The 957230-nt window shown below is 43.1% G+C and overlaps 4 protein-coding genes across 7 annotated transcripts; all 4 read right to left on the bottom strand.

The window, feature by feature from the left end:
• Positions 1 to 42739: 42739 nt before the first annotated feature.
• Positions 42740 to 751910, bottom strand: SMYD3 (SET and MYND domain containing 3). Of its 3 annotated transcripts, XM_044291900.1 has the most exons (13): positions 751715 to 751788; positions 625302 to 625366; positions 602437 to 602544; positions 590528 to 590585; positions 586797 to 586933; positions 443552 to 443701; positions 297736 to 297803; positions 293695 to 293797; positions 268599 to 268709; positions 184806 to 184893; positions 178875 to 179043; positions 76953 to 77061; positions 42740 to 42984 (listed from the first exon to the last, which is right to left on the bottom strand). In XM_044291900.1, exons 5-13 carry the CDS (start codon positions 586908 to 586910, stop codon positions 42883 to 42885), a joined length of 1014 nt encoding a protein of 337 aa, XP_044147835.1. In that variant the 5' UTR covers positions 586911 to 586933; positions 590528 to 590585; positions 602437 to 602544; positions 625302 to 625366; positions 751715 to 751788; the 3' UTR covers positions 42740 to 42882. The 3 variants fall into 3 exon arrangements, with proteins under 3 accessions (XP_044147835.1, XP_044147833.1, XP_044147836.1); XM_044291898.1 differs by lacking the exons at positions 443552 to 443701; positions 625302 to 625366 and having other exon boundaries at positions 751715 to 751910; XM_044291901.1 differs by lacking the exons at positions 443552 to 443701; positions 586797 to 586933; positions 590528 to 590585; ... (1 more) ...; positions 625302 to 625366; positions 751715 to 751788 and adding an exon at positions 437858 to 437939.
• Positions 751911 to 770585: 18675 nt separating this feature from the next.
• Positions 770586 to 786977, bottom strand: TFB2M (transcription factor B2, mitochondrial). Its single transcript, XM_044289454.1, has 9 exons — positions 786837 to 786977; positions 786282 to 786666; positions 784133 to 784221; positions 781193 to 781346; positions 778437 to 778585; positions 777503 to 777592; positions 777043 to 777099; positions 774121 to 774275; positions 770586 to 770920 (listed from the first exon to the last, which is right to left on the bottom strand). Exons 2-9 carry the CDS (start codon positions 786625 to 786627, stop codon positions 770734 to 770736), a joined length of 1227 nt encoding a protein of 408 aa, XP_044145389.1. The 5' UTR covers positions 786628 to 786666; positions 786837 to 786977; the 3' UTR covers positions 770586 to 770733.
• A 45266-nt stretch (positions 786978 to 832243) lies between these two features.
• On the bottom strand, positions 832244 to 851315 carry LOC122935833 (protein Mis18-alpha-like). The gene is made up of 5 exons (XM_044291740.1): positions 850913 to 851315; positions 850570 to 850636; positions 842653 to 842775; positions 840668 to 840758; positions 832244 to 833144 (listed from the first exon to the last, which is right to left on the bottom strand). The coding sequence occupies exons 1-5, from the start codon at positions 851064 to 851066 to the stop codon at positions 833070 to 833072; spliced, it is 510 nt and encodes a 169-aa protein (XP_044147675.1). The 5' UTR covers positions 851067 to 851315; the 3' UTR covers positions 832244 to 833069.
• Positions 851316 to 854997: 3682 nt separating this feature from the next.
• On the bottom strand, positions 854998 to 864968 carry LOC122936051 (protein Mis18-alpha-like). 2 transcript variants are annotated; one of them, XM_044292050.1, is made up of 5 exons: positions 864786 to 864968; positions 859376 to 859439; positions 858770 to 858892; positions 858600 to 858696; positions 854998 to 855263 (listed from the first exon to the last, which is right to left on the bottom strand). In XM_044292050.1, exons 1-5 carry the CDS (start codon positions 864940 to 864942, stop codon positions 855183 to 855185), a joined length of 522 nt encoding a protein of 173 aa, XP_044147985.1. In that variant the 5' UTR covers positions 864943 to 864968; the 3' UTR covers positions 854998 to 855182. The 2 variants fall into 2 exon arrangements, with proteins under 2 accessions (XP_044147985.1, XP_044147986.1); XM_044292051.1 differs by having other exon boundaries at positions 854998 to 855582.
• Between the last annotated feature and the right edge of the window lie 92262 nt (positions 864969 to 957230).

The raw sequence follows: 957230 nt of genomic DNA on the forward strand, positions 1-957230 counted from the left end.
ACTGTGAAATTTGAACAAAAAGGTAAATGCTGCAGATATAATGCTGCAAATGAGCTTTAATAACGGGGTAGCCCGGAGAGTCCCTAAAGCTTATCAGACGCAGAAGACAAAGCTGAAGGTCAGAAGCAAGAGTAACAGTATTATCACAGGGAAGGTGACGGTATACATATAAAATGGATAATCATAATTATTACTAATTCTCTAAAGTGACAGATTTATGAGATGTTATGTCTGTAATCAGTTCTTTGCTAGCTGTAAATGTAATGTCAGCAGTACATCAAGGCTTATCTACTAACCACTTAGGGCTAAAATTCACACTGTATATTAAAATTATGCCTTCTGCCAGGTAAAAATACTAGATATGTGCATTTGCGTGGGTTTCTGGGGTATGCGTATTGAAGCCAGGTATACCTGCATAAGCCTCATCAGCACATTAAGAATCTCTGTCACTCCGTCTTGCAGCACCTAGGACACCACAGTGCAGAGATGAAGCGACAAGTACACCCTCCCTCCCATGTCATAGAAAGAACCTTATTTCTGATATTTAAGGACTTTTTATTGGTAGGGAGTATTCCACAGGATTGGCGCTTAGCAAATGTGGTGCCAACATTCAAAAAGGGTCAAAAACAGAGCCCGGAAACTATAGGTCTGTAAGTCTAACATCTGTCGTGGGTAAAGAAGTTTGAAGATTTTCTAAGAGATGCTATCATAGAGTACCTTAATGAAAGGAAGCGAATAACGCCGTAACAGCATGGATTCATGAGGGATCGGTCATGCCAAACAAATTTAATCAGTTTCTATGAGGAGGTAAGTTCTAGGCTTGACTGCTTCCTTGTTGTCTTACATTTAGACCATTTTCTACACCTGAACCAGGCGTAGAGAATGATGAATGACACAGGCCTGGCCGGCCCACTCCACCTGCCATGAGCGTGGAAGAAGTCGCAGATTCTGCCGCACCATGAATTCTGCTGCACCATGGCACTTTTTTGGCATATATCTAGTTTTAAATAACTCCCATAGGCCATGTTAGAGGTGGGCGATATGGCCTAAAATCTATATTGCAATATAATTTTAAGCATGTGCGATATGCGATATATTGTTTTCTAACTATTAGCCCCCTTAAGGGCTAGAACCCTTATCCTATTCACCCTAATATACTTTATACTCTCCCTGCTGCCCTGTGCTTTGTGCACACAACAGCAGGGAGCTGACCATGGCAGCCAGACTCTCATGTGCCCCCCAGCCTCTGATCAGCCTCATGTGCCCCCCAGCCTCTGATCCGCCCTCCAGCCTCTGATGTGCCCCCCAGTCTCTGATCAGCCCCCCAGCCTCTCCCTCTTTTCAGCCCCCTCTGGTAACTCAAACCCACCCCCCCTCCCTCCCCAGTATTAATCATTGGTGGCAGTGGCCACAGGGTCCTGCTCCCCCCCATCATTGGTGGCAGTGGGCAGGGCGCCCCCCCCCTCCCACCCCAGTATTGATCATTGGTGGCAGGCGCCCCCTTCCCCCCCACATCATTGGTGGCAGCAGCAGTTCCGATCGGAGTCCCAGCAGTGTAATGCTGGGGCTCCGATCACTTACCATGGCAGCCAGGATGCTATGGTATGTCAGTGAGCAGCATTATACTCACGTGCGCCGTGGCCGCCGGGCGCTCCTTCTTCTGTCTGTGCGGCGCATTGCTAATGATTATATGAATACCTAGGACTGTGAGCGTGCAGAGGGGACATTCTCGGCGTCTGGAGGAAAGAAGGCTGTGAGACAGTCACTCACCGCTCCAGATGTGGAAAGTTGCCAGAATAAGGATGCAGTCCTGTAGTAATCAGTGCCAGGTAGGTCTGCTGTGTGACCGCTGCTTCTCGCTCTGACAGTAGTGTGTACGGCTTGCAGTGACAGAGTAACTCACACCCACAATTTGCTATGCATTTTCTCCTGAACACAGTAAGGTCCCACATATGGTTGTAAACTGTTATTTGGTGGGCTCAGAAGGGAAGGAGCGGCATCTGATTTTCTAACATGGTATATTCTGTCTTGGTTTTTAAGAGCGATAACTTTGTGCAGGAAAAGCTGTAGTTTTTATTGGCACCATTTTGGGGTACATTTGGCTTTCTAGTTGCTTTTTATCTAATTTTTGGGGAGGTGAAGTCACAAAAAAAAGCAGTTTGGTGTCATTTTACTATTTTTTTTTTACACCATTCACTTGATGGGGTAGATCATGTGATAATTTTTTTTTATAGTTCCGGTCATTACGGACGCAACAATACCAAATATGTTATTTATTACAAAAAAATATAAAAAATCATGTTATTGTGTTGCCATTTTCTTTGAGCCATATTTTTTTATTATTCTGGCTACGTGCATATGACTTTTTGATTGATTGACATTCAGTTTTTTGTGAGGTGAGTAGACTAAAAAAAAAGCTGTTTTGGCATAATTTTTATTAGTTTTTGTTTTTTACACTGTTCACTTGATGGGGTAGGTCATGTTATATTTTTGTAGAGCCAATTGTTATGGACGTGTGTCATGCCCCACTCTGACGATGTGCGGAGGTCGGCCAGGATAGCAGCACGAGTTTAGTGTTTGTTTTGGAGCCGTGCTGGATCCGCCTCTCATCAGGTGCACTGGGTGGGGTCATTAGTTTAAATAGCACACCAGCCCAGTGCTCTGAGCGGATTATACAAATCATTGTGGTCTTGGAAGCTAGGAAGTTGGAAGTTGTCTGTCTGTTCCAGCTCAGAAAGATAAGTGTGATTTTCAAGTTTGGTTGTTTTGTATCATCTCTCCCATCCAGGTTCTGTGCGAGCAGGCTGCTCCTATTTCTCCTCTTCACCATCTCAGGGAATTTAGGGTTTTTTCAGCCCAGGCACGGGGACACATCATACCTACTTTAAGGTCTGCATGTGGGCTGAGCAGTGCAGGGAAAGAGGTCAGGGATTAGCTAGGAGGTGACCCTTCCCCTGTCTCTCGCCCAGAGCCTGGTTGGTGGGTTATCTGTGAGTCTTGAGTGCACGCCCGCCGTGACAACGTGGCGATACCAAATATTTTATTTTTTATTTTATTTTTTTACATTTTACACAATAAGATCATGTTTTTGTGTTGCAACTTTCTTAGAGCCATATTTTTTTTTCTGGCTATGATCTTGGCTTGGGGCTCATTTTGGGCAGGATGAGGTGATGTTTTTATTGCTACTATTTTGGGGTACATACAACTTTTTGATTGATTAACAATTTTTGGGAAGTGAACTATCTAAAAAAAAATCTTTTTGGGCGCGATGTTTATTATTATTTTTTTACGGTAGTAGATCATGTGATCTTATTATAGATCCAGTCGTTGGGGATGCGGCGATACCAAATATGTCTATTTTTCTTCTATTTTTTACATTATTTTAATGACAGCTTTGGGGGGACATTTAACTTCATATTTTTTTTTTCACTATTGATTTCTCCTGTAACTGGGGCTGACATAGTAGCCCCAGAGAGGCTGTACAACTTACTGTACAGCCTCAGTGTAGGGCTGATCAAGGTCTATGGAAGACCAAACAGCTCCTGTACTCCGGCGGTCACATGACCACTGGGCCGGGACAGGATGCGGAAGATCGCTTCCTCAGCTGTATACACAGCACTCATTGAGAGTCACTGACAGCGGGTCCCCTGCTCAGCAGCTTCACTATTAGCGTGCAGCTGCCATCTCTGAAAGGACGTTCAGAAACCTCTGATCACAGATAAACCTGACAACCCAGGATGGTTTATGGTCAATGGACGGTCAGGAAGTGGTTAAATAACTGAAAGGAAAAAGTTATGGCTTTCAATGAAGCATTAGGAAAGGGCTGGGCTGGTTTTGGTCTGGCTAAAGTTAAAATAAGTTATTTTACTAAGGGGTTACCTGAATTGTGTGTCAACTATATTTATTTGAGACGTTTCTAAATGTACATTTCAGGAGGGTTTTTCCAATTTTAATGTGACTTAGGAGCTTAAGAGTAGAAATGGGCCGTTTAATACTACCAGCAATGTAAACAGCACGATTTGACGTAAATATTCCCTTGAACATAAAGTAGTATTAGAAAGCAATGTCATACGAGGCTCTATATTGAACAGCATGGAATTGTTGCAAAAATGTCACTTTGATTATTATATACATACATGCACACACTCCTCAACATTGAAATTATGGAAATCACAGGATAAAATAGACCTGTTAATTTATATACAAATGATAAAAAATGGAAAAAGTTCTGAAATAATTTATCTTTTTTACATCACAGAAACCAGACATTTTAACAGGGGTGTGTAGACTTTTTATAATAATTTTATAATGTAAATGCAGCAGGCTCCTTCAATGACGAGCAGGCGATTGTCAGGAAGGAACGCTTCCTTCCCGACAATCGTCTGCTAAATCTATAGGTGTGATACAGCCCTAACAGGGAATATGTTGCTGTACTGCAGCAATACAGTTGAGTTGTCATCAGTCATTAGATCTTTCCCACTATTCTGAACCTGTCCGAGTCTGCGGAAGAGCTGGAGAAAACGTCAGCATACTGTGTGTGCTCTAATGATGAATCGTTAGTCAGGTAAAAATAAAATCACCAAAAATTAAATATATATATATATATATATATATTTATCAAAGTCTGACTAAAATAATATGTCATTTCCCACTGATACAATGAACCAGAACTCTTGATACTGTCATACATCCCATAGCACGACTCACCTATTATTAGCATTGATACCTATTGCTAGGATTGTTAACCTGAGCTGTATGATATCTGACAATGTTTATTACACATTTTTGTAAATGCTACAGTACATCTTAAGTAAAATTACAGAATTCCAGTTGCTTTCTCAATATAGGTAAAGCACAGGAGTATAACTAGAATTCATAGGGCCCCAAAGCAATATAAGTTCGGGCCCCCACCACTTAGTGTAAGAAAATTATAACAGCAACATAGGTAGAAAAATGTATAGGTCTGTATAATAGGACAATATATCAGAAACCTAACATTATAGCAAAAAGACACCTTATTGTTATTCCTAACGAAAAGGTACAATATTTTTGCACCTGATTGGGCCTCCTCCCAGCCTCTGGGCAACATACCAAATGCTAGGGCTATAGTTACGCCCATGTTAAAGCGGTAAGGATCTGTAACCTCTTGCTCTATTCAGTAAAATGTATTATTGGTAATATCAGGAAATATACAATATACAGCTTGTGGCTCATGATTTACGTCCATAACTGGCTTCAGATGTTTGAACATAATGTAGGAAATGATGTGTTTATTAGGTTTATGTAACAGTGCTTTCCTTTCAAGAGGAATTGAAACTGCAGAGTGCTTATAAACGTATCAATCAGACATCACAAGATCATCTTTACTAAATCAATGACACTGGTAATAATATTTATTTATACTGTATATGTATTTGTATTATTTTTATGTTTTTAGAACAATATCTTACAAGCTGTAATAATAGATTGAAGAGTAAAGTGGAAGCAGAAAAAATGGTTAATTTCACTTTTGCATGTTAATGAAAAATTAATTATTAAATTAGGATGTCACTCCAGTCTTGCTATAATTGTATAGTTATACTATTCAGATACACTATAATACATATTGAGGAGATGTGGTCATATAACTCTGGATTTCCCATATAGCCACAGATGGCTGGCCACAACTTTCCTGGCAATATCAGCTCTGTGCCTGTTGTTGTTTTTTTTTTTAATCAGATCATTTTTATTGTAATAAAATACAACAATGTAACATTGTTATAAATATAAGCGTATCATGTCCCATATTTTGACATACAAATTAATACCACTGATGATTATGATACAGCAGGCAACCATACAATGACAGTGTAACCGCAACATACCCTTCCCAACCAACCCACCCCCCAACTCCTACTTCAGCACTCAATGGACTTCACCTATTTTATTCAGTTCTAGACCTCCAACGACCCCACAATTTTTCAAATTTTTGCGGACATCCTCTCTTCTTAAACACCATTTTCTCATACGCTAACATCGTGTTTACTTTCCTTCTAAATTCCTCAATAACTGGAGGGCTTGACTGAATCCAATGTAAGGCAATCAACTTTCTTGCCACATACAATAGTCTACTCGCTACAATTCTGTTGGTCCCCTCTTTCCCAATATCTGCCACATATCCCAACACTTTTGGTTCCCTAGGTATCCGCAGTGAGAAGATATCCTGAATCATTGCCAACACGTCTGACCAGAAGCCATCCAGTCGTGAACATTGCCACAGCATATGCAGTAAATCCGCCGATTCTGCCTGACATCGTGGACACTTTGCATCTGCTCTGATGCCAATGCAGTGTAAAAAGACTGGTGTTTTATAGACTCTGTGAATAATGAAAAGTTGAGACAACTTCCCACCTTCACTCAATGATATTGTCGGTATGGCTTCCAATATATCTTCCCTACTGCTCCTGAGATATTTCCCCTATATCTTTTTCCCATCCCTTCATTCTAGAAAGAGGAAACGCTTCTAGATATTTATTCAGTAACATTTGGTATATCAATGAAATAATCCCTTTTTTATACCCTTTCCCCACTATTAAACCTAAAGTTGCGTCTTTATGTATCCTGGTATTGTCAGTAAATGCGTGCCTTATCTGTAAAAACTGGTAAAAGCAATGCTTGGGTATACCGTACTCCTCCTGTAATTTATCAAACGTTTTTAATCCCTCTTTCTCCATTATATCCCCAAATTTGGTCACACCCCTATCCCGCCATTGTTTGGTAAATCCTCTGAGATGTAAAAATTCAGGTACATTGCGATTATTCCATAAAGGTGTAAGTACTGTAGTTCCAACTGCACCCCTCAACTGCTTAACCTTTTCCCAAACCTTCCTCATCAAACTCACCAAATGTGTCCGAGTATCTACAAAGGGTATTCCTGTCCCTTCCAATATCCACAGTAGCTCCTTACCCCCCAATGCATGCTTCAATTTTTGTCCTGTCATGTCACCATTTATCCATCCCCTAAAGTGCTGACTTTGTGCCGCCAAGTAATATAACCATGGATTAGGCACCGCCAGACCCTCTGCCTCTTCCGAATACTGCAAGGTCTCTAATTTGCTGTGCCTGTGGTTTTATTAAGCAGACCCACATTAGTTATCTGATAAATGGGGCAGCTTGATTTAAGTTTAGACAACTTTTTTATCCTTCCAAAAACCTGCTTTAAGTTAGTCTTCCTAATTTTAAGTAACTTCAAGTCTGAATGCACTCCTATTATCCCACCTATTCCACTGGCTGCTTTTGATTAGGTGATACAACTCATATATCAAAGTTGGGTCCTTCTCTCACTGGTTGCGTAATTGCATGCAGAGGTACCAAGTGGCAGAGGTAGGTTCCACTCTCCTGAGTGTAAATGCCCAACTGCATACGGATGGGTATTAAATAGAGTAGGGTCCTGCCTGGACTGAGGTCCCCTTGCCTGGGTAGGTAGGCTCAGACATGTTATGATCAAAGTATATCTGCTAAGAACCTCCGAGTTATTTATCCAAATTAAGGTCCATATATAACCTTTGCATTTAGTGCTATGTGAGTGCTGTTTTGATCTGTTTTCCCCCCTATACAATCCTATGCACTGCTTGAGACTGCTACATGCAAAGTAAATTTTAATATTTAGCATTAAGACTGTATGAACAGAAGGAAGGGAAGAGTATGGCATTATGAAGAAAAGTATTACAGACATGAAACTCCTGTAAAGGTATAAGATGAATCGTTGCAGAACATTGGAGCACTTTAAATTATTTTACAGGGACAATCTGCAACGGAGCGCAATGCTCTGTTTTTCCCCGCAGGGTACACGAACTGGGGGAGATTAGTCGCTATTATGTTTAGGTGTTCAAAGTCCATAGAGAAAAATATCCAGCTCACCTCATAATCCACAGCCCTGTGCAGGGAACGAGCCAAGCAAATCTCTCAGATATGGATAGGAAAAAACAGTTCCAGGACTAGTGATAAAACTTTGTTGCACTTTATTTCTTCTTGTAGCAAATAACACACATAGACACAATCCTCCACCCCAGCATAGTTGATGCGTTTCAAACACAGGTGTGTCCTTAGTCGTAACCTATGGATTAAGACTAAGAACAAACCTGTGTTCTAAACGAGTCAACTATGCTGGGGTGGAGGATTGTGTCTATGTGTGTTATTTGCTACAAGAAGAAATTAAGTGCAACAAAGTTTCATCACTAGAGCTGGAACAGTTTTTTTCTATGTTTAGGTGTGTCTGGTTCAGCTTCAGGCCGAGTTACAGCTTAGCCATCTTATATCTGTGCAACTTGTGTTCTGATTCAATGGGGAGCCAAGTCCATGGAGCTTTCAGGTACTGATCCAGGGACTAGGCTCCCTGTTTAAGTCCCCTGCTGGCAATACGCCTTTGCCAGTGATAGTTTCAGACTCCCTAGCTGTGCTCTTGGTTCTGTGTGCATATGGATTGCTATTATTGTTATTGACCTGGGATTGCCTTTGACCATTCTCTGTCTTGTGTTTTGGTACTATGTTTCCCGTCTGGTCCTGACTTTGTCTTGGATTCGTGACTACTCTCTGTCTTGTGATCTTGTACTGATTTGTCACCCTGGTTCTGACCCATTCTTGTACATCTTCTCTGTGTTGTGTGAGACAGTGACAGGTCTCACACAGGTTAGAGGCAAGGAAGGGGTGGATAGTTCGGTCCACACCCCTATTCCACCACAGGTGAGACCAGCTGGAAGTAATCAGGCTGGCACAAAGCACCTCCCAGGGTGTCAGCAAGGGGGGAGTGTGTTGCCTGTGGACAGAGGCCTGGAGGCTCTGTGTGGTCCAAGCCAGGAGGGCTGACAGACCACTATTCCCCATGTGTGCTGAGACACTGGACTGGAGGCAGTGGGCGTACTGTGCTCTGTACAGCCAGGAGGCTGTGGGACATTGGCTGAGAAAGCCGCATGTGTTCACAGGGTGTGAACAAGGACTTAGGTGAGTCAGGAAACTCTGTGTTAGTTAGAGCCTAGCCGGGCAAGTGTTTATTATTTTATGTGGATGTCACATGTGTTAGGTGAAGCTGCGACTTCATGATAACCTGAATTGGTTGGAATGTGCACAATAAATGCACGGTTTGGACCTGAAACCTGGTGTCCTAAAGTCGTATCTGTGAGAATGACCCCCAAATAAGAGGCGATCCCTTACAATTGGTGTCGGATGCGGGCAAGTTGTCCATGAGAGAAGGGCAACGGTCGGTTGCTAGGGGCAACGCTGAGACTGCAGGTGCTGCTAAAAGCTGTTTTTTGCCGTGTGTGGCGTTAAAGGAACGGAAGTTTTTTTTTGTCCAGTGGAGCAGGTGCTGCTCATAAGAGTGTGAACTATTTTGCTGTGGTGCAAGTAAAACTGCAGTGAATTAAAGGGCCAGTAGCCCAGCAAAAGTGGACTTGTGGCTGAAAGCTTTTCCTGCTACCATGGGTCTCGGGGAAGAGTACGTCCGGCAGCGCTGGCGCATACAGCAGGCAGAAGAAATGGCCATAGCAATTAGCTACACTAAAAATGAATTGGCGAAATTTGATACGGAGCGAGAGGCTTTGGAGGCACAGTTGCAGCTGGCCTTGAGAAATGGGTTCTCAACACTGTATGGACCCTGTACAAAGTTCCAAGAGGATGGTGATGTCAGAAGATCCGATACAGAAAGATCCTGCGAGTTGGTGATTGGGGGAATCCCGCTGGGGGTCACTCTAGATGCCCGCCAGCAGGTGTCTCGCGTCAGGCCTGAAGTGCTGGACTTTCTGGAGAGAGGGCCAGAGACAGATGTCACCGTGTCTCTGACCTTTATAACAGACTATGGCCCTGTGCAATGGGAGCTCTTAAAATGTGAGACCCTGGAAGTGGAGTTTGTGCTTGGCAAAGACTTCCCATTATTTTGGCAGCTGTGGAGCGGAGAAAATGCTACAAATTGTGTACCTGGAGAATCCGATGAACAGCAGATATATGCCGTTGCCAAGTGCAACCGTCGGGAAGAAAAGGAGGTGAAGAGCGGTGCGGTTCTCAGGAGTGCATATCTTCCCTGCGACTGTGCCCGGAGTCCTAGAGAGGAAGTGCGGAGGTGCGGTAAAGCTGTTGCTAGGAGCAACCACAACCTTGATGAGTCCGCGGGAGAGGATGTCACTGCTTTACCGGAATGGTTGATTACAAAGGGTAAGACTGTTCCTGTTATTAACTATGTGGCAGAGCCAGTGACAGTGAGCCGGCGGCAGGGGATATCTGCTGGGCCGGTAGGTGATAAGTCACACAGACAAAAAACAGTGTCTGAACAGGCGGATAAGCCTGCTGTGATTGCTCCCTCGCAGAAACCTGCAGGGGAGAAGGTTTCTGTGTTTCCTCAGTTGCCCATGACCAAAGCTAGTTTTGGGATGACAAGGATCCGGGATCCCATGCTAGCCCGGGTAAGAGGTAGCACAATATTGAAACCTGGGACTGGTATAATAATAAAGGTGCTGGACAGTCGTGCGGAGAAGGACTATCCACTGATTTTCACTGAGCGTGAGACTCCAATGAGAACAGAGACTGATGAACTTGATGTTACAGATAAGCTTATGCATGAGGGAGTGTTGGGGTGTACTTTTCCCTTATGCTGGGAGTTGTGGAGTAATGGAGACACTTCTGCAGAGAGTGCAGAAACTCCTGCAGAACCTGTACCTGTCCCTTTAAGGGAGCTGCACTTTGACCTGCATGGGGAAAGAATATTGACCATTGGAAACAATGGTGCTGGTCAAATGCAAAGTGATGGTGACAAAAGTGCGGAAATGCATAAGGAAAATGTGATGTCATATGAAATATGTGATAATGACATGCCTTTTCCTTTGCAGGCTGTGATTGGGGAAAAAGCTCCCCCTGTTGGTAAACATGTGTCTGATATAAAAGTGTTGATAAATGTTGAAGAAACACCGCTAGGAGACCCCATTGTAGACAATGTGGCGGGGCTAGAGGGTGTACCACACGGACCAGAGGTGGATGTGCAGTCTCCACAGGTTTCTATGATTAATAGAATGTCCCAGGTGGGGATTGACTCAGGGGTGCCCCTAGAGGCCAGGGTTAATAATGACTTGAGCAGTATAAGTGGCCTATGTGCCGTGACAGTTAGCAACTCCGAGAGTGAGACTACCATGTCAAGACCCAGCAAAACTAAAGTGGTTACTAGTAGCGAGTCTAGCGACCAGATGACAGTTATATCTGACGAGACGAGAGTTCAGTCGGGTGACAGCCTAGTGTCTGAAGCTCATATCCTGACAGTTGTAGATGATCTGATAGGACAGTACAGCTACAAACTTGAAGATGTTTTCGCTCGCTCTGCACAGTCCCTAGATACACTAGAGATAGGGCTAGCGGTTCTCGCAGAGCAACTGCAGGAATCTCCAGAGGAGTCACAGAAAGAGATGAATGAGCTGAAGGAACTAGAGTCACTAATAGAAGCGGAAATTCTCCAACTTCAAGAGGAACTTGCAGCTTCTGAGCGATCCAGACTTCATGCAGAGCAGGAAAGAGATGAGCTGGCTGATGAGGTTCTAAACAGCGCCTCAGAAAAATCTGCTCTTTTGGAGGAGAAAAGACATTTGGAAGCCAGGATGGCTCAACTTGATCAAGAGTTATGTGATCGCAAGGTGGACCTGGACCACCAGAGACAAACTGTATCTAGATTGGAGAAGAAACAAAAGAAGTTTGACCAGCTCTTGGTTGAGGAGAAATACATATCGGCTCGATATGCCGAAGAACGTGACCGAGCGGAGGCTGATGCTCGGGAGAAAGAGCCCAAGGCCCTCTCCTTGGCTAGAGCCCTTGAAGAAGTGCTTGAGGAGCGAAATGAATTAGAGAGGCTGAACAAGCAACTCGGAGCAGAGATGGAAGCTCTCATGAGCTCTAAAGATGCCATCTATGAAGTGGAGAAGCCTAAGCGTGCTCCTGCACAGCAGGTGGAAAAAATTGAGAAACCAGAAGAGGAAGATCCTCTGGAAGGTGCCAAGAAGTCAGAGCCTGGTAAGAGTGGGTCTGGAAATGGTGGTGCCAGGGTGCTGGCCAAGGCAGAGAAGGTGGAAAAGGTATTGGCTGAACCAGTTGATGGGGCTGATGTCGATGCAGAGGCCAAGAGTCTCATGACAGTGTGTAACCAGGACCAGGTCGCAAAAGACGTCCCCTCCGCCTACAAGGCCTTCCAAGTAGCCAGCTGCCTGCTGGGGAAGAAATATGAGGAGATGGACGACCAGTATGCAGATCCGGGCTATTACGATGGGCTGTCTCTCCTGACTCCTCCCCAAAAGGAGAAAAGTGTCCTGGGTGAGCCTCTGGAGAAAATGACAGAAGACGAGGAGTCTGCTGAAGACCCTGGTGCCTCCTGCCTCGATGAGAAAGAGGGGGAGGGGTTAACAGGGCAAGTGTATGGTGCCATGTCCGAGAAGGATGAGAAGGCGGTCAAAGAGACTGGAGACTTCAAGAAGACAAAGACTGAAAAAGTTAAGGCCGATGTTGAAGTCCCCAGGTGCTACAGAGACCAAAGTTAAGCCAAAGGGAGCCGCGGCCGAAGTGGCAAAAGCCGCTAAAGAAGCAGAGGTCTCTAAAACTGCCATAGTAGCTGGGTAACTACTGCTGGAAAAAAGGAAGAAGTGACCCAGATGCACGTAAAAGAAACAAGTAGGGGCAAGCATGCTCTGCTGAAGGAGCCCTGCAAAGCAAAGGAGAAAGTGTCGGGATATGACCATGACTGGGAACAGTTCAGGCAAGAGCTGCAGCAGTCCAAGAAAGGACGTAAGGCGCATGTACAGGAGCCAGAGAATCTAAAAAGAGAAAGAGATCAAAATATACGACAGCGCATCATTATCACTCAGGAAAAAGTAGGAAAAGAGTATCTGGTCATGAGATGGGCACATGAGGCCTTTAGGCAGTTTCGGTTAGGCAAGATGTTGGTTTTGCGTGGGTCTGGCAGAACAAAGGGAAGGTACGTGTCACCGAGGTTCCTGGCCTTGGTGAAATAAGAACCAGTAATTTTCTGTGTCAGCGGCAGCTAGTGCTCGCTGACACTGTGTTACTTAGTGTGGCTGTAAAGCCAATCTGGGCCGGTTCCTATTGGGAGCAGCCAAAGAGCAGGGTGGGTGGCTGTTCCCCACGTCCAGGCCAGAGGGATGCCCTCTCACCAGCCTCCCGTGGTTATGCAGGTGTTCACCATCACGGGCTTGAACAAAGGGGGGGGGGGGGTATGTGAGACAGTGACAGGTCTCACACAGGTTAGAGGCAAGGAAGGGGTGGATAGTTCGGTCCATTCCCCTATTCCACCACAGGTGAGACCAGCTGAAAGTAATCAGGCTGGCACAAAGCACCTCCCAGGGTGTCAGCAAGGGGGGAGTGTGTTGCCTGTGGACAGAGGCCTGGAAGCTCTGTGTGGTCCAAGCCAGGAGGGCTGACAGACCACTATTCCCCATGTGTGCTGAGACACTGGTCTGGAGGCAGTGGGCGTACTGTGCTCTGTACAGCCAGGAGGCTGTGGGACATTGGCTGAGAAAGCCGCTTGTGTTCACAGGGTGTGAACAAGGACTTAGGTGAGTCAGGAAACTCTGTGTTAGTTAGAGCCTAGCCGGGCAAGTGTTTATTATTTTATGTGGATGTCACATGTGTTAGGTGAAGCTGCGACTTCATGATGAACCTGTATTGGTTGGAGTGTGCACAATAAATGCACGGTTTGGACCTGAAACCTGGTGTCCTAAAGTCGTATCTGTGAGAATGACCCCCAAATAAGAAGCGATCCCTTACAGTTGTTATGTCTCTGTGTGTGTCTGTCTTTCACTGTTGCAGAGTGTGGAATGTCAACCAGTTGTGGACTTGCTGCCTAGGGCTTGCACTTCAAGTAGGCAGGGAATGTGGGAGGGTTCCAGTTAGGGCTCACTGTCTGTGTCTTCCTACTGTGGTTGCATTATCAATGGCCTTACATTTTTCCCTGGTGACTTTAGTGTTATGGATGCCATGGCAGCACTAGCCTCCCAGTTCAGGACTTGGCGGAGAGAGTACAGCAGCAAGAGTCCCATCTCCCTGTTGTTTCTGCTCCCTCACCAGTAAAAACCAAAGTAAAGCTCCCTGACCAATTATCTGATGACCATAAATGTTTTGTTACCTTTCGGGAAAGCTGTAAGTTGTTTTTCCAACTTTGGCCTCACTCATCTGGGATGGAAGCCCAGAGGGTGGACATCATTATGACACTTCTTCAGGGAGACCCACAGGAGTGGGCATTTTCCCGGCTGCCCAACATCCCTGAATTATTTTATGTGGATCTTTTTTTCTCCTCATTAGCCCTCCTATATGATGAGCCAGACAGGACGGCTTATATGGAGAGCCAGCTTCTGTCTTTGTGTCAGGACTATTTGACTTGACAGACATCTTAGGGAACGTAAGCAAGAGAGATCTATGTCCATCTCTTTTCTCTTTTCTCAATCCCTAAATCCTCTGTAGCAAGTCTGTGCCATGTCCTCCCAGCAGCAGAAGGAAAATTAGCTGAAGGTCTGTCTCTGGCCTGGCTTTTGTCGACTCGGGGACCACTGCAAATTTTGTTAAATCTAATTTTGTATCGCTTTGGGTATGGTGGTCTGTAAATTACCTAAACCCATTCCGGTGTCTTGGGTGGATACCATTCTGTTATCCAGGGCATTTATTATCAAACTCTGCATTTGGTTATGTCAGTTGGGTCTATCCATTCCGAAAAATGTTTGTTATATATTATGAACAATCTGTCTGCTGATGTTATTTTGGGTTTGTATTCTGTTCCGTTCTCTGGTCTGGATCTGGAAGAAGGTTCTTTCCCTGGCTTCATCAGGGACTTCCAGGACATATTCTCCAAGGGGCTTCTGAAGCTTTCCCTCCTCATTGTGAATATGATTGTGCCATTCAGCTGGTCCCTGGTGCTAAACTCCCCAAGGGTTGGATTTTCAACCTTTCTGGGTCTGAAAGACTGGCCATAAAAGACCAATTGTGGACTTGCTGCCTAGGACTTGCACTGAAAGTAGGCAGGGAAAGTGGGTGGGGTTCAATTAGGGTTCATTGTCCATGTCTTCCTGCCTACTGTGGTGACAGCTGCACATAGGATGGAAACAAACCAGAGTGATTTGTTACACTAACATTCAGATGACTAGGGATGGCTTCATGGGAGTTTATTTGAACTTAACATATTTTCAATTTGAAAAGAAATTTGAATACCAAGATATCTGAAGAACATATGATCTCCATGTAGATAATTGCCTGTTAGACATACACCCAGTTCTCCTAGACAACAGCGCTAACCACTTGTCATGTAATGACTTGTAAATCATTGACACCTGGAGTTTACTTGTGACTTGCTAGTTTGTAACTTGAAGATGACTATAGATATAACAGCAGTATCAATCAGAATAACTAATCTATTTAATCCCTCTAACATGATGCTGTAAATTTGATGCCATGACATTCCCGTTTCTGCTTTGGAGTTATGCCACTAAATCACACTGTATAAACCAAAATACCCGTAATGCCTCCGCTTGTAATTAATGTGATAAGTGCATTGAAATGCTGATCACTTACATTATTGGATACAGTCAGACAATGAATAAATTAAGAACAGCTACTCTATCGGAATAAATATGTTATTTGAGAAAATGGATCAAAATCTCGTTTCAAGAACCCTCATATGCAAGATCTTTATCAACAGAGGATATACGCAAATGTTGCAATTTCTAACCCACCATTTCTAGCTTCTTATTTTCTTTTATGTTTTCGTATTAAACAAAATAATTGTATTTCGTCTGCCTTGGATGTGACGTTACTATGGTAACTTCCCAGACTGCATATAGACTCTAGGGAAATATCCATATTGCATCTTGAATGCTTAATTGTTCAACTTTTCACCTCTGCAATGAAGTATCTAATTAAAAAAGACACAATGGTTACATTATTATAATTTTTATTATCATTTCTATTATTTTAATCATTTATTCCATGTCATTATTGAGACACAGTAAATACTAATGAATCCTGGTAAGGGGTTAACCGGAAATGTTTACTGGTCTGAAATTGGTTTTACAAAACCCATTCAGTTCATCTTGATATTTTTTCACAAAGTTTTCTATTCTGTTTTCCTTGTTAGTTTCCAAGATACAGTGAAAATCACACGGGGAAATGGGTATGATACTATTTTCCGGTGGATACAGTCACAATCTCTAAATGTAGCATTCAAGTTCACAGCCCCTGGAAACCTGGAGTCTCTCTCTCGATTCAGTCCACCTGCTGATTTCCTATTTATTGTTGTCATCTGTGTGATGGCAAAGATGTTGTCTGCCACTAATTCTAAATTATATGAAGATATTCTGTCTCATTGTAAAGATAAGATACACAAAACTAATGAAAATGAAAAGAAAAGTAAAATCCTACAGTGAAAACAAAATCAGTCCTACATTGCAGTGCTGTGTATTGTTGTGCACAAGCATGAAGTAATTAGATTCTCATCATCATTGTAATTCTAAGCTTTGTACACAAGTTCCAGTACTTGACACCAAATCACAATTCCATTATTTGCTGAGGAGGAATAATACAAAAGCTGTCTGGTGCTCAGTATAACCATATTAAAAAAAGGACGGACGCCACTTGTAAATAATAATAATATATGTGTATATATAATTTTGGCAATCACTAGATAAGTAAGCTTTTACATTTAAGTGCCCATACACAGTAAGGCTGAGTTGATGTAAGTGTGGGTGCATCATTGCTAATTGCCATGCTTGCAGCAAAACCACAAAACCATTGCAAATAATGATAATCCATATGTGGTTACAATGCACTGTGATGTCTGTGATTAGACCAGAAAACGAGGGGAAATTTTCCTGAATGTGTCAAAGTGTGCAGTTCCCACCTTTCTCACCCACTTTTTAGAAAAGTTTCGAGTATGGCATAAAAGTACACAAAGTCACAAGGTCTTCCTTAACCCCTTAAGGACTCAGCCCTATTTCACCTTAAGGACTTGGCCATTTTTTGCAAATCTGATCAGTGTCACTTTAAGTGCTGATAACTTTAAAACACTGACTTATCCAGGCCATTCTGAGATTGTTTTTTCGTCACATATTGTAATTCATGACACTGGTAAAATGAAGTAAAAAATAAATTTATTTTTTTGCATACAAAAATACCTAATTTACCAAATATTTTGAAAAATTTGCAAATTTCAAAGTTTCAGTTTCTCTACTTCTGTAATACATAGTAATACCCCCCAAAATTGTGATTACTTTACATTCCCCATATGTCTTTAGAAGCAAATCTTGAAATTTTTCAGAAATTTACAAAAACCCAATTTTTAGGGACCACTACAGGTCTGAAGTCACTTTGCGAGGCTTACATAATAGAAACCGCCCAAAAATGACCCCATTCTATAAACGACACCCCTCAAGGTATTCAAGACTGATTTTACAACCCTTTAACCCTTTAAGTGTTGCACAAGAGTTATTGGCAAATGGGGATGAAATTTGAGAATTACCTAATTTTCCATTTTAACCTACTGTACGGGCACACAGTAGGGCGTAGAGGGAAAGGTGCGCCGTATGGTTTTTGGAAGCCAAATTTTGCTGGACTGGTTTTTTGACACCATGTCCCATTTGAAGCCCCCCTGATGCACCCCTAGAGTAGAAACTCCATAAAAGTGACCCCATCTAAGAAACTACACCCCTCAAGGTATTCAAAACTGATTTTACAAACTTTGTTAACCCTTTAGGTGTTGAACAAGATTTAATGGAAAATAGAGATACAATTTCAAAATTTCACTTTTTTGGCAGATTTTCCATTTTAATATTTTTTTTCCAGTTACAAAGCAAGGGTTAACAGCCAAACAAAACTCAATATTTATGACCCTAATTCTGTAGTTTACAGAAACACCACATATGTGGTCGTAAACCGCTGTACGGGCACACGGCAGGGCGCAGAAGGAAAGGAATGCCATATGTTTTTTGGAAGGCAGATTTTGCTGGACTGTTATTTTTTACACCATGTCCCATTTGAAGCCCCCCTGATGCACCCCTAGAGTAGAAACTCCCAAAAAGTTACCCCATTTTAGAAACTACGGGATAGAGTGGCAGTTTTGTTGGTACTAGTTTAGGGTACATATGATTTTCGGTTGCTCTATATCACACTTATTAGTGCGGCAAGGTAACAAGAAATAGCTTTTGGCACGTTTTTTGTTTTTTGTTATTTACAACATTCATCTGACAGGTTAGATCATGTGGTAATTTTATAGAGCAGGTTGTCACGGACGCGGTGATACCTAATATGTATACAATTTTTTTTATTTATGTAAGTTTTATACAATGACTTAATTTTTAAAACCCCAAAAATGTATTAGTGTCTCCATGGTCTAAGAGCCATAGTTTTTTCAGTTTTTGGGTGATTATCTTAAGTAGGGTCTCATTTTTTGTGGGATGAGATGACGGTTTGATTGGCACTATTTTGGGGTGTATATGACTTTTTTATCGCTTGCTAATACACTTTTTGTGATGTAAGATGACAAAAAATGGCTTTTATTACACCGTTTTTATTTTTATTTTTTTACGGTGGTCATCTGAGGGGTTAGGTTATGTGATATTTTTATAGAGCCGGTCGATACGGAGGGGGCGATACCTAATATGCATACTTTATTTTTATTTATGTAAGTTTTACACAATGATTTCATTTTTGAAACAAAAATAAAAATCATGTTTTAGTGTTTCCATAGTCTAAGAGCCATATTTTTTTCAGTTTTTCGGCGATTATCTTGGGTAGGGTATGATTTTTGCGGGATGAGATGACGGTTTGATTGGTACTATTTTGGCGTACATGCGACTTTTTTGATCACTTTTATTACCTTTTTTGGGAAGTAAGGTGGGCAAAATTTCAATTTTCTCCTATTTTTTATGGCGTTCACCGTGCGGGGAAAGTAACATGACCGTTTTATAGATCAGGTCGTTACGGACGCGGCGATACCTAATATGTGTAGTGTATTTTATTTTTGTAATTTTTATTCAGTGATAAATGTGTTTTTTTTTCTTAACTTTTTTTTTACATTTTTTTGACCCAGACCCACTTGGTTCTTGAAGATCTAGTGGGTCTGATGTCTGTATAATACAGTACAGTACAGTACACCATATAGGGTTCTGTACTGTATTTTACTTACACTGAACACTTTTAGCATAGATCTGTTCAGCACCATGGACAGCAGGACGCCTGAGAAGGGTTAAACGGCTGACATCTGCACAGATGTCAGCCGTTTATACCAGGGTGTCAGCAAATCGTCATTTTGGGCATTTTAAAGTTTCTGATCCCTGATCATAAACTGCAGAAATCGCAGCAAACCGCAGGTCTGAATTGACCTGTGGTTTGCAGCGTTTGCCGATACGGAGGGGTCACATGACCCCCCCTGGCGTTGTGACAGGATGCTGGCTGAATGATTTCAGCCGGCATTCCGTTGTGATTAACCCCCGCGGCGCCGGAATATCCATTTAAAGTTAGGACGTACCGGTACGCCCTACGTCCTTAAGGGGTTAAAATGGTGCTAGCCCAAAATTTTGCAACTTTTACACACCATTATTCTTCCACAGGGGGCTTAATAAATCTCACCCGAAGTGTATGAATATACCATTAGAAAGAGGTTGCACATATCAGAATTACATGGAAGAGGTGCCAGGAGGAAGACTCACTTCAGCAAATGGCATTTATCATATAGAGAAAGTTAATACAAGACACTTACTGATGTATTGTGATTGTCTATATTGTCTCCTTCGCTGGCTTGATTCATTTTTTCATCACATTATACACTGCTCGTTTCCATGGTTACGACCACCCTGTAATCCAGCAGTGGTGGCCATGCTTGCATACTATGGGAGAAAGTGCTTGCCTTTCTGGTGGCCAAAACCACAGGAGCATTCGTAGGCACACATGTGCCATTTGTTGAAGTCAGACAATGCCTTTAAGGCCCCTTTACATGAGATGATACAGGGTTCGCAGCTACAATCGCTTGTCCCAATTGAGAATCATTGTTTCTGAGCAGCAGGTCACTATTTAGACAGTACAATCTGTTTGCCCAGAAATGATGACTAAGGGCTCTTTCACATCTGCGTTATTGTCTTCCGGCATAGAGTTCCGTCGTCGGGGCTCTATGCCGGAAGAATCCTGATCAGGATAATCCTAATGCATTCTGTATGGAGTGAAATCCGTTCAGGATGCATCAGGATGTCTTCAGTTGCGGAACGGAACGTTTTGTGGCCGGAGAAAATACCGCAGCATGCTGCGCTTTTTGCTCCGGCCAAAAAAACTGAAGACTTGCCGCAAGGCCGGATCCGGAATTAATGCCCATTGAAAGGCATTGATCTGGATCCGGCCTTAAGCTAAACGTTGTTTCGGCGCATTGCCGGATCCAACGTTTAGCTTTTTTAGAGTGGTTACCATGGCTGCCGGGACGCTAAAGTCCTGGCAGCCATGGTAAAGTGTAGCGGGGAGCGGGGGGGAGCAGCATACTTACCATCCGTGCGGCTCCCGGGGCGCTCCAGAGTGACGTCAGGGCGCCCCAGGCGCATGGATGACGTGATCGCATGGCACGTCATCCATGCGCATGGGGCGCTCTGACGTCACTCTGGAGCACCCCGGGAGCCGCACGGATGGTAAGTATACCGCTCCCCCGCTCCCACTATGGCAACCAGGACTTTAAAGGCGTCCTGGCTGCCATAGTAACACTGAAAGCATTTTGAAGACGGATCCGTCTTCAAATGCTTTCAGTACACTTGCGTTTTTCCAGATCCGGCGTGTAATTCCGGCAAGTGGAGTACACGCCGGATCCGGACAACGCAAGTGTGAAAGAGCCCTTAAGGCCCCTTTGCACTGCCCAAACATTGGGCAGATCACAGATAACAGGCGCTCATTAGTGTTGATATGCCCGTGTAAAGGTGCTGCCAATTACCCAATGAATGAGAAAAACGCTTGTTCATCGGGTAATTGGATCTTTTATGCGGTCACCTAAATCAGTTTGCCAGCAGCAGATCATGATATCTAAACAGGCTCTGATGCCGGCAAACAATGATTCTGTATGGGGATGAGCGATGGCATTAGGAATCGCTCCTCTCCATACTGTGGAGGAGATCACTGCGTGTAAATGTCTCCCTGTGAATTGTGTGTTCCCTGTGTCTGTTTAGGGTTAATGCTTCCCTCAGCTTATTTGAATATCAGGTGGTCAGGTGCTATTGAGACCTGTGGCATATGCCTGGGAGTTCATATGCTGATTGCAGGGTGCTTGCTCTCTTGACCAGTGTTTTTACTACTCTACCCTGATTCGTGTGGTCAGCCTGGTTATTCATTAATGTCTTCATGTCCTGTTCTGTCTCTGAATACCATGCTCCCTGTATTTCAGTTCCGCTTCGGTTCGAAGCTTACTTGCATGTCTGTCTGCAAACACCATGCCCCCTGTACCCTAATATGCATGGGTTCCTGATTATGTAACCATGTTTCTATATTGTAAGGTCTTTATGTCTTGATCTGTCGGTGAACGCCATGCCCTGTTTATCCCGGTTATGCATGGGTTCCAGGCATGTTTGCATGTCTGCCTGTAAACGCCATGCCCCCTGTACCCCAATTTGCAGGGGTTCAGGTTATGTAACCATGTTTCTATGTTGTAATGTCTTTATGTCCTGATCTGTCGGTGAACGCCATGCACCCTTTATTCCGGTTCTGCATGGGTTCCAGGCATGTTTGCATGTCTGCCTGCAAACCCCATACCTCCTGTACCCCAATTCACAGGAGTTCCAGGTTATGTAACCATGTATTTATGTTGTATGTCTTCATGTCCTGTCAGTGAATGCCATGCTTCTGGTTCCGCATGGGTTCTAGGTATATTTGTATGTCTGTCTGAGAAACGCATGCTCCCTGCTCTGCATGGGTTCGAGGCATGTTTGTACGTTTGTCTGTGAATGCCATGATATCTGTTTTGCATGGGTTCTAGGCATGTGTGTATGTCTGTCTGAGAACACCATGCTTCTTGTTCTCCATGGGTTCTAGGCATGCTCATATTTCGCTGATTATGTTCTGATCCGTCTAGGTTCGCCATGCTCCGTGTATCCTGATTTGCTGGGTTTCTGGCTATGTGCCTCTGTCTGTGATCCTGGTCTTGTGCCAGAACAGTGTTCTATATTGTATGCCTGGATTGCTGGCGCCTTGCACCAGCATCTCTGTTTCCTTGCAGATCAGCTGCCAAGTGTACCGGGACCATCCCGGGAGGTAACAGTCCGTTCACCCCCCTGAGGCAAAGACCTAAAGACCAGATCCCTGTATAGGAATTAAAGGGTGAAAATCAGGGGAGCACCGGAATAATACCCTTAGGATTTGGCCAAAAGTCAAACCGGTCACTTGGCACAGTGGTTACACTTCTGCCACTGATCCGTTCAGCTTGCTCAGCTATGAAACCCGCAGTCCATCTTAGTTGCGGTTCCTTCATGGCCTGGTTTATTCTGATTGTGTCTGGTACTTTTGTTTAATAAAACATTAGCTTTGGCTTTCTCTGGATCTTGTTATCTGTTCCGTTTGTAATATGTTCAGGGGTTTTACAAACCCCCCAAAATGATACTTCCCTAATGAAAAAGCACTGGTATTGTGATGTTAGTGGCTCTTTAAATAACTGGAAGAGAACTAATTGAGCTTTGTCACGGAAACAACAGGCCCCCTCATTTGTCTGTTGCTGTATAATCTGATAAATATTCCATTATTTGAAAGTCAAGAGTTTCAATCATTTTCATTTTATCTGCTAGCGTTCAAGGTCATACGATAGCAATCAAAGTCAGATGCTCATCTCCAGTTAATTTCAATGAGTGCAAATGATAATCGTGTAATCACAGCTGCCGTGTGTATGTATTGGAACGGAATTTGACTTATAGAATACTAATATCACCCTGATCTGCAGTCATTGATTAATATGTTACACAAAAGTTAACTATGAGAAGACAATTCATGGGATTATGGTATGATTACAATAGCAATTAACCTCAGTCAGCAGTCATTAGTGAGCAGTGGCAGTTGTGAAATATTGAGTATACGGCCACACATGCAAGGTTTTTTGTTGCAGTTTTTTAACTCAAAATGAGGAGTGGATCATTAAAGGGGTTGTGTCAAGAATCATATTCTACATTTTTCAATCTAGCACCTGGATCTGAACATTGCATGCAACTTAAAATTTTGTATATCCAGTGAGCTATTCAATAAAATGTTTCTGTATAGCGCCACCTGAACTGGTTGAATGTGGTCAGGTTAAAGAAACTGCAACCATCCGTATGTTCTGTTAGAAGCTGTGGCAGTTACAGGAAAAGAGCGGCAGCAGAAAGGACATGCCCCGTGAGCTGTCAGGCTGAAGATATTCTAGCAGAACCATTGAAGCAGTGAATGGGGAGATTTCTGTATTGAACGGTCAGTGTCTTACAATGTAGGACGCTGATAGTTGCCTAGGAGACCCAGCCTTGGGACTGGATCTCCTGGGCTTCCGTAGCTGCCGCGCCCCAAGGCCTTTAAAAGGCTTGGCGCTGCAATGGCAACCGTCAGGTCCCCGTCACTGCATCGCAGGAACCTGATGGATGAGCACTGACTGCGGAATATGAGGGGTTAATCCACCGGGATCTGTGTTATCACCAATGCTGGTGGATGCAGCAGGGGTACAGCTGTCAGTAACAGCTGATCACGGCACGGCAGGACGAGAATGCTCATCCTAGGGCGCAAAGTAACGGCCGTTTAGGACAAGCATTCTCGTCCTGGGTCCTTAAGCAGTTAAGGTGTTGTAATAGAATACAGAAAATAGTAGGGAATAGAGATTAGCAAATAACAAAAAATTCGATTTGGGTTCATTTTAACCAAATCTTTCAACCAAATCGATTCTACTGAAATCAAAAGATCTTCAACTAGCCTGAAAATGACACTCTGAGGTCCTTGAGCATTTTTTTTATTTTGTATTCATTTTCCTTTTTCCCCCCTCTTGCGTTTCCCCCAAAAGTCATCAGAATCAAACCAAAAATTCATATTCAGATCCACCTCAAAGTTTGACAAAATTCGGATGAAATCCAATTAGCTTAGAATCAACTATAAACGTGGAGTTGTTGTCTTCTATACAACATTACCACTGGCTTTAAAGGCAATTATTTTATTATTGCATTGTACTCATTTTAAGCTAAAAATCTTTTTTTTTCATTGGTATTTATTAAACGTTTGTAGATCTTTCATCTGTACAGGGCTGAGATGCTTTAGTAGCAGGATCCGAATTTTCTCTCTGTTCCATCAGCCAGCTCAACTGACGGGCTACCTATCTGACTCATTATAGCTCAATCCTGATCTTACTGATAAGATTATTGCTTAAATAAGTGTTTATAACCTGTTAGTAATTTACAGATAAGGGTTATTAGATGACAGGCACGAAGTTAAGGTGAAAGTAGGATTCACACATCTAGAAAAACAGTTAACCCTTTGCAACAGAAAGGTTAAATATTTTTAATAAAGACCAATTGAAAAAATGATTTTTAGCCCAAAATGAGTCAAATGTAATGTTCCCGAAGGTGTACATTGCCTTTAAGATAATTTGATTGTCATTGTGCAGATGCAAATGACATTCTAGAGATAGACTTATATACTAGATACTGATTACAAAGCTTATTGAATATCATGATGTTTTTTGGGGGCACTGTTGAGTATAACTCTTTAAATCAACTTATGGTCATATACCAGCCACATTATTAGACCCCTTGGCAAAATAGGTGCTTATTGTCTCTGCAAACTGTTCATGCATGACACTAATCTCCATAGCGGACAGTCCCCTTAACTGTGACCTCCACCGTTCCCTGCCCCCTTAACAGAGAACTCCACAGCGCCCGCCCCCTTAACATTGATCTCCACAGCATCCTGTCCCCTTAACGGTGACCTCCACCTCACTCTCAGACAGCAGTACTGTGATGTCTAAGCGTGAGCTGCAGGGAGAAAGTCACCCTCCCTCACACCCCTGCAGCTGACAGAAGTTGATTTTTACCTTCAATTTTTCAATCCCCGTCCTGCGTAGTCAGGGGTCGGGGGGTGTGGCTTAGCGAGACCTGAGGGCAGGGTTTTTAAGACTGCCCCCTTAACTGTGACCTCCACAGCACTCCGCTCTCTTAACAGTGTCATCCACAGCACCCTGTCCCTTTAAAGCTGACTACAGCAGTGAAGAAAAATGGCTCGGTTGTTATGGAAACCTGGTGTAAAACTGTGTGTATGTGGAGACGACTGGCCTGCGAGTTTCTATTGGCTGATAAGGGTCATATGACCAGGCTTGTATTGGCTAATGCATTTTTGGGGGAATATCTCAGTAACGGTACGTGCTAGAGAGCTGAGACCCGGTCTGGAACCTTTCCGGACACCTGATGTACATACACACATACATACACTCAACTGTATATATTAGATAATTTATGATAGAAAACTGGTGTTAATTATAACTGAAATCTGCACCAGCTAGTTCTGGCACATAGAAGGCCTGAGATACACCATAATTATTAAGAGGCATTGTGGTGCATCTGACACCAGAGGGCATATCACAAGCAATAATATCATAACTGTTGTGGTTGATATAGGTCTATGACCTCGCTGTAAGGATATAGCCTAGTTTGGTACTCAAAGTGGCTGTCCAGCGATCAGCTGTTTGAAGAGAATGCAGTGCTTGTACAACCACTGCCTTCTCTTCATTGTTTACTTGCTCGCCATCTCAATTGCAGCGGTCAACAATGTAATTACAACTCCGCTGTCCCCATTCTCTTCAATTGGATGAATCCACCCTATTCACTTGAATAGAAAAGAGTCATCTTATTCAAGTGAATGGGACACCTGAGTTTGAATTACACCTGCTCACCGCTGCAATTGAGATGGTGAGCAGGTAAACAGTGAAGCTAAGGCAGCACTTGTACGGGCACTGCGTTCTCCTCAAATAGCTGATCGGCAGCGGTGCCAGGAGTTGGGCCCCCGCCGATCTGATATGGATAACCTATCCTGAGGATAGGTCATCAATATAAAAATAGCAGACAACCTTTTTTGTGTTTTCATTTCTGCATTTCAAAAGCCATAGCCATAGCCAAAGCCTTTTTATTTTTCTGTCAACATAGCCTATGAGGAACTAACCAAGACTTAATATGACGGTATACGTCCCTTATTTAAATAGTACGATTATTAAAGCCTGATAGGAACGTTAAAATGCAAAATAATACATGTTTATTAATTGTAATTATTTAAAAATAGGGTGTGCAACCCAAACTCATTTGCACAACAGCCTTAAAGAGGTGTTCACACTATATGGTTAGCAGTATCATATCAAGCACCATATAGCGAAAAACAATGGATCAGTGGTGTGCTAGTGTAGAAAATGCACCCCCCACTTTATTGTTAATGATTCAATTATACCTCTACTGACAAAAAGAATGTCTGCTGGTCGGCTTATACAGGCCTATTGTATACAAGCAGACAGACTGTGACAGGGCTAATTAGCGTGTGTGCTGCCTGTGACCAATAATGGCAGTCCCCTAGATACCCTCACTTATGGCTACTGCCGCCATTGGTAGTATCTATCCCTAATATATGGGAGACATTCTCATGCGCGTAACTCTGGCTCAACGCGTTTCTGTGCCTGGGCATCACCGGCAGGTCATCAGGAGCCTACAACAAAGAGATGCTGCTAGATATTCACTGCCTGGTGCGATCAGTGACACTCCGGTGAGAGTATTGGTGCTAGGATGGCCGCGCACGGCCACAGGAACACCGAGATTTAAAGGGCTAAACACCCCACCCCCATAGGCGCGGCTAGGAGCGGCCTGCCAACCAGATGGGAGATAGACTCCATACTAATCCACTAGCAGGAACACCCGGAGACAAAGTCCAGGCCTCAGGAGGAGTGCCAATAACATTTAACCCCTTCAAGACCAGGCCTATTTTCATTTTTACATTTTTGATTTTTCCTCCTCATGTTTCAAAAGCCATAACGTTTTTATTTTTCTGTTAACATAGCTATATGAGGGCTTATTTTTTGCGGGACAAGACACATTTTTTAATGCCACCGTTTAATTTACCATGTCTTGTATTAGAAAAAAAGAAAAAAAATTATTTGTGTGGCAAAATTGAAAAAAAAAAAACGGAATTCCACCGAGGTTTTTGGGGTTTTGAAACCACAGCATTTACTATGCACTATAAATACGGTATTCCTATGTATCAAATTGCTATTTACGTTTACCAGGATGCATAACAACCAATCTCCATGCTATACAAGTATAATTTACTCCATACATGATTGCCTTCCCCCTTACTTCACAAACACACATGACATGATAGCACCAATATTTGGAACGCAGGTGGAACGCACATGGTCACTTCCGGTCATGTGATTTCCGGATCACGTGCCCGGCACTAGCCACCGGACAGGAAACCACACAGTTGGAACACATGTTGTTATTTCCGGACACGTGATTTCCGGATCACGTGACCGGCATTAGCCACATACCGGGACACTTTATATGGCCACACACACAGGCAGCGGCCTGTGATCCAACGCTCATCACCCCAACTATCTTCAGGTAAGATTCCTGCTCCCCAAATCGCCAACCCCTGATATCGGCCATACATTGATGTCTCCATTACCATCTTTCTGCTCTCACAATGCTCCCCTATAGCGCTCCAGGAATGGCACATTATCCCTATGAACCTATATGGTGCCTTCTGATTACCAGGCCTCCATTTATGGACTCTTATAGCCCTGCATTATTTGATCACCTGCCCTCTCCTCTGCTCTCCTCCTCACCTTTCTTGTCCCTCAGTTTCCCTGTTTACACTTCCTCAGCCAACCTAATTTCTTTGTCTCTTAGATAGTAGTATGTGATATGGGGTACAGCATACATGCGATCTGATAAGTGTATCTTCTGACTCCTCTAATCATATACAGTTTGTAATTCTCTCTGTACATAAGAAAACCCCTTTGCTTTTAACTTCATTTTATCTCAGTCACTATATGTAATCAAGCTGCTCACTAATTTCATTACTTCCATTGTAGATTTTGTGACCGCTGAAGAAGGCCACCCTGACCGAAACGTACGGTCTTTGTATTCACCAATTGTGACTACCATTGTGATGTGGGATTATAACTGGATCATGTTGATGATGTGAAATGAAACCATTAAAAACTTGATTAATTGAAAATCTAAAAAAAGCTGTGTGCCGCAATTTTCTACTATTGTGCTACGACTGCAAAGTCCTTGTGGGCACCAGCTAACACGGAGTGCGGTACTTCATTTAGTGAATATGAACTATAAATGACCTGAAATTATTATTCTGTGGCTCAATATGAATGCGGCGATACCAAACTAGAATTTTTGTTTTGTTTTACAACTTTAAAAAAAAATTCAAACCTTTAGAAAAATCCAAATTTTCTTTGTATCACTATATTCTGACAGCCATAACTTTTTTATATTGTGGTCTATAGAGCTTTAAAGGGCTTGTTTTTTGCGTAACAAACTGTAGTTTTCATTGATGCCATTTTTGTAGTATATACAACGTTTTGATCACCGTTATTCAATTTTGGGGGGGGGGACAAAATGACAAACAAATGGCAAATCGCGTGTTTTTCATTTTTTTTTTCTGTTACTGCGTTCACCGCACAAGAATTTTTTTTTAAATATTTTAATAGTTCAGACATTTTCGGACCCGGCGATACCCAATATGCTTATTTTTTATTTATTGTTTATGTATTTTTACATGTAAAATTGGGAAAGAGGGGGTGATTCAAACTTTTAATATATTGGTGTATTTTAATTTATTACGAGGGGCCATGTACGAGGGGTCTTTTGATCCCCTCTTCTATTCACCATAATAGAGATCTATTATGGTGAATAGGATTTTTACACACCATTCTGCGCTATGCCTAGTGCATAGCTTAGTATGGAGAAAGACATGGCAGGCCTGGATCGCTTCAGCAACGTCCAGGCTGCCATGGCAACCGATTTCACTGCGGGCTCCGATCGGAAGGAAGATGGAGGCGCATCACTTCACAGGTGCCACGATCAGCCTTGATCGCGGCACCTGAGGGATTAAATGGCAGGGGCGGCACGATCGCCGCTTCCCGTCGGTGCGGCTGGATGCTGGCTGTATCATACAGCTGGCAGATCGCGCGTATGGAGCAGGTTCACTGCAGAGGCCCGCTCCATACATCCCCTGGCACGCAATGACGTACCTGTACATGAAAATGCGTGAAGGTTTAAGATATAATGGGGGAACATTTGCGGCGGCTACAGTAAGGAAATTCTTTATATAGGTGATAGCAAGGTAATACCAGGAAAAGACCACTACAATGACAACTCTATATGCACCTCCACAATAAAGGTGCCATATAGCCTACTGCACACTACACAGAGCGAATGACATGTCAAACATGACATATTAGCAAGTCCAGCATGTGTCACTACCTAAAGACTCGTGACACATCTTGCTAATTTGGTATTGACAGAGCACCATTTATTTGATGGCGATAAGGGCAGATCTGCTTAACAAAAGCGATACGTGAAAAACAAGGGAGATAAATCAGATAAATGATGCAAACGAGATAGCATCATTGAGGGACATTCAGAAAAAAAGATGGAAACGAAATAGCATCATTGAGGCAAGTGGGCATGGTTGTATTAAGTCTGAGTATCCACTGGGCCTCCTATTGAAGTAACCGAAGGTCCCAATTGCCACCCCTTGGTGATATTACAATCTGCTCAATACCCTGGAAGGTCACAGATTCTGCCCTTCCATCATGGCACTCTCCCACATGGCATGCTACAGGTGTGTCATTCAATTTGGCTATATCTGAGATGTGCTAACCAATACGCCGTCTTAGTTTACACTTAGTTTTGCCAACATATTTAGCGCCACAGATGCATGACATAAGGTAAATCACCCCCACCGATTTACAGTTAATAAAGGATCTAATGTAATAAGATCTGTTCGTGGTGCTGCCAGTAAAGGACCTTTCCCTTTTAATGTATCTGCTAAATTTACACGATCCACATGGAAAGGTCCCTACTAGGGTGTTCTGTAACCACGTCTGTTGGCTGCTTTTAGCGTCTTGATAAAAACTGTGAACGAGACAGTCACGTAAATTCTGACTACTGCGATAGGTGATTGCGTGCCGCATCAGAATAATGCTGCCGATATCCGGATCGGTTAGCAGGATATCCCAGTTTGCAGACAAAATTTGTCTTACTTCTTTATGGGCTTTTCTTAAGTCCCAATAATCCTGAGCGTGGCGTGTTGTTCTTCCCTAACTTTGCGACAAAGTAACTGTTCCCTATTAGCACTCAGAGAATGTGGGAACGCCTCCTTCAGAACACCTTGCGGATAACCACTATTGGTAAATCTCTGCTGTAGTTCCCTAGCAGCGGACCTAAAATCAGATAACCGAGAACAATTCCTCCGGACCCTCAGCTACTGCCCTGTTGGTATTCCCTTCTTTAAAGTGAAGGGTTGACCACTCTCCAATCTTAGGAGGTTAATGGTGGCAGTAAGCTTGTACCTTGTACGTGATCCACAATGGGATCAGCGATATAAATTGCTCACAAGTCTCACTGAACACATACTCTCTCTCCCACCAACCCAGGTAGAGATTGTCAAAAGTTGGGGCACATGGACTTCTAATTGCCACTCCCCTGAGCTGGTGGAAGATCTGAGAATGAAAGAAAATATAAATAAACATAATACATCAAGACAAATTCCATCAATTCCATAAGGAACAGATTGTGTAGATCAAGATGTTGACCCCTTTGCTGTAAGAAGGTGAATACTGCTTTGAGGCCTAGCTCGTGTGGGATTGAGCTATAAAGGGCCTTGACATCTAGACTTGCCAAATATGTGCACTCCTCACAGTGGATGTCATTTAACTGGGGGGTCAACCCCCTTATGCAATTTAGGAAGGCTATAAAACGCGGCTAGTATGGGAAACTTTAGGAAGAAGGTAAAACAATTTTGATTTCTTAATCAGATTTGTATCCATGGCCTTCTGCAGGATCAGCGCCAATTCTTTTCTAAAAATCAATGTAGAATCAGATAGTAGTTTCCTATATGTTTGCTTATCACTAAGAATCCTATAACACATCCTTTGATATTGGTCATGTCCCAAGATCACAATATTACAACCTTTATCTGATGGTTTTATTACAATGCCGCTGTCCTCCTGAAGTCTCATCAATGCCTCTCTTTCAGACGCTTTTAGATTGTCTGACCCACTCAAACGCATATCTAGTGTGTGGAGCTTATTGGTGACTATTGACACAAACGCATCCACTAGGAGGGAGTTTTCTGGAAGGGAGTCTAATATTAACACATATGTTGACAATATCTTGAGGCCCTTTGTTATCAGCTTGCCTTCATATGCAAGGGACACAATGGATATCCTCCGCCAGTTGAATGACATCCACTGTGAGGAGGGCACATATCTGGCAAGTCTAGATGTCGAGGCCCTTTATAGCTCAATCCCACATAAGCTAGGCCTCAGAGCGGTATTCACCTTCTTACAGCAAAGGGTTCAACATCTAGAACAACACAATCTGTTCCTTATGGAATAGTTGGAATTTGTCTTGATGCATAATGTGTTTAGTTTTGATCCTCAGATCTTCCACCAGCTCAGGGGAGTGGCAATGGGGAGACCATGTGCCCCAACTTTTGCCAATCTCTACCTGGGCTGGTGGGAGAGAGAGAGTATGTGTTCATTGAGACTTGTGAGCAATTTATATTGCTGATCCCATTGTGGATCAGGTACATCAATGATGTGCTGATCCTGTGGCGAGGGACCAAAGTGCAGTTCCAGGAATTTGTTGCAGTTCTTAATGTGAACCAGCTGGGCCTCTTTTTTACATCAGAAATTCATGAGACATATTTTGTTTCTGGACCTGTCAATATCCATCAAGGACTCCGGGCAGATTGTCATCAGTATCTTACGGAAGCCTACTGCCACCAATAACCTCCTAAAATGGTAGAGTGGGCATCCCTTCACTTTAAAGAACAGAATACCAAAAGGGCAGTAGCTGAGGGTCCAGAGGAATTGTTCTCAGTTATCTGATTTTAGGTCCGCTGCTAGGGAACTACAGCAGAGATTTACCAATCGTGGTTATCTGGAAGGTGTTCTGAAGGAGGGGTTCCAACATTCTCTGAGTGCTAATGGGGAACAGTTACTCTGTCCCAAAGTTAGGGAAGAACAAGAAGCCATGCTCAGGATTATTGGGACTTACGAAAAAGCCCATAAAGAAGTAAGACAAATTCTGTCTGAAAACTGGGATATCCTGCTAAACGATCCGGATATCGGCAGCATTATTCCGATGCGGCATGCAATCACCTATTGCAGTAGTCAGAATTTACGTGACTGTCTCGTTCACAGTTTTTATCAAGGCGCTAAAAACAGCCAACAGACGTGATTACAGAACACCCTAGTAGGGACCTTTCCATGTGGATGGTGTAAATTTAGCAGATACATTAAATGGGGAAGGTCCTTTACTGGCAGCACCACGAACAGATCTTATTACATTAGATCTGTGGAGCTAAATATGTTGGCAAAACTAAGCGTAAACTAAGACGGCGTATTGGTTAGCACATCTCAGATATAGCCAAATTGAATTACACACCTGTAGCATGCCATGTGGGAGAGTGCCATGATGGAAGGGCAGAATCTGTGACCTTCCAGGGTATTGAGCAGATTGTAAGATCACCAAGGGACGGCAATTGGGACCTTCGGTTACTTCAATAGGAGACCCAGTGGATATTCAGACTTAATACAACCAAGCCCACTGGCCTCAATGATGCTATTTCGTTTGCACCTTTTATCTGAATGTCCCTCAATGATGCTATCTCGTTTGCATAATTTATCTGAATGTTACTTGTTTTTCATGCACCGCTTTTGTTAAGCAGATCTGCCCTTATCTCCATCAAATAAATTGTCCTCTGTCAATACCAAATTAGCGAGATGTGCAGTAGGCTGTATGGCACCTTTATTGTGGAGGTGCATATAGGGTTGTCAATGTAGTGGTCTTCTCCTGGTATTACCTTGCTATCACCTATATAAAGGATTTCCTTACTGTGGCTGCCGCAAATGTTCCCCCATTATATTTTTAAGTGCCATTGCGTACTGTTGGTAGAATTCTGTTGCACCTGGTAGCCTGTGTCACATGGCCTGTTATAGGTAGGGCTTACAGCCATATCATCTCTCCCACTACCTGAGTGATATCACTATGGAAGTATGTGGGAGCTTGGCTGTAAGTTGTATCTTAGCACCTCTCAGACCGTGTTCACACTCTGTAGGTAGTCTAGTGGTAGGAACCCATGAGATACCTTGACGGTGGTGCAAAAGGGCTCCGATGTGTTCCTGACAGGAATACATTGGCTAAAGTCTCATTTCTTAACATCATCTTGAGGGATTAGCCAGTGTTGTCAGTTGCATATCTTTGTGGTGCACCTTTCGCTCTGATTTATGTATTTGTATATTCGCATCAACACATTATCCCATCTTGTGTAGGATGCTTTTGTGGTAAATGTGGTCCACTGCCGATATCCTCCATTGTATGCATTTCTGATGGGGATTGCCGTTAGCAACGGATCACATGCGGAGGAATTGCTCCCCCGGTTATAAACACGCCACAGTGTTTGGGGTTTTTGAGCATTTCCTCCCATTTAGGCCACTTTATTTCAGTTATAAAACCAGGTACAGGCAAAAACACAGAACAGGAGCAAATCTTTCCATTAGACCTTCTCTCTGTATAGGCTCCACTATTGGTTTTGACTACTAATTACTGATGGAAATCACTGACCAAACACTGACATGTGAATAATACCTAACTTAAAGGTGTTCTCTGGGCATTTTAGTATTGATGACCTATCCTCAGGATAGGTCATCAATATCAGATCGGTGGGCTAAAGGCTCACGGGCCCTGGTGAAAGAGTTCAGCTTGGGCCCCCCTTCCCTCAGTGTTTTTTGGCCAGGGGCAGGGAAGCACTGCCTGAGGCAAAAATTGTAACGGCACCCCCCCCCCCCATGCCAAATTCTTGATTTAACCCCTTCCCCTCCAACCAGAGGTGTAACTTGACCAGCATGCACTTTCTATAATACCGGTGTCTTCTTATGAGGCCCAAGGGCCTTTGGGCCCCCTTTAAGACCACCTAAGTGAACAGCTCTCAGTACACAGCAGTATTATTAGTGACTGACAGCTATCTATATATATACACTTATACAGAGAATGCTATCAATCACTGTTAACACCTCCCCATGTACTGAGAGCTGTTCACTGGGGTGGTCTGAAGTTAAAAAATAATAAATTACTATATATTATATATTGTGGTAATGTGAACAGTGCTGGAAGGTGTGTATGTCCCACTCAGGTACCTCAGATGGGTGAGACAACTAAAATCCAGAGAGTGGCAGTGGTCTCAGCAAAGCATAGTTTGCTGAGACAGTTTTGTTTATTAATTCTGGGCTGGATTTTAATTGGATTGGCGGGTAGGCTTGGCAGTGGGATCTGCCAATCCACACCATTTCGGCACGGGTATTCCCTTCGACCTGAGGTGATCGCAGGTGAGGTCTGCTGTAATCAGGCCAGCATAAAGTGCCTCCCAGTATGTCAGTCTGGGGGAAGTATGTGTAATCCTGGAGCAGAGGCTCTGTGAGTGTGGTCGGGAGATAGCCTGGAATTTGGGGGACCCGTATTTTCTACAGCCTGGAGGCTGCTGGACTATTGGGCTGAGAAAGCTGCACCTGAAACAGTGTGTGAACTGTGATGTATAGGTGAGTCAGAGAGACACGTCATATTTGTTTAGTTAATGCCTAAACGGGCAGGTGTTTCTTTTGCTTTGTTTGTGCTGGTGTGTGAAGACTGCCAAATAAATGCACTGTTTGGACCTTAAACCTGGTGTCCATGAAGAAGTCTGTGAGTAAGAGCGATTCCTGACAATATCTCTCTCTATCTGCTCTGCTTCCCATGCTCTATAACATGCTGCCTGCAGATTGCATTGCACTTTGTGGGACAGGTTAACTTTAGCCCTTATACAGAGATCTGGACTTCACCTCTTAATGCAGTACTGAGACAAAAAAAAATACTCACTTCTCTTCACCTCCCGCAGGCACCTCCACTCTTCATGCAGTACTGTGCACTACACTATTACCTGACGTTGCACAGCATCAGCTCATAGTGCATTCCTATGCACACTACGCCCTGTCCTGAAACTGTGCGCTGCCAGGACTTAGTGCAGTACAGGCACCCGTAGAATAAGACCAAGGAGCTCTGAGTAAAACTAGGAGTATTAGGAGCACCATACTCGCAGCTTCCTGGGCCCTGAAAATAAATCCATTTGTCCTCCTCCAGGGACCCTTCCTGGTTTCGGGCCCCGTAGCAGTCGCTTCCCCTGCTTCCATGGTAGCTACATCCCTGTCAGAGTTGATTTGCCTACAGGAGCCGTCTCCATTTGCAAAAGCTGATGACACTAGGTCATAGTTTCAAATCAGAGGGTGGAAGACTAAGTTAGGCAAGTACAGGTCAGGCTGACAGGGTACAATCACAATCGGTTATAGTAAGGGCAGGTGAAGTTCATCTAAAATGGTAGAGGCAGTACTAAAGCTCCTAGTAATAGGGAGCAGGATACTGTGTAAGGATGCTAGAAGGAACATGGCTGCAGTAAATGGGAGGATAACAGCACCAGTGGCCTGGAGTACAGCAGTAGCAGCTATGAGGAAGTTTCCAATTAGAGACTTTGGTCATACATGTGTCATACATATGTCAATCTTGTAAAAGCTCCTCTACACAACATAATGCTGTTAATACATATTTTGTCTTCATATAGCACGCATTTCTTTTTTATTCTACAAACCGGATTCCAAAAAAGTTGGGACACTATACAAATCGTGAATAAAAACTGAATGCAATGATGTGGAGGGGCCAACTTCTAATATTTTATTCAGACTAGAACATAAATCACGGAACAAAAGTTTAAACTGAGAAAATGGACCATTTTAAGGGAAAAATATGTTGAATCAGAATTTCATGGTGTCAACAAATCCCCAAAAAGTTGGGACAAGGCCATTTTCACCACTGTGTGGCATCTCCCCTTCTTCTTACAACACTCAACAGACGTCTGGGGACCGAGGAGACCAGTTTCTCAAGTTTAGAAATAGGAATGCTCTCCCATTCTTGTCTAATACAGGCCTCTAACTGTTCAATCGTCTTGGGCCTTCTTTGTTGCACCTTCCTCTTTATGATGCGCCAAATGTTCTCTATAGGTGAAAGATCTGGACTGCAGACTGGCCATTTCAGTACCCGGATCCTTCTCCTACGCAGCCATGATGTTGTGATTGATGCAGAATGTGGTCTGGCATTATCTTTTTGAAAAATGCAGGGTCTTCCCTGAAAGAGATGACGTCTGGATGGGAGCATATTTTGTTCTAGAACCTGAATATATTTTTCTGCATTGATGGTGCCTTTCCAGACATGCAAGCTGCCCATGCCACACGCACTCATGCAACCCCATACCATCAGAGATGCAGGCTTCTGAACTGAGCGTTGATAACAACTTGGGTTGTCCTTGTCCTCTTTGGTCCGGATGACATGGCGTCCCAGATTTCCAAAAAGAACTTTGAATCGTGACTCGTCTGACCACAGAACAGTCTTCCATTTTGCCACACTCCATTTTAAATGATCCCTGGCCCAGTGAAAACGCCTGAGCTTGTGGATCTTGCTTAGCAATGGATTCTTCTTTGCACTGTAGAGTTTCAGCTGGCAACGGCGGATGGCACGGTGGATTATGTTCACTGACAATGGTTTCTGGAAGTATTCCTGAGCCCATTCTGTGATTTCCTTTACAGTAGCATTCCTGTTTGTTGTGCAGTGTCGTTTAAGGGCCCGGAGATCACGGGCATCCAGTATGGTTTTACGGCCTTGACCCTTACGCACAGAGATTGTTCCAGATTCTCTGAATCTTCGGATGATGTTATGCACAGTTGATGATGATAGATGCAAGGTCTTTGCAATATTTCGCTGGGTAACACCTTTCTGATATTGCTCCACTATCTTTCTGCGCAACATTGTGGAAATTGGTGATCCTCTACCCATCTTGGCTTCTGAGAGACACGGCCACTCTGAGAAGCTCTTTTTATACCCAATCATGTTGCCAATTGACCTAATTAGTGTTAATTGGTCTTCCAGCTCTTCGTTATGCTCAAATTTACTTTTTCCAGCCTCTTATTGCTACTTGTCCCAACTTTTTGGGGATTTGTTGACACCGTGAAAATTTGAATCAATGTATTTTTCCTTTAAAATGATACATTTACTTGGATTAAACGTTTTATCTGTCATCTACGTTCTATTACAAATAAAATATTGACATTTGCCATCTCCACATCATTGCATTCAGTTTTTATTCACAATTTGTTTAGTGATTCCAACTTTTTTGGAATCCGGTTTGTATATAAATTACAGTGACTCAGTTTCCTTGCAGTGCTGAGGTTTGAATCTAACCAAGGGCAATATCTATTGAGATTGTATGTTCTCCACATGTTTACGTGGGCTTAATTCACAATATGTGTACAGCACCAAGAAATGTGTTGGCACTATATAAATTAAAGGGGTTATCCCATGACTAATGTAAAAAATGAAAATCGGGCATCATATAGTACATGGCAATCTCTTTCTAACAAAGCTACCAGCCCTGTACCTCACATGGATCCAGAAATCTCCCCATTCATTGCTCTGCTAGATTTATATCAAGCTGACAGCTCAAGGGGAGACGGGAGTGTCTTTTCTGCTGCAGCTCAGAGGGCGTGTTCATACTTTCCCTATCACAGCTCAGGAAGTACTTGAGGGATGAAAATGAGCATGTGAAGCCATCTAAGGCTACTTTCACACTTGCGGCAGAGTCATCCGGCAAGCAGTTCCGTCGATCCGGCAAAACGTATGCCAACTGATGGCATTTGAAAGACTGATCAGGATCCTGATCAGTCAGAAAAATGCATTGAAATGCTGGATCCGTCTTTCTGGTGTCATCTGGAAAAACGGATCCGGCATTAATTTTTTTCACCTTTTTTTCGATCTGCGCATGCGCAGACCGGAAGCACAGATCCAGCACTCCGGTATTTTGAATGCTGGATCCGGCACTATTACATTCCTATGGAAAAAAAGGCCAGATATGGCATTCAGGCAAGTCTTCAGTTTTTTTGGCCGGAGATAAAACCCTAGCATGCTGCGGTTTTATCTTTGTCCTGATCAGTCGGAATGCTCACCATTCAGAATGCATGGGGATCAAACTGATCAGTTCTTTTCCGGTATTGAGCGCCTAGGACGGAACTCTATGCCGGAAAAAGAAAAACGCAAGTGTGAAAGTACCCTATGTAAGCAGGACAAAGAAATAAGAAAATATCAAACAGCAGGTGGCGCTATACAGATACATTCTATTGAATAACTCAGGGGCTATGCAAATTTTTTTATTACAGTGGATATAAAAAGTCTACACACCCCTGTTAAAATGTCAGGTTTCTGTGATGTAAAAAAATGAGACAAAGATAAATCATTTCAGAACTTTTTCCACCTTTAATGTGACCTATAACATGTACCACATCAATAGAAAAACTAATTTACATTTTTTAGGTAGAGGGAAGAAAAAAAATAAAAATATGGTTGCATAAGTGTGCACACCCTTAAACTAATACTTTGTTGAAGCACCTTTTGATTTTATTACAGCACTCAGTCTTTTTGGGTATGAGTCTATCAGCATGGCACATTTTGACTTGGCAAGATTTGCCCACTCTTCTTTGCAAAAACACTCCAAATCTGTCCGATTGCGAGGGCATCTCCTGTGCACAGTCCTCTTCAGATCACCCCACAGATTTTCAATCGGATTCAGGTCTGGGCTCTGGCTGGGCCATTCCAAAACTTGAATCTTCTTCTGGTGAAGCCATTCCTTTGTTGATTTGGATGTATGCTTTGGGTCATTGTCATGCTGCAAGATGAAGTTCGTCTTCATGTTCAACTTTCTAGCAGAAGCCTGAAGGTTTTGTGCCAATATTGACTGGTATTTGGAACTGTTCATAATTCCCTCCAGCTTAACTAAGGCCCCAGTTCCAGCTGAAGAAAAACAGCCCCAAAGCATGATGCTGTCACCACCATGCTTCACTGTGGGTATGGTGTTCTTTTGTTGATGTTTTGGGGCCTAACATATCTTTTGGAATTATGGGCAAAAAGTTCAACCTTAGTTTCATCAGACCATAACACCTTTTCCCACATGCTTTTGGGAGACTTCAGATGTGTTTTTGCAAAATATAGCCTGGCTTGGATGTTTTTCTTCGTAAGAAAAGGCTTTCGTCTTGCCACTCTACCCCACAGCCCAGACATATGAAGAATATGGGAGATTGTTGTCACATGTACCACACAGCAAGTACTTGCCAGATATTCCTGCAGCTCCTTTAATGTTGCTGTAGGCCCATTGGTAGCCTCCCAGACCAGTTTTCTTCTTGTCTTTTCATTAATTTTGGAGGGACGTCCAATTCATGGTAATGTCACTGTTGTGCCATATTTTTTCCACTTGATGATGATTGTCTTCACTGTGTTCCATGGAATATCTAATGCCTTGGAAATTCTTTTGTACTCTTCTCCTAACTGATACCTTTTAACAATGAGATCCCTCTGATGTTTTGGAAGCTCTCTGTCGACCATGGCTTTTGCTGTGGGATGCGACTAAGAAAATTTCAGGAAAGACCAACTAGAGCAGCTGAACTTTATTTGGGGTTAATCAGAGGCACTTTAAATAATGGCAGGTGTATGCTGACTCCTATTTAACATGATTTTGAATGTGATTGCTTAATTCTGAACACAGCTACATCCCCAGTTATAAGAGGGTGTGCACACTTATGCAACCACATTATTTTAGTTTTTTATGTTTTCTTCCCTCCACCTAAAAGATTTCAGTTTTTTATCAATTGAATGGTACAGTTTATAGGTCACATTAAAGGTGGAAAAAGTTCTGAAATAATTTATCTTTGTCTCATTTGTTTACATCACAGAAACCTGACATTTTAACAGGGGTGACTAGACTTTTTATATCCAATGTACATGCAATTACAAAAGTATTCAGATGAAGGTGCTGGTTTTAAAACTGTAGAATATTTTTCATGGGACAACCCCAGTTCAGTGCCTAGGACACCACCTTCTGAGGAGGCAGTACCAGCTGAAGGTTGTAATAATTATATTAATATATTTTTTTAAACGCCCTGCCCAGCTGCCTGCTGAATTTAATACTAAATCTGAGTTATGCGCAGTTCTTTCCTGTGTTTGCTACTGCATGGATTAATGCACCCCTCATGAAAAACTTAAAGGCATCCCATTCTAGCAGAGGGCTCAGGGACCCTTCGTTCTCTGCCCAATAATGTTCCATAGCCTCATAGCAACTGCTCGCCACTGGGAGAACATCTAGCCACATCGGATTTAAACGCCACTATCTAATGAAGAGGGGGGGGGGGGGGGGGTCAGTGCCTGCGATAAAATAAAGAGGAGGGGTGCATGATCTGAAATGCCCCCAGGTAAATAGTCACTGGTTCTAATATAAGGTAACAAATCCCTACATACAAAGGCTGAATCTATACGAGACATAGAGCCCATGGAGGCCGAGTAACATAAGAATTGTGAAAAGTTGGGGTGAAGATGGCGCCAGATCTCTATTAGCCCATGCGCTTCCCAATGTAGGAAAGACCTATTATGCGATGCCTGAGGATGCAATCTGTCTTCAAGGGGTCTAAAGTCGCATTGTAATCACCCATAATGATGAAGGGAGTTGCTGAGAACATTGCGACTTTGCTCATAATAGTATTGAGTATGTCCCTACTAAAAGGGGGTGGCATGTAAAGACCTAAGATTAAATACTGCAACCCCCTAATGCTGGCGTGTAGTAACACAAACCTCCCCAAGTTATCTATTTGAACAGATATGAGCTGGAAAGGAAGGCTTTTGGCAATTAAGATAGAGACTCCCCATGCATAATTAGAGTATACAGCATGATAAGTGGGACCCACCCAGGGGCGTCTAAGAGCCAGAACCTTCTGACCCTGCAGATGTGTTTCCTGTAACAGCAGACGGTCTCACCATTTTGCACTCTGTGCCGAGAGGGGTACATCATTGCATATTTCATATTCCGTTCCCGGAGCTTTGCACGGACATCATTAAACTGCCTCCTCCTCTTTTGGACCTCCGTTGTGAAGTCTATAATTCAGGACCTTCATAATAAACGGCCTGTCAGGGGCTCCTGCAGGCAGAGGCTTGGTTGGGACCCTATGAGCTCTCTCAATAACAAAGCAATTGGACAGGGCAAAATGTTGGAGAACGTCTCTGATCAGTTGTTCCACAAAGATTTCTGGTGTGGATCCCTCAGCTCATTCTGGTAGGGCCAAAATGTGGATATTATTTTATCTGTTACGGTTCTCAGTGTCTTCCGCTCTAGCTTGCAGCAGCTTAACTTGTTGCAGTTGTCTAGTATCAGTCTCACCAGCTCGGGTCAAATTGGCTTCTACATCACTTAATCTGCGCTCCACCTCGATGGTTCTTTCACGTATTTTATCAAAATCATGCCGCAGACAGATAAGGTCAGATTGCACATGGTCAATTTTTGCTATGAGAGCTGCTTGGCACGTGGCAATCGCCTTCATGATTTGGGAGGCCTCTTCTGAGGTTTCCTGAGGATGGACCTCTCTGTCTCCCTGCTCTGTTTGACTCATGGCATCCATGTAGATTTTTGCAGGGGGGGAAGGAACAAGTGTAGTGGTTTTACGGCCACTATATAAAATAAAAACACTTAGCTGCTGGCCCAATGAAGTAGAGACAGCACATGTAGCACAGCAAATGACTTTTATGAGACAGCTTCCAGGGTGTTGTCAATAGGGGAACGGGCAGTCAGACTGTAGTAGATAATAAGAAGAGCTGGACTGACAAGGAAATACAACAATAGTCTTAGCTTTACCAGTCCTTGGGTTCCAATCAGGGGGATGGTAGGTCCCACAGGTGTAGGCAGATCAGGGGGTTCTGTGCCCTGCAGGTATGAGAGTGAGCCCTCTCTAGGGTATAGGGCAGCCTAGGCAGAGCTCGTTTCAGGGACTCTCCTCACCTTTCCTTCACTTCTTAGCCCTTCCCCCCTTCTGGTATGGAGCTGCAGTGCTGGCTCGCGGCTTCCTGCAATTAAGATGGCGCCCGCCACGCGCTCCCATAACCGCCTCTGACTCCTTCCTCTCTGCCTCGCTGCCGACTTCACCGGTCACTGACAGAATTCCCGGCGGTACCGCCCATCAGATGGCCCAGCAGGTACCTGTATGAGCTCCTTGTTGGCCGTTGTAGGTCTCTCCAAGTAGCGCTGCTCCTCACTACAGTGCAGCTCCACTCCGTCAGAGCATCTAAAAAATTGCTGGGTGATAGCAGGATTTTGGTGAGGATTCTGGAGGAGCGCTACACATTTGCTGCTTCATGCCATATAAGCTAGGCCACGCCAAATAAATTATTATTATAGTTGACCAAAAATGAGCAAATTATGATGATAATTGGCAAGTGTAAACAAGACTTTAGGCCGTATGCACACTATGCATATTACACACATATTTTCATGTAGCATTAACTGTCCTAGTAATAAGTATAAAGTAAGTTGTAAAGTATAGTGGTGCTTTTATTTATAACACAATATTGAAGGCCATGGATCATATTTTGGTAAATTTACGTAACCTAAAAGTACATATGTAATGCAATCTAATAAGGTAGGTAGCAATAGAGAGAATACTATTTTGTACAAGATGAAATATCAATTTTTTCTCTATGTTGCTTTCATTCTCATCTCACATTCTCCTAATAGCTCCATCAAATCCTGCGTCAAACCATGGTCTCTTCCATGTGTTACTTTCATGATCTCAAATGCCTGAAAGAAATAAAGAATGAGAAAAGTAGGTAAGTGTGAGGAGATTTCAATGTTGAAATAATCTAAAGGGCATCTGTCAGCAAGAAACTGGCTGACCTGTGTGCTTGGCAACTGAAGGCACATATAAACATGGGACCAACACAGATGTCTTCAGCTGCCAAGTATATATATATATATATGTGTGTATATATATATATATATATATATGTATACACACAAAATACATTCAGAAAAACTTAAAGGGGTTGTGTCACTTCAGCAAATAGCATTTATTATGTAGAGAAAGTTTAATACAAGGCATATGTTATTGTCCATATTGCTTCGTTTGCTGGCTGGATTGATTTTCCATTACATTATTCACTGCTCGCTTCCGTGGTTACAACCACCTTGCAATCCAGCAGTGGTGGTCGTGCTTGTAAACTATAGGAAAAATCACCAGCCTATGTAGGCTCTTTTTTTCTGGACAACTTATTCCAAAATCACGGACAGCCAACATTTTTTATGCACAAATTGGAAAACCATAATGGGTGATAAAAATTATAGGTAATACATAGCTATAGCTAAATGTACTGATAAGAACTCATTATCAGCATTTACTGTGAGCTCTAAAAATAATCTAGTCAAGTACCACCAGCCTCAAAAAAATCACAGATGCATCTATTTTTATTTTTTACGGACACAGGAAAAAACTCTATATAATATAGAAAACCGCGCTGCTTCAACTTAAGTGAAGTTCATACTGAGGGAGACAAAAAGGTATCTATAGAGGTAGTTCCTCAGTTTTGGTTCCCACTAAAGTTGATTCTCAGATCTCCTAAAAGTCAAAGAAGAGACGGCCCAACGTGCCCCTGAGGAGGCGGAGGCGAAACCTGGGTCGGGCGTTTCATGAGAGGACGTGCACATTTTATATGCGTGTTGTTTTATGGATCTTGTAAGTACAATAAATCACGTTATTTAAACTCAGTTGGCGGTATTTCACTATGTTGGGCCGTCTCTTTGACTTTTAGGAGATTTGAGTTTCGACTTTAGTGGGAACCAAAACTGAGGAACTACATCGCTAGATACCTTTTTGTCTCCCTCAGTGTGAACTGCACTCAAGTTGAAGCAGCACGGTTTTCTATATTATATACACTGGTTATTTGTGAAGGGTATCCACCTCAAAAGAAAAACCACAGCGCAAAAGGACAATACTGATCTGGGGACTGTAACTTTTGTTCCAGAATATTGTTTGTGTTTTGTGTTTGTAAGTTTTTAAATGTGACCGTTTTTTGTTTTTTTGTTTTTTTTTATTTATACTTTGACAGGAAAAAGTCACCTATTTTTATGGACTGTCCAGGAATTTCTGGACAGTTGGCAACCCTGCCAGAGAGGCCACCGCTTTTTCCTATAGTGTGCAAGCATGGCCACTGCTAATAGATTGCAGGGTGGTCGTAACCCCTGGAAATGAGCAGTTAACAATGTGATGTAAAAATGAATCAAGCCAGCAAAGGAAGCAATATAGATAATAACAATACATTAGTAAGTGCTTGTATTAACTTTCTCTACATGATAAATGCCACTTCCTGAAGTGAGACAGCCCCTTTAAGACCCTTTAATTTTTTTCACATTTTGCTATGTTGTGACCTTGTGCTAAAATAAAAAGAACTAAAGGAGTCATTTAAAAACATATATAAACGGCACTTTTTGGCATATATCTCTTGCGACTTTTACCCTCTCACTTCAGGTCTAAAAAATGGGGCATGACATGGGTGTAGAAGGGGGCTAGTCAGCAGGCTCATCTGAATTATCATTTTCTACACCTGTTTGAGGTGGAGAAAATGGTCTAAATCTACACCAACAAGGGAGCTGGCGTAGATTTAGACAAGTAAAAGACAAACAATGCAACAGCACTCTGCAAACACAAACAATAAAATAAGTACATACAATAATGCCATACTCACTAATAGTTTGTCTTTTACTCAGGGCCGGTGCAAGGATTTTTGTCAACACAAGCGAATCTACATTTAGGCGCCCCCCCCCCCCATCATTTCACATTTCTGCCCCTCATGATTCATGTCCATTTCTTGCCCCCCCCCCCATCATTTCACATTTATGCCCCTCATGATTCATATCCATTTCTTGCCCCCCCTCCCATCATTTCACATTTCTGCCCCTCATGATTAATATCCATTTCTTGCCCCCCCCCCATCATTTCACATTTCTGGCCCTCATGATTAATATCCATTTTTTGCCCCCCCCCATGTGCCAATATCATAGTGCCATCCTCTCCCCCTGCCCCCTAATGTGCCAGTATCAAGTGCCTCTCTCCTCCCCCCTCCATGTGCCAGTATCATGGCGCCAATAGCCCCCCCCCCCCACCCCATGGCAGTAAAGTAACTGTCCGGTATTTAAAAAACAAACAAAAAACACTTTTATACTTACCTCTATGTCAGCGATGCGATGCATCCTCTTCCTGTGTTCCCAGCAGCCTCTAGTGTTGAAGATTTGGTGCTCGTGTTCTTATTTAGCCTGTCTTTCAGAACAGTTTGTGATGGGATTCGAACCCATGACCTTCTGTATCAAAGGCAAAGCACTTACCCACACTTACGGCACACAGGCTCAGCGAGTAATAGTAAATGTAAATGAGCAAGTTAATTGTTTTCCGCCGCGGCGCGGCCCCCCCTTCTCTCCGCCCTCAAGCAGCCGCTTGGGCTGCCTTATGATAGAGTCGGCCCTGCTTTTACTTTTGTGCTACCAGCCATGGCGACATGCACCTACGCATTGGGATGTGCTGACTGACCCCCAATTTTGGTTTTCTTGCAGTTTGCTTTGGAGGTGTGGCTGACTCCGTTGCATTGGTCGTGTAATCCTGATTAACATGTCCATCCTTTAAGCAGTGCAAGTATAAAGCTGTGTCCTGCTCTCTCTCTATTCATTGGAGGCCATTTGGCACCAGGAGAGGTGGAATACAGAGTGGACTCAGCGCAGTCATGTGGAACCTGCATTCTCTGAATATAATGGAGGCTGGTGTGGCACCAAGGAGGTATCATATAGGGTGGACTAAGCATGCATGTGGAACCTGCATTCCCAGAATTTAATGGAGGCCATTATGGCACCACAAGAGGTACAATATAGTGTGGGCTCAGCATGCATGTGAAACCTGCATTTCCTGAATATAATGGAGGCTGGTATGGCACTTTTCATTTAGTGTTCGGTTCCTATCCTAAAGAGATAGTCTTGATGCTGGTAGACAGGCACAAATAATTTTGTACAAAATGTATTTTCAAAGAATCTCACATTTATAGTAAGTATGGCATTATTATATGTACTTATTTTATTGTTTGTGTTTGAAGAGTGCTGTTGCATTGTTTGTCTTTTACTTTGTTCTTCCAGCCATGGTGACATGTACCTGCGGATGTGCTGACTGGTCCCCAATTTAGTTTTTCTTGTAGATATAGACAGGTGGTGGATACAACAAAGTTATGTTGAAGCCGGTGCCTCTACATAAATTTGGCGCTTCAATCACATTCACAGCGTTCTCCCTAGGCCTGGATCACTGTCTTTTTGGAAGGTGAACCTTCAGCCCAATCTGAGGTCCAGACCACTCTGGACTAGGTTTTCATTAAGTATACCTCTGTACTTTGTCCTATTTAGCTGTCCCTCAACTCTGACCAGTCTTCCTGTCCCAGCTGCTGAAAAACACTCCCACAACATGATGCTGCCACCACCATGCTTCCCTATGGGGATGGTATTGGGCAGGTAATGGGTAGTGCCTGGTTTCCTCCTAGCATGCCACTTTGAGGCCAACAAGTTCAATCTTTTTTTAAGACCCTAGAATCTTGTTTCTCACAGTCTGAGAGTCCTCCAGACTTAATACTTAGAATTGAGGCAAAAAAAAAAAAATCTATCTTTGTTTTTTCAGACTAGAGATTCTAGTTTCTCACATTCTGAGAGTCCTTGAGTTGCTTTTTTTTTTTTTTTTTTTGCAACTCCAGGTGGGCTTTAATGAGTCTTTTACTAAGGAGAGGATTTTTTTTCCTCTCTGCCATAAAATGCAGATTGGTGGAGTATTGCGGTGATAGTTGACCTTCTGGAAACGTCTCCCATCTGCACACAGGATCTTTGGAGCTCAGCCAGAGTGACCATTGGGTTCTAGGTCACCTCTCTTTCCAAGGCTCTTCTCCCCAGATTACTTAGTTTGGTAGGACAGCCAACCATAAAAAGAGTTCTGGTTGTTCCAAACTTCCTCCATTTGAGAATTATGGAGGCAAATGTTCACTTGGAATTTTCAAGTGCCATAGCAAAGGGTCTGAATAGATATGTCCATGCCAAATTTTAGTTTTTCCTCTTTAATAAATTTACCAAAATTTACAGTGCAGATTGATGGGAAACTTTAAAAAAAAAATATTTTAGCAGAAGGCCGTAACATAACAAGGAAAGATCTTTCCGATTACATTGTATATTTTATGTATCATTGTTCATGGTTTTTAAAATCTCCACCTGCTGACATTCAATAGAAACCTTCATTGTTTACCTCCAGTGTATAAAAGTCTGTTCTGGCAATGTGATGGACACATAGGCACAGAACTTTGATCTGAGCAACTGTGTGTCCATTAGAGAAGAGGGAATCACTCAAAATTCTATTTGGGTCTGATTCGTAACTGAAATAAAGTGGCCTAAATGGGAGGAAATGCTCAAAAAACCCAAACACTGTGGCGTGTTTATAACCGGGGGAGCAATTCTTCCGCATGTGATCCGATGGAGGATGTCGGCAGCGGACCACATGCACCACAAAAGCATCCTACACAAGATGGGATAATGTGTGGATGCAAATATAAAAATACATAAATCACTGCGAAAGGTGCACCACAATGACATGCAAATGACAATACTGGCTAATCCTTCAAGCTGATGTTAAGAAGTGAGACTTTAGCCAATGTATTGCTGTCAGGAACACATCGGAGCCCTTTTGCACCACTGTCAAGGTATCTCAGTGTGGCATGGGTTGCTACCACTAGACTACCTCCGTAGGTAGTCTAGTGGTAGGAACCCATGCCACACTGAGACACCTTGACGGTGGTGCAAAAGGGCTCCTATGTGTTCCTGACAGGAATACATTGGCTAAAGTCTCAGTTCTTAACATCAGCTTGAGGGATTAGCCAGTGTTGTCAATTGTGGTGCACCTTTCGCAGTGATTTGGGTCTGATTCGAATCGGTCAATTAATTCTATTTCGGTCCAAAATTGATTCTACCTGAAATGCAACTGGCCTGAAAGTTTGTTTATGATACGGGGGAGTCTCCTAGGACTTTTTCTCTCATCTCTCTTTTTTTATTGTTCTCATAGACATAGGTATTCAGAACCTTTGCTATGACAAATTTATTTTGATCATTTTTGAAGTGTTTTTATACCTTGATTGGAATCCACCTGTGGTAAAAAAAAACTCAGTTGATTGGACATGATTTGGAAAGACACCTCCCTGTCTATGTAAAGCATGGATGTCAAACTCATGGCCCTCCAGATGTTGCAAAACTACAACTCCCATCATTCCCTGATATCTGTAGTATGCCCAGGCATGATGGGAGTTGTAGTTTTGCAACAGCTGGAGGGCCACGAGTTTGTCATCCCTGATGTAAAGTCTGACAGCTGACAAAACATATCAGAGCAAAAACTAAGCCACGAAGAGGAAAAAACTGTCAGTAAATCCTAGACACATGATCCTGTGGAGGCCCAAAAGGGTACAAAAAATCCTGCTGCACTGAAAGTTCCCAAGAGCATAGTATCCTCCATAATTCTTAAATTGAAGAAGTTTGGAACAACCAGGACTCTTCTTTGAACTGGCCACCACTTCAAAGTAAGTAACTGGCAGAAAATTGCCTTGGTATGAGAGATGAACAAGAATCAAATGGTCACACTGGCTCAGCTCCAAAGATCCTGCAGATGGGATAAAAATTTCAGAAGGCCAACTATCACTGCAGCATTCCTCCAATCTGGGCTGTATGGCAGAGTAGCCAGAGAGAAGCCTATCCTCTGTAAAGATACAATAAAATTTGCAAAAAAAAGCACCTCAGACTGTGATAAACAAGATTCTCTAGTCTGGTGAAACCAAGTTCAAGCTATGTGTCCTCAATTCTAAGAATCATGTCTGAAGCAAACCAGACACTGTTCATCACTTGCCCAATACCATCCCTACAGTGAAGCATGTGGTTGCAGCATCAAGCTGTGGGAGTGTTACAGTAGGTGGGACAGGGAGATTGGTCAGAGCTGAGGAAAAGCAGAAATGAGCAAAGTACAGAGATATTATTAATGAAAACCAGATCTAGAGTGGTCTGACCTCAGGCTGGGCTTTCAACAAGACAATGACCCATAGCACACAGCCAAGACACCATAGGAGCAGCTTAGGGACAACTCTGTGAATGTCCTTGAGTGGTCCAGCCACTGACAGAGAATGACAGGATCTGCAGAGAAGAATGGCCAAATTCTGGTGTGTCATCATTGCCAAGAAGATTGGAGGCTATAACCAATGCTAAAGGTGCTTTAACTAAGTACCGAGTAAAGGGTCTGAATACTTATGTCAATGCAAGATTTCAAATATTCTGTTTTCACTTTCTTATAATGGGGTATTTTATTTTCGCACAAGGCTGCAACATAACAAAATGTTAAAAAGTAAAAAGGGTCAGGAAGACTTTCTGAATGCACTGTATACTTCCAGATTAAAGAAAATGAAAGAAGAGATCGAAAATAAGTGATCCTTTGTGAATACAATTGAAAGCAAAGAGAAAGAAAAACATCTTTCCACATGAAAATGGGAATCTGGCTGCCTAAAACCACAAAAGCACATAAAAGTATGCAGAGTGATTACCACAATGTTGGATCGTGATAACGAAAAACGATTAGCTATAACTGCACTATACACATATGGTAGAAAGCAGAAGATGGCTCTTTTGGTACTTTGTATTTCATCCCAGACTGATTAAAATGAATGAGTTCTGATGTGACTCACACAGCAAATGACTTTGCGCAGTTTTCTGCATAATGAGAACATGCAGCAGAATGGGCACAAGGTCTGTTACAGGAAAATGGAATTCTGAACTAAATGAGACATTTGTGCTCCTATACGCAATTTTAATGAGTGCTCAGTTTTGCTATTTCTCTATTTTTCAGAGACATTAAATATAAAAATGTAGTTTAGAACATCAAATAGGCGTGTTCTAATTTGTTAGCACACTTGACAGATATTGTTTTCAGATGAGACGGTAAGGGTACATTCATACAACAGTGAAAAAAAATGGATACACTTTTTAAGGAAACCTTTTTAATTGCTTTTTGTATCCATTTTTTGAGTATCATTCTTTATATTTTAACCCTTGAAAGACACTTTTTTACATTGTACCTGTTTTTAATAGCTCATAGACGGATGTACTCAATGAGGTCAGTCTGGCCATGAAAATGGACAAGAATAGGACTTGTCCTATTTTTTTTATGGCTGCTATCCGAGGCCGGAAAAAAAAAAATGGCAATGTGAATAACCCCATAGACTTTAACTGGCTTAAAAAAATGGCCATCACATACAGTACAGACCAAAAGTTCGGACACACCTTCTCATTCAAAGAGTTTTCTTCATTTTCATGACTGTGAAAATTGTAGATTCACACTGAAGGCATCAAAACTATGAATTAACACATGTGGAATTATATACATAACAAAAAAAGTGTGAAACAACTGAAAATATGTCATATTCTAGGTTCTTCAAAGTAGCCACCTTTTGCTTTAATTACTGCTTTGCACACTCTTGGCATTCTCTTGATGAGCTTCAAGAGGTAGTCACCTGAAATGGTCTTCCAACAGTCTTGAAGGAGTTCCCAGAGATGCTTAGCACTTGTTGACCCTTTTGCCTTCACTCTGCGGTCCAGCTCACCCCAAACTATCTCGATTGGGTTCAGGTCCCGTGACTGTGGAGGCCAGGTCATCTGGCGCAGCACCCCATCACTCTCCTTCATGGTCAAATAGCCCTTACACAGCCTGGAGGTGTGTTTGGGGTCATTGTCCTGTTGAAAAATAAATGATGGTCCAACTAAACGCAAACCGGATGGAATAGCAAGATGCTGTGGTAGCCATGATGGTTCAGTATGCCTTCAATTTTGAATAAATCCCCAACAGTGTCACCAGAAAAGCACCCCCACACTATCACACCTCCTCCTCCATGCTTCACGGTGGGAACCAGGCATGTAGAGTCCATCCGTTCACCTTTTCTGCATCGCACAAAGACACGGTGGTTGGAACCAAAGATCTCAAATTTGGACTCATCAGACCAAAGCACAGATTTCCACTGGTCTACTGTCCATTCCTGGTGTTCTTTAGCCCAAACAAGTATCTTCTGCTTGTTGCCTGTCCTTAGCAGTGGTTTCCTAGCAGATATTCTACCATGAAGGCCTGATTCACACAGTCTCCTCTTAACAGTTGTTCTAGAGATGTGTCTGCTGCTAGAACTCTGTGTGGCATTGACCTGGTCTCTAATCTGAGCTGCTGTTAACCTGCGATTTCTGAGGATGGTGACTCGGATGAACTTATCCTCCGCAGCAGAGGTGACTCTTGGTCTTCCTTTCCTGGGGCGGTCCGCATGTGAGGCAGTTTCTTTGTAGCGCTTGATGGTTTTTGTGACTGCACTTCGGAACACTTTCAAAGTTTTCCCAATTTTTCGTTTCTGAAAGTCATGATGGCCACTTGTTTTTCTTTACTTAGCTGTTTTTTTCTTGCCATAATACAAATTCTAACAGTCTATTCAGTAGGACTATCAGCTGTGTATCCACCTGACTTCTCCACAAGGCAACTGATGGTCCCAACCCCATTTATAAGGCAAGAAATCCCACTTATTAAACCTGACAGGGCACACCTGTGAAGTGAAAAACCATTTCAGGTGACTACCTCTTGAAGCTCAACAAGAGAATGCCAAGGGTGTGCAAAGCAGTAATCAAAGCAAAAGGTGGCTACTTTGAAGAACCTAGAATATGACATATTTTCAGTTGTTTCACACTTTTTTGTTATGTATATAATTCCACATGTGTTAATTCATAGTTTTGATGCCTTCAGTGTGAATCTACAATTTTCATAGTCATGAAAATAAAGAAAACTCTTTGAATGAGAAGGTGTGTCCAAACTTTTGGTCTGTACTGTAGCTGTTTTTCAGTGTTATGTGAATGAGGCCTAAGAAACATAGATACTGTAGTTGATATGATAGGTTCTAATAACACTTAATTAGAATTTGCTGGATACCTTGCTTGTGTTTTGCATCTATACATTTATGACACAGTTACACTATAGAGCTATGGAACATTTATAAACCATGCATCTGTGTCAGTTGAACAGGATTAGGAAAAGCTAAGCCTCGGGATGTAAATAAGAACAGCTCAATTCACTTACAGCAAGCAGAGGTCTTAAGCGGAATTGGAAAAAATTGTATAATAGATGTCTGCACAACTACGCATTACACAATAATTAACGAGGTTCTCTACAACAATAACATTGATGGCCTATCATTAGGATGGGAAATCATTGCTTAACCTTCACTAATCACCACAATGAAAAAGCCCCTTCATGGTTTACCTAGGGTCAAGTGCACATCCACACAAATGACTATGTCTGGTTCTATTGCTCAAGCACAAGAGCTCTGCAGCCTCTTTGTTTTGCTTATTCTAGGAGGCCATTGAGGTTGTATGCTCCCACTCCCCATCAAACATTTAGGGCCTATCCTAAGGACAGATTATCAATGTTAAAGTCCTGGAAAAACACTTTAGGACATATCACAAATTATGGTCTGTTTTAGGGTGAATAACATAAAAATCATCAAAGTTATTTAATAATCAAAGTGATCTTTGAGAAGAAGTTTGAAAAGTTAGTGCGCATTTAAGCTGTAATCACAAACTGTTTGCTTTGTAAATATATCATATACCTCATTATGTGTGAAGGTGTGAAGCACCAAGGAAAGAATTGGGCAATACTGGCAGTCAGTAAACAGACAGAGGTCAAGGAAAGCAGGGTTTTTGCTATTCTGTGAAACTAATCTGAGGTGAGGGCAGGCAGCAAAAGATCAGTATGATAGACAACCTAAAGTCAGCCTAAAGTCAGGGCAGGCAGTAAAGTATCAGAATTGGTTAATAGCCAAAGTTTTTGTAGGTGGGCAGACAATCAGAATACCACCCCTTAAAGAAAACCTGTCACCTCTACAATGATGCCCTTGCTGAGGGCAGTATAATACAGTCATATACTTTCTGATTGCAGCAATCTCACACCTGGGTTAGAATTCAGTAATTTTACAGTACTGACAAGGTGAACCTCGCAATGATTATGCGTTCTGAGGAAGGGGAGAAGTCTGATGAGTCTTCCCTTACCCAGTGAGGTGACAGGTTCCCTTTAACCTAGCAAGGAACCTAAACTTAAGCATCCTCCCCCAGGAGAGGATGCCTTAAATACCTAAAAATGACCAGTGATAGGACAGGGAAGACTAAGGATCAGTGCACCTACCCTTTAAGAGCCGGGGAGTGAACACCCTAAAGTAGAAAGAACTGCAGGAGAGCACAGGTCGGGCTGCAACAAAAGGAGGCTACATCGGGTGCTGGCGACTAGCCCCAATTAGAGGTGGGCAGAGGAGGACATACGGGTCCAGACTGCCTGCCCAGCCCCATGAAGAGCAGAGCAAGTGATGCGGCGCCCATACAAGCTCAGAGAAGCGGTACCCCTTACGCCCTCTATTCTTAACTTCAGACCGTGCTAGTAACTTTTTTTTAGGAGAACAAGAGCATTAATGTTCTCCGCAGGCTCCCAAGAACTTTCCTCTGATCCAAAACCTTTCCAATCCAAGATACAGAATGTCTTGCCCCTAATCTTCTTCATATCCAGTATAGATGGTTTAGAGTAACTGTGAAGTACCAGAGGTCTGAGGAGGGAGACATGGAGGGAGTTGGGAATGCGGAGACAGGACTGCACAGAGCTTGTAACAGACAGGGTTAACTTGGCCAATGACTTAAAAAGGCAGCAAGGACTGAGGAGTGAATTTGAACGTTGGTACCTTCAAATAGATATTTCTTCAGGTAACGAAACCCTATTTCCAGGAGAAAATTGAGGAAATCTCTTTTTTTAAATCTCTTAATGGCTGCAAAAGCCAGAGACAGGGTAGCTATAGTATCTTGACAGATCTATAAAACATTATTGGCCAATGCACCTGCAATCATTTCATCAGTGGATGAATCATTAGGTACAGAAAGATGAAGATGCTGTCCATAAACAATAAAAAAAAGGGGGACAGCTATGGGGGCAACTTGTGCACCCTCATGCTAATTTCTTCCTGGAACTGTGGGAGAGGGAAGTCAGGATGAACATGGAAGGACATGACGACGTGGACTTGTAGACTAGGTACAATTACGGTGTACTGTTTATTTGGTAGGGCTTGGCATCACATTTGGAGCAGTTCTTGACAGAATTCAACATTAATGAGCTTAACATCAAGCTTCCTTGGCAGTATAGTGCAGAAAAAGTAGAATTTCTTGACCTTGTGAGGTGTTTTGGGAACTGACGTGTTCAAGAATCACACCTTTCCAAACCCTATGTTACATTCCACCTCCTCTCACCATCCACAGGTTGTTAGAGCCATACTCACTGGCCAGTTTTATAGAATGAGGTAGATCTGCTCAAGTGATACTCAATATGAAAAGCAAGCTACAGATCTTTCCAGACACTTTGAGGAAACAGGATACAGCAAGAGACTCATTAAAAATTCCATGAGACAATCACTTTTCGTAAGTGGAAAAAGCGATAAGATTGTGATAAGTATCTTAGGTTTATTACAAATTTCAATAACCAGTGGAGACAGTTATGCTCTATATTGGGTAGACATTGGCAGGTTTTATTGACAGACAGAGATCTGAGGGGACAAATTTCCAGGAGTCCAGTAATTACTTGGAAGCAGTCTAAGAATCTGAGAGACCTGCTGACAAGAAGGCACTAAAGCCCCCAAAAATTTGTACACAAGGTGGGGCTCTTTCCAGTGTGGACATTGTTCAGCCTGTAGTTTTATGGTCCAATCGGATACTTTAATTGATTCCAGAAGAAGGAAAGAATATAAAATGATGCACCACATTTCCTGTAATAGTGAGGCAGTGATTCATCATGATCAAGCGCAGGGACAGGGAGAAGTGCACACAGCCCAGGCACTGTTATCAGCTTCTGGGGAGGACCTGGCTTTAATAATTTACTTACAGTCCCTGGCTGTCTGTAATCTGACCTTGCACGCAGCCTGCTTCCGTGCTCCGTCCTTCAACAGATAGACGGACCATGCATAGCAACCTTATTTTAAGCACAGGTAAAAGTAAGCAGTACAGGGAACAAAAATGTGGAATTAAGGGGTAATTGAATGCACAGTTAAAAGTTGAAATAGGGCCACGAAAGTGATATTAATCACCACAATCCAATACTCCCCAGAAAAATATACGACAGTTATACTTTAAGAATTTTGACATTGTGGACTTTTACACATTTCAGTATATTTACTTTATCACACACATTTGCACTGCGCACTTTATATATTCATTGTGGTGTATGCGCTAATCATGTGCTTATATCTAGCACTCTCACTTTACACTGTTCTGTTCCTGCTTTTGTTTGTTACTTTTTGTTGTTCAAATTCTTTTATTAGAGAGAGCCAAGAAAAGAACAATACATCAAAGAATATAAAAAAACAGCCCAATTACAAGTTGTGGCTGTGTACAAATAAATGTATACCATCAGATGATCACGAATATAATGGATAAGTAAAATGACGAAGAAATGCAAAGAGGAGCATAACCAGTGATCACTCCTACCATTTAAATGACATATCAAAATCTCATTTGCAGGTGCATAGAAGTAAGAGACCCTGATGTATACTACACACCAAGGGACAAATTACAAAGACAAGGACAAGAAAGGAAGAGAGGGGAAGGGAAGGGGGTTACCTGACAAAAGAAGTAGCTGAATAATAATAAGATAGAATAAATTTCAGATTGTTTAAGCCGACATAGAAATACCTCTTAGTTCAAATGGAACTATCAGCGAGGTATGAGAGAGTGAAAATCTGTTAGGGGGGGTGCTATCTCCATAGGGACTGGCGACATCTCTGCTCAACCAATCGATGTTTGTTACTTTTTGTACTGTCATTTTATGTGTTTTTTGCACATTGGTATTGGTGCTATTCACTTTAGTCCATATATGGTCAGTTCCTGTATCTGAGATATACACACCAAGTCCATAAATATTGGGACATCGACACAATTCTAACATTTTTGGCTCTATACACCACCACAATGGATTTGAAATGAAACAAACAAGATGTGCTTTAACTGCAGACTGTCAGCTTTAATTTGAGGGTATTTACATCCAAATCAGGTGAACGGTGTAGGAATTACAACAGTTTGCATATGTGCCTCCCACTTGTTAAGAAACCAGAAGTAATGGGACAATTGGCTTCTCAGCTGTTCCATGGCCAGGTGTGTGTTATTCTCTTATTATCCCAATTACAATGAGCAGTGTGCTATTTGGAATCTGTTGCTGTCAAGGTGCGATCCAAAGAGCTGTCACTATCTGTGGAGCAAGCCATCAGTCTTAAAAAGAAGGAACGCAGCGGTGAGCTCAGCAACACCAAAAGACCCGGAAGACCACGGAAAACAACTGTGGTGGATGACCGAAGAATTCTTTCCCCGGTGAAGAAAACACCCTTCACAACAGTTAGCCAGATCAAAAACACTCTCCAGGAGGTAGGTGTATGTGTGTCAAAGTCAACAATCAAGAGAAGACTTCCCTAGAGTGAATACAGAGGGTTCACCACAAGATGTAAACCATTGGTGAGCCTCAAAAACAGGAAGGCCAGATTATAGTTTGCCAAGCGACATCTAAAAAAGCCTTCACAGTTCTGGAACAACATCCTATGGACAGATGAGACCAGAGTGATGGGAAGAGAAGAGTATGGAGAAGGAAAGGAACTGCTCAAGATCCTAAGCATACCACCTCATCAGTGAAGCATGGTGGTGGTTGTGTCATGGCGTGGGCATGTATGGCTGTCAATGGAACTGGTTCTCTTGTATTTATTGATGATGTGACTGCTGACAAAAGCAACAGGATTAATTCTGAAGTGTTTCGGGCAATATTATCTGCTCATATTCAGCCAAATGCTTCAGAACTCATTGGACGGCGCTTCACAGTGCAGATGGACAATGACCCAAAGCATACTGCAAAAGCAACCAAAGAGTTTTTTTAAGGGAAAGAAGTGGAATGTTATGCAATGGCCAAACTCAATCACCTGACCTGAATCCGATTGAGCATGCATTTCATTTGCTGAAGACAAAACTGAAGGGAAAATGCCCCAAGAACAACAGGAACTGAAGATAGTTGCAGTAGAGGCCTGGCAGAGCATCACCAGGGATGAAACCCAGCGTCTGGTGATGTCTATGCGTTCCAGACTTTAGGCTATAATTGACTGCAACCAAGCATTAAAAAGTGAAAGTTTAATTAATGATTATTATTATGTTCCATTACTTTTGGTCCCGTAACAAGTAGGAGGCACATATGCAAACTGTTGTAATTCATACACCGTTTACCCGATTTGGATGTAAATACCCTCAAATTAAATCTGACAGTTTGCAGTTAAAGCACATCTTGTTAGTTTCTTTTCAAATCCATTGTGGTGGTGTATGGAGCCAAAAATGTTAGAATTGTGTCGATTTCCCAATATTTATGGACCTGACTGTATAAAGTGTGAACTGAGCCTAGCACATTACACAATATTTAACTGTATATTATAGAATAACTGTATGGTGATAATGATATTGTTAGGGGATATTATCTTGTATTATGTATTGTCTTCTTCAAATTGCTATAACCATTATATAGGGTGGATTTAGCTATTTATATATCAAGATTGGTGCTTGTAGTCACTATGGCAATGGCATGCAGGTTGCTTATCAGGGTTGTTGTGCACATCACTGACGCGTGCTGCAGCGCGGCATCATGTGGGAGCGTCGACTGACACGTTGGGGTGTGGGTCTGACATGGCTGTCGTATCTTATGGCGCGGTATGCATTACTCATAGGACGCCCCTTTTATACAACATCTAAGGGTGTTTGCCTTTGACGCCTTTTCTCCTTTATTATGTGGTGCCTGTCTGACCCTTACTGACCTGACGATGGTGGTGTGAGCGAAATGGGTGTTGACGTATTTGCTGGCCCCTCTGGACACATATCCCCTGATCATGGCTTTAGGTGGGTTTTGTTTGTAGGACGTGCTGTTACTATTGTACATTGTTTATTATGGAGCCTGGTCAGTTACTTTTAGAGTGTGGTTCTGGGACGTCCCCCTCAGATAGTACATGGTTATGACCATAGGGGCGCTCTTGAATACTTTCTTACTTTTCCTACCCCATCTGTGGTTATAGGACATGTGTTACATCTTATTGGATGGTATGTGACCTGAGGGCCTGGTTTTCAGTATTGCTATCATGGTCACTTTTACTATTCTCTGATGCCTCTTTGGCTCAATCATGTTTTTTCTAATGTATGTTTGATCTCATTGTTAATAAACTTCATATTTCAGTATATGCTGTTTCTGGGAATTATTTCGTTTTTCAGAATGTTTTTGTAGGTGTTACTGGTATATAAATCCAAAAACGAGGCAGCACTCCAGCATCAGGTGAAATGGTGATGACCCAATTTATTTCCCAGGCAACGTTTCGGCCCACTCAATGAGGCCTTTGTCAAGCCATCTTAGTAGATCTGCAAACCTAATACCAGATTCATCACCCTGTGTGTTTCTCTTATATGTTGAATGAATCTAGGGGAACTTTTGCCATTTTCCAGAGAGTAGAAATGTTCCCTGATGCGTTTAAACAAGGGACACACCTTTTTACCTATGTAAAAATAATTGCACGTACATAACATAAATGATAAAATCTGACCAACAAGTAATAAACTGAAATGCAATAAATTGAATATTACCTATTCGTTGTACCTTATCCATACAAAGATATTTACAATAGGAGCAATGACCACATCTCTAGTTCCCTTTTGGTATGGACTCTTGTAACCAATTGGAGCGCTTTTGCTGGAATCTCCCGTGTACTAATTGATCTCGTAATTTTTTCCCTTTCTAATTTATATTAGCGGGGCCTCCATGGTGTGATTTTTTTTAGATCTGGGTAAGATTCCAGCAAATGCCTAATGACATCTGCCGTTTACCTTCCTTTTTCTGTTCCCTTTGATTGCTGTGTAACAAAACATCTCTGTCTCTAGAAAATGCTTATCCTATGATAGATTCATTGTAACCCCTCTGGCCCATCCGATCCATCAATTCATCTGACTGCTCGAGGAAACTTCCATATTGATTATTAATACTGCTTATTTGCATAAATTCACTGTATAGCATTGCTTTCTTAACATGTGGCAGGTGAAAACTTCCATAGTACAATAGAGAATGTATTGCTGTTGGCTTCCCATATCCCTTAGTTATTACACTCTCGCTCTTTAACTCAATATGAATATCAAGAAATTCAATATGCTTAACACAAAAACTTGCATATTCAAATCATTCTCATTCAAATAGGCCACAAATTCCCCAAACAGTTCTTCTGTACCCGAACACACCACCAATATGTCATGTGGCAATGTGAACATTCAGGTGTGCAGTAAAATCACAGGGAAGCAGGATAAAAGGGGTGTTGTGTACATCGGGAGCGTGTCACCAAGGGGCCCGGCCTTGGTGGAGTAAAAGCCCTAGTTCAGGTGTCCACTAAAGTAGTTGGGGGACACTGTATAGATAGTGTTGCTGGTTCAGCTATTTCAGGGCGGGCTTTTACTGGGAACAGGCAATGTGTTGGGTGGGTGCCTGTTTCCCATGCTCCAGTCCGGGACTTAGGGAAGGCTCATGTCCAGGGATCCTATTTAATCCTGCTACTGAATCTTGGGTGTGGCTCACTCTGTAGTGTTTGGTGAAGCAGAGTCCTGGTGAGGCTCTGTGTGAGTGGTCTCAGCCGTGTGGGCTGAGGGGCCATGAGGCTAGTCGCTAGCCTGAACTTTGGGGGAGTGTGTTGCCTGTGGACAGAGGCCTGGAGGCTCTGTGTGGTCCAAGCCAGGAGGGCTGACAGACCACTATTCCCCAAGAGACACTGGACTGGAGACAGTGGGCGTACTGTGCTCTGTACAGCCAGGAGGCTGTGGGACATTGGCTGAGAAAGCCACATGTGTCCACAGGGACTTAGGTGAGTCAGGAATATTATGTTTAGTTAGAGCCTGGACGGGTGAGTGTTTATTATTTTTGTCATTTTGCTTGTGCTGGTGTATCACAATAAATGCACTGTTTGGACCTGAAACCTGGTGTCCTGAAGTCGTATCGGTGTGAATGACCCCGGAGAAGAGCAAACCCCTCACAATCATCAATAAAATGACCCCAATATTTAATATTGGATTACTGATGTTATGTACATATGACTCCTCCCACTTGGCCAAAAGTTAATTTAAAAATGTTGGGGCTACTGGTGTCCCCCTCGCCATTCCAATACATTGTGTGTACCACTTATTATCAAAACTAAAAGAATTGCTTGTCACAACAAATTGTAGGGCTTCACTTATGATGCGTATACTGTACATGATTCACTCTTTCCTACCCTTTCCAAAACATATTTGTGGCTGCTATGACTTTGTCATGGTGTATCCTGCTATCGAAAATTCTCAGCACAGTTCCAGTGTCTTGCACATAGGATGGTACAGCTCTTAAAGGTCTAAGAAACCAGTCAAAGTAGCAAGAGAGGAGATCACTTACTGAGCCCCTCCCTGCTACTATCAGTCTCCCTGGACTGGTCTTATGGACCTTGGGTAAAAAATACTAGTTAGGTTTTGATGATCTTTTTGGTAATAGTTTTTCAGCCAGTCTTATTAATAGTATGCCTACATCTACGCCCTTCTTCAATATAGATTGTAAACGTGTTAGATGTACTCTCGTGGGATCACTGGCCAACATTTTATTTGTCACAGGATCAGGCAACTGACGTATAGCCTCTTTACATAGGTCTTCATCTCAATTACTACTATATATCCCCTCTTGTCAGCAGGATTAAACACAATCTCACCATTAGATTTTAATTCACGCAGAGCTCTTTTTTCACCATCCGTGAGGTTATCACATTCTGTGGGATAAAATAAAGCTCTCATACACTCACTAACAGCTCTCTCAAAATTAGTCAAAGAACCACCCGCTGTGAAGGCAATAAAGGATAGTGAATTAGTCCTGAGGCAAGTGCCATGCTGTTTCTTTTACACTTATAGGAGAAATCCTAGTCTACTGCTACCAACAACCTGCAAAGTGATCTCCAGAACTTAGAGGTGAACTGTATGCATCTATTTGAAATAATACATTGAGGAAAATTCAAATGAAAGACGTTCTTGACAAGCAAATGGGCCAGTTGTACAGCAGAAGGTAGTCCAGGCAAAGGAAAAAAGTGTGTCATTTTTGAGAAACAGTCCACAACAACCCAAATCATCTGAAGGAGGGAGGAAGCTCAGTTATGAAATTCATCTCAATGCTTTGCCATGCAGTATCAACTATTGGCAAAAGGAGAAGGCTATGGAAGGCTTATTGTGAGTGCAATTGAGATCCAGAAAGTCCTGGACATCCTGACAAAGAGTCAGCCACCAATAATACCTCGAGATGAGTTCAATGGTTTTATAGTAGACTTATGTGCCCCGGTGAAGGCATGTTTTCTTTGGGCCATAAAAACATATGTTTTCCCTGGAGGGATGTCATTAATCTGAACTTGAGCAATGGGGACAATAGAGGCTGGATCTATGATATGCTTTATCTCTCGATCAGTAGGGTCAAAGTAATGAGATAAGGCATCCGCTTTAATGGTCTTATCTGCTGGACGAAAACACAACAGAAAATGAAAACAGACAAAAAAATAGAGACCATCGGGCCTTGTGAGGGTTGAGTCAGTATTCTATACTGATCACAAAAATTGGACAAACAGATGATACCACCCTCAGTGCCAATTTAATAGCCAATAGCTCCCAGTACCTGATGGAGTAATTCTGTTTTGCGGAAGAGAAGGCCTTATAGAAACAAACATAGGTGTACATCTTCTTAGAATCACCTTTTTGCAAGAGTATGGCTCAAGCATTTACAGAGAATGCATCCACCCCTAGGAAGAACAGTTTGTTAGAATCTGGGCAACAAATAATGGATACTGCTTAAGGGACTTGAAGACAAATCGAAATAGCATACCTTCGCTGGTTTAACTAGCAAGCTAGGAACCTAAGCTCAGACACCTTTCCCTAGGGAAAGATACTTTAAATACCCAGAAGTGAGCAGTGATAGGACAGAGAAGACTAAGAATGCATGCATGCTAGCATGAGCGCCCTAAAGTAGGAAGAGCTACAAGACAGCATAGGTCGTGGGGTGCAACAGAGGAGGCTAAATGTGACACCGGCTGTCAGTCCCGCTGCAGGTGGGCAGAGGAGGGCATGCAGGTCTGGAATGCTGGCACAGCAGCATGGAGTGTGGGGTAAATAAATTATAAAGTAAAGTCTCATGTCCTTAATGGCTCAAATAAACTGTATAGAGTTGCACCGGAGAAGTAAAAGAGAGTAAACATTATATTACACTGGCTGATGATATATCGGAATTATACGCAGATGAGCCATAACATCAGGGGTAGACTGTCCATAAACCATATCTGGAGACTTCCAGAAATACTGATGCCCAGAGGGTTGCCAAAGCCGCTGGCATCCTCTTCCTCCTTACTTGAATGTAACAGACCTTCATGACTGCCGGCTGCCTACATAAGGTCCTGACGCTCCCAATGTTAATGCTGAGAGCACCAGGTCCTTATATACTCAGAAAATATCCAGAAATGTCTATTACAGTCAGTGCTTCTCAAACTGCTTCTGTATTCAACTGTATTGCTATCCTCAGAACATTTATACAGTTGAATACTGCTGCAGGGCAAGGAGCCATGATTCATTCTCATGGGCAACAAGCCGCTAGGCCTTAAGTTGTGGCACAATGTATCAACGGAGCAAGCAGCTGTCATTATCACTGTCTGTGCCAGGACACAGGTGAGGTGATGATATAATTGCTATTGCTTGAGTAAGGACACAAGTAGGTCAAGACACAGGCCAGAAGAGGCACTGCACACTGTGGCACAAAACAGGAGGAAGGTATCCTTTTTTTCCCCTAGTCTTTATTGGGGCACTATATTGTAGGAACAATAATTTCTGAGATCACTGTGTAGCAGTAATTATTGAAGGGGGGGGGGGGGGTTGCTATCTGTATGGCTCTATTTCTATACAACAGTATAGTATTTAGAGATATTGGGGAACACATGAGGTACAGCATTAGGGAAAGCAGCAGGGTGATAGCCTTGGGGCTCCAGGATGGGGGGTTTGTGTTGAGAAAGTGGAGAAGATGATGAAAACTGAGGAGCCAAATACTTTTTTGGTAAAAAAAATAATAATAATATTTAGAGACATGGCTGAAAGAGGTCATCGTGGTTGTATGTGTAGTGCCTTGGAGCAGGGGGTACTTTGACGTTTGGACATTTGTGAACATTTGCCTATTTCCCCTATGCAAAGTTAAAACTTCTTACTTTATTTCTCTTGACAGAGTTAACTTATACTGTTTATTACTGTGTAACTGCATTTTATATGTATGTTGTGATATATATATCCTGTTCATTATCACAGTATTTGAAAGTCTCTGTGGAAAGGGTTACTGAATACTGAGAGACTGTTAGGGCTTTTAATGAGAAGCTGGTAATTTTCCACAGCTACTAGAGAGTTTAAAGAAGAGCATGCTTTGGAGGGAAAAAGCTAAATGTTGTTCTTGTGGCTGTCTAGTTTAGCTCTGTTGTTCTGTCTGGAAACTTGCTTTTGTCTGGAAAAACTGCTGTGTTATTGCCATTGAGCATCATTGAAGCTCTAATGTAAGTCTATGAGACGAAAAGTGTTACAATGTATCTATTTGTGCTGAGCTTCTCCACTCCACCCCTCCCACTAGAAGGTTCCAGTCTAGCTAGAAACTGTATATAAGGAGTGCAGTCAGAGCCCCTAGTGTGCTGCAGTTAGGGAACAGTGCTTGAATATAGAGACTCTGCCAGACTACTGAGTGACCAGAAGAAGACGCTGAGACAGAGATACTTTGCCACAGGCCCTGGATCACCAGCCTTGGGCCAAGGAACCAGCCTTCTGAAAAGAGAAAGAGGGAAAGCTATCTCAGGCCTTTCCTCATCATCAAACCCTTCTTCTGCCAGGGGGGAGACTGGAGAAGACAGCCCTACACCTTGCATGTATTGTTTTGCATCTGAATCCCTCCAGTAAAGAAGCAACCTTGTTTTACCGCAGACCCTGACTCTCTAGACTTACCGTATTTTTTTCCCTATAAGACACACCTGCCCAGAGGAGGAAAATAAGAAAAAAAATTTGGGGAACCAATGGTGTATTAAAATAATATTGACACATTATGGGGGGGGGATCTGCTGCTGACAGAATATTATGGGGGAATCTGCTGATGACACCCTGTTATTAGGAGTGAGGTCACTTTATTAGGCGTGAGGTCACATTATTAGGAGTGTTGTCACTTTATTAGGAGTGTTGTCACTTTATTAGGAGGGGGTCACTTTATTAGGAGGGGGACACTTTATTAGGGGGGGTCACTTTGCCCTGATTGGGGTGCAGACAGACAGAAGGCTATGGTCAAAGTTTTCAGGCTCTGAAAGTCAATTCACTGACAAGCATTGTTTTAGTTATTGGCATAACTAAAACAGAAAACCATACCTAAAACACTATAGGTGCAGGCAGTGTGAAGGAGACGAGAGGCGGAGCAGGTTTGTGTGACACGGAAGTCTGCTCCGTCCCTCTTTCTGCCTGCTCCTGTGCTGAGCGCTCCCACTTTCCTCCTCTTCCTCCCTCCTCCATAGCAGCGCTTCGTGGTGGGGACCGGCCAGCCTCAGCATGTCCTGGGTGTGGAGACTGGCTGGTCCCCACCCTGGTGAGCCCGCAGAGTCGACCAGCCCCTACATCACTATATGCAGCCCGGCTGGTCCAAGCCTAGGAAAACCTACCAAGCACCACAAGCGTGGCCGGATCGCATCGTAGCACAGCAGGTAGAGTGACTTCACAAGCGCTGGACATGCTTTTTCCCCTATAGTCCCCATAAGATACACTAACCCCCCTTCCCATTTTTTTTTTTTGGGGGGAAGTGCGTCTTATATGGTGAAAAATATGGAATTTCCGATTAGGGTGCACCATGCCTTACCATCCCTTCTGGAGAGCAGCAACACGTGGTGACACCTCAACGGTGTCTGGGGGACCCAGCGTAATGTTGGGGCCACTGCATATGGGCTCAATGAAGAAGATGAGGAAATACAGTACAATCAGGGGAGAGTTCACTGGATGTAATAGATGTGTAGTGCTGTATTCTCCTGTGTGTTTGGTAGAACTGAAAGACCTGCCAGCATGGTGAAGGTATGAAGGCATAGTGGTGTGAGAAGAGGAGAAGGAAGACAGAATGTGACAGCTGGCACTAGACACCACAGAGGGTCACCTTCTGGGTAGGTATTTTTCACTGTATTAGGGTGTTTGCATGGAGCTGTTGGGAAGACATATTGAGCTGCATTGTGGTGTTTGGCACTGTAGGGGAGGTATGCTGTGTTGCACTCAGAAGTGTAGCTAGAGGGGGGCAGGGGGTGACTGCCCCAGCCCTACTGATGAGGGGGTGGGACCCACCAATAGCACAGAATTGTGCCAGGGCTTTAAAAAATGTTGTAATTTAACTAAGGAGCGTTTCCACTTTTGAATCACTCATTAGTACAGGAGGCCCAGCTTACTGCTCACTGGTCCTCTTTTCTTGGCACCATGGCACCATGCTTTGCTAGGTCTTGACAACATACAGCTTCAGAACTTAGTGCATGTAGGAGTGCACTATGGCTGGAATTCATCATAAGGGTAATATCTGAAGTCCGTTTTGCTCGAGTCTGTGTTGGTGTAGGTTATACCACATTTATCAAATCTCACAGGTTGTTTGATAAATTTGTCTCATCCTTAAACCTAACACTTTTGGCTAGAAAAGCTACTCAAATTGTTCTCCTCCTGCCTCCTACTGGAGTGAATTTGAGTCAGATCTGAATGAATTTGGGTCACATCTGGGGTATGAATGAGCTTGGGCCAGATTTGGGTATTGACTGAACTTGGGGTTGGATCTGGAGTATAAATGAACATGGAGTCAGATTTGGGGTCTGAATAAACGTGAGGTTGGATCTGGAGTCTGTAGGAATTTGAGGTCAGATCTGGGGGTCTGAATACATTTGGGGCCTGATCTGGGGTCTGTAAGACTTTGGGGACTAATCAGGTCAGTTAATTATGCAGACCTCTACCGCAAACGTCACCATTTGCAATTAATATAAATTCAATTTAAATCTGCCTCCCAGGGCCATTGCTTATTGTAGCTTATTTTCATCTCGGCCATGAAAGACCAAGATGGGACAACATCTTTAAGACCGATTGGTGCATAATGCATAAAGTAACTGAAGACTTTAAGGTTCTGTATGTTTGAAGAAGAAAGTAATAGTAAGCAAATATTTATTTGCTTCTTAATGAAGTTTTATGTTTTGTATATAAAGATCTGCTTCAGGGGACTCTCCTGGTATAATTCGTACAAATGTACTAATTGGCAAAGTAGACTCTTTTTACTGGTCACTATAATTACTGCCATCTTTTCAATGCTATTAAAACACCTTATTGAAATTGAAATAGTTTTTGCTGCTTATTAAATTTCTATGAGAAACAATTACAATAACAATTACCCAGAATCCACCACTACAGTATGGCGATTGCTATAATAAGCAAATATGATGTGTGAGATATTTCTTTCTCCTTTCCTTCTCTAATTAAATGTACATTGGTGTACTGGTAAATAAACACCTTCTTTTCAATACTACAGATGTTACCCAGAATCCACCACTACAGTATGGCGATTGCTATAATAAGCAAATATGATGTGTGAGATATTTCTTTCTCCTTTCCTTCTCTAATTAAATGTACATTGGTGTACTGGTAAATAAACACCTTCTTTTCAATACTACAGATGTTACTACAGATGTTATGACTGTCATCAGAGACGCCACAGTAATATCATCTGGGAGATTTTAAGGATGCTGATCCTGCAAAGTTTTAAATCTCAAAAGTGCTGAAGGGCAAGGTTGTTCTGTGTATTGTGTGCAATTATATGTGAAACAGTGACCACCAGCTCTTCCGCTCTCCAGAAAGACTATTGTTTGGTAATTTACTGTTAAATAAAGTAAAAAATAAGAATTCCTTTGTGTTTGCATAAGAAATGATCTGTTATATTCAGCAGCTACTGTGTTCTGATTTCCAAGACTTGTTTATAACATATTTTCTTGTATACTTGTCTGTTTTTCTTTAACCCCTTTAACCTACTCCGGGCCAGTTTTCAGCCTTCTGCTCAAGCCATTTTTTGCAAATCTGACATGTCACTTTGGAACACTTTTAATTATCCAAGCCATTCTGAGACTGTTTTCTCGTGACACATTGTTTTTCATGACAGGAAGAAAAGGAACATCCCTCGGCGCAAGGAACCAACCAGAGGTAGACGGTGAATCTTCAAGAGTTTTATTGCAATCACACAACGCGTTTCGGGGAAAGGGTCCCCTTCATCAGGTGAAGAATATTGCATTGCTATGCAATATTCTTCACCTGATGAAGGGGACCCTTTCCCCGAAATGCGTTGTGTGATTTCAGTAAAACTCTTGAAGATTCACCGTCTACCTCTGGTTGGTTCCTTGCACCGAGGGATGTTCCTTTTCTTCCTGTCATTTTAATCCTCCGTGTGGGCCTAGGCACGCTTATCCGAGGACATCTACATCCGTGGCTGCATACCAACCTTCATATTGGGGATTAAATCATTGCGCAACTCTGCAAGGTGAGCCTCCCAAATTGGGATTTAATCCGAATTTCCAAACGTTTTTACCCTATGGTGCACCCTCTCTCTTTTGTTTACACAGTAAACAACTTGCCTTTATACGTACATTGTTTTTCATGACAGTCATAAATTTGAGTCAATATATTTCACCTTTATTTATGAAAACATCCCAAATTTACCAAAAATTTAGAAAAATTAGCAATTTTCAAAATTTCTATTTCTCTGCTTTTAAAACAGAAAGTGATACCTCATAAAATATTTATTACCTAACATTCCCCATATGTCTACTTTATGTTGGCATCATTTTATAAATTTAATTTTATTTTTTTAGGACGTTAGAAGGCTTTGAATTTTAGAAGCAATTCGTAACATTTTTAAGAAAATTTCCAAAACTCACTTTTTAAGGACCAGTTCAGGTCTGAAGTCAGTTTGTAGGGCTTACATAGTAAAAAGAACCTTATAAATGACCCCACTGTAGGAACTACACCCCTCAAGTTATTCAAAACTGATTTTACAAACGTTGTTAACCCTTTAGGTATTCCATAAGAATTAAAGGAAAATGGAGATGACCTTTCTAAATTTCACTTTTTTGACAGATTTTCCATTTTAATCCATATTTTCTTTAACACATCAAGAGTTAACAGCCAAACAAACTCAAGCCAAACTCAATGTTTATTACCCTGCTGCTGCAGTTTACAGAAACACCCCATATGTTGTCAAACTGATGTAAGGGCAGATTTTGCTGGAAACTCCCAAAAAGTGACCCCTTTTTGGAAACTATGGGATAAGGTGACAGTTTTTTTGGTACTATTTTGGTGTACATATGATTTTTAATTGCCAAACAGACCTGGCTCTCTCCCTAACTGCTCAGCCTATGCAAAAATCTCAATGGTAGATGATCGCATATCCTCGTTCCTCGACTGTATAACACCTGAACACCCTATAATAGTGAGGGGACACGACCACCGGCTCCCTACACTTGATACGGAGGGAGTCAGGGTCACCTGGGATCCAGCAAACAGGAAAATACAAATGAATGAACAAAACTTATCTGTAGAAGACTCAGTAGTAGCATCCAACATGCACACACTCCAGGAAGTTGTATAAACCGCAAAGTGATGCAGTATGGGAAGGGATTTAAAGGGATGCAATCAGTGCACCTACATGACAGCTGAGAGAGGCTAACGAGATGAGAAAACGAAAGCAAAACAAAAAGGAACCTCAAGGAGGAGGTTCTGAAGAATGTCTGTCAGAGCTTCTCAGATGTCTGGTGGTGACAGTATCCCTCCTTCTACGAGTGGACTCCGGAGACTCAGAGCCTACCTTCTCAGGATGGGACCTATGGAAAGCCCTGATGAGACGAGTGGCCTTAATGTCCGTCACTGGGACCCACAACCTCTCCTCAGGACCATAACCCTCCCAATACTGGAGAGAACCGCGGACAACACGAAAATCCACAATCCTAGAGACCTGAAATTCAAGATTACCATGAACCACAATCGGAGGAGGAGGCAAAGAGGAGGGTACAATGGGTTGGACATAAGGTTTTAATAAGGACTTATGAAAAACATTATGGATCTTCCAAGTCTGAGGAAGATTAAGACGGTAGGCAACAGGATTGATGACGGACAAGATCTTGTAAGGCCCAATAAACTTAGGACCCAACTTCCAGGAGGGAACCTTCAATTTGATATTCTTAGTAGACAAGCACACCAGATCACGAACATTCAGGTCCGGACCAAGCACACGTCTCTTATCCGCCACACGCTTATATCTCTCACTCATGCTCTTTAGATTATCCTGAATCTTTTGCCAAATAGATGACAAAGACGAGGAGAATCTGTCCTCATCAGGTAAACCAGAAGACCCCTCTCCAGAGAATGTCCCAAACTGCGGATGAAACCCATATGCACCAAAAAATGGTGACTTATCAGAGGACTCCTGACGACGGTTATTTAAAGCAAACTGAGCAAGGGACAAAAAAGAACACCAATCCTCCTGATTCTCTGCCACAAAACAGCACAGATATGTCTCCAGATTCTGATTGACGCGCTCTGTCTGGCCATTCGACTGCGGGTGGAAAGCAGAAGAGAATGACAACCGAACCCCCAAGCGAGAACAGAAAGCCTTCCAGAATCTGGAAACAAACTGTGTGCCCCTATCAGAGACTATGTCTGAAGGAATACCATGCAATTTGACAATGTGATCAATAAATGCCTTCGCTAGCGTCTTAGCATTGGGCAAGCCAGGAAAAGGAATGAAATGCACCATTTTGCTAAAACGGTCCACCACCACCAGAATCACAGTCTTCCCCGAGGAACGAGGCAGGTCCGTAATTAAGTCCATAGACAGATGTGTCCAAGGACGGGAAGGAATGGGTAACGGAAGGAGAGGACCTGATGGCCGTGAATGAGGGACTTTGGCACGAGCGCAGGTCTCGCAGGCTGCCACAAAACCCTCAACCGACTTATGAAGCGCCGGCCACCAGAATCTCCGAGCGATGAGATCCACTGTGGCTCTTGTCCCCGGGTGCCTAGCAAGGACAGTATCGTGGTGCTCCTTAAAAATCTTGTGTCTTAAAGCGAGAGGCACAAACAACCTCCCAGGAGGACAAAGATAAGGAGCCTCTGACTGGGCTACCTGCACCTCTGCCTCAAATTCAGGATAAAGAGCAGAGACCACCACACCTTCAGCCAAAATGGGACCCGGGTCTTCAAAATTCCCACCTCCCGGAAAACAACGTGACAGGGCATCCGCCTTCACATTCTTAACCCCAGGGCGGAACGTGACAACAAAATTAAACCTTGAAAAGAACAAAGACCATCTGGCCTGTCTCGCGTTCAGACGCTTGGCTGACTCCAAGTAGGCCAGATTCTTATGGTCAGTAAACACGGTAATTGGGTGTCTGGCTCCCTCTAGCCAATGGCGCCAATCCTCAAAAGCTATCTTGATGGCCAACAACTCCCTATCTCCCACATCGTAATTTCTCTCTGCGGAGGAGAGTTTCTTCAAGAAAAAGGCACACGGTCGCCATTTGGCAGGAGTGGGACCCTGAGACAAGACCGCACCCACACCCACCTCAGAAGCATCAACCTCAACTATGAAGGGTAGAGAAATATCAGGTTGTACCAAGACGGGAGCGGAAGCAAAACTCTCCTTGATATTAGAAAAGGCCTTACGCGCCTCTACCGACCAGGAGGAAAAAAGTGAGTGGTTTAACAACAGAGGAATAATTCAAAATAAACTTCCTGTAATAATTGGCAAAACCCAAAAAACGCATCAGCGCCTTCTGATTCTTAGGAAGCTCCCACTCAAGCACAGCGCGGACCTCCTCGAGGTCCATGCGAAAACCAGAAGCGGAGAGAAGAAACCCCAGAAATTGAATTTCTGGAACCGCAAACACACATTTTTCCAGTTTAGCATACAATTTATTCTCCCGCAGGATGAGCAAGACCTGACGGAAGTGTTCCTTATGAGTTTTGAAATCAGGAGAAAAAAATCAAAATGTCATCTAGATACACTAATACAAATTTCCCCATTAAATGATAAAAAATGCTGTTCACAAATGCTGAAAGACGGCTGGAGCATTCATCAAACCAAAAAGCCTAACCAAATTCTCAAAATGGCCCTCAGGGGTATTGAAGGCCGTCTTCCATTTGTCTCCTTCTCTGACCAGGTTGTATGCCCCTCTTAGATCCAACTTGGAAAAAACTTTAGCCCCAACAATCTGGTTAAACAGGTCCGGGATCAGAGGAAGCGGATAAGGGTCACAAATTGTGATATTGTTCAGCTCCCTGAAATCCAGACATGGTCTTAAAGAACCATCTTTTTTCTTAACAAAGAAAAAAACAGTGGCAACAGGTGACTTTGAGGGTTGTATGTGTCCCTTTCTCAGACTCTCAGAGATATAAGCACGCATACCCTATAATAGTGAGGGGACACGACCACCGGCTCCCTACACTTCATACGGAGGGAGTCAGGGTCACCTGGGATCCAGCAAACAGGAAAATACAAATGAATGAACAAAACGTATCTGTAGAAGACTCAGTAGTAGCATCCAATATGCACACACTCCAGGAAGTTGTATAAACCGCAAAGTGATGCAGTATGGGAAGGGATTTAAAAGGGGTGCAATCAGTGCACCTACATGACAGCTGAGAGAGGCTAACAAGATGAAAAAACAAAAGCAAAACAAAAGGAACCTCAAGGAGGAGGTTCTGAAGAATGTCTGTCAGAGCTTCTCAGATGTCTGGTGGTGACATTAGGTCATGTGATATTTTTATATAGCAGGTCATTACGGACATGGCAATACCTAATATGTATACTTTTTCTTATGTTTTTTAAGTTGTACACAATAATAGCAGTTTTGAAAAAAAAAAAGATGTTTTAGTGCCACCATTGTCTGAGAGCCGTAGTTCTTTTTTTTTTGGCTGATTGTCTTAGTTGGGGTCTCATTTTTTGCAGGAAGAGGCGACAGTTTGATTGGTACTATTTTGAGGGGCATACACCTTTTTGATCGCTTGGTGTTGCACTTTTTGTGATGTTAGGTGACAAAAATTGCATTTTTGGCACTGTTTTGATTTTTTTTTACTTTTTACGGTGTTCCCCTGAGGTGTTAGGTCATGTGAAATTTTTATAGAGCTGGTTGTTACAGATGTGGCGATACCTAATATGTCTACTTTTTAAAATTTATTTCACTTTAACACAATAATAGCATTTTTGAAACAAAAAATATATATTTATTGTCCAAAGTCTGAGAGTCATATTTTTTTAAAATTTTTTGGGCGATTGTCTTAGGTAGGATCTTATTTTGTGTGGGATGAGGTGACAGTTTCATTGGTACCATTTTGGGGGGCATAGGCCTTTTTGATTGCTTGGTGTTGCAATATTTTTATGTAAGGTGACAAAAATAGCATTTTTTTTTACACAGTTTTTATTTTTTTATGGTGTTAATTGGACGGGGTGGATCATGTGATCCGGTCATTACGGACACAGCGATACCCAATATGTGTGTTTTTTCAATTTTTTTATTATAAAATCGGGGAAAGGGGCTTTTTTTCCATGAAACTTGATTTTATTTATTAAAAACACTTTTTTGGACTTTTTTTAAAAACTTCATTTCAACTTTTAGGGGTCTGGTCCCCTCTGCAATGCATTACAATACATCTGTATTATAATGCATTGCCTGTTAGTGTATTACACAGAGTAATACACTAACAGGTTGTCTAGGAGACGCAGCCTGGGGATGGATCTCCTCAGCCCCCGTAGAAGGCAGGTCCCGGGCCCTGATGGGCTCCCTCACCCGCCGCAAATACTCTCTATGCCACGGTCAGCGCTGACAATGGCATAGAAGGGGTTAATCCGCCGGCGTAGGCTTTTACAGTGATGCCGTATACAGCAGGGGCCTGGCTATCTGGGACTGCCGAGCCCCTGCAGTGTGCGGGCGCGCACTACTCAGGTGCCTGCCCGATCACCACGACGTAATAGTACGTAAAAATGCGGCAAGTCACCTGCCGCCATGACGTACTATTACGTGATGTGTCGAGAAGGAGTTAAAAACATGCTGGATATGATTGCAATGTTTTAAAAAATATATACTTGAGGAAAACTAAAAGAATTCAGATGTTATAATATATATATATATATATATATATATATATATATATATATAGAAGATAAACTAAGTATTATGTTTTATCATTAACAGGTATTGGAAAAGTAAAATATCATATAAACAACTCCTGAAACAGGAATGGTGGCCCATCTTGACAATTGCAATTTGGCATAAAAGGGATATTATTGCTTGATTGAAGAAGTAATATTGTACAAATCATTGTTTAAAGTGAACCTGACCACACAAAATTGGCTTTCAAAACTGCCTGGAGTACCTGAACAGTTAATTAATGTTGTCACAGACAATTTTCTTTTCAGGTCCTATTGTCTTCCAAATGCAGCGTTGATCATTTTTATTTACCGCTTCTACTGTATGGTAATCAGCAGTTGGTTGTGAAGGAGGCTGGCACCTTCTTGCCTCAAGTTAAGGTTGCCACAACCAAATGCTGCCCCTTCTCCACTGGTTGACCTTTCCTAGCGCAGTCAATGTCTGTCATGAGCAGTGGGTGTGGATCCACTACGGCAACCATCCAGTGTGACTTAGGGCATTATCCTGGCAGTACTCTGGTGTTCGCAATTTAATTTAACCTCTGTACAGGGATCTGGATTATGCTGAAGGGGAGCCACCAGGCCGCTACCTCTTGCAGTAGTCCTTGTGTGGTTGACAGCTGACCTATGGGGGTCAGAGAACCTGTGGAAGGCACTGAAGAGTCAGGCTATACTTGGAGTCAGTAACGGAAAAATCATGGCAACCGGAGTTTGTGTGAAGCTGAGAAACAAGTCTGAGGTCAGAGCAGGCAGAAAAGGCTCAAAATGGTAAACAGGTACAGGTTGGTTAGGCAGCGGAGGGTAAGAGTCAGTAAATAAGCAGAGGTTGGTATACAGGCAGACAAACAGCACACCTTTGCAGGAAACTAGTATAGTAAAGTATAGTAACTATTGCTCAGGCACCCCAGTTGAGTTATATAGCCCCGATTAGCCAGTCATTGGCTAGTAATGATTAGTGTGTGTGTGCTGACCCTTTAAGGGCTAGGAAAAACATGCCCTATGGGTCAGAAGAACAGACCTGACAGACAAGCACAGGCAGCAGCATGCAGTGGGGAGCAAGCTGGGGGATTCTGGTGGCCAGACCTGCTGCAGGTAAGCAGAGGATGGCAAGCATTTCCAAGATGCTAGGATGACAGGAGCAGAGGCCAGGTGAGTGGTGCAGTGCCCATATCTGCTCCATATAGCAGTATTGCGGTGGGCATGCAGAGCCGCTGTAACAACATCATTGTTACATCGGAAATACTATAGCAGCCTTAACCACTCCAAGTGGTAGACATCTAATGTTACCTCTAGGTTCCACACCAGAGCCTGCAATGACACCAGATGGACTTGGCTGGTAGGGACACAGGTTACATCTGTGGAGTAAGGGAGCAGAAAACTGGTGCAAATTCACCAGAAGCAAAGCAACAGGAATGACCAGAGTACAACGAATAGTAGCATCAGAACTAGATTACTATTATTATTTATTATTAATTCATTCCAAAGCGCTGTACATATGAAAAGGGGTATACATACATAATACAGACAATTGTACTATGTAACAAGAATAGTTACAAACTGGTACAGAAGGAGAGAGGGCCCTGCCCGTGACGGCTTACAATCTACAAGGTATGGGAGAAGGAGTAGGAGAGGGTAAAGCTGGTCATGGCAGTATAGAGGCAACAGGGTCACTGGTTGTAGGCTTGTCTGAAGAGGTTGGTTTTCAGGTTTCTTTTGAAGGACTCCACTGTAGGTGAGAGTCTGACATGTTGGGGTGGCGAGTTCCAGAGTGTGGGGGATGCACGGGAGAAATCTTGGAGGCGATTGTAGGAAGAGATGATAAGATGAGAGAAGAGAAGGAGGTCTTGTGAGGATCGAACATTGCGTGTGGGAAAATTAGCTCAGAGTTGTAGGGAGGGGACAGGCTGTGGACAGCTTGTACATATTTGTTAGTATTTTGAACTGAATTTGCTTGGCAATGGGAAGCCAGTGAAGGGATTAGCAGAGGGGAGAGGCAGAGGAATAACAGGGTCAGAGGTGGATTAGTCGGGCAGCAGAGTAGAGGATAGATTGGAGGGGTGCGAGACTGCTAGATGGAAGGCCAAAGAGGAGGATGTTGCAGTAGTCTAGGTAGGAGATGATGAGGACATGTACAAGTATTTTTGCAGGCTCAAAGTTGAGGAAACTGTGGATGCGGGAGATATTTTTGAGCTTGGAGGCAGTAGGTGGTGGAAAAGGTTTGGATGTGCGGTCGGAAGGAGAGGGCAGAAGCCAAGGTCGCTCCAAGGCAGCAGACTTGGGTGAGAGGGGAGAGTGTGCAGCCATTTATTGTGATAGATAGGTCTGTTGGGGAAGTTGAGAAAGATGGGGGAAAAATGATCAATTCTGTTTTATCCATGTTAAGTTTTAGAAAGCGAGAAGAGCAGAAGTAGAACACAATTAATTGCAATGTTGTTGCCCAAAGTGCTTCACAGTTACATTAAAACATACATTTATAAAAACATTAGCAGACGATTTGTGTAGGTGGGCTTGAAAAAAGGGGAAGTGGTGGCAGTTTAGAAATCATGTCCTGATTTTTCAGCTCACACTCTAGCTTTTGTCACTCTGCTGGCTGCTCACACACCTGGGTTCCTATGGCAACTCACTCTACAGCAAGGGCAGAGAAGAGCGGTTAAAAACAAACTGCTCCAACTTGCTCACTTCACTGGTGGTTGCCATCTTTAATTGTAGTTTAAAAATTATAAATCCTACAGCGAAGAGCTTTATATTGTGAGAATCACAAGACCCAGACCTACATTTTGATGCATAGTATGTCTCTGAAATATTAAAAATAAACGCACAGTCGCAGTTTAGCTAGAGTGGAGTTTCAATGAATGTCAATGGGCAACGTGAGTTGCAAACAAATGGTCATATTGTGAAAACTATCAGGACTATGGCTTAGCCGTGGACATTTTTAGTGGCAGCAGGAATAGCTGAACGTTTTGATATAAGATTTTTGTAGGAGGGCTTGAAAATGAGGAAGTGGTGGCAGTATAGTAATCATGTGCTGATTTTTCAGCTCCCACTCTAGCTTTTGTCAGCTCCCACTCTAGTTTTGAACATTCTGGCATTCATTCCTAAGGGACCAATTTTGCCACAAAAACGCAGATATTTCATGAACCATTCGGCGAAATGTTCCACCAATCGGGAACAATATTACTGTCTATGTAGTGTAAAAACTGTGGGAGGAAATAGGGTGGTAAATTTGGCGATCATAATAAGAATATATATTTAAGATAACAGTAAGTGGTCTTGCCAAGAACACTTAACTATGAACAGTTTAACAGAAGTCAAACGTTATACTGACCTGCTTAAGTGTTGTCATAGCTTCAGGAAACATGCCAAGATGAAGCTGAAGCTTGCCCACTTTCATTAGTTGAACAGCCCGTACCGGATGGTAATTTAAGTAGTAGAAGCTGAAAACAAAAATAAAGAATTTTTCCAAGATACTTTACTTATGTATAGAGCAAATAAAATGATATACAAAACACATTTAGAAATGAGGACTTAGGATACATAAATACATTTATATAAATGATATAGCATGATTTTACACCGAATGGCCAACATTTACGAGGTATTGCCCAGTACGGTAGGTACTTATTGTCCCAGGAAGTTCCAACAACTATTTGCAGCCATTATAGTTCCCTACAGTTTTTTTTACCTATAAAGTGCAGCCTGTTTAATGCATTAAATCACTTAAGGCGTTCCTGCCAGCCTTACATTCTCTGGGTCTCCTGTTTTTGCCAGTGATTGGCTTTATTAGGGTACATTCACACAACTGTATGTATTTTACAGTCCACAAAACTCAGATCTACAAAATACAGGTGATGTCAATGTGACATCCGTGTTGCTTCCTTTTTTTTTTCGGACCCGTTGATTTCAATAGGTCCCTGGTCTACATTTTCAGCCAGGAATAGGACATGTTTTATCTTTTGCAGAACGGACATACAGATGTGAAAAGTTAACGGAAGACATCTATGTACTTTCCACATCCATATTTCCATTCTGCAAAGACAGAACATGTTCTATTCTTTGCCACAAAAGTGGACCACGGACCCATTAAATCAATCGGTCCCTGAAAATATAGACATCACATGGACAGTATCCATAGTTTGAAGACTGTAAAATACGTAAGATTATATGACTATACCCTTAGTCTGCTGTGTCTACTCAGCTGAGATGTATTCAGACACTTAAAGAGAGATTTCATTTGTCACCTATATTTTTTCTGCCAGTTAAAACCAGAAAGTGACACACATATTTTCTAATCAGTTTTTATGACTATAGATTTTATAATTTATTTCCTGAACATGATTATGGGGGCAGCCATTTTCCTAGAACTGGTCGCTCCACCAAACTAAGTAAGGGGAGAAGGCCCTTGGTAAGAGAGGTGACCAAGAACCCAATGGTCATTCTGGATGAGCTGAAAAAATCCTGTGTACAGATGGGAGAAACTTCCAGAATGTTAACCATAACTGCAGCACTCCACAAATCCGAACTTTATGGCAGAGTGACCACAAAAAAGCCTCTCCTCAGTAAAAGACACGTTAAAGGGCTTCTGTCACCCCCCCAACCCCCAATTTAAAGTTTTTGACTTATTATATTTGTTAATGTAAGCAGATTCCATATATGCCCCAGTAATTACAGTAAAAACCATACTTTTATTATATGTACATTTCTTCACTACCAGCAAGTTGGGCGGACTTGCAGGTAGCCGCCACATCCTCTGTTTGAAAAAACGCCCCCCTCCTCCACTTGATTGACAGGGCCAGCGAGCGCTCTCCTCCTCTCGCTGGCCCTGCCTGCAGCCTCAAATCCCATGCCGCTCCGTACCGGTCGTCATTCAGCGCAGGCGCTCTGAGAGAAGGGCGGCCGCTCCTTCCTCAATGCGCCTGCGCTGATGACGTCAGCCCTACTTCCGGAAGAGAAGACTTCTCTTCCGGGTGTAGGGCTGACATCATCGGCGCAGGCGTACTCAGGAAGGAGTGGCCAAGCGGCCGTTCTTCTCTCAGAGCGCCTGCGCTGAATGACGACCGGTACGGCGCAGGCGTGGGATTTGAGGCTGCAGGCAGCGCCAGCGAGAGGAGGACAGCGCTCGCTGGCCCTGTCAAGCAAGTGGAGGAGGGGACGTTTTTTCAAACAGAGGATGCGGCGGCTACCAGCAAGTCCGCCCAACTTGCTGGTAGTGAAGAAATTTACATATAATAAAAGTACATTTTTTACTGTAATTACTGCACAGCCCGAGGTAAGAGGGGCATATATGGAATCTGCTTACATTAACAAATATAATAAGTAAAAAACTGAAAATTGGGGGTTGGGGGTTGACAGAAGCCCTTTAAAGCAGTGAAAAGACTTGTAAAGTGTGAGAAACAAGATTCTCTGGTCTGAAGAATGGCCGTCCAGGAGACCTGTGGCCAGATGATAAATGTTAAGAGTGTTGAAAATTTTCATTTTTTTGTACCTTTTACAGAAACTAAAATATGAAAAATAAGCAAATCACATAGTCAGTAGTAGATGGGATATATGTGTATATGCAATGATAACATATTATAATGGAAACAGTGTTAATATGTTTATTTCAGTTTGGATATTGTATGTTAATTCACTGACATATCATGTAATATGAATAGGAATATTTCACACTAGTCTCAAGCATCAACAGTTTTCATTTTAGATGAAGAAAGTGTATATGAATGTTATGCTGTGTAAATTGTTTTTATATGCAGTTAGTCAGAGATTTCTGAATACCAGTTTGCTAGAAACTTGCAATCTCTTCTGTATACATTATGGTACCATGTGGTCTTAGCTGAAAAATGTGTTATTGCTCTCAATAAGAGAGATAAATTCTCCTCTTGCAGACAGGATAATAGTGCAGGGGTCCGGCAGTCACTGATAGCCAGACCCCTGCTGTATGCATCGGCATCGGTGAAAACACAGATGCCGGCGCATTAATCCTCGCACTGTCGCGGTCAGCTCTGACCACTGCACGCACGGGATCCTGCACTTACAGCCAATGCATTACAATACAGAAGTATTGTGATGCATTGTAAAGGGGATCCCCAAAAGTTGAAGTCCCAGATTGGGAAAAAAAAATAAAGAGAAAAATAAAAATAAAAAAGTTTAACAAAAAAATTAAGTTTGAAGTAAAAAAAAAGGGCCCTTTCCCCAAAATAAAGTATAAAAAAATTGTAAAAAATTGGGAAAGAAAGAAAAGTAGACATATTAGGCATCGCCGCGTCCCTCCGTAGGCTCTATAAAAATATCTATCACATGACTTAACTGATCAGGTGAAAACTGTCAAAAAAAATAAAATAAAAACTGTGCAAAAAAATCATTTTTTGTCACCTTACATCACTTAAAGTGCAATATCAAGCGATCAAAAAGGCATATGCCCCCCAAAATACTACCAATCTAATGGTCACCTCATCCCGCAAAAAACACTGTAAAAAAAATAAAACGTGTCAAAAAAGCCATTTTTGTCAACTTACATTACAAAAAGTGTAACAGCAAGCGATCAAAAAGTCATACGCACCGCAAAATAGTACCAATCAAACAGTCATCTCATACTGAAAAAATAAGCCCCTACATGAGACAGTCGCCGAAAAAATAAATAAAACTATGGTTTTCAGAATATGGAGACACAAAAAAATTTTTTTTTTTTCCAAAATGCTTTATTATGTAAAACTGAAACAAACCTAAAAAAGTAGTCACATTTGGTATTGTTGCGTCCATAACAACCTGCTCTATAAAAATACCACATGATCTAACCTGTCAGATGAACATTGTAAATAACAAAAAATAAAAACGGTTCCAAAACCGCAATTTTTTGTTACCTTGCAATCAACAGCAACCAAAAATCATATGTACCCTAAATAGTACAAACAAAACTGCCACTTTATCCCATAGTTTCCAAAATGGGGCCATTTTTGGGGAGTTTCTAGTATAGGGGTGCATCAGGGGGTCTTCAAATGTGACATGGCAACTTAAAATTATCCCAGTGAAATCTGCCCTCCAAACAGTTTTGTTTGGCTGTTACCCCTTCCTTTGTTACTGGAAAAAATGGATTCAAATGGAAAATCTGCCCCAAAAGTGAAATTCTGAAAATTCATCTACATTTTCCTTTAATTTTTGTGGAACACCTAAAAGCTTACCAAAGTTTGTAATATCAGTTTTGATAACCTTGAGGGGTGTAACTTCCAAAATGGGGTCACTTTTTGGAGTTTCTACTATAGGGGTGCATCAGGGGGTCTTCAAATGTGACATGGCAACTTAAAATTATCCCAGTGAAATCTGCCCTCCAAAAACCATATGACGTTCCTTTCCTTTTGCGTCCTGCCCTGTGCCGTACAGCAGTTTACGACCACATATGGGTTGTTTCTGTAAACGACAGAATCAGGGCAATAATTATTGAGTTTTGTTTGGCTGTTAACCCTTAAATCTGCCAAAACAGTGAAATTCTGAAATTTCATCTACATTTTCCTTTTATTCTTGTGGTAGACCTAAAGGGTTAATAAAGTTTGTAAAATCAGTTTTGAATACTTTAAGGGGTGTTATTTCTAAAATGGGGCCATTTATGGGTGGTTTCTATTATGTAAGCCTCACAAAGTGACTTCAGACCTGAACTGGTCCTTAAAAAGTGGGTTTTGGAAATTTTCTGAAAAACTTAAAGATTTGCTTCTAAGCCTTCTAATGTCCCAAAAAAAGAAAATGTAATTTACAAAATGATCCAAACATGAAGTAGATATATGGGAAATGTAATGTAAAAACTATTTTAGGAGGTATCACTATCTGTTTTAAAAGCAGAGAAATTGAAATTTTGAAAATGGCTAATTTTTTAATTTTGGGGGTAATTTTTTTTGTATAAATATAAATGAAATATTTTGACTCAAATTTACCACTGTCATAAAGTACAATATATGACGAGAAAACAATCTCGGAATGGCTTGGATAAGTAAAAACATTTTAAAGTTATCACCACAAAAATTGACACGTAAGATTAGCAAAAAATGGCCTGGTCCTTAAGGTGAAAAATGGCAGGGTCCTGAAGGGGTTAAAGGTATCGTAACTCTAAACCTATAATCATTTTTGTGATTTGTCTTTCATGAATTGTTCAAAATGGCAACCACCATTTTACAGCTCTGAAGACAGAGAAGGCATCTGCCACCAAAAAGGGATCATTTTGGACAACTTTAACAGGTTATTAACACCAACCACCATACGTTAACCCAAAGCCATATGTATCGCTGTCACTTTGACATTACCAATGCTTTCTTAGCATTAAAGAGCTTGAAATGGATTGGGTACAGTCCTAGGATACCTCTGTGTGTTAAACATGACTTTTTGATTTGATTTAAATTTATTTGGACCGAATTGAATATGATGGTCTATTTGACCAAATTGGACCCAAAAGGACATGTGCTCATCTCTAGGGCAGCTTGTTTAAAATGGCAACTCTTTTTGATTTTACACTGCTTTCAATACTTTTGAAAAGTGCGTCTTAAAGTCAGCATGGTTAGCTAGGCATGTATGTTTACACCAGATTTATAAAATGTGACTGTTAAAAAGGTCACAATAAATTACACAAACACACTCCATTAGGATGGTGTGAAAGAACTGGAGGCACATTTCTAAACAAAAGTGTCATTCTTAAGGATGCACAAAATTTATCAAACAATGTTTTTGTTAAATTCGCCACAAATTACTTCAATGCAGACTGAAAAAAAAAAAGACAAAAAAATTCCCCTTATGATAAATCTCTTCCTTAGTTTTTGTTGGCCTAGTATGTAGACCAAATAGTAACTAATGGTGGTCGATCAGCAACTGTAAGGTCATAATGCCGTACATATACAGATGTAGCAAATCTTATCTTGACATTCAAAAAGTTAAATAAATAGTTGCTTTCAAAGGCTTCTGTGACAAGATATAAGTCATGATGGATACTGCTCCACATGTATATAAACATTATTAGTTAGCAACCGAATTCCACTATCCAGTGTGTACCTGAGCACTATTACAGTATATAAATTCAAAACTACCAGTATGGTTTATTAAATAGAAGTCCCTATAATACATGCATACGTCAGTTAAAAGTTATATACACCTTTGGAGGCAATTTGGGGATATGAATGCATTTACTCATTGTTTGCTAAAAATCATATGTTCAATTGTCCTTTATTAAAAATATTGAGCTATTCTGTCACAAAGGGTTAACTGTTTTTCCAACTGTGTGACTGGTACTTTCATTTTCAGGGTCCAGTCATCTTTTAAACCTTATCACTAAACTACTGAGAGGTCATTAACACTTATTTAAGCCACATTCTTATCAGTAAGATAATAACTGAGCTATAATGAGTGTTTATAATGTCAGAGGGCAGAGATAAGGAGTCAGTCTGCTCCCCAAATTACGGAAAAGACAGAAAATCCACAGGCTACTACTACAGCATCTCAGCAATGTACACAAAAAAGGATTCCATATTTTTTGTAAGGACCAATTGAAAAAAATATTTTTTAGCTCAGAATAAGTACAATGAAATAATAAACAAAAATTGCCCCCAAAGGTGTACATAGCCTTTAAGTCCCGATCTGGTTACAATCCTCTATACTATTTATGGGTAACTTTGGGTCCCCAAGCAAAGAAACCCAAAATCCAACAAAACAAACATCCATTCTTATCTTATGATTTCTATCCGTGTGCAGCTTTCTGTAAATAAGAGCAGGTGTAGATCTCATCTAAAGACTTTAATGAACATTCCTGTCTACAGCTGTAGGCAGCCACACTAATCTGCTTTACAATTTTGCCTCATTACCATTGTTTTTTTGTTGGGATAAATACACATTCCCTTCCGAATGTAGACATTTTAGTCTAGCATTTAAAACCCATCTGTCCATGTGTTTTCCAAGGAAATTGGCTCGTCTTTCTTACCTGCTAAATTATGATTGCTGTTTGGGTAATTTGAGCAATACATGTCCATTCAGTCATTAGGTAAACAGCTTTGACAATTATTTCCATTACGGTTAAAACCTCACCTGTTTAAGGGTCATTTGATTTCGCTCCGTTGTCAGCTTTCAGTGCCTGCTTGCCGGATACTGATTTCTCACAATGGGAATCTAAAGGAATCCTTTCAGTGTCCCGAATTTTAACCAATGAGGCCCTTATATCATTCACTGACTTAAGAGAGCGGTATCAAGTCCAGTGGTCAGATTTTTATAAGTACCTTCAATTACGCCACCTCCTAGCATCCAAGAACATTACACACTCTACACACTCCTCTATGTATGCTGCATATTTCCAGAACCCCAAAATACGGAAGGGAGGTATTTCTGAGGCCTATAGGGGGTTGCAGCTCTCAGTTGCTATATCAAAATTCCCGTTCCAGATTAAATGGGAGACAGATTTAAATAAATCTTTTGTGCCAGCACGTTGGGCCTTTGTTTTCTCCCTGAGCTCTAGAACCTCAAAGTGTGTCGACCACCTGGAGGCCTCAAGAAAACTCCTTTATAGGTGGTATTATACCCCTTATCGCCTATCCATTATATATCCAACCACCTCAAATGTTTGCTGGCGATGCCTATCAGCAGTTGGCAACTTAATGCATATCTGGTGGACTTGCCCTGCTGTCCACCGTTTCTGGTCCACAATATTGTTACTTATAAGTGCTGTAATAGGGAAGGCGCTCCCCATGTCCCCGGAACTAGCATTGCTCTCCTTTGAGCTGGAATGTTTAGAGTTAGCGGACCTCACTATTGCTTTTCATATACTAACAGCAACGAGAGTTGCAATAGCTAAAAGGTGGAAGAGTAGGGACATCCCAACCATACCAGAAATCATTGCTAAAGTCCACTATAATTATGGCATGGAGCTACTGATTGCAAAACAGCTTTGCCGATTATCATGTGTCAGTGCAAGGTGGCGAAAATGGGCGTCTTATATATCCAAACACTATCCATCTTTGCCAGATCTACAAGTGTAGAAGATACATACCTCAATTTTACTGCTTGATTTTAAATGTGGCGCAGTGTTTATTATTGTTTGTTTGTTGGTCGTTCTCTTACGGCCTTGTTTTTTTTTGTTTTTTTCTTTAATATAAATGAAAACTTTACATCCAGTGTCTTTTATCCTGCAATGTGATGAGCAAATTATACTGTACTGTACGGTAATTTGACATTGTGGAAGATGATGTATGCTATGATTTTCTAATAAAAAATTTGTGAAATAAGGGTCATTTGATTTCAAGCAGCAGAAAAATGGAAACTTCAGTAGAACATTGGAATGAAGCTGCTATTAAAATACAAGCAGCAAGAATAGAAGTACAGTATATACCAGAGATCAGCAACTTCTGTCGCTCCAGCTGTTCGGACACTACAACTCCCAGAATCCTTCTTGCCCTTCTATTGGAGTTACAAGAACAGACAAGTAAATGTGCATGCTGGGAGTTGTTGTTTCACAACAGTTGGAGTGACAGAGGTCGCTGATCCCTGGTATATACAATATATTCTCGTCTATAAATAGTGATTTCATACTAATATCAAATGGTTGCCCCAACACAGTGACAAAGTGAGAGAGTTTGTTATCAGAAAGGGAGGGACATGATTTTCAGAAGTGACTAGTGGCAGCCTTTAGTATGATGGGCATGATGTCTGATGTTTAGACCACAGGGTACAGAGTGGACTACATATATATATATATATATATATAGTTCCAGTGCTGCACTTTATTTTTTATTTTTACATTGGTTGCTCGATGTATATACATTTATGACTTTTACTTTCTGTAGTGAACAATGAGTAGGACTTGTCCTAATTAAAATGTCAAAACTATTAAGATCGAAAATGAAAAACTCAGTTTTGGACTATTATATCATTAATCTCAGAATCTGTAAGGCAATCTGCACAGAAAAACTGGTTTAGTTGCCCATAGCAACCAATCAAATTGATTCCTTGTTCCATGATCCCATGTTCAAAATGAGCGCTGAAAAATAAAAGGCGGAATCTGATTAGTTGCTATGGGCAACTAGGACAGTTTTTCTGTGCAGATTGCCTTACAGATTCTGAGATTAATCAACTCTTCTAGATCCAGGAAAATCTAGCACTGGGGCATTTATTTTAACAGAGGAACATATCATGCCCTGAGGAAGCAAGCTACAAGAAGCATTTAATTGTAGCATCAGAGAAATCAGATAAATATATTACAGAATCTGAACACTTCCATGGATTTTGTATGCTTACGGCAGGTTTTTGTGGGTTTTCTCCAGGTTCTTAGGTTTCCTCATACACGCCAAAAACACTTATAGTAAATTATTTTTCTGTGAAATTGGTCCTAGTGTGGGTGTGTTTGAGATCAGATTGTGAGGCCCATTGGGCACAGAGACTATTAATGGTCTGTAGAGTATATACAGAAAAGGTCCTTTTACAAAAGCCTACTCAGCAGGCGATTATCAGGAAGAAAGGGTTCCTTTCCAGTAAGCGCCTGCTCGTTAGTGAAGTACATCACTACATTTACTGTATGGAGAGGAGCGTTTGCTAATGCCATCGCTTGTCCCCATACTGACTCGGATGCTGTTTACACAGCACAATCTGTTGGGGGCAAATGACAATTGACTGTAGGTGCCTACACAACTCCCTACTGTGCAAGTACAGATGGCAGGTGTAGTGTATTTGAACAGAGGAAACATCACAAGGAGGTGATTTGCCTGGTCACATGACCCTCCATCAGCCGCCATTTTATGGACAGGACCTCGCTGTGGACGGCACAAAAGACTTGGCAAACAAAGGGGCATAGCTTATGAAATACAGAAAATGGTGCAGAATTTTAACAACGGCTATATCAGTAAGTGCCATATAATCATCTCACAAACACATTGGTCAACAAGTGGCCATCCCCTTTAAGTAATATCTATTTATAAATCACAGTAATGATTTAGAAATAAATATGTTGTAGGAACAAATTAAACTGTATCACTGATTAGTTATCCTACTTTAAAACTTAGCTTTTATCAGATATTATATATAAAATATATGTCCCACAGTAATAATGATGACTGTATGAAACGGAAAACATTCATAACTATACTCAGACATCAATTATTAGGTACTGCGTATGTGCATGTAACACATAATTTTATGCACACACACACGTAGTCCTATCATATAGATATAATACAATGGTATGACCAATTATTATGATCCCCACTCACGGTTTGTTGCATGGGCCAGGTGTCGTCAGGATATTCCGACCGTATGCGTGATCAGGGGGTCTGGGGTGGTTACCGTTGTATACTGAAAAAAATGGTTCCAGATAAAGTTCAATTCCTGAGTAGTTTGAAGTAGTTGGTCAGGCAGGTGGGAGAATGTCCCTGATAGACTGTTGTTCTCCTGCCTAAAAGCGGAGAGGTCTCCCGCCTAAATGCGGGAGAATCACCCCCTGCGGAGCGACCCCACTTCTCGGTGGCTTTCCCTGTTATTCTGACCCTATTGTTGTCTTCCAATGCTGTCCTGTTACGATGTTTCTTTAGATGGTATTTCCCTTCTTTCAAAGGTGTTTCCCGACGCGTTTCCTCTGCCAGGTGATGCTAGCAGATTCATCAGGGGTGAAGTAGGTAATTTGGATGGTATAATAACCATTAGCACAATCGCTTTTGTGGTGGTATCCCAGCTAGATTGCAGTCCAGAGTGAATGTCTGTAACTGCCCCCTTAAATATACCGTTATATCACGTCTAATTGTTGTGTTAATTGCTCACATACCTTTTGCCATTGCTCTTTCGGCGTGCGTTCCATTTGAGTTCAGGGCGTGCGTTCCATTTGAGTTCAGGGCGGATACGGAACTACGTCACTCTGCGCATGCGCATTGTTTTACTTAGCCCCGTGGAACGCATCGCGTGCACGTTGTGCGTCCAGTCGGCTAATCCTATTGCCTGTGACGCCACGCGTATAGCGTGGAACGCATCGGCGTCACTGGATACTGGTCCGCATCCCTGTGGAGCGCATTGACGTCATATTGTGGCGTCAAGGTGATTGGAACGGAGAGCTATATACCTTACTCCTTCCATCGAACGTGTACGGTTGTGGACAAAACACATTTATTAGTATCAATATGTCTATATGTGGTGTTTAGGGTGGGTCCGGATCTAAATAATATGGTCTATAATACTGGTTGAATATTAAACATTTATTCGTATCCCGGTCCAACTCCATTTCATTGTTTTGTCCACTTTATTGATATCTAAGCAATATGATCCATAATATTAGTTAATTATTGGACATTTCAATCCACTTAGTTGCTATACATGTATACATCTATATACACACATATTGATGTCTGTATATATACATATACATACCGTAGCGACATACATACTAGACCTGCGGGTATATATAGGTTGTGGGGTGTACTGGTGCTTGAATGGGGGACATTTATGGGAGTGGGAGGGAGATCGGTCCAGGGCTTGAGCCATTATACACATAATTCTTGATATGTCCTGGGCCTTTATTAGTTCCCAACCCTCCTATTTATAAATGGTTGTGACTATTACCTATCTCGGTAGATGTAGTGTGGTTCCTATTCCGTATATTATTGTTATTATCTTTACACTTGTCAGTGGATCTGAGTATTTTACGCCCGGGGCCTAAATAAAACAGCCAAAAGACAGGATCTCGTTTAGGCCGAACGGACTAACTGTCTTTAGCCTATGAGTCCACTCAGTCTCTTTCTGTAATATCTTTCTATTGAGGTCACCGCCTCTGGGAGATGGACGTATCACCTCTATAACACAAAACTTTAAAACCCTGGAGTCTCCATCATGACAGATCTGAATATGCCTAGCAATTGGGGTGTCCCGTTGGTGTCTGATGTCTCCCAGATGGTCTCCAATCCTCCTCCTGAGTTCTCTCTTGGTTTTGCCAACGTACTGGAGATTGCAAATACATGTGCATAGGTATACCACCCCTGTGGTTTTGCAATTTGCAAAGTCCCTGATGGTATATGTTTTATTCGTGACACTGCTGGAGAAGGATTTTGTCTTGATAATGTGTGGACAGGCTATACAGTCCCACATTTGTACATGCCTAGGGGTTTCCTGTCTAGCCAAGTTCCAGATTTTTTAATCGGTAAGTAATGGCTATGTACGAATCTGTCCCCCAGTGATCTTCCTCTACGATAGGTAATTGCCGGGTAAGGGGGAAGGGTCTCCTCAATGTCAGGGTCAGTGAGTAGCAGATCCCAGTATTTTTCAAGGATCTCCTTGACTTGTCTATTATAGTTATCGTAGGTGCCTATAATACGGAACTTGTGGTCTGCTGTGGGTTTTTGTTTAGGAGACAATAGTTCCGTTCTTTCTACATTTAATGCCGTGTTGAAGGCTTTTTGTAGTGGTTGGAGCGGGTATCCCCTTTGGCTAAATCTAACTCTCAGGTCATTGGCTTGATTGTAGAAGTCTGCCTTCCGGGTACAATTTCTTCGGATCCGAAGATATTGGCCCTTGGGAATACCACATTTTAGGCTTGTGGGATGATGACTCTCCCATCTTAGTAAATTGTTTGTGGCTGTGGGTTTCCTGTATGTTTTAGTGGAGATAATTCCATTATTTAGGGAGATGTATAAATCCAGGAAAGCCAGACTTTGCTCATTGACCTCTGAGGTGAAGTGCATACCTATTTTGTTGTTATTTAGGTATGCTACAAATTCCGAGAATTGCCCCCTGGAGCCGCTCCAGAATATCAAAATATCGTCGATATAGCGGCCCCAGAAGACAATCCTCGGCGTCCAGATACTATCCTCCGTGAATACCAGGGTATCCTCCCACCAGCCCAGGAACAGGTTGGCATAAGTGGGGGCACAGGGGCTCCCCATTGCCGTGCCCCTGAGCTGGTGGAAGAACCTGGAGTTAAAAAGAAAAAAATTGTGTCTAAGGACAAACTCTGTCAACTTATAGGTAAACTCATTATGCGCTATGAATTGAGTGCCCCTAGTTTTAAGATAATATTCGACTGCATATAGTCCCAGGTCGTGGGGGATGTTGCTATAAAGCGCCTCAACATCTATTGAGGCCAGTAGTATCCCATCCTCTAGTTGTAACCCATCAATTTTAGTTAGTAAATCTGGGGTATCCCTGATGTACGATGGGAGTGCTGTCACGAAAGGTCTCAGTATCTTATCAACATAGACACCAATGTTTTGGGTAATCGAGTTTATCCCAGATACTATGGGGCGTCCCTTGAGCGGTGTGAGTCCTTTGTGAATTTTGGGGATGGTGTAAAACGTGGCAGTCTGAGGATAGGGGATGAGCATAAATTTGAGTTCATCATTTGATATTAGTTTGTTATCAAGAGCCTGTATAAGTAAAGACTCCAAATCAGTATTGAATTCCAAAGTGGGGTCCCTTTCGAGGATATTGTAGCAGTTTTTGTCATTTAAAATCGAATTGCACATCTGTTGATACATGGCATGATCCATGACGACCAGATTTCCCCCTTTGTCTGAGGGTTTTAGTATTAAATCATGGTCATCCTGTATTTTGATCATGGCCTCTGTTTCAAGTTTATTTAGATTCGTTTTGCTCTGAATTCTTTTTTGATCCAATTTTTCCAATTCTTTCGTGACTATATGTTGGAAAAGATCAATTGTATTTGATTCAAATGGAGGTGGAGATTTGGTACTCTTGGGTTTCAAATTTGTAAAGGGGCCTTCCCCAGTATTCTTATTTCCTTCTCCAAGGAGTTCCGCCATCATTCTGGCCAGAGGAAGGTCCTCCAATGGAATGCCTAGTTTAGCGCTTTCCTCAAGATCATTATGCCTGTAAAACTTATGCCATTTGAGCTTACGACAAAATAGATGGAGATCTTTGATCCAGAGGAAAGAGCTAAATCTGGTTGTTGGTATAAATGATATACCCCTAGTGAGTACTTTCATTTCAACCTCGGAGAAGACTTTTGTAGTTAGGTTAATTATCTGCCCTTCCTCTATACAGTCTATTTTTCTTGTCTGAGACGGTCCCTGAAGTGATAGGGTGCTCCCCCCTGCTCTAAAAAATTGGAGGATGAGGTAGAGGGTCCAGAGGACGAGGGTCCTTCTGGTTGATTGTTCCTCGATTGATTTCCCCATTTTTGATTTCTGGTTCTGGGGCCTCTTTGTCTCCCGTTACCTCTATATCTTGGTTTCCCACGATATGAGTGATCAGTCGATCTTTCTGTGTCTGAAGATTCAATTTCAGATGATGAAATTTCTTTTGGGGGTAAACTTGTTTGGGCGTTTAAGTGTAAGTATGCTCGTTTTTCTTTGAATTCAAGAAAGTCTTTTTTATACTGATTGTGCTTTCTTTCTTTAATTGAAATATGGTATTTTTCCACAGAGGATTGTAAATTGTTTTCTTTTTTGGAGAACTCCGGATCGTCCTTATATTTTAGAGTCTGTTCGATTAGTATCTTAAGTTTTATGGATGTTTTTTCTAAGGTGATACGTTCTTCAGAGAGCAAAAGTCTCATGAGGTTAAGGGAGCTTTCTGTCAATGTTTTTTCCCACTTGGTCAGTAAGTCAGGTGATTGTGATCTAAGTGCTGGAGTAATGGGAATGCGCAACCCTTTAGGAACAATCTCAGCCTTTATATAATTTTCAAGAGACTGAGTCTCCCACCATGATTTGATGTTGTCTCTGTAGGATGTATATAATTCTTTGAATAAGGATTTTAGATTACCCGGGGCGTCCTTTGTCTCTATATTTTTATCTGAGAATACCTGTGAGGCCTCAGCTAACCACTGATCAGTGTTAATAGGGCCGGATAGGAAACTTGCCATTATCAAAATACAAATCACAGTAATGATTTAGAAATAAATATGTTGTAGGAACAAATTAAACTGTATCACTGATTAGTTATCCTACTTTAAAACTTAGCTTTTATCAGATATTATATATAAAATATATGTCCCACAGTAATAATGATGACTGCATGAAACGGAAAACATTCATAACTATACTCAGACATCAATTATTAGGTACTGCGTATGTGCATGTAACACATAATTTTATGCACACACATACGTAGTCCTATCATATAGATATAATACAATGGTATGACCAATTATTATGATCCCCACTCACGGTTTGTTGCATGGGCCAGGTGTCGTCAGGATATTCCGACCGTATGCGTGATCAGGGGGTCTGGGGTGGTTACCGTTGTATACTGAAAAAAATGGTTCCAGATAAAGTTCAATTCCTGAGTAGTTTGAAGTAGTTGGTCAGGCAGGTGGGAGAATGTCCCTGATAGACTGTTGTTCTCCTGCCTAAAAGCGGAGAGGTCTCCCGCCTAAATGCGGGAGAATCACCCCCTGCGGAGCGACCCCACTTCTCGGTGGCTTTCCCTGTTATTCTGACCCTATTGTTGTCTTCCAATGCTGTCCTGTTACGATGTTTCTTTAGATGGTATTTCCCTTCTTTCAAAGGTGTTTCCCGACGCGTTTCCTCTGCCAGGTGATGCTAGCAGATTCATCAGGGGTGAAGTAGGTAATTTGGATGGTATAATAACCATTAGCACAATCGCTTTTGTGGTGGTATCCCAGCTAGATTGCAGTCCAGAGTGAATGTCTGTAACTGCCCCCTTAAATATACCGTTATATCACGTCTAATTGTTGTGTTAATTGCTCACATACCTTTTGCCATTGCTCTTTCGGCGTGCGTTCCATTTGAGTTCAGGGCGTGCGTTCCATTTGAGTTCAGGGCGGATACGGAACTACGTCACTCTGCGCATGCGCATTGTTTTACTTAGCCCCGTGGAACGCATCGCGTGCACGTTGTGCGTCCAGTCGGCTAATCCTATTGCCTGTGACGCCACGCGTATAGCGTGGAACGCATCGGCGTCACTGGATACTGGTCCGCATCCCTGTGGAGCGCATTGACGTCATATTGTGGCGTCAAGGTGATTGGAACGGAGAGCTATATACCTTACTCCTTCCATCGAACGTGTACGGTTGTGGACAAAACACATTTATTAGTATCAATATGTCTATATGTGGTGTTTAGGGTGGGTCCGGATCTAAATAATATGGTCTATAATACTGGTTGAATATTAAACATTTATTCGTATCCCGGTCCAACTCCATTTCATTGTTTTGTCCACTTTATTGATATCTAAGCAATATGATCCATAATATTAGTTAATTATTGGACATTCAATCCACTTAGTTGCTATACATGTATACATCTATATACACACATATTGATGTCTGTATATATACATATACATACCGTAGCGACATACATACTAGACCTGCGGGTATATATAGGTTGTGGGGTGTACTGGTGCTTGAATGGGGGACATTTATGGGAGTGGGAGGGAGATCGGTCCAGGGCTTCCTCTGGCCAGAATGATGGCGGAACTCCTTGGAGAAGGAAATAAGAATACTGGGGAAGGCCCCTTTACAAATTTGAAACCCAAGAGTACCAAATCTCCACCTCCATTTGAATCAAATACAATTGATCTTTTCCAACATATAGTCACGAAAGAATTGGAAAAATTGGATCAAAAAAGAATTCAGAGCAAAACGAATCTAAATAAACTTGAAACAGAGGCCATGATCAAAATACAGGATGACCATGATTTAATACTAAAACCCTCAGACAAAGGGGGAAATCTGGTCGTCATGGATCATGCCATGTATCAACAGATGTGCAATTCGATTTTAAATGACAAAAACTGCTACAATATCCTCGAAAGGGACCCCACTTTGGAATTCAATACTGATTTGGAGTCTTTACTTATACAGGCTCTTGATAACAAACTAATATCAAATGATGAACTCAAATTTATGCTCATCCCCTATCCTCAGACTGCCACGTTTTACACCATCCCCAAAATTCACAAAGGACTCACACCGCTCAAGGGACGCCCCATAGTATCTGGGATAAACTCGATTACCCAAAACATCGGTGTCTATGTTGATAAGATACTGAGACCTTTCGTGACAGCACTCCCATCGTACATCAGGGATACCCCAGATTTACTAACTAAAATTGATGGGTTACAACTAGAGGATGGGATACTACTGGCCTCAATAGATGTTGAGGCGCTTTATAGCAACATCCCCCACGACCTGGGACTATATGCAGTCGAATATTATCTTAAAACTAGGGGCACTCAATTCATAGCGCATAATGAGTTTACCTATAAGTTGACAGAGTTTGTCCTTAGACACAATTTTTTTCTTTTTAACTCCAGGTTCTTCCACCAGCTCAGGGGCACGGCAATGGGGAGCCCCTGTGCCCCCACTTATGCCAACCTGTTCCTGGGCTGGTGGGAGGATACCCTGGTATTCACGGAGGATAGTATCTGGACGCCGAGGATTGTCTTCTGGGGCCGCTATATCGACGATATTTTGATATTCTGGAGCGGCTCCAGGGGGCAATTCTCGGAATTTGTAGCATACCTAAATAACAACAAAATAGGTATGCACTTCACCTCAGAGGTCAATGAGCAAAGTCTGGCTTTCCTGGATTTATACATCTCCCTAAATAATGGAATTATCTCCACTAAAACATACAGGAAACCCACAGCCACAAACAATTTACTAAGATGGGAGAGTCATCATCCCACAAGCCTAAAATGTGGTATTCCCAAGGGCCAATATCTTCGGATCCGAAGAAATTGTACCCGGAAGGCAGACTTCTACAATCAAGCCAATGACCTGAGAGTTAGATTTAGCCAAAGGGGATACCCGCTCCAACCACTACAAAAAGCCTTCATACACGGCATTAAATGTAGAAAGAACGGAACTATTGTCTCCTAAACAAAAACCCACAGCAGACCACAAGTTCCGTATTATAGGCACCTACGATAACTATAATAGACAAGTCAAGGAGATCCTTGAAAAATACTGGGATCTGCTACTCACTGACCCTGACATTAGAGGAGACCCTTCCCCCTTACCCGGCAATTACCTATCGTAGAGGAAGATCACTGGGGGACAGATTCGTACATAGCCATTACTTACCGATTAAAAAATCTGGAACTTGGCTAGACAGGAAACCCCTAGGCATGTACAAATGTGGGACTTGTATAGCCTGTCCACACATTATCAAGACAAAATCCTTCTCCAGCAGTGTCACGAATAAAACATATACCATCAGGGACTTTGCAAATTGCAAAACCACAGGGGTGGTATACCTATGCACATGTATTTGCAATCTCCAGTACGTTGGCAAAACCAAGAGAGAACTCAGGAGGAGGATTGGAGACCATCTGGGAGACATCAGACACCAACGGGACACCCCAATTGCTAGGCATATTCAGATCTGTCATGATGGAGACTCCAGGGTTTTAAAGTTTTGTGTTATAGAGGTGATACGTCCATCTCCCAGAGGCGGTGACCTCAATAGAAAGATATTACAGAAAGAGACTGAGTGGACTCATAGGCTAAAGACAGTTAGTCCGTTCGGCCTAAACGAGATTCCTGTCCTTTTGGCTGTTTTATTTAGGCCCTGGGCGTAAAATACTCAGATCCACTTGACAAGTGTAAAGATAATAACAATAATATACGGAATAGGAACCACACTACATCTACCGAGATAGGTAATAGTCACAACCATTTATAAATAGGAGGGTTGGGAACTAATAAAGGCCCAGGACATATCAAGAATTATGTGTATAATGGCTCAAGCCCTGGACCGATCTCCCTCCCACTCCCATAAATGTCCCCCATTCAAGCACCAGTACACCCCACAACCTATATATACCCGCAGGTCTAGTATGTATGTCGCTACGGTATGTATATGTATATATACAGACATCAATATGTGTGTATATAGATGTATACATGTATAGCAACTAAGTGGATTGAATGTCCAATAATTAACTAATATTATGGATCATATTGCTTAGATATCAATAAAGTGGACAAAACAATGAAATGGAGTTGGACCGGGATACGAATAAATGTTTAATATTCAACCAGTATTATAGACCATATTATTTAGATCCGGACCCACCCTAAACACCACATATAGACATATTGATACTAATAAATGTGTTTTGTCCACAACCGTACACGTTCGATGGAAGGAGTAAGGTATATAGCTCTCCGTTCCAATCACCTTGACGCCACAATATGACGTCAATGCGCTCCACAGGGATGCGGACCAGTATCCAGTGACGCCGATGCGTTCCACGCTATACGCGTGGCGTCACAGACAATAGGATTAGCCGACTGGACGCACAACGTGCACGCGATGCGTTCCACGGGGCTAAGTAAAACAATGCGCATGCGCAGAGTGACGTAGTTCCGTATCCGCCCTGAACTCAAATGGAACGCACGCCCTGAACTCAAATGGAACGCACGCCGAAAGAGCAATGGCAAAAGGTATGTGAGCAATTAACACAACAATTAGACGTGATATAACGGTATATTTAAGGGGGCAGTTACAGACATTCACTCTGGACTGCAATCTAGCTGGGATACCACCACAAAAGCGATTGTGCTAATGGTTATTATACCATCCAAATTACCTACTTCACCCCTGATGAATCTGCTAGCATCACCTGGCAGAGGAAACGCGTCGGGAAACACCTTTGAAAGAAGGGAAATACCATTCTAAAGAAACATCAGTAACAGGACAGCATTGGAAGACTAGCAATAGGGTCAGAATAACAGGGAAAGCCACCGAGAAGTGGGGTCGCTCCGCAGGGAGTGATTCTCCCGCATTTAGGCGGGAGACCTCTCCGCTTTTAGGCAGGAGAATAACAGTCTATCAGGGACATTCTCCCACCTGCCTGACCTAACTACTTCAAGCTACTCAGCTATTGAACTTTATCTGGAACCATTTTTTTCAGTATACAACGGTAAACCACCACAGACCCCCTGATCACGCATACGGTCGGAATATCCTGACGACACCTGGCCCATGCAACAAACCGTGAGTGGGGATCATAATAATTGGTCATACCATTGTATTATATCTATATGATAGGACTACGTGTGTGTGTGCATAAAATTATGTGTTACATGCACATACGCAGTACCTAATAATTGATGTCTGAGTATAGTTATGAATGTTTTCCGTTTCATACAGTCATCATTATTACTGTGGGACATATATTTTATATATAATATCTGATAAAAGCTAATATCTATTTATCTATCCATCTATCACTGTCTATCTTCCCTTTGCATATGCTGAGATATCTAATACACTCTTAATGAAAGCATCAAGCTTCAGTGCTTCTCTTTGTATGCAGTTTTTGTGCTGATGCTCATGCATTGTGAATTGTAGAAATGATGAAATGGCAAAATGATAAGTTGTTATGAAACAATGAAGTGGAAGAACAAGCAGATTGTGATAAATATGAATCAACTTGTTTAAAAATTAAAATAAAAAATTGCTTCATGTGAAAACATGCATGATGGAGAGATATATTACTGCATGGGCCTGGAAAATATTACATTAGGCATAAAAGTGAAATAAATTGATTAACCCCTTCATCTATCCATCTTGCATCTAATGTATGTGTCAAGATGAGATTCACAACTAGCTATAAATTACTTATATGTCTTATGTTAGGTTCACATCTGTGTCGGAGCTTCCATTCATAGCCTCTGTCACTGATCCATCACATTTCCTGGGAAATAGTGAAGCATGCATAATATTTTCCAAGTTAAAACAACAGACACCTCGGAAGAACCAGATGGAACCTGATATGTCATTGGGATGCGTCAGAAACCAGTGGTGTCCATTATGGAGTGAATGCAGCTCTGTGTCATGACTTCTGCTTATAATGCTGTCACCAAATAGAGTGGGCCCACTAGCTGGTACAGTGGTCATAATGGGAGAATTAAACTTCCCAGACATAGACTGGGGACATGATTCTGCCTCAACCACAAAGGGGAGAAGATTCCTCAACTTGCTGCAGGACCACTTTATGGCCCAGTTTGTAGAAGCTCCCACTAGGGGCGATGCTCTGATGGATTTGGTCATCTCTAATAATGCAGAGCTTGTTGGAAATGTTACTGTTTGAGAAACACTAGGTAATAGTGACCACAATATAATCATAAACTAGACTATAAGAAGCAAACTCTGTCAGGATGAGCAAAGACACTAAATTTCAAAAAGGCTAATTTCCCTGGGTTGAGGGCAGGATTTCAGGGCATAGACTGGGAGCAGCTACTGTCACATAATACTACTGAGGATTAGACGTCTTGGACATTGGGGTATTTGGCAACGAATCGCTGCAAGACTAAATTCAGGACGTGTGCCATGCACCACATGTGTGTCATTTTGCCCTGTTTCAGCACGCTCAGCAGATCATCACAGTTGTCGCACAGCACTTTACCAACTGTCAAATTGAGTGGGGTTAGCCACTGATCGGCCTGTGACCACAGAGCTGAAAGCAGTGCAGGACCGGTGTGTCTCTTGACTTCCAGGCACAACAGCCGCAGCACAGCATGGCAATGTCTGGCCTGGGACGTTGAATAGGTTCTGGGGAGCACGGGTGGCACAGCAGAAGAGGCAGTAGCAATGGTAAAGGAGGAGTCAGCCGATAAGGAGACGGAGGATGGAATAGGAGGAGGAGAATAAGAGGCAGGCCTGCATGCAATCCTTGGCTGTAACAGCAAATCCACACGGGAACCACGGCTTACATGCTTGACGGCCATCAGAAGGTTCACCCAGTGGGCAGTAAAAGTTATGTACCCTCCCTGCCCGTGTTTGCTAGACCACGTGTCTGTGGTCAGATGTATCTTGGCACCGACACTGTGTGCCAGAGATATATTCACTTGCGGCTCCGTGTCCACCAGTTTATATGGCAGTAGTTGGCGTGGTATCAGTTCCGACAAGCCAGGGTTATCCGACACCATCAATTTTTTACGCTCGAACATATGGGCCACGGAAGCCTGCCTTCTGCTAGATGAACGTGTAGATGGTATGGTGGAAGGTGGAGTGGAGGACAAATAATAGGGGAGGGGAGAAGGATTAGTAGCAGGACGAGGAGCGCCGGGAGTGTGGCTTTGTGGTTTCTGATGTTGTTGCTCCCACTGGGCTCGGTGATGGGAGCAAGGTGGTCATCCCTAGTTGAGTGTTGGGCTTACCGCGACTTATGCGCTGACAGCACAGGCTGCAGATGGCAACACTATTGTCAGCAGCTAACACGTTAAAAAAAGCCCACAGTGTGCCCTGTGAGCTCTGCCTGCTGCTCCTCCTTCTCTCCCTCTGAACTCCCATCCTCTTCCTCTTTTGTGGGAACCCACGTGACGTCCATCGACACGTCATCTTCACCTTGACCACCACTGACATTTGAGATCTCGGAGTAGGCAGCAACAGCGGGGACCTCCCTCCTTGGGTTGACCTGGGTACTGTCGTCAGACCGCTAGGTGGCAGCCGTTGCAACCTCCTCTTCCTCATCCGATGTCAAGAATGGCTGCACGTCGGTAAGGTCTGGGAATAGATGGGAAAATAATTCCTCTAAATCGAGTGGAGGGGCTATGGTGGTGGTGTATTTGGGGGTGCACTCAGCAGAGAGTCATTAGGGTGCAGATACAAAGGATGAGGAGGGTGCAGAAGAGGAAGGGTGAGTGAGCCACTCAACCAACTCTGGTGCGCCCTTTGAAGTAATCGCAGGCGCCTTCTCCAACTTCCCATATAGGCTCCGGCCTGGTGCACCTGTACGACCACTACAGAATGGCCTGTCATTTTCAAAATTAACCTGTGCCTAAGTCCCTAGAGAAGAGCAGTATTGTGTGGAAGTAGGTATCTCGCAGGCCTCAATCAATATTTGGTGGAAACAGGTATATCAAACCCCTAATCAGTAGTGTGTGTGGAAGTAGGTATCTCGCAGGCCTCAATTAATATTTGGTGGAAACAGGTACAGTACAGACCAAAAGTTTGGACACACCTTCTCATTCAAAGATTTATGAAAATTGTAGATTCACACTGAAGGCATCAAAACTATGAATTAACACATGTGGAATTATATACATAACAAAAAAGTGTGAAACAACCAAAAATATGTCATATTCTAGGTTCTTCAAAGTAGCCACCTTTTGCTTTGATTACTGCTTTGCACACTCTTGGCATTCTCTTGATGAGCTTCAAGAGGTAGTCACCTGAAATGGTTTTCACTTCACAGGTGTGCCCTGTCAGGTTTAATAAGTGGGATTTCTTGCCTTATAAATGGGGTTGGGACCATCAGTTGCGTTGTGGAGAAGTCAGGTGGATAGACAGCTGATAGTCCTACTGAATAGACTGTTAGTATTTGTATTATGGCAAGAAAAAAGCAGCTAAGGAAAGAAAAACGAGTGGCCATCATTACTTTAAGAAATGAAGGTCAGTCAGTCCGAAAAATTGGGAAAACTTTGAAAGTGTCCCCAAGTGCAGTCACAAAAACCATCAAGCACTACAAAGAAACTGGCTCACATGCGGACCACCCCAGGAAAAGAAGACCAAGAGTCCCCTCTGCTGCGGAGGATAAGTTCATCCGAGTCACCAGCCTCAGAAATTGCAGGTTAACAGCAGCTCAGATTAGAGACCAGGTCAATGCCACACAGAGTTCCAGCAGCAGACACATCTCTAGAACAACTGTTAAGAGGAAACTGTGTGAATCAGGCCTTCATGGTAGAATATCTGCTAGGAAACCACTGCTAAGGACAGGCAACAAGCAGAAGAGACTTGTTTGGGCTAAAGAACACAAGGAATGGACATTTGACCAGTGGAAATCTGTGCTTTGGTCTGATGAGTGCAATTTGAGATCTTTGGTTCCAACCACCGTGTCTTTGTGAGACGCAGAAAAGGTGAATGGATGGACTCTACATGCCTGGTTCCCACTGTGAAGCATGGAGGAGGAGGTGTGATGGTTTGGGGGTGCTTTGCTGGTGACACTGTTGGGGATTTATTCAAAATTGAAGGCATACTGAACCAGCATGGCTACCACAGCATCTTGCAGCGGCATGCTATTCTACCCGGTTTGCATTTAGTTGGACCATCATTTATTTTTCAACAGGACAATGACCCCAAACACACCTCCAGGCTGTGTAAGGGCTATTTGACCATGAAGGAGAGTCATGGGGTGCTGCGCCAGATGACCTGGCCTCCACAGTCACCGGACCTGAACCCAATCGAGATGGTTTGGGGTGAGCTGGACCGCAGAGTGAAGGCAAAAGGGCCAACAAGTGCTAAGCATCTCTGGGAACTCCTTCAAGACTGTTGGAAGACCATTTCAGGTGACTACCTCTTGAAGCTCATCAAGAGAATGCCAAGAGTGTGCAAAGCAGTAATCAAAGCAAAAGGTGGCTACTTTGAAGAACCTAGAATATGACATATTTTCAGTTGTTTCACACTTTTTTGTTATGTATATAATTCCACATGTGTTAATTCATAGTTTTGATGCCTTCAGTGTGAATCTACAATTTTCATAGTCACGAAAATAAAGAAAACTCTTTGAATGAGAAGGTGTGTCCAAACTTTTGGTCTGTACTGTATATCGAACCCTATAATCAGTATTTTGTGGAAGCAGGTATATCGCAGCCCTCAATCAGTATTTTGTGGAAGCAGGTATATCACACCCTTCAATTATTATTTTTTGCGCAACAGTTATATCACACCACGCTGCTTCTTTGGGGCAACAGGTATATCGCAGCCCTCAATCAGCATTTTGTGGAAGAAGGTATATTTCACCCCTGGGGGGCAACAGGTATATCAAACCGTTGCAATTAGTTGTTCCAATAGCGCTTGTCCCTCTATATATCTGTGGTATTGCAGCAGAACCGCACACAACTGCTGCACAATACAAATGCACTATAATATACTTTCTATGTAAGAAAGTATATTATAAGTATATCACACCCCTCAGTATATTACACCTATCGATAGCACACCTATACCAGTCCTTAAAAATACTTTTTTGGCCCTATTAGTTAGCGTTTGGTGTCCCTAACAGCTTGTCCTTACTCCACAAAGCAACCTCTTCCTACACTGGCAAAACACAGAATGCAAAATGGCTGCCAGATCGGGTTCTTTGATAGGGTGGGGGTGTGTCCATGTGCTGAAATGTCTCAATTGGCTGTCCTGTCCCACCTGATGGATGTGCCATGGGTAGAATTTTGGCACAATGCAAAAGAATATGGCGCCTGCGGACATCACCATATGTTCACATTTTTGGCGAACCGCAAACTCGGAAAGTTCGCCGCAAAACGACTGCCGGGCGAACCGCAAGGCCATCTCTACTGATGGCATATAAAGTCTATTGTTTCCAAAAACTGGACAATGTTCAGTAGAAAAACAATGATTGAAAACAATGGGATCAGATGAGGCATAGGCTTTCCATCAAGTTTTAATAAAAAAAAAAAATGGGCTGAACTGATCTCTAGACTTCAAATTCAGAGTTCAATAAAAATTTGAGATGAGCAAATTTCATATTTTCACACTTCGTTTGGTGGTAAAATGTGAATTGCGTTATGGATTTCGTTACCACGGACCATAACGCAATTCTATCATGGAATGCATAACGAAATGCCTTTAGAGGCATTCCGTTATTCATTCCGGAATAATAGAAGTCTATGGGGTGCAAAACGGATCCGTCTCGTTTCCGTTATGCAGGGGAGGAAATATCAGTGACACTAAATATATGTCGGTACAGTAGTACTTTATAAAGTAGGAATCTATCATTAACTATTGTTTAAAAATGCAGAGATGAATAGATGTCATTTAGCTCACTGACTTCTTCAGTGTCATTTTCGGAGTTACGCCCCAATGCCATTTCAATTACTCACTGCCATGTATACATTTACAGACAGGTGGCTACACAGATTACAGAACAGATTTGGACTCTGTTGAGCTGAGGTAGGAAATCTAACATCTAAAGTCTGCTTTTTAAGGAGTACCGGCCCTACATATTTAATAATAAATATAGCTGAATAATTGGTATAACAACATATTGGTAAGATGTCTGAGCAAATCATGCTCATAAAACCTTGCTTATAAAATCCAATTCCTTTCTAACTTCTTGCCGGAGAATGTCTGCTCCTTAGTATAAAAAAACATGAGATCCGTATTAGAGTAATGCATATTTTATCACTTATATTATATAGTGGCAAACATTTCACAATGAAAGGAAATGCCACCTTGTTCACCAAGTTTCATTGCTAATAGAAACAGGAATTTTGCAGCATATGAACTGGATATTAAATCACTATTTTATTTTGTAACAATCTACAATACAATTGCATAAACTAGCAATATAACCCATGTGAGGAGTATGAGTGCTGGAACCCAGGTGGTGCCGTAACAATGAATCCATGCATCAAAGCAGCTACCCTACTTATTATGACGGCACATCAAATTATACAAGTACATTCATATAAAAATACCTTTTAAAAAATAATAAGATTAGTGGTTATGTACAAAGCTATACATACGCATTGTAAAGTCCCATTTTATGTAACCTCAACATAGTGTGCAAATCAACTTTATACAATACTAGTAGAAGGACCCGGCTTCGCTCGGGTATATTTCATCTATTTAATTAAATGTTTGTGTGTCGTTAAAAGATATCGACAGTATCCACTAACAGTGACATCTACAGTACCCCGCCCCCTTAACAGTGACCTCCACAGCCCCCCACCCTTTAACACTGACCCCCCTACAGTGCCAAGTCTCTTTAAAATGGGACCTCCACAGCAGCCAACCCCCTTAACTATGACCTTCACAGCAGCCTGCCCCTTTAACAGAGTTCCACAGCACCCCACCCCTTTGACGGTGACCTCTACAGCACCCGCCCCTTAACACTGACTGTAGGTTACAGCCCCTTTAACTGTGACCTCCACCATTTTTGGCCCCCTTAAAAGAGACCTCCACAGTGATTGCCCCTTTAACAGTGACTGCCACAGTGCCCCAGGTCCTTAACAGTGACCTCCACTGTACCCCACTCCCTTAACAGTGACCTCACAGTCAGTGATGGGCAGTTTGCAGTGTTCGCCAGTGAACACATGCGGGCTGCCATCTTGACTCACAAGTCCAGTGATGCACAGGTAAGCCCTTACCTGTGCCTCGAGCCGGTCTGAAATCAAATGCGGTCACCGGAGCAGGCAGTTCCGAGAACAGCCGCCATCGGGCTGTTCTCGGAACTGCCTGTTCCCGGTGACCGCATTTGTTTCAGACTGGCTCGTGGCACAGGGACAGGTAAGGGGTAACCTGTGCATCGCCGGACTTGTGAGTCAAGATGGCAGCCCGCATGTGTTCGCTGGCGAACACTGCGAACTGGCCATCACTGCTCACAGTACCCTGCTGTCCCTTTAATAGTGGCCTACACAGTCCCTTCCTCCCTTAACAGTTACCTCCACAGTGCCCACACCTCTAACAGTGACCTCCACAGCAGCCTGCCCCCTTAACAGTAACATCCACAGTGCCCTCCCTTTTAACAGTGACCTCCACATTGCCCCCCCTTTATGTGACTTCCACAGACCCCGTCTCCTTAACAGTGATTTCCACAATAATCTGCCCCCTTAACCTTAACAGTGACCTCCACAGAGCTCCATTCCTTTAAAATGTTACCTCCACAACACCCCGTCCCCTTAACAGTGACCTCTACAGCACCCCACCCCCTTAACACTGACCTCCATAGCGGACCTTCCCCTTAACTGTGACCACCATCGTTCCCTGCCCCCTTAACAGAGACCCCCCACAGCACCCGCCCCTTTAACAGTGACGTCCATAGCATCTCGCCCCCCCACAGCACCCGCCCCTTTAACAGTAAATAGATGTGTGCACAGATCTATCCAATGGCTTTAGCGAGAGGTGTGTGAAAATACTCAAGGATCCATGTCTCATTCATTTTCACAGCAGTGATGTTTTGTATTGGTGAAAAACAAGTTGGTTTGTTTGGGGGGTGATGATGCCACCTGCCTAATTGAAAACACTTTCTGAGATGACACTGGGGGCAGGGCAAGACAGTACACAGAGAACACACCTCCACATTGGACCCCCCTTTATGTGACCTCCACAGTACCCCGTCTCCTTAACAGTGATTTCCACAATAATCTGCCCCCTTAACAGTGACCTCCACAGAGCTCCATTCCTTTAAAATGTTGCCTCCACAACACCCCATCCCCTTAACAGTGACCTCTACAGCACCCCGCCCCCTTAACACTGACCTCCATAGCGGACCTTCCCCTTAACTGTGACCACCATCGTTCCCTGCCCCCTTAACAGAGACCCCCACAGCAACCGCCCCTTTAACAGTGACCTCCATAGCATCTCGCCCCCTTAACAGTGACCTCCACAGTAGTCCACCCCTTTAACATTGATCTCCACAGTACCCTCTCTCCTTAACAGTGATTTCCACAACACCCCGGCCCCTTAACAGTGGCCTCTACAGCAATCTGCCCCTTAACACTGACCTTCATAGCGGACCGTCCCCTTAACTGTGACAGCAGCCTTCCCATAAGGTAGGCAGAGGTCCGGTTTTAGGCCAGACAGTCCAGCTTTCAGACTCACTGTCCTCATCCGGTGCAAGGCCTGGATGGACGCAGGGATGTCCTTTTGAACAGCTCACTCTCAGACAGCAGCACTGTGCTGTCTGAGCGTGAGCTGCAGGGAGAAAGTCACGACCCATCCACACCTGCAGCTGACAGAAGATTTTTACCTTCATTTTTTCAATGAAAAAATGCGGAGTGGGAGGGTGTGTGGCCTAATTGGATCAGGGGTGTGGCTTAGTGGGACCTAGGGGTGGAGTTTTCAAGTCTGTCTTTTGAGGGTGACTACCCTGAATGGCCACCCTACCTGCCCCCTGAACTGTGACCTCACAGCACTCAGCTCCCTTAACAGTGTCATCCACAGCGCCCTGCCCCTTTAAAGCTGACATACAGAAGTGAAGAAAAATGGCTGGGTTGTTATGGAAACCTGGTTTAAAACTGTGTTTATGTGGCGACTAAGAACCTGCGAGCTTCTATTGGCTGATACGGGATATGTGACCATGTGTATGGCAGTTGAGATATGAAGAGAAAGACCTGCAGGCTTCTATTGGCTAATGTAGGTTATGTGATGTGCCATATTTGCATTTTTGGGGAATATCTCAGGAACGGTAGGCCCTAGCGAGCTCAGTACCTGTGTGCCAAATTTCGTGATTGTAAATGCGACGGTGCGGATTCCTTTAGCGGACATACACACATACGCTCAGCTTTATATATTAGATATACCATAGGGCTAACAATGTATTCAAAATGTTGATAACATTTTCTAATCCTAAGAATTGTACTCATTTATTAATATAATTGGTACACACATTGTGTACAAGATCGTACAGAAAATGTCTCTGTCTCTGTATACAGGTTTATTGAACACAGCAGTCACTAGCTTTGGATATAGTTTTGGCTGTAGGATCCAGAAGTAACCAAGACTCTTTTTGTAAGCAATTGCCAATTAAAATATATGAGATATTCCCATATGCACTGGCAGTATATTTAAAGCGTGAATTTGGCCTGAAAGAGAGTCTGTCATTTAAATGTCATAATATTACTACCAGCAGTAGCCATAGGCATGTTGTAAAAGCAGCTGGGTGGGCTTTCCTTTTCAAAGCGCCCAACCTCACCACCCTTTCCCGCTGTTTGCTCCTTCTCTAACCCCCAAGGCTTCCGCCCCTCTCCCCTGAGCCTTGGGAGGTTTGGGGAGGAGCTGAAAGCAGGAAAGGGTGGTGGGGTTGGGCACTTTGAAAAGGAAAGCCCACCCAGCTGCTTTTACAACATGCCTATGGCTACTGCTGGTAGTAATATTTGTGAAATTTACCTGACAGACTCTCTTTCAGGCCAAATTCACACTCTAAATATACTGTCAGTGCATATGGGAAAATCTCATAGATTTTAATTGGCAATTGCCCAGCTGGGCACATGAGAGCCATTTTACACAGGAATAAAAGTGCTTTACTTGGACATGCAATAAACACTAAGATGACATAAAGGTATGGTTAGAATGCTTTTCCAACAATCTGATGGCCATTGCTGGTAGTTATTTTACCTGACAGACTCCATTTAAAGGGATTCTGTCACCTCCCCTAAGGCAAAAAACGATTTAAAACCAGCCATGCAGCACAGCTTACCTGGATTAGGCTGTGCTGTTCAATCTTGAAATCCGTCCAGCAGTTAGTTCAAAAAACGAGTTTGATCAATGAGGAAATGCGTCCTGAAGGTGCCCAGAGGGGCGTTTTTTTCTTCTGAGAGAGCCCAGTCCCGCCCCTTTTTCAGTGCCCAGCCCGCCTTCCTTTTACTTCCTAACTGCCGCCTCCAGCCTGCCACAGCCTCCCCTTCCTCTCCTCCCCCTCCCTCTTGCCGAACGAAGTCTCGCACAGGCGCAGTACCCACTGAGGGCTGCGCCTGTGCGATCATCAGGAGACTGAGGGCGGCAGCTTCATCTTCGTCACTGGGCATGCGCCGAGCCCAGTGACGTCCGATGCTCGCTCTTCCCTGCTGAGGGAAGAGCGAGCATCGGACGTCACTGGGCTCGGCGCATGCCCAGTGACGAAGATGAAGCTGCCGCCCTCAGTCTCCTGATGATCGCACAGGCGCAGCCCTCAGTGGGTACTGCGCCTGTGCGAGACTTCGTTCGGCAAGAGGGAGGGGGAGGAGAGGAAGGGGAGGCTGTGGCAGGCTGGAGGCGGCAGTTAGGAAGTAAAAGGAAGGCGGGCTGGGCACTGAAAAAGGGGCGGGACTGGGCTCTCTCAGAAGAAAAAAACGCCCCTCTGGGCACCTTCAGGACGCATTTCCTCATTGATCAAACTCGTTTTTTGAACTAACTGCTGGACGGATTTCAAGATTGAACAGCACAGCCTAATCCAGGTAAGCTGTGCTGCATGGCTGGTTTTAAATCGTTTTTTGCCTTAGGGGAGGTGACAGAATCCCTTTAAAAGTCACCTTCCAAATACCGACTTCGACAACCTAAGACTGATCTGGAAAGGATTTATGGTAAACAGTTTTGCATAGACTGCCTATAAACAGACCTAAACTCCTGCAGTTTTTAGTGACTACATTTTAAAGGGAACCTGTCACATTGCACAAGCATCCAAAAATGATGCATTAATGGGGGCAGAATTCCTGCCCTATTTTTACACACACAATTGTTAATTGTCAGAAGAAACAGTAGCTTGTTCTGAAGTTGAACGAGCCTGGAAAAGTGCTCTGTTTATTTGGGGAGCAGCAGCAGTACAGTGTAGATGTAGAAAGGGTAAGGTGAGTAGGGGTAATAGTAGTGCCAGCAGTAGCATCAGCATGGACAGGCAGTAAATAGATGTGTGCACAGATCTATCCAATGGCTTCAGCCAGATGTATGTGAAAATACTCACGGATCCATGTCTCATTCATTCTCACAGAAGTGATGTTTTGTATTGGTGGTCTGTTTGGGGGTGATGATGCCACCTGCCTAATTGAAAACCCTTTCTGAGATGAGACTGGGGGCTGGGCAAGACAGTACACAGAGAACACACCAGGCCACTGTCCCAATCTGCAATATATTATTGTGGGCTTTCTGGCCCCCTTCCCAATTCCATGCTCCATATTTGCCCCTGTTGTGTACATGCAACTGTTGCTTCCACTGCCCCCACTGCAAACACCGTAGCTACAAGTGCCATTGCTACCACCACCAACACAGGGGCCCCCCTCCTCCTCCTCCTGAACCTCTCTTCATGCCAGTTCAAATGCTGGCACTACTCACACAAATGATCAACAGGAAGACTCCCTTCAGTATCTTTCATAGTACATGGGGTTTTATTGACTCTTTTTAGGGAAAAAGAAGGTACCCCACTAAGAGGGGGCAGTGAAGACAAGGATGGTACAAGTGAAAAGCTTTTCTGGGGAATGCTGTTGCCCCTGATTCCAAGACACAGTGTCAGACTCCGAGGTTACCTTCACATCATCCTGTTGTCATTGAGAGGAGGAGTGAACCATCCAGTCCACAATCTCATCCTCTTTGTCCACAATAATAATGTGTAATCAGAAGCCAGGAATGACTGTGGCCTAATACTACTACTGGCTGGATGGCTGGTGCTGCTACCATCCACATTCTGACTCTTTGATTACAAGGCAAGGGTTTTTCATCTTCCCTCTTCCATTTTCCAGACAATTTATTATGAGGCCTACAAATGAAAATTCACAGGTTTCCTATAAATGACAAGTCATGGGTTTGGTATATAGGTTATTAAACACTATCAGCAAAATTGCAAGTATTTTTTCTGGAATTAAAAGACAAAAGTGCAATTAAATGTCCCTCCCCTTCTACAAACACTCCGCACACTGGAATTGAGAATTTACTTTGGTAAAATGTGTTTGAACTACACAGTATACTGCAGTAATAGAATGTCTTCACCAAGGCCAGTTTCACACCTCTGGTGTGAATTTCGTCAGACACAAACTGCAGCGTGCATCTAGGATTCCATTTGTATCCGGCAGTGCCAGATCTGACGAATTCTGTCAGGCTGTACTTTGCTGGAACAGCCTGCCAGAATTCATACCACAGGTGTGAAACTAGCCTAACACAGGTATAAAAAGGCAGTTTTTACAGTAAAATGTGTTTGAACTACATGGTATATTGCAGTAATAGAATGTGTTAACTAAGATGGGCATAACAATAAAAATTTTGTAGTAAAACGTGTATGAACTACACAGTATATTGCAGTAATAGAATGTGTTTAATAACCCAGAAGCCAGTTTTGCTGTAAAATGTGTTTAAACTACACACTATTGGGGTCATTTATCAAACTGGTGTAAAGTAGAACTGGCTTAGTTACCCATGGCAGCCAATCAGATTCCACCTTTCACTTCTGATTGGTTGCTATGGGCAATTAACCCAGCTCTACTTTACAACAGTTTGATAAATGACCCCATATATTGCAGTAATAGAATGGTTCACTAACACTGGTATAAGAAAGCAGTTGTTGCAGCAAAATGTGTTTGAACTACATGGTATATTGCAGTAATAGAATGCGTTCACTAAGACGGGTATAAGAGGGTAGTTTTCGCAGTAAAATGTATTTGAACGGAAATAAATCGTCAAAACTTTTTGTATTGATCAACGCAGCATTGTATTTATCAAACTAAAATTCTTTTTATAGGCTTTTGAAAAATATCCTCATACTTGCATCCTCCAGGCTACAAGAAATGGCCAAACCTTGGTTTCCAGATGCAGTGTAGCTAGAGAAGATTGCTTCTGCAGCCCCCAGTAAGGAAGACTCAATAGATGCCTACACTTATGGAACATCAAAGAAATGCAAAAAAATTATAATACACTGGGCATCATATGGAATGACGAAGATAATTAGGAATCAGGATGGTGAAACAGGATAAGGTTTTTATTGACAACACCTTTTGAGAGTGCGCCGCTTTTTTCGGAATGCCTATTAGCCATATGGGGATGTCCAAGAGCAGAGTATTTCAAAAAGCCTGAATAAAGATTTTGTATCATCATCCTGCCTTCATAAACACCTGAGGCACTCATAGGATCATGTATTCATTTGTATGCACTACACTGAAGTTCCATACACATTGAGCAGGACAAATATTCACTCAGTCTGGATAAGGACCTACCATAGTGTTGTGCCTATCATAGCACAACTGAACAAGGTGAGCTCCTTTTCTACTGCTGTAGGGGGACAATCTACAGTATATTCTCCAACTAGTCAGCAACCTACTACGTTAGTGGAGCTCCACTTCTTTCTCCTTTTTTGATTTCATAGATTATACCCATATAGCAATATTTTAATTATCTCTCTATTATTACCACATTTATTGATTAAATAACATTTGTTCTTCATTATGACAGATACTGTCCCTTCAGCCATTTCTGTACCTTTCCTCTCTTAAGCACAATACACTATTTATGTGACTAGATAATTTGTCTTGTATTTGTGCTGGGAAAACAACCTACAATATGTAAAGCAATGCCCTTTGTGGTGTTTTTCATTAAGCATACTTGAGATACATCTGATTCACTAACTACATTCTATCTCTCCAATTACTGGTGACAACCACTGCACAGTTCATGTAGGTTATCACAGCCTTTCCTCCATTACTAGCATCTCCAAGCTACCTAAGGTTCTAGCTTGTATGGTGATGTGTATAATTATAGGAGAAATCCACCCAAAATCTTTCTCTAATCCGTACTTGCATTTCAAGGTCACTTAAAATAAAGGTCATAGAGTCTGAATGAGCTGGAGTGATGTTTTATAATTCTATTATTTATGCTCAACATTGCACAAACTTTCATTTTCATCCTTTAATGTCTAAACACATGCATCTGCTGTCATTTAAATGACTATTCTGAATCTCGAAAATGCAGTTTGCTGTTCTGCTCATTAGTTCTGACATTGAAAATGTAAAAACATGTAGAGCCTGAACATTAATAATGTATAAAATGTGCAGTGTGGATTCAGATAGCAGCAATCTTCTAAATGTGTGTCTTGCTATTATACCAATATCAGCAGCTAGAGTTGGTTTTGCTAGCATACACTTTCAATGCTGACTTACCCTTGGGCATGGAGTGAAAATTATACAGGAATATTAGACCATGAGCAAGTTCTTTAGGGTTTATATTATCTATGAGCTCCTGACACTGTCTGGTCTCAAAGGAGACAGCTACAGATGTGAGGTATACAAATTAGTTACATTGCCATTCCATGAAATACCTGGAGATCCTCAGGGTCTGTAATGCATTGTGGGAATGACGATTTGTGGAAATACCAGAGGGTCTCTACCATATGTAGTTTGTTTAAAAAAAAAATATATATATATATTGAACGCTAAATTAATAGTATATCCGTTAACTGATTCCTCTTACTGCAGGATCCATGAAATCACATATAGCATGGCGCAACACTGACCTGCTTGGATGTGACACAAAAGCACTTGGAGGAAGACCTTAGAGAGAGGAAGCACACTGGTGTCTTTGCTGCTAGGTGGCAAAAAACCTGCTTCCTCTCAGAGGGAAAACAAACAACAGTCTCTTTATTTCTTGGCAGCAACAGCATGGGACCATAGTGGGGCCCTAGTTTGACCTTTGCTATGGGTCCCATGGCAATTATTTGCATATTACATACAAATATGTAATGTATCTAGTTTTATTGCCTGTCTTACAGTATGTACAGTGCACACAGATTGATAAAAGCAAAACATACTGCCAGTAGTGTAACTAGAACTGACTGGACCCACAGCAAATTTTTCAATGCCCCCCCCCCCCCCCCCCACCTCCAGCAATTTCTTTGCTCCTCCTGAGCAACCCCCACTTCTGTGGCTACTCAAGATCGCTCTCTCACACCAGGCCTGGAAGCTGCTCTATCCGTTTTCCTACAGTGTTTCCATATATATATATATATATATATATATATATATTTTTTTTTTATATGTATATATATTTATATTTATATATATATATATATATATATATCTATCATTGTATAATACACATAATGTAATTGTATAATACTGTTGAGGGGGCCCTAACAATAAAATCTTTCAGTCCTCCTCTGGGGTGGGCCTCTTCTGAGTTCAGGCCCCAAAGCAGCCACTTCCCCTATATGCTTACTGCAAATAAATGAATGGCCTCACCCGAAAAAGGGAAAAGGCTACAGATCGCCATGGATATTGAAAAGTGTATCTCTATTTTACCCCTTTTTCTCTGTGTTGCCTGCGGACACGTGTAGGTATTCGGCACATGACCACTGCAGCCAATGACTGTCCTCAGAAGTATACTGCATACAATTATGCAAGTACAAAGTCCACATTGCATCTTGTCAGTCCACCCAAGTAGAGTTTTGCTCAGTTTATGGCTTCTTCCGGGGGCCTACCCACATTGCCACAGGATAACTTTTTATAGCCTCACCCCAAATTTGGTGGAATAAAGCTCAGAAAATTGAGAACTAAGCTTGATAAACTTTAAACATTTTCCAACTGAGCAATATTTTCCATATCATAACATTTAGCCCCTTCCTGCTCACCTCATGTAAATGAATGAGCTAAAGTCATAGTCTCTATTTCAGTAGACCATTAATCTGGGCCTGATGGCATGCGAACAAGATTGGGCTGTCAAACTGATGATTTCAGTTTCCTGTCACACAGAGCTCATGTTGAGTGTCGTGTTTGCAGGTGAAGAAGGTGCATTCAGGCTGTTTGCAGGGAACGTTGTGACCCCACTATCTGACTCTTGTCTAGGCATACAAATCACTGGAAAGAATGATTCAGTTATTAGTGCTCTATGTGTGGGAGACAATGGGAAGCACATACGAAATGTTCCCTGCTAACCTATGCAACAGATTAGTTCACTAAGGCTTCATGCACATTACAGTGAATAATGGCCGAGTGACAGACGTTTAATTAACGGCCGTCACATGGCCATTTTTAGCACCAATGAAAGTCTATTGGGCTATTCACATGGCCGGTCAGTGAATAGCGTCCATCCAAAAATAGGATATGTCTTATTTTTGGCCATTTCCATGTCCACACGGACCCCATTGAAATAAATGGGACCGTTTTTTAACGGCTGATTGACAGGAGTGCACCCGTCAAACCGCCGTTAAAAATGGGTACACTTTATCTATATGGCCATTTAGGGGTTAAAAAAACCTCACCACATCCACTCGCTTCTCTCTTCATTGAGCAGAACCTGCCGAAGGACCTGCGATATGCGTGGTGACGTAACCACGTGGGAACACTCAGTGACATCATCGAGCACATCGCACGTCCTTCGGCAGGTCCTGTTCAATGAAGAGACTGCTGTAGTGCGAGCAAGTGGATAAGGTGAGTTTTTTTTTTTGTTAAATAAAAAAACTGCGGTGGGCCACTATGGGGACATTATTTAAACCATGGGGGAAATTATTTAAAATGAAGCCCTACATTGGGGGCATTATTAGAGTTGGGGGCAGTAAAAAAAGAAATCCTACACTATGGGGGAAATTATTTAGCTGGGGGCAATATTAAAGCTAGGGGCAGCAAAAAATAATAATTCTGACACTATGGGGGACATTATTTTAGCTGGGGGCCTACCATCATGTGAGTGTTCTCAGAAGGGTGGGTCTAGAAATAACTGCCAATCAAATTCATAAATTTTTGAAAAACGGATGCAAAAGACATTAAAAACAGACATGCGGTCAGAAAATGGATGCACACACTGATGTAAAATGGCCATGAAAAACTGACAATGTATCAGTTTTTAACTGACTTTTTTTTCACTGTCATGTGCATGTAGCCTAAGAGAAAATAAGACAGCAATAAAATGGGAAAAAGGAACAGAGGGAAAAATGTAAAAATAATAATCTCCCTCATCCCAAAAACCACAATCCCTCCAAAACCACATGCACTACTTTTACAAAAGTCAGATGCTCAGACGTTAACATGCAGAATGTACATTATCCAAACATAAAATAATTACTCTCTGCTTTTGCATCTTCACTAAAAGATTTCTGTACTTTGATATTTATTGTCCATTTACAAATGCTGTGTCTAAAGCCAAGAGAGGGAGATACAATTAAAACTATAACAATGTCATATACTAAACAATGTACAGGTCCTTCTCAAAAAATTAGCATACTGTGATAAAGTTCATTATTTTCTGTAATGTACTGATAAACATTAGACTTTCATATATTTTTGATTCATTGCACACCAACTGAAGTAGTTCAAGCCTTTTATTGTTTTAATATTGATGATTTTGGCATACAGCTCATGAAAACCCAAAATTCCTATCTAAAAAAATTAGCATATCATCTAAATGTTCTCTAAACAAGCTATTAACCTAATCATCTGAATCAACTAATTAACTCTAAACACCTGCAAAAGATTCCTGAGGCTTTTAAAAACTCCCAGCCTGGTTCATTACTCAAAACCGCAATCATGGGTAAGACTGCCGACCTGACTGCTGTCCAGAAGGCCATCATTGACACCCTCAAGCAAGAGGGTAAGACACAGAAAGAAATTTCTGAACGAATAGGCTGTTCCCAGAGTGCTGTATCAAGGCACCTCAGTGGGAAGTCTGTGGGAAGGAAAAAGTGTGGCAGAAAACGCTGCACAACGAGAAGAGGTGACCGGACCCTGAGGAAGATTGTGGAGAAGGACCGATTCGAGACCTTCGGGGACCTGCGGAAGCAGTGGACTGAGTCTGGAGTAGAAACATCCAGAGCCACCGTGTACAGGCGTGTGCAGGAAATGGGCTACAGGTGCCGCATTACGAAGGTCAAGCCACTTTTGAACCAGAAACAGCGGCAGAAGCGCCTGACCTGGGCTACAGAGAAGCAGCACTGGACTGTTGCATGTCATTCGGAAATCAAGGTGCCAGAGTCTGGAGGAAGTCTGGGGAGAGGGAAATGCCAAAATGCCTGAAGTCCAGTGTCAAGTACCCACAGTCAGTGATGGTCTGGGGTGCCATGTTAGCTGCTGGTGTTGGTCCACTGTGTTTTATCAAGGGCAGGGTCAATGCAGCTAGCTATCAGGAGATTTTGGAGCACTCCATGCTTCCATCTGCTGAAAAGCTTTATGGAGATGAAGATTTCATTTTTCAACACGACCTGGCACCTGCTCACAGTGCCAAAACCACTGGTAAATGGTTTACTGACCATGGTATTACTGTGCTCAATTGGCCTGCCAACTCTCCTGACCTGAACCCCATAGAGAATCTGTGGGATATTGGGAAGAGAAAGTTGAGAGACGCAAGACCCAACACTCTGGATGAGCTTAAGGCCGCTATCGAAGCTTCCTGGGCCTCCATAACACCTCAGCAGTGCCACAGGCTGATTGCCTCCATGCCACGCCGCATTGAAGCAGTCATTTCTGCAAAAGGATTCCCGACCAAGTATTGAGTGCATAACTGAACATAATTATTTGAAGGTTGACTTTTTTTGTATTAAAAACACTTTTCTTTTATTGGTCGGATGAAATATGCTAATTTTTTGAGATAGGAAATTTGTGTTTTCATGAGCTGTATGCCAAAATCATCAATATTAAAACAATAAAAGGCTTGAACTACTTCAGTTGGTGTGTAATGAATCTAAAATATATGAAAGTCTAATGTTTATCAGTACATTACAGAAAATAATGAACTTTATCACAATATGCTAATTTTTTGAGAAGGACCTGTACATTCATTTGGCATCCCTATGAGGAATCATTTTGGGGTAAATATTATTTATTTAACAAACAACTGTAACTAAAATGGAACATTGGCAATTTTGTAAAAATGTATTTCTCCCTATTTCTGAAGTTTTTTCCCATATTAGTCTGCAGAATTAACTGCTATCAATCTCAGACTACTCCTACTTAAATTTGTTATGTTCTTATTCTGCAACTAACCGACAGTACAAAGATAACCATGGAAAGACTAATTAATGCCATGTTTATTGAGAGGCTCACTTACATAGAAATACAAAAAACAGAATTGAATGGAGATGGACTGCACTAAATATTCTACTGTGATTCTGTGGGAAGAGTGAAGCCCCTGATAATAATAAAAATATGTGTCTACAGCTGAACTCATAAAGTTGGCATTAGATGAAAAGTATCTTTCTAATACCCAAGTTTAATTATCACTACACAATGTGTCGCTGCAATTCCAGGACCATTTCTATAAATCCAAGCTCTTTCTACTTATGAATCACTTCAGTAAAAGCAAGTGTAATGTAAGATTTTTCTGAAAAGTTAGGGCATTATGGTAGCTTGCTGAAACATGTTTGAAATGTAATGTCAGAACAAAATGGAAAAATATAAAAGTTCAATTTTCATGACTTATATACAGTATGTAAAAAGACACATTAACAAATGATTGGTAGGATTAGGGGAGTTGCTAGGTTAAAACATTCGGGGCCTGGGCCCTGGATTCTTTTCCCAGTCCCCGAATGTACTGCTTGTGTGAGGTTTTATTTCTCTCTCTCTATATATATCTATATATCTATATCGATCTATCTATATATATATATATATATATATATATGTGTAAAGTACAGACCAAAAGTTTGGACACACCTTCTCATTCAAAGAGTTTTCTTTATTTTCATGACTATGAAAATTGTAGATTCACACTGAAGGCATCAAAACTATGAATTAACACATGTGGAATTATATACATAGCAAAAAAGTGTGAAACAACTGAAAATATGTCATATTCTAGGTTCTTCAAAGTAGCCACCTTTTGCTTTGATTACTGCTTTGCACACTCTTGGCATTCTCTTGATGAGCTTCAAGAGGTAGTCACCTGAAATGGTTTGCACTTCACAGGTGTGCCATGTCAGGTTTAATAAGTGGGATTTCTTGACTGGGGTTGCGTTGTGGAGAAGTCAGGTGGATACACAGCTGATAATCCTACTGAATAGACTGTTAGAATTTGTATTTTGGCAAGAAAAAAGCAGCTACGTAAAGAAAAACGAGTGGCCATTATTACTATAAGAAATGAAGGTCAGTCAGTCCGAAAAATTGGGAAAACTTTGAAAGTGTCCCCAAGTGAAGTCACAAAAACCATCAAGCGCTACAAAGAAACTGGCTCACATGCGGACCGCCCCAGGAAAGGAAGACCAAGAGTCACCTCTGCTGCGGAGGATAAGTTCATCCGAGTCACCAGCCTCAGAAATCTCAGGTTAACAGCAGCTCAGATTAGAGACCAGGTCAATGCCACACAGAGTTCTAGCAGCAGACACATCTCTAGAACAACTGTTTAGAGGAGACTGTGTGAATCAGGCCTTCATGGTAGAATATCTGCTAGGAAACCACTGCTAAGGACAGGCAACAAGCAGAAGAGACTTGTTTGGGCTAAAGAACACAAGGAATGGACATTATCTTTGCTGATGAGTCCCTTGCTTTGGTCTGATGAGTCCAAATTTGAGATCTTTGGTTCCAACCACCGTGTCTTTGTGCGACGCAGAAAAGGTGAACAGATAGACTCTACATGCCTGGTTCCCACCGTGAAGCATGGAGGAGGAGGTGTGATGGTGTGGGGGTGCTTTGCTGGTGACACTGTTGGGGATTTATTCAAAATTGAAGGCATACTGAACCAGCATGGCTACCACAGCATCTTGCAGCGGCATGCTATTCCATCAGGTTTGCATTTAGTTAGACCATCATTTATTTTTCAACAGGACAATGACCCCAAACACACCTCCAGGCTGTGTAAGGGCTATTTGACCATGAAGGAGAGCAATGGGGTGCTGCGCCAGATGACCTGGCCTCCACAGTCACCGGACCTGATCCTAATCAAGATGGTTTGGGGTGAGCTGGACCGCAGAGTGAAGGCAAAAGGGCTAACAAGTGCTAAGCATCTCTGGGAACTCCTTCAAGACTGTTGGAAGACCATTTCAGGTGACTACCTCTTGAAGCTCATCAAGAGAATGCCAAGAGTGTGCAAAGCAGTAAGCAAAGCAAAAGGTGGCTACTTTAAAGAACCTAGAATATGACATATTTTCAGTTGTTTCACACTTTTTTTTGTTATGTATATAATTCCACATGTGTTAATTCATAGTTTTGATGCCTTCAGTGTGAATCTACAATTTTCATAGTCATGAAAATAAAGAAAAGTCTTTGGATGAGAAGGTGTGTCCAAACTTTTTGTCTGTACTGTATATATATATACATATATATATATATATATAAATATAATGTGAACATCCTGCAGTACACATTTTCATCCACTAGATGGCTGCAAACCAGATGTGTGAGCCTCGTGTGCATTTCTTGCAAGTGAATGTAACTTGAATAAAGTTCTCTCTTGTTCTGGCTCAGGGGGATGAGAAGATGCTTTCATGAAACCAACTTGTGTGTCTGGTCTCATGGCACGTGCATACTTATACTTCTAAATTATTTGGCACCACACAAAGAAGATGGGAATCGCATGAATTGCGATAACACCGGCCAGATAGATACAACTGTTTTGCTGTCCTCAGGAAGGCAATACTATTAAAACAAATGCACTGGAAGAGCTGTAGGACCTGTGATGACATAAAGGACCTGCGATTATGTCATCATCATGTGACCAGTGCAGGATGGTCCTCAGCAGTGAAGAGAAATCCTGGGGAAGAAGCTGTGGTGAGGCCTGCTACATGAGGAGAGGTAAGTGAAGGGATAGATTCTCAGTGTGAGAGGCAGAGTAATGCTGGGATTTGTGGTTATTTAACTGGAACTGTATGTTAGGGCTGAAGGCAGGGATGCTATTTACATGGGACTGTGTGTTGAAGGTGGCTGTGAGTGGGGGTGATGCTATTTACATGGGACTGTATGTTGTAGTGGGGTAGAGTGATATTATTTAAATGGGACTGAATGTTGAGGGGGTGATGTTATTTACATGGGACTGTATGTTGGAGGTGTCTGGGGCCGGGTGATGTTATTTACATGGGACTATGTGTAGGTTGGGCTGAAGGGAGGGAAGTGATGTTATTTACATGGGACTGTATTTTGGAGGGGGCTGTAGATAGAGAGGGATGTTATTTACATGGGACTGTATATTGGAGAGGACAGGAGAGATGGTGTGATGTTATTTACAAGGGACTGTATTTTAGAGGGGGTTGTGGATAGAGAGGGATGTTATTTACTGTATATGGGACTGTATATTGGAGGGGTAGGAGAGATGTTATTTTATTTACATGGCAATGTATTTTGGAAGGGGTTGTAGATAGAGAGGGATGTTATTTACATGGGACTATACACTCACCTAAAGAATTATTAGGAACACCATACTAATACGGTGTTGGACCCCCTTTTGCCTTCAGAACTGCTCAGGTAGCCCGTGGCATTTAAACGATGGCCAATTGGCACTAAGGGGCCTAAAGTGTGCCCAGAAAACATTCCCCACACCATTACACCACCAGCCTGCACAGTGGTAACAAGGCATGATGGACACATGTTCTCATTCTGTTTACGCCAAATTTGGCCTCTACCATTTAAATGTCTCAACAGAAATCGAGACTCATCAGACCAAGCAACATTTTTCCAGTCTTCAACAGTCCAATTTTAGTGAGCGTGTGCAAATTGTAGCCTCTTTTTCCTATTTGTAGTGGAGATGAGTGGTACCCGGTGGGGTCTTCTGCTGTTGTAGCCCATCCGCCTCAAGGTTGTGCGTGTTGTGGCTTCACAAATGCTTTGCTGCGTACCTCGGTTGTAACGAGTGGTTATTTCAGTCAACGTTGCTCTTCTATCAGCTTGAATCAGTCGGCCCATTCTCCTCTGACCTCTAGCATCAACAAGGCATTTTCGCCCACAGGACTGCCACATACTGGATGTTTTTCCCTTTTCACACCATTCTTTGTAAACCCTAGAAATGATTGTGCGTGAAAATCCCAGTAACTGAGCAGATTGTGACCGGCCCGTCTGGCACCAACAACCATGCTACGCTCAAAATTGTTTAAATCACCTTTCTTTCCCATTCTGACATTCAGTTTGGAGTTCAGGAGATTGTCTTGACCAGGACCACAACCCTACATGCATTGAAGCAACTGCCATGTGATTGGTTGACTAGATAATCGCATTAATGAGAAATAGAACAGGTGTTCCTAATAATTCTCTAGGTGAGTGTATATTGGAGGGGGCAGGAGAGATGGTGTGAGGTTATTTACGAGGGACTCTACAGCGCAGGGAGGGAGGGAAATAGTGTTATTTACATGGAACTGTATGGTGGAGGGGTGAGGAATTATAATTTCTGAGGACACTAAAGGGAGGAAAATAACTACAGGGGCATTATAAATACTAGGGGCACTTCAGGGCGAGCATTATAACAGTAGGGGGCAATATAAATACTGGGGGCACTTCAGGGAGAGTATTATAACAGTTAGGGACAATATAAATACTGGGGGCACTGTAGGGGCATTTTAAGTAGAGTGGAAATTCTTAGGCGTTCTGATTACTACTGGGGGCTCTATAGGAGTGACTTATAGATCTGCCTTATTTCTACTAAGAGCACTATAGGGGGCCTTATTACTACTGAGGGGTCTGTAGAGAGCTTTATTACCACTGGGGGAACAATAGGGGGGGGGGGTCTTATTTCTACTGGGGGCTCTCTGAGGGCATTATTAATACTAATTGGCTCTTCAACTAATGTAGGCACTCTTGGAGAGCGCTATCACTGTTGGGGGCACTGTAGGGGAAAGTATTACTAATGAGGGCATTCTAGAAGGGAATTACTATTACTATAAGGGGACTATCTGTTTGGCACTTATGTTTCTTCAGGATAGTATTTAGTGGTATTGGGGAGCACAGCGAGCAGCAGGACGACACTCTGGGGACTCCAGGTTGGGGGATGATGATAGAAATGTGAGGAAGCTAAGATGTCCATGTATCACACTCTGCAGAGACGAGGCGCAGCTGAAAGAAGTTGTCTGGAACGAATGGAGAAGATGATGACAGAGAATATGTACATCGGAGGAGACGTCACCTGGGAGGCCCTGGATGTAAGAGGTATGTGCTGCTGTATAGCAAATACAGTAAAATTAGGTGTGCGGGGGCAGGGTCGACTTAGAGAATTGGGCTATATCATTGGGGCTTGGGCCCCAGATCTTTTGAGACCAAACAATCCGATTAGTTGCTTTCATGTCATTAGTGAGGAGCTGTCACCTCTGCTGACATGTCTCTTTTAGTAACTTGCATCTCCCTCTTAACAACAATTCTGGAGCACCTATTATCATAACTCTGTGCTGTGCCATTCATTTATTATTCCTTCTAGAAGTTATGAATGAATTGCAAACAGTCTGTAATAAAGGTCCAGCTGGGTGTTACCAGTTGGGGGGGTTTTCCTGACACCATACAATCAGTGCTGTCAGTGTCAGACCCAACTGATAGCACCCAGCTGGCCCTTCATTGCAGACTGTTGGCAATGTACGTTTATGAAATATGAATGAAACACAATTACACAAAAGGTGAGAAAATGTTATCGAAAAAACATCTTTTAAATGCTCTTGAAGTTTAACATAACAGAGCTATCCCTTAATGTAATGTTCTTCGGTGGCAATCAGTGAAGGAGACGGCAGCATTTACACGAAGCTATCTCCTCCACAGTATTGGGAGGAGTTATCGCTAAAGCCATTGCTCGTCCCCATACAGACTCGTAGCTTGCTGCCAGCAAAGGCTGTTTACACAGCACGATTTGCTGCCGGCAAACAACGATTTTGGTATCCGCATAAACAATCATATTACCCGATGAATTTATTATTTATTTATTTATTTTACTCACTTATATAGCGCTGCTATATTCTGCAGCGGTTTACAGACATTAGCATCAAGCTGTCCCCAGTGGGGCTCACAATCTAAGTTCCCTATCAGTATGTCTTTGGACTGTGGGAGGAAACCAGGGTACCCAGAGGAAACCCACACAAACATGAGGAGAACATACAAACTCCATGCAGATGTTGTCCTTGGTCAAAATTGATGCCATGACCTTAATCCAGCAAAAAAATCTTTCTAGAGTATTACAAATGTTAATTCTAGAAATGTGATACTTGTTCATGGGATTCATGAGGATGCTACTTCCTATATTAGGTTTTTAGCTGTTTCTGTCCACTGAAGCAGGGGCGGACTGACAACGCATGGGGCCCCTAGGCAATAGGAGATTATGGGGCCCTGTGCCCCGCCCACCATCAAGTCACACCTACACACTGCCCCACCCACATATTGCACCGCCCACATCACCTACACTTGGTACAGAATTTCTCTTTACCATCCCGCCCTACCTCCTCCAATCACCCAGCACCCTTACTCACATAAAACAAGTAATATATATAACATAGTTTATAGTGAATTACTGTAAATACTTACAGTTCTGAAGACCAGCAGGCTCAGGATCAGGTGCCCCTCACAGTAGATATGCCCAGATATGTGCCCCCTAACAGACGTTAAGCCAGATTATGTGCCTCCTCACAGTAGTTATGCCAGATTATGTGCCCCTCACAGTAGATATGACAAGATATGTGCCCCCTAACGGAAGTTATGCCAGATTATGTGCCTCCTCACAGTAGTTATGCCAGATTATGTGCCCATCACAGTAGTTATGCCCAGATATGTGCCTCCTTCAAAGTAGTTATGACCAGATATGTACCCCTCACAGTAGATATGCCCAGATATGTGCCCCCTCACAGTAGTTGTGTCAGATTATGTGCCCCTCACAGTAGTTAAGCCCAAAAATGTGCCCTCTCACAGTAGTTATGCCAGATTATGTGCCCATTCACAGTAGTTCTGCCAAATTATGTGCCTCTTCACAGTAGTTATACTAGATTATGTGCCTCGCGCAGTAGATATGCCCAGATATGTGTCCCCTCACAGTGGTTATGCAGGTTATGTGCCCCCTCACAGTAGTTATGCCAAGATATGTGCCCCCTCACAGTAGATATGCCCAGATATGTGCCCCTCACAGTAGATATGCCCCTCACAGTAGATATGCCCAGATATGTGCTCCCTCACAGTAGATATGCCCAGATATGTGCTCCCTCACAGTAGATATGCCCACATATGTGCCACCTCACAGTAGATATGCCCAGATATGTGCCCCTCAAAGTAGATATGCCCAGATATGTGCCCCCTCACAGTAGATATGCCCAGATATGTGCCCCCTCACAGTAGATATGCCCACATATATGCCACCTCACAGCAGATATGCCAGATTATGTGCCTCCTCACAGTAGTTATGCCAGATTATGTGCCCCTCACAGTAGATATGCCCAGATATGTGCCCCCTCACAGTGGTTATGCAGGTTATGTGCCCCCTCACAGTAGTTATGCCCAGATATGTGTCCCCTCACAGTGGTTATGCAGGTTATGTGCCCCCTCACAGTAGTTATGCCCAGATATGTGCCCCTTCACAGTAGATATGCCCAGATATGTGCCCCTCACAGTAGATATGCCCAGATATGTGCTCCCTCACAGTAGATATGCCCACATATGTGCTCCCTCACAGTATATATGTCCACATATGTGCTCCCTCACAGTAGATATGCCCAGATATGTGCCCCCTCACAGTTATGCCCGATTATGTGCCCCCTCACAGTAGATATGCCCAGATATGTGCCCCTCACAGTAGATATGCCCAGATATGTGCCCCCTCACAGTAGATATGCCCACATATATGCCCCCTCACAGTAGATATGCCAGATTATGTGCCTCCTCACAGTAGTTATGCCAGATTATGTGCCCCTCACAGTAGATATGCCCAGATATGTGCCCCCTCACAGTGGTTATGCAGGTTATGTGCCCCCTCACAGTAGTTATGCCCAGATATGTGTCCCCTCACAGTGGTTATGCAGGTTATGTGCCCCCTCACAGTAGTTATGCCCAGATATGTGCCCCTTCACAGTAGATATGCCCAGATATGTGCCCCTCACAGTAGATATGCCCAGATATGTGCTCCCTCACAGTAGATATGCCCACATATGTGCTCCCTCACAGTATATATGCCCACATATGTGCTCCCTCACAGTAGATATGCCCAGATATGTGCCCCCTCACAGTTATGCCCGATTATGTGCCCCCTCACAGTAGATATGCCCAGATATGTGCCCCTCACAGTAGATATGCCCAGATATGTGCCCCCTCACAGTAGATATGCCCACATATATGCCCCCTCACAGTAGATATGCCAGATTATGTGCCTCCTCACAGTAGTTATGACAGATTATGTGCCCACTCACAGTAGTTCTGCCAAATTATGTACCTCTTCACAGTAGTTATGCTAGATTATGTGCCTCTCGCAGTAGATATGACCAGATATGTGCCCCTCACAGTGCTTATGCCAGATTATGTGCCCCCTCACAGTGGTTATGGCCAGATATGTGCCCCCTCACAGTAGTTATGCCAGATTTGTTCCCCCTCATAGTAGTTATGCCAGATTTGTGCCCCCTCATAGTAGTTATGCCAGATATGTGCCCCCTCAAATTAGTTATGCCCACAGACCCCTCACAGTAGTTGTTGCCCCCAGTCTATAGCTTTATAAAAAACAAAACAAAAAAAAAACACAAATACTTACCTTTTTCCTGATGATGTGCTACCACACTCACATCGCACTGCTGGCTGTGCTGGAAGCCAATTCCTGGCCAGTCAGCACTCCTCCCACAGTCAGCAGTGTGATTTGTGGCCAGCAGGGGGAGCGCTCAGAAGAACAGTGAAGCTTCGCTACGGAAACAACAGCCCCGCAGTGACAATAACTGCCGGGTGTGTGAGTGCGCACCGTGCCCCCCCCCTCCCCTTGCCTCTGCGCCAATACCCTTTCCCCCCTTCCTTGCCTCATATTATACTTGTTTGAAGAGCGCTCTGATGGGGCCCGGCATGGTCACTGTACTTCATGCCGGGCCCCGTCAGAGCGCTCCAATACATGTGAGTGCAGAAGATGGTCCTGACGGGGCCCCCTAGTGTCCGCCCCTGCACTGAAGGCTGAAATAAAACACAAATGCTTAAAAGAAATCTACTAAGGTTAATCAATCAAGAAAACTTAAAATACCAGCCATTAAACTCTTCAGAAGTGAGAACAAATAGAAGCTTTTGCATATTCACTTGTGAGAGACTTGAGAACAATCCCATTGGGCTTAAACATGTCCCATCGCCTTCTTTCTAACGTACCATGAATGTCAGTCTCCTTCCTTTCATCTGTTGGTTATGCCAGAGGGTATGTAAACAAGTAATCTCAGCGGAGATTTACAATCCTAGAAAAGAGACGATCAGAAAGTTTCACCTACTCAACGCTTTCAAAGCTTAAAGAGACAAACGATATGACATTTTACCCTGTTTTACACACACACACACACACCGTGAAGATGGACAAGACCTGAACATAATTGTTGTAAAGAAGGTGACTGCAGCGTACTCCAGTATACATGGCATACCAGTAAACCTGCATGCTAAATAGATGCTCCAGACCCATAAAATGTTATCTGTACAAGCAGGACAGGACAGTAAAATAACTGTTTATTTCGTAATTGCCCCTCTTGCCCTTGGCTGGTCGTATTTCCACACCTGCAACTAATTATTGTTCTCTATAATTACCAGAACACAACAACAATTACTGTTCATAGAAAACACCAAGTTTTATTGCTGGGCAGCTGTTCTTTCCTATTGCATTCACCTTTTCAAATACCAAGAAAGTCATTTTTACAAGCGCCTTACACCATACCATCATTGTATTGGATCGACAAGGTTGCTCCTGCCTAAACACGTGCAGGGGGCATTCTGCCGGAACAGTTGCGTTTTTGAGTGACACATATAAAATGTCACAGCAAGTCTATAAATGTGTTGAAAAGTAGATTGATCAACAGGGTATGCATCCTGTTGATAAATCGGTTATATGCTGTAGAGCACACCAGTATTAATAGAGCATATAAATATGTAAAAAATTACAGTCATCAATTCAATAACTTCAAAATTCTCACTGGGCGCCATTTTAGGTCTTGCTGAAATCTGTTCATACCCCTTCACTGTGTTATGCACTTAGTATGGAGAATGTTGTATTATTTTAATACAACTATAAATTGCCATTTTACTACAGCTGAATAAATTGCTAAAATACTAAACAAACAAGCTATAATCTAAGTTTGCAGTATTCAGTCAAATCTCCTACTTCTTGTCATTTCAACTGTTTATTACCTCCACTGACCTTCCCCTTCCCTTACAAAATACAGTGTGCTTAAATACTCGAGCCTTTGTTAAACAAAACACCTACCAAGATTTATGACTTGACTAAAAAAAATAAAAATTTCAAGATTGTTACCAAATATTTGTCGCTGTTACAGGAATGTTTTCAGGTCTAAATTATGAGCTGAGAAAAACCGCACAAAAAACAACACAAGAAAATAATTTGAATTGACATAGCGATTGCATATTAAATGTATTTCCACTCAATATACACACTTTGGTTCTACAAAGAAAATGTATCCTGTGATAATAGTGAATAGAGATGATTAAAGTTTTGAAAAATATGATTCGCCGAAGTTGGTAAGTAATTCGGTTTGTTATGAATTAATTTGTCACAAATCACTATAAATCAGGTATACCCAGGCCACTCTGCCTTAGGTTATGGCCACACGGAGAGGCCATGTTTCGGGTAGGTTACAGCGATGCTGCGGTGAAGAATTTTTATTCAATAATGAAGGCCGCATTCTATAGTCAGTCTTCATTGTTAATGGCCGCGCAGCACCTTTTATGCACCTTTAAACAGGGGCTGTACCCACTTCTTAGCGTCCGGCCACTGTTAGCGCATCGCACACCCCACCGCTGATCAACTTCGGACGGTTGATCAGCTATTTAGAATTTTTAATTTATTTTTTTCACATTTTTTGCCCTTTTTTTAGTTATCCTTTTTTTTGTCTGTTAGGTTTAGGCTAAGTTAGCGAACACCCGTGCCCCCACACACACTGAATAAAGATTTACATGCACGCGCACAAACACACTCCCCTATGGCCCGCCGGATGTTCTCGGCCGAGGAGGCATACGCCCAGCTTGCCTCTGACTCCGAGAGTCCCAGTGAGGACGAGGATGACCCCACTTTCCTCTTGTCACCCGGATCCTCCTCATCATCTAGCGTTTTGAGCCCGAGATTCCTGATTTTGAAGGCCATCCAGGAATCCAGATTTCCACAGTGGGTTTCACTGAATATGACTACTTTAGTCTTTTTTTCAGTGACCACTTTGTAAATCTAATGGTGGAGCAAACAAACCTGTACGTCCAACAGTTTGTTGCTCAATACCCGGGCTCCTTTTTGGCTAGGCCCGGTGGCTAGACTCCGGTCAGTGCAGCCAAGATGAGGATGTTTTGGGGCCTCGTGATGCACATGGGCCAGGTCAAGAAACCTAGTGTCAGGCATTACTGGAGTGGGGACGTCCTCTACCAGACCCCACTTTACAGTGCGGCCATGACACGTACCAGGTTTGAGGCCATCCGGAAATGCCTGCATTATGCAGATAATGCAGCATGTCCCCACCAAGGTGATCCTGCCTATGACCACCTGTCCAAAATCAGGCCGGTCATCAATCACTTTGGGGCCAAATTTGTACAGGCCTATGTACCTGGAAGGGAGGTCGTGGTTGATGAGTATCTCATTGCTTTCAAGCGGAGACTCCTTTTCCGCCAGTATGTTCCCTCTAAGCGGGCGAGGTATGGCGTGAAGCTGTACAAACTTTGTGAAAGTACCTCAGGGTACACTTACAAGTTTCGTTTGTACGAGGGGCGAGATTCCCATATTGAACCCACAGAATGTCCCCCCACTCTGGGTGTTAGCGGGAAATTTGTGTGCGACATTATGCACCCACTGCTAGATAAGGGTGCAGATCCACGTCCGCTTGTGGGACGGTGCAGAAAAATCTACGCGGCCTCCCTACTCACCCCCTCCAGGTACTTATCACCGGGGGTGTGACCGGTGCCCTTACTAGTGGAAACCTGTTGCTGGTCAGATATAAGGACAAGAGGGATGTCCTTGTACTGTCCACAATTCACAGTAACGGCATCACCCCTGTCCCTGTGCGAGGTACCATGGCAATGGTCCTTAAGCCCGATTGTATCGTTGACTACAATCGGTACATGGGAGGAGTTGAGCTCTCTGATCAAGTCCTCAAGCCATATAATGCCATGCGCATGGTACAAAAAATTTGCGGTCTACTTGGTGCAGGTTGCCTTGTACAACTCTTTTGTGCTGTCCCAGAGCGCTGGCAACACAGGGAAATTCCTTCAGGTCTATGCGGCAGTCCTCAAGGCCCTGATCTATTCTTTACGGGAAAGAGCAGGCTGGAGTACCTCGGGAACTGGAGGCGCCGGGATCGTCCCTGGCCAACACTTTCCAAATGTGGTGCCCCATACTGGAAAGAAGGGACGGACCCCAAAAAAATGCAGAGTGTGTCACAGGAGGGGGATACGGAAGGACACCACTACTCAGTGTGACACGTGCCCCGATCATCCGGGGCTCTTAATGATGGTTGCTTCAGGGAGTACCACACTTCCATGGAGTACTAAATTTATATCCGAATTTAGCCACTGACAATCGGATAAAAAAATGGTTCTCAGACTTGAGAAACTAAAACTAAAATTATTTTTTTCAAAAATATTATTTTGCAAAACTAAAATAAATAAAAAAGTAGACATATTAGGTATCGCCAAGTCTGTAAGAATCTGCTCTATAAAAATACCCAATGACTTAACCCCTCAGATGAACACGGTCAAAAAAATAAAATAAAAACAGTGCAAAAATGATTTTTTTTGTCACCTTACATCACAAAAATTGTAATCGCAAGCGATCAAAAAGTCATATGCCCCCCAAAATAGTGCCAATAAAACCGTCCTCTCATCCCGCAAAAGATGAGCCTCTACCTAAGATAATCGGCTAAAAACTATGACTCAGACTATGGAGATACTAAAATTATTATTTTATAAAAGAATAATAGTGTAAAACATAAATAAATTAAAAATATCTAGACATATTAGGTATCTGCGCATCTGTAAGAATTTGCTCTATAAAAATACCCCACCCAACCCCTCAGATTAACACGGTAAAAAAAATAAAAATTGGTGCCAAAAAAAGCAATTTTTGGGAAAATGTGCCATTTTTTCCCAATAACAAAGTAAGGGTTAAGAGCCAAACAAAACTTAATATTTATTACCCTCATTCTGCAGTTTACAGAAACACCCCATATGTGGTCATAAACTGCTGTATGACCAAACGGCAGGGCGCATAAGGAAAGGAACGCTGTATGGTTTCCGGAAGGCAGATTTTGATGGCCTTTTTTTTGGCACCATGTCCCATTTGAAGCCCCCCTGATGCACCCCTAGAGTAAAAACTCCATAAAAGCGACCTCATCTAAGAAACTACACTCCTCAAGGTATTCAAAACTGATTTTACAAACGTTGTTAACCCTTTAGGTGTTCCACAAGAGTTATTGGCAAATGGAGATGACATTTCAGAATTTCTATTTCTGGTAACCTTGCCTCACAAAAATGTAATATAGATAAACCAAAAATTATATGTACCCTAAAAATAGTCCCAACAAAACTGCCACCTTATCCCGTAGTTTCCAAAATGGGGTCATTTTTATGGAGTTTCTACTCTAGGAGTGCATCGGGGGGCTTCAAATGGGACATAGTGCAAATAAACCAGTCCAGCAAAATCTGGCAGACCTTTCCCTCTACACCCTACTGTGTGCCCGTACAGTAGTTTACGGCCACATATGGGGTGTTTCTGCAAACCACAGAATCGGGGCAATAAATATAGCATTTTGTTTGGCTGTTAACCCTTGCTTTGTTACTGGAAAAAATGGATTAATATTGAAAATTTGCCGAACAATCTAAATTCTGAAAGTTTATCTCCATTTGCCATTAACTCTTGTGGGAAACCTAAAGGATTAACGACTTTGTAAAATCAGTTTTGAATACCTTGAGGGGTGTAGTTTCTAGAATGGGGTCATTTTTGGGTGGTTTCTATTATGTAAGCTTAACAAAGTGCCTTCAGACCTGAACTGGTCCCTAAAAATTGGGTTTTTGAAAATTTCTGAAAAATTTTAAGATTTGCTTCTAAACTTCTAAGCTATGTAATGTCCCCAAAAACTAAAATGTCATTCCCAAAATGATCCAAACATGAAGTAGACATATGGGGAATGTAAAGTAATAACTATTTTGGGAGGTATTACTATGTATTATGGAAGTAGAGAAATTGAAACTTAGAAATTCGCAATTTTTTCAAAGTTTTTGGTAAATTTGGCTTTTTTTTTTTAATAAAAATGTTTTGTTTTTTTACTTCATTTTACCACTGTCATGAAGAACAATATGTGACGAAAAAACTATCTCATAATGGCCTGGATAAGTAAAAGCGTTTTAAAGTTATTACTACTTAAAGAGACACTGGTCAGATTTGCAAAAAATGGCCTGGTCCTTAAGGTGAAATAAGGCTGGGTCCTTAAGGGGTTAATTAATTGTCAGTAATTATCTCCAGTGTTCATATGTCTCAGTGTCGATACATCATTGCTATACCAGGAAGTAAGAGCATCATGGAACCGGGCAACATCTGAACAGGAGTGGCAGGGGCACCATGGAGTGAGTATGGCTTTTTTCCTCAGGATTATTATTAGTTTTAAATATATTTGGTTTCAGCTGGAAAACCCTTAACGATAACATAGAGAAGTCTACCCCCACCCCTTCCAGTGATGATGATTAGAGATGCTCATCTACCTTGAATTCAACATCTATTTCTCTAAACTCTCCCATACAAATATACACTCTGTTCAATTAGGTGACAATTTGGCCAAAATACTATTAGTGGTTTTATAAGCACAATAAAGATGGCCATACACTTTAGACAGAAGTTGGTTGAAGTTGAACAGCAATTGAAACAACGTTTCACAGACACAGCCATACACATCTTAGTCCATACTGGCAGTTATATTTGGCTGGTCATTACAGTAACTATCCAAACACGTTCAGTGAAACCTGGCAATGGCTGAAATATCTTTCTGGGAACGTTCTCTCAAAGACAGATCTTCCATTAATGAAAGATCTTTCGTCTGACTATCAAACAAAAATATTAAACACGGCTGACATAATGGTCTATCATTGGTTTGCAAAAAATTTTTTTGTTAAATTTCAACTGATGAATGTTCGTTTTGGTTGAAATCATCCGTTTTGATCCACTTTAGACAGATATGTATGGGCGTCTTAAGAATATTCATCTATTTCACTAGATGAACTGTCAGCTGTATTTGATTGTCTAGTTTGTCAAAGGGCTGCATTACCTTGCAGAAAGACCAATTCTGATAAAGGGAGGATATTATTGTACTGCACAAAACTAAATTCATCAAGTATATATCGAAACTTAAAGGGATGTGTCATCTCAGACTTTGATGGCCTATCAAAAGGATATGCCATCAAAGTCAGATAGGTGCGAGTCCCATCTCTGAGACAGCACCTATCTCCAGAACGGGCCCCCAAAAGTGAAGGAGAGAGCACAGCACATGCACAGCATGCTCTCCATTAGGGTCCATTCACACGTCCGCAAAAAGGGTTTTTGCTAAAGGGGTGCGGAACCATTCATTTTCAGAAAGGGCCTCAAAAGATGCTGTTCGCATCCATACTTACGTTTTTGTGGCCCCGCAAAAAAATAGAACATGTCCTATTCAGAGGCGTAGCTAAAGGCTCATGGGCCCTGGTGCAAGAGTTCAGCTTGGGCCCCCCTTCCCTCAGTACTTTGTGGCTAGGTGCAGGAAGGCACATAGCCTTCATGCTGCCTGAGGCAAAAATTGAGACGCCCCACCCCTAGCCAAATTGTTGACCTAACCCCTTTCCTCCATCTAGTGGTGTAACTTGACCTGCATGCACTTTCTATAATACTGGTGTCTTCTTATGTGGCACAAATGTCTTTGGGCCCCCTCAGGTTCCTGGGCCCGGTAGCGACTGCTACCTCTGCACCCCCTATAGCTACACCCCTGGCCCTATTCTTGTCCACAGACACGGACAAGAAAAGGCATTTCTATTATAGTGCCGGTCATATGCGGTCCGCAAAATACGGAACACACATGGCCAGTGTCCGTGTTTTGCGGACCACAAAACAGTTGCAGACGTGTGAATGGACCCTAAATGGGAGTTCCAAAAATAGCTGAGTAACCGCACCCAGTTGTTTTTCAGAAATCCCATAGAAATAAATGGACAGCACATTGCACAAGTCCACCTTTCACTTCCATAAGACTGCCGGATATAGTCAAACCATTGCTCATCTATTTTCGGCAGTTCCATAGAAATGAATGGCTTTCCTTCCCTGGAGGTATATCGGTCTTTCGCTGTGTTAAAGACCCAAAACTGGGGCTCCATGATTATTTTGTATATTACGGTTTCCCAGGAAGCTTTACACTTTGGATTGCTGTGTTGAGACTCTTAAATGAGGCTTCACAGAGATGTTTGTAGTTGTTCTCCCTTAGATCAGCTATTGTTTTGTTTGAGTAGTCTCCAAGGCATTGCTTCTGGTTAGCCAGAGTCCTACTGATGAGGGGCAAAAACCCAAAACAGCTGTCTGTGGATGGATAACTGGCGTAGGTCTTCACTTGTCACATCCTTAAAGGGAACCTGTCACCAGTTTTATGGCGACCTAACTAAGGGCAACATAAATAAGTGACTGATTCTCTTAGAAAAATGCTGGGTCACTTTCTTTAATTGACCCCGTCAATCTGCCAAAATCTTGTATTGAAAAGCTCCAGCTGATAAAGATGAGTCATGAATATTCATGAGCTTCTGACTCTCCCTGCCCAACTGCTGCTGAATGACCATTTTTTTCCATATGAATCAGCAGCAGGTGGGCAGGGGAGTGACTATAGCTCTGAATTAAATATACGCTGGACTCAAATCGGCTCATTAGCATGTGGCATCTTTGTGTGTATATTATGAGGTAACCATCTGTCACACCAGTAAGTGGATACATCGAAGGTACTGTCACCGCCAGGTCTCTGAGAAATTCTGACAGACGTTCTTCAGTACCTACTGCATGATGTTCTTTTGCTTTGGTTTTGCTTTGACATCTCTTCTCCCTCTTCCAGCTGTCATCTATTAGCAGTGATTGCCTCCCTTTATATCCCCTCCCATACTGCCTCACTTTGCGGTTTATACTACTTCCTGGATTGTGCTCTCTGCTAGAAGTTTGCTACTGCTGGTTTCTCAGATAAGTCTATCCTTTTATTTGGGTTTTCCTGTTGGCTTGATTCTAGGTGACCCTGACTCCCTCTGTATTAAGTGCAGGGAGGCGGTGGTCGTGTCCCCTCACTATTATAGGGTTTTCAGGTGTCACTCAGTCTAGGTACATGGACATGCAACCTTCTATCACAGAGATCTTTGCATGGGCTGAGCAGTCAGGGAGAGCTATAGGGCTTTAATAGGGCTCACCCTTTTCTTCCTTAGTTTGGGATCAAGTCAGTCGGATCTTTGTTCGTTTTTGAGAGGCTTGCAAACTCCATTTTCGCCTACTTCCCCATTCCTCTGGTGATGAGGAGCGGAGGGTGGGGATCATCATCTTGCTACTCAGGGATAACGTTCAGTCCTAGGCCTTTTCGCTGCCGGTGGGGGAACGGCCCCTCCGTTCAGTGGATGGGTCAGATATATGATGATCCGGATCGTATTGCTCTGGCTGAATCGAAACTGCGTCTTTTATGCCAGGGTAAACAGTCCGCAGAGATATACTGTTCAGAATTTCGGAGATGGGCAGCTGATACTGGTTGGAATGATGCTGCACTCCGAAGAAAATTTTGTCATGGTCTTTCAGAGGGATTGAAAGATGCATTTGCCTTTCATGAGAGACCTACCTCTTTGGAGTCTGCCATGTCTCGAGCTGTTCGTATTGACAGGCGTCATAGAGAGAGAGGAGAGATCACTCCTTCCTGTCATACTCAGTCCAAGGACAGTGGGGTGGTCTCATTCAGGGCACAGGAGCATCAGTCTCTCTCAATCCTCTCTGAGCAGGAGCACATGAAGCTGGGTTTGCTTGCCTCTAATAATAGAGGATTCAGCTCTCAGCGGAGGGTTTGTTTCTGTTGTGGAGGTATAAATCATTTGGCAAATGTTTGTCCCTCTAGGAGATTCAGGGAGTTTTTTTTAGGGTAATAAACAAACAAAAAGAAAAAAATCCTCTAAAAATGTTCCATCTGTTACTATTGGCAAGGTTGATGCGGAAATTGAAGGTTTTCCATTTGCTTGTAGTTCCAGTTTTGTCCTACCTGCAAGGGTGGCGCTAGAGAGCAAGAATATTGTTTGTGAGATTTTTGTAGATAGCGGAGCAGCTGTCAATCTCATTGATAATCAATTTGCTAAAACACATGGTTTCCAGGTATGCACTTTGGGAAAGGACATACCTGTTTTTGCTATTGATTCCGCTCCACTTTCTCAAAAATCATTAAAGGGCATAGTTCACAATATCCGTTTGACTGTGGGTGATGCTCATGTTGAGGATGTGTCATGTTTCGTCCTAAGCGGATTACCTACTCCTCTGGTGTTGGGGCTACCCTGGCTCACTAAACATAACCCCACCATTGATTGGCAAGCGAGGCAAATAAATGGTTGGAGTGACTTTTGCAGAGAGAATTGCCTCTCGATGTCTCTTTCTGAGGTTTCTACTAAGACTGTACCATCTTTTCTCTCTGAATTTTCGGATGTGTTTTCTGAGAGTGGTGTTCAGGAGCTGCCCCCTCAACGGGAGTATGATTGCCCTATTAATCCCATCCCAGGCGCCAAGCTGCCTAAATCTCGTTTATACAATCTCTCCCAACCTGAAAGGGTCGCTATGCGTACTTTTTTTGTCAAGAAAAAAGATGGTTACTTAAGACCATGTCTGGATTTCAGGGAGCTGAACAGCATCACAATTCATGACCCTTATCCGCTTCCTCTGATCCCGGATCTCTTTAACCAGATTGTTGGGGCTAAAGTGTTTTCCAAGTTGGATTTGAGAGGGGCATACAACCTGGTCAGGGTCAGAGAAGGGGACGAATGGAAGATGGCCTTCAATACCCCCGAGGACCATTTTGAGAATTTGGTTATGCCTTTTGGTTTGATGAATGCTCCAGCTGTCTTCCAACATTTTGTAAACAGTATTTTTTATCATTTAATGGGGACATTTGTACTAGTGTACCTAGATGACATTTTGATTTTTTCCTCCTGATTTCAAGACTCATAGGGACCACAGGTCCCTATGTCAGGTTTTGCTCATTCTGCGGGAGAATAAATTGTACGCTAAACTGGAAAAATGTGTGTTTGCGGTTCCAGAAATTCAATTTCTGGGGTTTCTTCTCTCAGCTTCTGGTTTTCGCATGGACCCCGAGAAGGTCCGCGCTGTGCTTGATTGGGAGCTTCCTGAAAATCAGAAGGCACTGATGCGTTTTTTGGGTTTTGCCAATTATTACAGGAAGTTCATTTTGAATTATTCCTCTGTTGTTAAGCCACTTACTGATATGACTAAAAAGGGGGTAGATTTTTCCTCCTGGTTGGTAGAAGCGCGTAAGGCCTTTTCTAGTATCAAAGAGAGTTTTGCTTCCGCTCCCATCTTGATACAACCTGATGTCTCTCTGCCTTTCATTGTTGAGGTGGACGCCTCTGTGGTGGGTGTGGGTGCGGTCTTGTCTCAGGGTCCCTTTCCTGCCAAATGGCGACTGTGTGCCTTTTTCTCGAAGAAACTCTCCTCCGCAGAGAGAAATTACGATGTGGGAGATTACATGTTAGCTTTTGAGGAATGGCGCCATTGGCTAGAGGGAGCCAGACACCCTATTACCGTGTTTACTGACCATAAAAATCTGGCCTACTTGGAGTCAGCCAAGCGTTTGAACCCAAGACAGGCCAGATTGTCTTTGTTCTTTTCAAGGTTTAATTTTGTTGTCACGTTCCGCCCTGGGGTTAAGAATGTGAAGGCGGATGCCCTGTCACGCTGTTTTCCTGGAGGGGGGAACTCTGAAGACCCAGGTCCCATTTTGGCTGAAGGGGTGGTTGTCTCTGCTCTTTATCCTGAATTGGAGGCAGAGGTTCAGGCAGCCCAGGCAGAGGCTCCTGATCTTTGTCCTCCTGGGAGGTTGTTTGTGCCTCTCGGTTTACGACATAAGGTTTTTAAGGAGCACCACGATACTGTCCTTGCTGGGCACCTGGGGGGTAGAGCCACAATGGATCTCATTGCTCGGAGATTCTGGTGGCCGGCTCTTCGTAAGTCGGTTGAGGGTTTTGTGGCAGCCTGCGAGACCTGCTCTTGTGCCAAAGTCCCTCATTCACGGCCATCAGGTCCTCTCCTCCCATTACCCATTCCTTCCCGTCCTTGGACACATCTGTGCATGGACTTCATTACGGACCTTCCTCGTTCCTTGGGGAAGACTGTGATTCTGGTGGTGGCGCATTTTATTCCTTTTCCTGGGTTTCCCAATGCTAAAACGCTGGCACAGCCATTTGTTGATCACATTGTCAAATTGCATGGCATTTCTTCAGACATAGTCTCTGCTAGGGGCACGCAGTTTGTTTCCAGATTCTGGAAGGCTTTCTGTTCTCACTTTGGGGTTCGGTTGTCATTCTCTTCTGCTTTCCACCCGCAGTCGAATGGCCAGACAGAGCGTGTCAATCAGAATCTGGAGACATATCTGTGCTGTTTTGTGGCGGAGAATCAGGAGGATTGGTGTTTTTTTTTGTCCCTTGATGAGTTTGCTTTAAATAACCGTCGTTGGGAGTCCTCTCATAAGTCGCCATTTTTTGGTGCATATGGGTTTCATCCGCAGTTTGGGACATTCTCTGGAGAGGGGTCTTCTGGTTTACCTGATGAGGAGAGATTCTCCTCGTCTTTGTCATCTATTTGGCAAAAGATTCAGGATAATCTAAAGAGCATGAGTGAGAGATATAAGCGTGTGGCGGATAAGAGACGTGTGCCTGGTCCGGACCTGAATGTTGGTGATCTGGTGTGGTTGTCTACTAAGAATATCAAGTTGAAGGTTCCCTCCTGGAAGTTGGGTCCTAAGTTTATTGGACCTTACAAAATCTTGTCCGTCATCAATCCCGTTGCCTTCCGTCTTGATCTTCCTCAGACTTGGAAGATCCATAATGTTTTTCACAAGTCCCTATTAAAACCTTATGTCCAACCCACTGTATCCTCCTCTTTGCCTCCTCCTCAGATTGTGGTTGATGGTAATCTTGAGTTTCAGGTCTCTAGGATTGTGGATTCTCGTGTTATCCGCGGTTCTCTCCAGTATCTTGTTCATTGAGAGGGTTATGGTCCTGAGGAGAGGATGTGGGTCACAGTGGCGGACATTAAGGCTACTTGTCTTATCAGGGTGTTCCATAGGTCCCATCCTCGTAGAGGAAGGGGTACTGTCACTGCCAGGTCTCTGAGAAGTTCTGACAGACGTTCTTCAGTACCTCCTGCATGATGTTCTTTTGCTTTGGTTTCGCTTTGACATCTCTTCTCCCTCTTCCAGCTGTCATCTATTAGCAGTGATTGCTTCCCTTTATAACCCTTCCCATACTGCCTCACTTTGCGGTTTATACTACTTCCTGGATTGTGCTCTCTGCTAGAAGTTTGCTACTGCTGGTTTCTCCGATAAGTATATCCTTTTATTTGTGTTTTCCTGTTGACTTGATTGTAGGTGACCCTGACTCCCTCCGTATTAAGTGCCGGGAGGCGGTTCTCGTGTCCCCTCACTATTATAGGGTTTTCAGGTGTCACTCAGTCTAGGTACGTGGACATGCAACCTTCTATCACAGAGATCTTTGCATGGGCTGAGCAGTCAGGGAGAGCTATAGGGCTTTAATAGGGCTCACCCTTTTGTTCCTTAGTTTGGGATCAAGTCAGTCAGATCTTTATTTGTTACTTCTTGTTTTCTGCAACACCATCCGTGACAGGTACTTTTTAGTAGTTAATGATTGTATATAATTAGTTAGATTATAATCAAATATCCACATGACAGGTTCCCTTTAAGGCTTGTAAAAGAGCTGGATCTTGACGTAGGGGCCACTTAATCTGGTGGATCTGGTGATCTCTATAATGGGGACATCCCTTTGCTTGGTTTTCCTTCACTGGAGGAATATCTGGCTTTCACAGTGTTGAAGACCCATAACTTGGGTTCGATGGTTATTTTGCATATTACAGTTTCCCAGGGAGCTTTGCACTTTAGATTGCTGTGTTGAGACTCTTAAATGAGGCTCCGCTGTGCTTTTTGTAGTTTGTCTTTCTAAGATCAGCTATTGCTTTGTTTGAATAGAAATTAATGGAGGATGGCCGCGCATGCGCTGCTGCTCTACACTCACTTCAGGGGTCCAGTTCTGGAGATACGCGCAGGTCCCAGAGAGAAGACTTGCTGCTATCTGACATTAATGAGAAAACCCCTTTAAAACAATATTGGATATGGCACAGTCAATAAAATATTTATTACAAAAGAGTATTAATTTAGAAAAATAAATCAGGATAAAAATATTTGTAATTGCCAAAACATGATCACTAATATTCACTACCCATTAAATGACATCGGTATATGTATGCAACTATGTATAGTCATGAGAATCCCCACTAGCAGAGCCACAGGAGGCATTGGATGCCTGACTGGCTGTCTTGTACACTTCCAACTGACAATCTTACATTAAAGACTTGTAAATAATTTATGATACAGTTTGTTAAACATTTAAAAACTGGCTAGCTGTCAAAGAATATCAGGAATAAGTGGACACTGTAATGTTGTCTGACAAGTTCTGTTATCTTGAGTATGCATTTTCTGATAGTGTAACAGGGTTTACAAATACCAATGAATGTGTAGCTTAGCTTCATTCTGAATAAGGATGCATTCACATGACAGTATTTGTTTTGTGGTTCCCAAGTTGCAGTTCCGCAAAATACAGATACTGGCCGTGTGTGTTCTGCATTTTGCGGAATGGAACGGCCAGCCCTATAATAGAAATTCCAATTCTTGTCCACAATTGTGGACAAGAGTAGGACATGCTCTATATTTTTAGCAGGGCCGCGGAACAGAGGTATGCTCTGCTGTATGCATCTTTTGCGGCCCCATTAACATGAATGGGTCCACATCCGTTCCGGAAAATGCACTCTAACTGTAATGAACCAAATGTTTCAAATTCACAATCTTATATTTGCCGTAAAACGTTTTACTATGGTGTCTATTCATTTGAATTAGATTTTAAAGCTTAGTTTTGACTTTGAACATTATTCTAAGTAGTAAAGAGACGTACACAGATGAGTACAGCAGTTTTCACTTCTGGAACATTATCCAATACGTGGCTACTGACTGCCATTTTACTGTCACTAATATGAAATGCTGTTCTAACAAATGGATTAAGTATTTGTAGACTTCTTGCTCTAGGCAATGAGCATGTTCTCCCCACGTTTGCATTGGTTTCGTCTGGGTACTGTAGTGTCCTCCCAGACCCCCAAAACTTTATGACATCTAACAAATGGATTAAGTATTTGTAGACTTCTTGCTCTAGGCAATGAGCATGAATTTGGTATGTTCTCCCCACGTTTGCATTGGTTTTGTCTGGGTACTGTAGTGTCCTCCCAGACCCCCAAAACTTCCTGACATGTTCTATTGGAATTTAGATTGTAAGTCCCAATGGGGAAGTGATTGATGGCGATCTCTGTGCAGTACTGTGGAATAAATTGGCGCTAAGAACAATAAAATAGTTACACAACCACAGTGTCCTCACAATTCCCCCATTCACAGACAGAGAGCTACCTCACATGACAATGCTGTTGCCACATGAATTTAAAAAAGAATACACCAAAAACAGACTCATCAGCTCTACACTTTACTGCTGTTCACTTCATCTGCTGCCATGAAATAAGGTGTGAAGCCATACATTCTTCAGCAGCATTCTATGACTGAGCATTCATTCTAAACAGTCTGGTGTTCACTACCCTACCAGTTATCTAGACTCGCTGACTTTGTCTTTAAACTTTGCTGAGACCCAAATATGTTCTGGCTTTTGAACATCCTTTTCTTGCTAGTGGTAGGTGGGACAGGTACTTGTGCAGAGTCATTGTCAGGAGCTGCATGGGTGATGCCACGCCACCATTACTTCTTACTCTAGGCATCAAAACTTATAGATGGAGGGCAGGACTGCATCACTGTCTGGTTAATTAAAAAAATTGTGGGAATGAATCTAAGATACATTTCCCCCCCCCCCCCCAGACACTATGGACAACAGAAAAAAACCCACTGTTTTTGGGGGAGTTGGCAACCCAGAGCTCTGTGCCTGAAAAATAGTTTTCTCTGGTTATTTGCAAAGTATGCTCTTTACACTATGCAATTAATTATGATACCAGATGGAATTGTAACAACACCAAAAAAATACAACCAATCTAGAAGGCCTGTAAACTCTCAGTAGGACGATTATCAATAAAACGTAACTTTTAGTACATCCTAGTAAAACATGTAATCAGCATAGGTCATACCAACTGCTTACATGAAACTGCATCCAAATAATAATTGATAGCTCAACGGTGCTCATATATAAAAATGGAGCATTCTTACCACGTCTTGAAGATATAAGACAATGTGTGGGAGTCCAGAATGGATAGGAGGGGTCACAGAGTGGGTCTCCTGTCTCCAAATAGCAGCAGGATGAGGTATATGTCCCTCTACTCACCCTAATTGGCCTAGCCTGAACTAGTTAGTCCAAATAAACAGAGCACCCACCCTCTGGACAATCCCTTACTATTCTAGGAGCCCTATGTACAGCCCTGACCCAGATGGTACCAGTCCTGCTGTCCAGGGATTAGTCCGTTTCCAGAAATAGAGTAACCAAGGTCCCTATGCATTTCCAAAGGGCTATGTCTCCCAGTTTTATCAGGGGACTCCCCATCAGGTGTGCTGCTAGGTCTCTGCATATGGCAGCGAAACCTACTGAAGTCCATGTGCCAAGCTTGGATGCATCACCATACCCCCAGTGATGATGTGTCCTTTTCCCACCTCAACCTGCTCTTGGAGCGAACAGGCTGAAAGTGATGGTGGCTTCACGCCCCAGTGATGATGTGCGGTAGGTCTTGTGTCTCACGTGGTGGGTATGGTTGGGGTGAACAAGGAGCAAGTAGTGGTGGCATTGCTCCTTGTTGTTGATGTATATGGCGTCTCGCATCATCCCAGGACTGAAACAAGGAGCAGGTAGTAGTGGCTCCATCCCTCACTAATGACACATGTTGAATCTTGCATCATACCAGGACCGAGACACCACGTAGCAGATGAACACGCCCCCAGTCGATGATGCAATCGGCAATGCTGAGGGACATGCTCAGGGCCATGTGGGAGGAATGGTTTGTACCTCCAACATGTCCATATGCCCCGTCCCCAATCAGTGTCCACCCATTGAAGTGAGGGGTGGGGCAGTTGGTATGACCTATGCTGATTACATGTTTTACTAAGATGTAATAAGAGTTAAAGGGATCATCTGATGACTAATGTAAAAAATGAAAAGCAGGCATCATATAGTACATGTCAGTCTCTTTTAAACAAACCTAAAACAAGCCCTGTACCTCACATGAATCCAGAGATCTCCCCGTGCATTACTCTGCTAGATTTATATTAAGCTGGCAGCTCAAAGGGAGTGTCTTTTCTGCTGCAGCTAAGAGGGCGTGTGCATGCTCTCCCTATCACAGCTAAGGGGGCGTGTGCATGCTCTCCCTATCACAGCTCAGGGGGCGTGTGCATGCTCTCCCTATCACAGCTCAGGGGGCAGTTGAAGGATTAAAGTGAGCACGTGTCGCCATCTTAGTAAGTCAGACAAAGAAATAAGAAAAAGAACACACTGCAGTTGGCGCTACACAGATACATTTTATTGAATAACTCAGCAGCTATGCTAAATGTTTAATTGCATGCATTTACAAAAGTATTCAGATCCAGCTGTTGGTTTGAAAACTGGAAAATATTTTTCATGGGACAACCCCTTTAAGTTTAATCACCCTACTGAGGGTTTGCAGTCCTACTAGAAAGGTTGATATGCTCTTTACACCAAGCAAAGTACATTAATCTGTGTGTATGTAGAAAAAAAGCATTCTACAGTTATAGAAATGCAGGAACTCTACTGTAACTGCTCTAAGAGCTCAGTCTAGTAAAAAAAAAATCAGATTACAATCTTTGGATGAGGGCTATTATCCAAGAACAGCAGAAGATCCAATTGTCAAAGCTACTAGAATACCAAGGTGTGAACCCCTAAAATACATTATATCAGGAATAAGGAAACCATGAAATCAGGAAACCATTATGTACAGCTAGTAGTTACTTAAATCTTGAGATAATGAGGAGAGCCATGAAGATATGAACATATCACACAAAGACATTTGTTCAAATTGGCTTTCCAAGCTTATAATACCTACAGAAAAGTACCTACATGTGTCAGAATATTTACCAGATACCATTATAATTGTCATTATACTGCCCAGCTCTGGGCAGATCAGCTGAATTAATGCTGCCAGGGCTTGCAATGGTTTGGATCACCAAATTAAAGGAATACATTTCACTAGGTTCCTCTCCCCATCACATAAGTTGTAGTCGATTTACTAATAATATCTTAGTGCAAACCTAGAATAGACAGTGTAAAAATGTGCCAGATTTATCACAGCAGATGATGTTAGATGTGGCATATCTTTAAAGCACCTAGTCTTACCACCTGCTTCATCCTATTATTCTTTGTGTCAGAATCATGTGCCTGTGTAGGGTAGTGATTCCACACCCACTGATTCTAACAATGACCATGGACAAAATAATGAGAGAGAGATTAGTATGCCAACCTGGATTTCTGAGCAATATATAAGCATTGTCTGGGAAGGGGAAGGTACACTTTCTCATTATGGAGAGCGCCTAATATATGTAATTTGTGTGCAGTATTCTAAGCCAGGCAATGTCCCCCTGGGTAGAACCAAACAATACCTCAGACCATATAAAATAGTTTCCTAGGGGTCTAGTCCATAATTCACCCTCATCTACTGTGTCCTTCTCCCATACCATGTAGATTGCAATCCCTCACGGGCAGGGCCCTCTCTCCTGTACCAGTTTGTAACTCGTCTTGTTTATGCTTAGTGCAATTGTCTGTATTATGTATGTGCACCCCTTATCATATGTACAGCGCTATGGAATGAATGGCGCTTTAATAATAAATAATAATAATAGAAGAACACCAATACTCGAATCAACCAATAACCCCATAGAAATACACATAATACATGATCTATAAAATATAGTACCAAAATGTATTAAACATATATTAGAGATATATTAATCCATATTTGGGTGAAAACGAACAATGGGGGAAGATGACAAACCCACCCAAACCCCTGTAGGCAAAGACAGGCCGGAGGCTCCCAGAAAAACAAGTACCCACCAAATGTAAATCACAGTATACTGATGTACACCATGACGAAGCCAGAGGGTTGGCAAAACGTGCATCGAGGTAGCAGCAGTGCCTGGGCCTCATTCTTTGTATCCACCATAGGTAATTGATTATTATTATTTGTTTCTTACTACTGCTACCGATTTGTGTGCTATTTGTTATCAGCCTTGGCAATTGGCTTTATTTTATGCCAGTTCTGCATTTATGTTTCCTTGAAACTTTCAAGGTTTGGGTGCACACAAGTGGCTAGCGGTTAGACACCATTGTGTCTTCTCATTCTTTACAGGTTTGATTTTGGCATTTGGTCTACATCAGTATACTGTGATTTACATTTGGTGGGTACTTGTTTTTCTAGGAGCCTCCGTCCCGTCTTTGCATACAGGGGCTTGGGTGGGTTTGTCTCTTTCCTCATTGTTTGTTTTCACCCAAATATGGATTAATATATGTTTAATAAATGTTGGTACTATATTTTATAGATCATGTCTCATGTGTATTTGTATGGGGCTATTGATTTATTCGAGTATTGGTGTTAATGTCCCCCCTGGGTGCCAGCAAGTAAGATTTACTAATTTTCATATATTTTAACCATAAACCCAGAGGTACATTGACTGGCTTATGCATACTTGGCACCCTCAATAATAGAAATAGTATCCCAACTAAGGCCTCTCAGACAGCCAAGCAACTTTTCTTTGCCCGTAGTATGGGACACACAGTATCCCTTCCTTTTTGGAAAGGAGATGCAGGTCTCTTTTCCAGAGAAGCATTATGTGGGGATGCCAGCACAGCAATGGACAAAAATCTTATTATGAAAAAGCACTCATTGAACAGTTTGAGGCTACCATAAGGAGGAAATCTTATGAAAAAAGCTCTGATTAAACAAGAGACTACCACCCAAAAATTTGTGGAAAATAATATAAGGAAAAAAATTGATCTATGAAAGGCACAGAGATACTGCATGTATAAATATACATATTACAGATGAGCAGATCAATTCTATTAATTTGAAATTCATTCTGAGTTTTCCCAAAAATGTGGATTTTAATCTAGATCTAGAGATGTTTTGGGTCTGATATGTCAATCTTTCTGAAAACTTCAATTTAGAAAAGCCTAAACCAATTCTGGACTAATTAAATGATGCTCGAATAAACCTGAAAATTGGTACTTTCTAGTCTCCTAAGAGCTCATGCACATGACCGGGTCCTGTTTTTAGGTCCGACCAAAGCCTATTCTTGTCTGCAAAATGGACGAAAATAGGACATGTTCTATTTTTTTTTGTGGGCCCCACAGAACGGAGCAATTGAAGTGAATGGGTCGGCATCTGAGCCGCAAGAAATGCAGCTCGGATGTGGACCCAAACAACGGTCGTGTGCATGAGGCCTAAGGCCGTTGTGTGTCTTGCGGTCCGCAAATTGTGGATCCGCAAAACACGGATGGCGTCCGTGTGCGTTTCGCAATTTGCAGAACGGTGTGGACAGCCATTAATATAACTGCCTATTCTTGTCCACAAAATGGACAAGAATAGTACAGGTTATATTTTTTTGCGGACCATGGAACTGAGCAAAGGATGCGGCAAGCACACGGAGTGCTGTCCGCATCTTTTGCGGCCCCACTGAAGTGAATGGGTCCGCATCCAATACTGCGGCTCAGATGCGGACTAAAACAACGGTCATGTGCATGAGGCCTTAGTCTGAAAGAGGAGACATGAGTCTAGAAGAGGAGAGGGAACCCCTCACACACAGATAATATTCAACTGAAAGTGTTATGTGCAATCCAATTTTCCATCCAAAACAACTAGAATATTCCACTCAAGATTATACTTATCTCAATGAGACATGCAAACTAGCTCTCCTTCCATAACCAGAATGTCTCTAGAGAAAATTGCCTTGCTTATCTGACAGACCTTGCGGAGCACTCTTTGCAGTGCTCCTTATAATTAGGCAGCATGGAGACCAAAAAAATAATCATGAGTATGCTATGCCAGGCAACATTACTCTTGCTTTTTGATAGCAATAAATTCAAATTCACATATCTAAGGGTACTTTCACATTTGCGTTAAACTTTTCCGGTATTGAGTTCCATCCTAGGGGCTGAATACCCGAAAAAAACTGATCAGTTTTATCCTAATGCATTCTGAATGGAGAGCAATCCGTTCAGTATGCATCAGGATGTCTTCATTTCAGTCACTGTACGGTTTTTGGATGGAGAAAATACTGCAGCATTATTTTATATTGTTTATGTTTATTAATGCCGGCCCTAAGTGTTCTGGAAAAACTGACCTGGTTTTGCAGTTTGCACATGCGCAGACCTTTAAAAATGTGAAAAAGATAAATACCGGATCAGTTTTTCCGGATGACAACCGGAGAGACGGATCCGGTATTGCAATGCATTTGTGAGATGGATCCGGATCTGCCCACAAATGGTATCCGTTTGCATACAGATTTCCGGCGATGAAACTGCCTGCCGGGGTCCAGCAACGCAAGTGTGAAAGTACCCTTAATTATGCTGGTATTACACAATATATCCGCCTATTTTCCATTTTGTCAGGCAAGCTAATTTGCATACATTTGAGTTTGTGGGAAAGATATTCAAATTACCTTTTCATCCAAAAAAAAAAGAAGAGAACACTAATCCTATCTGATGCCAGTCGAATTAAATTATGTGAATTTGAATATATATTCTTCCTAGAAACCAAGAATAGTATCACCTGGCATTGAATACTCATCATGCATATTTACATAATGATAAAGCACACCGCGAGAAGGCCAGTCAGCTAAAGCTACCTTCACATCTGAGTATTTCACTTCAACAGGCTGTTCAATCAGAGAACACTTCTTCACTAGAAAAGAGACATGAAAGCTAGTCTCCTTTCCAAAAAGAAAATGAAAACTGTCTCATACCAGGAATCCAGCTCTTTCTGCATAACTACCCTTTAACAGAGCTGAGCAACTTTGCTTGGGTGCCTGAGAGGCCTTGGTTGGGACATTATTTCTTCAAATGGAGGGGCCAAGTATGCATGAGGAGCATTGTAAGCCAGTCAACGTTTCTCTGGGTTTTTGGTTAAAATATATGAAAATTATCACATCTTACATATGCATAAGATAGGTTTAGGAAATCTCATTTGAATATCTTTCCCAGAAACCCAGAGGGGCGTTGCCTGGCCTACAATACTCTGCATACGTACTACGCACACTGGGCACTCTATATTATTAGAAAGAGTACTCTCCCAAACAACACATATATATTGCTGAGAAACCCAGAGCAGCATACTAGTCTCTAGTGTCTGTCTCTCCCTCTTGCCTGAAACAAATACCCCAAAAATCCAGGTGAGATTTTTGGGAAATCTAATACAAATTTGAATCAGTAGAATCAATTTGCTCATCCTAAATATATATAATGCATTCGGAAAGTCCTAGGACTCTTTTACTTTTTTCACATTTTGTTATACTGAGGCCTTGTGCTAAAATAAAATAAAAAAAAAATCAGGTTTCCCCCCATCAATCTGTACTTAGTACCCCATAAAGAGAAAGAGAAAACAGAATTTAAAGGGAGTCTGTCACCAGTTTTTTTTACCAATATAACTAAGAGCACTGCCCCATAGAATACTGCAGACACATTCCAAGCATACCTGTGTGCACTTTGTGTCTGTATTCCATGTCCAGGAAAAGCACTTTTATTCTGCTGGAAAACAGCTCCCAAGTGCCCAAACCAACCACAGACTGAAGAGGGGAGGGCTGCTTTAATTGCTCATGTCTTGGGATTGGTAGCCAGTGCCACAAACCTTGTTTGAAAGCTGGCATTCCAACCTTTCAAACAATACCAAAATCATTGCATTATATCCTGTTCTGTTTTCATACACGTTCACAGAGTGTGCAGTCTGACATTCAGCATAAACCATTCCTGTCTTCCAAATATGAGGACTCTTCTTTGTAGTCTAACTTGTTTATTGGTCAACAGGTTGTACTCTCTGCGCAATGTGTGTGAGTGAGAGATTGTACAAGTGTGCGGTAAAACTACAAGAATACAAATAACATGTATAAGTATAACGTATAGAAAAGCATGCACTAACATTTGCATAACACTGAAGCACATGGTAAAATGGCTGCTTTACATAGGACTACATGTCTAACAGTAGTAACAACTCCCATAGTAACAACTACAACAAGCTGAACAGCTCTGCATGACACAATATCCCTGAAACAAAGGTAGATCTCTCACCAGATATGCCTTTACAAGGATGGTGGAGTTTGAGAAGGAAATATGCAGAAGGACAGCTCTGCTAATGTGTCCTGGTAACTAGAGACTTCTCTTTCCCAGAATGCTTTGCACTACCACAATGCTTTGCACCACCCACAATGCAGCAGTCTTTGAAAAACAAAGTGTAATACAACTTAACGCCGCTAGATGGTGCTATAATCACACTAATCACTACAGAAATACCAAAACTGAGGCAGACGTGATTGGGAATGATTCTCAAACTCTGATGGGCAGAACATATCCACTATATCAGAATATATGGCTGTTAGAAATCAAGTCAGGAGTAAAAAGCTGTTTTTACTTTCACTTTCAGCTGGGCACTTGGGAGTTTTCCAGCAGAATAAAAGTGATTTTTTTTCCTGGACATGGAACATAGGCACATAGTGCACACATGTATGTTTGGAATGTGTCTGCATTGTTCTATGGGGCAGTGCTCCCTTTAACCACTTAAGGACCACAGGTTTATACCCCCCTAGTGACCAGGCCCTTTTTTTTACAAATCGGCACTTCACAACTTTAACGGTTTATTGCTCAGTCATGCAACTTGGAACCCAAATTAATTTTACCTCCTTTTCTTCTCACAAATACAGCTTTCTTTTGGTGGTATTTGATTGCTGCTGAGATTTTTCATTTTTCTGATATTAATCAAAAAACAGCGCAATTTTCAAAAAAAATGTGTATTTTTAACTTTTTCTGGTAAAATTGTTCAAATATAATTACATTTCTATACAAGTTTGTGTCAGAATTTATTGTGCTACATGTCTTTGATAAAAAAAAATCCAATAAGTGTATATTTATTGGTTTGCGCAAAAGTTATAGCGTTTACAAACTATGGTACAAAAATGTGAATTACCGCATTTTGAAGTAGCTCTGACTTTCTGAGCACCTGTCATGTTTCTTGAGGTGCTAGAATGCTAGGACAGTATAAATACCCCCAAAATGACCCCATTTTATAAAGAAGACACCCCAAAGTATTCGCGGAGGGGCATGGTGAGTTCATGTATGATTTAATTTTTTTTCACAAGTTAGCAGAAAATAACACTTTTTGAGGAAAAATAATAATAAAGTTTCCATTTCTGCTAACTTCTGGCAAAAAAAAAAAAAAATAAATCTCCCACGGACTCACTATGCCCCTCAGTGAATACTTTGGGGTGTCTACTTTCCGAAATGGGGCCATTTGTGGGGTGTGTTTACTGTTATGGCATTTTGGCCGGGGCTAACTTGTAAGCAACCCTGTAAAGCTAAAAGGTACTAGTTGGACTTTCGGCCCCTTTACGCACCTAGACTGCAAAAAAGTGTCAAACATGTGGTATCGCCGTACTCAGAAGAAGTAGGGCAATGTGTTTTGGGGTGTATTTTTACATATAACCATGCTGGGTGAGAGAAATATCTCTGTAAATTGACAACTGTGTATACTTTTTTTTTTTTTAAGTTGTCATTTATAGAGATATTTCTCACACACAGTATGTGTATATGTAAAAATACACCCCAAAACACATTGCCCTACTTCTTCTGAGTACGGCGATACCACATGTGTGACACTTTTTTGCAGCCTAGGTGCACAAAAGGGCCCACATTCCAATGAGTACCTTTAGGATTTCACAGGGCATTTGTACGCATTTGGATTCCAAACTACTTCTCATGCTTTAGTAAGATTTTATATTTTTTGTCACAAGTTAGTGGAATATGAGACTTTGTAAGAAAAAACAAAAAATAAAAAAATCTATTTCCGCTAACTTGTGCCCAAAAAAAAAAAATCTTCTATGAACTCACCATGCCCCTCAAAAGTGATCTTTATAGTGCCGCAGCGATTTTACGGTGTTACAGAAGTATTGGAATGCATTGTAAAGGGGATCAGACCCCAAAAGTTGAAGTCCCAAAGTGGGACAAAAAAAGTGAAAAAAATGAAGTTTCCCCTCGCAATAAATTAAAACGTCATTTTCCCCGAATAAAGTATAAAAAAAATTGGTAACATATAGGGGAAAAAAAAAGTTGACATATTAGGTATCGCCGAGTCCGTATCGACCAGTTCTATAAAACATATCACATGACCTTACCCCTCAGATGAACACCGTAAATAATAAAAAATAAAAACTGTGCTGAATAAACCTTTTTTTGTCACCTTACATCACAAAAAGTACAACAGTAAGCGATAAAAAAGGCGTATGCCCACCAAAATAGTACCAATCTAACCGTCCCCTCATCTCTTGCAAAAAATGAGCCCCTACCTAAGACAATCGCCCAAAAAATAAAAAAACTGTGGCTCAGAATATGGAGACACTAAAACATCATTTTTTTTTTTGTTTTAACCCCTTAGGGACACAGCCTTATTTCACCTTAAGGACCAGGCCATTTTTTGCAAATCTGACCAGTGTCACTTTAAGTGCTGATAACTTTAAAACACTTTGACTTATCCAGGCCATTCTGAGATTGTTTTTTCGTCACATATTGTACTTCATGACACTGGTAAAATGAAGTAAAAAATTATTAATTTTTTTGCATAATAAAATACCTAATTTACCAAAAATTTGGAAAAATTTGCAAATTTCAAAGTTTCAGTTTCTCCACTTCTGTAATACATAGTAATACCCCAAAAAATTGTGATGACTTAACATTCCCCATATGTCTACTTCATGTTTGAATTATTTTGGGAATGATATTTTATTTTTTGGGGATGTTACAAGGCTTAGAAATTTAGAAGCAAATCTTGAAATTTTTCAGAAATTTACAAAAACCCAATTTTTAGGGACCACTACAGCTCTGAAGTCACTTTGCGAGGCTTACATAATAGAAACCATCCCAAAATGACCCCATTCTATAAACTACACCCCTCAAGGTATTCAAAAGATTTTACTAACTTTGTTAACCCTTTAGGTGTTGCACAAGAGTTATTGGCAAATGGGGATGAAATTTGAGAATTTCATTTTTTTTGCCTAATTTTCCATTTTAACCCATTTTTTCCACTAACAAAGCAAGGGTTAACAGCCAAACAAGACTGTATCTTTATTGCCCTGACTCTTCCGTTTACAGAAACAGCCCATATGTGGCCGTAAACTACTGAACGGCCACACAGCGGGGCATAGAATGAAAGGTGCGCCGTATGGTTTTTGGAAGCCAGATTTTGCAGGACAGTTTTTTTGACACCATGTCCCATTTGAAGCCCCCTGAAGCACCCCTAGAGTAGAAACTCCATAAAAGTGACCCCATCTAAGAAACTACACCCCTCAAGGTATTCAAAACTGATTTTACAAACTTTGTTAACCCTTTAGGTGTTGTATAAGATTTAATGGAAAATAGAGATACAATTTCAAAATTTCACTTTTTTGGCAGATTTTCCATTTTAATATTTTTTTTCCAGTTACAAAGCAAGGGTTAACAGCCAAACAAAACTCATTATTTATGGCCCTGATTCTGTAGTTTACAGAAACACCCCATATGTGGTCGTAAACTGCTGTACGGGCACACGGCAGGGCGCAGAAAGAAAGGAATGCCATACGGTTTTTGGAAGGCAGATTTTGCTGGACTGTTTTTTTGACACCATGTCCCATTTGAAGCCCCCCTGATGCACCCCTAGAGTAGAAACTCCCAAAAAGTTACCCCATTTTAGAAAGTACGGAAAAGGGTGGCAGTATTGTTGGTACTAGTTTAGGGTACATATGATTTTTGGTTGCTCTATATTACACTTTTTGTGCGGCAAGGTAACAAGAAATAGCTTTTTTGGCACGTTTTTTTTTAGCATAGATCTGTTCAGCACCATGGACAGCAGGATGCCTGAGCAGGCGTCCTGTTGCCATGGGAACCTTCCCCGTCTGCCACAACTTCGCAGACGGAGAAGGGTGAGGACGGGGCTTCGGGGGGCTGCCTGGGGGCTCTCTCCCTCTCCATCGGGGGGCTGCAAAGGCACAGCAGCCGCCCGATGGGAGAGGGAGGGAGCTCCCTGACCGATTACAGTTAACCTTTTCCATACAGCGGTCTGTACGGACCGCGGTATAGAAAGGGTTAAACGGCTGACATCTGCACAGATGTCGGCCGTTTATACCAGGGTGTCAGCAATGTGCTGACACCCTGGTATACCCACTAGAAGCCAACCAATTTTCAAGGGGAGGCGGGCGGGGGATCGCGATCCCGCCTGCCGCACCGCCCGCCTCCCGCAACGCCCCCACCGCCTGCGACACCTCCCCTGCACCACCCGCCGGCATCAAATTGTGCAGAGTGCAGGGGGGGTGCAAAATCTTGATTTTAGGCACTCTAAAGTTTATGATGGACCGCGGGGATCAGAAACTGAAAAAAGCACAGCAAACCGCAGGTCTGAATTGACCTGCGGTTTCCTGCGATCGCCGACACGGGGGGGGGGGGGGGGGGGGCGATCGCAGGAAAAGTTAGGACATACTGGTACATCCTGTGTCCTTAAGGACTCGGGAAATAGGGCGTACCGGTACGTCCTGTGTCCTTAAGGGGTTAAAAAAGCTGTTAATGTGTAAAACTCAAGTAAATTAAAAAAAGTATACCTATTAGGTATCTTCGCGTCCGTAATAACCGGCTATATAAAAATATCACATGACCTAACCCTTCAGGTGAACATTGTAAAAAAATTAAAGCGGTGTAAAACAAATACATTTTTTGTCACCTTACATCACAAAAAGTGTAAAAGCAAGCGATCAAAAAGTCATATGCACCCCAAAATAGTGCCAATCAGACCGTCATCTCCTCCCGCAAAACATGAGACCCTACCTAAGATAATCGCCCAAAAACCGAAAAAAACTATTGCTCTCAGACTATGGAGACAATAAAACATGATTTTTTTTTGTTTCAAAAATGATATTATTGTGTAAAACTTACATAAATTTAAAAAAGTATACATATTAGGTATCGCTGCATCCATAATAACTTGCTCTATAAAAATATCACATGACCTAACCCCTCAGCGGGTTTTTGAAAATTTCTGAAAACTGTCAAGATTTGCTTCTAAACTTCTTAGCCTTGTAACATTCCCAAAAAATAAAATATCATTCCCAAAATGATCCAAACCTGAAGTAGACATATGGGGAATGTAAAGTAATAACTATTTTTTGAGGTATTACTATGTATTATAGAAGTAGACATTAAAACTTATTTGGTAAAAAAATTTTACACCATTTTACCAGTGTCATGAAGTACAATATGGGATATACGGGAAAAAAAAAACTCTCAATGGTCTGGATAAGTCAAAGCGTTTTAAAGTAATAAAATGGCCTGATCCTTAAGGTGAAAATGAGCCCAGTCCCTAAGGGGTTAAAGGTGGAAAAAGTTCTGGAAATTATTCATCTTTGTCTCTTTTTTTACATCTCAGAAACCTGATATTTTAACAGGGGTGTGTAGACTTTATATCCACTGTATGCATGTTCACAAAAACTCAACCATCCATTTCAACGAAACTTGGTATACACAACCCTTGCTACCTGAAAAGAAATCCTGCAGAGGTCTCAGCTCTCTAGGACTTACCGTTCCCGAGATACTCCCCAAAAATTACCTGCATTATCCAATACAAGCCTGCAAGCCTTTCACTTAAATCCTAACTGCCATACACACGGTCACATGTCCCTTATTAGCCAATAGAAGCTTGCAGCTCCTACTCCAGGTTGCCATAACAGCTGATCACAGGTTTTAGCAGTTCGCAGGTCCTGAAATATTCAGTCATATGACGTATTACGGCACAACTACACTGCTACATGCATGGGGGGCAGTGGCCACTATTAAACGGACGGGCGCTGTGGAGTTCACTGTTAAAGGGGCGGCCACTGTGGAGTTCACTGTTAAAGGGGCGGTCACTGTTAAAGGGGCAGCCACTGTGAAAGTTACTGTTAAAGGGGAGATCACTGTGAAAGTCACTGTTAAAGGGGTTGTCACTGTGAAAGTCACTGTTAAAAGGGCGGTCACTGTGAAAGTCACTGTTAAAGGGGGGGGTCACTGTTAAAGGGGCGGCTACTGTGAAAGTCACTAATAAAGGGGCGATCATTGTGAAAGTCACTGTTAAAAGGGGCAGCCATTGTGAAAGTAACTGTTCAACAGGCGGTCACTGTTAAAGGGGCGGCCATTGTGAAAGTCACTGTTATTTAATAGAAAATTATAAATACCCGAGCAACGCCGGGTCATCAGCTAGTTAGTTCCATAAAAATGAATGAATTGTCCAAGATGCCTCCAGAACATTAACCAGTAAGCCTTAAGAAGAAAATTCACGTAATCAGCTGTGGACAATGTCTCAGTACCTCACAACCATTTCATTTTTTCTTTTACAAGACCCTGAACACACTTGAAGTGCTGACAGATTAATGCTTTGTTCATTTGTGGCACACATTCTTGCGTCCTCACACATGTTCTTATAAGGAAATGGGCTTCAATAACCTCTTAATCACAACCTGTGGGTTATTGTGTATAATGCAATGTTCTAATACTGTTTCAGGCAAAGCACTTTAAGATCACTTATATAAACAATACCTGTCAGCATCAGTGCCAGCAGCAGTGGAAAACAACTACCTTGGCTGAACAAAGGACAGTCAAACCGAAACCACAAGATATCTACAAAAGCCAGGTGATTTAAGAAATTGTTTTCAGAAATCTCTGTATTATCTTACCCTTCTGTTCATGGAGGGATTATTCCTTTTGGCACAAAGGTCCTCTCTGTCTCTCTCATGTTTATCTGAGCGAGTCAGCAAGATATTGCACCTCGGTGGCTGGGAAAGGTTTTGTTAAGTAAAGGATAAACAACAGGCACATATCATGGTGCCAAAAAAGAAATATAAACAGTCATGACTCAAAGTTATCAGGAAAGATGAGAACTAGGCTACAGTATTCTTTATAGACATTGACATAAATGGAAGAATTTCTAAGCAAAAGTATGATGTCATTCTTAGTCTTAGATCATCTCTTCAGTCAATCTGTTTCAGAGCCTACTGTTAACAAGGTGCTACTGTATAGCAGAAACTTGGCCTTCCATCATATCACTTCCATCTGATCATCAATCATACTCAAGACTTATTTATTCATATTGAACTTACTGCTCTGGAATACAGAATCCTGTCTATTTTAGGATAGGACACCATCTTGAATTTTAAATTCCACCCTGCTTTTTACTTACATATTATACATGAGTAAAGTAAATAAATAAATAAAATATACTGTATGCTACCAATTCCATGAGGTCCATGGGCAGGTTGATGAGGTGTCCATGTCTATCTGTGTACAGGGAGGAAACTGGGATTAGCCCATCAAAATAATAAGATAAGGAATTATAAGTATAGGGCCAGGGAGGTTGAAATGTGTGACAGCCATTAGTTCCTATAGCCATAAAAAGGTATTTTTCCCCATCAACTCAAGTAGAGATAGAGTCTCACTGAAGTCATATTTAGACAGTTGGTATGCTACAGTAGATAACCCACACAGGGCATACCTTAAAGAGGTTGTGTAGCCAGTACATATTGATGACCTATCTTCAGGATAGGTCATCAAAATCTGATCAGTGGGGGCCCAACCACCGGCACCCCTGGTAGTCGGAAGAGGTGGCGGCACTCGTAATTTGCCATTATTTCAAATTTGTATTTTGTAAATCTTTATCTGTTTTGTACATCCACAAAAAGCATCATTATTCATTTGTAATCCATTTTGGCTAACAACCGTTAATGGGTTTCAATGAACTGGAAGATCCCATATGGAAATAAACATCCAATCTATTTCTGGACCTTTAGTTTCAGAAGACATAGGGAAACTCACTCCCAGAACAAGGCAGTTACGAGCCAAGGTCAGACCCCAAAAAATACTGGCATTTCACTAGAAGGTTAAAAAACAAATTAATGGGGTTTTCCCATTTTAGTCATTTATGCCATCCAAAAATGTCTGGGAGCCATACCTATCACCAAAGAGGGAGTCCCCTGAACCCTATCCTGTGGCAACTGTTAAAGAAATGGTGGCAACGTATGCATAATTCTCTCCTTTTACATCTTTGGGAATTTCTAAAATAGCCAAACATGCTTGCTCAGCTCCCAGAGGTGGTACATTCATCTATCAGACATTTACAGTGGGTCAATAATAGACCATCGGGCAGTCGGCCGTAGAATAATATTTACTAATGTTTGAGAAAATCTTGGAACCTGAGTCCACCTTGACGGCAAGCCTTGCTTCCATAGTCCGTACAGTAAATATATGGATACATGCATGTTACACAAAATCAATCACAGTTCCACATGTATGTAATAACAGGAGATATTGTATATGTAAGGGGCAATGTGCACATTAGCTATGAGAATACAAGGGTTTTATACTGCAGCCAGTTCTTGTCATCCATGTACTGGATCATAGTTATCGCCACATGACAATATTTTTCTTAAATGCTTGTCACGGCTGGTGGTGGGGGAAACCCCCAGCCGTGCGGTGCCTGGAGATGGTAGGGTTACCCCTTGGCCGGGACCACAGAGTTAGGGAGCAGGTCACCTCCTATTGCGTCCCTAACGCTGACCCTGTCTCCTGTCAGTATGAGCCGACCTTGGTGGTAGGAGGGCTCATACGCCGGAACCTAAAAGTCCCTGCAAGCCCTCAAGTCGGCCCTGAACTAGGGGACAGAGTAAGACGGCCAAGCAACACAGGGGATACAAAAACAGCTATGGCAGTGGCAGTCAAATGGGACCAACTCATCACTCACCTGCCACAGACAACACAACCAGGAACCCATGTGCAGGTGCTGTAAGTACAAGACAACAACGGACACAGCACACACCAGACATCACACAGGAACCCTGGACCATAAGCTGCAATAACACAAAACCCCACACACACCTAGATAACACCGTGTAACAAAGGTTTTAAACTTATGACCGGAAGGGTGGCCCTTACAAGAAGGCTGGAATCCACAGGAGGCTGCCTCAGCCAAGCATGACTGAAAGCAACCTACTGAGCTGTGCTCCAGACACAGGCTTTATAGGGCAAAGTGGCCACACCCACCGGTCAACCACACCCAGTGACACAACACACACACTGGGAAGGAAGTTAACCCTTCCAGCACACAGAAGGGAAAACACACATACAGGGGAAGTGACCAACCTGATCACCCTGTGGCTGTTGCCGCTGGTAACGACATGGGTGGCAGCCGTCCTGGGAGACAGCCCGAAGGCCGAGACACTGCCACAACATGTACATAATACCAAACGTTGCCACGGGCAGCCACAGTGAAAGGACGATGTCCGTGCGCACCAAACAACAACAAGTGCACACCAGACATACAAACAAAGTGCATCCACACACGCACACAACTCCCCGGGAACCGCACACATAGCTGTTGTCCGCGGCAACCGCACTGAGGCCAACTACAATATGCCTCAGCTGCGGTTGAAACAACAACCACAGCCGCGGGCAACTGTATGCGGCTCCCAAGGAGTCACGACCATAACCGTGGCCGTGACAATGCTATGTACACCTTTGGGGGCAATTTTTTTTTATGATTGCATGTTACTCATTTTCGGCTAAAAACCTTTTTTCAATTTGCCTTTATTAAAAATATTGATCTGTTTTGTTACAAAGGGTTAAGTGTTTTTCTAGCTGTGTGAATGGTCAGTATGTGGTCATCTAATAAACCTTATCTAGTGCTACTCACAAACACTTATTTAAGCCACATTCTTATCAGTAAGATAAGAACTGAGCTATAATAAGTTTGTATAAGGGCAGAGAGCACAGATAAGGAGTCCGTCTGCTCCTGGTCTGACGGAAAAGACAGAAAATACAAAGGGTGCTACTAGAGCATGTCAGCTCTGTACAGAAAAAAGATGCTCTATTTTTAAAAAAGACCCGTTTAAAAAATGATTTTTAGCTCAAAATGAGTACAATGCAATGATAAAAAACTGCCCTAAAGGTGTACATAGCCTTTAATCAAGGGGACGTTCATTGCAGTGAATATCATATAAAATGCAGTGCCTAGACTAATTTTCTCCATTATTAAGCAAGGTTTTGGCACCAGGTTTTCACACAGGAATTATTTTTGGACACCAACACATTTTTTTTTTTTTACAGATTTCTCACTTTGAACAGGACATAAATCGTCAAACAGCCAACGGACAGCAGCATTTCCTCTGGCTTCAGTTCATATTAAGCTAACTTGAAAGCTCCTGTAAGCCATCTGCTATGTGACTTGCAGTATTTGAATGAGATATTATGACAGATCCCTTTTGAGTTTGGGGAATAAAGTTGGATCACTGTGTCTATTAAAAACCAGTATCAGCAAAAAGATATAGTGATGGGGCTGCAGGATGTTGTAATGCTATATTATTAGTATAATTACAGTACTTGCACATATGCTATGTTCTACTCATGTTCTACTCAGAGGCATAGCTAATGCTGGGGGGAGGGGTGTCAAACACATTGCCTCCCCCCCCCCAACCCAAGTTATGCATATTGTTTTGACTCATGTCTACATGCCAGATCACTTGCCAAGGAAGGATCTGTGATCTGTGGCTTCCACATGTCAACAAAGTGGGCAGCGACCGTAGTGGGGCCAGTGGGTCTTCACACCACGAATGAGTGAGGACTGGAGGTTAAAAAGGCTACTGCTGGGCTACCTCCTTCTAAGAACCTGAATTGTACCCCTCAGTTGCCAAATGATGTATTGACGCACCTCGCCAGCAGCAGAGTATGAAAGCTGCTATGGCAGGGCCAATTGTGTGTTGAGGCAAATGCATGGACATCTCAGTGTACTGCGGCGCTCAACATATTAAAAAATATATATTTTAAATTCTTTGCAATGTTAGGATCACTTGCACCGTCATACAACAAATAAGATTCATGATGTATGGGCAATCAGCTCACAGGAGTAGTGTGGATGCACACCATGGTTTCACTGAGCCACTGAGATTCAGAGTGACATGACCTCCATGCCAAGTTTGTAGTAATGTGACTATAGATAACTATCCTAAATGGCATATCAGTGTCCACAGCCCTTTACAGGCAATGGACTCTAACGGAACAGTTTCAAAAAGTTTTGTAAAAAAAATAAATGCAAGAAGCCTAGGCCTCGCTACACCCCTGGTTCATATCACAGTGGGTGGGTCCCACCATATAATAAAGGGACATGGGTCTGCCACCTCCTCTGCATAGGCATTGCCATGCTCAGATTATTCCTATGAACGCACTACACTAGCATTACTTCAAGGTGAATGCACAAAACTGATCTTTGATATACTGTACTAGTGTAGTTAATGTGGATCTAATACTGCTACATCATGAATGCATGACGGTGAGTTTGTTTGAAAGAGGCTTAGCTTTGGATGTCTTGCTATTTCTGTCTCCAGTCACGTTTTCAATGAGATAACACTGACATCCCATCTTCTTTGCAAGCACACAATGGTCCTTGCAGACTGGCATACAGACAGGCAGAGTGAATGAAGTAGTTAAATTCATTGGTGCCAAATTTAGTAAAGGCCCATTTTGACCAGTTATACAAAAGAACAAATCTATGTTTGCAATAGGAAGGTGTAAATTTCCGCTACAAATTTTTGACTTTTTAATTGCATTCCCATTAGGGTGCTGCCATACTACGCTCTTTGGGGGTGTTTTTTGGTTTATAAAGAATATCATGGCGTTTAATAAGTCATGCAAGTGGGCCCATTTTTCTCATCACTTTTCAAATTTGATAAGGGTAGCTTTTTTATGTACAGCATATTTATGACTGTCCACATGAACATATATGGCAACAAATGGAGACAAAATGGATAACACTCTAAAGAATTAAAATGCAGGTAGATTAAAAAAAAAGCATTCAAATATTTTTGCTTGTATGAAATCACATATTACCCTTTGCAGATTTCTTAAAACTCTTCACTTTCTCAAATGGTCCTCAAATTTTTTTTTTATTTAAAACCTAGGGGATGTTCACATTTGAATACTAAACTACACAATCCAGTCTAATTTGGACTAAAGCTCCAACTTCAAGCTTATACTACTAATACTTGGACGATTTTGCATATCTAGGAAATAATGCATTCTATGACCACTGCACTAGGGACACATGGTAGGGGTGTATGATTTTTTATCTCCTAGTATAGAGCGACTATCATAACTCTTCAGTAAATACCTTTCATAATCCTGGTATCAACATTTTTTGAAGAGGATCATTCCTTTTAAGTTGAACCTGTGGTGATGTATCATCGAATACTCTTGCTGGATTGACTAATAAAATTCTACGCCAATTGCTTGCCCCAATGCTTACAAGTTAAGCTCCCTAAATTCATGCTGTTTTTGTAACATATGGTTTGATTCACCTTGACCTTTAAAATATTTGCTCTTTTTCTATACAAACACAGTAATCTCTACAACAAAATGGCTCTACATACACATGCCAGTATATTACGCTTTCAGAATGTGTTGAAAATATGACTAATAGTTTTAGAAAAAAAAATTGAAACTTAAGAAATGCATGATTAAATTCCATGGGAATGAATGAGACTCAGAGGTTTCACTGTAACAACCACTATGACTAGCCACTGCCATCACACACCCATAACCGGTTATCTGGTGAGATCAGGTGGCCCATGTAAACTGCTGCTGTGACTTAATAGAAATTCAAAGAAGCAGTCAAACCAACCTATTGGTGGTCCTATAACTGTTAGGGCTCATACATGCAAACATATTTTTTGTCTGCATACGATCTGTATTTTTGGCAAGTTGGAAGCAGACCGATTCACTCCAGTGGGACCCCAAAAGATGCCAACAGTACACCATCTGCTGTCTGCATCCGTATGTCAATTCTGTGGCATCTACAAAAATACAGTTTCCATGATTTAAACATCCGCAATTTCCGGACCGCAAAACAGGCAATGGTCGTGTGCATGAGCCTTTAGGGTGACCTCACCTCTGAAATAATCATATGCAAGGAAGTAAATGCAACATACTCATTGGCATTTTCCAATTGTTACACAACCAAATTTTCATTTATTTTTCTTAAACACATCCAAGTGGTTACAAATTCTGCAGACCCTGCAACTTTGTGGAAGGGGAATATTAAAATATGACAGTAATCGTCTAATGATCCCTGGACCTTTGTAACTAAACAGCTATTACCAGTAAATGACTCGCAGAAGTTCATTACATAAATGACTCCGACTTAAATAAGGCCAAAGCTATCAGATGCTAATTTCAGCATAATATACACAAAATTAATAATGATGGAAAAAGGTGAATTCTTCTATGCTCGTTATGCCATTTTAAAGCATTTTAATCCTTGACCATTGTGCTGTATTTAAGAACCTTGTAAATATAGATGCATACTAATTATTATAGATTATTATAGTGGCTATTATCCCTTATCTTGTTCCAAAATATCACTCGAGGTTGTACAGTTCATAATGAGAAAAGAAAAAAATTAGAACAGAGAGAGATGGCTGCGCTTAAAAATTCTTACAAAGTATTTGTTGGGGGATCATTACATAAAACAGACGTGTTAGAAGCAGTATCTGGAATATGTGTCGAACACGTAGGATTGAGAAAAAGATTGATAGGCCATTTGTAGAGGTGAATATTATGGTGGTAATTTAACACAGACCAGCGTTTTATGTTCATACCTCATCATGTTAGGCATAGCTCCGGCAGTCCGTACCCTTAGCTGGCGTAGGTTTCAGTCTTCTTTTATGCCAGAAAACTGGTGTAAAAAAGGATAAATATGCAAGGAGAGCAGGACCAGCCCACTCCCTTGACACATAAACTTTTCTGGAAAGTGGTGAGGGCAGCAGAGAAAGCCGTTTTAACTAACATTTGTGCATAAGTGGCATTAAAAAAAGTTGCAAACACTGTGTTTCTGGCTTTTTTTACACAAGAAATTGGAATGAAGGGTGGGGGGGGGGGGTAATAAATTCCCCTATTATGTGTAAATTACCTATCTAATGCTGATTAAAATGATACCTTTCTTTTGTCTGTTTGCTAAACAGCTTCAGAGATATCTGCATCTTTATTCACAAGCAAAAGAGCAATGGGTGCACCAAGAGGTGTGGCTGAATCCTTGGTGCACTGCTTTTGTAACACACTGTGCTCTGCACACTCGCCTTCCCTTGATTGACAGGGATAGACATCAACATGCTGAGGGCAGAGCTCTTTCCGAGAATGTATATATCATATACATTACCTACTGTAGCCTTACCATGCTGAAAACAGATTTCTATCCTTAGAAAGCTAACACACATAACTGCTTTATTCACAGGCACAATATATGATTATAATGAAACAGTAATATGTGTTAGCTTTCTAAGCATTCCTTAATATGATAATGATGTAGCCTGGAAGTAAGTGGTCAGCCTTGCATGTAGAGATCCCAGTTTTGCATCTTGGAAGAGACCTTCTGATTTTTTTTCTTCAGATATTTTGTTTATCTCTTATTTAACCATAATACGAGTATGTATCCTTATCCTATGAAGAATAATTATTTTTAGACTTCAAAAGCTAATAAATAATATGTTTTATATTTCTAAACATTAAAAACACTATTCTCAATATAGTAAAGCTATATCCTTTTATTATGGGTTAAATGAGAGAGAGGAAAAATTTACAGAAAAAACATATATAAAAGTCTCTCCTGGGACTTGAACTTAAGATATCTATGCAAGGCTAACCACTTATCACTAAGCTACAGCCATACCACATAGAGAATAATGGTTTTTCTATGCTTAGAAAGCTAACATATTATTGTTGTATTTATATTAGCATAATATGTATATTAGCTTTCTAAGCAATGAAATCAACTCTTCTCAACATGGTAAGGCTACAGTGAGTAGAGTATATGATATGCACATGCTAGGACACATCTCTAGGAAACAGCTCTGCCCTTATCATGATGATGTCTAGCACTGTCAATCAAGGAAAAGGGAAAGTGTGCAGAGCACAGGAGGTGTTACAAAAGTAGTGCTCCAAGGATACAGTCCGACTCACTGGTGCTTGTTAATTTGCATAGCAAGGCGCAGGCCTCTTTATAACTTCGGCGCATCCAAAATGATTCTCTAAGGTAGGTAATATGTCTGTGTAGGTACTATGTATATGGGTTAGGCTAGTTGTCTTAGGAAGGAGAGTGCAGTACGAGAAGAGGTATGTAAGACCCTGGGAGGTAATTAAATGTCACTCATGGAGAGAGCAATAGAGTGTAGGGAGAGCAATCAAATATAGGAGAGAGCAGAGCAATATCATACATAAGAGCGCACATTGCTCTGCTCTCTCCTATATTTGATTATATTTCATAAGGGTACAAATGCTTATAGAAATGCTTATGGAAAGTCATTTTGTTACGTATATGACTATATGTGTATGGCGACATTATATTTCTCTTTTTAAGAAAAGGGTTTCTATAAAGACTCAAAGGATAAATACATCGAGATTTGCCTTTCTGAGAATTAACCCATTGAGTGCAAATAGGTGTCTTACTTTTATGGTTTACTATGTCATACTTACTCATGGTTGGACTATGTCTATTTGAAATCTGCAGGGATCTGCAACAACCTTGCCCTGAGATTGTCTCCTGTCCACAACCCTGGGACATCCTAATAGATTTGCTATTACCACTGTATTACCTCTCTGCAACGTTTTTCTCTATATACGATTATGCTACTCTCTGTGCTATGGCATCATGTAACATTATATATTATCTATTGCTAGATCTATAGAGCTTTCTCACTGCGCCTGCGCCGAATACTGAATGGGACGCCGCAGACGCGAGATTTACTCAGCAGACGGGGCCAGCAGGAGAACCAACGCTGGCCTGATGTCACGGCTGAGGATGGGGAAAACACTCAGCCGTGCGATGCCAGATGTTAATGGCTGCTCGACCAGGACGACAGAATTAGGGAGCAGGTCACCTCCTATCGCGTCCCTAACCTGACCCTGACTCCTAACCATATGAGCCAACCCTGAAGGTGGGAGGGCTCATACACCGTATGCCTTGGGGTCCCTGCTAGCCCTCAGGATTGCCCTGGAACAAGGAGCAGGGTAAGACGACCTGTTCTTCCTAGGAACGGAGGAACAGGAGTCTCACTAGCCAAGCTGCAAAGGGAAAAGAACATAAACAGCCTATGGATATGGCAGGAGGATGAAAAGCACTTCCACACCTACCTGCCACAGACACACAGACTGGATCCCGTGCAATACAAGCAAGTGTCCACACCCAAACACCAATGGACACAGCACACACACAAACACACAGGAACCCAGATCCATAGGTGCATAATATAACAAAGGAAAACATCAACTGAACATCACATAATCTTAAGAGTCACAATTTGTTTATGACCACAAGGGTGGCCCCCACTGGCAGATGGAAATACCAGGAGGGTGTCTCCAGCAAAGCATGGCTGAAGCACCCCTCAGCTTCTGATCTCCAACAAGGCTTTATAGCCCAGAGTGGCCACACCCACGCGGACACACCCATTGCTCACAGCCTAGGAAGGGAATTAACCCTTCACACACCAGACAAGGGAAGACAGCAACTTAAAGGGGAAGTGAACACACAAACAACCCCGTGCACACCAAACATGGGAAGTGCACACCAATCACACAAGTTGCCAAGTGCAACCTCACGCACAACACAGCAAGCTGCCACGACACAGCTCAGGCTGCCATGCTGCCACATAAATACTGTTGCCAGCGGCAACCACAGGTGAGGCAAATACCACAGCCCTCACCTGTGATTGACAACCAGACCAAACCGCTGACAACCGCATGCGGTTCAGGAGTCACGACCATAACCATGGCCGTGACACCTGACCCTGTCAATCAAGACAGAAGCGTGTGGAAATGAGGTGGGCAAACTGAGCCCCTGTTCCTAGAGGCTCATTTGCATATAATAAAAGTTTAAAAAACATGAAAACGGGGGCATACTTAAAATAAAGGAATGTATAGTTAAATTCAGGTGACATTTTCAGATCTATAATGTCAGCCTCTTTAATAGCAAAAATTGGGGTGACAGAAACCCTTTAAGTGGTTTATCAACTTCTAATGCATGGTTTTCTTTCTACTGTTAAACTATAGAAATAATGCAACTGTTTGCATATGTGTTATACTCCTGCATAGTGCATTTAAATATAATATATACTTTCTTCCTAACTCCCACAGATTACAGAGCAAGTGTAGAGCCTTCTAACTCTATCACTACAAAAGCAATTGTAAAGGCGCATAATAAGATCATATGCAATGTATAAAAAAAAAGGGCCTTCAGGATGAGAAGTTAGCATATCAAGTGCCAAGATATATGTCGTACATCTGAGATGTGAAAAAAGCATGTTTTTTATCATAATTGTTTATATTTCATGAATTATCCTTTTAATACTAATGAACCATGACAATCATAACTGAGGTTAAAACCACATTAAAGACAGAGCGTGAATCTCTGCATTTAGAAGCCATATTTTTATAGCTACCTGCACTATGCAATCAAGTATTCTCCAAGAGCAAAGGCTTTGTAGTTTTAGACTTGAAGAAACGCTTTGGTGATATTCCCTCAGACTGCAATTTATACCGTGTGAGAAAATGCAGACACCAATAATTAACACCTCTTTATAGCACCAGCTCCCTATTTATTTTACTTTTAGTTATCTCATATTTTATTTTAAATGAAACCCTTACTATTATTGATCTTGCTATTCCATAATCCTTCATTTTTGCATCACTAATGCTCCACCGCCAAAGCTGCGCTAACGACCTTGGATTGCTTTTGCCTAATAAAGGATTGCACAGCAATGTCTACAGATACCTTATTAACCTATTCCAGTGTCATTTACTACATGCATTATTAATGCCTATAAGTCTTATATTACAATAATCAAATATATTTCCTGAAAGAAAACATCAAGATGTGCAGTATGAACTAGAAGGCCTCTTTCACACAACAGTGAATTGGGAGATGACGATAATGTGTATATTCACACATCAGTGGTTTTCTACAGACCATGGGTCCATGTGGACATCATGAAAGCTTGCCCTTTTTGTCTCTCACACACAATATGGTCTATTGGTCTATGAAAACATGGACACAACACGGATACCATCCATCTATGGTCTGTGGTTTTCACAGATCCATTGTTAGGAGATGCTCTGGAAATTAATTTTTAGCTTAGCTGTGTCCGTGGAGACTTAAAGTACCTGGTATACCAGCTACTTGTAGGGACCTGGACCTAAATGTATTAAGATACAAAGAAGAATATAACAGGACATTACTATCCCTGACATTTAACACTGGTGCAATAATATGCAGACATATAGCTATAAGAGACTATGCATTGGGGAAACAATTTCGCACTATAACTTAAAGGACCTGATCATCTCTGTAATTGGTATATATAGGGGTTTCCAGCATGTTTACATGATGTTTATATCATCAGTCTTATCTATCACTAATAAATTCACATTAGAAATACATACAGATGTAGTACAGTTAACACAACCTATGAACACGAACTTCTTAACTCATCGTGATACCCTGTAACAAAAGCCACTGAAAAACAATTGAAGGTGTTGGCTTAACACAACTAGTTTAGTTAATGCATGTATGTTAACTCTACTACATATGTAGGGTCTGTGCCTTGAGGGATTATCTGACATACTATAGTGGACTATTTTCAATTTTGTGAAGCTCTATAGGGCACATAGAGCAGTGTCATATTACTTGACACAAAGGATGATCGATCATATTTTTTATATTTTAGTTCATCGTTATTTTAATTTTATCTACCATGTACACAATACCAAACAGCTGGCATACCTTATTATACAATATTGATTTATACTTGGATGCTTGTCACATACAAGATTCGGGCGACACCATACATTCTCTTAAGGAGAGTGCCTAATCAGTGTAAGGAGTCTTATACGCAGGGCATTGCTCCTCTGGAATTCTGGAAAGAGGGTATGTAAATTGGCCCTTAGCAAGTTCTGCCTCTAATGGCATCAGATGTAATGTACTTATCAGTCAGTGATGGCGAACCTATGGCACAGGTGCCAGAGGTGGCACCAACACCCTGGAAAAAGTCTACGGTGTACCAATATGCCTTAGACTTTCTCTGATATTTATCAGTGAAGGGCTTGCTATAAACAGCACAGGCAGCACACTACATGTAGGCAGGCTATTATAGCTAAATGATAAAGTACATGGAAAATGGCCTGTAGTATTCAGGTTAAATTGCCGTGTTGGCACTTTACGATAAATATTTGGGTTACAGTTTGGGCACTCAGTCTGTAAAAGATTCACCATCGCTGTTTGAACTTGAGACATGACTTGGATAATTAATTAAGAAAGCACCTCACCTGTAGACAGCTGTTTCAGGGTGATTGCCCCTCATTACTGTAAAGCAGAAATTGCTGGCTTAACTGGGTGAGATGACTAGGTCAGGATGTCAGATACTACATCTTCATATGGACAGCACCTAATCGGCATGAAGAGTCTTATAGACCAGGCATTTGAATTCTGGGAAGAGGGTATGCAAATTGGCTGTTGCCTCAAATGCCACCAGATGTAAGGTGGCAATGTTCCAAATGTCAGATGAAATGCAGAGTGTCAAAGCAAACTCCCCATTAACTGTCTGACCCAGGAAGAAGTGCAGTGGTGTCTTAAAAAGATTAAGAAAAACAAATCCCCGGGTCCACATGGCATAGACCTCCGGATTCTAAGAGAATTAAGTAATGTAAAAGACAGACCCTTATTTCTGATATTTAAGAACTCTATATTGACAGGGTCTGTTCCTGCACTGATGAGGGGCAATCACCCCAAAACACCTGTCTGTAGATGAGGCGCTGGCTACTATCCAAGTCACATCTCAAGGCCTGTTTAAAAGGTGGCACATTGACTTATAGGGTAGATGCTTTACATCTGGTGGCATTAAAGGGAGGGCTTGTTAAGAGATGATTTGCATACCGCACATACAAAACTTAAGACCAGCATGACTGATTACTACAGCGTCTACTTCCTCTCATTAACTTTCATTTACAGGATTTTATAGCCATCATTAAACCAAATAATTGATTATATTATAATTATATTATAATGGGTGTTAATAGTGTAAATCTTTTGAGCTTTAGGCCCCTTTCACACGGACGAGTTTTCCATGCGGGTGCATTGCGCGAGGTGAACACATTGCACCCGCACTGATTCCGGACCCATTTATTTCTATGGGGCTGTGCACATGAGCAGTGATTTTCACGCATCACTTGTGTGTTGTGTGAAAATCGCAGCATGCTCTATATTGTGCATTTTTCATGCAACGCAGGCCCAATAGAAGTGAATGGGGCTGCGTGAAAATTGCAAGCATCCGCAAGCAAGTGAGGATGCGGTGCGGTTTTCACGCATGGTTGCTAGGAGACGATCGGGAATTTACTTAGCATTCTGTATTAAGAATGCTATTATTTTACCTTATAACCATGTTATAAGGGAAAATAATACAATTTACACTGATCCCAAACCCGAACTTCTGTGAAAAAGTCTGGGTTCGGGTTTGGGTACCAAACATGCCGATTTTTCTCACGCGCGTGCAAAATGCATTAAAACACTTTGCACCTGTGCATTTTCCCGCGACGCACCCGTGAAAGAGGCATTAGTGAATTGGCCTAAAATCTATATTGCGATATCATTTTAAGCATGTGCGATATATATCGCAATATATTGTTTTCTATATTTGGGGGGGGGGGGGCGTTTTTAAACTTTTTTTTTTTTTTTTTTACTTTTTATTTAATAACTATTAGCCTCCTTAAGGGCTAGAACCCTTGTCATATTCACCCTAATAGAGCTCTATTAGGGTGAATAGGACTTTACACTCTCCCTGCTGCCCTGTGCATAGTACACACAACAGCAGGGAGCTGAGTCCCCTCCCCTAAACAGTGCCATCCACAGATCCCCCTCCCCTAAACTGTGTCATCCAAAGATCCCCCTCTCCTAAACAGTGCCATCCACAGATCCCCCCTCCCCTAAACGGTGCCATCCACAGATCCTCCCTCCCCTAAATGGTGCCATCCACAGATCCTCCCTCCCCTAAATGGTGCCATCCACAGATCCTCCCTCCCCTAAACGGTGCCATCCACAGATCCCCCCCCTCCCCTAAACGGTGCCATCCACAGATTCCCCCCCCCCCCCCCAACGCTCACAGGAATACATTTATAAACTAATCAGTAACTTTAACTTTATTCATTGGTGATCTCTTTACTTGTATACCTTACTATGTCTTAGGTCCGGTAACAGCAGGCAGTGCGGGCAGGCGGCGCTTATTCACTGACGTCACGAGCCTGTGCCGCCTAGTCGGAGGAGCAGGCGTGTGACGTCAGTGAGTGAGAGCCCCCCGCCCGCACTGCCTGCTGTTACCGGAGCTAAGACAGAGTAAGGTATACAAGTAAAGAGATCACCAATGAATACATTTAGGTTACTGATTAGTTTTTAAATGTTCTACTGTGAGCGGCGTGGCCCTGTATATTCTAACCCCCAGGCAAGCGTCCCTGTCACCATGGGAACGCCTGGAGGTTAGAATATACCATCGGATTTGAGATTTCACAAGCTCACTGAGATTGTGAAAACTCAATGATTTACTGTCAGTCCCTCCCCTCCTCCTCTTTTGTCATTGGTGGTCAGCGGCAGCCACGCACAGTGGGGAGGGAGGGACTCCCTCCTTCTCCACTGTGCCCAGTGTGCCGGCTCAGGAGAACATAGTGCGCACAGAGAGCGCGATCATATCGCGGTCCGGCGATATAGGCGATATGCACAAAATCCATATCGTGGCACAAATTTATATTGCATATCGCCTAAATCGTCTATATCGCCCACCCCTAGCACAGGGGTGAGCCCAATTAAGGACAGCAAGTGATGATAATGTCTGTGCAGTGCTGCGGAATATGTCAACCCGTTATAAGTAAAATAAATACAGGTTTTAATCTGATGTGCAAAATTTTTGAAGTCAGTTTTGCTTTGCCATACAAGTCCTGTATGTCAGCTCTTAGCTTAGCGAAGCAGGCACAGGCAGAAGCCCACTCTGCTCAGCTAATCCTGGCATAGCACATGGTTATATGGGCATTACCCATGTGCAATGCCTTCAATTAGTAAACCTCACTTGCTGAAGTCAGACACCCCCTTTAAAGGAAAATGTTAGTAGAAAGTACAATACCGGATATCATTTAACCTGTGCACTGCAAATTTAGTTCTAGAAACGCCATCTTTTCACCACCATCATAACTTCCTCTACATAATAAATAATATTTGCTGAAGTGAGACAACCCCTTTAAGGTTTACTTTCCTGTGCCAAATAATATAATTATACAGTGCTCAATAATATTGCCATAAGGTGCCCAAATAACACTGCAGGGTAATTCCTACACAGGATTTTCCAATAGCTTTCTATAGCTTCATCCACAGTGTGTAGAATCAGGGGTGCAATGTTTGGGTGCTATAGCCACTGCGGCAAGTGTACCTGTTCAGTAATGAAAATTGCCACAATGCATCACAAGCCTGCCGAAATGTTTTCAAAGCTCTGTTTACACTCTGTTAGCCCAAACAATAGGGGCAAAAGTATAAAGAAAACCACAATATTTCTCTAATTTGGAGAGAAATTACTAAAAATGTCTACAAAACTGCGCTAACCTAACACAATCTAAACCAACACAATTAAGTATTAATATAAAATAATGCAATAATTTCAATTTCAGTAATGCAATAATTTCATTAATTTTCAATTTCAATAATGAAAGAAAGAGAATTGAGGAATTTACATTCACTTCTCAACAAGTTGACTTATACTGTATGTAAAACATACGGAATAAATGTAAAACAGACTGCACATGTCCCCAGGACATAAGGAAATGAAAAGTGATGAGTGAGGTGAATGACTTCATGCACTTGTCAGTTCCTATACAGTGCCGATGTCATAACAGTTCCTTCACATTTTAAGCCTACATGCACACAAACATATTTTGTTTCCATGTCCGTCACTTTTTTTGCGGATAGGATGTGGACCCATTCATTTCAATGGATCCGCTAAAATGTGTGCTGTCCGCATCCGTTGCTCCGTTCTGTAGCCCCGCAATAAAAATAGAACATGTCCTATTCTTGTCCGTTTTGCTGACAAGGATAGGCATTGTTACCATGGATCTGCAAAAAAAAAAGGATGCCATACGGACGTCATCCTTTTTGTTTGCGGATCCACAATTTGCGGACTGCAAAACACAAACCTTTGTCTGCATGTAGGCCAATTGTGTTAATAATTTATTTTTTTAAAGTATCAGAGAAGTGAAAACATTTAACATAAGACAGAATAATATAGTTGCACAGATGATAGAGCACCTTATAGCAACCAGATGGCAGCTGACACTGACCAAGTTACTGTGTAACAGTGATGTCTTGAAGCATTTCTTTGGGTGCACCTTAAAGGGAACCTGTCATCAACGTTATGCTGCCCATACTAACGGCAGAATAAAGTACAGACGGGTGAGTTGATTTCAGCAATCTGTCATTTAAAAGTTAAAATTAAGTGGTTGCCGGGAACCAACATCACAATCATTGCAGACGGGGCCTGGAAAAGAGTCCCGGCCACCTGAGAAGAGTCCTGGTTATTCATGAATTCCTGCTCTCCTGCCCACCTGCTGATGTCTGACAGTCTTCTACCGAGTTTTCTCTCTTTCTCTCTAGGAGAGAACTGCCAATCATCAGCAGATGGGTGAGAGAGCAGGAGATTAGGAATAACCAGGACTCTTCTCAGGTAGAGTTGACTCTTTTCAAGGCCTGGGCTGCAATGATTATGATGCTGGTTCTCAGCAACCACTTACTTTTAGCTCATTAATGACACACCACTGAGATCAGCATTTCTGTCACAAATGTATGCTGCCCTCAGTGAGGTCAGCATAAAGTTGATAACAGGTTCCATTTAAGGGTAAGTTTACTCAATGAATTCACCAATGAGTGATTACTTCAATACAAAACTGCATTTCAGCTGGCAGTTTTTGGCACAGATCAAAAATGGGCCTAAAATTCACATAAAAACATGCAGACACATATGGAATGTTTTTTTTTATGCCATTCATTTCAATGGGAGATTTAGCATAGATTATACCCATATAATAGGGCATGCTGTTTTTTTCCATTCCATGTGAAAAAAGAGCAAGTGCTGCTTCCCACTTTAATGAATGGGAGGCTGTTATGAGGTTAAGGTGAAAACTTGCCAAATTCAGTGCCAAAAAACTCAGTGTGAACTGGCCCTAACACTGCTGCAACCATTCACAGGCACATAAAGTAATTATTGCTATTAGCAGACAATTAAATAAGTGTTTTATCCTTGATTAATTCATTCAGTGTTCACCAAAGCAGAGGATGCAATAGCAGAATGAGTAAGCCGTTATGATCTTTTTATGTGTTATATAAAACCAACAAACAATGAATAAATTAACTGTTATAATTATTGTTTTTGAGTAATTAATACAGAAGCATTATAATTACTAACACGTTTATACTTCTGCATACAAGATCATAATCAGGAGAGGATGGGCAAGAAGCAGCAGAGGCCCTTGTCCTGACTATAAAGGTATATGAAAATGATCAGTATTATGAGGCTGAACATCGTGGCTAGATTGCTATATCAAGTGAAATCCTTTATACTCTGATAAATACACTGTGTGCAAATTTAATAGGCAAGTTGTATTTTTGAGGATTAATTTTATTATTGGACAACTACAGTGCTGTCGGTAAATTCATACTGTTACTAAACCACAAACCTGAATATTTGAGAAAGTAAGTGAGGTTTTGGATTTCTTAGGAGAATATTTATGTGTGCACAATCATTGGGCAACTATTAGTGTGCAGAAATATTATGTAACTAAATGAAAAAAGAAAATTTTCCCACCTCATTTGTTTATTTTCATCTGTTAAAGTGAGAATAATAACTTAAAATTGACAAACATTTCTGACATTTAAAAAAATAAAATAAAATAAAATAAAAAAATCAGCAAAAAATATAGCCCCCCTTCTTTTCAATAACAGTCATAAGCTTTCCATCCATGTAGGTTCTTAATCTGTTGAAAATCAACTTTTTGTGCAGCAGCAACCACAGCCTCACAGATACTGTTCAGAGAGGTGTACTGTTTTCCTTCACTGCAAATATCTTATTTAAGAAGGGCCAATAAGTTCTTAATAGGGTTTAGGTCAGCTGAGGAAGGGGCCATCTCATTCTTTCTTCTTTAAGGCCTTTACTGGCTAGCCATGCAGCTGAGTACTTCGATACATCAAGGTTTTCTTGAAAGATGCAGACTTTTTCCTGTACCAGTGCATTTAGAAAGTGCCTTCTAAAAACTAGCAGTAGGTTTGGGAGTTGATTTTTCGTCCATCTTCCAACACAAAAAGGTCCAACTAGCCCATCTTTAATAATATAGAAACATAGAATGTGTCGGCAGATAAGAACCATTTGGCCCATCTAGTCTACCCAATATACTGGATACTATGAATAGCCCTTGGCCCTATCTTATATGAAGGATGGCCTTATGCCTATCCCATGCATGCTCAAACTCCTTCACTGTATTTGCAGCTACCACTCTGCAGGAAGGCTATTCCATGCATCCACTACTCTCTCAGTAAAGTAATACTTCCTGATATTACTTTTAAACCTTTGCCCCTCTAATTTAAAACTATGTCCTCTTGTAGCAGTTTTTCTTCTTTTAAATATTCTCTCCTCTTTTACCTTGTTGATTCCCTTTATGCATTTAAAAGTTTCTATCATATCCCCTCTGATTCGTCTTTCTTCCAAGCTATACATGTTAAGGTCCTTTAACACGTTAAGGACCTATGACATGTATACTCGCCATGGAGCAATGCTACTTAGCGCTCCATGATGAGCATACTAGTCATGGCATTAAACTGTCACCATGTCTGCAGACCTGCGGTTTGCAGCGTTTTCTGCAGTTTCTGAACCCTGCGGTCCTTGACCGCGGGGATCAGAAACTTTAAAATGCCCAGAATAAAAGATTTTTCACCCCCCCCCTGCACCCCTGAATGATTTTATGCGGCGGGTGGTGCAGGGGGTTGCGGGCGGTGCAGCAGGCGGGATTGTGATCCCCAGCCCGCCTCCTCATGAATATTCATTGGTGTCCAGTGGGTATACCAGAGTGTCAGCACATTGCTGACACTCTGGTATAAAAGGCTGACATCTGTGCTGCAATGTCAGTCGTTTAACTCTTTCCATACCGCAGTCGGTACGGACCGCGGTATGGAAAAGGTTAACAGTCAGGGAGCTCCCTCCCTCTCCCATCGGGGGGCTGCTGTGCCTTTGCAGCCCCCAGACAGGATGGGGTTACAGAGGGAGGGAGCTCCACTCCTTCCCCTTTCCCGTCTGCTCAGTTGTAAAAAATCATACCCTACCCAAGATAATCGCCCAAAAGCTGAAAAAACTTTTGCCCACCTTACTTCCCCCAAAAAGTAATAAAAGTGATAAAAAAATTTGCATGTACGCCGAAATAGTACCAATCAAACCGTCACCTCATCCCGCAAAAAATGAGCAATGGCCCCAAAAATAGAAAAACTATGGGTCTCAGACTATGGAGACACTAAAACATGATTTTTTTTTTGTTTCAAAAATGAAATCATTGTATATAACTTACATAAATAAAAAAAAAATGTTATTAGGTATCACCGCGTCCGTGACAACCTGCTCTATAAAAATATCACATGATGTAACCTGTCAGATGAATGTTGTAAATAACAAAAAAAAACGGTGCCAAAAAAGCAATTTCTTGTTACCTTGCCTCTCTAAAAGTGTAATATAGAGCAACCAAAAATCATATGTACCCTAAACTAGTACCAACGAAACTTCCAACCTATCCCGTAGTTTCTAAAATGGGGTCACTTTTGGGGAGTTTCTACTCTAGGGGTGCATCAGGGTGGATTCAAATGGGACATGGTGTCAAAAAAACAGTCCAGCTAAATTTGCCTCCAAAAACAGTATGGCATTCCTTTCCTTCTGCGTCCTACCGTGTGCCCGTACAGCGGTTTACGACCACATATGGGGTGTTTCTGTAAACTACAGAATCAGAGCCATAAATATTGAGTTTTGTTTGGCTGTTAAACCTTGCTTTGTAACTGGAAAAAAGTGAAATTTTGAAATTGTATCTTTTTTCCATTAATTCTTGTAGAACACCTAAAGGGTTAACAAAGTTTGTAAAATCAGTTTTGTATACCTTGAGGGGTGTAGTTTCTAGAATGGGGTCATTTTTGGGTGGTTTCTATTATGTAAGCCTCACAAAGTGACTTCAGACCTGAACTGGTCCTGGAAAAGTGGGTTTTTGAACATTTCTTAAACATTTCTAGATTTGCTTCTAAACTTCTAAGCCTTGTAACATCCCCACAAAATAAAATGTAATTCCCAAAATGATCCAAACATAAAGTAGACATATTGGGAATGTAAAGTAATAACAATTTTTGTAGGTATTACTATGTATTATAGAAGTAGAGAAATTGATACTTGGAAATTTGCAATTTTTTTACAAATTTGGGGTCAATTTGGTATAGTTATATAAATAAAAATTTATTTTGTTAACTTCATTTTACCAGTGTCATGAAGTACAATATGTGCCGAAAAAACTATCTCAGAATGTCCTGGATAAGACAAAGCGTTTTAAAGTTATCACCACATAAAGTGACACTGGTGAGATTTGCAAAAAATGGCCTGGTCCTGGAGGTGAAAATGAACCCTGTCCTTAAGGGGTTAATCTTTCCTGGTAAGTTTTATCATGCAATCCATGTACTAGTTTAGTAGCTTTTCTCTGAACTCTCTCCAAAGTATCAATATCCTTCTGGAGGTATGGTCTCCAGTACTGCGCACAATACTCCAAATGAGGTCTCACTAGTGCTCTGTAGAGCAGCATGAGCACCTCCCTCTTTCTACTGGTAATGCCTCTCCCTATACACCCAAGCATTCTGCTAGCATTTCCTGCTGCTCTATGACATTGTCTGCCTACCTTTAAGTCTTCTGAAATAATGACCCCTAAATTCCTTTCCTCAGATACTGAGGTTAGGACTGTATCACTGATTTTATATTCTGCTCTTGGGTTTTTACGCCCCAAGTGCATTATCTTGCACTTTTCAACATTAAATTTTGGTTGCCAAATTTTTGACCATTCCTCTAGTTTTCCTAAATCCTTTTCCATTTGGTGTATCCCTCCAGGAACATCAACCCTGTTACAAAAAGACACACCTTACCATCGAGGCCTTCTGCAATTTCGCTGATAAAGATATTAAAAAATATGGGTCCCAGAACAGATCACTGAGGTACCCCACTGGTAACAAGACCATGGTCTGAATATACTCCATTGACTACAACCCTCTGTTGTCTGTCCCTCAGCCACTGCCTAATCCATTCAACAATATGGGAGTCTACGCACAAAGACTGCAATTTATTGATAAGCATTCTATGTGGGACAGTATCAAAAGCCTTCCTAAAGTCCAGATAAGCAATGTCTACTGCACCTCCGCCATCTATAATTTTAGTCACCCAATCAAAAAAAATCAATAAGATTAGTTTGACATGATCTCCTGGAAGTAAACCCATGCTGTTTTTCATCTTTCAATCCATGGGATTTTAGATGCTTCATAAACCTCTCCTTAAGTATGGTTTCCATTAATTTCCCCAATATTGATGTCAGGCTTACTGGCCTACAGTTGCCCGATTCCTCCCTACTACCTTTCTTGTGAATAGGCACAACATTTGCCAATTTCCAATCTTCTGGGACGACTCCTGTTGCCAGTGATTGGTTAAATAAATCTGTTAATGGTTTTGCTAGTTCGCCGCTGAGTTCTTTTAATAGCTTTGGGTGTATCCCATCAAGCTCCTGTGACTTATTTGTATTAATTTTAGACAGCTGACTTAGAACCTCTTCCTCTGTAAAGACACATGCATCAAAAGATTTATTAGTCTTCTTTCCTGACAAGCCTAATGCAATTTTCTGTTGCCTTCAATAGTGCCACTTTTAAGTAGTCCCATTTCTCCTGGACTCCATTGAAACTGTTCCAATCTGATAGGGACCCCTATACCACTAATCTAATTTTAGAAAAGTCAGTTTTTCTAAAATCTAAAACTTTTGTTTTTGTGTGGTGTGTACACTGTACTTATAGTAAACCACACTGACTTGTGATCACTAGATCCCAAGCTTTCCTCTACAGTAATATCAGATACCAAATTCCCATTTGTGAATACTAAATCTAAAATGGCCTCCTTCCAGGTTGGCTCCTCAACTACTTGCTGTAGAGATAATCCCAGTAGGGAATTTAGAATATCTGTACTCCTGGCAGAACTAGCTATTTTGGTTTTACAGTTTACATCAGGAAGGCTAAAGTCTCCCATAATGATAACTTCCCCCTTCAATGTCATTTTAGCTATTTCCTCAACTAGTAGATCATCTGATTCTTTGACTTGGCTAGGTATATCACACCTACACAAACTGACTCTAAATTGGTCTCGCTAACTTGTATAAAATTAGATTTCATGCTATCTTTTACATACAGGGCCACCTCTCCCCCTTCGTGCCTTCTCTGTCTTTCCTTTATAGAGAGAACCCTGGTATTGTTATATCCCAGTCATTACTCCCATTGAACCACGTCTCAGTAGCAGCCACTAAATCTATATTCTCAATGCCATTATAGCGTGAAGTTCATTGATATTATTCCCTAAACTGCGAGCATTTGTAGACAAGAATCTGAGCTTGTCATTTCTTAACCTTTGTGCTACTCGCATCTTCTGGTATTGTTCTGGGGGCAGTCGGACTGCAGGATAATCACTGTTTTTCCCCCGTTTCCTAGTTTAAATGCTCCTTAGCAAATACTTGGAACTGTTCACTGATGACATTCGCTCCCTTGAGAGAAAGATGCAAACATCTTTCTTGTACAGTTCCTTTCCATTCCAACGAGAGCTAACATGAGACACAAAGCCAAACCCTTGGTTCAGACACCAGTCACCAAGCCATACATTGAATTCCTTAATGCGCATCTTCCTGTCATGCTGAAGGTTATGCACAGGCAAAAAGAGACTGAAACAGTTGATGCAACCTCCTGGATATCATTTCCAAGTGTGTGAAAAGCTTCCTTCACCTTTGAAACCTCATTGAAAGCTAGATCATTTGTCCCAAGATGGACAATAACATCCACCTCCCTTTCCTGCTTTGCTTGCCTAACAATATTATCAACTCATAGCAGTACCCCACCTCCACCTTGAAGTGTAGCTCTGTGCCTGTTACTGATCCAGCCACGGTCCCATCCATCTGGTCTATCAAGAGTCACTCTCATCTCATTAGTCCATAAAACCTTTGAAAAATCTGTCTTCAGATATTTCTTGGCTCAGTCTTGATGTTTTAACTTGTAAGTCTTGTTTAGTAGTGGTCAGGATTCTGGCTTCCTTACCTTGGCCATGTCTCTGAGCACTGAACAGTTTGTACTTCTGGGCACTCCAGGGAGGTTGCCGCTCTGGAATGTGACAGCACTCGAAGATAATGGGTTCCTGGTCGCTTTAAGTTTGATTCTTCTCAAATCTTTGGCAGCTAATTTGCATTATTTTTTTTCTCAACACATTTCTTGCGACCCTGTTGACTATTTGCAATAAAACGTTTGATGGTTCTGTGAACACACCCCAATATCTTGGCAATTTCAATAGTGCTGTATCTCTCTGAAAGACTTTTAACAATATTTGTCTTTCAGTCAGTTAAATCTCTTTTTTGTCCCATTTTGCCAGAGGAAATAATAATAATAATAATAATAAATTATATTTTTTTCTAAATAATAATAAATTAAAATAATAATTATGCACACCTTGATATAAGGACTTGATCTCTTTAGGTCCCACCCTACCTCATTACACAAAAACACATCACCTGATATGCTTCACTCCAATAAGCATTCAAGTTTACAGCTTGGAGAAAATATGCACAAAAATGATGATATGGTCAAAATACTCCCTTGCCTAATAATTGTGCACACAATGTATGTTTTCTTTTCGCTTCTTCTGTCTTCTCCATATGCAATGTATGTGTCTGCGTAGACTACATGGTCGAAGATTTTAATACAGTGTACAGTATACAGATTATTATACCAATCAGATTCCTCCTTTCATTTTTCAGAATGGAAAATGAAAAGTGGAATATGAATGCTTTGGGCAACTAAGCCAGTGTTCCTTTACACCAGGTTTGATAAATGTCCCCCACAGTGTTCACTATGGAGCACCACACTTTCTTCTTTTTATTGTATCCGTTACTTACCTGTATGGCTCTAAAGTTCGTAAGGCAAATTGCAAGGCCTCTTCCCACATTTCAAGATTAATGCAGAGATCCATAGCAAAGTCAAGAGCCTTAAGCTGATGGATATTCTTATTTGGCAATTGGCTGCAGTTGATCAGCTTCTTACATAGGGTTAACGCTTCCATTAAATCTTTTTTACTCATTAAGGAAATGATGCATTTAAAATGTTCTTATCTTTGTTATTTTTCATTTCATATTACATTACATATTATATTATTATATATTTCATTGTATATTATAAGATTGTTTAGTACGTAGGTGCAAGCAGTGGATTGATATGATTTACCATTGATAACACAGGCTACATTTACCTACATCCAAAGGCAGGCTCAATATACAATACTTAAATGCTCATGTTGTAGTCAAAAGGTTTCTTTCAAACACCTTACCACTTTTTATGTCATCGAGCAAGGTCAAGCGTTACCTGTTGGATCTGAGAAGAGTATTTGTGAGATTTGAGATTTTTACCAACAGGATTTCTCTCATTGTATAGTGATGCTACAGCTACCTCACCCTGGGCTAGCGGATTATCAGGTTCCCGCCAGCTATAGGAGTGAACACATTTGTTGATGGAGACAGTGCAGCAGGTGTTAAGATGCTGTCAGTTAACTCTAGCTGCAGATGTTAAATGACAAAGAAGATAAAGCTGAATACCCCGGGGTCCCCTGAGGCTGGATTTTTGTTTTATAATCCAAGCTTATATAAATAACTTTGACAGCTGTAATCTACAATTTCAGGGGTAGGAAACTGAGAGATTTAAAACCATTGGCATTAAAATTCATAAAAAAAACATAATTTGATTGGTTAAAAAACATACTTATAATACTTATTTACAGTGGCATGCACAAGTTTGGGCACCCCTGGTTAAAATTACTGTTATTGTATGCATACAGTTAAGTATGGGAGCCCAAGGAGATATGAACACTAAGATAACTTTGACTGAGATCTCAGACCTTAAATAGCCTGCTAGGGTTACAGCTTCTTCACAATTATAATTAGGAAAGGCCAGTTATGCAAATTTCATACATTTATAAATACTCAGACTACTCTAAACTTGTCCTAAAAAAACAGCAGCTGTGGGTCCTTCTAAGCAGCTGCTTAACAATCTGAATATGAACATTATTTAGGTCCACAAAGCTTGAGAGGACTATAAGAAGATAGCAAGGTGTTTTCAGGTTGCATTTCCTTGAACGTTGTAATGTAATTAAGAAATGGCAGTTAACAGGAACACTGGAGGTATTGGCTTGGTATTGGAGCTCCGGCCCATTCACTTAAGCTGCACATAGATCATGTGACTGATGTACAGTAACTTCACCACCCTAGCAAGAGGCCACGGCACTTGGTTAGCACAGCAATCTCTTCAAACAGCTTATCAATGGCAGTGCCAGGATTATAACCCCCACTAATCACACATTAATAACCTATCCAGAGAATACGCCATCAATATACAAATGGATCCTAAACACATCTCAAAATCCACAACTACCTCAAGAGGCACAAGTTGAAGGTTTTACCATGGCTCTCACAGTCCCCTGATCTGAACATCATTGCAAATCTGTAAATTGACCTAAAAAAAAATGCTATGCACGCAAGACAGCCCAGGATTCTCACAGAACTCTTTTGCAAAGATGATTGGATGAAAATAACTCAAACAAGAATTGAAAGACTCTTGGCTGGCTACAAAAATTGTTTACAAGCTGTAATACTTGACACAGGGGTGCTACTAGGTACTAACAATGCAGGGTACCCACAGTCTTGCTGCAGGCTCTTTTCCTTTTTTGTTATTTAGAAAATGCAAAAGATACAAATAAAAACCTGTTTTGGCTTAAAGTACAAAGGGAATGCATCATCTGTGACTTTATGCCTGTTTGTGATCATTTCATCTTCAACTTATTTAACTGTTCACAGTAATTTTGACCAGGGGTGCCCAAACTTTTTCATGCCACTGTATTAAAATCTGGCTGTGCCATACATATTTGAGAGCCAGCAGCCAACTGTTCAGATGTTCATATTAATATGCTCGTTCAACTCTGTAAAATGTGCAGATCTTGTCTGGAAACACAGCCAATTGTGGCCCGGTAATGGGCAGCAGGTTGGAGCTGCCATGAGCTCTGCATACTTGATTGTCCATGTATTCTAATTAAATATTTTTTTCATCTTGCATTTGAAATAATGATTTAAATAAAAATAAAAAAATTGCAATTTGTTAACGCGATGTGCCAATGTTCTTGGCATCTAACTTGGCGCCTAACTCTATTTTTAAACTTGTTATTTAGAATGTTCTGGCATATTTTAATACTGTATGCTATTACTGTACATTAAGTAGATTATATATCAGGCAATTTTAGGGCAGACTAAGTTTTAACCTAAGGACAAACAATATAAAACACAGGTCTGTTTGCCTATACTATTATTGTGGTTCCCTACCTTTCAGATATTCATGACCTATTCTCCCGATAGGTCATCAATATCTGATTGATGGGAGTCTGGCAACAGACACCCCCACTGATCAGCTAATTATGGCTGCCGTCAACAACAGAAAAAAAATGGTGGATGCACCTGAAGCAGAAGGCTCCATCTACTGTCTGGTAGTCATGCTCATCTATTGCAGCTCTGATACTATTTGCTAGGGCTGCTGCAAACAGCTGATTTATGGGGTTGCCGAGTGTCAGACCTTCAATTTTTTTGTTACCTTACATCACAAGTAGTGTAATACCAAGCGATCAAAAAGTCATACGCACACAAAAATCATACCAATCAGTCACCTCATCCTGCAAAACATTAGACCCAACCAAAGACAATCGCCCAAAAACTTGAATAAATAAAAAAAAATTATACATATTAGTTATCGCCACGTCTGTATTAACCTGCTGTATAAAAATATCACATGACCTAACCCCTCGGGAAACACAGTAAAAAATAAAATAAAAACGGTGTAAAAAAAGCAATTATTTGTAGTAAAACGTTAATAAATAAAAAAGTATACATATTAAGTATCACCGCGTCCGTAATCACCTGCTGTATAACAATATCACATGACCTAACCCCTCAGGTGAACACCGTAAAAAAAAAAGGTAAAAAAAGCCATTTTTTGTCACCTTACATCACAAAACGTGTAATACCAAGCGATGAAAAAGTCATACACACTTCAAAATTGTACCAATAAAACATCTGATCCCGCAAAAAATGAGACCCTACATAAGACAGTCATCCAAAAATAAATAAAAACTATGGCTTTGAGAATATGGATACACTATAAAAAATATTTTTTTTCAAAAATGCTTTATTATGCAAAACTGAAACAAACAACCAATAAAATTTGGTATTGTCGCATCCGTAACAACCTGCTTTAAAAATAGCTTGTGATCTAACCTGTCAGGTGAACATTGTAAATAACAAAAAATAAAAATGGTGCCAAAACAGCTATTTTTTGTTACCTTGCCTCACAAAAAGCGTTATATAGAGCAACCAAAAATCATACCCTAAAATATAACCAACAAAACTGCCACCTTATTCCGTAGTTTCCAAAATGGGGTTATTTTTTTGGAGTTTCATCTCCATTTTCCTTTAATTCTTGTGGAACACCTAAAGGGTTAACAAAGTTTGTAAAATCAATTTTAAATACCTTGAGGGGTGTAGTTTCTAAAATGGGGTCATTTTTGGGTGGTTTCTATTATGTAGGCCTTACAAAGTGACTTTAGACCTGAACTGGTCCTTAATTATCATTGTAACGGATTGTGGTAATTTAATGCTGGACTTTTGATTATGACAATTTACATTTATGTCTCAATGTGGCAATTCAATTTCACTTGCAAGAAAGGATTAAGATATTAAATGCCATTTTTTGTGATGGAAGGACGAGTTCAAGGAAATTTGATTATTTGTCAACTATTGCAGACTCCAATGGTGCAGTGCTAACTGAATTTAAACATCATTTTAGTTGATTTGAAACTAATCAGTCTCTCTATGTGTAAATATAAAAATGCTTCTTTAAGATGGCCACCCAAAACCGTGGTGAAAACGGTCTTCTAGTGGAGTGATCCTACCAAATGAAATTTTGTTACTGAAAAATCTAGTCCAGACAAGGTGGTCTTCTTTTCTGAAGAGGTGTCACTGTATATGTTTGTTGTTTAAAAAAAGGGGAAAAAATTTAAAACACACACACACAAAAGAATTTACCCCCCTTGACTTTTTTTGTATTTTGTTACATTACAGCCTTAAGTTCAATGTTCTCTTAATCTAAAACAGGGGTGCACAACCTGCGGCCCGGGGGCCACATGCGGCCCTTGATACCATTCTGTGCGGCCCCCAACCATCTGGTAACAGACATGTATGCCTATGTCTTGTGGCTGCTCTCATGTATTTTTCATGTATTTCTCCCATTAGATGGGAGTCCTGGAAGTGTAACTAGACATTACTGGTATAGAATGTGTGTTCAATATGCCATAAGTACAATATTTCAGTTGTTAATACACCTTTAAATTTTAATTTCGGCCCTCGTCATTGGTTCATTCTGGCAATGTGGCCCCCAACCAGGAAACGTTGTGCACCCCTGATCTAAAATGTATGTGATGGTTCAGAACACAATAGTCTAAGTTGGTAAAGTGAAATGAGAAAATAAAACTAGTGTTTAGAAATAGAAAACAGAAAATTGTCATGTGCATATGTATTCACCCCCTTTGTTAGGAAGCCCATAAAAAGCTCTGGTGCAACCAATTACCTTCAGAAGTCACATAATTAGTGAAATGATGTCCACCTATGTGCAATCTAAGTGTCACATGATCTGTCATTACATATACACACCTTTTTTGAAAGGCCCCAGAGGCTGCAACACCTAAGCAAGAAGCATCACTAACCAAACACTGCCATGAAGACCAAGGAACTCTCCAAACAAGTAAGGGACAATGTTGTTGAGAAGTATAAGTCAGGGTTAGGTTATAAAAAAATATCTAAATTTTTGATGATCCCCAGGAGCACCATCACATCTATCATAACCAAATGGAAAGAAAATAGAACAGCAGCAAACCTGCCAAGAGACGGCTGCCCACCAAAACTCACGGACCGGGCAAGGAGGGCATTAATCAAAGAAGCAGCCGGGCAAACAGGAATTATTGGGAAAGGACCATTCCTTCCGGATAGTTGACTGTTCCTCAATGGAGCTGAAGAGCTGCATTTGCACGCAACAATCTCCTCCACTGTATTGGGACGATGGTTACTGTTATTGTTCAACCTCATATAGATTTGTCTGCCTTAAAATTAAACAGCTGTTTTCCAGTGGCATGCAACCGGATGTAAAAGCAGCTATTCATATGAAATAAATAAGTATGTAAGGGTCCATTCACACGTCCGTAATTTGGGTCCGCATTTGTTCCGCAATTTGCGGACCCATTCACTTTCAATGGGGCTGGAACAGATGCAAATCCACATTTCCTGGATCCGCATCCGTTTTGTTCAGGGTCCGTTTTTTCGGGATCAGTTTCTTCGGGATCCGCAATTTCGTTCCTGAAAAAAATAGAACATGTCCTATTCTTGTCCGCAATTGCGGACCAGAAAAGGCATTTTCTATTATAGTGTCTGTGATGTGCGGTCCGCAAATTGCAATTTGCGGATCCGCAAAACACTTACGGACGTGTGAATGGACCCTTACAACGACACATGACTTTTTAATTCCATCAAGCTGTTATGGAGATCTAGGGGGCTGTCTAGCTTTTTTTTTGTGATGGCCTATCCTCAGAGCTACACAAAAAGCTGATCCCTGAGGATAGGCCAGCATTTAAAAAGGCTGGAAAACCCCACTTAATATAACATTTTTTATCATGCTCAGTAGGATGGAGTGACACAAGTGCAAAAATCCTTAAATAATGAACATGAAAGTTTCCATTAAAAGGATACTGTTCTGGGAACGCATCTCTTCCAGTGTTGTAAGTGAACGTTCCATTTCTCTTGATGCCTCCTCACCTCCTGCCAACATGTCTTCATCCTGCTCCAGCACAAACATACAAAAGAAGTAGTAGTACAGTAACTGGCAATAGCTGAAAGGAGTTCCAAACATGCCTTTAGTCTTTGCATTAGTCCATTGGGAATGTGGAGATAATATACAATATGTTATCTTAGGTTTCAACAACATGAAAAGACTTTATGAATTGAGCACTACATCCAAAAAATTGGATAATTAACTACAGCAATACTAAACATGCAAAATTGGATAATGTAAAATGTAAAATTGAACAAGTAGTTATTCAACATCTTTCATCACTCTTCGAAGAGCACCCAATGCCAATTGATGTCTGAGGGAAATCTGTTTCTATAAGTTCTCTAATGCTGCCACCTGATGCCCCATAATGCAGTGATGTAGAACACTAAGGTTAAGTCCAGTAGAACCTCAGGAAGTTCATACATTCTGGTTATTATACAGACACTAAAATATGCCAGTATTACAGTTGTTTAAATGGCCTAAAGCTATTAATAGTGATGGACGAACATCGACCAGGACGATTCGCGAACGCGCGTTTGCGATCAAATGTTTGCAAACTGCGCTTTCGCAGCGGGCACCATTCACTTTAATGGCAGACGAACCTGAAAAACCATCAGGTCATATTTGCAGCCAGCAAACACTTACTAGAAGTACACAAATAGTCCCACAACATGGACAGTGAAATACCAGAGGGGGATCATTGGAAATTAAATTACATGTGGTTGTCACAGGTGTTAAATTCCTATGAGATCCATGCCTCATTAATTTTTAGAAATGTGAGGTAGTCCACACTGTTGTGAGCTAGGCGAGTGCGCTTATCCGTCACAATCCCCCCTGCTGCGCTGAACGTCCTTTCGGACAGGGCACTCGACGAGGGGCAAGAGTTCCATGCACACCAAGTATTCCAGGGGTTCCTCGTTTCTCACAGCATCCACATCGGCCGTTAACCTTATGTAGTCGGATACCTGTCGGTCTAGGCGTTCTCTGAGGCTGGATCCAGAGGGCAGCTGTCGATGTGTTGGCTGCAGGAATGATCTCATATCCATAGTGACCAAAACATCTTAAAACCGCCCTCTTCTTGAAGGCGTGGTAGGATTGGTACCCGCACCTGTTTCGCTGGAAATTCCTCTGCCAGCGCCCGCAACAGCAGAATGCAGCATCTCTCGCAGCAAGGCCTGGAAATTCTGCAGTCTACCGCGACTTATGCATTGACAGCACAGGCTGCAGATGGCAACAGTATTGTCAGCAGCTGACACATTAAAAAAAGCCCACACTGCGGAGCCATGTGCCAGCATCCTGGAAGTGCCAGAAGTAACCGCGCATGGTGGATGGCTAGCTCCAGATACATTTGCAGTCTTCTTTTTGCCTCCTGTGCCCTACGACCTGTGCCTGCTTCTCCTTTTCCTCCCTCTCTGCTGCTCCGTCTCTCCATCTGAACTCCCCTTCTCTTTCTCTCTTGTGGGCACCCACGTGATGTCCATCGACATGTCATCATCCTCACCTTCACCACCACTGACATTTGAGATCTCAGAGTAGGCAGCAACAGCGGGGACCTCCCTTCTTGGGCTGATCTGTGTACTGTTGTCATACTGCTGGATGGAAGCCGTTGCTACCTCCTCTTCCTCATCCAATGTCAAGAATGGCTGCGCATCAGTAAGGTCTGGGAATGGATGGGAAAATAATTTATCTGACTCATGTGGAGGGGCTATGGTGGTGGTGGTGGATTTGGGGGTGCACACAGCTAAGAGTGAGGAGGGTGCAGATACATAGGATGAGGAGGGTGCAGAAGCGGAAGGTGAGTGAGCCACTCATCCAACTCTGGTGCGTCCTTTGAAGTAATCGCACGCGCCTTCTCCAACTTTCCACTTGGGCTTTGCCCTGGTGCACCTGCCCGAACCCTACCACCCATACGGAATGACCTACCTCTTCCTCTGCCTGTCATTTTCAAAATGACCCTGTGCCTAAGTCCATAGAGAAGAGCAGTATTTGTGGAAGCAGGTATATTATATTGCAGGCCTCAATCAATATTTGGTGGAAGCAGGTATATCTAACCTCTTAATCAGTCTTTTGTGAAAGCAGGTATAACACACCCCTCAATCATTTTGGGGGGGGGGGGGGGGCAACTGGTACATCACACCCGTTGCAATTAGTTCTTCCAATAGCGTTTGACGCTCTATATAGCCGCGGTATCTCAGCAGAACCGCTGCACACTTCAAATGCACTATATAGAAAGTATATTATAGGTATATCACACCCTTGCCTCAAACAGTTTTTTTGGGGGGAAACTGGTATATCACACCAGTTGCAATTAGTTGTTCTAATAGCGTTTGTCCCTCTATATAGCTGTGGTATCGCAGCAGAACCTGCACACAACTGCTGCACAATACAAATGCACTATAATATACTTTCTATGTTAGAAAGTATATTATAGCATATCACACCCCTCTGTATATCACACCTATCGATAGCACACCTATACCAGTCCTTAAAAGGACATTTTGTGGGCCTATTAGCTAGCGTTTGGTGTCCCTAACAGCCTGTACGCTGCTCCACAAAGCAACCTCTCCCTACATAGACAAAATACAGAATGTAAAATAGCAGCCAGATCGGGTTCTGTTATAGGATTGGGGTATGTCCATGTGCTGAAAAGTCTCAATTGGCTGTCCTGTCCCACTTGATGGATGTGTCATGGATCAAAGGTAAGCGCAATGCAAAAGAATATGGAGCGCGCAAACATCGCCATATGTTCGCATGTTCGGCGGATCGCAAACGCTCAAAGTTCGCCACGAACCGCAAGGCCATCATTAGCTATTAACTCATATCATATACATTTATTACCATCCTAGTAAAGAATATAAAATATGTAGGTGAAAAACTGCCCAGAATGCATTAAAACAACATCTAACCATAGAACAGTCATGAGGGAATTTCCACCGACATATAGTTCAGTTGTTTTATTATATTTAAACTTTTTTCTTTATTTGTGACTAAAAGTGTCTTGTTTAAGCATGAGAGGAAGCATGAGAGGAAGATGTGCGAGTACAAGCGCACGCTGGCACGCTGGTACACGTGCTGCTGATGGTATTCACACCTGACAGAGGGGCTCAGTGGAAGCACAAGGCGAAGGCAGAGGAGGAAGTCGCCAACGCAGCTGGGGCACTGCCAGCACCTCATAAGGGAGGGCTAGCATGGCCGAAATGTGGAAAAGATTTGTCAGCACGCCACAACAACCAGAACCACCAACTGATACGGAACGTCTTAGCAGGAGGCAGCATTTCACCAACATGATGGAACAGTACGTGTGCACATGCCTACACGTACTGACTGATGGGTCTGCCCCATTCAACTTCTGGGTCTCCAAATTGGGCACATGAGCTTGCCCTTTATGCCTTGGAGGTGCTGGCCTGCCCTGCAGCAAGTGTATTGTCCGAACATGTGTTTAGCACGACGGGGGGGGGGGGGGGGGGGGATGGTTATCACAGACAAGCGAAGCCGCCTGTCCACAGCCAACATGGACAAGCTCACGTTCATTAAAATGAACCAGGAATGCATCCCACAGGATTTGTCCATACCTTGTGCTGAGCAGACAAGTATACTGGCCGCACCCAGCGATTGTTATACTCCAGCGCACTTTCTCTTTTCATTCTCTTTTCTATTTCCCAATGTTTTGGTGGGATCTTTCCAAATGTATAAAAAAATATGAAGGAAAAAAATTAAAACTAAAAAAAACAAAGTGTTGGCTACCTCCTCCACTGCCGCTTCCACCTACACCGCCACGTCCACCACATCCTCAACCTCCTACTCTACTTTGACCTCCACCTTGTAGTTCAAGATTATTATTATTATTTTTTTTTTTATTCTATGTTATTTTAAGGCATTTGCCTATCCACATTTGTTTGCAGGGCAACTGTCCTGCTCTAACCCCCTTTTTGCTTCCTTTTGCAGCCCTCTAGCCCTTACTAAGACTATTTTACAGCCATTTTAGTGCACCAAAGTTCAAGTCCCATTGACTTCAATGGGGTTCGGGTTCGAGTCCCGGACCCGAACTTTGACCTGAAGTTCGGCCGAACCTGACGAACCCGAACATCCACGGGTCAGCTCATCCGTACTTATGTCTTATTGCACCACGTCATGGTATTACAATTCCTTACAAACTTGATGTGTAGACCTCACGTTTATTAAATTTTGTAACAGAACTTAGTAAATCACAGAAATTACATTAAAAGCTTAAAAGGTCTTAATTTTGGTTTCCAGTACATAATTGGCATGAATAAGACAGGATGTAATGCTTTAGCAACAGTATTTTTCTGTCAATTTAAATGAACCATTCCCAAATGAATTAATTAAACTAGATTATACTGTCTAGTGATCATATGATATATCTCACTGATTACATAATTTTATGTTTTATCCATTCAACGACATCTGTCAAAAATGATCAGATATTTGCAAAGCTGAGAGATAATCTGGATTATTCTGGTTAAAAGTGGCTTTATGCTAGAAATTAATTAATATACGGCTCATCAATTGGGAGAATGTTTATGCCTGGTAACTTTTTGTGGTCTGCTGTTTTTGTCCAGGAAGAAAATCCATGCAAAGGCCACAGGGGAAATGTAGTATTAGATTGTAAACATTCAAATAAATGAGCAACCATACAATAGATTGCCATTAGGGGCATAGCGATAGGGCTACAGAGGTAGCAGTCGCACCTATGCATTGGTGTCTGGGGGTCAATCAGTCGGTTTCAAGAAAAGGAGGATGAAAATACATCAATAAATCGATATATAAATTATTATGTATACCAGCTCAATTACAAATGTATAGACAAGAACTGAATTCAGAAAGCACTTCTTGAAGCCCAGAAGATTCAAGCTATAGTCCTGACAAGTCCATCACCGCAAGATAATTATTTTTTTCATCAGATCTCCACTCTTGCTCATAGAAACTGTACAGAGAATAGGCAGAACAGAAGTGACAGCAAGTAAAAGGTGCACCATAGAGAGAAATGTTTAGGAGTACACTTGGCTGCAGTATTTTAAATCTTTTTTTTTTTAAAGAGGTTGTCGCATCTCGGTTCTACTAAGGCCCCTTTCACACGGGCGAGTTTTCCGTGCGGGTGCGATGCGTGCGGTGAACGCACTGCACCCGCACTGAATCCTGACCCATTCATTTCTATGGGGCTGTGCACAAGAGTGGTGATTTTCACGCATCACTTGTGCGTTGCGTGAAAATCGCAGCATGCTCCTCTTTGTGCGTTTTTCACGTAACGCAGGCCCTATAGAAATGAATGGGGTTGCGTGAAAATCGCATGCATCCGCAAGCAGGTGCGGATGCGGTGCGATTTTTACGCATGGGTTCTAGGTGACAGTCTATTCACTGTATTATTTTCCCTTATAACATGGTTATAAGGGAAAATAATAGCATTCTGAATACAGAATGCATAGTATAATAGTGCTGGAGGGGTTAAAAATAATAAAAAAGTTAACTCACCTTCTCCTCTTGTTCGCGTAGATGGCGGTCTGTTCTTTAGCTGTGGGCTGAAGGACCTGTGGTGATGTCAGATCACATGCTCCATCACCATGGTGATGGACCATGTGATTGGAGCATGTGATCTGACATCACCTCAGGTCATTCAGCCCACAGCTAAAGAACAGACCGGCATCTATGCGAACAAGAGGAGAAGGTGAGTTAACTTTTTTTTATTATTTTTAACCCCTCCAGCAGTATTATACTAAGCATTCTGTATTCAGAATGCTATTATTTTCCCTTATAACCATGATATAAGGGAAAATAATACAATCTTCAGAACATCAATCCCAAGCCCGAACTTCTGTGAAGAAGTTCGGGTCTGGGTACCAAACATGCGCGATTTTTCTCACGCGAGTGCAAAACGCATGACAATGTTTTGCACTCGCGCGGAAAAATCGCGCATTTTCCCGCAACGCACCCGCCTCTTATCCGGGCAAAAAACATGACGCTCGTGTGAAAGAGGCCTAAGACAAGTTGGGACTAAGCACAGATGACAAGGTGGCTGATAAATAGCGGTGTGGGCTGGAACTCCGCTGTTCCAGTAGCACCCATTCCAGTACATGGGAGCTACCTAAACAGCACAGCAAGCTATGATGTTTCTGGATGAAGTCTATAAGCATTGGTCTTTTGAAATTGCTACCAAAAATATATATGTAATTTTTTTTTGTTTACCAACTAAACATATCTTGCCGTAGTGAATTAAAAATAATATAATGCCTAACATTTTATGCTACTTTCACACTAGCGTTTTGGCTTTCTGTTTGTGAGATCCGTTCAGGGCTCTCAAAAGCGGTCCAAAACAGTTCAGTTTTGCCCTAATGCATTCCGAATGGAAGAGGATCCGCTCAGAATGCATCACTTTGCCTCCGTTCAGTCACCATTCCACTCTGGAGGCAGACATCAAAACGATGCCTGCAGCGTTTTGCTGTCCGCCTGACGAAGTTGAGCCTAACAAGTCTGTCCTCACACACAATGTAAGTCAATGGGGACAGATCAGTTTTCTCTGATACAATCGAAAACTGATCCGTCCCCCATTGACTTTCAATGGTGTTCGAGCCGGATCCGTCATGGCTATAGAAGACATAATACAACCGGATCCGTTCATGACGAATGCATGTGGTTGTAGTATTGTAACAGAAGCATTTTTGCAGATCCATGACAGAGCCGCAAAAAAACACTAGTGTGAAAGTGGCCTTACACTTAGAGGGTCATTTATTACGTCTAAGCAACAATGGGTGCAGTTAATTAATGCGGATCTTGGTTTGTATAAGTTCGTATATGAGAAAAGAGGGACCCCTGATCGCTTCATGAAGATATGGGACCCCTGGATTGGTGCACAGACTCTGGTATCATAGGTGACGGAATAGCTGTTTCGACCAGTGAGGGTGGTGTGAATGTGTGCGTGTATGTGCAGTACTTCTAAGTATCCTCAGGTGGAGTTAGATGGGTATTTTTTATTCTGAACTTGATACTGCTTCTGACCTACACTTGGGTCGTGAGAAGAAGATATGATTAATCCCATGTATTTGATTTGTACTGGAATCGAAGGATGATTGTCTGTAGAGTAATGTTGTTATGCTTTGTACGACTTGCATAAAATAAAATAAAAAGTTACTATTAAAAAAAAATTTTATTACGTCTAAAATGCTGGTCTTAATAACCCCGTGCGCTGCGTTCGTCGAAGTTATGAAGAGGCACAGGCCTCTACATAACTTTGGCGAATCCACTGCTGGTCTAATTCTATGCCAGCTTCCTTGTTGGCTAAAATGTAGGCCATTTTCTATGCCTAAAACAAGCGTAGACAATAATACATAAGACGGCCCACCCCCTTTCCCGCCCACATCATGCCTCCTTTTTAAGACCTGGTGTGAGCAAGGAAAATTCGCAGATTGAAGTGCAGATAACCTTTGCGCCAAAAATAGGCAAATTTCTGTATAGTAAATAACCGCCTTAGTTTCTATAAAAAGTGCATAAAATAAAAGGCCAGTATTAGCAGGCAGTTGACCGAGCCTGGGTAGAGGAATAGATCAAAATATTTTAAGTGCTTTCCCCTATGAGAACTAAGGGTAAGGGTATACTTTTAATTTCATATACAACTTTATTGTACAAGTGAGACAAAGGTATACTACCATATAAAGGTCAAACATATGCCAAAAAGTCACTCTGCGCCTGGCTAATATTATTGGGCACGTAAGATGTCAGTACAAATACAGTGGAAACATTTTGTTTTCCCGTTTTGCCTTCTCAAAAAAGGCATGAAATTACATGGTGAAAAAATATATTCTTTTTTTAAGCTAAGTACTTTTTTTCCATTTAACCCCATCTTTCTAATATTTTAGGGCCTATTCCATTATTTTATATTCCATTTTATTAGCAATTTTTATACAGCTTCATAAGTAATTTCAGGACATAACAATTTCTTTGACCAGAGTGGCACAGAATTAGCAATCAATGTTTTATACTTTTCATTTCAATTACGGTAAACTTCAAAAATCAGACTGATTGTACAGCTTGAAAATGCCCTAAAATATTATAGCATTTGTATCAAGTTCACGCCATGCTTTGTATCCAGATGAAAGATATTTTTATTTTATGGATTAAAAAAATATATCTGTAAAACTGGGTGCAACAGGATGTCTATGTCCCCAGCTCAACGATGATGACTAGAGATGAGCGAATCAAAGTTGATGGAAGTGGAATTCAATTTGAACTTTAAGGAAAAATTTGATTCGCACCAAAGTCGAATTTACACGCGCTTTGTGGTAAGAAATCATTTTTTCTAAAACGGCTGCTCCCTATGTTAGAACAAGGAACTAAGAACTCTGGGAACAAGGGATCACCCACAATGCAGCCAATTTTTCCAGGTCATTTCATGCCTTTTTTGAGAAGGCAAAATGGGAAACAAAATGTTTCCACTGTATTTGTACTGACATCTTACGTGCCCTTAAGCTAATATTAGCCAGGCGAAGAGTGACCTTTTGATATATGTTTGACCTTTATATGGAAGTATACCTTTGTCTTCATTGTACAATACAGTTGTATGCAAAACACATACTGCCCTTACCCTTGGTTGTTATAGGGGAAAGCATTTAAAATATTTGGAATTATTCTCTACTCATGGAGAAAAAATTATTAATATCTTGAGGATTTTATATAGACTGTGTAATCTACACAACTAAATGATCAACTTTTTTACAGAAAGGTAGAAACTATAGCATGCAGCTAATCAGCAGCACTAGGGACAGTGCTAGGAAAGACTTTATTCAGCAAAAAAAAAACAAAAAAAACGATTTAGCAGTTCAGGGAAAGATCATTCATAGCAGGGGCGTCGCTAGGTTAAAACATTCGGGGCCTGGGCCCCGGATGTTTTGTCCCAGGCCCCGAATGTCCTGCCTGCCTGCTAGATACAACTGTATTGCCGTACACAGAACGGCAATACAATTGAATCTTACACTGAGAAGAGGCGAAGGACCTGTGGTGACATCACAGGTCATGTGATCAGCAAAACAGGCTGTGATAGGATGACCTGGATGATCTCCCCCTCATGTGACCAGTGCAGGATTGGACCGGAATGAAGAGGAGAAGGAGCCTAATGGTGATATCTGTACATGAGGAGAGGTAAGTTAAGGGAGAGGCAGATGCTGGGAGTTGTAGTTGTTTATCTGGGATGTATGTTAGGGCTGAAGGGAGGGATGTTATTGACATGGAACTGTGTGCTTGAGGTGGCTGGGGAAGGGAGTGATGTTATTTACATGGGACTGTTTGTTGAAAGTGGATGGTGGGGGGGAATGATGTTTATGTACATGGGAATTATTGTTTAGGCTACGTTCACACTTGCGTTTGGGGATCCGCTTGTGAGATCCGTTTCAGGTCTCTCACAAGCAGCCCCAAATGCATCAGTTTAAACCCCAATGCATTCTGAATGGATGCGGATCCATTCAGAATGCATCCGTTCAGGACCGATTAGTTTGTATTAGATTTGAATTTCTAAGTCTCAATACGGATCCGTCCTGACTTACATTAAAAGTCAATGGGGGACGGATCTGTTTACAATTGCACCATTTTGTGTCAATGCAAAGGGATCCGTCCCCATTGACTTACATTGTAAGTCAGGACGGATACGTTTGGCCCTGCAAGGCCATGCGGACACAAAAACGCTGCGTGCAGCATTTTGGGGTCTGCCTCCAAAACGGCTGCACGCAGCGTTTTTGTGTCCGCATGGCCTTGCAGGGCCAAACGTATCCATCCTGACTTACAATGTAAGTCAATGGGGACGGATCCCTTTGCATTGACACAAAATGGTGCAATTGTAAACGGTTCCGTCCCCTATTGACTTTCAATGTAAGTCAGGACGGATCCGTATTGAGACTTAGAAATTCAAATCTAATACAAACAAATCGGTCCTGAACGGATGCATTCGTTTGTATTATCGGTGCGGATCCATCCTGTACAAGTACAGGACAGATCCGCACGAACGCAAGTGTGAAAGTAGCTTTAGGGGGTGTTGTTTGCATTGGATTATGCGTTGGAGGCGGCTGGGGAGGAGGTGATGTTATTTACATGGGACTGTATGATGGAGGGAGGAGTATAACTGCAGGGGGCACTGCAGATCCAGGGGACATTATAGGCGGTCTTATTACTACTGGGGGCTCTATAGGAGGGTCCTATAGATCCGCCTTATTTCTAGCAACCGCACTATGGTGGCCTTATTACTACTGAGGGGTCTGTAGGGAGCTTTATTAACACTGGGGGAACAATAGGGGGCCTTATTTCTACTGGGGACTCTGTGAGGGTATTATTAATATGGGAGAACTCTTCAAATAATGGGGGCATTGTTGAGGAGCATTATCACGGTTGGGGCAGTGTTACTAATGAGGGCATTCTAGAAGGGAATTACTATTGGTAGGACTATGAGGAGCACTATTACTATGGGGGGCAGTAATGTTTCTTCAGGATAGTATTTGGAGGTATTGGGGGGGCAGGGGCGTAACTAAAGGCTCATGGGCCCCAGTGCAAGAGTTCAGCTTGGGCTCCCCTTCCCTCAGTGCTTTGTGTGTCTTCTTATGCGGCACAAGTGTGTTTGGGCCCCTTCAGGCTCCTGGGCCCGGTGGCGACTGCTAGCTCTGCACCCCCTATAGCTACACCCCTGGGGGGGGCACAGCAAGCAGCAAGATAAGACTGTGGGGACTCCAGTTGGGGGTATAATGATAGAATGTGAGGAAGCTAAGATGTCTGTGTGTCACACTCTGCAGAGACGAGGCGGCTGAGAGAAGTGTCCGGACCGAGTGGAGAATATCTACAGAGAAGATGATGACAGAGAGGAGACGTCACCAGGAGGCCCTGGATGTGACAGGTAAGTGCTGCTGTATAGTAAGTACAGCAAAGTGTGGGGGGGCAACATATTTATTGGGGCTTGTGCCCCCGATCTTTTGAGACCCTAACAACGCCCCTGATTCATAGTATAGAGAAAGGATAGGGAGGCATTATCCACACTATAGGGAGAGAGCAGGGTCTAATAGGAGAGTGTAAAGCCTGGGTAATAGGAGCGATTACTATTACACCTTGCTGCACTAATTGGGGGTCCAAATTGCAGTTATAATGCTGCTTTTAGGTTTTTTGCACTATATGATACATCAGTAATTCCAGTAATCCTTGCTTGTCATTGGGGTGAAAGTGCTGTCTGATACCACCCGTTTTGGGGTGTATTTAGGTTAAAAATAACCATTTCCATTCACCCATGCTTCTTTAAAGGGAACCTGTCACCTCCAGCAAACAACCCAAGCCAGCAGCAGTAGCTTAGGCCTCTTTCACACGGGCGTTGCGGGAAAATGTGCGGGTGCGTTGCGGGAAAATCTGCTGGTGCGTTGCGGGAACACGCACAATTTTTCTGAGCAAATGCAAAACATTGTAATGCGTTTTGCACGCACGTGAGAAAAATCACGCATGTTTGGTACCCAAACCCGAACTTCTTCACAGAAGTTCGGGCTTGGGATCGGTGTTCTGTAGATTGTATTATTTTCCCTTATAACATGGTTATAAAGGAAAATAATAGCATTCTGAATACAGAATCCATAGTAAAATAGCACTGGAGGGGTTAAAAAATAAATAAAATAATTTAACTCACCTTAGTCCACTTGATCGCGAAGCCGGCATCTCCTTCTGTCTTCATCTTAGCTGTGTGGAGGAACAGGACCTGTTGTGACGTCACTGCGGTCATCACATGATCTTTTACCATGGTGATGGATCATGTGATGACTGGAGTGACGTCACCACAGGTTCTGTTCCTCCACACAGCACAGAAGACAGACAGAAGAGATGCCGGGCTGCGCGATCAAGTGGATTAAGGCGAGTAAAATTTTTATTTTATTTTTTTAACCCCTCCAGCGCTATTGTACTATGCATTCTGTATTCAGAATGCTATTATTTTCCCTTATAACCATGTTATAAGGGAAAATAATAATGATCGGGTTTCCATCCAGATCGTCTCCTAGCAACCGTGCGTGAAAATCGCACCGCATCCGCACTTCCTTGCGGATGCTTGTGATTTTCACGCAACCCCATTCATTTCTATGGAGCCTGCGTTACGTGAAAAACGCACAAAATAGAGCATGCTGCGATTTTCACGCAACGCACAAGTGATGCGTGAAAATCACCGCTCATGTGAACAGCCCCATAGAAATGAATGGGTCTGGATTCAGTGCGTTCAACTCACGCATCACATCCGAGCGGAATACTCGGCCGTGTGAAAGGGGCCTTAGAGCAGTCGGCAGCATGTTTGTAACGATTCCTGCAGGCAGATGAAGCAAAAGCTTTAGAAACGTTCTTTAATCCCCTGCCGGCGCGCTTCTCTAGTCAGGCTTGAAGTCATGGAGGCAGCGGCCTCCTTGCTTCAAATCACGGTAACCACGCCCCCTTCCCTGCCCCTTCGCTGTGACTAACAGCCGTCAGTTTAGCAAAGCCAGCCGAACTGTCGTGCATAAGCGCTGTCAATCACAGCGAAGGGGCATGGAAGGGGGCGTGGTTACCATGACTTGAAGAAAGGAGGCCACTGCCTCAGTGATTTCAAGTCTGGCTAGAGAAGTGCGCCGCCAGGGTATTAAAGAACGCTTTTACAGCTTCTGATTCATCTGCCTGCAGGAAGAAAATGATCATTACAAACATGCGGCTGGCTACTCTAAGGTACTGGGTTTGGGATGTTTGTTGGAGGTGACAGGTTCCCTTTAACCCCTTAAGGACACGGCCCTATTTCACCTTAAGGACCAGGCCATTTTTTACAAATCTGACCAGTGTCACTTTAAGTGCTGATAACTTTAAAACACTTTGACTTATCCAGGCCATTCTGAGACTGTTTTTTCATCACATATTGTACTTCATGACACTGGTAAAATAAAGTAAAAAAAAATATTTTTTTTGCATAATGAATTACCTAATTTACCAAAAATTTGGAAAAATTAGCAAATTTCAAATTTTCTGTTTCTCTACTTCTGTAATACAATGTAATACCCCCAAAAATTGTGATGACTTTACATTCCTCATATGTCTACTTCATGTTTGAATTATTTTGGGAATGATATTTTATTTTTTTGGGGATGTTACAAGGCTTAGAAGTTTAGAAGCAAATCTTGAAATTTTTCAGAAATGTACAAAAACCCAATTTTTAGGGACCACTACAGCTCTGAAGTCACTTTGCGAGGCTTACATAATAGAAACCGCCCAAAAATGACCCCATTCTATAAACTACACCCCTCAAGGTATTCAAAACTGATTTTACAAACTTAGTTAACCCTTTAGGTGTTGCACTAGAGTTATTGGCAAATGGGGATGAAATTTGAGAATTTAATTTTTTTGCCAAATTTTCCATTTTAACCCATTTTTTTCCACTAGCAAAGCAAGGGTTAACAGCCAAACAAGACTGTATCTTTATTGCCCTGACTCTGATGTTTACAGAAACACCCCATATGTGGCCGTAAACTACTGTACGGCCACACAGCGGGGCGTAGAGTGAAAGGTGCGCCATATAGTTTTTGGAAGCCAGATTTTGCAGAACAGTTTTTTGACACCATGTCCCATTTGAAGCCCCCTGATGCACCCCTAGAGTAGAAACTCCATAAAAGTGACCCCATCTCAGAAACTACACCCCTCAAGGTATTCAAAACTGATTTTACAAACTTCGTTAACCCTTTAGGTGTTGCACAAGAGTTATTGGCAAATGGGGATGAAATTTGAGAATTTCATTTGTTTGCCTAATTTTCAATTTTAACCCATATTTTTCCACTAACAAAGCAAGGGTTAACAGCCAAACAAGACTGTATCTTTATTGCCCTGACTCTGTTGTTTACAGAAACACCCCATATGTGGCCGTAAACTACTGTACGGCCACACAGCGGGGCGTAGAGTGAAAGGTGCGCCGTATGGTTTTTGGAAGCCAGATTTTGCAGGACAGTTTTTTTTTACACCATGTCCCATTTGAAGCCCCCTGATGCACCCCTAGAGTAGAAACTCCATAAAAGTGACCCCATCTAAGAAACTACACCCCTCAAGGTATTCAAAACTGATTTTACAAACTTTGATAACCCTTTAGGTGTTGCACAAGATTTAATGGAAAATAGAGATACAATTTCAAAATTTAACTTTTTTTGCAGATTTTCCAGTTTAATATTTTTTTTCCAGTTACAAAGCAAGGGTTAACAGCCAAACAAAACTCATTATTTATGGCCCTGATTCTGTAGTTTACAGAAACACCCCATATATGGTCGTAAACTGCTGTACGGGCACACGGCAGGGCGCAGAAGGAAAGGAATGCCATACGGTTTTTGGAAGGCAGATTTTGCTGGACAGTTTTTTTGACACCATGTCCCATTTGAAGCCCCCCTGATGCACCCCTAGAGTAGAAACTCCAAAATAGTGACCCCATTTTAGAAAGTACTGAATAGGGTGGCAGTATTGTTGGTACTAGTTTAGGGTACATATGATTTTTGGTTGCTCTATATTACACTTTTTGTGCGGCAAGGTAACAAGAAATAGCTTTTTTGGCACGTTTTTTTTGTTATTTACAACATTCATCTGACAGGTTAGATCATGTGGTAATTTTATAGAGCAGGTTATCACGGACGCGGCGATACCTAATATGTACACAATTTTTTTTATTTATGTAAGTTTTATACAATAATTTTTTAATACATTTTTAAAACCAAAACATTGTTTAGTGTCTCCATAGTCTAAGAGCCGTAGTTTTTTCAGTTTTTGGGCGATTATCTTGATTAGGGTCTAATTTTTTGCGGGATGAGATGACGGTTTGATTGGCACTATTTTGGGGTGCATATGACTTTTTGATCGCTTGCTATTACACTTTTTGTGACGTAAGATGGCTTTTTTTACGCGTTTTATTTTTTTATTTTTTACGGTGGTCACCTGAGGGGTTAGGTCATGTGATATTTTTATAGAGCCTGTCGATACAGACGCGGCGATACCTAATATGTATACTTTATTTTTATTTATGTAAGTTTTACACAATGATTTTATTTTTGAAACAAAAAAAATCATGTTTTAGTGTTTCCATAGTCTAAGAGCCATAGTTTTTTCCGTTTTTGGGCGATTATCTTGAGTAGGATCTCATTTTTTGCGGGATGAGTTGCCGGTCTGATTGGTACTATTTTGGCGTACATTCGACTTTTTTGATCACTTTTATTACCTTTTTTGTGAAGTAAGGTGTGCAAAATTTCAATTTTCTCATAGTTTTTATTTTTTTATTTTTATGGCGTTCACCGTGCGGGGAAAGTAACATGACCGTTTTATAGATCAGGTCATTACGGACGCGGCGATACCTAATATGTGTAGTGTATTTTATTTTTTTAATTTTTATTCAGTGATAAATGTTTTTTTTTATCTTAACTTTTTTCACTTTTTTTAAAAAAAATTTGACCCAGACCCACTTGGTTCTTGGAGATCCAGTGGGTCTGATGTCTGCATAATACAGTACAGAACCCTGTATAGGTTTCTGTACTGTATTTTACTTACACTGAACAGATCTATGCTTTCAGCATTGATCTGTTCAGCACCATGGACAGCAGGACACCTGAGCAGGGAACCTTCCCTGTCTGCCACAACTTCGCAGACGGGGAAGGGTGAGGACGGGGCTTCGGGGGGCTGCCTGGGGGCTCTCTCCCTCTCCATCGGGGGGCTGCAAAGGCACAGCAGCCTCCCGATCGGAGCGGGAGGGAGCTCCCTGACCGATGCCAGTTAACCTTTTCCATACAGCGGTCCGTACGGACCGCGGTATGGAAAGGGTTAAACGGCTGACATCTGCACAGATGTCAGCCGTTTATACCAGGGTGCCAGCAATGTGCTGGCACCCTGGTATACCCACTAGACGCCAACGATTATTCAAGGGGAGGCGGGCGGGGGATCGCGATCCCGCCTGCCGCACCGCCCGCCTTCCGCAACGCCCCCACCGCCTGCGACACCCCCCTGCACCACCCACCGCCATCAAATCGTGCAGGGGTGCAGGAGGGGGGGTGAAGATCTAATTTAGGCACTCTAAAGTTTCTGATCCCCGTGGTCAGAAACTGCAGAAAGCGCAGCAAACCGCAGGTCTGAATTGACCTGCGGTTTGCTGCGATCGCCGACACGGGGGGTCAAATGCCCCCCCCCAGCGTTGTTACAGGATGCCGGCTGAATGATTTCAGCCGGCGTCCCGTTTCGATTAACCCCCGTGGCGCCGGAATCCCGATTTTAAGTCAGGACGTACCGGTACGTCCAGTGTCCTTAAGGACTCGGGAAATAGGGCGTACCGGTACGTCCTATGTCCTTAAGGGGTTAAGGAAAGCGCGGTTTGATACAGCCAGTTTTGGGGTGTATTAATAGCAAATATAAGTGCAGACAATCGCCCTTCTGTGGTGAAATTACAATGTGATAGTATTGCTTTTACCCTTGCAGTTTCTTTGAATTTACATTATGTCAGACAGACATGTGACAGGCCCTTCAAAGGAAACGAGAAGTGGCCAAAATGTTTCTGGAGCAGGCAGAAGTAGCAGCAGAAGAAGGGGGTGGCAGCAGCAGTGGCAGCAACAGGCCTGAGCTCCCAGTGTCATCTAGTGGTCGTGTCTTGACCAGCAACCCAGCGGTTCTTGAATGGTTGACTCTGTCTTCTACTCCGTCGCAAGTGACATCAGACACCCCCAGCCAGGAGTCGGTGGGTTCCTCTGACACAACCCTTAGTTGGCATGGCCCAGGAACAATCTCTGTGCACCCATCTGTCCTCAACCTGCACCTGTCATTTTCTGTTCCCTCAGCTGAAGAAGTATTATATGCCGTAGGCTCGGCTCCACTTTTCAGCAAGGACGACATTCTAGAGGACAGTCAGCAGCTACTACGCAGCCAAGATCTGGAGGAAAGATCCGCTGCTTCTTCCAGTAGGTGGGCAAGTAGTGATGAGGATAGTCGCGCGGGAGCTGGTGTTGCGAGCGGTGAGGCACCTGGCCCTCTCTGTGACTTGGCTACTGTGTTGACAGCTAATGCGATTCCTCATGTAATTCCTGTAACGGATCTCCTGGCACCCCGACCGGGTACCTCCATCGATGGATGCTCCTGGTGCTTCCCGAGGACTCCAAGCACTCCACTCGACACCATAACCGCCACAGACCCCACGTTCTGCCGAAGCTTGGTTGAGGTCTCACCGTCTCCTACCCACCCTGGACCTACGACAAGGCTCCAGGCTCCAGTGGGTGAACCTCTCCTAAATCCAGAGAGCAGGAACAGCTCTTACAAGAGCTAGTAGTTATAGCCAGGGGAGTATACAGCGCATAGCAATCCCCATACACATGAGATAAGGCTCTATGTTGAATGTAAAACAGCAACTCTTTAATGGGTTATTTTTCAGCCTTTTATGCAGGTCTCCTAGCAAGGGACACTCCCCCTGGGGCCCTTGTAGAAGACTGTGACAGTTTATATTTTAGCCAATCACATGCATTTACAGTATTGAAACCTTCCCAGCAATTATACACAAAACCCCCTTCCCTCTGTCTGTAACGCAATCAACAAAATACAATGAGCATTGTCTTTGACGCAATTAACTAACACACTGGCATTGTCTGAGACGCAATTAACTAACACACTGGCATTGTCTGAGACGCAATCAACAAAATACAATTACCAAGCATAATGGGCTAACTTAATCACTACCAGACAGAACACACACATTTTTCCCAACACACAGAAAACACCTCAAAATCCCACACAGGGATTCTCCTTCAAAGTTAGTATGGGCCATAATCCTGGGGCAAGAGGCTGGCAACCAGGCCCCTCCAAAACCCAGTGGCGAGGTTGGTTTTGCCACACATCTCCCCCTCCCAGGGAAGACTAACCAGATACCTGACCTCACGCCGGTCAGTACCTGAGTTAGTTTGGCAGTCCACCCACAACCAAATACTGGTCTTGTAGAATTTTGGGGCCTGACTCTGTTCTGTACGTCCCCAGCTGTTGAGTGGGCATCTGCTACTCCTTGCTTCATTGGTGTTCTCTAGCTTGGAGCTGTAGGTAATTGGTGGGCAGAGGCCGACTGCACTCTCCCCAGATGCCAGCTCTTCCACTGGGGTAGCCAGTGGGGATTCAGCCTCTGGACAAGAGGATAGGGGAGGGCAGAGGCCGACTGCACTCTGCCCAGATGCCAGCTCTTCCACTGGGGTAGCCTGTGGGAAGTCCGGCTCTGGAGAAGAGGATAGGGGAGGGCAGAGGCCAACTGCGTTCTGCCCAGATCCCAGCTCTTCCGCTGGGATGGGGTCAGGGAATCCTGCCAAGACCTTATGGCGGATCAGCTGTGGAGAGGAGGGATCGCTTACCTCCTCCTCCTGGCATTCCTGCGGAGTTAGTGGGGGATCCGTACCGGCCGTCCCGCATCCCGGTAGGCCTGGTGCAGAGACTCCGGTCCCATCTGCCCCATCGGAATTAGGGGTGCTGTCCCCCCATGGCCGGGGAGATAGACCGATTGCCTCCTCTGCCTTCAAGGTACACTGCCGTTGGGAAATGGAGACAATGCTCTCCTCTCCCAGCAAAACATACTGCCGCTGGGGAGCAGGACCAACTGTCCCTACTCCCTGAGCATTGTATTTGACACAATTAACTAACACACTGGCATTGTCTGAGATGCAATCAACAAAATACAATTACCAAGCATAATCGACTAACTTAATCACTATCAGACAGAACACACACATTTTTCCGAACACACAGAAAACACCTCAAAATCCCACACATCCCCATAATGTATACATCCATGGATAGCTCTGATCTGGGTGAACAACATATCAAAAAATCACCCAGATATGAGCAGGGGTTCCCGAATTCCATGGAAGTCAAATTGGCCGAACGCAAGCATGCCTTTCCTGCCCAAATCAGTTCCAGAGATTTCAGCTGTGCGGCCGGTCTGTCTTCTCCTTCAAAGTTAGTATGGGCCATAATCCTAGGGCAAGAGGCTGGCAACCAGGCCCCTCCAAAACCCAGTGGCGAGGTTGGTTTTGCCACAATTCCCACCCTCACCACTCTGTGACTGGGCCATTGTGTTGGTGACTCATGCGTTTCCTCATGCGATTCCCACCCTCGCCACTCTTTGACTTATGCTGTTGCCACCTCACCACTCGGTTATGGGGGCACTGTGTGAAGTGATTCTAACAGTAATGCCTATAATCTGCGTGTCATACTGACTCACAGTTCTGTTTCACTAGCACAGCAGACTCCCTATGCATGTTTCTGCAATGCACAGTGTTCTACACCACTATACATGCTCTGAGCAGTTAGGAAATAGCATTTTTTTTATGTGATTCGTCATGAATAAATTCGAATTGAATCAAATCTTTTTGGGAAATTATCCGAACCGTCCGAATCTAATTTTTAACGCGGACCTTTCACCAGGATTTCACATAATAAACTATTACCAGTACCTTATAGATATCCTCATTGTGTTTCAATGCATTATTGTGCCGCTTTCCTGGGATGGATATTCATGAAAAAAACTAGTTATAAAGTCCTGTCTCCAGCTCCTGAAGTCAAGGGGGTAGCCCTTCCCTCACTCCGGGCTGTACCTCCCCTGCCCTAACCCCGCTTTTATGTAGTGTAACTGACACCCGGCTCAGTCGCCGGGACCGCGCTTGTACAGGCGGCGCATGCGCCGTCGGACTCGAACGCGATCCTGTAACTGAATTGCGCGTGAGGTCAAGCGCGATTCAGTTACAGGATCGCGCTCGAGTACGACGGGTCATGCGGCTCCTGTACAAGCGCGGTCCCGGCGACTGAGCCAGGTGTCAGTTACACTACATAGAGGCGGGGTTAGGGCAGGGGTGGTACAGCCAGGAGTGAGGGAAGGGCTACCCCCTTGACTTCAGGAGCGTGACTTCAGGAGCTGGAGACAGAACTTTATAACTCGTTTTTTTCATGAATATCCATCCCAGGAAAGCGGCACAATAATGCATTGAAACACAATGAGGATATCTATAATGTACTGGTAATCGTTTATTATGTGAAATCCTGGTGAAAGGTTCGCTTTAAGAAATTCGCTCATCTCTAATAATGACCATAAATGTCTTCTATGGCTGGTCCTCCCAAATGTCCAGCATTGTTGAATTTATATATGTATACTGTGTAGGCATGTTATGAATTAAGTTTTTGAAAAACTTTTTGGGTTTGTTTGAGGTTAGAAAAAATATTTTTACAAGAAACAGGAATCTTTTCCTTGTGCTAGTCTTGTATTGCAACTCATCCCTATTGTACATCTGGCTGCCATACTATACACTGGGGCACTGTTTTTGAATAAAAGACAGGTCTTTTTATTTTGTTTAAATCCCATTCAACTTTCCAGAGAGTTTAATGCAGTCTATCAGCTTTTTTTTGTGGGGTGTTCTACATTGCAAGGCATCTTGGAGCACTGATAATTTATTTGAACTGTAAGTGTTATGGCAATTTATTCATTGTGGTCTGCTTCCAGCCACCATCTGACTGACTTTCTACTTCTTCTCAATGGTACTGTGGTACTACAAGTCCCAGAATGCCTAATTATTTGAGATCACATTATGGGTGGAGCTCACAAACGCTGGAATGCAGCAGTCACATGAGATTGTGTGAATAGGCAGCGAGGGGCAGAATAAACCAGGAGGAGGAAGACTGAAGATGTTTATGTCACTGCATAGTTTTGAGGAAGTCAGTGACGCACAATGATCCTAACCTGTGGTCTCTCTGTGCTGCTGCTCTGGAAAGGTGGTCAGGCCCTGGTCGTATGCTACTACTGATGTCTGAAGGTAGAAAAATGGCGTAAAGAATATGAACATTACATTACATAATGGTGGAGAGTTATGGGCAGAGTGTTTCTTTATACGTTCAGCATATAAAAGTAAAATTTGGTCTTTTCTTTTTTCAATAAATAATTCACTACAATAAAATAGATCCTAAAAGGGCTGAGCCACGCTCATTTATCAGCTATCCACAGGATCCATGATAATTGTATGATTATTAGGGTTCTATGCCTCATGTTTGAACAGAACAGCAGTCACGTATGCACATCAATCCCACCACCACTCCATTTAAACAGGGCACACTGACCCTGTACTAGGTGGGTGTCCCAGCCACTTAACCCTCAGCAATCATACATTTATTACCTATCCTGTGATAGGAGATAAATGTTGTTCATGTGCCAACACCTAATCACTAGAAATAAGTAACTTACTGTACTTATTTACAAGGATGCATTCCTCAATAGGGTTGGATAACTTATAAGTAGTTTAAAATAAAAGTACTTGGTATAAATGCGAGTCATCTACAAGTTTCACATGGCCTTCACTACTTATCACAGTTACTCTATGGAAAATAGCACAGGTTGCAATATTATGTGACTGTAAATATAATTTCTTCACGGAAATCACAACAGCAAAAATCAGAACCATATGGCGATTATTTTGAAAAGTAGGTATATAATTGCCCTGCCAAGAAAAAAAGTTCAGTTTTGGGACAAAAGTTCATCAGACTACAGACTATGTGAGTAGCACTGAAAGAAAAGTTTATCATTGCAAGACATTAGCCTTCAAGTGAACTTGCTGTACAGGAGCCTTTTGTAAGTATGTAACGCAGCAAATGGGATTGGAAGGGTCGATAAAACCCGAATGAAAACAAAGTACTCTATTTCTGGAAAACGGATTAGAAAAGAAATATAGCAGAGACCCAATAAAGTAGTGCCAAAGATAACGATAACGTGCTATAGCAATGCAACCTTTCACACATATGATAACGCCAATCTGATCCAGATAAAAAACACTAAATACTCAGACTAAAAAAATAATACCCATTCATGTAAGCAACAGTTCTTACATTTTGCATGTTGTGCCCTTGACTATAAAGGCATACATGTCCAGTTTATAACTGCCAATTATACTTCTTATACTTGCGATTTATTCCCCAGATCTGACAATGTTGGATGCTGATGCAATGCCCGTTGGTCCCATTAAGTATAATGTGGTCCGGCAGAGATCCGTACGTTTTTCATTAAACAATGCTGAGGATCGGCCAGGCACAAACTGCTGCACACTATGGTTTGTGTCCAGGCGATTCCCGGCATTGTCTGCTGCAACAGCCCAATGGAATTCACACCAGAGTTGTGAAACTAGCCTAAACCATCACTATCTGATCAGAAGAGGTCAACACCTGATTCAACACCCCACATTCCTACCGATCAGCTGTTCTGCAGTACCTTCAGTGCTGAATTCCAGTTCTATCCGTTATGCAGTGGACATAGCTGATTACTGTAGAAGTGCTTCCATTGAAGTGAATGGAAGCAGTGATGTGGTAACCAGCTCTGACGCCACACAAAAATGCCAGAGGTACTACAGAACAGCTGACCGGAGGGGCTGCAGGGTGTCTGATCCCCATCAATCAGATAGAGATGACCTAACCTGAGAAACTCAAACACTTTAACCGATTTTTATTTAAATAACAGCACAAAAGAGAATTATGTACCCATATATCAGAATGCAAAATGAAGTTTAGGTGTAGTTTGACGCTTTCTGGTCCTCCTGTACAGCATTAGACTGAAGTCCCTTGGGCCCACCCTCTGTATATACAGGACCTTAAGGGCCCTGTTTTAGCAGGGGTTCATTATTGCCAGAGCTTGGACCCACTGGAGGATCCTCTAGTACTCTAGTGGGCCAGTCTAACCCTGCTCATTTATTAGTGTCAAATAGTAATATTGTGTGGGAGAGAGGTGCCAGTCACTTTAGGCCACATGTATCTGCCCCATGAATTCTGTGTCTATGCCACCTGATATAAATGTTTCCATAACAAGTTTATGGGTTAAAAAAAACACAACTAAATACCATATTAAAAGTTCCCTGACTATTAGCAGAAAAGCACAGTAAGCAACCCAGTCCATCAGTTGCTAAGAATCTAGGCAGCGGTCTGTCATTTATACATTAAAAAGAAAGTGGTTGCCGAGAACAAACATCACAATCATTGCAGACTGGGCCTGTAAAAGAGTCCCGGCCACCTGAGAAGAGTCCTGGTTAGTCATGAATTCCTGCTCTCCTGCCCACCTGCTGATGTCTGACAGTCTTCTACCGAGTTTTCTCCCTTTCTCTCTAGGAGAGAACTGTTAAAGGGCTTCTGTCACCCCACTAAACAGTTTTTTTTTTTGTTTACTTATAATCCCTATACTGCGATTTATGCCTACATAATCTAATTAATCATTTTGGTCCAGTAGATTTTGTTTAAAACGTGCTTTTAAAATATGCACATTACCTTGCTACCAGCAAGTAGGGCGGCTACTTGCTGGTAGCAGCCGCATCCTTCGATCCTAAAGACGCCCCCTCCGCATGTTGATTGATTGGGCCAGGGAACGGGATCGTTCTCTGCTGGCCCTGTTTGAATTCAAAATCTCGCGCCTGCGCCGTACCTGTCTTAAATCGGCGCAGGCGCACTGAGAGGCGGCCGCTCGCTCGGCCGCTCCATCCTCAATGCGCCTGTGCCGATGACGTCACATCTACACCCGGCACAGGCGCATTGAGGATGGAGCGGCCGAGCGAGCGGCCGCCTCTCAGTGCACCTGCGCCGATTGAAGACAGGTACGGCCGTAGAGCAGGCGCCAGATTTTGAATGCAAACAGGCAGGGCCAGCAGAGAACGATCCCGTTCCCTGGCCCTGTCAATCAACATGAGGAGGGGGCGTCTTTAGGATCGGAGGATGCAGCTGCTACCAGCAAGTATGGTAATTTTCCACTGGACTGGGAAGGTCAAGTGGAGGGGTGGACCATAGGCGCAAAGACGCAACCAGAGATATTCAAACCAGTAGGTTTTTTATTATGACACCATGTTTCAGGGTTCTGCGGATCTCTTTTTCAAGTCTAAAAGATACAGTATACATACAGTCATATAAAATCAGACCACAATGACTGGTGCAAAGAAATTGAAAAAAATGAAAAATACAAGAATTTAAACTTCCAAAAAGAGTAATAAAAGGAATAATAATAATAATATGACCATCACGTGGAAAGTCATTCAAGCTTAAACTTGTGTATATATATATAAATGGATATATAAATAAATAAGTAGATAAAAGGATAAAACAGCTCCAATTTAGGATGACAGATAAAAGCTGGCGTTTATAAGAGGATGGTGATTAATAGCTGTTCTAAAGTACATATACATATAAAATTCATATGCAGAAAAAATTATTCACCGATGGGATATTAACAATAAAGTTGCGTGTAACTATAACAATGGATCAATCTGAAAAGCACAAAGATACGGTGGTTGGAACCAAAGATCTCAAATTTGGACTCACCAGACCAAAGCACAGATTTTCACTGGTCTAATGTCCATTCCTTGTGTTCTTTAGCCCAAACAACTCTTCTGCTTGTTGCCTGTCCTTAGCAGTGGTTTCCTAGCAGATGTTCTACCATGAAGGCCTGATTCACACAGTCTTCTCTTAACAGTTGTTCTAGAGATGTGTCTGCTGCTAGAACTCTGTGTGGCATTGACCTGGTCTCTAATCTGAGTTGCTGTTAACCTGCGATTTCTGAGGCTGGTGACTCGGATGAACTTATCCTCCGCAGCAGAGGTGACTCTTGGTCTTCCTTTCCTGGGGCGGTCCGCATGTGAGCCAGTTTCTTTGTAGCGCTTGATGGTTTTTGTGACTGCACTTGGGGACACTTTCAAAGTTTTCCCAATTTTTCGGACTGACTGACCTTCATTTCTTAAAGTAATGATGGCCACTCGTTTTTCTTTACTTAGCTGCTTTTTTCTTGCCATAATACAAATTCTAACAGTCTATTCAGTAGGACTATCAGCTGTGTATCCACCTGACTTCTCCACAACGCAACTGATGTCCCAACCCCATTTATAAGGCAAGAAATCACACTTATTAAACCTGACAGGGCACACCTGTGAAGTGAAAACCATTTCAGGTGACTACCTCTTAAAGCTCATCAAGAGAATGCCAAGAGTGTGCAAAGCAGTAATCAAAGCAAAAGGTGGCTACTTTGAAGAACCTAGAATATGACATATTTTCAGTTGTTTCACAATTTTATGTATATAATTCCACATGTGTTAATTCATAGTTTTGATGCCTTCAGTGTGAATCTACAATTTTCATAGTCATGAAAATAAAGAAAACTCTTTGAATGAGAAGGTGTGTCCAAACTTTTGGTCTGTACTATATATATCCAAGTTTAAGCTTGAATGACTTTCCACGTGACGGTCATATTATTATTATTCCTTTATTTACTCTTTTTGGCAGTTTCAATTCTTGTATTTTTCATTTTTTTCCAATTTCTTTGCACCCGTCATTGTGGTCTGATTTCATATGACTGTATGTATATCTTTCAGACTTGAAAAAGGGGTCCGCAGAACCCCGAAACGCGTTGTCATAATAAAAAACCTACTAGTTTGAATATCTTTGGTTGCGTCTTTGCGCCTATGGTCCACCCCTCCACTCGACCTTCCCAGTCCAGTGGAAAATTACCATATTTGCTGACCCAGACGGTGGCCTGGCCCCGACCAAAGGTGAATACAGACGAAATTGGCAGCACCAACCAGCTAGACCTAATTACTTCCTATTCGCCTTCATTGTGGTTGCACCCAATATTAGGTGCAACAAAAACAGGTGAGCAGAACTATACTTCCTGTGTTTGGAGGCTTTTTTTAACATACTCACCCTATGAGCGCCTTTTTTCCTCCTGTGGCCACGTTCAGCAGATGGGCAGGGAGAGCAGGAGATTATGAATAACCATGTCTCTTCTCAAGTAGATTTGACTCTTTTCATGGCCTGGGCTGAAATGATTATGATGCTGGTTCTCAGCAACCACTGACTTTTAGCTCATAGATGACACACCACTGAAATCAGCATTTCTGTCACTATTTTATGCTGCCAACGGTGAGGTCAGCATAAAGTTGATGACAGGTTCCCTTTAAAGAGTATCTGAACCTGAAATTTTGTATTTGTTAGCAAGTTGCCTAATTTGTTAGCGGTCAATCAGCAGCAGATAGGCGGGAAGAGTCAGGAGCTCATGAATATTCAGGACTCACCATTATGAGCTGGAGCTTTTCAATACAAGATGTTGGCAGATTGACTGGGTCAATTAAAGAAAGTGGGAGAAAGAATGGCTTGTGCCCATTCACTTGTTCTAGCACTTAAAGGGAACCTGTCACCAGTTTTATGGTGTCCTAACTAAGGGCAACATAAATAAGTGACTGATTTTCTTAGCAAAATGCTGGATCACTTTCTTTAATTGACCCAGTCAATCTGCCAACATCTTGTATTGAAAAGCTCCAGCTCATAATGATGAGTCCTGAATATTCATGAGCTCCTGACTCTTCCCGCCTACCTGCTGCTGATTGACAGTTATTTTCCATAGGAATCAGCAGCAGGTGGGCAGGGGAGTGGCTATAGCTCTGAATGAAATAAACGCTGGACTCACTGACATCACGCTGGACTCAAATCAGCTCATTAGCATGCGGCATATGGCATCTTTGTGTGTATATTATGAGGTAACCATCTGTTACACCAGTAAGTGAATACATCTAAGGCTACTTTCACACTAGCGTTCGATCGGATCCGTTCTGAACGGATCCGATCATAATAATGCAGACGGAGGCTCCGTTCAGAACGGATCCGTCTGCATTATATTGGCAAAAAAAAAGCTAAGTGTGAAATTAGCCTGAGCGGATCCGTCCAGACTTTTACATTGAAAGTCAATGGGGGACGGATCCGCTTGAAGATTGAGCCATATTGTGGCATCTTCAAACGGATCCGTCCCCATTGACTTACATTGTAAGTCTGGACGGATCCGCACGCCTCCGCACGGCTGCAAGCAGCGTTCAGCTGTCCGCCTGTCCGTGCGGAGGCGAGCGGAGCGGAGGCTGAACGCTGCCAGACTGATGCAGTCTGAGCGGATCCGCATCCATTCAGACTGCATCAGCGCTGGACGGAGGCGTTCGGGTCCGCTCGTGAGCCCCTTCAAACGGAGCTCACGAGCGGACAGCCGAACGCTAGTGTGAAACTAGCCTAAGGCACTATTTAGTAGTTAATGATTGTATATAATTAGTTAGATTATAATCAAATATCCACATGACAGGATCCCTTTAAAAGTCTTTTATGTAATCGTTCTGTAGTTTCCCTTTCCCTGGACAAGTTGTGTTTTATAATGGCACCATTCATATGCATATTATTGATTAGTATTTATTAGCTATTACATCACAGGAGAAAGAATGGAGTGACAGTGGGAGTCCTACCCCTATCTGGCAACTTCTATGCTGTGGTCAGATAGGGGTAGGACTCTTTTCAGAGCTTTTCTTTTGTTGATTGGAGATTCCTTTCCAGAGTTATGATACTTTTTCATAATATGAAAATTAAGCATTTGGTGCACCTTTGCATTTGTTGCTCCCAAGCTCCATTTTTTTTCTGTGGCCAGCCCGTCCCTGGCTGTTAGCCACTGTCTGGCCCTGTCAATAAAAGTTGCCAGGGAGGGGTTGACCACAGAAAGAAGTGGAGCTTGAGAGCAACAAATGCAAAGGTGACACACTCATTGCACCAAAGGCCTAAGTTGTATGTTAAGGAAAAGCATCATCATTTTGGAACGCAGCTTCAGATCAACAAAAGAAAAACTGTTTTAATCAGGTGAACTACAGCTATGTGTCTAGGCAAACCGTTTGATAGGGAGGTCGCTGGTAACAGATTCCCTTTAAAAATGTTCACTGTATCGAAACAGAAAACTTTCCTAAAAGAAACAAAATTACCAAATTGTGGGTTAAAGTTTCCAAAACTAAAAGAAGCATGAATGGCATTTTTTTTTATAGTGAAACTGCTAATAGAGTGAAGTTATTAGTGTGTACTGACGTTTGTAGGCACATTTGGGAATAGCTAGACCAGTGCTGAGCTAAGCATGAAAACATTGTGAAACATTGGGATGTATGTACAGTATGTGATAAATAAATTAGGTGTCAATAAAGAAGAAAAAATCCTGAAACTGAAGCTGGCAACCAGCTAAAAGTAGGAGGCCATACACCTATAACAGCACCACTTAATACATATAAATGGCCATCTTTTAAATATGATATATTTAGTTTCTGTGAGCTGAGAAAGCCTTTTTTACTGCCTAATAAAGAGCTAGGTCTGGTTCTGTCAAAGATGATGGATTACACTGCGAGTCCTCTGCACTGGGCCAGTCACAGTGATCCAGCAGCTTCTAAACCTCTGTATTCTAAAGGGAAAGCAACAAAAAATTATTATAGTTTTTAGTCATTGCTGTTAATTTATTTAGTACATGTAAAACACAATTAGGGAATACAAATGTATATTTCTACAATGTCGTGTTAATTGCCCACATTCTTCACCAGTCCTATGGATGCAGGCATCAAAGTCATCAGCATTCTAGCCGCCTACACAGAACAGTTGTTTGGATATATGTAGTTGCTGAATTGCAGAATACGTTATCACTGCAATCAGTCACATTACATTTATAATTTGTATTTCCCGAGCCTGCTGTAAACATATTTACAAGTAACATGAAAGTGAGCCATTTCATCCAGTCTCCTATGACCCCATTTAAGCAGTTCCTATTTGTATCTACTGGCTAGAAAATGTATGCCTACAGTACATAGAACAGATAAAGAGGTATAGTTAAAAAGAGTCATAGAAGATACTAAAGATGTCCGTCATTTTGTTCAAGCTAAATATTGTTGCAAATGAAAACCAATCTGCCTGCATTTGCATTGGTCGCCATGATGAGACATAAGGAAGTGTCTAATATTAGCCTTTTCCCACCATTCATGCACCCTACAATACGTTAGGTAAATCCTCCTCACTGTGTTAATATAATTTTGACTGCATAGTTGATAGGCCCACTATTAAAAGCAGCATTAAAGGGCTTTTCCGAGACTTAAATAATGATGACTTTTTCTCAGGACTAGAGATGGCGTTGCGGTTTGCCCGGCGGTCGTTTTGCGGCGAACTATGCGTGTTCACGATTTGCCGAACATGCAAACATATGGAGAAATTTGCGCCCGCCATATTCTTTTACATTATGAAGAACTTTGACCCATGACACATCTATCAGGTGGTACAGGACAGCCAATTGAGACATTTCAGCACATGGACATACCCCCTACTTTATAAATAAACCTGATTTGGACCACCGCCGATCAGCTGTTTGAAAAGGCATCAGTGCTCTCAGTAGTGCTGTGGCTTTCTCTCAGCTTTTTCTAGGCCAGTGACGACATGTTCATCGGTGATGTGGCCCAGGCGCAGCCCAGTCCCATATAAGTGAATGGGACTGAATACAATACCAAACACAGCCGCTATACAATGTACGGTGCTGTACTTGGTAATTATGGAGAAGGCTGAGGCACTAACAGAAGCACCTGTGTCTTCTCAAACAGATGATTGGGGGGGGGGGGGGGGGGTCGCAGGTTCCCCCTTTCCCCCACTGATCACATACTGGTGACATATCCAGAGAATAGTTCATCAGTATTAAAGTCCGGGAAAACCATTTTAAGTATTATCATTAACAGCTCATTCTCTGCTCAATCCCTTGTTTCCTAATCCAATGGCTTGAGTCTTTCACCAACATTATTTTATAGGTGCACACCTAGAAGTACAACCGCTTTCATTAAAAAGGTGGGAAGGGGGTGTGAAACAAAGTGCCAAAAACTGTCTCACCAACAACCAGTTTTCTAAGACGGATTAGGACATTCCTAAAGGTTACCACCTGCCTGCACTCGCCCCTTAGGAGTGGTGGAGAAGATTCTGGTTTAAACTGGGTATCCTCTTGATAAATAGCACTTTAAAGCACACCATAAAACTGAAGTATGGTGACTCCAATCACCAGGTAGGGGTATAGGAGTGAAACAATCTACCACTAACTTCTTCTATCTAGAAAAGCCATTCACAACAGTCTTCCAAATACAGTCATCTCCAACCAGTTAGCAATAACACAATTTCGATATTACATACTGGAATAAAACAAAATACTCCCTGCCATCAATCAAAGCTCCATCATAATGTTTCATATCAAGGTTATCTGAGAAGGTCATGCAAAAACGTCCGTCCTTCAAGTTCTACACACGGTTGTAGACTTTTTAAAGTATCAACTCACTTCTAGAGGGGATATTAAATGCATTGTATGTTGCTTTGAAACGCATAGCAAAACCCTCCAGCTCGGAAGTTGTAAATGTAATGTTCCCCCTTGCATAATAATATGCAATTAAAACCTGAACTACATGACTGATGAATTATTGCCTCTCGCACTCACATAGAACAATTTAATTGCATTTTGATTTGTTCCAGTCTCTCTGTTACAGCCTTTCATTATATGGCATTTTGGTACTGGCGTTTATGGCAAAGTGTATTCATACTTCTATTTAAAGGGTCCTTACATGGGGTGGTGAGATGAGATGATATCATTAAATGCTTACTGCCATCTTAGAACAATGCACAAATACCTCCCGGTGGCCTGCAGATATTAACATGTTACATCATTTAACTTATATTCGAAGTCTTACACACTCCACTTGGTTTTAGAATGGTTTGTAATGGAGGCTGAGCTGTGCATTTGTCCTGCCTCACAGCGCTATCTATTCATCTTGAACTTGTCAATGGCCCTGAAGTGAAACAGAGCTGTTTTGATTTATTGCCTTTATTGCCAGAAGAGAGTATAGCAAATAGTTATGCTAATCAGCTAAGCATTTTCACTTATGAAGCATGGCTTCAGTATTTTGGTAATTAGCACAGATCTGTTACCACCCAGCATAGGTCAGAGATCTCAAGTTCAAAGAAATGCTTTACATACATTATACGGAAAATAAGCTATATAATTTTACTCCATTTTACACCAGCATGACCTGCCCATGAACTGCATAGCATACCAAAGGCTGTTGCAAGCTTCCAAAAAAAAAAAAAAGTATCTGTCATGATGGTCAGTTCCAAGGATGAAAATAATTCTTAAAGGGTCACTGAGTTTGGGTAAAATTTCTTATATGTCACAGAGACATGGGAGTCTAAATGCTGGGATCCCCATCAATTGCTAGCATGTGTATCGTTCTCTCTATACTTGCTGAAGGAGGCTCAGTAGACGTCTATGGGCCCGTCTCTATTCTGTCTTCTGCAGTGATGAGTGGGAGAGTAATACACTTAGGTCCATATATATTTGGACACCGACACAAATTTTGTTTTTATTACCTGTTTACTAAAACATATTCAAGTTATAGTTATATAATGGACATGGACATAAAGTCCAGACTTTTAGATTTCATTTGAGGGTATTTACATTAAAATTGGATAAAGGGTTTAGGATCTTCAGCTCCTTTATATGTGGCGCCCTGTTTTTAAAGGAATAAATAGTAATTGGACAATTGACTCAAAGGCTGTTTCATTGGCAGGTGTGGGCAATTACTTAATTCTCAATTAACCACATAAAAGGCCTGGAGTTGATTTGAGGTGTGGTGCTTGCATTTTGAATATTTTGCTGAGAAGTAAACATGAGGTCAAAGGAGCTCTCCATGCAGGTGAAACAAGCCATCCTTCATCTGCGAAAACAGAAAAAAAAACTTGCTGCACTATTAGGAGTGGAAAAATCTACAGTTTGGTACATCCTAAGAAAGAAAGAAAGCACTGGTGACCTCAACAATGCAAAAAGGTGCCCACGGAAGGCAACAGTGGTGGATGAGAAATCAGAATAATTACAATGGTGAAGAGAAACCCCTTCACAACAGCCAACCAAGTGAAAAACACTCTCCAGGATATAGGTGTATCAACATGCAATCAATATGCAAATCTACCATAAAGAGAACACTGCATGAAAGTAAATACAGAGGGTTCACTGCACGGTGCAAGCCACTCATAAGCCTCAAGAATAAGAAGGCTAGATTGGACTTTGCTAAAAACAAAAAAAATATATAAAAAAAACAGCACACTTCTGGAAGAACATTCTTTGGACAGATGAAACCAAGATCAACCTCTACCGGAATGATGCAAAGAAAAAATATGGCGAAGGCATGGTACAGCTCATGATCCAAAGCATACCACATCATCTGTAAAACACGACGGAGGCAGTGTGATGGCTTGGGCATGCATTGCTGCCAGTGGCACTGGGTCCCTAGTGTTTATTAGCAATATTTCGCAAATATTTGGTAGAATATTCGTCATATATTCACAAAATCAAGATTATTGTCTTGATCGTGAAAAATCAGCAAATTAATATTCACGAAATGCATGCAAAATACAGGCGTGGGTCACTGTAGCTACATTTTTCAAGCTGCTAGAAGTTTCCTGAGACTGTAGAAAATGGTTGGCACGCCAGAACATCACAATAGCTTTATATGCAGATAAAGTGCTCCAATATATTTGCGATTATGAAATCAGCACTAATGATGCAAATATTTTGGCACAATACATGCAACTTCACATTTTAACAGGTCTGACTACTTATTAGTGATTGGTGCACTAAGTATTGTTGTGAACTTGTGACATCACAACACTATGTATGTATGTACGTAGCATACATACATACAGCACTATGTATATAGCATGTATGTATGTATGGGCAGCTACACTATATTACTATCTAACTTACACTGACTATCTCCCACTAACTATCTGTATCTTCCAATATATAAAGTTAAGTGTATGTGTGTGTGTGAGTGTATGTTCGCTAAAGGAATCCGTACTGTTGCAATTACAATCACGAAATTTGGCACACAGGTACATCAGGTGTCCGGAAAGGTTTTAGACCAGGTCTCAGCTCTCTAGGATGTACCATTCCTGAGATATTTCCAAAAAGTGCATTAGCCAAAAGAAGCTTGGTCACATGACCATTATCAGCCAATAGAAGCTCGCAGGTCCTCCAGTCTCAACATACACAGTTTTACTCCAGGTTTCCATAACAAACCAGCCATTTTTCTTCACTGCTGTAGGAGAGCTTTAAAGGAAATCTGTCACAAGGATAATTGCTATTGAAGTAAAGCCATGGCCTAATAGCACTTAGTACCTTAGTTCCAGATGTGTCTTTGTTCCAGCAATAGATGTTTTCATCCTCTGAAAATCCAGCTTATTTGGTATGCAAATGAGCCAGAGGGGTATCACTCTTGCAGGAAGGAGCCCAGACACACCCCCTGCCACAATGTGTCCACCTACTTTTATAATAGTAACACCTTCAAAAATAGTTATTACTTTACATTTATCATATGTCTATTACATGTTTGGATCAATTTGTGAATGCCATTTTATTTTTGGGGGACGTTTAGAAGTTTAGAAGCAAACCCACTTTTTAAGGACCAGTTCAGGTCTGAAGTCACTTTGTGAGGCTTACATAATAGAAACTACACCCCTCAAGGTATTCAAAACTGATTTTACAAACTTTGTTAATCCTTTTGGATGCTCGACAAGAATTAATGGAAAATAGAGATGACATTTTAGAATTTCACTTTTTGGGCAGATTTTCCATTTTAATATTTTTTTCTTTGCTAACAAACCAAGGGTTAACAGCCAAACAAAACTCAATATTTATGGCTCTGATTCTGTAGCTTACAGAAACACCCCATAGTTGGTCGTAAACTGCTGTATGGGCACACGGCATTGCGCAGAAGGAAAGAAACGCCATACGGTTTTTGGAAGGCAGATTTTGCTGGACTGTTTTTTTGATACCATGTCCCATTTGAAGCCCCCTGATGCACCCCTAGAGTAGAAACTCCAAAAAAGTGACCCCATTTTGGAAACTACAGGATATGGTAGCAGTTTTGTTGATACTATTTTAGGGTACATATGATTTTTGGTTGCTCTATATTACACTTTTTGTGAGGCAAGGTAACAAGAAATAACGGTTTTGGCACAGTTACGGATGCAACAATACCAAATATGGAAAAAAAAAAGATTTTTTTGTGTCTCCACATTCTGAAAGCTGTAGTTTTATAATTTTTTTGGGCGACTGTCTTGTGTAGTAACTCATTTTTTTTCAGGATGAGATGACTGTTTGATTGGTACTATTATAGGGTGCATATGACTTTTTGATCACTTGCTATTATTTAGCACAGTTTTTATTTTATTTTTTTGACGGTGTTCACCTGAGGGGTTAGGTTATGTGATAATTTTATAGAACCGGTCGATACGGACGAGGCAATGTCTAATATGTGTACTTTTTTCCCCTATTTATTTTAAAACGTAAATTTTTTTATTTTTGTCAAAAGGCCGCAACATGCCGAATAGTCAAAAAAGTGAACGGGTCTGAAGATTTTCTGAATGCACTGTAGATCTTGATATATAATAAGGCACTTAGTGGAGTCAGGAAAGTTTATCCCAAGCTTTCTGAAGAGAAATCCTGACTTCTTTATGGTTTTGTCAAGTGTTTCAATAACATGGAAGCACTGGTGGATACCTATTTTTTTTTTTTTACTAGCCTGTACTAAAAGTGTCAGTTTTTTGGATTTAGTCCAAGGAAATCCTCTTGTTTGCTACTACAGCAGTATTTATAAACAGAAGTACAATAATTCTCAGTAAAATGATCCCTCAAGATACAATGGCCTCAGAATACAATATTTTCAACATACAATGGTCTTTTCTGGGCGATCGTAAGTTGAAACTAAACTCAACATACAATGCCTCAGACTCAGATCCAATTAATCAGGGCCACTTCTCTGGTAAAATAGCTTTGTTAGTTGGTAGTTAACAGCTATTCATGACTGTATGTAAAGATTTGTTTTATCTGTCTTAGTTATCTGCTTATTTTTTAAAAATCTTAATTTTCTCTTATCTTGGATGACATTTTGGGGCTTTAGAACCAATAACTCAACTTACAATGGCTTCAACAAACAATGGTCATCCTGAAACCAATTAATATTGTAACTTGAGGGACCAATGTACTGTATGTCAGTACAGTAGTGATCATCTCTGTGACTGCTAATTTTAAAGGTAGGCTAGGCTTATATCTGGCACATAATAAATGAAACAATGTGCATCATTAGTTGTCACTTGTGAGCAATAAAGAATCCAGACATGTGGCATCAAGAAGACAATATAATGAATTATAGTCTGTTAGACCCCTAATTAATCATTTATGGGAGAAAGCAGACCTTCAATTCCTTAATAAATAAAATAAGATAACCCATGAATACTTCCAATTCTTTCAAAAACAAAGGGAACTATTACACTGAAAGCAAACTAGAGGCATACACTTTTCTTTTACCGTCTGAGAGCTGTTGTTAGAAAATTCATACAAACCCATCTTCAATCAATCTCTTGTGGATTCCCATAAAAATACTTTTAACTGATATTTTTTAAAATAAATTCCTATATTTTGACCACATAAAAATACAATGTAGCCTATTTAAAATCAGTATAGAAATATTATTTCATTGATGGTGTCATAAATTATTATCCACCCCCTCAAAAGCTCAATTTCCCAATACTTATGAAATGTTTGTGAAAATCATTTAAGTTTTCTCCAGTCTGATAACATTGTTGGAATATTGAATCCAAAAAGTTTTAGTTGGGTGTCACTGGACATAAATTTAATCGTAAAAACCTTTATGGCACAGAAACATATCTTAACAAAAGCTTTTTTCATTCTTTTCTAAATGATTATAAAGCATCAACACTACATAATAAACAGATTGCTGCCACACATAGCTTTTGCCATTGCATAATTTTTTCCCAAGAAAACACACCCCAAATCACCTGACTTTTGCACCATTTTTGTAGCTTTTTTGAAGGTGTTCTTTAGCCAAATAATGCTTTTTTATTACCTTGTTTTTTTATATAGGAAAATATTTACCTGATGTAATGCCACGTTCTCTGCAGAGCAGCATAGGAAAAATGCTTTCGTAAAAAAAAAAAACATACAAAACGAATGTCTAAAAGACAAAGATTAGGGGAAAATTGTACATCCTGAGTATGCTCTAACAGTTTTCTAACTGTAGAAAGTTGAGAAAACAACAATGCAAAATGTCGCAAACGGTGTCGCTAAAAAGGGGCAGTTTGGCAAAAATAGACATAGTGTGATCTAAGATACCTGATCAACAACATCTTTCCAGAAGCACCTTTTATTTGGTAACTGAAGAGAAATGAGACTCCATCTTGTCTTCTCTAAATATGTAAAGAATTGTTATAACATCTCACCCACGCACTGTTTCCAGTCCCCCCCGCTGTGAGTTAGGTTCGCTTATCTGTCCCAGGACAGATTCTGGGAATCTCCCAGAACTAGTACAAACGTTCTTGCCTTGGGATCAGTATTTTGGCTGGCTCACTAACTGGAAACAGGCACTTGTACAGTTGGGAATTATTATCTTGATAATTATTATAGTAATAGTAATAGTTGCAACATGTATCATACCATGTGTACGGAAAATGATAATGAAAGGAGTATGAAATATGTCATTTTATGAGACTCTGCTGCCTAATCCTGAAGACAACTCACATGAAGTATATAGAAAATATCTGGCTGTATACAGGGAAAAGGGCAAGGGTAAGAACCATATTATCTAAGAAATTTGGTTCTAAGAGGGGATTGAAGAGAAATGTGACTCCATCTCGTCTTCTCTAAATATGTAAAGAATTGTTATAACAGCTCATCCACGCACTGTTTCCAGTTCCCCCGCTGTGAGTTAGGTTCGCTTATCTGTCCCAGGACAGATTCTGGGAATCTCCCAGAACTAGTACAAACATTCTTGCCTTATTCAGGGTAAATCGGCACAACTGCGTTCATTCTTATATGTGACTGATTAAAACCTATTCTTTCTGCTTACTGCATGTACACATACCATATAAGGATGTTCCGGAAGTATGTGTAGGAGCACCAATGTTTATCTTTTATGACTGGTTTAACGCTGTTGTTATGCAAGCTTTTCTACTGCCTATATAAAGCCAGTCTATAGCATAATAAAGTTAGAGTATTTCTCAGTGATAAATGTGTGTGTGTTATGTTATTGCTAGCTGAGAAATATCTCTCCTGATGTCAGTGACATCAAACCAAGGTGGTCGTAGAGGTCCAGAAAGGTCCAAATCCTTTCAGTTTGGGGGCCCTGTCCGGGATAGAGAAGGCCATCCTCGTGTCTGGTAAGAGAGACATCCCTTTTGTCCACTGCCCGGTCTGAGGGTACTGGCCACATCTCTACCCGTGAGTTTTTTTAATTATGTATCCAGGATACATTGTTAAGCCTTAAAGATAGACTCAGGGAGTTTATAATAAGTACTTGGAGTACTTTCATGAATGAGGAGTGCCACGCACGGTTTAGAATCTCAGGGAGATCTATCCATAAGTTGTTTTGTGTCAGGGACACACCATAGGATCTCAGGGAGATCTATTTACTTTATCTAACTGTCGACAGAGATTTTTTAGTACCAGGGGTACATGTAAGGTCCCTTTCACACGAGCGAGTTTTCCGCGCGGGTGCAATGCGGGAGGTGAAAGCATATCACCAGCACTGAATCCTGACCCATTAATTTCTATGGGTCTGTGTACATGAGCGTTGTTTTTCACGCATCAGTTCTGCATGGCGTGAAAATCGCAGCATGTTCTATATTCTGTGTTTTTCACACAGCCCTGGCCACATAGAAGTGCGGGTGCGATGCGTTTTTCACTGATGGCTGCTAAGAGATGTTGTTTGTAAACATTCAGTTTTTTAACACGCGCGTGAAAAACGCATCAAAACGCATTGCACCCGCGCTGAAAAAACTGACTGAACTTGCTTGCAAAATAGTGCGAGTTTCACTGAACGCACTCTGAACGCATCCGGACCCAATCCGCAACGCCCGTGTGAAACCAGCCTAAGAGAACAGTCTCGGGGTGACCTGACATACCTATATTTAGAGCATAAGAAACATAGAGTGTTAAGATTCATCTGTTTGTGTGAGAGCTATTGTTCTGGTGGTAAGTGTAAGAACATATCTCACTGTAATATTATCATGTCATCTCTGTAATTTGGTGAATGCATATAGTGACAGCTTAGTTCTCCTTCTCAATCTCACGTTGACTGTAAAGCAGAGTGTTTCCTCATGAACCTCAGACAAAATACAAGACTTTGAGAAACACTTATATGAGAAGGAGGCAGCGGGATGCTTTGAGATCAGGAAGATACAGACCCCCACACATAGTTACAAAAGTTCAGTAGCCAACACCGTGAGCAAACAGAGAGAGCCAAGACATTTCTCAGTTGCTCTCAACCATCCCTGCAGATGCTGTCTGTTTCAGCGTGATAGACTTGAAAAATGCTTTCTTCTCTATCCTGGTTGACAAGCAGACCAGACTCCTTTTTGCTTTTTCCTTTGAGGGTCGTCAACTCACCTGGTGCAGGATGCCCCAGGGATATCCTGATTCACCTGTAGGGTACAGCATTGTCCTCCAGGCCAGATTAAAACCATGGCACCCCCCCCCTCCCCCAGGGTTCTGTACTCTTGCAATGCGTGGATGATTTGTTATTGTGCAGTGTGTCAGTAGCTCCTACTATGACAATGTAATGAGACAAGACACTCTGGCAGACATGCCAGATCTCATCAGGTGGTCTGAGGAAATGTTTAATGCATATGATTATTTGAAATGCTCTTTAATGACAATTCCGGGTTTGGGCCTCCCTGACTACAAACTCACATTCCACGTATATGCTCGACAAAATTGTAAAACCACGGCAGGTGTGCTGACACAATATCACAGAGGCAAGTTACGTCCTTGTTCCTTTTTCTCAAAGGTGGTTCCGGCATCCGTCCAAGGAATGCCGGCCTGTCTGAGATCTCTTGCAGCCTGTGCTATGATGGTTGAGCTTGCAACGCCACTCACAATGGGACATGAGACTATCCCGTACACCACACATGATGTAGTAGGCCTTCTCAAAGGCATACACACACAGCACATGTCCGCACAAAGACTATCTGGATATGAGATTCTACTCCTCAGCAATCCCTCCCTCCAAATCAAATACGCAACACACACCTCAGGTCCAGCACCTATCTTGAATGCTCTATTAGGACTTAAAGGACCCGAAGATCACTTGACAGAGGCACATGATTTTATACACGCCATACAACATGAGACATCACCCCGCGCTGATTTACAAAGGGGCTCCTGATGCTTTTGTTGATGGATCCTGCAGCAGACCAAATGACAATACTTATCATGCAGGATATGCTATTGTTATGCTACTCGATGTTGTCCTGGAAGCCAGACCCATCACATACCAATCTGCACAAGCAGCAGAATTAATTGCACGCACAAGAGCATGCATACTACATGAAGGCAAGCCAATCACCATTTACACTGACAGTAGGTACACACATGGAGTGGTCTGGGACCATGGGGTCATTTGGCAAAGGAGAGGATTCATTGCAGCTGATGGTAAGCACATCTCACATTCAAAACTTGTCATACAACTTTAGAAGCCATAAGATTGCCCTCACAGATTGCAATTGTCCACTGTAGGGTGCATACTGGTGGTAAAGATCATGTGTCCCAAAGCAAAGCCCTGGCAGATGCGGAGGCCAAGAAGGCTGCACTGATGGCCCCGGCCACATTGCAAATGGTGAATTTAGTACCTTCTTCACTTGAGTTAACTCAGATGATTGTGGATCTCCAGTCCTCAGATACTGATGATGAAATGGCGGATTGGTGTTATCCAATCTTGCAGAAGAATCCTAGGACAGGATTAATCTGCAATGAGGGGAACAATGCATACCACAGCACAGCTCCCCTCTATTCATTGCACATTTTCATGGAGTAGGACACAACAGCATTCAAACAACACACATGCTGCTAGCACAGAATTTCTATATTACAGGCATTAAACAGTTATCAGATTATGTGAGAAGGTGTATCACATGTTTGAGGAACAACCCAAACACCAATGTACCAGATTGATTAAAGCCCTAAATGAAATTGAGGAAAAAGTTGCTTCTAAGTCTCCTTGTCTCCCACAGGAATCGTGCTGATAAAAAAATTAAAAAAAGGAAAATTCGCAGGAGACTTCACCTACGGACCACCAACTACAGTGGTAGCCGTGACCTGCACAGCTGTACTTACAGAAGAAGCACCTACCTGGGTCCATGCCACCAGAGTAAAACTGGTAAAGGAGGCACCCCAAAAGTAGGTAATAACGGGGACAGACAGTCCTGACCTCGAAAAAGGACAAAGTGAGGTACTAACGGGAGCAGACAGCTCTGACCTCCACCAGGATGCACTCCCTCAATTCTGGAGGATGGCACAGACGTGGGATTACTGACGATCCTAATGACTCTGCCGGAGGATAACAAAGCTGAAGTTGCTATAACTCAGAAAGGTGGAATCACTACCTTCTGGTACAATTCCTCCAGTACTCACGTTGCAACTTACTCCTTCTGTTTATGCAGCATAATGAAGTGCAATCCTTCCACGAGATGCGGAAACCACTATAAGAATGGACAGGCTTATATCTGTACAGGGAGTGCAGAATTATTAGGCAAGTTGTATTTTTGAGGATTAATTTTTATTATTGAACAACAACCATGTTCTCAATGAACCCAAAAAACTCATTAATATCAAAGCTGAATATTTTTGGAAGTAGTTTTTAGTTTGTTTTTAGTTTTAGCTATTTTAGGGGGATATCTGTGTGTGCAGGTGACGATTACTGTGCATAATTAGTAGGCAACTTAACAAAAAACAAATATATACCCATTTCAATTATTTATTTTTACCAGTGAAACCAATATAACATCTCAACATTCACAAATATACATTTCTGACATTCAAAAACAAAACAAAAACAAATCAGTGGCCAATATAGCCACCTTTCTTTGCAAGGACACTCAAAAGCCTGCCATCCATGGATTCTGTCAGTGTTTTGATCTGTTCACCATCAACATTGCGTGCAGCAGCAACCACAGCCTCCCAGACACTGTTCAGAGAGGTGTACTGTTTTCCCTCCTTGCAAATCTCACATTTGATGATGGACCACAGGTTCTCAATGGGGTTCAGATCAGGTGAACAAGGAGGCCATGTCATTAGATTTTCTTCTTTTATACCCTTTCTTGCCAGCCACGCTGTGGAGTACTTGGACGCGTGTGATGGAGCATTGTCCTGCATGAAAATCATGTTTTTCTTGAAGGATGCAGACTTCTTCCTGTACCACTGCTTGAAGAAGGTGTCTTCCAGAAACTGGCAGTAGGACTGGGAGTTGAGCTTGACTCCATCCTCAACCCGAAAAGGCCCCACAAGCTCATCTTTGATGATACCAGCCCAAACCAGTACTCCACCTCCACCTTGCTGGCGTCTGAGTCGGACTGGAGCTCTCTGCCCTTTACCAATCCAGCCACGGGCCCATCAAGACTCACTCTCATTTCATCAGTCCATAAAACCTTAGAAAAATCAGTCTTGAGATATTTCTTGGCCCAGTCTTGACGTTTCAGCTTGTGTGTCTTGTTCAGTGGTGGTCGTCTTTCAGCCTTTCTTACCTTGGCCATGTCTCTGAGTATTGCACAACTTGTGCTTTTGGGCACTCCAGTGATGTTGCAGCTCTACGCTTGACTTTTCTCAGTTCATGGGCAGTTATTTTGCGCCTTGGTTTTTCCACACGCTTCTTGCGACCTTGTTGACTATTTTGAATGAAACACTTGATTGTTCGATGATCACGCTTCAGAAGCTTTGCAATTTTAAGAGTGCTGCATCCCTCTGCAAGATATCTCACTATTTTTGCCTTTTCTGAGCCTGTCAAGTCCTTCTTTTGACCCATTTTGCCAAAGGAAAGGAAGTTGCCTAATAATTATGCACACCTGATATAGGGTGTTGATGTCATTAGACCACACCCCTTCTCATTACAGAGATGCACATCACCTAATATGCTTAATTGGTAGTAGGCTTTCGAGCCTATACAGCTTGGAGTAAGACAACATGCATAAAGAGGATGATGTGGTCAAAATACTCATTTGCCTAATAATTCTGCACTCCCTGTATTACTGACCCTTATTGGGGTAATAGATGCGCATGCTGGGGTTCAGTAGGATTAAATACAGGAGAAGACTGGGGGGTATAAACCACAGAATGCCCTTAATCGAAAGGATAAGAATGGTAAATCCTTGATTAGTAGAATTATCAATGGAGGGGACTGTCACATAGATGTTAGCCTATATCCTACAGGGTGGGCATGCCCTAAGATGGTGTCTGAGATTACAATAATTATAAACATAGAAAACCCCAACAAAGGTGATGAAGGAGATTACGTGCTGGGATGTTACTTTCACAACATGGGGGGGGGGGGGGGAGCAGAGATCCCAATGGTCACCAAACACTTTGAAATAAGAGATATGTGTCAATCCTCAGAATGGACATACCCTCAGAAACAAACATACCCTTTAAAAACCCATATACAGTCTCTAGGAAACATACTGGCTATTTCTGACCCTACCTATGAGGATACCCTGGCAGCAGAAACTGGGTTCTCTGATGCCAACCTATGGTTAGAATGGATGAAGTACAGTGCAGCTTCAGTAAATAAAAGTAATTGTTATATATGTGGGACCGCTAAGCCTAGTTATATATGTGGGACCGCTAAGCCTCACCTAGGTACTATGCCCTTAATATTACCCTCTACACTACGTGCAGAATTATTAGGCAAATGAGTATTTTGACCACATCATCCTCTTTATGCATGTTGTCTTACTCCAAGCTGTATAGGCTCGAAAGCCTACTACCAATTAAGCATATTAGGTGATGTGCATCTCTGTAATGAGAAGAGGTGTGGTCTAATGACATCAACACCCTATATCAGGTGTGCATAATTAGTAGGCAACTTCCTTTCCTTTGGCAAAATGGGTCAAAAGAAGGACTTGACAGGCTCAGAAAAGTCAAAAATAGTGAGATATCTTGCAGAGGGATGCAGCACTCTTAAAATTGCAAAGCTTCTGAAGCGTGATCATCGAACAATCAAGCGTTTCATTCAAAATAGTCAACAGGGTCGCAAGAAGCGTGTGGAAAAACCAAGGCGCAAAATAACTGCCCATGAACTGAGAAAAGTCAAGCGTGCAGCTGCCAAGATGCCACTTGCCACCAGTTTGGCCATATTTCAGAGCTGCAACATCACTGGAATGCCCAAAAGCACAAGGTGTGCAATACTCAGAGACATGGCCAAGGTAAGAAAGGCTGAAAGACGACCACCACTGAACAAGACACACAAGCTGAAACGTCAAGACTGGGCCAAGAAATATCTCAAGACTGATTTTTCTAAGGTTTTATGGACTGATGAAATGAGAGTGAGTCTTGATGGGCCAGATGGCTGGATTGGTAAAGGGCAGAGAGCTCCAGTCCGACTCAGACGCCAGCAAGGTGGAGGTGGAGTACTGGTTTGGGCTGGTATCATCAAAGATGAGCTTGTGGGGCCTTTTCGGGTTGAGGATGGAGTCAAGCTCAACTCCCAGTCCTACTGCCAGTTTCTGGAAGACACCTTCTTCAAGTAGTGGTACAGGAAGAAGTCTGCAAGGTAAGAAAAACATGATTTTCATGCAGGACAATGCTCCATCACACGCGTCCAAGTACTCCACAACGTGGCTGGCAAGAAAGGGTATAAAAGAAGAAAATCTAATGACATGGCCTCCTTGTTCACCTGATCTGAACCCCATTGAGAACCTGTGGTCCATCATCAAATGTGAGATTTACAAGGAGGGAAAACAGTACACCTCTCTGAACAGTGTCTGGGAGGCTGTGGTTGCTGCTGCACGCAATGTTGATGGTGGACAGATCAAAACACTGACAGAATCCATGGATGGCAGGCTTTTGAGTGTCCTTGCAAAGAAAGGTGGCTATATTGGTCACTGATTTGTTTTTGTTTTGTTTTTGAATGTCAGAAATGTATATTTGTGAATGTTGAGATGTTATATTGGTTTCACTGGTAAAAATAAATAATTGAAATGGGTATATATTTGTTTTTTGTTAAGTTGCCTAATAATTATGTACAGTAATAGTCACCTGCACACACAGATATCCCCCTAAAATAGCTAAAACTAAAAACAAACTAAAAACTACTTCCAAAAATATTCAGCTTTGATATTAATGAGTTTTTTGGGTTCATTGAGAACATGGTTGTTGTTCAATAATAAAAATTAATCCTCAAAAATACAACTTGCCTAATAATTCTGCACTCCCTGTAGTGTTGAGGAATGTTTTTTGCAATTATTCTCAAATTCATCTAGTAACCAATCTGCATGTGAAGAATGGAAGCAAAAATACCCACTCCTCATAAAAACTCCCCGCCCCAGTGCAGGTATACATATCTATCCTGGTAACTATACCTGCCACAGAGGGGGAGATCAAGGAAGATCCCTGGATAATTTCACTGAAGAATACTGTGCAACTTACAGTGAAACAGATACCTCCCTCACAAAGAATCAAGTATAATCGATTGGAGATGTATATTGGAACTGTGGGGATGGAAAGATAAGATCTAGACTAGAGGGTTCCTGGAAAGGTGAATGTGCTCTTGCTAAAGCCATAATGAATATACACATATTTAGTGAACAAAAGACCCCTAGTGTAGGAAGAGTGACAAGGACCAAAAGATCACTCCCCATGGGTAGTTTTGATCCTCATGTGTATATAGACGCAATAGGCGTCCCAAGAGGGGTCCCTGATGAATTCAAGGCCAGAGGTCAGGTGGCAGCAGGATTTGAATCCATAATTCCCCACATAACAATCAACAAAAATATAGACTGGATCAACTACAGTATATTTACTATAATCAACAAAGGTTTGTAAACTACACCAGGGATGCGTTACAGGGTGTATAAGAACAGTTACAGGCAGATTCCATTATGACATTTCAAAACCGCATGATACTCGATATGATACTTGCAGAAAGAGGTGGTGTCTGTAAGGTATTGACGGACCCCTCATCCTGCTCCACGTTCATACCCAACAACACCGGCCCTAATGGTAAGTTCATACTGGCAATAAAGAAACTCGAGGATTTATCAATCGAGCTCAAAAGAAACTCAGGGGTACTAGGGACCCATCTAGCTCAGGGGTCCACTGGAGGATCCATCTGTTCCCCTGTGGGCCAGTCCGAGCCTGCGGTAAATGCAAAAACATTAAAAAAAAAATCTAAATTCTTAAAACACAGTTACTGTAAAATGGCATATATAGGGACATACCTACAAAGACACAGTGATATTGAGGCCTATTGTTTTAAAAAAAAAAAGTACAGTATGTACATATACTGTCGGTCAGTACTAAATATATTGATAGAACAAATGTGACCAGCAAACAAGTTACACAATATAGTATAAGCAATTATCAAGTCGATCTTTCGCACCTAGGTTTTAAAGGAGAACAATAAGAAAAAAATATTTTTCATTAGATCTCAGATCAGGCCAGCAATCAGACCTCATCTGACAGCCCCAATCAGACCCCCAATGTTAATAAGCCCCTTAATCAGACTTCAGATCAGACCCCCACTGTTAACAAGACCCCAGTAAGACCTCAGACGAGCCCCCCATGCCATTTATGAGCCCCCATGGCAGTTATGAGCCCCCATTATTAGCCTCCATGGCAGTTATGAGCCCCAGTGCCATTTATGAGCACCCATTATGAGCCCCCAGTGCCATTTATTATGCCACAGTGCCATTTATTATGAGCCCTAGTGCCACAGAGCAAATAAAATAAAAAACCCACTTACCTCTCCTGCTCCTGGACGCCGCCGCTCCTCACCTCCAGCATGCTCTGTCTTCTTCCTGCTGTGGGCTGTGACCCGTCATGCACAGCGTGAGGTCACAGCGCGCCCACACACTGTGCGCAGCCTTCACAGCCGACAGCGGAGGACCAGGAAGCGGTGATTACAGAGCCTTCACCACTTCCTCCGGTACTAATGAGCGCTTCTAAAATGGAAGCGCTTCATTCGTTTTCCCCCCATAAGACACAGGGGCATTTTCAAAAAAATGTGTCTTATGGGGTGCAAAATATGGTAACTAGTCATACAACACACATTTCACTTCCAGGCTTCCTCTGGGGGTAACAGTCGGTTTGCATATTCCTTTTAATATTGAAATCAAACAATCTTTAGATTAATACACACCTAACCATAATCATTAACAAGTTACAATAAAGCCAATTGTCTATTTTACTTATCAATCGGATACAAATTACCAATACAAAAGAGCAATACAAAGGAAGGCAAAATAAAAGGGACTGCATAAACAGAACTAAACTCACACACCTAAAAGATGTGTTACGGATGTTCCTGGCAGCAGTAGAGTTTGTCCATTCTTGGTGAACTGTATATGGAGTTATCAATCGAAACTAAAACATTTATAGACCAAATATTTAAAATCCATTCACCATATAGCTGAAATAGTGTTTGGACAGATTTACAGATGAGATTGATTTAAAAATATGCATGTACTTGCTCAAAAAGCAAATAGACTTAAGAGAGGTTTTCTCAGTAAAAGCCACTGTTATACAATATAAAGGAGCTCATATAATTCACCTTTAAAGGGGTTATTTGGGATTTAAATATAAATGGCCTATCCTTGGTATACGTTATCAATATCAGATCAGAGGGGCTCCGACTCCAGGCTTCCCCGCCGATCAGCTGGAGCTCTGCTGAGTGCTACGGTCTCCTAACAGCTTACAAAGCACAGTGCCATACATTGTATAGTGGCTATTTATGGTATTTCAGCTCAGTCCCATTCACTTGCCATCTAATATACAGTGGATATAAAAAGTCTACACACCTGTTAAAATGTCAGGTTTCTGTGATTTAAAAAAATGAGACAAAGATAAATCATTTCAGAACTTTTTCCAACTTTAATGTGACCTATAAACTGTACAACTCAATTGAAAAACAAACTGAAATCTTAGTAGAGGGAAGAAAAAATATAAAAATAAAATAATATGGTTGCATAAGTGGGCACACCCTTAAACTAATACTTTGTTGAAGCACCTTTTGAGCATGGCACATTTTGACTTGAAAGATTTGCCCACTCTTCTTTGCAAAAACACTCCAAATCTGTCCGATTGCGAGGGCATCTCCTGTGCACAGCGCTCTTCAGATCACCCCACAGATTTTCTATCGGATTCAGGTCTGGGCTCTGGCTCGGCCATTCCAAAACTCTAATCTTCTTCTGGTAAAGCCATTCCTTTGTTGATTTGGATGTATGCTTTGGGTCATTGTCATGCTGAAAGATGAAGTTCCTCTTCATGTTCAGCTTTCTAGCAGAAGCCTGAAGGTTTTGTGCCAATATTAACTGGTATTTGGAGCTGTTCATAATTCCCTCTAGCTTAACTAAGGCCCCAGTTCCAGCTGAAGAAAAACAGCCCCAAGGCATGATGCTGCCACCACCATGCTTCACTGTGGGTATGGTGTTCTTTTGGTGCTGTGCAGTGTTGTTTTTGGGCCAAACATATCTTTTGGAATTATGGCCAAAAAGTTCAACCTTGGTTTCATCAGACCATAACACCTTTTCCCACATGCTTTTGGGAGACTTCAGATGTGTTATTGCAAAATGTAGCCTGGCTTGGATGTTTTTCTTAAAAAAAGGCTCCCGTCTTGCCACTCTACCCCATAGCCCAGACATATGAAGAATACAGGAGATTGTTGTCACATGTACCACACAGCCAGTACTTGCCAGTTTTTTTAACTTTTGCTGAGGGACCAACTAGAGCAGCTGAACTTTATTTGGGGAACTTTATTTGGCAGGTGTATGCTGACTCCTATTTAACACGATTTTAAATGTGATTGCTTAATTCTGAACACAGCTACATCCCCAGTTATAAGAGGATATGCACACTTATGCAATAACATTATTTTAGTGTTTTTTGTTTTCTTCCCTCCACCTAAAAGATTTCAGTTTGTTTTTCAATTGAGTTTATAGGTCACATTAAATGTGGAAAAAGTTCTGAAATGATTTATCTTTGTCTCATTTTTTTTTTTACGGCACATAAACCTGACATTTTAACAGGGGTTAGCCTGTGTTGACTTTTTATATCCACTGTATGCATAATAGGGTATGACCATAGGAAGCCCCGTAGCAAGAAATAAAGGGCTGGTGCACAGACAGGACCACTTTGCCATTCACTCCTGCCAAGTACAGCACCTAATTCCATCAGTCCTATGGAAGTAAAATAAGTTTTCCTGACTTCTAGAATGGGTGCTTCAGAAACAAGGCACTCTTCCTGAACACTATATTGTTCCCCAACTGGAATAATTACCCATATAAATCACCTACCCGATAATTGCCTTCATATATTATTAAACTGGCTACTTGCAGCCATCACTAGGGGGAGGTCATTGCATATGAATTCATACAGTTACAATTGAACTTAATGGATGCTGTAAAAACCTCTATGCATTGCCCTAGCGGCAGGCAACTGGCAAATGCTGGATATTTGAAGAAGTTCAGTGCCAGGCCCCAATCCCTCTGGGCCCTATAGTCACATATGATATGGGAGCAGGCTCACCAACTCTTCCAAAGAAAAAGATACAGTAAACTTAATGGATTGCAGACAAAGGGGCTTTAACCCCTCAAAGGACCCTGCCATATTTCAAATTAAGGACCAAGCAATTTTTTGCAAATCTGACATGTATCACTTTATGTGGTGACAACTTTAAAACGCTTTTACTTATCCAGGCCATTCTGAGATTGTTTTCTTGTCACATATTGTACTTCATGGCAGTGGTAAAACTGAGTAAAAAAATAATTCATTTTTATTTATAAAAAAATAGCAAATTTAGAAAACATTTTAAAAAATTAGCAAATTTCAAAATTTCAATTTCTCTACTTTTATAATAGATAGTAATACCTCCAAAAGTTGTTATTATTTTACATTCCCCATATGTCTACTTCATGTTTGGATCATTTTGCGAATGCCATTTTATTTTTTGGGGATGTTAGAAGGCTTAGAAATTTTGAAGCAAATCTTGAAACTTCTCAGAAAATTTCCAAAACATACTTTTTAAGGACCAGTTCATGTCTGAAGTCACTTTGGGAGGCTTACATAATAGAAACCACCCAAAATAAAGGTATTCAAAACTGATTTTACAACCTTTGTTAATCCTTTAGGTGTTCCACAAGAATTAATGGAAAATGGTGATGAAATTTCAGAATTTCACTTTTTGGGTAGATTTCCATTTTAATAATTTTTTTCCAGTAACAAAGCAAGGTTTAACAGCCAAACAAAACTCAATATTTATTGCCCTGATTCTGTAGTTTACAGAAACACCCGAAATTTGGTGGTTAACTGCTGTATGGGCACACGGCAGGGCGCAGAGGAAAGGAACGCCATATGGTTTTTGGAAGGCAGATTTCACTGGGATAATTTTAAGCTGCCATGTCCTAATTGAAGACCCCCTGATGGACCCCTACAGTAGAAACTCCTAAAAAGTGACCCCATTATAGAAACTACACCCCTCAAGGTATTCAAAACTGATTTCACAAACTTCATTAACCCTGTGTTCTACAAGAATTAATGGAAAATGGAGATGAAATTTCAGAATTTCCCTTTTTTGGCAGATTTTCCATTTTAATCAATTTTTTTCCAGTAACAAAGCAAGGGTTAACAGCCAAACAAAACTCAATATTTATTGCCCTGATTCTGTAGTTTACAGAAACACCCCATTTGTGAACTGGTTTTTGGAAGGCAGATTTTGCTGGATGGTTTTTTTGACACCATGTTCCATTTGAAGCCCCCCTGATGCACCCCTAGAGTAGAAACTCTAAAAATGTGCCCCATTTTGGAAACTACGGGATAAGGTAGCAGTTTTGTTGGTACTATTTTAGGGTACATATGATTTTTGGTCGCTCTATATTATACTTTATGTGAGGCAAGGTAACAAACAATAGCTGTTTTGGCTCCATTTTTATTTTTTGTTATTTACAACGTTCATCTGACAGGTTAGATCATGTGGTATTTTTAGAGAGAAGGTTGTTACGGACGGGACAATACCAAGGTTGTTACGGACGGTTGTTTGTTTCAATTTTACATAATAAAGCATTTTGGAAAAAATATATTTTTAGTGTCTCCACATTCTGAAAGCCATAGTTGTTTTCTTTTGGGGCAACTGTCTTATGTAGGGGCTCATTTTTTTCAGTATGAGATGACAGTTTGATTAGTAATATTTTGGTGTGCGTATGACTTTTTGATCGCTTGGTATTACACTTTTTGTGATGTAAAGTGACAAAAAATTGCTTTTTTGACACTTTTTATTTAATTTCTATTACAGTGTTCACCTACGGGGTTAGATTGTGTCATATTTTTATACAGCAGGTTCTTACGGATGTGGCGATACCTAATATGTCTACTTTTATTTATTTAAGTTTTACACAATAATAGTATTTTTGAAACAAAAAAAAAAATCATAATATACTTACAGCCTGATTTCCTGTGAGATCCAGGGGGCTGGATCTCACAGGTTTTCCCGGAAGGCAGTCACGATGCCTAAGGAAGGCATCGGGCTGCCTTCCCTGCCATCGGGTCCCCGCCACAGCACCGCGGGGAACCGATAACTGCTCTCTCCCTTCACACATTGCACGTGCCGCGGTCAGCGCTGACCGCGGCACATCAAGTGTTAATGCGCTAGTATCGGGGATTTCATTTTGCATGTAGCAGGATTACGGCTATTAGTGACTACTGGACCCCTGCCGCGGATCGGGCGGGCACAGCTCCTGCACCTGCCCGATCCCAGCGCCGTACAAGTATGGCGCTTGTCCTTAACTCACGGACATCTGCGCCGTACATGTACAGCGCAGGTCCCTAAGGGGTTAATATTACTTTACTGTAGCACGTCTTAATTAACATACACAGCAGTTTTCTTAAAACATCTGTTCCGTGTATCATTTAGGAGCGATGATAAATTACAGCATAAAGGAAAAAAGACAGGAAAATATAGAACAGCAGTGTTCATCAAGGGAATACTTTATATGACTAGAATGTGATATACATAATTAAAATGTACTAGGAGCAACATTCCCGCATATGATCTTCTAACTAGCACACATTGTACTTTAGCTTTTAACATGCGTGACTATAAAAGACTGTTAATTAAAATGTTAAATACATAAAAAAAGTTAAAATGTATCCACACCAAAAGTCAAGTGAATATAATAAAAAAATTCTGAGTAATTTTGTTTCATGGCCGCTTGAAAACGAATCAGCAAATAGTGTATGCTTATTTAGATGAGTTGCAGAGCAAAAAAACAAAAGACAAGCATCAGCCCAAGGGTAAAATCCAACGTATATTTTTCATAGAATAGGGCCTTATGCACATGACCGTTGTTTGGGTCGCATCCGAGCCGCCAAAACGTTCAATGGGGCCGCAAAAGATGCAGACAGCACTCTGTGTGCTGTCCACATTCGTGGCTCCGTTCCGCGGGCCCGCTAAAAAAATTATAACATGTCCTATTCTTGTCCGCGCTTTGCCAGCGCCCGTCCTATTCCGCAAATTACTGAAGGCAACACGGGCGGCTTCCGTTTTTTTGCGGATCCACGGTTTGTGGACCGCAAAAAACGGCACGGTCTTGTGCATGAGACCTAAGGGTCTCCCCAACTGACGGCGGTTCCTCTGCCATGATGCAGAGTTCCTATCTGACCATTGGTCTATTGTACTGTACTCGTACCATCCTGTACAATAGACCTGGGGTCAAATAGGAACTCAATGCATTGTAAATTACCATGATGCAGTAATTTTATGTCAGAGGAGCCACTGTCAGTTCAGGAGATGCAACGACACACTGTCCCAACTAATGGTGTGATGATCTGCGAGCTATTGCATACGACAGTCGGTCCTTCCTGGTAGTGATACGAGCGACATTAACAGCTCAGTGATATGTGCAGAACATCCCGCACTAAAATTTGTTGCTTCTTATGGCAGGAATTCCAACTGTCATTTTCAGCAGGATTGTCATGGGTGAAGTTGCAGATAGCTGGAACTTATAAATAAACGACCGACTAGCTTGATCCCAAACTAAGGAGCATATAGGTGAGCCCTATAAAACCCTAAGAGCTCTCCCTGACTGCTATGCACATGCAAGGGTCTCAATGGTAGACGATTGCATGCCCACATACCTAAGACTGTGTGACACCTAAATACCCTATAATAGTGAGGGGACACGACCACCAGCTCCCTGCACTTAATACAGACTGAGTCTGGGTCACCTAGAATCAAGCCAGCAAGGAAACACAATAAAGGAAAAGACTTATCTGAGCAAACAGCAGCAGCAGCCTCCAGCAGTGAACACTTCATCCAGGAAGTAGTATAAACCGCAAAGTGAAGCAGTATGGGTGGGAATATAAAGGAAGACGATTAGTCTAAATAAGTGACACCTGGCAGAAGGAAAGGAGATGACAAAGTGAAACCAAAACAAAGAACGTCATACCAGAGGTAGAGAAGAACGTCTGTCAGACCTTCGTACAGAACTGGCGGTGACAAGAATAATGTTCTCCCACACACAGCAAAGGTTTCCCAAGAACCTCTCCCCCAAATATAAACACTTCCTTGGTCGGGCTGGTCACCAGATTTATCAGAAATTGAGAATTTAGGGGACTACAAGTGTGCACAATCTACAGGCCTAGGTACAACATCTGTGGGCCAATGTGCTGCAGTAGACCATACAGAACCTGTATGCCTCAAAGCCCAACCATATTCCATCTAGCATCCAGGCTAGAGGGGATCCAACAGCGTGCTACAGCCTCCTTTTAATTGTACAGTTTTCCCCATAAATGTATTGTAATCACTTACATATACCATTATTACAGTCACACACAAAGTTTAATTTAATTCCAACAAACTCCTTGGTGCATCAATTTCCATTCCAGTTATCTATGTCATTGCTATGTGCAAAAACATCTAACAATACAGTGGGCCAGATTTACTACATAGAATAGAAAAATCCAGTATCCAAACAATGTCCATACAACTTCAAGCTTTAATACAAATATTAATCTACATGTAGAAAGAAAATTAACTCTCACGCAGATTGCTCACATATATCAGAATGAATGTCTAGCTGTTTAATCTAAAACATTGTGGCCATCCACATGGGAGCAAGACTTGATTTTTCTTTCTATACGTACTGTAATATTCCTATTAAAATTTAACATTGTATGGATGTCGCTTGGATTCTAAATTCTTCTGTTGTACATGGATATTCAGCTTCATCTCAAGTTTCTGTGCACCAAGTGTGTTTGATGATGGCAAAGTGAGCAGATTTTGTCATATTGCTTGCTTTGATCAGATTTATCAGAGTGGCTGATGTTGGATGATACATCTGGTGGACCTTTAGACTGTATAGTCTAATTTTATAGCTCCTTTTAGTTGGCTTACTTTGCAACAGAATTTTGAGTAAAAAATGTGGCACAAAATACACTGAAGAAGAGGCAAAGTGAAATATATATATTTTTTTTGCTTCATAAATTAGACGAAAATAAGATGTACCAAATTTTGGCGCGAATTAGGCCAGAATTCTGTAGTAGAAACAATAGTAAATGTAGACTAGTATGTTTGAACTGCACTATATCAAGCCAAAAATGCTATGAATCCCCCCCCCCCCTTACCCCTACCTACCTCAACTTCTCTATAAAGAAGCATGCATACTGATGATGCATGTTTTCTCCACAAAAAGCCGATACGTGGTGGTTAGACACTTCTGGTAGTGTTCTCTCCAGGGAAAACAAATGATGGCATGTTGAAATCTGTTATATCTAAGTCTCGTTTCCAGAAAATAGAGAGAAAGGACTAGGGATGACATTGCATGTCAGTGCACCAGTCGACCAAGCATCCCTAGGCCGATGTGGAAAGTTAAACTTACAGGCACGGGCAAGGTCAAATTTATGTATAAATATTAATTGTCAAAATAATTAGAGAAAGCTCCCTATTTCTTATATTGACGTGTGTAATTATAGAATCTTTAGTAGTTGAGATCCTGTTTAATCCTTAAAGCACCTGGGCTTTGATTTTATGTGTGGGACCCAATGACTGGTATGTGCCCAGAGCACTGAGGAGAATGACAAAGTATTGCTGGAATGTGTCTTGACAGGTTAACACATTGTTTGATGGTGATGTCTATATTGTATGAACTTACAACTATCTCTCAATACTTCACAGATAATGAAAATGTTTGAGAAGGAAGCAGGGATGCACTTTGTTTGTGCTGCCTTTTTTATTCAAGGCAATTAAACTTTATAGGTCTACATGGTTCCTTAGGGGATGTATTAAATCCTTTAAAAAATGTCAAATATCACCTGTGTAATGAAAAATATTCTCAAATGTGTTATTATGGTGTAGTACAGTAAAATAACATTCACTCTGTGCATCTCCCTAATTGCAAATCATAACTGATACAATGTCTGCTAAGCCCATGGCTTCATATTACCAGGCAATTGATATTATATCAGATAAAGAATTACATTTATGTGTGAATTCATTGGAAACATTTTCTAGTACTTTCTGTAGTTTTCAATTTACAGTAAATCAGTAGAAGAAAACAACAGAAACCACAAGTAAAAAGCGTCTAGTAATAATTAGAGATGTTGCGAACATAACATTTTCCGTTCGTAAACGGCGAACGCCAAATTCCGCAAATGTTCGTGAATGTGCAAACCGCAATAGACTTCAATAGGAAGGTGAACTTGAAAACCCACAGGGACTCTTTGTGGCCACAATAGTGATGGAAAAGTTGTTTCAAGGGGACTAACACCTGGACTGTGGCATGCCGGAGGGGGATCCATGGCAAAACTCCCATGGAAAATTACATGGTTGACGCAGTGTGGTAAGTTGAAATCGCAATGCGATTTATAGAACTTGAATTAATCGCATTGCGATTTCAACTTTCTCAAATCCGACAGTACATTCTAGCATGAAGTCGTTCCCATGGTGATGGGGACGCTCCATGAGCACGGAAGTCGCCAGAAGTTCTAAGTTGAAATCGCAATGCGATTTATAGAACTTGAATTAATCGCATTGCAATTTCAACTTAGCACTGCTATATTCCATATTCGTTAACTTCGTTAATACAACTTTAAGTTTCATTCGCACGTGAATTCAAGTTAGAGCTGGGTTCCTAATGGTTGTATTGCTAGAATATAACGAAGATTGAGAATATAGTGCTATATTCGTTATATTCGTCAATTTTAGCAATACAACCATTAGGAACTAAATTGAATTCGCAATGCGATTAATATAACCTGCATTATTCGCATTGCGATTACAACTTAGATCTGAGTTCCTAATGGTTGTATTGCTAGAATTGACAACGAATACAGCACTATATTCTCAATCTTCGTTATATTCTATCAATATAACCATTAGGAACCCAACTCTAAGTTGTAATCGCAATGCGATTAATATAACCTGTATTACAGTGCAGCTTCAGAATTAATCTAAGATGGATGCTGTCCTTGCTTTTTGATAGGTGGTGGGAGGGTCTGGGAGGGAGGGTCTGCTGCGGATTGGCTGGAATGTGTCTGCTGACTGTGAGGTACAGGGTCAAAGTTTGCTCAATGATGACGTATAGGAGGCGGACCGAACATCGCATATGTTCGCCCGCTGCGGCGAACGCGAACATGCGATATTCGCCGGGAACGGTTCGCCGGCGAATAGTTCGGGACATCTCTAGTAATAATATTCAATTTGTCCACCATCCCTTATTTTTCTGAAATGCTGGTTGAGTTTTCACTATATTTCTGGGGTTGAGACCTCCCCTCATAGTTATCTGTCAGCCCACCTTAAAAGAGTCAATGAGACTAGAAAAAAACTGAACAGAGAGATCAGGGGATACCCCAGAGACACAAAGTTAGGCTTCATGCACACAACCGTTTTGTGTTTTGCGGTTCGCAAATTGCAGATCCGCAAAACACGGATGGCGTCCGTGTTCGTTCCGCAAACACAGACAGCCATTGATATAACTGCCTATTCTCGCCCGCAAAATGGACAAAAATAGGGCAGGTTATTTTTTGGGGGCGGACCACGGAATGGAGCATTGGATGCGGACAGCACACGGAGTGCTGTCCGCATCTTTTGCGGCCCCATTGAAGCAAAAACTGCGGCTCGGATGCGGACCAAAACAACGGTCGTGTGCATGAGGCCTTAGAATACAGTGAATAACTGCACACCTATTCATGTTGTGAATAGTCTCAACAGCTTGATTGCATATTACACCCATTAACATGGGATACGAGGTTTGCCAAATGGATACTGGTGATCCCCACTGGAACGGAGCTTTAACCAGAAGCTGGAAAGATGTGCAGAAATCCAGAAAAAAGACGGATATCCAGCATTTACACCAAAATTCGTGTATAAATGATTCAAATAAAAGATACATGTATGGAAGCATAAAAGGATAAAAATAATAATAAAGTCCCAATAACGCTTTTCTGGACACTGCCCCTTCTTCAGAAAAAGGGTGTGCAGGTGTTTTCAGATACAATGTTGCCCACATTGTTTAATTTTTTTTATCGTTTATTTTTTTTATCCTAGGGAAAGGGATATGTGGGAATTTTTTTATTTTTTTATTTTTTTTTATATTTTTTAAAACTTTATAACAACTTATTTTTTAGTCACCCTAGGTTACTATAAGATGCAGTCATTCGACTGCATTTTGTATTTTATAATTACTATCTATGCATCACAGAATACAATATTCTGTATATTCCAATGCAGTGCTGCCACCTGCAGCCCTGCATTGGAATATACTAGTAATCGGCCTGTAAGCCTTGTACAAGCCTATCACTAAAACGGGCTTGCCTTCACCAATCCCAGCACACAGCTCCCATTTCTAGCGTTCCCAAAAGCAGTGGTTATATTTGACCAAGGCCTCTGAGGGGCTAAATGTCTGCGATCAGCATTACTGACGATCGCAGACATTTGCCCAGGCCCTCTGGTGTGTAAAACAGCAGAAATCTGATGGTTATGGCGGCCGCTGCACTCACAAGCTGGTGCCATATTTAAAGACCAAATGTACAGAGGAGGTCCAGAAAGGGTTAAGGGGAGTGGCTTCCCACAGCCCACAAGAGTTACGATCAGTTATGTCAGAAATTGGCATTAATGAATGGTGAAGATTTTAAAGTCTGGTACATGGACTGCATGGAAATGCACCAAATTTATTAAGAGGCATGTTCCCCCTTTAATTTGGGTCATTCTGTGCCGACAGACTTTATACTAAGTCTTAGTATATCTCGGCCAATGTTTTTATTACTAAACATACTTTCATACTTAGCGGCTCTTGAGAGAAATGGTAGAATCAGCTTATTCTGTCCAGGGATGTGTCATAAATTCAACATATATTGAGTAAACAAAAAGACAGTGTTCACAATTGAATGCCACATTGCAATTACAAAGATAATAACACTTGCCAAAATGCTAATTTTTTGTGAGAATAAGCTCTGTGCAGGCATTCAGAGAGTATGTAGATTTCACCAAGCAATACAATATATTTACAAGGCTACTTGTTCTTATTCAAAGTCACAGTAACATAGTATGGTTGAAGCAAGACACATGTTCATGAAGTTCAACCAAAGGATGAGTGGGGATATGAATTTAGGAAAGTGGACCAGACTTCAACACCGGCATAAGCATTAATGTTACTTAAAGGGGTAATCCAGTTATAGAAAGTTATACTCCATCCACAGGATAGGGGATAACTATCAGATCAGTGGTGATGGAATTATGATAACAGGAGCTTCATACCCCATGGAGCCTGCAGCAATGGACAGAGTGGCTGGTTGGTTGGAAAAGCATGCTGAGGGGGGCACCAGAGATAGTTGAATACATCCCTCTGCTATCTGCTGAAATGAATGGAATGGTAACTCACTTTTCTGACCAGTTGCTTCATCCATTTCATGTGGACACAGGGTACAAGGTCCCCATTCTCACGATCTGAAAGCATTGCCTATCCCAGACATTATCTCCAGGTGTCTGCTATTTAAAACAGAAACTTGACAACTTTGGCACCTGCTCAGCTTCTGCGTGGGTGCCATGTTTAAGTGGTGGGCTTCATGTACTACCTGTACTACATGTACAGTGGAGGCCCAGAAGAGGTTAAAAGAGTCAACTGTTCCTGCTATGACCACGTTCTAAAGTAGACTATTCCACAGATTTATTGTGAACAAGGCTTGTTGCTTCTGGAGACTGAACTTTTTCTTCTCCAAACGAAGGCAGTGCCACTTTGTCTTTTAAGGGGATTTTACATTAAACATCTTTTCACAATATTTTTTGTATGGGCCATTTACATAGGTTAATTATGTCATCTCTTAGATGCATCTTTTCAAAACTAAAATTAATTATTTTACATCTTTCCTCATAACTATGACCCTCAATGCCCCTTATCAGTTTAGTCCCTCTTCTTTGTACTTTTTCCAGCTCCAAGGCATGCAGTCATCTAGCGGTCGTGTTTTGATCAACAATCTAGCTACATTAGAATGGTTGACTTGCTCTTCAACACCATGTCAGGTGACAACAGATACACACAGCCAGGAATCAGTGGGTTCCTCTGACACCAGACTTAGTTGGCATGGCCTAGGAAAAACCTCTGTACTCTTATCTGTCCTGCAACTGCCTCTTTCTTTTGCTGCTCCTTCTGTTCGGGAAGTAATGTATGCTCTGCTTTTCAGCGAGGAACAGCTTAGTGAGGTCAGTCAGCAGCTAGAGGCCAGCACAGACTTGGATGAGAGGTTCACTGCGTCCTCCCTTAGGCGTGCAACTAGTGATGATGACAGACGGGTGAGAGTATGTGTTGTGAGTGGTCAGGGATGTGACCATGAGACTGGTGAGGGTGACATAAGTGACAGACAGCAGTGGATGATGATGTAGCTGATCACACATGGAAGCCGGGTCACAAGGGGGCATCATCATTATTAAGAGGTGAGAGTGGCAGCAGGCCTGTGAGATAGCAGCAAGGTGGCAGTGAGCGAACAGGGTGGAAGCAGTGAGTGTTCTGGAGCCAAACACACCCAGGGTAGACCGTCAGGAGCCTAACTGTCAGGAAGCAACTAGCGGTGCATGGGTTCATAAGTCAGCATGGAGGCAGTCAGCACAGAGTAGTGGGGGTAAAATGCCATACTCAGAGTATGGGAATTTTTAAGCAAGGTCCTGTAGGACGTTAGCGTGGCAGTATCCAGGATATGTGGGCAGAAGCTGAAGAGTGGTCAGGGTGCTAATGTTGACACCATGGCCCTACGTCAACACATAGAGCGTCACCATAAAGTTGCCTGGGAAAACTGTGGCACTAATGTAGTGGTACAGCGGGACGCAGCAACCGCTGCATCTCCCAGTGGCCCGCACGCTTCTCCGGCAGTCAGGGCTCCTCAACCTCAGCAGAAGGAAGATGTCTTTCCTTCCCTTCGTTTATTGCTCCTGATGCTCCTCTTTGTCACGTGTTTCGCCAGCAATCGATCACAGAGGTGATTGCAAAGAGACAACAGTATGCGTGCACTCATTCAAGCTGAATGTGCACCTGGCCAAGTTTCTGGTACCACAGTCCCTCCCTTTACATATTGTGGAAAGAGGTGGAGAGTCCCAAGCTGTCTTTATTTCTCTGAAAAAGCTGTTTCAGCCCTGTACACGTATGTTGAGCAGAAAGTGGGCCAGTCCTTGAGCCTCCGACGTCTGTTTCAGTTCATGCAAGCGCTGACATGTGGAGCTGTAACTATGGTCAAGGACAATATATGCTCTTTAAAGCCTACTGGGTAAAGGCATACCAGAAACTTTCCCAGGTGATGACAATGCCGCCTCTGCATTGTTATCAAGGGAGTTCTGTGCCAATGGTGTCCTTTTGCCTCCTCATCCTCAGCCTCCACTGTAGGCACAGTTCAGAGTGGTCCTGCAGCATACCACCTATGCAAAGCACGGCATTGTCAAGTGGTTCTGTACCTGGTCAGCCTGACTGAACGGAGTCACACCGGAGAGGAATTGTTCTGCGTCATTAACCAAGAAATTTAATCCTGGCTTACTCCTCGCCTCCTGGAGATAGGAACCATGGTCACCCATAATGGGATGAACATCCTTTCTGTGCTGTGTCAGGGAGCGCTGTCCTATGCACCCTGCATGGCGCATGTTTTCAATCTCATTGTCATTGAGTTACTCAAGTCTTCCACCCAACTGCAAGATGTCTTGAAATTATCATGGAAACTTCAGCCACTTTTACTGTGCAAAACATGCCCTCCTTGAGCGGCAAAAGCAGAATGGTGCTCCCATATATAGCCTCCTATATGACGTTTCCACCAGTTGGAACTCCATCCTCCACATGTTGGACCAGAAGAAACCAGTAACCAATTTCTTGATTATGCAGACGGACTGGACAACTCCCCTAGTGTAATTTTGACGTTAGACAGTGGCAGCTCATGGGTGACACCTGCCCTTTGCTCAGGCCCTTTGAGGAGGCTACTTTATTTGTCAGTCACCAGGACTACAGAATTAATGATATCATTCCACTTCTTCAACCCCTAGAGGGGATGCTGATAAATCTGACTGGTAAGGGGACAGAAGATGTGGCGACTACATCGCACAGCAACCTGAGCCCTGTGGAGGAGGCTGAATTGGCACAGCAGGAGTATGAGGACGAGGAGGAGGACATAAACGCCCAGGGATTCTATACAGAACTAGGTGGTTTATCTGCCAAAGCGAGAGGGGCAGGAGGAGCTAAAGGACAGATGACCCCGACAGACTGTGGCAGTATGCAGTGGTGACAGAGGCAGAGAGTCCCTCTGAGTCCCTTGCGCAAATGGCCAGATGCATGTTGAGTTGCTTGTGTAGTGACAGCCGCACTATCACTATGCAGCAGAGGGATGAGTAATGGCTCTCCACAATGTTAAACCCTTGCTATTGGGCCAAAATGGGGGCCTTATTCAGGGGGCCTTATGGGGGCTCATCAGCATCAATTTAAGTCTCGAGTCTCTGATGAGCAGATTGCTTCAGTCGCCTACTCGATGTAATCACGCTCACAGGCGTCTGCTGAGTGACCTCCCCCCTCTGTGCGATCCGTCCGTTCGCACATGCGCGTGCGCATCGCACTGTCCATCACGGGTGGGAGTGTCCTGACCAAGCCTCTTTCTGAGGCTCGGTCTTGGTTTAAAAGGTGGCGGATTTGAGCGCTTCCCCAGGCTACATCAGCCCATGCGCCAGTAGTGTTTAGCAGTGGTTAGGACAAGTATCAGTTTGCCCTTCTCACTGTTTATTAGGTTTGGCCACACTCTCTCTACATCTGGACTGTGGTCTTAACTTTGCCTCTGTGCAGTGCCCGCTTTTGACATTTGTCAGCGTTCCCTGCACAGTCTCAGCCCAGGCTCCGTGTTTCCCCTGATGAGCCATTCACTCATCTATGTTTGCGAAACATGCGTGTAGGGACTAGGCAGCTGAGGGCTTATTAGGGCGCACCAATTCCAGGGGTAGGTTCCTGCATTGGCTGATCGCGGGGATCCGTGGTCACGCCATTTAGGTCATTGTAGGGCCCTAGGGTAACATTAGGGTCAGCAATCCTAGCATCCCTACACCCTGATGCACACGTCTGCCGTCACTAAACGGTGTGCATATCTATCAGCACTGGACGGGCAGTCGTGATCCCAAGGAGCTCCTCATCTAAGCGGTAGGACCACCGGGTTTAATTTGAGTGCCGCCGAGCACCGTTTTTTTTGCTTTCGGGTTCTGGTTGTTTGCACCTGTTCTCCGTGGGTGTACCACCGCGTTGCTCCTTTAAGTTTCTATAATTGTATCCAATCATCATGGGACCAAATATTCTATATTTTGTGTATTAAATGTTAAGTTTTAAATTGATCACTTACTCTATACTTCAAAAGCAGGAGTGAGTCTAAAACACAGAACAGATGCATATATTTCCATCACATTTCATCTCTGTTTTGAACCCACTCCTGTTTTTGCCTTACAAATACTGATGAAATGTTGACCAAATACTGAGGGTTTAAGGGCAGATGCTCAAAATACAGGATCCGCTTTTTAGGCTGTTCTTCTGACGGATCAGAAGAACAGAAAAATAAACAGTTATGTGAACACAGCTTTAATGCTGACACCCTCCCCACTGTCTTAGGCCACAGCATGGTTATGTCCACGATGATAAATTAGACCAGATGCCAACACTGACCTGTAAGGCTGAGTTCCCACTTCTGTTATTTGGTCAGTCATTTCCATCACTTATTGTGAGCCAAATTCAGGAGCCAAGCCTATTCTCAGATTAGGTATCATGAATAGATCTGCACCTAATAGTGCAACCTAATAGTGATACACAGTCATTCTACAGCTAACAGAAGGGATTCCAATGCATGTGTTTGCACTAACACAACATGAATTTAAAAAACCTTTGTTTTTCTCTACTACTTTATTGGTGCTGCCTTCATGTCCTTATTCTGTTTCACTGGGGTTCCAAGAGTCATTGGGACACAGCTCATGCAGGGGAGAGCAGTTTTTATTTTTTTTACTGAAGGCTGCTGTATGCTTTTCTTTTGGGTAACCAAGACTGTTGGTGGCCTGCACGATGATGCACACATCCATATATGTGACCTGCCTGTCATTCTGACGCACAGTAAGGCCTCTTTCACACGGGCGTCATGTTTTTTGCCCGGATAAGATGCTGGTGCGTTGCGGGAAAATGCGTGATTTTTTTGCGAGAGTGCAAAACATTGTAATGCGTTTTGCACGCAGGTGAGAAAAATCTGCATGTTTGGTACCCAAACCCGAACTTCTTCACAGAAGTTCAGGTTTGGGTTAGGTGTTCTGTAGATTGTATTATTTTCCCTTATAACATGGTTATAAGGGAAAATAATAGCATTCTTAATACAGAATGCATAGTACAATAGGGCTGGAGGGGTTAAAAATAAAATAAAAAATAATTTTACTCACCTTAATCCACTTGATCACGCAGCCCGGCTTCTCTTCTGTCTTCTTCTTTGCTGTGCACAGGAATAAGACCTTTGATGACGTCACTGTGCTCATCACCATGGTGAGGGACCATGTGATTGGATCATGTGATGTGACGTCACCACAGGTCCTTAGCTGGCAGCTCAACATTACAGAAGAAGACAGAGATCCGCAACTACGCGATCAAGTGGACTCGGTGAGTTAATTATATATTTTTTTAACCCCTCCATCACTATTTTACTTTGCATGCTGTATTCAGAATGCTATTATTTTCCCTTATAACCATGTTATAAGGGAAAATAATACAGATCGGGTCCCCAGCCCGATGATCACCTAGCAACCATGCGTGAAAATCGCACCACATCCGCACTTGCTTGTGGATACTTGCGATTTTCATGCGGCACCATGTTGCGTGGAAAACGCTGAATATAGAGCATGCTGCGATTTTCACGCATCACATAGAAATGAATGGGTCAGGATTCATTCGCTGAATATTTGCCCGTGTGAAAGGGGCTTAACTGTTTCACTATTAGAGGGGACTAGCCATGCATGTTGCTGCAATGCACAGTGATGAACACTGAGATACATTCTCCCTAAAGTTTAACTGTAGGCCAGGATAGACCTGATTTAATGTGATTCATGATTCATTAATTCGTAACAGAGCAATTTTCTTGGAGAAATTCATGCAAAGCGATCAAATAAAAAATTTTACAACTTTGTTCCTCTCTAGTAATATTATTACAGGGTTATAGTTATTAGATTTCTGGAGAAGGGTCATTGATCCAGGGAGTTATTCTGACTGCCTGATTGGATTTGGGGAGGATTTTTCCCCCTAAATGAGGAAAATTGGCTTCTACTTTTTGCCTTTACTCTGGATCAACTTGCAGGATAACAGGCTGAACTGTATGGACAGATGTCTTTTTTCAACCTTCCAAACTATGTTACTATGTAACTATGTAAAACTGTACAGTGGTGCTTGAAAGTTTGTGAACCCTTCAGGCTCACATACTTTTGCCACTCACAGACATGTGATGTTAGATCATTTTCCTAAAAAAATAAATGGTCAAGTCTAATATTTGACAAATTTGTTTGATTTGGTTATCTTTATTTTATCGACTTGTGTGAAAATCTGATGTAATTTCATGCAGAAATATAAACATATCTTTTATAAGTTGTGATTAAATGTTGTCTCACTTCAGCTAATGTCATTTATCATGTCGACAAAATTAATACAAGGCACTTACTAATGTATTGTGATTGTCCATATTGCCTCTTTTGCTGGCTTGGTTCATCTTCCCATCAAATTATACATGGCTCGTTTCTAGGGGGCAGCGCAGATACGAGGTGGCCTGGAAGGGAGCTGCAGTACATGTGTGCCTATGTACGTTCCCATAGTCACAGCCACCAGAGAGCCCAGCAATTTTTTCTATAGTATGCAAGCACAGCCACTGCTGCTGGATTGCAAGGTGGTCATAATCAGTGATGGCCAGTTCGCAGTGTTCGCCCGTGAACACATGCAGGCTTCTATCTTGACTCACAAGTCTGGCGATGCACAGGTAAGCCCTTACCTGTGCCTGTGCCGGTCTGAAACAAATGTGGTCACCGGGAGCAGGCAGTTCCGAGAACAGCCTGATGAAGGTCCCCGGCGGCTGTTCTCGGAACTGCCTGCTCTCGGTGACCGCATTTGATTTCAGACCGGCTCGCGGGACAGGCACAGGCATAAGCTTACCTGTGCATTGCCGGACGGGTGAGTCAAGATTGCAGCCAGCATGTGTTCGCGGGCGAACACTGCGAACTGGCCATCACTGGTCATAACCCCTGGATACGAGCAGTTTATAATGTGATATAAAAATGAATCAAGTCGGCAAAGGAGGCAATATGGACAATCACAATACATTAGTAAGTGACTTCTATTGACTTTGTCAACATGATAAATGACATTTGTTGAAGTGAAACAGCCCCTTTAAATGATATAGCTTGACAAAAATAAAATAATTATAATTTCAAATATCACATAACAGACACTCATATGTATAACAGCCTGTAAACAGAAAATATAATGGATACAAAATTCTATCTTCTTCTCTCACCAACGCCAGTAGCTCTATAATGGCAAATTAAGCAACACCTTTAAGGCACAGGCCTATGCCAGCTGACATTTCCAGTTGTGATTTCTGTAAGGTGTAGTTCTGTCTTGGAAACCTTGTGTGGATTCAATGACTATGTAGTTAACTATAGATGGTGATTTTAATGCAGAAGAGATCTCAACGACTGATAAAAAGGAAATGGAACTAAAACCGGGTTTGAAGCGCTCATATCTAAGTATTTACTTATCCTCTCCTAGGTGTCATTTATATTTAAATTTAACGACAGACTTTGACTAGTAAGAGGTTACTGCAATAAAATGTGTATGCATCGAAAAACGTCAAATAGAAATTTCCGCATGATATTGTTGGCAAGAAAAGTATCACAGATTTTGGAGAGCTAGCAAATTAAAACCATCAATAGGTATGTGGGTAGCTGAGGTTCTCTTCCTTCCCAAGTCTAAATAAATCCACGTCCTAACAAAATCCCCGTCAGTGGCTGCACTTTATTGCCTGAGTGTAAAGTCTAATCTATCAAACGTGTCCTCTTTCGAATAGCTAAGTTTTCTTTGGCCCAACTTCCATTAAACTTTTACACTACCTTGCCGAATGGATATATCTGAAGACACATCAAACATAGTGCCTCTTTTTATACCGATATATAGAAAATTACAATGCCAGGACTTCGGGCTCTTATCTTATATTCCAAAGCTCACCTAGTTCTCAGAAACAGACATTTAATCATAGCAAGTTCAGAAAAAGTTCATTGATGTGAAGAAAGAACGCTATAAACTCCACTTTATATTTTGGTTGAAAAATAGTTTGAACAGCTTGTTTCTACCCTGAGAGAGAACTAGAATCGGCTCTAAATATGTGAGCTAAAATTATCTCCCCAAAGTCACATTATCTCTCCCGTAGATGGATCATTTTAACTAAAAATAATGATTTTTTTTTTTTACTAAAAAGATAAAAGAACCACTGAATCTCAGATTCATAAGTTTTTCTATATGTTAACCCGTTAAGGACCCTGGGATTTTCCATTTTGGTGTTTTCGTTTTTCACTCCCTGCCTTCCTATAGTCCTAACTTTTTTATTTTTCCATTGGAGCTATGTGTATAAGGCTGTTTGAGGGCTTATTATTTGCGGGACAATCTGTTCTTTTCAGTGATACCAATTTTAAGTGTGTGCGACTTTTTTTTACTCACTTTTTATAAAAAAAATTATTGGGTAGTTGAAGTGACAAAAAATGGCAAAGTTAAAAAAAAAAATTCCCGCTACGTCATTTGCCGTATTCCATTAATATTGTTATATTTTAATAGTATGGGTATTTTCGCACGCGGCGATGACCATGATGTTAATTTTTTTATTAATTAAGTATTTTTATTTTAAGGAAAGGGGGGTTATTTGAACTTTTAAGTTTTGTTTTTTGTTTTTATATTTGTAAAAACTTTTTTTAAAGTCAGCTTGGGTGACAATAACTGGCAATCATTCGATTGCCCATGGTATTCAGTGATGGCTAAATAGCCATCAATCATTGAATACTTTATTTGCACTATTATCAATACAAGTCTGCCACCTAGTGGCCTGTATTGATATATACATCTAATTGACTCTGAAGCCTGCTTGAGGCTTCGGTCAGTTAGTGCAAGGAAACAGGTTCCCCGATCTCAGCCGGGGAAAGCTGTTACCAGACTGGAAGAGCGTGATTTCTGGTTCGGGTCTGCGCAGATGCCGTGGTCACATTTGAAACCCCCGCGGCTAAGGCGCCCGCTAAACGTGAGAGCGGGCGCCATGTTTAGGGATCGGACCTATGATGTACAGCTATGTTATGGGTCCTTAAAGGGTTAATGTATATTTACCGATGTAACTGTAATGATATTATTTTGTTTTATTACAAAGCATATATTTTCATCTACACATTAATGCCAATGAATAGAACTACATTTTCCCTCTGACGACTGGATGAATGAGCAGTTTTACTTAAAGGGGTTGTCAGGATTCAGAGCTGAACCCAGACATACTTCCATTTTCACCCGGCAGCCCCACTGACTTGAGCATCTCTCCTTTGCCCTGCGCTAAATCGCGCAGGGCAAAGGCATTTTTTGGAGATCCGGTGACGCATCGGGTCTCTCCATGGGGCTGCCAGGAAGCAGGCACTGATGGGAGGAATTTAGCGCTGTCCTAGCTAGTATAACTACTTTGATCAGGTTATGGGACATGGGTCTGGGAAAAAAATCAAAAAATAAATCTCTGAATTATACCAGGGCATTAGAGATCAAAAACAGAAACACATAGCTGACAAAATCTTCCGTCATTGGAGAAAGGATTTTCCTTCCTTGGATACTGAACATGTGATCCTAACGGGATGGAATACCATTAAAAAAGTTATTATTAACCAATGTTGGAGAGAAACACATTTTAGAATCATTCACAGAACTATTTATGGATTCCAATTTTCTGAAAATCCCCAATCCCCAGATAGGTTGAGTGGCTGTCCCAAATGCAACCTAGAAGGATCAAATTTGAGCCACGGATCGTGGTCTTGCCCGGCCTCAACAGCTTTCTGGGAAGTAGTTAGATCTCACAACAAAAAATACTTAAATTTCTCTTTGCCTTTGACTCCTGACTCTTTTCCACTTCATGCCGGAAGGAAAGATATTTTCACCAGTGATCCATATTATAGTACTGGCAGCAAAACGCTGTCACCTTCGGCACTGACTCCATCCCCAAACGCCCTCGATGACTGAGGTCTTTGTACACACAAAGTTCTGTTTTGAAATGGAGAGAATCGAAGCGGAGCAGTTTAAAGGGAAATATACAGAGATATTTTTTAGGAGATTGGAGTCCTTTATTAGAACAGTTTTTTCGGGTGCTGAGTTAATCAGTCTGATGAGGCCGTTTACATCCACAGAATGGTACTTAAAGAGTAAAACTGCAAACTCATTAGGTAAACTGCGGATAGACTAAAAGATGTGACGACATGAAGTTAGCAAGGATTAGAGAGACATAGGGGATAGGGGGATAAGGGAGGGAGGGTTGGGGAGTGGAAGAGTTTTCATGGGGTTCTGGGTTCCAGTTACACTGTGTTGTACTTTGCACAAAAATGTATTGTACTGTGTTCCTGAACTTGATTGTAAAATCTTTAATAAACATTACAAAAAATAAATACAAAATTAGATTATGCAGTTTTACCCCTTAAGGACCCATGATGTACATGTACCTTATTTCTTTGCGGGACTTAAAGACCAATGACGTACATGCACTTCATGGGGATTGGGCGGGTGCAGGAGCTGAGCCTGCCTGATCCGCGGCAGGGGTCTGGCAGTCACTGATAGCCGGACCCCTGATGCATGTGCCAGCACTGGTGAAATCACAGATATCGGCGCATTAACACTTCATGTGCTGCGTTCAGCGCTGACCGCTGCACGTGCAATGTCGGATGGGGATCGGAGCTGCCATCGGGTCCCCGTGCTGCTGTGACAGGGACCCAATGCCTTTCTTAGGCATGGGGGCTGCCTGTGAGATCCAGCCCCCTGGATCTCACAGGCAGGAAGCTGTATGAGTAATACACACTGTATTGCAAATACAGCCAATGCATTCTAATACAGAAGTATTGGAATGCATTGTAAAGGGGATCAGACACCTAAAAGTTGAAGTCTCAAAGTGGGACAAAAAAAAAAGTGGAAAAAATAAAGCCCCCCTCCCAAAAAAAAATTATTAAAATTTTAAGTAAAAAAAATTTAATTTTCCCCAAATAAAGTAAAACAAAATTTGTAAAAAAATTGGCAAAAAAAGAAAAGTTGACATATTAGGTATCGCTGCGTCCATATAGACCGGCTCTATAAACATATCACATGACCTAAGCCCTCAGATGAACACCATTAAAAAAAAAACTGTGCTAAATAAACCATTTTTTTGTTACCTTAAATCACTAAAAGTACAACACCAAGCGATCAAAAAGGCGTATGCTCGCCAAAATAGTACCAATCTAACCGTCACCTCATCCCGCAAAAAATGAGCCCCTACCTAAGCCCAAAAAAAAAAACTATTGCTCATAATATGAAGATACTAAAACATTGTTTTTTTTGTTTAAAAAAATTGTGTTATTGTTTAAAACTTAAAGCGGTTGTCCGGGTTCATAGCTGAACCCGGACATACCTCCATTTTCACCCCGGCAGCCCCCCTGACTTGCTAAATTGCGCAGGGCAAAGGCATTTTTTGGAGAGCCGGGGCTCTCCATGGGGCTGCCAGGAAGCCTGGTGATGTTAACGGCACTGAAGGGCGGAATTTAGCGCTGCCCTAGCCAGTAAAACAGCTAGGGCAGCGCTACAGCCCGCCCATCAGAGCCGGTAACATCACCGAACACACTGCTGGGCAGAAGTTTCCGCCCGACAGTGTGTTGTTGAAAACAAAAGAGACCTTGCCCCGCGCGATTTAGCACAGGGCAAAAGAGCGCATTGGAGCATGAGATGCTCCAATGCTAGCCTCAGGGGAGCTGCCTGGGTGAAATAAGGGTATGTCCGGGTTCAGCTCTGAACCCGGACAACCCCATTTAGTAAATAAAAAAAGTATACATATTAGGTATCGCCGCGTCCGTAAGAAACTGCTCTATAAAAATATCACATGACCTAACCCCTCAGGTTAACACCGTAAATTTTTTTAAATAAAAACAGTGTAATAAAAGCCATTTTTTGTCACCTTACATCACAAAAAGTGTAATAGCAAGCGATCAAAAAGTCATATGCACCGCAAAATAGTGCCAATCAAACCGTCATCTCACCCCGCAAAAATGGTACCCTACCTAAGATAATCGCCCAAAAACTGAAAAAACTATGGCTCTCAGAATATGGAGACACTAAAACATGATTTTTCTTTTGTTTCAAAAATGAAATCATTGTGTAAAACATACATAAATAAAAAAAGTAGACATATTAGGTATCGCCGCGTCCATAATAACCTGCTCTATAGAAATATCACATGACCTAACCCCTCAGGTGACTACCGTAAAAAAAAATTAACATAAAAATGCTGTAAAAAAGCAATTTTCTGTCACCTTACATCACAAAAAGTGTAATAGCAAGTGATCAAAAAGTCATATGTACCCTATAATAGTACCAATCAAACCGTCAGTTCATCCCCCAAAAAATTAGCCCCTACACAAGACAATCGCCCAAAAAATAAATAAAACTACAGCTTTCAGAATGTGGAGACACCCAAAAATTTTTTTTACAAAAATACTTTGTTATGTAAAACTGAAACAACAACAAAGTGTTGTCATATTTGGTATTGTCGCATCCGTAACAACCTGCTCTATAAAAATACCACATGATCTAACCTGTCAGGTGAATGTTCTAAATAACAAAAAATAATAAACAGTGCCAAAACAGCTATTTCTTGTTACCTTGCCTCACAAAAAGTGTAATATAGAGAAACCAAAAATCATATGTACCCTAAAATAGTACCAAAAAAACTGCCACCTTATCCCGTAGTTTCCACAATGGGGTCCTTTTTTGGAGTTTCTAATCTAGGGGTGCATCAGGGGGGCTTCAAATGGGACATAGTGTCCAAAAAACTGTCCAGCAAAATCTGCCTTCCAAAAACCGTATGGCGTTCCTTTCCTTCTGCACAATGTTGTGTGCCCATACAGCAGTTTACAACCACATATGGGGTGTTTCTGTAAACTACAGAATCAGAGCCATAAATATTGATTTTTCTTTCACAAAGTGACATCAGACCTGAACTAGTCCTGAAAAAGTGGGTTTTAGAAGTTTTCTGAAAAATTTCAAGATTTGCTTTTAAACTTCTAAGCCTTCTAACAGCCCCAAACAATAAAATGGCATTCACAAAAGGATCCAAACATGAAGTAGACATATGGGGAATGTAAAGTAATAACTATTATTGGCGGTATTACTATTTATTATAAAAGTAGAGAAATAGAAATTTGGAAAGTTGCTAATTTTTCAAAATTTTGGGTAAATTTACATTTTTTTAATGAATATTTTATTTATTTATTTCTCAATTTTACCACTGTCATAAAGTACAATACGTGACGAGAAAACTATCTCAGAATGGCCTGGATAAGTAAAAGCATTTTAAAGTTATCACCTCATAAAGTGACACATGCCAGATTTGAAAAAAATGGCCTGGTCCTTAAGGTGAACAATGGGTTCTGAAGGGGTTAAGGCCATATTGATTATATAACTGTATCTTGAATATGTTTTGATAAACAACTAAAATGCCCAAACTTGTGTCACTGTCCAAATATTTCTGAACCTAACTTTAATAGTATTTTTCCCCATTCTGCTGTCCTCTTGAACATCATTGCAAAATACTTACACAAATTTCTAAATTGAGTGTCTAAAGTTTATTTTCAACTCAAAAAACAGTAACTTGCATGACAATACAGCATGACACTATAAGACCTCATTCACATGACCGTATTTTTGCTCTGCATCCGATCTGTACTTTTTGCATTTCGGAAGCAGACCCATTCATTACAATGAGGCCATAAAGAATGCGGACAGCACACCATGTGTTGTCCGCTTCCGTATGTCCATTCCGCAGTCCGGCAAAAAAATAAAAATGTATATATTATATAGAACATGTCTTATTCTTGTCCATTTTGCGGACAGGAATAGGCCTTGTTATAATGTGTCAGCAAAAAAACGGACAACCATCTCCTGTATGTTTTGCAGGTCCACGTTTTGTGGACTGCTAAATACTGTACATACGGTCATGTGAATGCACCCTTAGGCCCCTTTATCACGAGCGAGTTTTCCGCACGGGTGCAATGCGTGACCTGAACACATAGCAATCGCACTGAATCCTGACCCATTAATTTCAATGGGTCTGTGTACATGAGCATATTTTCTTTTTCATGCATCAGTTCTGCGTTGCGTGAAAAACACAGAATGTTCTATATTCTTTGTTTTTCATGCAGCCCTGGCCCCATAGAAGTGAATAGGGGTTCAGTGAAAAACGCAATCATTGCATCCGCAAGCAAGCGCGAATGCAATGCATTTTTCACTGATGGTTGCTAAGAGATGTTGTTTATAGACCTTCAGTTTTTGATCACGCGCGTGAAAAACGCATTGCACCCGCGCAGAAACAAAAAGAACTTAACGCAATCGCAGACAAAACTGACTGAACTTGCTTGAAAAATGGTGCAAGTTTCACTGAACTCACCCTGAACGCATCCAGAGCCAATCCATCACACTCGTGTGAAAGAGGCCTTAGGCTGCTACTACAGAATTCATGAAGCGATGTCCCATTAACTATCCTCACTAATTCCTCGCCTTTCTGACATTGCTCCAGTCCCTGCTGCTCTCCACTTCCTGGTCTTAGGTTTGACACACAGGAAATGCCATTAACAGCCCTCTCAACCAGTCACTGGCTACAGTGGTGAACCGCTTCAGCCAATGATTGGCTTAGCGGGCAATCCAAGCCATTTCTGTGTATCGAGCAGCGGGACCAGAAAGTGGGAAGCAGCGGGACCCAAACAGTGTGAGAACAGCATCGGTGGATTGGTGAAGTAAGGATTGTTTATTATTTTAACCCATTCTAATTTCTAAGAATATGTATTTTCTAGAAAATCTCTTTAGAAATGCATGTGTCCTATAATTATAGAGATGTAAAAAATGTAAGAACCGAAATGTCCCTGTTTTTAGATTTGTTTGGGCAGCATGTAATTACATGTTAGAAAGGGGAAGCAAATGCGTTCTTAGCCTCACCATGGGTATTAGATGTTGCAATAATTATACTGCAGAGATTGCTAATTGCAAGAGGGTTAATACATGCTAAGTGAAATCTGATGCATCTATTTGCAAACATGTCAAGCTATACAAATTCTACATTTTAATTATCAAATGTTTGGAACAAATAAACCCACTTTAACATTCTAAAAATGGCTAGCACCGATCGTCTTTTCAATGTGAGTTCTCTGTGCTTTGGTCAAAGCAGTATTTTTTTCAATCAATTTGGTATTTTATTAGGTTTGGCTAATGCAGTAGTTTAGACAGCATACATGTCAGCACAGAGATAGCTTGTGTCACTTCTGTAGAATGAAGTAGATTGCTAAGGTTAAGGGGCACACAAAATCCGATCAGTTTTTCTGGCTGTCTAATTGTATATGCTACATGCGACCTAGCCAGTGACCGCCTTTACAAAATGAAAGCTGACAAGAAGTAAGGATGTTATACATATTAATAATGACAACTGTGTATTGGTAAGCAATGGCAGTACACAATAGGAGTGTCTCAGTGTGGTTTCATTTTATTTGTTGGAACATGAAGTTACTATAAAATATATTAAGCTGCCGATAGACACATGTTTGCAATGCATGATGAATCAGGAGCACAATCGCACTATATAAGAATACAGAACATAAATACAAAATCTGAATATTTACTAAACATACAGTTACTAAGTATTTATTCAGAGTCATATATTTCTCATTTTAAGATTTTACGTCTTAGTGCAAATTAAGATAGTTTACCTACCTAAGTTATAAAAGGCACTTTAGTGTACATGAACAAAAAAGTGAAAAAAAGATTTAACTCTTCTGTGCTGTGCTATCAAATATCATAAAGTTTTTCTCTTACATATGAAATATCATGACTGGTGGATCAATAGTTTTGTTTATTTATCTGCAGCTTCTACCCTCCCCCAGTCAAGTGGTCCCGAAGAATCTAACATTTATCAACTATTCCCTGGATAGGGCACATATCACTATTGTGGGGGAACCCTTTTAAAGGGGTATTCCAGCGGAATAAAAAAGCTTTGCAAATGTTTAAAAAAATAATGCTTATAATCGTTTTACTTATGAACTACTGCTGCTATTTCAGTAGTGCCGTTGGACCCCACTCCAATTCCCCATCCTCTCCTGAAATGGCAGAAAGTGACTGTCAGTACATCTCTGGCTGAGGCAGGTCATCTCTGGTCACCTGGTGTGGCAAGTATACAATGTTATTGTATTTTTTTTAAGCATTTGGAGCCCATGGTCAAGCAATAGCATTTAATTCCACTTGAATACCCCTTTAAAGGATATCTGTCAGCAGTTTTATTCTGCCCTCACTTTAAAATCCTAACAGCTGGGGGGCATGGTCTGGCAGCTGAGCTGAATAGCAGCCTGAGGTGCTAGCCCTGGCACACAGCGACAGATTTAAGCATATTTAAGCTACTTGCACCCTTCCACAGACGGGGAAGAAATACGAGGAGACAGACGACCAGCATGCAGATGTCTACTACTGTGAGATCGCTCTCCTAGAGCCTACATGAATGGGGAACAATAACCTGGGTGACCCTCTGGAGGGAATGCCAGAAGTCGAAGAGTCTGATGAGGACCCCAGTGTCCCCAGTACCTCCAACCTTGATGAGAAAGAGGAGGAGGGGTTAAGAACAGAAGTATATGATGCCGTGTCTGAGAAGGCTAACAAAGGGAATGAGGACTCCAAAGGAGACTCAAAGGCTGAAGAAGCTAAGGCCAGTGAGTTTGAGCGGGAGAAAACCTCGGATGTTGCAGAGACCAAAGATAAGGCTGGAGAAGAGTCTATTGAAGTGGGAAAAGACACTGAAGTAGAAGAGGACTCTGAAACAGAAGCAGAACCTGAGGAAACCCATGCAGTAAAGAAGGACAAAATATCTTGTGAAAGAAGTTCCAGAAGCCAAGATCGAAACGCTGAGAGTAAAGTAAAAAGAAAAAGGCAATATGTTGATGAAATAAAGAAACAAAAAGAGAGAGATCAGAGAGGGCGAGAGGATGTGATCAAAGCTTGTGATAGAGAGTATCTGGCCATTAGATGGGCACTAGAGTCCGTTAGATATCTTCTACTAGGTAGAAAATCTGTGTTTATGAAAGACCAAGCTTTGCTAGCCTGGGGGTGGCAGAATAGAGGGAAAAAGGCGACACTGACCACATCTTCCAGAGGGCAAGGTACAACGTGGAAGAATGTTCAGATCTCTGGCCTGAAGAAGAAGGGGGGGGGGGATATGTGGCAAGGCGTACAGTGCAGGAGGGCATGTGTATTTCACCCAGGTACCTCAGCTGGGTGAGATAACTAAAATCCAGAAGTGTGCAGTGGTCTCAGCAAAGGATAGTTTGCTGAGACAGTTTTGGTTACGTTGTATTCTCGGCTGGATTTTAATTGGACTGGCAGTTAGGTTTGGTAGTGGGAGCTGCCAGTCCACACCCTTCCAGCACGGGTATTCCCTTATGCCTGAGGTGAGTGCAGGTGAAGCATACCCTAATCAGTCTGGCATAAAGCGCCACCCAGTGTGTCAGTCTGGGGAGGGAGAGCGAGACTGTTTTGTGAAGCAGAGGCTCTGTGTGTGGTCTCAGTCAGTAGGACTGAGGGGCCACAAGGCTTTGAATAGCCTGAAGTTTGGGGGACCTAGTGACGCCTAGAGAACGAGGGTTGCACGGCCAGAGTCGGGAGGACTACTGGGCCACACTCCCCCAAAAGGTACTGGAATTGCCACAGCTTGGAGGCTGCTATATTGATGTTGGCTGAGGAAAGCCGCATATGATGTCCATGTGTGAACTGTGCTCTATGAGTGAGGTAGGGACTGATTTTGTTTAGGTAGTGCCTAGACGGGCAGGAGTTTATTTATGTTTTAAGTGTTGGTGGTGCGGGAACCTCACCCCACCCCGTGATTTATAACTGGACTGTCCTTTATGAGAAGAGTGTCAAAATAAATGCACACTTTGGACATGAAAATCCATTGTTTGGTGAGATGTCTGTGAGTGTGACCCACTGAAAAGAGACGATCCCTTACACAGTATACTGTCCTCTTCCGTGTCAATTACACAGTTTAGTGTTATCTGCAAAAATTTATATTTTACTGTGCAAGCCTTCCACAAGAATATTAATAAATATATTGAAGAGTATAGGGCCCAATACTGACCCCTGAGGTACCCCACTAGTGACAGTGATCCAATCTGAGTGTGTACCACTAATAACCACCCTCTGTTTTCTATCCCTCAGCCAGTTACTTACCCACTTACAGACGTTTTCTCCCAGTCCGAGCATTCTCATTTTATATACTAACCTTTTATGCGGTACTTTTATTTTTTACCCCATTTTTCTTTTCATTTTTAGACTACTGTTGTCTTCCTACCCCTGTTTCTAATTCCCTATGTTGAACACTTCAGGTTCACTTTATCATTTTAATTAATCAAGATTACCCATTGTCATTTACCTATTGTGATACTCTGGTCTAGATCAAATTTTGACTTTGCTTAATATTACTCACATCAGACTGGATAATATGTCCTACCTAATTGATGACACATGTATGTTTTATTGTTGAACAACACAAAAAAAATGTTTGTTTGTGTTTACTTTCTTGAAAACAAATTAAAAAAGATTGAAACAGAAAATCCTAATAGCTCCAGGGCATGCCAAAGGGTCCCCATATTCATAAGCTCACGGATCTCCTCGCCCACCAAACTCTAATCGACATGGTTTTTTTCCACCTTAATCAGCAGCCTGTGGGTGGGGAAAACCAAAAGCTCATGAATTGTCAGGACTCATCAATATGTAATGGAGCTGCTCAATAATGATCTGCTTAAAATGTTGTCAGCTTAAAAATGTTAGCAAGTCATTTGTCAATGGGATTCACATAGGAAAAATATAATACTTACACTGAGTATGCATGTGTTAATAAATACAGGCCATATTATAGGGAAAAGGCAATTCCCCTAAAGCTGCCACATCCCGTATTCCATTACTATACAAAGTCAGGCATGATCCCTGAATCCCATGCAACATTCCAGTCTAGCAGAGATAAGCAAAAAACTTCATCTGTTCTGCTGGTCCTTAGAATGGAACAGGAGAGTCAATGTCTATTATTGAGATCAATCTGACAGAAGTGAATCTCAAACATGATGCAAAAATGTTTCAATGTATCCTATTGGCCAGCGGAAAAATACAGTATGAATCAAGTTAAAAAATTTTCAAAATATTTGGTATAAATATTTACTAAATTGGTTATGTTATGCGATCCCCAAATAAATATAAGGGGTTCTCTTGTACCGCTGAAATAGCCCTCTTCAGGGGCATAGCGGGGGGGGGGGGGGCAACTGGGGCATGTGATGGAAATATAGGCGGGTGCCAACAAACTAATTTTGCCTTGGCCATATTTTTTAGACAGTTAGGACAGCAAACTAAGCCTTTGTCTCAGGTGAAAGAAAGTCTATAGCTACATCTCCTCTGACTTCTGTCCTTATACAGTTTGTCATGCAAATGATCCTGACAGTGCCCTCTTGGACAATTAGATGAGACAAAGGAGCTTGTAAAGTGCTCTAGGTAGCAAATGGTCCTCTAATTAGTCCCAGGTTTGACATAGTATAGTCAGAAGTATTCATGTATTTTTCACATGGAACAACTCCAAGGAAAATTAGTGTGTACTAGAAATGAGCAAATCAATTGTAAACTAATCAGATTCTTTACAAATTTCACAAAAAATGAGTCGCCAAATGAATCTGAACTTTTTGGATGAATAGCCTAAAAACACGCCTAGCACTATTTTACTGTAAATATTGGCGGGTAAAACCATGCGGGAGGAAGAAGATGGAGGATCACATGACACTGGGAGGAAGTGGTAGGGAGTGCTCAGCCAGGTCCTTCTGCAGAGAAAGAGTAATCGCTATTCTGTGTTCAACTTGCAACCTAAAAGGATGTCTTGTGGCAGTGTCTGACAAAAAGCTATTACAAATAAAAGCCACTAATCTACCTTGATAGGGACGCTATAAGCACAGTATAGGGAGAGAACTGGGAGATATAATTGAGTACATTTTAGGGACTTTGTTCAGGCAAAGCATATAGAGAGCAGGGGCGGTTTCTAGGACCGGGTGAGGGGTACGACCGCACGGGGTGCCACCTTGCTACCTCAAGGGACCGTAGAAGCACTCATCTCTTGATTCTCAGCTGTATCACTAATTTTCTTTGCCAGCATGTTTTAGGCAGAATGCTAGTATGGGCACCATGGGGGCATTATTACTTCTGGGACACAAAGGGGACATTATTACTATTGGAGGCACTGTAGGGTCACTGCTACCACAAAGTGCACTCATGGAGAGAGAATTACTATTGGTGGGACTTTTGGAAGCACTATTACTGTGGGAGGCACCCTGGCACAGTATCACCTTAGTACAATTATTTAGGGGACACTATGTTTAAAGCAATATTACTGTTAGATTTGAGGAGCCTAGTTATTTTTTAGGGCACTGTGTGTCAATTATTAAAAGAGGCACTATCTGTGTGGTACAAGTATTTTCTGTGAGGTTTGTTTCTGCAGTATAGTACAGTGGGCGATGTATTGAGGGTGGCAGGATGGAGTGTTCAGAAGGCGGGGAGGATGATATAAAAGTAGAAAACAAATACAGTCATGTGAAAAAATTAGGACACCCTTTGAAAGCATGTGGTTTTTTTGTAACATTTTTAATAAAAGGTTATTTCATCTCCGTTTCAACAATACAGAGAGATTAAAGTAATCCAACTAAACAAAGAAAACTGAAGAAAAGTCTTTTCAAGATCTTCTGTAAATGTCATTCTACAAAAATGCCTATTCTAACTGAGGAAAAAGATAGGACACCCTTGCCCCTAATAGCGAGTGTTACCTCCTTTGGCTGAAATAACTGCAGTGAGACGGTTCTTGTAGCCATCTACCAGTCTTCGACATCGGTCTGAGGAAATTTTACCCCACTCCTCAATGCAGAACTTTTTCAGCTGTGAGATGTTTGAGGGGTTTCTTGCACGTACAGCCCTTTTCAAGTCACCCCACAGCATCTCAATGGGATTCAAATCTGGACTTTGACTTGGCCATTCCAGGACTCTCCATTTCTTCTTTTTCAGCCAATCTTTGGTTGATTTACTAGTATGTTTTGGGTCATTGTCATGTTGCATGGTCCAGTTCCGCTTCAGCTTTAATTTTCTAACTGATGGTCTCACATGTTCTTCAAGCACCTTCTGATACACAGTAGAATTCATCGTGGATTCTATGATGGTGAGCTGACCAGGTCCTGCTGCAGCAAAGCAGCCCCAAACCATGACACTTCCACCTCCATGCTTCACAGTTGGTATGAGGTTCTTTTCTTGGAATGCTGTGTTTGGTTTACGCCAAACATGTCCTCTGCTGTTGTGTCCAAATAATTCAATTTTGGACTCATCTGTCCAAAGAACATTATTCCAGAAGTCCTGGTCTTTGTCAACTTTATCTCTGGCAAATGTCAGTCTGGCCTCGATGTTTCTCTTGGAAAGCAAAGGTTTCCTCCTTGCACACCTCCCATGCAAGTTAAACTTGTACAGTCTCTTTCTGATTGTAGAGGCATGTACTTCTACATCAACAGTAGCCAGAGCCTGCTGTAGTTCTCGAGATGACACTTTAGGGTTTTTGGAGACCTCTTTTAGCATCTTGCGGTCTGCTCTTGGGGTGAACTTGCTGGGGCGACCAGTCCTGGGCATGTTGGCAGTTGTTTTGAAAGCCCTCCACTTGTAGACTATCTTCCGGACAGTGGAATGGCTGATTTCAAAATCTTTTGAGATCTTTTTAAATCCCTTCCCAGACTCATAGGCTGCTACAATCTTTTTTCTGAAGTCCTCTGACAGCTCTTTTGCTCTCACCATGGTGCTCACTCTCACTTCAACAGTCAGGAGCACACCAAACTAAATGTCTGAGGTTTAAATAGGGCAAGCCTCATTCAACATGCAGAGTAACGATCTACTAATTATGTGCACCTGGTGTGATATACCTGTGTGAGATCTGAGCCAATTTAAGAGGGAATACATGTGAGGGTGTCCTATCTTTTTCCTCAGTTAGAATAGGCATTTTTGTAGAATGACATTTACAGAAGATCTTGAAAAGACTTTTCTTCAGTTTTCTTTGTTTAGTTGGATTACTTTAATCTCTCTGTATTGTTGAAACGGAGATGAAATAACCTTTTATTAAAAATGTTACAAAAAACCACATGCTTTCAAAGGGTGTCCTAATTTTTTCACATGACTGTATGTCTGTGTGTCAAATTCTGCAGAAACAATACATGGCTGAAAGGAGTCATTATGGCGGTCTGGTCCAAATGGAGTAGACAAGGAAAGAGAATGTCTACATCAGAGGAGACATCGCTGGATGTAATAGGTATGTGGTGCTGAACGCTCCTGTATGTTTGATAGGGCACAATGTGTAATTTAAATAATAATGACAGCATTCGACCGTATAAGACGCAATCCCATTTTCCCCCTACTTTTTGTGGGGGGGGTGCGTCTTATGGGGCGAAAAATACGGTAATTGGTTTCTTGGGCATATTAAACTTGCATTAATAATGTGTATTTTCATTTGACAAATGACAAAATAAGAAATCTAATATATGTCTAATTTGAAGTTTTGCAAGAAACACTATTATGCAGTAAATGGTAATGTTCTCGATAATATATAAAGCTTTAATATTTAATGCATGGAGTTTTTGAGGCAAGGAAAAAATCAGCTTAATAGGGAGGAAGCAGCAGCTGTATAATTAATAGTTTTTCTTCTTTGAAAAACTGCATCTATGATTATGTTATTGCCTCAAATATGACATTGTAATTACTTGCTGTATTCTCCCAGTTTTGCAATCCCTAAGAGAAGGGAAGTGTCAATTTGTTTTAAAAGTAAACACAATATTTTATTAAAATCAATTGTGGAATCACCACAATATGTATTTTCCAATGTACCATTACTTTCTTAAAGGCACATTCCTTTTAATAAATATGGAGCATTTTTTATTAACAGTCTGAACAACATTCCAAGGATAGATTTGCACTAAAATTTACCCATTTTTCTTAACCACTTCCAGACCTAGCCATCTTTCACCTTCCTGACCAGGCCTAATTTTGCAAGTCTGACGCTTTATGTGGTACCTTTGGAAACCTTTCATTTATCTAACATTTCTAGAATTCTTTTTCAGGACTTCCTGTTCATAGTAAATTTAGGTTGACGTGCTTTAGTTATTAATATTCACTATATGTCTACAGATATGTTGGCATCATTTTGTAAATGTCATTTTATTTTTTAGGACGTTAGAAAGCTTAACATTTTAGAAGCAATTTTTTAAATTTTAAAGAATTGCCAAAACTGGCTTTTTAAAGGAACAATTCCGTTCTGAAGTGACTTCCACCTTACAAGTGGGTTTAAGGGGATTTCTACCACAAATAAATTACCACAGTTTAGAAACTACACTACATCAAATTATTCAAAACTGATTCTAGAAATGTGTTAACCCTTTAGGTGTTCCATAGGGATTTAAGCAAAACGGTGGGCACACCACAGCACAGATTTTTCTGAAATGGTTTTCGGATACCCATCATTACCGATGTTCTTTCATCAGGGCTGATAGCAGCGTTCGGGTGTCCGCCTGCTGAGCGGAGGAGAAACGGTGCCAGACAGATGCATTCTGAGCGGATCCGCATCTACTCAGAATGCATTAGGGCAGTACAGATGCGTACTTGTGAGAGCCTTCAAACGGAACTCACAAGCGGAGCCCCGAACGCTAATGTGAAAGTAGCCTTATTTAATTAGAAATGTCCTATTTCATGTTTACTGCTCCTATACAATCCTATATATTTCCATCAATCCTTTAAAGGGACCTTCCATGTATGCTTAATCCTCTCAGTGAACGTCTGGCAGTTACCTGATCATCTTTTCCTCACTGGTTTATACTATACTTTATAATCATTGCTGTAATGGAAGGTCTCAGCACTCTACTCTTTCTATTGTGCCTAGAATAAATTTGTGTTTAGACACAGCAGCCAATCTGAGGAGGCAGTACTGCAGGGGGAGTGAGAGAGCAGCAGCCTGAACCAATCATGAGACAGGAGGTGTGTCACAGACTACCTCAGACTTCCTGTAGGCACTGTATCAAAGCTGGAGTGACAGATCACAGCACTGACCTAATGAACATGAGCTAAAAAAGCACTAACGCTGGGTTCAGACCTGAGCGTTCTGAAAGGAGCACTCTGTATGCGCGATTGTACCGGCGTTTGCAATCGCGCATACAGAGACAAGCGAACGCCCATTGTCGCGCGTTCCCGAAAGTCTATGTACGGGAACACGCGACAAGACGCCCCAAAGAAGCTCATGTACTTCTTGGGGCGTCGGGCGTTTTACAGCGCGATTGTACGCGCTGTAAAACGCCCAGGTGAGAACCATTCCCATAGGGAATCATTGGTTTTTCCTTGTTGAACGTTTTACAGCGCATAGGAACGCGCTGTAAAACGCTCAGGTGTGAACCCAGCCTAAAGCACCAAGATCTGAGGAAAATAAATAGCAGGTGTTCCTGTAATTATTGACTTGACTGCCAATCCTGATCCAATCAGGTGGAGCAATTTACCCCCTGCCAAGTCCATGTTACACTGTCCAATTTTTCTGGAGGTGCTTTTAAGACATTTTAAACAGCTGTGTAATTAATAAAGTTTATGTATATTTTGATAATTTTTATCCTCTTTGTGGGTCACTGCTATTTCTATTGGTATATACTGTACACAATTTGTAGGAATATATAGATTGATACACAGGGCTTGTTATATACTATTGATTACCTGATTGGAGTCAGGAAGGAATCTGTCCCCCAGAAAATGAGAAAAATTGAATTCAACCTGATAGGTTTTTTTTCTTTCTCTGGATCAACTTTGCAGGTTAACAGACTGAAGTAGATGGACATATGTCATTTTCACCCTTACAAACTATGTTAATATTTTAAAAATTGCTTCACTTTTAATTTTAGATCTAATTTTTATAAATCGCATATATGGAAGCAAACTTAATATAATTTTATTATTGTTGCTAGTATGTCAGGAACACAAAGATTCTCAGTCTCCTCGCCTTACAGACGAAGGCTGTCACAGTGGTTTGATGGAATCCCTAAGCCTTAGAAATAGTTTTCTAACCTTTTACAAAATGATATAATTGAACAATCCGCTCATAATCACTTCTGGAATTTCCTTTGATCATACCAAAGTATTTTGTGTAGAAACTTCACGGCGATTTCTTCATTTTCAGTAGTAAAGGTCGACATAGATGGTTATAGTTGAGTAACTGAGAAGTCATTTTTTTTCATGAGTGATATGCAGTAATAATTTAATAACTTTGTGGTTCATGTGCACCAATAAGTCCACCAATAAAATAGCTATTCTATAGATCATATATAGTGTTTTGTGAAGTCTGCTTTGACAAACTTTAGAAAACAATTCAAATTACTTTGTCATGAAACGCATTTCTTTGTAAGTAGCGGGCACAATGACGGGGAACGGCAATTGAGCTTCCCCCGTCATTGAACCCTGCAGATCATTGATCGCGGCATCTGAGAATAATAGTGAGGGCTTTCAGGGGTTCATCCGGTAAAAATAAAATAAAAAATCCTTATCCATTTGAGCGCAAAGAAGATGCTGCAGGCATCTGGACTGGCCATCTTGCTTAGGATCTTCAATCAAGATGGCCACGGAAGCCTTTTCGCACTGAGGTGAGTATGGATGAGGTGAGTATGTATTTTTTTTTTACCACCATGTCAGGTGTATTCCCATTATATACTGTAATATTATGGCAGATTGCTAGGATACACCATAATATTAAGATCAGTGTGTCTCTGACCTATAGGACCTCTGCTGAAAAGAGTAGAGGCCCTTTGGCGTTTTCCATGTTTCTTCACCCCCACTAATCAATAAGTGACAGTATATCCTAGCAACAATCCATCCTTTGCAATAGTGAAGAAAACCCTTCAATAACACAATTTAACACGTATGACAAAGTTCTACTCTACCTTATCTTTTGACACGCAGCGATCGCAATCACAGGTAAAGCAGTATTGGCGCTGGCACTGCAGCTGACGCATGTGTGATGGCATCTTCACATCAATGTAACTTATGGTGAGCTGGAGAAAACATGATACACATTTGTCAATATTTATTCAAAGAAAAATTATCCCAAAAAATAATAATTCATAAAGTCTATAATCCAGACTGGTAGGCACTATGTATGCTGCCATTATAAGGCTCTGTTTTCTGCTACAGATGCAATGACTATATAGAGAAATATCTCTAATACAGCATGTGCAAAGTTGGAGCCACACAGTACAACATATTTATACTATATGGATCCAGAAATGTCTGCCTGCATAAGGTCTTTGATGAAAGAAGTATTCTGGTTGGTTAAAGTTATCAGATCGGTGGGGGTCCTACCACTGGGACCCCCACCTATCACAAGCACAGAGGCCCTGTACCCCCTGCAGCCCCCCTGAAATTACTGGAGCCGCCGATTGCACAGCATCATTTTTTATGGCACCAGCAGGCCATCACGGGTGATGTCAGCCATGACGCTAGGGAGGTTCATCACCGTCGCGGCCTGCTATAGGCCACACTCCCTCGTCGTCGTATGTTTTGATCCGCATGATGGAGAGATGCAGTGGCGGCCGTGCAGGAGGGGCCCGGGCATTGTGGGGTGCATTTTTAAAATTGGATAACACCTTTAAGCTGAAAAGTAAACTTTAATGGGTTAGTGACTATATTAATAGCTGGACATGTACACACACGTAAACAGCATTTACTTGCCGCTAGTAATGGGAGTCTAGCACCAAGAAGCTGGTAAGCGGACCTACAAGTAAATATATGTTTGGCATATTAAACCATCAGACATCTGGGTCTGTGCATCTAGTAATATATAGCTTTCAACCTATTTGTCCTCTCACTTCAGCAAGTGGTATGTATCATGTACAGAAAGTTAATGCAAGACACTTACTAATGTATTATGATTGTCCATATTGCCTCCATTGATGGTGGGATTCATTTTTCCATCAAATTACAAAATGCTCATATCCAGGGGTTATGGCCACCTTACAATCCAGCAGAAGTGATTGTGCTTGCACACTATAGGAAAAGGCACCAGCCTTTCGTGTGGCCGCGACCGTGGCACTGAACCTAGGCACGCATCCGCAGAATCTGCTCTCCCAGCCACTTCCTATCTGTGCTGCAGCGGTGGTCGGGACCCCAGGAAACAAGCAGTGTATAATGAGATGATACATGATACATGAAAAATGACATTTGCTGAAGTGAGACAACCTCTTTAAATCAAAAGGAATGTCACCTTTATGAATGTAGAGGGCAGCAGAGGAACTACAGACTGAGCTATCCGAGTGTCTCTAACAGATTTAAGACTAAACAGGACTCAGCAGCCTGCAACATATGAGAGTACACGCAGGCTGCAGAAGACAAACAGAGCAAAATGTTTAATTTAAAAAAACAAAAACATTTTTTAATCTCATTATAAAGCCAATGCAATTAAAAAAACAGTGTTTCTTTTTCTTTAGATATGTTGAATCGTTGGATAAGGAAAGGTTCTCATACCATAACTAAGCTTTCTCTCACCTGTGGCAACAATTCTCTGCTGTGAATATAAATACGCTGGCCAAGTCAGAGTGGTTATTGATGTCCTGGGGCTCCTGACTCTTTAATTATTGCTCACTATTTTGAAGAGTTCCGATTGCTGCAAGTTAATTTTTATTTCTTCTTTACATTGAGAAGCTTAAAACCCTCCCGGACCCAGTGCTGATAACACAGGAGCAGTTAGTGATAATGTATCAGCTATTAGTTTTGGTTCCATGACAAGAGAGAGTTGCATTTAGATCCCCATGTACGGTCTATGCCAGGGCTGGCCAACCTGCAGTTGTAAAACTACAACTCCCACCATGCCCTGCTGTAGGCAGGATGGGCATACTGGGAGTTGTAGTTTTGCAAAAGCTGGAGCGCCGCAGGTTGGCCATCCCTGGTCTATGCTCATTTCAGTCCTGGACAGCAGTCACCATGAGTCACCCGGGAATAGCACAGCCACCTATACAGATTTCTCTTGTTTGAAATTATAGCTTGGATACCACAGACGCACAGGTAATTCATATAACCAATTGCATCAGCACAATTATCTTCATCCACAACTATCTTTTACAGTTTTGCAGAATACGTTTGAGTCAGAACGCAGCAGGTCACAAAAAATGAATAGTTCTCTGGTTGTTTCCTCTTCACAAGCTCTAAGCCTGATCTGGAAGTTTTTATTTGAAGTGCATTTCTATCACAAATAGCGGCATTTGTGTTTTCTCAATATTCAGCTGTATAACCTCCCGCTGTTAGCCTGTTAACACGCACATTTGCTTTTCTTTTGATGTCTACATGCACGCTGCTAACACTGCAATGTCGTCTCACAATACATTTCTAAACAAAAATTAACATAGAACAAACTGTATTTTACATACATAATAATATTAAAGGGTATGGCTGAAATGTATTTAAAGAAACTTTTCCACCGTCATCTTTTTTTTATATACATGCATTGCATAATTATTACAAACTAAACCACTGGATGTTTGATATGGTGTATGCAATGTCGACGGCGATCATGTAAACAATGAAGGGAAGGCTGTTCAACCAGCTGATCGGTAGGGGTGCCGGGTATCAGACCACCACTGATCTGATACTAATGACCAGTGATGGCCAGTTCGCCCGCGTGCACCTGTGCATTGAGAGGTGCTGACTCACCCCTTTTTCTTTGATGATCCTCAGGATAGGTCATTAGCAGTGATGGCCAGTTCGCCGTGTTTGCCCGTGAACACTTGCGGGCTGCCATCTTAACTCACAAGTCCGGCGATGCACAGGTAAGTCCTTACCTGTGCCTGTGCGCGAGCCCTTCTGAAACAAATGCGGTCACCGGGAGCAGGCATTTCCTAGAACAGCCGCCGGGGGCCTTCATCGCCGGACTTGTGAGTTAAGATGGCAGCCCGCAAGTGTTCACGGGCAAACACAGCGAACTGGCCATCACTGCTAATGACCTATCCTGAGGATCAGCAAAGAAAAGGGGTTAGTCAGCACCTCCCAATGCACAGGTGCACGCTGCCATGGCTGAAAACATAGAGAAAAAAAAAGACAATGCAACAGCACATCTCTCAAAGACGGGAACCTAACACTAAATACTACCTGTTATGCGCCATAATGGCCGCCATAAAATTCAGGAAGTGTTGGTTCCACATGCATGCTGGATCCACTCTGCCTTTTACCATTTTTGGTGCCAAAATGGCCTCCATTACTTCCAAGGTATACAGGTACCAACATGCATGCCGAAACCACTCAATATTCCAATGAATGTAGTGAGAGCAGGCTACAGCTTTATACTGAAACTAATTCAAATCAGCCTATGGGGCAGACAGGCTAATCAGGAGTGCAGGACTCGCCGGAGTGCCACATCTCCAGCATTGTAAATCTGCAAAGGGGGTTAGTCAGCACCTCCCAGTGCGCAGGTGCACGCTGCCATGGCTGAAAACATAGAAAAAAAAAAGACAATATTGGCCATTTTGGCACCAAAAATGTTAAAAGGCAGAGTGGATCCAGCATGCATGTGGAACCAACACTTCCTGAATTTTATGGAGACCATTATGGCGCATAACAGGTAGTATTTAGTGTTAGGACCTGTCTTACAAGTTCGCCTTGAAGTACGGCAGACGGGCTGAGATGGTTTTGTACAAAATGCATTTGCTAAGCATCTCACTTTATAAATAAGCGTAGCATTAGCACTATAACATATTTTTATTGCACTTTATCTGGTTTGCAGAGTGCTGTTGCATTGTCTTTTTCTCTATCCTGAGGATCAGTCATCAATATTAAAATCCTGGAAAACCCCTTTAAGAGAAAGATCTACAGAGAGGTGCATGTGCAACATCTGTCTTCTACCACTGCTAGAGAAGAGAAGATTGCGGCACACAGGATCTACTTGTGCAATTTTATACCATTTATTAGTTTGACATCATCATATATAAATCATGATCCAGTTACATCGTGCAATATCATAGCCAGTTTTGATAATTGTGCTGGATATGTGGCGCGCTGGATCACATACCCCAGCCATTAGAGTCAGATAACCAAGACCGCTGAAGGTGGTCCATTTAGGACCGAAACGTCCGGTCAGCACAATTATCAAAAGTGGCTATGATATTGCACGATGTAACTGGATCATGATTTATATATGATGATGTCAAACTAATAAATGGTATAAAATTGCACAAGTAGATCCTGTGTGCCACAATCTTCTCTTCTCAAATTACGACTACCAAGTCCTTGCTTGCACCAGCTAACTAAGTGTGCGGAGCTCCATCACTATAATATGCTACCACTGCTAGACATTTGGAACGGCAAATTCTAGATAAAAGAAAATTGCACTGCAGGCTGAAGAACGCAGTACTATTATCATCCGTCATCCCAAGCCTCTATCAATCTAAAAACATATCTGATCAGACTTACGTAACAAAAGTCATCTTAATTAGTTTTGAGGTCCATTAATTTGATACAGCTAGTCTGCCAAATGTTATGATTGATAAACTTAAGCATTCTTCCAATTCAAGTCCAATTAGGCATCTGATTAATGATGACTGCTAATTGTGTTAAAAAATGTGTTATACAAAGATGAAGCAAAACCCCTTTATGCAACACTATGGGGGAGATTTGTCAAAGACCAGTGTTTTCTACTGGATTTTTAAATCTTCTGCGCTGCTGGAGGATGCACCTATATAAGGATGAGGCGAAGGCCACATCATAAATTAGGTGCATCCTCCAGTAGTTCATGACCTAGAATGAAATCTAAGTCAGCTCTGAGCTGCTGTAGATTTTTTAGTTCATCTGCATCTGAAAAGTGGCGCAAATAAAGTTAAATGTGGCCGAACCGCTGGTCCTGCCCACTTCTTGCCCTTGCGATGTCCTTTTTTCTGAAAGTTGTGGTTCAGAAATGCCACTTTCGAGAAAATGTATCGCAAGTGAAGTTAAAGTTATGTACCTGCTGCTTATATTTTATTACAAAATAGGTGGAACACTCATTTAACAAATGTTCCTTTAATCCCTTGACGCTAAATGACAAAATATTCTTCACGAAGCACTGCTACTTAGAACTCCATGACAAATATACTTATCATGGCACTAAACTGTGACCATGTATATACACATGGTGACAGTGCTGAGATCGCAGCTGTTACACACAGCCAGCAATCTCAGCTAACCAGTCTGGGACCAATGAGTGTGGTCTTGAGCCAGCAATCACTCTGATTGGCTAGTCTGTACAGTTTTTCACCGTATTTTTTGTATTGCCCATTTATATATTTGTATAGGTTAACCATGTCCCCCCCCCTTAGACGTCTCTTCTCAAGACTAAATACATTTTATTATTTTAATCTTTCCTCATAACTAATACCCTCCATGCCCCTTATCATTTTAGTCGCTCTCCTCTGTACTTTATCCAGCTGCAGCGCATCCTTTCTATGGACTGGTGGCCAAAACTGAACTGCATATTCCAGATGAGGCCACACCAACGCTTTGTAAAGTGGTAATATTACATCCCTGCCCCGCGAGTCCATGTCTCGTTTAATGCATGACAATATCCTGATGGCCTTAGAAGCAGCTGATTGACATTGTATGCTGTTATTTAATCTACCATCTACAAGGACACCCAAATCCTTCTCTATAAGTGACTCTCCCAGTGTTACATCCCATAAGACATATGAGGCACAGAGATTATTACTACCAAGATCCATAACTTTACATTTATCCACATTGAGCCTTATTTGCCAAGTTGATGCCCAATCATTCAATCAGCTTGTATTTTATGGACATCTTCCATAGACTGCACAGCTTAGTGTCATCTGCAAAAATAGAAATGGTGCTATTAATCCTGTCCTTGATATCATTAATAAATAAATTAAATAAAAAAGGGACCTAGCTCTAAACCTTGGGTACACCAACTATAACCCGGGACCATTCTGAATAGGAATCATTGACCACAACCCTCTGGACACAGTCCTTTTAATAGTTTTCAATCCAATTACAAACTATACTTTCCAAGCCTATAGACCGTACTTTACCTAATTAACATCTATGAGGGACAGTATCAAAATATAGGGGTCAGCCTCTAGAATACTGTTCTTTGCACAGATATCTGCAATATTATGTTCATAGACTGTGATGACTTATTCCAGCCACTACAGGCCACCGTGGCTCCGAATAAGAAGAAGCTGAAGTTTTGTGGTACACACAGGAGATAGGAGGGGCTAGAAGTTCCAGGGGTTGGAGTTCTGGCTGTGTGTGTGTGAGCCCTGGAAGCTGTGAGGCTGGTTTCCATGTCAGGAGCCAAGCTGAGAGACTAATGATGGGACATGGGCCCTTACTGATGGAGTCCTGAGAAACTGGCTATGTATAGGACAGATCAAGATAGGCTCTGAAGTGAAGTGCTGCAGCTGTAATCAAGAGAGAGAGAAGCAGGCCACGTGTTGAGACAAGCAAGTGATCTATTCAGGAGCCAGAGGACACGTGCCACCACGTTCCGGACAAGACAAGCATCCACCTCATGGGAAAAATGACTACATCACAGACCTCTACTCAGATAACTCCAGAACTGTGAGTGTGCACCGGTGTTAGTAGAGGTAGGGCATAGAGAAGGTTTCATTAGTCAGAGCATTGTAGAAATGCGCCCTGGTTAGCGGGGATCAGATAGGATTATAGAAGAGGAGAGTAGACTATATTTCTATCTTCATGCTTTTGAGAACGCATTTGTTATATGACACTTCAAATATCCTTTCTGTAACGTTGTGTAAATTTGTTAATACTGTTCTTGCCATTTACCGATTGCGCCCCTGGCGTATCAGTACAGTATTGTTAATCTGAAGTGCCAGCCGTCATATTTTGTTGTTCAATAAAAAACAGCATTTGTTCAGTCTGACAACTCCTGTCCTTGGTAAACCCATGTTGGTTATCACTTATAATATTATTTACAGTCACATACCCCTGTATATAGTCCCTTAAGAGTCCTTCAAACATTTCCTCATAAGAGAAGTTAAACTAACTGGTCTATAATTACCTGTGGAGGACCTAGATCCTTTTTTGAATATGGGCACCACATTTACTTTGCGCCAATCACTTGGCTCTGTACCAGTTCCTAGAGAATCTTAAAAATTTATAAACAGGGGCACATCAATGATTGAATTGATCTCTTTAAGAACTCTTGGGTGTAATCCACCTGGACCCGGAGCCTTGTTCACATTTACCTTATTTAACTTAACTTGGACCATATCTACAGTTTGCCAATTGAGTATATTACTGGATGTACTACCAGCCCCAGCACCACAGATATCAGCTATTTTGTCTTTCTCCTATTCTTTTGTATATACAGAGCTAAAATTTTTTTAGTACCTATGCCTTTTCCTTATCTTCCATGACTAAGCCCCCTTTACCATTATTTAGGGTACCTACCTGCTCAGATCTTGTTTTTTTTAGCATTTATATATTTAAAGAAGGTTTTGGGATTTGCTTTAATCTCTTTTGCCACATGCTGTTCGTTTTGTATTTTTGCAACTTTTATGTCCATTTTACAGATTTTGTTAAGCCATTTGTAGACTTCAAAGGCTACATCTAATCCCACAGATTGGTATTTTTTTAATGCCCTTTTTTGTCATTTATTGCCCTTTTTACAGTAGCTGTAAGCCATGGGGGCTTTAATTGTAACTGTTTATACTTGTTATCTAAAGGATTAAATGTTTAGTGCAATTACTGCTATGTGGATTTAAAGCTCTCCCATTTATTATGTGACAGTAGCTGCTCCCAGTCTATGCCCTGAAATGCTGCCCTCAACCCAGGGAAATGAGCCTTTTTAAAATTCAGCGTTTTTGCTCTGCCTGACAGAGTTTGCTTCTTATAGTGTAGGGGGAATATGATTACCGTATTTTTCGCCGTATAAGACGCACTTTTTCCCCCCCAAAAGTGGGGGGGAAATAGCAGTGCGTCTTATACGGCGAATGTAGCCGATTTTGCTTAGTTTTCAATGATACACCCGCCGCGATGCCGTGCGGCGGGTATATCAGCTGTGAGGGAGGAGGGGCTGGGGGCCGGCGTCTGCATTTATAATGACAGCGGGGCCCGTGCAGTGACTGTATTCTACTACACGGGCCCCGCTTACTGTACAATCATATCCCTAATACCGTAGTTAATTCTTGTGTGCACTGCATGTAAAAGCATAATGAGCGATGATGAGCGCTATTACTTACAATTAGAAGCGCTTGCCGTTCGGAGCAGGGAGGAGGGAGGAGGCAGGAGGCAGGCCGGGAGGACGGGCGCTGGCAGTGTGAGTCATACGTCACGCGCCTGCGCCGCCTGCTTCATGAATGAAGCAGGCGGCGTGGGCGCATGACGGATGACTCACACTGCCAGCGCCCGTCCTCCCGGCCTGCCTCCTGCCTCCTCCCTCCTCCCTGCTCCGAACGGCAAGCGCTTCTAATTGTAAGTAATAGCGCTCATCATCGCTCATTATGCTTTTACATGCAGTGCACACAACAATTAACTACGGTATTAGGGATATGATTGTACAGTAAGCGGGGCCCGTGTAGTAGAATACAGTCACTGCACGGGCCCCGCTGTCATTATAAATGCAGATGCGACCCCCACCCCCATTATAAAAGCAAATGCGACCCCCACACTTATGGAGGGGATCTGTGGATGACACATAGCATAAGATGCTATATATGTGTCATCCACAGATCCCCACCATAACTGTCATACACAGATCCTCATAACAGCGCCATCCAGAGAGGATCCCCTATAAGTGTCACCCACAGATCCCCCATAACAGTGCGTCATCCACAGATCCCCATAACAGTGCATCACCCACAGACCACAATTAGTTCAAAATATTTTTTTTCTTATTTTCCTCCCCAAAAACCTAGGTGCGTCTTATACGCCGGTGCGTCTTATACGGCGAAAAATACGGTATATTGTGGTCACTATTACCTAGTGTTTCTCGAACAGTAACATTTCCAACTAGCTCTGCATCATTAGGAATGACCAGATCCAACAGAGCATTGCCCCTAGTGAGAGATTCTATAAACTGGCCCATAAAGTTGTCCTGCGGCAAGTTAAAGAATTTTCTCCCCTTTGTGGTTGAGGCAGAACCATGACCCCAGACAATGTCTGGGAAGTTAAAATCTCCCATTATGACCACTGTAACAGTCTGTGCAGCCCGCTCTATTTGGTTATACAGTTGCATTTCTATCTCCTCTGTGATGTTAGGGGGTCTATATATTACAGCAAGTATTATTATTTCAGTGTTTATATCCCTTTGAACTTCCACCCATAAGGTTTCCACATCCTCACCCACAATTGCCTCTTTCACACCTGTCTTCAGATCACTCCTCACATACAGGCACACGCCACAACCTTTTCTATTGACCCAGTCTTTCCTAAACAGTGTAAAACCCTCAATATTAACAGCCCAGTCATGCAAAGAGTCCAACCATGTCTCAGCCACACCAACTACATCTATGTGTTCCTCTAGTACCATAGCCTCCAGCTCCCCCATTTTGCTAGCTAGACTTCTGGCATTTGTGAAAACACATTTTAAATTACTAGTACCTGTAAAGTGAATATCCAGGATTTTTTGGTTATCTTGGTTGATGTTTGTATGTAACAGGTTCTTGTTACCAGTAGCTCTATTTTCCATTGGTGCACAGTTCTGCCCAGTCTACTCCCTACTTTCCTCACTAACCCCAGCCCCCACTAAATCCCCACTGTCCCCTCCTATATCCCACTCTCTATCTACACTATCTACCCCCTTATTAGTATGACCCCCCCACCCTCCACCAGATCCTAGTGTAAAAAGCTCCTCTAGCCGTCTAATGATTTTTTTCCCCCAAGGCAGTTGCACCCTCCACATTAAGGTGCAGCCCGTCCCTACTGTAGAGACTGTAACCAACAGAGAAGTCAGCCCAGTTCTCCATGAACCTAAAGCCTTTCTTCCTGCACCAGCTTCTGAGCCACTTATTTAACTCCCTAAGCTCTCGTTGTCTGTCTGGTGACGCTCGTGGCACTGGTAGTATTTCTGAAAACACTTCCTTGGAGGTCCTGGACTTGAGCTTCTCTCCTAATTCCCTAAAATCATTTTTAAGGACCTTCCATCTCCCCTGACTTTGTCATTGGGGTCAATGTGTACCATGACCGCCGGGTCTTTCCCAGCCCCACCTAGCAATCTGTCAATCCGATCCGCAATATGCAGAACCCGAGCACCCTGGAGAAAAAACATTGTTCGGCATTCACGGTCTTGGTGACAGATGACCCTGTCTGTTATCCAAATAATAGAGTCCCCTACCACCAGCATCTATCTGATCTTTGCTGCACTCCTTTTCCCATCCTTCCTGCAGCGGTCATCTTCCTGGTTGCTAGGAGAAACGCCATGCTGCAGTGTTGCTGGCCCTAATATAAGCCAAATAGGTATATTTACTAGGGTGTTCCAGCTCAGGACTAGCCTCCCTGGCACTTTTCCCTCTACCTCTTCTTCCTATATTAACCCAACTGCTGACCCAATAGTCCTGTTCTTGCCCTCCTCCTCCCACCTCCATTTCACTGACCCCAGTCAGTGCCTGCACTATGAGGTCTAAGCCTCTCTCCATGTTTGCAATGTCCCTAAGTATTTCAAGATGCCTATTTAGATCCAAGAGCTGGGCTTCCTAATATGCCGGTCCATCTATTCCTGCAGACACCACCACCCTGGGTCTTACTTGTGTTTGGGTCCACAGCTATATGCTGACCGCAGCCACTAAATAGCTCAGCCACACACTGACTGTAGCAACTGTCTAGGTTATTCCCTAGCTGTCGGGCCATGTGACAGCTGGAATAACCATCATTTACGCCCAGTGTCCCCTGAAGACTCTTGGGGCCTTTATCGAGGAAACGCGTCGGGACACTTGAGTATCCCTCATCTAATTCTTTTTTGGTTTTGGTTGGGGTATATCTATTGGACGCATGGTCTTTTTGGTCACTGGTTAGGGCCTCATTAGGGCTTCCAGTGCAGGACTAGAGCTCCAGTCTGGGCCACCCCTTGCGGGGCTTTTTGGACCCCGTCCCTTGGATACACTAATAGGGTGGACTAGGTCAAGTAGGGAGTCACTAGGGCTAGTGGGTATTTTGTACTAACAATACCCCCCTCTGACCTTCTACGTTCAGTCTCTGCCTAGACCCCCATGAATATTAACGTTGTTGTTTTAGCCTTCATCACCTCTGCTTCGTATTAGGCAGAGGGTGTGTAAATATTATTTGTTTGTCTGTCTGTAGGGGTCTTTTTATCTCCTTTATAATTAAAAGTGAAATTTTACTTCAGTACACTGCCCTTTATAGTTTTCGTTTTTGCATTGTTTTGGGCAGTACTCAGGTGGGCCTCATTGCCTTTTCTGCTTGACCCTCTTTTCGTGCTTCCTAATATGCAACATGCTTGCATCTAGTGCAAATGTATTCACCCTTGAATGGTTCTTCAAGGCACGCATACATTGCACAGGACACACACTTAGTAGCATTGTCCATAGAGCACATATTTAAATGGGGATGTACAGTACAGAAGGAAAACAGTAAATATGAGTTAGATTTAGGCTCCATTCAGACGTCTGTAGTGCATTGCGGGTCTGCAATACACCCGGCCGGCACCCCCATAGAAATGTCTATTCTTGTCCGCAATTGCGGACAAGAATAGGACATGCTCTATTTTTTTTCCAGAGCAGCGGGAACGGATGCGGACCCGTTCTACGAACGTCTGAATGGAGCCTTAGACTCTGCTGTAACTTGAAAACTTGCTAGAATTAAGCAAACAACACACAAGGAAAACCTATCAAACCTTTGTTTATTGCTCCTCGTCTTAGACTCCGGTTCTTTAAACTCCACTTATTCAGAAGCCCACTCAGTGCAGCAAGCCCAGTAGAGGTTTGGTTGTTAAACCTTGCTGTTTTACAGAAAAATTGTTTCCTTAAATTTGTGTGGGACACCTAAGGGGTTAACAAAGTTTCTAAAATAGTTTTGAAACATTTGAGGGATGTAGCTCCTAACATGGGGTGGGTGGTTTCTATTATGTAATCCCTACAAAAAGACTTCAAATGTGAACTGGTTTTAAAATGTGCTTCTAAACTTCTAAGCCTTCTAACGACTTAAAAAAATAAAATTACATTTACAAACTGATGGCAACATAAAGTAAACATATGGGGAATGTTAAGTAATAATTATTTTATGAGGTATCACTATCCATCTTAAAAATAGAGAATTTAGAATTTTTCTAACTTATTGGTAGATTTGTGATTTTTTTTTTATAAATACAGGTAAAAATTACTAAAATTTAACATGTAGAATGACGTGTCATAAGAAGACAGTCTCAGAATTGATTGGATAGGTAAAAGCATTCCAAAGTTATTACCAAACAAAGTGACATGTCAGATTTCCAAAATTTAGCCTAATCTATTAGGTGAAAAATGGCTCGGTCCTGAAGGATTTAAAGGGGTTGCCCCATTACAAGAACCACAGCATGGGGTATGTGTCTGACCCGTGAGGGTCCAACCCCTGGGGCCCTACAGATCACAAGAAATGGGCCAGTGTTCCTCAGTATGAATGTAGCATATCTGCAGCATGCTGGCTGGCAGAAGGAGACGCAAGGGAGGTGGAGAGTGGGAAGGTGGAGAGAGGTGGTGATGAGAATGGTTGTAGTTCTCATGGTGGCAAATTCTGCTCCAGCGCTCTCTCAGGAGGCAAATGCAGTGAGTGTAGGGGTGCAGCCCTTCTTCCACTCAGGGCACACCCTAAACCTTGAGGTCACCTGCCTGTTGGTGGTTGGGTGCCCTTGGATAGTGTATGTAACGATAGTGGGGTTCAAGGCAGGACAGCAAAGGACCGGATCAGACGTGGAGCCCAATGACCATGCCATCTTGGTAATAGCAAAATAAAGTCGCTCTTTTATTGATTAAATGATGGGTGTCCCAAAGCAAGCCCAAGCAGCAGGCACCGTTCTCAAGTATTTCACAGAGTAGGCTTTTCTCAAAGCCTGTGTATAGAGGACAGCTATGACGGTGGTCCTCCCTGAGTATCTTTCTAAAGATACATGCAATTTTCACAAATGACCATAAGAGCGCAATTTCTCACAATACTACTCTGCAATGACTAACTGTGGAGTGCAGTCCTAAATCAGATGGTAAGTCCGTCTCAGTAGTGTGGCAGGCTTCAGAGGCAATATAACCCAAACCACATGCAGTGAAGTCTACAGCCATATGTGTGCATCTTTTATGATCCTCAACCTTCTGGAATAATTCAATCCTTCTTTCCCTTGTCTTGGCCTACTTGGCCGCAGCACAAAACAAGTCTTCACTCTGGCTTTCTACAAGACTCATTAACCAGGGGTTCAGCCTACTACTTGTCAACCAACACTAAGAACTGCCAATAAACTATTTCCTAGACATAGCCTTTTGGAACACATAGGCGGAGATTTACAGGTAGAAAACTGGCTTTGTTGCCCATAACAACCTGATTCCACCTTTCATTTTTCAAAGGAGCTCTAAAAAATGAAAGGTGGAATCTGATTGGTTGCTATGGGCAACTAAGCCACTTTTCTTTTACACCAGTTTTGATAAATCTACACCATAGAGTAAACATGTTAACAGGGGGGTCACTGCATGTAGGCTATTTCAATCAACTCTACGGGACTAACAAAGATGGTCTTTCAGGCCAAAAGATAATTACAAAAATGTAGCTTCAGCTAAGATGGGTCTTTTGGCTACTAGATTCTAAATTTCTAATGGGTTTTGGTCTTACAAAAATTAAATATTTTATGATAATCTGCTACTTTTGGCAGCTATGAAGTATGGTAGTTAAATACATGCAAAAGACAAAGGCCACATTGTAAGCAGAACCAGGCTTCACATGCATACTGGCTGGTTACATAACCATAGCTGGCCTTTTTGATGTGGTTACATTCCTGAACATATGTTGGTGTTTACAACAAACTAAACACATGTAATACCAATAAAACATCTGCTCATAATAAGGAAAATGTGCAACCTTACTGCGAATTTCCTCATTTTTGCAAAGCATATTGATGATTTATTTGTATGACTTTGTTCATCTGACAACAGTATTTGGGACACATAGTTCTGGGTGTGCAAGCTGGTAGCTCAAACATTCCTGTATGGTTCTGCTGACATTTAGATTTTCTTGTACCTTATGCACATCGTAGGAGTAATAGAAAGGGGAGGTTTTCTTTAAATTTAGTTTAGGGAGTGCAGAGGGGGACAGCGGGCAGGCTGGTGGTGGGGTAAATGGGAATTACATCTCAGTGGGGCTTGGAGCCTAAATGGGGAATGGATTATAACTGTTGGGCATAAATGGGGCATGATTCTATAAAAAGGGGCATGTCCACAGGTTAGGCGGCACAATATTTGGCTTGCCCCAGGCGCTGGCAACCCACAATACGTGACTGGTGGCAGTGACTATTCAACATATCTTAAGCTAATAGAAGTTTATAATGCATATATATGACATATACACCATAAGCATTTGCAGTCACCAGACAGAGTAAAAAAAGACGTGAAGATAATAAAAAAAAAAAAATCTTAGAGCTCACAGAGAACTTTGAAAACACCATTTCTATTTTTCCTTCCACAAGCCTATGTCTATGCAGCACGGTTGCTTAGTGGTTAGCATTGGTGTCGTGCAGTCCTGGGGTTCTGGGTTTGAATCTGACCAAGGATAATACTTGTGTTTGCTTGGGTTTCCTCTGGGTTCTCCGGTTTCCTCCCACACTCCGAAGACATACTGATAGATAGCAGGTGAAGATGCAAAGTGCTGCATAATATGTCAGTGCCATACGGGTCAATATCAAAGCAGGCCAGCAACGTCACATCCATCAGTTACTGTACATGGCCTTTCCTCACACAGTTTCCTAAAGTGATAAACATTCTTTTCCTGAATATACCTACATAAGATGTATGTGTAATTCTCCCCTTTACTGCATTAGATGATAATTGTCTGGAATAAAATGTAATCATCAAACCTGAAGGCAACACAACATGCCATGTTTATTAAGAGTTGTAATCCCCTGTATGTGAACTATGATACATTATTTTTATGGAAATAAAAGAGTTGTGGATATGCCCTATTGTGCCACTCAATGCATTCCTATACGTATAAGACCCCATCGATGTCCCCATGAGCAGCAGCTACATTTCCCCATCAGAACCCCTACAAGTACCTGTCACATTGACTGTGCCAGCCACAGTATCCTCAATTAGTATTAAACATAGCAATCACTTACCTGCTCCCTGCAATCAGCTACCTCTCCAGTGTATGATGCTGTCTCATCATAGACAATGGGGGCATATCGCTAGGATATGCTCCCATTGTCTTATAGGTGCGGGTCCCACCACTGGAACCTGCATCAATATCGAGAACTGAGCCCCGCAAGGTGGTGGCTGAAGGACTCCGGTCTGGCCAGCTCCAAGCCGGCTACCCATAGAAGTGAACGGGAGTGCACCGTGCATGACCGGCCACCACTCCCAATCACTTCTATGGGCTCGACTATTTTCGCAGGCTTCATAGAAAATGAATGAAGGACGGCTGCGCATGCACAGTGTGCCCTCCTTCACTTTCGAGGCTCTGTTCTCGATATAGGTGCGGCTCACAGCGATGGGACCCAACCTATAAGAAAATGGGGGCATATCCTCGCGATATGCCCCCATTGTCTGTCATGGGACAACCCCTTTAATTTCAACCACATTTCTTAAAGGTCATTTGTCACCACATAGCTCTCTAATCTTAAAGGCCAAATGGGAGCTTGTGATTACATTCTGGTGGTGTTGGTCATATTTCCATTCGTGGCCCCATTGTGAAGAAATTAGGCTTTTTATTTTATGTTAATTGGTGCCTTGCTTCAACAAGGGCAGTACCATTACACCTTACAGCACCCAAGGCTCCACTCCTTTTCTTCCCCGGCCACGCCACCAATACTTTGACTGACAGGGCTTGGCAGAAAAGACATACACACACCTGGCCCTGAGGTCTCCCGAAGTCTCATGATTGCTTGTAAGCTTCACTGTTTGGTGCAGATGCAGCAAACTTCTGCGCGGTACCGCATGTGTGCCGAACAGTGAAGCAAATAAGCAATTGTGAGACTTCAAGGCCAGGGTTAAATATGTCTTCAATGCCCTGTCAGTAAAAGTGGACCAACACCATTAAAATGTATTGACAATCCCACATCTGCATCTAAGGCTACTTTCACACTCCCGTTTGGTGCGGATCCGTCATGGATCTGCACAGACGGATCCGTTCAGATAATACAACCGTCTGCATCCGTTTGGATCCGTTTGTATTATCTGTAACATAGCCAAAACAGATCCGTCTTGAACACCATTGAAAGTCATTGGAGGACAGATCCTTTTTCTATTGTGACAGATTGTGTCATAGAAAACGGATCCGTCCCCATTGACTTACATTGTGTGCCAGAACGGATCAGTTTGGCAAGCAGCATTTTGGTGTCCACCTCCAAAGCGGAATGGTGACTGATCGGAGGCAAACTGATGCATTCTGAGCGGATCCTTTTCCATTCAGAATGCATTAGGGCAAAACTGATCCGTTTTGGATCGCTTGAGAGAGCCCTGAACGCATCTCACACATGGAAAGCCAAAACGCCAGTGTGAAAGTAGTCTAAGATGGTTTCATAGTGAGCTACTGTATGTGGTGACAGATCCCCTAGCTCTTAAAAACTTCTCTAGTTTTGTTTCTAATCTGTCTGATTCATATAAAGTATGCACATCCTGGACAAACAATCCATTTCACTATCCATACTTATTCCCTGCCTCGCATCATTCCTTATACACATTGCGAGATTTATTTGGGATATCCTTTGCTGGAGTTGTTACCTCTCAACTTTCATAAAGCCCAAGGAGGGACATTATCAGTGGTGTGGTAAATTGTTTTACCTCTAAGCCACGCCTCTAACTCCACTTAATGCCTATCTATACATGCCCCAATCCCCCCACCCTTAATGCCCCCTTACAGTAGAATGTTTCCTTTAGTGTCCCCATAAAGTAGAATGCCCCCTTTAGTGGTCCCTGAATTGTCAACAAATAATACTTACCCTGCCCTGTTCCCCCGGAGAATAGAGCACACCTGCTCTCCCCAGCAGCAGGGGCAATGAAGTGACATCCTCGTGCCTGCTGCGCTGAGCACAAGAGTACAGGGATTGTGGAATCATCATCATTCTCAACCTCCGCCCTCTGTTATTCAGTCCTGCAGGCATGATGAGAGTGCCAGCAGTTGACTGCTGAAGCAGGGAGCGGCTCCCTTGCACTTTACTGTCTCTGGGTACTAAGATTGCAGAAACAATTGAGAGCGCAGCATGCATCTACTGTCTCTGGGTACTAAGACTACAGAAACAATTGAGAGCGCAGCATGCATCTACTGTCTCTGGGTCCTAAGACTGCAGAAACAATTGAGAGCGCAGCATGCATCTACTGTCTCTGGGTCCGAAGACTGCAGAAACAATTGAGAGCGCAGCATGCATCTACTGTCTCTGGGTCCTAAGACTGCAGAAACAATTGAGAGCGCAGCATGCATCTACTGTCTCTGGGTCCAAAGACTGCAGAAACAATTGAGAGCGCAGCATGCATCTACTGTCTTTGGGTCCTAAGACTGCAGAAACAATTGAGAGTGCAGCATGCATCTACTGTCTTTGGGTCCTAAGACTGCAGAAACAATTGAGAGCGCAGCATGCATCTACTGTCTGGGTCCTAAGACTGCAGAAACAATTGAGAGCGCAGCATGCATCTACTGTCTCTGGGTCCTAAGACTGCAGAAACAATTGAGAGCGCAGCATGCATCTACTGTCTGGGTCCTAACAATGCAGAAACAATTGAGAGCGCAGCATGCATCTACTGTCTTTGGGTCCTAAGACTGCAGAAACAATTGAGAGCGCAGCATGCATCTACTGTCTGGGTCCTAAGACTGCAGAAACAATTGAGAGCGCAGCATGCATCTACTGTCTGGGTCCTAAGAATGCAGAAACAATTGAGAGCGCAGCATGCATCTACTGTCTTTGGGTCCTAAGACTGCAGAAACAATTGAGAGCGCAGCATGCATCTACTGTCTCTGGGTTCTAAGACTGCAGAAACAATTGAGAGCGCAGCATGCATCTACTGTCTCTGGGTCCTAAGACTGCTGAAACAATTGAGAGCGCAGCATGCATCTACTGTCTGGGTCCTAAGACTGCAGAAACAATTGAGAGCACAGCATGCATCTACTGTCTTTGGGTCCTAAGACTGCAGAAACAATTGAGAGCGCAGCATGCATCTACTGTCTCTGGGTACTAAGACTGCAGAAACAATTGAGAGCGCAGCATGCATCTACTGTCTCTGGGTCCTAAGACTGCAGAAACAATTGAGAGCGCAGCATGCATCTACTGTCTTTGGGTCCGAAGACTGCAGAAACAATTGAGAGCGCAGCATGCATCTATTGTCTCTGGGTCCTAAGACTGCAGAAACAATTGAGAGCGCAGCATGCATCTACTGTCTCTGGGTCCAAAGACTGCAGAAACAATTGGGAGCGCAGCATGCATCTACTGTCTTTGGGTCCTAAGACTGCAGAAACAATTGAGAGTGCAGCATGCATCTACTGTCTTTGGGTCCTAAGACTGCAGAAACAATTGAGAGCGCAGCATGCATCTACTGTCTCTGGGTCCTAAGACTGCAGAAACAATTGAGAGCGCAGCATGCATCTACTGTCTGGGTCCTAAGACTGCAGAAACAATTGAGAGCGCAGCATGCATCTACTGTCTGGGTCCTAAGAATGCAGAAACAATTGAGAGCGCAGCATGCATCTACTGTCTCTGGGTTCTAAGACTGCAGAAACAATTGAGAGCGCAGCATGCATCTACTGTCTCTGGGTCCTAAGACTGCTGAAACAATTGAGAGCGCAGCATGCATCTACTGTCTGGGTCCTAAGACTGCAGAAACAATTGAGAGCACAGCATGCATCTACTGTCTTTGGGTCCTAAGACTGCAGAAACAATTGAGAGTGCAGCATGCATCTACTGTCTCTGGGTACTAAGACTGCAGAAACAATTGAGAGCGCAGCATGCATCTACTGTCTCTGGGTACTAAGATTGCAGAAACAATTGAGAGCGCAGCATGCATCTACTGTCTCTGGGTACTAAGATTGCAGAAACAATTGAGAGCGCAGCATGCATCTACTGTCTCTGGGTCCTAAGACTGCAGAAACAATTGAGAGCGCAGCATGCATCTACTGTCTCTGGGTCCTAAGACTGCAGAAACAATTAAGAGCGCAGCATGCATCTACTGTCTGGGTCCTAACAATGCAGAAACAATTGAGAGCGCAGCATGCATCTACTGTCTTTGGGTCCTAAGACTGCAGAAACAATTGAGAGCGCAGCATGCATCTACTGTCTCTGGGTCCTAAGACTGCTGAAACAATTAAGAGCGCAGCATGCATCTACTGTCTGGGTCCTAAGACTGCAGAAACAATTGAGAGCACAGCATGCGAAGACTGCAGAAACAATTGAGAGCGCAGCATGCATCTACTGTCTTTGGGTCCTAAGACTGCAGAAACAATTGAGAGTGCAGCATGCATCTACTGTCTTTGGGTCCTAAGACTGCAGAAACAATTGAGAGCGCAGCATGCATCTACTGTCTGGGTACTAAGACTGCAGAAACAATTGAGAGCGCAGCATGCATCTACTGTCTCTGGGTCCTAAGACTGCAGAAACAATTGAGAGCGCAGCATGCATCTACTGTCTGGGTCCTAACAATGCAGAAACAATTGAGAGCGCAGCATGCATCTACTGTCTTTGGGTCCTAAGACTGCAGAAACAATTGAGAGCGCAGCATGCATCTACTGTCTGGGTCCTAAGACTGCAGAAACAATTGAGAGCGCAGCATGCATCTACTGTCTGGGTCCTAAGAATGCAGAAACAATTGAGAGCGCAGCATGCATCTACTGTCTTTGGGTCCTAAGACTGCAGAAACAATTGAGAGCGCAGCATGCATCTACTGTCTCTGGGTTCTAAGACTGCAGAAACAATTGAGAGCGCAGCATGCATCTACTGTCTCTGGGTCCTAAGACTGCTGAAACAATTGAGAGCGCAGCATGCATCTACTGTCTGGGTCCTAAGACTGCAGAAACAATTGAGAGCGCAGCATGCATCTACTGTCTCTGGGTCCTAAGACTGCAGAAACAATTGAGAGCGCAGCATGCATCTACTGTCTGGGTCCTAACAATGCAGAAACAATTGAGAGCGCAGCATGCATCTACTGTCTTTGGGTCCTAAGACTGCAGAAACAATTGAGAGCGCAGCATGCATCTACTGTCTGGGTCCTAAGACTGCAGAAACAATTGAGAGCGCAGCATGCATCTACTGTCTGGGTCCTAAGAATGCAGAAACAATTGAGAGCGCAGCATGCATCTACTGTCTTTGGGTCCTAAGACTGCAGAAACAATTGAGAGCGCAGCATGCATCTACTGTCTCTGGGTTCTAAGACTGCAGAAACAATTGAGAGCGCAGCATGCATCTACTGTCTCTGGGTCCTAAGACTGCAGAAACAATTGAGAGCGCAGCATGCATCTACTGTCTCTGGGTCCTAAGACTGCTGAAACAATTGAGAGCGCAGCATGCATCTACTGTCTGGGTCCTAAGACTGCAGAAACAATTGAGAGCACAGCATGCATCTACTGTCTTTGGGTCCTAAGACTGCAGAAACAATTGAGAGCGCAGCATGCATCTACTGTCTCTGGGTACTAAGACTGCAGAAACAATTGAGAGCGCAGCATGCATCTACTGTCTCTGGGTACTAAGATTGCAGAAACAATTGAGAGCACAGCATGCATCTACTGTCTCTGGGTACTAAGATTGCAGAAACAATTGAGAGTGCAGCATGCATCTACTGTCTCTGGGTACTAAGACTGCAGAAACAATTGAGAGCGCAGCATGCATCTACTGTCTCTGGGTTCTAAGACTGCAGAAACAATTGAGAGCGCAGCATGCATCTACTGTCTTTGGGTCCGAAGACTGCAGAAACAATTGAGAGCGCAGCATGCATCTATTGTCTCTGGGTCCTAAGACTGCAGAAACAATTGAGAGCGCAGCATGCATCTACTGTCTCTGGGTCCAAAGACTGCAGAAACAATTGAGAGCGCAGCATGCATCTACTGTCTTTGGGTCCTAAGACTGCAGAAACAATTGAGAGTGCAGCATGCATCTACTGTCTTTGGGTCCTAAGACTGCAGAAACAATTGAGAGCGCAGCATGCATCTACTGTCTGGGTCCTAAGACTGCAGAAACAATTGAGAGCGCAGCATGCATCTACTGTCTGGGTCCTAAGAATGCAGAAACAATTGAGAGCGCAGCATGCATCTACTGTCTCTGGGTTCTAAGACTGCAGAAACAATTGAGAGCGCAGCATGCATCTACTGTCTCTGGGTCCTAAGACTGCTGAAACAATTGAGAGCGCAGCATGCATCTACTGTCTGGGTCCTAAGACTGCAGAAACAATTGAGAGCACAGCATGCATCTACTGTCTTTGGGTCCTAAGACTGCAGAAACAATTGAGAGTGCAGCATGCATCTACTGTCTCTGGGTACTAAGACTGCAGAAACAATTGAGAGCGCAGCATGCATCTACTGTCTCTGGGTACTAAGATTGCAGAAACAATTGAGAGCGCAGCATGCATCTACTGTCTCTGGGTACTAAGATTGCAGAAACAATTGAGAGCGCAGCATGCATCTACTGTCTCTGGGTCCTAAGACTGCAGAAACAATTGAGAGCGCAGCATGCATCTACTGTCTCTGGGTCCTAAGACTGCAGAAACAATTAAGAGCGCAGCATGCATCTACTGTCTGGGTCCTAACAATGCAGAAACAATTGAGAGCGCAGCATGCATCTACTGTCTTTGGGTCCTAAGACTGCAGAAACAATTGAGAGCGCAGCATGCATCTACTGTCTCTGGGTCCTAAGACTGCTGAAACAATTAAGAGCGCAGCATGCATCTACTGTCTGGGTCCTAAGACTGCAGAAACAATTGAGAGCACAGCATGCGAAGACTGCAGAAACAATTGAGAGCGCAGCATGCATCTACTGTCTTTGGGTCCTAAGACTGCAGAAACAATTGAGAGCGCAGCATGCATCTACTGTCTCTGGGTCCTAAGACTGCAGAAACAATTGAGAGCGCAGCATGCATCTACTGTCTTTGGGTCCTAAGACTGCAGAAACAATTGAGAGCGCAGCATGCATCTACTGTCTTTGGGTCCTAAGACTGCAGAAACAATTGAGAGCGCAGCATGCATCTACTGTCTTTGGGTCCTAAGACTGCAGAAACAATTGAGAGCGCAGCATGCATCTACTGTCTTTGGGTCCTAAGACTGCAGAAACAATTGAGAGCGCAGCATGCATCTACTGTCTCTGGGTCCTAAGACTGCAGAAACAATTGAGAGCGCAGCATGCATCTACTGTCTCTGGGTCCTAAGACTGCAGAAACAATTGAGAGCGCAGCATGCATCTACTGTCTGGGTCCTAAGAATGCAGAAACAATTGAGAGCGCAGCATGCATCTACTGTCTGGGTCCTAACAATGCAGAAACAATTGAGAGCGCAGCATGCATCTACTGTCTTTGGGTCCTAAGACTGCAGAAACAATTGAGAGCGCAGCATGCATCTACTGTCTCTGGGTCCTAAGACTGCTGAAACAATTAAGAGCGCAGCATGCATCTACTGTCTGGGTCCTAAGACTGCAGAAACAATTGAGAGCACAGCATGCGAAGACTGCAGAAACAATTGAGAGCGCAGCATGCATCTACTGTCTTTGGGTCCTAAGACTGCAGAAACAATTGAGAGCGCAGCATGCATCTACTGTCTCTGGGTCCTAAGACTGCAGAAACAATTGAGAGCGCAGCATGCATCTACTGTCTTTGGGTCCTAAGACTGCAGAAACAATTGAGAGCGCAGCATGCATCTACTGTCTTTGGGTCCTAAGACTGCAGAAACAATTGAGAGCGCAGCATGCATCTACTGTCTTTGGGTCCTAAGACTGCAGAAACAATTGAGAGCGCAGCATGCATCTACTGTCTTTGGGTCCTAAGACTGCAGAAACAATTGAGAGCGCAGCATGCATCTACTGTCTCTGGGTCCTAAGACTGCAGAAACAATTGAGAGCGCAGCATGCATCTACTGTCTCTGGGTCCTAAGACTGCAGAAACAATTGAGAGCGCAGCATGCATCTACTGTCTGGGTCCTAAGAATGCAGAAACAATTGAGAGCGCAGCATGCATCTACTGTCTGGGTCCTAAGAATGCAGAAACAATTGAGAGCGCAGTATGCCACAGCTGTCCTGGTATCACAAGACAATCACCGAACTCCAAGACTGTCCCGCTGGATCATAGGAGTTTTGGATGGTCCCAGGAGTCCTATGTAACACCACAGATAAGACAGTGATAGCTCTCTGACTGTAGACAATGTAGTAAATAATACCTGCAGTCCACGCAAGATAAAAAAAGAGGCACATCTGTGGCAGTCCGTGTGCCTGGAATACAAAACCCTGTCTGATGTAGTTTTTAGCTAACATTTGCGCCTGTTTCCATTTGTTGGGGATAGAGTCCCAGCCCCAGCATGGCCTCCAACACAGCCCTGGTAATACCCAACTGGTGAAAAGGGCAAAAAAAACTGCCGTGCACCAAAACTGTATAGCACGGCCGGACAGAAAAAGGGACTTGCAACATTTTTTACATCTAAAAGTGGTGCAAGTCCATTAGAAAATGTGCCCCATAGACTTCTCCACTGTGCTCTCACACAGATCTCCTTCCTGTCTTGCTTCTATTCTTCTAGAAGACCAGCACTGAGGAAATAGTTTGTTATATGGTCAAACACCAGTTCTGCTTGCCGAAAGCAGAAGAATGATACATTTATGCCCAAATGACAAAACCCTTACAATATTGAAGGGAACCTGTCAGCCCCAAAATGGACAATAAACCGCCAGCAGTACCTTACAGCTGATGACATCAGGTTTCTAATGATGTTCTTGTGTAAGCTGTCTGAGCTCACCCGTAGGTCATATGCAAATGAGGTCCTTGAACTCAAGGGGGCAGCAGCTTTCATGCTTAATGTCAAGCTCATTGCACCCCCATCCCACCCCTTGGCTTTTGATTGGTAGCCTTCTTTCAGGTGGATTCTTTCAGATGTGATTCCATCCTAAAATTTTGTGCATGCACCATATGATCTCCTTTCTGGAGCCTGCGCATCGATTCCCACTGTAGTGTACTTGGCTTCAGCGTGTTAATGTGCAGGCGCTCCTGATCCTTTGACTGACACTGAGGTGGGATAATGTTCTCTGAAGCGCTTGCCCATGGGAGTCTGCACCTGGGCATTGGCTGGCTGAAGTTGACTTCTACACTTTTACCAGATTAGATCAACGCTCAAAGAAAGGCAACTTATTTTGTATATGTGTCTTAAGTTTACTGTGCACTAGTCTAATAAATAAAAACTCCCAAATACCTGACGTCTTCCAAAGATAATATACGGTAGTCTACTTTCTAAATGAGAAACAGCATTTTTTTCTGCAGTACTATGGAACACTTGTTATACTCCAGAAACAATTGCATGACAACACAAATGAGAAAAACAGACAAACGCAATTCATAAGGCAATATTAAGGTTCTGCGTTCCAACAGTTTGGCAGATTTACTGCAGAAGAAGCTACACAGACTATTACTGAATGATGAGTAGACACTGCGGTCTCTTTCATAATGTGTACATGTCTGGATTCCAAAATACATATATCACAAATACAGGTGATTTAGGACTTGGGATGACACAAATTTCCTAATGGCATGTAAAGACAGTTTAATTCATTGACTATCCTATGAAAGATATGAGCAGTGACTGATGGTCTATACAGTCTATGCTCTGCGGAATGAGACAGCACAGGAATGTAAATGGGTGGAAGACGGCAGTTCCAGGTGTCTATGACAGAAGGAATGGACAACTTAATTATCGTACCTCTTGCCCCTGTGGTATTTCCTTCACTGTGCGGAGGTGCAGGCGTGTTCCTTCAAAGACGATCACACAGTTTGGGTCACAACTGTGATTTAACAGGGACATGCTAAAATAAGAAAATATTGAAAAATAGGATATATTAAAACAAAGTTAATTGAACATATTTGAAGAGTTTATCTGCCAAAAATCTTATTATTGCTGGTGGAAACGGGGAATGGAAAGCAGTCAATGCTATTAAGCTGATTTCCCTTTCAACTTTCTCTTTCAAAGTGCAGGAAGAAAAAAGCAATCACTTCATTGATACGGTGAGCAAATCATCACTACTCATGATCCTTCTGTACAAACAGTGCATATATGGCATAACATTTTCTTACAACTTCTCATGGAGAACGCTGAGTTTTTCACACTTCCACATCACACACAATGTTTCAGGGGTCACATCCCTTTACTCATGGGAGTGGATTATAGGTATATATAGCAATCAAGCAATCAATCTGCCTGACAATACACCGACCTCCCCTTTATGTCCTCAGATGTAGATGTATTGTGGCTTCATTTTGGATGAAAATGTAACCGGCACTTATAATACTTATCGCATTTCCATATACAGTGGATATAAAAAGTCTACACACCCCTGTGTGAGGTCAGGTTTCTGTGCTGTAAAAAAAAATTGACAAAGATAAATAATTTCAGAACTTTTTCCACCTTTAATGTGACTTATTAACTGTAAACAAAAAAAAATACTAATAATGGCTGCATAACTGGGGAGGTAGCGGTGTTCAGAATCAAGCAATCACATTCCAAATTATGTTAAATAGGAGTCGGCATACACCTGCCATTATTTAAAGTGCCTCTGATTAACCACAAATAAAGTTCAGCTGCTCTAGTTGGTCTTTCCTGACATATTCTTAGTTGCATCCCACAGCAAAAGCCATGGTTCACAGAGAGCTTCCAAAGCATCAGAGGGATCTCATTGTTAAAAGGTATTAGTCAGGAGAAGGGTACAAAAGAATTTCAAAGGCATTAGATTTACCATGGAACACAGTGAAGACAGTCATCATCAAGAGGAGAAAATATGGCACAACAGTGGCATTACCAAGAACTGGACGTCCATCCAAAATTGATGAAAGACAAGAAGAAAACTGGTCTGGGAGGCTACACCAAGAGGCCTACAGCAACATTAAAGGATCTGCAGGAATATCTGGAAAGCAGTGGTGTAGCTAAAGGCTCGTGGGCCCTGGTGCAAGAGTTAGGCTTGGGCCCCCTTCCCTCAGTGCTTTGTGTGTCTTATTATGCAGCACAATGGTCTTTGGGCCCCCTCAGGCTCCTGGGCCCGGTAGCAACTGCTACCTCTGCACCCCTTATACCTACGCCCCTGCTGGCAAGTACTGGCTGTATGGTACATGTGACAACAATCTTCTGTATTCTTCATATGTCTGGGCTATAGGGTAGAATGGCAAGACAAAAGCCTTTTCTTACGAAGAAAAACATCCAAGCCAGGCTACATTTGGCAAAAACACATCTGAAGTCTCACAAAAGCATGTGGGAAAAGGTGTTATGGTCTGATGAAACCAAGGTTGAACTTTTTGGCCCTAATTCCAAAAGATATGTTTGGCGCAAAAACAACACTGCACATCACCAAAAGAACACCATACCCACAGTGAAGCATGGTGGTGGCAGCATCATACTTTGGGGCTGTTTATCTTCAGCTGGAACTGGGGCCTTAGTTAAGCTAGAGCAGGGGTGCACAACGTTTCCTGGTTGGGGGCCACATTGCCAGATTGAACCAATGACGAGGGCCGAAATTAAAATTTAAAGGTGTATTAACAACTGAAATATTGTACTTATGGCATATTGAACACACATTATATACCATTAATGTCTAGTTATACTTCCAGGACTCCCATCTAATGGGTGAAATACATGAAAAATATATGTGAGCAACCACAAGACATAGGCATACATGTCTGTTACCAGATGGTTGGGGGCCGCACAGAATGGTATCAAGGGCCGCATGTGGCCCCCGGGCCGCAGGTTGTGCACCCCTGAGCTAGAGGGAATTATGAACAGTTCCAAATACCCAGCTAGAGCCCAGACCTGGATCTTGCCAAGTCAAAATGTGCCATGCTGATAGACTCATACCCCAAAAGACTGAGTGCTGTAATAAAATTAAAAGGTGCTTTAACAAAGTATTAGTTTAAGGGTGTTCACAAATTTTTTCTTCCCTCCACCTAAAAGATTTCACTTTGTTTTTCAATTAAGTTGTACAGTTAATAGGTCACATTAAAGGTGGAAAAAGATCTGAAATTATTTATCTTTGTCTCATTTTTTTACATCACAGAAACCTGACATTTTAACAGGGGTGTGTAGACTTTGTATATCCACTGTATCTCCAATTTCATAATGCTCTATCGCATAGAGGTATTCTCCCCTAGAATATCTTCCAAACACAGCATTGAATTGAACATGGTATAGTGGCACTCCATGTAAAGCTGTACAGCTCCTGGATTTGGCTCTTCCTAGGGCATGAGAAGAAAGGCATAATGGACCCTTAATTGATTGCACTGAAGGGTCCCAAAAACTTTGCAGTACTCAAGTCACATTTAAGTCTTTCTGTCTTAAAGCAGCTCCGTCACCAGGTAGAGCTCATCATGCTAATTAAAATAATACCTTTCTTTTGTCTATATGCTAAATAGCTGCAAAGAGATCTGCATTTTTATGTATATGCAAATGAGAAGTCCAAGCACCAGAAGGAGGGGCTGAATCCTTGGAGCACTGCTTTGTAACATCCCCTGTGCTCTGCACACTCCCCCTCCCATTGATTGACAGGACTAGACATGCTAGGAGCAGAGCTGTGTCCTAGCTTCTACATATCATATACTCTATGTACTATAGCTTCACCACACTGAGATCTGCTGAGAAAGCTAATATACATATTACTGCTGCTGCTAGCCACAAGCATAATATATTATTATAGTCCCAGGATTCAAACCTATGATCTCTACATGCACTTCTATACACTAACCACCAAGCTATAGCATGACCACATAGAGATACATGCGTTTTCTATGCCTATAAGCTAACACATATTACTGGGGTCTTTCTAATAAAATAAAGCAGTAATATGTATATTAGTCAATGAGCAGTCGGCAAGAGGATAATGTCCATTTTCTGATGATCCATTCCTATTAAGAGGAATCTGTCACTAAAATGTCACTGATATAACTACCAGCAATGGCCATCTTATAAATGCATAATATCTATACCTTTATGTAATCTGGGTGTTTATTCCATGGAAATTGCAGTGAACGTGGGCACTTTGAAAAGGAATGCCCACCCAGCTGGGCACGCAGGAGCTGTTTTTCAGTGATAAAAGTGCTTTTCCGGGACATGGAATAAACACTAAGATGACATAAAGGTATGGTTATAATGCTTTTACAATGTTCTGATGGCTATTGCTGGGAGTTATATTAGTGAAATTTACCTGACAGACTCTCTTTAAACGTAAAAATAACTATTTCTCTTCTCTACGCCCAAATTAAATTCACAAAAAATCTTTTTACTAAATTCACTGTGTGGTAGACCAGAATATTTAGAAAGTTTTGACACTTGGCAATGCTGGCTAAAGATAATGTAAGTGAATTGTGGTAACAACTGAATCAGAATTCCTGCTGTGGGAAAGTTTAGAATTTAGTTCTAATGAAAATGCCTCTTTCCGTTGAACTGCTTATATTACTGTAGGTCCATGTGGCATGAAATATAAACTAGGGCCCCCAGTTTTACCTTTCAACTTATTTCTGTCCTTAGTGAAATCCACATGCTAAACTTAAACAAAAAGCCATCAGTTTAAGACTACATAAATAATTTCTGCAGCTGGTAATGAGGCATTCTGAAAACAAATTTTAAATCATTTTTTTTTTCTCGTTTCCTTGTAATTTAACAGTGGAAGTCGTTTTCTTCTAATAAACCCCACCGGCTACCTAAGAGCTAAAAAAAATAAAACTAATAATTGAGTCACTGTGAATAAGGCAGTCTATGCATTACCTGGGATACAGGCCAACACCAACGTCCTGCATCTCTCCATCGCTGATGGTGAAGCTGTTACAGGTCAGCTGTAAAAACAAGCAAAGCAAATCTGGGATTAGTGGGTTTTGACCTGAAGGAATAGAAACATTCAATAAATAAAGTCTATAGCGTTCAGCAAATTGCTGTGGAAGATCATAAAACACCCAGTGCCAGCACCGGAAAAAGAGCCAGGTATCACACGTGGCTCCGGTCTCCTGCAATGTTTCAAGCAGCTCTCAAAGCGTATACTAGCTCCATTCAGCAAGGAAAGGACTGAAATAAGGTGTTCTTAATTAGAGGAGAGAAAGGGGACCTGTTCAATGGGGCAGCCAAGCTCTTCTGGTTTTACAGACTGGAGCTTGTTAAGAAGATGCAGTAAAACTGTGTGGCTTGGGCAAATTTAGAGCAATACATTTATTAATTGGCACATTTAGTGACTAGCTCCATTACCAACAGCTAATGATTTTTAACGCTTAGAAAGAAATTATATCCACACAAAATAAATGCTACTGTACAGGTTACACATAGCAACTTAGCTGCAAATGAAACATTGTTCCCTGTTAATGGAAGATGTTGCCACCTAGGTAGATGAACTTCTGACCAAATCTTTTGCAATAAACTGGCATTCCACTTGTAGCAATGTTATTATTCTGGTCACAGGGGATTCATAGGGGCCCGGTAGAGAAAGGGGCATGCCGATGGCCAGTGCTGCTTCCAGCTGTTGTCGCGGCCTTAGGATGCAAATCCAGTTGAGAACTATGGAAAAGCAGAGAACCACTGTATGTACCCACCCATGGACTTTTACACTGCACCTGATTGGGAAAGTTACACATATGAGCTCATGGTTGTTATCACCACTTTGTCATGAGTAAGGATCACTTCTGTAAAATCCGAAACGCGCAGACAAGGTATCTGAATTGGATTTTATTTAGCACATTATTAATAAAGGCTGTTACATTTTTTGGAAGCTGGACTTTTTCTTTTCTTTGGTATTTATTCTGTGCTCTGTACCTAGCAGTCTGTGCCTCCCGTCAAGATTCATCACAGGTGAGCGCAGCGATCTCTTTTTGTATTTAGCTTAAATGGAATCTGTCAGCAGTTTTCTGCTGCTCTCACTTTTAAATCCTAACAGCTCCAGCTCATGCCAGTGAGTCCCCATATTCATGAGCTTATGGCTATCCCTGCCCACCTGCCTCTGATTGACAGGTTTTCCCAAGTGAATCAGCAGCAGGTGGGTGGGGAAAGCCAGGAGCTCATGAATATTTAGGACTCATAATTATGCACTTTCCATTTTGGCAAAATGGAAGGCTCAGTTAAAGAAAGTGACCCAGCATTTTGCTTAGGGGATTCCCCCCCCCCCCCCCTATTTTATGTTAGCCTTAGTTAGGACACCATAAAACGGGTGACAGATTCCCTATTCAATGGTCTTTGTTGGCGTGGCCATTTTTTTCTTTTTTTCTACATCAGTCATTAGCCGGACTGATCTGGCACTAAGATTCATCAGCTATTAGGTTAGCGGCTTATGTCCGTCGTTGTCCTGCTATTCTAAATAAGCGCAGACATCACTCCATTGTGTGTGCTGGGACTAGTGCTCAGTGAACTCCTTTCAGCATTAGGAGAGTTAATCCCTTTCTCCTGCCCCTGTCCAGGTGATGGTTAAGTTTCTGATCAGCCTCCTATTTAGCTGCGCTCTGGATCCACTTCCTCGCCTGCGCTTTAAGGTTCCTACCCAGGGAAGGAGATCCCATGTACTGAACCCTGTCTGTCTTTTGATTCTGCTCCTTGCTGCCTGCCCCAACCTTGGAACTGTGACCTGGATTATGCACAAACCCTGCCTGCCCTGACCTTGGAATCGCTTTTTGGAATACGCAAGTACTTGGCCTGCCCTGACTCTTGGACTGCAATCATACTACAATTTAGCTAGTGTCTTTGGTGCTTTGCACCAATGTCTCTGACTCCTGTGGGTTAGAGGCCAACTACACCAGGACTAGTCCAGGAGGTAGAGGCCTGGTTGGTTCCTTGTGGTGAAGTCCAGATTCCTGTATAGGGGTAAAAGGGTGAATAGCAGGGAACTACCAGTATAAAGCCCTTAGGTTTAGCCCAAAGCCAAACTGGTTAATTGGCACAGTGGGTCCACACCCACTGTCCATAACACAAGCCCTGCTGTTCCTAAAGACACCCGCCAATGACAGATCTGATAGAGTGAGCAAAACAATAGCAGTTCTGGCATTGTTGGTAACATGTCAGTACAATACTCATGATACCATAGTTACATTTTTTTCAACTTTTTTTTTACTTTGCACAAATTTTGCTTCACCGCATTCATAACATTTAAATTTTTCCATCAATAGAATTGTGTGGGCCTTGTTTTTTTTTTTGGGAGACTAATTGTAGTTTTTATTGGATACATACAACTTTTTTATCACTTTTCTTTCTTTATATATTTTGTACTGTTTAAAAACGTATGGGGTCATTTATCAAGCTGGTGTAAAGTAGAACTGGCTTAGCTGCCAATCAAACAGATTCTACCTTTCAATTTTGACAGCTCCTTTGGAAAATCAAAGGTTGAATCTGATTGGTTGCTATGGGCAACTAAGCCAGTTCTACCGTACACCAGTTTGATAAATCTCACCCATTAGTTTATATTTTAGTCCCACTAGGGAACGCAAACTTCTCATACTTTGCTTCTGTCAAACACTGCAATATTTTTGTATTGCAATGTTATCCCTGTCAGCTTTACACTGACACGCTATTAAACCCCATTTCTTGCAGGGCTTTATAGGTTTACTCACATGGCAGGTCTGGAAGCTATTGCTCTGCCTCTGGTCTCCAGAAACCATTGACATCCCATGACTGCATTGTGGTGGTGGGCGATGGCATGACTTTTTCCATAAACCACTTGGATGTTGCAGTAAGCATTAAGTGGTTAACTGGATATCTCTGATCCTTGCTGTTAGAGCAGGAATCCAGCTCTCATTCATAAACAGACTCTTCCTATGGTAGTGTGGGCACAGCTCCTGTGCCCCTGCAATCACCTCGCACAGACATGTATGTCTCGCTCACTATGTACATGAATGACAAATGGTGGGAAGGGGTGAAATGTTTCCCACTAGAATATTATGGCTTGAGCCACACTTGTTTGAAGTAAGGGAGCAGGATGGATCATTTTACTTTTTAATTCTATGTCTTTGTTAGAGAGGGACATCAGAGTTTGTTATTATCGTCAATTCTTCCCTACAGATTTTAAACCTTTTTATACTAAACTAGTGACAGGTTAAAGAGGACCTTTCATAGGTCCAATCATTATAAACTAAGCATCAGGATACGTAGGGGATAGTGCAGGGATCTAACTACACTTACTATTTTTTCTGGGCGCCGCTCTGTTCGCCCGCTGCGGCCTCCGTTGTATTCTCCCGCCTGGTATGCTAATTTTAGCATCGGAGCAATGAGGAGGAGACTGAGTCTTTCTCCATGGGCGTCTCCTTCTTTCTGGCTGTATCGCTGTCTAATCTCAGCGGAGAGCGTCACAGCCAGGGAGAAGGTGAGTTTTTTTTTTTCTCTGTTGCGATTGGACAGTGCTACAGCTAGGGAGAAGGAGACGCCCACGGAGAAAGAGAAAATGTCTCCAGAAAAAACTAAGTGCAGTTAGATCCCAGGATTATTCCCCTATGTATCCTGATACTTAGTTTATAATGTTTGGAGGTCACAGAGGGCGAACGGAGCGGCGCCCAGAAAAAATTGTAAGTGCAGTTAAAATCCCTGCACTATGCCCTACGTATCCTGATACTTAGTTTATAATGTTTGGACCCATGAATGGTCCTCTTTACGCAGTTGTATATCTTATCACCCCTGAGCCTACTCAGGGCATTTGTTGACTCCATGATTGAAATGTTTACAGGTTCTGGTGAATATGAAGATACGTGCATGTAGACATAAGAACATGTTAAATTCTGAGGGGCTAGAGCAAGCTTCCAAACCAGATCTACATGTAGTAAAAAAGGGGGCAGAGTTAAGGGGCATTCACACAACTGTATTTTCAGTCCATGTCTGATCTGCATTTTTTACGGATTGTATGTGGACTCATTCAATTCTATGGGGCCACAAAGATGCTGATGTTATCCATGTGCTGGGTGCATCTGTGCAACCGAGCCACAAATTGTAGAACACGTCCTATTCTTGTCTGTTTTTCAGACAAGAATAGGCATTTTTTCAATGGCGCCTGCAAAAAGTGCGGGATGCACACTGACCACACCCGTATTTTGCGGATCTGGCATGTATGAGCGTTCCATATCTTGTACTTTTCTTTTTAGTAAGTTAGGCGTGTTTACGGCTCTAGTTATGTCAGACATGGAGACTGACAATTTTGATGCAAAATTGCATTAATGTGCCCATGGCTGTCAGAATCCATAATCTGTCAGAGAGCTACTTAAAAAAAATATGGGTATAGGGTATGAGTTGCTTTAATTGTGTAAATTATCCAGAAGACATCAGGTGGAGCAATGACATTACCGAATTACACAGCCTAGAGTGGGCCATAAACAGTGTGTGGGATGAAGAGGGTTACTCGTTTTTAAAACAGGACTATATGCCTTTTTTTTGTGTAAAGGGGGTTCAAAAGGGGACATTGTACTAGATGGCACTAATGAGGGCATTATTGTTCTATGGAGCCACCAAGGAGGACATATCTATTTTCATGGGCACCGAGGAACATATTCATGCTATAAAGGTGCACATTCATAATGCAAGAAGCACTAAAGGGAACTTTACTATTCCATGAAGGCACAAACTGGGGGATTTCTAAGTATGGGGGCACAAACGGGGGCATTCCTATTGTACAGGGGAACAAAGGTGCATATTATTATTGTATGGGGCATAAAACCAAACATTGCAATTTCATGGAGGCTTAAACAGGAACATAATTACTGAGGGTGATTGAAAAGTGATGAGAAAATGTGCTAGTGTTACACTCTACAGACATAGGTTGCAGCTGGAGAAAGTCTTTATGGCACTCTGGCTGGATGGAGAGGGAAAAGGAATGTGACCGATTCCAATCATAGAGGATATCACCTGTAAGTCACTGGATAGAACTGTAATGTAATCACATATCTGGTCAACAGAGCATCTGCGTACAACTGGTATCTATCACTATATGGTCATTGTATGGTGGTTTCTATTTAATATAAGTATAGGGGTATTCAGTCACTGTGTGGTTGTAATTTGTGCTTATGGTGTTGCTGTATTATTTAGCCAGTTTAATTATTGGTAATATTGGTCCTGGTTTACTGGGATTTGTTCAGTAACAGTCAGGGGCAGACTGGGAACTTAAAGTGGTCATAGAAAAATACTAAAAGTGGCCCTATTTTGTAGTTGGGTCCAAATCGATGGGAGGCAGGGCAAAAAATCCCATATTGTAGCACATTATACCACCCCACCAGAGCCAAATACCACAGTCCATCACAAAATACTGCCAGCAGCACAAAATACATCCCCCAAAACTTCCACTGGCTGGCCGTGAAGGGGGCTTAGGCAGCCCGCTGGGCATCGGCCCACTGGGAAATTTCCCTGTAAGGTCTATGGCCAATCAGCCCCTGGTAATAGTCTGATGATATTTTTCGCTTGTATAATAGTGTTAATTGTTAACTGTATGACTATTATTAATGGTGTAATACATAGCAAAATGTATTATTATTTTTGTGGGGGGCAAATATCTTTATAGACCAGGGGTAGGCAACCTCTGGCACTCCAGCTGTTGTGAAACTACAACTCCAAGCATGCATACTTCCTCTGCTCTTCTTAGAACTCACAGAAATTAATAGAGCATGCTGGGGATTATAGTTTCACAACAGCTTGAGTGCTGAAGGTTGCTGATCCTATAGGCCAGTAAGCCTGACATCAATAGTGGGGAAATTAATGGAAACCATACTTAAGGATAGGATTGTGGAACATCTAAAATCCCATGGATTGAAAGATGAAAAACAGCATGGGTTTACTTCAGGGAGATCATGTCAAACTAATCTTATAGATTTTTTTGATTGGGTGACTAAAACAATAGATGGCGGAGGTGCAGTAGACATCGCTTATCTAGACTTTAGTAAGGCTTTTGATACTGTCCCACACAGAAGGCTTATCAATAAATTGGAGTCTTTGGGCTTGGACTCCCATATTGTTGAATGGATTAGGCAGTGGCTGAGGGACAGGCAACAGAGGGTTGTAGTCAATGGAGTATATTCAGACCAAGGTCTTGTTACCAGTGGGGTACCTCAGGGATCTGTTCTGGGACCCATATTGTTTAATATCTTTATCAGCGAAATTGCAGAAGGCCTCGATGGTAAGGTGTGTCTTTTTGCTGATGACACAAAGATTTGTAACAGGGTTGATGTTCCTGGAGGGATACACCAAATGGAAAAGGATTTAGGAAAACTAGAGGAATGGTCAAAAATCTGGCAACTAAAATTGAATGTGGATAAGTGCAAAATAATGCACCTGGGGTGTAAAAACCCAAGAGAAGAATATAAAATCAGTGATACAGTCCTAACCTCAGTATCTGAGGAAAGGGATTTAGGGGTCATTATTTCAGAAGACTTAAAGGTAGGCAGACAATGTCATAGAGCAGCAGGAAATGCTAGCAGAATGCTTGGGTGTATAGGGAGAGGCATTACCAGTAGAAAGAGGGAGGTGCTCATGCCGTTCTAGTGAGACCTCATTTGGAATATTGTGCGCAGTACTGGAGACCATATCTACAGAAGAATATTGATACTTTGGAGAGAGTTCAGAGAAGAGCTACTAAACTAGTACATAGATTTCAGGATAAAACTTACCAGGAAAGATTAAAGGACCTTAACATGTATAGCTTGGAAGAAAGACGAGACAGAGGGGATATGATAGAAACTTTTAAATACATAAAGGGAAGGTAAAAGAGGAGAGAATATTTAAAAGAAGAAAAACTGCTACAAGAGGACATAGTTTTAAATTAGCGGGGCAAAGGTTTAAAAGTAATATCAGGAAGTATTAGTTTACTAAGATAGTAGTGGATACATGGAATAGCCTTCCTACAGAAGTGGTAGCTGCAAATACAGTGACGGAGTTTAAGCATGCATGGGATAGGCATAAGGCTATCCTTCATATAAGATAGGGCCAGGGGCTATTCATAGTATTTAGTATATTGGGCAGACTAGATGGGCCAAATGGTTCTTATCTGCCGACACATTCTATATTTCTATGTTTCTATCCTTGTAATAGACTCTAGCAATGCCAATGGGTCTCACAGGGAAGGGAACCCAGGACCAAAATTTGTCATTTGACACAGAGGACACTAGTTATGCTCCTTCTTAAAAGCAAAGGGAATAAGAACAAACAGGGCTGGACCCATAGAACACGTGCTCAACTGTTGAAACAGTTAACAAATAGCTATGATTTCCTAAAGTAAGATATTTACAAAACTAGTGAGGAAGTGGGGCTATTCAAGCTAGTCTTAGATGGTTTTGTGACCATATTAAAATGATACTGACAAACAGCTATGTAATCCTAACCACATAAATATGAAAATCTAGCTTAATAGCATCCAATAAAAAGTGTAGAACAGGAAATGTGTCATCAGGAAATAATATTATTTAAAATGTTTGTGGTGCACATTTAGAGATGGGCGAATTTTCATTGTAATTCCATTTGGGTACAGATAAATCTGACCCAAATCAAAACTGCTCTGACACTCTGAGGTGTCCTAGGAATTTCTCTGCCATGTCTTTGTCTCTTTTTTATTTTTAATATTTTTTCTCTCTCCACCCTATGAAGCTCTGTAATACAAAGACAGTGACATGTATAGCTATGAGCAAATGCATGGTTGATGGTGTTAACAAAATGCTTAATTAAAACACACTGCACTGTAGTATTTGTTATCCTTTCTAAAACTAAAAAAATATCCAAAAACTGTAACTAATTGGGGAGCAGATGCCAGCTGGTAGTAACACAGTAGCAACAGAAGAAGCAGTGACATGTTGTGAACAAGCCTCCAGAATTCTCCCCTTTTTTGGGGAACAGCAGTAGTACAGTATGGAACCTGATGTACAGGAGATGTCTAGCTATGAGGGGTAGTCATATTAGAAGCAGTCACAGTACAGTATAGAACCTTACAGACATGGCAGGATATGTGCAGCTGTGTAGGGGTAGCAGTAAAGGAAATACTGTGAAGTGTAGGGGCATTAATAGTAACACTACAGAAAGCAGCAGGTGTGGCAGCAATACAGTATAGAACATGATGGAAAGGCAACCACTGGCAGTGTCATGATTATGCTGCCGATACATTGTCAGCAATAGCAGACCTCTAGAAGTAACAGGGGCATCGACCTTACACCTAGAGGCTCTGCTTTCCCTGCAACTGTAGCACCCTCTGCACTTTGAGTAACAGGGCCAGCCTCTGTAACTGTGCAGCTATTAGACAGCTGTGGTCACAGTGAAGATCCCAGAGACCACTTTATTTGCATATGATCGCTGTGACACAGTCACAGCCCATCAGAAGGGATGATACCGACATGTGAAAATGGCACTATATAAGATCCCAAGCAGATGATTCACGTGTATTCTGATATTGTACATTGATGTGACAAGACTTCTTGCAGAAAAAGAACAATGAAAGGTTATCTTTAGACATACAATAAAGGATGTTTAGGGTCAGACAGGGAAGGTAAGGTATAGCAACTAGTTAGCTTTAACTGATAGAAAGAGATGTAGAGAGATGTTAGGGTAAGGTGGCCATACACATAAGATTTAATTCGGCCAGAATGACAGATTTCGGCCATTCCGGCCAACTGTCTTTTGAAAGTGTTGAGAACGCTGATGGCAGACTCTTGTCTTCCAAAAATGTAATCCGTCGTGCTGGAAAACTTTGGTCGTTCACCAGCCAAAACTACATGTTGATGGCATGATTGGCTGAATTCAGCTGATCATTTGCCATTGTGCTCAAGCACCAGGGAGTCAGTTTAGTTGTTGGGATTGTTTGTACGAACAATCCCATGGACAACTGATCGACCACAATGTGGCCAATCATTATCTCAAATGTATGGCCAGCTTTACCTAGGAACAGAGTCAGACTCACTGTATTGTAATACAGACAATTGCCTCCCAAAAAATAATGACCAGGGTACCTCAATATACATACACAAAACCTACAAAAAGAGTCCCTACAAGGAACCAAAGCGAAACCCAGTATATATGAAAGTATATAGTTAATTTTATTGAAAGCATTAAAATAGTATAATGTCACAATAATGTGCATCAGCCAGATATCAGCCCAATTTCCACAAAAAATACACAATTACAGACAGAAATCTCCTACGATATTAATCCGAGTGCTGGCCGACATAGTGCTGCTTCATAGTTCCACTGGACTCTGTACAACTTTATTTAAAAAAATTAAACTAATCACAGACTAGTGTACCTGACATGTTGTTCTCTGTCACTTGCTTTTATATTGTAGTGGACTAACCATTTAGCCATGTCTTTTATAGCTTCCAGTGTACTGAGAGAGGATTCACTATGGAAGTTGGTATTGTTACAGCCAAGCAGACAAAACTGCACTTTACATGTGTAGAAAACATTACATTTGTGAAAATGAATCAGACATTGATCTATGAGGATTTTCACACACCTCTGGCTGATGCCAATAAATAGATCTGCTATTGCTGACACTGGCTATTTATCACTAGCCCAATGATACCACTGCCATTGTCTCCCTGCCCATGAGGTCCCATACAGCCCTGCTGCCACTAGTACTACCCCTACACAACTGCACATCTCTTGCCTTGTCCGTCAGGTTCCATACTGCAATTCTGTTGCTGCTCCCAAAAAAGGAGAATTTTTCACTGCTTTTGTAAAAACGAAAGCCACGGCTTCTTCACTTTCCCAGAACTCCGGTGTATGTGTATTTGTGGGCGTGGGGCTGGTGGAGATAGAATATATATGCATATTTTATATAACATAACACCATATCTGTTGCTTTTCTCCCAAAATAGAAAACGATTTTTCCAATATCACTGTGGGGGTAATGTATTATTAGGGTATGCAGGAGTCTGCATTGGCATTCTTCGTGCCAAATTAATCAAAAATTGCACATTGTTTATTAAATTTGATGCATCTTTAAACATAACACTATGGTCTAGAAATGCTACTTGTTTCACAAAATTTTACAAACATTTTTCTATAATATTTGTGCATAAGAAGATGGAATGTACAGCAAACTGCATGTAACATACTGTAACTTTCATTTTCTTTCATTATTAATGAGAACTTGTAAAATAGATGATGAACACTCGAACTTGACAGGTCACTAACTATATTTTCATATGTTTCAGCATAATTTATTCATGTGACATTTACATAATAGAAAAGGGCACATAAAGGCTAAGAACATCTCTATTGATTTTCTGATTGCCCATCCAAAATCATTATTGAATTTGTCTTTATTTCAATCTGGATAAAAAAATATGTCTGCCTGGTTTGGTGGGGTACATTCTTGCTGATTTCAGTTATTTTAGGACTATCGTATACTCTATTCTACTTCATATACCTTGCCAAAAGGCTATCCAATAAAGTATCAAAGTGAAGGTATCACAAAAGTGAGATTTACCATAGAGTATGGAGCAAACCAACCAGGTGGGCGATCCTATGATATTTTACTTATATTTCCTTTGAGTTGGAAAACAAGGGGCTTTATGAATTCATCTCCAGCAATAAGACACATTTACTCTCAATAAGAGCTTTATGGTACTTTCATTGCATTTTAAACAAAATTTTGAATCTGTCATGGAAGTTTATTAAGATTTATCTCCTGTTAATTGAATTGTTGACCTTGTTACGTTGGAAAATAAACTTAATGAATGTGAAACTGACACACAAGCTTTCCTATTTGTAAAGAAATGACCTGAAAATATTCATACATAGCGTAAAATGGACCAGAGATAGTATGCGTCTGATGACATATTAGAATATTAAAATATTCTAACAAGATAAACCATAGGCTGCTGGGTATATTCAAATAATATTGTAATGGAGGATTATGAAAATCATGCCGTAAACATCACATGCTCATGAAAATGTTTGATATGCCAAAATACTATGATGTATCACTGAATAAATGAACCAGATGTCTGCTGGGATTCAATAAACTGCTCAGCTCTCACCACTGCCATCAGCAATGATCTCAAACTGGTAAGGTAAATTATTATTTTTACTCAAAACCCCTCAGATGATAAGACCTAAATGCTAAAAAGGTAAAGATTGGTACAGCTATAGCAAACAAGTAGGTAGGTGATCAAATGCAAACTCACTTCAAGGGGTACTTGACCCCCCAATACGGAGACTGAGCATACAGTATGTGTGACACTGTTGGTTTAGATGCCTTATTATCTAACCTTGCTGGGCTTCTATCAAGTGTTGAACAGTGGGCTTGTGCTTATATACAGCAGCCAAACTGAACAAGTGTGGACATCATTGGTGTTGAACACATAGAGAAAAAAACAGCATTAAATTCTAACAATAGAAAAAAATTACGGTACATGGTAAGGGATCTGTCACTTCAGAAGGCTACATTGAGCACTGTAGCTGAATGGGCCAACCGGCATACCAGATATACTGGTCAGCCCAGTAAAATGTGTTAAAGTGCAACCTATTAGATTTAATTAATGGTATGTTCTTTTTGTGCAGTGATAAAATGTCCGAACAATAAACCCTTTTACTGCCAGTGGTACTTGGAAATTTTTCACTTCTGGTACCCAGGACACTTGGCTGGATGATTATGGCTTATAGCTAATGAAAATCGAAAAGTCGGTATCTCATTAAATTAAAATACTTGGAAAAGTATTCATAACCCTTAAACTTTTCCACATTTCTTTACGTTACAACCAAAAACTTAAATGTATTATATTGGCATTTTATGTGATAGACCAACACAATGTAGCATGTATGTGTGAAAAGAAAATTATACATGATTTTCTACATTTTTTATCAAGAATCTGAAAAGTGTGGCGTGCATTTGTATTCAACCCCCTGTACTCTGATATCTCTACTGTGTGTGTGTGGAGATTTATTAGAGAACATTAGGGATCAAACAGCATCATGAAACCCAAGGAACACACAAGACACATCAGGGATAAGGGATGGAGGCCCATGGTCACTCTGGGGGAGCTGCAGAGATCCACAGTTCAGGTGGGAGAATCTGTCCACAGGACAGGTCATTAGTCTTTAGTCATGTACTCCACAAATCTGGCCTTTATGGAACAGTGGCAAGAAGAAAGCCATTTTTGAAAGCAAACCATAAAGAAGTCCCATTTGCAGTTTGCCACAAGCCATGCAGGGGACACAGCAAACATGTGGAAGAAGGTAATCTGGTCAGATGAGACCAAAGTAGAACTTTTTGATTAAATGCAAAACGCTATGAGTGGTGAAAAACTAACACTGCACATCACAGTGAACACACCATCCCCAATGTGAAACGTGGTGGTGACAGCATGTGGTGGGGATGCTTTTCTTCAGCAGGGACAGGGAAGCTGGTCAGAGTTGATATAAAGATGGATTTAGCCAAATATAGGTCAATCAGGGAGGAAAACATGGTAGATGCTGCAAAAGACAGCAGGATGACCAGAAACATACAGCCAGATTTACAATGGAATGGTTTAGATCAAAGCATATTCATGTGTTAGAATGGATCAGTCACACACCTAAATACCATTGAGAACCTGTGGCAACACTTGAAATTTTCTGTACACAGATGCTCTCCATTCAATCTGACTGAGCTTGAGCTATTTTGCTAAGAAGAATGGGCATAAATTTCAGCCTCTTAATGTGCAAAGCTGGTAGAGACATACCCCAAAAGACTTGCAGCTGGAATTGAGGCGCAGCACATTTTAGATTTTTATTTATGAATTTTTTTTAAAACCATGTATAATTTTATTTTCATACATACGTACTTGCTACTTTGTGTTGGTCTATGACATAAAATGCCAATAAAAGACATATAAGTTGTTGGATGTAACGTGATTTATTTTTGAAAATTTCAAGGCTTGTGAATACTTTTTCAAGGCACTGTATATAAGACCAATTAAAAGATGATTTTTAATACAGAAATGTTGGTCTACTGAAAATTATGTAAAGTGTGCAGTATGCACTCAATACTTGGTTGTGCCTCCTTTTGCATCAATTTACTGCATCAATGCAGGGTGGCATGGAGGTGATCAGCCTGTGGCACTGATGAGTGTTATGGAAGCCCAGATTGCTTTGATAGCGGCCTTTAGCTTGTGGGCACTGTTGGGTCTGGTTGCTTTCATCTTACTCTTGAGGACACCTCATAGACTCTCTATGGGGTTTAGGTCAGACAAGTTTGCTGGCCAATCAAGGACAGTGATACCGTGGTTATTAAACAAGGTATTGGTACTTTTGAAAGTTAAGTCCTGCTGGAAAATTGAATCAGCATCTCCATAAAGCTCCATACAATGCTAAATTGACTTTAATCTGAAAACAGATTTTTGGACCCAGGTAAGACACTTCTGACATTGTCTTTGGGTCATGAGTGGCTTGAGACAAGGAATGAGACAGTTGTAGCCCATGTCCTGGATATGTCTGTGTGTGGTGGCACTTGAAGAACTGACTCCAGACATAGTTCACTCCTTGTGAATCTCTCCCAAATTCTTGAATTGCCTTTTCTTGACAATAGTTTCAAGGCTCTGGTTATCCCTGTTGCTTGTGCACCTTTTTCTACCACACTTTTTCCTACCACTCACCTTTCCATTTATATGCTTGACTACAGCACTCTGTGAACAGCCAGCTTCTTTAGGAATAACTAAGGATGAGCGAACTTCAAGTTTTGAAGTTCAAGTTCGGGTTCAGGTATAAACTGAATTGCATGGAATTCCATGACGTAATGCATAATGGAATGCCTTTAGCATTCTGTTATGCATTATTCCCCATGATTTTGCAGCGAACCAGAATGAGGGACCATTTAAAGGTATAGGAAACCTTTGCAGGTGTTTTGTGTTGAACAGAGTGTGACACCATCCTGAAATTTTTCAAAATATTCTCATTTTCTAGATATTGACTTTTGGGATTTCCTTAGCTGTAAGCCGTAATCATCAACATTAAAAGAAATAAATGCTTGAAATACATCACTCTGTATGTGATGAATCTATTGTCAGGATTACGACTAGAGTTGAGCGGACACCTGGATGTTTGGGTTCGACAGGTTCGGCCGAACTTGAAAAAAATAGTTTGGGTTCGGGACTGACCCCGAACCCCATCGAAGTCAATAGGGACCCAAACTTTTGGGCACTAAAATGGCTCTAAAATAGTCCTGGAAAGGGCTGCAAAAGGCATCAAAATGTGCTTAAGAGCATGGCAAATGTGGATAGGGAAATGACTTAAAATAACATAAAATACAGAAAATTTATAATAACAATCTGGATCTAGCAGTAGGAGGTTGAGGAGGCGGTGGATGTGGCGGTGTAGGTTGACATGGCGGTGTAGGTGGAAGTGGCGGTGAAGGAGGAATAGGTAGCCAACACTGATTTGTGTTATTTTTTATTTTTAAATTGGGGTATCCCTCAAAATATCGGGGCATATAACAAAATAAAACAAAGAATAAGTGCACTTGAGTACAAGAATGGATGGTTGAGGCTGGTATAAATGTCTATTCTGCACAAGGTACGGACTAATCCTGTGGAATCCGTGCCTGGTTCATTTTAATAAACATAAGCTTGTCCACATTGGCTGCGGCCTGTAATAATGCTCTCTGCTGTGCTAAACACACATTCACACTATACACTGGCTGCAGGGCAGGTCAGCACCTCCAAGGCTGACAAAGCTTTTCCACATTTGGGCCATGCTAACCCTGCCTTCTTAGGTGCTACAGGTGCCCCAGCGGCATTGGCGACCTCTTCCTCCTCCTCTGCCTTCGCCTTGTGCTTCCATTGTGCCCCCGCTGTCAGGTGGGAATGCCATCAGCAGCGTGCACTTGTAGTCGCGCATCTTCCGATCAGTAACAGATGTTTTCATAAAATATTGTTCCCTGTCAGCAATGCAGAGCAGGGGTTCATTCACTGAAAAGGGGGATTCATGTTACCCAGCAATAGAACAGAGGATTTTGAGAGATTTAGGCCCTTGTCACCCAGGCACAGCAGGGGTTCATTCACGGCAGAAGGGGGTTCATGTCACCCAGCAATAGAACAGAGGATTTTGAGAGATTTAGGCCCATGTCACCCAGGCACAGCAGGGGTTCATTCACGGCAAAAGGGGGTTTATGTCACCCAGCAATAGAACAGAGGATTTTGAGAGATTTAGGCCCCTGTTACCCAGGCACAGCAGGGGTTCAATCACGGCAAAAGGGGGTTCATGTCACCCAGCAATAGAACAGAGGATTTTGAGAGATTTAGGCCCCTGTCACCCAGGCACAGAAGGGGTTCATTCACTGAAAAAGGGGATTCATGTCACCCAGCAATAGAACAGAGGATTTTGAGAGATTTAGGCCCCTGTCACCCAGGCACAGCAGGGGTTCACTCACGGCAGAAGGGGGTTCATGTCACCCAGCAATAGAACAGAGGATTTTGAGAGATTTAGGCCCCTGTCACCCAGGCACAGCAGGGGTTCACTCACGGCAGAAGGGGGTTCATGTCACCCAGCAATAGAACAGAGGATTTTGAGAGATTTAGGACCCTGTCACCCAGGCACAGCAGGGGTTCATTCACGGCAAAAGGGGGTTCATGTCACCCAGCAATAGAACAGAGGATTTTGAGAGATTTAGGCCCCTGTCACCCAGGCACAGCAGGGGTTCATTCACGGCAAAAGGGGGTTCATGTCACCCAGCAATAGAACAGAGGATTTTGAGAGATTTAGGCCCATGTCCCCCAAGCACAGCAGGGGTTCATTCACGGCAAAAGGGGGTTCATGTCACCCAGCAATAGAACAGAGGATTTTGAGAGATTTAGGTCCCTGTCACCCAGGCACAGCAGGGGTTAATTCACGGCAAAAGGGGGTTCATGTCACCCAGCAATAGAACAGAGGATTTTTAGAGATTTAGGCCCCTGTCACCCAGGCACAGCAGGGGTTCATTCACAGCAAAAGTGGGTTCTTGTCACCCAGCAATAGAACAGAGGATTTTGAGAGATTTAGGCCCCTGTCACCCAGGCACAGCAGGGGTTCATTCACGGCAAAAGGGGGTTCATGTCACCCAGCAATAGAACAGAGGATTTTGAGAGATTTAGGCCTCATGCACATGACCGTTGTTTGGGTCCACATCCAAGCCGCCGTTTTGGCAGCTCAGATTCAGACCCATTCAATTCAATAGAGCCGCAAAAGATGCAGACAGCACTCCGTGGCTCCGTTCCGCAGCCCCGCAAAAAAAAAAATATAACATGTCCTATTCTTGTCCGCGATTTGCGGATAAGAATAGGCATTTATATTGCCGGCGCCCATTCAGTTCCGCAAATTGCAGAAGGCAACAAGGGCGCCTTCCGTTTTTTGCGGATACGCAGTTTGTGGACCGCAAAAAAACGGCACGGTCGTGTGCATGAGGCCTTAGGCCCCTGTCACCCAGGCACAGCAGGGGTTTGTATACGCCAAAAATGGTAAAATGTCACCCGACAATTGAAAATAAGATTTTTTTCAATTTACGGCACTAAAATTGGCACTTTTTTGCATTAAAATGTCTCTAAAATAGTCATTGAAAAGACTAGAGGGATGTAAAAGGCAGTAAAATGTGCTTAAGAGCATGGCAACTGCTCTGCAAACAAATGTGGATAGGGAAATAACTTAAAATGAAATAAAATAAAAATTACAAATTATTAACCCGCAACTCAGCAACTCAGAGAAGGAGGTGGATATGGAGTCGGAGGTTGAGGAGGCGGTGAATGTGGTGTTGTAGGTGGAGGCAGCAATGGAGGAGGAGGAGGTAGCCAACAATGTTTATTTTTTATTGGGGTAGGTAGCCCCCAAAATATTGAGACAAATAAAAAATATAAAAATAAAACAAAGAATCATTGCACTTGACTTGAGTACAAGAATGTATGTTTGATGGTGGTATAAATGTCTATTCTGCACAAGGTACAGACAAGTCTTGTGGGATCCAAGCCTGGTCCATTTTAATGAATGTGAGCTTGTCCACGTTGGCTGTGGACAGGCAGCTGCGTCTGTCTGTAATGACGCCTCCTGCTGTGCTAAATACACGTTCAGAGAGTGCAGGGCAGGCCAGCACCTCCAAGGCGTAAAGGGCAAGCTCAGGCCATGTGGACAATTTGGAGACCTAGAAGTTGAATGGGGCAGAACCATCAATCAGTACGTGTAGGCGTGTGCACAGGTACTGTTACAGCATGTTGTTCAAATGCTGCCTCCTAACACGCTTGATATCAGCAGTTGGGGCTGGTTGTTGCGGCGAGGTGACAAAGCTTTTCCACATGTCGGCCATGCTAACCCTGCCCTCTGAGGTGCTGGCGCTGACACAGCTGAGTTGGCGACCTCTTCCTCCTCCCCTGCCTTCGCCTTGTGCTTCCACTTGTCCCCTGGCATCAGTCGGGAATGCTCTCAGAAGTGCGTCTACCAGCATGCGCCTGTAGTCGCGTATCTTCCAATCACGCTCCAGTGTGAGAATTAAGGATGGCACATTGTCTTTGTAACGGGATCCAGCAGGGTGGCCACCCAGTAGTCAGCACACGTTAAAATGTGGGCAACTCTGCAGTCGTTGCGCAGGCGCTGCAGCATGTAGTCGCTTATGTGTGCCAGGCTGCCCAGAGGTAAGGACAAGCTGTCCTCTGTGTGAGGCGTATCGTCTGCGTCCTCCGTATCCCCCTAGCCATGCACCAGTGATGGGCCCGAGCTGCGTTGGATGCAACCCCACTGTTAACATGCTTCATCCTCGTCCTCCTCCTCCTTCAGTAGTGAGCCCTGGCTGGTCAAATTTGTACCTGGCCTTTGCTGTTGCAAAAATCCTCTTTCTGAGCCATTTCTAAAAGACTGGCCTGAAAGTGTTAGAGATGATCCCTCTTCCTCCTCCTCGTCCTGGGCCACATCCTCTTCCATCATCGCCCTAAGTATTTTCTCAAGGAGACATAGAAGTGGTATTGTAACGCTGATAACGGCGTCATCGCCACTGGCCATGTTGGTGGAGTACTCGAAACAGCGCAACAGGGTACACAGGTCTCGCATGGAGGCCCAGTCATTGGTGGTGAAGTGGTGCTGTTTCGCAGTGCGACTCACCCGTGCGTGCTGCAGCTGAAACTCCACTATGTCCTGCTGCTGCTCGCACAGTCTCTCCAACATGTGCAAGGTGTTGTTCCACCTGGTGGGCACGTCGCATATGAGGCGGTGAGCGGGAAGGCCGAAGTTACGCTGTAGAGCAGACAGCCGAGCGGGGCAGGATGAGAACGCCGGAAGCGTGCACAGACGGTCCGCACTTTATGCAGCAGCTCCGACATGTCGGGGTAGTTGTGAATGAATTTCTGCACCACCAAATTCAGCACATGCGCCAGGCAAGGGATGTGCGTCAAACCGGCTAGTCCCAGAGCTGCAACGAGATATAGCCCATTATCGCACACCACCAGGCTGGGCTTGAGGCACACTGGCAGCAACCACTCGTCGGTCTGTTGTTCTATACCCCGCCACAACTCCTGCGCGGTGTGGGGCCTGTCCCCCAAACACATCAGTTTCAGAACGGCCTGCTGACGTTTACCTCTGGCTGTGCTGAAGTTGGTGGTAAAGGTCTGTCGCTGACCGGATGAGGAGGTGGTAGAAGAGGAGGAGGAAGTGTAATGTGTAATCCCAGATGTGCAGTATATGAGAGGCTTTTTCACCCCAGTATGCCAAAGCCGTATTTCTGGCCTAAATGTGACAATCACTTATGCACGTGTAATCCCAGATGTGCAGTATATCAGAGGGTTTTTTCACCCCAGTATGCCAAAGCCGTATTTCTGGCCTAAATGTGACACTCACTTATGCATGTCTATTCCCAGATGTGCACTATATGAAACAGATGTATTTTTTTTCACCCCAGAACAGTAAGCAAAAAGCTTTATTTCTGTACTTGCAGACATGCAGATAGCCTGTGCTGGTGCACTATCGTTGCATAAAATGGCTGTCGATTATGTATTGATATTGACTAACTGAAGAAAAAAAAGTTCGTTTTCAGTAGTAGTTGGCTCAGGGCAGGCTTAAAAAAAGAAGCAGTTCTGAATCTTCATAAAATTTCTCCCTGATCTCTCCCTCACAGCAGCTGCAGCCTCTCCCTACACTAATCCGAGCAGAGTGACGGGCAGCGCTACGTGACTCCAGCTTAAATAGAGGCTGGGTCACATGCTGCAGTTGGCCAATCACAGTCATGCCAATAGTAGGCATGGTTGTGATGGCCTTTTGGGGCAAGTAGTATGACGCTTGTTGATTGGCTGCTTTGCAGCCTTTCAAAAAGCGCCATAAAAATCGCCGAACACCGAACCCGGACTTTTACGTAAATGTTCGGGTTCGGTGCCAACGAACATTTACTGTCACACTCAAACAGGGATAATGCAGCCCTAAAACTGCCCGGACCCACTTTCCCTACCTACTTGCACGGTCAACTTAGGCAGCCCTAAAATTGTCCATACTCACTATCCATTGCATGGTCACCCTAGGCAGTGACCCCACAACTAGAAGACAGTCCCTATACTGCAATACGTGAACATGGACAAACAGAAAAACACTAAAGGCCCGTCATAGGGAAAAATGGTCAAATGCCAGTTGAACAATGCAATATATGTTAAGCCAGAGGCAAACAAAGCTAAAAATGTAGTCACAATACCAAATCCAGTAATCCAAGCCAGTGAAGTTTTCAATAAATGCAAGGACCAGTAGGGGCAGCAGCATCCAGGGAAACCGTGACCTCTAGATAATATGAGTTTCCCTTTTTGAATTGAAATACTGAAATACATTAACTTTTCTATTATATTCTGTATATTAACCCATTAAGTACCAGGCCCAATATCTGCTATGTTGGCAGAACCTGTATTGATGTACTCAGACCCGGCATTGTCCCAATTTTTGGCTACTTTTAAATGTATGTTATAAAGGAAAAAAATTGAATAAATAAATAAAAAAGTACCAGGCCCACTTTTGGTTTTGCATTTTGCCCCCCACCCCCACATTCCAATAGCCATAACTTTTAAAATTTTCTGCTCATATACCCATATGAGGGCTTATTTATTGCGGGATAAGTATTTTCTAAGGGCACCATTTAATTTACCATGTAAAAAACTATTCTTTGTGGGGTGAAATCGAAAAAAAATATTTAAAATTCTGCTAATGTATTTAGGGTTTTGACATCATGGTGTTCACTGTGTGCAGAAATTAACATGAAGTCCTTATTCCGTGGCTCAGTATGTATATATAGCGATACCAAATTTGTATTTTTCTGCCATAACTTTTCTATATTTCCATCCACAGAGCTGTATAAGGGCTTGTTTTTTATTGGTACCATTTTTGCGGTACATATAACTTTGTGATCACTGTTATAAAAAAGATTTGGGTGGAGAGGTGACAAAAAAAAATGGCGAATGGTGCGTTTCTCTTTTTTGTTTTGTTACAGTGTTTTAACTGCACAGGAATTGTTAATATATTTTTATATGTAACATTGGTAAAAGGGGGTGATTTAAACTTTTTGCTTTTTTCACTTTTTGTTTAATAACTAATAGCCCCAGGGCCGTCTTTAATATTGATTGGACCCTGGGCAAAAATTTACTTGGGCCCCCTGGATCCCGCCTTCCCACACCTTAACATGCAACCACGCCCTCCACCACAACACACACACAAAAAATCCACACATCTGGTAGAGTACAGTGAATGACTGTAAATACTTCCAGTTCTGAAGACTCCAGCGGCTCAGGTGCTCTGGGAAGCTGGGCTCAGGCTGGAAGTGGGCACCGCTCTGCAGGAAGGAGACCAGGGCTCAGTTCACCCTAGTGTTACAGTGCACCCCAGCACCCCACAGTATGCAGTATAGCACCCAATAGTATACAGCACCACACAGTATGCAGTATAGCACCCCACACTGTACAGTACCCCACAGTATATAGTAGAGCAGTATAGCAGCCCACAGTATACAGCACCCCACAGTATACAACACCTCCCAGTATAGCACCTCACCGTATACAGCACCCCAAACTATACACGATACAGCCCCCACTCTATACAGTACAGCAGTATAGCACTCCACACTATACAGCACCCACAGTATACAGACCGCCACAGTATACAGTACAGCAGTATAGCACTCCACAATATACAGCCCCCCACACTTTACAGGCCCCGCACAGTATACAGGTCCCCCCACACACTATACAGGTCCCCCACACTATACAGGCCCCCACACAGTATACAGCCCCCCACACAGTATACAGGCCCCAACACAGTATACAGCCCCCCACAGTATACACAGCCCCCCCCCCCACAGTATACAGGCCCCCACACAGTATACAGCCCCCACAGTATACACAGCCCCCCACACAGTATACAGGCCCCCACACAGTATACAGCCCCCCACACAGTATACAGCCCCCAACACAGTATACAGGGCCCCACACAGTATACAGGGCCACACAGTATACAGGCCCCCCACACAGTATACACCACCCCACTATACAGTAGTTTACAGTATATTAACATAACAGCCCCTGTCACCTTTTTCTGATGTAATCTTCACACAAAAAAGCTCCACAGTTAACTTCTCCTGCAACACTCCTGGTAGGACCTGTGATGACCTCATAGCCATGTGACCAGTAATATTGCTAGGTTACTAGTCACATGGTGATGATGTAATCTAAGGTCCTAGATCACAGCTCTAACACAGTACGATGCCTGGACTCAGTGCTGGCAGGCATGGCAGCACCCCCTGTGTAGCTGACAGTCTGACACCCGGGGCAGTGGCTAGCAGGGCTCAAAAGGCAGCTGCCTTGGGCCCCCCATGAGCAACTGGGCCCAGGGCAGCTGCCCCTTTTGCCTCTTGGTAAAGATGGCCCTGAATAGCCCCCTTAGAGGGTAGGAACATGGGATCTTTTGATCCCTTATTCTATTCACCCTAAGGCCCCTTTCACACGAGCGAGTTTTCCGCACGGGTGCAATGCGTGACGTGAACGCACAGCACCTGCACTGAATCCTGACCCATTCATTTCAATGGGTCTGTGTACATGAGCGTTGTCTTTCACGCATCAGTTCTGTGTTGCGTGAAAATCGCAGCATGTTCTATATTCAGCGTTTTTCACGCAGCCCTGGCTCCATAGAAGTGAATGGGGCTGCGTGAAAAACGCATTGCATCCATAAGCAAGTGCGGGTGCAATGCATTTTTCACTGATGGTTGCTAGGAGATGTTGTTTGTAAGGCCCCTTTCACACGGGCGAGTTTTCCGTGCGGGTGCGATGCGTGCGGTGAACGCATTGCACCCGCACTGAATCCTGACCCATTCATTTCTATGGGGCTGTGCACACGAGCGGTGATTTTCACGCATCACTTATGCGTTGCGTGAAAATCGCAGCATGCTCCTCTTTGTGCGTTTTTCACGTAACGCAGGCCCTATAGAAATGAATGGGGTTGCGTGAAAATCGCATGCATCTGCAAGCAAGTGCGGATGCGGTGCGATTTTCACGCATGGGTTCTAGGTGACAGTCTATTCACTGTATTATTTTCCCTTATAACATGGTTATAAGGGAAAATAATAGCATTCTGACTACAGAATGCTTAGTATAATAGTGCTGGAAGGGTTAAAAATAATAAAAAAGTTAACTCACCTTCTCCTCTTGTTCGCGTAGAGGCCGGTCTGTTCTTTAGCTGTGGCTGAAGGACCTTTGATGACGTCAGATCACATGCTCCATCACCATGGTGATGGACCATGTGATTGGAGCATGTGATCTGACATCACCTCAGGTCATTCAGTCCACAGCTAAAGAACAGACCGGGATCTACGCTAACAAGAGGAGAAGGTGAGTTAACTTTTTTATTATTTTTAACCCCTCCAGCACTATTATACTATGCATTCTGTAGTCAGAATGCTATTATTTTCCCTTATAACCATGTTATAAGGGAAAATAATACAATCTTCAGAACATCAATCCCAACCAAACATGCGTGATTTTTCTCACGCGAGTGCAAAACGCATGACAATGTTTTGCACTCGCGCGGAAAAATCGCGCATTTTCCCGCAACGCACCCGCCTCTTATCCGGGCAAAAAACATGACGCCCGTGTGAAAGAGGCCTAAACCTTCAGTTTTTTATCACGCGCGTGAAAAACGCATCAAAACACATTGCACCCGCGCGATAAAAAATGAACAACTGAATGCAATCGCAGACAAAACTGACTGAACTTGCTTGCAAAATGGTGCGAGTTTCACTTAACGCACTCTGAACGCACCCTGAACGCATCCGGACCTAATCCGTCACGCTCGTGTGAAAGAGGCCTAAGGTCCCTTTCACACGAGCGTGATTTCCGCGCGGGTGCAATGCGTGACGTGAACGCATAGCACCCGCACTGAATCCTGACCCATTCATTTTAATGGGGCTGTGTACATGAGCGTTGTTTTTCACGCATCAGTTCTGCGTTGCGTGAAAATCGCAGCATGTTCTATATTCTGCGTTTTTCACGCAGCCCTGGCTCCATAGAAGTGAATGGGGCTGCGTGAAAAACGCATTGCATCCATAAGCAAGTGCGGGTGCAATGCATTTTTCACTGATGGTTGCTAGGAGATGTTGTTTGTAAGGCCCCTTTCACACGGGCGAGTTTTCCGTGCGGGTGCGATGCGTGCGGTGAACGCATTGCACCCGCACTGAATCCTGACCCATTCATTTCTATGGGGCTGTGCACACGAGCGGTGATTTTCACGCATCACTTATGCGTTGCGTGAAAATCGCAGCATGCTCCTCTTTGTGCGTTTTTCACGTAACGCAGGCCCTATAGAAATGAATGGGGTTGCGTGAAAATCGCATACATCCACAAGCAAGTGCGGATGCGGTGCGATTTTCACGCATGGGTTCTAGGTGACAGTCTATTCACTGTATTTTTTTCCCTTATAACATGGTTATAAGGGAAAATAATAGCATTCTGAATACAGAATGCTTAGTATAATAGTGCTGGAAGGGTTAAAAATAATAAAAAAGTTAACTCACCTTCTCCTCTTGTTCGCGTAGATCCCGGTCTGTTCTTTAGCTGTGGCTGAAGGACCTTTGATGACGTCAGATCACATGCTCTATCACCATGGTGATGGACCATGTGATTGGAGCATGTGATCTGACGTCACCTCAGGTCATTCAGTCCACAGCTAAAGAACAGACCGGGATCTACGCTAACAAGAGGAGAAGGTGAGTTAACTTTTTTATTATTTTTAACCCTTCCAGCACTATTATACTAAGCATTCTGTATTCAGAATGCTATTATTTTCCCTTATAACCATGTTATAAGGGAAAATAATACAATCTTCAGAACATCAATCCCAGACCCGAACTTCTGTGAAGAAGTTCGGGTCTGGGTACCAAACATGCGTGATTTTTCTCACGCGAGTGCAAAACGCATGACAATGTTTTGCACTCGCGCGGAAAAATCGCGCATTTTCCCGCAACGCACCCGCCTCTTATCCGGGCAAAAAACATGACGCCCGTGTGAAAGAGGCCTTAGGGCCAGGGCTATGTCAAAAACGATGAATATAAAACATGCAGAGTTTTTCACGCAACGCAGAACTGATGCGTGAAAAAAATGCTCATGTTCACAGACCCATGGAAATAAATGGGTCAGGATTTAATGCGGGTGCTATGTGTTCACGTCACGCATTGCACCCTTGCTGAAAACTCACCCGTGTGAAAGGGGCTTAAGGCCCGTGGGCACACAAAAGTTTTTTTTCCCCATTTATGTTCTGTTTTTGCTTTCCGTATACGGAAACATTAATTTCAATGGATCTGCAATAAAACCGGAAGGTACTCCGTATGCCTTCCGTTTCCATATTTCTGTTTTGTTCAAAAATAGAACATGTCCTATTATTGTCCGCATAACGGACAAGGATAGTACTGTTCTATCAGGGGCCAGCTGTTTTGTTCCACAAAAAATGGAATGCACACGGACGCCATCCGTATTTTTTTGCGGATCCGTTTTTTGCGGACTGCAAAATATGGAAAAAGCCATACGGTCGTGTCCAAGAGACCTAATAGAGATTTCTTAAGGTGAATAGGATTTCTACACTGTTTCTGCTGAGTTGTGCTTCGTGCACAGAGCAGCAGGGAACTTACCATGGCGGGCCTGGAAGGTTGCCATGGTAACTGATCGGATCCCAGCAGTTTCACTGCAGGGGCTCCGATCGGAACGGCAGGGGCTTCCTCACTTCAGAGGTAGTGCAATCAGTGTTGATCGCCACACCTGAGGGGTTAAATGACGGGGTTTAGGTATGCAAATCTCACAAATACCATCAACAAGAGTGTGTGCTCTTAAAAACACAGGAACAGAAGCCATGTAATATATGGTCACTAGCCACATGTAAGAAAAATGTATACACAGCAAACGGCTTCGTTTTTTTTTTAGCGCAAGACATACCGTGTTTAGAAATATAACCTAAAAATAAGTACACACATCCACCTTCATACAACTTTGCAGCAGTGATTATTAGCAAAACTTGGACAAAAATTATAATTTATGATTAAAATGTGTACTCTAGCAGAGTATTAATGCAAATAAAATATAGTCTGCAAAAAAACTGTAACATGTGTGGAGTTCATACATACCACTGATATCTACATTTGATGCTGCTTGCATATAAAAAAAATGCAAAAACCGAAGGAATGCACCAGCCAAGTATTGTATAGTACATAATTTTCGATCCCCCTATACAAACTGTAATCCTATTTAATAATAGATTTCTAAACCTAATATAAGGCTGCTTTCAGAAGTACAATATGGCTGCTTTATTGCTCCTGTATTATGGACCGAACATCTGAACATCCTGCAGATCATCAGAAAATTAGTTGAAGCAGGGACCTGCTCAACCTGCGGCCCTCCAGCGGTTATAAAACTACAACTCCCACCATACCCTGCTGTAGGCTGTTCAGGCATGCTGGGAGTTGTAGTTTTGCAACAGCTGGAGGGCCACAGGTTGAGCATGCCTGAGTTAGAGCGCTGGTTCTGATGAACTGTGGGAGGTCTGGGTATTACATCCATAATAAGGGCACAAAAATCCAGTAGAAAAGCAGCAGATACTGTTGTATTTTTTAAAGGAGACAACAGAAATGGAAAACTAATGTTTATGGTGACAGTCACTATGCCATCGCTCGTCCTCACTTTCTAGTGGTTTGCTGGCGGCAGATAGTTATTATACAGCATGATCTGCCACCGGCAAGTACTGATTTTTAAGTATGCTTAAAAATGAGAATTGCCCGATGAACGAGCGTTTATATTACACTGCAAGAAGATGGCTAACAAGCCTTCATGTGATCATCACAGGGCTTGTTTCAAGCAAACCCTTCACTAATGTGGCAATTTCTCTGCAGATTATTGACAGACTCTTACAGTACGTTCAATCTAGTAGACAGTACACCATCCCTGTTAATAGCAGTGCCTCAGTCCCACCCAAATTCAAGTCTGTACATTGTAGCTATTACAAACAAAAAACGCAGTGTCCAGTATATAGCAAGCATATTTAAAGGGGTATTAGTAGCATATGTCCCCAATATCTGATAGGTGCAGGTCATAGCTCTGGGACCTGCACCTATACTTAGAGCGGAGCCCACAAAGTGCCGGAGGACGCACCGTGCATGCACAGCCGCCCTCCATTAATTTCTATGGGAGTGCCGAAAATAGCCAAGTGGCGTGCTCAACTATTTTCAGACGACAAAAAAAATACTAGTGCTTCTGAATAAATTATTATGCTGCCGGAGTCAAAACCATAATCACAAATTCCCCAAGGGGGGTAAGAAGGGAGCTAAAACATAACCTTTACTTGCATTAATAAAAAATGAACATAGCACCACAGTCAGTAATCATTATACATATATATATATTGTTCAAAAATGAAAATCGGAACGACCCTACCAAATCAGATGTATCCCGAAACAGTAGGTCCAACGTGGGTTAGGGATCAGAATGTCAGGTCAGGTACCTTGGTATAGTCGCTGGGTAGTTCAGTGTACAGACAGAGTAGGGAATCAATTTCCCTAGTTATCCCTATGCAAGGGGAGGGGGACCTTGCCGATATAACCCTATCTATACAGAGTACTTGCCCCACAAGGGGCGACCCCGTCCGGATACCTGACCCTAGGATTGGACGGTATCCGTATTGTGCCCTAAAGGATAGTTCCTAAAGTGTCACGTTTCAAATTATTTCTCATCAGGGGAGGTAATCCAACAAGGTAAAAAAAAACATCCTTTAGGTTAGTGGACTAAAAGGACAAGTCAGCGGGACATCAGTGGTGCCTTTGGAATGGAGCACCCCACTAAGTGACCGGGGAGCACCGGTGAAGAAGCTGTATACACCCCGGCAGCTGCATTGAAATGAATGGAAAGTTTACAGGACAAATGCGGCCACCACTCAATTCCCTTCTATGCGGCTTACGGAAATAGCCGAGTCAGCTATTTTTGGCAGTCCCATAGAAATGAATGGAGCATGTGCAGTGCGTCCTCCAGCACTTTGTGGGCTCCGGTCTAAGTATAGATGCTGGTCTCAGAGGTGGCAATTTGCCCCCAGTGTCCAGGATGGGTATAAATGCTTTGCCCACCTCAGATGTTCGGCTAAAGGCCAGTGGGAGGCAGAGGGGCCACCCATATGCCATTCGACAAATGGAATCCATGCTTAGGGATGGGTCGTTTCAGAGCCAGCTCCCACCCTGCTGGTGGGGATTACGTTTATGTCAAGGTGCTGGACATTTCTATGATTTATTTTTACTATACTGTAATATGGTTAAGCACAATGATATCCGATCTGCATGCTCGGAAATAACTGTATTACAACCCAGAAACAATCATTTTAATGAATGGGAAATAGACTGTGTCAACAATGTTTCTAATGTTGCATATTCACTAAACACCCAGTCAATACATTAGCAGTATAGTTGTTTGATTAGTGAGGACGGCTTGGGATTACGAGTGTACGCAATGGCAGACTGTTTACTTGGGAGCAGATTGTTTATCTTGAGACAAATCCTTCAACAGACTGTTTCATTTTTCCTAACTGTGTTCTGGGTCCTTCACAAACACAACAAACCTGTGTTCTGTCTTATTTAAAGTCAACTTTAGCAGCCAATGGATTGGATCGGCCATCTGATTCACTGCACTTCCCCCGATAGCTTTGTACACATATTTAAAAGTCATTCTCAGAAGAACGCTCCCTCTTGTCAAGCAACAGCAGTATATGTGTCTCTGGATGTGTTTCTGCAGAGTATTTATGTTTACAGTCATATAGAAAAGATTACGCTCTTTTTATGTAGGCCAAATACAAACTTTTATGTGCGTAATAGTGCTCATAAAAATGTCTGGTGAAAAAATGGAACATATGGGCTCCTGGGATTAACAGAATAACTTAAAGGTATTTTTTATGTTCATTATTATTTTTTATTAGATGAAAAAAAAATATGGCGATATATTTCTAATTACAAAAATGAAAAAAAGTTGGCTATGGAAATGTCTGATAATTCCACAAAGAAACCTCAGTGAGCTAGAACATTGTATTAAGGGTTAACAGCATGACTTTGTCAGCGCTTAGCTTATTTAAAGGGAAGCTTTAGTCTGAAAATGGAATTTTAATATTTTACACATGAATGTATATAAACCTAAAAGTTGTAAATACTTTGCCTAATACAGTTTTCAATTTACATGGCATCTTCTCTATCCAACTCTAAAGCTGCTGAATTCTGTCTCTCTAAAGGCTGTATTAGACCGTCAGATTAGGCGGGCGATTGTCGGGAGGGAAGAGTTCCTTTCCCGGCAATCTGCCTGTCTAACACAGCCTTAAGGGTGCAGGAGATTACATGACAAATACAGTGCTAAGGCTGAGTTCACATCAGCTTTCAGCCTTTCCGTTCTCCTTCTCCGTTATAGGAGCAGGAGAACAGAAAGGACGGATTCGGCACATACCTGAGCCTAACGGAGCCTATGGACCCCATAGACTATAATGGGGTCTGTTAGTTTTACGCTCAGAAGATGGTTTTGGAGTGGAGACAAAAGTCCTGCGAGCACAACTTTTGTCTCCGCTACAAAATCATCTTTTGAGCGTAAACCTAACGGACCCCATTATAGTCTATGGGGTCCGTAGGCTCCGCTCGCCTCAGTTATGTGCCGAATCCGTCCTTTCTGTTCTCCTGCTCCTACAACGGAACAGGAGAACGGAAAGGTTAAACGCTGATGTGAACTCAGCCTAAGTTGTTTGGCCAAACTATGGCCTCCCCCAACTTATCTATAAATATACTACTTGGCTCAGTATGTAAGTAACCTTATTAAGAATGAGAAGAAACGCTTCAACACTGGCTCCTCAACACTGCACAGGACATGATAAAGATATGTGGAAATCCAATATGGCCATCCTCTCTTGCTCCCCCACACATCTGCCATTGGGCGACAGTCAGGAGGCCACCAATGTATATTCGATACTCTAATGGATCTAATGAGTACAGTATGATTAAAGAGGTTGTCCGAGATTTGGACCTATCCTCAGCATAAGATATCAGTATCAGAATAGCAGGGATCAGACTCCTGCCACCCTGCGATCAACTGTTTGAAGTGGTCAGGGTGCTTTGGTGAGCCCTCTTCTTAGGCCAGCGACGTCACATTCATTTATTAAGTGGCCTAGGCGCAGCTCAGTCTCATTCAAGAAAAAGGGGCTGAGCTGCAATACCAGGCACAACCACTATCCAATGGATGGTGCTGTGTTTGGTGAGCTGTGAGGATACCACAATGCACACTGGAGAGCCACAGCCTCCTCAAATAACTAGTCTGTAGGGTTCCTGGGTGTTGGACCCCGCCAATCTGACATTGATGACCTATCCTGAGGATAGGTCATCAACAACAGAATCTCGGAAAACCCTTTTAAAAGTGTGGTATAACATTATAAAAACATGGGTGCATTTTTTTCCAAAAAAAGTGCCAAAGGTCCAGGGACTTCGTGCGGAAGTGCAGCTCAGCTTAAACATGCTGAAAGGTACTAAAATGCCACAAACAGGTGTGGTGCTGTTTTTGTTTTTCTAACCTTGTCCAACAATGGAGTGGAGGTTAAACTGTGTGAAAATATGAAAATACATGGAACATGATGCTATAGTCCACCAAAAGGAACATATTGGTGTAGAAGAATGAAACAGTTGCTGCCAGGTCCCCCCAGATGATCCCAGAAGATGCCCTGTGATCAGTTTGTTAGGAGCCTCTTCTAACAAAAAATGTATTGTCCCAAGCAGACAACCCCTATAAGATAATAGCTGCTGTCCTATTGTTGTGCCGATCTGAATGAGATTTATGTTTATACATAGCAGCCAAGGAAAGAGCAATCATTGTAATAAATGATGCTTTTTAGGTTATTTTCATGTTAGCTTGTTGCTTGTAAACTATAAATCCCCATGAAAATAATAGTTGCAGTGGCATGAGCAATAATCTCCTAAGGGAAGCAAACCAGTTGTTAACAACTAGTAATGACAGATTTCAAAGGATTCTTTGCCTAATTAGATTATGAGACATGCTCAGTAATGATAAGATAGCATCTCTGTAATTAAGCAGCATGCTTCCGTGGAAAATAATATTCAGTGTGCTTACATAAGCAGTTTCATAAAGTTTTAACTGCAGCTCATTACTGAAAACCATAAACATGTTTTCGCTACTAGAGTTTACCTGGAAACCTGGAATAAAGCTGATGATTATTAGGATGGGCTTACTAATTATCCCTTAACAAAGGTTTTCCATTAACAACATTTATCACCTATCCACACCATAGGTGATGAGTGTATAATAACAGGGGGTCCAAACGCTGATCAAAGCATGGGGTCCCTAAGTCCTGTGTGAACGGAGCGGTGGTGCACATGCCCCATTCATTTTTATGGGGCTAACAGAGGTAGCCGAACGCTGTACTCAGCAGTCCCATAGAAGGGATTGCTCATGCATAAGTAATAAATGATGTTAATGAGAAAGCGCCTTTTAGTCTTAACTTCTGTCATTCTGTAATAATTTATTAATGTGTGGAAAGGCTATGAAAACCCTTATGGTTACTATAAACTGTAGATCAGTGATACTTACCTGGTGGACTATGGTCCAGATACAGACTGTGGTTGCCCACTGTCTGTATCTCTGCATGTCCTGACTTCAACTATCTCTGTGTCTTCAGGATGCTGATACAGTTGAATACAATGGAGAATTAAGGAAATTTCTGTTTTACCACTCTGCTACCATTGGTGGTTCAGAGCAGACAGGCAAGACATTGTGCAAAAAGTAACAAATTCCTGCGCTGTGCGACACTTCACTGGTGTTGTCTGTCCTTATTTTTTTCCACTTGGACCTTCACCCAATGGCAGACCCAGGTTTACAATGGTCTGTAGCATGGCTGTCCAACACAAAATTTTTCCCTACTCTCAAAAATGTATCTCCCAGCTGCAAAGTCAAGTCTCCTCCTCAGAGAAGGGTCTTTCTAGCAGATGCACACCTCCTAGATGAATATTCATTTGGTTGTCATCTCTGCTAATTTAAGCAATGGAAAATGAAATGACCTCAGGATAGTGGAGGAAGTGTGAGGATTTTTTATAAGGCTCTGTTCACACTTTTGTCATGGTTTCCATGACTGGCATGACACATTTTTACACAGATCATGGCTTATCGCACTGACTTATCAGGAGTATGTTAGGTTTCCATTGTGGTTCCAGTATTGTTGATGTCAAGACAAGTGCTGCAGACTATGCTAACGATGCTATGATTGCCATAATAAACATAAACCTCACAGAACAGAAAAAAAAGCCTATGTGAACAGTGCCTTGGATGTCATGAGAAACTGTAACTGCTACAATCATGGTGCTTATGGCTGACTGTCATGAGGAGCTATGCTTCAATTCAAGATTATAGTGATTATTTCCTTATATGCCGCTTTCTTTAAAAACTAAATAAAAACAGAATTTTAGAAATCTTTGCTAATTTATTGAAAAGCGAAAACTAAATTATTGCACTGACATTAGTATCTAGACCCTTTTCTCAGCACTTGGCTAAAGCACCTTTGGCACCAATTACAGTCGACAGTCTTCTTAGATATATCATAAGGTTTGCATACCTGGATTTGGGGATCTTCTGTCATGCTTCTCTGCAGATCCACTCAAGCTCTGTCAGTTTGGATGGGGACGATAGATGGACAGCCATTTTCAGGCTGGGTTCAAGTTAGGGTACTGGCTGGGCCACAAAAGGACATTCACAGAGTTGTCCCTAAGCAGCTCATGTTGTCCTGGCTGCATGCTTATGGTCTCTGTCTTGCTGGGACAGTCTGAGGTCCAGAGTACACTGGATGTGCTTTGCTCCTTTCAGTGTTCCGTCAACTCTGACCAGTCTCCCTGTCCCAGCCACTAAAAAATACCCCTAGAGCATGATGCTGCCACCACCAAGCTTCACTTTAGGGATACTATTGGGCAGGTGATGAGCAGTGTCCAGGTTTCTTCAGATATGACACTTAGAATTGAGACTAAAAAGGTCAATCTTGGTTTCATCAGACCAGAGAATCTAGTTTCTCACAGTCTAATAGTCCTGTAAGTAATTGTTAGCAAACTCCATGCGGGCTTTCATGTGTCTTTAACTGGGGAGAGGCTTCTTTCTAGCCAGTCTGACATAAAGCCCAGATTGTCAAAGTGCTTCAGTGATGGTTGACCTTCTGGAACTTTCTCCCATCTGCACACAGGATCTTTGGAGTGACCACCTCTCTAACCTGGGCCCTTCTCCCCAGATTGCTGTATTTTTGTGACTATAAGACACACTTTCCCCCAAAAAATAGGGAAAAGTGGCAGCGCGTCTTATATGCTGATGACTGCTTCCATAATGTAAGCGGTCATTAGAATGTGGGAGGCACAGGGAGGTGAGGGCAGCACTATGGTGGCTGTACTCACCTCCCCTAGTCTTCTTCTGGGTCCCGTTGTGGTGTCCTGACCATGCTCAGCAGCAGGACGTAGTGCACCTAGTGCATGTCAGGTCACAGTAAACAGCGGGACCTGGAAGAAGCGTTGTGTTGAGTCCTGGATATGTGGCACTGTCCAGAACAAGAGAGGTAAGTTTATTTTTTTTAAATGTCTCATCTGAGGATTGATGGGGGCAGGGGGCTGTGATCTGAGTCAGAGAGGGGCTTTGGGGTTCCAACCAGAGGTTGATGGGATCTGATTGGGGTCTGATCTGAGTCTGATGGGGGCTGGGGAGTCTAATAGGGACTGAGGGGTCCGATCTGAGGCTGAGTGGGACTGGGAGCTTAGGATGGGGGCTGAAGTGTCTGATATGAGACTGATAGGGTCTGATCTGAGTCGGATGAGGGCTAATCTGAGGCTGATGGGGGCTGTGGGGTCCCATCTGAGGGTGATTGAGGCTGATGCGGCTGCCGGGAGGCTGATCTGAGGTAATGGAGGCTGGGGGTCTGATGGGAGGCTAGGGAGGGTCTGATCTGAGACGGATGGTGATTGAGAGGTCGAACTGAGGCTGATGGAGCCCGGGGGTCTGATCTGAGGTATGATGGAAAATATTTTTTTTCTTATTTTCCTCCTCCAAATCCTAGTTGTGTCTTATAATCCGGTGCGCCTTATAGTCTGAATGTGGTGGCCCACTAAGTTTCAACTAAATTTACCAGAGGTGAACTCCAATCAAGTTGTAGAAACAGCTCAAAGATGATCTGTTGAAATGGGCAGTCCCAGAGCTAGCTTTCAATTGTGATAAAGGGTCTGAATACTTACATTCATGTGAAATTTTTGTTTTTTTGTTTTTAATAAAATTGCAAATATTTCTAAATTTCAGTTTTCACTCTCTCGCCCTAATAGAATGACAGCTGAAATATTAGTACATGAGGCAATAATTTATGTCTAGAGCCAACCTTGTGATCAAGCTGAAACAGGCAGCATTAAGAAAATATACACTTTCAGCATGAAATGTGTCAAATTCTTACATTTTACTTTTCAATAAAAGCATCATTTTAATACTTGAATACACATAACCTTATGATGTTCCTTGCCTGGAGCTTTACCTTCTTGAAATGCAGACCTGTGCTCCACTTCCCTCACTTTTAAGTCTCTAATGACTGAAGTTATCCTTTGAAAATATACAAAGTCTAAAGCAAAGCCTACTGTATAATACCAAGGGGATATTCAGGCACATGGTATCATAGCTGCCACCCTCTCTACAGCCTCCAGTTGACAATGTACCTATATTCAGCCTTAACTATTTACTTAAGTTAAAAGTACAGAGCTCCAAAGAATGTGTGTCTATACTCCATTAATGTAAGCTCTGAGACTAATGATATTAAGGTCAAGTTCACATGCCGCAGAATTTTGTGAAGATGAGATCTGCATCCAATCCACAATGCATAATCCACACGTAAATCTGCAATTAAATGTTACCCAAATTTTAAGGTGGAATTGTGGATTTTGATGCAGATTTCATTGTGAATCTGTAACATTATCTGCAAGTAAACCATTATGTCTTGCGGATTTAGATGCAGATTTCAGAACTTCATTGAGTTCAATGGAAAAATCTAAGAGGGTCATTTATCAATCTGAAATACGCCTAAATTAGGTGTAGGTCAGGTGCAGATTGCGGAAAAATGGTTAGTTGTGCCACAATCTGCGACTTGTCCCAGCTCACGGCAGGTCTAAAAAAGGGGGTGTGATGTGGGCAGGGAAGGGGGACGGGCTGGTAGGCCTGTCTCATTTACCATTTTCTAAGCGGTCTTACATTTAGAACTGGCGGAGGATCCACTGAAGTTATTAAGAGGTCGGCACCTCTTCGTAACTTCGGCGGAACCACGACCAGCTTAGGGCTTTATTACGACTGGAGTTTTAAACCTAAAAATCTGGTCTTAATAAATGTGCCCCTTAGTTTCTTCACTAATTTTAAGGATCGCATTATTTATTAGTTCTTGGTCTTCCACATTTCTTCACAGCTTTTTGACTACAGATCTGTTTGTCACTTTTTTTATGATATTATTTTGGATGCTCTTTAGTTTACACTCTAATTTGCCTAGACTTACTATTGTTTTTGGTACTCAACTGTGTTTACTATTGTGATACTATTGTGGTTGGGACTCAAGAACTCAAAGTGCTGTGCAATTTGTCACAATTTGCTGCAAAAAGTTGAATCTACTTTTTAGTAGACTCGCTGGCGGACTAGGTGGAAAAGGGATGTGGTCTAAGATGTTATATTTTACACAAAAATTTACAATATTGAGGGTCTGAGGGTTATGATTAAGAACGTTGGAGTTTGAAACATGTTAACCTGTTGTGGTGGTGGGACGTGATTTCCACAAGATGTAATCTGCAACCAGTAATGAAATAAAGACGAAGCAATAACCAGAATATGAAGTGCTGGAACCTTTCCTTTATTTTGAATATTTATGTCTAGCCTAATAGTAAATCTGGGCCATTACAATTTTCCCCACATATTCTGCTAGGTTAGCATGAGGGAGTTACAGAGAGGTGAAGTGTCAGTTTTAGGGACAAATGTAGGATCAAATTCAGGGATAGTGATAGTGTATCTGTATATATTTTATTTATATATTGTTTTTATTGAATATTTTTTTCTTTTAATATCACTTCAAAATGAATTCTCTATTATCGCATTTATTCATGTTTCTATTTATTATTGCTGTTCTGACCACTGGTGGCTCAAATATGCAACCGTGTTGTTTTTTATTCACTACAGTTTGTATTTTCATATGGCACTATATGTGATTATTGGAATATTTCTTGATTGGATGCATTTTAACATAAGGGGTTGTGCAGTTTTTTTTTACTGACCTATCCTCAGGAGTGTAATGAACTACTTCCTGTTCATTTCACTGTCCGTCGTCTCAGAAGTGAGTGTAATTACAGGTACTGTACTCTTTCCATCCACTTGAATGGATAGGGTACTTGTAATTACACTATGCTGCCGCTGCAAGGGAGACGTCGCTTAGTGTAATCAAGAAGCAGCAGCGCTCACATGGAGCACTGCCTCATCTTCAAACAGCTGAACGGGGAGGGTGCCGGGTGTCGGACTCCTGCCGATCAGATATTGATTACCTATCCTGAGGATACGGTCATCAATATCTGAGCATGAACCGATATATGTCGGCCAGGGAACAAATCACGTATGTTTGAGAAAGGGAAAGGAGCCCCAAACGTTACACCAGTGTGCCAAGACAACTCATTTTCCTCCACATGAATTCTCCATTGGCACTAATATCCTATGTAGCTTAAATATGGATACTATGTGGGTGACTATGTCTTGTACTGAACGTGTTTGTACTGCCACATGCTGAACATTTATTAACACTGCAAAAGAACATTTTACTGTGATTTTTGCTACATGTGACAATACATCTCAATGGGCATGCTTTCTCTGTATGCCGAACCAACAGCGTGGTAAGTAGCAGGCAGAAGTGCTGGAGAGAGTCTTCCTCAATAAATAATCTTGCTTCCTCACATACTGTAAAAAGTGGGTTATCTTAAAAAGGGGTTGTTTTCATGATGCAATCCCTGTAATAAAGATTCCTAAAATAAGCTGTGCCTTTTTGACTGTCTGCCTGACAGAAATTGGAAGGATCAGGAAAAAAAGATTAAAGGGAACCAGTCATCAAGTTTATGCTGATCTCACTGAGGGCAGCATAAATTTGTGACAGAATGCTGATTTCATCGGTGTGTCACTCATGAGCTTAAAGTAAGTGGTTGCTGAGAACCAGCATCATAATCATTGCAGGCCAGGCCTTGAAAAGAGTCAAATCTACCTGAAAAGAGTCCTGATTATTGAAGGAAGGCGCAATGGGCTGTCATTGATGGAAGGTATGTCTCGCCGAAATTCCTGGCTTTGGTGAGGTAAGAGACGGTAGTTTACAGTGTCAGCGGCAGCTAGTGCTGGTTGACACTGTTTGTTGTTAGTGTGGCTGTAAATCCGATCCGGACCGGCTCTTACTGGGAGTAGCCAAAGTGCTGGGTGGGTGGCTGCTCCCCACGCTCCAGGTTGGGTCTTTATTGGCCTATATAAAACCCAGCCAGCAGTCTAAGCTGGGTGTGGATTATCCTCCATCTGACAGTGGAGCACTGTCAGTCTCTGTGTGTTTTTGGAACTGAGAACTTGTGCCGTGCTAAAGGGCTGAGAGACGCCTGCTAGGAAACAGGCCCTAAAACCTGTTGTGGACTGCGGGTGGAAAAACTGCTGACCAGGTGAAGGCTTTTGTTCTGTGGACTTATTATGGTGTGAACAAACACCAAGACTGCAAACCATTACTTTTTGTTTTTCCCTTTGTGTGAATAAAACACTGAACTGTTTAAGTTAAAGACTTTGTGGTTGGCTGTGTACTGCGTCCACTAGTCTGTCTACCAGAGCAAATCCCCACATTATTCATAATCTCCTGCTCTCCCTGCCCATCTGCAGAAGTTAGAAAACTAGGTAGAAGCCTGTCATCAGCAGTTGGGCAGGGAGAGCAGGAATTTATGAATAACCATGACTCTTCTCAGGTGGCCATGACTCTTTTCCAGGCCTGGTCTGCAAAGTTTTTGATGCTGGTTCTCGGCAACCACTTACTTTTAATTTTTAAATGGCAGATCGCTGAAATCAACACTCCTGTCTCTACTTTATGCTGCTGTTAGTATGGGCAGCATAAAGTTGATGACAGGTTCCCTTTAACAGCTGTTTACATTTCTTGTTCCTTAACCAGCTCAAGATCAAACTTAGACACTTTATTTTTCAGTTACTTTTTCTTTTGTTCAGTTATTCAAATATTTTTTTTGCAGCTTGTTTTCGGTAATTCATGTAGCTTTAGTTTTAGTTAATTTTTATTTTAGCATTTTTTTAGACCCAGAATAATGTGAAAAAATAAAAAGCAAAATAGGCGGTTTTTAACATTTTGTAATAGCACAAAGTATAACTAAAATACTTTATACAGGAGTTGCATTGTTTGAGCTAGAAGCTGTGGTATGTGTTAGTAGTAGCACTCTTTTTAAATTTTGTTTTTGCCTTGTTTATTTTATTCTACATTTTGTACCCCACATAAGAACATATAAGACCTTTAGTGGCATTTTGATATTACATTATTTATTTTTTGCGTATTTCTCATATAAATGTGGCTGATATATTAGCCCCAATTAAAGGAAAATACCAACTCTTGACCATTTACTGTAGAGCTGATCTGGGTCTGGTATGACCCAATAGCGCCCAGTAATCTGGAAGCCTCATGGACACTTTCTAAACTGTATACAGCGATTAGGAAGAAAGGGACAATAACAAACCATCTCTGTCTGCTCTACGAGGAGTAAGGCTGTCCTTGCAAACTTACATAGAGATCAACCGGATGTTTTAAACTGTCTGCAAGTAGTTAAAATTGTGTGCTGTAGTATAATCTAAACCTTCAGCTTCAAATGAAGTGTATATTTAAGTCATAAAACTGTCCATGGATTACCTTCAATGCTTTTCTGATTTCACATCATACAGGACCATCAACACGATATTTACATTATTTCATTATATGAGCAGATGTTTATGTTCCATAAAATAACATACCGCCAGCAAATTACATGGCCTTGTAGAGTCAGTATGCTGCTTATAAATGTAAACTGGCTTTAATGATTGAGGAGATGGTAGCCCTGATGAATGGAAAGACATAGAATCACAAGTTTATGGGGAATGTTATTTTAACCTCCTGGAGGCATTTCATGTAGTCATCAAGGAAAATCAGAAATGGTAAAAAAACAAAACAAAACAAAAGAAAAACACACATTTAGATTTTTACATAGAACAATATTCCCAAAGGGAAAAGAATCATAACAGTGTCGACCATTTTGAGACAGTTTCAATAAATAATATTCCTTTCCCAGTCTTGCAGGAAAGAAAAATGTAAGATGCTGTGCCGCCTTCATCCACTGGAGCAAGCTCCACAACAGTCAAGTTTTGGTTATGACAATTGAAATAAATGTTATTGTTACAAGACAAATGATAGTTTTTAGTGTTCACAAAATGAGGAATTTGTATCCCACCACTGTAATCTAGCAGGGGAATCTGATAACTTCATTTGAATGAAATTATTAAATAACATAAAAGCTTCCCTTCTTGAATGAGTTTGTCATATCCACTAACGCTGGCATTGTTTTAGGTCCCAAATTCTAAAATTTCAATCTCAATTACTAATGACTCCATTTATTTATTTAGTTTATCCTTAGTTGCTGATGTAATCTAAAATGTAAATTTAAATTATATCTTTGTAAGAGAAATACTTAATTGATTTTTCCTTGGATTTATTTTCACTCCAGATTATCTATTGGAAAGCCACTGTGGGGGGCATTTATCAAGACCTGCGTTCCCATGTGCCAGTCTTAATCCCCTGTCTGCTGGAGTAATATGCAGACTATTTATTAAGGAGATACCTCCTAAAAATGAGGTTCACCTTTGGCACTCCATGCACGAGAAACTTAAATATATGCCAGTCCTTAAAGCCGGTGGGCCACAATGCCCTCCACAGCCTCTGTTAAGCTCCTAGCCTTTTCTCGACACCTTATAAAAGTGAAGAGAAGATCAAAAAGTCACAAATTAGGATAATTTGTGACTTGTTAACAATGAAATAGTGGTGTAAACACATTAATAAATCCCCCTCTGTGTGTTTATTTTCTTCAAATATTGGCCAATACCAATAAGAGCAATCCGTCAGTCCCATAAAACTGAACAGAGTGATGGACCAACATGCAGACTATTGCTTTATTCAGAGAGGGAGCTCGGATACCATTCACTCTAGGAGTCGCTGGGTGTCTCAGTGGTTGAACACCTCACTATCCGATATTTATCACTTATGTTGACTTCATGGGATATACCCTTTCATCATCAGAACAAATTAAACAAATTACATTTTCTTACCTAGACTCTGCCAAACTCTTAATACAGGATATTCAACTTCTGCCTGTATATATATATATATATATATATATATATATATATGGAAGGGTTAGACACTAGATATATAGCATAATGAGAAGTGACCATCTGTGCTGGAATGCTGAGCTAGGGCTACATATCAACTCTAGCCACACACTGCGTCTTGCAGATAAACATTGAAGTATCATGATGCTAACTGCAACATAATGAAAGTAAAGATGGTTATATTGTGACCCCAAGTTGCAACAACACGCAAGTTGTCAGAAACCCTCAGGTTTGTATGTCTGACAACTTGCGTCTCACCATAAATTGCGTGTTGTAAACTGCCATCTTCGGTTGTGCGACATATTGAATGGCCAAAGTTGATGTGTAGCCCTAGAATTGCAGTCATTGAAGCTTTTTAGAGATTTTTATCTAAATAACTTTTACTATATCTTTAACAAAATCCTTAGGATTTCAAATCTACCTCTAATAGCAGTTAGTAAATGGAATCACTCTTATTTGCATCCAAAGATCCAAAGCCTGTACAGATCATGTTCTGCTTACTCAGATACATGGTGCTTCACTTAAAGGAAGAGTGTCATCAGAAAAGCACTGCCTGAAATGCAGCAGGCTCGGGGACTGTAGCCCTGTACTTAACACTCCCTGGTCTTCCTCCAGACACTGCACTATACTGACTGCGTACAGGGGCCTGAAGAAGACTAGAGAGTGGTGAGTGCAGGAGAGACTGCAGTGGAGAGTGGCAGTGGAGCAGGAGATGTAAGTTCATTTATTTAATCTCTGATGGGGGTCTGATCTGAGGTCTGACACTGGAGTCTGATCTGAGGTTTGATTTGAGTTGGGCGTCTGATCTGATATGGGGATCTGATCTAAGGTCTGACATGGGTGTCGATCTAATATGGGGGTCTGATCTGAGGTCTGGCATGGGTGTCTGAAGTGATATAGGAGACTAATCTGAGATGTGACCTGGAGGTCTAATGTGATAAAGGGGTTTAATCTGGGGTCTGACACAGGGTCTGATCTGATATGGGGGTCTTATCTGAGGTCTGACATGGGGGTCTGATCTGATATGGAGTCTGATCTAAGGTCTGACATGTGGGTCTGATCTGAGGTCTGATCTAAAGTTTGATATGAGGATCTGAAGTCTGATATGGGGGTCTAATCTGAAGTCTGATGAAGATTGGGGGTCTGTGGAAAAATATTTTTTTCTCATTTTCCTTCTCCAAAACCTAGGTGCATCTTATAAAGTGAAAAAAAAGACAGTATTATTGGACCTAGTGGCCAGTGTGAAAACTGTAAGATTATCTACATTTTTTAAATACATATAGGGACATGGAAAATAAATAAACTCACCCAAAATTCTAAAAAGTATGTTTAACCCCTTCAAAATTTTGGAAATCTGACGTGTCAGTTTATGTGGTAAGAACTTTGGAACACTTTTACTTATCCAAGTCATTCTGAGACTGTGTTTTCGTGAGACAATGCACTTCATGACATTGGTAAATTTGAGTCGATATATTTCACATAAAAAAATTTGGAACAATTCCCAATTTTCTAAATTTCAAATTTTCTGCTTTTAAGACAGATAGTGATACCTCATAAAATTGTTATTTTACATTTCCCATATGTCTACTTTATGTTGGCATTCTTTTGTAAATGTCTTTTTGCTTTATTTTAATTTTGTTGGGATGTTTGATGGATTAGAATTTTAGATGCAAAACCCGTTATTTAAAGGACCAATTCGGTTATGAAGTCACTTTGTGGGGCTTACATAATAGAAACCACCCATAAATGACCCCTCAAGGCATTCAAATTTTATTTTACAAACTTTGTTAACCTATTAGGTGTTCCACAAGAATTAAAGGAAAATAGAGGAGAAATTTCAAAATGTAACTTTTTTTTTGCAGATTTTCCATTTCAATAAATTTTCCTGCAAGGCAGCAAGGGTTAACAGCAAAACAAAAAACAATATTTATTACCCTGATTCTGCAGTTTACAGAAACTTCCCATACGTGGTCGTAAACTGCTGGGCAGTCTTCACTGGGATAATTTTAATTTGCCATGTCGAATTTGAAGACCCCCTGATGCACCCCTAGTAGAAACTCCTAAAAAGTTATCTCATTTTTGAAACTACAGGATAAGGTGGCCATTTTATTGGTACTACTTTGGTGTACATATTCTAAAAATATTATGGTGTGGTTGTATTAAGCTCATGTAACTTGTACCTTAAAAAAGCCATAGATGGGCTTATTTTTTTTGCAGTTTGAGATGTAATTTTTAATGATACCCTTTTCGGGTACATATAACACAGCAATTACACCTTTTTTTGTGGAACTGACTGGGGCGTATAACTGACATGTTATCTTTATTCGGCAGGTCGCTGCAATTACTGCAAAACAAAATTTATAGTTTATATGTTTTATTACATTGGCACGATAGAAAAAAGTTTTGTGTCTCAATCTTCTGAGAGTTACAACATGTATTTTTTGTTAATGGAGCAGAGTAAGGGCTTGTTTTTGCAGGATGAGTTGACAATTTTACGGTTACCATTTTAAGGTATATATACAGTACATTTGTAATGTTATTTCATTCAATTTTTGGGTGGTGCAAAGAACAAAATAGCAATTCTGACAGTTATGATTTATTTGTTTTACATTACTCACTGTGTTACTATATTGTGTTACATTGTGGGTTAAGTTTCAGATGCATCAATACTATACATAATGAGGTGTATTCATTCATTTTAGATTTCATATAAAAACATTTAGAACAAAGGAAAGTGTTCAGTGTTGTTTAATATTTTTAGGCTGGGTTTACATATTTTTTTGCTGTGCTTCTGCTGACTTTTATGTGTTTTTGCCACTTAAAAAAAATAAATTTGGTGCCTTTTTTATGGCACAAAATGCCACCTCCAAATGTTAGCTGTAAACCTATGTGAACAAAATGTATGTGTGTAGGACACCATAAGCATCTTTTACAAGCTTCATTTTACTTTTTTAGTCTTATGTGGGAACCTTGTAAGACTGATCACTGTCACACATAATTCTGCATTACTGTGTATAACACTGACAGGCATCCTATTAGAGCCTACCCAATCTGTATACTCAGATGGAAGACTTTTGGGACATTGTTAGGTCCCAAGTTGCCATAGCAACCCATCAGCAGCCTGCAATCATGTTGGAGCGGGCTGATGGGATGACAATGGCATACTAAAGCACCCATAAAAGCATATGGACCCTTAGGGGCCTTTCACACAGTGGAATTTTGGCATTGTTATTACATTATGCATAATTCATGCAGAAAATGATATTGCATTTAGTATAATTTTTGTAATCCCAAATGTTCTTTCATTATTTGCAGTGTTATACTGTAAAAACAAGAACACAAATATTAACACATGGAACGATGGGTCAAAGTGCTGGATTACAAAAATAATTTGAGAGAAAAAAAACATGTACAACTTTATATAATTAAAACATAACACAAGTATCAACTTCCTCATGACATTTCTTTTTGACCTGCTCTGATCTACTGAGAATACTAACAGTGTCTCTAGTCGCAAGCACATCACATCCATTGATGTTTCTGCCAAGATCTCAAATCCCATGAAGCAATGAACCTTAAGACCCAGACCTGATAACAATGAAAGCCATTTATTAACAGACACAGCATCGAAGTGTAGATCTTCCTAGGTTATGGTTTGTTATTATGAAACTGTGAAAACATTTTTTGCTTTCTGAAGGTCCTCATATTGCTAAGAAAGGTTGCAATGAAGGCAGATTTCAGAACTTCGATGTGAAGTTCAGGATAAATTTAAAGTATTAAAAATAATACTTACCTGATCCATTTTCTTGCGACGGGCTGGCCACCACCATCTTGCTTGAAGATCTCGGAAGAAATCCCGTGCACGGTGAGATTTGTGCAACATCTTCAAGCAAGATGGTGGCGGCTGGCCTGTCGAGAGCAAATGGATCAGGTAAGTTCTTTTCATTTTACACTATTAATATCAGATGTCACAATCATGTATGAGCGCGGAATCTGAGGGGTACAATGACGGGTGATGGCACCATCGAAATGTACTTCGTCACAAAGCGGATTCGGTGAAGCCAAATCGAATTTTTTAATACTTCACTTTAACTTATTAATAGTTAGCATCATTAACCCCTTTCAGGGCCTACACCAGGATATATTTACTATCGTCTTTCCACAAGATAAGTCATAAGCACCTGACCACGGCACGAGCAGTCACCAAAACAAAAGTGTTTTTTGCATCAGACAGTCTAGATTTGATTTCTTGAGAATTCTTTGTGGGGGAATGTGAATGGCACAGTAAGCATAAACCAATTCTCGATGGTAGAGTTGGCGCTAAGGTTATAGGACACTTGGCTGCGGAAGAAATACCCAGCGCACACTTGGAGAAGTTGTTCAAGGAGCTTTTTTCTCAGCTGTACTACTGAAGACACATATGGATATGTTTACAAAGGTCTCCCATAATGGTTTAGCGGGAGGGTCAAAATCGCTGAGAGTTTCCTTTTAATTATAGGAAAGACAGGGTGCAATAATTATTTTAAACACACACTTAAATTAGATTGCCTCACATAGAAAAAGGGAAACATTTATGAAACGAAAATTTATTTGAAGCTGCACTAGAATTGATTGCTATAGGCAAAAGAGATTTTTATTTTAGACAATTTTCATCAATCTGCATCTTCTTTGCTTAATATAAATGTATTAAATGTAAATATTTGTCCGACCTTACTTTTATGAGATTTCACATAAGTGATGCAAGTTGACCAGCTATAAAAAAATTTTTTTTCAAAGCTATTCATCTTGCACTCATTTATCTCAAGCCAAGATGAAAGGCAAGGATGGACAGATCTGTATATCTAAAGACCAGCAGCCCACAATGTCGAGATCCACACAAAAAAATTTGAATGGGAAGTGCCCTTCAATAGAGCATCCCTTTGACCACTACTTGCAAACAAACACATCCTGAAGTCAAATAACTAAATTGTCAGCATAAGTATTATTTCAATTAACGGAAAAAAGATTTTCAGGAAAAAAATTCAAACAAAACTAAGATCTAAATAGTGTTAAGCAGCTTACACAATATGTAGCTTATTAATATGTAATGTATAAATAAATTATTCAAAAGCATAAAAAAGACAGATCTGTAGATTTTATATACTAGAAATATTTTTTTTGCCAGCACTGAATAAATGTAAATATGGCATGCCAATAATACACACAACCAAATAGACAAAACTATTCCCGGGTTCTCCTGATTGGTGTGTTAGATCTTTTAATCAGATGTTTGTTTCTATCCCCATTTATTTCCTTTCCAATCAGTTATTCTGTTTGATCTTAAATGAAAGCCCTTTTTAAATAAGGAGTAAATTTACGTAACTCTTTCAATCGTGTGGCAGAGCTATGTAAAAACATGAGATTAGATGTACAAGGACTCTCAGATAATGAGGATTTACTCAGCACGATTTCATTTATCTTTTTCGTGCTTTCTTTAAAAATTTTAAAGACTATGTAAATTTTCTTTTAACAGCAAGGAACTTTTTTTTATATATAATTACTATATGCTATAGATAGAGTGGGGATGTCAAATCATGACTGCCTCGGTAATTAGAGAAACAATTTACAAACATTATTTAGATAGTAATTCTTGTTTCCATTTTTTACTGGAAACTTTTTTTGCTAATTAAAATAATACAAACTCTGACAATTTTGTCAATACATAAATATGGTATTAAGGTACATGTTGGTTCCTCACTAAATTTAGATGGAACAATCTGGCAACTTGCAGGAAGGTCAAAAGTGGAAGGTCTGAGGGGAATTCTACAATCCTCCATGTAAAAATAATTCAAACAAGTGAACCTTTTTATGGAATAATTTTGTTTGAATGACTAATCATTTTAACCATTCTCGTTGTCTACTTGGTTCATAGTGCTACCCACACCAGCACCACCATGACAAACATTAATTTTCTTCTACACTGTATGAAAGTGAAGGATTACTCTACTTATCAATAGGTTAGAAGCCCCACCACCGTTGAAGCAATCCTGTCATCTAATGAGAAGCAATGTGTTTTCTTCTTTTCTCTATGAGTAGAACTGTCAAGTAGACTCCACATACCACTTTAGCAGACATCAATCCTAAAGGCCTCATTACACTGCCTGATATTCAGGATGGTAACACATCAATCTGCACTTGTTTGCACTGGCCTGATTACATAACTGAATGTGGGAGCAATGATTGCTGCTGCAATGCTCTATTAATTATCGGCAGCATATCTCTTATACAGACAGATATGCTGCCGATCCTGATGAAGTTGCCCACCAGATGGCAAACAAGAATTTGCTCATTCATCAACTGATCGGCTGCTTGAAAATAGTGCAATCTAATAGGGTCCTTAGTCATGTTAATCTTATACAAAATTCCCATCTCTTGTTACAGACGTCCTCCCTAGACATTTTGGATTGCGTGTGCTCCATGTCTTAACCAACATATTTGTTTACATGAATGATATCAACCTGGTATGCTAACACGTTCTGATATAGAATCAGGGGACGTGGAAAAAGTATCCAGCTCACCACTGCTCGCTGGGACTCACATCGGTACACAGAAAGACTTGGGAGAACGTCAAAATGTCAAAGGAATATCCAGAAACCAGATGGAGTCTGCCTAACCTTTAGTCCAATAAATAAAAAACATAATTCAGTGCAAAAGATGCTTACATGTTTCAGACCATCCGGTCCTTACTTATAGCAGAATTAGGTACGCAACCACCACTATAGCAGTCATGTTAGGGAGTGGAAGATGTGCAGCATTACTTGCAATGTATACAGCACAGTCTACACAGGTCTCTTCTTCTTAAGCCCCCTGGAACTGTCAGGTCAGGCAGTGCTACTTGTTAGAACTCTTAACAGGTTTCGGCCTCATACACACAATAATGTGCATTGTGGTATGTAATGTTAACTCCCAATAAAGGGGGATTATTCAAAAGTTTGCTATGGGACCAAGCCTCTCCTAGATACACCCTTGTATAGAATGGAATATTTGTTCACATAGGCACAGCTCTATAGAGTGAACTGGGCTGGGCTGCTTTATGAGGCACAACAATATAGATGGATGAGCTGCGGTGCCTATGTAACCAGTGAACGGGTTAATTTGATCGATCCCTGAAATTCCCTTTATTATACACCAATCATGCATGGTCAAGAAAAGAATATGTCACTATGAACAATGATCTGAAAGTAACAAAGCTATGGGAGATACTGGTGGATCCATTTCTTCATAGTACTGTTAAAATTATTTGTGAAATATTTAATGGCTCCACAAAAGCCGGTTTAACCAGGACTGTAAAGGTTAGAAAACCCTTCATGTATGCAAAATCAAGGAAAATATCCATCCCTACTTTCTTGCTCTACAATGGTGTCAACTAATCAAACAAAAACACACTTAGGCCTCATGCACACAGCCGTTTCCCGGCTGTGGCCGTATTGTGGGCCACATACGGCGGGTCCGCAATATACAGGCACCTGCCATGTGCACCCGGCATCACAGATGTGGACCCATTCACTTGAATGTGTCCGCAATCCAGGAGATGTGGTGTGGTGTGCAACGGAAGCACGGATTGGAAGCACTACAGAGTGCTTCCGTGGTGTTTCTGTCCGTGCCTCCGCACCGCAAAACAATAGAACATGTTCTATTTTTTTACTGTGCGGATGGATAACGGACCCATTCTAGTTGACTGGGTCTCGATCCTTCCAGGCGGCCGCACGGATGTTGCCCGTGCATTGGGGACAGCAAATTGCGGTCCCTATTGCACGAAATGGCTGCACACCGGCCGTGTGCATGAGCCCTTACACTTTTGGTGGGAACAGGCTGCAAATAACATGATATAAAACGCATCAACAAAAGGAATAAATACTATTATAATATTAGGGCTGAGGCACATGGCCAAAATAAATAATACGGGACATACAGAGATTTTTTGGGCTATACTTTACCACATGTCACAAATAAGCCTCAAATCAATTCTTAAAATCACAATGAATTTTAATGTGCAGTTTAATGATGCAGTTTTTTTAAGCCAAAATCAGGTGTGAATCATGAAAGGAGAGTATTAGGGGCAGATACATCTACACTTTTTTAAATCCACTCCTGGTTTTGGCTTCAAAAATTGCATAAAAAAATCTGAACGTGGGGCAGCACCCTAACCCCTTTCCGACCCTCACTGTATAAGGCCTCATGCACACAAATGTATTTTCTTTCCGTGTCCGTTCAGTCTTTTTTGCAAACCGTATACGGAACCATTCATTTCAATGGGTTTGCAAAAAAAACTGCAAGTTACTCCGTGTGCATTCTGTTTCGGTATGTCCGTATTTCTGTTCTGCAAAAAAATAGAACATGTCCTATTATTGTCCGCATTATGGACAAGAATAGTACTGTTCTATTATGGGCCAGCTGTTCCGTTCCACAAAATATGGAATGCACACGGACGTAATCCATATTTTTTGTGGATCTGTTTTTTGCGGACTGCTAAATACATAGAGTCGTGTGTATGAGGCCTAAGTAAGGCACAGCGAGAAAGCAGTTCCCCATCTGCAAAATACAATTATGGAACAATGATTAGATGGGCACAGGAGCTCTGCTCGCTCAATGAGGACAGGGGTTTGGCTGTTACCAACAGCCAGGCCCCTGCTGTAACTACCAGAATCAATGAAAACTACGCTGCTGGCAGATTTAAACCTTAGAAGTGGTGGTCAATGGTGACCACCACATCGAAGTGGTTTGCAGAGGGAGGGGGCTCACTCTCTAACCCCACTGGCTCCCTGCACTGCGATGACAGGAGGCCAATGGTTGTTATTTGAGATGAGCGAATCAAAGTAGATGAAGATGAATTCTATCCGCACCGAATATCCTCACGCTTCAAGGTAACAAATCACATTTTTTTCCTAAAATGGCTGCTGCACGTGTTAGGACATGGAGCAAGGAACTCTGGGAAGGGATCACCCACAATGCCATGCATGCAACCAATCAGCAGCCATCCAGCCCTGTGATGTCACAGCCCTATAAAAAGCCTCAGCCTTTTTGTATTCAGCCATTTTCCAGTGTACTTAGGGTACTTTCACACTAGCGTTTTTCTTTTCCGGCATAGAGTTCCGTCACAGGGGCTCTATACCGGAAAACAACTGATCAGTTTTATCCCCATGCATTCTGAATGGAGAGTAATCCGTTCAGTTTGCATCGGGATGTCTTCAGTTCAGTCGTTTTGACTGATCAGGCAAAAGAGAAAACCGCAGCATGCTACGGTTTTCTCTCCGGTGAAAAAAACTGAAGACATGCCTGAACGCCGGATCCGGCATTTTTTCCCATAGGAATGTATTAGCGCCGGATCCGGCATTCAGAATACCGGAATGCCGGATCCGTCGTTCCGGCATGCGCAGATCGGTAAAAATGAGAAAAATGTACAAGACGGATCCGTCGGTCCGCATGACAAGCGGAGAGACGGATCCGTCCTTGCAATGCATTTGTGAGACGGATCTGCATCCGGATCCATCTCACAAATGCTTTCAGTCAGCAGCAGATCGGCGGATCCGGCGGCCAGTTCCGACGACGGAACTGCCCACCGGATCACACTGCCGCAAGTGTGAAAGTAGCCTAAGTACAGGGAGAGACATCAGCAGGACAGTGGTAGAAAATACTTTAAAGGGAACCTGTCACCTGGATTTTGGGTATAGAGCTTAGGACATGGGTTGCTAGATGGCCGCTAGCACATCTGCAATATTCAGTCGCCATAGCTCTGTGTGCTTTTATTGTGTATAAAACTCGATTTGATACATATGCAAATTAACCTGAGATGAGTCAGAGCTTGAAAATATGACTTCTCTGGTCACACAAGTAAGATATGACTCTTTTATGTTAATTTGCATATATATCAAATCGTTTTTTTTTTACACAATAAAAGCACAGAGAGCTATGGGGACTGGATATTGCGGATGTGCTAGCGGCCATCTAGCAACCCATGTCCTCAGCTCTATACCCAAAATCCCGGTGACAAGTTCCCTTTAAAACATTTTATTTTGCTGTATAGTTCAAGGAAAGGATAGGGAGGAATCATTCCACAGTATTGAAGCAGAACAGGGTAATAGTAGTAACAATTCTATTACACCTGGCTGCACTGACTGGGGATCCAAATTGCCATTATACAGCTCTGTAATTCCAGCAAACTTTTCTTGTTATTGGGGTGCAAGTGCTGCTTGATACAGCCATTAACAGGATTTATTTTTATTAAAAAACAACAATACAATGCCCTGACAGCATTTTATAACAGTTTTAAAACAGGAGGTGCCAGCAGTTCTGCCCATCAATTGTACGAACGTGTGGGCAGGGTCGAGGAGGTGTCAGCAAGGTTTATGACCCAGCTAAGGGCAGCCCACAATGTCCTTATTCTGGTTGAGCCCACAGTTCTGTGGAACCACTAAATACCGCTATGACATTCATGTATTAATGACCCTTATGATTGTACGAGTCTAACAAGACCAAAATTGACTCTGCTGGGGCTTGTGGTTCTCCAGGACGGCTTAAAGCTGGCTTTTCAGCCTTCCAAGGGAACAAAAATATACTGTTTGAAATCTCTGTGATCGCACTTGTCCACGGAGGTTGAATCCGGCCTTAGCCAGTGCAGAATATGCCTACGATCAGATACATGAAAAATTACTATGTTGGAGTCCCTCAAAGGCTCAATAGGTCGCCTTCCCATCTCTCTCTGGTCCCCTGCTGGGACTGTAGTCAGAATGTCTGGCTAATGTTATCCCAGGATCCAGTATTTTACGATGAGCCTCGGCAGGGGTGCTTTTGAAGCTCCCATCCTTATCTTTATGACGGGGAAGTGTCATTTTCAATTACTAGGACACAGCTCCAAGCAAGGGAATATTTCTCTTTTAAAGCCGAATAAGGGGGGCCTCTAGGCCTGTGAGTGTGTATTTAAAAAGGGGACTCTACTCTACCCTCGTCAGGAGTAGGCACCTCAAAAACCAAGAAAGGTCTCTGGCTCCTCCTGCTTCCGTCTCGGCCTCTTCATCCCCTCTGGAGTGACAGTGGCACCTGCCACCCCGCAAACAGAGGATTTGGCAACACCACCACCTCGGTCACCAAGCATCTCCACAATGTCCCATGGAAGTGTTCAGCTGTCTATCTCCCAAACACTGGAGCTAAAGAGGAAGTACCCCCCCCCATCCACCCGTGATCCCTGGCCCTGAATGCCAGCATTTCAAAATTCCTGGCCTTTAAAATGCTGTCATTCCGTATGGTGCACATGGACAGTTTTAAGAATCTTATAGCGGTGGCTGTCCCACAGTACATTGTGTCCAGCCGCCACTACTTTTCCAGGCTAGCCATCCCTTCCTTGCACAACCAAATGGGGGAAAAAATCAGATGAGCACTGCGCAACGCCATCTGTGGCAAAGTCCACATAACTAGGGATACGTGGACTAGTAAGCATGGTCAGGGACATTATATCTCCCGAACAGAACACTGAGTAAATGCAGTGGCGGCTGGGCCTGAGGCGGATAGCAGTTTGGAGCATGTCCTTCCACCAAAGAGGATTGTAGGGCGTTTCTCAAGCCCGGCCTGGTAGTGTGCGATAATGGGCGAAATCTAGTAGCAGCTCTGGGCCTAGCCGGTTTGACGCACATCCCTTGTCTGGCGCATGTGCTGAATTTAATTTAATAACTTGTCCCACATTTCCGCCCGATCACATTTCAGCCATTGACCTCCCTTGGATGTGGTATCTCTTTCTCAGGCTCCCTCTCTGGCATAGAACCCAGATTTCCTGTTACCCGTGATCACCATGGTAGGCTCATAAAAGAACATCGAAAGTTGATAGCAAAGATATCCAATTGGATTGTGGACGTCACAGGGACATGCGATATGGTGGAGCAGTATGTGTGCACACTCCTACACGTACTGACTGATGGGTCTGTCCCCTTCAACTTCTGGGTCTCCAAATTGGGCACTTGGCCTGAGCTTGCCCTTTACACCTTTGAGGTGCTGGCCTTACCTGCAGCCAGTGTATTGTCTGAATGTTTGTTTAGCACGGCAGGAGTGGGTTATCACAGACAAGCGTAGCTGCCTGTCCACAGCCAATGTGGACAAGCTCACGTTCATTAAAATGAACTAGGCAGGGATCCCACAGGACTTGTCCGTACCTTGTGCAGAATAGACATGCATACCGGCCTCACCCAGCCATTGTTGTACTCCAGAGCACTTTCTCTTTGTTTTATTTTTTATATTTCCCAATGTTTTGGGGTCTACCCAAATTTGAACAAAATAAAAAATAAAATAAAAACCAAAGCAACAAAACTGTGTTGGCTACCTCCTCCTCCACCGCCGCATCCACCGCCTCCTCAATCTCCTACTCCATATGGACCTCCTTCTCCTAGATCAAGAATATAATTTTTTATGTATTTTATGTTATTTGAAGTCATTTCCCTATCCACATTTGTTTGCAGAGCACTTGGCATGCTCTTAACCACATTTTGCTGCCTTTTGCAGCCATCTAGCCCTTTCCATTACTTTTTTGGAGCCATTTTAGTGCTCCAAAGTTCAGGTCTCCATTGACTTCAATGGGATTCGGCGTCCAGTTCGGGTCCCGAACTCGAACTTTTTTGCGAAGTTCGGCCGAACCCGGCGTACCCCAACATCCAGGTGTCCACTCAACTATAATGACTATCTTAAAGGCAGAGAAATGAAAATTTAGAAAATTACTAATTTCTTCCCAAATCTTCAGTAAATTTGGGATTTTGTTTTAAATAAAAGGTAAAACATATCGACTCAAATTTAGCACAACCACTAATAACCATGTGTCATTAAAAAAACAAATCTCAGAATGGCTTGGATAAGTAAAAGCACTCCAAAGATATTACCACATAAAGTGACACATGTCAAATTAGCTAAATTACTCTGGGTCCTGAAGGGTTTAAGCCTCACGTGGCCCTGAAACAACAAAAGAGTCTTACAAATCCCCACCCAAGGCCATCTTTGACTTTTTAAATTGGAAGTCTCGTTAGAGGACCATCCAGTAAAAGACAAACATAATTTACACTTAGTGAACAATTTTTCTTTCTATTTTCCATTGCCAATATAGATCCAAAATGTTCTGAAGCATGGGAATGAGAATGTCATCACCCCCACTCAAATCACTCTAACACAAGTAACAATTTCATAGAAAGCCATCTAGCCATCAGTATTTTAGATACTGGGAAATACTGTAACTAATCAACCTATAAAAATCCCACTTCATACAAAGAGTATCCACTGAAAACCAAGACCTGAACACCTCAGAACAAAAATGTTAGCCTGTGTTTACACTTGCGCCATTATAATGGAAGCCATGGTGCTCTGCCAGATCTTTCCGATGACATGCTGATAACTTTGCATTCAGTTATATTCTTCCAGACAAATCTGACATACAGGTCCTTCTCAAAAAATTAGCATATTGTGATAAAGTTCCTTATTTTCTGTAATGTACTGATAAACATTAGACTTTCATATATTTTAGATTCATTACACACCAACTGAAGTAGTTCAAGCCTTTTATTGTTTTAATATTGATGATTTTGGCATACAGCTCATGAAAACCCTAAATTCCTATCTCAAAAAATTAGCATATCATGAAAAGGTTCTCTAAACGAGCTATTAACCTAATCATCTGAATCAACTAATTAACTCTAAACACCTGCAAAAGATTCCTGAGGCTTTTAAAAACTCCCAGCCTGGTTCATTACTCCAAACCGCAATCATGGGTAAGACTGCCGACCTGACTGCTGTCCAGAAGGCCATCATTGACACCCTCAAGCAAGAGGGTAAGACACAGAAAGAAATTTCTGAACGAATAGGCTGTTCCCAGAGTGCTGTATCAAGGCACCTCAGTGGGAAGTCTGTGGGAAGGAAAAAGTGTGGCAGAAAACGCTGCACAACGAGAAGAGGTGACCGGACCCTGAGGAAGATTGTGGAGAAGGACCGATTCCAGACCTTGGGGGACCTGCGGAAGCAGTGGACTGAGTCTGGAGTAGAAACATCCAGAGCCCCCGTGTACAGGCGTGTGCAGGAAATGGGCTACAGGTGCCGCATTCCCCAGAAACAGCGGCAGAAGCGCCTGACCTGGGCTACAGAGAAGCAGCACTGGACTGTTGCTCAGTGGTCCAAAGTACTTTTTTCGAATGAAAGCAAATTTTGCATGTCATTCGGAAATCAAGGTGCCAGAGTCTGGAGGAAGACTGGGGAGAGGGAAATGCCAAAATGCCTGAAGTCCAGTGTCAAGTACCCACAGTCAGTGATGGTCTGGGGTGCCATGTCAGCTGCTGGTGTTGGTCCACTGTGTTTTATCAAGGGCAGGGTCAATGCAGCTAGCTATCAGGACATTTTGGAGCACTTCATGCTTCCATCTGCTGAAAAACTTTATGGAGATGAAGATTTCATTTTTCAGCACAATCTGGCACCTGCTCACAGTGCCAAAACCACTGGTAAATGGTTTACTGACCATGGTATTACTGTGCTCAATTGGCCTGCCAACTCTCCTGACCTGAACCCCATAGAGAATCTGTGGGATATTGGGAAGAGAAAGTTGAGAGACGCAAGACCCAACACTCTGGATGAGCTTAAGGCCGCTATGGAAGCATCCTGGGCCTCCATAACACCTCAGCAGTGCCACAGGCTGATGGCCTCCATGCCACGCCGCATTGAAGCAGTCATTTCTGCAAAAGGATTCCCGACCAAGTATTGAGTGCAGAACTGAACATCATTATTTGAAGGTTGACTTTTTTTGTATTAAAAACACTTTTCTTTTATTGGTCGGATGAAATATGCTAATTTTTTGAGATAGGAAATTTGGGTTTTCATGAGCTGTATGCCAAAATCATCAATATTAAAACAATAAAAGGCTTGAACTACTTCAGTTGGTGTGTAATGAATCTAAAATATATGAAAGTCTAATGTTTATCAGTACATTACAGAAAATAATGAACTTTATCACAATATGCTAATTTTTTGAGAAGGACCTGTACATTCGAAAAAGGACTGAATCAAGCCTCTCACGCAATGTGTGAAGAACCTGTGGACCAATGTCATCATTGAGGTACTGGGCTATGACTCCCGCCAATATGATACTAATGGCCTATCCTGAAGATAGGTCATCAGAATCTCAGAAAACCCCTTTCATCACTAAAACTTTAGAGACAGGTTATATTCAAGGAATAATTTAAAGATAGTCTGTACAATATAATCTGATAATTTGTAGCTAATCTCCCTGCTGGCCAAGAATGAGGATTCTCCCCCATGAGGAAACCCTCCGCCTTTTAGGGGCTCTTTCACACAAGCGAGTTTTCCGTCCGGAGCCATACATGTAGCAAATGCATAGCATTTAGAATGAATCCAGACCCATTCATTTCAATAGGTCTGTGGACATGAGTGTCATTTTTTACACATCATCTTTGCATTCATGTGTGCTTTGGTTTCATAGAAGTGAATGGGGGTTGCGTAAAAACGCAATGCATTTGGTTGCAATGCGTTTTTAACTGATAGTTGCTTGGAGAAGTAGATGTGTGAAAGAGGCCTATCTCGGTATTCCATAATAGGGTTAATGAATATGGGTTATCTAAAGCAGACAACATATTTAACCCCAACCTTTGATGCCATATACCTCCTTGCTAACATGGCAAATCAAGGTAATTTCAGCATAAACCTGTGGACCCAGTGAGATATATTAACAGTGGGATAACATTTTTATACAATTAGAAGGAGATTTACCATGAAGGGAATTTTTTCACTCAGTTTTTCAGTGCTCTGTAATTTGGGTCAACAAGTATTAAATGTTGCACAATGTTTGATAAATGTGGTGCGTTGTGTCTTGAAATGATACTCCACTCTTTACGACACACTTTTACTGGAATCCTAGTGTGACAATTTTTGTGACCTTCTTACAAGATCACAGTAGATAATTCTGTCTTAAATCAGCTCTCCAAGGTAATCACGCTCCGTTTCAGGCCATTTTTCAAAATCGGAGTGATGCAAAAAAGCAAAAGGCCATAAAATATTTGTGCAAACCCAAAATGTCTTCAAGCCCTGTTTTTTTAACTTTCGGAAGCCAGAATTCTGGAGTGCTGGACTTGATAAATTTCCTCCTGAGATGTCAACAATTTGAATAATTGAGTTCAAAGCACAACATGGGGGGCGATTCATGAAATGGCATAAAAGTAAAACTGTCTGTTGTCCAAAGCAACCAAACACAGCACAGCTATTGTTTCGTAGTCTACGCTTGACAAATTAAAGAGGTTGTCCGGATTCCGAACTGAACCCGGACATATCCCCATTTTCACCTAGGCAGTCCCTCTGATATGAGCATCAGAGCTTTTCATGCCCCAATGGTCTCCCTTGCCTTGTCTATATTTTTCACACTGCTAGAAGGAGGCTTCTGCCTAGCAGGGTTACCGGTGACGTCACTGGCACTAATGGACGGGCTTTAGCGCTGAAATAGCCGCTTTACAGGCAGCGCTAGAGCCCTCACATTAGTGCAGATGACATCACCGGGCTAACTGCTAGACGGAGGTCTTCGCCTAGATTTACCCATGGAGAGCCCGGTACGTCACCGGATCTCAAAATAAAAAAAGCCTTTGTCCTGCGCAGGGAAAAGGAGAGCATCGCAGCATGAAATGCTCCAATGCTCATGTCAGGGGGGGCCAGAGGGGTGAAAATGGGGATATGTCCAGGTTCAGCTCTGTAAAGCTGTGCTGTGATTGGTTGCTATGGTTAAAAGACAGTTTTACCTTCAGTTTTAATTTTCCCTGTTATTTTAATTGAGAAATATTACATTCACACTGTACAGAACTCTTGACACTATACAGACTTCTGAAAAGACTTTGACGCTATAATGTACTGATTGCAGCACAGGTCACAGAGGCTGAATCATAGGTAAATACTTGTTTTCATCTTCCTATTTTATGTGGCACTGAATAAATACTGCCGGATGCTGGAGGATCCCCAGTGTGCCGTCATCTGCCAGTTTATAGACACTCTGCTTCCCTACCATGCACACTCTGGCAGCCAGCAGAGATTTGAGGTTCTGCCGGCAGCAAAGACATGAAACAGTTCTCAGCAGGAGGCCTGATCCATCTTTTATATATTCACCATATACCTCTGCACATATCCTGTAATGCTCACACTGGACTCATGGACTGACAACTGACGGCTACCTTTGTTTCATAATTTATATCTACCACATTCTAATTATCAGCATGAATATATTTGCATTTAACACACTGGACTGAGCAACATATGGACTGTTGGGTTACACATGCTCCTTACAAGATTTGTGAATCCATGACAGTGGCTTTATCACTAAAATAAAGATATAAATTAATACAGGAACATGACGAGGAACATGGGTTTAGATGTCTTCACTTACTAAGCCAGGATGGTGACCATAAATGTTGTCAAGCAGCTTATCCAATGCACCAAATGTAACCGTGTTTTAAGAAGGCATTAAGGGGTTAAACCCAGGTGACATTTGATTTAGGTAGAATATTAATAAGTCACATAGTATCACCACTAGTACCATGCTGTGGCATGATTGTACTGCCTGGATCAATTCCATCAAGCTGCGGCTGGCACAGCAGGTGCATAATAAGCAGAAAATATCCCAGTGACAGTCATCTTGAAGCACACGGTGCAAAGACAATGCACAGATGTTCTCCTGTGAAGTTATGTACCATCTGTACACCTGTGCCTGGTTTTACATAGAAGCCCAGACGGGTGGCGTTTGGTACAATGGCCTGCTCTTTTTGTGTTTTGGCCAAAAAAAAACAAGCCCTTGAGAGAGTAGGATATAAGTTTCATATGTTGGAATTATCCTGGCATAAAGGTTTCAGGCTGTGTTTCCTCTAAGCTGTGCATTCTGGAAGGGAGAGGGTTAAAACAACATACTAATGAGCACTAACGAGCTCAACAACAGCTTTATCTGCTGCAGAGTTTGGAATTATTAACTCGTTCGATTCCAGATGAATAGTGGTTTCAGGCTGGGAGTGATGCAAGTCAATGCATTCCTTCAGATGCTTCAGTCATCGCACCTTAAAGGGTTTTTTCTGGAATTATGTTTTTAACAGATATTACCTCATGTACATGCTTTTTCTTTACTAATTTGGTTTTCTCAACTTGCTTTCACCATGTAAACAAATCTCTCTGTTTGTTTCTATCCTGTATGTGGCATTTCCTGTTCCTGTATCCAACCAAACCCATGATGCACTTCTCCTTCCTCTGCCACAGCTCTAGCCCCGCCCCTAACATCCAGCTGGATTATAGCTCCTCCCACTCAGCTAATTACATAGGCACTGCTCTACCATACCACGCCTAAGAAATAAGGCAAATCAGCTGTTTTGGGAAAACCTCTGGCACTAGAAGCAGGTCTTGGATCTACACAGCACTGTCCATTGTGTAGTGGATGGAGTTGGGTACTGTAATGCTGCTTCCGGCTGATAAGCATAAGATATTGATGGCCTATGCCAGTGATGGCTAACCTCCAGCACTCCCGCTGTGGTGAAACTATGACTCCCAGCATGTTCTGAGAACAGCCAAGCAAGTGTGCATCTTGGGAGTTGCAGTTTTACCACAGCTGGAGTGCCAGAGGTTAGCCATCACAGGCCGATGCTGTGGGTAGTCTATCAATATAAAAAGAGTTCACAATCACTTTAAGAAGCATGGCCATAGTTTTTGCTAAAGCCAAAGTGTTGCAATTAGACTTGAGCGAATCTGGATAAGACTACTCTATCCGAACCCGATTCATTTTAAAACTTTGTTTAGAATATGCTCTCCGTACCACAATAAAATGTATTGACTTCGCTGAGGCCTTGTTCTTCTCCTCACAAGTAACGCGAGAATTGCTTAGTCTCGTGCCTGTGATGTCACGGTACAGTCCGGTTCTGAGCATAAATTCCAAAATTACAGTTTGGCTTTAGATTTTGAAAAAAGTAATTTTTGCGCAGAACAGAACTGTATCATCATAGGCACGAGACTAAGCAAGTCTCGCATTACTTGTAGAGAGAAGAACAAAGCCTCAGCGGAGCCAATAAAAAAAAAATTGCGGTACAAAGCACATAGTCTAAGGGTTCATTCACACATCCGTAATTCTGGTCCGCATTCGTTCCGCAATTTGCAGACCAATTCACTTTCAATGGGGCTGGAACGGATGCGAATCCGCATTTTCGGGATCTGCATCTGCATTTTTGGGATCCGCTTCCGTTTTTTCGGGATCTGTTTTTTCAGGATCCGCAATTCCGTTCCTAAAAAAAAATAGAACATGTCCTATTCTTGTCCGCAATTGCGAACCATAAAAAGTATTTTCTATAATAGTGTCTGATGTGCGGTCCGCAAATTGCGGATCGCACATTGCAGGTGTCCATGTTTTGCGGATCTGGAAAACACTTACGGACGTGTGAATGGACCCTAAACAAAGCAGTCCGAACCTGATTCACTCAGGCCTAGTTACAATGTTTGGATATTTGCTACTCCATTTTGATTTAATAGAGGAAAGTTCCTCATTCAGGGCTGGTATTGATTAGCCAGAGTGGAGGAGCTACAAAGCGGCTTTCTGTTTAGAAGACCTAGCATGTCTGTGCATTCCACTAACAACCTGTAGTTACTTTTCCCTTATGCTCTGACCTATTTCTATAGAACACGTCCTAACTAACAGAATTTAAATCAAATAGTACATATAAACCTCTCTAGCACTCCCTAAAATGGATACAGATCACACTCCGCACCTAAATAAACATATAGACCCCAGACCAGAACCCCCCCGTATACAGATCCCAGACCAAAATACCCATATAGACTGCAGACCAGTCTGTTCCTGCCCTTACTGCTAGCTTTTCACCTTCAATCCTTCCACTGCAATAGACAGCTAGCTTCTAGTGGTGGCTACACACATCAACTCTAAATCGATCGGTGGTCTTCTGAACAATTGTTTGCAGGATCATTTGTAAGGCTGATTGTTCCAAATACAAAACAACAAAGATCTTAGAGACAGTCATCCAAGTACCCCAAAAATGTACAATGCTTACAGATAAAAGTTGGTCTATGTAGTAAAGAAAGTGTTCAGTAAGTCAATGTTCAGTATGTGTGGCACAATTGAAGAGGTGGATCCACATTACTAGTTTCAGGACCATGGTAATTTGGTGACTCAATTAAGATGTTTTTTTTTTCTTATGCGTCAATTTAATGGCTATAACTTTTTTATTTGTTTGGCTAGTGATGTGCTTTTTTCCGTTTTTTTTTTCTTTTCAAGCTTCTTTTCATATTTTTATACACATTTTTCTTTCCTAGACATTTGAGGTTTACAAATTGAGAAAAAATATGCATTTCTACAGTTTAACAATTTTTTTCAGTTAATAATAATAATTACCCTGTGTAAGGATCGTGTACTTGCGGTGGGGTCAGCAATGACAGACTCTCAGATTCTGGGGTTAAAAGTCCAAATAGCGGTTTACTTGCTACATAGCGCAGCACTTATTCATGGCATCACAGTTAACAGCCACTTGGGTGAATCCACAGCACACAAAGCGTAAGAACAAACAAGAAAATAAACCCTTGCCCGCCTGGGCTCTAACTAATACAGAGGAATGTCTCTCTCACTTAAGCTTTCAGCTTGTCAGAAGGATTTGGCTATTCACAGCCAGAAGACTCTGACCCTGTCTGGGGCTCTGAGACCTGCATTTATCCCCCAGTAATGATCCCAGTAACTAAACCTGGGATCTCCTCAGGCTAGCTGTACTAAGCCCTAAGGGCCCTTTCACACGAGTATGTGAAAGCTGTCAGTATGATTCCGTTAAAGAAAGGTCACGCAATGGCACACAGCATTATCAATCAGGATAATGCTTTGTGCTTCTGTAGTCCAGAACGCACAATCCCTCTCTCACATGGAGCGTGATCCCGCAAGGGACAAGCTCGTGTGAAAGATCCCTAAGGGTGTGGACTACCAACTCTACCTACCAGTTAAAAAGAATCCAGCCCAGAACAAATGCTTAAATAACCTGTGTAAGCAAACTATGCATTGCTGAGACAACATAACTTTCTGGATTCCCTTATCTCACCCAGCAATTGCGGATGTGGTGCGATTTTCACACGTTTGCTAGGAGATCTACATTCAGCAGGACCTGCGCTGACGTCACCGCACTTACCACGTGGTGAGCGCAATGACGTTATCGAAGCCTTTTGCAGGTCCTGCAAGAAGAAGAAAGAAGACGATACTGACTGTGCGATCAAGTGTATGAGGGGAGTTTATTTTTATAAATTTTTTAACCCCTCAATGGACATTTTAGTTAGAATTCTGTATTAAGAATGCTATTGTTTTCCCTTATAACCATGTTAGAAGGGAAAATAATAAAATCCACAGAATACCTTACCCCGAACTTCAGTGAAGAAGTCCGGGTTCGGGTCTGGGTACCACATTTAGTTTTTTATCACACGTGTGAAAAACGCATTGCACTCGCGCGGAAAAAAATTAACAGCAGAATGCAATCGCAGACAAAACTGACTGAAATTGCGTGCCTACTCACGCGGGTTTGCCGCAGTGCACCCGCAACGCATCTGGACAAAATCCATGACACCCTTGTGAAAGAGGCCTTAGGCAAGAAAGCTACCCCCATAATCCTGTTCAGGAGACAGAATTAAAAAACATCTACTATTAAAAAAAAAAAAACATAAAAAATGTGTCACAATCTGTTTTAAACTGCCAAACTTATAGGTGACACATTATCTTTAAGGACACAGCCGAATTTGGTACATAAGGCTCCAGCTATTGCATTCGCCAGGTGCCTATTGGAGAACAGAGGGAGCTCCCATCCTCTCTGTATTCAATCAGATTCTGCAGTTACTATTGACTGTGGCATCTGAGTGGTTACACTGCTGGGATCGGCGTAATCTCCAATCCTGGCGGTGAGTGCAGGGTGCCATCCATATTATACTTATTGGACCCGCACCATCGTTATGTCATACTATTACGGTACTGAATGTTAACTACCTGTTTTCTGAAACATAACAGTATGTCACTGAGCAGCAAAGGGTTAATCTCAATGTGTCTAGGTCAAAATTATAGGTGTTAGATATATACTAGTTGGGAAAGCGTGAATATACTCTTTGACAGTGACCGATAAAATTCTCTCCTTTTCAAAAAATTCTCTTCTTTTTTAGGGCAAGAAAGCACAGGATAAACAACGCTCTATCCCAGAAACCCCCTGCTGACTGCGCTGCATTGATCTGTAAATAGCTGCTTCTTATTCTCCGAGCATAAGAAGGTTTTGACACAATGCATTTCCCTTTTTCAAGGGTGGGATACAACATATTTGGAAGAGAGCTGTACAAGCTCACCTCCACTCAAAAGGTTACACTTACAAACACAATTAGGCTATCAGTTCACTACGCACATCACTAACATGACACACAATTAGTCGGCAGCAGGAGATCCTAATGATTCCCTGGGAGGATTCTCATACCAAAGGATTCTCATTTTCTGCTCTATGATGTATACACATACGCATGTATACAGCATTACCCGCCATCTCTAGCTGCTGTATGCTTCCATTGTCTGCTCTGATAAACCACAAAGGTTGGTTTTTCCTGCAATTATCCTCCTTATTTTCACAAGCAGCAAAAAAACAACTACAAACGACATAATATAAGGTGATGTCGAGAATCGTAGGGCAGCCTTCCAGTATCCATCCCTCCCCTGGGCTACCACTCTTCTGACATGTATGAAACCCCAAGTGAAGAAGGGAATCTGTTTCTTATTAAATCCATGCTCTGTCCTTCACATGCTTTATTCAGAGCTGCCGTGACATAAAAGAGATGTGAACCATGCTATTTACAAGTGGATGACAGTAATAACAAACAGCTAAGGATTCATTAGTGACACCAGAACACCGGGCTAATCCAGCTGCAAACAATGGCTTTTAACAGACACACATAAGAAAATAAATCATCGTAACATGTCCACTCCTATAGGTTGGACTGCTAGATTTTTCTTCTCATATAACGCACTGTTTATACCATGTTACAGAGTTGTTAAACGGACATAATACAATGAGATTGGCAAGTGGTCACAACAGAAACATATGCCAAAGGTCATATGTTTCTCACAGGTAGCACACAGGGCTGTTTTCGGGCCCACCAAAAGCCTAGGTCAGACTCATCATCCTGTTCCAAGTTAAAGAGGACCTTTCATCTGTCCAAACATTGTGAACTAAGTATCATGATCTGTACATCGGCGCCCGGGGATCTCACTACACTTACTATTATCCCTGGGCGCCGCTCCGTTCTCCTGCTATGCCCTCCGGTATGTTCGGTCACTTGGTTATAGTAGGCGGAGACTGCCCTTGTTCTCCTGGGCGTCTTTTTCTCCCAGGCTGTAGCGCTGGCCAATCGCAGTGCACAGCTGACAGCCTGGGAGGTTTTTTTCTCCCAGGCTGTCAGCTCTGCGCTGCGATTGGCCAGCGCTACAGCCTGGGAGAAGGAGACGCCCAGCAGAACAAGCGCAGTCTCCTCCTACTATAACCAAGTGACCGAACATACCGGAGGGCATAGCGGGAGAACGGAGCAACACCCAGGGATAATAGTAAGTGTAGTGAGATCCCCGGGCGCCGATGTACAGATCATGATACTTAGTTCACAATGCTTGGACCGATGAAAGGTCCTCTTTAAGATCTGGCTTATAGGACGAGATAGGTGATGGACATGAACTCATATACGGTAACAGGTGTGCTGGCATGAACAAGCTGTAAAGCTGAGTAGGAAGGTTTATTAAGACTGGGGTTATGCGCACAAATCATAATTTTGCCCTTCAATGGTGTGAGAGTGACCACAATTATTAGATCGTACATGCCTCTTACATGCCTCTTAGTGATTGTAGACCAAACTAACACAAAGTCCCCATGCCAAGGAAAACCAGGGAATGTCTATCCTCAAAGCACAAAGTCTCCCTAAAGTAGTTTAACCCTTTCTGCCAAGGCTATTTTTTGCTAATCTGACGTGTCATTTTATGTGGTAATAACTTTAAAAACGCTTTTACTTATCCAGGCCATTCTGAGACAGTTTTTTCGCCACATATTGTACTTCATGACAGTGGTAAAATTGAGTTAAAAAAATAATTCATTTTCATTTATAAAAAAAAATAAAAGATTTTGAAAAATTAGAAAAATTTTACATTTCTATTTCTTTACTTTTATAATAGATAGTAATAACTCCAAAAATAGTTTACATTACAATAGTTTACTTTAGATTCCCCATAAGTCTACTTCATGTTTTGATCATTTTGTGAATGCCATTTTATTTTTTAGGGGACCTTAGAAGGCTTAGAAGTTTAGAAGCAAATCTTGAACTTTTTCAGAAAATTTCCAAAACCCACTTTTTAAGGACCAGTTCAGGTCTGAAGTCACTTTGTGAGTCTTAGGCCCTTTCACATGACCATTTTTGTTCCCCGCTTACAGGCTGTTGTTTGCGTTCTGTATACGGAACCATTAATTTCAATGGTCCCGCAAAAATAAAAGAATATACTCCGTATGCATTCCGTTTCCGTATTTTCGTTTTTCCGTCGGAAGATAGAACATGTCCTATTATTGCCCGCAAATCACGTTCCGTGGCTCCATTCAAGTCAATGGTTCCGCAAAAAAAAAACGGAACACATACGAAAATGCATCCATATGTCTTCTGTATCTGTTCCGTTTTTGCGGAAACATCTATTGAAAATGTTATGTCTAGCCCAAATTTTCCTATGTAATTACTGTATACGCCATACAGAAAAACGGAACGGAAAAACGTAACAAACGGAAACACAACCGAAAAAGAACCCCAGAACAACGAATCAGTGAAAACGGACTGCAAAACACTGAAAAAGCCATACGGTCTTGTGAAAGAGGCCTTACATAATAGAAACCACACAAAATGACCCCATTTTATAAACTACACCCCTCAAGGTATTCAAAACAGATTTTACAAACTTTGTTAACCCTTTAGGTGTTCCACAAGAATTAATGGAAAATGGAGATATTTCAGAATTTCACTTTTTTGGCAAATGTTCCATTTTAATTTAAAAAAAATCCGCTAACAAAGCAAAGGTTAACAGCCAAACAAAACTCAATATTTATTTCCCTGATTCTGTAGTTTACAGAAACACCCCATATGTGGTCGTAAACTGCTGTACGGGCACATGGCAGGGCGCAGAAGGAAAGGGAACACCTTGTGGTTTTTGGAAGGCATACTTCACTGGGATAATTTTAAGCTGCCATGTCACATTTGAAGACCCCCTGATGCACCCCTAGAATAGAAACTGCAAAAAATGACCCCATTTTGGAAACTACAGGATAAGGTGGCAGTTTTGTTGGTACTATTTTAAGGTACATATGATTTTTGGTTGCTCTATATTACACTTTCTGTGAGGCAAGGTAACCCAAAAAATTACTGTTTTGGCACCGTTTTTATTTTTTGTTATTTATAATGGCTATCTGACAGGTTAGATCATGTGGTATTTTTAAAGAACAGGTTGTTACGGATGCGACAATACCAAATATGACAAAAACATTTTTTTTTGTGTCTCCATATTCAGTTCAGTTTTTTAAAATTTGGGGGTAACTGTTTTATGTAGGGGCTCATTTTTTTGGTATGAGATGATGGTTTGATTGGTACTATTTAAGGGTGCATGCAGCATTTTGATCGCTTGGTATTACACTTTTTGTGATGTAAGGTGACAAAAAATGGATTTTTTTTCACCGTTTTTATTTTATTTGAGGGGTTAGGTCATGTGGTATTTTTATAGAGCAGGTTGTTACGGACGCAGCGATACCTAATATGTATACATTTTTATTTTATTTGAGGTTTACACAATAACAGCATTTAAAAAAATAAATAAAATATCATGTTTTAGTGTCTCGATAGTATGAGAGACATATATTTTTTTGGGCGGGGCGATTGTCTTAGGTAGGGGCTCATTATTTGTGGGATTAGGTGACGGTTATATAGGTACTATTTTGGGGGTATATGCCTTTTTGATCGCTTGGTGTTGGTGACAAAAAATGGTTTATTTAGCACAGTTTTTATTTTATTTTTTTGACAGTGTTCACCTGAGGAGTTAGGTCATGTGATATTTTTACAGAACCGGTCAATACGGACGCGGTGATACCCAATATGTCTACTTTTCTCTTTTTTCCCTATTTTCTACTATTTTTTTAAAAACTTTTTGGGGGAAAAGGCCTTTTTTTTTTTTTACTTGAAACTTGACTTTTTATTCACCTTTTTTTTTGTCCGACTCTGGGACTTCAACTTTTGTGGGTCTGATCCCCTTTACGATGCATTACAATACTTCTGTATCGTGATGAATTGGCTGTAAGTGTATTACAGACTGTTATACACTTACAGCCTGCTTCCTGTGAGATCCAGGGGTCTGGATCTCACCGGCTGCCTTCCCTGCCATTGGGTCCCCGTCACAGCAGCCCGGGGACCCGATGGCCACCCCACACATGTCTGAAGCACGCACGTGCCGCGGTCAGCGCTGACCACGGCCGTGCAGGTGTTAATGCGCCGCCATCTGTGATTTCACCTATGCCGGCGCATACAGCAGGGGTCTGGCTATCAGTGACTTCTGGACCCCTGCCAGTGATCGGGCGGGTGCAGCTCCTGTATCCGCCCGATCACCATGACGTACATGTAATTCTCTGGGTGTTAAGTCATGTCCAGAGATTACGTACATGTACGTCATCGGGCGTTAAGGGGTTAAAACTTAGCTTTTATTGAAAGAAATAACAAAAATGTAAATACAAAGTGGGGCTTAATTATATTTTTTATGTAATGTCTTTCAATAAAAGTTACATTTTAAACTACTTCGGGGAGACCAAATAAAGGGACGTGTTAGGCTTAAAGCCTATTGTGTTTTGAGGATCTTAGTAATTGTGGCACGTTGGGCCACCAGTGCACCAGAACTGAAATCTACTCCAGCCAGGAGCTGGAGTTGTTTTCCGATGTAATGTGCACCAGTTTTCTGTTTCACATATTGGTAAATGGGTTGGGTCGCAGAGGACCCACCCACAACTCGCACCTTTTTGGTAAAGAGGTGAGGATGTGAGAAAAAGTTTAAAAAATCCCAAATTCTGTGACAATATTTGCGACTTATGCTGTAGTTTTAAAATAATTCTCCCCAAGTGCCTCTCTGGTGGCTAGGACCGTGGGAGTGCACATAGGCTAGGCTTTTTGTTATAGAGTGCAAGGGCAGCTGGATTGCAGGGTGGTCATAACCATGGAAACGAGCAGTGTATAATGTGATGGAAAAATTAATCCAGCCAGCAAACCAAGCAATATGGATATTAATACATTAGTAAGTGTATTAACTTTCTCTACATGATAAATGCCATCTGCTGAAGTGAGACAACTCCTTTAAGTCATTGACACAAAAAAAGCCTTTACTATGCTAGGGATATCTTGCAATGCTTTTTTTAAACACGTCATCAAAAGCCGCTTAGAGCATCTCCGCAGCTGATTACAAAGTCAGGAAAAACAAAAACCATACTGAAATAGCTAAACAGAGATGTGTCATTCATGACCTAGTGCCAGCACAGGCACTGAACCAAAAACTGTATTTTATCGCACAGTTTTAAATTTTACCTGTTTGTTAATATTCAAAAAAGCTGCACAAAAAAAAACAAAAAAAGAAACCATATCTTTAGAATTCATATAAGAAAAGATGCCATACCAAGTCTGTATTACCTACTTTGAGGTAAACCACCTAACTATAAGATCTCTACTGTTAGGTCAGCTGTCTATGTATGCCACTGCCCTGATCTCCCCTGCGGGCATGACACGCTACTCACCATGCTGCTGCCTTCCTCCTCTGTCTCCTTAGGTGGTGCTTGCTCACCCCTGGCTTCTTAAAGGGCCTGAGCATATGCTTCTTAATCCTTCCCCAGAAAATGGCTGGTGCCCAAGCTTTTGGTTTGCTGGTGACCAGCTAAGATGTTCTGAGAGTCTTGTGCTGTTGCGATTTACCTGCGTTTATCCTGCATTTGTTCCTGTGCACCAGCTTGTACCTGCCTTGTCTGTGCGTTCCATCACTTCCAGTTTCAGTTCTGTCTGTGTTTGTTAAACATGTTCATCTGCGATCCTAACACCTGGCCTGTCAGTTTATCCTGTGTCTTCTATCATCTATGCTTCAAGTGTCTGGATCTAAGAAACCTGCATTTAAGTTGTAGTATTTGTTCAGACAACACTTTGCCAAATTGTAGGGGGCGCCAGGCAGCAGAATGAGGGTGATGGAAACCTATGGCTCCCATCTCCTCCGTTATACCTCATAAGCTTCAGGCCAGGCCTGAAGCCTATGAAGCAGTAGAATAGCGCAGTAGATCCCAATTACATCACAGTGACCTCCTGTGCCAAGTCTCGTGAGATGACATGATGACGCGGCGCAGGAGGGCATGGTGATGTGTGCCTGACCGCCTGCGCTGGGACGCTCGAGCAAAAGCTACAAGGGGCAAAGAAGAGAGGTAACTATATATATTTTTTTATGTAAGTACTAGGGGCCATACCGGGGGCACTATGGAGGTGGGGGAAAGAATGGGGGCCATTACATATTATACAGGGCCAATATATAGTATAAAGAGGGGTCATTACATAATTTTACAGAGGGGCCAATATATTTTATAAAGAGGGGCCAATATATATTATAATTATACAGGGGGGCCTTTATATATAATTATAATATATAATTACCCCTCTGTTTAATATATAATGGTCCCCCTGTATTATTATATATAATGGCCCCCCTGTATAATTATTATATATAATGGTCCCGCTGTATAATATATAATGGTCCCCCTGTATAATATATAATGATCCCCCTGTATAATTATTATATATAATGGCCCCACTGTATAATACAGTTGCAATAAAAATTATGTGAACCCTTTTGAATGATATAGATTTCAGCAGAAATTGGTCATAAAATGTAATCTGATCTTTATCTAAGTCGCAACAATAGACAATCACAGTCTGCTTAAACTAATAACACACAAAGAATTAAATGTTACCATGTTTTTATTAGAAAAAGTATGTGAACCCGTAGACTAATGACACCTCCAAGAGCCAATTGGAGTGAGGTGTCAGCCAAATGGAGTCCAATCAATGAGATGAGATTGGAGGTGTTGGTTACAGCTGCCCAATAAAAAAAAAACACACACACACCAGTTCTGGGTTTGCTTTTCGCAAGAAGCATTGCCTGATGTGAATGATGCCTCGCACAAAAAAGCTCTCAGAAGACCTACGATTAAGAATTGTTGACTTGCATAAAGCTGGAAAGGGTTAAAAAAGTATCTCCAAAAGCCTTGCTGTTCATCAGTCCATGGTAAGACAAATTGTCTATAAATGGAGAAAGTTCAGCACTGCTGCTACTCTTCCTAGGAGTGGCCGTCCTGTAAAGATGACTGCAAGAGCACAGTGCAGACTGCTCAATGAGGCGAAGAAGAATCCTAGAGTGTCAGCTAAAGACTTACAAAAGTCTCTGCATATGCTAACATCCCTGTTAGCGAATCTACGATACGTAAAACACTAAACAAGAATGGATTTCATGGGAGGATACCACAGAGGAAGCCACTGCTGTCAAAAAAAATTGCTGCACGTTTACAGTTTGCACAAGAGCACCTGGATGTTCCACAGCAGTACTGGCAAAATATTCTGTGGACAGATGAAACCAAAGTTGAGTTGCATGGAAGAAACACACAACACTATTTGTGGAGAAAAAGAGGCACAGCACACCAACATCAAAACCTCACCCCAACTGTGAAGTATGGTGGTGGGGGCATCATGGTTTGGGTCTGCTTTGCTGCGTCAGGGCCTGGACAGATTGCTATCATCGAAGGAAAAATGAATTCCCAAGTTTATCAAGACATTTTGCAGAAGAACTTAAGGCCATCTTTCCACCAGCTGAAGCTCAACAGAAGATGGGTGTTGCAACAGGACAACAACCCAAAGCATAGAAGTAAATCAACAACAGAATTGCTTAAACAGAAGAAAATACGCCTTCTGGAGTGGCCCAGTCAGAGTCCTGTCCTCAACCCAATTGAGATGCTGTGGCATGACCTCAAGAAAGCGATTCACACCAGACATCCCAAGAATATTGCTGAACTGAAACAGTTCTGTAAAGAGGAATGGTCAAGAATTACTCCTGAAGTTATTGCTGCCAAAGGAGGTTCAACCAGTTTTTAAATTCAAGGGTTCACATACTTTTTCCACCTGCACTGTGAATGTTTACATGGTGTGTTCAATAAAAACATGGTAACATTTCATTCTTTGTGTGTTATTAGTTTAAGCAGACTGTGATTGTCTATTGTTGTGACTGAAGATCAGATCACATGTTATGACCAAGTTGTGCAGAAATCCATATCATTCCAAAGGGTTCACATACTTTTTCTTGCAACTGTATATAATGGCCCCCTGTATAATTATAATATATAATGGCCCCTCTGTATAATTATTATATATAATGACCCCTCTGTAATATTAGGATATATAATGCCCCCTCTGTATTATTATTACATATATATAATGGCCCCTCTGAATAATTATTATATATAATGACTTCCCCCGGTATTATTATAATATATAATGGCCCCCTCCGTATTATTAGGATATATAATGGCCCATTATATATCCTAATATTAAAGAGGTGCTATTATACATTATACAGAGTGGCCATTATATATTATACAGAGGGGGCCATTATATATAATAATAATAACTAATAATAATAAAACTCTACAGAGATCAGACGGAGCTGAAAGAAGGTGTCATGGCGGTCTTATCTCTGAATGAAGACGTTGAGGAAAGTCTACATCACAGGAGATGTCACTGGATGGATGAGGTATGTGGTGCTGTATTATACTGTATATTTTGTAGTGAGTCTGTCCAAACACATATGTTTCACGGTAGGGTTGGGGGGTGGATTGAGAATATGGCCCAACCTGCCGCATCCTGGCCTCAGACTTCAGGTCACACTGTGAGTGTTCTGAATTCTGGGGTCTCACACCCATCTATGACATTATCTGAATTATCACTGTATTATCTGTGGTGTTACACAGGACTGCTACATTATCTGTAAAAAGGGGCGTGTTCACAGGTTGGGGGGGGGCGCAATACGTGGCTTTCCCCGGGTGCTGGCAACCCACGCTATGCCACTGCTGATCCTTAACATCCATTAATCCCAAACCAAAGCACAGTTCTATGTTTTGGATGTGGTTACTTATTAGTGGGCTGTTCTACCACACATCCCCTAAACTGCAGTATAATTATTAGCAAATTGCTTAAAATGGAGTGATTCTGAAACAGTAAATTTTATCTTTCTACTAACTTGCAGTGCACTAAATGCTGATGAGTAGAGAGGACTCCTACACTTGTGCAATATAATGGAAGGGACTCCCACGACTCATTCATCAGCAAGAAATTTAGAGACTGACAAATTTATTTTGTTTGAGAGAAGGGGCAGATAAAGTAATGCTATAGAACCAGAAAGGCTGTCTGGCAAAGGGGACACTGTGGGAGACTGGGAGTGACAAGCCATATGGAGAAACACAGTTTTACAGGGATTATTATTTATTTGAAAAGCCATTCATTCCATGGCTCTGTACACCAAAAGAGGGTTACACATATATATTATAAAAATACAAAAACAATATTAACAGACAGGTACAGATGGGGAGAGGACCATGCCCACAAGAGCTTACAATCTACAAAAGAAGGTGGTGTGGGAAGTAAGAGAGGGAAAAGGCTGCTTATCTGGCAGTGGGTGGCAGCATGCTCATTGCAGGTGGCAGGTTTTCATGAAGAGATGGGTTTTCAGGTTAGTTTTGAAAGTCTGGATGTTGGGGGAGAGTCTATTGTACTGGGGTAGCGAGTTTCAGGGTAGGGGAGAGGGACGCGGGAAATCTTGAAGTCGATTGTGTGAAGAACAGATGAGAATGAGGTCCCGTGAGGATCGGATATTACGGGTGAGGATGTATCGGGAAAGCAGAACAGAGATGTACGGAGGGGACTAAATTAGCTGGGCAATGGGGAGCCAGTGAATGGATTGGCAGAGGGGGGAGGTAGTGGAGAAATGAGGGAAGAGGTGGATTAACTTGAAAGCAGAGTTGAAACAGATTGGAGGAGAGCAGGGGTGAGGAAGGAGCAAATATGAGAAATGTTCTTGAGTTGAAAGCGGCAGGTGGAGGTGTGGGTTTAGATGTGTGGCTTAAAGGACAGGGCACAATCAATTGTTATCCCCAGGCAAATGACCTGTGAGACTGAAGAAAGAGTCATGCTATTAGTCTGAAATGGCAGAAAGACAATGAATTCAGCTTTCCCCATGTTAAGTTTTAGAAGAGGGAGGAGAAGAATGAAGATGTAGTAGACAGACACACTGGGATTCTGGATAGCAGGGAAGTGACATATGGGCCATAGAGGTAGATTTCAGTGTCATTAGCACAGAGGTGGTTTGGAAGCCCTGGGTCTCTATGAGCTTTTTCCAGGCCGAATGTATAAATGGAGAAAAGTAGGAGACCCAGGATAGAGCCTTGAAGGGCACCAACATAGAAAGGGTGTGATGAGTAGATGGTATATGAATGGGAAATGCTGAAGGTTCTGTTGGTAAGGTATGAGGAGATCCAAGAGAATGCCAGGTCTTTGATGCCATGGAAAGACAGGGTTTGTAACAGGAGAGAATTGTCAATGATATCAAACACATAGGACAGGCCAAGGAGGAGGAGCACAGAGTAGTGATGTTTAGCTTTGGAAGCAAGTAGATCTATGGTGACTTTGGTCAAGTAGATCTATGGTGACTTTGGTTAGGGCAGAAATCACAGGAGTTATATTTAGAAAGAAAACATGCTTCTATAGGAAAACATTGAAATCGAAGTCTATGCAGTCTATCAACCTATTCTGTATACATTTAATTTGGAAAGGTGAATTTCCAAAAAAAGATTAATTAGGAAATCAGTCACATACCCCAGTGAATAATTTTTAATTTACATTCTGGGTTGCTAAGCAGCTTCTGAAAAGCTGTGGACCACTTGCCTAGAAAACTTCTGCAGTGAAATTACCTATCAATCCAAAGAAGAGCTGTTAACATATTGACGATATGTCACCAGCGATTGCTCACACTACATTTTCATGCAAATATTAACACCAGTAAGGCTTAGTATTACATTCTGGTTTCTGTTGTAGTTCAGGTTTTTTATTGAGATGCATATAAGGATGGTAGTTACAATGGCATTAAACAGTAATCACATGCAGACCAGCATGGGAATCATAGAAGAGTAAAAAAGTGCATATTTATATTCTGGATTGTACTTCCCGATTTCAGCAGACAACTAATATTTGGAAGAGTTACAAGAAACACTGGAAATCAGGGGTTGCAGACAAGTCTAGAACATGGAGACACAGTCATACGACAATCGGTGTGTGCAGTCCTGCAGGTTACTAGATCATTGCACTGCGTTGACAGCTATGTCATTTAAATAGGAAAGGTCTTCACAGAAGAAAGTTCACTCTTCTGTTTGCACACACATGGCATATTTGATCATAGCCTCTAATATTTTCCAAGCCATTTTATAAATGACAGTAAAGATAAGAATGAATGGTAAAGAGCTTCTCTAGAAGACCCCACAGGTTTCAACCACAGAACAATATAGCATACTGAAAACTGGTTATTTAAAACATGTTTTCTTCATTCCATTTTGTTTTTCTCCATCTAGGCAGGATCCATAGCAATATGTTCATCCTGAGCCTCTATGTTCCCAAACAGAAGTCTAAAACTACAGGCTAGCACTAACAAAGGAAGGGGAAGAAAAGAAAGAGAATGGGAGAGATACACATCTGCATAAGAGCGAGACACAGAGGATCTAGATTTCATAAGACCCTACCTACATGTAGTGGAAAAAATCCAAGCAGAAGTCAGGGTGTACTACAAATTTGGAAATTTTACATAGCACATTTCATATTACCTTTGTTTGCATTGTTTGCTAATACTGTATTGTATTTTCAGAGACCTTTATATTTTTAAGTAACTACCAGTGCTACAAGAGTTTTTCCTAAAGGGGTTTTCCAAGTCTGAAATACTGATTAGTGGTCGCTGATGGTTTGAGAAGGCACCGATGCTTGCAGTAGCACCACAGGTTTCTCTCAGATTTCCCTAGGACAGTGATAGGCAAACTGCGGCTCTCCAGCTGTTGCAAAACTACAACTCCCACCATGCCCAGCTGTAGGCTAAAAGCTGTAGGCAGTTTTTGCATGCTGGGAGTTGTAGTTCTGCAACAGCTGGAGAGCCGCAGTTTGCCTATCACTGCCCTAGGACATGTGACATCACAATTATCGGTCCCATGGCCTAGGCACAGCTTAGCCCCATAGAAGTGAACGGGGCTGAGCTGTGATACCAAGCACAACAGCTACACTATTTACAGCGCTGTGCTTGGTGAGCAGGGAGAAGGCCACGGCACCCACAGGAGCGCTGATGCCTTTGGAGCGCTGATGCCTTGTCTAAGCTCCCTTTTGGTAACGCTCATTAGCCCAAGCAAATCTATATTTACCTAATGATCATCTTTACTTAAAAGTAGTTCAGTAATCTCTATTTGCTATAGTGCATTATTTTCTGTGACTTTATAAATGTAGCCAAGCTCATCCGCATATTTACAACCATATTGTGCAGGATCTTTTGTATCTTTTTTGCCGTGATGTTTTTTATTTATCTTGAAGGCGTGGCACCTTCAGGTGTAAATGCGCTTCTATCCTGCGAGTAGCATTCATGTGCACTTTTGCCCCACCTATCTAATAGACAACCTAGATTAAGGTGGTACATATAGGTGTGTGTGCTCCTCCTCTCATTGGTTACTTGGTGCACACAGAGGTGACTAGGAGCAGCACACTATATGCACTGGGTCTGCTCTCCTGAATATAGATGCCCAACGGCATAGGTAGGTTTAGAGTAGGACCTGCCTGACTGAGACCACCGTGGTGCGGGTAGGCGGGCACAGATGTGTTTTAATCAAAATATATTGGCTAAGAGTCTCAGATTTTTATCATTAGTGTGAGGGCTTAGTCCATAGGTTATGTTTGCATCTTTTGTTTTAGTGCATTATTTTCTGTGACTTTATAAATGTAGCCATGCACATCCGCATATTTACCATCATATCGTGCAGGATGTTTTGTATCTTTTTTTCGTGATTAATCTGTATTTTATAATCATTCTGCCCCTGATACAATGGAAATCCAGTCACTGGCTTTCTGGGAAGCCTGCAAAAGACTTCTGTTGATACAGAGCAGCCAATCTGAGGAGACAGAGCTGGAGCCTGAACCATTGATGAGACAGGAGACCACCACACACTTCCTATTGGCTCTGTAGCTAAACTGTAGTCACAGATCACAGTTCTGCCCAAGAGGAGCTAAGCCTTACAGTAGCCATGAAGAAGTAACTTAGGATACTGACTTAAAGAGGACCTGTAACCTTTTCTGACATGTCTGCTTTAGTAACCACCACTTAGCGGTGTAATAACATTTCAGGAGCATCTATACTCATGACTTCATATGCAAGTCCTTTTTATTCCTGCTTATGAGTGAATTACTAGCAGTTTGCAATGAAGGTTCAGGTGGTTGCTTCCTGATAGGAGGGAGTCTGCCAAGTCTGGTACTAGCAGCACTGACTGGATAGTGTTAGGCTGTGCAGACACACAACACCAACTAGCAATATCGATCTGGACCTTCACTGTCAACTGCTAGCAACTCATTCAGAATTTATAGCCGGAATAATAAAGAAATTGCACAGCATAAAGTCATAAGAATAGATGAACCAGAAATGTTATCTCAAGGAGGATGCAAGTACAGAAGTTTCTAAACAAGACATGTCAGGAGAGGTTACAGGTCTTCGTATATATAATTCTGAGGCTCACAACTGGACATCTGCTTTAATTAAAGAAGCAGTTTCTGGATATGTTCTTAGAACGGATTCTATAGGAAACTGTTGTCACAGAACCGGGATCATGGTTTTTACATGTGATATTCCTGGCTTGTATATTCATATCAATAATAAGAAAACAATGTATACAGATGTAACACATTTTAAAGTGGCAATACACAGTTGCAATAAACATTACATGTTTTACAACAAGAGCCATTGAAAAGGCTAAGCTTTCTGCATCTGTATATTTAACACAATAAGTTTCAAATTAACATTCGCTACATCAGAAGCATGAACTAGAAACTATGGGGGTCATTTACTATCAGATAAAAGGCAATTTTCTGGCACAGATCTGGTACAGATTACGGCGCAAAGGTTATTTGCGCAGCAATCTGTGACTTTTCCCTGCTCACACCAGGTCTAAAAAAGGGCGCGTGGTGTAGGCTGGGAAGGGGACGGGCCAGCAGACCCATCTTATTCATCATTTTCTAAGCCTGTTTTAGGCATAGAAAATGGTCTAAATTTAAGCCAGCAAGGAAGCCAGTGCCTGAACATAACTTTGGCTGATCCACCGCCAGCGCAAGGGGTTATTAAGACCGGCGTCTAAAACGTCAGTCTTAATAAATTACCTCTTATATGTCTTTGCGCTGCATTTTGGGAATTAGATATTTTTTTAAAATATCTTTCACTACAATGTAACATGTGAACTATGTCACAAAAGATACCAGCAGCAAAAATACACCAAGACCAGTGTGTGAATATACGATAACAAGGTAATTTGGGTTTACGGTGCTCAGAAATGACTGCTTATGACAAGAATTTATCCTTTCGAAAGCTGGACTGCCAATATCTAAGATTGCTGCTAGTTAGGAATAAATTGGTGGATCAATAAGAATTTCATTTCAGTCTACAGTTTATCTCAGTGCGATTCCTTTCTTAACTATGTGTCATTGGTCAATAATTCACACCTGGTAAAATAAATATTAGATTCTTTGACATACTAGAAGCTAAGGTGACAATTGGCTAAAAAGTTAACGAATATAAATATCTGTATATAGTGTGTTAGTGTATTACTCCTTTATCAATATTACATACAGTGACGTGCCTAGGGTGTCTGGCACCCGGGGCAGGTCCTTTCTCTGGAACCCCCCCCCCCCGAAATACTTTTTTAAAAAATGGTACCCCCCTTTACAGTAGTATTGCCCTCATTGTACAACCTTCACAGTAGTTTTGTACAGATGTGTGCCCCCTCATAGTAGTTATGCCCACATTGTGCCCTCTCTGTGCCCCTTTTACAGCTGTAATGTCCTCTTTGTACCCCTTTACAGTAATAATCCCCACTGTGCCCCTTTCACAGTAATAATCCCCATTGTGTCCCCTTCACAGTAATAATGCCCATTGTGTCCCCTTCACAGTAATAATGCCCATTGTGCCCCCTTCACAGTAATAATGCCCATTGTGCCCCCTTCACAGTAATAATGCCCATTGTGCCCCCTTCACAGTAATAATGCCCATTGTGCCCCCTTCACAGTAATAATGCCCATTGTGCCCCCTTCACAGTAATAATGCCCATTGTGCCCCGCCTTAACAGTAATAATGTCCATTGTGCCCCTTTCACAGTAATAATGCCCACTGTGCTAATAATGCCCCCTCTGTGCCCTCTCCATAGTAGAAATCCCCATTGTGCCCCCTTCACACTAATAATGCCCATTGTGCCCCCTTCACAGTAATAATGCCCACTGTGCCCCCTTCAATGTAATAATGCCCACTGTGCCCCCTTCATTGTAGTAATGCCCTCTGGCTCTGTGCCCCCTCCATGGTAGAAATGCCCATTGTGCCCCCTTCGCAATAATGCCCATTGTGCCCCTTTCACAGTAATAATGTCCACTGTGCTAGTGACGCCCCCTCTGTGCCCTCTCCATAGTAGAAATCCCCATTGTGCCCCCTTCACACTAATAATGCCCATTGTGCCCCCTTCACAGTAATAATGCCCACTGTGCCCCTTCACAGTAATAATGCCCACTGTGCCCCCTTCATTGTAGTAATGCCCTCTGGCTCTGTGCCCCCTCCATGGTAGAAATGCCCATTGTGCTCCCTTTCCATTAGTAATGCCCTCTGTGCCCCTCCATAGTAGTAATGCCCTCTGTTCCCCCAGCTGTTTGAAGAGAGGGCAGCACTCATATGAGAGCTGCTTTCTCTGCTCTGTTCACCTGCTGACCCTAGCATTTGCAGTGATGAGCCGGTAAACAGAGCAGAGAAGGCAGCGCTCGTACGGAAAATAAATAAACTGACAACCTCTTTAAAGACATACTTGGAAAACATTCCATACAGCGCTACAGAACATACAGGTTCATACAGCCCCACATATGTACCTCTTACATCCAGTGATTTCTCTTCTCTGATGTAGATGTTCTCTTTCCTCTTCTTCTCCTGTCAGACCAGACCGACATGGTGACTTCTTTCAGATGTGCCTCGTCTCCGCAGAGTTTAATAAACAGACATCTTACTTTCCTTCTTTTCCATTATCCTCCCACCTTCTCAACACCCCATCCTGCCCCCCCCCCCCCCAATATTGTGTCCACTGTGCTCCCCAATACTTTCCTGCAGAAACAGTCCCCCTGGAAATACTGGTACCACACAGATAGTGCGTCAGTAAAAAACACCCCTTTATATTGTGTGCTAGTAATAAAAAAAAAATCAGATCAGACCCCCATTAGACCTCCATGTAAGACCCCGACCCAATATCAGACCTCAGATAAGACCCCCATATTAGCCCTCCAGACCCACATATCAGACCCCCATTAGACCTCCAGACTCCCACTAGAACTCCAGACTCTCATATCTGACCCCCATTAGACCTCTAGACCTCCCAGTCAGACCTCCGAACAGACCCCCATTAGACCTCTAGACGCCCCAGTCAGACCTCCAGACCCCCAATCAGACCCCCATTAGACCTCTAGACGCCCCAGTCAGACCTCCAGACCCCCAATCAGACCCCCATTAGACCTCTAGACCCCCCAGTCAGACCTCCAGATCCCCTAGTCAAACTTCCAGACCCCCAATAGACCTCTAGACCCCCCAGTCAGACCTCCAGACCCCCAATCAGACCCCCATTAGACCTCTAGACGCCCCAGTCAGACCTCCAGATCCCCTAGTCAAACTTCCAGACCCCCAATAGACCTCTAGACCCCCCAGTCAGACCTCTAGACCCCCAATCAGACCCCCATTAGACCTCTAGACCCCCCAGTCAGCTGCCCAAGTCCATCCTCCTGTTCCAGGCTGTGCAGGACAGTGCTGCTAGGTACTGGGGACTATGAGGAATGAATTCATCTTGGGTCCAAAATCTGGGGTCTGATTTAATTTCTGGACAGTGAAGTTAGGAGAGCAGTTCATTTCTGAGTTTATGTGTAGATTTTTGGAATCTGACATCTGGATACATTTTGGGGGTCTAAGGTATGTATTAATTTTGGGGTATGAAATCTGCGGCTTGAGTTCTCTACTGTGTTCTGTGTTGAGGGCTACAGATTCATTTTTGAGTTATGATATTTAGTCTTCCAGAATTAGTTTGGGGGTTCTTTTAATGCACGTAGGTTGTACAATATGCTAAAGTATGTGGCTGTAAAAAGTTTGGGTCGACCATGGGATGTTACCTGTCCAAGGTGGCCAATTGTGGACTGCAAGGAAGTAATTTTACTATGGGTGACAGTACCGTTTGCAGTCTGGTGGTGTGCTGCTTTGTGGTTAACCTACCTGAGAAAGTTTGAGAAACACTGTATTATTAGATGTTAGACATGAATAATCACCTCCGTACCTATTTAAAGACTATCCATGTATTTCTAAATACCTGTTTGAAAGACTTTCTTAGAATTTTTATAAAATGTAAGGGGAACGCTAAGGTTATAGAGTGTTTGCCAAAAATATTAATGTCTAAGCCAAGAAAAACTGACTTACTGCTTTCACTGAGAAGCTTTCGAGTCTTCAGGAACAGCCTTACCAGATCGGTCTCATCCAGATAATCCAGTTTATGGTATTCATTTGTCGTTTGAGAAACAGCTATTTTTAATCTAGGGTGGTGCCAGAAGACAGCCCCCCTGGTCCAGTAAAACCATTTGGCTAGTCATACTGATAGTAAAGTACTTTAGCACATGATGATAAAGCAGCTTTAAAAAAATATGAAAATGATGAATATAGAACAAACTATTCTTCATCATAGAATTAAAAGGCCACAAACGAAAATGAAAGCAGTACACCGGACCTAGTAAAAAAAAAACAATGGCGTAGCTTTCGGGGTCACAATAAGCATCTTCCTAACAGCCATTTAAGTTTGATCAATTCTACAATGGCTGGAGCATCTGTATATAAAAATAGTTAGCAGTAGAGCAGGTTATTTGTTTGAAACATTGTTAACAGTATTAAAGGGTGTTGTGTCACATCAGCAAATGGCCTTCATCGTGTAGACAAAGTTAAAACAAGGCACTTACTAATGTATTGTGATTCTCCATATTGCTTCCTTGGCTGGCTGGATTCATCTTTATATCACATTATACATTGCTCATTTCCATGGTTACGACCACCCTGTAATCCAGCAGCTTGCACACTACAGCAAAAAGCACCGGCCTCTCCTGTGGCCAGGACCATGAGAGCAGTATCATTACTTTATTTTAAGGCTAATATACATTTGACCACAGTAAATTAAGAAAATTAAAGTTGGCAATACACATTAGATAGTAGTTGGTTAATCAGCAGTCGTACAAACAACGATCTGGTGAATGATCATTTTGCAGACACAGCCATACGCATTTTAGTGTATACTGCCAGTTACAGTTCTGTAACGGGGATCTCTATCAGTTTGACATTAGAAGCCACATTTTTTACTATTATTATTTATAAAAGTTGCCCACAAGCAGGGACATTGCTAGAGTCCCAAAAGATCCGGGGCACAAGCCCCAATGAATATGGCCCAATTCTCTAAGTCGACCCTGCCCCCGCATACCTCATTTTACTGTACTTGATATACAGAAGCACATACCACTCACATCCAGGGCCTCCCAGGTGACGTCTCCTCCGATGTAGATCTTCTCTGTCATCATCTTCTCCATTTGGTCCAGACAACTTCTTTCAGCTGCGCCCCGTCTCTGCAGAGTGTGACACACAGACATCTTATCTTCCTCATATTTCTATCATCATCTCCCAACCTGGAGCCCCCACAGTGTTATCCTGTGCTCCCAAATACCCTCCTGAAGGTAAATGAGTGCCCCCCATAGTAATAGTGCTCCTCATAGTTCCACCAATAGTAATCCCCTTCTAGAATGCCCTCATTAGTAAGAGTCCGTTCACACGTCCGCAAAATGGGTCGGCATCCGTTCCGCAATTTTGCCGAACAGGTGCGGGCCCATTCATTTTCAATGGGGCCGGAATGTGCTGTCCACATTTGCGGATCGGCAATTCCGTTCCGCAAAAAAAATAGAACATGTCCTATTCTTGTCTGCAATTGCGGACAAGAAAAGGCATTTTCTATTAGAGTGCTGGCGATGTGCGGTCCACAAAATGCGGAATGTGTTTTGCAGATCTGCAATTTGCAAAACACATATGGGCATGTGAATGGACCCTTATACTGTCCCCTACAGTGCCCCCAACAGTGATAATGCTTCCCAAGAATGCCCCCATTAGTAATACTGCCCCGTACAGTGCCTCCAACATTGATAGTGCTCCCCAAGAGTGCCCCCATTAGTAGAAGAGCGCTCCAGTATTAATAATATCCTCACAGAGCCTCCAGTAGAAATAAGGCCCCCTATTGTTCCCCCAGTGGTTATGAAGCTCTCTACAGACCCCTCAGTAGTAATAAGCCCCCCATAGTGCTCTTACTAGAAATAAGGCCCATCTATAAGTCATTCTTATACAGCCCCCAGTAGTAAAAAGAATGCCTATAATGTCCCCTGGATTTGCAGTGCCCCCTGTAGTTATATTCCTCCCTCCACCATATAGTCCCATGTAAATAACATCACACCATCTCTCCTGCCCCTTCCAAAATACAGTCCTATGTTAATAACATAACTCCCCTCCTTCAGCCCCTCCAACATACAGTCCCCTGTAAATAACAATATTTCCCTCCCTCCACCATAGAGTCCCATGTAAATAACATCACACCATCTCTCCAGCCCCTGCAATATACAGTCCCATGTAAATAACATCCCTCTCTATCTACAGCCCTCCAAAATAGTTCTATGTAAATAACATAACCTCCTCGCCAGTAGCCTTCAACATAAAGTCCCAAGTAAATAATATCACCCCCTCCCTACCTGCCTCCAACATGCAATCCCATGTAAATATCACCCCCTCAACATTCAGTCCCATGTTATTAACATCATTCCCCCAACAAGCCACCTTCAATATACAGTCCCATGTATATAACATCAGTCCCTCCCTCAGACTCCTGTAACATTCAGCCCCATGTAAATAACATTACTCACTCCCACAGCCGCCATCAGCATACAGTCTCATGTAAATAACATCACTGCCTCCCCCAGCCCCCTCCGACATACAGTCCCATGTAAATAACATAATCCCCTCCCACAGTCGCCTTCAACATACAGTCCCAAATAAATAACATCACTCAGCCCCCTCCAACATTCAGTCCCATGTAAGTAACATCACTCCCTCCCACAGCCGCCATCAACATATAGTCCCATGTAAATAACTTGACCCCCCCCCCCTCCCCAGCCACCTCCAACACACAGTTCCATGTAAATTACATCCCTCCCTTCAGCCCTAACATACAGTCCCAGTTAAATAACTACAACTCCCAGCATTGCTCTGCCTCCCCCTTCACTTACCTCTCCTCATGCAGAGCTTCTTCCCCCAGGACTTCTCCTCTTCACGGAGGTCCTCCATTGCACTGGACACATGATCATGACATCATTGCAGGTCCTTCTCAACCACTGCCTGTTTTACTGGTCACATGACCTGTGATGTCACCACAGGTCCTTCAGATCTTCCACTGCATTAGATTCAATTGTATTGCCGTACTGAGGATGGCAATACAGTTGTATCTAGCTGGCAGGCAGGAAATTCGGGGCCTGGGACAAAATGTCCCTAAATGTTTTAACCTAGCAACGGCCCCAGCCCACCACCCTCTACTAGCTGCAAGATAGGAGGAATGTATCATCACATAGCTCCACCAGATCTGCAGGCAGCACATGCCCCACCTCTCTTGTTTTATTCTACTACTACCAGCGCCAAAGTTCGTAAAAAAAACTCCAGTGAAAGGTACCAAGCTTACACAGGTACTTACAGTGAGATACTGATGAGTCTTAAATATATCAGCAAAATTGGGTGAATGGATGCAACTACTGAAGTGATCTCTATCTTCTATGAAACTTTTATAATAGCAGATTTCTGCAAATCTGAGGTTGAATCAGTGGACCATAATCCTTAGCTGGTTTTATGTAAGTGCTGGCACTTCACTAGTTATAAACTAGTTTAACATAAATTAGTCATAAGCTAGTTTAACACCCGACCCTCTACGTGCCCACATTCATATATACAATTACTATTGATTCGTTATTAGTGTACCAATAGAGTCTATATTTATTGCAAATATACCCAGTGAGGACGTGGCTATTGCTGCAGAAGGCTTCGCATATACCCCCTGGACTGCATATAGTCATTTCTCTATTGTATTGGTCTCTTTGCTTTCATCTTTTATTAATATTGGCCACATTTCCATTATGAAAGGATATGATTTTATCTTCTTTGTGTATATAACATCTTTTTCCTAGGGTATTCACATTTTTATCATGCTGAGAGTACCAGCAGTAAATCAGTAGTCATTTCTCTATTGTATTGGTGTCTTTGCTTTTATCTTTTATTACTATTGGCCACATTTCTATTATGAAAGGATACAATGTGTATTCAACATCTTTTTCCTAGAGATGTTGCTTAGTTTTTTTTGTATTCACATTTTTATCGTGCTGAGAGTACCAGCAGTCAATCAGGAGGAGGTGAACGGCTTTTTGTTAATTTGTTATTCAGTCGTTCAAACTGGCCACACACGTTCAATCATACTGGGAGGTGGACTAAAGATCTGTCTGGGAACATACTTTCAATTATAGATTTTTGAAAAATATTTGAACGAAAGATCTTTCATCTAACAGACAAAGATGACAAACACGGTTGACTTCCTTTCAGACGATAATAGTCTGTCACTGGTCAGCTAAAACAATCCTTCATAGTTACATTTCACCTGACGAAGGATCATTTTAGTTGACTGTCCGTTTTGATCAACTTTAGACATGTGTATGGTTATCTCAAGAGTGACATACACCTACAAACGTTACTCGTCCGAGGGTTTACAGTATTTTTATACAAGGACAGTGAGTTATGTAGCCTTATTTACAAAAGAATGAAGAATAACTTCAATTAAAGATGTAATGTAAATAGGCTCTGGATTATATTTATAAATGGGGTGAAACATCCCTCTCAACCTGACATTCTCTGTGGGAAAGAGGTGACTTAAAGTAGCTATAACATATTCTTTACCCCCACAATATTTATAAATTTTAATGGCCTTGAAAGTAAACGTTGATTTGTACAGACGAGACAGATAAAGATTAATTAATCATATAGTGTACTTCACTTCCCGTTTGTTTTATTAAACATGCACTAGAACCTAAGCAATTCTTAATCTCCATGTAAAAATGCATAGACTATTGCAGAATATTTCCACATTAGGTTGTAACCTCCTCATCCCTGTCTGTACCCATAGAACAAAGTTTAAGAAGACCTGTCACCTCTTCTGATATGTCTGTTTTAGTAACGGCTTGCATTCTCCATGTAGTAAAAATTCTGGAACATCTATTCTTATGTTGTGCCATTCCTTTGTTATTCCTACTAAAAGTTAAGAATGAAGTGTCAGCAACTTGCACTAAAGGTACAGAGGGGTGTTTCCAGTTGGGGGGGACAGACACACCCATTACTGGTAACACTCAGCAGTACCTTTACGGCAGACTGCTGGCAATTTATTTATAGCAGAAATAATACAGGAATGACACAAAATAGAGTCATAAGAATAGTTGCTCCAGAATTGTGATCACACAGGGAATGCAAATAGTTACTAAAAATATCAGGAGAGGAGACAGGTCCTCTTTAAAAAGGATATCCCATGATGAATGTGAAAAAATTAAAAATCAGACATCATATAGTACATGACAATCTCTATCTAACAAAATTAGAACCAGCCCTGTACCTCACATGGATCTAGAGATCTTCTCATTCATTGTTCCAATTGTTCTCCTAGGTTTAATTTAAGCTGGCAGTTTAGGGGGCAGGTCCTGTAACCGTCACAGCTTTTAATATAATATGGCTGCTAGCAGCTGAAGGTTAAAGCTAAGCATGTGCGTCCACCTGAGCAAGCTGGACAGAGAGATGAGGAAAAGAGCAAACAGGAGAGGGCGCTACACAGATACATTTTATTGAATACAGCTATACTAAACTTTTAGTTACATGCAATTACAAAAGTATTCAGATCCAAGTGCTTTTTTGAAAAATGTAGAATACTTTTATGGAACAACCCTTTTCATATTGGAAATAAGGAGGATAAATATCATTTTCAACACAACCTTTAAATCATAGATCCTAAGTTGATTTGTTCTAATACTTTTTTAATGTTGTTTTCGTACAGCATTAAAATGTATTGGCGCCGTGGAGCCACCAAAGTCTTGCGCAACGGAGCCAACACATTTTAATGCTGTACAGAAACAGCATTAAAATCAATGTATTTAAAACAAACCGACTTTGGATCTATGCTCAAGCCTAATTATGGCCATACTTGTTTCACTCCTTTTAGCTTTGTACCCCCATAAGTAGAAGGTATAAGATTCTACAATATCTGATTATGAACAAATAACCCAAATTATTCCATCTGCCAGATACAAATAGAATGGAAAAATATACTGTATTTGGATATTAAACCAGAGAGCAAAAATACAAGTCAGATATCTGTTGTTAGCCACATTTTTGAGTGACTGGTAACTCTTCATTTTCCATGTGTCACTCTGGCCCATATATTATATTCTGCTCAGCATAACCTAAAATCCAGATGGATACTGTAAACCAGCTATGGGTTGCAGATGTTGCCATAAAATTGTATTGCCCATAGACAAGAGGCATCTTTCCCCTTAATGTATGTTTTACAAGGTGACATCTAGAAATACAGATGGGCTTGAGAGGAGCATTATATAGGTTTCTGCAGGTTAATGATCATGAATACCTAGGAGTAAGAGCAGTAAAGTATTATATTCTAAGGTTTTTACATAATTGTGAATGAGGAAAAAATCCTCTTCTGGATAGATTAAGCTGTTGGTAGTATTTTTCATAGGATAATCTATTGAAATAGTATTTACTGCTCAGAGCAAAGTAAATGTCCATGTGTATAGCTTAGAATAAAATAAAACAGCAGGAAACCAGCACAATCCACTTATTTATAAAAGGTTTGAGTGACCCTATGATGGCATTACAGCTCTATAACTGCTTAAAAAAAGGCTGTAGTAACTAAAACCTCAGCTACAAGAAGATGAAGAAGTCCATAGCATGAAGAGGACCATAGCACGCATAAATACAGAAAACCCCTAACTAATCTGAAATAACATGCAGATTTCACCCTCTGCATGGCAAAGGGAGAAATCTGCAGTGAAAAGCTGTTGCGTCCATCCTGATCCATAGGAAGGAGAGCGCAGAACTCAATGAAGAATCATTTTCAACACAATTAACTTTTGACTATAGCTCTAAGTATAAGGGTCCATTCACACATCCATGTGTGTTTTGCGGATCCACGGATCCGCAAAACACAGACAGCGGCAATGTGCGTTCCGCATTTTGCGGACCGCACATTGCCGGCACTAAGAGAATATGCCTATTCTTGTCCGCTATTGCCAAGGGGGGTCCTGTATCGGCGATTGGTGCAAACCGCAGGTCAATTCAGACCTGCGGTTTGCAGCGTTTACAGGTCATTCCGGCCGGGATCGGCGCTGCCATCTGGTCCCCTTCCTTAGGCATCGGTGCTGCCTTCCGGTGAAGTGCCTGTGAGATCCAGCCCCTTGGATCTCACAGGCAGGAAGCTGTGTGAGTATTACTCATACAGCCAATGCATTACAATACAGAAGTATTGGAATGCATTGTAAAGGGGGACAAAAGATAAAGTGAAAAAATAAAGTTGAAAAAATAAAGTTTTCCCCCAAAAAAGTAAAAGTTTCAAGTAAAAAAAAAGTAATTTCCCCCAAATAAAGTAAATAAAATTGGCATATTAGGTATAGCCGTGTCAGTATCGACCGACTAAACATATCACATGACCTAACCCCTCAGATGAACACCGTAAAAAAATTAAAACTGTGCTAAATAAACAATTTTTGTCACCTTACATTACAAAAAGTACAACAGCAAGCAATCAAAAAGGCGTATGCCCAGCAAAATAGTACCAATCTAACCATCACCTTATCCCGCAAAAAATGAGCTCCTACCTAAGACAATTGCCTAAAAAATTAAAAAACTATGGTTCAGAATACGGAAACACTAAAACATCTTTTTTTTGTTTTAAAAAAGCTGTTATTGTGTAAAACTTAAGTAAATAAAAAAAAATATATACATATTAGGTATTGCCGCGTCCGTAAGAACCTGCTCTATAAAAATATCACATGACCTAACCCCTCAGGTAAACACCGTAAAAAATAAATAAAAATAAAAAAAGTGTCAAAAAGCCATTTTTTGTCACCTTACATCACAAAAAGTATAATAGCAAGCGATCAAAAAGTCATACGCACCCCAAAATAGTGCCAATCAAACACGCCATCTCATCCCACAAAAATCACACCCTACCTAAGATAATCGCCCAAAAACTGAAAAAACTATGGCTCTCAGACTATGGAGACACTAAAACATGATTTTTTTTGTTTCAAAAATGAAATCATTGCATAAAACTTATAGAAATAAAAAAAGAATTATACATATTAGGTATCGCCGCATCCGTAATAACCTGCTCTATAAAAATATCACATTACGTAACCCCTCAGGTGAATACCATAAAAAAAAAAACGTGTAAAAAAAAAAGCCATTTTTTGTCACCTTACATCACAAAAAGTGTAATAGCAAGCGATCAAAAAGTCACACCCCCCCAAAATAGTGCCAATCAAACCATGATCTCATCACGAAAAAAATGAGCCCCTACACAAGACAGTCGCCCAAAAAATAAATAAAACTATGGCTTTCAGAATGTGGAGACACTAAAGAACCGAAAAAAGTAGTCATATATTGTATTGTCGCGTCCGTGACAACCTGCTCTATAAAAATACCACATTATCGAACCTGTCAGATGAATGTTGTAAATAACAAAAAATTAAAAACAATGCCAAAAACAGCTAGTTCTTGTTACCTTGCCTCATATGTACCCTAAAATAGTACCAACAAAACTGCCATCCTATCCCGTAGTTTCTAAAATGGGGTCACTTTTTGGAGTTTCTACTCTAGGGGTGCATCAGGGGCCTTCAAATGGGACATGGTGTCAAAAAACCAGTGCAGCAAAATCTGTCTTCCAAAAACCGTATGGCATTCCATTCTTTCTGCTCCCTGCCGTGTGCCTGTACAGCAGTTTACGACCACATATGGGGTGTTTCTGTAAAATACAGAATCAGGGCCATAAATATTGAGTTTTATTTGGCTGTTAACCCTTGCTTTGTAACTGGCAAAAAATATATATATTTAATTGAAAATCTGCCAAAAAAGTGAAATTTTCTCTTTTTTTTCCATTAATTCTTGTGGAACACCTAAAGGGTTAACAAAGTTTATAAAATCAGTTTTGAATACCTTGAGGGGTGTAGTTTCTCAAATGGGGTCATTTTTTAGGTGGTTTCTATTATTTTAGCCTCACAAAGTGACTTCAGACCTGAACTGGTCCTGAAAAAGTGGGTTTTAGAAATTTTCTGAAAAATTTCAAGATTTGCTTCTAAACTTTCTAATGTCCCCAAAAAATAATCAGTGTATCCTGTCCTATTTTTTTGACGGACAACGGTTCACGGACCCATTCAAGTCAATGGGTCCGTGAAAGAACACGGATGCACACAAGACTGGCATCCGTGTCTGTGATCCGTGGCCGTAGGTTACTTTCATACAGACGGATCCGAAGATCCGTCTGCATAAAAGCTGTTTCAGAGGTGAGTTTTTCACTTCGTGAAAACTCAGATCCGACAGTATATTCTAACACAGAGGCGTTCCCATGGTGATGGGGACGCTTCAGGTTAGAATAAAGTAAAAGAACTGTGTACATGACTGCCCCCTGCTGCCTGGCAGGAGCTGCCAGGCAGCAGGGGGCAGACCCCCCCCCCCTCCCCCCCCTGTAGTTAACACATTGGTGGCCAGTGCGGCCGCCCCCCCTCCCTCCCCTGTAGTTAACTCATTGGTAGCCAGTGGGCCCCCCCCCTCCTCCCTCCCCTGTAGTTAACTCGTTGGTAGCCAGCCCCCGCCTCCCTCCCCGTCCGGCCGGGAGCTCCTCCTACTGGTAAGTGACAGGTCTGTGCGGTGCATTGCCTAATGATCTGTCACTTACCAGTAGGAGGAGCTCCCGGCTGGACACAGACATCGCAGCTCGCAGGTAAGTATGAAGCTTCTACAAATTGCTAAGTAACCATGGCAACTGGGACTGCAGTAGTGTCCCGGTTGCCATGGTTACCGATCGGAGCCCCAGCGATTAAACTGGGACTCCGATCGGTACTCTCCACTGCCGCCAATGATAGGGGGGGAGATTTTAATTAGGAGGGGGAGGGAGGGGAGAGGGCCCACTGGCCACCAACGAGTTAACTACAGGGGAGGGAGGGGGGGGCTGGCTACCAACAAGTTACTTACAGGGGAGGGAGGGGGGCCCACTGGCCACCAATGAGTTAACTACAGGGGAGGGAGGGGGGGCTGGCTACCAATGAGTTAACTACAGAGGAGGGAGGGGGGCCGCACTGGCCACCAATGAGTTAACTACAGGGGAGGGGGGGGGCGGCCGCACTGGCCACCAATGAGTTAAAAACAGGGGGCAGTCATGTACATAGTTTTTCAGTATATTCTAACCTGAAGCGTCCCCATCACCATGGGAACGCCTCTGTGTTAGACTATACTGTCGGATCTGAGTTTCACGATCTAGCTCATATCCAACAGTATATTCTAACATAGAGGCGTTCCCATGGTGATGCGGACGCTTCAAGTTAAAATATACCATCGGATTGGAGAAAACTCAGATCCGATGGTATAAAAGGGACTCCTGACTTTACATTAAAAGTCAATGGGGGACGGATCCGTTTGCAATTGCACCATATTGTGTCAACGTCAAACGGATCCGTCCCCATTGACTTGCATTGTAATTCAGGACGGATCCGTTTGGCTCTGCACGGCCAGGTGGACACCAAAACGACTTTTTTTTTCATGTCCGTGGATCCTCCAAAAATCAAGGAAGACCCACGGACGAAAAAACGGTCACGGATCACGGACCTATGGACCCCGTTTTTGCAGACCGTGAAAAAATACTGTCGTGTGCATGAGGCCTAAAACGCTTGAAAACGCACTGCACCCGCGCGGAGAAAAATGAACTTAACGCAATCGCAGACAAAACTGACTGAACTTGCTTGCAAAATAGTGCGAGTTTCACTGAACGCACCCTGAACGCATCCTGAGCCAATCCGTCACGCCCGTGTGAACCCAGCCTTATACCTTTATGTCTGTGGAGCCTCCAATCCTTTTTTGGCTCACAATCACTGATGGAAATCACTGACTGTGTGAAAGCAGTCTAAATGCTCATTTACAGGACCATATGATCATTGTGCCGCAAAACACGGGCACCGGCTGTGTGAATTCTGTATTGCGGTGCGGACCCTTTCACTTAATGGGTCCGTGAGCTGCAAAATATGGCAAAAGATAGGCCATGTCCTATCTTTTGTGGTGCAGAGGCATAGACTCGAAAACCACATGAGCACTTCCAAGTGTATCCGCGAGTTTCTGATCCGTGCCTCCACTCTGCAAAAGATAGGAGATGTCCTATATTTGGCCATTTTTTGTCAGTCTTGCGGACCCATTCAAGTCAATGGGTCCACATCTGTGATACAGAGTTCACACGGGCACTGCCGGTGTTTAGTGGACTGCTATTTGCAGTGACCATACAGTCACTGATTTATCATAGCTTAAAGCATACAATTAATTTCAGCCAGTAACTTCCAAAAGAAATGCATTTTTATGTGCACATTTTTTTTTTTATGTTCCATTTTTTTACATATGAAAGACTACTCCTTTTACTGGAAAGGTGTTCATCTACTCACAGCAGATTGGTGCGAAACCTTCAACCTGTGGAAAGGATAATGCAGTTTATCATCAGAATCACTACCCAGGTAAGGCAATTTCCGAATACATACTGAGGCATATTTGTCGGGCGAGATTGCATTGTAAGAATGTCATTCAGGCTGAACTCCATCTGTAATTGTTGGTTCCCTCAGCTCCAGAGTATGCAGAGACTAGCTGCTATGGTGTCTCATTTATATGTCTTGTATAGTGTGTGAAGGATTGGAGTGTGGCTGCATCATGAAGAGCATAAGGAACAGTTAGTAACTCCATGAACAGCATCCTAGGAACAGAAAGCGTGAAGGACCTAATGTTAAAGATTTCTTCCTTTTTAGCCTTAGGCCATGTTCACAAATTCCACCGGTATTGCAAATAAAGTAATGAACTCAGTTTTCCGAGATTCCGAGAGGAGCGCCGATGCCTTCTCAAATAGCTGATCAGCGGGAGTCTCAAGTGTCGGACCCCTACCAATCAGATACTGATGACCTATTCTAAGAAGAAGTCATTAGTATCAAAATCTTGGAAAACCCTTTAATGTCGTATTTACATGTTTCAGAAAAAAAAAAAAGCATGGCATAAGAACAGCACGGATGATTTTAAAATCCTTATCATGTGGCTTTTTATCATACGTCTGTAGTGGGGCACATATATTAAGACCAGCATTTTAGACACCGGTGTTAATAAAGGCCCATAGTTGGTGGTGGATCCGCCAAAGTTATAAAGAGGTGCAGGCCTCTCCATAACTATGGTGCATCCAGCGCCAGTTCTAAATTTAGGACAGCTTCTGAGCCGTCTTACATTTAGACAATTTTCTCTGCCTGAAACAGGTATAGAAAATGATGCCCAACCATGCCCACAATGTTAGACCTGGCGTGAGCGGGGAAAGGTTGCAGAAATCGTCGCAACTAACCATTATGCCGCCATCTGCGCTTGAAGTACGCCTAATTTAGGCATGTTCAGATTAATAAATGACCCCCAATGTGCTTACACTTCTATTGAGTTTGTATTGGATGCTTCCACCATGGTGTTTTTCTCATTACCTTCTATTTCTATTGCTACTATGTTTACATCAGCATTTTTTTTTCTATAGTATTCTTGTGGGTTCTAATGAAACCACTACTTTTCTAACTAATGAAAATATATATAGATTTTTTTTAAAAACTGATCTTGCCTGAAGCAGGGAGAGCGGTCTACCTACCACATTCTATGGGGCTTGTGGTAAGTGGAGTCCCAGCTGACCCTCTTCTTCTGTTAAAACAGTCATAGAACTAAATCAGGCGCACTGAGAACTTGTCATAAATTTATAGTAAATGTCTTTTAACCAGTTTAAAAAATAAAACAAATAAACAGAGAATTCAATTCTTATAAAAAGCTATCCCAAACTTTATCTTTACCCCCTTAAGGCTACTTTTACACTTGCGTTGTTAATTCTGCTATTTAGATCCGGCAAAATTCCGTTAGGATGCGGTTGTGTGAAATCAAAACGGAAAAAAAACTGATCCGTCAGTAAATACATTGAAAGTCAATGGGTGATGGATCCTTTTTTTAGGCTCCGTTTTGTTTCTGTTTTTATGACCAGACACAAAAGCGCAGCTTGCAGCAGTTGTGTGTTTGGTGACAAAAAGGAATGCTGCCGGAACAGAAGACATCCTGATGCATCCAGAACGGATCTCTTTCCATTCAGAATGCATGAGGACTAAACGGACATGTTTTGCCACATTTCAATACCAGAAAACAAAAACGAAAGTTTGAAAGTAGCCTTACCGATACTGTACATAAGTATATGTAGTGTAATTACTAGGGGACAGCGCTGATTCAATCAAACTGGTTACAACGGGTCCCCATTCTTGTTATTGCAGTGCGACCCTATTCACGCTTTCTAGTTGGGATACTACGGCGCTACGCTGATCTTTGGCTGTATGATGCATCTATTGGAATATTTGAGTTTATATACAGTTTAACTATATTTTAACTAAATTATTCAAATGTGTGTTATGCAACAGACCACAAAAAAGCACATATGAATACAAAGAATAAATGAAAGAATACAAATGTTTTGCCTGGAGCAACATAGAAGAGAACCATATTCTGAGGAAGTGCAGACTGCTTATATTTAGGATGGAATGTGCTGCACAGGAGGGTCGGTACTAGAAAGAATAATGCTAACAGTAAAAGACCGAGTACAATAAAACACAAGGTTCAGATGTTGGACACATGCCTTGGAGGAAATGATCAAACACAAATTATGTAAATGAAGCATCCATGACACTTCATTACATGTCTTGAGGGTACATGAATCATGTTGGTCTTATTTAGATGTGCCTGAGAATTATTTTAATGGAACATTTGGCTATAGTTTTCCTACATGGTCACATGAAGTTATCAATTACAGCTGCATTAAATAATGTATTAATAGTACAGAAGATAAAGCATATGGATACAATAAATTATAGGTCTCAATGAGAAAAATGCCCAAGTATGGCCTTAATTGAAGTAGGATTAAATGGATTGGCGTGGGATTTAGTACTGTCTTATAGAGTTTTAGGTAACAATAGTCATACAAATTAAAATAGACTGGAGTACTTCAATCTCTGGTTACAAATGTGCCCAACACTTTCAAAAGAATGGGGCAAAATAATAAAATGCTCTCATTTCTAATGCAACATTAAATTCCATAATTATTCCCATTGCTCTACTACCATGAAAAAGAATGTGTTATGGGGCTTCATCTTGTTTATTATGAAGGTATTCAGTATTACCTGCATGAAGTCCCTCAATTTGAAAAGTTATAGCTGCGTGCCTCGATACACAACTTCAAATTCCTGGACCTCAATACAAAACCAGAGACAAGGCCTGATATCTACCATGTACCAATTATAATACTGTGGTCCTTTGGGTAGAGAGACCTTTGGGCCTAGTGAGGTGTCACTGACTGCTACTTCTGCACTGTCTACAGCTGAGTCCCTTTTGGTTCACAATTTTACTTGTTTTCCTTAGATGTGACAATGTGCAAACCTAGTTCTAAGGCCTCATGCGGATAGGATTGGGGCCCATTCATTTCAATGGGTCAGCAAAAAAATGCTGATAGTTCATCCGTTTGTGTTCCTTGTCCGTTGTCCGTGTTTCCCTTCAGCAAAAAAAAATAGTGCATGTCCTACTTTTTTCACATTTGTGGACAAGGATAGGCATTTATTACAAGGGATTTGCGGACGCAAAAAACGACGTGTCTTGTGCATGAGGCCTAAGTCTGTTTTCACATGTCTTACTTTTTTTTTATCAGATCTTTTTTATTAGAAAGATTACTTGACATTCAATATCAAATAATGCCAATCCTTGTACATTACAAATGATAAGTACAGAAACTTCAATTTCACACCGTAGGATACCATCAGGAATCACAAATATAATAATATAACTGACATACACCCCCCCTTCTCCCACCCTTCCCCCCCCCCCCCCCATTCCAGTGTCGGTTAACTAGTAATTACTGCCAATAGAAGTCACATGTTCCCTCCAAGAATCCCATAACTTTTCATATTTGGCTGGGCATCCTCTCTTCTGAAATATAATTTGTTCATACGAAAGCATGGTATTGACCTTTGACAAATATTCTTGAAACCCTGGCGGTTCAGCTTGGATCCAGTGTTGCGCCACTAGTTTCCTTGTCACATATAACAGTCGCCCAATTGCCACTTTACTAACATCATCTGTACTCAATTCTGCGGTGTACCCCAATATACAAACTTTAGGGTCCTTCGATATGTGCACCCGGTACGCTTTTCTAACATTCTTCAGTACTGTATCCCAGAACTGTTGTAACCTGGCGCAATTCCACAACATATGTATTAGATCAGCAGAGCCCACAAAACACCTGGGGCAACAGTCATCCAACCTATACCCTGTAGGATGTAAAAAAATCGGCGTCTTGTACACTCTGTGAACAATAAACAGCTGTGACAGCTTACCCCACTCACTCAAGGAGGTTAGCGGGATTGCCTCCAAAATATCAGCCCATTGATCCATAGAGATCTTCCCCACATCCTGTTCCCACTTATACATTCTATTTAAGGGATGGAGTTCAAGCTGCTTATCTAACAGCAGTTTATATAACATAGATATTAACCCCTTCTTCTCCCCTCCAACCAAGGCAATTTGAAGCGCTGTATCTCGTTGAGAGACTTGCAAGCCATTTTTAAACGTGGTATCATACGCATGTCGTATTTGCAAGTATTTGAAGAAGTGAGTCCTAGGAACACCAAAAAGATCTTGAATAGATTTGAAAGTCCTAAAAACTCCCTCCTCCATTAAAAGCTCTAATCGTAGCACTCCCTTCTTCCTCCACTCCTCAAATCCCTGCAATGAGTTGAATTCTGCCAGCGCTAAATTCCCCCATAGCGGAGTATATGACATAAAGCCGCTAATCCCCCTAAGTGTTTTCACTTTATTCCAGGCAGTGTACATTGTACGATACAATGAGCCAGTCAGCCTTGCAGCCTTTGGATCCACGCCTTCCAGCAAAATCATGACATCTTTCCCCATAATCTGCGACCCCAAGATCTGCCTGGTCACATCTTTTGTCTCAGGTTGAAGCCACCCCTTAAATTGCTGGCATTGAGCAGCTAAGTAGTATATCCAGGGGTTTGGTAGCACCAGGCCACCTTCCGTTTTGGAATATTGTAAAGTTTCCAATTTTATTCTGGGCTGGCCTTTACGCCACACTAATTCCCTAAAGATGGTATTAATTTGACCAAATTTATCTCCAGATATCCACACCGGCGAATTATGTCAAACATATAGCTGCTGTGGCATCATGATCATTTTAATCAAATTCACTCTACTCACTACAGACAGATACAATTTGCACCAGGCCTTAGATTTGTCCCTAAATTGCCGTAGCAGAGGCGTAAAATTCATTTCAATAGAATTCCTCACATCGGGCGAAATATTGTAAACTCTAGTTTCACAGGTGCTTTGCTCATTACAGTAAGGCCTCATGCACACGACCGTTGTTTGGGTCCGCATCCGAGCTGCCGTTTTGGCAGCTCGGATGCGGACCCATTCACTTCAATGGGGGCCGCAAAAGATGCGGACAGCACTCCGTGTGCTGTCCATATCCGTGGATCCGTTCCGTGGCCCTGCTAAAAAAATATAACATGTCCTATTATTGTCCGCGCTTTGCGGACAAGAATAGGCATTTATATTGCCGGTGCCCGTTCCGTTCCGCAAATTGCAGAAGGCAACACGGACAGCAAAAAACGGAATGGTCGTGTGCATGAGGCCTAAGGCACACAAAACCTGGGTACTGATATATCTGTTCTTCTCAAAAAAGACTGGTTATTGAGAACACAGAGACCTCAGAAGATGTGTTATTGAGATGCATAAAGCTGGAAAATTCTGCTAAAGACCTTGGCATACATCAATAAATTATCTTCAAATTGGGAACATTTGAGACTGCTGCATCTATCCCTGGAAGTCAGCTTCCACTTAAGATCACACCAAGAGAATCAGGCTCATTAGTAAAAGAGGTGAGAAATTACCAAAGGTTCAAAGTAAAAGATCTATAGAAGACTTTACAAATGGGGAAAAAAAAAACTGTTCATACAGTATGTCCACTATTAAACACTGGACAACAATGCTTTAGGGTCCATTCACACATCCGTGTGTGTTTTGCGAATCCACAAAACACGGACAGCGGCAATGTGCGTTCCGCATTTTGCGGACCGCACATTGCCGGCACTAAGAGAATATGCCTATTCTTGTCCGCTATTGCGGACAAGAATAGGACATGTTCTATTTTTTTCAGGATCAGGATCGGAATTGCGGACCCGGAAGTGCGGGTCCGCAATTCCGATGGAGGCCGCACGTCGTGTGGCCCCATAGAAATGTATGGATCCGCAATTCCGTTCCGCAAAATGCAGAATGGAATTGCAGATGTGTGAATGGAGCCTTAATGGAAAGCCAACCCGATGAAAGCTACTCCTGTAAAGACAAAAAAAAACTTGTGCCCAATCTCAAGTTAGCCCAACACCATCTGGATGTTCCACAAACGAATCTCAAGATATACTGAACCAAGAGGAAAGGTGAGGAAGAACACATGCTGCCTGTTTACTCTACTCCTGCCCCAAAGCAAATCCAAAAGATGGAGGTCACCATTAACTACATGGTTGTCCATTATTAACCAAAGAGTAGACTTCAAAGAATGGGAAATATGTATCTAAGTTAGACCACGAGGCAGTTCTCTGGCTGGCTTCTACACAGAAATGAAAATCTGAATACTGGAAGGATCATGTTTCACCACCCTGGTATGGGTTTCACCTAATAGAGTTATGGGAAAAAAGATAGGATCAGCCGCATCATATATGGAAAATTCATGGATGTAGAGAATATACAATGAGTCTGTGGCTACTATCACTATTATCACTGGGACATCTGAAAAAGTTACGTCCCTGTTCCCCATGCACATGATACGCAAACCGCAGATTTCATCCTGGAAAAGTAAGTCCGCTCCTGAACTTGGCTTTCTCAAAATGTCTACCACTGTACCATGGAAATTATTTCTCATAATATCCCAAAATATTTTAACCCATGGCAAAAATTTTGCCAAACAGTACTTCAAAGCTTTGGGTGGATGTGTCAGACGTTTACCTTTTAATGAGCATATTTAATGAGAGCTGCATGATAAATATGAACACAGTTGGTAAAGTGTTGATTTATGTATATTAAAATATATGTCAGGATAAAAGCAGGATGTTTAAAGTGTGCTTAAAATTAATTGCCATCATTACTGGCTAAATATGAAAGTGCTTTTTATTTTTCTTTCTCCTAATTATGAAGAAGGAAAATCGACAAGGAGAGAGTTAAAGGGTTTGTCTCACTTAAGCAAATAGCATTTATCATGTAGACAAAGTTACTTACATTTACTAAAGTACTGTGATTGTCTATATTGCTTCCTTGCTGGCTTGCTTCATTTTTCAATCGCATTATTGCTCGTACCCACAGGTTACGACAACCCTGTAATCCAGCAGCAGTGGCCGTGCTTATGCACACTATAGGAAAAAATGCCAACCTCTATGATGGCTAGAACAGTGGGAGTGCGTATAGGCACTCATGTGTAGCAGATCCCGTCCACTTCATATCTGTGCTGCAGCGTTGCCATAAACTCTGGAAACAAGCAATGTATAATGTAATGGAAAATGAATCCAGCCAGCAAAGGAGGCAATATGGGCAATCACAATATATTAGCAAGTGTCTTGTATTGACTTAGTCTACATGAAAAAAGACATTCGCTAAAGTGAGAAAAAACCCTTTAATGGGGTTTTCCGACATTTTGATACTGATGACCTATCCTCAGGATAGATGATGAGTATCTGAACGGTGGGGGTCTGACACCCAGGAAACCCGCTAATAAGCTGTTTAAGAAGGCACCAGCACACAGCCCCATTCACTTCTATACAATGTACGGTGCGGTGTTTGGTAAGCTGAGAGAAGGCCACAGCGCTCACAGGAGTGTCAGTGCCTTCTAAAACAGCTGATTGGCCGGGGTCCCGGCTGTCAGACCCCCACTGATCAGATACTGATGACTAGGGATGAGCGAATCGACTTCGGATAAAACATCCAAAGTCTATTTGCATAAAACTCTGCTTTAATACTGTACAGAGCAGGAGCTCCGTACAGTATTAGAATGTATTGCCTCTGATGAGACGAAGTTATTGCTTCGCAAAGTCTCACGAGACTTTGCACAATAACTTCATAAATTAATTTCTACTGTAGAAAACTATTTCCCGAACTTGGGTTTGGTTATAAGTAGTACCTTGTAACCGAACCCGAGTTCGGGAAATGTTTTTTTTTACAGTGGACATTAAATTAATAAAGTTATTGTGTGAAGTCTCGCAATAACTTTGGCTCATCGGAGCCAATACATTCTAATACTGTACGGAACGGAGGTCCTGCCCCGTACAGTATTAGAATAAAGTTTTATGCAAATCGATTTTGGATGTTTCATCCGAAGTTGATTTTCTCATCTCTACGGATGACGTATTCAGAGTATTACTCAACATACTGACATATTTTTAAACTTTAGGCTATAAAATGCACAAACTCTTGGTCTATATTTTACTAAGACAATAAATTAATATTAATTAACAATTACATAGCAGCATAATCAGTTTAATGGCTTAGTGTACTTTATAGTTAACTCGGATGCTGCCAAACCATCAAGGTCAGCCAAACTTCTAAAACTGTTACCGTAATTAATACATAAGCTTTCAGCGCAGACAGAGCACAAGTCCTTTCTTTCAATGTCTCTTTTCACCTGTTAATTGTTTTCACTAAAGATATCACCCATTTATTTTCCTCCTACATGCAAATAGTACCAAGATCACCCAATGGGCAGTTACACATGTTTCTCTCCAGAGTCTAATTTCTTCAACAGCATCATAACAATATCTTCCCAGCAAGATTCATTTTGAGAGGGCCAACACTAGGAGTTAGATATTTTTTATGACTTATGTAACTGAAGAAAATTTTTTGATTACTTTTAGTTTTTTCGACAATGGTCGTCTTCGTTTCAATGTTTTTTATTCAACAATGGTCCTCTTTGTTTTAATGTTTGCTGTCCATATTTGTATTTTACACAGTTTAACTTTTCCTCCACAGTTTTTATTGCCGTGTCACTACCCTCTTGTTGTTGTATTTTAATCATTCATTGCTCTCCTTACAGTTCTATTTTAGCACATTGGTTTACTCCTGTTTGTAACACATCTGTTTCCATAAAGTACGTACCTTTGACACATTTTTATAAGTTTTAAATCCTCCTCTTCCCCAAGCATACTTACCTGCTCCCCACTGCTTAGTTCCAACTTCTTTGGTCCCCCTCCTCTTCGATGCACTCTGCTCCATGCTGCTGCTGTTGCTGGTGAATGGCCACAGTGGTGACCTGTTTCTCAAGCAGAAAGTCACATTCATTTTACCAGAGCAGTTTAACAAATGAATGAGACTCCTCATATCATTCCTTGCCAGTAGAGCGGTACTCTTTGTGAAGGGTGTGCAACAAGCTGTATTTAAAAGAACTAAGATTGCGCATGCCTTTGTATACACAGGCTCATTCATAGAAACATAGCACTGTTTTGCCCGTCCATGGTCGATGCAATTAGCATGAAGCATAGTTCTGTCTAAAGCTACTATTACACCTGCAGATGTCATACAGATCATAATAAACGATCGAAGAGGTAGCAACTCATTATTGCTGAAAAGTTCACTTATTATACACAGCGATAATCATTCGTACTTGCGGTTGTTACTCATCTGCTTTTAAATCGTTCATTGTTATTACATGTAAAGACAGTGGACAGATGCTACAGACACTTGGTCAAGAGGGTGGTATGAGATCGTTAGCGAGTAGACAACTCCATATTATACGAGAGGATCTATTAACGAGGAGTGATAATTCTTTAGCATGCTAAAACATCACGATGGACAAGAAACTATCGATTTGTAGCTCGTCTTTGAATTGTTCATACTTATTACATCACATGATTCTTGTTCATTTTTGCTTGCATACACAAGAATCTGTATGATATTCACTCCGTGTAATAGGGCCTTAACTGGGGCTGGTAATTTGTAGAATAGGCACTGGCACACAGAAAAATTCACACAAGCTGCACCAACAACCTCTTCATTATCCAAAATTGGCATTTGTTGTGCAGCTTTGGGTACACGATTCTGAGTCCAATATTTTTTTATGAAACTGTGAGCACATTCATGTATATGGATGTCTTGCAACAATTCTATCCAAAGATAACTGATCACAAGCTTGAGTATTATTTCTTTCAGCATGATGGGACAACTTGCCATATGTTGCACAAACACCTGCGCAGAGTTCAAGTAGCTTTCACAGAAGAACATACAACAAGCAAAGAGTTGTGACCTTCTTGGTCACCAGACCCAACTCTGTGCAGCCCTAACTCTGTAGGAATACATGAATTGTAGAGTTTAGGAAATTAATTCTCAGACAGAGCTGAGACTGGTGAAGACCTCCTCCAGCATCTCCGGTAAAAAGGTATGCAAGTCATTCTTCTATTATCCTGTACAAACCACACAATGGAAATAGGATTCTGTTTTTTATGGCCCACCTACTGTATGGTTGAATCAGTTTGTGACCTGTACTGGGTGCAAAGATTAACATGTACAGTTACAGTCTTTATACAGCTCTGCAGAAAATATACACAGTCGAGTCACATTATGTCCACCAGCAAATATCAAGAGTAACCACCCTGTGCAGCACGGACAGCTGCTAGATGGGCTGGGAGTGATGCAGTAATGTCCTGGTGGGTTGTCACAGGTATCTGAAACAATGCTGACTGTAGTTCATCCCACAGCTGCTCGAGGGTGCATGGGAAGGATCCATGGAGTGAACACAACAATCGAGGCAGTCCTACAGATACTCAATTAGGTTCAAGTCTGGAGATTAGGGGGCCGGGGTAGTACTTGGAAGTCTTGATCATGCTCTTCCAACCAATGTCAGATATTTCTAGCCATGTGCCATGTCATATTGTCTTGCTAAAAGTTTCTATCTGCCTCAGGAAAGACAATCAGCATGTATGGGTGTAAGTGATTTGCAAGAATGGATTCATACCTAAATCAGTTGAGATTGCCTTCCACATGGATGAGTTGGCCCAGAGAATGCCACAAAAACATTCCCTAGACCATAATGCTGCAACCACCTGCATGTGTCCTTTTAGCAATGATTTGAGGCTGTTTGTTTGCTGATTTTTCTTGCCTGACCTGACAACGTTCATCCATTCAATGAAGCAGAAGACGTGACCCATCAGAGAAGGCAACCCTTTGCCAATCACTAGAGATCCAGTCCTGATACTGCTGTGAAAATTGAAACCTTTCCTGCTGACAAATTTGCTTTGGAGGCTCATATGCAGTAAAGTTTGCTGAAATGTTGTTTTAGACATGTTTGGTAGCCCCTGGTTCAAAATGGCGGCGAGCTGCTCCACTGTAGCATGTCAGTCTTCCCTTGCGCACCTTCATAGTCGACGTTTACATGAATGGCACATGGTGCTCCGCAGTTCCCAAGTCGCATATTCATATTGGTGCCATGTGTCCACTCACCACACTCTCACCAAGGTAGCACGCGAACAGTTCACAAACTGTGCAGTTTCAGAAATTCTGTCACCTTTGGCCCAAAAGCCAATAATCATTCCTTTTTCGCAACTGCTAAATCGCCCCTTTTACACATGACAGTAATGAAGGATATGTGTGCACTCAGCCTATCTCACACCTTGTGTACCAACCAAGACAACTCGCAAAACATGATTTCCTTCATGAGTTACATGCTGTCAACGTCAAAAGTAGGAAATGGTCATAATAATGCGACTTGACTGTGTATATATCAACAGTTTAGAAAATGTTATCTAAACTTAGTGTGCAGCAGTGGGCAGCTTTAATACAAATCCCATGTATTCTTCCTCAGCATATGTACTTAGCTCAAAAGATCCAACCTACCTGTATAGAAAATGTAACCAATTTAAAATCAGACCTATGGCCTCTATCAGTACTGTGGAGATTCATTTTAGCTATCACTAGAAGAATACAATTCTTGAGCATCAATGCTAAACTATACAAGAGTCAGGTGTAACTCAATAATTTCATGTCATTATTTTAAAGAGAAAATGAATTCCTTCATTATGAAAGCCTAACTACCCACTAAGTAGTGAGCCCCCACTAATTAAATCCTAGCAAAAAAAAGGTCATGGAACACCCAATAACACCCATTTACTCAGATAAATGTACAAATGTGAAAGCAGTTTCTGTCTGATCAGCATCCTGTAGGAAAAAAAAAAACCTCCTTTATTAATAAATTACATACAAAAATATCTGAAAAACAGGAACAAAGTGCAAAACAGGGAATCTCATGCACTGTGAGCAGCCACTCTGGTTCTAATCTTAGAACTGCAGAATATCCACTGTACTTTTGTTTCCTGCTGTTCTGACTATTTTAATGTGTTTTATTAATAAAGAAATTGGATTTATGACAAAGTGTCTGTTAAACAGAGGCTGCTTTTGGACTAATACTGTCACAGATCAGCTAGTGCAAACCCACTGAGCCAACTAACTGGTTTGGCTTTGGGCTAAACCCTAACGACATTATTCCGGCTCTCCCCAGTATTCACCCTTTAACCCCTGTACAGGGATCTGGACTTCGCTACAGGGGAGCATTCAGACCGCTAACTATTGGGATTGTCCCAGTATAGTTGGCAGCTGACCCACTGGGGTCAGGGACTCTGGTGCAAGCTCCAGAAGCTCTAGACTCATAAAATGCATCAAAAAAGCAGATACAGTCTGAACAGTCACTTAAACTGATTATATGGTTTCGGCAGAAACTGACTGTAGGAAACTGGGTTGGAAGGCTGAGACACAGGGAAGCCATAGCACAATCACAAAAGCAGTCTTTACAGTCTAATACTGGAACTGTAGATAAAGGCAACACCGAACCTGAGACACTAGGAGAGTTTGAGGGCGATGGATGATGGATGCAGGAAGAAGGCAGGCAGGAACCAAGACTGTAGCACAGACAGGAAGACAGACTAGGAGAACTTAAACCCAAACCTGAAATGAAAGCTGAAGTGTGTGGTCAGGAGTAAACAGACAGACAAACTCTGCCTGGTGAGGATGCCTTAAATACCAAGGAAACCTCAGCCACTGGTTGGGGAAACATTTGCAGATGTGTCCACTGTTCCTTTAAGAGGCTACAGGTGAGCGCCTTAAGGGAACTGAGACTGGAGCAATGGAGATAGCAGCTTGCAGAGGATGCTGGGCAGCATGGTGAGTAGCGGGGCAGCAGCGGGCATGGACCACTGACCAAGCAATTAAGACTGCAAATAGTATTCCTGCGTACCCATTCTAGGAGGTAAGCTGGCTCTCTCCAAATTTCAGTTTATAAAAGTAAAGTAAAAATGGTCTCACAGAAATACCATACCATCTCACAGAGATGTCTACATGGCTACATATTTTCCAGCACTCTGATGAATCAGTAAATTTAGAGGAAACTGTCCTGGTCACACATTTCAGTCAAACATCTAAAAGCCTTCCCAGCAATTATAGTAACAAAAACAAAATTACTTGTATGGATTCTGGCTAAAGAGCTGAGTGCATATTGCTAAGTACTTGAATGGAGGACTACTGTTCAAATCATAACAATGGACACCACGGCATTACCCCAATGAAGCTTATTTTAAGTCAATGGGGTCAATCTTGCACAGCAGGTATCCACACTTATAGATGGTTACAGCACCGACGTAAGCAGAAAAATAAAAAACGGAAATGCTATTTCAATTGAATAATACTTGATATGCATACAGCAGGCAGGAGTCATTAAGAAAGGAAATATTAATTAACATGCAAAACATACACACACATATGCAAGTGAGGGAATTACTGGGAACGTGACAACAACCTTGATCGATAAAATAGGCGATTAAACACAAAGCTCTCTTTAAACAGTATGTAGCGTGGTTCTGCAATAAGTAAGGAGACAGTACCATCTAAATGGGATCATTTTTAATTGCATCTTTCCTCCGGTATTAACCTTGGCAAATATGTGTCATATTCTTATTATACTGGTAAAGAAAAGAGGACACAAATTGAATTAATGGAATGCTGTACTGATTTATTTTACATACCAAGCTGATCTTACATTAGCAATATCAGCTCTATCTGGTACCAGCATAAAGTAGTGACAAAGACCCTGATGCCATTGACCTCAATGTTTTTCTTGCTCTAGTTTTCATTAAAAAAAATGGGGCAGATACAGTATCTCACAAAAGTGAGTACACCTCTCACATATATCTTTTCATGGGACAACACTGAGGATATGACACTTTGATACAATGTAAAAACAGTGTACAGCTTGAATGAGTGTAAATTTGGTGTGCCCTCAAAATAACTCAACACACAGCCAGTAATGTCTAAACCGTGGGCAATAAAAGCGAGTACACCCCAAAGTGAAAATTGTCAAACTGTGCCCAAGTAGCCATTTTCACTCCCTGGTGTCACGTGACTCAGTGTTACAAGGTTTCAGATGTGAATGGGTGGCAGGTATGTGAAATTTTGTTTTATCGCTCTCATATACTGGTCACTGGACGTTCAACATGGCGCCTCTTGGCTAAGAACTCTCTGAGGATCTGAAAAAAAGAATTTTTGCTCTACATAAAGATGGCCTAGCCTATAAGAAGATTGCCAACACCCTCAAACTGAGCTGCAGCATGGTGGCAGAGACCATACAGCGATTTAACAAGACAGGTTCCACTCAGAACAGACCTCGTCATGGTCAACCAAAGAAGTTGAGTGCACGTGCTCAGCGTCATATCCAGAGGTTGCCTTTTCAAAATAGATGTATGAGTGCTGCCAGCATTGCTGCAGAGGTTAAAAAGGTGGGTGGGTCAGCTTGTCAGTGCTCAGACCATACACCACACACTGCATGAAACTGGTCTGCATGGCTGTCCTCCCAGAAGGAAGCCTCTTCTAAAGATGATGCACAAGAAAGTCTGCAAACAGTTTGCTGAATACAAGCAGACTAAGGACATGGATTACTGGAACCATGTCTTGTCGTCCAACAAGACCAAGATAAACTTATTTAGTTTAGATGGTGTCAAGCATATGTGGTGGAAACCAGATGAGGAGTGCAAAGAGTAGTGTGTCTTGCCTACAGTCAACCATGGCGGTGGGAGTGTCATGGTTTGGTGCTGCATGATTGCTGCTGGCTGTGGGGAGCTACAGTTCATTGAGGGAACCATGAATGCAAACATGTTCTGAAGAAGAGCATGATCCCCTCCCTTCGGAAACTGGAAGGGGATCATGCTAACATGACCACGACCCCAAACACACCTCCAAGACGACCACTACCTTGCTAAAGAAACTGAGGGTAAAGGTGCTGAACTGGCCAAGCATGTCTTCAGAGCTAAACCCTATTGAGCATGTGTGGGGCATCCTCAAACAGAAGGTGGAGGAGCACAAGGTCTCTAACATCCACCAGCTAAGTGATGTCATCATGGAGGAGTGGAAGAGGTTTCCAGTGGCAACCTGTGAAGCTCTAGTGAACTCCATGCCAAAGAGAGTTAAGGCAGTGCTGGAAAATAATGGTGGACACACAAAAGATTGCCACCACTTTGGGCACTGACATAATTATAGAAATAACTATAAAAAAGTTATTGGGGTTAGAATTTGCCAATGAAAACAAAAAAAGAATTTTTCCCAAAGTTTTAATAGTTTTTTGATTTTTTTTCAGTATTAAAACACAAGAAAAACTATATCAATGTGGTATCATAATAATTGTGCTGACCCAGAGAATAAAGGGCATGGATCAGTTTTACCACATAGGGAACGCTGTAAAAACAAAACCCATAAAACTGTGGCATGATTCCCTTTATTTTCAACGCATTTGGAATTTTTTTCCAGCTTCCCACCATGCAACAGTAAATGGGCAAATGGTGACATTATGAAATCCAAATTGCCCCACAAACAACAAGTCCTCATATTGGCTACATGAACGTAAAAATAAAAAAGTTACGGCTCTGGGAATGTAGGAGTAGAAAACAAAAACCAAAAATTGCATGGTCCTGGAGGGGGTAAAAATCTATGTGCACAGTCGTGGCCAAAAGTTTTGAGAATTATATAAATATTGGAAATTGGAAAAGTTGCTGCTTAAGTTTTTATAATATCAATTTGCATATACTCCAGAATGTTATGAAGAGTGATCAGATTAATTGCATAATCCTTCTTTGCCATGAAAATTTACTTAATCCCCAAAAAAACTTTCCACTGTATTTCATTGCTGTCATTAAATGACCTGCTGAGATCATTTCAGTAATCATCTTGTTAACTCAGGTGAGAATGTTGACGAGCACAAGGCTGGAGATCATTATGTCAGGCCGATTGGGTTAAAATGTTAAAAGGAGGGTGATGCTTGAAATCATTGTTCTTCCATTGTTAACCATGGTGACCTGCAAAGAAACGCGTGCAGCCATCATTACATTGTATAAAAATGGCTTAACAGGCAAGGATATTGTGGCTACTAAGATTGCACCTCAATCAACAATTTATAGGATCATCAAGAACTTCAAGGAAAGAGGTTCAATTCTTGTTAAGAAGGCTTCAGGGCGTCCAAGAAAGTCCAGCAAGCGCCAGGATCGTCTCCTAAAGAGGATTCAGCTGCGGGATCGGAGTGCCACCAGTGCAGAGCTTGCTCAGGAATGCCAGCACGCACTGTGAGGCGAAGACTTTTGGAAGATGGCCTGGTGTCAACAAGGGCAGAAAAGAAGCCACTTCTCTCCAAATAAAACATCAGGGACAAATTGATCTTCTGCAGAAAATATGGTGAATGGACTGCTGAGGACTGGGGCAAAGTCCTTAATCCCATAGAGAACTTGTTGTCAATCCTCAAGAGGCGGGTGGACAAACAAAAACCCACTAATTCTGACAAACTCCAAGAAGTGATTATGAAAGAATGGTTTGCTATCATTCAGGAATTGGCCCAGAAGTTGATTGAGAGCATGCCCAGTCAAATTACAGAGGTCCTGAAAAAGAAGGGCCAACACTGCAAATACTGACTCTTTGCATAAATGTCATGTAATTGTCGATAAAAGCCTTTGAAACGTATGAAGCGCGTGTAATTATATTTTACTACATCACAGAAACAACTGAAACAAAGATCTAAAAGCAGTTTAGCAGCAAACTTTGTGAAAACTAATATTTGTGTCATTCTCAAAACTTTTGGCCACGGCTGCACATATGCTGTGCTCTCTGTGGAGAACGCAGACAATGGGTACACGTGGGGGAGCCTGGCGTTCATAAATTCTAAGGACTGGAGAGTGGTGGGATGATGTGACTTCCATTGACTAAAAACCTGACACATCATAAATTTTTTATTTTTTTTATTTGAACACTGTTACACATCACCTCAAGATCAGTGTTATAAAACGAAAATTCATGTATTTAATTTTCTCTGATATTTACAATGTCAATATCATTCAGAGAACCAATATCCTGTCAAGCTTCAGTATCTTTGATACAGTAAAGGCCTTTTTTATTGTAGCAGTCACGCTCACATTTTCCAAAATTTACCTTGTGCACCTCTCTGGAATGAAACTTTACATATATATATATATGGCACAGTGTGAAAGAAATTAAGTCCTTGGCAGCAATAACATGGCAGCCCTACACATACAGTATCTGCCTTATTTATTTCGTGTAGGACGTCATGGTTCAGGAGTGTAAAATACATAATTCAATATAAACTTGCTTTGCACAAAGGATAGGAAGAGACAAAGATCTATATATGTGTACTTTGCATTTTCCTTATAAAATATTGAATTCCTTTATTACGTATTTTAAGCCAATGTAGAGGTAACCAGATAAAAGCAATCAGAACGCTTTCGCTTGTCAATTTCTATTTTCAATTTAATGCTAGGCAGAAGATTGCTTTTCTCTCAGCTGTGAAGAAATAACTAGGTTCAAGTATTGCAGTTTAAAGGGACACTGTCACCTGTATTTCACCTACTGAGCTATTAACATGACCACATCAGTCTCCACAATTTACATTAAAATATACTAGTATTACTGCCCTGTGTCTTGTAATTTGTCTATAAAATCGCTTTTATTAATATGCTAATTACCTCAATAAGGAGCCCAAGGGGCTGTCCGTCCAGCCTTCGGAGCCCAGCCGCCCTCATTATCTTGGAGCCCAGCACCGGCAATTTTTTCACTGCTCATTGCCGACGTAATGTGTTTGTTGTGCGAGATGAGCAGTGAATAAATTAGCAGTGGGGAGGTGCTGGGCTCCAAGATGATGGGTGCTGCTGGGCTCCAACGGCCGGAGGGACAGCCCCTTGGGCACCTTATTGAGGTAATTAGCATATTAATAAAAGCAATTTTATAGACAAATTACAAGACACAGGGCAGTAATACTAGTATATTTTAATATAAATCGTGGAGACTCATGTGGTGATGTTAATAGGTCAGTAAGTGAAATCCAGGTGACAGTGTCCCTTTAAATACTTCCCTCCCAACTGTCCTCTGTAGTCCACAGACTGGTGCCACCATAACATGTCATGGAGCGTGACATAAATAATTGGTAAAAGGATGGTCAGACTAAGCTTTGCAGTCCACACAAGCAATGGGCCAAGCTAATAAAATGATACATTTTCCTCTTCACTAAATTCAAATTTTAGCCTATTAGTCACATGGATTGTCTCTGAATACTGAGGGAGCTAAAACGTTAGGCCATATGTACATCCAGAGTATATTTCCCACTGAGCAAAGGGTACAGGTAAGGGTCACTTCACACCATCGCTATTAATTTCCATGGTAGAACAACAAAAAATTATGGAATTGCGAGATTCAGCACATACTGACCTCAACAGAGCTAAACAGATCCCATTGACTATATTGGGGTCCAAACGGTTTCTAATTAGGAGTCCACTTTATTAGCATGGAGGCTTTATCTCTCTGCAGTTTTTGACTTTGATAGAGGCTTTGAACAGAAACTCTGATGCAGATGTGAACAAGGACTAAACAGTAAATTATACAGGTTGTATTCTATCAATCTGTAATATTATACCCATACATACCTATGGGTCTAAGCCGTACCTTTGATTCCATATGGTGGCACGTTCCACTGCATGCCATGATGGAAAGGTCAAGTGAATTTTTCTTTCATTATGTTTGCAGGTAAAAATCTGTATCAAATAAAGCCTCATGCAGACGTCCGTGGAACACGGTCCGTGAGATACCGGACTGGCATTGCAGGAGCGCACGGCGTTTTGTGCCGCCGCTGCTGTACAGTAATACACCCGTATAGATCAAATTAATTGTCAATTTTATGGTCGGAGGAGCTGTTACCCGGGGCCACAACAAAGGTGAATTAAACTAAAGGTTTATGGTTCAGATTATGATTCTCCATTTTGGGTGAAATTACCTTTTAAATGTAATACAAGCTTTGTAAATTTCCTATTAAATTATCTGGTAAAAAAAATAATGGTTTTCATAGACAAAAGGCCATCATTCACTTTCCATTTGTTGTTAAACTTTGTGATAAAAACGGACTGTTACCTCAGGAGTCCCAACATTGCAACTCAACAGAATACCATTTACAAATGTTATTTCAGAAACTTCAAAAGCTGCTTTCCCTGATCAGCTCCCTTAATATCCTGGCAGATCCTCACTAAAGATAAATTTTGAGATTTCTCACGTCTTGCTAATCCTTCTCTCTGGGCAAGGTGCCTACTCAGAACCGTATGTTCACCTCCATCCCCTGTCAGCCCCCAAAATTACTGAACCTCTCTAGCTTTAAACAAGCAAAAACTGACCTAGCTTTACAATATCTCCAGCATACAAGGAGGGTTCGTCAATAGAAATATAAGACGGATCCCGTTACAGATTAGCATTCAGTAATACCAAATGGATATTGTGTACTGAAGCATAAAAAAGCTCGAAGGTTACACTGATTTCATGTTTAAGCTCTAGCAAATTATAATTGAAAAAGCTCCAGCTTTCAGATTTCATTTTACCTGTAAACTTCTTCATTATAAGCATTTGGTTGATTAGACCGTAAGACCAAAGCTCAATGGCATGATATGTTTTTACTAATGCCAAAGTTAAAGTGGTTATTGACGCAAGAAAAGTTAATTTTCCTCCTTGGTAGGGAGGTACGTGTTATTTCATAAAATTTGTCCACTGCTAAAAATAAAAGGTACAGAGTTGTAGGCGGTACTTGATAAAAGAATGTTTGATCCCAACATCACATAAAAAGATTCTAAGCGACATTACAGAGGTTATCCACCTTGTGGGGCTTTTTGTCCAGACCCCCACCATGTCCTTGGACCTGCAGAGGAGCATACTCACCTGGTCCCAGCTCCTTCAGTTCTCGGTTGCCACTCTGTGGTCCCACTTGTCAACATTCGGTTTGACAGGGGTCATGTGGGGTTGGCATAGGGGACACATTACCATAGGTACACTTGACCCCCTGTCAAACTGAATGTAGACAAGCGGGACCAGACAGAAGCAACGGGGAACCAAAGGTGGCAGCAACTTGCAGCAGGGAGCAGGTAAGTATGCAGTGGGGGTCTGGATAACTCCTTTATAGTTCCTTTCACACACTTTTACCACTGTGGTATTTTTCAGCAGCAGACAGATATTAGTGAGTTGGAGCCTATGACTTCCCACTATTTAGACCACAATGCTTTTTTTTTACTGCAGCATGGCCTTGGTATGATGTTTTCTGGTGTTTTCCCCATTGGCCTTAATGATAATCTACCAAAAATCAAATATATATAAAAAAAAAAACTCTTTTGTAGAATTTGATGTACTGCACATGCAGTGCAAATAGAAACACCTCCAAGAAGAATTTGTAGGACTGTGTAAAAAGGCCTAGTAAAAGAAACCCCAGGAGAAATAGTATGATAGGTGATCCTCTTTTATTCATCCTGAATATTTATAACAAAACTGACAGCTACGCCTCACCATTCCTCTTGTCAAAAGTGCACTGACTGGATAGTGTCTCTTTTAGCACTGATTGGACAACGTCAGTGAGTATAGAGACACAACCCCAACACGTCACCCCTAGTTGCCAATGTAGTTATATATTTCTAGAAGGAATTTCAGCTGAACTGCACAACACTGTGTTCAGGGGCAGACTGGAAATAAGAAATCGAAAAGTGGTCCCATGTGGTAGGCGAAGGCAGGGCAAAACAAGTAGGCAGGGCCAACACATGTAGGCAGGGCTAGCAATACAAAATACCTCCCCAGCAGAACCAAATACCACAGTGTAGCACAAAATACTGCCCTATCATCATACTGAGGACAATGATACAGTTGAATTCAGGAGGGCACACGCGGCCACTGGCCAGGGGCATAAATAACTGATGCTCCTAGCATTAATTAATGCTGACAGCATCAGATCATTATGTACCTGGCTAGCAGATGTGAAAAGTCCTCGGGTGGCCCCCTGAGTATCGGCCCAATGGAAAATTTCCCTGTAGAGTATATGGCCAATCTGCCCCGGGCATTGTTAGCGTATGAGAAAAAGATGTTATTTTATGACGAATACATGTATTTACTAAAACAGACCTGTCCAGAGAGCTGACTGGTCCTCTTTAAAGAACTATAATTTGGCTACAGCTCCGCCTAAAACATGCCTCTAACTCCTTGTTGCCACAAATCCATAGTGAAAAGTCTTCCGAGAGGAAAGGAGGCTGCAGAGGTGAGATAAAGCTGCCAAGTTTGGCCAGATCCCACTGATTTTATGTTACTAGCAAAGTGGCGCCATGCATGTGTGGTCCGTTTTCATTACAGGGAAGGAGAGAAACTTACTACCCTGCACTGCAGGAAACATAACTGAAGTAGACAGGATGCCTCCATTTTCATGATCTCACTGACTCATCACACATTTACGGCATAAGCGTCTATGTTCGGTAGCCCCCTTTAACAAGAAACGGTTTATGAGGGTACATTCACATCTGCGGCATGCCTGATCCCGCACAAATGCTGGCTGTCGTCAGACAACCACGGTGGTATTCATGCTGGGAGGTGGCTGGATCACCCCCGGACCTTGTTCTAGTCAATGGGGGTCTGACGGTGAGGTGTAGAATCCAGCAATACCGGATCTGGCTGGAACAGGCTGCTGCAGATGTGAGCGTGCCCTGAGCACAGCCAGTGAATAGCTTAAATCTATTATACATATATATATATATGTATATTACGTGTTACTCCATTAGAACGCCGCTTACTAAAGTTTCTCAAAGCTTTTTTAAATATCTGAACTAAAAGTTGTCAGTCCTCACAATGAATCTATTAACAGCGGGGTTTGTTCCTGACACCTAGTTAAAAATAGATGTCGTAAAAGAGCTGAATATTATTTTAGAACTAAGCATACTGCCAAAGGGAATATATTCAATATCTCCAAGATGTGGGTCTGTTCTCTTGATAGTCTGCTTGACAGACAGCTAAGCGCCGCGCATAATTACTGCAAAGTGCATGGGTTTTATGAATTCCAAACACATTACTACAAAACGGGGTTGGAGAATCTACATTGTCTGAACTGAGAAAAACTGCAAGGTGCTAGGAATAAATCTGAGTTTAGACCCGCACCTGGTTTTGGCTCACAATCACTGATGGAAATCCCTGACAAAACACTGATTATCAGGCATGCTCAACTTGCGGCCCTCCAGCTGTTGTAAAACTACAACTCCCACAGTGCCCTACAGTAGGCTGATAGCTATAGGCTGTTCGGGCATTCTGGGAGTTGTAGTTTTGCAACAGCTGGAGGGCCGCAGGTTGAGCATGCCTGGATTAGGTGAATAAGACCAAAGTGGTTAATAAGACCAGAAGTTACTATTTAAAGCGACTCTCCAATTTGAGAAAAAAAAATCACATTAATTGAGAAATTAATAGAACACTAACCTGGTGCCCTCTTTTTTATTATCTGCCAATTCCCACAACCCCTTTAAGTGGGTACACAACACCTTTAAGGGTCAGGGCTCTATATGTACACAGAGCAAGCTTGCACACTATAGAAAAAATGCCAGCCTCTCTGGTGGCCGGGACTGTTGGAGCTCACGTAAGCTGGTACATTTTTTCATAGTGTCCAAGCACGGCCATGCTGCTGGACTGCAAGGTGGTCGTAACCATGGAAATCTTCTCTGCATAATAAATTCTATTTGCTGAAGTGGCAAAACCCCTTTACAGTGTGTGATTTTGATTTTATAAAATGAATTACAAAAAACAATAATTTCAAAGTGAAACAAATAAAAAATATGGATGAATTTACCACTTCATTCTTCTCCTTCCACTTCCTAAAACTCAACATGGAGAAAACAGAATTCACTGTCTTTCCTCCATGTAACTCTGTCCCCCCCTTCCCCATTACAGTTATCAGCACTACACTTTCTCCAATCTCACAGGCACGCTGCCTGGGGATAATATTTCATTTTGCCCGGTCCTTCAAATCACACATCCAAACCTTCACCTCCACCTGCCGCTTTCAACTTAAGAACATCTCTTGTATTCGCTCCTTCCTCACCCGAGTCAACGAAAATGCTAGTGCCTGGTTTACAACAACATCCTCCCTTGTGGCCTCCCACTTAGCACTCTCGTACCCCGCCAATGTATCCACAAGTGTGCTGCCTGGTTAATCCACCTGTCCCCCTCATTTCTCCTCTGCCTTCTCCTTCTGCCAATTTCTCCACTGGCTCCCATTGCCCTGTGAATTCAGTTTGAGATACTACCAACCTCATATAAGGCCGTCCACAACCAGTCCCCTCCTTACATCTCTGACCTGCTTTACCGATACATCTCCACCCTTAATCTCTGATCCTCATAGGACCTTTTCATCTGTCCTCCTCTCATCTCTTCTTCACAAGATTTCTCACCTGCTTCCCCCATACTTTGGCACTTACTACTCCATTTGTATTTCTACTGTAGTGTTATATTATGTATGTGTAACCCCTCTTAGATGTACAGAGACAATGAATTGCACTTTCAAATAAATGACAATAAAAGTGTGGACTAGTGTCACCTTGTGATGGGTGTTGCAAACACAGCGAGTTGTGCAATGACTATCAACATGTAAAAAATGTGACTGGTAAGGCTCCATTCACACGTCCGTGGAATGGGTCCGCATCCATTCCGCAATATCCGGAACGGGTGCGGACCCATTCATTCTCAATAGGGCAGGAATAGATGCAGAGAGCACACAGTGTCCGCATCTCCGGAAAAAAATAGAACATGTCCTATGGGGGTGCCGGCCGGGTGTATTGCGGATCCGCAATACACTACGGACGTGTGAATGGACCCTAATGGGTTTAATGGGTTTGTATCACGCTGGTACTGTTCCAGCTAGAAATGCACTTGTGTATTCATTTCTGTACCCCCCCCCCCCCCCACAATATGTGATAAGAATGATGTGTGGACATTGCACATCATTACAGTCATCACCAAATTATTTTGTACATTTGACAAATTATCATGCTAGCCCTTTCTTTGCTTGTGTGCATGTGTGCCCATACCCATGTGCCATCCGTCTAAATGTAAATCCTCTGCTTCTGCTATTATTTTGGTAATGGCAGCACATATCTGGGTGTAAGGGAAGTTGCAGAGCTGATGAGAATAATTTCATGGATCTACATGGAGAAGCTATCACTGCATGACAATGGCCAAACAGATGGTTATTTATATGCCTGACTTACATGCATCATATTTCTCTTTTAATCTTCATGCTGCTGCCTAAGAACAATCTGTCCAAGAATAATTGCCTCATTAAAAACAGTGTCCTAAAATATTCCTAATTGCTCTTCTCTCCACATCTGTAGAACAATACCGGCAAATAAGAACACAGTTTACTTCTATCTGTTCTGTGCGGACACTCCACATGTACTCCTGGGTGTTTTGTCTTTAATGTCTAAATTAAAAAGGGAATGCAAGTTCTGCAAATCAAAGCCATGTAGCGCTAGTGATCAGACTGAAACTTGTAACCTTTTGCCTTTCTGGGACTGACTATACAGTGGCTTCCAGATATTTCTTCCAGTCTCTCTCACCAAATATATGGTTATATAGGGCCAAAATATTGTGCAGTTTGCCCAGGGGCCTCAACCACCAAGGGGCCTTCTCCACCCTGATCAGCATGCTTATTCATCAGTATCTGATCGGTGGGAGTCCGACACCTGGGACCCTCTACAATCAGATGTTTAAGAACAGTAGCGTCACAGCCTTCTCTCTGCTTTCCCTAGGCCATGTGACTTCATGTTCATTGGTCACATGACCGCTATGCAATGCATGGCGCTATGCTTGGTTTGCAGAGAGAAAGCCGCGGCATTGCTGCAAGCACCGATGCCTTATCAAACAGCTAATCAGCAGGGTTCCCAGGTGTTGGACCCCCACCGATCAGATACTGATGACCTATCCAGAGGATAGGTCATCTGTAAAAAAACTGGAAAACCATTTTAACCTAATGAAATTTAACTTATCTACAACAGCATACATTTGGGGGGGGGGGGGGGGGGACTGCCTCAGTAAACATTAGATACATATGAGGTTAGATTCACATCTGTGTCCAAGGCTCTGAAAGGTATGTCCACAGTAGAGTCTCTCATAAGTGCAGTGCTGTTTTATTGGTAAAATGATGCCCACCATGATGGAAACCTGACTAATCTGGCACCATAAGTGTCTGTGATCTTATGAATCAGGCCCTCTGTCATTTTCATTTTTCAGTTCCTATGCCAGAATAGAAAACCTAGCTGATGGGATGTGAATTTAGCCTGACAAGCTCAAGTTAGCGGCGCATGATATGACTTTTACTCTGGAAGGACCTCACCAGGGTTTTTCCCAGGGTTCTCCACCAACCTTGATCCGGTCATGTCCAAAGTAGCAGCTTATCGTAGCACCGGTAAATAGCAGCACAGTCTTTTTCGTGGTTTGATTTGATAAATGTAGACCTTATTGAAAACCCCCAGGAGATCCTGCAAAACCGGCCATAATTACACATATTGCAAAGATTATGATATTTCAATTCTTAAATGGTTATTACCTCATGCATCTCTGTACTTCAATAGAAGTGGTGCTTTCACAAGCTGCTAATTAAACTTTTATACATACATTGTATTAATGAAACTCTATAATACATCTTGCCCGAAATCACCGAGTGCACAGGAAGCTGATTAAACAGAAGAGAACACTTAACAAAAGGGCAACCGCACTTTACTAAAGAATCTGCAGATGCTTTAACGGGAATGTGTCACCGAAAATGTTTTCAGATAGCAACAAATATCCTTTTTTCGAATCTATTTTTATTTTCTGATTAAAGATTGTTATTCTATTTCATGAACATGATTATGGGCGGCCATCTTGCCTGAGCTGTTCTTAACAGCATTTAGAAGGCATTTAAAGTATTGCTTTACAGCATCCCATGAGCCATGGACACAAAGGACAGAGGGGGGGGGGGGACCCAAAACACTTTCATGGGAGAGTTTTCTAGGCATGATATGTGACCTGTGCAGAGGTCATTGTACTAGGAAATAATAGAGAAGCTTTGATAATTGCCTATTGTGAATGGTGGATCTTGTCTTATCTATACAAAGAGGTGATATAATTGCTGGCAGGATTAGAATGACAGATGAGCAGATAACTGCAGTAAAGTGATCTGTACAGACCAAGAATTGACGCCTTATATAAGGCTTAGTGGCCAGTGTGAAAACTGCAGGATTTTATGGTTTTTGTTTAAATATATATATGTACAAGGAAAATTAAAAACATCACCAGAAATTCTTTTAAAAATATGTTTAACATAAAAATGTGATTTAAACAATAGGTCATTTTCTAATGATACATTCTCTTTAAGATATCATGTGCACTTCAGACAGCATAAAATATAGTAAAGATGCTTTGTTATTGTGGAGAATACAGAGACACTCAAACTACGGTATAAGTAACCCAGACCACACATTAGGTTGACTTCACATCTGAAATTTTTCTGTTCTTTTATTCCATCAGAGAAACAGAAAAAAAAGATCAACATTTGTTTGAAATGGTTCTTTTGATCAGTTGTGCTAAGTTTCTGTTAGTTCTATCAAGTTTCAGTTATTTTTTATGGGAGAAAAAGTTTTCTCTGTAGCACTTTTATTTCCGAAGGTATTTCGTTTGTATCTGTTATTTAGTCAATTTAACGTTTGGACATTCAGTTGGGTGAAGAATTATTTGAACAGCCTCTGTATACCGCCACAGTGGATTTGGCGATTGTTTTGTATCACTGTACTTTTCAGTGATACCAATTTGAAGTGTATTCGACTTTGTATTTGGTTTTTATTCCTGCAGAGCAGAAGCACTGACCTGGAAACAAATGGAAACTTATGAAAGCCCCTCCGTGTGCTTCCGGGTTTGTGGCTCTGCACCGCAAAAAATAGGACCGCAGAGCGCGGTCCTATTGAAGTCTCCAGCTCAATGCAAGGTGACACTTTCATGTAACTCACTAATATAAAGCTGGTATTGACATCAAATGAAAGTACTTTTACCAGTGCTCTGTGCTGGTCTTCAGGCTTCTCGATGCAGTGTTCATGATTGCTGTGACTTTGTCCACTTCTACTCTTCCTTCAATTTTTTTCGAAGTATTAAATGGTTTTCACAGTCATAAGAACATCATTTTTAGTACCTGCACACAAATGATTTGCAGTCCGTGTCTGCCTGAAGCCTGGAGCAAATGGAAAACACCAAACACCGAATCTTCAGTAAATGAAAAGCATGCTAAATTAGGATGAGTACAGAAGACTGATTTAGTCATAAGGAATTCTTCATTTATTTCCCTTAAAGACTCTTGGGTTGTTTTTCTGACATGTTTTGGGTCATTTTCAATCTATACTATAAAATAACATCCCTTCCGTTTTTTTGCAGCGTTTGATTGATTCTGAGCTCAGTGTATACTTTAGCACTATACACTTCAGAACTCATCCTCCTACTTCTACCCACAGTCACATCATCAGTGAATAAAAATAGACAATCTATGATACACTCAAAACAGGAATAAATGTATCAAACGGATTTATGTTATTCTATACCACTTAAGGAATATGCCCTTCAGACCTGGTGGGTGGGGGGGGGGGGGGGGGGGGGACACACATCACAAACAAGAACCAGATCTCAGAGAATAATAAATCTTTCATCCTCCTTAACCATGAACGGTTCCAATATTTACTGCTACAGTATAATAGTTTACTCCTCTCCTCATAATGATAGTTCTGTTTTACATCACTTGTCTATTTTACCATACTATTGCTATACCCTTTTGTGTATAAATAGATAGTATCACTTCAAATCCAGACTCTCTCTCCTTGGGGAGAGAGCACCTTAATTGCCATGAGGAGACTTATAGGCCATAGATGATCCTCTAGAACTCTGAGAAGAAAGGGATGTAAATGGTGGCATTAGAGGCAGAGCAAGTTAAGAGCTCATTTGCATCCCTTTCTTCTCTTAATAGATAGTCTTATATTATGCCTGATATAGAGACCTTAGTAGTCTCAAACTCTTGCTATTTGTTTTCTTTTCAGTTAGCCATTAAATGTGTTGTCCGCTTTTTTATATTGATGACCTATCTTTAGGATAGGTCATTAATATCAGATCAGCAGGGAAGGGAAGGCTGCCAGTACAATAACAAAGGGCATTAGAGTACTCAGAATAATGGTCCAAGCTATGCCTTCTCCTACCTCTCTGCCTGGCATCTGATGCAGAGATTATTACAATTCCCTTAATCTTGTACAAGCTAATCTTGGTATCATCTGTCCAAAGTTTACCTACTAACATGTGTCCATTGTCCAATTAGAGCCTGTGAAAAAAGCAAGGGGGGGGAGGATAAATAATGTCTCTAACTTCAAATAGTAAATAAATGATTTTTGATAGACCCCCTTGAAGACCTCAAGTCCGGTCTTGACCTCAAGTCCCGCTTGCACGTGCAGGGGGCGCCATAGCCGCCCGGTTTCTGCTATTTTAAAAAGCAGAGACCCGCGGTACATGTATGCGATCATTCCCTTTCAGATGCCGTGGTCAAAAGTGACCACAGCATCAGAGCAGTCCGGAACCGGAAGCTGTGCGTTTCCGCTCCGGTAACAGCGTTCCCCGGCTGAGATCAGGGAACCTGATACACTGATTGAATAAACTGAAGCCTCAAAGCAGGCTTCAGATACTATTAGATGAATATACCAATACAGGGCACTAGGTGGCAGCATTGTATTGTTATATTGAAAATCAAGTGTTCAATGATGGCTATATAGCCATCAATGAACACAATGGGAAATCTAATAATTGCCAGTTATAATCACCCAGGGTGAATAAAAAAAAGTAAAAATAAAAAAGTAAAAAAAAGTTTTTACAAATATAAAAAAAAAAGTTCAAATCACACCCTTTCCTCAAAATAAAAATACTTGACCAATAAAAAAATAAACATCATGGGCATTTCTGCATGCGAAAATGCCCACACAATTAAAATATAACAATATTAATGGCATACGGCAAATGGCATAATGGAAAAAAGAAATAAAAAAAGCCAATTTGCCATTTTTTGTCACTTCAACCCACCAATAATTTTTTTTATAAAAAGTGATCAAAAAGTCGCACACACTTCAAATTGGTTTCACAAAAAAGTACAGATCGCCCCACAAAAAATGAGTCCTCACGCAGCCCCGTACACATAACTACAAAAATGTTATATATAACGAGCTCCGTGATTGCCTTCAGGGAATCCATGGGGCAGGCATGTCCAAACTGCGGCCCTCCAGCTGTTGCAAAACTACAACTCCCAGCATGCCTGGATAGCTTACAGCTATTAGGGCATGCTGGGAGTTGTAGTTTTGCAACAGCTGGAGGGCCGCAGTTTGGACATGCCTGCCATGGGGAGAAGCGCCACACCCGATCCCACCAGGCCATGACAAAAGGGAAGAGGTCCAAGAACCAACTTGCGGTCCCCCCTGGTCAATCAATCAGGAGGTTCTGGCGCTGTGGACCTCCGGAGCCGACAGACATAGGGTTGCCGCTAATGGCGGACGCACCGCCTGTGTTGAGATCCACAGCACCGCCCTTCATCCCAGCAAAAAAGCGATTTGACCCCGCTCCAGACGGTGATGCAGCGACAGCCCCTCTCAGCTTCATGGCACAGAGAGATTTACCGGGGCTCGCAGACACCTGCTGATTATGCCCCGGGTCTGCAGGGGCCTGAGCTAAAAAGGGATTCACTGCAAGAGGCCGGACCCGAATTGCAGCCTGCACAAATAACGCCATCGCTCAGTCAGAGCATACCTGCCATATTCTCCTCCACACCACAAACTCCTGGAGGTCAGCTGGGAGACTCACCCCCACCTGTTACCCTAGATCGCACATTGGCAGAACTGTGGGAAATGGTGAGGGCCTTACCTACCAGATCTGACCTGGAAGCCCAGGTGGCCCGCATACAGGCCAAACAAGCGCAAGCCCTACAAACAGTGCAGGACACAGTTCCTAATTGCTCTTCTTTCTAGATGAAAGGGTGACATCCCTTGAACAACAATTTTCTGCTTCCTCTTCCAAGATGTCCTCTCTTACGAATACCTTGGCCTCTCAAACCTCTCAACAGAGGCCACCGTAACAATCTTAAAATACCTAATCTCCTGGAAATAATTTCCAGTGACCTATATATAGGATGAAATGGCTCTACCAATCTGCAGGATCTACCAATCTGCATGCTCAATATCTCAAAGTGTTAACTCCAAAACACCAAAGGATAATAAGAGATAGTAGTTAGTGATATGGCACTCATATATCTGGACAATTTGCTTAAACACTTAATTTTATTTGATAATTCAGTATTTCATAAGTCGCAATAAGTTTAAAAAAGTCATAAACAACACATAGAATGTACATAAATAATAATAACCATATAATAAAACATCACTAAAATTATGAATTGTAATTAATATCACTCAGGCGTGAGAAGGAACACTGATTGTTCGCATAGGTTTAGCAGCATAGACAATGTCCACCACAATGAAGGGACGGGTAGTTCGATTATAATAATCACAGTCCACTATCGGTATAGCATACTGTTTAGTCTTTCTCTGAAAAAAACAGCTTGTCTCAATTCAGATGGTTACTATGAATAATATGTGCTATATACAGTACAGACCAAAAGTTTGGACACACCTTCTCATTCAAAGATTTTTCTTTATTTTCATGACTATGAAAATTGTAGATTCACACTGAAGGCATCGAAACTATGAATAAACACATGTGGAATTATACACATTACAAAAAAGTGTGAAACAACTGAAAATATGTCATATTCTAGGTTCTTCAAAGTAGCCACCTTTTGCTTTGATTACTGCTTTGCACACTCTTGGCATTCTCTTGATGAGCTTCAAGAGGTAGTCACCTGAAATGGTCTTCCAACAGTCTTGAAGGAGTTCCCGGAGATGCTTAGCACTTGTTGGTCCTTTTGCCTTCACTCTGCGGTCCAGCTCACCCCAAACCATCTGGATTGGGTTCAGGTCCGGTGACTGTGGAGGCCAGGTCATCTGGTGCAGCACCCCATCGCTCTCCTACATGGTCAAATATCCCTTACATAGCCTGGAGGTCCTGTTGAAAAATAAATGATGGTCCAACTAAACGCAAACCCGATGGAATAGCATGCCGCTGCAAGATGCTGTGGTAGCCATGCTGGTTCAGTATGCCTTCAATTTTGAATAAATCCCCAACAGTGTCACCAGCAAAGCACCCCCACACAATCACACCTCCTCCTCCATGCTTCACGGTGGGAACCAGGCATGTAGAGTCCATCCGTTCACCTTTTCTGCGTCATAAAATACACGGTGGTTGGAACCAAAGATCTCAAATTTGGACTCATCCATTCCTTGTGTTCTTTAGCCCAAACAAGTCTCTGTTGCTTGTTGCCTGTCCTTAGCAGTTGCTTCCTAGCAGATATTCTACCATGAAGGCCTGATTCACACAGTCTCCTCTTAACAGTTGTTCTAGAGATGTGTCTGCTGCTAGAACTCTGTGTGGCATTTACCTGGTCTCTAATCTGAGCTGCTGTAAACCTGAGATTTCTGAGGCTGGTGACTCGGATGAACTTTTCCTCCGCAGCAGAGGTGACTCTTGGTCTTCCTTTCCTAGGGCGGTCCGCATGTGAGACAGTTTCTTTGTAGCGCTTGATGGTTTTTTGTGACTGCACTTGGGGACACTTTCAAAGTTTTCCCAATTTTTCGGACTGACTGACCTTCATTTCTTAAACTAATGATGGCCACTTGTTTTTCTTTACTTAGCTGCTTTTTTCTTGCCATAATACAAATTCTAACAGTCTATTCAGTAGGACTATCAGCTGTGTATCCACCTGACTTCTCCACAACACAACTGATGGTCCCAACCCCATTTATAAGGCAATAAATCCCACTTATTAAACCTGACAGGGCACACCTGTGAAGTGATAACCATTTCAGGTGACTACCTCGTGAAACTCATCAAGAGAATGCCAAGAGTGTGCAAAGCAGTAATCAAAGCAAAAAGGTGGCTACTTTGAAGAACCTAGAATATGACATTTTCAGTTGTTTCACACTTTTTTGTTATGTATATAATTCCACATGTGTTAATTCATAGTTTTGATGCCTTCAGTGTGAATCTACAATTTTCATAGTCATGAAAATAAAGAAAACTCTTTGAATGAGAAGGTGTGTCCAAACTTTTGGTCTGTACTGTATATCCACACTGTACGTTTCAGTACTTCATATAGTCACTGTATCAATGCCATAACTGTGTAGTATAATACACCAGTAAGTTACAATTTAAGTTGTTTGGGAATTCGGCTCTGGGTGGCGTCCCACCTGTTTTGAGCTATAATATTCCCTTACCTCCAAAGTGAAGTGCGGCTTTCTCCTCTAATCCCCGCTGCTTTGGCGTCCCTCGTGCTCAAATCCTGACTCTTTCTAGTCAGAGTGTGGGTGGATCAATCACACTTCAGGCATTTCTTTGGAGCACTTGTTTGTAAGTGGGACGGATCGGTTTCCCAATTGGCAGATGATAAAGGAGTAAAGGTGTAGATATTCTCCAGCGTACGCAGAGACAGTGGTGTTACAGGGTCCAGATTCCTCCCAGACACTTTTCGAAGTACCTTAGGTTACTGAGGAAGAAGTCAGTACTGAAACGTACGGTGTGGATATATATAGAACATATTATTCATAGTAACCATCTGAATTGAGACAAGCTGTTTTTTTCTGAGAAAGACTAAACAGTATGCTATACCAATAGTGGACGGTGATTATTATAATCGAACTACCCGGCCCATGATTGTGGTGGACATTGTCTATGCTGCTAAACCTATCAGTGTTCCTTCTCACTCCTGAGTGATATTAATTACAATTCATCATTTTAGTGATGTTTTATTATATGGTTATTATTATTTATGTACATTCTAAGTGTTGTTTATGACTTTTTTAAACTTATTGCGACTTATGAAATACTGAATTATCAAATAAAATCAAGTGTTTAAGCAAATTCTCCAGATATATGAGTGCCATATCACTAACTATTATCTCTTAATTTCCAGTGACCACCTGTACAACACAGTGGTAACCATATTTAACAAGATCCTGGACAGACCCCCACAAACTGAGATCTTATTAGACGGGGTTCACAGGACGGCGGGTCTGGGAAATCGTGACTCTGGCAGGCCATGTGATATAATCTGCCGTGTTCATGTCTATAAAGTAAAAGTGGACATTCTTCGCAATGCCTGGGAGAAAAAAGAGATTCACCTTATGTCTCCAGATTAACTCTCAACATGAGGAGACTTGTCTGACCTCTTCTGGAGCCCATAAAGGAAGCAGGAGCGTCTTACCGCTGGGGGCATCCATTCCACATCATAATATGTAAGTCTGGAGGTCAGTCCCTGTCCATTCGCTCTCCAGAGGATCTACCAGAGGCCTTCAAATTCCTGGACATTCCTCCGCTCCCAGTTCCTGACTTGACAGTACCACCTCTTCTTCAGCTCCAGACCCCAAGCAGGGAGCAATTTTGGAGGAGACAACCGCCTTTGCCTCAGCGTGCTGCGAATGGCCCCCCGAACAAAACCAGGGGACGTCTACAGCGCTCACGATCGAGGTGCCAACGCACTCCGCCCTGCTGAGTGGACCCAGGGACTCCGCACTCTGAACTCTTTTGCCTCTGCCGTATTAGTCACCTGAATTGGCCCTGTTATGGGATGTGACTCGGTATGGCATCGTTGCACGTTACAACCGGAAGCTTTGCTTCCCTATTGAAAACTGATCTTCCATTATAATAGTGATCAACGGTTGCTCTATTACTGTTTCTTGTTTACTTATTTGGCCATAAAAAAACGGCCCGTCTTTATAAAAATTATTTTTATTTTTTATTCTTCAGGGCCGCACCGCACCGTGCCGGCCCTGGATGTAATTGCGGCGGCGGTGGTGGCGGCTGTGTGCTGTGGGGCAGGGGAGGGGGAGGCATGTCCCTCCCCTGTTCTTCTGATAGGCCGCAGGCACTAATGCCTGCAGCCTATCAGAGTCCGGCTCAGGCAGCGCAATGACGTCATTATCATCGCGCCGCCTGAGCCGAGCAGCACACAGCAGGGACACAGGCCGGAAGAGGCCTGCATCGCTGCTGATGAAGGTAAGTATTAGTTTTTTGTTTTTTTTCTTTGCGGGGGGAACTGGCACTATGGAGGGAGCTGGCAGCCTGGCACTATGGAGGGAGCTGGCAGCCTGGCACTATGGGGGAGCTGGCACTATGGGGGGGGCTGGCACTATGGGGGAGCTGGCACTATGGGGGAGCTGGCACTATAGGGGGAAGAGGACTGGCACTATGGGGGGGAGCTGGCACTATGGGGGGCTGGCACTATGGGGTGAGCTGGCACTATGGGGGGAGCTGATACTATGGGGGGCTGACACTATGGGGGGGAGCTGGTACTAAGAAGGGGCATTTTTTACTGGCACATTATGGGGGAGAGGAGCACTTTAGGGACATCTGCTGAGGGCACTATGAAGGGACATTTTTTTACTGGCATATTATGGGGGACACTATGGGGAAGGTGGAGAGGAGCACTATGACGGCATTTACTGGGACACTATATAGGGGTATTTTATACTGGCATACATTATGGGGACATTTGCTCAACTGCGGGCACTAAGAGGCTGTATTTCATGTACTGTCATATTATAGGGAGAATTATTACTACTAGGGGGTATTATGGGGAGCTTTACTACTACTGGGGGGCTATGAGGAACATGATTATTAGTATGGGCACTATTACTACTAAGTGTGCTCTGGCAGATAATTATTTCTATTGGTGGGATTTTGGGGGGCACTGTTACTTTGGGGAGCACCCTGGCATAGTATCAGCTTAGCACAATTATTTTTGGGGGACATTATCTTTATACTATTAGTGTCTGGGTGCAGTTATTTTTTAGAGCATTGTGTGCCAATACTTGTTGAAGGGGGCACTATCTGTGTGGTAGCAGTATTTCCAGGGGGACTGTTTCTGCAGTATAGTATTGGCGGCACAGCAGGCACAGTATTGGGGGCACTACCTGTGTGGTAGTAGTATTTTCAGGGGGACTGTTTCTGCAGTATAGTATTGGGGGTGGCAGGAAAGGGTGTTCAGAAAATGTGAAGATGATGGAAATGTGGGAGACTAATGTCTGTTTGTCAATCTCTGCAGAGACAGGAGATGGCTGAAAAATCATCATGGCAGTCTGGTCTGAATGGAGAAGATAAGGAAAGAGAACGTCTACAACAAAGGGTGACATCACTGGATGTAAGAGGTATGGGGTGCTATGTAGGAGAGGAGATGCTCCGGCTCCTCCCCCTGCCATTTGCAGAAGGAGGATTCATAGCTGGGTGAGGACGGCCAAAGGGGGCAGCAGGCCAAGGGCGGGTGGCAGATGGTGGGGGGAACCACAAGCCTTGAGCAGGATCTGGGGAGGGAGGAGCTTCCTGGCTGTAGCCTGCTGTTTATTGTATAATGTGAAGCAGGCAGTGCAGCCAGGACGGGTCCCCCCTCTCCGTATGATGTTTAGAGACAGGCCTCAACTATAGAATGTCAGCTGTACAGTGTTTGTTGGGAGTGGCCTATTATATGTGGGAGGGGCTTTTAATAATGGGCAGGGCTAAAAAATGGGCCACTTGACTGGATTTGCCCCCCAGGACTAAGGCTGCCAGCCCATCCCTGTGAGGGGGTAACCTTAATCTTCCTGTTGATCCAGTAACTGACTCTTTAAGGGGTCAATCATATCTTCCCCGTTACTCACAAAATAGAATATGGGAACTCCTGTATACACATCAGCTTATAGACACGTGGCGAGCTCTGAACCCAACAACCAGAGACTACACGTTTTACTCCAATCCTCACAACTCGTACTCTAGGCTGGATTTTTTTTTTTTTTTGCAACACTCAGACTTGGACAAATTAAAAGGAGCCCAAATTGATCCCATAACTTTTTCTGACCACACCCTTATATCCATGTCGCTTTCAATGCCGACTTATCAACCTACAGCTTGGCATTGGCAACTTAACTCTTCCCACTTACAAGACATACAGATATGTGCCGAGGTCCGGAAGGACCTAACAGATTACTTTTTACTTAATGTGACACCAGGGAGTGACCCCATTACTACTTGGGAGGCACACAAGTGTTTTATTAGCGGCACCTTCATCAAGCTGGGGGTCCGTCTTAAAAAGAAAGAGCAAGGACACTTACCATTCTGATCACTAAGATACATGCCCTTAAAATACAACCCAAGATAACCAAATAGGTGTGGAATTGCGACACCTGAGGGCACAAGTCCGATCCTTATGCATGTCCAAAGCTAAAGTGACCATAGTAAAATGTCGCAGACATTACTACGAGCATGGAAACAAAACTGGAAAGACCTTGGCAAGGGCACTGCGCAAGGCCAGACTATGCTCATATGTCCCTTTCCTAACAGATAACGCCGGCCAACAAATAACACTGTTCTCAAAAATTGGCTGAAACCTTTAAGATGTATTACAACTCCAGATATAACCTAAATTACTCCCCGAGACATGAACCGGAGGAGTTTCTAGCTTCGATTCAAACATATCTCTCGACATTGGGTCTAAACCGTCTCCCACCGGAGGAGATTACCGTTTGGAATCTCCCTTATCTGAAACCGCCCTCATGATAGCTATCAAAGACAAACAGGGAAAGCCCCTGGTCCAGATGGACTACCCCTATCATTTTACAAGACTTTCATAGACTTATTGGCCCCACAATTTTTATCTGCCTTTAATTCCTTTGACACACTCAGTAACCTCCATCTTTTTTTTTTTTTTTTTTTTTTTTTTTTTATTTTATACATTTTTATTGATATACAAAAAAATCATTTACATAATACATTACTAATAAATCATTCCCCGCCCACCCCTCCATCCCCCCCCCCCATTTTGCAGGAAACAAAAAAAATAAATAAATAAAAAAAAAGTATATAAATTTATAAATAAATAAATAAATTAATTAATTAAATTAATTATTCTTATCCCAATCCTTCCAGACTGCACCCCACTTTAAATAGGATCCTCTTTGTTTATGCATAATCCTCTCATAGCTCTTCACTTTCTCAACCAGACCCAACCAGTTATTGCAGTCTGGAGCAGAAGGACAAAACCATGATCTGGAAATAAGAAGTCTGGCTAGAAACATTACCTTGGTCAGTAGTTGGCGTTTTATAGGCTGGTAATTAACCTCTGATAGGTCTCCCAGGACCCATATCCTGGGGGACAGAGGAACTACAATGTTAAGTTTGCGAGCCAAATTGGTTTGGACCGATCTCCAATAGCTGCTCAACATTGGGCAATCCCAAAACAGATGTAAATGATCTGCCTCGGTGTTGCCACAGCGTGGGCAGTCAGAGGAGGCTCTGTATCCTCTCCTATATAGCCACATGGGTGTCACATATATTTTGTGAAGAATATTGAATTGTACAACAATGTGATTAAAATTATGTGAAACTAATTTTAAACTTTCCCCTATGTTGTCCCAATCTAGAGGACCCACCTCTGAGAGTAAAGAAGACCAGGATCTTTGTCCTGGAGAGAAAACACCCCAAAAACATTTTTTCATTAAATGTCTATAGCAGTGTGATATTTTTATTCTCGTGACTGTTTTCTTACTGATTAAATTGTGTAAAAATTCAGGAGTATCTATAAAAAAAAAGATAACTGTTCAAAGTGCTAGAAAGTGCCGACCTCAATTGAAAATATGCGTACCAAGCTACCTCACCCAGATTTGCCCTTTGCCTTAGCTCAATCAGGGACAGAATTTGTCCACCATTGACCACCTGATGTAAGTACTGAACGTTCTTAGTCCTCCAGTACTGGCAGCAGCTCAAGTCCCCTAAGTTCAAGATCTTTGAATTATGCCATAGTGGGGTGCAAACAAGTGATGCCTTAACTCCACACCAGCTTCTTATAACCAGCCAAGTCCTTATAGCCATTCTGCAAAAAAGTGTGTACCCAATCTGTATATTTAATAGGTAATCAGACTCCAGTACTGAAAAAAAATCAGAAAGACCTGAGTCTTTTACCATTTTATTGCAGAAATGGCTATTTTCCCAGTCATTAAAAAAACAAAGTTGAGAGGCCACAAAATAGCCCTTAAAGTAAGGGAGGTTAAGACCTCCCTGATTATAAGGCATAGAAAAATAAAGTGCCTTCAGTCTGACCCGCTTCCTCCCCCACAGTAGATCGTTCTATGAGTCTAAAATACTTGTCCGCGATCCATACAGGTGAGTTGCGCAGAACATACAGAACCTGGGGCAGCACTACCATTTTTATTAAAGAAATTCTGTCCGCCCTTGCAGGCAGAATTTTTTTCCATATCTTAATTTTGGCCCTCAGCTTTATCAACAGGGGAATTAGATTGAGTTGTAGATATTCCTGAGGTTTAGCAGAAACTGAAATCCCCAGGTACTTTATAAAACCAGAAGTTGTTAACTGGTTATCCCAATCACCTCGCAACTCGTCTATAGGGAGGAGAACGGTCTTCTCCCAATTAATCTCCAAACCCGATGGAGCGGAAAAAGCACCAACCAAATCCATTATGCGAGGGAGGGTGGTTTCTGTTTGATGAACAAAGACCAAGATGTCATCTGCATAAAGAGATACGCGATCATGTCTCCCCATTATGCCGAAACCGGACACCTGCAGATCCTGCCTTATGCTAGCTGCTAAGGGTTCAATATAAATATTAAACAAGAGGGGAGAAAGAGGACAGCCTTGGCAGGTGCCTCTTCCTAGGGAGAAACTCTCTGTGATCGTGTCATTGATCCTGATCCTGGCAACTGGAGAGCTATATAATAACTGAACCATCGCCATGAATCTAGGGCCAAAGCCCATTTTTTTCATCACCTCCCAAAGGAAGATCCACTCCACCCTGTCGAAGGCTTTGTAACCTCCATCCTGACGCACTCAGAGCCCACATAACGGTTATCCCCAAGGAAGGAAAGGACCCGGCCCAATGTCAAAGCTATAGTCCGATTTCGTTAATCAATGTGGATCTTAAATTATTTTCCAAAATATTAGCCACACGCCTTGTCCCGTACCTACAACTTGTTCACTTAGATCAAACTGGGTTTATGCCCATGAGAGAAGCCTGAGACAACACCACCAGGGCCATAAACATGATATATCACGCAGTTTCATCCAAGTTGCCCATGCTCCTGCTCTCTACTGATGCTAATAAAGCGTTTGATAGAGTAAACTGGACATTCCTGTTCGAAACACTGAAGCACATAGGCCTGGGGGAGACAATGATACCCGATTCTGGGTAATCCACAATTCCCCACTGGGCTCGACCAAGGCAACTTCAGGACCTTAATATCAAGAAACATATTCAGGGCACACCATTTCGTAACATCGGTTCTTGGATACTCCCCTGCTCCAACACGGATGGGGAAAACCCACCTCTTCTGACACCCTGGTAATCCAAACAACTACAACACTTTCTGGCCACGCTACCATCGGCGGCCATATATAAAAGAGTCAAGACCAACTTTGAACTGTATAATGAACAAAGAGGCGTAATCAGACACACTGTCTCCAGAACATATAAATTATTGGTCTCACCTTCTGATCAACCACCCCCAAACTACACACTCAACTGGGAACAAGACCTGGGTTTGACTTTCTCAACAGAACAGAGACACAGACTGTATGCTTGCATGCACAAATCCTCAATTGCTAGTAACATACAAGAAGCAAGATTTAAAACACTTTCCAGGTGGTACCGGCTACCCACAAAACTACACGCCATCTTTCCTACAGTCTCTCCGCTTTGTTGGCGGTGTGGAGACGCTAGGGGCACCATGCTACATATTTTATGGGAGTGCCCGGCTCTCACTGAGTTTTGGGAGGTGGTGTGCCGTATTACATCTAAATTCACCACCACTACAGTCCTGCCGAAAACGCTGGCATTCTTCCTGCTCCACCGGTGTGAGATGTCTATTGCGACTTACAAAAAATCTGTGGTGCGACATCTGGTTAACGCTGCAAGAGCAAGCATCCCCTAAATGTGGAGACAAACTTCTGCTCCCACAATCACAATGTGGATTGACAAAATTCGGGAGATTATGAAGATGGAGGATCTAACCGCTTCATTAAGAAACAATGACAAGAAGTTTCTCAATACTTGGAAAAGTTGGATTGCATTTCAAGAAACCCAGGAATTCAAACTTTAACTTACTACATGAGGTAGAGAATACACCAGAAAGCCTAGTTAATTACTTTCCCCCCTTTCCTTTATGTATCCTTCTCTCTTTTCCCCTTCCTTCTTACCTTCTCCCCCCCCCTCCTGATCTCTCCGGATCCGCTCCACCCTCCTTCAAATTACTATGTTATTGATGGTTCCGAACTCTATATTGAATTACAAGGCGAAATTTCATTTTTCTACTTCGCTTAGATAATACTCACTTCACTTGACTGTGTTATGTCTTGTACCAGGAAATATGTTTTTGTTCATATTAGCAAAAAATTCACTTATTAACCAAAGACCTGTTACTCTATTCTTTTTTTACTGATTGGGCTGCGTCCCAGTAAATTTTCCCTTTTTTTCTTAAAGGTTTTCATTTTTTTTCCAGTATTAAAACTCAAGAAATATTATACAAGTGTGGTATCGTTGTATCCATACTGACCTGGAGAATGAAGATAAGTCCATTTTACCGCACAGTATACGGTGTAAAAAACAAAAAATAAACTGTCAGAATTTTATTTTTTTCCCAATTCTACCCTATTCGGATTTTTTTCAGCTTTTTTCCCCGCTTTCTACTACACTGTATGCAACTGTAATTGCGCCATTAGAAAGTACAACTTATCCTGCAAAAAATAAGCCCTCATAAGGCCTCAGGGTTAGAGCAAAGGGTTAAGGGTTAAAGCAAAAAAAGTCTACAAAAGAAAAATCACCATCGTGGAATACAGAGGCTGTTCAAATAGTTCTGGACCCAACTTAACTCCTTAAGGACACAGCCTTATTTCACCTTAAGGACCAGGCCATTTTTTGCAAATCTGAACAGTGTCACTTTAAGTGGTGATAACTTTAAAACGCTTTGACTTATCCAGGCCATTCTGAGATTGTTTTTTCGTCACATATTGTACTTCATGACACTGGTAAAATGAATTAAAAAATAATAATTTTTATTTATAAAAAAATACAAAATTTAGCAAAAATTTGTAAAAAATTGCAAATTTCCAAGTTTCAATTTCTCTACTTCTATAATACATGGTAACACCTCCAAAAATAGTTATTACTTTACATTCCCCATATGTCTACTTCATGCTTGGATCATTTTGGGAATGATAATTAATGTTGGGAGGATGTTACAAGGCTTAGAAGTTTAGAAGCAAATCTTGAAATTTTTCTGAAATTTTCAAAAACCGAATTTTTAGGGACCAGTTCAGGTCTGAAGTCACTTTGTGAGGCTTACATAATAATAATAATAATAATAGAAACCACCCAAAAATGACCCCATTCTAGAAACTACACCCCTCAAGGTATTCAAAACAGATTTTACAAACTTTGTTAACCCTTTAGGTCAGGCATCCTCAAACTGCGGCCCTCCAGCTGTTGTAAAACTACAACTCCCACAATGCCCTGCTGTAGTCTGATACCTGTAGGCTGTTCGGGCATGCTGGGAGTTGTAGTTTTGCAACAGCTGGAGGGCCGCAGTTTGAGGATGCCTGCTTTAGGTGTTCCACAAGAATTAATGGAAAATAGAGATATAATTTCAAAATGTCACTTTTTTGTCTAATTTTCCATTTAAATATTTTTTTTCAGTTACAAAGCAAGGGTTAACAGCCAAACCAAACTCAATATTTATGGCCCTGATTCTGTAGTTTACAGAAAACCCCCATATGTGGTGGTAAACCGCTGTACGGGCACAAGGCAGGGCGCAGAAGGAAAGCAATGCCATACGGTTTTTGGAAGGCAGGTTTTGCTGGACAGTTTTTTTGTGTTTTTTTTACACCATGTCCCATTTGAAGCCCCCCTGATGCACCCCTAGAGTAGAAACTCCATAAAAGTGACCCCATCTAAGAAACTACACCCCTCAAGATATTCAAAACTGATTTTACAAACGTCTTTAAACCTTTAGGTGTTCCACAAGAATTAATGGAAAATAGAGATACAATTTCAGAATTTCACTTTTTGGGCAGATTTTCCATTTTAATATTTTTTTTACTTTTACAAAGCAAGGGTTAACAGCCAAAGAACACTCAATATTTATGGCCCTGATTCTGTAATTTACAGAAACACCCCATATGTGGTTGTAAACTACTATACGGGGCACACGGCAGGGCGCAGAAGAAAAGGAAGGCAGATTTTGCTGGACTGTTTTTTTTTACACCATGTCCCATTTGAAGCCCCCCTGATGCAACTCTAGAGTAGAAACTCCATAAAAGTGACCCCATCTAAGAAACTACACCCGTCAAGGTATTCAAAACTGATTTTACAAACATCGTTAACCCTTTAGGTGTTCCACAAGAATTAATGGAAAATAGAGATACAATTTCAGAATTTCATTTTTTTGGCACATTTTCCATTTTAATTTTTTTTAACTTTTACAAAGCAAGGGTTAACAGCCAAACAAAAGTCAATATTTATGGCCCTGATTCTGTAGTTTCAGAAACACCCCATATGTGGTCATAAACTACTGTACGGGCACACAGCAGGGCGCAGAAGAAAAGGAATGCCATACGTTTTTTGGAAGGCAGATTTTGCTGGACTGTTTTTTTTACACAATGTCCCATTTGAAGCCCCCCTGATACAACCCTAGAGTAGAAACTCCATAAAAGTGACACCATCTAAGAAACTACACCCCTCAAGATATTCAAAACTGATTTTACAAACGTCGTTAACCCTTTAGGTGTTCCACAAGAGTTATTGGCAAATGGAGATGAAATTACAGAATTTAAATTTTTGGGCACATTTTCCATTTTAATCCATTTTTTCCAGTAACAAAGCAAGGGTTAACAGCCAAACGAAACTCAATATTTATGGCCCTGATTCTGTAGTTTACAAAAACACCCCATATGTGGTCGTAAACCACTGTACGGGCACACGGCAGGGCGCAGAAGTAAACGAATGCCATACGGTTTTTGGAATGCAGATTTTGCAGGACTGTTTTTTTTTTACACCATATCCCATTTGAAGCCCCCCTGATGCACCCCTAGAGTAGAAACCCCAAAAAAGTGACCCCATTTTAGAAAATACAGGATAGGGTGGAAGGTTTTTTTTGTACTAGTTTAGGGTACAATGATTTTTGGTTGCTCTATATTACACTTTTTGTGAGGCAAGATAACAAGAAATAGCTGTTTTGGCACCGTTTTTATTTTTTGTTATTTACAACATTCATCTGACAGGTTAGATCATGTGGTATTTTTATAGACCAGGTCGATACGAACGTGGTGATACCTAATATGTTAACTTTTTTTTATGTATGTAAGTTTTACACAATGATTTCATTTTTGAAGCAAAAAAAAAAAATCATGTTTTAGTGTTTCCATAGTCTGAGAGCCATAATTTTTTCAGTTTTTGGGCGATACCTTGGGTAGGGTATGATTTTTGCAGGATGAGATGACGGTTTTATTGGCACTATTTTGGGGTGCGTGTGACTTTTTGATAGCTTGCTATTACACTTTTTGTGATGTAAGGTGACAAAAAATTGTTTATTTAGCACAGTTTTTATTTTTTATGGTGTTCATCTGAGGGGTTAGGTCATGTGATATTTTTATAGAGCCTGTCGATACGGACGTGGCGATACCCAATATGTATACTTTTTTTTTTTTTATGTAAGTTTTACACAATAACAGCTTTTTTCAAACAAAAAAAATGATGTTTAGTGTCTCCATATTCTAAGCCATAGTTTTTTTTATTTTTTTGGCGATTGTCTCAGGTAGGGGCTCATTTTTTGCGGGATGAGGTGACGGTTAGATTGGTACTATTTTGGTGGGCAAAGGCCTTTTTGATCGCTTGCTGTTGTACTTTTTGTGATGTAAGGGGACCAAAAAATGGTTTCTTTAGCACAGTTTGTATTTTTTACGGTGTTCATCTGAGGGGTTAGGTCATGTGATATGTTTATAGAGCCGGTCGATACGAACGCGGCTATACCTAATATGTATGCTCCCCCCCCTATTTTTTACCAATTTTTTTTTACTTTATTTGGGGAAAATGATGTTTTTGTTTATTTTTACTTGAAACTTTAAATTTTTGGGGGGGGGGGAACTTTTTTTTTCAACTTTTTTTTTTTAAACTTTTTTTTCACTTAATTTTTTTTGTCCCACTTTGGGACTTGAACTTTTGGGGGTCTAATCCTTTACAATGCATTCCAATACTTCTGTATTGGAATGCATTGGCTGTATGATCTCACAGGCTCGTCACCGGAAGGCATCGGGTCCTCCGCACAGCCCCATGGGGACCCGATGGCACCGCCCACCGCCGCAATAGATAAATGCCGCAAACCGCAGGTCTGAATTGACCTGCGGTTCGCGGCGATCCCCGACATGGGGGGGGATCACGTGACCCCCCCCCCCGGACATTAAGCCGAAGTGCCTGCTCAGCGCCCTATGTCCTGAAGAGGTTAATGTCCAAACTTTAGTCTGTTAATCTGTCAAAGTTCAATGTTATGCTTGTTTGGTCCAAGTATTCTCCAAAACGGGAACCTACTTTTAATCTTATGTACCTAAGAAGCTGTAGTGGCTTGGTGGCTTGATTTTTTATAACTTTACACGCTCCCCCATCTGCCACTTTGGAGGAACTTGTCCAATTTCAACTTAATTAAAAGATCCAACACTGCTGGATAAAATATTGTAGGGTCCAGTACGTATGCCTGCACTACAACACTGTACATCACATTTTTCCTCCATGTGAACAAGGGTGGTGAATGACTTCATTCTAAACTGTATGGCCAGTTTCAATCCAGTGTGCAGCAATATATACAATTTGTAGACTCTTCTTTCTCATAAAACATATTTTGTTGTAGGTATGCACTTTAAAAACAGCTCTAATAATATTCCTAGAATTTTGGTTTAGGCCTCATGCACACGACCGTTGTTTTGGTCTGCAGCTTGGATGTGAACCCATTCACTTCAATGGGACCGCCATTCCATGGCCCCGCATAAAATATATAACATGTCCTATTCTTGTCCATGCTTTGTGGACAAGAATAGGCAGTTGCGGACCGCAAAACACACAACAGTTGTGTGCATGTAGCCTTATATTGAAAACTGAAATTGTGATATTGCATCCCAAAAAATGTAAAAACAAGTAAATAAATAAAAGCAAGTGTAAACTTAACCAGTAAAATCATATGACATATTCATAGCTTTCATAAATTCTCAGATGACTTGATGTGAGCACAGCCACATAGCACAACTACAAATCAGTCAACTATAAGATGGGAGTTAAAAGGATGTGCTCTTCATGCTTCATCACATGGGATCATTAGATATCAACTCACGACCACTTATCTGCTGTCCCACTGTTCTGTTCTGCACAGCTGAGTTTGGCAGAGCTTTGGATCTCCTGGCACTTTTCTGCTGTCAGAAAGGTTACGGGAAACCATTTTTGAAATGTAATGACATTTTTGGATTACTTTTTAAATGAAATTGTCCTGTGCAGCATTCAGTAGGCTTACTTTATCTGTCCAACATTATTTCATATTCATAAACATTAAGAAACAATTCAAGACACAGTATATTTTTTAAAGGGGTGTGCCCATTGCTTGAGCAATATAATATACTAGCAGAAGGACCCGGATTTGCACAGGTATATTTCATCTACTTCATTTAATGTTTGTGTATGTCATTAAAAGATATCAACATTATCCACTATAACAGTGACATCTACAGTACTCCGCCCCTTTAAAGCTGACCTACAGCAGTGAAGAAAAATGGCTGGATTGTTTTGGAAACCTGGTGTAAAACTGTGTGTATTTGGAAACTAAGGGCCTGCGAGCTTCTATTGGGTGATAAGGAACATGTGACCGTGTGTATGACAGTTGGGATAAGAAGAGAAAGACCTGCAAGCTTCTATTGGCTAATGTAGGTTATGTGATGTGCCATATTTGAATTTTGGGGGGGAATATCTCAGGAATGGTACGTGCTAGAGAGCTGTGACCCCCACAAGATTTCTTTCCAGGTAGCAAGGGATGTGTATACCAAGTTTCGTTGGTTGCGTTTTTGAGTGATCACGGAACATACATACATACATACATACAATTACTGGTCTACATACATACAATTATTGGTCTCACCTTCTGATCAACCACCCCCAAACTACATACTCAACTGGGAACAAGACCTGGGTTTGACTTTCTCGACAGAACAGAGAGACAGACTGTATGCTTGCACGCACAAATCCTCAATTGCTAGTAACATACAAAGAATCAAGATTTAAAACACTTTCCAGGTGGTACCGGCTACCCACAAAACTACACGCCATCTTTCCTACAGTCCCTCTGCTTTGTTGGCGGTGTGGAGACGCTAGGGGCACCATGCTACATATTTTTTGGGAGTGCCCGGCTCTCACTGAGTTTTGGGAGGTGGTGTGGCATATTACATCTAAGTTCACCACCACTAAAGTCCTGCCGAAAACGCTGGCATTCTTCCTGCTCAACCAGTGTGAGATGTCTATTGCGACTTACAAAAAATCTGTGGTGCGACATCTGGTTAACGCTGCAAGAGCAAGCATCCCCTGTATGTGGAGACAAACTTCTGCTCCCACAATCTCAATGTGGATTGACAAAATTCTCAAAAATGCAACCAACGAAACTTGGTATAAGCATCCCTTGCTACCTGGAAAGAAATCTTGTGGGGGTCACAGCTCTCTAGCACGTACCATTCCTGAGATATTCCCCCCCCCCAAAAAAAACTAAATATGGCACATCACATAACCTACATACATAAATACGTCCTTCTTTATATATAGATTTGAGCAATATAAATAAGAAATAATACTGCCTTAACCCCTTAAGGACCCATTTAACCCCTTGAAGACTGGGATCATTTTTACCATTTTTACCTTGAGGACCAGGCCATTTTTTGCAAATATGACATTTGTCACTTTATGTAGTAACAACTTTGAAACACTTTTACTTATCCAGGCCATTCTGAGAATGTTTTCTGGTCACATATTGTACTTCATGATAGTGGTAAAACTGAGTCAAAAAAATTCATTTTTATTTATAAAAAAATTGCAAATTTACTAACAATTTAGAAAAATTTCAAAATTTCCAAATTTCTATTTCTTTACTTTTATAATAGATAGTAATAACTACAAAAATAGTTATTACTTTACATTACCCATATGTCTACTTCATATTTGAATCATTTTGTGAATGCCATTTTATTTTTTGGGGGACGTTAGAAGGCTTAGAAGTTTAGAAGCAAATCTTGAAATTTTGCTGAAAATTTCAAAAACCCACTTTTTAAGGACCAGTTCAGGTCTGAAGTCACTTTGTGAGGCTTACATAACAGAAACCACACAAAAATGACAAACTTTGTTAACCCTTTAGGTGTTCCACAAGAATTAATGGAAAATGGAGATTAAGAATTTCACTTTTTTGGCAGATTTTCCATTTTAATCCATTTTTTCCAGTAAGAAAGCAAGGGTACTTAGCCAAACACAACTCAATATTTATGGCCCTGATTCTGTAGTTTACAGAAATACCCCATATGTGGTCATAAACTGCTGTACGGGCACACGGCAGGTCGCAGAAGGAAAAGAACGCCATATGGTTTTTGGAAGGGAGGTTTCACTGGAATAATTTTAAGCTGCTGTGTCACATTTGAAGACCCCCTGATGCCCACCTACAGTAGAAACTCCCAAAAAATTACCCCATTTTGAAAACTACAGGATAAGGTGTCAGTTTTGTTGGTGCTATTTTAGGGTACATATGATTTTTGGTTGCACTATATTACACTTTTTGTGAGTTAAGGTAAGAAAAGATAGCTGTTTTGGCACCGTTTTTATTTTTTGTTATTTACAGGGAAAATAATAGCATTCTGAATACAGAATGCATTGTACAATAGGGCTGGAGGGGTTAAAAAAATAATAATAATTTAACTCACCTTAATCCACTTCGCGCAGCCAGTCTTCTCTTCTGTCTTCAGGACCTAGGTAAAGGACCTGAGGTGAAGTCACTGCGCTCATCACATGGTCCATCACATGCTCCATGTGACGGACCATGTGATGAGCATAGTGACGTCATCAAAGGTCCTATTCCTCAAAGAAGAAGACAGAAGAGATGCCGGCTGCGCGAACAAGTGGATTAAGGAGAGTTAAATTATTTATTTATTTTAACCCCTCCAGTCCTGTATTCAGAATGCTATTATTTTACCTTATAACCTTGTTATAAGGGAAAATAATAAAGATTGGGTCCCTATCCCGAACGTCTCCTAGCAACCGTGCATCTAAATCGCACCGCATCCGCACTTGCTCCAAAATTATAATTAATCATAGTTCATAATGTAGTTATGTAACGTAATTTCATCATACATTTCTCACATTGAAGTGCCATAAAAATCTTAAAATAATATTATTATACATCCATCAAATGATACACACATACAAAGAACACAAAATGGACATACTCAAATACTCCAGCTGTAAAGTGTTACAGTTGTCGGTGTTGACCCAACTAACTAGTGTGTTGGCTGCTGATCCTCTAGGGTCAGAGACACCAGAACAAAGCATCAAGGGATCCAGCAATGCTCGTAGTCAACAACAGGCAGAGTTCACGGTCAATATCTAGGAATCAGGCGGAAGTCAGTACACAGACAGACAAACGGATTATAGCTGTTTTGCAGGATTTAGCAAGCTAGAAAGACCTAAGGGAAAATATTGCTCAGGCAAGAGGGGGAACTAACTGCATATATAGGAGAGCTTATTAGCTCATTGGTCAAACAGCTGAACACCGAGCAAAAAGGGTAATTAACTCTTGCAGTGTTTTAGTGAGAGGTTCAATGAATAGACTCTAATACACACACAGGAAAAGAACTAGCAGCCAGGTTGCAGCATGGGACACAGGAGTCTGGCAGCCGGCGGTGAGTGATGCGGCACCTGTGCCCCCTCTGAATAGCGGGATGGAGGCAGGCATGGAATATTGCCATGACAGCAAACGCAATTGCAGCACAGATGTCAAAGAACAAGACATTAGAGGTTGTCAAATAAATGATCCTACATATGCCAGAATCTCTGAAATATTAGCAGGAAGGTTGTGCTTTCTATATTGTATAATACACTACTAAGTTAAAAATATACAAATCTATATGAGTACATTACTGGGTCCTTATCTGAATAACGCTAATGGTAGAGAAAAATCTATATATTTTCTTTACTATACTTATGCTAAATATACATGGATTATGATATGTACTGCCAGCCATCTCAACCAGCATTTTCCTTATAGGATATTATAGGAAATTAAAAGCACTTATTTCTCATTTTAGGTATTTACGTTATTGATAAATCTAACCTCATTATGTTCACTGCACTGACTTTTTTTCCTGTATTGAGCTATTTACAAGGAAAAGCTTGAACTGTGAATTGTTATAAATCCTTCATAATAATTATGAAAACTGCATTTCAATAAAGCCATCATCATTATATAGAAATATTTTCTGCAATGTGGCAAATACTCATTAGGCTTACAATAATAATGATAGGTTACTTACTATTCAGAGGCTTCAGAGCAAAAATCTAATATAAACATAAAACATAGAAGAGTCTTACATAAAATAAATGTGGTCTTATCATAGCTCAATTATCATTATGGCTCTTTGGAAGGAATACTGTAGGTAACCACTGCGCATTTATTTCCTGCAGTGAGAAGATGACGGCATGGATGGCAGATTATTGAACTGTGTCTAAGCAAGGCAGTGTCAAGGCTAATATAGACATTATATACCATTTAAACGTCTAGAGTTGTGAGCAAATCAACTCTCATAAGATGAGCAAAGTTCTACTGTGCATTCTCTCAAGCAGATGTCAAGCCTCGGTCAATCAAGGGTTACAAGAAAAGCGCTGACTGCATGTTTTTTTTGGTTTAATATGTGGGTTAATGAAGTGAGTGTGACTGTGCAATGTACTGCATCAGACCAATCATTCTCACACCAGCATGGGAATTCAGGTATTGTATTGAAGCTTGACAGTGTCACTTGAATTGGGAAAGATGAAAATTCCCAAAGAGATTTGGCTATAAAAGACTAGTCTTCTGAGAGTCTGACATGTAGCAAGCTATTGACAGGTTGATGAAGGCTAATGCAGAGCTACCACTACAACATCTATAATGAGTATGTATGGTATAGTGCAAACACTCATTAAGGTGTACAGAATGTCAATTTAAAAGCTATGTCCATATTCATGACCAATTTTTTTATTACTGCAAGGATAAAAAAAAAGTAAGTAATCTTAAAATTATTCTTGGTTAAAATAATTTCTGGTATTTACTAACATAAATACATGCGGCACCTCTTCACAGATCCAGTGCAGGGGCTTATTAAGACCAACATCTAAAACACTGGTCTTAATAAATGACCTCCTTTGTGTCTACAGCTCCCATGTAGACTTCATGCATCTCCATGGTAACAGACTAAGTCTATGTAGTCTGATCCTGGACTATACTAGAATATCTACAACCATAAGGGCTGCAGACAAAAAGAAAATGATGGGATATATCTCCAAACGGGTGCAGCCCAAGGACACTAAAAACAACACATATTTATTAAGTGTAAAAAGACAACACATTCCACATGTGGACTACGTGGTTCCTCGGGTCTATGGCATAAACCCGACGTAGCACCCAGTTACGCGTCTTATTATCCTTATACCTAGATCTGATGGAGAACCCAGTCTACGTGCAAAATGCATTGTCTTATTATCCTTAATACATTTAAAATAACTGCTGTCTGTGCTCCCGTAGTGAGTGAGTGCTCTGTTGCTACGTCAACCAGTCTTTCAGTGGGGCTGCTCAACCTACCAGGGAGCCTGGACTCCAGACCAATTAGGCTCTGTCCCATCACTACTTGGTTTCTGAGGTAGACTATTTAAACATGCAGCTGCTGGCCTGGCCACAGATGCCTGTGATTGGTTATCTCAGCCTCACTACCTAGTTGTGGTTTTGCTACTCTGAATCTCTCATCTTTGCCCGTTTCTTTGACATTGTCTCCGATTACTGATTTTGCCTCTGCTGTGACCTCCTGGTTTCTGACTCTGCTTGTTGCAACCTCACCTTTGCCTGCTCACTTTGTCTCTGACGTTATCTCCTGAGTTCACTTTGCTGTGTATTTGTATCTGGCTTTAGATCCAGATTGAGTCCTGGTTTTGCCTGTCTGGCTTTCACCTCTTCCTGTCTTACTACTCTATTCCCATTTTGGTTTAGACCTCTGCACTTAGCTAAGAAGGGACTGTCTCCCAGTTGTGGGCCATCACTTAGGATGGATCATGTAATTAGGTAGGGACAGTGGGGCGGGTGGAGAAAAGGGATGCACTGTTCCATACCCTTTTTTATGACAATAACATGTTGTTATTTTAATCCAAGTGTCTACGGTCTTCAAGCAATGCCTGTTTGGAGATTACCCAGCATTAGCTGGTTGTTATAGTGCACTATGGTTTATGACTCTGGGAGGATCTTTGGCTGCAGGACCTGAGACCTACTGTATCATGCTGGTTCACAGGAGTATTGAGCCATTAATTGACCATTGAGGCGTGCGTAATAGCCGCCATCTTCCTCTCTTTATTAGTAAATACCATAAATGCTGAAAATGCATGTCCTCTATCAGTCAAAGACAGTAACAACACGAGATCACAAAAAAACAAGTGTCACACTATGGCAAAACCTACTGCACCTTTCTACATAGGGCATCGGAAAGGAGGCTCAAAATGATAAAATGCAGCTCAGTTCCCTTTTGTATGCCATGTAGGCTCTACAATCATGCTGATGGTCAAACTGAGCTAATCTCCAAATGTCAAACCATTTAGTGCATCAGCAGAGAATAAAGCATTCCACTACTGAGAAATGTCAGGCATTCTATTATACAACAACCCGGATTATATCATACTGCAGCTCCACCGGGGAATGATATGATGTCTAAGAAAACAAAGCTTAGAACTTAGAATTCACATATACACACCTGCTATGTACATCAGCTATGGTGCCATTCCTTTGCCATCCTGGTGATTAATAAATATAATGAAATTGGTGTTCCTGGCATTTAGTAACACATTTTAGGTTTACCATATCTATAAGGGCATAACCATTCTATTTTGGATAGAGATTTGCAATCTGGGAGCTGTCATTTTTACACCAGGAACTTTATACTAAGCTGATCTAAAAAAAATATAAAGTCTTGCAGAATTAATTGCTGCAGAGCCCATTGCATTATACAAGCTCAGCAAATCTGTCCATGTAGTAACTCAACTTTTCATCCAGGTGATTTTCACATAAAAAAGTGAGGGCCGTTGCCATTTTTGCGCTCCGCAAATTGTGGATCCGCAAAACACTGATATCGGCCATTTGCGTTACGTATTCTGCAAAACAGACATGAATAGTACATGTTCTATTTTTTTTTTTGCGAGGCCTCGGAATGGACAAATGGATGTGGACAGCACATGGTTTTGCGGGCCCACTGAAGTGAATGGGTGCGCATCAGACTAGCAAAAAATGCAGAACAGATGGGGACAAAAACCATGAGCATGTGTGCATGAGCCCTTAAACTCTGCTGTTCCAAGGTGAACATACCCTTTAAATTTGCAAAGATTGCAACTTACACAGTAGAAACAATTATTCTTAAAAATATATGATTCATTATTATACCTTCGAGAACCAACGACACAATGCTTAAAACAGCAACTAATAATCCTCAGAGTTCAACAATTACCATTTGACAAGTGCTAAGTATTCAGAGACATGCGTCTCTTTATGTAGTGATATGTTAATTACCAAATCAGATCGAATGTCATCTATACCGATTAGGATTATTCCATATTATGTACTTATTTAGAAGTGTTCTGACAGGCATAAGGCCATATTTCATAGAATACATGTTCAGCAATTACATCATTCTATTAAAAAGGTGTGAAAAAACAATAGAAATGTATTCTATTTGTAATATCTTAACCAGTCATAAAACCCTACTGATCCCTCCTGTACAATTATGCAGATGACTTCATACAATCTTGTGTGAAAGAGCTATAAGAAACCGAAAGCTCGTTCTCCTTCCAGGAACAGGAAAGCATTTAAATAGAATGAGCAAACTGTATTACACCCCTAATATTATGAGGGTCTCTGGGACCTAAAGAGGACCTATCACCTCTCCTGACATGGTCGTTTTAGTAAAAAAATGATATTCCCCCACAAAACTATTTTGAAGCAACTTTTCTCATAACTCGGCCTTGTGTCATTCCCCCGCTTATGAATAAATTAACAACTGGGAAGGTCCAATCTGTGCTGACAGTGCCAGACTATTTAGGGACCCACTAGTCAAGTTATTAATAATTTATATCATGAATAACAGAGGAACAGCAGAATGCATAGTTATGACAAAATAAGGTCCAGAAGTGTTATATTATGGGGGATAGAATTACTAATACAAACAGAGCAGATACTGTACACTATATGGACAAAAGTATTGGGACTCCTACGGGAGCTTTTATGACATCCCCATCTAAATTCATCAGCACTAATATGGAATTGGCAACCCCCCTTTGCAACTAAAACAGCTTCCACTCTTCTTTAAGATTTTGGAGTGAGGTTGATGTTAGATGAGAGGGCTTGGCTTTCAATCTCCATTTTAGTTCATCCCAGAAACTATGGGGTTGTGTTTAGGGCTCTGTGAGGGCCAAACAAGTTCTTCCACACCAAACTCACCAACCATGTTTTTATAGACCTTGCCTGGGGCACAGTTATGCTGGAAGAGAAAAGGGCCTTCCCCAAACTGATCCCACAAATTTATTGGCGACTGTGTTGCTGTGGTTCCTAAATGCTTCCACTTTCCAATAATACCACTCACTGTTGATCATGGAATATAGTGGTGGCATCATATTACAGTGCCACACTCAAATTCAGTGAGTTCGTTAGAAAGAGCCATTCTTTCCAAATGGTTGTAAAGGCAGTAAGCACGGCTAAGGGCTGGATTTTACACACCTGTGGCAATACAACTGAATGAAAAATCAGAATTCAATGATTAAAAAGTGTATCTCAATACTTCTGTCCATCCAATGAACGAGTCATCAACCTTTGACACTCCAGCTGCTGGGAACCTACAACTCCCAGCATGCACACTTACTTGGCTGTTCTTGTAACTCCCACAGAAATAAACGGAGCATGTTTTATCTTCCACAACGTAGAAGACAAGTCGACAGAGTGGATTCCTACTGTAATCAATATGAGGAAGAATAACTGTGAATTCTTCCCAGTGTGGGATACAGGTCGGAAACTGCAATGAAATGAAATTTACTATGTGAACATAGCCATATAGTAAGAACCAAAATCAGGGTGAAAAGAAGAGGAAGCAACACAGGGAGACATCTGATCCCCACTTGAGAACAAAATGCCAGCTGTTGGTCAACAGTTTTTATCTAGCCGAAAGCCAGAATTTATGCTGGAAAGTGGCCGAATCACCGGCGGACCTCATTAGAGTCCAAGGGGAACTGGCAGTGAACTACAGAATCCGGCAATGACGGATCCCGCGAAATCCGGCAGACAGCTCTCTGCCGAAACTGCCTGCCGGATCTGCCGCCGGAGATGAGAATAAAGTCTAAGTCAGGGCTTAAAGAAATACAGGCTTCTGTTTAGCAAAGAAAATTGTTAATTGAGGTCTACAGGAGGCCATTTTATTCATTCCAGATTATTTCAAAATACATTTGCATGAAAAATTCTATTATTTTCACTGGATTCCACAGACGGTGAGACTACCTATGCTTTTATGTAAATTCTCTTAAGCATTTTTCACAAGGGTTGCTTTTCGCTATTATGGAAGCCAATTAAGGGACAGAACCAAATGTGTTGCAGGTATCCATGAATCCTCTCTGCTTTGTCAGAGACGTCACTTATGTAGCTTAATTGGCTGCTGCAACAATTGAGCATGGAATAAAAATTCTGATAAGATATACAATGCAATCCTGAACTCCATCTCAGTTCATACTGGTTACCTGTCAGAATGGAAAAGGGCCTGCAGCTCCTCTGAGACTTCAGGAGAAGACAGCAAATCTGTCCTCCTGTTACTGTGACGGGATAAAAAAAATAGTAACGGTGGTAAGGAGACCTTTTCATGTAACCTGGTCAGATCTCAGAGTGACTGTCTTCAGCATCTCCGGATGTCATACTAATGAGAATATGCTTGGAGTAATGAGGCCAGAGCAGAAAACAGAAAAAACAACAAAAAAATGTTTGTAAAAACCCGCTGCAATGGGAGCTACCTAAGTAATTAGAAATTCAATAAGAAGATTGCTGGCAGCTATTCTGCATGCTAATCTGACAAAGAAAGCAGAAGGATATTACAGATCAAACCAAAGGATACATTTGTGAAAGAATATATTAACTAGTATACAAAATATAAATATAGTTTAGTATTTAAATATTTAGCCTTTAGAAAATCTCAAAATTAACATAGGTAATTTACTCCTGTCCAGAGAGAAGTAATGTGACGCTGACACAATTACACCTATGCAACCCCTATAATCAGAGGTGGGCTTACCCATTGCGAAAAAAAAAATATATATATCAGAAAAACCCCTGCTGGCCACAAATGGACATGACCGAGGCCGAGACCGAGGGGATACCGAGGGGATATGATAGAAACTTTTAAATACATAAAGGGAATCAACTCGGTAAAGGAGGAGAGCATATTTAAAAGAAGAAAAACTACCACAAGAGGACACAGTTTTAAATTAGAGGGGCAAAGGTTTAAAAGTAATATAAGGAAGTATTACTTTACTGAGAGGGTAGTGGATGCATGGAATAGCCTTCCTGCAGAAGTGGTAGCTGCAAATACAGTGAAGGAGTTTAAGCATGCATGGGATAGGCATAAGGCCATCCTTCATATAAGATAGGGCCAGGGCTATTCATAGGATTCAGATATATTGGGCAGACTAGATGGGCCAAATGGTTCTTATCTGCCGACACATTCTATGTTTCTATGTTTCTATGACACATGACACAGAAAAAAATGGCCAAGGGAGCCCCTCCCAGCTTTAGAGCAGTAGCAGAAGTGCCCAGGTTGCACTGTTTGGCAGAGAGTGGGGCTTAGCAGCGAGACGAGGTAGTGTTTAGTAGTTTGACAGGTCAGAGTTGAAATGTGCAACAGCGGACCTCTATATATATATATATATATATATATATATACACATACATACACATATATATCTTACAGTATATCTATACACACACACACACACACACACACATATATATATACACACATATACACACACAGTATTTCCGCCCCATAAGACGCACTCCCACCCCAAGGTCTGATCTAAGGTTTTTTTGGGGTCTTATTAACATTGGGGGTCTAATTTGAGGTCTGATTTAGGGTCTTATTAACATTGGGGGTCTGATTGGGACTGTGAGCTGAGTTCTGATTAACATAAGGGGTCTGATTGCTGGTCTGATCTGAGGTCTAATGAAAAATATTTTTTCTAATTGTCTCCTCCTTTAAAACCTAGGTGTGTCTTATGGGCCGGTGTGAAAAATAATATATATATATATATATATATATATATATACATATACACATACATACACACTCACCTAAAGAATTATTAGGAACACCTGTTCTATTTCTCATTTATGCAATTATCTAGTCAACCAATCACATGGCAGTTGCTTCAATGCATGTAGGGTTGTGGTCCTGGTCAAGACAATCTCCTGAACTCCAAACTGAATGTCAGAATGGGAAAGAAAGGTGGGCTACAACAGCAGAAGACCCCACCGGGTACCACTCATCTCCACTACAAATAGGAAGAAGAGGCTACAATTTGCACAAGCTCACCAAAATTGGACTGTTGAAAACTGGAAAAATGTTGCCTGGTCTGATGAGTCTTGATTTCTGTCTAGAAATTCAAATGGTAGAGTCCGAATTTGGTGTAAACAAAATGAGAACATGTATCCATCATGCCTTGTTACCACTGTGCAGGCTGCTGGTGGTGGTGTAATGGTGTGGGGGATGTTTTCTGGGCACACTTTAGGCTTCTTAGTGCCAATTGGCCATCGTTTAAATGCCACGGGCTACCTGAGCATTGTTTCTGACCATGTCCATCTGTCACAACCAGACAGCTGAGAAGCTCTGACTGAGGCCTTTCAGAACCTCCTCCTTGAGTTTTCTTTGTTGTGGTATTCAGTTTCCTCATCTCGTTAGCCTATCTCAGCTGTCATGTAGTTGGACTGATTGCTTCCCTTTAAATTCCTCCCCATAATGCTTTACTGGGGGGCTTATACTTCTTCCTGGAGTGTGTGTGCATGCTGATCCTGTTTCCCAGTCTGCTACAAAGTTAAGTGCTATACATTTATCTGTTATTTTCTGTTTGCTGGATCCCAGGTGACCCTGACTCCCTCCGTGTCTGGTGTAGGGAGCCGGTGGTCGTGTCCCCTCACTATTGTAGGGTGTTCAGGGGTTATATAGTCGAGGTACGTGGATATGCAACCATCCACCTTTGGGATCTTTGCATAGGCTGAGCAGCCAGGGAAAGTGCTAGGTCTTGTGCAGGGGTCTCCCTTTTGGTTCCTTAGCTTTGGATCCAGTGAGTCATATATGCATGTTGCTTTGTCTTGTTCCTGTACACCGTCCGTGACACCATCCCTTCATGGCCACCATGTACCCATCCTCTGATGGCTACTTCCAGCAGGATAATGCACCATGTCACAAAGCTCGAATCATTTCAAATTGGTTTCTTGAACATGACAATGAGTTCACTGTCCTAAAATGGCCCCCACAGTCACCAGATCTCAACCCAATAGAGCATCTTTGGGATGTGGTGGAACGGGAGCTTCATGCCCTAGATGTGCATCCCTCAAATCTCCATCAACTGCAAGATGCTATCCTATCAATATGGGCCAACATTTCTAAAGAATGCTATCAGCACCTTGTTGAATCAATGCCACGTAGAATTAAGGCAGTTCTGAAGGCAAAAGGGGGTCCAACACCGTATTAGTATGGTGTTCCTAATAATTCTTTATGTGAGTGTATATACACATATACACACACACCCTGCCGTGTGATTTCTGCATCCGTATGTCCAATCTGCAAATTATACAACATGTCCTATAATTGTCCACAAATTGCAAAATTGTAGACCACATACCCATTGAAGTCAATGAGCTCACAACAGAATACCACATGCACAAGGCCTGTATCTATATTTTGCGGACAGCAAAACAGAAAGGACCGTATGCATAAGGCCTTATAGGGATGATAATCACAGCCATTCAGGAATAGACATGTTTCCAGTGATAATATGCATACCCAAGGAACTGGTCAACTGCACAGCTGTCACGGACGTTCCCGTGGCAGGTACCAGTAGATCGGAGAGACAGGCAACTCGTGGGTTAAATTGACAAGTTCACTGTGGATCTTATTGTGTCTGTATTTTGGTGAATGCCACACCCATTGCTTCAGGTGTTGCTTGTTGGTAATTTACCTTTCCAATAAATAGCCGCTTCTCACTCTTGGAGGTGTGGTTTATAGATTTTCTTCCTGCATTCTAACTAGCTGGTCGGTTGTACTAGGTGGTGCTTCTGGAGTTGCCAGTTTTCTACTTTCAGATAAGTCTTGTCTTTTCTTATTGTTTTGTGTTTGTTATATTCCCTGTTGTCTGTATCTGGACCTGAGACAGAGACTTCCATTCATCCTTCTAGGGAGGAATGGGTTGTCTCTGGTCCTAACCTCATTCCAAGGCCTTATAGGGATATAATGGCCTAGGTCAGACATGTCCAAACTGTGGCCCTCCAGCTGTTGCACAACTACAACTCCCTGCAAGCCTGGATAGCTTACAGCTATTAGGGCATGCTGGGAGTTGTAGTTTTGCAACAGCTGGAGGGCCGCAGTTTGGACATGCCTGGCCTAGGTATACAGCATATGAATATTCCTACCTTTAAGGTCTATTCATCTTGATAGGTAGTTAGGGCCCGGATTAGGGTTGTTTAGGAGGTGACCTGTTCCTTCCCTTGTTTCCAGGCCCAGTTACTGATCCCCTTCCCTCCTGTGTTAGTGTGGAGTTTTTCCCCCACACTGATCGTGACAAACGCACACCATGGTGAGTAGCCAAAGTCGTGCTTTTTCTGTGCACTGTACTTTCTGTCTTCTTATATTGAACTGATTTTGATAAATGGTTATGGAAAAGTGGTAGTTACTTGTAAAGGGTAATACAAACACTGACATTTCCACATGATGAAAGTCCAGCTGGTTCCATTTACATCTTGTAAGAAATCAGTACATGATTTATTATGGTTCTGTGCATAAAAGATGCCAAATATAAATTTACACTGTATATGAAAAGAATATGCATTTACAGTAAGTGCTTTGTGAACCTATTTTGTGCTGCATTGAAATTTTACAAGAATACTTCTTACTAAAAAAGAGCTCCAGTTCAATTTCAGATCCAGCACATGGGAGACTATTTTTTTTATCAAGGTGAAACATGAGACTAAAAAGTCGTCAAAGCAATGACACTGGGCTATAATATACCACAATTTATAAAGGCTGCTATTCAATTTAAAGGGGTTTAATTAAGCTCGATATTGATAATAACGCTAGAATATGTCAACATTGTCCAACTGATGAGGGACCACCCACTGTACTCCAAATTACACCATTTCTATTCAACCAAACACATTACCAAACCTTGTTCCAATGAAAACACAAATCTACTGTCACCATAGCATGGATCGTATGGTACACTTGACACACACTGGTGCAACAGCAGCACTTGAAGGAGAAAATCAGCTTAGGAGGATCGTACTGCTGAAGGTAATGGAGGGTGCTGCACTACATTGGTGAAGTGAAGTTTTATGAGGATGATGCATTTCTGTTCATCAGGTCTAACATCTAAACTGTATGCCAGAGTGCGTTCAGTCTAAAGGCTTGTTTGCATGGGATGAAATCCAGGAAAATGATAGGAAATTAACCTTCATTTCCCAAATGTTCAACTGCATCACAGCTCCATTTACGTACATGCAGCAATCACCCCCTCGGTATGGAGAAGAACAATCAACACTGTGATCATTTTTTCCCATATAGATTCATTGTTTTCAAAGGGCAATGCGCTGCCCACAAATGTCTATGTTAGGTGCCATATTAACGATGTGATCACCTGATGAGCAAGCATTAGCGATACCTTTAAATGAGGCAGTTATCGGGAAGGATTGTTCATACAAATGTTCGTCCCCGATAGTTGTCCCAATTCTGGAAAGGGCCCTAAGTGAAACCAGCATATAGGTGCAAGAATTCTGCCCGAGTTGTGTAACCTTATACATAAGATATGAATGATGACTACAACTCATGTAACTGACACTTCAAGTTTTCAATCTTTTTCATTTGCACCCCATCCGGCTGTATCTGTGGGAAAATACTTCCCTGCTTGTTGACTCTCTCTGTTTCCGGTAACTTCCTTTCTCTTCTAGTCCCTGTCTGTCAACTTTCACATGGAAAGGGTCACATGCACCACTGCAGTCAACGGCAGACTTCAGCAGTGATGTGTTCCCAACCGGCAAATCACTGATCCCGCTGAAGCGGCACACGAAAACAGCCTCTGGGGAAGATGACAGATGAAGACTAATAAACTAACAAACGCATTGCTAAAATCCAACACAATATGTCAAAATAATGGAATCTGGACACTCTGAAACTAGCCTGGCACCTAGAGTGTGAGGCAAGCAATATTCTGCATTAGGTAATAAACTTCTCTAGGGATGCCATATAGTAGATGACATGGCTACATTCACTGGAAGGTAAGGTCTCCTTTGTTATACGGTAGTTGGATTTTGTAGTAGTAATTGTCCAAATTTAGACAATTGTGACATAAAACAGTAAGTTAGAGTTCACATTACATGAAGACAATCTTTATGTGTCCTGAGGGATAAAATAACATAGGCATTACCTGTATAAGGTCCCTCATAAATCTTTCATATGATACAGTACTTGGCAGAGTAGCAGAATGTGGCACTGGCCAGACCTTTACATTCCTTGAGTAGGTATCTTGAGAAGGCTGCTCATCGAGGTTTATCACACTGGTAGCTATTGCAGTATAATTTCTAATAGCTACTACTAACATGGGAGATGGAACTTTAAAGGGCATCTGTCAGCAGATTTGTACCTATGACACTGGCTGACCTGTTGCATGTGAGCTTGGCAGCTGAAGGCATCTGTGTTGTTCCCATGTTCTTATGTGCTCACATTGCTGAAAAATTATTATGCAAATGAGCCTCTAGGAGGCTCTGCTTTCTCTGCTACTGAAAGAAAAGTTTAGTATTAAAGTGCCCTCTTTAGCAGTATTTGAAGTAGCTGTTAGTCAGGTTAAATCCTAGAAGTAGTGTTGAGTGAATAGAAGTAACCGAAGTGGACTTTGATCCGTATTCCAGGAAAAATTTGATTTGCTGCAAAGCTGAATTTCCTCGCGCTTTGTGATAATGAATTAATTTTCCCGGAAATGATTTTGCACGGTGTCTTCAATCAAGATGACTGGTCAAATGGATAAAGTGAGTATTGTTGGAAGACCACAATTTTATTGACGTCTGACTTAAGGGCCTTTACAGCAGAGTGGAATTGGGCCACAAATACCTAAGCAACTCTCTCTCAATCGCAGTGGACAAGTCCTATCTGCTCAACAGACAATAGACACTGCTGTTTAATTTGGGAAATCAAGAGTCACCATGGCTGAGAGACAATACAGGACCTTGCCCCTGAGGAGCACACCTGGGAACATGTGATTTCTGATGCTTCCAAACCTGGGGGAAGCCAAGGCCTGCGGTGACCTGTGCTGCAAATCTGTTTGTCCTTTAGTGCAGTGGTCCCCAACCTTTTTTGCACCAAGCACCAGTTTCATGAAAGACAATTTTCCCAGGGATCGGGTGGGGTGGTTCTGGGGCGAGGGCTTAGGGGGTGGGCGGGGCTTAGTGGGGCGTTCACTGATTCACGCACATAACAAAACACTGCGCTCTGCTGCACTGCTGATATTTTCAATGTGACATGGAAGAGGAACCGCAGGTCATTCTCCCGCTCACTCCCTCAGATACTAGCTGAAACTGGATGCCGACAACCCCCCTCCCCCTCGGGCCATCATGTTTATTTCCATTGGTGGGGCAGTGAGACCTAACCAATCCCTGCCTCACTAGCCCTTTTCAAGCATTTTCAATGGTGGCAGTGGCTGGCCGGCATTACAGTTGGAAAGAAGGAACTCTCTCCTTCCTTCCCGCTGTATGGCCGTGTGCTGTGTGTGATGTGCGCGTTGGGCGCGCATGTGCCTGACGTCAATATTTACAACTATATCTACAGACTATAACTGGGCTGTGCTGATTGGCTAAGACGGTATCTGAAAGGTGTTCCAGGGATGGGCAGTATATGGGCTATGTGTGAGTGTATGTATGACTAGTATATAAGACTGCACATAGATAGCTAGTTAGGCACTTCCTTCCCTACTCGTTCCCTTTTATTCCCTTTGTTCCTACCCGTTAGTTAGTTAGTTAACCTTTTATGTTTGATTCCCTGTACCATTAATAAATCCCCTTTTAAACATCCTGTAGTTATTTTGTTAATTTATAATTAACTGGCACACCAAAGCTCAGCGGATTCTACAAATGTGTTTATGTTTATATATATATATATATATATAATTATTTTTTTACTGGATTAACCCCTGAAAGCTCTCAATGTTAATCTCAAATGCAACGAACAGCGATGAACACGGCGTTTGAGGGGTTCAATGATGGGGGGCGGCACCATCACCGTTCCATGTCATTGCGTCTGCTACATACAAAGAAATGTGCTTTCTGCCTAACAGAATTTCTTTGTTAAATTCGGCAAAGAAGCCAAATTGAATTGTCCATAACTTCGCTTATCTCTACCTGGAAGGTTGGAAGTTTCAACTTCTCATCTATATCACAATTACTAGTTTCTGAAAGCTTTTCTCTTCCCGGGTGGGGAGAACTAGAGATCATTCTTCCTTATAGAAGTGATGGCGTCATATACGTTAACCGTACGGATCTGAAATTTATATTTGCCTCCTGCTAGCAGTTTCTCAGTTTCTGCTGCATAAGCTGACTAGTTACTATGGAAACCGAGGGCTGACACTGATTCCATTGAAGATCCTATAGCTTATGTTCCTTCTTGATGGGACTTGAAAAACAACAAAACAAAAAAACAAAACAAAAAAAAAACAACATTATTTTACACATTAAAATTTTTGCTGAGCTCACTATATGTGGTTGATCACATAAGAAAATACAGAACTCGGGCCACTACTGATCAAAAAGTGTTATGTACCGTAAAATGATACCAATAAAAAGTACAAGTCGTCCTGCAAAAATTAAACCCTCACACAGCTCCAGAGAGAGAAAAAAAAAAGTCATGGGCCTTGGGATGTGGAAGGAAAAAAAAATAAAAAAAATATATATATAGTTAAAGGTTTGTATTGTGAAAAACATATATATATGTATACATACAAACACACACAAATCATGTTTCGTCCTGTAAGCTCCACTTTTTTCTCTAAAAGTGGAGGAAAAAAGGCAGTACGTCTTATAGGGCAAATTCTGATGAGTGCTTCCATTATGGAAGCGCTCATTAGTACAGTAGGACCGGGGAGCAGTGAATACAGTGCTCCTTATGCTAGCGGTAGTCACTGCTCCCCAGTCTTCTTTAACCAGTGACACAAGCCGTGCTGTGACCTGGTCACAGCGCGAGGACGGAATCTCTGTGACCTCAGTTTGTGTGACATTGGTCCACAGCACAGAGTGGCAGGAAGTGCGCTGGATATCTTGAGTGGAGTCTGCATCCAGAGCAGGAGAGGTGAGTTGATTTTAATTTATTTATTTTCCGATGTGAGGTTTAATTACCATTGGGGGTCTGAGATGAGGTCGGATTAATATTGGGGGTCTGATCTAAGGTGTGATTTTTTTTTTTATATATATTTTTTTCCTCCTTTTCAAACCTGATACCAAGTGATTTGGTATTACTGTAAGGCCCCTTTCACACGGGCGAGTTTTCTGCGCGGGTGCAATGCGTGAGGTGAACGCATTGCACCCGCACTGAATCCGGATCCATTCATTTCTATGAGGCTGTGCAGATGAGCGGTGATTTTCACGCATCACTTATGCGTTGCGTGAAAATCGCAGCATGCTCTATATTGTGCGTTTATCACGCAACGCAGGCCCCATAGAAGTGAATGGGGCTGAGTGAAAATCGCAAGCATCCGCAAGCAAGTGCGGATGCGGTGCGATTTTCACGCACGGTTGCTAGGAGACTATCGGGATGGAGACCCAATCATTATTATTTTTCCTTATAACATGGTTATAAGGGAAAATAATAGAATTCTTAATACAGAATGCATAGTACAAGAGGGCTGGAGGGGTTAAAAATAAATAAATAAATAAATAATTTAACTCCCCTTAATTCACTTGATCTTTTACCATGGTGATGGACCATGTGATGACCGGAGTGATGTCACCACAGGTCCTTTTCCTGTACACAGCAAAGAAGACAGAAGAGAAGCTGCGCGAGCAAGTGGATTAAGGTGAGTTAAATTATTTTATTTCTTTTTTTAACCCCTCCAGCGCTGTTGTACAATGCACTCTGTATTAAGAATGCTATTATTTTCCCTTATAACCATGTTATAAGGGAAAATAATACAATCTACACAACCTCGATCCCAAACCCGAATTTTTGTGAAGAAGTTCGGGTTTGGGTACCAAACATGCCAATTTTTCTCACGCGCATGCAAAATGCATAACAATGTTTTGCACTCGCGCAGAAAAATTGTGCATGTTCCCGCAACGCACCCGCACCTTTTCCTGCAACGCCCGTGTGAAACCAGCCTATAAATACTGACCTAGTGAATGAAATTACAATTTTATTTATGCTGACAATGACTACTATATGAGCATATAGTATCTGTTGGAAACCTTAGTAATCACAGAAAACCATTTTAAATGTTATCATAACTCCTTGGAAAATTTTCCATACATCTAGTTACTACATGCAGCATCTAGTGGCGGCTGACTCCGTGACTCCATGGTCAGTAAATGAGTCAGCTGTATACCAATTACCCCTCAGTCAATACATGTCAGTGGTCGGTATATTCGGTATACTAGGACAGCACTGCTCTGTAGTTATGGCACTGCAGGCTTAAGCTGCGGCCTAGGAGAGCACACCTATAATGGCACCATTCAGGAAGATGAAGCTTTGGGAACATGTACAGCTCCATGACTTTGGCCAAAGGATTCATCTTTAGTTTTGGCCTGGGGTGACCCTTTAATAGGAAAACCGCAAAATCCTCCTAAACTGCTATAATAAACTATTGTAGTCTATTGTATAACTGATTGAATGATTGCATGTTCAAGTATCCTAGGAGGATGAAACAAAAAACAAAAAAAAGGTTTAAAAAGAAAAAAGAAAAGCATTGATGGCAGTATTCACTGCTCCCCGGTCTTCTTTGCTTAGCTGGTGCCGCACATAAGCGCGTGACTACGTAAGCACTCTCTGTGATCTCACTTGTAAAATAAACTAATATTAAACATAATTGGTATCACTGTCGACAAATCATTGAACTATTACAATATGAAAGTATTTATTTATAGTGCAAAGTGAATGCAGTTATGCCCGAAATAAAACATTTTGTCACCTTGTCCTCTTAAAAAAAAAGTTCCCAAAACATTCGAGAATATGGTGACACAATCACTGCAATCATACTGACCCACAATAAAGGCAACATCAGTTTCAGGACACAGTGAAAGGCACAAAAGCAAAACCTCAAAAATGGCCATATTGTTTTAGTTTTTTCTATTTCACCAGACAAAGAATTTTTCGAGCTTTCCAATGCACGATATGGTACCAATGAATACAACTTGTCCCACAAAAAAAGCACATATAGCTACAGTATGTGAATAGAAAATCTAAAAGGTTCTGTCTCTTCGAAGGCATGGAAGAAAAAACCAAAACCATAAAAAGAAAAATGTTTATCGTTCCAAGATGTTTATTTAATTCAGCATGAGAAACAAAATAGTTTTGTAAAGTGTGCACTTTCTGTTACAAAAATACTTAAGTTGCAGCATATTGCTGTTACTTCACTATAAAGGATCCACCTGGTGTTCAATCTGAACAGCAATGTGAACATCCTGCTATTGAGCTGAATGAGCATGGTTGCACATGCTTAGTTCCAGCCTTCTACTGGGCTCATGCACACGACCGCGGTTTAGAACATGTCCTATTCTTGTATGTTTGACGTGCCGTCTGAGCTGTCAGCCTGAAGAAAATCTAGCATAGCAATTTCAGCAATCAATGGGGAGATCTCTTTATCTAGGTGAAGTCCAATTGTCATTTTGTAACATTAATCATGGGATAACCCCTGTAAGCAGGTAATGCACATAGGATAAACGTCAGCTGAACCTGGGGATCATCTAATGTGTATTAGGGAATCTCAACTAATGGCAGATTTTGGGGGACAGCATATTCTCAGGAAAATAAGAAACTGACAGATGTTCTTTAAAGGGGTTCTCCGGAAATTGAATATAATAAAATCCCTGTGTGAGTGCGCTGTGTCCGTGTGTGTGTGTCACCAGTTTTGCACTGTGCATGCGCGGCGTCCAATCAGGACACAGCGCCCCCCACGGACACAGCGCTACACACAAGTTTCCCTGCAGCCTGACTGAGCAGCAACCCCCCCCCCCCCCATTTACCCTTTCAGGATGGCAGAGCGGCAGTGGGCAGAGTGTTAGCTGTAATGTCCAACTAACACTCTGCTTGACCCTGCTTGTCTCCTTAGGGACTGATGTATGGAGGGTCTAAGCACTGGGCCGCTGCTCTGCTGTGGCAGCGGCCCAATGCTTGAAGGGTAAAACTGATCCCTCCCCCATCGGGATGCTGAGCGAAGGAGATGCAAAGCGCACCAACCCCCACCCCTCCCTTTCAGGATGGCAGAGTGGCAGCGGGCAGAGTGTTAGCTGTAATGTCCATCTAAGGCCTCATGCACATGACCGTTTTTTTTTTACGGTCCGCAAAAACGGGGTCCGTAGGTCTGTGATCCGTGACCGTTTTTTCGTCCGTGGGTCTTCCTTGATTTTTGGAGGATCCACAGGCATGAAAAAAAGTCGTTTTGGTGTCCGCCTGGCCGTGCGGAGCCAAACGGATCCGTCCTGAATTACAATGCAAGTCAATGGGGACGGATCCGTTTGACGTTGAGACAATATGGTGCAATTGCAAACGGATCCGTCCCCATTGACTATCAATGTAAAGTCTGGAGCCTCTTTTATACCATCGGATCAGAGTTTTCTCCAATCCGATGGTATATTTTAACTTGAAGCGTCCCCATCACCATGGGAACGCCTCTATGTTAGAATATACTGTCGGATATGAGTTACATCGTGAAAACTCATATCCGACAGTATATTCTAACACAGAGGCGGTGATGGGGACGCTTCTAGTTAGAATATACTACAAACTGTGTACATGACTACCCCCTTCTGCCTGGCAGCACCCGATCTCTTACAGGGGGCCGTGATCAGCACAATTAACCCCTCAGGTGCTGCACCTGAAGGGGTTAATTGTGTGTATCATAGCCCCCTGTAAGAGATCCGATCGGAGCCCCAGCGATTAAACTGGGACTTCTATCGGAAGTCTATGCCACCCTCAGTGCCTCATCACATCTCCTGCCACAGTGCGCCGTGATTTGCCAGCCACACTGCCTCAGCACATTATAACCCATAATGCCCCCTGACTATACCAGCCATGATTCCTCATCAAATTTACAGCCACAGTGCCCCGACTTTGCTAGCCAGATTGCCTCATCACATTAGCAGCCATAATTCCCTCTCACTATGCCAGTCTCAATGCCACCTGGCAACCACAGTGTCTCATCACATTGCAAGCCACAGTGTTTAATCACAGTGCCCGCTGACTACGCTAGCCACAGAGCACTATCATAAGTAGGGCCAGTTCACACCACTTATTCTCCCCCCCCCCCCCATCATTGGTGGCAGCGGAGTTCCGATCGGAGTCCCAGTTTAATCGCTGGGGCTCCGATCGGTAACCATGGCAACCAGGATGCTACTGCAGTCCTGGTTGCCATGGTTACTTAGCAATAGTAGAAGCATCATACTTACCTGCTGGCTGCTGCGGCCGGCCGGGAGCTCCTTCAACTGGTAAGTGACAGCAATGCGCCGCACAGACCTGTCACTTACCAGTAGGAGGAGCTCCAGGCCGGACACAGACATCGCAGCAGCCAGCAGGTAAGTATGATGCTTCTACTATTGCTAAGTAACCATGGCAACCAGGACTGCAGTAGCATCCTGGTTGCCATGGTTACCGATCGGAGCCCCAGCGATTAAACTGGGACTCCGATCGGAACTCCGCTGCCACCAATGATGGGGGGGGGAGAATAAGTGGTGTGAACTGGCCCTACTTATGATAGTGCTCTGTGGCTAGCGTAGTCAGCAAGCACTGTGATTAAACACTGTGGCTTGCAATGTGATGAGACACTTCGGTTGCCAGGTGGCATTGAGACTGGCATAGTGAGAGGGAATTATGGCTGCTAATGTGATGAGGTAATCTGGCTAGCAAAGTCAGGGGGCACTGTGGCTGTAAATTTGATGAGGAATCATGGCTGGTATAGTCAGGGGGCATTATGGCTTCTAATGTGTTGAGGCAGTGTGGCTGGCAAATCATGGCGCACTGTGGCAGGAGATGTGATAAGGCACTGAGGCTGGCATAGACTTCCGATCGGAGTCCCAGTTTAATCGCTAGGGTTCCGATCGGAACTCTGCTGCCACCAATGATCGGGGGGGGGGGGGGGGGGGTGCCGCACACTGCCACCAATGTTATTAATGCAATAGGCAATAGAGGGAGGGAGGGGGGGCAGGGGGAGGTCTGCCCCCTGCTGCCTGGCAGCCCCGGATCTCTTACAGGGGGCTACGATACGCACAATTAACCCCTTCAGGTGCAGCACCTGAGGGGTTAATTGTACGGATCACAGCCCCCTGTAAGAGATCGGGTGCTGCCAGGCAGCAGGGGGCAGTCATGTACACAGTTCGTTGTATATTCTAACTAGAAGCGTCCCCATCACTATGGGAACGCCTCTGTGTTAGAATATACTGTCGGATCTGAGTTTTCAGTGAAGTGAAAACTCAGCTCTGAAAAAGCTTTTATGCAGACGGATCTTCGGATCCGTCTGTATGAAAGTAACCTACGGCCACGGATCACGGACACGGATATCAATCTTGTGTGCATCCGTGTTCTTTGACGGACCCATTGACTTGAATGGGTCCGTGAACCGTTGTCCGTCAAAAAAAAATGGGACAGGTCCTATTTTGTTGACGGACAGGATACACGGATCACGGTCTCGGCTGCATTTTCCGATTTTTCCACGGACCCATTGAAAGTCAATAGGTCCGCGAAAAAAAAAAGGAAAACGGCACAACGGCCACGGATGCACACAACAGTCGTGTGCATGAGGCCTAACACTCTGCTTGAAAACCCTTCCATGCCACGGACTGATGTTTGGAAAACGCTAACCATCGGGCCACTGCTCTGCCCTGGCAGCGGCACAATGCCTTAAGGGTTAATGCACCCCCCCTTTCAAGATGCAGAGCGCGCAGCACCCCCGGTCCAGCTTACACTCTGCTTGAAACGGCCAACATCAGTGCTAGCACTGATGTCGGCCGTTTAACCCCTTCCATGCCGTGGTCCTTAGGGACTGCTGTATGGCGGGGTCAAGCATTGTGATGCTGCTCGGCTGTGGCAGCGGCCCGATGCTTGAAGGGTAAACTGAGGGAGCTTCCTACCTCCCCCATCAGGCCGATGCACTGTGGCAGCGTCCTGATGGTTACCATGGCAACTGGACACCTTCACAGGCATCTGGCTTGCTGTGGTATATCTAAGCCTGATCAGGCTTAGGCCTCATGCCCACGACCGTTGTTGTGTTCCTTTCCGCAAAATGGGGTTCCGTTGTTCCGTTTTTGTTTCCGTGTGTCTTCCTTTATTTTTAGAGGACCACCAGAATAAAGGAAAGTAAAAAAAAAAAGTTCTAAGACAGGTTTGCCATGCAAATGATAGGAAAAAAACGTACGCAGATGACAATCTTGTGTGCCTCCGTGTTTTTTAGCTGTCCCATTGACATTGAATGGGTCCGCGAACCGTTTTCCGCAAAAATAATAGGACAGGTTATATTTTTTTGATGGACTGGAACCACGTACGCAGATGACAAACGGTGCATTAGCCGAGTTTTCAACGGACCCATTAAAAGTCAATGGGTCCGCAGAAAATCACAAAAAACGGAACAACAGACACTGAATAAAACAATGGTCGTGTGCATGAGGCCTTAGTGTGAGTTCAATACACTGCAGTACACTATATAGTGTACTGCAGTGTATTGTAAGGCTACTTTCACAATCGCGTTTTGTGCTAATCCGTCATGGATGGATCCGTTCAGATAATACGACCGTCTGCATCAGTTCTGAACGGATCAGTTTGTATTATCTTTAACATAGCCAAGACGGATCCGTCTTAAACACCATTGAAAGTCAAAGGGGGACGGATCAGTTTTCTATTGTGCCAGATTGACAGATTGACCCACTGGATCTTCAAGAACCAAGTAGGTCTTGGTCCAAAAAATGTTAAAAAATAAAAATAAAAAATTCCTATATCCACTCATAATTGGTTAAAAATGCAAAAAAATATAAAAAACACTAAACATGTTTGGTATCGCTGTGTCCGTAAGGACCTGAGCTATAAAAGGATCATGTTACTTTTACCACATGGTAAACACCATAATTTTTTTTTTTTTATGGAATTGCAATTTTGCCCACCGCACTTCCCAAAAAATGGTATAAAAAGTGATTAAGTCATATGTATCCAAAACTAGCAACAATTATACCTGACCTCAACCCACAAAAAATGAGCCCCTACATAAGCCAATCGTCCCAAAAAGAATAAAAAAATGTGGCTTTCAGAAAATGAAGACACAAAATCGAATGTTTTTTTTCCAAACATGCTTTTATTGAATAAAATAAAGTAAAAAAAAACACATTTTAGGTATCATCAAGTCCATAATGACCTGCTCTATGAAATAGCATGTGATCCAACCCATCTGGTGAACACCATAAAAAATGTGCCAAAAAATAAATTTTTTATCACCTTACATCACAAAAAGTGTAATAATAAGCAATCAAAAAGTCATATGTGCCCCATAATGGTACCAAACAGTCATCTCATCCCACAAAAAATGAGAGCCTAACCAAGACAATCGCCCAAAAAAATAATAATATGGCTTTCAGAAAATGGAAACACAAAAAACATGAAAAAATAAAAAAATGCACATATTAGGCATCGCTGTGTCCCTAACAACTTGCTCTATAAAAATAGTATGTGATCCAACCCGTCTGGTGAACGCCGTAAAACAATTTAATACAAAATGTGCCAAAAAAGCCATTTTGTATCACCTAAATCACAAAACGTGTAATACCAAGCAATCAAAAATTCATATGTGACCGCTGGTAGCGACTGGTACAGTCAGGTCCATAAATATTGGGACAGCGACACAATTCTAACATTTGTGGCTCTTTACACCACCACAATGGATTTGAAATGAAACAGCTTTGGATTTGAAATGAAACAGACTGTCAGCTTTAATTTGAGGGTATTTACATCCAAATCAGGTGAACTGTGTAGGAATTACAACAGTTTGCAAATGTGCCTCCCACTTGTTAAAGGACCAAATGTAATGGGACATAATAATCATAAATTAAACTTTCACTTTTTAATACTTGGTTGCAAATCCTTTGCAGTCAATTACAGCCTGAAGTCTGGAACACATAGACATCACCAGACGCTGGGTTTCATCCCTGGTGATGCTCTGCCAGGCCTCTACTGCAACTATCTTCAGTTCCTGCTTGTTCTTGGGGCATTTTCCCTTCAGTTTTGTCTTCAGCAAGTGAAATGCATGCTCAATCGGATTCAGGTCAGGTGATTGACTTGGCCATTGCATAACATTCCACTTCTTTCCCTTAAAAAAACTCTTTGGTCCATCTGCACTGTGATGACCCGCCCAATGAGTTCTGAAGCATTTGGCTGAATATGAGCAGATAATTGCCCAAAACACTTCAGAATTCATCCTTCAGAACTCATCCTGCTCACATTATCAATAAATACAAGAGAACCAGTTCCATTGGCCACCATACATGCCCACGTCATGACACTACCATGCTTCACTGATGAGGTGGTATGCTTAAGATCATGAGCAGTTCCTTTACTTCTCCATACTCTTCTCTTTCCATCACTCTGGTACAAGTTGATCTTGTCTCATCTGTCCATAAGGCCTCATGCACACGACCGTTGTTTTATTCCGTGTCCGTTGTTCTGTTTTTCGTGATTTTCTGCGGACCCATTGACTTTCAATGGGTCCGTTGAAAACTCTGCTAATGCACCGTTTGTCATCCGCGTCCTTGATCCGTGGTTCCAGTCCAATATAACCTGTCCTATTATTTTCGCGGAACACGGTTTGCGGCCCCATTCAAGTCAATGGGACCGCAAAAAAACGAGGAGGCACACAAGATTGTCACCCGCGTCCATTTTTTTTCCTATCATTTGCATGGCAAACCTGACTTAGACTTTTTTTTACTTTCCTTTATGTCTGGTGGTCCTCCAAAAATAAAGGAAGACACACGGAAAGAAAAACAGAAACGGATCACAGAACAATGGAACCCCATTTTGCGGAACGGAACACAGCAACGGTCGTGTGCATGAGGCCTAAGGATGTTGTTCCAGTACTGTGAAGGCTTTTTAGATGTCGTTTGGCAAACTCTAATCTGGCCTTCAATGGTCTACATCTTGTGGTGAACCCTCTGTATTCACTCTGGTGAAGTCTTCTCTTGATTGTTGACTTTGACACACATACACCTACCTCCTGGAGTGTTCTTGATCTGGCCAACTGTTGTGAAGGGTGTTTCTTTTTAAGAATGTTCCAGTTGTTTTGGCCACACCTAATGTTTTTGCTATCTCTCTGATGGGTTTGTTTTGTTTTTTCAGCCTAATGATGTCTTGCTTCACTGATAGTGACAGCTCTTTGGATCTCATCTTGAGAGTTGACAGAAACAGATTCCAAATGCAAATAGCACACTTGAAATGAACTCGGGACTTTTTATCTGCTCATTGTAATTGGGATAATGAGGGAATAACACACCTGGCCACGGAACAGCTGAGAAGCCAATTGTCCCATTACTTTTGGTTCCTTAACAAGTGGGAGGCCCATATGCAAACTGTTGTAATTCCTACACCGTTCACCTGATTTGGATGTAAATACCTCAAATTAAAGCTGACAGTCTGCAGTTAAAGCGCATTTTGTTTGCTTCATTTCAAATCCATTGTGGTGTATAGAGCCAAAAATGCTACAATTGTGTCGATGTCCCAATATTTATCGACCTGACTGTACCAGGCGCTACCAGCAGTCTCGGCACTAGCAGTCAGTGCCAGTCGTACAGAGACAGCCACCAGTCACAGTGCCAGCAGTGTCAGCCACCAGTCTCAGCAACCAGTCAGTGACAGCAGCCTCAGCTACAGACAGGTCTCAGACGCAGCCAGCAGTCTCCGCCATAGCCACCAGTCAGTGCCAGCAGTCTCAGCCACAAGCTGCAGCCAGCAGTTTCCGCCACAGCCACCAGTCAGTGCCAGCAGTCTCAGCTGCAGCCAACAGTGTCAGCCACAGCCACCAGTCAGTGCCAGCCGTCTCAGTCCCCGCCACCAGTCAGTGTCAGCAGTCTCGGCCACCAGCCGCAGCCAGCAATCTCAGCCATAAGCTCAGCCACAGCCACCAGTCAGTGCCAGCAGTCTCAGCCACAGCTGCCAGTCTCGGCCACCAACTACAGCCACGAGTCAGTGTGGTCAAGTTCCCTTGCCATCTAATATAGACTGTTCCTACTAATGTTTACGCACTACTGTTCTAGCGCCCGTTATTCTAACGGGCTTATTATCTAGTTCAGGGGTGGCCAACCCGCGGCTCCTTGCGCCTTCATTTGGGGCTCGCAGGGGAGCAGTGCGGCCAGCAATTACTCTCCTCTCTGCAGTGTGTAAGTGAATCAGTGGAAGGCTGGAACGAGGCGGAAGAGTGGAGGATTCAGAGTGCCGAGAGCGGGCACGTGACTCAGTCACTCACTGCAGCTCCGCCTCCTCCCCCAGCAGAGAAGGCGAAGCTGCAGTGCTTAACCCCGCCACCAGCCGCCGATGTGCCCGCCCACGGCCCCACACCCCCATCTGTGAGTGTTTGTGTGTGACCTAATGCCCGCCCCCAATCTTCTCAGTGCCAGCCCAGCACCCAGATTCATCAGACCGCGGGCTGGGTCTATGGGGGTGGCAAGAAGTGGCGCAGCAAGCAAGGAGGACCTGCTTCCAGCTCCATAGTAAATTTTAATGAATGTTAATGGTGGACAGCAGGGCAGGGCAGGGCAGTGGGCACTCAATCAGAGCAGCAGTGGCAGAGAGACTCACTGAGGCCAGCAGCAGCCATTTTAGTCCGATTACAGCCACTCTGCAGCTTTGGCTCTAATCTGACTGAAATGGCTCAGTCTCTCTTCCTTTTTTTTCACAGGTGCCACTACCCAGCACACCAAGTGTGTTTGAGCATATGAGCAGTCGTCTGAACCACATATGTGCATTAAAGGTGATTGATCAGAAGCACTGGATTCCTGCTGCCTTCCATCACTACTACTCTACATGCGATCCCGGCCGGGGGGTTTAGTCACAGGTGTCATGTGCTTATCCTGATGACTACCCCCTAGTGAAGTGAGTGAGACTTGTGTGAAATTGTCCTGAGGGGCATTTCATTTATTACATTTTATACCATTTATATTAGTGTAAGTTAATGCCACTTGTGTGAAGCTGCCCTGAGGGGCATTTCACCATTTCTATCATTAATTTTTGTTATTCATTTTTATCATAAATTTTTTAATTATACTATCCATTTATTTATATATTTATTCTTCCTTTATATAGCAGTGTTCACTTATAGTACCACGTACTATCCGTAAATCATGTGATAGAGCCATCCAGTCCTACGTCTTATTTCCCACCCCTGGCTTTCCTTTCCTTTCCTCCACGACTTTGTGTCCTAACGGGGATTGGCGCTCGTTTTCCTTCTCTCTTGTTTTATTCATGGGGTCTATATTGCAAGTGACTGACTCTGTTCAACACTATAGATATATCACCCTACACACGCATTCACGAATTTGTTTGAGCTGCCTCCCCCCTTCTTTCTCTTCCTCTCTCTCTTACACGACTTGAACCACCCCTGTCGGCGCCCAGATTTCTTCATTCCTTTGGGATACGGTGTGATCCCCAAGTGTCTGAATTAACTTCCTTTTTTCTGCTCTATCATCTGAGCATAAGGCGGCCATCTGAGCATAAGGCAGTCATCTGAGAATAGGCGGTCATTTAAGTATAGGGCGGTCATCTGAGCATAAGGCGGTCATCTGAGCATAAGGCAGTCATCTGAGCATAAGGCGGTCATATGAGCATAAGGCGGTCATATGAGCATAAGGCGGTCATATGAGCATGGGGCGGTCATTTAAGTATAGGGCAGTCATCTGAGCATAGGCAGACGTCTGAGAATGGGCGGTCATTTAAGTATAGGGCAGACATCTGAGCATGGGGCGGTCATCTGAGCGTGGGGCGGTCATCTGAGCATGGGGCGGTCATCTGAGCATGGGGCGGTCATCTGAGCATGGGGCGGTCATCTAAGCATGGGGCGGTTATCTGAGAAATCTTGAAACACATTGTGAAAAACAAAAGATTGCCAGAAGTCTCACTAAAGGAAAGGTGGTTTAAATGCACTTTTAAATGTTTGATAACTCAATTGCAGTAATACTCTCGCGTGCACGCATATTTGTGTAAACGGATAGCTTGTGGCTCCTGGCAGTTATACGATTATTTTTTTCTGTCTCTTTGTGTCTGAAAGGTTGGCCACCCCTGCTCTAGTTTGTTATAATGACCACCAGCAACCTGCTAAAATGTGAATAGAATGGGTTGTGTCCCAAGTGTGATGAGAGGAAGTGCAGGGCGTCACATTACTAACACTGTCTGTGTATAGGTCTGTCTGTTCACATCACACTGCTCAGCCTGATGGCATATTGCAGGCACGGTAGAGCAGAGCGCCTGCGATATGCTGTCAGAGAGAACAGAGAGACCTATACATGCAGTGAGCCTGGAGCGCAGTGCTAGTAAAGCGAGGCCCCGCCCCCTCATTCCTAAAGAGGGATGGAGCCAGTGCTATTTACATTCAGGAGGGGTTACAGATGGCCATTATATTGAATGCCTGGGGAACCCCTTTAAGGTAACAGCCCTACTTTTCTAGTGCATCCATCACAATTTTATGTTGTTTTTTTCCTGGCCATAGGTACAGCATGCTGCAAAATGCTGGAAAAAAAACAACACGACAAACGTGTTAAACCACTGTTGTAGAAATTATTAAGGGCTCTTTCACACTTGCATTCTTTTGTTCCAGGATAGAGTTCCGTCGTCGGGGCTCTATGCCGGAAGAATCCTGATCAGGATTATCCCAATGCATTCTGAATGGAGAGAAATCCGTTCAGGATGCATCAGGATGTCTTCAGTTCAGGACCGGAAAGTTTTTTGGCCGGAGAAAATACCGCAGTATGCTGCGCTTTTTGCTCCGGCCAAAAACCCTGAACACTTGCCGCAAGGCCGGATCCGGAATTAATGCCCATTGAAAGGCATTAATCCGGATCCGGCCTTAAGCTAAACTTCGTTTCGGCGCATTGCCAGATCAGGCGTTTAGCTTTTTCTGAATGGTTACCATGGCTGCCGGGACGCTAAAGTCCTGGCAGCCATGGTAAAGTGTAGTGGGGAGCGGGGGAGCAGTATACTTACCGTCCGTGCGGCTCCCGGGGCGCTCCAGAGTGACGTCAGGGCGCCCCACGCGCATGGATGACATGATCGCATGGCACGTCATCCATGCGCATGGGGCGCTCTGACATCATTCTGGAGCGCCCCGGGAGCCGCACGGACGGTAAATATACTGCTCCCCCGCTCCCCACTACTACTATGACAACCAGGACTTTAATAGTCCTGGCTGCCATAGTAACACTGAACGCATTTTGAAGACGCATCCGTCTTCAAATGCTTTCAGTTCACTTGCGTTTTTCCGGATCCGGCGTGTAATTCCGGCAAATGGAGTACACGACGGATCCGGACAACACAAGTGTGAAAGAGCCCTAACACCACTAAAAATATATATACTTTGTGACACCATTGTACATCGGGAAAAAATTGTGTTTTTCCATAATGTTATATTTTCCTGTGTATTTATGCTATAAAACTGTCATTAATGCACTGATTAATCTCTCCCAGTCAACTCTATATCCGATTATAAATGATAAAGCTTTGGCTGCCTGTGGCCACCACGAAGGGGAGCCCAGCACATAGGAGTTTATACAGCTACAATACAATGCAATAAGAACTGTTTAAATCTCTATGCAGTGATCTCCCCCTAGTGGTCACTACAGGAAATTCATGACTATTTCAGGGAGCAGTGAGAGCGGTTCTGTACCAGATCTCTTTCTATTGCGGGCCCACTAGTAGTTGCTTAGTCTACCTCCACTGGGTACACATGAGTTTTTATACCACTTTTGTAGAGGTGACAAAAAACAGCAATTGCAGTTTTTTTGTTTTTTTTTAAAGTAGCTTGGGTCATTACAGATGCATTGGTATCAATTGTGTGCAGTAAATTTTCATTTCAAATCTTTTTCCTATAATAAAAATGCTTTATATTGGGAAAAAAGCCATTTTGTTTTTTTGCTTGAACTTTTTATTTTTGGCAGAAGCTTTACATTTTGCAGTGCATTATACCTGCCTATAATCTGTTTTTATGGATGGCGTACCCGAAGACTACACATGCCACGGCAACCACTGGCACCATGATCATGCTGGGGGGGGGGGGCAGATTGCATGAGCTCACTTCCAAAGGCCTTGCCATGCCAGTGACTGGCATGTATGGCACAGTGTGGTAAGTACCTTCCCTCCATGCCAGCATGGGTAAAGATGCCGCATCAAGTTCCGCTTGTCTTTGGAGTGTGGGAGGAAACCAGAGTACCCGGAGGAAACCCACACAAATACGGGGAGAACATACTCCATGAAGATGTTGTCCCTGGTTGGGTTCAAACCTATGACCTAAGAACTGCAGGACACCAGTGCTAACCACTGAGCCACCATGTTGCTGTGTACTCTAATACCAACCACAGCCTATTTACTAATGTCATACAACCCCAATAAAGTCTTACTTTCTTCAAAACCAAACAAAAATCCATCCAATGCTAATATACAAACTTAGATATGTTAGGTGAGCTCTCACGCTGTGAAGCCGCTTTCCTGTCCCTAAGCTGGCATATACTGCAACAGAAAGGGTATGCCCCTTGGTTCTTTAGTGCGTCTTGTAAATTCCTCAGTCAACTCTTAGTGGAATCTGTCTTTTGGTTTAGAGATATTTTTCCTTCATCAAGCAGTTTCCTTTGTTACTAATGGGAAATTATCACAAGCCACTTGGAAATACACAGTGAGGAAGCAACTTCTGCTCTGAAGTCATGGCATTGTATTACAGGTTTATAAAAGGGCACAGTATGTAGCCACTCTGAGCCTCTCGCAGGGAACTATTAAGTGTTTGTTCTCGGGTTAATAAAACATAATTACAGACACACAGGTTTACTAATCCTACGGTAAGACTTAAACAGTGTAAATTCAGGCTAGACCACCTAAAGATGAGCCAGATTTCTCAGAGTGTCTGATGCTCGATGATAAATCTGGGCAATTTTTAGACTATCTAGCCTAAGTTTATAACACCTATAACTTAGCTCTGTTCCAAAATTTAAGGCCTACTTTCTTTCTACTATCATTATATATACACACACACAGTATATTCATGTTTGTGTTTGTTATATGATATACTATATATGTGAATCATTAGTAAAAAACATCGCTCACTCTATTGTTGAGTGATCTAAACAGTGCCTACAAGACACCCTACTGGGACAACATTCACTCAGTCAAATGTGTTCATGTAAGCTCTAATTAGAGCTGGAAAACACTAAGAAGCTTAACAGTGAAAATAGCAAAGAAAAAAATATGACTCATTCCCAAGATACATGACATTTTTCTCCACTGTTCAGGAACTGCAGAAGTAACCTTGAAAATAATGATGCTTGGGTGGTACGTAGCTCAGTGAAGTATGACAAGTGTTCAGACTTGATAGACATATTCCCGCATTCGCTTTCATTGAGAAATTTGGTACTATTTTTACTTGGATGTACAAATGATACCATGTCGCTTTTTGATCATTTGCTGAATATGACAAATAAAGAAATAAAATATTTCATCCAGAAGTGCTCTACATTATTTGAACAAGACTTTATTCCAGTTCTGAGGACTACAAATTGGCAAATTAAAGCAATGTGATACAGAGCTTCAGCATTGGAGCCATTTTAGAAACAGTTCTCTGGCACTAATAGAAATTAAGATAAGACCAGCTTAAGACAGGGGTATGATAAACAGAAACCTCTACAAGATGAAGAAAATGAAAACTTTAACCCCTTAAGGACTCAGCCCTATTTCACCTTAAGGACTTGGCCATTTTTTGCAAATCTGACCAGTGTCACTTTAAGTGCTCATAACTTTAAAACACTTTGACTTATCCAGGCCATTCTGAGATTGTTTTTTCGTCACATATTGTACTTCATGACACTGGTAAAATGAAGTAAAAAAAAATATTTTTTTTGCATAAAAAAATACCTAATTTACCCAAAATTTGGAAAAAATAGCAAATTTCAAAGTTTCAGTTTCTCTACTTCTGTAAAACATAGTAATACCCCCAAAAATTGTGATGACTTTACATTCCCCATATGTCTACTTCAGGTTTGAATTATTTTGGGAATGATATTTTATTTTTTGGGGATGTTACAAGGTTTAGAACTTTAGAAGCAAATATTGAAATTTTTCTGAAATTTACAAAAAACCAATTTTTAGGGACCAGTTCAGCTCTGAAGTCACTTTGCGAGGCTTACATAATAGAAACCACCCAAAAATGACCCCATTCTATAAACTACACCCCTCAAGGTATTCAAAACTGATTTTACAAACTTTGTTAACCCTTTAGGTGTTGCACAAGAGTTATTGGCAAATGGGGATGAAATTTGAGAATTTCATTTTTTTGCCTAATTTTCCATTTTAACCCATTTTTTTCAACTAACAAAGCAAAGGTTAACAGCCAAACAAGACTGTATCTTTATTGCCCTGACTCTGCCGTTTACAGAAACACCCCATATGTGGCCGTAAACTACTGTACGGCCACACAGCGGGGTGTAGAGTAAAAGGTGCGCCGTTTGGTTTTTGGAAGCCAGATTTTGCTGGACTGGTTTTTTTACACCATGTCCCATTTGAAGCCCCCTGATGCACCCCTAGAGTAGAAACTCCCTAAAAGTGACCCCATCTAAGAAACTACACCCCTCAAGGTATTCAAAACAGATTTTAAAAACTTTGTTAACCCTTTAGGTGTTGCACAAGATATAATGGAAAATAGAGATACAATTTCAAAATTTCACTTTTTTGGCAGATTTTCCATTTTAATATATTTTTTCAAGTAACAAACCAAGGGTTAACAGCCAAACAAAACTCATTATTTATGGCCCTAATTCTGTAGTTTACAGAAACACCCCATATGTGGTCGTAAACTGCTGTATGGGCACACGGCAGGGCGCAGAAGGAAAGGAATGCCATACGGTTTTTGGGAGGCAGATTTTGCTGGACAGTTTTTTTTACACCATCTCCCATTTGAAGCCCCCCTGATGCACCCCTAGAGTAGAAATTCTAAAAAAGTGACCCCATTTTAGAAACTACGGGATAAGGTGGCAGTTTTCTTGGTACTAGTTTAGGGTACATATGATTTTTGGTTGCTCTATATTACACTTTTTGTTCTGCAAGGTAACAAGAAATAGCTTTTTTGGCACCGTTTTTTTTTTTTGTTATTTACAACATTCATCTGAAAGGTTAGATCATGTGGTAATTTTATAGAGCAGGTCGTCACGGACGCGGCGATACCTAATATGTATACTTTTTTTTATTTATGTAAGTTTTATACAGTTCATGTGTCCAGATGGTCAGAAGCCTATTCTGCACAACGGCTCTCCCTCTGCATCACGCGAAAGTGCACATAAAAAATATCCCTGCTATTCCTCCTTTAATCTCCTCTTACCTTTATTCCTAGTTTGCCTCATATTACAATAAAAACTGAGCAAATATTCTGGGTCCCAGGAACAACTGCCTGGAGCAGGAGTCTATCTGCTGTTGGACATAAAGACTGCTAAGTCTAGCTTTTGCTACACCTTCATCCGCAATACCCAGTCCCCATAGCTCTGTGTGCTTTTATTGTGTATAAAAACCGATTTGATACATATGCAAATTAACCTGAGATGAGTCCTGTCCCTGACTCATCTCACTTACAGGACTCATCTCAGGTTAATTTGCATATGTATCAAATCGTTTTTTCCCCACAATAAAAGCACACAGAGCTATGGGGACTGAGTATTGCAGAGGTGTTAGCGGCTATCTAGCAACCCATGTCCTCAGCATTATACCCAAAATCCTGGTGACAGGTTCCCTTTAAGACACTTAAAGGGGTTGCCTCATCTCAGACAATAGGGGCATATCACTAGGATAAAATGAATGGAGGATGGCTGCGCTTGCGCAGTGGGTACTCCAACACTTTCGGGGCTCCATTCTTGATATAGGTGTGGGTCCTAAAGGTGGGACCTGCACCTATCAGACTATGGGGCATATCCTAGCGATATGCCCCCATTGACTGAGATGAGACAACCCCTTTCAGCCCTATCCCCTGAACACCCTAAAATGACCAGGAACACCCTAAAACAGGATTTGAATAAGCCCAGCTCCCTTTTCAGTCTAGTGTGCAAGATTTCCCCAGCAAAATCAGGACTCTTGGCAACTGTGCAATATCAGGGAGACCAAGGTTACATATAAAAGAGCAAGGCAAGAACAAAGGTCGGGACACAGTAAAAGGTTATTATTAGAAGTCATGACAATCCAATATGATAGAAATATTGATCCCAGTCAGGGCCTTGATAATCAGACAAGGTTTGAAGGCCATGGGGCATATAAGTAGAGCCCATTTGGTTATATCATTAGGAGATTGTGGTTGCCATGGCAACTGTAGGTGGATGGTAGCAGAGAGTCAGAGAGCAGTGCTGGACTTCAAGGTGTGTTACATGATGTCCAGCTGACAGAATCACGTGGTTGCTGGAAATAGTACTGGGCACCTCAAACTTGCTTGATACTGCTGTTCACCGCCAGGCCCCATTGACTATAATAGGATCCAAAAGCTTTCCAGTAAAATGCCAGCGCTCAGCCAGACAAAAAACATTGCATGCAATGGTTTTTGTTTGGTTGAAAACCAGAACTTATGCCAGAAAGCGACAGAATCCCATGGGGTTCGGTAGTGACTGGCAGTATCCGGCTAGGCCAGATCCGGTGAATTCTGGCTGGCTGTTCTCTGCTGGGACAGCCTGCCAGATCTGTTTTGATGCAGGTGTGAACCTTTCCTAAATATTTCCTCATTACTCATGCTGTTCAGCCCCACAAACCAGAGGTGCCCAGTACTATTTCCACCAACCCTCCGTTTAATGCATATAATAATATTTATTTATAAAGCGCCATAGTTCATGTACAAACAGACATGTAAATACTTACAACAAGAGGAATGAGGGCCCTGCTCGCAAGAGCTTACAATCTATGAACCTACCCTTATCAGCAACAAAATCATATATATTTAGTAGTGCTTATATTCTCATACTGTATATGTAGAGTTTTCAACCAAAGTAAGATGGAGGAATCGATTGGAGTCACTTGGATATTTCACAATGTCTGTGTTTTGTTTAACAGAAAAATATTTAGCAAGTTATGCTTTGAAAGGTTAAGGAATAATACTTGGAAAAGTTTGCTAGAAATGTAATGGATACCATCAGAAAGGCTGTAAACAGAAAATGTTATACTTGAATCTGTGCAGTAAAGTAGCAATACAGTTCCAGAACAATAAATCTCTCTTATAACTACGCCAAAATCCATTTATTACAGCTCTTGAGATGATCCACTATCAGAAGCAATTTCACTACAAGGATGGGGACATAATCCAATGTAAGAGACAGGCAACTGAAAAGTTGTGTATTAAACTTATTCAAAGGAAGTGAATTATTGCTGGATAAACACTGAGTATTAACAAAAAGCTGCAATCGAGCACAATAGCCAGGTACAAGAGCAACTCTATGGGCTACCCCATACTGAGGCTGATCTGCCCCTCTATATGTGAACCAATTGCCTGATAACCTATTTCTCACCAGACGTTTCCATGCTGAGAGCCAGAAGATGAAAACACTCTACTGTCAACCCTAGGTGGCCATCCTGTAGGTCAATCGATACCTTTCAAGAGGCAGTACACAATACATCTTACTTGACCATCCACATCAGTACTTTGTTCTATCAGAAGCAAAGGCTCTGGTTGAGATCACATTTCAATGTTCTTGAAAAGGTTCGATATTGACAGTGTAGTCAACTATAAGTTAAGGCAGAAACAGGGTGAAGATGGAAAAATCCATTAACCCCTTATGAATCGGGCTCATTTTCACCTTAAGGACCAGGCCATTTTTTGCAAATCTGACCAGTGTCAGTTTATGTGTGAATAACGTTAAAATGCGTTTACTTATCCAGGCCATTCTGAGATAGTTTTTTTTTCGTCACATATTGCACTTCATGACACTGGTAAAAAGTCAAAAATTCATTCTTCTTTATTAAAAAAATTTAGCAAATTTCCAAGTTTCTATTTCTCTACTTTTATAATATATAGTAATACCTCCAAAAATAGTTATTATTTTACATTCCCCATATGTCTACTTCATGTTTGGATCATTTTGGGAATGACATTTTATTTTTTGGGGATGTTACAAGCCTTAGAAGTTAAGAAGCAAATATTGAAATTTTTCAGAAATGTTCAAAAACCCACTTTTTAAGGACCAGTTCAGGTCTGAAGTCACTTTGTGAGGCTTACATAATGGAAACCACCCAAAAAACTACACCCCTCAAGGTATTCAAAACTGTACGGGCACACGGTAGAGCGTAGAAGAAAAGGTGTGGTTTTTGGAAGGCAGATTTTGCTGGACTGGTTTATTTACACCATGTCCAATTTGAAGCCCCTACAGTAGAAACTCCATAAAAGTGACCCCATCTAAAAAAATACACCCCTCAAGGTATTCAAAACTAATTTCACAAACATTTTTAACCCTTTATGTGTTCCACAGGAGTTAATGGCATATAGAGATAAACTTTCAGTTTTATTTTTTATTTGTGCAAATTTTTCCTTTTAATCCATTTTTTCCAGTAACAAAGCAAGGGTTATCAGCCAAACAAAACTCAATATTTATTTCCCCGATTTTGTAGTTTGCAGAAGCACCCCATATGTGGCTGTAAACTACTGTACGGGCACACAGTAAGGCGTAGAGGGAAAGGTGCGCCATGTGGTTTTTGGAAGGCAGATTTTGCTGGACTGGTTTATTTACACCATGTCCCATTTGAAGCCCCCCTGATGCACCACTAGAGTAGAAACTCCATAAAAGTGACCCCATCTAAGAAACTACGGCATAAGGTGGCAGTTTTGTTGGGACTATTTTTAGGGTACATATGATTTTTGGTTGGTCTATATTAAATGTTTGTGAGGCAAGGTTACCAAAAATAGAAATTCTGAAATTTCATCTCCATTTGCCATAAAATGTTGAGGAACACCTAAAGGGTTAATAAAGTTTTTAAAATCAGTTTTGAATACCTTGAGTACGTAGAGCCCCAGAGCTGCTCATACTAGTGTGGGCCACAGGGTCCCTAGCATGGCGGTCCCCTTGCTCCACCTGGAGGAGTCTCCACCGCCTTGGGGGCTCATCATCGCTAGATGATGAGGAGGACGAGGATGACAAAAAAAGAAAAGTGGAGTCATCCTCGTCCTCACTGGGGCTCTCGGAGTCGGAGGCAAGCTGGGCGTATGCCTCCTCGGCTGAGAATATCCAGCGGGCCATAGGGGAGTGTGTGTGTGCGTGCATGGAAATCTTTATTTGGTGTGGGGGCATGGGTGTTCTCGGACTTTGCCCTAAAACTAACAGAAAAAAATATATAGAAACTAAATAAAAAAGGCCAAAAAATGTGAAAAAAAAAATCAAACTTGCTGATCGGCCGTCCGAAGCCGATCAGCAGTGGGGTGTGCGATGCGCTAACAGTGGCCGGACGCTAAGAGTGCCGGCCACAGTTAGCGTACGCCAAAAAAAAGAAAATAGAAACTGTTTGCGTCCCCAAAAAATTTGGGGTGGGGGGTAAGATGCAGCACCCCTGGGGGGGGGGGGGGGGAGTCTAGGGTCACACAGCTGTGCTGTGGACCCCAGACACCCGATTTTTATTAATTTTTTTCCACTAAACTTTCCCTGAATATCCCTGCCTAAACTAACCTGTCCCTAACCACCTTTTAGTGCCAGATGGCACTGTGGAGGGTTAGAAGGGGGTGCTAGGCAGATATGGGGGTGCTGGCTCTGGAGATCAATGCAGCCTCCTCTCTCCTTGCTCCCAGACACAGAAAGGAGGAGGAGAGGAACCCTGCAACCAATCAGAGCCGATCCTGAGAGGTGATGTCACCATCACCTCAGGATCGCAGGATGGTGATTTGTGGTGTATTATCACACCACCGATCACCATCCTGTTCCGGGTTATCGGGTCCCCAGAGACCTGAATAACCCGGAAACGCAGCAAGCTGCAGATCTGAATTGACCTGCGGTTTATCGCGATCGACGATTTTAGCCGGCACCCAGTTCCGATCACCGCCCACCGTGCTGCGGTGATTGGAACTACACATGACTTACCGGTACGTCGTGTGTCCCCAAGAGGTTAAGTGAACAATAATCTTGTGGACGGTAATTTGTAGATGCAGCCATATACATTTCAGCCCATACTGGTCATCAATCAGACTGGTCAGACGTGATAACATAGGAAGAAAGAGGAAAGATCTGTCTGGGAACGTTCGTCCAAATAAAGAACTTCCAGCCAGGAATGATCTTCCTTTAGACATAACATCCAATTCAAACACATGCAGTCACTGCTGACTTACATTCACATGCTAATGGTTTGTCATCACTAGGCTAAGGGTACTTTCACACTAGCGTTAATATTTCCCGGTAGTGAGATCAGTCATAGGGTCTCAATACCGGAAAAAAAAATGCTTCCGTTTTGTCCCCATTCATTGTCAGTGGGGACAAAACTGAACAGAACTGAATGCTCCAAAATGCATTTCGTTCCGTTCTCATACCGTCATGGGAAGAGGAGCAAGACAGATCAGTCATGACCCCCAATGCAAGTCAATGGGGATGAATCAGTTTTCTCTGACACAATAGAAAACGGATCAGTCCCCCAATGACTTTCAATGGAGTTCATGACGGATCCGTCTTGGCAATGTTAGAGATAATACAACCAGATCCGTTCATAACGCACGCAGATGGTTGTATTATCAGTAATGGAAGCGTTTTTGCTGAATCCTGCCGGATCCAGCAAAAACTCTTGTGTGAAAGTAGCCTTAAATTACGTTTGTTGATAACTTTCACTATACGGACAATCGTTTTGGTTCAAATTGTCTGTTTTGTTCAACTTTGGACTGATAGACAGATGTCAGTGTCACATCCAACATGGCTGTCAGCTCTGGAGGACTATAAACCGCCTCTTACTCAAGGTGATTATTACATAGAAAATCATTATATTGAGCAAATGCTCCCAGGGTAAACATTTCCGCGATCAGCCAGAAGTTGAATAAATCTTTGTGATGTCCTAATTATTATGTTTTTTGTCGGCATGTAACAGGCATCAGGTAGTCATTAGCGCAGGATACAGTTTATTTTATGCACTTATATAGCGCTACTATATTCCACAGCACTTTACAGACATTATCATCCAACTGTCCCCAATGGGGCTCACAATCTAAGGTCCCTATCAGCATGTCTTTGGAGTGTAGGAGGAAACCGGAGTACCTTGGGAAACCCACGCTAACAAGGGGAGAACATACAAACTCCATAGAGATGTCGTCCTTGGTCGGATTCGAACCTAGCACCCCAGTGCTGCAAGGCACCAGTGCTAACCACTGGTTGGGAAGGAGGAAAGGCAAGCAATCTCAACAGCAATTTATGAAAAATAATCTGATGATTATTACGTATATGAATGAGTGTTTCTGGAATGTTTAGAACTGGCTAAATCGATGATCACATTTTTACAAAAGTACCTTAACGTGTAAAGGATCTTTTAGGGCCCGTTAGATCACATTGACACAGCATGTCTGTCACGTTGGATATAAATGTCTTGTGACGTTTATATTTAACTACCGTTGACCTTTTATCTTTTAGATGGCTTAAGCACACAGCTACAAGTAAGAACCCATGCAGGATGAAACGTCAAAAGGCGGTGTGGGCTAATGTCTGCATTTTTAGATGATTTAATTAAATAAAGCTTAAAATTCTAAAAGCTGGAGCTGGACATCCCTATTAATATTGGATATCTTGTCCTTTTGGTGTCCAGCAAGGGTCCATGCCCCTCACTTTGGATTTAAGTCAAATCCAGGCGGATATAGTTATGTGAGCTGTATCCATCTGTCATTCTATAATCATTAGAGTCACAACCTATATATAACCTCCAGTCCCCCTACCACACACATAGAAACTGAGAAAAATTAGTATTAATGCTTACAACTATTATATTTAATGGATACCATTTGTAAAATCATTACACTGCTCATAACATTACATTTTAAATATAAGCTCAGGATGTGCCACTATGAAATGGAATTTGGCAACCCAAAAAAGTGATTAAATCATTGGTATTTATGGTATACTGTATATCCATGCCTATTTAACAGCCTATGATCCCTAAAAAAAGAGGGACAAGAAGTTATTTTTTAAAATTAAGATTTATATATATATATATATATATATATATATATACACATATATATATATATATATACACATATACACACACAATGAATATCATACACAACAAATATATCTTTTCACTTAAGAATATGAATGACTGCTGGACAATAGTGGACGCTATTATTCTTTGGCAATGTGTGATATCACAAGTGACCACCAGATGGCATAATCTGAATCTAGTGCATAAACCACCGCAATGCTACAGAATTAACTAATTCAAAAACCTTATTAACACAATACATTTTCTTAAGATTTTATGCTTGAAAATTAGCTTTTCTTTTCCTGGCATTTATCAGGGATGTAATGATGTCACATTAATGTATTATTATTAGGGATGAGCCAATTGGGCTTTGGATCCACCCCCGTACAGCATTGAAATATACGGGCTCTGGGCGAGGGAAATTCATTATCACCAAAGTCTTGCAGAACTTCAGTGAATAGCTATGGGATCCAATTTTTCAACTTGAAAACCATTTTAAAACTTGGATCTGAAGTCGGCTTCAGTACTGAGGTATATCTATTTTTAGAAATTATATTATTTGAAATACATTTACAAGTAAGTATGACACTACAGTGCTTGCATTACAGATTTTTTTATGGCACAATTACCATATCTTGTATTGGAAAACATGAAGAAAAAAATTTCCACCACTGTTTTTGGGGTTGTTTTTACAGCATTCAGCATTGTTTGCTAAAAATGACATGATGTCCTTATTCTGCAGGTCAGCGCGATTACAGCAATACCAAGTCTATATTGCTTTTGTTATACTAATTGAACAAAAATAAAAATCTTTGAAAACTTTTTTCTTTGCATCGCCATATTCTGACACCCATAACTTTTTATATTACCCTCTACGGAGCTGTGTGAGGGCTTGTTTATGTAGGGAGAGCTGTTGTTTTTATGGGTACCATTTTGGGGGTACATAGGGCTTTTTGATCATCTTTATTCAATACTTTTGAGGTGACAAAAAAACCACCAAATCGGCCACTTTTTTATGTTACGCTGTTAGCCACACAAGATAAATATTTTTATATTTTAATTGCGTGGGCATATTCAGAAAGTAGCGATAACAATTACTGTATTTTCCTGCGTATAAGACTACTTTTTAACACATGAAAATCTTCTCAAAAGTCGGGGGTCGTCTTATATGTCGGTATACAGCGTGCTGAAACTTACTTCCTAGCCGGACTGGAGAAGCTGTCCTTCTCCAACTTCAGGGACAGGCGCCCTCTAGCTGAGCCACCGTGCGCTGCATCCCGGTTAGCAGCTCCCTCTCCCTGCCCTCAGTGGTTTTCTCATGCCGGCAGTATCACGTTGAGTACTACCACTCAGATCGTCTTGAAGACAGGGAGGGCTGGGCAGGCAGGGAGAGCTGACCCTCCCAATCCAAGCAGGCTTTGCATGCAGTGTGCACTGAAAATACCGGTACATCGCTTGCTGTGATTGGCTGGTTGCTGTACACTGGGTTGGATTGGCTATTCTGAGGGAAGGCAGGGGGAAGCAGGAGCATCTGCACTTCAGCCAATTCTAATGTTGGAACAGCGGATCTCTAATGAAGTTTGGTGTGCATCTTATCTGTGGTGTAAAGACTGAATCTCTCTGGGGAGCAGATACATGTGGTGGTGAATACAGTACAGCACCAGTATCTGTACATACAGAACAGTACCAGTATCTGTACCGGTTCATACAATACAGCACCAGTTTATACAGTACAGCACCAGTGTCTGTACATACAGTACAGCACCAGTATCTGTACATACAGAACAGCACCAGTATCTGTACCGGTTCATACAGTACAGTACCTGAACCTGATACAGTACAGCACCAGTGTCTGTACATACAGTACAGCACCAGTATCTGTACATACAGTATAGCACCAGTATCTGTACATACAGAACAGCACCAGTATCTGCACCTGTTCATACAGTACAGCACCAGTATCTGTACCTGTTCATACAGTATAGCACCAGTATCTGTACATACAGTACAGCACCAGTATCTGTACCTGAACCTGATACAGTACAGCACCAGTATCTGTACATACAGTACAGCACCAGTATCTGTACATACAGTATAGCACCAGTATCTGTACATACAGAACAGCACCAGTATCTGTACCTGTTCATACAGTACAGCACCAGTATCTGTACATACAGTACAGCACCAGTATCTGTACCTGTTCATACAGTACAGCACCAGTACATACAGTACAGCACCAGTATCTGTTCATACAGTACAGCACTAGTATCTGTACCTGTTCATACAGTACAGCACCAGTATCTGTATCTGCACATACAGTACAGCACCAGTATCTGTACATACAGTACAGCACCAATATCTGTACCTGCTCATACAGTACAGCACCAGTACATACAGTGTCACAAATATTTAGACAGCACTCCTTTTTTTTAGTGATAATTAAATGATTTTATTTCATGTTATTTCAGCCGGAATAGGTGGTTTTTTTTGTCAGTTGCAACGTTTCAGGCGTAATAATCGCCCTTCATCAGGCACTCTGAGGACCACACTAAGTATACAGCCGGCGCCGGCTGTATACTTAGTGTGGTCCTCAGAGTGCCTGATGAAGGGCGATTATTACGCCTGAAACGTTGCAACTGACAAAAAAACCCACCTATTCCGGCTGAAATAACATGAAATAAAATCATTTAATTATCACTAAAAAAAAGGAGTGCTGTCTAAATATTTGTGACACTTACAAGTTCTGGAGGTGGAGCCTTAGAACGCTACCCGGACGTGCACCCACCCCTGCCATTCTATGAACAGAGTGCTGTGGCCAATTTTGTTGTAAAAGACCAGTACATACAGAACAGTATACAAATGGCTAACAGTCAAGACCCCATCATGGCTCTTCCAGCAAGAAGAAAGAAATATGAAGCCAGTTTCAAACTTAAAGTTGTAAACTTTGTCATGGAACATAATAACTGCGCTGCTGCAAGACAATATGGAGTAACAGAAAAGATGGTTTGCGACTGGAAAGCAAAATGATAAAGCATTAAAGAGTATGCCAAGGGGTAAGTGTGCATTAAGAAGAGGCACCCCACATTGGCCAGAACTCGAAAAACATGTAGCAGACATGGTGAATGAGCATCGCCAAAACGGTTATGTAGTGACACGAAATAAAATACGTTGTTTGCACTTCAGCAGGCCAAATCTAACCCAGATCACAGCAACAGATTTAAGGCCACTGTATCCTGGTGTACTAGATTCCTGCAAAGGCACAATATTGTACTGAGGCAAAAGACGAAAATTGCACAACAATAACTGCAGATCTTGATGCTAAAGTAAATAGCGTTGGAGGGGTGGTCTTATACGGAGAGTATAGCTCAGCCCCAAACCCTATATTTGAACTGGAGAAGTTGGGGGTCGTCTTATACACCCAGTTGTCTTATACGTCAGAAAATACGGTATGTTTATTTTTTATCATTTTTTTTTATATGTAATATTTGGAAAGGGGGTGATTTGAATTTTTCATTTTCTTTGAATCTTTTCGCTGTCATTTTTTAGGCCCCTTAGGAATACTCTGATCCCTTGTAACATACATAGACTGCTATAGACGGCAAGGCTTATAACAGTAAATTTGCAATTTCAAGCTTGGAAGCATTCACAAGGCCCCAAGATATCATCACAACAGATCGGAGACCTGCAATTTCACCACCCATCCCTCTGTCTAAGTGCTCAGATCCCGCGGTCGCTATTGACCACAACATCTTGTAAAAAATACAGATTTTTGAAAAACAATGTAAGCCAATTATTAGTATCCTGTATGTATAAAAGGTTTTTGGCGAATTTCTGTAAATTTTTGCTTATATTTGTACTTGTCCTATCCAAGCTGGTTTGGGCAGTGTGTACTGTCCCTCTGGACAATGCTCATTAGCATATTAATGGCAACAAATTGTAGTCAGCTATTTTCTTAAGAAGAAAAGTGTATGGAGTTGTCCAGTAGGCGGCACAGTTCCAAGTGGGCAGGAAAACGCTGGAAAAGCCTAGCGATACAACATTCCAGCTGTTCCTATCGATCTTTCAAGAAAATACTAAAAAAATGCTAGAAACCAGGTGTAACAACCAATCAGAATTGGCCGAGCAATATTCGAGAAGATTCCAGAACTGGCTTTTAAACATATAAAGAGACAGAAGAAGGAAGACAGAAGAGAGAAAAAGTACCAGAGAAGTGACAAACTGGAGGGTCCAGATGAGGGACTGTTTGAAAGACCTAAAATAACCTATGCATGGCAATTACACATTGTAAGGTTTATTGCGTTGAATGCTGCATAAACTTAACGTGTCTTTTTGGTCAAGTAATTGTAACTATTGTCATGTGTATGTCCCTCCGTATGTAATATTTATATCTCTGTTGTTCCACTATACCTACTAGGGCGGCACGATAAATCGAAAAAATTATTGAATCGTGATAATCGGCAAATGCGATATGGCGATTTGACCGACCCGAAAATGCTGCGATTATATATAAAGGGGCCCTGGGCACATAACTGCCTTTTGCGTGTAAAGTGTTTTACTAGTGTGTGTGTGTGGGTGAAACAATCTCTCTCCTAACAGGTCCGGCCTCTGTACTCACTATGAATGCAAATGCTCTGCAGCGTGTGGCAGCGAGGTGGCCGGCCGGCGCGTGACTGACGTCACTTAGTAACGCTCCAGCTTCACCTCGGTGCCGCTCGCTGCAGAGCATTGCATTCATAGTGAGTACAGAGGCCGGACCTGTTAGGAGAGAGATTGTTTCACCCACACACACTAGTAAAACACTTTACACGCAAAAGGCAGTTATGTGCCCAGTTTAGGACACATGAGGAGGACCAGCATAAGATGCTATATGTCTTAAGCTGGCCCTATGTGTCCTCCACACATCCCCTATAACAGTGCCATCCACAGGTCCCCCATAAGTGTCCTCCACAGGTCCCCCATAAGTGTCCTCCACAGGTCCCCCATAAGTGTCCTCCACAGGTCCCCCATAAGTGTCCTCCACAGGTCCCCCATAAGTGTCCTCCACAGGTCCCCCATAAGTGTCCTCTACAGGTCCCCCATAACAGCGCCCTCCACAGGTCCCCCATAACAGCGCCCTCCACAGATACCCCATAACAGCGCCCTCCACAGATCCCCCATATAACAGCGCCCTCCACAGATCCCCCATATAACAGCACCCTCCACAGATCCCCCATATAACAGCGCCCTCCACAGGTCCCCCATATAACAGCGTCCTCCACAGATCCCCCATATAACAGCACCCTCCACAGATCCCCCATATAACCGCGCCCTCCACAGATCCCCCATATAACAGCGTCCTCCACAGATCCCCTACATAACAGCTCCCTCCACAGATCCCCCATATAACAGCGTCCTCCACAGATCCCCCATATAACAGCGTCCTCCACAGATCCCCCATATAACAGCGTCCTCCACAGATCCCCCATATAACAGCGTCCTCCACAGATCCCCCATATAACAGCGTCCTCCACAGATCCCCCATATAACAGCGTCCTCCACAGATCCCCCATATAACAGCGTCCGCCACAGATCCCCCATATAACAGCACCCTCCACAGATCCCCCACAACACAGCGTTCTCCACAGATCCCCCTGATAACAGCGTCCTCCACAGATCCCCCATATAACAGCGTCCTCCACAGATCCCCCACATAACAGCGCCCTCCACAGATCCCCCATATAACAGCGCCCTCCACAGATCCCCCATATAACAACGTCCTCCACAGATCCCCCATATAACAGCACCCTCCACAGATCCCCCATATAAAAGCACCCTCCACAGATCCCCCACAACACAGCGTCCTCCACAGATCCCCCATATAACAGCGTCCTCCACAGATCCCCCATATAACAGCGTCCTCCACAGATCCCCCACATAACAGCGTCCTCCACAGATACCCCATATAACAGCACCCTCCACAGATCCCCCACAACACAGCGTCCTCCACAGATCCCCCATATAACAGCGTCCTCCACAGATCCCCCATATAACAGCGTCCTCCACAGATCCCCCATATAACAGCACCCTCCACAGATCCCCCACAACACAGCGTCCTCCACAGATACCCCCACATAACAGCGTCATCCACAGATCCCCCATATAACAGCGCCCTCCACAGATCCCCCATATAACAGCGCCCTCCACAGATCCCCATATAACAGCGCCCTCCACAGATCCCCCATATAACAGCGTCCTCCACAGATCCCCCATATAACAGCGTCCTCCACAGATCCCCCATATAACAGCGTCCTCCACAGATCCCCCATATAACAGCGTCCTCCACAGATCCCCCATATAACAGCGTCCTCCACAGATCCCCCACAACACAGCGTCATCCACAGGTCCCCCACAACACAGCGTCATCCACAGATCCCCCACAACACAGCGTCATCCACAGGTCCCCCATAACTATGTCATACTCATGTCATATGGGAAAATCCAAACAAATAGACCTCTAGCACAATTCCTTTAAAATATTGCATCGCATATCGTTATCGCAATTTTTAGGGCCCTAATCGCAATCGCACAAAATTCCCATATCGTGCAGCCCTAATACCTACATACTTACAGTATCAATAATAATTGTAATATCAGTTTTCCCACACTGCACAATATACCTTTTTTATATGCTCACTCATGTCTCATTTATTACACCCCACTTTTGAATCAGACCCAGTAAGAGGGTGTATTATATATGATGTAGTATACATGTTATATATATAATTTCTTACAATCTGAGGGGGTTAAATGACAGAGTTCGTAGTTTTCTCCTATCCAGTCATTGCGGCCAAGGGTCAGATGTATTACACAGCCAGCTCCTGCGTATTCAGCTTGTGCACCTGCTCCATACATTAACAGCACACCAGCAATGTGCAGTTATGTAATGGTAAGGGTTTATGGGTTTTAGTCTCAGTCCTCATCTTAATATGATTATATGGGTTTGAGATCATTGTGTTGAATCATATTTAGTTTAATAAACTTTTGGATATTTATTACAGCAATTGTTATATTTCTCAGGCTACATGCACACGGCCGTTGTGTGTTTTGTGGTCCGCAAATCGCGAATCCGCAAAACACGGATGGCGTCCGTGTGCGTCCTGCAATTCGCGGTACGGCATGGACAGCCTTTAATATACGATGCTGCCCATAATTATTCATACCCCTGACAAATTTTGACTTACATTTATTTTTATTCAACCAGCAAGTCATTTTTTGACAGGAAATGACATAGGTGTCTCTTATAAGATAATAAGACGATGTACAAGAGGCATTATTGTGGAAAAAATACATTTCTCAGCTTTTATTTACATTTGAGAAAAAAAATACAAGATGTTCCGCACTGTGGAAAATCTCAGAGGACGTGGTCGGAAGCCAAAAGTGACACCTTTGCTGGCCAGGAGGAGAGTTAGAGAGGTGAAAAAGAATCCAAGGATAACCACCAAGGCCATCCTGGTGAATCTGGGCAATGCTGGTGGCAATGTCTCAAGGCAGACGAACAATGCACACTGCTGGGTTCCACGGATGCAGACCAGGCACACAAAAGCTCGCTTGGCCTATGCAAAAGCTCATCTAGACAAAGAAGACGACTTCTGGTCTTCTGTGTTATGGTCAGATGAAACAAAAATTTAATTGTTTGGTCACAATGATGTTTCCTTCATTTGGCATAAAAAGGGAGAAGCCTTCAACCCAAAGAACACCATCCCCACTGTCAAACATGGTGGTGGGAACCTAATGCTTTGGGGGTGTTTTTCAGCCAATGGACCAAGGAACCTAATCACAGTAAACGGCACCATGAAAAAAGAGCAATACATGAGGATTCTCAACGACAACATCAGGCAGTCTGCAGAGAAACTTGGCCTTGGGCACCAGTGGACATTTCAGCACAATGACCTAAAATACACAGCAAAAGTGGTGAAGAAGTGGTTAGCAGACAACATTAACGTTTTGGAGTGGCCCAGCCAGAGTCCAGACTTCAATCCAATTGAGAATCTGTGAAGGGAGCAAAAGATCAGGGTGATGGCAAGAAGACCCTCCAACCTGAAAGAGTTGGAGCTCATTGCTAAAGATGAATGTGCAAAAAAATACATGTGGAGACATGCAAAAAGCTGGTCTGCAATTATAGGAAGCGTTTGATTGCTGTAATAGCCAATAAAGGCTTTTCTGTTGATTATTGAGAAGGGTATGAATAATTTTGGACTGGATACTTTTTTCTCAAATGTAAATAAAAGCTGAGTATTTTTTTTTTCAAAATAATGCCTCTTGTACATCGTTTTATCTTTTGGGAGACCCCTATGTCATTTACCGTAAAAAAATTACTTGCTGGTTGAATAAAAGTAACTAAGTCAAAATTTGCCTGGGGTACGAATAATTATGGGCAGCACTGTAACTGCCCATTCTTGTCCGCAAAGCGCAGACAAGAATAGGACAGGTTATATTATTTTTGCGGAAACAACGGAACGGAGCAACGGATGCGGAAAGCACACGGGGTTGTCCAGGCTTTTAATATTGATGATCTATATCAGATCGGCGGGTGTCCTACACTCAGCACCCCTGCCAATAATCTATATGAGGAGACGGCACACACAGTGTGCACATGCCTTATACCTTCTCTCTTACTATCCACTGCTGCTGTCCCATAGACCTACAGCAGCGAGTAGGAAGAGAGACTGCACGTGTGCACAGATGATCGTGGGGGTGCCGGGTGTCGTACTTCTGCCGATCTGATATTGATGACCTATGTTGAGGATAGGTCATCAATATTAAAAGCCCAGACAACTCCTTTAAGCATAGCATTTTCATGGGATCAGGAAGATTCCTTTATAATATTGATCAGAGTCTGACAAGAGTCTGATTTTCCTATACTAAAATGACACTGCTCACACTCAAAGGAAGGCGCTACCTCTATAGACTCTACAGTCGATAGATGTAATGACTATGAAATATATCACACAAAAGATCAAAGAGTCTAAAACCACCCAGCCACTCATGTGGAGGGACAGAGGACAATTTGGAAGATAAAGGTAGAGACAATCATAAGGGTAGACAATATATTTTGAAGATAATTGTAGGAGATTAATGTCAAGGTAACATAAGTGGAAGACTGGATAATGAAATGTTCTTTAAGAATAAGGTATAATTATAAGGCCGCCATACATCTGCTATAATAAATTTTCCCCCTGTTGAAGATGATCTGTCTATAAAGCTGCTATATTTGAGTCTACTTGTATGTATAGTTACTATGGATGTTTGCACACACCATATACAATGTACGCCCTTGGGGACAGGGTCCTTTCTTTCAGTATTGCAATCATTCATTTAGTTCATGTTTATTGTACTTATTTTCTTATATTTTATACTAAATCCTAAAGTAAACTGTAAATCTGTGGAACTAAAGGAGATAGTTGCATTCTAAAAAAGGGGTAAAAATTTGCCCCAACTGTATTTTTCAATAAGTTTGAAGCCTTTATAGGTATTAGGAAATGTATGCACAGATTGGCTTTAAAAATGAATAAGTACAGATAAGGAAAAGGGACAAATAGACACCAATGATAATATAGATCTATTCAAACATAATGACCTAAAACCTAAACCCAAATATCACCCCCTACAAGAATATTCACCTGTCCTCAACACCTTTATGAATCAAATAACAAAAGAAACTAGATTGTGTCGTTTCTGAAGAAACCACAGGATGTTGGCTTGAAAACGCTAGAGATATACAGTACAGACCAAAAGTTTGACACACCTTCTCATTCAAAGAGTTTTCTTTATTTTCATGACTATGAAAATTGTAGATTCACACTGAAGGCATCAAAACTATGAATTAACACATGTGGAATTATATACATAACAAAAAAGTGTGAAACAACTGAAAATATGTCATATTCTAGGTTCTTCAAAGTAGCCACCTTTTGCTTTGATTACTGCTTTGCACACTCTTGGCATTTTCTTGATGAGCTTCAAGAAGTAGTCACCTAAAATGGTCTTCCAACAGTCTTGAAGGAGTTCTCAAAGATGCTTAGCACTTGTTGGCCCTTTTGCCTTCACTCTGCGGTCCAGCTCACCCCAAACCATCTCGATTGGGTTCAGGTCCGGTGACTGTGGAGGCCAGGTCATCTGGCGCAGCACCCCATCACTCTCCTTCATGGTCAAATAGCCCTTACACAGCCTGGAGGTGTGTTTGGGGTCATTGTCCTGTTGAAAAATAAATGATGGTCCAACTAAATGCAAACCGGATGGAATAGCATGCCGCTGCAAGATGCTGAGGTAGCCATGCTGGTTCAGTATGCCTTCACACCATGACACCTCCTCCTCCATACTTCACGATGGGAACCAGGCATGTAGAGTCCATCCGTTGACCTTTTCTGCGTCGCACAAAGACACGGTGGTTGGAACCAAAGATCTCAAATTTGGACTCATCAGACCAAAGCACAGATTTCCACTGGTCTAATGTCCGTTCCTTGTGTTCTTTAGCCCAAACAAGTCTTTTCTGCTTGTTGCCTGTCCTTAGCAGTGGTTTCCTAGCAGATATTCTACTATGAAGGCCCGACTCACACAGTCAACCATTTTAGGTGACTACCTCTTGACGCTCATCAAGAGAATGCCAAGAGTGTGCAAAGCAGTAATCAAAGCAAAAGGTGGCTACTTTGAAGAACCTAGAATATGACATATTTTCAGTTGTTTCACACTTTTCTGTTATGTATATAATTCCACATGTGTTAATTCATAGTTTTGATGCCTTCAGTGTGAATCTACAATTTTCATAGTCATGAAAATAAAGAAAACTCTTTGAATGAGAGGGTGTGTCCAAACTTTTGGTCTGTACTGTAAGTAAAGTCTGTTTAACCTGGTTTATTAAAATAAATAGTCACCCAATGACTGTGCCAAATTCGAGGACCCTGCCATTAACAGTCTAAGAGTGGCAGCAATTTTAATTTTCCCATATAAAACGAATGGCTGAAATGTGATTGGCTTCTGGCTTTAAAACTGTGAGAATGGCAGTATTTGAAAGTTTTACATTGAAGTCAATAGGTGAAATCTGATTGGCTGCTTTAGGCTCCACCCACTTTCCTTAAATTTTGACCGCAGTCACTCAGTGAGTAATTATGCTAAGTTTGGGACACTTGGCATTTAAACAGTGATAATAGCATCAGTTTATCTGCTTTTCATTAAGGTCACAGGCTGAAATCTGATTGGCTGTTGTTGCCCCACCCCTTTTTCCCCAATTGTGAACCACAGTCACCCAGTGACTAACACTTATTATTTTATGGCATTTAACGTGTAAAAACGGCAGCAGTTTTATTGTTTTCTATTGAAAATCAATGAGTGAAATTTGATTGGTTGTTGGTGACTCTGCCCACTTCTAACTCTGAAGTGGAAACACCCAATGACCACATTTGTGATATTTCAGGTCCATGACATCAATAATGTGAGAATGGCAGCATTTTTAGTTTTTCCCATTTAAATCAATCAAATAAATCTGATTGGTTGTTTTTGGCCACGCCCACTTCTCAGAGTTTTAATCCCAGTCCTCCAGTGACCAACTGCGCCAAGTTTGAGGACCCTGCCATTAACAGTCTAAGAGCAGTGGCAGTTTTAAATTTTCCCATTTAAACAAATGGCTGAAATTTGATTGGCCGTTGTAGACTCCACCCACTTTTTATAAATTTTAACCTCAGTAACCCAGTGACCCATGGTGCCAAGTTTGGGTATTCTGGCTTAAAAACTGTGAGAATGACCGCAATTACATTTTTCTCATTGAAGTCAAAGGGAAAATTTGACTCCGCCACTTTTTAAAGTCCCTAAATAGTGACCGAAATTTTCAGGTTGACCCCATGACTAAGTGACCCAAGTTTGGCGAGTTTAACTTGAAAGCTGTACGAGTGGCAAAAGTTTACAATTTTCCAATGAAAGTCTATGACAAAAAGTGGGGTCTTCGGGGGCCACCCCAGAGGGTGGGATCGGTTTACAAAGCACAAGCAACCTATTCGGGTATATGCCGAACAAGTGTGCAAAGTTTGGTAATTGTACTCCTAAAACTGTGGGAGGAGTAGCGTATAGAAAATCGATAAATTTTCATTTGCCGCTGCTAGCTCCGCCCACTTTGGGGTGTCCCCTCAAAATGTAACCTTTTAATTGGGTTGACACCAACAATATGTGGTTTGAGTTTGGTCTAAGAAGTGTGGAAAGTTTGGTGTTTGTAACCCCAAAACTGTAGGAGGAGTAGCATATAGAAAAAGGAGGGGGGCAGAGAATAATAATAAAACGGAATAATAAGCTGAAACAATCGAATAACAGGATGTGACAGAAAAACAGGATGTGACAGAAAAACAGGATGTGACAGAAAAACAGGATGTGACAGAAAAACAGGATAATACAGGCTTTTTCAAGCCAACATAATAAGGAAAATTAAACAACCAAAAAATCCTCAATACATGAGCAATATCTCCATAAAAGAGAAAAAAGCAATCATCTCTATGCAGGACAATAATCATATTATTATTCGTCCTGCTGATAAAGGAGGGGGTATTGTTATAATGAATGAGGAGCAGTACCATAATCAGGCCAAGAAAATATTGAGGGACGCAAAAACATACAAACAATTCAATTATCCAACTGAAGTTTTTAAGAAGGAACTAAAGGAGCTTATTCAAAAAGGGAGAAATCGAGGTATTTTACAGGAAAAAAAGCAGCATTTATTAATCTGCAATACCCAAAAATTGCAACATTCTACCACAATCCAAAAATTCATAAAAACACGCAGAACCCACTGGGCAGACGCATTGTGTCTGGGATAAAATGTTTAACTAGCTTTCTTTCCAGATATGTAGACAAAGTTTTGTAACCATATGCCCAAGCCCTTCCAGCATACATTAAGGACACGAAACATACGATACAAACTCTAGATAACATCAAATGGAAGGAAAATTACATAATGGGCACATTGGATGTTAAATTCCTCTACACCGTTGTTTTTTTTACGCGCTAAGGGAGAACTATCAGCAGAACAAATCCAATATATAGGGGAATGCATTATGATTATTTTAGAGAGAAACTATTTTATTTATAATGAAAATTTTCACCTCCAGGGGCAGCGATGGGGACAAGGTTCTCATCCGGGTTTGCTAACTTATACGTGGGACGGTGGGAACACCAGTTCATCCACCCCAATGGCGAGCTCCAGGCGGGCCTCGTCCTATGGCGGCGTTTTATTGATGATGTCGTTTTTATATGGGAAGAAAAATTGCAGGAATTTTACTTAGAATTTACACCAAGTTATAGTAAAAAAGAAATACACTTAGACTTATTCAATATATGTTGAAGGAGGTAAAATTTGCACAAAAACATTTAATAAGCCCACAGACCCGATCAGCTTCATTTCTAGGGAAAGCTGTCATCTACCACGTTGGTTAAAAAAGCCAATACAAAAATAAAAGACTATGAAAGGGAAGCAAAACTGATGCAAAACAGATTTGAAACCAAGGGGTATGATCAGGAGACATTGATGCAACAAAAAATAGAAATAGGACAATTAAACAGACAGATGCTACTTGAAGACAGGGAAATAAAAGGAAAAACAGAGGATAATTTTACAATCCCACCGATTTATTATACCAAATAACAGTCAAGTATTGCACTTTAAGAAAATAGTCTATAAATACTGGGACACCTTAAAGGAGGGTAAAATAGTAGGAGAATTTATTCCCACTATACCAAGATTGATCGATCATAAAGCGAAAAGTATAGGATATGCGATAGCATCTACTAACAAATGTATGGCCACTAACACTATGAAGGTTAGACCACAAGATAGAAGGCCAACTAAAAGTTTTTTTCCTATGTAAAAAATGTGTAGGCTGCAAAAATATAGCAAAAATTGTGTTCAGAGGCAAATAAAGAATACGGAGGGATCATATAAACAGAATATCGAGGAATTTATTACATGTGACAGTCGGGGAGTAATATACAGGATAACATGCCCCTGCAACAAAATATATATTGGTCGTACAAAAAGACAACTGAAAAAAAAAAAAGGGGGAACACATGTATAATATTGAAAGAAAATTTGAGGGGCAACCATTATCGCGTCATTACAGGGAGAAACATGAAGGGAAATTTACAGCATCTTTATTCTGTGGGATAGAAGTGGTAAAAAAAAATAGAAGGGGAGGAGATTTTATTAAGGACATGTCGTGATTGGAAACCAAATGGATTCTCAATATGAATACCCTGGTACCATACCATCTGGTTTAAATATGGAGATAGAACTATTTGCGCTTGATTAAAAACAAAAATAAAGTATGTCGGGGGGGGGGGGGGATAGGGATCAGCCTATCTTCAGTGATTATACTCCACTAGGGAGGAGTACACAACAGGTAAAATAGTGAAGGGAGGAGTGAGCACATATAAGGACAGTGTCTAGCAATACCAACTAGTTTTCCTGACGAAGGACAGCATACTGTCCGAAACACGTCTATAGGTATTGTGGTATCTGCAACTATCCGTAGTTAGAGAAGTGACGTCACTGGCTGGTCCATGAGAGCGCAAACCACGACTCTGTACTGACGGAGCCGCGCCACCGGCCAGGGCCAATTCCCGAGTTTAAACACTAAATCTTTGGCCTGCTAAAACCTCATACCTGCGCAATGAAAGAATCAGGATCCCGGAAAGATTAAAGTTATCAGCAAGGTATCTTTCAGCAGGGGGGATTGCATGCTTTCTTGGTGTAGGGAGAGCGCGGTATCACAGATATTATTGTGAATCTGTGGACTAGTTGACCCTAGGAGCTGGTCACAGCTGGTACAGATGACTGTTTTAACCCCTCAAGCCACCATGACTAAACTGAACACCATGAATTGGTTTGTATTAAGCCTCCATGAAGTACAGGTACGTCATGGCGATAGCTGGGGGCATAGGAGCTGTGACCACATGATTACCATTGACTGATATGTATAACACAAAAGTATCTTTCTTTAATGAAATACCTTTTCTCCACAGTTCTTTGACCATTGTGTTATTATTTGGTGAGGACCAGTAAGCTGTCACAAATACTTGGTATCTAAGTGTAATAAAAGCATTATTCCTCCTGGAAATGCATGAATAAATTAACAACTTAACATGCTGGGACTGTGTAGGGGTACGCCATACTGACAAGGGGAACGGTTATAACATGCAGTTGTCTGGAGTAAGGACAGAAGAAAGGCACAATGAAGAGTTCAAAGAAAAGATGCTACAGAATTGTGATTTCATGAGACATACAAGTATATGAGAGCAAACAAGTCTTCTTCAAGGGGAATGTGTCATCAGAAAATCGCCTGTTGTTAAGGCCTCATGCACAGCGGCCGTTGTTTTGGTCCGCATTCACTTCAATGGGGCCGCAAAAGATGCGGACAGCACTCAGTGTGCTGTCCACATCCGTTGCTCCGTTCCGTGGTCCGCCCAAAAAATAAAATAACATGTCCTATTCTTGTCCGCGCTTTGAGGACAAGAATAGGCAGTTATATTAAAGGCTGTCCGTGGTGTTCCGCAAATTGTGTAACGCGCACGGACACCATCCATATTTTGCGGACTGCAAAACACACCACGGTCCTGTGCATGTAGCCTTATTTTTAATTTTCCATGTATATTTAATAAAAAATTATAATAATCATAAAATCCTGCAGTTTTGCACAGGACACTAAGGGGCACATTTATAAAGACCGTTGCACCATCTGCGCCTGAAATACGCCTAATTTAGGCATATTTCAGATTAGTAAATTATCCCCTAAGCCAGTGGCGTAACTACCGGGGAAGCAGGGGAAGCAGCTGCTTCGGGGCCCGGGCTGCCAAGGGGGCCCGGCGCCCCAAGCAGCGTGTGTGACAGTTTATTTTCAAGTTAGATAAATATCGTGTTCAGGGCCCCTTCACAGCCGCTAGAGTGATCTAATTTTACTGTCTGCTAAAAGTCTCCTGGTCTGGGATTCGAACCCACAACCTCCAATCTATAAGTGAATCAGTGGCAAAGCATTTACCCTCACAGCCATAAAGGCTGCATTACAACTGACTGTAAAAAAAAAAAAATACATCTATACACATGACAGCTGCCCAAACACACCTAGCACTGCTATATCTGTATATGACAGCTGTCCCTGCACATTCAGCTCTGCTACATCTCTATATATGAACAGCTGCCATGTGTATAGATGTACACTTAGCCAGCTATAACAGTAGAAGTCTCATATTTTTTCACTCAGCCTCAAGGCAGCTCTTATGGTCTAGTGGTTAGCTGCTCTGCCTCTGAAGCAGAAGGTCCTGGGTTCGAATCCCAGCAGACTCTTTTCTGAAATACAAGCACTGACTCCATATAAGGGCATACAGGGCGGGACAGAATACAAGGCGGGACACAGGAAGAGGCTGCATCGCATCGCTGACATGGAGGTAAGTAGAAGTGTTTATTTTATTTTTTTTAATACCCGACTGTTACTGCCATGGGGGAGCGGAAGGCACCTGATACTGGCACATGGGGGGAGGGGGGTTGGCACCTGATACTGGCACCTGGGGGGGGGGGGGGTTGGCACCTGATACTGGCACATGGGAGTGGGGTTGGCACCTGATACTGGCATGGGGGGGGAGGGAGAGAGGCACCTGATACTGGCATTGGGGGGGGGGAGGGAGAGAGGCACTTGATACTGGCACTTTTTTTGTGGTGGTGGGGGGGGGGGGATGGCACTATGATACTGGGACATAGGGGGGGGGGGGAGGCACCTGATACTGGCACCTGGAGGGGAGAGGGGGGGTTGGCACTTGATACTGGCACATGGGGGGGGGGGCACCTGATACTGGCACATGGGGAGGGGGGAGGGAGAGAGGCACTTGATATTGGCACTTTTTAGTGTGGGGGGGGGGAGATGGCACTATGATACTGGGACATGGGGAGGAGAGAGGCACTTGATACTGGCACATGGGGGGTGGGAAGGAGAGAGGCACTTGATACTGGCACATGGGGGGAGATGGCACTATGATACTGGGACATGTGGGGGGGGGAGAGGCACTTGATACTGGCACATGATAGGGGCACTTACTGGCACATTATTGGGGGGCATTATGGGGGACACTAGGCCGGCAGCCTATCAGAGGCCGGACACTGAGCGGCATCTACTGGGGCACTATATATGGGGCATTTTATACTGGTACATTTTGGGGGGCACTAGCAGGAAGGGGGGAGAGGAGCACTATGGGGGAAGTTACTGGGGGCACTATATAGGGGTATTTTATACTGGCACATTTTTTGGGGCACTATGGGGACATTAGCTCAACTGGGGGCATTACAAGGGGGTATTTTTTGCACTGTCACATTATAAGGAGAATTATTACTACTGGGGGGGGGGCATTATGATGGGTTTTATTACTGTCCCATGGTATGACCCCCTAGTAGCGGCACCAGCCTCTCCCTGCTCTGCTATCCCTCTGCCCCTTCTCCAAATCCTTATTATAAAATCTTTCTCATTAGGATAAAACACAACATCAGCTCCGCCGAGCCCCCGGCCAAAGTGTGGAAGTGGCGTCCGAGATCCCCAAGGACCAAGCCATGTAACTGTAAGTGTTCATGTGGAGTATGTTTATGTTATACACATATAGCTTACACTGTGCCCCACAATATACAGTATACCGCTACACTGTGCCACACAATATACAGTATACCTCTATACTGTGCCTCACAATGTACAGTATACCTCTATACTGTGCCCCACAATGTACAGTATACCTCTACACTGTGCCTCACAATATACAGTATACTGCTACACTGTGCCACACAATGTACAGTATACCGCTACACTGTGCCCCACAATATACAGTATACCTCTACACTGTGCCCCACAATATACAGTATACCGCTACACTGTGCCACACAATATACAGTATACCTCTACACTGTGCCTCACAATATACCGCTACACTGTGCCACACAATATACAGTATACCGCTACACTGTGCCTCACAATATACCTCAACACTGTGCCACACAATATACAGTATACCGCTACACTGTGCCTCACAATATACCTCTACACTGTGCCACACAATATACAGTATACCTCTATACTGTGCCACACAATATACAGTATACCTCTATACTGTGCCACACAATATACAGTATACCGCTACACTGTGCCAAAGGAGTGGGGTTTACACAGGAGGAGGGAGGTGCGAAGCGCGCTGAGGGGGGCCCTTACAAATATTTGCTGTGGGGCCCAGTCACTTCTAGTTACGCCCCTGCCCTAAGCCTATTCAGTTCAATAGGAAATCAATTCTGCAGTGGAAACAAATTTTTTTGCATGGATTTTTCACAGTGTTTTCCACAGCAAAATCAATTTCCCATTGAATTGGAGACATTTTCATATAGGAAATCCACACCACAACAGTATTTACGCCGCGGAACACAACGCAGGGATAGCCGTTTTTTTTTTTTTTTTAGCCCCATAGGATAACATGAGGGAGGTCTTTATTTCCTGGCGGAAGGCACCCTAAAGCGCTGCAGAATATGTCAGTGCTATATACAGTAAGTGTAGAATAATAATATAAGTAGTGCTACGTTATGCCAGCAATCGCACCCATTTCTAATCGTACTACACCCACGTTTTGCCATTGCATTCTGCACAAGCCACTACTATATCAAGTTCTAAGCGTCTCTCCCAAGTTCACATTTCTGCCTTAATGCAAACTGCGATCACGCCGTCCTTCACCCCGTACATACAACACGGAACATGAAATGTTTACTTTGCAGTCTTGTTCAACCTCCAAATTCTTGCCTGTCGGCTCTCATTAACTTCCCTTTATGAATATAGGACATTCCCCCTAGAAAGTGAGAAGAACATTCGGCCTGTCTACTGTGGTTTCTTGGAATATGTGTTTTCATCAATGCTGCCGCTAAACAACAGGGACATCTAAGCTTCAGGTATGCAACGGAAAGGGGTCTCCTAGCAACAGCAGTGAAGTGCCTGTCAGACGCCGCCAGGAGCCCTCCCACATATTCCCAATTGTTTGTTATATTGATGGCGTTCCTGTTCTTACCTCTGCCCTTTATTTAAGCTTCTCTATTGAAACACATCTGAAGAAAGCTGTAATGCTGAAGGTCAGATGGAGACGTGCACTGAGCTTCATCTGACGGAGACATTTTCCATGACAAGAAGCATAATTCATTTTCTGTACTTTGTGGTGATTTAGGTCATTTTGTAGGACACTCACAGGCAGGATAGCACAGCAATTAACCTGGGTGTTTGCTGTAGAGTTTTACTGAACCCAAATGTCCAGGCTGCACAGCGGGAGATTGCGTCAAGGTTCTGGAGAAAAAGTCATCTTTAAAAAATGTGAATTTCTTAAAGAGCAATTAAATGCATATAACGTTGTGAAACATAAAAAATGCATAGGGTACGATAGGCAAATGCAAGTCTTTTTAACCCTTTCAAGACCAGGTGATTTTTATTTTATTTTTTCAACTCTCAGCTCTCCCAAAGCCATAACTTTTTTGTCTTTTCATTCACATAGCCGTATGAGGTCTTTTTTTTTTTTTTTTGCTGGAAAAGATGCACTTTTTAAGGGCACCACTTATGGTTGCATGTGGTAGGAAGTGGGGGAAAAATTCCAAATGGGGCAGAATTATTTAAAAAACAAAACCAAAAAACACCATTTTTTTTACACTGTTTCCTATGCAGGAAAACTGACCTTTTACTTTTACTTTTATTCTCCGTTTCAGTGGGATTACGATACTATATATGTATAATTTTTCTTCCGTTTTAATACTGAACTAAAATTAAAAACTTTGGAAAAAACAATTTTTTTCTTTGCATCATCCTATTCTGACCCCCATAAATGTTTTATTTTTTTTGCGTACAGAGCTTATTATTTTGCGGGGAGATCTGTACTGTTCATTGATAGCATTATGGGAGTGTGTATGACTTTTTGATCACTTTTTATTAATTTTTTTTTGTGGGAGGTGAAGCGATCAAAAAATGGCAAATCAGCCAATTAAATATTTTTTTCCCGTTTCCTGTATGGGATAAATATTTTTACATTTTAATAGTGTGGGCACTGGGCATTTTTGCACATAGTGCAAATGATGTTCATTTTCTTAATTATTTATGTATTTTTATTTTAACTTAGGGGAAAGGAGGTATTTTGAATTTTTTTTTCATTTTTTTTTAAGTTTTCTTTTTAATCCTTTTAATAGGTAACAAACAATCATTAGATTGCTTTTCTCATTATCATTGGAGTTTATGATAACTACACTATATCCATATGGAGTCCTGTCACAGGCAGGGGCTCCACAGGAACTAATGTGTGGCAGCCCTGTACCACTCCTGAGCACAGAGGCTGCCACACACTAATTGCTGTGGGGAGCTGGTACACGGCTGGAAGTGCAAGCTTCTAGTCTTTAACTTTCCAAATGCCGTAGTCACATATGACCAGAGAATCTGAGGGGTTACATGTATGTGATCAATATTATTGTTGATCGCATACAATAGTCCCAGGTGCCTGCTGTTTAAAACAGCAGGCACCCGGTGGCTATGGCGCCCTCTCCACTCGTGAGCGGTTGCCATTTTTAAATGTCCCACCACCAATGTAAATTTACATGGGGCGGTTAGGAAGGGGTTATACTTAAAGGGGCATACCCTGTGAATAACTTCTACTGGAACATGTAGGGGTAATTTATCAAGACTGGCAGGCCTCTCGACAGGTCCATATTGAAAAATCTTAAATGCTATAGATACCTTTGGGGCATTTTTTATCATTGCATTTTACTCATTTTTGGAGAATTTTTTTATTTTTTTTAATTGGTCTTTATTAAAAGGTTTCAGCAGTTTTTGTGATGCTTGGTTAAAAATCGTCCCGAGTTCCATCCTCGTGCCTGACTGCTCATGTGAAGCCTTATCTCTGATCTCTTGACCTCATAAACACTCATTATAGCTAAACATTGATAAGAATATGATTTATTATATTTGTCACAATATTTCATATGTAGTATAATTGCAGGTATTGAAGTCTTTTGACTAATACATTTACTACAATAAAAAAATCTGCAGTAGTCTTCCTACATGTAGCTGTACCCTAAGATGAAATGGTCTTTGAGGGCCCACCATATTCTTTGAAACATCACCATTACCTTCTTTCTACTCTCAGAATCAGAAACTAAGCTATGGACATACTCCAAATAATTCATCACCAACATTGTATAATCTGGGGGACCTCCACACCTGCAACAAGTCTCCTTCCACCACCATCATAAAAAATAAAACCTAGTCAAAAGGAAAACTCAGGTTATCACATTTTCATCCCACTCTTCCCTCTGAAAGGCTACTCCTCCCACCATCCAAATGCCTAATTTCTTCAGGACAGGTCATCAGTATCTGATCGGTGGGGGTCTGACACCTGTGACCTCTGCCGATCAGCTGTTTGAGAAGGCATCCCCCCCCCCCCCCCCGATGTCATCCAGATGCCGCACTGAAAGACCGGCCCACTGACATCATCGATGGGCTGCCCCAGCCACGTCATCCAAGCACCGCCCCAGAGACGTCATACAAATGCCGGACCAATCGGCACAATCACCGCCCATGACACGCCAGGAGGAGGAATCATAAGACACTAGTGCAACCTAAAAGGTAAAACGATTGGCCGCCTAACCCTGGGGGAGTGTCTGGTATCCTAGCGACAGGACAAACACTCACGCCCCCGGCCTCCTCTCCACCCATGTGACCTGCACACATTGTGCTCAAACTGAGTGCATAAAAGAACTGGAAACATTGTTTTAAATGTAATAAGTTTTATTGTCCTGAGGAAGGGGGATGTCCTGCCCCTGAAACACGTAGACCAACTTTAATAAAAAGATTACCTTGATTGGTACCTTTTGAGTATCGAGTCCTTACTGCACCAGCGCCACCGAGAATGGTCTGATTTTTCTTCACTTCTCTGCACAGTTTGAGAAGGCACTGTCACTCCTCTGAGTGGCACCCCATTCTCGGAGCCTCTAGGAGTTGGGGAAAACACCCCCATTGCTCCTAGAGGCTCATTTGCGTAAAATAAAAGTTCATTTTTAACAAAAACGGGGGCACATAGAAAGAAGGTACAAAGACTGTTAGCTTCAGCTGACATCAGAACATGTCTAAAGTCAGCCAGTCTAATAACCATGTTCCTGATGATAGAAGGCCTTTAAAGACATGAGGTGAGATACACTGAGAGCACTTTAACCTAAGGATATTGCCAACTTCAGACTGGCCCACAAGGGTACCACAGCATCCTGCAGTAGGCTCAGGCTCACTTGCCACAAGGGTCTATTTATTTTATTCAAACTCTGTTAGACATTAATTAAATAGGGGTTGGGTCCCAATAATTTTGTATATTTTTTTTTTTTGGGGGGGCATGAAACCCAAGTTTAAGTGCTGTTATGAAAATATAGAAAAGAGCCTATACTACTTGCTCCTCAAGGGTAAAAATAGAGCATAGACCATGAAGGCAGGACCTTGGAAAACAACTCCCCACATTTCAGTTTCCTAAACCTAAGGCCTCATGCACATGGATCTTTTGAGAACCTAGCAACACCCCTGATTACAAGATAACTTCAGCTACTATACAAAACTCATGTTTTTTTTTTCAATGACAACACATTATTCAGGTTCTGAGGCAGCAAAGCATTTCCATACCATATTATAAGTCGTGATGGTGGCATTGTTATGTAGGGATATCTTTTCAAAGTATACAATGTTATGACGGCCTAACATTGTTAAAAAGCAGTGACCTAAAAGCAATTAATGAACATAATAATTATCGTATGCTGAATATGTGCCATCAAAGCATTCTTTTGGATATGATGGTGTCCTTTTATCATGACTTGTCTGTAATTTACGTGAACATTATCTTGAGATATTGTGCTTTTATGTGGTTCTACCAGAAAGCTGAACATTGAAGAGCACTGACCCACATACTAAACTAATTAACAAGATTAGATTAGAGCTACAGGCTTTTACCATATACCTATTGTATTAATCATGATGAAGATCCTCCATGTGATCAAGGTTCTCTTTATAGTAAGAGCATCACCCATACAATTATCCAGGGGGTTTACCAATTGTATTGTATGAAGAGATTTCTTGCTCGTCTGACTTGAGCACTAGCGTAGAATATGGATGTTATATTTAATTAAGAAGTCAGCATTACACGCAAACAATATCAGTAAGCAAGCATTCAAATATACTTGACAAGTGATGATTAATGGGATTAATTACCTCTCTCAATTCTATCATTTTGAGAACTTCGATGAAGTAATTAGCGTTGTTACCACAGGGTAAGAGGTCAGTTTTCAAAATGAGTTCTCATTAAAGCATAAGAACAAAAAAATAGAATGATTCAAGTTCAAGAGGGGTTTCCATAAGCAAAACTAAATGATAAAACTATTACAAAGCTAAATCAATTATAGTCCAGTAGTTTGCTCAATACTTGAAATTGCACAAAAAGGCAACAGCATGCAACTAGACTGCAATCTATTAGAAAATATTTCACATTTCCTTGGGATTATGCTGGAGTATTCTGTAAATACACTATATGGACAAAACTATTGGGGCACCTACACATTACACCTACAGGAGCTTTTATATCTCATTTTAAATCCATAGGCATTAGTAAGGTGTTGGCCTCCCATTCAGAGCTAAAACAGTTTACACTCTTCTTGGAAGGCTATGTACAAGGTTTTGGAATCAGACACTGATGTTGGAAAGGAGGGCCTGGCTTCCAGTCTCTGTACTAGTCTATCTGAAAGGTGTTCTATGTGGATGAGGTCAGGGCTCTGTGTGGGCCAGTCAAGTTCTTCCACACCAGATTTACCCAAACATGCCTTTATGGATCTTGCTTTGTGCACTGCTATCTGAACTACGCACATACTAAGCGTGCCCAGACCTCAGAATTACTATCTAAAATATACACGTAGTCAACCGGCCCTGATCTTGGACTATGTTTAGACTACACCTTTTTTCCTGAGTCTCTGATCTCTGTGGGTCAGCAGCCAACAACACCAGGACGACTGTAGGAGCAGCCTGGTTGGTTTCCCACGACATAGCCTAGATCCCTGCACAGGGGTTAAAGGGTGAATAGCAGAGAACTGCCAAGACTATGCCATTAGGTTTTAGACCAAGTCAAACTGGTTAGCTGGCACAGTAGGCCCACACCCACTGTCCATTACATAAAGTAAAGGAGATCTAGAAATAATATGTAGGTTGCAATTTATGTCTAGTCCATGGCAATGGTGACCTTGAACCAAAACACTTAAAGGGGATCATTTAACCTTTGATGCAGCTTAAAATGCAGGTGAGAGACAGAACTGAAATGTTCCAAAGCTTCAGTGGTGGTGGAATGGTTGTTTTGGGAGGGTTTTCCCCTCTATGGCACAGTATCTCTAGCACTAAGCAGAATATGAATTATAAAAAAGCAGTTTTGGTACAGCTGTCTCAGGCCTGTTAAACACTAGCCAGATACTAATGGGACCCTGCAATGATCCAGCCTGTATCCGGCATTAGTTCCGGGATTCGGCCGGATAAAAACTCGGAAAAGCCTGCCAGAACAGTTTAGCGCTACTATGACACTAGTGTTTTAAAAGGTAGCCTGACAGCCATTTTGATCCCACATAACTGTAGACAGCACTAGGACTTCAGGTATGCTATTAAATTACCTTTGAAGCTAACATTACTTTGAAACAGACGTTTACTTGCACAAGTGCTCCAAATGTAGTCCCTAATGTGCTCTCGGCCCTCTCTGTATTTATAACCCTTCCACTCTGAATGTTGGTTGAAGCATCAAACCAAGACAAAGCAACAATCCATGTAGCAGCTCACTACAGAGAGCACCTCAGTGTTAGAGTACCGCCCTTGATGCACTTGTGGCATCATTGAATGCCCGATTAAAATGTCTCTTTCAAAATAATGGTGATACTACAACCACCCACGTAGGTACTGCACATTTAAACACCTCTCCTGGGTGCCTATCAAGAGCTGAAGCGTCAAATCTGCTGACTGACTCCTTTTAAAGATAGCCTGTCCCCACAATATGCAGTGCAATTTGTAGACAGCATGTTATAGAGCAGGAGGAGCAGAGCAGAGTGCTATATAGCAATGTGGGGGGAAAAATCTGCATGACTGGTAATTGATACATTTAAACCTTTGCTCTTTCTATACTTATGACCACTCTTGTACATCGGTGACTCACAGCTATCTGTATACACACTTACACAGAGAATGCTATCCTTCACTAACAACACTTCCCTATGTACAACTGCAGAAAGAAACAGCATTTAAATGTATGAATTACATGATTTACTTAGATTTTTACCATAAAAATTATACATCTTCTCAGCTCCTCCAGCTCTATAACCTCCTACCTGCTGCATTTCTTGTTAACAGGTTTCCTTTAAAGGTGCTGTTCATGTTTTGTTTTATTTCCCCCGCCCACCCTCCCCAGAGAAGTGTACCCAAGTGGCACGTCAATGCTGGGTCACTTCCCACTTGGGGACATATTACCGCTGAGGCCCGTCATTAGTTGCAAAAGTGCACATAACCTCGTCCATGCAGGAAGTTTACATGTGGGGGCCTGAAAGACAGAGAAGACAACTCTACACCCATGTTGCTAGAACCCCGTGGCTGGGAGCAGGTCAATATAGTTCCCCTCCGAGTTCCCACTGGGTGTGGGGGGAAAAAAAAACTTAGAAAAAAAACAACAACTTTAAGCTGCATATGAAGTCTGATGTTACAGAGATGCCTGCCCCTTTATATATACTTTTTTATTAATATGTATCCCACTGCCAAGAGGCTATGAGAAAACCCATCATACCATACTGAATTTCCCAAGATTAATATTGGAACATTTGCACGGCTCATTACATGAGAGCTCTGATTCAAGGCATTTTTAAATTAGATAAATTAATTAATCTGTAGTTAACTATTATGTAGCCTTATCACACAATCATTAAGAGTAATCGCCATTTTTTAAAATGTTCCAGTCAGCCTGCTGCGCTGGGAGATTAATTCCAAATACATCTATGTATTAATACAATAGCCAAGCAGTAGTAAATAATAAAACACATAGCGTATGACAGTCCAGAGATTCTGAATAATAAGAATCGGTGCACAAATCATAGCTCTATTTTTGTGAGCATTTCCACTGCCACCACACATGGAAAATAGCAAATAAACCATCAGACTAAATAAATCTGCTGGTCCATGAATACTGTGTATAAGCAATGCTTCAGTACAAGCCGCTGGGTTTTTTAATTCGGTTTCCTGAAGGTGAAAGAGAGGAGAATTGTCTGCCCAAGCCAAGAATGCCTGGTAATGATGGTGCACACTGTGAGCTCCCGCCTGCTGTACTGCTTGAACTACACTTTCTTATATAACCTGTCCCCATATTGCTGAAGTGAATGTTTATGTCACGAGGGTGTCAAGAGCCACGTCTGACTCCGTTATACCCGGGGTCAGGAAGTCGCAGCGGGTGGCTGCGCGCTCTATGTCTAAAGATCACGTTGTTTCTTAGTGATTGTTTTCTGTGTTTGCCTTGCAATCCTTTTTGTGTCACTCAGGGATCCGTAGCTTCTCCTCCTCAGCTGTTTCTTGTCTGCCACTCCCAACCTCCTTATATTCTCCTCTCACACTTCTCTAGTTGCCAGTTATAGAGCTTCCTGCCTGGACTTCTATACTGACCCACTGGAGCTGTGAATCCTGGTTGTTGTTCCAGAGTGCTACCCTCCGGATCCCTGTTGGGCTTTTTGTTGTCTCCTGTTGTCGCCCACCTGGGATTATATGTTGAGTCTGTATTGTCTGTCCTCCCCTTGGTGTTTTCCTTTAGAGCTAGTGGTGCGGACTAGTGTTCCCACCGCCCTGTTCACTATCTAGGGCTCATCTTAGGGAAAGCCAGGGTTTTAGGCACGTGATCGGCGTACGGGTGAGGAACCCGTCTAGGGACGTCAGGGCAGCCAGGTGCCAGCCGCAAGGTGAGTCAGGGGTCACCACCTTCCCTCTCACTTGGGCAGGGCCTTCCTCTTTCCCTCCCTCTGTGTCACGTATGTGATAGTCACGCCGATAGTAAAATTATAACTGGCCCTTATTTTTTGGGAGAAAAAATAAAATAAAAAAAATAAATAAAATTTCTCTCTACTTGGAATCCAATATGGATCCTATTGCTGCTTAGGCAAAACAGCTTCAAAGCCTGTCTTTGGAGGTGGCAGGATTGAAGGCGTCTGTCCTCCAACAACAGCAGCAAATGCAGCAGACCGCAAGCCCAGCGGTTGCTATGGGTAACCAGGTTGTTACAGAACCCAAGGTTGTTCTTCCTGACAGATTTTCTGGGGGAAGGGACAAATTTGTGACGTTCCGTGAGGCCTGCAAATTATATTTTAAGCTGCGCCCTTACTCCTCAGGTAATGAAGAACAGCGGGTGGGGATTGTTATTTCCCTGCTTCAGGGGGACCCGCAATCCTGGGCGTTCTCGTTACCCCCTGGTTCCCAGGCTCTCCGGTCAGTGGAGGGATTTTTTGGGGCTTTGGGTCTCATATATGATGACCCTGACCGAGTCGCCCTGGCTGAGTCGAAGTTACGGAGACTCCTACAGGGAGATCGGCCAGCAGAGGAATATTGCTCAGAGTTCCGTAGGTGGGCTACGGATACTCAGTGGAACGACCCAGCTCTCAGGAGTCAGTTCTGCTCTGGGTTATCTGAAAGGGTTAAGGATGCGCTGGCGCTGTATGAGACCCCCCTTTCCCTTGATGCTGTTATGTCCCTCTCTATCAGAATAGATAGACGTCTTAGGGAGAGATCGAAAATTCCTGAGCAATTGGTAACCTCTCCCAAGCAGCAGTTAGTCTGTACTGACTTAGATGAGCCTATGCAGCTAGGAGGAACTTCTCGTCAGGTCCGTCCTCCTGAGGTTCGCCGTAGGTGGGGGGCTTGTTTTTTCTGTGAGGGGAGGGGTCATTTCATTAATGTCTGTCCCTCCTTTCTCAAAAACAAAAGACCGTCGGAAAACTACTAACCCCAGGCTGTGCGGAGGATGTCAGCCGGGGGGTATACGTTTCCTCCATACGAACATCTCAATTTGTGTTGCCAGCGGTTATTGTTTTTGGTGTTAAGACGGAGTCTATTTCTTTTTTTCTAGACAGTGGAGCAGGGGTAAATTTGATAGATGCCCATTTTGCCCGCACTATGGGTTTGTCTCTCTGTACGCTGCAGAGACCTATTCCCATATTCGCTATTGATTCTGCTCCTCTGTCTCAGAGAAACCTCACTCACATTGTCCATAACTTACACCTTCGGGTAGGGGACCACCATAATGAGTGTCTTTCATGTTACATTCTGGAGGGCCTTCCCTCTCCTGTAGTATTGGGTCTTCCCTGGTTGGTAGCGCACAATCCAGTGGTGGATTGGCAGGCCAGGGAGATATTGGAGTGGAGTGAGCATTGCAGAGAGAATTGCTTAAATAACAATTGCTTAATCGCCTCCATAGCTTCCCTACCTACATTTATTTCGGACTTTGAGGACGTTTTTTCTGAAAAGGGTTGTCAGAAGCTACCACCTCATCGTCCTTATGATTGCCCGGTTAACCTGATTCCCGGTGCAAAATTACCCAAGTCCAGGTTGTATAATCTTTCGGGTCCCGAGAGACAAGCCATGAAAGATTATATCTCCGAGAGTCTGGCTAAGGGACACATCAGACACTGTTCTTCACCCGTGGCTGCAGGGTTTTTCTTTGTTAAAAAGAAAGATGGGGGCCTGCGTCCTTGCCTAGATTTCCGTGAGCTAAACCGGATAACCATCCGAGACCCATACCCTCTTCCTCTCATTCCTGACCTTTTTAATCAGATTGCGGGTGCTAGGTGGTTCTCCAAACTTGATCTTAGAGGGGCCTACAATCTGATTCGTATCAAGGAAGGGGATGAGTGGAAGACAGCTTTTAACACCCCTGAGGGGCATTATGAAAATTTAGTCATGCCTTTCGGTCTGACCAATGCCCCTGCTGTCTTCCAACATTTCGTTAATGATATTTTCAGTCATCTCATCGGCAGGTTTGTAGTCATATACCTAGATGATATCTTAATTTATTCGGCTGATCTGAAAACACATGAAGTACATGTCAGGCAAGTACTGCAGATCCTACGGACGAATAAATTATATGCGAAAATTGAAAAGTGTGTCTTCGCCGTTCAGGAAATACAGTTCCTGGGATATCTATTATCTGCTTCAGGTTTCCGTATGGATCCTAGGAAGGTCCAGGCAATTTTAGATTGGGATCTTCCTGAGAACCTTAAAGCTCTACAACGGTTTTTGGGTTTCGCAAATTTCTATAGAAAGTTCATTAAAAATTATTCAGTGATCGTTAAACCCCTTACTGACATGACTAGGAAGGGGACTGATTTTTCTAAATGGTCCGACGCCGCTAAAATTGCATTTTCCTCTCTAAAAGAGAGATTTACCTCGGCACCTGTTCTAATTCAACCTGATGTCTCCCAGCCTTTTATTATTGAAGTAGATGCGTCAGAGGTGGGAGTGGGGGCTGTATTGTCTCAGGGTCCGTCTCCTGGCAAATGGCGTCCTTGCGCTTTCTTTTCCAAAGAGTTATCTACTGCAGAAAAGAACTATGATATTGGAAATAGGGAACTGTTGGCGATTAAACTGGCGTTTGAAGAGTGGCGTCACTTCTTAGAGGGAGCAATCCACCCCGTCACGGTGATTACGGATCACAAAAACCTTCTGTACCTAGAATCGGCTAAGCGTCTCACCCCTAGACAAGCTAGGTGGTCGCTATTCTTTACCAGATTTAACTTTGTAATCACCTATCGTCCTGGGGCAAAAAATACCAAGGCAGACGCATTATCTCGTAGTTTCCCTGGAGGGGGTAATGTTAGTGATCCGGTACCTATTTTACAAAGAGGAGTGGTTGTCTCTGCTGTACACTCTGTTCTAGAGGGAAAGGTGTTAAGAGGCCCAGGGGGACGCCCCGGCCTCTTGCCCCTCAGAGAAATTGTTTGTACCGTTAAACCTGCGTCTTGAATTATTAAAGGAACATCATAATTCGGCACTTGCTGGGCACCCGGGTAGTAAAGCAACCTTGGAGCTATTGTCTCGTCGTTTTTGGTGGCCAAGGTTGCGTCAGGATGTAATGGATTTCGTGTCTTTTTGTGCACGCGCGAGAGTCTCTCATACACGTCCAGCAGGGTCTTTATTGCCACTTTTCATCCCCAATAGGCCATGGACACATCTGTCAATGGATTTCATCACTGACTTACCGTTGTCTGCGGGTAAAACAGTTATCTTGGTAGTAGTAGACAGGTTTAGCAAAATGGTACACTTTATTGCGCTACCCGCACTTCCTAATGCTAAGACTCTTGCTCAGGTGTTTATCAGTGAAATCGTGAAGCTTCACGGGGTCCCTTCCGATGTGGTTTCGGATCGGGGAACCCAGTTTATTTCTAAGTTTTGGAAAGCTTTTTGTTCCCGTTTGGGGGTACACTTGTCCTTTTCCTCAGCTTTCCATCCTCAGTCAAATGGACAGACTGAGCGTACCAACCAAAACCTAGAAACATATTTAAGGTGTTTTGTGTCTGAAAACCAAGAGGTGTGGTCATCATATTTACTGTTAGCCGAGTTTGCCATAAATAATCGCTGTCAGGAATCCACTGGCAAGTCACCATTTCTTGGTGCATACGGTTTTCATCCCCAATTTTGTACTTTCAAAGAGGGGGGGTCTTCTGGGGTTCCCGAAGAGGAACGGTTTTCTTCATCTCTTTCATCGGTATGGCAGAAGGTGCAAGCTAACTTGAAAAATATGAGTGGTAAATATAAATGCATGGCCGATAAGAAACGGTCGCCAGGTCCGGACCTAGGAGTGAATGACTATGTGTGGTTGTCTACTAGGAATATTAAGTTGAAGGTTCCCTCTTGGAAACTGGGCCCTAGGTTCATTGGTCCTTATAAAATAGTAGCCGTCATTAACCCTGTGGCTTTTCGCCTGGAGCTACCTCAGACTTTTAAGATCCATAACGTCTTCCATAAGTCGTTACTCAAGAAGTATGTTCCACCTCTAGAACCATCACCGCTGCCACCTCCTCCTGTTATTGTGGATGGTAATCTGGAGTTTCAAATATCCAGAATTGTTGATTCTCGTCGGGTCCGCCGCTCTCTTCAGTATCTGGTGCATTGGAGGGGTTACGGTCCCGAGGAAAGAATGTGGGTTCCAGCGTCAGAGGTAAACGCCAACAGGTTAATTCAGGCTTTCCATGCCTCTCATCCTGAGAGACCTGGTCCTGAGTGTCCGGAGGCCCCTCGTGAAAGGGGGGGTACTGTCACGAGGGTGTCAAGAGCCACGTCTGACTCCGTTATACCCGGGGTCAGGAAGTCGCAGCGGGTGGCTGCGCGCTCTATGTCTAAAGATCACGTTGTTTCTTAGTGATTGTTTTCTGTGTTTGCCTTGCAATCCTTTTTGTGTCACTCAGGGATCCGTAGCTTCTCCTCCTCAGCTGTTTCTTGTCTGCCACTCCCAACCTCCTTATATTCTCCTCTCACACTTCTCTAGTTGCCAGTTATAGAGCTTCCTGCCTGGACTTCTATACTGACCCACTGGAGCTGTGAATCCTGGTTGTTGTTCCAGAGTGCTACCCTCCGGATCCCTGTTGGGCTTTTTGTTGTCTCCTGTTGTCGCCCACCTGGGATTATATGTTGAGTCTGTATTGTCTGTCCTCCCCTTGGTGTTTTCCTTTAGAGCTAGTGGTGCGGACTAGTGTTCCCACCGCCCTGTTCACTATCTAGGGCTCATCTTAGGGAAAGCCAGGGTTTTAGGCACGTGATCGGCGTACGGGTGAGGAACCCGTCTAGGGACGTCAGGGCAGCCAGGTACCAGCCGCAAGGTGAGTCAGGGGTCACCACCTTCCCTCTCACTTGGGCAGGGCCTTCCTCTTTCCCTCCCTCTGTGTCACGTATGTGATAGTCACGCCGATCGTGAAAGTTTAATAATAGATGAAGACACTGAAAATCACTGGTGACCTCAACTGAAGAACAATGCTATAAAATAAATGTAAATGGTTTTCAGTGTAAGGAGTTCTGGGGCCTTAAAAACCATCCACCTCCCCGAGCCCCCACTACTTCTCCAGTCCCCACTTCTTTCCAATTCCTGCTCTTTGAGGCCCTACACGCTGGAAATAGCTTTGACTGTCCGCTATGCCAAATCACTGGTCACATTAGTGACCCGGTGATTGGTGAGTACTAACGGTATGTTATTTTAACCCACTCTGACCCGGGTGTTAGTTAAAATTATCCTCCCTGAATCCCCCTTTTAACTTCACACCTTGCTGACATTAATAGCTCAGAGTATATGCCATGTATTTTTGTACAAAAAGTTGTGTTGAACGTACTGTACGTTAATTCTGTGTATCTAGTCTTCCATATAGGCAGAGACAAAAGGCACCAAAATATTTAAGAGACACCTATACCTCTGGTATAAAGATACATAAGGGTGACTGGGAGTAACTGGTTCTGCAGCAAGATGCGTCCAGGACAGAGAAACATGGCAATGCGCATGTCCTATGTAGGTTTGTATTCTACTGCTACAATCTTCATGAAGATTGCTCTAAATCTCCATCTTTATAAGAAATCAACCTACTGTTAAAATCTGAACAAGAAATTAGGTTGAAATAATGGACAATCTAATACCTCAGTGTAACGCTCCAACGGGTGTGGACCCATTGTGCCACTTACTGATTTGGCACTGCCATTGTTACACTCAGTAGCCCATCAATATCACAAGTGATGCAGTACCTGCTAAAAGGGGTTGTCCAAGATTTATCCTCCAGATAGATCAGCAAAACGTGACACCCCACTGATCAGCTGTCACAGGGTAGCACTGGCACCGGAACCTGGAGCCAAAACTACACATCTATGTCTACTGTGTAGTGAACGCAACTGGTTACTGTTCTGCTGCTCCCATTCACTGTTTAAACAATGGGGGTCATTTACTATCAGAAATACGCCTATATTAGGTGTATTTCTGGCGACTTTTCCACACTCATGCTAGGTCTAAAAAAGTGGGAGGGGAAGGGGACGGGCCTGTTTTAGGTGCAGAAAATAGTCTAAATCTAAGCCAACAAGGAAGTTGGTTTACATTTAGGCTGGCGGTTGATACGTTGAAGTTATGTAAAGGCCGGTGCCTTGGAATATCCACCGCCAGCTAAAGGGCTTATTAGGACCAGCATCAAAAATGCCTGTCTTAATAAATGACCCCAAAGACATAGCGAGTATTCAAAATGACTAACCCTCACTGATCAGATATTGATGATGATAGGCCATGAATGGTAGAATTCTGGACAACACTTTAAAGAAAAAATGGACTATGTGGCACTAGAGATCAGATATTTCCCCACTGTTTCTAAAAAAGAACTCAGCTCAGACCTGCTGCGTTCACAGTAGATTTTTTTTGCATTTTTAAAATGCATGTTTAATTAAATAAAAAATAAATAAAAAACACCTGGAGTTTGAAGTGCTTGGTTATGCTGCTGGTTACATTGAAGCCTATTGTCAAAAATGGCACATTTGTAAAAAAAAGAAATAAAAAAAATACAAATGTCTATGACACAAGTCAGTTTGCCTGCTAACAGATGGCAGCAGCATTTTAACCTCCTCAAAAATGTTGTGTGAAACGTGTCGCTTCATTGACAGCATGTTATAGTGGCGTCCCGTTCCCACCACCGCCCCACTCTCCAGGGCGGACACATACGCTCCACGACTGGCTTCTGCTGATGTTGTGCTGGTGATCTGCACCCGCTGGCCCTCCTCTGCCCTCCAGCAGTGGGCCTGTTAAACAGAATCCCTCGGCTCTTCTCCCATAAGGCCACTTAACTCTTAAAGGGCCAGAACGCACCCTAGTCTTCACCAGCCAATGGCAAGTACAGGCTCAGGCTCATTACTGTAAAGGAACATCTTTCCCTGATCTCAGCCTAGGGGAGTCGTTCCTGAACTAGAAGCACACGCTTCTGGGATTTAGCCATCTCAAACACTGTGGTCACATTTGACCATAGCATCTAAGGGGTTAAATGTCTGTGGTTGGCATTACCGTCGATCGTGGAAATTAGCTGTGGGTGTCTGCTGTATGAAATAGCAGACATCTGGTGGCTATGGAGCTCCATCTGCTCCGGAGCATGTGTCATCTTTAAAAACCCAACATCCAGTCAACATGTACAGCGGATGCTGTGAAGGGGTTAAAGCACCGTTTTTCTTTTGTTGATCCTAGGCTCCATTCCCGAGCTATGATACTTTTTCTTAATATGCAAATTAGGCTACTGGTGCTGTGGGAATTAGCTCTGATGGAGGTAGGACTGGCCGGCTTGCGGACAATCAGACAGTGACACATGAGATGAAGTCCAAACAAAGATCCACTTTATTGTGGTTTAACCCCTTCGTGAGTGTCGCTGCAAGTACACTTAAGGTGACACCGGCATGTAAACAGGTTGTACGGACAGCTGAGCTGTCCGGACACCTGGCAGGGGACCAATCACAGCGGTCCTCGCCTTTGGACCACTGTGATTGGTCAGTCGGATTTGACTGACTAAAGCGAAGCGTTCAGTGAGTGTTGAGGAGATTGGGGCTATGCTGCTGTGTTCATTCACTGTGCCCCAATAACCCCCCTTCAGGATGGCCGAGCGGACCAGGTAATAATGAGGGGGCCGACCCCCCCACCACTCCTCGCCCCCACAATTATTCAGAATGGCCGAGCTTAGTAGATTGTCAGCTGTAACATACAGCTGGCAATCTACTGTAATAGCCGACATCGGTGCTGGCAGTGATGTTGACTGTTTAACCCCTTCCATGCCGCGGTACATAGGGACCGTTGTATGGAAGGGGTTTATAAGGTGGAAGCTCCCTCCCTCCCCCATCGGGCGCTGTACTGCTGTTGCAGCGTCCAGACTGATCATAACAGAGGGACGGAAGTTCCCTCCTTCCCCCCTCCTATTGGGTCGCTGCTCTGCTGTAGCAGCGTCCCGATGATTACCATGGCAACTGGACGCATGTGTAAGGCTTGCCATGGAATGTAGGCCTGACAAGGTCCTGCCAGAGGCCGGAGCCTGATCAGGTTTACTATGGATGAAAATACACTGCAGTACACTATACAGTGTACTGCAGTGTATTGTAGAGCCATCAGACCCACTGGATCTTCAAAAACAAAGTGGAGTAAAAAAAGTGTAAAAACAAAAAAGTTAAGGAAAAAAATATAACATTTTCCCATATATGCACATTTATAATTGGGCAAAAATTAAGAAAAGAAAATACTCTAAACATGTTTGGTATTGCCACGTCCGTAACAACCATCTCTATAAAAATATCACATGACCTAACCCCTCAGGTGAACACCGTAAAAAAAAAAAATATATATTAAAACAGTGCTAAAAAAAAATTGGGGGGGGGGTACCTACCATAACAAAAAGTGCAATACCAAGCGATTAAAAAGGCATATGTCCCTAAATAGTACCAATCAAACAGTCCCCTCATCACGCCCAAAAAATTCTAAGACAATCGACCAAAAAATAAAAAAGCTATGGCTCTCAGACTATGGAGACACTAAAACATAATTTTTTTTTGTTTAAAAGATTCTATTATTGTATAAAATTTAAATAAGAAAAAGTAAACATATTAGGTATTGCCACGTTGGTAACAACCTACTCCATAAAAATATCACATGACCTAACCGCGGTGAACGCCGTAAAAATAAAAACTGGTCACCTTGCCTCAAAAAGTGTAATAATGAATTATCAAAAAATTATATGTACCCCAAAATGGTACCAATAAAAATGTCAACTCTTCCTGCAAAAAACAAGCCCCTGCGCAAGACTATCGGCAGAAACAAAATATGGTGTTCAGAAAATGGAGACACAAAAAACTAATTTTTTTTCAAAAATGCTTTATTGTGTAAAACTGAAACAAACAAAGAAAGAAAGTAGACATATTTGATATCATCACATCGGTAACAACCGGCTCTATAAAAATAGCACATGATCTAACTTGTCACATGAACGTTGTAAAAAGCAAAAAATAAAAACTGTGCCAAAACATCCATTCTTTGGTTACCTTGTCTCACAAAAAACATAATATAGAGCGAATAAAAATCATATGTTCCCCAAAATAGTACCAATAAAACTCACCTTATCCCGTAGTTTCCAAAATGGGGTCACTTTTTGGGAGTTTCTACTGTAAGGGTGCATCAGGAGGGCTTCAAATGGGACATAGTGTCTAAAAACAAGTCCAGCAAAATCTGCCTTTCAAAAGCCATATGGCACTCCTTTTCTTCTGCGCCCTGCCATGCGAGCATACAGCAGTTTACCACCACATGTGGGGTGTTTCTATAAACTGCAGAATTAGGGTAATAAATATTGAGTTTTGTTTGGCTACTAACCCTTGATGTGTTAAAGAAAAAAAATTGATTAAAATGGAAAATCTGCACACACAAAAAAGGGACATTTAGGCCTCATGCACACGACCGTTGTGTGCATCCGTGGCCGTTGTGCCGTTTTCAGTTTTTTTTCGCGGACCCATTGACTTTCAATGGGTCCGTGGAAAAATCGGAAAATGCACCGTTTTGCAGCCGAGGCCGTGATCCGTGTATCCTGTCCGTCAAAAAAATATGACCTGTCCTATTTTTTTGACGGACAACGGTTCACGGACCCATTCAAGTCAATGGGTCCGTGAAAGAACACGGATGCACACAAGATTGGCATCCGTGTCCGTGATCCGTGGCCGTAGGTTGCTTTCATACAGACGGATCCGAAGATCCGTCTGCATAAAAGCTTTTTCTGATCTAAGTTTTCACTTCGTGAAAACTCATTTCCGACAGTATATTCTAACACAGAAGCGTTCCCATGGTGATGGGGACGCTTCTAGTTAGAATACACTGCAAACTTTGTACAAGACTGCCCCCTGCTGCCTGGCACCACCCGATCTCTTACAGGGGGATATAATAGCAAAATTAACCCCTTCAGGTGCGGCACCTAAAGGGGTTAATTGTACTATCATATTCCCCTGTAAGAGATCAGGACTGCCAGGCAGCAGGGGGCAGACCCCCCCCCCTCCCCAGTTTGAATATCGTTGGTGGCACAGTGTGCACCCACCATCGCCCCCCCCTCCCTCTATTGTAATAAATCGTTGGTGGCACAGTGTGCGCCCACCATCGCCCCCCCTTTCCTCCCTCTATAGTTAAAAATCGTTGGTGGCACAGTGTGCGCCCACCATCGCCCCCCCCTTCCTCCCTCTATAGTTAAAAATCGTTGGTGGCACGGTGTGCGCCCACCATCGCCCCCCCCTTCCTCCCTCTATAGTTAAAAATCGTTGGTGGAACGGTGTGCGCCCACCATCGCCCCCCCCTTCCTCCCTCTATAGTTAAAAATCGTTGGTGGCACGGTGTGCGCCCACCATCGCCCCCCCCTTCCTCCCTCTAAAGTTAAAAATCGTTGGTGGAACAGTGTGCGCCCACCATGGCCCCCCCCTTCCTCCCTCTATAGTTAAAAATCGTTGGTGGCACAGTGTGCGCCCACCATCGGCCCCCCCTCTCTCTATAGTAGTAACAACCATTGGTGGCAGTGCCACCAATGATGGGGGGGGGATGGGAGGCCACACACTGCCACCAATGTTGTTACTGCTATAGAGGGGGGGAGCGATGGTGGGCGCACACTGTGCCACCAACGATTTATTAGAATAGAGGGAGGGAGGGGGGGGCGATGGTGGGCGCACACTGTGCCACCAACGATTTATTACAATAGAGGGAGGGAGGGAGGGGGGGCGATGTGGGGCGCACACTGTGCCACCAACGATTTATAACAATAGAGGGAGGAAGAAGGGGGGCCCGATGGTGGGCGCACACTGTGCCACCAACGATATTCAAACTGGGGAGGGGGGGGGGTCTGCCCCCTGCTGCCTGGCAGCCCTGATCTCTTACAGGGGGATATGATAGTACAATTAACCCCTTCAGGTGCGGCACCTGAGGAGTTAATTGTGCTGATCACGGCCCCCTGTAAGAGATCGGGTGCTGCCAGGCAGCAGGGGGCAGTCATGTACACAGTTTTTCAGTATATTCTAACCTGAGGCGTCCCCATCACCATGGGAACGCCTCTGTGTTAGAATATACTGTCGGAAATGAGTTTCACGATGTAGCTCATATCCGACAGTATATTCTAACGTAGAGGCGTTCCCATGGTGATGGGGACTCTTCAAGTTATGTTCGGGTGTCCGCCAGGCCGTGCGGAGGCAAGCGGATCCGTCCAGACTTATAATGTAAGTCAATGGGGACGGATCCGTTTGAAGATGACACACTATGGCTCAATTTTCAAACGGATCCGTCCCCCATTGACTTTCAATGTAAAGTCTGGACAGATCCGTCTGAGGCTATTTTCACACTTAGAAATGTTTTAACAATATAATGCAGACGGATCCGCTCTGAACGGAGCCACCGTCTGCATTATGAACACAAGTGTGAAAGTAAAGGGACTCCTGACTTTACATTGAAAGTCAATGGGGACGGATCCGTTTGCAATTGCACCATATTGTGTCAACGTCAAACGGATCCGTCCCCATTGACTTGCATTGTAATTCAGGACGGATCCGTTTGGCTCCGCACGGCCAGGCGGACGCCAAAACGACTTTTTTTTCATGTCCGTGGATCCTCCAAAAATCAAGGAAGACCCACGGACGAAAAAACGGTCACGGATCACGGACCCACGGACCCCGTTTTTGCGGACCGTGATAAAAAACTGTCGTGTGCATGAGGCCTTAGAAATATCAATTTTCCTTTAATTCTTGTGGAATACTTAAAGGGTTAACAAAGTTTGTAAAATCAGTTTTGAGTAACTTGAGGGGTGTATTTTCCAAAATAGGATCATTTATGGGGGTTTCTACTATGTAAGCCCACAAAGTGACTTCAGACCTGAACTGGTTCTTAAAAAGTGGGTTTTGGAAATTTTAAGAATTGCTTCTAAAATTCTAAGCCTTCTAACGTCCCAAAAAAATAAAATGACATTTACAAAATGATACCAACATGAAGTGGACATATGGGGAATGTTAAGTAATAAATATATTATGAAGTATCACTTTCTGTTTTAAAAGCAGAGAAATCAAATGCAAATCATTCAAAAAAAAATTTAAATTTGGGATGTTTAAAGTTGAAATATATTGACTTAAATGTATTGCTGTCATGAAGTACAATGTGTCACGAGAAAACAATCTCAGATTGGCTTGAGTAAGTAAAAGTGTTCCAAAGTTATTACCACATAAAGTGATGTCAGATTGTCAAAAATAAGCCTGGTCATGAAGGTACAAAATGGCCCGGTCATTAAGGGGTTAAACAGCAAAAATAAACAGCTTTCACATTTCTGGCAAAACAGAAAACAAATCATGCTCGTCTGAGCACTAACTAAACAGTATTACCCTGACTGTCCTAATTATGGTACTGTCCGCACTGAAGTAAACCACAGCAAGCTACTCACAAGCACCAGCGACATCATCCAGCTCTCAGGCCCAGACTCTCTGCCTGGCTTCTCTTTATGCAACTGCAGCAGGTGCAGCTAATCAGGCAGCAGGCTAGATCTGTACAAGAAGTGGACTGCGGATTGGGGAACCCGCCCAACTCTTCCCCAATCCAAAACTACAGGCCCTATTCCGGCTTACTACAAAGCCACCTCAAGACAGCTTTGGCTTTCCGCTGCATACTGGGCACTCCCTGGAGCTTAAGCTGCATATGACAGGATTCTGAGTGAAAAGTACCTGCCATCAATCACTCTTTCTTTCACTGTCTCACGGTGCAATGAGGGCATCATTATTGCTTTTGTTGCACCCAAGATCCCCTCATTTCTGTGGCCAGCCCCGCCCTGGCTGCTTTGTTTCACATGGCCAGGCAGTGGTAAAGCAGCATGGACAGGCTGGCCACAGAAAACCGTTGCGTTTGCATGCAACAAGCAATTACCGCCCCCCCAGAATACTAGCCATAAGACATTTTTTTTCCATGAAACAGAACTGTAATATAAGAGGAAATAATACTGATTATCTCGATCCCAAGACCTTCAGTATTCACAAATTTAAAAATGCATTTATGACAAATTAGGTTAATGCTGAAAAAGACAAAATAAAGCTGGGGTTACATCAGTCTCGAAAATATATCTGCGGATGAGAAAGCAATTAGATCAATAATCAGAAAAAGTAGTGGAGAGACACTCCACCGGCTCCAGGTTCATATGGGCCCTTGGGCGATAAATCTCAGTGGGCCCCCTTGTGGCATTTGTCAAATGTCACCACGGCATCTGAGAGTGTTAAAAAAACAGAAGCGCGGGCTTCCTGCTCAGACACACCTTCCCCCAGCGGAGATCGGGGAAAGCACCCTGTTCTAAAAATTAGCCGCAGCCTGTACTAGGCTCCAAGGCTCATTATTAGTATACCCCAGTTCAGGCCACTAGGTGGCAGAACTAAACTGTGATATAGTGATTTCTATACATAATAATAGAGCAATTTCCAATATTCTAATTCAAAGTAAATAAAAAAAAAATGAAAAAAGAAAGCTTTAAAATTATAAAAAGTAAAATCACCCCCCCCCCCCCAAAAAAAATAAAAAATAAAATAAATAACATTATGGGCATCGTCGCAAGTGAAAACACCCATACTATTAAGATATTTTAAAAAAGTTAGCCAATATGGTGAAGGATGTAACAGAAAAAAAATAAAAAGCTGAATTGCCGTTTTTTCATCACTTTATCTCCCAAGAAAATTGAATAAAAAGTGATCAAGAACACACTCCAAAAATGAGCCCCCACACATCTCTGCACACGTAACTATAAAAAAATATTATGGGGGTCACCAGGGAGCTAAAAACCTCAGTAGTAGTTTCCCACATATTATGCATTTATATATATCAGAGGAATGATTATATATTTTAGTAATTACACATTTATTTTGTGCCATACATTTTTTTTACAATTACTAAAAAATTCTATAAAATTATACTTCTGCTGAATAGGAATGCATGAGAAACTACTATGAGGTTTTTCTGTCACAGCTTAGCATTGAGCTTTATAGATCAGTGGTTAAGGTTCTTGCCTTTAATGTAGAAGGTTGTGAGGTCAAATCCCAGAAGGAACATTTCAGAAAGAGAGGGTAATTAGACTTAAAGAGGACCTTTCACCGATCCTGACATTGTGAACTAAGTATACAGATATGGAGAGCGGCACCCGGGGATCTCACTGGACTTACTATTATCCCTGGGCACCACTCTGTTCTCCCGCTATGCCCTCTGGTATCTTTGGTCACTAATTTATGGTAGGCGGAGTCTGCCCTTGTTCTGCTGTAGCGCTGGCCAATCGCAGCGCAGAGCTCACAGCCTGGGATGTTATTTTCTCCCAGGCTGTCAGCTCTGCGATTGGCCAGCGCTACAGCAGAACAAGGGCAGACTCCACCTACCATAACTTAGTGACCGAAATCTCCGCCTACCATAACTTAGTGACCGAAGATACCGGAGGGCAGAGCGGGAGAACATACTGATGATAGAGATGTGGATATAAAGTAAGATGGCCCCCATATCCTTCAGCTCTCAGCTAACGCCTTATTAACTTAAAGGGAACCTGTCATGTGGATATTTGATTATAATTAACTAATTATATACAATCATTAACTACTAAAAAGTGCCTTAGATGTTAAGAAATGATAAGCTCAGAGTCCTGTCTACAAATGCTCGCAGTTTAGGTAAAAAAATCAATGAACTTGGGTCAATAATGGCATCTGAGAATGTAGATTTAGTGGCTGTTACGGAGACATGGTTTAATGAAAGAAATGACTGGGACATAACCATACCAGGGTACTCTTTATACACAAGAGACAGAGAAGGCAAGAAAGGAGGAGGAGTGGCCCTGTATGTGAAAGATAGCATTAAATCTAACCTAATACAAGTTGGTGAGGCCAACATAGAGTCAGTTTGGGTTACGTTGCAGTTTGCTAATCATGCAGTAACTCGTGTAGGTGTGATATATAGACCACCTGGTCAAGTTAAAGAACTAGATGATCTACTAGTTGAAGAAATAGCTAAAATGACAATGAAAGGAGAAGTTATCATCATGGGAGATTTCAATCTTCCAGATATAAACTGGAAAACCAAAATAGCAAGTTCTACCAGGAGTACAGATATTCTAAACTCCCTACTGGAGTTATCCCTACAACAAATGGTTGAGGAGCCAACCCGGAGGGAGGCCATTTTGGATTTGGTATTCACAAATGGGGATTCGGTATATGATGTCATTGTAGGCGAAACCTTGGGATCTAGTGATCACCAGTCAGTGTGGTTTAATATAATAACTGTGAAAGAGTCCCACCACACAAAAACAAAAGTTTTAGATTTTAGAAAAACAGACTTTTCAAAAATGAAATTAGTCATAAATGAGTCCTCATCAGACTGGAATGGATTACATGGAGTCCAGGAGAAATGGGACTACTTAAAAGGTGCATTATTGAAGGCAACAGAAAATTGCATTAGACTTGTCAATAAAAGCAAAAAAAGGAAGAGACCACTGTGGTACTCAGCAGAAGTGGCCCAAATCATTAAAAATAAAAAGCTAGCATTTTGTAATTATAAAAAAAACCAGAGCAATGAAGATAAGGAAATCTACAAGATTAGGCAGAAAGAGGCCAAGCAAGTTATAAGAACTTCTAAAGCGCAGGCAGAAGAAAAACTAGCTCAGTCTATGAAAAAAGGGGATAAGACATTCTTCAGATATATAAATGAAAAAAGGAAATTAAAACAAGGAATAACTAAATTAAAAACAAAGGACGGAAGGTATGTAGAAGAGAATAAAGGGCTAGCCGACTGCCTTAATGAATACTTCTGTTCAGTTTTTACAAAAGAAAAAGAAGGAGAAGGACCTCCACTAGAAAGGATGACTAATAAATCGTTTGATGCATGTGTCTTTACAGAGGAAGATGTTCTAAGTTTGCTGTCTAAAGTGAAGACAAATAAGTCACAGGGGCCTGATGAGATACACCCAAAATTATTAACAGAGCTTAGTGGTGAGCTGGCAAAACCGTTAACAGATTTATTTAACCAATCATTAGTAACAGGAGTCGTCCCGGAAGATTGGAAATTGGCAAATGTCGTGCCCATTCACAAGAAAGGTAGTAGGGAGGAATCGAGCAACTATAGACCAGTGAGTCTGACATCAATAGTAGGCAAATTAATGGAAACCCTATTAAAGGATAGGATTGTGGAACATCTAAAATCCCATGGATTGCAAGATGAAAAACAACATGGGTTTACTTCAGGGAGATCATGTCAAACAAATCTTATACATTTTTTTGACTGGGTGACTAAAATAATAGACGGTGGAGGTGCAGTAGACATCGCATATCTAGATTTTAGTAAGGCTTTTGACACTGTCCCACACAGAAGACTTATCAATAAACTGCAGTCATTGAGCATGGACTCCCATATTGTTGAGTGGATTAGGCAGTGGCTGAGTGACAGACAACAGAGGGTTGTAGTCAATGGAGAACATTCAAAACAAGGTCATGTTACCAGTGGGGTTCCACAGGGATCTGTACTGGGACCAATTTTGTTTAATATCTTCATAAGTGATATTGCAAAAGGCCTCGGTGGTAAGGTTTGTCTTTTTGCTGATGACACAAAGATATGTAACAGGGTTGATGTTCCTGGAGGGAAACGCCAAATGGAAAAGGATTTAGGAAAACTAGAAGAATGGTCAGAACTCTGGCAACTGAAATTTAATGTGGATAAGTGCAAGATAATGCACCTGGGGCGTAAAAACCCAAGGGAAGAATATAGAATATTTGACACAGTCCTGACCTCAGTATCTGAGGAAAGGGATTTAGGAGTAATTATTTCAGAAGACTTAAAGGTGGGAATACAATGTAATAAAGCAGCACGAAATGCCAGCAGAATGCTTGGATGTATAGGGAGAGGTATAAGCAGTAGAAAGAGTGAAGTGCTTATTCCGCTGTACAGAACACTGGTGAGACCTCACTTGGAGTATTGTGCTCAGTACTGGAGGCCATATCTCCAGAAGGATATAGATACTCTAGAGAGAGTTCAGAGAAGAGCTACTAAACTAGTACATGGATTGCAGGATAAAACTTACCAGGAAAGATTAAAAGACCTTAATATGTATAGCTTGGAAGAAAGAAGAGACAGAGGGGATAAGATAGAAACTTTTAAATACATAAAGGGAATCAACTCGGTAAGGGAGGAGAGCATATTTAAAAGAAGAAAAACTACCACAAGAGGACACAGTTTTAAATTAGAGGGGCAAAGGTTTAAAAATTACTTTACTGAGAGAGTAGTGGATGCATGGAATAGCCTTCCTGCAGAAGTGGTAGCTGCAAATACAGTGAAGGAGTTTAAGCATGCATGGGATAGGCATAAGGCTATCCTTCATATAAGATAGGGCCAGGGACTATTCATAGGATTCAGATATATTGGGCAGACTAGATGGGCCAAATGGTTCTTCTCTGCCGACACATTCTATGTTTCTATGTATGTTTCTATTCACTTACTGGTGTGACAGATGGTTACCTCATAATATACACACAAAGATGCCATATGCAGCATACTAATGAGCTGATTCGAGTCCGGCGTGATGTCATTGAGTCCAACGTATATTTAATTCAGAGCTATAGCCACTCCCCTGCCCACCTGCTGCTGATTCCTTTGGAAACAAACTGTCATTCAGCAGCAGGTGGGCGGAGAGTCAGGAGCTCATGAATATTCAGGACTCATCATTATCAGCTGGAGCTTTTCAATACAAGATGTTGGCAGATTGACTGGGTCAATTAAAAAAAAAGTGACCCAGCATTTTGTTAAGAGAATAAGTCACTTATTTATGTTGCCCTTAGTTAGGACACCATAAAACTGGTGACAAGTTCCCTTTAAGTTCAAAGAGGACCAGGCTGGATTTGATTTAAATCAAACTGATTTAAATCACGATTTAAATCACTAGTCAGTAAGGCTTGATTTAAATCATAGTTTTCTACATAAAGACAAATTCTTGCTGGTATAACTTATCATATGCAAGTAGATGAAGATTATTCATATTAGTTTGATTAGGATGATTCTGCATTTATAGGTTTGTAGAAGTTAGGATTAAGGTATGTTTCTCAACTCTGTTCATGTTATAACATTTTTGCTGTGAAGAGGCATGTGATCTCTGCTGAGTCAAATTCAGTTTTGAGAACTGCAAAAGTAAACCAAGCATCTGTGATAATATCTTGTAGGCAGAGAAACTGCCCAATAATCTTACAAAAACCTCTGGAAGAGCATGACATTGTGAATGTATTAATGGGATTTATTTACCAAAAAAATTTAACATATACAGCCTTATTCTACATAATTAAAAAATGAATCTTTATTTCATGATGGAATAACCTTTGGATGGCAATATATTTTCTTCAAAAAGCATTTTATATAAAGAAAAATCCGATTTAAATTAAAAAAAATCTGATTTAAATTAAAAAAAATCTGATTATTTTTTATTTTATTTTTTTAAATCATTGATTTTTATCCACCCTGAAGAGGACCCTCCTCCATGATCTGTCATATGTGATGAATGCTGTAATGCTAGAGTGAAGCTATTACAATATGGCCCTTGAACTTAGATGTTTGCATACCAGAGTTAGTAAAACAATGCACAATGCGCAGATGCCACGTGTTATCTCTTTTCATATTTTCATATTCTAGCCAATGCAACAATGCCACATGCCTCAGGGAGAATGCCCCTCTGATGTCTTTTTAAACTGCTGTACTTCCTGTAATAAATGAGAATTAGCTTTGACCCCAGTGTGTGTGTCACAGTTATTTTCTTCCGCGCATGTAAAACCTTTAGCTCACTATTGATTTGGAGCAGTAGAGCAAATATAGTCAGCCCTGATTGAGGGCATCATCAACAGTTGGCGCCAGATACGCAGGGCTCAGGAGAAGTAGTGTCATTAGCCGAAGTTTGGGGTTCCAAGAGCACGGTGGACCACGCTTGAGGACGAGGACTGCAGCCTCAGAGGCAAGGTGAGAAAATTCTGGTCATCTCATCTGCTGTACTCCACTGTGCTGTGGTAATCTGTTCTGCTGTTGATGTAACTTACGTAGTAGCAACTTCAGTTGATGTAAAATCCTGAGTTCCTAGAACCTTAGAGGAAAAGTTTGGGTTTGCTCTGTGTGGTTCGTGTCAGGCACCTTTACAGTTAATGGTTAAGCAGAGCAAGAGATTTCCCCTAGCAGGGGGTGGAGCCGCATTAGGGGCTACTAAACGAGGCTTGATTTCGGGGATACTGATTTATCTGTCTTAGTGAAGGAGGGTGTGACCACGGGTGGTACTCAAATTAAGGGCCACTAAATTATCTGTCTTAGTGATTAAGGGTGTGGCCCCGGGGAGTCTCGGGAGGACTATAAATTATCTGCCTGGAATGGCGGAGGGTTAGTGCTGGACTGGCAGACCAGATGTAGCCAGGGAAAAAAATAATATTATGCACAGGGGTGAGCTTTGCTTGGTGGAAAAAAGGGGAAGGTGTCGGTAGTTTTTGTCTTGTTTGTGATTGAGTGGTTAAGCTCATTGATTGTGGTCTCCCCCTGAGAGGAAGGACTGTCAAGAGTTGAGTGTCTTTCAACTATTGAGACACACAAAAAAGAAACCATGACCCATAATGTGTCTGCACAATTAAAACTTGCCATATTTTTTATATCTACCAAAAAGACAAACAAACCCTTTTCCTCAGCAGTCACATGAAGTAGTCAGACATGTGATTGTTGTATTAGGGGAAAGAAAGACCTTCTGGAGGACTTCAGCTCTGCTTATTTTTTCATTTTGTAACATTTAGAGCCTTCAGTTAATACATACTGAACAACAAAAAGAGAAAATTACATAAAAACTCTTTCAGTCGTGGAGAGTATTTACTGCAGGAAGTTATTCAACAGTAGAAACTAAAGCAATTATCTCCCCATTCACGTTACTCACTTGACATTTATTGGAAAATCTTAAAAATGCACTAGGGAGGCTAATGGTTGGCTAATGGAGCCCTTGGGTGACCTACTGGCTGCTTCCTCAACTTATATGTGCTTCTTCGACTATACATAGTTTATATTTTAAGCTGCTGTGCTCCTGAATGGTTTATACTTCTGTATACTTTATTCCTTTTCCCATTATGTTTCCATTATGTTTTTGGTTCTTGTTTTTTGTATCCATTGGATAACTACAAGATTGGCAGGTTTCTGACTGTAGGAACCCTTACTGATTGCCAGAGCAGGGGTCCATTTTCCCCCTTTTTGTGTAGCTGTAAACTGCAGCTAGGATTTGAATGGAGTGGAGGTCTATAGCACCCCACTATCTCCAGCAGTCCTACAGAGTTATGAATTGAGTGTGGTGTTCATGCTCGACCACTGATCCATTCCAATCTTCCTGGCTGCATGCTGCAGCTGAGGGAATGGGTGAAATAAGACCCCCATTTTAGTTGACTGGTTAGGGTCCCAGGAGTTGGAGCCATTCAGAAGCAGCAGTTATCATCTATCCAGTGGATAAGGCATAACTAGTAGCTACTGGAACACCCCTTTACAGATCCACTTTAAAGGGGCTGTTCAGCTTTTAGATGGTGATGACCTGTTCTGTGACCTATTCAAGTGAATGGACGGTGCCTTCTGCTTCAACCTTCCTCCACTGTAAGGTAGTCACTGGCGCAGGAAACATAAAATAGCCGTTTGGGGGGGTGTCAGACCCCCCCACACTCTAATATGGATGACCTATGAATATTAAAAAGCTGGACAACCCCTTTTCACTTTATTTACAGACTTTATTTAAGGCTGGACAACTCTTTTAAAAGAGGAATTTGTAGCACACATTAGAAAAATGGAGAGATAGACTTCTTTTTCTCTTAGACCGCAGTTTCGCATTTATATGAACTACACGCAAATCTATATTTTCTGTACTGGACAAAAATATAAAACATTATTGGAATACTGCTGGCTTTTATAAAAGCTTCTCCATTTGACTATATATACGGTACACAGGCATCAATTAAAACTGCTCTTTTTTTTAACCAAACAGTATCTTTGCTAGCAGGACATTTGCATAAAATTACCGTATGTAATTACAGTTTACCTTGATGTATAGTCATACCTTGATACATACACTCACTATCACTCCAAATATTTGTACAATTCAGAGACATAAAATGACTTTATAATTCAACCCAAAATAAAGTGTAAATGTATCCATCTACCATTCTACAAAACAGAACACAAAAAAGATAAAAACAGACACAATTTTACAAAAGCCCAAAGTGCAATACACTAGGCATATACACTGTATAAAGATCAGAAGTATCAAAATCAATTTATGACGGCGGCTACTGCTAGGATTATAGATAGTATTATACGTCATTTGCTACAGTTTCTAAGGACAAAAATATTGATGACTGTACCATAAAGCTCTGTGTTAATGGACAAGCGGGAATGTACATCCTTGTCACAAAGGCAATTTTTGGCTCCAAGCACAAAAATTTGAATCAGATCTATTAGATGATCTTTACATCTATGGATATACTGTAAAATTAAATAATAAGCCTTCACATATAATGGAGCACACCCCAAAATTCAAAGAATAATACAGAGGGCGATGCCTGGAAATTTTAATACTATGGCTCAACACAGCACTGACCCCCAAGGGTAGGGGTAAGTTAACAGCCATACTATTGAAATACTCAGGCTTCACCCTCAATATTTTTGGAGTGTTCTTTGTGCGTCATAGACATGATTTAATACGGTAAATCATCAAATAAATTAGAATTTTGGGGTGTGCTCCAATACATGCGTGGTCTTTTCAGACATGTGTAGCACTCTGTTCATGCCCACCTTTTCTAGCTACATTGCTATACCTGCATGTGACACTCATTGTTATTAGATTGCACTATAATCATTTCAGGATATCTTAGGTAAAAACCGGGTGAAATACTGTATTTTTCGCTTCACAAGATGCACTCCCCCCCCCCCCCCCAAAAGTGGGGGGGAAATGAGAGTGCGTCTTATAAAGCAAATGGTGCAATTTTTTAATGTCTGACACTGATACATCGCCGGCCGCTATGCTGCACAGCGCGGCCTGCGATGTATCAGTTACGGTAAACCTCTATCACGCGGGGTGGGGCTGGAGGCTGGCAACTGCTGTTGCACTCACGGTGGGGCCCGATGCAGCCACCGTAGTCCATTACACTTGACCCCGCTCACAGCAGTTTTTACATCTAAAGTATTTATTTAATGCTCAAGCAGAGGCTCTGGTTTGTTAAACTGGCATAATCGTCTGTAGTAATACTCACTATCAAAGCGGCGGACAGGCAGGCAGAGTAACGTCACTCACTTGATCACTTGGAGCGCGTCTAAATGAGTGACGTTACATTGCTGGCCTGTCCGCTGCTTTGATAGTGAGTACTACTACAGATGATTACGTTAGTTTAACAAACCAGAGCCACTGCTTGAGCATTAAATAAATAGACTTTACATGAAAAGACTGCTGTGAGCGGGGCCCGGTGTAATGGGGTCACTATTCACACAGGGACATGAGGGGACACATTAATAATGTAATACTGTAACACATAGAGCCATGAGGGGACCAGTATAAGGTGCTATATGACACACATATAGCATAAGATGCTACAGTACAGACCAAAAGTTTTCTTTATTTTCATGACTATGAAAATTGTAGTGTCACACTGAAGGCATCAAAACTATGAATTAACACATGTGGAATTGTATACATAACAAAAAAGTGTGAAACAACTGAAAATATGTCATATTCTAGGTTCTTCAAAGTAGCCACCTTTTGCTTTGATTACTGCTTTGCACACTCTTGGCATTCTCTTGATGAGCTTCAAGAGGTAGTCACCTGAAATGGTCTTCCAACAGTCTTGAAGGAGTTCCCAGAGATGCTTAGCACTTGTTGGCCCTTTTGCCTTCACTCTGCGGTCCAGCTCACCCCAAACCATCTCGATTGGGTTCAGGTCCGGTGACTGTGGAGACCAGGTCATCTGGCGCAGGACCCCATCACTCTCCTTCATGGTCAAATAGCCCTTACACAGCCTGGAGGTGTGTTTGGGGTCACTGTCCTGTTGAAAAATAAATGATGGTCCAACTAAACGCAAACCGGATGGAATAGCATGCCGCTGCAAGATGCTGTGGTAGCCATGCTGGTTCAGTATGCCTTCAATTTTGAATAAATCCCCAACAGTGTCACCAGCAAAGCACCCCCACGCCATCACACCTCCTCCTCCATGCTTCACGGTGGGAACCAGGCATGTAGAGTCCATCCGTTCACCTTTTCTGCGTTGCACAAAGACACGATGGTTGGAACCAAAGATCTCAAATTTGGACTCATCAGACCAAAGCACAGATTTCCACTGGTCTAATGTCCATTCCTTGTGTTCTTTAGCACAAACAAGTCTCTTCTGCTTGTTGCCTGTCCTTAGCAATGGTTTCCTAGCAGATATTCTACCATGAATGCCTGATTCACACAGTCTCCTCTTAACAGTTGTTCTAGAGATGTGTCTGCTGCTAAAACTCTGTGTGGCATTGACCTGGTCTCTAATCTGAGCTGCTGTTAACCTGCGATTTCTGAGGCTTATCCTCCGCAGCAGAGGTCACGCTTGGTCTTCCTTTCCTGGGACAGTCCGCATGTGAGCCAGTTTCTTTGTAGCGCTTGATGGTTTTTGTGACTGCACTTGGGGACACTTTCAAAGTTTTCCCAATTTTTCGGACTGACTGACATTTCTTAAAGTAATGATGGCCACTTGTTTTTCTTTACTTAGCTGCTTTTTTCTTGCCATAATACAAATTCTAACAGTCTATTCAGTAGGACTATCAGCTGTGTATCCACCTTACTTCCCCACAACGCAACTGATGGTCCCAACCCCATTTATAAGGCAAGAAATCCCACTTATTAAACCTGACAGCACACCTGTGAAGTGAAAACCATTTCACGTGACTACCTCTTGAAGCTCATCAAGAGAATGCCAAGAGTGTGCAAAGCAATAATCAAAGCAAAAGGTGGCTACTTTGAAGAACCTAGAAAATTACATATTTTCAGTTGTTTCACACTTTTTTGTTATGTATATAATTCCACATGTGTTAATTCATAGTTTTGATGCCTTCAGTGTGAATCTACAATTTTTATAGTCATGAAAATAAAGAAAACCCTTTGAATGAGAAGGTGTGTCCAAACTTTTGGTCTGTACTGTATATGTGTGTCATCCAAAGATTTCCCCATAACAGTGTCATCCACAGATCCCCCCATAATAGTGTCATTCACAGATCCCCCCCATAATAGTGTCATCCACAGATCCCCCCATAATAGTGTCATCAACAGATCTCGCCATCGCAGTGTGTGATCCACAGATCCCCCATAACAATGCAACAAGCCACAAACCTCCCATAACAGTGTCATCCACAGATCCCCCATAATAGTGCCATCCACAGACCACCATCAGTTCAAAACCCACCAAAAGCACACCTCTTGGTTAAAAAAATTTTTTTTCTTATTTTCCTCCTCAAAAACCTAGGTGCATCTTATCATCAGGTGTGTCTTATAAAGCAAAAAATATGTTAAATCTCAGACATTAAGGGAGAGCTCACATCATCGTTTCATTTTCTGCTCTACTGATTAGATCTGATCTGTCAGAAGAACATAAAAAAAAAAACAGGACCTGTAAAAAAAACTGATCGTGTGCATCAGATATGCACAATTGGCATCCATTTGAGCTATTTCCATCAGAGATCCGTTATTTTAGTCCTGCATGCAGTACTAAAGTATGGAAAATGAAACGGTGATGTGAACTCTCCCTATATCCCATAATGCATCCTGTTTTTAACTTACAAATGTCGCTGTCAGTGTTAGATTTCAAAATTTTACACTATTGGAATTAAAGAGGACCATAGAGAGAAACCCTGCATCTGTATTCTCCCTATTTTATATCACTGTATGAATTTACATGGAATTATGGTGGACTGTGATGTAGAAAACCTGAAGACAGGGAAAAGAGTGATGCACCAGTAATTCTTGCAGAAACAATTAGACTGATACAGCAGGTACACTTTAAAAAATATCTAGAACCTCCACAGGAGAATACTAAGTGAAACATCTTAAAGCTGATGGCAAAGTAGCTAATAATACCAGTCAAGCAAATCCCATGACCTCCAGTGTGTGGTCAGCTTAAGCAGATTTTGATGTGTAATTTGTCTTACAAGCTAATATGGCAAATAATCACAGAAGACATAGATAATAGGTAATTCTAATCACCTACCTTTAACAAGTCCTTCTACAATCAGTGGCACCATTCATACTCAACGTTGAGGGAGTCTAGAGGAGTTGCCATTGCCCTTAACAAAGATGTCCCCTTCCAACATCTACACTCTAACTGATGCATTTCTTGTAACAATAAAATGTCGGCTTTTAGTTTTTTAAGTTGTGATAAAACTTGAGACCTTTATGATGGGCGAGTTGAAACCTCTCACATTATATGAGACAAAAGTCATGGATTGTCATCAGTGGCCATTTAAGAGTGCGATAGCATGATCAGGTAATGTGATGTCAGGTTAGGTATTTTAAAGATGGGGGAATTGAAAGAGGACAAGGTAAATGAGGATAGAACAGGTACTACTCTCGGAACATCCGATAGCGGTAGTAAGAGTACTGTAACTAATAACACAAGAAATTAACATCTTGTAATATGCGTACTACAGTAAAAGGGTACTGTCAGGCGTACCTAGAAACAGAAAAGCAATAGCTGTCAGGAATCTGAAAGAAAAGTTAAATATAATACTCATCAAATGAAGTGCAGTCTCACAAGAAGTGTGTCGCAGTAGTTTAAGTGGGGTCAAGTTGTCTTGGCAGAATCGAAGCTCTCTGGGACTTCTTTTTAATGCGTTGATTCTAGGGCTTTTCGACCGTTTCCCACTGCGTCATCAGCGTAGGGCTGATAGGACATTGGCTGATTGCGCTGTCTCCAGAACTGGAAGCGGATCAAGCGGGATGTCCAAGTCTGCTGCCACTTTAATCACCTCTTCAGACATGCCGGTTGTGTAGCGTTTTCCATTGGCTTAGACGCATATGCCAAACGGGAATAGCCAGTGGAATGGGAATTGTCTCTGCTGTAAGGCGTCTGTTAGTGGCTTGAGCGATCGTCTTTTGCTGAGCGTAGAAGGAGCTAAGTCTTGGAATATAGCTATTAGGGCTATTGTAGCTAAGGGAATCAGAGGATCATGCGTTTTGTAGGACTTTTTCTTTTATGCGAAAGTCTAGTCGTTTGCAGATTACTTCAATGGGGGGTTCTGTAGGTTTAGGTCTCAAATCTCTGTGTGCTCTCTCGATGACCAATTGCTGCTGTTCTGAATCCTCAAGAAGGCCTCTGTTAAAGCAGCCGTGATGTCTGTGGTTTCAACAGATTCCGGAATACCTCTAACTCTCAAGTTGTTGCGTCTGTTGCGATTTTCCAGATCTTCCATATTGGCATATGTGTGCTTGATGTGTGCTTCTTGTATTTGAAGGTTGGAAGCTACTTCAGCCAAGTGGTGTATGATCGATGATTGCACTTGCTCAAGCGTGTCAGTCCTGTGGCACATATGTTAGAGGTCTAGTTTAATCTCAGCCATGTCTTTTTTGATAGGGGCCAGAGAGGAGGTGTTTCGGCAAGAAGTCTGAGTGCCGAACTGGACACTCGGAGCTCAGGAGTATGCAGGGGGATGAGTCATGTGACGCTGGCCACATCACATTACTCCTTCTCTCCCCTATTTAACAGGCAGACTACTGACCACGGGTTGCCTATACCTTGTGTATATTCCCTTTGACATTTTACTTGGTACTTGTATTTCGGCTTGTTACTCTGGTTTGTACATTGACGCTGCTTCTGCTTGTCCCCTGGTACCGCCTTGACCTCCTGGTTTTGACCTGGCTAGTTTGACCTCTCAGTGTTTGTCTGTTTTGTTTGTCTCTCCGCACTTACTTAGGTTAGAAATCGCTGCCCAGTTGCGCTCCGTTGCCCAGGACGGGTAACTGCAAGTAGGCAGGGACAGAGGTGTGGGTGGAATCAGTTTGCACCTTCCCTAACCCCTTCGTGTGACGGGTTTATTTTTTTCGGTGTAATCATCACCCTCATCGCTAGCATGTTCAGATTCACATTATATTGAGCCCTTGGGATTTAAGGAGAAAGGACGTTTTGGCAAGTCTCTTGACTAAATATGGGGTGTGGAGGGAGAAATTTGGGTATTGTATAGATCCTGTGTGGGATCCGAAAAATTGGAGTGGTACTCCTAGTTGGCAGGTATGGTGTGGTAGGCCTTGGGAAGCTTATGGCAGCAGTGAGTTTAGATAGTCCTCTGCAGTCTTATTTGTGGAAAGTGGGACTGATTTTCTTTGGCTGTGCAGCAGGGGTGGATGTCACTCCCCCCCAATGTGTTAAAAGGTTGCCTGATTGGGAGCTGTGGGGTGTTCTCCCATATACCTCTAACTGCCTTGGCTCCACAGGAGCACAGGGGGTCTGCGGCCCGATAACACAGCTGTCGGGATCTGGCCTGCAAGGCCGATATTGCCATATTGGAAAGGAAAGGCAGGCCCTGTTTCATCGCTGGGCTGGTTTTCTTATCTCCACTGACCTGTAAATATTTGGGTGGCTGCCACAGAGGATGCTCGATAGATCGTATTGGGAAATGTGAGTCTTGGTGACGTGACCGTGTCCAGGCCTCTCTGTTTCCGCTAGGGGCCTGGTGTTCGACCTCTGAAGTGGTGGGTCTCCACTCTACAAAGCGAGTTAGCCACAGCGAGGTGTAGCGATCTCCTCGAGGAGTTGCTGTGCCTGGGTTCTGTTGAGGGCACGGACAGCTTCCGGAACTCTAGGAAGGGGCCGCAGCAGGGTGGTAGGCCGCGGCCTTGCCAGTTTTCAAACCGCCCCAAAACGGTTGGTAAGCGACTAGATCAATCCCTGCTAGTATATCAGGGCCAAGGAGAAAGAGTTGGAGTTCTCCACGTCGCTTGATGGCAATGGATTAATAGAGTCTCAGAGCAGCTGAGATTCCTGCAGCCATTCAAAAGCGCCCCAAGCCACGACCCCTGTTCAATTCTTTTCATCTGATGTTTCCATCAGGGATTGTGAGCCAGAACCAGGTGTGGGTCTAAACACAGAGCAGATGCAGATATTTCCTATATACAGTTGCAAGAAAAAGTATGTGAACCCTTTGGAATTATATGGATTTCTGCACAAATTGGTCATAAACTGTGATCTGATCTTCATCTAAGTCACAACAATAGACAAGCACAGTCAGCTTAAACTAATAACACACAAAGAATTAAATGTTACCATGTTTTTATTGAACACACCATGTCAACATACACAGTGCAGGTGGAAAAAGTATGTGAACCCCTAGACTAATGACATCTCCAAGAGCTAATTGGTGTCAGCCAACTGGAGTCCAATCAATGACATGAGATTGGAGGTGTTGGTTACAGCTGCCCTGCCCTATAAAAAACACACACCAGTTCTGGGTTTGCTTTTCACAAGAAGCATTGCCCGATTTGAATGATGCCTTGCACAAAAGAGCTCTCAGAAGACCTACAATTAAGAATTGTTGACTTGCATAAAGCTGGAAAGGGTTATAAAAGTATCTACAAAAGCCTTGCTGTTCATCAGTCCACAGTAAGACAAATTGTCTATAAATGGAGAAAGTTCGGCACTGCTGCTACTCTCCCTAGGAGTGGGCATCCTGTAAATATGGCTGCAAGAGCACAGCGCAGACTGCTCAATGAGGTGAAGAAGAATCCTAGAGTGTCAGATAAAGACTGACAAAAGTCCCTGGCATATGCTAAAGTCCCTGTTAGAAAATCTACGATACATAAAACACTAAACAAGAATGGATTTCATGGGAGGATACCACAGAGGAAGCCACTGCTGTCCAAAACTAACATTGCTGCACGTTTACAGTTATCACAAGAGCAACTGGATGTTACACAGCAGTACTGGCAAAATATTCTGTGGACAGATGAAACATGGTTTACATGGTGTTTACATGGTGTGTTCAATAAAAACATGGTAACATTTAATTCTTTGTGTGTTATTAGTTTAAGCAGACTGTGATTGTCTATTGTTGTGACTTAGATAAAGATCAGATCACATATTATGACCAATTAGTGCAGAAATACATATCATTCCAAAAGGGTTCATATACTTTTTCTTGCAACTGTATATACACACATACATATATATATATATATACCATATCTTTGTATAGCCTCTACTCCTGGTTTTGACTCACAATCACTGATGAAAATCACTGACCAAAACACTAGATGTGTAAATAAGGCATTAAAGGGGCTGTCATATTGATGACCTATCCTCAGGACAGGCCACCAATATCAGATCGGCTGGGGTCCGACTCCCGGCACCCCGCCGATCAGCTGTTTGAAGAGACCGCAAAGAAGCTTCACTGTTCATTGGGATGTGCTGACTAAGCCCCATTTTTTTCTTTGCAGCTTCACTGTTTACCTGCTCGCCATTGCAAATGCAGCAGCAAGCAGGGGTCATTAAAACTCCATGGTCCCACTTCAATGAGAAGGCTCCTTCATGCTAAATAGGAAGGAGACATCCCATTGAAGTGAAAGGGACAATGTAGTTGTAATTATACCTGCTCGTCGCTTCAGTTGCGAGGGCGAGCAAGTAAACAAAGAGAAGGCATCACTCATACAAGCACTGCAGTCTCTTCAAAACAGATGATTGGGGGGGGGGGGGGTGACTCTGATATTGATTAACTATCCAGAAGCTAGGTCACCAATATAAAAAGAAAAAGTGGACAACCCCTTTAAAAGAAGGAAGAGCATATTCAGTTTCACAGTTTGGTGCAGGCGAAAAACCTTTAGGGCATATTTAATAGATCCCTATCTGATGTCCATAAACTGCACCCAACACATGCAAAAAATGGATTATTAGATGAAACAACACTGGCCTGCCTACTTCCTTTTTTTGCTAATGTACTTAGGGATTGCTATAGGATTCATATGAGTGTAACCATTATAAAAGCATTGAGGAAAAAATATATATATATAAAAATAAAATTTTTAATAAGTGGTGTCAGAGCCTCCAAACAAACTGCTGCTAGTGGTTGGCGAGGTAAGAAGGAGCTAAAGGCTGATGTGTTGGGTATATATGGTTATATTGTGGTCTTTTTGATACAGGTATAGGGGGGTATGCAACCTGTGTGGTCATCCAAGGCGCAACAGCTGTCCCTGCTGGAGTTAGCTCTGATACTTAAATGTTTTTTCACCTTGCATGAAGCTATGTGGTCACTGTATGCAGGGGTGCACCTAGCCTTTCTGCTCCCTAAGGCGAAGACTGAAACGCCCCCCTGCCAATTTCTTAACACCTTTACCACACTGAAAGCGATCATTGCCCATGGCCCTCATGCTGTCTCCCTCTTGCCCCTACCTGGTGCTGCCTGAGGTGATCGCCTCACCTGGCCTCATTGGTGGTGCACCCCTGACTTTATGGTGGTATGTAGTATTGTATATAGTGTGGGGTTTCGCTCTGGTAGACAGGATTAGTGGATGCAGTATAGAGGCAACGACAAGTTCTTTGGATCAAACAGTTCAGTGTTTTATTCACACTTTAGGCAAGTGACAAAACAAGCAGTCATAATCAAACAAAAAGTCACCTTGCGGTGTTGGTGGTAATTCACACCATGCGGCAACTCTGCCTCAAAGAGTCCTTGACCATAGCAGCACCAACCTGTTTTCATGCCAAACAGGTAGCGAGTCTTCATACAGACACAAGGATCCCATATCCCAACACAGAGACCTGGCTTCTGAGCTCAGCTGCCTATTTAAGGACAGCCAGGTGCTGCCAAAACCCTGACCGACACTTAAAATCCAGTCCAGTATTTGACCTCACCTGGCTGTAAATCAGCCCAGCAGCACATGCTGGGAGGAAAATACCTGTTTCTCCAGACAAAACCTCTCACTGCGTCACAATAGTATATACATTGTGCGACACAGTACAGTATATTTTTGCAGAATACAGAGGTAAGGGCACTATGTAGCATTGTTTCAGCTCTAGTTTCTCAGCCAGTGGTACTCTCACTTATGCTATTCATTTATTATGTAGCACAGTGTCTTATGATAGCCTTGGGGATACTCTGATATAATTTATTGAGTACTTGGCTTAGGGCATTTTCATATCTGCATTGGAGGCCCCGTTTGGGCCTCCATCAGAGATTTTGTCAAAAGCAGCAGAGAGAAAATTCTTGCATGCACTATTTTTTCTTTTGCTATAAAAGAGTTCTCTGGCATGGTTATTTGTACAGTATATAACGGTACACTACATGGGGGGTGGGGAATGGGGTGACAACGGAAGGTCTGCCTTTATACAGGTATACAGTGCAAAATCAGAGCTTTGCTCTGTATCCTTTTTAAAATCTGTCTTCAGTGAATGCAGTCTATTATGTTTGAAAGTTTCTTTTCTTTGGACAGGTTGAGGAATCTTGTAATTGTCTGGTTCACAAATTCCAATGTTACAAAAAGCGGCAATTTGGTACAACAATACATTGAACACTGCAAATACTCAATGGTAAAATAAGATTGTGCGGTCCCCACATTTTCATTAGTTCTTTCAGTTGTGATGGATGTGGACTGAATTACAATGAACTGAAGACTGATGGCTCCTTTCTTTAAACAATACATGCAGAGTGGAAGGATGCAATTTCGGCACAACACAACTCATTGGTAATTGCCTAGTTTATCCTTGCAATAAACACTGGCGCACTAAAAATAAAATAATCATCTTCTGAAATTCTGTGTTTCATTCAGGATACACAAATAAATAGATAATCAAATGAAAGATGAATGAAATCAAATGAAAATTAGGATGCTGAATACATGGTCGAAGAGTACACTTGATATACTCCACTCCTAATGTATTGCTCTTTAAATGTTCTGTAAGTCAGTAAGAGCCTGACTCTGCAAATCGTACCTTTCAGGACTTGGAATAAACATTATGTTTCATACTCTTTATCTTATTTCAAGTAATGAGTTGAATTGGCAAAATTTAAAAATAGGTCCAATTTAATAGGGAAAATGATCAATTATTGTTACCAATCTATGCAATTGAGAAGAAATAACTCTTAGAAAAAGAAAAGCAAAATAAAAGCAAGCAGTGTATATAACCGTGATGTCCAACCAGCACCATGGGTCCTGTCCAAAGGCATCGCTCTACTGTCATTTGCCTAGTGGCCTAATCAGATTTCAACAGTCAACTCATTATCACAGGGAGGATTACGAGAATCCATCATTCACAATGTGTCACGGATGAACACAGTTTATCTACTCTCCCTCCCTACACAATGAACTCTGCACAGGTCACATAGCATGTGAAGAAAACTCTCCCAAAGAAGTCAGTGCATTTCGTGCCTTTGTCAGGATAAAGTCTACTGTCACACGCAGAGATAGTGCAGTCCTAAACTACCCAGACCCACTATCCCTAACTACTTGCATGATCACCCTAGGCAATGACCCACAACTGAACGACAGTCCCTATACTGCAATAAGTTAAGGCAGACACACAAAGAGGGAAAACCGATAAACAAACACAAAGAGAGTAGTCATATGGAAAAAGGGTCAAAAGCCAGACAGTCAATACAGTACAGAGCAGAGGTCACACTAATTTTTTTCCAGAAGAGTAAAAATACTCCTCTGACCATTTTTAAGGAGTATTTTTACCCGAGGAGGAGTACGAAATTTGCAGTAATTCAGATAAATGATATATAGGCCTATACTTGCTCACATCTGCGTTGGAGGCTGTGTTTAGAGCCTCTGTTGCAGATTCTGTCAAAAAGGCCAGACAAAAAAGCCTTATAGGAAGGACTTTTTTGTCTTGTAGAAAGAGAGATATTCGGCGGAGTCTGTTCAGCTTCTTCCCTGTCAGCTAGGCTGGGTTCACATCACGTTTTGTCATACATTTAATGTACACACAAAAAACGTATATATATGTTACCAGATGCCTCAGACAGACACCATACTGGAGCATCTGTCAGAATAGAATTCCATAATTTTTTAGGTTTTTTTAAAATATACGTTAGACTACATGTTTTTTTGTTGGACTTTGCAGGATGGAAAAACGTGGTTCGCTAGGCTTTCCCATCCTGCAGAGTTCTGCATAAAAAAAAGTATACTTTTTTTTGTTTGTTTTTACAATGGATCTCCATGGGGCTGGATTCCCCAGTATGGCATCTGTTGTGTGTTGAACGTATGACAAAAACCCACTTCCGTTATTTTCATTGTTCTGCTCCATTAGAGGAGCAAAACATCAAATAAATAGTGCTGGTGTAAACTGGGCCTAAGAGGTGAGTATGCAGGGGGACCATTACTGGTCTAATATCAGGGAATTATAGCCAAGTGATAAAGTTCAGTCCAATATGGCGGATCTTTCCTGTACTTTACCACTTGGCTATAATAGCCTGTCTGCATTCACTACACACTGCGCCAAATACATCACACGCTGTGCCACATACATCACATGCTGCGCCACATACATCACACGCTGCGCCACATACATCACACGCTGAGCCATATACATCACACACTGCGCCACATACATCACACACACACAGCTTGTGATGTATACATGTGTGTGATATATGTAGTGCAGTGTGTGATACAGTACAGACCAAAAGTTTGGACACACCTTCTCATTCAAAGAATTTTCTTTATTTTCATGACTATGAAAATTGTAGATTCACACTGAAGGCATCAAAACTATGAATTAACACACGTGGAATTATATACATAACAAAAAAGTGTGAAACAACTGAAAATATGTCATATTCTAGATTCTTCAAAGTAGCCACCTTTTGCTTTGATTACTGCTTTGCACACTCTTGGCATTCTCTTGATGAGCTTCAAGAGGTAGTCATCTGAAATGGTTTTCACTTCACAGGTGTGCCCTGTCAGGTTTAATAAGTGGGAATTCTTGCCTTATAAATGGGGTTGGGACCATCAGTTGCGTTATGGAGAAGTCAGGTGGATACACAGCTGATAGTCCTGCTGAATAGACTGTTAGAATTTGTATTATGGCAAGAAAAAAAGCAGCTAAGTAAAGAAAAACAAGTGGCCATCATTACTTTAAGAAATGAAGGTCAGTCAGTCCGAAAAATTGGGAAAACTTTGAAAGTGTCCCCAAGTGCAGTCACAAAAACCATCAAGCGCTACAAAGAAACTGGCTCACATGCGGACTGCCCCAGGAAAGGAAGACCAAGAGTCACCTCTGCTGCGGAGGATAAGTTCATCCGAGTCACCAGCCTCAGAAATCGCAGGTTAACAGCAGCTCAGATTAGAGACCAGGTCAATGCCACACAGAGTTCTAGCAGCAGACACATCTCTAGAACAACTGTTAAGAGGAGACTGTGTGAATCAGGCCTTCATGGTAGAATATCTGCTAGGAAACCACTGCTAAGGACAGGCAACAAGCAAAAGAGACTTGTTTTGGCTAAAGAACACAAGGTATGGGCATTAGACCAGTGGAAATCTGTGCTTTGGTCTGATGAGTCCAAATTTGAGATCTTTGGTTCCAACCATCGTGTCTTTGTGTGACGCAGAAAAGGTGAACGGATGGACTCTACATGCCTGGTTCCCACCGTGAAGCATGGAGGAGGAGGTGTGATGGCGTGGGGGTGCTTTGCTGGTGACACTGTTGGGGATTTATTCAAAATTGAAGGCATACTGAACCAGCATGGCTACCACAGCATCTTGCAGCGGCATGCTATTCCACCCAGTTTGCATTTAGTTGGACCATCATTTATTTTTCAACAGGACAATGACCCCAAACACACCTCCAGGCTGTGTAAGGGCTATTTGACCATGAAAGAGAGTGATGGGGTCCTGCGCCAGATGACCTGGCCTCCAAGGTCACCGGACCTGAACCCAATCGAGATGGTTTGGGGTGAGCTGGACCGCAGAGTGAAGGCAAAAGGGCCAACAAGTGCTAAGCATCTCTGGGAACTCCTTCAAGACTGTTGGAAGACCATTTCAGGTGACTACATCTTGAAGCTCATCAAGAGAATGCCAAGAGTGTGCAAAGCAGTAATCAAAGCAAAAGGTGGCTACTTTGAAGAACCTAGAATATGACAAATTTTCAGTTGTTTCACACTTTTTTTGTTATGTATATAATTCCACATGTGTTAATTCATAGTTTTGATGCCTTCAGTGTGAATCTACAATTTTCAAAGTCATGAAAATAAAGAAAACTCTTTGAATGAGAAGGTGTGTCCAAACCTTTGGTCTGTACTGTATATATATATATATTTAAATATATATAACACATAGGCCCACATGTTACAGGGCTCCAGATGGCGACCAGAATGGTCGCCAATGCGACTTGGAATTGCAAAATGGCGACAAGACTTTGTAGTCTTGTCGCCATTTGCGCCTAAACCCTCCGCTGCTCTGCCTCTAAGAAAAAAGGCTTTCATCCAGCAGACACGCTGCAGTCGGCTGCTGGGTGAAGATCCGCTCGCTCACACTACTCGGCATAGAGGGTGGGCGTGGCTTGGGTTCCCGCATCTTGTGCTTCCGCTTCCAGCAGTCTGCTTCTGAATTCACAAGTCCGTTAGATCCCGGCCCGGAGTCCTGCTGAGTGCAGGAGCGCACGGCGTCATTGGTTGCTATGACGCCGTGCGCTTCCTGCTGCCCGCAGTACAGTAATACACTGGACCCCAGTGTATGACTGTACTGCGGCGGCAGCAGGAAGCGCACGGCGTCATAGCAACCAATGACGCCGTGCACTCCTGCACTCAGCAGGACTCCGGGCCGGGATCTAACGGACTTGTGAATTCAGAAGCAGACTGCTGGAAGCGGAAGCACAAGATGCAGGAACCCAAGCCACGCCCACCCTCACTCCTACATCGCAAATCCCGTCAAGTTCCCAGCAGACTTTGGACTCCAGTTTTCCCTCACAATGAACTGATGTGACTAACAAGTCTTAAACTTTGCCGCTTATCCCCTCGCTGCCTGGTTCCTTGGTTTCTAACACCTCAAGTGCCTTTGAATCCAGCCCCATCCCCAAAGGCCCCCCTTTTTAGGGACCAGTCCATACTGACCTTCCTCCAGACACACCTTCTGATCTCCCAAGAACAGACAAATTATCCTAATCAATTGACCCTTCTGCCTCAGAAACAGAACCAGAGGCATCTCCACTGAAAAGTGCAAACTCCTAACATTCCCTCTGAGATCCCTAATGGAGCTTCTCCAAACATTCTTCCCTGGATGGGCTCCCCTCACCCATCCAGAAAAGTAAATCACCCTGAATCAATGGATCTTTCTAAGGGCAAAGAACAGGGCTACAGGTTCAATGGTCGCTTTCGGGCTGAGAGACCTTATAGTCGTAGGTCACGTGGTGATAGTGTCTGGAGCTGGATAACCTCTTACTGGAGATATAATGGGGAAGATACCTCGCAGAATGATGGAGAGGAAGCAGGACATAGCCAAAAATAAATAAAAAAAATCGCACAACCAGTGCTGGGAATCCCTCCATTTACAAACCATTGGCATGAGAAAGGAGAACAGCCAAGGGAGCAGGAGGTGGATGTACATAGTGAATAAAATAAGCATCGTTTAATGGCTTCCCTAATCTCATACACTTCAAGGAGTCTGAAACATGGGTATGTATTCTGCATATGTTCATGTTCCCCAGTTTCTGCAGTGCTGATTGCACATGATCAGTACTCAGGACCATCATTACTGCATAAATAAATCAGGCTAATTAGTAATTAAAGGGATTTTCAAGAACTTTAATTCAAAAGAAATTAAGTGCAGGAAATATAAAAAAATAAACTCACTCACCGATTAATTCCCAGCCACTCCAGTGCTGATGCTGTTGTCCCCAGCAGTTTTCTGCTGGGTTTCCACTGGTCTCTACTTAATGGTCCAGTCTCCACAAGCAGGAAATGCCAGGAGAAGCCTGCTCAGCCAATCACTAGCCATGGCGCTATACTTTTCTCGGCCAGTGATTGACTGAGCTGGCATTTCCTGTGTGCAGAGACCAGTGGGGACCCATTACGCATTGAAATGGGAGGGGCAGGGGATCAGTGGTGGTGAGGATTGATTCTTTTTAAACCACCCTGAGCACTGTACTAAAAATTTTACCTCCCTTGTCAACTCCTTTAATATTTTTCCAAATCGGCACTAAATGACATATGTACAGTTGCTGTCTGATTTCTAGTGTGTTCCTGGTTTAAGCTGTCCATGCACTAATGATTGACAGCCTTGACACCTTTTTTTTTTTTTTTTCTGGCACCTATAACAGGAGTTAGATTGCTGTGTTAGATTATTTTCAGTCATTGTAGGTGCTGATGGCCTAGTAAAAAAAGTAAATTAAAAGCTCATGGTACGGTACTGTTCACAGACCTGCCTCATTGGGCATGTGCCAGCTGACCTAATCAACATGCACTGCTTAAAGGGCTTATTGTGTCCTCTCAGACTTACGCCTCTTGCACACAACAGTATGCATTTTGCGGTCTGCAAAAAATGGTTCTGCATAAAATACGGATGACGTCTGTGTGCATTCTGTATTGTGCGAAACGTAACAGCTGGCCTCTAATAGAACAGTCCCATCCTTGTCTGTAATGCAGACAATAATAGGACATGTTCTATTTTTTTGCGGAACAGAAGTACGGACAAACAGAAACAGAATGCACACAGAGTAACTTCCGCTTATTTTGTGGACCCATTGAAATGAATGGTTCCGTATACGGCCCGCAAAAAAAAAAAAACAGAATGGACATGGAAAGAATATACACGTTCATGTGCATGAGGCATTAGATGGCTTATATGCTCCTAAGCATCCCAGCTATATTATATATATTTTACATTTGGCGACTAAAAATTTCATTTGGCTCCTAAATTTTTCAGGTTAGGAGCCAATGGCTCCTTCATATTTTTTTTAGTCTGGAGCCCTATGTTATGAGGCTGCTATTTATGCAGGGAAACCATTACTGGTCTACTCTATGTCTTCCATGCAGAAATAGCAAATGTAGACAATTTTTTATTTATCCAACGTCACACACTAAACATAAGACCACTACCGCCATAACAGAGCTAGCCTACACAATGACCACATAACACTGCCATACACAGTGATTCCATATGCAGTTGCCTCATTATAGAGTCAGATGTGATAATTTTGTATGTAGTACCCCCATAACTGAGCCATAAACAGTGATCCCAAGACTATTCTGTAATTGCTTGGCTATAACTTCCCAGTTCCTGTTGTGTATTCACCTCAGACCCCCCCCATGGGCTTATAGATCCACTAGTGCCCTCATTGCCCAGAGCACCTCTTATAAGAGGCTGCTTATCACACCAGGCCTCCACTCCACTGGCAGTATTGGTGAAGATGGTGGAGTCGCTGCACAGGCATCCTCCACAGTGGTTCTCAGGCTGGCACAGTAAATGGCACAGCAGCCCACCCAAATTGACCAATTGGCAGCCTCCTTACCAATAACAAAGCTCAATATGTAAAGGTGAAACTCGAAAAATTAGAATATCGTTCAAAAGTTCATTTATTCATGCCCATTACACACACAGCTTTTCTACTTGCCCTTAGCACTGCTACATGGCCATTACACACACAGCAGGGGTGGAGCTTCTCGGGAGAACAGCAGGGCTTCCTTTGTGCCAGACCTCACAGGCTGCTGATGCAGTGTTTGGGATTAGAAAAAGTTGATGTGTAAAAATATGCATGAGTCTTTTTTTCAGGGAATAAAATGGCCTGAACAGGCATCCATGGCACTTGTACAGGAGTTATTACAACCTCTGACCATAAAGAACGCCAAGAAAGGCATGACAAATGTTCAGCCTGCCACTCCATCAGGATGAGGGGACCCCCATCGATCTACTAGTTATCCCCTGTCTTATGCATAAGGGGATAACTTTTAATTCTAGCACAAACCCTTTCATTTCAGAAAAGAACCCATTCACAATCCATGGTTAACATCTAAGGGTACTTTCACACTAGTACACTAGCATTATTCTTTTTTGGTATTGAAATCCAGTAAAGGGTCTCAATACTGGGAAAAAAAACGCATCAGTTTTGTCCTAATGCATTCTGAATGGAAAGCAATCCGTTGAGAATGCATCAGGATGTCTTCCATTCCGTCCCTTGTACTGTATTTGATTTGACCAGACAAAATACCGCAGCATGCTGCAGTATTTTTTCCGGACAAAATCTCGGAACAATACCGCCCTTGCCGGATTCGGCATCAATTTCCATAGAGATGTACTATCCAATACCAAGTGTACCAGATAATCAAGTGTTCCGGAAAATGCCGGATCCGGTTTTCCAGTCTGCGCATGTGCTGAGACATAGGAGGAACTATTTTTGCCTTTGATCTCTAAATACCGGATCTGGTATTACGGATAATACCGGGCGAGACGGATCCACTATTTCACTGGATCCGTCTAACGAATCTGGAAAAAAAAGGCTTTCCGTTTGTACATGGCTTTCTGGATCTGGCAGGCGGTTCCATTGCCGGAACTGCCTGCCCGGAATAAAAAAATGCTAGTGTGAAAGTACCCTTAGAAGGGTTTTTCAAATTAGCACACACAGATACAGATGTAAGAGGTGTATTCAAGAAGTTATCTACCTGAATATGAAAACTAAATTTTTCATGAGAAAATTGAACTTACTACTTTTGAATCTAATCTCCCTTGACATCAACACACTTATTCCACTTCACCTCCAGTGATCGGATGCCCTCAGAATAGGAGACTTCTTGCTGCTATAGGAACCCTGTTACTGCCTCTTTGACTGCAATATCATCAGGAAATTGTTGCCCACGCGGAAATTTCTTCAGGTTCCGAAAGAGAAAGTAATATCTGTGAGCCAGGTATGGACTGTAGGGTGGATGGTTAAGCTCTGTGAAGCCGCATTCCCTGATAGCAGCTTGCAATTTGCCTCATATAATGTCTTCATTTTTGGAGCAAAGGAGTCTCCAGAAATTGTTGTTTTGTGTGGCATGATTTATAGTAATTAAACACCTTCTGTATCCCCAAAAATGGTTGCCAAGATCTTTCCAGCTGACTGCTGCAAACAAAATTTATTTGGAGTTGGTGACCACTTGTGCTTCCATTGCATGGACTCTTGTTTGGTCTCAGGATCATGGTGGTGGACTCATGTCTCATCGCCCGTAATAATTTGAGAATAGAAATCTTTGGGATTTTCTCTAAGCATGCCTAAATTGTCTTGGGTAAATTGCTGGAGACAAGTTTTTCGCTCATTCATCAACATTCGTGGCGCTCACTTTGACATCATCAAAACATCAATGATACTGGAAACTGTGCCAACTGAAATGGTGAATTTGTTAGCCCTATCATCTTCCAAAATCATGGCCTCCACATTACGACACATTTCCTCTGAAGATGCTTCGAAGGGTCGCCCTGTCAATTGATGCCCTACCCCATTTAAACTGCTTGGTCCAAAACTTTACTTGTTAATAGGAAAGTGCATCATCACTATATACAGCAATCATCCTTTCATGGATTTCTTTAGGCTTCTTTTTTTCCTTTGTATGGAATTTAATCATGGAACGAAGCTCCAAATCCCTCACTTTCTTTGCAGACTTGCACTGTACTGCACTTGCCATCCTGTCATCTCCAGTGCTTTTATCTGACTAGACTGCTACTGTGTGTGTTGCATGTCCAGACATGTCTCAACCTGCACAGACAAGCTCAGCTCTCTAACACTGATAAAACTTGCTGCGGTAGATAACTTTTTGAACACCCCTCGTATTATAGCAGTAATATCTTTGATTATGTTTTTGGCTTTTTCTTTTGCTATAAATCATTAGCACTCCATGAAGAAAATCATAAACTGCTTTGGAATACATATGCAGATGCTATTACACTGGTTTAATCGTGACCTGTATGTAGTTTATTATGCAGCACAGCACACAATGCCTTACATTCACTTGTGAGGTCTGAACTAAATTATTCCAATAAGAAATGTTGATGGAAATCTTTTCTTAATTCTCTGTGGTATTATGCAATTCCTAACAATCATTTTGCATGGGGCTTTGAATTGTGTTGCTTTTTATAATGCGTTAATAACAGTAATCATGGTTCCTGTCTTGTTTTCCCAGCTTGAATTTATAAGATGTTATCACACTGTGTGTCATGTCACAAATACAGTCTGTTGTATATGAATTATCCAAAGTAGCTTAATCTTTTGTGAGCTTAATGTGAATGCAAGCTTGTCAATTGACTACACTCAACTGAAATGAGTTACAATTCTAGATAGTGCGCATTCTATGTTTCCCATCAAAGTAAAGTTTAATTAAAATTCTTTTGACAAAGAAACAAAGATATATGTTTGCATTCAACTGAGTTATAGACAATGCTTATCTTTGTTTTTTTCTTGTAATGACTACATATTTTGGCCAACAGCCACCGAATAAGCTATTTCCAGACTATTTAATGATAAAGCAAGATAAGACACGCTATATGAATACACAAATTATATGTGTAATATCGTGTATAATTTTTTTTTTTTTTAGCTTCTATTTTTGCAGCAATCTCCTAGCCCCCCCAAAAAAACATTTTTATAAATTTAACAAATAATGGTTTAGACATATTGAGGCCCACAACCTGCTAATAATTATATTTGCCATATCATACACTTTCTCTAAAAGCTTCTTAATGCTTTTTGATTCTCAAACACATTTGTAGAATAATAGAACACACAACTAAAATAATTACAATATACAAATGACAAAAACATTTAAATGTAAGGTGAATTGTAATATTAATGTCAGTATAATGGCGTTTTATGGACACCGGATGTATAGAACTATTATGTTAAGGGGGGTGAGTGAGTGAAGCTGTTATATTCGTGGGCACAGTCTGTGTAGCATTATTATATTCATGGAGAACAATGTGTGGTGATATATTCAAGGTCACAATGTGTGTAGCACTGAGGTGGAACAATGTCTGGCTCTAATATATCAAGTGGAACAGCGTGTGGTACAATAAGAATTTTGTATTGGTATAAAGTATGAAGATTTGTTGCAAATATGAGAAGCAAATACATTGCCAGCATTGGGAAAAGTAGTCATGATGGTTGGAACCAATGGCAAATTAAAGAAAGGGGAACAATTCCTATCACTTGTGAGTCACACAATGTCATTGTTTATTCTTCTCTTAATTGTTTCACATCAGTACTGGATTCACTGTAAGGTCTGCAGCGAGGATATGTGGTATAAATCTACCTTATCATTGCTTATGCCATACTGGAAGCTGTCGTTTCACATGGTAGAGACCTATCTAGTGGGGGTTAGCCTGGTTTCAGGACCAAGTATATCAAATGAGCTTTGTTCTAGCATTGTATTTATGTACTGCGCTTGATATTGGTATCATATTTATGTTCTGAGATTGGTTCTGATACTGTATTTATATACTGAGCTTGGTTCAAGGTATACTTGTTAAACTTGGATCTAAAACTCTATCTGTAGTTTTGAAAGCTATGTACACATTTGCATCTTTTTTATTCACTGAATTGCATTTACTTTGTGGGATTTTTTCTAATAAAGATAAATAAAAAAAAATGCTCAGTTAGCTTCAGTATCCTGCATGTATTACACTACACAGCAAGCTGCAGAATGACATTCTAAACTAAATCCATAAAATGAGCTCTTTAATGGCTCTGCACAAAGCCCAACTCTCATCTCTGCTAACACTAATTTAGGCTCAGACCTTATTTGATTTATACTTATTTTATTTATTTATTTTTTACTTAAATTAGCTTTAAGTTTTTTTTTTGTTGTTGTTGTTGTTTTTTAACAGCTTCAGGAAAGTTCAGAGTGAACCCCCGTCGATCAGCTAATTGAGCCATGCTGCCTTCTCGCAGCTTACCGAGAACAGCATTATACATTGTATAGTGGCCGTGCTTGGTATTGCGCACAGTTCCATTCACTTCTATAGGGCTGAGCAGCGCCTAGGCCACGTGACACATGAATGTGTCATTACTCAGTCTAGGAAAAGCAGAGAGAAGGCTGTGGCGCTCAGAGGAGTGCCGTTGCCTTCTCAGTAAGCTGAAGGGAGAGTGTCCAGGGTGTCGGACCCCCACTGATCAAATACTGATGACCTATACTTTAATGCTTCCTCATACACAAGTTCTCATAAAATAAATAAGAAAAATAAATTCAATTACTGAATATTGTGACCTCGGTGGAATATAAAATATAAAAAACATTCCACCAATGCATTCCTTAATTACTTTTGCATTTCAGGTCAAGGAATTTTGCGTGCATTTTTGGTCCTCTGCAAAGAAAAAAAAATAGATTGGTGGCACTGCTTTTTCCTCCCAACTTTTTTAGTGTCACTGTATTGTATGTGGCCCATTATGCCTACATCAAATATAAATTTGCTTAGCATAGTTATCAACCAATAACTTCTCTGTAAAAACTTGACCTGTGGAAGAATTCATAGATGGTTGAAACCCCTGAATTTGTAATCAACTAACTTTAGTTTTTCAATCCTTTATTATGTAATTTGGATAGAAACACACAACGAAGTTTAAAGAGGAGGTGGGTCTGCTTGTACACATATTTTTCTCCAGGTTGTCCAAGTTATTTCATACTTCTGTACTGATATTGTGTAGCTGATTAATTACAGCAGATATGACTAAGTAGTTATTCTGAACATTGTCATAGTCTCTGAAGTTATTTTTTTTTTAACTGGACCATATATTTTTTTTAGAAGATGAAATTTGTTTTCCTATCAAATGCGCCTTGCCAAGTTGGCATAACTTAGCCATTTGCCGAATGTCTCACTCTTGATCATAGCTAGGTTGTCCTATGCCAAGAAGCTGCTCCGGTTCCAGCTGCTCGTCTTATGTGAGAATCAGTCCATCTGCTTGGACTCCGCTGTTTATTTATGTAATCAGTGTACATTTCATACTGTGGATCAATATTCAGTAATACCCTGACTCAAAAGCAGTTCTACAAGCCCATAAATATAGATTTATGCAGTAAATAAAAAGCATCAATCGACATTTATATGACAAGATGGCATGAATAACTAAACATGCTAAAACTTGAGCTTACTAAGATTTCTATACTATTTTACCTTAGTGCACCTACTATGAACTTCTCTTTATGTTTCTATGATACCCATGATAACACAGTTTGTTTTATTACTGGCAATGATTACAGTTTATTAAATCTACAACAGAAGTAATGTGTGTCAGATACCCAAATGCGCTCCTAGAATATGTTTTGGACCCTATGGCTGATGTGCAACATTGGCTATAAAACTGGCTAGCACAGTAACAGTCAGCATATCATGCAATGGAGGTATTAGATACTGCCCTTGGATTCACCTAATTGCCACACACAACATTCAGAGCCCCATGATACCTTGTAGTGGAGAGGTGGGCACATATTCATTAGGGATGAGCAAATTGACTTCGGATGAAACAAACATCCAAAGTCGATTCACATAAAACTTAGTTTCAATACTGTACAAAGCGAGCGCTCCATACAGTACTAGAATGTATTGGTTCCTTGGAACCAAACCTGAGTTTGGAAAAATGTTTTTTTTACAGTAGAAATCAATTTATGAAGTTATTACGCGAAGTCTCGAGAGACTTCGCAAAGTAATAACTTCGGCTCATCTATAGTATTTGGCAATAAGGGATTCATATGTGCCTGCCTCTCTCCTGCAATTGTGTGTCTTGGGTTCTCATGTTGCTGAATGTACCAGAAAATTAACTCTATAGGTCACAGAGTCCATGGAACTTTTTAATAAACAAACTGTACAGTGTGTAGATGGAATACTGGAGCCAGAAGATCCAAGATGATTGCCAGAGGGCCAACTAGAAGTCTGTCACTACCTAGAATAAAGGGAAACCTGCACAAAAGTACATAGGCCCTGGTTTATTAAGATCAGCATGTAATACATTGGTCTTGATAGGGCCTGCACCGCTGGAGAAGGCATTTAATTTATGACGACGAGTAGGCCTCGTCATAAATGTAATGCTTCCTCCAGCAGTCCATGTGCCATCTCGAAGCGGGTGTAGATTTCAGCCTTCATTTACTCCAGTTTCTGGTATAAATGATGATGAATATTCCCACTATTACCACATCACCTTTTCAGAATCTGGTGGTGGGGGAAGGGGGCAGCAAAAAAATGCCAGATGTGACTAAATTGCAATGGCATTTACAAAAAGTGCAAAACTGGGTTTTGCGCCTTTTTAACGCCAAATTCCTGGAGTAGAGAGATGATAAGTCTCCCCCATAGTCTTTTAGAGTTTTAACTATAAAACATTAGCTCAATGGGAGCAGAATACTTTCACTGGCATATATATATATATATTTCATAAATAAAAGTAATGAACAGTGGGAGCTTGACCACTGGTAACAAACATGCTGCTGCAAACAGGGCTGCTTCCACGCAGCATTCTCATTTACATGTGATTTTCCGTTGACCTTACCCAAATCTAGCCTTCTCACACAGAATGTGCAGGCACTAGAAGCACTCTACTACATACACTATATGGACAAAAGTACATGCTTCATAATTGTTGAATTCAGGTGTTTCATTCAGTATCACCGAGTCGTTCCAAAGAGCTCACTGAATTTAAGTGTGGCACTATAATAGGATGCCACCATTGCAACCAGTCAATTTATGAAAATTATTCCCTTCTATATAAAACATGATCTACTATGACTGATATTATTGCAAAATGGAACCACAGCTTCTCCATGTAAAGTTACAGAGCGGAGCCCCCAAGTGCTCAGGCACATAGGGGGTCATTTATCAAGACCCTGTGCTGGAGGTGGATCCGCTGAAGTAATGTAGAGGCACCGGCCTCTACATAACTTTGGCGCATTCACTGCCAGTCTAAATCTACACTAGCTTCCTTCCAAGCGTTATACTGAATGGTGTAAAGCGTGTAGTCAACGGTCTCTGGAGCAGGGCAAAGGAAACATGTTCTGTGGAGTGATGAATGACACGCTATCTTGCAGTCTGAGACAGACAAGTCTGGGTTCGGTGAAGGCAAGGAGAGCGTTAACTGCCTTACTGCAAAGTGCCAACGGTAAAGTTTGATGGAGTAGGGATAATGCTATGGGGTTGTTTCTGTGAGGTAAATCTAGACCCCTTAGTTCCAGTTAAAGAAAACCTAAATGCTTCAGCATACCAAGACATATTGGACAATTGTATGCGCCCAACTTTATGGGAACAGTTTGGAGAAGGCCCTTTACAGCATGACTGTACCTCAGTTTTTCACACAAGGTCCATGATGGTATGTTCAGGTTAGGGCTCTTTCACACCTGCGTTATAGTCTTCCGGCATAGAGTTCCGTCGTCGGGGCTCTATGCCGGAAGAATACTGATCAGGATTTTCCTAATGCATTCTGAATGGACAGTCCGTCCTTCAGGATGCATCAGGATGTCTTCCGTTCCGGAACGGAACGTTTTTTGGCCGCAGCAAATAGCGCAGCATGCTGCGCTTTTTGCTCGGGCCAAAAATCCGGAACACTTGCCGCAAGGCCGGATCCGGAATGAATGCCCATTGAAAGGCATTGATCCGACTTCCGGTTCCGGCGCCAACATGGAGAGACGCAGCTAACCTCGGCTCCGTACAGTCAAACCTCGGCGGGCTATTCTTCCCCTACATACCGGACGAGAGTCGGGAAAACCGAAACCGCTTGCTAAGCGGGATTTTATGGATCGATATATAGTAAACATGGGGACCAGAAGTAAATCAAAAGGCCTGAATAAAGCTCTGAAGTCCGCAGCGCGGGAAAGTGAAGGAGAGGAAGAAGGCATTCTCATGTCGACGCAACGAACCACAATGGAAGAACATACAGCGCAGGATGAAGCTGATATCAGAGGTGGGGATGCAGGCATTGACTATGTCAAGTTGGCTATAGAGGTGGCGAACAGAATCCTACCTGACCTGCAAGAATCCTTGGCTAGCACAGTGGGACATACGCTTCAGTCCCTGCAAGCAACTGCAGCAGAACACGGGTCAAGGATAGAAAGCGCGGAGACTCGTATACAAATGCTAGAAGAGTCGTGCTCCGATATGCGCGTGCTGCTAGAAAAGGCAGAAAGGGAGACGGCGACCATAAAAATGAAGGTGGACGACCTGGAGAATCGCTCCCGTCGGAGCAACTTGCGAATACTGGGATTGAATGAATCTATTCCAGCACAGGATCTGATCGCAATTTGCGAACAAGAATTACCGTCGGTCCTAGGGCTAGAGAAACCATGCAAGGTGGAAAGAGCCCATCGTATAGGCCCTGACCTGAGATCAGGGGGAGACCGCAACTCAAAGGCTGCTGCAGCCTCAGCTTTACGACAGAGACCGAGGCCGGTCATAGTAAAGTATTTGGACTTCACAGATAAGACGGCCATTTTGCGACAGTACAAGAGGCAGAGATCCACGCTTGAGCTCCGTGGCCAGAAAGTGCTGATATTTGGGGACTATTCCGTGGATGTGCAAAGGAGGAGAAGAGAGTTCTCTGGGATATGCTCAGAACTGTACGAGAGACACACTAGATTCGCACTACTGTACCCAGCATTACTTAAAATATTTCACTCGGATGGTACGACATCCACGTATACCTCAGCAAAAGAAGCGATAAGTCAGCTGGATCTACATCATTTGTCGTCAAGACCCCCCGGCCGAAACAGAGCACAAGAGAAGCCAGTTAAATCCAAGGACAATGCAACAGAAGTTGCTGCGGCAAGTATGGACATAGGCGGGGAACCGCGAAAATGGCCCTCACGTTGATAGGGGGATTTGAATGATAAAATGTCAGGGTTGAAATTGTTTTTCTTTTTGGTCAGAAGAGCGCACAGTCTTCATATCTGCATGTAAAAGGCCTTAAAATGTTAATGTTTTTGATTGAGGTGACGCATGGGGTTTGACTGACCATGTTGGAAAAAAGTGAAGTAGAAAGGAAGTAAGGAGAGGAGTATGCTATCCTATAATGTTATTGAGAGTTATGAAGTTAGAAGGGGGTTATTTCCATGTGACAAGCCATGGAAAATGTTTTGGGCGGGAAGGGTTTGGTTATCTGTCTGGATGTTTACTCAAGTACCTAGGCCGCACTCTCTACATGTGACAATAACATAATGCGAATTATATCATGGAACGTGAAGGGGCTTCGCTCCCCGGCTAAGAGGAACATGATCCTTAAACACCTACAGAAATGCAGAGCTGATATTGCGCTGCTACAGGAAACGCATTTGCGAGCAGAAGATTTCAGTCGCATGGAGAGAATGTGGGTGGGGAAAGCTATGGGATCAGATGCCATGGGCAAGAAAGGAGGAACACTAATACTTTTTCACAAGAAATTGCAAATAGATATAACGACACAAGCAAATGATGATGAAGGAAGGTGGCAGATAGTGACATTAAAAACCTCAATGGGGGAGATAGGGTTAATCAATATTTATGGGCCTAACGGAGATAATAAAAAGTTTTTTGAGGACCTTGGAGTGCGCATGAGCACTTTACGGCAACGTAATGTTATAGTGGGGGGGGACATGAATACAGTGATGGAAGGCAGGGAGGACCGTAGTTCGGCTAAAACACTGAAAAAGGCAGTAATAGGGAGGGAGAGGGTATTGGAAAGGTTGGCACGAGATCATGACCTCATGGATCCTTGGAGAGCAGTTAATCCTGAAGGACGAGAGTATACCTTTTACTCGGCTCCTAATGACTCATGGTCACGTATCGACTATCTGCTGGTTTCTGCCCCCTTGTTCTACATGATTGAAAACCCCAGGATTCTGGACATGGTTATTTCGGACCATGCCCCAATACAGATGGACATCAAAGAACAGGTGCAGAAGGGTTCCGACTATATATGGAGGTTTCCCTCATATCTAGGGGAAAATGACAACTTCAGAGACTTGTTAAGGGGATGGCACCTAGAATTCCAGGCAGATAATGCGCAGCACAAAGACGATCCAACATTGTTATGGGACACTGAAAAGGTGGTCCTACGGGGAAGGATAATGTCGTACGTACATGCTCTTAAAGCGAGAACAAAAAAGAAGTTAGGAGAAATAACAGATATCCTTAGAAAGGTATATTCAGATTTTTTGCAAAACCCTTCTGAGAAAACTAAATTAGAGTGGATAACCGCAAAAAAAAATTTTGAGCTATGGTACACTAGATGGGAAAAGATGTTTAGCTCTCAGAAGGAATCTAAATTATTTAAATACGGGAATAAATCTGGACGGCTGCTAGCAAGGTTGTCTAAGGGTCCACGACCCCAGTTAGTCTCCCCGACGCTGTTAGATGGACAAGGTAACCATCAGAATAATCCTGAGAAAGTACTGGAGATTTTCAGGGAGTATTATCTGAAATTATATTCGGTGGAACCTGATGCCCAACCATCCCTAGTGCATTATCTTGAACAGGCAGATTTGCCGGGACTCCAGGACAGTCAGCTACTTGACCTAAATAAGCCAGTGTCAGTGGAAGAAGTATCTAGGACTATTAAAAATATGCCTTCTGGAAAGGCACCAGGCCCAGACGGGTATACTGGGGAGTTCTATAAAATATTAAAGGATGATATAGCACATATGCTCACAGAGAACTTCAACAAGGTATTGGAGGGCAAAACCACAAAACTGACTAATAACACAGCGTATATACGTCTACTGCCGAAACCGGGGAAAGATTTACTGTTGCCATCTTCATATAGACCCATATCATTGATAAATGTAGATCACAAAATATTTTCTAAAATTATGGCAGAGAGACTAGCGGATAAATTGCCGAATCTGATTGGGCCATCACAGGTGGGATTCGTAAAAGGCAGATCTGCTGTGTTTAACATGAGGAGGGTGCTGGCTGTCCTGGACTCAGTGGCTAGGAATTCTCAAGCAAGTGAAGCACATGCACTTCTCACAATAGATGCCGAGAAGGCTTTCGATAATGTGCATTGGGGATGGTTGTCGCAGGTATTGGATGCAATGAATATAAAAGGGGCCTTCCGAACTTTTATAGCAGCTTTATACTCGGATCCTAAGGCGCAAATAGTATTACCAGGGTTTCTCTCTCGGGCTTTCCCACTTCTGAAGGGGACGAGGCAAGGGTGTCCTCTATCACCGCTATTATTCAATATTGCAATCGAGCCTCTAGCTAGATATCTAGAAAAGATGGACACTTTTGAAGGAATAAAAATAGGGGCAAGGGAGGTGAAGTTATCATTGTTCGCTGATGACATAATTATGTTTTTAGCGAACCCTTCCAGAGATATACACAAGATATTTGAAGTGATGAAGGATTTTGGGAAAAGCTCAGGATTTAGAGTCAATATCGAAAAATGCGAACTCCTATATATAGGGAACACATCCTCAAAAAATAGGCCAATTATACAGGACTGTCCGGTTACTATCTCAAAAAAGCATATTAAATACCTAGGTATTAAAATTGGGCCCTCGCCCCATACTCTGTACAGCCTCAACTATACACCGTTGATAAAACAAATAAAATTAGAGCTAGAGAGGTGGCAATCATTGCCATTGTCTTTGCTGGGACGGTGTCATTTGGTGAAAATGGTTAGTGTGCCCAAATTATTCTATCCTATGCAAACATTGCCCATTTTGATTAGGCATAGTGACCTACAAGAGTTAAATAAGGCTTTCTCACAATTCCTTTGGTCAAAAAAAAGAGCCAGGATTGCTTTACGAAAACTTTATTTACCAGTGGAAAAAGGTGGGGTGCGCTTTCCTGATCTGAGAAGATATAATCTGGCTAGTCTTTTTCGCCATTGTAGAGATTGGATAGCTGGGACATCTTATTATTCAAATATATTATTGGAAAAGGAACTGGCCCAGGGATGGGATCTGGGAGCAGTATTGCATACACGTTTAGCATCTTTACCAAGTGGAGTCAAGAACTCTGTGTTATTAAGAGACACCATTGTAACGTGGAAAGCAGTGAGAAAACTATATAGTCTTTCCTTTCAGACTTCTAAATATATGACTTTATGGGCCCACCCAGAATTTGAGGTAGGAAGTACTAATAAATTATTTCAACACTGGAGGCAGAAGGGGATTGTTCAGGTGATACATTTGTTGAACATTCAAGAGCAAAGGTATTTAACGCTGTCAGAACTAAGTGAAAAGTTTGGTTTGCATAAGGGTCAAGAAATGCAGTATTACCAGGTGATGCACTTTTGTAAGGCTAGGCTAAAACAGATTTCCTCTGAATGTAAAGTAAATGGATTTGATACATTACTCAAACAGCTGAAAAATAAATGGTCATTATCGGACATCTATGGACAACTCAGGGATAGGGAAAATGATAAAACAGCAGTCACAATTAGTAGAGGGTGGGGTAAATTATTAGTGAGCCAAGACTGGAGGGAGAAGATATTGAAGGGATGGATTAGGACTAGGAGAGCGGTAGCGAGTGAAAAATGGAGAGAGACTCAACTGAAATTAATGCACAGAGCAATATATGCCTTTAACATTACTAACACCCGTAATACAGAGTCTTGGATAAATAAGTGTCCAAAGTGTGATCTTTTGAAGGCGGATTTGGATCATGGGATGTGGCTATGTCCTAAGACACGTCAATACTGGGAATGGGTGCTGTCTTGGATTAAAGACACGTGGCATATTACCATACCGTGTGAACCAGAAACGGTCTTATTTCATGTATTCCCGGATACGTTACAAGTGCCCAAACTGATCGATGGGGTGCTGCTGGTGGCCTTAAAATGTCTATTACAAAAATGGTTAGAACCACAAACACCCACAAACACAGAATTCCATAGTTTAATGAGGCACTTTCTGTTGATGGATCAGTTGGATGCAGAGTCCAATAAAAATAAGGGATCAACAGCTTTTTTGAATAAATGGTCAAAGTTTATTGTCAAACAGTTGTCAAAGGAAGAAACACAAACTCTTATGAGTAATTTTAAACACACTGAGTGGTATTTACAGAAAGATTTAAGAGGCACCCTAGGACAACTAAAAGTCACTTGAAGCGAGTGACATAGTTTTGAGAAGTTTGCCTTAGTTGTGTCTAGACAAAATACACAGACTAAGAGTAAGGTTGAAGTAAGAATGATATTAAGGTGGAGTTGCATCCAGACAATAGGGGTTGGGGCGGGGGAGGGGGGGGTTGAAGTTTATTAGTTATGCATACGTCAGATGTAACGCTCAACGTCTGATCAGCGTAAGAAAAAGAAAATGTCAATGCTTTTAATTGATATTTGAGATGTATGTGTTATTTGTACCGTACTATTCAAATGTATCTGTAAGAATTCTCAGTATGCAGAAATGAAATAAAATGTTTTTGAAGAAAGGCATTGATCCGGATCTGGCCTTAAGCTAAACGTCGTTTCGGCGCATTGCCGGATGCGACGTTTAGCTTTTTCTCAATGGTTACCATGGCTGCCGGGACGCTAAAGTCCTGGCAGCCATGGTAAAGTGTAGTGGGGAGCGGGGAGCAGCATACTTACCATCCGTGCGGCTCCCGGGGCGCTCCAGAGTGACGTCAGGGCGCCCCAAGCGCATGGATCACGTGATCGCATGTACACGTCATCCATGCGCCTGGGGCGCTCTGACGTCATTCTGGAGCGCCCCGGGAGCCGCACGGATGGTAAGTATACCGCTCCCCCGCTCCCCACTACTACTATGGCAACCAGGACTTTAATAGCGTCCTGGCTGCCATAGTAACACTGAAAGCATTTTGAAGACGGATCCGTCTTCAAATGCTTTCAGTACACTTGCGTTTTTCCGGATCCGGCGTGTAATTCCGGCAAGTGGAGTACACGCCGGATCCGGACAACGCAAGTGTGAAAGAGGCCTAAACTTGGTGTGGAAGAACTTGATTGGCCTGCACGGAGCCCTGACCTCAACGCCATCAAACACCTTTGGGATGAATTAAAATGGAGATGGACCCTCTCGTCCAACATCAGTGTCTAACCTGAAAAATGCTCTTCTGGAATAATGGGCAAAAACTCTCAAATCTTGTAGGAAGAAACTGTTTAGCTGGAAAGGAGGTACTAACTCCATATAGCAGTAGGAGTCCTAATACTTTTGTCCATATAGTGAATGTGTTATTTAATAAGCTTATATAATGTGATTGGAAAGGGTTTTCCGTGATGGCATATTGCTACCGATCCAGTGAATGAAGAAGTCACAGACCTAGTTTAGTTTATCGGGGTGACCCTTCAAAGTTTCTTCCACATTCCCTTTGTGTATAAAACTGTAGCATATTCCCATTACAAATAATGTGATCACTTTTTAATAGTAGTTGCATGAGACTTTCTCCAAATAAACATATTTAAGCCAAAAATATTTTTGTGATTGTTTTTTCATCATAATCACTTCTAGTAAAATACTGTATTTTTCACCCTATAAGGGTCCATTCACACATCAGTATGTGTTTTGCGGATCCATGGATCCACAAAACACGGACACCGGCAATGTGCGTTCCGCATTTTCCAGACCGCACATCGCGGCACTATAATAGAAATGTTCTATTTTTTCGGGAACGGAATTGCGGACCCGGAAGTGCGGATCTGAATTTCCGGACAGCACATAGTGTGGCCCCATAGAAATGAATGGGTCCGCAATTCCATTCCGCATTTTGCCTTAGACACATCTGCGCATAAGACACAACTAAATTTTAGAGGAGGAAAATAACCCCCATTGTTAATTAGACCTCAGATCCCAAATGTTAATCAGTCCTCAGTTCACACCTGCAATGTTAATCACACCCCTAAACAGACCTCAAATCAGATCCCCAATGTTAATTAGAACTCAGTTCAGCCCCCCAAGTCCTCAGATCAGCCCCCCAGTGTTAATTAGATGCCAGCTCAAACCCCTAATGTTAGTCAGACCGCCAAATAGACCTCAGATCAGCCCCCCAATGCTAATTAGACCACAGCCCAGACCCCAATCAGACCTTAGAAAACATCCCCAATGCTAATTAGACTGCAGCTCAGACCCCCAATCAGACTTAGAATGAGACCCCCAATGTTAATCAGAGTCCCATACACAGGGCCGTCTTTAATATTGATTGGACCCTGGGCAAAAATTTACTTGGGCCCCCTGGATCCCGCCTTCCCACACCTTAGCAGGCAATCACGCCCTCCACCACAACACACACACACAAAATCCACACATCTGGTAGAGTACAGTGAATGACTGTAAATACTTCCAGTTCTGAAGACTCCAGCGGCTCAGGATCAATGCTCTGGGCAGCTGGGCTCAGGCTGGAAGTGGGCAACGCTCTGCAGGAAGGAGACCAGGGCTCAGTTCACCATAGTGTTACAGTGCACCCCAGCACCCCACAGTATGCAGCATAGCACCCTATAGTACACAGCACCACACAGTATGCAGTATAGCACCCCACACTATACAGTACCCCACAGTATATAGTAGAGCAGTATAGCAGCCCACAGTATACAGCACCCCACAGTATACAACACCTCACAGTATACAACACCTCACTGTATACAGCACCCCAAACTATACAGTACAGCAGTATAGCACTCCACACTATACCGCACGCACAGTATACAGACCCCCCACAGTATACAGTACAGCAGTATAGCACTCCACAATATACAGCCCCCCACAATATACAGTACAGCAGTATAGCACTCCACACTATACAGCCCCCCCCACTATACAGGCCCCCACAGTATACAGGCCCCCACACAGTATACAGGCCCCCACACAGTATACAGGCCCCCACACAGTATACAGGCCCCCACACAGTATACAGCCCCCCCCCCCCACAGTATACAGCCCACCACACAGTATACAGCCTTCCCACACAGTATACAGCCCCCCCACACAGTATAAGGCCCCCCCCACAGTATACAGGCCCACCACACAGTATACAGCCCACCACAAAGTATAAGGCCCCCCCACAGTATACAGCCCCCCACAGTATACAGGCCCCCCCACAGTATACAGGCCCCCACACAGTATACAGCCCACCAAAGTATACAGGCCCCCACACAGTATACAGCCCCCCCACACAGTATACAGCTGCCCCAACACAGTATACAGCCGCCCCAACACAGTATACAGCCCCCCACAGTATACAGGCCCCCACACAGTATACACCCCCCCCCACACGGTATACAGCCCACCACACAGTATACAGGCCCCCACACAGTATACAGGCCCCCACACAGTATACAGCCCCCACAGTATACAGGCCCCCCACACAGTATACAGCCCCCACAGTATACAGGCCCCCCACAGTATACAGCCCCACACAGTATACAGCCCACCACACAGTATACAGTCCCACACAATATACAGCCCCCCACAGTATACAGGCCCCCACACAATATACAGCACCCCACTATACAGTAGTTTACAGTATATTAACATAACAGCCCCTGTCACCTTTTTCTGATGTAATCTTCACACAAAAAAGCGCCACCGTTAACTTCTGCAACACTCCTGATAGGACCTGTGATGACCTCATAGCCATGTGACCAGTAATTGCTAGGTTACTGGTCACATGGTGATGATGTCATTAAGGTCCTAGATCACAACGTTAAAGTACACAGACAGCTTGACACCCGGGGCAGTAGCTAGCAGGGCTCAAGAGGCAGCTGCCTTGGGCCCCCCAGGAGCAACTGGCCCCTTGGTAAAGACGGCCCTGCCCATACAGACTTCAGATCAGACCCCCAATGTTAATCAGTCCACAGAACAAAATAATCATAAAAACTCACCTCTCCTGTTCTGGACGCTGCTCCTGAGATCCAGCACTCTTCCTGCCATGCTATACCATGATGTCGCACAATTTGAAATCAAAGAAAATGCCTACATCCTTACGCTGTGAGCTGGTCAAGGCACAGTACATTCGCCTTAAGGAGAAGACTAGGAAGAGGTGCATACAGAGCCAGCACAGGGAGTACTGTATTTATCTCTTCCAGGACTTACTGTAGTAATGAGCGCCTCCATAATGGAAGCACTCATTAGTGTTCGCCCCATAAGAAGTACTGACATTTTCCCCCACTATGGGGGGACAGGGTGTGCATCTTATAGGGTGAAAAGTTATTCCAAAACAAATAATACATATACAATTTCCTACCTTCCAAGTATTTGCACAGCCTATTCAGACGCATAGCTTGGATCACACATGCAATTTATTCAAATTTTAAACCTATGTTCCAATAAAATGTAGATATTCCGTTTGGATCATTATTAATATTCATACTTTCCTCGTACTGTGCATACATCTGTTGTTTTGTTTCCCTATGTTTTCTTCTGATGTTTTGCTAATAAGAAAGAAATATTTCTTGAATTTGGCATTTTTTCCAGTCATTTTCTGAAATACCATCTGTGAATCCCTGGGTAATATTTTTTTTACAGTGGTAAAGGATATAAGTTTAAAGGGAGCCAACAATATTGTTCAGTGCCTTTTCCCCATATGGTTTGTAAATGCACAGATAGAATTTTGGAATGCAGACATACAACCTGTGGACTTACGGATATGGTCCCTTTTTTGTACGTAAACAAGCTATTGAAGGGAATGTCACTCGAATGGGAGCAACACTGCAGTAACCAGAAACAGCCACTATACAGAGCGGTGTAGTTCAGGTGCCTGGTTCTGGCGCTGCAGCTAAACAAATGATCATCAGGGGTACAGAGATGTTCGACACCCACCAGACCATTATTGATGACCTATCCTAACAGGTCATCAATAAGTAAGACCTGGAAAACTCTTTTAATTATCAAGAGAATTGCTTTGGTCACATACAATATAACATTCCATTTAAGTCTCTTGATGTGTATGGGCCTTACCAGTTTTAGTACTTTATTTTAACTCCTTTCAACAAACGTAAGTACTAACTGTGTCCTTATTGTGGTCAGGTTATCATGTAATTGCTAGCTTGTAAATTTTAAAGAGCAGTTTTAAGAATTTTGCCCCCAGGTCCATGAGAATACAAGTGGGAACGCCTCTAATATATTAATAATTGTCTTAATAGTTAATTGTCCGTTCTTAAGAACACAACAAGCGATGAGTCACTAAAATCTCAACATCATCACTATTAAATAAGAGAATGGAAACTGCAACTAGATTTGCCAAGGACAGTAGTATAATAGAGAGCCAAAATGTAGGAGGCCTCACATTACATGATCAGTTTCTTATTGCATTTGAAAGTATATTGTGTTACAAAGAATATGGTTTGGATTCAGTCCAGTATAGATTGCCAAGTGGTATGATTGCTAAATCAATAATGAACACTGGCACGTGGTTTAAAATGAAATCTGGGAAGAAAAACTGAGGGCAATCTCATAACGCCACAGAAACTGGAACGGAAAAAATGAAATGGCATTACAAAACTTTGCACATAAGCAAAGTTCTTACAGATTCACAAAGGAAATTTCAAAAACATCTTATACTTGTCAAGGGCAAATCGTATTACCAGGTTAAATAACTTCCAGATATTCAAAGTAGAATCAAACTGAAGATAGAAACTCCATATCATCACCATTTCAATCATTAACCAGCATCTCTAATGAAAGCCATTATGAAAAAGGCATAAGATGAATCTTACGTTCTTCCGAACAATTGGCGCTCTAGGCAAATGAATTAGAGCAGCAAATTGTAATAATTTAAAAGAGAGCAGACAAGAAATGAGACTGGATGAAAATAATTAGTAGCTTTAAGTCAACAGATGAAATGAAAATGATAGTAAGCCGGAATTGCAGAAGAATACATCACTAAGGTTCACAAAGTTTCTACCTTTTTAACAAGTCATAAATACTCACTGAGGTCATTTTATTAAGTTTCTCAATTCTAATTAGTGCAATTTTGCATCCAGAACCTTTTCTAAAGCTGGACTTACATTACTGATTTCTAAATGACATATTGTTCATGGTTGGTCTAAGAAGGTTGTCAGTTAGAAACTACAATGCCATAAGTTAAAAAGACAAATCACCAATTGATTTCTGCCATGACCTGTGGCAAAGTCTGAGCTTCTTTTCACAGGATGCAGATCTGTCAATTGGCACAAATGACTTTTCAACTACAGCACATAACAATGACAAAAATCCAACGTGGCATATCAACTTTTCGACACACGTTGGCATTTGTCAGGCGGCAGAAAATGGTGTCAATTGGTATTTTTGGATGATCATAACCTGTAGTGTATGGCCAGCTTAAAAGGGTTTTCTGATATTTTTCTACTGATGACCTATCCTCAGAATAGAATTCCAAGATGAAAGATGATGACAGCATTTTTGTCCAAAGATCATTTATTTACAATTAGTCCATTAGTCCACAGGCTTGACAAAGACTAGGTATTAGTCGAAACGTTACTGCTTTTTATGCAGCTTTTTGTACATGTCTTCATGGACTAATTGTAAATAAAGGATCTTTGGACAAAAATGCTTCCATCATTTTTCATCTTGGAATTTCATCTATAAAGCACCATGGATCTGGTGCTTTGGATTGGCTGTTGCATGTCTGAAGGAGTCTGGAAGGTATAGGTGCTGCTCTACATAATATTTGTTGCACTATCCTCAGAATAGGTCATCAGTATCTGATCGGTGAGGGTCTGACACCTGGGACCCTCAGCAATCAGCTGTTTGAGAAAGCCTTTTCGCAGCTTACCAAACACAGCATCATACATTGTATAACGGCTGTGCTTGTTATTGTGCCTATGCCACATGACCAATGAACGTTCATCACTCAGCTAGGAAAAGCTGAGAGAAGGCTGTGGTGCTACTGTGAACGCTGATACCTTTTCGAACAGCTGATCGGTGTGGGTCCCGGGTGTTGGACCTCCATCAGATGCTGATGACTAAAGATGAGCGAATTGACGTTGGATGCTTCATCTGAAGTCGATTTGCATAAAACTTTGTTGTAATACGGTATGGAGCGGGAGCTCTGTACAGTGTTAGAATGTACTGGCTCCGATGAGCCGAAGTTATTACTTCGCAAAGTCTCACGAGATTTTGTGTAATAACTTTATGAATTATTACTGTAAAAAACCTTGATACCAAACTCGGGTTTGGTTTGGACCCTACAGTTTGTCCCTACTGATGACCTACCCTGAGGACAGGTCATCAGTAGAAAAATCTCATAACCCATTTAAAGGGGTTGTCTCACTTCAGCAAATGGCATTTATTATGTAGAGAAAGTTAATACAAGGCACTTACTAATGTATTGTGATTGTCCATATTGCTTCCTTTGCTGGCTGGAATAATTTTTCCATCACATTATTCATTGCTAACATCCAAGGGTTACAACCCACTCTGCAATCCAGCAGCATTGGCTGTGCTCGCACACTATAGGAAAAAGTGTCGGCCTATGTACACTCCCACAGTCCTGGCCAACAGAGAGGGTGGCACATTTTCCTATAGTGTGCAAGCACAGGCACTGTTGCTGGAATGCAGGTTAGTCATAACCCCTGGAAACAAGCAATGTATAATGTGATGGAAAAATGAATCCAGCCAGCAAAGGAGGCAATATGGACAATCCTAATACATTAGTAAGTGCCTTGTATTATCTTTCTCTACATGATAAATGCTGTTTGCTGAAGTGAGAGACCTCAGTAAAAAAAAAAAAAAAAAAGTGAATACCCTGCCAAAAAAAAAAAAAAACAAGAACAATAATTTCATAGGTATCTTCCCAGAGGGAAGCTATAGCCAGTTCAGGTCTTATAAATTTGGTATGAAGACATTTAGGCAGACTAAAATTTCTTACATGCTTATCATAAAAGTTTCTTGCTGATATACTACTATTTGTCTAGACAGAAGTCATGCTGTGTGCACGTATTAACGTCCCAGTGGCCATGGAACATTACATTACTATGGAGAAAATATCACTGCAGCAAACAGCAATGTGGCCAACAGCTATTTAACAAGATACTTGCCACAATACTACTGTGGTTTAGTCATCAAAATATGCTGAGTATTTTACAATTTGTTTTATTCTTCCAGGCTTCAACAATCTAAACTGTATCAGATATTTTACCAATTTGCTACAGAGCTCAGTTACAGAATGAAGTGATAAAATTCTGGTTTCTTACAGAACCCCATATGGATTTATGTAGTTCTTTGGAACCCAATGCAATCCACATTTAGTAAGTTACCCCTAGCGGTGGCTGCATTTGTATGATGAAATGTATAGAGATTCAGAGCTTCATTTATGATATAGGCTGTAGACCTAGAACAATCAGAGCCTGCCTCCCCATTTTACCCCATTCCACATTATTTAATGACATAGATAATAGTCAAAAGTGAACGAATACTGTCATTGGAGTGTTTGCTGGTATACCTGTGTGATATATTTTCAGCTATAAGGAGTCTTACCGCTATTTCTCTCACGCTTAATTGCACAGTGAAAACTCTCATGTCCTTTTGATGCTTCCACTACGTTACAGACATTTAATATCATGTAATGTTGAACTTCAATCACTAAGACATGTGAGACAATACAAGACAAAGAAAGCAATATAAAACCCCACTCCTTTCATGTAAGTGAAAAAGCATATATATTAAATTCATAGTAGCTATTAAACTTTTATGATATCATATCTCACTGTAACTTTAGAAGGTGAACTTGACAGTTCTATCAAGTCTGTACATTCATATGTCTTCTTGTAGCACAGTGAAGGTTATATGCCTATATCAGCCCAATGCAAAGAAACAAAATATTGAAAAACACTGGAAAACCAAGTAAAAAATACAAAAATTTAAAAACCTTCTGACCAATCACTGGTGACTGGTAAGCTGACCAAGTCAAAGGCTCTGTTCACACTGGCATTATGGATTCCATTTATAAAAGGAACCATGACAGATATGACAGCTCTGTTAATGACTCTGTAACATATTACATATGTTCTGTAAGATTCTAACAAATTCATTTAAATGATGTGACCTACAGTTTTCTATTGTCTCATTAGATAAAATAGCACAGCACGCTTCACTATTCTGGCCATCAAAGGATAAAGAAAAGAAAAAAAGGAAACAGAACCTAAAGGCCTATTTACACAAGCAGAAAATGTGCCAGTAATGAACCCAGATCCACAATATAGCAAGTCATTGGGTGCCCCTTTAGTGCAATTTAAATATATTGATCACGGGGGGTACTTTCTATCCAACAATTCATCACCATACAGTTTGATTATTGTTGGCAGCATATCAGCTCAGCTGCTCTATAAAATGCTGCCTACACATTGTATGTTCAACTTTAAAAGGAGACTGTCAGAAATTCTGAGAGAACTAGATAGGGAAAGCAGTAAAACACACATTTTCTCATCAGGGGTAGTGTGAATATGAAGTTTTCTTCTGCCAACTTCTGCTCTCTCAAGTGCTTATAAGACAGGGCTTTTCTGTTATATGCTCTCTGCATTTAGCTGTTTCACAGCCGCTCCCCGCTGCTAAGTGATAGGTGCAGAATCCAACCAGGGGAGCACTATAGCTGTCACTCAGAGCATAGGGAAGGGACTGTGAATCAGCTCAATGCAGACAGCACATAACAGTGAAGTCCTGCCTGGGCACTCGAGAGAGCAGAAGTTGGCAGAATAAAACTTCATGTTCACACTATTCTTCATCAGAAAAACTCCACAAAAGGCATTTTGTACTGCTCTACTTTGCCCATCTAGTGCCGTCAATGGCAGTGATTGACAGCTGTCTCTGTATACTCATACATGCTGTGAAGGCTAGAGCATACATCACATCACAGCAGTCATAACAACATATCTTATTAGGTACAAAAAATAAGTAAAAATACTGCACCCGAGGAAAATAACCGAAAAATGTGCAGTAAAGCCTCCTATACTTGGGAGTTATTGTAGGTATTTGTCCTGCTTTCAGAATCTCAAGTGACTTGTTTTCCCAGTCTGAAACCATTAGTAGTGAACTGAGCATTTTACTACTATTTTGGGCAATTTAAGTACCAAACTGTTCACTGGCCATTTTTAGATTCAGATTTTTTTTTTTTTAAAGGATCTATTCTTTCAGCCCAGAATGTGAGGCAGAGCCCTTCAAACTCAAACTCAAACCAATACTATATTTAATTATTGGCATTTAATTATTGATGCAGAAACACAAAATACTGAAGGATTTCTTCAGCAATGTGATTCTTCTTCTTTCAGTAACATACATATGGATGGATCTGCAAGACAAGTTGGGAACTGGAATTTCTTGCAGACATAATGTAGGTCGTTATCAGAGTATAGAATCATTTTCTATTAGGCAAATGCTATTTGTCCACTACTTCAGGCATGATTTTACCCAAACATCTTGCCTAATCAGTAAATTTATTCTAAAACTGCTACAAATCCTGGGTTTAAAATAAGAAAAATGTCTGTGTGGAACAATTGGTTCTAGCCTTCAAGACAAGTGAAAACAGTTTTCTCTGAGCTCTCATGCCCAGTATTTTCGAGCTGATTAAAAGGCAAGTAACAAAACTGGAAGTTTTTTCATTGAATGATGCAAAAACAATTATACTAAGTTGTGTCATTCGATGGGTTTTATGATTTTATATAAACAGATAAATAACAAGAATAAAAACTCTGCAACTTTCATATACATTGTTTTAGATCTCTCTTGCTGTCAATGAATTAAAACATACTTTTTATAGGATATAATTAACATTATAAACACACCATTTAGCATTTTCAGCAATATAAGCTGAAGAGCTGCATTGATATTAGGATAATATTAGGATTATTAACTATTATGCATCCAGACTTTAAAGGCACTTTGGAATATGAGGTTGAGGGAATGAACCAAGTACAATATTTGCATAGAGAAACATGAAGGCAGGAGGCAGAAAGGATACTGTGTTGCAGTCCTCTCGCCTTGGCTTGAGTGCTCGGTGCTGCTAGACATGCCAGCTAGAGAATGCTTGGTAAAGCTCATACATAAATCTATTTACTTTCAGCAGTGCCAGCTGTCAGCTAGCCAGCTATTTATACAAGCGTGCCCAAATGTTTCTATATTGGCCAGATGTGAGCATAATCAGGGAGAGCAACCTTAGCCATGCTGAACACTTGTAACACCAGCCAGACCCAATCACAAATTCAGATCTAAACAAAATTCTTTCATGTATCGCCCCAAACACGCTGAGCTACAAGCAGCCAGCCATCCCGGGGACAGCTCAAGACATCAAAGGATGTGGAGGACACTCAGACACATAACATTTGGTGTTACCTCATTTGCAGCTAATTTATTATTTTATTTTCTAAAATTTGGGATCACAAATAGCCTTACTAATATTACAAAAGGGAAGCTGAAGCATTTTTCACACTATACTATGTTAATAGTTTTAAAAAAAATGTGATTAACCGGGGTATTGGAGCATTACAATTACTAGAAAAGCTTCAGAATTCTGTAAAATAATGTTTTAAAAAAATATATATCCTACCTCCGATCCCCAGCTGCTCCTGTTCCAATACTTCCCGATCCTTTACTAGTCTCCACCTCCAGGGGCCTATCAGCATAAATGACCGCTCACCTGTCACTGCATGATTGCTGCCACAAAGTACAGATGGTATAAGAACAGAACGGGAGTAGAGAGGGATCGGAGCAGTATGATATTTTTTTTTATTGTATTCTGAAGCATTTCTAAATCTTTTTTATCACCTTTTCTATGTCAATACAGAAACAAATTATTTAACTGCCAATTTTAATCTTAAATAAACTAAAAGCATTAAAGTCTTCAAATTTCACATACTTAAACCTTATTTTTGTGAATTTTTTAAACCTTGCCATATGGAGTGTGGTTGCAATAATACCATGCACTTCACAAACCTAATCCTTTCTTGAAGTAGTTATAGTGACATAGCTCATAAGGTAGAAAATAGGATCCATCGAATTAAACCTACTGTATAATCCTACAGAGTTGATCTACAGGAAGGTAAAACAATCTTTCGAACCAGTGGCTAATTGCCTCATAATAGGGGAAAAAAATCCTTACCGAATCTTACTTATAACGTGTGATATTCTTTTTTTATACACATGTTCAGAATAGTGTAAAAAATGTTAAAAAGAAATACTGTATTACAACACTTCCCATCTACTCCCGTTCCAACACTTCCCCGCTCCCACACCTTTATTTGCCTCCTGGTCCCTCTCAACAAGCAGGAAATGACTGTTCAGGGAATCACTGGCTGCAGCCACCAGGTATCAGAAATTATGCAAAGGACTTCCCCTGCATGACGGACATGGGATGGATCTGATTTGCAGCCCATAGACTTCTATTATGACGGAATGAATAACGGAATGCCTCTAAAAGCATTCCGTTATACATTCCTTCATAGAATTGCATTATGGTCCGTGGTAACGGAATCTATAACGCAATAATGCTTTTACCACCAAACGAAGCACAAATGAATTTCAAAATATGAAATTCGCTCATCTCTAGATATAATATCCCAGAGGGGGCACACAAATACATTGGTAATGGTTCTCATCAATGTGGACCCTTCCCTGATCAGATACTTATGACCTATACAGAGGTCATCAGTATAAAAAAAGTCACAAACCCCATTTAAACATACTGCAGGCTATACCGTGAAGAAAAATCATGTCAGATATTGTTTGCCAGTTCAGGAGATCTTGTCTAAGCGATAAGTGGAAATAATTAGCAGCCAAGTGGCTTTCTATGACCTCAATGCATGGAATCTACTCCCATATAATAGCTGCTTCATAAAATGTCACCAACTAGCAGCATTCAACCAGAGCAAAGTAAAATTGCTGTATACTGTCAGCCTGGCTATAACTGATATATGGAAGAAACCAGATGCTGTGTGAGCACTAGACTGCAGTACATAACTTCACCTTCATACTTCTAGATAACTGTGGAGGTCTCAAGTAGTCTTTACAACCTACTTTGCATCTATCAAAAATAACATATACCATACTATAGTTATATTGGGGCATCGTGAATTCCCTTACACTTGACATCTAGCTATAATAATATGCGTTATCTGAAATTCGACAACCCTGTTTAAATTGGGGAACGCCCAGCAGACAGCTGTCTAAGCATTTCCCCTACAGCAGTTATAGTATTACATGACAGCCACTATAAAAGATATCAAAAGTCTCAAGGAGTTATTACATTCTTCACTGTATTATTACATAACAGAGGCTACCAAGCCCCTAAGCCAGGGTAGCCCATAGGTGCCTTTTTAGTATGCGTTGACTCTCCCCTTAACCCCTTAATGATCGTTCACCATGTTTTGAGGGCAGGTCCTCAGTCTCAGGTTATTGGCTGATGGATCTCCTCTGTTCTATGAACCACCTTTTACAAGAGCTCAGATTTTTAGAGCAGTCTGCTGCTCTACAGCCAGGGTCCTAGAAATCTTCAATCCCAGCTGTTAACCATTTGATTTCCCCCAGTCCATTACTATGGCATGATCTAACGGGGCTACCTCCTGCAATTGGGTGCCAGCTTTCCTAGTGACTCAGTCAGAGACTAGGAGAACCATCAGCTATCAGCCCTGGGGACCTACAAAGGATCCCAGGGCTGTCTGTTCAGTAAGCCTGCTATTAGGGCACACTAGTGTTATCCTAACAGCAACCTTTGTGATACATTGTGCACACATTAAACAAAGATAAAAATAAAAAATAAATTTAAAAAAACTACATATATTCGGTATCCACGTGACTGTAATACCCTGACGTTATTTAGTGCTAAATATAAATGGTCATTAAGGGGTTAGTGATAAGGTAGAGCATGTCTGAACTACTCTACCTGATCATACAGAAAACTGTGCAGCCATACATTTACAGCTTCACGGTCCTCTCTATTTCCCCCTACATTCATCTATATGATAAGTGGAGCGGTCCCTGGATGCCAGATATGCAGCATTTCAACTACCCCCCTTTGGGGCATTAACATTAACCTGCTGTAAACCACCAGGGATACTTTAACCCTTGAAAGCCCTAAACCACCAGGGATACTTTAACCCTTGAAATCCCTAGACCACCAGCTAGCTACACTGACATCAACCTCTTCACAGCCAAGCACTGTCAGGTATACTGGAATTACCCCCCTTACTACTTCAGTTCACTTGGTATAAAGACAATAACCCCTTCACTGCCCTAGAGCACCAGGCAAACTGACATTATCCTCTTCACTGTGGTAGACGTAAACTTTTAATCATTTGTGTTTTAACAAGCCATATTTTTCTCATTGGCTATCAGGTAATTCTTGAGAAGAAACTTCTGTGCCTCTTTATATAACATTGAAGGCACAGAGAACTACAGCATAGGCCCATGGTTTGCTTTGGATGCAATATTTCGGATTTGCAAGACTTGCATCCTAAATATGACCATGAGCATGAAAAAGGAAAAAAGTGCTATGAAGAAAGAAAAATAAAAGAATCACGTTAACCCATTCCACCCCTTTCCCCATGACACCTGATGTCTGTAGACAACAAACATTATATATCCAACTTTTAAGGAACTCTTCAGTTAGTCAATCATATAATATACCTACAGTATCATCAAAAGCCAAGATCAGCCAGTGTAACTGGGCATAGACAGATTTAAAGAGGGCCACTTCTGACAAGCCTGTTATATTTGTATTCCACATGAAATGAGGATTTTGGATCATCTTTTCTTATAACTGCGTGTTATGCCATTCCTCGGTCATTCCTACTAGAATGGTGTTACCATTTGGGGGTGGGTTCTTTCACTATGTGACATTGTTCAATCAGTGCTGGCAGTGGAAGACTGTGCAGCGACACACCTTTTTTTTTACTTAAATTATAGTAGGAATAATAGAGGAATGACAAAACATAGTTATAAGAAATAATGCTCAAGAATTATTACAAGAGGAATGCAAGTAGTTACTAAAACAATCAAGAGGCGCCAGGTCCTCTTTAAAGGCTACATACACCATTGCAACTAGTATTTTTTTTTATTTTTTTATTTCACCATTGCATGTAAATAAATGTCCTACCATTTTGTGTCTACAACTGCAATTCCTCTTTTGGCTCATAACGAGACTGGACGTCCATTTGCCCTAATAGGGCATATGAACGGGGGTGGTCTTCACAAGGCTTTGCCAACTACATTGCAATGTTTCAATTTCCATAATTATCAGAACTAAAGAACAATTTAGAAGAAAAAAGAAATGCCAATAAAATGCTTATACTGCCCCGTCAGGTGCCAAGGGGAGCTTTCATAATAATTAAAGTAAATTAGTTAAATTACTATTTAAAGCAGCTCACTATAAATGATGCCAAAAAGCGTCAAATAAGAACTGTGGCAGTAACTACATTCTTTGTTTGCGGGATGGCCGCAAGCACTGATTAATGTGTAATTCTACATAATGTTGATTTTTCTTTTCATGCAATGTTGAAAGCAAATATGCAACGCAACACAATGGCAGAAGATCACTCGTTATTAAAATAGTTATGAGGTTTGCCAAAGAGACATCACAAATCAAAATAAATTATCCCATTGTATGGAGATTAGTGTCAATGTTAAAACACAGACTCTGTACATATACTAATAAATCACCAATATGACATAACCACGCATAAGAATAATTTACCCTATATGAACCCTATAAAAAAGCAAGGTGTGTCCATATACTCAAATTTATACACATGCAATCACACAAAATAGTAATAAAATAACTAATATACAGTTATAGTACAGTATAGTACAGTATATTATAGCCCATTCAAATGCTGTAGTAAATGGTTTTAATTGACCAATAGATATGGACTTAAATTTATAAAATATTTATACTACCTTACTTCTCCATCTACTTAGCTCATGCTCTTCGCTCAGTCAATAACCTACATCCTAACTTATCACATCCTCTCGTTCCAATTTGTATGACTTCTCCCGTGCTATATCCATTCTGTGTAACTCACTGCCCTGCACCCTCAGACTCTCTCTTCCCAATTTTAAGTGTGCCTTGAAGAAGGCTTTACTAAAAATTAAGACTGCTTTATTCAAGGAGTCCCTCTTTCTCATAACCAGATTCCATGGACGATAAAGAACCTGACTTAGGCTACTTTCGCACTTGCGTTCAGAGCGGATCCGTCTCCTATAATGCAAACTATGGTATCCGTTCAGACGGAACCGTCTGCATTATATTTCACTAAAAAAGTCTAAGTACAATTTATATACACACGGATCCGTCCAGACTTTACATTGAAAGTCAATGGGGGGCGGATCCGTTTGAAAAATGCACCATATTGTGTCACCTTCGAACGGATCCGCCCCCATTGAACTTCCATTGTAACTCTGGACGGATCCGTTTGCCTCCGCACGGCCAGGCGTACAGAGCGAACGCTGCAAGCAGCATTCGGGTGTCTGCCTGCTGAGCGGAGCGGAGGACAGACGGTGCCAGACTGATGCATTCTGAGCGGATCCGCATCCACTCAGAATGCATTAGGGCTGGACGGATCCGTTCGGGGCCGCTTGTGAGAGCCTTCAAACGGAACTTACAAGCGGAGCCCGGAACGCTAGTGTGAAAGTAGCCTTAGTCACAGATATCTGCATCCTGCCTTTAAAGAGGTATTTCAGTAATTTCAAGTTATTCCTTATCCACAGAATAGGAGATAAATATTAGATAGGTGAGGGTCCTAGCGGTAGAATCTCCACCAAGAACAGGGGCCAGTACCCCACCAGAAAATGAAGGCAACATGCACACTGCCACTCCATTCAGCTCTATGGGACTGCCGGAAATAGCTGAGTATAGCACTCAACTATTTTGGGCAGATCCTATAGAGCTGAATGTATCAGCAGTGTGCATGCTTGAGCTACTATTTCGTTCATTTTGGTGGGCGCTGCAGACTGTGGGGCCCCATTCTCAGTTGGAGTCCTAGAGCTGGGGTCACCACCATTATATAGTTAGGTCTTATCCTGCGGTTTTGTGAAAACACGAAATTACCATAATACCCCTTTAAAAGGGCTGTTCCATGAAAAATATTCTACATTTTTCAAATCAGCACCAGGATTTAAATACTTTTGTAAAAAGATGTAATTAACAGTTAATGTAGCCACTGAGCTATTCACTGAAATCTATGTGTATACAGTTACAAGAAAAAGTATGGGAACCCTTTGGAATTATATGGATTTCTGCACAAATTGGTCATAAAATGTGATCTGATCTTCATCTTAGTCACAACAATAGACAATCACAGTCTGCTTAAACTAATAACACACAAAGAATTAAATGTTACCATGTTTTTATTGAACACACCATGTAAACATTCACAGTGCAGGTGGAAAAGTATGTGAACCCTTGGATTTAATAACTGGTTGAACCTCCTTTGGCAGCAATAACTTCAACCAAACGTTTCCTGTAGTTGCAGATCAGACGTGCACAACGGTCAGGAGTAATTCTTGACCATTCCTCTTTACAGAACTGTTTCAGTTCAGCAATATTCTTGGGATGTCTGGTGTGAATCGCTTTCTTGAGGTCATGCCACAGCATCTCAATTGGGTTGAGGTCAGGACTCTGACAGGGCCACTCCAGAAGGCGTATTTTCTTCTGTTTAAGCCATTCTGTTGTTGATTTACTTATATGCTTTGGGTCGTTGTCCTGTTGCAACACCCATCTTCTGTTGAGCTTCAGCTGGTGGACAGATGGCCTTAAGTTCTCCTGCAAAATGTCTTCATAAACTTGGGAATTCATTTTTCCTTCAATAATAGCAATCCATCCAGGCTCTGACGCAGCAAAGCAGCCCCAAACCATGATGCCCCCACCACCATACTTCACAGTTGGGATGAGGTTTTGATGTTGGTTTACTGTGCCTCGTTTTCTCCTCACATAGTGTTGTGTGTTTCTTCCAAACAACTCAACTTTGGTTTCATCTGTCCACAGAATATTTTGCCAGTACTGCTGTGGAACATCCAGGTGCTCTTGTGCAAACTGTAAACGTGCAGTAATGTTTGTTTTGGACACCAGTGGCTTCCTCTGTGGTATCCTCCTATGAAACCCATTCTTGTTTAGTGTTTTACGTATCGTAGATTCGCTAACAGGGATGTTAGCATATGCCAGAGACTTTTGTCAGTCTTTAGCTGACACTCTAGGATTCGTCTTCACTTCATTGAGCAGTCTGCGCTGTGCTCTTGCAGTCATCTTTACAGGACGGCCACTCCTAGGGAGAGTATCAGCAGTGCTGAACTTTCTCCATTTATAGACAATTTGTCTTACCGTGGACTGATGAACAGCAGGGCTTTTGGAGATACTTGTATAACCCTTTCGAGCTTTATGCAAGTCAACAATTCTTAATTGTAGGTCTTCTGAGAGCTCTTTTGTGCGAGGCATCATTCACATCAGGCAATACTTCTTGTGAAAAGCAAATCCAGAACTGGTGTGTGTTTTATAGGGCAGGGCAGCTGTAACCAACACCTCCAATCTCATCTCATTGATTGGACTCCAGTTGGCTGACACCTCACTCCAATTAGCTCTTGGAGATGTCATTAGTCTAGGGGTTCACATACTTTTTCCACCTGCACTGTGAATGTTTACATGGTGTGTTCAATAAAAACATGGTAACATTTAATTCTTTGTGTGTTATTAGTTTAAACAGAATGATTGTCTATTGTTGTGACTTAGATGAAGATCAGATCACATTTTATGACCAATTTGTGCAGAAATCCATATCATTCCAAAGGGTTCACATACTTTTTCTTGCAACTGTAGCTCCACCTGCTGTTTGTCCTTTTTCTAATTTCATCTGTCAACTGCCACCACCTGCTGTAGAAAGGACAAAGCCCCTGAGAAAGTACACTCCACCAAAGCTGTCAGCTTGAAAAAAAATTACCAATGCAATTGGATCAATGAATGGGGAGATCTCTGGATCCATGTGAGGTGCAGGGCTTCTTCAAGGTTTGTTAGAAAGAGAATCATGTACTATATAATCTCCGGTTTTCTTTTTTTACATTAATCATGGGATAACCCATTTTACTAGCTACATTGCAGCTCACTGCACTTCATATTAGCTCCAATACTGTCCGGGTGACTATCTGATGCTGTTTTATTTATATTCCCCAGCCAACACAAGGGGCAGAAAATTACCACCATGTATGCAGGGTTGCCAACCAGAATTTTTCTTTTTTCTAGACAACTTATCTCACGAACAGTCAAAAAAAATTTACGGACAAATTGGAAAACCACAATAAATGATAAAGATTATAAGTAATACATGTCTGTAGCTCAACATACTGATAACACCTCATTACCAGCATTTACTTTGAGCTGTAAAACTATGAAAATTCACGGATACATCTATTTTTTTTCACAGACGTAGGAAAAAAGTCACCAATTTTTACTGATGGTCCAGAAATTACTGGACAGTTGTCAACCCTTATGTATTGTATCTCTCAAACCAATATATATAGATTGTGTGCTCTCATCAGCAGAGACCTATATAAATGAAGATTACCAACATTATACCAACCATATTCCTAAAGGAATGACTTTCAAATATGTCAATACCCTGTAAACAACACTGCTGTTACCTAGACATGCAAATGTATAGTGGACACTCAGTTGACTACAGTATTTCCCTGGTACCAAGCAGTTAATAACGAACATTAGTGTTGAGTGAATCTAAGTTCACGACCTGCCAGGAATCCGAATTTCCTCGTGCTTTGTGGAAATGAATAGATTTTCTCTGAAATGGCGGTAAAAATAAAAATCATACTTGACTAAGCAACTTGTCACAAACCACATTTTTTTGCAAAATTTGGCAACGCAGCCAAATCTAATTCTTAAGAACTTTGCTCATCTCTACCAAACACCTAGCATGACATTCTCCATTTGCAAGTCCTTAAAAACGATTTAAGAGGTCAAAAATGATACACAACCATCAAGATTCCAAAGATAATTTAATCTGATCTGACTTTTTTTGGATATGCCAGGAAGGCGTAATTTTGGAGTCTTAAATAGCATTTGTCAGCATGATCAACCCTTTTAAACCAGGCATATAGCCTGGTAGGGTTGATCATGGTGACTAAATGATACCTTTCTTTTTTCTCTAGGGTTAATATTTTCAGATTTATATGCAAATTAATGAAAAATAAAACAGCACATCGCTAGTAGGTAATCATGGGTGTGCTTACGAATATCGATACAGATGAATAGGAAGGTTCAATCACTTTAGCAATCATTGCTCCCCCATATATTTTGCAATGGCCAATAAAATAAGCCAAAGCAAATGAAAAGCGATCCACGTTCTGATCTGTGGTTGTCACTGGGGCTGATGTGAGAACAGAGGGCTAAACAACATGTCTAACCCTATGAATCAAAGGTGGGGAGGCAGTACAGAGAGCACAGGGGTGTTGGGCTACTGGTGCTCCCAAAGATGCATCCAGCCCCCTAGTGCTTCAAATAGATAATTTGCATAAATATAAAAAAGGTGAAATCTGCAAATATTAACCCTAGAGACAAAAGAAAGATATCATTTTGGTCACCATGAACAATCCTACCAGGCAATATGCCAGATTTAATAGGGTTTATTATGGTGACAGATGCTCTTTAAGAAATCTATATTGAATACTTATTTGATTGCTTCCTCGATATCAGATGATCAAATGTTTAAAGCTGACCATTAGTCTGACATAATCCATAGTTATAAGCAATTGTCAGGTAGGAAATCTGTAATAATCTGCACTATAAACACAATTTTTACCTAAAAATGATGAAAGAGGTGGACTGGAATAAAGTGCCTAACCAATTCGTTCTTGCTTGCAGGCTTCATTGGTTTCTAGTTTATGACAATTTCAAGCATGGGATGTAAATATACATTTATGCCAGAGACCGTTTTTTTATTTTGGCTTCAAAATTAGAACGTGACACCTCCTTATCAAAACAAATGCACAGATATAACAAAAAAAAGTTTCAAAACTATTATTCTCAAATTCAATACCAAATAATCTACCACACAGTAAAGTGCTGGAAATTCCTCAATAGTCAGACATGAAGAAATAATTCGACATTGCTCTACAAGTATTACTTAGCCAGAAATAGTCACCTTTTAGTCCCTATGGGGGCAAAAATGCATTACAAAATAGACACTGTTGGGGAATTCATTAAAGACAACCTGTCAGCACCAAAATGGCCTACAAATTACTATCACCTACAGCCATGCAGAATTCCCTATATTATTGTATGCTCTGAAGCTGGACACTGTCCATGACAACTAGCCTAAGTGCAGCAGTTTGAGAGGTAATACCATATTATGATGAGGCCTGATCAAAGTACCTGCTGTACCATCAACATAATAAAATAACATAAGAACTGAAAAGAGAAGTCTTAGGGAGGTATTACAATGCCCGATATTTGGGATGGTCAACCACCAATCATCGCTTAAATCGCCGATCGTTTGCTTCTACCTATTATATTGGCAATTGCAAAATATACTGTATTGGGGAGCAATAATTCCTACAGTGATTGTACCTCCCTCATTCGCCTGTATCGATAATCAGCAGCACACCCCTGATTACACAGGGCAGGGTTCTGTTTTTTTAATTAATGCAGCATATAGCTAGACCCTACTTTCCCAGAATTCATTTGAGGCCTGTTGGCCCAAGAATAGGAGTCATTATAGAGTAGGGTCCATCTACAAGAGGTCACCTTGCTGTGGTAGATGAGCACATTTTGATCAAAATATATTTGCCAGTTACCTCATTCAAGAATACAGCAGTCATTTATAGATTCTATATTTGCAGAGTGATGTTAGGCTACTTTCACACTTGCGGCAGGATGGATCCGACAGGCTTTTCACCATGTCGGATCCGTCCTGCCGCTATATCGCCGTGCCGCCGCTCCGTCCCCATTGACTATAATGGGGACGGGGGCGGAGCTCCGGCGCAGCACGGCGAAAGCCGCCGGACTAAAAAGCCTGACATGCAGTAATTTTAGTCCGGCGGCCTTTCGCCATGCTGCACCGGAGCTCCGCCCCGTCCCTATTATAGTCAATGGGGACGAAGCGGCGGCACGGCGAAATAGCCGCAGGACGGATCCGACATGGTGAACAGTCTGTCGGATCCGTCCTGCCGCAAGTGTGAAAGTAGCCTAACATTGTTTTTGGCTTTACTCTTGCATTTTTAGCCATGGTGACATGTATCTGCACATTTATTTCATTTTACAGGACGTGCTGACTAACTTTGTGTTTTGATTTTGCAAAGTGCTGCCAATAAGTGAGCAGCTTTGATGTTGCCTAACCAACGTAAGCAACTGAAAAACAAGAGTTTACTTATTTATCGGCTGATCTGCACTACAATTACATGGGCTGATTATTGGGCACAAACCTTCCTATGAACACTTTTGCCAATAACTGACCCGAGAATTGTCCAGTGTAATATGGCCTTTAATAAAAGATAGTTTTGATCAGAGAATATCAGAAAGGCATTAAAGAAGTTACAAAAAATAACTGAAAAACCCTGGTCACACAACAACAGGCTATAATAAACTCTACAAAAACATGTAAGTCTATGCAATTCCCAACAGTTGCCCTCCACACACAGGGAATAGTACTTGCCTAGTACGTTTGAATAACACTTTTTTAGTGTCTGACTGAGGTGCACTGACCAGTAAAACGGATTCTGGAGGCTCACTGTACCTTAAAACTGCACCTAGTATTTTGCTAACTGGCTCCTGCCTTGGACTTGGGCCCTCATAGATATCGGAGTCAGGAACACATGCTTACATAATGGCAGGCAACAGCACGATGCTGCCATATGTGCTGTCAGAACTATTGGATAGGCCTATACAGATATATGGAAATAAACATTAGGAGAAGCCATCTTGACTGATTTTGTCAAAAGGGCAATATGAGTTCAAACTCTTTGGACTTAGAATCCCTAACTTCGAGATAAAGGATTTGTGCACAAATGTTTGTATAAGTATTCTCTTGAGAGGAGGGTGTTTAACACATATCATAAAAGTATTTATGCCTTTACAGAGACGTATCATAAAATGCTGTCTGTAGTTACACAGATAGGTAACCAAATAGAAATGTGCTGAGTTTTAGTTTATTTTCAGTGAGTAAAAAGAATATAATTTAGTATTCATTGTAATATATATATTAATCCTCATATGAACGGATTTTGTTTTTATATGATATGTTATAAAATTGGGTTTTCTATATAACTAGAAGTTTGATAAAAGGATATCTATTTCATGTTAGAACTGAGGTGGAAATGCCAATGTAGTTTCAGAGTGCTATGTCAGAGAGTGAGACTGGTGTGAAGTTAATTATCTGTTTCTCAGAAGATCTCAGGAAGGGGGGATTGTAAACACAGATGTCCATAAGCAAACAATGGGCAAAGTATCACTTGAATCCTGTTTTATCACAATGACTAGGAAAGGTGTTTAGTTATGCCTAGGAGTTGTGTACCTACAAGTCCTTGAGAATAGAGGTCTAATCCTGGATACACCTTTATATTTAGTTTCAAAAACCATTTATTTGGGTTTTTTGCATAGTAAAGAAGGAAGGCAATTACATGAATAAAGTTCACATAACAGGTGACATATTACAGGTACGTCTCTTGGGTGTACACATAAAGCATGGTACATTAAGCAATGCATGTTATTGCAGATTATGCAAGAATATATCAATCTGACATACAGAAGCTCAATTTATAGGGAAATACTATATCTGACGTCTGGAGAGTGGGGAGAAGCTAGCCAGGGTTCCCACACCCTCTCAAAGGCAGCATACACATTGGTGCGAATAGCCGACAGCTTTTCGAATATCAATATTTTATTGACCCTATCTACAACAGCCGGGAAGGATAACGAGTCAGAACGCCATTTAAAAGCAATGTGAATCCTCGCCGCCAGAAGAATAAATTGGGCAAGCTTGAATTTAGCATAAGGAATCTTGTGCGGCTTGTCACCTAACAGACAGAAGGGCACTGTCTTGGGGCAATTACAGTCTAAGACTGCGGAAATCAGTTTAATCACCCTATCCCAGAATCTCTTTACTACACGGCATGACTACCATGTGTGAATCATAGTACCCACCTCACCGCAGCCTCTAAAACAAAGTGGAGAGACTTCTGGATATATATCGTGTAGGCGTGCAGGAACCAGGTAAGTCCTATGAAGCACTTTTATAGAAGTCTCGGCTAATGTGATTTGCCATGAACCCTTCGTGAGGACCATTGAGCAATCTGACCATTTGGAGGGCGTAAGTTCCCGACTCATATCCGCCTCCCAAGCTCTCATGTAGGGTAGTTTGTGATCAGGAGGGACCGAGTTGAGCGCCCCATATATTCTGGATAATAACCCCTGTCTATATAGCGAAAAGTTTATTGCACGTTCAAAACACCTTTATATTTAAATTCTATTGTTCTAGAAGTTCTGTCTAAAATCCCAGTTAAAGATTAACTTCAAATTTCTTCAAATTAAAAGAGAAAATATAGGAAATAGCGTTAATTGTCAAAACTTTTTACATAGAGCCCTAGTGCCATCTAGTGGTAGAGTAAAAATTAAGACATACAGTACAGACCAAAGGTTTGGACACACCTTCTCAATCAAAGAGTTTTCTTTATTTTCATCACTATGACAATTGTAGATTCACACTGAAGGCATCAAAACTATGAATTAACACATGTGGAATTATATACATAACAAAAAAACAACTGAAACAACTGAAAATATGTCATTTTCTAGGTTCTTCAAAGTAGCCCCCTTTTGCTTTGATTACTGCTTTGCACACTCTTGGCATTCTCTTGATGAGCTTCAAGAGGTAGTCACCTGAAATGGTCTTCCAACAGTATTGAAGGAGTTCCCAGAGATGCTTAGCACTTGTTGGCCCTTTTGCCTTCACTCTGCGGTCCAGCTCACCCCAAACCATCTCGATTGGGTTCAGGTCTGGTGACTGTGGAGGCCAGGTCATCTGGCGCAGCACCCATCACTCTCCTTCATGGTCAAATAGCCCTTACACAGCCTGGAGGTGTGTTTGGGGTTATTGTCCTGTTGAAAAATAAATGATGGTCCAACTAAACGCAAACTGGATGGAATAGCATGCCGCTGCAAGATGCTGTGGTAGCCATGCTGGTTCAGTCTGCCTTAAATTTTGAATAAATCCCCAACAGTGTCACCAGCAAAGCACCCCCACACCATCACACCTCCTCCTCCATGCTTCACGGTGGGAACCAGGTATGTAGAGTGCATCCGTTCACCTTTTCTGCGTTGCACAAAGACACGGTGGTTGGAACCAAAGATCTCAAATTTGGACTCATCAGAACAAAGCACAGATTTCCACTGGTCTAATGTCCATTCTTTGTGTTCTTTAGCCCAAACAAGTCTCTTCTGCTTGTTGCCTGTCCTTAGCAGTGGTTTCCTAGCAGATATTCTACCATGAAGGCCTGATTCACACAGTCTCCTCTTAACAGTTGTTCTAGAGATGTGTCTGCTGCTAGAACTCTGTGTGGCATTGACCTGGTCTCTAATCTGAGGCTGGTGACTCGGATGAACTTATCCTCCACAGCAGAGGTGACTCTTGGTCTTCATTTTCTGGGGCGGTCCACATATGAGCCAGTTTCTTTGTAGCGCCTGATGGTTTTTGTGACTGCACTTGGGACACTTTCAAAGTTTTCCCAATTTTTCGGACTGACTGACCTTCATTTCTTAAAGTAATGATGGCCACTCGTTTTTCTTTACTTAGCTGCTTTTTTCTTGCCATAATACAAATTCTATCAGTCTATTCAGTAGGACTATCAGCTGTGTATCCACCCGACTTCTCCACAACGCAACTGATGGTCCCAACCCCATTTATAAGGCAAGAAATCCCACTTATTAAACCTGACAGGGCACACCTGTGAAGTGAAAACCATTTCAGGTGACTACCTCTTGAAGCTCATCAAGAGAATGCCAAGAGTGTGCAAAGCAGTAATCAAAGCAAAAGGTGTCTACTTTGAAGAACCTAGAATATGACATATTTTCAGTTGTTTCACACTTTTTTGTTATGTATAAAATTCCACATGTGTTAATTCATAGTTGTGATGCCTTTACTGTGAATCTACAATTTTCATAGTCATGAAAATAAAGAAAACTCTTTGAACGAGAAAGTGTGTCCAAACTTTTGGTCTGTACTGTATATTACAAAATAGTTGGGGAAATTAACATTTGTAATGTCACTAGTAAATGATCAAACCAGACCAATCCCATTTTTGAATGGGATAAAAAGGTGGCATGAGCTGACAGAGGGGAGGCCATCTGATCCCATCTGATACACCTACCTGAGGAAGTCATCAGAACCATCCGGTGAACTAGGACCACCTATCCAGTCATCAAGGGGGATCCACCCATTCCTTGAGAACATCATTCCACCCCCCAATATTTTCAATGAGGACATAACCGTCCAGGAACAAATAGGACCAGATCAGTCTATAGTCCTGAATCTTGAAACTGATTTCTGCCAGCCGATACACTGGTATAGTATAAACTTTCCTATATTTTATAGGTGACCAAAAATAATATATTTGCACATATATATATTCAATTAACCATATTTTGGGTGTAGAATCTGTTTTGGAATAAGGCTGGTTTGTAACTGCAGTATCATTCTAACGTTTTCCAATGCAGGGAGATTAAAACATACTGTTGAAAATTATTCTTATATCACAGTATCATCTCCAAGGAACTGAGTTCAGTTCTATGCATGTATGGTGTGTATGTATATATATATATATATATATATATATATATAAATCAGACTTGAGTTTATTCTGAGACATCTATCGGCTGAGAGAAATCAGGTAGTAAAGTAATTTAAAATATAGTGTAGGGTATTATCACAATAAGAAATTGTAAGGAATATATGTATATCTTATAGGTCAGTGATGGTGAACCTTTTAGAGACCGAGTGCCCAAACTGCAACCAAATACCCACTTATTTATCGCAAAGTGCCAACACGGCAATTTAACCTGAATACCAATATAGTATATCTTCCATTTACTTTATCATTTAGCTATAATAGCTTAATAGCCTACATTCAATGTGCTGCCTGTGCTCTTCATAGTGTGTCCTGTGCTGATGAATGGCAGGAAAAGTCTAAAGCATATTGGTACACCATAGACTTTTTCCAAGGCGCGGGTGCCCACTGAGAGGGCTCTGAGTGCCGCCTCCGGCACCCGTGCCATAGGTTCGCCATCACTGCTATAGGTTATTTTGGCTTTCTTAAAAGCTTGCATATCATTAATTAATTTTCATAATTTTATTGTCACCAATTTTATATTTGATTAATTTGCACTGTATTATTATTATTTTAATAAATATATATTTTGATTTACCAAAGACTTCTTTTTGTCGTCAAACTTAGCGCAGATCGCGAGCTCTTATTGGCTTGGTCTTTGTGATAATAAGTTAGAAACTCCTCCCTTACAGATTCTAATTTATTTACAGAAAGGATATAGACTGTTAATCAGTGCAGTATAAATATTCTGACTGTGTTGATCAGGGCCGGACTAGCAACTTACAGACGTGGACAAAATTGTTGGTACCCTTTGGTCAATGAAAGAAAAAGTCACAATGGTCACAGAAATAACTTTAATCTGACAAAAGTAATAATAAATTAAAATTCTATAAATGTTAACCAATGAAAGTCAGACATTGTTTTTCAACCATGCTTCAACAGAATTATGTAAAAAAATAAACTCATGAAACAGGCATGGACAAAAATGATGGTACCCCTAACTTAATATTTTGTTGCGCAACCTTTTGAGGCAATCACTGCAATCAAACGCTTCCTGTAACTGTCAATGAGACATCTGCACCTCTCAGCAGGTATTTTGGCCCACTCCTCATGAGCAAACTGCTCCAGTTGTGTCCGGTTTGAAGGGTGCCTTTTCCAGACTGCATGTTTCAGCTCCTTCCAAAGATGCTCAATAGGATTGAGGTCAGGGCTCATAGAAGGCCACTTTAGAATAGTCCAATTTTTTCCTCTTAGCCATTCTTGGGTGTTTTTAGCGGTGTGTTTTGGGTCATTGTCCTGTTGCAAGACCCATGACCTGCGACTGAGACCAAGCTTTCTGACACTGGCTAGTACATTTCTCTCTAGAATTCCTTGATAGTCTTGAGATTTCATTGTACCCTGCACAGATTCAAGACACCCTGTGCCAGACGCAGCAAAGCAGCCCCAGAACATAACAGAGCCTCCTCCATGTTTCACAGTAGGGACAGTGTTCTTTTCTTGATATGCTTCATTTTTTCGTCTGTGAACATACAGCTGATGTGCCTTGGCAAAAACTTCGATTTTTGTCTCATCTGTCCACAGGACATTCTCCCAGAAGCTTTGTGGCTTGTCAACATGTAGTTTGGCATATTCCAGTCTTGCTTTTTTATGATTCGTTTTCAACAATGGTGTCCTCCTTGGTCGTCTCCCATGTAGTCCACTTTGGCTCAAACAACGACGGATGGTGCGATCTGACACTGATGTTCCTTGAGCATGAAGTTCACCTTGAATCTCTTTAGAAGTCTTTCTAGGCTCTTTTGTTACCATTCGGATTATCCGTCTCTTAGATTTGTCATCAATTTTCCTCCTGCGGCCACGTCCAGGGAGGTTGGCTACAGTCCCATGGATCTTAAACTTATGAATAATATGTGCAACTGTACTCACAGGAACATCTAGTTGCTTGGAGATGGTCTTATAGCCTTTACCTTTAACATGCTTGTCTATAATTTTCTTTCTGATCTCTTGAGACAGCTCTTTCCTTTGCTTCCTCTGGTCCATGTCGAGTGTGGTACACACCATATCACCAAACAACACAGTGATTACCTGGAGCCATATATATAGGCCCAATGGCTGATTACAAGGTTGTAGACACCTGTGATGCTAATTAGTGGACACACCTTGAATTAACATGTCCCTTTGGTCACATTATGTTCTGTGTTTTCTAGGGGTACCATCATTTTTGTCCATGCCTGTTTCATGAGTTTATTTTTTTACATAATTCTGTTGAAGCATGGTTGAAAAACAATGTCTGACTTTCATTGGTTAACATTTATAGAATTTTAATTTATTATTACTTTTGTCAGATTAAAGTTATTTCTGTGACCATTGTGACTTTTTCTTTCATTGACCAAAGGGTACCAACAATTTTGTCCACGTCTGTAAAATGGCCCTGGAAAAAAAACTAGAAGTGGCCCTACCAAATTGACAGCAGGTGGGGCAACACAAGTAATCAGGAAGAACACAAGTAGATAGGGTCAGCCATACCATCTGCAGTGCAGGCCACAGGCCTCTGCCAACCTGAGATTTTTAGGTGCCTGTGTTATTTGTACACTGCCTCATGCTTCAAACCTAATAGCCAGTTTTCTATGAGTGTGAACGTCAGGTCAGGAAGCTATGGGTAGTATTTCACTGCATCGCCATCCTGATAATGGTGATACCGTTTGATTGAGTAGGGCATCTGAGGTACTTGGCCGGGTACATAAATACCAGATGCTCCCATGGTTAAGTAACACTGTGAGTGTCAGATCGTTTTGTACCCGGTTGCTTGAGGAGGGCCCAGGTGGCCCCCTGAGCATCAGCCCACAGGGAAATTTCCCTGTAGGCTCCATGCCCAGTCTGTCCCTGATAATGGCCCTTGCAGCGACTTCAAGAAGACGGGTTTCTTGGTAAAACGGATACTGGCTTGCCTGTTTCTGTACCCAGAAGTCATCAAACCCACTTGGTGCATCTATAATGGCTAGTTTATTTGATTACATACGCAGTTTTTAATATAGACACATAGACTGTTTGAGATGTTCTATTCTGCCTATTTATATGTAATTCATTCAATCTACGGTATTGAGCCATGTGCCATTTCTGCAGGCTGTGGGGGACTAAGAACCCACCGTTACACAGGAGCCCACTGGAGGACTCACCTGCTCCCTGTGGGCCAATCTGAGCCTTTCTGTATTATAAAAATACCATCAATTTTATTTTCATTTGACTATCCCTTAATATAATTCCCACAATAGTTTGATAAAAGTGAATTTTTATCGTTTGAAGAAAACAGAGTCCTTTGTAGACCTTCAGACAACTTGCATTTTAATTAAAGATCCTTACTAAACAGAAGCTTTACTACCACAATTAATCATTGGCACTGACAAATAAACACGTTGATGAAGAGAGTCCCTTGGCTACTTTTCTAGAGTTAAAAGCAACTATGTCAACAACCGAAAACTGCATTACATCACACAGAATTCAACTTTCTTACAAATTTAGACTTGGCACTTACTTTGCAGAAATACTCAAGTGTCTGGAATCCAGGTGGGAGCTTGGAAGAGTCTGGGATTTCTTTCTTTAGGTATTGCTCTAATGTTGCTGCGAGATGCCCCAGGCCTTGTTTCATGTCTTCATTCAGATCTTTGAAATCTGGGTAGGGTTAACGTGGGGGAGATTTACAGGTGGGCCAAAGAGTGGGAGGAATATAGAACATATAGTCAAACTGTATATAAGTATAATATTATACACACAGGTACTTGACTACAGTATGATCTTACTGTAATAGGAATTTCCAGGAGTAAAACAGATGTAAAATTAGATGCCACATGTCAATTAACTAGGTATTTTACAACATATTTTGCACTTATCATTCAGCTCATGTTATTATTACATTATAGATTATCATTTGATTCCCTAAGAATTCTTAGAAAATAAAAATGTGCTAGAAATTGACAATTCTTAAGAGAAATTCTGATTGCAAAAGAACCAATATATTGAGATGAGTCTCCTAGATCGGCTCAAGTGCAGTCAAGTGTTTTTTCTAGTGTACTGCAATCACATTTTGGGCTGGAAAAAAAAGGGCTGTGACATATTTTGTCTGCCTATGATTGCCTATAGCTTGTCAGCTTGAATTGAATCACATGGAGTCATTTATGGCAGAAGACCAAGATAATTCATACCAAGTAGAACAACTGTGGCTTCCCTGGACAACTTTTTTTGATTGGCTATGCTGAGAATAGGAGGTTGTGTTGGTCATAGATGTGATACTTAGAACCTTGCCTTCTGTGACTGTTGGATTTCCGCTGCCCCCTACCAATTCCCCCTTTTTCTTTCTCTCTTCCTCTGCGCTTTCTTTCCCATACCCCGTTTCTTTTCCCCTTTTCTCTTTATATTTTTATATTTCACTTTAGCATAATTTAGCATAGTGCTGGGAGGACCTGTACATTATACTATAAGCCAGTCGACCCTCAGCTTGGATTGGCGGGCTCTGTTATTGGCGTTATATACATAATTTGTTATTATGACACCATAACTTGCACCTTACTATATTGCAGGTTCTGTATTCTTTATAAAGTTGTTAATATACATTAGAGTTAAAAAAAAAACCACATAGATGAATACAGGTTAAAAAGGCTTGACAAAGACCATGTTATTTTTCATCCATCATAATTTAGATTATGTCAGCAGCGCATCCCTGGTTTAAACTGAGAGGTGTGTTTCCGACCAGCGATCACTTTCATGCTCGCCTAAATGATCTGATAAGCTGAAAAACTAGCATTTGTACATTTATCAGGTGATTGCTGGCAAATTTACAAGAATGTTCATCCATAATAATGGGCCCAATCATTTGCCAATGTAAAAGGCACTAATACAACATACCGTATTTTTCGGCATATAAGACGCGCCCCCCCACCCCTAAATTGGGGGGGAAAGTTAGTGCGTCTTATGGGGTTAATACAGGGGAAAATAGCATGTCCAGCGCTTGTGAAGTCACTGTACCTGCTGTGCTGCGATGCGATCAAACGGCCGCTGCGATCCGGACGCGCTTGTGGTGCTTGGTAGGAGCCGGACACGCTGCAGGTGTTCCTAGGCTGGAACCGACCGGGCTGCATATGGTGATGCAGAGGCTGGTCGGCTATGTGGGCTGTCCGTGGTGGGGACCGGCCGGCCCGAAGCGCTGCTACGGAGGAGGGAGGAGGAGGAAAGTTGGAGCGCTCAGCGCAAGAGCAAGCAGAGAGAGGGGCGGAGCAGACTTAAGTGTCACACATGCCTGCTCCGCATCTCCGTCACACTGCCTGCACATATAGCGTTTTAGGTATGCCAATAACTGCTTGTCAGTGAATTGACATACAGAGCCTGCTGAAAACTTGTCCTCCTTTGACCATGGCCTTCTGTCTGTCTGTCTGTCTACACCCCAGTCAGGGCAAAGTGACCCCCCCCCCCCCCCAATAAATTGACCCAACTCCTAATAAATTGACCCCACTCCTAATAAAGTGACCTCACTCATAATAACCGGGTGTCATCAGCAGATCCCCCCCCATAATATTGTGTCAGCAGCAGATCCGCCCCCATAATCCATAATGTGTCAATATTATTTTAACACAACTTTGGTTAAAAATATTTTTTTTCTTATTTTCCTCCTCTAAAATCTAGGTGCATCTTATGGGCAGGTGCGTCTTATAGGGCGGAAAGTACGGTAGTTATATTGTGTACTTAAATTATTATAAAAACATGAGACCTGTAATTATTAAAGGGGTTTTTCGAGATGTATTTTTTTATTTCATCTTGCCTCCCTTAATGTGAATACAACCATCGCAAGGATGATGATTACAATTTCCTTATTAAAGAGCTTCTGTCACCCCCCAAAAGTCATTTTTCATTTTTGGGCTAATTGAAATTCTTATAGTGCGATTTTTCAATATATAGTGCTCTTACCTTTTTCTGTGGCTTAGTTTCTTTAAAAAACGCACTTTTATAATATATTAATTACTTCACTACCAGCGGCGGTTACTTGCTTGTAGCCGCCGCATCTTCCTTTAAAAAAAAACGCCCCCTCCTCCTGTTGATTGACAGGGCCAATCGTGTCTTCATTCGGCGCAGGTGCTCTAAGAGAAGGGCGCTCGCTTCCTCAGTGCGCCTGCGCCGATGACGTCTTCTCTTTCGGGTTTAGAGGTGACGTCATCGCCGCTGTCAATCAACAGGAGGAGGGGGCGTTTTTTTTTTAAAGGAGGATGCGGCTGCTACCAGCAAGTAACCGCCGTACTTGCTGGTAGTGAAGTAATTAACATATTATAAAAGTGTGTTTTTTAAAGAAACTAAGCCACAGAAAAAGGTAAGAGCACTATATATTAAAAAATCGCACTATAAGTAATTAACATATTATAAAAGTGTTTAAAGAAACTAAGCCACATGAACATGTGCGCCCCGTGGCCGTCCGCAAATTGCGGGTCGCATAGCACCAACATCCACCGTGGGGCAGCCACAGCAGTTCGCAGACCCATTCACTTTAATGGGTCTGCGATCCAGCCGTTCTGCAAAAAGATAGGAGATGTTCTATCTTTTTGCCGAACGGAAGTACAGGACGAAACCCCACGGAAGCACTCCGTAGTGCTTCCGTAGGGTTCCGTTCCATGCTTCCGTACCGCACCATTCCGCATCTCCGGATTTGTGGACCCACTGAAGTGAATGGGACGGCATCCGTGATGCGGAATGCACATGGAATGGTGCCCATGTATTGCGGATCCGCAAATGCGGTCCGCAATACGGCCAAGGAACGCACACGTTCGTGTAAAATAAGCGTTATATTTTTTTGTGTGAGATGATCTGGGGTCTGAATGGGGGGACTTATTCACATTGGGGCTCTGATCTGAGGTCTGATTGGGGGTCTTTCACGTTGGGGTCAGATCTGAGGTCTGATTGGGGGTCTTATGAACATCGGGGGTTTGAGCTGAGGTCTGAATGGGGTCTTACTTATTAACATTGGTAGTTTTATAAACATCGGGGTTCTGATTGGGACTCTGATCTGAGGTCTAATGAAAAATATTTTTTTTTACTATTTTCCTCCTCTAAAACCTAGGTGCGTCTTTTGGGGGCGAAAAACATGGTATATATTCAAAAGCCACAGTAAATAATGAATATTAGATAATTCAAAGTGATCTAATGTGGTCTAATAAGTTTGTTATTTGAAGAACAATTACTTTTGTTACGTACAAAAATCATAAAAAAAAATACTGAGAAACTTACGTGACTGAAGATCATTTATTGAATACAGTTCTTCTGATGTGCAGTCTGGTTGTTCAAGCTGCCACAAAAAAAATAAGGAAATAAGAACACATCTTGCTCACTTACAAAACAAATATACATGATACTTCTAGAGTTCAAATCGATAGAAAGAGTTTAGCCAAAAGGTAAGGATTAAAGGGGTTCTGCACTTTCCATTAACTGATGATCTATCCTCTGGATAGATCATCAGCTTCTGATCGGCCGGGGTCCGACACCCGGGACCCCCGCCGATCAGCTGTTTGAGAAGGCAGTGGCGCTCCAGCAACGCCGCGGCCTTCTCACTGTTTACCGCCGGGCCGCCCGCCCACTGACGTCACGACTTGTATCAACTAGAGTGGGCGCGGCTAAGCTCTGTTCACTTGAATGGAGCTTAGCCGCGCCCACTCTAGTTGATACAAGTCGTGACGTCAGTGGGCGGGCGGCCCGGCGGTAAACAGTGAGAAGGCCGCGGCGCTGCTGGAGCGCCACTGCCTTCTCAAACAGCTGATCGGCGGGGGTCCTGGGTGTCGGACCCGCGCCGATCAGAAGCTGATGATCTATCCAGAGGATAGATCATCAGTTAATGGAAAGTGCAGAACCCCTTTAACATAGAAACATAGAATGTGGGGGCGTGGCCTGAGAGCGCATGGAGTAGGACGCACCGCTCACAGCTCCTGCCGATATCCTGAGTAAATATATGGTAGCACCCTGCTAATTGCTTTCCTGGTGTACCCTGGTGGAGAGACAGAGACCGGAGAGTGCAGCGGTGATTGTGAGTGCCCCGTTATGCCGCGGAAGTCAAGCAAAGCGCCGAGGTCTGACAGGCTGGATGCGGGCCAAGATGGCGCCGATGGAGGAGAGGAGCCGGCGCAGATGACGATGAGTCAGAGTGTGGCGGCGAAACTGAGCAAGTATGCTCGTGCTGATGGCAGAGTGGGCGATTGGGCTGAGGGAAAGGAGGTGGACATACATACCTCGTCTGATCAGGAGGACGGTTCCCTTGATGGTGAGGCCCTGGATGCGGTGAACTGGCCGCCGCTCACTCCTGCAGGCGCAGTGAAAAATACAGTAGGCCCTAAGGCTGCAGCTACTGAGGAGCCCACCCTGAAAGATATCATGGCTGCTGTGGCTAGCTGTAACAGTACCCTGAAAGTGCTCACAGTGCAAGTTGGCAGCCTGAGATCAGATGTGTCTATAATTAGGCATGACCTGCATAAGATTTCTGAGCGTACCTCTGAATTAGAGAAAAGGGTGTCCACAATTGAAGATGCTGTTCAGCCGTTGCAAATGGCGGCGAAAATGAATGCTAAGGACATAGCTGCTTTATACGCCAAAACGGACGATCTGGAGAACAGGTCCAGAAGAAGTAACCTGCGGATTGTGGGAATGCCAGAAAAGGCGGAGGGGGACAATGCCACGGAGTTCGTGGAAAAGTGGTTGTATCAGCTATTTCATGAGAAAGGCCTTTCTTCCCTGTATGCGGTAGAACGGGCGCACAGGGTGCCCATGCGGCCGCTGCCGCCCGGCAGGCCCCCCCGCCCGATGTTGGCGAAGATTCTGCACTTTAAGGACCGGGACACTATCCTGCGGCAGTCTAGGGACAATGTGGAGATGGTCCTGAATGGAGCTAAAGTGTCCATATTTCCTGATTACTCGAATGAGGTGCAGCGGAGAAGAAGTAGATTTATGGATGTAAAGAGGAGGCTGAGAGGATTACAAGTCCAGTATGCTATGCTGTTCCCTGCTAAATTGCGTGTGGTGGCTTTGGGATCCACCAGATTTTTTGAGGATCCGGAGGAAGCGGCGCAGTGGCTGGACGTCCACGAGCGGCAATTGAGGAGTGGGGCCCTGGACACTTGAAGACAGCTGAGATATGGTTCTTATGCTTATTAATACCATGTGTTTGCACTTTAAGGTTGCTATGATGTTGCACCAGTTATGAAGTGTGTTATGCAATGCTACCGTATGGTAGATCCTGAGGAGGGAGTAGGCGGTTTCGAAATGTTAGATGTTTTTCTCTGTAGTGGGGAGGATTCTCTACTCAAGAAAAGGAGTTGTAATATGTTATAAGTATAATAGGTTTGGGGGCGAGTTGCTCTCTGTATGCCCTGTGTTAGGGAGGGTGGGTGTTGGAGGGGGGACTGAGATCCCCGGGTACAGTAACCTGTTATTGGATGGGGAGGGGGGGGGGGGTGGGGGGGGGGTTGGGGTAGGAGTAGAAAGACCGATAGGAGTATGATGAAGGGAGGTGTATGTGAGTGGATGGGGTGTGAGCGGGGAGTGAGACTCAGATATGTTGGTATGTTTCACCATGACACGGGGGATTAAAGTGTTGAGCTGGAATGTGAGAGGTATGGCGGATGGGAAAAAACGGCAGAGTATTTTTCACTATTTGGGGCGCTTTCAGCCAGCCGTTCTTTGCTTGCAAGAAACGCACTTGACTAGGGATACTGTACATTGGCTGAGCAAGAATTGGGTGGGCCAAGTGGTTCATGCGACGCACTCTTCGCATTCCAGGGGGGTGAGTGTTTTAGTGCATAAGAGTATCAGGTATGAACATGTGCAGCAATGTGTGGATGGTGAGGGAAGGTTTGTCTGTATTGTGTGTAAGATTGATGGGGTCCAGGTGGTATTAGTGGCGGTTTATGTGCCACCTCCGTTTGCTTCTCCCTTGGTGAGGGCGATTATGTCGTTTGTGGCGGACTTCCCTGGGTTGCCTTGGCTACTAGTGGGGGACTTTAATTGCACGCCGGATGATTTGATGGATAGATGTAGGGTGGAAGGAGCGGGCGGATCGCCAGGTAGTGCGGCCTTGAGGAATATTATGGCTGAAGTTGGTTTGGTGGATGTGTGGAGAGTTCGCAACCCCGATAGGCGTGAATATTCGTGTCGGTCTGCTACGCATCATTCATTATCACGTATTGATTTGGCGCTTGTTAATGACCGTATGTTACCTCTGGTCCGGGGGGTTGTTTATCATCCCCGGTCATTGTCTGACCACTCTCTGGTACAGATTGACTTGTGCTTGGGGGAGCTTGGACAGGGACCGAGGTTGTGGAAGTGCAATCCGCACTGGCTGAATGTATTGGGGGATCTATCTGAAGTCTCTAAAGCGGTTAAGGAATACTTTGCAATAAATGTAGGAACGGCCTCAATTCACGGGGTTTGGGATGCTATGAAAGCATTCTTGAGGGGAGTGTTAATTAAAGAGATTTGTAAGCACAAAACCAAGTCTAGGGAGGCGGATGTTAAGGTACATTTTCAAGCGGCAGAAGCTGAGCGAGTGTTTGGCAGGGTGCCTTCCCTGGTTAATAGTGAGGCGCTGGCGGGGGCTCAGGAGCAGTTGAGGTGTCACTTAATTCAGGCAGCGGAGCGGAAGCGTAGTTTTTACCGCCAAAGGTCCTTCGAAGAGGGTGAGAAGGTAGGGCATTTGCTGTCGGTCGTCTCTCAGGCCCAGCGGGGATCCTCCTGTATACAGGAACTGAGGGATGGGAATGGGTGCGGTAGGCAGGATACCAAGGGAATTTTGGAGGTATTAAAGGGATTTTATGTGTCACTGTATGAATCTACTGTCCCTAGTTCTGGGGAAGCGCTGAACGCCTTTTTAGAGGGGGCACAGTTGCCGGTTCTGTCGGAGGAGGATAGAGAGAGACTGGAGGAGCCGATTTCACTGGAGGAACTGGAAGCAGCACTGGGTGGGATGGCGAATGGTAAGGCCCCGGGGGCAGATGGTTTGCCTGTGGAGGTATATAAGAAAATGCAGGGGATGCTTCTCCCGGAATTACTCAAGGTGCTGGAATACTCACTGGAGACTGGTTCGCTTCCACCCTCAATGCAGGAGGCTATAATTGTAGTACTTCCCAAACCTGGGAAAGATCCCAAATTTCCAGAATCGTATAGACCAATTTCGCTTCTTACGGCTGATGTGAAGCTCCTGGCTAAGGTGTTGGCGAACAGGTTGTCCAGGGTGATTCTGACTATTGTACATCCTGACCAGACAGGTTTTATGCCTGGGAAGTCGACGGCTATCAACATCAGGAGGCTGTATGCTGGTCTGAATGTCCCGGCTGACAACTGCGGGGATAGGGCCTTGCTTTCCTTAGATGCCGCTAAGGCATTCGACAGTGTGGAATGGACGTACCTGTGGGGTGTTCTGAGAGTTATGGGGTTTGGGGACCGGTTTGTGAGGTGGGTGCAGGTTTTGTATTCCTGTCCCAGAGCCCGTATTAGAGCAAATGGAGGGTTGTCGGACAGTTTTAAATTGGCAAGAGGCACCAGACAGGGATGCCCATTGTCGCCCCTATTATTTGCTCTGGCCATTGAGCCACTAGCTGCTTTGATACGCCTGTCTCCTCATATTGTGGGGTTTAGATACGGTAATGTCCAGAATAAGGTGGCTCTTTACGCCGATGATACCTTGCTTTTTCTGGGCGATACTGGGTCATCCTTGGATGGTGCCATGTCACTGATAGATAGCTTTGGGAGCTTCTCCGGTCTTAGGATTAATTGGCAAAAATCTGCTTTGATGCCTGTGGATGGACAGTGTGTGCCTGAGGTGCGAGAGGATGATAGAATTCCTTGGGTGACTAAGTTTAAATATTTAGGATTGTACATAACGCCTAGACTGATGGATTTTGAGGATCTTAATCTAACCCCTCTGCTGGTAGCTTTCAGGCTGAAGGTGAGAATTTGGTGTAAGCTCTTTTTGTCAGTAGTGGGTAGAGTGAACCTTTTAAAAATGGTAATGATGCCGCAGTTACTCTATGTGCTTAATAATGCCCCTGTCTGGATTCCGCGAGATAGGTTTAGGAAAATACACTCCATTTTTAGAGATCTTATTTGGAAGTATGGCCAAGCAAGGATTAAATTGGAGACGCTGCAGTACCCTAAGACGGAGGGCGGTTTGGCTGTACCTAATGCTTGGTTGTATTTCCTGGCGGCTCAGTGTCAGCATTTTAAGGGCTGGATTGACTTTCAGGCCGTGGATGTGACGGGAAAGATATTACAGCATTGGGTGGGTAGTAGGGACCTTATGTGCATTTTGGAGGGGGCGGGCATGCATGGGGGGAAAGATAGGGTCCTAGTTATTGATCTTATGAAGAAAGTGTGGGCGACGGTGAAGCAAATTAGGGGAGTGGGAGGAGTGGGGGAGCTTTCCCCAATATGGGACAACTGTCTGTTGCCAGAATTCATGTCACTGTCGGGACTTAGGAACTGGGAGTCTAGGGAAGTCATGAGGATAGGTCAATTACTTGATGGCACGGTATTCAAATCTTTTCAGGGTCTGCAACAAGAGTTTGATGTCCCCAAGAATTGGTTCTATCAGTATCTGCAATTGCGGCATGCATATGAGGTCACGGTGAGAAAAGGGTGTCGTATAGCTACAATGGATGTGGTGCAGAAACTTATCCTTCCGAAGGGCGGGAAGAGAGGACTGATTTCTCAGGTATATACGGTGTTATTGGATAGCTTTCTGGAAGGATTCCCCCGGTCAAGGATGATGAAGTGGGAAGGGGACTTAGGTGCAGTTTCGAAGGATCAGTGGGATGATATATTGGAGGCGGTTCCCAGAGTGTCTCTCAGCGAGCAGGCAAAATTATCACAACTTTTTATCATTCACAGAGTGTATAAGACACCAGTGTTTTTACGGAAAATTGGGGTCAGGACTGATGATAGGTGTCCGAAATGTATGGTGGAAGGAGCGGATCTGGTGCATATGTTGTGGTCGTGCTCGGTTATAAGTGGATATTGGGAAAGGGTGATGAATAGGATTAACCGGAACATGGGGCTGAGATTGCAAAGAGATCCTAAGATGTGTGTGCTGGGATATGTAGCTGAGATTGGAGAGAGTGAGTTGGTTAAGGTGGCGGTGGGAAGACTGCTTTATGTGGCTAGGAAACTGGTGGCGCAGAGGTGGATCCAGGGGAGTCCGCCAACTATAGAAGAGTTTGAAAGGAAGGTGAATGACATGTTGATCTTGGAAAAGAGTGTGTTTGTAAAGCGTGGCTGCCCTCAGAAGTTTGAAAAACTGTGGAATGAATGGTTGTCTCATACTCATCTCATGTTATAAAATGGGTTTGAAGGTTTAATACTCCTTTTTCTTTGTTGGGGGGGGGGGGGGACGAGAGGGGAGGGGGGGGGGGAGATGTCCTGTTGGTCAAGGGAAAGTTGACCTGTTTAGGGATATGGTAGACTTTGGGGGATGTTTACTCTCTGCGATTTCATGTACTCAAGTGTGAGTATGCTGTGCTATGGTAATAATTATTATGCTTGTTGCTGTGAGCCATGATGGAATTTTATTCTGTTATTCATTTTGTCATATTGTGATTGTGAACCCTGAAAATGTCTTTTTTGGAAAAAAGAAAACAGAAATTTCAATTTCAATAAAAATGATTTGATTTAAAAAAAAAAAGAAACATAGAATGTGTCGGCAGATAAGAACCATTTGGCCCATCTAGTCTGCCCAATATATCTGAATCCTATGAATAGTCCCTGGCCCTATCTTATATGAAGGATAGCCTTATGCCTATCCCATGCATGCTTAAACTCCTTCACTGTATTTGCAGCTACCACTTCTGCAGGAAGGCTATTCCATGCATCCACTACTCTCTCAGTAAAGTAATACTTCCTTATATTACTTTTAAACCTTTGCCCCTCTAATTTAAAACTGTGTCCTCTTGTGGTAGTTTTTCTTCTTTTAAATATGCTCTCCTCCTTTACCGAGTTGATTCCCTTTATGTATTTAAAAGTTTCTATCATATCCCCTCGGTCTCTTCTTTCTTCCAAGCTATACATATTAAGGTCTTTTAACCTTTCCTGGTAAGTTTTATCCTGCAATCCATGTACTAGTTTAGTAGCTCTTCTCTGAACTCTCTCTAGAGTATCTATATCCATCTGGAGATATGGCCTCCAGTACTGCGCACAATACTCCAAGTGAGGTCTCACCAGTGATCTGTACAGCGGCATAAGCACTTCACTCTTTCTACTGCTTATACCTCTCCCTATACATCCAAGCATTCTGCTGGCATTTCGTGCTGCTTTATTACATTGTCTTCCCACCTTTAAGTCTTCTGAAATAATTACTCCTAAATCCCTTTCCTCAGATACTGAGGTCAGGACTGTGTCAAATATTCTATATTCTGCCCTTGGGTTTTTACGCCCCAGGTGCATTATCTTGCACTTATCCACATTAAATTTCAGTTGCCAGAGTTCTGACCATTCTTCTAGTTTTCCTAAATCCTTTTCCATTTGGCGTTTCCCTCCAGGAACATCAACCCTGTTACATATCTTTGTGTCATCAGCAAAAAGACAAACCTTACCATCGAGGCCTTTTGCAATATCACTTATGAAGATATTAAACAAAATTGGTCCCAGTACAGATCCCTGTGGAATCCCACTGGTAACATGACCTTGTTTTGAATGTTCTCCATTGACTACAACCCTCTGTTGTCTGTCACTCAGCCACTGCCTAATCCACTCAACAATATGGGAGTCCATGCTCAATGACTGCAGTTTATTGATAAGTCTTCTATGTGGGACAGTGTCAAAAGCCTTACTAAAATCTAGATATGCGATGTCTACTGCACCTCCACCGTCTATTATTTTAGTCACCCAGTCAAAAAAATCTATAAGATTTGTTTGACATGATCTCCCTAAAGTAAACCCATGCTGTTTTTCATCTTGCAATCCATGGGATTTTAGATGTTCCGCAATCCTATCCTTTAATAGGGTTTCCATTAATTTGCCTACTATTGATGTCAGACTCACTGGTCTATAGTTGCTCGATTCCTCCCTACTACCTTTCTTGTGAATGGGCACGACATTTGCCAATTTCCAATCTTCCGGGACGACTCCTGTTACTAATGATTGGTTAAATAAATCTGTTAACGGTTTTGCCAGCTCACCACTAAGCTCTTTTAATAATTTTGGGTGTATCTCATCAGGCCCCTGTGACTTATTTGTCTTCACTTTAGACAGCAAACTTAGAACATCTTCCTCTGTAAAGACACATGCATCAAACGATTTAATAGTCATCCTTTCTAGTGGAGGTCCTTCTCCTTCTTTTTCTTTTGTAAAAACTGAACAGAAGTATTCATTAAGGCAGTCGGCTAGCCCTTTATTCTCTTCTACATACCTTCCGTCCTTTATTTTTAATTTAGTTATTCCTTGTTTTAATTTCCTTTTTTCATTTATATATCTGAAGAATGTCTTATCCCCTTTTTTCATAGACTGAGCTAGTTTTTCTTCTGCCTGAGCTTTAGAAGTTCTTATAACTTGCTTGGCCTCTTTCTGCCTAATCTTGTAGATTTCCTTATCTTCATTGCTCTGGGTTTTTTTATAATTACAAAATGCTAGCTTTTTATTTTTAATGATTTGGGCCACTTCTGCTGAGTACCACAGTGGTCTCTTCCTTTTTTTGCTTTTACTGACAAGTCTAATGCAATTTTCTGTTGCCTTCAATAATGCACCTTTTAAGTAGTCCCATTTCTCCTGGACTCCATGTAATCCGTTCCAGTCTGATAAGGACTCATTTATGACTAATTTCATTTTTGAAAAGTCTGTTTTTCTAAAATCTAAAACTTTTGTTTTTGTGTGGTGGGACTCTTTCACAGTTCTTATATTAAACCACACTGACTGGTGATCACTAGATCCCAAGGTTTCGCCTACAATGACATCATATACCGAATCCCCATTTGTAAATATCAAATCCAAAATGGCCTCCCTCCGGGTTGGCTCCTCAACCATTTGTTGTAGGGATAACCCCAGTAGGGAATTTAGAATATCTGTACTCCTGGTAGAACTTGCTATTTTGGTTTTCCAGTTTATATCTGGAAGATTGAAATCTCCCATAATGATAACTTCTCCTTTCATTGTCATTTTAGCTATTTCTTCAACTAGTAGATCATCTAGTTCTTTAACTTGATCAGGTGGTCTATATTTCACACCTACACGAGTTACTGCATGATTAGCAAACTGCAACGTAACCCAAACTGACTCTATGTTGGCCTCACCAACTTGTATTAGGTTAGATTTAATGCTATCTTTCACATACAGGGCCACTCCTCCTCCTTTCTTGCCTTCTCTGTCTCTTCTGTATAAAGAGTACCCTGGTATGGTTATGTCCCAGTCATTTCTTTCATTAAACCATGTCTCCGTAACAGCCACTAAATCTACATTCTCAGATGCCATTATTGACCCAAGTTCATTGATTTTTTTACCTAAACTGCGAGCATTTGTAGAGAGGACTCGGAGCTTATCATTTCTTACCCTCTGTGCTTCTGACCTGTTCTGGCATTGTTTCGGGGGGCAATTGGACTCTTTTATTTTCACTCTTTTGCCCCCCCTTCCTAGTTTAAATACTCTTTCGCAAATTCTTGGAGTTGTTCACTAAGTACATTTGTTCCTTTGAGAGAAAGATGCAAACCATCTTTTTTGTACAGTTCCTTTCTATTCCAAGTAGAGCTATTATGAGAAACAAAGCCAAATCCTTGCTCTTGACACCATTTACCAAGCCATATGATTAACATTAGCAGATCTGTTTTTGTTACCATTCATTAAAGGGTTGCCCAGGATAACTAAAAAAAAGGATGCTGTACTTACCTCCTTGTACCAAATTGTATGCCAGTTGAATTACAGAGCTTTATTGGTGCACGTACATTTTCACATAGGGTCTTCACAAGTTCAGTTACAGCTTTACATTAGCTTGTAAACGCTGGGATGTTTCATTCTTCCCAGACCTTAAAGGGGTTGTCTGGTTTCTGATATTGATAACCTATCCTCAGATCATCGGGGGGTCCGAATGGGACGGAGGAGCTGTAATTCCACTGCTTGCCGCTGCATTGCAGACAGCGAGCAGGTAAACAGTGAAGAGAATGCAGTGCTCATACAGGAGCCACAGTTTCTTCAAACAGCTGATCTGATATTGATCACCTAACCTCTTTACTAATGCTATTTAACAGATGCTGGTCAGTCCATGTACTACACAGGTGTTGGACCCCAACAATTAGATACTGATGACTTATTCTTTGTTGTTTTTCTTCTTTTTTTTTTTGCCATTATTGTTTTTATTATTATTATTTTATCTAGTCCCCTATGACACTATGCCAGCTGAAGTCATTTTATAGTGCCCTTTACTTATTAATATTTTCCTATTTTTCCCATTATAGTTATTTAAGCTACCCACGATTTATCATATATATATATATATTATTTATTTTTTCTTATGTATCTACACATTTTGCATTTATCTTTATTTAATGTATTCACTCTTGTTTTCCCCTTTATTCTCACAAAGGCTCATGAGATTAAGGTCAGGGAGGACTGCAATGTCATAGTATATACAAGCCGCATATACTAATGTAACTCTATAACTGAAATTTTTAAGGCCCTATGTGGCTTAGGCATGGTGCTTAATCTCTTAAAGAGACCAGTCCTGTATAGAGACTTACTGGAAATGCTCCATGGTACGTGTGAAATCCCAAGGCTTGTTGGAAAGTCTAATCTTGACTAATAGGGAGTCACTTCAAATAGGTGGTGCTGCCAAGACCTGGCCCTTGAGTGTGACCTTCTACCTACTTCTACAACTGCAGTGATGACATGGCAGTATACAACATGTGAACGCTACAGTCAATTACTGTTATCAGAGGCAGAGTCCGAGAGCTGAACTAGATCAGGACCATACCCATAAACCAAAATGCTTTATGGGAAAAGGTATAAAATTTGGCACAGGTATATATAGTGGACAACAGTGATGGCCAGTTTGCAGTGTTCGCCAACGAACACATGCTGGCTGCCATCTTAACTCACAAGTCCGGTGATGCACAGGTAAGCCCTTACCTGTGCCTCGAGCCGGTCTGAAATCAAATGCGGTCACCGGGAGCAGGCAGTTCCGAGAACAGCCCAATGAAGGCACCCGGAGGCTGTTCTCAGAATTGCCTCCTCCCGGTGACTGCATTTGATTTCAGAACGGCTCGCGGTGCAGGCACAGGTAAGGTACCTGTGCATCGCCGGACTTGTGAGTTAAGATGGCAGTCCGCATGTGTTCGTTGGCGAACACTGCAAACTGGCCATCACTGGTGGACAATATAAGAGAGCCTATTGCTGCTGCAGATAATTTAGCACAAAAATTTGTCTCACTTGGGCATGGCAGCATATGTTAAGGCAAACTACTCAGATTAGCAGGTATAGAAATACAACGAAAGTTAATTTATGTTGCTTATATATTTCACTATCTTGACAGATATTGCCCTCATTTGGATTCCCATTGAGGACTGCAGCACTAGAAGACAACCACCGGGCCACAGGAGGTGGTTGTCGTGAGAACAGTATATGGGACCAGCGACAATGTGCACCACTTTACAGTAGATGTGATTTTGCTCTGAAAGATAAGGCACCTTACAAGCTTGCCTGAAATTGTTTAGAAGGTTGAAAGAGAAAGGGAGTGACAAATGGCATGTTATATGGAATTCTAGAGAAGCTGAGAAACATAGGTAAACTCTTTAAGGTATGAGTGTGCAGAGGCAGCACAAAGGAGATCATAAGAAAGTCAATTACTTTCTAAAATACTAATAGTGTATAAGTATGAAGCGAACAGCGACAGAGCTTGGTCAAGGTTCAGTGCAATGAGTATTGGAGTAAACTGTATTCAAGTAGTGAATACTTTTACTATAAGCTTTGAAAGATAATGATGAAGAGTCCTGAGTAACACATAAGGATCCACTAACCGTATAAAGGGAAAGCCAAAAGCCCTTGTAAAAATACAAATTATGTCCTGTAGATTTAGCAATTTTTCTTGATGGCTTTCTCCAGAGATTGTCATATATATATTGTCATATATCTGTGTATATGGATATTCAGCAATTATAATAATAGCAAATGAATTTTCAACTCACCAGTTTAAAGATAATTTTAGCGACAAGCCTGACAGAGTCAGTAGGAACATTTGGTGAGATGCTCTTCAGGCACAAACACTCTCTTTTATGGTCTTTCCAAGCTTTTTTCTAAAAAGGAAACATACAACACAACAAAATATTACACAAAAAAAAGCATTTACAAGTTGTCCTCTGAAGTCCTGCATAATGGATTCTGTATACTAAAAATACACCACATAGTTCCATCCTTATTTTTGACAGTTATTGAATTCAATGAAGCTTTAATAAGAGCTGTACACTACGTGCAGAATTATTAGGCAAATGAGTATTTTGACCACATCATCCTCTTTATGCATGTTGTCTTACTCCAAGCTGTATAGGCTCGAAAGCCTACTACCAATTAAGCATATTAGGTGATGTGCATCTCTGTAATGAGAATGGGTGTGGTCTAATGACATCAACACCCTATATCAGGTGTGCATAATTATTAGGCAACTTCCTTTCCTTTGGCAAAATGGGTCAAAAGAAGGACTTGACAGGCTCAGAAAAGTCAAAAATAGTGAGATATCTTGCAGAGGGATGCAGCACTCTTAAAATTGCAAAGCTTCTGAAGCGTGATCATCGAACAATCAAGCGTTTCATTCAAAATAGTCAACAGGGTCGCAAGAAGCGTGTGGAAAAACCAAGGCGCAAAATAACTGCCCATGAACTGAGAAAAGTCAAGCGTGCAGCTGCCAAGATGCCACTTGCCACCAGTTTGGCCATATTTCAGAGCTGCAACATCACTGGAGTGCCCAAAAGCACAAGGTGTGCAATACTCAGAGACATGGCCAAGGTAAGAAAGGCTGAAAGACGACCACCACTGAACAAGACACACAAGCTGAAACGTCAAGACTGGGCCAAGAAATATCTCAAGACTGATTTTTCTAAGGTTTTATGGACTGATGAAATGAGAGTGAGTCTTGATGGGCCAGATGGCTGGATTGGTAAAGGGCAGAGAGCTCCAGTCCAACTCAGACGCCAGCAAGGTGGAGGTGGAGTACTGGTTTGGGCTGGTATCATCAAAGATGAGCTTGTGGGGCCTTTTTGGGTTGAGGATGGAGTCAAGCTCAACTCCCAGTCCTACTGCCAGTTTCTGGAAGACACCTTCTTCAAGCAGTGGTACAGGAAGAAGTCTGCAAGGTAAGAAAAACATGATTTTCATGCAGGACAATGCTCCATCACACGCGTCCAAGTACTCCACAGCGTGGCTGGCAAGAAAGGTTATAAAAGAAGAAAATCTAATGATATGGCCTCCTTGTTCACCTGATCTGAACCCCATTGAGAACCTGTGGTCCATCATCAAATGTGAGATTTACAAGGAGGGAAAACAGTACACCTCTCTGAACAGTGTCTGGGAGGCTGTGGTTGCTGCTGCACGCAATGTTAATGGTGAACAGATCAAAACACTGACATAATCCATGGATGGCAGGCTTTTGAGTGTCCTTGCAAAGAAAGGTGGCTATATTGGTCACTGATTTGTTTTTGTTTTGTTTTTGAATGTCAGAAATGTATAGTTTGTGAATGTTGAGATGTTATATTGGTTTCACTGGTAAAAATAAATAATTGAAATGGGTATATATTTGTTTTTTGTTAAGTTGCCTAATAATTATGTACAGTAATAGTCACCTGCACACACAGATATCCCCCTAAAATAGCTAAAATTAAAAACAAACTATAAACTACTTCCAAAAATATTCAGCTTTGATATTAATGAGTTTTTTGGGTTCATTGAGAACATGGTTGTTGTTCAATAATAAAATTAATCCTCAAAAATACAACTTGCCTAATAATTCTGCACTCCCTGTATATGTAATATAGTAATAATTCTCAGCTAAATAAATAGTTCTTAAAGGGGTTGTCCTATTACTACAACTCATCCTCTATTCACGGGATAGACAGGAGTCCAACTGATGGGGTCCCTGCCAATCACAAGAATGGAGGTCCATGCTCCCCATTTGAATGGAATAGCCGAAGCAACTGCATGTCCACCTCTCCATAATTCTCTAAAGTTAAAAAAAAAGTATACTCATTTTGTCAAGCCCAATGGTCTTTGTTAACAAGCTGCCAGTGATGAAGTGCCAAACCACCCACTAAAGTATCTGAGAGCTGGATTGGTGGGGGATTTTAATAGCTCTTTTTGTGTTCTATTATGTTAAAGGGGTTGTCACACAAAAAATATTCTACAGCTCAAAAGAGCACCTGGATCTGAATACCTTTGTAATTGCATGTAATTAAAAATTTAGCATAGCCACTGAATTATTCAATAAAATATATCTGTATAGCGCCACCCGCTGTATGATTTTTACAGTATCTTATTTCTTTGGCCTGCTCACTGAGAAGGAAAAACGCAAGTGAACTGAAAGCATTTGAAGACTGATCCGTCTTCATAATGCGTTCAGTGTTACTATGGCAGCCAGGACGCTATTAAAGTACTGCTTGCCATAGTAGTAGTGGGGAGCGGGAGAGCGGTATACTTACCGTCCGTGCGGCTCCCGGGGCACTCCAGAATGACGTCAGAGCGCCCCATGACGTCACTTTGAAGCACCCCGGGAGCCGCATGGACGGTAAGTATACTGCTCCCCCGCTCCCCACTACACTTTACCATGGCAAACAGGACTTTAGCTTCCTGGCAGCCATGGTAACCATTCAGAAAAAGCTAAACGTTGAATCCGGTAATGCGCAGAAACGACGTTTAGCTTAAGGCCGGATCCAGATTAATGCCTTTCAATGGGCATTAATTCCGGATCCGTCCTTGCGGCAAGTGTTCAGAATTTTTGGCCGGAGCAAAAAGCGCAGCATGCTGCGGTATTTTCTCCGGCCAAAAAACGTTCCGGTCCTGAACTGAAGACATCCTGATGCATCCTAAATGGATTTCTCTCCATTCAGAATACATTGGGATAATCCTGATCAGGATTCTTCCGGCATAGAGCCCAGACGACGGAACTCTATGCCGGAAAAGAACAACGCAAGTGTGAAAGAGCCCTAAGCTGTGATAGGGAGAGCATGGACACACCTCCTGAGCTGTGATAGAGAGAGCATGGACACACACCCTTAGCAGCATCAGAAAAGACACTCCCCCTGAGCTGCCAGCCTGATATTACTGTAGCAGAGCAATAAATAGGGAGATCTCTGGATCCATGTGAGGTACAGGGCTGGTTCTAGCTTTGTTAGAAAGAGATTGTCCTGCACTATATGATGCCTGGTTTTCATTTATTACATTGGTCATGGCATAACCGCTTTAAGGATATTTGCTGTGCTTTATTTATTAATTTTTATAAAAAGAATTTTTTTTTGGGGGGGGGGGGGGGGGGTCGTACAATCTGCCAATCCCTTTAAAGAAGAACTCCCACCAAAAAATGTTATTCTCTGACCTACATGATTTAATCTGAAGTGAGGATCAGAAGGGAGGGGATAGATAAAAAATACAGTCACTGATGAGAAGATTACATTCACTACAGATTTTATCATGTACCTTTCGGAGAATAAAATTTTATTGAAAGTTCTTCTTTAACGCCCTGCTAACAAGCTATACTTAACATAGCTCTATATGTACACTTATAATTGTTACAAAACCTATTTCTCCCACCGGTTGAATACACATGCATGCTCGAACAATAAGCCATGGCCAGATGTTTAATTTTATATTTTTGTTTTACTACTCAAATAATGCTGACCTATTCCGCAGTGCATTATAGACTTTATTACAACTTGCTGTCCCCAGTGGGGCTCACAATCTAAGTTCCCTATCTTTATGTGAGGAAACCCACACAAACACTGGGAGAACATACAAACTCCATGCAGATGTCTGTTGTCAGATCTTGGTCAGATTCTAACCATGGACCCCAGCGCTGCAAGGCACCACTCCTATCAACTGAGCCAACATGCCTGAACCAACTAGTCCTATTCTAAATCAAACATGCCCGAACCAACTAATCCTATCTTAAATCCAACATGCCTGAACCAACTAATCCTATCCTAAATCCAACATGCCTAAACCAACTAGTCCTATCCTAAATCCAACATGCCTGAACCAACATCTGCCATTAGATAAGGCTCTCCCAATACTCATTACAACCAATCCTGCCAAAATTCTCTGGGTCGGCTAACATACATTTAAGGGCATGCAACAGTCCTGATTTGGCCACTGTCACATCATGCTTTTTCAAACATTCTGAAACACTTTTTTTTTTTAAAATACACGTTAGAGGCAACCTATTTTTTGTCATTGTGCACACAACTTTTTCCTGGTGTTTTTGAAATTTTATTGAGAAGCCATTGTTCCTAATGTGTGTCTTCAAATAAACCATCCCTACAATTTAAATAAAACAATCAGAATTTCAGACTTTACAGTTTTTCGACAGCTAATGTTAAAACAAACACATTAACAGCTGAACCAAGGCTAAAACAACTAAATTGATGGAAGCCTCACAGTTTATTCTGCTTATTAATAAACATAGTTACTGTAATATGCAATGAACAAGTGGATAAACTAATTGTAGTATTTTAGGCAAGTTTTGCTTTCAATACTATTGTGAATGCTAGTCATGTAAAATGGCAGCCAGGCAATGCATTACAATGCAGTCTTTTCCCAGGGCACCGCATTTAAACGCTATTAAAAAACATCTTTGAATTTTAAAGCCAAAACGGCTCCATGAATCGAGAAGACATTCTGGGCTAATTTATGAAAGCCAAATACTGTATATACTCGAGTATAAGACGAGTTTTTTGGCACATATTTTTGTGCTCAAAAAGCCCCCTCGTCTTATACTCGAGTCTAGGTCTTGATTGCGAAAATTCGCAAAAAAAACGCATAAAAATTTGCATGAACTGGTATTTTCCCAAAAATCGAATATTCGCTTTAGTTGGTTTTTGTACTGTTAAAGTTATTGTTGATACCATATTGTTTTTCTTTGAAATAAATATTCAAAAACCTTTAACCTACTGATGCCTCAATTAATGTAATTTTATTGGTACGGTATCTATTTTTATTTTTGAAATTTACCAGTAGCTGCTGCATTTCCCACCCTAGTCTTATACTCGAGTCAATAATTTTTCCCATTTTTAGGGGGTAAAATTAGGGGCCTCGGCTTATATTCGGGTCGGCTTATACTCGAGTATATACGGTAAACACTTTTAAGATTTTCTATTTACCAGTATATATGTATTTAGAAGAAAATAAAATGACTATGGCTAAGCCCACATTCTCTAGTCTTTGCTGTGTTTTGTTTTTTCCTGTACAAAATATTTTACATAGAAACGACTAACACACAGAGGTAGTGTTTGTTCACGTCCCAACTATATACACAAAGCGAAATGTTTTTTTTCAATTCAATTAGAATCCATGTAAAAAATATTTCTTACAGAGGTATTTTCAGGTAGAAGCATCGCTCCTCGGAGAGAACATGGTGCCTGATGGAAACATACAGCACTACCACACCAAAATATATAGTCACTAAACCAAACAAACATTGGACACCTCCACACATAGGTATTTTACAAACTTAGTAATTTATTAAAGATGATATAAAAAATATCTGCAACAGCAGACTGTGGTACACAGGGCAAATATCTAAGCAATTTTTTTTTTAATTAAAGAATTATATCAAAACATATAGAACAGCATAATTAAATACTGGAGTAAGTAGCAGATTACAGACAGTAAAGGGCTGATGGACCCAGCGGAGGGCCGAGGGGTCGGCCACAGCAAAGCTTCTGGCTAAAAATAAAGTGAAAATAATTCTAGTGATAATAATCATAATAATAAACAAGACTGCCAGCAAGAAGCAAAAAAACAAAACAAAAACTGAGTATTAAATAAAACTGTTTCAAAGAAACTAGGTACAAGGATCCACAAGCTGGCAACCAAAAGTAAACTGACAAAAAAGAATAAAAGTGTACTACCAGATGCTGCGTGTCGGCCCCTCGGTCACACCCTGCCCAACGCTGCTTCGCCTGTGAAGGCTTCTTCCCTAAGGGCTGGATCTTACAGGCTTCCGTAGAATGCATCGGGCTTGCCTTCTCTGCCATCAGGTCTCCGCCACTGCAGCGCGGGGACCTGATGGGGAAGCAGGGAACACCCGTACCCTCTGAATCCTGCGGTAAGCTTTGACCGCGGCATAAAAGGGGTTAACATGCCGGCATCTGTGTTTTCACCAATGCCGGCGTATGCAGCAGAGGAGTAGGTCCTCAAGAGGTTAACACAGAACACCCGCTTTGGGTGCCCATACAGGTTAGGGTACTTTCACACTAGCGTTAAAGTTTTCCAGTATTGAGTTCCATCCTAGGGGCTAAATACCGGGGAAAAAATTGATCAGTTTTGTCCCAATGCATTCTGAATGGAAAGCAATCCGTTCAGGATGCATCAGGATGTCTTCAGTTCAGTCACTTTTACAGTATTTGGACAGAGAAAATACTGCAGCATGCTGCGGTATTTTCTCCAACCCAAATTCCAGAACACTTGCCTGAATGCCGATACATTGAAATGCATTAATGCCGGATCAGGTATCAAGTGTTCCGGTAAAACAGATCTGGTTTCCAGGTCTGCGCAAAATAATGTGAAAAAAATTTGAAAAATAATAAATATCGGATCCGTTTTTCCAGATGAAATGGAAAAACGTATCCGGTATTGAAATGCATTTGTGAGACTGATCAGGATCAAGTCTAAGTTGATCAGAAGGGACGATTTCAACCAAAATGAACGTTCGTCGGTTGAAATTTAACAACAATTTATAGTTTTTTAGCTGACAGATAATAGACCATTACCATGTGAAAAAAGTCAGATGTGCAACTGCCGCACCCTCTTAATTTACAGGGCGAGGCATGATCATGTTTACACTGCCTGGCCCTGTCAATCAAAGTGGAGACAGCACGACAGTTGCAGAATGAGCTGAGCCTCTAGGTGTAACGGCAACAACCACGTTGCTCCTGCAGGCTTATCTGCATATGATAAAACATAATTCTTCTTAGCAATGTGGTGTCACGGTCATATTGGTGCTTGACCAGTGACGCGGTTGCCGTGCAGACAGGTTGCCCGGGGCAACGTGTAGTTTGTGGTTTGCACGTGCACTTGTTGGTGTTTATCCCTACATGTATGTTTGACGTTTGCCCTGTATGTTGACGCCTGTTTGCAGCGCTGCTTGGGGCTGCCATGCATTGTGTGAACATGGGGGGGCTCTGGCAGAGTTGTTATGCTGGATTCCTGTGTGGGTTGTTTGTACTGTGACATGCTGTGTGTTCGGACTCCTGTACTGATGCACGGGTTCCAGTTGTGGAGGCTTCGGTAGGTGAGTGAGTTGTCATGTTGTTTTTACCTGCCGATCCTCTTGCTGTATATGGTCTCTCCCTGTCCCTGCTTCTAGGCCTTTAGAGACTCCTGCTCCTCCGTGTTGTGGCTGAACATGTTGTCTCTCCCCTGCTCCTAAGTGAGGGATTTCCAGGGTGACTCAGGATATTAGGTATCCAGGGTATGAGCCGTCCCACCATCAGGGTCCGCTCATACGGTTAGGGAGAGGATTAGGGATGCAATAGGAGGTGACCTGCTTCTCTTTTCCTGGCTTCTTGGCCTAGCAGCTATCTCTTATCATGTTACATTGTACGGTGGGGGTTTCCCCCACTCCCCACTGTGACATGTGGGCACATATGAACATAGGTCCAACACGGATGCCTTCAGCTGCCAGGCATCCTTGCAACCAGTCACCCAGGTACAAATCTGCAGACAGATGCCCTTTAACAGCAAATGGCATGAAGTTACAGTAGTTCCTGCATCATGATGGATATATGTATCATTACTGTCTCAGCGGGAGCTTAGTTGTAATCCCCAGACAGCCACCACCCACCCCACTGCAACTGACATGAGAAGTGTGAGCTACAATCTGAGCAGTTTAACCTCTTTGATGCAATCAATAGTGACCACGGCATCTAAGTGGTTGACAGAGAAAGTAAACTACCTCTATCTAGGCATCAGCAACCTGCAGAGCAATTGCAGGGTACCAGTGCATTACTATGGTAAACGTGGGCCTTACAGAGGCAGCCAGGGGCCAGAGACATTGCCTAATACTTTGTCAATATAAGGGCCCATGCACACAAACGTATTTTCTTTCTGTGTCCGTTCCGTTTTTTATGCGGACCGTATGCGGAACCATTCATTCCAATGGGTCTGCAAAAAAAAAAAAAAAACGGAAGTTACTCCGTGTGCATTCCATTTCAGTTCTGCAAAAAAATAGAACATGCCGTATTATTGTCCACATTACGGACAAGGATAATACTATTCTATTACGGGACAGCTGTTCCGTTCCGCAAAATACGGAATGCTCACGGACATCATCCGTATTTTTGTCAGACCGCAAAATACATACAGTCGTGCTCATGAGCCTTAATACCGACAATCCAAAATTCTCTGGAATACTAAGTATTGCAAAACATTACACAAGTGATGAAAGAATCTCTGCTTCAGGTACCCTAATGGGATGAAAAAAAAGATATGTTCATTAAGGTATAATTAAAAGTTCCCAAAGGGAAAAAAACACTTTAACATACAAAAATGATCTTTAAAAATAAAACTCAATGATATTAAAAAAATATATACATTTGGTACCACAACAATCAGAATGACCCACAGAATAATCATAACTTATTACTTATACTGACCAATGTATTGCATAAAATTATATGAACCCCATAATGGTATCAATAAAAGTCACAACTAATACTGCATAAGGCCCCATGCACACGGCCGTGTGCGGGCCGTGGAACCGCGGCCTGGATCCCTCCTGAGAGCAGGAGCGCACGGCGTCACTGGTTGCTATGACGCCGTGCGCTCCCTGCTGCCGGCACAGTACAGTAATACACTGGTATAGATCATACCAGTGTAGTACTGTATTGCGGCGGCACCAGGGAGCGCACGGCGTCATAGCAACCAGTGACGCCGTGCGCTCCTGCTCTCAGGAGGGATCCAGGCCGCGGTTCCACGGCCCGCACACGGCCGTGAAACACGGCCGTGTGCATGGGGCCTAAAAAGGAGAAAAAAAAACATACAAATAGCTACGTTGACAGAAAGAAAAGTTTTGTCTCTTGGAATGTGGCAACCTTAAAGTACTGGTAACTTTTTTCCCATGGAACCTGTTTCAGTGTTAGAATAGGGATCCAGGGATCTAAGTGCACTTGCTATTATTCCTGGGCGCCGCTCCGTTCGCCCGCTGTGGCCCCTGGTATTTTCAGCATTCAGAGCAAGGAGGAGGAGACGCCAGTGTCTCTCCTTCTCTCTGACAGCAGCGCTGTCCAATCAGAGCTCAGAGCCAGGGAGTTTTTTTTTCTCCCTGGCCCTCGCCTCTGCGCTATGATTGGACAGCGCTGCTGTCAGGGAGAAGGAGAGACACTGGCGTCTCCTCCTCCTTGCTCTGAATGTTGATGTTGAAAATACCGGCGGCCACAGCGGGCGAAAGGATCGGCGCACTGGAATAATAGTAAGTGCACTTAGATACCTGGGCGCCTCTCTATGCAGCCTGCTACTTAGTTCATATTCTTTGGTCCTATTTAACTCCTTTATACAAGTGTCGGCAGCAGTATCACAGACCCGGCACCCGGCCTCAATAACAGGGTATGCGATCGGCGGCAATTAACCCCTCAGATGTGGCACCTGAGGGGATAATTGCCGCGTATCGCATGCCCTGCTATTGAGGCCGGGTCTGTGATACTTGTATTAATATGTTTTACATTCATTAGTGGGGCAGTGGCCACAGCATCTCCCCACCTCCTCCCTGCTATCTCCCCATTGGTGGCAGTGGCGGCCGCGTCACAGTGGGGAGGGACTCCCTGCTTCTCCACTGTGCTAGTGAAGAGAACATGGCGCGTGCCATGTTCTTTAACTGATACTAGGCTGTGCAGCAGTGAGGCGATCCAGTCGCAAATGGCAACAAGACTAAAAAGTCTTGTTGCCATCTGCAACCATTTTGGTCGCCATCTGGAGCCCTGACTAAAGAAATTGAGCGAACCATGGATTATGGGAATTGTATTTTTGGCAAGTAACTTTGGTCATGTAGTACAAGCACGGTGACCATGATGGTATGCAGCAAGAAACATAGCATGGGAGCGGCACAGTGGGTCCCGTAAAATAAAATAAGGAGCAGGCCTGGAGTGGCCTAGCCAGTCTCCAGACCTGAACACAATTCAAAATCTTTGGAGGGAGCTGAAACGCAATGTAGCCCAGCAACAGCCCTGAAATCTGAAAGATCTGTATTGAGCAGTCGGCCAAAGTCACTGCTGCAGTATGTGCCCAGTATTGAAAAAATTAAAATCCCGGCATCGTATTGTGTCAAACTTACGCACGACCTTCTGTACCTCTACTAGCTATGATATGCAATATTACATCATACAAGAAATTTCAGATTTTTTTTTTCTGGTTGCTATGGTTTTTTTCTGTTGATTTGTTGTCCTGACTAGACTGTATATGTATGGACCTATACAAGCGATGGTATACAACATTGCACCGTGCATGAAATTTCAGATGTTTTTGGTTGCTATGGGTTTTGTCTATTGATCAACTTCCATCCATTCATGATGGGCTTTGCTACTTTGATTTTATTCAACTGAGCTTGCTGACTCTATGGGCAAACATGCTATAAAGGTGTATTGAGACATGAGTACGTATGTCATTAGGAAAAATGTTGTGTTACATTCGAAACATGCAGCATTTTATGTCTTTTTTTTTTTTGTAATTGATAGTTTTAACCCCTTCTACCCCAGGCCAGTTTTCACCCTTCTGCCCAGGTAATTTTTTGCAAATCTGACATGTCACTTTATGTGGTAATAGCTTTGGAAAACTTATTTATCCAAGCCATTCTGAGATTGTTTTCTTGTGACACATTGTACTTCATGATAGTCATGAATTTGAGTCAATATATTTCACCTTTATTTATGATAAAATCCCAAATTTACAGATATTTTTTTTTTATTTGCAATTTTAAACATTTCAATTTCTCTGCTTTTAAAACAGAAAGCGATACCTCAAAATATTTATTACTTAACATTCCCCATATGTCTACTTTATGTTGGTATCATTTTGTAAATGTAATTTTATTTTTTTAGGACGTTAGAAGGCTTAAAAGTTTAGAAGCAATTATTTACATTTTTATAAAAAATTCCAAAACCCGCTTTTTAAGGACCATTTCACGTCTGAAGTCACTTTGTGTGGCTTACATAGTAGATACCCCCCATAAATGACCCCATTGTAGAAACTACACCCCTCAAGTTACTCAAAACTGATTTTACAAACAGACTGCCGTAATTCACTGCATCTGGAATCCATGCCGGTTTTCAGATGGACAAAAAATACTACACGCAGCATTTTTTGTCCGGCTGAAAGGCGGCATATATGTTGGAAAGCAGCCGGAATTAGGTAGGTGGTGGCAGCGTATTTCTGGGGTATGTGAACTGTGATGGGGTACAATTTATGCTGATTTTGAAACTCAGCGAGCAGAGATAGATTAAAGGGGTATTCTGGTTATGTAAAGGTATAACTATTAGATTTGTGGGGGTCCTACCACTGGAACCCCAAGAAATGAACAGAGCAGCCAGCTGGGCATGTGTGCTGCCGTTCCATTCCTTTCTATGAAAGATTCAGAAACAGTTGCATGCTATGCTTGGCTGTCTCCAGAACTCCCATAGAAATGAATGGAGCACTTGTATGCAACCCCAAACGGACGCTCCATTCATTTTGGGGTACAGAATCCCTATTCTCATGATCTGTGGGTGGTCCACGGGTACTACCCTCACCATCTAACAGTTATCCCCTATCCTGTTGTAATGACCGGCAACACGCACAGGGAGGAAAAAGGGAAAGTCCTGCCCAAGGGAGAGGGAAAGGTGGTGACCCCTAACTCTCCTTGCGGCTGGCACCTGACTGCCCTGACGTCCCTAGACGGGTTCCTCACCCGTGCGGCGATCACGTGCCTAAACCCTGGCTTTCCCTGAAATGACCCCTAGATAGTGAACGGGCCGGTGGGATCGCTAGTCCGCACCACTGCACTAAGAGGGAAACACCAGGGAGAGGACAGACAAACACAGACAAACACAAACACCCAGGTGGACGACAACAACTGTCCACAAAGGTCCAACAGGGATCCGGAGGGTAGCGTTCTGGATCAACTACCAGAGAACGCAGCAACACAGCTCCAGTGGGTCAGAATAGATGTCCAGGCAGGAAGCTCTATATCTGGCAACCAGAGAAGTGTGAGGGGGGAATATAAGGAGGATTGGGAGTGCTGGACAAGGAACAGCTGAGAGAAGGAGCTACGGATCCCTGAGTGAGCCAAAAGGGTTTGCAAAGCAAACCCAGAAAGCTACAATAAGGAAACATCCCTATCTTACATAGAGCGTGCAGCCAACCGCTGCGACCTCCTGACCCCGGGTACAACGGAGTCAGGCGTGGCTCTTGGCACCCTCGTGACACCTGTGGATAGCTTTATATAACCGGAATACCTCCATAACCCCTTGAACTTGCATCCATGTCATGTGCTGGGATGGTGCATAGATGACAATATGGAATTTTGTCTTTATTACTCGCAACATCGTTTACCATTTCTATTCAATAACCAATACTCACATCCTTGTTCTGCTACTTTACTGTATTTTCTATTAATGTCTTGCAATTGCCTTTAATTATGATAATAATGATCAAGAGTAGAAAATTCTGTTGAATTCACAAAGTGATAATTATAATTGTGTGAATAGATACCATCCAGCTACGATAATTAGTTTACCTTTAAGTCAATTAGTTCAAGGCAGGCAAGAGAGTGATAGACAAGGTTTTTATTTTCAAAGCCAATGAACATCTAAGATAATTGACAAATTCATGCACAAGGGATCTAATTGGAGGGATAAAATGTGGATGAAAACGGCTTTGAAAGGGATTTTCTTGTCTTCCAGTTTGAAGACAGAATTAAGGCTTCCATTCTGCATATGTTAGAACTGTCTAAGCATGTGACAAATTGTAATCTCATCAGAGCCAGTGTTACAAAACTAAGCAATACATTGTACACATCTCCAGAATTTAGCTTGTGCAAACCACATGAGCAAAAACCATCAACACTGCATTTAAAGGGGTTATATCATCAGATACATTGCAATAAAACAGTCTCAAATGAGACATGTTCTCTTGACAGTTGACCATCATGGTCTTGGTCCCATCCTACTAGGTGCCAATATTCTTGAGAAAATGGATGTTTTATATTATGCAAATGAGCCCTTAGGAGCAATGAGGGTAGTGCCATTGCACCTCATTGCTCCTAGAGGCTCCACTCACTGTCCATTATGCCATGCCCCCACCACTGACTGACAGGGCCAGACGAAATCAAGCCAGGCCCTGATTTGTCGCAGGAGCTCGATGCTTCTATGAGCTCATCTGCAGATTATAAAACATCAATTTTCTCATGAATGTGTGTAACTAGGAAGATCGGACCAAGACCATGATGCTTAACTGTCAAGTGCATGTGTGAGGCTTTATTAAGACGATGTCAGAGCACCTTTAGCATCCAAGTCTAAAACTCTAGAAGGCAAATTACAAAGTCTGATACACTAGATGGTCTCATTACCTCCTTAGATGAAAATTCGAAACGTGTGTTACATAGTAACATAGTACATAAGGCCGAAAAAAGACATTTGTCCATCCAGTTTGGCCTCTCATCCTGCAAGTTGATCCAGAGGAAGGCAAAAAAGGTTACATTTAGCCCTGGTGTGCTGTGCTGTAGTAATTATGCGGAAGACCAGTATATACAGTGCATTCCTTTCACTTTTTTCACATTTTATGTTGTGCCAAAATAAAAATAAAAAATAATAATTTCCCCCAGCATTTTTTACTAAATACCCCATAATGACAAAGTGCAAACAGAATTTTAGAAATGTTTGCTAATTTTTTGAAAAGGAAAAACCAAAACATTGCATTGACAACATAAGTAATCAGACCCTTTACTCATGACTTATTGGCAGCAATAACATCCTCCAGTCTTCTTGGGTATGATTTCATAAGGTTTACACACCTGGATTTGAGGATTTTCTGCCACTCTTCTCTGCAAATCATCTCAAGTTCTGTCAGGTTGGATGGAGACAATTGGTGGACAGCCATTTTCAGGTCTCTTCAGAGATGTTCAACTAGGGTTCACATCAGGGCTCTGGCTGGACCAGTCAAGAACATTCATAGAGTTGTTCCTAAGCCACTCCTGTATTGCCTTGGCTGCAGGCTTATAGTAACTGGGAGAGATTTATCAAAACCGGTATAAAGGAAAATAGGATTAGATGCCCACTGCAAACAGATTGTACCTTTGATTTTTCAAAGACCCATTGGAAAATTAAAGGTGGAATCTGACTGGTTGCTATGGGCCCACTCGTTGTAAGGTAACACTTTAGCCCAATCGGAGATCCAGAGCACAATGGATCAGCTTTTCATTAAGAATACATCTGTACTTTGCTCCGTTCAGCTTTCCCTCAACTCTCACCAGTCTCCCTGTCCCAGATGCTGAAAAACACCCCCACAGCATGACGCTGCCACCACCATGACTCACTGTAGGGGTAGTATTGAGCCAGGTCTCCTTCAAATATGATGCCTTGAATTGAGGCCAAAAAGTTCAATCCAGAAACAGGAGTGGTTAAAGGGGTTGTCCAGGTTCAAAACAGAACCAGGACATATCCCCCATCTTCACCCCTAAGGCCCCTCTAACATGCTGAATCGCGCAGGGCAAGGGCTTTTTTGTTTACTTTGGTACACTGCTAGGCGGATGCTTCCACCCAGCAGTGTTGGCGGTGACATCACTGACTCTGATGGGCGGGTTTTAGGGCTTCCCTAGATGTTTTACAGGTTAGAGCAGAGCTAAAGCCCGCCCATTAGTGGCTGCGATATCACCTGGTTCACTGCTGGGCGGAACACTCAGTCTAGCAGTCCCTATGGAGAGCCCGATATGTCACCAGACCTAAAAAAAAATGCCTGAAATGCTCTGATGCTCATATCAGGGGGGCTGCTCGTTCAATGAAGGAGACCACGCATTTACATGCATTGATCTCTTTCATTGTATGAGAATGGGGGATCATTATAGCGATCCCTTGTCCTCATACAGAATCATGGCTTCTGAGCAGCAGATCGCTGTCTAGACAGCACATTATCAGTGGTGCCTGCATGAACGACAGGATCACCCAATGAACGAGCGTTTTGCGATCGTGAACGGTCCTTCCAGATAATCTGGACAATTATTGGTGCATCTAAATCCACCTTAACAAAGGCGCCTATCAAGGCTGGAGGGTCAGCTGGCTTTGGTAACTATTGGTTTCCTCCTTTTCATTATCTATACAATATCAGTTTATAAACTGCATGGTATTCCGTATAGTGATAGGAATTAACCCTTTCTATCCCAAGCGATTTTCTGTTTTAGTGTTTTCTTTTTTTTTACTCCGTGCCTTATTGGAGCCATAACATTTTTATTTTTTTATTCACATAACCATTTTCAGTGATACAATTTTCTGTACAACTTTTTGGGGGAGGTGAAGTGACAAATTTGCCATTTAAATTATTTTTTTCCATTACACCATTCGCTGTACGGGAAAATATTTTTATATTATGGGTATTTTTGGACACAGAGATTATTATGTTTTAATCATTTATTTTTATTTTCGTTTTGAGGAAAAGGGCGTGATTTGAATATATATATATATATATATATATATATATTCATTACAGAAAATAGGTTTCAGTATATTCCAATACAGTGCTGCCACCTGCTGGCCTGTATTGAGCTAAACCAGTAATCAGCATTGAAACTTCAAGCAGGCTCTGGCCTATTACTACAGCATAACAGCTTCCCCGATTTCAAGAAGACTTACAGCCAAGCACAGGATAGAAGGGTGAAGAAGGCGGACATGACTGATCTAGGACACACAGAATTTATATATATATATATATATAAATGAAAAAATTGGACTGCACTCCAGGCGTATCTTCAAACAATGTGTGTTTATTCACCCATATGTGGCATAGCGACGTTTCGGCTCCAACTGAGCCTTTCTCAGGCTTGAGAAAGGCTCAGTTGGAGCCGAAACGTCGCTATGCCACATATGGGTGAATAAACACACATTGTTTGAAGATACGCCTGGAGTGCAGTCCAATTTTTTCATTTGTACGATTGGGTAAGCACCTGCTGCCATACTTGGACTTTGCACCCACCTTGTACGTCAGGTGGTGCCGCCTGTGATTTTTCTTTTTCTATATATATATATATATATATATATGGATCAAAGTAAAGGAAGAGAATGAGGAAGGAATTGCTGGGATATTATTATCACTTTTTATGAAACTTTCATTTTAGTATTCTGTTAAGCATAAAAGAGACAATCTAGTGCATGCTGAGAAAAAACATGTAGCACATAGAAACAGCTGACAGTGACATTTTTTTGCTATAATTATTGTAGGATCACCTAGCAATATTTGCTCTTGGAACAAAGTGGTCATGGACTCACACTTATCTGACTATAATGGTGTTAAGGACAATGGGTATGGAACCACTGTGTCAACCAACAGGCTTGACTTTGGGATAAACCTAAGGGCATTATCCTGACAGTCCCCTGGTATTCACTCTTTAATCCTTACGCAGGGATTTGGATTTTGCTCTAGAGGAACGACCACGCTGCTGCCTCTTGGAGTAGTCTCTGTTAGGTTGGCAGCAGAGCCACAGGGATGGGTCAGAAACACTGGCGCTAATCACCGAACATCAGGCAAAACCATAGTTATGTACACACCAAGGTCAGGGCAGGCAGAGCACATGCAAATCTGGCAGGCAACAAAGAGTCAATACGGTTAACAGGCACAGGTCAGTCAGGCAGCGGAGAATCGGAATCAGAAATTGGGCAGAAGTCAGACAAAACAGAAAAAGACACAATCTTGCAGGGACTACCAAGCTAGAAGCACCAATTTCTCAGGCACCCTCTCAAAGGGAAAGATGTATTAAGAACCCCAGGGTTGCCAGCCATTGTCTGGTGAAGTTTAGAGTGTGTGTGTACCCTTCGGACAGACTGGAGAGACCTAGCTGGCAAGCACAGGCCGCAGCCTGCAATGGAAGACGAGACACAGAACTCCGACGGCCAGGCTTACTGATAGAGGTTAGAGGAGGGCCAATGGTTCCGGACCACTGGAGAGCCGCGGCAGAAGCATCAAGGTACTTGGAGAGCTGCCCATGCCCACTCTCTTCTTTGGACTGGATATTTGTAGGAATCTCTTCAGAAGACATGAATGTCCTCACAAGGCTCCTAGGATCTCTCATCAGGACCAAACTTTCTGGTCAATCCAGAAAAAAGATTTCACTTCTGATTGTCTTCAAGTCCAAAATGTCAACTTCCAACATACTTTCAGAGCTGACAGGAGAAGATACAGGGTCAGATTTTCTTGAATATTGATTGAACACCACTGGCTTGAGAAGAGACACACGAAAGGGGTCTAGAAAATGTAAGAAGGCAGGAAGATACAACTTGTAAGAGATGGGGCATCAACCACTTCAACACCAAAGAGTTGTATCGGATGACTCACTTAAATTACTACTGTATGAGAACATTGCTAGAAAGGGCAAAGTGGCTCAATTATCGTGACACACAGACAAGTGTTCCTGGTATTTGATTAAGACCTAGTTGATATGCTTCACCTGTCCATTAGTGTCACGCTTCAGTGTGGGAGGGAAATACCACACCGAGCATAGGAGGGAAGGGGGGTAAACACGGAATCAGGCCTGAGAACTAGGGAAGGAAGATGGACACCTCCTAGTGAAAACCCTAACCAAAATCCTGACTGACTACCAGTATGAACAGACCCCAAAAGGTAGGTGAGTTCATACGCAGGAATACCTAGAGTCCTATTTAGCCCTATAGGACCTTGGTACTAATGGCAGGGACGAGACTACCTGTTCCTCCAAAAGGAACGACAAACGGGAGTCTACTTCAGGCCTAATTTAAAAAAAAAGGGAAATGCAACACACAGAACCCAAACAAAATACAAAAGCGAAAGGAAAGACTTAAGTTCAACGAGGCTATGGAAGCACCAGGAACAAACAATCCACAGGCACAGAAGCTATAAACTGCACAGCATAGTGGGAGAAGCAACTATAAATAAGGAAGGTTAAATGACCACATAAGCAACACATGGAGGCAAGGGGAGTGGCCATTACCAGAAACAACACAGAGACCTATTGATCCACAAGGAACACCTGTCAGATCAAACCACGTGTTGCCAGTGTCACAGATCTCCTGCCACTCATTGTCGCCGGGACGTCTGTATGTCTCGGTACGTCCGTGACAATTAGTCTATGAGTGATAGGCAGAGGAAAAGTCCAGTTTGACTTCCAGTGGATTGCAAACCACCCTCCAAAATGTAGGGGATGAGGGAGAATTCAATGGGTCTTTGCTTCAGGATCTTGGTTTGGGAACGCATAGTGCAAAAAACCGTGGATGTCCAAGGAAATAGTGGGCCACCAATAATAAGAGGTTATCAGGTCAGTAGTTAAAAAAAAAAACAGGATGACCAGTGACTTTGGAATTATGCGGCACCTCCTCCCAATCAGCCGGATCAAACGACCATGAAAGGGCATCCGTCTTGGTATTCTTGTCTTCATGTCAGAAATCTAAAAAGAAATTAAAATGAACAAAAAGCTAAATCTACCGGGTTGGGCGAGGGTTGAGATGCTGAGCAGACTGGAGGTAGCTAAGGTTCTTAGGGTCTATAAAAATAATAACAGGATGACTGGTACCTTCAAATAAATGATGTCATTCTTCAAGAGCCAGTTTTATATCCAGCAATTCTCAGTTTCTGATTAGAGTAATTCTGTTCTGCCACCAAGAAGACCTTTGAAAAGTACAGCTATAGCCCCCATGGAGAATGCATCAACCTCCAAAAAGAATTGCTTAGAGACATCTGTGCAACAAAGGATTGATGCCGGGCAATAGACCTGCTTAAGTGATTAGTGGGCTGTTTCAGCCTATGGAGTCCACTCCTCGGCATTCACCATTTGCAGGTAAGGGCAGAAATAGGTGCAGTCAAGGTGGAAAAATAAGGAATAAACTGGCTGCAGTCGTTGGCAAAGCCTAGGAATTGCTAAATAGTACGTCGTCCCACAGGACAATGCCAGTCCAGAATGGCAGACTTCTTGGGATCTATTCTTACGCCATTGTCAGATGTAATATAAACCAGGAAAGGAAGAGGAGTTTTACCTATTCTCTTTCAGGTGCTGGAACACAGTGTAAACATGTTTAAGATGGGAGATACGATTCGGCAAGAAGATGAATATGTCATTTAGGTACACTACAACACTGGTGTAGAGGAGGTCACAATGTTGTCGGAATACCACGGAGTGTTAATGAAATTCTGCAGGGGCTTACTGAGACCGAAAGGCATGACCAGGTATTTATATTTTCTTGATTTATATATGTTTCTTGAGTATTAAAAGCAGTTTTCCATTAGCCTCCCTCTTGGATCTGGATCAAATTTTAGGCACCCCGTAGATCGTTTAGAAAAGATCTTGGCTCCATGAAGCCTGTCAAAGAGTTCTGGGAGTAATGGCAATGGATATTTATTCTTTACAGTTAATTTACTCAGACCATGATAGTCAAAACAAAGAAGAAACAGGTTCCTGCCAGTGAAGATGATTTCCGCATAAAGCCTCTTTCCATGTTTTCTTTAATGTACTTGTAAATGGCTTGTGACTCAGGCACGGACAAAAGATAAACTTGGACTGGACAAGGAGTAGTTCCAGGTATTAGGTCAATTAGACAATCGTAAGGATGATATGGAGGTAAAGACTCGGCCTCCTTCTTGTCGAAGACATCAATATAGCCACAGTAAGATGGGGGTAGGCCCTGCAGACTCAGAGGAATCTGTGGAGCTCAGGCAGGCATTACTGAGGATAAACACCAGGTGTGACACATGGAAACCCCAAAGAAGAATCCCTGAGTTCCAGTCAAAAAAAGGCAGGAAGTAGAATGAGATCTTCTCTGTATGTAGTGCACCCACTTGAAGCTCACCATCAGTCACCATCACTAGACAACAAATCCTTTAGGATTCCAAAAAATGCAGTGGGCAACGTACAGTATAAAATTATATCTGTCTAAAATCGATCTTTGCTATGACTAAAGGTACATGGAGTTGAAGAGGTTCTTATGACAATGGCCACAAACAATGACTTCGCAGAGACTAAAGGCTGTATTATACTGGCCGATTTTTTTGGCCAATAATCCCTAACACAAGAACGCTTCTTAGTAATCATTTTGCAATGTACTACTGCCACCAATTGCCTGATGAATGAGGAAACGCTTGTTTATCAGGCAATTCAGATTTTTAAGCATTAAAAAAAATCAGCATTTAAGCATTAAAAATCAGCGCTTGCCAGCGGCAGATCGCGCTGTCTAAGGGTAATTTCAAACTTGCGTTGCTGGATTCCAGCAGGCAGTTCCAATCCAGATCCTTCTCACAAATGCATTGCAATACCAGATCCGTCTCTCCGGTTGTCATCCAGAAAAAATGGATACGGTATTTATCTTTTTCACATTTTTAAAGGTCTGCGCATGTGCAAACTGCAAAATCGTTTTTTCCAGAACACTTGGGGACGGATCCAGCAATAATGCATTTCAATGGAAAATAATGCTGTTATTCCGGGAAGTGTTCCGGATGCTGCAGTATTTTCTCTGTCCCAAAAAACGTAAAGTGACTGAACTGAAGACATCCTGATGCATACTGAACAGATTGCTCTCCATTCAGAATGCATCAGGATAAATACCAGCAAAGTTTAACGCAAGTGTGAAAGTACCCTAATAACAATATGCCACTGGCAAACCACTAGACAGTATGGCGGCGAGTGATGGCATAGCGATAGCTCGTCCCCAGGCTGCGGAGGACATCGCTGCATGTAATAACAGCAGTCTCCTCCACTAGCTACCAAGCAATTGCCAGGAGGGAACACTTCCCTCTCGACAATTGTTTACTCTATCGGCCAGTGTAATACAGGCTTAACTGACAAACAGTTCTCCAGTGTTGGGCTAATATTTCTCAGCAAGATAACTTGAGACAGTGGTGTCTGGCAGCTATGAAAAGCCTCCCCTGAATATGTATGTTAATTTGGTTAATTAAGTTATGGTGATAGCTGCTGGCTTTACCAAATACGAGTACCGTATATTTAGCTTGAAATTTCTATTTAATTTCTTGCTAGAACACAAAGAATTTCAATCCTGTTTTGCATTCTTTGACATTTTTATACTCTCTAATATTTGCTCCCTGATATTTTTCTTATCCCCATAATTCAAGTCTGTGCAGAAAGCAGATGGCATTCTGTAGCAGGCTGGAATAAAATGGCAAATAGCTTATAGAGCTTAAGTGATCTGTCGGTAACTCTGTGTGGATTTATAAGTACTTTAAAAGTGCTATAGGAGAATTCTGGACTTCACTAACTTTTCATTGAACTCTATTTTGGTTATTTATAAACTTTCACATGACTTCATAAGTGAGTTTCCCCATGTTCGTATTGCACCACAGAGCCCACCACACAGAATAATGTATTAAGTGATATAGTGGTACTCAATTTATAACAATAGATTACAAGTACAAGTAATGTGGGTCGAAATTTGATCTTGCCGTTTAGGTCAACCTGAACCACAAGCTTTTTCATAGACTCTAAAACCATTACATGTAGGTCAAGGAAACCTGAATTCTAACATATGTGGCATCTTAAGTAAAATAACAGAGGTTGATACACATGACAAATCTAATGGCGAAGACACACAAGTCAAAAAAGTTTAAGGAGAAAATCCGGAGACATCAATAAGAAGTTTCAATGCACAAAAGATCATCCCAGCCCCTTATTTTGGATGACTGGTGTGGGTCTGAGCCCACAGATACCCCCAGTATCATCTCCAGACACATTAGAACATTATTTATGTTCAGCTTGATGCTCAAATCAGAAGTGTCTAGTGGTCTATTAACATGGGGCAATAATTGTGCCAAACATAGAAAAGCTAAATAGAAATACACTCTGTCTTCTTTTCTTTGGGAGACTAAACAAGTTTACAAATAGGGATTTGGAGGAAATGTACTACTGTGTTCTCTGCCAGATTAATGCAACAGTGTTTTCCAGCTTGGAGAGCTTCTTACAGACTATATGCATGTGTTCCTTCCTTTTATTTTTTCATATCCAGTCTCAAGAGTGTCTACTCTGCACTCCATCTTTGGCGCCGACACTTTAATAGGACTTGTGGCCATTCTACAAGTCAGAATTTTAAGAAATTTCTGACTGACATGTCATTAAGTCCTTTCTTGGCCAACTACTTTAATCCTGTCAATAAACCAACTGCAACTTAGTTATAAATTAAACACAAAGCTGTTATAGATCTTATTAAAAGTGCATTTATTATTCATGTAGTAATCTTAATGTCATGAAAGAATAATTAATATTCTTCCACTACAACTTGAAATATAACTTTTAGATCTTTATACAGATAAAGCACTGGTAAAACATCTGGACCTGTCCTTGGGATTGGTCACAGATATCAGATTGGTGGGGTCTGACACCCGACATCTGCATTGATCAGCTGCATGCAGCAGCCATTGGGGCTAGAAACATAATAGTGTATGGAGCTGGAAGCAGAAGGCTCAGTCCACTATGTACAAATTCTGCCACAGATTTCTTCAAAACGTCCCATTGTATATGCAGATCAGATGCAGACTGAACATTTGGTCGTGTGCATGAGGCCTTAACAATATCCCTTCCAATGTAAAATCTGAGTAGAACATGTGTTAAATCTGAATGTGACCATATTAATTATTCAAAATAGTCACTTACCTGGCAGAGTGAATTGCAGTATCTGGCAAACTTGCATTGGGAGCAACGCTTGAAGTTTTGCACTCCTAAAACCAACAGAAATGAAATTATTACATCCGGAATATTATGCTCTGCACAGTGAAATAATTGGTACATCTTGCACTTGAAGAGGCTTCCCAATATAGGTGGTTTTATCATTTCTGGTCATGGATGGACAGTAGATGCCACTACATATAACTTTGCGGCCTGGGTTGATTATTAATGGGTACCATTGGTCTGTTTGTGTAGACATTGTGTTGGTATTCTTCATGTAATGGACGGACAAAAAAAATCAAACATCTAACCATGGGTTATATTTAGGCCTGTTTCACACTTGCGGCAGACAATTCCGGGAACAGGAGATCTCTGGATCTGGCAGACATGATTGACTATAATGTGGTCCAGAGATCTGGTCACGACCCCGCAAATATACTGAGAGTCTGCAGGACAAATACCACTGCACACCAGACCCCATTATAGTCAAAAGAGCTGGTGGGCCTTCCGGTACCGTCCGGCAAGGACAGATACAGAGAGCTCTGGCAGGTAGTTCTCTGCCGGAACTGCTGCCGCAAGTGTGAAACAGCCTTAGGGTACTTTCACACTAGCATTATTCTTTTCCGGCACTGAGTTCCGTCCTAGGGGCTCAATACCGGAAAAGAACTGATCAGTTTTATCCTAATGCATTTTGAATGGAGAGCAATCCGTTCAGGATGCACCAGGATGTCTTCAGTTCAGCCTTTTTGACTTTTCAGGACAGAAATAATACCACAGCATGCTGCGGTTTTATCTTCGTCCAAAATTTCGGAAGACTTGCCGAAATACCAAATCATTTTTTCCCATTGAAATGCATTAAAATGCCATCAGTTTGCATACGTTTTGACGGATCCAGCAGGCAGTTCCGGCAACGGGACTGCTTGCCAGAATCCTCTGCCGCAAGTGTGAAAGTACCTTTAGGCAACTATTGAGCTGCATTGAATCTTTTATCTGATACAGCAAACTTTGCCCCAATGCATCTGCTACTGTTGGATAGGGAAACACACTCAATAGGCCATTACAAGGGAGGCTGTCCCATTGTCTTGCGTTATTTTCACCTGCTAAATTTGAATTAACATGCCCAAAATTATTTCCTTTAAATAATGTCATTTTGGTTCTATGTACCCTACTGTGTGGTAAATTGAAGTTTAAAAGGGTTTTCCTATTAAAGGAGTATTTGATCGGTGGGGGTCTGACACCCAGGACCCTATGCCAATCACCTGTTTGTGAAGAAGCTGGTGATCCTGTGAGCACCACGGCCTTCTCCATGCTTACCAAAAGTTATGATACTTTTACTTGAAATGCAAATTAGGCCTTTGGTGCAAAAAGGGCATTAGCTCCACTCCTCCACTCCTTTCTGTGGCCAAACCCTTCCTGACTACTTTTGTTGAGAGAACCAGGCAGTGGCAAAGCAGTGAGAGAGGGCTGCCCACAGAAAGGAGCAGAGCTTGGGTGGAACAAGTGCAATGGTGATGCCCATGTTGTACCAAAGGTCTAATTTCCATATTAAGAAAAAGTATCATATCTCTGGAATGGAGTCTCGGATCAACAAAAGAAAAACAGCGTCTTAACCACTTGGCGCCACGCTAACGCCGAAAGGCGTCATCTCCGCGGCGCTCCCAGGCTACGCTAACGCCGATTGGCGTCATCTCGCGTGAGCCGAGATTTCCTGTGAACGCGCGCACACAGGCGCGCGCGCTCACAGGAACGGAAGGTAAGCGAGTGGATCTCCAGCCTGCCAGCGGCGATCGCTCGCTGGCAGGCTGGAGATCCGAATTTTTTAACCCCTAACAGGTATATTAGACGCTGTTTTCATAACAGCGTCTAATATACCTCCTACCTGGTCCTCTGGTGGTCCCTTTTGTTAGGATCGACCACCAGAGGACTCAGGTAGGTCAGTACAGTCGCACCAAACACCACACTACACTACACTACACCCCCCCGTCACTTATTAACCCCTTATAAACCCCTGATCACCCATGATCACCCCATATAAACTCCCTGATCACCCCCCTGTCATTGATCACCGCCCTGTCATTGATCACCCCCCTGTCAGGCTCCGTTCAGACGTCCGTATGATTTTTACGGATCCACGGATACATGGATCGGATCCGCAAAAAGCATACGGACGTCTGAATGGAGCCTTACAGGGGGGTGATCAATGACAGGCGGGTGATCACCCATATACACTCCCTGATCACCCCCCTGTCATTGATAACCCCCCTGTAAGGCTCCATTCAGACGTCAGCATGCGTTTTGTGGATCCGATCCATGTATCCATGGATCCGTAAAAAATCATGCGGATGTCTGAATGGAGCCTTACAGGGGGGGTGATCAGTGACAGGGGGGTGATCACCCTGATTACCCTGATCACCCCCTGTCATTGATAACCCCCCTGTAAGGCTCCATTCAGACGTCCGCATGCGTTTTGTGGATCCGATCCATGTATCCATGGATCCGTAAAAAATCATACGGACGTCTGAATGGAGCCTTACAGGGGGGTGATCAATGACAGGCGGGTGATCACCCATATACACTCCCTGATCACCCCCTGTCATTGATCACCCCCCTGTCATTGATCACTCCCCTGTAAGGCTCCATTCAGACGTCCGCATGATTTTTACGGATCCATGGATACATGGATCGGATCCGCAAAACACATGCGGACATCTGAATGGAGCCTTACAGGGGGTGATCAATGACAGGCGGGTGATCACCCATATACACTCCCTGATCACCCCCCTGTCATTGATAACCCCCCTGTAAGGCTCCATTCAGACGTCAGCATGCGTTTTGTGGATCCGATCCATGTATCCATGGATCCGTAAAAAATCATGCGGATGTCTGAATGGAGCCTTACAGGGGGGGTGATCAGTGACAGGGGGGTGATTACCCTGATCACCCCCTGTCATTGATAACCCCCCTGTAAGGCTCCATTCAGACGTCCGCATGCGTTTTGTGGATCCGATCCATGTATCCATGGATCCGTAAAAAATCATGCGGATGTCTGAATGGAGCCTTACAGGGGGGGTGATCAGTGACAGGGGGGTGATCACCCTGATTACCCTGATCACCCCTGTCATTGATAACCCCCCTGTAAGGCTCCATTCAGACGTCCGCATGCGTTTTGTGGATCCGATCCATGTATCCATGGATCCGTAAAAAATCATGCGGATGTCTGAATGGAGCCTTACAGGGGGGGTGATCAGTGACAGGGGGGTGATTACCCTGATCACCCCCTGTCATTGATAACCCCCCTGTAAGGCTCCATTCAGACGTCCGCATGCGTTTTGTGGATCCGATCCATGGATCCGTAAAAAATCATGCGGATGTCTGAATGGAGCCTTACAGGGGGGGTGATCAGTGACAGGGGGGTGATCACCCTGATTACCCTGATCACCCCCTGTCATTGATAACCCCCCTGTAAGGCTCCATTCAGACGTCCGCATGCGTTTTGTGGATCCGATACATGTATCCATGGATCCGTAAAAAATCATGCGGATGTCTGAATGGAGCCTTACAGGGGGGGTGATCAGTGACAGGGGGGTGATTACCCTGATCACCCCCTGTCATTGATAACCCCCCTGTAAGGCTCCATTCAGACGTCCGCATGCGTTTTGTGGATCCGATACATGTATCCATGGATCCGTAAAAAATCATGCGGATGTCTGAATGGAGCCTTACAGGGGGGGTGATCAGTGACAGGGGGGTGATCACCCTGATTACCCTGATCACCCCCTGTCATTGATAACCCCCCTGTAAGGCTCCATTCAGACGTCCGCATGCGTTCTGTGGATCCGATCCATGGATCCGTAAAAAATCATGCGGATGTCTGAATGGAGCCTTACAGGGGGGGTGATCAATGACAGGGGGGTGATCAGGGAGTCTATATGGGTGATCACCCCCCTGTCATTGATCACCCCCCTGTCATTGATCACCCCCCCCCCCCCGGTAAGGCTCCATTCAGATTCAGACATTTTTTTTGGCACAAGTTAGCGGAAATTTTTTGTTTGTTTTTGTTTTTTCTTACTAAGTCTCATATTCCACTAACTTGTGTCAAAAAATAAAATCTCACATGGACGCACCATACCCCTCACGGAATCCAAATGCGTAAACATTTTTAGACATTTATATTCCAGACTTCTTCTCACGCTTTAGGGCCCCTAAAAAGCCAGGGCAGTATAAATACCCCACATGTGACCCCATTTCGGAAAGAAGACACCCCAAGGTATTCCGTGAGGGGCGTATTGAGTCCATGAAAGATTGAAATTTTTGTCCTAAGTTAGCGGAAAGTGAGACTTTGTGAGAAAAAAACAAAAAAAAATCAATATCCGCTAACTTATGCAAAAAAAAAAAAAATTCTAGGAACTTGCCAGGCCCCTCATTGAATACCTTGGGGTGTCTTCTTTCCAAAGTGGGGTCACATGTGGGGTATTTATACTGCCCTGGCTTTTTAGGGGCCCGAAAGTGTGAGAAGAAGTCTGGGATCCAAATGTCTAAAAATGCCCTCCTAAAAGGAATTTGGGCCCCTTTGCGCATCTAGGCTGCAAAAAAGTGTCACACATCTGGTATCGCCGTACTCAGGAGAAGTTGGGGAATGTGTTTTGGGGTGTCATTTTACATATACCCATGCTGGGTGAGAGAAATATCTTGGTCAAATGCCAACTTTGTTTAAAAAAATGGGAAAAGTTGTCTTTTGCCAAGATATTTCTCTCACCCAGCATGGGTATATGTAAAATGACACCCCAAAACACATTCCCCAACTTCTCCTGAGTACGGCGATACCAGATGTGTCACACTTTTTTGCAGCGAAGGTGGGCAAAGGGGCACATATTCCAAAGTGCACCTTTCGGATTTCCCCGGCCATTTTTTACACATTTTGATTGCAAGGTACTTCTTACACATTTGGGCCCCTAAATTGCCAGGGCAGTATAACTACGCCACAAGTGACCCCATTTTGGAAAGAAGACACCCCAAGGTATTCCGTGAGGGGCACGGCGAGTTCCTAGAATGTTTTATTTTTTGTCACAAGTTAGCGGAAAATGATGATTTTTCTTTTTTTTTCTTTTTTCCTTACAAAGTCTCATATTCCGCTAACTTGCGATAAAAAATAAAAAATTCTAGGAACTCGCCATGCCCCTCACGGAATATCTTGGGGTGTCTTCTTTCCAAAATGGGGTCACTTGTGGCGTAGTTATACTGCCCTGGCAATTTAGGGGCCCAAATGTGTGAGAAGTACCTTGCAATCAAAATGTGTAAAAAATGGCCTGCAAAATCTGAAAGGTGCACTTTGGAATATGTGCCCCTTTGCCCACCTTGGCAGCAAAAAAGTGTGACACATCTGGTATCGCCGTACTCAGGAGAAGTTGGGGAATGTGTTTTGGGGTGTCATTTTACATATACCCATGCTGGGTGAGAGAAATATCTTGGCAAAAGACAACTTTTCCCATTTTTTTATACAAAGTTGGCATTTGACCAAGATATTTTTCTCACCCAGCATGGGTATATGTAAAATGACACCCCAAAACACATTCCCCAACTTCTCCTGAGTACGGCGATACCAGATGTGTCACACTTTTTTGCTGCCAAGGTGGGCAAAGGGGCACATATTCCAAAGTGCACCTTTCGGATTTCACCGGTCATTTTTTACACATTTTGATTGCAAAGTTCTTCTCACACATTTGGGCCCCTAAATTGCCAGGGCAGTATAACTACCCCACAAGTGACCCCATTTTGGAAAGAAGACACCCCAAGGTATTCCGTGAGGGGCATGGCAAGTTTTTAGAATTTTTTATTTTTTGTCGCAAGTTAGTGGAATATGAGACTTTGTAAGAAAAAATAAAAAAAATAAAATCATCATCATTTTCCGCTAACTTGTGACAAAAAATAAAAAGTTCTATGAACTCACTATGCCCATCAGCGAATACATTAGGGTGTCTACTTTCCGAAATGGGGTCATTTGTGGGGGTTTTCTACTGTTTGGGCATTGTAGAACCTCAGGAATCATGACAGGTGCTCAGAAAGTCAGAGCTGTTTCAAAAAGCGGAAATTCACATTTTTGTACCATAGTTTGTAAATGCTATAACTTTTACCCAAACCATTTTTTTTTTGCCCAAACATTTTTTTTTTATCAAAGACATGTAGAACAATAAATTTAACGAAAAATGTATATATGGATGTCGTTTTTTTTGCAAAATTTTACAGCTGAAAGTGAAAAATGTCATTTTTTTGCAAAAAAATCGTTAAATTTCAATTAATAACAAAAAAAGTAAAAATGTCAGCAGCAATAAAATACCACCAAATGAAAGCTCTATTAGTGAGAAGAAAAGGAGGTAAAATTCATTTGGGTGGTAAGTTGCATGACCGAGCAATAAACCGCTAAAGTTGTGGAGTGCCGATTTGTAAAAAAGGGCCTGGTCACTAGGGGGGTATAAACCTGTGGTCCTTAAGTGGTTAATCAGGTGAACCACAGATATGTGTTTATGCAAACAGTTTAATAGGTAGGTATCTGATTCCCTTTCAATATATGAAAAAATATAAAATATATTTGTGGTCAAGGCTCCGGGGGAGTGTGGGAAGAGGGTGTGAACGGACACGGTGGGACCTGACTAGGCTGGTGGTGTGGACTTGGCTAGTGGTGTGCCTTTAGCCACGTGACGCGGGTAGCCAAAAAAGGGGGCTAACCCAGGGAGTCTGAGCTGAATGAAGCTGAAAAAGAGGGAGGGTCGGGTGGGGCACTGCACGATGCCGACACCAGAGGGAGGGCGTGAGCCGGCTAAATACCCTACGCCCCTCCCACAAATGCAGGCTGGGAATCCAGCCTGCTATACTTGTGGTCAAGGCTCCGGGGGAGTGTGGGAAGAGGGTGTGAACGGACACGGTGGGACCTGACTAGGCTGGTGGTGTGGACTTGGCTAGTGGTGTGCCTTTAGCCACGTGACGCGGGTAGCCAAAAAAGGGGGCAAAACAAGGATTTTTAGGTGGTTTAATGTTGGGAGTTTTACAGAACCAGACTGGAAAAGGCTTTGGCAATTTCGACCCGTGGATGAGGGATGTAGCGGGAAAAGCAGGAAGATTGCCATCGTCCCATCTTCCGTATGACGTGAGCGGGGACACCATGTTTGGAGGCTGCCGATGCGGCCCCGATTCGGAAGGAGTGTCCGGAAATGGAAGCAGCGTGGAACCCCAGACCCGAAGCTATGGAACGCATATGCCTGATGAACTGCGCGGATGTCAGTGACAGCACGGGAAATGGCAGTAGGGGGCTATCGGGAGTTCTGTCATGGAGAGAGGAGAGCAGCTGACTGAACACGGACACTGGGCACCAAAGATTGCACGAATTAAAGTATTCGATCTGTACCGGTGGACCGACCTGGGAGGTTTTGGAGGAAGGTAGAGAGAAAGTGAAGTGGTCTGAACTATGGTGGAGCTGGCTGATGACTGGTCCTGGATTCCGGGCTGAGGTGCAGCAGAATTCCCCCGGCCTGAGAAACCCATAGAAGCTGAGGTAGAGAGCGGCTTTGAGGATCAAGCTTCTAAAAGGGCCAAAGGGATTACCATCTAGGGCGGCAGAAATTTTTTGGAATAATTCCCCTGTGACTGGTTGTCGGGTGGGTATGGAAGGGGAAGAGAGCTTCTGGATGCCTCTCAGAACTGCCTTGACCGCCTGTGAGGAAAAGAAGGAGGCATGATTGGGGTGACTGATCATATGGTGGTGCTGGATGCCCGCTAAATAAAGTCTGATGGTATTGTTGGACAGATGGAGTTCCTTGTGGCAGTAAGCCAGGAAGGCCAGGACGAAGGAGACTCTGTCCCTGCCCCCCCTGGGGTGAAGGCGGGCAAAACGCCTGAAGGTGTTCCACCCTGTTAAATAGTTCCGGGCGGAATTAGCCGAGAGAGACTTGCGTATGAGACCGTGGGCTGCGGAAATGTATTCTTCTAGTCCATGACCAGGGCTTCGAACCCCGGAGGGTTGATCCCGACTCTCCGTGCTCCCGGCATAACCTGAAAAAACAAATTAAAGTTTAACCGGGACAGAGCATCGGCCGCGGTATTCTTCTTGCCCTCTATGTGCCTGCAGATGACACGAAAGTTATTTAAAAGAGACAGCCAGGTGAGCCTGCGGACCAGACGCATGACCTTGGGGGAGCTGGACCTGCCCCTGGCGAGGATGTCGACCACCGCCTGGTTGTCAGTCATGAAGCACACTGGCCTGTTGCTCCACGACTGCCCCCAGACCAGAGCGGCTGCGACGATGGGATAAACCTCGAGCAGGGGGGAGGACCTGGCAGCCTCTTGGTCTGAGGAGACCTGCGCGGGCCAGGGACCCGCAAACCATTGATCCCCGCAGATGGCCCCGAAACCGAGGGAAGCCGCAGCATCGGAGAACACCAGGGGGGAGGCCTCGTCCCACTGAGGAACGAAGAGAGAGATGCCATTCCAGCTGGACAAAAATAGAGACCACATGGCCAGATCCGCCAGCGCATCACGCCCGAGGTGGATGAGGGCATGTTGATCTGAGGCTGCTGGGAGGAGTCTGAGCAAGCCGGCGGTGAAAGACCTGCCTTGGGGCATGATCCTGGCGGCAAAGTTGAAGGACCCCAAAAGAGACTGGAGTTCCAACTTTGACACCGTGCGGGTGCCCACGAGCCTGGCCACAGAGTCCTTTAACTTATTGAGTTTGTCCAGGGGGAGGCTGGCCTCCATCCTGATGGTGTCCAGGGTGATGCCCAGGAAGGTGATCACCCTGGCGGGGCCCTCGACCTTAGCTGGAGCCACTGGAACGTTCAGGCGGCTGAACAGGCTGAGGAGGCTGTCCAACCTGTCCGGGGCGTGTGCGGCCTGCTCGATGAGCAGGAAGTCATCCAGATAATGGATGACCCTCGGGCAGTGGGCATGGTTGACCAAGAGCCAATGGAGCGCTTGGGCGAACTGATCAAAGAGCCAGGGACTGCTCTTTGACCCGAACGTCAAGCGGGTGGCAAAATAATACTTTGCCCTCCATTTGATGCCGTAGAACTTCCACAGGTGAGGCAGGATAGGCAGTAACTTGAAGGCATCAGCGATGTCCGCTTTTGACAGCCACGCTCCTGCCCCGACCTGTAGAATGAGTTCCACGGCCTCATCCAGGGACGAGTACTGCATAGAGAACTCGTCCGACGGAACCAGAGAATTTAGGCTGGGGATGCTGGATGCATGAGGAGCAGACAGGTCATAGATTAATCTTTTTTTATTGGATGATTTTTTTGTCACCAGACCTATGGGGCTGACCCGGTACAGGGGGAACGGGGATTCCGCAAAAGGACCGATCATGAACCCTTTCCGCAACTCTGCCTCCAATAGAGCGTCCACCGCCCCGGGATCCGCCAGCGAGGAGAGGAGGTTGGGGCACTCATGACTGATCTGCGGAAGGGTGACTAGCCCGGTATGAAAACCCTCCGAGAAACCCTGTGTGAGAAATCGGACAAAACTGGGATCGTGATGTTGTTGGAGGAGGGAAAGTAATAGGTCAACGTTGACCCCGCCTAGTCAGGAGCGCTTTGACGTGCGTTGAGAACAGGAGGACTGGGGATGGGCCCTGAAACAGATGGTGCAGACGTGCAAAGCCTTGCATTTATCATAACTGCAAAAACCCAGGTTGAAGTTGTTGCAGATCTGATTTTTTCCCAGGAAAGAGATGGGACGACCGAGTTTGTCCGTGGTGGGGTTGGGTTTCTGCGCCCCTGAGCTGAATGTGGGCCTGGCCGAGGATGGGTTGGAGACATGGGGGCACAATCAGATGAATGGAGGACCGATTGGCAGCTGGCACAGGCAGGGGATTTTTGCCCGGCGAAGTGCCTGCAAAAGATCTCCATATCCAACACCGCCCAGTTGGTAACATGCTGATGCTGGAGGAAAGCCGCTGCAGCTTTGGCAGAGAAGGACCGGTGATACTCGTAGAAGGCGGTGCCGCCGTATCTGTAACCCAGCTCGGTGACCTTGTACATGTATGTGTCTAATTCTGCCCTGCGTTGGGGATGAATGGAGCAGACTATGTCCCGGTACAGGCTGAAGGTCAGCAAAAATTCGGGGATGGACAGCTTCTTGTTGAGGCGGACATCCTTGGACCTCAGCACCACTGATACATCACCACAGGCGATTGTCCGGTTCTCGACCATGTCATGGGTAGAGATTAGAATGGCGGCCAAATTTATGTCCTTTCCTGCCAGGATATCCCGCCTGATGTTTTCTGGCACAAAGAAAGCGGGGGCGATGTCCGGAGAGACCAGACTTGTACCTGGGACGTTGGCTTGGGAAGTAGAAGGAACGGCTTCGGGCTCTGGCGGAGGAGGAGGCGTAGCGATCTTGCTCTCGACGGCCTGGAGCCTGGAATCAATGTGCGACATTGAAGACGCTAGATTATTGATGGTCGCGTGGAGTTGGGTCAGGGAGAGCTGGATGGTCGACATGGAGACCAGTTCTTCGGAGGCTCCGGGAGGTTCGGGAGTGCCGGGAGATTCGGGAAAGAGCAGACGATATAGTTCTGCCTTCCGTGCAGATGCCGAGTGGCGGATCCCCTTCTTCCTCAGCTCGGCGATCATCTTGGGGATGGTCCAATGCCTATAAGATGCGCGGCTGCCTGCCTCGGAGACCGCCGACTCAGGGATGGACATCGAGTCCTCAATGTCCGAGACGTGGGACATGTTGCGCGAAGAAAAACCGGACCCTGTGGACGGATCTGACGTGAATTGACAACTCCTCGTGCAACCCTTCTGTTTTTTTTTTTTTTTTTTTTTAAACTTACCTGAAGCCTCAGGAGGTTTGGGGTGGAAAATTGTTTGGGAACCTGGGAGCAATTGCACCAAACTCGGGCAAGTCCGTGAGGAGGGTGAACTTCACACCCTGCGAATCTGAGATTGGTAAGTGAGGAAAAAACAATTTTTATCTGGTACCTGCGGGGAGAGGTACCCCAACATGTGCTGGTAAGACGAGACTTACGTGGTGATGAAACGGAAGAAAGGAACCTTGGAGGTGGCAGGCCAAAAACGTAAGAAAACGCTGAAACGATACCAGGCGATGGAAGGACAACCTGAAAGAAAAATACGAAAAAACCGAGCGGCCTGAGCGTATCAGGTAGTGGTGAACATGACCTGGCGTGACCAAGCGAACGAAGATCGCCGGGCCCTGAACGCGACCGAGAGCCGAGACGCGTCTGGAGACGAAGCCCCAACTGGCTGCCAGTGTGGAATTGACCAAAGTGGCAGGCAGTGAGGAGACATGACCCGTGCGTGATGGCAATGGCGAGCGACAGGCCCCAAACGAGACAGATGAAGACGCCTGAGCTGACCGTGATAGGTGCCCCTGTGGAGAGGGAGAAAGATAGAACAGGACAGTAAGGAAGGAAAGTGACGAGAAGTGAGGTGCCGACTCCAAGAATAAATCTGAAAAGATGAACAGGTCACCAACCTGACTGACCAAAATGGGACATGAACCACACGTAACAGGAGGGAGGACATGACGAAGGATTGACCAGTAAGAGGCCATAACGAGGACCTGAACGTATCAGGCAGAAAAACCCGGAACAGAGAACCCGAACGTATCAGGCGGACGGACACGAACACGGAAACCTGAACGTATCAGGCAGACGGACAAGAAAAACGGAAACCTGAACGTATCAGGCAGACGGACATGAAAACGGAATCCTGAACGTATCAGGCAGACAGACACGAAGACGGAATCCTGAACGTATCAGGTGGACGGACATGCAGACGGGAACCTGGATGTGTCGGGCAAACAGGCACGAAACGGAACCTGAGCGTGTCAGGCTGAAGGCCCACAGAACAACCTGAACGTATCGGTCAGGAGGGTGTGGAGGCAATCCTGGACATTCGGAGACCTTGACCTATGAAAAAAACAGACCCCGGACATACCAGGCAACCGGACCTATAATGGAACTTGAACGTATCAGGAGATTTGGACAGGCAGTGAGCCTGGACGTGACAGGCGATAGGACACGGAGAGAAACATGTTGGTGCAAGACAGGAAGAGAAAAACCACATGGACGTGCCTGGAAGGACAAAAGATGGCGGCAAGGTGAACTAGAACAGGAGCGGACATTTTCCTTGCCCGTGCCCGGTGCCCGTGCCGACCGGCCACGGCATCCCCGCGAGGTGCCTGCCCAGCTTGTTCTGACCTGGACATGTGACCCTGCGTGGAAAAACACCTGTGGGAGATGCCGTGGTGGAGGAACCGGGAGTGAGCGATGGTGTGCCTCCCGTATTGGAGCACAGTATGATGGAAAGGGGTGCCCCCCGTGTGCCCCCATGATGGAGCCCAGGGAACGCTGGTAAGGGAAGGCACCTCTCGTGGTTGGAGTGAGTTTAGCTGCCGATGCGTTCCAGCGTGGAACGCATCGGGAAGGCAGTGGAGCTTCCGGGACTGCGCCTGCCGATGCGTTCCACCGTGGAACGCATCGGGGAGGTAGTGGATGGTGCGGGGCATGGTGCGCGGGCGAGCGCTGCAGCAAGGAGAAGCGCTGATGGTGGAAGCGGAGCCGGGGGTGCCCCCCGTGTGCCCCCATGATGGAGCCCAGGGAACGCTGGTAAGGGAAGGCACCTCTCATGATTGGTGTGAGTTTAGCTGCCGATGCGTTCCAGCGTGGAACGCATCGGGAAGGCAGTGGAGCTTCCGGGACTGTGCCTGCCGATGCGTTCCACCGTGGAACGCATCGGGGAGGTAGTGGATGGTGCGGGGCATGGTGCGCGGGCGAGCGCTGCAGCAAGGAGACGCGCTGATGGTGGAAGCGGGGCCGGAGGTAGGCGCCGGGAGATGTGGCGTGGCGGGGAAGCAGCTGATGGCACTTACCAAAGGAGAGACCGCCGCACGGGAGACGCGCAGCCTCTGCCTCGTCGCTCAAGCCGGAACCGGAAGTCGCACTCGGATGACGTCGCCGTAATCCGAGAAGCACTGCACGATGCCGACACCAGAGGGAGGGCGTGAGCTGGCTAAATACCCTACGCCCCTCCCACAAATGCAGGCTGGGAATCCAGCCTGCTATACATATATATATATATATATATATATATATATATATGCGCAATATTTAGTTCAAAATATTTTTTCACAGTTTGGAAACCTAAACGTTTTTGTTACAAAATAAAAACGTATACCATGCCAAACTGTGAAAGGAGCACCACACAACCATTGGCATGAACATCTGTGCAGTAGAAGTCTATGAACGCTGTTTAGTACATGTTTAGCCATTGTTTTTTTCCAGATGCCACAATTTCACCTATAAATAAAGGTGAAATATATCAACTCAAATTTACCGCTGTCGTGAAGTACAATGTGTCACAAGAAAACAGTCTCAGAATGGCTTGGATAAGTAAAAGCGTTTCAAAGTTATTACTACATAAAGTGACGCATGTCAATCAAAATTCGCCATATGTCTACTTTATGTTGCCATAATTTTTTAAATGTCATTTTATTTTTTAGGATGTTAGAAGGCTTTGAATTTTAGAAGCAATTTTTTCAATTTTCACCAAAAGTTCCAAAACTATTTTTTAAGCACCAATTCAGTTAGGGCTCATTCACATGGCCGTAGGTGGGCCGTTCCATGCATTGGGGACCGCAATTTGCAGTCCCCAATGCACGGGCAACCTCCGTACGGCCAACAGGATGAATCCAGACCCATTCAATTGAATGGGTCTGCATTCGTCCATTCCACAAAAACATAGAGCAAGTTCTATCTTTTTACTGAACAGAAGTACGGAACAGAACCCCACGGAAGCACTCTATAGTGCTTCCATAGTGTTCCGTTCCGCATCTCCGGATTTGCGGACCCATTAAAGTGAAAGGGTCCGCAACCGTGATGCGGAATCCACATGGAACAGTGCCCATGTATTGCGGATCCGCAAATGCGGTGCATGAGCCCTTATAAAGTGATTTTGAGGGGATTACGTAATAAAAACCACCCATTAATGACCCCATTTTAGAAACTACACCCCTGAAATTATTCAAAACTGATGTTACAAACTTTGTTAACCCTTGAGGTGTTCCACAAGAATTCAATAGATCTTTTCATTTACTTGTTGCAGATAAAAACATAGATATCTTATTTTTCGCCCTATAAGACGCACCTAGGTTTTAGAAGAGGACAATAAGAAAAAAATATTTTTCATTAGATCTCAGATCAGCAATCAGACCCCCAATGTTAATCAGACCTCAGCTCACAGCTCCAATCAGATCCCCAATGTTAAAGGGATTCTGTCACCTCGTTTTTGGTTATAGAGATGCAGATATGCACGGCTAGATCGCCGCTAGCATGTCCGCAATATACCTGTCCTATAGGGCTCTGTGCTTTTATTTTGTTTAAAAAATGATTTTAGAGATATGTAAATGGATCTTTTAAGGTGCCCAAGGGGCTGTACAAACCTTCCTCGTGCCCAGCCACGCCCCCCTGTGAAGGAGCCCAGCACCACCTATGTCCTCCGAATCTCCTCCTTTTGTCACAGTTAGATTGCCGTAATCTAAAAGCACACAGCCCTATAGGACCGGTATATTGCGGACATGCTAGCGGCGATCTAGCCGTGCATGTCCGCAGCTCTGTAACCGAAAACGAGGTGACAGAATCCCTTTAATAAGATCTCAAATCAGACCCCAATGTAAATGACCTCCAATCAGACCTCATATGAGACCCCCCCCCATGCCTCATATCAGCCCCCAGCCATATGTGATCAGCACCCCTTCATATAATCAGGAGAGAGTCCCTCCCTAATAGATCTGTATTAGGGTACATAGGACAAGGGATGAAAAGATCCCAGGTTCTAGCCCCATAAGGGGGCTAATAGTTATTAAATAAAAAGGTAAAAAAAAAAGGTAAAAAAACAAAAAACACCAAAACATTACAATTTTAAATCGCCCCCTTCCCCAATTTACATAAAAAAATATAAACAATAAAAAAACTAATTTGATATCGCCACGTCCGAAAAAGTCCAAACAATTAAAGTATTGAAAAATATCTCTTATGTGGTGAATGCCTTAACAGAAAGAAAAATGTAATTGTCTCCTTTTCCCCTAAAAAAAATAGGATAGGACTGTTCAATTATAGGCAGCACGTTCCATAAATTGCGGAATGCACTTTTTTGGGGCATTTAATTTTTATTTTGCGTGGTATCATGTATTGCATTACTTTTTTATGGGACCGAAATTGAATCAAAATGTTGGTATTGTGACAACCCTAGTCACGGGGGTATAAGTCCTTTAGGTCACAAAGAAATGGCATCTAGTGGCTGTTATACCCCAGAGCCAGGAGACCGGCGGAGACTCTGGGGGCTGCTGCACAGAGAGGCCGGGGCTGAGAACAGTCGCTGCACTCTGGGGGCTGCTGCACAGAGAGGCATGGGCTGAGAACTGTCGTTGCACTTTGGGGGCTGCGGTAATATGGCTGTAGTGTGTAGGGACTAAGACCCATATGGGAAGCTCCAGTCTTTAGTAAATGACCCCCAATGTTTTATTTGACTGAAAGGCATCTTTATGATGCCAAGGTGACCTTCCTGACAATGTGCACCTATGATGGGCACACTCAAACAACCCACTTATCAGGGTTTTCCGCTAGGATGTCCTATTTTCTGTAGGTGCGGTGAAGATGGCTGAACGCTGCTATCTTCAGCACTCCCATAGAGAATGAATAAAGCAGCAGGGGGCACGGTCGCTCCATTAGATTTGGGGGGGGGGGGGTGACTCCGTTCTTGGTGGGCAACTAAGATACACACGAGTACATATTTTGAGTGTTTTAATGGGCTTTTATCGCGATATATATATCGTTATCGCGATAAATTTCTTAATATTGTTATCATGGGAATATTTTTGATATCGCCCAACCCTACCCCCACCCACATGTGAGCAGCCCCCAGCCATAATTCAGCCTCAGATCACAAAATAAAAAACCCACTTACCTCTCCTAGTCCTGTACATCCTGCACCTGACATCGCGATCCTCTTCCTCCTGCTGTCGGCTGTGCTGTGAACTGGCACGCACAGCGTGACATCACAGAGTGCCCTCACGCTGTGCGCAGCCTTCACAGCTGACAGCCGAGGACCAGGGAGCTTCCTGGTCCTCCAGTACTAATGAGCGCTTCCACTTTGGGGGGAAAAAAAGTGTGTCTTATTCGGCGAAAAATACGGGTATGTATTATATCTGTTTCTTTAGTTGCTCTTATTTTACAGTATCATATGACACTATAAGACAGCTGACATAATTTCTTATAATAAACTAATATCTTCCAGATGTGAAGACTTATCTCCAGCATTAACTTTTCAATTTGTCACAGAAATTATCTTTTGCAGCTAGAAAAAGAATTTGTAATGAGGATGCAATTAACAGACCAGAGCAACAATATATTAAATCCTGCGGAGATGCACTCTAAATATGCTCTGAATAACACAGAAGGAAATGGTAATACTACATTATCTATAAAACACATAGAAGGACATTAATGCCTCGTTTCCAGTGAGCGGATCGGTTCGGGTCGGTACGGTACAGTTCGCTATTTTGGGTGTTTCCACTATGAAAGCGATCCATACAAGCGAACCGTACCGCACCATTCAGGATCCTGCTTCAGATGTAGGGCCATAGAAAAATGGAACGGTTCGGTTAGGGCGGAGCTACTTGCGTCACACAATACATTCTCCTGATTGGCGGCCTGAATTACGTCAAACGTAAGCGCAACATAAACACCACGCCGCGATTAGTACAGATAATAGGAGGATGCCTGCAAACAACAGCAAGCTGTGGTCGCCTCAGGAACTATCCACTTTTTTAACTATTCTTGGGGATGGCGCTATTCAGAGTGAGCTTGATGGATCAGTGAGAAATGAAAAGGTGTTCCAAGATATTTCTCAGCGGATGGCGGCCGAAGGATTTGAACGGACGTCGGGTCAGTGTAGGGCAAAGCTTAAGAAGCTTAAAATACAATATAAAAAAATTAAGGATGCCAACGGCCGTAGTGGAAACAGTCGCAGTACCTGGAAGTGGTACGATGCCATGGACGTCATTTACGGTCATAGGCCGGCAAACCAAGGCAGGGAGGGAGGTCTGGACTCTGCTACTGCACTTCTCGAGTCCATGATAGAACCTGTTGGTGTTTTTTTGGGGGATTCTGCATATCATTTCGCTCTGCTAACCTTAGGCTACGTTCACATCACCGTTCAGCCTTTCCGTTCTCCTGCTCCTTTTAAGGGCAGGAGAACGGAAAGGACGGATAAGTACATAACTGACACCAAACTGAGTCAAACGGAGCTTGAGGACCCCATAGACTATAATGGGGTCCGTTAGGTTTCTGCTCAGAAGATGATTTTTAAGCGGAGACCAAAGTTGTGCATGCAGGACTTTTGTCTCCGCTTAAAAATCATCTTCTGAGCGGAAACATATCGGACCCCTATTATAGTCTATGGGGTCCTCAGGCTCCGTTTGACTCAGTTTGGCGTCAGTTATGTGCTTTCCGTTCTCCTGCCCCTAAACCAGGCATGTCCAAACTGCGGCCCTCCAGCTGTTTGCTGCAAAACTACAACTCCCAGCATGCCATAATAGCTGTAAGCTATCCAGGCATGCTGGGAGTTGTAGTTTTGCAACAGCTGGAGGGCCGCAGTTTGGACATGCCTGCCCTAAACGGAGCAGGAGAACGGAAAGGCTGAACGGTGATGTGAACGAAGCCTCTAAAATATATATATATAACCATATTTGCATTTTCAGATACAGTTGAAGGACTCTCCAATGATGCGTCAAACTTGTCTGATGATAGTCCGTCAATGTCGTTCAGCAGCACCAGCCAACCACATAGTACGCCCAATGCACCCCGGCAAACAGGTAAGACATGATCAGATTTTTTTCTTATTTTTTAATTTGTGCATATATTTTGTCCACTCACACTTGAAAGAGTACATAGCAAGATTACTTGTGAACTTTTTTCTGTCTGTACGTTTCATATGTGTTAAATCAGTTTTTTATTATCTAATATTAGACATACCAATTTCTAACAAAAACACTATTCTGTTCTGTTGTATATTCCAGTTGAAAGGAGACGCTCGCAGCTGGATCTGCGCACAGTCATGGAGGATATGCGGGCAGCTGAGGAAAGGCAGCTGGACAGGCTGGATAACCTTTCTGAGCGGAGGTTCCAGGCACTGCGTCAGGATGCCCAGGAAGCTATGCGCCAGGAGGCTGAAATTGCACGGCAACAGATGGAGCAGTTGGCTACATTCAACCAGGCCTTCCTGGGTGTCCTTGGGCAGCTTGTTCAAGTACTAGGAGCGAGTCGTGATCCCAGACCACCACCAAGGGAGTAGTCCCTCTCTGCCAGCACTGTTCTGATGTAAAGATTTGATGTAAATTTGTATATTTTTTAGTATATAGCAAGATTACTTTTTGTTTTGAAAATGCAAGACATGAGAGACCCTGGTTGTGTCTGATGTATGGTAAACTTTATTTGACCAATAAAAAATTAATACAACAATAAAAATTAAGCGTTAAGGTGTCGCATCAGAGCCCGACATACCTCATTGCACTCTTCCTCCATATCCTGTGCTACTACCCGTACTGGCTCTTCTGCATTCGTATTCCAGTCCTGGTAGAAGTCTTCTCCATGTCTTTCACAAATATTGTGAAGAGCACAGCAAGTAAGCACCATGGCTTTTGCAAGTTCAATGTCACTGTCATTCTTTTTCATAAGACACCGCCCTCTACCCTTTCGTCTTCCAAATGCATTCTCCAAGACCACCCTTGCCCTGGATGTTTTCCTGTTGTAGATTTGCTGTTCTGGTGTCAGGCGGCCATTGTCAGCAAATGGCGCCAATTTTGTAAAGGGTATGCAGAATTCCCGAGCACATAATAGCCAACATTCACCCCTGAAATGTTCCTGGTGTGGCCAGAGTACAGGCCTCCCTGGCCAACCCAGTCCCAAAATGTTGACAATCTTAGAACTCGAGCATCATGCAAACTTCCAGGTTTTCCCACATTCACACTCCAGAATAGTCCTTTTCCATCCACTACTCCCTGGAGGATGATGGAATGCCAGCCTTTGCGGTTAAAATAGTCAGTGTGGTATACTTGTGGTGCTATTATTGGTATGTGTGAACCATCAATAGCGCCAACACACTGTGGAAGGCCCCACCTGTCCTCAAAGTAGTTAGCCATGTCTTTTAGCTTTTCACTGTCTGGAAAATGAACAATCTCAGGAGCTAGCAATGTGCAGACAGCCTTACAGAAGTTTTTCTAAACCACGCATGGACCCGGCGGCCTGAGTAGCAGTGGAGACGCTCACCTAAATAGACCGGACCATTACAAATGTTCCAAACTGTGCCGACCCGAACCGATCCGCTTACCGGTCGTTTACAATAAGACTGCGGTGTTATAAAGTAGCAAATTATGGCATACGCAACATTTGTGCAATCATTTATGACTTTTCACACCTTAGGTGTGGCTTTCACTGTCCGACAGATTTACTATTACTAGTGGAAATGATAGTTCATAGCAGCCATGGATTTGAAGTTCTGGAGCACGGACTACCTGGAGATGCACAAAGTTTGTTGAAATTTAGCACATTCTTCACCAATGGACTTTATACCAAGACTGGCGTTTGTAATGGCAGTCTTAGTATATCTGCCCCATACTGTTCTGTGTATAATACACATTAAATAGTAATGCTTACTCCTTTTATTATTTTATACCATTGTTAGCTGTTTGGTAAAAATGTCATGGGGCTGGAAAAACTGCTTTAAAGTATACAGCTACATTTAAAGGGAATCTGTCACCTACCTGACCGGTTTCAAACAAGTGACATTGTTCAGTGGGGCACAAAGACATGACACATGCTAATGAGTCGTCGCAGGTGCCCAGGGGCGGAGAGTTTTCTGAAAGTGCCCAAGTTCCCCCGCCTCACTCGCTCCTAACTCTGCCCCTCAGTAAGCTCAGGCCGGCCCTGTGGCTCTGTGACATCATATTTCCCTATAGGCTGTTCACGCATCACGGCCGGGCCCGGACATGCGCACTGTTCTGCCCACCGTGGGCAGAGGTACAGGGATATGGAGTGCGCATGCACCAGTTACTGGCGTGAAATTTGCGCATGCGCACTGCATATCTCTGTGCCTCTGACCACAGTGGGCAGAACAGTGCACATGCACTCTCCGCCCCTTGGAACTTGCGGCGGCTCATTAGCAAACCACTTTTTGGGCGATTTGAAGCATCTAAAGAACGAAACACAGGTAACATCTGTGTCATGTCTTTGTGCCCCACTGAACAATGTCACCTGTTTGAAATCGGTCAGGTAGGTGACAGATTCCCTTTGTCAAAAATTATACATTGGTCGTACCAAAAGAACACTGTATCAAACCACTTCAGAACAACTCATAACAAAGACCCTAGCTGACTAAAATACACAGCACTAGAAAAAATAAAGAAGGATTGGAGGGGGGACTATATACACAAAGTGTCCAGAATAGAGTCCAGGAGGATCTGTGAATTTAATTCTGTCCTACCAAATGGACTGAATGCAGAGATGGAGATCTTCGGTTTCCTCTGACCGGGGGGCTGCCGCTCCGCGACGAGCAACCAGCGTGGTGATTTTAGTCCCCCTGGTTTCTCCTTGGCGAGCGGCCGCCCCTTACTACTCCACCAATTGACCATAGATATAAAGACAAGAAATAACCAAGAATACGGGAACCATACAGGACTAGGATAACCGAGATTTATTATACCAACTTGTCTTTTGTTTTACGGACCAGTAGGATATCTACATGACTCCCTTATCATATTTAGACAACTACTATACTCACGGTGCTCTATACCCTATGGACCAGTGAGATATCTGTATGATCCCCCATCACCATTGTTTTCTCATTTTCTCTCATTTGTCCACTGAATGCAGAAGGTGGACCAGCATTCCAGCCAAGGAGAAACAGCAGATGGTGGTACCAAACAGGAAAATGTAATATACATAAAAAATGAGTATTGCATGCAGTGTCGGACTGGGCCTCCTGGGGCCCACCAGATATAATTATTCTCGAGGCCCAACCCTTATACCATCAATAAATTTTAATAGGTCTTGGATCAGAGGCAGACCCTAATGCCAACTGCTTGCAGCGTTCAGCTGTCCGCCTGGCCGTGCGGAGGCGTGTGGATCCGTCCAGACTTACAATGTAAGTCAATGGGAACGGATCCGCTTGAAGATGACACCATATGGCTCAATCTTCAAGCGGATCCGTCCCCCATTGACTTTACATTGAAAGTCTGAACGGATCCGCTCAGGCTACTTTCGCACTTAGAAATTTTTCTAAGTTATTAATGCAGACTGATCCGTACTGAACGGAGCCTCCGTCTGCATTAATATGATCGGATCCGTTCAGAACGGATCCGATCAAACGAAAGTGTGAAAGTAGCCTAATACAACCGTTAAATACTGCTGTTTTATCCTGGTTTTAAAAAAACACCCATTTTGTGCAAGACACTACATTTGTGGCCTTTAATGCATTTGTGATAGTCCAATACGAGCGTTAAAAACTTCTGTTATATTCTGGTTTAAAAAAATAACACCCATTTTGTGCAAGATACTACATTTGCGGCCTTTCTGAGAGTCCAATAGAAGCGTTAAAGTATAACTGTCATATTATTATTTTTTGGGAGTATTGGATTGTGGTGATTAATATCACTTTGGTGGCCCTATTTCAACTTTTCACTGTGTATTCAATTACCCCTTAATTCCACAGTTTTGTTCCCTGTACTGCTTACTTTTACCTGTGCTTAAAATCAGGTTGCTAGGCATGATCCGTCTATGTGTTGAAGGACGGAGGACACAGAAGCACGCAGCGTGCAAGGTCACATTACTGACAGCCAGGGACTGTAAGTAAATGATTAAAGCAAGGTCCTCCCCAGCAGCTGATAACAGTGCCTGGGCTGTGTGCACTTCTCCCTGTCCCTGCACTTGGCAGACGCTCCCTCACTCAGCAGAGCTGGAGAATGCAGAGTTGAAGCCAGGGCTGTGGAGTCGGTAGATAAATGCTCCGACTCCTCAGTTTTTTGTACTTCCGACTCCGACTCCTCTGTATTTAATATGCGAATGTATTTTATACATTCCTTGAAGGAAAGAAATAAGTTCTTCTAAGCTCTTCTAGCACAGAGAGGTAGTTGGGCAGAAGCTGCTGCCTTCTCCTTTGTGTGCTGATCTTCTGCTGAAGACAGGGCAGTGGGAGGATCCAAGAAGGGACATTTATTTTAAAACATGATTTCCCTAGAAGAATCCCATAGTCATGTTTAAAGTTTAAGATAACATTCTGAGTTTACACGTTTTATAGCCTTAGCTGAATGACAGCAGTTTTTCCAATGGTTTACAGCAGGGATGTCAAACTCGTGGCCCTCCAGCTGTTGCAAAACTACAACTCCCATCATGCCTGGGCATACTACAGCTATCAGGGAATGATGGGAGTTGTAGTTTTGCAACATCTGGAGGGCCATGAGTTTGACATCCATGGTTTACAGCTTCAGTCTTGAACTATTGACCCTCCATTCCCTTCACTTATACAAGTGTCTCTAGTCCTGCAAAACACATATTTACTTAATCCCTTATCAGTGAGAGGCTAGGTAAACCATGGGCATTGTGTTCCCAGAACACAACACAATGGAAAGTATATGTATTGCCACTCCTAATTGTGCATTGCGTGCCATATAGTGAAGCATATGAAAAGCATGCTTCTTCACACCACTGAACGCGTTTGTTTTGCGGTTACGTGAGGCACTGCATGCATTGGCCTTTATTCTTACAGTAGAGAAGTCATTAATTATAACTGTTTATGAATTCGGACATTTAAACTTGCTTTTTTATTTTTTTATTCCAATTTAAATTTAGTAGGAGTCGGAGTCGGTTCATTTTTTGCCGACTCCGACTCCAGGTACCCAAAATTGACTCCGACTCCGACTCCTCGACTCCGACTCCACAGCCCTGGTTGAAGCAGCGCAGACCAGGGAAGGGAGATCTGCCATCTGCTCAGTGTGTAAATGAAAGCAACATGTAGTAAGAGGACCCCTTTGTGCTGCAGGAGATTAACCCTTTAGGGGGAGGGCTCTGGTTACTGACACTTTTGGGGGGCTATTGTTACTGGCTAGTGAGGGCAGGCGGAATTAGCCTCAGGGCGAGGGCAGTGGCGGCCATCTTAACTGAATAGTGAGATTGCAGTTTTATGCAGACTGGTTGCTAAGGACTGAATCTTATTTAATATGGGGTAAGTCAGTCTAATAGTAACTGATTCTGGAATATCATGCTATTAGTAACTACATATATGAAAATTGAAATTAGGGTCTAAGTGTGACAGTTATTGGGCACATGGCCTGAGCTTGCCTTTTACGCCTTGGAGGTGCTGGCCTGCCCTGCAGCCAGTGTATTGTCTGAACGTGTGTTTAGCACGGCAGGGGGCGTTATCGCAGACAAGCGCAGCCACCTGTCCACAGCCAATGTGGACAAGCTCATGGTTAAAATGAACCAGGCAGGGATCCCACAGGACTTGTCCGTACCTTGTGCAGAATAGACATGTATACTGGGCTCACCCAGCCATTGTTGTACTCCAGTGCACTTTCTCTTTGTTTTATTTTTTACATTTCCCAATGTTTTGGGGTCTACCCAAATTTGAACAAAAAATAAATAAAAAATCTGTGTTGGCTCCCTCCTTCTCCACCGCCGCTTCCACCTACACCGCCACATCCACCGCCTTCTCAACCTCCTACTCCATATGGACCTCCTTCTCCTAGATCAAGATTATTATTTTTTATTTCTACATATTTTATGTTATTTGAAGTAATTTACCTATCCACATTTGTTTACAGAGCACTTGCCATGCTCTTAACCACGTTTTGCTGCCCTTTTTAGCCCTTTCCATGACTTTTTTAGAGCCATTTTAGTGCTCCAAAGTTCAGGTCCCCATTGACTTCAATGGGGTTCGGGGTCAAGTTCGGGTCTTGAACTCCAGTCCCGACACGTTTCTCCAGTGCCTAGGATATACTGTTTTTCAAGGGACTTTAGATTAACTAGGCCAGGGATGGCCAACCTGCGGCTCTCCAGCTGTTGCAAAACTACAACTCCCAGCATGCCCAGACAGCCTACAGCTATCAGCCTACAGCAGGGCATGGTGGGAATCGTAGTCTTACAACAGCTGGAGAGCCGCAGGTTGGCCAGCCCTGAACTAGGCTAAACAGACAGTACTGTGACGAGATCCACTGGCCACCTCAGATGGAAAATGGTGTGCAATATTCCCTATCCCTAGATGCCCTTAAATAACCCTAATTGCTCCTCCACCCTACTCATATCCAGGTAGAGAAATAAATGTGCTCCATCCTGGAACGCAAGCTTCTAAATGGTACCTGCACTTCCCTAGTCCTCCCTCTGTCGGGTATTCGCACCATTTAGAAATCCCCTCTCCCTTCATTCCCAGCCTATGTGCCTCGGCGTAACACGCACTTCGAAAAAGGCGCATCACACCTCCATTTGTCCGGGAGCACGCCACAACCCATGCGTTCCAGTGTGACACACCCACCGGTGGGCAAATCACAGCCCTGCACAGCGGAAGAACAAAAGAAAAATAATTATAGGAGGCCCTCAAAAAAATCATGGATTAGAACAGATGGTCACCAAAACAGTATCTCAAAGGCCTAATTATGGCCAACAATTAAATACTGCAGCTTTATCATCCTGCTCACCTCTGTCTTTTTTGGAGGCAGCAGGGGAAACGCTGTGGTTTCCCTACCATCTACAAAGTGGTATAAATCCTTAAAGGGGGGGGATGGATGGCAATAAAGGAAAACTCCCTGGTGAATTTCACAGAATCAAGTGATTAATCTTTCCAATAGGGTACTTACTGGGAGTGAATTAAATGTTCTGTCCAGAGGATTGTCCTTTGTGCCAACCGCAAGATTTGATTCATTTGTGTGGACAATGGGCATAAACCTCTTTGTACAGAAGTTGAAATGGTTCACATTTTATAGGAACCATGACCAGGAAGAATGTAAAAAGCTGGGGATCTCTAGGGAGGACCTCAGGGGAATTAGGGTATTAGAATTGCTGTTAGAGGAGGGTGGAAGAAAGGAAGGACAGGGAACCTTCACTCAACTAAAACTAAAGAGTATTAGAATGCCACCTCCTCATGAGACGTCATTGATTGATGCCTTTTCAAAACTAATTAATGAACAATTGGATAAGATCCACATTCAAAATAGGGATTCTAGGAATAACTTAAGTATAGAAGAACTGGAAGCCATGAGGAACCTTGAGAAGGACCAAAAATTGATCTTTAAGCCCTCAAACAAAGGGGGAACCTGGTGGTTTTAAATCATGAGGTATATCTAAAGATGTGTCATTCTATCTTGAAGGGCAGGGACTGCTATAAGATCTTAGCTAAGGACCCAACAAATGATTTTATCTAAATCCTTGACCGACTACTCCTAGAAGGGTTTAAATAGATCCCTAAGGTTACATCCCCTCTCAAAGGTCAACCAGGTATATATTCAATCTCAGAGGACACAAGTGTTTTGACAAGGTATTACGTCCGCATGTACTGTCCCTGCCGTCATATATCTGGGATACGATAGATCTTCTTAAAAAAAAAAATAGATGAGATTCCGGTAGATGACAATGGGAAATTATCATCCATAGATATAGAAGAACTATACAGTAGTATCCACACAAATGGGGTATGTTTGCAGTGGAACCTTTTTTAAAGACAAAGGGGTGTCCAATTCCAACCTCATAAATTGATTAATCTCGAAACTCCTGGAATTTATATTAACACATAACTATTTCATGTTTGACTCAAAGTTCTACCACCAGCTCAGGGGCACCACGATCTTAATACTATGGAACGTAAACAAAGAAACATTTAAAAACTTTGTAGAATCCCTCAATACGAACGAGATAGGCCTTAGGTTCACATGGGAAATTGATGATAGAAGACTTTCCTTTCTTGATGTTATAATAAAAAAATAAGAGGGCTGTTTGCAGACCGAGGTTTATCGTAAGTCAATGGCTACAAACAGTTTCCGACTGATAGCAACATATGACAATCAGAATGAAAGGATCTTGCAAAGCCTACATAGTGTGCCCTGCACTGATGAATGGCAGGAAACAGCTAAGGCAGTTTGGTACACCATAGACTTTTTCCAGAGTGCGGGTGCCCACAGAGAGGGCTCTGAGTGCCGCCTCTGGCACCCGTGCCATAGGTTCGCCACCACTGTCCTAGGCACTGGAGAAATGCGTCAGTGGAGAAATGCGTCAGAATTTCTATCTGAATTGGGGATATGAGTAACAAGTTGAGCACAATTGACAGGGCTAGCGAGAGGGGCATTGAGGGCTTAGCCACGAAAAGTGGGATCACCCCTTTCGGGACGGGTGTTCCGCTTGTAGTTAGGGGTAGTAAAGGGACAAACAGGGATAGGAGACCTGACTTCACTATGGACCCCACTTCTCTTCAAAAAGCCTGAAAGTCCCTGAAGAAAACTGAATCTATGCCTACTATGCTCCATTCCGTGGTGAATTAACTTGATTGGTACAACCGTGAGTAAAGAAGGACGGGACATATCTAAATAACATATTGTGGGGATTCGCTTTGGTAGGCAGGGTAAGCGGACGCAGTACAGAGGCAAAAAACAAGGTTTAAATCAAAGTTCAGTGTTTATTCACACATAGCCAGAAAACAAGCCAAAAGAAAGTGTTCAGTCTTGGTGCCTGTTCACACCACACAAAGTTCACAGTGCAAAAAGACGTCACCTGGTCAGCAGATGATTTTCACCCAGAGTCCGCAGCAGCCTTTAGTGGCCTGTTTCCCCAGCCTATGGCTCACACAAACAGATCCCTCAGTGTCTCAGACCACAGACTCCTCAGCTCCTCTGTCATGGAGGATAATCCACACCACCTGAACATGCTGGCTGGGTTTTTTATATTCCAGCCAAAACCCGGCCTGGAACCGTGGGGAACAGCCACCCACCCTGCTCTTTGGCTGCTCCCAATAAGAACCGGCCCGGATTGGCTTTACAGCTATTCTGACAGCTGAAGTGTCAGACTGCACTACAGACCTGACACTTCAGGAAGAAAATCCGGTTCTTACCTCACCGAGGCCAGGAACCTCGGTGACACGTATCTTCCGTCAATGACGGCTCCTTGTTCCTTCTTACATACCTCCCCCCTTTGTTCAACCCTGAGGGGGTGAACACTTGCCAGACAGTGTACGCGGTACAGGGCATCCGCGTTTCCTTGTAACCTGCCTGCCCTGTGTTCCACGGAAAACTTAAAATTTTGCAAAGATAAGAACCACCTGGTGACTCGAGCATTCCTCTCCTTGGCCTGGCTCATCCATTTCAAAGGGGAGTGGTCGGTCACCAGACGGAACCTTCTCCCCAAAAGGTAGTAGCGGAGAGACTCGAGTGCCCACTTGATGGCCAGGCACTCTCTCTCCACTATACTGTACCTAGTCTCAGCTGGGGTGAGCTTCCGGCTGAGGAAGACAACGGGATGCTCCTCCCCGTCAATATCTTGAGATAGTACAGCACCGAGACCTACCTCGGAGGCATCGGTCTGCACTATAAACTCCCTTTTGAAGTCGGGTGTCACCCACACAGGGCCGACTTCAAAGCGGAGAAAGCCTTTTCCGCCTGCTCATTCCAGTGGACCGTCACTGACTTGCGTCCCTTCAACAGGCCTGTCAATGGTGCAGCGACTGTAGCAAAATTGGGGACAAACCTCATATAGTACCCCACCATACCCAGGAACGACTTTACTTGCCGAGTAGTGACAGGTCGGGGCCAATTCCTAATTGCCTCAATTTTGTTCACCTGAGGTTTGATCATTCCGCGCCCAATGACATACCCCAGGTACTTGGTCTCTTCTAACCCTAACGAGCACTTTTTCGGGTTAGCGGTTAAGCCAGCTTTCCTAAGGGAGTCCACTACAGCCTGTACTTTATGTAAGTGACTTTCCCAGTCGGTGCTATGGACAACGATATCGTCCAGGTACGCTGAAGCGTATCGACGATGTGGACGGAGTACAATGTCCATTAACCTTTGAAACGTGGCGGGAGCGCCATGTAGACCAAAGGGTAATACCTTGTACTGATACAGCCCCTCTGGCGTGACGAAAGCCGTTTTTTCTTTGGCAGCCTCCGTCAAGGGTACCTGCCAGTACCCTTTGGTGAGGTCCAACACAGAAAAATACCGGGCTTGGCCCAACTTTTCAATAAGCTCATCCACTCGGGGCATGGGATATGCGTCAAACTTGGACACCTCATTAAGTTTGCGGAAGTCATTACAGAACCGCAACGTCCCGTCTGGCTTGGGTATTAATACTATCGGACTGGCCCACTCACTTTTTGACTCCTCGATGACACCCAGCTGGAGCATTAGCTGCACTTCCTCCGTGATGGCTTGTCGCCTAGCCTCGGGTACCCGGTAAGGTTTTAACCGGACTTTCGCCTGAGGCTCAGTGACAATGTCATGCCGGATTACGGACGTGCGTCCAGGGAGGTCTGAGAACACATCCGTATTCCGACTAATGAACTCCCTGGCTTCCTGAGCCTGTTTAGAGGAGAGGCTGTCAGCAATTTTCACTGTGACAGCCGCTTCCCCTGCTTCAGACTGAGGGCCCTGGTCGTGGGCTGTCTTCCGTACAGGTTTCCCTTTCCTTCCACGGCTTGAGCAGATTCACATGGTACACCTGCTGCGGCTTTCGCCTCCCTGGCTGGTGTACTTTGTAATCTACTGGTCCAACTTTTTCTAGTACCTCGTAGGGCCCCTGTCACCTAGCTAGGAACTTACTATCTACCGTTGGTACCAGAACCAACACCCGATCACCCGGGTTAAAGTTTCGGACCCGAGCCTGCCGATTATAGACCCTACTCTGGGCTCGCTGCGCTGCCTCCATATGCTCCCTAACCAGAGGTAACACTGTTTCCATCCGTCCCTGCATCTGGGTGACATACTCAACTACACTTTTGTGCGGTGTGGTTTGTTGTTCCCACGCCTCTTTGGCGACGTCTAATAAACCACGAGGGTGTCTGCCGTATAGTAGTTCGAAGGGCGAGAACCCAGTAGAGGCCTGGGGCACTTCTCGCACTGCGAACATGAGATAGGGCAGAAGAAGGTCCCAGTCCCTCCCATCCTTAGACACCACTCTTTTCAGCATATTTTTTAACGTCTGGTTAAACCTCTCTACCAGGCCATCCGTTTGCGGATGATACACGGATGTCCGTAACTGTTTTATTTGGAGCAACTTACAGAGTTCCCTCATGACCTTGGACATAAATGGGGTCCCTTGGTCAGTTAGAACCTCCTTAGGCAGACCCACTCTAGAAAACATTTCCATTAACTCCTTAGCTATGAGTTTGGCTGACGTATGACGCAATGGCACCGCCTCCGGGTACCGCGTGGCGTAGTCGAGGATGACCAGGATGTGCTGGTGCCCTCTAGCTGACTTCGGTACTGGGCCTATAAGATCCATAGCGATCCGCTCGAAGGGAACCTCAATAATCGGGAGAGGGACCAGAGGACTACGGAAATGTGGCTGTGGGCTGGTTATCTGGCAGGTTGGGCAAGACTTGCAAAACTCTTCTACCTCTCTGAACACACTGGGCCAGTAAAACCGCTGTAAAATCCAGTCCTGCGTTTTCTGCTGGCCCAGGTGTCCCCCAAGAACATGTTGGTGGGCTAATTTCAACACGAGCTTGCGATATGCCTGGGGCACCACCAGCTGTTCAATATGTTCACCCCGTAGTTTATTTACCCGGTACAGCATCTCCTGTTGAACCACAAAACGGGGGAACATAGATTCGGCCCCCGGTTGTTGTGGCTCACCCTCAACTACTACCACATTTTCCCAGGCTCGAGATAGAGTCGGATCCTGGTGTTGTGCTGTACCGAAATTATCCCTAGAGACATTGAGGTCTGCCAGCTCAGGACCCGGCGGCAAATCCTCTACGTCTCCCACCATCACACTTAACGGGGTTGTCTCCCCCTCTTCCACCGAAGTGGCGGTCACCCCTACAGCTGGTCCTTCTGACTCCGGTTCCCAAGGTTCTGGCCTCCCCCCTGAGTCAGGCCACTCTGCTAGGGGTACATCTGTCTCCCGGGTAACTTTCGTATCCGGCCAGAGTGCCGGGAACCCGGGGAAGTCTCTCCCAATGATCAATTCATATGGTAGCTTTGTGGCGACGGCCACCTCATGCATCCACCTGCCGGCCACCATTGACAGAGAGACCCGGGCGGTGGGATACTCCTTTAAGTCCCCATGTATGCAAACAACACCGACTTTTCGGCCAGTATACTCAGCCGGCCGCACCAGGGCAGCTCTTACCAGGGACACCAGGCTCCCTGAATCCAGCAGAGCCACCGCCAGAGTGCCCCCCACTTCCACCTGGCACAGGTGGCTATTGTCCATAGTCTCTGAAGTTCCTGTGGCACACAACATTCTGGCATATAATGAGTGGCGGAAGCCATAGTTGGTGTCCATGGGTTCCCCCCGATGGGGACAGTCCGCCCTTATGTGTCCAGGCTCCTGACAACGCCAGCAGACCACCGGGTTTAGGTCGGCAGGGGGTACATCCCGGGCGGGTCTAGCTGGCACCGGCCGCCGGGTCTGGGGCGGAGCTTTCCGGGGTTTGACTGGCCCCCTCCCAAAAGAACCCCCCTGTAGATTTCTGGTGGCCTCATAGCGCTCCACCAGGTCGACCATCTCCAGGGCATTATTCGGAGACACCTGGCCGATCCAGTGCTGGAGAGGGTACGGCAAAGCCCTCCAAAACACATCCGCCAACAGCCGATCCAACATAGCAGTGGGAGTCAACATGTCCAGCTGCAGCCATTTTTGCAAACGGTGCAGCAGATCATAATATTGTGGTCTAGCGGGTTCAGCCGGGTTAAATTCCCACCGATGCACCCTCTGGGCCCGGACCAATACATTCACCCCGAGTCTCGCCAGGATCTCACCTTTTACTGTCGGGTAGTCGGCCGCCTGATCATCGGGGAGATCAAACAATACTTGCTGGGGACCGGACGCTAGGAACGGAGCAACGACCTCAGCCCACTGGTCTCGGGGTAACCTTTCCCTCACGGCCACTTTTTCGAAGACCGCCAGATAGGTCTCGACGTCATCCGAGGGGGTCATCTTCGGAATCGCCGCGCGGACAGCTTTCCGGGCATCGTGGACATTCTGGGACGCTCCTGACGCCTGCAACGCCATCACATGTTGCAATAGCAGCTGGTTCGTTTCTTGTTGCTGCTTGTTAGCCTCCCGCTGCTGCAAGTTAGCCTCCACGAGGGCCTTCACGACCGCCTCCATTTTGTCAGGGGATACGGGTCGTAACCTTGCCGGCTTAATGTAGGACATGCACTTGTGCCCGGATAAACAAAAAGACTTTTCGGCCTTCAGGCCTGCCTCACTGCGTTTGCCCGCATCCGACACCAAATGTGGGGATTCGCTTTGGTAGGCAGGGTAAGCGGACGCAGTACAGAGGCAAAAAACAAGGTTTAAATCAAAGTTCAGTGTTTATTCACACATAGCCAGAAAACAAGCCAAAAGAAAGTGTTCAGTCTTGGTGCCTGTTCACACCACACAAAGTTCACAGTGCAAAAAGACGTCACCTGGTCAGCAGATGATTTTCACCCAGAGTCCGCAGCAGCCTTTAGTGGCCTGTTTCCCCAGCCTATGGCTCACACAAACAGATCCCTCAGTGTCTCAGACCACAGACTCCTCAGCTCCTCTGTCATGGAGGATAATCCACACCACCTGAACATGCTGGCTGGGTTTTTTATATTCCAGCCAAAACCCGGCCTGGAACCGTGGGGAACAGCCACCCACCCTGCTCTTTGGCTGCTCCCAATAAGAACCGGCCCGGATTGGCTTTACAGCCATTCTGACAGCTGAAGTGTCAGACTGCACTACAGACCTGACACTTCAGGAAGAAAATCCGGTTCTTATCTCACCGAGGCCAGGAACCTCGGTGACACGTATCTTCCGTCAATGACGGCTCCTTGTTCCTTCTTACAATATATGGAGCATGACAAGTGCCAGAATTAATGTGGTGATTTATGGTTCATTTTAGAAAGAATTTAATAAAAGGTATATTTTAATGAGGGGTAACTTTTGTTCTTTGATAGTATTTGAAACCTCTAACCATTGATAACACTGATAATTTATTTTTATAACAGAACTTTATACTTAGATAATGGATAGAAAGGGTTCTAGGAAATGATCCTTCTTTACATCTAATTTCTTTATTTCCCATGTTTCCCTATTGTAGACAAAGAGTAAAATACAATACACCTAGATCCTAGAACAAGCAGTAATGCAAAAAATTAAGCATTGTTCCAAAACTTTGAAATATTAAAATCTCCTCTTCCAACATACTGTGGTTGTGGCAGTTATACCTGAATATTCGCAGTAGAGTTATCTCAGTACTAACCAGTAGACAACTGTGAATGTAAAGAGACAGTGAAGCTTCAAAGATGGAGAAAATAAATAATGCAATATTTTATTTCTCTCCAGTATCACCTTGAAGTCACTTATGATAAATAATACAACTTCCCTCTCGGCATTCTCCATAAAAGATTCTCTGCACCTAAGTACAATACCAGTAATGAAAAGGAGAACTCTTATAGACTACTGGAGTTATGTGCCACAGATGTGAACTTACCCTTTCAATAACAACCAAAGTAACATATTATTCTAATAGCCACCAGTACATGTAAGCTAGACTTTACCCTGTGTTGCAATTTTTACACAGCTTGAAACCATTTTTCTCATAGATTAAGTCTTTAGAACCATACCTAGAACTAATAAGAAATTGCAGTCGCATATTATCAAGCGGTTTGAAGCAGTCTTCTCTCTCTTGCAGATGCACAACAACACAAAGGCCCAGTTAAGTATCTGCAAATAAAATGTGTCTAAAAAGTAGCTCAAATTGGGTAGGGTTTCTACACCTTTTACTCACATGCTTGACATGAAGGTGGAGCTTAGTAGAAAGGGGAGTGGCTTCACAGGAATAGGGTGGGGTCTAAGATGCACCATTTCGCATCACAATTCTGTCGTAATAATCTGTCTGAAAGCAACTAATAGTTGGTAAAGAGTCAGTGAAAATGTCTTTCCCTGCACTACATTTATCATCCAGCTTGAGCCCCTGTGATTAGATGCAAGTTAGCCAAACCTGCAGATTTCCTGGGACTTAAATTAGTATGGGTGTATGGGAGGCCTGTCCTGACTTCTGGTAGTCCATTGTTCCCACAGGAGATAAGCCATAGATAAATGCATCTATCAGCAGCTTATTCCTTTCAAATAGATAAGAATATGTCTTACATGAGTGTTTATGAGCTGTCAGGAGTTCATAGATAAGAGCTATACATCCAGCCAGAGCAGCAACTTAAGAGGCTCAGTGTGAAACAAAGCAAGATACTCTGCAGATAATATGAACCTTAACCCAAAAACAGTTTTTAAGTTTTAGTAAAGACTAATTGAAAAATAATTTTTTGCCCAAAATGAGTAAAAAGAATTGCCCCTAAAGGTATTCATAGCATTAAAAACAGAATAACTGATACAAAATCATTCAATGTCTTTATATTAGTATTTAGCCATCACCGTTGGCAGCTATCACATTGCGTCCGTGTGGACAGGTCTCTGCAGTCATTCCCTTCAATGACTATTTTTGTCACGAACCAGCGGGTGTGAACCCACTGTGCCACGTGTCCTACCTCCTCTAAGGGTGTTGTCTAAGTGAACCCCTCGATCCGCTGATGGTGGAGATATACCGAGGGAAACACCAAGCCGCTACCTCTTGAGGAGGACAGGCACGAGGCGGACCAGGAGGTACTTGAGCAAGGTACCAGAGGTACACGCGTTGTCAGCAGGCCGAGTCGTAACTAGGAGCAACAGTGCAAGACCGAAGGATGAGGCAGAGGCGAAGTCAAACGGGCAATAGGTCAGGGCAAGCGGGCACAGGTACCGGTCAGGCAATATGGTTCGGCAACAGGAGAGTAAAAGCAAGCAGGGATCAAACAGGTAGCAGAGTCCAGGAATACAAGTACGAGTCAGGAACACAAGTAGATATCAGGAACCCTAGCAGGACACAAGGACCTTGACACTGAGGCATCTGGGAGGGGGCCTGAGCCACCTATATAAGTGCAGGAGGGCTAGGATTGGTCAGAGAGTTCACATGACCTAACCCATAAAGCACAGGAAGCGACGTGCGCCGGACCTTAAAGGGGTTGTCCCACTTCATTAAATCGGTTTATCCTAATTTATTGTCCCCCAGTGAACATTTCTTCCTATATATGTGTTTAAAAAAAAACTTTCCTTCACCCTAAAACAGCTTATATTACTATCCTTTGTTTACTAGGATCTCCCCTGGATACGGCCGCTTTTCGCCGGCCGCATCCTTTTGCCGCGCCTGCGCACTACAGTGGAGTAAATTTATCGTCCGCCCTCTCCACTACATGAACGCGCACGACCGCGCATGCGCAGTATATCCGCCGCGTCTTGGATAAAGCTGCGCATGCGCGGGCGTCACAACAGTTCGGGCGAGTCAGCGGAGTGAGCGGACGGACGTCGGAGGAACAGGATACTGTAAGTATAATATCTGCTGAACCACTAATCGACCAACGATAATTGAATATTCTGCAATAAAGGGGTTTCATAGGAAATTCCATGGGGGCATTTTTATGTACACTGGGGGGGCAAATGTATTCTATCTATGGACACTGGGGGCAACTATATTATATTTATGCAAACTGGGGGCAACTATATTATATATTTGGACATTGGGGGCAACTATATTATATGTATGGACACTGGGGGCAACTATATGAATTTTATGCAGACTGGGGGCCACTATATTATATCTATGGACACTGGGGGCAACTGTATGAATTTTATGCAGACTGGGGGCAACTATATTATATGTATGGACACTGGGGGCAACTATATTATATGAATGGACACTGGGGGCAACTATATTATATCTATGGACACTGGGGGCAACTATATTATATGAATGGACATTGGGGGCAACTATATGAATTTTATGCAGACTGGGGGCAACTATATTATAACTATGGACACTGGGGGCAACTATATGAATTTTATGCAGACTGGGGGCAACTATATTATATCTATGGACACTGGGGGCAACTATATTATATGAATGGACACTGGGGGCAACTATATTATATGTATGGACACTGGGGGCAACTATATTATATCTATGGACACTGGGGGCAACTATATGAATTTTATGCAGACTGGGGGCAACTATATTATATCTATGGACACTGGGGGCAACTATATTATATGAATGGACACTGGGGGCAACTATATTATATGAATGGACACTGGGGGCAACTATATGAATTTTATGCAGACTGGGGGCAACTATATTATATCTATGGACAGCAGGGATAACAGGGATATGTAGCAGAGCTAGGTCTGCGCTGGTACATTCTCAGTGATCGGTGAGGTGGGTATTATCAATATATGGCATATAAAGAATGGTGGAGAGATATTACAGGTGTAGGACTGAGATAACAGGGATATGTAGCAGAGCTAGGTATGCGCTGGTACATTCTCAGTGATTGGTGAGGTGGGGATTATCAATATATGTCATATAAAGAATGGTGGAGAGATAGTACAGGTGTAGGACTGACATAAAATGGATATGTAGCAGAGCTAGGTATGCGCTGGTACATTCTCAGTGATTGGTGAGGTGGGGATTATCAATATATGTCATATAAAGAATGGTGAAGAGATAGGGTAATACACTGATATGTGGCCGAGTTCCATATAAGCTGGGTAATAGGTCAGTGATAATATCAGACACTGGGAAAGCTGGGTAATAAGTCTATAAGACTTATTACCCAGCTTTCCCGGTATCAGATATTATCACTGACTTATTACCCAGCTTTCCCGGTATCAGATATTATCACTGACTTATTACCCAGCTTTCCCGGTATCAGATATTATCACTGACTTATTACCCAGCTTTCCCGGTATCAGATATTATCACTGACTTCTGACTTATTACCCAGCTTTCCCGGTGTACAATATTATTACAGACTTATTACCCAGCTTTCCCGGTGTACAATATTATCACTGACTTATTACCCAGCTTTCCCGGTGTACAATATTATTGTACACTGGGAAAGCTGGGTAATAAGTCAGTGATAATATCTGATACCGGGAAAGCTGGGTAATATCACTGACTTATTACCCAGCTTTCCCGGTATCAGATATTATCACTGACTTATTACCCAGCTTTCCCGGTGTACAATAATATTGTACACCGGGAAAGCTGGGTAATAAGTCAGTGATAATATTGTACACCGGGAAAGCTGGGTAATAAGTCAGTGATAATATCTGATACCGGGAAAGCTGGGTAATAAGTCAGTGATAATATTGTACACCGGGAAAGCTGGGTAATAAGTCAGTGATAATATCTGATACCGGGAAAGCTGGGTAATAAGTCAGTGATAATATTGTACACCGGGAAAGCTGGGTAATAAGTCAGTGATAATATCAGACATCGGGAAAGCTGGGTAATAAGTCAGTGAATATATCTATATCTAGCACAGATCATATGGCTACTAGCTAACATGCATTTGGGCTGTAGTGATTTATTGTTTTTGCTGCACAGAATGGGTTTGTAACACAGGTTTTATGTGTAAGTGTATTATAATGCAGGACAGCCACAAGTTACTCCATTAGTTCACTAGCATTGGTCAGTGGTCACTGAGTGATTCCCCAGCAGGGGGATGGGCTTTACATTACTCTGCAGGCTCCATGTGGATGACTCATCCACATGAACGAGCACGGACTGAGCTCTGAGGGTGAGTCATGAGGAGGCGTGGCCTTCACTCAACTGCCTGAGAAGCAGGAAGTTATCAGGACATCTACTGCTGGTAAGATTGAAACAGCAAAGTGGGACAACCCCTTTAAGGAAGTGCTGCAGGAAACAAGCAGCAAGCATGTTGTGGCCAGGGCTGAGAGGAAACTGTGGAGTGGATCCCAGAACAACAGTAGCTATACAGACAGATCCCAGGATTGTAGCGGTGAATGGGAAGCACAGGCAGCAGATCACCACTGAACACGGCCCCCGGGACCGCGGCGGTAAGCAGGAAGACAGAGGAGCACAGCAACCTCTGTTACAATTTTTATGTCCAGTCAAAACATTTTCGTGTCTTTCTGGGATTTCTACTGTGCTGGAGAAGACCACAGATATTCATATGTGTACCAAAGAAACTGTGACACTGATTATTGCATTTATGGGTGGGGGACCCTGATATATAACCCAAAGACTGTAACTTTAAATGGGTTGTCCAGCAAATAAAATTTACATTTAAACCAAATGCAATAATGTACAATAATAATAATATATAATAATGTAAAAAAAAAAAAAGAAAAAACAACAATACATTAGCCTCATTCTGAAGCTGCCCAAGCCACAGCGCTAACCCTCCTCACTCATCGATTCGCTGTACCACATTGCGAGATGGTTTAAAAGTTATTTTTATTTTATGAACAACCTATTTAATAAAGCTTTAATGATTAAATGGCGTTGAAACAGATTTAAAATCAGAACATTACAGCCTATTTCTCAATAAAAAATATGTTACTATAACATAGAATTACCATATTTTTCACCCCATAAAACATACTCTTTTCCCTCCCAAAAGGTGGGGAAAATGCCAGTACATCTTGTGGGGTGAATACTGTGTGCTTCCATTATGCAAGCGCTCATTAGTACCGGAGGACCGGGAGGAAGAAGAGAGAAAGCGCTGGAGGTGAGGAGCGGCGGCGTCCGAAGCAGGAGAGGTAAGTGGATTTATTTTGTTTTCAAGGGGGTCTGTACTAAGGCCTGGGGGTCATTCACATGTGTGGGTCTAATCTGAGGTCTGATTGGGGGTAATTCACATTGGGTACTGAGCTGAGGTCTGATCTGAGGTGTTATTGGGGTCTTATTAACATTGGGGCTGTGAGCTGAGATCTTATTAACATTGTGGCTGAAGGAGGAGTAACGAAAAATATTATTTTTCTTATTCTCCTCCTCTAAAACCTAGGTGCGTCTTATAAGGTGAAAAATATAATACATTAATGTAAATATAAAAAAGTCTAAAATAGAAATCTGGTTCAAATATCAGAATTCCAACTAGTCTACTACATACAGTTATTCAGAAACAACTGACATGGCTCCTTTTCACTACCGTCCTTATTCTTCAGGATGTTGATATCAGCAGAAAGTGACAAACCAATGCTCTTTACCTGAAACGGCCAACAATGACCATTTAATCAATACATGAAAGCAAAGTGACTCCTGGGAGAGATTGGTTTCTTAATAGAGGTGTGATACATATATTAGCAAGCAAGAAAAATATGGTTTAGAACTTGCACGCTTAAAAGACAGTAAATTTCAGCTGTCCGAATAAATACTTCTATCTACTTTAGACTCCAAAATACATGCGTTTCTCCTTACGGTATCTGAAAGTTTATACTACGGTATTACTGTAGCTAGCATACAATGAGAACCCCAGCCCTTAAAATTAGGATGTTTTCCCAGTCATGTTCTCTTCCAGCAAATAATCAAACAGTGTAAACTTAGACCAGGCACGGCAGTCTAAAAATGTGCTAGATTTATCACAGTGGCTTCTGCTGGAGGATAAATCTGGTGCATGTTTAGACTATCTAAGGTGGCCATACATGAGATGTCACTCCTGATCCTCCAATACATACGCATGCTTAACTTAGACAAGCATGCACATATAGTGAATGCAAGAGGAGAGAAAGATGCTGCCAGACTCCTTTGGCAGCAGTTTATCTACCCACTAACAAAAGAATTGGGTAGTTGAAATCCAACTTGCTTGAACCTTATTCACCCCTGACATCAGCGATCCGGAGGCCACCACACACACTAGATGTCAGCTGAGCGTGCCCTTTCCGAGAAGCAACTACCAAGAGACATCTACCTCTTGAGTGAGACATTTTCATTAGTAAATCTGTATTTGGTGCTTGTAGCACATTCATTTTCTTCTCCTGGGGGTGAATCGCTCCTCAAGAAAAGAGGCAGGAGATTGTAAAACTTTTAGTAGTCAATTACTGCTGTGAACATGATTTGTTCTCAAAGAAGTCCCATGATCCGGGACCACACAGACTGGCAACAGATAGAGTACAGGGATGCAAAGACGTAATTACACATTCACATTCGTCATAAATAAGCAATGCGGTGGGCTTCAGGGACCAGGGCTACTAGCCCTAAATACATAGCAAGCTGGTTTGAACCAAGGGGTTATGCCAAGACTGATGTAATTCAATGAAAAAAAGACATGATATAGTACACAATGATCTATTTCGAACAAAGCTAGAGCCAGCCCTGTACTGCGCGTGGATCCAGAGATCTCCTCAATCATTGCTCTGTTAGTTTTTCTTTATGCTGGTAGCTTGAGAGGCATACCCTTTCTTAGGGGAGATGCATTTTCTGGGCCAGCTGTCTCCCAACTCCAAACTGTCACAGTTTCTAACAGTAGATAATGGGCGCCATAGCAACCTAGTGCCTGCTGTTTCATATTGCAGGCTCTCGCGGCTAATGTCCGCGACCGGTGGTAATACCGATCACAGACATTTATCCTCTCAGATGCTGTGGTTAGACCTGAACACAACATCTGAGAGCCTGTATTATTGGAAGCGCGCACTTCCGGTAATGCTCCCAGCTTCCCTATGTGGCGATTGGACGAGCCAGAACTTGTATGCAGCAGTCCCTATCATGGATAATGACAGGAGGATGCTGCACAGTGTTTCCTATGGAGCCCCTGCTTTTCTCTCACTTCCCACTACATCTTATGCATTGGTGGCATTAGAAAGTATAACTTTTTTATTTTTCTATTCATTTTTGCAGGATGATATGTAGTTCTTATTTATACTATTTTGGAGTGTGTGTGTGTCTTTTATCACAATTTATTCAATTTTTTGGGGGTAAGAGAAGCGATGAGAAATGGCAAATAGGCCATTTTGATACTTTTTTCAGTCACGCCATTTGCTGTATTGTAAAAATATTTTTATATTTTAAAAGTGCGGGCATTTCTAGACGCGGTGATGACCATGATGTTTATATTTTTTTTATTATTTATGTATTTAGTTTTTTATTGTAAAGAAAGGGGGTGATTTAAATTTTTATATTTTTTTTATATTTTACTTTTTTATATATTCTTTGTAGTTTCTTTAGGAGGCTACCATGTTCACTACCAGGTATAGTAATATGTGAATTGCTGATTTCTTATGTTGACCTGCTGGCCAACATAGGAATTGCAGCTCTAAGACACTGGGCCTCTTCAGACCCAGCCTATTAGAATGAATTACCAGCATCCACCAATCGGAGCACTTGATCACGGCATCTAAAGGATGTAATGTCTGCGATCAGCATTATTGCCGGTCATGGATATTAGCCACGGGGCCCGCCGGCCATGGCGTCCACAGCACGAGCAGGCGCCATGTTTATAAACCCCCACCACCATCGTACATGTACGGTGCTACATGTACGGCGCTGGTCGCAAAGGGGTTAAACAGCCTATTTTGAAATTGCCTCTTGATAAAAAAAAAAGACACCATATGATTCACTTTCGTAACTTAAAAACTGCATTGCATAAAGTGTAACTGCATTGTATCGTGTGACCTGTATTCAACGGACACTCAAAACACCAACAGCTGCATTCAAAAGGGAGGTATAAGTTTAGACCACTGTGCACTATGCAGATAGTTTATAAACTATATGAAAGGCCCAAAGTATGAACAATAAGAAGAAATCTGTAGTCTACTGTGATAGATAACACAATAGAAGAGATCGGATCTAGGACCCCACTATGACCCCAGTTACTGTCATGAGAACATTCCTCATCCTGTCCACTGCTACACGTAAGCACCATGATACAATTATTGTGCCTCAGACCTCCATGAGTGGAGCTTGCTTTCCAGTCTTTTTTGATGGAAATTTAATTTAGTCATCCAAGCGTATCCAATTTCCTAGAAATAAATGGATACTATGCAAAACACTTTTAGATAATCTGTCCTTGTAGAGGTAATTTAGACAGGCCCTTTGCCTTTCTGCATTCTCTTTTAAGAACTTGAAAGGTTTCAAACCCAGTGTAAATTAAAATGCTCTTTGAAAGTGAAGTACGTTTCCGTAATATGGACTTGACTGAGTGCCTAAGGACAGAATAATCAACATTGTTTTTCACTTGTCTTCTTCCCCATGAATTATTCGCCAATGTCTCCTGCATCAAGGTTCAAAGGCATGAAGGCATCTGAATAGCACATAATGATAAAATACATATCCATTACAAAGGAGTCTGACATTTTATCTGTGCCTAGGACTGGCGAGAGTAATATCCTAAAATTCTTGAATAATCCTACTCACAATATACTCCCACCATCAAACATCTAACAATGGAGTAGCTTTCTACTGGTTTTATCTAATGTATTTGGTCTTAAATTGGGTTTCTGGACCTATCATAATGATGGCCTATCCTCAAGATAGGTCATCGATATCTGATTGGTCAGGTTCTGACACCCCGCAGCCCACTGATAAGCTATTCTGCAGTAGCTTTGGCGTCAGAAGTAAATGGGGTTATCTCTGTAGTAACCAGCTATGTCTACTACACAAAATAGTCAGAACTGTAGTACAAAATTAGTTAGCATTATAATTGTAAAAATTATCTACTCATCTAAATGTGCCTTAAAGTGGTTGTCAGTAGAGTTCAGCAAAGCAAGCTTTAGAAGCTTAATCCGAAGTCGCTTCGTTTAAAACGTTGTAATAATGCTGTACGGAGATTCGTATCCGTACAGTATTAGAAAGTATGGGCTCCGATGAGCCAAAGTAAGTTATTCACGAAGTCATGTGTGCTTTGTTGAATTACTTTGGTAATTGATTGGAAAACCACTTTAAAACTTGAAACCGTACTCGGCTTCGGATCTGAGGTGCTAGTCGGAACTGAAGCAGAGTTTGGTTTCGATGCTCTGGTCAAGGTTTTGCTGAGAAAGCTTGAGTCCTGGCATTCACGTGGATGTCACTTTGGCATGTACCACCTATCCAAACATTGTTGCAGACTTAGAAAGCCGCTTTGTAGCAATAGTATGCTGATATTTGCAGTGGCCTCTTTTAGAAGGACAATTCAACCTGCTACACTGCAAAAATGGTTCAGTAATGGTTTCACTTCAAGATGTTGACTTGGCCTACAAATTCCCCACATCTACATTCAATTGAGCATGTGGGATGTGCTGGAATCAAAACCTAGATCCATGGAGGTTCCACCACACAACTTATAGGATTTGCTGCTAACTTGAATTTCAGAGATCTTCAGGAGTCTATGCCTTGGCAGTTAAGAGCTGCTTTGGCTGGATGAGGGAGAACTACACAGTATTAAGAAGGTGGTTGTAATGATAGGCTTGATTGTTGTATAAGTAGGTTTATTTTTAACAGTTTCTTTTCTTTTACTTTTTAATTAATCTTTCTCTGGCATTTTTTTTTATTATATAGTGAATAGCCAACGTAACATCCTGAGAATTCATAAATACTACTTACAAAAATCATACACTGATTAGCAATAATAATCGTTATCGTACCAAAGCAAATACAATTTTTTATGGTCCCAATGCCTATGATCTCAGGAATTCTTTCTAGACCTAAATCAAGGGAGAAGAGACAGTGTCTGCATCTGACAAAGTTAGGCAGGTGCTAGATGTCTAGGCATTGGTGGCCCAGGGTGATATGAAAGCTCTACAATCAACCTAAATAAATGGTATATAGTGACCCATTAGTGCCTCTTTTATCCATATGTTTGAACAAGGTACTTCATAAAACCCAGCTTTGATGCCCACATTTTTGAATTGCCACTGCCATCCTGTATTGTCAGAAGATATTACCGGTATATAGCGATAATAGAAGGGCATAGAAAAACATTAATGAAAGTTTCCTCAGTTGGAAAGAATTGACCAATGTTGACCAAGTTGGAGAACCACTAATATAATTGAAGTTTAACCGTTATAATATAAAGCTGTGCAACAGTCTAATATACTTTAGAGTTCAAGACCTCATAATTTTCAAGATTTCTGCTTTCCTGTCAGTGAACAGAATCATGATTTATTTATATCCAGAAGATTGAAATTTTTCATGTCCATCTAATACATGTTCACTGCTCACTTGCTCACTAAGTATACACACCTTCTAATACTTCACTCCCAAATCATAGGACATTTTGACATTCAACACAAGAGCACCTCTAAAACCACATAGAAAGATGGATATGCAGAAAGTTATGTTATGAGTGTTGAGAGGCATGAGTGTATCACAGATGTTTCTACTACTGAGCCCTGTAGCAGAGCTTAATCCATCACATAAAGGGGATGCGTCATCTAGGACTTTGATGGCATATCACTAGAATCAGGTGCAGGACCCATCTATTTTTCAGAACGGGCCCACAAAAGTGAAGGAGTGTGCACCACGCATGCACAGCATGCTCTCCATTAATTTCTATGGGAGTTCCAAAACAGGCAAGAAAGCCAGCGCTCAGCTATTTTTTGCAGTCACATAGAAATGACTGGAGGGTGTCCGTGCATGTGTGGCTGTGCTCCGCTCGCTGTGGGGGTCCTGGTCCCAGAGGTAAGACCTGCAACCTATCTCACATTGGTGGCATATCCTACCAATACGCAACCAATGTGTCACCGCCAGACATCTGAGAAGCTCTGACAGACGTTCTTCAGAAGCTCCTGCCTGAGGTTCTTTTGTTTTGTCATCTCGTTTCCCTCTCTCAGCTGTCATCTAGTTGCACTGATTGCATCCCTTTAAATCCTCTCCCATACTGCCTTACCTTGCGGTTTATACAACTTCCTGCAGTGTGCTGATGCTAGAAGCTGTTACTGCTGCATCCACAAGATAAGTCTGTTTTCTTTATTTCTGTTTGCCTGTGGGCTTGATCCTAGGTGACCCTGACTCACTCCGTATTAAGTGTAGGAAGCCGGTGATCGTGTCCCCTCACTATTACAGGGTGTTCAGGTGTCATACAGTCGAGGAACGAGGGTATGCAATTTTCTACCATTAAGATTTTTGCATAGGCTGAGCAGTAAGGGAGAGAGCTAGGGCTCTTACAGGGCTTACCCTCCTGTTCCTTAGTTTTGGATCAAGTCAGTCGGATCTTCATTTGTGTCTTCTAGTTTTCTGTAACACCATCCGTGACACAATGTTTAAGATGAGACAACCCATTTAACTCTCAGAAGATGAGTAAAGCCAGTCTCAGACGAGCGAGTTCTCTGCAAGAAACACGCTCCGTGTAGGACTGATTTCCCAGGCTGGACTCTGGTCTGGTAAATTGACCTCACGGCATTATAATCATTTATATCACTTGTTCATGCCCGACCTCAGCTGTAATGATTTGTACTGACGGCATTATGTCAGTACAATTTATTACAGATGACATCTGGCACACAGCATTTAAAATTATTATTATGCCATGAAGCCCTTTACATTTTTACAAGACCAGAGGAAAATCACGCTCGAACGTGAACTCGATCGTCTGAAACTGGCTATAGAGTTATCTTATACAGCCCAATGCTGAGCCAGTAACGAGCTAGTTTTAAGGCCTTTATCCCCAAAGCTTATGAATACTAGGACTACTTTCTCACAGCCTATGGGGTAGTAGAACAGCGCAGTTCGACACTGTGACCCCCTGCACCACAGATGACATCGGGGAATGGGACCTAGGTGATGTCACGGATGATCCGCGAGAATATTGAACTGTCCTCCCAATATTATCAATATTAGTCTCCCTTATTGATCAGTAGGTCTATTAAACAGTAATTATTTCCATAGGCCCCAGAACCTACAATTTGATTACTCAGAGCGTCTTCTTCTGTGTACCCAGAGAACAACATAGTCCTTTTGTTCAAGTCAGTCAATAGATGCCCAGCAGATAACGCAATTACAGCTGGCTTCCTTAGGTTGACAAAAGAACTTCCCTTTCTGTAGAGATATCACAGCTAGGTGTGAAGACTGCACCTGGGGGGAGCCATTTGGTGTTGCTGCCATAAGGGGTCTGTAAGCTAGCTTGCTGCGAACAGGCCAGCACCAAGGTTTCCCAGATTGCAACATGAATCTGAGATATGATTTTTACCTTTTTAAGAGAGCCCATGCATCTTACGGACGTAAAAATTACATCATCGTGTCACTCAGAATTCACTGGACGTTTACATAGGACAAACATAACTCTAAGATGTGCCCAGGTAAAGTTATGGTGTTACCCCATCATAGAACCAGTTATAATAGTAATATTTGGTATCCCTGAACTCCATATTTTGTGGGGCATGTGAATATGTGCTTGTTACTTGTGTACAGAGGAGACATCCCGCGATATGGCACATGCCATATTTCAGAACTGACATTCACCTCAGGAATACAGCCTGCCCAGCAGGCGGACTCTCAATTCCCCGCCTTGATTCTGGGACCCTTTATAACAAAGACCTAGAATCTGCTAAAGGAGTTCTCCACGTTTAACAACACCTGAAGAGGGCCTCAGCCAGAGAACTCGTGGGCTGTAGGCATATTACACTGGACAAAGGCTTCTTGGACTTTATCCCTGCAACAGACTATTTCACCAACGGACATCTTTTCTGCGGAAACTAAGTATTTTCTTTCTTTTCTCCCTTTTGTTTATTGGACTATACTTTCCTTGATTATTGTGTTATAATTACTGTGCATTGTGATAATTTGTATTGTATATAGATATATAATAAATGACCAAGTAATTTCTCTAGCCATATGCCTGTTTTCAGACACTGCAAAAACTTTACCCTAGCCTCTCCGAAGAGAAAGCTACTCGGTTCTGTTATCTAGATAGTGGGTTCCTTGCTCCCATAAATTGCAAGGTGGTGGCAGTTAAACTACCCTGTGTGTGGTTCCGGTCGCAGTTCGTCACACGCTTACTTGCGGTCAATCGGCGGTCCACTCCCTGCGCTTTCAGCCCATCGACTGTACGGACTCAAGTTAGACTGTCGGGGTGCTGAAAGTGGCTGGGAGGCCTGTTTGCGGATTGACCACTAGGGGCGCTGTGACGGTTTCGTGATGTATTGTGGCCGCTGGCGGTCGCAGTTCGTCACAGGTGACTATTACATCTTTTTTATCTGGCCATTTGGGGACCAAAGGGGGAATTACTGGGGACACTTTGGGGACATGTCTAATACCGGTAGCATTACAGGGGACACTAGAGCATTACTGGGGGCACTATAGGGGCAGTACTTTGGGTACTATGTGGAAATATTTAATACTAAGGGCATTATAAAGAATTACTGAGGGCACAAACGGAGGGCATCATTATTGGTGAAGGCAATATGGGGGCACTATTATTGCTGTGTGGAGGCCAGACGAAGTGCAAACAGGTATGAAACAGCTGTTGTCTAGATGTCCATGTCTTTGTATTAGGGATGTCCCGATACCATTTTTTTTAGACAGAGTACGAGTACCGATACTTTTATTTAAGTACTCACCGATACCAATTAAATAAATACATTTATTTTGTGACTACTGACCAACCAAAAGTCCAAAAAACAGCCCCCAGCCTCTAATAAGCACCCAGCCTCTCATCAGCACCCATAGCCTCTCCCTCTTATCAGCCCCTCTGGTAACTCAACCCCCCCCCCCCTAGTATTAGTGGCCACAGGGTCCCCCTCCTCCCCCCATCATTGGTGGCAGTGGGCAGTGCGCCCCCCCCTCCCTCCCCAGTATTAATCATTGGTGGCAGTGGCCACAGGGTCCCCCTCCTCCTCCCCCCCATCATTGGTGGCAGTGGGCAGCTCCGATCGGAGTCCCAGCAGTGTAATGCTGGGGCTCCGATCGGTTACCATGGCAGCTAGGACGCTACAGAAGTCTAGGAAGAAAGCCATGGTATGTCAGTGAGCAGCATTATACTCACGTGCGCGGTGGCCGCCGGGCACTCCTTCTGTCTGTGTGGCGCATTGCTAATGCTTATAGCTCACGTGCGCTGTGGCCGGCGGGCGCACCTTCTTCTGTCTGTGCAGCGCATTGCTAATGCTTATAGCATTAGCAATGCGCCGCACAGACCTATGAGAAGAAGGAGCGCCCGGCGGCCATGGTGCACGTGAGTATAATGCTGCTCACTAACATACAATGATTAATACTGTGGAGGGGGGCGCACTGCCACCAATGCAGAGACTGAAGAACATTACTGACACCCGACCTTTGAGAGGACGCTGTGATCCGCGCAATTAACCCCTCAGGTGCCACACCTGAGGGGTTAATTGCGCGGATCACAGAGTCCTCTCAGAGGTCGGGTGTCGGTTATGCGAGTCACAGAATTCCTTCTCCCACGCCGAACTGCTGAGAGCGCCGCCGCAAGCGGCCAGCAGGTATCGGCAGTGGTATCGGGGACATTTGCACGAGTACAAGTACTCTGCAAATGTCCAGTATCGGTCCCGATACAGATACTGGTATCGGGACATCCCTACTTTGTATACCCGCTTGAGGCAATAAAGAAAGAGATTGTTTTACTCTTGGGTGAGTGCCGTGGAATATTCATCTACATATTGTGAAAGGACTTATTTGATGACAAAGAGCACCACTAAAAGAGATATTTGGGAACTGAAATCCAAGTACAGATTCAGCAAGCAGCGTATAGAGGACCAGTCACAGTAGTGCCAGTCTAACTCTCAATTGCAATTATTACTGGGGGCATTATTATTGTTGGAAGCACTATAGCGGATGTTATTATTACTGGAGGGCACCATAGAGGACATTATTATTGGTGAAGATGCTACAGGGGGCATTATTATTACTGTATGTCACTATAGTGGGCTTTATTATTACTGGGAGCACAATAATGTGGCATTATTAATACTGAAGGCATTTTTAATTCGGGGGACAATATAGCAGCTTTATAGGGGCATTATTACTACTGGGGGTAATAATATTTAGGGGTGTTGAAATTGTTTGGAGGATTATGGAAAAATTAGGAATCTATAATGTCTGTGTACCAAGCTCTGCAGAGATGAGATGTGGCTGAAAGTCATGAAGGGACATCACTGGATGTAAGAGGTGTGTGGTGCTGTTTTCTCCTGTATGACCAGCCAACATGCTGAAGGGCTGGCTGGAAGCTGTGGCCCGCGTCTCACCTCCTTAGCCCCTCCTCCATATCTTAGAAAAAAATGGAAGAGGACAGAACATGGCAGCTGGTGCTAGACACCACAGAGGGGCAGCTTCTAGTGAGGTATTTTCTGATGCACTGTGGTATATAGCCCTGCTGGGGCAGCATTATGTGCTGCCGGGTCAGTATTTTACACTACACTCTGGTATTTGGGTGTGCTCGTGCATATTTTATGCTGCAATGTGGGATTTAGTTCTGCTGGGGCAGAATTTTGCACTGCATTGTGGTATTTGGGTCCGCTGGTGTGTGTTTTATGCTGCACTATGGTATTTGGTTCTGCTTTAGCGGTAGTTTGTGCTACACGGTGATACTGCTAGCCCTGCCTACTTGAGTTGGCCATGATTTCTATCAATCTGGATCTGCCTACAACATGGCGCCACTTTCACTTAGCTTTTCTAGGGCCACTTTCCCAAGTTCCCATTCCGACCTTGCTTTCCACTCTACATTCATAGGATACAGGTGCCTAATAGTCTTCATAATATCCCATATATCAGGGCTCCTCAACTCCAGTCCTCAGAACCCACCTGCCGGTCATGTTTTCAGGACTTTCTTAGCATTAAGCAGGTGATACAATTAGTGTCAAAGCATCAGGACTTACCACAGGTAACGTATTTTTCGCCCTATAAGACACACTCCCAAATGAGGGGGAGTTGGTGCATCTTATGGTGTGAATATAGGGGGAAAAATGTCCGGCACTTTGATGTGGATCTGATGTTACCTGGCTGCCCCTACAGTGATGAAAGAGCCACCGGCGCTGCGGGTGCTGGACGGAAAGGGCCTCGGACGCTGCGGGAGCTGGGAGGCAGAGACCGTCCGCCGCTGAAGATGGTGGGATGCAGGGGCCAGTCGCCTCTGCAGATGCTCTGTTGTAGGGACCAGCGGCTATAGCAAGTGCAGGGTGGTAGAGACCGGCCGGCCGGAGGAAGATGCGCAGTTATGGAGGAGGAAAGTTTATGGAAGCACGGGAGCAGGCAGACGAGGGGCTGAGCAGACCTCCCGGTCACACATGCCTGCTCCGCCTCTCAGTCTTCACAGTGCGTGCTTGCTCCTGACTACCGTACGGGCAAAGCTGTGCCCTGCCAGTCATCCCTAAGGTACCCCTAACAAAGTGACCCCCATAATAAAGTAACCGCACTCCTAATAAAGTGACCCCACTCCTAATAGTGACCCCCTTAATAAACTGACCCAACTCCTAATAAAGTAACCCCCCCTAATAAAGTGACCCTCTTATTAAAGGGTCATTGGATCCCCCTTTCCCAATAAGTGTGTCAGCAGCAGATCCCCCATAAGTGTCAGCAGCAGATTACCCCCATAACATTGTCATTCACTGATGTTCTTAGCTACAGTAGCCTCATAATTGTAGTGCTGACAGTTCTTACATTACTGTATTCTCTTGCAGAAAATTACCGTAGTCTCCTGCTGCATACTGTACACTTCTGAACGATGTCAAAGCAGTAAAGGATTTCTTATAAAATTCCTTTTAAACTGGAGGTGATAAAATACGCCAAAGAGCATGGAAACAGGGCAGCGGTGAGACATTTTGGGCCGCCTCCAACTGAAAAGATGACTCGTGAATGGAGGAAACAAGATCAGTTGGAAAAAGCAGATAAAAGTAAACACACTGTTCGTGGGTGTGCTGCAAAGTGGACACAGCTAGACGTAGACATGAAAGAGATCACACGTCACAGGAACAACGGCTTCTCAGTATCTACAAAAATGATCATACAATATATGAAGCCAAACGTCTTGCTGCAGAGAAAGGCATTGACGATGTCACTGAATTGGCATCATGGTGCTACAGGTTTATGAGGAGATGTGGCTTTGCTATGCGCACAAAACAAGAATTGCACAAAAAAATGCCCAAAGATTAGGAGTCCAAGATTCTCTCTTTTCATAAATTTGTGCATGATTCAAGAAAGAAAAATGGCTATGAAATAGGCCAGATTGGGAACATAGATGAAGTCCCGTTAACCTTTGATGTTCCATCGAACAGGACCATTGATGTGAGAGGCGCAAAAAACATAACAGTGAAAGTCTTAGAACACGAGAAAACCCATTACACGGTTGTGTTGTCCTGCTGTGCAGATGGCACCAAGCTGCCACCAATGCTGATTTTCAAAAGGAAGAACATGCCAAAAGAGGTGATCCCACAAGGCGTGATTGTCCATGTTCACAACAAAGGGTGGATGGATGAAAATGGCATGAAAGTATGGATCGAAAAGGTGTGGTCCAAACGCCCTGGAGGACTTTTGAAAAAAAAAAACGGCCCAATTAGTGCTTGATCAGTTTAGGGCACATAACAGCGAAACCACAAAAACGAGATTTAAGGAAGTGAACACTCATCTAGCGGTCATTCCTGGGGGGCTTACCAGCAAGCTACAACCTCTGGACATTTCCATTAAAAAGCCATTTAAAGAGTTCATGAGGGAAAAATTGAACAAGTGGATGGCAGCTGGGAACCATGACCTGATTCCCACTGGACGGATGAAGAGGCCCACCATCACCCAAATCTGTGAGTGGGTGAAAACATCATGGCAGGCACGTCAGATTATTCAAAAAGTGTTGCATTAGCAATGTCTTTGATGGCACTGAGGACAATATGCTGTATGACGAATCTGAAGGCAGCAATACTAGTGATACTGAGCCACAGAGTCTGATTAACTTGGACAGTAGTGATGAGGAGTTTTTGGGGTTCCCTGATGAATAGAGGAGCAGTGTACGTGGACATTTAATCAGCAATGATGGTTGTTTATGCTGCTGGTAACTAATGTTAATGTTTACAGTGTTAAAATATTGTTCTGTTATTTTATTTAAAATATCAACACACCTTTTGTTCAAAATATTTTTTCCTATTTTCACCCACTAAAACCTAGGTGCGTCTTATGGGCAGGTGCGTCTCATTGGACGAAAAATACGGCATTTATTCTGTGGGATAGTCTCAAATCATTACCAGCATGTGTGCCCTGAGGACTGGAATTGAGGAATACTGCCAGATATAATATAAATATAGAATGTATAATATAATATGAAATATTCTAGTATGCTTGCAAAGTCCTCATCTTTTTACTTATATCAATAAACTCCTGTTGATTAAAATATATTTTCTCTATTTTAACTGCGTTTAGTGTTAATTTTAAATTCTCTTACCATATTAGTTCTTTTATATAAATATTTCATATTTAGAAGCTCATCCAGTAATATTTAATTACAGTTTATTACATCTCATCAGCTGAAATTAATATGCACTATTCCACAATCCACCACGGTCATATAAGAAAAAAACTGCTGTACTGTGGGAGATTTATGACCATTAATGTGATAAGAAACTTTTCATAAATCTATTCGGTAAAAGTCAGAGTATTAATTTGTAGAATATGATATATAAATGGGATTTCGTCTTCACGCTATGTAATTTGGAATGGGTATTTCAATAACACATGTAGTACAGCGGTCACAGTCATGGAACTTGCATGCTATCTGCCTGCAACTTTTTTTTCCCCTATATTGATAATCATAGCAACCAATCAGCAGGGATGTATTTAGAATTCATACTTCTCAGAGTATTTTAGTGCCTCCACCATTGAAGTCCATATAATTTAGATAGAAAGCCAAACGTTCCCTAGGCTGTCAGGTATTTCTGCCAACTTCCACATCCCTGCCATGGGTCGGTATGTATATGATAATACCAAATATGTATATAATCTTTCACATTTTAGCACTTTTTCACAATAAAAACCTGTTTATTGAAAAAAAAATCATTTTTTGTACCTATAACTTCATTTTTCCAAAAAATGTTTAAATATGAGTCAATAAAGTATATGTATTCCATGATGATATCATCCCGCAAAACTAAAGAAAAATTTTAAGCTTTATAATATATATACAGTCGTGGCCAAAAGTTTTGAGAATGACACAAATCTTAGTTTTCACAAAGTTTACTGCTAAACTGCTTTTAGATCTTTGTTTCAGTTGTTTCTGTGATGTAGTGAAATATAATTACACGCACTTCATACGTTTCAAAGGCTTTTATCGACAATTACATGACATTGATGCAAAGAGTCAGTATTTGCAGTGTTGGCCCTTCTTTTTCAGGACCTCTGTAATTCGACTGGGCATGCTCTCAATCAACTTCTGGGCCAATTCCTGACTGATAGCAACCCATTCTTTCATAATCACTTTTTGGAGTTTGTCAGAATTAGTGGGTTTTTGTTTGTCCACCCGCCTCTTGAGGATTGACCACAAGTTCTGAATGGGATTAAGATCTGGGGAGTTTCCAGGCCATGGACCCAAAATGTCAATGTTTTGGTCCCCAAGCCACTTAGTTATCACTTTTGCCTTATGGCACGGTGCTCCATCGTGCTGGAAAATGCATTGTTCTTCACCAAACTGTTGTTGGATTGTTGGAAGAAGTTGCTGTTGGAGGGTGTTTTGGTACCATTCTTTATTCATGGCTGTGTTTTGGGGCGAAATTGTGAGTGAGCCCACTCCTTTGGATGAGAAGCAACCCCACACATGAATGGTCTCAGGATGCTTTACTGTTGGCATGACACAGGACTGATGGTAGCGCTCACCTTTTCTTCTCCGGACAAGCCTTTTTCCTGATGCCCCAAACAATCGGAAAGAGGCTTCATCGGAGAATATGACTTTTCCCCAGTCCTCAGCAGTCCATTCACCATATTTTCTGCAGAAGATCAATCTGTCCCTGATGGGGTTTTTTTTGGAGAGAAGTGGCTTCTTTGCTGCCCTTCTTGACACCAGGCCATCTTCCAAAAGTCTTCGCCTCACTGTGCGTGCAGATGCGCTCACACCTGCTTGCTGGTGCAATCTTAGTAGCCACAATATCCTTGCCCTTGAAGCCATTTTTATGCAACGCAATGATGGCTGCACGTGTTTCTTTGCAGGTCACCATGGTTAACAATAGAAGAACAATGATTTCAAGAATCACCCTCCTTTTAACAGGTCAAGTCTGCCATTTTAACCAGCCTGACATTGATCTCCAGCCTTGTGCTCGTCAACATTCTCACCCGAGTTAACAAGACGATTACTGAAATGATCTCAGCGGGTCCTTTAATGACAGCAATGAAATGGTGGAAAGGTTTTTTTTGGGATTAAGTTAATTTTCATGGCAAAGAAGGACTATGCAATTCACCTGATCACTCTTCATAACATTCTGGAGTATATGTAAATTGCTATTATAAAAACTTAAGCAGCAACTTTTCCAATTTCCAATATTTATGTAATTCTCAAAACTTTTGGCCATAAATACATTTCAGGTAGAGTTGGATAAGATTTGTGCATACATGCAACATCTGCTTATGTGGAACCGCTGAGGCAGAGAGGCAGAGTGAGACCATGTGGAACCCACCCCCTGAGGATTATCAGCCTCAAGTTCCTGAATTTGTGGGCAGCTCAGGTATCCATTTTTTTATTTTTTATTTTTTTCCGCTGAGAATTTTGTAAAGTTAATGGTAGCCAAAACCAATTTATATGCCCAGCAATTTATTGTGCAGATTACCGCATCAACATTTGCTCAACCTCTGAATTGGACCCCAGTAAATGCAGAAGAAATTATGGCATTTTGGGGCCTTGTGAAGCATATGGGCACTAGGGAAAAAACACAAATTAGACATTATTGGAATACAGAATTTTGTACTTCACTCCAATTTACTGTATGGCCATGACCCGCATATAATTTGAAGCAAGTCTTACATTTTTGCATTACAATGATAAAGCACAAGGCCCACACAAATATGACCCAAGATGTGACTGTTTATTTAACCCTTTCATGACTGCAATCTGTATATATACGTGGTAGCTGCACATACCCCGTGCAGCTACCACGTATATATACGTTCTGGCAGCTCTTTAATCCAAGCGCTGCAAAGTGCTTGGATTAAAGCTTCTGCCCCTGCCCTGCATGCTGTCATGGACAGCATACAGTGCAGTAATGCTGGCAAGGGACCAATCAGAGTGGCCCCTTGCCGGCAATAGATCCGATTGGTTAGTCTGTGCAGACTAACCAATCGAATCACGGCAGTGTTAAAATGCCGGTTTCATGCTCTGATCTGCGCTCTGCAGATCAGAGCATGAAATCAGGTAATGTGTCCTCAAGTAATACAACCCCCCCCTGCCGATCTGTGCCCCCGATCTGTGGCTGTGCCCCCCCTTGTGCCGCCTGCAGCTCAACTCCTACTAGCTGCCGTGATGTGGTCCGCCCCCTCCCCACCCCATGCAGTCATTTTGTAGCCTCCCCGATCCCCCCCTCCACCTTTCCAGCACTGCCCCCCCGATCCCCCTGCTATGTGCGATGGCATCGGCTCCATTACGGAGCCGCCGCCATCAGCAGAGAGTGTCAGCTCTATGCTGACACTCTCCTGTAACCCCACAGATGCCGCGGTTGCGGCATCCATGAGGTTAACAGAGGGAGGGAGCTCCCTCTCTCAACCATCAGGGCTGCAGCGCTGTGATTGCAGCACCCGGTGGTTGCCATGGTAACCGGACGCTTTGCAAAAGCATCCTGTTGCCATGGAAAGGTGTCCAGTGCTGCCACCTACAGGACATCTGGAAGTATTATACTTTGGAATGCAAGAGCATTGCAAAGTATAGTACAACTATCAGCCCCACTGGATCTTGAAGATCCAAGAGGGAACTGATAAAAAAATGTGAAAATAATAAAAGTAAAAATAAATAAATAAATAAATAAATAAAAATGTAAATTAAAAAAAGAAATTGCCTTTTCCTATAAAAAAATTAAATAAAATACACATATTAGGTGTCAGCGCGTCCGTAACGACCGCCTCTATAAATATATAGATGATGATAGACCCCGTCCGATAAACACCATAAAAATAAAAAAGGGCCAAAAAAGCTATTTTTGTCACCTTACATCACAAAAAGTGCAACAGCAAGCGATCAAAAAGGCTTATGACCCCCAAAATAGTACCAATCAAACCGTCACCTCGTCCCGCAAAAAATGATACCCTATTTAAGACAATCGCCCAAAAAATAAAAAAGTTATGGCTCTCAGACTATAGAGACACTAAAACATAATTTTTTTGGTTTCAGAAATGCTATTATTGTGTAAAACTTAAATAAATAAGAAAAAGTATACATATTAGTAATTGCCACGTCCGTAACGATCTTCTCTATAAAACTATCACATGACCTAACTCCTCAGATGAACGCTGTAAAAATAAATAAATGAAAACTGTTCCAAAACAGCCAATTTTTGGGTCACCTTGTCCCATAAAGTGTAATAATGAATGATCAAAAAATCCTATGTACCCAAAATTGGTACCAATAAAAACCTCAACTCTTTCTGCAAAAAACGAGCCCCTGCACAAGACGATCGGCAGAAAAATAAAAAACATATGGCGTTCAGAAAACCAATCCAGCACAATCTGCCTTCCAAAAAACGTATGGCATTCCTTTCCTTCTGCGCCCTGCCGTGTGCCCGTACAGCAGTTTACGACCACATGTGGGGTGTTTATGTAAACCGCGGAATCAGGGTAATAAATATTGAGTTTTGTTTGGCTGTTAACTCTCAATGTGTTAAAGAAAAAAAAAATTTAAAATGGAAAATCTGCCAAAAAAGTGAAATTTTGAAATTTCATCTCCATTTTCCTTTAATTCTTGTGGAACGCCTAAAGGGTTAACAAAGTTTGTAAAATCAGTTTTGAGTAACTTGAGGGGTTTAGTTTCTACAATGGGGTCATTTATGGGGGTTTCCACTATGTAGGCCCCACAAAGTGACTTCAGATCTGAACTGGTCCTTAAAAAGTGCGTTTTGGAAATTTTCTTAAAAATTGTAAGAATTGCTTCTAAACTTCTAAGCCTTCTAACGTCCTAAAAAAATAAAATTACATTTCCAAAATGATGCCAGCATAAAGTAGACATATGAGGAATGTTAAGTAATAAATATTTTATTAGGTATCACTTTCTGTTTCCGAAGCAGAGAAATTGAAATTTGGAAAATTGCGAATTTTTCAAATTTTTGGGTAAATTTGGGATTTTTTCATAAATAAAGGTGAAATATATTGACTCAAATATATCATGAAGTACAATGTGTCACGAGAAAACAATCTCAGAATGGCGTGGATAAGTAAAAGTGTTCCAAAGCTATTACCACATAAATTTTGACCTGGACACTGGGGCATCAATGACCCTTGGTCATGAAATGGTTAAAATTAGGTAAGTCCTCAACCACTTTGGCACCAAGTTTGCTTAGGTGTAAACTAGGGCTGCACGATATATCGGAAAAATAATCGAATTGCGATAATCGCCAAATGCTATATGGCGATTTGGCCGACCCGAAAATGCCGCGATTATATATGAAGGGGCCCCGCGCACATAACTGGCTTTGTGTGTAAAGTATTTTACTACTGTGTGAAACAAGCTCTCTCCTATTGATAAAATGGCCAGCCTCTGTACTCACTTTCATGATGAATGCACTGCAGCGAACGGCAGCGAGCGGGCCGGCCGGCGCGTGACTGACGTCACTTAGTAACGCTCCTATTTCCCGAAGTGGCAGGAGCGTTACTAATTGACGTCACGCGCCGGCCGGCCAGCTTGCTGCCGCTCGATGCAATGCATTCATAGTACTGTGAAAGTGAGTACAGAGGCTGGCCATTTTATCAATAGGAGAGAGCTTGTTTCACACAGTAGTAAAATACTTTACACACAAAGCCAGTTATGTGCGCAGTTTAGGACACATAGGGCCATGAGGGGGACCAGCATAAGATGCTATATGTGTGTCTTATGCTGGCCCCCCTCATGGCCCTATGTGTCATAGCACACATCCCCTATAACAGTGCCATCCACAGGTCCCCTATAAGTGTCCTCCACAGATCCCCCAGAACAGCGTCCTCCACAGATCTCCCATGACTGTGTCCTCCACAGATCCCCCACATAACAGCGTCCTCCACAGATCCCCACTAAGCGTCCTCCACAGATCCCCCACATAACAGCGTCCTCCACAGATCCCCCACATAACAGCGTCCTCCACAGATCCCCCACATAACAGCGTCCTCCACAGATCCCCCACATAACAGCGTCCTCCACAGATCCCCCACATAACAGCGTCCTCCACAGATCCCCCACATAACAGCGTCCTCCACAGATCCCCCACATAACAGCGTCCTCCACAGATCCCCCACATAACAGCGTCCTCCACAGATCCCCCACATAACAGCGTCCTCCACAGATCCCCCACATAACAGCGTCCTCCACAGATCCCCCACATAACAGCGTCCTCCACAGATCCCCCACATAACAGCGTCCTCCACAGATCCCCCACATAACAGCGTCCTCCACAGATCCCCCACATAACAGCGTCCTCCACAGATCCCCCACATAACAGCGTCCTCCACAGATCCCCCACATAACAGCGTCCTCCACAGATCCCCCACATAACAGCGTCCTCCACAGATCCCCCACATAACAGCGTCCTCCACAGATCCCCCACATAACAGCGTCCTCCACAGATCCCCCACATAACAGAGTCCTCCACAGATCCCACATAACAGCGTCCTCCACAGATCCCCCACATAACAGCGACATCGACAGATCTCCCACATAACAGCGTCCTCCACAGATCCCCCACATAAAAGCGTCCTCCACAGATCCCCCACATAACAGCGTCCTCCACAGATCCCCCACATAACAGCGTCCTCCACAGATCCCCCACATAACAGCGTCCTCCACAGATCCCCCACATAACAGCGTCCTCCACAGATCCCCCACATAACAGCGTCCTCCACAGATCCCCCACATAACAGCGTCCTCCACAGATCCCCCACATAACAGCGTCCTCCACAGATCCCCCACATAACAGCGTCCTCCACAGATCCCCCACATAACAGCGTCCTCCACAGATCCCCCACATAACAGCGTCATCCACAGATCCCCCACATAACAGCGTCATCCACAGATCCCCCACATAACAGCGTCATCCACAGATCCCCCACATAACAGCGTCATCCACAGATCCCCCACATAACAGCGTCATCCACAGATCCCCCATAACTATGTCAAACCCAGCCGCATATGGGAAAATCCAAGCAAATAGACCTCTAGCACAATTCCCTTTAAAATATCGCATTGCATATCGTTATCGCAATAATTTTTAGGGCCCTAATTGCAATCGCACAAAATTCCCATATTGTGCATCCCTAGTGTAAACCCTTATACATTTTAAAGGGAGGGTAAAATTCTGTTAATATCTGCCCAGGAAGGGCGTAAGGTATGGCATTAAAATGTGTAACCTGTGCTAGAGTACCTCTGGGTACACCCACAGGTTCCGGGTTTATGAAGGAAAGGACAACCAGATTGAAACCAGATTTGTACGAGGACAAGAGGAATGTCCTTGTACTGACTAATGTTCACGGCAACAACAACTCCCCTGTCCCTATACGAGATACCACAACTACCACCCTCAAGCCAGACTACATTGTGGACTACAATACGTACATGGGAGGGGTTGATCTTTCACATCAGGTACTAAAATAGTACAGTGCCATGCAGAAAACTAAGATTTGATGCAAAAAGCTGACTGTGCACATTGTACAGATGGCACAGTATAACACTTACGTGTTATTTTGTTCTTTGGTGATTAAATCCTTAAGTTTTCAAAACCAGGAAGGGAAGTAATGGTGCCCATGTTGTACGTTTCCCTGGTGAAGTACCCCAAACAACAATGATGGGAAAGACCCCAAATAAAATGCAGACTGTGTTCCAAAAGGACGCCAATTATCACTGTGAATCCTACCCTGAAAAACCTGGCCTGTGCATAAAGAATTACCATACCACACGTCCATGCAATAATAATAATTATATAATTTATGTACCATGTAATTTGAACACCTTATTACGCTCTGATATACTCTACACAGCCTACATATTCACTTTTCACCATTAAATACACATCCATTTCTGGAAAACATCTACAGAGTCAAAATGTTCACTACACCCCTCGAAAAATTCCTTGACAGGTGTAGTTTCCAAAATGTGGTCACTCCTCGTGGTCTCTTCAAATGTGACATGGTGCCTGTAAAATATTTCAGCAAAATCTTCCCTCCTTCTCTTCGGAGCCCTGCAGTGTTCCATGCGGCACTTTACAAACACATATGGGATTGTTGCAAAATAAAATTGGCTGGCTCACAGCAATTTATTTGCGACTTTTATTAAATCTCCCCTATAGATATACAAAAGTCTATAAGTTCTAAAAATTTCTACACAAGGAATACAATACAATTCATATATAATTAAAACCTTATATATAAAATGTAATACATTAGGTGATCCAGGTCCCTAAATGCAGAGCTCCTACATTATTCGTGAAAAATAAAATAAACTTAAACTACAAGCGGCTATAAAGTTAGTGGGATATTTCCTTGTGAACAGAGTTCTGCTTACATATTTCAAATATATACCTTTTCAGATATGCTAGACAGAATCCTGTCGTTATAAATGGCTTAGAGACCATATATTTAGCACAACCTATTCATAATTAGGTTGCTGTTCACAGTATCCACAATTTGCCGCCACCAAATTGTGGATACTGTGAACAGAAACCTATTTATGAACTTTTATCTGGATTTATTCTACTTATCCTATTGAAACACTGAGTGCATCTAGGAGCTGCATGAACTTTACTGGAGCTGCTGCGGTCGGATATCGCTACCACGGGATGTAAGCAACTGAGACGAAGAAAACGTCTGTGAGTAATAACAAAAGGATCACATTTGGCACTAACCCAGTGTGTTTGTAGCTCAGTATTCAGTACTTCAGCATACAGTGGGATGCGAAAGTTTGGGCAACCTTGTTAATCGTCATGATTTTCCTGTATAAATCGTTGGTTGTTACAATAAAAAAAATGTCAGTTAAATATATCATATAGGAGACACACACAGTGATATTTGAGAAGTGAAATGAAGTTTATTGGATTTACAGAAAGTGTGCTATAATTGTTCAAACTAAATTAGGCAGGTGCATAAATTTGGGCACCACAAAAAGGAAATGAAATCAATATTTAGTAGATCCTTCTATTGCTGAAATTACAGCCTCTAAACGCTTCCTGTAGGGTCCAAAGAGAGTCTGGATTCTGGTTGAAGGTATTTTGGACCATTCCTCTTTACAAAACATCTTTAGTTCATTCAGGTTTGATGGCTTCCGAGCATGGACAAGTCACACCACAGATTTTCAATTATATTCAGGTCTAGGGACTGAGATGGCCACTCCGTTGTGGAGTTGTACTTGTTCCTCTGCATAAATGCCTTAGTGGATTTTGAGCAGTGTTTAGGGTTGTTGTCTTGTTGAAAGATCCAGCCCCAGCGCAACTTTAGCTGCCACTGATTTGACAAGATTCCCAGTCCCTGCACTGGCCACACAGCCCCACAGCATGATGGACCCACCACCATATTTTACTGTAGGTAGCAGGTGTTTTTCCTCCATGCATAACGCCCTTGTTATGGCCAAATAACTCAATTTTAGTTTTTCAGTCCACAGCACCTTATTCCAAAATGAAGCTGGCTTGTCCAAATATGCTTTAGCCCACCTCAAGCGGCACTTTTTGTGCTGTGGGCGGAGAAAAAGCTTTCTCAGCATCACTCCCGCATACAGCATCTCCTTGTGTAAAGTGTGCCAAATGGTTGAACGATGCACAGTGACTCCATCTGCAGCAAGATGATGTTGTAGGTCTTTGGTGCTGGTCTGTGGGTTGACTGACTGTTCGCACCATTCGTCGCTTCTGTCTATTCGAGATTTTTCTTGGTCTGCCACTTCGAGCCTTAACTTGAACTGAGCCTGTGGTCTTCCATTTCCTCAATATGTTCCTAACTGTTGAAACAGACAGCTGAAATCTCTGAGACAGCTTTCTGTATCCTTCCCATAAACCATGATGGTGAACAATCTTTGTCTTCAGGTCATTTGAGAGTCGTTTGGAGGGGGGCGGAGCCTGACCGCGCTAGATGGTGGAAGCTCGTGTAGCGCTCCCGCCACCAAGCCTTTCTAAAGCCTTATATTCAGCACACTAACCCATCGGGATGGTCAAGATCCAACTGAAGAACTCCCAGGGTCTCACTGTGCCCCTTTCAGAGGGTTCCCCTCATCAGAAAGACATGGAGAAGTTTGTAAGCCGGCAGTCGCTTCCACAGATCGGGCGTGCTAACAAAATGGTGCTGCGACTAAGAGACTCAGCGCACTCTCTCCCTGACACCCAAGCGCCGGATATTGGCGAAGCGGAGGACACCCCTCCTGAGAGACAAGGGGTGAGCGGGACTCCTCACCACTATTACCAGATGTTATCTGGACGAGGCTTTTAAAAAAGCTCTGGCCCCGATAGCCACTGACCTGACGGTCATTAAAACGGAGGTCCACCATATTGGAGAGAGAGTAGAGTCTTTGGAGCAGAACCAGGAAGCACTGCTCACATTCAGTTCGGCAGTCAGCGTTACTTTGGACACTCACCGCACGGCAGTTAATAATTCTCTGCTGCTTCTTGAGGACCAGGAGAATAGAAGTCGCAGGAAAAACCTGCGAATCAGGAACCTGCCTGAGGCTGCGGATAAAGAAGACCTATTCGCAGTCATGAATGAGCTGTTTGGGCTATTGATGGACCCGGAGCGGGCGTCACAAGTGGTAGTTGAAAGAGTACACAGAGCATTGCGCCCTAGACCTCCCCCCTCTGATAACCCCAGGGACATATGTGGCTTGTTAAGCTTTCCGGACACTGATGCTATATTACAAAAATCCAGATCCATGTTGGATATACAGCTCCTGGGTTCCAAAGTACAAATCTTCCAGGACCTTGCATCCTCTACTTTGCAGAAAAGGAGAATGTTAAAACCTCTCACAGATGCATTACGTGCTTCCAGGATAATTTACCGCTGACTGTTCCCCTTTGGCCTCCTCACCACACATGGGAATAAAAGGTTCACTATCCGTACACCAGAGGACTTAAGGCAAATATAGGAACCCCTATAGTAAAAAGTATACTGATGATAACTTGTATTATCTGTCCTTCATAACCCCCCCCCCCCCTCCCCCTCACTTCTCCTAATGTATCTGGCAGTATCTGCAAACTCCTTTAATATACTAATATACCAGTGATCAGATGTTAGACCTCCCTGGTTAGTCCATATGCTATGTCATTAATACTATGGGCTTAGGAACAGAGTCTTGGGCAGATCAGGCTATCTGATGTTGTTACTCCCCCTTGGATCACAGATCGTATGACACACTAATTTCTGAGGCCTTTGTACAGATACGATGGCTGCACTAAAATTGAACGTCACCTCGTTTAATATGAATGGGTGTAACAATCCTATCAAGAGGAGTCGCGTTATTCAGATTCTAAGGTCAAGCAAATCTCAAATAGCAATGTTACAAGAAACACATTTTAAAAGAGGCAGGGTCCCTAACCTGGTTCGGTCTTCTTTCCAGATGTGGTTTCACTCTTGCTATGTTTCAGCTTCTTCTAGAGGAGTTAGTATTGGTCTGCATAAAAGTGTTCCTTTCTGTGTGCAGGCGGAGAAGGCTGACCCCGAGGGGAGGTATTTATTTCTGAAGGGTAAGGTGAGTGGTGTAGAGGTTACCTTAGCCATTTAACACTGTTAAATGGCTGAACAAGATCTTGCAAACAATTTCTATATTCTCCTCTGGGTTACTGGTTATAGGGGAGATCTCAACCTCACACTCAACCCTGTATTGGATGCCTCCTCTCGCAGGTCCGCGGTCTCTCAGGGTGCACTGAGGGGTACTCTTCGCAAACTAAGTGGCATGGGTGTATGTGATGCTTGGCGATCCCTGCATGTGGATAGAAGGGATTATTCTTACTATTCTTATCCTCATAAATCCTATCAGCGCCTCGATTATTTGCTAATTTCCGACAGGATATTGCAACAAGTCCATATGGCTGAAATCCACAGCTATCACTATTTCTGATCATGCTCCTATTTCCCTATCTTTTAATGTTCCAGGGGTGGCTGGTAGGGAATGGGTTTGGTCACTAAATCCTACACTCCTTGATACCCAAGCTGAGTCCAAGGCTTTTAATGACACTTTGACAAACTACTTCTCTTGTAATATGGGCTCTGAAGCCTCCCCGGCTTCGATCTGGGAAGCTCATAAAGCTGTTGTTCGTGGCGAGTTTATAGCTTTGGGTTCCCACTTAAAAAAAACACGAGAAAAACGTTTACACTCCTTACTGTCCCAAATTGCAGTGTCTGAGCAGGCTCATAAAAGATCTATGGCTACCAAGGATCTGGAAACTCTATCAACTCTATCAGGAATTGAAGGATTTACTAAATATAAAAGCAGCCAAGGCACATGTAAAAATCAGGCACAAACAATATGCCCATGGGAATAAGGGGAATAGAATGATGACGGCCCTTATCAAAAAGCGTAAAGATCAGTCCCATATAGCCAAAATGCACAGTGACAAGGGGGAACTAGTATCTGATGCTCAGGGTATTGCTCATACTTTTAACGCAAATTACGCCACTTTATATAATATACGTACGGACGAGCCCTCTAACGCTTGTCAGAAAAGGTCTGACCTTACTAATAAGTTTCTGACATCTCTCAATTTGCCAACACTTTCACAGGCGGATAGAGATTCCCTATCTTCTCCTATAACACTTATGGAAGTCCAAAAAATACTAAATTCTACCCTCTCAGAGAAAATTCCAGGACCTGATGGTCTACCGATCACATATTATAAAAAGTTTTTTCATATATTAGGTCCACATTTGGTAACATATTTCAACTCTTTGTTGAATGGTTCTCCAATGGCAAGACAAGCGTTAGAGGCCCACATAGTAGTCCTCCCTAAGCCTAACAACTATATCTCTTCTCTTTCCCCTGAGCAGACTGGCTTTGTTGGGTGGAGGGAGTGCAGGGACAGCACCTTCAGAGTCCAAATGTTAATACAGCATGCTATGCGTAATAGTAGGGGTCTGACTCTGTTGACTACAGATGCAGAAAAGGCTTTCGATCGGGTGGATTGGAGATTTATGGAAGCTACGTTACAGAGATTTGGTTTTCACCCAAATTTTATTAGAGCGGTGCTGTCCCTGTACTCGGCTCCTCATGCGAGAGTGCGGGTTAACTGTATACTTTCCCCACATTTTGATATTTCCAATGGAACTCGCCAGGGTTGCCCTCTGTCCCCTACTATTTTTATACTATGCCTAGAGACCCTTATTCAGGCCATTAGGCAAAATGATAATATTAAAGGGGTAAAAATTGGTTCTATTACTCATTCAGTGGCAGCTTTTGCAGATGATATGCTGCTAATCTTGTCAGACCCTGTTACCGCCTACCCAGAAATATTAAAATTATTGCAGGAATTTGGACAACTGTCCAGATTTAAAATTAATCTCCCAAAATTCTCAGCCATGGGTATTAACGTTCCTCCTAGCATCATTTCCTCGCTCTCTTCCTCCTTTCCATTTAAATGGGCAACATCGCATATTAAGTACCTAGGAATTAACTTAACTAGTGATCCTAACCAGCTTTTTCACTCAAACTACTCAACCCTGTTATCTGAAATTCAGGCACAACTGGTAGGCTTAAAAATCCGATATATGTCTTGGATAGGCAGGAAAAATCTGTTGAAAACCTATGTTCTCCCCAGACTGCTTTATCTTTTTCCGACCCTGCCGATCCCCCTTCCCAAATAATATCTGCTTCAGATACGTAGACTTTTCTCTTCTTTTATTTGGAAGAAGACTAGGCCTAGATTAGCATACACTATCCTATCTCAACCAGTCTCTAGGGGTGGTTTCGGTCTTCCGTATGTGCAGGTATACTATCTAGCTAACCTACTGAGATTACATTCAGAATTATTTAATCCCTTTTCTAGTAAGCTGGGATGTCAAGTGGCTAACGCTACCTGGGACCCTTCTGAATTAGCAGGACTTTGGGCATCCCCGCTATCTGTGGACACTGTGAGCCATAAATCAAACCCTATATTTGTAGGTGTCAGTAGGGCCTGGATCACGGTTTCCCCTCTCCTGAAACTGCCAAGAGGTCCATCCCCCTTCATGCCTATCCGTTTAGTTCATTATTATCTAAAGCACGGCTACAGAGACAACCTTAAATTTGTGGCCTTGTTTCAATAGAGCAGTTGTTGGAGATGAGTTACAAAGTGGTGTGATTCCAGAGCTGCATAGTTTAAAAGAATCTTACAATGTGAAAAATTGGACACCCTTGCATTATTGTCACTTTAGTAACATTTGTAAGGATTATCTGGTCAGGGTTCAAAAAGATTATATCCCCTCTTGGTATGATATTGTCCTCCAATCCCCCGTCCCCAGGTGTAAACTGCTCTCCGGTCTTAACAACAATCTAATTGACTCTAAGGCGATATAGAGGCCTTCCTTTATCAAACAGTGGGAAGTAAACTTGGGAGAAAGTCTCACAGACTCCCAGGTCAATAGGATACTCAGTCACTCACATGGATATTCTCGCTGTGTAACTATACAGGAGAATTCCTTTAAGGTGGTCACTAAGTGGTACCGCACCGCAGATATATTGCATAAAATGTTTCCTTCAGTGCCTGAGACTTGCTGAAGGTGCCATGTAGCCAGGGGAATAGCTTTGCATGTTTGGTGGTCGTGCCGTGGGATTCGTCCTTTCTGGTCAAATGTGACTAATGAGATTAAACGGCTATGTCCGGGAGGTGTGGTTCTGTCGCCCAAAGCTGTTCTCCTAAACTTGCCAGACTTGCATTGCCCTCTCAGCAAACACTCGCTTCTTTCGCAACTAATAGCTGCGGCAAAATTGTTGATCCCTCTCCAATGGCTATCTGATGAGGCCCCTACAATACAGATGTGGAAAGATAAAGTTCGGGAGATTTGCAGGTTTGAGGAGTTATCCAGCTGGGAAACCCTGTCCCACGATAAGTACTTAGTTACCTGGTCATCATGGCTTAAAAGCCCAATAGGTGCTTCCCCTTGATAGGTCCTCGGCCTATGTCTTATCCCTGCCTCTGCTATTTTGGGTTTATGACTGTATGATTTTACCACCCATTCACTGTAATATTGGATTACCATAAATTATAGTAATTAATTTTTTTGATTGTATCAAGCAGCCTAGTGTGCAATTTAGTGATGTTTTTCTACTATGCTCTTGCAAACATTATTCATGTAGGTCAGGGGTCACTGAGCTTACCAAGCCAATTTGAGTTCCAATAATTAGTTCTAAAGGTTTTGGAATCAATAAAATGACAACAGTGCCCAAATGTATGCACCTGCCTAATTTTGTTTAAACATTTATAGCACACTTTCTGTAAATCCAATAAACGTCATTTCACCTCTCAAATATCACTGTGTGTGTCTCCTATATGATATATTTAACTGACATTTTTTATCGTAACATTTAAAATCTAAAGCTGTCCCCCGACATGTTTCACCAGATTTCTGGCTTCTTCAGGGGTACATGTACATGGATGCTGTCCATGTACCCCTGAAGAAGCCAGAAATCTGGCGAAACATGTCGGGGGACAGCTTTAGATTTTAAATTTGCTCTGCACCTCTTCACTGATTACCAGCACCCAGTTTCACTGATTACCAGCACCCAGTGGCCAGTGGCTGGCTGTGCTTGGTTAAGTCACATAATTCACATATCTGGGCACTCACTGCTGGGCACCGAACCTTAGGAGCGGTTCTTATCGCCATCACTTCCAGCTTGTGATCAATTGGTATGCGCAACGCGCTATGTGTATAGGGGGCTGAATTTATATCCCCACACTTTTCAATAAGGTTGCAATGACAACCATTGTCAGCTGGTGTTGATTTACGGACGGTGCTACGGCAGTGTGCGAACCCCCTCCTTTGTGGACAGTAGGAGCTTCATGCTTACAGGGATATAGGGTGAAAGATAGTGCACATCTCTTTCCCCTCCATTCTGTCCAGATTACACTCTCATCAGTGTTGAGGTGCACTGTATTTTTTAATTTTTATTATTTTTTGGTGTTATTCAAGTTCAATTAAAGAGTGCATGTCCACTCAGCTAGTATATCACGTTTTAGAATTAATTCAATAAAAGTGAAGTACTCATTTATATCTGGGTCAAGATAGGTTCCACTGCCTAAATTACTGTGAACCAGCCAATTTTATTTTGCAAGTGTTTGTTATATTTCAGCTGAAGGGTGATCAGCGGGCCAGGCTCCAGTACAGCTGGTGACCACCCTCAAGTCTTGTGTTTCAACATATGGGATGCTGCCATATTCAGGAGAAAATTGGTAGCAAATTGTGGGGTACTTTTTCTCACTTTATAAACAACATTTTATTGTAAAAAATGTACAATAATTTTTCATTTTCAAGTGTTTCTAAAATCAATGAAAACACCTGTGGAGTCTTAGTGCACACTACACCCCTTTAAAAATTCCTTGCTGGATGAAGTTTTCAAAACAGGGTTAGTTCTTAGGGTCAATTCACACATCCGTGAATGTGTCCGCACGAGTTCTGGAATTCTGTGGAACGGGAGCGGACCCATTCTTTCTCTATGGGTCAGGAATGGATGCGGATAGCACACAGTGTGCTGTCCGCATCCGCATTTCCGGAGAGCGCTCCCGATCTTCCAGTCCTATTCTTGTCCGCAATTGCGGACAAGAATAGGCAGTTCTATGGGGGTGTCGGCCAGGTGTATTGCGGATCCGCAATACACTACAGACTTGTGAATGGACCCTAAAGGGGCTTTTTTTATTTCACATCAGAGCTTCTGCAATTGCCAGCCAATACTGTGTAAATCACTGTATTAGGCCTTAAATGTGTATGGTGCACTTTCAGTTCAGATCCCTGTGACATATCCAGACAACAGCTTAAGACCACATGTAGGGTGTTTCTACAATCAGAAAACACAGTACAATAACTAGAGAGCAGACTTTTCACAGTGGCACAAGTTTGGCTCAACATATTGGGCACTGAAATGGCATAATCTGTGGAAAAATTGCCATTTTCATTTTTTACCATCTTTTACACATTTGTTTCTGGCAAATATTTGTAGGGGTCAAAATGCCTTGGGGTATAGTTTCCAAAACGGGGTCACTCAAGTTTCATCTGCAGAGGTACCTCAAGGACTCTTCAAATGCGACATAGCGCCAAAAAACCATTCCAGCAAAATCTGCCCTCCAAAAACCATCTTCCCTTCTGAATTCTGTGATACAGTAGTTGGCCACATTATGGGGTGTTTTCTGGAGAAAATGCGTACAAATGATGCAGTGATTTTCTCTTGTTACCCCTTGTGATCATAAAAAATTGGGAGTAATATGACCTTTTAAAGGGAGTCTTTCACCTAATCTGAGCGTTTTAGACCGCTCAGATCAGGTTATAGACTCTTTAACCCTCATTACGATCATACCTTTCTCTTATGTGTCCCTCGCCCAGATAATGAAAATAACACTTTTTAAACTTATGCAAATTACCTTCTGAAGGTGCCCAGGGGCGGCGTTACTGGGCGATGTGCCCAGAAAAACACACCTCCAGCCGGCGGACGTCACGAGCGGCACCAGAGGACGGTGGGCTGGGAACTGGCCCGCACCTGCGCACTGCTCTGCCCATTATGGGCAGAGGAACATCCTTTCATATTGCGCATGCGCCGGCCGGCTGTCTTTAGTTGGCCGGCGCATGCGCAATATGAAAAGCTGTTCATCTGCCCATAATGGACAGAGCAGTAAATTTGGGATTTATTTTTATAAATAAAGGCAAAACTTACTGACCCAAATTCACCACTATCATGAAGTATGATGTGTCACGAGAAAACAAACATTTGCAGAATTGCTTGGGTAAGTTAAAGCATTCCAAAATGACTCACTTTGTCTGGAAGAGGTTAATTTATTTGCTCCCTGGAAAACTTCTTTTAAGAAATGATGGATATAATATCAGGTGAGAATTGTCATACATGTATCTGATTATTTAAAAAAAGACCTATTCCTAATTCCTTCAATCCCAATAAGGAAGAGGAAACATATCTGTCATACAAACTCAACACTGCTCATCGCCATGACAAGCAAAAGGGATTAAAAAGAAAAAAATTATTCAATTGTTGGATTTTAATGTACCCAGATGGCAGCCCTAGCCAATGGTCTACCAGACTTCAAGACTACTTTAGTCATAAGGCTAATGAGCCCCCCCCCCCCCCCATTGCACTATTTGTGTCCTCAGAACATGGATACAACTGAAAATTGTGACAGAGCAAAGAGCCTTCAGCTCCCCACCATGCCATTCTCTATCCTAGGCCCCAGCCGTCGGAAAACTGAGGACATATGATGTTGGCACACATCCATTCCGCCTTTGTAAAAAGCAAAATTATTCTGAGGTTGACTTAGGCTACTTACACACTTGCGTTTTGGCTTTCCGTTTCTGACATCCGTCAGGGGTTCTCACAAGAGGTCCAAAATGGATCAGTTTTGCCCCAATGCATTCTGAATGGAAAAGGATCCGCTCAAAATGCATCGGTTTGCCTCCGATCAGTCACCATTCTACTCTGGAGGTGGACACCAAAATGCTGCCTGCAGCGTTTTGCTGTCCGCCTGATGAAGCGGAGCCAAACGGATCCGCCCTGACATAATGTAAGTCAATGGGGAGGGATCCGTTTTCTCTGACACAATAGAAAACAGATCCGTCCCCCATTGACTTTCAATGGTGTTCATGACGGATCGGTCATGGCTATAGAAGACATAATACAACCGGATTCGTTCATGCTGTTGTATTATTGTACATAATACAACCGTGATCGATGCATGCTAATGTATTATTGTAACTAAAGCGTTTTTGCAGATCCATGATGGATCCGCAAAAAAAACGCTAATGTCAAAGTAGCCTTACCCATGAGACTTCCACAGTATGTTCCTTTTGCTTCCTAGCCTAGAAAACTGCCTTTTATAACAATCCAGTAAAAAAAAAAAAGGCACATCAAATAAAGCAAGTCAATCAATAAAAAGAAGCCTAGATGTATTAAACATCTGAAAATGTTCTTATTGATCCTTTTTCCAGTGAGCTGTCCTTGTGACAGGATATTTCAGCATTACCAAAATTGGAAGCAATAATACTTAATCACAATTCACTCCATATTCTAACACATTACCTTTACTTGACACAATTGGGGTTTTCAATGGAAAAGTCAACAATTCACACAAAAGGTTCTCAAAGGCTCTGGAGTTCAGTAGCAGCATTAATAATTTATCGTTCTCTTCAGAAAAGAAAAGGCAATCCGACTAGGGCACAGATAAAAAGGTGCAGACTCAGGGGAGATGAGAAAAGGCACAGGTTTTTATATGAATTTTGAGTCAGGGGACATGCACAATTTTCAAACACTATGAAAATGAACATGGAAATGCAGGTAATTCGACTTTTCTTTGGCGTCACAAAGGTTTATTTTTATGTCTACTGCTGAAATTCAAGTCAAGTACAGAAACACAGGAGGAACAGATGACCCTTTCCATGCCCTGACAAACCGCCAAATTAAACATTCAGCATAAGGCCCCATGCACACAGATGTTGCGGCTTTGCGTCCTGCAAATCATGGGTAATGGAATCTGCATTTTTCTCTGTTGTGCTTCCATTTTTCTACTGCATCTGTCCCGCAAGTCCAAAAAATATGTTGTTTTGTTTGTCATCTGTTTCTTGTGGACCGCCAAAAAGAAAAAGGAGGAGGAAATTGTCTATTTATTTTTTATACTCATATTTATAGCGCTGCTTTATTCCTCAGCGCTTTACAGATATTGGCATCAACCTGTCCCCAGTGGGGCTCACAATGTGAGGGCTCGTTCACACAACCGTGTGAATCCCATGCTTGTGCTGTGGACCGCAAATTGCGGTCCGCAATGCACGGGCGCTGACCGTGGCCCAGCCGCATGGGGATCGTGATGGCACTTGAATGGGTCTGCGATCCCTCCGTTCCGCAAAAATATAGAGCACGTTCTATCTGGTTGTGATGCAGAGGCACGGAATGGAACCTCAGAAAGCACTCCGTAGTGCTTCTGTAGTGTTCTGTTCCGTGCCGCACTGTTCCGCATCTCCGGATTTGCGGACCCATTGAAGTGAATGGGTCCGCATCCGTGACGCGGAATGCATGCGGAACGGTGCCCGTGTATTGCGGATCCACAAATGCGGTCTGAAATATGGCAACGGACAGCACACGTTTGTGTGAACCAGCCCTAAGTTCCCTATCAGTATGTGTTTGGAGTGTGGGAGGAAACCTGAATACCCGGAGGAAACTCAAGCAAACACAGGGAGAACATACAAATTCCATGCAGATGTTGTCCATGCTGGCCTATTTAAGTCCCAACTCTCAGAAAACAGTCATAAGAAGGTCACATGATTGCTCTATTGTCATTTTCTATTGCATTTACAGCATAGAGAGCTCAGTTAGATTCCTCTTCTTGTCTGGCATTGGTTTCTGGTGATTTCTGACTGATCTCCATGACAAAAAACTCTGTGGATGAGGTCCTCTTGTACTGGCTTCTTTCTAAGCGCTATGCATGATGAAGAACCGAGGAGAAGACACTGGGTTATCCCCAATGTCTCCCAACATTCCAGGAAAGGCCACTTCCACACCCTGTACTACGACCTACAGCAGCCCCATGAAAAGTTCCACAACTCTTGCATGGTGGGTGTCGGCGACCACTTTTGATGGTCTGCTGGCACACCTGCATCCTGGCCTCAACTTCCAGGACACCAACCTGAGCTCCTGTGTATCACCAGAGGAAAGGCTCATTGGCATTCTAAGATAACAACCCGTAACATAACATAACACCCTCTATTGCCCGGCCATCTGACTCCGAGAGACAGTGAAGCCACAGCCCAAGGAAAATTGGTTTCATATCGTCAAGGACTTCAAAGAGTTGGCGCAGTTTCCCAACAACATCAGGGTGATGTATGGCAAACACAAGTGTTAAGATGGTGCCCTACCCAGCGACCCAGTACTTCAATCATTAACAATATTTCTCAGTGGTGCTGTTGGCCTTAGCTGACAGTACCTACTAGTTTATAACTGTGGATATTGGGGCCTTTGGAAGCACTTCAGATGCCTGCATTTTCAGTGCTTCCAGAATGGATGAATGGCTTCAGGCCAACCAGCTTGCCCTTCCAAGAAGTCTTCTGGGCTATGGATCTGTAGGATCACAGCAAATTGTCATTGTGGCTGACAAAGGATTTTCATTGTCAACCCATGTGATGCGGCCTTTCCCAAGATGCAACTTGGAAGCCAGGAGTCGTATCTTCAATTACTGGCTGACTACAGCCCTTCGGTATGTGGAGTGTGCTTTTGGATTACTTTCCTACAAGTGGAGAGTGTTCATGTCATTCCTAGAGATCAATCCGGACAATGCCACCCTGTTACTTCAAACCTGTGTAGTCGTACACAACTTCAACAGGATCTACAATGCTTCGTTTGATGCTGACCTGTACTAATATCTGACCTCCTCAACTGTCACTTTCGACCAGACCTTGCACGGACAACCCAGAACATCAGAACTGGCTGTTCTGGAACTCTATGCAGACCATTTGGTACTATTTTGTACATTCAATCTTTTGAATGATTTACTACATTTTATGGGTGGCAAGCTGAACAAATAAATACTGGCATTGTTTCTTGCATAGTTTTTTACAGCATTCTAAAACAGGACAGTGGTCTGCACAGAGTGAATGGTCCACATGTATTAAAGGTCTTCTGTCATCAGGAACATGGCTATTAAACTTTCTGACTTTAGGCACGTGCTAATGTCAGCTGAAGCTAACAGTCTTTGTCCCTTCTTTCTATGTGCCTCTGTTTTTGTGAACAATCTACATTTTATTTTATGAAAATTAGTCTCTATGAGCAATGTGGGTGTTGCCCCTACTCCAACAGGCTCTGTTATCCCTTCTCTCGCTGCACCTTCATCATGCAGATTGAGAGGGTCAGGCAGGATGATGTGAACACTGACTGGCCCTGTCAATCAACATGATTAGGGTGCGGCAAGAGGAGGGAGAAAAGAGCTTCTAGGAGAAGGTGAAATAACCCCATTGCTCCTAGAGGCTAAACTGCATAAAATAAAAGTTCAGGCGTTTTCCAGGATCAAGCAGGAAACCCACTTTAATCACTTGTAGAAAGTTTCTACTATACTTACCGCCCTGAAATTGTGTGGATCAGCTGCTCGGGAACCTAGTGTCAAGGACACTCCTGTGACAGGTGCCAGGATATCAGAGAGACTGGCAACATGTGGGTTAATCTGAATGGTTCCTTGTGGATCATTTGTGTCTGTGTTGTTTTGGTAATGACTACACCTCTGGCAAGTGTTGTTGGTTTGGTCATTTAACTTCCCCTATTTATTACTGCTTACCCCTTTTGGGGGTGCAGTTTATAGCTTCAGTTTCTGGACTCTGGCCTGCTGGTTGTTGGATCTCGGTTGAGCTCCTGGCAGTGCCTTTTCTCCACATGAAGTTAAGTGTCGTCTTCCCTATTTGTATTTTGTTTGTTGTATTTCCCTGTCTTTTGTAGCTAGGCCTGAGGGAGACTCCTGTTCATCCTTCTGGTGAAGGAATAGGTGGTCTCAAGTCCTGTCACTATACCAGGGCCCTACAGGGCGTGTTAAGGCTCTAGGTTCCTGTGTATGAACTTTTCCTACCATCGAGGTCAGTTCATACTGATAGTTAGTCAGGACTTGGATTAGGGTTGTCCTAGCACAGTGATGGCGAACCTATGGCACGGGTGCCAGAGGCGGCACTCAGAGCCCTCTCTGTGGGCACCCGCGCCTTGAAAAAAGTCTATGGCGTACCAATATGTTATAGACTTTTCCTGCCATTCATCAGCACAGGATACACTATGAACAGCACAGGCAGCACACTGAATGTAGGCTATTAAGCTATTATAGCTAAATGATAAAGTACATGGAAGATATACTATATTGGTATTCAGGTTAAATTGCTGTGTTGGCGCGGTCACCTTCTCCTTTACCCTTGTTTCCAGGCCTAGTTCCTATCCCCTTTCCCCCTGAGCTCGGTATGGATGGTCCCACCCACACCGCATCCGTGACACCTAGTTATCCGATAAAATCCTGCATCCATCCTTTACCAGGTATCTGGCCTGGGCTATTCCATGCTTTATTAGGTTCCTGCAGGCCAAAATGGGGGAGGTTCTGTGGGCGGAAATCAGAACTATTCATCTACCTGACACATGCACAAACTCCAGAATCTACCTCATCTGGGAAGTAAATCATTCTGGACCTGACCACAGCACCTCCACTGTCCTGGGCTGCAGACGCTAAGTCTCATATATAGCCCAGAACAGACACCTGTTCAGGACATGATGATGGTGGAGTCAGGATTTTCAGAAGAGGAGCATCACATTACCTGGTTTCCAAGTGGCTGAACCACATAACTTTGAGATGGCAAGTTTATTAGAAATTTCTAAAATAATAAAAAAAAAATCTGTTCACACAGGGCGATGCTGTATGATTCCTGCTGCTGTGATGCTGTGTCTATGGGTTGTCGGGGCCCAGTGCCAAGGGGATTTATCCTAATAGCAGTGGTGTTGTTCAGCTGCTGGGTCTCTCTGCCTTCAGGTGTTGTGTTGCGGAGGTAATGGTCGCCATGTGGTGCTGCGCCATATTATAGTAGGGACCCAATCAAAAGAGACCACCTTGATGTGGTAAGTGGACCTATGCATTTTGATCAAAAAATACACAAAATGCCTAGTGTACAGGTTTATAAATTATGTTGAGAAGCAATAGATCAAAGAATGATATGTGGATGTGTGATCCATGTCTTTTTTCCACAGATTGCCATATTAAAAATGTCTGCTATAGGTGAGATTTCAATAACTGAATGGGTTCTCTGGTTTCATCATACAGCATTGAAGAAAATATATCCCTCAGGATAGGAAATGAATATCAGATTGTTGGGGACTCCCAACACTCCCACTGATCAGCTGTTTGAAGGGACCGTGGCACTATTGGGAGCTCTGTGTGCACTTCAATATCTACCTGTATGTCATCAGATTTCAGTCACTTAAACTCTCCAAAAAGGCACCACTGCGCCCATTAAAGGGGATGTCTAATGAAAACAACCCCTGTCCAAACCAAATGTCCCATTATGGCTTATGTACATCATAGTATGGGATTCCTACTTGGGACCTCCTACTATGAGCCACAGTGGGGAGTCGCTCTGTACAACTCCCATTCTGGGGAATTTTACTAAATAAAACCACTTTTTTAAGGAAAAGAAATGTTTTAAAACAGCACTGAAGATATAACAGTGTACCACTCTCAAATAGACAATTAGCATTAAGGAAGTGGTTGGAATTTGCAACTTGTCTAGCATATATCTCTGATGGCAGTTGTACAGCAGCACTTTTTACATTTTCATCTGTATATACAGTCTAAAGATCAGCTCCATATTACAATAAGTCTATGTACGATAATTTTCGCCTTATAAGACGCACTTTTTTCCTTCAAAAATGGGGGGGAAATGTCAGCGCGTCTTATGGGACAAATACTAATGATGGCTTCTATTATGGAAGTGCTCATCAGTAGAGGAGGACCGGGAAGCAGTGAATGCAGCACCCCCTGGGCTCTCTACTTACTTCTTCCTGGTCTTCCTCGACCCTCGCTGTACTGTGACTGCACACAGTGTGTGAGGATGTCTGTGCGCTGTGACCTCACACTCTACGGGTCAGGTCACAGCACAGTGCACGGCAGGGGGAACCAGAAGAGTGTGGATGTCAGGAGCGGGGCAGCTGGAGCAGAAGAGGTAAGTTAATTCATTGTTTTTTAATGTCTGGTCTGAGCCTGAAGGTATGACCTGAGGTCTGGTTTGGGGAGGGGGGGGGGGCAATTCACATCATGCTCTGATATGAGATCTTTTTGGGGGGGTCATTCACATTGGAGCTCTGATCTAAGGACTGCTTGGGGGGGGCATTCACATTGGGGGTTTGATCTGAGGTCTGCATGGGGGTCATATTCACATTGAGGGTCAGATCTGAGGTCTGCTTGGGGGTCATTCACATTGGGGATCAGAATCGGGGGTCTTATTCACTTTGGGTCTATAATCTGAGATCTGATTGGTGGTCTTATGAACATTAGGGGTCTGAGCCAAGGTCTGATTGGGGGTCTTATTAACATGAGAGTCTGAGCTGAGGTCTGATTAACATTGGGGAGGTCTGATTGTGGCTCCGAGGTGAGGTATGATTAACATTGGAAGTGTGATTGGGGCTCCCAGCTGATGTCACAGATGTAGTAGGGGAGAACACCAAAAGACAACAAGAAGGGAGGGGAAAGACACTAGGCCTCACCACTAGGGAAGGAAAAGGGTCACCACCTATAAAACCCTGCTCCTGGTCCTAACTCCTATCCATATGGGCACCTCTCGATGGTAGAGATACCCATACACAGGAACCTAGAAAACCCTGGTGACCCTTGGATGCCCTAAAGATCATGACAGGGCAGAGACCACCTGTTCCTTCTCTGGTGAAGGAACTAGCGTCTCACTGAGGTCTAGTAAACAACCAGGGGGGGGGGGAATACAAAACACAACAAGCGGAGCACTTAACTTCTGAGGATGATGGACGAACAGGACTTCAACACGAACCACACTCCAGCTCATTCCAAGACCAAATGAAGCTATCCCAAGCAAGGAGTGATGGGAAAAGTCAGACTAAATAGGGCGAGGTAAAGGTCACATGATCCACACCTGAACAGGAGGTGTGGACATACCAGAAACACACAGACAAAGTGAAACCGAAAGAGGCTGTCAGATCACTAATGCGTAGATAATCTTTCAGACCTTCGGAGACCTGTCACAGATGTGACAGTACCCCCCCTTGTACGGGTGACCCCCAGGACCGACCTGATCAGGATGAGCTCTGTGGAATGCTCTCACCAGACAACTAGCATTAACATTGGTCGTTGGAACCCACATCCTCTCCTCTGGTCCGTACCCTCTCCAATGAACAAGATACTGGAGGGATCTCCAGAGAACTCGGGAGTCCACAATCCTGCTGATCTGAAATTCTAAATTGCCGTCCACCATGACAGGAGCGGGAGGCAAGGAGGACGGCTCAACAGGTTTGACACATTTCTTTAGCAACAATTTATGAAATACATTATGGATTTTCAACGCCTGAGGAAGTTCAAGACGGAAGGCTACAGGGTTAACAATGGTAGTGATCTTATATGGACCATAAATACTGTCACATCTGTGACAGTTCTCAGAAGGTCTGAAAGATTATCTACGCATTAGTGATCTGACAGCTTTTTTAGATTTCACTTTGTGTGTTGCTGGTATGTCCACACCTCCTGTTCAGGTGTGGATCATGTGACCTTTACCTCGCCCTATTTAGTCTGACTTTTCCCATCACTCCTGGCTTGGGATAATGTCACAGATGTAGTAGGGGAGAACACTAAAAGACAACAAGAAGGGAAGGGAAAGACACTAGGCCTCACCGCTAGGGAAGGAAAAGGGTCACCACCTATAAAACCCTGCTTCCTGGCCCTAACTCCTATCCGTATGGGCACCTCTCGATGGTAGAGATACCCATACACTGGAACCTAGAAAACCCTGGTGACCCATGGATGCCCTAAAGATCATGACAGGGCAGAGACTACCCATTGCTTCCCTGTGAAGGAACTAGCATCTCACTGAGGCCTAGTAAACAACCGGGGGGGGGGGGGGGGATACAAAACACAACAAGCGGAACACTTAACTTCTGAGGATGATGGACGAACAGGACTTCAACACGAACCCACACTCCAGCTCTTCCAAGACCAAATGAAGCTATCCCAAGCAAGAAGTGATGAGAAAAGTCAGACTAAATAGAGTGAGGTAAAGGTCACATGATCCACACCTGAACAGGAGGTGTGGACATACCAGCAACACACAAAGTGAAACTGAAAAGGCTGTCAGATCACTAATGCATAGATAATCTTTCAGACCTGACAGCTGAGGTCTGATTAAAAATATTTTTTTCTTATCTTCCTCCTCTAAAACCTAAGTGAGTCTTATGGGCATGTGTGAACAAATCCAGCACCGTTGTGCCACCAAGACAGCAATGACCCTTCAAGACAATGACTCTACAATACCGCTGAAGGTATTATATGGTATCTGGCAGAATATTATTGGTGTGACGTTGGGCCATGGATCAGAATTTTGTCTTTCCAGCACATTCAAAAGATGCTTGACCCAACTGACTTGGGGTCTGTTATGCTACTAGCACTATACTGTATCTGTGACTAGGCAGCCAACGCATGCATGCTAGTAATACAGCACCTGCTGATCATCTCTGATTCCTAGAGTGTGACGTGCTGATTCTCAAGTGTTATACCAGTTAAATGTCCATGTTTGGTGGTTGCATCTAATCTATAAATGTGGCACTATAAGCTGAATATGGTCTACTGTATAAAAGTACATGTGGATATTTTACCCTGAGGAGCCATCTTACATAACACATGTGAGTGTGCGCCCACCCACTCTGTTGCACCTCTTAACACCTCTGTTTGAGGCACGTCAAAGTTTGCTCAATTACAGGAGAACATAAAAAATTATATTCACTTTGTTCTGCATTACACATCTACATAGAAATTAAGCAATAACACCAACCCATTCAGCCAACAGCCATTTTCAGTAAAGAACACATTGCAGATTGGGGCTTTATCATGTACAGGTTTTTACTGTACTACTGTATTCAAGATAACATCGCAAGAAATGTAATAAACTGATACAACAAATTAAAAACAGATCAAGGAATAAGATCACGTTGATCCTTAAAACATAAGGCTTCCACATACCGAAGCACTGCAGCATGTCTCTCTGCAAAAGCGGATTATGAAGAATGCCCTTGTTTATCAAACTAACTTGTGCCAAACTTGTCATATTCTAGAAGTGGATTATATTACAATATTCTTGTTTCTGTTCTTAGTTAATCCTCTTAAATACATCTTAAAATATAGTGTCCCTGCCCTTTCATGCACAGCACTAACTACACATGCCCAATAAACACATCACAAAACTGTGGCAATTTGTGCTAACTGCATGTGAACCCAGCCCAAGGGTGCTGCCACATGCTCAGGTTTTTTTATGCAGTTTTTGAAGTCAATATAAAAAGTAAATCATAAAAAGAGAGAAATTCTTAAAAAGGGCAGATACCACTTTGCCTTTTTTTTTATCCACTCCTGGTCTTGGCTTCAAAAACTGCATAAAAAAAAACCTGAACGTGCGACAACAGTCAAAAGCCGCAAATAATTGATCACAATATGATTGCATGTGGGAATTATGTATGTGGTAACACAAAAGATGGAATAGAGAGAAACAGGTTCACTTTCTGAAAAAAAAAAAAAAAAACTGCTTTAAAAGCTACGTACACCTTCGGGGCAATTTTTTTTATTATTGTATTGTACTCAATTTGAGCTAAAAATCATTTTTTCAATTGGTCTTTATTAATTGTTAATATGGAATCCTTTTTGTGTACATAGCTGAGTTGCTGTAGTAGCTGCCTGTGGATTTTCTGTCTTTTCTATCAGTTGGGGAGCTGATGGCCCCTTATTTCTGATCTTTGACCTTATAAACACTCATTAAAGCTCAATCCTTATCTTACTGAAAATAATGTGGCTTAAATAAGTGTTTAGGACCTCTCAGTAGTTTAGAGATAAGGTTTATTAGATGATCAGTACAAAGGGAAAAGTACCAGTCACACAGTTATAAAAACAGTTAACCCCTTGTGACAGAATGGCTCTATATATTTTTTTAAAAAGGCCAATTGAAAAAAAAGATTTTTAGCCAAAAATGAGAGAAATGCAATCATAAACAAAAATTGCATACAAAGGTGTACATAGCCTCTAAGAACTCATTGCAATTGTAATCATTGTCCTGGTGGTTCCTCCGATTAGAAAAAACTGAATTTGTGAACCCTTAAGGAATAAAGGGGAGTCCTCCATTCAGTCCTCTCATCTATGAGTCAGAGGGTCTCTCACCCGAAAGGGCCTTACCGTGCACTACACAAATAGCTCATTGATTTCAATGAGTACTGTATAATGCTTCATCTTTCCTGAGGTGGCGCTGTAAGGGAACTGAACACTTGTTCCCATACAGATTAGAGCTGTAACGTAGTTTGTAAGGCTGAAAAAACAGCCAATAAAATGTAACTGCACTTACAGCATGTTATAAGTTACTTTATATAATATGTTGGAACTTTTAAAAACATAAAAAGCATACATTTTAAAACATAAAAAAGCACCATATTTAAGCATTAGGTAGTAAAAGAACTTACCCAAAGTAAAAGAAATTACCAAAGATGAGACCAAAGTTTAGTCTTGCGGCATCAAGGCATGAGCACTGGACAGACTGTCGAGGACAGTACTCTTCACTGTGCAAGCTATTTTTTATGTGGGTACATAAAGAAATAATTATTTAGTCTCTCTATTGACCCTAACAAGCAAAACTATTATTATGGGATCTGTTAAAAACTGATCAAAGTCGATTGGTCATCTCTGTTGTGGACCAAGCAATCATGACATCATTGATCACAGACAGAAACTAGTTTTGTTCATTGGGGAAATTGCCACCTAGTACCAACAATTAGGTGCAGGTGGCTACCTCTCTTTGCCAATGGGGGAAAAAAAACATCAGATTTTTTTCTCTGGGGTGATGGAAACGGATGCATGCTCTGTGGTTGTGTCAATGCTGGTGAGGACATCTCCACAAAACACTCTGGAAACCACCCATATAGGCAGAGAAACTTATCTCATTTACTTCCTCAGATGAGGAGTTTATGTTTAAAAAGAAATGCAGAGCTGCTGTGAAGGACTGAGCTCGGCATTCTCCAGTCTGCCAGATGCTGAAGAAAAGTCTGCTCAGAGCACAACAGTACCTCATTTGAGATTTCAAAACAGGGCGCTCAGCGGAGTATTTGACAAAATATATGTGACCCCTGTCCCCAATAAAATGGCTGATTCGGGCAGTGAACTACACTCAACCAGACTCCACAAAGAGACATTTGGCTCACTTAGAACATTTACTTATGGTTTCCAGGAGATTCAGAGTCTAAATCTGTAACACATTCCAGCACATCCTCAGAAATAGAAAAATGGAGCAAGTTACAAATGCTGAGAGTGGGCTTTCTCGGAAGGTTTGGAAGTGAGGGAGTTGCACTGGGTCCATAGCTCTTTCTGTTGCTTACAGCAGAACGAGAGAATTCTTTTTTAATCAAACTAGGGCCAAAGCTATCGATTATTTTAGTAATCAAGTATACTATCGATTAATCAAGTACTCTAGTAAGGAAAAAAAAATAAAAGATTTTAAAAATAAAAAATAATTAAAAGAACGTTTTCCTTTATAAAAACTCAAAACTCAAACCCCCTTCCCCCCGTGGCATTATCAGACCCCCCCCTGCCATCAGCCTCCCCCATGCCATCAGCTCCCCCCATGCCGTCAATCCTGGTCCATCACCCCCATGCCAGTCCTCTGTGCCATCAGCCCCCCTATGCCAACAGAACCCTGTGCCATCAGTTCCCCCATGCCATCAGATCTCTGTGCAATCAACCCACATGCCATCAGTCCCCTGTGCCATCACCCCCATGCCAGGCATCAGTACTCTGTGCCATCAGCCCCCATGCCATCAGTCCTCTGTGCCTTCACCCCCCCATGCTATCAGTCCTCTGTGCCATCACCCCCCATGCCATCAGTCCTCTGTGCCATCAGCCTGCCCCCCATGCCATCAGTCCTCCATTCCCTCCGCTTCTAGCCATCGGTACCTAGCGCCATTTTAATACTTACCTCTCCCGTAGGGGTGCAGCCGACACTCCACAGCCGTTGAGCATCTTCTTCTCAGCACACTGCACTGTCATTCTGATGTCACACAGCGTCAGGTCATAGTGCACACTTACGTGTCCTGACGATGTGCCAGGATCCAATGCAGCGCGGTGCGTCGGGAGACCACGGAGTGTGAGTATTAGCAAGCGTTTCTTTCAAACTCCATGGTCACATGACACAAACAAATCCTTGATGCAAAAATTTGCATTGAGGATTTCATAGAGTAATTATTGCAGCCCTAAATCAAACTAGTCTTTTTATGCTGGGGCTACACAGAGAACTTGGCCATGACAAGACACCTACTGTACGGCCAAGGATCAATGTGTACCAGTGCAGTAATAGAAACTTGAAAAGCTACAATTTCTGGGGAAATTGTGTGGTGTTCTTGCCTCCACCAGTAGTCTACAACTGGAGTGGGCGGAGTAACCGGGTGGAGTGGCTGGAGTAACTGTGGAAAGGTTGGACTGGGCAGAGTAACTTTATGGATTGGGCATAGTAACTGTGTAGAGTGTTTGGAGTGAGTAAAGATAGTAAACATTACACTAACCAATTGATTGATCAAATTTAAAAAGTTTACATGGCAAGCTTGATAGAGTGAGAAATGCATTTCAACTTTTATTTATTTATATAGCACATTTAATTGCAATGTTGTTGCCCAAAGTGCTTCACAGTTACATTAAAACATACATTTATAAAAAAAAAAACATTAGCAGCCGATTTGTGTAGGAGGGCTTGAAAATGAGGGAGTGGTGGCAGTTTAGAAATCATGTCCTGATTTTTCAGCTCACACTCTAGCTTTTGTCACTCTGCTGGCTGCTCACACACCTGGGTTCCTATGGCAACTCACTCTACAGCAAGGGCAGAGAAGAGCGGTTAAAAACAAACTGCTCCAACTTGCTCACTTCACTGGCGGTTGCCATCTTCAAACGGTTGTAGTTAAATAATTATAAAGCCTACAGAGCTTTATATTGTGAGAATCACAAGACCCAGACCTACATTTTGATGTATAGTGTGTCTCTGAAATATTAAAAATGAAAACACAGTCACAGTTTAGAAATTGCCCTTCAAATTTGAGGTGGCTAGAGTGGAGTTTTAATGAATATCAATGGGCGGCGTGAGTTGCAAACAGATGGTCATATTGTGAAAACTATTAGGACTATGGCTTAGCTGTGGACATTTTTAGTGGCAGCAGAGATAGCTGAACGTTATGACATAAGATTTGTGTAGGTGGGCTTGAAAATGAGGAAGTGGTGGCAGTTTAGAAATCATGCCCTGTTTTTCAGCTCACACTCTAGCTTTTGTCAGCTCCCACTCAGCTCCCATTCATTCCTATGGGACCAATTTCGCCACAAAAATGCTGATATTTTGCAAACCATTCGTCAAAACGTTCCACAAAGTAATACCACACCAGTTGGGAACAATCCGCACGTTTTGGTATATTACTGTCTATGTAGTGTAAAAACTGTGAGTTAGGGTGGTAAATTTGGCTATAATATTAAGAAAATATATTTGAGATAACAGGGAGTGGTCTTGCCATGCAAGGACAATTAATAAACGCCTGTGCAACTCACAAGTTTTGGAACTTCATGGTGTTTGGCATCTCCCATGTACCATACATTTTCAAATATGTAATGAAGGTGTTGACCTCACACCATAGATCATCAGACAGAACATGCATTGCATACCTAGACAATCTTCCATAATAATCTGAAGGAGGTTATAGCCCAAAAATAACAGGTTTAGAGGAACAAAATAAGTGAACCTATTCACTGATACCCTAGAATTGTGGAAGTGGGTTCAGAGCACAATTTGGACCTGCTGTAACAATATGTACCCAATCAAAGGTAGTGGATACTTTGTCTGTAGAGAAAAATCAACAATAGATCAGAAATTTGGGACCAGGGAGTTAGAACTGTTTGTATTAGTAACTTTAGACCATAAGAACTGAGGTGTCGCAAGGACATGGTCCCAGGGATCATGGAAGGCAGATGAGATGAACCTATACAATATTTCTTTTCCAGTATCTTTTGTCTTAGTCTCAAATGCTTTTGAGGATTTAGGAGAACAGAATAGAACACATGGTGACCGTGCATCATGGTATCCAGCGATTCACAAGTTGAACAAAGGCCCAAATATCCCTTTGAGCATGACAGTAGAATGCTTTTCAGGGTTTACAGGGCCTCTTATTGCAGATTCCACAATTAATGTGGATTGCAGCTCTGGTGGGCTGTTCCCATACAGTATAAATTACCTCAGTAACTACTACTTAAAACACAGAACCATGACTCATTTCAGAGTTCCAGAAGTGCTATACCAGTAGAGAATTTTGATTAAAGAACCTTCCTGAAACAGATGGCAGAGACATTTCACTCAGGAATGGCTTCCAGTACTATTACAGTAGGTGTAGACTTAAACTTGCTGATTCCTAACCTTACAAAAAATAAGGATTACCTCAGGTTGTTAAAGGAGCAACTGCTTCTAGACCTTTGATACCCAAATATTTCACAACTTTGGATGCAGAACCCATATTGGAGTTTATAAGCAAGATGACAGTAGAGTGTAGACCTCGTTAGGAGCAAGAGTATAAAATTGGCACGTCTCATATCTTTAACTATAGCACCAAAAATTGCAAGAACACACTTTCATATTAATGAGCCTTGTTTGTACACCACTCCTGGAGGATATAATTTAATCTTGAAAGGTAAAATTAGAACAGCTCAAGTGATGGACCATCTGTTAGGCCATCAAACTGCAAACAAATTATGGTAGCACATAGGGGTGGGCGATATGGCCTAAAATCTATATTGCAATAAAATTTTAAGCATACGATATATGTCGCAATATATTGTTTTCTATATTGGGGGGGGGGGGGTTAAACTTTATTTTTTTTTAACTTTTTTTTAAATAACTATTAGCCTCCTTAAGGGCTAGAACTAGGGCTAAAACGATTCATCGATTTAATCGATGTAATCGAGGCAAAAAAAATCTCGATGCAGTTTTTCTGCATCGAGGATTCGTTCAAATCACATGACCACGGAGCGTGAGTGAAATTAAGCTTCTCACTCACCGCTCCATGGCCTCCTGTCGGCACCGCGCTGCAGGACCTTGCGTTCACACATCGTCAGCACGCTGGCTGACGCTGTGTGTGACGTCAGGTCCCCAGTGCATGCTGGCTGGGATGAAGACGCGTCTCCTGCGGACTCCGTGTGTCGGCGCACTCTGCACTGAAAGGTAAGTATAAAGTTAGCAGAGGCGGCAAATGGTGGCACCTGTGATTTGGCATGGGGAAATGGGGGCACCTGTGATTTAGCATGGGGAAATGGGGGCACCTATGATTTGGCATGGGCTGGGGAAAACGGGGGCACCTATGATTTGGCATGGGCTGGGGAAAACAGGGGCACCTGTGATTTGGCATGGGCTGGGGAAAACGGGGGCACCTGTGATTTGGCATGGGCTGGGGAAAACGGGGGCACCTGTGATTTGGCATGGGCTGGGGAAAACGGGGGCACCTGTGATTTGGCATGGGCTGGGGAAACGGGGGCACCTGTGATTTGGCATGGGCTGAGGAAAACGGGGGCACCTGTGATTTGGCATGGGCTGAGGAAAACAGGGGCACCTGTGATTTGGCATGGGCTGGGGAAAACGGGGGCACCTGTGATTTGGCTTGGGCTGGGGAAAACAGGGGCACCTGTGATTTGGCATGTGTGACGACCACCCGCCAATCCCGTCGTACTATGCCACAGTTGCCATACAGGTCTCCACTAGAGACTCCTGGAGGCGAATCCACTGTGAGCACAGAAGACGTTTAAGATTGGTTGGTGGGCCCAGACAGGATGCAATCACGATTGTATGTACAATCGGTAAAAATAAAATTACTGATTTCACGCTGGAAATCAAATTAGTTTGCTGCCACCACTCTTCGTATTGAATCGGGGCGAAGAGACCCCGGCTAGCTAATCCTAAAGGGACTAAATGGTTATTTGCAACCTAGCTAGTACATTAACAATTTATAAAAATAAAACAATTTGGTAGTATGTCTTCTGAGGACAGAGTTCTTAGCATAGATCAGGTCATCAAGTAACAAGGGCAAAACTGGAACGATGAAATCGTTAGTTTTTATTCTAAAACTACACACAAAAATATATATATTAAAGCTGACAGATAAATATACCTGCCAGTTGAACAGATTGGTTTGGATAGAAATAGGTAAGAGGTGGAAGGGAATAGAATGTCTGTAAGTTCAGAATTACCGTGGTAGTGTCCAGTAATAGGCAAAGTCTTTGAAATAATAATCCAAGATGGTGGGGTTGTCATGGAACCATGAACCAGACGTACAACAAGAGATAAGTGGAAATAAGAAGGCTTTATTGAAAATCAAGCTGTAAGGCAAAAGTCCAAACGGATGGCTAAACCGAAGCAGGGTCTTGCGAAGCCAGAGGTCAGGAACCAGAAGGGTAGTCAGACGAAGCCAGAGGTCAGGAACCAGAAGGGTAGTCAGACGAAGCCAGAGGTCAGGAACCAGAAGGGTAGTCAGACGAAGCCTGGATCAGGAACCAGCAGGGTAGTCAGACGAAGCCTGGATCAGGAACCAGCAGGGTAGTCAGACGAAGCCTGGATCAGGAACCAGCAGGGTAGTCAGACGAAGCCTGGATCAGGAACCAGAAGCAGCAGCAGTCTTAGAAGCATGTGAACACAGGAGGACCAAGCAAGGAACTGAAGCCACAGACCTCCTATATATATATGAGCTAGGCATCCAGCTCCTCCCAGTGGGAAGGAGGAGCCGCAGGGTGGAAGGCTACAAGAAACCCAGAAACCAAGATGGCCGCCAGCACATGTCAAACGAAGGAGAGCAGCAAGAAGGTAAGACCATGACAGTACCTCCCCCTCAAGGGCCCCTCCTCCGCGGAGTAAAGAACGGTTTCTGAGGGAAGCGTGCGTGGAAGGCTCGGAGCAAGGCAGGAGCATGGACATCTGCGGAGGGAACCCAGGAACGCTCCTCTGGACCATAACCACGCCAATGGACCAAAAACTGCACCCGACCGCGGACCAGGCGTGAGTCCAGGATATTGCTCACCTCATACTCCTCACGATTGCCCACTTGGACCGGACGAGGCCGAGGAACCGAGGAAGTGAAACGATTACACACCAGTGGCTTCAACAGGGAGACATGAAACACGTTGGAGATCCGCATGCCAGGAGGAAGCGCAAGGGCATAGGCTACCGGGTTTACCCTGCGAAGCACTCGGAAGGGACCAACAAAGCGAGGCGCCAGCTTGGGAGTGGGCACTCGAAGGTTGAGGTTGCGGGTGGACAACCATACGCGGTCTCCGACCTGGTAGGAAGGAGCGGGCGCTCGTCTGCGATCAGCCTGGAGTCTCTGGCGCTGCGCAGAGACCTCAAGGGACCTCTGGATCTGTACCCAAGAAGCACGTAGGACGGAAAGGTGATCCTCCACAGCCGGAATATCCTGGGGAGAGAATACCTCCGGTAACACGGCAGGTTGGAACCCATAATTGGCCATGAAGGGAGACGTCCCAGAGGAAGAGTTCACCGCCGTGTTCCTGGCAAACTCAGCCCAAGGCAGGAGGTCAACCCAATTGTCTTGGTGATCGGAGACATAGCAACGAAGGAATTGCTCCAAGGCCTGATTGGATCGTTCTGCGGCCCCATTGGACTGAGGGTGGTAGGCCGAGGAGAAAGAGAGATGAATCCCCAACTGGGAGCAAAAGGAGCGCCAGAACCTGGACACAAACTGACTCCCCCGATCCGACACAATCTCCTTGGGCAAACCGTGCAACCGGAAGACCTCCCTGGCAAAAATCGTGGCCAACTCTTGTGCAGAGGGTAACTTCTTGAGAGGAACACAGTGGCACATCTTGGAAAACCGATCCACAATCATGAGAATGACCGTATGGCCTCGGGATGCATGGAGGTCCACAATGAAATCCATCCCCAGGTGTGACCATGGACGCTCCCCGGTGGCTATGGGTTGCAAAAGGCCCAACGGACGGTACCGAGGGGGACTTACTCTGGGCACAAACGGAGCATGCCGCTACATATGCGGCGATGTCGGAACGTAGAGAAGGCCACCAGAACAGACGTGAAACAGCCCAGGACAGCTGATTCTTTCCAGGATGCCCCGCGGCCTTGGAGTTATGGTAGGTTCGCAACAACCGAGTGCGCAACTCCTCAGGCACAAAACATCTGCCGTTGGGTCTCCCAGAGGGAGCACCAGATTGAGCCGCCAAAATCTGCTCACCCAGGGGAGAGGTCAGGCTGGTGCGAATGGCGGCCAGGATCTGATTCGGAGGTATGACCGAAGTCGGAATCGACTCCTCCCCGGACAGCTCGGAGTACTGCCGTGATAAGGCATCCGCTCTGATGTTCTTGGAACCGGGTAGGTAGGAGACCACGTAATTAAAACGTGACAAGAACAGAGCCCATCTGGCCTGACGTGGTGTCAATCTCTTGGCCTCAGAGAGGTAGGTCAGATTCTTGTGGTCCGTCAGGATGAGAACCGGAACCACCGAGCCCTCGAGCAAGTGCCTCCATTCTTTAAGGGCCTGCACGATGGCCAATAACTCCCTGTCACCAATCTGATAGTTGCATCTCCGCGGAAGACAGTTTCCGGGAGTAAAACCCACAAGGAAGCAGAGGACCCTCTGGTGTTCTACGCTGAGACAGAAGGGCGCCTACTCCCGTCTCAGACGCGTCCACCTCGAGGACAAAAGGCAACCCAGGGTTGGGATGCGACAGAATCGGAGCCGACACAAAGGCGGACTTTAGAGCCTCAAAAGCTCGGATGGCCTCGAGCGGCCAGACCTGGGGATTACTGCCCTTCCTGGTCAGATCCGTGAGAGGCTTGGCTAGCCTGGAAAAGTCCCTGATGAACTTCCGATAATAATTGGCGAAGCCCAAAAAGCGCTGCAGGGCACGAAGACCACTGGGCTGGGGCCACTGTAAGACAGCCGAAACCTTCTCAGGATCCATGGAGAACCCCTCAGCGGAAATGATGTAACCTAAGAAGGTTACCTGGGATCGGTGAAATTCGCATTTCTCAAGCTTACCGAACAGCTTGTTCTCTCGTAACCGTTGCAACACTCGTCTGACATCCAGAATGTGGGCCTCCATGGATTCAGAATATACCAAGATGTCATCCAAATAGACCACCACACACTGCTGCAACAGGTCACGGAAAACATCGTTGATGAATTCCTGGAAGACTGCGGGCGCATTGCACAACCCAAAGGGCATAACCAAGGATTCATAATGACCGCTCCTGGTGTTAAACGCGGTCTTCCACTCATCGCCCGCCTTGATCCTTACCAGGTTATATGCCGCCCTCAGGTCGAGTTTGGTAAAGACCGTGGCCCCTTTGAGGCGATCGAACAGCTCGGAAATCAAGGGTATCGGGTAAGCGTTCTTGATCGTGATGCGATTGAGACCCCTGTAATCGATGCAAGGCCTCAACTCACCGCCCTTCTTTTTCATAAAGAAAAATCCAGCCCCTGCCGGGGACGAGGATTTGCGAATGTGTCCGCGTGAAAGCGCCTCCCTCACGTACTCCTCCATGGCCTCATTCTCCGCTACCGACAGTGGATAGACTTTGCCACGAGGAGGAACGGCACCAGATTGTAACTCTATGGCACAATCGTATGGGCGGTGCGGAGGTAGGGCAACCGCACGCACCTTATCGAATACATCCCGGTACTCCTCGTATTCAGGAGGCAACAGAGAGTCCGAGGAAGTGCACAGCAACTTGACAGACCCATGGATGCAACTAGCCCCACACTGCGGTGACCACGAGAGGATCTCGGCCGATCTCCAATCGAAAGTCGGATTATGCTTCTGGAGCCAGGGGTACCCCAAGACCACCGAGTAGTGTGGAGACGAAATAACCTGGAGACAGACCGACTCTCTGTGAACGGCACCAATGGCCATCCCCACTGGAAGGGTCTCATGAGTCACGTGTGGTGGCAGAAGGGGTCTGCCGTCTATCGCCTCAAGAGCCAGTGGGGAACCTCGAGGCTGCAGAGGAATGGAATTGGCGGCAGCGAACACACTATCAATGAACAAACCACCAGCACCAGAGTCCACCAACGCCTGGGTCGTCACCGAGCCCCCGACCCAGGAGAGGACAACAGTAATCAGTGGTTTGTCAACACGGGAAACCGGGGACGAGGAGACTCCACCCAAGATCTGCCCCCGACAGGATCTCAGGTGCGAGCGTTTCCCGAACGGTTCGGGCATGCCAACCGAAAATGCCCAGCGAGACCACAGTACAAGCATCGGCCCTCGCGTCTCCGGAGTACCCTCTCCCCCTCGGACAGGCGAGCAAACCCCAGCTGCATGGGTTCACCCCCAGACAAGTCATCCCCAGGAGGCGTGGGAGGAGAGGGAGGCACGGGTGGGACAGCAAACGTAGGCGCCAATCTGTTAGGAGACCTCCGCAGGCTCTCCTTAAAGGAAGGTCTCTCCCCGAGTCTGGTGTCAATCAAAATCAGGAAAGAGATAAGAGACTCGAGCTCCACTGGTAGGTCCTTAGCTGCAACCTCATCCTTCAAGGCATCCGAGAGACCATGAGAGAAAGCAGCGACCAGAGCCTCATTATTCCAGCCCACCTCTGCTGCCAGGGTACGAAACTCAATGGCGTATTCAGCTACGGATCGTGAACCCTGTCTGATGGACATAAGGAGCTTCGCAGCAGAGGCAGCACGAGCCGGCACATCGAATACCTTCCGAAGAGAAGGAACAAAACCGGAAAACTCGGCAACCACCGGATTGTTGTTCTCCCATAAAGGGCTGGCCCAGGCCAAGGCCTTGTCCGAGAGCAGCGAGATCAAGAAGCCCACCTGGTTAAGGAAACCTCGGCACTGAGTTGGCTCTCCCCCAAAGCGCTGTGGAAGGGGGGCAGAACCGGTCATACCCCGAAACACCGCAGGCGCAGCAACAGGTGTCGGGGTAGACTCTGGCGCAACAACCGGAGCGGCAGTAGGAGCGGGCCCAGGAGCGACAACCGACCCATCGGCAACGGAAGCTAAATGAGCCGTGCGTTCAAGCAGGGTTTGCAACGCCACAGCGAACCGACCCAACAGGTGATCCTGCTGATCAAGTCTGGCAACCAGCGTAGGTAGCGAGGATGGCCCTGTACCGTCAGAATTCATGGCTTGGTCCTAATGTCATGGAACCATGAACCAGACGTACAACAAGAGATAAGTGGAAATAAGAAGGCTTTATTGAAAATCAAGCTGTAAGGCAAAAGTCCAAACGGATGGCTAAACCGAAGCAGGGTCTTGCGAAGCCAGAGGTCAGGAACCAGAAGGGTAGTCAGACGAAGCCTGGATCAGGAACCAGCAGGGTAGTCAGACGAAGCCTGGATCAGGAACCAGCAGGGTAGTCAGACGAAGCCTGGATCAGGAACCAGAAGCAGCAGCAGTCTTAGAAGCATGTGAACACAGGAGGACCAAGCAAGGAACTGAAGCCACAGACCTCCTATATATATGAGCTAGGCATCCAGCTCCTCCCAGTGCGAAGGAGGAGCCGCAGGGTGGAAGGCTACAAGAAACCCAGAAACCAAGATGGCCGCCAGCACATGTCAAACGAAGGAGAGCAGCAAGAAGGTAAGACCATGACAGGGGTGCCCGTGTCCCTGCGGGCGGTCGAGATGTTAGACGACGTCAGATGGTAGAGGAAGGATGCAGGACCTGAGTGTGTCACTGTTTTTACCTACTCTGAAGCGGGGAGTGGTTATGACACGTTCAGGTCCAGCCTTGTGTAATTGGAACAGGGGCAGTCCTCTGCCCCATAGGGAGAAAATCTGGCAGAATCTTTGCTTTGCCCATTTCTCCATATCCCGTAAGTCCAATCAAAAAATATAGTTGATATTGATAATCAGTATAATTTTACGCATCATCTGATAACAAATACGACTAAAAGATAATACAGGGTGCCTGAGAACCTTTATATCTCAGAGCGGGAATCTCTGATTTGCCCGCGGGTTTCCTAGAAGGTGGCTTAGAAGAGCCAAAACCATATCTAAAAAGATGGTTCCTTTCACATTTCCATAAACCATGAAATATTAGGAAAATATGGGAAAAATATTAAGCTTATGGATTGAAGGGGACTTTCAGGTCATCTTCCTTCCTGTACCAACCAGCTGTGTGATAAGGATCTGTCCTTTTCTGCTGAAGCTCGCTGCCCAGGCTAAAGGTGTGAGACCCCTGCTGGTATTGGAGACACTATGGCTGCAGAAAGACCAGGTTTATGAGGTTCTGTCATAAGAGAACTAGAGGGATGGGTACTCAACTTGGCATGGGCAGGAAAGGTTTGTCACAAGGTGGTGATAATGGCACCTCTGCTCTGTGAATTACTTTTTTAGTCAAAAGAGAAGATTCTTAGTGAAGGCTCTTTTGTCTTTGTGATTGTGAAATAAGATAGGGCCAGGGGCTATCCATAGTATTCAGTATATTGTGCATATTGTGCAGACTAGATAGGCCAAATGGTTCTTATCTGCCGACACATTCTATGTTTCTATATTTCTATGTTGATATGGCGCATTTGCGATTTCCTAGTATCGCAAAGCGTCACAGCATGGGTTGGGGAAAACGGGGGCACCTGTGATTTGGCATGGGCTGAGGAAAACGGGGGCACTTGTGATTTGGCATGGGCTGAGGAAAACGGGGGCACTTGTGATTTGGCATGGGCTGAGGAAAACGGGGGCACCTGTGATTTGGCATGGGCTGGGGAAAACGGGGGCACCTGTGATTTGGCATGGGCTGGGAAAACGGGGGCACCTGTGATTTGGCATGGGCTGGGGAAAACGGGGGCACCTGTGATTTGGCATGGGCTGGGGAAAACGGGGGCACCTGTGATTTGGCATGGGCTGGGGAAAACGGGGGCACCTGTGATTTGGCATGTATAACATTAATGGCGTTAGAGGGGTTAATGGGAGCACCTATGATTTGCCATTTATAAAAGTATTGGGGGGGGGTTAATGGGGGCACCTGTGATTAGGCACTCGGAGGGTTGATCTGGGGGAGTGGGGGACACGGTGGATGGCATAGAGGCACTGGGAAAGGGGGACATCATGGCAATCTGGATGGAGGGGCTGATGGCAGTGCCATCATGGGGGCACTAGGGAACATGGCATGGAGGGGCTGCTGAACTGATGGCACTGGGAAAGGGGGACATTTTTATAAAGTAATACATTATTTTAAGAAGGTTTTTCTTATTAGATTACTCGATGAATCGAGAAATATAATCGATAGAATACTCGATTACTAAAATATTCGTTTACTGCAGCCCTAGCTAGAACCCTTGTCATATTCACCCTAATAGAGCTCTATTAGGGTGAATAGGACTTTACACTCTCCCTGCTGCACTGTGCTTTGTGCACACAACAGCAGGGAGCTGAGTCCCCTCCCCTAAACAGTGCCATCCACAGATCCCCCTCCCCTAAATAAAGCCATCCACAGATCTCCCTCCCCTAAATAAAGCCATCCACAGATCCCCCTCCCCTAAATAAAGCCATCCACAGATCCCCCTCCCCTTAACAGTGCCATCCACAGATCCCCCTCCCCTAAACAGTGCCATCCACAGATCCCCCTCCCCTAAACAGTGCCATCCACAGATCCCCCTCCCCTAAACAGTGCCATCCACAGATCCCCCTCCCCTAAACAGTGCCATCCACAGATCCCCCTCCCCTAAACAGTGCCATCCACAGATCCCCCTCCCCTAAACAGTGCCATCCACAGATCCCCCTCCCCTAAACAGTGCCATCCACAGATCCCCCTCCCCTAAACAGTGCCATCCACAGATCCCCCTCCCCTAAACAGTGCCATCCACAGATCCCCCTCCCCTAAACAGTGCCATCCACAGATCCCCCTCCCCTAAACAGTGCCATCCACAGATCCCCCTCCCCTAAACAGTGCCATCCACAGATCCCCCTCCCCTAAACAGTGCCATCCACAGATCCCCCTCCCCTAAACAGTGCCATCCACAGATCCCCCTCCCCTAAACAGTGCCATCCACAGATCCCCCTCCCCTAAACAGTGCCATCCACAGATCCCCCTCCCCTAAACAGTGCCATCCACAGATCCCCCTCCCCTAAACAGTGCCATCCACAGATCCCCCTCCCCTAAACAGTGCCATCCACAGATCCCCCTCCCCTAAACAGTGCCATCCACAGATCCCCCTCCCCTAAACAGTGCCATCCACAGATCCCCCTCCCCTAAACAGTGCCATCCACAGATCCCCCTCCCCTAAACAGTGCCATCCACAGATCCCCCTCCCCTAAACAGTGCCATCCACAGATCCCCCTCCCCTAAACACAGTGCCATCCACAGATCCCCCTCCCCTAAACAGTGCCATCCACAGATCCCCCTCCCCTAAACAGTGACATCCACAGATCCCCCCCTCCCCTAAACAGTGACATCCACAGATCCCCCCTCCCCGACGCTCACAGGAGTACATTTATAAACTAATCAGTAACTTTAATCATTGCTGATCTCTTTACTAGATACCTTACTATGTCTTAGCTCAGGTAACAGCAGGCAGTGCGGGCGGCGCTCACTCACTGACGTCATGCGCCTGCGCCGCCTAGTGGGATGAGGCAGGCGTGTGACGTCAGTGAGTGAGCGCCGCCCGCACTGCCTGCTGTTACCGGAGCTAAGACATAGTAAGGTATACAAGTAAAGAGATCAGCAATGATTAAAGTTAAAGTTACTGATCAGTTTATAAATGTTCTCCTGTGAGCGGCGTTGCCCTATATATTGTAACCCCCAGGCAAGCGTCCATCGGATTTGAGTTTTCATGATCTCACTGACATTGTGAAAACTCAATGATTTACTGTCAGTCCCTCCTCCTCTGTTCTCATTGGTGGTCAGCGGCAGCCGCGCACAGTGGGGAGGGAGGGACTCCCTCCTTCTCTACTGTGCCGGCTCAGGAGAACATGGTGCGCACAGAGAGCGCGATCATATCGCGGTCCGGCGATATTGGTGATATGCACAAAATCCATATCGTGGCACAAATTTATATTGCATATCGCCTATATCGCCCACCCCTAGTAGCACCCTGTTATACATCCAAACATAATAGGGATTAGGGATTATTTTGGATTATAATGGTACGATACCTACTATATATGTAAAATGGAAGCTCCTTGATCATATGTGTGTCTGGCTCATCTACCATCGTCAAGTTGGCTTCTGCAGATGGGTACCTAACACTAGCAGAACTGCCTTTCCTAGGCCTAACTTAAGCCTACAATGTTCAGGGCGGTGTAGGAAACAGCAATATACTCTGCTTGCAGCATTAGGCCATCAAGTTACATTTTATTACTGATTCAAATGAACCACCTTTGTGCTTAGTTAAAGGGGTTGTCCCACTGCAACAACTTATCCCCTATCCACATGATGGGATTGATGTGTCAGATTGATGGACTCAGGCCGGTGGGAGCCCTGCCAATCACAAGAAAGGGGGCTTGTGTCCCTGTATGTGAATGAAGTGGTGGACTGCAATTCCATTCAACTCTATAAGCACTTATACTTGGCACTCTTCAGCAGTCCCATAGAGTTTAATGAAGCAGCAAGTATACGCGTTCACCGCTCTACTCAGACAGAGGAATGTAGGCCCCGTTATACTGATTGGTGGAAGTCCCAGCGGAAGGACCCTGCTAATCCAAAAGTTATCCCCTGTCCTATAGAAAATTTCAAATCTAGGAAAAAGTGTAATTGTTAAAGTAGGCCCAATAAGTATTAGGTCACATCCATGTGCAGAAATTTTCATGAAACAGCCTGCAGGAGTTCACAGTATACTGTAGTGCCAAATAATGCAGTGCCATTGACTATAATGGGATCCGACAGGGATCTGGCTGATTTTCGGCAACAATGCCAACTTTCAGCTGGACACAATAGCCTGCACACATGACTTTTGGTCCGACCAAAAGCCAGTGTTTCTGCCGGAAAACAGCTGAATACCCATTAGATCCCATTATAGTCAAGGGGGATTCAGTGGTTCATGGAATTATCCAGCTGTAATGGATACAGTGAACTGAAAGCAGATGTGAACGTACCCTTATGCTCCATGGATGATTGCAGAAGTTTACAGTTACAGCTAATAAATCTATACGAGAACCTATCAAGTCCAGTGGTGCTGTTAACCATTGGTTTGTGGTTCTCAGGCCAACAGGGAAAAGGGAATAGCCAAAAAGGCTTTTCGGAAAAATTTTGAAGGAAGTCCTAACTTCCTTGCAAGATCATAACCACCTCCTGCAGTCCCATGAGATCAAGATTTTTCTTTCCAGACTGCAAAGGGAGGTATCTGCCCGCACCTAATAGCTGTTGCTAGGTGGCTGTCCCTTCTCCTAGATGCAGCCATTTTATCTGTTCATTTCTGTGGCCTCCATTAAAAACGCAGTGCTAGCTCATCATATAATGGATACACGGCCCCTGAAGAACCCACTTACCAAGGAGCCATCATTGTGTCCATCTCTATGACAGCAACAATACTCTTCTTGTGCGAGCAATACTGATCTATAGTGCCATACACAACAATGCCATTTCTTTCCTGTGACATTGGGCAGCAACATCGCGCCGTTTATGGTTATTTTAGGCCATTTTTTTTTTTTTATCATACAAGCATAAAACAAATAACAAGGTACATGCATATATAATAGGTGGAAGTAGATTTTAATCATTGCTTGTACAGACAGACATATGTGTCCTCCTTAGCCGACAGACTGCACGCCAGTCAATTGAGAAGTAAGGCGAGTCTTGGATCTAAGCAAAAAGGTAAAAAAATTGATTTTTTGGCTCCTTAGGTAACCTCAAGACAGGTCTGTCATACAGATATTACATGTTTTTTTTCACTGCTGCTGGCGACCTGACCACAATTTAATCAATGAGAAACTGAAATGCTTCATAAATCACCAGAAGAACGGCATTTGCTTGAAAATGGTCTCTCAAGTTTGAGAGCACATTACACATATCAACGCCAGAACCTGGAACAAGCTGGCAAGAAAACATTTGGACAACAAAGAATATGATGCGATTCAAGGGTTTGACTAAGGAAGCTGTGCTTCAAGAGTGACCTCTAGGGTAAGTTTTTAGAACTGCTTCAGATATCATTCTGTGCACATTTTTACTATGTACTCATATTTCATAGAGGCTTCAAGATTGGAGAGCTTGAAAGCATAGCTGAAAGAAAGGAAAATCTATGATATATTACCCTTAGGGGAGTTGTGCCTCAATGAGCACTACAGTCCCTTTGATGAAGCAAACGGTGGGTGCCCATGCACCATTACTGTTATTATTATACTTTAAATGTGTGCATGTAACCTTTGTTCAAGCTTAGGTAACATGGACAATAAAATGTTTTCTTAAAATGGAATACTACAAAATGTTTGCTATGATAATGTAGTTAACGGGCTTTCCAAGATTTTGTGTATTGATGGTATCCCCAGGATAGGCCATCAGTATCTGATCCGTGAGAGTCCAACACCCCGCAACCTGCTGTTCCCGAGTAGGTTCACCACTGGAAATAGGTGCCGTAATTACACAGCTCTGTCCACCGTGTAGTGGACAGAGATGGTTACTGCAGTACTGCTCCCATTCAAGGGAATGTGTAGTTCCAGCGTCTCAGCTACTCAAGAACAGCTGATTGGCGCGGGTGTGGGGCGCACACCAGATATTGATGACCTATCTTGAGGAGAGGCCATCAATAAAACAATCCTTGAAAACCTTTTAAAATCCAAATGTTGAAATGATAATGAGTCCTAAACTTATGTAAAGAGAATTTGCAGCAAACAATCAGCAGTTTTAAGTGGTTTTGCTGCTGAATTTTCTTAGGGCGGGTTCTCATCAGCGTTAAGAATTCCGTTATAGTGTTTCATTGTAACAGAATTTTAGGACGGAATGCAAAACGTAACCCTTTGAGAGGCATTCCATTTTGCTCCGTCCTAATTTTTTTCCGTTATATGTGCCCATAGAAATATATTAAACGTAACGCCTCTTAAAGGGTTCCGTTTTGCATTCTGTCCTAAAATTCCGTTATATTCTATTATAACACTATAATAGGATTCCTATTGCTGGTGAGAACCCACCCTTATTGCCCAAGTCAACGGTTGCCCTTTGGAGATTGATTTCAGAAAATCCTACTGGGACTTGACAGTTTTTTTTTTAAAACTCCAGCTCAGTTTTACATAGAACGTATAGAGTCTACAGCAGGCATATACAGTAAGGCTACATTCACACGTGTGATGGATGGTTTTTTTTTAACGGCCATCACATGTCCATTTTAAGACTAGTGGTTGTCTATGGGGTTATTCACACAGCAGGTTTTTTTTGACAGCCAAAAATAACAGACATAAAAAACCATGCTCCATCTTGTCCGTTTTTCACTGACCGACTGCCCCCATACAATTAAATGGGTCCTTTTTTTAACGTCCGTTTCACAGAAAGGCATGAGTAAAATAGACAGTTTATTGTGTACATGTAGCCTTAGAAAAACTCACTAATGTGTAGATGAAACGTATCCACAGGGCCCTAGTCACCTGCCAGAAGACAGTATCCGGCCAGTATACTTTGTGATACCTTTTTTCTTGCAGTAAGGAACAGTGTAGTAGACTGTGATTTTCCATACAAACATCAGGAGGGCCTCCTCAAATATACCTCTGACTGTACACTAGACGAGATGTCAAAAAAACCTTATCTGAGATGTTTTAGTGGCACTTTAGGAGTGGTATTAAGGTCATACTGAATAACGGTAAACTTGAAGACTTTTTCCCAGATCATCTGATGACATGATTCAGTGATGGAAGCAGGGGGCCTTTGTCTCTCCTAACAAATGCCTGCTGCCATCACTGATCCACGCTCAGGTACTAACAGAGGGTACTATAGCTGATGTGGACATAAAGCTGCTGTGGTTTGTACTATGCTAAAGTCACTGGAGTTGGCATTACGTTAGGGGCACTAGGGTTGGCACTGCTATGTTTCTGGGATCCAGCAACCATGTGTGCGAGTCATTCTTGTTGGAACCCATGTCTGAATATGTTGCTTCAAATGCCAAGAGTACATATCTGAAGTAATTTGTCTAACAGTATGTAAGTATATTAAAGGTGTGGCACCACAGCGTAATTAAACTATGTTTGTGGCCCGCCAGACAAATTAAAACATCTGGCAGCATAAATGTAGCTCTGCAAAAATGTTCCTGTTTAACAGCAGCAGGATCAGGAAGCTAGTTGCGACAGCCCGGTGGTTTATTACCAGCACTGCCTTCCTGATCACTGTATACATGGCACTCAGTGAGTAGTATGCATGCAATTCAGAAAGTAGGCATGATGGTTCCTTCTCCCATCCATGATTGCCAGGTAACTGCAGGGGCGGATGGATCTTAGAGGCTGTATTTCTTCTGTAACTGGACTTAAAATGTCAGTATCAGTTAAGGCTGCTTCCTATCTGTGTAATGCAGATCCAGCAAGGCTGTTCAGTTTTAACCTTTTTTTTTTAACCCCTTAAGGACACAGGGCGTACCGGTACGCCCTATTTCCCGAGTCCTTAAGGACCAAGGGCGTACCGGTACGTCCTGACTTAAAATCGGCATTCCGGCGCCGCGGGGGTTAATCGGAACGGGATTTCGGCTGAAATCATTCAGCCGGCATCCCGTAACAACGCAGGGGGGGGTCATTTGACCCCCCCGTATCGGCGATCGCAGAAAACCGCAGGTCAATTCAGACCTGCGGTTTTCTGCGTTTCCGGTCCATTCGGGTGTCCGGTGACCCGATGAACCGGAAAAAGACTGCGATCGGTGGCGTAATTATACACCACCAATCGCAGTCCGAGGATTTGAGGAGGCGGTGCTGGCCCTGGTGCTGAACACTGCTGTCCAGGGTGCTGATTGGTGCAGGGGAGAGAGGCGCGAGATTCAAACTTCCTGCGCTCCTCTCTCCCCTCCTCTTCCTGTTCTGCACGAGCACCCGGCAGCATCGTCCAGCACCAGCTCCTGTGTCCCCCTAATCGCCATCCATCACCGTCCTGCACCCATCGCCACCCAGGTAGGTTAGGGTCAGTGAGGGAGAGGCATCGTTAGGCAGGGAAAGAAGGGAAAAGTTAGTTAGGAAAAAAAAAAAAAAAAAAAAAACTTTTAACTTTTACACAAAACTTTTTTTGATCCATCTCAGACCCCAGACCCCCCCTGCCACTTGCCCCCCCCCTACCAGCCCCCCCCCTACCAGCCCCCCACCACCACCAGCCCCCCCACCCCCTCCACCCATCCCCCCACCACTCCCCCCAACCCCCCCCCCCCCACCACTAGCCCCCTCACCACCACTTTTTTTTCTGCGTTCGCTGACTGGTCGGCACTTTTTAGCGTCCGTCCACTGTTAGCGCATCGCCTGCCCCACCGCTGATCAGCGTTGTACCGCTAATCAGCAACTTTTTTTTTTTCCTAACACTTGCCCTTTTTTCCTTTTTTTAGTACGCGAACACCCGTTGCCCCCACACACACGCACATATAATAAAGGTTTCCACACACGCACACCTACACGCACACACACCCATGGCCCGCCGGGTGTTCTCGGCCGAGGAGGCATATGCCCAGATTGCCTCCGACTCCGAGAGCCCCAGTGAGGATGAGGATGACCCCACATTCCTCTTATCATCAGCATCCTCCTCATCATCATCGGATGACGATGAGCCACCAAGGCGGCGGAGACGCCGCCAGGCGGAGCCAGGGGCCGCACATGCTAGGGATCCTGTGGCCCACCCTAGTACGAGCCGCCCTGGGGTTCGTACTGGTTTCCCGGCCCACCAAATAAGTTCACCGGAGACCCCTGCCGATGAACTTAGCTGGTGTCCCCCAGTGGACTTTGAGCCTGAGATTCCGGATTTCGCTGGCAATCCTGGAATCCAGATTCCCACAGTGGGGTTTACTGAAATTGACTATTTTAGTTTTTTTTTCAGTAACCCACTGGTGAATTTGATGGTGGAGCAGACGAATCTGTACGCCCAACAGTTCGTCGCTCAAAACCCAGGCTCAGTTTTGGCTAGACCCGGTGGCTGGACGCCGGTCAGTGCAGCCGAAATGAGGACATTTTGGGGCCTCGTGCTGCATATGGGTCTAGTCCAAAAACCCAGTGTCAGGCAATACTGGAGTGGGGACGTCCTGTACCAGACCCCACTGTACAGTATGGTCATGACACGCTCCCGGTTTGAGGCCATCCGGAAATGTCTGCATTATTCCGATAATGCAGCATGTCCACCCCGAGGTGATCCTGCCTATGACCGGCTGTATAAGATACGGCCTGTCATCGATCACTTTGGGGCCACATTTCAGCAGGCCTACGTACCTGGAAGGGAGGTCGCGGTTGATGAGTCGCTCATTGCGTTCAAGGGGAGACTCAGTTTCCGCCAATATATTCCCACAAAGCGAGCGAGGTATGGCGTGAAGCTATACAAAATTTGTGAGAGTACCTCAGGGTACACTTACAAATTTCGTGTGTACGAGGGGCGAGATTCCCGTATTCAACCCCCAGAATGTCCCCCCACTCTGGGTGTTAGCGGGAAACTCGTGTGGGACCTTATGTACCCACTGCTGGATAATGGTTACCACTTGTACGTGGATAACTTTTATACCAGCATTCCCTTGTTCAGGTCCCTTGCCGCCAGATCTACGTTCGCTTGTGGGACCGTGCGGAAAAATCAGCGCGGCCTCCCTGCCTACCCCCTCCAGGTACCTATCCCCAGGGGTGAGACCCGTGCACTTACCAGTGGAAACCTGTTGCTGGTCAGGTATAAGGACAAGAGGGATGTCCTTATGCTGTCCACAATCCACGGTAACGGCACCACCCCAGTCCCTGTGCGAGGTACCGCGGCAACGGTCCTCAAGCCCGATTGTATCGTCGACTACAATCGGTATATGGGAGGAGTTGATCTCTCGGATCAAGTCCTCACGCCATATAACGCCATGCGCAAAACCCGGGCATGGTACAAAAAAGTTGCGGTCTACTTGGTGCAGGTTGCCATGTACAACTCTTTTGTACTATCCCGAAGCGCTGGCAGCACAGGGACATTCCTCCAATTCTATGAGGCAGTCCTCAAGGACCTGATCTTTTCGGACCGGGAAAGAGCAGGCCGGAGTACCTCGGGAACTGGAGGCGCCCGGATCGTCCCTGGCCAACACTTTCCAGGTGTGGTCCCCCATACTGGAAAGAAGGGACGAACCCAAAAAAAGTGCAGAGTGTGTCGCAGGAGGGGGATACGGAAGGACACCACCACTCAGTGCGACACGTGCCCCGATCATCCGGGCCTCTGCGTTATCGATTGCTTCAGGGAGTATCACACTTCCATGGAGTACTAAATTTTTATAATCCCCAACAGTTCACTAGAGAACATAAAACACTATGGCTCTCAGACTTTGGAGACACGAAAACTATTTTTCTTTCCCCCAAAAATATTAGTTTTAGTGCAGGCATCCTCAAACTGCGGCCCTCCAGATGTTGTAAAACTATAACTCCCAGCATGCCCAGACAACCTACAGCCATCAGCAGGGCATGGTGGGAATTGTAGTTTTACAACATCTGGAGGGCCGCAGTTTTAGGATGCCTGCTTAGTGTCTCCAAAGTCTGAGAGCCATACATATTGGGCATCGTCGCGTGCGTAAAAGTCGTCGCTATAAAAATAACTTTTGACCAAACGCCTCGGATGAACGGTGCTAAAAATATAAAATAAAAACGGTGCCAAAACACCTATTTTTGGGCAAAATTTCAATTTAAATCCATTTTGCCGGTAATAAAGCAAGGGTTAACAGCCAAACAAAACTAAATATTTATTGCCCCGATTCTGTCGTTTGCAGAAACACCCCATATGTGGTCGTAAATGGCTATATAGCCGCACGGCAGGGCATAGAACGAAGGGAACGCCATACGGTTTCTGGAAGGCAGATTTTGATGGACAGTTTTTTTTTTGACACCATGTCCCATTAGAAGCCCCCCCTGATGTAGCCCAGACTAGAAACTCCAAAAAAGTGACCCCATCTAAGAAACTACACCCCTCAAGGTATTCAAAAGTTACTTTACAAACTATGTTAACCCTTTAGGTGTTCCACAAAACTAAATAGCGAATGTAGAAACAATTTTAGATTTTAATTTTTTTGTTACATTGCCTCAAAAAAGAGTAATATAGAGCAACCAAATATCAAATTTACCCCAAAAATAGTCCCAAAACAACAACCACCTTATCCCGTAGTTTCCTAGATGGGGTCACTTTTATGGAGTTTCTACTCTAGGGGTGCATCAGGGGGCTTGAAAGGGTACATGGTGTAAATAAACCAGTCCAGCAAAATCTGCCTTCCAAAAACCATATGGCGTTCCCCTTCTTCTATGTCCTGCCGTTTAGCCAAATAGTAGTTTACCACCACATATGGGGTGTTTCTGCAAACTACAGAATCAGGGCAACCCATTTTGAGTGTTGTTTGGCAGTTAACCCTTGTTTTACTCCTAGAAAAAATTGATTATATTGGAAAATTTTCCAAAAAATTGAAATTTCATAATTGTTTCTCCATCTGCCATTAACTCTTGTGGAACACCTAAAGGGTTAACAAAGTTTGTAAACCCAGTTTTGAATACCTTGAGGGGTGTACTTTCTTAGATGGAGTCACTTTTTTGAAATTTCTATTCTAGGGGTGCAACAGGGGGCTTCAAATGGGACATGGTATAAACAAAACCAGTCCTGCAAAATCTGCCTTCCAAAACCCATATGGTGTTCCCCTCCTTCTATGTGCTACCGTTCGGCCAAACAGTAGTTTACGACCACATATGGGGTGTTTTTGCAAACTACAGAATCAGGGCAACCCATTTTGAGTGTTGTTTGGCAGTTAACCCTTGTTTTACTCCTAGAAAAAATTGATTATATTGGAAAATTTTCCAAAAAATTGAAATTTCATAATTGTTTCTCCATCTGCCATTAACTCTTGTGGAACACCTAAAGGGTTAACAAAGTTTGTAAACCCAGTTTTGAATACCTTGAGGGGTGTACTTTCTTAGATGGAGTCACTTTTTTGAAATTTCTATTCTAGGGGTGCAACAGGGGGCTTCAAATGGGACATGGTATAAACAAAACCAGTCCTGCAAAATCTGCCTTCCAAAACCCATATGGTGTTCCCCTCCTTCTATGTGCTACCGTTCGGCCAAACAGTAGTTTACGACCACATATGGGGTGTTTTTGCAAACTACAGAATCAGGGCAACCCATTTTGAGTGTTGTTTGGCAGTTAACCCTTATTTTACTCCTGGAAAAAATTTATTATATTGGAAAATTTTCCAAAAAATAGAAATTTCAAAATTGTTTCTCCATCTGCCATTAACTCTTGTGGAACACCTAAAGGGTTAATAAAGTTTGAAAAAACAGTTTTGAATACCTTGAGGGGTGTAGTTTCTAGAATGGGGTCATTTTTGGGAGGTTTCTATTATCTAAGCCTCACAATATGACTTCAAACCTGAACTGGTCCATAAAAAGTGGGATTTTGAAGATTTCTAAAAAATTTCAAAATTTGCTTCTAAACTTCTAAGCCTTGTAACATCCCCAAAAAATAAAATATCATTCCCAAAATGCTACAAACATGAAGTAGACATATGGGGAATGTAAAGTCATCACAATTTTTGGGGGTATTACTATGTATTACAGAAGTAGAGAAACTGAAACTTTGAAATTTGCTAATTTTTCAAAATTTTTGGTAAAAAATGTATTTTTTTATGCAAAAAAAATAACTTTTTTGACCCAATTTTAGCAGTGTCATGAAGTACAATATGTGACGAAAAAACAATCTCAGAACGGCCTGGGTAAGTCAAAGCGTTTGAAAGTTATGAGCACTTAAAGTGACACTGGTCAGATTTGCAAAAAATGGCCCGGTCCTTAAGGTGAAAATGAGCCCGGTCCTTAAGGGGTTAAAGCTATGTACATTTTCAGAGGCAATTTTGTTTATGATTGCATTTTACTCATGTCTGGCTAAAAATCATATTTTCAATTGGCCTTTATTAAAAATATTGAGCCAGTCTGTCACAAAGGGTTAACTGTTTTTCTAGCTATGTGACTGGTACTTTCACTTTCACTTTGTGCCGGTCATCTAATAAACCTTATCTCTAAACTACTAAGGGGTCATAAACACTTATTTAAGTCACATTCTTATAAGTAAGATAAGAACTGAGCTATAATGAGTGTTTATAATGTCAGTGGGCAGAGATAAGGAGTCAGTCTGCTCCCCAAATGACAAAAAAAAGAGAGAAAATCCAGAGGCTGCTACTAGAGAAACTCAGCTAGGTTTAGAAAAAAGGGCTCCATATTTTTAATAAAGAGCAATTGAAAAAAAAAAAAAATTTAGCTCAAAATGAGTACAATGCAATAATTTAAAAAAAAAGTGTGTGGTGCGAGTGTTTGGTACATGGCTTGTGGCAAATTGCAAACAATACTTCTTATGGCTTGCTTTCAAAAATGGCCTTCTTCTTGCCACTCTTCCATAAAGGTCAGATTTGTGGAGTACACACTGAATTTTATTTAGGGGTACCAGAGTATAGGGGGATGAAGACAAATGCACACCCACTTCTCACATACATGCTACTTTGTGTTGGTCTATCACAGTGATGGCGAACCTGTTAGAGACCGGGTGCCCAAACTGCAGCCCAAAACCCACTTATTTATCTCAAAGTGCCAACACGGCAATGTAACCGGAACACTCCAGTCCAGTATAGTATATTTTCCATGTACTTTATCATTTAAGTATAATGACCTGCCTACATTCAATGTGTTGTCCGTGATGTTCATAGTGCGCCCAGCGCTGATCAATGGCTGGTAAAGTCCAGAGTATATTGGTACACCATAGACTTTTTCCAGGGTGCAGGTGCCCACAGAGAGAGCTCTGAGTGCCACCTCTGGCACCCGTGCCATAGGTTCGCCATCACTGGTCTATCACATAAAAAAAAACAATAAAATACATTTAAAGGGTCTCTGTCATGGGAAAAATCGTTATGTAGCAGTGAGTGAAGGATGCTCAGCTGCTGCCAGGCAGGACTGCCGGGCAGGCCTGTGATGTAATCGGTGCAGGCGCAGTGAGGCAGCTGGCAGCAGCCGAGCGTCCTTCACTCACTGCGCCTGCGCCGAATACTAAACGGGACAGCGCAGGTGCAGGATTATGAGGACGATGCGGAGAAGAAGGACGTCAATCAAGTGGATATGGGCGTGTCAAAATGCGAGTAGACCGAGCCTCTAGGTGCTGCAACAACGCCCTTATAGCACCGAGAGGCTTCATTAGCATATTACAAATGTCTGTTTTTTAAGAGAACGGTGGCAGGCAGAGAGTTAACAAACATACTGTTATTTACTGCTGACATTAGCACATCGCTAATGTCAGTCAGCTACATAACGATTTTTCCCATGACAGAAACCCTTTAAGTGTGTAAAGTGAAAAAATGTGGAAAAGTTCAAGGGTGTTTGAATGTTTTTTCAAGGCATTGCACGTCCTTGGCACAGAAACTGTTGAATTATGATATTATACACTGAATTCTTTATAGGCTTGCATTTTTGTACACAATAAAATAATTTGTCACCAATGATATTGATTATTTTTACATTTTCCTTTTTAACTTTGTCTCTGTACTTAAAGGCTATGTACACCTTTGGGGCAGACACAGACACAGACAGCAGAGGGCCTCTGTGCAAAAAATGTGCCTGGACCCCGCCACCCCCCATGCCAAATTCTCAACCTAACCTATTCCCTCCTAATATTACATAAAGCAATACAAAACATACAAGGTAAGGCTACTTTCACACCTGCAGCACTTTGATCTGTCCGGACACAAACCACAGCATGCAGCGGTTTATGTCCCGCTAATTCTCTGCATTTTTGCCAGATTGTGGATGGATCTCTACCGTACCCCATTATAGTTAATGGGGCCGGCGGGCATTCCGTCTGCATCCAATAGTGCTGGATCCAGTGAATTCCGGCAGTCTGTTCTCAGCTGGAACAGCCTGCCAGAATCACTAACGCAGATGTGAAAGTAGTCTAATACACCGCCACATACCTTGAACATCCAGTGACGTCTTCTTAGATCTTCTCTTTCCTCATCTTCTCCTTTCAGACCAGACCACCATGATGATTCCTTTCAGCCGTCTCTTCTCTCTGCAGTTTGACAGACAGACATCTTAGTTTCCTACTTTTCCAACATCTTCCAACCTTCTGAACACCCCATCCTGTGCCTGCTGTGCTCCCCAATACTATACTGCAGAAACAGATAAACCCCCTGAAAATACTAGTACCAGATAGTGCCCCTGTAATAATTATTGGCACACGGTGCACAAAAAAAATAACTGCTCCCAGCAAATAGTGTCCCTGACACTAATAAACATAATGTCCCCCAAAAATAATGATACAAAAAAATGCCCTGTTGTGTGGCAGTAAAAAAATATCTCCTCTTAATGCCCCTAGTAGAGCCAATGTCCTTATAGTGCCCTCATAATGTGTGCCAATGCCCCCTACTGTGTGCCCCCCAAAAAAACTCTTAGTGCCCCTAGTTGAGCTAATGTCCCCATAGTGCCTGATAATTTTGCACCAGTATAAAATACTCCTATATAGTGCCCCCAGTAGATGCCCCCATAGTGCTCCTCCCCCCGTTCCATGGTGCCTGACAATGTGCCAGTATAAAATGCCTCGATAATGTTCCTCTCCCCACTTCCCCATAGTGCCCATATAACATATGCCAGTATAAAATGTCACTATGGTACTCATCCCCTCCCCCATATTGCACATATACTTTGTGCCAGTATAAAATGCCCCTATATAATGCCCCCCTGAGTGCTCCTCTTCCCCACTTCTCCATAGTGCCCCCCCCATGTGTGACAGTATATAATGCCAATATATAGGGCCCCCAGTAGATGCTCTCATATGGCTCCTCTCCCCCCCATAGTGCCAGTATAATTCTAATATATAGTGCTCCTCTCCCCCATGTGTCCCAGTAAATAATGTCCCCTAGTAGATGCCCCCATAGTGCTCCTCCCTCCCATGTGTGCCAGTAAATAATGCTCCCTTGTAGATGTCCCCATATTGCTCCCTCCCATCTGTGCCAGTAAATAATGCTCCCTAGTAGATGCCTCCATAATGCTGCTCTCCCCCCATGTGTGCCAGTAAATAATGCCCCCTAGTATATGCCTCCATAGGGCTCCTCTCCCCCATATGTGCCAGTATAATGCCCCCTAGTAGATGCCCCCATAGTGCTCCTCCCCCCATGTTTGCCAGTATAAAGCCCCCTAGTAGATGCCCCCCATAGTGCTCCTCCCCCCATGTTTGCCAGTATAAAGCCCCCTAGTAGATGCCCCCCATAGTGCTCCTCCTCTCTCCCATGTGTGCCAGTATAATGCCCCTTAGGAGATGCCCCCATAGTGCTCCTCTCCCCCCAAGTGTGCCAGTATAATGCCCCCTAGTAGAAGCCCCATAGTGCTCCTCTCCCTATGTGTGCCAGTAAAATGCCCCCTAGTAGATGCCCCCATAGTGCTGCTCTACCCCCTTCTCCATTCTGGGCAAAAATATATATATTAACTCACATACTTACCTCCATGACATTCTCAGTGAAGCGGTGAAGGCCTCTTCCGGCCTGTGTCCCGCGCTGTACGGCTCAGGTGGCGCGTCATTTGGCCGCCTGCACCGGCCTCTGATAGGCTGCAGGCCTAGTGCCTGCGACCTATCAGAGTAATGGGTAAGGGAAACACCTCTCCCCTGCCGCGCTGCAGCATCCATCTGTATAGCTGTCCTGAGGACAGCGATACAGATGAATATAGAGATGAACACTTGCACAATGGAAGCGCTCATCGCTCCCTACCCTGCCACGGAACCTGTCACGGGCCCCCCTACCGCAGTGGGCCCCTGTATAGCCAAACCGGCTGCATAGGCGGTATGTCCACCCCTGTTTTGGGGATATTTATTTCTTATGATTGCATAACTGTTTTCTAGCTGTGTGAATGGTACTTTTTACTTTGTGCCGTCGTTTAATTAACCTTATGTCTAAATTACTAAGAGGTCATAAATACTTGTTTAAGCCACAATCTTATCAGTAAGATAAGCACTGAGCTATAATATGTCTTTATAAAGTCAGAGATCAGAGATAAGGAGCCATTATCTGAGCTGCCTGACAGAACAGAGTGAAAATTCATAACCTCCTACTAGAAAAATTCAAGGCTGCACAAAGACTGGTTCGATAGTTTTAATAAAGACCAATTGAAAAAAAAAGGGAACCTGTCATCTGGATTTTGTGTATAGAGCTGAGGGACATGGGTTGCTAGATGGCCGCTAGCACATCCGTAATACCCATTCCCATAGCTCTGTGTGCTTTTATTGTGTAAAAAAAATGATTTGATACATATGCAAATTAACATAAAAAGAGTCATATCTTACTTGTGTGACCAGAGAAGAGTCATATTTTCAAGCTCTGACACATCTCAGGTTAATTTGCATATGTATCAAATAGTTTTTTATACACAATAAAAGCACACAGAGCTATGGGGACTGGGTATTGCGGATGTGCTAGCGGCGATCTAGCAACCCATGTCCTCAGCTCTATACCCCAAATCCCAGTGACAGGTTCCCTTTAAAATGAGTACAGTAATTAAAAATAAAATTCCCCCCAAAGGTGTACATGGCCTTTAATTATGTCTCTATCAGGGTGGATAAAAATCTTATTTTTTTAATCAGATTTTTTTTTATATAAAATGCTTTTTAAGGAAAATATATTACCATCCAAAGGTTATTCCATCATGAAATAAAGAATCGTTTTTTAATTATGTAGAATAAGGCTGTATATGTTAATTTTTTTTGTAAATAAATTCCATTAATCCATTCACAATGTCATGCTATTCCAGAGTTTTTTGTAAGATTATTGGGCAGTTTCTCTGCCTACAAGATATTATCACAGATGCTTGGTTTACTTTTGCAGTTCTCAAAACTGAATTTGACTCAGCAGAGATCACATGCCTCTTCTTCACAGCAAAAATGTTATAACATAAAAGTAAGCTTAGTTATGTTTAATATATGTTATGATACATTATATGTAAATATATAACAAAGTAATAGCAAAGACAGGTACGGTCTTACTAAACCCTCAAACTGATTTTAAAATTGAAAGATTAGCCAACATGTCCTACGGTGTAGGACAGGTCTTAGCCCAGGGCACCGCGCCAAGGTTTCTCAAGTAGCCCGGGACCTAACACTCTCCTACCTGAGCCGTATGGGCAATACCAGGAGCCAGTGGGCAAATTACAGGAGCATGAGGCCGACTCACAAACAACTCACCAGTTACCTCCAGCATGTAACCATGCTTGCAATGGGAGGAGGGAGGAGTCTGCGAGTCCCACTCAAGACTGGCTGATATGGCCCAGGCCTCACAGGTGCACCTAAATGTGGCCTGTAGATGGAAAGCAGGCACATTTAAATTGGAGTTTATACACCTCCAGACAATTCTATATATACACAAACTGAAAAGAATGGCGTGGTGTTAGCAGGAGGTGCTCAAACCCACATGCAGTTGTGCATATATATATAGGGGAGCAAATCCTGCACTTGTGGCCCGTTGCTAATGCTGATCCCCAGCAAAAACGCATACGGTGGAGGATGCCCGCAGCTGAACCACAAGTACCACAATATACATCCTACACAAGAAAGCAATTATGTGGATGTGATAATCAATATAACAATATAACAAAATAATAGCAAAGACAGGTGCACTCTGCGGTCTTACTAAACCCTCAAACTGATTTTAAAATTGAGAGATTAGCCAACATGTGTAGGACATGTCTGAGCCCGGGCACCGCGCCAAGGTTTCTCAAGTAGCCCTGCTAACACCACGCCATTCTTTTCAGTTTGTATAGATACATTATATGAACACAAAAAAATGTTTAACCTAAAAAAGAACTATACAACACCTACTTATAAGATCAGAGGTATGCACAAAAGCTGAATAGCATCTTCTTTGAGAAGACCGCCCTTCAAGAAGGCCACTTTTCAATGCTTTTATATGTGTATAGTATGAATATGTTTAGCGCAGGAATCTGCTTTGAGGATAGGTTGATGTAGTTACCATACCAAAATATTTCAGTATGAAAAGCTCAACATCAGTATAGAATTGCTTATTCAGTAAAGATAATGATGCAATACTGCCACCCTGTGGACTCTGTATTGTCCTGCATCGTACTGAACCCAAAAGCAAAGGATAAGCAATGAAGAATCGGTCTTGAGCTCAACCATATATAACCAAAGCTGCTCAATCAAGGTTTTCAGGAGGTTCAGAAAAAAACAGAGAAAAATAAAAGTATTTAAACCTGACTTAAGCTGCCACTAGGGTCTATTTTATTTGACACTATGGATGATCTTATTAGGGCACAATTACAAATCCTAAAATGTAGATGTTGCAAATGCAAGGTCCCTATACACATTCTGCATTGTTGGCTGAACCTGCCATGTGTGTCAGGACTGGCCAACAATCTAAAGTTTATGGGGTGCTCCTGACTCTCCCCTGACAGATGATAAGTTTGCAGTGAATTATTCTTTTCTGTGGATTGCTTCATTAGTACTAGATGGGACATTTTGCGCCATAAAGCACCAGATTTTGGTGCACAATAAACTAGGGTTGTAGCGGGTATCGAATTATTGATACCCAATCGATACTTTTGTACCGGTATCAATTCGATACCGGGATTTGACATTTACCGATACTAGACTGCGCTACTGCGTAGCCTAGTATTAGTAAACATGGCACACGCTGATTTCCGCACACGCCATGTTCTCCTCAGCAGCACAGGGAAGAAGGGGTCTCTCCCTCCCCCCCCCCCCCCCCCCCGTGCCGCTGCTGCCAATAAAAAAAGAGAGAGGGGAGGAGGAAAGGAGGGGCTGTTGCCATTGCGCAACCAATGATGATATCTCACCCATTGATACAAATACAGCAGGAGAATGCCGGTGGCAGAATCACCTAGCCGGCACCCGACCTCTATGACAGGGCACAGTGATCCGTGGAATTTAACCACTCAGGTGCGGCACCTGAGGGGTTGACGCTGCGATCCGCGGCAGTTAACGACTCAGGTGCCACACCTTGAGTGGTTAACTGTCACGGATCGTAGTGCCTTATCATAGAGGTCGGGTGCCGGCTATGCGATTCTGCCGCCAGCATCCGCCTCCTGTATTTGTATTAAAAGGTTACTTATCGTCATTGGTGGCGCAGTGCGCACCCCCCCTTCCCCCAGTACTAAAAACATTGGTGGCGCAGTGCGCCCCCCAATCCCTGCAGTAATAAAGTCATTGGTGGCAGTGGCCCAGGGTCCCCTCTCCTCCTCCTCATTGGTGGGTGGCAGTGGCAGCTTCTGATCGGAGCCCCAGCTGTGTAATCCTGGGGCTCCGGTTACCATGGCAGCCAGGACGCTACTGAAGCCCTGGCTGCCATGATAAGCTACCTGTTGCTGAGTGTACTATGCACAGGGTAGCAGGGAGAGTGTGAAGTCCTATTCACCCTAATAGAGCTCTATAAGGGTCAATAGGACAAGGGATCAAAGATCCCAGGTTCTAGCCCTTAAGGGGGGAAATAGGTATTATATAAAAAGTAAAAAAAACTAACAAAAAACAAACACCAAAATATTAAGTTTAAAGGGAACCTGTCACCTCTAATATGCTACCCTCACTGAGCGTTTCTAAATGTTCATTGTGTTACCCTAAACATATAAATTACACTTTTAATTTCATTTGCAGACGAATTCAATGAGTATTATGCATTTTTGTACTTCCCGCCTTTTATGAAAATTAACATAAAAGAGTCATATCTTACTTGTGTGACCAGAGAAGAGTCATTTTTTCAAGCTCTGATTCAACTCACATACATACAAAAAAGTTCGAACTATTAAAATATTAAAAATTAACTCCTATGCGGCGAATGCCATAACAGAAAAAAAAAAACTGCGCGATTCCAAGTTTTTTTTTTGTCACCTTGTCTCCCAAAAAAATAGGATCGGACTGTTCGATTATGGGCCGGACATTTCATAAAATGCGGAATGCACACTGCTTTTTTGGTGTTTTATTTTTTTCGCGTGGTATCGAATGGTATCGAGTATCACAATACTTTTTTATGGTATCGAAATCTAATCAAAATTTTGGTATTGCAACAACCCTACAATAAACCAGAATTCAGGTGCACGACAATAGTGAGATCCTCCACCTTAGAGTACTTTCACACTAGCATTTTTCTTTTCCGGTATTGAGTTACGCCCTAGGGGCTCAATACTGGGAAAAAAAACGGATCAGTTTTATCCCCCATGCATTCTGAATGGAGAGCAATCCGTTTAGGATGCATCAGTTCAGTCCCTCTTACGTTTTTTGGACAGAGAAAATACCGCAGCATGCTGCAGTTTCTCACCAGCCAAAAATCCTGAACACTTGCCGGAATGCCGGATCAGACCTTAATTTCCATTGAAATGCATTAATGCCAGATCCGGCCCCAAGTGTTCCGGCAAAACGGATCCGTTCTTTCCGTCTGCGCATGCGCAGACCATAAAATCTGTGAAAAAAAAAAATACCGGATCCGTTTTTCCGGATGACAACCGAAAAGACGAATCCGGTATTGCAATGCATTTGTGAGACGAATCTGCATCCGTATCAGTCTCACAAATGCATCCGTTTGCGTCCAGATTGCCAGATCCGGCAGGCAGTTTCCAGCGACGGAATCGCATGGCGGAATCCTCTGCCGCAAGTGTGAAAGTACCCTTATCTCTGAAGACATTGTAACAGGAAACACCTGAGTACTACCCTGTTGGGATCCTCCTCCTAAAACGTCATCCTCCCAAATTACATTAAAATGTTTTCCCAAAGAACTACATGGGCTAAAAAAGTGAGAGGGAGGCCAAGAGACCAGACTCCATGTCCCAAAGTGTAGTGAAAGAGACCACACATTTACTACACATGTGGTGCCTGGAGAAACATTTCTAGAACTATCGCCATGATTTATCAAGACCATGTGTTCTACACTTATTTTAATGGGCCGCAGGAGCATGCATTTAACCCTTAGGATACCAACGCCGTATATGTACGGTGCAGAAATGCGGGACAGAAATCCCAGGTACAGTGTGCTGATCAGGCGAGTGCAGGAGCTGCGCCTGCCCGATCAGAGGCAGGGGTCCGGCTGTCACGGATAGCCGGACACCTGCTGTATGCGCAGGTGCATTAACCCTTGCATGGCCGTGGTCAGCACTGACCGCGGCACATGCGGTATTCTCACGGGTGCCGGTGTCCATGGGGTCCCTGCGCTGCTGTGACGGGGACCCTATGGCAGGGAAGGTAGACAGATGCCTTCCTTAGGCATCGTGGCTGCCTTCCGGGAGAGCCGGTCAGATCCAGCCCCCTGGATCTCACAGGCAAGCAGGCTGTAAGTGTACTACACCCCTTTCACACGGGCGAGAATTCCGTGCGGGTGCAATGCGTGAGGTGAACGCATTGCACCCGCACTGAATCCAGACCCATTCACTTCAATGGGGCTGTTCAGAAGAATGGTGATTTTCATGCATCACTTGTGCGTTGCGTGAAAAATCGCTGCATGTTGCATAATCTGCATTTTCACGCAACGCAGGCCCCATAGAAATAAATGGGTCTGCGTGAAAATCGCAAGCATCCGCAAGCAAGTGCGGATGCGGTGTGATTTTCACACTTGGTTGCTAAGGTTATAAGGGAAAATAATAGCATTCTTAATACAGAATGCATAGTACAATAGGGCTGGAGGGGTTAAAAAATAAGAAAAATTAACTCACCTGTTGTTCGCACAGCCGACATCATCTTCTTTCAGGACCTGCAAAAGGACCTTTGACGTAGGATCTTCTATCTTCATTCAGCAGGACCTGCGCTAATGTCACCCTGATTACGTCGTCAAAGGTCCTTTTGCAGGTCCTGAAAGAAGAAGAAAGAAGATGATGCCGGCTGCGCGAACAACAGGATGAGGCGAGTTAATTTATTTTTATTTTTTAACAACTGTTAAAAAACCATGTTATAAGGGAAAATAATAAAATATAGAACACCAAACCCGAACTTCAGTGAAGAAGTCCAGGTTCGGGTCTGGGTACCACAATCAGTTTTTTCTCACGTGCGTGCAAAACGCATTGTAAAAAAAACTGAACATATACAGAAGTATTGTAATGCATTGTAAAGGGGATCAGACCCCCAAAAGTTGAAGTCCCAGAGTGGGACAAGAAAGTTAAAAAAAATAAAGTAAAAAAATATAAAGTGACCTTTTCCCAAAATAAAGTAAAAAAAATTGAAAAAAATAGTAGACATATTACGTATCGACCGATCACATGACATAATCCCATGACATATCACATGACATAATCCCTCAGGTGAACACCGTCAATTTTTTTTTTTATAAAAACGGTGCTAAAAAACGTTTTTTTGTCACATTACATCACTAAAAGTTCAACACCAAGAGATCAAAAATGCGTATACACCACAAAATAGTACCAATCTAACAGACACCTCATCCCGCAAAAAATGAGCCCCTACCTAACACAATCGCCCAAAAAAAATAAAAAATTATGGCTCTCAGACTATGGAGACACTAAAACATTATATTTTTTTGTTTCAAAAATGCTTTTATTGTGTTAAATGTAAAACAAAATAAAAAAAGTAGACATATTAGGTATTGCCGCGTCCGTAAAAACCTGCTCTATAAAAATACCACATGACCTAACCCCTCGGGTGAACACCGTAAAAAAAATACTAATAAAAACAGTGTCAAAAAAGCCATTTTTTGTCACCTTACATCACAAAAAGTGTAATACCAAGTGATCAACAGGTCATACGCACCCCAAAATAATACCAATCAAACAGTCATTTCATCTCGCAAAACATGAGACCCTACCTAGGACAATCAGCAAAAAAAAAAACATTAATTAAAAAAAAAAATGTATACATATTAGGTATCGCCGTGTCCATAAGAACCTGCTGTATAAAAATATCACATATCAGGTGAACACTGTAAAAAAATTAATTTAAAAAATGGTGTAAAAAAAAAGCTATTTTTTGTCACCTTACATCACAAAAAGTGCAATAGCAAGCTATCAAAAAGTCATATGCACCCTAAAATAGTGCCAATCAAACAGTCATCTCTTACTGAAAAAAAATGAGCCCCTACATAAAAGACAACTATGGCTTTCATTATATGGAGACACTAAAAAATATTTTTTTTCAAAAATGCTTTATTATGTAAAACTGAAACAAACAACAAAAAAAGTAGTCATATTTGGTATTGTCGCGTCCGTAACAACCTCCTCCATAAAAATAGCACATGATCTAACCTGTCAGATGAACACTGTAAATAACAAAAAATAAAAAGGTGCCAAAACAGCTATTTTTTGTTATCTTGCCTCACAAAAAGTGTAATATAGAGCAACCAAAAATCATATGTACCCTAAAATAGTACCAACAAAACTGCCACCTTATCCCGTTGTTTTCAAAATGGGGTACTTTTTGGGGAGTTTCTACTCTAGGGGTGCATCAGGGGGTCTTCAAATGTGACATAGCACATTCTGCACCCTGCCATCTGCCCGTACAGATGTTTACGACCACATATGGGGTGTTTCTGTAAACTACAGAATCAGAGCAATAAATATTGAGTTTTGTTTGGCTGTTAACCCTTGCTTTGTTAGTTGGAAAAAATTTATTAAAATGGAAAATCTGCCCAAAAAGTGAAATTCTGAAATTTCATCTCTATTTTCCATTAATTCTTGTGGAACACAACGTTTGTAAAATCAGTTTTGAATACCTTGAGGGGTGTAGTTTCTAAAATGGTAATTTTTGGGTGGTTTCTATTATGTAAGCCTCACAAAGTGACTTCAGTGACCTTAACTGGTCCTTAAAAAGTGGGTTTCAGAAATTTTCTGAAACATTTCAAGATTTGCTTCTAAACTTCTAAGCCTTCTAACGTCCCCAAAAAATAAAATGGCATTCACAAAATGATCCAAACATGTAGTAGACATATGGGAAATGTAAAGTAGTAACTACTTTTGGAGTTATTACTATCTATTATAAAAGTAGAGAAATAGAAATTTTCTAATTTTTCAAAATTTATGGTAAATTTGTTATTTTTTTATAAATAATTTTTTTATTTTTTGACTCATTTTTACCACTGTCATGAAGTACAATATATGATGAGAAAACAATCTCAGAATGGCCTGGATAAGTAAAAGTGTTTTAAAGCTATTACCACATAAAGTGACACATGTCAGATTTGCAAAAATTCGGCCTGGGATTTTAGGCTACTTTTACACTAGCGTTCGTCGGTCCGCTCGTGAGCGCCGTTTGAAGGAGCTCACAAGCGGACCCGAACGCCTCCGTCCAGCCCTGATGCAGTCTGAATGGAGCGGATCCGCTCAGACTGCATCAGTCTGGCGGCGTTCAGCCTCCGCTCCGCTCGCATCCGCACGGCCAGGCGCACAGCTGAACGCTGCTTGCAGCGTTCAGCTGTCCGCCTGGCCGTGCGGAGGCGAGCGGATCCGTTCAGACTTACAATGTAAGTCAATGGGAACGGATCCGCTTGAAGATGACACCATATGGCTCAATCTTCAAGCGGATCCGTCCCCCACTGACTTTACATTGAAAGTCTGAACGGATCCGCTCAGGCATCTTGCGCACTTAGAAATTTTTCTAAGTTATTAATGCAGACGGATCCGTACTGAACGGATCCTCCGTCTGCATTAATATGATCGGATCCGATCAAGCGCTAGTGTGAAAGTAGCCTTAGGTGAAAAGTGGCTCGGTAGTGAAGGGGTTAAAGGAGTTTTCCAGACTATTGATATTGATGGAATATTCGCAGGATAGGTCACTACTAATACCCAATCAGTAAGGGTTTGACACTTTCCACCTTGTCCAATCAGCTGTTCCCTGCAGTCTCTGATCCTGGAACTAGCACTTTGAATGGAATACGAAGCACAGCTCCATTCAAAGTGTAATGGTCATAACAGGTTACTGCAGCTCAGTTCCCATTCACTTCAATGGCAGCTGAGCTGCAGTACTCAGCACAGCAACGACACTAGAGGCTGCATGGAAAAGCTGAGTGGTGGGAGTGCAGATTGTCGGACTCTTAGCGATCGGGTATTAGTGACCTACCCTGAGTATAAATCATCAATATTAGGAGCCTGGAAAACCCCTTTAATTTATGACAAGGTGCAGGTCCCGCCATAAATTAAATGTCTCCTCTAGCAGTCCGTACGCCAGACTGAAATCTACAGCTGCTAGTAGCGGACATAGATTTTATTCATTATTTACATCAATTTCTGTCCAGTTGCGACCAAAGACCCAAAAAGTCGCAATGCCATAAAAAAATTAGCAAAATCGAATTTTGGAACTTTTTAACACATAAAAAACTGGCATCGGGGGGGGGGGGGAATAATAAATTCCCCACTGTGTTTTTAACAAAACTGTGGCTATGACAAAACAGCATGCAATTATATAGGGCATTTGCTGGATTTTTGTGCCACACCATTAAGGCCTCTTTCACCCTTGCGTTGTCCGGATCCGTCGTGTACTCCACTTGCCGGAATTACACGCCGGATCCGGAAAAACGCAAGTGTACTGAAAGCATTTGAAGACGGATCCGTCTTCAAAATGCGTTCAGTGTTACTATGGCATCCAGGACGCTATTAAAGTCCTGGTTGCCATAGTAGGAGCGGGGAGCGGGGGAGCGGTATACATACAGTCCGCGCGGCTCCCGGGGCGCTCCAGAATGACGTCAGAGCGCCCCATGCGCATGGATGACGTGCCATGCGATCACGTGATCCATGCGCTTGGGGCGCCCTGACGTCACTCTGGAGTGCCCCGGGAACCGCACGGACGGCAAGTATACTGCTCCCCCGCTCCCCACTACACTTTACTATGGCTGCCAGGACTTTAGCGTCCTGGCAGCCATGGTAACCATTGAGAAAAAGCTAAACGTCGGATCCGGCAATGCGCCGAGACGACGTTTAGCTTAAGGCCGGATCCGGATCAATGCCTTTCAATGGGCATTAATTCCGGATCCGGCCTTGCGGCAAGTCTTCAGGATTTTTGGCCGGAGCAAAAAGCGCAGCATGCTGCGGTATTTTCTCCGGCCAAAAAACGTTCTGTTCTGGAACTGAAGACATCCTGATGCATCCTGAACGGATTTCACTCCATTCAGAATGCATTAGGATAAAACTGATCAGGATTCTTCCGGCATGGAGCCCCAACGACGGAACTCTATGCCGGAAGAAAAGAACGCAGATGTGAAAGAGCCCTAAAGCTGTTAAAGGGAGCACTGAACCCATATATAAGCTTCCCTACACGCCTTTACCATGTAAGGCTCTATTCACACGTCCGCAATTCTTTTCCGCATTTTGCGGAACGAAATTGCGGACTTATTCATTTCTATGGGACACATGATGTGCTGCCTGGATCCGAAAATGCGGATCCGCACTTCTGGGTCCGCAATTCCGTTCCCGAAAAAAATAGAATATGTCCTATTCTTGTCCGCAATTGCGGACAAGATTAGGCATTTCCTATTATAGTGCCGGCGTTCCGCACATTGCCGGTGTCAGTGTTTTGCAGATCCGCAAAACACATATGGATGTGTGAATGGACCCCTAAGAGTGGAGCATCGGAGCATTTCCTTGCTCCAATACTCCCCTTGCCTTGCACTGCATTGCGTAGGGCAAGGTCTGTTTGTTGTAAGCTGGTGACATACTGGGCTTCATATCAGTATGCTAGGCTGAGGCCTTTGCTTAGCAGGAAGCACGGCACAAACGGGCGGTGTAAAGCATTATTCTGGGCAGTTTTAGAGGCTGGTATTACTGATAAACTGTTAAATAATTTCTCACCTCTCCTGTCCTTATACTATAATCTGTGATAAGCAGGGTGTTCTAGTGGTGATAGATAATCAGTTCTCACCTTTTCTGTGTTCTCTCCTGTCCTTATACTATAATCTGTGATAAGCAGGGTGTTCTAGTGGTGATAGAAAATCAGTTCTCACCTCTCCTGTGTTCTCTCCTACCCTTTTACTATAAACAGTGATATGCAGGGTGTTCTGGCGGTGATAATCCGTTCTCACCTGTCCTGTGTTTTCTCCTATCCATATACTATAAACAGTGATAATCAGGGTGTTCTAGTGGTGATAGAAATCAGTTCTCACCTTTCCTGTGTTTCTCTCCTATCCATTATACTATAAACAGTGATAAGCAGGGTGTTCTAGTGGTGATAGATAATTAGTTCTCACCTCTCCTGTGTTCTCTCCTGTCCTTATACTATAAACAGTGATAAGCATGGTGTTCTAGTGGTGATAGATAATCAGTTACCATCTCTCCTGTGTTCTCTCCTGTCCTTATACTATAATGTAATGCTAATGTAATGATAAAGCCAAACTGACGGCCAGCAAACGTGGTGTACCAGACACACTTTGCACATGCCGTCACACTCTGAACAGCCATGAGGATATGGGTACTCTTCACCCGCCTCCAGCAGGAAGGGGGACTTTGGCAGAGCCCTTCCCATGTGTCAATAGCAGGGCGGCTGGTGGATGGGCACACCGGTTGCAGTTGGGCAAAACCCCAAAGTAAATACAGTGATACTATCCATTGGTCAAAAGGGAAACACGAGAATAGTCAGTAAACGTAAGCCAGGGCACGAGAACCAGAAGACAACCAAAACCAAAGCCAGAGTCAATAACCAGAGAAACCACTCACCAGATAGCTTCAGATCCAGAACCCGGGGAGGAAATGAATAATCAGCAGTGAGTGAGGGAAAAGACCAGGTTTAAATATCCCTCCACAGATTACCTGACACTGCTGAGGTCACACCCAATCACCACCCTCAGTCCAGGGAAGCACAAGTGTGGACTGACATTGTGCGGAGGAAGGAACCTTCCACCACATATCTAAGTCAGGACACAAGACAACAGAGGTTTCCTGGCAACAGCTGACGATAGGGGTTCAGGCGTCCCAGGACCCCTGACCAGCATCAGCGCTGGAAATGACGGAGCCCCGTCTCCCAGCAATACCAAGATCTGAAGTGGATCTCACAGAGTGATGTGCACGCCATCCGGGGGCAACACGCTGTCATGGCAATCAATTGGAGCTCCAAAACTTTGCAGACAGGGTTCTGATCTGAGGACAGAGGGAGTCCCTCACAATTACATTGTGGCCACAACGTCAGGGCTGTGGAGTCGGAGTCGAGGAGTCGGAGTCGGAGTCAATTTTGGGTACCTGGAGTCGGAGTCAATTTTGGGTACCTGGAGTCGGAGTCAATTTTGGGTACCTGGAGTCGGAGTCGGCAAAAAATGAACCGACTCCGACTCCTACTAAATTTAAATTGGAATAAAAAAATAAAAAAGCAAGTTTAAATGTCCGAATTCATAAACAGTTATAATTAATGACTTCTCTATTGTAAGAATAAAGGCCAATGCATGCAGTGCCTCACGTAACCGCAAAACAAACGCGTTCAGTGATGTGAAGAAGCATGCTTTTCATATGCTTCACTATATGGCACGCAATGCACAATTAGGAGTGGCAATACATATACTTTCCATTGTGTTGTGTTCTGATGTTACAGGGAACACAATGCCCATGGTTTACCTCGCCTCTCGCTGATAAGGGATTAAGTAAATATGTGTTTTGCAGGAGGGTGTTTTGAAGGGAATGGAGGGTCAATAGTTCAAGACTGAAGCTGTAAACCATGGATGTCAAACTCATGGCCCTCCAGATGTTGCAAAACTACAACTCCCATCATTCCCTGATAGCTGTAGTATGCCCAGGCATGATGGGAGTTGTAGTTTTGCAACAGCTGGAGGGCCACGAGTTTGACATCCCTGCTGTAAACCATTGGAAAAACTGCTGTCATTCAGCTAAGGCTATAAAACGTGTAAACTCAGAATGTTATCTTAAACTTTAAACATGACTATGGGATTCTTCTAGGGAAATCATGTTTTAAAATAAATGTCCCTTCTTGGATCCTCCCACTGCCCTGTCTTCAGCAGAAGATCAGCACACAAAGGAGAAGGCAGCAGCTTCTGCCCAACTACCTCTCTGTGCTAGAAGAGCTTAGAAGAACTTCTTTCTTTCCTTCAAGGAATGTATAAAATACATTCGCATATTAAATACAGAGGAGTCAGAGTCGGGGAGTCGGAGTCGGAAGTACAAAAAACTGAGGAGTCGGAGTCGGAGCATTTATCTACCGACTCCACAGCCCTGCGAACGTAAACATGAGGTCCACCAATAATTAATAAAAGCAGTGGCGGATTTAGCCACTACACAGACCACGTAAATGTTTTGGCCTCAGAGATCTGGAGTGCTCCTGCTGCCCCCCATTTCATCCACCTAGACGCCAGACAGACCGCAGCAGATCAGGCAGTGAGAGATCTGCTCTGTTCATCGTGGGAACAAGGACTAGGTCAGTATTCACCTAGTAAAGAAGCACCATATTTTATGCGGGGGGGAGGGTACATAACATAAGGAGACATTATTCTGTGTTGGGGACACATAAGGGGGCATTAAACTGTGTGGGTGGGCTCATAAGGCACTCTTCAATATATTTATTAATGATCTTGTAGAAGGCTTGCGCAATAAAAGAATTTTCACAGATGACACTAAACTGTGTAAAGCAGGCATGCTCAACCTATACCCTCTAATCCAGGCATGCTCAACCTGCGGCCCTCCAGCTGTTGCAAAACTACAACTCCCAGCATGCCCGAACAGCCTACAGCAGGGCATTGTGGGAGTTCTAGTTTTGCAACAGCTGGAGGGCAGCAGGTTGAGCATGCCTGGTGTGAAGTAATTAACACAGAAGAGGACAGTAAACTGCTACAGATGGATCTGGATAGATTAGAACAGGCATTCTCAACCTGCGGCCCTCCAGCTGTTGTAAAACTACCTCTTCTGTAGGCTATTTGGGCATGCTGGGAGTTGCAGTTTTGCAATAGCAGGAGGGCCGCAGGTTGAGAATGCCTGGATTAGAGGCTTGGGTAGAAGTGGCAGATTAGGTTTAAGGTTGAATGCACACGGCTGAGTTCCGCGGCCGAGAGCGGTCCGTGGTAACACGGCCTGGATTCCTGTTGAGAGCAGGAGCACACGGCGTCATTGGTTGCTATGACGCCGTGCGCTTCATGCCGCCGCTGCACTACAGTAATACACTAACACTGACAAATGTAAAGTTATGCACATGGGAAGGAATAATGCAAGTCACCTGTACATACTAAATGGTAAAAGACTCGTTAACACTGACATGGAAAAGGATCTAGGAATTTTAATAAACAGCAAACTAAGCTGCAAAAAACAGTGTCAGGCAGCTGCAGCCAAGGCCAATAAGATAATGGGTTGCATCAAAAGGGGCATAGATGCCCGTGATGAGAACATAGTCCTACCACTTTACAAATCACTAGTCAGACCACACATGGAGTACTGTGTACAGTTCTGGGTTCCAGTGAACAAGGCAGACATAGCAGAGCTGGAGAGGGTCCAGAGGAGGGCAACTAAAGTAATAACTGGAATGGGGCAACTACAGTACCCTGAAAGATTATCAGAATTAGGGCTATTCACTTTAGAAAAAAGACGACTGAGGGGAGATCTAATTACTATGTATAAGTATATCAGGGGTCAGTACAGAGATCTATCCCATCTTCTATTTATTCCCAGGAAGGTGACTGTGACGAGGAGACATCCTCTGCGTCTGGAGGAAAGAAGGTTTGTACACAAACATAGAAAAGGATTCTTTACGGTAAGAGCAGTGAGAATGTGGAACTCTCTTCCTGAGGAGGTGGTGATGGTGAGTACAATAAAGGAATTCAAGAGGGGCCTGGATGTATTTCTGGAGTGTAATAATATTACAGGCTATAGCTACTAGAGAGGGGTCGTTGATCCAGGGAGTTATTCTGATTGCCTGATTGGAGTCGGGAAGGAATTTTTTTCCCCTAAAGTGAGGAAAATTGGCTTCTACCTCACAGTTTTTTTTTGCCTTCCTCTGGATCAACTTGCAGGATGACAGGCCGAACTGGATGGACAAATTATATACTATGTTACTATGTATAAGAGGTCACCAAATAAGAGCGTTGGAGCTTAGCAATATTATGGAGCCCCAGAAACGCCAAATCCGCCCCTGCATAAAAGTACTACATTTGTGATGGAGGGTGGAATGGGTAGGTGGAAGGGGATCGCCCGTTTCCCATACCTCCTAACCGTCCCGGATCCGGCGGGACAGTCCCGGATTTCAATGGCTGTCCCACGGTCCAGGAACACCTGAGGTGTGTCCCATTCTCAGCTGATTGTAATGGTGAAGCCAGGAGCCCTGCAGAAGCATGAGGTACTGTCACACATCACACTGCCCGGTATGTTTAGGAGCAGGAATCAGCCTCTGCTCTGCCTACACCGCAGCGCGATGTGTAACAGTATCCTGCTGCTGCTGGGGAGCGCCGGCTGCTGAGCTATGATTATCAGAGGAACCAGGTGAGTACTGTTTTTTTTTTTACTTCATGTGAAGTAGACACATATCTTGGCATAGCTACTGGGGGTGGGGGGGCACATATCTGGGCATAACTACAGTGGGGGGGCACATATCTGGGCATAACTATTGTGAGGGGGCACATATCTGGGCATAACTATTGTGGGGGGGCACATATCTGGGCATAACTATTGTGAGGGGGTACATATCCGGGCATAACTATTGTGAGGGGGTACATATCCGGGCATAACTATTGTGAGGGGGTACATATCCGGGCATAACTATTGTGAGGGGGCACATATCCGGGCATAACTATTGTGAGGGGGCACATATCTGGGCATAACTATTGTGAGGGGGCACATATCTGGGCATAACTATTGTGAGGGGACACATCTGGGCATAACTTGTGAGGGGGCACATATCTAGGCATAACTGCTGTGAGGGGGCACATATCTGGGCATTGCTACAGTGAGGGGGCACATATCTGGGAATAACTATTGTGAGGGGGCACATATCTGGGAATAACTATTGTGAGGGGGCACATATCTGGGAATAACTATTGTGAGGGGGCACATATCTGGGCATAACTATTGTGAGGGATACATATCTGGGCATATCTACTGTGAGAGGGCAAATACCTGGGCATAACTACTGTAAATGGGGCACATATCTGGTTATAACTATTGTGGGGGGGGCACATATCTAGGTATAACTATTGTGAGAGGGCACATATCTGGGCATATCTACTGTGAGAGGGCACATATCTGGGCATATCTACTGTGAGAGGGCACATATCTGGGCATAACTACTGTAAATGGGGCACATATCTGGGTATAACTGATGTGAGGGGGCATATATCTGGGCATAACTGCTGTGAGGGGGCACATATCTGGGTATAACTACTGTGAGGGGGCACATATCTGGGAATAACTTCTGTGAGGGGGCACATATCTGGGCATTGCTACAGTGAGGGGGCACATATCTGGGAATAACTATTGTGAGGGGGCACATATCTGGGCATAACTATTGTGAGGGATACATATCTGGGCATATCTACTGTGAGAGGGCAAATACCTGGGCATAACTACTGTAAATGGGGCACATATCTGGGTATAACTATTGTGGGGGGGGCACATATCTAGGTATAACTATTGTGAGAGGGCACATATCTGGGTATAACTGATGTGAGGGGGCACATATCTGGGCATAACTGCTGTGAGGGGGCACATATCTGGGTATAACCACTGCGAGGGGAACATATCTGTGCATAACCACTGTGAGGGGGCACATATCTGGGCATACCCACTGTGAGGGGGCACATATCTGGGTATAACTATTGTGAGGGGGCACATATCTGGGCATAGCTACTGTGAAAGCGCACATATCTGGGCATAGCTACTGTAAGAGGGCACCATTAGGGTTGCCACCTATCCCAACAAAAAATACTGGCCAAGTTACTACTTACCATTACTACTGAGTGCTGGCACAAAGGGGGAATAATTCAATATGGGGGCATTGAGGGGACTGGGTGTGTACAGTTATGCTTTGGGCGAAGTTAGAGGTGTGGCCTAGTAGCATATTGTCGCTCTTTGAGATTTTCTAATATTGAGAGGTATGTATAAGCATATTCATACATTTACTGTATTTATATTCAAGACGCTTAGAAGTAAAACATTTCAGTTAATTGCATAATATAAAAAAAAAAAAACAATATTATCAGTTCTCTATTATTCCTCTATATAAATCACACATAAGAAGGCCTTTCACACCGTTCAAGCTATAGGCGGGGCATGTCAGGAACCACTAGCTCCGCCCCGTGCTCTGATTGGTTAGCTCTGGATATACATTCCATAACCACGAAGAGTACCTGCGCAGGCAGTTGTCACACACGGAGGCTGCCCGGTTCCGTCCCCGGCACGTGGTGTACACGAAAGGCTCGGCGCACGTCAGCAGCTCGCTAACAGCGCAGTCTCTGGTGGCTCGGAGACCATTACCCTTCCCGGGGCTGAAGAATCTCTCAAAACTTCCCGCCATTGTGCATGGGAGCTGTCAGTGCTTTCCAGTGCGCGCTCCCGCTAGGACTGCGGCGTGCTCGCTCCTGGTGAAAGGGGGCGTGGCCATGACCGATAGACGGCGGAAACCTCCGGCGCTTGTGCTCGTAGTCTGCATAGGAGCGGTGTCAGGTTGCGTTACTGCTGCGGTTTATGGCGCCACACAGTGCTGCTCCTGACGTGGTCAGTTGTGATACTGCATTATCCATGGAAGCGGTCCTTGGGATATTTTCTTGGACTGGTTCTGAAGCCGCATTGTGACAGAAACATCCTTTTTTTGCGTTGGAGTAATGGTGCAGCTATCATTAGTGGTATTGACCTGTTCACACCTGCAGTGGAGGCTGCATTAGTCTGGGGTCACATTGCATTTAGCCCTCTGCTGGGCTTTATCTGGGGGTATACCACAATGGGCACCTGCTTGCCATTCGTCTTTTTGGGGCAGCATAGTGCTGTTCTGCATAGTTGCCGACTGTCCCAGCGAATTTGCAATGTTCTGGGCTAGAAATGGGTGGGGCTAATGCAAAACCCCACCCATAAACAGGTGTTTGGGGCATTCCAAGGGCTGAGGCTTCTATGGCCCAATTTTACCAACAAAAATGGTGAGTATGGTTCTGTCCAGCAATGAAAGGCTACTTTCACACTCCCCTGTCCTTATACTATAAACAGTGATAAGCAGGGTGTTCTGGCGGTGATAATCCGTTCTCACCCTTTCCTCTTCTCCATTCTCACCTCTCCAGAAATGGCGAGTATGGTTCTGTCCACCAACGAAAGGCTACTTTCACACTCACGTTTTGGGCGGATCCATTACAATAATACAACTGCATGCATCCGTTAGGAACGGATCCGGTTGTATTATGTCTTCTATAGCCATGACTGATCCGTCTGGAACACCACTGAAAGTCAATAGGGGACGCATCTGTTTTCTATTGTGTCATAATCCGTTTGGCTCCGCTTTGTCAGGCACACAGCAAACTGATGCATTCTAAGCGGATCCTTTCCCATTCAGAATGCATTGGGGCAAAACTGAGCCGTTCAGGGCTCTCACAAGCGATCCAAAACGCCAGTGTGAAAGTAGCCCAAAATACAGAAAACAGCATTCACGTCTAAGATGAGCCGGCGTAAATGTCGGCTGAAAAAACCGCTGTGTGCCGGAAAGCGGCCAGATCACCAGCGGACCTCTTAACAGTCAATGGGGATCAGTGGTGAACTACAGAACCCAGCAATGCCGGATCTCGTGAACTCCAGCAGGCTGTTGTCTGCCGGACATATGAATGCAGCCTGTGATTATAGCAGAGCTTAAAGGGCTATTCCCATCTCAAATTGGGGCATATCGCTAGGATTGCTTGCGCGCCAACCGCTTCCATTCATTTCTTGCAGCCGATGAAAATAGCCGAGACTGAGTCAACCATAGAAATGAATGGAGGACAGCCTCACATGCGAGTTGTGCCCTCCTTCACTTTGCTGGCTGCCTTCATGAGATAGGTGCGGGTCCCACCTATCAGACAATGTGGGGCATATCCTAGCGATATGCCCCCATTGTCTGAGATGGGAAAACCCCTTTAAACCCTGAAAATATTTTAGAATTGTAAGTTTGCGGCGATTTCACCTCTCAATGGGTGAAATCTGCCTTAAAAAAATCAATAAATACAGTATATAGGGCACTCTGGAAGAGGTTTCCAAGAGTATAACAAATGCAAGCAGAACATAAAAGAAATAGCAGTAGACATTTCTGAAGGGTGGTGTTCCTTTTCTGAAAGGGGTTGTCTGAGGTATATTTATAAAAAAAAAAATAATAATAATAAATATAAAAAAGGAAAAGTGTGGCAGCACCAGTACAAAAGAGATAGAACGGGTGCTATTTCCAGGGTTATCACTGCTTACCCAAAGCATGTAGATGAAAACGGACAGCACATCCAATAGAAAAATACAAAAAAAATTATTCAGCCACAGTGGCACAGTGAGGCGACGTTTTGGCTCAAAACACAGAGTCTTTCTCAAGCATCAAACATAAGTGTGAACATAGCATATAAATAGATATACATGATTAGGGGGTGGATCAATCAATATAATAAAATTATGTGTAAACATGATTACAAATAAAATAAGTGTACATAATGTGAAGTGTTACAACACTGAATATAAAATATAATCACAAGATCTATACAGTAATGTAGCATAGATGACATATGAATATTGATAATGCCAATTGCCATCAACTGTTATGAATCATCATAATGACATCAATTTAAAAACGGGAGGAGCAAGCGATGGGAACACATGACATACCACACGTGGACAGCGTATTACCCTATGTCCGCCATAGCCAACATTGGCGTCTACCTTTAGACAGTGCGCAGGCGTCGGGATGCGTCTCAGCAGAATGTTAGGATCCTGGAACCTAATATGGAAGGATCCGCATGGGATTATGATCATGACTAGGTCATTAGGTGAGGTTTTAGCGGGAAATTTTCCCGCCGAAAGTGGTGGTCAGTGTGGCTAAATTTAGCCATTGTTGCTGAGGGGAGGTCAAGGGTTAGGGATTGGCTAGTTAGGGCACCTATAGGGGAAGGTTGCTGGGCAGATTAATTGTTGATGCCCAGCAACAGTTAGGGCATTGGCTGATGATTTGTGGGGTTGGGGTCTATCTATGTATATATTGCGGTGGCTGTCAGTGATACAGCTGTCAGCAAAAACCGCAAGATTAGAGCTGCACTCTGCCCCCTGTGAGGATTCGCCTGCTGTCTGCCGTTGCTGTGGCCGTACCTGATGTAGGATTTCGTCGCTGCCCTGCGGAGCCGTGCTGAGGAGGAGGGAGCGTCTGCCTGGCTGGAGGCTTGCCTGTCCGACCTGTCGCCTGCTGTTCGGGAGCTGCCTGTAGCTGTGGGAGCCCTCTGTGGTGATGGACCGGAGCCTGCGATTCCGGTTGCTGCCTTGCCTGCGCTGCGCTCTTCTCAGCGTGAGAGGAGGCAGCGCACCCGTTTTTCCCCTTCTTCATCCAGGTCCTCTGCTGAGCGGCGGCGTCCAGAGAAGCGGCGGGCATCGGAGTCCGGACCCGGAAGTAGCTGTGCCGGCGTGACGTCACTTCCGGTTCAGCAGCAGCCTATTGTGTCCCCCAGGAACTTCGAGGGAGCTGATGGTTCCGGTGGTCCTTTGTTTCCCGGGCGCCCTCTGGTGGACAGTCAAGGAACTTCTTTTCGCCGCAGAAGTGGGAAGAGGTCCAGGACCCGCGGTCATCAGGGGCAGCGTCCAGCTGTGCGGCTCCACTCCGGTGTTGAGCTGCGGGCGGATGCGTGCCAAGAAGATACCTCTTTGCCACCAGGAGCGTCGTCGCTTTCCCCTCCTCACAGGACTGAGGCTTCGTCTGATGGTGAGTGCCTTAGTGGCTTAGCTCCGGTACTTACCTCCTTGTCCTCTCCTCGCTTCAAGCTATGATTCCCGCTGTCCCGCTATCTGCTGTGCCGTCTGCCGTTGCGGATGATGTTACGTCCGCATGGCGGTCGGTCGGGCAGGGGGATGAGCAGAATTCTGACAGCGAAGGTTCCCTCCCTCTTCCGTTATTTTGTAAGCGGAAGGGGGTAGCGGAGACTTGTTACAAGGAGGCTCTCCCTTGCGAGATGTCTCCTTTAGGTTTTCATTTGCCTGTTTCTGTTAAAGAAAAAATTTGGCGTAATGATTTTGTCGATATTTTATCTCTTCTGCCTGCGTCTAAGGATTTTGTAATTAAATTAGACAAGCGTGATGAGAAGACCGAGGAGGATCGGCGACGTCCGATTCCTCGGTCTTTCAACAATTGGTTGCAGCCGTATTGTATTTTTTGTAGTGTCATGGGTGAGAAACTTCCTCAAAAGTGTTCTGGGTTATTCCAGCATTTAGATAATGTTTTGGAAGCCTATAAAAATTTTGGTGGTGTGGGGTGGTTCTCTTATGATGGTGTGCGGCAAAAATTGTCTGTTTACCCTGGTATGCGTTGGGGGGCAAAGGATGTGGGTTTGTGGCTCAATTTGTTGGTGCCGCATCGTACCTCCTTTTCCGCCCCTAGGCAGCAGCCGCCTCCTACGGTTTCTCAGCCGTCTGCTTTGAGGAGGGGCACCTGCTTTGCGTTCAATGAGTCGCAGTGTCGATGGCCTTCCTCATGTAGATATCGGCATGAGTGTACCTTTTGTGAAGGCAGCCACCCCATGGTGCGTTGCTTCAAGAAAGCAAATCTGCCCTCTCAGCCATCCGCAAGGGAGTATGTTTCAAAGAGCCTGGACTCCAGTAAGGGTAGCGAGCATGGGTCCATGGTTAGAGCAGTATCCAAATCGCAAGATGGCGGAATTACTACTTAAAGGTTTTTATGTGGGTTTTTTTTTTGCCTTCATTTTCAGGTTCTGGTTGTGAATGGGTTAATAATCTGTCTTCTGTTTACCAATTCCCATCCGTGGTGCGTGCGAAGTTGAGGAAGGAGTTGGAGGCGGATAGGATTTCTGGTCCTTTCTCTTCCCCTCCTTTTGTCAATTTCCGTCTCTCACCATTGGGTATTGTACCTAAGAGGGAACCTAATGCCTTTCGTTTGATTCATCATTTATCTTTCCCTTATGGGGCATCTTTAAATGATGAGATTGATAAGACATTATGTTCTGTTAAATATGCTACCTTTGACGCTGCAGTGGACATGGTTCGCTCGTTTGGTCAGGGTGCTTTAATGGCAAAGGCCGACATTCAGTCGGCTTTTCGCTTATTGCCGGTTCACCCGTCTTGTTTTAATTCTCTGGGTTTTCAGTTTCAAGGGTTGTTTTATTTTGACAGATGTTTACCTATGGGTTGTTCTGTATCCTGTTTTTATTTCAAAGCTTTTTCCTCTTTTATTGAATGGGTTGTGTCTGTTAGGTGCATGAAAGGCGCAGTGACGCATTATTTAGATGATTTTTTGTTTATTGGTCCAGTTGGTTCCCCAGTTTGTTCTGCCTTGTTGGATTCGTTTTTCCAGGTTTGTTCCGAGTTTGGTGTTCCGTTGTCTGCTGAGAAGACTGTTTATCCTGTTAATTGTTTGGAGTATTTAGGTATTACTATTGATTCAGTAAAGGGGGAGTTTCGTCTTCCTCAGGAGAAGGTAATTAAAATTTGTTCTGTGATTTCAGATCTGTTGGGTAGGAGGAAAGCTACGGTTAAGGAGATTCAGTCATTGCTGGGTCTTTTGGCTTTTGCATCTAGAGTTATGCCAATGGGTCGGGTTTTTTGTCGTCGGCTGGCGGCCTTGATTGCTGGTATTAGGAATCCGGTTTTTCATGTTCGGTTGTGTAGGGATAGTAAGGAAGATTTAGTGATTTGGTTGGAATTTTTTAGGGATTATAATGGTCGTTCCTTTTGGCAGGATCAGTTTGTGTTTGCCCCCTCGTTAAAGCTGTTCACGGATGCAGCAGGGGCGTCCGGTTTCGGGGCTTTCTGGAATGGACACTGGTGTGCGGCTGCGTGGCATTCTTCTTGGGTGGATAATGGTGTAACAAAGAATATAGTGGTTTTAGAATTGTTCCCCGTTATTGTGGCTCTGGTTTTATGGGGTAGGTTTTTTGCTAATAAAAGGATCTTTCTACACACAGATAATAAGGGGGTGTTATTTGCGGTTAATTGCTTGTCTTCAAAGTGTCCATTAGTTGTAAAGCTGTTACGCCATTTAGTTTTGCTCTGTTTGCAGCTAAATATTTGGATAAAGGCGCGCCATATTCCAGGTATAGATAATTCTATTGCTGATGCTTTGTCTCGGTTTCAGTTTCAGAAATTTCGCTCGTTGGCAGCGGGTGCCGATTTGGAAGGGGAAATGTGCCCTCCACATCTGTGGAGTCTGATCTGGTCCTAGGAATGTCGTATCTTCAGTCGTCAGTAGCCCCAGCGACGTGGTCAGACTATGTCCGTTCGTGGAGTCGTTGGTGTCGTTTTGTGGAAGGTAGAGGTGGGTCCCCCTTTGTGAGTAATGAGGTTTCGGCGTTAGCTTTTTGTCTGTCTCTTTTTAAGATGAGGTTAGCTCATGCCACGGTAGTTAGGATCTTGTCCGGTGTTTCATTCTTTCTTAGGATTTTGGGGGTTCCTTCCTTTATGGAATATTTTATGGTGAAACAGATGTTGAAGGGTTATAAGAGAGGTAACTGTGCTTCTGACAGCAGGTGTCCTATCTCCCCTGATTTATTGGTTGCTTTGTGTGAAGCTACAGCTGTGCTTTGCATCAGTGATTATGAGTCTCTGCTTTTTTCTACCGTATTTTTGTGCATGTTTTTTGGGGCTTTCAGGATAGGCGAGCTGTTGCCGAAAAGCAGCAGGTCTGGCTTAGGGCTATTGTTAGCTAATGTGCACATTCATGCTAACTATGTTTTGTTTTTTCTTCCTACTACTAAGACGGATCAGGCTGGACAAGGTTCTTGGATTCGGGTGGGCAGGGTCAGGTCAGATGACCTCTGCCCGGTGAGTATGCTATCGCGTTTCTGGAAGTGCAGACCTGTTGGTGGTTCTCTGTTTTTTGTTCATCAGGATTTTTCCCCTTTAACACAGTATCAGTTTCGGAGGGTGTTGTGTAAATGTCTTAGTGTATTGGGTTTGGAGGACTTTCGGTTTACATCACACTCCTTCAGGATCGGGACTGCATCCACAGCAGCTCAATTTGGTTTGGGCTCTTCAATAATTAAGAGGATTGGGAGATGGTCCTCCAATCGCTTTAAGTTGTATGTTCGTCCCTTTCATGATGCCCTCTAATGTTGTTTGTCTTCTCAGGTTTCCAAGGCGTCACCGTATGGATCGTTGGCCATTCCTTCGTTCATTGGGCCCAGCGGAGAGCTGCAGGAAGGTCGTACGGTGATAACCTGTCATGGTCTATGGACAATGTTAGGGTCCATTGGAATGGTGTCAGAGGACTACGCTGGGAGGGTATTGTTGATGTGATTTTAGAAATGTGTTCGTTGTATCCGGACCCTGATATTATTATTCTTCATGCTGGTGGCAATGACGTGGGGAAGCTTGGGACCATGGAGTTAGCCTTCAGCATGAAGCGTGCTTTGGTCCGGTTGCGGCGATTGTTTCCTGTGTCACGTTTGGTTTATTCAGAGATGGTTCCGCGGCTGGTATGGCTATCTTGTGCGAATCTGAAATACCTGGATAAGATTAGGATTCGCATCAACAGAGTCATGGCGAAATTTATGCCCTTGGTTTGGGGTTTCTCCTATCGACACGTGGACTTGGAGGGAGGTTTGCCCGGCCTGTATTTTTCTGATGGTGTTCATCTGTCTTCCATTGGTCTTGATATATTTAATTTGGGCTTTCAGGCTATGATAGAAGAAGCTATGGGTGGGGGGGGCCCATGCCTCCTGCTTAGTCGGCCTGGTCCGGTGGGTAAAGTCGCTCACTGAAATGGTGAGCGGACGAGTTATTCGGGTATTTAGGCCGAGCTTATGGCTGGTCTAATCTTGGGTATTAAGCTGGTTGGTCCGAGCTTATGGCTGGACCGTTACATGGTTATAAAGGTTATATTGGTACATTGGTTTAATGTTCATTTGGTTTAAGCTGTTCTTTAATAAAGCTGGTCGTGGCCAAAATCTTCCACCATATATTGTGTCCACGTGTCTTATTTATTTATTTCAGTTGTGTTTGGTAAGTGCTTTGGATGCGGGTTTGTATGATCTATAATCCCATGACCTCACGCTGTGTATAAGACAGGCATACCGCCCAAGTCGAACACAGCGCGACCATACACCATCAGTACTCCAATGCGCATGCCCACATGAAGATGAGGGCTAAAGCGCCATATTGGAAGCTGGTAAAGTGACCCAAAGATGTAAGCTATATCATACATGGCTTGTGTGAGGCAAATAGAGGGGAATTGCACACCTCTGTCAAGGGGGTACAATCTCCTCATATGGGCGTGCAAGATGTGTGTTATCGGCATTGCCATGTCGATCACCTATACAAATGCCGCCTCAAATATACCTCCCACCACTGCCATAACAGGGATTCTCCTAACCATCATGGGGTCAACAACTATATTTTGATTATAATATTTTAATGAATGCACTATTATATCTGGCGAGACACAGCCTGATCCAAATCACTGTGATTTGGATCAGGCTGTGTCTCGCCAGATATAATAGTGCATTCATAAAAATATTATAATCGAAATATAGTTGTTGACCCCAATCGTACCTTACATCCTATTCCTAGCTTCTGTAATGCAGGCCGGGCGGCCGGCGCGTCACTCGCTGACGTCACTTGCCTGCGCCGCCTGCTTCATTCATAAAGTAGGCGGCGCAGGCACGTGACATCAGGGAGTTACGCTGCCGCCCGCCCGGCCTGCATTACAGCACCTAGGAATAGGATTTAAGGTACGATTAGCAATTTAGGAGTGAGGGGGCATATCTAATACATTTTAATAGAATAAGACATTTAATATTAGTATATCGGCGGGGCGGGGCTACAGTACATTGATTGCACCGCCCCGCCGCTATTCCCGGCCCCCAGCTCCTCCTCCAGTCCCTCCCCCGGCCCCCGCTACATCGCATCCAGCGATGTTAAATTGTCCGCATTCGCCCCATAAGACGCAGGGGCATTTCCCCCCCGATTTTTTGGGGGGAAAAAGTGCGTCTTATGGGGCGAAAAATACGGTAGGTGCTGTCCTGAGTGACATGTCTGCCTGCTGGGATACTCAGCAGCATGTTGTATGCGTAGGACTACAAGTCCCAGCTATACAATGACACTGTTGATACACACAGGGCCCCCACCACCAGTTCTTGTGCAGAACTCCTCTAGTCTGTCAGCTCTTGTGCCCAGAATTTGTCTCCTCACTGCCTGCAGCTACTCAGTAAAGCCTTCAGGTCTGTGCAGCTCAAAGGGTTAAGAATCCAGGGAGATAGCAGCAGCCAGGCTTGTGCAGGAATCATCATCAGGGCAGGGAGAGGAGCTGATAAAACAGGTCATGTGAGCCTCAGTGAAATCTGAGAAACCAGCAACTGAAGAGAAAGTAAGTGAATTGTAAAGTCCTTTCATTTGCCTAGATAGGCTACTTTCACACTAGCGTTCGGAGCGGGTTGTTCTGGTTCTGACAAAGCTGCCAGATTGATTTGATGTACTGCTCCAAATTAAGATACGTGCACGGAGAGATCAGACAGACAACTCACTACATGGAGTTAATCAGTATCTCTGGTTTATTTCTGAAAACAACATGGGTTTCATGAGAGGAGGGAGTGGGAGGGGGGTGAAAGATAAAGTATATATTTTCTATTGGCTATGAACTCTCTACTTTTCTGTAACCTTGACGGCCAGAGGAAATTCCTTCTCCCTCCCCCCCTTGTTCCTGGGTGAAACCGTTACTTCTTTCTTTGTAGCTGCTTGCTTGAGCTGAACGGAAACCACAAAGAAACACATGATAAAAACACAAAGTAAGATTCTAGTTTATAGGTGTAGGCTGAATGCCTGGCCGCCATCTTAGCTCAACAAGCAAGTATCCATTTTGTATCAATAGTCCATAACAGTCCCCCCTTGGAGACTTGATTGTAGACTTTCCCTTCGCCTAGCGAATCCCCTGGGCATACCATTCGTATCCTCTTCACCCGCAGTGGCGACAACCTACCCCTTATAGGTAGGCTCCCGGTTGCTCGGACTTGTGGTAATACCCTGGGATTCATCTCACCCTATCTCAGCCAGGCATCATTGTGAGGAGGGGGAGCTGTGTTGAACGATGTTTCCTTCTGTCCTTCCTCATCGTAGAGGAGCATAATAGGTCGTTCATCAGTTTTCTTCATTCTTTTTGAAAAGCGGGTCACACAAATAAGAACGAGCTTAATCACTACATATATCACCAATATTATTAGGGCTACCTGCAATATTACCTGGACAATTCCCATGAGCCAACCCCCAATACCTTTGAACCAGTTATTGGGGTTAAGGGAAGAGAAGGTATCAGACCACCATGTATCTTTATCAGCTTTATGTGCATCCAGCCATTTATCTCTTAAATCCGCCATTTTCTCTATACCCACCTTAACTTGCAAATTACCCTGCGGGTCTATGTAATGGCAACAAGAGGGTCCCACAACCTGGCACATACCTCCATCTTTAGCTGTAACATAATCTAGAACTAATGTGTGTTGGTTGGTGACAATGATTAACTGGTTTTGCACAATGTTTGAGGTATTCATAAGTCTCATCTCTTCCCATATTTGGTCATCCAGGTAGTCTGTTGCTACTACCAGATGATCCCACATCTGCGCTATCATGGGATATATGAAGATGGAACTAACAATTTTGTTGGTAATGCTCGTCTCTACTACATGTGGCTTGCCATTTGGTCTGGGTGTGTTATCTTTGGCCCTACGATTACAAGGTGTGTTTAGGTACTGCATTTATGCCAATTTCAGAGTGTGGTACTATAAAGGTGGCAGGAGTAAGCTTGGCGATGGTGCACAGTCCTGTGACATTCTCAGATAACCATTTGTATGCTTTGTGTCCACAAACTAAGTATATGTCTTCTGGAACTTCTACTGCTGTGCCATTGAATAATCGGGTAATTAGTTTGGCTAATTGTGTCCCTTTCACCAACTCATATCCTTTTGACTGACTTTCGGTGTCGTTAGCTAATATACCTGTCAGGAGATCCTGTACAGTACGGTTGTTGCAGGGCAGATCCTTTCCGTTCTCAGCATCTACACCAATACACTGCACGTGGCTGTCTGTTTTTGAATCATTGCAACCTGAGTGTATGTGTGGACTAAATGTCATACCTTTGGTTTGTACTTGGAGACAATAACAGTGTGTCCAGCTAGGAAAACATGTGACATTAGCCCAGTGTCCCATTCATTACCCAGTGGCGTGAACACTGCAGATATGCCCACTGTCAAAGTCATGATCAGTATGTGAATCCTCATGGCTTATTGTTCCAGGGTTGTCGGGACAACCTTTACTCTTTTACAATGTGAGGCGTGGATCCAGGTAAGCCTCCCTTCGAGTTTCACAGAGGTCAGGGTAGTCAGCAACACCTGGTAAGGCCCCTTGTATCGTGGTTCGAGGGTGTTTCTGACGTGTTTCTTGACCACCACCCACTCTCCAGGTTTGAGAGTGTGTATTCCTTCTAGGGAGTCAGGATCTGGAATGGAAGAGAAAACTTGTGCACATATGTTAGACAATTGTTTACTATGGGCAATCACATATTTAGCAACAGATTCATAATGCATTTGCAATTGCTGTGGGAAGTACTGTCCCATCCTAGGCCGTGTCCTAAACAAAATTTGGTGTGGAGGCCTAGGGGTGTGTCTAACTGAAAATAGTGCTATTGGCAGGCATTGTACCCAACTGAGCCCTGTCTCCCCAGTCATTTTCAGCATCTTGGACTTCAGTACCCCATTCAGTCGTTTGACTTTGTCGCCGCTTTGGGGTCTGTAGGGTGTGTGATAGGCTAAGTGTGACCCTACCATCTTCCAGACTTCTTGGGTTAATCTAGCAGTGAATGCTGGGCCCTGATCACTCTCAATGACCTCAGGTACTCCGAACCTACAGACAAGCTCCTGCATCAGTTTTTTTGCAGTAGTGGTTGCTGTCTGGTTTCGGATGGGGTAGGCTTCTGGCCACCCAGAGAACAAGTCTATCACTACTAGCACATATTGAAACCCTTGGCACATTGGCATCTGGATGTGGTCAATTTGAATCCGTTGGAACGGGTACTAGGCTTTGGGGAGACGTTTGGTTGGTGTAGGCTCAGGTCTTCCCGGGTTGCACTGCGCACAGATGAGGCAAGACTGAGTATGCCTCACCAGGACAGGGGTTATCCCTGGGGCCATTGTCTATTAGTTCTTTCATGATGGTCTTAGATTGGTGGGTGGGCCCATGAGCTATTGAAGCTATCAGAGGATAGAGAGCTTTGGGCAGAGATACTCTCTTTCCTTGGGTCCACAGTCCAGATTCTTTCTCTTCTTGGGCTGACTCTTTTAGCCAATACAATTTTTCTTGTGGCGTGGCCTGTTTCTGTATTTGTTTCAGGAGGTCCCATGTGATTTCTTCTTGTTCCAGGTCTTCCTGTGTTATAATCTGGTCTGACTGGACTCTTTCCTCTTTCACTGCTGCTTCCTTGGCTGCTTGGTCAGCTAGGGCGTTTCCTCTGGCTTCAGAGGTGTCAGCTCGAGTGTGCCTGTAGATCAATAAAATCTTCAGAATCTCCATTATACTCCCCCCTTGGAAGAGGAAGGAGTGCAGCAGGATGGAGGATGCGGCACCTCTGAATGGTGACATTATCTGGCAGAAGCAAACTACACGGAAGCCGGAGGTGGCGCTGTGCAGCGAGGTGTTCAGGTTGAGTCTGCTGGAGGATGGCAGAAATGTCATGGGGAGCCAGAATAGTGAGGGGATGACCCAGCACAACGTCAGATGTGACGTTTAGAAGAGAGCTGGCAGCATGGATAGCTCTGACACAGGAAGGGGCTTCTCTGGCTACTGGGTCCAGTCTCTTTGTATGGCAGGACTTTGGGGTCCTTCAGGGTCACAGTGACTGGTGGGACATTGAGGTATCCAATATCCTGGGGTCCTCTGGCCCAGAGAGTATCGGGGATGAGGTGCAAAATGGTTTGCAGCGAATCCCCTTGCTCATATAAATCAGTGCAGAATTTTATTGTCAGACATCCGGCAGCCGTGGGTGTCACATAATTTGAGTGAAAACCACAAAGACCAAGAAGCGAGACAGTTTCTTATCAGAAAGAGGAGCTTAAACTAACACAGCAGAAACCAACATTTCTGTGAAAAGAAAAAAGGTGGGGGTCAACTGATCCCCCGCAGCTGTCCTCAAGTGTGGTGAAATGATCTGCTTGGAATGATCTGCAAATTTAGCTTTTGTCCATTTCTGTAGTTGTTCTATAAAGAATTCTCCAGACTCATGATCCCGGGGGCCAAAGTTAGCACCTTTAAGTTCAGGGATGTGGATTTGATCCATTATCAGTGAGGAGTATTCACCTGTCTTGTTTTCCACTATACTTTGCAGGTCCGACCATGTGCACCCATAGGTTTGATGCACTTGGGACAGCTTCCTGAAAAAGGGCATGGGATGGGTCTCAGGGTCAGGCAGTAAATTCACTATGGTGAATAACTGTTGTGGGGTGAAAGACACATATTTTGGTGGTCCCTGTGGCCGGTTAAGTGCTAGGGCTTCTTTCAGTGTCTCAAGGTTTCCCTGCTCAATTTTCTGTAAGTTCTTTTGTAACTCTGTAATCTGACCCTGCAGTATTTGATCTTGTGAACGTCGTGATGGGCGCACGGTCATGGGTACAGTCCACTGTGGTGCCAGGGGTAAAGTTGGCGGATCCCCGTAGTCTGTCGGGGTACCCCGCGAAGGAGTCTGCATATTACCCGGTGCATTTTGTATGCCCATTGTGGATTCTGCAGCACCGTCTGCATCCCCCTGTTCTGCTTCATCAGGTTGCCCCCCTACCATTATAGGAGTAAGGGTGGCAGGTGAGTGGGGTAGCATGAATGTACCGTCCGGGTTTATCATCGGGTACAAGGTAGTAGGAAGGGGCAAGGGTGACATAGGAGTGACGGGGGGGGTCCGGACCGAATGATATTAAAGGTCCGTTCATGGGCGTTGCCTGGGGACAAGATGGCGCTGTAGCTAACACGGGAAGTGATGGGACGTGCCGGGGAGTAGTTACCAAGGTGTGGTTTTGTGGGTGGGGAACCCCACAGGGAAGGCACGTATCACGGGAGGAGGGATTCTGTTGACCACATGTTTTGCAGGTCCACCCACCTGCTTTCTTCCCGGCGCCATTATAGGGTGGTGGCAATTCATGTATCAATGCAACACCAGGCTTACAGAAATATCTCTGTCTTTTCTCATCAAAATTTAGTTCCCCCCCGGTCTGTTCAAATTCTTTACTACAGTCCAACCACACACGGACCATGTCTGTCAATTAATCATCTTCTAACTTCCCTCTCTTCTCGTTTAACAACACTTGCCAGGTAGCACTACATAGGATGCCTCCTTTACAGACACCTTTAACTCTTCTCCAACTTACTTAATCCTTTTATGAAACGTTTGCCTCTCCTGTCCGCCACGTACTGTTCAGGTGAACAGTAACCCTTCGGGACACTTTCCTCATTTCCCATTATCTCTCGTACCTACTGAAGCCGCCTAAAGACCTCTGCATAGAGTAATCACTGGACGTGAAGACCTTTGAGTTCCGGTCAGCACACTCTGGGCTACCGCGAACCGCTCTCCACCCATCTGTGATCGTCCCCTTTATGGAGATTCGAGTCAGACACCGGGCTGAACTCCGATACAGGAACACAGGAGAACTCCGTGTCTCAGTCAATGATACTTGTCAACAGGGTCTTCACAACTTATAGGCACAACACAGTACATCAAGACTTTAAGAAAACATATGGGGTTCTTACTTTCATGCCCTCGAGGACGTCCCAGACTGCTTCCGCACCCCTCCCTCAGACGAACACCAAGAGGCTACACCAGGGGACACTTTATAGGCAAGATGACTCAATTTTCCTACCTCATATCACGGGTTGCGATCCCGGTGTCCGTTAGTGCGCCTCTCCTCGTCTGGTCTCTGGGGGTACGGGAACAGAGGGTCCAATCCTCGAGCCCCACGTTGGGTGCCAAAATTGTTCTGGTTCTGACAAAGCTGCCAGATTGATTTGATGTACTGCTCCAAATTAAGATACGTGCACGGAGAGATCAGACAGACAACTCACTACATGGAGTTAATCAGTATCTCTGGTTTATTTCTGAAAACAACATGGGTTTCATGAGAGGAGGGAGTGGGAGGGGGGTGAAAGATAAAGTATATATTTTCTATTGGCTATGAACTCTCTACTTTTCTGTAACCTTGACGGCCAGAGGAAATTCCTTCTCCCTCCCCCCCTTGTTCCTGGGTGAAACCGTTACTTCTTTCTTTGTAGCTGCTTGCTTGAGCTGAACGGAAACCACAAAGAAACACATGATAAAAACACAAAGTAAGATTCTAGTTTATAGGTGTAGGCTGAATGCCTGGCCGCCATCTTAGCTCAACAAGCAAGTATCCATTTTGTATCAATAGTCCATAACAGGGTCAGTCTGATGTTTCATCAGACGGATCCGCTCCTATAATGCAGACGTTTGCATCCATTCAGAACGGATCCGTCTGCATTATAACTTAGAAAAATTTCTAAGTGTGAAAGTAGCCTGAGCGGATCCGTTCAGACTTTACATTGAAAGTCAATGGGGGACGGATCCGCTTGAAGATTGAGCCATATGGTGTCATCTTCAAGCGGATCCGTCCCCATTGACTTCCATTATAAGTCTGGACGGATCCGCTCGCCTCCGCACGGCCAGGCGGACACCCCAACGCTGCTTGCAGCGTTCAGGTGTCCGCTCACTGAGCGGAGGCTGAGCGCTGGCAGACGGATGCATTCTCAGTGGATCCGCCTCCACTGAGAATGCATTAGGGCCGCTTGTGAGCCCCTTCAAACGGAGCTCACGAGCGGACACCTGAACGCAGGTGTGAAAGTAGCCTTAGAAACATACAAAGAATAAAAAAATAACTGACAACCCCTTTAAACTCTGCTCTCCTGGCATGAATGCGTCACAAGTAGTAAGAGGTGCATCCTTTCTGGTACAGGTACCAGAACCGAAATTTCAGGACTACTTTACACCAGTTTTGTGGCATAAATCCTAAAAAAAAAAGTGCCTGAATGGTCCTGCCCACTTTTAGGAAAAGTCACAATTTGTGACTTTTTGATGCCATTTTTTTAGCGTAGAAGGGTCAATAAATGAGGGCCATAGTCTCTTACCAGCTCTTACATTTGGGCAGTGATGACTATTACTGGTTACAGAGATGATGGCACCGGAGGCCAGTTGATATATAAACAAACAGTTTTCTGGAAGCTGTAAAATTACTTTGTGTGTTAAGGACAAGAGATTCCTCAGGATGCCGTACCGTACAGTGTTACAAAATGGCGCCACCTTCACCTGGGGCCTCATCCAGCACAGAGCAGTACAATTCATTTAGTATCGCACTAGACCTCTAACACCAGTGAAGCCCCCATGCTGACGTGCATTGTATATCGAGTCAGCAAAGACTACTATACATTTCTAATATAGTGTGGTAATTAGATCTGTTATTTTGTAGGGTTTAAATACTGGAGACGGGAATGGCTGAAGTCTGTATGTAACCATGGCTGTAAACACGAATATTCATTCATGAAACGTTACATATGTGGAGAGAGAAGACAAGCAAGCTTGAGCAAAGTCATTTTTATTTCATTTTTTTTTTTTTTTTAACAGGATGGAAAATATACATACACAAGCCGCGGCTCTGAAGATTGCAAAACAGGGCCTGTCAGATCTCCCGACATGGCCGGTTTAGTAAATCACTGTGTTCCCCATAAAACAGTTTTGTAGCATCTTGTCTTAGAACAGTGTTGTCCCTCGATATTCCTCCTAGAAAGCTTTGAATAAGCACGTGTGCGGCCCGCAATACACGAGCACAGTCCGTGGGGAAGCTGCAGCGGATCGCAGACCCATTCACTTGAATAGGTCTGCGATCCGGCCATTCCGCAAAAAGATAGGACATTCTATTTTTTCGCGGAACGGAAGTACGGGACGAAACCCCACGGAATCACTCTGTAGTGCTTCTTTTCCACCGGATTTGTGGACCCATTGAAGTGAATGGGCCCGCATCAGTGATGCGGAATGCCCACGGAACGGCACCCGTGTATTGCATGTCCGCAACAGGGTGCACACGCCAGTGTGAAAGAGGCCTAAATCGACCATGTGATACCAATTGGGGCAGTTTCCCCACTCACTGACACTGTCCAATCAGTCCTGCTAGTGACAGGCGAGTGGTAACACCAGATTGTCAGTTTAGGCCAGACACACACAAGCGAGTCAATGCGAGGAACTTGCAGTGCGTGTCAGTAAGGTGTCCCGTTCCGAACTCCCCTCCTCTGATAGGATATGATTTATAATGTTTTGTAACCCTTAGAGTCCTGAAATCTACTGAATTAGGCTACATGCACGCAAACGTATTTTGTTCCCGTGTCCATTCAGTTTTGTTTGCGGATAGGATGTGGACCCATTCATTTCAAGAGGTCCGCAAAAAAGGCGGACAGCGCACTGTGTGCCGTCCGCATCAGTATGTATGTTCCGTAGCCTCACAAAAAAAATTGAACATATCCTATTGTCAGTTTTAGGCATTGTTACAATGGATCCACACAAAAAAAAAAAAAGTTTTTTGTGCCACATGCGGTCGTGTGCATATAACCTTACATTGACATAATGCTGTCAGTGTAGTACAATAGATATGAACACTGCCGTGAATGGTCCGTAGTATCCCGGCCTGGCATCCTGCTGAGAGCAGGAGCGCACGGCGTCATTGGTTGCTGCTATGACGCCGTGTGCGTCATGCCGCCGCTGCACTACAGTAATACACTTGAAAAGATCATACAAGTGTATTACTGTACAGCAGCAGCATGAAGCACACTGCGTCATAGCAGCAACCAATGACGCCGTGCACTCCTGCTCTCAGCGGGATGCCAGGCCGGGATACCACAGACCGTTCATGGCGGTGTGCATTCAGCCTAATGCTGCGTGATCCTGTTCTTCACATTAAAAACTCACTTGTTTGTGTCTGGCCTAATGCATACATTTCTAGGATGAATAACAGACTTGTTCAAAATGCCTACTCCAGCACAGGAGACACGACAAACCTGCTTTAAGAAATTACCAAATCTGAGAACTAATGTTTGCATATTTGGTGCAGAACTGACTTCTATTCTTGGTAGAAGTCATACGTGGAGCCCTTTTATTATTGCACTGTAAACCTAAGAGAAATCCAGTTCTTCTGTAACTTGCCATATTCCTTACTGCGTCTATATCAGTGCAGAACGGGGAGAGCCTGCACGAGTAGTAGAAGTATATGCTAGGTTATAATTACATTTTAGCACAGCAGTCTCCAAACTGAAGTCTATGGCTAAGCTCTGAATGGACCTGTTTGGAATACCGCTTTAAATTCCTTTGTGGGTCTTTAACACAAGCAGCAAGAAATGTGTACCATTTCCTGGCACCCAATAATGTACTCGGTTCGAGTCTCCAGCGGCCTGAGGGTGCAGGATTCATCATTTGAAACTGCATTCAGTTTTGGTACATTTGCGCTTATGGTCAAATCTATTTAACCTGTTAAAGCCCACAACCGCATTGAAAACTTGCATTAAAAAAAATGCATATTTTATTAATTTTTTTAAACCATTAGCAATAGGGTGACCCCTCTAGCAGGTGACGTTATCACAATGGAAATTAGACGCTTGATACAGTTTAACCAAAACTATGCACTTTGGAGAATACTACGTAATGCTGTGGTGTATCTGGTATGAACAGCTCTATAGTCACAATGTTGATTACTGGCAAACCTTGTATGCTGTTCTTGGTAAAAATCCACTGAGCTGTACCTAGTGAAACAATCCAAATGCCCATACAAGGGGTTGTCCAACTGGATTTTTTTTAAATGGCAGGGAGAATGGCTGACTTTATAGTCCTGACAGCAGTGGTGACGTCCCCATATACCGTCTGACTGCTGCACCAAAGCACTGGCCTCAGCCGTAAGCAGGCACATCATGGCTGCAATGGTAGGGCAGGGACACAAGTTTTTTTTCTTATTGTTATTTAAACAGGGTGTGTGTGAGAGAGATAATATATATTATATACACAGGTCAACTAGTTTTCCTTTTTATGCAGCCACATGATAAAATGTAATACATTCTCAAATAAACAGAGAATTTAATGTAGCTGTAGTCGGCTAAAGTGCCCGAATATGTATAGTGGGCACAACCTCAATACTGGCGGATAGTCTATTCAGTAGCTTGTAGCCGCTATGTCTTCACAGATTTCATTTAATACAAAGCTCCGATTAAAGTCTTCTGAGCGCGACATCAGCTCAAAAAGTAGTTTGTATTCTTCCGGGTAGATGGAGCCAGATGCAATGTCCACGGGCAGTGCTAAACTTTGTAATAAATCTTGGCCGTTGCCAGGGGCCAGGTTACTGGAAGAAAAGGGAGGTTACAGTAAATCAGTGTTAATATGATTTTTCCTAGTTTGCTGAGCAAATACACAATACAAAAATCTATGAGACTGACTACACAGAGACCCCTGATGCACAAATGCCAGCCATGTTAAATTCATAATGCAAGGGTTTCTCTCCCCCCCCCTCCCATTTAGTTTTATTAAAGGTTACATTTTTAAAGGAATATTTTTAGACACTGCCCAAAAATCAAGGGGTGGCATCACCCCTTGCTGAGATAACATGCCAGAGTGGCAGCTTTTAACAGTCATACAGATTCTGGATATGCTCTTGGGGCATGTCATTCGAGGCTCTTTCAACTTGAAACTGTAAGGGCTGTTTCACACAAGCAGATGCCGTGCATGGCATCCGCTCAGTGAAAGAGTGCCAAAACCCGATGCAGACTGCAGAGGCACGGAGCATTAACATGATTGATAATGCTCTGTGATCTCTTTACTACGAAATCAGTGTGTCAACTTTTAGCACTGTGATTTTGTAGTAAAGAGGTCACAGAGAGGCACGGAGCATTATCAATCATGTTAATGCTCCGTGCCTCTGCAGTCTGCATCGGGTTTTGGCTGTCATTCACGGAGCGGATGCCACGCACAGCATCCGCTCGTGTGAAACAGCCCTAATACAGACAAGGTGGTTGTTGGCTGTTGTGCATGGGAGATCGCCCACCCCATCCAGTCCCAAACGATCTTGAAGGTGGAGAGATCTGGTGATCAAGCTGGCCAGGAGAGCTGTTGGATACCCTGAAGAGCATGTTGTGCAGCATGAGCAATGTCTGGTCGGGCGTTATCTTATTGGAACCACCATGTCTTCCAACAGTCAAAAATGGCAGCAAGACTGGTTCCACGAAGTCTTGGACATACTGAAGGTTGGTCAAGGTTCCCTCCACAAATCACAGACAGGAACGGCGATGATGGCTAACGGTAACCCACACTAACACTTGGTGTCTGTCCTGTATTTCTCCGCACTATGTATGATGGCAGGTTGCATGGCTGTTCCCATCAGTAATTGTAGAGGGAACATTGCCAGCTTTTAGTATATCCAGGACATCATGGAACCAGTCTTACTGACTTTTTTTGTAAAGAGTGTTCCAACAAGATCACATCCACCTAAACCATGCTTTCGCTACATAACTTGCTCTGCAGGGTAACCAGCAGCTCCCCTGGCCAGTTTCATCACCATATCTCTCCCCAATCAATGTCTGGGACTGGATGGGGTGATGGATCTCCCATCCACAGCAGCCAACAACCACCTTGGCTGAACTACGGGTCCAAGTTGAAAGACCTTGGAATGACATACCACTGGAGGATATCCAGCATCTTTGTGAAAGTTAAGGCTCATGCACAGGCCGTGGCTGTATTTTGGCCTGCATATGGCGGTTCCGCAATACACGGGGGCACCGGCCATGTGCATCACGGATGCAGACCCATTCACTTCAACGGGTCCGTAAACCCAGAGATGCAGTGCGGACCGATTCAAGTTGAATGGGTCTTGATCCGTCCCGGACGTCATACGGACATTGCCCGTGCATTGGGGACCGCAAATTGCAGCCCCCAATGCACATAATGGTCACACAATGGCTGTGTGCACGAGGCCTTACTATGCCCGAGTAGGATCCTGTAATCGCAGCAAGAGGCGGCGCCACCCAGGTAACTGCAGGTGATCTGTACAAACCAAGAAGTGGTGCTAATTATTAGGCATAGTGGCCAGTGCAAAAATTGCAGGATTTTATGAGTTTCGACATGGAATTAAAACTATCAAATAAAAAAAATAAAAAAAAACATAGGAATGCGATTTAAACAAAAGGTCATTTTCTGATGACACATTTCCTTTAAGTTTTCCAGATGTTATTTTTTTCTGGTAGTGTATCTAGACACAAATATATATCCAAAAGTGTGTCGACATCCCTTGTATTGTTGAGTGCAATCTACACTGATAGTATAGATCATACTAAAAGTTCCAGTGGCTTTAATATGAGGTGCTGTCCCAGGGTGACACTTTTACTACAAGTCAGGGTACTTTCACACCAGCGTTATTCTTTTCCGGCACAGAGTTCCGTCCTAGGGGCTCAAAACCGGAAAAAAACTGATCAGTTTTATCCTAATGCATTCTGAATGGAGAGTAATCCCTTCAGGATGTCTTCAGTTCAGTCTTTTTGCCTTTTCAGGACAGATATAATAAATACGGTTTTATCTCCGTCCAAAATTCCGGAACACTTGGCGGAATGCGGCATCCGGGATTTTTTTTGCCCATTGACATGCATTAACGCCAGATCCAGCCACGAGTGTTCCGGCAAAACGGATCAGTTTTTGCGGTCTGTGCATGCTCAGACTGCAAAAAAATAAAAAAGATAAATGCCGGATCCGTTTTTTTCCTGATGACACCAGAGAGATAGATCCGGCATTTCAATGCATTGACAGATCAGGATCCTGATCAGTCTGACAAATGCCATCAATTTGCATACGTTTTTCCGGATCCGGCAGGCAGTTTCGGCAACGGAACTGCCTGCCAGAATCCTCTGCCGCAAGTGTGAAAGTACCCTCAGTGAAATTTCTGATGGCACAAAGCGGTACAATGTAAACTCTAAGAACAGGGCCACCAAGTGCTGGAGCCTATTCAAAGTTGTATCATTTACTAAAGCTCCAAAATGCCTCTGAAATTGACACCAGCGTAAGAACTGTGTGTCAGCAGCTTCATGAAATAGGCTTCCGTGGCTGACCCGCTAGCCCTGATATTAGTGCCACAACGGCCCCACAACAGTTCCACAAACTACTGTTCTTTGATGATGCTCTTTCCAGGGAGGACATACATTGTAGATCAGGCATACAGCTACAGTCCCTGCTGCCTGTTCCCACAAGATCGTTATGACCCCAAACTACTGTCAAGCTTTAGCTGTATGCCAGGGATCCAGTACAACCAGCTGCCCAGTGAGGTCAAGAGATTTAGGCCCATAATCACTGTATGTCAGCCGTTTGACCATTGTATAAAAAAAAATTTATGTGTTCATGTGGATCACTGTTAAGGTTTCATTTTTCAAATGCGGTTTAGAAAAAGAAGCAAAAACGTAAGTATGTAAGGCCACCAAATCAAACCAATGTTCTAGAAACCACCGCTTACATGAACATGAACTTCAGAAATTAAACAGGTGACTCTTGCATATAAATACTTACTCAAGTTTTTCTATCAGTTTTGACTTGCGTCTTGCTAGAAATTGCTTTATCATGTGAACAAATGTAGCCCCGTCTATAGGTGTAAAATTCTCAGAAAACAAGTTTCTTCTTGGCGTGATTCTTACTAAACACAAATTATCATCATCAGGTAAACCCTTAAACAGAAAATAGAAAAGATGGTCTCAAACTTGGAAGTGCACAACAAGTAGTTCAGACACAGAGCGAATGGTTATTTTAAAGAGCACAAACATACTTTTATCATTTCCCTCCTATTATAGTGTTATTCCCATCTCATTCATGGCAGAGATCAGAATACCTGTTCCAGGCAGTAGCTGAAGGTATGGAAAAAGCTGTTTCCATAGCTCGGGTAACCTCTGGCTGTGGCATACAGCAGGTATTCCAATCTCAGCCATGACTGGCTCCAGATATGCTAGTATTGTATAGAAGGCCATAGCTTCCTATCAATCACAAAAGGTTAGGTAGATAAGCTCCCACGAAGGAACACAAAATCTGGGTCTCTAGTAGGGCTGCAACGATTAATCGATGTAATCGATTATATTCGATAACTGGATTCGTTGTCGACGAATCCAGTTATCGAATAATCGCCGATTCGTTGCTATGCAGGCGGGCGGTCCCTGCATCTTTATTTTACCTTTTTACAATGACGCTCCTGTAACAGCCAGGCAGAGCGGACGGCGGCGTAACGTCACTCACTCACGTGACACGCCTGCTCCGCCTCCTTCATTCATGAGGTGGGCGGAGCAGGTGCGTCACGTGAGTGAGTGACGTTACGCCGCCGTCCGCTCTGCCTGGCTGTTACAGGAGCGTCATTGTAAAAAGGTAAAATAAAGATGCAGACTTGATTAGTCCGACTTATAAGCATCGGGGCCGGGGCTGTTATGGGGAGGGGGGAGGATCTGTCTATGGCACTGCTATGGGGAGGGGGGAGGATCTGTCTATGGCACTACTATGGGGAGGGGGGTCTGTGTATAGCACTGCTATGGGGAGGAGGGGGGGGTCTGTGTATGGCACTGCTATGGGAAGGGGGATCTGTGCACTGTTATGAGGAAAGCCCATAACAGTGCACATATCCCCCTCTCCATAACTGCGCCGCCCACAGATCCCCCTCTCCATAACTGCGCCGCCCACAGATCCCCCTCTCCATAACTGCGCCGCCCACAGATCCCCCTCTCCATAACTGCGCCGCCCACAGATCCCCCTCTCCATAACTGCGCCGCCCACAGATCCCCCTCTCCATAACTGCGCCGCCCACAGATCCCCCTCTCCATAACTGCGCCGCCCACAGATCCCCCTCTCCATAACTGCGCCGCCCACAGATCCCCCTCTCCATAACTGCGCCGCCCACAGATCCCCCTCTCCATAACTGCGCCGCCCACAGATCCCCCTCTCCATAACTGCGCCGCCCAGAGATCCCCCTCTCCATAACTGCGCCGTCCACAGATCCCCCATAATAGTGTCGTCCACAGATCCCCCATAATAGTGTCATCCGCAGATCCCCCATAATAGTGTCGTCCACAATTTGTTTTAATATGGCCTTTGAACATATTTGTTTCAAGTAAGATCATATAAACCTCTGTTTTGTAATTTTGTCGTTTTTGCCGATTAGTTGCCGATTAATTTCTACGATCGATTAATCGATTATTCAAATAATCGTTAGCTGCAGCCCTAGTCTCTAGTGCCACCGACTGGATGGCTACCTTGTGAGTCACTGTCTGGCACTTTGAAACAGGCCTTGGGATATAAGCAAAAACAAGAATCTATCCTATAGGAAAAGAAATCACCCGATGACAGCCGTGACACTAGAGAGCCAGTTTTTGCCCTCCTACATTTCCTTTTTCTCCCAGAAGCATTCCTTGGCTTATAAGGCCCCTTTAACACAAGCGAGTTTTCATCGCGGGTGCGATGTGAACACATAGCACCCGCACTAAATCCTTTTTTTTTTTTTTTTTTTTTTTCACGCATCAGTTGTGCGTGGTGTGAAAAACACTGCATGTTCTATATTCTGTTTTTCACGCAGCCCTGGCACCATAGGCGTGAATAGGGCTTAACTGATGGTTGCTAAGATATATTGTTTGTAAACCTTCCGTTTTTTTATCTTTTTATTTTATTTTAGCACAGAAAACCACTGAACTCAGTCGCAGACAAAACTAACTGAACTTTCTTGCAAAATGGTGCGAGTTTCACTGAATGCATCCGGACCTAATCCGTCACGCTCATGTGAAAGAGGCCTAAGACTCCCTATACAAACAGCAATCTCCACAAGAAGAAACTTAATTATCCCAGACGCATCAGAAAAGATTGGTAGCAAAATAAAACTTTGGGTTTATGATCTTAAACCCAAAGATTAAGTGTTCAAAAGTTACATCATTCTGCAAATAGTACAGGTCAACATAAGTGAACTGGAGGGGTGGGGGTGCGGTAACAAACTCATATACACAAGCCCCATGTGTTCCGGATTTCTTCTGTGGATTCCAGTACAATGCAAAGCAAATATATGGATTTTCAAGATATTCCTAATATGCAAATTAGGTATTTGGTGCAACAAGGGAGTCATTGTTGCTCTCACTGCTCCCAAGCTCCTCTCCTTTCTGTTGCCAGACCCTGTCTCGCTGTTTTGCATCAAGGTCAGGCAGTGGAAGAAGCTGGCCACAGATAGGAGTGACACTTGTGTGCAAGAAGAGCAATGGTGACACCCTCATTGCCCCAAAGGCCTAATTTGCATATTAGGACAAAACAAATTTAGGAATGGAGCCTCAGATTAACGAAAGCAAAAACAGCCTTTCAATCAGGTGAACCACAGCTACGTGTCTATACAAACAGTTGGATAGGGAGATCGCTGGTGACCGCATATGTGGGCTAGATCCATAGGAAACATTTGCATGGTTTTCTTTTAGTACTTACCCCCGACACTGCAGGATTCCTAAATTTTGAAGGCGTGAAAAATGTGGATGTGGGTTCCTGGTCACAATAAAATGAAATAAATCAAGAACCAAAACTAACTTCCACATAAACAATAACTGGGCACTTCTTACAGCAGCTGGTAACTGGGGGTAGGGGTGCTCATTCTTCCAGACTGCTATTCTCTGGCCCTCCATACTATACATGCAAGAAAACAGTAAGACCAGACTGTCCAGGGGTGCAACACTTCTCTCTAATACGTAGCAGAATATCTGTTGCCGGATCTGAGCCACCACACGAGTCCAGAACAAGGTGGATAGTCCAACAACCAGGACAGCGGTCAACGAGGTAGCCTGCCAACATTACCCGTAAATGTTCATAACCTTTACTTATGTAGTGCTAGCATACAGAGCGTTAATCATACTGGCCCTGCAGTATTACTCCCAGCAGCTGGGTTACTCACCTTGTGCAGGAGTTCTATATCACAGGCAACCTGAAACAGTACACTCAGAGCTTGATACTTCATGTAGTCACCAGGTCTAGAAATCAGTTTCTAGAAGAGAAAATTACAGAGTAGTGGATAAATTCATAGCTCCCCAATGTATGGTAAAAAAAAACAGACGCAGCCATTGGTTGGATTTCCAATACCGCTTATGCCAGTTTTCTGGAGCACAAAAGTTGCAAATATTTGTGTTCTGGGCAAAAATGTGCAACCTTTTGCGAGTTTCTATTGCTCTTGCCGCTTTTAGAAAAAGGTAACAAGGCTTAGCAAGAGGCGCATGGCCTTCCACAGTCCCACACATTTATATCCTACTTTTTTGATGCATGGACTGACCCTAATCTATTAAGGGCTCATGCACACGGCCGTTGTGCAGCTGTTCTGTGCCTTGGGGACCGCAATTATGCGCGGGTAATGTCCGTGCGGCGCCTCCGACAGAGCGAGACCCATTCAACTCGAATGGGTCCGTGATCTGTCTGCACTGCAAAAAAAAAAAATAGAACATGTTCTATTTTTTTGCGGTGAGGCACGGACAGAGACGCCACGGAAGCACTCCATGGGGTTCCGTACCGCATCTCCGGATGATGCAGGGGACACACGGCCGATGCCCGCATATTGGGGGCCGGGCAACGGCCGTGTGCATGAAGCCTAAGAAGCATGCACCTCATAATTAATATGGTGCATATTACTCCAGAGCATTTCTGATTGAAACATCTTAAGACATTCCTCCCAGTTTTTTAAATAAGTATATTTCACAGTAAAGTTTAGCAGCAAGATTATCCCATGTATGTGCACTACTCATCCCAGCCCCTCTAAATTCTTCAAGGCTTTGGAACATGGAATTTTATTTTCAAGAGCGAGCATTCTATTACATATAAAATAAAAAGTACAGACATACCCAGTATTGTTTTTCCGTTATGAATACATTTAATTCTATCCTCCCATATCTGTAAACTGAAAGTTGCTCATAGAGAGAGTATATTTGCCGCCAAAGTAAAATCCGCTCTCTTTTATGGCCAAGCATCAAAAAAACTTTTAGAGGAACATCTGAGGGAAGGAACAAAACAAGAGAAATATGTAATCTCACAGCAGAGCACTAGACCTACAGCAACCGGGGTCTACAGACTGCCATCTTTAATAAACTGCTAAAATTGTCAAGCCTTTCACTGCCAGGGTTATTTTGCACCTCTAGTAGATAAGACTTTTTTTTTTTGCACTTTTGACAAGTGCAAGTAAAACCTAAAATTACAAAATCCTATTAATCCCTAAACCTAAATATTTTCTGGAAGTAGGCACACGTGTCAGAATATCACTGAAGTCTTTAAAGGGATTCTGTCACCTCATTTTCGGTTATAGAGCTGCGGACATGCACGGCTAGATCGCCGCAATATACCGGTCCTATAGGGCTGTGTCCTTTTATTTTGTTTAAAAAAAGGATTTTACAGATTATGTAAATGAGCTTTTTAAAGGAGCCCAAGGGGCTGTACTAACCTTCCTGGTGTCCAGCCACGCCCGCCTGTGAAGGAGCCCAGCACCGCCTATGTCCTCCTAATCTCCTCCTTTCGTCACAGTTAGATCGCCGTAATCCTGCGATGCGCGAGCTCACGCACTTCCTTCCCTGAGGCTGATGCCAGCACAGGGAAGGAACACTATACCGGCACTGCGCATGCGTGAGCTTGCGCATCGCGAGATTACGGCAATCTAACTGTGACGAAAGGAGGAGATTGGGAGGACATAGGCGGTGCTGGGCTCCTTCACAGGGGGGGCGTGGCTGGGCAACAGGAAGGTTAGTACAGCCCCTTGGACTCCTTACCAGGCTCATTTATAAATCATTTTTTAAACAAAATAAAAAAAAAGGACACAGCCCTATAGGGCAGGTATATTGCGGAAATGCTAGCTGCGATCTAGCCGTGCATGTCTGCAGCTCTATAACCGAAAAACGAGGTGACAGAATCCCTTTAAAAGCACAGGAACCTTCATGCTATTTTTGCTTTAAAATGGAAATTTTCATAAAAATTGCATGAAAGCTTACATTAGTGGTTAAAAGTGTGACCTAAGCAGAAAGTTATATGCACATATGTGTGACCAAGACCTTAAAGTTGGACATTTTTAAAAAGGTAATATACCAGAATTACACATCATGAAAAGCAAGTGCACTTTCAAAACCAGTTGACTGTGTTTCAAACACGGATACAGAGACTATGCAAGATCTAGTCATCCACAAACCGGTTACAAATATGTACTGTACACAAAAAAAAAAAAAAGTGCACAACAATTCTAATTTGAAACTATAGGAAATATGAATGAGATATGGAAGTATTGTACACATGCATGATGACATATTTAATGTGTTTAACACATGGTTTCTAAAAGCTTTGTTTAATAAATTTATATAAGTGCATTAAATAATGACAACCCCCATCAGCTAATCGCTGACACTTTTTAAATATAGTGTTATAGTTAAATAGTTTGTGAAGCAACACACACATTAGCAGCAGGGGACTCCAGCAGGCTGTTCTGGCGGGTGAACAGCATGTTGGATCCGGTCCTGCCGCTAGTTCACGCGTGCCCCTGGACTGCCGCTCCGTCCCCTTTGACTATAATGGGGGCGGAGTTCCGGCGGCAGCGCACGCAAAGAAATGGCTCTTTGCGTGCGCTGCCGCCGGAACTCCGCCCCCATTACAGTCAAAGGGGACGGAGCGGCAGTCCGGGGGCACGCGTGAACTAGCGGCAGGACCGGATCCAACATGCTGTTAACCCGCCGGATTCCCCTACCGCTAGTGTGAAACTAGCCTACGTCTTTAAAGGTCATAAACTTAGTTTTCAGGATGTCTAGACCTGCACCAGATTTATTCCAGGGGTTCAGGCTACATGAGAAACGTGATGCATGGTTAGACCCTTTTATCCACCTCTATAACAACTATTGGTTGGCTTATTTTGAGAAAGAATTTTAGACCAGAATTGTGGAAACATTTTGGACTAAAATGTTGCATCTTGGGTCAAAACCCCTTCCTGCAAAGCCCTGTCCCCGTCTACTTTAAAGTAGATTCTAGGTGCAGATAAATTAGTAACACCGAGTTTTTGAGGCAGTTTCTGGTGCAGATATTTTTTAAACCAAGCCAGAAGGAGGAAGTATAATTGCTGATTCACACAAATCTGATCAGCCTGGGAATCAAGGGCCATGTACTGGTCTCATCTCAGACTGCATCATAGGATTTATGATACAGTCTGATCGTATCTGATTGTGAGCACAGTACAACTTTCTCGGCCCTTAAGTTTATACTGTCAAAATAGGAGACATCCGATTAGTCAATTTGCCCCACTGTGTGCAATGCCACACACCAGTACTCCAAACCTAATGCCACCACATCAGCCTCCAATTCAAACCTACATTTCAAGAGGGTCTTAAAATAGGGTATTGCTACTTTTAATAAGCATGGTTTTCTTGCATTGCAATGACGGGTATTAATCATATTATTCTGCAGGGTGCTAAATGTAGTCTTAGATGTTACAGCAGTGTAACACCAGTTAATTATATAAAAATGGGTGATGCTAGGAAAGGGGGGGGGGGGTTGCCCCATCTTCAACCTTTCTTAGCAGATTCTAGATGAAAATATTGTGAGGGGGAAAAAAATCTGAAAGATAGAATCTAACCTGAAGCCCAAGAAACCTCAGTGATGTTCAAGTTTTTCATAAGAGTACTGGAATACATAGAAGGAGGCTGAACAAGTCCTTCAGACCAGGGATCAATCCTGAAGAAGTCACAGTGAACCACTTTTAGTTGTCCATTAGCAGTTTTCTGTAATCTCTAGAAATAAAAAACAAACATTTTGCTAAAAGTTCACATAAAACCTTAAAAAGTATCTTAAAATAGTTTCAAATTAATGTAAGGATCATCTATAGCTCATATAATCAATTTTTTCTATAAATTGTAAGCTATACATATGTCTCAGCCCCTTAAGGACCTCTGCCGTATATGTACGGCGGAAGTCAGGTCCCTTGCACGTGCAGCGGGCGTCTTAGCCACCAGGTTTCTGACATTTTAAATAGAGACCCGCGGCACATGTATGCGATCAGCCATAAGGCTGATCACATACATTTTACCCTTCAGATGCCATGATCAAATGTGACCATGACATTTTTGCAGTCCGAAAGTGGAAGTTGCGTGCTTCCGCTCCGGTAACATCGTTTCCAGACAGATCTGGGAACCTGTTACAGCGCTGAAATAGCCCGACGCCTCAAGCAGGTTTTGGAGTCGATTTCAGGAATATACCAATACAGGTCACTAGGTGGCAGCATTGTACTGTTATATTGCAAATTAAGTGCTCAATGATGGATATATAGCCATAAATGAACACAATGGGCAATCTAATGTTTGCCAGTTATTGTCACCCAAGGTGACTTAAAATAAAGTAAAAATAAAAAATAGAAGTTCAAATCGCCCCCCTTTCCTTAAAATAAACATACTTAACCAATAAAAAAAATTATGGGTATCGCGGTGTGCAAAAATGCCCATACAATTAAAATATAACTATTAATGGCATATGGCAAATGGCATAACAAGAAAAAAAAATAAAAGCCAATTTGCCATTTTTTGTCACTTCAACAATTTTTTATGAAAAAAGTGATCAAAAAGTCGCACACACTCCAAATTGGTATCACTAAAAAGAACAGTTCGTCCCGCAAAAAAATGAACCCTCACACAGCCCCGTACATAACTACAAAAAAGTTATAAGGGTCAGAATATGGTTATAAAAATTTTAAACCTTTATCAGAATGGTGTTTCCCCAATTCTACCCCATTGGGAATTTCTTTTCCGCTTCTTACTACATGGTATGCAACCATAAATGGTGCCTTTAGAATGTACAACTTGTCCCGCAAAAAATAAGCCCTTATGTGAATGGAAAAATAATAAAAAAAAAGTTAGGACTATGGGAAGGCGGGGAGTGAAAAACAAAAAAAAGGAAAATCTCAGGGTCCTGAAGGAGTTAAAGAGGTTTCCTAGAATGTAAGCAGGACTGGTTGCCTTCACTTGCATAGCTGCCTGTGGGGTCAGCCATGACAGTATATTGTAGGCAGGTGAAGGTCACTATTGTAGAGCAGTGTAGTGTGAGCCCAACCCTGCCAGGCAGCTCTGCAAGGGGAGGAAACCAGCCCTGCTCACACTCTAGGACAGGTTGCTGGCTAATATTTAAAAAAATTCCCAGAACACCCCTTTAATAAAACATGTCGTCCGGTTAAAGGGATTCTGCAATTTGTTTTAACTGATGATCTATCCTCTGGAAAGATCATCAGTATCTGATTGGCGGGGGTCCTGGGTGTCGGACCCCCGCTGATCATCAGTTAAAACAAAGTGCAGAGCCCCTTTAAAGTCATCTGGATAACTACAAAAGACCTTGAGTGCACTAAACTATATGGAGCAGATGTAAAGCTGTACTGCAGTTTCTGGTGCACAAAGGTGATACATTTCTGCACAAACTGCATTTTGCTCAAATTGCAGATTTTCAGACACTCACACCATTGGGACCAACATGTTTAAAATTAGTCATTCCAGAAAAGTGGCCTTGGGCGCTTTGGAGTCTTCTTTATGTAGGATGCGTTTTGGGATACAAAAGGTTTTATTTGCGGTTTTTGTTGTTTTCTGTTAATTTTGCAGTGTTTGGCTTCTACATCTTCTATGTTTGACAGCACATAGCAAACTGCAGGATGTTCTGCAGCGCTCATCTCTCCTCTACTAAACACTCTGCTCCGTGCTATGTACTGTAAGACAGATGCTGCAGAGCCAAAACAAAGTTCATAATAAAAACTTATTACAAAAGGATAATAAAAAAAATAGTAATAATAATACATCTAAGCCAATAATACAAAATGGCTGTAAAACTTATCCAGATAGTGTTAGATAGCTCTCGGCTAAACCAATTTGGCCAACTGCTATTCTTCCTGATTTCCTCAACCAAGCGTGCATACATATTTTAATGGCGAGGGGAATAACTTGCACACCCTACTGGAAGTATTAAAGGGAACCTGTCGCCAGGATTTTGTGTATAGGAGCCGAGAACATGGGCTGCTAGATGGCCGCTATCACATCTGCAATACCCAGTCCCCATAGCTCTGTGTGCTTTTATTGTGTAAAAAAAACCTGATTTGATACATATGCAAATTAACCAAAGATGAGTCCTGTACGTGAGACGAGTCAGGGACAGGACTCATCTCAGGGTAATTTGCATATGTATCAAATCTTTATTTTTTTAACAATAAAAGCACACAGAGCTATGGAGACTGGGTATTGTGGATGTGCTAGCGGCCATCTAGCAACCCATGTCCTCAGCTCTATACACAAAATCCCGGTGACAGGTTCCCTTCAAGCATGATGAAAGCCAACATGTTCAATCCTTCTTTCTCTCCGACATGCTGGGGTCAGAAGAAGATTCACACATTAGATGGTTAACTGGTCCTGCCACAATTGTCAGGTTCGGCCACGTTTCATGCAGTAGGTATGGACGCTTTAATTTATAGAAACCTCTGAAGCCATTTTAACAGCCTGCTTGAAGACTGATGTTCTTAAGCCCTCAAGATGATTTTTTTTTTCAGTACCTCCAAAGATGGTAGAAAATCTGAGTTACTTTCCAAGGCAAACACTTTATGGCCAGCATCCAGCAACGCCTGGGTGAGAATTCCAGGACCTTAAAAAAAAATAATAATAATCATCATTTGCCTACAAACCTTATGAACAATAGCCATCTTTTACGAATAAGACCCATGTCCCCATTTCCGAACAGTCCCAAAGCCAGCATCTTTAGATGAGAGCGTCTCAGAAGAATACTAAAAGATGGCTGTTTTTGGCCATTCCTACTCACCGTTGGGGTCTCGTATTATAGTTTCTATAAGCCTCATTCATGTCAATGGAGGGCATCCACATACAGCATGCCATAGCTATGCATACCACTGGCACTGCTGGAAGGTGGCCAGCCTGGTGCTCTGTGTGAAATGCAGCAAGCCCATGAAAGGACCTGCAGTGATAAGACCAAGCTTAATTATTAGCTAAACCCATGTCCCTGTGACTGAGCCACTTTGAAACCAAATAAATATCAATTGATAAACTACGTAGTTTAGATTATTGCTGTGGCAGCAGAGAGAAAATGCAAATACTCCAAAGCTACACAGACAACAGTCACTTTCCTGCTTCAAAAGGTCCTGTCCCCTCTCCTGACATGTCCCCGTTTAACTACGTCTATTCTTATGACTCTACGTTGTGCCATTTGTTTATTATTCCTTCTAGAAGTTTATGAATGAATTACTAGTAGTCTCCAGTTAAAGTCCAGCTGGGTGTTACCAGCTTTGGGGGGGAAGGGGTCCTTGCACATTCTAGCACTATTTAATCAGTGCTGCCAGTGGCAAACTGACTTAGGGCTGTTTCACACGAGAGGATGCCATGCGTGACATCCGCAGCGTGAATGACAGCCAAGCCCCGCTCCGGACAGCAGAGACACGGAGCATTAACAGGATTGATAATGCTCTGTGCCTCTCTGACCTTTTTACTACAAAATGACAGTGACAACTTTATCTCACTGTGATTTTGTAGTAAAAAGATCACAGTTGTCTGCAGAGGAGATGCTGGCTTATTTAATATCAGAGTCATGTCTCAAGGTCTATTTAAAGGGTCAAACATTGAATTATAGCTGTGGCGGGCAGGTCCGGCGGAGGCGGCACTCAGAGCCCTCTCTGTGGGCACCCGCTCCCTGGAAAAAGTCTATGGTGTACCAATATAACAGACTTTATCAGAGCTCTATGAACAGCACAGGCAGCACATTGAATGTAGCCAGACTATTATAGCTAAATGATAAAGTACATGGAGGATATACTATATTGCACTGTAGTATTCAGGTTACACTTTGTGATAAATAAATGGGTTTTTGGTCACAGTATGGGCACTCAGTCTATAAAAGGTTTACCATCATTGACTGATTGGATAGCTGCCTTACATGTGGTGGCATTAGAGGCAGGGCTTGCTAAGAGCTCATTTGTAACCCTTTCTTCACAGATTTTCCACGAGAAAGATGTTAAATAAATGGTGTGAATTCTGGCAGCCTGCCGGAATAGGGCCAGCGGACATTGCATCTGTATCCGGCAGTGCTGGAATCACACCTCCAGACACGTTCACATCACCATTTATTTTTCCGTTCTGCTGATCCGTCAAAAGAACAGAAAACCGGATCCTGTATTTTAAGCATTCGTTATGCTCAGTTATGCATATTTTGCTTACGTTTTAGCAATTTCTGTTTTGAAATTTGTTATTTTAGACAGGACAAAAAAAAAACAGCTTACACAAAGTATCCCCCCCCCCCCATCTAAAATAACGGATCTCAGACGGAAATAACTAAAACTGATGCAAAATGTGCACAACTGAGCAGAACGGATGCTTTAAATACAGGATCCATTTTATGTTTATTTTTCTGTTCTTCTGATGGATTAGAAGAACGGAAAACTAAACGGTGATGTCAACCCCACCTAAACAGTATACCAAGGGTCTGTTAGCTGCCTTGCAGAGTCACCCACCGGATAGGGCTAACCACTATGGTCCACACCAAAACAGGGCCAGTTCAGCAGCCACACAAATGTAGCCATCTCTACAGTCATGGCGTGGGGCAGTGCCAGGACAGCATCACTGAGCCCCTGGGCTGTATGGGATGAGAGAGTAAAATGACAGTAGACATACGCCAAGCTCAATATGAAAGTCTGGTACCTGGGTTACACTCGATGATTGGCACCACTGGGCCAGGTCCCCTAGGTGAGAGGCATTTCAGGATGGAGTTTATAAGAGCCGGATCGGTTATGAATCTTCGGAAGTGTGCACAGGACTCCGCGATATTCAGTGCTGCGCTCTTGCCCGTCACCGTCTTAGACTGCGGACGTTTTGGTTTTTGCTGTGATGCAGTGGACATCCTGGAGGAAGGAGACTGGTGGAAGGGGACATTGAAACCGGGCGCCTGGTGAGTCTGTCGTGGGCAAAATAGCACAGGTGTTCCTGCAGCCTGCGGTCCACAGCGGAGGATGGAGAATCCTATCCGGGCCACCCAGATGGAAGACATGGTGGTGGCCTGTGTGTGCCCTCACAGGGTGGTCACCGCCTGCAGAGACAAAGCACAGTGAATACAACCAAACACTAGGAGAATACAGGAACATGAGCAGCTCCCTGCAGACAGCCCTGTACATGGTTATATCACACTATGTGGAACAGCTCTGCTACATCTGCTGCGACAGACGATTCCTGACCCTAGCTTGTCGTGCAGCCACTTACCTAGCCTCCATAGAAGCGCTAAGTACCAGGAAGCGGCTCAGCGACCGCACGTGTGACCTTGTCCCAGGAGCCGCAGACGTCGCATGGTAGAGCAGGAGACAGGCCGAGGCGTCCTCTTCCGGGGGCGTATACTTGTCAGTGTTGGGCGGGGTTACTATATCCGGGGTCGTAAACCAATGAGGGATGGGCGGAGCTGGTACGTCCGGGGGCGTACACTAGCCAGGGGTGGGCGGAGCTGCTATGTCCGGGGGCGTACACTAGCCAGGGATGGGCGGAGCTGGTATGCCCGGGGGCGTACACTAGCCAGGGATGGGAGGAGCTGGTACGTCCGTGAGCGTACACTAGCCAGGGATGGGAGGAGCTGGTCGTCCGGGGGCGTACACTAGCCAGGGATGGGCGGAGCTGCTATGTCTGGGGGCGTACACTATCCAGGGATGGGAGGAGCTGGTATGTCCGGGGGCGTACACTAGCCAGGGATGGGAGGAGCTGGCATGTCCGGGGGCGTACACTAGTGTCAGGGATGGGCGGGACTGGCTTGTCACCCGCAGCCCGGACTTACAGAATAGACGCCACTGTTGTAGATTGTCTCGGAGTAGACGGACGTGTATATACGCCTGTACACACAGGGCCTGTAGTCTGCGTGCACACTGATCTGCTTCTTCTATGGAAAGAAGAGACTCAGCTGATTGGGGCTGTTATCATCAGACAACCAATCAGATTCCCTCTTTTGTATTTTTCTTATTTCGCAATTTGGCTCAGTCTGAATTGAAGTTTTTTAAAGGGTTTCTGTCACCAGAATTAACCCTATTAAACTAGCTGATGTTAGCGGCGATGTCCTAATGTCAGCTGAACCTAACTAGCCTATTCCTACTTTTATCCATGCCCGTTACTCCAGAAATATGGCTTTTATAATATGCTAATTAGCCACTAGGAGGGGGGGGGGGTTGCCCGTTCTCCCACCTCTGGACGCGCCCCGCTGCACTTGATTGCCAGGGCCAGGCCAGCGTTGGTCTCCGCAGAGGCCCTGTCTGCCATGTATCTCGCACTTGCACCGTCCCGTTCAGTATTTGGCGCAGTAAGTGAAGGACGTCGCTAATGTCAGCTAGTTTAATAGGGTTAATTCTGATGACAGAAACCCTTTATCACATTTTGCACTCCATCGCCAGCAGATGCCAGTGGGGAGTGTTTATTATGGTGGGCTGTAAAAAAGACATCATGGCCTTAGGTTAGAGTCACACTGAAGATTTTGTCCAGAATCAAACACCCTCCTATCCCATGGCAGAAACCGCTGTGCTTTCTGCGGTGGGTTTTCATGTGGAAAGCAGAATGGAGCTAAACAGCAGCCAATTGTGGCGTGGGGCAGGGCCCCTGCCAGGCATGGACCTGTACATTCAGCAAAAACCCTCAGCCACATGAACTGCGGCACAACCTCCCATTGAAAACAATGGGAGGTGGCTTCAGCACAGATTTGGCCAGTGTTATTGCACCAAATACGTGGTGAAACCCCTGCTCAAAATCCTGCGTGCCGCAGCTCAGATGGCTGAGAGTTTTTGCTCTATGGCCGCTGTAAAATCCATCTTAGGCCTCATGCACACGACTGTATGTATTTTGCGGTCCGCCAAAAATACGGATGACATCCGTGTGCATTCCGTATTATGTGGAACGGAATAGCTGGCCCATAATAGAACAGTACTATCCATTTTTTTTTTGTGGACCCATTGAAATCATTGGTTCCGCACACGGGCCGCAAAAAACAAACAAAAAACAGAACGAACACAGAAAGAAAATAAGTTTGTGTGTATGAGCCCTAAGGCCTCTTGCTAACGAAGGTGCTTTTTTCCGTTTACGTTCCTTTTTTTGCGTTCTGTATACGGACCATATACAGAACCATTCATTTCAATGGATCCGCAAACAAAAACGGAAGGTACTCTGTACGCCTTCCGTTTCCGTTTTTTCGTTCTGTTTAAAGATAGAACATGTCCTATTATTGTCCACATTACGGAGAAGTGCCGTCCTTGTTTCAACCCCTTCAGGTCAGCGCTTGTTTGCATCAGCCTATTACACAGGCTAATGCAGAGTGACTGGGGAGGAATGATCGCTACCACAGTCTTTCCTCCCACCCTCATTCACGTCTATCAATTATCGGTGGCACATTCCTGATTACACGGGGAGATGTGCTGCCGATAATTGTACATCTTTCATCCTGATATAACATGCAAATCAGACGACAAACGAGTGATTCCTTGTTTATCAGCGGCGCGATTATACCGCCAGATCTCAGCAATGAGCGCTCCTATGAACACTTGTTCCCAGTAATTGTCCTGAATATCGTGCCGTGTAACAGGGGCTTAGAGATTTCCTGGTCAAAAATTATTTTTAACACGTTCCTGCAGCATGGGCCTGAAACAGAAGACTCCGCTGTCTCCATTTTCTGGTTCCGGTGCGGTTTACATCCGTCTGGCTATGGGCAGAGTAACTTGTACCTCTCCAGCCAATGCCTGGCTTCAATGGTGATGTGGCCACAAGCAGCGTGTAACCCCTAAAGTCAGTCGTTTGTTGGAGAGGTGCTCCGGGACCGGAAGATGGAGACAGCGGGAGCAGCACGGAGCAGGAAAGTAGGAATTTTCTGTGTCAGGGGCCATGCTGCAGGAGCTTGTTCAAAATCATTTCAACATGGAAATTCTTTGAAGTGGCGACATTTCCTTCCTGCCTAATCGCAAATAAACGTTTTACTTCACTGCAGAGGATGGCGCTCACTGGTTCTTACCACCTTCTGCACCCCCAGATATACTGTAGGTGTCCTGCAATAACCAGTCAGCATTTTCCCTGAGGGCTTACGCACATGACCATTGTTGTAGTCCGTATCTGAGCCGCTTGGATGCGGACCTATTCACTTCGATGGGGCCAGCACTCCATGTGCTGTCTGCATCCGTTACTCCGTTCTGAAAAATGCAGAACACACATGGCTGGTGTCCTGTGGACTAAAAGAAAAGGTACTGTGCATGAGGCCTTACTAGCCGGGAAAGCACTTCTTGGTTAACCGTTTAATGACCAGGCCTGAAAAGGCCTTAAAGGGAACCTGTCACAATAAAAGCACTCAGAGCTATGGGGACTGGGTATTGCGGATGTGCTAGTGGCCATCTAGCAGCCCATGTGCTCAGCTCTATACACAAAATCCTGGTGACAGGTTCCCTTTAATGACAGTCACGTTTTTGCGATTTAGCTCACATGGTTCAAACACTTGTAACTTTTGTTATTTTTGGACTACCAAAAGAACTTTTGCAGCTTTTTATTTCATAACACAGGGCTTTTAAATATATATTTTTTAGTTTTATTAGGGGGAAACTACTTTTTTTTAAAGTCATTTTTATTCAAACTATAGCTCATTATTTAAATATGCAAATTATTATAATTAGTTCCCTATATTTTTGGATCGTTTTATTATACAATATGTATAGTTAGTTTCACAGAAATAGGGTGAAAATTGTAATGGTTTTGGTTGGTGTGGGCGTTTTTTTCTTTTATGTATTTTGCTATTTATTCTTTTTTTATAACTTATTTTTTTAATATATTTTTGCTGCAAAAAGACCTTTGGGAGACACTGACTTTTTATTTTGCACATTTTATTTTTTTTCCTTTTATTTCTATTTTATTAATTTTGTATTTTTAATTTTTTTAATCATCACTTTATTATTTATTTTTAAAATATATTTTTGCCACATAATATGACAGTGAATAATTTTATTTTGCACCTTTTCCTTTTTATAGTTTTCTTTTACTTGTATTTTATTTACTTATTTTACATCTTTTTGCTAAAATTTTCTTTTATTTTTGCTGTACTATATGTCCCCCAAGAGGTCTTTAACCACTTAAGGACCACAGGTTTATACCCCCCGAGTGACCAGGCCCTTTTTTTTACAAATCGGCACTTCACAACTTTAACGGTTTATTGCTCGGTCATGCAAGTTGGCACCCAAATTAATTTTACCTCATTTTCTTCTCACAAATACAGCTTTATTTTGGTGGTATTTGATTGCTGCTAAGATTTTTCGTTTCTCCGATATTAATCAAAATAGGCCGCAATTTTCTCAAAAAAAAGTGTATTTTTAACTTTCTCTGGTTAAATTGTTCAACTATAATTAAATTTCTATACAAGTTTGTGTAAGAATTTATTGTGCTACATGTCTTTGATAAAAAATAATAATTCAATAAGTGTATATTTATTGGTTTGCGCAAAAGTTATAGCGTTTACAAACTATGGTACAAAAATGTGAATTTCCACATTTTGAAGCAGCTCTGACTTTCTGAGCACCTGTCATGTTTCTTGAGGTGCTAGAATGCCAGGATAGTATAAATACCCCACAAGTGACCCCATTTTGGAAAGAAGACACCCCAAGGTATTCCGTGAGGGGCATGGCGACTTCCTAGAATTTTTATTATTTTTTTGGCACAAGTTAGCGGAAAATGATTTTTATTTTATTTTTTCTTACAAAGTCTCATATTCCGCTAACTTGTGACAAAAAATAAAATTTTACATGAACTCACCATGCCCCTCACGAAATACCTTGGGGTGTCTTCTTTCCAAAATGGGGTCACATGTGGGGTAGTTATACTGGGGTAGTTATTTTAGGGGACCTAAAGCGTGAGAAGTAGTTGCCCTGTGAAATCCTAAAGGTACTCTTTAGAATTTGGGCCCCTAAAGGTACTCTTTAGAATTTGGGCCCCTTTACGCACCTAGGCTGCAAAAAAGTGTCACACATGTGGTATCGCCGTACTCAGGAGAAGTAGGGCAATGTGTTTTGGGGTGTATTTTTACATATACCCATGCTGGGTGAGATAAATATCTCTGTAAAATGACAACTTTGGCACAAGATAGCGGAAAATGTTTTTTTTTTTTTCTTACATATCTGGATGACAAATGGTCTATGAGGGGCCGAATTTTGTGGAGCCGGTCATAAGCAGGGTGGCCTCTTGGATGACAGGTGTTATTGTCAGCGAAATGCATAAAGCACATGATGACCTCAAAACGTGCCCTGGACATAGCAGCAGAGAACATGGGCATGTAATGTATTGGGTCTTTAGACCCATGCTAAGGATAAGGCTCCAAAAAAATTTAAATTTTGAAACTGTGACTGGTTTCCACCCGTAAGGCTGGGCATAGAAGCTTTCCGGATTGCCAGTAATAAACTGTGTGGCCTAGCGGTTGGTTTCTGCCACAACTAGGTCATAGAGATCCGCGGTGAAGAACAGCTAAAAAAACTTGAGGGCTGATCCTAAATGAGCTGTCTCCACGCGAACTCCAGACTGGGCGGTGAAAGGGGGCAATACTGGTGCGGCGGAAGCAGGGGAGTGCCAATTAGGATTTGCCAGAACCTCTGGGAGACTAAGGGTTCTACGGGCCTGTAAACGTGGTGGCTGCGACGGGGGAGTTACTGCACGTGCCACCGTACCAGCTTGAACTGCCCTTCTGGTGCTCGCCACTTCACCAGGGAATACGGCAGTGCTGGTAGAAGGTCCAGTATGTGCTGAACTGCGGGGTATGCAGAACCCTGACATGGGATCAGGTACGCCTGACCGTAGCAGGGACCTCAACCTCGTCATCTTCGCTAGCGGTTAGAGTGCCACTGCTATCTACAGGTTCATATTCTGAACCACTGGATTCAGCGAGTGAGGCGTTCCCATCGCTTACATCTATCACGGCCAGAATCCTGTAGGCCTCTTCAGCAGAACACCCCTTGTTTTGACATTTTGGGCTCACTAAATTTAGGGGGTATTCCTCTGAGACTATCCAGGAAAAAGAGCACACCTGCCTAGTAAAAAGGAGTGCTTGCGAAGTAAAGCTGCGATCGCTAATAAAGATAAATGTGCTAACTATGGTGTGAACACGGTCTGAAGGTGATGAAATCCAGTTCACAGCCAAGCTTCCACACAACCGCATAGCAGGACAACTATTGCAATGTGAACAAAGCAAGACTGTAAGCCACACCCATATCAGACCGTGTGATGGAGGCTACCAGGTGCAAAAGAACGTTTAAATGCCAGGTAAAGGCACATTCAATACATATAAAACAAAATCACAGAAATATAGTGGCAAATATGGGGGAACTGCTCAGACCCCAAACACTGTAGCATGTTTCTCATTGGGGGAGCAGTCCCACCACATGTGGACCTCGGCAAACGACCATCCCCAGCAAGAAATGCGTACAATGGAGGATGCCGGCACGGTCCACATGCACCACAAAGGCATCCAACACAAAACGGAGCATTGTGCGGATGACAATATAACTATATAAATCACAGAAAAAAATGCACCAAACGGATATGCCACTGACTATACTAGCTAGTCATACAAGCAGATATTAAAAGCTGAGACTTTTTCCAATATATTCCTATCAGGAACACATCGGAGCCCACCATGCACCACTAGCTAATATAGTCAGTGGCATATCCGTTTAGTGCATTTTTTTTCTGTGATTTATATAGTTATATTGTCATCCGCACAATGCTCCGTTTTGTGTAGGATGCCTTTGTGGTGCATGTGGACCACGCCGGTATCCTCCATTGTACGCATTTTTTGCTGAGGATGGTCGTTTGCTGCGGTCCACATGTGGTGGGACTGCTCCCCCAATGAGAAACATGCTACAATGTTTGGGGTTTGAGCAGTTCCCCCATATTTGCCACTATATTTCTGTGATTTTGTTTTATATGTATTGAATGTGCCTTTACCTGGCATTAAACATTCTTTTGCACCTGGTAACCTAGATATTGCAGTCTCTTGACGGACTTAAAAAATCTGATAATCCAGGGGTGATCCGCGATCTTCTGGCCAAACAATGCCCCTAAAGCTGATACATGAACTTTGAGAGTGGCCCCTTTCAATCCCTTCTCCAGACTTTTCTGCAGAAAGTCCAGGATGTCCGCCATGTTAGGTCTGTCTAGGTCAAGGGAAGCAAGATTTATCCTAGAAAATAATATTTCCCAGATGTTGATTTCTGCAGAAAGTCCAGGATGTCCGCCATGTTAGGTCTGTCTAGGTCAAGGGAAGCAAGATTTATCCTAGAAAATAATATTTCCCAGATGTTGAAGTAAATTTTAGACGTCACATCCTTTCTACTGGCTTGTAAGGTGGAGATAACCGCATCAGACAACCCCTTAGCTCTTAAGGTCTACCTCTCAAAGGCCAAGCAGTTAAATGGAGATTCTGTACTTCTGGATGAGTTATTGGCCCCTGCATTAGTAGATTTGGAAACTCCGGAAGGACCCAGGGATCCCCCAGAGACATGACCCTCAGACAGGAGAACCAGGCTCTTCGCAGCCAGAATGGAGCCACCAGGATGGCTCTTGCTCTCTCCTCCTTTATTTTCTTGATTACCCTGGGAATAAGTGCCAGCGGGGGTAAGGCATACGCTAGATCCCAATCCCATCTCTGAGATAAAGCATCCACTGCTAGAGGTCTGTCTGCTAGCGATAGGGAGTAGAAATTGCTGACTTGTTTGTTTAACCTTGTTGCGAAGAGATCTACCTGAGGCTTGCCCCACAAGTCCGAGATCTTACGGACTTCTGGATTTAACTGCCACTCTCCTTCACAAATCCGATTTCTGCTTAAATAGTACGCCCTGAAGTTCAGGTCTCCCTGTAAGTGGGTCACTGATATTGAATTTAGCTGGGATTCTGACAGGGAAAAATACTGAAAAGACAACGACATTAGAACTAGACATCTGGTAGTTCCTTGTCTGTTGATCAGGGATACTGTAGTAGTATTATCGGACAAAATTCTTACTTCTTTACCCTGGATAGAAGGGGCTAAGGACTGAAGGGCCATAAAAACCGCCAGGGTTTCTTGGTAATTTGAGGATCTAGCTCGAACCTCTGTTTCCCAGGACCCCTGGCAATCTAGACTGCCCAAGGCTAGCGTCTGTGATAATTACTACTGAACACTGGGGGCTCCAATCTAAACCTCTGGATACATTATCTTCCTGTAATCACCAACCTAAGCACGAGATTACCTCATTAGACAATCAAATTTTCCTATCCAGGTCTAACTGAGTACCACCCCAGGAATTTAACAATTCTAACAGCAACCTCCTGGAATGCAGCTGACCCCATGGAACCGCAGGGAAAGCGGCGGTAAAAAGGCCCAACAGAGACATCCCTTTCCTAATAGTAATAAGGGGAGCAGAGGAAACTTCATGAACTAAAGAAAAAATCGTTAAACTTTCTGCCTGGGAAGGAAGGATTTCTGAGCCGAAGAATCTAATAAGATTCCCCAAAAAACGTAATGTTTTGTAGGGAGAGGAGAAGATTTTTCCCAGTTGATTACCCAACTAAGCTTTTCTATAATTTCCTGGGCATGAACTAGGAATTTTCGTACCTTTTCTTTGGATTCTGCCACCAGCAAAAAATCGTCTAAATACGGGATAAAGATGCCGTCTCCTTCTCTGATGTGAGCCGCCATCTCGGCTATGATTTTTGTGAAGACTCTCGGAGCGACAGCAATCCCAAATGGCAGGGCACAAAATTGTAGGTGCATCAAACAGGAATTTATTTGAACTGCTAACCTCAGGAACTTCTGGAAGTCTTTGTGGATGGGTACATGAAAATAAGCGTCTCTTAAGTCTAGAGACGCCATATAACAGTCCTTTGTCAAAATATTTATTGCTGACCTTAGGGACTCCATTTTGAACTGATGGTAAACAAGAAACTGATTCAGGGGCTTCAGGTTTATAATGACCCTGAACATTCCATTTGGCTTTTTTACAAGGAACTGAGTGGAATAAAACCCCTGACCTGTTTCCATTTTGATGCCACAGGTATTTTGCAGAAATTAAAGGCTATGTACACCTTTGGGAGCAATTTTATTATTGCATTGTACTTATTTTGAACAAAAAAAATCATTTTTTTTCAAATGTTCTTTATTTAAAAAAAATATGGCTTCCTTTTTTGTGTACAGAGCTGACATGCTCTAGTAGCTGCCTGCGGATTTTCTCTCTTTTCCGTCAGTCAGGGAGCTGACGGGCTCCTCATCTCTGCTCTCTGACTTTATAAACCCTAATTAAAGCTCAATCCTTATTTTACTGATAAGAATGTGGCTTAAATATGTGTTTATGACCTCTCAATAGTTTAGAGATAAGGTTTATTGGATGACCGGCACAAAGTGAAAGTAGGATTCACAGAGTTAGAAAAACAGTTACCCCTTTGTGACAGAATGGCTTAATATTTTTATTAAAGGCCAATTAAAAATATGATTTTTTAGCCAAAAATGAGTTTAAACAAATCAAAACCAAAAAATGCCTCCAAGGGTGTACATAGCCTTTAATGTGCAGCAGATTGTGCAAAGTGAAAATTCATGCTTTCTGCAAATATGGCATTTCAGTGCCCAATGTTGTGCCCAGCTAGTGAAATCTGAGACTCACACTACACTACTTGAATTGATCGGCGGGTTCTTCTGGGTGTGGAAATGCCATAAATGTGGGTTTAAATGGTTTCTGTCACCAGAATTAACCCTATTAAACTCACTTAATGTCAGCAGACCCTAACTCTACTAGGCCTTATTGATGGCCCCCTTACTGCACAATTTTAACTTTTATGATATGCAAGCCCCTAGAATTCCCCCCCCCCCCCCCAACCCTATCATGAAAGAAATATGTGGATGGACATTACATATATTGGTACAAAAAATACAGGAGAATACAGCAGCACATACCTCTTACATTCAGTCACATCTCCTCTGATGTAGACTCTTTCCTCAACGTCTTCATTTGGAGAAAAGACCACCATGATACTTTCTTTCAGCCGCGTCTCGTCTCTGCACAGTTTATCACAGAATTTTTAGATTCCTCTCCCCCCTGGTTGCTCAACACGGTCATCCTGCTGCTACCCTCAATACTGTGCTAGTGCCATGAAGATACTCCTGCATAATAATATGGTCCCAAACTGTCCACAACAGTAATAGTGTTACTAATAGCCTTGACTCAATAATCAGAAAATATTGTATAAAATATATCAAAAATATTTTATTGAGACATCACAATACAAAATATAAAGCAGTGAATCCCGGGGGAAGGGGTCACAATGTAAAAAGCCCCACACTATACCCCTGCTGATCAGAGACTTGCACAGGTGTATCAGCCAGCCCAAGTACACATGGGAAATAGTATATACTGTATAAATTAATACACAACAGTCCATACATAAAAACTGAGTAATGTATCGATCAACGCACCCCTAGGTTATCCCCAAATAGCAACCCAAAATTATATAGTCACTGGGTTATATATACCTCAGTAAATGATATCTAAAGCTGATTAGCAATATAAACTCCACAACAGGTATAAAATGTAGGGAAGAGTCCAAACAATAAAGTGGTCAATTACCCAAGTTAATGCGTGGCCTGCTCCACCTGGCACTGCTGCTATCTCGACGTGCGTTTTACCAAACCACTGGCTTTGTCGTGATCTCCTGCGCTATTCTACTGCCTCATAAGCTCCAGGCTTAATGGCCTGAAGCCTATGGAGCTCAACAGGGGGGACAGGAGCCATAGGTTTCCATCGCCTTAATTTTACTGCCTGCTGCCCCCCTGCAATTTGGCACCTGGGTCAACCCCCCCCCCTCCATGCTACGCCACTGTATGCAAATTAACCTCTAGGAGCAGGGAGGCGTTGCTCCTGCTCCTAGAGGCTCCGTTCTCCCACCTCATGTCTCGCCCTGCCATCCTTGATTGACAGGGCCAGGCAGTGTTCGTCTCCTCCTGCCGGCCCTGTGTGCTGGGTAAACGGCACTGTGCAGGCGCGAGATTTATCCAGCTGGCCCTGTCAATCAAGGATGGCAGAGCGTAATATGAGGTGAGAGAACGTAGCCTCTAGGAGCAAGGGCTAATTTGCATATCATAAGTTAAAATTGTGCAATAAGGGGGCAATCACTAAGCATAAGAATAGTAGACCTAGGGTCTGCTGACATTAGCACATCACTAATGTTAGCCAGTTTAATAGGGTTAATTCTGGTGACAGAAATCCTTTATGCTGCTGCATAGGCACACTGCAGGGCTCAAAAGGGAAGGATTGCCATTTGGCTTTTGGAGTGTTGATTTTGCCAGAATTGTTTTAGGGTGCTACATTACATTTGCAGCTCCCCTGAAGGACCTGTATAGTGGAAACCCACTACAAGTGACCCTATTTTGGAAACTACACCCCTCAAGTTTTTTTTATCAAGGGGTGGGCTGAGCATTTTAACATCACAGGTGTTTTGCAGAAATGAAGTATGGGACCAATCAGAATGCAAATTTTTGTGGGATGAGTTGCCATTATCATTGGTTCTATTTTGGGGAACATATGATATTGATCACTTTGAATTTCACTTTTTGGCATGCGGGATAAAGAAACACAGCATTTCCACCATTGCTTTTTGGGTTTTGTTATTGCGGTGTGCACAGTGCAGGAAAAATGTCATGTTGATTCTGCTGGTCAGTATGATTACAGAGATTACAGAAATGTAAAACTATAAAAAAAAAATCTAACACAAACAAAACATTCATATAAATCAAAATGCATGTTTGCATCGCCATTTTCTGAGAGCCATATTTTTTTATGTTTATTTTTTGTTATTTACAACGTTCATCTGACAGGTTAGATCATGTGGTATTTTTATAGAGCAGATTGTTACGGACGCAACAATACCAAATATGACTGAAGATAAAGTTTTACATAACAAAGCATTTTTCAACAAACATGTCTACTTTTTTTTATTTATGTAAGTATTATACAATGATTTCATTTTTTAAACAAAAAAAATCATGTTTTAGTGTCTCCATAGTCTGAGAGCCATAGTTTTGGGGTGATCTTAGGTAGGGTATGATTTTTGCGGGCTGAGATGACGGTTTGATTGGCACTTTTTTGGAATGCGTATGACTTTTTGATCGCTTGCTATTACACTTTTTGTGATGTAAGGTGACAAAAATTTGCTTTTTTTACACAGTTTTTATTTTAATTTTTTCACGGTGTTCACCTGAGTTTTTATTTTATTTAAGTTTTACACAATAATATCATTTTTGAAAAAAAAAAATATATGTTTTAGTGTCTCCATATTCTGAGAGCCATAGCTTTTTCAGATTTTGGGTGTTGGTCAGGTAGGGGCTCATTTTTTGCAGGATGAGGTGACGGTTAGATTGGTACTATTTTGGCGGGCATACGCCTTTTTGATTGCTTGGTATTGTACTTTTAGTGATCTAAGGTTCCCAAAAAATTGTTTATTTAGCACAGTTTTTATTTTTTACGGTGTTCATCTGAGGGGTTAGGTCATGCGATATGTTTATAGAGGCGGGTGATACGGACGCGACGATACCTAATATGTCTATTTTTCTTTTTTTCCCTGTTTTTTACAAATTTTCTTTTTACTTTATTTGGGGCAAATTACGTTTTTAGTTTTTTTTTTTACTTGAAACTTTATTTTTCAACTTTTATTTCACTTAATTTCTTTGTACCACTTTGGGACTTCAACTTTTTAGGGGTCTGATCCCCTTTACAATACATTCCTATACTTCTGTATTCTAATGCATTGGCTGTATGTGTAATACAGTGTGTATTACTCAATCTTCCTGCCTGTAAGATCCAGGGGGCTGGATCTCACAGGCTCTCCACTGGAAGGCAGCCCCGATGCCTAAGGAAGGCATCAGGGCTGCCTTCCATGCCATCGGGTCCCCGTCACAGCAGCACAGGGACCCGATGGCAGCTCCGGCACATGATGGGTTTATGCGCCGATGCCGGCGCATGCAGCAGGGGTCCGGCTATCAGTGACTGCCGGACCCCTGCCGCTGATCGGGCGAGCGCAGCTTCTTCACCCGCCCGATCCCCATGAAGTTCATCTATGTCACGGGTCTTTAAGTCCAGCAAAGAAATGACGTACATGTACATCATGGGTCCTTAAGGGGTTAATATGCACCTTTTGTTTTGTTATGCTCGTGAAACAGTCAGCGCAGACCAGCACCCCTGAGCCGCAATCCAGACCCCCCCACCCGGTCCCTGGGAAAATTGTCTTGCATGAAACTGGTCCTTACTGCAAAAAAGGTTGGGGGCCACTGACTTAAAGGATCAATCTGGACTTTAGAGAAGTTTAGGAAAGCCTTCCAAATTCTAAGGTAAATAGATGAGGTTACTGTCTTCCTGCAGGATAAAAAAGTAGAAATAACTTCATCCGACAACCGCCTGTGCTTTAAGATTTTCCTCTCAAATACCAAGCTGCCAGATGAAGGACTCACTTCCGGATGAAAGACCGGCCCCTTAAAGCAGGAAATGCTAGCAGAATGCTTGAGTGTATAGGGATAGGAATTACCAGTAGAAAGAGGGAGGTGCTCATGCCGCTCTACAGAGCACTAGTGAGACCTCATTTGGAGTATTGTACTCAGTACTGGAGACCATATCTCCAGAAGGATATTGATACTTTGGAGAGAGTTCAGAGAAGAGCTACTAAACTGGTACATGGATTGTAGGATAAAACTTACCAGGAAAGATTAAAGGACCTTAACATGTATGGAAGAAAGACGAGACAGAGGGGATATGATAGAAACTTTTAAATACATAAAGGGAATCAACAAGGTAAAAAAGGAGAGAATATTTAAAAGAAGAAAAACTGCTACAAGAGGACATAGTTTTAAATTAGAGGGGCAAAGGTTTAAAAGTAATATCAGGAAGTATTACTTTACTGAGAGAGTAGTGGATGCATGGAATAGCCTTCCTGCAGAAGTGGTAGCTGCAAATACAGTGAAGGAGTTTAAGCATGCATGGGATAGGCATAAGGCCATCCTTCATATAAGATAGGGCCAGGGGCTATTCATAGTATCTAGTATATTGGGCAGACTAGATGGGCCAAATTGTTATCTGCCGACACATTCTATGTTTCTATGTTTAAACAAAAGGTCCCATCTTGACGGAAGAATCCAGGGATCTGCCAGGGACAGCTTTCTCAGCCAAGTGAACTAGGTTCTCCTTGGCCAGAAAGGGTCAATGGGAATAAGCCTTGTCCGTTACTGCCTCAACTTCTGCAACACTCTCAGGAGTAGCCTTAGAGGAGGAAAAGCATACAGAAGTTGATCTGGCCAAGGAAAAGAAAGTGTCTAAACCTAAAAGAAGATCTTTTGGGTTTAAGGAAAAGAAACATTTGCATTTCCTGTTTTGTCTGGTTGCAAACAAACCTACCCGGGGAAGACCCCAAAGTTGGACTATTTGATTGAAGACCTCTTGAATCAGACACCACTTTCCTTGATCTAGGTGGTTTCTGCTTTTCTCTTATATGAGCCATCAGTTCCGCCATTAACTTTGTGAAAAGTCTGGGGGCCTGGGATATGCCAAAAGGAAGGGCTCTGTATTGTAGATGAGTTATTTGACCTTCTAAAGACACCGCTACCATGAGGAATTATAAAAAATCTGCATGAATTGGAACATGATAATAAGTATCCTTTATGTCTATGGTAGCCATTACACAGTCTTTGAATACATGTTTTACTGTAGACTGAATGGATTCCATCTTGAAGTTTTTGTATTTGGGGTACCGATTTAATTCCCTCAAGTTTATGATCATCCAAAAAGAGCAGTCTGGTTTTGGTACTAGAAACAGGGACAAGTTAAAAAAAAATAAACTCTGCCTTTTTCTAAGTCCGGGACTAAAACTTCTTTAGTAGGGAAAAAATGTCTTCCCTTAATGCCACATTTTTTACCGAATTTCCAGGCAGATCTGTAAATCTTTAGCCTTTCTGGTGGAAGGGGACGACAAACTCTAGGCGAAAACCTTCTCTTATTATTCCGTTTATCCATGGCTTGCCGAGATTTTCTCCCAAGCCTGAGAAAAAAGTGAGCCCCCCCCCCCCCCGACCGTAATTGTCATTGCTGACCTGACTTAGGCCCTGAACAAGACTGGAAGTTGAAGAGGAAACCTTTGTCTTTTTTTAGCTCTAGCCTCCCTCCAGTTATTTTGTTTTCTGTCAGATCTATTGAAAACTCTCCTATTCCTATGAGAAAAACAAAACTGCTTTCTAGGGGGTTTAGAAACAGGAAGACCTTTCTTGCTATCAGAGGCTTTTTCTAACAGGTCATCAAGCACTGACCCAAAAAGAAAATTCCCCTGACAAGGGATAAAACTTTTTTTCTTTCAAATTTATTTTTATTGAACAGCAAAGTTGTACATTTGAAATCATAACATCATTGCTCTTTACAAATATCTTGCTGAGTCACAACAAAAGATAAAGGCAATAAATCAGACCCCAATGAGTTGAGTTATTGTTTTCCTGGTCATAAGAAGTTAGGGTCAGCTTAATAACATTGAGTACAGTTATGCATATCATAGAATTAGCCATGAACCTGTATATACCTTAAATAATAAGTAAGTAGGAAAGAAGAAAGTAAGAGAGAGTTGGGAAGGGCTGAATAGAGAAGTAGGGTAAGGGAGAAGGAGCGGGGGGTTCATCGTTAGCAGCTCTCCACTTATTTTCCCTGCAAAATTTGACCATTACAATGCATAAGCCACCTTGCCATGACTGTTACAAAACAGTTTGAATGAAATTGGGTGCTATATGTGCACCCCGAAGGACCTACCTGAGTAAGGCTGGGGTGTTTTAGAAATCATATTAAATCTTGCAATAAGGTATTGTTTACAGGGACCCGAGTTTCATATATCCTTGATGATTCTTGCTTTCCCATGCCGCCAACTCCTCCATACGGCAAATGTGATTCACTTTCTCAACCCATTGGTCTAGTGTAGGAGGTTCTCTGTTAAGCCACTTGAGCGGAATCAACAGCCTTGCTGCTTGTATTAAGTGTGTGGCTAGGTTGTTTTTGGCTGGTCGTTAAGTAACATTCGGAAGCCACAACAGGACTTTCTCCAGAGTTAGTTTAATAACCCCTTTGACGATCCCGTTAACCTCTCTCAACACCTTCTCCCAATAACTCATTATCTGTGGACAAAACCAGTATATATGACTCAATGTACCTTCTCCATTCCCACATCAACAGGATTTATCTAATGGCACCGGACGGGGTTAATAGCAGAGTGTGCTTGGCGTGCATGCTGTACCTGCGCTCCCTGGACTTTGTGTGGCTGTCATGGCCCATAAAAGGTAGGAACTAGTGTTAGGGACCACTCATTAAGGCGACCTTGATGTGGTGAGTGGCTTATTACGCTTTGGCCAAAATGTACACCAATGCCTTATTCAACATCTAGCATAAAGGCAGGGCAGAGTGCTGGTTGCAGAGTGCGATTGCATTTTGTGTTTTTGGGTTTGTATCTGTATTTCGCCATAGCAATCTGCACCTGATAGGGGTTGTGCGGGCTGAATCCCCCATATTTTTTCTTTGTAGTATATATTGGAGGCATGGCGATCTCCAAGCAGTCATGCACACCTGACCAGTTAGTATGCCCTGGAGGCTGGTTTTAAAGTTAGTATAAAACTGAGTCTGCCTATATAGCACCTACCAGTAGCCATTAGGCTCCAGGAGAAGTATATAGTGGGCTCAGCATGCATGTTGGTACTTGCATCCCTGGATCTGATGAAAGCTGTAATGGCACCGGACGGGGTTAAAAGCAGAATGCTCTTGGTGTGCATGCTGTACCTGCGCTCCCTGGACTTTGTGTGGCTGTCATGGCCCATAAAAGGTAGGAACTAGTGTTAGGGACCACTCATTAAGGCGACCTTGACGTGGTGAGTGGCTTATTACGCTTTGGCCAAAATGTACACCAATGCCTTATTCAACATCCAGCATAAAGGCAGGGCAGAGTGCTGGTTGCAGAGTGCGATTGCATTTTGTGTTTTTGTGTTTGTATCTGTATTTCGCCATAGCAATCTGCACCTGCTAGGGGTTGTGCGGGCTGAATCCCCCATATTTTTTCTTTGTAGGATTTATCTTATGGTTGAAGACCTAGTAGATACATTTGCTTAGGTGTGTTGCACCAGTGTGTCATCACTTTATAGGAGTGTTCCTGGATTCTCATGCATCTAGAGAAACCATGTGAACACAAATTAATGCACAGCCTTTCAGACTCTGAAAATGATCTACCCAGTTCTTCAGACCATTTAGAGATGTATGCTGGGGTACCTTTGCTTAGCTTAGTTATAAGTGAGTTATATAATATGGAGATTAACTTACGAGGGAGATTGTCTCTGGCGAGCAATTTTTTGAGCCATGTATGGTCTCCCACTCTTATTTTGCTCTGATTTTGCTCTTTGCAAATAGACAATATCTCTGCCTTATAAATGAAATTATTGGATAGAGTTGCTAAAGCTTTAGGTTGTGGTATCACATCAAGTAGCACCATTCCCTCCATAAAGGCTGCCAAAGTCTGGCCTTTAAATTTGTTCCAAATTGGGGATGGTTGTCTAATTGAGGGACATATGAGCAAAGGAATTAGCTGAGCTGGTAATAGAGGAAATGTAGAGCCCAGGATATACCGATCTCCAGTGAGAGCTCTTATCACCATTATAGTCCCCTTGAGTAGAGAGGATTATGTGTAAGGGCTGAAACTCCTAGTCCCCAAAGATCCGCCATCTGTTCCAATTATATTACATGGTTACTCATGTTATTATGTCACATTAAGAACCTCTGATTTGGTGTGGTTAACCTTAATATTGGAGAGAGATTCAAAGGTCTCAAAAAGGTTTATTAGGGGAGGGAACACTTTCAGGGGGTTAGTGATGAAGATCGTCTGCAAAAGCAACCGCATTATAGCTAGGTAATTGATTAGATAGTTGAAGACCTTGTATTTGGGGGTGTTCTCTAATAGCTTGTAATAGCGTCTCCATTACTAGGACAGAAAGAGTGTGAGACAAGGGGCATCCCTGCCTCGTCCCATTTTTGATGGTGAATGCAGAAGACAGGGTACCATTTACTCTGACTCTTGTACTAGGAGATCCATATAGGGACATTATGGCATCAATAAAGGCAGCTGGAATGACGAATCTAAAAGATTTTCGCATAAAGAACCAACTGACTCCATCAAAGGCCTTCTCTGCGACAACACTGAAAAGGACCAGTGTCTGTTTAGACAGCTTGGCATAGGATATAGCATTAAGAATTCTGCATGAGTTATGGTTCCCCTCGCTACTCTCCAGAGATATCTGGGAGTGAACAGAGGCACCAGAAGAGGTGTCCAGTGTGGGTGAGAGGGCTACGTTAATATCCCCTCCTACTATGCGTGTTCTCTCTGCAAACTAATTTAGTTTAGTTAGTGTGTTTTAAGCCATTGTTGTTGGCCTCGATTCGGTGCATACAGGCTTGCAAGCGTGACAACATCCTCCCCTATCTTCATCTTAACAAAAATGAAACGTCTCTCCGGGTCAGTTTGTGTAAGGATATGAGTAGAAGTCACACTTTTAGCTATAGAAGCACATACTGTCACCACCAGACATCTGACAGACATTCTTCAGAACCTCCTCCTTGAGGTTCCTTTTGTTTTGCTTTCGTTTTCTCATCTCTCTCTCAGCTGTCATGTAGTTGCACTGATTGCATCCCTTTAAATCCCTTCCCATACTGCATCACTTTGCGGTTTATACAACTTTCTGGAGTGTGTGCATGCTGGATGCTACTACTGAGTCTTCTACAGATAAGTTTTGTTCATTCATTTGTGTTTTCCTGTTTGCTGGATCCCAGGTGACCCTGACTCCCTCCGTATCAGGTGTAGGGAGCCGGTGGTCGTGTCCCCTCACTATTATAGGGTGTTCAGGTGTTATACAGTCGAGGAACGGGCTATGGAACCACATCTTAAAGTGTGTTTGCGGCATAGGCGGTATGCGCCCCAACTTAAGATGTGTTACCTGAAAGAACCATATATCCGTTTTGGACTTACATAAAAGATGACATAATTGAGATTTTTGCGCCGTATTCATGCCTCTTACATTGTAAGTGGTACATTTAATCTGAGCCATTTAAAGCTGTCATACATGTACTTCTAATGCGAATACTCCAGTGAAGAGCTACCTGGGAGAGAGGGGGGCGGAAGAGACAAGATAAGACGGGGGAAGGATAAAAGAGAAGAAAAATATAAACAACATACAAAAATTTAAATATTAAGTATAAGTTTACTGGATAGCATGATGGACCTCCTGCGCGTTATGGTGTGCAAAAGTAATGCAATTAGGTACACCATACCACCCTTCAAAAAGGTTACCTTTCTAACCAAGGGGGGTGTTAAGCCCATAGTATTACTACAGGGAGTGCAGAATTATTAGGCAAGTTGTATTTTTGAGGATTCATTTTATTATTGAACAACAACCATGTTCTCAATGAACCCAAAAAACTCATTAATATCAAAGCTGAATATTTTGGGAAGTAGTTTTTAGTTTGTTTTTAGTTTTAGCTATTTTAGGGGGATATCTGTGTGTGCAGGTGACTATTACTGTGCATAATTATTAGGCAACTTAACAAAAAACAAATATATACCCATTTCAATTATTTATTTTTACCAGTGAAACCAATATAACATCTCAACATTCACAAATATACATTTCTGACATTCAAAAACAAAACAAAAACAAATCAGTGACCAATATAGCCACCTTTCTTTTCAAGGACACTCAAAAGCCTGCCATCCATGGATTCTGTCAGTGTTTTGATCTGTTCACCATCAACATTGCGTGCAGCAGCAACCACAGCCTCCCAGACACTGTTCAGAGAGGTGTACTGTTTTCCCTCCTTGTAAATCTCACATTTGATGATGGACCACAGGTTCTCAATGGGGTTTAGATCAGGTGAACAAGGAGGCCATATCATTAGATTTTCTTCTTTTATACCCTTTCTTGCCAGCCACGCTGTGGAGTACTTGGACACGTGTGATGGAGCATTGTCCTGCATGAAAATCATGTTTTTCTTGAAGGATGCAGACTTCTTCCTGTACCACTGCTTGAAGAAGGTGTCCTCCAGAAACTGTCAGTAGGACTGGGAGTTGAGCTTGACTCCATCCTCAACCCGAAAAGGCCCCACAAGCTCATCTTTGATGATACCAGCCCAAACCAGTACTCCACCTCCACCTTGCTGGCGTCTGAGTCGGACTGGAGCTCTCTGCCCTTTACCATTCCAGCCACGGGCCCATCCATCTGGCCCATCAAGACTCACTCTCATTTCATCAGTCCATAAAACCTTTGAAAAATCAGTCTTGAGATATTTCTTGGCCCAGTCTTGACGTTTCAGCTTATGTGTCTTGTTCAGTGGTGGTCGTCTTTCAGCCTTTCTTACCTTGGCCATGTCTCTGAGTATTGCACACCTTGTGCTTTTGGGCACTCCAGTGATGTTGCAGCTCTGAAATATGGCCAAACTGGTGGCAAGTGGCATCTTGGCAGCTGCACGCTTGACTTTTCTCAGTTCATGGGCAGTTATTTTGCGCCTTGGTTTTTCCACACGCTTCTTGCGACCCTGTTGACTATTTTGAATGAAACGCTTGATTGTTCGATGATCACGCTTCAGAAGCTTTGCAATTTTAAGAGTGCTGCATCCCTCTGCAAGATATCTCACTGTTTTTGACTTTTCTGAGCCTGTCAAGTCCTTCTTTTGACCCATTTTGCCAAAGGAAAGGAAGTTGCCTAATAATTATGCACACCTGATATAGGGTGTTGATGTCATTAGACCACACCCCTTCTCATTACAGAGATGCACATCACCTAATATGCTTAATTGGTAGTAGGCTTTCTAGCCTATACAGCTTGGAGTAAGACAACATGCATAAAGAGGATGATGTGGTCAAAATACTCATTTGCCTAATAATTCTGCACTCCCTGTATTAAACATGAGGGTCTGACTATGTAACTCACAGGGCCTGTGTTTGTAATATTGAACGAGGATGCGTTAGCTGCTCACTTTAAACATAACAGGTATAGCTAACAGTGAACATAATAAACTGTAAAGTCACCATTATTAGATTTAGTAAATCTCATAGAGGCCGTTGGTGAACTTGTGTAAGATGTAGGAACATAGTTAGTGATAGTCCCCATCTATTACTAAACGATAGGACAACTAGAGTTCTATCTGTGTATGTCCATTTCTATAGCTTCCGTGAAATCTTTATGTTGGTGGTTGTAAAGGGGGAATATTAATCACCAATATTTATGCAAATATCGATCATTAATATTCATAAATAGGAGGATCCGTCTATTGATGACTCCGCCTATTTATGCCTTTATATAATAATTACACAATACCTTCGCTATGCTTTACACTGATCGCTACACTAGCTGCATGCGCCTTACTGAACTATCGCCAATAACTACACGTTACACAGATAGTTACAAGTAACACAGTATTTATTACTTACAATACACTACGCATGCAATACACTAACAATACAGCACTAAATATACAATCCTAAACTATACTACACGTTCCCAAATTCCACCCATAAACTATCTATACAAATCACACATACAAGTATATTCACCCACCTGGTTCTATTTACTATCCCTATGGGGTACGACGAGGGTTATCTATGGAAATATCTAGGGGTAAGCACCACAGGCAGGGATCAGGGTAAAATCAGGTACAGGGTAGCAAGGGTATCAGGGCAGGGACTAGGGTAACAAGGGGCAGTATGGGGTCAGGGATTTAAAGGGTAAAACGTTGGTGGGATAGTGGTAGGGATCAAGGGTATGATAAGGGGGTAAATCAGGGGTAATAGGGTTCAGGAGTTATAGGGTTAATATATATGATAGGGAGGAGTGGGGGTTCGTTGGTGGGATAGTGGGGGGGTTAATGGAGTGGGGGTTCATTGGTGGGATAGTGGGGTTAATATAATGGGGTTAATTCGTTGGTGGGATACTTAGTCCTTCCAGATCGTTGTCTAGGGGATGCTCGTCGTCCTGTGGGGATGACCCTTCAGCGAGGGTGGGCGGCCGGCTCTCTTTTCCTCAGTGCAGGGCCTGCCGGACTTATATGTCCGGCCGCCCGCACTCTGTACCGCCCACACAGCGTCGCGCGAGCGCGCACCACTGTGAAGGACACATGGGCCGGCGCGGTGAGATGACGTCACCGCGCCTGCCCGTGCGTCCCTGCACGCGCGCCGCAGGGCCGTGTGCACTTGCTGACAGGCGGGAGATCCTTTGATCTCCCGCCTGTAGCTCTCGGCATTCCTGACATCGCAATGTTAATTGCGATGCCGGAATGCACATAATAGAGGGATATGCTTAATTATCTCCAGCAGGGCTGCAGATAATTAGAACGAAAGGATTCAAATTCTTTAGAATTTGAATCCTTTGAGTTCACCAGAATGACCGGACCTTGTCCGGTCATCCTGGCGCCTTCACCCAGATTACATCAATGTGAATGCTTGGGGCACATTCACATTGATGCATCTGGGTCCATGTAGGGGGGGATTTATATGATAAGGGGCTTATATGCTTTATATGATAAGGAGGCATTATATGATTCAGGGGGCATATATATTTATATGATAAGGGGGCATATTATATTAAGGGGGCACATATATATATATACATATATATATATTCAGGAGGCACATTATATGAATTCCCACAGGGGCATGAATGAGCCCCTGGGGAATATCAGAGGCGGATGGGCGCAGGTGCTGAGCACATCTGCGCACATAGCCCTCTGAGGGGAACATTATGCACCGCTACTACATATATATTTATGCATACCTGCCACCCTTCCTCAACAATCCCCCAGTTTTCAGAAATACGACAATATCTTGGGGAGAAGGGTGGAGGCATCTTTGCCCCCCTCAACCCCATCCTCGGTGATGGTCCAGGAAAACCGGAGTGCACCCTGTCTCTTAGGTACCTAGACATCATCTAACCCAACGACTTCCTCCGACCTGCCCTTCACCGTAACCGACTCCTCCATCCACAGGATACACCGTCGTCTTCTTTTCCCAGGAACTCTCTTCTGCCTTGATTGTTACGGTGTCAGCCCCTCCTACTGTCATCTCTTTCTGTACTTCCGGAGTGGCTTGACTCTCGTAGTCTTTGACTGGTCTTTCTCTTACTCTTCCGGTGTCGGTCACTCCTGATAAGTTTAGAATGACCACACCCTCGCCGTCTCTCGGCATTGCTGCCGATCTTCAGGTGTCGTCCACGCCCAAGGAATCTGGAGTGGGTCCACCCTTGCAGTTTCAGTCTCCATTCTGCGCCAACTCTCCTTAAGCATATCTTGTTCCATCTTGATCGAAGGATGGGTGCGGTTCTCCCATGGACAGCTGAATCGGTCTTTACAAGGCAGGTCAGATATTTGTATTTTTTTATTCAATAGAGGTGATGTCACGGTACCTAAATTCTAACTACGGGAATACCTCCGTTACACTACACATCCAGGTTTTCCCTTATGATCCTTACCGTTCAGGGGTCAAAGTGGCAAATGGCAACCAGAGGGGGCCTGTCCCTATCGTGCCCTAATCTTATCCCCATTTACACCACCTATTTACACAATAACCCCCAACCCCCCTAAACCCAAGAGTTCAGTCCAATTGTCCTGTCCTTTGGGTGATTAGGCCTCAGGACTTTTTGTGAAGTCAAGTCCTGAGCCTTCGGCGGTTGATTTCGTGAAGTGCCGTCTGGTTCTGGTTTAGTTGGTCCGTTAGTCTCTTGACTCTCCGATACATCCACCATAGTCCAAGGTACATAAGTCCAACCAGAACCAGAAGCACTATCACCGGGTGTATCAGTAAATTGAAAAATGACGTTGCCTTAGGACTGTATCCGAAAAGACTCTCCCACCACGAAACCTTTGAGTCCTTGTCCAATGCTGTGGCAACCGCGATAATCTTTGTTCGGTCATGGGTGAGTTGAATGGTGGCTTGCTTCTCCGTCTCCCGAAGACGTTGTATGATCTCTTCCTCTTGGCTGAAATCCATCAGGAGATGTCTAAGTTCTTTGCCGAAGCCAAGAGGAATCTTCTGAAGTCTTACAGGAACATCGGGGCGGATGTCAAGTCTTTTCTCTGGGGTAATCGGGGTTCTTCCCTGCTGCTCTGCGACGTTCAAACCTAAAACGGGACTAAGGGTTCCTCGTTCGGTGCAGTTAAGCCCAAAAATTGCATACGATGGATCACTCCCTTGGTACCAACACCAATACCCCTGCCCCAAATATTTCAAAGAGGATGAGGGCATTGGGTTGGCCTTCATCTCACAGGACCCCTCGGTGTTCCAACACTGGTGTCTGAGCATCCGCTCCCGACTACCCTGACAGAGGATGGCATTCTCCCTTATCCGACATCCCTCAGTATCAAACAAAGAGGGATGTCCCTCCTCATAGGTTAGAACGCCCGAGGGGAGCTGGGGATGAAGCACCGTCTGGTTGTTAATCACCGTTCCTAGATTGATGACACTGTATCCTTGTCTGATGCGACTGGATACAGGTGCCAGGGACGAAGCAGTGCAGGTTAAATTTTGACATCCATGCCACTGAACCACCCACCAGTTGGTGTGATTAATAGCAAAAGGAGAAATCAGTGGACTTATTAGCTGACGGAGGTTGAATGGGAAGTGGCTGTTGTGAAGTGCCGTGACAATATGTTTAAGGTTGTCCAAGAGTTCACTTTGGACCTGTGTACACGCCAGAGCAAGCTGAGCCCGATCCTGCTCCTCCAAAAGACCCACAACTAACCTCCTAAACTTCTCACGTATAGCAGAAGATAGAGAGGTAGTGGCATCAATGTGCGAGTGTTGTAAACCCTCTAAGACGTGGTCTACATCAATCTGGGTCTTGAATCCTTCCCCGGCGTGTCGCGCAACCTCCCCAAGCTTACTTCTCAGGACTTCCATATCCATAGTGTTCAGGGCACCCACTCCCAAAGCACCTCCGCCAAGTCCCATAGCCACCAGGTCTCTCCTCCCCCTGTTCTTCCTGAGTCGAGAGTCGTCTTTCCTGACCTCTTGCCCCGCCTCTATCCAACCTCTTACCATGTCAATTTGGTTTCTAACGAACTCCTCACACCTGTGATCCCAGTGATCAACTCGGAAGTCATCTATGGAAATTCTCCAGGTAAACAGGATGAATTTTGCATCCGTGATGATCTTCCAGGGGGATGACAGTTGAGGAGCTACAGGGTCTGCCAATTGATGGATAGGGGTGGTGCAAGAGTCTGAATGTGGTCTTACTGGTTGGAGACCTTCTGTTTCGTAGGGGACCCTTACTACCGTAACACAGACCCGTCCCCGTCCTTTGAATGGATACCATTGTTCATCTTCTCCAGCCTGTAACACTAGTTTCCCTACGGGTTTGGTTTGAGACAGATAGACCCATTGAGTAAAGGTCCAGCACCCTTCATCGGCTGCCTCGCAAAAAGGCCACTTGAATGAACCATCTATATTGATGTCAAAGTTAATGTCCCTGCCCCTGGGGTCTGTCCGATCGGAAGACACATACCTACCCCGGTATTCCTCAGTCATAAGGGTACCATCCATCCATACATCCACTGTAGGGGTGTCCACCCCATTGCACACTAAATCCCACCTCCAGGGATTAGTGTCCAACATCACCATCTGGGTATCCTGTTCCCAGTGGGCATAGGTGACGAAATAGTATCCCGTCAACTCAGGAACGCAGTTGTCTCTCATGATTGTGATCATGAAAAACCGTATGGATGGAGACCCCTTTAACTGCGCATACCTTGGGTCCTTGGCATTGGTCCGTACCTTTAAAACTGTGGCTCGATACAAACCCTCCAGTTTTACCCGACCACTCTGATCATTCCAAATGGCCTGATCAGAGTCACTGCAGTTTAACTTTAACATCATTATGCTGGTTTGCAAGTAATCTGTGGATACATGTCCCTGTACATAACTGGATTCCCTGGTGATAATCATCTGGGAATCCCTCAACATACAATAAGCCTTCAGGGTGCCTTTTACCGGAATGGGCCTATTGAAATATGTCCTAACCCTCAACCCGTCTCTGCTATCCTTCCCTAGGAAGGTAGCTTTCAGGATATACCAACCGCTGTACTCTGCCCCAGTGACATCTACAGGACTCAGCAAACCCTCCTTGGTACACAACACTGTGGTAGTGTTGGCTCTCACTTGCTGGTAAGGGTGCAAGTGTGGATTCCTAGACACCCATCTTAAGGATTTGATAGGTACAGGGTCCAAGTCCTGAAAATGCCTGTATTCCTTGAGACAGAGGGCGTGCAAGTCATGTTGTATGGCAGACACATTCTCCACCGGGGTATAATGCTGAATTACACCGTTGGCAAAACCCTCTCTCTGGAAACCATACAGATACCATTGACCTGGTGCAAAGGTAACGTTCTTGTATGGTTCCAGGATTTTGCCATCCAAACATTCCACCATTAAAAAGCCAGGTCATTCAAGTGATATGCTGGCCATACCAATATTAGTCCCCAGGTCCTCCCCTGAAGAGGCTGAGCCCGCCATCAACATGCTTACCACCAGTGTCACAAGCTGGATACGTATCCCATTCAGAGGATGCCTAGCTCTTCCCTGGCAATGTGGTCCCATGGAGTGTCTCCCTCTTGTGTTCTGCAATGAGATGGAATGTGTTAAGTGTATTGGATTCACACTCGACCCACCAAGCCCTTCCCCCCTCCCTCACCCAACTCGGAACGGTATGCGTTATTGAGTTGGGAAGGCTCGGGTGGCTTTGGCCTGGTCGATGTGAATCCAAAAAACTTCATGGCGTCTACGGGATTTCTTCTTGCTCGTGATAGGCCTTTGTACCTTCAGCATGGTATCCCCCATCACTTCAAGGACCTTTTACGGTCCTTCCCAGTTTGCGTCCCATGGGCCGACCCGACGAAAGACTTTCACCATTACCATTTCTCCTACAGAGGGCATAGGTGTTTCCCCCTGTAGATACGGTTTGTGTAACCGTATGGCTGCATGAGGCAGTAACTCCTTCAGGTTCTGCTGAACCTGTTGAAGAAACAAGTCTCTGGCGATGGCGTTCCTCTTGGGCTCCGACACTTGGGGTTCCTTTGGTAGACATAGGGGCATCTTACGTCCGGTCATGAGTTCAAATGGGGAGATACCGGTACTAGAGGCCTCTGTGGCTCGGATACCCATTAGCACAGCTGGAAGGGAGGTTACCCAAGAGGAACCCTTCTCCAGTAGTGCCTTGGAAAGCCGGGTTTTGATGGTCCGGTTCATCCGCTCCACGATGCCCACTGACTGAGGGTGGTAAGGGACATGAAAACTTTGCTTTATGTCTAGGAGACCACAGAGCGCTTTCATGACCTTACCCGTGAAATGAGTCCCTCTGTCGGATTCTATCAATCTGGGGATCCCCCATAGTGACAGAACTTGTTCCCAGAGAACACAGGCAGTGGTGGAGGCCGAATTATTGACCGTAGGGATGGCTTCTACCCACTTCGAGAAGACATCCACTACCACCAGGGCGTAACGACAGTTACGACTCCCAGTTGGCAAAGGTCCTGATGAAATCAATTTGGATAGCGGACCATGGACCATCAGCAGGAGGAACCCGCTGTAACACTGGCTTCAGGGCAGACGCCCTTGGGTTAACCTGAGCACACACCAGGCACTGTTGCATAACCTCCTCTACTGTGTTGGACATTCCGGGCCAGTACAATTTGTCTCTCAGGAGAGGCAAGAGCTTATTCCGGCCAAGATGCCCAAACATTTGGTGGTTCAACCGCGTCAGCTCTGCTTGCAGATGCTGTGGAACCACCGGGAGAGGAAGCGACTGTGTACCGGTGTCGTAACACAGGATCCCCTGTTGTAAAGACCGGGGATGCTGTGGTACTTGGATGTGTGTCATTAGAAGAGGATCCTTAGCTTGTTCCTCCTCGAATGACACCGGGCTGTCACTCAGATGGGTATGCGCTGCAATCCGGTATGCGGGCAGTGGCTCAGTGCCTGGTTCCCTAAAGGTCCCAGACACTGCTGCTAGTTTTGCCAGTTCGTCTGCCTGGTTGTTACCTGCTGTCAAAGGTTCACCCCCTTTTTGATGCGCCGGGATTTTGATGATGGCTGCTTCCGCCACGTGTGCCATACCCCACTCCCACAGCTCCTTCAGGACTGACACATGAGCGAGAGGTTTGTTTTGGCTGTCCACAAATCCTCTTCTCTTCCAAACGTCCAGGTGCAATGTGAGGGAGCGAACTACATAAGCGCTGTCGCTATATATAGTTTGTATCCCTGGAGGGTGAAGAAGCAGATGCTCTTTAACAGCCTCCAGCTCTGCCCGCTGTGCTGACATGTGACCTGGTAACCGGACAAGACTCTGGGTACCAGTGGTCTCATCCAGCACAGCAAAACCTGTGACATATTCCCCATCCAGATAGAACCGAGAGCCATCAACAAAGATGACTCTGTTGTCACGAGGGTGTCAAGAGCCACGCCTGACTCCGTTGTACCCGGGGTCAGGAGGTCGCAGCGGTTGGCTGCACACTCTATGTCAGATAGGGAAGTTTCCTTATTGTAGCTTTCTGGGTTTGCTTTACAAACCCTTTTGGCTCACTCAGGGATCCGTAGCTCCTTCTCTCAGCTGTTCCTTGTCCAGCACTCCCAATCCTCCTTATATTCCCCTCTCACACTTCTCTGGTTGCCAGATATAGAGCTTCCTGCCTGGACATCTATTCTGACCCACTGGAGCTGTGTTGCTGCGTTCTCTGAGTGTTGCCTTAGAACGCTACCCTCCGGATCCCTGTTGGACCTTTGTGGACAGTTGTTGTCGTCCACCTGGGTGTTTGTGTTTGTCTGTGTTTGTCTGTCCTCTCCCTGGTGTTTCCCTCTTAGTGCAGTGGTGAGGACTAGCGATCCCACCGGCCCGTTCATTATCTAGGGCTCATTTCAGGGAAAGCCAGGGTTTAGGCACGTGATCGCCGCACGGGTGAGGAACCCGTCTAGGGACGTCAGGGCAGGCAGGTGCCAGCTGCAAGGTGAGTTAGGGGTCACCACCTTTCCCTCTCCCTTGGGCAGGGCTTTCCCTGTTTTCCTCCCTGTGTGTGTTGCCGGTCATTACATTATATCTGGCCCTTATTTTTGTGTAGGTAAAAAAAAAAAAAAAAAAAAAAAAAAATTTTTTTTTTTTACCTACTTAGAATCCAGTATGGATCCAATTGCGGCTCTGTCCGAACAATTTCATGGCCTGTCTTTGGAGGTGGCAGGATTGAAGGCGTCGGTCCTCCAGCAACAGCAGCAATTACAACAGACCGCAAGCCCAGCGGTTGCTACTGGTAACCAGGTTGTTGCGGAACCCAAGGTCCCTCTCCCTGACAGATTTTCTGGGGGAAGGGACAAGTTTTTGACGTTCCGTGAGGCCTGTAAACTATACTTTAAACTGCGTCCTTACTCCTCTGGTAATGAAGAACAGCGGGTGGGTGTTGTTATTTCCCTGCTGCAGGGGGACCCGCAGTCCTGGGCGTTCTCTTTACCTACTGATTCCCAGGCTCTTCGGTCAGTGGATGAGTTTTTCGGGGCCTTGGGTCTCATATATGACGACCCTGACCGAGTCGCACTGGCTGAATCAAAATTACGGAGACTCCTACAAGGAGAGCGGCCGGTAGAGGAGTATTGCTCTGACTTCCGTAGGTGGGCTACGGATACCCAATGGAACGACCCGGCTCTCAGGAGTCAGTTCTGCTCTGGGTTATCCGAAAGGGTTAAGGATGCGCTTGCATTGTATGAGACCCCCTTTTCCCTTGATGCAGTTATGTCCCTTTCTATCCGTATAGATAGACGCCTTAGGGACAGGTTGAAAAAACAGGAGCCATTGGTAACCCCTCCCAAGCAGCAGTTAGTCTGTACGGACATAGACGAGCCTATGCAGCTAGGAGGAACTACTCGTCAGGTCCGTCCTCCTGAGGTTCGCCGTAGGCGTGGGGGTTGTTTTTTTTGTGGGGAGAGGGGTCATTTCATTAACGTCTGTCCTTCTTTCCTCAGAAACAAAAAAAACTTCGGAAAACTACTAACCCCAGGCTGTGTGGAGGATGTCAGCCGGGGGGTATACGTTTCCTCCATACGTACATCGCAATTTGTGTTGCCAGCGGTTATTGTTTTTGGTGATAAGACAGAGACTGTTTCTTTCTTTCTAGACAGTGGAGCAGGGGTAAATTTGATAGATGCCCATTTTGCCCGCACTATGGGTTTGTCTCTCTGTACGTTACAGAGACCTATTCCCATATTTGCTATAGATTCTGCTCCTCTGTCTCAGAGAAACCTCACCCACATCGTTCATAATTTACACCTTCGGGTAGGGGACCACCATAACGAGATGCTCTCATGTTTTGTTCTGGAGGGGCTTCCCACTCCGGTGGTGCTGGGCCTTCCCTGGTTGGTAGCGCACAATCCAGTGGTGGATTGGCAGGCCAGGGAGATATTGGAGTGGAGTGAGCCGTGCAGAGAAAATTGCTTAAATAGCAATTGCGTAGTCGCCTCCATAACTACCCTACCTACATTTGTTTCGGACTTTGAGGACGTTTTTTCTGAAAAGGGTTGTCAGAAGTTACCACCTCATCGTCCTTATGATTGCCCGGTTAACCTTATTCCCGGCGCAAAATTGCCCAAGACCAGGTTATATAATCTTTCAGGTCCAGAGAGACAAGCCATGAAGGATTATATCTCCGAGAGTTTGGCTAAGGGACACATCAGACCCTCTTCTTCACCCGTGGCTGCAGGGTTTTTCTTTGTTAAAAAGAAAGATGGGGGCCTGCGTCCTTGCCTAGATTTTCGTGAATTAAATCGGATAACCATCCGAGACCCATACCCTCTTCCTCTCATTCCTGACCTGTTTAACCAGATTGCGGGTGCTAGGTGGTTCTCCAAACTCGATCTTAGGGGGGCCTACAATCTGATTCGTATTAAAGAGGGGGATGAGTGGAAAACAGCTTTTAACACCCCTGAGGGGCATTATGAAAATCTAGTTATGCCTTTCGGCCTGACCTAATGCTCCTGCCGTCTTTCAACATTTCGTTAATGACATTTTTAGTCATCTAATCGGCAGGTTTGTGGTAATATACCTAGATGATATCTTAATTTATTCGTCTGATCTGAAAACACATGAGGAGCATGTCAGACAAGTACTACAGGTCCTACGGACGAATGAATTATATGCTAAAATTGATAAATGTGTTTTTGCCGTTCAGGAGATACAATTCCTAGGTTATTATTTATCTGCGTCAGGTTTCCGTATGGATCCTAGGAAGGTCCAGGCAATTTTGGATTGGGATCTTCCTGAGAACCTCAAAGCACTACAACGGTTCTTGGGCTTCGCGAATTTCTATAGGAAATTCATTAAAAATTATTCGGTGATTGTAAAACCCCTTACTGACATGACTAGGAAGGGGACTGATTTTTCTAAATGGTCTGACGCCGCTAAAGTTGCTTTTTCCTCTCTAAAAGAGAGGTTTACCTCAGCACCTGTACTAGTCCAACCTGATGTCTCCCAGCCTTTTATTGTTGAAGTCGATGCGTCAGAGGTGGGAGTGGGGGCTGTGCTGTCTCAGGGTCCGTCTCCTGGCAAATGGCGTCCTTGTGCTTTCTTTTCTAAAAAACTATCTGCAGCAGAACAGAACTACGATATTGGCAATAGGGAACTGTTAGCTATTAAACTTGCGTTTGAGGAGTGGCGTCACTTTTTAGAGGGGGCAGTCCACCCCGTCACTGTGTTTACGGACCACAAAAATCTGCTGTACCTCGAATCAGCTAAGCGTCTCACCCCTAGACAGGCTAGGTGGTCGCTATTTTTTACCAGGTTTAACTTTGTGATTACCTATCGTCCTGGGGTAAAGAATACCAAGGCTGATGCACTATCTCGTTGTTTCCCTGGAGGGGGTAATGTGAGTGATCCGGTACCCATTCTACAAAGAGGAGTAGTTGTCTCTGCGGTACACTCTGCTTTGGAGGGGAAGGTGTTAGAGGCCCAGGGGGACGCCCCGGTCTCTTGCCCCTCAGAGAAATTGTTTGTACCGTTGAACCTACGTCTCGAATTATTAAAGGAACATCATAATTCGGCACTTGCTGGGCACCCGGGTAGTAAAGCAACCTTAGAGCTATTGTCTCGTCGTTTTTGGTGGCCAAGGTTGCGTCAGGATGTATTGGATTTTGTGTCTTCTTGTTCTACCTGTGCGCGCGCAAAAGTTTCACATACACGTCCTGCAGGGTCTCTATTACCACTCGTCATTCCCAATAGACCATGGACACATCTGTCTATGGATTTTATCACTGACTTACCTTTGTCTGCGGGTAAAACAGTGATTTTGGTAGTAGTGGACAGGTTTAGCAAAATGGCACACTTTATTGCGTTACCCGCACTACCTAATGCTAAAACTCTTGCTCAGGTATTCGTCAGTGAGATCGTGAAGCTTCACGGGGTCCCCTCCGATGTTGTTTCGGATCGGGGAACCCAGTTTATTTCTAAATTTTGGAAAGCTTTTTGTTCCCGTTTGGGGGTTCACTTGTCCTTTTCCTCAGCTTTCCATCCTCAGTCGAATGGACAGACTGAGCGTACCAACCAAAACCTGGAGACATATCTAAGATGTTTTGTGTCTGAAAACCAAGAGTTGTGGTCGTCATATTTACCGTTAGCTGAGTTTGCCATAAATAATCGCCGTCAGGAATCCACTGGCAAGTCACCTTTTCTTGGTGCATATGGTTTTCATCCCCAATTCTGTACTTTCAAAGAGGGGGGGTCTTCTGGGGTTCCCGAAGAGGAACGGTTTTCGTCATCTCTTTCATCAGTATGGCAGAAGGTGCAAGCTAACTTGAAAAATATGGGAGGTAAATACAAAAGCATGGCTGATAAGAGACGGTCGCCAGGTCCGGACCTAGGAGTGAATGACTATGTGTGGTTGTCTACTAGGAATATCAAGTTGAAGGTTCCCTCTTGGAAACTGGGTCCTAGGTTTATTGGTCCTTACAAGATTGTAGCCATCATCAACCCCGTGGCTTTTCGCCTGGAGTTACCTCAGACTTTTAAAATCCATAATGTCTTTCATAAGTCGTTACTCAAAAAATATGTTCCACCTCTAGAACCGTCACCGCTGCCACCCTCTCCTGTTGTCGTGGATGGTAGTTTGGAATTTCAGATATCCAAAATTGTTAATTCTCGTCGGGTCCGCCGCTCTCTCCAATATCTGGTGCACTGGAGAGGTTACGGTCCCGAGGAAAGAATGTGGGTTCCTGCGTCTGAGGTAAACGCCGACAGGCTAGTCCGGATTTTTCATGCCTCTCATCCTGAGAGACCTGGTCCTGAGTGTCCGGAGGCCCCTCGTAGAGAGGGGGGTACTGTCACGAGGGTGTCAAGAGCCACGCCTGACTCCGTTGTACCCGGGGTCAGGAGGTCGCAGCGGTTGGCTGCACACTCTATGTCAGATAGGGAAGTTTCCTTATTGTAGCTTTCTGGGTTTGCTTTACAAACCCTTTTGGCTCACTCAGGGATCCGTAGCTCCTTCTCTCAGCTGTTCCTTGTCCAGCACTCCCAATCCTCCTTATATTCCCCTCTCACACTTCTCTGGTTGCCAGATATAGAGCTTCCTGCCTGGACATCTATTCTGACCCACTGGAGCTGTGTTGCTGCGTTCTCTGAGTGTTGCCTTAGAACGCTACCCTCCGGATCCCTGTTGGACCTTTGTGGACAGTTGTTGTCGTCCACCTGGGTGTTTGTGTTTGTCTGTGTTTGTCTGTCCTCTCCCTGGTGTTTCCCTCTTAGTGCAGTGGTGAGGACTAGCGATCCCACCGGCCTGTTCATTATCTAGGGCTCATTTCAGGGAAAGCCAGGGTTTAGGCACGTGATCGCCGCACGGGTGAGGAACCCGTCTAGGGACGTCAGGGCAGGCAGGTGCCAGCTGCAAGGTGAGTTAGGGGTCACCACCTTTCCCTCTCCCTTGGGCAGGGCTTTCCCTGTTTTCCTCCCTGTGTGTGTTGCCGGTCATTACATCTGTCATCTGGATGCTTGTCAGTCCTAAACATCTGTGGAGAGTCGTCCATTACCGGTTGGCCACAGTCATGTTCAGTTCCAGTCAGGTTCAGCAACTGGGACAGAACATACTTGGCCTTGTGGTCCACCTGCAGATTCCGGCCGCTGAGATCCATGATCCATCTCCCGAATCTCTGTTGGGAGACTCCAGGGAGAGTATCACGGAGCAAAAGGGTCAACGGTAAATGTGGAGTCTGCAAAGTGAGGGGCCGGAAGCCAACAATATGCTCTATGGTCTTAACAGCATAGTGTATGGCTGCCAATTGCTTGGCGCATTCATCGAACCCTCGTTCGACGGGCGAAAGCAGCCTTGAGAAATATCCCAGCGGTCTGGTCTCGTAACCTACTTTCTGTACAAGGACCGCTGAGATAGACTCCATCCCTGCATGTGCCTGTATGGCCATTTCCCCATCTGAATGTGGAGTGGCCAACACAGGCGCCGAGGAGAGGTCCCTTTTCAGGGTTGAAAAGGCCTCCTCCTGCGCATTGGACCAACCTTTGATTGAGGGTTCCTCTCCTCGAAGGAGTTCGTAGAGAGGTCTCGCTTTGGCCGCAAAATCCTCTATGAATTCCCTCATGAAGTTGGCAACCCCCAGGAATTTTCTCAAATCCTGAAGGGTGCCAGGCCTGGGTAACTTTACCATGGCTTCCACACGGGCCGTCATGATTCCTTTGGTTCCACAGGAAATTTGGACCCCAAGGAAAGTTACCTCCGCTTTAGCCAAATTTGCCTTATGGGGACTCCGTTTGAGTCCTGACTTTGCCAGGAGTCCCAGCAGCTCTTTCAACAGAACCAAGTGTTCCTCCATGGTTTCTGTATGCAAAAGCAGGTAATCCACTTATTGTAGGAGGCATTCCGGCCGTGAGAACACACCCAGCACAGCCGCCAATGCCTGATGGAAATATGTGGGGCTGCTATGGAACCCCTGTGGCAGTACAGCAAACATGTACTGTTTGTCCCCCACTGTAAAAGCAAATTTGTACCGACACGACTCCGTGAGTTCGAAGGAGAAGAACCCGTTGGCAACATCGATGGTCGAGAATACGCGGCTTTTGCCACTTATTCTGGCCATGATGTCGGGAGTTTGGGCCACCACTGGGGCTGACATTGGGGTGTATTTGTTAAGGACACGGAGGTCTATGGTAAGCCTCCATGCGTTTGTGTCCTTTTTCTTAACTGGCCAGAGGGCATTGTTGCACTTTGAGTTGCCCTCAATGACCACACCCCTAGTCTTCAATTCAAGGACAGTGTCCATAATTGAATGGGTGGCCTCTGGTGGAAATCGATATTGGCGTTGAGGTGGAGGGTCAGGACCCTGTATGTCTACCAAAACGCCAATCAATCTGCCACAGTCATTCTTACTTTGGGCCCACAGATCAGGGTGCTTGTACACAATAGGCACAAGGTCTGGATTGTGTGAGATCTCAGGCCACTTGTGTTCCAGCACATCAGTAGAGTTATCTACTGCTGGCAAAGGTGGTCCCAGACACTGGCGTTGAATGACAAACACCTTAGCTTGTCTGGGACCCTTCCACACAATGCAATTTGCCAGATCCAGGATCCACCCATTTTGTGTCATTACATCGGTTCTGATAATGTTATCAGAACCGGGGTAATACCACATGGGTATCCTGAGGGTAGTGCACCTGGTAATCTGAACGATTACCTCATCAATTCTGTGGGCCTTCACCCCCCTTGTTGGTGATCAAATCCGATCACCACACACTGAGGGCTGTTGGGGAGTAGATCATGTTTGATATTGGTAATGGAAATTTCCGCCCCAGTATCAAGCATGATTTCCGTTTCTTTATCTTTTATCATGGCTTTTATATGGGGTGTCCCTGAAGGATCCAGTATGATTGGACATACTGGTGCCAATTCTTCAGGGACCCCTAATCCTCAGTCGATAGCCACCAAACTCCCAGTAGGTATTTGTGTGGTACATACTGCCACTCTTGCGCTCTGTTCCTGATCCTTAGGTGTGGAATCTCTTGATTCCACGCCCCCTGGGACATTCATGACCGCCAAGCATTTTGGTGCTTGACCTGATGAATGTCCCAGATTCATATCAACCTGTTCCCCCACAGGCCTGGCAAAATTAGGTTTCATCCTGAAACCGTTATTATTGCCATTTTTCTCCGAATTTGTCCGGTTAATCTTTAACCACTGTGGACAATTTCTTTTTATGTGCCCCTCTTGTAAGCACAGGAAACAACGAAAGTTTCCTGCCCTTTCCAACGGTGGGGCCGTGGGGCGAACAGTTGATGCATACCTTGTGTGTTGTACCCGTTCGTCTTGCGACCTACCGTATACAGGCACACGATCCCTCACTTTCACAGACTTCTTACTGAGCAGTATGTCTTGTCTACACTGCTCAATAATCATGGCTGCGTCAGTGAGAGAGACCCCTGTTCCTGGTTTCAGGCTCCTATATCAGCCTCAGAAACAGCCCACCTCCCCCCCTCCTCAGTGATATGACATCATAGTGTGACTGTGACGTATGCCTGCCAGTTGGCCCCCTGAGGCTAGCAGCACCACACGCGCAGCCATGTCACAAACATAAGGAGGGGCAGAGCATAACTAGGCTGATAAACTCAACAAAAGGCCTTTGAAGTCACCAGCCACCTGGAGACATATCCACCCCCCTGCAGGAACTGGCTGAACGCTGTGCCTATGGGGGGAATTTAAGTATATATATATGTATATAGATACTTGGGGCGCATCTATATACATATATACATACTCATTATAAACCTGGGGCATACATGGGCAGTTATAGGCCTATATATATATATATATATATATATATATACATACATACCTGGGGGAGAGCCATGGCAGATACACATATATAGATGTTTGGGGCACATCTACCTGCATGTACATATACACAATATAAAAGGGCTAATATACATGCATATATGTAAGGGCATATATACATATATATTTAAATCTAACACTTCCCTCAACAGTGGTATATATTACCACTCCCTGTACTGCGCTGTTACAACATTAGGCTGCCGTTCAGGAAGATGGTTTCTTTGGGCTGGACGACTTCTTTTTCCCGACCTCCGCCAGGTTCCAGGGTCTGGCAAAGTTGGGAGCGACTCTTGCTGTGTGGTTACTGACAGCCAAGATGGTATGCCTAGCAGGGGGATCTGTAGTAGAGACCACGCTTCTGGTAAATCCGCTGGTGTTCTTATAGTGCACCGCTTCCCACTCTTGGTGAAAGTGAGTCCAAATGGAAAGAGCCATGTGAACGTTGTATGATTAGCTTTTAAATAGTCCGTGAGAGGACACAATCGCCACCTTTTGTATAGTGTTGAAGGAGCTATATCTTGGAATAGGAGCACACGTTCCCCTTCAAATTGGATCTCATCCATCTCTCTAGCAGCTTTCAATAGCGCAGCTGTGTCAAGGTAACTGAGAAGGCCACATACAATGTCCCTTGGAGGTTTGTTTTGCTTCGGAACTGGCCTTAATGATCTATGGACACATTCCACTACAACTGCTGCCGCTCTTTCTTCACCTAGTAGAGTGGTAAAGATGGCTCCCACTGCCTCTGGTCAGGGGCATTGCTATGGTCTGAAAACATCCTGGGCACAAGCCCACGGTGTTGAAATTTAAATAATAATTATTAACATACAAGCCAACGTACTTAAATAACATTTTATTCTTCCATATAATACAACATTCTGTAACTTTCCAATATCTGCTATGTTTAATTTCCTCACCACTGCAGAAATCCTTGCTTGGGCCCTTTAACCCCTTAGGGACCGGGCTCATTTTCACCTTAAGGACCAGGCCAATTTTTGCAAATCTGATCAGTGTCACTTTAAGTGGTGATAACTTTAAAACACTTTGACTTATCCAGGCCATTCTGAGATAGTTTTTTCGTCACATATTGTTCTTCATGACACTGGAAAAATGGAGTAAAAAAATAAATCATTTTATTTATAAAAAAAATACCAAATGTTACAAGGCTTACATTTTTCAGAAATTTAAAAAAAAAACACTTTTTAAGGACCAGTTAAGGTCTGAAGTCACTTTGTGAGGCTTACATAAAAGAAACCACCCAAAAATGACCCCATTCTAGAAACTACACCCTCAAGGTATTCAAAACTGATTTTACAAACGTCATTAACCCTTTAGGTGTTCCACAAGAATTATTGGCAAATGGAGATGAAATGTAAGAATTTAAGTTTTTTTTTGTTAATTTTCCATTTTAATCCATTTTTTCCAGTAACAAAGCAAGGGTTAACAGCCAAACAAAACTCAATATTTATTGCCGTGATTCTTTAGTTTGCAGAAACACCACATATGTGGCCGTAAACTACTGTACGGGCTCATGGTAGGGCGTAGAGGGAAAGGTGCGCCGTGTGGTTTTTGGAAGGCCGATTTTGCTGGACTGGTTTATTTACACCATGTCCCATTTAAAGCCCCCCCCCCCCCCCCGATGCATCCCTAGAGTAAAAACTCCATAAAAGTGACCCCATCTAAGAAACGACACCCCTCAAGGTATTCAAAACTGATTTTTACAAACGTTGTTAGCCCTTTAGGTATTCGACAAGAGTTATTGACAAATGGAGATGAAATTTAACAATTTCAATTTTTGGGCAAATTTTCAATTTTAATTCATTTTTTCCAGTAACAAAGCAAGGGTTAACAGCCAAACAAAACTCAATATTTATTGCCCCGATTCTGTAGTTTGCAGAAACACACCAAACACTGTACAGGCACACGGTAGGGCGTAGAGGGAAAGGTGCACCGTGTTGTTTTTGGAAGGCAGATTTTGCTGGACTGGTTTATTTGCACCATGTCCCATTTGAAGCCCCCCTGATGCACCCAAAGAGTAGAAACTCCATAAAAGTGACCCTATTTCGGAAACTACGGGATAAGGTGGCAGTTTTGTTGGGACTAATTTTAGGGTACATATGATTTTGGGTTGCTCTATATTACATTTTGGTGAGGCAAGGTTACCAAAAATAGAAATTCTGAAATTTCATCTCCATTTGCCATAAACTGTTGAGGAACACCTAAAAGTTTGTAAAATCAGTTTTGAATACCTTGAGGGGTGTAGTTTCTTGGATGGGGTCACTTTTATGGAGTTTCTACTCTAGGGGTGCATCAGGGGTTCTTCAAATGGGACATGATGCCCAAAAAAAAAAAAGGCCATCAAAATCTGCCTTCCAGAAACCATACGGCGTTCCTTTCCTTCTGCGCCATGCCGTTTTGTCATACAGCAGTTTACAACCACATATCGGGTGTTTCTGTAAACTGCAGAATCAGGGTAATAAATATTAAGTTTTGTTTGGCTGTTAACTCTTGCTTGGTTACTGGAAAAAATGGTTTAAAATGGGAAATTTACCAAAAATAGCTGTTTTGGCACCGTATTTATTTTTTGGACTGTGTTCATCTGAGGGGTTAGGTCAAGGGGTATTTTTATAGAGCAGATTCTTACGGACACGGCGATACCTAATATTTTAACTTCATATAGGTTTTACACTATACTATCATTTTATAAACAAAAAAATAAATAAAATTTTAGTATCTCCATAGTCTAAATCCTCTATCACACGGGCGTCATGTTTTTTGCCCGGATAAGATGCAGGTGCGTTGCGGGAAAATGCATGATTTTTCTGTGCGAGTGCAAAACATTGTAATGCGTTTTGCTCACGCGTGAGAAAAATCAACATGGGTTAGGTGTTCTGTAGATTGTATTATTTTCCCTTATAACATGGTTATAAGGGACAATAATAGCATTCTTAATACAAAATGCTTAGTAAAATAGGACTGGAGGGGTTAAAAAAAATATATATTTTTAACTTAATCACGCAGCCGGCATCTCTTCTGTCTTCTTCTTTGCTGTCCACAGGAATAGGACCATGGTGAGGGACCATGTGATTGGATCATGTGATGTGACGTCACCACAGGTCCTTGGCCGGCAGCTCAACATTACAGAAGACAGAGATCCGCAACTACGCAATCAAGTGGACTCGGTGAGTTTATTTATTTTTTAACACCTCCATCACTATTTTACTTTGCATTCTGTATTCAGAATGCTATTATTTTCCCTTAAAACCATGTTATAAGGGAAAATAATACAGATCGGGTCCCCAGCCCGATCGTCACCTAGCAACCATGCGTGAAAATCGCACAACATCCGCACTTGCTTGCGGATGCTTGCCATTTTCACGCGGCTTCATTCACTTCTATGGTGCCTGCGTTGCGCGAAAAACGCAGAATATAGAGTTTGCCTCGATTTTCACACAACGCACAAGTGATGCGTGAAAATCACAGCTCATGTGCACAGCCCTATAGAAATTAATGGGTCAGGATTCAGTGCGGGTGCAATGCGGAATACTCGCCCGTGTGAAAGGGGCCTAAGAGTCCATTTTTTTTTTTTTTAGTTTTTAGCTGATTATCTTTGGTAGGGGGCTCATTTTTTGCGGGATGATTGGATGGTTTTATTGGCACTATTTTGGGGGGCATATGAATTTTTTATTGCTTGCTATTGCACTATTTGTGAAGTAAGGTGACAAAATAAATACCTTTTTTGCACCATTTTTATTTTATTTTTTGACCGTGTTCATCTGAGGGGTTAGGTCATGTATTTTTATAGAGCAGATTCTTACGGATGCAGCAATACCTAATATGTCTTTTTTTAAATTTATTTTATATTTGGCACTTTGGCCAGGGACGATCCGGGCACCTCCCGTTCCCGAGGTACTCCGGCCTGCTCTTTCCCGGTCAGAAAAGATCAGATCCTTGAGGACTGCCTCATAGAACTGAAGGAATTTTCCTGTGTTGCCAGCGCTCTGGGACAGCACAAAAGAGTTGTACAAGGCAACCTGTACCAAGTAGACCACAACTTTTTTGTACCATGCCCCTGTTTTGCGCATGGCATTATATGGCTTGAGGACTTTATCAGAGAGATCAACTCCTCCCATATACTGATTGTAGTCGATGATACAATCGGGCTTGAGGACCGTTACCGCGGTACCTCGCACAGGGACAGGGGTGATACCGTTACCGTGAATTGTGGACAGTACAAGGACCAGCAACAGGTTTCCACTGGTAAGGGCACGGGTCTCACCCCTGGGGTTAGGTACCTGGAGGCGGTGGGTAGGGAGGCCGCGTTGATTTTTCCGCATGGTCCCACAAGCGGACGTGGATCTGGCGGCAAGGGACTGGAACAAGGGGATACTAGTTTAAAAGTTATCCACGTACATGTGGTAACCCTTATCTAGCAGTGGGTGCATAACGTCCCAAGTTTCCCGCTAACACCCAGAGTGGGGGGACATTCTGGGGGTTGAATACGGGAATCTAGCCCCCTCGTACACACAGTGTACCCTGAAGTACTCTCACAAAGTTTGTACAGCTTCACGCCATACCTCGCCCGCTTAGAGGGAACATACTGGCAGAAAATGAGTCTCCCCTTGAAAGCAATGAGAGACTCGTCAACCGCGACCTCCCTTCCAGGTACATAGGCCTCCAAAAATTGGGGAAGGGGGGGGGACGTGTTGCATTATCTGCATAATGCAGGCATTTCCGGATGGCCTCAAACCGTGAGCTTGTCATGGCCATACTGTAAATTGGGGTCTGGTAGAGGACGTCTCCACTTCAGTAATGCCCGACACTAGGTTTCTTGACTAGGCCCATGTGCAGCACGAGGCCCCAAAACGTTCTCATCTTGGCTGCACGGACCGGAGTCCAGCCACCGGCCCTAGCCAAAAAGGAGCTCGGGTGTTGAGCAACGAACTGTTGGGCATACAGGTTTGTTTGCTCCACCATCAGATTTACAAAGTGGTCACTGAAAAAAAGACTAAATTAGTCGTATTCAGTGAAGCCCACTGTGGAAATCTGGATTCCTGGTTGGCCTACAAAATCAGGAATCGCTGGCTCATACTCTGGTACACCATGCAAGTTCACCGGTAGGGGGCTCCGTTGGACTTAACTGCTGGGCCGGAAAACTAGCACGAGCCCCAGAGCTGCTCGTACTAGTGTGGGCCACAGGGTCCCTAGCATGGCGGTCCCCTTGCTCCGCCGCTTTGGGGGCTCATCATCATCGCTAGATGATGAGGACGCGGATGACAAAAGGAAAGTGGGGTCATTCCTGTCCTCACTGGGGCTCTCAGAGGCAAGCTGGGCGTATGCCTCCTCGGCCGAGAACATCTGGCAGGCCATAGGGTAGTGTGTGTGTGAGCGTGTGTGTAAATCTTTATTTGGTGTGCGTGTATGGGGGGGCACGGGTGTTCGCGGACTTACCCTAAACCTAATAGCCAAAAAAAAACTAAATAAAAAAAAAAAAGGGGGAAAAAAAATGGGACAAAAAATTCTAACTCGCTGATCAACCGTCCGAAGTTGATCAGCGGTGGGGTGTGCGATGCACTAACAGTGGCCGGACGCTAAGAGTTCCGGCCACAGTCAGCGTACGAAGAAAGAATAAAACAAAAAAATGCTTGCGCCCCAAAAAAAGTTGTGGGGGGGGGGGGGGGGGGGCCTAGGATCACACAGCTGTGCTGTCCTTTTAATGAAAGTGAACGGTGTGCTGGCTCTGGAGATCCATGCAGCGCTCCTCTCTCCTCGGCTTCCGGACACAAAAGGAGGAGAGGAGCGCTGCAATAATTTGAACTGCCTGCCCGCCCCTGCAGTCAATTCTGAGAGATGATGTCAGGATCGCGATTGGTGGTGTATTATCACACCACCGATCACCATCCTGTTCCGGGTCCCCAGAGACCCGAATAACCCGGAAACGCATCAAACTGCAGGTCTGAACTGACCCGCGGTTTGCTGTGCCCGCCAACAGGGGGGAGGTGTGTGTCACAGGAACCCCCCCCCCCTCCGTAAATTGTCCCAGGGTGCCTGCTCAATGATTTGAGCAGGCACCCAGTTCCCACGTCATGTGTCCTTAAGTACTGGGACATCATGCCGTACCGGTAGGTCCTTTTTCCCCAACAGGTTAATATCAATGGTAGAGGAACCTGGGCAACCCTACAGATCATCCCCCCACCCCCCTTGTACTTGTTCCGCTCAATCCCTGCGGCAGGTCTCACAGGATCAAGCGCCGCAGGACTGGGATTGCACACCGAAGTGACTGAACTCATGCCCATGTAGCCTGCAAGTAGCAGATCAGTGGAACAAGTACAAGGGGGGTGGGATGATCTGTGAGTTTGCCCAGGTCCAATCAATATTAAAGGGCCCTGGAATAGCCAAATAAATAAATAAAAAATGCTACCAGCATAACATTTGGGGCACTGGACAAAACATCCAGGGCTCAAGCCCTGAATTGTTCTGACCTAATTGCGATTCTCCTGGTCCTCAATTAGGGTAAATGCAGATTTTAGGGAGTCTATTTGTGTGGTGTATTTTTTCCCCATTTCAGTGCCGAAAGATATTATGGCCACCCGATTTGCTTCCAGAGTTTCTACTCTTTGCCCTAGGTGCTTGAGGTCGCCTTTGATCTCCTCTAGCTTTCATCACATTGGCCCCTGTTGAGTCGGAGAGACTGTCTGAGTCCACCGAGTGTTCACTTTTCCCCTCAGTTGCCATCTTGCACACGACAGCTCTGAGGCAGGCAGCGGTTTTGTTGAGGAATCTTTCCATGTCTGTGCCTCCGCGATCTGGTCTTGATTTTCTCTTGTTCCCAGCCTTGTCTTTCCTGATTTTCTGATGAGGTGAGCAATTTTGAGGCGATAACACAGGCCAGTGATGCAGGAGCGCTCTAACAAGCGTCCATCTTGCTGAGTAGTCAGGCTCCGCCCCAAACATAGCTTGTTTTTTGAATCTGTATCCTAAAACCAACCCCTAAGCCAAATAGCCCTTCTTGCAGAGTTTGACAAAGCTGCTGATCTAGCATTCAATCTCATTGCATCCGGTGAGGCATCACAGATGAAATCTACTGCCTTGAAAATTGTTGGGAAAACCGCAAGAAGCTGATCTCTGGAGGTCTTGTTTTGAATATGAGACTCCAACTCCTGCAACCATAATTTTAAGGATCTAACTGTAGAGGTAGTGGCTATGTTGGGCTTAAAGGCCTCCCATACTTTCTTAAGATAGACCTCCGCCCTTCTATCTATTGGATCCTTCAATGTACCAAGAGCTTCAAAAGGTAGGGCAGTTTTTTTTTTTCAAGATTTTGGCTACAGAGGCATCTAATTTCAATGGCCTATCCCAAGTGGAGGATTCACCCTCATCAAAAGGATGCTTCCTCTTAACACTTATAGGGATTAAAAAATTCTTATCAGGTTTCTTCCACTCGTTTTGAATTAGATATTTAATATTTTCATTTAATGGGAAGACTCTAGGCCGCTTATGTCTCAAGTCCCCTAACATAATGTCTTTTCATAGTGGCTCTTATCGCTTTAAGTAAGGAATCCGTATCTTCTGGAGAAAATAAGGGTATACCGGAAGATTCTTCATCTGAGGAAGAACCTGAATCATGCAGGACCTCCCCCTACTTGTTTTCATCATTAGATTCTGATTCCGAGATCATGTTAGCGTGACCTTGTTTGCCCATTGCAGAGGCAGGGAGGCATTTCTTAAACACTTTATTAGAGTACGAAACTTGTCCTTGATACGCTGAAGCAGGGACGGGGATTCTTCCTCAACTACTTTGTTCACACAATGCTGATATGGTAATTTGGACCAGGAGGGAGCACTTTTTTTTTGTGCATACGGCACACTCCCTTCCCTTAGTCGTGGCTTTTCTATGGCACTCTGGTATTCTAAAACAAGAGAATAAGCCCCATTAGATTCTAAAAGAAAGTAAAAGGATGGGGATAAAACCCCCTTACCCCACCAGGAATACCGGTCTGCCATTATGCTGATTACTCCCCTCCTCCATAATTCCAGATGATGAGAGAGTTTTCTATTTAGGGCATGTACACTCTCAGGCTGGCTGAGATCCTTCTGGCAGGACGCTGAGGAGTGGACAGGATTTAAAAAACCCAAGCCCAGGTCCCTGCCGGTGTTCCCATGTGGCCAAACTGGAAGCATTATTCCCCTTCCTGCTTCTGGCATGTGTTCCGCCTCAGAACCCATGCACACGTCGCGCCAGGTACATGCACACGTCGCGCCAGGAACACTCTCAGTCCGTCCCCCAGCAATGAAAGCCAGGGAAGGGGAGAGCGAAGGCCCCGGACCACCTCAACACCGCAAGGAGGGTCCGGTGCGCCAACGTGACCTCTCAGTCATTCTGGGACTGCCCAGGAACGCTGGCCCGACACAAGTCCAGGACCAAGGACTACCCCAGTCTTCCTAAGTGGCTCCTAGTGGAGACTTACACCGCATCAGGTAACCCCTACAGACATGTCAAATCAGAGGCTTCTGCTGCCTTAACGTTAGCTCTACACAAACCGTCCTATCCATAGAACAGGAACTGGTGCTATAGGGGCAATGCCCCTCCTTTAAAGCACTCCGCAAAGGTTCCCGTTTCCTGTCCTGGATGGAGGTGGTCTCTCAGGGGTGCTGTCATGGGTGTAAGGGAAAAATTATATGTATAAATATATACTATATATAATTCAAATACTTTATTTTTATATAAAAATAATGCCATATAAGGCTAATTTCATTATTTACACAAATTGAATATCTTACAACATGACCGTGTCCATGCAGCTCTTATTTCCTGTAATGTTAAGTCCATGTGTGTAAAAGCAGCAACAAAGGCAGTGATAGAGGAGTGTCTATGTAACTAGCTGGACGTTGTTAGGGGCAGTACTGGAGCGGTGACAGAAGGAGAAGTGCATCATGGGATTGGCTGGATGCAGCAACAGGAAGTGCTACTTACTAGTTGTAAAGAAACCAGAGGGATTGGGTTACAAGGTAAAAACTGGTCAGGAGAGTCCAAAATGAAAAAAGGAAGATGTACATGAGGTAAGCAACTACATGAGCACGTCTGCTAAAAACCAAAGTAATTCTGGAAAATCCCTTTAATCGTTAATTTGTCTGATTATTAAAGGGGCTTCCCAAATGTATTTTTTATTTTTTTAACGGACCACAGATAGGTAGACAGTATCTGATCGGTGAAAGTCCGACACCTGGGACCTGGGTTAAAATCTCAGAAAATCCCTTTAATATCAGTCAGGATCCTTTTTGCAAGATGACAAATGGAAATGCTCACTTCTATAGGCATCCTTTTGCACCATTCTGTTTAAAGTCAGTTTTTTTTTATTATATACATGTAATATTTGAACCCAAACAAAAAAATTAAAACAAAAAATAAAATTAATACAGATACAAGAGATCCATCAAGAACTGGTTTTCATAGCTGGTTTTCATAGATGATAAAGTTCTGTGCTGTGATTTGCCTAAAAACGCCACATTTTCATCAGGGACAAAGACAGGCAGACAAGCATTACTACAGTCTTCTAGAAGTAAGTATCTTTTCTATTTCTGTTACTGCTTGCTCACAGAAGCCATAAACAGTTCTGCACTAAAAGTGGGATAAGAAACAAGAAAAAAAAGTTAGTTTGTGTCATTCTTTATTGGAAGTGCAGTACAGCATTAAAGGGGTTATCCAATATCACAAACAGCCCCCCATGCCGCCGCTTCTCCCTGTACACAGATGAAAACATTCAGTATTGGGTGGGGGGGAGCAGCCAATGACAGGCGGGGGGGAGCCTCCCTAACATCGCAGGTGACGCTAGGGAGGATCCGCCCCGTCTGCCATTGGCTGCTCGCTCCCCCCCCCCCCCCCCAACACAGGGAGAAACGGCAGCGGCTGTGTGAGGACCAGGAGCGGGGTAAGTATATTCCCTCTTAGGGGCCCTCTTAAGTACATTTGTCATGTTATCCATGTTACTCTTTGGCCAGCATGAGCTGAAGTGCCGAGATCGATGATATGCAGTTATATCATATTTACTGTTGTATTTTTTAAATAACTCGTTTTATTGAAAAGATGCAATAAACAAAGTAGTATCCAAAGAAACTGGGCAAAAATCCCACAGCAGACGTACAGGTAAACACTGATATCAATGTACATAATCATACAGGTGTAGTTTTTAAGTAACAGAGGCTAAGGCAGCATTCAATGATTGAGCGAAGTACAAAGTATGTGGAGAAGAGCACCATGATCCCCATATGCTTGAGAGCAACCTCTATTGAGATAAAGAAGCTCATCTATCACCCATCTATCTGAGAGCGATGGCTTCACACAGACATAATGAGGATATTTAGCCTCATCTAAGACGCCAAATATTGAATAGGAAGAGTGGGAAGTGGAAGGCTCAAGAGATCTGAGAGAAACTTAACCTCTTCCCAGAACCTGTGTATATATGGGCAGGCGCAAAAAAGGTGCCAGAAGTTTTCATCCTCCCTAGAGCATTTATGGCATCTGGTGTGTGATAACCTTCCCATCCTATACAGACGAGAGGGCCACAAATCACTTTGGTGCAGGATGCATACTTGAATAAACTTGTTAACAGCGCGGGATACATAGAGAGGAGATTCCAGCATATCTGAGATGTCCTCTTCTGTAAGATCATGAATCATGGCCCTCCACTTCCCAACAGAAGGGATCTGTACAGTCTGTTTTTTAGTGCTCAATAAATGAGTATATAAGAAGTATATAAATCCACATGGTCCTTGTGATTGGAAGACCCCAATCAAGGGGTAGTTAGAAATCGCAATCTGAGTGCCTGAAAAGTATGTATGTAAGGCATGTCATAACTGCAAAGAAAGCCGTGTGAGGCAGTGAAAAAGTGTCCGACAGAGCATCAAGAGAAAAAATAATTATTCTCCAACACAACTCCCAGGGAACATACCCCATGGGTTTTCTAAAACCCAGAGTCTTGGAGAGATGGCGGAGAAGGGAATACTGGGTTATCCTACAAAAGGGGTTTCAGCCATATGTCTCTGAAAGCCATGCACGTCCTTACTAGCCTCCCATACCTGTATAGGCAGGAGTGCCCAAGGGAATAGATGCGGTTGTTCAATGCACCGGCCACAAAGATCCGACATTTAGGTACCGGGCTAAATGGGTCTGAATTTGGGAGTTGCACATACGGAGAAAGCCAGGTCTTATGGTAGCATAGCTGTCCCACCAGATAATAGAAACAAAAATCAGGTAAGGACACTCCTTCCACCCCCACCATAGGACGACACAAAGTAGAAATAGTTTGGATCTGGTGGATCCCGATATAAACTGGCATATGAGGGAGTTAAGCTGCTGAAAAATGATTTAGGGCAATCACACGACCAAAATTAATCGTGGTTACAATTGTATCAATAGGGGAGCTGATGAGTTTTTTTAAAATAGAAACATTTTCTTGCTTTTTACTATTAGACTACTCGATTAATCGTTGGATTAATAGGTATAATACTTGATTACTAAAATATTCGATAGCTGCAGCCCTACCCTGATTATTTGGGTCACACCACCCAAGGAAACGCGATGGGACAGCACTTTTTTATAAGGACTAGCATTTCGCCCTACATTGAGCTGGGCATCGACCTACCAGGAGGGGAAAAAGAGGGTAAGATACCCGGCTCTGTGACTTGGGACCTCCAAATACTGTGCACAACTCAGATGGTAAGACCGTTCCTTCTTTTATCGCACACTGGAACCAACTGCACTATTATACGCATTGATATATTATAACAAAAATTTCGGGCTATATTTTACTACGGTTAAAATAAAAGTTAGGTATTAGCTTTTCCACAAGGCCACCACATTATTGTGAATTGTGAAACATGATTTAGGGACAATATATGGGGCATGTTCTACAACATACTCAGTTTCATCAGATGGACACCAAAATGCTGCAAGCAGCGTTTTGTTGTCAGTCTCCAAAGCGGAATGGTGACTGAACTGATGCATTCTGAGCGGATCCTTTTCCATTCAGAATGCATTAGAATGCAAACTGATCCGTTTTGGACCGCTTGTGAGAGCCCTGAACGGATCTCCCAAAAGGAAAGCCAAAACGCGAGTGTGAAAGTAGACTTAGGGTCCATTCACACGTCCGTAGTGTACTGCGGATCCACAATACACCTGGCCGGCACTTCCATAGAAATGCCTATTCTTGTCCGCAATTTTTTTTTTTACGAAGCCGCGGACCGGAATATCGGCGGCGTGCTCCGGAAATGCGGATGTGGACAGCACACTGTGTACTGTCCGCATCCATTCCGTCCCTATAGAGAATGAATGGGTCCGCACCCGTTCCGCAATTTGCAGAACGGATGCGGACCCATTATTATGGACATGTGAATGGAGCCTAACACTGCACATCACCCTGAACACACCTTGAAACATGGTGGTGGCAGCATCATTCCGTGGGGATGCAGAGTTGATGGGAAGATGGATGGAGCTAAATACAGGGAAATCCTGGAGAAAAACCTGGTGGAGGCTGCAACAGACTTGAGACAGGGGCAGAGGTTCACCTAGCAGGACAATGACCCTAAACATAGAGCACAGAGCTACAATGGAATGGTTTGCATCAAAGCACATTCATGCACATCTAGACATCTAGAGGCTGAAGTTATTGACACTGGTCAAAGTCCAGACCTAAATCCTATTTAGAATCTGTGTCAAAAACATAACCCCCAAAAGACTTGCAGTAAAGGAGGTCCTATAACGTATTGACTCTGGGGGCTGAATACAAATGCATATAACACTTTCCAGATTTGTATTTATTAAACATTTTGAAAACCATCTATCATATTTTTTTTCACTTCACACATACCTGTTGCTTTGCATTGATCCATCACATAAAAGCCCAATAAAATACATTTAAGCTTGTGGGTGTAAAGTGAAACATTGTGGAAATGTTCAAGGGGTAAGAACACCTTTTGAAGGCACTGTACTTCTCTTAATATTTCCAGTTATCAGAAAATACTGCTCAATTAAAAAAAATCTGGTCTACCCCCAATCGACAAAGCTGTATTCCAGTTATGCAAAGGGATAACTATTAGATCGGTGGGGGTCTTACCGCTGGGACCACCACAGTCATGTGAATGGGGACCCTATACTCTGTGGAGCCTCCCCCAAAATGAACAGAGCAGTCATTTCTATGGGAGTTCTGGAGACAGCCAAGCACAGTACTTAGCCATCTCAGGAACTCCAACAGAAATTGATGGAGCGGATGCATGCATGCCGACAGGCCACTCCGTTCATTTTGTGAGCCTCCTATTCTTGTGAATGGTGGGTGTCCCAGCAGTAGGACCCCCACCAATCTAATAGTTATCTCTATCCTGTGCATAAGGAATAACATTACATAACCCGAATGCCCCTTTAATTAGTGAACTCTGAGTCTGCTTTGACGAACAGGTGATACAAAACAAGACTACTGAATAAATCACCACTGCAGTATATCAGGAAAGAACACGTATGCACATATACTCTTTAGACATCAGCACAGGTACAATTATATTATCGCATCATGCTAGAAATACACATAGGAAACTTTCTTCCACTTTAGGCTGCCCTCACTAAAGTAGTGACAGCCATGCTGATTTCAGTGGTTGGGCTCAGTCACACGACCGTACGGCTGTCGTGCCCCTTTTGTGGACCGCAAACAGCAGTACACAGAACTGGCTGTGTAAACTCTGCATCATGGATATGGACCCATCGACTTGAATGGGTCTGCCATCCACAACATATGGCAAAAGATAGGACATGTCCTATCTTTTGTGGAGCAGAGGCACGGATCAGAAGACCATGGAAACACTTGGAAGGCCATCTGTTGGCTTTCAGGTCCGTGCAGTGCTCCAGACTAAAAAAAATACCTGGTAGCCATTGGCTCCTGAACTGAAAAATTTAGGAGCCAAATCTAATTTTAAGTCGCCAAATCGAAACCGAATCAAAATTTTGGTATCGAGACAACGCTACTCCGATCAGATCGGCATAGGGTTGTTTTGATACCAAAATTTTGATTCGCTTTCGTCATCATAAAGTATTGCGATACTCAATACCGCGCAAAAAAAAAAAACACCAAAAAAATCTGCGTGCATTTTGCATATTATGAAATGTTCGGCCCATAATAGAGCAGTCCTATCCTATTTTTTGGGGTGACAAGGTGACTAAAAAATGGCGAATGCTCACCACATAGGAGATATTATTTTATAATTTAATAGTTTGGACAGCGCTATGTAATATGTTTATTTATTCTTTATATATTTTATATGTAAAATTGGGACAGGGGGGATTTAAACTTAATATTTTAGGGTACTTTCACACTAGTGTTTTTCTTTTTCGGCATAGAGTTCCGTCCTAGGGGCTCAATATCGGAAAAGAACTGATCAGGCATATCCCCATGCATTCTGAATGGAGAGCGATCCGCTCAGGATGCATCAGGATGTCTTCAGTTCAGTCATTTTGACTGATCAGGCAAAAGATAAAACCGCAGCATGCTACGGTTATATCTCCAGCGAAAAAAACCTGAAGATTTGCCTAAATGCCGGATCCAGCATTTTTTCCCATAGGAATGTATCAGTGCCGGATCTGGCATTCAAAATACCGGAATGCACCCGCACTAAATCCGGACCCATTCACTTCTATGGGGCTGTGCACATGAGGGGTGATTTTCACACATCACTTGTGCGTTGCGTGAAAATCGCAGCATGCTCTATGTTGTGCGTTTTTCACGCAACGCAGGCCCCATAGAAGCTAATGGGGCTGCGTGAAAATCGCAAGCAAGTGCGGATGCAGTGCGATTTTCACTCACGGTTGCTAGGATGAAAGTCTATTCACTGTATTATTTTCCCTTATAACATGGTTCTAAGGGAAAATAATAGCATTCTTTAATACAGAATGCATAGTAGAAGGTCAATATAATAAACATTGGTGGCGCAGTGCCGCTCCCCCAACATCCCAGTATGATAAACATTGGTGGCGCAGTGTGCGCCCCCAATATAATAAACATTGGTGGCGCAGTGCGCCCCCCCAATATAAGAAACATTGGTGGCGCAGTGCGCACCCCCCCCAACACCCCAGTATAATAAACATTGGTGGCGCAGTGTGCCCCCCTCAATATAATAAACATTGGTGGCGCAGTGCGCACCCCCCCAACACCCCAGTATAATAAACATTGGGGGGCGCAGTGTGCCCCCTCAATATAATAAACATTGGTGGCGCAGTGCGCACCCCCCCAACACCCCAGTATAATAAACATTGGTGGTACAGGTGTCCCCCCCCCTCAATATAATGAACATTGGTGGCGCAGTGCGCCCCCCTCAATATAATGAACATTGGTGGCGCAGTGCCCCCCCCCCCCCTCAATATAATGAACATTGGTGGCGCAGTGGGCAGTGCCAATGAGGGTTAAAAAAATAAAATAAAAATTAACTCACCTCCTCCAATTGATCGTCTCCTGTTCTTTCTTCATGACCTGTCAAAGGACCTGTGGTGACATCACTGTGCTCATCACATGATACATCACATGATTCATCACCATGGTAATGGACCATGTGATGAGCTCAGTGACATCACCACAGGTCCTGAAGACAGAACAGGAGACCGACAGCTACGCGATCAACTGGAGGAGGTGAGTTAATTTTTTTAAATTATTCTTTAACCCTCATTGGCACTTCCCACTGTGCCACCAATGTTTCTTTTACTGGGGTGTTGGGGGGGGGGCACACTGTGCCACCAATGTTTCTTATACTGGGGTGTTGGGGGGGGCACACTGTGCCACCAATGTTTCTTATACTGGGGTGTTGGGGGGGGGCACACTGTGCCACCAATGTTTCTTATACTGGGGTGTGGGGGGGGGGGAGGGCACACTGTCCACCAATGTTTCTTATACTGGGGTGGGCACACTGTGCCACCAATGTTTCTTATACTGGGGTGTTGAGGGGGGGGGGCACACTGTACAGGGAGTCTAAAGAATCGAATGAGTCACTAAGTCGGATCTTTAGTTCTTTTCACCTGTGACTCATTCGATTCTTTCTCCCTGTACTTGTCAGTGACTCAGAGCTGCTAGTGCTTGCCTTGCATTGAATCAGCTCTGATTGGTTGGTGGGCGGGGAGGGGAGGGGCTGGCAGAAGCAGCTTCCACTCTAGGATCAGATTACACTCCTCCCAGCCCCTCCCCTCCCTGCTGCCAGCGTCTGTGTGCTGTGACCGAAGCTGACTCAGGCTGAGAAGAACATCGGCGGCGGCAGAGAACTATCAGCTCCTGTGCCCGCCGCTGTTCTACTGCAGAGCTGCCGCGGAGGGGCTAGTCGCAAATGGCGACAAGACTAAAAAGTCTTGTCGCCATTTGTAAATTCTAAGTCGCATTGGCGACCATTTTGGTCGCCATCTGGAGCCCTGGGTCCGTGCCTCCGCACTGCAAAACATACAAGTCCTATCTTTTGTGGAGCGGAGGCACAGATCAGAAGACCATGGAAACACTTGTAAGGCCATCTGTGGGCTTTAAGGTCCGTGCCTCCGCACTGCAAAACATACAAGTCCTATCTTTTGCCATGTGTTGCAGAGGACAGACCCACTCAAGTCAGTGGGTCCGCACAGAGTTCATGCAGACGGTGCCAGTGTTTTGTGGACCGCTATTTGCGATCTGCAACACAGGCACGACGGCCATGCATTCGTCTGAATGAGCCCTTAAAGTGGCTTCTGAAAACCAGCAGTATAACCATCACAGCCTGGGCCTGGAAAAGAGCTACATCTGCTGGATAAGACTCAGAGGTATTCAAGATCTCCTGCTCACCCGCCCAACTGCTGAAAATTTGTATTTGTCTCTGTAGGGCCGATTCACACGACCGCTCAGTCTGGGAAACATGCCTGGTTTGTCAGCAACGGCTCCCATGACCTGAACCCATTGCATTATAGTGTTTTATGGTACAGTCAGTTCGTATCTGACCAAGAGTCTTCTCAGATAATTCAAGCAGATTGTCGGATGTGCAAACAGGGGTAGAGCCACAGAAATGTATGTATCCCTTCATCTTCACTACTGAATCACCCCTGCATACAGATACAGCAACTCCAGGAATGTCATTGATAGCTATGCTACAGTCTTGTACCTTCTTCAGTTGTGTCTCCATATAGGGAACAGTTGTCAGTTCCCCGGACACTGGAACCAGTCTTTGTTTTTGAGGGTTATTAAGGCAATAACTGAAATAAAGAAAATACTGTTAACAGACCTTCTCTGCAAAAGCCAACTGGCTTTATTGAAATATTTTCTTGACAGGGTGATGAGCCCTCACCCTCCACAAGCCACTTAGATGCTGCGGTCAGCACTGACTGTGGCATCTAAGGAGTTAAAGAGCCAGGATGGGAGTTACCTTTAATCCCAGACATCAACGTAGGAGCCCAGCTCATAGGGGTGGGCGATATGGCCTAAAATCTATATTGCGATATAATCAGTGCGCCCCCCCCCTCCCAGTATTGATCATTGGTGGCAGGGGCCCCCTTCCCCCCCCCACATCATTGGTGGCAGCAGCAGTGCGCCCCCCCCCCCCAGTATTGATCATTGGTTGCAAAGGGCCCCCCTCCCCCCCACATCATTGGTGGCAGCAGCAGTTCCGATCGGAGTCCCAGCAGTGTAATGCTGGGGCTCCGATCGGTTACCATGGCAGCCAGGAGTCGCGCTACAGAATTCCTGGCTGCCATGATATGTCAGTGAGCAGCATTACACTCACGTGCACCGTGGCCGCCGGGAGCTCATTCTTCTATCTGTGCAGTGCAGTGCATTGCTAATGCCTATAGCATTAGCAATCCGCCGCACAGACAGAAGAAGGAGCTCCCGGCGGCCACGGTGCACGTGAGTGTAATGCTGCTCACTGACATATCATGGCAGCCAGGAATTCTGTAGCACGACTCCTGGCTGCCATGGTAACCGATCGGAGCCCCAGCATTACACTGCTGGGACCTCGATCGGCACTGCCGCTCCGTGATATCGCGGTCCGGCGATATGCACAAAATTATATCACATATCGCCTATACCGCCCATCCCCTACCAGCTCAGTCAGTCAAATCCCCCCATAATCAGCTTCATGTACAATATTTTACAGGAATTCCATCCCTCTAATGGCATACAAACTGTGGGAAGACATTAAAGCTCCATTTTCCAGGTTCCACTGCAGCAATCACAGATCTGTTTTGTATTGGATCACATATGCTTATGATATGAAAAAATAAAACCTTAGCTATTCAACTTAAAATAATACAAATAAACATTCTGGCAAAAAAGGTTGGGTGCTGCAGTGACTACTAGGAAAGTGGGTTTAGGGCCGATTTCTCAAAATGAGTGGACTGGACTCTACTACTGGCGATACACACTTCACTCTGAGGTGACCATATCAGTGGGGTCAGCCTTTGGCAAGGAGGGGATTTGGAGGATACGGGGCGGTGCTGGGCTTGAAAAAGGCTCATGCTTGAGCCGAAACATCGCTTTTGCCACCATATGGGTGATTAAAAACATCTTTTGAGAAGATACGCTTGGAGTGCAGTCCGATTTTTTAATATATATATATATAAAAAAAGGCAGCACTCCATGTAGTCAAATGAAAAGTATTCACCCATAAGGCAATGCAACGTTTCGGCTCAGTTCTAGAGCCTTCCTCAAGCCAAGGAAGGCTCTAGCACTGAGCTGAAACGTCACACTGCCTTATAGGTGAATAAATTTATTTTTAATTTTACTACATGGAGTGCTGTCGGTTTTTCCTATTTTTATACATTGGGTTTGCTTATTCCCATCTGGGCTAGGTGCAACCGCTTGCTTTTTTATTAGACGGTGCTGCCCCACATACACAGAGCATCATCCGCAGTAGGAGATGAATCTAATGTAGAAAGGAAGTTCCACCTCCAGCAATCCATTCTTCCATATCAGTACAAGATACATCCCTTACTTGAGAAATTTTTTATAATATTATCCCCTTCCTTAAGTCCCTTCAGCACTATCAGGAAAAATCTGAGGTGCAAACCCAAAACCCTGCCCAAACTTTAACAATTGCAGATATAGATGATAGACATATTTGATAGACAGACAGATTTTTTTTTTTCTTACCAAGTAACAGCATTTGTATTTAACTGGAACAAGTCCCGCTTGAAGTCTAGGAGTACTGGTGTAGCTACATACAATGCTCCAACAACTGCGGAACAGCCTTTACAGTGCAGAACCTGCACAGTGCTACCGAAGGAAAGCCAAAAAAATGGGTGAAAATTAGGATTACGGGTATATATATTTTTTTTATAACTGTAATGTAATCCCTCAGCATTTCAAAAAGGAAAGACTAGTAAACCAGATCCCAGCTACCATCCTGTAAGAGCAGTCAAAGTATGGGGATCTCACCACAAGAGTTCAAGAGGGGCCCGAGAGTAACAATATTACAAATTAGACTTCTCTGGAGATTTAGCGTTAGGATGGATATTTTTTTCTTCATGAGGAAAAGGCGCTTCTACTTCAGCATTTTTGAATTCTGGATGAACTTTGCAGGATGATAGGCTGAAGCGGATGGACATAGGTCTTTTTCGGCCTGTGCTGAAATCTTCTGCTGCGTCTAATAGCCCAATACCAGCTGCTACCAGTGAGAGAAAGCAGAAGACTCGGAGCTCGTCAGAGTGAAAGTACCGTATTTTTCACCCTATAAGACACCGTTTTTTCCTCCCCAAAGTGGGGGAAATATTTCCCTGCATCTTATGGGGTGACTACTAATGAGCGCTTCCATTATGGAAGCGCTCATTAGTACCGGAGTACCAGGAAGCGGTGAAGGCTTTGTACTAGGCTGTTGGCTGTGCACAGCAGTGAGGGCGCTCTGACCTCACACTGTGCACATCAGGTCACTTTACAGCCGACAGCAGGAGGAAGAAGACAGAGCGCGCTGGAGGTGAGGAGCGGCGGAGTCCAGAGCAGGAGAGGCAAGTGTTTTATTTCATTTGATCTGTGGCATGGGGGCTCATAAATGACACTGGGGCTTATAGATGGCATGGGGGCTGATCTGAGGTCTAACACTGGGGGTCTGATTGGGGCTGTCAGATGAGGTCTGATTAACATTGGGACTGCTGGCTGATCTGAGGTCTAATGAAAAATATTTTTTTCTTATTGTCCTCCTCTAAAACCTATGTGCGTCTTATGGGCTGGTGCATCTAATAAGGCAAAAAATATGGTATTTTGCTTTTTGCTCTTAAACGGGTATTACAGATGACCTATCTTCTGGACAGGACATCAATATCAAATCAGCGGTGGTCCGACTTAAAGGGGTTACCTGCTGCTGCCAGCACCCAGTTCACTTCCTGGATTCTGGCTTCATCTTGATTGAAGTCTCCCGGCCGGGCGCTGGACTCAACGCGCATGTGCCATGGTGACTTATTCCTGGCCAGTATAGTACAGAGCCGGCATGTGCATTCGCGGCTCTGTACTATTCTGGCCAGGAAGAAGTCGCATGCGCGACGGCGTGTGCGTTCAGGACAGCGAGCGGCCCGGCTGGGAGAAAAGAAGGAGTCTTTTGCGCAAGCGTGGCTACTGGGATTCCGGAGAAGAGCGGTGGCCGTAACCAGGGGAGACCGAATGACAACAATGAGGTAAGTGGGGATGAATTTTATCCTAAAAGGTGGGAATTTGTTAATCAAATATAGTAATATATTTACAAAAATGATCACTGTCAAATCATTAACAGATTTAACAGTGATCATTATGATGGGATAACCCCTTTAACATCCCAGTCTATCAGCTATGCAAGTGCTGCTTTCACATCTAGGCTTACTGGCAAGCCATTAACTTTGCAATGTGGTCCACCCCATTAATTTATGGACAACTAAACACTAACGCAGAGCAGCACTCACACGAGTGCTGCAATTCCGTCAAACAGCTGATCCGACTCCCGGCACCCCTGCAGATCTGATATTGATGTGCTGCCCTGAGGATAGGTCCTCAATGGCAGGAAATCAGATAACCCTTTTAATGCCTGTGTTATCTGATCACTGAACAGTGACATCTTACACACAGACTTGTGTAAAATGTCACTTTCAGTGAGCAAACAGAAAGCAAGCAGCGCAGGACATCTGTGCCGTGTGCCGACAGGAACTTCTAGCCCTCTCCCCCAATACTGTACGATCTTCTCTATACAGTATAATGAGCAAGCCTCACTGTCTACCCTATGTATTCTCCTCCATTCTGTATACCCTCACCGGGGCAGACTGGCCATCGACCCTAGGCAGTATTTTGTGCTGTACTGTGCTATTTGGTTTTTGCTGGGGTGCTTATTTTGTGCTGCACTATGGTATTGCTGGCCCTGCCGACTTGTTGTCCCACCTGCTGTCAATTTGGACTTGTGGACAACATGGGGCCACTTTTAGTTTTTTAGAAGGCCCCTGACCCTCTCAGTCCCCCCATTACCTCCGCTCTGCATATACTGTATACCCTCACAGTCCCCCATCAACTCCGCTCTGCGTATACTGTATACCCTCACAGTCCCCCCCATCACCTCCACTCTGCATATACTGTATACCCTCACAGTCCCCCATCAACTCCGCTCTGCGTATACTGTATACCCTCACAGTCCCCCCCATCACCTCCACTCTGCGTATACTGTATACCCTCACAGTCCCCCCCATCACCTCCACTCTGCATATACTGTATACCCTCACAGTCCCCCCCATCAACTCCGCTCTGCAGATACTGTATACCCTCACAGTCCCCCCCCCCCCCCCATCACCTCGGCTCTGCGTATACTGTATACCCTCACAGTCCCCCCATCACCTCGGCTCTGCGTATACTGTATACCCTCACAGTCCCCCCCCCCCATCACCTCCACTCTGCATATACTGTATACCCTCACAGTCCCCCCCATCAACTCCGCTGTGCATATACTGTATACCCCCACAGCCCCCCCCCATCACCTCAGCTCTGCGTATACTGTATACCCTCACAGTCCCCCCCATCACCTCCACTCTGCGTATACTGTATACCCTCACAGTCCCCCCCATCACCTCCACTCTGCATATACTGTATACCCTCACAGTCCCCCCCATCAACTCCGCTCTGCAGATACTGTATACCCTCACAGTCCCCCCCCCCCCCCCATCACCTCGGCTCTGCGTATACTGTATACCCTCACAGTCCCCCCCCCCCCATCACCTCCACTCTGCATATACTGTATACCCTCACAGTCCCCCCCATCAACTCCGCTGTGCATATACTGTATACCCCCACAGCCCCCCCCCCCATCACCTCAGCTCTGCGTATACTGTATACCAGTGATGGCGAACCTATGGCACGGGTGTCAGAGGCGCCACTCAGAGCCCTCTCTGTGGGCACCCGCACTGTGAAAAAAAGTCTATGGTGTACCAATTTTCCTGCCATTCATCAGCGCAGGGTGCACTATGAACAGCACAGGCAGCGCACTGAATGTAGGCAGGCTTTAAAGGGATTCTGTCACCAGGTTTCACCCGTGTCAGCTAAACATATGCTGATGTTCAGGGCTTCATCAGGATTCCTAATGTGGGCTTCTAAATGTGATCTGTAGCCTTATTTTGCTAAAAAAAAAAAAAAAAACTATACTAACCTGTCACTCAAAGAAATAAGGTGCCCAAGGGGATGTCAAGGGATGCAAGGTGCCGGCTGCACCCACCGCCGTTCGTGCCCAGCGCCGCCTTTTCAGACTTCTGCGCCACCTCCTAATCCTCTGTGCCGTCTCTCACTCTCCCTCCCTCCCCCCTCCTCCTGCTGCTGCTGTAAGATCTCGCGCGTGCGCACATGGCTCTGAGAGGCTGGCGCCAGAGTGCAGGTCATACAGGGGTTGAGCGAAGTGCCGGCGCATTTAAGAAGCCAAATGGAGAAGTCCACACGGGTGCATCAGGCAGAGCCCTGTGCGCACGCACGAGATCTTACAGCAGGAGGAGGGGGGGGGGGGGGAGAGCGAGAGGCGGCACACAGCATTAGGAGGCGGCACAGAAGTCTGGAAAGGCGGCGGCGTGTGCAGCATTGTACAGATCACATTTAGAAGCCCACATTAGGAATCCTGATGAAGCCCTGAACATCAGCATATGTTTAGCTGACAGGGGTGAAACCTGGTGACAGAATCCCTTTAATAGCTAAATGATAAAGTAAATGGAATATATACTATATTGAACTATAGTATTCAGGTTAAATTGCCGTGTTGGCACTTTACGATAAATAAGTGGATTTTGGGTTGCAGTTTGGGCACTTGGCCTCTAAAAGGTTTGACATCACTGCTGTATACCATTACAGTCCCCCCATCACCTCCGCTCTGTGTATACTGTATACATTCAGTCCACCACATCACCTCGCTCTGCATATACTGTATACCCTCAGCCCCCCCCCCCCCACAATCACCTCAACTCTGCGTATACCCTCACAGTCCCCCAGTATGTAATCCGTATTCCACAGATACTGCTCAACTTAAAATTAATTTAAAAAACATCAGTGGTCAGTTAAAAACGGACCCGATACGGATGCCAGACTTTAATGGGTGTGTTTGGTTCGCTTCACGGACCAAAGTGTTGCATGTCTTTGTGATTTTTCATTTTTTATAGGGGTTGTGTCAAGTTGTCCCCTATCCACAGGATAGCCAACGATGTGACTGCAGAAACCCCCACGATCCCAGAGACAGATAGAGTGCCAGGCTGGACACACGCCCTTCCGTGCCATTAATGCTCTATGGGAATGCCGGAGATAACAGAGTACAGTGCTCTGCCATTTCTGGCGGTGCCACAGAGAATGAATTGAGAGGAAGGGCACACGTGCTGCCTGTCGCTCCATCAGGACAGGGGAAGGGGGTGCGGTAGGATCACTGATCTTGGGATGGGTGGGGGTCCAGCAGTAGGATCCCGTGATCAGTTAGTTATCCCCCCATCCTGTGGATAACATAACTTGAAAAGTTGCCACAACCCTTTAAATAAAACTGGTGCAACTTTTCGTTGTCTGTGGGGCAAAAACTAAATCTTGCATCAGCTACGACCGTGTAAATTGTAACTATAACTTAGGGCTCTTTCACACCTGCGTTCTTTTGTTCCGGCATAGAGTTCCGTCGTCGGGGCTCTATGCCGGAAGAATCCTGATCAGGATTATGCCTCTGCATTCTGAATGGCGCTATTGCCGGATCTGACGTTTAGCGTTACCCTAGAGGAATACTCAGGGAGGCGTTCCAAAGTGCGTCCACTAGACCGCGAACCGAACTCCTAGTCCCAAGAAGGAGAACTGACGATAACCCTCAACCGGCACGTATCATCGCGAATTATGATTCCGCTAACCGTGAAACGAGGGAGATCCTACAGAAATACTGGCCGATCCTACAAATGGATACTGATATTTCTGACATCATAAGTAAATACCCAGCGGTTTCTTATAGACGGGGCAGGAGCCTTAGGGACTGTTTGGTTCATAGCCATTTTTCACCACCGCATAAGGTTGGCTCCTGGCTTGACCGTAAACCCATGGGTATTTATAAATGTGGTCGATGTAAGGCCTGCCAATACGTCCTAACCACCAAATCAGTCACCTGCTCGGCCACCGGCCGCGTGTTTCAGATCCGGGATTTCGCCAACTGCCTATCCAAGGGGCTGGTCTACCTGTGCCAATGCCCATGCCCCATGGATTACGTGGGTAAAACGATACGGGAGTTCAGGAGAAGAATTTTAGAACATGTGAACGATGTCATTAAAAAGGAACCTACACCTGTGGCCACACATGTGAATGACTGTCATGGTGGCGACCCCTCGTGTCTCCGGTTCACGGTCCTTGATGTGATATCCCCCTCTCCAAGAGGTGGTGACCTCGACAGGCGTATCTTACAGAAGGAGAGCGAGTGGATTCACAGGTTTCGCTCCCAATCACCCTTAGGACTCAATGAGCGTTTGACCTTTTCATGCTTTCTATAATTACCCTCTCTCTCTATATGTCCGATGACCTTAATACTCATCATACGCTTGATTGCAATTTCCTTTTTGCCGTGTTGGCTTGGCCTGGATGCGGGTTCCCCCGGTTCGGGAGCCATCCACTATGCACCTCTGGCCCCAGTAAAATACTAAGTTCCACGGGATATAGCCTGGGCACGTAAAGTTCCCAAATGTTACTTATATGGTGTGTGTCTCTGTACGTTGACACCCCCCCTAGTTGGCATCCTTGTTATCCTCAAGGGAGCCCTCCATATACACTGAGTATGTGTTTATATATATATATATATATCTCATCTTCCCTGGCACATTATATCCTGATGCGCCCCCCCCCCCCCCCCCCCGTTTTTCATCTTTTATATGTCCCTTATCACTTTGCCCATTCCGTATGGATTTCACCCCATTTTCTGGATTTATGCATACTGAGGATCCCCTATCAATATAACGGCTTGGACAATCCTCCTATATTTGCAGTCCATTTAGGGCTATTAGTTTGGCCGATCGGAAATCCCTGTTTCATACCAGACCTCCGGCTCGGCACTGACCTTGTAGCGTCAGTTCCGGGTTGCGTCTCAAGCTGAAACGCATGCCTCCTACCGCATACCGCACTTCCGGTTTGGTATTAACTGCATGGACGTCACTTCCGGCGTGCGGTCCATGCTGACACGCACGCCGCGATACTAGCAACACATGGCCGGACCTGACTACACCTGTGGGTGTCGCTAGTCGCGATTGGGCGCATGGGGTATTTAAAGGGAGGGGGGAAACTCAGGATGACTACATCAGACCTATTTCCCTTCACTGCTAACGACACCATGTAAGTTTTTGACAATATTATGTACATTGCCTATAAATCGTTTACCTCTTAACCTAAGTTTAGACACTTATACATTTTAGGTGTCTCTTTGTTGGCTAGCCCTGCATCTTGGGGGACATAAATCGGGGCACCTCTATCCTTGTTTGGTGCTTTTCAGTCAGGAAGACCCATGTACCTATCAATGAACCTCCCGACCAACGATCTGTACGTGATCCGTTGTTATTGCCAACATCAGGTGCCTATATACCTTAAACATTCATCACTATGGGCGTTCATCATTCGTTGTACTACTTACCCTAATCAGAGTCCTCTACCTTCATTTTTGCAGTGTGTATCTAGGCAGTTGAGTTCATCGATCATGCTGTAAAGTAACCGTATGTAAATTGCCTCCGGGCGATCATTTATCTATTCTGGGTCTGATGTCATGTCGTAAAGGATTATTTATTCCTATATCTATTTACGCACGTATCATTGGACTGGGACGGCCATAACCCTTGGCAAGGGTCCCAGGACCTATTATACCTACCACATATAACCCCCTGATGAACCCACTGGTATGGGTGAAACGCGTCGGGGCTGTAGGCTATCCATTTCAATATATCTGTGTTTAATTGTGCGTGTGTTTGTTTGTATTATTAATTTTATCCTCTTGGTGTGCCCTGTACCTCTTGGTTACGCCACGAGGGCGGTATACAGTGGACACCTCTTTAACTAATTCTTTCATTGTTATGTGCTAGTTATCCGTTAGGATACCACGTATTACTCTTCCTCTTCCACCTGCCACCTCAGCAGGGACATTTAGGAATTTGAGAGTAGGTACGTGGACAGGGCGCCTCCACCACCAGGAGACGTCCCTGGGCAGAGGATCAGTTTAGGGAATCAGTGCGAGGGACTCTCTCCCCAGCCCCCCGCTTCCATCCATTATTTATCCTCTATATCTGACTCTACTCTGGCCTCTCCTTGGATTTAACTGCAACATAACTCTGTATATATGTGTTTTTGTACTTTCTCATATTTCTATTAAATGATTTAAAATTTAGATATCTAACTAATGAATAGGGTACCCCTGCTGGACTGATTATAAAAAGCACACCATTTTTTTTTTTGCAAAACATGACATGTGGCATTAACCCTTTGCTAAATCTGCCCCAGTGTGTACTTAGGAGGAATCGCTATTACATGGTGCGGCCTTTTAGTGATTTTAAAGTTCTGGAGGAAACACGGCGCCCGATGAGCACAATACATAATGCATACCTGTAAAGGTCCACGTCATAGGTGGAAACTGCTTTGTTCTCGTCAATCCACACATGTTCTGTAACAGCTGCAAAAAAAAATTATATTATATTATATCACCATCACTGTGAAGGCAACTTTATTGACATATTTGCTAATGCCTAGGTCACTGTGGAGGCAGTGAGGGAGAGCAAAAGGGGTGTAAAGTCTTAGCTGCACATAGCAACCAATCAGATTAGACCTTTCAAAAGGTGGAATCTGATTGGTTGCTGTGAGTAACAGCACGTTTGCTAATTCTCCCCCAGCGTATATGAGCGGAGATGGAGTATTCCCGCCCAAGTCTGCCCTCAGACGTCCCCCTCACCTTTCAGCAGGACGGCTGTATCGCCTTCTAATCGCGACGAGAGGTCCTCGGACTCAGCCAGCGGCATCCTACAGCCCTTGCACAAGTAGAGAGCAGGGCCGTCCACCCCGTCAAGGCTCGCGCTTTCTTCGCGGCTAGTTTCACTTTCTGCCATGTCTGCCAGTTTTCAAGAAAGCGCGCGCCGAACTACTAGAGTTCTGTAAACTCCACCGGCCAGTGACGCCACGAGCCCACGTGACCTGTTCCCTCTATATATAGGCGGCTGGGGACAGGCGTGTGAGGGGCTGAGATGGCTTCAGGTGCCGTAGAGCGCAGCCGCCCACCGAGAACCTGGAGGATGTGAGCGGACTGCAAGGGCAACCGCTGCGCTTTCTGTGGTGTCTTCATGCGGACATTAGCGCGGTTTAGAAAATTGTGCCCTGCAGCATGGCCTCCTATTAATCAATGGGAAGCGGTCTCAGTGCAGATTTTGAATCCGAGCTTAACAGAACATACCCTAGACTAGGGGCTTATGCCCACATCCGTAAAGGCTCCATGCCCATACTGCGGATGCCGACTCATTTGGGTAGATTTATCAAAACTGGTGAAAAGGTAAACTGCCTTAGTTGCCCAAAGCAACCAATCAGGTCCCACCTTTAATTTTTGACATGTCCCTTTGAAAATGAAATGAGGAATCTGGTTGGTTTCTATAGGTAACTAAGCCAGTTCTACGTTACACCAGTTTGATAAATATCTCCCATTGACTTGAATGGGCCCATGATACGGCAAAAGATAGGACGTTGTATCTTACGGCGCAGATGCAAGAATTGGAAGCGCATGGAAACATTAGGAAGCGCTTTCGGGCGCACGCCTCTGCACCACAAAACATAAGACGTCTTTGCTGTATTTTGCAGATCACGGACCCGTTCCAGTGAATGAATCTGCATTCACAGCAGAGTGCACACGGCTGGGTACCATGCAGGGATCCCTCACATTCGTGAGCATTAGTCCTAAGGCTGGGTTCACACGTGACCGATTTGCTGTTGCAGATTCTCATGCACCAAATTTGCAGCATTGTACAGCACAAGCAAGTGGATGGGTTTTAGCAATCGTCAGGAGAAACGGACCTGCGGTGTGGATTTGAAATGTGCAGCATATCAATTTATACTGCGGATTTCACCCCTTACAATGCAAAGAATGCGACTGCGTCTAAGACTACTTTCACACTTACGTTATTGTCCGGGATCAGGGTCCGGCAGAGGATCTCAATACCAGGAAATAAACGTTTCCGTTTAGTCCTCATGCATTCTGAATGGAAAGAGATCAGGATGTCTTCTGGAAGAGATCAGCGTTCTGTTTTGTGACTGGATACCTAACCGCTGCAAGCTGCGGCTTTGTGTCCGGTCACAAAAACGGATCCGGCACTGAAAACAATGTAGATCAATGGTGACGGATCAATTTTTTTTAAGAACCTAAAAAAAAATTATCTGTCACCTATTGACTTTTAATGTATTTAGTGATGGATCCGTTTTTATTTCACACATCCTAATGGAACGGACGCATCCTGATGTGTACAATCAAAGCGGATCAGTTTAAAGGGGTTATCCCATCATAGACAATGGGGGCCTATCGCTAGGGTATGCCCCCATTGTCTGATAGGTGCGGGTCCCACCCCTGGGACCCGCACCTACAAGGAGAACGGAGCCGGGGAGAGTTGTGGCTGGAGGACCCCGCCTCTGGAGGACCCCGTTTCCCGGGGTCCGTCCACCACCAGGCGCAACTCCCCGCCTCTCCCATTGAAGTGAATGGGAGCGCACCGCGCATGTGCGGCCACCACTCCCATTCATTTCTATGGGGCCGACGAAAATAGCCGAGCCTGCGCTCGGCGGCTCCATAGAAATGAATGGAGGGCGGCTGCGCATGCGCAGTGCGCCCTCCTCAAGTTTCTCCGCTCCGTTCTGCTTGTAGGTGCGGGTCCCAGCGGTGGGACCCGCACCTATCAGACAATGGGGGCATATCCTAGCGATAGGCCCCCATTGCCTATGATGGGATAACCCCTTTAATTCCGGTATTGAGATCCGCAAGCATGAAAGTAGCGTAATCTACAGCTACTCTGCACCAAAATCCACAGCGTCTAGTGCTACAGATAAGAAGCAACATTCCTGCAGAAAATTCTCAGCTAATCAGTCACGTGAACCCAGCCCAAGGACTCATGCATCAGAGCTGCGTTTTCTGTGACTCGGCTGTGGTCCCATTCACCTCAGTGGGGCCGCAGACAGCACACCGTGTGCTGTTCACATCCGTTGATCTATCATGTGCTGCCCGTTCTGTTCCTCAAAATTGTAGAACGCACATGGTCGGCATCCGGCGCGGTCGAGTGCATGAGCCCTAAGGGTGCTGCCACATGTTCAGGCTTTTTGAAGCCAAACTCAAGTGTGGATCATAAAAGGAGGGAAAGAATAAAGGATAGATACTGGAGATTTATCAACCAATGTAAACAAAAACTGGCTTAGTTGCCCATAGCAACCAACCAGTTTTCATCTTTTTTCCAAAGAAGCTGTGAAAGGTGGAATCTTATTGGTTGCTATGGGCAACTAAGCCAGTTCTATTTTACACCAGTCTTGATAAATCTACCCCACTATCTTACCTGTGTAGTCAAATCAGCTTCAAAAACAGCATTAAAAAAAAACCTAAACGTGTGGCAGCACCCTAAGTGGTGGCACCGTGGGTTACACAGAGGTCACATCACCACTAGTAATTTCCATGGTTCTTCTCCGTTAAGGCTGCTGAGCACAATATCAAGCACAGCCGCTATATAATGTTCACCGCTTGTTGAGCTGTGAGAAGGCGGCGGCGCCACTGCCTTCTCAAAACGGCTGAGTAGTACAGATACTGATGACCAATGCTGAGGAGATCAGTATAAAAAAAAACAAAAAAAAAAAAAAACGCAGAAAACCCTTTTAAAAGGGAACCTGTCACCGGGATTTTGGCCATAGAGCTGGGGACATGGGCTGCTAGATGGCCGCTAGCACATCTGCAATACCCAGTCCCCATAGCTCTGTGTGCTTTGTGTTAAAAAAACGTTTTGATCCATATGCAAATGAACCTTATATGTGTCCTGTATCCGGAGATGAGTCCAGCGGAAAGGAGCCCAGCACTGCCCCGCGCCCTCCGAATCCCCTCCTTGCTGGCTGACGTCACAGAGCTGGAGCGCCGAAATCTCGCGCATGGCGAGATTTCGGCGCTCCAGCTCTGTGACGTCAGCCAGCAAGGAGGAGATTCGGAGGACGCGTTTCGGACACCTGAAGGCATAATAATGGCGGTTGTGACTAAAGTCACAAAACGAGGGGGGGGGGGGGTAATCTAAGATTGCCTTATGTGTATGGAGGCACAGATGTCTTTTTTTTTCAGCCTTATAAACTATGTTACCATGTAAAGGGGTTCTACAGCTTTATTTTTTATTTTATTTTTTTAACTGATGATCTATCCGCTGGATAGCTCATCAGCATCTGATCAGCGGAGGACCAAAATCCAGGACCCCCACCATTCAGCTGTTTGAGAATACAGCGATGCTGGCAGTAGCACCGTGGCCTTCTCACCGTTTCCTGCAGGCCCAGTGATGTCTCCACTATTATCACTGGCCTGGGTGCGGCTAAGCCCCGTTAACTTGAATGCAGAAACCCCGTTAAAGTTTAAGGGACTTTAAGAAATAAAGAAATGACAATACCTGAATCAGTCGCTGTGAGGCATGAATGTTTATTTCACATACAGTCACATTCTGAACATACGGCTAGAATCTTCATTCTTATAAAGAATATAACATACAAAAATGGGAGGCTATCCGCACTGCTGAAGCGCAGGTAGGATAACATTCTGAGATCATCAGCCCATATCAGGTCACTAATTAGGCTACATGCACACAACTGTTCTGTTTTTTTGCGGTCCGCAAAAAATGGAAGCCACCAGTGTGCCTTCGGCAATTTGCAGAACGGGCGGCCCATTGTAGACATGCCTATTCTTGTCTGCAAAATGGACAAGAATAGGACATGCTATATTTTTTTTTGCGGGGCCACGGAACGTAGCAAAGGATGCGGACAGAACACGGAGTGGCGTCTGCATCTTTTGCGGCCCCATTGAAGCGAATGGGTCCGCACCCAAGCAGAAAACACTGCGGCTCGGATGCGGACCTGAAAAACGGTTGTGTGCATGAGGCCTTACCCATGGAAGTATGCCAGCGTGCTGCCACTGAAACGCCAGGGCTTCTATATGGTGCCCAAGTCTCATCTTGTACTCAGGAATCCTGCTCAGGAGACAAAACTCTATTTTCCAGCTTGGACAATTTCTTCTGTAACATTTCTAGAAGTACATGTTGCTGAATATAAGACAAAAGAGAAAAACAGAATAGTATTCATTAACCAGACAAAATAAATAACATTAAACTTACTAATGTATTGTGATTGTCCATATTGCTCCTTTGCCGACTTGATCATTTTTCCATCACATTATACACGGCTCGTATCCAGGGGTTACGGCCACCGCTGCAGAGTAGATACAAAGTGGCTGGGACAGGAGATGCTGCACAGGCGTGTCTATGTATGCTCCCACGGTCTTGGGCATCAGAGGCAACACAGTTTTTTACCTACAGTGTGCAGGCACGACCGCCGCTGCTGGATTACAGGGTGGTTGTAACCCTAGGAAGCAAGTAATGTATAATGTGATGGAAAAATGAACATATGGATATGGACAATCACAATACATTAGTAAGTGCCTTGTATTAACTTTCTCTACATGATAAATACCACTTTCTGAAGTGAGACAGAAAATAATATACTTAAAAAGTATTTAATATACACTAGGTGTTAGTTGTGTATTACTAATAATCTTGAGCGAATCGAGCTTTGGATCATAGACCCGAAGTCGATTCGTTCAAAAACGTTGGTTTTAATACTGTTAAAGCATTAAAATGTATGGGGCACCATGAAGCCAAACTTCGTCTCAGCCGAAGTCGCACAAGATTTCGGTGAATTACTACTGTATTCATATCTGCGTATTTAACCCTTTCCCAACCAGCTCTGTACTAGTACGGCACTAGCTGGGTATTTAAAGATGGCACCCGCTCCTGAGTGGAGTGGGTGCCATAGCCGCGGGTGACACCCGTGGCTAATGTCCGCAATCGGCAGTAATGCCGATCGCTGACATTTAACCCCTTTTAATCCTGACCACGGCATCTGAGCATGTGAAACACCAAAAGCGCGCGCTTCTGGTGATGCTCGGGCACCCCCCGTGCAGCGATCGGAGGATCCGGAGCTTGTGTGCAGCAGCCCCTGTCTTTGTGAATGACAGGAGGAGGCTGCATAGTATTTACTATGGAGCCCTTGCCTCCTTTGCCCAACATAAAAATAAGGGTACTTTCACATTAGCGGCAGGACAGATCCGACAGGCTGTTCACCTTGTCGGATCCGTCCTGCCGCCACTCCGTCCCCATTGACTATAATAGGGACGGGGGTGGAGCTCCGGCGGTGCACGGCGAGAGGCCTCCGGACTAAAAGTACTGCATGTCCGACTTTTTAGTCCGACGGCCTTTCACCGCGCACTGCCGTACTGCGCCGGAGCTCCGCCCCCGTCCCATTATAGTCAATGGGGACGGAGTGGCGGCACGGCGAAATACCGGCAGGACGGATCCGACAAGGTGAACAGCCTGTCGGATCTGTCCTGCCGCTAATGTGAAAGTACCCTAAAAGAACTAAAAAGAAATAAATAAAAAAAAATACACATCATGGGTGTCGCGAAAAACGCCCATAGTATAAAGATATATACCCCATACAGCAAATAGCAAAACGAAAAAAAAAGCATCAAAATGTCGCCGTTTTTGGTCGCTTCATTTTCTACCCAAAAAAATTAAAAAGTGATCAAAAAGTCACACACACCCCAGAATGGTATCAATGAAAAGTTCAGATCGCCCCGCAAAAAATGAGCCCCCATACAGCTCCGTACACATAATTACAAAAAAGTTAAATGGGTCAAAATATGGCGACGGAAAAAAATAAATTATTATTATTTTATCACCATCAAAACGCAAGAAAAACTATACAAATAAAAGGCATCGCTGGATTCGTACTGACCTGTAATCTAAAAGTAAGTGGTCAATTTTATCACAAATAGAACGTTTGCAATTTCACCCCATTTGGAATTTTTGTTCCAGCCTCCCACTACATCACATGCAATATTAAATGGTAGTGTTGGAAAGTACAACTTGTAAAAAACAAGCCCTCATATGGCTATGTGAACAGACAAATAAAGTTATGGCTCTGGGAAGGCAGGGAGCGCAAAACGAAAACGCAAAAACAAAAAACCTCCAGGGTAGAAAGGGTTAAAAACTATTTAAAATAGGAATCCAAAGTGGGCTTTGGTATTGGCTGGTACCTTGGTACCAAAGCCCACTTCGGATTCCTATTTTAAATAGTTCTTAAATAGGCAGATAGGAATACTGTAGTAATCCACCAAAGTCGTTCACCGAAGTCTCACGTGACTTCAGGCGATATGAAGTTTGGCTACACAGAGACAATACATTTTAATGCTGTACAGAAATGGCATTAGGATCTATGATCCAAAGCTTGATTCGCTCAAGCCTAATTAGTATATTACTAAGATGAGACTGTGTACACAACTCCACAGATGCAGGGACAGTTTAGAGGGTTGTTTGGCATAGAAGGCCCGTTTTCATTTAATCTATGTGGGAATTCAGACTTTATATAGGGTTGTCCCATGAAAAGGGAAGCCAAAGCACAGTCAGTGTGCCGTGCACAACTTCTTCACCATTAGAATCGCTTTTGATACTAGAAAGAAGATAAAATACAGCACTGGGCGCTACATGCAGTATAGTGGGGTTATGCCAACAGAATCAGAACACTTGGAGCTTGTGTCACTAGGATATGCCACCAATGTCTAATAGCTGTGGGTCCCATAGCCATCTCTAAAATGGACATTACATGCATGTCCGCTCTCCATTTATTCCTATCAGACTGCTGAAAATAGCTGAGTGTTGACTTGGCCATTTGCGTCTTTCCCATAGAAGTCAATAGAGAGGTGGCTGCGCTTCCCATTAATTTCTATGGGACTTCTGAAAACAGTTAAGTGCACTGCTCGGCTATTTACAGCACACCATAGCAATGCGTGGTCTGCCCTCCTTCACATTGTGAGCTCCATTTTAGAAATAGCTGCATGTCCCAGAGGTGGGACCCACAGCTATCAGACAGTGGTGGCATATAGCTTTAAGGCATTGCTCTCACCTTCTCAGGTTGTGAGAAGCCACAACCACTACACAAGCGTAGAACAATCAGTTTCTGGACGATGACCAGCAGTAGGTGTCCAGTTGCCATCACTGTGTGAATCCAGATGTGGGAACCTGTATACAGCAATATCTGGGGGAACCGCAGAGTAACACAGTGGACTCCAACGCTCATCCAGTGGTGGATCAAACCTGATTTCCACAGGAGTCTGAAGAAGGGTCTGTGTCCCCGAAATGTCTTCTGGTTTAATACTAATAAAGCAAGTCTGATCCACCAGCGCTGGAGTCTGTAGTTTCCACTCAGGTGCCCCCAGATATTAGAACAGCCCGTCATGGAGAGAGGTTGGGCACCACACTGACTATCTGTGCGGGGACCTTTGAGGGAAAGGCTTGATATCAAACTAGTAAGTTAATAACCACCTTTTTAAATTCTTCATCAAAATACTGACATGTCTCGAGGGTGAGTGGGGCTTCAGAGGCAGGGATCATGGCATGAAGATCCTCTCCCAATGTGTATCTAGAAGAAAGAAGACACTGTTACATTGTGGACCATCTCAGGATCTCTCAGTCCAATGTGACTTAGGGCTTACTCTTTAACCGCAGTGCTGTCAATGTTGTAGAGATTCAGCTTGGTGATCAGATGTGGTGGTGTAGAAAAGTAAAACCTGCCAAGTGGGCTGTCACAGTTACTGCAGTGCAGGGGATGATACTTGCTACAATGGGAAAGGAAGAAAAGTCATTTTAGCGTTCAATGCAAAGCAGGGGGGGGATTAAAGGGGTTCTGTGCTTTGGTCAATTGTTACTTGTCAGACAGTTCCCCTGACAATAAGTAGATCACAAGTGTCGCCCTAGGGATACCCTCCTGAGATCAGCTTGGATGTAAGCAGCGTATGGAGCTAGAACAGCATAGCGCAGGGGACTGAGCAGTGCTGGTGTCCCAGCTCCTCCCCACAATCTCCTCCTATTGATGACCTATCCTAAAGTATGTTAGGATCAGGAAGACCCCTTTAAAAACATTACACACTGCCCATTCATAAATCAGTGCGCTGTGTAATGCAGGACAGATCCTCTAAGAGAAATGCTTCTTGTGCCCACTCTTCACTCCAGCACAGATGGGAGTCAAGTGTTGTGAAGTGGTGTAAAGAATACCCTTTCTGCAGCATAACGGAGCAAAAAGTACCTGCAGAGAGACATACCTGTCGGCCTGGTCGGGATCGCTGGAACTCGTCATTTTGTCACATTTTACAAACTCTGAAACGGCTGTGGAGAAACAGACAAACGAGGGCATATAAACTGGTGGGCTATGCCAGAGGGTCATTACAAAGCGGGCACAACCAGAGGAGTCACCCAAAATGCACGTATCAAATGAATGGGGTGTTTGCTTTGTGCGGTCTTCCATACGGGAAGTCACAAGGATTTACCATCAAAATGTGATGGTCACTGGTGCAACCAACTAGAACAAGAGAGCCCTGCCGGCAGTTAGCCCTGTACCGATAGTTAAATTGGTGTTCTATTCACCCCTTTCTGTGCTGGTGTACGGTACGTGACCACTGCAGCCCATCCCTGCATACCGGCACGTCACCGCTCCAGGCTGTTAACTAGGCTCGAGATCATTGATCCCAAACATTCAAAAACGTTGTTTCTAATGCCGTTTCGGTACAAATCGACTTTGGATCTATTATCCGAAGCTCGGTTCGCTCAAGCCTATTGTCCATGGCAGGAGGACCAGAGAGGCGACGCTGGAGGGCTTGACCGAGATTTTTTAGGGTCTAATGTGTGCCCAGCGATACAGGACCTGTCCAGGGAAAATGCTACATCAAGGAAGATCCTAAGGCTACTTACTGTCAGTTTTTCATGGCCATTTTCTAGCCGTCTATCAGTTTTTAATTTTGCATACGTTTTTCATGGCTGGTGAATTTCATTGGTATATAATATATATATATATATATATGTAAAGATCCCAATCCCTGCAGTGCCCTCAGTACAGTGGTCCCCATAGTGCCCCCACATGGAATAATGCCCCCAGATGTAAGGTTTCATTTGCGCACAGAGGCAGCCGCTCTCCTCTTCATTGAGCAGGGCCAGCGCTCAGCTTGATGATGTCACCGCGTGCTCCCAGCATGATAGCGTGGTGACATCATGCTGAGCACAGGTCCTTTGTATCAATGTGGAAGTGGATGAGGTAAGTTTTTATTTTTAACCCCTAAAAGACCACACTGTCCTAGTGTATCCGTCTAACGATTGTTAGACGGGTGTACTACTGTCTAAGCGGCCGTTAAAAACGGTGCCATTGTTTTCAATGGGGTCCATCTGGCCGTTTTCACGGCTAAAAATAAGAGACGTCCTTTTTCTGACAGCCGCTATTCGCTGATCACACATCACCTGCGTGTAGCCTCAGAGATTCTATACAACAGCCTCTAATAGCAGCAGGTTAGCTGAGAATTTCCTGTGACTGACATACTTCTAATACCATTACATGTGCCATTAACCCTTTCAAGACCAGGTCATTTTCCGTTTTTTGGGTTTTCATTTTTTACTCCCAGCCCTCCCAAAGCCATAATTTTTTTATTTCTTTTTCAAACACATAATAAGCCGTATGAGGGCTTGTTTTTTGTAGTAATAGTTATACTTTATAATGGCAAACAATGTAGTTGGAAGTGGGACAATTACAACAATACCACATATGTATGTTTTTTGTTTCTTTTTAAATATTAAAACTTTGGTGAGGGAAATTTTTTTTCTTTGTATTGCCATATTCTGACCCCCTATAACTTTAGTTTTATGTGTACTGAGCTGTGTGGGAGCTCATTTTTGCGGGACGGTCTGTACTTTTGTGTGTGCAAGGCTTTTTGATCACTTTTTATTTAATATTTTTGTGGCAGGTGAAGCAACCAAGAACAGCGAATCGGCTATTTTGACTTTTTTTCCATTTCGCCTTAGGGTACTTTCACACCAGCGTTTTTCTTTTCCGGCACTGAGTTCCGTCACAGGGGCTCTATACCGGAAAAGAACTGATCAGGTATATCCCCATGCATTCTGAATGGAGAGTAATCCGTTCAGGATGCATCAGGATGTCTTCAGTTCAGTCTTTTTGACTGATCAGGACGCATGCTACGGTTTTATCTCCGCTCCAAAAAACTGATCACTTGCTGGAACCGGCATTCATTTCCATCGAAGTGTATTAGTGCCAGATCTGTCTTTAAGTGTTCCGGCAAAACGGATCCAGCATTCCGGTCTGCGCAATGCAAAAAAAAATTTGGGCCGGATCAGTTTTTCCGGATAACACTGGAGAGACAGATCCGGCATTTCAATGTATTTGTCAGACGGATCCGCATCCGGATCCATCTGACAAATGCCATCAGTTTGCCGGAATCCTCTGCCGCAAGTGTGAAAGTACCCTGATGGGATAAATATTTTTATATTTTTAATAATATGGGCGTTTTCACACGTGGTAATGCCCATGATTTAATTTTTTTTTTTACTATTAGAAATGCACTATAGGGGGTCATTTATTAAGACCGGCTTTTTAGATGCCGCCTTAATTCCCCTCATGTAGAGGGTCCGGCCTCTACATAACTTTGGGGTATCCACCACCTGTCCAAATGTAAGACAGCTCCCTTCCTGGAGTAGATTAAGATCATTTTCTACACATAAAACAGACTGCGCCCTCCGTGTTTTTTTTAGACCTTGCATAAGCGGGGTTAAAGTCGCAGATTGTGGTGCAATTAACCTATGCGCTGCAATCTGCGCCAGATATACGCCAAAACTTTATGTATATCTGATAATAAATGAACCCCTATGTTCCTATGGGGGGGGGGGGGGGGGCGCTCTATAGGAACTTGTGTGCGGCAGCACCAATCCTGAGTACAGGGGCTGTCGCACACTGCTTCCGGCTGCCCTGATCCTCGCCGGGGGGAGACAGGATACGGCTGGGAGCACGCGCTCCTGGTCTTTAACTTAAACTTTAAGGCCTCTTTCACACGAGCGTGACAGATTAGGTCCGGATGCGTTCAGTAAAACTCCCACCATTTGGCCCCTTTCACACGAGCTAGTATTCAGCGCGGGTGCAATGCGCAAGGTGAACGCATTGCGCCCGCACTGAATCCAGACCCATTAATTTCTATGGGGCTGTGTACATGTGCGTTGGATTTCACGCATCACTTGTGTGTTGTGCGAAAATCTCAGCATGTTCTATATTCTGCGATTTTCATGCAGCCCTGGCCCCATAGAAGTGAATGGAGCTGTGTGAAAATCAATTGCGGATGCGATGTGTTTTTTAACGGATGGTTGCTAAGAGATGTTGTTTGTAAACATTTAGTTTTTTTATCATGCTCGTGAAAAACGCATTAAATCGCATTGCACCCATGTGATAAAAACTGAACAAAATTGCAAAACTGACTAAATTTACCCAGACCTAATCCGCTCGTCGGCAAGGGGCCTTTTGCAAGCAAGTTCAGTCAGTTTTGTCTATAATTGCGTTCAGTTTTTTCCGCGCCGGTAAATGCGTATTGATGCGTTTTTCACTTGCATGATAAAAAAAATTAAGGTTTACAAACATCTCCTAGCAACCATCAGTGAAAATGTATTGCATCTGCACTTGCTTCCGGATGCAATGCGTTTTTTACTGAAGCCCCATTCACTTCTATGGGGCCAGGGCTGCATGAAAACCGCAGAATATAGAACATGCAGCGATTCTCACGCAACGCAGAAGTGATGTGTGAAAAACAACGCTCACGTACACAGCCCCATAGAAATGAATGGGTCAGGATTCAGTGCGGGTGCTATGCGTTCACGTCACACATTGCCACCGCGCGGAAAACTCGCTCCTGTGAAAGGGGCCTAATGCATATAATCAACTTTATCGTTGAATGCAGACACTAGCCCCAGGTGCCCGCTGCGGTGTTGGTGGACGTCCTGTGACTGACCCATCATTGCCTTCTGTTTATGACACAAACCACAATGAAGAACCTAAGCTGAATCCACTCTACAACTAAGGCCTCATGCACACGACCGTGGTGTGTTTTGCGGTCCGCAAAAAACAGATGGTGTCAGTGCGCGTTCCGCAATTTGGGGAACGGCACGGACAGCCTTCAATATAAATGCCTATACTTGTCCCCAAAGCGCGGACAAGAATAGGACATGTTATATATTTTTTTTGCGGGGACGCAGAACGGGGCATCTTTTGTGGCCCTATTGAAGTGAATGGGTCCGCATCCGAGCCGCCGATGCAGACCAAAACAACGACCGTGTGCATGAGGCCTAAGGCTACTTTCACACTAGCGTTTTTGCTGGATCCGCCATGATAATTCAACCACCCGTTATGTCTAAAATAGCTCTGATGGATCAGTCTCTAAAACCACTGAAAGTCAATGGGTGACGGCTGTGTTTTCTTTAGTGTCCGAGAAAACTGATCTGTCCCCATTGACTTACATTGTGAGTCATGGCGGATCCGTCTTGCTCCGCATCCCAGAACGCACTCAAACACTGCCTGCTGCGCTTTTGTGTGCGTCATGGGAACACAACGTATTCTGGTGCGCTCCGTTCAATTCAGTGTCGTCCCCATTGACAATGAATGGGGTAAAACATATCTCAATAGTGGAAAATGAAAGTGTGAGTAGGTTTACTTTCACACTAGCGTTTTTTTTTTCCGGCATTGAGTTCCGTCCTAGGGGCTCTATACTGGAAAAGAACTGATCAGTTTTATCCTAATACATTCTGAATGGAGAGCTATCCGTTTAGGATGCATCAGTTCAGTCCCTCTTAGCATGCTGCAGTTCTCTCACCGGCCAAAAATCCTGAACACTTGCTTAATCCGTCATTAAGTGTTCTGGCAAAACAGATCCAGCCTTTCGGTCCTTTAAAAATGCAAAAAAAAAAAAAAAAATTCATACCGGATCAGTTTTTCTATAAGGCACCGTAGAGATGGATCCAGTATTCCAATGCATGTCAGACAGATCCGGGTCCGTCTGACAAATGTCATCAGTTTGCGTCCGGATTGCCGGATCCGGCAGGCAGTTCTGACTGAATACACAATCAGTCTCTAATGAGTTAATTGGATACTGGTGCGTGCCTTGTAATCTGCGTCCACCACAGGATCGGACAGATCTGTATCCTCTGCCTAAGGATAGGCTGTGTCACCATATGGTCTAGTGCTGAGGACAGTCATTTGGGGACCAGAAGTGCAGTGTCCTGTTTGTCATCATTTGCACCTCTGCAGCCATTTACTGGCCTCAGCGGTCACCACTGCACAGGTGCACATAACGACAGACAGGTGAAAGGGGATCGGATGCTGTATGAGTAGGTAAGTGCTCTTCTTTATACATAGCAGATCGGGGCCAGAACTACAATAGTGGAAGGTGAGTTCACTGAATACAGCGCCTGTATCTTATACAGTCAGGACAGGCTTCCCTTCTCTGGGAGTACAAAAGGAATGGTCACTTTTAATGGCTGCTAGCAGAGGTAGTACATCGTGTTGACATTGATGGTGACGCCTTCTCTCACCAGGAGGGAAGTGCTATCTTAGCAATGTTACATACGGGTAAGTCTAGCATTGTGGCCCCTCCCCGGGGCCCCAGAACACACCCAGCTCAGCTCTGTCATCCCTACCCTTCAGCAGGACCACACTATCTGCCTGCAGTTTGCCGTTCCAGTCGTTTGTGTCTCCTAGAGGCACCTGGCAGTTGGCGCACAAATACACGACCCCGTCATCATCTCTGCGATTAAGGCTGCTCAGCTTGAAAGTGAATCCGTGGGCGGCCGCCATCTCTCCACAGCAAAAGCTTCACGATTCCCGCCAAAGTCGCACAGGGACCAACCGTGACGTCACTGAGCCTTCAGAAGCGTAACGGAGCGCCGAGGCTGCACAGGTCACATGACTCACTGAGCCCTGAGAAGCGTGGTTGAGCTGGACTGTGACAGGAATTGCAAAGCACTTGCGCACTTTCTGTAGGAATATATTCTAAGAAAAGTTTTTGAAACAAAAAAAAGGGGCATATTTTATATATCAATAAATATCTATAACATTACTACAATGTTAGTGTTCAGGCTGGCAACAGTCACCAGAGTAAGGGCTCATGCACACAACCGTATGCCGGCCGGGCCCGTATAGCGGTAAAATACGGCTCCCATAGGTCCGCAATCCAGAAGGTCTGTGCGGAATTGAGGCAAGAAACCCCACGGAAGCACTATGTAGTGCTTCTGTGGGGTTTCTGTCTGCGCTGCAAAAAAGTGCATGCACTATTTTTTTTCGGTAGGGACCGTCGGATGCGGATCGCAAACCCTATAGAAGTGAAAAGGTCCGCAATACGCATGCGGCGGCCCCACGGTGGGTGCATGAGCCCCAACGGTGAATGCTCCAGTGTGGGCCAAGTTTCTGAAGCCACAACGGGCCCCAAAGGTCCAGGAAAAAAATCCTAATAATGGCTGCTGCCTTTACCTAGTGTAGCTGCATGGATTTTTTATCCAAGCCCCCTCTCCATTCCCAAGTAATTAGATATTCAGGCTATAGGAGCATAATTCTCAACAGAGGGTGAACCAGAGCTCTGACGCTGTTCACATGAGAGCTCTGGTTCACTTTCCATTCAGAATCCCAGCCACCTGAACAATCCATAGTCACAATAGCATAAGGCCTCATGCACACGACCCTTCCGTTTTTTTGCGGTCCGCAAACAACGAAAGCCGCCCGTGTGCGGCCCATTGTAGAAATGCCTATTCTTATCCGCAATACGGTACGAAAGGAAATTAATGCAGAACACTATGAAATGTTGGAGTCCAGCATTGATGGTCCAGAACTTTTTTTGGCAGAACACAAAAGTGGTATCTTGTGTAAATCAGTTAAAACACTTTTCTACGTGTTTTTTCAGCTGCAAAAATATGGATTACCTGATTAACCACTTCAGCCCCCCTAGCTTAAACCCCCTTAATGACCAGACCACTTTTTACAATTCTGCACTACACTACTTTCACGGTTTATTGCTCCGTCATACAACTTACCACCCAAATTAATTTTACCTCCTTCTCTTCTCACTAATAGAGCTTTCATTTGGAGGTATTTGATTTCTGCTGACATTTTAACTTTTTTTGTTATTAATCGAAATTTACCTTTTTTTTGCAAAAAAATGAAATTTTTCACTTTCAGTTGTAAATTTTTTCAAATAAACTACATTTCTATATACATTTTTCTCTAAATGTATTGTTCTACATGTCTTTGATTAAAAAAAATGCAATAAGTGTATATTTATTGGTTTGCGCAAAAGTTATAGCGTTTACAAACTATGCTACAAAAATGTGAATTTCCGCATTTTGAAGCAGCTCTGACTTTCTGAGCACCTGTCATGATTCCTGAGGTTCTACAATGCCCAGACAGTAGAAACGCCCCACAAATGACCCCTTTTTGGAAAGAAGACACCCTAAGGTATTCGCTGATGGGCATAGTGAGTTCATAGAACTTTTTATTTTTTGTCACAAATTAGCGGAAATGATGAATTCTTTTTTTCTTACAAAGTCTCATAATCCACTAACTTATGACAAAAAATAAAAACTTCCATAAACTAACTATGCCCATCACGGAATACCTTGGGGTGTATTCCTTCCAAAAGGGGCTCACTTGTGCGGTATTTATACTGCCCTGGCATTTTAGGGGCCCTAATGCGTGAGAAGTAGTTTGAAATCCAAATGTGTAAAAAATGCCCTGTGAAATCCTAAAGGTGCTCTTTAGAATTTGGGCCCCTTTGCCCACCTAGGCTGCAAAAAAGTGTCACACGTGGTATCGCCGTACTTAGGAGAAGTTGGGCAATGTGTTTTAGGGTGTCTTTTTACATATACCCATGCTGGGTGAGAGAAATATCTCTCAAAGTCAACTTTTCCCATTTTTTTTATACAAAGTTGTCATTTTAGAGAGATATTTCTCTCACCCAGCATGGCTATATGTAAAAAGACACCCCAAAACACATTGCCCAACTTCTCCTGAGTACGGTGATACCACATGTGACACTTTTTTGCAGCCTAGGTGGGCAAAGGGGCCCAAATTCCTTTTAGGAGGGCATTTTTAGACATGTAAATTCCAGACTTCTTCTCACGCTTTAGGGCCCTTAAAATGCCAAGGCAGTATAAATACCCCACATGTGACCCCATTTTGGAAAGAAGACACCCCAACGTATTCCGTGATGGGCATAGTGAGTTCATGGAAGTTTTTATTTTTTGTCACAAGTTAGTGGAATATGAGACTTTGTAAGAAAAAAAAAATAATTTCCGCTAAATTGTGACAAAAAATAAAAACTTCTATGAACTCACTATGCCCATCAGCGAATACCTTAGGGTGTCTTCTTTCCAAAATGGGGTCATTGGTAGGGTGTTTGTACTGCACTGGCATTTGAGGGTCTCCGCAATCATTACATGTATGGCCAGCATTAGGTGTTTCTGCTATTCTCCTTATATTGAGCATACGGGTAATGAGATATTTTTTTTTTTTCCGTTCAGCCTCTGGGCTGAAAGAAAAAATGAACGGCACAGAGGGGAGGTAGAGGGCGTCTGCCAAGACATAGGAGCTCCGTCCCCAATATCCAAACCCACTCAGCCCGTATGCCCTGGCAAACCCTATTTCTCCATTCACATCAATCGATGTGGATGAATAAATCATTGCCGTTTTTTGTTTTGTTTTGGTTTTTATATACAAAGTGTTTGCCAAAGCATATGAACACTGCCGCCTCCTCAGCTCATATGCCTCGGCAAACGTATCTTTTTTACTGCAGAGGAGAAATCTCGTCTTGCAGCGCCGCATACACCGACTTTTGTGTAATCTGACAGCAGCTCAATGCTTCTGTCAGAATGCACATCAGTGCTGCAGCTGGTTCATCGGTTGGTGCACCTAGAACAGTGGTTCTCAACCTTTCTAAAGCCGTGACCCCTTAATACAGTTCCTCATGTTGTGGTGACCCCCAACCATTACATTTTTTTCCCTTGCTACGTCATAACTAATTTTGCTACTGTTATGAATTGTAATGTAAATATCTGATATGCAGGATGTATTTTTATTGCTACAAATTGAACATAATTAAAGAAGAGTAATTAATCACAAAGACAAAATGTTGGGTACCCCTCAAATAAATAAATCAGTGGTGCTTCAAGTCCCCCCCCCCCCAAATAAATTAATCAGAAGTGCTCAGGGTCCCCCAAATAAATAAATCAGCGGGGCTTCGGGTCTCCCCCAAATAAATAAATCAGCGGTGCTCAGGGTACCCCCAAATAAATAAATCAGTGGTGCATCAGGTTTCCCCCAAATAAATAAATCAATGGTGCTCAGGGTCCCCCCAAATAAATAAATCAGAAGTGCTCAGGGTCCCCCAAATAAATAAATCAGCGGTGCTTCAGGTCCCCCCCCCCCAAATAAATAAATCAATGGTGCTCAGGGTCCCCCAAATAAATAAATCAGAAGTGCTCAGGGTCCCCCAAATAAATAAATCAGCGGTGCTTCATGTCCCCCCAAATAAATAAATCAGCGGGGCTTCGGGTCTCCCCCCAAATAAATAAATCAGCGGTGCTCAGGGTACCCCCAAATAAATAAATCAGTGGTGCATCAGGTTTCCCCCAAATAAATAAATCAATGGTGCTCAGGGTCCCCCCAAATAAATAAATAAATCAGAAGTGCTCAGGGTCCCCCAAATAAATAAATCAGCGGTGCTTCAGGTCCCCCCCCCCCCAAATAAATAAATCAATGGTGCTCAGGGTCCCCCCAAATAAATAAATAAATCAGAAGTGCTCAGGGTCCCCCAAATAAATAAATCAGCGGTGCTTCAGGTCCCCCCCCCCCCAATAAATAAATCAATGGTGCTCAGGGTCCCCCAAATAAATAAATCAGAAGTGCTTAGGGTCCCCCAAATAAATAAATCAGAAGTGCTCAGGGTCCCCCAAATAAATAAATCAGTGGTGCTTCAGGTCTGCTTAAAAAATAGTGCCAATAAAACAGTCATCTCATCCCGAAAAATCATACCCTACTCAAGATTATCGCCCAAATACTGAAAAATATATGGCTCTCGGACTATGGAGACACTAAAACATGATTATTATTTTTTTGTTTCAAAAATGAAATACTTGTGTAAGACGTACATGAATAAAAGTAGCCATTTTAGGTATTGCCGCGTCCGTAATAACCTTCTCTATAAAAATACCACATAATCTAGCCTGTCAGGTGAATGTTGTAAATAACAAAAAAATAAAAAACAGCTATTTCTTGTTACCTTGCCTCACAAAAAGTGTAATAAGCAACCAAAAATCATGCCACCCTATTCCGTAGTTTCCAAAATGGGGTAACTTTTTTGGAGTTTCTACTCTAGGGGTGCATCAGGGCGGCTTCAAATGGGACATGGTGTCAAAAAACCATAACAGCAAAATCTGCTTTCCAAAAACCATATGTCATTCCTTTCCTTCTGCGCTCTGCCGTGTGCCCGTACAACAGTTTATGACCACATATGGGGTGTTTCTGTAATTTACAGAATCAGGGCCATAAATATTGAGTTTTATTTGGCTGTTAACCCTTGCTTTGTAACTGGAAAGAATGGATTAAAATGGAAAATCTGCCAAAAAAGTGAGATTTTATCTCTGTTTTCCATTAATTATTGTGAAACACCTAAAGGGTTAACACAGTTTGTAAAAATCAGTTTTGAATACCTTGAGGGGTTTAGTTTGTAAAATAATGTAATTTTTGGGTAGTTTTTATTATTTAGGCTCACAAAGTGACTTCAGACCTGAACTGTTCCTGAAAAAGTGGGTTTTAGAAATTTTCTGAAAAATTTCAAGATTTGCTTCTAAACTTCTAAGCCTTGTAACGTCCCCAAAAAATAAAATGGCATTCCCAAAATGATCCAAATATAAAGTAGACATATAGGGATTGTAAATTAATAACTATTTTGGCGGTATTACTATGTATTATAGAATTAGAGAAATTGGAATTTGGAAATTAGCAAATTTTTCCAAATTTTTGGTAAATTTTGATTATTTGTATACATTTTTTTTTCACTCCATTTTACCAGTGTCACGAAGTACAATATGTCATGATAAAACTATCTCAGAATGGCCTGGATAAAAATGGCCTGGTCCTTAAGGTGAAAATGAGCCCGGTCCATAAGGGGTTAAAGGGGGGGGGGAAAAAATTGTCTGTTTTCACGTTTTTTTAAAATTCAATATGACAAATGTCATATATCATGTAAACAAAATTAATGAAAGGCACTTACTAATGTATTGTGATTGTCTATATTGCTTTCTTTGCTGGCTTGATTCAATTTTCAATCACATTATACATTGCTCATATCCAGGCGTCATGACCACCCTGCAATTCATCAGCGGTGGTCGTGCTTGCACACCATAGGAAAAAGTGTCAGCCTCTCTGTTGGTTGGGACTGTGGGAATACTTACAGAAACACTTCAAAATATGAACACAGACAATTTTTTCTTTTTCCCAAAAACAAAAATAATAAAAATGACATAAAATGTCTCACTTATCACAAAAACAAATAAAAAATGCAGACATTATCTAAATGACCAAATAGGAAAAGAAAAGTTATGGCATTTAAAGACACATTTACTAAATAATTAGAAGATGTGTCTGTTAGGTAAGGAAGGGGGGGAATTATCTTGAATTAGTCAATAATTATTGTCATTTACTTAGAGAAGATTAAAAACTAAAGAAAATGCAATTTCTCTGTAAGCAGAAGGAGCTGTTCCCTGACTATAAACTTCAAGCACATTTGGCCACAGGACAGCAAAACCATCGTTCTACCAATAGTTTCAATGCTGATTTGTGTAGTAACATGCCAAGAGATGCGTGTCGGCCCTGTTGCCCTCATCCAAGACTCCAGCATCACAATTAGGCTTTCCTTCCCAAAGATTCAGTTCACTGCATAGCCCCGTACCTAAATTCCCAGGCTTGATGGGGCCCAACCTTGGCACCTAACACAGGGGCCCACTCCCTGCCAGCATTCCATCCTCTTACTCAGTGTCTCACAACTGATAGGTGTTACACGCTGCAGTTCGTTCTTCCTGACTAGCAAAGAACGTTGGAATCAGAACATTGTATTTGGGCCTGGAATTCCTGTTCTTCTGGAGTAGCAAGGAAACCTGGTATTAGGACATTGTATTAGGGCTTGGGACTCCCCTCTAAGAGCTAAAACTGAGAGCTGCTTTGTATGAGCATCCCTGACTCAGACTTAGGTCACCCTTCTATTACAGGGACAGCCTTTCATCTGACATGAAATACCTGGCTGGATGTGGATGGTCGAGGCGTCCCCCAGCAAAATCAGCTGTTTTCTGGAGATGTTGAGAGAACATCAGCTGATGACTCCAGCGGCCACATTTTCTGTGAACAAGGAGTGAAGGAGTGACAGCGTTTTGCTACGAGGTCTGAAATAATTTAGGGTTCTGGTCAGAGGTTAGAATACATTTTTTGGCTTGGTTTGGGTCTGAATTAATTCAGAGGTCAGGTCTGGGGTCTCAATTACATATGCAGCAAGCTGTAATGCACAGTGTGCTCTGACTCCTTTTTCCTGCTTCCAGTACATCAACTTCAGGAACTGAATGTTCACTTGTCACCTTATATGTATAATCCACAATTGATATTGACACAATATAATGTTATTCAGTTCACCTACGGTATGTCGTTCCAATGTTATGGCTGATTGGTGTGTAATATACTGTGCACCGCAGTTGGGCAGCCATATAGCAGAGCAAGTTTTCATGGCAACTTTAATTCTGATGCCCTTTCCTTAGGTTAGGCCATCAGTGCTTGATTTCTTGGAGTCTGCCATGTCCCTTTCATAGTATACACAGGCACAATGCACAGCCCCTTTCTGCAGACCATGCACAATTCTAATAGGCCACACATCCTTTTCATGACATGGCACTGCCCCCTCGGTGTACATTTGGGTGCCAGAGCTGCATCTGATCCCACACACAGGTTCATGGAGGACTGTAGTACGGGAAGTGCCAGAATGCTTCCGTGATGCCCAGGAGATTTGCCAACTCATGCAATAGATCTCTCCATTTTTCAGGAGCCTCCTGAATATTCTTCCTTTTTCTTTTCTTTTTATCCCAAATACAGAATTAAATCCCAAAAAAAGTTAAATACAAAAGCAGAGAAATACAAATTTTACATGTTTTGAAAAAGAGTCTCTTAATGGCTTGGATAATTAAAGCATCCCAAAGTTACAGATTTTTAAAACTAGGCTCTGTCAGGAAGGTGAAAAATAACAGGAACAGGATAAAATCCATCTAGTGGGATTAATAATAATGCTTATTTACGGCATAGTGAAACAAAAATATAAATGTTTTTCTTTAACCATATGTACCTTGCTATAAATAAAAAAGTTGAGGTATTTCGGGGTAAAAAGAGAAAAAAGTATGGACACTAATGGGAAATGTAATTTGCATCAACCCTACCAACACTTTGCTATGGGGGTAATATTTGGTCCTTGAATCAAGAAAATGCAGTCCACCTGGCAGTCACACACATCAGTTGTGCTGCACTCAGGGCTCGGGCTGTTGTGTGCTCCTCCAGTCCCAGGCTGTAGAGAACAGAGAGCTGCTGATTGGTGGATTAGAATCTGAACAACCAATCAGCACTGCCCCTCAGAAACATGAATGATAACTGCTGTTACAAACTGTCATTCCTGGTTGCCGGCTGCAGGAGGAGGAAGATGTCTCCCAGCTTTGCTGTATCACCCCCTCTGTCTGCAAGAGAGAAGCAGCCGTGTGTCTGTAGTGACGTCTGCGACCCCTCTTTAGATCCTGGTAAGTTCTCAGTCAGACATCGCAGGAGGGGGATCATTACTGGACCAGGGAACTGTATGGGATGATTTATGTGGATGAAGAGGTTCATCTAAACCACTGCATAAGACGAGTGGCGCTGTTCATAGCAGCCAATAAGGTTCCAGTGCCTTTGGTTCATCTATTCACTGCCCCCTTCATCGTACTGGTCACTTCCCACCCTAATTTACAGATCACTGCCTTATCTTACAATTCACTTCCATTTTACTGCTAACTGTCCTATATTCAATTCACTGAGATTGATGATATAGAACACCAAAGAAGATATGTTTGGGATTATGGGTTATCTCAATGTCCTGTTTTTGGGTATGGTCATGAATCAGTAAAATCAGTTTTTTTGATACTACAATTGGGATTATGGATGATATTTATTGTGGGTGACTCTCACAACTTAGGCTACTTTCACACTAGTGTTCGGGTGTCCGCTTGTGAGCTCCGTTTGAAGGGGCTCACAAGCGGCCCCGAACGCATCCGTCCAGCACTAATGCATTCTGAGTGGACGTGGATCCGCTCAGAATGCATCAGTCTGGCAGCATTCGGCCTCCGCTCAGCAGGCGGACACCTGAACGCTGCTTGCAGCGTTCGGGTGTCCGCCTGGCCGTGCGGATCCGTCCAGACTTACAATGTAAGTCAATGGGGACGGATCCATTTGAAGATGACACAATATGGCTCAATCTTCAAACGGATCCGTCCCCCTATTGACTTTCAATGTAAAGTCTGGACGGATCCGTTCAGGCTACTTTCACACTTAGAATTTTTTTTAACAATATAATGCAGACGGATCCGTTCTGAACTGAGCCACAGTCTGCATTATATGAGCGGATCCGTCTCAGACGGATCCGCTCTGAACGCAAGTGTGAAAGTAGCCTTACCCAATATTAATTACTGTATCGCCCATTATTGTATGTATCAGTGGTCTTAATAGTCTGACATTTCCACTGTCCTGTCTTACTGGTCATTACCCTATCAAACTGGTTATTATTCATCCTATCTTACTGCTTACTATCTCACCTCTCTTCCTGGTTGCTGCTTTATCTTACTGGCCAATGTTTCCCCTATTTCACTGGTCACTGTCACTGATCACACAAACAACAGCAACCATGATAACACTAAGGTAAGGAGAGGCGGTGATTAAGGCTACTTTCAAACTGGCGTTTTGGCTTTCCATTTGTGAGATCCAGAATGCATCAGTATGCCTCAGTTTGCCTTCGTTCCGCTTTGGTGTCAGTCTGACGAAACTGAGCCACAATGTAAGTCAATGGGGACTGATCCGTTTTCTATGACACAATCTGGCACAATAGAAAACGGATCCGTCCTCCATTGACTTTCAATGGTGCTCAAGACCGATCCGCCTTGGCTATGTTAAAGATAATACAAACGGATCCGTTCAGAACAGATGCAGACGGTTGTATTACCTAAACAGATCCATTGTGCAGATCCATGACAGAATCGCACCAAACGCGAGTGTGAAAGTAGCCTAATTATTATGTCCACTGCTTTTGGTAGTCCACAGCACAAGGAGAGATTTATCATTCCTGTACACCAGAAAACCGATAAACAAAAGTTGCAAATTCTGTTTAAAATGTTTGTAAATGGCGTTTTACTGCCAGCCTCTCCATTTTTTAAAGGGGTGGGCTTGGACATCAGCCCCAGAAGATTTACTTAATGTATGCCAGTTTTCTGCTGTAAATAATGACCGAAATCTATGGCAGCTGTGAGCTGGCCAAGAATTAATTCAGGACGCATAGACTGTCAGAGGATGCACTTAATTTTTAACCAGCCATGAACTTTATGATAAATTAAATGCATCTCCCCTGCTCTTGATAAATTTCCCCCGAGATGTTTGGTGAGTGGAAAACAACTACAAACATGTTCTGACAGTTGCTGGCCATTATAGGATGATGGGAGTTGTATTTCTACAGCAGCACTTGCTGAGCCAGAGGTTGGAGACCATTGTTCTAGAAGTTGAAATAATTTCTTGCATCAATCGCTATCAGGGTTTTGGTTTATTTCTAGTTTACATCAAATTTTATATTTCTCCTCTATTGCCTTTGAAATCGTATTTTAGTGATCTGGATAAATTAAAACTTAGCTTTTATTATAGCTCCTATAAGATAAATGAGATTTCGTTCCTCAAGGTGAAAATAAAGAGGTAGGTAATTGTAGATTGCTCGCAGTATCCCACGATATAACGGGACTTGTACTGAGGGCAATACTGAAATGTCCACAAAGGCAAAATGTGGAATGACTGATGTATTCCAAACGTGATGTTTCAAGGTCTAGACAATTAGGGTGGTACACATCAGTATTCAAGCCACAAGTTGTCGGATTTGGTACACACAGGCACCACCAGGTGTCCTACCGTACAGGTTTGATGTACTCCAGGCACCTGTGTTCTTTATGTCTTTGTCAGGCAGGGTGGTCCTTTTCGGCAGTTGGAGGGTATTTAGAGGGAATAAAAACTATGATTTTTTCCTCTATCCCTATTTGGCCCTCACAGCCCTACAATAAGCCTCCAAAACTAGCCACGGGGTGTCCCACTAGTTGGGCCCCCGTCCGGAACCTAGCCCTGGAATTGTGGTCCCTAAAAAGGCCCTACAAGGATCCCTACATGCACGTTTCTGGGGTAGGGGAATGACCCCCTCCCCTCATCAGGGGATATAATTTCTAAGGGCCGGAAAATACAAAAAGAGGGTCACCAGAAATGGTGGCTCTCCTATAGAATAAGGCGCACAGGTGGGTGTGCAACCGGCAACGGGAATGAAGGAGAGGGGACCGGTAGAGTAAAGTTTCCTCCCCTTCTGTCCCTAAAGTGGAGCGCACGGATAGGTGCACAGCCACAGTGTAAAGTGGAGCGCACAGATAGGTGCACAGCCGCAATGAAGATAGAGAAGGGGAACAGATGAAAGCGCCCCTTGTCCTCTTGTGGTGCACAGGTTGGTGCCGCAGGCATATGTCTTACCTGGTCTGGAAGTGTACGCGTCCGCTCTTTTAAAGGTTCGCGCCGGGATATCGGCACGTTGCACGCCATGATGACGTCAGCCCTTCCCTTAGTGCGGCGGCAGGCGGTGATGACGTTTTGCCCTTACTTTGCGTCTCATGCCCACACGCCGAATGGGCGCTGGGCATGCGCAATAGTACGTGTACATTACATTTCCAATATCATCGCATTAGTGCCTGAAATGATATATCCAGGCCATAATGCACAAGGATAATTATTGGATTCCAGTATACAGCCTCCATAGGTCAATATTTATATTTATATTGTACCAGCAAACCATCGTACTGATGACTTCACTCCCATAATGGGGCTGCATTCAAAAAGGTGCTGTTGTTTTATTTATATGTCGTTAATCAGATGCTGCTATCAGCGACATACAGAAGAATAAGAAAGATAGAGTATACATCGGGCGCCGGACAAATTAGTATATGTTGTGCAGGCGCACAGTATAAACCTACAGATATAGAAATATGGACAAAACATAAATATATGTATTTTCTTGTCCGTATACACGGGCGTATTGATATATAAGCTCCGTATAGGAGTGGATCTGTGGGCAGCGGAACGCGTGTCCAACAGATTCACTCAAAAACCCTGATGTGGGTATACAACATGAATTATTTAGTGGTATTTATTGCGGTCTTGTTGATTTCATTTTTTAACAGTAGTCGGCAAACAATGACACCAAGCAATTAATGGGTATTACATCCCATGTCTCCCATGTAGCCGAAGTTTAATAGGGCAGGGTGAGGCAGTTTTAGGTATATGTTTAGTTAAATCTGTATGAAAAACAGATTGAAGGGGTATTCTTAAAGGAAGCAGCCAAAGTGGAGGGACTCATTCAAACCTTTGGGGGATACCGTGTCCAGTTGGAAGGTCCAACGTGCTTCTCTTTGAAGTAGGAGACGGTCCCAATCACCGCCACGTATTGGTGGTGGGATTTTATCGATTCCAATAGGCCTGGATGCAGTTCGAGTCTCCACCATGGTGTTCATTAACATGTCGGGCCACTGGGGTGTCGCGTTCGTTCGTGATATCGCCCAGGTGTTCTCCTAGACGTCTACGCAACTCCCTCTTGGTTTTGCCGATGTATTCGAGTCCGCACACGCATGTAATCTTGTATATGACACCGCGTGTGCGGCAATTGATAAAATCCTTGATAATGAAGGACTTATCTAAATTCGAGCTATGGAAGGTCTTACTGCTCTGTAGAATTTTGCAAGCTACACAGCCACTACACCTATAGCAGCCGTTGATCTTGCGATCCAGCCACGTCGCTGCTTGGGTCGCCGGGGTGTAGTGGCTGTGCACCAGCATATCTTTTAGGCTGCTCCCTCTCCTGAAAGTGATTTGTGGGTAATTAAAAATGACTTTGTTGATCTCAGGGTCCATCAATAGGACAGGCCAGTGTTTTCGGAGGACATCCCTGATTTGTCCTGACGCGTCATCGTAAGTCGCAATAAGGCGGATCTTCTTTTCCGTCTCCTCCTTTCTGATTTTGGGTATTAGGAGGTCGGGGCGACTTGCTGTTAATGCAGTTTGATAGGCTTGTTTAAGGACCTTATTGGGATATCCCCTGTCTAAAAACCGATTCTGTAAGGCCTTAGCCTGGTCGACGAACTCTGACCTGCTGGAACAGTTGCGTCTGAGGCGCAAATACTGACTCTTTGGGATCCCTCTTTTTTGGGAGAAGGGATGGCCACTGTTCCAGTGCAGGACAGAGTTCGTCGACGTCGGCTTCCTATATATAGTGGTGTCGAGTTCGTTAGAGCCCCCCCTGGATATCTTAATGTCCAGGAATGCCAAACTGTCACAGTTAGCCTCAGAGGTAAATCGTAACCCCACCGTGTTGGTGTTAAGTCCACGGACAAATTCAAAAAAGGAATCTTTCGTGTCATTCCAAATGACAAAGATGTCGTCTATGTACCGTGCCCACATGAGTATGGGCCCGGTACATGACGACATCGCGTCCCCAAAAACTGTGGTTTCTTCCCACCAGCCCAGGAGCAGATTGGCGTAGGACGGCGCACAGGAACATCCCATCGCCGTGCCCCTGAGCTGGTGGTAGATCCTGCCGTTGAAGAGGAAAAAGTTGTGTGTCAACAGGAATTCCAGTATTCTGAGCACAAATCGACTATGGGCCCTGTACTGTATGCCTCTTGTGTTCAGGTAGTACTCAACCGCCTTAAGTCCTTCCTCGTGCGGGATCGAGGAATACAGGGCCTCAACGTCTATGCTACCCAGAATACTCTCATCCTCGATAGTCACACCGTCGATCCTCCGCAGAAGATCCATACTGTCACGAATATAGGACGGGAGACACACAACAAACGGCATTAGGATTTGATCTATATAAACGCCAATATTCTGACACAAACTATTAATTCCTGACACAATAGGGCGGCCTTTGATAGGGCTAGTCCCCTTGTGGATCTTTGGAAGGCTATAAAATGTAGCCATGGTTGGATTCCGTGGGCACATAAATTCAAATTCCTCATCTGAGATAATTTTTTCTTCCTTTGCCGCTAGCAGGATTCTCTTTAGCTCCCCCAAGAACATCACTGTGGGGTTGTGTGTAAGCACAGTGTAGTTATTTTTGTCATTAAGAAGTTGTTGACACATGCTGATATAGTCGGGAGTGTTGAGGATCACGGTGTTCCCACCCTTATCTGAGGGTTTTAGGGTGACACTGGAGTCTCGCTTGAGGGACTGTATGACATTCCATTCCTCTATAGAATAGTTACGATTTGTGGGGAATGGTTGAATCTTAGAAAGGTCCCTGCATACTAGCTGCAGAAAGACGTCCAGGCAAGACACTTCGGCTGCCGGTGGCATCCTTTTGCTGCTATTCCTCAGGGAGGTGAAGGGGCCTTCCCCCCTGTTCTCACAAGGGGTCTCGGATAAGCCAAAAAGTAATCTCACATCTTGAAGCATGTCCGGGGGGATGCCCAAATCCCGACAGCTTCGTTTATCCGCATTGAGGTGGAATTTATGCCACCGCAACTTGCGGATAAAAAGATGAAGGTCTTTTACCCATCCGAATTTATCAAACCGTTGTGTTGGGACAAAAGTAAGTCCCTTACTGAGAACTGTCATCTCCGTTGTTGTAAGGGCACGCTGAGATAGATTGATTACCTCTGGACCGCCCCTCCCTGGGTGTTCGGTCGATTTCTCAGTGGATATGGATTGGTCTGATCTAAAAAATCGGGCGAGTGGCCTGTGGGATAGCTCCTACCTCTACCACCTTCCATAGCTCGAATTTAGATAAGTCCTTCATTATCAAGGATTTTATCAATTGCCGCACACGCGGTGTCATATACAAGATTACATGCGTGTGCGGACTCGAATACATCGGCAAAACCAAGAGGGAGTTGCGTAGACGTCTAGGAGAACACCTGGGCGATATCACGAACGAACGCGACACCCCAGTGGCCCGACATGTTAATGAACACCATGGTGGAGACTCGAACTGCATCCAGGCCATTGGAATCGATAAAATCCCACCACCAATACGTGGCGGTGATTGGGACCGTCTCCTACTTCAAAGAGAAGCACGTTGGACCTTCCAACTGGACACGGTATCCCCCAAAGGTTTGAATGAGTCCCTCCACTTTGGCTGCTTCCTTTAAGAATACCCCTTCAATCTGTTTTTCATACAGATTTAACTAAACATATACCTAAAACTGCCTCACCCTGCCCTATTAAACTTCGGCTACATGGGAGACATGGGATGTAATACCCATTAATTGCTTGGTGTCATTGTTTGCCGACTACTGTTAAAAAATGAAATCAACAAGACCGCAATAAATACCACTAAATAATTCATGTTGTATACCCACATCAGGGTTTTTGAGTGAATCTGTTGGACACGCGTTCCGCTGCCCACAGATCCACTCCTATACGGAGCTTATATATCAATACGCCCGTGTATACGGACAAGAAAATACATATATTTATGTTTTGTCCATATTTCTATATCTGTAGGTTTATACTGTGCGCCTGCACAACATATACTAATTTGTCTGGCGCCCGATGTATACTCTATCTTTCTTATTCTTCTGTATGTCGCTGATAGCAGCATCTGATTAACGACATATAAATAAAACAACAGCACCTTTTTGAATGCAGCCCCATTATGGGAGTGAAGTCATCAGTACGATGGTTTGCTGGTACAATATAAATATAAATATTGACCTATGGAGGCTGTATACTGGAATCCAATAATTATCCTTGTGCATTATGGCCTGGATATATCATTTCAGGCACTAATGCGATGATATTGGAAATGTAATGTACACGTACTATTGCGCATGCCCAGCGCCCATTCGGCGTGTGGGCATGAGACGCAAAGTAAGGGCAAAACGTCATCACCGCCTGCCGCCGCACTAAGGGAAGGGCTGACGTCATCATGGCGTGCGACGTGCCGATATCCCGGCGCGAACCTTTAAAAGAGCGGACGCGTACACTTCCAGACCAGGTAAGACATATGCCTGCGGCACCAACCTGTGCACCACAAGAGGACAAGGGGCGCTTTCATCTGTTCCCCTTCTCTATCTTCATTGCGGCTGTGCACCTATCTGTGCGCTCCACTTTACACTGTGGCTGTGCACCTATCCGTGCGCTCCACTTTAGTGACAGAAGGGGAGGAAACTTTACTCTACCGGTCCCCTCTCCTTCATTCCCGTTGCCGGTTGCACACCCACCTGTGCGCCTTACTCTATAGGAGAGCCACCATTTCTGGTGACCCTCTTTTTGTATTTTCCGGCCCTTAGAAATTATATCCCCTGATGAGGGGAGGGGTTCATTCCCCTACCCCAGAAACGTGCATGTAGGGATCCTTGTAGGGCCTTTTTAGGGACCACAATTCCAGGGCTAGGTTCCAGACGGGGGCCCAACTAGTGGGACACCCCGTGGCTAGTTTTGGAGGCTTATTGTAGGGCTGAGAGGGCCAAATAGGGATAGAGGAAAAAATCATAGTTTTTATTCCCTCTAAATACCCTCCAACTGCCGAAAAGGACCACCCTGCCTGACAAAGACATAAAGAACACAGGTGCCTGGAGTACATCAAACCTGTACGGTAGGACACCTGGTGGTGTGTCTTTTTCTCAAGCGGTGCCGCCGTGCACCTATATGCTGTGGATGTATGAGTGTGCAATATGTAACACGGATATATACATACTTCCATGTCATTATTTGGGTTGTGTCTGTCGTTGTGCATATAGTTTTTTGTTGTTTAATACTTGTTATATGTCCACCTTGACGTATCAGATATTGGTGCCTGTGTGTACCAAATCCGACAACTTGTGGCTTGAATACTGATGTGTACCACCCTAATTGTCTAGACCTTGAAACATCACATTTGGAATACATCAGTCATTCCACATTTTGCCTTTGTGGACATTTCAGTATTGCCCTCAGTACAAGTCCCGTTATATCGTGGGATACTGCGAGCAATCTACGATTACCTACCTCTTTATTTTCACCTTGAGGAACGAAATCTCATTTATCTTATAAGAGCTATAATAAAAGCTAAGTTTTAATTTATCCAGATCACTAAAATACGATTTCAAAGATTCATGTGAGTGATTATATGTAAATAATCCATATTTAAGTTTACTTTGACTCCTCTATTGCCTCCACAATTGCCTGGAAATGATTTATATATTGTATTCTTCCTTGCAGGTGTGCACATGTCCATTTTGAAGGAAGGATGACATCACAGCTACAGAATTGACCGTCTGATAGCCTAGCTTGACTGCCCACCTCTCCTGAAGACCCCTCACTCGAGTGGAAGACATCATCTCTGAAAGAGGGTCCCACAGATGCATCCTAGCAGTTTGAGCACCACTCCTACAAGAGTCAATGCCCCGAGTGATTTCACTGGGGAATTACTCCAGGGTGGTACTTGTGTTGGGATGCACCTCTGGCTGGCTACCATCATTCTATAAGATAATGATGTAGGTGTGTGCTGTCAATAACCCATAAAGATTTGTGAATGTTTAGATGAAATGGCTACTATCAGACAACCAGGAATGGATGTCTAACATCCCATGATCTATGCAGCTTATCTGGATACTTCATGCAGTATGGGAAGTCTAAGTGGCCATTTATGGACAGGTAGGAAAGATAGCTAACAAATGAGAAATGCATATATGAGTGATAATGTAATGATCAAAAGAGGAGAAAATATGTCAGGAAAGAATGAACTCTAATTTATTGTATCAATCATTATTAGAGTTTTGGTTCATGTCTGTTTTCGTTCCACTTTCTTGCTTCTCCTCTATTGATATAACATTCAATTATTGCCTGGAAATTATTAATATGTTATATTCCTAGTTGAGGGCGTGGATATGTCCATTTTGTAGGAAGGATGACTTCACAGCTACAGAGTTGACCGTCTGATAGCCCAGCTCGACTGCCCACCTCTCCTGAAGACCCCTCAGCTTTTTGAGAGTTGGGTGGAGGACATCATCTCTGAAAGAGGGTCCCACAGATGCACCCTAGCAGTTTGAGCACCACTCTTACAAGAAGAGTCAATGCCCTAAAAGCGTGATTTCACCGGGGATTACTCCGGGGTGGTCCTTGTGTTGGGATGCACCTATGGCTGGCTGTCGTCAACCTTTTAGTTAGAGAATTATGTGTGTGTGTGTTGTCAACAACTCCATAAAGATGTGTGAATGTTCAGATGAAATGGCTACCAGTTTAAGGGGCCTTTTTTAGACAGCTAGGACAGATAGTTAGCTAACAAATTAATGAGAAATGCATATATGAGTGATAATGTAATGATCAAAAGAGAAGAAAATGTGAAAGGAAAGAAGTAACTCTGATTTCTTGTATCAATCATTATCAGGGTTTTGGCTCAAGTCTGGTTTCTTTCCACTTTCCTGCTTCTCCTCTATTAATATAACATTCAATAATTACCTGGAAATGATTAATATGTTATATTCCTAATTAAGGGCGTGGACATGTCCATTTTGTAGGAAGGATGACATCACAGCTACAGAGTTGACCGTCTGATAGCCCAGCTCGACTGCCCATCTCTCCTGAAGACCCCTCAGCTTTTTGAGAGTTGGGTGGAGGACATCATCTCTGAAAGAGGGTCCCACAGATGCACCCTAGCAGTTTGAGCACCACTCTTACAAGAAGAGTCAATGCCCTAAAAGCGTGATTTCACCGGGGATTACTCCGGGGTGGTCCTTGTGTTGGGATGCACCTATGGCTGGCTGTCGTCAACCTTTTAGTTAGAGAATTATGTGTGTGTGTGTTGTCAACAACTCCATAAAGATGTGTGAATGTTCAGATGAAATGGCTACTATGAGGCGGCCAGGAATGGATGTCTAACATCCCATGATCTATGCAGCTTATCTGTATACTTCATGCAGTACAGGCAGTCTAAGGGGCCTTTTCTAGACAGGTAGGATAGATAGTTAATAAATCAATGAGAAATACATATGTGTGCTAATGTAATGATCAAAATGGTGAAAAACATTAAAGAAATAAATTATTTCTGATACCTTGCCTGCCTGTAATCTAATTTAATTCATATCAATAATATATTCTGTTGTGCTTGAGAAAATTATACTTATATACGCATAAAAACTTATTTTTAACAAGAAGACCTCATATCTTGAGGACCTGTCGAGCCTACTATCAACACTCCCACATTCCAAGAAGACAGAAGACAAGGACACAAATCTCTGGAATATGACTGCTCGCATTCTAATTAGTTGTTTACCATGTTTAATACTACATGCTCTTTGTATGCTGTATGTGACTATATTGTCATGTTACAATATATTGTCATATTACTTTATTGTAATCCCCCGCGCGGACCCTTAAAATGAGTGGAGAGGCAATTCTTCTTGAACTAGATGATCGCGTTATTTGTCTTATGAAGAATGCCTTCATTAAAGTGGGCAACGTTAACCAGTTGTTGACTGCCCATTTATATACATCTGGGGGGGGGTGTTGCATTTAACTCCAGCTCAAAAGTGGGGAAAACACTTCAGTTTTGTCCCCATTCATAGTCAATGAGGACAAAACTGAACTGAAGGGAACAAAGTGCACCAAAATGCATTTCGTTCCATTTCATTGTGTTCCAATGACGCACACAAAAACACTGCAAGCAGAGCTTTTGAGTGCATCCTGGGATCCTGAGCAAGATGGATGGTAAATAAATTGTGGCATGCACTCGGCTGGGATCCGGCTTTTGCCGATCCGCCATTTACAGACAATAAAACACTTACGACTGTGTACATGAGCCCTAATATGTATATTTACTCATATTCCTATGTAGTCCTACAGCCTGTCCAGCTCATGCTGTGAGTAGAGACTTTATCTCTAGATCTCCATACATTTCCATGGGATTTACTTGTATTAAGATTGTTGCTTTTCTTATTAAACAATACCACAAGGGCCCAGTTGATCCAACATCTGGTATTAGCATAATTGAATTGGATGAAAAAATAGATGTTCCTACCACCACACAGCCTCCCAGATTCAGCGGAGCCGAAAGTCATCCTTTATCAAATACAGAAGGATCGGAACAATATGGCCTCTTTCACACGGGCATCATGTTTTTTGCCCAGATAAGATGCGGGTGCGTTGCAGGAAAATGCATGATTTTTCCACGCGAGTGCAAAACATTGTAATGCGTTTTGCATGCGCGTGAGAATAATCGGCATGTTTGATATCCAAACCCGAACTTCTTCACAGAAGTTCAGGTTTGGGTTAGGTGTTATGTAGATTGTATTATTTTCCCTTATAACATGGTTATACGGGAAAATAATAGCATTCTTAATGCAGACTGCTTAGTAAAATAGGGCTGGAGGGGTTAAAAAAAATAAAAAATAATTTAACTCACCTTAATCCACTTAATCGCTCAACCGGCATCTCTTCTGTCTTCTTCTTTGTTGTGCACAGGAATAAGACCTTTGATGACGTCACTGTGGTCATCACATGGTCCATCACCATGGTGAGGGACCATGTGATTGGATCATGTGATGTGACGTCACCACAGGTCCTTAGCCGGCAGCTCAACATTACAGAAGAAGACAGAGATCCACAACAATGCGATCAAGTGGACTTGGTAAGTTAATTATTTTTTATTTTTAATCCCTCCATCACTATTTTACTTTGCATTCTGTATAACCATGTTATAAGGGAAAATAATACAGATCGGGTCCCCAGCCCGATCGTCACGTCGCAACCATGCGTGAAAATTGCACCGCATCTGCACTTTCTTGTGGATGCTTGCGATTTTCACGCGGCCCCATTCACTTCGACGAGAAAAACTCAGAATATAGAGCTTGCTGCAATTTTCACGCAACACACAAGTGATGTGTGAAAATCACAGCTCATGTGCACAGCCCCATAGAAATGAATGGGTCAGGATTCAGTGCGGGTGCAATGCGTTCAACTCACGCATTGCACCCGCGCGGAATACTCGCCCGTGTGAAAGGGGCCTATGGGTTCCAAACTGAGGTTTTACCAATGCCTGGATCTTGGCTACTAGAGATCGCGGAAGGAAAAAGCAGGCGTTAGACTGCCGATCCAGCCAGCAGGGGCCATACATCCTGGGCCACAGATTTAAAACTGTATTTAAATGGGTCTTGCAAACATTTAGTAAGCTTACCATGTCAATTCATTTGAAGACCATTGGCCGGGATACCCAACTTTCTGCCTGGCCCTCAAGGACTCGGTGGTGGGCTTAGTTACCCCACAGTGGGCTTCATATTCCTCCCAGAAGCTCAATCTTCCTTCCTGGGGCTTCATCTCCACCCCGGGAAGTTCACCAGAAATGACAGTAAAATCTGTCATTCTGCACAATACACCTTTCCCCATCCCCATGCCACATTTACATCAGCCAGTTGTGCTCACCCAGGTGCTTTTGCTCTACAGGCACATCAGATATACCAAGTGGACTGACATGCAGGCTTTCTCTGACTGCACCCAATCATTCCAAAGAGAACCAGGATCTTTTTCATCAGCCTTTCATCGTATTCGACTGGCCAGGTGTAGCACTCATTATCCTATTATTCATTTATGCCTTTAATAAGGCCTGAGGGCATTATTATACATACAGATGTAACATCGCTTGTGCTCCCAAAAATCACATATCGTTACTAAAGAAACGCGATTTCTAGTCTTTCACTATAGCAATACTCAACAAGGCCAGTAGTGGGCAGTGTTGAGCTAAAGTACGAAATGAATCAGTAGTATTTGAGTCTCAAATCCAAAGAGAGCACAAGTTGTTCTTGTTCGAAATTGTTCTTGGAAATAAGGGGCAATTGGCCTCCTAAATTATAGAAGATATAGGGGCAGCATCAGTGGTATTATGCCAAAAAATAAATTGAGCTGTGTTACCGAATATATTCACTATTGTGCCATATAAGCATTTTTTACACTATTCGCGAATATTCTAAGTTAGAATATTTACAAATATTCAAAAAAACTAATTTATAGTACTATAGCGTATATATTCCTATTGTATAATTATATTCTTTTTTGCACCAACGGATCTGAGTAAAATACTGAAAACTCATATCTGATGGTATATTCTAACCACCCGGCATTCCCATGGTGACGCTTGTCGGGGCGTAGTGTGTCGACGGTAAATAACCATATTCTAAAATACAAATATATTCGATATTGCAGTATGTATTTGTTTTTTAGAATATTCGTCATAGTCTTTCATACTAGTCCAAATCCAATGTTAATATTGAATTTGCGTTTTTCATTTGAAAATCGGGAGGTAAATGATCGCGTTCAGTACCTGATCACATGATTTCGTATGTAAGTTTGCAAGAGTACAACGGTTTTTCGTTTGAAGTCGGCCATTGAAGAATCTCATCAGGGATACAAAAAAATGGTGCATAATTCCTTCAAAACCGAAGAAGAAATAATCCTAATAACAGTAAGTAACATTGCATTTAAAGGGAACCTGTCACCAGTTTTATGGTGTCCTAACTAAGGGCAACATAAATAAGTGACTGATTCGCTTAGCAAAATGCTAGGTCACTTTCTTTAATTGACCCAGTCAATCTGCCAACATCTTGTATTGAAAAGCTCCAGCTGATAATGATAAGTCATGAATATTCATGAGCTCCTGACTCTCCGCCCACCTGCTGCTGAATGACAGTTTTTTTCCATAGGAATCAGCAGCAGGTGGGCAGGGGAGTGGCTATAGCTCTGAATTAAATATACGCTGGACTCAATGACATCACGCTGGACTCCAATCTGCTCATTAGCATGTGGCATGCGGCATCTTTGTGTGTATATTATGAGGTAACCAACTGTCACACCAGTAAGTGAATACATCTAAGGCACTTTTTAGTAGTTAATGATTGTATATAATTAGTTAGATTATAATCATATATCCACATGACAGGTTCCCTTTAAGCCCTATATTTTTTTAAAAATATTGCATGCTTGAAGGAACAATTTTGTACTTTCTGTAGTGCTTAAAAAAGTTTGTGTGTGCGATTATTAGCTATAGATATACAATTTTTTATTTTTTCCCAATATGAACAGCACTGTTTGTGTGACAGTTAAAAGTAGATATACTATGGGGGGCGTGGCTAGCGGCGCATGGAGACAGACGGCTGAGTTCTGAGCTCCTGAGCCATCGGCACAAATCCAGCATAAAACAGCCCTGCAAGTTTTTACATCTGCCTGCTGTGATCACCGGAGGATTGCCCTAACACCCTGCAACCAGTGGTGGAAGTTTCAGCCATGCCGAGGGGTAAGAGACGCCACAGTCCAGCAAAACTCACCAGCTTCTTCCCTGCTGTGACTGCGCTCCAAGATGGCGATTCTCCCGCTTCAGCAGCTGCTGTCAGATCGGCACCTTCTCTCTCCTCAGCGCAGCCTGTGTCTCCTCAGAGCTCAGGGAAATCCCCATCCTCCTCCTCTGCCTCGAAATCCCCTGCACAGGTCACATACTCTCCCCAGCATGACCTTTCTGTGCAGCAGGATCCTCCAGCTCGTCAGGCACACAGTGCCTCACATAAAACAGCTAAACAGCTCACCTCTGCTGCTGTGCTTGAAATTGCAGGAGGGGAAACAGATCCTGCTCCAGTCACTGAAGCAGTGTTAAAGGGGATGAGAGTGCTCATGGCTGATTTACAAAAGTCCTTGAAACAGGACCTCAGGGACGCTATTACCCAAATTCAGCATGATATTTCAGCTTTGGGGGCTAGAACCGCACATGTGGAATCTAAAATGGCGGAATTGACCTCTGCGCACAATGAGATTGTGGACACTACTAATTTGCACGAAGAAGAAATAGCAGCGTTGAAACTTAAAATCGCAGACATGGAGGACCGCTCTCGCAGGAACAATCTGCGTTTCCGCGGAGTCCCGGAGACTGTGAAAGGCGATGATCTTGCTCAGGGGCGTAGCTAAAGGGTCATGGGCCCTGGTGCAAGGTCTCAGCTTGGGGCCCCCCTTCTCTCAGTGCTTTGTGGCTAGGGAGGCAAAAATTGAAACGGCACCCCCCCAAATCCCCCCCATGCCAAATTCTTGACCTAACCCCTTCCCTCCAGCCAGGGGTGTAACTTGACCAGCATGCACTTTCCATAATACTGGTGTCTTCTTATGCACCACAAGGGTCTTTGGGCCCCCTTAGGCTCCTGGGCCCGGTAGCAACTGCTACCTCTGCACCCTCTATAGCTACGCCCCTGATCTTGCTGCTTTCCTGATAGACTTCTTTGTTTGCCTGTTACCTCAGGCTCCAATCGCAGATTTGCTCATCGATAGAGCACACAGGCTACCTAAGCCCAAATCCTTACCTTCCTCTGCACCGCGCGACACCATTGCGCGCATTCACTTCTTCCATGCTAAAGAACAGATCCTGAGAGCAGCAAGAATCTCCCCTGTTCTGCCGGAGAAATTTCGGGACATCTCTATTTTCGCCGATTTATCAGCGGCCACCTTGGCGAGGCGCCGAGAATTTGCCTCCAGCACTGCTTTACTGCGCAAGCACGGAATCCCTTACAGATGGGGGTTCCCCGTTAAGCTGCTTATTACCTACAGCGGCTCCATGCAAGTGGCCTCCACTCCTGCGTCTGCACTGACTCTGTGTCAAGAATGGGGCCTATACGACCCTGAATCCCATGGCGACCGTCATCCACATTCGCCGAACTCACGAGTCGAGGAAGAATGGATTACCGTGGAACGCCGCAAGCGAAAAACTGTGTGAATATTGGTTGGGTGAGAAACCTCGCCCTCATCTATCATTCACTTTGTGCCTGTTTTCTCCCTCCCCTTCCTCCCACTAATTTTCCTTGCAGGGTGCTACTTCGGCTGACTAAGGCCGATCCTAGCTCGTGAATATGACCAGTATTCTTGTATACTGCCCCTATGTTGCAAATACCCTTCTTACAACAATTTGGTATATTATACCTATTTCTTTGTATCAGAGCGGTCACCACCGCCGTACACTCTCTTAGTTATGTTATTGTTTTGACTTATTTATCTGTTTTTAGCGCCACATTTACATCTTCTCAGGTATACTTCGCCTCTCCTATGATGACTCTTGTGCATATACGATGTGGGATTATCTCGCATAAGATACTACGGCTAAACACATCCTTGACAGTTATTCACCATGGTATTTAAGATTGTCTCACTTAATGCTAAAGGGTTAAATTCTCCCTTCAAGCGGTCTTTACTATGGAAAGAAACTAAGCACCTTCAAGCTGACATACTCTGCGTACAGGAAACACACTTACTACCTGTTGATGTTCCTAGATTAAGGCACAAAAATTGTCCCCATATATTCTCAGCTCCAGCAGTTGGGAGGAAAAAAAGGGGGGTATCCATTGCGTTCAAAGATTCGATTGCACTTCAAGTAGAAAAGGTTGAGGCGGATAAAAGTGGGAGATTTGTCATTGTGATAGGCCTTATTAACAATGTTCAATATACAATTGTCTCTTTATATGCGCCTAATCAACGCCCTTCTGCCTTTTGTACCTCTCTTCTGCGCAAAGTGTCCAAAATTCAGAAGGGACGTCTCATTGTGTTAGGGGACTTTAATACAGTGATGTGGCCTTCTATGGACTCTACTTAGTCAACTGGAGCTAGGGAACCATCAGCAATGGCTAAACTTACACAATCACATGATCTGTATGATGCCTGGCGGATCCAACACCCAACTGAGCGTGATTTCACCTTTTTTTCTGCTGCCCATAAGGTGTACACTAGGATCGACTACTTTTTGGTCAACAGGCAGTTACTGCCCTGCGTAGCCTCCTCTAATGTCTATACCATTACTTGGTCAGATCATGCGCCCATTGCAATTGAAATAACAGAACAGTACACTTCTGCACATCACTCCATATGGAGGCTTAATAATTTTATCCTGCAGAGTCCGCGTTACTCACCTCAAACCATTGAGTGTTTGCACAATTATTTTAGGGAAAACGATACTGGTGAAATCTCTGAAGGTATTCTGTGGTGTGCTATGAAAGCGACTCTTAGAGGTCATTTTATTAAGCAATCTTCCTATGATAAAAAATGCAGAACTCAGTTGTCACTCCAATTACAATCTAAGCTAGCTGAACTACACCGCTTAAATAAGTCTTCCTACTCGCCTCATAGAGCAGCAGAAATTACGTTAATTCAATCCCGTCTGCATGAACTAAATTCTTATCAGTACGACTTGATGCTGAGGAAACTTAAGCTTCAACATTACTGGCAGGGTAATAAAGGGGGGGCATTACTTGCTAAACAATTAAAATCACGCAGTGCCAAAAACAGAATTTCTTACTTATCCTGCTCTGATGGGTCTAGGGTGTTTGATCCGCAGGGCATTGCTAATGAGTTTGCTAAGTATTATGCATCTTTGTACAACCTTTCAACTGACATGTCCACACCTCAACCTTCTTTGCCCTTTATACAAACATTTCTAGACCATCTAAATTTACCCTCATTGACAGACAGTCAAAAACTAGACACATCCTCTGTTTTCTCTCCGGAGGAAATCTCTGTAGCAATTAAAACCCTGAAAATTGGCAAATCACCTGGGCCGGATGGTCTCACCAATGAATTTTATAAGGCTCATAAAGACCTACTAGTTCCTTACCTAACAAGGCTATTTAATGATGCTGCATCCTCAGGCTCTCTACCTGAAGAAATGCTAAATGCATTGATAGTCACTCTGCCGAAGCCTGGGAAATCCCCAGATGTTCCCTCTAACTTTAGGCCAATATCACTTCTTAACGTGGACCTAAAAATCTACGCTAAGGTGATCGCGACCCGCTTGACAAATATTCTCCCAACGTTAATTGACGCTGATCAAGTCGGGTTTGTCAAGGACCGACAGACAGTGGATGGCACACGCAGGTATTTGAATATTATGTCGGTGGTGGCTGAACGTCGGACGCTTTCTCTGCTTCTATCATTGGATGCCGAGAAGGCGTTCGACCGGATCCACTGGGGCTACCTTGAAGCGGTACTGGGCAAATTTGGTTTTCCACCGAGGCTACTATCCTCCATCTTAGTGTTATATTCCAAGCCCTCGGCCAGAGTATACTCCTCGGGAGCACTCTCCTCGCCCTTTGGGATCACTAATGGCACAAGACAGGGGTGCCCCCTTTCTCCCCTCCTATTTGCACTAATGATGGAACCTCTAGCTCACCAAATCAGGTTGTCCCCGAACATTAAAGGTATTACTATTGGTGAAACAGACCACAAAATAGGCCTTTTCGCGGATGATGTCATTATTTCAGTTAGAGACCCCTTAACCTCCTTAACAGCTGTCTCAGATATCATTGATCAGTTTAGTCGGGTGAGTTACTATAAAATAAATTCTCATAAATCGCTTATACTAGGAATGTGGATCTCGCTAGATACCAAAAGTGCCATCTCAGCCAAATTCCCCTTCAAATGGGCCGAAGGAAGTATTCCTTACTTAGGTATATCCCTCACATTCCCCCTAGGTAACCTCCAGTCTGTTAACTACAACGCTATCATTGCACAAATTAAACATGACATAGTGGCCTATTCGCAATACCCTCTCTCATGGTTGGGCCGCATTGCTGCGTCCAAAATGTTTCTTTTGCCAAAGATTTTGTACTTATTTAGGAACTTGCCTGTCATTGTGCCCCGCAGATATATTGCTTCGCTCCAAGCCCTTATATCACAATTTATATGGAAAAAACAGAGGGCGAGAGTAGCGGCTGATATCCTATACAAGCCTGTTAAACTGGGGGGATTGGGATGTCCATGCCTTCTTACCTATTACCAAGCTACTGTGCTCGACCAACTCAAAAGCTGGTGGATTAATGACACAGCGAAGAAATGGGTACAAATGGAAACTAGCTTAACTCGTGCACCCTCATTGCAGCACTTACTTTGGCAGGGATTACTTTCCAAAACGCCCCCTTGATCTCCATCTATCACTAGTCAAGCTGGAATGTCGTTGTGGACCAAGTGTCCCCTTATCCCGAAAATCCTTCCACTCAGGATTATGGATGCTCCGTTGTCAGCTTTCAGTGCCTGCTTGCCGGATACTGATTTCTCACAATGGGAATCTAAAGGAATCCTTTCAGTGTCCTGAATTTTAACCAATGAGTCCCTTATATCATTCACTGACTTAAGAGAGCGGTATCAAGTCCAGTGGTCAGATTTTTATAAGTACCTTCAATTACGCCACCTCCTAGCATCCAAGAACATTACACACTCTACACACTCCTCTATGTATGCTGCATATTTCCAGAACCCTAAAATACGGAAGGGAGGTATTTCTGAGGCCTATAGGGGGTTGCAGCTCTCAGTTGCTATATCAAAATTCCCGTTCCAGATTAAATGGGAGACAGATTTAAATAAATCTTTTGTGCCAGCACGTTGGGCCTTTGTTTTCTCCCTGAGCTCTAGGACCTCAAAGTGTGTCGACCACCTGGAGGCCTCAAGAAAACTCCTTTATAGGTGGTATTATACCCCTTATCGCCTATCCATTATATATCCAACCACCTCAAATGTTTGCTGGCGATGCCTATCAGCAGTTGGCAACTTAATGCATATCTGATGGACCTGCCCTGCTGTCCACCGTTTCTGGTCCACAATATTGTTACTGATAGGTGCTGTAATAGGGAAGGCGCTCCCCATGTCCCCGGAACTAGCATTGCTCTCCTTTGAGCTGGAATGTTTAGAGTTAGCGGACCTCACTATTGCTTTTCATATACTAACAGCAACGAGAGTTGCAATAGCTAAAAGGTGGAAGAGTAGGGACATCCCAACCATACCAGAAATCATTGCTAAAGTCCACTATAATTATGGCATGGAGCTACTGATTGCAAAACAGCTTTGCCGATTATCATGTGTCAGTGCAAGGTGGCGAAAATGGGCGTCTTATATATCCAAACACTATCCATCTTTGCCAGATCTACAAGTGTAGAAGATACATACCTCAATTTTACTGCTTGATTTTAAATGTGGCGCAGTGTTTATTATTGTTTGTTTGTTGGTCGTTCTCTTACGGCCTTGTTTTTTTTTTGTTTTTTTCTTTAATATAAATGAAAACTTTACATCCAGTGTCTTTTATCCTGCAATGTGATGAGCAAATTATACTGTACTGTACGGTAATTTGACATTGTGGAAGATGATGTATGCTATGATTTTCTAATAAAAAATTTGTGAAATAAAAGTAGATATACTATTTGAATATTTGCACTGAACAATACATTACATTATCCCTTATATCATCTACCGGCACAGGGTGTACTGATCCTGCGTAGGTCACACTACAATAAGGGCTCGTTCACACAACCGAATGTCTTTTTCATTGTTTTGCGGGCCGTTTTGCACGGATCAATTTTTCAGTAGTGTTTTTGTTTTTCCGTATGGCATAGAAATAAATGTAAAAAATATAACAAAGGGCGTACTGCAAACTTTCTTAACCTGGGGTGGGACAGCAAACCTGCGTGTGTAATGGGAAACCTGAAGAACAAAGGCTCATTACAAAGACTGATTAACATTTGGTCTAACCTCTATAATATATATTTTATCTTAGTGTTTAAATGGTTAGCTTTTCTACCTTTCTGATAAAAATTTTCATTAGTGCCCAGACTAATTCTATGGGGGTTTAGGTCCGGCGATCTAAAAAAATTTCAATAATATTATGATGTGTATTATTAATAAAAAATAAATATAATTTATGATTAATTTGAATTAAAATCTGTGTAATTTGGTGATTTACAGTATCTTGAATGCGCTCATTGTACAGAACCTGGGTTATTTTACATTTTAAGTTGAAACAGAGGAGTCTAAAATGTATTTACCCAATTAAAATATATTTCAAAAAATGTTTTTAACTATAATTATAAAGTCCTGATTGTAAAATCCACACCAATTGTACTGATGTAACTTTGCATGTATGAGTCATCTTCGAATCTAAGGAGATTCCAAGTTTTCATTAGTTCCATAAGTCAGTTGTCAGCTACTGTACTGTCAACCATTGCCCCCCTTCAACCACCCTGCATATGTTTTTATAGGGAAGAGAAAGATGCTTTCTGTCAGTGAATGAACACAATCTACTTTACAGCCCAAGACTGAAATCAACCTCATTACAAGAGAGCTCTTACCCACTGCAATGAGCCCTACACCAGTTTTAGTGGGTTGCGAACAAGCAGTGTTCAATTCACACACCAACATTGCACCCTGAATTTTCCTTAATGGTCTATTAAGACGCTTGGGGTTTACGATTTAAATTTGATATCGCTATGTGCTCACACGATTCCAGTGGGAGCGCTAGCGATGGTACATCAGTATTATATCCCAATTCTGTAGAAATACTCACCAACTTCCGATTGCTAGTCATCTTTTAAATGCCCAATTGATAAGGGCCTGTATAGTGACGTGTTCATATGAGAGGCTTTTGTAGACCCACAAAAACCCACACATGTTTGAATTTGTAAGGGCAAGAAGAGTTTCCTGTAAAGAGTCTGCATTTGAAAGGAAATGTGAACACATCATGATCAGATTGAGCAACCGCGGGTATAATATCAATCATTTAAGTGGGGCCAAATAAAGGGCTGCTGCTTGAGGAACCCGTGTACACAACAAGAACATCAAAATGAAAGTCATAGCTTACTTCAGTGTAAGTGGTCATAGGGGAAAACAGCAGGACACTTTTATTTGAGCTCCTTATCAGATAGAGAAATAAACATAAGACACGGTTATCCATTTCAAAATCATTTATTAAAACAAAATCCCTGCGGAGAAAAATTGTGATCCAGAAGAAGGGAAAAACCTGGACACATATGGCCAGTTTGTGTCACAGGGAAAAAAAATCCTTCTTGAACCTGAGAAAAGGCCATCGGTCAGAAGACCCTGGATCAGAGCCATTGATAATTCCACCTGGCTGGGGTCTACTTACCTGTATATATTACTTAACTATTGTGAAGGATGGAAATATATTGAAATGTGCCCATCTGACCTCCATGTTGGATGTGCACACGGAGAAGACGACTTTTGTGATCTCTGTTGACTCTTGGTTTCTCCATCTGGGACGCTGGTCTGGGGCATGTATACTAAAAGCTTCTTGACTTAATTATCAGCTTGGCGTCCACCGGCATGCCACGCATATAGGAAGACTGTTCTAACAGTCACCGTGTGGTTGGTGATTGAATCTGCTTGGTCGATGCATCATAAATTTTGGTGACGCTATGACTGCTGTGTGTTTAATCCATAAAGTCGAGTTCCTATAGGAGCACAGAAAAGCATAGTAAATATGTGGTTGGAAACCAACTGTTTCAGATTGATAGACAAAACCTGCGTTTCGGGATAAAATATCTGCCCATTAACGGCGGCATATCCATATAAAAAATGTCACATCCGAAAAGAGCGTAGCTTGCCTACTTGGCTATTTTCTTAAGCCCCACTAAAGTGAGAGGAGAGAGCAGCACAACGTCGGCCACTTTCCCCTTTCTTGGCTGTGTGTGACAGGATCCTGTTCTTGAGACAGCAGCAGGTGTCAGAGGTAGGAACCTAGACACTGTAACCTGGGAATGTGCCATAAACTTCCAGATAGAACAAGCCCTTTAATAACAGAGGACACAGCACCCTCTAAGCAGATCCTGGAATGTCACCTTCATTATGTTGTAGGGCTGGTAGGATATACGCACGTACACTACCAGTTCTGGCTGCTATGGCATGGCCACATGGGGAAGATTGCCCAACATGGAAATTTTACTGCAGATTTTGCTGACATTCCACAGTGGATTTCGGTGTGGATTTACCAAAGATCTAACTCTACGCATTGCAAACAGTGAAATATACAGTGGAAATCTGTAGCATAAATTAAACCAATCAGATTCCATCTTTTATTTTAGACGGCTCCTTTGGAAAATGAAACGAGGTATCTGGTTGGTTGCTATGGGCAACTAAGCCAGTTCTATATTACACCAGTTTGATAAATGACCCCCTTAATTCTTCTCTGTACCAATCATGATTCCTATTCGTTTTGAATGTGTACTCTTTGTGGAAGCTTACATGCTGATTTTTTTTAGATGAGGTATTGGTCATTTCAAAGACAATGTATAAGAAACTGGTTATACTAAAATCTTGATAATGTGATAGTTTGGTAGATCGCTACTTATTGGCACCAAAAGAAAAGTCAACTGGAATCTGTGTAAATTCAGATGTAGCAAATGGACTTAAGGGCATGGATGTGCATATTACACCTCAAATCTGTCATTACACTCCCTAACTTACTATTGTTAGGGCAGCTTTTAAATGCCATAGTGATTAGGGGGCTTTCTAGTGACAAGTACATTGTAGAGTCTCCAGTCAGTCAAGAAAGGGTTAATACTTGGGACCACTGTGGCTGACTTCATAGTTAAAGTGCATGAGGTAGGTATCAATAATAAGCCCCTGTAGTAACTATGGCAATTGTGCTGCTGATGTCATAGATGCATAAGTCTATGACATAAAGTACCCACAGATGAAGGTTCCATAACAGAAGGACAAACGGCAGAGCCATGGTTGATCTGTCTGGAGACCTGGAGCTTCACCATCTAGAAAGGGAGGAAGGGGACGCCCGCCTAGCCAGCCAGATCAGCCCAACCCACCTAGCCAGTCAGATCAGCCTTATCCGCCTAGCTAGCCAGATCATCCAAATTAGCCCTAGCCATAGCCATCAATGGGTCGACAGATGCTTCAGCCAGATCTCCCTCACATCCAGCGCCAGCTGCTGAAAATGGTGTCGAATTTGGCTACATCCGTAAAAGACTGGCAAAGAGTGTTTAATATTGTGTAACTGCTTACTAATCTGTTTCTTTAACATGTATGACTCCTTTCTGTCATGTCTTTAATGAATTTCTATCATGTCTCATTAAATCATGTACACCCTTTGATAAAATATTTGGTTGCTTTTTGGCATTAACCTTCTAAGCCCACGGGAAAGGCAACCCACCAGCCATGGTTCCCTAGAGGTTTCCCCCACAGGGGTTTTTCCTCTCCTGAGTGCGGGGGGGTGTGTGGGGGGGGGGGGTTGACTCTTTGTGAGTCGGGGTTGTGCCATGTTCAGTGCCCTATTTATAGTGATTAGCCTGAGAATAAATTTGAGGCACTGAATAAAAATACAGTAATTTGATGTTAAATAAATTCTCTCTATTTTACACCCAATTTAAGTGTTTTGTGCACTTCTTTCATAATCTTTGGTTTGGGTGGTATTGCTTGGGAGTGAGCGTGCATTAAATATTGCATAGCGACAAAGCCAGATATCCAGTGGTGTGTTTTTAAACCTGTGCAGCAAGAGGATGGAGCAGAGATGACAAGCTTTTCAGCAATGACAAATTTATCAAAAAGGAACTCATGTCATGATAAAGTTTATGTGCAGCGCCCTAGCTCATAGAAAAGGCACTAGGTGAGGAGAGAGGAGAGGGTAGGAGCGGTGACTGAGGCAGTGAGGGTGGCTGTGGTCCTCAAGCTGCCTGACACTGTGAGCCTGTGGCTTAATTTTCCAGCTAAGTGCATAATCTTCAACCCTGGTAGTTGAACGGACATGGCCGCCCATTGTGTCCTGACCACAGTTCCATGGCCCCGGGTACCGACCTCCCATTCTCTTGTTGCGTGGACCTCAGGTACTGGGGGTGTGAAAGGATGCTAGCTCCAACTTAATAGAGGTCATTAATGCTGAGAGGACTGTTTCATCTTCCTCCCTGGGGCTTAAAGGGTTTGTGTAGGTGCTATACATTGATGAGCTATCCACAGAATAGGTCATCAATATCTGAGCGGTGGTGGTCCGACACCAGGCACCCCGACCGATCAGCTGTTTGAAGAGGAGACAGTGTTCCACTGCCCGTGGTCTCGGAAGTGAAGTGTAATCACAAGTACTTGCTCTATTCACTTGAATGACACCACTGGAAAGGAGTCGCCGCCGAGTGTAATGAAGAGGAAGCAGCTCTCGCATGGAGCGCCACCTCTTCAAACCGCTGATCAGCTGGGTTGTCAGACCCCCGCCCATCAGATATTGATGATTTGTCCTGATTTTTAAAGCAAGCTGAAAGAGGTAAGGTTCTAATTTGCCATCGGAGGAGGAAATCTGAAATTGCTCCCTTATGGAGCATCAGCAGACGCTGTGTCTAGGGCAGAGTTTTGCAGCCTCGGGTTCCAAACTGAGGTTTTACCAATGCCTGGATCTTGGCTCCTAGAGTTTGCGGAAGGATAAAGCAGGCGGTAGACTGCCGATCCATCCCAGCATGGGCCATACATCCTGGGCCAGAGGTTTAAAACTGTGTTTAAATGGGTCTTGCAAACATTTAGTAAGCTTACCATGTCAATTAATTTGAAGACCATTGGCCGGGATACCCAACTTTCTGCCTGGCCCTCAAGGACTCGGTGGTGGGCTTAGTTACCCCACAGTGGGCTTCATATTCCTCCCAGAAGCTCAATCTTCCTTCCTGGGGCTTCATCTCCACCCCGGGAAGTTCACCAGTAATGACAGTAAAATCTGTCATTCTGCACAATCCACCTTTCCCCATCCCCATGCCACATTTACATCAGCCAATTGTGCTCACCCAGGTGCTTTTGCTCTACAGGCACATCAGATATACCAAGTGGACTGACATGCAGGCTTTCTCTGACTGCACCCAATCATTCCAAAGAGAACCAGGACCCTTTTCATCAGCCTCTCAGCGTATTCGACTGGCCAGGTGTAGCACTCATTATCCTATTATTCATTTATGCCTTTAATAAGGCCTGAGGGCATTATTATACATATTACATCCCAATTCTGTAGAAATACTCACCAACTTCCGATTGCTAGTCATCTTTTGTCTAGTGACGTGTTCATATTAGAGGCTTTTGTAGACCCACAAAAACCCACACATGGGTGAATTTGTTAGGGCAAGAAGAGTCTGCATTTGAAAAGAAATGTGAACACATCATGATTAGAGTTGAGCGGACACCTGGATGTTCGGGTTTGACGGGTTCGGCCAAACTTCGCAAAAAAGTTCGAGTTCGGGACCCGAACTTGACCCCAAACCCGTACCCCATTGAAGTCAATGGGGACCCGAACTTTTAAACACTAAAATGGCTGTAAAAATGTCATGGAATGGGCTAGAGGGTTGCAAATGGCGTCAAAATGTGGTTAAGAGCATGGCAAGTGCTTTGCAAACAAATGTGTTTAGGGAAATGACTTAAAATAACATAAAATACGTAAAAATAAAAAATAATAATCTTGATCTAGGAGGACCAGGTCATTATAGAGAAGGCGGCTGAGGAGGCGGTGGATGTGGCCGTGTAGGTGGAAGTGGCAGTGGAGGAGGAGGAGGAGGAGGTAGCCTACACTGCTTTTTTTGTTTTAAATGTATTTTTATTTTTTTTAATTAGGGTACATCCCAAAACATTGGGAAATATAACCCTTCAGTAGTGCTAAACACACGTTCAGACAATACACCGACTGCAGGGCAGGCCAGCACCTCCAAGGCGTAAAGGGCAAGCTCAGGCCATGTGCCCAATTTGGAGACCCAGAAGTTCCAGGGGCTGACCCGTCAGTTAGTTTGTGTAGGCGTGTGCATACTTACTGTCCCGCCCACCATGACGCACGTCCCCGTGATGTTCACGATCCAATTTGATATCTGCTCTATCAACTTTCAATGTTCTTTTATGCGCCTACCATGGTGATTACGGGTGGCGGGGAATCAGGGTTCGAGGATGGAGAAGGAGCGTGAGAAAATGAGACCAAATTTAAGGGAGATACATTTATTTTAAAAAATTGGGATCAAGAAGAAATGTGGGAAAAGTTATTGAGGTGAAAATGTGGGACAAATTACAGAAGCCCAAATGTGGGCCAAAAGAGTTGAGCAGAATTGTGGGAAAAGCTATTTGAGGCGCAAATGTTGGCCAAAAGAGTATAGGGGAAATGTGGGACAAAGTATTGAAGCTTAAATGTGGTACAACTTGCTTAAGTTTAAGCATTGAATCAAAGTGGTGGCGCGCATAAATTAAAGAAGCATTTCAGAAATTTTATTCCCTGTCACCTATGCAGAGCAGGGGTTTAATCACGTCTAAAATTGTATGTTAACCCAAGAATGTAACAGAAAAATTACTGAAATGAATTAACCTGTCTACTTGGTAGAGCGGGGGTCTATGTCAGAAAACAATTGTTTATTGTCACCCGAAAATGTAAACTAAAAATTATTGAAATTTATTAAGCTGTCAACTAGGTAGAGGAGGGGTATATTACACCCAAAAATTGGTGAATTTTACCCTAAAATGTAACCGACACTTTTTTTTTTACCGGTCTAATAGGTATAGCAATAGTACATCACACCAAAAAAATGCTGAATTTCATTATAAAATGTAACTGCCAATTTTTTTATTTTTTTTACCGGTCTTCTAGGTATAGCAGTGGTACTTCACACCCAAAAATTGCTGAATTTCACCAGAAAATGTAATTGACAAATTATAATTTTTTTTTGTTAACCGGCCTACTAGGTATAGCAGTGTACCACTGCTATACCTAGTAGGCCGGTTAACAAAAAAAATAATGTACCATCACACCCCAAAATTAGTGAATTTCACCATAAAATGTAAGACACTTTTTTTTTATTGTTTAACCCGTCTACTAGGTATAGCAGTGGTACTATAAACCCAAAAATTGGTGATTTTCACCCAAAAATGTTAATGACAAGTTTTTTGTTTTTTTTTAACAAGCCTACTAGGTATAGCAGTGGTACTATACACCCACAAATTGGTGAATTTCACCAGAAAATGTTAATGACAATTTATTTAATTTTTAACTGGCCTACTAGGTATAGCAGTGGTACTATACACCCAAAAATTCTTGAATTTCACCCGAAAATGTTAATGACAATTTTTTAGTTTTTTTTTAACCGTCATACTAGGTAGAGCAGTGGTACATCACATGCAAAAATTAGTGAATTTCACCATAAAATGTAACTGACAAATATATTTTTTCTGTTAACCGGCCTACTAGGTAGAGCAGTGGTACTATGCACCTAAAAATTGGTGAATTCCACCAGAAAATGTAAATGACAAAGTAGTGAAATGATATAAAATAAAATCCGTACAAAAAAAAAATGGATATATGAGGTGGAGTTCCATATGGAATAGAAGTTTGAGGAGGTTTTTGGTTTTAATTTTTTTTTAAAAAGTGTGAAATATCCAAAATACAAACATGAGCAATTGCGCTGCAGTATAACAATGGCTCCTTAGTGCCGGTATACATGTCTATTCTGCACAAGGTACGGACAAGTCCTGAGGGATCCATGCCTGGTTAATTTTAATGAACGTGAGCTTGTCCACATTGGCTGTGGACAGGCGGCTGCGCTTGTCTGTGATGATGCCCCCTGCCATGCTAAACACACGTTCAGATATTACACTGGATGCAGAGCAGGCCAGCACCTCCAAGGCATAAAGGGCAAGCTCAGGTCATGTGCCCAATTTGGAGACCCAGAAGTTGAAGGGGGCAGACCCGTCATTCAGTACGTGTAGGCGTGTGCACACATACTGCTCCACCATGTTGGTGAAATGCTGCCTCCTGATAAGACGTTCCATATCAGCTGGTGGTGCTGGTTGTTGTGGCGTGCTGACAAAGCTTTTCCACATTTCGGCCATGCTAACCCTGCCTTCTGAGGTGCTGGCGGAGCCCCAGCTGCGTTGGCGACCTCTTCCTCAATCTCTGCCTTCGCCTTGTGCTTCCACTGTGCCCCCCGCTGTCAAGTGGGAATGCCACCAGCAGCGCATCTACCAGCGTGCGCTTGTACTCGCGCATCTTACCATCACGCTCCAGTTACGGAATTAAGGACGGTACGGGGATCCAGCAGCGTGGCCACTCAGTAATCAGCACAAGTTAGAATGTGGGCAACTCGGCTGTTGTTGCGGAGACACTGCAGCATGTAATCGCTCGTGTGTGCTAGGCTGCCCAGAGGCAACGAAAAGCTGTCCTCTGTGGGAGGTGTATCGTCTGTGTCCTCTGTATCCCCCAGCCACGCACCAGTGATGGCCATGAGCTGGTCTGGGTGCCACCCTGCTGTGAACATGGTTCCTCCTCCTCCATTTCCTCCTACTTATCCTCCACCTAGTCATCCTCCAGAACTGTGCCCTGGCTGGACAATTGTGTACCTTGGGTTTGTGGGTGCAGGAACCCACCCTTGGAGCCACTTGAGAATGACTGGCTGGAAACCCTACGAAAAGATCCCTCTTCCTCCTCCTCCTGTGCCACATCCTCTTCCATCATCGCCAGCAGCGTTTTTTCAAGGAGGCATAGAAGTGGGATAGTTACGCTGAGAACGGCGTTATCGGCACTGGCCATGTTAGTGGAGTACTCGAAACAGCTCAACAAGGAACACAGGTCTTGCATGGAGGCCCAGTCATTGGTGGTGAAGTGGTGCTGTTCCGCTGAGCGACTCACCCGTGCGTGCTGCAGCTGAAACTCCCCTATCCCCTGCTGCTCGCACAATCTGGCCAGCATGTGCAAAGTGCAGTTCCACCTTGTGGGCACGTCGCATATGAGGCCGTGAACGGGAAGGCCGAAGTTACGCTGCAGCGCTGACAGGCGAGCAGCAGCAGCAGCAGCGTGAGAACGCCAAAAGCGCACACAGACGGCCCACACTTTATGCAGCAGCTCTGACATATCGGGGTAATTTTTAAGAAACCTCTGCTCCACCAAATTCAGCACATGCGCCAGACGAGGGATGTGCGTCAAACTGGCTAGTCCCAGAGCTGCTACGAGATTTCGCCCATTATCGCACACCACCAGGCCGGGCTTGAGGCTCACTGGCACCAACCACTCATCGGTCTGTTGTTCAAGGTCCGTCCACAGCTCCTGTGCGGTGTGGGGTTTGTCCCTCAAACAGAAGTTTTAAAGCTGCCTGCTGTCGTTTTCCCTGGCTGTGCTGAAGTTGGTGGTGAAGGTGTTAGGCTGACCGGATGAGGAGCTGGTAGAGGATGAGGAAGCAGAGTAGGAGGAGGAAGCAATAGGCGGCAAACTGAAGCACCCTGCAATCCTCGGTGGGGGAAGGACATGCGCCAAACTGCTATCCGCCTCAGGCCCAGCCGCCACTGCATTTACCCAGTGTGCTGTTATGGAGATATAACGTCCCTGACCGTGCTTACTGGTCCACGTATCCGTAGTGAGGTGCACCTTGCCACAGATGGTGTTGCGCAGTGCACACCTAATTTTGTCCCCTACTTGGTTGAGCAGGGAAGGGATGGCTAGCCTGGAAAAGTAGTGGCGGCTGGGCACGACGAACTGTGGGATAGCCACCGCCATAAGGCCTTTAAAACTATCTGTCTCCACCAGATGGAATGACAGCATTTCAAAGGCCAGTCATTTAGAAATGCTGGCATTCAGGGCTAGTGATCGCGGGTGGGTAGGGGGGGTACTTCTTATTCCTCTCCAGCGTTTGGGAGATGGAGAGCTGAACGCTTCCGTGGGACATTGTGGAGATGCTTGGTGACCCAGGTGGTTGTGTTGCTGGCAGATCCTCTGTTTGCGGGGTGGCAGGTGGCACCGTCACTCCAGAGGTGGATGAAGAGGCCGAGACTGCAGCAGAGAGGAAGCAGGAGGAGCCAGAAACCTTTCTTGGTTTTTGAGGTGTCTACTCCACTGCAGCTCATGCTCTGCACTTAAATGCCTGTCTATGCAGGTTGTGCTCAGGTTGAGAACTTTTATGCCTTGCTTTAGGCTGTTTGCACAGCGTGCAAACCACTCGTGTCTTGTCGTCAGCACATTGTCTGAAGAATCGCCACGCCAGGGAACTCCTTGGAGCTGGCTTTGGTGTGCTCGGTCCCTTGCTGCGGTGGGCAGTAGCAGGAGTACTGTCTAGAGGACGGTCGCTCTGCTTTTTCACCCTGCTCCCTCTTCTGCTGTGCTGGTGGCTCTGTGCGACCACCGCCTCTTCCTCCGAACTACATAGGTCACTCGCATGACCTTGATTCCATGTGGGGTCGAGGACCTCATTGTCCTCCACATAATCTTACATCCAGTCTTCACCCCTGCCCTCCTTGTTGGTCTGCACACTTTCGAAAGCCCCAGCAATTGGCACCTGTGTTTCATCATCATCCGAGACGTGCTGCGATGGTCCTCCCATGTACTCCTCTTGAAAGTAAGTGGTTGGGCATCAGTGCAATCAAACTCTTCCACTTCTGGGGCAGGGCTAAGTGGATGGCCCTGGGAAACCCTGCTAACAGAGTCCTCAAAAAGCAGAAGAGACTGCTGCATAACTTGGGGCTCAGACTGCTTGGCTGATTTGCAAGGGGATGAGGTTAAAGACTGATGGACATCGGCTGCCAACTGTGGTCTTTCAGCATGAGACTGGGTGGGAGACAATGTGAAGGAACTGGAGCCAATGTCAGCAACCCAATCTACTATCGCCTGTATTTGTTCAGGCCTCACCATTCGTAGAGCTGCATTAGGCCTGACCACATACCGCTGCAGGTTCTGTCGCCTACTTGCACCTGAGGAAGGGGTTTCACTTGTGTGTGTAGCTGGAACAGATAGACCACGTCCTCTCCCTGCAACAGGAGCTCCACCAGCAGCACCACGAACTGGGCCACGTCCCTTATTTGACGCTCTCCTCATATTTCTCGAATTTAGGATCTTGCCCTAGATGGGTGTTTAATTAATAGTAGAATAGAACGACAGTATATACAGGGTGTATCTCACGCCCTGAACCAGACTAGGCCTCAATTAAATTTGTTTGCCAAAAATGGCTGTATTTCAAATACCTGAATAAAACCCCTGTATTTAAAGGGAATTTCAAACGTCTTGATGATGTAAGGGTGCAACAATTGTGTATTTTGCCCCAAAAAGGATGTTTTATTAATAGAAGAATATAAGCCCTGTATATACAGGGTGTATCTCACACAGCCTGACCCACACTAGGCCGCAATTAAAGATTTGTTTACAAAATGGATTTCAAATACCTGAGTAGAACCCCTGTATTTAAAGGGTGTATCTCACAATGACATCTGCAGCAAAGGCTGCCAGCTATATTTTTTTTTTCCCCAAACGGGTGTAATTTAATAACTGAATATGACAGCAGTATATAACCCTGGAATTTCAAACGTCTTGATGCTGCAAGGCTTGAAAAATTGTGTATTTTGCCCAAAAAGGGTGTTTTATTAATAGAAGAATATAAGCCCTGTATATACAGGGTGTATCTCACACGGCCTGACCCACACTAGGCCGCAATTAAAGATTTGTGCACAAAATGGCGGCATTTCAAATATCTGAATAGAACCCAGGGGCGTAGCGTGGGGGGGGGGGGGGGGGCATTGCCCCGGGTGACAAATTGCAGGGGGCGCCCGGCAGCAGGCATTTTTTAAAGGAGGGAAGCAGGCATTTCCATTCTGCCTCATAGGCTTCAGGACAAGTCTAGAATTTATTGGCTTCTTAGAGGGAATGATGTCATAAGATCATGTGACCGCTTCCTCCTGCCCCTTACAGACTGAGCCAGATGCAGGAAAAGGGCTGTAAGGAGAAGCAGAGCAGTGTCCAGAGCATGGAGAGTGCAGGCACTTACAGTATGCTGTGGTCAGTGATTTCTGGTGAGGGGTTTGGGGGCTCTATTTCTATGTAGTTTGTAGTGGAGTATATGAGGGGTGTGAGAGCTGCTAGAAGCTTAAGTCACCCACAGTTACATTGCTCACCATGCGCTGGCCGCTGGACTGAGTGCGCAGGCGTGGGATCTCGGCGAAACAATAAGTAAGTAGATGGGCGGTCAGAGGGAAAGAATGGGCGGGGTAAGCGACAATAAGGCTGAGCTAGCTGGGCACCTACGAGGGTAACACCGCCCCTGGGCACTTGCGAGCCCTCATTTGCATATACCACTAAGTTGTTTTTAGCTGGTTTTATAAGTCCAGGATTGCTCATAAAGGTAACGTTTTTATTAACTGTAAGGCTGCTAGAAAGCTATGGGAAGGGTTAAAAAGGTGAAACTTTGATGACAGACTCCCTTTAACTCCATTAAGTGGTTTTGCCTCGTCTGTGCGCTCTCCACACTGTGGGTTTTGTCTCCTCTGTGCCCCCTCCACACAGTGGTAAAGATGAGCGAATTTCAGATTTTGAAATTCGTTTACACTTCGTTTGGTGGTAGAAGCAGAATTGCATTATGGATTCCGTTACCACGGACCATAACGCAATTCTATGATGTAGAATGCATAACGGAATGCCTTTAGAGGCATTCCGTTATTCCTTCCGTCATAATAGAAGTCTATGGGCTGCATAACGGATCCGTCCCGTTTCCGTTATGCAGGGGAGTCCTCTCCTGCATAACGAAAACGGGACAGATCCGTTATGCAGCCCATAGACTTCTATTATGACGGAAGGAATAACGGAATGCCTCTAAAGGCATTCCGTTATGCATTCTACATCATAGAATTGCGTTATGGTCCGTGGTAACGGAATCCATAATGCAACTCTGCTTCTACCACCAAACGAAGCACAAACTAATTTTATAACATAAAATTCGCTCATCCCTACACAGTGGTTTTGCCTCCTCTGTGCCCCCTCCACACGGATTAGAATATATAATGGCCGCTTCTGTATTATTAGTATATATAATAACCCCCTATGTATTATTATAATATATAATGGCCCCTCTGTAATATTAGTATATATGAGTGTGCCTCAACTCTGGTCCTCCTATCTGTCTGGCTCTACCACAGTATCGGGGGGCAGCAGGATAACAGTGTTGAGGTACAAGGAGGGGAGGATGATAGTAAAGTGAGGAATCTAAAAATGCTTTCTGTGAAACTCTGTAGAGACGCAGCTGAAAGGAGGTGTCATGGCGGTCTTATCTCCGAATAAAGACATTGAGGAAAGTCTACATCACAGGAGATGTCACTGGATGGATGAGCTATGTGGTGCTGTATTATACTGTATATTTTGTAGTGATGTATGTAATGTCCAAACACATATTTGTTTCACGGTAGGGTTGGGGGGTGGATTAAGAATTTGGCCCACCCTGCCGCATCCTGGACCCAGACTTCAGGTCACACTGTGTGTGTGTTCTGAATTCTGGGGCCTTATACCCATCTACTACATCATCTGTACTTATAGAGTTACCACTATGTTATCGGTGGTGTTATATAGGACTGCTACATTATCTGTAAAAGGGGCGTGTCTACAGGTTGGGAGGGGGAGGGGGAGGGGGCGCTATACATGGCTCGCCCTGGGTGCTGGCAACCCAGGCTATGCCACTGATAGAACCCCCTGGGTGTAATCTCACAATGACATCTGCAGCAAAGGCTGCCAAATATATATTTTTTGCCCTAATGGGTGTTTGATAACTGAATATGACAGCAGTATATAACCCTGGAATTTTACACGTGCTGATGCTGCAAAGGCTGTAAAATTGTGTATTTTGGCCAAAAAGTGTGTTTTGAAAAACCCAGAAAATGATGGCTGTATTTTTAGCTTAAATTGCACACTGACTAATCCAGATGTTGTATATTGCCAAAAAAGTGGGTTTTTTACTAACAGAATATGAAAGCTGTATATAACGTTTGAATTTCACACATCCAGATGCAGCTAGGGATGTAAAATAGTGTATTTTGCACAAAAAGGGTGTTTTCAAAAACCCAGAAAATGATGCCTGTATTTCTAGCTAAAATTGCACACTAATCCTGCAAATGCACCAAATGTCGTATATTGCCAAAAAAAAGGGTGATTTTTTTGCAACCAGATTATTAGTGCAGTTTTTCAAGCTTGGATTAGAATGTCACAAAAGCTCTGATGCAGTGCTGGTGCACTGAGCTTGCATAAAATGGCCGCCACCCCCCTTAATCATACCCTGTCACTTTACCCAGTCTCCTGCCCTTCTTAATCATACCCAGTGTCACCCTTACCCAGTCCTCTGCCCCCTCAATTAGACCCTGCCCTCCTTAAATTAAGGGTGACAGACACTGGGTATGATTAAGGGGGCAGGGGACTGGCTATGGGTGACACTGGGTATGATTAAGGGGGCAGGGTCTAATTGAGGGGGCAGGGGACTGGGTAAGTGTGACACTGGGTATGATTAAGAAGGGCAGGGGACTGGGCAAAGGTGACAGGGTATGATTAAGGGGGGCAGGAGACTGGCTATGGGTGACACTAGGTATGATTAAGGGCCTTATAATGTGGCAGTATGTTTCCCCATAGATGCTCCTTATCATGTGCCAGTATCAAGTGCCTCTCTCCTCCCCATGTCCCAGTATCATAGTGCCAAACCCCCCCATGTGCCAGTATCATAGTGCCATCTCCCCCCCCCCAATGTGCCTGTATCAAGTGCCTCTCTCCTGTGCACCCACCTCCCCATGTGCCAGTATCATAGTGCCATCTCCCCCCCAATGCGCCAGTATTAAGTGCCTCTCCCCCCCAATGTGCCAGTATCATAGTGCCAACCCCCATGTACCAATATCAAGTGCCAACCTCCCCATGAGCCAGTATCAAGTGCCTCCCGCTCCCCCCATGTGGCAGTAATAGTCTGGTATATAAAAAAAATAAACACTTATAATTACCTCCATGTCAGCGATTTGATGCAGCCTTTTCCTGTGTCCCGCTCTGTATGTCCATATATGGAGTCAGTGCTTGTGTATTTCAGAAAAGTTTCTGCTGGGACTCGAACACAACCTTCTGTATCAGAGGCAAGGCACTTAACCACACAGCTATAAGAGCTGCATAGCCACTGACTGAAAAAATATGAGACTTCTACTGTAGACTCGTTTATAGCTTTGATAGCTAGTGTATATCCATACACATGACAGCTGCCCCAGCACACTCAGCTCTGCTATATCTCTGTCTATGATAGCTGCCCCAGCACACCCAGCTCTGCTACATCTATACACATAACAGCTGCCCCAGCACACCCAGCTCGGCTACATCTATACACATGACAGCTGCCCCAGCGCACTCAGCTCTGCTATATCTCTATATATGACAGCTGCCCCAGCACACCCAGCTGTTGTACTGTATAGTCATATACTTCGCTTCACAATAGTAGCCTGTCTAGGAATACTATCTCCTGACAGGTGGCCTTTCTGTCTTTGGTTATGATGGGAAGCTGGAAGTTTGGAATCTCTCCACCAACTGCAGAGGAGGCTAAAGCCTGATGAATGACAATTACCTTACGTTGCCAATATTCTCACTCCCTCTCTGGGTTGCCTGGATCTTCTGTAATCTTTCCCTTCTATGGGCTGGTACATGGAACTTTCTCTGGAGTTTAGATAACTCTCCGCATTGGCTGCTGAAGTGCAGATTTTTCCTCAGACATCCAATCTCCTCCTCCTCCTCTGAGAGAGCAGGGAGGAGTGAGCCCTGAGAGGTTTGTTAGAACCTCCCCATTCATATGCAACTTTATGAGAACTATTTTATAAAGCACAGTGACAGTGTTTCAGGACACTGCATAAGTAAATCCATTCATCTTTGATCATAGGGCAAAATTACAGCCCGATACTACAGATTTTAGGGTGCTTTTGCTTTGTTATATATAAGTACATAGCCTAATACTCAGATTTTAGGGCGCTCATGCTTTGTCATATATAATTACATCCATTCATCCTTGATTCTGGGGTGAAATTTCAGCCAGGTACTACAGATTTTAAGGCGCTCACGTTCTTTTCACATACTGTATTTTTCGCCCTATAAGATGCACCAGCCCATAAGACGCACCTTTGGGTAGGAAAATAAGAAAAAATATATCTTTACCCAAAAGGTGTGCTTTTGGTGGGTTTGGAACTAATGGTGGTCTGTGGATGGCACTATTATAGGGGATCTGTGAAGGACACTGTTATGGGGGGAGCTGTGCTATTATAGGGGATCTGTGAAGGACACTTATGGGGGGGATCTGTGAAGGACACTGTTATGGGGGGGATCTGTGAAGGACACTGTTATGGGGGATCTGTGGATAACGCACTGTTATGGAGGGATCTGTGGATAACGCACTGTTATGGGGGATCTGTGGATGACGCACTGTTATGGGGGATCTGTGGATGACGCACTGTTATGGGGGATCTGTGGATGACGCACTGTTATGGGGGGATCTGTGACGGACACTGTTATAGGGGGATCTGTGAAGGATACTGTTACGGGGGGGGGGATCTGTGAAGGATACTGTTACAGGGGGGGGATCTGTGAAGGATACTGTTACAGGGGGGATCTGTGGATGGCACTGTTATGGGGGATCTGTGGATGGCACTGTTATGTGGGATCTGTGGATGGCACTGTTATGGGGGATCTGTGGATGGCACTGTTATATATGTGCCATTCGCAGACCCCCCACCCCATAACAGTGCCAGCCACAGACCCCCCCACCCCTTAACATTGTCATCCACAGATGTCCCCCATAAAACTTTCATCCACATATTCCCCCCCCCCCCACCGCTCCAGTATACAAACATAAAATGTCTCATTCAATTAAAAGTGAGTAAACATGCCCCCTCACTCCTAATATTACCGTACACCCTAACAGCTTCTGTACAACGCAGGGAGGCCAGGCGGCCGACACGTCACTCACTGACATCACGTGCCTGCGCCCCCTGCTTCATTCATAAAGTAGGCAGCGCAGGCACGTGACATCAGGGAGTTACGCTGCTGCTCGGCCTGCCTGCATTCTACAGAAGCTGTTAGGGTGTACAGTAATATTAAAAGTGGGGGGTATGTTTAATCACTTTTAATTGACTGAGACATTTTACATTTGTATAGTGCAGCACTGGAGCAGCGGGGCTATAGTACAGTGACAGCACCGGCCCCGCCGCAATTGCCGGCCCCCAGCTCCTCCCTGCTCGCTCATACATTGCAGCCTGCGATGTAAAAATGTCAGTATTCGCCCCATAAGACGCAGGGGGCGAATTTTTTTGGGGGGGAAAAGTGTGTCTTATGGGGTGAAAAATACAGTAATTCAATCATAGTTCTCAAGCTGTGAGTACTGCGCCAATGTCCTCCTCATCTTCAACTTTGTCCTCAGCCTCCACTGCAGGAAAAAATTTTGAATGCTCCTCCAACATACCACCTATGCAGAGCACGGTGGGGTCACGCTGTTCTGCACCTAGTTTGCCTAGGCAAACTGAGTCACAACAGGGAGGAAGTGCTCCTCATCCTTCAAGAGGAAATCCAATCCTTGCCAACTGAAAAGCAGAACCATGGTCACCAACAAAGGGAAGAACATTGCGTAGGTGCTGCGTTAAGGAGGGCTGACCCATGCGCCCTGCATGGCCCACATCTTTAATCTGGTTGTAAAGCACAAAACACACCCTTCTTGAGCTGCAAAAGGTAGAATAGCATTCCCCAACATTGCCTTATATGCAACATTTCCACCTGTTGGAACTCCACCTTCCTCATGTTGGACCGACTGTATGAGCATAGGAAGGTCGTGAACGATTTCTTGATGATGCAGGTGGACAGGAGCACTCCCCTGTGTAACTTCGATGTTATGTGAGACACCTGTTATTTGTTGAGGCCCTTTGAGGAGGCCACTTTGTCATTTGCCAGGACTACAGAATCAACAAGGGGTCATTCTTTCCATTTGTATGCCATCATGGTGGTGAAATGGAAAACCAGATTGTAATGTATGAAGGAGAGAGTAAGGCCTCTTTCATATGGGCAAGATTTCTGCGTGCGTGTAATGCGTGTGGTGAACGCATTGCACCCGCACTGAATCCGGACCCATTCATTTCTATGGGGCTGTGCAGATGAGCTGTGATTTTCACGCATCACTTGTGCGTTGCGTGAAAATCGCAGCAAGCTCTATTTTGTGCGTTTTTCACCCAACGTAGGCCCCATAGAAATAAATCGGGATGCAGGAAAATCGCAAGCATCCGCAAGCAAGTGCGGATGCGGTGAGATTTTCACGCATGGTTGCTAGGAGATGATTGGGATGGGGACCCGATCATTATTATTTTCCCTTATAACATGGTTTTAAGGGAAAATAATAGCATTCTTAATACAGAATGCTTATTAAAATAGGGCTTGAGGGGTTAAAAAATAACTAAAAAATAATTTAACTCCACTTGTTCGCGCAGCCTGGCTTCTCTTCTGTCTTCTTCTTTGCTGTGCAGGAGGAAAATGACCTGTGGTGACGTCACTGCACTCATCACATGGTCCGTCACATGATCCATCACCATGGCGCAGTGACGTCACCACAGGTCCTTTACCCAGGTCCTGAAGAAGAAAGACCGAAGAGAAGCTGGTCTGCGCGAACAAGTGGAGTTAAATTTTTTTTATCCCCTCCAGCACTAATTTACTAAGCATTCAGTATTAAGAATGCTATTATTTTCCCTTAAAACCATGTTATAAGGGAAAATAATTACATCTACACAACCTTGAACCCAAACCTGAACTTCAGTGAAGAAGTTCGGGTGTGGGTACCACATTCAGTTTTTTATCACGCGTGTGCAAAACACATTGCACCCGCGCGATAAAAACGGAACGCAATCGCAGACAAAACTGACTGTAATTGCATACCTACTTGCGCGGGTTTGCCGCAATGCACCCGGGATGCATCCGGAAAATGTGACGCCTATGTGAAAGAGGCCTAAGAGGAGAGATAGCGGATGAGGCAGGAGTAGACCAGATACTACAGGAGTTTAGAGATGAAGGCGAGATTAGAGACAGGTCTATAGCTAGTTGTGCTGCATAAATGGAAAGCATATGGTGGTCTAAGTCTATGTCACTTGTATCATTACTATGTGGCATGTCGGGTGGTAATAATTCAATTAAGAATTATTAATTATAGTCATAAAGGCAAACCAGATACAACAATTGAAGGAATGGTGGGATGGTAGTGCTAACAAGCATTGGGTACATATACATTCAATATTATCTCCTCCTGCTACTGACAAATTACATCTACTTACCTCTCTATTGCCAGTAGCACCTTCATTCTCTTACTCACATCTCACCAACTTTGCTATCATGAATTGGAAGAAATTCCATAAGTTGGGAGAGGCATCTTCAGTTTACATAATTGATATTCTCATAGTCACACATTTATATATTTACATACCACTTTCAAATTCCAATACTGCCTTAGGCCTATATATATACACTCACCTACAGAATTATTAGGAACACCATACTAATAAGGTGTTGGACCCCCTTTTGCCTTCAGAACTGCCTTAATTCTACGTGGCATTGATTCAACAAGGTGCTGATAGCATTCTTTAGAAATGTTGTCCCATATTGATAGGATAGCATCTTGCACCATATGCATCTCTATGCATCTCTATTATCAGCTTATTCTGCATGTAGTTATTCATAATGGGCCTCTATTCTTAAGTCCTCCATGCCTCACTATCGCATCACCCATGCCAGCACTTCCTTGCCAGCTCGGGGCTCAGCGGGCCGAGTGCGCATGCGCGCCGGCGCCGCCGCCGCAGTGACGTCATCCGCCTGCGCGTGGTGGTGTCATGCGTGCGACGGGGCCGGAGGCGTGCGCATGAGGCCCGCCCTCACCGGCGGCACCATTTTAATGCGCATGACGCCCGCTCAGACCAGCGCATCCCACGCAGGCATTATGCAGCCCGGACAAAGGTAATACTGAGCGACATGCTCATTTACTCCTCAAACAGCAGCTTCTACTAAGATGTCCCCATGGGACCCAGACCCTTACCTACTACTATACCAGAGGCCTCTCTTCTATTTGATATATACCTAGATGCCTATTTTGCCCAGTTACACTGCAGCATGTTATTGAACCTTATGACAATTGCTTTAACCTCTGAAACCTTACAGGTCTCACCATCCTATAGAAGCACCGCTACCCTGCATGATTTTGCCTGTTGTTGCCCTTGACAATTATGAACAACTATGAACTTTTGTGAGAAATATCCCCACTCTATTATGTTGTGGATTTTGCCTACTGTGGCCCTTGACAATTATGAATTATGAATTTTTGTGAGAGACATCACTATTTTTCATTTACTGTGGATTCCAGCCATACTCCGTCTGCCTCTCCCTATGTTCTCTCTTATACTTGCCATTTAATGTTGTACGTTGCAACTCCATAATGGAGAAGATCTGTATGAACTATGTTTGAAATGATAGTATGCTTACCTGTTACCCTCTGCGATATCATCAAATCGCCAGTAGACAACATGACATGTTATATATACTATGAATTATAAATGTAATGAATTATACTTCAATTTACTTTACTGTAATCGCGTATAAAGCTTTCTGACACATTATATTGTATCTTACTCCAGGCCGTGATCAAGGTCCCATACAAGGACCGAAACGTTAAACGTTGGCCAAGTCTATGCATTCCTGGATGCTTACAAATAATGAAATTATGAAAAATCATGAAAAATTATGAATAATGAAATATCATGAAATGAAAATTATGAAAATTGAAAATATAAAATAATCTTCATATATACAAAAAACGAGTGCCGTGGTCTCTTTTACTACATATGGTTTCAAATTACCACTGAGCACCGTACAAAAAAGGACTCTAGAGGAGTGCCGTCCAATCCAAGTACTTCTATATATATATACACTCACCTACAGAATTATTAGGAACACCATACTAATAAGGTGTTGGACCCCCTTTTGCCTTCAGAACTGCCTTAATTCTACGTGGCATTGATTCAACAAGGTGCTGATAGCATTCTTTAGAAATGTTGTCCCATATTGATAGGATAGCATCTTGCATCACATCCACCACATCCCAAAGATGCTCTATTGGGTTGAGATCTGGTGACTGTGGGGGGCATTTTAGGACAGTGAACTCATTGTCATGTTCAAGAAACCAATTTGAAATGATTCGAGCTTTGTGACATGGTGCATTATCCTGCTGGAAGTAGCCATCAGAGGATGGGTACATGGTGGTCATGAAGGGATGGACATGGTCAGAAACAATGCTCAGGTAGCCCGTGGCATTTAAACGATAGCCAATTGGCACTAAGGGGCCTAAAGTGTGCCCAGAAAACATCCCGCACACAATTATACCACCACCAGCCTGCACAGTGGTAACATGGCATGATGGATACATGTTCTCATTCTGTTTACGCCAAATTCGGACTCTACCATTTGAATGTCTCAACAGAAATCGAGACTCATCAGACCAGGCAACATTTTTTCAGTCTTCAACAGTCCAATTTTGGTGAGCACGTGCAAATTGTAGCCTCTTTTTCCTATTTGTAGTGGAGATGAGTGGTACCTGGTGGGGTCTTCTGCTGTTGTAGCCCATCCGCCTCAAGGTTGTGCGTGTTGTGGCTTCACAAATGCTTTGCTGCATACCTCGGTTGTAACGAGTGGTTATTTCAGTCAACGTTGCTCTTCTATCAGCTTGAATCAGTCGGCCCATTCTCCGCTGACCTCTAGCATCAACAAGGCATTTTCGCCCACAGGACTGCCGCATACTGGATGTTTTTCCCTTTTCACACCATTCTTTGTAAACCCTAGAAATGGTTGTGCGTGAAAATCCCAGTAACTGAGCAGATTGTGAAATACTCAGACTGGCCCGTCTGGCACCAACAACCATGCCACGCTCAAAATTGCTTAAATCACCTTTCTTTACTATTCTGACATTCAGTTTGGAGTTCAGGAGATTGTCTTGACCAGGACCACAACCCTACATGCATCAAAGCAACTGCCATGTGATTGGTTGACTAGATAATCACATTAATGAGAAATAGAACAGGTGTTCCTAATAATTCTTTAGGTGAGTGTATATCAGAGTGAACAAAAAATAATATAAATTTGAGAGCTCACCGGATTATAACTTAGCCTGCTATACCACCTAGCTAAGGCCGAATGCACACGGCCGTGTTCCATGATCTATACAAGTGTATTACTGTAGTGCAGCGGTGGCATGAAGCGCACGGCCATAGCAACCAATGACGCCATGCGCTCCTGCTGTCAGCAGGAATCCAGGCCGGGATACCACGGACCGTTTACGGCCATGGAACACGGCCGTGTGAATTCGGCCTAACTCTGTAAAATATGTCATAATTGGCTAGCTCTTCATCAACAATGTACATTTAATAACAAGTATATAAATATATCAAATATATATATCCCAAATAAAACACATAACAAAAATCTGTTAAAAATAGACTCTATATATACTGTTATTTATCATACTATAAAATATAGTCAAGGTCCCCTGTTCATTGTGTGTTACATAGCAATAATCGCAAATATTAGCAAGGTATCCTGTTATTCATTTATTGGAGATCACATTCACATTCGATTGGCCACGATCTTATTGTGGCCGTTTTAAAACTTGCAAAGACACCAATTGTCATATAATTTACGTAGTTGTTATTATAAGTTCCTAATGTTGTTCATTGGTACAGTTCCATAACTGGTGTAGATGATATATGATAATTTGAAAGGTAGTGATATTGTTCACTTACCGAGATTCACAGATTTTTGTGGATTTCAATAGTACTTTATACATACTTGGCTTTATTTGTGTAAATCACTCTGTAATTCAAGTCTCTTGTATACTCACTCTGTGTGCGTGTTGGAGCCGGCACCCGATAGCTGGCACTTGCGCGTTGAAAGTCTTGAAAAGCTGATCATGTTTAGTGGACACTGGTTTGATTATTAATACAGAACTTTGCGTTCTTCAAACTTTGCTGTGTTTTGCTCTTTCCCAGACGCTTTTCGAAACCGGTACAGATTTCTTCCTCAGTGGGCAAAAAAGTAATAAAGATCGGGGACAAACTTGTGATTTATATTAAGGCTGTTCACAGCCTGTAATTGTGGGAGGGGCAGAGGCTTATAAATTCTCATGAGCCTCCCCCTCCCATTGAGGGTGCTAGCGGTGCCGTTCGTTCATCCCACTTCGTCACTTCCGGTTCCCGCCTGGGTAAGTTCCGTACCAGCCATGTCCCTACCTGGCCGCAGGTCCATGCGCTCCCCCGGCATCGCAGCCACCGCCGCGCTCTCCTCACCCTCCAGGACTTCCACCTGCCACCCGTCGCCAGGACGATGTTCCAGCCGGCCCCGCTTCAGCCGGCCACCTCTGTCATCCCGTGGGATCCCCATTCCGCTCACTGCGCAGTGACAACCGCCCCCCAACATCCCTCCCGGCGCTGCTGCCAGCACTTCCGGGAGCATTCTCAGGGCACATCTATCTCCGGATCCCTTCCTCCTCCTACCCCAGGCCCCACGCTCATGGCGATCCATCTGGGCCGGAGGCTCCATTACACGCTGGCAGAGGTGGGAGAGAGCAAAAGGAATATGTTTTTTTTCTTTTTTTTTATCATTTTATCATTTACATGTTATTTACATTCTCTCCCAGTCATTCTGTTGCCAGTCCTACGCAAACCGCCACCGGATTTTCAGCCTTTCAAACCTCCATCAGCGATTTTGGAGCCTGAAAATCACCACTCCATCCCAGGTCCGCATTATGAGCAGTCGGCATCATCATTATTTCATGTCACGGACAGAGTACGGAGGAGGGGGAGGACAAGAGAAGAAAAAAAAAAAGGGGGGGATTTATTTTTATTTTTTTCCACTTCTTGGTTGTCATTTCATAACTGTTCATGTAACTAGGTAATTCAGCGCCTCCGGTACCCAGCGGCGTTACCCGGGCTATCATCTTCTCTGTTGATTCCTCCATCAGCCACGGTAAGTCGCTTATCTCTGATTCGCAGCATCATCTTTACGTGTACCGTACAGCGTTGTCTCATGTAGGCCTTCGGTCGGCGTTCCGTTTCCGTCACCATCCAGTCCGTGTCTCACGTCGTCCTGTCGTCTTCTCAGCCGCTACATCATTCTTGTCTCATGCCTGTCCAGCTGTCAGGTCCCCTGGTTCCTTTCACGTTCGTCTCGTCATCCTGCCTCCCAGTCCACGTTCACGTCTGGTTACGTTACTCTGCCTTCGTCTCCACTTTCACTCTTGTGCTTATCCACATTTCTCAGACCCAGTCGCCTTCTACTTCCACGTCTGTCTTCATTTTCTCGCTCTTTTTTTCTCACGTTCCACGCCGGCTTACGTTCCTCTGTCCTCTTCGTCCTCCACGTTCCTTTCCGTTTACTTTTCACGCCTGTTACGTCACTCAGGCCTCCTTCCCGTTTATGTTGCACGCCTGTTTATGTTACTCAGGCCTCCCTCTCATACATGTTTCCACGCCTGTTCACGTTATTCAGGCCTTCTTTTCGTCCTTGTTTTCACACCTGTTTACGTCACTCAGGCCTCCTTTTCGTACATGTTTCACGCCTGTTTACGCTACCCAGGTCTCCTTTTCGTTCATGTTTCACGCCTGTTTACGTTACTCAGGCCTCCTTTTCGTACATGTCTCACGCCCGTTTACGTTACTCAGGCCTCCTTTTCGTACATGTTTCACGCCTGTTTACGTTACTCAGGTCTCCTTTTCGTAGATGTTTTACGCCTGTCTACGTTACTCAGGCCTCCTTTTCATACATGTTTTACGCCTGTTTACACTATTCAGGCCTCATTTTCGTACATGTTTTCACGCCTGTTTACGTTACTCAGGCCTCCTTTTCATACATGTTTTACACCTGTTCACGTCACTCAGGCCTCCTTTTCATATACGTTTTACGCCTGTTTACGTTACTCAGGCCTCCTTTCCGTCCATGTTTCATTCCTGCCACTCCACTCAGGCTCTACGTCTTTCACGTACCTCGCCGGTCACGTCATCCAGCCTTCATGCTCCACGCCTGTTTTCGTTATTTAGGCCCTCCGTTCTCAATCCATGCCTGTCCACGTCACTCAGGCCCTTAATTTTCACGTCATCTCGTCACTAGGTCTCCCTGTCTAAATTGTCCTTCCGATCCACGGTCCAGGTCTCGCCCGGTCACGTCCTACAGGCTCGTGTACCTCCTTTCTGTCATAGGATACAGGTTCGTCCTGTTCACAGTGTCAGGGGAAGCCTCTCCAACAGGGCACGGCGCACCCACCCCTTTTACTCTGCTTCTACTTTTGGCCAGCCTATTTACTTGTCATGATTTCTTCAAGCTCGATCGCGGTCCATTCCTAAGGAACAGGAATTCCCCAAGTTGGGTCACAAATCCAGGAGTTCCAAACCATCAGGTACGTTAGTCTCTTAAACCCCCGGGCACACGCGGTGACATAGCTCCTCACACCTTCCTTCTTCTTCTGGGCGGTTTATTTTCACAATCATCGGCTCCACAGCACTCCACAGTTCCCGGGAATGGCCAAGCACAAATGACTAAGCGGGGTCAATGTGGAGCTTCTGGGCAGGCTGCTCCAGGATCACCACAGCCCCGACCTGGTCGAATTCTTGCTCACAGGTTTCAGTAAGGGCTTTCACACAGGTCTCATCGCCCTTCCTCAGTCCACCTGGGAGGGTCCCAATTTACTGTCCGCAGTCCAGGATGCCGACGCGGTGGATTCCCTCATTCAGTCGGAAGTAGAGAAGGGTTTCCTTATCGGCCCCTTCCCTCACGTTCCCTTTGACTCCTGGAGAATTAACCCCGTCTGCATTGTAACAAAAAAATTCACCAATAAAAAACGACTGATTTACGACCTGTCAGCGCCTCATGGTTCGCATATCCCCAGCCTAAACTCCTTGATTCCATTGGAAGAATTCACCATGAAATATTCTTCACTCCAGGAGGCCATTTCCCTCATTCTGTTAGCGGGCAAAGGAGCATGGTTGTCTAAAGCAGACATCGCTGACGCATTTAAACTGTTGCCCATTGACCCTCAGCTTTGGAAATTCCACGGCATCAAATGGCAGGACAGTTATTATTTTGCTACCCATTTAACATTCAGTTCAAAAAGCAGTCCCTGGCTATTTGACCGGTTCGCCCAAGCCCTCCACTGGATCTTGGTCAATGGCTGCATATGTCCAATGGTGCTCCATTACCTCGACGATTTCCTCCTGATTGAACCTCCCAGTGTTAAACCGTGCAAACTTAATAATTTCCTGAGCATTCTCAAAGATCTCCAGGTTCCGGTAGCCACGTCCAAAATCGAGGGACCCGCCACGGCAGTCACCTTTCTCGGTATCGTGCTCGATACAGAGAAAATGGAAGCTAGACTGCCAGCCGACAAGCTTCTCAAAATCAGAACAATCATTGCGCAGTTCACAGGCTCCCAGGTCCTCACCAAACGAGAGCTGCAGTCACTCCTCGGCATGTTAAATTTCGCCACCAGGATCATGCTCCAAGGGAAAGCTTTTATGTCCGGGCTTTTAGATTTATTGCAGTCAGCTCCCGAGCAGGACTTCACAATGTTCTTAGATGCCCAGGCAATGGCTGATTTGGCCATGTGGAATTCCTTCATCGCCCATTGGAACGGGGTTTCTTTGTTTATCCCCCCATGGTCTTCTCCGATGCTGCAGCATCCAGAGGTTTCGCGGCCATATACAACAGGCAGTGGTTTGCAGCACCGTGGCCCACTGAAATTTCTTCCTTAACTGAGTTCCTTAGGTCTTCTCCCCTGCTGGAGATCTATCCTATAGTGGTGGCGGCTCAGGTCTGGGGCAACCAATGAGCAGATTCCCCAGTTGCATTCATCACGGATAACCAAACAGTGGTGGATATCCTCAGTAAAGGGCGCTCCAAATGTCCTCACATCATGTCCTTTGTACGCAAGCTAGTATGGCTATCCTTACATCACAAATTCCATATTTCAGCCAGGCACATCCAGGGCATTCGAAATACCACTGCCGACGCATTGTCCCGTTTTAACCTTCATAATTTCTCGTCAGCTTGGCAGCTTCGAAACACAATGTCCCATGCCACATTATCCGCAAAATGGGCCGCTAGCAGTCATCCTGCTTCACCCGATACATTCCTAATCCGCACAAGGAAATCTCTGAAGCTTTCTGTAACCTCGTGTTGTAACCTCAAATAATATAATAAAAAATGCTAATTCCAACCTAACCGTCTCTTTTGGCCCCCTTATAGGCCTACCCTCGGACATGGCTTCGGGCACACCTCAGGCCAGCTATACCAGGTCACTCATGGCCACGTAGTTACCTCTCGTCCTCTTCAATATCCGTAGCCACGACCACAAATATAGAGATATTTATTTATTTTGTTTTCATTTTTATTCTTATTTGCCATGAAAACCCCAATGTTTGAACGAAATATAGATAATAAGACAGGGGAATGATATATCCGTGTACTATACAATGTGGAATAGAACGCAGAAAGGACATACTCAATGTGATGAAGTCCTCTATCCACTATATACAGTTGCAAGAAAAAGTATGTGAACCCTATGGAATGATATGGATTTCTACACAAATTGGTCATAAAATGTGATCTGATTTTCATCTAAGTTATAACAATAGACAATCACAGTCTGCTTAAACTAATAACTCAAAGAATTAAAGGTTACCATGTTTTTACTGAACACACCATGTAAACATTCACAGTGCAGGTGGAAAAAGTATGTGAACCCTTGGATTTAATAACTGGTTGAACCTCCTTTGGCAGCAATAACTTCAACCAAACGTTTCCTGTTGTTGCAGATCAGAGGTGCACAACGGTCAGGAGTAATTCTTGACCATTCCTCTTTACAGAACCGTTTCAGCTCAGCAATATTCTTGGGATCTCTGGTGCGAATCGCCTTCTTGAGGTCATGCCACAGCATCTCAATCAGGTTGAGGTCAGGACTCTGACTGGGCCTCTCTAGATGGCGTATTTTCTTCTGTTTAAGCCATTCTAATGTTGATTTACTTCTATGCTTTAGGTCGTTGTCCTGTTGCAACATCCATCTTCTGTTGAGCTTCAGCTGGTGGACAGATGGCCTTAAGTTCTCCTGCAAAATGTCTTGATAAACTTGGGAATTAATTTTTCCTTCAATGATGGCAATCCTTCCAGGCCCTGACGCAGCAAAGCATCCCCAAACCATAATGCCTCCACCACCATACTTCACAGTTGAGATGAGGTTTTGATGTTGGTGTGCTGTGCCTCTTTTTCTCTACACATAGTGTTGTGTGTTTCTTCCAAACAACTCAACTTTGGTTTCATCTGTCCACAGAATATTTTGCCAGTACTGCTATGGAACATCCAGGTGCTCTTGTGCAAACTGTAAACGTGCAGCAATGTTTTTTTGGACAGCAGTGGCTTCCTCTGTGGTATCCTCCCATGAAATCCATTCTTCTTTAGTGTTTCACATATCGTAGAGTCGCTAACAGGGATGTTAGCATATGCCAGAGTGTCAGAACTATTGGGTATAAATAAAGTCCATAAGTATAAGGCCTATATAAAATGTATGGACATGAGCCTAAAGGACAACCATTTTGTCTTATTTTAAAAGTGCAGGGTGAGTTCAGGATCTTAACTCTGAATTACTAACCTAAGATTTACGATATGTACCAAAGTGTTTATCCAAGTCTGTTTTTGTGAGAAGGAGATGTCCCAAGGTCTAATGAAAAGTAATTGCCTAGATAAGAATGTATTAGAAATGTGCTGAGTTTTGATGATTTTCAGTGAGTAGAAAGAGTATAATCTTTCTTTGGGGTTTTTATATTAATCAATGCATGAGTAGATTGATTTTTATATCATCAATTTAAATATGTGTGCTGTATATGTATACATCCTTATAGATGTATTCAGTTTTAAGGTTAGAAATGAGGTACAAATTCCTCTGTCATTTTTAGAATCTCTCCCAATAGCAAGTTAATTATTTCTTTCCTGAAGGTTTCTTGAATGGAGAAATGTGGACACAGGTGATCAAAAACAAACCCTGTTTTTCCCCAGAACAATGACCTAAGCATGGTCATGTGTATCTTGATTTAATTAGGTCTGGTCAAAAGATTTAAGGATAAACAAGGCCATCTAGTGTTAGGGTAACATAAAGATCTAGGGTGTATTTTCCCTAGAGGGAAAATACTAGAGGGAGGTTCTATTAATTATAAAGTGAGGTCACTAGTTAATGATAAAACTTGGCCAAGCCCTTTCTAAGATAGGATAAAAAGATGGTATGGGCTGACAAAAAGGATCTCTCTAGCTCTCTCTCTGACCATCTTCAAAAGACCATCTTCAAGGGACGATCATCAAAGGAAAAGACCAGATCCAGCCCAGACCACCTTTTCAGTCATTGGAGGCAGCCATCTTAGAACCATTGAAACTGATTTCTGCTAGCTGACATTTTGGTATAGTATAACCTTACCAATATTTTATAGGATAATTAATTAATATAATACATATCTATATATATATATATATATATATATATATATATATATTCAATTAACCATACCTTGTGTATAGTATCTGTTTTGGATAAATATTGGGGTGTACCTGCAGCATCATCCTGAAAATTAATCCAATACAGGGAGATTGATAATATACTGGTGAAATCACTGTATTATCTCCAAGGAATTGAATTCAGTTCTAGACCGATATGGTTGAATTATATATATATATATATATATATATAGTGAGAGAGAGAAAAAGCAATGTGGGCAGCACCACTATCCGTATTCTGTAATGGGAGTGCCAGCGGCTGAGTCGGCGATCCACCTCCAAATTATAAAATAAAGAAATTCCGCAGCACATCCACGTAGTAGAAAAATAAAAAGACTTTATTCACCCACCGTGCACGCTGGGTGAATAAAGTCTTTTTATTTTTCTACTACGTGGATGTGCTGCGGAATTTCTTTATTTTAGTGAGAGAGAGAGAGAGAGAGAGAGAGAGAGAGAGAAAAGATAAACTAGATTTGGGTTTAATCAATTTCATTTGTCGGCTGAGAGAAATCAAGTATTAAATAGATTTTAAATATAATTGAGGGGTATCATTATAATAAGGCATAATTAGAATCTCCTTCATTACAGATTTTAATTTATTCACATAAATAATATAGACTGTCAATCGCAGACAGCATAAATATTCCGACATAATCTGGAGGTCCCACCGAGATCTGCTTGTAATAGAAACAAAATTTTGGGGTGCAAAATATATATTTGATAAAGTTATTGTGGTACTTGTAGTGCAACAAGTTAAAATATTTCTGAGAACAATAGCGAGGCAAGCCAAGGCATGCAGGCTGCTGCTGCAGTGGTAAAGACTGATATACATGATAGAAAGACTCAAGAATTAATTGAACATATTGTGATGTGTTATATGCATGACAGGTTGGATATTAAGAGAGAGTTAAAGGATTGGAGGGTTGAACTGGAAAGGAGAGCTGTAGAATATGCAGATGATGTCTGGTCTGATAAATCCGGGTTTGCTGATTATCTCTGTCACATTTCCCAAGCTAAACATAAGAAATATAAGGATTCATTAATCCTTCAATCTTGGCCTGAATTTGTATATTTAGTTGTTGAAATAGCAAAGCAATTAGAAAAAACAAAATATAAAAATGTTGAACGGGCATATGAAATTGATATATTTCAAAAATACCTATCTGAAATGGAAATTAAGGCGGCCACGGTTTCAGGGTGAATTAGCACAATGGTCTGCTAAATTATCAGAATATAATGACAGAGACAATCAACAAGAGGTAATAAGAACTCTGGAATGGAAATTAAGTCAAGCTACTAATGAACTGTCTAAATGTCAATTGTCTATGGCAGATCTAGATGAGGAATGTAAAAAGTTGTATAAGGACAATATAAATTTACAAACAGAGTTAGATAACTGGGATCTTGACCCTTTACAATTCAGACAGCCTAAGGATTCTAATAGAATGAAGGTAAAATATTCCAGGGGGGAATCAGATGCAGAAAGTAAATATGACAACCTCTATAAAGGAGAAGAGCTGATGTCTCTGAGAGAACATTCTCTTCCTAACGTAAAACCGATTTCACCTCCTAGGTCCTCTAAAAGTTCAGTACAGAGATCTTCTCAACCCATGATAGACACTACTAAAGTGATCAAGTTTCTCAAGGAAACTGTGGGTCAATTTGCTAAAAAGGGATCACCCTCCATAATAAGTCATTTGGAAATATATGAGGAGGCCATGAAAACTTTACATTTAGAACAGGACATACAGAAACTTGAATTTATTACCTGGGTATTCGAACCAAAACACCGGTATTTCTTTAATTCCCTTAGAGATATGGGTAGGGATTCTTGGTCAGATGTGGTCGTAGAAATAAAAACTGAATTTGGTCCCTATAAGTCCGCTACTGCTGCAAGGAGGGCCTTATTTACCCTGAAATGTAGACCTAATTAAAGTCCCAGGGAATTTTTGTCAGTCCTCAAAAATGCCTATAGTTTTTCCGAAAAAGATCCCAATTTTGAAGGTAGTGAATTTATTCAGTTATTTTATGACGCTTTGCCCAATAAAATAAAATTTATTTTGGCCAGGGATTACCACCCCAGAAAGACTCTGGATTGGTTACTCACCGAGAGTACAACTCTGTACGCTGCAATACAAAATTGTGATGAGTCTCCTGATAGAAAATTTTAAAGAGGGAGTGAGGAAATAGCAGAAACTCACATAAAAAGAGATCAGGGAAAATTTGTGAGCCTTAAAAGGAGTTATGCTGAAGTGTTGAAAACTCCTAGACCTTCCCAGCCAAATAAAATTCAGCCTAGGCCAGATGGGAATAAGGGTCCAAATGTTGCTGAAAAGAACCCAAACCACCATAAGGAGTTTAGAAATAGACGATTCCCTCCTTTTCAAAGATATCAAAATAATTATTATAGGGGATATCAACGTAGGCCAGAAAGGGCTCAAAGTGGCTCTGAGTCAGACAGTTCTGGGAGGTCACAATCATATCGGTCCCAAAATCAATCTCCCAAAGATTATGGGAGAAAGAGAAGTAACCTATATGATCGAATGGATCAAATCCAAAATCAGTTTGGTATGTTGATGAAACGAATGGAGGAATCGTCTAAAACCATCACGGCTAACCCTAAAAATCCTTTTTTAGGGGTAACCCCTCCTGTAGAGAGTCCTCCCCAAATATAGAGGGGGAGAAGCAGGTAAGTATGACAAATGTTGCAGAGGTTGATGACTTAAATGTATGTAAAGTGGAGCAATCTAACATGATTTAACCCTTACAAAACCACATGGCAAGGGGGAGGGGAAACCTGTTTGTTCTGTCTTACAGCACACAAAGTCTTCAGCTGCACAGATGAAGGTATATGATCCTGCTAATAAAAGGAAGGAGGAGGAAGCGAGGACAAGTATAATTGCCAAGCAGGAAAACAATTTCAATAATCATTCCAAATATCTTTGTTCCATACAGGAAATAGATATTATATGAAAGTTGAATTATTTGATAAGTTCCCACCAATTATTGCCTTGATAGATACAGGTAGCCAAGCAACTTTATTATCTTTAAAGTACTTCCAACAATTACAGGATGTATCTTCTAACAGGTATAAGTTAAAAAGTTTTAATGATAACCTGGTAAGTGTCTCAGGCAATGCCCTCAAGGTTTTAGGTAAAGCTTGGCTGGATTTTAAAGTAGGAAACAAAGTAATTAGCCATCCTACATTGATCATGGATATGCCCATTGATAAATTAATTATTGGCATCGATTTCCTGAAAAGATTAAGCCCAGTTATTGATTGTGTTAATAAGGTGATATGGTCTCAAGTGAGGATGCCCATTAATTATGAACAATCACAATCCTATCACAATAGACTGCCATGTGATAGAGGAAAGGCCGGATTCCATTGAGGTACATTTCCGAAATAGCCAAGTACCTGATGTCTCTTTCCTGCAAACCACTCCAAATTCCACTATAGGTGAACAGGAAGATAACACCATATGTGTGTCTCCTGAATGAGTAAAAGATGTCTGTTTGGAAGGGGATGTTCTTACAATCCACCTACACCCAGAAACTACTGACCCTACTGGGTTTAATGGTCACGAACAATTCCTAGTGGGAATGGAAAAGATGGATGATGAGATGTTCTTCCCAGTACAGGTGAATGACTTAGGAAGAACTAAGAGGGCTAAATTGGATTTGCGCCATGAAAATAGTTATATTAGTAGGGATCTACTAAATCAAGTGGCCAATTCTAAAGTGATTCGATATCCAAATCCACAGGATAATTGGATACATGACTTGGATAATGATTCTGATGATCATAATATAATTGCAAAATGTATATTAACCATTTCTATTGCAGGAAAATCGGCTACTCATTTATTCCTGGTGCTTGATGAACCCAGATATCCCATGTACATTGGCAACGATATTTTACATTGTTTTGCCATCCATGTGGATATAGTGAATTCCACATTATGGACAAGATTAAAAGGGAATCCTGATGGTTTTATGGATGAACATGAAGCACTCAAGTCATCCCAGATACTGCCTTATGCAGTTAGTGTATTAGTGCCATGAGATATAATAATCCCTCCAGGTAGTAGTAATTTCCTGTTACCCATTCAGGTATCAAAAGGCCAAAAATTAAACAGTTCAGCACAGTTCTTATAATAATCCTATTCTTGGAATTCTTAAACTGAATGGTCAATAGCGTTTATGTGCTGATCTTCGTTAACTAAATAAACGTGTATATATGTCCGGCTGGCCCGTGCCATATATAGACCAATGCTTGGTACAAATGCAAGGCGCTAGGATCTTTACCACCTTAGATTGCGCTCAGGGATATTGGACCATCAAAGTGAGCCCTGAAGACCAATACAAATTGGCCTTTACTTTTGGTAAAGAACAGTTTGCCTGGACTAGACTACCGTTTTGGTACATAAATTCAGGTCATGATGCCACAGAAAGAGGAAATTTAACTTATGTAGATGACATTTTGATGAAAAGTACTTCATTTGACCAGCATATCCAAGAAATTAGGCATGTACTGAATCAGTTGAGAGAAGCAGGTGTGAAAATTTCTTTACAGAAAGCCCAGTGGTTACCTGTGAAGGCCTGAATGCCCAGAAGTAAAAGGTGGAGGCTGTGATGAAATCTAAAACGCCTACCAACATCAGTGAATTAAGATAATTCCTGGGAATGATGAATTACTCCCTTAAATTCATTGATAACTATGCAGAGATCAGTAAACTGTTGTTGACATTTTTAAAGAAAGTTGTACCCTGGACATGGGGGAAGGATCAGGAACAAGCTATGTCTGTGCTTAAAAGGAGACTCACCCAAGCCCCATGTCTGGCTTATCCAGAGGGGGGTAAACCCTTTTATCTCGAAACTGGTTTTACGAATATTAGTATTAGTGCTGTCCTATGCCAAAAACAGGATAAATTGCATAAAGTTATAGCTTATGCAAGTAAATCCCTGTCACCAGTAGAAATAAAGTTTAGCGACTGTGAAAAAGCTTTACTAGCCACAGTCTGGGCACTTCAAAACTTTAGAAGTTTTGTACAGGGTGAGAAAATCATTGTTGAAATGGCCCATCAACCCCTACAATATCTACAGAGTGATACAATTAGGGATGGTAACTTGTCTAACAGCAGGATCACTGCTTGGACCTTGTCTTTACAAGGATGGCCGTTGGAGGTTCGGTATAAGCAAAATTAAAAGTGTCCAGTAGCCCAAGGACTTGCTGAACTGCATGATTGCGCCGCTCATTCTCATACAGAAGAGCTGGTAGATGATTTTCTAGAGGAACAAAAATCTTCCCCTTACAAAGTGTATGAAGACGACTATTGCTCTCTACTCCCCTGTGCGTACATAGATGGTTGTGCTTACCACACCATTGTAGGGGACAAAAGAAAACTAGTGGCAGGAATTGGCATTACTTGGATAGATGAGTGCCCGAGTATTTCAATAGGTTACAGTATTGGTGCTAAGAGTAGCCAGATAGCCGAATGAGCAGCTGTCTACCAAACCGTTAAAATTGCTATAGAGCACAATATAAAGGAATTTGTCATAGTTACTGATTCAAATTATGTGTGGTACAGTTTTGTAGAATATATGCCCACATGGAAGAGGAGTCACATGTTACGGTCCAATAACAAACCAGTGAAACACGCCAAGTTGTTTTGTGCCATAGATGAGCTGGTCCGACATAATGATCTAACCATTTATTGGAAAAAGACTAAAGGTCATTCCAAAACCCAAAATAAAGCTAAAGAGGGTAATGACCTAGCTGATAAATTGGCTAATCAAGGAGCCATAAAAGGTGATCATGTGAATATAGATCATTTACTAGAGATGATTCCCATTGACGCTATCACTAGACAACAGGCTAAGGCCCAAACTGAAAATAGTGTAGTTCAATGGAGCCAAGAATCTTCTAGTGAGGATCTGATAAAAAGCCAGAAGAAAGATCTTATATTGGGAATCTTCTATAAACATACTGAGGATCCTAATAATAATCCCATATCGGAGGATAATTATACCCAAAAAGAAGACCTCCGATTACTTATGAAATCCAAATCCCAATTTAGTATTCAGGATGGGTTATTAATGAGAACCTCTAAAAATGGTATTCAGCAGTGGGTAGTTCCTACTACATTTAGAGTTTTAATGTAATAGCATGCCTATGATGCACCTACAGCAGGTCATCGTGGAGAAAAGATTACATATGAGTCACTACGTGATTATGCCTACTGGCCTCATATGTTAAAGGATGTCCAGAGTTATTGTCAAGGTTGTTTGGTATGTGCGCAATTTCAACCTCAAGGTCCTACATCCAAATCGATTTTATTGGTCCTGTTACCCGGTCATCCCGAGGGAATAAATACATGTTGACCGTCACTTGTGTGTTTACAAAATGGGTAGAGTGTCTACCGGCCCGAAATAACGCAGCCGAGACCTGTGTATTTTTGTTGATTTAACCATGTATTTTCCAGATTTGGGTTACCGTTAAGGATTGATTCAGACCGTGGATCACACCTTGTAAGTGAGGTAATGGCGAAGATGTTGGGTGTGAAGAGAAAATTACACATTGCTTATCGTCCAGCAGCTAGCGGATTCGGTTGAGCGCTATAACCAGTCTATTGTCAACATCATTAAGAAATATGTTAAGGAGTCGGGTAAAGACTGGGATATAAGGTTACCATTAGTACTCATGGCCATTAGAGCTACTCCAAGCACGGCTACCCAGATGTCACCTTTTGAGCTGATGACGGGGAGAAGAATGGTACTTCCTCAACATCTGTTGTATCGCACATCAGATCATAACCTGATCAATGCAGCCACGACACATCAGTATGTGGAGGACCTTCGTAAGTATCTTCAACACGCGTTTGCTTTCGCGCAGAAGAATCTTGAGAAAGCCGCCGTAACAAAACTTATTATGACTTAAAAACTACCAAAAAGGAATATGAGGTAGGAGATAGAGTGTATCTCTATTACTTTGCCCGGGATCGGGTAAAAGAAAGAACATTTCTCCCGTATGATGTAATTGATAAAATATCACCTGTAGTTTATAAGATGAAAATTAATACCAAAGACGGTTTCATCGAGAAATGGGTCCATGTAAATCAATTACGAGTATGTCATCCAAGATCACAACTGAGAATCATAGAAGATGACGCTGAATAAGAGAATGAATAAGGATTGCGTTAATTCATACTTTAATTTTATTTTATAGAAAAAGGACGGGCGGAACCAGACGTGATTCCTGACAATGATGATGACAACAAAGATACAGATATCGTGCAGATGGCGTTGATCCGAGAAGTCCAATTGAAGACGGAACTAATCATCAACCCGAATCTACAGCCGTGTTTCAGATGTCCCAGGATTGTGAATGATGGCAAAGAAGATTTTACTTCAAGAATCTTTGCGAAATTGAATCCAAGGACTTTCATTGGATGAAGATACCGGATATCACCATTTTAGCTTAGGAAAGGAACCAAATTGGTACATTATGCATGGGAACAAAGTTACAGCAATAATGGCATGATTGGTGCCAAGTTTTGCATTTTCTTACATGCTAAAACCATTGGACACAGGATCTCTGTGATAATATACTTTTCCAGGATTGACTTTATGATGCAACAAAAGACTTGGATAAAATAATGATGAACATGAAAATTCTTCCGACCTTCTCCCAGTTAGGTCTTAAGGGGATCCTTGACTAACGTGGGTAGAGGGGGATTTGTCAGAACTATTTGTTTTAAATAAAGTCCATAAGTATAAGGCCTATATAAGATGTATGGACATGAGCCTAAAGGACAACCATTTTGTCTTATTTTAAAAGTGCAGGGTGAGTTCAGGATTTTAACTCTGAATTACTAACCTAAGATTTACGATATGCACCAAAGTGTTTACCCAAGTCTGTTTTTGTGAGAAGGAGATGTCCCAAGGTCTAATGAAAAGTAATTGCCTAGATAAGACAATGTATTAGAAATGTGCTGAGTTTTGATGATTTTCAGCGAGTAGAAAGAGTATAATCTTTCTTTGGGGTTTTTATATTAATCAATGTATGAGTAGATAGATTTTTATATCATCAATTTAAATATGTGTGCTGTATATGTATACATCCTTATAGATGTATTCAGTTTTAAGGTTAGAAATGAGGTACAAATCCTCTGTCATTTTTAGAATCTCTCCCAGAAGCAAGTTAATTATTTATTTCCTGAAGGTTTCTTGAATGGAGAAATGTGGACACAGGTGATCATAAACAAACCCTGTTTTTTCCCCAGAACAATGACATAAGAATGGTCATGTGTATCTTGATTTAATTAGGTCTGGTCAAAAGATTTAAGGATAAACAAGGTGTTTGACTAAATACAAAAGTCATTGTCTATTCAAGATCTTCTCAAGGTTTTGTCTGAAACCTTAGTTAAAATTTATTGCTAGTGAATGAATAAGAGAAATAAGTGAGTGCTTCGACTTTTGTATGGAGTACTAGTGCCATCTAGTGTTAGGGTAACAAAGATCTAGGGTGTATTTTCCCTAGAGGGAAAATACTAGAGGGAGGTTATATTAATTATAAAGTGAGGTCACTAGTTAGTTAATGATAAAACTTGGCCAAGCCCTTTCTAAGATAGGATAAAAAGATGGTATGGGCTGACAAAAAGGATCTCTCTAGCTCTCTCTCTCTCTGACCATCTTCAAAAGACCATCTTCAGAAAGACCATCCTCAAGGAACGATCATCAAGGGAAAAGACCAGATCCAGCCCTGACCACCTTTTCAGTCATTGGAGGCAGCCATCTTAGAACCATTGAAACTGATTTCTGTTAGCTGACATTTTGGTATAGTATAACCTTACCTATATTTTATAGGATAATGAATTAATATAATACATATATATTCAATTAACCATACCTTGTGTATAGTATCTGTTTTGGAATAAGATTGGGGTGTACCTGCAGCATCATCCTGAAAATTAATCCAATACAGGGAGATTGATCATATAATGGTGAAAACACAGTATTATCTCCAAGGAATTGAATTCAGTTCTAGACTGATATGGTTGATTATATATATATATATATATATATATATATATATATGTAAAAGATCAACTAGATTTGGGTTTAATCAGACATTTGTCGGATGAGAGAAATCAAGTATTAAATTGATTTTAAATATAATTGAGGGTTATCATTATAATAAGGCATAATTGTGTATATATATTCTCATATTTTTGACTTTCTCACTATTTTGCATATCATTGATTGAATTATATTATCACCAATTTTATTATATATTGTGTTGCACTATAAATTGTATTAATAAATTATATATATATATTTTGTCTGTAATTGGGTTTGGTCTTCAATTCAACGCAGATCACAAGCTTGTTTTAGCTTGATATTTATGATAAATTAGAATCTCCTTCATTACAGATTTTAAGTTATTCACATAAATAATATAGACTGCCAATCTGTCATGGAACCATGAACCAGACGTACAACAAGAGATAAGTGGAAATAAGAAGGCTTTATTGAAAATCAAGCTGTAAGGCAAAAGTCCAAACGGATGGCTAAACCGAAGCAGGGTCTTGCGAAGCCAGAGGTCAGGAACCAGAAGGGTAGTCAGACGAAGCCTGGATCAGGAACCAGCAGCAGCAGCAGTCTTAGAAGCATGTGAACACAGGAGGACCAAGCAAGGAACTGAAGCCACAGACCTCCTATATATATATGAGCTAGGCATCCAGCTCCTCCCAGTGGGAAGGAGAAGCCGCAGGGTGGGAGGCTACAAGAAACCCAGAAACCAAGATGGCTGCCAGCACATGTCAAACGAAGGAGAACAGCAAGAAGGTAAGACCATGACAGTACCTCCCCCTCAAGGGCCCCTCCTCCGCGGAGTGAAGACCGGTTTCTGAGGGAAGCGTGCGTGGAAGGCTCGGAGCAAGGCAGGAGCATGGACATCTGCGGAGGGAACCCAGGAACGCACCTCTGGACCATAACCACGCCAATGGACCAAAAACTGCACCTGACCGCGGACCAGGCGTGAGTCCAGGATATTGCTCACCTCATACTCCTCACGATTGCCCACTTGGCCCGGACGAGGCCGAGGAACCGAGGAAGTGAAACGATTACACACCAGTGGCTTCAACAGGGAGACATGAAACACGTTGGAGATCCGCATGCCAGGAGGAAGCGCAAGGGCATAGGCTACCGGGTTTACCCTGCGAAGCACTCGGAAGGGACCAACAAAGCGAGGCGCCAGCTTGGGAGTGGGCACTCGAAGGTTGAGGTTGCGGGTGGACAACCATACGCGGTCTCCGACCTGGTAGGAAGGAGCGGGCGCTCGTCTGCGATCAGCCTGGAGTCTCTGGCGCTGCGCAGAGACCTCAAGGGACCTCTGGATCTGTACCCAAGAAGCACGTAGGACGGAAAGGTGATCCTCCACAGCCGGAATATCCTGGGGAGAGAATACCTCCGGTAACACGGCAGGTTGGAACCCATAATTGGCCATGAAGGGAGATGTCCCAGAGGAAGAGTTCACCGCCGTGTTCCTGGCAAACTCAGCCCAAGGCAGGAGGTCAACCCAATTGTCTTGGTGATCGGAGACATAGCAACGAAGGAATTGCTCCAAGGCCTGATTGGATCGTTCTGCGGCCCCATTGGACTGAGGGTGGTAGGCCGAGGAGAAAGAGAGATGAATCCTCAACTGGGAGCAAAAGGAGCGCTAGAACCTGGACACAACCTGACTCCCCCGATCCGACACAATCTCCTTGGGCAAACCGTGCAACCGGAAGACCTCCCTGGCAAAAATCGTGGCCAACTCTTGTGCAGAGGGTAACTTCTTGAGAGGAACACAGTGGCACATTTTGGAAAACCGATCCACAATCATGAGAATGACCGTATGGCCTCGGGATGCAGGGAGGTCCACAATGAAATCCATCCCCAGGTGTGACCATGGACGCTCCCCGGTGGCTATGGGTTGCAAAAGGCCCAACGGACGGTGCCGAGGGGACTTACTCTGGGCACAAACGGAGCATGCCGCTACATATGCGGCGATGTCGGAACGTAGAGAAGGCCACCAGAACAGACGTGAAACAGCCCAGGACAGCTGATTCTTTCCAGGATGCCCCGCGGCCTTGGAGTTATGGTAGGTTCGCAACAACCGAGTGCGCAACTCCTCAGGCACAAAACATCTGCCGTTGGGTCTCCCAGAGGGAGCACCAGATTGAGCCGCCAAAATCTGCTCACCCAGGGGAGAGGTCAGGCTGGTGCGAATGGCGGCCAGGATCTGATTCGGAGGTATGACCGAAGTCGGAATCGACTCCTCCCCGGACAGCTCGGAGTACTGCCGTGATAAGGCATCCGCTCTGATGTTCTTGGAACCGGGTAGGTAGGAGACCACGTAATTAAAACGTGACAAGAACAGAGCCCATCTGGCCTGACGTGGTGTCAATCTCTTGGCCTCAGAGAGGTAGGTCAGATTCTTGTGGTCCGTCAGGATGAGAACCGGAACCACCGAGTCCTCGAGCAAGTGCCTCCATTCTTTAAGGGCCTGCACGATGGCCAATAACTCCCTGTCACCAATCTGGTAGTTGCACTCCGCGGAAGACAGTTTCCGGGAGTAAAACCCACAAGGAAGCAGAGGACCCTCTGGTGTTCTACGCTGAGACAGAAGGGCGCCTACTCCCGTCTCAGACGCGTCCACCTCGAGGACAAAAGGCAACCCAGGGTTGGGATGCGACAGAATCGGAGCCGACACAAAGGCGGACTTTAGAGCCTCAAAAGCTCGGATGGCCTCGAGCGGCCAGACCTGGGGATTACTGCCCTTCCTGATCAGATCCGTGAGAGGCTTGGCTAGCATGGAAAAGTCCCTGATGAACTTCCGATAATAATTGGCGAAGCCCAAAAAGCGCTGCAGGGCACGAAGACCACTGGGCTGGGGCCACTGTAAGACAGCCGAAACCTTCTCAGGATCCATGGAGAACCCCTCAGCGGAAATGATGTAACCTAAGAAGGTTACCTGAGATCGGTGAAATTCGCATTTCTCAAGCTTACCGAACAGCTTGTTCTCTCGTAACCGTTGCAACACTCGTCTGACATCCAGAATGTGGGCCTCCATGGATTCAGAATATACCAAGATGTCATCCAAATAGACCACCACACACTGCTGTAACAGGTCACGGAAAACATCGTTGATGAATTCCTGGAAGACTGCGGGCGCATTGCACAACCCAAAGGGCATAACCAAGGATTCATAATGACCGGTCCTGGTGTTAAACGCGGTCTTCCACTCATCGCCCGCCTTGATCCTTACCAGGTTATATGCCGCCCTCAGGTCGAGTTTGGTAAAGACCGTGGCCCCTTTGATGCGATCGAACAGCTCGGAAATCAAGGGTATCGGGTAAGCGTTCTTGATCGTGATGCGATTGAGACCCCTGTAATCGATGCAAGGCCTCAACTCACCGCCCTTCTTTTTCACAAAGAAAAATCCAGCCCCTGCCGGGGACGAGGATTTGCGAATGTGTCCGCGTGAAAGCGCCTCCCTCACGTACTCCTCCATGGCCTCATTCTCCGCTACCGACAGTGGATAGACTTTGCCACGAGGAGGAACGGCACCAGATTGTAACTCTATGGCACAATCGTATGGGCGGTGCGGAGGTAGGGCAACCGCACGCACCTTATCGAATACATCCCGGTACTCCTCGTATTCAGGAGGCAACAGAGAGTCCGAGGAAGTACACAGCAACTTGACAGACCCATGGATGCAACTAGCCCCACACTGCGGTGACCATGAGAGGATCTCGGCCGATCTCCAATCGAAAGTCGGATTATGCTTCTGGAGCCAGGGGTACCCCAAGACCACCGAGTAGTGTGGAGACGAAATAACCTGGAAACAGACCGACTCTCTGTGAACGGCACCAATGGCCATCCCCACTGGAAGGGTCTCATGAGTCACGTGTGGCGGCAGAAGGGGTCTGCCGTCTATCGCCTCAAGAGCCAGTGGGGAACCTCGAGGCTGCAGAGGAATGGAATTGGCGGCAGCGAACACACTATCAATGAACAAACCACCAGCACCAGAGTCCACCAACGCCTGGGTCGTCACCGAGCCCCCGACCCAGGAGAGGACAACAGTAATCAGTGGTTTGTCAACACGGGAAACCGGGGACAAGGAGACTCCACCCAAGATCTGCCCCCGACAGGATCTCAGGTGCGAGCGTTTCCCGGACGGTTCGGGCATGCCAACCGAAAATGCCCACCGAGACCACAGTACATGCATCGGCCCTCGCGTCTCCGGAGTGCCCTCTCCCCCTCGGACAGGCGAGCAAACCCCAGCTGCATGGGTTCACCCCCAGACAAGTCATCCCCAGGAGGCGTGGGAGGAGAGGGAGGCACGGGTGGGACAGCAAACGTAGGCGCCAATCTGTTAGAAGGCCTCCGCAGGCTCTCCTTAAAGGAAGGTCTCTCCCTGAGTCTGGTGTCAATCAAAATCAGGAAAGAAATAAGAGACTCGAGCTCCACTGGTAGGTCCTTAGCTGCAAACTCATCCTTCAAGGCATCCGAGAGACCATGAGAGAAAGCAGCGACCAGAGCCTCATTATTCCAGCCCACCTCTGCTGCCAGGGTACGAAACTCAATGGCGTATTCAGCTACGGATCGTGAACCCTGTCTGATGGACATAAGGAGCTTCGCAGCAGAGGCAGCACGAGCCGGCACATCGAATACCTTCCGAAGAGAAGCAACAAAACCGGAAAACTCGGCAACCACCGGATTGTTGTTCTCCCATAAAGGGCTGGCCCAGGCCAAGGCCTTGTCCGAGAGCAGCGAGATCAAGAAGCCCACCTTTGATCTCTCAGTAGGAAAGGCATGTGGCAGCAACTCGAAATAAATGCCCACCTGGTTAAGGAAACCTCGGCACTGAGTTGGCTCTCCCCCAAAGCGCTGTGGAAGGGGGGCAGAACCGGTCATACCCCGAAACACCACAGGCGCAGCAACAGGTGTCGGGGTAGACTCTGGCGCAACAACCGGAGCGGCAGTAGGAGCGGGCCCAGGAGCGACAACCGACCCATCGGCAACGGAAGCTAAATGAGCCGTGCGTTCAAGCAGGGTTTGCAACGCCACAGCGAACCGACCCAACAGGTGATCCTGCTGATCAAGTCTGGCAACCAGCGTAGGTAGCGAGGATGGCCCTGTACCGTCAGAATTCATGGCTTGGTCCTAATGTCATGGAACCATGAACCAGACGTACAACAAGAGATAAGTGGAAATAAGAAGGCTTTATTGAAAATCAAGCTGTAAGGCAAAAGTCCAAACGGATGGCTAAACCGAAGCAGGGTCTTGCGAAGCCAGAGGTCAGGAACCAGAAGGGTAGTCAGACGAAGCCTGGATCAGGAACCAGCAGCAGCAGCAGTCTTAGAAGCATGTGAACACAGGAGGACCAAGCAAGGAACTGAAGCCACAGACCTCCTATATATATGAGCTAGGCATCCAGCTCCTCCCAGTGGGAAGGAGAAGCCGCAGGGTGGGAGGCTACAAGAAACCCAGAAACCAAGATGGCCGTCAGCACATGTCAAACGAAGGAGAACAGCAAGAAGGTAAGACCATGACACAATCGGAGACAGCATAAATATTCCGACAAGAGACTTTTGTAAGTCTTTAGCTGAAACTCTAGGATTCTTCTTCACCTCATTGAGCAGTGTGCGCTGTGCTCTTGCAGTCATCTTTACAGGACGGCCACTCCTAGGGAGATTAGCAGCAGTGCTGAACTTTCTCCTTTTATACAATTTGTCTAACCTGTGGACTGATGAACAGCAAGGCTTTTGGAGATACTTTTATAACCCTTTCCAGCTTTATGCAAGTCAACAATTCTTAATCGTAGGTCTTCTGAGAGCTCTTTTGTGCGAGGCATCATTCACATCAGGCAATGCTTCTTGTGAAAAGCAAACCCAGAACTGGTGTGTGTTTTTATAGGGCAGGGCAGCTGTAACAAACACCTCCAATCTCATCTCATTGATTGGACTCCAATTGGCTGACACTTCACTCTACTTAGCTCTTGGAGATGTCATTAGTCTAGGGGTTCACATACTTTTTCCACCTGCACTGTGAATTTTTACATGGTGTGTACAATAAAAACATGGTAACATTTAATTCTTTGTATGTTATTAGTTTAAGCAGACTGTGATTGTCTTTTGTTGTGACTTAGATGAAGATCAGATCACATTTTATTACCAATTTGTGCAGAATTCCATATCATTCCAAAATGTTCACATACTTTTTCTTGCAACTGTATACGGAGGTGGAAGTTATATAAAATAGCTACAGGATAAAAATAAAATAAAGACATTTTAGCTTAGTTTTTTTTGTTCATTAACCACAAGGTCTAAACAGGACAAAGGCCATTGCAACTAAGTGGATTGGAACCTTAGAATATAAAACAACATAGCACTATATGTCTATATAGATAAATATGGGGATCTCGGGGGAATTATTAACTTCAAAGAAGTCTTCGTTTATTTTGAACATGTAAAATAAGAAAACAAGTTGATGGTACACAAAGGAAATATGAGAAAGGCTCTATTGTGGAGCCGAAACGTTGCTGTACCACATGGGTGAATAAAAGATTTTATTTTTTTGTATTTCTTGGAGTGCTGCCCGTTTTTTCTATTATATATATATATATATATATATATATATATATACACACACATATATATATATATATACACACACAGTACAGGCCAAAAGTTTGGACACACCTTCTCATTCAAAGAGTTTTCTTTATTTTCATGACTATGAAAATTGTAGATTCACACTGAAGGCATCAAAACTATGAATTACCACATGTGGAATTATATACATAACAAAAAAGTGTGAAACAACTGAAAATATGTCATATTCTAGGTTCTTCAAAGTAGCCACCTTTTGCTTTGATTACTGCTTTGCACACTTTTGGCATTCTCTTGATGAGCTTCAAGAGGTAGTCACCTGAAATGGTTTTCACTTCACAGGTGTGCCCTGTCAGGTTTAATAAGTGGGATTTCTTGCCTTATAAATGGGGTTGGGACCATCAGTTGCGTTGTGGAGATGTCAGGTGGATACACAGCTGATAGTCCTACTGAATAGACTGTTAGAATTGTTATTATGGCAAGAAAAAAGCAGCAAGTAAAGAAAAACGAGTGGCCATCATTACTTTAACCCCTTAGTGACCAAGCCTGTTTGGGCCTTTATGACCAAGCGTTTTTCTTCCTTTTTTCATGGTCTCGTTCCAAGAGCTATAACTTTTTTATTTTTTCGTCTATATAGCCTCATGAGGGCTTGTTTTTTACGGGACAAGTTGTAGTTTTTAATGGCACCATTTTGGGGTACACATAACTTTCTGATTAACTTTTATTAACTCTTTCTGGGAGGGATATGGGGAAAAATAGCAATACTGCCACTGCGTTTTTACATGATAAATTTTACGGCGTTCATTTTTCGGTACAAATAACATAATATCTTTATTCTCTGGGTCAGTACGATTACAGTGATACTAAATACTTTTTTTTTTTTACGGCGTTCACCATAGAGGATAATTTATGTAATATTTATGTAGTCCGGGTCGTTACGGACGCGGCAATACCAAACATATGGGGGATATTTTCTTTTTGCAATTTTTTTCATTGAAAAGTGTATTTTCAATGGAAAAAAAAGCATATTTTTTTATTTTATGGAATTTTTTTATTTAATAAATGTGTATTTTTTTTCTATTTTTTTTACTACTTAAAAGTCCCACAAGGGGACTATAATATACAGTATTTTGATTGCTTTTAAAATGTAATGCATTATCTCTATAAATGCATTACATTTCAATAGCAATGCATTTCAAACATTGACCAGCAGGCTGCGCCAGAGAGGCACAGCCTGCTGGAGATAACTGAAGACAGGCTCGGGGCCCTGGACGGAAGTGAGGTAAGCTTCCGAACACATCAGCACCCCGCGATCTTATTTTCGGGGTGCTGATGGGAGACAGAGGGAGTCCGCTCCCTCTGTCACCACTTTACATGCAGCGGGCGCCATTGCGCCCGGCATGTAAAGGGTTAAACAGCCCGGATCGGCACTCCTGCCGGTCCGGGCTGTTAGAACAGGGCCCCGGCTCTCATGTGAGAGCCGTGCAGTGCTTAGACCGGGCTGCCAGCCTAAGGCTCCTTAGTGACTGCCGTAAAAACATGTATGGGTGGTCACTAAGGGGTTAAGAAATGAAGGTCAGTCCGAAAAATTGGGAAAACTTTGAAAGTGTCCCCAAGTGCAGTCACTAAAACCATCAAGCGCTACAAAGAAACTGGCTCACAGAGTTCTAGCAGCAGACACATCTCTAGAACAACTGTTAAGAGGAGACTGTGTGAATCAGGCCTTCATGGTAGAATATCTGCTAGGAAACCACTGCTAAGGACAGGCAACAAGCAGAAGAGACTTGTTTGGGTTAAAGAACACAAGGAATGGACATTAGACCAGTGGAAATCTGTGCTTTGGTCTGATGAGTCCAAATTTGAGATCTTTGGTTCCAACCACCGTGTCTTTGTGCGACGCAGAAAAGGTGAACGGATGGACTCTACATGCCTGGTTCCCACCGTGAAGCATGGAGGAGGAGGTGTGATGGTGTGGGGGTGCTTTGCTGGTGACACTGTAGGAGATTTATTCAAAATTGAAGGCATACTGAACCAGCATGGCTACCACAGCATCTTGCAGCGGCATGCTATTCCATCCGGTTTGCGTTTAGTTGGACCATCATTTATTTTTCAACAGGACAATGACCCCAAACACACCTCCAGGCTGTGTAAGGGCTATTTGATATGAAAGCACAATGAAATTCCAGCACTCACGATTTTGGTAGCTAAAATCTTCGTCTTTTATTCAGGCAGTAGACATATAGACAGGACATCCATCCACAAGTGTAGCAACTTTGACACGTTTCGAACAGTAGTTCTTAGTCGTAACAATGAGCAGTGTCTCCTCTGGTACCTTTATACTAGTCTAAACTAAAAAAATGATTACTCTCCCCTCACCTGAGGGGCGGGGGAGCAGAGGAGGCAGGGAACACTTTAACCTCTTGTTTTCCAGGTGAGGCACTGCTCATATGTTTTACAATAGAAAATTCTATGTCTAGTATTCAACTTGAAGATCCAAAAAGCCTCTCTAAGTCTCACTAGGCGTTTAAAATCTCCTCCTCTAGAAGAGTGGATGAATGGGGCAGAAGGGAAAATATCTACTCGACCCCCAGATCTATTCTGAAAAATAAAAACAAAAATAAATTAAAGCAAAGTAACCGCAGTTACAAACCGAAGTCTCAAAATAAATCACCAAGAGTGAGCTTCTCCTCTGAATTGGATACTGCTGATACTTTTGATGGCTCACAGGATTCATCACAGAGCCCTCAACAAACCATAGAACATGGAGCAAAACCTAAATTGTCATACTATAAAAAATCTAAAAATATTAACCCGGAGAATAATAAAAAGGAGGACACTGCAACAAAATCTTCAAAAAACGAATGCGCCGGGTGGGACGCAAACACAAAAACGCCCCAAACCAGGTCAACACGCTACCAACAAAGATAGCTGACTGTGCACAATTAGATGTTATAAATTTGTCCGCTGTAATCCTCTCAACTGAACAAATTGAAGTTCTCAAACTGGGTTTAAATTTTGTACCTTCTGTCAATTTTGATTTATTTTCTACTCTATTAGATATAAATAAATTTATAAGACAATTGACAGTTACCAGACATTTCAGTGATATTGATATGAATGAACCAATACGAAATATCGATCAGACATGTTCGGAGAGTAGGATTGAAAATGAATACCTTAATTTATCATTCCAAGAACAACTGGCCCTAACATGTCTCACCGATCTTCATGGGGAATCATTGGAATATGATAAATGTATTGATGCTCAGAAGTTTAAAATCACTAATCCGGATTTTTATCCTATTATGTCCAGAACTACCAATATGGACATTTTCTAGGATATCATAGAGAGGGAGCTCAAACAAATGCATAGTCACATCCAGGACGAGGGGACACACACCAATTTGCCTATGAAATATAAAAAAGCAATTAAGGAATTATCCGATAATGAACGTATTGTTATAAAAATGGCTGATAAGGGAGGTTCCGTCGTCGTCCTGGATTGTGACATATATTGTGAACAAATTAATAAATTACTCTCTGACTTTTCAGTGTATCAAAGGCTGGACACCCTTTACCCAAATATAAAGGGGAATTTTTTGAGATTTTACGAAAGGGTTTGGAATATAACCATATTAATCAGAAACAATTCAATTATCTAAATGTAGAATCTATAGTTACACCCATAATGCATGCCCTTCCTAAAGTCCATAAGGGCCAGTTTCCTCCCCCTCTACGTCCCATAGTCAGCGGATTGGATCCCTAACAGAGAGGCTGGGTGAATGGCTAGATTGTAGCCTACAGCCCCTTGTCAAAAGAATCCCAGGGTATGTTAAAGATACTACATCAATTCTGCAATCTTTTTATGATATGACTTGGGCTGAAAACTACAGATGGTTGTCCATTGATGTGGTATCGCTTTATCCATCAATACCACATCATGTGGCGATGCTAGCACTTGAATTTAATTTGCATAAATACAGCAATTTTTCTGATGATTTTATAGATTATACACTGGTTGTTACCAAATTTCTGATGTCTCATAATTATTTTTCATTCAATTCTACATACTATGTACAGATCTCCGGTGTATCAATGGGTGCAAGGTACTCACCCTCCCTGGCCAATTTAACAATGTCCTATTGGGAGGAGGCATATATATATATAATATTAAAAATCCATTTGCAGAACATGTGGTTTGGTATGGCAGGTACATCGATGATATGCTCCTTTGCTCCTTATTTGGAGTGGCAATGTACCTGCCATACAACACTTCATGCAATATCTTGAAAATAATACATATAACCTAAAATTCACATATACGGAGCATCCACAAAGTATCAATTTCCTTGATCTTACACTTTCGGGAAAACCCGATCAGATTATACAAACTAAAACCTATCGCAAGGAAATAACAGGAAATACACTACTACGTGCAAATAGCCACCACCCCCTACACACAATAAAATCCCTGTGGGAGAATTCACACGTGCCTACAGAAACTGCAGTACTGCAGCGGCTTTTGAAATGGAGGCTCAAATCATTAAAGATAGATTAAAACAAAGAGCATATCCAAACTGGATGATATCCAGAGGTCTAGCTATAACTAGAAAGAAAAATAGAGAAGATTTACTCTTTTCAACCTCTGGGAAAAATATTTCCAAACAAACATCAAAAATCGAGAGATCAGATAAAAATGAAAAGAAAAAAGAAAAAGATAATTTACCTACACTTGTTTTGACTTACAGTAAGCAATTTGGAAAAATTCAACAAATTATTAAAAAATATTTACCCCTTCTCCATGATGACGAAATATTGCACTGTACGTTAAAACAAGGTTGCAGAATTGTGTCAAGACGGCCAAGAACTATAGGAAATGATTTATCCCCCTCTATGTATATACATCGAGTTAAATATAAGCGGGATCCCTGGCTCATATATAAGGGTTTCACTAGAAGCGGAAGCTTGCACTGCCGTACCTGTACATACGCAGTGAATACAAAAACTTTCCATGATGCGAATAATTCCCACACATATCCAATCAAATCTTATATTAATTGTAATTCAACAGGGGTGATATATATCATAAAATGTGTAGCCTGTGACATGTTATATGTGGGATGCACCACTAGAAAATTCAAAGTTCGAATTTTGGAGCACCTCAATTACATAAAAAATCCGCACAGTGTGAACACATCCAATGCGGCTAAACATTTTATTTGCAAGCATGAAAGTCAAGTGCGCAATTTCAAAGCCTTTGCAATTGAACAGGTGAAATTACCTAGAAGAGGAGGAGATTTTAAACGCCTAGTGAGACTTAGAGAGGCTTTTTGGATCTTTAAGTTGAATACTAGACATCCAAATGGCCTAAATAAGAAAAACGAACTCATGTATTTCTATTAACTCGTGACATATATGGATCCATGCAAATAAGCTGGTTATATATAATTAATGTGGTGCTCTATTGTTATCCTGACAATTGATATTATATGACAATTTTAATGTGTTCACTGTTTTTACTTATGGTTATTTTTCAATTCAAATTTATGTAATAATCAGTGACTTTATATAGATGCATGAATTTTCTATTGTAAAACATATGAGCAGTGCCTCACCTGGAAAACAGTGTTCCCTGCCTCCTCTGCTCCCCCGCCCCTCAGGTGAGGGGAGAGTAATCATTTTTTTAGTTTAGACTAGTGTAAAGTTGCTACACTTGTGGGTGGATGTCCTGTCTATATGTCTACTGCCTGAATAAAAGACGAAGATTTTAGCTACCAAAATCGTGAGTGCTGGAATTTTATTGTGCTCAAGAATATACAGGCTCACCAGCCTTTTCCGTGCACGCAGGTGTTTGAACAATTGGGTGAGCTGGACTTTTCTTTGTGCATATTCATAAGGGCTATTTGATCATGAAGGAGAGTGATGGGGTGCCGCGCCAGATGACCTGGCCTCCACAGTCACTGGACCTGAACCTAATCGAGATGGTTTGGGGTGAGCTGGACCGCAGAGTGAAGGCAAAAGGGCCAACAAGTGCTAAGCATCTCTGGGAACTCCTTCAAGACTTTTGGAAGACCATTTCAGGTGACTACCTCTTGAAACTCATCAAGAGAATGCCAAGAGTGTGCAAAGCAGTAATCAAAGCAAAAGGTGGCTACTTTGAAGAACCTAGAATATGACATATTTTCAGTTGTTTCACACTTAGATCCTAGGTCTGTTCAAACTTCCTTAACCACTCATGGCAAAGGTAGCTTCCCCTGTTTATGTTGCATTGATTGCAAATATATGGGCAGGGGATCTACCTTTGTCCATCCAACTACTGGAGTTTCTTATCCAATTCGTTTTCATCTTACATGCAGTTCAAACTTTGTGATTTATGTTTTGATTTGCCCGTGTAAATTACTATATGTGGGTTAAACGTCGACGGATCTCAGAACGCGATTGAACAATCATCGATTGTCCATACGCAAGAAAAGAAAGGACCTCCCTGTTGCCAAACATTTTACGGAGTTTCAACACTCCGAAAGAGATCTCAAATGTTGGGCCATTGACCACATTCCCATGCCCAGGCGTGGGGGCAACAGGGTGTTGATCCTAAGGAAAAGAGAACTTTTCTGGATTTATACCCTTAACAGCCTGAGACCCAATGGGCTTAATGCGGATTATAATCCGGGGTTATACATTTAGAGAACCAGTTTGCCCCACAATTGTCATTTATGCGATATGTGTTTTCTTTGGGGGTACCTAGTGTATTATGAACACTATTAAGCCAGTTTCTCATCTTTTTCTTTTTTCTTACAGACGAGAATGATGCTGCAGGTTGGTGAGGTGAAGCGTACCCAATGTGTTCCACAATTGCCTACATGTTCCAAAACAGTGTTCATGTTCTTTAGTTTGGATACTTTTTCATATTTGACGCATTACGTTATTCACGGTGTGTCCTTTATTAATTGTGTGTCCATTGGGAACCATGGGCCCTTTTGTGGCATGCCTGCAACATTTGGTGCATGGCAATTTGCTTCAGTTGGTGCCTCATTGAAATGGGTTGCATCTCATACATGCATCCTCTTTCCTGTTCCCTATGGACACACCATTAGGTAAACGGCAAAATTTCCGTTTAGCGCTACTCTGTTCATTATCAGGCTATGCGCGCACACATTGTTGAATAACTATACATTTTTTCCTTGTCTGGTATAAGTGTTTCTTTATTTTTATTTTGCGCAAATTCCTACTACTATATGTGAGGTTATCATATGAATATCGCATCCACACTGCGGTCCATTGTCTGCGCTTTTTCCATTTGAGGCTCTTTACCATTTCTAAGATGGCCGACGCAGCTCTTTACCTCTATGCGCATGCCTGGGCCACGTCATTTGAGGAAGTTACATCTTGCTCCTCACGCGACTTGGCGCCTGCGCACTGGACCCACCTGAACGCCGCAATGGCGATGTTCGACATGTGTGACATGGATGGCAACACAGGGTATGTTATCGCTCCTCCTCCCTATGGCAGCATCGTTTTGTCCTTCCCACTTAATTTACACCGTATTCACCTGATATGTATTGACTAATCAACTTATTTTCATGCAGTTCTGTGTGATCATGCATTTATTATATAATGTATTTGATATATCATTGATTTGTCATTGTACTTTACACTGTCTTGTATTTTTTATATATTACTGATGCACTATTTGCACTTTATTGTTAATTGCTCACTTTGTGATGTCATAGGGGTTGGCCTATATATACCCCTCTTTGTATTGTGTTCATTGCTTGAGAAAGGCTCTTGTATGAGCTGAAACGTTGCCTTCACATGGGTGATTAAACATCACTAATTTTTACTCGGAGTGCTGTCCTTTTTTCTTCTCCTATGTAAGGTAAGCTGCTACATCCCTGGACATAGCACCCTCATTGTTTCCAGTGCCGCCATTGTTTTCCTTAGATATATATATATATATATATATATATACAGGTCCTTCTCAAAAAATTAGCATATTGTGATAAAGTTCATTATTTTCTGTAATGTACTGATAAACATTAGACTTTCATATATTTTAGATTCATTACACACCAACTGAAGTAGTTCAAGCCTTTTATTGTTTTAATATTGATGATTTTGGCATACAGCTCATGAAAACCCCAAATTCCTATCTCAAAAAATTAGCATATCATGAAAAGGTTCTCTAAACGAGCTATTAACCTAATCATCTGAATCAACTAATTAACTCTAAACACCTGCAAAAGATTCCTGAGGCTTTTAAAAACTCCCAGCCTGGTTCATTACTCAAAACCGCAATCATGGGTAAGACTGCCGACCTGACTGCTGTCCAGAAGGCCATCATTGACACCCTCAAGCAAGAGGGTAAGACACAGAAAGAAATGTCTGACCGAATAGGCTGTTCCCAGAGTGCTGTATCAAGGCACCTCAGTGGGAAGTCTGTGGGAAGGAAAAAGTGTGGCAGAAAACGCTGCACAACGAGAAGAGGTGACCGGACCCTGAGGAAGATTGTGGAGAAGGACCGATTCCAGACCTTGGGGGACCTGCGGAAGCAGTGGACTGAGTCTGGAGTAGAAACATCCAGAGCCACCGTGTACAGGCGTGTGCAGGAAATGGGCTACAGGTGCCGCATTCCCCAGGTCAAGCCACTTTTGAACCAGAAACAGCGGCAGAAGCGTCTGACCTGGGCTACAGAGAAGCAGCACTGGACTGTTGCATGTCATTCGGAAATCAAGGTGCCAGAGTCTGGAGGAAGACTGGGGAGAGGGAAATGCCAAAATGCCTGAAGTCCAGTGTCAAGTACCCACTGTCAGTGATGGTCTGGGGTGCCATGTCAGCTGCTGGTGTTGGTCCACTGTGTTTTATCAAGGGCAGGGTCAATGCAGCTAGCTATCAGGAGATTTTGGAGCACTTCATGCTTCCATCTGCTGAAAAGCTTTATGGAGATGAAGATGTCATTTTTCAGCACGACCTGGCACCTGCTCACAGTGCCAAGACCACTGGTAAATGGTTTACTGACCATGGTATTACTGTGCTCAATTGGCCTGCCAACTCTCCTGACCTGAACCCCATAGAGAATCTGTGGGATATTGGGAAGAGAAAGTTGAGAGAAGCAAGACCCAACACTCTGGATGAGCTTAAGGCCGCTATCGAAGCATCCTGGGCCTCCATAACACCTCAGCAGTGCCACAGGCTGATTGCCTCCATGCCACGCTGCATTGAAGCAGTCATTTCTGCAAAAGGATTCCCGACCAAGTATTGAGTGCATAACTGAACATAATTATTTGAAGGTTGACTTTTTTTGTATTAAAAACACTTTTCTTTTATTGGTCGGATAAAATATGCTAATTTTTTGAGATAGGAAATTTGTGTTTTCATGAGCTGTATGCCAAAATCATCAATATTAAAACAATAAAAGGCTTGAACTACTTCAGTTGGTGTGTAATGAATCTAAAATATATGAAAGTCTAATGTTTATCAGTACATTACAGAAAATAATGAACTTTATCACAATATGCTAATTTTTTGAGAAGGACCTGTATATATATATATATATATATATATATATATATATATCTATCTATCATGACGTGCTAAATTGCTAAACAGAGTCTGTGTATGAAAATCGCAATGTCTAAACTAAGCTTAATGAGTAACAAACATTTCATAGTCCGGTCCAGAGTTTGATAAGAACATCTAGGTCGGCTCAGGTGTTAAAGATGAATGTCATCTCTATTTAAATTGCAAGTTTGTCCCCGTTCTTTATTACTTTTTTACCCACTGAGGAAGAAACCTGTATCGGTTTCGAAAAGCATCTGTAAAAGAGCAAAACATGGAAAAGATTAAAGAACGCAAGGTCCTGTATTAATAATTAAACCAGTGTCCACGAAACACGATCATCTTCTAAAGACTTCCAATGCGCAAGCGCCAGCTATCGGGTGCCGGCTCCAACGCGCACACAGAGCACGAATACTATTGAAATCCACAAAAATCTGGGAATCTCGATAAGTGAACAGTATCACTACTTATGAAATTATCATATTATCATCTACACCAGTTATGGAACTGTGCCAATGAACAACAACAATAGGAACTTATAATAACAACGACCTGCTTTATATGACAAATGGTGACTTTGCAAGTTTTAAAACAGCCACAATAAGATCATGGCCAATCGAATGTGAATGTGATCTCCAATAAATGAACACTAACAGGATACCTTGCTAATATTTGCGATTATTGCTGTGTAACACAAATACTTTCTGAAAAAGTGAGAGCTCCACACTGTCAATGAACAGGGGACCGTGACTATATTTTATAGTATCAGTAGTAAATAAAACCATCCATGAATATCACATCACTCTTCCCAATAACTGGATGACACACAGTATCAGGAGCAGGACACTGTTTAATGCCACATACCCTACTTTTATGCAACTCTCCCATGCAAGGGAGACACCTACAGAAAATTATCCATTCTTCAATCACAGACTGGTTACAGCCCACACATCCCCTCCCCTCACCCTGAAAAGTAATTCAATCAGTCCAGTTGAGACATACAATGTTGCCATTGTGTTTCTACCGCACAACCAGACGAATGCTCAGCAGGTTACAGATTACTTTTTGTCTTACAAGTAATAGGGAATTAAACATAACATTGCAAATCCAATCAACAGTTCAGTTGAAACATCCAGTGTAGCCAAACGCAATCCACTACACTGCTTCCCCTTGCCCACAAACCGGCATATACAGTCTGATCCATCACGGATCGGCTAGGGGATATACGGGGTTGCTCACGGATCATTTTTTTCCCCCGGCGGTACTGGATGTTGAAATCAAATGGCTGCAGCGCCAAACTCCAGCGAGGCAGCCGGGCATTGTCCCCAGACACCCGGTTTAGCCCGACCAGAAGGTTGTGATCTGTGAGCAAAGAAAAGGGCTGTCCATACAAGTAGGGTTTTAACTTTTTCAGGGCCCACAACACAGCCAGGCACTCCTTCTCGATGGAGGTGTAGCTTACTTCTCTAGGTAACAGCTTCCAATTTATGTAAGCCATGGGATGTTTTCCGCCATCAGCCCCGACTTGGCTCAGTACTGCCCCCAATCCAATATAAGGGTCTGTGTGAACAAGAAAATGTTTGGCTGGTTCGGGAGCTGCCAAGAAAGGGGCATTTATAAGTGCATTTTTCAATTGTTGGAATGCCTGCTCACACTTCTGGGTCCAGGTTACTTGGCGGGGAAGGTTTTTCTGAGAAAGATCAGTAAGGGGTTTGGCCAGGGTGCTATAGTTTGGAACAAACTTTCTATAATATCTGGCCGTCCCTAAAAAAGCTAAAACCTGTGTCTTGGTTCTGGGGGTTGGCCACTGGGCTACAGTCTCTACTTTAGCGGGCTCAGGCTATTGCTTCCCACAGCCTACTCAATGCCCGAGGTACTGGACCTCGGCCGTTCCTATGTTATATTTGTCAGGATTTAGCGTTAAGCCTGCTTCCCTAATCCTGTCTAGAACCGCTCCTATATGGGCCAGGTGCTACTGCCAGGCGATGTCATCTAAGTAGGCGCAGTTGTAGCTCTGGAACCCATCTAGGAGCCGGTCCACCATCCTTTGGAAGGTAGCCGGAGCGTTTTTAATTCCAAACGGCATTACCTTAAATTGGTATAAACCGAATGGGGTGACAAAGGCGGACTTATGGATGGCGTCTGGGGCCAAGGGGATCTGCCAATACCCCTTATAGAGATCAATGGTAGTGAGGTATTGGCCCCTGGCAATCCGATCTAGCAGTTCGTCTATCCTCGGCATAGGGTAGGCGTTGGACACGGGAACGGAGACTACCGAGGAGGCCCAGGGGCTGTCCAACGGCTCAATTACCCCCAGTTGGAGCATCTTGTTGATCTCCTTATGCATGTTCTCCCGTACCGCCTCAGGAATGCAGTAGGGGGTCTGCCACAGTGGGGGTTGACCTGGTGTCTCTACTCTGTGAGTGGACAGAGGAGTGTAGCCAGGTGCATTAGAGAATGTAGCTTGCTTCTCTCTTAACAGTTGTTAATACCTCAATACGCTCCTGTAGGCTCAACCGATCTCCTAGGTTGACCTCCTCTATGTCACTAGACAAACTTCTGGTAGGGCTTCATCATGTTCACATGGAGCATCCGTCGCCCCCTGACCCTGCACATGGACTGATTATATAGGCGGTGTCACATCTCTGTTCCAACACTTTATAAGGGCCTTGCCAGGCAGCCTGTAGCCTATCACATCGGACAGGTTTTAAGACTAAAACTTTCTGCCCGATCATAACATGTGTGCTGATAAGTCTGGTCCGCCTGAAGGTTTTCCCATACCGACCTGGTTAAATCCTCCAGTCGGTCCCGGAACTCCAGCACATATGGTATGATGGGGGTACCGTCTGTGCTATGGCCTTCCTCCCAATGTTCCTTGATAAGATCTAGGGGACCTAGCACCCGATTCCTAAATAACTCAAACGGGGCGAACCCTATGGATTCCTGTGGCACCTCTCGGTATGCAAAGATGAGATGGGGCAGGAATCGCTCCCAGTCCCGGTGGGTCTCGGCAAAGGTTTGGAGTATCTGTTTCAGCGATACCTTAAATCTTTTGCATAGGTCATTGGTCTGGGGATGGTAGGGGTCACTAACTATTGGCTTAATGCCACAGAATTTCTAGCGGTGCTGGGTCACTTCCGCTGTGAACTGAGTACCCGATCCGTGGTTATCTTCTTGGGTAACCCCATCCTGGAGAAAATCCTCATGAGAGCCTCTGCTACCGTTTCAGCGTGGCTATTAGTTAGAGCCACCGCCTCTGGATATCTGGTAGCGTAGTCCACCACTGTCAAGATAAATCTCTTGCCAGAGGTTAAGGGACCCACTATATCCACCGCTACTCGGCAGAACTGTTCCTCAACTATGGGAAGGGGGGTGTAACTTGGCTTTCTGGTGGTCCCCCCTCTTCCACACTCTCTGGCATGTGTCACAGGTATTGCAGTACTTCCTGACTTCTTAACTGATTCCTGGCCAGAAGAAACTCTGGGTCAATCAATACTGGGTGCTACTGACCCCTGAATGTCCAGATAGCGGAATATCATGTGCTATCCGGAGAAACTCTGATCAGTACCGCAGCGGTACCACAAGCTGCCTAATGATAATAGGGTCTGACCCGCCTACTATAGTCTCAGACTCCCTGTATAACAATTTCTTGTCCCACACAAATCTCTCCCCCTCAGCCCCGGGTTGGTCAGAAGTGACCTTATCTCTATATACTTGTAACGTGGGGTCAGTGATCACCTCTGCCTCATTCATTAGGGGGAGCCCAGGGGACACACTCTAAGGAAGGGAAAGGATCTCTGATCTAAACCTCCGGGTGTGAGTTGTGGTCCTGGGAGCGGGCCTGTTGCCAGGTGACAACTGGGTGTGCTTCTCCAATGGTGGTGGTCTGGGGCCCAAAAGCAGAGGTGAGCTTCCCCAGATCGTTCCCCAACAAAACCTCTGCCAGTAGTTGCGGCATTAACCCCACTTCCACATTTCCAGACCCCGCTCCCCAATGCAAATGTATACTGCTCTCCCGGCTACCCTTACGGCCACGGTTTTGTTGGTTCTGGTGTGGTTTGGCACTAGGTGGCTCTTTACCAGTGTTATGGTGGCTCCTGAGTCGCGGAGCCCTTGTACTGCTTTTCCCTCCAAATAGACAGTCTGCTGATGGTGTTGGCGATTATCTGCCTCTGCCTGGAGTGGGTTGGCTTCATGTAGCACTTCCCGCTGTTCTACGGTTGGGACTGGTGTCTCAGTCTGGTAATAGTGTGCTCCTGCTTGGGTGGTGGTGGGCCTGGCCAGATCCATAGTGGTCAGTCTCGGCGTTGCGGGCAGTCTCTCTTGTAGTGCCATCGTTCCTGGCACTGGTGGCACTGTCTGGGGTTGGGTTGCCGGAACCGCTGTTGTGGGGTAGCTGGGGGTGGAAGCTACCAAGGTGGTGCTGCTGGGCCGGTGGGGTAGGTAGTCCCCACGATGGGTCTTACTACTGTCCTAGCTGGTACAGATTTCCGTTGCCTACGGGTATCCATATGTTCATCTGCTTGCCTGGCCACTTCGGGGAGGGATGTAGGGTTGCAGTCCCTTACCCACTCTTGGATAACTGTTGCTACCTCATCATAGAATTGTTCCAGCAGCAGCATCTGTAGTAGGTCCTCCATGGACCGCGCTTTGTGGGCTTGAACCCATTCCAGGGCCACTCGGTGTAGTCAGCAGGCCAATTCAGCGTGAGAGTCCTTCTCTGTCTTTTAAGCTATCTCCGTTACGCTTCCGTTACGCCTCTGGTGTTATGGCATACCGTGCAAGTATTACTTCCTTTACCAGGCTGTAGTTCCGGATTTCCTCGTCGGGGAGTGTGCAGTGCGCCTCTGCTGCTCTCCCTGACAGCTGACCTGCTAGGATAGGGACCCAATCTTCCATATTTTTTTTATGTAGGGCACACAGTCTCTCAAAATCCTGGAGGAATTCATCTATATATTCCTCTGCCTCTACATACATTTTAAAAGCCTGGTAAGGTATGTTAGGCTTACCCTACTGTATCATTGTCACTGTTTGGCCTCTTTCTGGGGTTTGCTGGTTCCTCTGTCTCAGTACAAACTCCTGAAATTCTGTCATGGTTCGGAAGAGTATATCCGTTGGTGGGTTTTTGCTATAAAACGACAGCCTGAATTGTAGCTCCCTTTGGAACTCAGACTGTTCCTCTTCGTTAGCCAAACCGCTCCGTTCGGGAACCGAACCTCCCTCTATTCGATATCCTGCCCTCACTTCTGTAACAAGAACAGCTTTTTTCTTGTTGCTGGCCGGAATACCCCTTGCTTCCAGGAGATCCTTTAACATGGACCGCTTAAGTGAAGAATAGTCGATCTCCATCCGCAATCCATTGGTACTGCTGCCTTCCCTGTTACTTGTTCCCTTGTGAGTTCTGGTTCCCGTTGCTGCCAACCAAATGTAACAGAGTGCTAGTGCGACATAGGCTTTCTACGACTGTATTCCAAGGGTTACTTCAGGATCAGGTTATTAGCACAGGAAGCACTGCATCAGTAGTAAATAAAACCAGGCACAAATATACCATCACTCTTCCCAATAACTGGGCGAGACACAGTATCAGGAGCAGAACACTGTTTAATGCCACATACCCTACTTTTATGCCACTCTCCCATGCAAGGGAGACACCTACACAAAATTATCCATTCATCAATCACAGACTGGTTACAGCCCACACATCCCCTCAGCCTGAGAAGTAATTCAATCAACAGTCCAATTGACACATACATTGTTGCCATTGTGTTTTTACCGCACAACCAGACAAATGCTCAGCAGGTTACGGATTACTTTTTGTCTTACAAGCAATGAACCATAGGGAATTAAATATTGCAAATCAACAGTCCAGTTGAAAAACATCCATTGTAGCCAAAAGCAATCCACTACAGTATTGTTTGTTCCTTATGGTAATTTTCCAGTAAGAATTTGTATAACTGATGATATAATGATAAAACTATAAAAATGTATTGATAAAAAAAAAATGTCTATAAAACACACAGTCTGATGCAATAAGGAGTCCGCTAAAATGAATGCAGTGTTTGCTGTGAAATGTGTTTGAACTATGTGTTCAATATCACTGGTTCAACAAATTATTGTAATAAAATGTTTTTGAAACACAGTCTGATGCAGTAATGTGGGAGACATGGTGTCCCTAACACACAAAATTAGAGTTACTATAATTTTTTTATTATTTTTTTATCAGACACATTCCTTCCAGATCAGAAGCTGAATATAGTAAGGAGCTTCTTTTTGTTTAGCATAAGGATCTCTCGGCCTACTGCACCCCATTTGGCTAAAGAGGCTTTTTTTCAGCCTCTGAACCAATCAGGGTAGGCCCTCCCCCACACTTAATCGCAGTGTCATGTGACATTGGCATTCATTTTTGTGAAGTTGGTAACAAATCTGATGTGTTTGGAATTGATGCATTAATCTCTAGTATGCACCATTAAATCAATATGGCATATACACAATGGTGAAGATGAGATACAAAACCGTTCACAAATTATGACACAACTGAGCAAACATGTTTTATATATTTCAACATAATATTGTTACATAAAACAAGAGCAATGGCATATAGTTTAAGCTATAAAGTGACAGACTTCTCAATGTATGTAATTACTGGAATGGTAAGAAATAATGAATCAAAACATATTACTAGCTCATTGTTGCACTATGATTGTCAGTTTCTTACAGTGAAACATTAATTCACACTAATGCAATTTAAGTGCATGAAAATGATTGCCTGAAAATAGCAGACATCCTGAAAAAGGTTCTAACTGCACTAAGATTTGTTTCCCACACTTCCTGACTCAAAGATAAGAATAGATCGTTGTACATGAAAGGAAGTTTTGGGGGAATATTTGCCTTCCGTTTTGTACTGGGATTCTCTGTTCCCATTGAGTAAAGGCAGTCTTAAAGGGGTTTTCCACATTTTTTATAACAATGGCCTGTTCTCAGGATAGCCCACCAATACTATTGGCAGGGGTAATGGGTATCAGCAGTTCTCGATGAGCTTGAAAGCTGCAAATAGGCGCTGGAACTAAACAGCATAGTCGAGAGCAGGTTACGACAGTGTTGCTCCCATTCACTTCAATGGGAGCAGTGCTAAAGTAACCAGTTACATTCACTACACAGTGTACGGAGCTGTGAACTTCTAGCACCAGAGCTACTCAGGGACCGCTTATTAGCTGTGTTGCGCTGATCTGATATTGATATAATGAGGACAGACCGTCAATATAAAAATCCTGCAAAATTTTAGGGCCCTTCTTTTATTAAATGGCTTGCATTTTTGGCTGCAGATCATATTTGTAATTAGGTTTTACAGGATGAAAATTCATCAGCAGCCTGCATGCATTTCTCTACATGGCATGTTTCTCAGGCCTGTCCAGTAGGAAACCTGTCAAACAAGCTCTCTGATGGCTCAGTCTGCAAGCTCCTCTCTTCTTAACTGACTATTAAGGCTACTTTCACACTCGCGTTTGGTGCAGGTCCGTTCAGATAATACAACCGTCTGCATCATCCGTTCAGAACGGATCCGTTTGTATTATCTTTAACATAGCCAAAATGGATCCGTCTTGAACACCACTGAAAGTCAATGGGGGACGGATCAGTTTTCTATTGTGCCAGGTTTTGTCATAGAAAACAGATCTATCCCTATTGACTTGTGTGTGTCTGAACAGATCCGTTTGGCTCAGTTTCGTCAGATGGACACCAAAACGTGTGTCCGCCTCCAAAGCGGAATGGAGATGGAACGGAGGCAAACTGATGCATTCTGAGCGAATCCTTTTCCATTCAGAATGCATTAGGTCTGAGAATGGGGCTACAAACCGAGCCATCTGATTTCATCCTGAAAGAGACTGAGCAGCCTGCTGAACATAAATAAAGCAAAATGTTTAATAAAACACAATTACAAAAAAGCAAAGACTAGAATAAATATATGACAAATTTTATTAATCTTTTCCAACAATATTATGTCAACCTGCTCAGCTCTATAACATGCTGCCTGCAGATTGCACTGCATTTTCATGGTGACAGGTTCTCTTTGACCATGGTGACCGTGCTCTTTGCACTGTTTACCAATGATCAACTAATATAATCTAACAAAAGGCTTTTAAAGTGTAACTGCCATTCTATTTTTTCTGACCAATTTTATAATATACTTTAATTACTGAAATCATTCATTTGTATTAGAAAAATAGCTCTAAAGTGGAACATTTCGTCTGCTGTTTACATAACACATTGAATGTTCAGCAAGTCTCCAATGTTATGTAAATAGAAGACGGGAGCATTGCTAAGGCTCAAAATTGGCTACTTTAGAGCTATTTTTCTAATAGAAATGTATGATTTCAGTAATTAAAGTACTGTATTTTTCGCTTTATAAGATGCACTTGATGATAAAA

The sequence above is a fragment of the Bufo gargarizans genome, chromosome 4, assembly GCF_014858855.1.
Source record: "Bufo gargarizans isolate SCDJY-AF-19 chromosome 4, ASM1485885v1, whole genome shotgun sequence".
Lineage (NCBI taxonomy): Eukaryota > Metazoa > Chordata > Amphibia > Anura > Bufonidae > Bufo > Bufo gargarizans.

Bases quoted from the DNA above. Each gene is read 5' to 3' on its own strand.
- LOC122935833 (XM_044291740.1), bottom strand. From the start codon at position 851,066: ATGGCAGAAAGTGAAACTAGCCGCGAAGAAAGCGCGAGCCTTGACGGG. The intron at 850,637-850,912 runs GTGAGGGGGACG...TTTTTTTTGCAG, and splicing joins TACAGCCGTCCTGCTGAAAG to CTGTTACAGAACATGTGTGG. The intron at 840,759-842,652 runs GTAAGAAAAAAA...TCTTTATTTCAG, and splicing joins AATACAAATGCTGTTACTTG to TTATTGCCTTAATAACCCTC.
- LOC122936051 (XM_044292050.1), bottom strand. From the start codon at position 864,942: ATGGCGGCCGCCCACGGATTCACTTTCAAGCTGAGCAGCCTTAATCGC. The intron at 858,893-859,375 runs GTATGTCTCTCT...TTCCCATTGTAG, and splicing joins GATCCCGACCAGGCCGACAG to CAAGTATCATCCCCTGCACT. The intron at 858,697-858,769 runs GTAAGCCCTAAG...TCTTTCTTCTAG, and splicing joins GACAGCACTGCGGTTAAAGA to ATACACATTGGGAGAGGATC.
- TFB2M (XM_044289454.1), bottom strand. From the start codon at position 786,627: ATGTCTTCCATCTGGGTGGCCCGGATAGGATTCTCCATCCTCCGCTGT. The intron at 777,100-777,502 runs GTGAGTAACCCA...TATTGTGACCAG, and splicing joins ATATAGAACTCCTGCACAAG to GAACCCACATCCACATTTTT. The intron at 770,921-774,120 runs GTAAGTATTTAT...CTTTTCTTCCAG, and splicing joins AAACTGATAGAAAAACTTGA to TAACCTGGCCCCTGGCAACG.
- SMYD3 (XM_044291900.1), bottom strand. From the start codon at position 586,910: ATGAAACAAGGCCTGGGGCATCTCGCAGCAACATTAGAGCAATACCTA. The intron at 297,804-443,551 runs GTAAGTGTGCAT...TTGTTTTTACAG, and splicing joins GGAGTTACAAGAACAGCCAA to CTGACCTGTAACAGCTTCAC. The intron at 293,798-297,735 runs GTAATGCATAGA...TTCTTATTTTAG, and splicing joins GGTGTTGGCCTGTATCCCAG to CATGTCCCTGTTAAATCACA.